Below are 1,153,433 nucleotides of genomic sequence, written 5' to 3' on the forward strand. Positions count from 1 at the left end.
TTGCACTTAACAAATAAACACTGTTTGCAAGAAAGATATCCTTTGTTAGATAGCCATATCAGTGTATTAATTTCGCTTGATCTCCAAGACAGTCACTCATGCTAAGGACAAATCATTGAGGTTGTAACAGATGGCTTCACTGAAGAGGCCAAAGAGGATGTTGGTGTGTGTCAGATATGCATACTTCAGCAAAGGGCCATTTCACATAGTGCTTCAGATATATTGATTTTGGTCTAGAATCAAAATTAATACATGTTTCACTAAGGACCTTTTTGAATAAATCAATTACTAACAAAATGATTTTTGTTAAACCATACTACTGGATATCGTTTATGTGCTTTCAATTCATTCTGAGTCAGGATAACCGAGTTCTTAGCATTATAAAAGCATCACCCCTCTTCATCTCATCATCATTGCTCTTTTCTAGTCTGGCCTAGCTCAAGCAAAGTGACATTGGCTTTGCAATTTTTCATGGAAATGCATATAATACATCTGTTTTTTTTCAATGTTTCAATGCATGACCGGAGGTGCAAAATATTGAAGCTTGAATTTTGCGTAATAACTTGTAATTCACACAAGTTTCTTTGCATTTCATGTCATTTCCACAAACAAAATTACACATATTTCACACATGCCTACTCCTTTCATATCAATGATACTTAGAACACTTGCCTGAAGATTGCTTTAGTCAAACAGTTGTATTAGAGCAATGGTTCCACCAAAGGGACCTCTTCCGCAAGAACAGTGAGATCTTGATTTGAAAACATTAACTTTTACTGTCTTCCTTTTGCTGTTGCTTAAGTGGCCTGGAATTAAAGGGACACAGAAAATAGATCCAGGTTCACATATTTCCACATTATTTATATATCATGAGCATGGATTCCTTTTTGTTACTTTTAAAGTTTGTAGATTGCGGAACCCAAGTAGTTTTGAAAGAGCCTGCAGCTGCAAAAGGTTACTGGGTGTACCAAATCTGTACTGCTTTATTATATATTCTGTATACCTCAAGCCACTTGATTATCAGAGTTGCCTGCTCAAGCTCAGTTTTTGTACATCTGCAAATCCCGCGTTTATCCACATGCACAAACAGTGCTTGATTCTAGAGCATGCACAGAAAGCACACAATACTAGACTTACATAAGGCTACTAAATGAGACTAATACTTCCCATGTGGTCTTTCCTCTCACACCATTTTTATGTGAATGCAGAGTGACATATATCAAAAGGATTTTAAGGCTAATAAGAAGTACTGAATTCACTTCGGATGCCTTTTCATATTCCTAAAGCAATTGATAGTGGAAGGGGCTGTGGCCAATCGAGAGGACTACTCATCCCCATTCCTTGCTGCCATGTTTTCAGATTACTTATGTGTGGCTTCTCTGGAACTACAATATATGAGTGTCATTTTATTGACAAATGTGTTACACTTTGATTGAGATGTTAACACCACTATATCAATCTATGACGTCCATGTAAAAGCTTAAATCACACATGACTCCCTTTTGGGCTATATCAAGAAATGGCATTGAATCTATGGCAAGGCTCCTGATATGGTACAGTAAAATTATTTTAAAAAATGTACAAAATGTTTATTTTCACTTCATTATCTTTTCGCTTTTTCACTAGTGAAATGCACCACATCAGAATAATAAACAAATTGCATATTAATTTTTTTTAATTCTTGTTAGGTGGGGAAATGACTGACTCTATACCATTTCTCTATGATCAATGCATGCTTTGTGATATATTTTTAGGTTTACTATTAGCTTTTGAAAGGATTAATGGTATTCAAGGAATGACAAATGGAAATATGAGAACATTTCATACGGAAGAGAACCCCTTGCATCAAAAAATTACAGTCTAAGTTATACATCATGAAGTTATTGATTCTTACATATATATGCCAAGTTGGTCCTTTTCCATGTGAAAACTCTCAATCACTTCTGACCATTAGTCAATGTTTAAATTCACTACTGTAATTAGTAGTTTTACTATTGATATAATATCACAATTATAGACCGACATTTGTCATTAGGAAAACTTGTGCAAGCCAGAAATCAATTAATTGGTGGAGGTATAACAAATATTATGGTCAAATTTGAGATTTCTTCCTAATATCTGCAGCATCTTAAGAACCTTTCACAGCCCCTGCATTGTTGAAAGCTTTATAGGGGCAAGTGCCCAATTTGCTGACTTTGAATATTTAACAGACTTCTCACTCATCTCATTTGGTCTCAGGATCAGAACAGCAGCAGCTGGAGTATAAAACAGCGGTCATAGACAGAGAATAAAAACACCTGCGACATAAAATAAACAACAGCAGCTTAATAAAAATGTAATTTTCTATCCAGAAGGCAAATCGTTCACGTAAGCAGTAAGTGTTGCAGAAGCACTTATGGTACCATTGGAGTGTAGATTAGCTAGTACATGCCTGTCCTGTAACTTGGAATAGCTGTTTAGGTGAAGAATGCCAATCAAATGATGTCACAAGATAAAAAACATCTGAAGCCCTTCCAATCAACATTTGAACCTCCAATACAGTAATAGTTGAGGGATATCATAACATAGTTGTCAAGGTGCTATTCTGCAGCCATTATCCTCACATAAGCAGATTTGTCACCAATGGAAGTTCCAGAATGTGCAGAGTGCATGATAAGAAGTTTACATCTAAGAATGCGAGTTTATTTTGACTGTTCTTTATATATATAGATTACATAAGTAATCTTTACACATGAAGTATCTGCTCTTTCACACAGGTAATGATAACACTACGACAAATGCTACTACCAGTTCTTCAGCACCAAGCACCATCACAACAAGTCCTACAACTATATTGCCCGTAATGACTGGTCAAACCAATACTACACATTCCAGCCCAACAGCTTCAGGTACTGCTTTGCTATCGTATTGATACATTTTCATGATACCAATTAACAAACACCTATTCAGGGGACCGCAAATGTTTACATTATTGCCAAAATCCACTTTTTCAGTCAGCATTTCTCATTGGCATCCTGCTCAAGGAAAGGGATTCTGAAAACATTTCTGAGCTTAAAAGAATTAATTTTGTGCCTTTGAATGTGAGACATTTGGAGGTATCCATTATTGTAACTATTACAATTATGAAATATCATATTCAAATTTCATCTCAAGCACCTATCTTTATTCTTTAATTTTTACTTCAAGAGAAGTATTCACTGCCAGACTAATTTGATGCCCCTCATTTTTTCAACTTAATGCTTACTTTGTAGTGATTCATTGGGCAAATTTGAAGTAATGGCGGCGGCTATTAATGTCAATTATTGCTACAAAGCAAGCTGTAATGTTTAATTTTCTGTATAATCTTTGAAAGTCCAGTGACGTCATCATCTTTACACATGTCTTCCTGTGTGGTTAAAGGTGGTAACGCTTTGAAGAGGGCATTGTGTAAATAAGTCAAAAGATAAAAAGCAGGGTTTGTTCATTTGTTGCCCCGATTTATCACAAAATTGCAAAGTCCCACCTCCTGCTGCCTTCTTTTTCTTTGCTTCATGGTTATCGTCTTATAAAAGCATCATGGGAAATCCATTTAGTTTTTATTCCTCCATTAAGATAATCTTCACTTGCAACCAGTCATCAATCTGGAGTTATTTTGAGGAACTTGAGTTTTCAATAAGATCCACAGGTTTTGAACAGCGAGTTTGTGACAGTGGTGCAGTCCTTAAACTTGGAATAGCTGTTTAGGTGAAGAATGCCAATCAAATGATGTCACAAGATAAAAAACATCTGAAAGCCCTTCCAATCAACATTTGAACCTCCAATACAGTAATAGTTGTGGGATATCATGACATAGTTGTCAAGGTGCTATTCTACAGCCATTATCCTCATATAAGCAAATTTGTCACCAATGGCAGTTCCAGGATGTGCAGAGTGTATGATAAGAAGTTTACATCTCAGAATGTGAGTTTATTTTGACTGTTCTTTATATATATATAGATTACATAAGTAATCTTTACACATGAAGTATCTGCTCTTTCACACAGGAAATGATACCACTACGACAAATGCTACTACCATTTCTTCAGCACCAAGCACTATCACAACAAGTCCTACAACTATATCGCCCGTGATGACTGGTCAAACCAATACTACAAATTCCAGCCCAACAGCTTCAGGTACTGCTTTGCCATTGTATTGATGCATTTTCATAATACCAATTAACGAACACTTATTCAGGGGTCCGCAAATGCTTACATTATTACCAAAATCCACTTTTTCAGTCAGCATTTCTTATTGTCATCCTGCTCAAGGAAAGGGATTCTGAAAACATTTCTGAGCTTAAAAGAATTAATGTTGTGCCTTTGAATGTGAGACATTTGGAGGTATCCAATATTGTAACTATTACAATTATGAAATATCATATTAAAATTTCATCTCAAGCACCTATCTTTATTCTTTAGTTTTTACTTCAAGAGAAGTATTCACTGCCAGACTCATTTGATGCCCTTCATTTTTTCAACTTAATGCTTACTTTGTTGTGATTCATTGGGCAAATTTGAAGTAATGGCGGTGGCTATTAATGTCAATTATTGCTACAAAGCAAGCCGTAATGTTTAATTTTCTGTTTAATCTTTGAAAGTCCAGTGACGTCATCATCTTTACACATGTCTTCCTGTTTGGTTTAAGCTGGTAACGCTTTGAAGAGGGCATTGTGTAAATAAGTCAAAAGATAAAAAGCAGGGTTTGTTCATTTGTTGCCCCGATTTATCACAACATTGCGAAGTCCCACCTCCGGCTGCCTTCTTTTTCTTTGCTTTAAGGTTATAGTCTTATAAAAGCATCATGGGTAATCCATTTAGTTTTTATTCCTCCATTAAGATAATCTTCACTTGCAACCAGTCATCAATCTGGAGTTATTTTGAGGAACTTGAGTATTCAATAAGATCCACAGGTTTTGAACAGCGAGTTTGTGACAGTGGTGCTGACAACTTCATGAGAACTCATAATTTCAGGATAGCCTAAGTTGCCATAATATGCGTGACTTAAAAGACCATCTTTTTCTTGATATATTAAATTGCTATTCTCTAGGAAAGCACAGAGTTATAATGACTACATCGGACTCTATGAAATTGTCGCAGTGGTACAAAAATAAAGGATCTAGACTCTTGTGAAACACGATGCAGTAGACTTTTTTGCATCTGGATCTCTTATCTAAAGAACCTGGAGGTAGCCATTTCTGTAGGGTCTCATGGTATCTTTTCTTGTAGTGGGCTTCAATCTATAAATAACACATAGCAAAAAGTTCCAAAAATACAATATTCTTCAAAGAATTTGCTGCACATTAGGACCACTCTGTGTGTCATCAGCAACTTACGGTCACCTCTCTAAGAACTGGAGTCAAAATTAACTTTGTCCACTGGACTGTCACCTTACCCAGATTAAATTTTAGTCCCAGCCAGTAAAAAGCTCTGGAGAAAATTGTATTCAAAGCCCTTTCATATATGAAATACTGAGTATCAACTTTACGTCCTTGATGATAAAAGCCATCTGCAATAAAGATATCCTTGCTTGGAAATTCGCATCAGTGATGTAATTACAATTGCACTTAACAAATAAACACTGTTTGCAAGAAAGATATCCTTTGTTAGATAGCCATATCAGTGTATTAATTTCGCTTGATCTCCAAGACAGTCACTCATGCTAAGGACAAATCATTGAGGTTGTAACAGATGGCTTCACTGAAGAGGCCAAAGAGGATGTTGGTGTGTGTCAGATATGCATACTTCAGCAAAGGGCCATTTCACATAGTGCTTCAGATATATTGATTTTGGTCTAGAATCAAAATTAATACATGTTTCACTAAGGACCTTTTTGAATAAATCAATTACTAACAAAATGATTTTTGTTAAACCATACTACTGGATATCGTTTATGTGCTTTCAATTCATTCTGAGTCAGGATAACCGAGTTCTTAGCATTATAAAAGCATCACCCCTCTTCATCTCATCATCATTGCTCTTTTCTAGTCTGGCCTAGCTCAAGCAAAGTGACATTGGCTTTGCAATTTTTCATGGAAATGCATATAATACATCTGTTTTTTTTCAATGTTTCAATGCATGACCGGAGGTGCAAAATATTGAAGCTTGAATTTTGCGTAATAACTTGTAATTCACACAAGTTTCTTTGCATTTCATGTCATTTCCACAAACAAAATTACACATATTTCACACATGCCTACTCCTTTCATATCAATGATACTTAGAACACTTGCCTGAAGATTGCTTTAGTCAAACAGTTGTATTAGAGCAATGGTTCCACCAAAGGGACCTCTTCCGCAAGAACAGTGAGATCTTGATTTGAAAACATTAACTTTTACTGTCTTCCTTTTGCTGTTGCTTAAGTGGCCTGGAATTAAAGGGACACAGAAAATAGATCCAGGTTCACATATTTCCACATTATTTATATATCATGAGCATGGATTCCTTTTTGTTACTTTTAAAGTTTGTAGATTGCGGAACCCAAGTAGTTTTGAAAGAGCCTGCAGCTGCAAAAGGTTACTGGGTGTACCAAATCTGTACTGCTTTATTATATATTCTGTATACCTCAAGCCACTTGATTATCAGAGTTGCCTGCTCAAGCTCAGTTTTTGTACATCTGCAAATCCCGCGTTTATCCACATGCACAAACAGTGCTTGATTCTAGAGCATGCACAGAAAGCACACAATACTAGACTTACATAAGGCTACTAAATGAGACTAATACTTCCCATGTGGTCTTTCCTCTCACACCATTTTTATGTGAATGCAGAGTGACATATATCAAAAGGATTTTAAGGCTAATAAGAAGTACTGAATTCACTTCGGATGCCTTTTCATATTCCTAAAGCAATTGATAGTGGAAGGGGCTGTGGCCAATCGAGAGGACTACTCATCCCCATTCCTTGCTGCCATGTTTTCAGATTACTTATGTGTGGCTTCTCTGGAACTACAATATATGAGTGTCATTTTATTGACAAATGTGTTACACTTTGATTGAGATGTTAACACCACTATATCAATCTATGACGTCCATGTAAAAGCTTAAATCACACATGACTCCCTTTTGGGCTATATCAAGAAATGGCATTGAATCTATGGCAAGGCTCCTGATATGGTACAGTAAAATTATTTTAAAAAATGTACAAAATGTTTATTTTCACTTCATTATCTTTTCGCTTTTTCACTAGTGAAATGCACCACATCAGAATAATAAACAAATTGCATATTAATTTTTTTTAATTCTTGTTAGGTGGGGAAATGACTGACTCTATACCATTTCTCTATGATCAATGCATGCTTTGTGATATATTTTTAGGTTTACTATTAGCTTTTGAAAGGATTAATGGTATTCAAGGAATGACAAATGGAAATATGAGAACATTTCATACGGAAGAGAACCCCTTGCATCAAAAAATTACAGTCTAAGTTATACATCATGAAGTTATTGATTCTTACATATATATGCCAAGTTGGTCCTTTTCCATGTGAAAACTCTCAATCACTTCTGACCATTAGTCAATGTTTAAATTCACTACTGTAATTAGTAGTTTTACTATTGATATAATATCACAATTATAGACCGACATTTGTCATTAGGAAAACTTGTGCAAGCCAGAAATCAATTAATTGGTGGAGGTATAACAAATATTATGGTCAAATTTGAGATTTCTTCCTAATATCTGCAGCATCTTAAGAACCTTTCACAGCCCCTGCATTGTTGAAAGCTTTATAGGGGCAAGTGCCCAATTTGCTGACTTTGAATATTTAACAGACTTCTCACTCATCTCATTTGGTCTCAGGATCAGAACAGCAGCAGCTGGAGTATAAAACAGCGGTCATAGACAGAGAATAAAAACACCTGCGACATAAAATAAACAACAGCAGCTTAATAAAAATGTAATTTTCTATCCAGAAGGCAAATCGTTCACGTAAGCAGTAAGTGTTGCAGAAGCACTTATGGTACCATTGGAGTGTAGATTAGCTAGTACATGCCTGTCCTGTAACTTGGAATAGCTGTTTAGGTGAAGAATGCCAATCAAATGATGTCACAAGATAAAAAACATCTGAAGCCCTTCCAATCAACATTTGAACCTCCAATACAGTAATAGTTGAGGGATATCATAACATAGTTGTCAAGGTGCTATTCTGCAGCCATTATCCTCACATAAGCAGATTTGTCACCAATGGAAGTTCCAGAATGTGCAGAGTGCATGATAAGAAGTTTACATCTAAGAATGCGAGTTTATTTTGACTGTTCTTTATATATATAGATTACATAAGTAATCTTTACACATGAAGTATCTGCTCTTTCACACAGGTAATGATAACACTACGACAAATGCTACTACCAGTTCTTCAGCACCAAGCACCATCACAACAAGTCCTACAACTATATTGCCCGTAATGACTGGTCAAACCAATACTACACATTCCAGCCCAACAGCTTCAGGTACTGCTTTGCTATCGTATTGATACATTTTCATGATACCAATTAACAAACACCTATTCAGGGGACCGCAAATGTTTACATTATTGCCAAAATCCACTTTTTCAGTCAGCATTTCTCATTGGCATCCTGCTCAAGGAAAGGGATTCTGAAAACATTTCTGAGCTTAAAAGAATTAATTTTGTGCCTTTGAATGTGAGACATTTGGAGGTATCCATTATTGTAACTATTACAATTATGAAATATCATATTCAAATTTCATCTCAAGCACCTATCTTTATTCTTTAATTTTTACTTCAAGAGAAGTATTCACTGCCAGACTAATTTGATGCCCCTCATTTTTTCAACTTAATGCTTACTTTGTAGTGATTCATTGGGCAAATTTGAAGTAATGGCGGCGGCTATTAATGTCAATTATTGCTACAAAGCAAGCTGTAATGTTTAATTTTCTGTATAATCTTTGAAAGTCCAGTGACGTCATCATCTTTACACATGTCTTCCTGTGTGGTTAAAGGTGGTAACGCTTTGAAGAGGGCATTGTGTAAATAAGTCAAAAGATAAAAAGCAGGGTTTGTTCATTTGTTGCCCCGATTTATCACAAAATTGCAAAGTCCCACCTCCTGCTGCCTTCTTTTTCTTTGCTTCATGGTTATCGTCTTATAAAAGCATCATGGGAAATCCATTTAGTTTTTATTCCTCCATTAAGATAATCTTCACTTGCAACCAGTCATCAATCTGGAGTTATTTTGAGGAACTTGAGTTTTCAATAAGATCCACAGGTTTTGAACAGCGAGTTTGTGACAGTGGTGCAGTCCTTAAACTTGGAATAGCTGTTTAGGTGAAGAATGCCAATCAAATGATGTCACAAGATAAAAAACATCTGAAAGCCCTTCCAATCAACATTTGAACCTCCAATACAGTAATAGTTGTGGGATATCATGACATAGTTGTCAAGGTGCTATTCTACAGCCATTATCCTCATATAAGCAAATTTGTCACCAATGGCAGTTCCAGGATGTGCAGAGTGTATGATAAGAAGTTTACATCTCAGAATGTGAGTTTATTTTGACTGTTCTTTATATATATATAGATTACATAAGTAATCTTTACACATGAAGTATCTGCTCTTTCACACAGGAAATGATACCACTACGACAAATGCTACTACCATTTCTTCAGCACCAAGCACTATCACAACAAGTCCTACAACTATATCGCCCGTGATGACTGGTCAAACCAATACTACAAATTCCAGCCCAACAGCTTCAGGTACTGCTTTGCCATTGTATTGATGCATTTTCATAATACCAATTAACGAACACTTATTCAGGGGTCCGCAAATGCTTACATTATTACCAAAATCCACTTTTTCAGTCAGCATTTCTTATTGTCATCCTGCTCAAGGAAAGGGATTCTGAAAACATTTCTGAGCTTAAAAGAATTAATGTTGTGCCTTTGAATGTGAGACATTTGGAGGTATCCAATATTGTAACTATTACAATTATGAAATATCATATTAAAATTTCATCTCAAGCACCTATCTTTATTCTTTAGTTTTTACTTCAAGAGAAGTATTCACTGCCAGACTCATTTGATGCCCTTCATTTTTTCAACTTAATGCTTACTTTGTTGTGATTCATTGGGCAAATTTGAAGTAATGGCGGTGGCTATTAATGTCAATTATTGCTACAAAGCAAGCCGTAATGTTTAATTTTCTGTTTAATCTTTGAAAGTCCAGTGACGTCATCATCTTTACACATGTCTTCCTGTTTGGTTTAAGCTGGTAACGCTTTGAAGAGGGCATTGTGTAAATAAGTCAAAAGATAAAAAGCAGGGTTTGTTCATTTGTTGCCCCGATTTATCACAACATTGCGAAGTCCCACCTCCGGCTGCCTTCTTTTTCTTTGCTTTAAGGTTATAGTCTTATAAAAGCATCATGGGTAATCCATTTAGTTTTTATTCCTCCATTAAGATAATCTTCACTTGCAACCAGTCATCAATCTGGAGTTATTTTGAGGAACTTGAGTATTCAATAAGATCCACAGGTTTTGAACAGCGAGTTTGTGACAGTGGTGCTGACAACTTCATGAGAACTCATAATTTCAGGATAGCCTAAGTTGCCATAATATGCGTGACTTAAAAGACCATCTTTTTCTTGATATATTAAATTGCTATTCTCTAGGAAAGCACAGAGTTATAATGACTACATCGGACTCTATGAAATTGTCGCAGTGGTACAAAAATAAAGGATCTAGACTCTTGTGAAACACGATGCAGTAGACTTTTTTGCATCTGGATCTCTTATCTAAAGAACCTGGAGGTAGCCATTTCTGTAGGGTCTCATGGTATCTTTTCTTGTAGTGGGCTTCAATCTATAAATAACACATAGCAAAAAGTTCCAAAAATACAATATTCTTCAAAGAATTTGCTGCACATTAGGACCACTCTGTGTGTCATCAGCAACTTACGGTCACCTCTCTAAGAACTGGAGTCAAAATTAACTTTGTCCACTGGACTGTCACCTTACCCAGATTAAATTTTAGTCCCAGCCAGTAAAAAGCTCTGGAGAAAATTGTATTCAAAGCCCTTTCATATATGAAATACTGAGTATCAACTTTACGTCCTTGATGATAAAAGCCATCTGCAATAAAGATATCCTTGCTTGGAAATTCGCATCAGTGATGTAATTACAATTGCACTTAACAAATAAACACTGTTTGCAAGAAAGATATCCTTTGTTAGATAGCCATATCAGTGTATTAATTTCGCTTGATCTCCAAGACAGTCACTCATGCTAAGGACAAATCAGTGAGGTTGTAACAGATGGCTTCACTGAAGAGGCCAAAGAGGATGTTGGTGTGTGTCAGATATGCATACTTCAGCAAAGGGCCATTTCACATAGTGCTTCAGATATATTGATTTTGGTCTAGAATCAAAATTAATACATGTTTCACTAAGGACCTTTTTGAATAAATCAATTACTAACAAAATGATTTTTGTTAAACCATACTACTGGATATCGTTTATGTGCTTTCAATTCATTCTGAGTCAGGATAACCGAGTTCTTAGCATTATAAAAGCATCACCCCTCTTCATCTCATCATCATTGCTCTTTTCTAGTCCGGCCTAGCTCAAGCAAAGTGACATTGGCTTTGCAATTTTTCATGGAAATGCATATAATACATCTGATTTTTTTCAATGTTTCAATGCATGACCGGAGGTGCAAAATATTGAAGCTTGAATTTTGCGTAATAACTTGTAATTCACACAAGTTTCTTTGCATTTCATGTCATTTCCACAAACAAAATTACACATATTTCACACATGCCTACTCCTTTCATATCAATGATACTTAGAACACTTGCCTGAAGATTGCTTTAGTCAAACAGTTGTATTAGAGCAATGGTTCCACCTTAGGGACCTCTTCCGCAAGAACAGTGAGATCTTGATTTGAAAACATTAACTTTTACTGTCTTCCTTTTGCTGTTGCTTAAGTGGCCTGGAATTAAAGGGACACGGAAAATAGATCCAGGTTCACATATTTCCACATTATTTATATATCATGAGCATGGATTCCTTTTTGTTACTTTTAAAGTTTGTAGATTGCGGAACCCAAGTAGTTTTGAAAGAGCCTGCAGCTGCAAAAGGTTACTGGGTGTACCAAATCTGTACTGCTTTATTATATATTCTGTATACCTCAAGCCACTTGATTATCAGAGTTGCCTGCTCAAGCTCAGTTTTTGTACATCTGCAAATCCCGCGTTTATCCACATGCACAAACAGTGCTTGATTCTAGAGCATGCACAGAAAGCCCACAATTCTAGACTTACATAAGGCTACGAAATGAGGCTAATACATTCCATGTGGTCTTTCCTCTCACACCATTTTTATGTGAATGCAGAGTGACATATATGAAAAGGATTTTAAGGCTAATAAGAAGTATTGAATTCACTTCGGATGCCTTTTCATATTCCTAAAGCAATTGATAGTGGAAGGGGCTGTGGCCAATCCAGAGGACTACTCATCCCCATTCTTTGCTGCCATGTTTTCAGATTACTTATGTGTAGCTTCTCTGGAACTACAATATATGAGTGTCATTTTATTGAGAAATGTGTTACACTTTGATTGAGATGTTAACACCACTATATCAATCTATGAAGTCCATGTAAAAGCTTAAATCACACATGACCCCCTTTTGGGCTATATCAAGAAATGGCATTGAATCTATGGCAAGGCTCCTGATATGGTACAGTAAAATTATTTTAAAACATTTACGAAATGTTTATTTTCACTTCATTATCTTTTCACTTTTTCACTAGTGAAATGCACCACATCAGAATAATAAACAAATTGCATATTAATTTTTTTAAATTCTTGTTAGGTGGGGAAATGACTGACTCTATACCATTTCTCTATGATCAATGCATGCTTTGTGATATATTTTTAGGTTTACTATTAGCTTTTGAAAGGATTAATGGTATTCAAGGAATGACAAATGGAAATATGAGAACATTTCATACGGAAGAGAACCCCTTGCATCAAAAAATAACAGTCTAAGTTATACATCATGAAGTTATTTATTCTTACATATATATGCCAAGTTGGTCCTTTTCCATGTGAAAACTCTCAATCACTTCTGACCATTAGTCAATGTTTAAATTCACTACTGTAATGAGTAGTTTTACTATTGATATAATATCACAATTATAGACCGACATTTGTCATTAGGAAAACTTGTGCAAGCCAGAAATCAATTAATTGGTGGAGGTATAACAAATATTATGGTCAAATTCGAGATTTCTTCCTAATATCTGCAGCATCTTAAGAACCTTTCACAGCCCCTGCATTGTTGAAAGCTTTATAGGGGCAAGTGCCCAATTTGCTGACTTTCAATATTTAACAGACTTCTCACTCATCTCATTTGGTCTCAGGATCAGAACAGCAGCAGCTGGAGTATCAAACAGCGGTCATAGACAGAGAATAAAAACACCTGCGACATAAAATAAACAACAGCAGCTTAATAAAAATGTAATTTTCTATCCAGAAGGCAAATCGTTCACGTAAGCAGTAAGTGTTGCAGAAGCACTTATGGTACCATTGGAGTGTAGATTAGCTAGTACATGCCTGTCCTGTAACTTGGAATAGCTGTTTAGGTGAAGAATGCCAATCAAATGATGTCACGAGATAAAAAACATCTGAAAGCCCTTCCAATCAACATTTGAACCTCCAATACAGTAATAGTTGAGGGATATCATAACATAGTTGTCAAGGTGCTATTCTGCAGCCATTATCCTCACATAAGCAGATTTGTCACCGATGGCAGTTCCAGAATGTGCAGAGTGTATGATAAGAAGTTTACATCTCAGAATGCGAGTTTATTTTGACTGTTCTTTATATATATATAGATTACATAAGTAATCTTTACACATGAAGTATCTGCTCTTTCACACAGGTAATGATAACACTACGACAAATGCTACTACCAGTTCTTCAGCACCAAGCACCATCACAACAAGTCCTACAACTATATTGCCCGTAATGACTGGTCAAACCAATACTACAAATTCCAGCCCAACAGCTTCAGGTACTGCTTTGCTATCGTATTGATGCATTTTCATAATACCAATTAACAAACACCTATTCAGGGGACCGCAAATGTTTACATTATTGCCAAAATCCACTTTTTCAGTCAGCATTTCTCATTGGCATCCTGCTCAAGGAAAGGGATTCTGAAAACATTTCTGAGCTTAAAAGAATTAATTTTGTGCCTTTGAATGTGAGACATTTTGAGGTATCCATTATTGTAACTATTACAATTATGAAATATCATATTAAAATTTCATCTCAAACACCTATCTTTATTCTTTAATTTTTACTTCAAGAGAAGTATTCACTGCCAGACTCATTTGATGCCCCTCATTTGTTCAACTTAATGCTTACTTTGTAGTGATTCATTGGGCAAATTTGAAGTAATGGCGGCGGCTATTAATGTCAATTATTGCTACAAAGCAAGCTGTAATGTTTAATTTTCTGTATAATCTTTGAAAGTCCAGTGACGTCATCATCTTTACACATGTCTTCCTGTGTGGTTAAAGGTGGTAACGCTTGGAAGAGGGCATTGTGTAAATAGGTCAAAAGATAAAAAGCAGGGTTTGTTCATTTGTTGCCCCGATTTATCACAAAATTGCGAAGTCCCACCTCCTGCTGCCTTCTTTTTCTTTGCTTCATGGTTATGGTCTTATAAAAGCATCATGGGAAATCCATTTAGTTTTTATTCCTCCATTAAGATAATCTTCACTTGCAACCAGTCATCAATCTGGAGTTATTTTGATGAACTTGAGTTTTCAATAAGATCCACAGGTTTTGAACAGCGAGTTTGTGACAGTGGTGCAGTCCTGTAACTTGGAATAGCTGTTTAGGTTAAGAATGCCAATCAAAAGATGCCACAAGATAAAAAACATCTGAAATCCCTTCCAATCAACATTTGAACCTCGAATACAGTAATAGTTGAGGGACATCATGACATAGTTGTCAAGGTGCTATTCGACAGCCATTATCCTCATATAAGCAGATTTGTCACCAATGGCAGTTCCAGGATGTGCAGAGTGTATGATAAGAAGTTTACATCTCAGAATGTGAGTTTATTTTGACTGTTCTTTATATATATATAGATTACATAAGTAATCTTTACACATGAAGTATCTGCTCTTTCACACAGGAAATGATACCACTACGACAAATGCTACTACCATTTCTTCAGCACCAAGCACCATCACAACAAGTCCTACAACTATATCGCCCGTGATGACTGGTCAAACCAATACTACAAATTCCAGCCCAACAGCTTCAGGTACTGCTTTGCCATTGTATTGATGCATTTTCATAATACCAATTAACAAACACCTATTCAGGGGTCCGCAAATGCTTACATTATTACCAAAATCCACTTTTTCAGTCAGCATTTCTTATTGTCATCCTGCTCAAGGAAAGGGATTCTGAAAACATTTCTGAGCTTAAAAGAATTAATGTTGTGCCTTTGAATGTGAGACATTTGGAGGTATCCAATATTGTAACTATTACAATTATGAAATATCATATTAAATTTCATCTCAAGCACCTATCTTTATTCTTTAATTTTTACTTCAAGAGAAGTATTCACTGCCAGACTCATTTGATGCCCCTAATTTGTTCAACTTAATGCTTACTTTGTTGTGATTCATTGGGCAAATTTGAAGTAATGGCGGTGGCTATTAATGTCAATTATTGCTACAAAGCAAGCCGTAATGTTTAATTTTCTGTTTAATCTTTGACAGTCCAGTGACGTCATCATCTTTACACATGTCTTCCTGTTTGGTTAAAGCTGGTAACGCTTTGAAGAGGGCATTGTGTAAATAAGTCAAAAGATAAAAAGCAGGGTTTGTTCATTTGTTGCCCCGATTTATCACAACATTGCGAAGTCCCACCTCCTGCTGCCTTCTTTTTCTTTGCTTTAAGGTTATAGTCTTATAAAACCATCATGGGTAATCCATTTAGTTTTTATTCCTCCATTAAGATAATCTTCACTTGCAACCAGTCATCAATCTGGAGTTATTTTGAGGAACTTGAGTATTCAATAAGATCCACAGGTTTTGAACAGCGAGTTTGTGACAGTGGTGCTGACAACTTCATGAGAACTCATAATTTCAGGATAGCCTAAGTTGCCATAATATGCGTGACTCAAAAGACCATCTTTTTCTTGATATATTAAATTGCTATTCTCTAGGAAAGCACAGAGTTATAATGACTACATCGGACTCTATGAAATTGTCGCAGTGGTAAAAAAAAAAAAGGATCTCTTGTGAAACACGATGCAGTAGACTTTTTTGCATCTGGATCTCTTATCTAAAAAACCTGGAGGTAGCCATTTCTCTAGGGTCTCATGGTATCTTTTCTTGTAGTGGGCCTTCAATCTATAAATAACACATAGCAAAAAGTTCCAAAAATGCAATATTCTTCAAAGAATTTGCTGCACATTAGGACCACTCTGTGTGTCATCAGCAACTTACGGTCACCTCTCTAAGAACTGGAGTCAAAATTAACTTTGTCCACTGGGCTGCCACCTTACCCAGATTTAATTTTAGTCCCAGCCAGTAAAAAGGTCTGGAGAAAATTGTATTCAAAGCCCTTTCATAAATGAAATACTGAGTATCAACTTTACGTCCATGATAATAAAAGCCATCTGCAATAAAGATATCCTTGCTTGGAAATTCGCATCAGTGATGTAATTACAATTGCACTTAACAAATAAACACTGTTTGCAAGAAAGATATCCTTTGTTAGATAGCCATATCAGTGTATTAATTTCGCTTGATCTCCAAGACAGTCACTCATGCTAAGGAGAAATCAATGAGGTTGTAACAGATGGCTTCACTGGAGAGGCCAAAGAGGATGTTGGTGTGTGTCAGATATGCATACCTCAGCAAAGGGCCATTTCACATAGTGCTTCACATATATTGATTTTGGTCTAGAATCAAAATTAATACATGTTTTACTAAGGACCTTTTTGAATAAATCCATTACTAACAAAATGATTTTTGTTAAACCATCCTACTGGATATCGTTTATGTGCTTTCAATTCATTCTGAGTCAGGATAACCGAGTTCTTAGCATTATAAAAGCATCACCCCTCTTCATCTCATCATCATTGCTCTTTTCTAGTCCAGCCTAGCTCAAGCAAAGTGACATTGGCTTTGCAATTTTTCATGGAAATGCATATAATACATCTGATTTTTTTCAATCTTTCAATGCATGACCGGAGGTGCAAAATATTGAAGCTTGAATTTTGCGTAATAACTTGTAATTCACACAAGTTTCTTTGCATTTCATGTCATTTCCACAAACAAAATTACACATATTTCACACATGCCTACTCCTTCCATATCAATGATACTTAGAACACTTGCCTGAAGATTGCTTCAGTCAAACAGTTGTATTAAAGCAATGGTTCAACCTTAGGGACCTCTTCCGCAAGAACAGTGAGATCTTGATTTGAAAACATTAACTTTTACTGTCTTCCTTTTGCTTTTGCTTAAGTGGCCTGGAATTAAATGGACACGGAAAATAGATCCAGGTTCACATATTTCCACATTATTTATATATCATGTATATAGCATGGATTCCTTTTTGTTACTTTTAAAGTTTGTAGATTGCGGAACCCAAGTAGTTTTGAAAGAGCCTGCAGCTGCAAAAGGTTACTGGGTGTACCAAATCTGTACTGCTTTATTATATATTCTGTATACCTCAAGCCACTTGATTATCAGAGTTGCCTGCTCAAGCTCAGTTTTTGTACATCTGCAAATCCCGCGTTTATCCACATGCACAAACAGTGCTTGATTCTAGAGCATGCACAGAAAGCCCACAATTCTAGACTTACAGAAGGCTACTAAATGAGGCTAATACATTCAATGTGGTCTTTCCTCTCACACCATTTTTATGTGAATGCAGAGTGACATATAGGAAAAGGATTTTAAGGCTAATAAGAAGTATTGAATTTACTTAGGATGCCTTTTCATATTCCTAAAGCAATTGATAGTGGAAGGGGCTGTGGCCAATCCAGAGGACTACTCATCCCCATTCCTTGCTGCCATGTTTTCAGATTACTTATGTGTGGCTTCTCTGGAACTACAATATATGAGTGTCATTTTATTGACAAATGTGTTACACTTTGATTGAGATGTTAACACCACTATATCAATCTATGAAGTCCATGTAAAAGCTTAAATCACACATGACCCTCTTTTAGGCTATATCAAGAAATGGCATTGAATCTATGGCAAGACTCCTGATATGGTACAGTAAAATAATTTTAAAAAATGTACGAAATGTTTATTTTCACTTCATTATCTTTTCACTTTTTCACTAGTGAAATGCACCACATCAGATTAATAAACAAATGGCATATTATTTTTTTTTTATTCTTGTTAGCTGGGGAAATGACTGACTCTATACCATTTCTCTATGATCAATGCATGCTTTGTGATGTATTTTTAGGTTTACTATTAGCTTTTGAAAGGATTAATGGTATTCAATGAATGACAAATGGAAATATGAGAACATTTCATACGGAAGAGAACCCCTTGCATCAAAAAATAACAGTCTAAGTTATACATCATGAAGTTATTTATTCTTACATATATATGCCAATTTGGTCCTTTTCCATGTGAAAACTCTCAATCACTTCTGACCCTTAGTCAATGTTTAAATTCACTACTGTAATGAGTAGTTTTACTATTGATATAATATCACAATTATAGACCGACATTTGTCATTAGGAAAACTTGGGCAAGCCAGAAATCAATTAATTGGTGGAGGTATAACAAATATTATGGTCAAATTCAAGATTTCTTCCTAATATCTGCAGCATCTTAAGAACCTTTCACAGCCCCTGCATTGTTGAAAGCTTTATAGGGGCAAGTGCCCAATTTGCTGACTTTCAATATTTAACAGACTTCTCACTCATCTCATTTGGTCTCAGGATCAGAACAGCAGCAGCTGGAGTATCAAACAGCGGTCATAGACAGAGAATAAAAACACCTGCGACATAAAATAAACAACAGCAGCTTAATAAAAATGTCATTTTCTATCCAGAAGGCAAATCGTTCACGTAAGCAGTAAGTGTTGCAGAAGCACTTATGGTACCATTGGAATGTAGATTAGCTAGTACATGCCTGTCCTGTAACTTGGAATAGCTATTTAGGTGAAGAATGCCAATCAAATGATGTCACAAGATAAAAAAAATCTGAAAGCGCTTCCAATCAACATTTGAACCTCGAATACAGTAATAGTTGAGGGATATCATAACATAGTTGTCAAGGTGCTATTCTGCAGCCATTATCCTCACATAAGCAGATTTGTCACCAATGGCAGTTCCAGAATGTGCAGAGTGCATGATAAGAAGTTTACATCTCAGAATGCGAGTTTATTTTGACTGTTCTTAATATATATAGATTACATAAGTAATCTTTACACATGAAGTATCTGCTCTTTCACACAGGTAATGATAACACTACGACAAATGCTACTACCAGTTCTTCAACACCAAGCACCATCACAACAAGTCCTACAACTATATTGCCCGTAATGACTGGTCAAACCAATACTACAAATTCCAGCCCAACAGCTTCAGGTACTGCTTTGCTATCGTATTGATGCATTTTCATAATACCAATTAACAAACACCTATTCAGGGGACCGCAAATGTTTACATTATTGCCAAAATCCACTTTTTCATTCAGCATTTCTCATTGGCATCCTGCTCAAGGAAAGGGATTCTGAAAACATTTCTGAGCCTAAAAGAATTAATTTTGTGCCTTTGAATGTGAGACATTTGGAGGTATCCATTATTGTAACTATTACAATTATGAAATATCATATTAAAATTTCATCTCAAGCACCTATCTTTATTCTTTAATTTTTACTTCAAGAGAAGTATTCACTGCCAGACTCATTTGATGCCCCTCATTTTTTCAACTTAATGCTTACTTTGTAGTGATTCATTGGGCAAATTTGAAGTAATGGCGGCGGCTATTAATGTCAATTATTGCTACAAAGCAAGCTGTAATGTTTAATTTTCTGTATAATCTTTGAAAGTCCAGTGACGTCATCATCTTTACACATGTCTTCCTGTGTGGTTAAAGGTGGTAACGCTTTGAAGAGGGCATTGTGTAAATAAGTCAAAAGATAAAAAGCAGGGTTTGTTCATTTGTTGCCCCGATTTATCACAAAATGGCGAAGTCCCACCTCCTGCTGCCTTCTTTTTCTTTGCTTCATGGTTATGGTCTTATAAAAGCATCATGGGAAATCCATTTAGTTTTTATTCCTCCATTAAGATAATCTTCACTTGCAACCAGTCATCAATCTGGAGTTATTTTGAGGAACTTGAGTTTTCAATAAGATCCACAGGTTTTGAACAGCGAGATTGTGACAGTGGTGCAGTCCTGTAACTTGGAATAGCTGTTTAGGTTAAGAATGCCAATCAAAAGATGCCACAAGATAAAAAACATCTGAAAGCCCTTCCAATCAACATTTGAACCTCCAATACAGTAATAGTTGAGGGATATCATGACATAGTTGTCAAGGTGCTATTCTACAGCCATTATCCTCATATAAGCAGATTTGTCACCAATGGCAGTTCCAGGATGTGCAGAGTGTATGATAAGAAGTTTACATCTCAGAATGTGATTTTATTTTGACTGTTCTTTATATATATATAGATTACATAAGTAATCTTTACACATGAAGTATCTCCTCTTTCACACAGGAAATGATACCACTACGACAAATGCTACTACAATTTCTTCAGCACCAAGCACCATCACAACAAGTCCTACAACTATATCGCCCGTGATGACTGGTCAAACCAATACTACAAATTCCAGCCCAACAGCTTCAGGTACTGCTTTGCCATTGTATTGATGCATTTTCATAATACCAATTAACAAACACCTATTCAGGGGTCCGCAAATGCTTACATTATTACCAAAATCCACTTTTTCAGTCAGCATTTCTTATTGTCATCCTGCTCAAGGAAAGGGATACTGAAAACATTTCTGAGCTTAAAAGAATTAATGTTGTGCCTTTGAATGTGAGACATTTGGGGGTATCCAATATTGTAACTATTACAATTATGAAATATCATATTAAAATTTCATCTCAAGCACCTATTTTTATTCTTTAATTTTTACTTCAAGAGAAGTATTCACTGCCAGACTCATTTGATGCCCCTAATTTGTTCAACTTAATGCTTACTTTGTTGTGATTCATTGGGCAAATTTGAAGTAATGGCGGTGGCTATTAATGTCAATTATTGCTACAAAGCAAGCCGTAATGTTTAATTTTCTGTTTAATCTTTGACAGTCCAGTGACGTCATCATCTTTACACATGTCTTCCTGTTTGGTTAAAGCTGGTAACGCTTTGAAGACGGGCATTGTGTAAATAAGTCAAAAGATAAAAAGCAGGGTTTGTTCATTTGTTGCCCCGATTTATCACAACATTGCGAAGTCCCACCTCCTCCTGCCTTCTTTTTCTTTGCTTTAAGGTTATAGTCTTATAAAAGCATCATGGGTAATCCATTTAGTTTTTATTCCTCCATTAAGATAATCTTCACTTGCAACCAGTCATCAATCTGGAGTTATTTTGAGGAACTTGAGTATTCAATAAGATCCACAGGTTTTGAACAGCGAGTTTGTGACAGTGGTGCTGACAACTTCATGAGAACTCATAATTTCAGGATAGCCTAAGTTGCCATAATATGCGTGACTCAAAAGACCATCTTTTTCTTGATATATTAAATTGCTATTCTCTAGGAAAGCACAGAGTTATAATGACTACATCGGACTCTATGAAATTGTCGCAGTGGTAAAAAAAAAAGGATCTAGACTCTTGTGAAACACGATGCAGTAGACTTTTTTGCATCTGGATCTCTTATCTAAAAAACCTGGAGGTAGCCATTTCTCTAGGGTCTCATGGTATCTTTTCTTGTAGTGGGCCTTCAATCTATAAATAAAACATAGCAAAAAGTTCCAAAAATGCAATATTCTTCAAAGAATTTGCTGCACATTAGGACCACTCTGTGTGTCATCAGCAACTTACGGTCACCTCTCTAAGAACTGGAGTCAAAATTAACTTTGTCCACTGGGCTGTCACCTTACCCAGATTTAATTTTAGTCCCAGCCAGTAAAAAGCTCTGGAGAAAATTGTATTTAAAGCCCTTTCATAAATGAAATACTGAGTATCAACTTTACGTCCTTGATAATAAAAGCCATCTGCAATAAAGATATCCTTGCTTGGAAATTCGCATCAGTGATGTAATTACAATTGCACTTAACAAATAAACACTGTTTGCAAGAAAGATATCCTTTGTTAGATAGCCATATCAGTGTATTAATTTCGCTTGATCTCCAAGACAGTCACTCATGCTAAGGAGAAATCATTGAGGTTGTAACAGATGTCTTCACTGAAGAGGCCAAAGAGGATGTTGGTGTGTGTCAGATATGCATACCTCAGCGAAGGGCCATTTCACATAGTGCTTCACATATATTGATTTTGGTCTAGAATCAAAATTAATACATGTTTTACTAAGGACCTTTTTGAATAAATCAATTACTAACAAAATGATTTTTGTTAAACCATCCTACTGGATATCGTTTATGTGCTTTCAATTCATTATGAGTCAGGATAACCGAGTTCTTAGCATTATAAAAGCATCACCCCTCTTCATCTCATCATCATTGCTCTTTTCTAGTCCAGCCTAGCTCAAGCAAAGTGACATTGGCTTTGCAATTTTTCATGGAAATGCATATAATACATCTGATTTTTTTCAATCTTTCAATGCATGACCGGAGGTGCAAAATATTAAAGCTTGAATTTTGCGTAATAACTTGTAATTCACACAAGTTTCTTTGCATTTCATGTCATTTCCACAAACAAAATTACACATATTTCACACATGCCTACTCCTTCCATATCAATGATACTTAGAACACTTGCCTGAAGATTGCTTCAGTCAAACAGTTGTATTAAAGCAATGGTTCAACCTTAGGGACCTCTTCCGGAAGAACAGTGAGATCTTGATTTGAAAACATTAACTTTTACTGTCTTCCTTTTGCTGTTGCTTAAGTGGCCTGGAATTAAAGGGACACGGAAAATAGATCCAGGTTCACATATTTCCACATTATTTATATATCATGTATATAGCATGGATTCCTTTTTGTTACTTTTAAAGTTTGTAGATTGCGGAACCCAAGTAGTTTTGAAAGAGCCTGCAGCTGCAAAAGGTTACTGGGTGTACCAAATCTGTACTGCTTTATTATATATTCTGTATACCTCAAGCCACTTGATTATCAGAGTTGCCTGCTCAAGCTCAGTTTTTGTACATCTGCAAATCCCGCGTTTATCCGAATGCACAAACAGTGCTTGATTCTAGAGCATGCACAGAAAGCCCACAATTCTAGACTTACATAAGGCTACTAAATGAGGCTAATACATTCCATGTGGTCTTTCCTCTCACACCATTTTTATGTGAATGCAGAGTGACATATAGGAAAAGGATTTTGAGGCTAATAAGAAGTATTGAATTTACTTAGGATGCCTTTTCATATTCCTAAAGCAATTGATAGTGGAAGGGGCTGTGGCCAATCCAGAGGACTACTCATCCCCATTCCTTGCTGCCATGTTTTCAGATTACTTATGTGTGGCTTCTCTGGAACTACAATATATGAGTGTCATTTTATTGACAAATGTGTTACACTTTGATTGAGATGTTAACACCACTATATCAATCTATGAAGTCCATGTAAAAGCTTAAATCATACATGACCCTCTTTTGGGCTATATCAAGAAATGGCATTGAATCTATGGCAAGGCTCCTGATATGGTACAGTAAAATAATTTTAAAAAATGTACGAAATGTTTATTTTCACTTCATTATCTTTTCACTTTTTCACTAGTGAAATGCACCACATCAGATTAATAAACAAATTGCATATTATTTTTTTTAATTCTTGTTAGCTGGGGAAATGACTGACTCTATACCATTTCTCTATGATCAATGCATGCTTTGTGATGTATTTTTAGGTTTACTATTAGCTTTTGAAAGGATTCATGGTATTCAATGAATGACAAATGGAAATATGAGAACATTTCATACGGAAGAGAACCCCTTGCATCAAAAAATAACAGTCTAAGTTATACATCATGAAGTTATTTATTCTTACATATATATGCCAAGTTGGTCCTTTTCCATGTGAAAACTCTCAATCACTTCTGACCCTTAGTCAATGTTTAAATTCACTACTGTAATGAGTAGTTTTACTATTGATATAATATCACAATTATAGACCGTTATTTGTCATTAGGAAAACTTGTGCAAGCCAGAAATCAATTAATTGGTGGAGGTATAACAAATATTATGGTCAAATTCGAAATTTCTTCCTAATATCTGCAGCATCTTAAGAACCTTTCACAGCCCCTGCATTGTTGAAAGCTTTATAGGGGCAAGTGCCCAATTTGCTGACTTTCAATATTTAACAGACTTCTCACTCATCTCATTTGGTCTCAGGATCAGAACAGCAGCAGCTGGAGTATCAAACAGCGGTCATAGACAGAGAATAAAAACACCTGCGACATAAAATAAACAACAGCAGCTTAATAAAAATGTCATTTTCTATCCAGAAGGCAAATCGTTCACGTAAGCAGTAAGTGTTGCAGAAGCACTTATGGTACCATTGGAATGTAGATTAGCTAGTACATGCCTGTCCTGTAACTTGGAATAGCTATTTAGGTGAAGAATGCCAATCAAATGATGTCACAAGATAAAAAAAATCTGAAAGCGCTTCCAATCAACATTTGAACCTCGAATACAGTAATAGTTGAGGGATATCATAACATAGTTGTCAAGGTGCTATTCTGCAGCCATTATCCTCACATAAGCAGATTTTTCACCAATGGCAGTTCCAGAATGTGCAGAGTGCATGATAAGAAGTTTACATCTCAGAATGCGAGTTTATTTTGACTGTTCTTTATATATATATAGATTACATAAGTAATCTTTACACATGAAGTATCTCCTCTTTCACACAGGAAATGATACCACTACGACAAATGCTACTACAATTTCTTCAGCACCAAGCACCATCACAACAAGTCCTACAACTATATCGCCCATGATGACTGGTCAAACCAATACTACAAATTCCAGCCCAACAGCTTCAGGTACTGCTTTGCCATTGTATTGATGCATTTTCATAATACCAATTAACAAACACCTATTCAGGGGTCCGCAAATGCTTACATTATTACCAAAATCCACTTTTTCAGTCAGCATTTCTTATTGTCATCCTGCTCAAGGAAAGGGATACTGAAAACATTTCTGAGCTTAAAAGAATTAATGTTGTGCCTTTGAATGTGAGACATTTGGGGGTATCCAATATTGTAACTATTACAATTATGAAATATCATATTAAAATTTCATCTCAAGCACCTATCTTTATTCTTTAACCCCTTAAGTGCTGCCGTCGGCCAACGGTCGTCACGGGCACTACCTCCCCAGTGCTGCGCACGACCGTTGGACGTCCAGTTCAGCACCGGATAATGGACAGCGCAGCACTGGGGAGGTTTGTTTACTAGCTTTAAAGGGGTTAATTTTTACTTCAAGAGAAGTATTCACTGCCAGACTCATTTGATGCCCCTAATTTGTTCAACTTAATGCTTACTTTGTTGTGATTCATTGGGCAAATTTGAAGTAATGGTGGTGGCTATTAATGTCAATTATTGCTACAAAGCAAGCCGTAATGTTTAATTTTCTGTTTAATCTTTGACAGTCCAGTGACGTCATCATCTTTACACATGTCTTCCTGTTTGGTTAAAGCTGGTAACGCTTTGAAGACGGGCATTGTGTAAATAAGTCAAAAGATAAAAAGCAGGGTTTGTTCATTTGTTGCCCCGATTTATCACAACATTGCGAAGTCCCACCTCCTCCTGCCTTCTTTTTCTTTGCTTTAAGGTTATAGTCTTATAAAAGCATCATGGGTAATCCATTTAGTTTTTATTCCTCCATTAAGATAATCTTCACTTGCAACCAGTCATCAATCTGGAGTTATTTTGAGGAACTTGAGTATTCAATAAGATCCACAGGTTTTGAACAGCGAGTTTGTGACAGTGGTGCTGACAACTTCATGAGAACTCATAATTTCAGGATAGCCTAAGTTGCCATAATATGCGTGACTCAAAAGACCATCTTTTTCTTGATATATTAAATTGCTATTCTCTAGGAAAGCACAGAGTTATAATGACTACATCGGACTCTATGAAATTGTCGCAGTGGTAAAAAAAAAAGGATCTAGACTCTTGTGAAACACGATGCAGCAGACTTTTTTGCATCTGGATCTCTTATCTAAAAAACCTGGAGGTAGCCATTTCTCTAGGGTCTCATGGTATCTTTTCTTGTAGTGGGCCTTCAATCTATAAATAAAACATAGCAAAAAGTTCCAAAAATGCAATATTCTTCAAAGAATTTGCTGCACATTAGGACCACTCTGTGTGTCATCAGCAACTTACGGTCACCTCTCTAAGAACTGGAGTCAAAATTAACTTTGTCCACTGGGCTGTCACCTTACCCAGATTTAATTTTAGTCCCAGCCAGTAAAAAGCTCTGGAGAAAATTGTATTTAAAGCCCTTTCATAAATGAAATACTGAGTATCAACTTTACGTCCTTGATAATAAAAGCCATCTGCAATAAAGATATCCTTGCTTGGAAATTCGCATCAGTGATGTAATTACAATTGCACTTAACAAATAAACACTGTTTGCAAGAAAGATATCCTTTGTTAGATAGCCATATCAGTGTATTAATTTCGCTTGATCTCCAAGACAGTCACTCATGCTAAGGAGAAATCATTGAGGTTGTAACAGATGTCTTCACTGAAGAGGCCAAAGAGGATGTTGGTGTGTGTCAGATATGCATACCTCAGCGAAGGGCCATTTCACATAGTGCTTCACATATATTGATTTTGGTCTAGAATAAAAATTAATACATGTTTTACTAAGGACCTTTTTGAATAAATCAATTACTAACAAAATGATTTTTGTTAAACCATCCTACTGGATATCGTTTATGTGCTTTCAATTCATTATGAGTCAGGATAACCGAGTTCTTAGCATTATAAAAGCATCACCCCTCTTCATCTCATCATCATTGCTCTTTTCTAGTCCAGCCTAGCTCAAGCAAAGTGACATTGGCTTTGCAATTTTTCATGGAAATGCATATAATACATCTGATTTTTTTCAATCTTTCAATGCATGACCGGAGGTGCAAAATATTGAAGCTTGAATTTTGCATAATAACTTGTAATTCACACAAGTTTCTTTGCATTTCATGTCATTTCCACAAACAAAATTACACATATTTCACACATGCCTACTCCTTCCATATCAATGATACTTAGAACACTTGCCTGAAGATTGCTTCAGTCAAACAGTTGTATTAAAGCAATGGTTCAACCTTAGGGACCTCTTCCGGAAGAACAGTGAGATCTTGATTTGAAAACATTAACTTTTACTGTCTTCCTTTTGCTGTTGCTTAAGTGGCCTGGAATTAAAGGGACACGGAAAATAGATCCAGGTTCACATATTTCCACATTATTTATATATCATGTATATAGCATGGATTCCTTTTTGTTACTTTTAAAGTTTGTAGATTGCGGAACCCAAGTAGTTTTGAAAGAGCCTGCAGCTGCAAAAGGTTACTGGGTGTACCAAATCTGTACTGCTTTATTATATATTCTGTATACCTCAAGCCACTTGATTATCAGAGTTGCCTGCTCAAGCTCAGTTTTTGTACATCTGCAAATCCCGCGTTTATCCGAATGCACAAACAGTGCTTGATTCTAGAGCATGCACAGAAAGCCCACAATTCTAGACTTACATAAGGCTACTAAATGAGGCTAATACATTCCATGTGGTCTTTCCTCTCACACCATTTTTATGTGAATGCAGAGTGACATATAGGAAAAGGATTTTGAGGCTAATAAGAAGTATTGAATTTACTTAGGATGCCTTTTCATATTCCTAAAGCAATTGATAGTGGAAGGGGCTGTGGCCAATCCAGAGGACTACTCATCCCCATTCCTTGCTGCCATGTTTTCAGATTACTTATGTGTGGCTTCTCTGGAACTACAATATATGAGTGTCATTTTATTGACAAATGTGTTACACTTTGATTGAGATGTTAACACCACTATATCAATCTATGAAGTCCATGTAAAAGCTTAAATCACACATGACCCTCTTTTGGGCTATATCAAGAAATGGCATTGAATCTATGGCAAGGCTCCTGATATGGTACAGTAAAATAATTTTAAAAAATGTACGAAATGTTTATTTTCACTTCATTATCTTTTCACTTTTTCACTAGTGAAATGCACCACATCAGATTAATAAACAAATTGCATATTATTTTTTTTAATTCTTGTTAGCTGGGGAAATGACTGACTCTATACCATTTCTCTATGATCAATGCATGCTTTGTGATGTATTTTTAGGTTTACTATTAGCTTTTGAAAGGATTCATGGTATTCAATGAATGACAAATGGAAATATGAGAACATTTCATACGGAAGAGAACCCCTTGCATCAAAAAATAACAGTCTAAGTTATACATCATGAAGTTATTTATTCTTACATATATATGCCAAGTTGGTCCTTTTCCATGTGAAAACTCTCAATCACTTCTGACCCTTAGTCAATGTTTAAATTCACTACTGTAATGAGTAGTTTTACTATTGATATAATATCACAATTATAGACCGACATTTGTCATTAGGAAAACTTGTGCAAGCCAGAAATCAATTAATTGGTGGAGGTATAACAAATATTATGGTCAAATTCGAGATTTCTTCCTAATATCTGCAGCATCTTAAGAACCTTTCACAGCCCCTGCATTGTTGAAAGCTTTATAGGGGCAAGTGCCCAATTTGCTGACTTTCAATATTTAACAGACTTCTCACTCATCTCATTTGGTCTCAGGATCAGAACAGCAGCAGCTGGAGTATCAAACAGCGGTCATAGACAGAGAATAAAAACACCTGCGACATAAAATAAACAACAGCAGCTTAATAAAAATGTAATTTTCTATCCAGAAGGCAAATCGTTCACGTAAGCAGTAAGTGTTGCAGAAGCACTTATGGTACCATTGGAATGTAGATTAGCTAGTACATGCCTGTCCTGTAACTTGGAATATCTATTTAGGTGAAGAATGCCAATCAAATGATGTCACAAGATAAAAAAAATCTGAAAGCGCTTCCAATCAACATTTGAACCTCCAATACAGTAATAGTTGGGGGATATCATAACATAGTTGTCAAGGTGCTATTCTGCAGCCATTATCCTCACATAAGCAGATTTGTCACCAATGGCAGTTCCAGAATGTGCAGAGTGCATGATAAGAAGTTTACATCTCAGAATGCGAGTTTATTTTGACTGTTCTTAATATATATAGATTACATAAGTAATCTTTACACATGAAGTATCTGCTCTTTCACACAGGTAATGATAACACTACGACAAATGCTACTACCAGTTCTTCAGCACCAAGCACCATCACAACAAGTCCTACAACTATATTGCCCGTAATGACTGGTCAAACCAATACTACAAATTCCGGCCCAACAGCTTCAGGTACTGCTTTGCTATCGTATTGATACATTTTCATAATACCAATTAACAAACACCTATTCAGGGGACCGCAAATGTTTACATTATTGCCAAAATCCACTTTTTCAGTCAGCATTTCTCATTGGCATCCTGCTCAAGGAAAGGGATTCTGAAAACATTTCTGAGCCTAAAAGAATTAATTTTGTGCCTTTGAATGTGAGACATTTGGAGGTATCCATTATTGTAACTATTACAATTATGAAATATCATATTAAAATTTCATCTCAAGCACCTATCTTTATTCTTTAATTTTTACTTCAAGAGAAGTATTCACTGCCAGACTCATTTGATGCCCCTAATTTTTTCAACTGAATGCTTACTTTGTTGTGATTCATTGGGCAAATTTGAAGTAATGGAGGTGGCTATTAATGTCAATTATTGCTACAAAGCAAGCCGTAATGTTTAATTTTCTGTTTAATCTTTGAAAGTCCAGTGACGTCATCATCTTTACACATGTCTTCCTGTTTGGTTAAAGCTGGTAACGCTTTGAAGAGGGCATTGTGTAAATAAGTCAAAAGATAAAAAGCAGGGTTTGTTCATTTGTTGCCCCGATTTATCACAACATTGCGAAGTCCCACCTCCTGCTGCCTTCTTTTTCTTTGCTTTAAGGGTATAGTCTTATAAAAGCATCATGGGAAATCCATTTAGTTTTTATTCCTCCATGAAGATATTCTTCACTTGCAACCAGTCATCAATCTGGGGTTATTTTGAGGAACTTGAGTATTCAATAAGATCCACAGGTTTTGAACAGCGTGTTTGTGACAGTGGTGCTGACAACTACATGAGAACTCATAATTTCAGGATAGCCTAAGTTGCCATAATATGCGTGACTCAAAAGACCATCTTTTTTTTTATATAATAAATTGCTATTCTCTAGGAAAGCACAGAGTTATAATGACTACATTGGACTCTATGAAATTGTCGCAGTGGTAAAAAAATAAAGGATCTAGACTATTGTGAAACACGATGCAGTAGACTTTTTTGCATCTGGATCTCTTATCTAAAGAACCTGGAGGTAGCCATTTCTGTAGGGTCTCATGGTATCTTTTCTTGTAGTGGGCTTCAATCTATAAATAACACATAGCAAAAAGTTACAAAAAAGCAATATTCTTCAAAGAATTTGCTGCACATTAGGACCACTCTGTGTGTCATTAGCAACTTACGGTCACCTCTCTAAGAACTGGAGTCAAAATTAACTTTGTCCACTGGGCTGTCACCTTACCCAGATTTAATTTTAGTCCCAGCCAGTAAAAAGCTCTGGAGAAAATTGTATTCAAAGCCCTTTCATATATGAAATACTGAGTATCAACTTTACGTCCTTGATAATAAAAGCCATCTGCAATAAAGATATCCTTGCTTGGAAATTCGCATCAGTGATGTAATTACAATTGCACTTAACAAATAAACACTGTTTGCAAGAAAGATATCCTTTGTTAGATAGCCATATCAGTGTATTAATTTCGCTTGATCTCCAAGACAGTCACTCATGCTAAGGACAAATCATTGAGGTTGTAACAGATGGCTTCACTGAAGAGGCCAAAGAGGATGTTGGTGTGTGTCAGATATGCATACCTCAGCAAAGGGCCATTTCACATAGTGCTTCAGATATATTGATTTTGGTCTAGAATCAAAATTAATACATGTTTCACTAAGGACCTTTTTGGATAAATCAATTACTAACAAAATGATTTTTGTTAAACCATACTACTGGATATCGTTTATGTGCTTTCAATTCATTCTGAGTCAGGATAACCGAGTTCTTAGCATTATAAAAGCATCACCCCTCTTCATCTCATCATCATTGCATTTTTCTAGTCCGGCCTAGCTCAAGCAAAGTGACATTGGCTTTGCAATTTTTCATGGAAATGCATATAATACATCTGATTTTTTTCAATGTTTCAATGCATGACCGGAGGTGCAAAATATTGAAGCTTGAATTTTGCGTAATAACTTGTAATTCACACAAGTTTCTTTGCATTTCATGTCATTTCCACAAACAAAATTACACATATTTCACACATGCCTACTCCTTCCATATCAATGATACTTAGAACACTTGCCTGAAGATTGCTTTAGTCAAACAGTTGTATTAGAGCAATGGTTCCACCTTAGGGACCTCTTCCGCAAGAACAGTGAGATCTTGATTTGAAAACATTAACTTTTACTATCTTCCTTTTGCTGTTGATTAAGTGGCCTGGAATTAAAGGGACACGGAAAATAGATCCAGGTTCACATATTTCCACATTATTTATATATCATGAGCATGGATTCCTTTTTGTTACTTTTAAAGTTTGTAGATTGAAGAACCCAAGTAGTTTTGAAAGAGCCTGCAGCTGCAAAAGGTTACTGGGTGTACCAAATCTGTACTGCTTTATTATATATTCTGTATACCTCAAGCCACTTGATTATTAGAGTTGCCTGCTCAAGCTCAGTTTTTGTACATCTGCAAATCCCGCGTTTATCCATTCCACATGCACAAACAGTGCTTGATTCTAGAGCATGCACAGAAAACCCACAATTCTAGACTTACATAGGGCTACTAAATGAGGCTAATACATTCCATGTGGTCTTTCCTCTCACACCAATTTTTATGTGAATGCAGAGTGACATATATGAAAAGGATTTTAAGGCTAATAAGAAGTATTGAATTCACTTCGGATGCCTTTTCATATTCCTAAAGCAATTGATAGTGGAAGGGGCTGTGGCCAATCCAGAGGACTACTCATCCCCATTCCTTGCTGCCATGTTTTCAGATTACTTATGTGTGGCTTCTCTGGAACTACAATATATGAGTGTCATTTTATTGAGAAATGTGTTACACTTTGATTGAGATGTTAACACCACTATATCAATCTATGAAGTCCATGTAAAAGCTTAAATCACACATGACCCCCTTTTGGGCTATATCAAGAAATGGCATTGAATCTATGGCAAGGCTCCTGATATGGTACAGTAAAATAATTTAAAAAAATGTACGAAATGTTTATTTTCACTTCATTATCTTTTCACTTTTTCACTAGTGAAATGCACCACATCAGATTAATAAACAAATTGCATATTATTTTTTTTTAATTCTTGTTAGCTGGGGAAATGACTGACTCTATACCATTTCTCTATGATCAATGCATGCTTTGTGATATATTTTTAGGTTTACTATTAGCTTTTGAAAGGATTAATGGTATTCAATGAATGACAAATGGAAATATGAGAACATTTCATATGGAAGAGAACCCCTTGCATCAAAAAATAACAGTCTAAGTTATACATCATGAAGGTATTTATTCTTACATATATATGCCAAGTTGGTCCTTTTCCATGTGAAAACTCTCAATCACTTCTGACCATTAGTCAATGTTTAAATTCACTACTGTAATGAGTAGTTTTACCATTGATATAATATCACAATTATAGACCGACATTTGTCATTAGGAAAACTTGTGCAAGCCAGAAATCAATTAATTGGTGGAGGTATAACAAATATTATGGTCAAATTCGAGATTTCTTCCTAATATCTGCAGCATCTTAAGAACCTTTCACAGCCTATGCCTTGTTGAAAGCTTTATAGGGGCAAGTGCCCAATTTGCTGACTTTCAATATTTAACAGACTTCTCACTCATCTCATTTGGTCTCAGGGTCAGAACAGCAGCAGCTGGAGTATCAAACAGCGGTCATAGACAGAGAATAAAAACACCTGCGACATAAAATAAACAACAGCAGCATAATAAAAATGTAATTTTCTATCCAGAAGGCAAATCGTTCACGTAAGCAGTAAGTGTTGCAGAGCACTTATGGTACCATTGGAGTGTAGATTAGCTAGTTCACGCCTGTCCTGTAACTTGGAATAGCTGTTTATGTGAAGAATGCCAATCAAATGATGTCACAAGATAAAAAACATCTGAAAGCCCTTCCAATCAACATTTGAACCTCCAATACAGTAATAGTGGAGGGATATCATAACATAGTTGTCAAGGTGCTATTCTACAGCCATTATCCTCATATAAGCAGATTTGTCACCAATGGCAGTTCCAGGATGTGCAGAGTGTATGATAAGAAGTTTACATCTCAGAATGTGAGTTTATTTTGACTGTTCTTTATATATATATAGATTACATAAGTAATCTTTACACATGAAGTATCTGCTCTTTCACACAGGAAATGATACCACTACGACAAATGCTACTACAATTTCTTCAGCACCAAGCACCATCACAACAAGTCCTACAACTATATCGCCCGTGATGACTGGTCAAACCAATACTACAAATTCCAGCCCAACAGCTTCAGGTACTGCTTTGCCATTGTATTGATGCATTTTCATAATACCAATTAACAAACACCTATTCAGGGGTCCGCAAATGCTTACATTATTACCAAAATCCACTTTTTCAGTCAGCATTTCTTATTGTCATCCTGCTCAAGGAAAAGGATACTGAAAACATTTCTGAGCTTAAAAGAATTAATGTTGTGCCTTTGAATGTGAGACATTTGGGGGTATCCAATATTGTAACTATTACAATTATGAAATATCATATTAAAATTTCATCTCAAGCACCTATCTTTATTCTTTAATTTTTACTTCAAGAGAAGTATTCACTGCCAGACTCATTTGATGCCCCTAATTTGTTCAACTTAATGCTTACTTTGTTGTGATTCATTGGGCAAATTTGAAGTAATGGCGGTGGCTATTAATGTCAATTATTGCTACAAAGCAAGCCGTAATGTTTAATTTTCTGTTTAATCTTTGACAGTCCAGTGACGTCATCATCTTTACACATGTCTTCCTGTTTGGTTAAAGCTGGTAACGCTTTGAAGAGGGCATTGTGTAAATAAGTCAAAAGATAAAAAGCAGGGTTTGTTCATTTGTTGCCCCGATTTATCACAACATTGCGAAGTCCCACCTCCTGCTGCCTTCTTTTTCTTTGCTTTAAGGTTATAGTCTTATAAAAGCATCATGGGTAATCCATTTAGTTTTTATTCCTCCATTAAGATAATCTTCACTTGCAACCAGTCATCAATCTGGAGTTATTTTGAGGAACTTGAGTATTCAATAAGATCCACAGGCTTTGAACAGCGAGTTTGTGACAGTGGTGCTGACAACTTCATGAGAACTCATAATTTCAGGATAGCCTAAGTTGCCATAATATGCGTGACTCAAAAGATCATCTTTTTCTTGATATATTAAATTGCTATTCTCTAGGAAAGCACAGAGTTATAATGACTACATCGGACTCTATGAAATTGTCGCAGTGGTAAAAAAAAAAAGGATCTAGACTCTTGTGAAACACGATGCAGTAGACTTTTCTGCATCTGGATCTCTTATCTAAAAAACCTGGAGGTAGCCATTTCTCTAGGGTCTCATGGTATCTTTTCTTGTAGTGGGCCTTCAATCTATAAATAAAACATAGCAAAAAGTTCCAAAAATGCAATATTCTTCAAAGGATTTGCTGCACATTAGGACCACTCTGTGTGTCATCAGCAACTTACGGTCACCTCTCTAAGAACTGGAGTCAAAATTAACTTTGTCCACTGGGCTGTCACCTTACCCAGATTTAATTTTAGTCCCAGCCAGTAAAAAGCTCTGGAGAAAATTGTATTTAAAGCCCTTTCATAAATGAAATACTGAGAATTAACTTTACGTCCTTGATAATAAAAGCCATCTGCAATAAAGATATCCTTGCTTGGAAATTCGCATCAGTGATGTAATTACAATTGCACTTAACAAATAAACACTGTTTGCAAGAAAGATATCCTTTGTTAGATAGCCATATCAGTGTATTAATTTCGCTTGATCTCCAAGACAGTCACTCATGCTAAGGAGAAATCATTGAGGTTGTAACAGATGGCTTCACTGAAGAGGCCAAAGAGGATGTTGGTGTGTGTCAGATATGCATACCTCAGCGAAGGGCCATTTCACATAGTGCTTCACATATATTGATTTTGGTCTAGAATCAAAATTAATACATGTTTTACTAAGGACCTTTTTGAATAAATCAATTACTAACAAAATGATTTTTGTTAAACCATCCTACTGGATATCGTTTATGTGCTTTCAATTCATTCTGAGTCAGGATAACCGAGTTCTTAGCATTATAAAAGCATCACCCCTCTTCATCTCATCATCATTGCTCTTTTCTAGTCCAGCCTAGCTCAAGCAAAGTGACATTGGCTTTGCAATTTTTCATGGAAATGCATATAATACATCTGATTTTTTTCAATCTTTCAATGCATGACCGGAGGTGCAAAATATTGAAGCTTGAATTTTGCGTAATAACTTGTAATTCACACAAGTTTCTTTGCATTTCATGTCATGTCCACAAACAAAATTACACATATTTCACACATGCCTACTCCTTCCATATCAATGATACTTAGAACACTTGCCTGAAGATTGCTTCAGTCAAACAGTTGTATTAAAGCAATGGTTCAACCTTAGGGACCTCTTCCGCAAGAACAGTGAGATCTTGATTTGAAAACATTAACTTTTACTGTCTTCCTTTTGCTGTTGCTTAAGTGGCCTGGAATTAAAGGGACACAGAAAATAGATCCAGGTTCACATATTTCCACATTATTTATATATCATGTATATAGCATGGATTCCTTTTTGTTACTTTTAAAGTTTGTAGATTGCGGAACCCAAGTAGTTTTGAAAGAGCCTGCAGCTGCAAAAGGTTACTGGGTGTACCAAATCTGTACTGCTTTATTATATATTCTGTTTACCTCAAGCCACTTGATTATCAGAGTTGCCTGCTCAAGCTCAGTTTTTGTACATCTGCAAATCCCGCGTTTATCCGAATGCACAAACAGTGCTTGATTCTAGAGCATGCACAGAAAGCCCACAATTCTAGACTTACATAAGGCTACTAAATGAGGCTAATACATTCCATGTGGTCTTTCCTCTCACACCATTTTTATGTGAATGCAGAGTGACATATAGGAAAAGGATTTTGAGGCTAATAAGAAGTATTGAATTTACTTAGGATGCCTTTTCATATTCCTAAAGCAATTGATAGTGGAAGGGGCTGTGGCCAATCCAGAGGACTACTCATCCCCATTCCTTGCTGCCATGTTTTCAGATTACTTATGTGTGGCTTCTCTGGAACTACAATATATGAGTGTCATTTTATTGACAAATGTGTTACACTTTGATTGAGATGTTAACACCACTATATCAATCTATGAAGTCCATGTAAAAGCTTAAATCACACATTACCCTCTTTTGGGCTATATCAAGAAATGGCATTGAATCTATGGCAAGGCTCCTTATATGGTACAGTAAAATAATTTAAAAAAATGTATGAAATGTTTATTTTCACTTCATTATCTTTTCACTTTTTCACTAGTGAAATGCACCACATCAGATTAATAAACAAATTGCATATTATTTTTTTTAATTCTTGTTAGCTGGGGAAATGACTGACTCTATACCATTTCTCTATGATCAATGCATGCTTTGTGATGTATTTTTAGGTTTACTATTAGCTTTTGAAAGGATTCATGGTATTCAATGAATGACAAATGGAAATATGAGAACATTTCATACGGAAGAGAACCCCTTGCATCAAAAAATAACAGTCTAAGTTATACATCATGAAGTTATTTATTCTTACATATATATGCCAAGTTGGTCCTTTTCCATGTGAAAACTCTCAATCACTTCTGACCCTTAGTCAATGTTTAAATTCACTACTGTAATGAGTAGTTTTACTATTGATATAATATCACAATTATAGACCGACATTTGTCATTAGGAAAACTTGTGCAAGCCAGAAATCAATTAATTGGTGGAGGTATAACAAATATTATGGTCAAATTCGAGATTTCTTCCTAATATCTGCAGCATCTTAAGAACCTTTCACAGCCCCTGCATTGTTGAAAGCTTTATAGGGGCAAGTGCCCAATTTGCTGACTTTCAATATTTAACAGACTTCTCACTCATCTCATTTGGTCTCAGGATCAGAACAGCAGCAGCTGGAGTATCAAACAGCGGTCATAGACAGAGAATAAAAACACCTGCGACATAAAATAAACAACAGCAGCTTAATAAAAATGTAATTTTCTATCCAGAAGGCAAATCGTTTACGTAAGCAGTAAGTGTTGCAGAAGCACTTATGGTACCATTGGAATGTAGATTAGCTAGTACATGCCTGTCCTGTAACTTGGAATAGCTATTTAGGTGAAGAATGCCAATCAAATGATGTCACAAGATAAAAAAAATCTGAAAGCGCTTCCAATCAACATTTGAACCTCCAATACAGTAATAGTTGAGGGATATCATAACATAGTTGTCAAGGTGCTATTCTGCAGCCATTATCCTCACATAAGCAGATTTGTCACCAATGGCAGTTCCAGAATGTGCAGAGTGCATGATAAGAAGTTTACATCTCAGAATGCGAGTTTATTTTGACTGTTCTTAATATATATAGATTACATAAGTAATCTTTACACATGAAGTATCTGCTCTTTCACACAGGTAATGATAACACTACGACAAATGCTACTACCAGTTCTTCAGCACCAAGCACCATCACAACAAGTCCTACAACTATATTGCCCGTAATGACTGGTCAAACCAATACTACAAATTCCGGCCCAACAGCTTCAGGTACTGCTTTGCTATCCTATTGATGCATTTTCATAATACCAATTAACAAACACCTATTCAGGGGACCGCAAATGTTTACATTATTGCCAAAATCCACTTTTTCAGTCAGCATTTCTCATTGGCATCCTGCTCAAGGAAAGGGATTCTGAAAACATTTCTGAGCCTAAAAGAATTAATGTTGTGCCTTTGAATGTGAGACATTTGGAGGTATCCATTATTGTAACTATTACAATTATGAAATATCATATTAAAATTTCATCTCAAGCACCTATCTTTATTCTTTAATTTTTACTTCAAGAGAAGTATTCACTGCCAGACTCATTTGATGACCCTCATTTTTTCAACGTAATGCTTACTTTGTAGTGATTCATTGGGCAAATTTGAAGTAATGGCGGCGGCTATTAATGTCAATTATTGCTACAAAGCAAGCTGTAATGGTAATTTTCTGTATAATCTTTGAAAGTCCAGTGACGTCATCATCTTTACACATGTCTTCCTCTGTGGTTAAAGGTGGTAACCCTTTGAAGAGGGCATTGTGTAAATAAGTCAAAAGATAAAAAGCAGGGTTTGTTCATTTGTTGCCCCGATTTATAACAAAATGGCAAAGTCCCACCTCCTGCTGCCTTCTTTTTCTTTGCTTCATGGTTATGGTCTTATAAAAGCATCATGGAAAATCCATTTAGTTTTTATTCCTCCATTAAGATAATCTTCACTTGCAACCAGTCATCAATCTGGAGTTATTTTGAGGAACTTGAGTTTTCAATAAGATCCACAGGTTTTGAACAGCGAGTTTGTGACAGTGGTGCAGTCCTTTATCTTGGAATAGCTGTTTAGGTGAAGAATGCCAATAAAATGATGTCACAAGATAAAAAACATCTGAAAGCCCTTCCAATCAACATTTGAACCTCCAATACAGTAATAGTTGAGGGATATCATGACATAGTTGTCAAGGTGCTATTCTACAGCCATTATCCTCATATAAGCAGATTTGTCACCAATGGCAGTTCCAGGATGTGCAGAGTGTATGATAAGAAGTTTACATCTCAGAATGTGAGTTTATTTTGACTGTTCTTTATATATATATAGATTACATAGGTAATCTTTACACATGAAGTATCTGCTCTTTCACACAGGAAATGATACCACTACGACAAATGCTACTACCATTTCTTCAGCACCAAGCACCATCACAACAAGTCCTACAACTATATCGCCCGTGATGACTGGTCAAACCAATACTACAAATTCCAGCCCAACAGCTTCAGGTACTGCTTTGCCATTGTATTGATGCATTTTCATAATACCAATTAACGAACACCTATTCAGGTGTCCGCAAATGCTTACATTATTACCAAAATCCACTTTTTCAGTCAGCATTTCTTATTGTCATCCTGCTCAAGGAAAGGGATACTGAAAACATTTCTGAGCTTAAAAGAATTAATGTTGTGCCTTTGAATGTGAGACATTTGGAGGTATCCAATATAGTAACTATTACAATTATGAAATATCATATTAAAATTTAATCTCAAGCACCTATCTTTATTCTTTAATTTTTACTTCAAGAGAAGTATTCACTGCCTGACTCATTTTATGCCCCTAATTTTTTCAACTTAATGCTTACTTTGTTGTGATTCATTGGGCAAATTTGAAGTAATGGCGGTGGCTATTAATGTCAATTATTGCTACAAAGCAAGCCGTAATGTTTAATTTTCTGTTTAATCTTTGACAGTCCAGTGACGTCATCATCTTTACACATGTCTTCCTGTTTGGTTAAAGCTGGTAACGCTTTGAAGAGGGCATTGTGTAAATAAGTCAAAAGATAAAAAGCAGGGTTTGTTCATTTGTTGCCCCGATTTATCACAACATTGCGAAGTCCCACCTCCTGCTGCCTTCTTTTTCTTTGCTTTAAGGGTATAGTCTTATAAAAGCATCATGGGTAATCCACTTAGTTTTTATTCCTCCATTAAGATATTCTTCACTTGCAACCAGCCATCAATCTGGAGTTATTTTGAGGAACTTGAGTATTCAATAAGATCCACAGGTTTTGAACAGCGAGTTTGTGACAGTGGTGCTGACAACTTCATGAGAACTCATAATTTCAGGATAGCCTAAGTTGCCATAATATGCGTGACTCAAAAGACCATCTTTTTCTTGATATAATAAATTGCTATTCTCTAGGAAAGCACAGAGTTATAATGACTACATCGGACTCTATGAAATTGTCGCAGTGGTAAAAAAATAAAGGATCTAGACTATTGTGAAACACGATGCAGTAGACTTTTTTGCATCTGGATCTCTTATCTAAAGAACCTGGAGGTAGCCATTTCTGTAGGGTCTCATGGTATCTTTTCTTGTAGTGGGCTTCAATCTATAAATAACACATAGCAAAAAGTTACAAAAAAGCAATATTCTTCAAAGAATTTGCTGCACATTAGGACCACTCTGTGTGTCATTAGCAACTTACGGTCACCTCTCTAAGAACTGGAGTCAAAATTAACTTTGTCCACTGGGCTGTCACCTTACCCAGATTTAATTTTAGTCCCAGCCAGTAAAAAGCTCTGGAGAAAATTGTATTCAAAGCCCTTTCATATATGAAATACTGAGTATCAACTTTACGTCCTTGATAATAAAAGCCATCTGCAATAAAGATATCCTTGCTTGGAAATTCGCATCAGTGATGTAATTACAATTGCACTTAACAAATAAACACTGTTTGCAAGAAAGATATCCTTTGTTAGATAGCCATATCAGTGTATTAATTTCGCTTGATCTCCAAGACAGTCACTCATGCTAAGGACAAATCATTGAGGTTGTAACAGATGGCTTCACTGAAGAGGCCAAAGAGGATGTTGGTGTGTGTCAGATATGCATACCTCAGCAAAGGGCCATTTCACATAGTGCTTCAGATATATTGATTTTGGTCTAGAATCAAAATTAATACATGTTTCACTAAGGACCTTTTTGGATAAATCAATTACTAACAAAATGATTTTTGTTAAACCATACTACTGGATATCGTTTATGTGCTTTCAATTCATTCTGAGTCAGGATAACCGAGTTCTTAGCATTATAAAAGCATCACCCCTCTTCATCTCATCATCATTGCATTTTTCTAGTCCGGCCTAGCTCAAGCAAAGTGACATTGGCTTTGCAATTTTTCATGGAAATGCATATAATACATCTGATTTTTTTCAATGTTTCAATGCATGACCGGAGGTGCAAAATATTGAAGCTTGAATTTTGCGTAATAACTTGTAATTCACACAAGTTTCTTTGCATTTCATGTCATTTCCACAAACAAAATTACACATATTTCACACATGCCTACTCCTTCCATATCAATGATACTTAGAACACTTGCCTGAAGATTGCTTTAGTCAAACAGTTGTATTAGAGCAATGGTTCCACCTTAGGGACCTCTTCCGCAAGAACAGTGAGATCTTGATTTGAAAACATTAACTTTTACTATCTTCCTTTTGCTGTTGATTAAGTGGCCTGGAATTAAAGGGACACGGAAAATAGATCCAGGTTCACATATTTCCACATTATTTATATATCATGAGCATGGATTCCTTTTTGTTACTTTTAAAGTTTGTAGATTGAAGAACCCAAGTAGTTTTGAAAGAGCCTGCAGCTGCAAAAGGTTACTGGGTGTACCAAATCTGTACTGCTTTATTATATATTCTGTATACCTCAAGCCACTTGATTATTAGAGTTGCCTGCTCAAGCTCAGTTTTTGTACATCTGCAAATCCCGCGTTTATCCATTCCACATGCACAAACAGTGCTTGATTCTAGAGCATGCACAGAAAACCCACAATTCTAGACTTACATAGGGCTACTAAATGAGGCTAATACATTCCATGTGGTCTTTCCTCTCACACCAATTTTTATGTGAATGCAGAGTGACATATATGAAAAGGATTTTAAGGCTAATAAGAAGTATTGAATTCACTTCGGATGCCTTTTCATATTCCTAAAGCAATTGATAGTGGAAGGGGCTGTGGCCAATCCAGAGGACTACTCATCCCCATTCCTTGCTGCCATGTTTTCAGATTACTTATGTGTGGCTTCTCTGGAACTACAATATATGAGTGTCATTTTATTGAGAAATGTGTTACACTTTGATTGAGATGTTAACACCACTATATCAATCTATGAAGTCCATGTAAAAGCTTAAATCACACATGACCCCCTTTTGGGCTATATCAAGAAATGGCATTGAATCTATGGCAAGGCTCCTGATATGGTACAGTAAAATAATTTAAAAAAATGTACGAAATGTTTATTTTCACTTCATTATCTTTTCACTTTTTCACTAGTGAAATGCACCACATCAGATTAATAAACAAATTGCATATTATTTTTTTTTAATTCTTGTTAGCTGGGGAAATGACTGACTCTATACCATTTCTCTATGATCAATGCATGCTTTGTGATATATTTTTAGGTTTACTATTAGCTTTTGAAAGGATTAATGGTATTCAATGAATGACAAATGGAAATATGAGAACATTTCATATGGAAGAGAACCCCTTGCATCAAAAAATAACAGTCTAAGTTATACATCATGAAGTTATTTATTCTTACATATATATGCCAAGTTGGTCCTTTTCCATGTGAAAACTCTCAATCACTTCTGACCATTAGTCAATGTTTAAATTCACTACTGTAATGAGTAGTTTTACCATTGATATAATATCACAATTATAGACCGACATTTGTCATTAGGAAAACTTGTGCAAGCCAGAAATCAATTAATTGGTGGAGGTATAACAAATATTATGGTCAAATTCGAGATTTCTTCCTAATATCTGCAGCATCTTAAGAACCTTTCACAGCCTATGCCTTGTTGAAAGCTTTATAGGGGCAAGTGCCCAATTTGCTGACTTTCAATATTTAACAGACTTCTCACTCATCTCATTTGGTCTCAGGGTCAGAACAGCAGCAGCTGGAGTATCAAACAGCGGTCATAGACAGAGAATAAAAACACCTGCGACATAAAATAAACAACAGCAGCATAATAAAAATGTAATTTTCTATCCAGAAGGCAAATCGTTCACGTAAGCAGTAAGTGTTGCAGAGCACTTATGGTACCATTGGAGTGTAGATTAGCTAGTTCACGCCTGTCCTGTAACTTGGAATAGCTGTTTATGTGAAGAATGCCAATCAAATGATGTCACAAGATAAAAAACATCTGAAAGCCCTTCCAATCAACATTTGAACCTCCAATACAGTAATAGTGGAGGGATATCATAACATAGTTGTCAAGGTGCTATTCTACAGCCATTATCCTCATATAAGCAGATTTGTCACCAATGGCAGTTCCAGGATGTGCAGAGTGTATGATAAGAAGTTTACATCTCAGAATGTGAGTTTATTTTGACTGTTCTTTATATATATATAGATTACATAAGTAATCTTTACACATGAAGTATCTGCTCTTTCACACAGGAAATGATACCACTACGACAAATGCTACTACAATTTCTTCAGCACCAAGCACCATCACAACAAGTCCTACAACTATATCGCCCGTGATGACTGGTCAAACCAATACTACAAATTCCAGCCCAACAGCTTCAGGTACTGCTTTGCCATTGTATTGATGCATTTTCATAATACCAATTAACAAACACCTATTCAGGGGTCCGCAAATGCTTACATTATTACCAAAATCCACTTTTTCAGTCAGCATTTCTTATTGTCATCCTGCTCAAGGAAAAGGATACTGAAAACATTTCTGAGCTTAAAAGAATTAATGTTGTGCCTTTGAATGTGAGACATTTGGGGGTATCCAATATTGTAACTATTACAATTATGAAATATCATATTAAAATTTCATCTCAAGCACCTATCTTTATTCTTTAATTTTTACTTCAAGAGAAGTATTCACTGCCAGACTCATTTGATGCCCCTAATTTGTTCAACTTAATGCTTACTTTGTTGTGATTCATTGGGCAAATTTGAAGTAATGGCGGTGGCTATTAATGTCAATTATTGCTACAAAGCAAGCCGTAATGTTTAATTTTCTGTTTAATCTTTGACAGTCCAGTGACGTCATCATCTTTACACATGTCTTCCTGTTTGGTTAAAGCTGGTAACGCTTTGAAGAGGGCATTGTGTAAATAAGTCAAAAGATAAAAAGCAGGGTTTGTTCATTTGTTGCCCCGATTTATCACAACATTGCGAAGTCCCACCTCCTGCTGCCTTCTTTTTCTTTGCTTTAAGGTTATAGTCTTATAAAAGCATCATGGGTAATCCATTTAGTTTTTATTCCTCCATTAAGATAATCTTCACTTGCAACCAGTCATCAATCTGGAGTTATTTTGAGGAACTTGAGTATTCAATAAGATCCACAGGCTTTGAACAGCGAGTTTGTGACAGTGGTGCTGACAACTTCATGAGAACTCATAATTTCAGGATAGCCTAAGTTGCCATAATATGCGTGACTCAAAAGATCATCTTTTTCTTGATATATTAAATTGCTATTCTCTAGGAAAGCACAGAGTTATAATGACTACATCGGACTCTATGAAATTGTCGCAGTGGTAAAAAAAAAAAGGATCTAGACTCTTGTGAAACACGATGCAGTAGACTTTTCTGCATCTGGATCTCTTATCTAAAAAACCTGGAGGTAGCCATTTCTCTAGGGTCTCATGGTATCTTTTCTTGTAGTGGGCCTTCAATCTATAAATAAAACATAGCAAAAAGTTCCAAAAATGCAATATTCTTCAAAGGATTTGCTGCACATTAGGACCACTCTGTGTGTCATCAGCAACTTACGGTCACCTCTCTAAGAACTGGAGTCAAAATTAACTTTGTCCACTGGGCTGTCACCTTACCCAGATTTAATTTTAGTCCCAGCCAGTAAAAAGCTCTGGAGAAAATTGTATTTAAAGCCCTTTCATAAATGAAATACTGAGAATTAACTTTACGTCCTTGATAATAAAAGCCATCTGCAATAAAGATATCCTTGCTTGGAAATTCGCATCAGTGATGTAATTACAATTGCACTTAACAAATAAACACTGTTTGCAAGAAAGATATCCTTTGTTAGATAGCCATATCAGTGTATTAATTTCGCTTGATCTCCAAGACAGTCACTCATGCTAAGGAGAAATCATTGAGGTTGTAACAGATGGCTTCACTGAAGAGGCCAAAGAGGATGTTGGTGTGTGTCAGATATGCATACCTCAGCGAAGGGCCATTTCACATAGTGCTTCACATATATTGATTTTGGTCTAGAATCAAAATTAATACATGTTTTACTAAGGACCTTTTTGAATAAATCAATTACTAACAAAATGATTTTTGTTAAACCATCCTACTGGATATCGTTTATGTGCTTTCAATTCATTCTGAGTCAGGATAACCGAGTTCTTAGCATTATAAAAGCATCACCCCTCTTCATCTCATCATCATTGCTCTTTTCTAGTCCAGCCTAGCTCAAGCAAAGTGACATTGGCTTTGCAATTTTTCATGGAAATGCATATAATACATCTGATTTTTTTCAATCTTTCAATGCATGACCGGAGGTGCAAAATATTGAAGCTTGAATTTTGCGTAATAACTTGTAATTCACACAAGTTTCTTTGCATTTCATGTCATGTCCACAAACAAAATTACACATATTTCACACATGCCTACTCCTTCCATATCAATGATACTTAGAACACTTGCCTGAAGATTGCTTCAGTCAAACAGTTGTATTAAAGCAATGGTTCAACCTTAGGGACCTCTTCCGCAAGAACAGTGAGATCTTGATTTGAAAACATTAACTTTTACTGTCTTCCTTTTGCTGTTGCTTAAGTGGCCTGGAATTAAAGGGACACAGAAAATAGATCCAGGTTCACATATTTCCACATTATTTATATATCATGTATATAGCATGGATTCCTTTTTGTTACTTTTAAAGTTTGTAGATTGCGGAACCCAAGTAGTTTTGAAAGAGCCTGCAGCTGCAAAAGGTTACTGGGTGTACCAAATCTGTACTGCTTTATTATATATTCTGTTTACCTCAAGCCACTTGATTATCAGAGTTGCCTGCTCAAGCTCAGTTTTTGTACATCTGCAAATCCCGCGTTTATCCGAATGCACAAACAGTGCTTGATTCTAGAGCATGCACAGAAAGCCCACAATTCTAGACTTACATAAGGCTACTAAATGAGGCTAATACATTCCATGTGGTCTTTCCTCTCACACCATTTTTATGTGAATGCAGAGTGACATATAGGAAAAGGATTTTGAGGCTAATAAGAAGTATTGAATTTACTTAGGATGCCTTTTCATATTCCTAAAGCAATTGATAGTGGAAGGGGCTGTGGCCAATCCAGAGGACTACTCATCCCCATTCCTTGCTGCCATGTTTTCAGATTACTTATGTGTGGCTTCTCTGGAACTACAATATATGAGTGTCATTTTATTGACAAATGTGTTACACTTTGATTGAGATGTTAACACCACTATATCAATCTATGAAGTCCATGTAAAAGCTTAAATCACACATTACCCTCTTTTGGGCTATATCAAGAAATGGCATTGAATCTATGGCAAGGCTCCTTATATGGTACAGTAAAATAATTTAAAAAAATGTATGAAATGTTTATTTTCACTTCATTATCTTTTCACTTTTTCACTAGTGAAATGCACCACATCAGATTAATAAACAAATTGCATATTATTTTTTTTAATTCTTGTTAGCTGGGGAAATGACTGACTCTATACCATTTCTCTATGATCAATGCATGCTTTGTGATGTATTTTTAGGTTTACTATTAGCTTTTGAAAGGATTCATGGTATTCAATGAATGACAAATGGAAATATGAGAACATTTCATACGGAAGAGAACCCCTTGCATCAAAAAATAACAGTCTAAGTTATACATCATGAAGTTATTTATTCTTACATATATATGCCAAGTTGGTCCTTTTCCATGTGAAAACTCTCAATCACTTCTGACCCTTAGTCAATGTTTAAATTCACTACTGTAATGAGTAGTTTTACTATTGATATAATATCACAATTATAGACCGACATTTGTCATTAGGAAAACTTGTGCAAGCCAGAAATCAATTAATTGGTGGAGGTATAACAAATATTATGGTCAAATTCGAGATTTCTTCCTAATATCTGCAGCATCTTAAGAACCTTTCACAGCCCCTGCATTGTTGAAAGCTTTATAGGGGCAAGTGCCCAATTTGCTGACTTTCAATATTTAACAGACTTCTCACTCATCTCATTTGGTCTCAGGATCAGAACAGCAGCAGCTGGAGTATCAAACAGCGGTCATAGACAGAGAATAAAAACACCTGCGACATAAAATAAACAACAGCAGCTTAATAAAAATGTAATTTTCTATCCAGAAGGCAAATCGTTTACGTAAGCAGTAAGTGTTGCAGAAGCACTTATGGTACCATTGGAATGTAGATTAGCTAGTACATGCCTGTCCTGTAACTTGGAATAGCTATTTAGGTGAAGAATGCCAATCAAATGATGTCACAAGATAAAAAAAATCTGAAAGCGCTTCCAATCAACATTTGAACCTCCAATACAGTAATAGTTGAGGGATATCATAACATAGTTGTCAAGGTGCTATTCTGCAGCCATTATCCTCACATAAGCAGATTTGTCACCAATGGCAGTTCCAGAATGTGCAGAGTGCATGATAAGAAGTTTACATCTCAGAATGCGAGTTTATTTTGACTGTTCTTAATATATATAGATTACATAAGTAATCTTTACACATGAAGTATCTGCTCTTTCACACAGGTAATGATAACACTACGACAAATGCTACTACCAGTTCTTCAGCACCAAGCACCATCACAACAAGTCCTACAACTATATTGCCCGTAATGACTGGTCAAACCAATACTACAAATTCCGGCCCAACAGCTTCAGGTACTGCTTTGCTATCCTATTGATGCATTTTCATAATACCAATTAACAAACACCTATTCAGGGGACCGCAAATGTTTACATTATTGCCAAAATCCACTTTTTCAGTCAGCATTTCTCATTGGCATCCTGCTCAAGGAAAGGGATTCTGAAAACATTTCTGAGCCTAAAAGAATTAATGTTGTGCCTTTGAATGTGAGACATTTGGAGGTATCCATTATTGTAACTATTACAATTATGAAATATCATATTACAATTTCATCTCAAGCACCTATCTTTATTCTTTAATTTTTACTTCAAGAGAAGTATTCACTGCCAGACTCATTTGATGACCCTCATTTTTTCAACGTAATGCTTACTTTGTAGTGATTCATTGGGCAAATTTGAAGTAATGGCGGCGGCTATTAATGTCAATTATTGCTACAAAGCAAGCTGTAATGGTAATTTTCTGTATAATCTTTGAAAGTCCAGTGACGTCATCATCTTTACACATGTCTTCCTCTGTGGTTAAAGGTGGTAACCCTTTGAAGAGGGCATTGTGTAAATAAGTCAAAAGATAAAAAGCAGGGTTTGTTCATTTGTTGCCCCGATTTATAACAAAATGGCAAAGTCCCACCTCCTGCTGCCTTCTTTTTCTTTGCTTCATGGTTATGGTCTTATAAAAGCATCATGGAAAATCCATTTAGTTTTTATTCCTCCATTAAGATAATCTTCACTTGCAACCAGTCATCAATCTGGAGTTATTTTGAGGAACTTGAGTTTTCAATAAGATCCACAGGTTTTGAACAGCGAGTTTGTGACAGTGGTGCAGTCCTTTATCTTGGAATAGCTGTTTAGGTGAAGAATGCCAATAAAATGATGTCACAAGATAAAAAACATCTGAAAGCCCTTCCAATCAACATTTGAACCTCCAATACAGTAATAGTTGAGGGATATCATGACATAGTTGTCAAGGTGCTATTCTACAGCCATTATCCTCATATAAGCAGATTTGTCACCAATGGCAGTTCCAGGATGTGCAGAGTGTATGATAAGAAGTTTACATCTCAGAATGTGAGTTTATTTTGACTGTTCTTTATATATATATAGATTACATAGGTAATCTTTACACATGAAGTATCTGCTCTTTCACACAGGAAATGATACCACTACGACAAATGCTACTACCATTTCTTCAGCACCAAGCACCATCACAACAAGTCCTACAACTATATCGCCCGTGATGACTGGTCAAACCAATACTACAAATTCCAGCCCAACAGCTTCAGGTACTGCTTTGCCATTGTATTGATGCATTTTCATAATACCAATTAACGAACACCTATTCAGGTGTCCGCAAATGCTTACATTATTACCAAAATCCACTTTTTCAGTCAGCATTTCTTATTGTCATCCTGCTCAAGGAAAGGGATACTGAAAACATTTCTGAGCTTAAAAGAATTAATGTTGTGCCTTTGAATGTGAGACATTTGGAGGTATCCAATATAGTAACTATTACAATTATGAAATATCATATTAAAATTTAATCTCAAGCACCTATCTTTATTCTTTAATTTTTACTTCAAGAGAAGTATTCACTGCCTGACTCATTTTATGCCCCTAATTTTTTCAACTTAATGCTTACTTTGTTGTGATTCATTGGGCAAATTTGAAGTAATGGCGGTGGCTATTAATGTCAATTATTGCTACAAAGCAAGCCGTAATGTTTAATTTTCTGTTTAATCTTTGACAGTCCAGTGACGTCATCATCTTTACACATGTCTTCCTGTTTGGTTAAAGCTGGTAACGCTTTGAAGAGGGCATTGTGTAAATAAGTCAAAAGATAAAAAGCAGGGTTTGTTCATTTGTTGCCCCGATTTATCACAACATTGCGAAGTCCCACCTCCTGCTGCCTTCTTTTTCTTTGCTTTAAGGGTATAGTCTTATAAAAGCATCATGGGTAATCCACTTAGTTTTTATTCCTCCATTAAGATATTCTTCACTTGCAACCAGCCATCAATCTGGAGTTATTTTGAGGAACTTGAGTATTCAATAAGATCCACAGGTTTTGAACAGCGAGTTTGTGACAGTGGTGCTGACAACTTCATGAGAACTCATAATTTCAGGATAGCCTAAGTTGCCATAATATGCGTGACTCAAAAGACCATCTTTTTCTTGATATAATAAATTGCTATTCTCTAGGAAAGCACAGAGTTATAATGACTACATCGGACTCTATGAAATTGTCGCAGTGGTAAAAAAATAAAGGATCTAGACTATTGTGAAACACGATGCAGTAGACTTTTTTGCATCTGGATCTCTTATCTAAAGAACCTGGAGGTAGCCATTTCTGTAGGGTCTCATGGTATCTTTTTTTGTAGTGGGCTTCAATCTATAAATAACACATAGCAAAAAGTTCCAAAAAAGCAATATTCTTCAAAGAATTTGCTGCACATTAGGACCACTCTGTGTGTCATCAGCAACTTACGGTCACCTCTCTAAGAACTGGAGTCAAAATTAACTTTGTCCACTGGGCTGTCACCTTACCCAGATTTAATTTTAGTCCCAGCCAGTAAAAAGCTCTGGAGAAAATTGTATTCAAAGCCCTTTCATATATGAAATACTGAGTATCAACTTTACGTCCTTGATAATAAAAGCCATCTGCAATAAAGATATCCTTGCTTGGAAATTCGCATCAGTGATGTAATTACAATTGCACTTAACAAATAAACACTGTTTGCAAGAAAGATATCCTTTGTTAGATAGCCATATCAGTGTATTAATTTCGCTTGATCTCCAAGACAGTCACTCATGCTAAGGACAAATCATTGAGGTTGTAACAGATGGCTTCACTGAAGAGGCCAAAGAGGATGTTGGTGTGTGTCAGATATGCATACCTCAGCAAAGGGCCATTTCACATAGTGCTTCAGATATATTGATTTTGGTCTAGAATCAAAATTAATACATGTTTCACTAAGGACCTTTTTGAATAAATCAATTACTAACAAAATGATTTTTGTTAAACCATACTACTGGATATCGTTTATGTGCTTTCAATTCATTCTGAGTCAGGATAACCGAGTTCTTAGCATTATAAAAGCATCACCCCTCTTCATCTCATCATCATTGCATTTTTCTAGTCCGGCCTAGCTCAAGCAAAGTGACATTGGCTTTGCAATTTTTCATGGAAATGCATATAATACATCTGATTTTTTTCAATGTTTCAATGCATGACCGGAGGTGCAAAATATTGAAGCTTGAATTTTGCGTAATAACTTGTAATTCACACAAGTTTCTTTGCATTTCATGTCATTTCCACAAACAAAATTACACATATTTCACACATGCCTACTCCTTCCATATCAATGATACTTAGAACACTTGCCTGAAGATTGCTTTAGTCAAACAGTTGTATTAGAGCAATGGTTCCACCTTAGGGACCTCTTCCGCAAGAACAGTGAGATCTTGATTTGAAAACATTAACTTTTACTATCTTCCTTTTGCTGTTGATTAAGTGGCCTGGAATTAAAGGGACACGGAAAATAGATCCAGGTTCACATATTTCCACATTATTTATATATCATGAGCATGGATTCCTTTTTGTTACTTTTAAAGTTTGTAGATTGAAGAACCCAAGTAGTTTTGAAAGAGCCTGCAGCTGCAAAAGGTTACTGGGTGTACCAAATCTGTACTGCTTTATTATATATTCTGTATACGTCAAGCCACTTGTTTATCAGAGTTGCCTGCTCAAGCTCAGTTTTTGTACATCTGCAAATCCCGCGTTTATCCACATGCACAAACAGTGCTTGATTCTAGAGCATGCACAGAAAGCCCACAATTCTAGACTTACATAAGGCTACTAAAAGAGGCTGATACATTCCATGTGGTCTTTCCTCTCACACCATTTTTATGTGAATGCAGAGTGACATATATGAAAAGGATTTTAAGGCTAATAAGAAGTATTGAATTCACTTAGGATGCCTTTTCATATTCCTAAAGCAATTGATAGTGGAAGGGGCTGTGGCCAATCCAGAGGACTACTCATCCCCATTCCTTGCTGCCATGTTTTCAGATTACTTATGTGTGGCTTCTCTGGAACTACAATATATGAGTGTCATTTTATTGAGAAATGTGTTACACTTTGATTGAGATGTTAACACCACTATATCAATCTATGAAGTCCATGTAAAAGCTTAAATCACACATGACCCCCTTTTGGGCTATATCAAGAAATGGCATTGAATCTATGGCAAGGCTCCTGATATGGTACAGTAAAATTATTTTAAAAAATGTACGAAATGTTTATTTTCACTTCATTATCTTTTCACTTTTTCACTAGTGAAATGCACCACATCAGAATAATAAACAAATTGCATATTAATTTTTTTTAATTCTTGTTAGCTGGGGAAATGACTGACTATATACCATTTCTCTATGATCAATGCATGCTTTGTGATATATTTTTAGGTTTACTATTAGCTTTTGAAAGGATTAATGGTATTCAATGAATGACAAATGGAAATATGAGAACATTTCATACGGAAGAGAACCCCTTGCATCAAAAAATAACAGTCTAAGTTATACATCATGAAATTATTTATTCTTACATATATATGCCAAGTTGGTCCTTTTCCATGTGAAAACTCTCAATCACTTCTGACCATTAGTCAATGTTTAAATTCACTACTGTAATGAGTAGTTTTACTATTGATATAATATCACAATTATAGACCGACATTTGTCATTAGGAAAACTTGTGCAAGCCAGAAATCAATTAATTGGTGGAGGTATAACAAATATTATGGTCAAATTCGAGATTTCTTCCTAATATCTGCAGCATCTAAAGAACCTTTCACAGCCCCTGCATTGTTGAAAGCTTTATAGGGGCAAGTACCCAATTTGCTGCCTTTCAATATTTAACAGACTTCTCACTCATCTCATTTGGTCTCAGGATCAGAACAGCAGCAGCTGGAGTATCAAACAGCGGTCATAGACAGAGAATAAAAACAACTGCGACGTAAAATAAACAACAGCAGCTTAATAAAAATGTAATTTTCTATCCAGAAGGCAAATCGTTCACGTAAGCAGTAATTGTTGCACTAGCACTTATGGTACCATTGGAGTGTAGATTAGCTAGTACATGCCTGTCCTGTAACTTGGAATAGCTGTTTAGGTGAAGAATGCCAATCAAATGATGTCACAAGATAAAAAACATCTGAAAGCCCTTCCAATCAACATTTGAACCTCCAATACAGTAATAGTTGAGGGATATCATAACATAGTTGTCAAGGTGCAATTCTGCAGCCATTATCCTCACATAAGCAGATTTGTCACCAATGGCAGTTCCAGAATGTGCAGAGTGTATGATAAGAAGTTTACATCTCAGAATGCGAGTTTATTTTGACTGTTCTTTATATATATAGATTACATAAGTAATCTTTACACATGAAGTATCTGCTCTTTCACACAGGTAATGATAACACTACGACAAATGCTACTACCAGTTCTTCAGCACCAAGCACCATCACAACAAGTCCTACAACTATATTGCCCGTAATGACTGGTCAAACCAATACTACAAATTCCAGCCCAACAGCTTCAGGTACTTCTTTGCTATCGTATTGATGCATTTTCATAATACCAATTAACAAACACCTATTCAGGGGACCGCAAATGTTTACATTATTGCCAACATCCACTTTTTCAGTCAGCATTTCTCATTGGCATCCTGCTCAAGGAAAGGGATTTTGAAAACATTTCTGAGCTTAAAAGAATTATTTTTGTGCCTTTGAATGTGAGACATTTGGAGGTATCCATTATTGTAACTATTACAATTATGAAATATCATATTCAAATTTCATCTCAAGCACCTATTTTTATTCTTTAATTTTTACTTCAAGAGAAGTATTCACTGCCAGACTCATTTGATGCCCCTCAATTTATTCAAGTTAATGCTTACTTTTAGTGATTCACTGGGTGTTAGACCTAGAAATCCTAGACTACATAGGGTAGCCTGGCACAGAGTGGAAACAGCTAATCTCCAAGGCTTTTGTGTAATGCTTACAATTCACTCACAGTAACTCAATGTCTTACCACTAAAAATAAAGGACACCACACCAATGTAGAAAAATACCAGTACCTTTTATAAAAGTTTCTCTTTGTACCTTTTTCTCTTCCTTTAGTTCAAGATAGTACATACATTCAGTTCATTAGAAGTTTTCACAATCAATTAACAATATTCATTGACTTCTTCATTTTAACAGAGAATACATTCATTTTAGATCAATCAGCAATATTTTCAGCTATGACCACCTCTTCAGCCTAAACAGTGTAGATTGGTTAGGTCACTGTACCAGGTTAAAGCTCTTCGATATGTAATCGGTCAAGTACATTACTCACAAGAACCCCGGGTCCAAGTTAGCTTGAGTTACAGCTGCACCGTGTTCTACCCCCAGCAGCGTCCCCAGCCAGGGTTACAGCCAACTATACAATCAAAAGAAGATAGGCAAATTACTCATACATTTCCTATGGCTTTACTCGAGCTCTATTTTCAGTGGGAAAAATCTGGCTCTTAAGGGCACCTCAACCACCGAGGAATTTCTAGAACACTGTTCTTTGGCCTCTAATGTAGCCCTACAGTCCTGATTTCTACCTCCCGTGGAAGGGGGGGCTGTCTCTCAGAGCACCCTATCCCTCCTCACACCCTCGACACCTCCGAAGCTCCTTAATTTATAGAATCCGATCACTAGCAAGCATTGTTCCAAAGCCTGTAAGTCTAGTTGCAGTTACTTTCTGTTCCGGCGGTTCACAGTTCCCAGGTCTCTCGCTGTGCCGCCTCCCGCTTTCCCCACAAGTTTCCCAGCTTACTTCGCACTAGTGAACTGGCCCGACTCGAGGTTCTGATGTGCTCTGGTCACTCGTTTTCCCGCCGGAGATGGAGAGGCTCCTCTGAGGTTCACGGAGGCCGCTTTTCCTCGGTCGCGTTGCTCCACGTCCGGGGATTCCTCCGATGTAGGCTCCGTCTCTCTAGATGACAACGAAGACTTCCTGGGGCAGGTCCCTGACTCCGCTCGGCCTCGCTCGACGTCACCGCAGAACTCCACCTCCTCTCAGGCGGCTTCCGCCAAGCCGCGCCTCCTACTTTACAGCGGTCGGAACTGACTCGATGGAAAGGGGCAACCAGCCCGCTGAAATGATGACAGCTGACGCCTCACGTCATCCGCCAGTGAGTGCTGTGTCTGCGCACACTGTGCGATCTCCGCCAATAACTGTGCAATCTCCGCAGTCAGTTTTGTGTGGAGATCTTGTCTTTATGACAACGGGCGATCTCTCGGTGGCAACCTCTCACCGCTTGTCAGTCTTTTTGTTTCAGTTCTCCGTTCACAAGACTCAGGGGGACAAATGCGAGGTCTCTTCCAAGATTTGGTATTGGATCCCTCAAGTCAGGGTTTGATCAGCTCACAAGGGGCAGCGTCGGTTTAGGAAATCAGCCGGCCCACGGGTCGGTCTATCCCTGCGGAAGCGCTGTCCTCCTTGCAATACCGCCTCCCTCCTGTCCCTGTCCACCTCGCTCTCCCTCTGGTCACTTTCTACACAAAATGGCTACCTTGCCCCTGTTCTTTTATAGACTGACTAGACAGGGTCCAGTAGGGTCCAGAAGATTCTGGAAGGTCTCTATGCTATCCTATGGGGCTTCCTCATAGGTTGGCAGTTATGGCAGTTAATAGCCACCATTTTAGGTATCCTCTAGTTTTTAGTCAGGAAAGACTCCTAGGCCTCAAGAAAAAGGACCATGAGGGCAAGAACACCTAACCCCTAGGCCAACACCGTAAAAAAAATAATCCAGTGGACACAAAAAGTGAAAAAGGTTATGAGGGGCAAAAAGGGGACAAAATAAATAAATAGTTAGGAGGGACTACCCAAAGGGCAGACAGGTCTAACACTGGGCAAATTTGAAGTAATGGCGGCGGCTAATAATGTCAATTATTGCTATAAAGCAAGCTGTAATGTTTAATTTTCTGTATAATCTTTGAAAGTCCAGTGACGTCATCATCTTTACACATGTCTTCCTGTGTGGTTAAAGGTGATAACGCTTTGAAGAGGGCATTGTGTAAATAAGTCAAAAGATAAAAAGCAGGGTTTGTTCATTTGTTGCCCCGATTTATCACAAAATTGCGAAGTCCCACCTCCTACTGCCTTCTTTTTCTTTGCTTCATGGTTATGGTCTTATAAAAGCATCATGGGAAATCCATTTAGTTTTTATTCCTCCATTAAGATAATCTTCACTTGCAACCAGTCATCAATCCGGAGTTATTTTGAGGAACTTGAGTTTTCAATAAGATCCACAGGTTTTGAACAGCGAGTTTGTGACAGTGGTGCAGTCCTGTAACTTGGAATAGCTGTTTAGGTGAAGTATGCCAATCAAATGATGCCACAAGATAAAAAACATCTGAAAGCCCTTCCAATCAACATTTGAACCTCCAATACAGTAATAGTTGAGGGTTATCATGACATAGTTGTCAAGGTGCTATTCTACAGCGATTTTCCTCATATAAGCAGATTTGTCACCAATGGCAGTTCCAGGATGTGCAGAGTGTATGATAAGAAGTTTACATCTCAGAATGTGAGTTTATTTTGACTGTTCTTTATATATATATAGATTACATAGGTAATCTTTACACATGAAGTATCTGCTCTTTCACACAGGAAATGATACCACTACGACAAATGCTACTACCATTTCTTCAGCACCAAGCACCATCACAACAAGTCCTACAACTATATCGCCCGTGATGACTGGTCAAACCAATACTACAAATTCCAGCCCAACAGCTTCAGGTACTGCTTTGCCATTGTTTTGATGCATTTTCATAATACCAATTAATGAACACCTATTCAGGGGTCCGCAAATGTTTACATTATTACCAAAATCCACTTTTTCAGTCAGCATTTCTTATTGTCACCCTGCTCAAGGAGAGGGATTCTGAAAACATTTCTGAGCTTAAAAGAATTAATGTTGTGCCTTTGAATGTGAGACATTTGGAGGTATCCAATATTGTAACTATTACAATTATGAAATATCATATTAAAATTTCATCTCAAGCACCTATCTTTATTCTTTAATTTTTACTTCAAGAGAAGTATTCACTGCCAGACTCATTTGATGCCCCTCATTTTTTCAACTTAATGCTTACTTTGTTGTGATTCATTGGGCAAATTTGAAGTAATGGCGGTGGCTATTAATGTCAATTATTGCTACAAAGCAAGCGGTAATGTTTAATTTTCTGTTTAATCTTTGAAAGTCCAGTGACGTCATCATTTTTACACATGTCTTCCTGTTTGGTTAAAGCTGGTAACGCTTTGAAGAGGGCATTGTGTAAATAAGTCAAAAGATAAAAAGCAGGGTTTGTTCATTTGTTGCCCCGATTTATCACAACATTGCGAAGTCCCACCTCCTGCTGCCTTCTTTTTCTTTGCTTTAAGGTTATAGTCTTATAAAAGCATCATGGGTAATCCATTTAGTTTTTATTCCTCCATTAAGATAATCTTCACTTGCAACCAGTCATCAATCTGGAGTTATTTTGAGGAACTTGAGTATTCAATAAGATCCACAGGTTTTGAACAGCAAGTTTGTGACAGTGGTGCTGACAACTTCATGAGAACTCATAATTTCAGGATAGCCTAAGTTGCCATAATATGCGTGACTCAAAAGACCATCTTTTTCTTGATATATTAAATTGCTATTCTCTAGGAAAGCACAGAGTTATAATGACTACATCGGACTCTATGAAATTGTCGCAGTGGTAAAAAAATAAAGGATCTAGACTCTTGTGAAACACGATGCAGTAGACTTTTTTGCATCTGGATCTCTTATCTAAAGAACCTGGAGGTAGCCATTTCTGTAGGGTCTCATGGTATCTTTTCTTGTAGTGGGCCTTCAATCTATAAATAACACATAGCAAAAAGTTCCAAAAATGCAATATTCTTCAAAGAATTTGCTGCACATTAGGACCACTCTGTGTGTCATCAGCAACTTACGGTCACCTCTCTCGGAACTGGAGTCAAAATTAACTTTGTCCACTTGGCTGTCACCTTACCCAGATTTAATTTTAGTCCCAGCCAGTAAAAAGCTCTGGAGAAAATTGTATTCAAAGCCCTTTCATATATGAAATACTGAGTATCAACTTTACGTCCATGATAATAAAAGCCATCTGCAATAAAGATATCCTTGCTTGGAAATTCGCATCAGTGATGTAATTACAATTGCACTTAACAAATAAACACTGTTTGCAAGAAAGATATCCTTTGTTAGGTAGCCATATCAGTGTATTAATTTCGCTTGATCTCCAAGACAGTCACTCATGCTAAGGACAAATCATTGAGGTTGTAACAGATGGCTTCACTGAAGAGGCTAAAGAGGATGTTGGTGTGTGTCAGATATGCATACCTCAGCAAAGGGCCATTTCACATAGTGCTTCACATATATTGATTTTGGTCTAGAATCAAAATTAATACATGTTTCACTAAGGACCTTTTTGAATAAATCAATTACTAACAAAATGATTTTTGTTAAACCATCCTACTGGATATCGTTTATGTGCTTTCAATTCATTCTGAGTCAGGATAACCGAGTTCTTAGCATTATAAAAGCATCACCCCTCTTCATCTCATCATCATTGCTCTTTTCTAGTCCAGCCTAGCTCAAGCAAAGTGACATTGGCTTTGCAATTTTTGATGGAAATGCATATAATACATCTGATTTTTTTCAATGTTTCAATGCATGACCGGAGGTGCAAAATATTGAAGCTTGAATTTTGCGTAATAACTTGTAATTCACACAAGTTTCTTTGCATTTCATGTCATTTCCACAAACAAAATTACACATATTTCACACATGCCTACTCCTTCCATATCAATGATACTTAGAACACTTGCCTGAAGATTGCTTTAGTCAAACAGTTGTCTTAGAGCAATGGTTCCACCTTAGGGATCTCTTCCGCAAGAACAGTGAGATCTTGATTTGAAAACATTAACTTTTACTGTCTTCCTTTTGCTGTTGCTTAAGTGGCCTGGAATTAAAGGGACACGGAAAATAGATCCAGGTTCACATATTTCCACATTATTTATATATCATGTATATAGCATGGATTCCTTTTTGTTACTTTTAAAGTTTGTAGATTGCGGAACCCAAGTAGTTTTGAAAGAGCCTGCAGCTGCAAAAGGTTACTGGGTGTACCAAATCTGTACTGCTTTATTATATATTCTGTATACCTTAAACCACTTGATTATCAGAGTTGCCTGCTCAAGCTCAGTTTTGTACATCTGCAAATCCCGCGTTTATCTACATGCACAAACAGTGCTTGATTCTAGAGCATGCACAGAAAGCCCACAATTCTAGACTTACATTAGGCTACTAAATGAGGCTAATACATTCCATGTGGTCTTTCCTCTCACACTATTTTTATGTGAATGCAGAGTGACATATATGAAAAGGATTTTAAGGCTAATAAGAAGTATTGAAATCACTTAGGATGCCTTTTCATATTCCTAAAGCAATTGATAGTGGAAGGGGCTGTGGCCAATCCAGAGGACTACTCATCCCCATTCCTTGCTGCCATGTTTTCAGATTACTTATGTGTGGCTTCTCTGGAACTACAATATATGAGTGTCATTTTATTGACAAATGTGTTACACTGTGATTGAGATGTTAACACCACTATATCAATCTATGAAGTCCATGTAAAAGCTTAAATCACACATGACCCCCTTTTGGGCTATATCAAGAAATGGCATTGAATCTATGGCAAGGCTCCTGATATGGTACAGTAAAATAATGTTAAGGCTCCTGATATGGTACAGTAAAATAATTTTAAAAAATGTTCGAAATGTTTATTTTCACTTCATTATCTTTTCACTTTTTCACTAGTGAAATGCACCACATCAGAATAATAAACAAATTGCATATTAATTTTTTTAAATTCTTGTTAGCTGGGGAAATGACTGACTCTATACCATTTCTCTATGATCAATGCATGCTTTGTGATATATTTTTAGGTTTACTATTAGCTTTTGAAAGGATTAATAGTATTCAATGAATGACAAATGGAAATATGAGAACATTTCATACGGAAGAGAACCCCTTGCATCAAAAAATAACAGTCTAAGTTATACATCATGAAGTTATTTATTCTTACATATATATGCCAAGTTGGTCCTTTTACATGTGAAAACTCTCAATCACTTCTGACCATTAGTCAATGTTTAAATTCACTACTGTAATGAGTAGTTTTACTATTGATATAATATCACAATTATAGACCGACATTTGTCATTAGGAAAACTTGTGCAAGCCAGAAATCAATTAATTGGTGGAGGTATAACACATATTATAGTCAAATTCGAGATTTCTTCCTAATATCTGCAGCATATTAAGAACCTTTCACAGCCTCTGCATTGTTGAAAGCTTTATAGGGGCAAGTGTCCAATTTGCTGACTTTCAATATTTAACAGACTTCTCACTCATCTCATTTGGTCTCAGGATCAGAACAGCAGCAGCTGGAGTATCAAACAGCGGTCATAGACAGAGAATAAAAACACCTGCGACATAAAATAAACAACAGCAGCTTAATAAAAATGTAATTTTCTATCCAGAAGGCAAATCGTTCACGTAAGCAGTAAGTGTTGCAGAAGCACTTATGGTACCATTGGAGTGTAGATTAGCTAGTACATGCCTGTCCTGTAACTTGGAATAGCTGTTTAGGTGAAGAATGCCAATCAAATGATGTCACAAGATAAAAAAACATCTGAAAGCCCTTCCAATCAACATTTGAACCTCCAATACAGTAATAGTTGAGGGATATCATAACATAGTTGTCAAGGTGCTATTCTGCAGCCATTATCCTCACATAAGCAGATTTGTCTCCAATGGCAGTTCCAGAATGTGCAGAGTGTATGATAAGAAGTTTACATCTCAGAATGCGAGTTTATTTTGACTGTTCTTTATATATATATATTACATAGGTAATCTTTACACATGAAGTATCTGCTCTTTCACACAGGTAATGATAACACTACGACAAATGCTACTACCAGTTCTTCAGCACCAAGCACCATCACAACAAGTCCTACAACTATATTGCCCATAATGACTGGTCAAACCAATACTACAAATTCCAGCCCAACAGCTTCAGGTACTGCTTTGCTATCGTATTGATGCATTTTCATAATACCAATTAACAAACACCTATTCAGGGTCCGCAAATGTTTACATTATTGCCAAAATCCACTTTTTCAGTCAGCATTTCTCATTGGCATCCTGCTCAAGGAAAGGGATTCTGAAAACATTTCTGAGCTTAAAAGAATTAATTTTGTGCCTTTGAATGTGAGACATTTGGAGGTATCCATCATTGTAACTATTACAATTATGAAATATCATATTCAAATTTCATCTCAAGCACCTATTTTTATTCTTTAATTTTTACTTCAAGAGAAGTATTCACTGCCAGACTCATTTGATGCCCCTCATTTTTTCAACTTAATGCTTACTTTGTAGTGACTCATTGGGCAAATTTGAAGTAATGGCGGCGGCTATTAATGTCAATTATTGCAACAAAGCAAGCTGTAATGTTTAATTTTCTGTATAATCTTTGAAAGTCCAATGACGTCATCATCTTTACACATGTCTTCCTGTGTGGTTAAAGGTGGTAACGCTTTGAAGAGGGCATTGTGTAAATAAGTCAAAAGATAAAAAGCAGGGTTTGTTCATTTGTTGCCCCGATTTATCACAAAATTGCAAAGTCCTACCTACTGCTGCCTTCTTTTTCTTTGCTTCATGGTTATGGTCTTATAAAAGCATCATGGGAAATCCATTTAGTTTTTATTCCTCCATTAAGATAATCTTCACTTGCAACCAGTCATCAATCTGGAGTTATTTTGAGGAACTTGAGTTTTCAATAAGATCCACAGGTTTTGAACAGCGAGTTTGTGACAGTGGTGCAGTCCTGTAACTTGGAATAGCTGTTTACGTGAAGAATGCCAATCAAATGATGTCACAAGATAAAAAACATCTGATAGCCCATCCAATCAACATTTGAACCTCCAATACAGTAATAGTTGAGGGATATCATGACATAGTTGTCAAGGTGCTATTCTACAGCCATTATCCTCATATAAGCAGATTTGTCACCAATGGCAGTTCCAGGATGTGGAGAGTGTATGATAAGAAGTTTACATCTCAGAATGTGAGTTTATTTTGACTGTTCTTTATATATATGTAGATTACATAAGTAATCTTTACACATGAAGTATCTGCTCTTTCACACAGGAAATGATACCACTACGACAAATGCTACTACCATTTCTTCAGCACCAAGCACCATCACAACAAGTCCTACAACTATATCGCCCGTGATGACTGGTCAAAGCAATACTACAAATTCCAGCCCAACAGCTTCAGGTAATGCTTTGCCATTGTATTGATGCATTTTCATAATACCAATTAACGAACACCTATTCAGGGGTCCGCAAATGTTTACATTATTACCAAAATCCACTTTTTCAGTCAGCATTTCTTATTGTCATCCTGCTCAAGGAAAGGGATTCTGAGAACATTTCTGAGCTTAAAAGAATTAATGTTGTGCCTTTGAATGTGAGACATTTGGAGGTATCCAATATTGTAACTATTACAATTATGGAATATCACATTAAAATTTCATCTCAAGCACCTATCTTTATTCTTTAATTTTTACTTCAAGAGAAGTATTCACTGCCAAACTCATTTGATGCCCCTCATTTTTTCAACTTAATGCTTACTTTGTTGTGATTCATTGGGCAAATTTGAAGTAATGGCGGTGGCTATTAATGTCAATTATTGCTACAAAGCAAGCCGTAATGTTTAAATTTCTGTTTAATCTTTGAAAGTCCAGTGACGTCATCATCTTTACACATGTCTTCCTGTTTGGTTAAAGCTAGTAACGCTTTGAAGAGGGCATTGTGTAAATAAGTCAAAAGATAAAAAGCAGGGTTTGTTCATTTGTTGCCCCGATTTATCACAACATTGCGAAGTCCCACCTCCTGCTGCCTTCTTTTTCTTTGCTTTAAGGTTATAGTCTTATAAAAGCATCATGGGTAATCCATTTAGTTTTTATTCCTCCATTAAGATAATCTTCACTTGCAACCAGTCATCAATCTGGAGGTATTTTGAGGAACTTGAGTATTCAATAAGATCCACAGGTTTTGAACAGCGAGTTTGTGACAGTGGTGCTGACAACTTCATGAGAACTCATAATTTCAGGATAGCCTAAGTTGCCATAATAAGCGTCACTCAAAAGACCATCTTTTTCTTGATATATTAAATTGCTATTCTCTAGGAAAGCACAGAGTTATAATGACTACATCGGACTCTATAAAATTGTCGCAGTGGTAAAAAAATAAAGGATCTAGACTCTTGTGATACACGATGCAGTAGACTTTTTTGCATCTGGATCTCTTATCTAAAGAACCTGGAGGTAGCCATTTCTGTAGGGTCTCATGGTATCTTTTCTTGTAGTGGGCCTTCAATCTATAAATAACACATAGCAAAAAGTACCAAAATTTCAATATTCTTCAAAGAATTTACTGCACATTAGGACCACTCTGTGTGTCATCAGCAACTTACGGTCACCTCTCTAAGAACTGGAGTCAAAATTAACTTTGTCCACAGGGCTGTCACCTTACCCAGATTTAATGTTAGTCCCAGCCAGTAAAAAGCTCTGGAGAAAATTGCATTCAAAGCCCTTTCATATATGAAATACTGAGTATCAACTTTACTTCCTTGATAATAAAAGCCATCTGCAATAAAGATATCCTTGCTTGGAAATTCGCATCAGTGAAGTAATTACAATTGCACTTAACACATAAACACTGTCTGCAAGAAAGATATCCTTTGTTAGATAGCCATATCAGTGTATTAATTTTGCTTGATCTCCAAGACAGTCACTCATGCTAAGGACAAATCATTGAGGTTGTAACAGATGGCTTCACTGAAGAGGCTAAAGAGGATGTTGGTGTGTGTCAGATATGCATACCTCAGCAAAGGGCCATTTCACATAGTGCTTCACATATATAGATTTTGGTCTAGAATCAAAATTAATACATGTTTCACTAAGGACCTTTTTGAATAAATCAATTACTAACAAAATGATTTTTGTTAAACCATCCTACTGGATATCGTTTATGTGCTTTCAATTCATTCTGAGTCAGGATAACCGAGTTCTTAGCATTATAAGAGCATCACCCCTCTTCATCTCGTCATCATTGCTCTTTTCTAGTCCAGCCTAGCTCAAGCAAAGTGACAATGGCTTTGCAAATGTTCATGGAAATGCATATAATACATCTGATTTTTTTCAATGTTTCAATGCATGACCAGAGGTGCAAAATATTGAAGCTTGAATTTTGCGTAATAACTTGTAATTCACACAAGTTTCTTTGCATTTGATGTCATTTCCACAAACAAAATTACACATATTTCACACATGCCTATTCTTTCGATATCAATGATACTTAGAACACTTGCCTGAAGATTGCTTTAGTCAAACAGTTGTATTAGAGCAATGGTTCCACCTTAGGGACCTCTTCCGCAAGAACAGTGAGATCTTGATTTGAAAACATTAACTTTTACTGTCTTCCTTTTGCTGTTGCTCAAGTGGCCTGGAATTAAAGGGACACGGAAAATAGATCCAGGTTACATATTTCCACATTATTTATATATTGTGAGCATGGATTCCTTTTTGTTACTTTTAAAGTTTGTAGATTGCGGAACCTAAGTAGTTTTGAAAGAGCCTGTGGCTGCAACAGGTTACTGGGTGTACCAAATCTGTACTGCTTTAATATATATTCTGTATACCTCAAGCCACTTGATTATCAGAGTTGCCTGCTCAAGCTCAGTTTTTGTACATCTGCAAATCCCGCGTTTATCCACATGCACAAACAGTGCTTGATTCTAGAGCATGCACAGAAAGCCCACAATTCTAGACTTACATTAGGCTACTAAATGAGGCTAATACATTCCATGTGGTCTTTCCTCTCACACTATTTTTATGTGAATGCAGAGTGACATATATGAAAAGGATTTTAAGGCTAATAAGAAGTATTGAATTCACTTAGGATGCCTTTTCATATTCCTAAAGCAATTGATAGTGGAAGGGGCTGTGGCCAATCCAGAGGACTACTCATCCCCATTCCTTGCTGCCATGTTTTCAGATTACTTATGTGTGGCTTCTCTGGAACTACAATATATGAGTGTAATTTTATTGAGAAATGTGTTACACTTTGATTGAGATGTTAACACCACTATATCAATCGATGAAGTCCATGTAAAAGCTTAAATCACACATGACCCCCTTTTGGGCTATATCAAGAAATGGCATTGAATCTATGGCAAGGCTCCTGATATGGTACAGTAAAATTATTTTAAAAAATGTACGAAATGTTTATTTTCACTTCATTATCTTTTCACTTTTTCACTAGTGAAATGCACCACATCAGAATAATAAACAAATTGCATATTAATTTTTTTTAATTCTTGTTAGCTGGGGAAATGACTGACTCTATACCATTTCTCTATGATCAATGCATGCTTTGTGATATATTTTTAGGTTTACTATTAGCTTTTGAAAGGATTAATGGTATTCAATGAATGACAAATGGAAATATGAGAACATTTCATACGGAAGAGAACCCCTTGCATCAAAAAATAACAGTCTAAGTTATACATCATGAAATTATTTATTCTTACATATATATGCCAAGTTGGTCCTTTTCCATGTGAAAACTCTCAATCACTTCTGACCATTAGTCAATGTTTAAATTCACTACTGTAATGAGTAGTTTTACTATTGATATAATATCACAATTATAGACCGACATTTGTCATTAGGAAAACTTGTGCAAGCCAGAAATCAATTAATTGGTGGAGGTATAACAAATATTATGGTCAAATTCGAGATTTCTTCCTAATATCTGCAGCATCTTAAGAACCTTTCACAGCCTATGCCTTGTTGAAAGATTTATAGGGGCAAGTACCCAATTTGCTGCCTTTCAATATTTAACAGACTTCTCACTCATCTCATTTGGTCTCAGGATCAGAACAGCAGCAGCTGGAGTATCAAACAGCGGTCATAGACAGAGAATAAAAACAACTGCGACATAAAATAAACAACAGCAGCTTAATAAAAATGTAATTTTCTATCCAGAAGGCAAATCGTTCACGTAAGCAGTAATTGTTGCACTAGCACTTATGGTACCATTGGAGTGTAGATTAGCTAGTACATGCCTGTCCTGTAACTTGGAATAGCTGTTTAGGTGAAGAATGCTAATCAAATGATGTCACAAGATAAAAAACATCTGAAAGCCCTTCCAATCAACATTTGAACCTCCAATACAGTAATAGTTGAGGGATATCATAACATAGTTGTCAAGGTGCTATTCTGCAGCCATTATCCTCACATAAGCAGATTTGTCACCAATGGCAGTTCCAGAATGTGCAGAGTGTATGATAAGAAGTTTACATCTCAGAATGCGAGTTTATTTTGACTGTTCTTTATATATATAGATTACATAAGTAATCTTTACACATGAAGTATCTGCTCTTTCACACAGGTAATGATAACACTACGACAAATGCTACTACCAGTTCTTCAGCACCAAGCACCATCACAACAAGTCCTACAACTATATTGCCCGTAATGACTGGTCAAACCAATACTACAAATTCCAGCCCAACAGCTTCAGGTACTTCTTTGCTATCGTATTGATGCATTTTCATAATACCAATTAACAAACACCTATTCAGGGGACCGCAAATGTTTACATTATTGCCAACATCCACTTTTTCAGTCAGCATTTCTCATTGGCATCCTGCTCAAGGAAAGGGATTCTGAAAACATTTCTGAGCTTAAAAGAATTATTTTTGTGCCTTTGAATGTGAGACATTTGGAGGTATCCATTATTGTAACTATTACAATTATGAAATATCATATTCAAATTTCATCTCAAGCACCTATTTTTATTCTTTAATTTTTACTTCAAGAGAAGTATTCACTGCCAGACTCATTTGATGCCCCTCAATTTATTCAAGTTAATGCTTACTTTTAGTGATTCACTGGGTGTTAGACCTAGAAATCCTAGACTACATAGGGTAGCCTGGCACAGAGTGGAAACAGCTAATCTCCAAGGCTTTTGTTTAATGCTTACAATTCACTCACAGTAACTCAATGTCTTACCACTAAAAATAAAGGACACCACACCAATGTAGAAAAATACCAGTACCTTTTATAAAAGTTTCTCTTTGTACCTTTTTCTCTTCCTTTAGTTCAAGATAGTACATACATTCAGTTCATTAGAAGTTTTCACAATCAATTAACAATATTAATTGACTTCTTCATTTTAACAGAGAATACATTCATTTTAGATCAATCAGCAATATTTTCAGCTATGACCACCTCTTCAGCCTAAACAGTGTAGATTGGTTAGGTCACTGTACCAGGTTAAAGCTCTTCGATATGTAATCGGTCAAGTACATTACTCACAAGAACCCCGGGTCCAAGTTAGCTTGAGTTACAGCTGCACCGTGTTCTACCCCCAGCAGCGTCCCCAGCCAGGGTTACAGCCAACTATACAATCAAAAGAAGATAGGCAAATTACTCATACATTTCCTATGGCTTTACTCGAGCTCTATTTTCAGTGGGAATAATCTGGCTCTTAAGGGCACCTCAACCACCGAGGAATTTCTAGAACACTGTTCTTTGGCCTCTAATGTAGCCCTACAGTCCTGATTTCTATCTCCCGTGGAAGGGGGGGCTGTCTCTCAGAGCACCCTATCCCTCCTCACACCCTCGACACCTCCGAAGCTCCTTAATTTATAGAATCCGATCACTAGCAAGCATTGTTCCAAAGCCTGTAAGTCTAGTTGCAGTTACTTTCTGTTCCGGCGGTTCACAGTTCCCAGGTCTCTCGCTGTGCCGCCTCCCGCTTTCCCCACAAGTTTCCCAGCTTACTTCGCACTAGTGAACTGGCCCGACTCGAGGTTCTGATGTCCTCTGGTCACTCGTTTTCCCGCCGGAGATGGAGAGGCTCCTCTGAGGTTCACGGAGGCCGCTTTTCCTCGCTCGCGTTGCTCCACGTCCGGGGATTCCTCCGATGTAGGCTCCGTCTCTCTAGATGACAACGAAGACTTCCTGGGGCAGGTCCCTGACTCCGCTCGGCCTCGCTCGACGTCACCGCAGAACTCCACCTCCTCTCAGGCGGCTTCCGCCAAGCCACGCCTCCTACTTTACAGCGGTCGGAACTGACTCGATGGAAAGGGGCAACCAGCCCGCTGAAATGATGACAGCTGACGCCTCACGTCATCCGCCAGTGAGTGCTGTGTCTGCGCACACTGTGCGATCTCCGCCAATAACTGTGCAATCTCCGCAGTCAGTTTTGTGTGGAGATCTTGTCTTTATGACAACGGGCGATCTCTCGGTGGCAACCTCTCACCGCTTGTCAGTCTTTTTGTTTCAGTTCTCCGTTCACAAGACTCAGGGGGACAAATGCGAGGTCTCTTCCAAGATTTGGTATTGGATCCCTCAAGTCAGGGTTTGATCAGCTCACAAGGGGCAGCGTCGGTTTAGGAAATCAGCCGGCCCACGGGTCGGTCTATCCCTGCGGAAGCGCTGTCCTCCTTGCAATACCGCCTCCCTCCTGTCCCTGTCCACCTCGCTCTCCCTCTGGTCACTTTCTACACAAAATGGCTACCTTGCCCCTGTTCTTTTATAGACTGACTAGACAGGGTCCAGTAGGGTCCAGAAGATTCTGGAAGGTCTCTATGCTATCCTATGGGGCTTCCTCATAGGTTGGCAGTTATGGCAGTTAATAGCCACCATTTTAGGTATCCTCTAGTTTTTAGTCAGGAAAGACTCCTAGGCCTCAAGAAAAAGGACCATGAGGGCAAGAACACCTAACCCCTAGGCCAACACCGTAAAAAAAATAATCCAGTGGACACAAAAAGTGAAAAAGGTTATGAGGGGCAAAAAGGGGACAAAATAAATAAATAGTTAGGAGGGACTACCCAAAGGGCAGACAGGTCTAACACTGGGCAAATTTGAAGTAATGGCGGCGGCTAATAATGTCAATTATTGCTATAAAGCAAGCTGTAATGTTTAATTTTCTGTATAATCTTTGAAAGTCCAGTGACGTCATCATCTTTACACATGTCTTCCTGTGTGGTTAAAGGTGATAACGCTTTGAAGAGGGCATTGTGTAAATAAGTCAAAAGATAAAAAGCAGGGTTTGTTCATTTGTTGCCCCGATTTATCACAAAATTGCGAAGTCCCACCTCCTGCTGCCTTCTTTTTCTTTGCTTCATGGTTATGGTCTTATAAAAGCATCATGGGAAATCCATTTAGTTTTTATTCCTCCATTAAGATAATCTTCACTTGCAACCAGTCATCAATCCGGAGTTATTTTGAGGAACTTGACTTTTCAATAAGATCCACAGGTTTTGAACAGCGAGTTTGTGACAGTGGTGCAGTCCTGTAACTTGGAATAGCTGTTTAGGTGAAGTATGCCAATCAAATGATGCCACAAGATAAAAAACATCTGAAAGCCCTTCCAATCAACATTTGAACCTCCAATACAGTAATAGTTGAGGGTTATCATGACATAGTTGTCAAGGTGCTATTCTACAGCGATTTTCCTCATATAAGCAGATTTGTCACCAATGGCAGTTCCAGGATGTGCAGAGTGTATGATAAGAAGTTTACATCTCAGAATGTGAGTTTATTTTGACTGTTCTTTATATATATATAGATTACATAGGTAATCTTTACACATGAAGTATCTGCTCTTTCACACAGGAAATGATACCACTACGACAAATGCTACTACCATTTCTTCAGCACCAAGCACCATCACAACAAGTCCTACAACTATATCGCCCGTGATGACTGGTCAAACCAATACTACAAATTCCAGCTCAACAGCTTCAGGTACTGCTTTGCCATTGTTTTGATGCATTTTCATAATACCAATTAATGAACACCTATTCAGGGGTCCGCAAATGTTTACATTATTACCAAAATCCACTTTTTCAGTCAGCATTTCTTATTGTCACCCTGCTCAAGGAGAAGGATTCTGAAAACATTTCTGAGCTTAAAAGAATTAATGTTGTGCCTTTGAATGTGAGACATTTGGAGGTATCCAATATTGTAACTATTACAATTATGAAATATCATATTAAAATTTCATCTCAAGCACCTATCTTTATTCTTTAATTTTTACTTCAAGAGAAGTATTCACTGCCAGACTCATTTGATGCCCCTCATTTTTTCAACTTAATGCTTACTTTGTTGTGATTCATTGGGCAAATTTGAAGTAATGGCGGTGGCTATTAATGTCAATTATTGCTACAAAGCAAGCGGTAATGTTTAATTTTCTGTTTAATCTTTGAAAGTCCAGTGACGTCATCATTTTTACACATGTCTTCCTGTTTGGTTAAAGCTGGTAACGCTTTGAAGAGGGCATTGTGTAAATAAGTCAAAAGATAAAAAGCAGGGTTTGTTCATTTGTTGCCCCGATTTATCACAACATTGCGAAGTCCCACCTCCTGCTGCCTTCTTTTTCTTTGCTTTAAGGTTATAGTCTTATAAAAGCATTATGGGTAATCCATTTAGTTTTTATTCCTCCATTAAGATAATCTTCACTTGCAACCAGTCATCAATCTGGAGTTATTTTGAGGAACTTGAGTATTCAATAAGATCCACAGGTTTTGAACAGCGAGTTTGTGACAGTGGTGCTGACAACTTCATGAGAACTCATAATTTCAGGATAGCCTAAGTTGCCATAATATGCGTGACTCAAAAGACCATCTTTTTCTTGATATATTAAATTGCTATTCTCTAGGAAAGCACAGAGTTATAATGACTACATCGGACTCTATGAAATTGTCGCAGTGGTAAAAAAATAAAGGATCTAGACTCTTGTGAAACACGATGCAGTAGACTTTTTTGCATCTGGATCTCTAATCTAAAGAACCTGGAGGTAGCCATTTCTGTAGGGTCTCATGGTATCTTTTCTTGTAGTGGGCCTTCAATCTATAAATAACACATAGCAAAAAGTTCCAAAAATGCAATATTCTTCAAAGAATTTGCTGCACATTAGGACCACTCTGTGTGTCATCAGCAACTTACGGTCACCTCTCTCGGAACTGGAGTCAAAATTAACTTTGTCCACTTGGCTGTCACCTTACCCAGATTTAATTTTAGTCCCAGCCAGTAAAAAGCTCTGGAGAAAATTGTATTCAAAGCCCTTTCATATATGAAATACTGAGTATCAACTTTACGTCCATGATAATAAAAGCCATCTGCAATAAAGATATCCTTGCTTGGAAATTCGCATCAGTGATGTAATTACAATTGCACTTAACAAATAAACACTGTTTGCAAGAAAGATATCCTTTGTTAGGTAGCCATATCAGTGTATTAATTTCGCTTGACCTCCAAGACAGTCACTCATGCTAAGGACAAATCATTGAGGTTGTAACAGATGGCTTCACTGAAGAGGCTAAAGAGGATGTTGGTGTGTGTCAGATATGCATACCTCAGCAAAGGGCCATTTCACATAGTGCTTCACATATATTGATTTTGGTCTAGAATCAAAATTAATACATGTTTCACTAAGGACCTTTTTGAATAAATCAATTACTAACAAAATGATTTTTGTTAAACCATCCTACTGGATATCGTTTATGTGCTTTCAATTCATTCTGAGTCAGGATAACCGAGTTCTTAGCATTATAAAAGCATCACCCCTCTTCATCTCATCATCATTGCTCTTTTCTAGTCCAGCCTAGCTCAAGCAAAGTGACATTGGCTTTGCAATTTTTGATGGAAATGCATATAATACATCTGATTTTTTTCAATGTTTCAATGCATGACCGGAGGTGCAAAACATTGAAGCTTGAATTTTGCGTAATAACTTGTAATTCACACAAGTTTCTTTGCATTTCATGTCATTTCCACAAACAAAATTACACATATTTCACACATGCCTACTCCTTCCATATCAATGATACTTAGAACACTTGCCTGAAGATTGCTTTAGTCAAACAGTTGTATTAGAGCAATGGTTCCACCTTAGGGATCTCTTCCGCAAGAACAGTGAGATCTTGATTTGAAAACAATAACTTTTACTGTCTTCCTTTTGCTGTTGCTTAAGTGGCCTGGAATTAAAGGGACACGGAAAATAGATCCAGGTTCACATATTTCCACATTATTTATATATCATGTATATAGCATGGATTCCTTTTTGTTACTTTTAAAGTTTGTAGATTGCGGAACCCAAGTAGTTTTGAAAGAGCCTGCAGCTGCAAAAGGTTACTGGGTGTACCAAATCTGTACTGCTTTATTATATATTCTGTATACCTTAAACCACTTGATTATCAGAGTTGCCTGCTCAAGCTCAGTTTTGTACATCTGCAAATCCCGCGTTTATCTACATGCACAAACAGTGCTTGATTCTAGAGCATGCACAGAAAGCCCACAATTCTAGACTTACATTAGGCTACTAAATGAGGCTAATACATTCCATGTGGTCTTTCCTCTCACACTATTTTTATGTGAATGCAGAGTGACATATATGAAAAGGATTTTAAGGCTAATAAGAAGTATTGAAATCACTTAGGATGCCTTTTCATATTCCTAAAGCAATTGATAGTGGAAGGGGCTGTGGCCAATCCAGAGGACTACTCATCCCCATTCCTTGCTGCCATGTTTTCAGATTACTTATGTGTGGCTTCTCTGGAACTACAATATATGAGTGTCATGTTATTGACAAATGTGTTACACTGTGATTGAGATGTTAACACCACTATATCAATCTATGAAGTCCATGTAAAAGCTTAAATCACACATGACCCCCTTTTGGGCTATATCAAGAAATGGCATTGAATCTATGGCAAGGCTCCTGATATGGTACAGTAAAATAATTTTAAAAAATGTTCGAAATGTTTATTTTCACTTCATTATCTTTTCACTTTTTCACTAGTGAAATGCACCACATCAGAATAATAAACAAATTGCATATTAATTTTTTTTAATTCTTGTTAGCTGGGGAAATGACTGACTCTATACCATTTCTCTATGATCAATGCATGCTTTGTGATATATTTTTAGGTTTACTATTAGCTTTTGAAAGGATTAATGGTATTCAATGAATGACAAATGGAAATATGAGAACATTTCATACGGAAGAGAACCCCTTGCATCAAAAAATAACAGTCTAAGTTATACATCATGAAGTTATTTATTCTTACATATATATGCCAAGTTGGTCCTTTTACATGTGAAAACTCTCAATCACTTCTGACCATTAGTCAATGTTTAAATTCACTACTGTAATGAGTAGTTTTACTATTGATATAATATCACAATTATAGACCGACATTTGTCATTAGGAAAACTTGTGCAAGCCAGAAATCAATTAATTGGTGGAGGTATAACAAATATTATAGTCAAATGCGAGATTTCTTCCTAATATCTGCAGCATATTAAGAACCTTTCACAGCCTCTGCATTGTTGAAAGCTTTATAGGGGCAAGTGTCCAATTTGCTGACTTTCAATATTTAACAGACTTCTCACTCATCTCATTTGGTCTCAGGATCAGAACAGCAGCAGCTGGAGTATCAAACAGCGGTCATAGACAGAGAATAAAAACACCTGCGACATAAAATAAACAACAGCAGCTTAATAAAAATGTAATTTTCTATCCAGAAGGCAAATCGTTCACGTAAGCAGTAAGTGTTGCAGAAGCACTTATGGTACCATTGGAGTGTAGATTAGCTAGTACATGCCTGTCCTGTAACTTGGAATAGCTGTTTAGGTGAAGAATGCCAATCAAATGATGTCACAAGATAAAAAAACATCTGAAAGCCCTTCCAATCAACATTTGAACCTCCAATACAGTAATAGTTGAGGGATATCATAACATAGTTGTCAAGGTGCTATTCTGCAGCCATTATCCTCACATAAGCAGATTTGTCACCAATGGCAGTTCCAGAATGTGCAGAGTGTATGATAAGAAGTTTACATCTCAGAATGCGAGTTTATTTTGACTGTTCTTTATATATATAGATTACATAGGTAATCTTTACACATGAAGTATCTGCTCTTTCACACAGGTAATGATAACACTACGACAAATGCTACTACCAGTTCTTCAGCACCAAGCACCATCACAACAAGTCCTACAACTATATTGCCCATAATGACTGGTCAAACCAATACTACAAATTCCAGCCCAACAGCTTCAGGTACTGCTTTGCTATCGTATTGATGCATTTTCATAATACCAATTAACAAACACCTATTCAGGGTCCGCAAATGTTTACATTATTGCCAAAATCCACTTTTTCAGTCAGCATTTCTCATTGGCATCCTGCTCAAGGAAAGGGATTCTGAAAACATTTCTGAGCTTAAAAGAATTAATTTTGTGCCTTTGAATGTGAGACATTTGGAGGTATCCATCATTGTAACTATTACAATTATGAAATATCATATTCAAATTTCATCTCAAGCACCTATTTTTATTCTTTAATTTTTACTTCAAGAGAAGTATTCACTGCCAGACTCATTTGATGCCCCTCATTTTTTCAACTTAATGCTTACTTTGTAGTGAGTCATTGGGCAAATTTGAAGTAATGGCGGCGGCTATTAATGTCAATTATTGCAACAAAGCAAGCTGTAATGTTTAATTTTCTGTATAATCTTTGAAAGTCCAATGACGTCATCATCTTTACACATGTCTTCCTGTGTGGTTAAAGGTGGTAACGCTTTGAAGAGGGCATTGTGTAAATAAGTCAAAAGATAAAAAGCAGGGTTTGTTCATTTGTTGCCCCGATTTATCACAAAATTGCAAAGTCCTACCTACTGCTGCCTTCTTTTTCTTTGCTTCATGGTTATGGTCTTATAAAAGCATCATGGGAAATCCATTTAGTTTTTATTCCTCCATTAAGATAATCTTCACTTGCAACCAGTCATCAATCTGGAGTTATTTTGAGGAACTTGAGTTTTCAATAAGATCCACAGGTTTTGAACAGCGAGTTTGTGACAGTGGTGCAGTCCTGTAACTTGGAATAGCTGTTTACGTGAAGAATGCCAATCAAATGATGTCACAAGATAAAAAACATCTGATAGCCCATCCAATCAACATTTGAACCTCCAATACAGTAATAGTTGAGGGATATCATGACATAGTTGTCAAGGTGCTATTCTACAGCCATTATCCTCATATAAGCAGATTTGTCACCAATGGCAGTTCCAGGATGTGGAGAGTGTATGATAAGAAGTTTACATCTCAGAATGTGAGTTTATTTTGACTGTTCTTTATATATATGTAGATTACATAAGTAATCTTTACACATGAAGTATCTGCTCTTTCACACAGGAAATGATACCACTACGACAAATGCTACTACCATTTCTTCAGCACCAAGCACCATCACAACAAGTCCTACAACTATATCGCCCGTGATGACTGGTCAAAGCAATACTACAAATTCCAGCCCAACAGCTTCAGGTAATGCTTTGCCATTGTATTGATGCATTTTCATAATACCAATTAACGAACACCTATTCAGGGGTCCGCAAATGTTTACATTATTACCAAAATCCACTTTTTCAGTCAGCATTTCTTATTGTCATCCTGCTCAAGGAAAGGGATTCTGAGAACATTTCTGAGCTTAAAAGAATTAATGTTGTGCCTTTGAATGTGAGACATTTGGAGGTATCCAATATTGTAACTATTACAATTATGGAATATCACATTAAAATTTCATCTCAAGCACCTATCTTTATTCTTTAATTTTTACTTCAAGAGAAGTATTCACTGCCAAACTCATTTGATGCCCCTCATTTTTTCAACTTAATGCTTACTTTGTTGTGATTCATTGGGCAAATTTGAAGTAATGGCGGTGGCTATTAATGTCAATTATTGCTACAAAGCAAGCCGTAATGTTTAAATTTCTGTTTAATCTTTGAAAGTCCAGTGACGTCATCATCTTTACACATGTCTTCCTGTTTGGTTAAAGCTAGTAACGCTTTGAAGAGGGCATTGTGTAAATAAGTCAAAAGATAAAAAGCAGGGTTTGTTCATTTGTTGCCCCGATTTATCACAACATTGCGAAGTCCCACCTCCTGCTGCCTTCTTTTTCTTTGCTTTAAGGTTATAGTCTTATAAAAGCATCATGGGTAATCCATTTAGTTTTTATTCCTCCATTAAGATAATCTTCACTTGCAACCAGTCATCAATCTGGAGGTATTTTGAGGAACTTGAGTATTCAATAAGATCCACAGGTTTTGAACAGCGAGTTTGTGACAGTGGTGCTGACAACTTCATGAGAACTCATAATTTCAGGATAGCCTAAGTTGCCATAATAAGCGTCACTCAAAAGACCATCTTTTTCTTGATATATTAAATTGCTATTCTCTAGGAAAGCACAGAGTTATAATGACTACATCGGACTCTATAAAATTGTCGCAGTGGTAAAAAAATAAAGGATCTAGACTCTTGTGAAACACGATGCAGTAGACTTTTTTGCATCTGGATCTCTTATCTAAAGAACCTGGAGGTAGCCATTTCTGTAGGGTCTCATGGTATCTTTTCTTGTAGTGGGCCTTCAATCTATAAATAACACATAGCAAAAAGTACCAAAATTTCAATATTCTTCAAAGAATTTACTGCACATTAGGACCACTCTGTGTGTCATCAGCAACTTACGGTCACCTCTCTAAGAACTGGAGTCAAAATTAACTTTGTCCACAGGGCTGTCACCTTACCCAGATTTAATGTTAGTCCCAGCCAGTAAAAAGCTCTGGAGAAAATTGCATTCAAAGCCCTTTCATATATGAAATACTGAGTATCAACTTTACTTCCTTGATAATAAAAGCCATCTGCAATAAAGATATCCTTGGTTGGAAATTCGCATCAGTGAAGTAATTACAATTGCACTTAACAAATAAACACTGTCTGCAAGAAAGATATCCTTTGTTAGATAGCCATATCAGTGTATTAATTTTGCTTGATCTCCAAGACAGTCACTCATGCTAAGGACAAATCATTGAGGTTGTAACAGATGGCTTCACTGAAGAGGCTAAAGAGGATGTTGGTGTGTGTCAGATATGCATACCTCAGCAAAGGGCCATTTCACATAGTGCTTCACATATATTGATTTTGGTCTAGAATCAAAATTAATACATGTTTCACTAAGGACCTTTTTGAATAAATCAATTACTAACAAAATGATTTTTGTTAAACCATCCTACTGGATATCGTTTATGTGCTTTCAATTCATTCTGAGTCAGGATAACCGAGTTCTTAGCATTATAAGAGCATCACCCCTCTTCATCTCGTCATCATTGCTCTTTTCTAGTCCAGCCTAGCTCAAGCAAAGTGACAATGGCTTTGCAAATGTTCATGGAAATGCATATAATACATCTGATTTTTTTCAATGTTTCAATGCATGACCAGAGGTGCAAAATATTGAAGCTTGAATTTTGCGTAATAACTTGTAATTCACACAAGTTTCTTTGCATTTGATGTCATTTCCACAAACAAAATTACACATATTTCACACATGCCTATTCTTTCGATATCAATGATACTTAGAACACTTGCCTGAAGATTGCTTTAGTCAAACAGTTGTATTAGAGCAATGGTTCCACCTTAGGGACCTCTTCCGCAAGAACAGTGAGATCTTGATTTGAAAACATTAACTTTTACTGTCTTCCTTTTGCTGTTGCTCAAGTGGCCTGGAATTAAAGGGACACGGAAAATAGATCCAGGTTACATATTTCCACATTATTTATATATTGTGAGCATGGATTCCTTTTTGTTACTTTTAAAGTTTGTAGATTGCGGAGCCTAAGTAGTTTTGAAAGAGCCTGTGGGTGCAACAGGTTACTGGGTGTACCAAATCTGTACTGCTTTAATATATATTCTGTATACCTCAAGCCACTTGATTATCAGAGTTGCCTGCTCAAGCTCAGTTTTTGTACATCTGCAAATCCCGCGTTTATCCACATGCACAAACAGTGCTTGATTCTAGAGCATGCACAGAAAGCCCACAATTCTAGACTTACATTAGGCTACTAAATGAGGCTAATACATTCCATATGGTCTTTCCTCTCACACTATTTTTATGTGAATGCAGAGTGACATATATGAAAAGGATTTTAAGGCTAATAAGAAGTATTGAATTCACTTAGGATGCCTTTTCATATTCCTAAAGCAATTGATAGTGGAAGGGGCTGTGGCCAATCCAGAGGACTACTCATCCCCATTCCTTGCTGCCATGTTTTCAGATTACTTATGTGTGGCTTCTCTGGAACTACAATATATGAGTGTCATTTTATTGAGAAATGTGTTACACTTTGATTGAGATGTTAACACCACTATATCAATCGATGAAGTCCATGTAAAAGCTTAAATCACACATGACCCCCTTTTGGGCTATATCAAGAAATGGCATTGAATCTATGGCAAGGCTCCTGATATGGTACAGTAAAATTATTTAAAAAAATGTACGAAATGTTTATTTTCACTTCATTATCTTTTCACTTTTTCACTAGTGAAATGCACCACATCAGAATAATAAACAAATTGCATATTAATTTTTTTTAATTCTTGTTAGCTGGGGAAATGACTGACTCTATACCATTTCTCTATGATCAATGCATGCTTTGTGATATATTTTTAGGTTTACTATTAGCTTTTGAAAGGATTAATGGTATTCAATGAATGACAAATGGAAATATGAGAACATTTCATACGGAAGAGAACCCCTTGCATCAAAAAATAACAGTCTAAGTTATACATCATGAAATTATTTATTCTTACATATATATGCCAAGTTGGTCCTTTTCCATGTGAAAACTCTCAATCACTTCTGACCATTAGTCAATGTTTAAATTCACTACTGTAATGAGTAGTTTTACTATTGATATAATATCACAATTATAGACCGACATTTGTCATTAGGAAAACTTGTGCAAGCCAGAAATCAATTAATTGGTGGAGGTATAACAAATATTATGGTCAAATTCGAGATTTCTTCCTAATATCTGCAGCATCTTAAGAACCTTTCACAGCCCATGCCTTGTTGAAAGCTTTATAGGGGCAAGTACCCAATTTGCTGCCTTTCAATATTTAACAGACTTCTCACTCATCTCATTTGGTCTCAGGATCAGAACAGCAGCAGCTGGAGTATCAAAAAGCGGTCATAGACAGAGAATAAAAACAACTGCGACATAAAATAAACAACAGCAGCTTAATAAAAATGTAATTTTCTATCCAGAAGGCAAATCGTTCACGTAAGCAGTAATTGTTGCACTAGCACTTATGGTACCATTGGAGTGTAGATTAGCTAGTACATGCCTGTCCTGTAACTTGGAATAGCTGTTTAGGTGAAGAATGCCAATCAAATGATGTCACAAGATAAAAAACATCTGAAAGCCCTTCCAATCAACATTTGAACCTCCAATACAGTAATAGTTGAGGGATATCATAACATAGTTGTCAAGGTGCTATTCTGCAGCCATTATCCTCACATAAGCAGATTTGTCACCAATGGCAGTTCCAGAATGTGCAGAGTGTATGATAAGAAGTTTACATCTCAGAATGCGAGTTTATTTTGACTGTTCTTTATATATATAGATTACATAAGTAATCTTTACACATGAAGTATCTGCTCTTTCACACAGGTAATGATAACACTACGACAAATGCTACTACCAGTTCTTCAGCACCAAGCACCATCACAACAAGTCCTACAACTATATTGCCCGTAATGACTGGTCAAACCAATACTACAAATTCCAGCCCAACAGCTTCAGGTACTTCTTTGCTATCGTATTGATGCATTTTCATAATACCAATTAACAAACACCTATTCAGGGGACCCAAATGTTTACATTATTGCCAACATCCACTTTTTCAGTCAGCATTTCTCATTGGCATCCTGCTCAAGGAAAGGGATTCTGAAAACATTTCTGAGCTTAAAAGAATTATTTTTGTGCCTTTGAATGTGAGACATTTGGAGGTATCCATTATTGTAACTATTACAATTATGAAATATCATATTCAAATTTCATCTCAAGCACCTATTTTTATTCTTTAATTTTTACTTCAAGAGAAGTATTCACTGCCAGACTCATTTGATGCCCCTCAATTTATTCAAGTTAATGCTTACTTTTAGTGATTCACTGGGTGTTAGACCTAGAAATCCTAGACTACATAGGGTAGCCTGGCACAGAGTGGAAACAGCTAATCTCCAAGGCTTTTGTTTAATGCTTACAATTCACTCACAGTAACTCAATGTCTTACCACTAAAAATAAAGGACACCACACCAATGTAGAAAAATACCAGTACCTTTTATAAAAGTTTCTCTTTGTACCTTTTTCTCTTCCTTTAGTTCAAGATAGTACATACATTCAGTTCATTAGAAGTTTTCACAATCAATTAACAATATTCATTGACTTCTTCATTTTAACAGAGAATACATTCATTTTAGATCAATCAGCAATATTTTCAGCTATGACCACCTCTTCAGCCTAAACAGTGTAGATTGGTTAGGTCACTGTACCAGGTTAAAGCTCTTCGATATGTAATCGGTCAAGTACATTACTCACAAGAACCCCGGGTCCAAGTTAGCTTGAGTTACAGCTGCACCGTGTTCTACCCCCAGCAGCGTCCCCAGCCAGGGTTACAGCCAACTATACAATCAAAAGAAGATAGGCAAATTACTCATACATTTCCTATGGCTTTACTCGAGCTCTATTTTCAGTGGGAAAAATCTGGCTCTTAAGGGCACCTCAACCACCGAGGAATTTCTAGAACACTGTTCTTTGGCCTCTAATGTAGCCCTACAGTCCTGATTTCTATCTCCCGTGGAAGGGGGGGCTGTCTCTCAGAGCACCCTATCCCTCCTCACACCCTCGACACCTCCGAAGCTCCTTAATTTATAGAATCCGATCACTAGCAAGCATTGTTCCAAAGCCTGTAAGTCTAGTTGCAGTTACTTTCTGTTCCGGCGGTTCACAGTTCCCAGGTCTCTCGCTGTGCCGCCTCCCGCTTTCCCCACAAGTTTCCCAGCTTACTTCGCACTAGTGAACTGGCCCGACTCGAGGTTCTGATGTGCTCTGGTCACTCGTTTTCCCGCCGGAGATGGAGAGGCTCCTCTGAGGTTCACGGAGGCCGCTTTTCCTCGCTCGCGTTGCTCCACGTCCGGGGATTCCTCCGATGTAGGCTCCGTCTCTCTAGATGACAACGAAGACTTCCTGGGGCAGGTCCCTGACTCCGCTCGGCCTCGCTCGACGTCACCGCAGAACTCCACCTCCTCTCAGGCGGCTTCCGCCAAGCCACGCCTCCTACTTTACAGCGGTCGGAACTGACTCGATGGAAAGGGGCAACCAGCCCGCTGAAATGATGACAGCTGACGCCTCACGTCATCCGCCAGTGAGTGCTGTGTCTGCGCACACTGTGCGATCTCCGCCAATAACTGTGCAATCTCCGCAGTCAGTTTTGTGTGGAGATCTTGTCTTTATGACAACGGGCGATCTCTCGGTGGCAACCTCTCTCCGCTTGTCAGTCTTTTTGTTTCAGTTCTCCGTTCACAAGACTCAGGGGGACAAATGCGAGGTCTCTTCCAAGATTTGGTATTGGATCCCTCAAGTCAGGGTTTGATCAGCTCACAAGGGGCAGCGTCGGTTTAGGAAATCAGCCGGCCCACGGGTCGGTCTATCCCTGCGGAAGCGCTGTCCTCCTTGCAATACCGCCTCCCTCCTGTCCCTGTCCACCTCGCTCTCCCTCTGGTCACTTTCTACACAAAATGGCTACCTTGCCCCTGTTCTTTTATAGACTGACTAGACAGGGTCCAGTAGGGTCCAGAAGATTCTGGAAGGTCTCTATGCTATCCTATGGGGCTTCCTCATAGGTTGGCAGTTATGGCAGTTAATAGCCACCATTTTAGGTATCCTCTAGTTTTTAGTCAGGAAAGACTCCTAGGCCTCAAGAAAAAGGACCATGAGGGCAAGAACACCTAACCCCTAGGCCAACACCGTAAAAAAGAATAATCCAGTGGACACAAAAAGTGAAAAAGGTTATGAGGGGCAAAAAGGGGACAAAATAAATAAATAGTTAGGAGGGACTACCCAAAGGGCAGACAGGTCTAACACTGGGCAAATTTGAAGTAATGGCGGCGGCTAATAATGTCAATTATTGCTCTAAAGCAAGCTGTAATGTTTAATTTTCTGTATAATCTTTGAAAGTCCAGTGACGTCATCATCTTTACACATGTCTTCCTGTGTGGTTAAAGGTGATAACGCTTTGAAGAGGGCATTGTGTAAATAAGTCAAAAGATAAAAAGCAGGGTTTGTTCATTTGTTGCCCCGATTTATCACAAAATTGCGAAGTCCCACCTCCTGCTGCCTTCTTTTTCTTTGCTTCATGGTTATGGTCTTATAAAAGCATCATGGGAAATCCATTTAGTTTTTATTCCTCCATTAAGATAATCTTCACTTGCAACCAGTCATCAATCCGGAGTTATTTTGAGGAACTTGACTTTTCAATAAGATCCACAGGTTTTGAACAGCGAGTTTGTGACAGTGGTGCAGTCCTGTAACTTGGAATAGCTGTTTAGGTGAAGTATGCCAATCAAATGATGCCACAAGATAAAAAACATCTGAAAGCCCTTCCAATCAACATTTGAACCTCCAATACAGTAATAGTTGAGGGTTATCATGACATAGTTGTCAAGGTGCTATTCTACAGCGATTTTCCTCATATAAGCAGATTTGTCACCAATGGCAGTTCCAGGATGTGCAGAGTGTATGATAAGAAGTTTACATCTCAGAATGTGAGTTTATTTTGACTGTTCTTTATATATATATAGATTACATAGGTAATCTTTACACATGAAGTATCTGCTCTTTCACACAGGAAATGATACCACTACGACAAATGCTACTACCATTTCTTCAGCACCAAGCACCATCACAACAAGTCCTACAACTATATCGCCCGTGATAACTGGTCAAACCAATACTACAAATTCCAGCCCAACAGCTTCAGGTACTGCTTTGCCATTGTTTTGATGCATTTTCATAATACCAATTAATGAACACCTATTCAGGGGTCCGCAAATGTTTACATTATTACCAAAATCCACTTTTTCAGTCAGCATTTCTTATTGTCACCCTGCTCAAGGAGAAGGATTCTGAAAACATTTCTGAGCTTAAAAGAATTAATGTTGTGCCTTTGAATGTGAGACATTTGGAGGTATCCAATATTGTAACTATTACAATTATGAAATATCATATTAAAATTTCATCTCAAGCACCTATCTTTATTCTTTAATTTTTACTTCAAGAGAAGTATTCACTGCCAGACTCATTTGATGCCCCTCATTTTTTCAACTTAATGCTTACTTTGTTGTGATTCATTGGGCAAATTTGAAGTAATGGCGGTGGCTATTAATGTCAATTATTGCTACAAAGCAAGCGGTAATGTTTAATTTTCTGTTTAATCTTTGAAAGTCCAGTGACGTCATCATTTTTACACATGTCTTCCTGTTTGGTTAAAGCTGGTGACGCTTTGAAGAGGGCATTGTGTAAATAAGTCAAAAGATAAAAAGCAGGGTTTGTTCATTTGTTGCCCCGATTTATCACAACATTGCGAAGTCCCACCTCCTGCTGCCTTCTTTTTCTTTGCTTTAAGGTTATAGTCTTATAAAAGCATCATGGGTAATCCATTTAGTTTTTATTCCTCCATTAAGATAATCTTCACTTGCAACCAGTCATCAATCTGGAGTTATTTTGAGGAACTTGAGTATTCAATAAGATCCACAGGTTTTGAACAGCGAGTTTGTGACAGTGGTGCTGACAACTTCATGAGAACTCATAATTTCAGGATAGCCTAAGTTGCCATAATATGCGTGACTCAAAAGACCATCTTTTTCTTGATATATTAAATTGCTATTCTCTAGGAAAGCACAGAGTTATAATGACTACATCGGACTCTATGAAATTGTCGCAGTGGTAAAAAAATAAAGGATCTAGACTCTTGTGAAACACGATGCAGTAGACTTTTTTGCATCTGGATCTCTTATCTAAAGAACCTGGAGGTAGCCATTTCTGTAGGGTCTCATGGTATCTTTTCTTGTAGTGGGCCTTCAATCTATAAATAACACATAGCAAAAAGTTCCAAAAATGCAATATTCTTCAAAGAATTTGCTGCACATTAGGACCACTCTGTGTGTCATCAGCAACTTACGGTCACCTCTCTCGGAACTGGAGTCAAAATTAACTTTGTCCACTTGGCTGTCACCTTACCCAGATTTAATTTTAGTCCCAGCCAGTAAAAAGCTCTGGAGAAAATTGTATTCAAAGCCCTTTCATATATGAAATACTGAGTATCAACTTTACGTCCATGATAATAAAAGCCATCTGCAATAAAGATATCCTTGCTTGGAAATTCGCATCAGTGATGTAATTACAATTGCACTTAACAAATAAACACTGTTTGCAAGAAAGATATCCTTTGTTAGGTAGCCATATCAGTGTATTAATTTCGCTTGATCTCCAAGACAGTCACTCATGCTAAGGACAAATCATTGAGGTTGTAACAGATGGCTTCACTGAAGAGGCTAAAGAGGATGTTGGTGTGTGTCAGATATGCATACCTCAGCAAAGGGCCATTTCACATAGTGCTTCACATATATTGATTTTGGTCTAGAATCAAAATTAATACATGTTTCACTAAGGACCTTTTTGAATAAATCAATTACTAACAAAATGATTTTTGTTAAACCATCCTACTGGATATCGTTTATGTGCTTTCAATTCATTCTGAGTCAGGATAACCGAGTTCTTAGCATTATAAAAGCATCACCCCTCTTCATCTCATCATCATTGCTCTTTTCTAGTCCAGCCTAGCTCAAGCAAAGTGACATTGGCTTTGCAATTTTTGATGGAAATGCATATAATACATCTGATTTTTTTCAATGTTTCAATGCATGACCGGAGGTGCAAAATATTGAAGCTTGAATTTTGCGTAATAACTTGTAATTCACACAAGTTTCTTTGCATTTCATGTCATTTCCACAAACAAAATTACACATATTTCACACATGCCTACTCCTTCCATATCAATGATACTTAGAACACTTGCCTGAAGATTGCTTTAGTCAAACAGTTGTATTAGAGCAATGGTTCCACCTTAGGGATCTCTTCCGCAAGAACAGTGAGATCTTGATTTGAAAACAATAACTTTTACTGTCTTCCTTTTGCTGTTGCTTAAGTGGCCTGGAATTAAAGGGACACGGAAAATAGATCCAGGTTCACATATTTCCACATTATTTATGTATCATGTATATAGCATGGATTCCTTTTTGTTACTTTTAAAGTTTGTAGATTGCGGAACCCAAGTAGTTTTGAAAGAGCCTGCAGCTGCAAAAGGTTACTGGGTGTACCAAATCTGTACTGCTTTATTATATATTCTGTATACCTTAAACCACTTGATTATCAGAGTTGCCTGCTCAAGCTCAGTTTTGTACATCTGCAAATCCCGCGTTTATCTACATGCACAAACAGTGCTTGATTCTAGAGCATGCACAGAAAGCCCACAATTCTAGACTTACATTAGGCTACTAAATGAGGCTAATACATTCCATGTGGTCTTTCCTCTCACACTATTTTTATGTGAATGCAGAGTGACATATATGAAAAGGATTTTAAGGCTAATAAGAAGTATTGAAATCACTTAGGCTGCCTTTTCATATTCCTAAAGCAATTGATAGTGGAAGGGGCTGTGGCCAATCCAGAGGACTACTCATCCCCATTCCTTGCTGCCATGTTTTCAGATTACTTATGTGTGGCTTCTCTGGAACTACAATATATGAGTGTCATTTTATTGACAAATGTGTTACACTGTGATTGAGATGTTAACACCACTATATCAATCTATGAAGTCCATGTAAAAGCTTAAATCACACATGACCCCCTTTTGGGCTATATCAAGAAATGGCATTGAATCTATGGCAAGGCTCCTGATATGGTACAGTAAAATAATTTTAAAAAATGTTCGAAATGTTTATTTTCACTTCATTATCTTTTCACTTTTTCACTAGTGAAATGCACCACATCAGAATAATAAACAAATTGCATATTAATTTTTTTTAATTCTTGTTAGCTGGGGAAATGACTGACTCTATACCATTTCTCTATGATCAATGCATGCTTTGTGATATATTTTTAGGTTTACTATTAGCTTTTGAAAGGATTAATGGTATTCAATGAATGACAAATGGAAATATGAGAACATTTCATACGGAAGAGAACCCCTTGCATCAAAAAATAACAGTCTAAGTTATACATCATGAAGTTATTTATTCTTACATATATATGCCAAGTTGGTCCTTTTACATGTGAAAACTCTCAATCACTTCTGACCATTAGTCAATGTTTAAATTCACTACTGTAATGAGTAGTTTTACTATTGATATAATATCACAATTATAGACCGACATTTGTCATTAGGAAAACTTGTGCAAGCCAGAAATCAATTAATTGGTGGAGGTATAACAAATATTATAGTCAAATTCGAGATTTCTTCCTAATATCTGCAGCATATTAAGAACCTTTCACAGCCTCTGCATTGTTGAAAGCTTTATAGGGGCAAGTGTCCAATTTGCTGACTTTCAATATTTAACAGACTTCTCACTCATCTCATTTGGTCTCAGGATCAGAACAGCAGCAGCTGGAGTATCAAACAGCGGTCATAGACAGAGAATAAAAACACCTGCGACATAAAATAAACAACAGCAGCTTAATAAAAATGTAATTTTCTATCCAGAAGGCAAATCGTTCACGTAAGCAGTAAGTGTTGCAGAAGCACTTATGGTACCATTGGAGTGTAGATTAGCTAGTACATGCCTGTCCTGTAACTTGGAATAGCTGTTTAGGTGAAGAATGCCAATCAAATGATGTCTCAAGATAAAAAAACATCTGAAAGCCCTTCCAATCAACATTTGAACCTCCAATACAGTAATAGTTGAGGGATATCATAACATAGTTGTCAAGGTGCTATTCTGCAGCCATTATCCTCACATAAGCAGATTTGTCACCAATGGCAGTTCCAGAATGTGCAGAGTGTATGATAAGAAGTTTACATCTCAGAATGCGAGTTTATTTTGACTGTTCTTTATATATATAGATTACATAGGTAATCTTTACACATGAAGTATCTGCTCTTTCACACAGGTAATGATAACACTACGACAAATGCTACTACCAGTTCTTCAGCACCAAGCACCATCACAACAAGTCCTACAACTATATTGCCCATAATGACTGGTCAAACCAATACTACAAATTCCAGCCCAACAGCTTCAGGTACTGCTTTGCTATCGTATTGATGCATTTTCATAATACCAATTAACAAACACCTATTCAGGGTCCGCAAATGTTTACATTATTGCCAAAATCCACTTTTTCAGTCAGCATTTCTCATTGGCATCCTGCTCAAGGAAAGGGATTCTGAAAACATTTCTGAGCTTAAAAGAATTAATTTTGTGCCTTTGAATGTGAGACATTTGGAGGTATCCATCATTGTAACTATTACAATTATGAAATATCATATTCAAATTTCATCTCAAGCACCTATTTTTATTCTTTAATTTTTACTTCAAGAGAAGTATTCACTGCCAGACTCATTTGATGCCCCTCATTTTTTCAACTTAATGCTTACTTTGTAGTGACTCATTGGGCAAATTTGAAGTAATGGCGGCGGCTATTAATGTCAATTATTGCAACAAAGCAAGCTGTAATGTTTAATTTTCTGTATAATCTTTGAAAGTCCAATGACGTCATCATCTTTACACATGTCTTCCTGTGTGGTTAAAGGTGGTAACGCTTTGAAGAGGGCATTGTGTAAATAACTCAAAAGATAAAAAGCAGGGTTTGTTCATTTGTTGCCCCGATTTATCACAAAATTGCAAAGTCCCACCTCCTGCTGCCTTCTTTTTCTTTGCTTCATGGTTATGGTCTTATAAAAACATGATGGGAAATCCATTTAGTTTTTATTCCTCCATTAAGATAATCTTCACTTGCAACCAGTCATCAATCTGGAGTTATTTTGTGGAACTTGAGTTTTCAATAAGATCCACAGGTTTTGAACAGCGAGTTTGTGACAGTGGTGCAGTCCTGTAACTTGGAATAGCTGTTTACGTGAAGAATGCCAATCAAATGATGTCACAAGATAAAAAACATCTGATAGCCCATCCAATCAACATTTGAACCTCCAATACAGTAATAGTTGAGGGATATCATGACATAGTTGTCAAGGTGCTATTCTACAGCCATTATCCTCATATAAGCAGATTTGTCACCAATGGCAGTTCCAGGATGTGGAGAGTGTATGATAAGAAGTTTACATCTCAGAATGTGAGTTTATTTTGACTGTTCTTTATATATATGTAGATTACATAAGTAATCTTTACACATGAAGTATCTGCTCTTTCACACAGGAAATGATACCACTACGACAAATGCTACTACCATTTCTTCAGCACCAAGCACCATCACAACAAGTCCTACAACTATATCGCCTGTGATGACTGGTCAAAGCAATAGTACAAATTCCAGCCCAACAGCTTCAGGTACTGCTTTGCTATCGTATTGATGCATTTTCATAATACCAATTAACAAACACCTATTCAGGGTCCGCAAATGTTTACATTATTGCCAAAATCCACTTTTTCAGTCAGCATTTCTCATTGGCATCCTGCTCAAGGAAAGGGATTCTGAAAACATTTCTGAGCTTAAAAGAATTAATTTTGTGCCTTTGAATGTGAGACATTTGGAGGTATCCATCATTGTAACTATTACAATTATGAAATATCATATTCAAATTTCATCTCAAGCACCTATTTTTATTCTTTAATTTTTACTTCAAGAGAAGTATTCACTGCCAGACTCATTTGATGCCCCTCATTTTTTCAACTTAATGCTTACTTTGTAGTGACTCATTGGGCAAATTTGAAGTGATGGCGGCGGCTATTAATGTCAATTATTGCAACAAAGCAAGCTGTAATGTTTAATTTTCTGTATAATCTTTGAAAGTCCAATGACGTCATCATCTTTACACATGTCTTCCTGTGTGGTTAAAGGTGGTAACGCTTTGAAGAGGGCATTGTGTAAATAAGTCAAAAGATAAAAAGCAGGGTTTGTTCATTTGTTGCCCCGATTTATCACAAAATTGCAAAGTCCCACCTCCTGCTGCCTTCTTTTTCTTTGCTTCATGGTTATGGTCTTATAAAAGCATCATGGGAAATCCATTTAGTTTTTATTCATCCATTAAGATAATCTTCACTTGCAACCAGTCATCAATCTGGAGTTATTTTGAGGAACTTGAGTTTTCAATAAGATCCACAGGTTTTGAACAGCGAGTTTGTGACAGTGGTGCAGTCCTGTAACTTGGAATAGCTGTTTACGTGAAGAATGCCAATCAAATGATGTCACAAGATAAAAAACATCTGATAGCCCATCCAATCAACATTTGAACCTCCAATACAGTAATAGTTGAGGGATATCATGACATAGTTGTCAAGTGCTATTCTACAGCCATTATCCTCATATAAGCAGATTTGTCACCAATGGCAGTTCCAGGATGTGGAGAGTGTATGATAAGAAGTTTACATCTCAGAATGTGAGTTTATTTTGACTGTTCTTTATATATATGTAGATTACATAAGTAATCTTTACACATGAAGTATCTGCTCTTTCACACAGGAAATGATACCACTACGACAAATGCTACTACCATTTCTTCAGCACCAAGCACCATCACAACAAGTCCTACAACTATATCGCCCGTGATGACTGGTCAAAGCAATACTACAAATTCCAGCCCAACAGCTTCAGGTAATGCTTTGCCATTGTATTGATGCATTTTCATAATACCAATTAACGAACACCTATTCAGGGGTCCGCAAATGTTTACATTATTACCAAAATCCACTTTTTCAGTCAGCATTTCTTATTGTCATCCTGCTCAAGGAAAGGGATTCTGAGAACATTTCTGAGCTTAAAAGAATTAATGTTGTGCCTTTGAATGTGAGCCATTTGGAGGTATCCAATATTGTAACTATTACAATTATGGAATATCACATTAAAATTTCATCTCAAGCACCTATCTTTATTCTTGAATTTTTACTTCAAGAGAAGTATTCACTGCCAAACTCATTTGATGCCCCTCATTTTTTCAACTTAATGCTTACTTTGTTGTGATTCATTGGGCAAATTTGAAGTAATGGCGGTGGCTATTAATGTCAATTATTGCTACAAAGCAAGCCGTAATGTTTAAATTTCTGTTTAATCTTTGAAAGTCCAGTGACGTCATCATCTTTACACATGTCTTCCTGTTTGGTTAAAGCTGGTAACGCTTTGAAGAGGGCATTGTGTAAATAAGTCAAAAGATAAAAAGCAGGGTTTGTTCATTTGTTGCCCCGATTTATCACAACATTGCGAAGTCCCACCTCCTGCTGCCTTCTTTTTCTTTGCTTTAAGGTTATAGTCTTATAAAAGCATCATGGGTAATCCATTTAGTTTTTATTCCTCCATTAAGATAATCTTCACTTGCAACCAGTCATCAATCTGGAGGTATTTTGAGGAACTTGAGTATTCAATAAGATCCACAGGTTTTGAACAGCGAGTTTGTGACAGTGGTGCTGACAACTTCATGAGAACTCATAATTTCAGGATAGCCTAAGTTGCCATAATAAGCGTCACTCAAAAGACCATCTTTTTCTTGATATATTAAATTGCTATTCTCTAGGAAAGCACAGAGTTATAATGACTACATCGGACTCTATAAAATTGTCGCAGTGGTAAAAAAATAAAGGATCTAGACTCTTGTGAAACACGATGCAGTAGACTTTTTTGCATCTGGATCTCTTATCTAAAGAACCTGGAGGTAGCCATTTCTGTAGGGTCTCATGGTATCTTTTCTTGTAGTGGGCCTTCAATCTATAAATAACACACAGCAAAAAGTACCAAAATTTCAATATTCTTCAAAGAATTTACTGCACATTAGGACCACTCTGTGTGTCATCAGCAACTTACGGTCACCTCTCTAAGTACTGGAGTCAAAATTAACTTTGTCCACAGGGCTGTCACCTTACCCAGATTTAATGTTAGTCCCAGCCAGTAAAAAGCTCTGGAGAAAATTGCATTCAAAGCCCTTTCATATATGAAATACTGAGTATAAACTTTACTTCCTTGATAATAAAAGCCATCTGCAATAAAGATATCCTTGCTTGGAAATTCGCATCAGTGAAGTAATTACAATTGCACTTAACAAATAAACACTGTCTGCAAGAAAGATATCCTTTGTTAGATAGCCATATCAGTGTATTAATTTTGCTTGATCTCCAAGACAGTCACTCATGCTAAGGACAAATCATTGAGGTTGTAACAGATGGCTTCACTGAAGAGGCTAAAGAGGATGTTGGTGTGTGTCAGATATGCATACCTCAGCAAAGGGCCATTTCACATAGTGCTTCACATATATTGATTTTGGTCTAGAATCAAAATTAATACATGTTTCACTAAGGACCTTTTTGAATAAATCAATTACTAACAAAATGTTTTTTGTTAAACCATCCTACTGGATATCGTTTATGTGCTTTTAATTCATTCTGAGTCAGGATAACCGAGTTCTTAGCATTATAAGAGCATCACCCCTCTTCATCTCGTCATCATTGCTCTTTTCTAGTCCAGCCTAGCTCAAGCAAAGTGACAATGGCTTTGCAAATGTTCATGGAAATGCATATAATACATCTGATTTTTTTCAATGTTTCAATGCATGACCAGAGGTGCAAAATATTGAAGCTTGAATTTTGCGTAATAACTTGTAATTCACACAAGTTTCTTTGCATTTCATGTCATTTCCACAAACAAAATTACACATATTTCACACATGCCTATTCTTTCGATATTAATGATACTTAGAACACTTGCCTGAAGATTGCTTTAGTCAAACAGTTGTATTAGAGCAATGGTTCCACCTTAGGAACCTCTTCCGCAAGAACAGTGAGATCTTGATTTGAAAACATTAACTTTTACTGTCTTCCTTTTGCTGTTGCTCAAGTGGCCTGGAATTAAAGGGACACGGAAAATAGATCCAGGTTACATATTTCCACATTATTTATATATTGTGAGCATGGATTCCTTTTTGTTACTTTTAAAGTTTGTAGATTGCGGAACCTAAGTAGTTTTGAAAGAGCCTGTGGCTGCAACAGGTTACTGGGTGTACCAAATATGTACTGCTTTAATATATATTCTGTATACCTCAAGCCACTTGATTATCAGAGTTGCCTGCTCAAGCTCAGTTTTTGTACATCTGCAAATCCCGCGTTTATCCACATGCACAAACAGTGCTTGATTCTAGAGCATGCACAGAAAGCCCACAATTCTAGACTTACATAAGGCTACTAAATGAGGCTAATACTTTCCATGTGGTCTTTCCTCTCGCACCATTTTTATGTGAATGCAGAGTGACATATATGAAAAGGATTTTAAGGCTAATAAGAAGCATTGAATTCACTTAGGATGCCTTTTCATATTCCTAAAGCAATTGATAGTGGAAGGGGATGTGGCCAATCCAGAGGACTACTCATCTCCATTCATTGCTGCCATTTTTTCAGATTACTTATGTGTGGCTTCTCTGGAACTGCAATACATGAGTGTCATTTTTTTTTACAAATGTGTTACACTTTGAAATGTTAACACCACTATATCAATCAATGAAGTCCATGTAAAGAGCTTAAATCACACATGACCCCCTTTTGGGCTATATCAAGAAATGGCCTTGATTCTGTGGCAACGCTCCTCATATGGTACAGTAAAATCATTTAAAAAAATGTTCGAAATGTTTATTTTTACTTCATTATCTTTTCACTTTTTCACTAATGAAATGCACCACATCAGAATAATTAACAAATTGCATATTATTTTTTTAATTCTTGTTCGCTGGGGAAATGACTCACTCTCTACCATTTCTCTATGATCAATGCATGTTTGTTATATATTTTTATGTTTACTATTAGCTTTTGAAAAGATTAATGGTATTCAATGAATGACAAATGAAAATATGGGAACATTTCATACGGAAGAGAACCCCTTGCATCAAAAAATTAACAGTCTAAGTTATACATCATGAAGTTATTTATTCTTACATATATATGCCAAGTTGGTCCTTTTCCATGTGAAAACTCTCAATCACTTCTGACCATTAGTCAATGTTTAAATTAACTACTGTAATGAGTAGTTTTACTATTGATATAATATCACTATTATAGACCGACATTTGTCATTAGGAAAACTTGTGCAAGCCAGAAATCAATGAATTGGTGGAGGTATAACAAATATTATGGTCAAATTCGGGATTTCTTCCTAATATCTGCAGCACCTTAAGAACCTTTCACAGCCTCTGCATTATTGAAAGCTTTATAGGGGAAAGTGCCCAATTTGCTGACTTTCAATATTTAACAGACTTCTCACTCATCTCATTTGGTCTCAGGATCAGAACAGCAGCAGCTGCAGTATCAAACAGCGGTCATAGACAGAGAATTAAAACACCTGGGACACAACATAAACAACAGCAGCTTAATAAAAATGTCATTTTCTATCCAGAAGGCAAATGGTTCACGTAAGCAGTAAGTGTTGCAGAAGCACTTATGGTACCATTGGAGTGTAGATTAGCTAGTACATGCCTGTCCTGTAACTTGGAATAGCTGTTTAGGTGAAGAATGCCAATCAAATGATGTCACAAGATAAAAAACATCTGAAAGCCCTTCCATTCAACATTTGAACCTCCAATACAGTAATAGTTGAGGGATATCATGACATAGTTGTCAAGGTGCTATTCTACAGCCATTATCCTCATATAAGCAGATTTGTCACCAATGGCAGTTCCAGGATGTGCAGAGTGTATGATAAGAAGTTTACATCTCAGAATGTGAGTTTATTTTGACTGTTCTTTATATATATATAGATTACATAAGTAATCTTTACACGTGAAGTATCTGCTCTTTCACACAGGAAATGATACCACTACGACAAATGCTACTACCATTTCTTCAGCACCAAGCACCATCACAACAAGTCCTACAACTATAACGCTTGTGATGACTGGTCAAACCAATACTACAAATTCCAGCCCAACAGCTTCAGCTACTGCTTTGCCATTGTATTGATGCATTTTCATAATACCAATTAACGAACACCTATTCAGGGGTCCGCAAATATTTACATTATTACCAAAATCCACTTTTTCAGTCAGCATTTCTTATTGTCATCCTGCTCAAGGAAAGGGATTCTGAAAACATTTCTGAGCTTAAAAGAATTAATTTTGTGCCTTTGAATGTGAGACATTTGGAGGTATCCAATATTGTAACTATAACAATTATGAAATATCATATTAAAATTTCATCTCATGCACCTATCTTTATTCTTTAATTTTTACTTCAAGAGAAGTATTCACTGCCAGACTCATATGATGCCCCTCATTTTTTCAACTTAATGCTTACTTTGTTGTGATTCATTGGGCAAATTTGAAGTAATGGCGGTGGCTATTAATGTCAATTATTTCTACAAAGCAAGCCGTAATGTTTAATTTTCTGTATAATCTTTGAACGTCCAGTGATGTCATCATCTTTACACATGTCTTCCTGTGTGGTTAAAGCTGGTAACGCTTTGAAGAGGGCATTGTGTAAATAAGTCAAAAGATAAAAAGCAGGGTTTGTTCATTTGTTGCCCCGATTTAGCACAACATTGTGAAGTCCCACCTCCTGCTGCCTTCTTTTTCTTTGCTTTAAGGTTATGGTCTTATAAAAGCATCATGGGTAATCCATTAAGTTTTTATTCCTCCATTAAGATAATCTTCACTTGCAACCACTTGCAACCAGTCATCAATCTGGAGTTATTTTGAGGAACTTGAGTATTCAATAAGATCCACAGGTTTTGAACAGCGAGTTTGTGACAGTGGTGCTGACAACTACATGAGAACTCATAATTTCAGGATAGCCTAAGTTGCCATAATAAGCGTGACTCAAAAGACCATCTTTTTCTTGATATATTAAATTGCTATTCTCTAGGAAAGCACAGAGTTATAATGACTATATCGGACTCTATGAAATTGTCGCAGTGGTAAAAAAATAAAGGATCTAGACTCTTGTGAAACACGATGCAGTAGACTTTTTTGCATCTGGATCTCTTATCTAAAGAACCTGGAGGTAGCCATTTCTGTAGGGTCTCATGGTATCTTTTCTTGTAGTGGTCATTCAATCTATAAATAACACATAGCAAAAAGTTCCAAAATTTCAATATTCTTCAAAGAATTTGCTGCACATTAGGACCACTCTGTGTGTCATCAGCAACTTACGGTCACCTCTCTAAGAACTGGAGTCAAAATTAACTTTGTCCACTGGGCTGTCACCTTACCCAGATTTAATTTTAGTCCCAGCCAGTAAAAAGCTCTGGAGAAAATTGTATTCAAAGCCCTTTCATGAATGAAATACTGAGTATCAACTTTACTTCCATGATAATAAAAGCCATCTGCAATAAAGATATCCTTGCTTGGAAATTCGCATCAGTGAAGTAATTACAATTGCACTTAACAAATAAACACTGTCTGCAAGAAAGATATCCTTTGTTAGATAGCCATATCAGTGTATTAATTTCGCTTGATCTCCAAGACAGTCACTCATGCTAAGGACAAATCATTGAGGTTGTAACAGATGGCTTCACTGAAGAGGCTAAAGAGGATGTTGGTGTGTGTCAGATATGCATACCTCAGCAAAGAGCCATTTCACATAGTGCTTAACATATATTGATTTTGGTCTAGAATCAAAATTAATACATGTTTCACTAAGGACCTTTTTGAATAACTCAATTACTAACAAAATGATTTTTGTTAAACCATCCTACTGGATTTTGTTTATCTGCTTTCAATTCATTCTGAGTCAGGATAACCGAGTTCTTAGCATTATAAAAGCATCACCCCTCTTCATCTCATCATCATTGCTCTTTTGTAGTCCAGCCTAGCTCAAGCAAAGTGACATTGGCTTTGCAATTTTTTCATGGAAATGCATATAACACATCTGATTTTTTTAAATGTTTCAAAGCATGACCAGAGGTGCAAAATATTGAAGCTTGAATTTTGCGTAATAACTTGTAATTCACACACGTTTCTTTGCATTTCATGTCATTTCCACAATCAAAATTACACATATTTCACACATGCCTACTCTTTCCATATCAATAATACTTAGAACACTTGCCTGAAGATTGCTTTAGTCAAACAGTTGTATTAGAGCAATGGTTCCACCTTAGGGACCTCTGCCGCAAGAACAGTGAGATTTTGATTTGAAAACATTAACTTTTACTGTCTTCCTTTTGCTGTTGCTTAAGTGGCCTGGAATTAAAGGGACACGGAAAATACATCTGGGCTCACATATTTCCACATTATTTATATATTATGAGCATGGATTCCTTTTTGTTACTTTTAAAGTTTGTAGATTGCGGAACCTAAGTAGTTTTGAAAGGGCCTGCGGCTTCAACAGGTTACTGGGTGTACCAAATCTGTACTGCTTTATTATATATTCTGTATACCTCAAGCCACTTGATTATCAGAGTTGCCTGCTCATGCTCAGTTTTTGTACATCTGCAAATCCCACGTTTATCCACATGCACAAACAGTGCTTGATTCTAAAGCATGGACAGAAAGCCCACAATTCTAGACTTACATAAGGCTACTAAATGCGGCTAATACTTTCCATGTGGTCTTTCCTCTCACACCATTTTTATGTGAATGCAGAGTGACATATATGAAAAGGATTTCAAGGCTAATAAGAAGTATTGAATTCACTTAAGATGCCTTTTCATATTCCTAAAGCAATTGATAGTGGAAGGAGATGTGGCCAATCCAGAGGACTACTCATCTCCATTCATTGCTGCCATTTTTTCAGATTACTTATGTGTGGCTTCTCTGGAACTACAATATATGAGTGTCATTTTATTGACAAATGTGTTACACTTTGAAATGTTAACACCACTATATCAATCTATGCAGTCCATGTAAAGAGCTTAAATCACACATGACCCCCTTTTGGGCTATATCAAGAAATGGCCTTGATTCTGTGGCAACGCTCCTGATATGGTACAGTAAAATCATTTGAAAAAATATTCGAAATGTTTATTTTTGCTTCATTATCTTTTCACTTTTTCACTAATGAAATGCACCACATCAGAATAATTAACAAATTGCATATTATTTTTTTAATTCTTGTTCGCTGGGGAAATGACTCACTCTCTACCATTTCTCTATGATCAATGCATGTTTGTTATATATTTTTATGTTTACTATTAGCTTTTGAAAGGATTAATGGTATTCAATGAATGACAAATGAAAGTATGAGAACATTTCATACGGAAGAGAACCCCTTGCATAAAAAAATAACAGTCTAAGTTATACATCATGAAGTTATTTATTCTTACATATATATGCCAAGTTGGTCCTTTTCCATGTGAAAACTCTCAATCACTTCTGACCATTAGTCAATGTTTAAATTCACTACTGTAATGAGTAGTTTTACTATTGATATAATATCACAATTATAGACCGACATTTGTCATTAGGAAAACTTGTGCAAGCCAGAAATCAATGAATTGGTGGAGGTATAACAAATATTATGGTCAAATTGGTGATTTCTTCCTAATATCTGCAGCATCTTAATAACTTTTCACAGCTCCTGCATTGTTGAAAGCTTTATAGGGGAAAATGTAATTTTGCTGACTTTCAATATTTAACAGACTTCTCACTCATCTCATTTGGTCTCAGGATCAGAACAGCAGCAGCTGGAGTATCAAACAGCGGTCATAGACAGAGAATAAAAACACCTGCGACATAACATAAACAACAGCAGCTTAATAAAAATGTCATTTTCTATCCAGAAGGCAAATGGTTCACGTAAGCAGTAAGTGTTGCAGAAGCACTTATGGTACCATTGGAGTGTAGATTAGCTAGTACATGCCTGTCCTGTAACTTGGAATAGCTGTTTAGGTGAAGAATGCCAATCAAATGATGTCACAAGATAAAAAACATCTGAAAGCCCTTCCAATCAACATTTGAACCTCCAATACAGTAATAGTTGAGGGATATCATGACATAGTTGTCAAGGTGCTATTCTACAGCCATTATCCTCATATAAGCAGATTAGTCACCAATGGCAGTTCCAGGATGTGCAAAGTGTATGATAAGAAGTTTACATCTCAGAATGTGAGTTTATTTTGACTGTTCTTTATATATATATATATAGATTACATAAGTAATCTTTACACATGAAGTATCTGCTCTTTCACACAGGAAATGATACCACTACGACAAATGCTACTACCATTTCTTCAGCACCAAGCACCATCACAACAAGTCCTACAACTATATCGCCCGTGATGACTGGTCAAACCAATACTACAAATTCCAGCCCAACAGCTTCAGGTACTGCTTTGCCATTGTATTGATGCATTTTCATAATACCAATTAACAAACACCTATTCAGGGGTCCGCAAATGTTTACATTATTACCAAAATCCACTTTTTCAGTCAGCATTTCTTATTGTCATCCTGCTCAAGGAAAGGGATTCTGAAAACATTTCTGAGCTTAAAAGAATTAATTTTGTGCCTTTGAATGTGAGACATTTGGGGGTATCCATTATTGTAACTATTACAATTATGAAATATCATATTAAAAATTCATTTCAAGCACCTATCTTTATTCTTTAATTTTTACTTCAAGAGAAGTATTCACTGCCAGACTCATTTGATGCCCCTCATTTTTTCAACTTAATGCTTACTTTGTTGTGATTCATTGGGCAAATTTGAAGTAATGGCGGTGGCTATTAATGTCAATTATTGCTACAAAGCAAGCCGTAATGTTTAATTTTCTGTATAATCTTTGAAAGTCCAGTGACGCCATCATTTTTACACATGTCTTCCTGAGTGGTTAAAGGTGGTAACGCTTTGAAGAGGGCATTGTGTAAATAAGTCAAAAGATAAAAAGCAGGGTTTGTTCATTTGTTGCCCCAATTTATCACAAAATTGCGAAGTCCCACCTCCTGCTGCCTTCTTTTTCTTTGCTTCAAGGTTATGGTCTCATAAAAGCATCATGGGTAATCCATTTAGTTTTTATTCCTCCATTAAGATAATCTTCACTTGCAACCAGTCATCAATCTGGAGTTATTTTGAGGAACTTGAGTATTCAATAAGATCCACAGGTTTTGAACAGCGAGTTTGTGACAGAGGTGCTTACAACTTCATAAGAACTCATAATTTCAGGATAGCCTAAGTTGCTATAATATGCGTGAGTCAAAAGACTATCTTTTTCTTGATATATTAAATTGCTATTCTCTAGGAAAGCACAGAGTTATAATGACTATATCGGACTCAATTAAATTGTCGCAGTGCTAAAAAAATAAAGGATCTAGACTATTGTGAAACACGATGCAGTAGACTTTTTTGCCTCTGGATCTCTTATCTAAAGAACCTGGAGGTAGCCATTTCTGTAGAGTCTCGTGGTATCTTTTCTTGTAGTGGGCCTTCAATCTATAAATAACACATGGCAAAAAGTTCCAAAATTTCAATATTCTTCAAAGAATTTGCTGCACATTAGGACCACTCTGTGTGTCATTAGAAACTTACGGTCACCTCTCTAAGAACTGGAGTCAAAATTAACTTTGTCCACTGGGCTGTCACCTTACCCAGATTTAATTTTAGTCCCAGCCAGTAAAAAGCTCTGGAGAAAATTGTATTCAAAGCCCTTTCATATATGAAATACTGAGTATCAACTTTACTTCCACAATAATAAAAGCCATCTGCAATAAAGATATCCTTGCTTGGAAATTCGCATCAGTGATGTAATTACAATTGCACTTAACAAATAAACACTGTCTGCAAGAAAGATATCCTTTTTTAGATAGCCATATCAGTGTATTAATTTTTTTCTTGATCTCCAAGACCGTCACTCATGCTAAGGACAAATCATTGAGGTTGTAACAGATGGCTTCACTGAAGAGGCTAAAGAGGATGTTGGTGTGTGTCAGATATGCATACCTCAGCAAAGGGCCATTTCACATAGTGCTACACATATATTGATTTTGGTCTAGAATCAAAATTAATACATGTTTCACTAAGGACCTTTTTGAATAAATCAATTACTAACAAAATGATTTTTGTTAAACCATCCTACTGGATATCGTTTATGTGCTTTGAATTCATTCTGAGTAAGGATAACCGAGTTCTTAGCATTATAAAAGCATCACCCCTCTTCATCTCATCATCATTGCTCTTTTCTAGTACAGCCTAGCTCAAGCAAAGTGACATTGGCTTTGCAATTTTTCATGGAAAAGCATATAATACATCTGATTTTTTTTAATGTTTCAATGCATGACCAGAAGGGCAAAATATTGAAGCTGGAATGTTGCGTAATAACTTGTAATTCACACAAATTTCTTTGCATTTCATTTCATTTCCACAAACAAAATTACACATATTTCACACATCCCTACTCTTTCCATGTCAATGATACTTAGAACACTTGCCTGAAGATTGCTTTAGTGAAACAGTTGTATTAGAGCAATGGTTCCACCTTAGGGACCTCTTCCGTAAGAACAGTGAGATCTTGATTTGAAAACATTAACTTTTACTGTCTTCCTTTTGCTGTTTCTTAAGTGGCCTGGAATTAAGGGGACACGGAAAATAGATCCAGGTTCACATATTTCCACATTATTTATATATCGTGTGCAGGGATTCCTTTTTGTTACTTTTAAAGTTTATGTGCTTTCAATTCATTCTGAGTCAGGATAACCGAGTTCTTAGCATTATAAAAGCATCACCCCTCTTCATCTCATCATCATTGCTCTTTTTTAGTCGAGCCTAGCTCAAGCAAAGTGACATTGGCTTTGCAATTTTTCATGGAAATGCATATAATACATCTGATTTTTTTCAATGTTTTAATGCATGACCAGAAGTGCAAAATATTGAAGCTGGAGTTTTGCGTAATAACTTGTAATTCACACAAGTTTCTTTACATTTCATGTCATTTCCACAAACATAATTACACATATTTCACATATGCCTACTCTTTCCATATCAATGATACTTAGAACACTTGCCTGAAGATTGCTTTAGTCAAACAGTTGTATTAGAGCAATGGTTCCACCTTAGGGACCTCTTCCGTAAGAACAGTGAGATCTTGATTTGAAAACATTAACTTTTACTGTCTTCCTTTTGTTGTTGCTTAAGTGGCCTGGAATTAAGGGGACACGGAAAATAGATCCAGGTTCACATATTTCCACATTATTTATATAGCGTGTGCATGGATTCCTTTTTGTTACTTTTAAAGTTTGTAGATTGCGGAACCTAAGTAGTTTTGAAAGAGCCTGCGGCTGCAACGGGTTACTGGGTGTACTAAATCTGTACTGCTTTATTATATATTCTGTATGCCTCAAGCCACTTGATTATCAGAGTTGCCTTCTCAAGCTCAGTTTTTGTACATCTGCAAATCCCACGTTTATCCACATGCACAAACAGTGCTTGATTCTAGAGCATGCACAGAAAGCCCACAATTCTAGACTTACATAAGGCTACTAAATGAGGCTAATACTTTCCATTTGGTCTTTCCTCTCACACCATTTTTATGTGAATGCAGAGTGACATATATCAAAAGGATTTTAAGGCTAATAAGAAGTAATGAATTCACTTAGGCTGCCTTTTCATATACCTAAAGCAATTGATAGTGGAAGGGGCTGTGGCCAATCCAGGAGACTACTCACCTCCATTCATTCATGCCATGTTTTCAGATTACTTATGTGTGGCTTCTCTGTAACTACGATATATGAGTGTCATTTTATTGACAAATGTGTTACACTTTGATTGAAATGTTAACACCACCATATCAATCTATGAAGTCCATGTAAAGTGCTTAAATCACACATGACCCCCTTTTGGGCTATATCAAGAAATGACCTTGAATCTGTGGCAACGCTCCTGATATGATACAGTAAAATCATTTTAAAAAATGTACGAAATGTTTATTTTTACTTCATTATCTTTTCACTTTTTCACTAGTGAAATGCACTACATCAGAATAATAAACAAATTGCATATTACTTTTTTTAATTCTTGTTTGCTGGGGAAATGATTGACTCTATACCATTTCTCTATGATCAATGCATGCTTTTTTATATATTTTTATGTTTACTATTAGCTTTTGAAAGGATTAATGATATTCAATGAATGACTAATGAAAATATGAGAACATTTCATACAGAAGAGAACCCCTTCCATCAAAAAATAACAGTCAAAGTTATACGTCATGAAGTTATTTATTCTTACATATACATGCCAAGTTGGTCCTTTTCCATGTGAAAACTCTTAATCATTTCTGACCATTAGTCAATGTTTAAATTCACTACTGTAATGAGTAGTTTTACTATTGATATAATATCACAATTATAGACCGACATTTATCATTAGGAAAACTTGTGCAAGCCAGAAATCAATTAATTGGTGGAGGTATAACAAATATTATGGTCAAATTCGAGATTTCTTCCTAATATCTGCAGCATCTTAAGAACCTTTCACAGCCCCTGCATTGTTGAAAGCTTTATAGTGGCAAGTGCCCAATTTGCTGACTTTCAATATTTAACAGACTTCTCACTCATCTCATTTGGTCTCAGGATCAGAACAGCAGCAACTGGAGTAACAAACAGCTGTCATAGACAGAGAATAAAAACACCTGCGACATAAAATAAATAACAGCAGCTTAATAAAAATGTAATTTTCTATCCAGAAGGCAAATGGTTCACGTAAGCAGTAAGTGTTGCAGTAGCACTTATGGTACCATTGGAGTGTAGATTAGCTAGTACATGCCTGTCCTTTAACTTGGAATAGCTGTTTAGGTCAATAATGCCAATCAAATGATGTCACAAGATAAAAAACATCTGAAAGCCCTTCCAATCAACATTTGAACCTCCAATACAGTAATAGTTGAGGGATATCATAACATAGTTGTCAAGGTGCTAATCTGCAGCCATTATCCTCATATAAGCAGGTTTGTCACCAATGGCAGTTCCAGAATGTGCAGAGTGTATGATAAGAAGTTTACATTTCAGAATGTGAGTTTATTTTGACTGTTCTTTATATATATAGATTACATAAGTAATCTTTACACATGAAGTATTTCCTCTTTCACACAGGTAATGATAACACTACGACAAATGCTACAACCATTTCTTCAGCACCAAGCACCATCACAACAAGTCCTACAACTATATCGCCCGTAATGACTGGTCAAACCAATACTACAAATTCCAGCCCAACAGCTTCAGGTACTGCTTTGCTATCGTATTGATGCATTTTCATAATACCAATTAACGAACACCTACTCAGGGGTCCGCAAATGTTTACATTATTACCAAAATCCACTTTTTCAGTCAGCATTTCTTATTGGCATCCTGCTCAAGGAAAGGGATTCTGAAAACTTTTCTGAGCTTAAAAGAATTAATTTTGTGCCTTTGAATGTGAGACATTTGGAGGTATCCATTATTGTAACTATTACAATTATGAAATATCATATTAAAATTTCATCTCAAGCACCTATTTTTATTCTTTAATTTTTACTTCAAGAGAAGTATTCACTGCCAGACTCATTTGATGCCCCTCATTTTTTCAACCTAATGCTTACTTTGTAGTGATTCATTGGGCAAATTTGAAGTAATGGCGGCGGCTATTAATGTCAATTATTGCTACAAAGCAAGCTGTAATGGTAATTTTCTGTATAATCTTTGAAAGTCCAGTGACGTCATCATCTTTACACATGTCTTCCTCTGTGGTTAAAGGTGGTAACCCTTTGAAGAGGGCATTGTGTAAATAAGTCAAAAGATAAAAAGCAGGGTTTGTTCATTTGCTGCCCCGATTTATAACAAAATGGCAAAGTCCCACCTCCTGCTGCCTTCTTTTTCTTTGCTTCATGGTTATGGTCTTATAAAAGCATCATGGGAAATCCATTTAGTTTTTATTCCTCCATTAAGATAATCTTCACTTGCAACCAGTCATCAATCTGGAGTTATTTTGAGGAACTTGAGTTTTCAATAAGATCCACAGGTTTTGAACAGCGAGTTTGTGACAGTGGTGCAGTCCTTTATCTTGGAATAGCTGTTTAGGTGAAGAATGCCAATAAAATGATGTCACAAGATAAAAAACATCTGAAAGCCCTTCCAATCAACATTTGAACCTCCAATACAGTAATAGTTGAGGGATATCATGACATAGTTGTCAAGGTGCTATTCTACAGCCATTATCCTCATATAAGCAGATTTGTCACCAATGGCAGTTCCAGGATGTGCAGAGTGTATGATAAGAAGTTTACATCTCAGAATGTGAGTTTATTTTGACTGTTCTTTATATATATATAGATTACATAGGTAATCTTTACACATGAAGTATCTGCTCTTTCACACAGGAAATGATACCACTACGACAAATGCTACTACCATTTCTTCAGCACCAAGCACCATCACAACAAGTCCTACAACTATATCGCCCGTGATGACTGGTCAAACCAATACTACAAATTCCAGCCCAACAGCTTCAGGTACTGCTTTGCCATTGTATTGATGCATTTTCATAATACCAATTAACGAACACCTATTCAGGGGTCCGCAAATGCTTACATTATTACCAAAATCCACTTTTTCAGTCAGCATTTCTTATTGTCATCCTGCTCAAGGAAAGGGATACTGAAAACATTTCTGAGCTTAAAAGAATTAATGTTGTGCCTTTGAATGTGAGACATTTGGAGGTATCCAATATAGTAACTATTACAATTATGAAATATCATATTAAAATTTAATCTCAAGCACCTATCTTTATTCTTTAATTTTTACTTCAAGAGAAGTATTCACTGCCTGACTCATTTTATGCCCCTAATTTTTTCAACTTAATGCTTACTTTGTTGTGATTCATTGGGCAAATTTGAAGTAATGGCGGTGGCTATTAATGTCAATTATTGCTACAAAGCGAGCCGTAATGTTTAATTTTCTGTTTAATCTTTGACAGTCCAGTGACGTCATCATCTTTACACATGTCTTCCTGTTTGGTTAAAGCTGGTAACGCTTTGAAGAGGGCATTGTGTAAATAAGTCAAAAGATAAAAAGCAGGGTTTGTTCATTTGTTGCCCCGATTTATCACAACATTGCGAAGTCCCACCTCCTGCTGCCTTCTTTTTCTTTGCTTTAAGGGTATAGTCTTATAAAAGCATCATGGGTAATCCATTTAGTTTTTATTCCTCCATTAAGATATTCTTCACTTGCAACCAGCCATCAATCTGGAGTTATTTTGAGGAACTTGAGTATTCAATAAGATCCACAGGTTTTGAACAGCGAGTTTGTGACAGTCGTGCTGACAACTTCATGAGAACTCATAATTTCAGGATAGCCTAAGTTGCCATAATATGCGTGACTCAAAAGACCATCTTTTTCTTGATATAATAAATTGCTATTCTCTAGGAAAGCACAGAGTTATAATGACTACATCGGACTCTATGAAATTGTCGCAGTGGTAAAAAAATAAAGGATCTAGGGCCCGATGTAGGTAAATCCCATTTACCGATTTAGAAATACCGAATCCTACCGATTCGGTATTCAAAAATCGGTAAATGGGATGTAGGTCCCAACATCTGGATTCGTTACCGAATCCTTAACAATTCTTAAATTACCGATTTGGTAAATACCGAATCGGTAATGCCCATTCATTCCTATGGGCTTTGAAGCCCATAGGAATGATTAGGCATTACCGATTCGGTATTTACCGAATCGGTAATTAAAGAATTCACAAGGGTGCAGGGGGTGTCACTTTGACACCCTCTAGCACCCCCAAAACGGCCATGTGTGCAATGTGGCACACAGACATGCCCTAAGGGCACGTCTGTCTGTCACATGGCACATGTGTACATGCACAGATGTGCATGTACACAGGAATCGTTTTTTTACCATGGATTTGTATTCCATGGTAAAATACCGATTCTGTAAGCCATGTGCTGCCGGAACATAGGCTACCTACATTACATTTTCGGTAATTTTACCGAATCGTTATCATTACCGAATCGGTAAATATTACCGAGTCGGTAAATTTACCGATTCGGTAATGATAACGAATCGGTAAAATTACCGAAAATGTGCCCCTACATCTCCATAGCCCTTTACCGATCGGAAACGGCCGAAAATCGGTATTTTCGGCCGATTCCGATCGGTAAAGGGCTACCTACATCGGGCCCCTAGACTATTGTGAAACACGATGCAGTAGACTTTTTTGCATCTGGATCTCTTATCTAAAGAACCTGGAGGTAGCCATTTCTGTAGGGTCTCATGGTATCTTTTCTTGTAGTGGGCTTCAATCTATAAATAACACATAGCAAAAAGTCCAAAAAAAGCAATATTCTTCAAAGAATTTGCTGCACATTAGGACCACTCTGTGTGTCATCAGCAACTTACGGTCACCTCTCTAAGAACTGGAGTCAAAATTAACTTTGTCCACTGGGCTGTCACCTTACCCAGATTTAATTTTAGTCCCAGCCAGTAAAAAGCTCTGGAGAAAATTGTATTCAAAGCCCTTTCATATATGAAATACTGAGTATCAACTTTACTTCCATGATAATAAAAGCCATCTGCAATAAAGATATCCTTGCTTGGAAATTCGCATCAGTGAAGTAATTACAATTGCACTTAACAAATAAACACTGTCTGCAAGAAAGATATCCTTTGTTAGATAGCCATATCAGTGTATTAATTTCGCTTGATCTCCAAGACAGTCATTCATGCTAAGGACAAATCATTGAGGTTGTAACGGATGGCTTTACTGAAGAGGCTAAAGAGGATGTTGGTGTGTATCAGATATCCATACCTCAGCAAAGAGCCATTTCACATAGTGCTTCACATATATTAATTTTGGTCTAGAATCAAAATTAATACATGTTTCACTAAGGACCTTTTTGAATAAATCAATTACTAACAAAATGATTTTTGTTAAACCATCCTACTAGATATCGTTTATCTGCTTTCAATTCATTCTGAGTCAGGATAACCGAGTTCTTAGCATTATAAAAGCATCACCCCTCTTCATCTCATCATCATTGCTCTTTTCTAGTCCAGCCTAGCTCAAGGAAAGTGACATTGGCTTTGCAATTTTTCATGGAAATGCATATAATACATCTGATTTTTTTAAATGTTTCAATGCATGACCAGAGGTGCAAAATATTGCAGCTTGAATGTTGCGTAATAACTTGTAATTCACACAAGTTTCTTTGCATTTCATGCCATTTCCACAAACAAAATTACACATATTTCACACATGCCTACTCTTTCCATATCAATGATACTTAGAACACTTGCCTGAAGATTGCTTTAGTCAAACAGTTGTATTAGAGCAATGGTTCCACCTTAGGGACCTCTTCCGCAAGAACAGTGAGATCTTGATTTGAAAACATTAACTTTTACTGTCTTCCTTTTGCTGTTGCTTAAGTGGCCTGGAATTAAAGGGACACGGAAAATACATCTGGGCTCACATATTTCCACATTATTTATATATTGTGAGCATGTATTCTTTTTGTTACTTTTAAAGTTTGTAGATTGCGGAACCTAAGTAGTTTTGAAAGAGCCTGCGGCTGCAACAGGTTACTGGGTGTACCAAATCTGTACTGCTTTATTATATATTCTGTATACCTCAAGCCACTTGATTATCAGAGTTGCCTGCTCAAGCTCAGTTTTTGTACATCTGCAAATCCCACGTTTATCCACATGCACAAACAGTGCTTGATTCTAGAGCATGCACAGAAAGCCCACAATTCTAGACTTACATAAGGCTACTAAATGAGGCTAATACTTTCCATGTGGTCTTTCCTCTCACACCATTTTTATGTGAATGCAGAGTGACATATATGAAAAGGATTTTAAGGCTAATAAGAAGTATTGAATTCACTTAGGATGCCTTTTCATATTCCTAAAGCAATTGATAGTGGAAGGGGATGTGGCCAATCCAGAGGACTACTCATCTCCATTCATTGCTGCCATTTTTTCAGATTACTTATGTGTGGCTTCTCTGGAACTGCAATACATGAGTGTCATTTTTTTTTACAAATGTGTTACACTTTGAAATGTTAACACCACTATATCAATCAATGAAGTCCATGTAAAGAGCTTAAATCACACATGACCCCCTTTTGGGCTATATCAAGAAATGGCCTTGATTCTGTGGCAACGCTCCTCATATGGTACAGTAAAATCATTTAAAAAAATGTTCGAAATGTTTATTTTTACTTCATTATCTTTTCACTTTTTCACTAATGAAATGCACCATATCAGAATAATTAACAAATTGCATATTATTTTTTTAATTCTTGTTCGCTGGGGAAATGACTCACTCTCTACCATTTCTCTATGATCAATGCATGTTTGTTATATATTTTTATGTTTACTATTAGCTTTTGAAAAGATTAATGGTATTCAATGAATGACAAATGAAAATATGGGAACATTTCATACGGAAGAGAACCCCTTGCATCAAAAAATTAACAGTCTAAGTTATACATCATGAAGTTATTTATTCTTACATATATATGCCAAGTTGGTCCTTTTCCATGTGAAAACTCTCAATCACTTCTGACCATTAGTCAATGTTTAAATTAACTACTGTAATGAGTAGTTTTACTATTGATATAATATCACTATTATAGACCGACATTTGTCATTAGGAAAACTTGTGCAAGCCAGAAATCAATGAATTGGTGGAGGTATAACAAATATTATGGTCAAATTCGGGATTTCTTCCTAATATCTGCAGCACCTTAAGAACCTTTCACAGCCTCTGCATTATTGAAAGCTTTATAGGGGAAAGTGCCCAATTTGCTGACTTTCAATATTTAACAGACTTCTCACTCATCTCATTTGGTCTCAGGATCAGAACAGCAGCAGCTGCAGTATCAAACAGCGGTCATAGACAGAGAATAAAAACACCTGGGACACAACATAAACAACAGCAGCTTAATAAAAATGTCATTTTCTATCCAGAAGGCAAATGGTTCACGTAAGCAGTAAGTGTTGCAGAAGCACTTATGGTACCATTGGAGTGTAGATTAGCTAGTACATGCCTGTCCTGTAACTTGGAATAGCTGTTTAGGTGAAGAATGCCAATCAAATGATGTCACAAGATAAAAAACATCTGAAAGCCCTTCCATTCAACATTTGAACCTCCAATACAGTAATAGTTGAGGGATATCATGACATAGTTGTCAAGGTGCTATTCTACAGCCATTATCCTCATATAAGCAGATTTGTCACCAATGGCAGTTCCAGGATGTGCAGAGTGTATGATAAGAAGTTTACATCTCAGAATGTGAGTTTATTTTGACTGTTCTTTATATATATATAGATTACATAAGTAATCATTACACGTGAAGTATCTGCTCTTTCACACAGGAAATGATACCACTACGACAAATGCTACTACCATTTCTTCAGCACCAAGCACCATCACAACAAGTCCTACAACTATAACGCTTGTGATGACTGGTCAAACCAATACTACAAATTCCAGCCCAACAGCTTCAGCTACTGCTTTGCCATTGTATTGATGCATTTTCATAATACCAATTAACGAACACCTATTCAGGGGTCCGCAAATATTTACATTATTACCAAAATCCACTTTTTCAGTCAGCATTTCTTATTGTCATCCTGCTCAAGGAAAGGGATTCTGAAAACATTTCTGAGCTTAAAAGAATTAATTTTGTGCCTTTGAATGTGAGACATTTGGAGGTATCCAATATTGTAACTATAACAATTATGAAATATCATATTAAAATTTCATCTCATGCACCTATCTTTATTCTTTAATTTTTACTTCAAGAGAAGTATTCACTGCCAGACTCATATGATGCCCCTCATTTTTTCAACTTAGTGCTTACTTTGTTGTGATTCATTGGGCAAATTTGAAGTAATGGCGGTGGCTATTAATGTCAATTATTTCTACAAAGCAAGCCGTAATGTTTAATTTTCTGTAAAATCTTTGAACGTCCAGTGATGTCATCATCTTTACACATGTCTTCCTGTGTGGTTAAAGCTGGTAACGCTTTGAAGAGGGCATTGTGTAAATAAGTCAAAAGATAAAAAGCAGGGTTTGTTCATTTGTTGCCCCGATTTAGCACAACATTGTGAAGTCCCACCTCCTGCTGCCTTCTTTTTCTTTGCTTTAAGGTTATGGTCTTATAAAAGCATCATGGGTAATCCATTAAGTTTTTATTCCTCCATTAAGATAATCTTCACTTGCAACCACTTGCAACCAGTCATCAATCTGGAGTTATTTTGAGGAACTTGAGTATTCAATAAGATCCACAGGTTTTGAACAGCGAGTTTGTGACAGTGGTGCTGACAACTACATGAGAACTCATAATTTCAGGATAGCCTAAGTTGCCATAATAAGCGTGACTCAAAAGACCATCTTTTTCTTGATATATTAAATTGCTATTCTCTAGGAAAGCACAGAGTTATAATGACTATATCGGACTCTATGAAATTGTCGCAGTGGAAAAAAATAAAGGATCTAGACTCTTGTGAAACACGATGCAGTAGACTTTTTTGCATCTGGATCTCTTATCTAAAGAACCTGGAGGTAGCCATTTCTGTAGGGTCTCATGGTATCTTTTCTTGTAGTGGTCCTTCAATCTATAAATAACACATAGCAAAAAGTTCCAAAATTTCAATATTCTTCAAAGAATTTGCTGCACATTAGGACCACTCTGTGTGTCATCAGCAACTTACGGTCACATCTCTAAGAACTGGAGTCAAAATTAACTTTGTCCACTGGGCTGTCACCTTACCCAGATTTAATTTTAGTCCCAGCCAGTAAAAAGCTCTGGAGAAAATTGTATTCAAAGCCCTTTCATGAATGAAATACTGAGTATCAACTTTACTTCCATGATAATAAAAGCCATCTGCAATAAAGATATCCTTGCTTGGAAATTCGCATCAGTGAAGTAATTACAATTGCACTTAACAAATAAACACTGTCTGCAAGAAAGATATCCTTTGTTAGATAGCCATATCAGTGTATTAATTTCGCTTGATCTCCAAGACAGTCACTCATGCTAAGGACAAATCATTGAGGTTGTAACAGATGGCTTCACTGAAGAGGCTAAAGAGGATGTTGGTGTGTGTCAGATATGCATACCTCAGCAAAGAGCCATTTCACATAGTGCTTAACATATATTGATTTTGGTCTAGAATCAAAATTAATACATGTTTCACTAAGGACCTTTTTGAATAACTCAATTACTAACAAAATGATTTTTGTTAAACCATCCTACTGGATATTGTTTATCTGCTTTCAATTCATTCTGAGTCAGGATAACCGAGTTCTTAGCATTATAAAAGCATCACCCCTCTTCATCTCATCATCATTGCTCTTTTCTAGTCCAGCCTAGCTCAAGCAAAGTGACATTGGCTTTGCAATTTTTTCATGGAAATGCATATAACACATCTGATTTTTTTAAATGTTTCAAAGCATGACCAGAGGTGCAAAATATTGAAGCTTGAATTTTGCGTAATAGCTTGTAATTCACACACGTTTCTTTGCATTTCATGTCATTTCCACAATCAAAATTACACATATTTCACACATGCCTACTCTTTCCATATCAATGATACCTAGAACACTTGCCTGAAGATTGCTTTAGTCAAACAGTTGTATTAGAGCAATGGTTCCACCTTAGGGACCTCTGCCGCAAGAACAGTGAGATTTTGATTTGAAAACATTAACTTTTACTGTCTTCCTTTTGCTGTTGCTTAAGTGGCCTGGAATTAAAGGGACACGGAAAATACATCTGGGCTCACATATTTCCACATTATTTATATATTGTGAGCATGGATTCCTTTTTGTTACTTTTAAAGTTTGTAGATTGCGGAACCTAAGTAGTTTTGAAAGGGCCTGCGTCTTCAACAGGTTACTGGGTGTACCAAATCTGTACTGCTTTATTATATATTTTGTATACCTCAAGCCACTTGATTATCAGAGTTGCCTGCTCATGCTCAGTTTTTGTACATCTGCAAATCCCACGTTTATCCACATGCACAAACAGTGCTTGATTCTAAAGCATGCACAGAAAGCCCACAATTCTAGACTTACATAAGGCTACTAAATGCGGCTAATACTTTCCATGTGGTCTTTCCTCTCACACCATTTTTATGTGAATGCAGAGTGACATATATGAAAAGGATTTCAAGGCTAATAAGAAGTATTGAATTCACTTAAGATGCCTTTTCATATTCCTAAAGCAATTGATAGTGGAAGGAGATGTGGCCAATCCAGAGGACTACTCATCTCCATTCATTGCTGCCATTTTTTCAGATTACTTATGTGTGGCTTCTCTGGAACTACAATATATGAGTGTCATTTTATTGACAAATGTGTTACACTTTGAAATGTTAACACCACTATATCAATCTATGCAGTCCATGTAAAGAGCTTAAATCACACATGACCCCTTTTTGGGCTATATCAAGAAATGGCCTTGATTCTGTGGCAACGCTCCTGATATGGTACAGTAAAATCATTTGAAAAAATATTCGAAATGTTTATTTTTGCTTCATTATCTTTTCACTTTTTCACTAATGAAATGCACCACATCAGAATCATTAACAAATTGCATATTATTTTTTTAATTCTTGTTCGCTGGGGAAATGACTCACTCTCTACCATTTCTCTATGATCAATGCATGTTTGTTATATATTTTTATGTTTACTATTAGCTTTTGAAAGGATTAATGGTATTCAATGAATGACAAATGAAAGTATGAGAACATTTCATACGGAAGAGAACCCCTTGCATAAAAAAATAACAGTCTAAGTTATACATCATGAAGTTATTTATTCTTACATATATATGCCAAGTTGGTCCTTTTCCATGTGAAAACTCTCAATCACTTCTGACCATTAGTCAATGTTTAAATTCACTACTGTAATGAGTAGTTTTACTATTGATATAATATCACAATTATAGACCGACATTTGTCATTAGGAAAACTTGTGCAAGCCAGAAATCAATGAATTGGTGGAGGTATAACAAATATTATGGTCAAATTGGTGATTTCTTCCTAATATCTGCAGCATCTTAATAACTTTTCACAGCTCCTGCATTGTTGAAAGCTTTATAGGGGAAAGTGTAATTTTGCTGACTTTCAATATTTAACAGACTTCTCACTCATCTCATTTGGTCTCAGGATCAGAACAGCAGCTGCTGGAGTATCAAACAGCGGTCATAGACAGAGAATAAAAACACCTGCGACATAACATAAACAACAGCAGCTTAATAAAAATGTCATTTTTTATCCAGAAGGCAAATGGTTCACGTAAGCAGTAAGTGTTGCAGAAGCACTTATGGTACCATTGGAGTGTAGATTAGCTAGTACATGCCTGTCCTGTAACTTGGAATAGCTGTTTAGGTGAAGTGTGGAAAAGTAAATTTTGCCATGTTCTGTGTCCCTACGCCTCATCCATCATATGTTATGTGTGCATGACCAATATGCATATGTACTCCCCATGTCCGATTCAAGACGCAATTACAGTTGTGTCCACCTCTAGTATGCCAGTTTCCAGTTCTCGTGAATACTACGAATATCAGGCCTATGTAAAGCTATGTTGCCACGTTCCCCAGTGTGCACGTTATTTCATTATAAAGTCCCCGTTTCCAGGCCTCAAAAGGGCCTGGACATCAGATTCAGCTCCTGTCTCCTGAAGCCTCGCTGAGGAGTGATACAGCCCCCACCTGTATCCTCGACCTTTCACTTACTTCCTGCCTCGCAGTGCCCGGTGCAGCTTGGCTCTGCCTCTGAGTCTGCCAAAAGTATGTTATAGTTCCAGTTATCAGTTCAGTCCTCCTTCTCTGCATTCCTAAGCTACTGAACTGCATCCATAGTTTCCGTCATTGTCTAGCCTTCACGTCTCCATGTTAGAGAAATACTGTATTTACTGGTCATTTAATATTCTTCATCACGCACTACATGAAGAATAATGCATGGTCCAGTCTTAGAGTCAAGTTAGCTTTTCCCCTCATGACTTCTAGTTTATATCAACATGTTCCCTAAACATCAGATACTAGATAGGGTTTAGGTACATGTCGCTCCGACCCTCCAGACTTTAGTCTCTGCTCCTAGCACAGAGTTCATAGCCCCCAGCTTCTCCTAGTGATACGTCATTGCCAGTTTACGCGCACCACCAGGTTAGAGGTCCCGGCTCCTTAGGTAGCCCCCTCCAATGTTTCCGCCCCATTCATGACATATTCTGTTACGTCTGCACCACATGTCTATGTATACGCCCAGTTACACCTACTTTTACTGTTATCTTTCGCGACTACTACGCGTCACACCTTCTGCTCCACCCACTGCTACGCCTACTGCAATGTAATGCTATGTGTTCGCGCTATGTATATATGCCCGTGTATTGTTATTAAAAGTTAGCGCGCTCATCCCAGACCCAGCCCCGGCAGCTGCCGGGCCACTCTAGCCCTGCCATTCTGTTCCTATGCAGGTTGTCCTGATCCTGTCCTTATGCTGTAATAAACCTGCAGAAACTCCTACTACCTCGAATCTTGACTCTTATTTATTGAGCTATCTGTTATGATATATGCCTAGTCAAAAATAGGGTATTATTTATTTATTTACCACATAATGGCGCCCGAATAGGGACTTGCCCTTTCCCCACGCGTCGGTGAAGCCACGCCGACCCCCTGACCCTCTGCAGTCGTGACGGAACCATACTGGCCAAGTGCAGATATTTCTGCTTCAAGTATCCCTCAGGCCCACGGAGGAGACGGAGGAGGCGGTCCAGCATCCAAACGAGACGGTGGAGGAACGCGGCGAGTCCCGACCAGAGCCCAAGCCGAGAGTCCAAGGTCCGAGGTATCCGGAGGCCCACCCGTAACTGAAGTCCGAAGTCCGAAGTTCGTCGCCATCAGTCCAGTCCAGTCCGAGGCTTTCCGTTCCGTGCTGCCCGGTGAGTACCATTGCTGGGGTAGTATCTAGACAGGACCAATCTAAATTGACTCCTGGTCCGTGGGTTGGTGGTACCCAGACTCACAAACGAAGTGTTCACCTAGGTGGATACGGGTCTTGATGCGTCCCTTTATGGGACCGGTATGTTCCGTACTGTTACAGCAGTGCATCCAGTAACTCTAGTCTGTTCCGTTCTCGAGAAAATTCTTGTATTTCTGTTTTCAGTATTCCAGGTAATATTCTGTTCGAACTGTTATGTTATGATATTGTTTAATGTATTTTCAATGTCGTGGTATGCCTGAATTGTTTTCCCAATTGTTATTGTTCTTTGTGTATTGTATTGTGTTCCGATTCAAGTTTACAATGCCGCTCTTTTCCAAGTTACGTCAGTTAAAAACTAGAAAGGGTTTATTAGAAGAAGCAGTTCCTGTTCCGCCGAGGGACAGTCCAGGTCATTTTATGTATCAGAAACATGGCATAAGTGCCATATTGTATCTAGATTTATGGGTAGAGTATACCAAACAGTTAGAAGAAAAGTATAGATGGCCTGTATCGGGTACATGGGATGCCGAATGTATCATGCGAGTAGAAGAAGCATTATGGAAAAAGAAAGCCAGACAGTCACAGAAAGATGCCATCGAGTTATGGCGTAAAGAAGCGCATAGAAGAACCGAAAAGGAAGTCAGAAAGTCAGAGTTAAGTAGAGAATCCCAAGAACGAGCCCAAGAAAGAGAATTAATCGAGATAGGTGAACAAGTCAAAGCCGAACAGTCAGACAGACAGAGGCATGCCCTTATTAAGGGTATGTATCCTCTTCTTGCCGAGGGCTTGCCAAAAGCGACCCCAGAGGCATCCAGTAATTTCCCGCCACCATTAGTTCCGACCAAGCTACGTCACAAACAGACCGCAGCTGATATTTTTATTTCGTCCTATTTGGACGACACAGTCCCAGAATATGCAAATCCTGTTCGCGCTCCGCCAGTCCCTGTAAATCAGGTACTTCCCGCTCTTCCAGACACCGGAGTACCTGCTACGGTACCCCCGGTCCAGCCAGCATTTCAACTTCCCGCTCCGCCACGAAGAATGTCCGTCGATGATTCTAGTTTAGGGGCCGCAGGAGGAGGTCCTCCTCAAACCCCGCCGCCACACAAGCGTTTAACGTTAGCCGAATTACATGCACAAGCGTCACAGCGTACGCCTAGACATCAGACGGTAGCAGAAATAAGAAAATCCCTTGCCGAATGTGTCTATGATCCAGTCCCAGGCGAGGATAATATGGTTTTATATTCGTTCCGCGTAAGAAAGGTGGCCGAGTATCTAGTCACCTTACCGAATATGAAAGAAGATCTAGACAGAATATATCGTTTCATCCGTACAGGGGATGATCCAGAAAGTATTCACGAAGCCATGTCTCAAAGGAAAGCCGAGATCCAGCTCATGATATTAAAGTTTCTAATTAATTGTCTAATAAGAGAACAAGATTACCCGTCTAAAGATTCTGCCGAAATGAGAATCCTGACAAGGTGGAGTGATAATATAGCCGAGGGTAAGCACAAGACCGTCGGTGCCATGGAAAGTATGTACATGAAAATCCGTAAAGAAATAATAAAGATACACGAACAGCGTAAAGCAGCACAAGTAAGCGAGAAAGAAAGTACCTCTGATCCTGAAGAGGAAGACGACGAGAATTCTGCTAGAATAGCGTATGTAGGAAAATCTAGATTTCCAGACCGCCATTTACGTCTAGAACCCAAGTCTATTTTCCATCATTCAGTACCAGAACAAGGTTCCCTAGAACAAGTATTTCAAGCTACCGATCACATTCTGAGATCACGAATCGGTTACAGTGAATTAAGTACTATGCATGAACAAGAACTAGTTCGATCAGCAGTCCGATGGATTACTGATTCTACCACTTTTCCAGACGAAATAGTGGCACAAATGTTTCTGAAATTGCCCCCAGCCGAGCAGCGACTGGTGGGTATGTATATGATCCAGCACCTCATTACTCTGTATGAGGGTCAGCACTCTGATCCAGGTCCGTTACATGATATCCTGAACGAGTTACTCCAGTATAAATGGAGAGGTCTAGGTACCGATTTAATTAGTGTCATTCTAGAACAGCGTCACAAATATAGAACGTTCTTGAACCCGCATTTTGTTCATGTCTCACCCCCAGAAAGTAAACCATTCTACATAGACAGACAGAATCCGTTACGAGAAGTCCACCCAGTTAGAGGAACGGGTGGCGAAATGCAGCGAGTGTTTGTATACACTCCAATCACAAAGATGGAACTCCTTGAAATGAAGAAATTAATTCCCTGTCATGACAAAGATCCAGCAGGGTTCCATCGAGAATTAAAAGACATGCTCCGTATGGGAGAATACACATACCCAGATATCATTAAAATGTTAAAGGTCCTGTTGCCCGCAGGGGTGTATGAAAAGCTAAAGGAAAAAGAATGGGAGGTGGGAGAGAAAAAGATCGATTGGACAGCTCTAGAAGCTGAAGACAAGGCACGGGTACCAGGTACCGGTCTTGGAGATAAATGTAAAGAATTACCAGAATTATTAATTCAAGTTTTACCCAGATTATTAACAACGAGAAAAGAAGACTGGGATGCAATCTCAGCCTGTAAACAGAAACAAGATGAAGATATTAGTGATTTTTATTCTAGGTTTGAAAAATGTTTCAGTATTAACAGTGGCCTCAAGACAAGTAGTGAGTCATACCCTCACCTTTTCGTTACTAAATTAGTCGAGAATTCAAGTCCACAAATTAAAAATCGAGTTTTGAAGGTCGAAAGCACCTGGCAAGCTAATACTCCGTCCCAGATGCTCCAGATGCTTCAGTATCACCAGAATAGAATCAGGGAAGAGCAAGAACACGAGAGAAAACGTATGAAAGATACGAAAATGAAAGTGCTAGTTGCACAATCTGTTCCTCAAGACAGTCAGAAGAGGGGTCCGAATCAAGCCAGTCATCCTGCAGCTCCCGTTAAAGGGAACTGCAATTATTGTAAACAGCCAGGTCATTTTATAAATGAGTGTGCAGTTCTGAAACACAACATAGCTACTGGTAAGACTAAAGAAAGACCACGTCCGCCTAGACAAGAACAAGTTTCACAGATTCCTCAGCCACAGAATGCACAACAGACAGTTACAGTACCGCAGCCTATTGCTGCAACACAGCATGTTACATCACAGATGTACCAGTATGCACAGTCTGAGTATCCAGAGTACCAGCCATATTCATGAAACAGCCTAGAGAGGGAGGTAGGCTTGCCTCTCATCGAGATACCTGTAGATCAAGAAGGTCCCTATGTTCACAGTCAAGTATTAGGGAAAGACAGAAAGTTTCTGATTGATACAGGGGCAAGTAGGACCACAATTAGTCATGCCGAAGTTCCAGGGGCTCCGCTCTCAGGCTCAAGAAATGTTTCCCTTGGATTTTCAGGAAAACCTATCGTTAACGAGATATCAAAGCCAGTTACCCTAGAAGTAGGTCCATTGTCCCGCACTACTGATCTGTTACTTACTAAGTCATGTCCAGAAAATCTATTAGGCATTAAAACACTGAAAGAGTTGGGTGCAGTCATATGCTGTTCCCCAGAGGGAATACGACTGTTCCTACGTGACTTTAAGGGTCACTATGTATTACGAGATTTTGATTCAAGACTGTCTAAAGTTCCGCAGCATCTATGGGCGCAAGGTCCAACTGATGTAGGTTACATGCAAATCACACCCCATCGTGTGACTCTCAAACCAGGTGTAGTGTTACCACGAATCAGGCAGTATAGATTGCCACCCGAGGCTGTAGCAGCCTTATCCAAAATTATAGACGAGCTCATCGCTCAAGGAGTAGTTGTAGAAACTGACTCCAATGTATGTAATTCTCCGATCATTCCAGTCATGAAACGCACTGATCCAAATGCACCCCCAGTATATCGATTAGTGATTGATTTACGAGAGCTTAATAAATGTATTATTCCTCAGTACCCAGTTGTCCCAGATATTTCCTCCCTGTTAACTGCTATTGATCCCGAAGCCATGTTCTTCACTGTCATAGACCTCAAGAATGCATTTTTTAGTGTTCCCATTCATCCAGACAGCCAGTTTCTTTTCGGATTTTGTTTAAATGGAAGGAGCTATATGTTCACACGCGCTCCTCAAGGTTTCACAGAAAGCCCTAGTATTTACAGTCAAGCACTCAAGAGACAACTAGACAATATTCACATGCCAACTGACACTGCCCTGCTCCAGTATGTCGATGATCTACTGATCACAGCCCGTTCTGAACGTGACTGCGAGCGGGCATCACTGACAGTTCTGTATTTCCTAGCCGAGATGGGGCACAAGGTGTCCCCTTCGAAGCTTCAATTCTGTGTCCAGCAAGTGGTATACTTAGGACACTTACTGTCCAAGAGGGGTAGGCAGTTGACACCCGACCGTATCCAGTTGATAGCGAGTCTTCCCCAGCCCAGAACCCAGAAGGAGGTACGTGCTTTTATCGGCCTTACTTCTTATTGCAGACAATGGATTCCCCAGTATGCATTTCTAGCCAAGCCACTGATACAGTTAACGACACAGGAGGCAGCCGTATCGACTGTCCTCCCTTGGACATCTGAACATACACTTAGTTTCAATGAGTTAAAGACAGCTTTATGCCAAGCTCCAGTTCTAGCTACACCGAACTACAGTAAGCCTTTTACACTTTTCATCACAGAACGTGAAGGTACAGCATTATCTGTTCTCACACAAGATCAAGCAGGTCAATACAAGCCCTGTGCTTATTTTTCGAGCACATTAGATCCAGTCGCCCAGGCGTTGCCTGCGTGCCTCAAGTCAGTTGCAGCCACAGCACTAGCCATCAGACAAAGTGATTCCATAGTTTTAGGACACTCCCTGACAGTACAAGTTCCACACTCCGTAGAAGTTCTTTTAAACCGAACACAAACACAGCACTTGACAATTGCACGTTTAACAGGTTATGAATTGACACTGTTTCAGCCACACATAGAAATTAGACGCTGCAATATCCTGAATCCTGCTACACTGTTACCATCAGTTAATTCAAATCCTGACACACATGACTGCGTGGAAGTAGTTAACATTACGACAAAGCCAAGACAAGACCTGACAGATATTCCGTTACTAGATCCTGACCTGACACTTTATGTGGATGGTTCATGTATGAGAACTAGTACAGGAGAACTAGTCGCCGCATATGCAGTGACTACTGACACTGAAGTTATTGAAACACACCGTATTGATACCCTGTCCGCTCAAGCAGCAGAGCTAGTTGCTCTGACACAAGCCTGTATACACGCCAAGAACCTGAAAGTTAATGTTTACACAGATTCACGTTACGCATTTGGAGTTGTACACGACTTCGGAGTGCTCTGGCAGGAGAGAGGTTTCATGACTTCTCATGGAACCAAGATTCAGCATGGTCTCCTTATTCAAGCTCTGTTAGATGCCATACATTTACCGACATCTATTGCTATCATGAAGTGCAAAGCACATACGAAAGTTACTGACATTATTTCTCAAGGTAATGATCTAGCAGATCGCACAGCCAAGCTTACAGCACAGACTCCAGACATTCCAGTTAACCTGACACACACTCCAGATCCGACTACATGTATGACAATTAAGGACCCTACTCAAGATGTCATAGATATCCAGTTACATGCTACTCCCGATGAAATGAAGAAATGGTCCGAACAAGGAGGGGTCCAGACAGATCAAGGATGGTTAACAAAGGGTAGAGCCACATGGTTTCTCCCCGACTCTATGGTTCAAGTCATCATTAATACCGCACATAGTCCAGCACATTTAGGAGAAAAAGCTATGCTAGACAGTATCCAGAACATTTGGTTCAACAAGCATTTACGAGCTGCAGCCAAGCAGAAAGTCCGTACCTGTATGATATGTTGTCAGTTTAATCCAGGTAAAAGTGTCCCGGTGGAACAAGGTGGTTTCCAGCCTCCTGACCACCCTTTTGAGGTCCTCCAGATGGATTATATTCAGATGGAGCGATGTCGAGGTTTCAAGTATGTCCTTGTAGTTGTATGCGCTTTGTCCAGATGGACAGAAGCATATCCAGTCCCAGATTACACAGCCGCGACCACTGCCAAGCAGTTGGTTCGTGAATTCTTCCCTCGATATGGACTCCCTAGAGTCGTATATTCTGATAACGGTCAGCCATTCTCATCTGAACTCATGAAGCACGTTTCCCTTTTGTTAGGGTACCAGTGGAAGTTCCATTGTGTACGCCATCCTGAAGCAGCCGGTCTAGTCGAGAGACATAATCAAACTCTGAAAATCCGTATCGCCAAAGTTTGTAAAGAAAAGGGTGTGGACTGGCTAGTAGCTCTGCCAGTCGCTTTATTTTATATGCGCATGGTCGCACATTCCAGATCAGGTCTGTCCCCGTATGAGGTCGTTTTCGGCCGCCCCCCTAACATGTGGGGTACTCCTAGACCCCGAAGTATTACCGATGTTTCATGTAATATGCTGACAGATTACCTAGCTTCCTTGATGTCTGCCCTCAACTCATGTCGTTCACAGGTTGCCGCCGCATTTCCAGACAATACCGAGGTGGCACCGCATGAAATCGTTCCAGGTTCGCTGGTGATGATCCGAAACTTTGACAGATCAAGTCCGCTGGAACCTCGTTGGAAGGAGCCCCGTCAGGTCCTCCTCACCACCCGTACAGCCGTGAAGTTGGAAGGCCGAAAAGGATGGATACATCTTTCTCATGTAAAACTTTTCAATGGATTAAAACCCGTTTCTAAAAACATTTCCAAGGATTCCCAGGATTTTAAGGACTGCCGAAATATTGTTCCTAAGGACTGTCCCGCAAAAGACATTGCTACAACCCCTCCCTTGTTAGAGAAAACTCCGCAGCAGGAGTATAAGTTAAAACTACGGTCTAGTAAAATAAGTCAGCCAGTTTGATTGTCTAAGTCCTCCCCTAGGTGAAACGGTTAGACTGTTTCTGACATGTATAAAATAGACCCCCATAGTGAGAGAGTCAGTCAAAACTCAATTCAATGTATCATTTTTCTAAGCTTCATATTATTCATCAGCATTATGATTTCTTGCATCAGCTATGCATTTTTCCTGTATTTTTCAGTTTCTCATGTAAATAAGTCTGCTAATGTTACAGGAGAGCACACGTTTAGTGATCTGCCTCCTCACGAATATGCTTACCGCCTCGCTATGCGTAACAATTCATTTATCCGTATGTTACATTACTCACACCAGACCAGCAATGCCACTAATTGTTGGGTGTGTGGTCGACTCCCCCCTTTCCAGACCCCGAAGGGAGTTCTGCCACTTTTTCCTTATCCATTCTCACATAATGGTTCGTGTGGAGCATGGTCCACGTTAACGTCCTCCTCAACAGATATGTCTTTTCTTAACAGTACATGTTTCCCAGACAAGCAAGGTTTCCCCCACAGAACAGGTTTAGATCTAGAAAATGAAGTGTATAATTTAGGTAATTATTCGTCGAATTTTATGGTCCTGAATGTCCAGTCTGATACTACTCCAGACTCACCTGCTATTTCAGTACTACCAGTCAAAGGCGAATTATGTGTCCGTAGTCATGGTTCTGTACACGTAGGACATAGTGATTGTACTACTATTGTCAAGTATAGTGACAGTGGGAAATCTATTTTTAAAGCTTCACGTCATTCTTATTTTGTTTGTGGTCAAACTGCATATGTTCGTCTGCCCCTCGATTGGGAGGGAACCTGTTACATTGCCTTCCTACTGCCACCTGTTTTTCTAGCCCCACCTGACTATCATAGAAACACACATCTAGTACATACTAGACACAAGAGAAACCTCCCGATTGTCGATTATACTGAAACCGCTGCAGAACAATTCATTGATATTGATAAAGGTGTGTTCCCTTATTTAGGTACAGTTGTAAATAGTAAGCTAATCCGTAGGTTAACAAGAACCCTTGAAGCAGTAGTAGATGAGACTGCCTCCGCTCTAGGTAATTTAACCGAAGAGCAATCCTTTATGAGAATTGTCGTTTTACAGAATCGTCTCGTCCTTGACGTCATACTGGCTGATAGGGGCGGGGCCTGTAGAGTCATCGGATCCAGTTGCTGCATTTTCATTCCTAATAACGCGCCGTCTGTTTATTCAGCTATAACCAGACTTCATAAAATTGCCCATCTGTTACACCAAGATCCAGGCACCTGGACATGGTCCGGTTGGTTCTGGAATATAATTTCCGCCTGGGGATGGAAAGTCCTGTCCTTTCTAGGTATTGCAGTAGCGATCATATTCAGCTGCTGCCTCTGTATACAATGTGGCCCTGCGATTTGCGGCATTTGTGCTACCTCTTGTATTCCTAGTCCCAAGCCCCGTTCTAAATCCCGTTCCAAGACAATTCGAGACGAGCAAATGATACTATATGAAATGATAGATGGTATCATGAATATTGATGTTTCCTGATGGAAACGTAGTGACAAGGAGGGAATGTGGAAAAGTAAATTTTGCCATGTTCTGTGTCCCTACGCCTCATCCATCATATGTTATGTGTGCATGACCAATATGCATATGTACTCCCCATGTCCGATTCAAGACGCAATTACAGTTGTGTCCACCTCTAGTATGCCAGTTTCCAGTTCTCGTGAATACTACGAATATCAGGCCTATGTAAAGCTATGTTGCCACGTTCCCCAGTGTGCACGTTATTTCATTATAAAGTCCCCGTTTCCAGGCCTCAAAAGGGCCTGGACATCAGATTCAGCTCCTGTCTCCTGAAGCCTCGCTGAGGAGTGATACAGCCCCCACCTGTATCCTCGACCTTTCACTTACTTCCTGCCTCGCAGTGCCCGGTGCAGCTTGGCTCTGCCTCTGAGTCTGCCAAAAGTATGTTATAGTTCCAGTTATCAGTTCAGTCCTCCTTCTCTGCATTCCTAAGCTACTGAACTGCATCAATAGTTTCCGTCATTGTCTAGCCTTCACGTCTCCATGTTAGAGAAATACTGTATTTACTGGTCATTTAATATTCTTCATCACGCACTACATGAAGAATAATGCATGGTCCAGTCTTAGAGTCAAGTTAGCTTTTCCCCTCATGACTTCTAGTTTATATCAACATGTTCCCTAAACATCAGATACTAGATAGGGTTTAGGTACATGTCGCTCCGACCCTCCAGACTTTAGTCTCTGCTCCTAGCACAGAGTTCATAGCCCCCAGCTTCTCCTAGTGATACGTCATTGCCAGTTTACGCGCACCACCAGGTTAGAGGTCCCGGCTCCTTAGGTAGCCCCCTCCAATGTTTCCGCCCCATTCATGACATATTCTGTTACGTCTGCACCACATGTCTATGTATACGCCCAGTTACACCTACTTTTACTGTTATCTTTCGCGACTGCTACGCGTCACACCTTCTGCTCCACCCACTGCTACGCCTACTGCAATGTAATGCTATGTGTTCGCGCTATGTATATATGCCCGTGTATTGTTATTAAAAGTTAGCGCGCTCATCCCAGACCCAGCCCCGGCAGCTGCCGGGCCACTCTAGCCCTGCCATTCTGTTCCTATGCAGGTTGTCCTGATCCTGTCCTTATGCTGTAATAAACCTGCAGAAACTCCTACTACCTCGAATCTTGACTCTTATTTATTGAGCTATCTGTTATGATATATGCCTAGTCAAAAATAGGGTATTATTTATTTATTTACCACAGAAGAATGCCAATCAAATGATGTCACAAGATAAAAAACATCTGAAAGCCCTTCCAATCAACATTTGAACCTCCAATACAGTAATAGTTGAGGGATATCATGACATAGTTGTCAAGGTGCTATTCTACAGCCATTATCCTCATATAAGCAGATTAGTCACCAATGGCAGTTCCAGGATGTGCAAAGTGTATGATAAGAAGTTTACATCTCAGAATGTGAGTTTATTTTGACTGTTCTTTATATATATATATATAGATTACATAAGTAATCTTTACACATGAAGTATCTGCTCTTTCACACAGGAAATGATACCACTACGACAAATGCTACTACCATTTCTTCAGCACCAAGCACCATCACAACAAGTCCTACAACTATATCGCCCGTGATGACTGGTCAAACCAATACTACAAATTCCAGCCCAACAGCTTCAGGTACTGCTTTGCCATTGTATTGATGCATTTTCATAATACCAATTAACGAACACCTATTCAGGGGTCCGCAAATGTTTACATTATTACCAAAATCCACTTTTTCAGTCACTATTTCTTATTGTCATCCTGCTCAAGGAAAGGGATTCTGAAAACATTTCTGAGCTTAAAAGAATTAATTTTGTGCCTTTGAATGTGAGACATTTGGTGGTATCCATTATCGTAACTATTACAATTATGAAATATCATATTAAAAATTCATTTCAAGCACCTATCTTTATTCTTTAATTTTTACTTCAAGAGAAGTATTCACTGCCAGACTCATTTGATGCCCCTCATTTTTTCAACTTAATGCTTACTTTGTTGTGATTCATTGGGCAAATTTGAAGTAATGGCGGTGGCTATTAATGTCAATTATTGCTACAAAGCAAGCCGTAATGTTTAATTTTCTGTATAATCTTTGAAAGTCCAGTGACGCCATCATCTTTACACATGTCTTCCTGAGTGGTTAAAGGTGGTAACGCTTTGAAGAGGGCATTGTGTAAATAAGTCAAAAGATAAAAAGCAGGGTTTGTTCATTTGTTGCCCCAATTTATCACAAAATTGCGAAGTCCCACCTCCTGCTGCCTTCTTTTTCTTTGCTTCAAGGTTATGGTCTCATAAAAGCATCATGGGTAATCCATTTAGTTTTTATTCCTCCATTAAGATAATCTTCACTTGCAACCAGTCATCAATCTGGAGTTATTTTGAGGAACTTGAGTATTCAATAAGATCCACAGGTTTTGAACAGCGAGTTTGTGACAGAGGTGCTTACAACTTCATGAGAACTCATAATTTCAGGATAGCCTAAGTTGCTATAATATGCGTGAGTCAAAAGACTATCTTTTTCTTGATATATTAAATTGCTATTCTCTAGGAAAGCACAGAGTTATAATGACTATATCGGACTCAATTAAATTGTCGCAGTGCTAAAAAAATAAAGGATCTAGACTATTGTGAAACACGATGCAGTAGACTTTTTTGCATCTGGATCTCTTATCTAAAGAACCTGGAGGTAGCCATTTCTGTAGAGTCTCGTGGTATCTTTTCTTGTAGTGGGCCTTCAATCTATAAATAACACATGGCAAAAAGTTCCAAAATTTCAATATTCTTCAAAGAATTTGCTGCACATTAGGACCACTCTGTGTGTCATTAGAAACTTATGGTCACCTCTCTAAGAACTGGAGTCAAAATTAACTTTGTCCACTGGGCTGTCACCTTACCCAGATTTAATTTTAGTCCCAGCCAGTAAAAAGCTCTGGAGAAAATTGTATTCAAAGCCCTTTCATATATGAAATACTGAGTATCAACTTTACTTCCACAATAATAAAAGCCATCTGCAATAAAGATATCCTTGCTTGGAAATTCGCATCAGTGATGTAATTACAATTGCACTTAACAAATAAACACTGTCTGCAAGAAAGATATCCTTTTTTAGATAGCCATATCAGTGTATTAATTTTGCTTGATCTCCAAGACCGTCACTCATGCTAAGGACAAATCATTGAGGTTGTAACAGATGGCTTCACTGAAGAGGCTAAAGAGGATGTTGGTGTGTGTCAGATATGCATACCTCAGCAAAGGGCCATTTCACATAGTGCTACACATATATTGATTTTGGTCTAGAATCAAAATGAATACATGTTTCACTAAGGACCTTTTTGAATAAATCAATTTCTAACAAAATGATTTTTGTTAAACCATCCTACTGGATATCGTTTATGTGCTTTGAATTCATTCTGAGTAAGGATAACCGAGTTCTTAGCATTATAAAAGCATCACCCCTCTTCATCTCATCATCATTGCTCTTTTCTAGTACAGCCTAGCTCAAGCAAAGTGACATTGGCTTTGCAATTTTTCATGGAAAAGCATATAATACATCTGTTTTTTTTAATGTTTCAATGCATGACCAGAAGGGCAAAATATTGAAGCTGGAATGTTGCGTAATAACTTGTAATTCACACAAATTTCTTTGCATTTCATTTCATTTCCACAAACAAAATTACACATATTTCACACATGCCTACTCTTTCCATGTCAATGATACTTAGAACACTTGCCTGAAGATTGCTTTAGTGAAACAGTTGTATTAGAGCAATGGTTCCACCTTAGGGACCTCTTCCGTAAGAACAGTGAGATCTTGATTTGAAAACATTAACTTTTACTGTCTTCCTTTTGCTGTTTCTTAAGTGGCCTGGAATTAAGGGGACACGGAAAATAGATCTAGGTTCACATATTTCCACATTATTTATATATCGTGTGCAGGGATTCCTTTTTGTTACTTTTAAAGTTTATGTGCTTTCAATTCATTCTGAGTCAGGATAACCGAGTTCTTAGCATTATAAAAGCATCACCCCTCTTCATCTCATCATCATTGCTCTTTTTTAGTCCAGCCTAGCTCAAGCAAAGTGACATTGGCTTTGCAATTTTTCATGGAAATGCATATAATACATCTGATTTTTTTCAATGTTTCAATGCATGACCAGAAGTGCAAAATATTGAAGCTGGAGTTTTGCGTAATAACTTGTAATTCACACAAGTTTCTTTACATTTCATGTCATTTCCACAAACATAATTACACACATTTCACATATGCCTACTCTTTCCATATCAATGATACTTAGAACACTTGCCTGAAGATTGCTTTAGTCAAACAGTTGTATTAGAGCAATGGTTCCACCTTAGGGACTTCTTCCGTAAGAACAGTGAGATCTTGATTTGAAAACATTAACTTTTACTGTCTTCCTTTTGTTGTTGCTTAAGTGGCCTGGAATTAAGGGGACACGGAAAATAGATCCAAGTTCACATATTTCCACATTATTTATATAGCGTGTGCATGGATTCCTTTTTGTTACTTTTAAAGTTTGTAGATTGCGGAACCTAAGTAGTTTTGAAAGAGCCTGCGGCTGCAACGGGTTACTGGGTGTACCAAATCTGTACTGCTTTATTATATATTCTGTATGCCTCAAGCCACTTGATTATCAGAGTTGCCTTCTCAAGCTCAGTTTTTGTACATCTGCAAATCCCACGTTTATGCACATGCACAAACAGTGCTTGATTCTAGAGCATGCACAGAAAGCCCACAATTCTAGACTTACATAAGGCTACTAAATGAAGCTAATACTTTCCATTTGGTCTTTCCTCTCACACCATTTTTATGTGAATGCAGAGTGACATATATCAAAAGGATTTTAAGGCTAATAAGAAGTACTGAATTCACTTAGGCTGCCTTTTCATATACCTAAAGCAATTGATAGTGGAAGGGGCTGTGGCCAATCCAGGAGACTACTCACCTCCATTCATTCATGCCATGTTTTCAGATTACTTATGTGTGGCTTCTCTGTAACTACGATATATGAGTGTCATTTTATTGACAAATGTGTTACACTTTGATTGAAATGTTAACACCACCATATCAATCTATGAAGTCCATGTAAAGTGCTTAAATCACACATGACCCCCTTTTGGGCTATATCAAGAAATGACCTTGAATCTGTGGCAACGCTCCTGATATGATACAGTAAAATCATTTTTAAAAATGTACGAAATGTTTATTTTTACTTCATTATCTTTTCACTTTTTCACTAGTGAAATGCACTACATCAGAATAATAAACAAATTGCATATTACTTTTTTTAATTCTTGTTTGCTGGGGAAATGACTGACTCTATACCATTTCTCTATGATCAATGCATGCTTTGTTATATATTTTTATGTTTACTATTAGCTTTTGAAAGGATTAATGATATTCAATGAATGACTAATGAAAATATGAGAACATTTCATACAGAAGAGAACCCCTTCCATCAAAAAATAACAGTCAAAGTTATACGTCATGAAGTTATTTATTCTTACATATACATGCCAAGTTGGTCCTTTTCCATGTGAAAACTCTTAATCATTTCTGACCATTAGTCAATGTTTAAATTCACTACTGTAATGAGTAGTTTTACTATTGATATAATATCACAATTATAGACCGACATTTATCATTAGGAAAACTTGTGCAAGCCAGAAATCAATTAATTGGTGGAGGTATAACAAATATTATGGTCAAATTCGAGATTTCTTCCTAATATCTGCAGCATCTTAAGAACCTTTCACAGCCCCTGCATTGTTGAAAGCTTTATAGTGGCAAGTGCCCAATTTGCTGACTTTCAATATTTAACAGACTTCTCACTCATCTCATTTGGTCTCAGGATCAGAACAGCAGCAGCTGGAGTAACAAACAGCTGTCATAGACAGAGAATAAAAACACCTGCGACATAAAATAAATAACAGCAGCTTAATAAAAATGTAATTTTCTATCCAGAAGGCAAATGGTTCACGTAAGCAGTAAGTGTTGCAGTAGCACTTATGGTACCATTGGAGTGTAGATTAGCTAGTACATGCCTGTCCTTTAACTTGGAATAGCTGTTTAGGTCAATAATGCCAATCAAATGATGTCACAAGATAAAAAACATCTGAAAGCCCTTCCAAACAACATTTGAACCTCCAATACAGTAATAGTTGAGGGATATCATAACATAGTTGTCAAGGTGCTAATCTGCAGCCATTATCCTCATATAAGCAGGTTTGTCACCAATGGCAGTTCCAGAATGTGCAGAGTGTATGATAAGAAGTTTACATTTCAGAATGTGAGTTTATTTTGACTGTTCTTTATATATATAGATTACATAAGTAATCTTTACACATGAAGTATTTCCTCTTTCACACAGGTAATGATAACACTACGACAAATGCTACAACCATTTCTTCAGCACCAAGCACCATCACAACAAGTCCTACAACTATATCGCCCGTAATGACTGGTCAAACCAATACTACAAATTCCAGCCCAACAGCTTCAGGTACTGCTTTGCTATCGTATTGATGCATTTTCATAATACCAATTAACGAACACCTACTCAGGGGTCCGCAAATGTTTACATTATTACCAAAATCCACTTTTTCAGTCAGCATTTCTTATTGGCATCCTGCTCAAGGAAAGGGATTCTGAAAACTTTTCTGAGCTTAAAAGAATTAATTTTGTGCCTTTGAATGTGAGACATTTGGAGGTATCCATTATTGTAACTATTACAATTATGAAATATCATATTAAAATTTCATCTCAAGCACCTATTTTTATTCTTTAATTTTTACTTCAAGAGAAGTATTCACTGCCAGACTCATTTGATGCCCCTCATTTTTTCAACTTAATGCTTACTTTGTAATGATTCATTGGGCAAATTTGAAGTAATGGCGGTGGCTATTAATGTCAATTATTGCTGCAAAGCAAGCTGTAATGTTTAATTTTCTGTATAATCTTTGAAAGTCCAGTGACGTCATCATCTTTACACATGTCTTGAGTTTGAGTTTGAGTTTAAAATATTCCTTAAGCGCGCGTACACCGAGCGGTTTCATGGCGCTGTAAAGTACTAACACCCTGAGGGGCAGAGAGACAGGAACACAAAAAGGGGCTTTATGGTGAGAAGGCTTGTGTAAAAAGAAAGGTTTTGAGTGCCTTACGGAAGAGTGTGTACTGGGGGCAGGATCTCAGGTGGGCCGGGAGGGAGTTCCAGAAAGCAGGAGCGAGTGTGGAGAATTTGGAGCCTCCCCATTTTTTGCGTTTAAAGCGGGGAACTACGAGCAGTTGTTGGGTAGAGGAGCGTAGCTCCCTGGGAGGAACATAGGAGTGAATTTCGGAAGTGATAAAAGCAGGGGCTGAACCGGACCGGGCATTGAAGATGATGCAGCCCAGCTTGAACTGGGCTCGTTCCTGTATGGGGAGCCAGTGTAGGGACTTGAGGAGGGGCGTGACATGGTGTGATTTGGACAAATTGAATACCAGGCGGGCCGCCTGGTTCTGGACCAGCTGGAGACGTCGCACGTTGTACGCGGGCATGCCACAGTAGAGGGCATTGCCGTAATCCAGGCGGGAGGTAATCATCACCAGGACTATGAGTTTGAGTGCGGAGGGGGAGAAAAACCGAGAGACTTTGCGGATAGTACGGAGGGAGAGAAAGGATGAGGATACAACAGAGCTGACTTGGGAATGAAGGGAGAGTAGGTCATTCAGTTTGAATCCAAGAGTTTTTACAGAGGAAGATGGGGTCGGAGGGGGACCTAAGAGGGGGGCCAGAAGAGAGAAGACCAGGGACTGGAACAACCACCTGTCAGCACCAACTCTGTTTTGTCGGGGTTTAACTTCAGGTGGTTGTGATTCATCCAGTCCTGGATGAAGGTCATGACAGACTGGAAATTGGATATTGACTGGGGGGAAGAAGATAGGGAAAAAATAAGCTGGAGGTCATCCGCATAGTTGTAGACGGAGACCTCCAGCTGTTGGAGGGCGAAGATGAGAGGGGCGATATACAAATTAAATAGCAGAGGGGAAAGGGAGGAACCCCGCATTGAACCGCACGGAAGTCCGCCGAAAAGTCACCCAATCGCACTGCTTGGGTGCGGTCGCGCAGGAAGAAGGACAGCCAGACCAAGGCCGAGCCTTCGATTCCCGCCGCTCTGACACGGGAAAGTAAGATGGCATGGTCAACCGTGTCAAAAGCGGCGGAGAGATCGAGGATGACCAGGGCCTGAGGATGGTTGGTGTCCATACCCTCTCTGAGGTTGTCAAGGACCGATAATACCACAGACTCCATGGAGTGTGCGGGGCGGAAACCAGCCTGCCTGGGGGCTAAGACCCTGTTCTCCTCCACGAAGGTACTCAGTGTTCTGGTTACATGGCGTTCCAGTACCTTCGCCAAAAAGGGTAAGAGTGAGATGGGGCGATAGTTAATAGGAACCGAGGGGTCAGCGCCAGGTTTTTTGAGGATGGGTAGGATAACGGCCGATTTAAGAGGTGAAATGACAATGCCCTGTGATAGTGAGCTATTAAGAAGGGTGAGGGGTGGCAAAACACAGGCAGAGTAGATCTGTTTCAGGATGTGTGCTGGGCAAGGGTCTAGAGGGGAACCGGACTTGACCAAAGGCAGAAGAGAGAGGAAAGAATCTTCTGTAAGAAGAGGGATGGAGTCGAGGCGTGCTGCGACTGGGGGACACTGGGGGCTAACAAAGGAGGGGAAGGGGGGGATGTTAGCTTTGATCGTGGCGATTTTGTCAAGAAAGAAAGAATTGAGGGAGTCACAGAGGTGCTGGGAGGGGGAGGGTTTAAGGGTGGCCCTGTCGGAGTATGCAAGGTCGTGCACAATAGCGAAGATTTCTCTGGGCCGATTTTCGGCGGTTAGGATTTTGGAAGAGAAGTAGGCGTTCTTGGTTGCCAAGATAGACTTTTTGTACAAGGCCGAGAGGGTGATGTACTGGTTTCTAAGGATCGGGCAGTAGTCTCGCCCGCCAGGAGCGTTCCGCCCGGCGGATGTTAAGTTTTTGAACCTTCAGTTCCTCATTGAACCAGCGATTTGCGTCGTTGGAGCGCCTGGATGATATCCGCCTTAAGGGGGGCGACTAAGTCGCAGCCTGCTCGCAACCATGCGTTGATGGAGTCCGCTTGTCCGAGAGATGGCAACCCGTGAAGATCCGGGCTGGATGCGGAGAGTGTGGCAGACAGGGAGGCCACATCCACACGGTTCCATGAGCGTTCCCAGATGTTTTTGGGGAGGGAGGGCTTAAGGGCTGGGCTGAGGGATAGGGAAAAAGAGATGAGGAAGTGATCGGACCAAGTGCAGGGGAAGATAGACAGCGAAGTTACCGGGCAATTGAGGGACCAGATCTGATCAAGGATGTGGCCCTGGCTATGGGTTGGGGGCGTGAACAGCGGGGACAAAGTTGAGGGAGTGGAGAGACTCCGAGAACTCTTTTGATGTTGAACATTCGGCCGGGTCAGAAGGCCAAAAGTTGAAGTCCCCTAGTACCACGATGGAAGAGTTATTTACTACTAGGGTGGCCACCAAGTCTTGGAAGCTCGGAAGAAAGAGTTGAGAAGAAGGGGGAGGGCGGTACATAAGGACACAAGTGAGCGGGGTACTGAAAGAAAGTGAACTAAAAAGTCTGATGAGCCAATGGAGGAGAAAGCTAGAGGTTGAAAAACGATATCTCTGCGGGCAATCAGGGTGACGCCACCACCAGGTTTACCGGGGGGACGGTCGGCTCGGAGAGCATAATAAGAAGCAGGAAGCATGGCTAATAAGGAGGGAAGGGAGCTGTCACAAAACCAGGTCTCTGTGAGAAATAAGAGGTCGGGTTTGTGTAGGTCCAGTAGAGTGAAGAGTTCATGGTGATGCTTGACTGCTGACCTAGTGTTAAGGTAAAAGGCAGATAGCGTGGTGGGGGGGACGAGCTGATGGAGCAGAGCCGGGACAGATGGCGGGTGACGAGGTTGAGGGATGGGAGTGGGGGAAGAGTGTGGGGGGGACAGACCCAGCCTGTTGATTCGTGCTATCGCAGTAGCAACCAGAGGCCACGGGCCTTGGAGACTGGCCAGCTGCGCGGAAGAGTATTGTATGGAGTGGGCAGAGTGGCCGGCCCCTAGCCCCGTTCGGACGAGGACAGGCGCAGACGGGCTTACCTTTGGCGCGCAAACATCGCGCCCGCTGCGCTCATCCGCTGCGCGTCCGAAAGAGGCACATGATTTATGGGTGGGTGGAGTGAGGGCGTGGCCTCCGAAAAAGGGGCGTGGCCTGCAACCTCGGCGGGATGGTGGCGAGGAGTGTCTGTCTCTGGTGTCAAGCAGCGCTCAATCTGCTGCAGAAACCAGAATCCTTCCTGTGTGGTTAAAGGTGGTAACGCTTCGAAGAGGGCATTGTGTGAATAAGTCAAAAGATAAAAAGCAGGGTTTGTTCATTTGTTGCGCCGATTTATCACAACATTGCGAAGTCCCACTTCCTGCTGCCTTCTTTTTCTTTGCTTCAAGGGTATGGTCTTTTAAAAGCATCATGGGTAATCCATTTAGTTTTTATTCCTCCATTAAGATAATCTTCACTTGCAACCAGTGATCAATCTGGAGTTATTTTGAGGAACTTGAGTATTCAATAAGTTCCACAGGTTTTGAACAGCGAGTTTGTGACAGTGGTGCTGACAACTTCATGAGAACTCATAATTTCAGGATAGCCTATGTTGCCATAATATGCCTGAGTCAAAAGACCACCTTTAACTTGATATAATAAATTGCTATTTTCTAGGAAAGCACAGAATTATAATGCCTATATTGGACTCTATGAAATTGTCGCAGTGCTAAAAAAATAAAAGATCAAGTCTCTTGTGAAACACGATGCAGTAGACTTTTTTGCATCTGGATCTCTTATCTAAAGAACCTGGAGGTAGCCCTTTCTGTAGGGTCTCATGGTATCTTTTCTTGTAGTTGGCCTTCAATCTATAAATAACACATAGAAAAAAGTTCCAAAATTTCAATATTCTTCAAAGAATTTGCTGCACATTAGGACCACTCTGTGTGTCATCAGCAACTTACGGTCATCTCTCTAAGAACTGGAGTCAAAATTAACTTTGTCCACTGGCCTGTCACCTTACCCAGATTTAATTTTAGTCCCAGCCACTAAAAAGCTCTGTAGAAAATTGTATTTAAAGCCCTATCATATATAAAATACTGAGTATCAACTTTACTTCCATGATAATAAAAGCCATCTGAAATAAAGATATCCTTGCTTGGAAATTCGCATCAGTGATGTAATTACAATTGCACTTAACAAATAAACACTGTCTGCAAGAAAGATATCCTTTGTTAGATAGCCATATCAGTGAATTAATTTCGCTTGATCTCCAAGACAGTCACTCATGCTAAAGACAAATCATTGAGGTTGTAACAGATGGCTTCACAGAAGAGGCTAAAGAGGATGTTGGTGTGAGTCAGATATGCATACCTCAGCAAAGGGCCATTTCACATAGTGCTACACATATATTGATTTTAGTCTAGAATAAAAATTAATATATGTTTCACTAAGGACCTTTTTGAATAAATCAATTACTAACAAATGATTTTTGTTAAACCATCCTACTGGATATCATTTATGTGCTTTCAATTCATTCTGAGTCAGGATAACCGAGTTCTTAGCATTATAAAAGCACCACCCCTCTTCATCTCACATGCCTACTCTTTCCATATCAATGATACTTAGAACACTTGCCTGAAGATTGCTTTAGTCAAACAGTTGTATTAGAGCAATGGTTCCACCTTAGGGACCTCTTCCGCAAGAACAGAGAGATCTTGATTTGAAAACATTAACTTTTACTGTCTTCCTTTTGCTGTTGCTTAAGTGGCCTGGAATTAAGGGGGCACGGACAATAGATCCAGGTTCACATATTTCCACATTATTTATATATCGTGAGCATGGATTCCTTTTTGTTACTTTTAAAGTTTGTAGATTGCGGAACCTAAGTAGTTTTGAAAGAGCCTGCTGCTGCAAAACGTTACTGGGTGTACCAAATCTGTACTGCTTTATTATATATTCTTTATACCTCAAGCCACTTGATTATCAGAGATACCTGCTCAAGCTCAGTTTTTGTACATCTGCAAATCCTGCGTTTATGCACATGCACAAACAGTGCTTGATTCTAGAGCATGCACAGAAAGCCCACAATTCTAGACTTACATAAGTCTACTAAATGAGGCTAATACTTTCCATGTGGTCTTTCCTCTCACACCATTTTTATGTGAATGCAGAATGACAAATATCAAAAGGATTTTAAGGCCAATAAGAAATATTGAATTCACTTAGGATGCCTTTTCATATACCTAAAGCAATTGATAGTGGAAGGGGCTGTGGCCAATCCAGAGGACTACTCATCTCCATTCATTGCTGCAATGTTTTCAGATTACTTATGTGTGGCTTCTCTGGAACTATGATATATGAGTGTCATTTTATTGACAAATGTGTTACACTTTGATTGAAATGTTATCACCACTATATCAATCTATGAAGTCCATGTAAAGAGCTTAAATCACACATGACTCCCTTTTGGGCTATATCAAGAAATGACCTTGAATATGTGGCAACGCTCCTGATATGGTACAGTAAGATAATTTTAAAAAATGTACGAAATGTTTATTTTTACTTCATTATCTTTTCACTCTTTCACTAGTCAAATGCACCACATCAGAATAATAAACCAATTGCATATTACTTTTTTTTAATTCTTGTTACCTGGGGAAATGACTGACTCTATACCATTTCTCAATGATCAATGCATGCTTTGTCATATATTTTTATGTTTACTATTAGCTTATGAAAGGATTAATGATATTCAATGAATGACTAATGAAAATATGAGAACATTTCATATGGAAGAGACCCCCTTCCATCAAAAAATACCAGTCAAAGTTATACGTCATGAAGTTATTTATTCTTACATATATATGCCAAGTTGGACCTTTTCCATGTGAAAACTCTCAATCCTTTCGGACCATTAGTCAATGTTTAAATTCACTACTGTAATGAGTAGTTTTACTATTGATATAATATCACAATTATAGACCGACATTTGTCATTAGGAAAACTTGTGCAAGCCAGAAATCAATGAATTGGTGGAGGTATAACAAATATTATAGTCAAACTCGAGATGTCTTCCTAATATCTGCAGCATCTTAAGAGCCTTTCACAGCCCCTGCATTGTTGAAAGCTTTATAGGGGCAAGTGCCCAATTTGCTGACTTTCAATATTTAACAGACTTCTCACTCATCTCATTTGGTCTCAGGATCAGAACAGCAGCAGCTGGAGTATCAAACAGCGGTCATAGACAGAGAATAAAAACACCTGCGACATAACATAAACAACAGCAGCTTAATAAAAATGTAATTTTCTATCCAGAAGGCAAATGGTTCACGTAAGCAGAAAGTGTTGCAGAAGCACGTATGGTACCATTGGAGTGTAGATTAGCTAGTACATGCCTGTCCTGTAACTTGGAATAGCTGTTTAGGTGAAGAATGCCAATTAAATGATGTCACAAGATAACAAGCATCTGAAAGCCCTTGCAATCAATATTTGAACCTCCAATACAGTAATAGTTGAGAGATATCATAACATAGTTGTCAAGGTGCCATACTGCAGCCATTATCCTCATATAAACAGATTTTTCACCAATGGCAGTTCCAGAATGTGCAGAGTGTATGATAAGAAGTTTACATCTCAGAATGTGAGTTTATTTTGACTGTTCTTTATATATATATAGATTACGTAAGTAATCTTTACACATGAAGTATCATCTCTTCCACACAGGTAATGATAACATTATGACAAATGCTACTACCATTTCTTCAGCACCAAGCACCATCACAACAAGTCCTACAACTATATCGCCCGTGATGACTGGTCAAACCAATACTACAAATTTCAGCCCAACAGCTTCAGGTACTGCTTTGCTATCGTATTGATGCATTTTCATAATACCAATTAACAAACACCTATTCAGGGGTCCGCAAATGTTTACATTATTGCCAAAATCCACTTTTTCAGTCAGCTTTTCTCATTGCCATCCTGCTCAAGGAAAGGGATTCTGAAAACATTTCTGAGCTTAAAAGAATTAATTTTGTGCCTTTAAATGTGAGACATTTGGACGTATCCATTATTGTAACTATTACAAATATGAAATATCATATTAAAATTTCATCTCAAGCACCTATTTTATTCTTTAATTTTTACTTCAAGAGAAGTATTCACTGCCAGACTCATTTGATGCCCCTCATTTTTTCAACTTAATGCTTACTTTGTAGTGATTCATTGGGCAAATTTGAAGTAATGGCGGCGGCTATTAATGTCAATTATCGCTACAAAGCAAGCCATGATGTTTAATTTTCTGTATAATCTTTGAAAGTCCAGTGACGTCATCATCTTTACACATGTCTTCCTGTAGGGTTAAAGCTGGTAACGCTTCGAAGAGGGCATTGTGTGAATAAGTCAAAAGATAAAAAGCAGGGTTTGTTCATTTGTTGCCCCAATTTATCACAACATTGCGAAGTCCCACCTCCTGCTGCCTTCTTTTTCTTTGCTTCAAGGGTATGGTCTTATAAAAGCATCATGGGTAATCCATTTAGTTTTATTCCTCCATTAAGATAATCTTCACTTGCAACCAGTCATCAATCTGGAGTTATTTTGAGGAACTTGAGTATTCAATAAGATCCATAAGTTTTGAAAAGCGAGTTTGTGACAGTGGTGCTGACAACTTCATGAGAACTCATAATTTCAGGATAGCCTAAGTTGCCATAATATGCATGAGTCAAAAGACCACCTTTTTCTTGATATATTAAATTGCTATTCTCTAGGAAAGCACAGAGTTATAATGACTATATCGGATTCTATGAAATTGTCGCAGTGGTAAAAAATATAAAGGATCTAGACTCTTGTGAAACACGATGCAGTAGACTTTTCTGCATCTGGATCTTTTATCTAAAGAACCTGGAGGTATCCATTTCTGTAGGGTCTCATGGTATCTTTTCATGAAGTGGGCCTTCAATCTATATATAACACATAGCAAAAAGTTCCAAAATGTCAATATTCTTTAAAGAATTTGCTGCACATTAGGACCACTCTGTGTGTCATCAGTAACTTATTGTCATCTCTCTAAGAACTGGAGTCAAAATTAACTTTGTCCACTGGGCTGTCACCTTACCCAGAATTAAATTTAGTCCCTGCCAGTAAAAAGCTCTGAAGAAAATTGTATACAAAGCCCTTTCATCTATAAAATACTGGCCATCAACTTTACTTCCATGATAATAAAAGCCATCTGCAATAAAGATATCCTTGCTTGGAAATTTGCATCAGTGATGTAATTACAATTGAACTTAACAAATAAACACTGTCTGCAAGAAAGATATCCTTTGTTAGATAGCCATATCAGTGTATTAATTGTGCTTGATCTCCAAGACAGTCACTCATGCTAAGGACAAATCATTGAGGTTGTAACAGATGGCTTCACAGTAGAGGCTAAAGAGGATGTTGGTGTGTGTCAGATATGCATACCTCAGCAAAGGGCCATTTCACATAGTGCTACACATATATTGATTTTGGTCTAGAATAAAAATTAATATGTTTTTCACTAAGGACCTTTTTGAATAAATCAATTACTAACAAAATGATTTTTGTTAAACCATCCTACTGGATATCATTTATGTGCTTTCAAGTCATTCTGAGTCAGGATAACCGAGTTCTTAGCATTATAAAAGCATGACCCCTCTTCATCTCATCATCATTGCTCTTTTCTAGTCCAGCCTAGCTCAAACAAAGTGACATTGGCTTTGCAATTTTTCATGGAAATGCATATAATACATCCGATTTTTTTCAATGTTTCAATGCATGACCAGAAGTGCAAAATATTGAAGCTGGAATGTTGCGTAATAACTTGTAATTCACACAAATTTCTTTGCATTTCATTTCATTTCCACAAACGAAATTACACATATTTCACACATGCCTACTCTTTCCATGTCAATGATACTTAGAACACTTGTCTGAAAATTGCTTTAGTCAAACAGTTGTATTAAAGCAATGTTTCCACCTTAGGAACCTCTTCCGCAAGAACAGTGAGATCTTGATTTGAAAACATTAACTTTACTGTCTTCCTTTTGCTGTTGCTTAAGTGGCCTGGAATTAAGGGGACACGGACAATAGATCCAGGTTCACATATTTCCAGGTTATTTATATATCGTGAGCATGGATTCCTTTTTGTTACTTTCAAAGTTTGTAGATTGCGGAAACTAAGTCGTTTTGAAAGAGCCTGCGCTACAAAACGTTACTGGGTGTACCGAATATGTACTGCTTTATTATATATTCAGTATACCTCAAGCCACTTGATTATCAGAGTTGCCTGCTCAAGCTCAGTTTTTGTACATCTGCAAATCCTGCGTTTATCCACATGCACAAACAGTGCTTGATTCTAGAGCATGCACAGAAAGCCCACAATTCTAGACTTACATAAGGCTACTAAATGAGGCTAATACTTTCCATGTGGTCTTTCCTCTCACACCATTTTTATGTGAATGAAGAGTGACAAATATCAAAAGGATTTTAAGGCTAATAAGAAGTATTGAATTCACTTAGGATGCCTTTTCATATACCTAAAGCAATTGATAGTGGAAGGGGCTGTGGCCAATCCAGAGGACTACTCATCTCCATTCATTGCTGCCAAGTTTTCAGATTACTTATGTGTGGCTCCTCTGGAACTACAATATATGAGTGTCATTTTATTGACAAATGTGTTACACTTTGATTGCAATGTTAACACCACTATATAAATCTATGAAGCCCATGTAAAGAGCTTAAATCACACATGACCCCCTTTTGGGCTATATCAAGAAATGACCTTGAATCTGTGGCAACGCTCCTGATATGGTACAGTAAAATAATTGTAAACAATTTACAAAATGTTTATTTTTACTTCATTATCTTTTACTTTTTCACTAGTCAAATGCACAACATCAGAATAATAAACAAATTGCATATTACTTTTTTTTAATTCTTGTTAGCTGGGGAAATGACTGACTCTATACCATTTCTCTATGATCAATGCATGCTTTGTTATATATTTTTATGTTTAATATTAGCTTTTGAAAGGATTAATGGTATTCAATGAATGACTAATGAAAATATGAGAACATTTCATACGGAGGAGAAGCCCTTCCATCAAAAAATAACAGTCAAAGTTATACGTCATGAAGTTATTTATTCTTACATATATATGCCAAGTTGGTCCTTTTTCATGTGTCCTTTTCCATGTGAAAACTCTCAATCATTTCTGACCATTAGTCAATGTTTAAATTCGCTACTGTAATGAGTAGTTTTACTATTGATATAATATCACAATTATAGACTGACATTTGTCATTAGGAAAACTTGTGCAAGCCAGAAATCAATGAATTGGTGGAGGTATAGCAAATATTATGGTCAAATTTGAGATTTCTTCCTAATATCTGCAGCATCTTAAGAACCTTTCACAGCCCCTGCATTGTTGAAAGCTTTATAGGGGCAAGTGCCCAATTTGCTGACTTTCAATATTTAACAGACTTCTCACTCATCTCATTTGGTCTCTGGATCAGAACGGTAAACAACCGTTACAATGCAACTATTACAACGGACTACTTTTACAACGCAATTTTTACTACGCAGGATCCATTACAACGAATTTCCATTACAACGCATTTTTTTACATCGCAGATGCCTTTACAACGCATGCCATTACAACGTAAGTATTGGTAAGTATATAATTATATTAAAAATGTTATAGGTTTGGGTTTTTGGGTACAGGGGTATTTTTAGGGTTCAGAGCTAGATTTGCGTTTTTGGGTAAAGGGGTATTTTTAGGGTTCAGGGCTAGGTTTGGGTTTTTGGGTAAAGGGGTATTTTTAGGGTTCAGGGCTAGGTTTAGGTTTTTGGGTAAAGGGGTATTTTTAGGGTTCAGGGTTAGGTTTGGGTTTTTGGGTAAAGGGGTATTTTTAGGGTTCAGGGTTAGGTTTGGGTTTTTGGGTAAAGGGGTATTTTTAGGGTTCAGGTTTAGGTTTGGGTTTTTGGGTAAAGGGGTATTTTTAGGGTTCAGGGCTAGGTTTGGGTTTTTGGGTAAAGGGGTATTTTTAGGGTTCAGGGCTAGGTTTGGGTTTTTGGGTACAGGGGTATTTTTAGGGTTCAGGGTTAGGTTTGGGTTTTGGGGTACAGGGGTATTTTTAGGGTTGAGGGCTAGGTTTGGTTTTAAATAAAATTAAATTAAAATTAAATTAAAATAAATTATATTAATTTTAAATACTTACTTTTTTAAAAATATTATATACTTACCAATACTTACGTTGTAATGGTATGCGTTGTAAAGGCATCTGCGATGTAAAATAATGCGTTGTAATGGTAGTTCGTTGTAATGGATCCTGCGTTGTAAAAATTGCGTTGTAAAGGTATGCGTGCTAAAAGTATGCATTGTAACGTCATACATCCGATCAGAACAGCAGCAGCTGGAGTATCAAACAGCGGTCATAGACAGAGAATAAAAACACTTGCAACATAACATAAACAACTGCAGCTTAATAAAAATGTAATTTTCTAACCAGAAGGCAAATGGTTCACGTAAGCAGTAAGTGTTGCAGAAGCACTTATGGTACCATTGGAGTGTAGATTAGCTAGTACATGCCTGTCCTGTAACTTGGAATAGCTGTTTAGGTGAAGAATGCTAATCAAATGATGTCATAAGATAAAAAACATCTGAAAGCCCTTCCATGCAATATTTGTACCTCCAATACAGTAATAGTTGAGGGATATCATAACATAGTTGTCAAGGTGCTATTCTGCAGCCATTATCCTCATATAAGCAGATTTTACACCAATGGCAGTTCCAGAATATGCAGAGTGTATGATAAGAAGTTTACATCTCAGAATGTGAGTTTATTTTGACTGTTCTTTATATATATATAGATTACATAAGTAATCTTTACACATGAAGTATCTGCTCTTTCACACAGGTAATGATAACACTACGACAAATGCTGCTACCATTTCTTCAGCACCAAGCACCATCACAACAAGTCCTACAACTATATCGCCCGTGATGACTGGTCAAACCAATACTACAAATTCCAGCCCAACAGCTTCAGGTACTGCTTTGCTATCGTATTGATGCATTTTCATAATACGAATTAACTAACACCTATTCAGGGGTCCGCAAATGTTTACATTATTACCAAAATCCACTTTTTCAGTCAGCTTTTTTTATTGGAATGCTTCTCAAGGAAAGGGATTCCGAAAACATTTCTGAGCTTAAAAGAATTAATTTTGTGCCCCTGAATGTGAGACATTTGGAGGTATCCATTATTGTAACTATTACAATTATGAAATATCATATTAAAATTTCAACTCAAGCACCTATTTTTATTCTTTAATTTTTACTTCAAGAGAAGTATTCACTGCCAGACTCATTTGATGCCCCTCATTTTTTTAACTTAATGCTTACTTTGTTGTGATTCATTGGGCAAAGTTGAAGTAATGGCGGCGGCTATTAATGTCAATTATTGCTACAAAGCAAGCCGTCATTTTTAATTTTCTGTATAATCTTTGAAAGTCCAGTGACGTCATCATCTTTACACATGTCTTCCTGTGTGGATAAAGCTGGTAACGCTTCGAAGAGGGCATTGTGTGAATAAGTCAAAAGATAAAAAGCAGGGTTTGGTCATTTGTTGCCCCGATTTATCACAACATTGTGAAGTCCCAACTCCTGCTGCCTTCTTTTTCTTTGCTTTAAGGTTATTGTCTTATAAAAGCATCATGGGTAATCCATTTAGTTTTTATTCCTCCATTAAGATAATCTTCACTTGCAGCCAGTCATCAATCTGGAGTTATTTTGAGGAACTTGAGTATTCAATAAGATCCACAGGTTTTGAACAGCGAGTTTGTGACAGTGGTGCTGACAACTTCATGAGAACTCATAATTTCAGGATAGCCTAAGTTGCCATAATATGCGTGAGTCAGAAGACCACCTTTTTCTTGATATATTAAATTGCTATTCGCTAGGAAAGCACAGAGTTATAATGACTATATCGGACTCTATGAAATTGTCGCAGTGGTAAAAAAATAAAGGATCTAGACTCTTGTGAAACACGATGCAGTAGACTTTTTTGCATCTGGATCTCTTATCTAAAGAACCTGGAGGTAGCCATTTCTGTAGGGTCTCATGGTATCTTTTCTTGTAGTGGGCCTTCAATCTATAAATAACACATAGCAAAAAGTTCCAAAATTTCAATATTCTTCAAAGAATTTGCTGCACATTAGGACCACTCTGTGTGTCATCAGCAACTTACGGTCATCTGTCTAAGAACTGGAGACTAAACTAACTTTGTCCACTGGACTTTCACCTTACCCAGATTTAATTTTGGTCCCAGCCAGTAAAAAGCTCTGGAGAAAATTGTATTCAAAGCCCTTTCATATATGAAATACTGAGTATCAACTTTACTTCCATGATAATAAAAGCCATCTGCAATATAGATATCCTTGCTTGGAAATTCGCATCAGTGATGTAATTACAATTGCACTTAACAAAGAAACACTGTCTGCAAGAAAGATATCCTTTGTTAGATAGCCGTATCAGTGTATTAATTTCGCTTGATCTCCAAGACAGTCACTCATTCTAAGGACAAATCATTGAGGTTGTAACAGATGGCTTCACAGAAGAGGCTAAAGAGGATGTTGGTGTGTGTCAGATATGCATACCTCAGCAAAGGGCCATTTCACATAGTGCTACACATAAATTGATTTTGGGCTAGAATAAAAATGAATATATGTTTCACTAAGGACCTTTTTGAATAAATCAATTACTAACAAAATGATTTTTGTTAAACCATCCTACTGGATATCATTTATGTGCTTTCAATTCATTCTGAGTCAGGATAACTGAGTTCTTAGCATTATAAAAGCATCACCCCTCTTCATTTCATCATCATTGTCTTTTCTAGTCCAGCCTAACTCAAGCAAAGTGACATTGGCTTCGCAATTTTTCATGGAAATGCATATAATACATCTGTTTTTTTTAAATGTTTCAATGCATGACCAGAAGTGCAAAATATTGAAGCTGGAATTTTGCGTAATAACTTGTAATTCACACAAGTTTCTTTGCATTTCATGTCATTTCCACTAACAAAATTACACATATTTCACACATGCCTACTCTTTCCATATCAATGACACTGAGAACACTTGCCTGAAGATTGCTTTAGTCAAACAGTTGTATTAGAGCAATGGTTCCACCTTAGGGACCTTTTCCGCAAGAAAAGTGAGATCTTGATTTGAAAACATTAACTTTTACTGTCTTCCTTTTTCTGTTGCTTAAGTGGCCTGGAATTAAGGGGACACAGACAATAGATCCAGGTTCACATATTTCCACGTTATTTATATATCGTGAGCATGGATTCCTTTTTGTTACTTTTAAAGTTTGTAGATTGCGGAAACTAAGTCATTTTGAAAGAGCCTGCGGCTACAAAACGTTACTGGGTGTACCGAATCTGTACTGCTTTATTATATATTCAGTATACCTCAAGCCACTTGATTATCAGAGTTGCCTGCTCAAGCTCAGTTTTTGTACATCTGCAAATCCCGCGTTTATCCACATACACAAACAGTGCTTGATTCTAGAGCATGCACAGAAAGCCCACAACTCTAGACTTACATAAGGCTACTAAATGAGGCTAATACTTTCCATGTGGTCTTTCCTCTCACACCAATTTTTTTGTGAATGCAGAGTGACAAATATCAAAAGGATTTTAAGGCTAATAAGAAGTATTGAATTCACTTAGGATGCCTATTCATATACCTAAAGCAATTGATAGTGGAAGGGGCTGTGGCCAATCCAGAGGACTACTCATCTCCATTCATTGCTGCCATGTTTTCAGATTACTTATGTGTGGCTCTTCTGGAACTACGATATATGAGTGTCATTTTATTGACAAATGTGTTACACTTTGATTGAAATGTTAACACCACTATATCAATCTATGAGGTCCATGTAAATAGCTTAAATCACACATGCCCCCTTTTGGGCTATATCAAGAAATGACCTTGAATCTATGGCAACGCTCCTGATATGGTACAGTAAAATAATTTTAAAAAATGTACGAAATGTTTAATTTTTACTTCATTATCTTTTCACTTTTTCACTAGTAACATGCACCACATCAGAATAATAAACAAATTGCATATTACTTTTTTATTCTTGTTAGCTGGGGAAATGACTGACTGTATACCATTTCGCTATGATCAATGCATGCTTTGTTACATATTTTTATGTTTACTATTAGCTTTTGAAAGGATTAATGGTATTCAATGAATGACTAATGAAAATATGAGAACATTTCATGCGGAAGAGAACCCCTTCCATCAAAAAATAACAGTCAAAGTTATACGTCATGAAGTTATTTATTCTTACATATATATGCCAAGTTGCTCCTTTTCCATGTGTCCTTTTCCATGTGAAAACTCTCAATCATTTCTGACCATTAGTCAATGTTTAAATTCACTACTGTAATGAGTAGTTTTACTATTGATATAATATCACAATTATAGACTGACATTTGTCATTAGGAAAACTTGTGCAAGCCAGAAATCAATGAATTGGTGGAGGTATAGCAAATATTATGGTCAAATTTGAGATTTCTTCCTAATATCTGCAGCATCTTAAGAACCTTTCACAGCCCCTGCATTGTTGAAAGCTTTATAGGGGCAAGTGCCCAATTTGCTGACTTTCAATATTTAACAGACTTCTCACTCATCTCATTTGGTCTCAGGATCAGAACAGCAGCAGCTGGAGTATCAAACAGTGGTCATAGACAAAGAATAAAAACATCTGCGAAATAACATAAACAACTGCAGCTTAATAAAAATGTAATTTTCTATCCAGAAGGCAAATGGTTCACGTAAGCAGTAAGTGCTGCAGAAGCACTTATGGTACCATTGGAGTGTAGAATAGCTAGTACATGCCTGCCCTGTAACTTGGAATAGCTGTTTAGGTGAAGAATGCCAATCAAATGATGTCACAAGATAAAAAACATCTGAAAGCCCTTCCATGCAATATTTGTACCTCCAATACAGTACTAGTTGAGGGATATCATAACATAGTTGTCAAGGTGCTATTCTGCAGCCATTATCCTCATATAAGCAGATTTTACACCAATGGCAGTTCCAGAATATGCAGAGTGTATGATAAGAAGTTTACATCTCAGAATGTGATTTTATTTTTACAGTTCTTTATATATATATAGATTACATAAGTAATCTTTACACATGAAGTATTTGCTCTTTCACACAGGTAATGATAACACTACGACAAATGCTACTACCATTTCTTCAGCACCAAGCACCATCACAACAAGTCCTACAACTATATCGCCCGTGATGACTGGTCAAACCAATACTACAAATTCCAGCCCAACAGCTTCAGGTACTGCTTTGCTATCGTATTGATGCATTTTCATAATACCAATTAACTAACACCTATTCAGGGGTCCGCAAATGTTTACATTATTACCAAAATCCACTTTTTCAGTCAGCATTTCTTATTGGCATCCTTCTTAAGGAAAGGGATTCTGAAAACATTTCTGAGCTTAAAAGAATTAATTTTGTGCCTTTGAATGTGAGACATTTGGAGGTATCCATTATTGTAACTATTACAATTATGAAATATCATATTAAAATTTCATCCCAAGCACCTATTTTTATTCTTTAATTTTTACTTCAAGAGAAGTATTCACTGCCAGACTCATTTGATGCCCCTCATTTTTTCAACTTAATGATTACTTTGTAGTGATTCATTGGGCAAAGTTGAAGTAATGGCGGTGGCTATTAATGTCAATTATTGCTACAAAGCAAGCCCTAATGTTTAATTTTCTGTATAATCTTTGAAAGTCCAGTGACGTCATCATCTTTACACTTGTCTTCCTGTGTGGATAAAGCTGGTAACGCTTCAAAGAGGGCATTGTGTGAATAAGTCAAAAGATAAAAAGCAGGGTTTGGTCATGTGTTGCCCCGATTTATCACAACATTGCGAAGTCCCAACTCCTGCTGCCTTCTTTTTCTTTGCTTCAAGGTTAATGTCTTAAAAAAGCATCATGGGTAATCCATTTAGTTTTTATTCCTCCATTAAGATAATCTTCACTTGCAACCAGTCATCAATCTGGAGTTATTTTGAGGAACTTGAGTATTCAATAAGATCCACAGGTTTTGAACAGCGAGTTTGTGACAGTGGTGCTGACAATTTCATGAGAACTCATAATTTCAGGATAGCCTAAGTTGCATTAATATGCGTGAGTCAAAAGACCATCTTTTTCTTGATATATTAAATTGCTATTCGCTAGGAAAGCACAGAGTTATAATGACTATATCGGACTCTATGAAATTGTCGCAGTGGTAAAAAAATAAAGGATCTAGACTCTTGTGAAACACGATGCAGTAGACTTTTTTGCATCTGGATCTCTTATCTAAAGAACCTGGAGGTAGCCATTTCTGTAGGGTCTCATGGTATCTTTTCTTGTAGTGGGCCTTCAATCTATAAATAACACATAGCAAAAAGTTCCCAAATTTCAATATTCTTCAAAGAATTTGCTGCACATTAGGACCACTCTGTGCATCAGCAACTTACGGTCATCTCTCTAAGAACTGGAGTCAAAATTAACTTTGTCCACTGGGCTGTCACCTTACCCAGATTTAATTTTAGTCCCAGCCAGTAAAAAGCTCTGGAGAAAATTGTATTCAAAGCCCTTTCATATATGAAATACTGAGTATCAACTTTACTTCCATGATAATAAAAGCCATCTGCAATAAAGATATCCTTGCTTGGAAATTCACATTAGTGATGTAATTACAATTGCACTTAACAAATAAACACTGTCTGCAAGAAAGATATCCTTTGTTAGATAGCCGTATCAGTGTATTAATTTCACTTGATCTTCAAGACAGTCACTCATGCTAAGGACAAATCATTGAGGTTGTAACAGATGGCTTCACAGAAGAGGCTAAAGAGGATGTTGGTGTGTGTCAGATCTGCATACCTCAGCAAAGGGCCATTTCACATAGTGCTACACATATATTGATTTTGGTCTAGAATAAAAATTAATATATGTTTCACTAAGTACCTTTTTGAATAAATCAATTACTAACAAAATGATTTTTGTTAAACCATCCTACTGTATATAATTTTTGTGCTTTCAATTCATTCTGAGTCAGGATAACCGAGTTCTTAGCATTATAAAAGCACCACCCCTCTTCATCTCATCATCATTGCTCTTTTCTAGTCCAGCCTAGCTCAAGCAAAGTGACATTGGCTTTGCAATTTTTCATGGAAATGCATATAATACATCTCAATTTTTTCAATGTTTCAATGCATGACCAGAACTGCAAAATATTGAAGCTGGAATTTTGTGTAATACCTTGTAATTCACACAAATTTCTTTGCATTTCATGTCATTTCCACAAACAAAATTACACATATTTCACACATGCCTACTCTTTCCATATCAATGATACATAGAACACTTGCCTGAAGATTGCTTTAGTCAAACTGTTGTATTAGAGCAATGGTTCCACCTTAGGGACCTCTTCCGCAAGAACAGTGAGATCTTGATTTGAAAACATTAACTTTTATTGTCTTCCTTTTGCTGTTGCTTAAGTGGCCTGGAATTAAGTAGACACAGACAATAGATCCAGGTTCACGACACACCGGGCAAGATGGCGGCCGCTTGAGACGGGAGTGCGGGTCACTCAGCGCTCTCGGTCAATAGGAAGAGAATTAACCCTAGAATGAGCGTAGAAATGAAGAAATCCTGAACGAAAATGCTGAATAGACTACAACTTAGAGATATTAAGGAGAAGGTCTGTGCTGGCTAACGCTGAATTACAGTCGGTGATTACAAGCGGCCCTACACATAATGATCTCAGACACCCCCTACAAAGAACAGGCGACGCAAGTAAAAAACCAAGTAAAGAACCAACTCCCCACATTGGCTAAGACACTAGGGCTCGTTCTTATACAGCACTACTGTCAGCTTATTGGGAGACATCAAAGCTTCTGCCTGTCCTACCGGAACTGCTCTGTGAGAGCGTATGCAGAGTCGAAGTCTGATTTGACGTCGGAGCTAAGAAAGCCGAGTGTGCCTGGTGACCGCGACTGCTGCGAGGGTATGGCGCCGAAGAATGCTGCCTCGGCAGCGGCTGCAGCGAAGACGAGAGCAGCGTGACTTGCTCTGCGTGAAAATCTGGAGGCTTCGGTTAGGGGAGGTGGAGTGAAGAGTCCGGCAGCCGTGGGAACCCCTGAGAGAACGCCCGGCAAGTCGGGTGCAGCTGCTGGTGCCGCCCGGAAAGGCGGGCAAAACACTCCCTCTGTGGCCGACCTCCTCCGCAAACCCCCGGGGAAGCTCCTTCCGGGTCAAGGCCTGCAGAGTCAGACAGGAGCAGAGCGCACACCTCAGACGCTGTCAATGGAGGGTGGTCCGGCTGAATCAGCTGGAGCCACTGAAAATGAAAGGGCTCCACACAGACGTGCATTGACAGAGGGAGGAGGAATACCGCAGGATCAAACGGTGAGCCGGGATAATGCCAATGCGGGGTCTGAGGAGAGTACGAGCAGCATGAATAGAAAAGCATTGGTAGCTGCAAAAGCTACAAATACCACAAATGAACTGCCTGTTCCTCCTATGCAAACTAATTTGCTGACCCCTGGGCCTGTAACTACCGAGAGAGTGAATGGCATCCCTAGGGGGGCAAATGCTCTAACAGTTCAATCAGACTCACGAGAAGTACTAAAGGACGTGGACGTAGGGTTGGATATAGGGGTGGATCAACACAATATACACCCCAATATACTCCTCGAGACTAATGCACAAACAGACATTCAGCATAGCGTAATAGATATAATCTCTGAAATTCCCGCTGAATCTGGAATTTGCAGTCTGGAGTCTATAAACCCGGTCCCAGTTGCAGTTGAGCCTACGGAAGCTCAAATAAATCAGCAGACAGAATCTCAGGCTGCTCCATATTTGGAACAAGGGGTGGCTTTCCCAGCAGAATCACGTAATCAGAGCGATGATGAAGATGGCACAGACAAAGACAAAGACAGGGAAAAGGAAAGGGATAAGGACCCGAGTGATTTCTATTCCTTCTCAGACGAACCCGGTTGGACATCAGGTTCAAATTTAAGTGACTCTAGTGATGATGAAACTAGCATTAAGGCTGTGAAAACTGCTCAAAAAATCTTACATAGACACAGAAGGAGTCAACATGGTACAGATGAATTAACATGGGACTACGCAACTACAAGTAGCTTGCCACCACCAGCAGCATCAGCAAACTTATATGGCTCGACCCAACAACCGGATTTTGGGACCCCAACTGATAAATCCACCCCTACAATTGAGACGGTGCTGCTAGCCATTGCGGCACATCGAGAAGAGACTTCTCAGGATGGGCGGAAGGCACAAGCGGAGCTACGGAAAGTCCAGGGAGTGGTTCGCAAACTTTCAAGGAAAATTACCTCGTTTAATGCTCGTATGACTGAGGTAGAAGCGAGGGTGGTCGGTAATGAGTCTGAGATTGCTGTAAATCGTGAGCAGATTGACAACCATGAGAAGGGGCTCTCTGATGTGATGTGGAAGCTCGAAGATATGGAGAACCGCTTACGCAGAAATAATTTGAGAGTCCTAGGTGTTCCTGAAGGAGCAGAGGGTGTGGACGCTCGCCCCTTTATGGTCAAACTATTTCAAGACTCCCTACCAGAACTTTCAGCCTGAAACTGGGACCTAGAGGTCCAGCGCGCACACCGAGTCCCTCTCACCATGAGAAATGCACCGAAAACCGGTGCATATCCGAGAGCTATACTTGTATATTTCGGTAACTTTATGCTGAGACAAGCAATATGGGAGAAAGCGCGTCCAGAGACAAAAAAAACTAGCGGGCAGATAACCTATTTTGTACGCCCTGACTTCTGTCATACCACAGTTGAGCGGAGGTGGCGCTTGCGCCAGCTCATAAAACCTTTTCAAGACAAGAAGCTCCAGGCATACTTAAATAATCCTGCCAGGCTGAAAGTAATTAACGGCACCCAAACAAAGTTTTTTACCTCTGAGGTTCAGGCGAAAGAGTACTTAGATAGCCTTTCATGAGAAGGAAAAGAGGCGATTAAAAGCTTCTATATCTGTTGGCTCACTCTACACTTTACTCCTTCACTTACAAAAAATTTTTGGGGGGTTTTTCACTTATGGGTCTAGGACCTTATGGATAATTATTAATTGTTAGACTGGGAGCATCAGAGTGATAATGCACGCACATCACCACAGACTCTAATGGAGTCTAAATGCCTTTGTTTTTGGAGGGTGGGGGGGGGGGGAAGGGCCTAAGGGTGGGAATGGGCGGGGAAGCAGCCGTGGGAAAAAATCTAAAAAAGGTAATCATGAATGTAGAACCAGAATCAGAAAAGTAATGTGTAGTGGTAACGTAAAAAATAAAGCTATGTTTGGCAATATAATGGATCAGGAATGGGGGAAAAAACAAAACACAACATGGCTAGGATAAAACTTTGCTCCTGGAATGTGGCTGGCCTCAATGATAGGATAAAAAGAGAACAAATGTGTGGGATAAAAACACAGAATGCGTTTGATATTATATGTCTCAAAGAGACTCATATTCCTTGGGCTGAAAGGGGAGTATTAAGGGTTCCTGGATTTAAATTGTTGGGATGTACTTCTCATACCTCAAGGACTAGAGGAGTTGCTATATTTGCTAAACCATTTTTGGGTGAACCCAAACGCGTAGCTGCTGACACACTGGGCAGGTGGGTTATAGTGGAGCTTAAGCAGGGGATTACAATATGTTCTATTTATGCCCCAAATGAGGACGATCCTTCTATATTTTTGGATCTCGAGACAGAGTTGTCATCATGGCCTCAAGCACTTATATTCTGTGGAGATTTCAATATCTCCCTACCAAAAATGGAATTTGCTTACAATCAATCTCGTAACAAATATACTGGCCGTAAGCCTAGAGTTTATAGCGCTCTCCTTCAACTAAAGGAAAGCTTAGGCCTGTCCGACATATGGGATCTGAAACAGCCACAAGATCCAGGATACACATACTTCTCGTGTCCTCATAAAAAATATGTCCGAATAGATTACATCTGGTTGTCCAGTAACAGGGTAAGTCAGGCAAGAATTTGTAAATTACCAAAGCTTATAGCGGATCATAATCCGTTAGTACTCTATATTAATATAGATAATATGGCCAGACCTCGGACAAGTTGGACTTTTGATCGAAAACTCCTCGTTAATAGGGGATATATTGATCACATTAAGGTATGGGCTCAAGGATTTTTTGATTGTAATAGGTATAGCTCATCTAGAAACATGGTATGGGATTGTTTTAAGGCATCGATACGGGGTGAGACAATTAGCTATGTAGCCAGGCACAGGAGACTGCAATACTAAATGATTCTCAGCTACAAAATTTAGCTAGAAAAGAAGAGAGGCATACTGCTATAATTGCCCAGGGTGGCAAGGATGGAGAGGGGGATTTAATTTTGAGAGAAATGACGATCCTCAAGGCAGCGATAAATAGTAAACTAACTCAAAGGGCAGCGGAGACTTATCAATCCCACCGCAATAAGATCTATGAAACAGGAGAGAGGGTAGGGAAGCAGCTAGCACTCAGTACTCGGCAAAAACAATCTCTCAATTCAATTGTGTGCATTGAGTCAGAGGGTCAAGAATATACAACACCTGAAACAATATTAGAAGTCTTTAAAAACTTTTATAAGAAATTGTATGATAATGAGGACTCTCTCGACCCCAATACAATCCAAAATGAAGTGGCTAGATGGGCTGCTGAATCAGGAAGGATTTCAGGGGTAGATATGGCTACTAGACAATATCTAGAAAGGGACATAACCCTGAGTGAAGTAAGATTAGCTTTAGCAGAACTGGCCTCGGGCAAGGCAGCAGGCCCAGACAAAATTCCCCTCGAGCTTTATAAAATTTTGGATAATATTATAACTCCTATACTACTTGATTTATTTATCGGAGTTCAAGTTAGTGGTAAACCCCCTAGATCATGGTTGGAAACGAATATTGTGGTATTTCCAAAAAAAGATAAATCTCCCAAATTGCCATCATCCTATCGACCTATCTCCCTGATCAATTCAGACTCGAAGTTGTACTCGAAGATCTTGGCTAATCGGCTCAGGGGGACGATCGAGCGTCTGGTCTCTCCGTGGCAGCATGGTTTCATTCCTGGCAAGGACACTACGGACCATACTAGACGGGTCATTGCCCTTTTTGATGCCATGGCTGTCGCGGGGGGCCGGATGTCGGTGGTCCTCCTGGATGCCGAGAAGGCCTTTGACCGGGTCTCATGGGCTTTTTTGTGGGCAGTGTTAGAGCATAATAATTTGGGACCATGTCTAATGAAATCTCTAAAAGCAATGTACTTCTCACCTAGGGCCAGAGTTTTGGCGATGGGTCAGGAATCGAGTCTTTTCGATATATCCCGTGGGACCAGGCAGGGGTGCCCATGCTCCCCTATCCTCTTCGCACTGTATATAAACCCCCTCATTATAAAATTACTAAACACCGAGGCAATTAGACCAATAACTTTTGGTTCATTTGACACTAAAATATTAGCTTATGCCGATGACGTGGCGGTAGTAACATCACACCCCAAGGAGGCAATAACTGAAATCGAACGAATTACGCATGCATTTGGTCAGGTCTCTGGATATTCTTTAAATAAGGATAAAACGATGGTTATATGTACACAAAATACCCAATTTATAGACTCTAGGAAAGTAGATAGCGCAGTATATCTGGGAGTCCGGATATCCTCTAAAATTGATGAGATTATTAAAATAAACTATGATCCATTAGTACAGAAAATAACAACAGACTTAAAGCGGATAGATGGCATACATCTCTCGATCATTGGAAGAAGTAATTTCCTTAAAATGAACATTTTACCTCGGGTTCTCTACCTGTTCCGGGCAATCCCGCTATTGGTGGACGACAAAACCATTAAGATCCTTGAATCTCAGATGAGTAAGTTTATATGGGGATATGGGAAGATAAGGAGATCTATCCGCTTTCTCTCTCTCCCTGTCATAAGAGGGGGTCTTGCAATACCTAATTTGGGATACTACATGCTGGCAGCTTTATTACATCAGATGAAGCCACTGTTTTGTATAAGGTCTTTGAGAACTGAAGTAGGCGAAAGTTATATTCCCTCAATATTTGAACTAATCATTGGGGATAAGGCGAGAGGCCTTTTAGTAAAACAGCTTGAGTTTCCATACTACAAAAAAGTTAAATTTAAGATTATACTGAGTGTTTGGGGTATTTGGAAAAAAATTAGAAAACAACTGAATATTACTAAACACAATAAGTACACGTCGCTATGGCACTCTAGCATACTGCCACCAGCTATATATGATACAATCGCTAGGAAATGGGAAACATGTGGAGTCTCGACTCTCGGTGACTTTCTGACGCCTCCTGTTAGACAAAGATTCCAACAGTTACAATCTAAATTTTCTATCCCTAGTAATAGTGTATTCAAGTACATTCAGATTAACACGATACTGGACTTAAGGAGTGCAGATATTACACTGGAGAATATTCCTTTATTTGACTGTCTATTAAGATCATCAACCAGGATTGGTACGATTTATGATGTACTAATAGACAGCCAACCTGATGATGTCGATGTGGTGGAGCAGGGCTGGTCAAGGAAATTAAATAACCCTAATGTCGATATCGATAAGATATTGTTACTGTCAACAAAACTGTTTATGTCTTCTAATTTAAAAGCACAGTTGTATAGCACCATATATGATTTATATTTTACCCCCGCTAAACTTTTTACATGGGGGAAAAGAGATAACTCAGAATGTCCTAAATGTGGAAATCATCCGGCACATCTAATTCATATGTTATACGAGTGTGAAAAATTATTAGTATTGAAAAAAATGATAATGGATTTTTGGCAGGAAGTGTTTAGTCATCCAGTTGCTGAATCCCCCTCCTTGTTTATCCTGGGATATGATAATACACTATCACATACCATCGAAGAAGAAGTACTACTCTTTTTGGGGTCAGCAGTGTATCGTATTATATTAACAGCGCGGTGGAAAGATACAGATCCCCCAACTTTCAGATATGGTTATCAAGACTGTTGGGTATGTATAATCAAGAGAAAGCGATCTTTGCCTGTAAAGGGTTGAGAGCTCAAGCACGTGGTATTAAGATCTGGAAACCAATTGAGAATTGGAGCAAACATTAGAATTGCTAGTTAGAATGTATCCACTGGTGTAAATAATATCTTGTTTTTTTTTGTTTTTTTTGCTTTTGTTTTCTTCTTGTAAATTTGTTTTTGGTGACAAATATCGTTATTTCTGCATTTGTGAATTGCCAAATAAAAAATGTATTAAAAAAAAAAAAAAAAAAAGATCCAGGTTCACATATTTCCACATTATTTATATATCGTGAGCATGGGTTCCTTTTTGTTACTGTTAAAGTTTGTAGATTGTGGAACTTAAGTAGTTTTGAAAGAGCCTGCGGCTGCAAAACGTTACTGGGTGTACCAAATTTGTACTGCTTTATTATATATTCTGTATACCTCAAGCCACTTGATTATCAGAGTTGCCTGCTCAAGCTCAGTTTTTGTACATCTGCAAATCCCACCTTCATCCACATGCACAAACAGTGCTTTATTCTAGAGCATGCACAGAAAGCCCACAATTCTAGACTTACATAAGGCTACTAAATGAGGCTAATACTTTCCATGTGGTCTTTACTCTCACACCATTTTTATGTGAATGCAGAGTGACATATATGAAAAGGATTTTAAGGCTAATAAGAAGTATTGAATTCACTTAGGATGCCTTTTCATATTCCTAAAGCAATTGATAGTGGAAGGGGATGTGGCCAATCCAGAGGACTACTCATCTCCATTCATTGCTGCCATTTTTTCAGATTACTTATGTGTGGCCTCTCTGGAACTACAATATATGAGTGTCATTTTTTTGACAAATGTGTTACACTTTGAAATGTTAACACCACTATATCAATCTATGAAGTCCATGTAAAGAGCTTAAATCACACATGACCCCCTTTTGGGCTATATCAAGAAATGGCCTTGATTCTGTGGCAACGCTCCTGATATGGTACAGTAAAATCATTTAAAAAAATGTTCGAAATGTTTATTTTTACTTCATTATCTTTTCACTTTTTCACTAATGAAATGCCCCACATCAGAATAATTAACAAATTGCATATTATTTTTTTAAATCTTGTTCGATGGGGAAATGACTGACTCTATTCCATTTCTCTATGATCAATGCACGCTTTGTTAAATATTTTTATGTTTACTATTAGCTTTTGAAAGTATTAATGGTATTCAATGAATGACAAATGAAAATATGAGAACATTTCATACGGAAGAGAACCTCTTCCATCAAAAAATAACAGTCAAAGTTATACGTCATGAAGTTATTTATTCTTACATATATAGCCCAAGTTGGTCCTTTTCCATGCGAACACTCTCAATCATTTCTGACCATTAGTCAATGTTTAAATTCACTACTGTAATGAGTAGTTTTACTATTGATATAATATCACAATTATAGACCGACATTTGTCATTAAGAAAACTTGTGCAAGCCAGAAATCAATGACTTGGTGGAGGTATAACAAATAATATGGTCAAATTCGAGATTTCTTCCTAATATCTGCAGCATCTTAAGAACCTTTCACAGCCCCTCCATTGTTGAAAGCTTTATAGGGGCAAGTGCCCAATTTTCTGACTTTCAATATTTAACAGACTTCTCACTCATCTCATTTGGTCTCAGGATCAGAACAGCAGCAGCTGGAGTATCAAAAACATCTGCGACATAACATAAACAACAGCAGCTTAATAAAAATGTAATTTTCTATCCAGAAAGCAAATTGTTCACGTAAGCAGTTAGTGTTGCAGAAGCACTTATGGTACCATTGGAGTGTAGATTAGCTAGTTCATGCCTGTCCTGTAACTTGGAATAGCTGTTTAGGTGAAGAATGCCAATCAAATGATGTCACAAGATAAAAAACATCTGAAAGCCATTCCAATCACCATTTGAACCTCCAATACAGTAACAGTTGAAGGATATCATAACATAGTTGTCAAGGTGCTATTCTGCAGCCAATATCCTCATATAAGCAGATTTTTCACCAAGGGCAGTTCCAGAATGTGCAGAGTGTATGATAAGAAGTTTACATCTCAGAATGTGAGTTTATTTTGACTGTTCTTTATATATATATATAGATTACATAAGTAATCTTTACACGTAAAGTATCTGCTCAATCACACAGGTAATGATAACACTACAACAAATGCTACTACCATTTCTTCAGCACCAAGCACCATCACAACAAGTCCTACAACTATATCGCCCGTGATGACTGGTCAAACCAATACTACAAATTCCAGCCCAACAGCTTCATGTACTGCTTTGCTATCGTATTGATGCATTTTCAGAATACCAAGTAACGAACATCTAGTCAGGGGTCCGCAAATATTTACATTATTACCAAAATCCACTTTTTCAGTCAGCATTTCTTATTGGCATCCTGCTCAAGGAAAGGGATTCTGAAAACATTTCTGAGCTTAAAAGAATTAATTTTGTGCCTTTGAATGTGAGACATTTCGAGGTATCCATTATTGTAACTATTACAATTATGAAATATCATATTAACATTTCATCTCAAGCACCTATTTTTATTCTTTAATTTTTACTTCAAGAGAAGTATTCACTGCCAGACTCATTTGATGCCCCTCATTTTTTCAACTTAATGCTTACTTAGTAGTGATTCATTGGGCAAATTTGAAGTAATGGCGGCTATTAATGTCAATTATTGCTACAAAGCAAGCCGTAATGTTTAATTTTCTGTATAATCTTTGAAAGTCCAGTGACATCATCAATCTTTACACACGTCTTCCTGTGTGGGTAAAGCTGGTAATGCTTCAAAGAGGGTATTGTGTGAATAAGTCAAAAGATAAAAAGCAGGGTTTGTTCATTTGTTGCCCCGATTTATCACAACTTTGCGAAGTCCCACCTCCTGCTGCCTTCTTTTTCTTTGCTTCAAGGTTATTGTCTTATAAAAGCATCATGGTAATCCATTTAGTTTTTATTCCTCCATTAAGATACTCTTCACTAGCAACCAGTCACAATCTGGAGTTATTTTGAGGAACTTGAGTATTCAATAAGAACCACAGGTTTTAAACAGCGAGTTTGTGACAGGGGTGCTGACAACTTCATGAGAACTCATAATTTCAGGATAGCCTAAGTGCCCATAATATGCGTGAGTCAAAAGACCACCTTTTTCTTGATATATTAAATTGCTATTCGCTTGGAAAGCACAGAGTTATAATGACTATGTTGGACTCTATGAAATTGTCGCAGTGGTAAAAAAATAAAGGATCTAGACTCTTGTGAAACACGATGCAGTCGACTTTTTTGCATCTGGATCTCTTATCTAAAGAACCTGGAGGTAGCCATTTCTGTAGGGTCTCATGGTATCTTTTCTTGTAGTGGGCCGTCAATCTATAAATATCACATAGCAAAAAGTTCCAAAATTTCAATATTCTTCAAAGAATTTGCTGCACATTAGGACCACTCTCTGTGTCACCAGCAACTTACTGTCATGTCTCTTAAAACTTGAGTTAAAATTAACTTTGTCCACTGGGCTGTCAACTTACCCAGATTCAATTTTAGGCCCAGCCATTAAAAAGCTCTGGAGAAAATTGTATTCAAAGCCCTTCCATATAGAAAATACTGGGTATCAACTTTACTTCCATGATAAAAAAGCCATCTGTAATAAAGATATTCTTGCTTGGAAATGTGCATCAGTGATGTAATTACAATTGCACTTAACAATTTAACACTGTCTGCAAGAAAGATATCCTTTGTTTGATATCCATATCAGTATATTAATCCCACTTTTGCTCCAAGAACAGCACTTATGCTGAGGACAAATCACTGAGGTTCTCACAGATGGCTTCACAGAAGGGGCTAAGGAGAATTTTTGTGTGTCAGATATGCATACCTCAGAAAAGGGCCATTTCACATAGTGCTACACATATATTGATTTTGGTCTACAATAAAAATTAATATATGTTTCACTAAGGACCTTTTTGAATAAATCAATTACTAACAAAATGATTTTTGTTAAACCATCCTACTGGATATCATTTATGTGCTTTCAATTCATTCTGAGTCAGGATAACTGAGTACTTAGCATTATAAAAGCATCACCCCTCTCCATTTCATCATCATTGCTCTTTTCTAGTCCAGCCTAGCTCAAGCAAAGTGACATTGGCTTTGCCAGTTTTCATGGAAATGCATATACTACATCTGATTTTCTTCAATGTGTGCAACGAGTTTTCAAAATACTTTGGCTATCTAACTATTAAATTAGAGTATTGTAGAATAACAGCTTCTTCAGTCTCAAAATATTGGGTTCTTTTGGAAGCTCCTGATTTACCTAAGTGTGATATTTCTTACACTGGCTTGATCTTGCCATCAGACTGATGATCGGCTATATGGTGCTTGTTGCACAGATCACTTCTAAAAGAAAATGATCTTTTGATGTGAATTAACGCCTCTGCATCCATCTGCTGGCCACACATAACACAGAGCTGCCAACTCTCACAATGGCATTGTGTGTCAAATGATATCGGCTCCCTTGACATAAACACCCAGTGAGAAGCCAATATCACACAATGGTAGAAATAAAAACTATAAACCTGTGGAAGCTCTAGGCTGACGATTTCCATGAAGGAGTGTAAAAACAATTCCTTAACTTCATCGACAGTCTCAGCAAGCTTTTGTTTTTCATGTTTTTTATGTGAAAGCGGGTTGGTGGGGGGTGGCACAAAGATCTCTCAGCATGAGTCCCTGCCTCTTCCTAGGCCACACCCTTTCTCACACAGTGAAATAGTTTTATAAGTTGGCTGGTCAGTTAATATTTGCACTACCAGGTATTAGGGGCCTAAAGAGAGTTAATGTACTTGTGAAGGTAGTCAAACTACATTGTGTAAGGGTGCTACATTTCCTGCACCAGTCAGGTAGTAGTAGATGAGGCCTATTAGATCACATCCAGGCATCCAAAAACAGAATGCAGTAGGATTGCAACTTGCCAGCATTCTAATATATATTTTCACAGATGATGAGCTTCGGGATGATCTCAAGATAGGCTGGCTTCTCCTGTTCCTCCTGCACAAACAATGTTTTCAAATTACAGTAGGTCTTAGTGGTAGCAGCATTATCCCATGTAAAGGGCTCTTATGAGTAGCTCTCAGTGTGACTAGAAGTATTAATTATGCTGCTAGGTGTCAGATGCCGTCAAGTGTGTGTTTTTTGTCTTAGTCAATTCACCTGCAGGACACATCTGACTTGCGTGTGAACATTTGTACTATTTTACACTTTCTATGTATTTGTTTTGTAATACCTTTGCATTTGTATCTGTTTAGTTTAATCTTTGCCTGTTGAGATTGAATTACCAGTTTACACCACCTGCATTGGGACATGATTGGTTTAAGGATTAATTCCCTATCCACCCTTCTATGTTGTCTTGCGAGATACAATCATCATTTCCTGTGTGAACATCGTATTTACTAGAATCAGATGGAATTCAATTTACGCTATTGTAATTGTGTGTAATTTCTGGCATTTTATATTACGGATGTTAGAAATAATGCCTGCGATTAGACTATTATACCAATTTGCATAATTGACACATAATTTGGGTAAAAATCCTATCTCATGAGCACAGGTAAAATGCAATCAAACTGAACACTAGCGTTTTTTTGCGTATCTTATGCGCTATGTAGTGCTTTTTTTAACTAGAGAGGCACCCTTGTGCCAAGAATGCATGCAAGGGTGCATTTTACATGACCAGAAGTGCAAAATATTGAAGCTGGAATTTTGCGTAATAACTTGTATTTCACACAAGTTTCTTTGCATTTCATGTCATTTCCACAAAGAAAATTACACGTAATTCACACATGCATGCTATTTCCATATCAATGATACTTAGAACACTTGCCTGGGGATTGCTTTAGTCAAACAGTTGTAATAGAGCAATGGTTCCACCTTAGGGACCTCTTCCGCAAGAACAGTTAGATCTTGTTTTGAAAACATGAACTTTCACTGTCTTCCTTCTGCTGTTGCTTAAGGGGCCTGGAATTAAGGGACAACGAAAATAGATCCAGGTTCACAGATTTCCACATTATTTATATACTAGCAGTTCATCCCGACGTTGTCCGGGTATGAAATAGAATGTGTGTGTGTTATGTGTGTATTTGGCAAGGGCAATTTATTTTAAAATCTCGTGGTAGACAACATTTTTTGTTTCATTGGAATAGGGACGGAGAAGGCCCAGCTGCAGCCCTGGTTGATGTTAGCAGGCGAGTGTAATTGGTGTAGTGATCCGCCGCCTGAGCCCGGCTACAGCCCTGGTTGATGTTAGCAGGCACATGTAATGTCGTTGAATGAGAGAGTTATCTGCCGCAGGTAAATCCGTTTCATGAGAGAGTTGAGTGACAGCGAGTAGGAGAGGCTGCAGTAATTATCCCCGCAGACACGCTCATTTGCGTTTTCCCCCGCTTGAGGCCCAGATGCAGGCCTGTTTGATGTTTGCAGGCGCGTGTTCCCCCGCTTGAGGCTCAGCTGCAGCCCTGGTTGATGTTATCAGGCACGTGTAATTGGTGTACTGATCCGCCGCCTGAGCCCGGCTAGAGCCCTGGTTGATGGTAGCAGGCGCGTGTAATTTCATTGAATGAAAGAGTTCAGTAACAGCGGCAGGAGAGGCTGCAGTAACGTTACTTTCCAGGCCTCCAGGAGAATGCGTTTGTCATGCCCCCACCACACGGCCACAGCAGATGATCTTCTGATTAATTTATGACCCACATGGCATGAAGGGAGGAACATAGCACATGCCCCCAGCATTTCTCACGCCCCCAGCGTGCCCCTGATGCGGCGCAATTGCGTTCACTTGGCATGAAGGCCATACACACGCCCCCAGCATTTCTCACGCCCCCAGGGTGCCCCTTGATGCTGCGCAGCAACGTAATTGGCGCTTGTATGTACGACTCACATGGCATGAAGGGCGGACACACGCCCCCAGCGTATGTCACGCCTCCAGCACATGCCCACAGCCCACAATGTGATGCCCGTACCACACGCCCCCAGCATTAGTCACTCCCCCAGCCCACATCCACAGCACAACGCAGACACGCCCACAAGGGACTACTTTGCTGGCACGGTTCTTTTACCTTTTAAATGTATAGAGGAGTTGGCCTAATGGCTAAGGCGCTCAACCTCGGAACTGGGGATCTGGGTTTGAGTCTTGGTAACAACGCCAAACATCCTCTGATTCTGGGCAAATCTAAATGAATGTGTGTCCTCATGTAACATAACTGGTGCTATGTAAGGCGCTCTGATACCTGATTCAGTTTGGGTCAAGTTTGCGCTATATAAAAGTCTGCCAAAAAAATATATATATATGGTGGCCGTCTGCATAGCCTATGTCCTTTTGCTGCAACTGCCCTTTCCAACGCTGTATTGGGTGTTGTAATTGGTGCTGTGGTTACTGAGATTACCCGCCTCAAAGGTTTGGGCTCTCTCTTTATAATATTAGTATGGATTGTGAGCATCGATTCTTTTTTGTTACATGTAATGTTTGTAGATTGTGGAATCCAAGTAGTTTTGAAAGAGTCTGCAGCTGCAACAGGTTACTGTGTGTACCAAATTTGCACTGCATTATAATATATTCTGTATACCTCAAGCCACTTCATTTTCGGAGTCGCCTGCTCAAGCTCGGTTTTTGTACATCTGAAAATCCCACCTTTATCCACATGTACAAACACTGCTTGATTCAAGAGCATGCACAGAAAGACCACAATTCTAGACTTATAGAAGATTACTAAATGAAGCTAATACTTTCCATGTAGTCTTTCCTCTCATACCATTTTTATGTGAATGAAGAGTGACATATACCAAAAGCATTTTAAGGCTTATAGGGAGTATTGATTTCACTTCGGATGCCTTTTCATATACCCAACGCATTTGATAGTGGAGGCGGCTGTGGCCAATTCCTTTTCTGGAACTTCGATATATGAGTGACATTTCATTGACAAATGTGTGACACTTTGATTGAAATGTTAACACCACTATATCAATCTATGAAGTCCATGTAAAGAGATTAAATCACAAATGACCCCCTTTTGGGCTATATCAGATTTATGAAATGTTATTTTTTTAATTTAATATCTTTTCACTTTTTCACTAGTGAAATGCACCACATTAGAATAATTACCATATTGCATATTATTTTTTAAATTTTCGTTAGTTAGGGAAATGACTGACTCTATACTATTACTCTGTGATCAATACATGCTTTGTATTTTTATGTTTATTATTACCTTTTGCAAGGATTAATCATATTTAATGAATGACAAATGAAAATGTGAGAACATTTCATCAGAACACAAACCCTTGTATCAAAAAATAACAGTCTAAGTTTTACATCATGAAGTTATTTATTCTTACATATATATGCCAAGTGGGTCCTTTCCCATCTGAAAACTCTCAATCATTTCTGACCTTTAGTCAATATTTAAATTCACTACGGTAATGACTAATTTTACTATTGATATTATATTACAATTATAGACCTACAACCCCCTCCCTAGTCCCTCATGCAATTTAACGCCCATGCCACAACATGGCCCCCACCTCCCCGCACCACCGACCCCGTCTAGATCCCACAAGGACACCTAACCCACCAAAGGGTAACCTAACAAAGGGGCCAATTATGATTGCGGATTTCCCGCATCCAACGGGCCGGCGGAAGCCACCGCCGGCCCGGAGGATGCGGAAAAACCGCCGCGGAGGCTTGAAACACCCACCGCCAAATTAGGATGGCTGGTGGGTCTTGCAATCTGTCCTCCACTTTTCCGCCACGGTCGCCTTCCGACCGGAAAAGCATTAACATGGCTGGCGGTGTCTATCAGACACCGCCAGCCATATTAGGATGGTGTAGAAAGCATGCTTTTCCACGGCGGCTTTTCCACCGTGGAAAAGCATATGGACCTTCACTTCGTTGCGGGCCCCCTGCGTGAAGGGGGGTGGGGGATGCACATGGGGGGTACCTATGGTACCCCCCTGCATTTGTGTGAACAAAGCGGCAGGCACCGCGCGGTGCCTTCTGCTTGGTGCACACAAATGCCGTGCATGCATTTTTAATATTGCGGCTGGTGCAGCTTGAAGCTGCACCCGCCGCAATGTTAAACATAGAGGATGTGACCGCCACCCTGGCGGTCACATCCTAATCTGCACAGAGGGACCGCCGCTGCCCCTGCGGATGGTCCCTCCTACTCTATGGTGGCGGACGGACTCAGGTCCGTCCGCCATCATAATCGGCCCCCATGTTAGGCTCTCCCCCCAGGTTTAACTTTCCCGCAAAGAACACCCACACTGACACATAGACTGGGCAACGGCTCACCATGCTTGAAAGCCAAATTACCACCAAAATCCAGGGTCTTAGTGAAATCCTTATCAACCTCACCGCACCCATAAAGCCCCACCATTACCCTTCCATCCCCTCTCTCTCTCAACAGAGGCCTCCCAATGCATCCCATCTGGAAGGGATCTCTACCCCTCTCTCTCATCAGACACAGTGGCTGAAAAGAACTAGAGATGTCATGTCTGCGAGTGAAGAGGCAGCTCCCACCTCCTTGTATGACAATCTTATTACTGCCTACCCCAATCCAAAATGCAGGTGATCACAGGATTGGGAAGAGAACAGGCCCCTCCAAAATTCCCCAGACCCCCAGCTACATGCACTATCATCCCCACGGTCCCCTGAACAATAAAACACACAACAGAGATGTCCCCCACAAACTGGATGCTCATAAACTGCAGATCAGCCACCAAGCATGCCACAGAGCTAGCAGAATCCATCCTCACCCACGGCATAGACATAGCATTCATCACTGAGACATGGCTAAATGACTCCTCATTTCAACTCATGGATACTCTTGTCCCCCCTGGCTTTGTTTGTTATCACCAACAAAGATAAAAAAGATCAAAGCGGTGGAGGCATAGCCATCAACCACAAAAAGAATATCTCCGTGATGGAAATAGACTCCTTCACCTACAACACCTTTGAGTGCCTAACCGCCAACATTAACACTAGCAACAACAAAACACTCATCTGCCACCTCATTTACCACCCCTCAGGCAACACCCCCACATTGACCAAACACCTGTCCGACCTGATTGCGCACTGCTCTCTCCGAGATATGAACAACCTTATTCTGGGTGACCTCAATCTTCACTGGAATGAAGAAAGTACCCTGCTAATCTAGAACCTGAAGGAGCTGCTTCACAGCAACAACCTTACCCAATACTGCTTAGAAGAAAGCCATAACAAAGGAGCAATCCTAGACGCCATTATCGCCCAGCACGACACTTTCAGGATGGACCGCATCCTGCCCGTGGACTGGTCCGACCAACACTTAATCCTTTTCTTCCTCACTCAGCCTATCACATCTAAACCCCCAACCCAAGACCCTCTGAAATGGACTAGAAACTTCACCCAGGTTAACACGACTGAACTAGAGGGAAGGGTTAACTCTCTCCTATCTGCCGCCATGGACGATCAATCCACAACAGAGCTCACCGCCCACTACAATACAAACATGACATCCATTCTAGATCAAGTAGTCCCCTTAAAACTAAAGAAAAACAGAAACATCCAATCCAGATCCTGATTCAACACGGACATCAACAACAAAAGAAGACAACTAAGAGCTACAGAAAGGCTATGGAGGAGCAACCCCTCCTCAAACCTACTCAAACAACTCAAAGCTGCCCAAAGGAAATACAAAAAACACATCTGCAGCCAAAATTCTACCTTATTCTGCGCCGCCCTGGACAACGCAAAAAACAGGCCCAACGAACTGTTCAAAATCATGAGACAACATACCTTCAAACCCCCGGAATCCTCCCTATAGGCCTCCAAAGACCTGTGTGAAAACTTTGCCAACTTCTTCGAAGAGAAAATCACCAAGATTGAGCTCTCAGTGGACATCAACATCAACCTCGTCTGCAAAAACCTGCCTCCAGTGACAGTAGATAGCTCACCCAAGCACCCCACAAAAACCTGGAAGTCCTTCAACCCCATCCCGAAATACAAGATCCTCAAACTGATCTCCACTTCCAAACGATCCTCTCACGTCCTTGACCCGATTCCCACCAAACTGACCAAAAACTGAGTCTCTCTATTGCCCCGCTCTGGTGCAAGATCATTAATAGCTCCCTGAGAACCGGGTCATAACTGAATGCCTTAAAATTGGCCATGTCATGCCACTTCTAAAAAAACAGGCCTCGACTCCAAGGAACTCCTGGAAAAACGAGTCCTCCAACAACTGACTCAGAACATGGATAACATCAACCTTCTTGACCCCCACCAATCGGGTTTCAGAAAAGGCTACAGCACTGGGACTGCCATCCTTAACATCACAGAAGACATCCACAAATCCCTCGATACCGACCAATGCTGCCTCCTCATTCTCCTAGACCTATCGGCAGCCTTTGACACGGTTGATGACCAACTTCTGATCAAGGCTTTACAAGAAAGGGGAGGAGCGGATGAGGTGGTCCTACGCTGTTACTCCTCCTTCTTACACAGCCACTCACAAAGAATTAAAAAAAAAACTTTTCCTCCGACCTACACCCTGTCAACAGGGGCGTCCCCCAAGGTTCAGTGCTCTCACCTCAACTGTTCAACATTTACATGGAACCCCTCACCACCATACTCAAAAAAGCTAACATCCCTTTCCACCTCTACGCAGATGGCACCCAAATCTATCTTGAAACCTCCTCCATTGATGATATTCACAGACTAAATGTCACTTTAAAAGGAATCCAACACTGCCTGTCGCTTAACCACTTAAAACTCAACCAAGACAAAACCGAAATACTCCTCATCTCCAACAAAGAAGAGAAGCCTCATATTTCATAATGGCTATAATCTGTGGACGCTCTTAACAGCAATCACACTCTGACCCACTCCGTCAAATCATTAGGAATTACCCTAGACTCAAAACTCGACATGGCCAATCACATCAAGAACTCCGCAAAGAGTGCCTTCGTCAACCTGAAGTTACTTAACAAAATAAAACCATTCATTCCAACAAACAATCTCCAACAAGCCACTATGGGAATGCCACCCTCACTGGTACATCTAAATCTCACCTAGCCCCCCTAAAAACTACTCTGAACGCAGCAGCTAGAATGGTCACTGGAACCAGGAAATACGATCACATCTCACCAGCACTCAGAGAACTAAAATGGCTCCCAATTTAACTGCGTGCCAGATACAGAACTGCCTGCCTCACACATAAAGCCCTGCACACAGGAAAACCCGATTATTTGGCTGCCAAACTCAAGAGGACTGGTCAGACAACGTACCTCAGGAGCTCCAGCACCCTACAACTCATCCCCATGAAAACATGCAAACAAAAACTGCTGCACGGTCCTTCGCTGGAAACGCACCCAAAATCTAGAACGCGATCCCAGTCGTATCAGGACTGTTCCGTCCTTCCCAAAATTAATAAAACTACTAAAAGTCCTTTTCCTCAACCACTCCCCCCGAATGGATAGCCGCCAGCAAAAACGCTATCCCCTGTTCGCCGTCTCTTCCTGACATTGCTGCTCTAAGACTTACCCCCTCCCTTCTATTCGACACCCAGCTGCTCCTCCCCCCTCCTTAATTGGTTCAACCCCAAGAGAATGTGCACTCTATGAGGTTATTTCAGGACTCACGGACTACCTCAATGCCTCTCAGCACACTGGGACGTCAAAACCTATTATGTAGAATCCTGATTTACTGTATCAACCCCAAGACAACGTGCACTCTATGAGGTTATCTCAGGACCCACGTACTAGATCAATGCTGCTCAGCACACTTTGACTGCCGAACTTATATGCTGAATACTGCTTATTGTATGAATCTTGCTAAAAAACCTGTTGTGAAGCGCTCCGAAGACCCTCGGGTCGGGCTATGAGGTTATCTCAGGACCCACGTACTACCTTAATGCTACTCAGCACACTTGGACTGCCAAACTTATATGCTGAATACTGCTTATTGTATGAATCTTGCTAAAAAAACTATTGTGAAGCGCTCCGATACCCTCGGGTCGGGCTAGACCTATGTAAAACTCCTTAATAAATGAATAAAAAATAAATATTTGTCATTAAGTAAACTTGTGCCAGCCAGAAATCAATGAATTGGTGGAGGTATAACAAATGTTATGGACTAATTCCTGTTTTTTCCTAATTTCTTCAGCATCTTAAGAACTTTTCACAGCCCCTGCTTGTTGAAGGATTTATTGGGGCAGATGCCCAATTTGCTGACTTTCAATATTTAACAGACTTCTCACTCATCTCATTTGGCCTCTGGACCAAAACAGCAACAGCAGTAGTATCAAACAGTGGTCATAAACAGAGGAGAAAAACACCTGCGACATAACAAAAACACTAGCAGCTTAATAAAAATGAAACTTTCTATCCGGAAGGCAACTGTTTCTCGTAAGCAGTAAGTGTTGCAGAAACACTTATGGTGCCATTGAAGTGTAGATTTCCAAGTTCATGTTTGTCCTGTATCTTTGAATAGCTGTTTAGGTGAAGAATGGCAAACAAATTATGTCACAAAATAAAAAACATCTGAATGCCCTTCCACTCAACCTTTGAACCTGCAATACAGTAAAAGTTGAGGGAGATCATAACATAGTTGTCAAGGTGCTGTTCTGCAGCCATTATCCTCATATAAGCAGCTTTTTCACCAATGGCAGTTCCAGAATGTGCAGAGTGTATGATAAGAAGTTTACATCTCAGAATGTGAGTTTATTTTGACTGTTGTTTATGTATAGATCACATAAGTAATATTTACACATGAAGAATCTGCTCTTTCACACAGGTAATAATAACACTAGGACAAATGCTACTACAATTTCTTCAGCACCAAGCACCATCACAACAAGTCCTACAACTATCTTGCCTGTGATGACTAGTCAAACCAATACTACATATTCCAGCCCAACAACTTCAGGTACTGCTTTGCTATTGTATTGATGCATTTCCATAATACCAATTATTGAACACCTTTTCAGGGGTCCGCAAATGTTTACAACATTATTATTAAAATCCAGTTTTTCAGTCAGCATTTTATATTGGCATCCTGTTCAAGGAAAGGGATTCTGAAAACATTTCTCAGCGTAAAAGAATTTATTTTGTGTCTTTAAATGTGAGACATTTGGAGGCATCCATTACTGCAACTTTTACAATTATGAAATATCATATTAAAATTTCATGTAAATCACCTATTTTTATTCTTTAATTTTTACTTCAAGAGAATTATTCACTTCCAGACACATTTGATGCCCCTCATTTTTTCCAATGTATTGCTTACTTTGTAGTGATTTATTAGGAAAATTTCATGTAATGGCGGCTGCTATTGATGTCGATTGTTCCTACAAAGCAAGCCGTATTGTTTAATTTTCCATATTATCTTTGAAAAGTCCAGTGACGTCATCAATTTTTGCACATGTCTTCCTGTGTAGGTAAAGCTGGTAACACTTCAAAGAGGGCATTGTGTGAATAAGTCAAAAGATAAAAAGCAGGGTTTGCACATTTGTTTCCCTGATTTACCACAAGTTTACAAAGTCCCACCTCCTGCTGCCTTCTTTTTCTTTGCTTCAAGGTTATGGTCTTATAAAAGCATCATGGGTAATCCATTGAGTTTTTTATTCCTCCATTAAGATAATCTTCACTTGCAACTAGTCATCAATCTGGGGTTATTTTGAAAAACTTGAGTATTCCATAAGATCCACAAGTTTTGAACAGTGAGTTTGTGACAGAGGTGCTGACAACTTCATAGGAACTCATATTTTCAGGATTGCCTACGTTGCTATGATCCAGTCCAGCCTATCTCAAGCAAATGACATTGGCTTTTCAATTTTTTAGGGAAATGCATATAATACATCAGATTTTTTTCAATGTTTCAATGCATGACTAGAAGTGCAAAATATTGAAGCTGGAATTGTGCGTACTAACTTGTAATTCACACAAGTTTCTTTGCATTTCATGTCTTTTCCACAAACATAATTACACATATTTCACACATGCCTACTCTTTCATATCAATGATACTTAGAACACTTGCCTGGGTATTGCTTTAGTCAAACAGTTGTATTAGAGCAATGGTTCTACCTTAGGGACCTCTTCCGCAAGAACAGTGAGATCTTGATTTGAAAACATTAACTTTTGCTGTCTTCCTTTTGCTGTCGCTTAAGTGGCCTGGAATTAAGGGGACAAGGAAAATAGATCCAGTTTCACAGATTTCCACATTAGTTATATATTGTGAGAATTGATTCCTTTTTGTTACTTGTAAAGTTTGTAGATTGTGGAATCTAAGTAGTTTTGAAAGAGCCTGCGGCTGCAACAGGTTACTGGGTATACCAAATCTGTACTGCTTTATTATATATTCAGTATACCTAAAGCCACTTGATTATCGGAGTTGCATGCTCAAGCTCAGTTTTTGTACATCTGCAAATCCCACCTTTATCCACATGCACAAACACTGCTTGATTCTAGAGCATGCACAGAAAGCCCACAATTCTAGACTTACAATAGGTTACTAAATGAGGCTAATACTTTCCATGTGGTCTTTCCTCTCACACCATTTTTATGTGAATACAGAGTGAAATATACCAAAAGGATTTTACGGCTAACAAGGAGTATTGAATTCACTTAGGATGCCTTTTAATATATGTTAGAAATGGTATTACTAGTTGGCTAAGGCTTGCGCCAAAGCTAGGCAGAAACCACCACTCTAGTCAGGGCAAGGGAGTTACACGCCAAAGATAACCCCTGCTCACCCCCTTGGTAGCTTGGCACGAGCAGTCAGGTTTATCCCGGAGGCAATATGGAAAGCATTTGCGCATGCACACAGCAACAACATGCCAGGCACACTACAAAAGGAACTCCACACCAGGTTATATCAAAATAGCCTTTGTATTCTCAAAACAAATCAGATAGTAATCACACAATATACATTGTGCCAACTGGCACGGGCGATATTCACAAGGGATTATTTACACAGGACAGGGCCACATGAGCCACTGTCAGGATCAACACTTAGCAGAAATTGGTTCAAGTAAAAATAGACCATAAAACTACAACCAGTAGCCACTGATATTCACTGTACTCCACCTCAACCTGTAACATAGCTTTACATTATCCCCAGTCACATCAGGCGCAATTTACATCCTGCGCCAACCTCACCAGCATAAACACATTATGCAATCTCCTCACTAGTCTAAACCTAAATAGGTAAAACAACCTCATAATTATAAACCACAGTTTCAGAGATATCAGATTCAGGGTGCGCAAAACATACTATACACAATACATTTCCTAGCACCACATCACTTTAGCACATAATCACATTAGGGCCTTGCACACTATCCATATACCAGCACCCCTGGCCAACTGACCATCTCAAGAAGGGGCTCAAATATCCTGTGTCCAGAATGTCAGGGCGCGCTGCTAAACCAGCGCCAGTCAGGGATGCGCCATCTGCGCAAACCTAAACATTGCAGCTGCCCACTACGTGCTGGGCAGCTGAGAACAAGAACAGGGCCTAAACGCTGCAGCTGGCACTAAGTGCTGCGTAGCTGTGGGAGGCCTGGCACCTCTGTGCCCCTTCTGTCCCTCCCAGGGACTCTCACTCAGAGTTGGGCCTAAACGGTGCAGCTGCCCACTACTTGCTGGGCAGCTGTAAAACACTCAAATGAGGCATGGCACCACTGTGCCACTTCGGTCCCTCTCAGGGACTCTCTTCATCACAGTCAAAACCACGGGGGAAAACATGGGCCCCTCTGGGCCCTCTAGAGAATGATTATGTCCACCGTTGGAGCCCACAGGCTCTGAACTAGGAAACATGCTCACAAGTGGAGCCACTCGGGCTCTGGAGGAACTATGGCCCCAAGTACTGTGGGGTGAAGCACGGGACGAGATCACGGGCCCCTCTGGCCGTCTCAACAGTTAAGAACTCTCAGGAGGGCCCCCTGGCAACCAGGGCCGTTTGATCTCAGGGCCCCTCTCTGGGGTTTCTTGAATCAACAGGCCCCACATGTTGGAGCAGCCCGCAATGGCGGGCCCGCTCAGAACATGAGCCGGGTTGGGACAGGCTCCACTCTTACACTCTCGGAGCCCCCACCAGCCCTGCTTCACTTACCGTGCGGTTCTCGTTGGACTCTGATCCTCTCTCCGCCATCTGCCGGGTCCAGCAGCTTCTTCTCCTCGCTCCTCGGGCCTCCGGGGCAGGTTTGGCGGTATCCGGGAAGAGTGATTGAGGCCGAGATGCCCAGTGCCTTCCCCGCTCTCCAAAGCTTCCGTCTGGCGAGCCTCTTGGTCGCTAGGCAACGCCCGCGGCTCGGACCAATCCCAGCGCGGTGGGCTCTTTACGTTAAGGCAGCCAGGCAGGAGATTCCCGGGTCCGCGGCGGTGAGCTTTACATAGCGGAAAATGAGTGGTAGGCTCCCTCGAGGATGAAAATGAACAGCGGGGTGGGCACCCGCTGTAATTTAGATACAAATAACACGCCCATAATGCAGGGTGGGCACCTTCTATAAAATATCACCACTAACTAGGAGGCCATGCGGGGTGGGCTCCTGCCTCTCTCCCCTCTAGCAGGGGGGAGTCCCTACGTCGGGATTCCCCTGGGAAAGGTTGCCGCGCCCACTGCGGAGCCCTCGTGCTCCTCACCAGCAGGGCAAACCACAGGCACAAATAGAGCGCTCCTCCTGGAAATTAAAATACAGCCCTCCCAAGGCGCTTAGGCTCTAACAAGCTTGGCAAAAGCAACACTGGAGCAAATGGTCCCAGTAGCACCTGGGGGCATCAAGGAAAGCAAAAGGGGTCCCCAAGCAAGAGGTCCAAGGCATCCAGGGGCTGGGCAAGCCTTCCCCTGGGCCCCAGCAGCAGCACGCCCCTGGTAATTTCAAGTTGCAAAAACAAGAACATTTTTCATGGGGTCACAGCCCCTTTTTATACACAGAAATCCTGTGTTAACTAGGTGCAGGCAATGGGAGAACCAGCTACAGCTGGTTTAGGGGACCTCCTGAGCACTTTGTTTTGCTCAGCCCCTATCTCCCTTTCACTGGCCAGGCTAGGGACATCTGACGCACCACAGGGGGTGGAGCCTGCATTGTATAGGGAAGGCACAGCCCTATTCAGGTCCCAGGTGCAACTCCTCCCTTCCATCAACATGCAGCTCTCCCTATTCACCACAGGGCAGACCCATCCCGACTCCTGGAGCTAAGCAAACCAACCAGCTCCTGTCACAAGCCAGACAGTCCAATTCACATTCACTGCACACAGAAATGCCAACTTCTAAAAGTGGCACTTCTACACTAGACACAATAAATCTGCGCACATCATCTCGCAGCATTTATTCTCATGAGTTTGCACATACCAAACTCGCCCCTGCACTCCCCACACATCAGGAACTACCATGGACACCCATATTCCCCATGCATTTCTATGGGAGGGCAGGCCACAGACCACACATACACAGAGAGCGCATACACTTCACACTGGACCACAGTAAAAAAGTGCGCAGAGGCCTAAAATCACCAACACCGGGTTACAGAAAGATGCTAGGAGAACGCAAAAAGTTTCGGGGTGAACCTGCCTAAAAGGCCAAGTCCAACAATATACCTAACGCAATTGATAGTGGAGGGGGCTGTGGCCAATCCAGAGGACTACTCATCTCCACTCATTGCTGCCATGTTTTCAGATTACTTGTGTGTGCCTTTTCTGGAACTTCGATGTATGAGTGACGTTTCATTGACAAATGTGTTACACTTTGATTGAAATGTTAACACCACTATATCAATCTTTGAAGTCCATGTAAAGAGCTTAAATCACAAATGACCCCCATTTGGGCTATATCAAGAAATGGCCTTGAATCTGTGGCAACGCTCCCGATATGACAAAAGAAAAATAATTTAAAAAAATGTATGAAATGTTTATTTTTACTTCAATATCTTTTCACTTTTTCACTAGTGAAATGCACCACATCAGAATAATTAACAAATTGCATAATATTTTTTTTAATTCTTGTTAGTTGGGAAATTACTGACTCTATGCCATTACTCTATGATCAATACATTGAAAAATAACAGTCTAAATTATACATCATGAAGTTATTTATTCTTACATATATATGCCAAGTGGGTCATTTTCCATGTGAAAACTCTCAATCATTTCTGACCTTTAGTCAATGTTTAAATTCACTACCTGTTAGATCTGGGGGTCTCTAATTGGCGGAGGTAAGTACCTTAGACCAAGTAGGGACCCTTGCTTCTAGTCAGGGTGAAGGAGTACACAAAGTAGATAACCCCTGCTCCCCCTCTAGGTAGCTTGGCGCGAGCAGGCAGGCTTATCCCCTAGGCAATGTATACAGTATTTGCACTTAACATACACAGTAATCTCAAAGCACATCACAAACTGAAACCACATAGGTAGGTATATGTAAAAATATAGTTTTATCTAGTTTATGCAATAAGAAAATGATCAGTTACAAGGTGATTGCTCGTTTCACCCAATGTTGCACGTTGTCTTGATGGTTACTTAATATCAGGAAGGTCTCAAAAGTAAGAAATAGTCTCAGGTCTCTTTAATCTCTCAATAGGCAAAGGCTGTGGGGTAAATACCTTGGGATCGGCTTCTGGCCTTACCTAGCGTGGCTTAGTAGGAGCGCCTCACCGTGTTACTGAAACACCGAAGCCTCGGCGTATGGGGAAGACTTTCAGCAGGCCCCGGCCGGTCCCGTCAGCCCTCCACCCGCTCTCGAAAATCCAGCGAGCGGCGGGGAGCTATGCAGACGCTTGGTAGTTGGGACGGCAGGCCGGTGGACACAGAGGCACTCGTGGATCCCTCGGCGAGGACAGGTCTTCTCCAGGAAGGCTCTTCTTTGCGTCGCGGCTCCCGGCGTCTTCGAGCGCAGCTCCTCTCGGATGGCCCAATCAGGTCGCGGCTCTGCAGGCGAGCCCTCGCAAACACCCGGAAGTCAGCCAACGGCAGTGCGGCTCCTGGGACAAGCCCTCAGGGATGACGAGACCTCAGCCACTCACAGCGCGGCTATCCCGATGACGCGGCGGCCGGGGAACCAATCCCAGCGCGGCGTTGCTGAGGGGGCTGGGCGCTTGCAGCCAATGAGAGCACGGCGGCTTCGATCTCTGGCTCTGCGGTCCCGGCAAGGGACGGTGAGATCGTAGGGCGAATTCAGGCCTCAGGCAGCGGCAATTTTAGCGGCGCAGTGATTTTTGAGGGCGTAGGTCACCACAAGAGCGCCCTCACGGCCACAGGATCTTGTTGGGGCAGGACTCACCAGGGGAGGCACCGTGGGCCTCCGACCCTCGCAGAATGAGTGCCGATGAGCACACCGATCTCTGCCCACGATCAGCAGTTAAAGATAAATCACGCACCAGGCCAAGACAGCACGATCCTTACAGCGTTTTCAGTTTCAATGGGACCTTTTTGACCCTGGGTCCTAGGACAGGAGGCCAGCTCTTCTCAGGCCCTTGGAGATTCAATTTAGGAGACACAGCACACAGCAAAGTCTCTTGGAGATCAAGTAAGCAGGGTCACAGCACACAGCAAAGTCCCTCTTCTCCTCAGCTTCAGTTGGTCAGCAGAACAGGTCAGCCCTTAGAGCACACAGCAAGGCAATCTTCCTTCAGTTCTCCAGTAGTCCTTCTTCCAGCAGAGGTTCCTCTTGATTGTAGAATCTAATTTTCTGTTGTCAGGGGTCCTTCTCCTATACCCCTAAAAGTATTTGAAGTCCTTTGAAGTCTTTGTGCAAGTGGGAACTGAGCCCGGTCTAAACCAGTTCTGGGCGTTGCTGGAGCACTGGGGCTTTCCTGGCTTCCTTCTCTCTTTCAGTATCAGGGACAGAGGTGACAGTCGCCCAGCGGGAGGTGGAGCCAGCATTGTGGTCAGGCAGGCACAGCCCTATTCACTCCCAGGTGCTATCTCCTCCCACTTCCCTGGCAGCAGATGCAGCCTTTCATCCACGGGCTGACTCAGACAACCTCCTGGGGGCTCTGCAGCCCCTGTCACCCTCAAACCAGACAGTCAATCCACAAGCAGGCCCAGGCACTCAGAAAGGTTAGACAAGAGAACAGCCACTTTCTAAAAGTACTATTCTCAAACACAGAATTTAAAAACAACCTTTACTAAAAGATGTGTTATTAAATTCTGAGTTCAGGGATATCATTCACTTATGTCCCATCTTGTTCCTATGGGAAGATAGGCTGGTATCCATTGGGACCAGCCTCCCCCATGTTATTCTATGGAGCAAGATAACCTTACAGCAGTGAGCACACAAAATGGCTGCTGCTCACTACCAGAGCATGTGACCTGCACTAGTACATGCTCTACCTTACCCATACACTGCACCCTGCCCAGGGGGTACCTTGAGCCTTCCATAGGGGTGACTGATGTGCACAGACAGGGAAGGGTTAGGCCCAGCCAGTGGGGACACTGGCCAGGCGGACATGGCAGTCCACTGACTGCACACAGGCACTGCGCTGGCAGGCCTGAGACACCATTTTAGGGCTACTCATGTGGGTGGCGCAATCTGCGCTGCAGGTCCACTAGTAGCATCTGTCATCACCAGCCCTGGCACACACAGTGCACTTTACTAGGGACTTCATGGTGATACAAATATGCCAATCAGGTATACCCAATCAATATGACAATTTACATAGGGAGCACTTACACTCTGTCACTGATCAGCAGTAGCAGAGTGTCCAAAGCATCTAAACCAGCAAAAACGAAATCCAGCACAGCATCAAAAATACAGGAGGCAGAGGCAAAAAGATGGGGGAAAACCACGCCAAGGGTGTCAGGTCTAGCACTACCGCAAAGAGTAGTTTTACTATTGATATTATATTACAATTTTAGACCGACATTTGTCATTAAGGAATCTCATACAAGCCAGAAATCAATGAATTGGTGGAGGTATAACAAATATTATGGTCCAATTTGAGTCTTCTTCCTAATATCGGCAGCATCTTAAGAACCTTTCACAGCCCCTGCGTTGTTGAAAGCTTTATGGGGCAAATGCAAAATTTGCTGACTTTCAATATTTAACAGACTTCTCACTCATCTCATCTGGTCTGTGGATCAGATCAGCAGCAGCAGGAGTATCAAACAGGGGTCATAGACAGAGTAGAAAAACACCTGCGATATAACAAAAACACTAGCAGCTTAATAAAAATGTAATTTTCTATCCGGAAGGCAAATGTTTCACGTAAGCAGTAAGTGTTGCAGAAGCACTTATGGTACCATTGAAGTGTAGATTAGAAAGTTTATGCCTGTCCTGTGTCTTTGAATAGCTGTTTAGGTGAAGAATACCAAACAAATTATGTCACAAGATAAAAAACATCTGAAAGCCCTTCTGAACAACATTTGAACCTGCAATACAGCAAAAGTTGAGGGAGATCATAACATAGTTGTCAAGGTGCTGTTCTGCAGCAGTTATCCTCATAAAAGCAGATTTTTCAACAATGGCAGTTCCAGAATGTGCAGAGTGTATGATAAGAAGTTTACATCTCAGAATGTGATTTTATTTTGATTGTTTTTTATGTTTAGATCACATAAGTAATCTTTACACATGAAGTATCTGCTCTTTCACACAGGTAATGATAACACTAGGACAAATGCTACTACCATTACTTCAGAACCAAGCACCATCACAACAAGTCCTACAACTATCTCGCCCGTGATGACAAGTCAAACCAATACTACATATTCCAGCCCAACAACTTCAGGTACTGCTTTGCTATTGTATTGATGCATTTTCATAATACCAATTATTGAACACCTATTCAGGGGTCCGCAAATGTTTACAACATTATTATTAAAATCCACTTTTTCAGTCAGCATTTCATATTGGCATCCTGTTGAAAGAAAGGGATACTGAAAACATTTCTCAGCTTAAAATAATTTATTTTTTGCCTTTAAATGTAAGACATGTGGAGGCATCCATTACTGCAATGTTTGCAATTATGAAATATTATATTATAATTTCATCTAATGCACCTATTTGTATTCTTAAATTCTTACTTCAAGAGAAGTATTCACTGCCAGACACATTTGATGCCCCTCATTTTTTCAATGTAATTTGTAGTGATTATTAGGCAAATGTCATGTAATGGCGGCGGCTATTGATGTCGATTATTCCTACAAAGCAAGCCGTATTGTTTAATTTTCCGTATTATCTTTGAAAAGTCCAGTGACGTCATCAATTTTTGCACATGTCTTCCTGTGTAGGTAAAGCTGGTAACTCTTCAAAGAGGGCAATGTCTGAATAAGTCAAAAGATAAAAAGCAGGGTTTGCACATTTGTTTCCCTGATTTACCACAACTTTGCGAAGTCCCACCTCCTGCTGCCTTCTTTTTCTTTGCTTAAGGTTATGGTCTTATAAAAGCATCATGGGTAATCCATTGAGTTTTTTATTCCTCCATTAAGATAATCTTCACTTGCAACTGGTCATCAATCTGGGGTTATTTTAAAAAACTTGAGTATTCCATAAGATCCACAGGTTTTGAACAGTGAGTTTGTGACAGAGGTGCTGACAACTTCATTAGGAACTCATATATTGCCTAAGTTGCTATGATACGTGTTAGTCAAATGACCACCTTTTTGCTTTATATTAAATTTCTATACTCTAAGAAAGCACAGAGTTTTAATGACTAATTTGGACTCTATGAAAGGGGAACAACCTTTACAACACAACTTTTACAACACACTACCATTACAACAAAACTTTTACAATGCAACATCTATTACAACGCATGCCATTGCAACGCAACCATTACAACGCATGACACTACAACGCATACCACTACAACGCATGTCATTACAACACAGTCATTACAATGCATACCATTACAATGCATACCATCACAACGCATAGTACCCTTACACTATCCAACACTTACCCTACTGTTGCACCGCCTGGAGTTAGAATAGTAATTTTTACCCCTACACTATCCAACACTTACCCTACTGTTGCACCCCCTGGAGTTAAAATAGTAATTTTTACCCCTACACAATCCAATACTTACCATACATGCAATGTAATGGTATGCGTTGTAATGGTATGCATTGTAAAGGTAGTATGCATTGTAATGGAATGCATTGTAAAGGTAGTTTTTAAAAATTCATTGTAATGGCATGCATTGTAATGGATGTTGCGTTGTAAAAAATGTGTTGTAATGGTATGCGTTGTAAAAGTATGCGTTGTAACATCATACATCCCTATGAAATTGTCACAGTGGCAAAAAAAACTGAAGGATCTGGACTCTTGTGACACATGATGCAGTAGACGCTTTTGCATCTGGATCTATTATCCCAAAGAACCTTGAGTTATCCACTTCTGTAGGGTCTTATGACATCTTTTCTTGTAGTGGGCCTTCAATCCATAAATAACAAATAGCAAAAGGTTAAAAATGTTCAATATGCTTCAAAGAATTTGCTGCACATTAGGACCACTCTGTGTGTCATCAACAACTTACTGTCATCTCTCTAAGAACTGGAGTCAAAAGTAACTTTGTCCACTCGGCTGTGACCTTACCCAGATTGAATTTTAGGCCCAGCCAAGTAAAAATCCCTTGAGAAAATTGCATTCAAAGCCCTTTCATATATAAAATACTGGGTATCAACTTTACTTCCATGATAAAAAAAAGCAATCTGCCATAAAGATATCCTTGCTTGGAAATTTGTATCGGTGATGTAATTACAATTGCACATAACAAATAAACTCTGTCTAAAAGAAAGATATCCTTTGTTGGATATCCACAACAGTATATTAATTTCACTTGATCTCCAAGAAAGGCACTTTTGCTAAGGACAAATCACTGAGGTAGTAACTGATGGCTTCACAGAAGAGGCTAAGGGGGATTTTGGTGTGTGTCAGATATGCACACCTCAGCAAAGGGCCATTTCACATAGTGTTACATATATATTGATCTTTGTCTAGGATACATTTTTTATATATTTCACTGAGGACCTTATTGAATAAATCAATCACTAACAAAATGATTTTTGTTAAACCATCCTACTGGATATCTTTATGTGCTTCCAATTCAGTCTGAGTCAGGATAACCGAGTTCTTAGCATTATAAAAGCATCACCCCTCTTCATATCATCATCATTACTCTTTTCTAGTCCAGCCTAGCTCAAGCAAAGTGACATTGGCTTTTCAACTTTTCATGGAAATGCATTAGATATATCTGATTGTTTTCAATGTTTCAATGCATTACCAGAAGTGCAAAATATTGAAGCTGGAATTTTGCAAAATAACTTGTAATTCACACAAGTTTCTTTGCATTTCATGGCATTTCCACAAACAAAATTACACGTATTTCACACATGCCAACTCTTTCCATATCAATGATACTTAGAACACTTGCCTGGGGATGGCTTTAGTCAAACAGTTGTATTAGAGCAATGTTCTACCTTAGGTACCTCTTCCCAAGAACAGTGAGATCTTGATTTGAAAACATGAACTTTTACTGTCTTCCTTTTGCTGTCGCTTAAGTGGCCTGGATTTAAGGGTACAAGGAAAATAGATCCAGGTTCACAGATTTCCACATTATTTATATATTGTGAGAATTGATTCCTTTTTGTTACTTGTAAAGTTTGTAGATTGTGGAATCTAAGTAGTTTTGAAAGAGCTTGCAGCTGCAACAGGTTACTGGGTGTACCAAATCTGTACTGCTTTATTATATATTTAGTATACCTCAATCCACTTGATTATCGGAGTTGCATGCTCAAGCTCAGTTTTTGTACATCTGCAAATCCCACCTTTATCCACATGCAGAAACACTGCTTGATTCTAGAGCATGCAGAGAAAGCCCACAATTCTAGACTTACAATAGGTTACTCAGTGAGGGTAATACTTTCCATGTGGTCTTTCCTCTCACACCATTTTTATGTGAATGCAGAGTGACATATATCAAAAGGATTTTAAGGCTAATAAGGAGTATTGAATTCACTTAGGATGCCTTTTCACATACCTAACGCTATTGATAATGGAGGGGGCTGTGGCCAATCCAGAGAAATACTCATCTCCACTCATTGCTGCCATGTTTTCAGATTACTTGTGTGTGCCTTTTCTGGAACTTCGATGTATGAGTAACATTTCATTGACAAATGTGTTACACTTTGATTGAAATGTTAACACAACTATATCAATCTTTGAAGTCCATGTAAAGAGCTTACATCACAAATGACCCCCTTTTGGGCTATATCAAGAAATGGCCTTGAATCTGTGGCATCGCTCCTGATATGGTAAAGTAAAATAATTTAGAAAAATGTATGAAATGTTTATTTTTACTTCAATATCTTTTCACTTTTTCACTTGTGAAATGCACCACATTAGAATAATTAACAAACTGCATAAAATGTTTTTTAATTCTTGTTAGTTGGGAGATGACTGACTCGGTATACACGTGTTACAACGCATTTTTTACTCCTCACTACCATTACAACGCGACTTTTACTCCGCATACCGTTACAACGCATTGCGCTGGGGGGCGCTGTAGGATAGGGAATAAGTTTAATTTTCTATCCAACACCTTCCCTAGTGTCCACGGGGACTGGTGTTGGAATAGAAAATTATACTTACCACTATCCAGCGCCCCAAGGCGCTATGCGTTGTAACGGTATGCGGAGTAAAAGTCGCGTTGTAATGGTCTGCGGAGTAATAGTATGCGTTATAACGTCATACATCCGACTGACTCTATATCATTACTCTATGATCAATACATGCTTCGTTATATACTTTTATGTTTACTATTAGCTTTTGAAAGGATTATTGGTATTCAATAAATGACAAATGAAAATATGAGAACATTTCATGTGGAAGAGAACCCCTTGCATCGAAAAATAACAGTCTAGCCCCCAGATGCATCAAAGTTATGTTTTGCAAATCCTTAATAGCGAATTTTAAGGATTCGCTATTAAAGACTCGCAAAACGGGATGCATGTAGGAATCGCAATGTTATTTGCGATTCCTACTGATTCCTTATTTGCGATTCACTAATTGCTAATCCCAAATAAGGAATGGCTTTCCCGAATGAATGGGGAGTCATTCCTTATTTGCGATTAGCAATTAGCGAATCGCAAATGTGCCGCAATTTCAAGGGTGCCAGGGTGTCCAAAGTAAATTAGAACAATTCCCAACAGGTATCAATTAGAGGACAGTTTCAAAGGTGTATGCAATATGCATTACAAAAATGCTCCTGCATTCATTGTGAGCACCAGCGCTTTGCGATAGTCTTCATCGCCCCTTTGCCCGGATTCTTTCAGACGCCGGCTGCTCCCGCTGAACCAAGCCCTCCGAATTGCCGTTCAGCCGCGCACCCAGTACGGAACTCCCGTATTACCACCCTTGCTACTCTGCCTTGGGTGGCCATCACTGTTTCATCGACAACCCAGTCCTGATGACGATCCCGACTGACGGGGATCGAAACGCCGTCGACCACACAGCTTAAATTCTATGGCGCCCATTATGTTTTGTACTCCTGAAAAAACTTATCTATTCTTGTTTTAAGTGATTACAACTTGATCCTTGGAGCCACTACTTTTAATAAATTTCACTAATTGTCACAACGCGCCGACCACGCTGTTTCACCCCAGCACTTGCACTATCACTATCACCCACTGTATATATCTGTGTATATATCACTTTTCACCAAGTGCTACCGGGTTGTCACACAATTTGATCTGTACAGTGCTGCTTAACTGTATTACTATGCTATAGACCCGCCTTGCCCTTAAAGTGGTGAATAATACCCTTTTCAAAAAACTGCAGAGACTCCTTTCTGTTCATTTTTGTAATGCATATTGCATACACCTTTGAAACTGTCCTCTAATTGATACCTGTTGGGAATTGTTCTAATTTACAGTATATACCCATCCCAACGTGGTCTATGGGTCCCCTCCTGTTATTCTTACACGGGTGTCCAAAGGACACCCCTGAAATGGTAATGTTCACTGGTGTTGCGCACACACATGTCCCAAGGACATGTGTGTGTGTAATATACAACTTAGAAAAATACACTAAAGTGTATATTTCTAAGTTTTTGCTATTTACCACGTAGTATGAATTCGCGGTAAATAGCGACCCCAGATTGCGAATTTGCAATCTTTGGAATGGTTCATGCATTGCATTTAAGGAATCGCAAATTGCGATTCCTTAACTGCAATCGCAATTTGAGAACTCGCAATTATTTGCGAATTCTTAAATTGCTAGTGCATGAACCCTTGATGCATCTCAAATGCCATTTTTGCGGGCGCAAACGGCCGAATTTTGCGATTCGCACTGTTTGCGCTCGTAAAAATGCATCTACCTGTAAGTTATACATCATGAAGTTTTTATTCTTACATATATATGCCAAGTGGGTCCTTTTCCATGTGGAAACTCTCAATCATTTCTGACCTTTAGTCAATGTTTAAAATCACTACGGCAATGAGTAGTTTTACTATTGATAATATATTACAATTAGAGACCGACATTTGTCATTAAGGAAACTCGTGCAAGCCAGAAATCAATGAATTGGTGGAGGTATAACAAATATTATGGTCCAATTTGAGTTTTCTTCCTAAGATCTGCAGCATCTTAAGAACCTTTCACATCCCCTGCATTGTTGAAAGCTTTGTGGGGCAAATGCCCAATTTGCTGACTTTCAATATTTAACAGACTTCTCACTCATCTCATCTGGTCCCTGGATCAGAACATCAGCAGCAGGAGTATCAAACAGGGGTCACAGACAGAGAAGAAAAACACCTGTGACATAACAAAAACACTAGCAGCTGACACCTGTGTCCATAGCCGTGAGGGGAACCGCCACCGCTTTCTACCTGCCACCAGCTGCCTGTTGCTTCTTCCTTCGCCGCCGTGAGGGGAACGGTCAGCATCCAAAACACGCCAGCAGCACGCGTGCCTACAACTCCCAGGGGGCTGCGTGAGGCGCTTTCACACCACGTCATCAGAGGGTGCCGTAGGCCTTCAAAGCCGGCCCGGCCCTCACGCAGCGCGTGCCGCGCTGACACCTGTGTCCATAGCCGTGAGGGAAACGGCCACCGCTTTCTACCTGCCACCAGCTGCCTGTTGCTTCTTCCTTCACCGCCTTGAGGGGAGCGGCCAGCATCCAAAACGTGCCCGCAGCCCCCGTGCCTACAACTCCCAGGGTGCTGCGCGAGGCGCTGTCACACCGTGTCATCAGAGGGCGCCGGAGGCCTTCAAAGCCGGCCCAGCCCTCACGCAGCGAGGGACGCGCGCGGGCGTGCCCGGGCGAAGCCAGGGACAAGGTCGGGCCCGTCTAAGCCCGAATTAGACTGGACTGGGCCAACCCTCTTGAATTTAATCCTTGGCTCTTGTTTTGCTTCCTGAAGCCTTTGACTGGTAAGAGAACTGCTATATTGCACTGTGTGACTTCCGCCATTTGGGAACTTTATTTATCGTGGTTGACTTTATGTACCCCGAAGACTACTATTAAATGTTGCTTAGTCCACTTTGGGATAAGTGGTGAACAATACAGCTCTACTCTGAGGATAGCTGCTTAGAAATTAATTCACTAGGGTATAACTATCTGCGTGTATTTGTTAGCTACCCTCTAAAACCTTGATTGTGTCTCGTTGGGTGCCGCGAGTTGTAGTAGGCAGTAGAGGTTGTAGTAGGCAGTAGAGGCTGAGGGTTTTGTGGGTCTGATCTCTCATACTTCCATTTTAGATTGATTTCTTCTCCAAGGGAGTCTACCAGAGATGGGGAAGAGAAAAGCTGCAGAAGTAACTACCGGTAGGGAAAAAATTGCAAGGACTCATAAATCGACAAAATCCGCAGCTGATAATTGTACATTGGCAGATATTGATAATCTCATAGAGGAGGTAGAGAACATTTTAGCAGATGGCAGGGGGCACATATCTAAAGGCAGAAACAATATTTCATCTTATTATAATAAGAAGAACAAGTCCCCAAGTAAGGAAATCATTACTAGTAATGAAGTTATTGTTCATCGGCCAGCAGAAAAAGTAAACCCTCCCATAACGACAGCGCCCCTGCTACAAAAGCCATTGGCCCTAACACGTAACCCTGATGTTCTAAACAATGATCTTGTACATAATCAGCTCACAAGCACTGATACTGTAGATAAAATTGTAACAGTTGAATGTTCAAATAGATTCTCTGTCCTAGCCAAACACTTAGAGATATGCCCAGAGCACCATCATGTGGGGGGACAAACACCTAATAGGAGTTTGGAGAACCATTCGGCATTACCTCCCCCTCAGTATCCTGATCCTACCCAAACCCATAGTTTGATAATCGCGCTGACCCTCAAACTAACAAAGGTAAAGGAGGAGGTCACCGTGATTAAAAAGATGATAGAAATGCTTACTAACAACATCCAGTTAAACGAGAGAGGCCCTATTTTTCATCCCCACGGGTTAACCTAATGCGAGCCAAGTACTGAAAACAATGGTAGCAAACCAACTGAGTGCTCACATCAACTAACTGTTTGGCTAACCCCCAGACTCGCAGTAACCAAGGGCCCTGTAACACCAACCACAGAAGTGGCCGCCAACAAAATCTAGGTCCCCTACCACTAGCTCACCCGGAACAGCTTAGGCGAGCTAGACGAGAGCAAATTCCTTTCCATATGAGAAGGACCCCTGATAGTATACCACCTGTTAGCTTATGTGGGTATGCACGTGCACAAGAGAACAACCAGAGAAAAGCGACAACTGATACCAGGCCATCTGTGACCTTAGGCCGAGTGTCCGTGAATGGAACAACTGCAAAAAAGATGAGTACCAGGAGCTCCCCCCCAAGCTTCAAAACAGGGATCTTCTCATCCCTTTGTATAAGGTACGGACCCAATCACATGTCTTTCTAACTAACACCCCTCGATTGAAGCCGGGAACTAAGGAGGATATGGATTCACTGTCAAATAAGGTTATTCACTGGATAAGGTCTAAACGTCATTGCCTCTCCATAATTAAATCTGATCGCAAATCTGAGGACTTGCAAAAACAAGAAGGGGGAGACCTAGACGATATTAGGGTAACCTTTCATTCGAGGTTAATGGCAGAGAATTTGATAGCTTTCAACATGAGAACACATGGTTCTTTTGATTCAAAGATGGGGATTAGGCAAAACAAAACTGTAGCGTCTAATACTGGCCCTAGGCTAAGTCCCATTCCCACAGTGGTTATCATAGCTAACCCAGTAACCGCTCTGACTCCCCAAAGTGATCCTGGTCTAGTGGATTGACTAAGTGAGCCCCCTAACTTGACATTGCCAAATTATCGGGTTCAGTGCATTCACTGGGGGTCCCTACAGGGATCAACACCCGCTAAGGAAAATTCATATGAGGGACCTGCAGGGACTACTGTTCCTCCCGCCAACCTTAATTCCACTACAGAAACTGATCAGATCACGGTAAGCGACAGTGCACCTATAAAAAGCAATCTTAATATTGTGTCCTGGAATATAGCTGGCCTAGCTAAAAAAGTACTGGAACCAGATTGGCAATTATATATGGACAAATTTGATATATGCCTTTTCCAGGAGACGTGGGCTTTGGAACCAATATTTAAAGTGGGGTATCGGACATTTAGTATTGCAGCAACCCACCACAATAAGGGTAGACCTTCTGGTGGTCTCCTAATTTGGATTAGGAACCAACTAGATGTTGAAATAGATGAAGTACGGACAGGATCGGATAACATCCAGGGATTACGGTTAAAACATGCAAATAAATCTATTTTCCTACTTCTCAATATATATGTAAGACCATGTGACCTAGTGAAGGAAACTCTGCTAATCACGCAGCTAGCCGGGTCTATTGATTCTATTACAAATGATGGTCCTATCCTAATCGGAGGTGACTTTAATTGTTGCTATGAACCCCTGCGGGGTATGTCATCTGTTACTGAGGAAGAAGATCAAGTATTAGGTATCCCACAGTTAAACACCATAAATTTAGCTAGGTGCACTGCCTCAGCTCTCCAGATTTTTAATTTCACCATAGAAAAAGGTTTGCGGGCATGTAATGGCAGTTGTCCATCTGATACTGAGCGAGCAAATACCTTCATCAGGGGAAAAGCATTTTTCCCAATAGATTATATCATGATAAGTGCTACATATTGGGGACATGTAATTGATTTTAGAGTAGAGGATAGAAGGGAGAGTGACCACTTCCCCCTTAGTCTAAAGCTAGAAGTCACACATATCCAACCCCAACATTGTGCTGGAATGCAGGGTCCCCAGCCTATGTTCTGTAATAACAAGAGGGCCCTAAGATGGCCAACAATTTTAGGGAATATCGAACCTCTGACTGCCATATATAATATTTTTAGCGATCTTTTATCTTTCTTCCTCTCAAATGAGGCCACAGATCCTATCTTAATTACTCAAATTCACTCTATGTTAGTGGTAAAAATTGAACCACTACTTACCAGATCTGCAACAGGGAAACTTTCCCCTAAGAATAAGTTTAACTTAGTAAATCCCTGGTTTAATGATACGTGTAGAACTGCTAAAAAAGCTCTAATTAGAACCTTGCGCACCAAAGAACCAGTTTTAATTAGGCAAGCAAGGAATAGTTATAACCAGATCTTAAGGAAAGAGCGTAAATGCTGGGAGGATGCTGGATGGGAAGATTTATTAGCTGCAGCAAGGGCGAGAGATCATTCACTATTCTGGCGGATCATCGCAAATGGCACTAAATATAGTAAGGCTGCCCAGGATTATCACCTGGCTCCCACTACTTGGTTTAATCACTTTGCAAAGTTATATGCACCAGAGGAGTTGTGACCCTGTCAGAATCCAAGCCCAATCAGAGAACTGCTAGAATCGAATTAGGTTGTCCCAATATCTTTTGCTATCTCAGAAACTAGGCAGGCAATAGCATTTATCAAGGCATCGAAAGCCCCTGGGCCTGATAGTATACCGGGGAACCTTTTTAAACATGATCCAAATGTATGGGCACCGTATATGAATCTACTGTGTAATGCGATAAGCAGTGGTCAACCCATCCCTGCTTCATGGAAGGGGGCGGTGATTGTCCCTATACACAAGAAGGGGTGTAGAGACAATCCAGCCAACTACAGGCCGATCAGCCTGATAGATATCACCCAAAAAATATGTGCAAAGCACCTCCTGGAAACTTTAAATGATTGGTTAACAGAGAGTGACATATTGTCCCCCTACCAGGCTGGGTTTAGAAAAAGAATCTGCACCATCGATCAGGTGTTCAGACTGTTAACCATTGCCTGGAAATATACTAAAATAAGATCAGGCAGTTTTACGTGGCTTTATCGATTTTAAGGCCGCATTTGACCTAGTTCCAAGAGATTTACTTTGGGATAATTTGTTAAAACAAGGTGTCCCCACAAACATCCTGGTGCAACTGATAGGACTTCATGAAAATAACTATGCAAAAGTCAGCGGGGGGACAGGTGGGGAATTAACTGAGGAGATCCCGGTGTAGAGAGTTGTGCGCCAGGGATGTGTCCTGGCGCCAACCCTCTTCCTCCTTTACATTAATGATATGGTAGGCTCCCTACTGAATTCAAAACATGATTCGCCTAAACTAGGTGATTCTCATGTTTGCGCCCTTACCTTTGCGGATGATACCATCTTGCTTTCCCAGACTTCTAGGGGGCTCCAGAATCTTCTAAACAAGCTGGAGGGGTACTGCACAACTAAGGGCCTGGAAATAAATCCTTCAAAAACTAAGTATATGTGCATTAGGCCCCATAACATTTTTAAAAGTAACATCACACTCAACGATGCTGCAATAGAGCGGGTTCACAATTTTGTTTATCTAGGCGTGACCCTAGACTCGAAGCTCTCATGGCGCCCTCATATTAAGAAGTCAGGAATTGTTTTAACGTAGAATTCGGTGCCCATACAGAAAAAACTCCATGCCACTCATACCAAGTCTATTACTCCGGCATTGGAGGTATATAAATCAAAGGCTCAAACTGCCGCTCTTTATGGGTCCGAACTGTGGGGTGGAGAGCAAATAACTACATTGGTCACGGGGAAAATAGGATCTTACAAGCACTGATCCCCTTGCCCCAAAACACCCCGATGATCCCGTTCACATATGATCTAGGATTAAAACGTATAGAGACCGAGCGGTACTGATGACCCTACTTTATTGGGTCAGGTTATGGGCTACTGAAGAACTTCTTATGTACAGAATGGCACTGAAAGAACTAATTGCATTAGATACACATGTATCTTTCCCTTGGCTGATTAATGTGCGCAGGTGGTTAACAGATTTAGGGCTTAGTGAGTTTTGGTTCCACCCAGAAACCTGACCCTTAGTTCAAAAATGGAACTTAAGAGGGTCTTTTGGAACCATGCTGTTTTAAAAACTGTGTCGAACAGTAGTGCTGGCGGATTAACTAACAATTACCTGATGGGTAAACCTGTCCCTTGTTTTTAGGTTTTCCTTGATCAAATAGAACCTCAACTTGCAAAGTTATTGTACCTAAAACTAAGGTACGGGACCCTTTTAGTCAGATCCTTTATGGCCAGGTGGGGACTTGCTTGTAATGAAGGGAAAGATAGCAAGTGCACAATGTGCCAGCTGTCAACAAGGGAAAGCATAGCCCATGTTCTTCTATTCTGTCCTACTTACAAGCAAGCTAGACAGAAATGGATTGCACCATTAGGAAGAAAGTTGGGTGTGAGAAGGCACATGGAAATGATGCGTATCCTGAAAACTGATAATAACCAGCTTGTTGTGTTTGTAGTCTCTAGATTTTTACTTTCTGCCAATTACATGAGAATGAAGAGTGGTCAGAAATTATCAGTAGGATCTTGGTCTTAATACACTAGAAAACTCTTTTAAACTCTACCTTTTAAAATTCATAGTATTTATACTTTTATAAATAATGTTTTTTATCAGTTTTTTAACCTTGGTGTAAAAAATGCAACCAAATTTCTTGAATCCCATTCACTGATTGTATTTCATGTGATTGGATGGCACTTGCACTTTAGTCTGAAGTTTATACATTTGTATAAATGATTTTCCCTATGATCTAGTAGTTTACATCCATGTATAATATCACAATGGTTTTTTAAAGAACGTGTTCTTTTATGTACTGCATGGATTGTTATCTAAATTTGTATTGTATCTAGTTATGTAGGAATGCGACCCTGTCAAAACTGGCACCTTATAATTATGAACACACTTTATGCTGGATTTGCTTGAATATTTTATGTTTTGTTCTCTTTTATGGTTCCTTGAACCGAATAAAGATATTTTGACTGACTAGCAGCTTAATAAAAATTAAATGTTCTATCCGGAAGACAAATGTTTCAAGTAAGCATTAAGTGTTGCAGAACCACTTATGGTACCATTGAAGTGTAGATTAGCAAGTTTATGGCTGTCCTGTATCTTTGAATACCTGTTTAGGTGAAGAATGCCAAACAAATTATGTCACAAGATAAAAAACATCTGAAAGCCCATCCAATCTACATTTGAACCTGCAATACAGCAAAAGTTGAGGGAGATCATAACATAGTTGTCAAGTTGCTGTTCTGAAGCCATTATCCTCATATAAGCAGATTTTTCACCAATGGCAGTTCCAGAATGTGCAGAGTGTATGATAAGAAGTTTACATCTCAGAATGTGATTTTATTGTGATTTTTGTTTATGTATAGATCACATAAGTAATCTTTACACATGAAGAATCTGCTCTTTTACACAGGTAATAATAATACTAGGACAAATGCTACTACCATTTCTTCAGTACCAAGCACCATCACAACAAGTCCTACAACTATCTCGCCTGTGATGACTAGACAAACCAATACTACATATTCCAGACCAACAACTTCAGGTACTGTTTTGCTATTGCATTGATGCATTTTCATAATACCAAATATTGAACACCTATTCAGGGGTCCGCAAATGTTTACAACATTATTATTAAAATCCACTTTTTCAGTCAGCATTGCATATTGGCATCCTGTTCGAGGAAAGGGATTCTGAAAATATGTCTCAGCTTAAAAGAATTTATGTTGTGCCTTTAAATGTAAGACATTAGGAGGCATTCATTACTGCAATGTTTACAATTATGAAATATCATAATAAAATGTCATCTAAAGCACCTGTTTGTATTCTTTAATTTTTACTTCAAGAGAAGTGTTCACTGCGAGACACATTTAATGCCCCTCATTTTTTCAATTTAATGCTTACTTTGTAGTGATTATTAGCCAAATGTCATGTAATGGTGGCGGCTATTGATGTCGACTATTCCTACAAAGCAAGCTGTATTGTTTAGTTTTCCGTATAATCTTTGAAAAGTCCAGTGACATCATCAATTTTTGCACCCGTCTTCCTGTGTAGGGATAGCTGGTAACTCTTGGAAGAGGGCATTGTGTGAATAAGTCAAAAGATAAAAAGCAGGGTTTGCCCGTTTGTTTCCCCGATTTACCACAACTTTGCGAAGTCCCACCTGCCTTCTTTTTCTTTGCATCAAGGTTATGGTTTAATAAAAAGCATCATGGGTAATCCATTGAGTTTTTTATTCCTCCATTAAGATAATCTTCACTTGCAACTAGTCATCAATCTGGAGTTATTTTGAAAAACTGGAGTATTCGATAAGATCAACAGGTTTTGAACTGCCAGTTTGTGACATTGGTGCTGACAACTTCATTATTTCAGGATAGTATAAGTTGCCGTAATATGCATGAGTCAAAAGCCCACCTTTTTCCTGATATATCAAATTGCTATTCTCTAGGAAAGCACAGAGTTATAATGACTAATTCGGACTCTATGAAATTGTCACAGTGGTAAAAATATGAAGGATCTAGACTCTTGTGACACACGATGCAGCAGACATTTTTGCATCTGGATCTCTTATCCCAAAGAACCTGGAGGTAGTCATTTCTGTAGGGTCTCATGATATCTGCTCTTGTAGTGGGCCTTCAATCCATAAATAACAAATAGCAAAAAGGTCCAAAATGTCAATATTCTTCAAAGAATTTGCTGCACATTAGGACCACTCTGTGTGTCATCAGCAACTTATTGTCATCTCACTAAAAACTGGAGTTAAAGTTAACTTTGTCCACTGGGCTGTCAACTTACACAGATTCAATTTAAGGCCCAGCCAGTAAAAATCTCTGGAGACAATTGTATTCAAAGCCCTTTCATATAGAAAATAATGAGTATCAGCCATCTGCAATAAAGATATCCTTGCTTGGAAATTTGCATCTGTGTTGTAATTACAATTGCACTTAACAATTAACCACTGTCTGCAAGAAAGATATCCTTTGTTGGATATCCACATCAGTATATTAATCCCACTTTTGCTCCAAGAAAGGCACTTATGCTGAGAACAAATCACTGAGGTTCTAACTGAGGGCTTCACAGAAGGGGCTAAGTAGTATTTTGTCTGTATGGGCGAAATCAGCGAAATCGCGGTCCGCGAAATCATGCGAAAGCGGATTCGCGATCCGCATAATTCGCGAATTCGTGCAAAATTGCAAATTTTTAGTTTTTTGCGTGTTTGCGGGCTTTTTGCGTGTTCGCGGGCCGCTTGCATTGCGAAGTTACCTATGCGGTTGTGTATGTGGGCACAGCACCCTCTGGTTTAAACTGCCACCCTCTGGTTCACTGACACCCTCTGGTTCACCACTGCCACCCTCTGGTTCATCACTGCCACCCTCTGGTTCACCCCTGCCACCCTCAGGTTCAGTACTCACTACTGCCACCCTCTGGTTCATCACAGCACCCTCTGGTTCACCAGTGCCACCCTCTGGTTCATCCCTGCCACCCTCTGGTTCATCCCTGCCACCCTCTGGTTCATCACGGCCACCCTCTGGTTCAGCACTGCCACCCTCTGGTTCATCACAGCACCCTCTGGTTCACCCTGCCACCCTCAGGTTCAGCACTCACTACTGCCACCCTCTGGTTCATCACAGCACCCTCTGGTTCATCACAGCACCTCTGGTTCACCCCTGCCACCCTCTGGTACAGCACTGTCACCCTCTGCTTCATCCCTGCCACCCTCTGGTTCATCCCTGCCACCCTCTAGCTCATCACTGCCACCCTCTGGTTCAGCACTGCCACCCTCTGGTTCATCACAGCACCCTCTGGTTCACTAGTGCCACCCTCTGGTTCATCCCTGCCACCCTCTGGTTCACCCCTGCCACTCTCTGGTACAGCACTGTCACCCTCTGCTTCATCCCTGCCACCCTCTGGTACAGCATTGTCACCCTCTGCTTCATCCCTGCCACCCTCTGGTTCATCCCTTCCACCCTCTGGTTTATCACTGCCACCCTCTGGTTCAGCACTGCCACCCTCTGGTTCATCCCTGCCACCCTCTGGTTCACCCCTGCCACTCTCTGGTACAGCACTGTCACCCTCTGCTTCATCCCTGCCACCCTCTGGTTCATCCCTGCCACCCTCTGGTTCATCACTGCCACCCTCTGGTTCAGCACTGCCACCCTCTGGTTCATCCCTGCCACCCTCTGGTTCACCCCTGCCACTCTCTGGTACAGCACTGTCAGGACAACAGACACATACAAGAACAGACCAGGTCTATGGGATGGTGTGTCGCTATATCAAGACTGTGAAGCAGTAGAACGTGTGTATGAGCGAATGCTGTCGAAGAAATAGGCTTGAACAATTCCCCTCAGCCCACCATTGTGGTGGAGTTATCATCATGTGGGAGTTTGTTGATCATTCGAACACCACATCCGACCATGTATTGCCGGTGCGTGAGTGAATGTCCATAGTCTTAGCCATATTGTCTGTGCTAAGTTTGGAATGAATAGAAGTGCAGTGCTCTGGTGAAGGTGAAAGTAAAATTGACTACATAGACTAAGAATATCGTAGAGTCAGTGTGTCAAAAGTTAAAAGCATGCCTAGTAGTAAGACTACCTTATGGCGCAGTGCATAGCGGTCGACATGTTTCAGCTAATGGGGCGCTTCCCCAGCTTTCTTCAGGACCTTGGATCATAAGACAAGCTACTGTCACCCTCTGCTTCATCCCTGCCACCCTCTGGTACAGGACTGTCACCCTCTGCTTCATCCCTGCCACCCTCTGGTTCATCCCTGCCACCCTCTGGTTCATCACTGCCACCCTCTGGTTCAGCACTGCCACCCTCTGGTTCATCCCTCCCACCCTCTGGTTCATCCCTGCCACCCTCTGGTTCATCACTGCCACCCTCTGGTTCAGCACTGCCACCCTCTGGTTCATCACAGCACCCTCTGCTTCATCCCTGCCACCCTCTCGTTCATCACTGCCACCCTCTGGTTCAGCCCTGCCACCCTCTCGTTCATCACTGCCACCCTCTGGTTCATCCCTGCCACCCTCTGGTTCATCCCTGCCACCCTCTGGTTCAGCACTGCCACCCTCTGCTTCATCCCTGCCACCCTCTGGTTCATCACTGCCACCCTCTGGTTCAGCACTGCCGCCCTCTGGTTCATCACAGCACCCTCTGGTTCACCAGTGCCACCCTCTGGTTCATCCCTGCCACCCTCTGGTTCACCCCTGCCACCCTCTGGTACAGCACTGTCACCCTCTGCTTCATCCCTGCCACCCTCTGGTTCATCCCTGCCACCCTCTGGTTCATCACTGCCACCCTCTGGTTCAGCACTGCCACCCTCTGGTTCATCCCTGCCACCCTCTGCTTCATCCCTGCCACCCTCTGGTTCATCACTGACCCTGCTTTGAGGTTCAGGGTCAGGGTCAGCGAATAGTTGCAAGTAGGCAACTGAACTCTGGAGGGGCCCCTCAGGAAGCACTACAGGGAATGGTTACAAATTAGCTTGAACTTTTGCACCTGCTAAGTGCTTTCAGTTTTCCAAAAGCCATTTTTCTGCCATTTCGCGAGATTCGAGGGGCGCGTATTCGTGCAAAATCGAACTTGCAATCCGTAAATTCGTGCGAATTTGCTGATTTCTTTTTTTTTGCGTGTTCACGCAGTTTTTTGCTTATTCGCGGACCGCTTGCAGCGCACCGTCCCCGAGGTTGCCCATGCGGTTGTGTATGGGCGCGGCCATCTTGTTTGCGTGACGTGTTTCCGTTTCCGGGCGCTTGTTGCATGCTCGCGATGTATGCGGCGCGCAATTACGTGTTCATGGGCGTTTTTGCGTGCTCGCGGGGAAAATATCGTGCAAACTTACCTACGCGGTCCTCTACGGGTGCGGCCATCTTGTTTTTCATTCACTGCTATGGTTTTGGGCATGCTACCTTTCTATCTATCTCACATCTTCGTAATCCTATGTTTTTCTGAACTTTTTTTGTCTTTTTTTGCTTATTATCTCTCTTCAATTTCCTACATCTATATTTTGTGTTTTTTTTAACTTTTTGTTACTTTATTACCTACTTTATTTCTTTCGCTCTCTCTCTTATTTTGTTTCACACCTATTCTTCTTTCCTTCTTCTTGTGGCCAGGACCATGGCTAAGGGAGGCGACAAGGGCAAGGGGAAGGGCCCAGCACCCCGTACCCGGCTCCCTTGTGGGCGTTTGAGGGGCGAGGAAGTCCAGACTAGGGAGATCTTCTCCGCGGTGGAGGTGGCCGCCTTGATGGTGTTTATGCAAGTCCACCTCCCTAAAACCGTGGCAGCAGGTGGGCGGATTGCTTCCGGTTACAGCCTCCGGGAGCGTCGCCAGCTGTGGGAGAAGGGGTGCCGGCGCATGTACAAGGAGTCTGGGGTCCGGCGCACCTACCAGCAAGTGATGCACCAGTGACATCTTGGACCGGGAGCATGACATGGTCGACCTGCTCGGTGTGGAGATCCCTGGCCTTGGTAAGTAGCTATTTAATGACTACTTTTTTTCCTTCTGCTTTGCTACATTGCTAATCTATTTTTTTCCTGAATAGTACGAATGCTGCTGATTCGATTACATTGCAGGTAAATTAATGTTTAAATAGCTTCTGTCATTACAGGTGCTCGCCTGGTTATTGGCGTTGCTACTATGCTTACTTGTTTGCAACTTTTTAGTGATAGACTCAAGTCTAGTCCTTCTTTGTACTGCTGCTGCTGCCACTTTGATGAGATAGTGGTGGATTGATACGTTGAGTTTATTATTTTTTACTTGTTATAGGACATTTGTTAGTGGTCTGCAATCATGATGACGGACTGTGTCTGTCACGCGACGTCTCGTGCTGCTGAGTGATGGCAGTCGTATTAGAATCTTTTTGTTGTTGATGTAGTTAGTGAATTACATAACTTTCCTATTAGATGGTCTGTGAATCCTGCAATACTGTACTACTATCCTCCTAGTTGACCAGATCAGATGCAATTGATGTTAATTTGTTTCCCCGACATAATTTTAGATTGAGTACAAAGAAATCAAATATTTCCAAAAAAACAATCATCCATGTTGTGTTTCATTATTTCATGATCACCAGGACCTCCCAGGGGCAAGGCGGCGGCGGCGACAGAGACTCTGGTGGCAGAAGGTGGGGAGGCTCAGTCCCTTGCAGGCTCTTCTGCTGGCCCCAGTAAGTTGTTCTATTGTTATATTAATACTTATACTTCCCTAACTTTTACAGCTCCTATTCATTACAAACGGGTTTCTAATAATTCTATGTTTTAAAAAATAGTCTTTGATCTTCTTCTAATGTAGACTACTTTCTGCATTCTTATCCTGCCTCTACCATCACTCTCTGTGCTACTACTATTTACAATTATGAGTCGGTCTGTGTAGGTAGCTAAGCTTGCCCATTCGGCCAACGGTGTGAAACAAAACTCTGATACAGCAATAGCTCTAGGCACTGAGTGCAGTCCTTTGGATTGCCCTTGCTGTCTATTCCAGTCTTCTTAATGTAAGTGCTTTGACAATTTCCAACAACAAAATGTCATTCTTTACACCAAGTAAAAGGTAGCAGTTGCCTTTTTGATTTGAGAGGAGCACATCCCATACCGCTAGTGTTTCATGGACTATTCTGCACACAAAGAAGTATGGACAAGATAAATAGGACATTGTTGATGATAGGTGCAGTTCGACTACATACCTCAGTCCAACCAGAAGTTGAACCCCCATTCCCCTGACCGACTATCTAGAATGTCTGACCAATGATTTTACGACCCAGAAGAACAGAAGAAGACTACCTCCGAGTCCCGGCCTATCTGAGTCACTGAAACATGACTGTCAAGTGCAGTAGTTCAAACCTTTCCGCTCACTCACTTGTGAACAAAAACCACACAGTGTTTGTTAGTTTTAAAGTTTTATTTTCAATTGAGAAATGAAAACATTATTTCTTTATTTTTAATAGCATAGTATTCTTATGGATGAAGATGACGTTAAAGTTTAAACAACATTCCCATGAATGAAATTTGTATGACTCAAACTTAATAATAGTTAACAGTAACAGACACAGGAAATTAGTAGAATAACTGTGCGTGAGCCCCACCTTCTTTAAAGTACTGCTGGTGGTGACTCAGTAGTAGTTGGTGAATCATCTGGCAGAAGGGTAATGGAATCTTCTTTCTGTAATGAGAAAAATGTTGCACGTTAAGCAAGCATTCATCAGTTGTCATAAGAAGAAGTGTAGCATTTAATGGAATAAGCATCTAAAAGGTTAACACCCTCCCCAAAACCGTTACTTTTTTTCAATCCCAGTAATAAAAAATGTGTTATGCAACATTTCCTTCCATTACGAGACAAAATAGGGTGTTGTGTATGGCATCTGAAAATATGACATGTTTTTCCTAGACGTCACAACATCTGATGCGGCACAGATGACCACCAGTGCCGGGGCCAGCAGTGCGGAGGGGTCCACTCTGGATGCGGCGGCGCCAACAGGAGGAGCTGGGGGGGAAGACTCAGCGGCGGCGGATGGTGGTAAGTTATTATACTCCTTACTTATTGAAACTTTTTTGAGTAGGCTCGTAAAGGAGTGTATGATGTACTGTACAGTAGTACACAGTACACTATAAGTACACTGTACTGTCAAGAACATTTACTAATTTATAACTACTTTTTGGGCTATCACGGAGAAGACAGTCAACCTTGACTTGTAATAGCATTAGCGGCGGTACTTTTCTCGTAACCAATGGCCCCCTCTATTTCACTTGAACTCAGCTGGCAAATTTTTATTGTGAAGCCAAGTCATATCAGATCAGATGCAGTTTAGGGATGTGAAGAACGAAAAGTTAAAGAAGGGTTAAACGAAGGACGAGCGAGTCTTAATATTTATTTATGACTGTAAAGAATGATTTTGTTGAATGCAATTCAACATAAGAAAGAAGACGGCGGTTTCCAAAATATAATGAAAAGGGTGTTAGTTGGTTGTTGACAAAAAGAAATTGTGGTACATTTGAGACATTAAGAAGAATCATAGACGTACCTTGGAAGCCTGGATGTTATCTTCTTTATCCTCCTCATCGATAGCAGAGGTGTATGATGTAGTAGAGCAGACGCTGAGTGGATGAAGTATGGCCAGTGGCAGTGCCACCCCTATAGAAAAGTAAGACATTCCTATTCCCACCTACATGTACTGCTTAAAGTACTGCGAGTCTGCATCATCATGGCCTGTGTCTGTATTTCTTGGGTTAAAGCTGAGTGAGCTGCCATTATGGCGGCTACCACAAGTTCACGTACCAGTAATTTCTTTTGCAAAACAAGAGAAAAAAAGTTTAAAAGGCATTTTTTAGTACTATCTGACTATGTATGTACTAGTAGTGAGTCCACCTATAGTGCTGCTAGTGGAATTCCTGAAACTCACAGTGTCACAGGCTTACAAAGACGGCGGAAATATACAGGCCAAAATGTTATACTGTGTTTGCTACTTGCTGGTGTTACTGAGTGTCAACCTTCCGTTGAATTATTTTGACTTCATGTTAAGGACTATTGGCTACAGTATTTTTCTTTCTTTCTTCATAGATGCTACTCCCAAAAAGCTCACCCGTAAGGAGATGGCTGTCGGGGCCAGGGCCTGTAAGCTGGAGGCTATTTGTGTCGAGTATCGGCGGTTGTGGGCTCGGGAGCATGAGGAGACAACATCAACATCTACATCCTCCTCCACTGCCCCCGGGTCCACCAGCCAGAAGCCTCCAGCCAAACAGAGCCGTGGCCCGACAGCCTCCCGCCGCCGCCACACAGCAGCAACAACATCACCGCCCCCCCAGATCCTGGATTGTTCGTGTGCGCCGACTACGCAAAAGAGTGGACTACCTGGAGCGGTTGGCCGAGAAACATCAGCCCCAGCTCCGGGACCCCTGCAAAGAGCAGCGGGACATGAAGCAACAGCTTGCAAAACTACACCACCTGAGGAAGTGACTGTCCCTTGCCCCTTTTTTAAAGACTGTTGGGGGGGTGGGAATTGGGTGTTTGGGAAAGGGGACTTTTGGACTTTTGGACATTGGTTGGGGTTAGGTAGGGGGGTGAGTTGGGTTAATTTATTTCATTTTTTGACTACCTCAATATATTTCTTAATAATTATTTTTCATACCAAAACATAGTATACGCGTTCATATTATTTTGTGTGGGGGTGGGTGGTGGTTACTGGACGTTTGGTTTCTTCCAACTTACCAGCATGAATGAAAGATCTAGTCCTGAAATGTACCAAAGTGCCAGTAACCGAGTTAGTGAATTCAGTAGCCCTACTAGTACTTCACTAGTAGTACTGGCAATCTCTGCTCTCCTCCCAGTCCTAGCCCATTATTCTACCTCTCCAAAATGCTTATCTTACCTGTGATTCGTGTTTGAGAATCGGGGTAGCCCCAGGGCTGGCTGCATTGCAAATGGTGATTAAGGTTGGTTGTTGACTTGAATCCTCGACGGATGCAATATCATTGTTGTGCTGGTAGCAGTAGTGGTACACACTTGCAGAATCACCATATGAAAAAAAGAGGAAATTAAACATTGAGTGGCCTGAGCGTAGCATTAGAAACAGTACAATAGAGAGTACGGTACAGAACAGTGCCCTAAATTGTAGCCTAAGCAGTGCCAACGTAAGGTAAGCATTAAGCATTAGATTGTTCACGTCGTGTAGGAGGAGGATGTTCTTATTATCAATACACGATGGCGCACATGAACTTCTGGTTGCTTTGACCTTATCCTCCCCAGCAAGTGTGTGGAATTTATTGTTGTTGTCAGTTACACATCAATGAAATACCACACAGCCCGGGGGAAGAGGGTTAGGGTTTGAAAATTGGATGGGAATGGGAGTTTTTGGGAATGTTTGGTAGAGAGGAAAAAAAACACAGCATGGACAGTCAATCAACAAATGAAGAGAAACAAATCTTTGGATTTGAAGATATCGATAAACCTTTAAAGGGACATAAAGGAAGTGCACTACTGCATGCCAGAAGTTGTTTAGTAAATGGATGGTTAGCTTACTGAAAAGTAGTACTACTACTTACTGCAACTTACTAGGAACTACGAAGGAACAAGTTGGCAAACTTGGCAGTACAGGGCTGCAGTCATTACGCAATTTCACTTGCCTCTCTGCCCTCAGACAATAAACACTTACAACATTAAATTAGTGTTAAACATAGCAAAGACGTATCAAATAGCTGGAGGGATGAATTTGAAACAGAGATCAAACAAACGCACAGAGTCACACTCGTAGAAGTAAGTTCAAGTTCACAAGAATATCATTGAAAAGATAAGGAGAATTTTGGATACTGTTACTGTTTTTTGTAGTTGTCCCGTTGAATTTGTGAAGTTGATGCATCCAGCCATTCCTCTTATTCGCGGTACTCCTTCATTCCATCGGATGCTCCGTCGATCAATCTTGGTGACCAGACACACTGACTCTCCACTGCCTGTCTGATGCGGATTTGCGGATCGCTAATTGTAAGCCTGAGTAGTACATTGATGGCACAGGCTAAAAGCCTGCCTGTAATTGATGATGGAAAAACACAACTGTAAGTGTTAAAGACACCTCGGAGAAAAAATATATATAAGACACGCTGTGTAGTGCAAAAATTATATTGTCACTTTCAGAGATGACAATCCCCAAAATCTAGAACACCCCACATTACCCTCCCAAAAACTTGCAGAATACTGCTGCTACCTCGCAGAGGCCTAATTTCAAATTGTGCCAAAACGCACTCAGAAAGAAAGTATGACCAAAACCCCCCTTTCCCACCATGGATTATCTTCAAACGTGCAATCACAAAATTTGACATTCCAACAAGTGTTCCAAGACCCCACCCAGTCGTAAAAATCTAGAACCCCCGCCCAAACACATGCATTCCAATACTGCTAACCCTAACGAGCCCTAAGTTAAGAATAGTGGCAAACGCTTTCTTTAACTAGGCCAAATCCCCCCTTTCCCACCATGGATTTTATTCAAATTACTTGCAACCAAAATTACACATTCCCACGAGTGCTCTAAGACCCCAGAACCCAGTTGCAAAAATCTAGAACACTCTCAAACACATGCAATACTGCTGCCAGTGCTAACCCTAACGAGCCCTAAGTTAAAAAAAAAGTGCTAAAACGCTTTTCAGCATGTCTTTTCTCCAAACCACTTTTATCCGGTATTAGACCTTCCCAGCAATGGCCCCAGACCCCTGCAGCCACCCGCAAAAAAGCAGAACACCCCCAAACAGGCAAAAAGCAAAAATGGGCCTACTACCTGGAATTCAGTCCAAATGCGCTCTGCAGCTAGGCCCTAACTCCCGTTTTCCACCATGGATTTCCTGAAAAACAAATGCAATCAACATTAGACTGTGCCAGCACTGCTCCCAGACCCCAAAACCCACCAAAAACAACCTAAAAGCCCGCCAAACAGCACCCCAAAGACAGGCAAGTGAGCAAAAACACAAATAAGAAATTCAACTCCGAATTTCTCCAAACCACTTTTATCCGGTATTAGACCTTACCAGCAATGGCCCCAGACCCGTCAACCCAGGCGGAAACAAGTCGAAAACCACCAAACAGGCAAAAAGCAAATATACAAAAGTGGGGACTTCGAAATTTTCAGGAAAATTTCCGAAATCACTCCGCGCGCGCTCTGCAGCTAGGCCCTAACTCCCCTTTGCCACCATGGATTTGCTTCAAACCTCTTGCAATCAAAAGTATCCATACCCAGCGTTGCTCCAAGACCCCAAAACCCACCCACAAACACCAGGAACCCCCCAAGCAGGCCCCCGAAAACACAAAACGCTAAAAAGTGAAAAACTTTTTAACCATGTCTTTTCTCCAAAACACTTTTATCCGGTATTAGACCTTCCCAGCAATGGCCCCAGACCCGTCAACCCAGGCGGAAACAAGTCGAAGACGCCCAAACAGGCAAAAAGCACATATACAAAAGTGGGGACAGAAATGTTCAGGAACATTTCCGAAATCACTCGGCGCGCGCTCTGCAGCTAGGCCCTAACTCCCCTTTGCCATCATGGATTTGCTTCAAACCTCTTGCAATCAAAAATTCCATACCCAGCAGTGCTCCCAGACCCCAAAACCCACCCACAAACACCCGGAACCCCCCAAACAGCACCTCAAAGACAAGCAAGTCAGCAAAAACGCAAAAAAAATTTCACCTCCGAATTTTGGCCAAACCACTTTTATCCGGTATTAGACCTTCCCAGCAATGGCCCCAGACCCCTGCAGCCACCCGCAAAAAAGCAGAACACCCCCAAACAGGCAAAAAGCAAGAATGGGCCTACTACCTGGAATTCAGTCCAAATGCGCTCTGCAGCTAGGCCCTAACTCCCCTTTTCCACAATGGATTTCCTGAAAAACAAATGCAATCAACATTAGACTGTGCCAGCAGTGCTCCCAGACCCCAAAACCCACCCACAACAACCTAAAAGCCCGCCAAACAGCACCCCAAAGACAGGCAAGTGATCAAAAGCGCAAAATCTTTTTCTGATCCGATTTTCTCCAAACCACTTTTAGCCGGTATCAGACCTTCCCAGCAATGGCCCCAGACCCGTCAACCCAGGCGGAAAGAAGTAGAAGACCCCCAAACAGCCAAAAAGCAAAACTACAAAAATGGGGACTTAGACATTTTCAGGCAAATTTCCAAAATCACTCCACGCTCGCTCTGCAGCTAGGCCCTAACTCCCCTTTGCCACCATGGATTTGCTTCAAACCTCTTGCAATCAAAAGTATCCATACCCAGCGTTGCTCCAAGACCCCAAAACCCACCCACAAACACCAGGAACCCCCCCAAGCAGGCCCCCGAAAACACGAAAGTAATAGAAAACGCTAAAAAGTGAAAAACTTTTTAACCATGTCTTTTCTCCAAAACACTTTTATCCGGTATTAGACCTTCCCAGCAATGGCCCCAGACCCGTCAACCCAGGCGGAAACAAGTCGAAGACCCCCAAACAGGCAAAAAGCAAATATACAAAAGTGGGGACTTCGAAATTTTAAGGAAAATTTCCGAAATCACTCCGCGCGCGCTCTGCAGCTAGGCCCTAACTCCCCTTTGCCACCATGGATTTGCTTCAAACCTCTTGCAATCAAAAGTATCCATACCCAGCAGTGCTCCCAGACCCCAAAACCCACCCACAAACACCCGGAACCCCCCCAAACAGCGCCTCAAAGACAAGCAAGTCAGCAAAAACGCAAAAAAAATGTCACCTCCGAATTTTGTCAAAACCACTTTTATCCGGTATTAGACCTTCCCAGCAATGGCCCCAGACCACTGCAGCCACCCGCAAAAAAGCAGAACGCCCCCAAACAGGCAAAAAGCAAAAATGGGCCTACTACCTGGAATTCAGTCCAAATGCGCTCTGCAGCTAGGCCCTAACTCCCCTTTTCCACCATGGATTTCCTGAAAAACAAATGCAATCAACATTAGACTGTGCCAGCAGTGCTCCCAGACCCCAAAACCCACCCACAACAACCTAAAAACAAGCCAAACAGCACCCCAAAGACAGGCAAGTGATCAAAAGCGCAAAATCTTTTTCTGATCCGATTTTATCCAAACCACTTTTAGCCGGTATTAGACCTTCCCAGCAATGGCCCCAGACCCGTCAACCCAGGCGGAAAGAAGTAGAAGACCCCCAAACAGCCAAAAAGCAAAACCGGAAAAGTTCACACTTAGAAATATTTAGGCCTCATTAAAAAATCACTCCAGGCGCGCTGTGCAGCTAGGCCATAACTCCTGTTTTCCACAATTGATTTCCTGAAAAACAAATGCAATCAACATTAGACTGTGCCAGCAGTGCTCCCAGACCCCCGACCCAGCACCGCAAATCTAGAACACCCCCAAATAAACCCCCAAAAACCTGCAATACTGGTATATTGAAAACATGGCAAATTGCGCTGTTCACAAAAAACAAACAGCAATTGGTTTCAACAGAGACAGACAGCCATTGCTGTTCACTGCATGCCATCTTCTCATTATTCATTACCTGTTCTACTTTATGTCCGCATCTTCTTCAGAAAGTGAGGGCCCACAGGGCAGCCTCTCCTGTAAATTTCAGAAGTAGGTCTGTCAACAATCAGCAAGCATGTAGTCAGTCAGTCAGTTATTTCAGTCCCACTTGAGGGGACTCGTCTATAAAGACAAAGTTTGTTTTTCTCCATAATCCATCCATCTGCCTTGAGGAAAATGGATAGGGGGAGTCTGGGGGAGGAGGATAGAGGAGCATGATTGAGTTGTGAACTTGTGAACATCTGAATGCAGACTGCGGCACCTTCAAATCAATAAGGAAAATAAGGAAAAGAGACCCAGTGTGCAGTGATGCACATGTAATCAAGGGCTTGGCAACTGGTCCACAAGTCTGTTGTCATGTGGATAGTGTGAACAGCACTCTTCAGAATAGCTGCGCCAATCACCTCCAGCACATCTTGATGTAGTGCTGGAACAGCAACCCTTGCAAAATAGTACCGGCTAGGAACCTTCCATTTAGGCCAGACTGTTGCCACCAATTCACGAACACCCACCCCTTCCACGAAAGAGAAAGGGAGAAGGACCAGCGCTAGCATTTTAGCCAGCTTTGCGTTATAGAGACGCAGCGTTGGGTGGTTGCGTTCTAATGGCGGATCCGACCAAAACATGCTTCTAAGGTGCGCTGGACCGTTTTACGTGATGATGATGATGATGCAGACTTCAAACCAGTTAGGCTCATTGATTTACTTTTTTGCATTGGTGTGTCTCCCAGACTCTTAGTGTGCCTCATACATGTTGCAGGGGTAGAGGGTGTGGGCGCTCCCACTGCAGTGCTGCTGCCAGGGGTACTGTGTGTACCAGAAAAAATGCCTGTCGCTTCTTCACTTCCCCCCTGCACGATCAGCCTCTCATCATCATCAGATGCAATATCAAGGGATACATTTGGATTTGTTTTGGCTTCATCGATGTCACTTAGGTGCTTATACCACTGGATAGGGTGGTGTTTTTGGAGATGACCTCTCTGGCCTCCAGTACCATAGTTGGTACCAAGCTTACCCCGACTAACTGATACTTTACAAATTGAACAAACAACCATGTTTTCCACCTTTTTGCTAACAGTAAAGAAGTCCCAAACTGGGGACTGGAGATGTCTGCTGCTGGTGCAGGACGTGCTACTTTGACTTCCAATGCCAGATGAAGTGTAGGTTGTGCGTGGCTGAATTTTTCCCTGTAGTTGACTTACAGCACCACTACTTGAGGTAATGGGGGTCGAGCTGGATGGAGGTCCCTGCCGGCCCTTCTGACGAGAAAATATGGAAGCTGTAGGTCGTGTTGGTGTTGTAGTTAACTGCGTTGGTGGTGGTACCACCAGTGCCGCGCCACCTCATCCTGCTCAGCAGCCATTTGGGTGAGGGTTAAAATGTTTGTCTGCTGCATGGCCGCTGTGGCTGGAGTGACATCTGTGATGACTGGGTCATCGTCAGACTCTTCATCAGCAGCAGAAGGCACCACTTCTTGTTCATCGTCAGCAACCATAAGTCGAAGCCTTGCGGGAACCTTCATTTTCGGCTTAACTACCTTTGTCGGCTCATGGCGTGCCTCACTGTCAGACTGCATTGGTGGGTTCCAATCAAGATCAAGGTCATCAGAATGAAGGGGGCTTGAAGAAGAACTTGTAGTAGTAGCAGCCCTCCTTGACCTTTTTCTTGCTGGGGATCTGGAAGACAATGGATCAACATCAGGAGGAGTGGATTCCTCGGATGATACCTCCACTTGAATATCAATTTCCTGATGTGCCCCTACTTCTGGAGGAACAAGCGTTGTAGGCAGTTGTGCCGCTCCATGAACCTCTAGTTGCACCTCTCCATGCACCTCTCCTTGCCCATGTACTTGCGCCTCTCCTTGCCCATGTACTTGCGCCTCTCCTTGCCCATGTACTTGCGTCTCTCCTTGCCCATGTACTTGCGCTTGTACTACTTGCACTTGTGGTTGTCATTGCAGCTGTGATTGTTGGACACTCGCCAGCTGAGTTACACCCGGCGTTGATTGGACGGTACTTTCTTGTGATGAGCCAACATCACTGGTCGATGGTGATTGAACAACCAAAGTAGCTGCCGCAGCAGCACTCATGGTCTTGGACCTAACTTGGCGTTGTGGCACTGACCCCAATGAGGCGGAGGTGCTGCTTCCAGCTTGGTCCCCGGCGGACCCTGCTGCTGCTGCAGGCGTAGTTTTTTTTACCAAAAAAGGTGTCGATGGGCACACCCGTCTCCTTGGTAGGTGGTGCCACTTGCTTCTTCTGCTCCTTCTTACTGGCAGTGGCACTGGCAACTTTCTTCACTGAAGCGCTACGGACACCTTTCTTTGGGCCCATCTTCTTCAGATGTCAGAACAGCAGGCCACAGTTGCACGAGTTGCAGAGTTGTCTTGTCTGTGGCCACACGTGACGTCGCGTGACGTTGTGCTGCACACACCGCTGCAGGACTTCTTCTTGGCACTGGTGGTTCTCTTGTGCACCTAAAAGCAATGGAAGACAGAGGAACATCAGTTATACACCCGTAAAAATCGAAAAACACACAAAAATCACCACAATCCATTGCCATCCATGCCCTCCATGAGGTTTACATTCAAGACACCCCACAGAAAGACTAGGCCCATGCACCACTGGGTACCCCTGGGCAAAAGGCCCCATCAACACCCCTAAAAATCGAAAAACACACAAAAATCACCACAATCCAATGCCATCCATGCCCTCAATGATGTTTACATTAAAGAGACCCCACAGAAAGACTAGGCCCATGCACCACTGAGTACCCCTGGGCATATTGGATGAAAGCAAGGCACATTGGATGCAGGCCTATGGCACAAAGCACACTGCCTGGATTCAAAATGGCCCCTTGACCCCCACCACATGGCCAGGCCCTGCCTGTACCAGTCCTCAAAATGGCCCCCACCCACATGGCCATGCCCCATCAACACCCCTAAAAATCGAAAAACACACAAAAATCACCACAATCCAATGCCATCCATGCCCTCCATGAGGTTTACATTCAAGAGACCCCACAGAAAGACTAGGCCCATGCACCACTGAGTACCCCTGGGCAAAAGGCCCCAACAACAGCCCAAAAATCGAAAAACACATAAAAATCACCACAATCCAATGCCATCCATGCCCTCCATGAGGTTTACATTCAAGACACCCCACAGAAAGACTAGGCCCATGCACCACTGAGTACCCCTGGGCATAATGAATGAAAGCAAGGCACATTGGATGCAGGCCTATGGCACAAAGCACACTGCCTGGATTCAAAATGGCCCCTTGACCCCACCGAATGGCCTAGCCCTGCCTGTACCAGTCCTCAAAATGGCCCCCACCCACATGGCCATGCCCCATAAACACCCCTAAAAATCGAAAAACACACAAAAATCATCACAATCCAATGCCATCCATGCCCTCAATGATGTTTACATTAAAGAGACCCCACAGAAAGACTAGGCCCATGCACCACTGAGTACCCCTGGGCATATTGGATGAAAGCAAGGCACATTGGATGCAGGCCTATGGCACAAAGCACACTGCCTGGATTCAAAATGGCCCCTTGACCCCCACCACATGGCCAGGCCCTGCCTGTACCAGTCCTCAAAATGGCCCCCACCCACATGGCCATGCCCCATCAACACCCCTAAAAATCGAAAAACACACAAAAATCACCACAATCCAATGCCATCCATGCCCTCCATGACGTTTACATTCAAGACACCCCACAGAAAGACTAGGCCCATGCACCACTGAGTACCCCTGGGCAAAAGGCCCCATCAACACCCCTAAAAATCGAAAAACACACAAAAATCACAACAATCCAATGCCATCCATGCCCTCAATGATGTTTACATTAAAGAGACCCCACAGAAAGACTAGGCCCATGCACCACTGAGTACCCCTGGGCATATTGGATGAAAGCAAGGCACATTGGATGCAGGCCTATGGCACAAAGCACACTGCCTGGATTCAAAATGGCCCCTTGACCCCCACCACATGGCCAGGCCCTGCCTGTACCAGTCCTCAAAATGGCCCCCACCCACATGGCCATGCCCCATCAACACCCCTAAAAATCGAAAAACACACAAAAATCACCACAATCCAATGCCATCCATGCCCTCCATGATGTTTACATTCAAGACACCCCACAGAAAGACTAGGCCCATGCACCACTGAGTACCCCTGGGCATAATGGATAAAAGCAAGGCACATTGGATGCAGGCCTATGGCACAAAGCACACTGCCTGGATTCAAAATGGCCCCTTGACCCCCACCACATGGCCAGGCCCTGCCTGTACCAGTCCTCTAAATTGCCCCCACCCACATGGCCATGCCCCATCAACACCCCTAAAAATCGAAAAACACACAAAAATCACCACAATCTAATGCCATCCATGCCCTCCATGAGGTTTACATTCAAGACACCCCACAGAAAGACTAGGCCCATGCACCACAGAGTACCCCTCGGCAAAAGGCCCCAAAAACAGCCCAAAAATCGAAAAACACATAAAAATCACCACAATCCAATGCCATCCATGCCCTCCATGAGGTTTACATTCAAGACATCCCACAGAAAGACTAGGCCCATGCACCACTGAGTACCCCTGGGCATAATGAATGAAAGCAAGGCACATTGGATGCAGGCCTATGGCACAAAGCACACTTCCTGGATTCAAAATGGCCCCTTGACCCCCACCACATGGCCAGGTCCTGCCTGTACCAGTCCTCAAAATGGCCCCCACCCACATGGCCATGCCCCATCAACACCCCTAAAAATCGAAAAACACACAAAAATCACCACAATCCAATGCCATCCATGCCCTCCATGAGGTTTACATTCAAGACACCCCACAGAAAGACTAGGCCCATGCACCACTGAGTACCCCTGGGCATAATGGATGAAAGCAAGGCACATTGGATGCAGGCCTATGGCACAAAGCACACTGCCTGGATTCAAAATGGCCCCTTGACCCCCACCACATGGCCAGGCCCTGCCTGTACCAGTCCTCAAAATGGCCCCCACCCACATGGCCATGCCCCATCAACACCCCTAAAAATCGAAAAACACACAAAAATCATCATAAACCAATGCCATCCATGCCCTCCATGAGGTTTACATTCAAGACACCCCACAGAAAGACTAGGCCCATGCACCACTGAGTACCCCTGGGCAAAAGGCCCCATCAACATCCCTAAAAATCGAAAAACACACAAAAATCACCACAATCCAATGCCATCCATGCCCTCAATGATGTTTACATTCAAGACACCCCACAGAAAGACTAGGCCCATGCACCACTGAGTACCCCTGGGCATAATGGATGAAAGCAAGGCACAATGGATGCAGGCCTATGGCACAAAGCACACTGCCTGGATTCAAAATGGCCCCTTGACCCCCACCACATGGCCAGGCCCTGCCTGTACCAGTCCTCAAAATGGCCCCCACCCACATGGCCATACCCCATCAACACCCCTGAAAATGGAAAAACACACAAAAAACACCACAATCCAATGCCATCCATGCCCTCCATGAGGTTTACATTCAAGACACCCCACAGACAGACTAGGCCCATGCACCACTGAGTACCCCTGGGCAAAAGGCCCCAACAACAGCCCAAAAATCGAAAAACACATAAAAATCACCACAATCCAATGCCATCCATGCCCTCCATGAGGTTTACATTCAAGACACCCCACAGAAAGACTAGGCCCATGCACCACTGAGTACCCCTGGGCATAATGTATGAAAGCAAGGCACATTGGATGCAGGCCTATGGCACAAAGCACACTGCCTGGATTCAAAATGGCCCCTTGACCCCCACCACATGGCCAAGCCCTGCCTGTACCAGTCCTCAAAATGGCCCCCACCCACATGGCCATGCCCCATCAACACCCCTAAAAATCGAAAAACACACAAAAAACACCACAATCCAATGCCATCCATGCCCTCCATGAGGTTTACATTCAAGACACCCCACAGACAGACTAGGCCCATGCACCACTGAGTACCCCTGGGCAAAAGGCCCCAACAGCCCAAAAATCGAAAAACACATAAAAATCACCACAATCCAATGCCATCCATGCCCTCCATGAGGTTTACATTCAAGACACCCCACAGAAAGACTAGGCCCATGCACCACTGAGTACCCCTGGGCATAATGTATGAAAGCAAGGCACATTGAATGCAGGCCTATGGCACAAAGCACACTGCCTGGATTCAAAATGGCCCCTTGACCCCCACCACATGGCCAAGCCCTGCCTGTACCAGTCCTCAAAATGGCCCCCACCCACATGGCCATGCCACATCAACACCCCTAAAAATCGAAAAACACACAAAAATCACCACAATCCAATGCCATCCATGCCCTCCATGAGGTTTACATTCAAGACACCCCACAGAAAGATTAGGCCCATGCACCACTCACTACCCCTGGGCCTACTGGCTAGTGAGGCTTTACAGGCACCCCAAAATAAAAAAATGAAAAACATATAACAGTGAGCTAAAATTCCATGACATAAATGAGAATTAAGTTAAACAAAATCAGAGAAACAGTTGTATCATGCACCCATGACTAACCCTGGGCCTACTGGATACTGTGGCTAGCTACCACCACAATATATATTTTGTTAAAGTTGTGAAAAAAGTTTTAGAACTGGAGTTGCCTCAACTGCAACGCCCCAAACAAACAACACAAACTTACTTGTAAAATCTCAAGTCCAAAAGTGATCCAAACTCCAAAGTCCAAAAAGTCCTCAAATACAAAAATCCACCAGCAGCAAGAAAAAGTAATCCTTCCAGCTCAACAGCCAAATGAAAAGTGGCCAGTACATGGACAAAGCACTGGGAGGAGCCTGCTGGACAGGAACAGGAAGTTGGAGACTCTGGGACACTTCCTTCCTCCCACCCCACCCCAAAAAATGGACTCCTGCACCAAAAAGTGCAGCCAAATGTCAATCTGAGGAGTTATTCTAATCAAAATCATCATTTTCACAAGGTTTATGCTTCCTGCGGTGGATTTCTTGTGCAGAATTGCAATTTTTGCAATTTCGCGAACGCGAGCTGTTCAAATCTCCCGCCGGAAGTCAGCTGCGCGCCGTGGCGGGCCTTTATGACGTACTCGCGTTGTCAAACTCTCGCCGTGCAAGATGGCAAGCTGCGATTACGTGATTGCGTTAGAAAAACTCTCGTGCGATCACGCAGCAAGATCGAAAATGGCGCAGCACATGCAAAAATGGGAGAAAAACAACTCGGCAGGCTCAGAGTCAACGCCGCGCGCGCGATATTGTATTTTTCAAGCGCGACCAAGCAAAATAATTCGTAGCTTGCGAATTTGCGGATTTTTGGGCAATTTCGCGCGATTCGTGAAATCGTCAAAAATCCGCAAATTCGCCCGCGAAACGGATTTTACGCTCACGCTTAGTTTGGTGTGTGTCGGATATGCATACCTCAGCAAAGGGCCATTTCACATAGTGCTACGCATATAGTGAGTTTTGTGTAGAATAAAAATGATAATATATTTCACTAAGGACCTTGTTGAATAAATCAATTACTAACAAAATGATTTTTTAAACCATCCTACTGGATATCGTTTATGTGCTTCCAATTCACTCTGAGTCATGATAACTGAGTTCTTAGAATTATAAAATCATCCCCCCTCTCCATTTCATCATCATTGCTCTTTTCTAGTCCAGCCTAGCTCAAGCAAAGTGACATTGGCTTTGCCATTTTTCATGGAAATGCATATAATACATCTGATTTTCTTCAATGTGTCCAATGAGTTTTCAACATAGTTTGGCTATCTAACTAATAAATTGGAGTATTGTAGAATTGCACCTTCTTCAATCTCAAAAGATTTGGGGGTTTTTTAAGCTCCTGATTTACCTAAGTGTGATCTTTCTTACAATGGCTTGATCTTGCCATCAGACTGAAGATCGGCTATGTGGTGCTTGTTGCACAGATCACTTCTAAAAGAAAATGAGCTCCAGACGTGCATTAACGCCTCTGCATCTATCTGCTGGCCACTCAAACACAGAGCTGCCAACTCACACAATGGCATTGTGTGTCAAACGATATCGGCTCCCTTCACATAATTATTACCCAGTGAGAAGCCAATATCACACAATGGTAGGAATAAAAACTGTAAACCTGTGGAAGCTCTAGGCTGCCAATGTCCATTAAGGAGTGTGAAAATCGCCTGAACTTTGGCAACAGCCTCAGCAATCTTTTGTTCATGTTTTTTATGGGAAAGCTTGTTGGTGGGGGGGTGGCACAAAGATCTATCAGCATGAGCTCCCGCCTCTTCCTAGGCCACACCCCTTCTCACACAGTGAAATAATTTTATACGTTGGCTGGTCAGGTAATGTTTGCACTATTTTAGGGGCCTAAAGAGACTTAATGTACTTGTGAAGGTAGTCAAACAACATTGTGTCAGGGTCCTACATTTCCCGCACCAGCCAGGTAGAAGTAGATGAGGCCTATTAGATCACTTCCAGGCATACAAAAACAGAGTGCGGAAGGATCGTGACCTGCCATCATTGTAATATATGACGACCTCTGGGATGATCTCAAGATGGGCCATCATTTCCTTTCCCTCCTGCACAAATAATGTTTTCAGATTACAGTAGGTCTTAGTGGTAGCAGCATCATTACCTCCACGTCCCTCGTCCTTGACCCAGTCATCACTCATGAGGTATTCCACAAGACAGGAAACAAAACAGGAAACGCTTTTAGGCTCCACCCCACCTCCTGCCAGGTGCTATATCACTACCAACCACCAGAAGCACATCCTGTTTTGTTTCCTGTCGGTGGATTACTTGATGGGAGACGCTGGGGTGGGTGCCGGGCACTTACCTCCATCTTTTGTCCTGTGGTTCCTCCTCTGCTGGGCTCTGGGAGGCTCCCATGGACCTTCATGGGATTCTTTGGAGTGGGGCTGCTGGGCTTCCCTGTCTCCTCCTTGGTTTAGTTGACCGGGGCTGCTGGGCTTCTCTGGTCTTCCTGCTTCGACTTCGTTCCTGGTTTTCCTGCTACTGATGTCTTCTGGCTACCAGGTAGGGGTGGGGAGCGCTGGTCTGCTTTTGCACGATCCTCCCAGGGGTGTTCCTTTCCCCCCTACCCCCTCCCTCCGGGCCTCTCTGTGGTTGCGGGGGCCCGGGGGATGTTTCTTTCCTGCTGGGTGTTTGGTTGGGAGCGCTGTTTCGGTGCGCGCTCTTTTCCCCCCCCCCCCCCCGTTCCCGTTCCCGTCCTCTGTGCTGTGGGGGCGAGGGGCGTTTGGTGCTCGTTGTGTCCCTGGGGACGGCGCTGTCTTCCTAGTTTCCTGGGGCCGGGCGTCCTCGTTCTTGGTTTGCCCGGCCTCCTCTCGCGATGCGTGGTTCGCGCATGTGCGGTGGAGCATTTCCTGCCTGACCTCGCAATGGCCGGTCGCCCGGGTGGGCTCCGGGCGCTCCGGTGTTTCGGTGGTTTTTGGTGCTCCGTCGCGGGCCCTGGGCGTTTTCGTCACCCCCGATTCCCGCTTCAGGCATGGGCCTTCCGTTTTGGATATAGGTCAGTTGTGCTTAGTTTTGACGCGCGGCTGACTTTTTTGTATTTCTGTCCCTCCCTCTTCTCCGGCCTGGCCTGTTGGTTGGTGGAGGGGTGGGGCCTTGCCTCCCTGTTTGTTTTGTGGGACTGTCTTTCGGTATGTTGGGCCTATCCCAGTCCTCCCTGTGGGGGGTTACTTGGGGTGTGCCCTTTTATTTCTATATATATATATGTGCCTCTGGGAGGTGGTGTTTGTGTGATCTTGTGGTGTTTTCCTTTGTTCCTGCTTTGTGCTTTGGTGGTTTAATCATGGGCAAACACCATCGCAAGAGGAAGCATTCCTCTCCTGTACCTCCCTCTTCCTCGGGTTCCGGTGTGGGACTCCTCTCCTCCTCCTGTGAAGCGTGCCAAGGGGGATGATGCTGAAAGGATTAAACGCCTTATCATGGAGACTCTTTCTGATATCAAGGCGTCCAAGAGAGGTGCTGCTGGTCTTTCTGGTTCTGCTGCGCTTTACTCTGATATTTCGTCCTCTTCTGGGTCTGATGAGTCTTCTTCGGCTGCGGTTGAACTTCAAGGCAAATACATTTCTAGGGATCTCTTGCCTGACGTCCTTTCCCATGTGCGTGTTAATATGGGGTTTCCTGATATTTCTACGCCAAATGCTTCTCAGGATTCTCTCTTACCGCAGTTTCCTGCTGAATGAGTGGAAGGACCCTGATCATATTTCCATGTCCAAGCTTTATCCCTTGCAGGATATGGCGGAGCATTTGCCTGATTCGGTTCCTGTGGACTCTGTTGTGGCCAGTCTTGTGGGGCGTCCTTCTATGGCGGATGATAACATTCTGAAGGACGGTGTGGACAAGAAGGTGGATTCTGCCCTGAAGAAGTCTTATGCCGCCTCTCACCTGGCGATTCATTCTGGCGTTTATGGGGCGTATGTTGCCCAGTCTCTGCTGACTGATTTCAAGTCCCTGTTTTCATCTATGCAGGAGGGTACCAGTTGTCCGGAATTGCTGGAGTCTATGGAGCGCCAGGCGGAATTCCTGTCGGACATTGCCTTTGATTCTGTGAGGGCTTCTGCTATGTCCTGTGGTTCCTCTGTGGCTGCCCGTCGTAACCTGTTGCTGAGAGATTGGAAGACGGACGCGGCCCAGCGTTCCATGGCTTTGCGGCTGCCTTTCACTGGTGCCCGTCTCTTTGGTGATGCGCTGGAGGAGAAACTGCACAAGGTCTTCAAGGAACGCAAGCATTCTTTGTCCTTTCGTGATCCTCAGCCCCGTAGGGGTTCCTCCTTCTCTGGTGCCAGGTCTTTCCGCCAGCCTTCCAGATTTCAACAGTCATCGTTTCGGAGTCAGCGGGGCACTGGCCGGTCTTTTACCCGGAAGTTTCAGAAGAAGTCCCAGCGTGGTGCCGGGTCTGGTCCGCAGCGTTCCTGACTATGCCGGCCTGGGGGACGTTCTCGCTGGTGGTCCGCCTCTGGTTAGTGGGAGGCTTCGCCTGTTCCTTCCTGCTTGGCACCGGACGACCTCGGACAGATGGGTGCTGGATGTCTTGTCCGGGGGCTACCGGATCGAGTTCCTGTCCCCTCCTCCCCCCTCCGGGGTGGTGGTGACCCCTTCTCCTCGGGATGCCTCCCGCCGTCTGGCCTTGTCGGAAGGGGTTCGTTCTTTGGTCAGCAAACTTGCGGTTGTTCCTGTTCCTCTGGCGGAGAGGGGGTTGGGTGTCTACTCCATCATCTTTGTGGTGCCGAAGATCACGGGGGGCTTCTGGGTGGTCATCAATCTGCGGGGTCTGAACTTGTTCGTGAGGAAGATCCCGTTCAAGATGGAGACTCTCCAGAAGGTTATCCCGCTGATCCAGTCCGGTTGGGTGTTCTCCACTCTGGACCTCCAGGATGCGTACCTGCACGTTCTGGTGGCTGTGAGGGATCAGCGTTTCCTGCGCTTCTGCCTGGTAGGCCAGCACTGTTATGTTATGTTATGTTAGGGTGATTTATTATGCGCACAGATACTCCAGCGAAGGAGCGTCCCGGCGCAAAGACAAGGCAGAACATAACACAACAGAAAATAAAATCAGAACAGCTAAAACAAGAAAGTTTTTATCGCCCTCCGGAAGGTCAAAAGGTCCTCCATCAGACGAATTTCAACGGGGAGGGAGTTCCATGCTGATGCAGCCATGACCCTAAATGAACGGCCTCCCATACGACTGAGCCTAAATCTGGGGACCACTGCAAGAGCCAGACCCTGGGAACGGAGACTGCGGGTGGGGACATAAAAGGAAAGGCAGCTCGACAGAATTTCCGGGCCGATACCTCTCAGAATCTTAAAAGCAAGACATAAGATCTTAAAAAGAATGCGCTTCCTAACCGGAAGCCAATGTAAAGAGCGAAGGACACCTGCCACAGAACTGAATCTGGGCAGGCCAACAATCGCTCTCGCCGCGGCATTCTGAACCCGTTGCAAACGGGTTAGTTCGGCCTGGTTAGCCCCAGCCAGGAGAGAACTGGCATAATCCAGGCGAGAGATGACAGTAGCCTGGATCACCAGTTGCCTGGTTGGGGCATCAAAGAACTTGAGTACTGGTCTCAAGCCTCTTAGAAGTCCAAAACAACAGGCCGCAGTCTTTTGTGTGTGCCCTACAAAAGAGAGGCCGGCATCCAACCATACCCCGAGATTTTTCACCTCCGACACCGGAGTCGGAGTGGGTCCCAGCTCTGAAGGCCACCATTGGTCACCCCACAGCTCCACTCCCTTACCGACGACCATCACCTCCGTCTTTGTGGCATTGAGCTGAAGGCAGTTGCCTGTCAGCCAACTAGCCACCGCCTTCAGTCCAGACTGAAACCTGGGGGCCGCAATTTCCGCGTCCCCGCTGAGAGTAACCGCCAGCTGTGTGTCGTCGGCATATGAGACCAAAGTTAGGCCCCACTGCCTAGCGACATCAGCCAGCGGTCTCACGTAGAGATTGAACAACGTGGGACTCAGCGAGGACCCTTGCGGAACCCCCATGGCCAGCGGTTGGTAGTTGGACTTGAAGGGAGGGATGGCAACACAGAAGGAGCGGTCGTCTAAAAAGGAGCGGAACCATTGCAACACCTGACCGCCAATACCAGACTCACTGGCAGTTCTGCGTCTTTCTGTTTGGTCTTCGGTCTGCCCCCAGGGTGTTCACCAAGGTGGTGGCTCCCTTGGTGGCCCATCTCCATCTCCTGGGGGTGTCGGTGTTCCCGTACCTAGTCGATTGGATGATTCAGGCTCCGTCCCTGGAGGTCATGTCTCGCCACCTTCTCTTGACCATGTCTACGCTCAGGGATCACAGGTTCTTAATCAACTTGCCGAAGTGCCACCTGGAGCCTGCCACTCGGAGGACCTTCATCGGTGCTGTGTTCGATTCTGTGCTGGGCAAGGTGTTCCTGCCGGAGGCCCGGATTTGTTGCCTTCAGTCTTTGCTGAAGAGGTTGTTGTCACGGACCTCGGCTCCCCTCCTTCAGTGGCTGGAGGTTCAGGGCCACATGGCTGCTTCTGTCTTCACCATGCCCTGGGCCAGGGTTCATCTTCGCCCTCTGCTGTGGCATGTGCAGCGGTGGGTCCCCTTTCCTGTCCTGGATTATGCGGTTCCTGTGCCTGTGACTCTGGACGTTGTGTCTGCTCTTCAATGGTGGCTGGATCCTTTCCACCTTTCTGTGGGGATGTTGTTCCGTCTGCCTCCTCCTCTGGTTGTAACCACGGATGCCAGCGCTTCCGGCTGGGGGGCGACTCTGGACCATTGGGCTGTTCAGGCTCGTTGGCTTCCATCAGAGTCTCACAGGTCGTCCAACTGGAGGGAGTTGTCTGCAGTGAAGAGGGAGCTCCGCTTTTTCCATCTTCATCTGAGGGGTTGCCATGTCCTGGTGAGATCGGACAACACGGTGTCTGTGGCCTACATCAATCCCCAAGGCGGGACCCGCAGTTCTTCCCTGAACCTGGTGGCCTGCTCCATTTCGGACTGGGCGGAGGAGAATCTTCTGGCCCTGTCTGCTCAGCATATTCGGGGAGTGGACAACGTGGTGGCGGACTCTTTGAGCCGGAGGTTTCCTTCGTCTCTGTCCCTGTGCTTGGCTCCCCGGACTTTTCGCTTGCTTTGCCTGAGGTTCGGGACTCCTTGTCTGGACTTGTTCGACTCCCGGTCCGATGCCCTGGTTCCCCTGTTCTGCTCCAGGTCTCCGGAGGTGGGCGCTTGGGGAGTGGATGCCTTGTCTCTCCGGTGGCCTCCTTGGCTTCTTTATGCCTTTCCTCCCTTTCCTCTGATTCCTGCCTTCTTGCTGAAGGTTCAGCGGGAGGGGGCTCAGGTAGTAGCTGTTCTTCCACACTGGCCGAGGAGGTCCTGGTTTCCTCTGCTGCTGGGCCTAGCGGTGGGCCCTCCTTGGCTTCTGCCCCGCTACCCCTCTCCTCTGAGGTCCCCGTCCCTTCTTCTGGTTCCCCTCTCCTTGGCGGTCTGGAGGTTGAACGGTTGTCTCGTGGGGTCCGTGGTCTGCCCGACCACATCATTTCTGTGATGCAGGCCTCTCGTAGGCCGTCTACTTTGTCTTCTTACTCGAAGCACTGGTCTTCTTTCTCGGGGTGATGTTCCTCTTCTGGTTTGTCTCCTACCTCTTGCCCTGTGTCTTCTATCCTTCAGTTTTTTCTGGATGGTTTTCAGAAGCGTTTTGCTGTGTCTACCTTGCGTGGTCAGTGGGCTGCTATCCGGGCCTTCCGGGACCCGGATTCCTTTCTTGCTTCGATTGGCCTTTTGGTTTCTCGGCTGTTTCGGAGTTTTTCTCTTTCTGCCCCTTCTGTTCGTTCTCTGGTGCCTCCTTGGGATTTGTCTTTGGTGTTGGGTGTTTTGCAGTCTTCCCCCTTTGAGCCTTTGGAGTCTGTGGACCTTAAGTTTCTGTCCTACAAGGTGGTTTTTCTGGTGGCCATCACTTCTGCGAGGCGGTTGGGGGAGCTTACGGCCTTGCGTTGCTCCCCGCCGTTTTTGCGTTTTCTGGATGACGCTGTGGTGCTCTCTTTGGATCCTGGTTTTGTCCCCAAAGTCCGCTCCCATTTCCATTCCTCTCAGGAGCTGGTTCTTCCTTCTTTGTGTCCTTCTCCTTCTTCTCCTTCTGAGCTGTTGCTTCATTCTTTGGACCTGAGGCGTGCCCTGTCCATTTATGTTGCTCGTTCTGGGGAGTTTTGTACTTCTGACTCTCTCTTTGTGACCTTTGGTTTGGCTGGTAAGGGTAAGGCTGCTTCCAGGCTCACCTTGGGTCGTTGGATTAAGGCTGTCATCTCTCTTGCCTATCGTGGTGCTGGTTTTCCCTGTCCAGCGGGGTTTCAGACGCGTTCCACTCGGGGCGTGTCTGCCTCCTGGGCTGCTTTCAATGGTGTGTCTCTTGATGAGATTTGTCGTGCTGGGACCTGGGCCTCTGAGTCCACGTTTGTGCGGCACTACAGGTTGAATTGTGCCCTGTCTGACCGGACCAATTTTGGTCATGGGGTGTTGCAAGCTGTGGGGGTTCCCCCTCCGCTCTGAGTTCTGTTTGTGTATTAAACTTTTTTCACTTGCTGCACTCCTTTGTGTCAGGTCTGTGTTTTGCTGTGTTTGGGGTTGCCAAAGGCCTGTTTGGGCGTTGCTTTGGTATGACTCATGAGTGATGACTGGGTCGAGGACGAGGGACGTAGAAGTAATGCTATGATTACGTTTGGTAATCCCCATTACTCTTATTCCTACTCGTCCTCGACCCAGTCATACTTCCCACCCTCCCTCCCTGTCCAGGCCTTTGTTGCTTGGTGTGTCAGGATGTGCTTCTGGTGGTTGGTAGTGATATATCACCTGGCAGGAGGGGGGGTGGAGCATAAAAGCGTTTCCTGTTTTTTTTCCTGTCTTGTGGAATACCTCATGAGTGATGACTGGGTCGAGGACGAGTAGGACTAAGAGTAATGGGGATTACCGAATGTAATCATAGCATCACATGTAAAGGGCTCTTATGGGTTGCTCTCATTTTGACTGGAAGTATTAATTATGCTGGTAGGTGTCAGATTTAGTCAAGTATGTGTTTTTTGTCTTAGTCAATTCACCTGCAGGACACATCTGACTTGCTTGTAAATATTTTTACTATTTTACACTTTCTATGTATTTGTTTTGTAATTACTTTGCATTTGTATATGTTTGCTTTAAACTTTGCGTGCTGAGATTGAATTACCAATGTATACCACCTGCATTGGGACATGGATGGTATCAGTATTAATTCCCTACCCACCATTCTATGTTTGTCTTGCGAGATACAATCATTTCCTGTGTGAACATCATATTTACTAGAATCGAGTAAAATTCATTTTACGTTATTGTAATTGTTTTTTTGTTTTTTTTATTGGCATTTCACAAAAGATTGTAATACAAAAGTACATTTGCAGTATTATACTTAGATGCAATATGTTTGTTTCAAACATTTTGTAACTGCTTAACCATGCTTAGCAACATTATCACATAAAAAGCATCTTGTATTAGTGCACACAATAATACTACGTTTTGTAACCAGATTCTTGAACGTGTCTATTAGTTCAACAAAGTAACTCCCACAACACCCTTCCCCCCACAGGGACGTCCCGTGGAGTCTTATTGCATAACATGTTATCATAGATGTAATTCCTATTTTTGTGTATGATATGATGGCTGTGAGTCAGTTGTCTTGGTCTGTGAGTTCGTGTTCGGCTTAGTCTGGAGGTCTTTTATCATCAATGACCATGCTAGGAGGTCGTCCGCAAATTTTTCATCTTTTCCAACCATTTTCATTCTTACGCGCTCAACAGTAGCCCATTCACACGTATCTTTTAACCATCTGTCTACTCTTGGGGGCGTTGGTCTTTGCCATTCAATCACAATGCATCTTTTCGCAATAAATAAACCCAGCATAACACATTTCCTGCTTAGCTTCTTTTTTTTACGTATAGGGAGCAGACCCAGTACCGCTGTCCGTATCTCTCTCGGGATTTCCCAGCCTTATGTCTTTTTATTTTTTGCAGCACTTCTTTCCAGAATTTAGTCACCTGTGGGCACTCCCAAACTACATGTACAAAATCCACCTCTGTTTGTCTGCATCTATAGCATTCGCCTGATCACTCTGGGTATATTTTGCTTAGGGCATTCGGTGTGAGGTAGGCTTAATGAATGTAATTATGTTGTATGGATTTGAAATGTGCACTGGAGCAGCAAAGTTTTACCCCTTCATGTATCTTCTCCAATTCTTTCTCTGTGATTGGTTCTCCTACCGCTGCTTCCCATTTCTGTTGGACTGTAAGTGGATTTCTTGGCAAATCCTCCCTGATTCCCTGTATATGTGGGTTATCATGTGGCGTCCTTGTGCCATGCTCAACATCACTTGTAGGTTTCTTGTTACCTGGGGTTCCTCTGGAAACGATGGCCAAATTTCTCTGGCCACTTGTGAGATTTTGGCATATTGTAGGAATTGCCCTGTTCCCAGCTCATACATAACTTCCGTATTTTCCCTCGTGAGGAGATGACCATTGTGGTATAGGTCCCCCATCAGCAAGGATCCACCTGACTTCCACTTGTGCACTGACATTCACTCTGCGATCTTAGCAAATCCTGCCACCGCCCACAAAGGTGGGCGTTTCACCACTCTTCTCACCGTATTTCCCCATGTCTTCGCCACATGCCTGATAAGCTACGGCGCTGAGCCAGGGATACCTCTCCCACACATTAACAGTTCGGGAAGCGACCCTCCCTCATAGGATCCTTCCAGGAGTCCCTTTTCCCAGTTGTCTTGGTCATCCAACCAGTAGATGACATGCTGTAACTGTGAGGCCGTATAGTTATATTCAATACAGGGTACCCCCCCATGTGCCATGGTCTCTGTAGAGTTGAAAGGCTAATATGCTTGCGTTTATTGCCCCATAATAGTTCCATCAGCAGGGTATGAATTCATTTAAAAATGTACTGCAGAATTTTATAGAATGAATTTTGTAGCACGTACAACCAACGTGGCACTATAACCATTAGAGATAAAGGCAGGTCTTTCCAGAATTCACTGAATTTCCTGCTCCCTCTATCACCCTGCCTACATTGAGCTCTAAGAACCTTTCCTCCGGCTGGGCCAGGAACATGCCCAGATATTTAGGAGGGTCCTTCGTACATGGCAGCCCCACTTCCGGTAATATTTCCATTGGGCGGTCCGCCACACATTCCATATGGAGCACCTTTGATTTTTGGGGGTTCACTCTGAGGCCTGACACCATCCCAAACTCCTCCAATGCCCGTAGCAGGGTTGGTATTGCCTCTTGTGGTTGTCTACAGTACACAAGAGTGTCATTGAGACTATATGGTTGATAGTACCCACTTTTAGTCCCCATGCTCCCAGACGGTTCGCAGCACACAAGCTAATTGCTCCATTGCCTTGGAAAAAATCAAAGTTGATGAGGGGTAACCCTGCCTAGTACCCCTTTGCACCTGGAATGCCTCACAAACTCTACCCCCCACTTTAACCCTGGCCCTGGGTGAAGCATAAAGCAGCTGCACCCATTTGATAAACTCTGGCCCCACAGTCATTTTTGTAATGGGGCCCATATGAATGGCCGGGACACAGAGTTGAACGCGGGATCGATGTCTAGAAGAACCAGAGCATGTTCTTCCTGTCTCAAGCCCACATCATGCCATACATGAGCCAAACGTCTTACATTAAGCATAGTATTGCGGCGTCTGATAAATACCTGCCAGTATTCCGCTAAGCACCTTCATGCCTATGTTTAAAAGGGAGATCGACCTTTATGAATTTGGTTGTGTAGGGTCTCTGTCTTGCTTTGGGAGCATCATTAGCAGGGCTTCATGCATGGAGTCCGTGAATGTCTGCGTATGGGACGCTTTGTTGTATACTTCCACCAGTTTGTCTACCAGTATAGGTGTACATTGTTGGTAAAATTCCACCGGGAACCCGTCGTTCCTGGGAGATTTCCCAGACTTTAGGCGTTTTATGGCCCCCAGCACTTCCGTTCGCATGATCGGGCCTCCTAGTATCTCCTCCGCTTCCTGCTCTCAGTGGGGCAATTCCACCAAGGCCTGGAACTCCGCAATAGCGGTGTCCAAAGGTTTGGTTCCCTGTGCATAAACTTTAGCCAGGTGACTGGCCAAAATCTCTGTGATTCCTATTTGGTGTAGTTCATTTTCCCCTCAGCATCCTGCAGTTGCAATATGTGTTCTGTGGACCGCTCATGTCTCAGTACTCTAGCTAATAGGGCGCCTGACCTACCCCCCTCCCGGTGAAAGCTCTGACGGTATACCGTATGGTCATACTTCTTCAGACACTTCCATGTCTCCAATAGTTCAGCCTTCACCCTGTGCCATTCTGCAAGTATTTGTGGGTCAGCATGTAGTCTCTTTTCTAGCTTAGTCAAGTTGTCCTCATGTTTTTTCATGTCAGTCAGTATTTGTTGTCTTACCCCATATTTGTGTGTATACATACCCCCCGGAGTACGACCTTCATGCCTTCCCAATCATATGCTCTATTCGTGGCTGTCCCCCAATTTTCCTCAAACTATTTTGTTAAAGCCTCTGAAACTGCACTCTCAAATGGACGGTCCTGTAATGCCTCCGTCCGGAGGTGCCACATTGGTTTGGCCGCCCTTGGTTTCTGGCCTTCAAAACTAATGAAAATCGGTTAGTGATCTGAGATATACCTCACTTGATACGTTATCCCCTTCACTTCTCTTGCTAATGTTGGTGAGATAAAACAATAGTCCAATCTGCTGAATGTGTTAGTGGCTGGTATATGGCAGGAGAATGCTTTTTGCGTAGGGTTACAATCCCGCCATATATCCAGAAGATGCATTTCCTTTAACATGTCTGTCAGTGTTCCCATCATATGTGGTTTAGTATGTAATCGAGGGGTTTCTCGGTCTAAATTCCCATCCATAACACAGTTTACATCTACCAACATTATTATTGCCTTCATACGGCGCAGTCGCTCTCATAACAGTCCGGAAGAAATCTGCAGTCCGAATTCAGAGCATATTTGTTAATAATACACAATTCTTTCCCCTCCAATGTGCCCTGCACAATAACATATCGACCAGCTGGGTCTATTACCTGGTTAAGAGGCTTGAATGGGACCCCAGGTGCCAGCCAATTTAAGACCCCTCTTGCAAATCCGGAATATGAAGTGTAAAATATCTGACCCCTCCATCTGCGTCTCATACACAGGATTGTTTCCCCCGACACTTGAGTTTCTTGTAGACATGCGATCTACACTTTATATCTCTTCAAATGTGCGTAAACTCTTCTGTGCTTCTCATAGGTTGCCAACCCCCGGACATTCCATGTGAGCGCTTTTATTGTTAAGCATGCCAATTCCACCAGCATTCCATCACATCTCCACCACCCAGTAACACAACCACCTACCTCTCAGACCGCTAGTGTGTTTGATATACCATTCCTCCCGACTCACCCAGGAGGCTCAGTATTCCCAAGGACTTCCAACATACCCCAACTTTAAAAACTGAAGAAACATTCCCCTCCCCCACCCCATGGGCAACCCAGCTACACTCCATACTTCTCTATCATGACAAGTCTGAGCTCGCCCTGGCCGCCCCAAACCACCCCAAATAACTTTTGTACCTAGCTTACAACTTAAAGTACTCTCCTACTAAGCTGCTAGCGAACGGACAGCTAGTCGGGAGTGAGACGCTGCCTCTAGCCCCCTGACCACGATCCAGTCCCTAAGGAACGTGAGACGGACCCCCCTCCCGCCGGTGCCCCACATCTACTATTCCCACACTCCCCATAATACAAAACTGTTACATTTTCCACACTGCAATCACTTATCTGTCACATTGACATTAGAGTTCAATGCTCTGTTCAGGCTGGATCCATGCCTGACAGGAGAGTGTCTAGAACCATGTCCTGGTACCCCAACATCGAATCCTGGCACCCCTCTCACTGCAGAGTTCCATCAGTTTGCATTCGGATTCTTCCAGGACTGACCCCCTTTTCGCCTTGTGTCTTCCGGACTATTCTGCCTGCATAATTTTCTTGGGTTCCTCTGAGCCATGATCCACCAGCACTTCTTAGTGGGCCCGGCCCTGTGTGTCCGCCAGACCCGTCTCATCCGCCTCTGCTAACATAAAAAAGTGTTTTTTCCCTTTGTGTTCCACCCACTATCTGGATGGATTTAACAGGCTGTATCACAGGCCGGCCACCCTCAATCTATGTTTCACCACTAGGATTGTTCATCTTTTTTCCTGAACACGTTGAGTATAGTCTGGGAAAATGGCAATTTGATGTCAAAGGAAGGACAAATCTCCCTTCACTCTAGTTGCCTGAAGTATCATGTCCCAGTCTCTATAATTAAAGAATCAGGCTATGATTGCCCGGGGTGGGGGGGCACCTGAATGGGGGACCGACCCTGTGGGCTCGCTCAACATTAAAAAACTTTGATAGCCTTTTAGGGGTGACTTCTTTAGGATTCACTCCTCCAAGAATAAGTCCACAGTAAAAATCCTAACAGGAGCAAAGGGAAAATGCAAGCAAACTGAACTTTAGCGGTTTTTGTGCACCTCATGTGCAATGTTGTGGGTTTTTTATCTAGAAAGGCACCCTTGTACCAAAAGTGCATGCAAGGGTGCATTTTGCATGATCAAAAGTGGAAAATATTGAAGGTGGAATTTTGCGTAATAACTTGTAATTTGCGCACGTTTCTTTGCATTTCATGTCATTTCCACAGACAAAATTACACATATTTCACACATACCCACTCTTTCCATATCAATGATACTTAGAACATTTGCCTGGGGATCGCTTTGGTCAAACAGTTGCAGTAGACCAATGGTTCCGCGTTAGGTACTTCTTCTTCAAGAACAGTGAGATCTTGATTTGAAAACATGAACTTTCACTGTCTTCCTTTTCCTGTTGTTGAAGTGGCCTGGAATTAAAGGGGACAATGAAAATAGACCCAGGATCTTAGATTTCCTCCTTATTTATATATTGCTAGCATCGATTCCTTTTTGTTACTTGAAATGTTTGTCGATTGTGGAATCTAACTAGTTTTGAAAGAGTTTGCGGGTGCAACAGGTTACTGGCTGTACCAAATTTGTACTGCATCATAGTATTTTCTGTATTACTCAAGCCACTTGATTTTCGCAGTCGCCTGCTCAAGCTCAGTTTTTGTACATCTGCAAATCTTGCCTTTATCCACATGCACAAACACTGCTTGATTCTAGAGCATGCACAGAAATCCCACAATTCTAGACTTATATAAGATTAAGAAATTAGGCTAATACTTTCCATGTGGTCTTTCCTCTCACACCAATTTTTATGTCAATGCAGAGTGACATATATCTAAAGGATTTTAAGGCAAATAAGGAGTATTCAATCAATCAATCAATCATATCACTTGTATAGCGTGCTACTCACCCGGAAGGGTCTCAAGGCGCTTGGGGGAAGGGGGCCGCTACTGCTCGAACAGCCAGGTCTTGAGTTGTCTTCTGAAGGCGAGGTGGTCCTGGGTCCGCCGAAGGTGGATGGGGAGGGAGTTCCATGTCTTGGCCGCTAGGTAGGAGAAGGATCTGCCTCCGGTGGTGGCTCTTCGGATGCGTGGTACGGCGGCGAGGGCGAGGCTAGCGGATCGTAGCTGGCGGGTGGGCGTGTGGAAGGTCAGGCGGTCGTTGAGGTACTTGGGGCCCAGGTCGTGGAAAGACTTGTGTGCGTGGGTGAGGAGCCTGAACGTGATCCGCTTGTTGACGGGGAGCCAGTGCAGATTCCTCAGGTGGCCGGAGATGTGGCTGCGTCGAGGGATGTCTAGGATGAGTCGGGCGGAGGCGTTCTGGATGCGTTGTAGTCTTTTTTGTAGCTTGGCTGTGGTTCCGGCCTAGAGGGTGTTTCCGTAGTCCAGCCGGCTGGTGACGAGGGCCTGGGTGACCGTCTTCCTGGTTTCGATCGGGATCCATCGGAAGATCTTGCGGAGCATGCGGAGGGTGTGAAAGCATGAAGAGGAGACGGCGTTGACTTGTCTGGTCATGGAGAGGGAGGAGTCCAGGATGAAGCCCAGGTTGCGTGCGTGGTCTGTTGGCTTGGGAGCTGTGCCCAGGGTGGGGGGCCACCAGGAGTCGTTCCAGGCGGAGGGTGATGGTCCAAGGATGAGGACTTCCGTCTTGTCTGAGTTCAGTTTCAAGCGGCTGTTCTTCATCCACTCGGCGACGTCTTTCATCCCTTTGTGGAGGCTGGTTCTGGCGGTGTCGGGGTCTCTGGTGAGGGAGAGGATCAGCTGGGTGTCGTCCGTGTAGGAGATGATGTTGAGGTTGTGACGGCGTGCGATGGCTGAGAGGGGTCTCATGTAGACGTTGAAGAGGGTGGGGCTGAGTGATGATCCTTGCGGGACGCCGCAGATGACTTCGGTGGCCTCGGAACGAAACGGGGGGAGGCGGACTCTCTGTGTTCGTCCAGCTAGGAACGAGATGATCCACTTCAGTGCCTTCTCTTGGATGCCGGTGTTGCTGAGGCGCTGGACTAGGGTGCGGTGGCAGACAGTGTCGAACGCTGCAGAGAGGTCCAGGAGGATGAGTGCCGCTGTTTCCCCGTTGTCGAGCAGGGCTCGGATGTCGTCGGTGGCTGCAATGAGGGCAGTCTCGGTGCTGTGGTTGGCTCTGAAACCGGTTTGCGAGGGGTCGAGGGATCCATTCGTCTCGAGGAAGGCGGCCAGCTGTCTGTTGACGGTCTTCTCGATGACTTTGGCAGGAAAAGGGAGGAGCGAGATGGGGCGGAAGTTCTTGAGGTCGGTGGGGTCCGCTGTTGGTTTCTTCAGTAGGGCGCTGAGCTCGGCATGCTTCCAGCTCTCCGGGAAGGTGGCGGTGACGAAGGAGGTGTTGATGACGTCTCGGAGTTGGGGTGCGATGGTGGAGACGGCTTTGTTGAAGATGTGGGGGCAGGGGTCAGTCGGAGATCCGGAGTGGATGGTGTTCTCGTGCGGGCTGTGTCTTCGGTGGTCACTGCGGTCCAGGTGTGGAGGGTGGCGGTGGGGTGCGTTGGTTCGACGGTTGGGTGCGAGGATGGTGTGCCGAAGCTGTTGTGGATGTCGGCAATCTTGCGGTGGAAGAACGAGGCGAGGGAGTGGCAGAGATCTTGTGAAGGGGTGATGTCGTTGTTGCTGGTTCTGGGGTTGGAGAACTCCTTGACGATGCTGAAGAGTTCCTTGTTTTCGTGGGCGTTGTTGTCCAGTCGATCCTTCATTGATTTCTTCTTGGTGGTGCGGATGAGCTGGTGGTGCTTGCGGGTCGCGTGTTTGAGGGCGGTCATGTTGTCAGTGGTCCGGTCGAGGAGCCAGGCTTTCTCGAGGGTGCGGCAGTATTGAATGCACTTAGGCTTATATCCCAAATTTCCCCCGTTTGGGTTATATGACAATCTAAAAATGGCCTTGAAATGGTTGCAACACTCCTGGAATGGTAAAGTAAAACAATTTAAAAAATGGTATGAAATGTTTATTTTTACTTCAATATATTTTCACTTTTTCACTAGTGAAATGCACCACATCAGAATAATCAATAAGTTGCATAATATTTTTCAAATCCTCGTAAGTTGGGGAAATGGCTGACTCTATAGTATTATTCTATTATCAATACATGTGTTTTATGTATTTTTATGTTTACCATTACCTTTTGAAATGATTAATGGTATTTAGTGAATGACAAATGAAAATATGAGAACATTTCATAGGGAAGAGAAACCCTTGCATCAAAAAATAACAGTCTAAGTTATATATCATGAAGTTATTTATTCTTACATATATATGCCAAGTGGATCCTTTCCCGTGTGAAAACCTTCAATAATTTCTGACTTGTAGTCAATATTTAAATTCACTACGGTAATGAGTAGTTTTACTATTATTATTATATTGCAATTATAGACTACATTTGTCATTAGGAAAATAGTGCAAGCCAGAAATCAATGAATTGGTTGAATTATAACAAATATTATGGACCAATTGCTGATGTTTCCTAATTTCTGCAGCATCTTAAGAACTTTTCACAGCCCCTGCATTGTTGAAAGCTTTATAGGGGCAAATGCCCAATTTTTGTCACTTTCAATATTTAACATTCTTTTCACACATCTCATTTGGTCTCTGGATCAGAACAAAAGCAGCAGGAGCATAAAACAGCGCTCATAGACAGAGAAGAAAAATACCTGCGACATAACAGCAGCTTAATAAAAATGTAATTATCTATCGGGTGGAAAATGTTTCACGTAAGAAGAAAGTGATGCAAAGATTTTTTCCAAGGCTTTGGCAGTTAGGCTACCAAGGGTTATAGACACACTGGTTAGCACAACTCAACATGGATTTGTCCCAGGAAGAGGCACGACGCAGCATATTCGTAGAGTCATTACCTTATTTGATGCCACGGAGGTTCCAGGAGACCCGATGGCAGTTATGTTATTGGATGCTGAAAAAGCATTTGATCGGGTCTCCTGGGACTATCTCTGGTTAACTCTAAGATGGTCCGGCTTTGGAGACAGCTTCATCAAAGCTATTCAGGCATTATATTTAGCTCCTACAGCTCGAGTTCGTGTGAACGCTGGATATACAATGCCCCTACAGATTAAATGGGGCACGAGACAGGGCTGCCCATGTTCGCCACTCCTCTTTGCGCTGTATATAGACCCTTTACTCCGCAAATTAGAGGCGAATTATAGGATTCCCCCTATACAGACACAAGGTGGTGAGTGTAAAATTCTGGCATATGCCGATGATGTGGCAATTATCACCCTAGCACCCACAGAGGCTATAAGGGAGGTTGAGCTGGAAGCTTCAGGTTTTGGCCGAGTTTCTGGATACACTCTGAACGGACCCAAGACGCAGATAGTTAAGAAGGAGAAAGCAGTATGTTCGGATTCTCTGGGTAGTGGAGTCCAGAGTTTATTTGGGAGTTAATATTTCTGCGGATCTGGATAAAGTGGTAGACAGGAACATGGAACCTGTAATCAATAAAGCAAAAAAAGATTTGGACAGACTCCATAACCTTCACCTTTCTATAGTAGGGCGTGCTAATATTATTAAAATGATCCTCTTGCCAAAGTTTCTTTTTCTCTTCAGGGCAATTCCACTCGTATTCGAGGCAAAATGGTTTTTATATTAGGACAGATAATAAATAGATTTATATGGGCGCACAGCAAGACTAGAAGGGCTCTACGATATTTTGCACTCCCTAGGGATTGAGGAGGGTGGGCTGTCCCTGATCTCAAAATGTATTACTGGGCTGCTGCCTTGCAGTACATGTCTGGGCTCTTAGGGGGAGGAGCGACCGAATCAGAGGATACTCTAGGTTCTATAGCTATATACTCGCTACTGCTTGGAGGGGACGCAGAGAATGCCTTTTTGAAATATACAGATCCTGGCTATTTTAAAAGAACCAAGTTCAAGACTTTGATTGTCGCATACAAGATATGGACATCATTAAGGAAGAAATATGGTTTAGGGAGGTTTAATACATATACCCGATTATATAGGAATCATACCCTTCCAGGGCAAATATTCGCAGATAATGTTTTCATAGACTGGGGGCGGCGTGGGGTAAAGAAGTTAGGGCACCTGATGGGCTTGAATGGAATGTGTCAGTTCTCTGATATTCAGTTAACCTATGGGGTTGAGACAAGGAATTTCTTTAAGTATTTACAAATTAGGAGTTTTCTAACAGCCAAAAAAGAAGGGCCCGCTGGGTTTGGGAAAAATGCATTTATGGAAGTTATGGAGGATAGAGTCAGCTGCACTATCAAAAAACTTTATGCGGAACTGATAGCGAGTAAAGAGGATGACCTTGGGAAATACGAAAGCAAGTGGGCTTAGAAACTTGGGATAGGACACAAGTGTTTTCATCTCTCATTAGAATTAGGCTGAAATATTCCGTTCTCGGCCGCGCTTCAGGCCCAGCACTATAAAACAATTTACTTGTTATATTATTCTCCTGCTAGGATTGCGCAATGGGGAGGAACAGTAGGCACTACTGCCCTCGATGCGATAGCTCAGATGCTCAGTTAGTGCATGTCTTTGCTACTTGTCCACACTTGCAGCCACTCCATAGAGCTATAGAATCTTTCTTAATGAGATCACTGGGCATTGAAACCACCCTTACATCGTCAAGAATTGTGCTTGGCGTAGATGGTAATGGCGCAGATGATTAATTTATATTTCTGGCTATGGCAGTGTTACGAATTTGTATTGCCTCGGCATGGCTTGATAAAACCCCACCTACTTTCCATCAATGGTTGGCTAGATTGCTCTCTGTCTATAACCTTGAGAAAGGGATATATGCAAAGAAGGGTAAAAGGGGAAGAAGATTAGGGCTTTGAATATGGGAGCCTATTAATAATTGGACGGAAAGGCGAGAAACACAAGTTTAGTTATTTCTTTCTTCCTCCTTTTCTTTTTTAGTTGTATTTTATTTACTTGCTTTGTAATGTGTGTATATTTACCCATTGTGGATACTCTTCTAATTAACAAACTTGGTGTGTAATTGTTATGTTTTCATCTTAAACATGTGCTCCTGATTTTGTGTTATCCTCTGTACATGTTTGCCTTTTTTATGATGATGTGCCTTGTTAAAAAGGGGGGGGAATCTAATAAACATATTTAAAAAATAAAAAAAAAAGAAGACAGTGTTGCAGAAGCCACACTTATGGTACCATTGTAGTGTAGATTAGCAAGTTCATGCCTGGCCTGTATCTTTGAATAACTGTTTAGATGAAGAATGCCAAACAAATGATGTCACAAGATAAAAAACATGTGAAAGCCCTTCCACTCAACCTTTGAACCTGCAATACAGTTATAGTTGAAAGAGATCATAACATAGTTGTTAAGGTGCTGGTCTGCAGCCATTATCCTCATATAAGCAGAATGTTCACCAATGGCAGTTCCAGAATGTGCAGAATGTATGATCAGAAGTTTACATCTCAGAATGTGAATGTATTTTGACTGGTTTTTATATATAGATTACATAAGTAATCTTTACACATGAAGAATCTGCTCTTTCACACAGGTCATGATAACACTACGACGAATGCTACTACCATTTCTTCAGCACCAAGCACCATCACATCAAGTCCTACAACTATTTCGCCCGTGATGACTAGTCAAACCAATACTACATATTCCGGCCCAAAGACTTCAGGTACTGCTTTGCTATTGGATTGATGCATTTTCATAATACCAATCAAGGAACTCCTATTCAGGCGTCCACAAATGTTTACAACATTATTACCAATATCCACCTTTTCAGTCAGCATTTCATATTTGCATCCTGTTCAAGGAAAGGGATTCAGAAAACATATATGAGCTTAAAAGAGTTTATTTTGTGCCTTTACATGTGAGACACTTTGAAGCATCCATTACTGTAACTATTACAATTACAATTATGAAATATCATATTAGAATCTCAACTACAGCAACTATTTTTATTTTTGAATTTTTACTAGAAGAGGATGATTTACTACCAGGCAAAATTGAGACCCCTCATTTTTTCAATGTAATGCTTACTTTGTAGGGATTTATTAGGAACATTTCATGTAATGGCGGTGGCTATTTATGTCAGTTATTGCTACAAAGGAAGCCATAGTAATAATTTCCATATCATCTTTGCAAAGTTCAGTGAAGTCCTCAATTTTTGCACACATCTTCCTGTGTAGGAAAAGCTGGTAACGCTTCGCAGAGGGCATTGTGTAAATAAGTCAAAAGATATAAAGCAGAGTTTGCATGTTTGTTTCCCCTATTAACCACAACTTTGAGAAGCCCCTCCTCCTGCTGCCTTCTTTCTCTTTGCTTTATGGTCTTATAAAAGCATCATGGGTAATCCATTGAGATTTTTATTTCTCCATGAAGATAATCTTCACTTGAAACTAGTCATAAATCTGGGTTAGTTTGAAAAACGTGAGTATTCCATAAGATCCACAGGTTTTGAACAGTGAGGTTGTGACATTAGTGCTTGAGAACTCATATTTTAAGGATAGCCTTAGTTGCCATGAGTCAAAAGACCAACTTTTTGCTTATATAGTAAACTGCTATACTCTAGGAAAGCACAGAGTTATAATGAATAATTCGGACTCTATGTAATTGTCACAGTGGAAAAGAAATGAAGGATCTAGACTCTTGTGACACATGATGCAATAGACATGTTTGCATCAGGATGTTGTATCCCGAAGATCCTGGAGGTAGCCATTTCTGTAGGGTCTCATTATATCTTTTCTTGTAGTGGGCCTTCAATCCATATATAACAAATAGCAAAAAGTTCAAAAATTGCAATATTCTTTAAAGAATTTGCTCTACATTAGGACTACTCTGTGTCAGCAACTTACTGTCATTTCTCTAAGTTAAAGTTAATTTTGTCCACTGGGCTGTCACCTTACCCAGATTCAATTTTAGGCCCAGCCAGTATTCAGTCAGTCAGTCAAATCCACTTTATTCTGTTAATAAAACCCATAAAGTACACTACAAACATCATAAGCAACAACATAAGAACATATGCAAAATGTCATATTAATATAATCTTAGGCACCACTAAAAAACATTTAATTCCCAGCTTCATAAAATTAATAAAAAAGGTTTTCAGCTTTTTGGTTTGTTTTAATAAAAAGCCTTAACAAAGGTTGTTCAAAATTTCTCTAACGCACAAAGGACAAAAAAAACTAAACAAATGTTTTTTTCACATATTTCATGAAATATTGTAATGCATTGCATGACAAAGTGGGCCTTCCTTTCCTGTCCCTAACGGCAGTGACTTAAAAATTTGCAATATTAACACTCTCCCATGTGTTATTCAGCATCTGTAAATAAACTAAAGCAGGTCGTACCTGAATAAAACCTTTACACTTTAAAATAGGCACTAAAATCCGATTACAAATTTCATGAAAATGTTCGCAAAACATAATAAAGTGCAAGGTGTCTTGGGTGGAGAACTTATCACATGTACAATGGCCTAGATCTTTCACCTTTTTTCAACCCTGAATTTCGGCCAATATACAGTGCAAAAGATTAAATCTGAATCTGGTTAAAAGAAAGCTGTGATACGGCTTTGTTACTGCTTTTAGATAGCGTTTTGTCAGTGTGGTTGTTTTCAGTAAAAGATAGGCTCATACCATGGGTTTCATGATCTCTTTAGTCCCTCTCTCAGAATATGTCATGTTTAGGATGTTTTTTTTTAACCTATGATACATCCTCTTTCCTGAGATTATCTGTAGACTCACAGAGATCGAGGTGCCCTTATTTCTTTGTTATAATCTTTACATACCTTAACCACAGGATGCAACTTGGCTCTATTCAAGGTTAGGCAATCTCAGGTGATCTCTCGATTTAATACCAATTGTGGATTAGTCCAGATGGATATCCAACTCATGAGTGGTGCCAATCCTTTCAGGTCGGTAACAAAGCCTATGCTTAATTCTTGGTGTATAATATACGACGGAGTGGATTGCAGAACCGAGAGCAAATTCCTGAGGAACTTGTTTTACACTATTTGTAGTTCCTCTGCCTCCTTGTAACACCAGATTTCAGACTCATACTTAGAGATGGCAATACATTTAGCTCTGTAGATATTAAGCATAGCTTCATTTGGCTTAGCCCCGAGTCTCTGTGAAAATCCAAGAAGATCTTCTGTTGATCTTGCCCGAGCATCCTTTTTTGCTTTCTTTTGCGGTACCAATGAGCCCCTCTCGTCAAACAGAACCCCTAATTATGTAAATGGAGTCACCCTTGTTATTACAATTCCTTCACAGTAGTACATTTTTAGCTTTTTGGGTCTATGGCCCATAATCATGGTGTGTGGTTTGGGAATGTTAACACTTAAATCCAGAGAACTCATGAAGACCGCAAAAGAATCCAAGAGACTCTGGAACCCAACTGCTGTACCCGCTAATAAAACTGCACGTCTGCATATAAAAGAGCAGGGATTGACCAATCTCCAGCTTGAGAGATATCTTGGCAGGCTGAGCACAGAGAGGAGTCAAGGTTATTTGTGTATAAATTAAAGAGAAGGAGAGCTAAAATGCAGCCCTGTCTGACTCTTCCTCCAATATGAATGCGCTCAGTATAGTTACCCCTCTGGTCATATCTCACCTTTGCAGAAAGGACCCTGTGCAGGTCCGCTAAAAAATAACTATGCAATGGTCCATTCCCATATCAATTATTAAAACCCATAATTTCAATCTATTTACTCGATCGAATGCCGAGGATAGGTCCATAAAGGCCAGATGTAATGTCCCCTGTCTTAGCCTCTGTGTATGTCCAAACTAACAGCTGCAGGTTTAAGCACTGATCGATTGTGCTCCTTCCCTTCCTAATACCATTCTGCATATTTGATAGTATACCACTCTCTTCAAGTCATTCAGTAAGTTTACTGAGGATCACTTTCCCTAATACCACAGTGGAATCAATCAAGGATATGGGTCTTCAATATCGTGGATCACCTCTCTGCTCCTTTTTGAAAACTGGTATGATAGTAGATTCAGACCACGACCTTGGGAAACCATGCTGACTAGCGACATTAAAAACATGAGTTAAGATTTTTGACCAAAGTGCCTCATTCATTTGTTATAGGTCTGCCGGAACGTCATCTGGACCGGGAGCTTTATTGCTAGTCATCTGCGCTATTGCCATCCCTACTTCCTCTTCATTAGAAACCAGACTGTGTGTACCCGTGCTTGGTAAAGGGGGACTATGTGTTCCCACCTCTACCTGGTCATCCTATATATATTTAAAATGAGTGAACCATTGAACCATTGAACCTCAGTTATATTACATTCCGACGGGAAGTTGCTAATTCCAGTAAAAAAAAGTTTTTTTTACAATCTCCCAAAACCTGGCACTGTTCTTGAGAACACCCACAGAAAGTAAATCATTCCAAGCTTCTAGTTTGATTTCTGTTTTGCGATTTTCTAGCACGCACTTATATATCTTTCTAAGGGCAGCTATCTGGGGTTTATCTTGTGGTACTTGCTTTAAGGCATTAAAAAGATTTTAGTGGGCCACAGTGCAATCATGATCAAACCACCTCTTGCCTCTTTCCTCACGGTTCCTCCTTGGGAATGTGAGACCTCTAGCCACCTGTTCACATAACCTTTCAATGGCTGAACGAGTTTCTACCCCCTTCTTAGTATGATCAAGGCAAAGCCCAATATCCTCACTTATGTTTTCCCCCAAATCTTGGAGAAATGGGACTGGGACTACCTTACTCCATTTCGACCTGCAGCCCTGATCAGTTAGCTTCAGACACTTACCAGTGGTGGCCTCCCCAGGTTTTCCAACTAATCTAATACCTACGCCTCAATATAAGATGGATAGGATTGAGATCAATAAAACAGCACATTATAGGAGACCACCTGGGTTAGTAGACCTGGGGCGATGAAGATGTAGTCAATTATGGAGTTCAAGCCTCTCCCTTACAGGTGGGGATCCTGGGCTCTCTTGTATTTACACTTGGTTGTAAAAGGTCAGATTCAGCCAGTAGTTCCTCGAGGAAGCCCCCCTTGCTGTGAGTGCTCAAAATGCAAGCTAGAGCAAATTTTAGGGTCTGAGGAATCAGCTACATGACAATTCTTTGAGCATAAATGAACATTAAAATCGCCTAAGATTATTATCGAATATGATGTGGATTTCTTCTACCTGCAGACATCTAAAAAACATTTTAAATTACCTATATGTTCGTTTGTGGATCTACTTTCAGAGGAGTTGTAAAAATTAACAATAAATAATTTCGGGGCATAGACAGGTGTTATTTTTATCGCTAGACAGCTACAAGAACCAGAGTCCAATATACAATGGGTGCCTAGGAGTTTAAGGGAAATTAAAGTTATTAACCTCCCTTGGCTCTGCCTTGTGGGGAGGCCTGGCCCAGCCTCTGCCAGTTGCGCAGACGGGCTTACCGTTGGTGTGGGCTTTGCTCAGGCATGCCCGTGGGTGTCCCGCACTGCGGGAGGCCCTGGACACTTTTGTGTGCCTCCTGGTTCAGGCAGAACTTCGTTGGGGGTGCTCAGGCCACAAAGGATGCCGGGATTGGTAGTCTTCTGGTCCCCGGTCGCTCGTGTTCGCTCTCCCATGCTGCGGGAGGCCCTGGGCCCTTTTGAGTACCTCCAGGCACAAGCAGGATGTCTTTGGCGGCGCTCGGGCCACAAAGGATGCCGGGATTGATAGTCCCCCGGTCACTTGTGTTCTCTCTCCCGCACTGCGGGAGGCCCTTGACCCTTTTGTGTTCCTCCAGGCACAGGCAGAACGTCGTTACCGATGCTCAGGCCGCAAAGGATGCCGGGATTGGTAGTCCCCCAGTCCCCGGTCACTGGTGTTTGCTCTCCCAAGCAAGTGAAAAGCTCTGGAGAAAGTTTGATTCAAAGCCCTTTCAAATATAAAATACAGGGTATCAACTTTACTTCCATGATAAAAAAGCCATCTGCAATAAAGATATCCTTGCTTTGAAATTCGCATCAGTGATGTAATTACAATTGCACCTAACAATTAAACACTATCTGCAAGAAAGATACCCCTTGTTGGATATCATCATCAGTATATTAATCCTACTTGTGCTCCAAGAAAGGCACTTATGCTAAGGATAAATCACTGAGGTTGTAACAGATTGCTTCACAGAAGAGGCTAAGGAGGATTATGATGTGTGTCAGATATGCATACCTCAGCAAAGGGCCATTTCACATAGTGCTACACATATATTGATCTTTGTCTAGAATAAATGTTTTTATATATTTCACTGAGGATCTTATTGAATAAATCAATCACTAACAAAATGATTTTTTGCACCATCCTACTGGATATCTTTCATGTGCTTCCAATTCACTCTGAGTCAGGATAACCGAGTTCTTAGCATTATAAAAGCATCACCCCTCTTCATTTCATCATCATTACTCTTTTCTAGTCCAGCCTAGCTCAAGCAAAGTGACATTGGCTTTTCAATTTTTCATGGAAATGCATATAATACATCTGAATGTTTTCAATGTTTCAATGCATGACCAGAAATACAAAATATTGAAGCTGGAATTTTGCGTAATAACTTGTAAGATACCCCTTGTTGGATATCATCATCAGTATATTAATCCTGCTTGTGCTCCAAGAAAGGCACTTATGCTAAGGACAAATCACTGAGGTTGTAACAGATTGCTTCACAGAAGAGGCTAAGGAGGATTTTGGTGTGTGTTACATATGCATACCTCAGCAAAGGGTCATTTCACATAGTGCTCCGCATATATTGATTTTTGTCTATCAAAAAAATTATTATATATTTCACTAAGAACCTTGTTGAATAAATCAATTACTAACAAAATGTTTTTTTTAAACCATCCACCTGGATATATTTTATGTGCTTCTAATTCACTCTGACTCAGGATGACCCAGTTTTTTAGCATTATAAAAGTATCACCCCTCTCCATTTCATCATCATTGCTCTTTTTTACTCCAGCCTTGCACAAGCAAAGTAACATTGGCTTTGCCATTTTTCATTGAAATGCATATAAAACGGTTCACTGATAGAATATCGATGTTAAAAATATTGATGTTCAAAATATCGAAAAAAAATCTAGACTACAAAAATATCAACTCCCATACCTACACAGGTAAGTACAAATATATTGAATCAAAAATGTTGATGCAAAAATATAGATGTTAACAATATCATTTTAAATAAATATAGAATAAAATAATATATATTCAATATTAATAATAATGTTAACAAAATAAATTACATTTAATATACATTTTTACAAAATCTTACAAAAAATTAATTAAAAAAATAAACACACAAACATAATAATTTATAGATATATATTAACTTTAAAATAATTCATGAACTATTATCTTTAACTTATTTTAAAACTTTTAAATTAGATAGAAATGTTAGAAAATTGAAATCAGTGAGAGACAGGATTGTGAAGAGTGAATATCAAGAACAAAAGAGGGGAAGCCCCCTCTTGGCTTCAGAAAAAAATGGGTTTTAGGAAGTGTTTTAAGTGTAAGGCGTCAACTCATGGATTGAATCGCATGCATTTTAAAAGATCTTTTAATAAAATCATCACGATCAGAGGCTTTTTAAGTTGTAGATCAAGTTTTGTGGGCTACATGCTACAATGCCCCTACCAAAAGATCTATTTAGGTAGTACAACGGTACCTGTATTCAAAAGAATATTACAACATCGGAGAACAATTGTCAATCAGGACAAGACATACCCTTTTGCCAGACATGTTCAAACTCATCATCAAAGTGATCCCGTAGGCTTGCAGTATAGTTGTATAGCCGAAGTACCCAGAAAGATAAGAGTGGGAAATAGGGAGAAGGAACTCCGTAAACTAGAAACATATTTCATACTGGAGCGTGACAGCATGGAGCGTGACATCAGGGAACCCCATGGGTTAAATATAGATGAGGACCTGTACACTTGTCAGGAGTAAATTGACGATGAGTTAGAATGAATAATAATAATGAAACAAGAACGAGCAAGCACATTTAAGTACCATTCATTTTCGAGTCTCTATGTTGACATTTTTCATTTTTCATTTTTTGGATTAAAAGCGAAGGGAATAGTGAAAGGAAGATTGACAAAGATTTTTTAGACATAGCACTTTATATGTAGGGTAATACAGTTAAAAACTATTTTAGAAACCATTTGTGTAATGGTATGGAAAAAGAAAGAAGGGAAATGATGAAAGAAATGTTAATTTTTATGTGAAAAATATAATTTTATATTTTAAAGTGTATATTGTAAAGTATGTGAGGATATTTATTGTGGTTTTATATATCAATAATATACGAGAGAGCACTTGCACTACTGGTACTGATTTAAATGAAATTAAAGCTAGTATACTTAAGCACTAGCACTTTTTCTAAGAGAGTACTGTATTGACAAAAGCATTAGCACTTTTTTGGATTGGTTATTTATAAAGTAAATGTCTAAATTAAGCGCTAGCACTTTGAAATGTTAACAATCTTTGCAGTATTAATAATTTTATATTGGCATTAAGGAGAGCAAGTGAAAACAGCCACATGGCACTTTGAAATAGAAAGAAAAAACGTTATTCTGGAACTGTATGCAAGTAATTAATGTTGCTGCTTAATATAATATATATATAAATATAAAGAAATCAGAATGATTGCCTAAATGAAACAATTCTAGATGAGAGGAAAAAATTCTTAGAATTGTTTTAAACTGGCTTTAAATGAAATGAATAACTGGGCAGAGGCACATTGCCTTGAATAAATGGTATTCTAACACGTTCTAAGATGGTACCCGTTGGGACAGTGTAATAATCTCCTTTTCACTAAACAAACTGTTGCCCTTCGCTTGTGTCAATGTTTGTAAAGAGTATTTTAATGGGAAAAAAATGGTGCTTCTACATCGTGAACAAAGTAGCCTCAAACCACTGAAACGCGTAGATGTTGTTGTTTAAATTTAAATAAAACGGAGTGATTATTACCTCCTGGAGTGCTGGATGGTCTTTTCTGAAAGCGGTGATCTCATGTGAGATATATATATATATATATACTTTAAAATAAGTGATGAACTATTATCTTTAATTTATTTTAAAACTTTAAAATTAGATACAAATAATATATATATATATATATAAATGATTTAAAATATTAAAAAATCTAGAATAAATTGAAACATTAACCGTGAAAAAATATTTAAACCTAAATTGCCCAATACAATCAGTGCAACAGTAGGAAAAGTGTTGGATAACCAAATAATTACATTTACTATTCCAACTCCTGTGAGTGGAACAGTAGGGAAAGTGTTGGATAGCCGAGGGGTAAAAATTACTTTTCCCACTCCAAACAGTGTAACAGTAGGACAAGTGTTGGGTAGCGGAGAGGTAAAAATTACTATTCCATCTCCAGTGAGTGTAACAATAGGGAAAGTGTTGGGTAGCGGAGGGGTAAAAATGTGTATTCCCACTCCACTGAATGCAAAAGTAGGATAAGTGTTGGATAACGGAGCAGTAAAAATTACTATTCCCACTCCAATGAGTGCAACAGTGAGGAAAGTGTTGGATAGCGGGGGGGTCAAAATTACTATTCCCACTCCAGTGAATGCATTAGAAGGGAAAGGTGTTGGATAGCGGAGGGGTAAAAATTACTATTGTCACTCAAATGAGTGCAACAGTAGGGAAAGTGTTGGGTAGCAGAGGGGTGAAAATGACTATTCCAACTCCAGTGAGTGCAACAGTAGGGAAAGTGTTGGATAGCGGAGGGGTAACATTTACTATTCCCACTCCAGTGAGAGCAACAGTAGGATAAGTGTTGGATAACGGGGGTAAAAAAAATTTCTGGGTGCAACAGTAGGGAGAGTATTGAATAATCGAGGGGAAAAAAAATCACTATTCACACTCCAGTGAGCGCAACAGTAGCAGAGGGGTAAAAATTACTATCCCAAATCCAGTGAGTGCAACAGTAGGGAAAGTGCTGGATAGCGGTTGGGTAAAAATGACTATTCACACTCCAAAGGGTGCAACAGTAGGGAAAATGTTGGATAGCGGAGGGGTAAAATTAGTATTCCCACTCCACTGAATGCAACAGTAGGATACGTTTTGGATAGCGCAGGGGTAAAAATGATTTTTTCCCACTCCAGTGAGTACAACAGTAGGGAAAGTGTTGGATAGTGGAGGGGTAAAAATTAGTATTCCCACTCCAGAGAGTGCAACAGTAGGGAAAGTGTTGGATAGCAGAGAGGTAAAAAATACTATTCCAACTCCAAGGAGTGAAACAGTAGGGAACGTGCAGGATAGCGGAGAAATAAAAATTACTATTCCCACTCCAGTGAGCGCAACAGTAGGGAAAGAGCTGCATTGCGGAGGGGTAAAAATTACTATTCTAACTCCAGTCAGTGTAACAGTAGGGCAAGTGCTGGATAGCGGATGGGTAAAAATTACTATTCCCACTCCGGTGAATGCAACAGTAGGGAAAGTGTTGGAGAGCGGAGAAAAAATATTAATATTTACACTCAAACACTTAGAAAAAAATATATATATTAAAATTAAAAAAATATTAAACATAAAAAGAACACATTATAATACTAATTACATATAACAAAAACCTACAAATATTATATAAAATAAAATAATAAATACATTTACAAAAAAAAAGAATTATTTTAAACTAGGAAAAATGTACAAACATAAACATATTTAAAACATAAAGGTATGTATTTAATTCCCTACGCTATAACACCAAACCAATAACTAAACACTTCAAAAAATGTTTTAAATGTATTTACATAATTAACATAATAAATAATGAATTACAGAAATATTATTAGTAAAAAAAAACAAATAAACATTATTTGACTACAAACACTTTAACACTATAATATCCGCAACTAACAGCTAAATTAAACCATAAAATAATACAACACAACTAAAACTTATTTTGAAATTAAAAACAATTACTATTAACAAATAATAGTTAAATAATAAAAATGCATTTAATACCCACCCTTTGCCCCTTTAAAAGTAAAAACAACAATCACAAAATTAAACAATTACCCAAAATAAATATCAAATATTTAACATTAATTAACAACTATATACAATTAATTAAACACAAATTACTACCCACCCTTTACACCTATAAACACCACAACACACCTAAAAATAATTTCTAAATTATCAAAATTAATAACCAATTGATTAATTAAAATGTTATTATTAACCAATTTTTAATTCATAAATGACAAATACATTACTTCCTACCCTTTACACTGATAATCACCACAACACACACCTAAAATTAATTATACAATTACCATAATTAATAACCAATTATTAATGAATTAATAATAATCAATTTACACGTTTAACAATATAACATCTCAATTAAACAAATATTAATAAATACAAATTAATCAATACATTTAATATATTTAAATTACTTCCCACCCTATTCCCCTATAAACCCACAACCCATTACGGAACCTAAATCGCAAAATTAAAAAAGAAAAATATTAATATCATTAAATTACTTCCCACCCTATTCTCCTAGAAACCCACGACCCACTACAGAACTGAAAAGGCGCAAATTCAAATTAATAAAAATGAATAACTACTAAAAATTTAACACATATATTACAAATACAAACAATTCTTATACAAAAAAATCACATGCATATAAAATATATACTAAAATGCATACCAATAATAAAAAACAATATTTTTAACAACTATATTTTTGCAAACAATATTAAACACTTTGATATTTTTAAAATCGATAATATTTGTCTTAAGTCGATATTATAGACCACCATATTCTTGCTGTTAATATTTATGACCCAAGATATTAATGACTCAATATTTGTCCAACTCAATATTTTGTACTCAACATTATGTCTCTGCACCATATAATATCTCTCTAACTCTTGAATTGGAGTTTGTAGTATTGCAGCTTTCTCAAACTGGAAACTTTGGGTTCTTTTGGAAGCTCCTGTTTTACCTAAGTGTGACCTTTCTTACACTGAGTTCAGTATCAATGGGGTAACCAGTAATGCTACCGGACCTGAGTAATAAAAGCAGTACAATAAGAAATTGGTCACAAAAAGCAATAGAAAATTTTAAAGTAGACATAGAATTTTTTTTAAATGGGAGCATTAACAACGACATAATCATATGTCTGCAATAGATGCAATTTATTCTCAACAAATCGAGATCAATTGTTAAAGACATCACAATTGTCTATCCACTTAGGAGAATGGTGATCACTAATTGAAAGGATGGTGAGAATAAACAGTGCATTTGTGAGGGTTGAAAGGAAAGAAAAGGAAAGGCAATGTGCCAAAGATACGTTATATGTACATAATAGAGACCTGTCCAGCCTACACAAGGCAAATCGTTATAACCAAAATATAGCAATCTGTAAACGCTGAAAACAAATGTCGGTCGTTTATGCTTGTTAATGGAAAAACAGAAGTCAACGTTTCAACCCCTTCCCAAATTCAAGGTTATTGAATCCTTAGCATGGGGTCTTCATCAGGACAGAAAAGATAGAGCACCTACGAGAGATTGAATACTCTGTATTACTTACATGAAGTCACGTGGCTAAATGTGAATGCTAAATAAAACGAGGAGGTAATTACCAAATGGGATCCAAGCAAGGGAACTCAGGCTGGATCGAATGGTTGGAGGGCTCCTTAAAGCTCCTAAAGCAAAGAAAACAAGCTTGAATCTATGTGGGCACAAGGTCTAGTAAGGTAAAGGCTAAGGGGCCCATGAGGTAAAAGCTTACTTGGAACGTGGTACAATAAGGGGGTGGTGATGGATGGAGCATCTGAACCAATCAAACACTCACACCCAATCAAAAGATCCGGGTTTGATCCATCACCGTTCTTTAGCCCACTCTGCCACCCCAGTTTAGACATGGCTATTTTCAAATCAGTCTGACCCTGTACCTCATGGGAACAGTCCAGCCCGAACTGCCAAGCCATGCCTTCCCTGGACCCGAAACAACATTCCGAGGACCGGTTTCTGGCACTCCAGCCGTCTTCAGCCCGGCTTGCTTGAATCCAGTGGCAAAGTGAGCAAGGGACTCACGTCTGAGCATACCCTGCCACACTTATGGCGGCCAAAGCGGTACAAAAGGGGGTGGTGATGGACGGAGCATCTGAACCAATCAAACACTCACACCCAGTCAAAAGATCTGGGTTTGATCCATCACCGTTCTTTAGCCCACTCTGCCACCCCAATTCAGACATGGCTATATGCAAATCAGTCTGACCCTGTGCCTCATGAGAACAGTCCATCCCGAACTGCCAAGCCATGCCTTCCCTGGACCGGAAACAAGCTTCCGAGGACCGGTTTCTGGCATTCCAGCCGTCTTCAGCCCGGCTTGCTTAAAACCAGTGGCAAAGTGAGCAAGGGACTCACGTCTGAGCATACCCTGCCACACTTATGGCAGCCAAAGCGGTACAAAAGGGGGTGGTGATGGACGGAGCATCTGAACCAATCAAACACTCACACCCAGTCAAAAGATCTTGGTTTGATCCATCACCGTTCTTTAGCCCACTCTGCCACCCCAGTTCAGACATGGCTATATGCAAATCAGTCTGACCCTGTGCCTCATGGGAACAGTCCAGCCCGAACTGCCAAGCCATGCCTTCCATGGACCGGAAACAAGCTTCTGAGGACCGGTTTCTGGCATTCCAGCCGTCTTCAGCCCGGCTTGCTTGAATCCAGTGGCAAAGTGAGCAAGGGACTCATGTCTGAGCATACCCTGACACACTTATGGTGGCCAAAGCGGTACAAAAGGGGGTGGTGATAGACGGAGCATCTGAACCAATCAAACACACACCCAGTCAAAAGATCTGGGTTTGATCCATCACCGTTCTTTAGCCCACTCTGCCACCCCAGTTCAGACATGGCTATATGCAAATCAGTCTGACCCTGTGCCTCATGGGAACAGTCCAGCCCGAACTGCCAAGCCATGCCTTCCCCGGACCGGAAACAAGCTTCCGAGGACCGGTTCCTGGCATTCCAGCCGTCTTCAGCCCGGCTTGCTTGAATCCAGTGGCAAAGTGAGCAAGGGACTCACGTCTGAGCATACCCTGCCACACTTATGGCGGCCAAAGCGGTACAAAAGGGGGTGGTGATGGACGGAGCATCTGAACCAATCAAACACTCACACCCAGTCAAAAGATCTGGGTTTGATCCATCACCGTTCTTTAGCCCACTCTGCCACCCCAGTTCAGACATGGCTATATGCAAATCAGTCTGACCCTGTGCCTCATGGGAACAGTCCAGCCCGAACTGCCAAGCCATGCCTTCCCTGGACTGGAAGCAATCTTCTGAGGACCGGTTTCTGGCATTCCAGCCGTCTTCAGCCCGGCTTGCTTGAATCCAGTGGCAAAGTGAGCAAGGGACTCACGTCTGAGCATACCCTGCCACACTTATGGCGGCCAAAGCGGTACAAAAGGGGGTGGTGATGGACGGAGCATCTGAAGCAATTAAACACCCACACCCAGTCAAAAGATCTGGGTTTGATCCATCACCGTTCTTTAGCCCACTCTGCCACCCCAGTTCAGACATGGCTATATGCAAATCAGTCTGACCCTGTGCCTCATGGGAACAGTCCAGCCCGAACTGCCAAGCCATGCCTTCCCTGGACCGGAAACAAGCTTCCGAGGACCGGGTTCTGGCATTCAAGCCGTCTTCAGCCCGGCTTGCTTGAATCCAGTGGCAAAGTGAGCAAGGGACTCACGTCTGAGCATACCCTGCCACACTTATGGCGGCCAAAGCGGTACAAAAGGGGGTGGTGATGGACGGAGCATCTGAACCAATCAAACACTCACACCCAGTCAAAAGATCTGGATTTGATCCATCACCGTTCTTTAGCCCACTCTGCCACCCCAGTTCAGACATGGCTATATGCAAATCAGTCTGACCCTGTGCCTCATGGGAACAGTCCAGCCCGAACTGCCAAGCCATGCCTTCCCTGGACCCGAAACAAGCTTCCGAGGACCAGTTTCTGCCATTCCAGCCGTCTTCAGCCCGTCTTGCTTGAATCCAGTGGCAAAGTGAGCAAGGGACTCACGTCTGAGCATACCCTGCCACACTTATGGCGGCCAAAGCAGTACAAAAGGGGGTGGTGATGGATGGAGCATCTTAACCAATCAAACACTCACACCCAGTCAAAAGATCTGGGTTTGATCCATCACGTTCTTTAGCCCACTCTGCCACCCCAGTTCAGACATGGCTATATGCAAATCAGTCTGACCCTGTGCCTCATGGGAACAGTCCAGCCCGAACTGCCAAGCCAAGCCATGCCTTCCCTGGACCGGAAACAAGCTTCCGAGGACCGGTTTCTGGCATTCCAGCCGTCTTCAGCCCGGCTTGCTTGAATACAGTGGCAAAGTGAGCAAGGGACTCACGTCTGAGCATACCCTGCCACACTTATGGCGGCCAAAGCGGTACAAAAGGGGGTGGTGATGGACGGAGCATCTGAACCAATCAAACACTCACACCCAGTCAAAAGATCTGGGTTTGATCCATCACCGTTCTTTAGCCCACTCTGCCACCCCAGTTCAGACCTGGCTATATGCAAATCAGTCTGACCCTGTGCCTCATGGGAACAGTCCAGCCCGAACTGCCAAGCCATGCCTTCCCTGGACCGGAAACAAGCTTCCGAGGACCGGTTTCTGGCATTCCAGCCGGCTTCAGCCCGGCTTGCTTGAATCCAGCGGCAAAGTGAGCAAGGGACTCCCGTGTGAGCATACCCTGCCACTCTTATGGTGGCCAAAGCGGTACAAAAGGGGGTGGTGATGGACGGAGCATCTGAACCAATCAAACACTCACACCCAGTCAAAAGATCTGGGTTTGATCTGCTAGAGATCGCGGGTCACCCGACCAATAATGTCGCCACTTCTGGCTTCGGGCCCATATACTTTACTTTATCATATACATTGATCAGGTGACCACACAATCTACTACCAATAATTGTGAGTTCCTGTTCGATATATTTTCAGTGTACCCAACTTACCATCCACCGTTATGGGTACCTATGACCACGATGGGTCAGGGAGCTAGCTGTAAAAGGAAAGGCAGCAAAATACAAACCCAACTTTTATACTTTATTTTATGAAATGACCACGGACAACTGGAAGTTTTGAAAAGTTTATCTTAAATTCAAATAAAGGGCAGTCATACAGCTTTATCAATAGAATACTAATGCGACAGGGAACCCGCTAAGTGAGAGGAAAACTAAGATAAGGGGCAAGATGAACACGCTATAAATCTGAGTTACTTAGTCAGTTTTCGAGAGAAAAACCCAAGACCATATCAGGAAGTTGCAAACTGTAATACAGAAAATGATTTCTAAAAGGTAGGGTAACATAGGAACACGATAAGAAATCAAATGCAAATGACTTTATGAAATGCAATGGTTGCAGGAGAAAGCATGGAAAATTATCACGTGCAAAGGTATGTCTTTATTGAAGCAAAGACAGAAAAATAGAAAGGTGCAGTTTTAAGAATTTCAGAGCAATATTTACCTAGACTGGTGTGAAAACCAACCCTGGCCACGGGTCAGTTAAGGACAGGAAAACCCTCAAGGAAGGATAACCCTCAGTGGGACAGCAGGTGCAGAATGGACACCCCAGGACAGGACAGGAAACCCAGATTCGGATCAGGACAGGACCACCAGGATACGACCAGCACCCGCAGTTCGGAAGCAACGCCTGCGCTCCACCCTCTCTGCAGCTATCAGTCAGGACCCCGATTGGGTCAGCGAATTCCCCAGCAAAGTGCTCCGCCAGCACTTAAGGTTCAGTAAAACCTTCAGAGTCTATGGTCAGATTTCGGACAGAGAGCTCCGCAGCACCTCTGTATCAAGTCACCTATTGAGTGCGTTGGGTCAGTGACAGGTCAGCTATTCAGACAAGTCGGACAATTTCCCTAGGTGAACCCAGGGTAGATATACTGTTTTGGGACAGGGTACCACCCCCCAAATGTTGCAAATTGTCAGAATCCCCAATTTCAATTGGTCCTAAGGTAGGATTTGGTTAACACACCAATCAGAACAGACTATTACAAGCCCTACTTAGCATCCTAGGGTGCCGCCTAGCAAGATTGGGGTTCCCACGAGAAGTCGCACGGAATACAATGAAAACTTATACATTTGTTACAACATAGGAACATTTTCTCCATCCTCCTGGGTCAGAGGTAGCGCTCCCAGGAGCCTCTCGACTGTGGCTGCCAGCTGGCTGAGTTCCACGGTCCAAGTTTGTCTCTGGCCTTGCATCTGGAGCATGCGCAGAAAGGACCTTCAAAATGGTTCATGACCCATTTGGACCCCCATTTCCCGTGATACATGAAAAGTAAGCGAAAACAAATTAAAACATAGAAATAAATGCTTGTATTACATGTCATGGCTTTGTACTTCAGATTCATCATCAGGAAAATATACTATGCAATTAGACATTAGTAACATATACATGGACACGAGAGCAACTGCACGGGCATCACCACGTTATCACGAAAGCTGCGTATTACGCATGCGCACCCTTTTCCCTCCAGAACTACATTTACGTAGAGTCACGTGAGTGTGACTAACGCATGCGCAAAAGCGAAAAGACAAGCAGCGGCCATTTTTAGGGACACGGATTAATCGTATAAGTAGAACACATAAGCAAGCTTCGCTACCTTTCACGTGTATCCAAAATAAAGATATTAATAATAACGTACGTTTGTTATGAGGTTATGACAAATTGAGGTTCATGAATCGAGCAAGTCGCGATGCGAAATCTTGCTCTATCAATCCCCTCTTTGATGATATTTACTATCATCACACATAAATGGAACCAGATGCCAACTTTCTTTCACACCTTGTACATTTCTATCTCTTCCAACAAGCGATTCAGCTTCTCTTTCTCAGTTTTGGTAGGGTGAGAATTTTTTCACCTTTTTATAAATCTGATTATTCATTTCTTCCAATTCAAGTTCATCCGCACTTCGTTTCACTCCTCTCGCATTCACTTGATATTTCTTTCGGTGTTTGCGACATTTGCAACAGACGAATATGAGGAATAGGATAAGACCTATCACTCCAATTGGCATCAGTACCTTTAACAATAAGCTTTTACCTAAACTAGCAAACCAATGACCTACATTGGAGAGACCATCAACCAGTCTCTTCCAGGCACTGTCAACCTCGTGTGGTTTGAGTTCCTTTTCCAAATTAGTAATGTTTTTCACATATCTTTTGAGCTGTACGCTTTTGTCCGGAATGTAAGTGCAACAATGTTGCGCCTTCAACATCCGGCAGACTCCGCCCTCTTTTGCTAATAAGGTGTCAAGAGCAAGTCTGTTCTGCAAAACCATTGATCTGATCGCAACCATTTCAGTATTGACCAACAGAAATCCATGAGCTGTGTCAGTAGACAGCACATCCACTATAGTGGACAATTTGCAAATTCTGTGAGTGTTCAGAACCACTCCCACTCCAGGTATCAGTGCACTAAAAATACTACCCATTATTTCACCTACGCTTTCTCTTTTACTACGCACTAAGCCATTAGTATTTTCACTGCTTCCAGCAATTTCATTCACATGGTATATTCTCGGGAAAACAATGCCAAAATAGCAGCTTCCATACCAGTGATCCGGCAATTTGAAATAAGCCTTGTCTCCACATATATAATAAATTCCAGGAAACACAGTCTCTGACCCATTTTTGAATCCCCAACCTCCAATTACCTTGTAATTGTGTTCAGATTGACTGGAACCAATGAAAATGTTATTATAATAACTAGTCTTCTCGCAGTGAAGACAGAGTTTCCCTTTCTTTTCGAAATCCAGCAACAAAGCAGGCCCTGCCCCGCCATTTGAGGTGCTTTTCATGTTCTCGGCCCATTTAGGTGTTTTCTGCCTTTTGTCATTTGCCTTCCTTTGGAAACTCTCCCTTCTTGTCTCTGCCATGTTTAAAAATATCTTTTCTTGTTCATGTAATGTACAGGTCAAGTTATCTCTGTGTGCTTCAGCTATGTCTATATTACCTATAGTCAGAAAATAGTCTCCCATATATCGTATTACATCACTTTTGGTATGTACAGGATTCAGATTTCCACGAATGGGAAGTTCAGAAAAGATCACGTCATTATTAGAATAATAGTACTGCAACGGTCCTCTTTTGTAAAATAAGCTTGCTAAAATACTACAGGAGATTCCATAGGTCAGAGGTAGGTGATGATATGTCACGCCTTCAGCCACAGAAGTAGGTAGCTTCATGCAGACATAACAATCTTCTATTTCCATAGTTTCTACGTAATGCACTAACAAATTTGCGAAAACATTTAAATGTGTCTTGTTTCTAACTCCGTGGTAATGTAGTCCTTCCTCATCTGATGCTTCTAAGTCTCGTTTTGTCTCTCTGAGTGCTTTCTCACGTCTTTCTACACTTCGTGTTGTCAGTTCTTCAGTGTCGGTAATCTGAGTAGGGTCAATATTAGTATTTTTGCTAACCATAAAGGGAATGAAAACTGTTAATCCTATCCAAATTAATATTACTATAACTATACTACATATACACACTTTGCAGCATGTTTTGCAACAACTGCGGCTAGGTCTACCACTCACGTTTGTATCAGACATTTTGGCTCAGAAGGAAATTTTAACCCCTCTTTGCAGCTCTTCCCAGGTAATTTTATTGCTGAGCAATTTCACGGAGGTTCTTCCTCTTCTTCTGCAGAGTAATCAGTAATCCGTTCTCCGTCGCTTTCGTCAGTAATATCAAGAACCCTTAAAGTTTTCCAAGATTAAGTAGGTCCACTCCGGATCCTTGTATTTTTCGTTTTGTCGTTTTATTCGCTCACTCCTTCTCTTGGAGCTATCTTCAGGTATTTCTGCAATTCAGGGACTTCTTCTTATGTCTGCAAGTTTCTCTTGGACTGTTTTTATTCTTAATCTTAGTCTTTTAATATACCTTGGCTCAATGTGCTTCTTTTTCTTGAGTCTTTTAGCTGGCACTGTTATTTGGCTTTCCTCTAATGTTCTTTTATTTTCACTTGTTTGTGGCACTTCAATTTCTGTCTTCTCCCTTTCTGTCTGACTAGTCCCAGGTCTTGTATCTATTTCTTCTGCCTGGTTACTAAGCTGGCCTTGTTCAGGTGAGTTTTGAATTTTGCTTTCGAATGTCTCTGTTTCCGTGTCCTGAACACGTTCTTCTAGTTCTGCCTGATCCTGCTCGAGCACTTCGATCCCTTGATTTTCTTCTGCTCGAACTATTACACTATGTCTAGTCTGTCCCTTTTCGATATCAGGAGTCTGTGGAGGAGTATCGATCACTTGTTCTGTCCCTGTCTGACCTTCTTCTTCGTCCTCAGTTTTGATGTGAATCTCAATGATCTGAGGGTCTTCGCCTGTGCCTTGCTTGTCCTCTCTATTCCACTCTCTGTCTTCCCTTATTCGCTCTCTTGTTCTCAGTGGATCTCCAGTAAGATCGACTATGGGTATCCAATCTTCTGGCCAAATCCTTTGCAGCTCGTCATCAGCTTCTTTCAGACCAACGTCTGTGGGTTCCTCAGCAGTACTGGTGCTTGGCCATACGTCATCGGCTGCCTCTGGACCAACGCCTAAAGGACCCTCAACGGGACTGGTGCTCGGTCGTCTGGTATCAGCTACTTCAGGACCAATGTCTGTAGACCCCTCAGCTGTACAACCTTCAGCTCCAGGCTCCTTGTCTGGTATCACCTTCTTGGTATGGCTGGCATGGATCCACTTGGGAACGCCTGCACACTTCACTGCTGTCATCGTTACCAGGATTACTTGGCGCTTTTTCCCCCACCTTGGTGCAAGACAACTTGAACGAGTATGCTTCTTTATCTTAACCCAGTCACCAGGAACCAATTTGTGAACTGGAGTTGTCGGGTTGGCGACGGCGTCTGCCCCAATCTGGCGAGAGATAGAACGCACTTGGTCACCCAGTTGCTTGCAGTATTCAAGTACCAAATCATCAGAAATGCTTAACAGTTTGTATCCTGGTACCCATGCTTGTCTCATCACTCTTCCCATCAATATTTCATGGGGGCTCAGGCCTGTTCTTCGATCTGGAATGCTTCTGAGTCCCATCAGAACAAGAGGCAAGGCTTTTATCCAGTTCAAGCCGGTAGAATCACATATTTTTGCCAATCTATTTTTTATGGTACCGTTTATCTGTTCTACCACTCCAGAAGCCTCTGGATGATATGCACAGTGCAGCTTTTGTGTGATGCCAAATGCTGTACAAAGCTGGGCCAAAATTTCATTCTGAAAATGAGTACCTCTATCTGAGTCAATAAATACTGGAACCCCGAATCTAGGTATCAACTCTTTTAGTAGGAGCTTAGCTACTGTTATGGCGTCATTCTGTGTGGCAGGGTAAGCTTCCACCCATTTTGAAAATAAGCAGACAATGACAAGGACATATCTTTTTCCCTCACATCGTGGCATGGTAATGAAATCAATTTGTATTCTCACAAAGGGACCCCCTGATCTCCCAATTTTCATCAGTTCAACTTCTGTTTTCTTACCAGCGTTGAACTGCTGACATGTCAAGCACCTCTGGCAAAGGGATTCTGCTACCTTCCTGAACTTCTTGTTGTACCAAGTCTGTTGAAATACCAGAACCATGGCGTCCCTCCCAATGTGTGATCCCTCATGTATCAATCGAGCCATTGGGGCAAGCAGGTGTCTTGGTAACACAGCCATACCGTTTGGGCCCACCATGACACCATCCTCACGTCTCGGTTTACAACCTTGTTCTTTCCATTTCTCTTTCTCTTCCCAGGGCGTCACATGCTGCCATTCTCTCACTTCATCCCAAGTAGGCACTTCTTCAAACATTCTAAGTTGGCAGCTGTTTCCAACCCCACCCCGATTGGGATTTATTCTCATTCGATCCATAGCACATTGTTTTGGCACCCGATCAGCGAAATCATTTCCCAAAGATACAGGGTCAAGGCCCTTCTTATGAGCAACACATTTGACCACTGCCAGTTCCTTTGGTAACTGGATTGCCTCTAAAAGGTCTTGGACAACTTTTCCATTCCGAATGGGGGTACCTGAAGAAGTCAGGAATTCTCTTTGTAGCCATAATTGGCCAAAGTCATGCACAACCCCGTAACAGTACTGACTATCAGTATACACTGTTACTTTTTTGTCTTTTCCCAATTTGCAAGCTCTTATCAGGGCGATCAATTCGGCTATTTGTGCAGACTTTACTCCAAATAGATAAGATGCTTCTTCAATTTTGTCTAACGTGACCACAGCATAGGCAGCACTTAGGCCTCCTAGTTCATGTCTTAGGCAGGAACCATCCACGAACCATTCCACATCATGCACAGGCAAAGGATTTTCTTTAATGTCTGGGCGAGGTTTGGTACTGAACTCTGTCAGGTTAATGCATTCATGCTCATTATCTCCCTTATCTTTCATTACCATTGAGTCAGGGAGTAGAGTGGCAGGGTTTAAAATGTTACATCGGGTAATAACGATATTTGCAGCACCCATGAGAATCCTCTCATATTTAGTCAGCCGACTAGGGGTGAGATACTGAGTTTTTGTACGAGTCAATAATATCACAACTGCATGTGGAACATATACAGTTACAGGATGTCCCATAATGATAGACTCACTTTGTTCTAAACTGGTGCAAGTTGCAGCTACTGCTTTCAGACATCCAGGTAATCCAGCAGCCACTGGATCCAAAGTGGCAGAAAAATATGCCACAGGCCTTCTGGTCAACCCATGCTCCTGAGTCACGACTGACAATGCACAATTGTCACGAGTGTCACAGAATAAGCCAAACTCCTTGGAGTAGTCAGGCATTCCCAGAGCAGGGGCTGTACACAGGCAATTTCGCAACTGTGTGAAAGCTGTTAGGCTCTCGTCATTCCACTCAACTGGGTCCTTTGCTCCTTTCTTTGTCATTTGTATCAAAGGCTTTGCAAGAACTGCAAATCCCACAATCCATTGCCTGCAATAACCTACAACTCCGAGGAACATTCTTATTTCTTTCTGAGTACTGGGTAACTGCATATTTTGAATTATTCTGACTCTCTCTGAGGTGACTTTTCTGATACCTTTTTCTATCTGGTGTCCCAGATATTTCACTGATTTCGAACAGAACTGTAATTTCTCAGGGGCCACTTTATGTCCCTTTTCACTCAGGTGATTCAGTAGGGCAATGGTGTCAACCACGCAATCCCTATGGCTTTTAGACGCCACCAATAGGTCGTCTATGTACTGTACTAAAACAGATTTTCCAGGTAAGACTAAAGTTTCAAGGCATTTTTTCAAGATCTGATTAAAGATAGAGGGGCTCTCTGTGTACCCCTGGGGGACCCTGTTCCAGACATACACGTTACTGTTGAAAGCAAATGAGAAAAGAAATTTGCTATCTGGATGCAATGGGATCGAAAAGAAAGCATGACATAGGTCTATCACAGTGAACCATTCAGCATCCCAGGGGATCTGATACAGAATCACTGCTGGATTCGGGACAATAGGGCAGCAAGGGACCACTATCTTGTTTACCTTTCTCAGGTCCTGCACTACTCTGTACTTGCCATTGGGCTTTTTGATGCCCATAATGGGTGAATTACACGGGCTACTCATTACTTCCTGTATGATGTTTGCTTCTAGCAATTTTTGTACTTCAATGGCAACACCTGCTCTCACTTCGGCACTCATTTTGTAAGGCTTAGTGTTAGGGTAAACTGCATTTTCCTTCATTGTTATCTGTATGGGATCTACGTTTTTCATTAACCCTACATCCTTTCCAGTAAAGTCCCACACTTCTGACTTCACTGTCTGCTGGAGTTCTTCAGGTAAGTCCTGTATAGTCATTCGTTTTATTTCTGAGTCAGGTCTAATTAGCATTAGCTTGTAGATACCGTCTTCATCTGGGGTTTGAATTTCGACGCCCTTTGGTGTGCACAAGATGGTACAATTCATTTTGCACAGCAAATCACGTCCCAGTAAATTTACCGGACTGGTATCACAAACAACAAATCTGTGCATTTGTTTAAAATTTCCAATTGAGATCTCCATGGGTTCGGTAACAGGGGTACTAATCAATTGATTAGTGACTCCTACTACTTGGATTGCTTCTCCCGAGAGGGGTAGGTTTGGAACGTCCACTGTTCTCACAGTAGAACGGGTAGCACCAGTGTCCAATAGAAAGGTGACATCATTTCCATCAACCTTTCCTTCAATATATGGCCCCGACTGGTCTACCGGCAAAGAGGTGCCAAGTACGCACTCCTTGTCCTCCCCTCTCAGGCCCCGTCAGTATTGGTCATCACAGAAAAAGGTATCGCTCAACAAATACTGCGAAGTTGCTGTATTTCTATCCTCATTGCCTCCCCAGACTTCTACATCATCACCCTGTGGTGACTTCCCTTTAAATATAGGCTTTGGCGCTCGAGGCACTTGAATCGTTTTTACCTGTTGCTGGGTCTTTCTTTGCTTTTCATTCTGCGTCTGTGGAATTAAATCAGGTGTTTGGGCATTATCAACTTGTAAATACGGACACTCGTCTCGCCAATGTCCAATTTCTCCGCACTGATGGCAGGGAAATTTCTTTTTGGCTTCCTCTCTACTCATTTTAGGTCGGGGCTTTCCTCCATTCCCTCCCCCTGGACCTTGGTTCTGAGTAACTTTATTTAATTTACTCAGTTGCTTTTCTTGCTGTTCTGCGAGCTTCACTTGAGCCCACATCACCTTTTCCTTCAGGGCCTTTTTCTTTTCTGCCATTTCGTCCTCACAGTACTTGGCGTACCGTAGGACCTCATCTATCTTTTTGGTATGCCAACAGATTTTATTATCCTTTATCCACTGACAAATTTCGGGTCTTAAACCGTTTACAAACCTGTAAATGAAGTGGGTCATGTCCTTCATCTCGATGTTATCTATACCACTGTATGTTTTGAACACCTGCAACAGCCTTTCATAAAACGAGTGTACTGTCTCGTCCCTTTCCTGTGTGGTTCTATCTATCTTGGTCCAATCAGTTTCCTTTGCAGGTACTTTTATTTTCAAATGTTGAATTACCTGTTCATACTTCCTCATCACTTACTTTGATGGTTCCCCTGTCTTGTCATCTCTCGGATATTCCTCACTAGGCCAGGCGATGGCTATTTTACACTCAGTCCACAGATCTACAGGGACCACTATGTCGAAGAACCCATCCAGGTCTTTCCATAGGCATTTCTGCACTTTTACGAATCTCTCTACCTGCCGGTACCAGTCGACTGGTTTTTCTCGTAATTTTGGAAAGTCATTTGTGAAGGACACAATATCCTGTCGGGACCATGGGACGTGTACATATCTTCCCCCTGGCACTTCACGCATAGGGCATAACTGTTCTGGTTTCTCAGCTTCTCTTAGAGCGAATTCGGGAGTTACCTGCCTAGACCTGGCCTCATCTTTCTTCCTAGCCCATCTGGCTTTCCATTTTTCCACGTCTCCCCATTTCTGCAATACTGTCAATAGTTCCTTGACCTGTGCCTTTTTCCCTGACACATTCAGGTTTTCCAAATCTTTGTCTGAAAATTCTGCTCGGTAGGGTTTCTGCAAGGGTTTCGATTTTGAAATGTCTATTCCCATACTAGCAGCAGTATCTGTCAATTTTTCATGAAGTACTCGGACATTGCGGGTAAGACTTTTGCACATAAACAACAGTTCTTCTTCAGAGTAGGTATTTAATCTATCTAATCCTACGTTCCCTGCCATTAATTCTTCTATTTCTACTCACAGTTTGTAGAGGTCTAAAGGTTTCGTTTGCGAAGTTTGTTTCTCTAATTCTTGACTCCATCTTTCAATTTCCTCAGGTGTGACCAAGGTGACACTTCTAGTACCCGAAGTTGATTCCATTTGAATCTCCCTCGCATTGAAAGGATTATGTCTTTTCTGCATTCTTTTGCCTGTATTTCTAATGGGCAGATCCATCAGTGAGGCTTCAGATTCACATTCGCTCGTCTGTTCATCTATAATTAAGGGTTCTGGTCTGGACTGTGCTATTACGGGAGTAATGACTGGAGGTTTTGGACTTTCATGCCGATCCCCGTACAATGAAACCACGGGTCCGATTGTTACTGGGATTGTCAATGCTTCAGGACTGGTATTTAACCGGGTCATTTTCTGAATAATCTCAGCTCTCTGTTTTGCTAGCACCTCCCGCTCCTTTTCTTCCAGTAATCTCTCTATAGATTTGTCATGTAACACCTGCGGGGTTAGTGTGGGAGCATAACTTGGGGCAGTGGGATGAGTCTCACTAGGTCCTTCACCATAATTTGGTCTTGGGAATAAACTTCCTGTACCTAGGGATCTCCTTTCTTCCTCATACTGTGACTGTAATAACGGCATTCCTGAATTTGAGGGTCTCATCTCGCCTCCATAGGGAGGTCGAGAACAAAAATCTCCTTCACGGGAATATCCTGTCTCCCCACTAGCTGACATCCTGGGGTAAATGTTTCTGGTATCCACTGGTCCTAGACTCTCGGTATAGGGAGGAATGTGGTAACCCCCTCCTACACTTGCGGACCTAACTTCTTCCTGAGGAGGAAGTCTTCGGGAAATATCTCCTGCACTGGAAGGTCGATGTCCCTCATTATAAGGAGGCGGACTTCTTGTACATAGGTCATCTAACAATTCATCATCCGACTCTCCAATGGGTACCCAATGTTTAGATTTTTCCAACCGTTTCTGTCCCCCAGAAGGATCATCTGCTGGCATCATGGGAAACAATCCCTCCACTATCATATTCTGCCTCCACTGTTTCATCTTTTTAGCTCGTGCTTCCTGCTTCAACTTTGGATAAAATTTAGTTAACCCTTTGTCCATTCGTGGCTTATCCCTTTCGAAAGCCTCGATTTCCCATTCCTCTAGTGCTTCATACTGCGTTAATCTAGGTCTGGGATGTAAATCATTCATTCGGGTTCTCAAATTAAAAAGAATTCTGCTGTTAAATGTTCCATCTAACGGAAAAGCCAATACTCCGTCATCTTTCGTGTATTTAACCCAATTCTCCAACCATACACGTGTTGTACCCTTTATCGAACATCATGAAAGATGCGGGAGTGTTGGGTTGCGGTATGACAACACCTTCTCTAGTTTTAATCGGCTTGTCCTTTTTGAAATAATTCTTCACCTTATTTACAAGAAATACTTTTCTCTTAGTTCCGTACATAATATCGTATCTATTAGTCTTCCACTGATCTCTTCCAAAGCCTAGGTATCTTGGATCGGGTCTAGTCTCCGGAGTATACGAGTGCCACATACGATTCCTGCAAGCGGCTTTGTTTATAAGTCACTCCCAATCCGAATGCGTCTTTTATTTTCGTGCGGCCAATAAAATGCACGAGTTCAAATATTTTCGACCAATGGGTGCGCGGCCCCTTCGTGAGACAGTTCCCACGCTCCGGCGCTCGCCCCTCCTTTACAATTCCAGCTACGCTAGCAGCCCGCTGCGTCTACCAATCCCAGCGCGGCACGGAGTGACGTCAGAGCAGCTTCGCGACTGACTCCCTCCTTCACAAGGTAATGGAAACTTTCTTTCTTTCTAAAGTGCTTAGTGCTTGGTTATTTTACAACGAATACACATTCGCCACCGTGCTCAAGTGTCTAGACAGGAAAGAATTTGTTTCGCTGCAAGTAAACTACTTCCATTTACTTTTCACTCACTACGAGTAGATCTCTTCTGCCTACCCTTCACACTAGCATTGGAGAACCTGTTACTTCCCTAGACTCATCCACTTCTCCGGGATATATCTGAGACTAAGGTTTCCCTAGCGAACCCCTTTGCTTTCACTCGAGCTCCGATGAACCTGCTACTCTTCCGATGTGACCCTGACTAGGTTACGCCACAATGGGAATTTTGCCAATGAACCTCGTTACTAACATTTATTCAATCATATATTCAGAAAAACCCTAGTTAGTGCTTCCAGTTCTACCTAACCTGCACCAACTTTCCTTAAAACCGGTGACCTCAACGCGAATGGATTCTATTCACCACTCGCTATTCAATTCCCCGGGGATTCCTAACAACATGCAAAACGTTTTACGTACGAATGGATTAATACATATAACAATATGATAAGAAGAATAACAATTTTAAAACATTTCATAATTTTTCAAAGTAAACGATTTTCAAGTGAGTGATCAATTTCCCTTGAAGCGCCTACTCTTATAGCAGCATCCGACTTAGCTAGACTAACTAGTCCTACCTATCCTTTAACTAGTCCCTAACCATACCTCTGCTACCAGAAAATTACTGCTAGAGATCGCGGGTCACCCGACCAATAATGTCGCCACTTCTGGCTTCGGGCCCATATACTTTACTTTATCATATACATTGATCAGGTGACCACACAATCTACTACCAATAATTGTGAGTTCCTGTTCGATATATTTTCAGTGTACCCAACTTACCATCCACCGTTATGGGTACCTATGACCACGATGGGTCAGGGAGCTAGCTGTAAAAGGAAAGGCAGCAAAATACAAACCCAACTTTTATACTTTATTTTATGAAATGACCACGGACAACTGGAAGTTTTGAAAAGTTTATCTTAAATTCAAATAAAGGGCAGTCATACAGCTTTATCAATAGAATACTAATGCGACAGGGAACCCGCTAAGTGAGAGGAAAACTAAGATAAGGGGCAAGATGAACACGCTATAAATCTGAGTTACTTAGTCAGTTTTCGAGAGAAAAACCCAAGACCATATCAGGAAGTTGCAAACTGTAATACAGAAAATGATTTCTAAAAGGTAGGGTAACATAGGAACACGATATGAAATCAAATGCAAATGACTTTATGAAATGCAATGGTTGCAGGAGAAAGCATGGAAAATTATCACGTGCAAAGGTATGTCTTTATTGAAGCAAAGACAGAAAAATAGAAAGGTGCAGTTTTAAGAATTTCAGAGCAATATTTACCTAGACTGGTGTGAAAACCAACCCTGGCCACGGGTCAGTTAAGGACAGGAAAACCCTCAAGGAAGGATAACCCTCAGTGGGACAGCAGGTGCAGAATGGACACCCCAGGACAGGACAGGAAAGGAAACCCAGATTCGGATCAGGACAGGACCACCAGGATACGACCAGCACCCGCAGTTCGGAAGCAACGCCTGCGCTCCACCCTCTCTGCAGCTATCAGTCAGGACCCCGATTGGGTCAGCGAATTCCCCAGCAAAGTGCTCCGCCAGCACTTAAGGTTCAGTAAAACCTTCAGAGTCTATGGTCAGATTTCGGACAGAGAGCTCCGCAGCACCTCTGTATCAAGTCACCTATTGAGTGCGTTGGGTCAGTGACAGGTCAGCTATTCAGACAAGTCGGACAATTTCCCTAGGTGAACCCAGGGTAGATATACTGTTTTGGGACAGGGTACCACCCCCCAAATGTTGCAAATTGTCAGAATCCCCAATTTCAATTGGTCCTAAGGTAGGATTTGGTTAACACACCAATCAGAACAGACTATTACAAGCCCTACTTAGCATCCTAGGGTGCCGCCTAGCAAGATTGGGGTTCCCACGAGAAGTCGCACGGAATACAATGAAAACTTATACATTTGTTACAACATAGGAACATTTTCTCCATCCTCCTGGGTCAGAGGTAGCGCTCCCAGGAGCCTCTCGACTGTGGCTGCCAGCTGGCTGAGTTCCACGGTCCAAGTTTGTCTCTGGCCTTGCATCTGGAGCATGCGCAGAAAGGACCTTCAAAATGGTTCATGACCCATTTGGACCCCCATTTCCCGTGATACATGAAAAGTAAGCGAAAACAAATTAAAACATAGAAATAAATGCTTGTATTACATGTCATGACTTTGTACTTCAGATTCATCATCAGGAAAATATACTATGCAATTAGACATTAGTAACATATACATGGACACGAGAGCAACTGCACGGGCATCACCACGTTATCACGAAAGCTGCGTATTACGCATGCGCACCCTTTTCCCTCCAGAACTACATTTACGTAGAGTCACGTGAGTGTGACTAACGCATGCGCAAAAGCGAAAAGACAAGCAGCGGCCATTTTTAGGGACACGGATTAATCGTATAAGTAGAACACATAAGCAAGCTTCGCTACCTTTCACGTGTATCCAAAATAAAGATATTAATAATAACGTACGTTTGTTATGAGGTTATGACAAATTGAGGTTCATGAATCGAGCAAGTCGCGATGCGAAATCTTGCTCTATCAATCCCCTCTTTGATGATATTTACTATCATCACACATAAATGGAACCAGATGCCAACTTTCTTTCACACCTTGTACATTTCTATCTCTTCCAACAAGCGATTCAGCTTCTCTTTCTCAGTTTTGGTAGGGTGAGAATTTTTTCACCTTTTTATAAATCTGATTATTCATTTCTTCCAATTCAAGTTCATCCGCACTTCGTTTCACTCCTCTCGCATTCACTTGATATTTCTTTCGGTGTTTGCGACATTTGCAACAGACGAATATGAGGAATAGGATAAGACCTATCACTCCAATTGGCATCAGTACCTTTAACAATAAGCTTTTACCTAAACTAGCAAACCAATGACCTACATTGGAGAGACCATCAACCAGTCTCTTCCAGGCACTGTCAACCTCGTGTGGTTTGAGTTCCTTTTCCAAATTAGTAATGTTTTTCACATATCTTTTGAGCTGTACGCTTTTGTCCGGAATGTAAGTGCAACAATGTTGCGCCTTCAACATCCGGCAGACTCCGCCCTCTTTTGCTAATAAGGTGTCAAGAGCAAGTCTGTTCTGCAAAACCATTGATCTGATCGCAACCATTTCAGTATTGACCAACAGAAATCCATGAGCTGTGTCAGTAGACAGCACATCCACTATAGTGGACAATTTGCAAATTCTGTGAGTGTTCAGAACCACTCCCACTCCAGGTATCAGTGCACTAAAAATACTACCCATTATTTCACCTACGCTTTCTCTTTTACTACGCACTAAGCCATTAGTATTTTCACTGCTTCCAGCAATTTCATTCACATGGTATATTCTCGGGAAAACAATGCCAAAATAGCAGCTTCCATACCAGTGATCCGGCAATTTGAAATAAGCCTTGTCTCCACATATATAATAAATTCCAGGAAACACAGTCTCTGACCCATTTTTGAATCCCCAACCTCCAATTACCTTGTAATTGTGTTCAGATTGACTGGAACCAATGAAAATGTTATTATAATAACTAGTCTTCTCGCAGTGAAGACAGAGTTTCCCTTTCTTTTCGAAATCCAGCAACAAAGCAGGCCCTGCCCCGCCATTTGAGGTGCTTTTCATGTTCTCGGCCCATTTAGGTGTTTTCTGCCTTTTGTCATTTGCCTTCCTTTGGAAACTCTCCCTTCTTGTCTCTGCCATGTTTAAAAATATCTTTTCTTGTTCATGTAATGTACAGGTCAAGTTATCTCTGTGTGCTTCAGCTATGTCTATATTACCTATAGTCAGAAAATAGTCTCCCATATATCGTATTACATCACTTTTGGTATGTACAGGATTCAGATTTCCACGAATGGGAAGTTCAGAAAAGATCACGTCATTATTAGAATAATAGTACTGCAACGGTCCTCTTTTGTAAAATAAGCTTGCTAAAATACTACAGGAGATTCCATAGGTCAGAGGTAGGTGATGATATGTCACGCCTTCAGCCACAGAAGTAGGTAGCTTCATGCAGACATAACAATCTTCTATTTCCATAGTTTCTACGTAATGCACTAACAAATTTGCGAAAACATTTAAATGTGTCTTGTTTCTAACTCCGTGGTAATGTAGTCCTTCCTCATCTGATGCTTCTAAGTCTCGTTTTGTCTCTCTGAGTGCTTTCTCACGTCTTTCTACACTTCGTGTTGTCAGTTCTTCAGTGTCGGTAATCTGAGTAGGGTCAATATTAGTATTTTTGCTAACCATAAAGGGAATGAAAACTGTTAATCCTATCCAAATTAATATTACTATAACTATACTACATATACACACTTTGCAGCATGTTTTGCAACAACTGCGGCTAGGTCTACCACTCACGTTTGTATCAGACATTTTGGCTCAGAAGGAAATTTTAACCCCTCTTTGCAGCTCTTCCCAGGTAATTTTATTGCTGAGCAATTTCACGGAGGTTCTTCCTCTTCTTCTGCAGAGTAATCAGTAATCCGTTCTCCGTCGCTTTCGTCAGTAATATCAAGAACCCTTAAAGTTTTCCAAGATTAAGTAGGTCCACTCCGGATCCTTGTATTTTTCGTTTTGTCGTTTTATTCGCTCACTCCTTCTCTTGGAGCTATCTTCAGGTATTTCTGCAATTCAGGGACTTCTTCTTATGTCTGCAAGTTTCTCTTGGACTGTTTTTATTCTTAATCTTAGTCTTTTAATATACCTTGGCTCAATGTGCTTCTTTTTCTTGAGTCTTTTAGCTGGCACTGTTCTTTGGCTTTCCTCTAATGTTCTTTTATTTTCACTTGTTTGTGGCACTTCAATTTCTGTCTTCTCCCTTTCTGTCTGACTAGTCCCAGGTCTTGTATCTATTTCTTCTGCCTGGTTACTAAGCTGGCCTTGTTCAGGTGAGTTTTGAATTTTGCTTTCGAATGTCTCTGTTTCCGTGTCCTGAACACGTTCTTCTAGTTCTGCCTGATCCTGCTCGAGCACTTCGATCCCTTGATTTTCTTCTGCTCGAACTATTACACTATGTCTAGTCTGTCCCTTTTCGATATCAGGAGTCTGTGGAGGAGTATCGATCACTTGTTCTGTCCCTGTCTGACCTTCTTCTTCGTCCTCAGTTTTGATGTGAATCTCAATGATCTGAGGGTCTTCGCCTGTGCCTTGCTTGTCCTCTCTATTCCACTCTCTGTCTTCCCTTATTCGCTCTCTTGTTCTCAGTGGATCTCCAGTAAGATCGACTATGGGTATCCAATCTTCTGGCCAAATCCTTTGCAGCTCGTCATCAGCTTCTTTCAGACCAACGTCTGTGGGTTCCTCAGCAGTACTGGTGCTTGGCCATACGTCATCGGCTGCCTCTGGACCAACGCCTAAAGGACCCTCAACGGGACTGGTGCTCGGTCGTCTGGTATCAGCTACTTCAGGACCAATGTCTGTAGACCCCTCAGCTGTACAACCTTCAGCTCCAGGCTCCTTGTCTGGTATCACCTTCTTGGTATGGCTGGCATGGATCCACTTGGGAACGCCTGCACACTTCACTGCTGTCATCGTTACCAGGATTACTTGGCGCTTTTTCCCCCACCTTGGTGCAAGACAACTTGAACGAGTATGCTTCTTTATCTTAACCCAGTCACCAGGAACCAATTTGTGAACTGGAGTTGTCGGGTTGGCGACGGCGTCTGCCCCAATCTGGCGAGAGATAGAACGCACTTGGTCACCCAGTTGCTTGCAGTATTCAAGTACCAAATCATCAGAAATGCTTAACAGTTTGTATCCTGGTACCCATGCTTGTCTCATCACTCTTCCCATCAATATTTCATGGGGGCTCAGGCCTGTTCTTCGATCTGGAATGCTTCTGAGTCCCATCAGAACAAGAGGCAAGGCTTTTATCCAGTTCAAGCCGGTAGAATCACATATTTTTGCCAATCTATTTTTTATGGTACCGTTTATCTGTTCTACCACTCCAGAAGCCTCTGGATGATATGCACAGTGCAGCTTTTGTGTGATGCCAAATGCTGTACAAAGCTGGGCCAAAATTTCATTCTGAAAATGAGTACCTCTATCTGAGTCAATAAATACTGGAACCCCGAATCTAGGTATCAACTCTTTTAGTAGGAGCTTAGCTACTGTTATGGCGTCATTCTGTGTGGCAGGGTAAGCTTCCACCCATTTTGAAAATAAGCAGACAATGACAAGGACATATCTTTTTCCCTCACATCGTGGCATGGTAATGAAATCAATTTGTATTCTCACAAAGGGACCCCCTGATCTCCCAATTTTCATCAGTTCAACTTCTGTTTTCTTACCAGCGTTGAACTGCTGACATGTCAAGCACCTCTGGCAAAGGGATTCTGCTACCTTCCTGAACTTCTTGTTGTACCAAGTCTGTTGAAATACCAGAACCATGGCGTCCCTCCCAATGTGTGATCCCTCATGTATCAATCGAGCCATTGGGGCAAGCAGGTGTCTTGGTAACACAGCCATACCGTTTGGGCCCACCATGACACCATCCTCACGTCTCGGTTTACAACCTTGTTCTTTCCATTTCTCTTTCTCTTCCCAGGGCGTCACATGCTGCCATTCTCTCACTTCATCCCAAGTAGGCACTTCTTCAAACATTCTAAGTTGGCAGCTGTTTCCAACCCCACCCCGATTGGGATTTATTCTCATTCGATCCATAGCACATTGTTTTGGCACCCGATCAGCGAAATCATTTCCCAAAGATACAGGGTCAAGGCCCTTCTTATGAGCAACACATTTGACCACTGCCAGTTCCTTTGGTAACTGGATTGCCTCTAAAAGGTCTTGGACAACTTTTCCATTCCGAATGGGGGTACCTGAAGAAGTCAGGAATTCTCTTTGTAGCCATAATTGGCCAAAGTCATGCACAACCCCGTAACAGTACTGACTATCAGTATACACTGTTACTTTTTTGTCTTTTCCCAATTTGCAAGCTCTTATCAGGGCGATCAATTCGGCTATTTGTGCAGACTTTACTCCAAATAGATAAGATGCTTCTTCAATTTTGTCTAACGTGACCACAGCATAGGCAGCACTTAGGCCTCCTAGTTCATGTCTTAGGCAGGAACCATCCACGAACCATTCCACATCATGCACAGGCAAAGGATTTTCTTTAATGTCTGGGCGAGGTTTGGTACTGAACTCTGTCAGGTTAATGCATTCATGCTCATTATCTCCCTTATCTTTCATTACCATTGAGTCAGGGAGTAGAGTGGCAGGGTTTAAAATGTTACATCGGGTAATAACGATATTTGCAGCACCCATGAGAATCCTCTCATATTTAGTCAGCCGACTAGGGGTGAGATACTGAGTTTTTGTACGAGTCAATAATATCACAACTGCATGTGGAACATATACAGTTACAGGATGTCCCATAATGATAGACTCACTTTGTTCTAAACTGGTGCAAGTTGCAGCTACTGCTTTCAGACATCCAGGTAATCCAGCAGCCACTGGATCCAAAGTGGCAGAAAAATATGCCACAGGCCTTCTGGTCAACCCATGCTCCTGAGTCACGACTGACAATGCACAATTGTCACGAGTGTCACAGAATAAGCCAAACTCCTTGGAGTAGTCAGGCATTCCCAGAGCAGGGGCTGTACACAGGCAATTTCGCAACTGTGTGAAAGCTGTTAGGCTCTCGTCATTCCACTCAACTGGGTCCTTTGCTCCTTTCTTTGTCATTTGTATCAAAGGCTTTGCAAGAACTGCAAATCCCACAATCCATTGCCTGCAATAACCTACAACTCCGAGGAACATTCTTATTTCTTTCTGAGTACGGGGTAACTGCATATTTTGAATTATTCTGACTCTCTCTGAGGTGACTTTTCTGATACCTTTTTCTATCTGGTGTCCCAGATATTTCACTGATTTCGAACAGAACTGTAATTTCTCAGGGGCCACTTTATGTCCCTTTTCACTCAGGTGATTCAGTAGGGCAATGGTGTCAACCACGCAATCCCTATGGCTTTTAGACGCCACCAATAGGTCGTCTATGTACTGTACTAAAACAGATTTTCCAGGTAAGACTAAAGTTTCAAGGCATTTTTTCAAGATCTGATTAAAGATAGAGGGGCTCTCTGTGTACCCCTGGGGGACCCTGTTCCAGACATACACGTTACTGTTGAAAGCAAATGAGAAAAGAAATTTGCTATCTGGATGCAATGGGATCGAAAAGAAAGCATGACATAGGTCTATCACAGTGAACCATTCAGCATCCCAGGGGATCTGATACAGAATCACTGCTGGATTCGGGACAATAGGGCAGCAAGGGACCACTATCTTGTTTACCTTTCTCAGGTCCTGCACTACTCTGTACTTGCCATTGGGCTTTTTGATGCCCATAATGGGTGAATTACACGGGCTACTCATTACTTCCTGTATGATGTTTGCTTCTAGCAATTTTTGTACTTCAATGGCAACACCTGCTCTCACTTCGGCACTCATTTTGTAAGGCTTAGTGTTAGGGTAAACTGCATTTTCCTTCATTGTTATCTGTATGGGATCTACGTTTTTCATTAACCCTACATCCTTTCCAGTAAAGTCCCACACTTCTGACTTCACTGTCTGCTGGAGTTCTTCAGGTAAGTCCTGTATAGTCATTCGTTTTATTTCTGAGTCAGGTCTAATTAGCATTAGCTTGTAGATACCGTCTTCATCTGGGGTTTGAATTTCGACGCCCTTTGGTGTGCAAAAGATGGTACAATTCATTTTGCACAGCAAATCACGTCCCAGTAAATTTACCGGACTGGTATCACAAACAACAAATCTGTGCATTTGTTTAAAATTTCCAATTGAGATCTCCATGGGTTCGGTAACAGGGGTACTAATCAATTGATTAGTGACTCCTACTACTTGGATTGCTTCTCCCGAGAGGGGTAGGTTTGGAACGTCCACTGTTCTCACAGTAGAACGGGTAGCACCAGTGTCCAATAGAAAGGTGACATCATTTCCATCAACCTTTCCTTCAATATATGGCCCGACTGGTCTACCGGCAAAGAGGTGCCAAGTACGCACTCCTTGTCCTCCCCTCTCAGGCCCCGTCAGTATTGGTCATCACAGAAAAAGGTATCGCTCAACAAATACTGCGAAGTTGCTGTATTTCTATCCTCATTGCCTCCCCAGACTTCTACATCATCACCCTGTGGTGACTTCCCTTTAAATATAGGCTTTGGCGCTCGAGGCACTTGAATCGTTTTTACCTGTTGCTGGGTCTTTCTTTGCTTTTCATTCTGCGTCTGTGGAATTAAATCAGGTGTTTGGGCATTATCAACTTGTAAATACGGACACTCGTCTCGCCAATGTCCAATTTCTCCGCACTGATGGCAGGGAAATTTCTTTTTGGCTTCCTCTCTACTCATTTTAGGTCGGGGCTTTCCTCCATTCCCTCCCCCTGGACCTTGGTTCTGAGTAACTTTATTTAATTTACTCAGTTGCTTTTCTTGCTGTTCTGCGAGCTTCACTTGAGCCCACATCACCTTTTCCTTCAGGGCCTTTTTCTTTTCTGCCATTTCGTCCTCACAGTACTTGGCGTACCGTAGGACCTCATCTATCTTTTTGGTATGCCAACAGATTTTATTATCCTTTATCCACTGACAAATTTCGGGTCTTAAACCGTTTACAAACCTGTAAATGAAGTGGGTCATGTCCTTCATCTCGATGTTATCTATACCACTGTATGTTTTGAACACCTGCAACAGCCTTTCATAAAACGAGTGTACTGTCTCGTCCCTTTCCTGTGTGGTTCTATCTATCTTGGTCCAATCAGTTTCCTTTGCAGGTACTTTTATTTTCAAATGTTGAATTACCTGTTCATACTTCCTCATCACTTACTTTGATGGTTCCCCTGTCTTGTCATCTCTCGGATATTCCTCACTAGGCCAGGCGATGGCTATTTTACACTCAGTCCACAGATCTACAGGGACCACTATGTCGAAGAACCCATCCAGGTCTTTCCATAGGCATTTCTGCACTTTTACGAATCTCTCTACCTGCCGGTACCAGTCGACTGGTTTTTCTCGTAATTTTGGAAAGTCATTTGTGAAGGACACAATATCCTGTCGGGACCATGGGACGTGTACATATCTTCCCCCTGGCACTTCACGCATAGGGCATAACTGTTCTGGTTTCTCAGCTTCTCTTAGAGCGAATTCGGGAGTTACCTGCCTAGACCTGGCCTCATCTTTCTTCCTAGCCCATCTGGCTTTCCATTTTTCCACGTCTCCCCATTTCTGCAATACTGTCAATAGTTCCTTGACCTGTGCCTTTTTCCCTGACACATTCAGGTTTTCCAAATCTTTGTCTGAAAATTCTGCTCGGTAGGGTTTCTGCAAGGGTTTCGATTTTGAAATGTCTATTCCCATACTAGCAGCAGTATCTGTCAATTTTTCATGAAGTACTCGGACATTGCGGGTAAGACTTTTGCACATAAACAACAGTTCTTCTTCAGAGTAGGTATTTAATCTATCTAATCCTACGTTCCCTGCCATTAATTCTTCTATTTCTACTCACAGTTTGTAGAGGTCTAAAGGTTTCGTTTGCGAAGTTTGTTTCTCTAATTCTTGACTCCATCTTTCAATTTCCTCAGGTGTGACCAAGGTGACACTTCTAGTACCCGAAGTTGATTCCATTTGAATCTCCCTCGCATTGAAAGGATTATGTCTTTTCTGCATTCTTTTGCCTGTATTTCTAATGGGCAGATCCATCAGTGAGGCTTCAGATTCACATTCGCTCGTCTGTTCATCTATAATTAAGGGTTCTGGTCTGGACTGTGCTATTACGGGAGTAATGACTGGAGGTTTTGGACTTTCATGCCGATCCCCGTACAATGAAACCACGGGTCCGATTGTTACTGGGATTGTCAATGCTTCAGGACTGGTATTTAACCGGGTCATTTTCTGAATAATCTCAGCTCTCTGTTTTGCTAGCACCTCCCGCTCCTTTTCTTCCAGTAATCTCTCTATAGATTTGTCATGTAACACCTGCGGGGTTAGTGTGGGAGCATAACTTGGGGCAGTGGGATGAGTCTCACTAGGTCCTTCACCATAATTTGGTCTTGGGAATAAACTTCCTGTACCTAGGGATCTCCTTTCTTCCTCATACTGTGACTGTAATAACGGCATTCCTGAATTTGAGGGTCTCATCTCGCCTCCATAGGGAGGTCGAGAACAAAAATCTCCTTCACGGGAATATCCTGTCTCCCCACTAGCTGACATCCTGGGGTAAATGTTTCTGGTATCCACTGGTCCTAGACTCTCGGTATAGGGAGGAATGTGGTAACCCCCTCCTACACTTGCGGACCTAACTTCTTCCTGAGGAGGAAGTCTTCGGGAAATATCTCCTGCACTGGAAGGTCGATGTCCCTCATTATAAGGAGGCGGACTTCTTGTACATAGGTCATCTAACAATTCATCATCCGACTCTCCAATGGGTACCCAATGTTTAGATTTTTCCAACCGTTTCTGTCCCCCAGAAGGATCATCTGCTGGCATCATGGGAAACAATCCCTCCACTATCATATTCTGCCTCCACTGTTTCATCTTTTTAGCTCGTGCTTCCTGCTTCAACTTTGGATAAAATTTAGTTAACCCTTTGTCCATTCGTGGCTTATCCCTTTCGAAAGCCTCGATTTCCCATTCCTCTAGTGCTTCATACTGCGTTAATCTAGGTCTGGGATGTAAATCATTCATTCGGGTTCTCAAATTAAAAAGAATTCTGCTGTTAAATGTTCCATCTAACGGAAAAGCCAATACTCCGTCATCTTTCGTGTATTTAACCCAATTCTCCAACCATACACGTGTTGTACCCTTTATCGAACATCATGAAAGATGCGGGAGTGTTGGGTTGCGGTATGACAACACCTTCTCTAGTTTTAATCGGCTTGTCCTTTTTGAAATAATTCTTCACCTTATTTACAAGAAATACTTTTCTCTTAGTTCCGTACATAATATCGTATCTATTAGTCTTCCACTGATCTCTTCCAAAGCCTAGGTATCTTGGATCGGGTCTAGTCTCCGGAGTATACGAGTGCCACATACGATTCCTGCAAGCGGCTTTGTTTATAAGTCACTCCCAATCCGAATGCGTCTTTTATTTTCGTGCGGCCAATAAAATGCACGAGTTCAAATATTTTCGACCAATGGGTGCGCGGCCCCTTCGTGAGACAGTTCCCACGCTCCGGCGCTCGCCCCTCCTTTACAATTCCAGCTACGCTAGCAGCCCGCTGCGTCTACCAATCCCAGCGCGGCACGGAGTGACGTCAGAGCAGCTTCGCGACTGACTCCCTCCTTCACAAGGTAATGGAAACTTTCTTTCTTTCTAAAGTGCTTAGTGCTTGGTTATTTTACAACGAATACACATTCGCCACCGTGCTCAAGTGTCTAGACAGGAAAGAATTTGTTTCGCTGCAAGTAAACTACTTCCATTTACTTTTCACTCACTACGAGTAGATCTCTTCTGCCTACCCTTCACACTAGCATTGGAGAACCTGTTACTTCCCTAGACTCATCCACTTCTCCGGGATATATCTGAGACTAAGGTTTCCCTAGCGAACCCCTTTGCTTTCACTCGAGCTCCGATGAACCTGCTACTCTTCCGATGTGACCCTGACTAGGTTACGCCACAATGGGAATTTTGCCAATGAACCTCGTTACTAACATTTATTCAATCATATATTCAGAAAAACCCTAGTTAGTGCTTCCAGTTCTACCTAACCTGCACCAACTTTCCTTAAAACCGGTGACCTCAACGCGAATGGATTCTATTCACCACTCGCTATTCAATTCCCCGGGGATTCCTAACAACATGCAAAACGTTTTACGTACGAATGGATTAATACATATAACAATATGATAAGAAGAATAACAATTTTAAAACATTTCATAATTTTTCAAAGTAAACGATTTTCAAGTGAGTGATCAATTTCCCTTGAAGCGCCTACTCTTATAGCAGCATCCGACTTAGCTAGACTAACTAGTCCTACCTATCCTTTAACTAGTCCCTAACCATACCTCTGCTACCAGAAAATTACTGCTAGAGATCGCGGGTCACCCGACCAATAATGTCGCCACTTCTGGCTTCGGGCCCATATACTTTACTTTATCATATACATTGATCAGGTGACCACACAATCTACTACCAATAATTGTGAGTTCCTGTTCGATATATTTTCAGTGTACCCAACTTACCATCCACCGTTATGGGTACCTATGACCACGATGGGTCAGGGAGCTAGCTGTAAAAGGAAAGGCAGCAAAATACAAACCCAACTTTTATACTTTATTTTATGAAATGACCACGGACAACTGGAAGTTTTGAAAAGTTTATCTTAAATTCAAATAAAGGGCAGTCATACAGCTTTATCAATAGAATACTAATGCGACAGGGAACCCGCTAAGTGAGAGGAAAACTAAGATAAGGGGCAAGATGAACACGCTATAAATCTGAGTTACTTAGTCAGTTTTCGAGAGAAAAACCCAAGACCATATCAGGAAGTTGCAAACTGTAATACAGAAAATGATTTCTAAAAGGTAGGGTAACATAGGAACACGATATGAAATCAAATGCAAATGACTTTATGAAATGCAATGGTTGCAGGAGAAAGCATGGAAAATTATCACGTGCAAAGGTATGTCTTTATTGAAGCAAAGACAGAAAAATAGAAAGGTGCAGTTTTAAGAATTTCAGAGCAATATTTACCTAGACTGGTGTGAAAACCAACCCTGGCCACGGGTCAGTTAAGGACAGGAAAACCCTCAAGGAAGGATAACCCTCAGTGGGACAGCAGGTGCAGAATGGACACCCCAGGACAGGACAGGAAAGGAAACCCAGATTCGGATCAGGACAGGACCACCAGGATACGACCAGCACCCGCAGTTCGGAAGCAACGCCTGCGCTCCACCCTCTCTGCAGCTATCAGTCAGGACCCCGATTGGGTCAGCGAATTCCCCAGCAAAGTGCTCCGCCAGCACTTAAGGTTCAGTAAAACCTTCAGAGTCTATGGTCAGATTTCGGACAGAGAGCTCCGCAGCACCTCTGTATCAAGTCACCTATTGAGTGCGTTGGGTCAGTGACAGGTCAGCTATTCAGACAAGTCGGACAATTTCCCTAGGTGAACCCAGGGTAGATATACTGTTTTGGGACAGGGTACCACCCCCCAAATGTTGCAAAGTGTCAGAATCCCCAATTTCGATTGGTCCTAAGGTAGGATTTGGTTAACACACCAATCAGAACAGACTATTACAAGCCCTACTTAGCATCCTAGGGTGCCGCCTAGCAAGATTGGGGTTCCCACGAGAAGTCGCACGGAATACAATGAAAACTTATACATTTGTTACAACATAGGAACATTTTCTCCATCCTCCTGGGTCAGAGGTAGCGCTCCCAGGAGCCTCTCGACTGTGGCTGCCAGCTGGCTGAGTTCCACGGTCCAAGTTTGTCTCTGGCCTTGCATCTGGAGCATGCGCAGAAAGGACCTTCAAAATGGTTCATGACCCATTTGGACCCCCATTTCCCGTGATACATGAAAAGTAAGCGAAAACAAATTAAAACATAGAAATAAATGCTTGTATTACATGTCATGAATTTGTACTTCAGATTCATCATCAGGAAAATATACTATGCAATTAGACATTAGTAACATATACATGGACATGAGAGCAACTGCACGGGCATCACCACGTTATCACGAAAGCTGCGTATTACGCATGCGCACCCTTTTCCCTCCAGAACTACATTTACGTAGAGTCACGTGAGTGTGACTAACGCATGCGCAAAAGCGAAAAGACAAGCAGCGGCCATTTTTAGGGACACGGATTAATCGTATAAGTAGAACACATAAGCAAGCTTCGCTACCTTTCACGTGTATCCAAAATAAAGATATTAATAATAACGTACGTTTGTTATGAGGTTATGACAAATTGAGGTTCTTGAATCGAGCAAGTCGCGATGCGAAATCTTGCTCTATCAGATCCATCACCGTTCTTTAGCCCACTCTGCCACCCCAGTTCAGACATGGCTATATGCAAATCAGTCTGACCCTGTGCCTCATGGGAAAAGTCCAGCCCGAACTGCCAAGCCATGCCTTCCCTGGACCGGAAACAAGCTTCCGAGGACCGGTTTCTGGCATTCCAGCCGCCTTCAGCCCGGCTTGCTTGAATCCAGTGGCAAAGTGAGCAAGGGACACATGTCTGAGCATACCCTGCCACACTTATGGTGGCCAAAGCGGTACAAAAGGGGGTGGTGATGGACGGAGCATCTGAACCAATCAAACACTCACACACAGTCAAAAGATCTGGGTTTGATCCATCACCGTTCTTTAGCGCACTCTGCCACCCCAGTTCAGACATGGCTATATGCAAATCAGTCTGACCCTGTGCCTCATGGGAAAAGTCCAGCCCGAACTGCCAAGCCATGCCTTCCCTGGACCGGAAACAAGCTTCCGAGGACCGGTTTCTGGCATTCCAGCCGCCTTCAGCCCGGCTTGCTTGAATCCAGTGGCAAAGTGAGCAAGGGACTCATGTCTGAGCATACCCTGCCACACTTATGGCTGCCAAAGCGGTACAAAAGGGGGTGGTGATGGACGGAGCATCTGAACCAATCAAACACTCACACCCAGTCAAAAGATCTGGGTTTGATCCATCACCGTTCTTTAGCCCACTCTGCCACCCCAGTTCAGACATGGCTATATGCAAATCAGTCTGACCCTGTGCCTCATGGGAACAGTCCAGCCCGAACTGCCAAGCCATGCCTTCCATGGACCGGAAACAAGCTTCCGAGGACCGGATTCTGGCATTCCAGCCGTCTTCAGCCTGGCTTGCTTGAATACAGGAGCAAAGTGAGCAAGGGACTCACGTCTGAGCATACCCTGCCACACTTATGGCGGTCGTCTACATTGAGACGTGCCTGCACTGAGAGGCTGCACCAAGTGAGCGCATAGCTGGTATGCCTTTATATAGGCTATATCAGGTGCCCAGCCGTACCAGTCCTTCTTGACGCTGACGGCGAACAGAGGTAGGAGATGGCTCAGACTCTAAACTTATGTACATTTGTGTACACTATGATTCTGTCACCCATTTTTTTAATCATTAGTCTAATGTATCTAGGTTTTGATTCTAGAGATTGTGGGATCCTCTGACCTACTTTCATCTGTGTATTTGGATGGCAGGCTGACTAACTGCACCTGCCTCAACAACCAATATGAGACCTCAAAATGTATCCACAAGCTTCATTTTTCAGTCCTTTGGACGGCCTGTATCAAGGTGATTCGATGCTCCTTTGCTCACGTTCCAAGTAAGCTTTTACCTCATGGGTCCCTGAGCCTTCACCTTCCCAGACCTTGTCCCCACATAGATTCACGCTTGTTTTCTTTGCTTAAGGAGCTTTAAGGAGCCCTCCAACCATTTGATCCAGCCTGAGCTCCCTTGCTTGGATATGATTTGGTAATTACCTCCTCCTTTTATTTAGCATTCACATTTAGCCACGTGACTTCATGTAAGTAATATGGAGTATTAAATCTCTTGTAGATGCTCTATCTTTTCTGTCCTGATGAAGAGAAGACCCCATGCTAAGGATTCAACAACCTTGATTGTGGGAAGGGGTAAAAACGTTGACTTCTGTTCTTCCATTAACAAGCATAAACAACAAGATTTCTTTTCAGCGTTTACAAATTGCTATGTTTTGGTTATAATGGTTTTCCTTCTGTAGGCCGGACAGGTCTTTATTATGTATATATGTTGTATATATGGCACATTACCTTTCCTTTCAACCCTCACAAATGCACTGTTTATTCTCACCCTCCTTTCAACCTGAGCACCATTCTCCTAAGTGGATAGACAATTGTGATGTCTTTAACAATTGATCTTGATTTGTTGAGAATAAATTGCATCTATTGCAGACGTATAATTATGTTGCTGTGAATGCTTTCATTTTCTATGTTTACTTTCAAATGTTCTATTGCTATTTGTGACCAATTTCTTATTGTACTGCCTTTCTTACACTGGCTTGATCTTGCGAGCAGACTGATAATCGGCTATGTGGTGCGTATTGCCCAGATCAGTATAGAAGAAAACGAGCTCTGAACAGGCATTAACGCCTCCGCATCCATCTGCCGGCCACACATAACGTAGAGTTACCAACTCACACTATGGCATTGTGAATCAAACGATCTCGGCTCTCTTCACATACTCACCCAGTGAGAACCCAATATCACACAATGGTAGGAAAGACAAACTGTAAACCAGTCCACAGAGTTGTTTTTAGCTCGTTTCGGAAGCTCTAAGCTTCCGATGTCCAATAAGGAGAGTGAAAAAACACCGGAACTTCAGCTACAGCCTGAGTAAGCTTTTGTTTTTCATATTTTTTATGGGAAAGGGGGTTGGTAGGGGGTGGCACAATGATTTCTCAGCATGAGCCCCCGCCTCTACCTAGGTCATACCCCTTCTCACACAGTGAAATCCATTTATAACTTGGCTAGTCAGTTAGTGTTTTATACTTAAAGGTATTAGGGGGCTAAAGAGATTTAATGTACTTATGAAGGTAGACAAACAACATTGTGTCAGGGTGCTACATTTCCTGCACCAGCCAGGCAGTAGTAGATGAGGCCTATTAGATCACATCCAGGAATACAAAAACAGAGTGTTGTAGGATTGCAACCTGCCAGCATTCTAATATGTGTTCCTACAGATGAAGAGATCGGGATGATCTAAGATGGGCTGTCTTCTCCTTTTCCTCCGACACAAAGAATGTTTTGAAATTAAAGTAGGTCTTAGTGGTAGCAGCATTATCGGATAGAAAGGGCACTTACTTATGGGTTTCTCTCAGTTTGACTGGGAGTATTATTTATGCTGCTAGACGTCAGATGTAGTCAAGTGTGTGCTTTTTATCCTAATCAATTCACCTGCAGGATACATCTGACTCGCTGTTAAACATTTTTACTATTTTACACTTTCAATGTATTTGTTTTGTAATTTCTTTGTGTTTGTATATGTTTGGTTTAATCTTTGCCTGCTGAGATTGAATTATCAGTTCATACCACCTGCATTGGGACATGTAAGGTTTCAGAATTAATTCCCTATCCACCATTCTATGTTTGTCTTGCGAGATACAATCATCATTTCCTGTTTGAACATCGTATTTACTAGAATCCGGTGAAAATCAATTTACTTTATTGTAATTGTATGTAATTTCTGGCATTTTGTATTACGGATGTTAGAAAAAAATAACTGAGATGACACTATTATACCAATTTGCATAATTTATACTTAATTTGGGTAAACATTCTATCACAGGAGCGCAGGGAAAATGCAGGCAAACTGAACACTAGTGGGGCAGATTTATGAGGCCCTTGCGCCTCCTTGCGCCGCAATTGCGTCACGTAATGTGAAGCAATGGCGGCGCAAACATTGCGCCCTATTTACAACGTGACGCATCTCGGAGATGCGTCACGTTGGAAACCCCTGCGCCATAAGGAGGCGTTCCTGCGCAGGGGGGGGCGTTCCTGCGCTGGAACGCCTCCTAAAAGTGGCTGAGTGAAATCTATGAGATTTCACTCAGTCACTTTCTACGTCAATTACTTACGCCTGCTTGAAGCAGGCGTAAGGGTGACGCACCATGCATTGTGGGAGTCATGTCGCACTTGCGACATGACTCCTGCAATGCGCCGCCCGTACGCCGAGAGATGCGTCACGCATCTTCACTGCCTTGCACCATGGGTGGCGGAGCAGTGGCGCACTGTGGCGCACATTAACTGGCGCATCCCTGGGGATGCGCCAGTTAACATAAATCTGCCCCTAGTATGTTTTGTGCACTTCATGTGCAGTGTTGTACTTTTCTTATCTAGAAAGGCACCCTTGTTCCAAAAATGCATGCAAGGATGCATTTTGCATGACCAGAAGTGCACAATATTGAAGCTGGAATTTTGCGTAATAACTTGTAATTCACACAAGTTTCCATGCATATCATAACTCTGGGCGTAGTTCGCGTAGTAGCGCTGCACGTAGCTACGCGAAGTGCACTTTGCACTACGCGAGCTACGCGTAGCACTAAACGAACTGCGTAGTCCGGTAGGGAAATGCTGTTCGCAATAATTGCACAGTGCCTGATGCTTGTCTGCACTGTGCAATCATTGCTAATTGCATCTTGCACAGTGCAAGCGGTCGTTTTCTGCCCCTCGAATAGATTTGTACTCGAGCTGCAGTTTTCTCAACGCGGTCTGGTAGTTTCTCATCACGAACGGTACGAGGACTGGTAGTTTCTCATCGTAAACGGTAGTAAGCATACACGACCTCTCGCAATGAGAAACATTACCTCTCTGCGTTGAGAATCTCTCCGGGAGGTTTATTTTCCACGCTCGCGATCGGCAACTTGATGTTGCTGATCGCGAACGAGGAAAAAGTCTCGCCGGGATGTCATTTTGCTGGCTCGCGGTCGCCAACTTGACGTTGAGGACCATGAGCAAGCAAAAAATACCCACTACACGTTTTTGCACTGTGCTATGTGCAATTTGTGTAGCGCATACTTGCGCAAACTACGCAAACTATGCGTCGCGTAGTTTTCCGCCCAGGCCTACATATCATGTAATTTCCACAAACAACATTACACGTATTTCACCCATGCCTACTCTTTCCTTTTTTTTAAATAAATTTCTTTTATTAGGGTTAAGATGCAGTAAAAGGACAAAGCGCTTCATTAAGTATATACATGAAACCAATATACATAGAATTAACAATAACAATCAAGGAATAAATAACAATCAAGGAATAAATACACAATTAATGATAGAAGCATAGTGATAAAAACAGTTACCAAAGGCCAATCATGCTAAGCTTTCTTTTAAATTACATTGTCAAACAGCCTCCTAAATCACAATCTTGCTTCCCTCCACTTTGTAATGGGACCCCAGAAGCTTCTTCCCATCTCCCGTCAGGCAAGATGGCGGCTGCGTAGTTGCGGCTGTAACGATGGAGCAGTGAGGGCTTGCAGTAGAAGGAGCCCAATGGAGATTTAGCCACAGCCAGCCGCTATATTATTCTGTTTTCAGAGCGAAAAAAAATACCTAGTCCAGAAAGAAATCCCTCGAGGCATGCTGACGACGCTGTCCTGTCGTGGGTCAGCGAGACAACTGCTCGGGGAGCTGGCGTCCACGCTCGCCGCTCTCTCACTCGGTCTGAAGCGCCGCAAGTGTACAGGAAGGAGGAGTTTGGGTCGAAGGCCGTTGCGGCCAGCGCAGCTATCGAGGTCGGACTCCGGAGCGGAACTTACGGGCGGGATTCCATCCGAAGAAGTACCGAGTGTGTTTGGTCAGCAGGGCTCGGCTCCTAAGGAAGTGATGGCCCCCAAAATCAATCCGGCCTCAAAACCTGCTATGGGGAAAAAGAAAAATCAACGCGATGAAGCTGCAGCGGAGGCACTTGGAGCTCAAACGCCCCCGACAGAACAGTCTAAAAAGAAGCAGCAGACTGCAGCCAGAACCCGTTTGGCTACGGCTTCAATAGCGGACTTGTTCGCCAAGACCGGTAAGGAGAAGGCAGTTGAGGTAGTGTCTAGGGAGGTGGAGGGCATTTCTATAGAGGAAGTGTTGGTCCCCCAAGCTGTTACCGATGTTAGTGGGGTCCCCCCCCCTTAAGATCCCTCTTTCTTCATATGAGATCACGCTGCAGGGAGATGACTTGCAGGGCGAAATGGAGGTCCCATTGGAGGGAGAGACGCTTGGAAATGCCGCTGCATCATTGGGAAGGAAGGATGGGGTCCCGGGGTTTCCCGACGGTGGAGTGCATATCGATGGTCCTCGACTGCTGGTAAAGGATGTCGCTGATATGGGTGCAGGGGAACAATTAGAACCATTGGATAACGGAGCCACCCCAGAGATAGGCATTCAATGTTCCGTTACCGGCTCAGCAATTCTTGGTGCTGGAGCAGGGGATGGGAAAGAGAATGCTTCAAGCGAAGCCTTTTTCTCGGCTTCTGATGGGGCCGGGTGGTCTGAGGAAGACGAGGAGTGTAGCTCATATTTGGACTCAGAGAGTGACTTGGAAAATGATCAACCTGCAACCGCATTAAAGGCCCCAGCAGTGGCTGCTAAGGCATATACCAAACTTGAATTGAGCGGGGATCACCTCTCCTCTATGCCTTTGCAGGATAGTCCTAGCATGGAGTTTGCCATATTGGAAACAATTCACCAGGAAATTATCGCCCATAGGGAGGAAACGCGCCTAGACAATCGTAAATCGCATGCGGCATTGAGGAAGATGCGGGGCGTGGTTAGAAAGCTTTCAAAGGCCTGTGCAAATACCGGGGTCAGAGTCTCAAATCTTGAAGACAGGATAGTATCAACAGAGACGGAAGTTGCAGAGGCAGTCTCCAAGGTTAATGCGCAACGCTCCCAGGTGGTGGACATACAATGGAAGCTAGAAGAAATGGAGAACAGGCTTCGTCGGAACAACTTGAGGGTATTGGGAATCCCGGAGGGAGCCGAGGGATCTGACATTAGGGCATTCATCATCAAGCTCTTTGAACAAGCATTCCCGGAACTGTCTAGCTGGAACTGGCCCCTGGAGGTGCAGAGAGTACACCACACTCCCTTTAAAATAAGAAGGAATACTAAGGAGGGGGACAAACCCAGGGCTGTTCTGATCTTCCTAGGTAATTTCATTCTCAGACAGGCTATATCGGATCTAGCCAGGCCAAACACTAAACGAAGCAGTGATGGGATCACATTTTTTGTCCGGCCGGACTTCTGCCACTCGACCGTAGAAAAACGCTGGCGATTAAGAGGAATGATTAAACCATTCCAGGATAAAAAGATGCAGGCATTTTTGATAAATCCGGCCCAGCTGAAAGTCATCAACGAAGGGAGGACACTTTTTTTCTCCTCAGAGATAAAGGCGAAAGAATATCTGGACTCTGTAAGCAATTAGACTGGAATTTCTAATTACCGGATGGATACTGCTCTCTAAGCTAAAACTTTGGTCGGTATATATCGACAGATCGATGGATAGGGTGATTCTGGCCGGCGGCTGATTTGTGGACTTTTGTTTCTTTTTTTTTTTGTCTTGGTCCTCAGGGCTTCACGTTGGCTTTTGTTTTTTTTTAATATTGGTGTATTTTAAGTCCTCAATGCTTTCACTGTGTTTCCATCACATGCACAGACTTGGTCTGAGCGCCTCACAGAGGAGGGCGGGGGGGGGTGTAGGGGTGGTAGGGTTGTGGGTGGAAGGGTGTGGGCTGGTTGGGAGGGGAAGGGGGGTGAGTTGGGGTTTGGGGGTAAATTTGGAAAAAGGGGGAAATGGTGCAGCATAGGACAAAGTATAGGATTATTAAAGAAGAGTTCAATTAAGGATCAGTTTCTTGTAGTAGGTCGTATAGCTCAGCAGGATGGCGAACATTAGAATTTGCACAATTAATGTGGGAGGTATGAATGACTGGAAGAAAAGGGAGAGACTGGCATATTTTGTGAAATATAACAGAATAGACGTTCTCTGTCTTCAAGAGACTCACCTCTCATGGGCTAAGAGGAAATTGCTGTTTATTAATGGTTTTGAGTTGGTGGCATGTTCAACCCAATCCTCAACCATTAGGGGGGTTGCTATCTTGGTAAGATCTTCTTTGGGAAAAGCTAGTAAAGTCAAAGCTGACAGTAATGGAAGATGGGTAATTGCGGAAATGGAAATGGGCTTTACACTAAGTGTTATATATTGTTCTAATAAAGACGATCCGGAGATTTTAGATTTTTTAGAAGGGGAGCTAGTTTGCTGGCCTACCCCTCTAGTAGTAGCCGAAGATTTAAATATCTCAGTGGATTGGGGTATTGGAACAGTGTATGCTGGGCGTAAACCCAGAGTTTTTAGGGCAATACAGGCTCTTATCAGCTCGCATGGGCTGCAAGATGTTTGGGGTGTGAAAGAACCTCAAAATCCAGGCTTTACTTATTTTTCAAACCCAGCTCAGAAATACACGAAGCTGGATTACTTTCTTATCTCGTCTTCTGAGATAAAAAAAAGTATATATCACAAAACTCCCGAGATTAATCTCAGATCACAACCCTCTGGTAATGTCGTATGATCTGGGTAGGGTGGAAAGGAAAAGGACAGGATAGACCTTCGAAAGGAGATTACTGGCCGATAAAAGGTTTGTCGAACATCTTACTAAATGCCGGGCGAATTATTCGCAGCGAATAGATATAGCACCTCTCGTAATGGGGTTTGGGAGTTTTATAAAGCTGCTTTAAGGAAAGAGTCTATAAGCTGTTCAGCACGGCTGAGAAAGGATGATAGATGTAAGGCTGAGAAACTAATGGAGAAGCTAGCGAGGGCTGAAGAGCAGCATGTAAAGGATATTGCTTCAGGAGGGGATAGCAGCGAAAGCCAAAAGGCATTGCTGACGGTTAAACAGCACTGCAGAAGGAGGTAACCCAGAAGGCAAGCGGCGAGTTTCAAACCTATAGGGCTAAAAGGTACGAAACAGGGGAGCAAGCTGGTAGAGCGCTAGCCCTCCGGTTATGGCAGGAAAAAGCAAAAAATTTAATTTTGTGTATAGAAGAGGATGAGAATGAATATACCGAAGTGAAGGATATAGTGAAGGTTTTTGAGAATTTTTATAAAAAGCTTTATGATGAGGAGGGTTGTGTTAGGAATCAGGGGGGTGAGTATCCGGATAGGGGCCCACGCCTGGATGATGCAGCCAGAGAAGAACTTGATAAAGATACCATGCAGAGCGAGGTCGTAGCCGCATTGCGGGAATTAGCCCCTGGCAAAGCTTCAGGCCCAGACAGGATCCCCTTGAGGTGTATAGAGCGATTGAATCTGAGATCGCCCCACTGTTGGTTGGTCTGTTTAACAGGGTTATGTACTCAGAGGTGGTCCCCGATTCTTGGAAGGAAACCAACATTATAATCTTTCACAAGAAAGGGAAACCAAGTGAAAAACCAGGGTCTTATCGCCCGATTTTGTTAATTAATTTGGATACTAAGTTGTATTCCAAGATATGGGCAAAGAGGTTGAGCAGGATCATTGGGGGTCTTGTATCCCCGTGGCAGCATGGATTCGTCCCGGGTCGTGGCACGACAGACCACATAAGCAAAGCAATAACACTGTTTGACGCCCAGGCTGCCACGGGAGGGGAGATGGCCATGATCCTGCTCGACGCAGAGAAAGCCTTTGACCGGGTTGTTTGGAGCTTTCTCTGGGGCATCTTGGCTGGGAGAGGTTTTGGCGAGAAAATTATTAGAGCTCTTAAAGCCATGTATTCAGATCCGACAGCAAGGGTCATGGTTATGGGCGCGAAATCAGGAAAAATCGATATTAAGAGAGGGACGCATCAGGGTTGTCCCTGCTCACCCATCCTGTTCTCCCTCTATATCGACCCTCATATTCAGGAAATACTTGAGTGCCCTAGGATAACCCCTGTGATCTTTAATGGTTATATGAATAAAATTTTGGCTTACGCCGATGATTTGGCGGTTATTACTACTAACCCACAGCAGGCACTCCCTGCTCTGGCCCAGATGGCGAAGGACTTTGGCTATGGCTCTGGGTACCTATTGAACGAATCCAAAACACAGATAATCTGTTCGAAAAACATAGTTAAATCTGATTTTAGATTTGTGGATTCTGCTACCTATTTAGGGGTGAAAATCAATGCCTCAGTGGTGGATCGAATTGTTGAAGAAAATTACTCTCCCCTTATCAAATCTATAGAAGCTGAACTAAAAAGAATAGATGTGCTACATCTTTCACTGGTAGGAAGGGTCACCTCACTAAAGATTTTAATGTTTCCCAGAGTGCTGTATCTGTTTCGCGCCATACCCCTGTTTATTGATGAAACAATAATGAAAAGTCTGGAATCCATATTTATAAGATTCATTTGGCAGTACGGCAAGATCAGGCGATCTACCAGCCTTATGTCACTACCCAGGGAAAGGGGGGAATGGCACTCCCAAATCTTAGACTCTATCACTGGTCTTGCCTATTGATCCAAATGTCTATCTTTTTCCACTGTGAGGTGGACTCTGGGGTGGAAAATATTGATGTACAGAGTCCTCCCCCGATTTTTAAGATGCTGTTGGGGGAAAGGCAACCGGTTTGCTGTTGTGTGAAGTGGAAAGGAGATTCTATAAAAGGGCTAGATTTAAGATTCTGTATGGCGCTTGGCTGGTCTGGAAATCTATCCTAACATTTTTTAATGTTTAAAAGCTAAATTCATATTTACATCTTGGCAACTCCAGCCTCTTCCCTCAGTTGAGAGCAGACAGGAACATTCAGCTTTGGAAAGGATTAGGAGTTAAGACTCTCGGGGATATTCTGGAGGGAGATAAGATAGTTCGGTTTGAGGTTTTACAAAGTAGGTTTGGTATTCCAGCCGATCATTGGTTTCTGTATGGCCAAATAGTTTGAATTCTTAAGGCCCTAAGAACAAAGCTCCCTGCCCCGGTGGATATTCCTGTAGTCGAGGTACTAGCTAGAGGATGTAAGAAGATTAAAGTAGTGTATAATCTCCTCCTAACTAAGATCCAAGATGATATCGAGAAGACGGAAAATAATTGGGCTACAAAATTGGGTAATCCCGAGGTTGACATGGATCTTGCCTTATGCCTGAATAAAAAGATATTGCGGGCCTCTAATCTACGGGCCCAGCACTATAAAATGGTCTTTAACCTTTATCATACTCCTGCAAAATTATTTGCTTGGGGCGTAAGGGAAGACGATAGATGCCCGAGATGTAATGTCGGCCAAGCAGATATTATACATATGTTCTTTCACTGCAATCGGCTGGGTCCAATAAGGGATGAGATAATGAAATTTTGGGAGGGGCTGCTAGGTCATAAGATCGATCTATTCCCAACCCTGATGTTATTGGGTACGGACTCCAAGCTGAATCTAGGGAAGGAAGAGGAAGCCCTAGTTTTCTATGTCAGTTGCTGTACTTAGGATTGTAATTTCGGCAGGCTGGAAAGATGTTACAGCTCCCTCTTTCCAGATGTGGCTTTCTAGACTATTAGGCATACACAATGTTGAGTCCAGTTTATATTAAATGAAGGGAGTTAAAAAACGCCTACTCTTTCCATATCAATGATACTTAGAACACTTCCCTAGGGATTGCTTTATTCATACAGTTATTGTAGAGCAATGGTTCCGCCTTATTTACTTCTTCCGCAGGAACAGTGAGCTATTGATTTGAAAAAATGAACTTGCACCGTCTTCCTTTTACTGTGGTTTAAGTGGCCTGGAATTAAGGGGACAAGGAAAATAGGTCTAAGTACACATATTTCCTCATTATTTATAGATTGTGAGCATCGGTTCCTTTTGTTAAATTAACTCATGTTGATTGTAGAATCTAACTAGTTTTGAAAGGGTTTGCGGCTGCAACAGGTTACTGGCTGCACCAAATTTGAACTTCATTATAGCATTTTCTGTATTACTCAAGCCACTTGATTTTCAGAGTCGCCTGCTCAAACTCAGTTTGTGTACATCTGCAAATCTCGCCTTTATCCACATGCACAAACACTGCTTGATTGTAGAGCATACACAAAAAGCCCATGATTCTAGATTTATATAAGATTAATACTGTGACCTATGAAAATGAGGCTAATACTTTCAATGTGGTCTTTCCTCTCACACCATTTTGTATGTGAATGCAGAGTGACATATATCAAAAGGATTATAAGGCTAATAAGGAGTATTGTATCCACTTAGAATGACTTTTCCAATACCTAACGCAATTGATAGTGGTGGGGGTCAGTGTCCAATCCAGAGGGCTACTCATCTCCACTCATTGCTTCCAAGTTTTCAGATTACTTATGTGCGTCTTTTCTGGAACTGTGATATATGAGTGACATTTCATTGACAAATGTGTGACACTTAGATCGATATGGTAATTCCACTATATCAATCTGTGAAGTCTATGTAAAAGGCTTATATCACAAATGACCCCCTTTTGGGCTATATGAAGGTCTAGAAATGGCAATGCTCCTGAAATGGTACAGTAAAACAGTTTTTATAAAATGTATGAAATGTTTATTTTTACTTGAATATCTTTTCACTTTTTTAATAGTGAAATGCACCACATCAGAATAATTAAGACATTAAACAATATTATTTAAATCCTCATTGGTTGGGGAAATTACTCACTCTTTACTAATACTCTATGATAAATACAAGCTTTTTATATATTTTTTATGCTTACTATTACCTTTTGAAAGGATTCATGGTATTCAATGAATGGCAAATTAAAATATGAGAACATTTCATAAGGAAGAGAAATCCTTGCATCACAAAATAACAGTCTAAGTTTTAACATCATGAAGTTATTTATTCTTACATATATCTCAAGTGGGTCCTTTCCAATGTGAAAACTCTCAATCATTTCTGACTTTTAGTCATAATTTAAATTCCCTACAGTAATGAGCAGTTTTACTATTGATATTATATTACAATTATAGACCTACATTTGTCATTATGGAAAATTGTGAAAACCAGAAATTAATGAATTGGTGGAGGTATAACAAATGTTATGGACTAATTCCTGTTTTTTTCCCTAATTTTTGCTGCATCTTAAGAACATTTCACAGCCCCTGAGTTATTGAAAGCTTGTTAGGGGCAAAAGCCCAATTTACTGAGTTTCAATATTTAACAGTCTTCTCACTCATCTCACTTGATCTCTGGATCAGAACAGCAGCTGCAGGAGTATCAAACAGAGGTCATAGACAGAGGACAAAAACACCTGCGACATAATAAAAACACAAGCAGCTTAATAAAAATAACATTCTCTAAACTCAAGGCAAATGCTTCACGTAAGCAGTAAGTGTTGCAGAAGAAACACTTAGGTACCATTGAAATGTAGATTAGCAAGTTCATGTCTGTCCGATATCTTTGAATAGCTGTTTAGGTGAAGAATGCCAAGCAAACAATGTCACAAGATAAAAAACATCTGAAGCCCTTCCACTCAACCTTTGAAACTGCAATAAAGAAATAGTTGAGGGAGATCATAAGATAGTTGTCAAGGTGCTCTTCTGCAGCCATTATCCTCATATAAGCATATTTTTCAACAATGCCACTTTCAGATGTGCAGAGTGTAGGATACGAAGTTTACATCTCAGATTGTGAATGTATTTTGACTGTTCTTTATAGATAGATTACATAAGTAATATTTACACATGAAGAATCTTCTCTTTCAAACAGGTCATGATAACACTATGACGAATGCTACTACCATTTCTTCTGCACCTAGCACCAACACAGCAAGTCCTACAACTATCTCGCCCGTGATGACTAATCAAACCAATACTACATATTCCAGCCCAACCAATTCAGGTAATGCTTTGCTATCGAATTGATGCATTTTTATAATACTAAAAAATGAACACCTATTCGGGGGTCTGCAAATGTTTATTACATGATTATCAAAATCCACTTTTCCCGTCAGCATTTCATATTGGCATCCTGTTCAAGGAAAGGGATTCAAAAAACATTTATGAGCTTAAAATGTTTTTTTGTGCCTTTAAATGTGAGACACTTGGAGGCATCCATCTCTGCAGCTATTACAATTATGAAATATCATATTAGAATGTCACCTAAAGCAACTGTTTTTATTCTTGGATTTTTGCTACAAGAGAATGATTCGCTGCCAGGCAAATTTGATACCCCTACTTTTTTTCAATTTAATGCTTACTTTGTAGTAGTTTATCAGGCAAATATAATGAAATGGAGGCGGCTATTAATGTCAATTATTGTTTCAAAGGAAGCCGTATTGTATAATTTTCCACATCATCTTTGCAAAGTTCAGTGATGTCATCAATGTTTGCACAAATCTTCCTGTGTAGGTAAGGCTGGTACCGCTTCAAAGGCGGCATTGTGTGAATAAGTCAAAGATATAAAGCAGGGTTTGCATGTTTGTTTCCCCTATTCACCAAAACTTTGAGAAGTCCCTCCTCCTGCTGCCTTCTTTTTCTTTGCTTCAAGGTTAGGGTCTTTCATCATGGATCATTTGCATCATGGGTAATTCATTGAGTTTTTTATTTCTTCATTAAGCTAATCTTCACTTGCAAGTAGTCATCAATCTGGAGTTAATTTTAAAAACTTGAGTATTCCATAAGATCCACAGGTTTTGAACATTGAGTGTGTGACAGTGGTGCTTGCAACTTCATGAGAACTCACATTTTAAGGGTAGCCTAAGTTGCCATGATATGTGTGAGTCAATTGACCACCTTTTTGGTGATAAAGTAAATTGCTATACTCTAGGGAAGCACAGAGATATAACAACTAATTCGGTCTCTATGGGTTCGGGAAAGTGGCAAAAAAATGAAGTATCTACACTCTTTTGACACACAATGCAGTAGGCATTTTTGAACCTGGAACTCCTAACTCAAAGAACCTGCATATAGCCATTTCTGTAGAGTCTCATGATGTCTGTTCTTGTAGTGGGTATTCAATCCATATATAAAAAATATAAAAAAAAAAAAAAATTCAATATTCTTCAAATAATTTGCTAAACATTAGGACTACTCTGTGTGTTTCATCAGCAACTTACTGTCATCTCTCTAAGAACTGGTGTTAAAGTTAACTTTGTCCACTGGGTTGTCACCTTACCCAGGTTCAATTTTAGGCCCAGCCAGTAAAATGTTCTGGAGAACATTTGATACAAAGCCCTTTCACATATAAAATACTGGGTATCAACTTTACTTCCAATATAAAAAAAACTGCAATAAAGATATCCTTGCTTGTAAATTGACATCAGGGAAGTAATTACAATTGCACTTAACAATTAAACACTGTCTGCAAGAAAGATATCCTTTGTTGGATATCCACATCCACATAGTAATCCCATTTGTGCTCCAAGAAAGGAACTTATGCTGAGGACAAATCAGTGAGGTTGTAACAGATGGCTTCACAGAAGAGGCTAAGGAGGGGTTTGGTGTGTGTCACATATGCATAGCTCAGCAAAGGGCCATTTCACATAGTGCTACGCATATATTTATTTTTGCCTAGAATAAAAATCATTATACATTTCACTAAGGACATTGTTGAATTAATCAATTAATAACAAAATGTTTTTTTTAAAACCATCCTACTGGATATCTTTTATGTGCTTCCATTTCACTCTGAGTCAGGATAACCCAGTTCTTAGCGTTATAAAAGTATCACCCCACTCCATTTCATCATCATTGCTTTTTGGTAACCCAGCCTAGATCAAGCAAAGTGACATCGGCTTTGGCATTTTTTATGGAAATCCATTTAATACATCTGATAGTTTTCAATGTCTGCAATGAGTTTTTAACATACTTTGGTTATCTAACTATTGAATTGGAGTATTGTAGAATTGCAGCTTCTTTAATCTGGAAAGTTTGGGCTCTTTTGGAAGCTCCTCTTTTATTGTCTTATTTTTTGTCCTCATTTGTCAAATCAATATATACTTGGAGATAAAAAAGGATTCGGGGTGTCTCAATTCAATAAAGGGAAATACCCACTCACTCTATAAAAGGAGGGGTTGAATCATATCTCAGATTCCAAATACCTTGCCGCCCATCCTTTTACTCCGATTATACAGGTACTTACAGGTTGCCCCAGAAAAAAATGCCAATCCACCTCAAGCACTCTCAAAAAGCCTGTATTTCTGATTGATAATCATTGGACTAAGTATAAACCATAGTAAAACAAGTTGAAAAAGTTTACAGTACAAATTATAAACCATGGATAAAAGAAAAACCATAAAAGAAAAAACTATAAAGAGTCAACTAGTTTAGAGATAGGCTATCTTAACTCAATTATCACACAAACTCCAGAATTTTGTTAATTTTGTGTTCTGAGTTGCCCTATCCATTTTAGCTATCCTATGTACCGAGTTTACCCACTCACTTTCAAGAGGAGGAATAGTAGAATCCATTTAATACTCAACTCTCTACGCGCCAGAAGGACTAAAGTGAAAATAAGCGCTTTATATGCTTTAGGCAATATCCTATTACACTCCTCGACCAGTATTACCCCAAAAATACCCAATGCCAGACTCACCTTAACTTCTTGACTCACAATTCCCGAAAGCGTCGTACTTACTTTCTGCCAGAAGATCTGAATGGAAGGACATTGTCTGAACATATGTGCTTTATCTACGTTTGCTTCTCCGCACTTTGGACTGTTCCTCACAGCTTGAGAGCCCATTTTTGCCAATCTTCGAATTGTCCAATATGCCTTGTGGATGGTAAAAAGGTGTTTTTTTTCTTAGTAGAGCAGATTTCACACAGGACCATAGGAAGGATAAAGATATTGCAATAATAAGTTGAGGTCATGCGCCGGCAGTTCCTTCCTCCAGATCGCTGTTAACAAGGCTTGTGGGTATTCTATGGACTGTATCAGCATCCAGTACCATTCTGATGCCTCTTTACGCACAGGGTGGCGCAAGAAAATTTTAGTTTCCCAGAACAAAACCCCTTTCTTGGCATTTTGGCCCAACTCAGTAGTTGATAATACTTACATTTGGAGACAGAACCCTCTGAGATCTCCTGCATTTTTTGCCAATGGATTAGTTCCGCTCCTTCAAAAAGTTGACCCCATCTAAAAATTCCTCTTTCTTTCATGGGTGCTGCAAGCTGGTGTACCAGGTGATTTTCAATACAATACAAATCAAAGGAGGCTGCTCGTCGCTCCTGGGACAAATCTACAACCATCTCCGGTCCCCTGCTGTTCCCGCTGTCTCGCTCAAAACCAGCGCGAGACGCGGGAGAAAGGACCACGAATCCCGGCATCCCCTTGGAGGTGCCTGCTGCACATGCCATCAGTAAGCGCCAGGAGGCGCTTGAAAAGCGTAGCGGGTCAAGAAGCTCCTGGGGGCAATACAAATCAAAGGAGGCTGCCAGCATACCTTCCTCGTCAGTCCTGGGAGACCGCTACAACCATCTCCGGTCCCCTGCTGTTCCCGGTGTCTCGCTCAACACCAGTGCAAGACGCAGGAGAAAGGACCACGAATCCTGGCATCCCCTTGAAGGCACCGGCTGCACACGCCATCAGTAAGCGCCAGGAGGTGCTTGAAAAGCAGAGCGGGACAAGAAGCTCCTGAGGGCAATACAAATCAAAGGCGGCTGCCAGCATACCTTCCTTGTCGGTCCTGGGAGATCGCTACAACCATCTCCGGTCCCCTGCTGTTCCCGCTGTCTAACTCAACACCAGCGCGAGACGCGGGAGAAAGGACCACGAATCCCGGCATCCCCTTGGAGGCACCTGCTGCACACGCCATAGGTAATCACCAGGAGGCGCTTGAAAAGCAGAGCGGGGTTCAAGCATCGTGGGACGTGCGTAGGCGGGTGGCGGGCCTTCTGAGGCCATCCGAGACTGGAGGAGGCCGGAGGAGGCTGGGCTGGGCCTGCTCTCTAACCCCTTGGGACCCGTATTTAAGGTACTGTGACTGTGTCCTCCAGACTGCTAAACTTTTGCAATTGTCCTTTCTTTTTGGTACCTAGTTGGCGCAGCGTGTATCACAATGGACACTGGACTGAAATCACTGAAGAAGGTTGTATGTATAGATTCCTTTGCTTACCCTGCTGGTGTTGGATAGTACCTTCTAGCATTGGTTCACTCACTAAGTGTTTGTGTAATTACGCATATTTACAGAGCATCGTAGTGGTACTTTTAAGAGGAACCTCTTGCATCTATTTAAAGCTTAAACCTAACAACTAATGCAAGAGTCTAACCCTAATAATACTTTATAATGGGGAGAAGAGCATGTGTTGAGAAGAAACAGGTCCCGGTCTTGTCTAAACCAAATATTAAACCTACCTCTATTGACAAGATGCTAGAAAAGGCTCTAGGAGCCGTGGCAATGGAAATAGAGTGAACCGAGAGATGACTGTCCCTGACCCCAAACCTAGAAATTGCACAGACTGATCCGAGTATTTAACAAATTTCAGGGATTTCCATAACTGACCTCTCCATTGACCAGACACCAATAATAGAAGTAGTTATCCCCAATCCACCCAGGGTTATTACTCCAAATCAACGGTGCAGAAAAGCCAAACTCAAACTTAAGGCAAAAGCACCTGTAAGAAGAAAGAAACCCCAGGGTTTGACTTCTGAAAATGGGAAACCTAGGATGGGGAACCCAGAAGAGAGCAGGGAAACCATACGTGATCAGCCAGTGTGGGTTACAAAGTTGATGGTGGATCTGCAGATTCAAATGAGGGATATAGTTAAGGTCGAACTTAGATTATTACAAGAGAGGGTTGACGTGCTGTCTGTACTTTTTAATGATTGGATAAGTACAAGGGGGGGTACCTATGGTATTGCAGGACCAGAATGCGGGTCACGAGTGCAGACCACTATAAGCAATGCATTGGTTAATTCTTGCCCCAAACCCAATGAACAAACCCTGCCTTTAAAACCAAATGGGGAGATTCACATATCGGAGGCCATTAGAGATGGCTCTGCAAGGCCCACACAGGTTATCTCTAACCAAGTTAATTGCCCACCCCCATTGTATAAATCTACAGGGCTACAACATTCAAACAATAGGCAGGCTGGGGGAGGCGCCTCTACAAGCATAGAAGCCACCAATCACTTTTTACCCCCTCCAGTTATAAATCTATCCCCCGCATCAACTCTGTATGCCCTCATTCTTGCAGGTATCCTCGAACTTAGAAGGGATCAATCTGAATCCCACCAAGAATTAAAGAACAAATGTGTTCACTGGCTTGTAAATCACAGACATTTCAGTTATGAGGATGTGGACGAGATTCTAACTACACGCAGGGTAGGATGGATAGGCAAACGATATAAGGATGTACATGGAGGTTGCATAATAATTAATTTTAGAAACCTGTCGATGACCCCAAAATTTTTAGCGAGAGAGGATGGGAGAAAAATGGGTGGTATTCAAGTACTCCCTTTGGGTTATTTCTACCACGCCAACAGGCCCTACCATGACATTAGGCACTCAGAGCGGGGCTGGAGAAATGACCCCAATAACTGTGGGCTGACTTATCAGTACTGGCAAAAGCAACCTATTTTTAACATTCCCACAGTAAATAGATTTAGCTGCTTGGATGGAGTAGACTCACTAAAGGAAAACCCCTCCATTATCAAGGTACAAATATGTCCACCACAAACAGAAACCCAGATCCAGGCTAGTCTTACAGGACCATGTATTCCGTGGGAGAAGGGGCCAACCTGTGGGAGCATGAGCGGCTCCCCTGGTTGTACCTACAAAGACTGTGACTTGGTCCTGTAGGGATAATCCTAAACTTTGTTTACCTGTGGGGCCAAATTTCAAGGATAAAAGCGGAAAGATAGAGGCCGTATGGCAAGCACACCCCCAAACGCTTGATATACCGAATCCCCCCAATTGTTCTAAAACATTGGTCCTATCATGGAACATTGCAGGTCTGAACAATACGTTGGATGATCCTAGCTGGAGTTCTTTTATTAACGAATGTGAGATCTGCATGTTCCAGGAAACATGGGCTAGAGAGGCGGTCCCTAAGTTGGGTTTTGCCACCTTTAGTATCTCCGCAACATCTGGGGTAAAAGGAGACCATCAGGAGGTCTTACCACATGGGTGGGAGCTCATCTAGGATGCACGGCCAAGCAGATCGACACAGGATCAAATGACATATTATGTGTTATACTCCAGTTTCCTTTAAAGATTTGCGTTGCTCATTTAAATGTATATTCTAGACCTACGGTCCTGGGAAAAGAGTCTATTACATTGAAAGAATTAACTACAATTTTATGTACCATTGCCGAAAATCATATGGTGATCTTGGGAGGGGACTTCAATTATCAGTTCGAGCCACTAGAGGGAATGCTCCTGGATAGCCTACATGACGAGGATAGTTTTTGGGCAATCCCGGAGACGAGGTGTTTACCAGTTAAAAAATGGTCCGCTCTGGTGATTCAGATGAACTGCCTTGTCTTGAATCACTCCCTAAGAGCTTGTAATGGTAGAACTTTGTCTGTTGTCTGAAACATCAAGTAGTCATACCTTCCATATAAATGATTGTGGTTCTCTGTTGGACTACATATTAATTGACTTCAAATCCTGGGATAGGTTAATTGACTTTAGGGTGGTCCCACGGCTAGATAGTTATCATCATGCGCTAGTATTAGAACTAAAGGAGTTTAATCCTGGTAGCGTCCCTAACTCGGATAACCCTATTGATGCCAGATTGACACTTTCCAATTGTAGGCGAAGAATGCGATGGACTGATTTCAGTCAATCGCAAGAAAAATTAAGCACTTTATATGAAGCCCTGGTCTCGGTACTCCTGATGGCATCCGACTCAACAACCCTTAGAGGGGCAGATATAGATCTTGATTTGGTCACAACAAACCATGCTAGATTAGGAGAAGTCACATTGGACTTCTTCTGTCCCAAAAAAATAAATAAACCAACCTAGCAGGGTACCCCGCCCACCCTTGGTATAATGATCAATGCCGTAAAATCAAAAGATCGTTGATATCGTCCGTCAAGGCTAATGATCGCCTGCAAGTTAAATCTGCCAGGACGGTATATAAAGTGGCCATCTTTGAAGCCAAAAAGGGGTGGGAAATGGATGAGAGGGATGCTCTGAGAAGCTCCCTGGGGGCCAGGGACATGAGGACCTTTTGGAAAATTGTCAACACTGGTAGCACTAGCGCTAAATCACTGGTAGACCCAAATTTGGATGAAGATGTCTGGCGGGAACATTTTGAATCTCTCTACTCCATGGAAGAAACATTGACTGATGAGATATTTGAGGGATGCCCTTTGGGGATTGGCCATTCCTCCAAATCGAGGGAAACTAAAGAACCCTATAATGATATCTCTAGTATAAGTATAAGCCTAAATGAAATTAAGGGAGCTTTAGCTAAAATTGCCCCAGGCAAAGCACCCGGCCTAGGCAAAATCCCTGCGGACCTTTTTCGCAGTGACTCAACTGTCCGTGCTCCATATCTTTGGGTGCTATTCAATGCCATACTTCAGGGCATGAAGATACCCCCCAGTTGGGTTGGAGCGGAAATAATCCCCATGTTTAAAAAAGGCTCACCGCTCTTACCAATCAACTATAGGCCAATTAGCCTGATATACATCATGCAAAAAATCTTTGCGTGTGTACTGCTGCTTAGGTTACAATCTTGGATGGAGGAACGGGAGATATTATCCCCTCTCCAGGCAGGGTTTAGGGAAAAACTGTCCACTTTGGACCAAATACTCAGGCTTCAATTGTTATACTGGAAGACCGTGTGTCTAGAGGGTGGCAGCCTCTATTTAATATTTGTAGACTTGAGGCCAGCCTTTGATCTGGTCCCAAGGGAAAAACTTTGGACAGTCCTCCATGAGATGGGGATTCCAACATATCTTACCCATCTCATTAAGTGGCTGCATGAGGATAACCTTGCCCAAATCAGGTTTGGCATGGATGGAAAGTTAACTGCACCCATCCCGATCAAATGGGGTGTCTGTCAGGGCTGCTTGCTCGCCCCCACTCTCTTCAGTCTTTACATCAATGGCTTGATAGATTATTTATTAGACGAGAAAGACCTTGATGCACCTAAGTTAGCCTCCCGAAAAATCCCAGCATTGATGTTTGCCGATGATACTTTATTAGTATCTAAATCACTGATGGGGATCCAGAGGGTACTCAATACATTTGAAGTATTCTGTAGTGAAAGAGGATTAGAGATGAATCTACAGAAAACCAAATTTATGGCGTTCAATAGCCCTAAAAGTACACAAGCATACCCCTCATTAAATGGTAAACCCCTCGATAGAGTTTCTTCTTTCGACTATCTCGGCATCACAATCACAGAAACTATGGATTGGGGGGCACAAATTAAAAAATCGTCATTAAAATTATCACAATCATCGGGTGGTATTATGAAGGTCTCTTGTAAGTCTAGCCAGAAACCAGTGAGCCCAGCCATTGAAATATATAAGGCCCAAGCCCGGGGAGGGGCGTTATATGGCGCAGAACTCTGGGGCTATACCGAGAACTTAACGCAGGTAGAGAACAACTTACTGAGACAGCTGCTAAAGCTCCCACGGAGCACACTGCTAATTCTGCTCCGATTAGATTTGGGCCTTATGGCAATTGTTGATGTAACCAATTTTAAATCCTTATTGTAGTGGCATCAGCTGTGGGTCACCCCAGAACTTTTATCATATAGGGAGGAAATAAAAGAAGTAATGAACCTAAGGGGGGCTGCCAAACTCCCGTGGCTGGCGTACATAAAGTGCACGCTGGTCAGTATGGGGCTGGGGGAACTTTGGGCTGATCCTGAGTCTGCCTGCTCCTTACTCCCTAGGAAATCACTAAAGGCCCATTATGAAGAGTACAAAATGGCACAGCTCCATTGTTGCCCCCGAGTAGGTAAGGTAACCTCAGCCTTTTTAGATATCAAAGATAGGTTTAGCTTTGAGCTGGCCTTGGATGACATTAAGCCGGAAGCTGCTAGAAAGCTTTACCTCCAGTTCAGGCATGGGGTTTTGCCTCTCCGTTGTTTTACACACAAGTGGGGGGGTTTGCAAGTTTTGAGGTGCCCGGCATGCGACTGTCCTGAAGAGTCTTTACTCCACATGTTTTTTAGCTGCCCTGGCTACTACAAGGCAAGAAAATGATGGCTGGTGCAGATTTGTAGGAACCTTGGTACTAGACGTTGCTCTGAGGCTTTCAGTTTACTGAAAAATGATTGTAGTACCCCGATTGTTTACTCAGTGGCAGGTTTCCTATTTTCCATGTGGTTTACACGGAATATATTCATAAAAACACCCTTAAATTAGAGCTAGGATGTGTTTATTGGTTTATATGTATCAACGTTATCATTAAATAGCCAGGGAAAATATCTATTTGTGGTTTTCTCTGTCAGTTTTTAAATCAGGTCTTGGTTTTATAGAACTAGATTATAGTGAGAATGTTCGTTGGCCCCTTAATTATGTTACAGGAAATTGTAATTTACCAGTCTACTTCTGCAATCATTGTAAAAATTAATTATGCGCAGATGTAGCCTGTATTATAGGGGGCTCTTTGTGCTAGGACCCATTATCTGTAGTATGATAAGAAAATTTGGTCATCCTTTTTAGAAATCCTTTTTAAGTAAATTATTTATTCATTTGCATTATGCACTTTCCAAAGGTGAATCCTTGTTCTTTACCTTGAATAACCCTCTGTGATTTCCGCTCCCTTTTGTCCTCTTTTTACGAACAAATAAGAATTGTAGGCATTGTTTTAATTGAGCGTGGAAACCACTTATCCACATGTGTGCCAATAGTGTTCACAAATTGATTTCTACATTTATTTTTAATGTAATTGATCTTTGATGTATATTCTTATGTATTTTGTATTGTGTTTGTACTTTTGAGGTCATATTGACCGAAATAAAGTCTTTTTTTAATTGAATTGAATTGATTTTCAAATAGGCGCATAATGGCTATAATACGGTATCTGCTGTAAGACTCTTATTTGATGCAACATTTTGCATGCCCCCTAGAGAATCTTTAGCCACACTTTTTTAAAGTATTTGGGGTCATTAAATTTGAAAAGGAAAAACCTGGATACATCTGGTGGGTCAAATGTAAGTGTGCGATAGAGTGGGGGAAAGGTCCGGGTTATCCTTCAACAATTGCCTGAAAATGTTTAAGTGGAAAGCTCTCTGATATTGGAGAAGGTTTGGGCTTGCTATGCCGCTGTTTTCCTTTTTTCCCCTAAATTTGTTCTAGGCAATTCTGGGTCTTTTATTCCCCCAAATAAAGCTAGAAAAGAGTCCTTGTACTTTCTTCATCCAATCCTTCTCTTCTTAAATTCTAAAGGGATAGTGTTGAATAAGAAAGTATATTTGGTTAGAATGGAATTTTTTAACAGGTTTGATTTACCTAAAACATATAAAGGTAAGGAATCCCAGATCTGAAGTTGTTTCTTTACTTTGGAAGTGACCAGATCAAAATTCACTTTTACTAGTTTCTCCAGATTTTGGACCACTTGAAACCCTAAATTTCTGATATTTTATCTAATTAGATCGCCCTGGTAGTTTGTATTCCTTTTTTGTAAAATAATCTTTATTATTTTATTTTACATACATTTAGCCTCCCTCCATCCCCCTTCTCAGACATTTACATTTCGGCATAATATTATTACATAAATCAAAATGTTGAAGTATCACATACTTAATTCATCTAGTGCAGCTAAGTTCATCACAGCTAGTAATTACAATACTGGATTATTCCCTACTATATTACGTTATTGTACAATTATCACCGCTAGGCATCTAGCCTGCTCTCTCTTGAATTTGCATCCATTGGCTTAGGAGATCCGATATATCTAACCCTTTTTTCGTTTTTTTTCATTGTTTCCTTCTATAAATAGCAACCTCTACGCTACGAGTCGCCAGCAGTCGGGCACCCCATTATTGGAATACTGGGGGTTTTGCATCCAATCAAGCGGAGGCTATGCAAATTCTTAAAACTGCCATTGACACAAATATCAGTCCTTGCATGCTTTTTGGTCGAATATCTCCATCTATACCAAGCAATATTTCTCCCACGGTAATTTCTATTCTTACATTAAAGATCTCCGCTAAGAAGTCAGATATTTCAATAATCAGCTCCTGTAGTGCATCACATGCTGCAAATATATGTATAATGTCAGCTTTATATAGGGCACACAGTGGACATACTGTTCCCTCACTTGGCTATCTTGCTTGGTGTATAAGACAGTTGAAAAAATGTCTTGTAATACTGAGCTTGTAATCTTGCAGACATCAATATAGACTGTGATAATTCATATGATTTAAAAACGGTTTCAGACGTGATCCCCAATTTATCCTGCCATTTTAAAAGAAATGTATTAAAATCGTCTGGAAGTGAGGCCATCATACATCCATACAATTCTCCAATTTTTCTTATAATTTCCATAGTTTGGATTTTTTTTAATTTAGATCTGCCACCCCTTTTCTTTTAAATAAAATCCCTGATTTGAGGGAATTTAAAGAAAACCCTATAATCTAATGTATAGTCATTTCTTAGTTCTTCAAGTGATTTCAGTCCAAAGTAGAGTAAAAACACCCTAATTGTGTGATCCCTGCACTTATCCATCTATTCATACATACATCATTAAATATCTCAGGGAGATTGTTGTTTTTAGATAATAATGTATAAAACGATAGCCTCCCAATTCCCAATAATTTGTGCACGTTATTCCAGGCTTTATGGATACCAACAAGTGTTTTAAAACAAACTTTTTTAATAAGTCTGTCGTATGAGTGCCGCCATAAGTACCCGCTGACTTCATTACCCAGAATAAGTTCTTGCGGTGTTGGTATGACACTGTCTGATTATCCCTGTTTACAAATAATAGTTCATTACAGTAATTCAAGATCGTGGCCCAGCAATACAGTTTAGATTGGGGAGGGCTAAACCACCTCTATCTTTAGGCAAGGTAAATAATCTGATTGCTCTGCAAGGTCTTTTATATCCCCAAATAAACAGTGAAAACATGTTTTCTATGGCTTTAAACCATTGTGGTGTAAACTCCCAAAGAATTGTCTTGAAAAATATAAAAATGTTGGGGAAAAAAGCATTTTAATCACGTTACACCTACCCCCTATAGATAGATGTAAATTGTTTCGTCTACTAAGGTCTTTTTCCGTATGTTGTATTAATGGATCAAGATTAACCTTCACTAAGCTATCTAAGTTAGCCGTTATGTTGACACACAGATACATAGCTTTTTCCACTACTCAATCATTTCTCATCGTGAGTTTGTTATTAAGAACTATCTGGGTTTTATCTTGATTCAGCTTATACCCGGATACCTCTCCAAAGAGTTTAGCCTTCTATTACTTTTATTGTGGCGACTGGATCGTTAGTGACCAAAGCTATGTCATCCGCATAAGCCAGTGTTTTAGTATCCCAGATTTGTGACCGTATTGGTGGAATTAACAAATTATTTCCGAATCTGCAGATAAAGGGATCAATAAATATTGCAAATAATAGGGGCGGGTATTGGCACCCTTGTCTTGTCCCTCTAGTAATATCTATCTTTTCTGAGACTGACCCATTTACCGTCATGCCAGCCTCTGGTGTTGTATATAGCATTTGGGTTGCTTTAAAAAAATGCTCCCCAATACCGCTTCTCGACATTGCTGTCCAAAGGTATTTCCAGGAGACCCTATCAAAGGTTTTCTCAGCATCCAACAGTATGAGTGTCATATGGTCTCCTGCAACCTCAGCAATGTCAAGCTTCACCATAAGCTTTCTGTGTGGCCAAGCCAGTCGGCTGTTCTCTAGTGATTTTTCCTTTCTCATTTGAGCTATTAGAAGGTAACAACTGTGTTGCTGAATCCTAGTTCTCCTTCTTCTTCTCCCAACAATTTATTGTAGTTGCTCTTTTTCCCTAACAAGCCCCGTTTGGTTCTCTTGGGTATCCTTCTCTCATCTTGCTGGCTGTAGTTACTCGTGGGTGAGTCCCCACATTTCACATCATCGCTACTACTTGAAAGTTCAAACTCTAAGTCTACTGATTCTTCATTTGGAGAGCAAAAGTTCTCAAAGGAGTCCGGAGAAATATATCCCGCCTTTTGGCTCCTTTTCTGAATAGCCCCTTCACTGAGATCATGTTGTTGCCCTTCACACGTCTGCTCGGGCTTATTTGCCATCTCTGGGGTCTCTTCTGTCGGGTTATTTACACTTTCCTTGGGGAATCTGTCTTAATCCAGGATTTCTTGCTTGTCATTATCTTCTCTTTGGAGACCCCTATTGAGCGCTTCAGGCATTCCTAGTACAGTATCATCACAGCATGACCCCCAAGAGGGCCTCCTTCCTCCAATGAACCCGTTGAATTATCCAGAACAATATTCTGAGAATTCTTTGTGCCAATTACATCTTCACCGGCAGCCAACCCATTTTATTCACCCGGGTGCCCTTGTATTACCATCTCCGGCCACTTCTCTTTCTCATTGTCCAAGGGTAAAAACTAGTTAATTAGCGCATGTTCCTCCCAGTGGCAAACCTCTCATATCAGGGATTTTTATAACCTCTGTTTTATCTTTGTTTTTATCCAGCAGTTTACCCCCCCTTACCAGAGCGTATTTCGGTGTTCTTTAGGTCTGTATCAGTTTTTAAGTCACTTTCCTTTAGAGTAGTAGTCAGCGAATTCGAGCGCGTCTTACCTCAACCTCCTTGCACTGCCATGGCCTCCGTGCAGTGATCTCCGTGGCTTCTCCTGGCATCCTCGTTGTTGGGCAACCCCAGCCGGCAACCGGCAAAGATTCTCCCTCCGGAAACTGTTGTCAGAAGCAGCCGAGCTAGTAATTCCCAGCGCGTACAGCAGGGTGGCTGGTATCGATGCTCCCCCTGTCTCTGGGCTCTGTCAAGCCTCCGGAACCATCGGGCCCATCGGATACTTTCTTTCACTCGCATTACTTCACGGTTCCTTCGGTTCAACAATACCACAGAACTCTTCGCCTCTGGAACATCCTCCGATTGCTTTCATGCAGGTTTGCATACCATTAATTCCATTCTACTCGGGTAAGAGCACGGCGAGGATCGGAGCGGAGTGGAGGTGAGTGAAAGCAATCTCACTCAGAAGCCATCTTGCCGACCGGAAATCCTGGTAGTTTGTATTCCACTGCATGATCTCAGTTTGGTGTTCATTAACAGCATAACCAGATATTTTACCAAAGCTCACTAACTTCTCCCAAATAGCTGGTAGCGACAAGTATAAGTGGCCCGTAAACATCATCAAGTCATCGGTGTAAAACCCAATTTTCTTTTCCCCACCCGTTACATGAATATGGAAGTATGTTCCTACATGATCTTAATTTTATAGCCAATGGTTCGATATGAAGATTGAATAACAATGGAGAAAGAGGGCATCCCTGTCTGGTACCCCTACCAATATTTAGCTGTTTAGAGAGAGTCCCATTAACCAACACTCTAGCCATCGGGTTTATATAGAGAGCCTTAACTGCTGATACAAAAATGTGTCCCAGATTAAAACGCTGGATCACCTTTTGGAGAAAAGGCCAGGTAACCCTATCAAAGGCTTTAGCAGCGTCACATGTTATCACCGTCAAGGGTTTGCCATATTCTGTTGCCAGATCTATTGTGCCTACTAACTCATGTGTCAAATCATGTAGTTGCCTCCCCTTCATGAAGCCCTTCTGGCCACTATGTATCAATGGGCCAAATAACTGATCTAACCTTTCAGTGAGAATCGCGTGTATAACGTATAATCACTATTAAGGAGAGAAATCGGTCTATACGACTCACAGACCCTCGGGTTCTTAGTAGGTTTGAGAATAATTATTATGGTGGCTACGTCCCAAGAAGAAGGAAGGTCCTGATTTAGGGTATAAACTGAGTTAAAAAGTTTAAGCAAAATAGGGGCCTACTCTTCTTTCAGTAGGGTGTAGATTTCATTGGAGAGGGCATCCGGCCCTGCAGTCTTACCTTTTTTTAGGCTATTTATTATGTTATAGACTTCTGCTATTGTAAAAGGAACATTTAATTCACATCTAATTTCTTCATTAAGGGAAGTAAGGTCTAAATCCAGAAAAACACTTCTATCTGTTACTTACTAGGAGCTATATCTTCTGTGTATAAGTCCTGGAAAAACTGAGCAAATGCATGTTCAACTCCCCATCCTCAGAGATAATATTTCCAGTGACTTGGCATTTTAATTCTTTGTTAGAATTTCTAGCCTGATTAGCTTAAGTCTTCCAGGCCAATAATTTGCCACACCCTTCCCCATATTCATAATTGGCAAATCTGTTGGCTTCTAACTTTAGTTTCACCCTGACTTTCAGATAATCAGCTAGATTAGCCTTTGCCTTTCTCAACTCAGCTTCGAAGCACGATTTAATTAATGTGTTTGAAGTATACCCTATGGTGCCTTGTAATATTTTGATTGTATCTTCTAAGGTTTTGATTTCATCTCTAACCTTTTTGTTTTGTGATACATTTAGACTGGCTAGAATATCTCTAAGATAGGCTTTGTATGTATCCCATACCATATTTAAGGGAGCAGAATCAAGATTACAGGAAAAAAACGAATTGCTTTTTTTTTTCAGATTAGGGAAATATCTGAAAGTAAGGTTCGATTCAAAGTCCAGCGTTGCTCAGGAGCCTTATCTTTGAACAAAATCTCAATTGAAACTGCTGAATGGTCGAATAGATGTTCCAGGATATGAGTGACTTTCTTTGTATTGTTACTAATAGCAGGGACTACCAGAAAAAAATTTATCCTAGATCTGTGTCCATGTTTTTTGTTATGAAAAGTGAATTTTCCCCCCTCTGCCCCCTTATTAGAACGCATAGACTTCCAAATATCAATAGGGCCTATATCCTGAATTAGGTGTTTTAAGACCTTTCTCATTTTGGGAGCTGCTACAGATGCCTCTTAGAGGTTGTATCCTGTGCTAGGTCTAAAAAAATTAAAGTCACCTCCCATAATAATAGGTTCATTTAAGTCAACTAAGTGCAAAAATAAGGTGCGTATACTATACCGTAGTATCCAACAAAGGCGAGCCATACGCCATAAATTTTTGCCTTAGCAATGACCCATCTGCCTAATGGATCTACCATGGTATCACCTAGATGGGTTTGAGAAGATTTTGTGAATAAAATAGCCACACCTTTTACTGTACAAGATTGCGTAGTGCATATACAATGCTCAATCCATTGTTGACTTTTTAAAATTTCCGACCATTCTTCTTTCGAAGATGGGATTCCTGAATAAGAATAACCTCCGAATCGCTCAGTTTCAAATACTCTAAGATCTTCCTCCTTCTCGAAGCCACCCTAAGCCCATTGACATTCCACGTTAATATCTTTAAAGGTCTAGGTTTATCCGGCCAGCCATAGAGGAAATTAATATGCCAATAAAGGCCTGGGTAACTCAACCAGCTATGAAGAAAAGGCAGGAAAAACATGAAAAGAATGTAACAAATAATGACAAAAGAGGACTTTTTTTTGTTGATTTTCTCCCACATGCTCCCCCACCCAATGTGACTCTATTTTTTGTTTTCTTTTAAGATTGCATTTTTTACAAGTGACCCTCCCCACCCACCCTGGGGACCCCTCCCTTCTAACTAGAGGTATACTGTGGGTACCTCCTATGAGCTCTCCCTCAGCATGGCGGTCGGATTTAAGTGAATATTATACTGATTGTGCCTTAATCTGCTCTATGAAGTCTCTCACCTCGTTTGGATCTCTGAAGTTATTCATTTTGTCAATTCTCATGATCCTCAGAGATGCCGGAAAACGTATGTTTGCAGTGGTGTCCAAATCTTTTAGTTCCTGAATAAATCTGCCGAGCTCCCACTGCCTATCCAGGGTGGTGCGGGAGATATCGGACCTTATACAAAAAGACCAGTTGTTTTTCTTATATGATCCAGCCTTTAAAGCAAAAGAAAGGATTCTTTCTTTTAGAGAGTATGTTTTAAAATTCACTAGAATCCTTCTTGCTGTTTTTATGCCTGGGGACTCACAAAAGGATCATAATGGACTCTTTGTACATCTTCATCGAGTGTGGTTCGGTCGAGATCCATATTATATTCCTTTAAAGGGGTAATTACTTAGGCCTTAATGTCCCCCCTTCAAGGCCCCCTGGAACATTTAGAATTCTTACATTATTCCTCCTTGCGTTGTTTTCAAGGGATTCTAGTCAATCTCTAAGTTCCCGTTCGCTGTTCCTGAGCTTCTGAATCTCTTCCTGATTACTGTCAACTTTCGTGGAAATATCCTTGTATGCGGTTTCCATAGCCCCCATTCTATCTACCAAGCTAATATTTTCTCCTCAATAGCTTCGCAATAACCTTGTATTTTCTGTTGGTTAAGTTCTGAGGTTGTGAATTTCTCTTCGACTTCAGATAGCAAAGTGGACATTATGTTTTCCAAACCAGGGGGATCGGTTAAAACCACGCCCATCGAGGGATTGCTTGTATTGTCCTGAGAGTGAGATTTTGCAAGAATTCTGCAAGAACCAAGATAAAACTGGGACTCTGCTGTTAGCTGGACTCGGGCCTGGATTCTCTTCCTCTAAAGGATTGAACCTGTTTTCTAGTAAAATATGGTCTGTCTTTGATTTGTTAGGGCCGACAGCTGCCATACTTTCTCTCCTTGGTTGAATAATATGTTCTTGTGAGATTGAAAGGAGGATTTGAGACCAGGTTGAGAGTCTGCTGAAACACGGGCTCCTTGTGCTTGTACCTTTAAGTAAGAGCATAACGAGGGGGGATTTTTATGTTTTCTGGCTTTTTCTTTGTGTGCTTCATATTTGTTGTTTGGCCAGTTTTTACTGTGGGCACTTTTTTTAATTTACGGGAACGCAAATTAGTCACAGTTTGCTCATTCTGAGTGGGTGGTGAAACTACAGGGACCTTCGGGGGAATACTCCCAGAGATAGTTGGCGTTAGAGCCAATTCCCCATTTCCCCAAGCACCTCTACTCCTTAGCGTGTACCTATTACACCACTGGCAGTTCCTGCTATGAAAAGTAAACTCCCTCTTTCCCTACTATTTACCGGAGAGGCTGCTTTCTGCCTGGAGATTTCAATACTGATGCCGGTCTCAAGACAGAATTCCCGGAAAGGCCCGCTCCCTCCTCCTTACCGGGGTCATCAGGGGATCTCTGAAAGCATCTCCTTGCTCTTGCTGGTTTACAGGCAAATTTAAAAAAATGCACTTCCTGATGCCCGTATCCCTGGAGAGCTGAGACTTGATGAGCCCTCTCACTGGAAAACCGATCCTAGCAGCAGCGTGACGGCTCCAGATAAGCCGCTCTGCATCCTCCACCCACGCTCCTCCCAGTGTTCCCGGGCGGTTTTTCCCGAGTTGGGCGGCCGAGATCACTAAATTTGTAAAAACAAAGAAATTCGACCCCGAGCTCCCGAGTCACCCCCTCCCGCACATTTTGTGTGCTTTACGCTTTGAAATCCATTTAAGCAGGCACAAGTAAGTTCAGAAATTCCTCCGATACTGCCAGCCTAGGAGAGCTCGCAACCGGAATTAACTAGCGCCCGCCATGTTCCCCTTAGTCTACAAAACAAAATGAAGCTCCTCTTTTACCTAAGTCTGATCTTTCTGACACTGGCGTGATCTTGCCATCAGACTGATGATCAGCTATGTGGTGCGTGTTGCACAGATCATTATAGAAGAAAATTAGCTCCACATATGCATTAACGCCTCTGCATCCATCTGCTGGCCACACATTACGCAGAGCTGACAAGTCACATGATGGCACTGTGTGTCAAACCATATTGGCTCCCTTCACATAGTCACCCAGTGAGAAGCCAATATCACACAATGGTAGGAAAGCCAAACTGTAAACCAGTGCACAGGGATGTTTTTCAGCTAATTTCTGGAAGTTCTAGGCTAACGATGTCCATTAAGGAGTATAAATAAACGCCGGAACTGCTGCGACAGCCTCAGCAAGCTTTTGTTTTTCATTTTTTTATGGGAAAGGGGGTTGGTGAGGGGGTGGTGCAAAGATTTTCTCAGCATGAGTCCCGACTCTTCCTACGCCAAACCCCTTCTCAAGCAGTGAAATAGTTTTATAAAATGACTGGTCAGTTAATGTTTGCACTACGAAGTATTGGGGGACTAAGGAGACTTAATGTACTTGTGAAGGTAGTCGAGTAACATTGTGTCAGGGTGCTATATTTCCTGCACCAGCCAGGTAGTATTAGGTGAGGCCTATTAGATCACATTCAGGCATACAAAAACAGAGTGCTGTAGGAGTAAGACCTGCCAGCATTCTAATATGTGTTGCTACAGATAACGAGCTCCTGCATGATCTCAAGATGGGCTTTCATCTCCTTTTCCTACTGTACGAAGAATGTTTTCAAATTACAGTAGGTCTTAGTGGTAGCAGCATTATCACAAGTTAAGGGATCCTATGGGTTGCTCTCAGTTTGACTGGAATTAATAATTAGGCTGCTAGACGTCAGACGCAGTCAAGTGTGTGCTTTTTGTCTTAGTCAATTCACCTGCAGGACATTTCTGACTCGCTTGTAAACATTTTTACAATTTTACACTTTCTATGTATTTGTTTTGTAACTCCTTTGCGTTTGTATATGTTTGGTTTAATCAGTGCCTGCTTAGATTGAACTATCAGTTAATACCAACTGCATTGGTAGATAGATGGTTTCAGAATTAATTCCTTACCCACCATTCTAAGTTTGTTTTGTGAGATACAATCATCATTTCCCGTGGGAAGATCATATATACCAGAATTGGGTGAAATTCAATATACGTTATTGTAATTGTGTGTAATTTCTGGCATTTTGTATTACGAATGTTAGAAAAAATGCCTGAGATTACACTTTTATGCCAATTTGCATAATGGAAACTTAATTTGGGTAAAAATTCTATTACAGGAGCACAGGGAAAATGCAAGCTAAATGATCACTAGCAAATTCAAATTTCAAATCTTTATTCGACAACAGTCATAAAAGCAATTCTACATCCTTACTTACACAACACAACACAATAAATACTATAACAATGTTAAAAAAACATCTTTTAAGAAACTGATTAAACATATTACTGTTGTTACGAAATTAGCTACATTAAAATATAATAATCAGCCATATCTATGGTATCTTTAAACTGTGCCTAGCTGCTGTAAGGTGCGGGTACGTATAATCCATGACCAGCCAAGGAATTTTGCGATAGCAATCGCCAAATGGGGTGTACAGTCTGATTCCAGTATTCCTAATGCCTCTGTACATCTGCGTGTTCATAGGTTCAGGCACACTGGTTTTATCCATTTGCGTTGTGGGATAGCATACAAGGGGCAAACAAACAGTGAATGGGCTGCATCCTCTATCAAATCTTTACAGTTGGGACATTTATCGTCTGTATTTGTCGACCATTTACAGGTAAACGCCTTTGTTGGTAACGACCCAATCCTAAATTGGAAATACAGTTTTCTATCAAGTGGTTTTTCGATAATGTCCCAATAAAGTTCACATGAAGGTACAGATTTGATGTTCAAATAACGCGCTGTTAGATTTGTGCTGGAGCCTGTACATTGGGTAGACAGCCATACCATTTCCCAATACATATTCTTTAACATGGCCTTTGATGGGAAGTTTTCAATGTCGGGAGAGTTCCATAAGTGATCAAGTTCCAGCTTGCTAAGCAATGCTCTTATTTCTTTTAACCACAGGATCGAATGAAAACGATCTGCCCTTATGATGTCTTTTAGGGCGTTTGCAAAATGCACAAGTTCCGGTGTGGTCATTAGAGGTCTCCAGTATAGCAACGGTCGCAGCCTTGCTAGATCCTTGATCCTTTTCCTGCCCAGGTCATAAGTCAATGCTACGGTAGGAGTACTTTGGGGGACCCCAATCAAACGATGGAGAAACCTATTTTCCGCCAATGTTAATTGCTTCAGGTTGGAGAAACCCCATAGTTCCGAACCGTATAGGGAGGCACTGACTACCTTCATATTATAAATTTCTAGTGCAGGAGTAATAGGCTTGGTCAATGAAGTTTTATGTTTAAGAGCCACTATGCCAGCCAATTGGTGAAACTTTAACACAGCCATGTCAGTATGTTTTTTCCAGCTCAAGTTATTTTGGAGGCTTATTCCCAAATATGTGAAAGCTTCAACCTGTTCCAATGGGGTACCATCGAAGTTTATAGAACCCCTAAACGTGTTCCGCTGGTTTAAGCACATGAACTTAGTCTTTGATGTATTTATCTTGAGTCCATGAGCTTTACAAAACTCGCCGAAGGCATTAACTGCCTTCTGGAGCCCACTTGGTGTACGGGAAACTATGAGCGTGTCGTCCGCGAACATGAGAACGGGTACTCGAGCTCCAGCCAATGTCTACAATCCCATTGATGTAAATTGAGAACAATGTCGGTGCCAAGACACACCCCTGCCGTACCCCTCGCTCGACAGGGAATGTGTCTGTCACCCCGCCCTGAGCACCTCACCTGATTCTCGCATAATTGCTCTCATGTAAGCGGACGAGTAACGTCAATAGTTCCGGTGACAAACCAGCTTCCGCAAGTACCCCCCAAAGTTTGGAACGGGGTACTAAATCAAAAGCTGATTTTAAGTCTACAAACACAGCGTAGAGGGTACCATTGGTGAGCAACACGTTCCTCCAATACAGGGCTATAAAGAAAAAGACCTGGTCAACTGAGCTTGTGCAGGGACGAAACCCGGCTTGGTATGGAGATAGAATATCGTTTTCATCGATCCAGGTTTGTAATTTATTTTGTATTAACCGACCTATAATTTTTTGCACAGAGTCTATAAGACTGATAGGTCTGTAGTTACTGGGTAATGATTTATCTCCTTTTTTGAAAACCGGAATAATTTCAGCGCCCTTCCAAGAGGCAGGTATGGGTGCACCTCTAGCCACAGAGTTTGCTAGCCACACAAAATACTGGCACCAGGATGGGCGGTCGCTTAAAAACACATCCGCTGGTATAGCATCCATTCCTGGGGCACGGCCCCTGGTCACACAATCCAATGCTACGCTGACCTCTTTTATAGTAAATAGCTGATGTTTATAAAAGATTGTAGGGGGTAAAATATGTTCCCCATTAGTTGGCGCGGAAGCGTATTGGGGTCTAAAAAAATCTACCCATTGATTTTGGGCTACATTGTTTTGTGGGGGTTCGGCCAGCCCTCCTCTCTCCCATTTAACCAGAGCCCAAAAATGACTCTGGTTCCTTGTATCACAGGCTGATTTCAGGTCGTGCCAATGGGCCTCGTCCCACTTTTTCTTGGCCTCTTTTTGTACCTTCCTGTAATTGTCCCTTGCTTTTCTCACCCCTAGAATATTCTTTTTCCTGAGTTCTAAGCTGAGATTCTCACGGGCTTCTCTACAGGTCTTATCATACCATCCTTGTGTGGGCTTTTTATTCTGGGCATGTCCTGTTTTATACTCTCTCTTGAAAAACCCCTGGAGTTTTGTAAAGAAGGACGAATGAGCGTCAAGCATGATTTCAGGGAAATTTTTCTTGTTGACATGTGTATTTATCTCAGCAACCTCTTCCAACACAGCTTTTTTTAGGTCCTCTAATCTCTCAGAGCTCTCAATGAGTCTACCTCATTTAATATGACGTTGGTTGTTCGAAGATACTATGTCTAGGGTGGTTTTACCTTCTCCTGTGTTTAATTTCCTTAACCCTACGTTTGCTTTAAAGGTCATACAGAGAGGATTATGGTCACTCTCTATTCGGGTTTTGACCGCCATGTCAATCAGGCTATTCCATAGCCTGACATCCACTAAAATATAATCTATTCGACTAGCGGACCTACCATTATTGAATGTTTTGGTCCCCTGTCGATCTGATGGAGTTCTTCCATTTGCCGCTCTAATACCTCTTGCCAGGCGTAGGGCCTTCAATTGGATAGCCGCCTCTGTCCATCTATTAACTACAGGAAGTTCTTACTGTGGAATACCCCATTTGCTGTCTTCTTCGTCTGTTAAAATTTGGTCTTCTTGGCCAAGCGGTTCAAAAGTGGTATTAACATCGCCCCCTACAATGGAAGGTAAGTGTGTTGGAAGAATTTCAAGCTCGTGATCCAGAGCGGTAATTACTTCCGATGTTTTACCACCCACTATTCCCCTGGCGTAGATATTAAATAAGACCATCCCATGACCATTGGTCCAAGTAAGATTAATTGACAGTATATCTACTGATGGGGAACTCCTTTGATGGATACTGCAGCATAAATTTTGGCGGACCCAAATTATTAGTCCCCCTAGTGGACGTCCCTTAGGATTTTTTGTCGCTGTGATGTAAAAATTAAGGTACCCTTGACGGAGTATTGGGGTCACAGACCATGTTTCTTGGAACAGTAGAATATCAAACTAAATGAACACCATTCCGGAGATGTCAGCTTGTTGGTTATTCCAGCAATGTTCCAGGAAAGAAAGGTCAACCCTGTCTGTTCTATACCAGCTATCACTGCCTCAGGTGAAATCTGTGGAAGGGGAGATCCTTCAGGATCATTCCCCTGCCCCGTTTCCAAAACTGGATGAATGTTATTATGGCATAGGGATTCATGCATAGGTACAGGTAGGTTGGAAACCGATTTCACTGTCAAAGGATCTGAATGTGACTTCAGAGGTCTTTTCATATTTCCACTGCTTAGAGTATGTGCTCCCTCTACCCTTATCCCCGTAACCGAGGAAATGGCATATGTCAAACTACGCTCTTCCTCTACTGGGGTATCCTTGTTGATTAACTCCACTGGGTTATTTTGCTCTATTCTATCAGCCGGTTTGAGTCAATCACATTCATTCAAATTGGATAACGGCCCAAATCGGTTTTCTAAATTAATTTCCCATTCACTAGATTGGGGGATCCTGCCCCACTTGTGCGATACCAGGTTCCATTTTATTTTTAGGATACTCGGGTTCCCTATTTTACTACTGTGGTAAAAAAAAGTCAAAAGTTAATGGAACGATGTCTGTACTCCTACGTTGTGGTGGAAGAAGGTTTCTCAAGACCTCAGGAAGTACTTCTGGGTTTAAGAAATGTAACACTACACAGTCACCTTTGAATTTTTTAGCACCATTCCCTATCCAAACCACCCTTCTTGCCATGGTGATTTCTTCTGCTAGTTGTTGTTTACCCCAAGGGGATATCACCATGTTGTTGGATAGCCAATGAAAAGCCTTGCTAATCAGAGAGGCTGTGGGTTCTACTTGGCCAGATTTTAAGGGAGGTACATTGGCCAGGAACAAAACCAGAGGGGAAGCCTCTACTACAAGTTGGACCGGACCTTTCTCAGTTTCTGTGCTCATGAATTCCGAAGGTTGGATTCTGATGTTTGTTCCCTGGTCATTATTGGGTGCACAATGGGTCATATAGGATTGTTCTAAGGAATCATTTACCAGGTTAATAGCAGTGGAAATGTTTTGGTCAGAGTTGCCTTCCTGAGTGAACACATTGTCAAGGGAGTCACTACAGTGTACCTGTATCGGTACTTCAACCTGGTTCGATTCCAATGGGGAGGTCTCGTTGGGGATTATAGGAGTGGAACTCAAACCGAGGGATAATCTTCTAGACTTGTTGATTGTACTAACTACCTGCACCAGATAGTTATCTATGGTGTTGGTGGCGGAGGAAGACTTCTGTTCAGACATTTTGCCTTCAATAAGATGATGTCACAGTTACACAAATAACTCCAATAGTGCCAAGAGCAAATAATAGCAATGTAACACAGCACCACAATGTGCGAAAAACAACAACAAGAAGTCTTACGGTCAAAGTTCCACGAGGAAGCAGCAGGAGCAACGGGCAGAAGTCCTGGCCCAGTCCAGTCACGGTCAGTCTTGGACTGTCTCAGACTGTCCACCCTTTGTCCGGGCTTCGTCCCGTGCTCTGTCCCGTGCGCGTTCCGCTATCGCGTTTGGATTGTTCCTATTAAAAAGGAAAGGCTGGAGAGGGCGGGAAGAGGGCCAGCTGCGGCCGATCCGCGCCGCTAGGCAGGCTGGTCCTCGCAGTCTCGCCTCTTTTCCGTGCGTGGGTAGAAGGTGCAGGCAGTTACAAGCAAAGCCTTTGAGACCCCCGCAAACCGTAGACAGCAAAGATCCTGTGGCAGCGAGCGGCCGCCGCGAAGCGGGGGCCGCGAGAAGTGGTGAAGTGGCCGGATCCAAGACAGGCAAATGCAGTTCGTATCTCCAGCAGCAACCCTCCAATACAGCAAACAGCAAAGGCACCCACCGGATACACTCTCAGCTGGGTCTTTAAGCTGGAGGGGGCGGGAAGAGGACCAGCTGCGGCCGATCCGCACCGCTAGGCAGGCTGGTCCTCGCAGTCCCGCCTCTTTTCCGTGCGTGGGTTGAAGGTGCAGGCAGTTACAAGCAAAGCCTTTGAGACCCCCGCAAACCGTATACAACAAAGATCCTGTGGCAGCGAGCGGCACCCGCGAAGCGGGGGCCGTGAGAAGTGGCGAAGTGGCCGGATCCAAGACAGGCAAATGCAGTTCGTATCTCCAGCAGCAACCCTCCAATACAGCAAACAGCAAAGGCACCCCTCACTAGCAGTTTTTGTGCACCTCATGCGCAATGGTGTGCTTTTCTTTATCTAGAAAGGCACCCATGTTCTAAAAATGCATGCAAGGGTGCATTTTGAATGACCAGAAGTGCAAAAAATTGAAGCTGGATTTTTGCATGGTAACTTATAATTCACACAAGTTTCCGTGCATTTCATGTCATTTCCACTAACAAAATTACACCCTTTTCACCTATGCCTACTCTTTCCATATCAACGATACTTGGAACACTTGCCTGGGGATTGCTTTATTCAAACAGTTGTAGTAGAGAAATGGTTCCGCCTTAGGTACTTCTTCCGCAATAACAGTGAGATCTTGATTTGAAAAGATGAACTTTCACTGTCTGCCTTTCGCTGTTTTTTAAGTGGCCTGGAATTAAGTGGACAAGGAAAATAGGTCCAGCTACACATATTTCCTCATTATTTATAGATTGTGAGCATCGGTTCCTTTTGTTACTTGTATGTTTGTTGATTGTGGAATCTAATAGTTTTGAAAGAGTCTGCAGCTATTACAGGTTACTGGCTGCAACAAATTTGTACTGCATTATAAGCATTTTCTGTATTACTCAAGCCACTTGATTTTTAGAGTCGCCTGCCCCAACACAGTTTTTGTACATCTGCAAATCTCGCACTTATCCACATGCACAGACATTGCTTGATACTAGAGCACACACAGAAAGCTCATGATTCTAGACTTATATAAGATTAATACTGTGAACTGTGAAAATGAGGCTAATACTTTCAATGTGGTCTTTCCTCTCACACCATTTTTTATGTGAATACAGAGTGACATATATCAAAAGGATTTTAAGGCTAATAATGAGTATTGTATCTACAAAGGATGCCTTTTAAAATACCTAACACAATTGATTGTGGTGGGGGCAGTGTCTAATCCAGAGGACTACTCATCTCCACTCATTGCTGCAAAGTTTTCAGATTACTTATGTGTGTCTCTGCTGGAACTGTGATATATGAGTGACATTTCATTGACAAATGTGTGACACTTTGATTGACATGGTAAATCCACTATATTGATCTATGAAGTCTATGTAAAAGGCTTATATCACAAATTACCCTCATTTGGGCTATATGAAGATCTAGAAATGGCCTTGAAACTGTGGCAACGCTCCTGAAATGGTAAAGTAAAACAATTTAAAAAAATGTATGAAATGTTTATTTTTACTTTAAGTTCTTTTCACTTTTTTAATAGTGAAATGCACCACATCAGAATAATTAACAAATTACACAATATTATTTAAATCCTTGTTGGTTGGGGAAATGGCTGACTCTAAACTAATACTCTATGATCAATACAAGCTTTTTATATATTTTTTATGTTTACAATTACCTTTTGAAAGGATTAATGGTATTCAATGAATGGCAAATGAAGAGAAACCCTTGCATCAAAAAATAACAGTCTAAGTTCTAACATCATGAAGTTATTTATTCTTACATATATCTCAAGTGGGTCCTTTCCATTGTGAAAACTCTCGATCATTTCTGACTTTTAGTAATAATTTAAATTCACTACTGTAATGAGTAGTTTTACTATTGATAGTATAAAACAATTATAGACCTACATTTGTCATTATGGAAAATCGTGCATGCCAGAAATCAATGAGTTGGTGGAGGTATAACAAATGGTATGGACCAATTCCAGTTTTTTTCCTAATTTTTGCTGCATCTTAAGAACATTTTACAGCCCCATAGTTGTTAAAAACTTGATAGGGGGAAATGCCCAATTTACTGAGTTTCAATATTTAACAGTCTTCTCACTCATCTCACTAGATATCTGGATCAGAAAAGCAGGAGTATCAAACAGTGGTCATAGACAGAGAAGAAAAACACATGTGACATAATAAAAACACCAGCAGCTTAATACAAATTTAATTTTCTATCTGGAAGGAAAATGTTTCACATAAGCAATAAGTGTTGCAGAAGCAACACTTAGGTACCATTGAAGTATAGATTAACAAGTTCATGCCATCATGAAGTTATTTATTCTTACATATATCTCAAGTGGGTCCTTTCCCATGTGAAAACTCTCGATCATTTCTGACTTTTAGCCATAATTTAAATTCCCTACTGTAATGAGTAGTTGTACTTTTGATATTATAATACAATTATAGACCTACATTTGTCATTATGGAAAATCGTGCCTGCCATAAATCAATGAATTGGTGGAGGCATAACAAATGTTATGCACCAATTCCTGTTTTTTTCTTATTTTTTGCTGTATCTTAAGAACATTTCACAGCCCCTGAGTTGTTGAAAGGTTTGAAGGGGGCAAATGCCCAATTTACTGAGTTTCAATATTTAACAGTCTTCTCACTCATCTTACTTGATATCTGGATCAGAAAAGCAGCAGCAGGATTATCAAACAGCGGTCATATACAGAGAAGAAAAACACCTGCAACATAATAAAAACACCAGCAGCTTAATAAAAATGTAATTTTCTATCTGGAAGGCAAATGTTTCACATAAGCAGTAAGTGTTGCAGAAGCGTAGTTTTGAAGAGTAGATTAGCAAGTTCATGCCTGTCCTGTATCTTTGAATAGCTGTTTAGGTGACGAAATGCCAAACAAATGATGTCACAAGATAAGAAACATCTTAAAGCCCTTCCACTCAACCTTTGAAACTGCAATACAGAAATAGTTGAGGGAGATAATAACATAGTTGTTAAGGTGCTGTTCTGCAGCCATTATCCTCATATAAGGATATTTTCCAGCAATGGCACATCCAGAATGTGCAGAGTATATGATAAGTAGTTTACATCTCAGAATGTGAATGTATTTTGACTGTTCTTTACATATAGATTACATAAGTAATATTTACACATGAAGATTCTCCTCTTTTACACAGGTCACAACAACACTATGACGAATGCTACTACAATTGCTTCTGCATCTAGCACCAGCACAGCAAGTCCTACAACTATCTTGCCCATGATGACAAATCAAACCAATACTACTTATTCCAGCCCAACGACTTCAGGTAAAGCTTTGCTATCGGATTGTTGCATTTTCATAATACTAAAAAAAGAACACATATTCAGAGGTCCACAAATGTTTATTACATATTTACCAAAATCCACTTTTCCAGTCATCATTTCATATTGGCATCCTGTTCAAGGAAAGGGTTTCAGAAAACATTTATGAGCTTAAAAGAGTATTTTTGTGCGTTTAAATGTGAGACACCTGGACACATCCATCTCTACAACTATTACAATTATGAAATATCATCTCAGAATATCATCTAAAGCAACTATTTGTATTCTTAATTTTTTACTACAAGAGGATGATTTGCTGCCAGGCAAATTTGATACCCCTCATTTTTTCAATGTAATGCTTCATTTGTAGTAGTTTATCTGGCAAATATAATGTAATGGCAGCGGCTATTAATGTCAATTATTGTTACAAAGCAAGCCGTATTGTATAATTTTCCATATCATCTTTGCAAAGTCCAGTGATGTCATCAATGTTTGCACACATCTTCCTGTGTAGGTACGGCTGGTAACGCTTCAACAATGGCATTGGGTGAATAAGTCAAAGATATAAAGCAGGGTTTGCATGTTTGTTTCCCCTATTTACCAAAACTTCGAGACATCCCTCCTCCTGCTGCCTTCTTTTTCTTTGCTTCAAGGTTAGGGTCTTATAAAAGCATCATGGGTAATCAATTGAGTTTTTATTTTCTTCATTAAGTTAATCTTCACTTGCAACTAGTCATCAATCTGGGGTATTTTGAAAAACTTGAGTATTCCACAAGATCCACAGGTTTTAAACATTGAGTTTGTGACAGTGGTACTTGCAACTTCATGAAAACGTACATTTTAAGGATAGCCTATGTTGCCATGATATGCGTGAGTCAAATGACCACCTTTTTGATGATATATTAAATTGCTATACTCTAGGGAAGCAATGAGTTAAAATGACTATTTCGGACTCTATGAAATTGTCAAAGTGACAAAAAATGAAGGATCTACACTCTTTTGACACACGATGCAGTACACGTTTTTGAACCTGGAACTCTTATCTGAAAGAACCTGCATATAGCTATTTCTGTAGGTTCTCATGATGTCTTTTCTTATAGTGGACATTTGATTGTTATAAGAGAAAGCAAAAAGATCCAAAATTGCAATAGTTTTCAAAGAATTTGCTAACCATTAGGACCACTCTGTGTGTCATCAGCAACTTACTGTCATCTCTCTCAGAACTGGAGTTAAAGTTAACTTTGTCCACTGGGTTGTCACCTTACCCAGATTCAATTTTAGGCCCAGCCAGTAAAAAGCACTGGAGAAATTTTGATTTAAAGCCTTTTCACTTATAAAATACCTGGTATCAACTTTACTTCCATGATAAAAAGCTGTCTGCAATAAAGATATCCTTGCATGGAAATTCACATCAGGGAAGAAATTACAATAGCAGTTAACAATTAAACACTGTCTGCAAGAGAGATATCCTTTGTTGGATATCCACATCAGTATAGTAATCCCATTTGTGCTCCAAGAAAGGCACTTATGCTGAGGACAAATCACGGAGGTTTTAACAGATGGCTTCACAGAAGAGGCTAATGAGGAATTTGGTGTGTGTGTCACATATGCATATTTCAGAAAAGGGCCATTTCAAAAAGTGCTACACATATATTCATTTTTGTCTAGAATAAAATATATTATACATTTCACTAAGGACATTGTTGAATTAATCAATTAATAACAAAATGTTTTTTTAAAACCATCCTACTGGAGATCTTTTATGGGCTTCCAATTTACTCTGAGTCAGGATAACCCAGTTCTTGGCATTATAAAAGTATCACCTCTCTCCATTTCATAATCATAGCTCTTTTCAGATCCAGCATAGATCATGCAAAGTAACATTGGCTTTGCCATTTTTTGGGGAAACCCATATAATGCATCTGATTGTTTTCAATGTGTGCAACGAGTTTTCAACATACTTTGGTTATCTAACTATTGAATTGGAGTATTGTACGGCTGCAGCTCCTTCAATCTGGAAAGCTTGGGTTCTTTTTGAAGCTCCTGTTCCACCTAAGTCTGATCTTTCTTGAACTTGCTTGATATTGCCATCTGACTGATGATCAGCTATGCGGTGCTTGATGCACAGATCACTATAGAAGAAAATGGGCTCCACACATGCATTAATTCCTCTGCATCTATCTGCTGGCCACACATAATGCAGAGCTGCCAACTCACACGATGGCACTGTGTGTCAAACGATATTGGCTCCCTCCACATAGTCACCCAGTGAGAAGTCAACATCACAAAATGGTAGGAAAGACAAACTGTAAAGCAGTGCACAAAGTTGTTTTTTAGCTCAATTCTGGAAGCTCTAGGCTGCCGATGTCCATTAAGGAGTGTGAAAAAACGCCAGAATTTCGGCGACAGCCTGAGCAAGCTTTTGTTTTTTCATGTTTTTTTATGGGAAAGGGGGTTGGTGGGGGGTGGCGCAAAGATCTCTCAGTATGAGCCCACACCTCTACCTAGGCCACACCCTTTCTCAAACAGTGAAATAGTTTTATAAGTTGGCTGGTCAGTTAATGTTTTCACTACAAGGTATTAGGGGCCTAAAGAGACTTAGGGGCCGATTACGATTGTGGATTTCCCGCATCCACCGGGCCGGCGGAAGCCACCGCCGGCCCGGAGGATGCGGGAAATCCGCCGGGGAGCCTTGCAAGACCCACCGCCATATTAGGATGGCTGGTGGGTCTTACTATCTGTCCGCCGCTAATCCGCCGCGGGCGGATTCCGCCCGCGGCGGAAAAGCATTAACATGGCTGGCGGTGTCTATCAGACACCGCCAGCCATATTAGGATGACAGCGGAAAGATGCCTTTACACGGCGGCATTTCCGCCGTGTAAAGGCATACGGAATTGTGTTTGGGGGCCCGTTGCGGGCCCCCAGGGGTGAAGGGGGGGGTGGGGGGTGCACATGGGGGGTACCTATGGTACCCCCCTGCATTTGCCTGCACAAAGCGGCAGGCACCGCAAGGTGCCTGCCGCTTTGTGCATGCAAATGCACAACTTACTTTTTTATCAATGCGGCGGGTGCTGCTTCAAGCAGCACCCGCCGCAATGATAAAAATACAGGATGTGACCGCCAGGGTGGCGATCACATCCTAATTTGCACGGAGGGACCGCCGCTGCCCCTGCGGACGGTCCCTCCTTCTCTATGGTGGCGGGCGGACTCAGGTCCGTCCGCCATCATAATCGGCCCCATAATGTGCTTGTAAAGGTAGTCAAATAACATTGTGTCAGGGTGCTATATTTCCTGCACCAACCAGGTAGTATTGGGTGAGGCCTATTAGATCACATTCAGGCATACAAAGCAGAGTGCTGTTGGATTGCAACCTGCCAGCATTCTTATATATGTTCTTACAGATGACTACCTTCATGATGATCTCAATATGGACTGTCTTCTCCTTTTCCTCCTGCACAAAGAATGTTTTCAAATTACAGTAGGTCATATTGGTAGCAGCATTATCACATGTAAAGTACTCTTATGGGTTGCTCTCAGTTTGACTGGAAGTACTAATTATGCTGCTAGACGTCAGATGCAGTCAAATATGTGCTTTTTGTCTTAGTCAATTCACCAGCAGGACACATCTGACTCACTTGTAAACATTTTTACTATTTTACACTTTCTATGTATTTCTTTTGTCATTCCTTTGCGTTTGTATATGTTTGGTTTAATATTTGCCTGCTGAGATTGATTCACCAGTTTATACCATCTGTGTTGGGACATGGAGGGTTTCAGGATTAATTCCCTACCCACCAATCTATGTTTGTCTTGTGAGATATAATCACCATTTCCTGCGTGAACATCGAATTTACAAACGGGTGAAATTCAAATTACATTATTGTAATTGAGTGTAATTTCTGGCATTTTGTAATACGGATGCTGGAAAAAATACCTTACAATACACTATTATGCCAATTTGCATAATTGAAACTCACTTTGGGTAAAAATTCTAACACAGGAGCACAGGGAAAATGCAAGCAAACTGAACACTAGCGGTTTTTGTGCACCTCATGCGCAATGTTGTGCTGTTTTATTCAGAAAGGCACCCATGTTCCAAAATTGCATGCAAGGGTGCATTTTGCATGACCAGAAGTGCAAAATATCGAAGCTGGAATTTAGTGTAATAACTTGTAATTCACACAAGTTTCTTTGCATTTCATTTCCACAAACAAAATTACATGTAAAATTACATGTTTTAAGTTTCAGCAGACACAAATTTCAGTTTGCAAACAATTAAAACAATTCAGTGCAGAGTCTTGCGCTCTGAAAGTGCTTACTGGCGCCAAGCGGAGTCGGGGAGACTCTGCCACCGTCGTCCCTTACCGCAATCAGCCGGTAGCGCCTCGCTGCCTAAATAGCCCTTTGAGCTGGAGAGCTAGAGCGCTAACCGCTCGAGTTGCTGGGAGTGTCTGGCTCTTCCTGTCCCGCCTCCGCTCTACGGTATTGGCTACTGAGTCGGACCGGGGCGGGCAGGCTGGAATACCAAGCACAGACCTTCAGGAGTTGGAGTGAGCCCCAATGCCCCTAGCAGCACCGGGAATGAGCGTGGGTAGACAATAAGTGAGTGACTTTTAAAATTAGTAATCAATTTTAAGTTTCAGCAGATAAAAATTTCAGTTTGCAAACAATTAAAACAATTCAGTGCAGAGTCCATGTTTATCTTGTGAGACATAAACATTATTTTCGTGTGTAAATATTGCATTTACTAGGCTTTGGGTGAAGTACAATTTACGGCAGTTTAATTTTGTGTAATTTCTGGAATTTTGCATTATGGATGCTAGGCAACATGCCAGAGTTTACACCATTAAGTCAATTTGACTAATGACAAACGTCATTAAGGTAAACATTATATCACAGAGGTATGGGAAAATGGAAGCAAATTGGACACCAGCAGATTTTTTGATCACCTCATGCGCAATGTTGTGCTTTTGTTATCTTGAAAGGCACCCTTGTGCCAAAAATACATGCAAGGATGCATTTTGTGTGAAAAAAGTGCAAAATATTGAAGCTGCATAATAACTTGGAATACATCTAATTTCCTTAGCATTTTGTGTAATTTGCACAAACAAAATTGCACGCATGTCACCCAGACCCAGGTCAATGATACTTAAAACACTTGCCTTGGGATTATTTTTTAATCAAAAGGTTGCAATAGAGCAATGGTTCAGCATTAGGAAACTCATCCACAAGCACAGTGAGCTCTTAATTTGAAAACATGAACTTCCACTGTCTTCCTTTCGCTTTTGTTTAAGTGTCCTGGAATTAAGGGGGACAAGGAAATAGATCTAAGTTTTAACATTGTGAGCATTGTTTCTTTTAATGCTTGTAGATGGTGGAATCGAAATGGTTTTGAAAGAGTGTGCGGCTGATTCAGGAACGAGCTGTGCCAAATTTGTACTGCATTATAGTATTTTCTGTGTTACTCAACACACTTGATTTTCGAAGTCACCTGCACATGCTTAGTTTTTGTACCTCTGCTAATCTTACCTTTATCCACAAACACTGCTTGGTTGCTGAGCATGCACAGAAAGACCAGGATTTTAGACATAAATAGAATAAATGCAGTGACCTGTGAACATGAGGCTAAAACTTTCCATGTGGGTCTTTGCTCTTACACCATTTTTATGTGACTGCAGAGAGCTATATATAAGAAAAATTGAAGGCAAATAAGGACTATTATATCCACTAGTTTGCTTGTTCCCCAATACTTAAAGCAATTAACAGTGGAGGGGGCTGTGACCAATCCAGAGGACTACACATCTCCACCCATTGCTGAAGTTTTCAGATTGCTTAAGTGTTGTTTTTCCAGAATTTCAATATGAGTTACATTTCATTGACCAATGTGCGACACTTCGATTGACATGTTAACTCCCCCATACCAAGCAATAAAGTCTATGTATGGAGTTTATATCACAAATAGTCCCCTTTTGGGCAATGTGAAGGTCTAGAAATGGCATAGAAACTAGTGTAACACTCCTAAAATTATATAGTAAAACAATTATAAACAATACATGAAATCTTTATTTTTGCTTCAACATCTTTTCACTTTTTCACTAGGGAAGTGCAACACATTAAAATAATTTACAAAGTGCAATTTTTTTTAATCCTCATGGATCACAGAAATTACTGACTATACTATTACTTTCTGATCTTTACATGCTTTGTTATTTATTTCTGCTCATTATCGCCTTTTGAATAGGTTAATGGAATTCAATGAATGACAGATAAACATATGTGAACATTTCATAAGAGAGAGAAAGCCTTACATCTGAAAATAACACTCAAAGCTCTAACATCATAAAGTTATTTATTCTCTCATATAATTGTCAAGTAGGTCCTTTCCCAGTTGAAATCTTTAAGTAATTTCTGACTTTTAGTCAATATTTATCTTAGCTATGGTGACGAGTAGTTTACTATTAATAATATATTACAATTATAGACCTACATTTGCAAACATGCAAAAGCTTGCAGGCCAGAATTTAAGGAATTTGAGGAGGGATCACAAATTGTATGGACCACTTCCTGCCTTTTTCCCTATTTTCTGCTGCATCTTAAGAACCTTTCACAGCCCCCGTGTCGTTGAAAGCTTGAAAGGGGCAAATGCCCAATTTACTAAATTTCAATATTTACAGGCTACTCATTCATCTCACTTGGTCTCTGGATTGGTACAGCTGCAGCAGGAGTACCAAACAGCGGTTATAGACTGAGGAGAAAAACATTTGCAACATAACATAAAGAACTGCAGCATAATAAAAATGTCATGTTTCCACCCAAAAGGCAATAGTTCCAAGTTAGCAGGAGTTGCAGAAGCAATCCTTAAAGTACCACTGAAGTGTAGATTAACAAATTCATGCCTGTCCACAGTGGCGGCTCCTCTGCTGAGGTGGAGGGTCGTCGCACCAAGTCTTTTTTAGAAGTGTAAATAAAGGAAAAGGAAATTATAATAACTCAAAGTTATTATCATTTTATTTGTTCCTGCTGCAGCAGCTTTGAAGGCGGGGCGGGGCGGGCTAGGAGTAGGGGGAGGAGTGGTGAGCACACTATTCGTGCGCATGAAATCGGGCTTGCCAAACAGTCATGCGCACTTTGCATGTTCTCCACCCAGGCTGTATTACAGCCTGGGTGGAGAACATGCCCAGACCTCCATCCCCCGTCTGAGCGCCAAACCACAGCACTCAGACCAATCACAATGCTGCATTGCAGCATTGTGATTGGCTTAGTGGACCCTGGTCGTGCTTCCTGTTCAGGCCATAGGGACGACAGAGGAGAGGCGTGGCGAGGAGGTAAGATACATTTTCTTCTTCCTTACCTCCCCACTGCCCTATGCCGGCCACAGGTGTCCTTGAATAACAGTTTATGGGAAGAGTGCCAAACAAAAGATGGTACATAATAAAAAAAAGCCTCAACATTTGAACCCTCAAATACAGCAAGGGTTGAGGAAAATCCTAAATCAGTTGTCATGTTACTGTTCTGCAGCCAGTTGCTTGATATAAGCAGATTTTTCACCAAAAGCAGTTCCAGAATCTGCACAGTGCATGACAAGTAGTTTACATTTCAGAATTTGAATAGTTAGTTTACATTTCAGAATGTGAATGCATGTAGACTATTATTTGTAAATAGATTTAATATGTAATCTTTAACAATGAAGAATCTGCTCTTTCTTACAGCTAGTGATAGCTCTGCGACAAATGCTATTATGATTTCTTCGGCACCAAACATCATCACAGCCGGTTCTACAACTATGTCAACAGTGGTGACTAATCAAACCATTTCTATAGATTCTACTGCGACCACTTCAGGTAATGCTTTGCTATTGGATTCACGTATTTTCATAATATCAATCAAATGACACCTAATAAGCAGTCTGCAAATGTTTAGTGCATTATTTCTAAAATCCATTTTTTCATTCACCATTTCATTTTGGCATCTTGTTCAAGTAAAGGGAGTCTGAAAACATTTACAAGCTTAAAATATTTTATTTAGCACCTTTAAATGTGAGACAATGAGAGGCATCAATCTCTGTCACTATTACAATTATGAAATATAATATGAGAATTGCAAATAAAGCACCTATTTTTATTCCCCAATGTCTACAAGAGTATGATTCACTGCCAGTTGAATGGGATGGCCTTCATTTTTCAATTTAATGCTTATGAGGTAATGACTTATTAGGCAAATTTCATGTAATGGCGTCGACTACTGACATCAATTATTGTTGCAGAGCAAGCCATAATATATAAGTTTTCATATCATGTTTGCATAGCTCAGTGAGGCATACATTTTTCCACACACCTTCCTGTGTATGCAAAGCTGGAAAAGCTTCAGAGAGGGCATTGTGTGAATTAGTGAAATGATGTAATGCAGGGTTTACATGTTTGTTTCCCTTATTTGCCACCACTGTGAGAATTTCCTCCTCCTGCTCCATTGTTATCCTTTTCTTCATGGTTAGGGTCTTATACAAGTATTATGGGAAATTCATTAAGCCATTGCATTCCCAAATAAGATAATCTTCACTTGCAACTAGTCTATAATCTTAAGATGTTTAGAGAAATCCAGAATTCCATAAAATCCACTAGTCTTGGACAGTGAGCTTGTGACAGGGGTGCTTGCAATTTCATGATAACTGATACTGTAGGCATACACCAAGTCACCACAATATACCTAAATCAAATGACACCCCTTTTGCTGATATAGTAAATTGCTATACTCTGAGGAAGCACAGGCTAATAATGACTAATTGTGACTCAGCGAACTTGCCACAGTGGCAGACAAACAAAAGGGCTAGAATCTTGTGTCACAGGATGCAGTAGCATCTTCTGCACCTGGATCACTTATCCTGAAAAAACTGGAGGTGCCAGTTTCTCTAGGATCCCATGGTGTTTGCTGTTAGTAATGGGCCAACAATCCATACAACCAAGAGCAAAAATTCCTGAAATTTAAACATTCTAGTAAGAAATGTTCTACACCCTAACCCCTTTCCTGCGGCTGCAATTTTGCGGCAGTGCGGCACTTCCGCAAACTGGGCGGGGCTGCGTAGGCCGACGGCAGCACTAGTGACAGTGTGTCATCAGCAATTGACTGTGATCTCTTAAAAAAGCAGAGTTAAAGTTGAATTTGTCCACTTAGGCTGCCACCTCACCCAAATCCCAAGCTAGTCCCATCCAGTACTGTGGCTCACAATGCAGGAAACTTTGGAGAAAATGTGATTGAAAGCCATTTAAAGTATGAAATACTAGGTCCCAACTTTCCTTCCACGATTAAACACCATCTGCAAGAAAGATATCCTTAGTTGGAAATCAACATCAGGGAAGTAATCTCAACTGTGCTTCATGATTAAACACTGTCTACAGGAAAGATATCCTTTGTTGTAAATCCACAGCAGTGAAGTTATCTCAATCATGCTCCAAGAAAGGCACTTTAGCTGGGGAAAATTCACTGATGTTGTAACAGTTGGATTCATAGAAGTAGCTAAGGAGGATTTTTTGTTGGGAAACTTATGTATACTTCAAAAGAGGGCCATATCACAGTAGCTACACATAACTTGATATTTGTCTGAAATAAGAATTATTATATATTTCACTAAGGAACTTGTTGAATAGCAAAGTCATTTTATGAAACCCTTCTGCTGGCTATCCTTTATGTGCTTCCTATCCATTATGAATCAGGATAACCCAGATCTTGCCATTATGAGAGTATCATGCCCTATGTTTCCCCAAGAGTGCACTACTGCACCTGCGTGCAACCATCCTTTCATCAGCGCCAGTGTCTTTATGATGAAGACTGGTGAATGTCTGCCCCTGGTGGGTGCCAGCATTGACTGCTTCTGCTTGTTCTAGAAGTGATCTTGGGGTAACAGTGGGGACACTCTGTGGCATTTCTAAGCAGAAAGCTGTATGTTGCCCAAAATTTGGCTGGGCCCTCAATGCCGTTTCATAGTGGGAGGTTTTTGTAAACACTGCCTGCTCCGTAATTTACATGTGCTTGGTGGAGGGTGGAAGGGCTGGAATGCTTTGTCTATATTTAAGTTCACACATGATCGCCCAGCACAAAAGCTGTTCAGCTTTAAACAAGTCAAAATCAAAGGGGAATGGATCACTTGTACCTGTAACCAGGGTCCGGATTTTCTAACCGTCAGTACTTTAAAATCCCTCATTAACGTAAACAGGTAGTTTTGGTGGTTTATCTTGATTCTGCGCCTGTATCATATGCGTGACAGCATCATCATTGGGTTTCTTTTTGTATGCTTCCTCAACCTGGAGGGAACCACTGGTTATTTCAGTATTGATCAGTAATCGGTGACAAGTAAAAGTGCTCAAGTGGGGTGAGTTAGTTAAAAGTGGACCTCACTCAACCTGAACTGTAACTGTATTCAGTTCTGTGTATGAGGAGAGTTAAAAAAATTGTATTGTGCATAAGGGACTTATTTAAGAGTCCTCTGCACTCAATAGTCCTATTTGATGGTCAACACGTTTCAGCCCCTTTAGTTGCCCCTATGGGGTCGGGGGCTTTCTTCAGGACTTAGAATCAATAAATGAAGGGAAGATGTCCTATTCCTAAGGCATATATTCAGAATATTAATAGTCTGAAAGTAAGGTCAATAGTACCTATAGTGGAAAAAGAAACAAATGGAGACAAAACACAGGAAGTGATACTGAAAGCGTGTTTTTAAAAGTTTAAAAGCAGTGAAAAACGGTTTCATACTGATGGTCATATTGTTCAAATTGAACATGTAATTCAGATAATAAGCAAATAAGAAAAATGGCAATTCTTTATACGCTGAACAAACTACAAGTAAAAATCCCAGTGGACAACTTGGGAATGTCAAGTAATGGCATGTAATTCTCGCGTGTTTTGAAGGATGTTTTTAGGGACTGTTCGTGAGCAATCTAATACTTAAGGTATTACATTGTTGGACTCATTACTTGTGCGAATACGCAGAACACGCAGTTTGGTGTTATGAGGCAATTGCTGAAAGTGGCGTTAGTAGGTTTTGTTGCGCGTGAATGTGCAAGTTTCAGAAGTCAGCACGGTACTGAGAAGCACCATCTCAATGCCTGAGTTCTGTGTTGAGGCTATAGTAATCTTGAATGCAGCGAATACATTGTGAAAGCTGATAGGTTTGGTTGTGTGTACACAGTGTGGCGTGTGTACTATGGTGAAAGATTTTGTCAACATGTAAGATTTCGTGCAGCTTAATTAGACCGGCAGAGGTCCGAACAGTATAGCGTGTGTATTCAGAGGGTGGGATCTGAGCGGGCTACATGTCAAGTTCAAGTTCAAAACATGAGTTTACACAGCCCGGCAAGCTTGGAGTGAAGCGTCAAAAGTTTTAAAAAGTGCGGCGAGTCCTAATTAGGGCTTCATCGGGGAGCTGACAGCGCTAAGTCCTGCTGAAAGGTTTGAAAAGGTTATAAGTTAGCAGTAAACAGGACATAATCCGTTACGTGTGGTCTGATGGTGGTGGAGTCTTTTAGCTTCCTATACCTGGTTCAGCAGGCTGCACGGCTTGTGCTGACGCTTCAGTCAGGATCCCGGGTAGGTCGAGAGTTGATCGTAGCAGCCATTATGTATCAGAACCACCAGTTGGTAGTGAGGAATGACTACCAAAGTGTCAGAACCACTTCTTGTTATTTGAGGAAAGACTACATAGAGGAGACTACTGAATAATTATTTGGGATACTAGAAATCGTTGTTTTTGGTCTAAATTCAGTAAATTCATATTTTAGGTTAGGAAATGGTTGAGGTTCATTTTATGCTCAGCCAGGGAATAGTGTCATTTAGTCCTGCTGAGTCTGTCTTCAAGTGGTTTACCCATATTTGCCCTTTCTCGAAGAGTACTTTTTCTGCATTCTGGGTAGTGCTGGTCAATGTTTCGATGACGACCCAGTGTAGTTCATCAATGGAGTGTTCTTGTTCAATATAGTGGGTGCTCATTTTGGTCGTTCCACGTTTGCACTTTGCGTTACTTCTGTGCTCACAAATCCTCTGTTTTATTTTACGACTGGTCATTCCAATGTATCTGAGGTTGCAGGGACATGTGATCATGTAGACAACATGTGTCGAATTACAGTTAGTGTGTTGTTTAATTGTCCATTTAAGTTCTGGTGTTGGTTGGATGCATTTCGTGGTAGTAGTTAATTTGCATACTGAGCAGTGTCCACATGGGTAATGGCCAGTGACTGGTTGCATATTCCACAGTGTGTTGGTGACTTCATTTGTTTTGGGCTTTTGGGGTCGTGTATGTACCAGGATATCTTTGATGTTTCTCGTTCTTCTGTTGGAGAATCTTGGTTTTAGCCAGTCTAGTGAGCCTGATGTTACTAGACGCCAATTTGTTTTATTATCTATTTGACTGTATTGCTCGCTATACTGTACATGGTGACACAGGTCAATGTATTCTGTGTGGAGGTTTTAGGTTGTTGTATTTCTATCTAGGACCCTAATTCAATATTCCTAATTTATGCCCTTGTATGGCTATAATAAATAATATCCTCATAAAGGCATAAGAATCATATCCATATTTAGTTGTAGCCCATGCAGTCAAATTAAGCAAGGTTACTGCCCCAGACTCCTAGAGAGTACAACGCGTTCTTTAAACAAAGCAAACCTCCAGCAACCTGGGAAATCCCCATGCTTCTGTTTTGATTTGTCCTAGAACTCCTGTGAGCACTGAAAGAACGGACAGTTCTTAGTGACATCTTTATTGACGTCTTATGTCCAACCTTACGTCAAACCCGGCACCTTTCAGGTATAAATATACCAACGTTGCCTTAAGCAAACACACGGTGGTTTGGAGCAGAGCGGCTATCTACTTGCCCGAGAGCCCAGCTGATGCGAGAGCCCACGGACGCCGCCCCTCCCCTTTGACGCACTGAGAGAGACGCTGTATTTTTCTCCAGCCGAGAAAATCCAGCTCCGGTGTTTTCAGCCGCCCTTGCGGGTTGCTGAGATATCGAGTCCTAAGAAAGAGATACCAGACCTCCTGCTTTCTATTACCCAGGTACGGAGCCGACTAAACCCTTAAAGAGAATTCTTGACTCAGATTCTTGGCAAAACCAACTTAACTTAAACTGCTACTTATTTACTCCTTCCCACGTATTAGGCTTAGGTCAGGTACACCGGGGTAGGCGTATTTAGAAGCACCAGTTGAGTACGTTAGTCAATGTATTTATGTATGTATATATTTTATCTATTTTAAAGTATCATATGGCTAAGAAACCATATCAATGCTTTTACAGTATTATTTTATAATACTCCTTTTACTGTAGGCACTTTACTTTACTATAAGTATTGCAATTGTGGCAATTCATTTCTCTTGCATGAGAAAGAAGACTGCTCAATAAATAACACCTTTTATTGAAAACGCCCGTCTCTCTATTTCTCTGCACTCTGGTGAAACTAAGTACGCATGATTGACTGAGTGAAATAATTGTCTATTGTTTTCACACGACTCTAGAGATACACTCTTATTCTGAGGGAGCACAGTTGTCATGTTTTATGGTTGTCAGAAGCTAATCCCTTCTTGTCTATCCAGGGAAGTTAAACTCCTCCTTGTTTATTCGAGAAAGTTTCTAGTGACCTCTGAGCTAGCTGGCAAAACTAATTAAGTGTAATATAGTCAGTAGAGACCTAGTCGACCTCAGTCCTACGTCTACACTGCTGTTTATATTATTCCAATGCGCAGAGACTATTGGGAATATAGGAACTACACTACAAGGTGTTGTTTCGAGGAGACCTTCTCTGTGTTGTTTCCTTGCCCTCTTTTGATACTTCACCACTGTTTTGGCTGGGTAGTCCCGTCTTGATAGCTTAGAACAGAGATCATTGTCTTGTGTCTTGTAATCCTTTAGTTTGCTGCAGTTTCTTTTGAGGCAAAGAAACTGGCTGTGAGGGAGATTGTCTCTGAGTGGATGTGGGTGGATCTATTGTAGGAATGGGGGCTGTTCTTTGCGGTTGGTTTGAAGAAGGTCTTAGTTCTGATGATGTTGTCCTCCACGTAAATAGTTAGGTCTAGGAAGTCCAGTTGTTTATTGTCAGCGGTATAGGTAAACTTGAGACATTCATCTTGTGTGTTGATCCAGTTATGAAAACTGAGTAGACTATCTTCATTGCCTTCCCAGATCACAAGGACGTCGTCTATATACCGACTCCAGAATCGGATCTTAGACAGGTATGAGTTGTTGGCATTATGTATGAATGTTTTCTTGAAACTGCTCACATAGAGTTCTGCCACACGAGGGGCAAATGTGCTTCCCATGGATGTTCTGTGACATTGTTGGTGCATCGTCCCGTTGTACTCAAAGTAATTCTCTCTAAGAGCGATTTTACAACATTCCAGGACAAAGTGTCTTGGTGTTTGGTGAGGCCAGTTTTGTTCAAAGAGCAGTTCTTCCAAAGTCACCATTGTTTTCTGTTGGGGCAGGCTAGTATATAAGCTCTCTACGTCTAATCCAACTAGGAGCATGGTGTCGTTTGAGAAGGTTTCTTCTTTTAGGAGATTGAGTAGATCGCATGAGTCCTTCACGTAGGTTGTTGTCTTTTGAACCATGGGTCTTAGGTATTGGTCAACAAATTGGGAAAGTGGTTCGAGAACCGACCCTATACCTGACACAATAGGGTGGCCAAGTGGTGGTCTCCTTGTCTTGTGTATTTTTGGGAGTGAATAGAAGTAGGGTATTCTTGGTGAGTTCGTCCTCAAAAAATCTGCTTCATTTTTAGAGATCCACCTGTTCACTTCTGCCTCTTTCACCATCATTCTGTTCTTTTAAAAAAATATTTTTATTAGGTTTTTCTTTACACATAAGCCACCCCCAACCCCCAAACATTTTGGGCAAGCTCAAACAGAAAGACACAATTTTCATGATTACAACAAAATAGCCTCAGAATGTAAAAAAAACAAAAAAAAATAGATAAAACAAAAATGAGGAGTATTTACAGACGTCCATAATTTAGTACAATTACGTCAGAGGTGGCTCAAATCATGTTGCAAACATTTTTTTATCCCCCTGTTATCAACTATACATCCTAAACATGATTATTCATCCAATGCAACAGGGGATCCCATATCATCATCCCTCTTCTGCATTTGATACACCCTTTTTTTTGTATATAGCCACCTCTAGACTACAAGTTGCTAACAATCGGGCCCTCCATTGCTGGAATGCCGGTGGATTCAGATCCAGCCAGGGTGAAGCTATGTATAGCCTAAGAACAGCCATGGCCACAAAAATCAGCCCTTGCATATAGTTTGGACGGTTACAATCCGCTGTCCCCAGCAATATTTCCTAGGTTGAGATGTTAACCGCTGTTCCTAAGATTTCTGATAAAAAGTCGGAAATTTCCCTTATTAAGCTTGTTAATACATTGCAAGAGGCAAATATATGCACACTATCAGCATCAAACAATGAGCATCTTGGACATGTTATACCCTTTCCGGTCCCCCATTTTGCTATCTTATTCGGGGTGTAATACAATGAGAAGAAAGTCTTATAATATTGGGCTTGTAGTTTAACTGACATGAAGCAGGTCTGTGACAAATCAAAAGAATCCAAAGGAGTTTGGGGCAATACAGACAGTTTAGCCTGCCACCTAGCTACCTGTTTCTCCATATCATCGGGACATAAAGAATTCAAGGATGCATAGATTTCCCCAATAGTTAAAATAGATTTTTTACATATATTGTCTATAATTTGAATCTCTTGAAATTTTACCCTACCCCTCCTTTCTTTGTCAAGAAGTCTCTAACCTGTAAGAATTTATAAAAATCCCTGTGGCTAAGATCAAATTCATTACGTAGTTCCTCAAAGGTCTTCAATCCGTTCATTGTATAAAAGCAGCCCAACTGTGAAATCCCTGCCTGTATCCAACGGTCCATGCACCTGTCCCCAAATATCTCTGGAAGATCATCATTATTAAATAGAGGCGTATAATGGGAATAGCGCCCAAGTCCCATTAATTTACGAGCATTACCCCAAACATTGTATATACCATAAATAGTCTTAAATTTCACTTTCTTAAAGTAGCTATCGTTAATATGTTGCCAGAGGCAGCCTTCTGCGCCTCTTCCCAATATTAATTTCTGTGGGGTAGGTATATTATTGCTGCTAGGCCCAGGAGATATAAAGTATTGAACAGTATCTTAATACTGTAGCCCAGTAATACAACTTGAAGTTAGGCAGTGCCAATCCCCCTCTATCCTTAGTTAGTGAAATAAATCTCAAAGCCCTACGAGGCTTCATATACCCCCAGATAAATCTTGGATTCTATAGATCTGAACAATTGAGGTGGAAATTCCAGACATATAGTCCTAAAAAAATATAGAAATCCAGGAGGGTAAAGGATTTTAATCACGTTACATCTCCCACCTATCGTTAAATGTAGATTATTTAGCCGGACTAGTTCTTTTTTGTTTGTTGGATCAAGGGTTCCACATTATTGCCAACTATACTATCCACCTACGCCGATATACTGAACCCTAGATAGGGGGCTTTGTCTGTAACTCTAACATCCCTCATCTTGATCTGATCATTAAGAATTACCTGCGTTTTGCTTTGATTTAATTTACAGCCAGAGACTGCTCCGAAAATCAGTGCCTCCTCTTCTATCGCATCAATTGCGGAAATAGGATCACTAGTGACTAACGCGATATCAGCGTAAACTAGTGTTTTGGTCTCGTATTCTCGTGCCCATATTGGTGGAATTAATATATTTTTATCTAGCCTACGGATGAACGGGTCGATGTAGAGTGCAAATAGAAGGGGAGAACACGGACAGCCCTGCCTTGTCCCCCTTTTAATGATTATTTTATTTGATAGTACCCCATTTATTGATATACTGGCTATCGGATCCACATATAGCATTTGTATAGCTTTAATAAATCTCTGATTAATCCCACTATATGCCATTGTGACCCACAGGTAATTCCAGGAGACCCTATTGAAGGCTTTTTCAGCGTCGAGTAATATAAGCGCCATAGGGTCTCCTGTCACCTCGGTAAAATCAAAAAGGGAAATTACCCTTTGAACGTGATCGATTGTAGATCTCCCGGGGATAAACCCGGGCTGGCGTCCGGATACGATCTTATGGATAATCGGTGCCAGACGATTTGCTAATAATTTAGAGTAAATTTTGGAACCTCCATTTATCAATGTAATAGGTCGATAGGACCCGGGTTCTAGTGGATCTTTATTTTTGGGGGGGAAAAACTACAATTTTGGCAGGCGACCATGAGGCTGGCGGCCTTCCTCCCTAAAAAATATGGATAAACAATTCCTGCATTATTTCTTTTAGTTGTGCTGAGAATTGTACATATAACTCCGTTGGGATTCCATCCGTGCCAGCGGCTTTCCCTGCGGTGAGATTATTCATAGATAAAAGAATTTCCTCCCAAAATGGAGTACTGTCTAAGCTTTCTTGGTCCGTTTTCTCAAATCGCACTGGGGTATTTAAATGTAAGTAGCCCTCAGGTCTGTCCTGGTGATTCTCTGCTGTATCATAGAGATTCTGATAAAATCTCTGAAAAACAGTTCTAATTTCAGAGGACTCGGTCTTCTTGAGTCCAGATTCTGGATCCTTAATCCCTTTGACTAAATTAGCTGAATAATCTTCTCTAGTGCGTACTGCCAGATGGTGGCCCACCTATTCACTACATTCATACATTTTTTCTTTCCGAGTTGTTGCTTTTGCCACTGCCTTTTCTGTTAAAATGTCAATTATCGAGAGGAGGAGCTTAGCGCGCACCCAAGATGGTCACGTGAGCTCAGAGCTCCCGGACCTTCGCCACCTCCATTGACTATCCTGCATCTAATCCTGATTTGGACGACGGGCTTCTGTGGTCGTGAACCTGCTGATCATTTATCCGTTGGCGGATTTCGCTTTGGTTTCCGGGAACCTAAGATATGGCTTTTTTAATATTTGCGGCCTGCTCCATGGCACTGCCCCGGGCTTGCCTACTCTGCCAGCCGGGTAGTAATTGAATAACAACGGCCTGCGTTAACCTCCCTTGCCCGGTCTTCTACTTTCGGTTTCGATTTTGATGATCCTACGTCATTGACCTTGCCTTGGTCGCCCGGGTTGCTTGCTTCACTCATTTATTCGCAACATCGCTTGGAGATCTGGACTTTCTTGCTCTTTGCCTAGTGACTGGTCCTCACTTTATTCCTTGAGCTTCTGCGGGCACATCAAGTGTAGCCATTTTCACTAGGTCTCAGACTACCCTCCGGGGCACACGACCTAAGATGGCCACCAAGCCTGAAGCGGAGAGGTGCAAGACCAGACCGGCAGCTCGAGGAGGTTCTGTCCAATCCAACGTCATGGACCGATATACCCTCACTAAGAGCTCTCCGAGCGGAATGGCTAAATCCCCGGCCAGCATTGAGGACGAATCCCTGCTGGGTGATGACCCGTCGTTGAAAGACGTCATGTGCGCCATTGCTGGGATGAAGGCCGCGATGGGACAACAGTATGAGGCCCTAACCCACAAGCTGGACACTGTTGCCATAGATGTCAATCTAATCAGGGCGGATCTTGCAAAAACCAACGAAAAGGTCAAGTCTCTCCACCTGAAGACTACTAGTCTCATCGCCGACGTCTCTGACCTACAGACAGAGGTCGGTAATCTGAGATCTGCCCGTGACTATCTCTCCCGTCGCTTGGACGATTTTGAGGGCCGAGCACGACGGAACAACGTCCGACTGGTCGGTGTCCCGGAGAAGACGGAATCGTCAGCTGTGGACCTACTGGTGGAGGACCTTGTCCTAAATCATTTAGCGCCCAAGGGCCTGAGCAAGTTATTTGCAGTAGAACGGGCCCACCGTGTCCCGGGTGGCCCGCCCAAGCTGGGTGCCTCTCCGCGCCCCATCATTGCGCGGATTTTCAACTTTCGTGACAGGGATGTGATACTGCAGGCTTCCCGCACATCAGGCCCCACGGAATATGAGAACGCTGCGGTCAGCTTTTATCCGGACTTCACCCAACAAGTCCAGAAGCAGCGGCTAGGATTTCAAGGAGTGAAGAAGAGACTGAGAGACAGGGACATGAAATATGCCATGCTTTTCCCGGCTCGATTGCGTATCGTCCACAATGATAGAACATTTTTCTTTGACCATCCTGAAGCGGCTAATGACTGGTTGGACTCGCTGCCTACGGGACGAGGGCGGTTTGAACAATCGGAACCTTCCGGTGGAGCGGAGGGCGGCCCGACGGAGCAGGAATAGGGAGCGACATCGGCTCCCGGACCAACGTTTTGACTTTCGGCAATGGTTCGATGCTATACTGATAATGATTGCCACTCCATTGTCTTACTGGGGTGTGGGTGAGGGGCGGGTGAGACTTCCTCCTCTGGGGTTCTTTTCGTAGATTAGTTGTATGTTAGGGCGACAAGCACGCTGCGAGTTGGGGTGGCTTTTGAGTCTAACGCAGGGGTGCGGGGTGGGGGGTATGATGTTGTTTTGGGGGGTTGGGAAGTTCAGGGATGTGTTTCTTTGTTTTTTTCAAGGCATAATGCTGATGATCTTCTGTGTTGTGGTGTCGCGGCTGGCGTGGGGGGAGACTTGGGGTGGACTCTGGGATGGGGGGTAGGGGACTACGGATACTGTGTTGGAACGTCAATGGTCTGGGAGACAGAATTAAACGGGGAGTGGTCTTGCAGTTACTGAGACGCTTGTCCCCTGATGTGGTTTTGCTTCAGGAGACGCACTTGCTGGGTAATACGTGCCACGCCATGAATAGGCGTGGCTATCGTCTCATTGCACACGCAGGTTTCACTTCTGGCTCCAGAGGGGTGGGCATTCTAATCCGGACCTCCCTCCCCCTCGCTGTTGACGACATTATACTTGATGATAGAGGGCGGTACGCCGCCATTGTGGGGCGTTGGGAGGGTAGGGTGGTTACACTATTTTCTGTTTACATACCCCCAGGTCTTCAAACTACGACCTATGCGGATTTGGGAAGAGTGATTCTGGGAGTCCCCGAGGGTTTGCTTGTGGTCGGGGGAGACTTTAATTCAGTAGTATCTGGGATGTGTGATCGTTACCCTCCCCGAGTTCTCGCTAAGTTCCAATCCTGGCTTGGGGACTTCATGGAGGCGCTGGGGCTGACCGATTGTTGGCGATTACATCATCCTGGGCAACAACAGTATACCGTCAACTCTGGGGCCCACGGCAGCCTTTCGAGATTGGATTATGTTTTGATGCCCTCCTCCCAGACTTCCCGTATAGGGGAGGTGAAACATCTTGCCAGGGGTATTTCGGATCATTCCCCACTGTGGTTGGTTGTGAACGCACATGGGGGATCGGAGGGTCGAGTGGCCCCGATCAACCCATGGTACCTCCGTGATCCTAAGATTAGAGCGGAACTACTTAAGACAATTGATCACTACTTTGCCGAAAATGTGGGGTCAGTATCCTCTTCTGTCTCCTTGTGGGAGGCGTACAAAACTGTAATTCGGGGGCAGGCCCTCTCGTCGATTGGCACTGTTAAGAGATGTAGACGAGAGGAGGTTGTTCGTCTTGAGACTGAAATTACCGTCTTGAGGGACAGTTTGATGCTGGAGTCTCCCCTGAGAGGCTTCATCTGTTGGACCTAAAACAACATGAGTACAGAGCTCTGGTGACTGATGCAGCGAAGGAGATGAGTCGTGAACAGCAGGGACGTCTGTATGATGTGGGAGATAAGGCTGGGAAGTTGCTTGCTTGGTTGGATAGGAGAGAATGCGCGAGTCGAGTGGTTCCTGTTATAGTTGACGCGAATGGTGAAAGTATCACGGACCCTGCTGGGATTGTTGAGAGGTTCGCCGATTATTTTCGGGTAGTGTATTCCCCTGTGTCCGATAGACCGGAGCAGGACTCCCACATGCTTTTACGCGATATCTCGCTACCATGTTTGTCTGAATCTGAGCGGGACCTGCTGGAGGCTCCGCCTACGGCGGATGAAGTTGCGACCGCTATCCATTCGAATCGCTCCGGGAAGGCCTCGAGCCCTAATGGACTCCCTATAGAACTCTACAAGCTTCGTCCAGATGTACTGGCACCGTATATGCGATCTATGTTTCTGGAATCACTGGCGGAAGGGTTTCTTCCTCCTGACCAGAGATTGGCTTCCATAGTGGTTATACATAAAGAGGGTAAGCCGCGTGACCGCTGCAAATCGTACAGGCCTATTTCCCTAATAAATGTTGAACCCAAGATCCTGGCCAAAGTTCTTGCTAATCGTCTGGTGGCTGTGATAGGCGATCTGGTTCATCCGGACCAGTTCGGATTTATACCACATCGCAATACGGCACTTAATCTTCGGCGCTTGCATGGAGTCCTCGCGCGAGCCGGGACATTGAGAGAGTCGGCCATCTTGGCGTCTTTGGACGCCACCATGGCGTTTGACCCGATTGAATGGCCCTATCTTTGGGCGGTCCTCTCCAAATTCGGGTTTGGGCCCACCTTTATCCGTTGGGTTCGATTGCTTTATGCTGATCCCTTAGCCCAGGTAGTGGTGAATGGACGTGTCTCGGCCTCCTTTGTTCTCGGTAGAGGTACGCGCCAGGGCTGTCCTCTGTCCCCACTCTTGTTTGCGCTTGCTTTAGAGCCACTGGCGGCTTGGCTGCGATGGGAACCATCCATGAAGGGTATTTGATGGTCTCCGGACTTTGAAGACCGTGTATCTCTGTATGCAGATGACATCCTTTTGTACCTCACATCGCCCCGACAGTCGTTAATCGTCCTTTTTGACGTTTTGACTTCTTTCCGTAAAAATTCCGGCTTAGTTATAAATTGGTCTAAATCTTGTGTTTATGTTCTTTCCGGTGATACTCCCCTCCTGCCCCGTGATTGTCCTATTCCGGTGGTACTAGATGGTTTCAAATATCTGGGAATCTTTGTCACCTTGGACCCCACACTTCGGTATGAGCGCAATCTGCTGCCCCCTCTCAGACGCCTTCGGGCGGCTGTCGGGACTTGGAGCAAGCTCCCCCTTTCTCCCTTGGGACGAGCTGCGTTGTTTAAGATGATGTCGCTCCCCCGATTCCTTTATGCGCTTCAAAACACGCTTGATGTAGTGCCAGCGGAATATTTTCGTGAGATTGAGGGTCTACAGCGGCAATTGTTATGGGGGGGCCGTCCTCGCATCGCCCTCTCGAAGCTTACACTCCCTTAGTACGATGGCGGCATCGCTCTCCCGGACATTCGTCGCTATTACTGGGCCTCTCAATTGGGGGCCATCAACCAAGGCACCTACACTCCCCCACTAAACCCGGCAGTTGCGATGGACAGATGGTTGCTACCCGGTGGGGACTACAATAGGGCTCTATATGCGAAATCAGCTGGTGACACTCTTACGGGCCCCACCAAAACAGCAGTGCAGGTGTGGCGTAGAGCTACGGCGGCCACGGGATGGGCCGATAGGCCGACCCGGGCTACCCCGCTATATGCTTCGAATAAACTGGGCTCCCTTTGGCAATCGAAGGGATTTGATCGGTGGGACATGATCGGGATCAGTAGGGTAGATGACGTATGGATCAAGGGCAGGGTCAAGACGTTTGAGGAATTGAAAGTTGAGTATGGGCTGAATGATAAGGAATTCTTCAGATATGCGCAAGTCCGGCATGCTGTCTTGTCTGTTTTTCCACTAGGCTCGGACGTGCCGGAGGCATCCCCGCTCGAGGATCGGATTCTGGATGGTCACGTTCCTGATAGTACGATCTCGCTAATTTATAAAAAGTTGATCAATACCAGGACTGATCTACTAGATAGTCTTCGAGGGTTGTGGACTGGAGATGGTCTGGAACTCGATGATGAGGACTGGCAGTCCGCTATTTCTTCCCCGAAGGAAGTAGCTATCCCGGCACGTCTTCGGTTCGTCCAACTGAAAATTCTGCATAGGGTGTATGTGACTGGCCCACGTCTGGTTCGTATGGGATTTTCGATGGATGGATTGTGCAGGCGTGGATGCGGTATGGTGGCTACGTTCCTTCATATTATCTGGGAATGCCCTGCTGTGATACGTTATTGGAACCGCGTGCATGAAGTAATGAGTGAGGTCACGGGAGTGCGATTAATGCCTGAAGCGCGAAGATGCTTGTTGAATGTCTGGGAGCCGAATGACTACAATCGAGCGCAGCTCCGCTGGGCGACCTTGGGAAACATGGTAGCCAAGCGTGATATTGCCCAATTGTGGGGCGCTCGGAAGCCTCCGACACTTCTGGCATGGACACAAAACATGGATTGGTGCATGTTTTGAGAAAAAACTGTGTATATTTCCCGTGGCAAACCAGGCAAGTGGGGGAAAGTGTGGACCCAATGGAACGCATACCGTGGAAATATATGTACTCCCCCAATGTCGGAATTTGATGCTGATTTGTCTTCCTCCCAACCTGACGTTTCCTCCGCAGGAACATAGTTGTTTTGTATGTATTTTGGTCTCCTTTCCCCCCCCTCTCCCCCCCCAATTATTGATTGCACTACTGCTTGATTCCTCTATGTACCCCCCCCCACGGACCACGTGATGACACGTTTTAATGTACTGCCTTGTTTTGTATTGTTCTTTTGTTTTTTTTTGTTTTTAAAATCAATAAAAAGTTTTCAACAAAAAAAAAATGTCAATTATCTGATTTTTAGCTATAAACACCGACTTAGTTCCTTACCAGGTACACGCCCCTCCCGAACGGCAGTAATTAGCTCACTCTCGGCCCAGCCCAGGTTGTACTGGAGAGTAGCCATCTGTGATTTGGCCGCTTTGTTAGCACTCGGGGAGAATCGCAGCGTCTCTCCTCTAATACTAGCCTTTAGGGCAACCCAAAGCACATCTATTGCGGCACTACAAAGATTTTCCTCTACAAAGCCCGGAATCCATCTAATCATATGCTGACCGAATTTCTCATTCCCCAATAATGCTCTTTCAAATGTCCATATCTTAGTCTTGGATTTATTTAACCCACACTCCAGACTTAATACTAGGGGATTATGGTCAGACAAAATTCTTAGCATTTTTTCTATTGTGCTAGCAGACCTCAGGGAGCTGGACATGAGTAGATAGTCCAACCATGCATGTCGGGCATGTGGGTATGAATAAAACGTAAATCCCGGGTCCCCGGAATGCCCAAGTTGCCAACCATCAATTAACCCATGAAGTGCACACAAATTTTTCAGAGCCTGGAAAACTTTCGGTTTTCGCCCTAAAGCCTGGATCTGAAAGCCACTTCCCTGGTAAATGTACATTAAGATCCCAACAAACAATCAGTGGGAGCGGCCAGTGAGAGAGTTTGTTAGATATACTCGATAGGACATCCGGGTCATCACTAACATTACCATATATAGTACAAATAGTCATTTTACTATCCCCAAAATCGTAATGACATTCTGAGATAGCCCGTACAAAAGGGGGTCGTGATGGACGGAGCATCTGAGCCAATCAAACACTCAAACCCAGTCAAAAGATCTGGGTTGGATCCATCACCGTTCTTTAGCCCACTCTGCCACCCCAGTTCAGACATGGCTATATGCAAATCAGTCTGCCCTGTGCCTCATGGGAACAGTCCAGCCCGAACTGCCAAGCCCTGGACCGGAAACAAGCTTCCGAGGACCGGTTTCTGGCATTACAGCCGTCTTCAGCCCGGCTTGTTTGAATCCAGTGGCAAAGTGAGCAAGAGACTCACGTCTGGACCGGAAACAAGCTTCCGAGGACCGGTTTCTGGCATTACAGCCGTCTTCAGCCCGGCTTGTTTGAATCCAGTGGCAAAGTGAGCAAGAGACTCACGTCTGAGAATACCCTGCCACACTTTTGGCGACCAAAGCGGTTCAAAAGGGGGTGGTGATGGACAGAGCATCTGAGCCAATCAATCACTCACACCCTGTCAAAAGATCTGGGTTTGATCCATCACCATTCTTTAGCCCACTCTGCCACCCCAGTTCAGACATGGCTATATGCAAATCAGTCTGACCCTGTGCCTCATGGGAACAGTCCAGCCCGAACTGCCAAGCCATGCCTTCCCTGGACCGGAAACAAGCTTCCAAGGACCGGTTTCTGGCATTACAGCCGTCTTCAGCCTGGCTTGCTTGAATCCAGTGGCAAAGTGAGAAAGGGACTCACGTCTGAGCATACCCTGCCACACTTATGGCAGCCAAAGCGGTACAAAAGGGGGTGGTGATGGACGGAGCATCTGAGCCAATCAAACACTCATACCCAGTCAAAAGATCTAGGTTTGATCCATCACCGTTCTTTAGCCCACTCTGCCACCCCAGTTCAGACATGGCTATATGCAAATCAATCTGACCCTGTGCCTCATGGGAACAGTCCAGCCCGAACCGCCAAACCATGCCTTCCCTTGGCCGGAAACAAGCTTCCGAGGACCGGTTTCTGGCATTACAGCCGTCTTCAGCCCGGCTTGCTTGAATCCAGTGGCAAAGTGAGCAAGGGACTCACGTCTGAGCATACCCTGCCACACTTATAGCGGCCAAAGCGGTACAAAAGGGGGTGGTGGTGGACGGAGCATCTGAGCCAATCAAACACTCACACCAAGTCAAAAGATCTGGGTTTGATCCATCACCGTTCTTTAGCCCACTCTGCCACCCCAGTTCAGACATGGCTATATGCAACCGTCCATCACCACCCCCTTTTGTACCGCTTTTGGCCGCCATAAGTGTGGCGGGGTATGCTCAGACGTGAGTCCCTTGCTTACTTTGCCACTGGATTCAAGCAAGCCGGGCTGAAGATGGCTGGAATGCCAGAAACTGGTCCTCGGAAGCTTGTTTCCGGTCCAGGGAAGGCATGGCTTGGCAGTTCGGGCTGGACTGTTCCCATGAGGCACAGGGTCAGACTGATTTGCATATAGCCATGTCTGAACTGGGGTGGCAGAGTGGGCTAAAGAACGGTGATGGATCAAACCCAGATCTTTTAACTGGGTGTGAGTGTTTGATTGGTTCTGATGCTCCGTCCATCACCACCCCCTTTTGTACCGCTTTTGGCCGCCATAAGTGTGGCAGGGTATGCTCAGACGTGAGTCCCTTGCTTACTTTGCCACTGGATTCAAGCAAGCCGGGCTGAAGATGGCTGGAATGCCAGAAACAGGTCCTCGGAAGCTTGTTTCCGGTCCAGGGAAGGCATGGCTTGGCAGTTCGGGCTAGACTGTTCCCATGAGGCACAGGGTCAGACTGATTTACATATAGCCATGTCTGAACTGGGGTGTCAGAGTGGGCTAAAGAACGGTGATGGATCAAATCCAGATCTTTTGACTGGGTGTGAGTGTTTGATTGGTTCTGATGCTCCGTCCATCACCACCCCCTTTTGTACCGATTCTGAGATAGCCCAGCGCCCAAATTTGTCAGCTGATGTACGTGTAAATTGAACATCTCCCCCTTTTGCCAGAATAGCCACACCTCTTGCCCTCACCCCCTGTGTTAAAGCGGTAATCAATCGATACCCTAATGTTTTCAACAAAAATTGCTGCACCCCCTGTAAATGTGTCTCTTGAAGACATATGATGTTAGCCCCCATCCTTTGTAGTCCTACTGCAACTCTCTGTCTTTTCTTAATATCGTTGAGGCCCCCGATATTAACAGTCACAATTTTCAACTTAGCCATGATGCCATTTGTTCACCGGAGCCATACTTAACAAAAGCATTAACCCCCGGTTTGTAGCATATTGGTCCTCCATTAATATTTTTATTCTTAAATAAACTGCTCCTCCCTGCACCCATTACGTACTCCTTGTATCTAAAGATTCGCCTCCCTCCGCCCACCCTCCACCATTATTTAAGCCACCAGGCTCAATCCTGAACCTGTGTGATAGCGTCTGAACTGATCTCACCCACTCTCTACACCACTCCCAACCCCCCTAGCAATACAAACTTTCTCTTTTTTCCCCCCCTCCTTTTATTTTCCTTCCCCCCCTTTATATGGAAATAAACGCTGCTACCAAAGAATACCCTACTACAGAATTAAATAGCCTCAAACATGCGAGTGAAAAATAAATACTATTGATTGCTCTGATTGCTCTGAGCACGTCCCGATTTGCCTGCAACAATTTCCTTCAGTGTCTGCTCGGCTTGAATTTCTGATGTAAAAAACCAGGTTTGTCCTTGTGAGACCACTTTCAGTTTTGCAGGGTTTTGGAGAAAGGCGACGGCGCCTGTATTTTGGAACGGCGTAATCAGCTATCGAAGCCGCCAACGTCTCTCCGCTGTAGCATGTGCAAAATCCGGCTTAGCAAAGAAGGAAAAGCTATCCCAGTTCCGTTTTTTATTAGGCCTGGCCAGATCATATACCGCCTGCCGGAGCAAAAAATGTCCAAAATAAATCAAAATCACTCTGGGATAAGATTGATTACCTTGCAGACGTTTAGAGATTGTCATTGGGAATGTGTGCACACGTTGGATCTCTTTGTCCCAGCCCCATTGTGCTAATTCTGGGAATGTGTTCTTAAACAGGTTGATAGAAAAGGCACGAATATCACTTCCTTCACTGTTTTCCGGAATTCCTAGGATCCTAAGGTTATTACGACGTTGGCGATTTTCTGCCTCCTCAAGTTTTCACATGATGTCCTTCACCGTGGTCTCTTGTGAAGTTACCTGCATTTTTAATACGTCAACGGTGGTTTCCAGCAGTTCTGTCCGATTTTCAACCATACTCATCCTTTCTGCGATTTCGGTGCAGGTCTTTCCAATTGTACGCACTGCCCCCTACAGTTTTTTTGCAGCAACACGGGCATACCGGTTTTCCGTCTTAACCTCATTTTGAAATGTACTTAATGGTTGTAAGATTGTAGCTCACGTAGGCTCCAGTGGCTGCACCGCTATACTCCTCCTTACCCCCTTGAGCTCTCTTGTCGGTACTCATTGTTCCAGGCAAGCCCACCAGGGAGTTTGGCTGTGTATCTGAGTAATCCCATCTAAGTTTGCCCTCTTCCTCCATTCCATCCAGCTTGCCGGTTTTCTTTTTCCCATCTGACAGCTTCTTTAATTTCCTAGGCACCTTTCTACCCCCTTGCTGACTGCAGTCACTCGATGAGGAATAAGCACACCCATCGTCGCTGCTGCCGCTTTGTGATTCAATAATGTCCGAGTCCCCAGACTCTTCATTTAATGAAAAAAAAATCTCCGTTGGGTCAGGTGATAGATAGCCCATTTCTGTACTCTCTGCAAGGCTTTCTTGCCCAGCATCCGTCACTGCATATGGGACTTGTTTTCCTTCCTGACCGGTATTTACATCTTTCTCGTTGTTTTCAATAGCAGGAGGGGAGGGCTGTGCGGGGGGACTTTTCCTTGCTGCCCTCATAATTCTGCTGAGTTGTCACTGCAAAATCGGGCATACACAGCACCGTAGTCACAGTGCTTGAACCCCAGGAGGCACGAGTGTTATTAGCGCCCACCGAGTCTTCCTGAGCCTGGGTTTGTACTTCACCGGGTTTATCAATATTATCGTCATTAGTGCCATCCTGGATTAATTTAATCTTCTGCCCTCCCTCCTTGCTCATATCCTTTTTAGCAAATAGACTAGTAATTACCGGCTGTGTTTTTTCGCCCGATCTTCCGACCAGTACATTGCCTGCTGTATGCAGTTTGGAAGTTCTCCCGCTAACAGTTTTACTGCTCTTACCTGCAGCCGCAACTTGACTGGGCTTCTTGGTTTCGGGGCTCACTTTTGAGTCGGGGACCCGCTGTACCAAAGGGATATTTTCCGGGATTGTGGAGCGCGTCTTGCTCCGAACTGCTCTCGCAGCCATCACTTTCACCTTCCAAGACGTTTCCGCGGAGCCAGCGTCCTCGTTGCTAGGCGACTCCGATTCTGACTCCAGACGACGCCGAACAGGATTCCCCCAGCCTGGAATCGCTGTCAGTAGGAGCCTAGCGAGTGCTTCCCAACATGAACAGCAATGCCTGCCCGTCGTCCTCCCGTCTTCACGCCTTACATTTGGCACCCGCACACCTTCCTGCCAGCGCGGCCAGGTTTCTGGGCCGAGACGCATACCAAGCATCGTCCGACATCAATGTTCATCTCCCGGGGATGAAGCTATGTGGAGGTAAGCTTCTGAGACCTCTCACTAAGCTGCCATCTTGGCTCCGACTGCTCATCCCCATTTTTCACCATCATTCTGATCGTTTGTTGTAACCTAGGAGTAGGGTCCATTTTGATGATTCTATAGAAGTTGTCGTTCAAGGCATTGTTGGTCATAGCCGTCTTTACTCAGGAGGACAATGCCTCCACCCTTGTCAGCGGGTTTGATTATCAGGTCCTTGTGTAGTCTGAGTTCTTCTAAGGCTTGTTTCTCAGCCTTGGTAGTATTTGTGAATGTTTTTTTGGTTTGTTTCCTGATGTTTTCAACCTCTTTCATAACAGCCTGTTCAATGGTTTGGATTTCAATTGTGGGTTGCGCCATGTATTAGGTCTTCGGCATTGTTGACGTCTATTTGTTCCTCTATTTCTCCTTGGTTGTCTTGTGTCATCATTACTCCAATCTGAGTTGTCTGTTGAGTTACCACTGGATTTGTTATCCTCCTGAGTAAAGACGCTATGATCTCCAAAAATCAAGCTGATTTTTTGAGGACGAACTTACCAAGAATACCCTACTTAACTTCTATTTGCTCCCAAAAATACACAAGGCAAGGAGACCACCACCTGGCCGTCCTATTGTGTCAGGTATAGGGTCGGTTCTCGAACCACTTTCCTAATTTTCTGACCAATACCTATGACCCATGGTACAAAAGACACCAACCTACCTGAAGGACACATGTGATCTACTCAATCTCCTAAAAGAAGAAACCTTCTCAAACAACACCATGCTCCTAGTTGGATTAGACATAGAGAGCTTATATACTAGCCTGCCCCAACAGAAAACAATGGAGACTTTGGAAGAACTGCTCTATGAACAAAACTGGCCTCACCAAACACCAAGACACTTTGTCCTGGAATGTTGTAAACTCGCTCTTACAGAGAATTACTTAGAGTACAACGGGACGATGTACCAACAATGCCAGTGAACATCCATGGGAAGCACATTTACCCCTAGTGTGGCGGACTCTATGTTAACAGTTTCGAGAAAACATTCATACATAATGGCAACAACCCATATCTGTCTAAGATCCGATTCTGGAGGCGATATATAGACTACGTCATTGTGATCTGGGAGGGAAATGAAGATAGTCTACTCAGTTTTCATAACTGGATCAAAACACAAGATCAATGTCTCAAGTTTACCTATACCACTGACAATAAACAACTGGACTTCCTAGACCTAACTATTTACATGGAGTACAACATCATCAGAACTAAGACCTTCTTCAAACCAACTGCAAAGAACAGCCTCCTTTCCTACAATAGCTTACACCCGCTTCTACTCAGAGACAATCTGCCTTACCGCCAGTTTCTTCGCCTCAAAAGAAACTTCAGCAAACTAAAGGATTACAAGACACAAGCCAATGATCTCTGTTCTAAACTATCAAAATGGGACTACACAGCCAAAAACAGTGGCAAAGTGTCAAAAGAGGACAAGGAACCAACCAAGAGAAGGTCTCCTGGAAACAATACCTAAAACCTCCACACAGAATACATTGACCTGCGTCACCACGTACAGTAGAGCGAGCAAAGCAGTTAAACAGATAATGAACAAAAATTGGTGTATAGTAACATCAGGCTCACTGGACTGGCCAAAACCAAGATTTGCCAACAGTAGAACGAGAAACATCAAAGATATCCTGGTACATACACGACCCAAAAAGCCCAAAACGAATGAAGTCACCAACACACTATGGAAAATGCAACCAGTCACTGGCCATTACCCCTGTGGACGCTGCTCAGTATGCAAATCAACTACCTCCACGAAACTAACACCAGAACTTAAATGGACAATTAGACAACACACTAACTGTAATTCGACACATGTCGTCTACATGATCACATGTCCCTGCAACCTCAGGTACATTGGAATGACCTGTCGTAAAATAAAACAGAGGATTTGTGAGAACAGAAGTAACATAAAGTGCAAACGTGGAACGACCAAAATGAGCACCCGCTATATTGAACTAGAACACTCCATTGACGAACTACACTGGGTCATCATCGAAACATTGACCAGCACTACCCATAATTAAAAAAATACTCTTCGAGTAAGAGCAAAGATGGGTACACCGCTTGAAGACAGACTCAGCAGGACTAAATGACAATATTCCCTAGCTGAGCATAAAATGAACCTCGACCATTTTCTAACCTAAAATATGAATTAGAATCTGAATTTAGACTAAAAACTACGATTTCTAGTATCCCATATAATTATTCGGTAGTCTCCTCTCCGTAGTCTTTCCTCAAATAACAACAAGTGGTTCTGATACTTTGGTAGTCTTTCCTCACTACCAACTGGTGGTTCTGATACATAATGACTGCTCCGATCAACTCTGGACCTACCCGGGATCCTGACAGAAGCGTCAGCACAAGTTGTGCAGCCTGCTGAAACAGGTATAGGAAGTTAAAAGACTCCACCACCAATCGGACCACATGTAACGTATTATGTCCTGTTTACTGCTAACTTATAACCTTTTCAAACCTTTCAGCTGGACTTAGCACTGTCAGCTCCCCGATAATGCCCCAATAAGGACTCCGTAAGGTATGCACTTTAACTAGCGCTTCAAAGAAACTCGCCGCACTGTGTTTAACTTGTGATGCTTCACTCCAAACTTGCCGTGCTGTGTAAACTCATGTTTTGAACTTGAACTTGACATGTAGCCCGCTCAAAGAAACTCGCTGCACTGTGTTTAAATTTTGCTGTGTCTTCTCTAATATAAGCTCTTTACTCTAAACTCGCCGCGCTGTGTAAACTCATGATTTGAACTTTAACTTAACTTGACATGTAGTCCACACTCTGTATACACATGCTATACTGTTCGGACCTCTGCCGGTCTAATTAAGCTGCATGAATGCTTACATGCCGACAAAATCTTACACCACAGTACACGCGCCACACTGTGTACACACAACCACACCTATCAGCTTCCACAACGTATGCGCTGCATTCAAGATTCTATCCCCCAACACAGAACTCATGCATTGAGATGGCGCTTCTCACTAACCGTGCAGACTACTGAAACTTGAACATTCACGCGCAACAAAACCTACTAACGCCACACTTTCAGAAATTGCCTCATAACACCAAACTGCGTGTTCTGCGTATTAGCACTAGCAATGAGTCCAACTATGTAATACCTTAATTATTACATTACTCGCGAACAGTCCCTAAGAAAACCCATCGAACCACACGAGAAATACATGCCATTACTTGACATTCCCAAGTTGCCCACTGGGATTTTTACTTGTAGTTTGTACAGAGTATAAAGAATTGGCATTTTTCTTATTTGCTTATTATCTGAATTGCTTGTTCACGTTGAACAATATGACCATCATTATGAGACCGTTTTTCACTGCTTTTAATATTTTAAAAACACGCTTTCAGTATCGCTTCCTTTTTTTGTCTCCATTTGTTTCTTTATCCACTATAGGTACTTTCAGACTAATAATATTCTGAATATATACCTTAGAAATAGGACCCCTTCCATTCCTTTATTGATTCTAGGTCCTGAAGATAGCCCCTTGACCCCCTAGGAGCACCTAAATGTGCTGAAACATGTCAACTATCGAATAGGACTATTGAGTGCAATGGACTCTTAAATAAGTCCCTTATGCACAACACAATTTTTTAACTCTCCTCATACACCGAACTGAATAAAGTTACAGTTCAGGTGTGTGAGGTCCACTTTTTACCCAACTCACCCCACTTGAGCACTTTCACTTGTCACCGATTACTGATCACGAACGAAATAACCAGTGGTTCCCTCCAGGTGGAGGAAGCATACAAAAAGAAACCCAATGATGATGCTGTCATGCATATGATACTGACGGAGAATCAAGATAAACCGCCAAAACTACCTGTTTACGTGAATGAGGGTTTTTTAAGTAGTGACGGTTAGAATATCCCGACCCTGGTTACAGGTGCAAGTGATCCATTCCCCTTAGGATCTGAATGACAATTAGGAAGCTGAATGGATCATAGCTCCTTCTACCTCCCCCATCCTTGATTTAAATACATTTGCAAACAAGAACAGCAAAACATGCTCACACCAATTCACGCAACCAGGACTGTAACTGCTACTGTGCACGTATCATACAAACTTTTGTTTGTAATTTAAGGTCTAGCCATGAAAGATTCCTAATTCTTGATATGGAGTGTCTTCTGGGTCTTCTTACAGGTCTGTTTTAATGTCTTGGACTTTACAGGTAAAAGCAGTGATTGATTTCTTTATCATGACTGTAAAAAGATCCTTTTTTTAATAACCCTGAAGGTGATAAATGCAGTCTTTGTTTACATTTTAGATGTTTTACTTCATCTTCCATTCCTTAGGAGGATTTCATCTTTTCAGATGTGTTTCTGTTATTTTCATGCCACCGAAGTCCCTTGTATGCTATAGTGCATACAGTTAACTGAGTGGTCACTAGGTGTCACTGCTGTTGAAATATAGACCCTGCCAAAGGAAAAGAAAATGTGGTGCTTAGAGGGGACGGGGAAGGTTGTGTGTATGGAGGATGTTGTAGTGGAGGAAATGTAAAGAAATACAGGCAGAAAGGGAAAGTGAAAAGAGGGTGCAGAGGAGGAAAGAGATCATGAGAGAGGTATTCAAATGTAGGAGTTCAGAAAGATCTGAGGCAAAAAGGGACATAAGTGTACATTAGATTTCGAGATGGCAGAGAAAAGTGGTGTGAAGGGGAGATCAGGAAAACACTTCAAAGACCACAAACCTTAATAATGTTTCATTTAAAACCCCATATTTTCAGAATTGAAACATTTTCAATTAAAATCATCCACAACAAATGAATTTTTGTTACTCATTTATTTGATACTGCTAACAAGAATTGGCAAAACTAATAGGTCTGGCTTGTGTTAACCCCTTCGGTGCTCAGGACGGCCCCGGCGGTCCGACATCACAGTGGGCGTGTTTGGAGGAAACACGCCAACTCATTCATTCTCCCACACAGCAGGAGAACTCACGCAGCGCCGAAGGGGTTAAGTGCTGGTCTGTTGTTGTAAATGACTGGGAGCAAAACATAAAAAAACACAGGGCCAGATGTACGAAGATAAGGGTTTGTGATGACCAAATAGCAATTTTTTGCGATTCACTATTTGGTAATCGCAAACAAAAAAAATACAAATGTATACATTTTGCAATTCCCAGTGGGTCGTACATGGACCTACCTCATGAATATTCATGGGGTATGTCTTGGTTTCTGGCCCATTGGGAATTGAAAAAAATCACAGGGATGGTGGCCGGTTGGGGTCAGCAGACCACTAGGTCTGTGATTGGTTTTAATAAAGCAATGTTTTTTTTTAAAAATGTAGCCTGTTTTCCTTAAAAGAAAATGAGATGTGTTTCAAAAAGAACAAATGAAAAGCTTTTTAAGAGTAGGCAGTGGTCCGTGGGACCACTGCCTGCTCTTAGAAATGTTTCAACAAACATTCACAAAGGGGAAGGGGTTCCTTGGGGACCCCTTAACATTTACGAATGGGTTACCATGTACTTGAAGCAGGTGGCAAAATGTGAATATTCTGCAGCCACATTTCGGTCACAAAACATTCACACATACTGTGATTCGGTATTAGGAATGAATGCCCTAAACATGCCCCTTTCTAATATAGAATCACAAACCCAATTTGCAATTCGGTAATAGTTTATTGAATCGCAAATAGGGGTTTTTACATTTCAAAAAGCCTATTTGCATTGGTAAACTGCCCAATTTTGCAAAGTGGCTCATTTACAAACACAAAAGGGAACAAAATGCAAGCTGTGTGAAGGACAGGATTTGGGTTTCCAGATTTACCACTTTACCTTTTGCATTCATTGTAAAGCAGTCTTCAAAGGAAAACTGGATATGCAGCTGGAAATTGGCTAAAGTGGTATACAATACCAGAATGACATTATTCATAGCAAAGGCTTCTACTCAGTTCCCCCAACCCTTAGAAAACATGCATTAGCAAACCCAATAGGTCTAGCCCGCAAGATGTCTTGCCGAAACCAATAGCTTTGAAGCACTTAAAAAACAGGAGCTGATTGTGGGCAATAGAGGAAGCAATGAGAAGTGAGGGTGAGTAGGGAAAAAAAAGAAATAGAGGGTGGGTGGGGGAAAAGCATCTGGGCAGCTGGGGGAGCAGTGGATACTCTGTGTGACAGTAACTAGCAATGGGACCAGAGGTTGGACTAGAAAAGCAACAAGAACAGAGGATAGGTGGGGACTAAACAACAGGAATGGAAGTTGGGCGGTAAAAGCCATGGGAATGAAGGGTGTGTGGGAAGAAGCTTGGGGGGCAGCATGCCATGGCTAGAGATGGGCGGAGATAGAAGCGCGGGTGGGGATAAAGCAATATGTAGCGGGAGGTGGGAGGAGAGAAAGGACGGGGTGAGAGAGTGTGGAGCATGTGTGGGTGAGAGTACAATATGGGAGAGAAACTATGGGGTGTGCTGGGGTGGGCAGTGAAGCAGACGAGGGTGACATCTGGAAAACACATTCACTCTCATGGATTGCTTCACAAAAAAGAAACCAATAGTTCCCGAAAACAGACACTGGTGGATGAATAGAAGGAGCCAATCAGATAGCAGAGAGGTGAAAAACAAGATACGTTGCACAGAAGGGTCAAACAAGAGCAAGCTGGACGAGCTAAAGCAAATAAACCAAAAAAATATTAAGCAAGTAAATTAGAGTGGCAAAACAGAAAGCCTGTGGTAAGCAATGGGCGGGCTTGATTTCAGGTCAACCCATGCATGTCCCCAAGAGGTCTTTGTGACCAGACCTAAACAACTACATGACATTAGATATAATTGTACATTTAAAACAGTGTTTGTCCTTCTTAGTATTGCAATTACTTGGAGGTGCAACTGGTTTTCATTATAAGTTTGGAGTATTCAGTCCAGACTAAGAAAAGCATTTGAGACATGAGGAGCCACCATCTTTGAGAAGATGGCAATGCTCTGCCAACAGTGGGCATATCGTTTCAGGGGTAGTACTGTATTGAAACTTGCAACTGTTCAAGTAGCAAGTAGAAAATATTGACTGTTAATTAAAGGTAAATGGTCATATATCACCATACATGCAAAATACATTTTTAAAAGTACACTTCTCAAACCAGTGGCACTTCTTGAAAGGTAATTTATAGAAATCTGTCATTTGTCTATGGAAACTGTGGTTGAGTCATGCATAACTGTTGACCTCAAAGTGCTAAGAGCGGCTGTGCAATGTGAGTACATGCCACTCTCTGTGTTGATGTAGGTGGTGAGAAGATGCTGTGCAATTCACACTAAAGGGGGAAAGAAAGAGGAAGAGATGAACAGAAAAGCATGGATGAAAAAGAACCTGCTAGCGAGAGTAAGATAAAGGGACAGTTCATGCTTAGTGGTGAATAAACGAGGCTCAAGATTGAATCAAGGCTATGCAGCCTTGGCATTTGGTGCTTGTGACATTCCGTATCATCAGCTTCGGATTGCCTAGCTTGCTCATTCAATTCTGTCTTTCACTTTGCATTCTAGCACTTGCAGTCTTGTTTTTTTAATGTGGTGGAAAGTCTCTCAGGATGAAATGACAAGAAGCAAACTTGGCTGTAGCAGCTACTCATGCCTCATGTGGAAGAACCAGGGAGCTCTGTTGAATGCACTGCCACACTATTTAATTAAATTTACAATACAGTACATACATGTGAGTTCTGTACTTTCTGCACCTGTTGATTGCAGATACTACTGGAATACATAATCAGTTCTTTCAGGTTGCTGTTCTAACCATTTTAATGTACAATACAGATATATTAGAACATCTACCTTAAGTGTGAGTTTTAAATTTAACTAAGATTGAGTCAAAACGAACCTTTTACATTTATTCTAAAACATATTTGAAGTGGCAAACTTTACTGACTATCGTAGATCACACACTGCACTTACTTACTACCCACGCACAGGGAGTTTTTGCGTGCCTTCACTGCACGCAGCTTTGGCTTTAGTGCACAGGGGCCCTTTACCATTGCATGCAGAGTAAAAGAATTTGAGGGAACATGATCATGACTCTTTATTTCATCATCCTTCCTCATTTCTATTCCCGCCTAGCTTAGAAAGGTGACATTGGCTATGCATCATTCCTGGAAATGCATATAACACATTTCTTTCATTTTTGAATTTGTGCAGATAGTTTTCAGCATACTTTGGGAACCTTAATATTGCATTGTTGCATTTCATGACTGATCTTGCTCATTTGTGTTGGGTCTCCTTCTTCAAACTTGGAAGTTTGGCATCTTTTCAAGGCTTCTGTTTTATCTGAATGATCTTTTTTAAACTGACTTGACCCTGTCATCAGACTGACGATCGGCTTCCTGGTGCTTGTACGTGGATCACTACAGAAGAGAGCGAACTACACCCATGCATTATTGCCTCTGCATCCAACTGCTAGCCACGGATTGGTGTCACTACAACGCGGTTTTTTACAACGCATTCCGTTACATCGGAATTTTTACAACGCAGGATCCATTACATCGGATGCCATTACAACGCATGGCATTACATAGCAGGTGCTATTACAACGCATGGCATTACATCGTAAGTATAGGTAAGTATACCTTTTTAAAAAAAATGTAATTAAGTTAATTTAATTAATGTAATTTAATTAATTTAATTAAAATACATTTTAAAATAGTAATTAATTTAATTTAATAGATTTAAATCTTTTTATTTAATTTAATTTTAATTAATATTGTAATTAATTTTAATTAATTAATATAATGAAATTAATTTAATTTAAATATTTTTTAAATTGTAATTAAATTAAATTAGTTAAAATAATGTATTTAATTTAATTAATGTAATTAAAAAATGTAATTAATATAATATAATTAATTTAATTTAATAAATATATTTTAATTAATTTATAAATGGTAAATATAATTTAATTAGCCCTAAGCACAAACCCAACCCTGAACCCTAAAACACCCCTGTACCCCAAAACCCAAACCCTGTCCTGAAACCTAAAAACACCCCTGTACCCCAAAACCCAAACCCTACCCTGAAACCCAAAAACACCCCTGTACCCCAAAACCCAAACCCTACCCTGAAACCTAAAAACACCCCTGTACCCCAAAACCCAAACCCTACCCTGAAACCCAAAAACACCCCTGTACCCCAAAACCCAAACCCTACCCTGAAACCTAAAAACACCCCTGTACCCCAAAACCCAAACCCTACCCTGAAACCCAAAAACACCCCTGTACCCCAAAACCCAAACCCTACCCTGAAACCCAAAAACACCCCTGTACCCCAAAACCCAAACCCTACCCTGAAACCTAAAAACACCCCTGTACCCCAAAACCCAAACCCTACCCTGAAACCTAAAAACACCCCTGTACCCCAAAACCCAAACCCTGCCCTGAAACCTAAAAACACCTCTGTACCCCAAAACCCAAACCCTGCCCTGAAACCTAAAAACACCCCTTTACCCCAAAACCCAAACCCTACCCTAAAACCTAAAAACACCCCTGTACCCCAAAACCCAAACCCTGCCCTGAAACCTAAAAACACCCCTGTACCCCAAAACCCAAACCCTGCCCTAAAACCTAAAAACACCCCTTTACCCCAAAACCCAAACCCTACCCTAAAACCTAAAAACACCCCTGTACCCCAAAACCCAAACCCTGCCCTGAAACCTAAAAACACCCCTGTACCCCAAAACCCAAACCCTTTAATTATAATTAATATTAATTACATTTATTAAATAAAAATTAAATACTTACCTATACTTACGATGTAATGCCATGCGTTGTAATAGCATCTGCTATGTAATGCCATGCGTTGTAATGGCATCCGATGTAATGGATCCTGCGTTGTAAAAGTTCCGTTGTAATAGACTCCCGTTGTAAAAGTTGCGATGTAACGGTGCATCACCGCTGGCCACACCTAATGTATGCACTGGGAGGTATTAGTGGGCAAAGGAGACTTAAAATATTTGTGAAGGTAGCCTTTCAGACCGACATGGTTGGTTTAAAGTCCGACTGCTGTTTTATGATGATGGCGGTCGGAGCTTTATCTGACATGGTTCCAGTTGGAAAGCCCTAATAATCCCTTAAGGATGGCGTTTTCGCAGTCTGGAATTTGATGTTGGTTTCCGACAGCCAATCCATGTCAGCCTTTCTGACATGGATTGGCTGTCAGAAACTGACTTTGGGGTCCCCTAGCAGGGCTCCCTTCCCCCCTGGCCCTCCACATTTGGTCCTGTGGGCACCTATGGTGCCCCCCTTAGCATTCCTGCACTATGTGGCAGGCACCGTGAGGGATGATTAAAAACATCAATTTTCCAATGGGAGCTTGTGCTGCGGGCTGTTTCCGCCCACCGCACAAGCTTCCATTGAAAAATGGAACTTTGCAACCGCACCATGTGTGGTTGCATCATAATTGAGCATTCAGAACCGCCAACCTATGGTTGGGCGGCTCCTTCCACTAAATGGTGTCCGTCGGATGCAACTCTGACAGACATCGTAATGTGGGCCATAGTGTCAAGGTGTTACATAGCCTCCAACAGCCAAGTAGTAGTGGATAAGCCTATTAGAGCACGCACTTGCATATAAAAAGCTGTGCAGCAGTATTTAGACCGGCCAGCATTCTAATGCATGTTGTGGCAGATGTTGAGACCTCGGATTAACTTAAGATGTGCTGCCTTCTCTTTTTTTCTGCACAATGAATGTTCAAATTGTAGTAGGACTTAGTGGTGGGAGTACTATAGACAGTGCCTTTCTATTATGGGTCTCCCCCCTGTTTGTTGGAAGTACTGATTATGCTGCTAAAAGTCAGACATAGAAAATAAAATGTGTGCTAACCATCTTACTCAATTACCCTGCAGAGCACATCTGACTAGCTTTTTATAAGATTTGGACTGATTTGTTCTTTGTATAAATTTTTCATCTTATTCCTTGGTGTTTCTGTAAGTTAGGTTTAATCGTTGCGTAACCTGCTGTGATTGTTTTAACAGTTTGTACCACCTGTCTTTGAGACAGGGATGATCTTATTATTAATTCTCTCTCCACCATTCTAGGATTGCTGTTTCCAGACATAATCATTTTCCTGTTTGAACATTACTTTTACTAGGATCCGATGAATTCCAATGTGATATTTTCAGTCAAATTTTCAAATATCTTTATTCGGCACTTAAAAAGATACCATAAAAGTACATAAAAACATTTAAAACCACATTAAAATGATTAAAAAAAGGGAAGGGCTTTAAATTCATTTCTGAAATTTTCTGTTATCAGTCTCTACTTACAGGACATTACAATCATTTGCTTCTCTTGCATTCCTTAACCTCATAGCCACCTTAATAAAACGTATTATACAGAACAGTGTGTGAGTGTCTGAGGCTTTCTGCAAGAACAATAGAGCTGCTTTTGCCTGTTTGAATTTAGCTTTTTTAAGGATCCCCACCAGGAACTTACGTCTAGGGGCTGAATAAAATGAACATAACAGTACAAAGTGAAGGGTATCCTGCGGAGACCTATTGTCGCAGCCGCAGGTACCCTTCACCTCCACTGATAAAGTATATCCAGAGGGGACAGACAATAAATGATGTAACATATTAAGTCTAAAACGGGTCATATAAAATCTGTCCTGTGCGTTGTACATCACTGATAAGTAAGGTTCCATTCCATGTTCTGATTTCAATAATCTGTAGGACAAAACTGCAGATTTGCACTTTTCAGTGACAGCCCTCTTTGAGGATGTCCATTCACCGAACAGTTTTTTGACCGAGGTCTTGTTCTGGGCATTTAGGGTTTCAGGTGCGGTGTAAAAGTTCTTGCAGCCGTTTGCCTCCAAGGAGTCTTCTACATATTTTACCCAGGGGATATGACTCCCTCTGTCACGATTCAGACAGTCTTTAATTATTTGTCTGCTAAGACCGGCCTCTGGGTTAGTCCAGATTTTAATCCAGGCCAGGAGCGGCCTGATCTTTATTCGGTCTTCAATGTAGGGTTCTCCCAGTTCTTCATGTATAATGTAAGATGGGGTATTCTGTGGCACTTTCAATATCCTTTTGAAGAACTTGTTTTCCTCCACCTGAATCTGGTGCATGTTTGTGAAGCCCCACACTTCTGCCCCATAGGCTGCTTTAGCGCAGCATATCGACCTATGCAGGTTAAGTACTTGCTCCGGCGACCATCTGCCCAGTCTTCTCCCATAACCCATTATGGCCCCTGACGACGCCACCAATTTTGCCGCGTGTTTGTCCGTCAGGGGTTTAAAATCTAGGCGTTCGTCAAATAATACGCCTAGGTAGGAAAAGGACTGGACCAGACCTATTTTGTAGGAGCCTATCTTATAGACAAATTTCTTGTTTGATCTTACCCCAACTGACATAACATAAGACTTTTCCAGGTTAGCTGACAGGTCAAGTGTGGCCATGAAGTTAGCAAACCCATCGATCAGCCTCTGCAGCCCCCGCGGTGTTCGAGCTAGCAACACCGCGTCATCTGCGTAAAGCAGGACGGGGACCGGATGATGACCTATTTGGGGGGAATCCACACTCAATTTGGATAGCTCCCTGTCCAAATTATTGATGTATAAGGAAAATAAAAATGGCGCTAAAATGCAGCCCTGCCGCACTCCGCTCGTACATAGGAATGATGCGGTCTTACTTCCATCTTGATTATAACGGACCGTTGCCATTGTGTTCCAGTGTAGGGCCTTAAGAATGTCAACTAGCTCTTGCTCCACCCCTAGGTTTGTCATCAGTGCCCATAATTTTTCCCGGTTCACGCAGTCGAAGGCCGCGGAGAGGTCCATAAACCCCAAGTGGATAGCCCCCTTACTAGCACTGGTATACTTAGCAATCAGGAGGTAAAGGTTCAGGCACTGATCAGTGGTTGACCTTCCCTCCCTGAACCCGTATTGAATATCTGTAATTATGTGGTTATCCTCTGCCCAATCTTGTAGGCGATTTAAGATGGCACGACCCAGCACCTTCGCCGTGACATCAATTAGAGATATGGGACAATAACATTGGGGGTCGTCCCGATTCCCTTTTTTGAAGATTGGTACAATAGTCGCCGAAGACCAGGAGCGGGGCAGCCCTGCCACAACTGCCTCGTTCAAGACCCTCGTGAGAATAGGGGCCCACAATTCCATGTTGCTTAAATAGAGATCAGGGGGTATGCCGTCAGGTCCAGGTGCTTTATTTTTAGTTAGCCCCAAAATTGCCAATTCCACTTCTGCCAAAGAAAAATCTAGCCGTGCAGTCAGTTTTAACCTATGCCCTTCATCGTAGTTTATTTTCCCTGTGTGGTTATACAAACTCTGTAAATGGGCATACCACTGTTCTGGTAGGATGGTATTCAAAATTTGTGGTGCGCTTGGGTCCTGGAAGCACGGCTTATTTATAACTTTCTAGAACCCAGACAGGTCTCCTCTTTTTGCAGCCTCCCTTAGATCCTCCCAGGCTTGTCTTTGAAGCCTATCTTTACGGGATTTCAGGGCCTTTTTGCATATCGATCTGCATTGGGCAATTCGTGTGTTATCCTTGGGGCACTGTTTTAGGCTATATTTGAGATCTTTATGTGCCTTGATACACTCTTTGTCGAACCAACGGGATGTAATGGCTGGTTCGCTTCTTTTGGTGGTCTTTAGTAGACCGTCGACGAGACGTGCCATTTCTTCGAATGCGGTAACTACCGTTACTCCCTCGTTGTTTTGGTCAAGGCATACATTTATAGCGTCTGACCCTGCTGTTACGAAACTCTTATAAAACTTATCTCCATCTATCTTGGACCATCTGAGCCTCCTCCCTTGGTCTACCACCTTTTCTATCGAGTCTACTCTAGTTGGTGGGTTCTTAAAATTTAAACATTTTAGTTCCACAACCAAAGGGTTATGGTCGCTAAAAATGCTATTTTCAATTGCAGCGCTGCTAATCCATTTTCTAAGTGTAGGGGAAACCATAATAAAATCTATATATGAATGACAGCCTCTACCCTTAAAGGTTGGGCTAGGTTCCCCACTGCTACCTATCTCAATCAGGTCCATCGTGTGCACCAAATTGTGCCTTTTCATCACCTTGTCTATTTCCCACCCCTCTGCGGAGTGTACAAAGTGTGGTCATTTTGACACTGTACAACGCGACCAGTCCTTGTTCAATGGCCTCAGGTTCCCACAGAGATGACAATTAAAGTCCCCTGTGAGGATAACGCATGGGGCAGCTGCTACATTTGTTACCGATAACTGAGCATCTAAGCGGGAGTCTAATTCTTTTATTACATTTCCTCTAATATTTGAGCCTACCGCATTATACCAGTTTACCAGTAAAATGTTAGTCCCTTTAGAACAGAAGCCTATCGCCTGCATGTTTCGTGAATTCCAATTATGGTTGGACCATACCCCTTGTATACGAAGGTCTACATAGATTAGTAGCCCTCCAATCGCTCTCCCTGATGAAGACCTTACAGCAGGCACTGGAAAACACTTAAACCCCTCTATGGTATAATGGTTGGAATCAGTCACCCAGGTCTCCTGCAAGCATATAATATGAAAGCTGGTGATATACTGTCTCCATTCTTGGCCCTCATATTTGGCCGCCAACCCTGCTTTATTCCAGGATATGACTCTGAGACCGTCCTGCCCGTCCAACATGTTAGCCCCATCCCCTGATGGAAGAGGTGTCCTATTCTCCACAGCTATTGTTATATCTTTTAAGGCGACTAAATTATCTGCATTTGACCTTGCTAATTTCTCTGAAGTAGATGTGACCCTCATGTCTTTCCTACATGCCTTATGCTCTATGCACTGTATCCCCCCTTGTTGCTCTAGGACATCCTTCTTACTGGCTCCCTTGCTGCTACTTTCTTCCGAGGTGGTGGATAATATGTTTCCCATCCATATGGACCCTTTACCGGATAATCTCCTTGCAAATTGAAGTGAACAAGTTACGTCCCAAGAGAGTCTATCCACCTCATCTAATACACAAAACCTATTCCAATGGGCATGCAGTGGGATAGCAAGATCGTATACAGATGTACCCTCCCCAGGTGCTCGCCACCGTTGCACTCTGTATTGGGGGCCATGATGATCCCTGCTGACACAGACCCTGTTTATATACGCTGGTCTCTGGGGTGTGGTGGAGTAAAAATATGACAGGTGCAGTGGGTATATCTGGGTGTTTGGGCTACCTAATGGGGCATTACAGATATAATCCACGGCAGAAGTGTCCCTAAAATTCATTATTATGATGTCTCCTGCCACCGTTTTTAATCCCTTCCCAATCCACTCCCCTCTTCTGGCGGCAAGTATTTCCCCTGAGATGTTTGAGGGTAACGGTCTATTCACATTTAACCATTGCACACACTTGTTCTTTAACTCAGAATGGTTTTCTCTTTTCCCTTCCTTTAAGGGCGGAACACCTGTTAATACTACAACAAAGGGCAGGGCTTCCGGGGGGAGGTTTATAGTCGGGAAACGTGCTGGGCCTGGTTTGCCTGTTACGTTTTTGGGCAGGGTATTTTTGGTCACATTATTGCTCTCCTTCGAGTTGGGGCCCATTTTACCATTCGTGGAAATACATTTTCCCGCTCCCTGGTGGATGTGGTCATGAGGGGTAGTAGTAGGACAAGGGGGTGAGGGAACTCTGGAATTTTTAGAAGTGGTGGGATGTGTTCCCATCTTTGGATTTGTTGTGGAAGGGTTAACTACTGGTGCCACCTTATCCCTGTATGTGTTGTTTGATGAGTCCCTTTCCTGCTCTACCAAAGCTGGGATTCCAACGGAAACCGCCGGCTTTGCTGTTCCTACCCCCCTGTTATTTAATATAGAGGCTATTCTATCAATCTAAGACACCAGGGGTTTGATATGAGTGATAATAGTTTGTTCCAGACATGCCTGTAGGTCGGCTACCATGTTTGCCACCGAACAGGGTATACCTGGTGTAGTATTGGATGTTGGAGTCACCAGGTTATGGTTGGTAGTGTTTATTTTACCCTTTTTCTTATTTACTGAAGTTTCTTTATTCCTTCTTGGGCCTGTGTTACTTATTGTCAGCTTTTCTGGAACAAGGGGAGGATTTAGAACTATAGGAGTGTCCACAACCACTATGGGGGTCCCTGTGGGTGCCTGTGCGCAGGGAAGCTCAGCATAAGAAGAAGTTAAACAGGAGCTTGTGTCCGGAGCGTCTCTTACAACCACTGAACAGTCCCCTCCTAAGTCTTGGAGGGATACAGTGGGAGGAAGTGATAGCCTTCTTTCAGTGTTTACAATTGCCATAGCTACTGCCCCTATCGTTTGTTGCAACATCTTATCTATTGCTGTTAAGCTAGGTAGGGGCTGCGGTATGGCAGCTTTCAGTCTGGTATGCTCAGACGTGAGTCCCTTGCTCACTTGGCCACTGGATTCAAGATAGCCTAGCTGATGAGGATTATGAATCCGAAACCGGTCCCAGGATGCTTGTTTCCGGTCCAGGGAAGACATGGCTTGGCAGTTCGGGCTGAACTGTTCCCATGAGGCACAGGGTCAGACTGATTTGCATATAGCCATGTCTGAACTGGGGTGGCTGGGTGAGCTAAAGAATGGTGATGGATTAAACCCAGATCAGTTGACTGGGGGTGAGTGTTTGATTTGCTCAAACGCTCCGTCCATCATCCCATTTTGTATAGCTTTCAGTCTGGTGTTTGAACGTAACGTGGGCATTTTAGCGATTTTAGTCACCTTCCTCATTCTTTGATTATCAATGCTTGTCAGATTTGAGAAGTGTCCTCACCAGGTGGAAGTTATCTCTTTCCAACTTAGAAAACCAAACGATATCACCAAGCAGTTTTAGGGCCAGAGGGCTTTATAACGATGTTGACAGTACCTTTAGATGTTTATGTTGTCCTCACAGCAATCCAATAGCAAGTTTTTAGGGGGGAGGCCCAGCCCAGCCTCCTCCAGCCTTGGAGGGCCGTAGAGGGCCCGCCCTTTGCCCGGGCTTAGCCCGGCGCTCCCGCGCGCTCCCGCGACGTGGATGTAGAGCCCGGTTTTTATGCGCCACCTGGCGCGCTAGTTCGGGATACAGCTTCCGGTCCAGGGGCAGCTGGGAAGGGTAGTTTTTCTAAAGCCCTCTCGCTCTCCCCCACTCGGCGGCTGCTGTCAGACTGTAGCGGCGGAGGGAGAGCGGGACACCAGCGCAGGTCCCAAACCGGTAACTTGTGGCGATGAGCAAACAAACAAAACAGGTTTAGTGTGTCCCCCGCTCCACCGATGTAGAGCCTGGTTTTTATGCGCCACCTGGTGCGCTAATTCGGGATACAGCTTCCGGTCCTGGGGCAGGGGCAGCTGGGAAGGGTAGTTTTTCTTTAGCCCTCTTGCTCTCCCCCACTCGGCGGCTGCTGTCAGACTGTAGCGGCGGCGGGAGAGCGGGACACCAGAGCAGGTCCCAAACCGGTAACTTGTGGCGATGAGCAAGCAAACAAAACAGGTTTAGTGTGTCCCCCGCTCCACCGATGTAGAGCCTGGTTTTTATGCGCCACCTGGCGCGCTAGTTTGGGATACAGCTTCCGGTCCAGGGGCAGGGGCAGCTGGGAAGGGTAGTTTTTCTTCAGACCTCTCGCTCTCCCCCACTCGGCGGCTGCTGTCAGACTGCAGCAGCGGAAGGATAGCGGGACACCAGCGCAGGTCCCAAACCGGTAACTTGTGGCGATGAGCAAGCAAACAAAACAGGTTTAGTGTGTCCCCCCTGCCTTTGAGACGGGATGATCTTATTATTAATTCTCTCTCCACCATTCTAGGATTGCTGTTTCGAGACATAATCATTTTCCTGTTTGAACATTACTGGGATGCTCACGGGTTACTACGCGCTCTACAAAACCTTAAATAATAATAAATTATTACATTTACTAGGATCTGATGAATTCCAATGTGATATTTTCAGTCATTTCTGACTTCTAGCCAGCATTTAACCTAGCTATGGTGATGCGTAGTTTTACTATTGATATTTCAATTATAGACCTGAAATTGCCAACATACAAAATCTTGCAGGCCAGAATTCAAAGAATTGGTGGTGATATCACAAATGTAATGGTGAAAAGTATTTGGTGTGCACCTTTAAAGGTGAGATAATGGGAGGCATCCATCTCTGTGACCATTACACCCATAATATATAATATAAGAAATGCACACAATACACATATTTTTATTTTTACATTTTTACTAGAAGAGGATGATTCGCTGGCAGGCGATTGGGTGACCTTCATATTTCAATATAATGCTTATGCGGTTGTCATTTATCCCTTTAAAATAAGGTGTCAAGGTTGGGGACCTATTGACCAGAATGGTCAAAAGATCCTTAAGTGAGGCAAATGATACAAGGGATTTGTTCTGCTGGGATCATACAATTCAAAACATAGAGTATCCTTCTACCACATGAGAGAAGATGTAGTGAAGTGTGTGCCACGACTACCCGCCACTTCACATGGAAGTGGGATGTGGTATATAAATAAATAATACCGGATCTAGGTTTGACTGGACATAGTAATAACAGATAGCTCAATAAATAAGAGTCAAGATTCGAGGTAGTAGGAGTTTGCAGGTTTTAATACAGCATAAAGGACAGGAACAGGACAACCTGCACAGGAATAGGATGGCAGCGCTGCCGGGGGCAGGATCGGAATCGGGGACGACGGCGTAACATTTAATAACAGTGCACAAGCATATATACTAAAACAGTTGCATTACAATACATACGATAGGCGGAGCAGTGGGTGTGGTCAATAGCAGTCGCGAAAAATAAGGGCGAAAGTGGGTGTAACAGGAGGCGTATACATAGACATGTGATGTAAACGTAACAGAATATGTCATAAATGGGGCGGAAACATGGAGGGGGCTACCTAAGGAGCCGGGACCTCTAACCTAGTGGTGCGCGCAAACTGACAATGACGTGTTACTAGGAGAAGCTGGGGCTATGACTTCTGCGCTAGGAGCAGAGACTGAAGTCTGGAGAGTCAGGGCGACATGTACCCAAACACTATCTAGTATCTGATGTTTGGGGAACATGTTGATAGAATCCAAAAGTTATCGGGGTAAAGGCTAACAGACACTAAGACTGGTGCATGCATTATTCTACATGTAGTGCGTGTTGAAGAATATTAAATGACCATTAATACAGTATTTCTCTTACATGGAGACGTAAAGGCTAGACGATGACGGAAACTATTGATGCGATTCAGTAGCTAAAGAATGCAGAGAAGGAGGGCTGGACTGATAACTAGAATCATAACATATTCTTGGCAGACTCAGAGGCAGAGCCAGGCCGAGCCGGGCACTGTGAGGCAGGAAGTAAGTGAAGGGTCAGGAACACAGGTGGGGGCTGTATCGCTCCTCAGCGAGGCTCAGGAGACAGGAGCTGAATCTGGTGTCCGGGCCCTTTTGAGGCCTAGAAACGGGGACTTTTCCATGAAATAACGTGCACACTGAGAAACGTGGCAACGTAACTTTACATAGGCCTAATACTCGTAGCTTTAACGAGAACTGGAAACTGGCATACTAGAGATGGACACAACTGTAATTGCGTCTTTAATCGATCATGGGGAATACATATGCATATTAATCATGCACATACAACATAGGATGGGGAACACGTAGGGACACAGAACATGGCAAAATTTACTTTTCCACATTCCCTCCTTGTCACTACGTTTCCATCAGGAAACATCAATATTCATGATACCATCTATCATTTCATATAGTATCATTTGCTCGTCTCGAATTTTCTTGGAACTGGATTTAGAACGGGACTTGGGACTAGGAATACAAGAGGTAGCACAAATGCCGCAAATCGCAGGGCCACATTGTATACAGAGGCAGCAACTGAATATGATCGCTACTGCAATACCTAGAAAGGACAATACCTTCCATCCCCAGGTGGAAATTATATTCCAGAACCAACCGGACCATGTCCAGGTGCCTGGATTTTGGTGTAACAGATGGGCAATTGTATGCAGTCTGGTTATAGCTGAATAAACAGACGGCGCGTTATTAGGAATGAAAATGCAGCAACTAGATCCGATGACTCTACATGCCCCGCCCCTATCGGCCAGTATGACGTCAAGGACGAGACGATTCTGGAGCACGACAATTCTCATAAAAGATTTTTCTTCGGTTAAGTTACCTAGAGCAGAAGTAGTCTCAATCACTACTGCTTCAAGGGTTCTGGTTAATCTACGTATCAGTTTACTATTCACGACAGTACCTAGATAGGGAAAGACACCTTTATTGATATCTATGTATTGTTCTAGAGCAGTTTCAGTATAATCGACAATCGGGAGGTCTCTCTTGTGTCTAGTATGTACTAGGTGGGAATTCCTATGATAGTCAGGTGGGGCTAGAAAAACTGGTGGCAGTAGGAAGGCAATGTAACAGGTTCCCTCCCAATCGAGGGGTAGGCGAACATATGCGGTCTGACCACAAACAAAATAAGAATGACGTGAAGCTTTGAAAATAGATTTCCCACTGTCACTATACTTGACAATAGTAGTACAATCACTATGTCCTACATGTACGGAACCATTCTTTCTGACACATAATTCGCCTTTAACGGGTAATACTGACATAGCAGGTAAGTCTGGAGTAGTATCAGACTGAACATTCAGGACCATGAAATTCAAAGAATAATTTCCCAAATTATAAACTTCATTTTCTAGATCTAACCCTGTTCTGTGGGGAAGACCTTGCTTGTCTGGAAAACATGTACTGTTAAGAAAAGAGATATCTGTTGAGGATGACGTTAACGTGGACCATGCTCCACATGAACCGTTATGTGAAAATGGATAAGGAAACAGTGGCAGAACTCCCTTCGGTGTCTGGAAAGGGGGGAGTCGACCACACACCCAACAATTAGTGGCATTGCTGGTCTGGTGTGAATAATGTAACATGCGGATAAATGAGTTGTTACGCATAGCAAGATGATAAGAAAGTTCATGAGGAGGCAGATCACTAAACGTGTGTTCTACTGTAGCATTAGAAGACTTATTTACATGAGAAATAGGAAAACATAAATAAAAAGCATAACTTGTGCAGGTAGTCATAAGGCTGAAAAACAATATGAAACTTAGAAAAACGATACATCGGATTGAGTTTTGACTAACTCTCTCACTATGGGGGTCTATTTTATACATGTCAGAAACCGGTCTAACCGTTTCACCTAGGGGAGGACTTAGACAATCAAACTGGCTGACTTATTTTACTAGACCTTAATTTTAACTTATACTCCTGTTGCGGAGTTTTCTCTAACAGGGAGGGATTTGTATCAATGTCATTTGCGGGACAGTCCTTGAGAATAGTACTTTGGCAGTCTTTAAAATCCTCGGGAATGTTCTTGGAAACAGTCTTTAGTCCATAAAATTTCTTTACATGCGACAAATGGACCCAGCCCTTCCTGCCTTCCAGCTTGACGGCAGTACGGGTGGCCAGGAGTACTTGTTTTGGCTCCTTCCAGCGGGGCTCCAGCGGACTTGAACGATCAAAGTTCCTTACAAGAACCAAACTTCCAGGAACGATGTCATGCGGTGCCACCTCGGTATTGTCTGGAAATGCGGCGGAAACCTGTGAACGACAAGAGTGTAGGGCAGACATCAAGGAAGCTAGGTAATCTGTCAGCATATTACTTGAAACATCTGTAATACTTCGGGGTCTAGGTGTACCCCACATATTCGGGGGGCGGCCAAATACGACCTCGTACGGGGACAGACCTGATCTGGAATGTGCGACCATGCGCATATAAAATAGAGCGACTGGCAGAGCAACTAACCAGTCTACACCTTTTTCTTGACAGACTTTGGCAATACGGATTTTCAGGGTCTGATTATGTCTCTCTACTAGACCAGCTGCTTCAGGATGGCATACACAATGGAACTTCCACTGGTATCCTAACAACAGGGAAACGTGTTTCATCAATTCAGATGAAAATGGCTGACCGTTATCAGAATATACGACCCTTGGGAGTCCATAGCGGGGAAAGAATTCACGAACCAACTGCTTGGCAGTGGTCGCGGCTGTGTAATCTGGGACTGGATATGCTTCTGTCCATCTGGACAAAGCGCATACAACTACAAGGACATACTTGAAACCTCGACATCGCTCCATCTGAATATAATCCATCTGGAGGACTTCAAAAGGGTGGTCAGGGGGCTGGAATCCACCTTGTTCCACCGGGACACTTTTACCTGGATTAAACTGGCAACATATCATACAGGTACGGACTTTCTGCTTGGCTGCAGCTCGTAAATGCTTGTTAAACCAAATGTTCTGGATACTGTCTAACATGGCTTTTTCTCCTAGATGTGCTGGACTATGTGCGGTATTGATAATGACTTGGACCATAGAGTCGGGGAGAAACCATGTGGCTTTTCCCTTCGTTACCCATCCCTGATCTGTCTGGACCCCTCCTTGTTCGGACCATTTCTTGATTTCTTCGGGAGTAACATGTAACTGGATATCTATGACATCTTGAGTGGGGTCCTTAACTGTCATACAAGTAGTCTGTTCTAGAATGGATGTCGGTGTCTTGTTAACTGGCATGTCTGGAGTCTGTGCTGTAAGCTTGGCTGTGCGATCTGCTAGATCATTACCTTGAGAAATAATGTCTGTAACTTTCGTGTGTGCTTTGCATTTCATGATAGCAATAGATGTCGGTAAATGGATTGCATCTAACAGAGCTTGAATAAGGAAACCATGCTGAATCCTGGTTCCATGAGAAGTCATGAAACCTCTCTCCTGCCAGAGCACTCCAAAGTCGTGTACGACTCCAAATGCGTAGCGTGAATCTGTATAAACATTGACTTTCAGGTTCTTGGCGTGTATGCAGGCTTGTGTCAGAGCAACTAGCTCTGCTGCTTGAGCAGACAGGGTGTCAATACGGTGTGTTTCTATAACATCAGTGTCAGTAGTCACTGCATACGCAGCTACTAGTTCTCCTGTACTTGTTCTCATACATGAACCATCCACATAAAGTGTCAGGTCAGGATCTGGTAATGGAATATCTGTCAGATCTTGTCTTGGCTTAGTCATAGTGTTAACTACTTCGACACAGTCGTGTGTGGCAGGATTTGAATTAACTGACGGTAACAGTGTAGCGGGATTTAGAACGTTGCAGCGTCTGATTTTTATGTGTGGCTGGAACAGTGTCAGTTCATAACCTGTCAAACGTGCAATTGTCAAGTGCTGAGTCTGTGTTCGGTTTAAAAGAACTTCCACGGAGTGTGGAACTTGTACTGTCAGAGAGTGTCCTAATACTATGGAATCACTTTGTCTGATAGCTAGTGCTGTGGCTGCAACTGACTTAAGGCACGCAGGCAGAGCCTGGGCTACTGGATCTAATGTGCTCGAAAAATAAGCACAGGGCTTGTACTGTCCGGCTTGATCTTGTGTAAGAACAGATAATGCTGTACCATCACGTTCTGTGACAAAAAGTGTAAAAGGCTTACTGTAGTTTGGTGTAGCTAGAACTGGAGCTTGGCATAGAGCTTTTCTTAGCTCATTGAAACTAAGAGTATGTTCAGATGTCCAAGGGAGGACAGTCGATACGGCTGCCTCCTGTGTCGTTAACTGTATCAGTGGCTTGGCTAGAAATGCATACTGAGGAATCCATTGTCTACAATAAGAAGTAAGGCCGATAAAAGCACGTACCTCCTTCTGTGTCTTGGGCTGAGGAAGACTCGCTATTAACTGGATACGGTCAGGTGTCAACTGCCTACCCCACTTGGACAGTAAGTGGCCTAAGTAGATCACTTGCTGGACACAGAATTGAAGCTTCGAAGGGGACACCTTGTGCCCCATCTCGGCAAGAAAATACAAGACTGTAAGTGATGCTCGCTCGCAAGCACGTTCAGAACGGGCTGTAATCAGTAGATCATCGACATACTGGAGCAGGGCAGTGTCAGCTGGCATGTGAATGTTGTCTAGTTGTCTCTTAAGTGCTTGACTATAAATACTAGGACTTTCTGTAAAACCTTGAGGAGCTCGCGTGAATTTATAGCTCCTTCCATTTAAACAAAAACCAAAAAGAAACTGGCTGTCTGGATGAATGGGGACACTGAAAAACGCGTTCTTGAGGTCTATGACTGTGAAAAATGAGGCTTCGGAATCAATGGCTGTCAATAGGGAAGAGATATCTGGAACAACTGGGTACTGGGGAATAATACATTTATTGAGTTCTCGAAGGTCAATCACTAATCGATATACTGGGGGTGCATTTGGATCAGTACGTTTCATGACTGGAATGATCGGAGAATTACATACATTGGAGTCAGTCTCTACAACTACTCCTTGAGCAATGAGCTCGTCAATTATTTTGGATAAGGCTGCTACAGCCTCAGGTGGCAATCTGTACTGTCTGATTCGTGGTAACACTACACCTGGTTTGAGAGTCACACGATGGGGTGTGATTTGCATGAAACCAACATCAGTTGGACCTTGCGCCCATAGATGCTGCGGAACATTAGACAATCTTGGATCAAAATCTCGTAATACATAGTGACCCTTGAAGTCACGTAAAAACAAACGTATTCCCTCTGGGGAACAGCAAATGACTGCACCTAGTTCCTTCAGTGTCTTAATGCCTAACAAATTTTCTGGACATGACTTCGTAAGTAACAGATCAGTTGTGCGGGACAATGGACCTACTTCTAGAGTAACTGGCTTAGATATCTCGTTTACAATAGGCTTTCCTGAAAATCCAAGGGAAACATTTCTAGAGCCTGAGAGCGGAGCCCCTGGAACTTCGGCGTGACTGATGGTGGTCCTACTTGCCCCTGTATCAATCAGAAACTTTCTGTCTTTCCCTAGTACTTGACTATGAACATAGGGACCTTCTTGATCTACAGGAATCTCGATGAGAGGCAAGCCTACCTCCCTCTCTAGGCTGTTTCATGAATACTGTTGATACTCTGGATACTCTGCCTGAGCATACTGGTACATCTGCTGTGTAACATGCTGTGTTGCAGCAATAGGCTGCGGTGCTGGAACTGTCTGTTGTGCATTCTGTGGCTGAGAAGTCTGTGAAACTTGTTCTTGTCTAGGCGGACGTGGTCTTTCTTTAGTTTTACCGGTAGCTATATTATGTTTCAGAACTGCACACTCGTTTATAAAATGACCTGGCTGTTTACAATAATTACATGTCCCTTTAACGGGAGCTGCAGGATGACTGGCTTGATTCGGACCCCTCTTCTGACTGTCTTGTGGAACAGATTGTGCAACTAGTACTTTCATTTTCGTGTCTTTCATACGTTTTCTCTCGTGTTCTTGCTCTTCTCTGATTCTATTCTGGTGGTACTGGAGCATCTGTAACATCTGGGACGGGGTACTAGCTTGCCATGTACTTTCGACTTTCAAAACTCGATTTTTAACTTGTGGACTTGAATTCTCGACTAATTTAGTAACAAAAAGATGAGGGTATGACTCACTACTCGTCTTCAAGCCACTGTTTATAATGAAACATTTTTCGAATCTAGAATAAAAATCACTAGTGTCTTCGTCTTGTTTCTGTTTACAGGCTGAGATTGCATCCCAGTCTTCCTTTTTAGTGGCTAACAATCTGGGTAAAACTTGTATCAATAATTCTGGTAATTCTTTACATTTGTCTCCAAGACCGGTACCTGGTACTCGTATCTTATCTTCGGCTTCTAGAACTGCCCAATCGATCTTTTTCTCTCCCACCTCCCATTCTTTTTCCTTGAGTTTTTCGTATACCCCTGCGGGCAACAGGACCTTTAGCATTTTAATAATATCTGGATACGTGTATTCTCCCATACGGAGCATGTCCTTTAACTCTCGGTGGAACCCTGCTGGATCTTTGTCGTGACAAGGAATTAATTTCTTCATTTCTAAGAGTTCCATCTTTGTAATCGGGGTGTAAACAAATACTCGTTGCATTTCACCATCTGCTGTCCTGACTGGGTGTACTTCTCGTAACGGATTCTGTCTATCTATGTAAAACTGTTTACTTTCTGGAGGTGAGACATGAACAAAATGCGGGTTCAGGAACGTTCTATATTTATGGCGCTGTTCTAGAATAACACTAATTAAATCGGTACCTAAACCTTTCCATCTATACTGGAGTAACTCGTTCAGGACATCATGTAACGGACCTGGATCAGAATGTTGACCCTCATACAATGTGATGAGGTGCTGAATCATATACATACCCACCAGTCGTTGCTCGGCTGGGGGCAGTTTCAGAAACATTTGTGCCACTATTTCGTCTGGAAAAGTGGTAGAATCAGTAGTCCATCGGACTGCTGATCGGGCTAGTTCTTGTTCATGCATAGTACTTAACTCACTATAACCGATTCGTGATTTCAGAATGTGATCGGTAGCTTGAAATACTTGTTCTAGAGAACCTTGTTCTGGTGCTGGATGATGAAAGATTTTCTTGTGTTCTAGGCGTAAATGGCGGTCTGGAAATCTAGATCTACCTACATACGCTATTCTGGCGGGATTCTCATCCTCTACCTCTTCTGTAGAAGAGTCATTCTCTTTCTCGCTTACTTGTGCTGTTTTACGTTGTTCGTGTAACCTTATTATTTCCTTACGAATTTTCTTGTACATACTCTCTATACTACTGATGGTTCTGTGCTTACCCTCGGCTATATTATCACTCCACCTTGTCAGGGTTCTCATTTCTGTCGGATCTTTGGACGGATAATCTTGTTCCCTTATTAAACAATTAATCAGGAACTTTAATATCATGAGCTGGATCTCAGCTTTCCTTTGGGACATGGTTTCGCCAATACTTTCTGGATCATCCCCTGTACGGATGAAACGATATATTCTGTCTAGATCTTCTTTCATATCCGGTAGGGTGTCCAAATACCCGGTCACCCGTCTTACACGTATGGAATATATAACTGTACTATCATCGCCTGCGACTGGATCATAGCGGCATTCAGTAAGAGCTCGTCGGATTTCTGCAACGGACTTATATTTGGGCGTACGCTGTAACGCACGTTCATGTAACTCGACTAACGTTACACGTTGGTGTGGTGGCGGGGTACCAGGAGGACCTCCTCCTGCGGCCCCTAAACTAGAATCGTCGACTGATACTCTTCGTGCTGGCAGAGTGGCTGATGTGGCGGGAAATTGTACTATGGGCTGGACCGGGGGTACCGTAGCAGATACTGCAACAGGTGCCCTGGTGACTGGAGGAGCAGGATCTACATTATCTACAGGAGCTGGTGGAACAGGATTTGTATATTCTGGGACTGTGTCGTCCAAATAGGACGAGATGAAAATATCAGCTGCGGTCGGTTTGTGACGTAGCTTAGTCGGAACTAATGGTGGCGGAAAATTACTGGATGCCTCCGGGGTTGCTTTTAGCAAGCCCTCGGCAAGAAGAGGATACATACCCTTAATGAGGGCATTCCTCTGTCTGTCTGACTGTTCGGTTTTAACTCGCTCACCTATCTCGATTAATTCCCTTTCTTGGGCTCTTTCTGTGGATTCTCTACTTAATTCTGACTTTCTGATTTCTTTTTCGGTTCTTTTATGAGATTCTTTGCGCCATAACTCGATGGCATCTTTCTGTGACTGTCTGGCTTTCTTTTTCCATAATGCTTCTTCTACTCGCATGATGCACTCGGCATCCCACGTACCTGATACGGGCCATCTATACTTTTCTTCTAACTCTTTGGTATACTCTACCCATAAATCTAGATATAATATGGCACTTATGCCATGCTTCTGATACATAAAGTGACCTGGACTGTCCCTAGGCGGGACAGGAACTGCTTCTTCTAACAGACCTTTTCTAGTTCTTAACTGACGTAGTTTGGAAAACAACGGCATGACTGGACTGTAATCTAGACACAATTACAATACACAATGAACACGATAATTACACCACTTTCATACCACGACATTAAAATACATGAAGAACATTTAAAATAACAGTTCGAACAGAATACTACCTGGAATACGGAAAATAGAATACATGAATCTTCTCGAGAACAGAACTGACTAGAACAGAGACTAGATGCACTGCTGAAACAGTACGAAACTTACCGGTCTCATAAAGAGACACGTCAGGACCCGCATCCACCAGAGTGGACACTTCGTTTTGGGTCTGTGTACCACCAAAACCCACGGACCAGAGTCAATTAGATTGACCCTGTCTAGATACTATCCCAACAACGGTACTCACCGGGCAGCAAGAACGGAAGGCCTCGGACTGGACTGGACTGCTTCGACGCCGGACGGACGAACTTCGGACTTCTGTTACGGGTGGGCCTCCGGATACCTCGGACCTTGGACTCTCGGCTTGGGCTCTGGTCGGGATTCGCCGCATTCCTCCACCGCCTCGTCTGGATGCTGGACCGCAACCTGCGTCTCCTCCGTGGGCCTGAGGGATACTTGAAGCAGAAATATCTGCACGTGCACGGTATGGTTCCGTCACGGCTGCAGAGGATCAGGGGGCATACGTGGCTTCACCGGCGCGTGGGGAAAGGGCAAGTCCCTGTTCGGGCGCCATTATGTGGTATATAAATAAATAATACCGGATCTAGGTTTGACTGGACATAGTAATAACAGATAGCTCAATAAATAAGAGTCAAGATTCGAGGTAGTAGGAGTTTGCAGGTTTTAATACAGCATAAAGGACAGGAACAGGACAACCTGCACAGGAATAGGATGGCAGCGCTGCCGGGGGCAGGATCGGAATCGGGGACGACGGCGTAACATTTAATAACAGTGCACAAGCATATATACTAAAACAGTTGCATTACAATACATACGATAGGCGGAGCAGTGGGTGTGGTCAATAGCAGTCGCGAAAAATAAGGGCGAAAGTGGGTGTCACAGGAGGCGTATACATAGACATGTGATGTAAACGTAACAGAATATGTCATAAATGGGGCGGAAACATGGAGGGGGCTACCTAAGGAGCCGGGACCTCTAACCTAGTGGTGCGCGCAAACTGACAATGACGTGTTACTAGGAGAAGCTGGGGCTATGACTTCTGCGCTAGGAGCAGAGACTGAAGTCTGGAGAGTCAGGGCGACATGTACCCAAACACTATCTAGTATCTGATGTTTGGGGAACATGTTGATAGAATCCAAAAGTTATCGGGGTAAAGGCTAACAGACACTAAGACTGGTGCATGCATTATTCTACATGTAGTGCGTGTTGAAGAATATTAAATGACCATTAATACAGTATTTCTCTTACATGGAGACGTAAAGGCTAGACGATGACGGAAACTATTGATGCGATTCAGTAGCTAAAGAATGCAGAGAAGGAGGGCTGGACTGATAACTAGAATCATAACATATTCTTGGCAGACTCAGAGGCAGAGCCAGGCCGAGCCGGGCACTGTGAGGCAGGAAGTAAGTGAAGGGTCAGGAACACAGGTGGGGGCTGTATCGCTCCTCAGCGAGGCTCAGGAGACAGGAGCTGAATCTGGTGTCCGGGCCCTTTTGAGGCCTAGAAACGGGGACTTTTCAATGAAATAACGTGCACACTGAGAAACGTGGCAACGTAACTTTACATAGGCCTAATACTCGTAGCTTTAACGAGAACTGGAAACTGGCATACTAGAGATGGACACAACTGTAATTGCGTCTTTAATCGATCATGGGGAATACATATGCATATTAATCATGCACATACAACATAGGATGGGGAACACGTAGGGACACAGAACATGGCAAAATTTACTTTTCCACAGGGAAAAGGAAATATAATCCTTTTTTATTTACAACCCTCACTCACTTTAGTAGTGACATGCTTCATCATCAGGTTCACCCTAACTTCTAAAGGTTAGGATGGGCTTGACCATATTCTAGGGAGCTCTTTGTATATGAATAGCCAGAGGAGCTAATATTAAGAACTCCTCATCCACTCCCAAGGGTTCTCATTATTAGCACGGTGGATGGGAAATGTTAAAAAGACTCTATTAAGGGACAGTTGGGCTTTTGATGGCCCTATGGCCCTTTATGGTGCGTACATGTTTCTGCCACATAATCTCAAGGAGGACAACGACTGTGTAAAACAAGAATAGCATGACCATGGCCAGGTGTACCAGGTAACTGAGACAAGGGAAGCATGCAACCACAGTCAGAAGGAACCTATCTGCTTGACCGGGCTTACCAGGACAAACAGGACCAGGATGGGAAGGAAAATGAGAACCAGGTCAAGGAAGGCCACTTTCTGTGTTTTTCCCTAATTTGTGCTGCATCTGAAGAATTTTGCACAGCTCCTGCATCTTTGAAAGTTTGATGGGACCCAATTAACCCAGTCCCAAGATTTATCAAAAGACTCACTCATCTCACTTTGCCTCTGGATCAGAACAGCAGCAGCAGGTATACCAAACAGCATTCATAGGGAGAGAAGAAAAACACTCACAACATAATAAAAACACATGCTGAATAATAAAAATGTCCTGTTTCCATCTGGAAGGAGTAATTTCAAGTAAACAGGATGTGCAATAGTTATGGTGCCATTGAAGTGTATATTACCAGACCGATGTCTCTCCTACATCTTTGAATAGTTGTTTGGGGTAGAGGGCCAATGAAATGATGTCCCAAGATTAAATATACCTTAGAGCTCACTAACTCAGCCTTTGAACCTCAAATACAGCAAGGAGGGAGGAAAAGTGTGTCTCAATTGTCATATGGCTGTTCTGCAACCAGTAGTTTTATATAAGTTTATATGCTCAATATGGTGTAGAAATATTAGAAGTAGGACAGAAATGAGAGAGTCACCGGACCAGTGAAGAGCAAGAGGGGATGGTCTCATTGCTCACAAGGATACAATGTTGTCTATGGAATTCTCACCTAGTTGCAGTCACAAACTATCCCACTCATCTGAAATCGGGTATTTACGGAGGTCCATATTCTCTTCTTTGGCGGAATTTGAATTCATTTCTTGACACAGTAGGAATACACAAGACATACCCTTTTTGACCACAAGTCCCTCCCAAAGGCCTCAAGGACCCGGGCTATTAAGTCAAACCTCTCTCCAGACTCTCAGACAAAGACTAGGAAATCATCAGCATAGAGTCAGATGACATGTCTGCCACCTTAGAGAGTGATGCCACAAGTCCATCCCTTGCTACACATTCTGGCCACCAGGGGCTCCATAGCTAAAGCAAATAACACGGGGGAGGGGAGGGAAAACCTGCTGGGTACCTCTGCCAACTGCAATTGGGTCTGAGACAGTGCTTGCTGTCTAATCCGTGCCACCGGGGCCGCATACAAAAGACAGGCCATTCGGAGAAACCTGGCTCCAAATCCACATTTTTTACGTACCTCGAAGAGGTAAGACCAGGCCAGCATGCCAAATGCTTTTTCGAGATCAAGAATTAGAATGATATGTGCAACTGTCCCAAAACTGAGTTTATGGTCCTAAATAATTTCCTGATATTCAAGGAGAATGGCTTAGTAAGTATGGAACTCTTTTACTCTGGATGGATCAGGTGGGAGACAACTCCATACAGACGATCAGCTAAGACCTGGATAAATACCTCATTGTCTGCATTCAATAATGATATTGGTCTGTTTGAGTCTTGAGGCGCTTAAAAATAGAGACCAGGTCAGGATCTTTAAGGGATGGCGAAGTGAACAAGCTTGCAGGGCTTCCTGGAACAGCTAGGAGAGCTTGGGGGGGTAGATTTTGTAGAATTCAATAGGGAGGCCGTTAGTGGTTAGTAATGCGTTTCCTTCTCAACTGTCAACGGCAGACCCCTACACCACTCCTGATGCCACGGAACTCACCTGCGATCATGGGAAAAGTCTCTGGGCTTCTATCCAGTCACAAACCTCTGTCAGGTCAGTGTAAAAGTACCATTTCTTCAGACGGGCAAGAAAGAACAATGAGTATTGAATTCCATGTTCACGAAGGCGCATCTTGACACTAAGGAAGGATGCACATTGTTGTTGCAGGGTTATAGTGTAATCTGGGAATACCATTACATGTGCATTGTACTTCATAAGGAGACCCTCCTGTCGTGTTGGTTTCAGGACTGTATTGCAATCTTAATACTGTAGGATCCAGCCCAGAAGGTGTGGGGTGTTCCCCTGAGTGGGAAGTTGGGCCAGTATCTGGTGTAACCTCTCAGTTGAGAAGCAGGAGGACAGAGTGATTGCCAGGATGAATTTTCTGAACAATGAGAATATGAAATTCATAGGATATGAGCCCTCTTCCTCCTTAGGATGATGCTGTTATCACAGTGTGAGCGTCCTCAGCTTTGCTCTCCAAAACTTGGAACTTCTCAGTCAGAGACTGCATCTGATGAGATCTGTGACAGTGGGCTAGAGGTCTGCAAGCGATTTCTCAAATTGGGATATTTTGATGGCCGAATTGAGAGGATTATCATGTAGTAAGTTAAAGTCAATAGTGCGAGTATCTATTTTGGATTCTAGGAGCGTTTTTGTGATTTCAAGAGCTGACAAAACTTGATGCAATTTATCAGGATCAGGTGAAGTGCCAGGTTCAAGTTTGGCACAAGAGGAGCCCCAATAACAATCAAATTATACATACTCAGGGGGTCCACAGCTGTTAGAAATGGCCCTCTCTGTAGTGTCATCCCAAATATTTTGCCTTCCTCCTCTTTTTCTGACTTTAGGAGTCTGAGCTCTTTACCACTGCTGACCACTGCTAACCAGTGTTAAAGTGCATGTGCTCTCTCTTCTAAACAAAGCTACTTTGGTTCATACCCAATTGGCATATTAAAAGTCCCTAGTAAAGTGCACTACATGTGTCAGGGCCTGTAAATTAAATGCGATGAGTGGACCTGCAGCACTGACCATGTCTCAGGCCTGTCACTGAGGGCCTGTGTGTGCAGTTTACACTGCCATGTCGACTTTGAATTTAAAACCCCTTGTCAAATCTTAAATGCCCCTTTAATTACATATACATCACCCTTAAGGTAGGCCCTACAGAGCCCATTGAGCAGGGTACTGTGAAATCAAAAGGTCGGACATGTACTTTTAAATGTTGCATGTCCTGCTAGTACCCGCACTCATAGATAAACATTGGGAATTCCTTATTACACTTATACGCTGTACCACCTGATTCACAAGGAGTAGATCTATCATGTTTCATATCACTGGAATGGTCATTATAAATCCTTTCTGGTACAAAATAATTAATCATGTCCCTTTCAAAAATGCCACTTTGCTCTTAGCCCTGTGTGCCTGCTGCCTGTCTCCAATACACGTCTGGGGTGAGGGAAAGCTAGAATTTGTGCAATTCCTCTAGATGGCGACAAAAAAAAGGAGCGTAGGTGTGACTAAGTGGCCATCCACATCCTGATGGGCCATCCCGGGCAGGATGGGAGGGAGGAGCTAACACTTACACCTGAATAGGCAGTGGCATGTCCCCACAAAAAGGGCTTCAACGCATTGCTGCTGTTGCGGGAACAGAACTAGCACATCACACTTGGAACCAGTGCATCGCTATCTTGAACCGAAGCATCAGAACCACACCATCGCAGCCACTGCGGTGAGAGATGATAGACGCAGCCTTTCGACTGCGTGGAGAAACCCGGTGCATCCCATTCAGAACCAATGAATCTCTGAACCGGCGCATCATCATTGTTGTGTGGAGAAAATCTGTGCATCACCTTGACGAGAGATCGACACCGACGCATCACTTGACTGCACTCAGCATCACTCTGTTGCGACCAGGATCAGGGTACTTTTGTTCAGTGTGCCATGCTGGGCTCCTGTATCCAGCCTGTGCTCAATCATGATCAGCCTGAACTCTTGACTTTACTCAGGTCCACTGTAGCCAGATAACCCAATAGGCGTTTATTTCATCTAAGCGATATTTTTCACTCTATATTTTTAGAAATTCATATCTTGACTTCTGCATTTTGAATATTTGTCATTATGGTCTTGTTTTATTTACAAAATCATAATCTATTTTTTTAACAGGTGTGGAGTATTTTTGGGTGTTTTCAGCGTGTTACCAGTTGACAACTATTTTACACATTGCCTCTTATGTTAAGACTGCCTGCTCTGTGCCAAGCAACCAGAGGGTTATCACAGGTTAATTTAAGGTGTGTCTGACTTATCCTGGCGGGGATTGTGGTTCCTGCTTGGGCAGGGTGCATACCTCTGCCAACCAGAAACTCAATTTCTAACAGCACCTGTTTAGTGCATTTCACATTGGTACTCTGTTCAAGGAAATGTTTTCTAAAAACATTTACAAGCTCAAAATATTTCTTTTTACACTAAGGTAAGATTAATGGTAGGTGACCATCTCTGCAACTATTACAAATATGATATATAAATTCAGACCATGAAAGCAAAACAGGACATAACCCCGATAAACCCAGTCGAGACCCGGGTAGATATATGTAACAATGCAACAATGTTTCAACCGGTAATCATTTAGTAGATAAATGCTATATCAGTAATGTAAGTTAGTGCTGATATAACTATAATTGCTCAAATACAGACCATTTTACAGTCTTCCTCCAAAATATTGTGGTCTCCCTTTCTTTCCTTTGCACTACAATTGACTTGTTTTCTTTACGAATTTGTTTACTAAATGATTACCTGTGGAGACATTGTTGCATTGTTACATATAAAATTAGAAAGTACCTATTGTTATTCTTACATTTTCCCTACAAGGAGATGACATGCAGCTAGGTGGATGGGGTGCCCCTCATATTTCACTTTAAGGCGTAAGTGGTAGTAATTTATTCGGTAATTTTTATGTAATTGATGAGGCTAATAATGTAATTATTATCACAGAGTAGACCAAACTGTATAAGATTCAATTTCACGTTTGCAACTCCCAGTGAAGGCATCAGCTTCTGCAAACATTTTTCTGTGTAGGTAAAGCTGCTAACACTTCATAGAGTGTGCTGTGTGAATTAGTCAAAGATGTAAAGTAGGGTTTGAACTTTTGTTTCCCTAATTGGAAACCACTGCGAGAAGTCCCTCCATTTGATCCCTTCTCATCCTTTGCATCTAGTTCATAATCTGGTATTGTTTTGAGAAATATGAGGATTACATGTGTTCCACCAGTCTTGGACACTGAGTTCGTGACGGGGGTGCTTCCAACTTCATCAGAACTGATACTGTTAATGTATCCCAAGTCACTGCGATATGCCTGAGTCAAATGACTACTCTTTTGCTTATATAGTAAAATGCTACACTCTGGTGACGCACGGGTTAATGATGATAATTCTGACTCACTGAACTTGCCACAGCAACAGAACATTGACGGAGCTGGACTCTTGGGACAGAGGATGCTGTTGAATGTTCTGCACCCGGATGTCTTATTATGAAAACCTGGAGGTGCCCATTCCTGTAGTTTTTGTTCTTAGTATTGGGCCAACTATTTATACAGCCATAACTAAAAAATCCCCAAATTAAAATGCTCTGCTAAGAAATGTGGTGTAAAATAAAAATACTCTTTCCGTCATCAGCAACTGATTGGGGTCTCAAAAACAACTGGCGTTAAAGGTGACTATATCCACTAGGCCTGCCACATCACCCAGATCCTATGCTAGTCCCAGCCAGTACCATGGCTCCCAATGCAGAAAGCTGTGGAGGAAATGTGATTCACAGCTATTTTATGTATAAAATACTATGTAGCAACTTTACATTCACAATTACACATCGTCTGCAAGAAAGGTATCCTTGGTTGGAAATCCATATCTGTGAACAAATCTCATTTCTGCTCAAAGAATGGCCCTTTTTCTGAGAACATTCACTGTGGTTCTAACAGATGGCTTCACAGAGTATTGGTTTTGATGATTTATGCATACTTCAACAGAGGGCCATATCATATTGTGCTACATATAAATTGATTTTTGTCTAGAATAAAAATTAGTATATATGTCACTAAGGACCTTGTTGAATAGATAATTTACTAACAAAGTAATTTTATTAAACCCCTCCTGCTGGGTATAATTTATGTCCCCTGAGTGCGGACATGAAGATAGTACTCCTAAAATGCCCTTTGTGAATTCCAAGTCGCACACTTTTGGTCTAAGTTTAGATCAAACGTCCAAGCTTACCATTGTGAACCAGGTCCTTAATGTTTACATTAATGTTTACACTAGGAGATATTAGAGGCAAATGGAGACTTAACGTACTTGTTAAGTTACTCAAACAACTGAGGACACGATTCATAGCCAGGTAGCAGTAGATAAGGCCTAGTGGACCACCATATGGCACCTAAAAAACGTTTCTGTGCTTGTAAGAGGGCCAATGATATATAATTCCCCCGTCACTCGGAGACAGGGCAAGTGTAAATGGTCAAATTAAGGGGCATATTACCAAGAATAAGCGAAAATTATCGCTAAGCTTGGTTAGAGGCAATAATTTGATTGACGTGCTTCGCCTATTTTTATCGCTTAGGAACCTTGCAATTATCAAGGTTTATCTCCTAAGCGATAAAAATTGGCCGAAATGCATGAATATCGCTGTAAAGTCAGCGATATTCATGCATTATCGAGCTAATGCTCTTAGCCATGTTATCCACCTACCATTGGATAACATGGCTAAGAACTGCTCTGGGCAGGCGTTAGCTTTTGGAGATAATCGTGCTTAGCGTGATTATTTCCAAAAGTAGGTAATAGGAGATAGGGACGTTAGCGACTGTTTCCAGTCACTTACATCTTGGCACGCCCACTTTGCATGTCATTAGCGATAAATATTGCTGACATGCAAAGTGGGTCCCAAGATGATCGCTATCTCCTACTAGCTGTCGCTAACTGGCGTTAGCGACAGCTAGGTAATAGGGCGATAAAATTATCGCTGTTTTAGTGGGAAAAATTCCCGCTAAAGCGGCAATAAGGCCCTTGGGAATATGCCCCTTAGTCCTTTATGTTCAATAAAACTAAGGCCTTGATTTTGGGTGGCCTGTTAATTTTTGTCAAGTCAAAGAATACTTTATTCGACGTTTTGTTATAAAAGTGTTAGAGATAAAAAGGTAAATGCAGCTCAAAAAGTTAATAACTTGAATAAAATCGATTTGAGCAAAATAGTGTGAAATAGGGGTCAGAAATCCCAATTAATACCAATCCATAAGTTCACAAATTAAACAAACGTATAAAAATAGATTTTCAAATAATCTCAATTCATTTCAGGAGCTTATGTAAGAGCTTATCAAAGTCCACACATAACTTTTAGTCCGAAAGCTCGATCATGATCGGGTGCGTTTAGAGTTTCATTTTCAGTCTACCAGTTTTTGCGAGCGGATGCACCACATCCACATTAAAAATGTTGCCATTGGGATGGCCTACCTTGGTGATGGGTCTGTGGAGAGGATTGGAAGGGCTGTACTGCACGATCTGGTGCCCATATTCCTGCATATTTGCACCAACCAGGCCTTACGTGGTCTGGAATATGCAGGGCAGACAAACGGCACGTGTGCCAAGTTTTCTACTTGATCTGTGCATATCATGCATTTGTTAGTGGTTGTGGTGGACCATTTAACTGTAAAGCTCTTTAATGGTAGAGTTCCTGTTCTAAATTGGAAATACAATTTCCTATCTATGGGCTTTATAATATCGTCCCAATAGGGCTTGAGCTTCTGATGTGGTTTGACTTGTAAGTGGAGCCCTTTAAGTGAAGAGAGATTGTGGCGCCTGCACTCTTCGCAGGCAATCCTCTCCCAATACATTTCTTTTAATATGTTTTTCGAAGGGAAGTGGGTGGTGGAGGAACTGTCCCACGGTTGTGCGAGGCCCAGTATACTGAGAAGGCCCTTTAGCTTGCGAAGCCAACTGATTTTGTGGAATTGATCCATATCAATGATGTCCCTTAGGCCCTCGGCGTACACTGACAGTTCTGGAATAGTCCATATCCTACGCCAGCAGAGTCTTATGTCCCTAGGAGCAAATTTAGAGCACAGGGGATTATGATCACTCTCAACTCGTACCTGCACAACCATGTCCTCAAGGGTATGCCAAATATTCAGACCAACCCAGAGATAATCAATACGGCTTGAATGTAACCCGCTGTTATATGTGTGTTCCCCTTGTCTGTCTGATACGGTTCTACCATCGGCAGCCCTGAGTTCATATTCTAGAGAGAGGGCGTTCATTTGGATTGCTGCTTCGGTCCATCTTTTACTTGGCATAAGCTCAAACAGGAACATCCCAGAGCTCATCCTCCTCACTCGCCACTTCATTATCCACGCAATCGAGGGATTCAAAAGTTGTATTTAAGTCCCCAGCTATGATTACAGAGGCTTCCCAAAACAGGGTTTCCAAAAGCTCGCCTAAGGCATTAATGGTGTCTGATTTCCGCCCCCCACTAAGACCTCTCACATATACATTGTATATGTCAATGGATCCATATTAGCCGTTCTTGAGCCTGATTGCTAGGATGTCGTTATCTGTGGGTAAGGCCCGAATTTTGAGGCCAATATCTTGGTTAACCCAGATTATGAGTCCCCCCAATGGCCGACCTTTAGGGCCCTGGGTTGATGGGCTGTAGAAATTAAGATTTCCGGGCTGGTGGATAGGCTCAGTAGACCAGCATTCCTGGAATGCACAGATGTCAAACTCATCCATGAAATTATTCCAGTCCGGATCGGCACCCCTATGCCTCAAACCGGCAATGTTCCAGGAAAGTACCTTGATAATACGTGGCTTTGAGTTGACACCTGGCGTTTGGTCGGTCATGGTAGATGAGGGACCATGCGTCTGGAATACCACACGCCTAGCTATTCTAGGGGTGCTAGGCGTGTTAGGGATGTGCCAACAGATCTTAAAGCAATAGGCTTGCAGAAATAAGTTGGTTTAATGGCCTGTGGGGTTAAGGCGGGGGGCGGAGGACACCTTCAATCGATCATTTGAATTGTTAATTTTCATGGACCTGCTAATAGAAGTTACAAGGCCCATCACAATTTGCATCTGTGATATTTTACATGAAGATTTCAGATACTAAATGCCAAAATACAGTGGGAAACCATGCAGGAATAAGCATATAAGCATAGATTCCTGCATGTTAGTCTCTAAAGACTTGTCATCCTCATCATTTCTCCTTCCCTGAAATTACCCGGGCCCCCAGTAATGATAACTTTGTGCCAGGGAAATCATAGGGATTTTTCTAGGCAACTCATAATTGAAGGCAAGGAGACAGATTTGTAAATACTTTGTGCTTGTGCAAAAAGGCTGCAGCGAATTCTCGATACAGTATTTACTTTGCAGGGAAAAGTAGCGCTTAAGTAATGTAAATAGTGCTGTACTCTGCTTTGTTCTGGTTTGCGACAAGGGGGCGTGTCATGGGTGGTGCCCAGGAATTTAGGTGCTACCACCCATGGTTTTGACGCAAACCCTGTCACTAAAATTGTCAAATAATGTTTTTCATCCCAAATAATACCTCCTAGAGGCAGGCACTAAATATGAAAAATATTTTAATTGCTTCTAACTTTTTTCATGTCGCATCTGTTCTGTAGTGAACATAACATCACCAATGTCTGTAAAGTTTAACAGTTTGTCTGACCATCCAACTTATTAATAGAAGTGTATCCTTCCAGTACAGAACCCATGCCAGCTCATCACACATACACATTTGTACTATGGTGTCAAGGTTTGTGCCTGGTGCTAGGACGCCTTTATGTGCGCCAGAGCTGGGGAAGTAAGCAGCAGCACCATGTATTAGTCGATATGGCTCTGTGCTTCTGTCTCCTCCTAGAGCAATGCAGCACAGCAAATTTGGTTGGTATGCTGTATTACCGTACCTTTTAGTAAATATTCTGCTAAGTGTAAAGCAGGTTCTGCTATTCCATGGGAATGGGGCTTGGTTAGGAGCTGCAAAAAAGCCAGTGTGGTTCAGAGGTAAATATTTTTCTAAGTCCTTAATGCTGGGTTATATGTTTACTTTTTCAACAAAAAACCCAGGGGTCTATAGAAAGAGGGTAAAGGACCTCTAAATATGGTTAATGAAACTTCAAAGAATGTGTCAAAAAAAAAAAAACAAGTGACAAAGATCGTCTAAATTTGCATTGGAGCATTAACAAGAAACACAGGACTACTGGTGATAGTAGTCCTGTGTTTCTTGTTAATGCTCCAATGCAAATTTAGACGATATTTGTCCCTTGTTTTTTTTTTTTACACATTCTTTGAAGTTTCATTAACCATATTTAGAGGTCCTTTACCCTCTTTCTGTAGACCCCTGTTTTTTTTGTTAAAAATATAGTTATTGGGGATTGTAACCTAGGCAGGTCTTTAAAATATCCCTTAGACCCTTCTTTCACTGTATGTTTTTCCTATATGTTTATTTGCCGGTGTGCATCAGTGTTTTCATTTTTTGTATTTTGCTTTCTACGGGTGAGAATCACAGTAGGTGGGTCCCCTAAAACAATTGGTGACATGGGCAAACAACGTGTTCAAGGCATTGATATTGCATGCTTTATCTGGCGCGGTAAAGTGGACATGTTCGTCTCTAGCATGATATGATGTCATGTTCTGTGTGACTCACATAATCTGCATTTTTTTAAAGACTAAATTATATGTTATATGTTATAGTAAAAGGATTGGTCCCTATTCTTTTATAGAACGGTTGGCATATGTCTTTGTTGTTTGATTGCCATCTTTCTTTTGGCTAGAGAGCTTTACGTAAACATTTTTTAAAGTGTACCACAACTGTTGTCTTGATGTCGACATACTGACAGACAGCGTCAGGTGCTGGGAGCAGGTTGGACACAATTCAGTAGACCTGGGCTCCACTTATAAGCATATTCTCTTTATTATTCACGCTTTCACTATGACGTTACAGGAGCACTAAGAAATATACATAACACTCACTGTGGGCACTGGAGGAGGGCCAGACTGTTTTTAAGAGGAGGGACAGGAATAAAGGGATGAGTGAAAAAAGATTTCCAGGGGGAGTGAGCAAGCTTGTGAGTTCAGGCTCCATGTGAGATGTGACCCTGTTACTTCTGTTGCATGAAGATTAGTCCTGCATACCAAAACCAAAGCATGTGGTCTGTGCAATCTGTATGATAGATTGGCTCTATGAGGATTCATGAAGGCAGGATATGGAGGACCACACTGAAGAGGGATGTGGGGGAGCCCCTTTATCATACTTTTCAAGGGGTAACTAAGGTTTCATGACGCCCTGGTTCAGCCATAGGAACCACATGCACAAACACAGTTAGCTCTTGATTTAAAAACATGAACTTCCACTGTCTTACTTTTTCTTTAGTTTCAGGGTCTCTCAATTAGAACTAAGAAAATAAATCCAGAATCACACACAGATTTCCTACTTTTATATTGTGAGCATTGTTTCCTTTTCGTTAATTATAATGTGTGTAAAAGGCAGAATTGAAGCCTTTCTGCCTTATCCAAAGGGGTTGGTAGCCTTAACAAGTGGTGGCCATCTGGCCACTAACTACCACTTGAAGTCATCTGGTCTAGGCTCCCTCATATCAGAGAAGGAGAGGTTTACCTCCTGACTTGTTAAAGCACCAGGAGACTCCCACAGCATGGGACAGACTCACTGGGGGTCCCTTTCCCCCAAAGTTTTACCGGTTTGCTTGTTTGATGCCTGGATGGGGTGGGAATGGTCCATCAGCACCAGCATCACAGAAGGAGGAGGGGCTTACCTCCCAATGCGCTAAAGTGGCAGGAGACCATAGTGCGGGTCTTGAATGGGCCAAGGGTGGGCCCATCTGCACCCGTCCACAGCCAAGTAAGGCTGGGCTGTGCCACCCGTCTAACTTCACCTGCTTGGTGGGGTAGGCATTTTTTCACCCTATTTTTCCTCCTAATTATGTTATATATAGAACGTTGTCCTTTTTTTAAAGCAGAGTAATATAGATTGCAAGGTGGAGTGATTTTTCATAGTATTTCCTGCCACATGAGGTGTCTAAATGGAAGGTTGACTCGAATGTGGGAAGCTTGATGGCCAAAAGAAAGAGAAAGGCCAACACCCTTGATGGTTATATCGAAAAGGTTGTGGGTGAACTTGACAAAGATATTCTGAATATTGAAAGAAGTCTCTCAATTGTTGGTGACAGCTCTGATGATGTTCATGCTTCTCAGCCAATCTTATCCAGTCAGTCAAATGCGGATTGTTTTGAGTCAATAGTGTTTGGTGTCAGGCAGAGTCAGACTCTGGATTAGCAGATCCTAGTAGCAGTCATTTTTGCTAATGAAATCTTTGATGGCCCGGAGATTTCCTCTTGCCCAGAAAGAAACATCAGTATGCAGAAGAATGAAGATGCAGCTGAATGTCCTGCACTTGTGGCTGTCTAGGGGAAATGGACAAAGTGTAGCTTTTCCCACTCCAGACGTGTATTGGAGACAGGCTATAAGGCACACAAGAGAGCCATAAGCAGAGAAATGTCCACTTTCTAAAGGGGCATTTCTAGATTAGTAATGCCAGATCCAACTTTACCACTAAAGAGGATTTTTCATTACCAATTGAATGATATAAAACATAAAGCAGCTACTCCTCTGCAATCGGGATTTATCTATAAAAAGTGTATTTATGGAATTCCCAATGTTAACCAATAAGAGGATCAGGTCTCACAATAGGAAAACAAACTTGGGTGATTGGCTCTACCAGGACACATAAAACAAGTTATATGTCCTACCTTTTACTTATACAGCACCCTGCCCTTATGGCTACCTAGGGCCTACCTTAGGGGTGACAGATATGTAATAAAGGAGGAGTTTAAAGATTGACAAGTAATTGGAAATGCCAGGTCCAGGTGGCAGTAAACTGTGCCCACAGGCCCTGCAGTGGCAGGCTTGAATCAGGTTTGAAAGGCTCCTACTGAGGGTGGCACAATCGGTGCTGTAGGCCTGCTAGTAGCAATTGGTTTTCAGGCCCTGGGTATATAGTATACCACTTTACTAGGGACTTATGAACCAAATATACCAATTATGAATAAACCAACTGTCATCACATTTTAGATGAGATGATATGCACTTTAGCACTGGTCAGCAGTGGTAAAGTGCTCAGACATCAAACATCTCGGATATTCACATGCTGGCGACCTGCACGCTGATTCACAAGCTAGCGCCTCGCGCTTTTTAAACGCCCATTTTTTTCTATTTCTGTTTATTTAATTTCCGTTTCCCCTGATTTTAAGAGGGTTTCTGGCCCCTACCTGCACCATAATTGTTAAGATCACCGCTGCTTAGCGGGTCCGGGTCTGTGGGATTTCAGCCTGATGCTCGATCATTCTGCCGCCATCTTTGGTGTGGATGCGCCGCTTTAGACGCGCCGGACCGAGCGCTCTAGTTTTCTGGACCTCCTCCGCCCGCCCTTCTTAACCCTTCCCTCTAGCGCGCAGCGGTGACGCGCAGCGGTCGCGCCCTCACTGCGCCGGAGTCGTGCCAGAGTCCTGCCCGTCTGCGCCCGTCAGCATCCCGGAGGCGTTGAGAGCGTTGGTTCGGACTGGTCTCTGGCGGATTCTTCATTCCATTCCGCAATTATGCTACAATATTCAGCGCTAGAGCTCCGGTCCCTACAAAAGCGGAGGGACTCTTGCCGTAAGGTATTTCCGGCCCGCTATAAGGGTAAGAACCGGTGCCCTGACTGTGACTGGCTGCCGCAGAAAAATCTGGTCTCTGTATTAACGAAGGAGCCAGATAGTGTTAGCCATCTCTGTCTGCTCTTAAATACCAGGGGCTAGATGTAGGTAAATCTAAATTACCGATTCATAAATACCGAATTTTACTGAATCGGTATTTATGAATCGGTAACTTAGATGTAGATAAAAAATCGGTAATTTTTACCGATTCGGTAAGATTCGGTATTTACCGATTCGGTAAATACCGAATCGGTATTTGCTATTGAATCCTATGGGCCTTGAAGCCCATAGGATTTAATAGCAAATACCGATTCGGTATTTACCGAATCGGTAAAAATACCGAATTGAAAAGGGGGACACTGTGTCACTTTGACACCCTGTTGCACCCCTGTAACTGGCTTGTGCGCCATGTGGCACACATACATGCCCTTAGGGCATGTCTGTGTGCCACATGGCACAGGTGTACATGCACAGATGTGCATGTACACAAGAATTCGTAATTTACCATGCAATTGTATTGCATGGTAAATAACGAATCCTAAAGGACCTGTTGCAATGTAAAAAGTGCTACCTACATAGGAAAATACAGATTCAGTAATTTTACCGATCTGTAAATTTACCGGATCTGTCAAATTTACCGATTCTGTAATTTTACAGAATCGGTAATTTTACCGAGTTGGTAAAATTACAGATTCGGTAAAATTACCGAATCTCTTAGTTGCCATGCTTTGGATATCTATGATCTGCTGGTAACAGAAAAACCTCTGTGTCTGATGCTGACTGAGACGTGGCTTGGGGAGGCCTCGAACCCCGATATTGCCGCAGCCATCCCCGCTGATTATAATATCTTTAGGCAGGATAGACCAAAAGGGCGTGGGGGGGTGTGGCTCTGGTTGTAAATAATCGTGTTACCTGTACCATCGTTCCTGTGGAGACTATTACGGGTTGCGAATCCCTTGCTTTCTCCATTGTATTATCGCCGCACCAGTCCATTAAGGGACTTCTTGTCTATAGGCCCCCTGGGCCGACGGGCACTTTTTTGATGAGTTCCAGTCGATAATTTCAACACTGGCGCTTAGATCGGAACAGTGTATAGGGGCGGGCGACTTTAATATTCATATGGATGACGAAAGGGATGCAGGCACGATTAAAATGATGGATGTGACGGCCCCTTTAGGCCTTGTGCCCTATCACTGTGGACTGACGCATGAAAAGGGCCATATCCTGGATCTGGTCTTCTCGACGACCTCTATAGAGATTTTAGCACCTATTCAGGTGCTATGGTCGGATCACAGGCTGGTCAAGTATTATGTGTCGGAGACAAGCAAATGATCTAGTGTCTCACGACAGCTTTCCCAAGGATCTAGGGCCTTTCACCGGGTCACGCCAGAACTGCTGACGCAGGCATGTCTGGCTCATCCGTGTATCCTGACAGGAGATTTAGAGAGGGACTCGGAGCAGGTGCAACTGTGGCTCTCGGAGAGGATGGATGATCTTGCCCCGGTGAGGCCCCCTCGCAATACTGTAAAACGGGCGTCCGCCCCCTGGTTTACCGAAGCACTGGCGGCTTCACGACGGCAGTGTAAGGTGGCAGAAAGAGCGTGTCTTGCGCAGTATGACCCGGAGGCTAAACTCGCCTATAGAGTCTCTGTCAAAGCATACCATCGAGACATTCTCTATGAGAAGAGAGGGTATTTTTCTAGGAAAATTGAGAGTGCCTCCAATTCCTGCAAGGAGCTCTTTTGCGAGGGAATTTATGGCCCCCGTGTCTCCTTGATCCAGGCCTCTCCTACGGAGGCATGGGTGAGCGCCCTTGCCGACTTTTTCACCGCTAAGATGAAGCGGATTCAGGATTCCTTTCCCTTGAGGGGGCCTGAGGTTTTTTACTCTTCAGGGGACGGCCCTGTTTCCGCTCCTAGCGTAGGCCCGATGCAGGCAGATTTTCCACCACTCTCTGCTTCGGCATCATTGGATTTGATGGCTCGCCTTAAATCGGGCTCTCCTTGTGATGCATGCCCGGCCAAATTTTTTGGCTAAAATGGCCGAAGTCATTAATCCCATTGTTAACCCTCTTTTGAACTGTTCCCTCAGTGAGGGTGTAGTCCCACAGCTCTGGAAGCAGGCGATGATTATACCTCTGCTCAAAAAGCCGGGTTTGGACTCGGAGGTACTGGCCAATTATAGGCCTATTTCGCTCTTGCCCGCCTTTGCCAAGATCCCTGAGAAGCATGTGCATAAGGTGCTCTCTGAGTATCTGGAATCGCATGATTTACTCCACCCTACGCAATCCGGCTTCCGCACTAATCTAAGCACCGAGACAGCGCTTTTGGAAGTCTCGGAGGCTATTAAGGAGGTGCTGGATTCAGGTGGCAAGGCGATGCTAGTGATGCTCGATCTGTCGGCGGCCTTTGACACCGTCCCACACGAGGGTCTCCTAGCCAGACTTTACGAGATCGGTCTGAGGGGGACGGTGTTCAGCTGGTTTCAATCTTTCCTGGCTGGCCGCCGACAAACGGTCTGGGCCTCCTCTAGTTTTGGGTGTCGGAGTCCCTCAGGGCTCTGTGTTGAGCCCGACTCTTTTTAACATCTTTATGACCCCTCTGGCGGCACTAGCGGAGTCTTTCAGGGCCCAGATCGTTTCTTACGCCGATGACACCCAGCTCCTCTTTACGTGCGCGAGGGGTGCGGATTTTGATGGAGAGAGTATCCAGGGTTGCCTTGGGGCCGTTTTTAACTGGTTCCAACTTAACGGCCTCAAGTGCAACTCGGATAAATCAGAGGTACTCTTCTTCGGGCGCAGGTCGGATCCAGAGTGGCAGGAATGGTGGCCGGAGAACATGTTTCCACCTTCAGGTTCATCCCAGGTGGCCAAGAACCTGGGAATTAAGATCGATAATGACCTGACACTGTGTTCTCAGATAATCGGTCTCACCGGCACCTGCTTCGGTTTGCTCCGGATGCTACGCAAATTTCTTCCCATACTATCGGAAGATCATAGGAAGATAACGGTACAGGCTATAATCAGCTCGAGAATGGATTATTCTAACATTCTGTATCTCGGCCTGCCGGAGTATCTGTTACAACGACTGCAGGTGGTCCAGAATTCGGCAGCACGGGCCATCTTTGGACTATCAGGCCGTGCTAGAACTTCTGGTCTTCTGCAGTCACTTCACTGACTCCCCATCCGGAAGCGGATGACTTTCAAAGCCCTGACTCTGGCTCATAAAGCTCTTTATGCGTCAGGAGCCAAATACCTACATAAAAGGGTAGTTTTCTACCACCCTACAAGACCCTTGAGGTCTGGATCTTTATTCCTTGCCGCTGTCCCTCGTATTAAAAGGGCACGCATAGGAGGCCGATCTTTCAGACTGTTGGCCCCGCAGCTCTGGAACACTTTACCGGTGTCTTTGCGCAGTACTTCTAACTTACTGACATTTAGGAAGGGCCTTAAAACTTGGCTTTTTACCTCCTAGACATTAGTCTCTTAGGTTAGTCTGGATTCCCTTCTTCTGTTTCTTTTTCTTTTCAGTTGTGTTATGATACAGTTGTGTATTAAAAAAAAAGCACCGGGACTCTCTATGAGTAGCCGTGCGCTATATAAAACAGATATAACATAACATAACATAACAGAGTCCTAAAGCCAGCAAGAATGAAGTCAAAAAAGGAGGGCAGAAAGCAAAAAGTAATATGAAACCACCCCAAAAGATGCCAGGTCTAACAATGTGCTTCTTCTGAAAGAGAAGAGTGCTGTCAATCAAAGTGAGGATAGTCAGTACTTGAAGTGGACCATTGCCTTTTGTTGTGTGCTGTAGTGGGAAGAATAAAAATGTGAATGACACACTAACAGACCAATAGATGAAGAGAGCTGGCTGAAAGCCCCTAAAGTAAATATAGCGCCTAAGAATAATTTAAAATATTCAAAATATCTTGGCTAGCCAAACAGGGTTTGTCAAAAATGACTCCTCTACCTCCCTATCTGACGGGCCTGACCTTTAGAAGAGCTCCTCGCTGTATTCAGTAGGCAGCATTGTTATGTCTGCTTGATTTCTGAACCGGATATGATGATCTTGGCTAAAAGACCAGGGAAAGACTTCCAGAAAGCGAGAACCAAATTAAATGTATCCGTTTTTGTTCTTGGTATATGCCATGTCATCTATAAATGGAAACTGTTCTCTGTGCCTCCTTGTCACACTTTCATGTTTTATTCAACAACCAATACCTCAAAAGAACAAATGATGACTCATTTCCAGTGGCAGTCAGGTATATTTGGCAGGGAGGGGGTTGGACGGGCAACACACACACATACGCACTCCCACCCATGCATTCACACAACCGCCCCCACACCCACCAGTTGCCAACACTCACAACAAATTTATACATGCACGTATGCATTCACCAAACATTTAAAATAAAAACCTTATCTGCCCTGCAGCTCCAGAGAGAAAAGCCTCAGAGGTCCCAGGAGAGTTAGCACTGCTGCACAGAGTGGGATAGGGATTGGGATGGGGACAGTGGGACTGCTGACCCCACCCCACTCTGTGACGAGTTGTCACTGATTGACACTCAGCTTGAGTCCATCAGGGCTCAAAACTGAGTGCCCAGGTCTGAGACAATTAGTGACGCTCCCTTATTATGAGGAGGCGGGCCTCTAGGCACTTTTACCGTGGTGAGGAAATCATGCCCACATGGCTGTGAAATCCTCAGCCTCACAAAGTTCAGCTCAGGCAGCAAGGAGCCTTTAGCACATTTCTAGGTTTTGCCTGCCAGTCATGAACAAGAAGGATGTATGTTAGGCTGACCTTTGCTTAGCCTGATAGACACTCTTCTTCTCCGAAAAAGGTGAGGGGTGGTGGCCTCATTTCCTTTCAGAGATGCCTACAGTACTACTCACAGGTAAATCTAATGTGAGCAGGAGGACTGATGTATCCCTGCGCATAATTGAACATCAGAAAATACAAAAATTTAAATATTAAATCCATTTATAAATATCTTTATGCTAAACACATTGCAAAGAAACTCTAATAAAGGGACAAGGTCCTCAAAATAATTTCAAATGTTAGAAACTTTTTTTATTTTTTTTAAACTTGGAATTGTCTGCTAACAGTTCTAAATACTCTTTGTTTACAATAACGTTTTAGAAAACTTAATATTCATGAAAACAAGAATGAGGGAGGGAGAAGGAGGAGAAGGAAGGAGGAGATGCGAGGACAGAAGTGGAGAGGAGAGGAGAGGAGAGGGTAGGGCAGGGGAGTGGAGTGGAGGGGAGGACATGGGAGGGGAAGGTACACAGATGAATCATTGCAATAAAACACAAAAGTGGAAGCTAGAAAGTGATATACCTAGTATTTATGATGAACAATAGATTGTGAAGGGTCCTATTAAGGTGAGGAAATTATCCCAGGAAGGATGTGTGCTTAAACGCTCTAAAACTTCAGTGAATTTTATTCTGATAAGCAATGGTAGATTCGATCATAATAACTTTGAGTATCTCATTTAATCATCCCCACTATATATAATTGTACATTTATTTATCCAGTGGCAGGCTATGACTATATGGGTGGCAAGGATGATGAAAAATATCCTACATTTATGGGTTTGCTGGATGAACCCTGACATTACAGTAACCAAAATCACAACCAATTGCTAGTTTACACAATCTGACAATATGACGAAAAATGAATGCCAATGATATGTAAGACCATTCCTCTGTCCACCAGTTCAGATCATCACTGAGGTTTTAACCATTAAAGTGATAGAAAAAGAATCAATGATTTGTATTGTATTCCCTGAGAAAAGGTTGGAGAACAAAACTGTGAAGGGAGTTAGCTCCATGTGAATGCGCTCCAAAATGTTTTTTAAACTTTCTAAGGTTCGAGTACTTATTTCACACTCCCTATGCCTTTCACCATTCATAACTTGCAAGGTTAAAGTGGGTGCTTAATCAAGATACTAAGACCCAGATTAATCAAGGTTTTGCATTGCCCATGCGGGATGTACGTTAGTACAACGCGATCTTTTAGATCGCGGTACTTTACAATGCTGCCGTTACAACGCAAGTTGTTACAACGACTTGCGTTGGTGTGCGTGGATTGTGGATTATTATAATTTTATATTCTAACAACAGCCCACGTAACAGTAGGGAAGGTGTTTGAATATAAAATTACAATATTCCTTATACAACAGCGCCATCCAGCGCAAGACGTAGTAACGACTTGCGTTGTAATGGCACCGTTGTAAAGGTACTGCGGTGTAAACACCGCGTTGTAAACGATGTTCCCCCCATGCGCTATGCAAGGTGACGCAGGGCAACACAAAACCTAGAATGAGATTTACCATGCCAAGAAGAGGCATGCTTTGTGACATTGCGTGCTTTGGTAAATCTGGTGTAAAGCAAAGCAGCACACGTCACTACCTGGTGTTGCACTGCACCGGGAAGGCATTACATGGGTGTAACGTGGTGTTCCCACGTATCCGCCCATGTACTCGGAAGCATTCCCAGATTTACCAACACCGATAAACCAGAGAATGCAAATCCCTCGGTATTGTATGCCTTCCTAGGAGAGGTGCAACAAGGTGAAATATTTTTATTTCTCCTCGTTCTTTCCTCGTTTCAAGTGTGCAGCACTCTGCAGCACACTTAGAAAGAGGAAGATGTCTTGGAGGATTGTTTCTGTGCAGAAAGTTAACCATTCCTGCACAAACACAACCCTACCTGTAGAGCAGGCAACCTTGCACCATGGCACAAGGGTGCTTGCTTCGGCGCTGGGCTACAGTGGGTGTGCCAGAGCAAGGAGAGGACAGGAATGCGCCATAGAATAATGAATGAATTAATGTAATTTATAAAGCACAAACTCCTGCCTGTGGGCATTTTGGTGCTATAGAAAATGGATATAGCTGCAGAAATGTTAGAAGCAAATCTAGCAGATGGTCAAGTGCCTTCTAGTCCTGTGAGAAAAGACAGGTCTTTAAGGCTTTTCTAAAAGTGAGTAAAGAGGTATCAGCTTTTTTTGTCAGTGGGAGGCTATTCCAATGCACAGTTGTGTTCCTGAAAAAAACTCTTCCCACCCCAGGTGGTCCTCCTAAATGAGGGGACAGTCAAGTTTGTGGCAGAGCCTGAATGAAGCGTCCTCCCTGGGACGTACCATTTGAGTTTCTTCTTGAAATGGGCTGGTCCCAGTCCGTGCAAAGATTTAAATGCCACATAGAGATCCTTAAACCTACAGCTTGTCTGACGGGCAGCCAGTGAAGGTTCCTGATGGGTCCTCTAGCAGATTCATATTTAGGAATTTTAAAAAGAAAACGAGTAGCCGCATTTCGCAAAGTCCTGAGACCTGATACGAAATTAAGATAGAGACTATTGCAGTAATCTATCCTTATGAGCACCAATGCGGCGATTACAGTTTCCAGAAGTCTGGGAGGCAAAAAATGTTCAATCTTGAGCCTTTAGGAGCAGAATGAATCGGATCTAATTTTATTCACTTGGTCCTTGCACTTCAATTCTTTATCTATCAGGAGACTAAGCTGTTTACTTTGCTTGAATGAATTCAGGCAGCCACCATTCTGGCGTCCAAAATAAGGGGTTGTTGCCAAAGATGATGACTCAGTCTTTGCGGCATTCAATTAAAGGCTCTTGTGATCCATCCAATTGCTCACATTGCTCATGCATGTTCTGAATGCCATGCCAGAGTTGTTTTCAGGTTTTGCTAGTGACACCACAATTTGGGTGTCGTCGGCATAAGACGCTAAGGAGAAACCAGAATTTTTAATGATTGCCGCCAGTGGCGTAACATAGAGATTAAACAGTGTTGGGCTCAAAGCTGAGACCTAGGGGACTCAACAAGGCAGGGAGAAAGCCCTCGATGTAAACTTGTCCTTCGTCACATTTTGTTGTTTATTAGCCGAGAAAGATTGGAGGAGAGTTAGTGCTGTATCTTCTATCCCCAGACTTTGCATGCGGTCAGTCAAGATCTTGTGGCTGACCGCATCAAACGCTACAGAGAGATCCAGCAAAATCAGGGTCGCCAACTCTCCCCTATCAAGCAATTCCCATAAATAACCTTCTATTAGCTATTAGTCTGCTAAGAAGGTTAGCAGGCTAATAGCTATGGCACATTCCTGCCCTCTGCCATTCATGCAGTGTAACAAGGAGTCTTACTGTGTTGCGTTGTGTGAAAAAAATCATAAAACTGGACCTTAACTTTGAAGATTGGCCACTAGCCTTGCATAATTCATATTTCTCATAACTCCTGCCCCTCAGCACTTTGATATTCACCTCGATCTTTGCCCTCCGCATTGCGTATCCTTAGCTCTAGACACTTTCACCCCATGTTTCTGAAACTATGTAACCTATCCTGTGATACTGCAAAATTTCCGGTTGCTTAGAAACAAGCTTAGGTCATACCCAGCTTTAAAAAACACAGAAGCTGTTCCAGGTGTACTCAGTAATGATCAACCCATCTAAATGTTCCCTTCCCCTCAAGAATTTTTAAGAAAAAGTTGAAGTCCAAATTTTCCTCATACATTCAGAATAGTGGCATTTTCATTCTCTTTTCAGTGTCTCTTGCAGTACCGCATTTGCCCTCCTGGCCATTCCTGAAGAAATCCGATCCAATTTGGAGCGCGGTGACTGCCACAATAATCATCTTAAACCTCTTTGCAGTCTTTGATATCATTTCCAATGAGATCCTCATGATTTGTCTGTTTTATTGTCGTTTGCCACTAGTCTCTTGGCTGGTTGTTCTCTTTTCTTTCCGATAGAATCCAACTTGTTCCCCTATACTCATTTCACTCTTAATCCCCGGCCCTATTACTTGCTGAGCGCAACTGGTCTTACTCTTTTCTCTTAGCCCCATCCTTTTCAATATTTACATTTTCTATGTGACATCTTTCATCCAGTCTTTCAGCTTCGATACTTTGTTTTATGCTGATGGATCAGGAACATCAGTGATAATTTAAGCAACACTCAAGTTTTTGCACCTGCTTGTCAGTGATGGTTTTTTAAAGTTTTATTGAAGTCAATAATAAGGAAAGCTTTGTAAAATAAGCATAAGACTAATATAAATGGAATTTAAATAAACAGTAAAATATATAGTCAATAATGTTCAGAAATTTGAGTAGCACGACTTTACTATTAAAATGAGTCAACAATCTTAAATAGTAAATTTCAATAACAATAAAGCTTTGAACAGAAATGGGGCAAAGATATGGAGCGAAAATAAGGGAGAAAGGGGGGCTGTAAAATATTAATAAAAGTATAATATATACTAGCAATATTGTGTTTGTAATCATCAGGAGTTAATCAAGTACAGACTAAATAATGAATATGTTCAAAACCTACATGAGATGATACATATTTATTATGACAGAGGGTGCAGTACGTTTACAAAGGTGTAAAAGCATCTGTGCAATGTAACTGTCTTTCCAAAGATTCAGACTTTAAACTACTGAAATACATTATATTAGGTGACCATAAGATTTACCTATTTGAAACTAACAACATAAAAGCAGTGTGGAAGTCTTGCCACTACACATTAGAGCCTTTTCCTCACTTAGGGGCTGATTTACAAGCCCCTTGCGCCGCCTGTGTGTCATTTTTAACATGGGAAAAAGTGACATACCAGCACTGCAGGGGGCTTGTAAATAAGCTCCTTAATGAATTCCGACACAAGATGGAGACCTAGCTATTGAAGTAGTCCCACTAAGCCCTAAATGTGCCTAAACTCACAACTGCTCTGCGCCGGGATACCTTCCCGGGTAATTGTGTCTTTAACACATCTACATAATAGGATATCTATCCTGTCTCCAGTCCTCCCTTTGGTAGAACAGAGAGCTCAGAGTCCCTTCAGCCAAGAACTTTGGTCTTGTATTTGACTTCCCATTTGCCACACAGATCTGTAAGGTAGCCTCCACCTGCCTCTCTGACCTGCACAAGCTTCTGAAACATTTCCTCCTGCTTCCTATATCCACAAGGAAAGCAATGGCCCCATCTATTATTTTTTCCACCTTGAATAATGGAACTCACTCTACTTTGGATTCCCTACTTACCTTTCTCGTCATCTCCTGGTAATCCATAATGCAGCTGTGAGCCCCGTCTACCCGTGTGCTCCCACAGTCCCATACATCTGAAACATCTCTAAATGCTACCTGTTGCAAAGACTTCAGCCTTTAAAACCCTTTGTATCTTTCATCAGGCCCTCCACAGCACCAGCCCCATCTATCTCTGCACCAGGATCTCATCCTATCAGCTTGTCTGCTTATTACGCTCATCCTCTGCCATCCTTCCTACTCTCTCTCTCTTACTTTAGACATGCCCACCTCAGCAGCCTTTCATTCACCTTGTGGACGAATATTGGAACAACTCTCCTCTTAGGAGCCAGAATATTTGTAATCATTTCTTCTTCTGTAAGAATCCCAAAACCTGGCTTTTTCAGCAGGCTAAATATGAAACTCGCAATAGTGTTTTCCCCCGTGCCAGGTCACCTTCATTACCTCCTTAGCTCCAATGTGCCCTTCAGAGTCAGAGCTGTACTTTTTGAATCCTTCTTATTCATCCATTACTGGCTAAAACATATGTTGGAAAGGCGACCCCAGGGGAGACAGAAGATGTCTGACTGCCCTCCCCGAGACTCACCTCTCTCTATGGAATAGGCCGAGCGCCGTAGGGAGGCCTCCTTGGCGAGGCTCTTCTCCTACAATCGTACCAGCTGAGCAATCACACTACTACAGACGGACACCACACGACGGAGTATTCACAAGTATCTTTATATAAGAAATGAAGGCACGTTCTTAGCAGGTAGGGATCGGGGGATCCATAAAGTCGTGGTTTTGGGAATAATGGGGTAGCGGGACAGTCTTGGCACCAACTAGTGCGTGGATAGTTCAAGGGGGGACTTTTTCCCATTGGATTTTTGTTGCTGCTGCTGACCCGTGGAGGGGGGACTTTTTCCCATTGGATTTTTGTTGCTGCTGCTGACCCGTGGAGCACCCTTACCTGCCGCTGTCTTGCCCTCCCGCCTCCCGCCGAGCGCTACCCGACTCCATTGTCATCCGGGAGTAGGAGGTGGCTGCGAGGAGCGCGGTCGAGGGAACTGCATTCCCCAGAAGGCTGAGCGGCGCACGACGCGGTAACAGCGTCATCAGCGCGCCTGGAGGCGCTCAAATAGCGCATCACCCCGGTCGAGGGGGGGGACTTTTTCCCATTGGATTTTTGTTGCTGCTGCTGACCCGTGGAGCACCCTTACCTGCCGCTGTCTTGCCCTCCCGCCTCCCGCCGAGCGCTACCCGACTCCATTGTCATCCGGGAGTAGGAGGTGGCTGCGAGGAGCGCGGTCGAGGGAACTGCATTCCCCAGAAGGCTGAGCGGCGCACGACGCGGTAACAGCGTCATCAGCGCGCCTGGAGGCGCTCAAATAGCGCATCACCCCGGTCGAGGGGGGGGACTTTTTCCCATTGGATTTTTGTTGCTGCTGCTGACCCGTGGAGCACCCTTACCTGCCGCTGTCTTGCCCTCCCGCCTCCCGCCGAGCGCTACCCGACTCCATTGTCATCCGGGAGTAGGAGGTGGCTGCGAGGAGCGCGGTCGAGGGAACTGCATTCCCCAGAAGGCTGAGCGGCGCACGACGCGGTAACAGCGTCATCAGCGCGCCTGGAGGCGCTCAAATAGCGCATCACCCCCGTCTCGCGGGACGCGAGCGGGACGCCCGGGGCTAAGCCCGGGCAAAGGGCGGGCCCTCATCGGCCAGAAGAGGCTGGGCTGGGCCAGAGGCTCTGGCTCACGGTCACCGTAAGTTCCTTTCTGCTCTGTATCATCTGTGTCCTTGTTCCTCCTCACTATATGGCTACAGCAGCTATAAGCCCTGCCCCAGTGGGGCCGGACAAAAATGTAACTAACCGAACACTGGATGACTATTTTATTAAACCAGGTTTAGAAGGCATCAAGGAGCCCACATTAGCCGAGAGGAGGGCTGACCGTCGCCGATCCATTGAACGCTTAAAAAACAGAACTCTCTCTGAACCAGTCATGTCCGTCTCTCTGATCGATGATCAGATCAGCCCTTCAGCAGTCAATTGTTCACCGACCCCCAGCGTTCCTTTGCTCCTTCAAGAGTGCCTAGCCCCGCCAGTCTCACCTCCCCAATCTCAATCAGCCATTGTACCTGTGAACATTGCAGCCAACACTACACCAAAGCCCCTGATATCGCCCACTATAAGGCTGGGCAAAGTTGTAAGAAGTAAAAACCTGTCGGTAGTGACACAAAAAGTGTTTGGGCCCCCTCCTCCTAAAAGAAGAAGGAAAACAACTATTGCGAATAAGCCCAAGATAAGTCACTCTGAGTTTGGTATAAAAACTAATACTGTAACCACACCCTCAACGGGAGCGCCGGACACTATTCAAGCTGTAACTACTAACTCCGTTTTTCCGTTATCTTCAGCTCAAGTGACCTCAGATCTAGACATTTCTCTTATCCAGATGGAGGTGGACCCGCAATCCACCACCTCTAAGTCACTCTTGGACAATATTGAACTGATCATACGTAGTTATATGCTTGCATTGGCAGAAAGATTTAAGGGGATGGAGCTAAGACTCGGTAAAATTGAGGGGGACTTGATCGCATTAGGGAACTCTGTATGTTCAAAGTGTCAACCTAAAGCCCAACACCAACAAGCCAACAATACCCCCCAACCCCCCCCAAAAAACACTGTGGGCCCTACTTTACTGAAAGTTAGCATAAGCAATAGCCAGGCAGCCGTTGTTACTTCGGCCGCTCCGAACCCCCCAAATGTGGCCCCGAAAGCTCACGCTGGCGACACCAGCAATAAATCTTTACCAACGGCCCCTTCTATTGGCCAGGGTAGGTTCACTATTCCATTACCATCTAGTAACACAATTAGTAATCTACCTCGGGAACCTAGCACTTTCCCGGATGGACCCCCTAGACCTGAAGGTAAGGAAAAAAACTGGGGTAGTGGGGGACACCATAGGATACCTCCCACAGAACTCCCCCCAGAAGCATTACCGTTTGTGGTTATACTCACCGGGGTTCCTGAATTGCCTAATGGCAAACGAGAGGGTTATTCTCAATTAAAAAATAAAATAACGCATTGGCTCTCCCTTTATAGACCTAAACCCACTGCAATTAATGGAGAGATAGTCCATGTCCGGCGCCTGCCCTGGCTGGGGGGCAGAGCGAAGGACATCGGCGGTGATGTTGTAGTCATAAATTTCAGAGATAGAAAAGCTGTACATCACATTTTGAATTGGCCATATGGTAACGAAAAGAACTGCATAGTACCACGCCCCCTGACGTATTTTTATCCCAGATCTACTGTCCTCCCCCAACAGTATTTCAATAATAACCCCTTCTCCTCTTCCCAATTTCAAAATGTTGAGTCTGCTTTAAACCCTGCATACATGTATCAACCGGCCCCTCTCCCAGTTATACATGGGTGGAATACTGTACCTTTTCACCATAAACCAGGCCCATTTGGGAATATGTCAAGCCTGTTACCATTCACGCCTTTGGAGCTCTGTAATAGGTTCGAGGCGTTTAGTGGTCTGGAAGACTGCGACTGATGTCTAAGGAGTATCGCAGACACGGGGGCTGGGGATAGTGCCTCAAGTACCATAAGCCCATTTGAGATGTTGGGATTTTGTTGCAGTGGAACAGGCACGTTTGCCGCTCCTATAAACGGTGATACAATTTGTAGTTCGTCCAGAACATCCCCCTTAGTGTTCTCGGGGGAGACTGAGGTGCCTTTAACATTTGCGGTTGATCTAAGGTCAGTAAATGATGCCTCAAAATGTGGTGCAAAAAAGACAGAATGCCCAGTAGGTAACCATGAAAACATTCTTAACACTCCACTGGTTTTAATGGATCCCTTACTAAAAATCGTGAATTCCCACATTCAGCACGGGGTATCAGAGCATGGGGAATTATCTGTAATGAGTGTTTTAGATCGGGCGGTAACTGGTGAAGCATTGCCCACTATAATACCTATTCCATCTACTAGAGAGCCGGTCATTTACCCTGTACTTGAGGAATGTGCCAATTTAATCTCATGGAATATCGCAGGTTTGGCAAATAAGCTACGAGACCCAGCATGGCTTACATTTATTAATAAATTCAGCATAGTGTGTCTTCAAGAAACTTGGATAGAGAACAAAAATGTCCATATTGAGGGTTTTTTAAGTTTCATTAACCCAGCGGTTGCTTCGACCAGGGGCAGAGCCAAGGGTGGTTTAGCCATCTTTATTAATCAAGGTCTGCGCTGTAATATTAGCAACTGTCATAATGTTAACTTGAATACACAGATGATTGATATAAAAAATGGTAAGAATGTGCTGACATTGGTCAACTTTTACAATGCAACTAACAGTAATGAAGCTTGTAACATTGCCTCCCTATCTGATATACTGAGCAAAAATGACTATATTGTATCACGTTATCTGTTGTTAGCAGGTGATTTTAATGTTCATCCTTGTGGTAACCCAGCAAAGACTCCAATGGAGTCCCTAGGGTGTAATATTGAGGATGGCTTTCACTTCTCTCATAGTAGGGGCGGTAAGAATTTAAACGACTTGGTGAACGAACATAATCTGACTGTAGCCATGTCGCTGGTCCCGGATACAAAAATTTTTGAGATTCCAACCTTTAAAGGACATGGGCAGGGAACCTTTATTGACCATATATTAATGTCTCCGGACGTTGTTCACTGGGTCTCGCACTTCACCATCCTTACTAGCGTTCTTAGTGATCACAACCCACTTCTTTTAAAGTTGGGTGGTCCTCTTTTTCCGAAACGTCAGTCACGTACTGACCATGGGATGCTAAGGTGTGTGAATGGCAGACGACGCATTAGATGGTCAATGATCAACCAAGATACCCTGTACCCGAAAATAACTAGTACATGTGAAGAGGAGTTATCTGTTTGTTTACTGCCCGACTCAAGCCCTGTGAACATTCTGTCCAGGTTTGAGGGGCTGGTCACCAAAATTGGTTCCATGCTCACAGCACCCACAAAGGGAGTCAGGGAGAACAACTGCAAATGGTTTGATCAAAATTGCTCTAAGGCAAGTAGGGTTTTGAAACAGGCACTAAAATCTAAACCCAGAGACGGCGATCTGATAAGAAATCTTCGCTTGGCCTATAGGAAAGCTATAGCTACCAGGAAAAAGGAAATCAAGGCCAATGTCATTGAATCCCTTTTAGACCCCACAGTGTTGGGGAACAGTAGCAGGTTTTGGCAAATAATTAACAAACCTTTGTTTGATAATCTAAATGACACAGCCCTTGGGACAAATATCTCAGAGGGGGAGTGGATTTCCCACTTCAGTGCAATTTTTAAGAGTAACGAGCTTCAGGCAGATTTTGATGTTTTATCTTTGTCTGTGACTCCACTGTGCTTCACAGTACAAGAGATCGTTAGGGGAATACAGGGTCTAACTACCAATAAGGCCCCAGGCCCGGACGGATTACCACCGGATCTGTTTAAGTCTAATATCCCTTTCTGGGCTCCGGTTCTTACTGCTGTAATCAATGCAGCGGTGATAACTGGGTGCCCTAGAACCTGGGGTCTTTCCACCATAGTCCCCATTTTTAAGAAGGGCGATCGCAGTAGCCCATTATGTTATAGGCCCATTTCTTTATTAAATTCAGTAGTTAAAGTGGTGGGGGGCGTAATTCTCAACAGGTTATCCACCTGGGCTAAAGATAACAACATCCTTTCACCCATTCAATACGGGTTCAGAGCAGGACATTCGACCATCACGCAGTGCCTGAACCTATATCTTATTCTCAGCAAGTATACGTTGGCAAGACAAGGCACTGTCTACATGGCATTTATGGACTTGTCGTCCGCATTTGACTGCGTAGACAGAAGCCTACTCTGGGCTGCCTTGCTGAGAATGGGTGTAGAGAGTAACCTTGTCCACTTCCTCGCTGATCTGCACACAGATACCAGAGCGAACGTCCGTTACTCCCAAGATCTTAATGTAACGGATGATTTCAAAATAAATCGTGGTGTTCGACAGGGCTGCATCTTGGCCCCTTTTTTATTTAACCTGTATATCAATGAATTGGAGGATTCCCTCCTTAACGTAGAAGCAGATTATCCCTTAGTCGAACGTAGAGGGGTACCTGTATTACTCTACGCAGACGATGCTGTTCTTATTTCAAGAACAGCAATCGGCCTTCAGAAACTTTTAAACTCCTTCCATAAATTTATGGAGTCACGTGGCTTGAGTATAAATAACGCCAAGTCTTTCGTTATGAAAGTAGGCAAGGGTGGTTTGAAAACTGACCATTTTAGTATAAATGGCGAGAAAATACCATCAACCAACTCTTTCTCTTATCTTGGGGTTCTGCTTGACAATAAATTGTCTTGGGGCCCTGCAGTCTCCAAGAAGAAGGGAGCAACAGTAAGGGTCAATGCGGCCATCCTTGGCTTTGCAAAGAAAATCGGCAATTGCCCGACGACCGCATTGCTCAAACTATACCAAGCAAAAAGCGTGGCTGGTGCTTGTTATGGGAGTGAGCTTTGGGGTTATCGTAAGAGTAAAGACCTAGAGGTTACAGAAAATAATTTTCTAAAAAAGATCTTGAGACTCCCCAGGGGTATTGGGAACTTCTCGGTTCACGAGGAGCTAGGGATTCCCCATTTAGGTGATAGAATAGCAGTAAGCCCTGTTATATGTTGGCTGAACTGCTGGCTAAACAACGATATCCCTTTAACACATGCCATAATGAAAGAAGTTTTACAGCTAGATGGGAGGCTTAAAATACCGTGGGTGAAGTATATAAAGGACAGCCTAACAGCAATTGACCGACGGGACCTGTTTTATGCCCCAAACTTAATTATAAAAACAGATGTTAGTTCGGTTAAGAATGCTATTTTATTGTTGAGAGGCACCGACAGAGAAGAGGTTGAGTTGCAGAAGGCTAGTGTTAGGAAACATTTTCTTTTAAAAACTTGCTTGCAAACGGAACCTTATTTGACTTGGCCTATGTCCAGTTATGAAAGATTTCTATTAATAAGGTTCCGCTTTGACCTCTTCCACCTTTTATTGGCTGTCCCTAGTGGGGCTCAACGGGGAGAAGTGTTGCCAGCTTGTGGCTGCGACGGAAAGTCTCCACAAGATCTGGCACACTTCCTTTTTATTTGCCCCTATTATTTGATCCCACGGAAACTATACCTTAAACCGTGCCTCAAAAAGCTGAGTTTTTCACAAATTAAACCTGCACTTTATTATTTACAACTACTGAACAGCGATTGCACTTTATTTGTTTGTAACTTTCTTAAAAAAGCCATCAGCTTTAGAAAAAGCATGGATGGCTAATTACATTGTACCTTTTTTAGGTGTTTTTAACACTACAGTTATTTATATTTTTAATCATATGTTGCCCATGCTCGTACTGCTTAATATATTGTACTGTATACTGTGTCTCTATTTGCCAACTGTAATGAATTGTTTTTAAATGATATTTTTATTGAGTGTCTATAAAATTGCACTTTTATGATTGTAAAATCTACAATCGAATAAAGATTTTTGAACTTGAACTTGAACTAGTTCAAGGGGTCAGGCCGCGACAGCGTCAGCAGGGCCTCGAAGGTGGTTCAGCTTGGTCAGGCCGCGACAGTGTCAGCAGGGCCTCGAAGGTGGTTCAGCTTGGTCAGGCCGCGACAGCGTCAGCAGGGCATCGAAGGTGGTTCCGCTTGGTCAGGCCACGACAGCGTCAGCAGGGCCTCGAAGATGGTTCAGCTTGGTCAGGCCGCGACAGCGTCAGCAGGGCCTCGAAGGTGGTTCAGCTTGGTCAGGCCGTGACAGCGCCAGCAGGGCCTCGAAGGTGGTTCAGCTTGGTCAGGCCGCGACAGCGTCAGCAGGGCCTCGAAGGTGGTTCAGCTCGGTCAGGCCGCGACAGCGTCAGCAGGGCCTCGAAGATGGTTCAGCTCGGTCAGGCCGCGACAGCGTTAGCAGGGCCTCGAAGGTGGTTCAGGTGCACGAGTTCGGATCAGGATCAGCCGCGACAAGGTCAGCAGGGCTTCGACTCCAAGATACAACTGGAGTCCTAATCCAGGGCTGGCCCAGATATAGGACTGGAGTCCTTTGATGTCCGGACCCTCACGCCTGGGGGTCCGAGGGGCCGGGATGAAGGTGTCCAGACACCCAGCAGGGGGGTGGAGCCAGGGCCCAGGGAGGCTGGAGGGCGATCGACACCAGGCGTCTGGGGATGGCTGGAGGCCCATCGAAACTCCCCTCCTCCGGGATCTGCCAAGTGGCCACTCTACCACCTGGGAGGATCTTGGTCTTGGTGCCTCGATGTCGGGGCTTCGCTGGGGCCGGGGCCAGGGATGGCTGCGGCGACGTGCTCGGTCCGCTGGGATCCCAGGGGGGGAGAGCTGTGGGTTGCCAGGGGGGCTGCTCTCGTCGATGGTTCGTGTTCAGGGGGGTCGACGGCGGGTCGACGGAGGCCGATGTCGTCCTGGGCCCGCCATGCGGGAGGGGTAGGACCACGCCACGAGGCCGGGTCCAACAACATAGGAGACTCATTAATCTCTACTCAAAGAGCAAAGCAGAGCCTAAAGATAAGGAAATCAAGCTTAAAGATTCTTGAAATGTCCATCTATTTCTGTACTGTAGTGCACATTCGGCACTCTAGCTAGTGGGCAATTATAGCTTCTTCTAAGTAGACTGAACTTGCGGAGGCAGGTATTTTATTCCAAAATGGATCGATGTATTCAAGTTAAATGGTCTGCCGATCCATCGAGTCCATGCATCCATGAACAACGCAAATACTGTCCCAATGCATTTTGGGTGAACCACTTTGGCTGAAGACTATTAAATGCAATCAAAGTTCATGTCTGACATTAAAGAGGAAAATGCCCCAGAACAATAGCTATTAGCATATTATCAAGCCCAATTTCGCCGCTTTAGCGGCCGTTTCGGCCGAAAAGCGGCGATTTAAATATCGCTCTATTATCAAGGACACACTAACGCGTGTTTCCTTGAGGTAGCAGCCGTCTTTTCTCCCCTTTGCATGTCAGCGATATTTATCGCTAATGACATGCAAAGTGGGCGTTCTTCACTAAAATGACATGAATACTGTCGCTAACACAACTTCCCTCTATTATCAATCCAGCCCTGGACCCGCATAGCGATAACAAAAGTCACGCTAACCGCAATTATCGCTGATTACTAACGCCTGTTTAAAACCTGACTTACCGATCTTGTCAATGGGATTTGGATTGTCAGGCTGAGTCCGCACTTGCCTATTAGCAAGCTTTGCAATAGCGCAGTGGAAATAGCACTTGTTTTCTCACGCTGTTGCTGGATCTCCGCACTATCGCTGGATTTTGCATCGCCTCTGAGATAAGCGTTGATAATAACGCGCTATCTCTGCGATGAAATCCAGCGATAGCCGGGGATAGAAAAAAACGTGCTAAGCGTGCTCTGCGATATTTATCGTAGTTTGTTGATAATATGCCCCATGGACTATTTACGGAAGTAAGGTATAGACAAAGAAAAACAACAAATTGTAAATGGTTTTTAGAAATTACTTTGACGGGGTCAGTAGAGGTGAAGGGAATATTAGGGCAGATTTAGAAATTTCCCCCATGCAACATGGAATTAGCATTGCTCGACAGATGAACAAAATCCAGAAGCCCAACACAGTTGCCATAATGAGCATTGAGAGTGAGGGCAACGTATTTTTTTAATTCTAATAATATTAAAGCAAATGCATTGCCCACCAGTGCTCTTGAAAGCAACTTCTCCTACAATTGAAGCCTAAGTGGAGCACCTACCTGCAGGTTCCTCCTGGCGATGTAGCACGGCGGCACCTTCCACAGTTTTCACTGCTCGGAAACTTGCTTTCCTTTATTTTCGGCAGTGTAATTAACTTAATCTAGTTACCATTTTTTTAAAATAATTTTCTTTATTGCCATTGACAAAGAGAATGAAGAGAATAAAATACATCAACAGTTCAATATTGCCACATTATCACCAATACACATATGCATTATACAGTCCATGAGATGCTCAGACCAGAGCAGGGGCTAAACAGGCTCAATGCGGCTCTAGAACAACTACTGCCCAACAGGTTTGAAGCGATGTAAAGTTTCCGTAAAGCATGTACTGAATTGTAATATACCATATGCTGAACCAAGTTGTAACAAGCATCTGCCAGAGAACTGTATTGCCAAACGGTTGGAACTGTCGAGCCTTAACGATGTATAAAAGACATCACAAATTAAGAAGTGATGTACGCTTTGTAAAATATACCCTGTGTCTGCTGTAAAATACTATATTGAAAATGCAAATAAAGACATTTAAATAAATAATGAGATGGTCCGACCAGGCAGCACCGGGAAGGGTGGTTCATCAAGTTACTTTCCTATGTATTACAACTTACATTGACATAGTCCAGGTCCCACATCCAGCCGACTTACTCGACTCCATGGGTTGGGGTGGTTGCACTGGCCTGCCTACTTCACACTGCTACTAAGTGTTGCCATCATCCTAAGGGGACTCTGAATCCTCAGCAGGGGGCACCAGCTGGGGGTCTTCGTCCTCTCAGTCCACTCTTTCCAAATGCTCCATGATCCCTTTCCATATCTCTAGGTCACACGCTGCGTTCTCGTCAGTCTTCATCCTTCTCTGCCTACACTCCTCTGCTACAGTGTATTCCTGTAGGTCCATCAGCCATTTCTGCAGTGGGGGGTTATGGACTAATCCAGTGAATTGTAAGGCACCTCTAGAAAACACCAGTCTCAGTAAAGCAAATCCATTGCTCATCTTCCTCACCATTTTGGGGATCGGCAGAAGGTCAAGGACGCAATGGCCAGTAATTATCCCTAGCCTAGCACCAGCTTTTTTTAATGCTGCATACAGGTCGGAGAAGAGCCCCCAGCTTCAGCCTGGGTCTAGTATGACACTAAGGGTGTGGCACCCCTCTGGCTCTGTCAGAAAGGTCACTGTAATCTCCCAGGCTGTACGGTAAAGTTTGGTGTATTACAGTAATTGTCCCAGACCTACCTGGAACAAATAGTCACAACGGTGCTGTTCATCTTTAGGTCCCTGGTATGCTGACAACCACCTGCGGTCCATTGGGACATATCCACCAGTGACTGTGTGTGTAGAAAAGGCTGCAACCACAAGAGAGGGAGAAGCTTTGCATACAGGGATCTACCAAACTCGCATAACCTCTTGTTCCCATATCTTAAGCACTTTCCACATTTTCTATGGTTTCTCCATAATACCATATGGCATCAACAATCTGGGGAGCAAAATGTCCTCCCCCAGGCCACTTGGAGGACAATGACGTCCCCAGATGCCATTCCCATTGTTTTCCTGCTGCATACCATAATGCTGCAGACTCTAAGAGGACACCCATATATTACAACTGCAGATCCGGAAGTCCCAACCCACCCTCCACAGGGTTTAGTGTGAGTATATCCAGTTTGGGTTTACTTCTCTTACATGCTGACACCAATAACACTAGAAGGCTATTGAGTTTCCTGTAGGTAACAGGGGGAATTCTGCATCCCGTAGAGACACCAGGGAAGCAACACCATTTTACTAAAACCTATCCTGCACATCCCTGACACAGGTAGCGTGTTCCAGAACCATATGGAAGTGCTCTGATTGTCTACAACCTGGCCTATATTGTGGCTCAGTTCATGTACTGCCTGTATACCCAAACACCTGAACCTTTCTATTTCCCAGTGCACTCCCACCTCGAGGATGTCCATCCGCGGCCGTGCCGGTAAGCCTGCTATGGGAAAGAGGATCGCCTTGTGCCTGTTTACACGCAATCTGGACGCCCGCCCAAAGTCTTTCATTATTTCCAGTAGCACCAGCAGTAAGTCCTCCTGCTGAGTCAGGTATATGAGGATGTCGTCAGCATACAGTGATACAATATGGACAGTGTCCCCAACACAAAATCCACAATTTCTAAGATCCTGTTGCAGGCATATCACCAGTGGTTCCATGGCCAAGGTGAGGAGCAGCAGGGACTGGAGGCAGCACTGTGTCGTACCCCTCCCAATATTAGGAACGTCAGACAATATGCTCCACATCAGCACACTTGTGGTGGGCGCTGTATACAACAGCTGCACCCAGGTCAAGAAACCTGGCCCCAATACCATTTGTCGCAACAACTCCCACTGGAACTCCCGTCCCAGGGTGTCAAAAGCCTTTTCAATATCTAATGCTACCATTGTTGCCTCAATGTCCATCCCCTGAACCAAGTGCATCATGTGTGACAAACTCTGGAGGTTCATGTGAGTGTGCGAACCTGGCTTAAACCCACATTGGTCATCACCTACTGGGTGCATCACTACGCACCACAATCTCATCACCAGCACCTTCTAAGTATCTTTGTGTCCACATTCAGCATGGACAGTGGCCTTTGGGACCCTAGATCTCTCAGGTCTGTGCCCGGATTAGGGAGCTTCATGATAAGGGCCTCATGCATGAGTAGTGGTAATATTCCTTATCACTTGGCCTCCAAAAAGGAGGTCAAGGAGCTTTATTAACAGTAAATTAGAGTAAGCCTGAAAAAAACTCCACCAGGAGACCATCAGGACTTGGTCACTGTCCATGGGCTATTTCATGTACTGTTGTTTGTATTTCATCTGTCTGGAGCTCTGCCTCTAATTCCTTCCCTCGGGCCTCTGTATGCCAGGCTACATACAGGATTAATCCCTCTTCCAGTGTACAGAATAACTCACGTCATCCACATTCAGCACATATACTTTGGGTAAGCACATTTCCACCTTGTCCCACATACCATACATCAAAACGTATCTGCCCTCTATAGCAACATTTGCACAGTTTGATTGGGACATTAGGCGCCATCCAAATCGAGACCCCCTTGGCATAGCAGGAGTAAGTAGAGGAGTAAAACTGTCCCCTTCATTTCTTTGGCAATTTCTGAGCCTCCCCCCTCTGTCAGATGTGATTTCTGAACCATTGTTATATCAACACCCAACATTCGTAAATAGGCATTCATTCTATATCATTTGACAAACATGTTTACTCCCCTTACATTCCAAGTGACTATACACATGTGTTCTAACATTATATTATCTGAGTTTCCCAGATCCCGCTGGCCCAGACTGTTTTCTCCCCATTCCCAGTTCTGGCAATTGCACAGGGTTGATGTTAGATGCTATCATCTGTAAGATTCAGGGTGAACAAGGACCTCCTGGGGATCCGGATTTGCAATTCTCAAGTTGTTTCAGAGAAAAGCCCTTAGAAATTGTGAGAAAATTAGAGAGCACATGACTTTGAGATGCCATAGTATCTACCAGTGCCTCAAGTGTAGTACTTATAGGAAAGGTTGCAAATATTTTCTGCATTTTCTCATGAAAAATTGAAGACAGGTTGTCGAAGTTGGCAAGAAGGACTAAATGTACTGTTAACAGTCTCAGGAGCGAGAAAGGAAAGGACAATTTTTATTCTTCTCGTGAAGTATTTGACACTGCCAAGATTTGAGAGGAGAGATTCTCTCTCTGAGCTTTACGAGCGAAATTGCAAACATTTCCTAGTGCTTATTTATATTGTATCTTAGCCTCCAGGCCATTGGATTTTCTCTAAGTTAGACCCAGATTTGTACAGCTGCACTCTCCTCCCCTAAAGGCAGAGGAGAACCAAGGGGTGTAGTGCTTGGTCCTTTTTGCTACCGCACCTTTTAGTGGTGGCCAAGAATCAAGGCGGTTGTTGATCCATTTGTTAAAGTTGTCCACATCCATGTCAGGTAAACCTGTTAAAGAAGTGGTTGTGAATTATAGCTTTTGGGAAAGGGATATCTCTGTGATTTTAGGCCATGCTCCTGAAAGAGATGATGAGGTGTCTAACTTCTCCCGTCCATTAAAAGAAAACAGGACTACAAAATGATCTGAGCAGATGAGGCACTGCTCTGGAAAAACCTGCAGGTCACCAGTGTTCGAAAAGATCAGATAAAGTATATGTCCTGCTTCATGCGTGGGAGATAGGACCCATTGTGGAAGGTTCATACCTGCCAGGGTAAAACTAAGGTGCTCTGTCTGAGAGCACTTAGGATTGTCCATATGCATGTTAAAATACCCAGTGACAACAATTTGCGAATATTGCAAGGAAACTTGGACAATAATATCAAACAGTTGGGGAAAGTAATTATTTGGCCAATCGGGGGTTCTATATATATCAAAATTCCTGAAAAGGAAAATGATGGAACTAATTTGAAGCAAAAAATAAAGCCCTGAATACCATCTATTTGCAGCAGTGGAGAAGAGGTCCCCTCTAAAGCATCCCTAAATATGACAACGACTCCCTCTCCCATTTCTTTGCCTTCATGGTTCACGAATAAGAAACAGTATCCTGGGGAAATGGTGAATGTTAAGTCTGTAGCTGATGTTTCTTTTAGTCATGTTTCAGTCATGCATATAAGATCCCAGGTATTATCAGAAAGTACATCAAACACATCAAAGGAGGTTTTGGAAAGAGATCTGCAATTAATAGGACAAGCTCTAGAGATCAGACATGTATTGTGAGAGGAAGTTACAGATAGGCTTGGAGCTCACTCTGCTTACAATAAGTACCTGGTACTACTGATGGATCCCTCTGGGGACAATTCGAACAAGCCCAGAGTCATTGCAGGTGCACAATTGCAGTGCTTGTCCAGCTGCAACCCAAGGCAGGTATCATTTCTTAAAGTAAAAAGCACCGCCTAACGTAGGTCATCATCTGAGGGAGAAGAAATGTAGCCATTTGGCTGCATCTGCTGCATCTGCACACAGATAGGCACAGAAAAGCTGTGTGTCCGCTGTGCATCAACTACATGGGCAGCCTTCAGTAGTGTTAGGGAGCAAGAGTAAGGAGGAAGGTTTCCTGTCAGCCCAACCGCCCCATCAAGGGCTTCATATGGGACACTGCGTGGCTTCGCCTGGCACTCTCCAAACTGGTTGCCCATACTAAGCATGATAGATTGGATCTCCCCTCGGTGGAGCATTATGCTGTGGCAGTACACCTGGCACGGGTCACAGACATGCAGCGAGGGGGTGCAAACCTCCCTCTGAGTTCTGATTGAATGGCACCACTCTGATACCCTGTCCAAATTCTCCCCGCTTTATGTTTATGGCACACTCAGGGCATGCCCTGCCAATCCCATGCCCCAGGTGATGGGCATCGCCTGGAAATGGGTGCACATAATTTTCTTGGTAGACCATTGTTTGCAAGCCAAGCCCCTCCTACGGCGGAACACCAGCATCCATATCTGGGGTTCCTCACTCAACTGGCCTGAATGCCGCAGAGTGGGCATAGAAATCCTCTCCCAAATGACTGCTGATGGTTCCCTCAAGCCCTTTATGACCCTCCGGGATGACTGTCACCTACCCACGCACTAGTACTGGTGATAGTTACAACTCCGCCATTGTCTTCGTAGCCATCTGTGGGCACCACCATCGGACCTGGAGTCCTCCCCTATTGTTGCTTACTTCCGGGTATCGGGCGGCTACCGCTGTGTGATGTTTTGTCTGTGCAATTTGATGATTTATCACAAATATAACTCTGCCTGACTCACTCTGGTTGAGCGCGTCATGTCAGGCTCTACTGCAGGTGAAGTATGATCAGGAGGACTGAACTGAGATACTGGAGGGTCTTAAGGCATGTGGGAGACCAGTATGAAGTTTTGTCTCTTTAAATCGGTGCACAATTGGTACTGGATGCACTCCAAGTTGAAGCGCGCTTGTCTACTTCATCACTCGCCCCACTGGCGCTGCACCCTCCATGGCTGCAGCGTTCCACACATCCTGTTCCTTTTTTCCTGGCCTTTGGGGGCTCTGGGAGGGGGTGCAAGCCACACTGTGTTGTACGCTCCTTCCTACCTCTCCGTTCCCCCACCCCACCATGTTCTTACATGACATCACCACTGTTCCCCAGTTGGCTCGACATGAGCAGCAGTTCCTTGACAATGGTAAAGCTGTGTATCCTCCGGCCCACACCCCATCATGGCGCGTCATCAAGGAACGGTGCCCACACTGCAGATAGACGTCTAGCATATCATTGAGAGCGTAAATAACCTGCTCATAGGACGCTATTTTAAACATTTCCATCAGTCATTCTGCATATGTGGGGAGAGGGGAATGGCCAGGGCCGGGGCTAGGCATGGGCAGCTTTGGCAGCTGCCCAGGGCCTTGCTCTCAGCCCACCAGCATGGGGCCTGAACCGATCGTGTGCCCTGTTGTTTCACAGTCTCCTTGCAATTAGGGTCTATGGGCGGGGTCCCATCCCTGGGCCTCTCAGGGATGGTGTCGGGAGGCCTAGGGGAGGGAGATGCTTCCTCTTGTCCCAATTGCAAGGAGACCCATTCAGAGACACTGTGGGAGGCCCATTGTACAGGAGTTTAGCGCCACCACAGAGTTAACTCTCAGCCCAAAAGCAATTCTTACACCTATCATGCTGGAGGTGTAAGAATTGCTTGTGGGCTGAAAGTTAAAACTGTGGAGGTGCTAAAATCCTGTAAAATGGGCCTCCCGCGGTGTCTCTGAATGGTTTCCTTGCAAGGGGTCACTTAAGTAAATTACAGGGGCCTCGCGCATTCCCTTAAGTAAATTAGAGGGGCCTCGCGCATTCCCTTTTAGCCCAGGGCCTTGCAAATCATAGAACAGGCTCTGGGAATGGCTGTCAAAATGTTTCAAACAGTGTCCTATGAACGGTTAATTTATTCGCTCAGTCTAACTGCAGGTGTGCGCACCGTTCCTCGATGACACACCGTCATGGGGTGGGCAGGTCACCTGATAGGGTCCTGGGACTTAGGCTGTATCCAGGGCAGACGTTGTTGTCATCACATGGAAGAGGACCGGAGACCTTTGTCTTTTCTGTACCCCACCACCCCTTCCATTCCCACTCTCCTGTCCGTTTCCCTCTTTCTGTTGCTACCCTTTATGTTGTTTCTCTGAATTAAGAGTGCTGGGATCTCTGGCGGTGTGCTTTTCAATTAGTGGTCTGCTACTATTGGCGACTTCCCAGGCTAATGTATTGTGTTGCTCGGCTGAGCCTTTGCTCTGTATTTTCTGTGTTGGAAATCTAAAATAAAGACTGCAAAACAAAACAAAAACAATATCACTTGATGGTGAATTGTTTAAATTGAGAGTTCATTTTAGTACCACAATTCGAATCGTTCAAGCACTCTTCCTTAGTAACAAACATTGTTGTTTTTTATATATACATCTTTTTATTAGCGCTTATGGCGCAGATACATACTTACAATGACTGGTGCAAAAAACACAAAAGAGCAAGGAAACACATGGTAATCGTACATAAAATGGTCATTGACAGGTCACAGTTCAAAAATGAAAACCAACCAATACCACCCAAACCCTTCCAAATTCAGGAAAGGGCTTCCTTTCAAGCACAAGGCAGCACACATGGAAAAAGCAAAAACGAGGAGAAATGAAGCATTTCTCCTCGTTTCGCCACCTTAAGAACAGGTCTTTCCTGTTCTTAAATTCGGCGCTGCCACCTATTATCGCCGCTCTTGATAACAGGTGGCAGCGTCGAACTGAATGGGTATTGCAGTGGAACGCCCACCGCAACACCCACTGCACGCCTCCTTTGACGATGAGTTTATCGTGAAAAGGGCCCTATTACCAAGGCAGTGTTAAGTCAATTAACGTGGCATTAAGCCACTTTAATTGACTTAACGCTGCTTTGATAATAGGGCGATGCAAATATTGTTGCGTTATCGGCAGAAAAGTGCGATGACGCGGCGATAAGGGGCTTGATAATATGCCCCTCTGTTTTTTATAGAATCAACATAAATCCATATCATTTAATCGTTTTATCCGGTTCTCTGTTCAGTCACCTTAGTACAACATAAAGTGAAATCTTGGGTCCTACATCCAGCAGTTTTAGAGGTTTTTTTGCCCTTGGAAGTTTGCCACAGTCCCTTGAATGTATCCAGTCGCATTGTCAATATAAAAAATAACAATTCACCTTTATCGATTAATAGGATCTAGCCTAACCCTAACAAGGCGTTTCTGGTGAATGTGGTGAAGAAATTAATGATGGAAAGTTTCGTACTGAAGTCAAACAACATTAAACAAAATGTCTGATTTGTGATAGACGAGGTTGGACAAATTTGTAAAAGTTTGTTCGCCTTCAGTAACAGCCAAATAAATTGTCCCCTTGTACCCTTTTCAGTTATGGACTCCTGAAGCGTGGGTGGTTTGAACATTTTTGCCAGGGCTGATTATTGGTAACTAGCAGCGTCCTCTCAAGGATTTTGGGACACTGCGGAAGACAAATTTTGGGGCCCCTTTTTCTGAATAATTTTCAATTTATCACCCATTTTTTGCTAATCGAAGCTAGCAGAATTCCCAAAATATTAAATGTGTTTACATTTTAGAAACGTGAACATAAAAACATCTTGCCTGGGGCCGAAAAATCCTTCAGATTACACTAGGGGGGGAAGACTTTAAGATAGAGAACTAGACTAAGGGAATATATAGAGATCTCACCTTCAGATGAGCCAATTTAAAGCTGGTGGCCCTGGGTATTTGCCCACTTTTCCCATGCCTTAAGTCTCTGATCTAGAATACCCCTGCTCTAGACTCGATCTACTTGCGCAGTTGCCCGAGTGACACTTCACTGCCAAAGCCTGACAAGACAAAGCACACACCAGAGTTTGCTTGCTGCTTCATTCAGAGGGAACAGGGTCAGGACACCTCCTTTGCTCTCTTTAAGGGCAAGCAGAGGAAAATACATATGGGATTTCTATTGGAGGTACAACTTGTAGTGAAGAAGCATCCATTCAAGATGTATATCTCATTGTTTGCTTTGTGTACTTTTATATTAAAGCTACATGTGAGAAACTGGGTTATTGGTTGAGGGAGGTGTGAACCCTCTTCAATCAACAGCCACAATCCCCATGAGGGTGAACCACTAAAGTTACTAAATTAACCTGTGCTTATCCTCTGGTAGCTTGGCACAAAAGCAGTCAGCCTTAACTTGTAGGCAATGTGTAAAGTATGCAGCACACAAAACAAAACAGAAGAAAAATCCCAAACCAACTTGAAGAAGAGAGCACAGTTAATACATTATTTGACACTAAAATGTCAAAATTTAAAAGTAAAACGGGAGACATGCAGTTTCAAAGTTTTTGCTGAAATCAAGCACTAAGAAACAAACAGCACCAACCACGGTTATCTGGTCGCAGTAGACCAGGTCCTAGTCACAAGTTTGGCTGACCGCAATGGAGCGCAGGCCAGATACTGAACAGAATTCAGTCTGCTGACAAAGTACCTTGTGGTCTGGGTGTCAAGATGCAAACTCCCTGGATCGAGCTGCGAGGGTAAGGTTGAAAAGTTGTTGATGACGAGCTCTGATGTGAGGTCCGGTGTCAAGATGGTTACACAGCAGAAGTGCTGATGAAGTAGTCGACAGAACCTTGTGATGCGAGGTATTACATTATCATTGAGGAAGCCACTGAAGCCGTGAAGATTTGTGCTGTGTTGGTGCAGGACACAAGAAGCATCGTGCTGGGTCGGAATCGGTGTTGAGATGCATTGATGTCACCAGTGCTTGCAAGGGCTTGCACTGCAATCTGTAGGTGTAGGAGGCGAGACATGTTGAGCTGGGCTGGTGTCAGTGTCGAGCTGCACTGCTCTCCATCAAGATTTGTGAAGTTGCATTGATTGCGAAGGAGCCTATTATGTACAATGGTTTGAACAGGGGATCAGCAGACTGACCCTTGGAGATTTCCTGGAGCCCCGGGACCACACAGTCTGGCTTCAGCAGGGCAGCTCAAAACAGGGGAAGAGTTCTTAGGGAGCAACACAGGGCTTGGGCAACAGAGCAGACTTCACAGATGGGCAGTCTTTCTTCCTTGTAGATTTATAGGTCTATAAGTGATCCGAAGTGTTGGGTCTGAGGGTCCAATATTTGTACCTGGTAGCTCCTTTAAAGCGGAAGAATTATCTGGAGTTTTCCCCCAAAGAGATGTAATTTCCAGCCTGCCTGCCCCCTGTGTGTGCCTGGGGGCACAATAGGGTAGTGTGAAGTTCCTTGTGTGTAATCTGCGCCTGTAGAATCAAAGCTTGGTATGTCATGCACTGCCTTTTAATGTTCCAAGAAAATAATTTTGTTGCGTGCTCCTGAGGTATCACTTTCCAATCCTATGAAGTGTTAGGTATATAGATCCAAGATGCATCTCCTAATCAGGGGATGTCCCTCAGTGCACAGCCATCAAGCCCATGAGGGCATATGTAGTAGAAAACAAAATTGTATCAATCCGAGTGGATTTTGTTGAAAGTAAAGCGTTAATTGAATGTTTTTGTTTTCTTTGTTATTTCTTATAAATCTGATAAATCATCTCAGAAATCTCAATTTCAGTAATCCAAAAGTATTCAACTAAAACATTCTTGATGCATTTCTGGCAACTATGTGCCCTTCTTCAGGGGACCCATCTGTAAATGAAACCAATAATGTACGCTTATAATAACAACATATTCACACAATATTCATCTTGGTGCATTAAGTAATCCCATAACATAGCGTTAAGGTAGATCATTTTAAAAAAAACAAAAATCATGACTGCAGTATTCCTCAGGTGCACAGTTACGTTTACATGCTCCAAATGATACCACAACTCAAACCAAAGATTCTCCATGTTCTGTAGTGTACACCCAACAAGCCACAGTATCATACTAACCTTTTGTTTAAAGGTGACAAACAAACCAATCATCGCTATAATATGTTACAGCATATCAAAGACATGAATACGTTTTTGCCAACTGAATCAAAACGCAGAGTAGAGCCTGTGAAGATTGTGTGTTAAAAGATAACAGAAAAAACGGTGTGTGCATGGAGATTCATGCCATATGTAAACTATTTACTCACGACAATGAAGACACAGGATAATTCCTATAAATAAAATTGAAAGTGTAAGTATATAGCGGTGATTTTAAAAAAGGATTCAAATCCGTTGTGTTTCACTCCGCACTTACTTGTTGGGTGGGAGCTCGCGCCTCCGAAGTAATAAATGGATAAAGCCACAACAGTAGACTCGTTGTAGGTGGATATCGCTCTTCATGCGTCTGTAATAACAAAAAGTGAACCACAACTGGTCAATCCTGCCTATTCATGTATTCACCGTAGTAAGCGTAAGTACAGCGGATGGACGTACTTCAAAAAGCGATTAGACTCGGAGGCTCGTAATCTCGTCAATTTCATACCGAACGCGACACCGGAAAGGTAATCCAGTGTGGATGCCTTTGCCCGCCGCAATAATGGATTTGAAATGCAAGCAAAGTGTGTTGCGTCGTCACGTGACCGCACTATCGTAGCGGCCATCTTATAGTGGTCAACAAATGTGCGAGAAGAACATGCTCAATAAAGCATGTAAGAGTTAGTCTAAGGCAAATAATACAAAAATAATGAAAAAGAGTGTACGTGTAGTAATTCAAACGTGGCTGCATGAAATGATGGAGTACGACAATTTGGTCATAAACATATCGTCATACCAATTGTCAACGAGTGAAATACGTACTCTTCAAAAGGGACAATCCTTCATACCCACTACTTTCACCAACACTCTGGAGCTTGAAATTAGTTTCTTCAAATGCATGAGAAACTTAAGGTTGAGAAATTATTTCAAAAATGTGGTACCACCCATACAAACGGAGGAAGATACCATACTAAAAGGATTAAGACCACGTAGTACTTTTTTAGCTCCCGCCAGTCATAAATGTTTGGATCTTTTTGAGAACCTTGTGAAGCAAGATTTATCATCCCTCAAATTTCAACACAAATTCAAACGTTGCAACATGACGGTTAAAGAGAAGGAAATTTTACGCAGCCTAGCTAACAATCCGTCAATTGTATGTCAAAATGCAGATAAAGGTGGAGCTCTCGTAATAATGGGCAGTCAATTTTACAGAGAACAAGTAGACAATCATGTTAAAGACACCAACACATACATGGTTTTAAAATACAATCCTACAAATCAATTTGAGAGTGTACTTAACAAAATCATACTGAGAGTTGTGGAAAATGGAGTGATTACTGAAAGAGTTAAAAAATACCTAACTCAGATCAACCCTAAATCTCCGTCACTTTACATGTTACCAAAGGTACATAAAGATTTACATCGGCCAACATTTCAGACCCATTGTCTCTACCAGAGGCAGTATTCATGAGCCAATAGGTAATTTTCTGGACAGACATCTGCAACCTATTGTGACAAGCATCAACACATATGTGAGAGACACTACAGATTTAATTGACAAAATCAGCCACATTAAGTTCTCCTCTGAAGAAGAGATATTGATGTGTACAGCAGATGTTAAATCGCTTTTTACGGATTTTCCTCCGATATATTGATGATATATTTATCGTATGGTCAGGATCCAGATACACGTTACAACACGCATTGGAACAACTTAACACCGTCGATGAGCGAATTCAGTTCACCTTTGAAATGCAGCAGGAGGTCATACATTTTTTGGATTTTCAAATGCAAAGAGAGCAAGATCAATTTCATACTAACATTTTTTGCAAAAATACTGACAGGAATAGTATCCTACATTTCAACAGTTTCCACAGACCAAGTCTCAAATGTATGTAATCTACCATACTCGCAATTATTACGTGTGAAGAGAATTGTCTCGGACACAACACAAAGCGCCATACAATCAGCTGCCATGATAGAGAGATTCGAAATGCGGGGATACCCCACTGAAATTATGCAACATGCTAAATAAAGATGTGACAACACAGATAGAAATGTACTCCTGAAAATTCGACCCAAGCAACCACAACATCGGATGGTAATCACTTCTAAATACTCTACCATGAGTCATCGATATAAGAACATCATTTTGAAACACTGGGCTACACTAACTGCAGAACCTGATTTCAATGGCATTTATGCACAACAACCGATATTTGCTTACACTCTAGGCCCTAATTTAAAGGAACTACTAACGAAACCTGTGGTTGAACAAAAGAACATCACTTTCAAAGGCTTACAACTATGTAAAAATTGTAGCAACTGCAACAATGTTATGAGTGGATCAAGTATTTGTCACCCAATGAAAGGCAGCAATATTACATTTAAAGTGAATGCTACCTGCACCACTACGAACGTTGTGTATCTGATCAAGTGCCCTTGTGGCTTGTGCTATGTAGGAAAAACTACAAGGAAAATTAGAATATGAATTTTGGAACACAAAAGTAATATTCGAACAAAGAACACTAAATCTACAATAGCTGCACATTTTACAGACAAAAAACATAGCGTTGGACAGCTGAAATTCTTGGTGCTCAAAACTGTTGATATAACCCGTTCCGTGCTGCCGTCGGCCATTGGCTGACGGCAGCACTACCTCCCCAGTGCTGCCGTCGGCCAATGGCCGACACGGCCCCGCCCGTTTTGTGGAAGTGCCGCACTTCCGCAAAATCGCGGCCGCCGTTAAGGCGTTAAGAGAAGGAATTGACAACAACAACAGACTCTTACAGAGATCGAACTTTTGAATTTGTTTGTTAAACACAATGCAGCCTTATGGACTGAATGATAGAATGGAGTTTCTATGTTACTTATAATCTTGATCAGTTATTGATTGATGTTAATGTTGTTACTGCAACCTCGCAATGATGATCTGAATGACTCGTCACCTTGTTTATTTAATGCATTAAGAATTCCAATTGCATCGGCTTCTAATATAAATTTATGTCACTATTTACAATCTTTTGCAACGATGATTTCACACACAATTGAATTATACATTCACATTCTCATCAGGTGCCACCATAATTTGATCACCACAATCAATTCAGCCACATTTGAATTACTACACGTACACTTTTTTCATTATTTTTTTATTATTTGCCTTAGATTAACTCTTATATGCTTTATTGAGCATGTTCTTCTCGCACATTTATTGACCACTATAAGATGGCCGCTACGATAGTGTGATCACGTGACGACGCAACGCACTTCGCTTGCGTTTCAAATCCATTAACGCGGCCGGCAAAGGCATCCACACTGGATTACCTTTCCGGCGTCACGTTCGGTATGAAATTGACGAGATTACGAGCCTCCGAATCTAATCGCTTTTTAAAGTACGTCCATCCGCTGTACTTACGCTTAGTACGGTGAATACATGAATAGGCAGGATTGACCAGTTATGGTTCACTTTTTGTTATTACAGACGCATGAAGAGCGATATCCGCCTACAACGAGTCTACTGTTGTGGCTTTATCCATTCTTTATTTCGGAAGCGCGAGCTCCTGCCCAATTAAGTAAGTGTGTAGTGAAACACAACAGGTTTGAATCCTTTTTTAAAATAACTGCTATTTACTTACACTTTCGATTTAATTTATAGGAATTATCCAGTGTCTTCATTGTCGTGAGTAAATAGTTTACATATGGCATGAATCTGCATGCGCACACCGTTTTTTCTGTTATCTTTTAACACACAATCTTCACAGGCTCTGGTCTGCGTTTTGATTCAGCTGGCAAAAACGCATTCATGTCTTTGATACGCTGTAACATATTATAGCGATGATTGGTTTGTTTCTCACCTTTAAACAAAAGGTTAGTATGATAAGGTGGCTTGTTGGGTGAACACTACAGAACATGGAGAATCTTTGGTTTGAGTTGTGGTATCATTTGGAGCATGTAAACGTACCCATGCACCTGAGGAATACTGCCGTCATGACTTTTATTTTTTTTTAAATGATCTACCTTAACGCTATGTTATGGGATTACTTAATGCACCTAGTTGAATATTGGGTGAATATGCTAAATATGTTCTTATTATAAGCGTACATTATTGGTTTCCCTTACAGATGGGTCCCCTGAAGAAGGGCACCTAGTTGCCCGAAATGCATCGGGAATGTTTTAGTTGAATACTTTTGGATTACTGAAATTGAGATTTCTGAGATGATTTATCAGATTTATAAGAAATAACAAAGAAAAGAAAACATTCAATAAACGCTTTACTTTCAACAAAATCCACTCGGATTGATACAATTTTGTTTTCAACTACATATGCCCTCATGGGCTTGATGGCTGTGCACTGAGGGACATCCCCTAATTTGGTGATGCATCTTGGATCTAATCTGCGCCTGTGCCATTGAAGTGCAAATGTGGTAGGTGACAGATCTGTCCACTTTCAAATCAGAGATGGCCCTTCTTGCTAACTTTCAGGCTCTCTTTTGTGATCCTGTCTAGGAGAAATGCACAAAGGCCAATGGCACCTAGTCAGGTGACCAAAGAACAGGCTGCTGGCACCAAATAGTTAGGAGAGGACAATGCCAGCTTTCTAAAAGTGAACACACTGGGGTGTTGGACCCTAACAATAACAGCCAGAATGGGCCCCTTCAATATGGATCAAAAAAATTAGTTTTTGGCTGTGATTGATTAGAAACACTAATTTCAAAAGGCCAAGTCAAATAAATTCTCAAACTTGATCTGTGTTTTAATTTCACATTCAACGATATAATTATTGGCATATTAATTTGTCATACTAAAGGCAAAAGTGAATCATTACACAAACATTTAAAACCAAAAGACGATTTTTAACAAAACAAAGAATTCTTATCTAAATATGTTTTTTAGTAATAAAAGAATTACTGACAATCACTACAACAAACACTTAATTTTGACCAACATAATTCTATAAAATGACAATACAAGTCTTTCAAGATTTTTAAGTACCAGGGGTGATTGTTACATGTGATAACATTGTTGTGACCCTCTTGGAACAGGCTAAAGTGTTATTGCAACCTATGATCAGTAATGGGATTGATATTTTTATTATATTTTCCAGCTGCCGTATTCAAACAATATCTGCTGTTGTCCTAGTCTTTGTCTTCAACGTGTTTCGAACCTTTGCAATTTTAATGGGTTCTTTTCAGGACATAGACTGGACATTTTCTCAGTTTTTCTTTCATTGAAATGTCTCATTTTGTTAAAAGTCGTCTTTTGGTTTCAAATGTATGTATAATGATTCACTTTTCTTTTTTTTATTTGGTCTATATATTTGAGTTGGTTTTCATAAAGGAAAGATCTTCATTGAAAATGAGAAGAATTGTTCTCTAGGACATATCCTTAAGTATGATAAATGAATGTGTTAATTGTATAGTTAAATGTGAAATAAAAACACAGACCAAGTTCGAGAATTAATTTGACTCAGCTTTTTGAAAGTAGTGTTTCTAAACAATCACAGCCAGAAACCTTCTAAAAGTGGCATTTTCAAAAAGTCGACTTAAAATCTGAATTTACCATTAAAGAGGATTTTAAATTACAATCCCTCAGAAATCTAATATGACTTTCCTACCTGTTCCCAATCAAAAGTTAAAGCATATTAAATAATAAATGATATAAGGTAACACGATGTTATCCTATGGGAGAGGTAGTTATCTTAATAGTGAAAAAAATAGGTGTTTTCACTACCAGCACATGTACAACTGTAAAGTACATGTACAACTTTTTAATTGCAATGCAATTAGCTCTATGGGCTGCCTAGGGTCTATATTAGGGGTTACACACCCACACACACAAATATATATATATATACCGTTAAAGAAACATGGTTGAAAACAAGACAGGGATTCTTTATGCATGCAAATTTGGAATTAATACATCTCATTACAAGACCCCGTTTAAAGAGGATGAGATAAAGATTAAGGGAAATTTCAATTGCAGAACGGATCATGCAGTGTATGTGCTCACGTGCACCTGTGGTCTTAGGTACGTGGGAAGTACCAAGCTACAGGTGCACGTGAGAATACTGCAACATTTAAGAGCAATTGTTAACAATGATCCTGCTTATCCTGTTGCTCGACACTTTAAGGATGCACATAATAACGATATTTCATGCCTGACATACTTTGTTATAGACTCTGTACCATTGCCCCAGAGAGGAGGCAATCGGGAACAATTACTTCGACAAAGAGAAACCAGATTCATTTTGGATCTCAATAGTAATAATACAGAGGACATCTACACTTTTTTATAGGATTGAATTTGAGATTATGAATGAGTCTTTTCTAAATTTTCAATATAATGAATTGTGTGCAGTATTTTGCAGTAGTTTTTTTATATGGTTTTATGGACGGTTTTTAACTATTTATACAGTTATTATACCCGATAGGCATATCATCATTTTTTTATAGAAATTGTTATAGAAATTTTACTCTTTACATTGTCTATTCTTGAATTTTCTGAATTTTTTGAATTTCTGATTATCCTCTTAATAAGATTATTTTATTACTGCGGCTAACATACCATTAATTAGACCTCTGATCCCAAATATGAGGGCTGTAAAAAAACTTCGCTCACGAACAATTTATATGAGGCGTATGGGGACTGAAACAGCTGTTAGAAAGACTGCAGATAATTCATTGAAACCTGGCCAAATTTCAAGTACTCCAGCTATAAACACGTATTTTTCTACCCTTTCTAAGAAAAAAACTGTATCTTCACTTTCAACTGAAAACCAAAATAAGCTAGAACCTTCTATAAATAAGGAAAATTACGATTCTCTACCTCTCTTCGTCCAGATTATTGACAATCAAGGACAGACAAAATCTGAAAGTAATTTGGCAAATATTTCTTTCACTGGGAAAGGCCAAAATCCTCCCGTAGATACGGCTCAAATAACCCCTATAATACCAATAAGTAAACATGATTATGAGTTACCCTCTGATGTGTTTATAAGTATGAATATGAAGCCAGAACAAGATAAATCTGAAATAATATTGAGCCAAATACATCCTTTAACCAGCTCACCAGAAAAATCCCCTATCCTATACCCTAACCAGGCCAACTTTACTGATCCAATTTTTTCACATTTAACCTTTGGAAATACTACTTCTCCTCTCTCAAAGGCGCTTTTTACACTGCAAGAAATCTTGGAATCAGTGCTTACTCATCTTGGTCAAATTCTTGCTAATTCCGATGACACTTTGGACGTGCAAATAGGAATACTGAAATACTTGGTTGAGGAAAAAAAGAAAATATTCCAAAATAAATACATATCAAAAAAACCTGATTCACTCGAAACATTAAAAGATGAAGATCTTCAAAACAATGTAAATATAACTCCAAAACAGCGAGAAGCTAGTACACAAACGAATAACATAGCAAAAATTGTGACCAAAACAAAGGAACTAAGAAAGAAGAATAAACCTTTTATTACATATTCTCTTAAAAAACTTGTTTAAAGAAGAATCGGAAACCATTACTGGAAATAGTAATAAGCATTTTCCTATCTTTTCGTACAAAGTGTCTAACAACAAGCAGGATCAGGGTATTAGGGACAACAAAGTAGAGCCATTGGGCGTTACTGCTGAACAGAAAAATAGTCAACAAGAACAGTCTGAAAAAAGAAATGAGAGGGAAAATGCTAGGGGGAAGAAGAAGAGAAAACCACTAAGGAGAATACAGAGGAAAAAAGGGAATAAACTGAAATTTCAAAAATTCACTCCCAAAATCTTGATGAACTCTTCAGAAATTCAAAAATCTCCGCTGTTAACACATCTGAACCCAAAAGCTGAAGAATTCTGTCCAGTGGTAGAATATAGAACAACAGAACGAAATTCTAAGGCTACTGAAGAAGCGAATAATATTATTACGCAACCATGGGAAGGAATTCCATCTAAGCACTTAATTATAGAGGAACTGTTTCCTATTGACAAGATGCCATTGAATCGCGGTAGAATACTGAATCTTTTACAAGAAATGCCACCTCTGATCTCTCTGACAAGCAATGAAATTGATCTAGTTCTCTTTCCAAATAAAGAGAATAAGAAACTAGCACAGGTATCCTTTTTTTCGCCAGTTCTGCCTGGAATCATACTCAGGGAGAAGGAAATTCTTCATAAAAACGGCTACGATGTAATATCCGTAGTGGAACCCACACCTACTAATAATTTAAACAAAGGTATCCTAGGACAAACTAACCGAAGAAACGAAATCACTAGTACACTCTGGGGAGAAACAGTATCAAATTCCACAAGAAAAGACTCGCTAAAAATACAAGTAAAGCAAGGTGAGAGGTCAGTATGGTCCAGGGATTTAAGACCTACCGATAATGAGAACTCAACAAAATCTTGGGCATGGTTATCAGAAACCTTAAATAGTAAAAAATCTGTTAAACCTCAAAAATATCAAGTTTAGCAAAGGTCTGACGCTACTGTCCTGGAATTTGGCTGGGAAGACGGACAAAAAAATGAAGTATGTAACTGAAATCCTCCCTGACATTATTGGTTTACAGGAAACGTGGAACATTAACCCTTTTAAACAAAAAGGATACTATGTATTTGAAACCTTGGCAAAAAGATCTAGAAGGGGCCATGCCAAAGGCGGTCTAGCAATCTTATTAAAAGAAGATTACTCTTGGTCACAGGAAATAATTAATACAAATACGGATAATTTACAATGCTTAAAGGTATCTCTTAAATCCCAAATATCAGCCACTTTTTTACTACTCTTCAACATCTATGCGCCTCCCAGCATCAACTGCGATCTGTTGTTTGAACGCCTAATGGAGACCATCTCTCAAATTATTGAAGACCAACTCAATTTGCCTTATATTATAATGGGAGACATGAATGCAAAAATGTCAAACTGCGAAATAAAGAAATGGGCTCTCCTCTTCAATGAGGAATCTTTGGAAACATCACTCCCTGTACTCCCAAAAGGAATGAAATCTGATAGGAGAGGTCGTGCATTATTATCATTTCTCCCAAGAATCAACGGGACAATTTTAAATGGTAATATACATGGTGATAAACCAGCATCGTATACGAGGCAGGGTAATGGATCTCCCTCTATCCTTGACTATTTCATATGTGGGATCGGAGAAAAAGATCGAATGAGTCAACTTTCGATCACATTCAATGAGGAAAGTGATCATGCTATCCTATGTCTATCAACTGAATGGATTGTACAAGCCACTTTCCAGTATCAGCCGATATTTCATCAAACCAAACTGGAAGTAAACGCAACGAGGGGCCGAATTTATTGGGGGACAGAAAATTTGGACCACGTGAGGCTATTGGTCTCCCAAACTAATCTGTTGACTACTACATACTCAGCCGATCTTATAAAGAACTTTGACTGCATATTAAATAGGCTGAAATATGCACTACAAAGTAAGTTAGAACAAACAAAATTAAGGAAAAGCAAACGAAGTAGTAAACATAAAAATTCAAATAAACCAGTCGTAAAACAAATCAACAGGTTGATACGTGCCCAGTTTTTGAATTTCTCATTTACAAATAAAAAGGAAATCAATAGATTAAAAAATCAAATACGACGAGAAAAAACTAAACAGAAAAAACTGAAGCAGGACACCAATTGGATTGAAATCCAACAAGCAGCTAAACAAAAGAACCAGCGCAAATATTGGGCCCTGATTGCAATAATGACTGGAACCAAGAAAAAGTTAGAATCAACTCCTGTTACAGAAGAAGACTGGGAAATTTACCTTCGAGAGCTATATAGTCCAAACAAGTTGATTAATAATGGTGAGGCTGAAGTACAATGTTTGGGAAAGAATGACATAAAAATTAATAAAACGTCGGCAGTGTCTGTCTCTACGATCATAAGAAGGGCAAGAAGTACTGGTGCGTCGGGACCCGATCAGATACCTATCAAGGCCTATCAAATTGACCACAAAGAGTGGGGACGGCTGCTCTCGCCACTATTTAACTATATAATCGATAGTGGCAAAATGCCAATCTCCTGGAAGGGGAGTATAATTATCCCGATTTATAAAAAGGAAAAAGAAGCATTCCGGGAAACTATAGGCAAATTGCCCTCATGGATGCTGTCGGGAAGATTTTTGCTGCAGAAATATTGGATAGGCTGAAAACTTGGGCATCTTCCCTGGGTTTAATCCCTAAGTTTCAGTCTGGATTTCGTCCAAACCATGCAGGGACTGACAATGTAGCGATCTTCCAAACCATTCTGGATAAATATGTATCAGGGAAAAAGCAAACCATCTATGCAGCGTTCAAAGACTACTCGACGGCCTTCGATCGAGTAGATAGACCGGCCTTGTGGTCAAAACTGAGAAGAATGGGCATACCGGAACAGCTATTGCTTTTAATAGTGAATCTTCACAGCGACACCTGGTGCCGTATCCAAATGGGGAGCGATAAGGGTCTATCAAGGGTATTTCGCACATCAAATGGCTTAAAACAAGGGTGCCTCTTGGCTCCAATTTTATTTTCTTTGTACTTAAGTGATTTACCATCCAAACTACAACAATGTTTAAGTACGCCGCCAAAGATAGCCAATGAGTATATTCACTCCCTGCTGTACGCGGACGACATTGTCTTGTTCGACCTAACACCATTCGGACTTCAAAATCTCCTAGACACTTTACATCAGTACTCCAGGAAAAATTTCCTAATCCCAAACATAAGTAAGACCAAAGTGGTTGCTTTCTCAAACCAGAAGAAAAGGGTGAGATACGAATGGAAGTTGGGAGGGGAGAAAGTAGAGCAGGTAAAGGAATATACTTACCTGGGCAGAATTTTTTCGCAAAACACGAGTAACAACAGTCAAATTGAACACTTAAAAAGGAAAAGTGACCTACATGCTGGGGCTTTGTCCCGCCTATATTCTGCTACTGGACATAGGCACTTTTCGGCACTAATTCAAGTTTATCGAGCGAAGATTCCGCCGGTCATTTCCTATGCTTCGGAATACATTCCTATTAATCAATGGACATATATGAACTTAATTGAAGGTAAAATACTAAAAAACTTACTGAAGATCTCCACATCTACTCCAGTACAGGCGTTGAGACTGGAATGTAACATCACGAGTGCCTATGCTACAGCTGTAGCTAGTATCATAAGGTGGGCTTATAACCTTCTCCACTCTAAAGAAGGCACTCTCCGAAGTTTACTAAAAATTGAGACATTTAACATCGGTTCTACCAATCTCACTTTTTCAAAAAACATGCGAGAGGCCTTTCAGCTTGCTAAAGTAAGTGTGGAAATATTGTCTACATGGTCTCCAGCCCAACTCAAACTATTTTAAAAAAAATTCACCCCTAAATTGAGTTATGACATTGACCACTCACATTGTGTTAGTTTATCTTTGTATAAGACCTATGCAGACTCCCATGAATATAAGCAATATCTGCCCTATCTAGACTATACCCTCATACACGGTGCAAGGCGCGCAATTATGATGCTGCGTCTGGGAACCCTTCCTGTACTAACTTTTATCTCTTCCTGGAGATCAGATAAGACAGCTTTATGTACCTTTTGTCAAGGGGGCAATCAGAATTTGGAACATCTTCTTTTTATATGTCCTAATACAGTAATTGTGAAGGCAAGGTTATTATGTCTTATACCCATTTACCGATCATGTAGGATCGTAAACTCAAAGGACTTTTTATTAATTTGTAAAAACCCCCCAAATGAATATGTTTGCTATAGAATTTTTAAGTTTTTGAAAATTTCATTGAAAATGTATTAAATGAGAATGTATAATGTATATATTTTATTTTGTGGTCCTCAATAGAGTACCGTTACAAATAAACTTTTTTGACTTGACTTGACTTGACTTATTAGTGGAATTACTCGACAGGATTGCCGGGTATGATGATTGATTTTTTGTTAAAAGGGGTTTTTTGCACTTCTCGGTTGTCCACCAGATGGCTATCCGGTGGGGACAATCTGCTTTTCACTTTTTTTAGATAACTTTTTTATCACTTCTTCTTTTATCACTAGTCAATAGTTTTTTTATATATATTGATATATATAGGTTACTCTGAAACAGGAGATACCCCGTTGTTGCATTAGGCACTTTAATATAACTCAGTCAGGCACGATTCATTTAATGAAACACAGGCATACATAAGAGATTCTGAGAGGCACCACGCACTTTGGAAAAACTTATTTAGAAGGAGTATTAATAACTGTATTATGCAGATATTAAAAAATATGTATTACAAAGTGATAAAAGCATTTATGCTGAAATAAGTCACCTTTGCAGTATTTTGCACATTGTATTTTTTGCACACATGTGATAGATTGTATATTTTATTATATTTATGCGGATTTTTAGCGTGATTTTAAATACTTAATGGATATGTATTTATGTATTTATCTATTTATTTAAATCACAGTTGTGTGCTGACCATCATGATTATTTTCTATTTAAGCTAAATTGATGGGCTTAGAAATGCTGATGTTAAATACAATGAACTGCAGGCTATGGTATACATAAAGAACAAGTCTTTTCTTGCATGGTACGCTACTATCATGGAAATGCCATAGTGTTTCTTCACTTTCCAAATATCAAGTGGTGTGCAATGTGAAAAAAATGCAAAAAAGAAGAAAAAAGAGCATTTGTATAAAAAGCAATGACGTACTGCTTACCTGTTATGTGATCAAGGGCACTTGATGCCCGAAATGCGTCGTGGAAACAAGGAGCTAATAAAATAACAAATCTGCCATTGAAAAGGTCCCGGTGGTCCGTTTATCCTCAGTTCGCCGTTTGGGAGGTGCTGGAGGATTTTTGCCGAGATATATATATATATATATATATATATATATATATATATATATATATATATATATATATATATATATATATATATATATATATATATATATATATATATATATATATATATATATATATATATATATATATATATATATATATATATATATATATATATATATATATATATATATATATATATATATATATATATATATATATATATATATATATATATATATATATATATATATATATATATATATATATATATATATATATATATATATATATATATATATATATATATATATATATATATATATATATATATATATATATATATATATATATATATATATATATATATATATATATATATATATATATATATATATATATATATATATATATATATATATATATATATATATATATATATATATATATATATATATATATATATATATATATATATATATATATATATATATATATATATATATATATATATATATATATATATATATATATATATATATATATATATATATATATATATATATATATATATATATATATATATATATATATATATATATATATATATATATATATATATATATAACCTACTGGCGGTCGCCAGTAGGTAGTTATAGTTAGGATTGTTTTCCATAGGAAATCCGCTACATTCTATTGGGAATAACTTTGGCGCTGGTGGTCGAATCTTCGCGAATTTCTCAAAGAAGATGGCCCGCTCCGCTCTGCTCCTTCCCTGAAAGTTTGGGGGGGATTCGTCAAGCGGGGGCCGAGATAAAAGGGGGGTCCCAAAACGTGTTTTCCCCATGTTAATTTCCATAGGGCGGTTGGACTCACTTTTAGCCCGAACGGCTGAATGGATTTCCACCAAACTTGGCAAAATTGTAGGGACTGGTAGCCCGATGTGCCTTTGCTATGTCTCAAGATATGTGCTCCAGTGGATTTTGAGTAATTTAGGTTCAAAAAAATATATATATCTATAAGCGCGCCCCGGTACGCGCACCGGGGCGCGTACCAGCGCGTAACACGAGTTCGCGAGCGGAAAGCTGATTGGCTCTCGGGTGTCTGTCAACATTCCAAACAGTCCGGAGCGGCCGCCATCTTGTGTCTCGGTAGGATCGAGACACAAGAGGTGGCAAAAACAAAGGGGGAAATGACTAAAAGGGGGTAGGGTAGACCCCCCCTGACCCCTAGGTTTGATGTGGGGGCCATAAAAGGGCCCCGCGGGGCAAAAAAAAACAAATGATTTTCGCGGGGGGAGCGCCCGGTACGCGCACCGGGGAGCGTACCGAGGAGCGTACCATGGGGAAAACCCAGTGAAACAGTAAAATAATAATTTAAAGCGATTAGAGGTAGGGTAGCTCTGAATAGAGTTGTTGTGTTGTGTGGGTGATTTAAGTACCAACATGTAGGTACCAATGCAGAGTCTTAAATTCAATGTACACCTTCTTTTCTGTAGATATCTTGCATGTTGTTACAGAAGTTATTGTGGTATATGGAATCCATACCATAGTCTGTCAGGAAAGCAGAAACAGATCCTTTAAGCACTCCCTGAGAAGGCCTAGGGGATCATGGGTAGTCTACCCTGCTCCCGTATGATGTTTTAAAATTGCACAGTATACTGTAAGTCTCACTTTATATTATAATCATTTTGGCACTACTTCATAAATTACATATACAAATGAATAATGTCTCAAACAATTTTTAATTATTAAATAAAAATGTATTGTTTAGAATTTTCATAGTTTAATAAAACTTCCAGCATTAGATGATCTGGAATCTCCTCAAAATTGCATGATTCAATTTTTTGTAAACAGTCAATAAATTGTTGGTCTAGAGACTCATCCATAAAATCCTCGTCAACAAAATCTTGTTGAAGAATCTCCTCATCGGTAATTTCGAAAGAAATATTGATGTTTTCTTTTTCTCCTTCCATTTTCTTGCTGTAAATTGCATAAAAAATAACTATATCAGTAGAGTTAGGGCACTGTTGGGTTTAAGTTCAGACAGGTACTTCTGAGTTTTTAACAGTGAAGTTATCTTTGGGCAGTGCATGGTATCAGGCAGGAAGTAGAAATATAAAAAAGTGTATGTGAAGAAGCCTAAGTAAATTCATAATTATACCAGAGAAGCCTAACTCAATCTATAACTATAACAGAGAAGCCTAACTTAAAGTGCCCCTTACAAATTAACAACTTACCTTATAGAAAGGTGATGAAGATAAATGAGAAAATCCTTTAAAGATGTACCTCAGGTAGTTGTAGTCAAAATGGCCGTGTTTCCCTCTCATTTTTCATTTATATTCATGTACATAACCAATCAAATGTCAGGAAATAAAAGTAGAAAATGAAAGTAACATTTTAATTGATTGTAAATTCTAACACTTCATATGTGTTTTTGTCATGTAATTTACCTCAGGATATTTAGACAGGGCTACAGCCCAAATGGCTCAATGGTATTCCACCAAATTTGGGAAAATGGTAGGGACTGGTATGTAATAGGGCTTATTCTATATTTGGTGAAAGTCTCTCCAGTGGTTTTTATGTAAATTAACCTTTAAAAATGTTTGGGAGCGCTCACTGGTGCGCGCCCCGGTACGCGTACCGGCAGCGCTACGGGAGTCCTCCATCTTGTGTTTCGGTAGATTTGAGACACAAGATGGAGGACAAACAACGTTGGGAATGGGTAAAAGGGGGAATGGTAGACACCCCCTGACCCCCTAGGTTTTCTGAGGGGGGCTCAGGAGGCCCATATAGGCCAAAAAATAAAAAATACAATTTAGTTTTTCGCGGGGGGAGCGCCCGGTACGCGTACCGGGGAGTGTACCGGGGAGCGTACTTTGGTGAAAAACAGTGAAAACAGTTAGAGTAAAGTAATCATTTTGAGTGATGAGAGGTAGGGTAGCCCTAAAAAGAGCTTTTGGGTTCTGTGGCTGATTTAGGTACCTACAAGTAGGTTCCAATGCACAGTCTTAAATTCAGGAGGAATATTCTATTCCCCTCATCTGAGAAGTGCACACCATCTCCTCTGTAGATATCTTGCATGTTATAACACAATTTATTGTTGTATATTGAACCCATTCCATAGTCTCTCATGTAAGCAGAAACAGATTTATTCACATGTTTCCGTGCTTTCTCAAATTGTGGACAAAATTGGTTGGACCACTTCCATTTCTGTCTTTGGCATATATTGAAATATACCAAGGCAGTTTGTGGAAAAAGTGTCATCAATTGCCCAAAGGTGTCCTTTAAAACCATTTCCAGACCTACCCCAGTCAAAGTGCCTAGGTCATTTCCACCACAGTGCAAAATTAAGAGGTCTGGGTGTGGCAGATGGTAAAAGGTTTTCACCAATGGTATCAATTGATGACATCTCAATCCTCTTTGGCCAATCCACTTGATGTCTACATTTGGTAAATCAAGGTTGTGAAAATATCTGATAGCTGCATACCTTTGAGCCCAGTGGATGTAGCTATGTCCAATAATCCAGACAGAATACATGGTGAGAGGAGCAGTCAGATGAAGTGTGGGAATGAAATGGCAGTTGGAACAGTAGGAGTTTGCACAAAAAAACTGTGGAGTTTCAGTGCTCTTGAATCACAAGCAATGTTTGGTGGTTTCAGATAGTTGAAAACTGAAAGTTAGGGTGCATGGTTCTGTTCTGTGAAAGAAGTAATTTGAATGGTTAAGAAAAAGTCATTTAAAGAAACATGGCACCGGATAAGCTGGTGTATTGAGAGGTCAAACATCCTTGCTGAGTTCATTTGCAACATTGTAGAATAAACTTTTAAACCTGAGAGGTCAGTGAGGAGGGAGTTGCTATGGTAACAGGTAGAAAGGGCTGAGGGGGGGGAGGGTGTTGGTTTGAAAATAGAGAGGGAAGAGTTTTAATTGGTTAACATGAGGGATATGTGTGTAGAATTAGAGGTGTTCTGTGCCATTCATTGTTATTGTTATTGTTAACTTGGTCTTTTATAGCACCAACTCACCAACTGGTCTCTAGGCGCTTAGAAACAAACCGTCAACAACGATTCATAAGAAATGGAGTAGTCCATGGTCTGTAAATAAGATCTATTTAGCAGGATCGAGAGCCTCCCTAAACAAAAAAGTTTTTAACAACTTCCAAAACCGCAGGAGGTTCGCTTCTTTCCGAAGTGATTCTGGTAGATTGTTCCAGATCTGCGGAACCAGAACCGAGAAAGACCTGCCTCCTTTGGTTTTTAGCTTGTAGCGAGGGCAGACCAGGAGCTGAGATTCAGCGGACCGCAAAGCTCGTCTGGGGGTGTAAACCTCCAGGCGCTCTTTGATATACGCAGGGGCTTGCCCATAGATGGCCTTATGGGCTGTACACAAGCTCTTTAACTCTACCCTCTGTTCAATGGGGAGCCAATGTAACTTGAGAAGTAGCGCAGTAGCATGAGATCTTCTGGGTAACATGAAGATCAGACGCGCCGCATCATTTAGGACCACCTGCAGCTTATTAGTCAAAGTTTTGGGTAGGCCTAGATAAAGGGCGTTCCCATAATCTAGCCTCGAGACAATAGTGGCAGAAACTACCATACGGAGTGCAGAGCACGAAAGAAGAGGGGCCAGCTTTCGTAGCTGTCGAATAAGGCCAGTACACATCCCTACTACTGAGGAAATCTGACTGGCCATGGACAACTCCTTGTCGATTTTGATTCCAAGGCTTTTCACCTTATCACTAGGTATCGGTGAGGGCCCTAGTTCTTGGGGCCAATAGAGGTCACTCCAAGGTGATGCTAGGGTAGAGACCACCAGTACCTCCGTTTTTTCCGGATTTATTTTTAGCAGATTGGCCGTCATCCAGCCAACCGTGTGTCTTAGGATGTTCTGGGCACTGGTTTGTGCTAAGATCGTATTATCGATACTCAGCAATAACTGGGTGTCGTCAGCGTAGTTGAATACATGACAACCCATGTCAGCTAGAGAATCAATCAACGGCTGGAGGTACAGGTTGAAAAGCAGTGGGGACAGTGCAGAACCCTGAGGGACTCCGCACTCCAACACACCCACTTTAGAAATGGCATCCCCCAGTTGAATCCTCTGGGTTCTCCCGGTCAAAAAAGATTGGAGCCACTGATGGACCTGACCCCATATCCCAAATACAGCCAATCTATCCAATAGCAGGGAATGGCTGACAGTATCAAACGCCGCTGATAGATCTAAAAGTATCAGGGCGCTTGGTTTCTTACTGTCAGCCATACCTCTCAGCTCATCCAGCACCGAAAGCATCACCAGCTCGGTGCTGTGGTTGCAGTGCCTGGAGTACATACCTTTTGCTCTGCTAAAGAAATATTGGTGTGTGTGTCTGACACTGTTCTCAATCTCCCAAAGCATTTGTAAAGGTGAGTAATGATTCATTTAATATAGATAGAGACTTGTATACTCTATGGAGAAGATTTGGAAGCAAATTGTGGTTTTTAAATGTTGCTTTGTGTCATGTTTTTTGATAATGCTTGGTAAAAAGTTTTTGCTGCATAGAGGAAATGTATTTTCTAAAATTGTGAAGTTTCAGTAGTGACATGGAATGCTTGTACATAGGACCTGTGCTGTGTTTCTTAAATGTGATGTGAAAAAAGATTTTGGGGAAAATGAATGGTGTTTACATTTTTGAGAAGGAATAAATAGTGTCTACATAATTAAAGAAATATATTTGAACCTTTCACAATGATGTCAACTGTGTTATCTCAGATTAGGAAGCACATTGAGCTTCTTTCTTGTTGGTTTGTGTCATGTTTTTTGATAATGCTTGGTATGAACATTTGCAAGATAGAGGACTTGTATTTTGTGAAATAGTGAGGTTTCAGTAGTGAAATTGAATGCTTGTACATAGGACCTGCGCTCTGTTTCTAAAATGTTATTTAAAAAACGATTTTGGGGCAAATGAATGGCTTTTACATTTTTGAGAAGGAATAAATAGTGTCTGCATGATTAAATAAATATTTTTGAACCTTTCACAATGATGTCACCTGTGTTACCTCAGATTAGGAAGCAGATTGAGCTTCTTTCTTGTAGGTTTCTGTCATGTTTTTTGATAATGCTTGGTATCAACATTTGCAAGATAGAGGAATTGTATTTTGTGAAATAGTGAGGTTTCAGTAGTGAAATTGAATGCTTGTACATAGGACCTGTGCTCTGTTTCTAAAATGTTATTTAAAAAACGATTTTGGGGCAAATGAATGGCTTTTACATTTTTGAGAAGGAATAAATAGTGTCTGCATGATTAAATAAATATATTTGAACCTTTCACAATCATGTCACCTGTGTTTCCTCAGATTAGGAAGTAGATTGTGCAGATGAGGTGAGGCATGTCCAGGGGTACAAAGGAGGTGAGGCCTGTGTCCACGAGTGCAGTGGAGAGGACTCACCTCCTCTGACCCTTGGACAAGACTCACCTCCTCTGTGCCCCCTGGACAGGCCTCAATGAATTGAGTATAATTGATGGTAACAGGGTGCAGATGAGGTGAGGCGTGTCCAGGGGTGGAGATGAGCTGAGGCCTGTCTATGGGTGCAGATGAGGTGAGGTCTGTTCAGGGTTGCAGATGAGGTGAGGATTGTCCAGGCGTGCAGAGGAGGTAAGGCCTGTGTTCAAGAGTGTAGTGGGAGAGAGACCTGTCCAGGGGTGCAAAGGAGGTGAGGCCTGTGTCTAAGAGTGCAGTGGGGGAGAGGCTTCATAAAGTCCAGCCCACTGCACTCTTAGACACGTGATTCACCACCTCTGCTCCCCAGGACACGCATCTCTCCCAGTACACTCTTGAACAAAGGCCTCACCTCCTCTGTACCCCTGGACAATCCTTACCTCATCTGCAACCCTAAATCATTTTTTAAACAGACCTAAATGTATTGGGTATAATTGATGGTAACAGGGTGCAGATGAGGTGAGGCCTGTCCAGGGGTGTACATGAGGTGAGGTCTGTCCAGGGGTCCAATTCATGTGCCCTAAATCGATTTTTAATTAATATTTAAAAAACAGAGCACAGGTCATATATAGAAGCATTTCATTGCACTACTGAAACCTCTTTTTTTTTTCAAAATACAATTCCTCTATGTAGTAACATTTCTTTACCAAGTATTATCAAGAAATATGACACAAAGAAAGAATAAAAAAGTTTAATCTGTTTCTTAATCTTAGAAAACCCAGCTGGCATGTTTGTGAAAAGTGCAGGTATATTTATTTAATCATGCAGACACTGTCTAATCCTTCAGAAAAATGCTAAAGCCATTCATTTGCCCTTTAATCGTTTTTATATTAACATTAAAAAAACTGAGCACAGGTCATATGTACAAGCATTTCATTTCACTACTGAAACCTCATTTTTTTACAAAATACAATTCCTCTATGCACCAGAAATTTTTTACCAAGCATTAACAAAAAAATAACAGAAAGCAACAATAAAAAAACACAATCAGATTCATAATATGAGGAAACACACCTGACATGATTGCGAAAGATGCAGAGGAGATGAGGAAAGTCGAAATGGCTTTCATGATTGTGAAAGTTGCTGAGGAGGTGAGGCCTGTGTCTAGGAGCGCAGTGGGGGAGAGGCTTTATAAAGTCCAGTCCACTGCCTTCTTGGACACAGGCCTCAATACCTCTGCTCCCCAGGACAGGCCTCACCTCATCTGCACTCCTGGTTAGGCCTCACTTTATATGCATCCTGTTACCATCAATTATACCCAATACATTGAGGCCTGTCTAGGGTGCACGGAGGAGGTGAGGCTTGTTCAAGGGTCAGAGGAGGTGAGTCCTGTCCAATGCACTCTTCGACACTGGCCTTACCTCCTCTGCACCCCTGGACAGGCCTCACCTCATGTGCACAATGTACTTACTAATCTGAGAAAACACAGGTGACATAATTGTGAAATGTGCTAATATATTTTTTAAATCATGTAGATACTATCTAATCCTTGTCAATAATGTAAAACTATTTCATGTGCCCGAAATCTTTTTTTAGAATAACATTTAAAAAACAGAGAAAAGGTCATATGTATAAGCATTTCATTACACTACTGAAACGTCGCTCATTTATAAAATACAATTCCTTTATGCACCAAGGTTTCTTTACCAAGTATTGTCAAGAATGTATAAGTCTCTCTTATATTCTCTTTCTGACTTACTCTATTTTTCCATCAGTCCCCTTCTAACACCCTCTCTCTGACTCATTCCTTTTTACATCCTGACTCTGTGTTACACTCTCTTACACTTTCTCTTTGACTTACTTTCCCTTACACCATGTCTCTGATTTATTCCCTCTCTCTCATTACTCCTTGTTACATCCTCTCTCAAACTTACTCTCTCTCTACCTTTTAAAGCCTCTCTCTGTTTTAGTCTCTTTTACATTCTCTCATCTTCTAACACCCTCTCTCTGTCTTACATCGTTTTACACCCTCTCTCTGTCTTACACCCTGTTACATCCTTTTTCTGACTTACTCGGTTTGTCCCTTTCTTTGACTGACTCCCTCTCACTATTACATCCTTTTTCTGTCTTACAACATATTATACACTCTTTCTGTCTTACTCCTTCTCTATGTTTTACTCCCTCTACCTGTTTCTTTGTCTGACTCTCTCTGTCTTTTTGTGTTAGTTCCTCTAGCTCTGTTTCTCTGTCTTACTCCTAGTTACATAGTTGCTGTGATATAAACTTAGATATGTTGTAAACTAGTGTTTATATCGTTTGCTTATTGTCATTGCATTGTTGTTTGGTAATAGTGGTCTAAAATGTGTTATTTTTTTCTTTAACACAGATTGAAATCAAGATTTCAATAGTAAGGAAATATGCCCTCAAGGCAGAGGAGAAGAAAATATGCCAAGCGGAAAAAATCAAAAACAGCAACGGAATTAAAGCACTCGTCTACAACAAATACTTCAAAAAACAGGAAAAAAGCTCCTGGTAATACAACTAAGTCTTTCTTTCGGAACATATGTAGATCAAAAAAAAATGTTGATGAGAATGTGAATATACAGAAGGAAAGAGCAAATTTGAAAAGGAAGGAGAGGCCCCCCAAAAATGTTACTACTGGAGCAGGAGAGAAAAATATGTATAGGAATAGAAGGCAAAACCAATTTAGGGACATTCTGTTGTATCTATGTCTTTAATTATGAGCATTCTTTCTTGAGAATGCAGCCATGTCATCTCGGAATTTCATATGCCTAGCCAGTTGTACTCCAGGTCTTGGATGTTGATGACTTGCCTCCGTGTTGGGCTAATAAACCTCTACTAAGCAGTTTCCTGTGTATTGCATCTTTACAATACTGGCGACGATGAGCCCAGCAGGCGATCATGAACCCAGCGCTACGAAGATTTTCCTGTGACTAAGACTTTTATTAAAAAAAAAAAAAAAAAAACTCTTGTTCTCCCAATCTACGTTTTCACGTGCCCTACTGGATTCCTACGTGGTGAATATCATTGCCAGCACTCAACGGAAGGTACAATTTTGTTAATTTTGTGAAAATTTGGATTATTTATTGAAGTACCCCTACCTCCGTTACTCAGCATCTTTTGAATTCTGCACGAGCCGTTCAGATTCTATTGGAGCGAGCCTGGAGCGTGCCTACCATTGTTTAATACGCGTCTTCTCCGCAACGTACATTCGTCATCTTTCAGCCACACGTCACACACTACGTGTTGCCCTGGTGATAAACAAACGCGTTCCTGTTATTTAACGCGTAATTCTGTCACCTAACAACCGCGTGTTTGCTGACGCGACGCTTTTGTTCTGCAGACGCTTATGGGAGCACGTTGAACATTTTCATCAATACGTTGTTGATACGATTCCACATACTGTCGTTTTTTCATTTTAACTGATGTTACCACGTTTCACGTTCACAATCTGGATCGAGGCAAGTCATAATTTTTTGGTTTAATGCAGTTTGACCTTTAGATGTTTATACCAGACTGAAGCAGTTGGAAAGAAAATTTTAATAGTTGAACTTACCGTTTGGAGATTCCAAACAATCCAAGTTGCAAAAGCTATACGCAGTGTGGAGTAGCTGCAGTGAAGGCAGTACGCAGTGTGAGCAGCTGCAGTGAAGTACCCCAATAAAGAAGTATTCCTGTGAAGAAATATTCAAGTGAAACAGGCATAGCACGCTGAAGAGAAGCTATAGAATCTCTTTTGTTGTTATTTTAACTCTTTATTTTGAATTGTTATTTTAGATTGTTGTGTTAGCTTATTTAGTTAACTTATTGTTTTAGTTTATTTAGTTATTTCCTTTCAGCATGTCGTCTTCTACTAATGGAATGAATCAACCTCGTAAACGAATGTTTCGCAATAGGGTGGTTTTAAATTTGTTAAAAAATATTAAAAAAGGTAAACAGAGAGCTACTTTTTATAGGAAAAAGAAAAGTGTACTGAAGATTGTTGAATAGGCTTTTGAACTTAAGAAAAAATTATTTATTTTAGTAATCAATAGAATTAGGACACTTAACAAGACAATTAATGTTTTCAAATCAAAGAGTAGATGCAAAAGAGTAATTAATCGGACTAATTTTTGTAAAGTTTTTTCTGGAGAATGGATGCATAGTTCAAGTTGTGAGCCATTTTTTAATGAGGAGAGGTACTTCCAGGAGAATGATTTGGTGCATGCAGTTGACACCAGTGGTCGAGCATATGAGGTGAAAGACGGTTGTCCGATTGAAAAAGAGAAACTTGTGTCTAGAGATGCAGAAGAGTTGTTAACTGATGAAGTTTTAGGGAGACGTACTAAGGGTCCAGTGTACACTTGGAAGTGTAGTAGTATTTGTAGTGTGCGACAGGATTCAATCGATTTGCTTCGTAATTTCTTACGTACATATAGTAAGAAAAGTCTAAAACAGAAAATGAAGATGTTGCAAGACTTAGATCCTTGCAGAGTGAGAGAAAACACAGGTTTGCAAGGGCATTCACTGGCTTGTCTTTCTAGAAAAGTATGTCAGAGTGTTTTTCATCATTTTAGGATGTTAGCAGTGCATCATAACAAAATGAGGAAATTAGTAAGAAGGTTGTATTATGCAAAAAGTCCAGCACTTAAGCTTAAACAATTAAACAGTGCTCTTTTGCATGGAACTGAATTAGATGTGAAGAAGATTTGTGAAGAAATTGAGATGTGTTATTTTGGCGAAAAAGAGGACAGTGTAGAAATTGACACAGTAATAGAAGGTAATGTGGAAGACAATGTACAGATTTCAAGTACAGAAAAGTTTGACCAGGAAATTACCAAGTTTAAGGTGACATCAAGTGAAAGGCCTAATTTTACTTGTGTGTGTTGTCGACGGACTCATTATAAGATTCAGACTAGGTTAGTTGATTTATATGCAGAAAGTGAAATGGAAAATAATAGTGAATGGAAGAATTTTGCAACTTTTTTGTTGGTGGAGAATTCTTTTGATTTGAGTTCTGATCAGCGTATTTTTAAATATTGTTATAATAAATTAAATGAAAACAGAATGCCTCCTAGAGCTGTTCATAATAATCTTGAGTTGGTAGACATTCCTCCTGAATTGATGGATTTAAATACATATGAATCTATTTTGATTCAATGTGTCCATCCTTTTCAGGCTATTGTTCGCATGGAGCCTAAGATAGGGAAATTGCCTCCTTCAGATTTACAGAGAGGATTAAAGGGAAGAGTTGTTTATTTGCCTCTAGATTTCAAGAAAAATATTCATACAATTGGTGTAGAGAAAGTGGAAGAGACACCTCTGGTTATTCTAGTTAATGGGGTTCTGACAAAGAGTAAGAAAATCTGGCAAGATTTAGTGGATGTTAGGAAAGTCAAAAAGGCAACGTTGTATTTGGTCAAAAACAATGAGTACTACAAAGATGTATGTGTTGGAGCAGAGGAAACAGCTGCAGAAGAAGACAGTGATTGTTCAGCCGGCCAAATTGAAAAAGTTGATGTGTCTAGAAGTGAAGAAATACATGAACATTATACTGTTCATCCTTTGCATTCCAAAGAAGTAATGGGGAATGCAATTGACTTGTTTCAAATGAAAGCAGCAAAAGGAAGTCCCATTAGTGTATGGGAAGAAAGTTTGGAAGCTCGTTGTTTTCCACAGCTATTTCCAACAGGTCGAGGTGGACGATATGACGATCGACCACTTCAAATTCCTGCATCTGAATACCGGACTTTAAGATTATATGCTGAAGATCCAAGGTTTCGTCAATGCATCCCATATTTGTTTCATCTACTGTATGAAAGTGACTTGTCTGGGCTTTCTTATGCAGTAAACCATATACTGAAAAGTGGAGCACATCTGCAAAATGTTTCGGCGAGGGACTTTATGGAGAAAGTCAATCTGCAAGACAATATTTTGGAATCTCATCTAATCAATATCATGGCATGTCAGCGTGGTACAAACGAGTATTGGTACCGTCGTCATGGGGAATTGAAATGTATGCTAAGAAACTTAGGAACTCCTACATGGTTCCTCACTCTTAGCTGTGCTGAGTATGCATGGGACGACTTACTTCAATTTCTACGAGAGGCAAATGCAAACATACAAAATATAGAATTCAAAACACCTGGCGAACTGTGTTCTTTGGATCCAGTGAATGTATGCAGATATTTCAATCATAGATTTGAAGCTATGATGTCTTTCATTACCAACAAAAAAAATCCTCCCCTTGGAGAGGTTTTGGATTTCTTTTGGAGAAAGGAGTATCAAGCGAGAGGTGCTCCTCACATACATATGTTGTTATGGATTAAAGATGCACCCAAATTTGGAACAGATTCGGATGACACAATGATGAGTTTCATTGAAGAGTATTCAACATGTGCTGTTCCGAAAACTACCAAAGAAAACAGTATAAGGCAACAAGTTTTACGCTTTCAATCCCATCGTTGTGGAAAGTACTGTCGTTGAAAATTCAGAAACAAGGACAAGTTCTACACAAAATGTCGTTTCGGGTTTCCACGACCAGTGATTTCTAAAGGAAGAGTAAATAATTTGATGTCTTCTCTGCGACATACTGTGACGAGGAAATCACCAAAAAATACATACAATTTAAAAAGAAACAAAGAGTCCAAGTACATCAACGACTACAACCCAGTGATTTTGTCATGTGGAATGCTAACATGGATATTCAGTTCGTTGCTGACAACTCTATTGCTGTGGCTTGATATGTAACGTCTTACATCACAAAAAAAGAAAAGACAGAACTGAAGGAAATGTGGGAGGACATTTCACATGAAAAGAGTATAAGTAAAAAATTATACAGTTTCAGTTTGAAGATGTTGTCGCATCGAGAAATTGGAGCATATGAATGTTCTGATCGGTTATCATCAGCAAGTCTCTACGCCAAGTCTAGAACAATTATTTGGGCGAATCTAGGTCTTGCTGCAACACGAAACCGAGTTTTGAAATCTGTACAAGAAATTGAGTATTTGGCGGAGAAAGAACCAAACAGTACAGATATTTTGAAGACAAACATGTTTGATACATACTATCCAAATAGAAGTAGTCATCTTGAGAACAGTTGTTTGTATGAAGTTCTGCAAAACTATATTTATAAGAGGACCATCAGAGAAGATATCAATAATGGAATATATGCTATCATTGGGTGTGAAGGATGTCTAGTGAGGCAGAGAAAAGGCCATTTGATTAATCATCGAAAATTGAGTTGCGAAACTCCAGAGAAAAGTGAATTTTACTATTTAGCTCTTTTGCAACTCTTTAAGCCATGGCGTACAGAAGAGGAACTACTTGGAGATTTTCTCTGTTACGAAGATTCTTTTAATGCAACCAAGGATACCATAGAATGTCCTGATTTTCCAAATTATCTGCAAATGTTGAACGAAGAAATAGAGCAAGAAGCCACAATTGCTGTAGAGATTGCTAGAGACAGTTCAAGACAGTCAGAGTTCTGCTTCATTGAGTCAGGATCCACTAGGAGGACCAATTATCCAAAATGAAGCTGCCACTGCCATGGAGGAGGTGGAAAGAGCTATGGAACATTCTCAAGATGATGTAGTTAACTTAGAAGATTTGGCGAAACAACTAAACCTTGAGCAGAAACAGATATATGACGAAGTCACAGAACAGGTTGAACATGGATTCAGTCATGAGAAAAAAGAGTGCTCATGTACATCATTTAAGCCTGTCCGACTGTACGTGAGTGGAGAAGCGGGAACTGGAAAAAGTTTTCTGATAAAAGCAATTGCAACTTATCTGCAGAAAAGGACTGAATCACCGCTGTCTTGTGCTGTTACCGCTCCAACTGGGCTTGCAGCACATAACATTAAAGGGATTACTTTACATCGTTTACTGATGCTACCAGTTGAGCATGATAACAAATTACAATACCACAAGCTATCTGGAGATGCTTGTTCTGAAGTTTCCAGAGTCCTGAAGAAAATGAAACTTCTTATCATTGATGAAGTAAGCATGGTCTCAAATCTAATGCTTGCTTTTGTGCATTTGAGAATGCAAGAAATTCTTAGAACAGACTATGATGTCTTTTTCGGATGAAAACACATTATTGTTTTTGGAGATCTACTGCAGTTGACTCCAGTGAAAGGACAACCAGTGTTTAAAATGCTCACGCATGAAGATACCAGGAAGTGCCTAGGAAGCATTGGAAACGTTAATATATGGTTAAATTTCAAATATGCAGAACTGCTTCAAAATATGCGACAGGCAAAGAATGAAGATTATAAAAATATTCTACAAGATGTAAGAATCGGAAAAGTAAGTGAGCATGGGAAAGAAGCATTACATGCACGATTAATTTCAAATTTGTATCCAAATGAAAACATTCTTCCAGAGAATATTTTTAAGAAAATTACTGAGAACAAATCTGGGATATGTTTGATGCCAACTCTGCAAGAATGTTCCATCTTCAACAACAAAATGTTACAGTTAGAAAATGAAGAGATTGTGAAACTGGAAGCTATAGATAAAATAGAGCATATGGGAGCAACAATTATTTTGTCAGAAAATTTAAAATCAAAATTGGATTCATTAGAGAAGGGTATATCTAAAACTGCTGGTTTTGAAAAGACTCTGAATATGTGTTTAAATTGTCGTATCATTTTGCGAAGGAATTTAAATGTTGAAAGAGGTCTGGTAAATGGAGCAATGGGTCATGCTGTTGATTTTGTGAATTACAAAAATAGAGATGGAATTGAAATTTTAAAAATTAAATTTGATGGCATTGACGAAATAGAACAAATTTGTCGTTGTTCAGCTAGATTTTTGCTTGTGAAAGACTTATATGTTCGCCGAAAACAGTTTCCTGTTTGTTTGGCATATGCGGTGACAATTCATAAATCTCAAGGTTTAAGTGTAGATAGTGCTTTGGTGAACATTGGAAGTTCTGTGTTTAAAGAGGGTATGGCATATGTGGCATTATCACGAGTCAGAACTTTATCAGGATTGTACTTGATTGAGTGTGATGAAACAAAGATTTGTGCAGATCTAGATTGTGTTAAAGAATACAATTGGTTAAGAAGAGAGTATGTTCCACATTTGCCTCAATATCATCTGTTTGAAAAACGTGTGGTAGGCCGAAAAAGAAGAAATGAGAATAATTGCAGTGAGGTAGTAGCAAAAAGACAAAAAGTAGATGAAACTGTAATTGTAAGCAGAAAGAAAAAGTATTCTGTTGAAGATGTTGTTGGATTTCAGTTTGAAAACAGTTCTGGTGTCAACTGCTATGCTAATGTAGTGGTTAATGTTGGTTTTTTTCTTCAAAATTTACAAGAACAGATTGTTGAAAATCGGGATCAAACATTCTGCTGTTTATTGAATTCTGTGTTTGAGAAATGTAGCAGTGATAGAGCAAAAATAGAAAGTGTTTCAGAAATTCGAAATCTTTTAGACATATGTTCTGGTCAAAATCAATTTTCACAGAATATTCAGCAGGATTGTCAGGAATTTTTAATGTATATGTTTGATGTATTGGAAGATGAAGGTGTAGATATAAAAAATCTTTTTAGCCTTTCTTATCAATGGCAGCATGACTGCGACAACTGTAGTTTATCAAGTAGTACTACAATAGACACCGAAAGATTTATATATTTGACTTTACCAGACTGCAAATCAGTTCCTTTTAATAATCTAGTTAAAGCAGCTGATCACAATATGGTGTGTACCCAATGTAAGTCTGCAATGCTGTCCACATTATTTATACAAAATTATGGTCAGTATGTCATTTTAATGTTCCAACGATGTAGACCTGATGGAACTAAATTGACAACTTCTATTAAAAATGTTGTGGCTTCTCAGTTATCAATTTCAGGAAGAACGTTTGCAACTGTAGCTATTATTTATCATGACGGTCCTTCAACAACATCAGGGCATTACACATGCTATTTAAAATGTCGAAAAGGTTGGACTAACTGTAATGATACTCATTTGACTTTCAAACAACCTTTGCCTTTTGACTTAAAAAAATCATACCTAGTGTTTTTACAACCAAAATTTAAGTAAAGGTAATTGGCCTATGAAGATGAGAGCAGTTAATAAAAGTTAGTCTGCTGTTTAAAATTATACTGTGAGTAAAAGTGATGAAGATAATATAAAAATTATAGTTCTCATAAAGGTACAGTAAGTGAATCGCATAGTAAGTGATATCAGTATTATAGGAAATGTTCAACATGAGAGAGCCAGAGATGGAATTATGAATATTTAAATATTGTGAAAAAGTTGTTTGAGCCTTTCTTTCAGAACGTCGGGAAAACGGTAATTTTAGAGTTTGTTTTAAGTAATTTGAAAATATACTGATACATCTGACACTATTTGGCCTTAAGGAAAGGTGAAGGAATGAGCAAAGAGTCATGACTGAACACAAGAAGTATATGAAAACATTGAAACATATTTCAGATGTTCTTGGAGCTTTTCTTCTAGAAAGTCGATAAAATGGAATTTTTAGAGAACAGCAGAGTACCTTCCAACGAAAAGGACCTTCATGATGTACTATTTGGCCTAAAGGAAAAGTAAGTGAATCAAAGATTAGTGTACATATGTGATTTGTAAGTTTATATGGGGTTTTTTAAACACAATCTTTTTGATTGTGTTTTTTTTCCCGCTGTCATATGATGAATAGTTTGAACTCACTGTTTTTAGTGAAATTCAATATGTTCCGAGAACAGCAAAAATAAACTATCTAACATGTTGTACAAATTATTCTATAGTTTGTATTGTGTAATTTATATTGTATTCCCATTGTCTCACACTCACTTTCCTTTTTCCTCTCTCTTTCAGCTCTCTTTACTCACTCACACTGCCTTTCTCTCACTCTGTTTCACACCCATTTGTTTACTCCACTTCTTTCACAACCCCTCATTTCCATTTCAACTGTCTGCATTCCCTCTCTCCCTTGCACTACTTTTCAGCTTTCAGTCTCTCTGCTTTACTTCCCTTTTCCGTCTTTTCCTCCTTTGCACTTTTAGTAATTCCTCTTTACTCACTCACCAGTATTGTCACACTCTGTCACTATAACTCACCCACTCTCCCTCGCTTATCTTTGTTTGCTCCTTTCTTATGACCTCTTCTCTCTATTTTCCGTTCACTACCTCTATGTCCTCAGTCCCTCACTCTCCTTGTGTTATGTTCACTTGTGTTTATCTACCTTCTATCATTTCTCTTACAACAACTTCACTGCTCCTCTCTCATCGTTCTTCACCCCATTTCTTTTAGTCCGGTTCCATTACTACCCCTCATTTGCTATCTTTCAATGTCCTTCTCTTTACTTTCATCACCTAATCACTTTCTCTCAGTACCACTGCTTTAGTCCTCTTCTCCTCTCTTTCCTTCTTTTGCTCCCTTACTCATTTTCCTTTCCTCACTCATTGTACTCCACTTCACTCAATCCATCCCTTAGTCTCTCTGTCTACTAACTTCCTCACTCCTTTTCCCTCAATCCTTCTATATTATCCTCTCTGCCTTCATCCCTTCACTCTATGACTCTCCTTCACTTATTCTCAGTTATCTTCCATTCCTCATTCTTCTAAATGCATCCTCAATCAGACTCCTTTCCCTCTCAGTCATTCTCTTTTTACTTACTCCTGTTTCCTGATTTAGTTTTGCTAACTCAAATTCTTTTAGTATCTTTCTTACCTTCAGTTCATTTCTCTCTTCTTCTCTTCCTCTCTGTCAGTGAATCTATATGTCTTACTCTTAGTAATTTGCTCTCCTTCTATTTCTTTTACCTTCTTTTTGTCCTTCTACATTACTTTATTTCCCTTTCTGTGTCTTTCACTCGTACTTTATTTCTTAATACACTGTTATGATTTTTAACCTCTTCATTTGTATCTTTTATTTTAAAATATATGTTTTACTAATTATAACTTATTTTTTCTTCTCTCTTTCACAGATACAAAGTGTAGTAAAACAATGTAATTAAAGTTACATTAATTATATGGTAAGTGTGACTAAAAAATATAGTTTGTCATCACCCTTTGCTTTAACCTCACTACTATTTTCTCACCCTACCTCACTCCCGTTTCCTTACTCTGCTTCCCTCACTTATTCTTATCCTCCATGTTTACTCCTCTTTCCCTTACTCTCCTATCACATTCAACTTCTTTTAGTCCCCCTTGCTTTACTTCCCTTATGTTCTGTTCTTTTTCTTTGCTCCCTCACTCATTCCCTTACTCATTTACTTCACTCCTCTCACTCCTTCTCACAGTTCCTCACTTCCGTTCCCTCACTCTGTCTCTCTTACCGTCGCTGTCTCTGTCCCCTCACTCTGTCAATACTCTTTCGTCATGCTCACTCCCTACAACTCACCCACACTCCCTCACTTACCTTTCTTTGCTGCTTCACTCAGACCCTTTCAGTCACTCCTTTCTTTACTCTCTCTGTCCTTTCTCTCTGTCACTCCCTATGTCTTAGCCTTATTCAATTTTATCCACCCTCTTTCACCCCTCTTTATTTACACTCACTGCTCTTTTCTCACCCTCCGTCACCATTGTTCCTTTACTCCGGTTCCGTCACTACCCCTCATTCCCCATCCTTTACTGTCCTTCCTTTTACTTTCAAAACCCACTCACATTCTCCCAGTACCTCTGCTTTAGTCTTTTTCCTCTCTCTTCCCTTCTTTCGCTCCCTTATTCATTTTCCTTTTCTTAATTACACCCTATTACACCTTCTCTCTGTTTTACTATGTAATAAACAGTCCCTCTGTGTTGCTCCCTCTACCTCTCTTTCTCTTAACATCACTCTCTCTGTGTCCTTCCCTCATGCTTACTCCTTTATTTTTTTTTATTTTTTTTTTGGTACGCGCCCCGGTACGCGTACCGGTGCGTGTACCGGTACGCGTACCCTGGAGAAAAAAGAATGACAGAGTTTTTTAAAAATGTAGCATTTTTTTTATAAATTAGAGGTAGTTCTAAAAAGAACTGTTTTTTTATTCTTTTTGTTGTTTTATATTTTTTATTGTTTTTTTGAACATTTTTTACTTTTTTTGGCTTTTATGAAGAATTTTATATTTTTTTTGTATTTTTTATGGGGACAAACAAAAATCAGGGAATTGTAAACGGCTCAACTGGAGCAAAAAAAAACAGGAAAAAATTAAGGCTTCTTTGAACACTTGTGGTTGTCACCAGCAACGTTGATGTGATTAATACTTTGCTCACCATAAGTAATCATTTTTCCACAAAGTATACAAACAATTTTGTATCTACCAAACTTGGTTTGTATGTTTGGGACCATCTCCCTTGCCTCTGGACCCGATGGAGTGGGTTCTTGGCTTGTTGAGGGTCTGGAAGACGATTGTGGAAGGTTTCTGCACAGTTCTCTCACCTCTGCTGCAGAATAGTTATTGGGGTCCAATCGTTGCATGTGGCGAATCATTGTGTGATTGCCAAATGAATATTTTTTGGCAGGGTTCCCCCTGGATAGTACAGCGCCACAGATGAGACAGGTCACCTTTGCCGCGTTTACCTTCTTTGCACCCCTTGGGAATTTAAAAAACTCCCATATAAAGTGCTCCTTTGGTCTATATGGTGGATTGTTTTCAGGCAGGAACTGCCTTCTCTCATCCTCTTCCTCCTCCTCCTCCTCTTCTTGTTCACCACCAATGTGATGTTGTGGTGGTCCTTGTGGTGGTGGTGGTGGTGGTGGTGGTGGTGGTGCCGATGCTCCAGCTGCTGCTGCTACTGTGCCATTTCTCTATCAATAGAAGCAGGTCTTCCTTACTCAAAGAACAAAGTGAGAATGAGGAAAAAAGGTGGGGGGTTTCATCATTTGGAAAACAAAACTGTTCTGAACCAATGAAAAGTGTTATTTTCAGGTCACATGACCTGGGCTTCCATCATTTGGAAACCAAAACTGTTCAGAACCAATGAAAAGTGTTATTTTCAGGTCACATGACCCGACGCGCTTACGCTACGCGCCCCGGTGTGCGCCCGGAGGCGCGCCTGGAGGCGCGCCCGGCGGCGCTTACGTTGCGCGATCGTATGCGCTCGGGTGCTTCCGGGTGCGCTTACGCCGTGCGTCATAAGACGCACCACGCGACTACGCGATACGTCACGATGATGTTTTCGTTCGTGGCAATGGCGCTAACGGGCCGCTCACCGGTACGCGCACCGGGGCGCGCCATAACACTGCGCTTACCAGTGCATTCAACGGTACGCGCACCGGGAGCGCACCAAGGCAAACTTTTTTTTAAAAAATGGAAAAATATACATAAAAAAAAGTATTACATAAATATACAATATAGGATTTATTATAAAAAATATTATATTTCATAGCTATAGAAATTAGCTATTAAAAAACCTATGAAATTCACTGAAAAAAACATAGGTTTGAGGCCCTATATATAGTTAGGAATTAGTTAGGAGGTCTATCGCTCTGTCACTAGGATGGTGTCATCAGTGATGTCATGAGTGATGTCACTGACCATGTAATGAGTGATGTAATATGTGACGTCATCAGCAGTGCATTGCACGCGCAAGTTATATAGTGAGTCCAACTAACTATAACGTGGGAACTTCAATGGTTTTATGCGAGTAAAACTTCCAGCTAACTATAACTGGTGTGAAACCTATGTTTTTTTCAGTGAATTTAATAGGTTTTTTAAATGCTAATTCCTAACTATAACTGGTGTGAAACCTATGTTTTTTTCAGTGAATTTAATAGGTTTTTTAAATGCTAATTCCTAACTATAACTGGTATGAAACCTATGGTTCTTTCAGTGAATATATATATATATATATATATATATATATATATATATATATATATATATATATATATATATTTGCCACCAACTAAATTATACTCGCACTCCACCAGGATGTTTTTCTACAGCAGGTTTATTGTTAGTCAACGCGTTTCAATCTTTCGATCTTGCTCACGGTTACATGGTTTGTAACCGTGAGCAAGATCGAAAGATTAAAACGCGTTGGTTAACAATAAACCTGCTGTAGAAAAACATCCTGGTGGAGTGCGAGTATAATTTAGTTGGTGGCAAATTAATTACAGGGGACGCCCGTCCCTGAGACTCGCACCGGCTGTGAGAAGTGTGCCCTCGGTTACGGGATTACTTTGGTGGCAAATATATATATATATTACCTACTGGCGGTCGCCAGTAGGTATATATAGTTAGGATTTTTTCTCTATGGGTTTTTTGAAAATTCTATGTCTAATAACTTTGGCGTTTGTGGACGGAATTGGCTGAAATTTTCAGGAAAATGGCACATTTTGTTTCTGAGCAGCCCTTGAAAATTTGGGGGGGGTTCGTCCAGTGGGGGCCGAGAAAAAAGGGGGGTCCCAAAACGTGTTTTTAACATTGAGTTTTCCATAGGGCGGTTGGCCTCACTTTTAGCCCGAACGGCTGAATGGATTTGCACGAAACTTGGCAAAATTGTAGGGACTGGTAGCCCGATGTGCCTTTTGTAGGTCTCAATATATGTGCTCCAGTGGATTTTGAGAAATTAACGTTTAAATAAAGATATATATCTGTAACAGCGGACCGGGCAGCGCTCTGGTTCGCGGACTTTTCGCGCAACGGAGCTTTGTGAAGCGAAGCTGATTGGTTCTCCGGCGTCTGTCAACATTCCAAACAGTCCGTAGCGGCCGCCATCTTGTCTCTCGGTAGGATCGAGAGACAAGAGGAGGTCAAAACAAAGGGGGAAATAACTATAAGGGGGCATAGTAGATCCTCGCTGACCCCCTAGGTTTGATGTGGAGGTTTTAAAAGGGCCCCGCGGGGCAAAAAAAAATAATAATAATAATAATTGAACGGCTGAATGGATTTGCACGAAACTTGGCAAAATATTAGGGACTGGTAGCCCGATGTGCCTTTGCTAGGTCTCAATATATGTGCTCCAGTGGATTTTGAGAAATTAACGTTCAAAAAAAGATATATATCTGTAACAGGCAGCGCTCTGGTTCGCGGACTTTTCGCGCAACGGAGCTTTGTGAAGCGAAGCTGATTGGTTCTCCGGCGTCTGTCAACATTCCAAACAGTCCGTAGCGGCCGCCATCTTGTCTCTCGGTAGGATCGAGAGACAAGAGGAGGTCAAAACAAAGGGGGAAATAACTATAAGGGGGCATAGTAGATCCTCGCTGACCCCCTAGGTTTGATGTGGAGGTTTTAAAAGGGCCCCGCGGGGCAAAAAAAAATAATAATAATAATAATTGAACGGCTGAATGGATTTGCACGAAACTTGGCAAAATATTAGGGACTGGTAGCCCGATGTGCCTTTGCTAGGTCTCAATATATGTGCTCCAGTGGATTTTGAGAAATTAACGTTCAAAAAAAGATATATATCTGTAACAGCGCTCCGCTTCGCGTAACGGAGGTTTGCGAAGCTGATTGGTCATTCTGTCACTGGGCTATAGTTGGGCTACATCTGGCTGATATTTGGGCTACATTTGTTTTTTTGTGTGTCTGGCGGCCATCTTTGGGCTACATTGGGCTACATTGGGCTTCATTGGGCTACATTCGGCTAATTAGCAAATAGCTCATCGCAAACTAGGAATGGTAAAGAATCGCTATTTATTCCTTAAAGTTCGCTATTTAGGAAATGCAAAAAACTTTGATGATATATATGGCGGTTCATCTCTAACAAGATAAGAAGCATAGGGATACATTTATGATGACTGGCGCATCACCAGGGATGTGTTAGTCATTCTGTGCCGCTGTTCCGTCACCTATGGTGTGCTGCATTTACAATGCGGCGCATCATGGGGCAAAAACAGCACAGATGCGTGATGTATCTGTGCCGTAAAGGTGGCGCATTGCTGGAGTTGTATCGCAAGTGTGATGAAGCTCCAGCAAGGGTCGGGGGTGCCCCTGTCGCAGGGTTTCTGTTCTCACACAGAACTGTGGACAGAGGATTGGAACCTCGGCGAATGCATTGCTGGAGTTGTATCGCAAGTGTGATGAAGCTCCAGCAAGGGTCGGGGGTGCCCCTGTCGCAGGGTTTCTGTTGTCACACAGAACTGTGGACAGAGGATTGGAACCTCGGCGAATTAGGGTGTCCCAAAACTCACGTTAGTAATCAAAAACTCCTTAGCAAGCTAGGTACAGTGTCACATTGGATATAACAAACTCTCAATGTTTAGACAATCCAGAATATGAACTTATAGTACCTCAGGATACGTGGAACTCATGAACAGTCGGTCGTTATAGATTTCTTAGAAACCAGAACATGGAGTTAAGAAGAACAGATGTGTATTTGAAATGTTTATTTACTAATGCCGTCTTCTCAGGCGTAGTACCTTAGATAATAAAAGTACACATATTATCAGTAGCAAAATTACCAGCATAGTTACTAGTACATAAAAAGTGAATGGTGATAGTATGTTAACATGCTGTAAATGAATAAGAGTTAGCAACACTTATAAGCAGCCGCGGGCCGTGGAGGGAGTTACGGTGAGGCAGGGAGGCAGGGAGGGGGAGAAGCAGGGTGGAGAATACAAGTACACATATTATCAGTAGCAAAATTACCAGCATAGTTACTAGTACATAAAAAGCGAATGGTGACAGTATGTTAACATGCTGTAAATGAATAAGAGTTAGCAACACTTATAAGCAGCCGCGGGCCGTGGAGGGAGTTACGGTGGGGCAGGGAGGCGGGGAGGGGGAGGGGCAAGGTAGAGAGGGCTCCACCCTGCTTCTCCCCCTCCCCGCCTCCCTGCCCCATCGTAACTCCCTCCACGGCCCGCGGCTGCTTATATCTCACCCTCCCTAATACACATATTATATTATTTGCTAAGAAGGTCTCTTTGTGTTGGTTTAGGGCGTGCCCATACTTTAGTGTCTTAGATTTGAAGGAATCACATCAGCATACACCAGCTCTCTCTTCATGTGAACCGCATCAACTGTTGTGTATGTGTGTTCGGCAAAGCAATATAAAACCCGCCTCATGCCCAGAATTGGCAGAAGTTGCACTTATGTTATGAGTATGAAGTCGTGGAGATCAGACCTCATAACAATTCTGTATCGTGTTGTTCTTGAAACTTTAGCACTCGCTGTACAGATATAGTTTAACAAGTAAAGCAGATAGTAGACCAATAACATATTATTCTCATGTAAACCACGATGAACTACTAGGTGGAAAGCTAAAGCAACAACTAAGTGTCGTGTGCAGAAGTTGCAAAAAAGGAAAAATGGCGTTTAAACCGGTAATGAGCCCATGCTAACTTAACACGGTGTAAAGATATCCAGGACCTAGATGACACCTCCTCATGATCCGGAAACGAACTGAATAAGATAATAGAAGTGCCATCTCATGAGAGCAGATTGCAAGTTTATATGTGGACGGTCCGCAAGGTAAAGCATTAAAAACTAGGAAAATTTAATGCTAAAGAAAAATAAAACAGCCAAGTACTTTATCGAGTCTTAAGCCAATAGGCAAGGTAAATAATAAAAACTTGACAAATAAGTCAATGAATTGTCAATGAAATGCTAGTACTCAGCATATCAAACATGAAAAAGGTCTATGACATAACTGTGTATGCAAAATAAGCTGCAACAGCCTCCAATAGGAAGTCACCGTCTTCATCCGAAAACAGTTCAGCCATCCAATTTAAAAGCGGAAAAGAACATACGTGCTCTCCCAGCACCGGATCCTCTATCACCATCAGAGGACAGCTCGGTGGGTTTTCAAGAAAGCTCTGTTCCAAGAAAGACTGTGCTGCCGCCAGTAAATTCCAGGGACCAAGTAGTCCATGCATCAATGCCACAGCCATAATCCTTTCGCCAGGACAAACCAACTCGTGAGTAATGATAGGAGTCATCAGCTGATTAAAGTCGACGTCAGGAGAAAACGGTCCGCAGAGACACAAATCAATGGCCCAATCGAAATCACAGGTCAGGCAGTGAAATACAGGCTGGACACAGGTGAAGTAGGAGAACCGAAAAGATAATCCATATGCCGTGCTTAATATCGCCAACGGCATTGTGCCATAATATTCTAGCATGCGATTGCGGAACAGTGTCAGCAGCTGCAGGGTCGGAGGTTGCATAGGAGGGACATCCATATTTAAAAATGTAAAAAAGCACAAGAGCGTCCGCTGGTAATGCAAGTAAAAATGCCAATCCACGAACCAGAGTGCAGAAAATACAATGAAAGGAAGCAGGGATGACTCCAAAGATTTTCTCAAATGAAGTCACGAGACCACTGGTAACAACTTTAAAAAAGTGTGCCAGGGATTTTGTGGAGGATGCGTTAAAGATAGTCGGAAACATGTTGCTGAAATTGAAAGGCAAACCTGTGTACGGGTGTTCGCTATGTGAAGTACGAAAGTTTCACGGGCCGAACTCAAGGCCACCTCTCTCTGAGACAAAAGAGCTCTTATTCTTGCCATGCCGTTGAAACGTGTCCCAAGGTTGGTATTTGTGGCCAGATTGAAAACTCCCTATGTTCATGTGTGGGAGGAAATAGAACATTTCTGCAGCAAATAACCCGTTCACTTACTGTTACGATAAAAGGAATACTTTTAATTAACTCAGAACAATCTTCATTATTGAGCATCAAATAACTACCATTTTCCAACAACTTGAACGTGGGGATGATAGCAGGAACTGGCGTGCCTTGCAACACGCAAGCCATATTTGGTCGGTGTTTGTTGCATGAATCGTGTAACTGTATGTGCCTACACATTAGTGAATGATCTGGCGTCTCAGTGCATTCCTCTCCATTCAGATAAACTTCTTGATCATCTTTGAAACATCTGTATGTGTATGGAAGCGACCAGACCTCATGAAGAAAAGCACTACCTAAAGGTTCATAACGACCTATTGGTATATATTTCATACAATTTGAAAACTTATATAAAGCAAAAGGCAGCGTTATTAAACCGTGGATAAGGCATGTTGCCAAAAAACCCGCAATCCTCTGCTGATGATGTCACTGAGCATGTCATGAATGATGTAATATGTGACATCATCAGCAGTGGATTACGGGTAATGGTATCTCTAGTTTACTCCCCTATAGCTGTCTTTCTTTTAACATAAGTGTGTGTTTCCTTCCCTTATACTTACTGTTTTTGGTTCGCTTCCAGTTCGCGTACCAGCGAGCGTACTAGGAAGCGAACTAAGAGAAATAGAGGTTGGCACAGTTCCAAATATTGTACCAATTTTTTAATAACGGGGAGGTAGTTCTGAAAAGAACTTTTTTTTTTATTTTTCTGAACATTTTTTTAATGTTTTTGAATTTTTCGGAACAGTTTTATATTTTTTGGGGTTTTTCTTGGAGGGGGCAATGAAAACGATTCATTGTAAAGGGCTCAACAGGAGCAACAAAACAAAAAAAAGAAGTATTTATTATTTTAGGCGTTTCGGACAAACTTGCATATGATAGTCAATAGCTCTGTTGATCAGAGTGATGCTTTTTTCTCCGTAGGAAATGAATCCATCGCAAAATGCGCAGGTGTGTTTTACATCACCAAATCTCATTTGTATATTTGGCACCATCTCCCTGCCCTCTGGTCCCGTTACTTCCGGTACAACAGATCTTCTGGCCATAATAGGGAGATTATCTAGGTCGTTCCGAAACTGTGCAGCACTGTAGTTGTTAGGATGCCACCTAGTCATATGGCGATGCATTGTGTAGTTTCCGAAACTGTATTTTTTGTCGGTCCCTCTGGACAGTCTATCTTGACATATAAGGCAAGTTACGTATCTTGCATTTACTTTTTTCTGACCTTTGGGAATTTTAAAAAATTGCCAAATGAAGTTTTCTTTCCGGTGAGACGTCCTGGGCTGCTCAGGCAAAAACTGCCTCTCTTCGTGCTCGTCCTCCTGTTCCTCTTCTTCTTCTTCTTGTTGAATTACAACTTGAGCAGGTGGTCCACTCTTCCTTGGATGTGGTGGAGGTGGTGGGGAAGCACCAGCTGAAGCTACTAAAGAAGCCATTGCTCAGTGATCACAAAGGGTCTTTCTCTCACAATGATGAAAGTCAGAGTGAGGAAAGAAGGAGGGATTTTCATCATTTGGGAAAAACAAGAGTTCTCAACCAATCAAAAGTGTTCATTTTAGATTATATGACCTAGTCTTACATCATTAGGAAACCAAAAGTGAAATGAACCAATGAAAAGTGTTATTACCAAGTCACATGACTTGCTGTGTTTACGTTAAGCGCTTTGCAGGGCCTCCCGGTTTGCTTCCAGAAACCTGCGCTTTGCGACTCGCTTCGCGTACCAGTTCGCTAACGTAGTACGTCATATGACGTATCACGTGACAACGTGAAACGTCATGCGGACGGGAGGCGTCACGATGTTGTTTTGTAACGCGGCACTTGCGGTAAAGAAACGTTTACCGGCTCGCGGTCTATTTCGCGGCATCAAGGTCAGCTAACGGGAAGCTTCCCGATTTGCGAAGCGGGAACGAAGAAAAAAAAATATTTAAAAAAAAAATTATTCATAAACATATAAAATATATTTTTGGATTTAAAGAAGAATACATTTTACAGCTACAGATATTAGCTGTTAAAAAACCAATGAAATTCACAGAAAAAACCATAGGTTATAGACCATATATAGTTAGGAATTAGCATTTACAAAACCTTGAAAATTCACTGAAAAAACCACAGGTTATAGACCATATATAGTTAGGAATTAGCATTTAGAAAACCTTATTTTACTCACACAAAACCATTGAAATTCCATATATAGTTAGTTGCACTAACTATATATCGCGCACCCGCAATCCACTGCTGATGATGTCACATATTACATCATTCATGACATGGTCAGTGACATCACTGATGACATCACTGATGACATCTCAAATGACATCACTGATGACATCACTGATGACATCTCATTTGACATCAATGATCACATCACTGATGATATCATTCATGTGACAATACAATGCATCTCCTCACATTTTAATATAACCTCTGTTTCACCCAGTGTTAAAAAGAGAGTATAATTTTTGAAACCATTGACACACCAATACTAGTTACTACATACGCACTCACTGATTGCTACGTCTACACACACCTTCACTCATTCACCCATACAATCATTCATACATACAATCACTCATCTTTACAACACTATCATATGCACTCATACACCTATACAGACACTCACAGTCTGCCACTCATCCATGGAGTTACTCACACACCTAGTCAGTCCTGTAAAGAATCAATGACACTTCCATTTTCTTGTCTATACAGTTAAACATAGAGCACCTTACATTTTCAAACATATACTAACACATACTTACCTTCTTATACAATCATTGATACAAGTACAGATTGATCTGCACAGAGTCACACACCTCCCAGCTAGCCACACACACACTCAGTCTCCCATACAAATACTTGGGCAATCAATCAATAACCCATATAGTTACTCATATAGCTACTGATCAACACATGCAGCAGTTTACAGAACAACAGACATAATGATGCACAAATTAAGACAGTTTAGTCACTAACCCATGCAGTCAGTGAGACACATTTAATCACTCACTCATACAGTCAGTCATGCACCTACTAAATCCTTCGTCCAGACACTTACACATCCACTCATTCTTCAATATGTAAGACATATTTAAACTTTATAGAAACAAAAAATCACTGGATGTTGTTATCAGTGATGTCATCAGTGATGTCATCTGAGATGTCATCAGTGATGTCATCAGTGATGTCACTGACCATGTCATGAATGATGTAATATGTGACATCATCAGCAGTGGATTGCGGGTGCGCGATATATAGTTAGTGCAACTAACTATATATGGAATTTCAATGGTTTTGTGTGAGTAAAATAAGGTTTTCTAAATGCTAATTCCTAACTATATATGGTCTATAACCTGTGGTTTTTTCAGTGAATTTTCAAGGTTTTGTAAATGCTAATTCCTAACTATATATGGTCTATAACCTATGGTTTTTTCTGTGAATATATATATATATATATTCGTCACCAAAGTAATCCCGTTACCGAGGGCACACTTTGAACAGCTGGTGCGAGTTTCAGGGACGGGCTTTCCCTGCAATTAATTCACAACCAAAAGAAATTATACTCGCACTCCACCAGGATATCAATTAGTAGCAGGTTTATTTATGTGCCATTACAGCACACAAAAAACGCAAAACATCTTAGCAAACAATGTGATGTTTAAATTAGTGGGTATTCACATGCATTCAGATCATTTATGCATGCAGCAATGTTTATCCACTTGACTCACTTAGAGATTACATATTACACGCATTGCTATGTCTTTAGTTGCCTTAATATTATAATGCTAAGACAAAGATACATTTTTATATATCCGTGCCAGAGAATATACTGCAATTATGCACAAAAATATACCACGCTTTTCAAATGATGTATGAATTGTAAATAGTAACTACCAGAACCATAATGCATCAAATAGTGCTGTCATGATTTACTGGTATAAAAGGTTGAAACAAACAATGGACAAATGTTTGTAACCGTGATCAAGATCGTAAGATCGAAACGCGTAGGTTAAAGGCTGTGTGCTGTAATGGCACATAAATAAACCTGCTACTAATTGATATCCTGGTGGAGTGCGAGTATAATTTCTTTTGGTGGTGAAAAAAAATTATATATATATATATATATTCTCGCTCAGTCTTCACTGTCCAAACGGAGCACTCTTCGGTGGGTGCAGCCAGCGGTAGTGAAGCCCCGCTAACACATGAAGCTCAAATCTTGCCAGAATCTATTGCAAAATAAGCCACACTCAACACGGGGGAGCGTTTAGTAGAACGTCTTTAATGGGACGCAAACAGACGCGTTTCGGCTTGTAGCCTTCGACGAAGTTGAGTGCGGCTTATTTTGCAATAGATTCTGGCAAGATTTGAGCTTTATATATATATATATATATATATATATATATATATATATATATATTCCAACCATAACCTTCAACTCCACAGAAAAGAAGGGCGCCGCACAGCAGATTGCAGGAAACTTCAGCACTTTATTATGCTCGGTAACAGCTTGCTTCCAGACCTAACGCGTTTCAGCTATCAATGTAGCCTTGTTCACAGGTGAGTATCATAATGGAATTTGCGGCGTAACTACGCCCTTTTGTACGTCCAGGTCGAACTACTGAGTTTCCTGTAGTCTTGACATAGTACAATTCCCATAGTGCACCATGAAAGTAACAACTGTAATTATTCTGCTTGTTGCAAATCTTTTTCCCATTCAATTTTTCACTACTAGAGGGTGCATTTGCAATGCATTCATTGTATATTAAAAGTCTTATTCACAGTGTTCATAAAGTTCGTACATGGTGCCTGCTGTCACTCGTATTTCACTTTTTGCAGTACCTGTGTGTCCTGCAATCCACAGAGCTCAGACAAGTGTCCTTCACTCTCCCTTGCCTTCACTCTCCCTATATATATATATCCACGACAGGAGTGTGGTTATTTGAAGATCGTTTGGTTCATATATATATATATATATATATATATATACATATACACATATATATATATATATGTATATATATATATATATATATATATATATATATATATATATATATATATATCACCTACTGGCGGTCGCCAGTAGGTAGTTATAGTTAGGACCTAGTTTCCATAGGAAATCGTCAACATTCTTTTTGGATTAACTTTGGCCCTGGTGGATGAATCTTTGCGAATTTCTCAAAGAAGATGGCTCGGTCCACTGCGCTCCTTCCCTGAAAATTTGGGGGGGATTGGTGAAGTGGGGGCTGAGATAAAAGGGGGGTCCCAAAACATGTTTTCTCCATGTTATTTTCCATAGGACGTTTAGACACGGCTACAGGTCGAACGGCTGAATGGATTTATAAGAAATTTGGCAAAACTATAGAGTCCGGCTCGCAGATTACGCTTTTTGTGGAATGGTGTAAATCCGTTCAGTAGTTGCTGAGAAAATTAAAGTTAAAGTCAATTATATATCTATAAGCGCGGACGGGTGCTGCAGGAAGTGTTGACCGCCATTTTGTCACTGCGAGTAAATATATTGTCATTTCAAAGCGTTGGAACATGGAAAGGGGAGAAGGTAGAGGTTGTTTTGCTGCGTAGGTTTTCTCAGGGTGTGCAGTAAGGTCCTTAAAGGCGAAAATATATATATATTTTTTTTCGAAAAAAAGTTGCGGGGTGCGCGCACTCGGGCGCGCACACCTATTTACAAGAGTGTGAAAATGGAGATAAATCAGAAGTTTGAGTGCTTTGATATAAGGTGGCTCTGAAAAGAGCCCTTGTGTTTATTGAGTTGTTTCTGCATTTATAAGTAAGTACCGATGCAGAGTCTGATGTTGCAGAGGAAGATTTTGTTTCCCTCATCCGTGAAATGAACACCATCTGTCCTATAGATGTCTTGCATGTGGTAACGCAAGTTGTTGTGGTAAATAGAACCCATGCTATAATCTCTGAGGAAAGCAGAAACAGATTTATTAACATGTCTCCTTGCTTTCTCAATTTGTGCACAATTTTGATTGGACCAATTCCATTTCTGTCTTTGGCATATATTGGAATATACCAAGGCAGTTCGAGGAAAAAGTGTCATCAATTGTCTAAAGGTGTCTTTTAGAAGCATTTCCAGACCTACCCCAGTCAATGTGCCTAGATCGTTCCCACCACAGTGCACAATTATAAGGTCTGGTTCTGGGAGATGCATAAAAGTTTTCACCAATGGTATTAATTGGTGACATCTTAATCCTCTTTGCCCAATCCACGTTATCTGCACATTTGGTAAATCAAGGTTGGAAATTCGTCTGCTTGCTGCATATTTTCCACTCCAGTGAATATAGCTGTGTCCTAAAAGCCAAACCTTCATTTTCAAGGCAGATGCAGTCGTGCTCCGATGGGTTGTGGAAGTGGAATGGCAGTTAGAAGCTGAAATTCAGGATAAAAAAAATGGATGAGGCTTGGTGTGGTTGAAAAACAAAAGATGATTGGTTGATTCTAATACGTGAAGATTGAAGACTACGTTACATGTTAATGTTATGTAAAAGAAAAAGTAGTATTGGGTGTGAAAAAAATGACATGTAACAGAGCTGTGGATAGGCAGGTGTTTCTGGAGGGAAAACAGTGTTGTTAGTTTGCTGTAGAACGTTGAGATATGAACTTTTGACCTGTGCCTTCAGCCAGGTGCAGAATGAGGTGTTACCATGGAAACAGCCAGAGATGGCAGTGGGTGATGGGTGACTTTTATGTGACATGGAAAATATTGTGAGGGACAACCAACTGAAATGTGAATTTGAATACAAAATTTTGCGGGAGGAAATATGATTGGCTGAAGAGACATATATGAGTCTGTATTGACTGGATATCTGTGCCATTGAATTTTGGTTGCAGTGATAGCAGCATAATTGAGACTTCCGTCAAACGAATATCTATTTTGTGACTGTCACTGTTGTACATCGTACAAAGCATTGGTAAAGGTAAGTCTGTAACTGTTTGATTTGTCATGTACTGTAAAAGAAAGGGTTCACGGGCTGTTATAGGCCTGTGGGTTCTAGTATGAGTAAATCAGGTCGACAAAAGAAAATATTAAGTTAGTACAGCTGAAGTTACGTGGAACTCATGAATACTGTTTCAATATACAATCATTTTAGTTGAGATTATGGATTAAAAGAGAGAACGTGTATATTTGAAATGTTTATTCAGAAATGCACTGTTTTCAAGGCAAGTTTCTTATCTAATACGAGTGCAGACATTGTAAAAAACAAAGTAATCGGTATAGCCACTAGTACATAAAATACAAACGGTATAGTTGATGAAAAATGAATATGGTTTAGCAAAATTAATTATACACTCTTATGAGGAAGTATATTGGGGCAGATTTATGAAGGCCTTGCGCCGCCGGTGCGTTACTTTTAACATAAATAAGGCTCATTATATGTTAATAAATGGATGAAGGTCTCTGGCCTTTCAGTTTAGGAACGATACATGAAAATGCTAGTGGTTAGACCAGTGTTTCCCAAACTGTGGTCCGTGGACCCCCAGGGGTCCTTGACCCATTCTCAGGGGGTCCGCAGGCAGCAGTTTTAAAAGCACTTCAAAGTTCCTTGCAGAATTATCAGTTTTGGAGCAACAATAAAAGTGTCAAGATAACACCAGTGATTAATGTACCTGCTGGAGAGAGGAGAGTTTTGTCCAGTGGCAACTTCAACTTATCTAATGTAGCGCAGAGGGTTACTGCAAAGAATATGTACCATGTATTTAATTTAAAAAAAAATTATATGCATAGGTCAGTGGGTTACTTACTGCTTTTGTAAGTAACTTATTTTTCTTCCCAGATTGTCGTATCCTTGTGCATAATAAGGTCTTCATTTACTATTCTTTGAAAGCTAATAAAATTCAATCTGTAATGATAACTGTGTTGTAGACTGCACCATTGTTTCCCAAAAACCTTTGGGGGAGAGCATTCCAAAGCACCCTCTGTAGTGGTCATGCTCACTCATTGCACTTGGTATGCACCGTATGGGGACTGGTCTGAAAACATTTTCTAGGGCTGCTTTTGGTTTCCAGACTGGCCCTTGCAGGAGCAGGAGCCTCGAACAGCAAAATAAAACCAGCCATGTAAAGGTTTGTCACTGGGATGCAGCACCAATCTTCCCATTAAATTATTTAGTTTTTTGTAAATTCACAGAAGTGGAGGAGCGTGTCGTTATCCTCCTTGGCTTAATGACACGGTCCACCACTTCGGAAACGAGGGTTTTGGCCATATTTACAAGAATATGGTGCAGCCCTGTGTTTCCCCCTGCGCTTGTGCTACACTTAGCAGGGTAGCGGCAATGCAGGCACCCTTGCACCATAGTGCAAGTGTGACTGCGTGCAGGGGAAGATTGTTTATGTACAGGAAGATCCTCCTTCCTGAACATAAAAAATCCAAGGCGTTTTGCTTTTTCCATGTGTACTGCATAAGGCAGCACACATGAAAAAAGCAAAATCGAGGAGAAATAAAGCATTTATCCTCGTTTCGTCAAGTTAAGTCCAGGTGTTTCCTGGTTTTAATTATGGCGCAGTCTCCTATTTACGCTGCCCTTGTAAATAGGAGGCAGCGTTAAAAAATCAATGGCTGTTGCAGTGGAACGCCCATCGCAACACCCACTGCCCACCTCTTTCACGTTAAGTATTGCATGAAAGTGGTTCTTATTTGCAAAGCAGCGTTAAGCCATAGTAAGTGGCTCAACGGTGCCTTGTACATAGGGCGAAACCCATATCGCCACGGGAATATCGCAAAAAGTGACGTTCCCATGGAGATAGGGGTTTGTAAATCTGCCCCAAAAATTGTTAGTAATTCGAGTTTTTCTTTTGTGTACACCTGAAACAATTTCCCTGAGATATGTGGCATACAAGGTAAAACAGAACACCGGGACCTTTATCGATTGCCTTATGTTGCACAAAAGAAAAAAATACACGTAACAGACTTGGATCATTTACATTTTCACTATTTCTGGGCACTTTGATTTTTGACCTTTCAGTAACCGACTTGCTTTATTTCGCCTGTATTTTACGTAGATCGGAAACAATGGCTATGTATTCGAACTTACCAATTCAAGAGCTACTATTATATTTGGTTTTCACAAAATCTTTATTCAAAAATGATGACGTACAAATGCAGGCATACAACCACGTAAGTGATGACGCACAAATGCAGGCCTAAAACTACGTGGGCCAGCCACGGAGCAGACTGGGGCTGTACAAGAGGGCATATTTATCTGAGGAAAACATAACTGAGTCGGTGGTCATTTTATTTCATCAAGGTACGATAAGTGCAATAGAATCATATCGAAAATTCATTGTGGGCAAGTACCATCAGTGTTGAAAAATCGACCTTTCAATAATACTGTAATTAATGATGCGTCAGAACTTAATATCAATTCATTGTCCGAATGTTCAAGCAATACTCATCCCCTCCCGCCATGTGATTCAAGAACTGCATCCATATTTCATGATCTGAAGTCTGAGCATCCGGAACACAACGGGGAATTGCGAGTTTCGTTTATATCGGCGCCATTTTGGGTGGGGTCAGGCGGGCCCAAGTATAGTCAAAATGTCTCCACCAACTCGGGGTTGGACCAGAATCTCTTTCGGCAGTCCAGAAGTTCCGTTAAGGGGCAACAGAAGGGACCGGTGACATGAACCATCAATCAAAGAAAAGGGAGGGGCAACAATCTTTCCTACCGGGTCATATTGATGTTCCACCGGAACCGATCGAATCAGTAGTCTGCAGGATATTTGGTCATTCAAACTTCATTCAGCATGAGATCGCCAACGTCTCGTGGCTATGCTTTGGTCGTTCTGCGGGCAATCATGGCAGTCCTTTTCCATCGGGGGCGGTCGGAGGCCCGCGGAGGCCGAGGGCCCTCCGCAGCTCTCGTAGAATCTTCAAAGTTGAGGAGAACGCCTCTGGACAGGTGTCTTCCATTCAGAAAATATTGTTGGCAGCATTTTGAAAGGAAAGACAGGGGCCCATTTTCTGGTTAACAGGCGACCAGGCCAACTTTTCACACCAGGCCCATTCCTGCAAAGTCGACCGCCATTTTTAGGAGATCTGCAACCACCGGCAGTCACTGGGTTGCAGGAGCAGATGGACTCAAGCCTGTCGGGCGAAGCATCGTTGCACCGCCACAGTGGACGAGACCCTGCTGGGTGAGTGGAGCGTCGCTGTACCGCAACAGTGGGCGAGTCCTTTGCTGGGCTCGTGGAGCGTCCCTATACCGCCAGAGTATGCGAACCCTTTGCTGGGCTCGTGGAGCGTCCCTATATCGCCACAGTGGACGAACCCTTTGCCGGGTGCGTGGATCGTTGGGGGTGCAGCTGAGGGGCCTCCACCTGGGGAGGCGGGAGAGGCTCGTCCGCGCCGCCTCTCCCTCCCAGTGCACCCCACGGCGTCTTGCTGACATTTGTTATGGCCGGACCAGGCGATGAAGAGAGGGGGGGGGTCGGAGGCATATGCAAGACATCCCCCCCTTGTGGCCTGCAAGGCGCCGAAAAAAGAAGAGAATGGGAAGACAACTACAACTCGGGTAGGGCCCATGTCTTCTCTGGCCGATGGCGGCCGGCGGCTCTTTGCCACGACCCCAGGAACGGATCCCTTGGTTCATCCTGGGGACAGGCCTTGGCGCGTGGTGTCGCCTCCGGACTATTCGCGTAATGGTTCTCCACCCCAGGCCGTTGCCGACGGCTTTTGTAGACTTTCTGACGCTCAAAAACCCTACTAGAAAGCAGCCCAAAAGTAGCCCAACATTGCTACTTTGGGGAAGGAGGGACAGGGACGGCGTCAAGTAGACGGCGAAATGCATTGTGGGTTTGTTGCTGCGGCCGTTTGTCATGTAAATAGTTGTTTTAATATATTTTTGTTCAAGAATAAAAAGTTTTAACCTGTTATTTTGCTGTCGTGTGGTATATTTCTAATATTTGTCGCTCTGATGTCGTTTCCCCTCCCAAATGTAACATGTGATTGTAATCTACAGCCGGACATTCCGACAGGACATGAGAGCAAAAGGGGGGGTCAGATCTGAAGTTGGGCAGGCGATAAGATCACGTTTTGCTATGTGGGGCTATCTATGTTCATGATGGGGCCTAAAAGGGGGCAAGATGGCGGGGCCACTGTGCCGTGACTTTCGCTTTAACTCCAACAGTGGTGAGGGTGAACACAAATGAACGCCGCTTATGTACATATACATTTTCATTTTCTACACCACATGAAACCTGCGTCAGGTTTCATATAGGCGTTTTGTTGCAGGGTGGGCATTCATTTGCATGAAAGCCCTGTAAAACTAACACAGTGAAATTTAGAAGATTTCACTGAGTCAGCTTTATAGCATTGCTGAATCAAATCCTTACGCCTGTTTGAAACAGGCATAAGGAGTGATGCACCATGCAATGTGTGGCTTGCTCCTGTGCATTGCAGTAGACATGTCGCGCTTACGACGTGATTCCTGCAATGAGCTGCTTTTGCGGCACAGATGCGTGACGCATCTGTGTTGTTTTTGCTCAATGGTGCTCGACATTGTAAATGCGGCACACCATGGGTGGCAGAGCAGCGGTGCACATTAACTGGTGCATCTCTGGGGATGCGCCAGTTAACATAAATCTGCCCCTTTACATTTAAGTATGAGCAGGGGACACAGATTTGGTGAGGCTTATCCAAGGTTAAAAAGAGATGAGTCCTGTTTACTGAAAACTTGGACATAGGACTCACCTCCTCAGCATCGCTGGACATGGCTAAATAATAGCTGCAAAATGTTACTCTTGTTAAACAATTTTACTATTATAGTCTCTGAGATTTGTCTCTTACTCTGCAACATCTCATTGTTGTTCTCTTTCTTTAAAGATAACGACAACATTAACCATGAGTGATAATGAGCAATCCGTTGATCTCGATCTTATCGTTGAACTTGTCATTGAAACGTCAGTGGAAGTGGATCCCTTAGATGATTTAAATCCTGAGGATGATGAAGAACATGATGAGGATGCCGATTTGTCAGAATTGTATGACATAGGGTGGGAAGCTGACGTGCTTCAGCATATGGAACTATAAACATTTATTTTTAAAATTTACTGGAAATAAAAAGTGAAAATGTAAACCGTTTCATTTAAAATTAAACATAACTTGAAAAACAGGTTATGTGTAGTGTCTTTAATAAAATAGTCAAATATGCTCATAAAAATATTTCTAAACCAATGAAAAGCTTTATTAACAAGTCACATGACCTGTTATGCTTACGTTACGCGCTCCGCGCCGCGCCCCGGATTGCTTCCGGGAAGCTGCGCTTAGCGCACTGAGGACTTCCAGGTGCGCTAACGCGGCGTGTCATATGACGCATTATGCAACAACGCGATACGTCGTTGGGGCTCCACCGGAACTGATTGAATTGGTAGTCTACAGTGTTTCTGGATGTTTCAGACTGAAGCTGGCGTTAGCATGAGAGCACCCCGTGGCTACGTCGTGGCCATTCTGCGAGCAATCATGGCAGAAGCTTCCCACCGGAACTCTGCGGGAGTCGGAGGCCCCGGTGACTCTTGTAGAATCTTCAAGGCTGATGGGACGCTTTTGGGAATGGGGCCCATGCCGTAGCAGTGAAGCGTTCGAGTTCCAGGGTTGTCCACAGCCCTCCTTGCAGGCCAGGCCCAAGTCTGTGGACCCGACCGCCATTTCCTGAGCTCCGTGGCAGCCGCCTGTCGCTGTACCGCAAGAGTGGGTGCAATTCAGCCGGATGGCGGGTGAGACGCTGTAATAGCAAGAGCAGGCGTAATTGAGCTGACCGAGCGAGGCAATGTGCCGCAGGAGCGGGCGCAACTCAGCTTGTCGAGTGAAGCGCTGGGGTGCAGCTGAGAAACCTCCACCTGGGGAGGTGGGGGAGGCTCGTTCGCGCCGCCTCTCCCTTCCAGTGCACCCCACGCCGTCTCCTGGTGCAGGTATATGTGATGGTTGGACCAGGGCACCGCAGGACGTGTCTTCAGGTCAAACGGATTGTGGGACAAGGTCCCCGGGAGCCGGCCGCCTATGTCGAGTGAAGTGCTGGGGTGCAGCTGAGAAACTTCCACCTGGGGAGGTGGGGGAGGTTCGTTCGCGCCGCCTCTCCCTTCCAGTGCACCCCACGCCGTCTCCTGGCGCAGGTCATTGGTTTTATATCAGTAAAATTTCCAGCTAACTATAACTGGTGTCAAACCTATGGTTTTTTCAGTGAATTTCATAGGTTTTGTAAATGCTAGTTCCTAACTATAACGTGTGTAAAACCTATGGTTTTTTCAGTGAATATATATATATATATATATATATATCATCACACGTTTTGCCCGGAATGAGTCAGCCCACACAGGTAAGTAGGAGTAACCAGCTTTATTTCGTGAAGGAACGGCTTCAACTCCCAAATCGAATGCTTCGCCTTCGTTCAGTCCTAGAGTTCCCGACGCGTTTCATGCCTCACCGGCATTTCCTCAGGGGATTCAGGCAGCAACTGGAGCACAGCACAGCATTAAAGCGAGCACTTATTAAAGTAGTTAAGTCCCCGCCCTGGTGGGCGTGGCCACCGCCGTGGCCACTGGATCTTGTAGTGTTCGTTTGTAAACCTCCAGTGAGTTGCTCATGCTCTGTTCCACAGTGATGCTTATTAAAACCAAGTGGGTGGCTGAAGACAATCCGCTTGGGTGTTACTGCACAGGATAAGTTCATTCACCGTGGTTTACCTGTGCCAAAGCAGTGGCGCCGCTTGACACCACCGCAGGACTGCACGCAGGTACAGCTGGGCTTGACTCGCGGCTCAGGCTGGCCGCTAACATACCATCACACGTTTTGCCCGGAATGAGTCAGCCCACACAGGTAAGTAGGAGTAACCAGCTTTATTTCGTGAAGGAACGGCTTCAACTCCCAAATCGAATGCTTCGCCTTCGTTCAGTCCTAGAGTTCCCGACGCGTTTCATGCCTCACCGGCATTTCCTCAGGGGATTCAGGCAGCAACTGGAGCACAGCACAGCATTAAAGCGAGCACTTATTAAAGTAGTTAAGTCCCCGCCCTGGTGGGCGTGGCCACCGCCGTGGCCACTGGATCTTGTAGTGTTCGTTTGTAAACCTCCAGTGAGTTGCTCATGCTCTGTTCCACAGTGATGCTTATTAAAACCAAGTGGGTGGCTGAAGACAATCCGCTTGGGTGTTACTGCACAGGATAAGTTCATTCACCGTGGTTTACCTGTGCCAAAGCAGTTGCGCCGCTTGACACCACCGCAGGACTGCACGCAGGTACAGCTGGGCTTGACTCGCGGCTCAGGCTGGCCGCTAACATACCATCACACGTTTTGCCCGGAATGAGTCAGCCCACACAGGTAAGTAGGAGTAACCAGCTTTATTTCGTGAAGGAACGGCTTCAACTCCCAAATCGAATGCTTCGCCTTCGTTCAGTCCTAGAGTTCCCGACGCGTTTCATGCCTCACCGGCATTTCCTCAGGGGATTCAGGCAGCAACTGGAGCACAGCACAGCATTAAAGCGAGCACTTATTAAAGTAGTTAAGTCCCCGCCCTGGTGGGCGTGGCCACCGCCGTGGCCACTGGATCTTGTAGTGTTCGTTTGTAAACCTCCAGTGAGTTGCTCATGCTCTGTTCCACAGTGATGCTTATTAAAACCAAGTGGGTGGCTGAAGACAATCCGCTTGGGTGTTACTGCACAGGATAAGTTCATTCACCGTGGTTTACCTGTGCCAAAGCAGTGGCGCCGCTTGACACCACCGCAGGACTGCACGCAGGTACAGCTGGGCTTGACTCGCGGCTCAGGCTGGCCGCTAACATACCATCACACGTTTTGCCCGGAATGAGTCAGCCCACACAGGTAAGTAGGAGTAACCAGCTTTATTTCGTGAAGGAACGGCTTCAACTCCCAAATCGAATGCTTCGCCTTCGTTCAGTCCTAGAGTTCCCGACGCGTTTCATGCCTCACCGGCATTTCCTCAGGGGATTCAGGCAGCAACTGGAGCACAGCACAGCATTAAAGCGAGCACTTATTAAAGTAGTTAAGTCCCCGCCCTGGTGGGCGTGGCCACCGCCGTGGCCACTGGATCTTGCAGTGTTCGTTTGTAAACCTCCAGTGAGTTGCTCTGCTCTGTCTTCAGCCACCCACTTGGTTTTAATAAGCATCACTGTGGAACAGAGCATGAGCAACTCACTGGAGGTTTACAAACGAACACTACAAGATCCAGTGGCCACGGCGGTGGCCACGCCCACCAGGGCGGGGACTTAACTACTTTAATAAGTGCTCGCTTTAATGCTGTGCTGTGCTCCAGTTGCTGCCTGAATCCCCTGAGGAAATGCCGGTGAGGCATGAAACGCGTCGGGAACTCTAGGACTGAACGAAGGCGAAGCATTCGATTTGGGAGTTGAAGCCGTTCCTTCACGAAATAAAGCTGGTTACTCCTACTTACCTGTGTGGGCTGACTCATTCCGGGCAAAACGTGTGATGGTATGTTAGCGGCCAGCCTGAGCCGCGAGTCAAGCCCAGCTGTACCTGCGTGCAGTCCTGCGGTGGTGTCAAGCGGCGCCACTGCTTTGGCACAGGTAAACCACGGTGAATGAACTTATCCTGTGCAGTAACACCCAAGCGGATTGTCTTCAGCCACCCACTTGGTTTTAATAAGCATCACTGTGGAACAGAGCATGAGCAACTCACTGGAGGTTTACAAACGAACACTACAAGATCCAGTGGCCACGGCGGTGGCCACGCCCACCAGGGCGGGGACTTAACTACTTTAATAAGTGCTCGCTTTAATGCTGTGCTGTGCTCCAGTTGCTGCCTGAATCCCCTGAGGAAATGACGGTGAGGCATGAAACGCGTCGGGAACTCTAGGACTGAACGAAGGCGAAGCATTCGATTTGGGAGTTGAAGCCGTTCCTTCACGAAATAAAGCTGGTTACTCCTACTTACCTGTGTGGGCTGACTCATTCCGGGCAAAACGTGTGATGGTATGTTAGCGGCCAGCCTGAGCCGCGAGTCAAGCCCAGCTGTACCTGCGTGCAGTCCTGCGGTGGTGTCAAGCGGCGCCACTGCTTTGGCACAGGTAAACCACGGTGAATGAACTTATCCTGTGCAGTAACACCCAAGCGGATTGTCTTCAGCCACCCACTTGGTTTTAATAAGCATCACTGTGGAACAGAGCATGAGCAACTCACTGGAGGTTTACAAACGAACACTACAAGATCCAGTGGCCACGGCGGTGGCCACGCCCACCAGGGCGGGGACTTAACTACTTTAATAAGTGCTCGCTTTAATGCTGTGCTGTGCTCCAGTTGCTGCCTGAATCCCCTGAGGAAATGACGGTGAGGCATGAAACGCGTCGGGAACTCTAGGACTGAACGAAGGCGAAGCATTCGATTTGGGAGTTGAAGCCGTTCCTTCACGAAATAAAGCTGGTTACTCCTACTTACCTGTGTGGGCTGACTCATTCCGGGCAAAACGTGTGATGGTATGTTAGCGGCCAGCCTGAGCCGCGAGTCAAGCCCAGCTGTACCTGCGTGCAGTCCTGCGGTGGTGTCAAGCGGCGCCACTGCTTTGGCACAGGTAAACCACGGTGAATGAACTTATCCTGTGCAGTAACACCCAAGCGGATTGTCTTCAGCCACCCACTTGGTTTTAATAAGCATCACTGTGGAACAGAGCATGAGCAACTCACTGGAGGTTTACAAACGAACACTACAAGATCCAGTGGCCACGGCGGTGGCCACGCCCACCAGGGCGGGGACTTAACTACTTTAATAAGTGCTCGCTTTAATGCTGTGCTGTGCTCCAGTTGCTGCCTGAATCCCCTGAGGAAATGCCGGTGAGGCATGAAACGCGTCGGGAACTCTAGGACTGAACGAAGGCGAAGCATTCGATTTGGGAGTTGAAGCCGTTCCTTCACGAAATAAAGCTGGTTACTCCTACTTACCTGTGTGGGCTGACTCATTCCGGGCAAAACGTGTGATGGTATGTTAGCGGCCAGCCTGAGCCGCGAGTCAAGCCCAGCTGTACCTGCGTGCAGTCCTGCGGTGGTGTCAAGCGGCGCCACTGCTTTGGCACAGGTAAACCACGGTGAATGAACTTATCCTGTGCAGTAACACCCAAGCGGATTGTCTTCAGCCACCCACTTGGTTTTAATAAGCATCACTGTGGAACAGAGCATGAGCAACTCACTGGAGGTTTACAAACGAACACTACAAGATCCAGTGGCCACGGCGGTGGCCACGCCCACCAGGGCGGGGACTTAACTACTTTAATAAGTGCTCGCTTTAATGCTGTGCTGTGCTCCAGTTGCTGCCTGAATCCCCTGAGGAAATGCCGGTGAGGCATGAAACGCGTCGGGAACTCTAGGACTGAACGAAGGCGAAGCATTCGATTTGGGAGTTGAAGCCGTTCCTTCACGAAATAAAGCTGGTTACTCCTACTTACCTGTGTGGGCTGACTCATTCCGGGCAAAACGTGTGATGGTATATATATATATATATATATATATATATATATATATATATATATATATATATCCAAACTCTTACAAAGTTCTGTATCACGCTCTCAGATTCCCGAAAAAACACCAACGAGTCAGCAGAGTCCAAGGGTGTTTATTGACACCTTACGACATGTTTCGGCTTCCACGAAGCCTTGATCACGTATATATATATATTACTACTGGCGGTCACCAGTAGGTAGTTATAGTTAGGACCTATTTTCCATAGGAAATCCGCAACATTCTATTTAGAATAACTTCGGCGCCGATTGACGAATCTTCTTGAAATTCTCAAAACCTGTGGGGCGCTCCGGTCCGCTCCTATCCTGAAAGGTTCACAGTGATTCGTCAAGCGGGGGCCGAGAAAAAAGGGGGTCCCAAAACATGTTTTCCCCATGCAATTTCCCGTAGGAACCTTTAGCCGCAGCCACAGCCCACTCTGCTGAACGGTATTACACCAAATTTGGAAAAAAGGTAGCCCTTGGTTCAGAGCCATTCCTTTTGTTAAATGGTGTAAATCTTTTCAGTAGTTCCTGAGAGAATCAAAAGTAAAATCATATATACATATCTATCACAGGATCCGCGCGCCCTCCCGATGAAAAGTTGTATGCTAATTGGCTGTCAACACTCCAAACCTGGAAGTGTTGGCAGCCATTATGTGCCTCGGTAGAACCGAGGCACAAGATAACAGAAGAAAAATGCGCAAAACGCAAAAAAGGGGGCAGGGTAGAAACCCTCTGACCCCCTAGGCCTGCTCAGGGGGTCCCACAAGGACCCCCAAGGACCCCCATTTTTGCTTTTTTTAAATGGCAAGATCCACACAGGGTGTGCGGATCCTGCCGATAAAAAAAACGAAGTGCGGACTCATGCGCTTTGTAGCTAATTAGCCCCTAGGGGTAAGTCCCAGGGCATGCTTAAAAAAAGTGGGGGGGCAATCCCCCCACACTGCCCTGGGGACTGCCACTCCCCAGGGCAAAGCATGAATAATTGCGGGGGGCACATGGCCCCCGCACAGCCCCCGGGGACCACCACTGCCGGGGCTTCTTATGGTAATGTTGGGGGGGCTCTAAGGCTCCCCAAGTCCTTGCCAAGTCCACATGCCGTGGAGAGCGCCAGCTCCCCGGGGCTCTAAATATGGGGACCACCACCCCCCCAGGGCCGGCTCCTGCACTGTCCCGGGGTGTCCACCCCCGGGACACTGTAGTTTGCTACTCCAGCCCTGTCATAGCAAACTTGGTTTGGATTTAGAAAGAGAGACCAGGGAAACTTGCTCTCTCTTTCAAAATTCAAACCAAATTGCTTTTCCACACGGTCCTAACGCATGTTAGCAACAGAGATGCTGAAAGAGGCAAGTGTGGTGCAGCAAGGGGCAAGAGAAGTGTAGAAAGAGGCAAAACAGGTACAGAAGGAAGAGAGTGAGGTGCAGAAAGAGGCAAGTGAGATGCTGAAAGAGGTAAGAGAAATACAGAAATGGCAAGGGAACTGCAGAAACAAGCAAGAGAAATGCACAAAGATGTATAGAAAGAAGCAAGAGAAGTGCTGCAGAAAGGGGCAAGTGTGGTGCAGGACGAGGCAAGAGAGGTGCAGAAAAAAGCAACAGATGTGCTGAAAGAGGCAAGTGAAGTGCAGAAAGAAGACAGTGAGGTTCAGAATGAGGAAGAAAGGTGCAGAAAGAAGCAAGAGAAATGCAGAAAGAGACAAGAGAGGCATAGAAAGAAGAGAGGTTTGTGCACCATTAGTACCAGTTTAACACCCACATTTTGCAATAAGTAACACATGACCATTCCAGCTTTGCAAAGGGCCTTCCACCACGCTGTAACAGCTAGGCTTTTTTTTGTTCAAATCTGCATATTAGGCAGTAGATGATGAAATATTTGGCAAGTGCGGAAAATGTTTAATTATGTGATAATTGGTGCAGCCAAACAGTCACATAATTCCAGTGGCCCTGCTCATACCTCCGACTTAGTCATGAAGTGGTCCTCAGTGGATCCTTCTTTTATTGTGTCTCATTGAGTTCATAGATCTGAAAGAGACTACTAGCCACAGATTCCTTCACGTAGAATTATCCCCAGGCGTGTGAATGGATCCGGAAAACTTTTGCCACAGCATCCCTGCGTGCCGGGGCGGGGCGACACCCTGCGACTACACCCAGGCGTCAGCGAGGTCACATAAAACCCACCCAAGCGCGCCTTCATCAGTTTTTTCCCTTTCCGCGTGCAACCCGGATCTGGTCCTTGCTACGGGCCTGCTTGGGCCCTCTTTTTTGCTTCCATTGTCCCTTCTTTTTGTGGAACATTGTACGAATGCCTTCGGGCTTCAAGACTTGCGCTTCATGTGGGCATCTTATGTCAGCAACTGACCCTCTCCTCATTTGTATCTGGTGTTTGGGGGAGGATCACGGCACCACTGATTGTGCGGCGTGCCAACAGTTGAAGCCGAAGTCGAGACGGGAGCGCCGGATGAAACTTCTCTCGGCGTGGTCCTCCAGTTTGACGTCCTCTCCTATGTCTGCTTCCGCAGACGGCTTCAGATACGGCCGTGGTCGTCGTCCCCGCCCTTCTCCGATGTCACGTGAGCATCACTCCCCAGTGGGTAAGTGTTGCAGTTTGCCCCCGGGGACTGGGTTCCGGCCTGCCGGGGGCGTGGGCTCTCCACGGGTGATGCCACCTGCGTGTCATCCTACCCACCGTTTCCCAGTGCTGGGGCATTGAGAGTCCAGAAGGAGACATACACGGTGGCTTTGCAGGCCTCGCTGGCGTCTTCTTCTTCTCCTTCTTCCCCCTGGGACGTCGGCATATCCCTTGCCATTGAGCAGGCTCCGCGGCGCCGCCGGCGGCTTCGGCCCCGGCGCCGACTGGTTCAGATCCAAGCTTGGAGGATGTGGTGCTGTTGGGGTGCGGCTCCTCTGGGGCACCTTCTTTAGACCATGGCATCTCTGCCTCGCCGCAAACTCCCGTAGGAGTCCCTGTGGTGTTGCAGGAGGTCGCCGGGGCTTAGGTCGCATCCCCGAGCCCCTTTTGGTCCTTTGACAAGGTGGTCCTGTCTAAGGCCGAGGTGAGCCGCTACGGCGCCGGCATTGGCTGGACCGTGCAGAGCCACTGGGGTTGGTGGGCCCTTCTCGTCCCGCTCCGGGTCATGGCTGGCTGGGGACCACTCATCCCTCTTCTTGACCCTCTCGTCCCTCCCCATGGGTGGCTGCCTAGTCGGAGGGTGAGTCGGAGGTTGAATCGTCCCTGGCGCCGCCACATAGGTTGCCAAACGATCTCCGCCACATTCTGGGCTGCGGCTGAAGGAAGGCTTTGTGTCACTCCCAGGCCCTTCTTGTTCCTCTGTGCAGGCAGCTGCCTCGGCTGGGGTCGAGTCCGCATTGTGCTGACGTTCTGCCTCAGGCGGCGGACTCTACGGCTCCGCGAAATAGCCGTGCTGCGGATTCGTCTTCGTCTTTTCTGGAGGCAGGCTGTATATTGGTGTCGTCCTCCCCGGAGACTGGTCGCTGCGTGATATCTTTTTCACCAGCGTCTGCGAAGGGTGGCTCCCCGCCTTTCCAGAGGTGTTCGTCGAAAGAGCGACAGGTCCCTTATTCTTTGGCTCCTTCTGACTTCAAGGTCTGGCTCTTGCCCGTCCCGCTTGGCTTTGGGGACGGCCACCTTAGTTTGTAGCCGTCGCCCACGGAGGAGCTGCTTTCTCCACTGCGGGGCCCTATGGAGGCGGGTGCAGCCTTTGGTCATGCAGTGTCCACGGCCGTGGGCATTTTGTGCACGGGTGACCCGGTTGCTCACTTTCCGGCAGAACATCTCTTGGAGGTTCTCCACCAGGGCTCTGGTGGGAGGGAGATCTTCCCTTTGAGGGTTCACTTCTTTCTTGGAGGCTTCCCACCTCAAGGGATCCGGTGCCTCACCACCTTCTGCACCGGCATCTTCCGGCACCGCATGACCTGGTGTGCCTTTCCCTCCACCCCTCTGCTGCCAGTCCGCTTTTGCGGACAGCCTTTCCCTCCCTGCCAACACTATTGACTCCGCCGCCCCGGGAGGCCCGCTGGCTGGATTCTTGGGGGCGTAACATGTTCGCCTTGACCAGCGCTGCCCTGTGGGCCCTTAACACCTTGTGTGTTTTGGCTAGGGCCTCCTCTTGTTTGTGGGACTCGGCTGAGTCTCTGGGATCCGCAGTCCTCCCAAGAGTCGGTCCAGGTGGACTTACGGCATCATGCTGTAGATGGCCCGGAGCTAGCGGCGTTTATTCTCCGCTCCGCTCTAGACATCTTAGAGGTGCTGGGCTGGGCCATGGCTGCCTCAGTCGCCCTCCGTTGCCATGCTTGGCTTCGGGACGGCATGTTCCCTGAAAATATTCGGGAGCGGCTCATTGTTCTTCTGTTTCATGGGAGCCTGTTGTTCCATGCCCCGGCTGACTCCGCCATCCAAAGGTTCCTGGCAGGGCTCCGACCTTATCCTCCTCCTTTCCCTCCTCAGTGACTGCTGCGTTGGGCTGGGTCTGGACCTTCTTAGACCGCTTGTTCTGGCTGTGGAGTGTGATTTCTGGCCATTGAGTCCTCCTTGGGATTTTGGAATTGTTGGCTGCTGGACGGCCCTTTGTTGCCTATGTGTGTGTGTTTACTGGAGTTGTTGCGCAGACTCGGCCCTGAGATTAAGCCTGCTTTGCTTGGGCTGCTTGTCAAGCCTCCTGGGGGGTTGTTTTTCCCTGTGGCCCTTTTGTTTTTTCCTCTGCTGTGGTAGTTCTTCTAAAGAGGGTTCCCATATCTTGGGATTATCAAAAAAGATTCCTTTCTGTGTAATTATTCTTTCAATTAGTGACCATGAGGCCTACACATATAGATCCTGGACTTTTCATTTACAGTTATGACACTTGGAAAAATGTTATTGCTCCACACTAGAATGAATTATTTGTTCTCTCAAATTTTATTTTATAAAGATTCTCTTGTATTTGATAAAACCATATTCAAAGATGCATTCAAGATATACTTGAGTGCTCTGGTACAATATTACACAAACTATCTAACAATTCCGTGTTACGGTGTCTAGCTCAGAGTCACTCATTAATAGTATAAAATCATATAGTTACAAAATCACAAATTAAATAAAAATAGATGCATATCATATACATTTAAAAAGTCCCATTGTCGACGCGTTTCGGTGCATTGGTTACAATTATAGCACCTTCTTCAGGACAGACACAATTAAAAACCGATTTGTTTCTTCTTTCTAGAAAAAAGAATGCATACAATTAGTACAGAGTCCCTATTGAGAGTGATTACTAGTAGTGGGCATTTTTCTGTCATTATAACGGGATTGTTGCATGAACTATCCTTACTTGTATTACTAGAATTGGCGTCCTTCTATAAATTATCCGGACGACTGGATCATCACTATTAAGCTTTGTGATAACGGCTACTTCAATTGTAGACCGGGGAAGTATTGAGTTCTAGAATTGATAACAACATAGAATTATTTATCAAACTTTTTTTAGAGACTTCCTAAGTTCCCTCTTATAAACTGCACTTACTGTTAAAATTCAAGCTGACACATAATCAATGGTGTCTTCATTCAAACATGAGCGTCTTTAAATGTGCGCTGTTCAGTCATTTGTCGTGCCTGTGAGATATACAGGTTGTACCATTTGATCTAGTTACTATTCTCCTAGGTCTGTAGTCTATTTTTAACAGAGCCTGTTTATACATACCGGTAAGGTTAATGCCTAGTGATTGGATTCTGGTCCCTGGGAAACTCTCTTCTTTATGAGATTCCCATATCTTGGGACTTAACGTGGTAGCTGTTATATAGCTTGTGCTCTGCTAGGGAGTTCTGGTCGCCTTCGGGTGCTGGTTCTTCATGGCGTTTCTGTATGTTGCTTTTGCTTCTTGAGGTCGTGTGCGTGGCCCCTCGTGGTGTTGGGGCCGGGCATTTTCTCACCTTCCTGCCCCTGTCCTGAGGGCTGGGGTGATTCTGTGTGCTCTCTTGTCAGGTGTAGACTGCCCGGTCTTTCTGGGGCCCCGGGCTGTTCTACTTGCTTTGGCAGCTTATGACTGTTGACGCTGTTTTGGCTGGCCTGTTGCCTTCCATCTAGAGGGAGCTCACCTTCCTTCCCTCTTTTCCTTGGGCTTTCTGGGCTTCTTCTTCTGCTTCTTCCTCCTCTTCCTATCTTGGCATTGGATGGAAGCTCTGTTGCCTTGTGTGGCAGTGGGGTGCTTCGGCCCCTCTAGCCTTGCCCTTGGTTCTTCTGCTGTAAGGGTACGGGCCTCTTCAGTCTCTTTTTCCTCATGTACCCTCTGGGGTCGGTTGTGTTCTCCTTGTGAGGGTTCCTCTTACCTGGCGGGGATGTAGTTTTCTCTTCTGGCCCACAGATCTGGTCCCCTGTGGGACCTTCTGTTCCGTACAGGCTGGTGGGGTCCTTTCGCAGACCCTCTTTCCCCGTGGGTATGGCCTAGGGTATCTATTCTATGTGAAGGAATCTGCAACTACTAGTCTCTTTCAGACGTACGAGTTACTTACCTTCAGTAATGATGTATCTGGTAGAGACGATTCTAGCCACAGATTTCTTCATGGCCCGCCCTTCCTCCCCATTCTGCGAGGACCCTTGGGTTGGTCTTCGGTACTCTCCTCCTGGTGGAGGGCTGTATCTCCTGGGAGTACCTTCTTTGGCTCCTGACGGGTGGCTCCGTCTGGTTGCGGTTCATTCCTCCTCTTTTGTCCTTGGAGGTTGGTGTTACGGTGCTTCTGTGCCCCTCTGCTCTTGTTACTCCAGGTTTGGGGGGTTTTCCCTTCAATCTTTGTCCTTCCCTCCCTTCCCTCTGCTTTCCTCCGAATAGGGGTCATCTGGCTAGGCCTTGCCCTCTTTCCTTGGGGGTTGGTTGCCCTCTATTATAGGGTGGCTTGGAGGTTTGTGTTCCTGTCTGTCTTGAGACTGGCCTTCCTTCCTTCTTTCTGGATGGGGGTGGTGAGCCTGTTACGAGTATCATGGCAATGCGCATGTTCCTTGTTTCAGGGGAACGGCTGTCTATGTGCTGGCAGGGTGGCAGCTCAGGGCTCTGCTCTGTTCTTTCTCTGCCTCTGCCTTTGGACACTGCAGTGTTGCACTGTTCTTTCTGGTGTTGTTAGTCTCCCCTTTTTCTACTCTTTCGCACACTGTTCCCACAGTTTTTTGTCTAGTGGCTCCGCGCTGTGGTGCAGAAAATTTCTCCAAAGAAAACTGACATAGGCGCGCTGGGGTGGGGCTTATGTGACCTCGCTGACATCACGTATGACACCTGGGCGGAGTCGCATGGTGTCGCCCCACCCTCCGGCGCGCAGGGATGCTGTGGCAAAAGTTTTCCGGATCCAGTCTCCAGTCTGGGGATAAATCTACGTGAAGGAATCTGCGGCTAGAATTGTCTCTACCAGATACATCGTTACCGAAGGTAAGTAACTTATACTTTAGCTTCTATGGAAATGAGGAAGACTAAACCTGAGGTTACCACTCCACACCACAGACTACAATACCACATAATTACTCTCCAAAACACATAATTCCTATACACTAAATACCACATACTTTCTATTCACATAATTTCACTGCACAACATACCACATAATTCCCGTACACACAACCTACATCCACTCTATACCAAAAACCATTAGTAAAAAACTTTCACACTTACAATGCCAATAGCTCTAAACTCTCTCAATGCAAAACCTATTACATTGCAATGCTTCTTTAACTAGTAGTCGCGTTTGCAGAGTGGTGGAGAAAGGGTGCTGGGCCTCTGAACAGCACTCAGAAATTCCACTTCATAGGACTTAAAGGAGGTACCAGGAGGGCTTTTTAGCCTCCAAAGTACCTCAGGAGTAAAGTGGACTTCATCCTCCATCCATAGTCTGCCAGGAGGCACGTTTGCAGAGTGATGGAGAAAGAGGGCGTGGCCTCCAAAGTTGTCTTAGCAATCCCACTGTGTGGGACTTACTGGAGGTATCACGAGTGGTAGTTGGCCCCCAAGGACATCCTTGGGGGCCAACTACCCCTCCTGCTAAGTTCTAATGGCAAGCCTTGCAAGCCTTGCCCCCTTTTCCCACCACTCTTCAAACGCGCTCCCTGGTCCGCTCTTGGATGGGGATTGAAGTCCCCTTCGCTGATGGGGGTCCTTTGGGGCAACTAGCCTACCTCTTACCTCCAGCGAGCCTCACACAGTGGGATTGCTGAGAGGTAGACACAGGCCACACCCCCATTCTCCATCACTCTGGAAATGCCGCGTGGCCCCCCTCCCCGGGCCACTTCTGGCCCCGGAGACCCCATCCCTGGGTCCGGCCCTCAACTTGCGGACCTTGGGGGGATCCCCAATCCCCCCACAGTACCTGCCGGCTCCCCTACCTCCTGCCAGAGCCGGCATTGTTTTTGGGCAAGAGGAGCTGCAGTATCTGCTATGACAGGGTGGGAGCCGGCTCCTGCCCTGTCATAGCAAGCGGCAATGTCCCGGGGTAGGCACCCTGGGACTTTGCAGGTACTGGCCCTGGGGGGTGGCAGTCCCCAGGGCCATTGAGGGCTCCAGGAGGGTGGCCGAGCGGCTCCCGTTTCAACATGCAAATAGCCCTGGGGAGGTGGTGGTCCCCCTGGCCGGGGGGCAGCAACGGACCCCTGTATTTCAATAATTAGTGCCCCTGGGAGGTGGTGGTCCCACACACTAACTATTTGAGAAAGCCCTGGGGAGGTGGCGGTCCCCAGGGGTTCGGGGCCCAGTAGTCTCCCCACCCTATTAGAATAAAGCCCTGGGAGGTGGTGGTCCCCAGGGCTTGGGGGGCCCATGAGGCCCCCCGCCCTTATTTTAATCAAGCCCCGGTGAGGTGGCTTTCCCCAGGGCTGCGAGGGACGTGCCTCCTTGCATAATGAACTAAGCCCCGGGGAGGTGGCGGTCCCCGGGGCAGCGGGGGCTCCACGGGCCCCCACATACATTATAAACATTGATCCCAGGACCTGGCCCACCCGTGGGCTTATATCATATGAAGCGCGGGAGGCCGCACTTCATATTTTGTGTTGTGTTTTGTCCAGATTTGCACACCCGGTGCTAATTTGGCTGATTTCTTTTTTTTTTTATGCTTTTTTTGGCCCTGGAGGTGCTTGAGCAGGGCTAGGGGGTCAGGAAGTTTCTACCCTGCCCCATTTTCTTGTTTTTTATCTTTGTTTCACTGTTTTCTTGTGACTCGGTTACCGAGTCACAAGATGGCTGCCAACACATTCTGTTTTAGAGTGTTGGCAGCCAATCAGTATTCAGCTTGTGCTCGGGAGCGTTCGGGAAACCTCCTTGGTGCTCAGATATCAATATTTTTATTTGTTTTATTTTTCAGGAACTACTGAACGGATTTACACCATTTAAAAAAAAGGTTGCTTTCTGAACCAAGAGCTACCGTTTGCCAAATTTGGTGTAATTCCATTCAGCAGTTCGGGCTGTAGCCTGTTCCAAAAATTCATGTTGAAATTAACATTGGAAAAACGCATTTTGGGACCCCCCTTTTTCCCGGACCCTGCTCTATGAATCATCCCGAAACTTTCAGGAGCTGTTAGAAATGGGTTCTCTGTTGGCTAAGGCTTGCACCAAAGCCAGACAGAAACCACCACTCTAGTCAGGGCAAGGGAGTTACACGCCAAGATAACCCCTGCTCACCCCCTTGGTAGCTTGGCACAAGCAGTCAGGCTTATCCCGGAGGCAATGTGTAAAGCGTTTGCGCAACACACTCACAGCAGCAACACACTAGGCACACCACAAAAAGGAACTCCACACAAGGTTATATCAAAAATAGCCTTTGCATTACCATAAAACACATTAGATCATAATCACACAATGTACACTGTGTTAACTGGCATTGGACTGTATCTACAGGGGATTATTTACACATGACAGGGCCAATTGGGCCTCTGTCAAAACCAGCTCAAATAAAAAATTGTAAATGTAGCACAAATAATAAATGTAGAGCACAAAAAGTAACTACTGGTGAAATACTGAACTGAGGCCTAGATTATGCAACGTAAATCACCCTATGCAATAGCCATCACATTAGGCCTAAAACACAGTATGCAATCGCTAAAGGCATAACACATGAGGTCTACAATCATAAACATAACCATATTATGCATAAATCATTGTAGGCATCACTTTAGATATAAAACATCACCTAAATTACATTATCATAGGGCCCACCTTAGAAACTGACTCAGGGCCAACCTGGGCTTCCACTGGGGTCCCAATGTCCTTTGTCCAAAATGTCAGGGCGGGCTGCAAGAGCAGCAAAGTAAAATGCCCAAACCTGGCCTAAACGTGGCAGCTGCCCACTACTTGCTGGCCAGCTGTGCAATCAAACAATGGGCACGGTATTCTCTGTCCTCCCCCCCCGAAGACTCTAACAAATTAACTGTGCCCCAAACGTTGCAGCTGCCTGTGCTCTCACAGGGCCGCTGAAATCAGTAATGCACACTTGGGCACCACTGTGCCCCTGGCCCCTCACTGGGGCCCTAAGAATAAATTATGAGCACCGTTGGAGCATCCCGCTGTCAGGTGCGGGCCGCTCAGTCAGCAGGAGGCGGAGCCCTCCTCACTCAGCCAGCACGGGCACCACTGGCCCTAGAGACAACTATGCGCCCGATGTTGGAGCGGCCCGCAACGGCGGGCCCGCTCATAGAAAGGAGCTGCCGGTCAGAGTATATCACCCAGCCCTCACTCACTGGGCTCGGGGATGCTCCTCTGGTCTTCCTCCTTGCCGTCGGGTCTCTCCTGGCAGGCGATGGGGACAGCTGTAAGGGAGCACGCAAGGCTCCAACTTCCTCTGTGGCTGCGGGGCTCTCCTCTCCACACGGGAGCCCCACTTACCCGAAGGCTTCTTTGGGCACCGTCCAGTGCGGGGTGGGCTCCTGCCCGGAATCTTCTTCTGGCCGGCCTTCCCTCAGGCCTCACGTCACGCTCCTCTCCTGGTGCCGGCTTCCAGGTGATTCCGTGGGCGCGGGACCTCCTTCAGGAAAATGGAAGTCCTGCCCCACGTCAGGCAATGCGCAACCTGACTTCCTGTTTTACACGGCCGCTGCGGTGATTGCTTTTCTCCAAAAGTGCGTGGTGGGCACGCTCTTTGGCAAGCACGACAGCACGGTGGGCTCCCGCTGTTTAAAATAGCTATAAAGCGGGGTGGGCACCCATATTAAAACAATCACAAAAGCGGGGGAATCCTCTTTTCAAAATGCTCGCAGCTCCGTGCTGCAGTGAAAACAGAAGTGCTGCTCCTCAAAGTATGCACAAGAGCGGGGGAATCCCCTTTTCAAAATGGCACAGCCCTATTCAGGTCCCAGGTTCAACCCCTTCCTCCCATCTACATGCAGATCTTCCTATTCACCACTGGGCAGACTCATCCTGGCTCCTGGAGCCAACCACACCATCCAGGCCCTGTCAATCACAAGCCAGACATGCAATTCACATCAGGCAGGGAGACACACAGTACACAGAAATGCCAACTTCTAAAAGTTTATTGGGTTTCCCCTGCCTTTACTACTAACTTCTAAAAGTGGCAATTCTCCACCAGTCACAATAAATCTGCGCACACCATTGTGCAGCATTTATTCTCACGGGTTCGCACATACTAAACTCACCCCTGCACTCTTCTCATACCAGGAATTACCAGAGACACTCATATCCCCCATGCATTCCAATGGGAGAGCAGGCAAATCTCACCGCACGCACTCAGATTACGCACGCACTTTACACTGGGACACAGGGCTAAAGTGCGCAGAGGCCAAAAACTACTAATATCAGGTCACAGAAAAGGCAAAAAGTTTAGGGGTAATCCTGCCAAAAGGGCCAAGTCCGCAGGAGCTGACCTGAGTGAACAATTAGTTTTGAAAATTTCACGATGATTCGTCAAACGGCACCAAAGATATTGGCAAAAGAAAAAACACTTTTTGAATAGAAACCGCCAGTAGGTAGTATATATATATATATATATATATATATATGTGATCAAGGCTGCGGTGACGTGGCCGAAACGCGTCATACTGGTGGTAATGGGGAAATAAACCACATAGAATTCATCTGTTTGGCGTCTGAGTGGTCTGTACCTGTTGGACAATTCGGCGACTGAGGCTGATACACAGGATTTCTAGACTATATATATATATTACCTACTGGCGGTCGCCAGTAGGTATATATAGTTAGGATTTTTTCTCTATGGGTTTTTTGAAAATTCTATGTCTAATAGTTTGGCGTTTGTGGACGGAATTGGCTGAAATTTTCAGGAAAATGGCACATTTTGTTTCTGAGCAGCCCTTAAAAATTTGGGGGGGGTTCGTCAAGGGGGGGGCTGAGAAAAAAGGGGGGTCCCAAAACGTGTTTTTAACATTGAGTTTTCCATAGGGCGGTTGGCCTCACTTTTAGCCCGAACGGCTGAATGGATTTGCACGAAACTTGGCAAAATTGTAGGGACTGGTAGCCCGATGTGCCTTTTGTAGGTCTCAATATATGTGCTCCAGTGGATTTTGAGAAATTAACGTTTAAAAAAAGATATATATCTGTAACAGCGGACCGGGCAGCGCTCCAGGACGCGTACTTTTCGCGCAACGGAGCTTTGTGAAGCGAAGCTGATTGGTTCTCCGGCGTCTGTCAACATTCCAAACAGTCCGTAGCGGCCGCCATCTTGTCTCTCGGTAGGATCGAGAGACAAGAGGAGGCCAAAGCGAAGGGGCAAATGACCATAAGGGGGAATAGTAGATCCTCGCTGACCCCCTACGTTTGATGTGGAGGTTTTAAAAGGGCCCCGCGGGGCAAAAAAAAAAATAATAATAATAATCGAACGGCTGAATGGATTTGCACGAAACTTGGCAAAATATTAGGGACTGGTAGCCCGATGTGCCTTTGCTAGGTCTCAATATATGTGCTCCAGTGGATTTTGAGAAATTAACGTTCAAAAAAAGATATATATCTGTAACAGCGCTCCGCTTCGCGTACTTTTTGCGTTACGGAGCTTTGCGAAGCTGATTGGTTCTCCGGCGTCTGTCAACATTCCAAACAGTCCGTAGCGGCCGCCATCTTGTCTCTCGGTAGGATTGAGAGACAAGAGGAGGCCAAAGCGAAGGGGGAAATGACCATAAGGGGGCATAGTAGATCCTTCCTGACCTCTTAGGTTTGATGTACCATTTTGCCAAGTTTGGTGTAATTCCGTTCAGCCATTCAGGCTGTAGACGTATGTAAATGTCCTATGGAAAATTGCATGGGGAAAACACATTTGAAAGTGTTGAAATTTAGAACCAATTAAAATGTTACTTTGGTTTTGTATTTGTGTGTGATGAAAGTTAATTGGTTATGTATATATTTCAAATGAGAGGAAACCACAGCCATTTTGTGATACTACTGTCTGAGGTTCATTTGTGAGGAATTTTTGGTGGTGAATTTCTGGTGTTTGATTTACACAGTACTAACACTTCTCCTACTTTTAAAAAGGTGAGTTGTTAATTTGTAAGGGGAACTATGTTGTACACTTGAAGATAATTTGAAAAATGTTTTCTGTTATTTATTTGCAGTCCTTCTGTTATACTAAATACTTGATAAAGTTAGTTTTATATTATGTATTACTAAAAACGATAAATGAAAGTGATTATTTTTTTCTGCAATTTACAGCAAGCAATTTCAAAATAAAATGGCTCACAATGAAGAGACCGTGGCAATTTCTTTTGAATTGTCCACTACATTGATTGAAATTGAGAGCACCAATAATGAAATATTGTCACAAGGAGGACATGACTTGTATGATTCCATTAGATTGATTGAAATGGACAGCACCAAGAATGAAATATTGTCACAAGGAGATGACTTGAATGATTCCACTACATTGATTGAAATTGAGAGCACCAATAATGAAATATTGTCACAAGGAGGAGATGACTTGTATGATTCCATTAGAGTGATTGAAATGGACAGCACCAATAATGAAATATTGTCACAAGGAGGAGATGACTTGAATGATTCCAGTACATTGATTGAAATTGAGAGCACCAATAATGAAATATTGTCACGAGGAGATGACTTGAATGATTCCACTACATTGATTGAAATTGACAGCACCAATAATGAAATATTGTCACAAGGAGGAGATGACTTGAATGATTTTTTTGATCAATCTCTTGATGGCGAATTTATCGAGTGTTTGGAGACCATAGAGTTACAAGAATCATCATTGGAGACTTTTCATGAGGACATTGCTGATGAGGACATGTTACTAGTTCTTTCAAATTTAGAAAATTCTGAAGAATAAATTTATATTTAGAAATCAAAAATTGTTTGAGACATTATTCATTTTTATTTTTAATTTATGAGGTTGTAGCGAAGTGATTGTAGTATAAAATGAGACTTATAGTATAGAGTGCAACATTTTTATGTTACATGGTAAGTTTACTCATATTTACTTCCCTTCTGCCACTATATTATCTCCAATGTGTATTTGACATCTCTTCTTCATCTCCGGCCTCCTTTCTCTCACTGTGTGTCTCCGATGCATCTTATCGCTGCTATTTTGTGTAATTACAGCAGAGAGTAAAATAAAATAGTTCGGAACGTGAAAAGGGGGCAAAGTAGAGTACTCCTCACCCCCTAGGCCTTTTTAGGCGGTCCCAAAAGGATCAGTTTCTGCTTTCCTGAGAGATTATGGTATGAGTTCCATATACCACAATAACTTGCATTACAACATGCAAGATATCTATCTCCTATTACCAACTTTTGGAGATATTCGCGCTAAGCGCGAATATCTCCAAAAAGTAACACCTGCCCTGAGCAGTTCTTAGCCATGTTATCCAATGGGAGGTGGATAACATGGCTAAGAGCATTAGCTCGGTAATGCATGAATATCGCTGAGTTTTTAGCGATATTCATGCATTGCGGCCGTTTATTATCGCATTTGCGATAAACCTTGATAATAGCAAGGTTTATCTTCGATAATTTCTGACGATGCTTAGTGGTAAAAAATTCGTTGGTAAGCATCGTTAGCGATAAATATCGCTTAACTTTGGTAATATGCCCCAACGTCTGTTAACGTTCGATTCGAAGGAAATGAGGAAGTGTTGAAAAACATTGTCTGCGCCATCTTGCCTTTTTTGAAATGCCACACTTTTGTCGTGCACGGCAGCCATTTTAGATGTCTTGACCAGACCCACTCTCTGCACGCTGTCGATTCGTAGCATGGCTCCTCACCCACGCAAGCATCTTCCCCAGGCACTGGTCACCACCGCTCTCTGTCTTATGCATGGGCAATAAACCTCCCCCCATCTGCGCTGCTCTTCCCTGAGAATCACACTCTGTGCCCGCCCGACACCTCCCTTTCGCCCTATTCACTACCGCACCCTCTGACACTCCTCTTCCTCTGTGTCCGATTGTCCAGGCTATCAGCTAGCCCTGCAGATGTAGTTTATGGCCCCAGCTGTAAAGAATCACCCCTCTTCAAAGGAGTTATAGTAGATCAAGGCCCACACCCGATGAGATCCGTCACACCACACGTGTTCCTGCTATCTGAAAACCATCCTGTATTGTGATTGGGGAGGGGACCGAGCCTGAAGCGGAAGATTCCAGGAATGACTCTTTGTACATCAAAGTTTTTACAATTATGTGTCACATTAAAAATATATAGCACTCCAACAAAGTAGTAGGAATATAAAACTTTAATAACATATAAATATATACAACAAAACAAAAACAGTAAAAACATTTAAACAACGAAGAGACCGTGGCAATTTCTTTTGAATTATCCAATAGATTTATTGAAATTGACAGCACCAATAATGAAATATTCTTGTCAGTAGCGGTCTGTTGTGCGAATAGTTCCAAGGCAGCAGAACGCGCTGAAATCTAGATGGCACGAAGGTGATGTCTAGTAAGTTGCCGCCCAGCAAATAACGGCGTGGGGCGCCGCGGGGGTGAGTGAGTCCAGTAGGCACCACAGCTATTCTTACCGGCATTGCAGAATTACTGCTGGGGACAATGCCTGTGCTGTAGCAGGGTCACAGCAGAAACAAAAAGGATTCTGTTGAAGATGTTGTTGGTTTTCAATTTGAAAACAGTTCTGGTGTCAACTGCTATGCTAATGTAGTGGTTAATGTTTTGTTTTCTCTAGAAAATGTAAAAGAGGGGGAGGCAGTCCAAAGTTCCGTTAAAAGGGCAAAGGAAAGGATCGGTGGTTTGAACTAACAGTCAAAAAGGGGAGGGGGTGCAATAATTTTTCCTACCGGGTCACACTGTGCTTTCACCGGAAGTGAGGTCTGCAGGATTCTAGTAATTCAAAGTGAGGCTGGCGCCAGCATGGGAGCGCCGACGTCCCGCGGATACAGTTTCGTCACTCCACGGGCGATCATGGCAGTCATTCCCCATCGGGGGTCGGAGACTCCCGCGGCTCCTCTAGAATCTTCAAGGTCGTGGAGGACTACGGTGGTGGAGTCAACCAGTGACCGGGCCATTTCTTTATGCTGGGCCCGCTCTTGCCAGGTCGACCGCCATTTTGAGAGTTCGGCAGCTACCGGCGATCGCGGGGTCACATGAGCGGACGGGCTCCACCCTGCCGGGCGAGACGTTGCAGCATGGCCACAGTGGAAGAACCCTTTTCCGGGCGCCTGGAGCGCTGAGGGTGCAGCTGGGAAGCCTCCACCTGGGGAGGCGGGAGAGGCCTGTTCGCACCGTCTCTCCCTCCCAGTGCACCCCACGGCGTCTCGCTTGAGATTTGTTATGGCCGGACCAGGCGATGAGGACGAGGGGGGGGGGGTCGGAGGCATGTGCAAGACATCCCCCCCCAGTGTTGTCGCAGCCATTATTCAAGAAAGAAGAAGTGTCCCGTCCGTCTTCGGGCCGGGCTTCCGGTAGATGTCGGCCGGACGCCCCTGGCTCTGGCCCCATGAACGGGTTTCTTGGTTTATCGGCTGCAGCCGGATCCCGTCGGCCTCGGCCCCCCGACCGTTGGTGGCCGGACCGGAAGAGCATGTGGCGGGACTACCTGCAACTCTCAAGGGCCACCGCGGCCGGACTGGGAGAGAGAGGGGAGGGTCGAGGAGACATTCCCCCCCCTGCAACTGTTCAGCATTGTAAAGGCAATCCCCTGGCCGGGTCCCGCTGGCCTCGGCCTCTCCTCCGGCTACACCCTACGTTAGGATCTCCTGGCCGAGGCGTGGCAGCAGGACCTGCCTTATATGGGCTGCTCCCGGCTGGGCGTAGTCGGAACCCTGCCCCACCTTGGAAGTTTCCAGAGTGGGGGCGGATGTTCTACTGACTTGCATTTTCCCTAGTCTATCGATTTTTTTGGCGTGGCAGGCGGTGGGACAGCGAGGGGTGATTTGGTTTCTCTTACTGTTTTTCTGGTCTCTCACCACTGGCATATTTTAACGTTTTCTTGTTTCTAGGACATTAATAGGTTTTATCATTACGTTATGTTATCGTTTCTTTGTTCGTTGTTTAATAAAAGTTCATGTTCATCAGTGGCCTACTGATTTTCATTTTCCTATTCTTTTCTTTCCAGGTTGTTTCATGCTAAAGTTTCTGTTAACAGGATACAGTGATCACTTCGTTATTATTGCATATGTCCTTTTCACTAGGGGTGCTCTCTGGTCGGGCCAGATGACGTATCTCTAGTAAATGGTCCGGGTGAAACAGGTGCATCAATCAGTGGGGAGTAGATAGGCATGACAGATTACAACGGGGGAGAAAGGTCCGCATTACGTACCCTTTCACTACTTGCAAAGATTTTCCTACGTTTATTTGCAAACAGGGAATACCTCCAAAAAGAACTAATTCCCAAACAGTCAATGTTAGGACAATCAATCAATCAATGAGGAATGAAATAGGTACGACGTGTTAAAGGCTTGCGTTACCTACCCTTCACTATCTGCAAAGGGAGAGAGAATATTCCTATTCTTCCTCGTTTGCAGGCAGAGAAGATCCTTAAGAGAATTAACTTCGAACAATTCAATGCTCGATTCAAACAATCAACAAGGGGTACTGTGAACACAAATGAACGCCGCTTATGTACATACGCATTGCTATTTTCAACAGGTTGTTCCTAATGTTTCTATTTTAGCGAGGTCAAAAAGAGATCCCATTAGTGGCCTACTGATTTTGCTCGATTCCTTTTGTTTTTTTACACGATTTTTCGCTATCTGCAAAGACTAAACAGAGTATTGCGACTCTGTGCTTGTTTGTAAATAGAGAATGAACCAAAGAGAACAATCAATCAAATGGAGAGAGAAGCAGGCACGACGGATTACAAAGGGGGCAAAGGGCTGCGTTAACTACCCTTCACTATCTGCAAAGAGAGAGTACTCCTAATAGAAATGAGGGGTGGGGGGCAGCATTCAAAGCAGATCAGTGTGCATAAACACGAAAATGTTTTTACTTACCACGTACTTGACATTCGACAGCTTATGATATTTGCTATTAAAAAACCATTGAAATTCACTGAAAAAACCATAGGTTATAGACCATATATAGTTAGGAATTAGCATTTACAAAACCTTGAAAATTCACTGAAAAAACCATAGGTTATACACCATATATAGTTAGGAATTAGCATTTAAAAAACCTTATTTTACTCACACAAAACCATTGAAATTCCATATATAGTTAGTTGCACTAACTATATATCGCGCACCCGCAATCCACTGCTGATCATGTCACATATTACATCATTCATGACATGGTCAGTGACATCACTGATGACATCTCAAATGACATCACTGATGAGATCACTGATGACATCTCATTTGACATCAATGACCACATCACTGATGATATCATTCATGTGACAATACAATGCATCTCCTCACGTTTTAATATAACCTCTGTTTCACCCAGTGTTAAATACAGAGTATAATTTTTGAAACCATTGACACACCAATACTAGTTACTACATACGTACTCACTGATTCCTACGTCTACACACACATTCACTCATTCACCCATACAATCATTCATACATACAATCACTCATCTTTACAACACTATCATATGCACTCATACACCTATACAGACACTTACACTCTGCCACTCATCCATGGAGTTACTCACACACCTAGTCAGTCCTGTAAAGAATCAATCACACTTCCATTTTCTTGTCTATACAGTTAAACATAGAGCACCTTACATTTTCAAACATATACTAACACATACTTACTTTCTTATACAATCATTGATACAAGTACACATTGATCTGCACAGAGTCACACACCTCCCAGCCAGCCACACACACACTCAGTCTCCTATACAAATACTTGGACAATCAATCAATAACCCATATAGTTAATCATATAGCTACTGATCAACACATGCAGCAGTTTACAGAACAACAGACATAATGATGCACAAATTAAGACAGTTTAGTCACTAACCCATGCACTCAGTGAGACACATTTAATCACTCACTCATACATTCAGTCATGCACCTACTAAATCCTTCGTCCAGACACTTATACATCTACTCATTCTTCAATATGTAAAACATATTTAAACTTTACAGAAACACACAGTCACTGGATGATGTCATCAGTGATCTCATCAGTGATGTCATTTGAGATGTCATCAGTGATGTCACTGACCATGTCATGAATGATGTAATATGTGACATGATCAGCAGTGGATTGCGGGTGCGCGATATATAGTTAGTGCAACTAACTATATATGGAATTTCAATGGTTTTGTGTGAGTAAAATAAGGTTTTTTAAATGCTAATTCCTAACTATATATGGTGTATAACCTATGGTTTTTTCAGTGAATTTTCAAGGTTTTGTAAATGCTAATTCCTAACTATATATGGTCTATAACCTATGGTTTTTTCAGTGAATATATATATATATATATATATAAACAACCACAGTTTTGCTTCAAAGCAATAGGCACACTCGGGAAAGTTTTGCAGCAAGGAAAATTTATTTCCAGTTACACGCTACGCGTTTCGACAATCCTTATGTCTTGATCACATGTGAAAACAAACTGATGTAGCAGGCATGTTATACCACACAGTAAACATAAAAGAGGTAATTAGAGTTTCTAGGCTACAGGTCATGTGACCTTGCATCTAACTACATCCCCCATATTGGAACGGAGTAAGTTACCGGCAAATCCAGCAGTATATTGCCAAACAATAAGTAGTGATAAGATAATAGCTCTGAAATAATTGCGATAAAGTACCGCTAATATTAAGCTATACTATCTATTTCATGCGGACTAGTGCCAATAAAGTCAGATCAGAAAGTGTCTTGTTTGGCGTGTGCTCATAAGCATAGTGCTCAATGTACGAAGGGAAAAGTCTCCAGGTGTAAGTCGGACTAGTGCCCTTTACGGCCAAAGTTCTGCCAGCGCCCTGAATTACGGGTACAGCAAACAGAACGAATTTATTGGTATGAGTACCCAAAGAAGGGTAAAAGAAGGGGGAAGACTTGCACTGTCACCAGAGTATATCTGTTGACCTGTTACCCATAATGTAACCTAGGTATTTGTCGGTCTAGGGCCCCTAGTTGAGTACGCCCAATGTTCTATTACCTCATATTAGTAACCAAAAATCATCATCTACCATGCCTTTCAAACACAGAATATGGTGCAAATTAATCATATGGTGAAGTGAATATCTACTTTCATACAGGTGCTAGTGTCTTTCATCCAGGTAACAGGAAGGTCCAAAGACCGTGAAGTAAACGTGACAGAAGTGAATCTTTCTTCCGTTTCTCCTATAAAAAACATATACAAACTTAAAGATGTCCACCCTTGTATCTGCATAATTAAATAGTTCATTTCTGGGAAAAACCCAGTCAAAATACCTAGTCTTGGTGTCCATGGAACTGAGTCAAAATGACTGTGTACTAGAAGGTCTCCCAGAGATCGATTCATTCTGTATGTTATTTTGGGGTAGCTTGCTATCTTTTTCCCAATTACGCCATCTGAGCGAGAGAGAGAGAGAGTACGCTCCGCGTCGCCTGGGCGATACGAACAACGATAGGAACACTATGTACCCCAGGAGTAAGATTTTTACAAAAGGAAACTTGCTTATGAACCTCGCAGCTGGTAGGCCACAGTATGGCTCGCTGAGGTCTTTGAGATTGATGTGTCCAACACATGGTGCAGTGGCAAATATAACGTAGCCCTGATGAATCTGCATAAAGTCTTGAGGCAGAGAAACATGTTGGCATCCAACAGTGGTATGCATAAATAGCAACCTACACTGTTTTTTACTTTGACTGGATTCACTGAGTGAAAGAATAAAGTTGTTGCGAAGTGTGTGAATCCTATCAATTTTACTTCATTTTTCACCACATTGTGAGGTGTGATACATTCCTGCACTTCACATGTTGCACCTTTACTGTTACTTTACTCCTTTTCTTTTGGACACTTTTTTCTGTTAAGAGCGTAATGAATGCCAATGATGACAACAATGGACTTCACTGGTGAGTACCTATCAGTGGTCCGCATGGTGGTACGTCCGTGAGGTGTCATTACGCTTGCTTCACTTTTTCCACTTTTGAGGGTTGTATGATTGGGACCGCAATAGTTGAGAGTGTGCAACTCATTATCCCATCATATACTGAAATACTGTCAACAAAAAGTGTGAGAGTAGGTTTTTAAGTATTACACATATATGAATACTATGGAATAGAGTACACGGAGTTTTATGTAGAAAACTATGAACCTCTAAGGAGGACTACATTGAGGAGATACGATATATTAAGATCTCCGTAGTCCTAGGACCCTGGTCTTTTTGTGGATTAATGCAAGATAAACAGTCTGCTCTAAAATTAGCTCCACCACAAATGTGCTTGATTTTGAAATTGTATTCCTGCAACCTTGATATGAGTTTTACAATCTAGATGAAGCCATACCTGTACCTTTGCCACTCATTAAATATATCAACGGTTTGTGACCAGTTAATAAATCAAAGGAATTAACCCACAAATAACTTTTGAACTTTTCAATGGCCCATGTACAAGCCAAAGCTTCTCCCTCGATAGTGCTGTAATTAGACTCTGCTTTACTTAATGTTCGTGAAATGAACGCAATGGTATTTTCTTTGCCTTTATGAGATTGAGTGAGTACACCTCCAAGTCCTATTGAACTTGCATCTACAGTAACGGTGCATTTTAATCCACATGTGAATGGTTGTAAAGCAGGTGCATTTTTGATCATGTACTTAATGTTATTAAACGCATCTTCATGATCTACTTTCCAACTTTACACTTTTGCGAGTCAAGCATCTAAGAGGCTCAACACACAATGCATATCCATGCACAAAACGTGCATAGTACTCACTAAGCCCAAGGAAGGACCTAAGGGAATCCTTATCAACAGGTGCTGGAGCATTAGTGATTGCATCAATCAGATTTGTCTTTGGTTTGATACCCTCTTTAGTGATGGAATGTCCTAAATATTCTAATTCATTCACCAGGAAACAACATTTATCTTTTGAAACTGTCATCCCTTTGTCATGCCAAATCTCAAGAACTTTATCTAGGACACTAATATGTTCTTCAATACCTTTACCAAATACCAAGATGTCATCTTGGAAGGCCTGTACTCCTTTGATGTCTCCAAATAATGAGTCCATTAGCTTCTGAAAAACAGTAGCTGCAGAAGCTAATCTGAATGGAAGTCTCATATATTTGAAGGCACCAAAAGGAGTAACAAACATGGTTAAGTCTTGAGATTTTTTGGATAGAGAGACTTGATGATATGCTGATTTTAAACCAATAAGTGAAAAAATGAGAAGCTTGTCCAATTGCCATGAATATTTCTTGAGTAAGGGGTAAAGGGTTGCAATCAACCAAAATATTCTTATTCAAGGAGGGTAAATCAGCACACAAACGCAAATTTCCATATTTTTTTTTAGCCAAAACAACAGCTGAAACCCACTCAGAAGAGTCAGATGTACGTTGTTACCACGCGATGTATTACATCGCTGTATATTACAACGCGTCTTTTACAACGCAAGTCGTTACCACGACTTGCGCTGTAGGGGTGCTGGACTTAGGAATAGTTAAATGTACTATTCCAACACCAGGCTACGTACAGTAGGGAAGGTGTTGGATAGTAAATCTACTATTGCTTATCCTCGAGCGCCCTCCAGCGCAAGTCGTGGTTATGACTTGCGTTGTAAAAGACGCATCGTAACTGCACTGCGGGGTAACATCCGCGTTGTAAAGGATGTTCCCCGAAGAGTCAATAGACTTTATAATTTTGTCTCTACAAAGATTCTCCAAAAGATTCTTTAATTCTTTTCTAACACTGTGTGGAACACTTCTAACTTTATGTTTAATTGGTAGTGCACCTTTTTTAAAATTTAATGTCATGTATAACTCCTTTTACACAACCTATTTTGTCTTCAAAAACATCCTTTTACTTATTGAGAATTTCATCCAATTGATGACTTATTATCATTGGTACACACATCAACTGTTGAGATTGGCATTTCATTACAAAACAAAACAGGTGTGTGGAGGGTCTGGGGGAATCTTTACCGACCTGTCTGCTCATACCCCCTGTACCAATATACAATACACAAAAGAGAGTAGATCAGGTCAACGAATGGTGTGTGGCTATACCAGTAAACGTGGCCACATGTAATGCATGTGTAGAAGCAGGTTGCTGTCGACATAAAATCATTGAAAACACATTTCAACAAAAATTGTTAAACCAAAAGTTGTCAGACAAAGACTATAGCAATTCCCATCAGACCACCCTTTTTGGTGGATTTTGCGTCATGTGGGGATTGCTGAACATTCCGTCCGACCATGTAGTGTCAGAAATGGAATGAATAACAGTAATGTAGTCGTACTTAACATCCTAGTGTGGCGCTAGTGAAAACGTGCAGTGCAAATAGTGAAATTAAAAATGACTACATAGACTCTGAACCAGGTTATAACAGAAGTCTATGTGTCACAGGTTAAAAAGTGCGCCCAGTGGTAAAACTGCCTACTGGTACCGTGCAGAGTGGTCAACATGTTTCAGCCTAAGGGGTAATTTCCCCAGCTTTCTTCAGGACCTTTAAACATAGATGCGCTACTGCACTATCATTAAACAGTACTACAAAACAATACATTGATACGTTCTCTACCAGGAACTTCAATACTTAAGTGTCCACTGGAGGTAGAGCAATATGTCTTCTTCCCAGCTTTGTGTGGGTGAAGACCTCACCTCACCCGGCGACCGCTCGGGAGTATGAGGCCCCGCTCTGTCCGTCGGTACCTCCCGTGTTGCTCCACTTCCGCTCGGAGCAACACGGGAGGTACCGACGGACAGAGCGGGGCCTCATACTCCCGAGCGGTCGCCGGGTGAGGTGAGGTCTTCACCCACACAAAGCTGGGAAGAAGACATATTGCTCTACCTCCAGTGGACACTTAAGTATTGAAGTTCCTGGTAGAGAACGTATCAATGTATTGTTTTGTAGTACTGTTTAATGATAGTGCAGTAGCGCATCTATGTTTAAAGGTCCTGAAGAAAGCTGGGGAAATTACCCCTTAGGCTGAAACATGTTGACCACTCTGCACGGTACCAGTAGGCAGTTTTACCACTGGGCGCACTTTTTAACCTGTGACACATAGACTTCTGTTATAACCTGGTTCAGAGTCTATGTAGTCATTTTTAATTTCACTATTTGCACTGCACGTTTTCACTAGCGCCACACTAGGATGTTAAGTACGACTACATTACTGTTATTCATTCCATTTCTGACACTACATGGTCGGACGGAATGTTCAGCAATCCCCACATGACGCAAAATCCACCAAAAAGGGTGGTCTGATGGGAATTGCTATAGTCTTTGTCTGACAACTTTTGGTTTAACAATTTTTGTTGAAATGTGTTTTCAATGATTTTATGTCGACAGCAACCTGCTTCTACACATGCATTACATGTGGCCACGTTTACTGGTATAGCCACACACCATTCGTTGACCTGATCTACTCTCTTTTGTGTATTGGAGATTGGCATTTCACCAAGAATTATCTGATTATCATTACCTGGTTTAAGTATGATACCCATTTTACCAAGATCACGCCATCCAATAATATCACGTCCCTTTTTTGCTCCATATACCTTTGTGGCTATGGATCTGCCCAACAGATTTACTGTTTCATTGAAATAACCTACCATGTCTATATTCTGTCTGCCAAACGCTTTAGGATTTACATCTGTAACAAAAAGTTCATTAGGAAAAGAATTCTTGTAATAAGTTACATCAGATAGTATAGTAATTGGTGATCCTGAATCAGCCATAACCTCCAAATTTACATTTCCAATGCAGGCTTCACCTAATGGTGCTTTAAAAGAAACATTAGAATCAATGACACTAACGTTTACAATGAAATTGTTAATCATGTCATTTTCAAGTTCCTCCATAGCATTAACACTAGTGTGAGAAATACTTTTGGTTTTAAAATTAATCCTGCAAGAGCTCTCAAAATGTCCTTGCTTCTTGCATCTAGAACATCTTCTGCCAAGAGGAGGAGAACTTGGGTTATTTCCTATATGTGTCTTAGAGCCACAATGATAACATACAAAACATTTCTTACAATGGTATTAGGTTTAGGTTTCTCAGTTTCCAACACTTTAGTCTTGTTCGAAACAGTACAAATGGATTCAGAATTGCTATCTGATCCTGTGATCACTTTACTTGAAACTGAAACTGATGATCGTTCAATATCTATGACTTCAGTTAATGTAGGATTCCTACAAGCCAAAAGACGTTCTTGTACTTTTTTTGAGAAGCAATGGAAAACAAGCTGATCACGTAGATAAATATCCAACATTTCTCCAAACTCACATTTAGATGCTAAGATACGTAAATTGGAAATATAGTCTTCTATACTCTCATCAGCTAACTGTTTTCTTTTGTTAAAGCTGTCTTTCAACCATAATATTTGGCTGTTCAATGAATCTTTTTTCCAACCTCTTTTTTGCTTCTGTAAAAACATCCGAGGGTATAAATTGTCCTGGAAGAGGTTCACTTTCTGGAATATTATCAAAAATCTCTCTTCCTGCATCTCCTAATAAACCATAAAGAACTGCTTTTTTTCTTTCATTAGAGTAGGATTTTCCATCTATTGCAATGATGTAACTTTCAAACGATTTAAACCATTGTTGCCATTTAACTTGTGGTTTTCCTGGATTTTGTAGAAAAGGATTTATTTGATATGGCTGAATCTGATAAGCCATTGTAACTTTAAAACAAGTGAGCAGTAAAATAAATAAAATAATAGAAATAATTAAAGAATCAGAAATTCTGACCTTTATTGTCTGTAGATGCTTTTTTTGAAGAGTAGTCCACTAAGAATGATTAACTCTTAAATAATGGAAAATTCGGAAGAAAACATTTTAATTTTAATTGTAAACGTTCCCAAAATTGCTTGAAGACGAAGCTATTTCATGAAATTCGTGCATATGAGGCTTTATACATGAAGTTGCTATAGAATTGCTAGGCAGAACGTGCATATGAGTCTTTTTTTTGTTGAGTTGCTATGAAGTTGCTAGGCAAAACAATAAAAGAAAATGGCCGCCATGTATGGTCATGTTGCCTGACCCAGCGTGATGACGTGCAGTGAATGTCCCGAGACTGCGTCTTACGATTCCTTCCCAACGCGCGCAGTGCAGGTGAAGCTCATCCTTCACGCGCAGTGTATCAGAATCAATGCAGTGGTTTAAACGATGCGGCGATCAAACGGATCAACAAACGGTCGTCAGAAACATTAAAGAAAGTAAAGTAATCTTACCGAATGTTTCTCGACCGTTGAAATGAAGATTTCGTCTTCAATAGTAGATTTTCTTTTTGAATAAATAATGTCTTTCAAATTCGCAGGTGGATTTTTCCTTTAGGTTGAATTCGGTCCCCAAAACCAATCGTCGCCAAATTAATGTTGTATTGATTCACAACATTATGAAGGAAACAAGTTGAGTTCAATATGGGAGTTTATTAATAAATTAACTCCAAGGAAAATAACCCACAAAATGCGGCAAGAACTCCTGAGAAGCTGTTGTCCGGTCCGATCTCCAAGTCAGAATGGACCGGACAGCAGCGGCACCAAGGAGATAGAACATAGAACGCAGAACTTCAAAAGGAATGAAAGTTAAAGGGATACAACACCCAACCACTGAAAGGTGACGAGCATTCTTGAGTCCAGTGGGACATAACCTTAAATTGGACGTTGCCACTGTGGTAGAGAATGCTGACTTCTCTTTGCCCCACTTAGTTAGGGCAATCTATTAGTATCCTGAAGTGAGGTCTTAAAGAACTCAGGAACTAGGAACCCTCTAACCAGTCTATGAGGTCATCAGCCCGAGGGACGGGCTGGGCATTAGTCTTCGTGACTGAGTGGAGTCTCCGGTAGTCCCCATGGAACCAGAGTTCTGGTTTGGCATCCGGTGGGTGGGGAACAGCGTTTACAATGCAACTTTAACAACGCAGTGCCTTTACGACGCAACCATTACAACGCAAGTCATTACAACGACTTGCGCTGGGGGGCGCTCTAGGATAGGGAATAGTTTTAATTTACTATCCAACACCTTCCCTACTATCCACCGGGACTGGAGTTGGAATAGTAAATTAAACTATTCCCTATCCAGCGCCCCCCAACGAAAGTCGTTGTAACGACTTGTGTTGTAAAAGTTGTGTCGTAAAGGCATGCGTTGTTAAAGCATGCGTTGTAATGACGTACATCCCCGGTGGGTCGACCTGGGAAGCCAAATGTACTGGGCTTACCAAGGGACTACTGGAGTTATCAATTACTCCCAAAATGGGCATCTTAGAGTCTTCTTCTTTAATGCTGGCCCTCACCTTGTCTGACAGTTTGTATATCTTGTTTTTGACAGGGGGACTGTCACCAGTGTCAACGTCATTGGTACACAGGTGTGTGTAAGCCCAAGGTTGCTGTAGAGCAGGGGGGCAAACTGCCCAAGTACCTGGCTAAATCCCCTCTGCAGTTCTGGAATCAGGGTAGGAGAGAGATTGACACTTTCCCCTGACCCATCTTTTTCTTTGCTTGATAAGAGGTCAGGGGGAGGCTCACTCCCCTCTTCCACACCATCATCTGTCACCAGCAACATGGTGACCTCAGACCTCTAATAGTGTGGCTTGAGGTAATTGATATGGAGTACCATTAGGACATTCCTGGGGTCTTGGGGTTCAATAGGTAGTTGGACTCCCTCTTCTTCTTTTTTACCTCATACAGTCCTTTTCAACGGCCTTTGATGGCCCATGGCTCAACTCTCCATTACCCACAATTCTACCAGAGTTTTGCCATTGTGCAACATTCTGTCCATCATCTTGTGTGTCAGGCTGAAACTCTACCAGAGTCATACCAGAGATCCATGACATTCTGGCAGACTTCTAGGTTCCTGGATGCCTTCTCTCTGAACTTTTGCATCTGCAGAAAGATAGCATGTAACTAACCACATCCTGGGGGTTCTTGAAAGCATGCTTCCACCCTTCCCTAACCAGACTAGGATGTCCCCTAACAGGGTAGCTATAGAGGAATTGAAAAGGGCTAAACCCAATTTGTTTATGTGGCACCTCCCTGTAGTCAATGATCTGGCACAGTAAGAGGATGTCCCACTTCCTCATTATGGGCTCAGGCAGGCCCATAACCATCCCTTCAAAGTCTTGTTCAATCTTTCATCAAGCCCATTGGTTTGGGGATGGAAGGGTGTAGAGAACATGTAGGTTACCCTACGCTCTTCCTAATTGGACTTCATGTCGGCTGACATGAAGCTGGTGCGCCTATCAGACATACATTTTGGGGTTTTGAGGGAAACTAAATCGGTTAAAATACTCATCAGGGCCCTAGCCACTGCAGGTGCAGTAACTGTCCTCAGAGGGATTGCCTCTGGGTTCTTTGTGGTATGGTCCACCAAACCCAGGCTAAACCTGTTGCCCAGGGTAGTTTTAGGGTCCAAGCCTCCAACAATTTTGATACTCACCATTTGAAATGGGGTGACAATGAAAGGGATGGGATTCAACGGAGCCTTCAGCTTTTTACTTGTTTTGCCACATGCCTAGCAGATGAGACATGTCCTGCAGAAGGTATCTCAGGATGTCTTCATCCGTGGCCAATAAAAATGGGAGACAAGACTTGCAAAGATATTGCTCTGTCCCTTATGTCCTTCTAGGGGTTTCTTGTAAACCAGGCCCAGTAGGTAGGCCCTGTAACAATGGGGGAAGAGCAGTTTGCCCCTGGTATAGTTGCCTCAGGCTCAATGTGAAGGAGGTCATTGTCCCAGTAAATGAGGGGACCTGCGTGAGTTTGGTCTGCCGCCTCATGCCCTGTAGGATTGGGCTTTCCTTCTGAGCCTTGCAGAACTCCACCCTGGAGGGACCACCCTCAACCTGCCATCCAGTAAGCTCAGGTAGGTCTCCTAGGGAGACATTATCCTCCCTGTTAGGCCCCTGGGCAGTCTCCCCTCATTCCAGAGCCACCTTTACTGCATGAGATTCAGGGGCTGGTGGTCCCAAGCCCCTTGCCCTTCCTTTTCTTGGCAGCATTATGGACCATTCTTCCAGGCTCCAGGCTTCCTTGACTCACCTCCTGAGCAACCATGGACCGTGTGGTCATAAGGACACACTCAGGTAACCCCAATATTTCAAGTTGTGATCAAAGCTTCACTTCCTTCCAGGTAGCATGATCTAGGTCATTTCTTAGCAAACAATCCACTGGCATGGCAGGGCTCAAGGATACATTAAGAGAACCTGAGAACTGTCCACTTATAACGAACAAAGCGATGGGCTACAACTCTCACAGTTGTCTGCTACTATAACTTGGTTGAATAAATAGAGTATCACCTGCTCTGAGGACATCAGATATCACTTTACCATAGTCATACTTGCTCCTGTGTTCTCAGAGCCTTCACCCTCTTCCCTTTAATGTCAAACCACTGCTTATACTTGAAAGTATTAGAAAACATGTGGACTTTGGGCACCATCTCCTTTTCACCAGTACACTAAGGTAACCAAAACTGCCCCCGCACGAAGTAGGACCAAATTTACCAGGGTGCCTGTCCACAAACCCATTTTTATTGGGGCCTGGATAGGGATGGGCTCCGTTTTCCTTTTAACTAGTTGTGGGCCTTGTGGGAATCCCTTTTTAGTTTTGATCTCCCCCTCTTTTTCATGGTGGGAACCCTGTGCACCATTTTGGGAGTCCCTCCAGATAACTTATTGTGGACCCTGGTGCTGATCCAGTTGTCTGCCTTCTTAGCAAGCTCCTTGGGGTCAGAGAGCCTACTATCCACTAGGTGTTGGTGCAGCTCTGTAAAACAAAGACTGAAGGTTTTCTCTCTTGCAATCAAATTGTACAGCTCTTGGTCATTATTCACATTACTACCCTTCACCCACCATCCAAGGCCATGCAAAAGTGGTCCATACATTCTCCCTAGGACTGTTGGATCAACTTCTGGTTGTCCCTAAACATTTGGTTATCATTTCCTGGGGTGAGATCATATTTCCTAGTGAGAGTGTCCTTCATGAGGGAATACTTCATAGTGTGCCCTTTCTATAGGGCCAACAGGGCACCTCTCCCTTCACTGGGAATGTGCCTTCAGAGTCTGCCTCCCCATCCTCCTCATGAACCCTGTTAATCACCAGAGCAGCCTCATAGGCCTTAAACAATTTATCTATGTCATCCCCAAAATAAGACTTGGCCCCAGATCATTGGGAATGTGAACAGTCTTTTCTCCAGTGGACATGGGGGTATTGCTGCCACTATTAATGCTGGACTCTGAGGTTTGCCTGGCTTGAGCTTCATATCCTTTAGGCCTAACTCATGGTCCAGCAGTAGGTGTGTTTCCTCTAAACCTCAGCCTTTTTTCTTCTCTGCTTCCAGTTTCATTTTACACAGCTGCACTTTGAGATCTCTTTCTATTCTTCAGCTCCTCTGGGAATAGACCATGAGAAGATGCAGTGCTCTCTGCCCTGACAAGGGGCTCCATTCCTATAGGCAAGTGGTCCCCCTCCTCTGGAAGCTCCTGTACAGGACTCGGCGCCAGGCCCTCCTCCTCCTCCACTGGGTTGGACTGGATCCTTATGAACTCCTCATAGGCACAGAGGGCGATTTGAAGGTCTAGCTTTGTAGCCCTCTTGCCTGCATTCAGCCCCCTCTCCTTGCAGAGCCTCTGTAGCTCAGTCCTGCTGAGGTTAACATTGAGCAGCTCCATCTCCTTTGAAGACAAAAAGGAGACAAGAAAACATACTTTTGGAAAAGGGAGAAGAATACTAATAAGAATTTTAAAAGATGTCAACTCTGGTGTCAAATTATTTATCTTGGCATTAGTTTTACACTGATTGCTGTATGACCATGTGGGAAGTTGGGATGTTAGCTGAGGGGGATAGTGAGCCTACTTAAAGCAACAACCATAATTCCCATCAGGGTTATCACTAAAGTCACTAAATGAACTGTTGCTTAACCCTCTGACTACTTGGTAAAAAACCAGTTAGGCTTTACCTAGAAGCAATGTGTAGAGTACTTATGGCGCATGCAAACAGTAGTAAAGTGAAAACCCAACACAAGAAAAATCACAAACCAATTTAGAATAATAGAGTAAAATGTAATAAATTATTTGACACCAACATTTGTCAAATCCAATTAGTAGAACCGGAGACATGCAGTGTCAAAGGTTTCACAGAAATCAAGCACAAAGAAGCAAAAAGCGCCAACCGCAGTTATCACGTTGCGGCAGGCCAAGTCCATCTCACAAGTTCAGACCAGATAAAGGACTGGGTTCAGTCCGCTGACAAAGTATCTTTAGCATGGGCATCGAGATGCAAAGTCCTTGTGTTGAGCTTTGTGCACTGAACTCAAGGAGTCGTCAACAAGGAGCTCCGGTGCAAGACCCTGGTGTCGAGATGCCCCATGCAGCAGCAGAGCCATTGAAGCCATCCATGTAAGTTTGCAATGGGAGGACCTGCTTTGTAGTCATGGAAGTCTCTGGGGCTGAGAAGATTTGCGATGCCATGTTTCGGCGGAGGGGGTGAGATGCGTCGTGGTGGGCCCATATCTTCGTTGAGCAGCGTCAGTGTTGAGGGAGACACCGGGGCTTGCAAGGACTTTGCTGCGATACACCGATGCATGAGATTTGATGTGCTACGATGGGTCGGTGACATGCTGCGTCGAGATTCGTGGAGTTGCTCCAAATTTGAAAGAACCTGTTATGTAATGTGGCTTGAACAGGGAGCCAGCAGACTGACCCTTGGAGATTTCCTGTAGTCCTGGATCCACACAGGGCAGCTCACAGCAGCAGAAGACTCCATACGTGACACAGCAGTGTTGGACAGCAGGTAAGACATCACAGGTAGGCACTCCTTCTCCCTGGCAGACGTCACAGTCCAGAAGTGATCTGAAGAGTTGGGTCTGAGGGTCCAATATTTATGCCTGATGCCTTCTTTGAAGTGGGAGATGTTTCTGAAGTTTACCCTGTAGAGGTTTCTGGAATTTCCTGCCTCTCTGCCGAGGTCCCAATCTGTCTGGGGACACAATAGGCCAGTGTAAAGATATTTGTGTGCAAGCTGACCCAGTGTATTCGAAGTGCAAGTATAATAGGTGACAGTTCTGCCTCCCTATCATGTCAGAGATAGCCCATTCTGCCAATGCCCTTGTGATGCTGTCAAAGAGGAATGCACAAAGGCCAACAACTAATTACATCTAGTCACGTAACCCAGAAACAGGATGCAGGCACTAATAGTTAGGAAAGGAAAATGCAACTTTTTTTAATTGCTCAACACGAAAGAACAACCCAATATACCCTTGCAGATTTGGGTAACTGTAATTATGTAAGGAATGGTGCCAACAAGGCATTTACTTAACAATTTGTTGAATGAATTTGTCATACATTTATTGTGTCCAAATGTGACATGCTAATTGAATGGAATAAATAGTAAACGTGTACACAGTATTTGGAAGAGAAAAGAAATCTAGATGCAGGTGTATATGATTTCAAAATTATATTTAAAAAAAGAACAAGCATTAAACACATGATCACAGGGGTTCAAAACATAAATCTCAATGTATATTGACGTGTTTGTTATAATACAATTAAAATCTTGTCCATTATATGTTGGTGTACATAGTACTCACTTTTAGACATGTAACTAGAGAATGTCTTAAGAACAGAACTAGACCCTACTCAGATGTTAGCAATATTTTCAAACAAAGTTGGGTTAAGAGTCGATGTTTGAAACATTAGTGAGGCCATCTTCAGGACTGTGTATTTTAATAGTGATAAAGGACTCTTATAAATATTTGAAAAGAAAGCAGCAACCAAATAATAAAGAGGTTTAACCATGGAAATCACACCTGCAGTGGAGTAAGCAATAATAATGCATAAGGACAGAAAACCCATCACCATTATATACAATGTTAGCATAATGAATTCTAGTTGTGCTTATTCAAGCAACATATAACAGAGGCTGGAGAAAAAACCAATAGTGCAAAATATCAAAATATGCAGATTGAATTAGAGATAATTGAATAAAGCAAAAGACTGAAGATGTTGGAAGGCTCTAACCCCACTGACAATCATGCTACTATATGGATGTGAAAAAGTATTGGGGGTGGAGAAGAAGTAGGCAACCAGTGCTGTCAATTAGTTTTTTCTTATCAGCTCAGTGTCCTATGACTAATCTGAAGAAACAAGCCCCATATCTTGGTTTGTAATTAGGCTCACCATGTCTGAAATCAAAAAGTAATGGCTTTCTTTTATTTTTATGACCACATATTGAATGATTCAGACAATTCTCCCATGTGAGGTTTTGAGTTGCTTAGCTGCGAAGTTTACCAGGTCAGGTCTATGGTTGATGAGCTGATCCAGTCCAGTTTTTTTTCTTTGAATTCTGGGATTTGCAGTCCTGCTTTTATAAAGGACAAAATAAGACTAGATGTTCCAGAATTTAAAAAAACAAACATGGACTAGAGCAGCTCATCACTCATGGACCTGAAAAAATGAACAGGGCGGGAGTTGGGTACAAAGGTATGGCAGTTTTTCAACAGTCTGATAATATTTGTACTTGCGGAAAAGTAAATGTTTAAGCCAAAGAATTAAATTTATCTTTCAGTTAATTGTCAGAGTAGAAGTATCAACATGAATGGCACGTGTGAATGTGAGTTTGGATACTACGGACCTTCCTGCCTATATGAAGAGAAACCGTGCAAGAATGGATCGTATGATGGCATTCAATGTGTCTGCGATGAAGGCTTCAGTGGGACCCTATGTGAATACCCAGCGGGGGTCTGTCTCAACGGAGGATACCTCAATGGCAGCAAATGCATCTGCACCAATTTCTTCACTGGAGAATTCTGCGAACTCTTAACAGATATTGCATCAGTAGGTAAGAAAATACATTTGTCAATCAAAGTTTTTGACATTCAGATCCAAATGTACAAAAATAAGGAAGATACTGTGGTAGCACACCATTCCCTCCCCAATGAATGCAATTAATAATTTCCAAATCATTTTGCTGCACAGCTCACCAAATTACACAAGCACCCAAGCAACATGTAGACCTTCGTTACTTGTTCCATTAAACGCTGTGGAAAAACGACATTGAACTCATTAACAGGCAACCTCAGGTTTATATAGAAGGATGTTACTCAATCAATTACCAGCTCATGTCAGCAGCACTGACATCCTATTTTCAGGCTATTCATAAGTATGCCCAGCATTATTGTAGCACTGTTATGTTATGCTGTGTTATCATATGTTACGTTACGTTATGTTATTTTATGTCATGTTATGATATTTTATATGTTAAAGCACTTTATAAAGTGCACTGTTACCGGTAGGCCTCTTAGTGATGCCTAGTCACCTTATCTACAGTTCTCAAACTAGCAATGGTTCGAGGAATCTTTACATATGGAGGCCACACGAATCAAACATCTAGCACTTCTAAAATAAAACATTAATTTGTTACCAGTTCATGTTCTTTATGGAGAGGGGCAACTTTGGCTTTTTGTGATCCCACAGCAGAAACACAATATTAGGGCAGGGTGCAGGTAGAAGTTTTATGAATCTGGTATATTTAGGAAGATTATTAAGCAGCTCTGGCTCCAATTCTGAAAGAGAAATAGATAAATATATTTAGTTTAGGTAAGATGCAAGTAGGTTTAGAAGTGGTGCAGCGTTTTGGGCCTACCCTCTTACATTTAGTCCTCCAATGGACCTTTTATTTTCCACCTGAGAGGTGATGGGATTTAACAGTACATCAATAAATTTCAATTAACTGTGTCTTCTCACACACAGGCCAGGTTGTAACATTGCCTAATAGACTTTTCAGTTCATTCTCTGGCTCTCTCCTTCTATCACTATTACAATAATGTATCTATTCTCAACTAGCAATGCGTGTAAATACCTGCAAGAAATGTCATGTTAGCATAAAATGGAAAACAATGTTTTATGCAGCATGGTAAACAGATCTATTACTGAACACAAAGTATTAACTCAGTGGTGCACATTTCATATGTGTGTGCACATTTAAACACAAACGAATATGAATGGTGAGTAACTTAGATTCATATTACATAGGGCATACAGTAAAATCTTAAATGTATACATATCAGTATGTCTAGGAACTAAAAAATTTTTATACAACACATGAAACATTAGTGCACACATTACATAGACTAATTTGTTTCTAAAGTAAAGGACTTCATATCATGATGATGGTTTAGTTTATACTCAACATCTAAATAGTAAATGTCAGTTAATGTATGAAGTAAAACACAACAGGAGTATAACCCATAGACCAGGTTGAGATCTGAGTAAGTATATGTAATTAACAAAAATGTCTCAACCGTATTTAATGAGGAAGGCAGGTACATATGTATGTACACGGCATCACAAGGTAGAGATAAGAAGGAGAGACTCACAGTAATCTTTCAAAAGTGCTCATGGCGTCATATATTTAAGTTCACAGTTTATACAAGACAGTTATAGCAGCACTGTGGGCATAAAATGCAAGCCCAACCCAAAGGAACTTTGTGCACGTCGTGCTCATGATACAATGAGTGACGGAGCAAGTGACAAGTGAAAAATCAGTAAGGACGCAAGGTGACAAGGTGAAGAAAAAATATATATACAGGAATCAATGGTTCTTTTTCAATGATTGGAAAAAATATACAACTTTTTATGAACCAAGGTTGAGTATGCGCCGTGAGTTGCGATGTACAATAGGTCGACGGCGTTTCAATCCTATTTAGTCAGGATCATCTTCAGGACCGGGTTGCTAAAGTTTGGGTGACAGACTGGGGTGATAATTAGAGCTGGAGTGCGGAGGAATCACATGTCTGGTACTGAAAGAAGTTGCGGCTGCTAAGAGGGAGTCGTGGGGTCCACCGTAGTGGAGGGAGGGGAGGAAGAGAACAGGGTTGGGTCCCCGATCCACTGTGTGGGTCCCGGAGAGGTAACCTGGGAGACAAGGTTTAACATAGGCAGGGTCATAAAAAGATATATATTTTTTCCAATCATTGAAAAAGAACCATTGATTCCTGTATATATATTTTTTCTTCACCTTGTTACCTTGCGTCCTTCGCTGTTTTTCCACTTGTCACTTGCGCCTTCACTCATTGTATAACGAGCACAATGTGTACAAAGTTCCTTTGGGTTGCCCTTGCATTGTGATGTATTTATGACGTGTAAAAGATGGGCAAAATTGTGCTGCACCAATACTCCCTCTGATGGCGAGTCAAGCCATTACACCAATGTCTTATCAGATGGATAAATCATAATCTTGTTGTTTTCATCATCTTTCTCCTGGAATCCTCCAGAAATTGCTTGTCATTATAGTATTTCCTTTCTCTATTCTATAGTACTACATCTGATCTTTTTCTCTTCACTCTTTTATCTCTTGTGCATGTTTGTATCCTTTAAAGATTACAAACAAAAGTAACCTACAGAAAGCAATTATCACTAAAGGTTTCCGAATGCTTCCAACAATTCCACTATTTAGGTTTCCAAACCATCTGCCTGTAGCAGAAAATCTATTCCCTATTGCTTTGCAAGTGCCTATTGCTGTTTCCCTTTCAGGAATGTTATTTATGTATTTGTTCAAATCATTACTTTAGTCTGGAATGTAAGTACAACATTATTGAACTTTAACATCCGTCAGACGCTGCGCTCCTTTGCGAGAAGGACGTCTAATGCAAGTCGTTTCTTCAAAACCATTGATCTAATGGCAACCATTTCAGTATCTATTACTAACAATCCTCCAGCTGTTTAAGTAGACAAATTATCAACTGCAGTAAAAAGTTTTCTAATCTTGTGTAAGTTGAGTATCACTCCTACAGATGGTATCAGGGCACCAAATATGTATCCTACATTTTCACTAGCACCTCTTTTGGTTCACACATGTTGTTCCCTTGTGGGATCATCAAGTTGTCCCACATAATAAATCTTTGGAAAAATGAACCCAATGTAGCATGTTCCATACCATCTATTGGGTAACCAGTAAAATTCTTTTTTCCCACTAATGTAATGGACTCCAGTAAAAACAGGATCTGCTCCATCTAAGTATAATCCCAAATTTCCTCAAACTTCAAAAGTATAATCGCATTCACTATTCCTTACGAAATATGTGTCAGTTGTGGATTTTCTAATGAACATGCATAATTCCCCCTTGTGTTGCCAATCTAAAACTAATGCTGACATATTTCCTATTAACTTATGCCCATTTTCATCTTTAGCCCATTAGGGTATTTTTGAATGATTCTTTTCTTTAGCCAATATCTCTCTTCATCTGTCTTCTACTGAATCTACGAATTTCTTCCCTACACCGGTAAGGAACAAGTTCTGTCTATGTGTGTAAGTTGTCTCTAATGTCATGGTTGGTCTAAAGAAATGTCCCACTATCTCAGTGTTTTTAGCATCAGGCTATCAATTCAAGTGCTTCAGCACAGGAACATCTTAAAAACCAAGTCATGATTCGAATAATAATATTGAAGATGACCCTTTCTATTGAATAAGCTCAGCAATAAGCTACAGTTAACTCCTTATGTCAAGGTGAGATGATGATATGTAATCTCCTCACCAACTGATGCAGGTAATTGCATAGCAATCCCTACCATCCATAGTGTCTACATACTCATAAAGCAATTTTGAATACATATTCAATTAGTAATCTCCTCTAGAAGCATCTATATGTAAGTCTTTCTCATCTATTGTAGGTAAGCTATTTTCAGTAGGAAGTAGTGTTTGAGGGACACTTGCAGACCTAGGTTCCTCTACCTCTGAAGGCTGAGGTAGACTCGACATTACAAATAAAGCAATTAGTACAAATGTCACCATGACAAACACTCCTACACATAACCGTCCAAGTATACTAGTGTTTGGGTTAGGCTCCATGAGTTCTCTGATGACAGACCGTTTAACTAGAAGATTGCAGCACAGTATTTTTCATTCAGCTTCCACTTGCATAAACTAAAAAGCAAAGTTCAACGATCCTTTCCAGTAAAATATGTAGAATCTTCTTCGTGAGAGTTACGAAGCCCTACCCCATGTTCTTCTTCTTTTACGTTCCTTCAGCAGGCTTGGGCCTTGGTAGTTTGGGCAAATCTATCAAGTTCTTTCACTAATAAATGATCAGTTCAAACTTACTAATGTTCACTTCCAAGATAAATTAACAATCTGTTAGTGGCAATGCAATTTCAAAACTCAGTTCAGTCACAAAGATCAATTCAAGGGGGCTCAATTGGATGTGAATTGTTATAGCAAAAGGTGCAAAATGCTCTCTCCCAGTCGTTGACAGCTTGGTATGTCCATTCAAGTGAAGAATACCTCTGATAAGGTGCTCTAGCTCTCTTTGATCTCCTTACTGTTGGCTCTTCTTCATTACTGTCAAGTAGGCCAGATCCTTCAGTATCTTCTGGGATGGTGTGTGGCAAATGCACTCAGACAAACAGTGTCTCCCTCTCTACTGTCTTCTTGGCAACCGGTCTCCAGGTACAACTAACGTTGTTACTGCACTAGGTCCACCTCCAGGGTCTAAATCTGGTGCAGTCAACACTACCGTATCAACTTCAACTGTTGACTCTCTCAGACTAAACAGTGCGAGTATGAGCAGCTTGTCCCCATTTGGGTATACCTCCACACTTCACAGCAGTTGTGGTGATCAGAATTGGTAGGGGCTGTAGGAAGATAGATCCCTGACTATGGTTGCCCCCAACTTTTTGCCTGGTGGTTTGCTGGTTTTCTGACTTAGTTGACCTGGGGCCCTGTTATTCAGGACCCCAGGCCTACTGCTCTCTCTGTAAAATGGATTCCATGTACCTTAGGTACATATCTTATTGGATACTGAGTCACCTTATCAGTCCCTGTACAGTGTACCTTAGGTACCCAGGGCATAGGTGTACCCAGGGCTTACCAGGGGCTGCAGCATGTATTATGCCACCCCTGGCTGGCCATCCAAACCTGACACAACTGGCTGCACGACAGCTGGGGCAAGGTGGTGTAATCACCCTTTGCTTTAGATATAGTATACCTATATCTAACCCTAAAATGGACACATGTATTCCTATCAGTCACTCCTATGGCAGGCCTTAACAATCCTGAAGGCAGAGTGCTTGGAATCATGTGAGATGGTGCTCTGGCATGAGCTGAGCCCGTTTGCAGCTTGCGGAACCAAGTCCTAATAGCTGTTCCATGATAACGCATACCATATACTCTTAAGTGCATTATAATCCTCGTGGTTATATGCCAACTCTGGTATCGCTTTATCAAAACATGTCGAGTAAAGTGTCATACGAATTGGAATACTAACCCCTCGCCAATTCTGGCAACGGGGTTAGCATTCCACCCTTCTAGAGGGACACGACATGTATGTAGCTGTAACCCCGGTTAAAGTTGACTCAAGCCTCAGCTCCACAAAATGGATGCTGCCACCGAGACACAAGTCTGCCCTCCTGCTGCTGGGAGTCCTTCCAGCAACAGAGGCCTGGACAAAGGGTTTCCTGTCAGGGGCGGTGCCAGCACCATCCCAGACAGGATTTTGTGTATCCCAGGTAGGCAGGGCTTTAGAGGAAGGTGACTGAAAGTGGCACCCCGGTGCTCACTGTGCATAGGCCGGCTTGAACCAGTTCCAGGGGCACTCCAGCCCCTGATCTGGTGAAAAGCCCGGCAAAGGAGAGGGGTGTAACCACCCCCCTCCTAGTCCCACCCATAGGGCAGGACTTAGTCGCGTGCCAGCCCCCTTTCTCAGGATAAAAGGTAGGAGCAGGCCCCCTTCCAAATCAGATCATCTTTGAATCCTGAAACTACTTTCCACGAAAGGAACTCAAGACTCTTCTCAAGATTTCTCCCTTGTGACTAAGGAGTAGTCACCCTGCAGCAGCAGGCACCATCCAAGCATCGCGGTCTGCTGTAAGTCTCTCCTCCGGATCAAGACTGCCCAGCTCGACGAGAACCAGCTTCCCTGGCACCTCTGACCTCTACCTGCATCATCAGCCCAGCTGAGATTCGTGGGTGTGACGAGACCTCGAGGGACCGGCCATCTTCAAGACTGCACGACGCTTGCCCAGCACGACCACCGAGTGACCCTCGCCTAAGTGCTTTGGGGTCCGAGAAGCCCCAACCCTGAGTAGCTCCAGCACCGAAGTACAGCCCCCTTGCATCCACGAGATCTGCGTGGGGCCCTTCTGCTCTTTGCTTCTCATCGCGTTGTCCAGGTCACTTGCCCGTTGGCTAGTGACCCTTTTGACGACGAACTACGACGACAACACCGCTGGTCTGGTTGCTCCAGACTGGCCCTTGCTCCCCTCCAACAGAGGAGCACCCCGGACCCTCCTGGTCCACTCCAGACGCCATTTTGAGTCCACCGCGTGGGCTTGCATTTGCCAAGACTTGTTGCCCCAATCCTGGGTCCAGTGACGTCGACAGTAGATACCACCGTGGGACAGCTCGCACCTCCATCCTGGTCACCGACAACGCCTCCTGGTCCGAGAGAGACTGCAGAGCCCAGCGTCGCCCAATCACCTGGTCGAGGTGGCTTCGTCCGGTGCCATCCTGGTGCCCACCTAATCACTGGCTAGTGATTCAGAACTTGGTGCCCTCTGCTTACAGGTCTCCATCTTCATCGATCCAGGCTTGGATCACATCGAACATCTTCACTGGTCGCCTGCCAGCAACTTCTTCTTTCAGGCTCCATAGACTGCAACGAGGATTCCCGACGTCTTTTAAGACCTATGCAGCCGCAGCCCCTGGGCTAGGTAACCTAAGCATTTCGGTGCTCCAGCATAGCTTAACTATCTAAGTGTCAGGATCCTTTGTCGTTTCAGCTCTACCTAGTCGGGTTCGCCCGAGAACACTAACTTTGCTTTTACTAGCCTCCATAGACTTTTTCCCGCCTTACGCGTGAGAGTTCCCACTCTGCACACGATGTCCCTAGGCCTCCTGCTCGTAATCTAAAGGTTCAGTAGTCCAGTCCTAGCGATCCTAAAGCCTATGAGAATAGTTACTTACCTGCTAGTAATTCGCATTCCACTTTTGTAGTATATGGTTTTTCGTGCCCCTCGGGCATTTGTGTAAATTGTGCGACTTTAAGTATTTCTTTAAGAGTTTTGTTGTGTGCTTAGCTCCCTGTCTCATAAAGAGCCCGGGTAGTCTTGTTATAAATAAATATACTTTATTTTTCATAACAACTTGTGTGGTGTCCTTTCACTTGGTGTTCAAGGGGTAAATGTGATGGTAAAACAGCTGGCTTAACACGCCCTCTAGAGTTTAGCCTAAAGACTGCACGTGTCCATGCTACTAGGATAGCTGGTCTATCAGGTTGACTTACAACCAAACATCAATAAGGGTTGTTTGGACTGATACAAAGTGTTCACTAGAATAGTGAACATTATATATCAGGCCAACTTCTCACATTGGTGAGCAGCGGTTGGGATTTGAGCTTGCTGTTGTTTTACCACACATATCCTAAGAATATCATTTGAAAGATCACATAAGTACTAAGGTACATATAACTTAGCTTAGAATACTCTGAGTTCTACTGAACCAGCTGTTGTAGCTCCTAGGGCTTAGCACACCCTAAACTACAACTCTTAGCAAGGGATCGGTAGGCAAACAAATAGTGTAGGTAAGTGCACCACTTACACCTCACTAGAAAAGCATGTCTACCCATGGAGAGTCTTCAGAGACTCCCCTAGTGGTTGATGACCCTCCACAGGTCAAATCAAGATATGCAGCTCGCAGTTTCCAGGAGATGAGACAAGTGTGTACCTCCAGGAAACTGAAACAGGGGTCTAACCCCACCATTCCCTTTCTAATAGGTCTCTTAGAGACATATGATGCTAAGAACGCTTCTCATATAGATGGGAATATGCCAGCCTTAGAGGGTACCCTTGGTGATCCAGACCTCCCTGACACAGGAAATGCAGTTGAGGAGGAGGAAGAAGAGGAACTCTCTGGGGATGAGGCAGACAACAGGTCTGAGTTAGTCAGCAGACTTACTAGGGCCAACTTAGACCTACTTAGGCAAGGAGCTGGGGGACCCCCAGTACTGACCCTAATAAGGCCTAACCTTGGAGTTAGAAGGGATAGATCTACTTCTAGGGACTCCAATAGATCTCTGCACTCTAATGCCTCTTCCCAGAGGAGAAGGATTTCTCCCCAGAGGAGATTGACTTCCCCTCAGAGAAGAGAGCATGAAGCTAGGATGAAACAGGCTAATCTGAGGATTGAAAGGGAAGAACTTGCCCTGGCCAAAGAGAAGCTTGCCTTTGCAAGAGAGCAGCAGATGAGTGGGATAATTCTCACTGGTGGCAGCAATCTCCCTAGAGATAAGGAAAGGAGTTTAGATACTAAACACCTGAATAAGATAGTGCCCCCCTTTAAACAAGGGGATGATATCCACAAGTGGATGACTGCTTTGGAGAGGGCCTGCACTGTCCAGTGCATCCCCCAGAGTCAGTGGGCAGCTATACTGTGGCTCTCCTTTGAAGGCAAAGGTAGAGATAAGCTCCTCACTACTAGAGTTGAGGATGCTAACAATTACCAAGTCCTGAAGAATACACTGGTTGATGGGTTTGGCTTAACAACTGAACAGTACAGGTTGATGTTCAGAGACACCCAGAAAACTCAGTCTCAGGATTGGGCTGACTTTGTTGATTGTGCCACTAAGGCTTTTGAAGGCTGGCTACTGGGAAGTAAGGTTACTGATTTCAAAGGATTGTACAATCTAATTATGAGAGAGCAAGTCTTAAGTAATTGTCAGAACCAGTTATTACACCAGCACCTGGTAGACTCTGATCTGACCTCTCCACAAGAATTGGGTAAAAGGGCAGACAAATGGGTCAGAACCAGGATTAGGCCTAAGAACCAGGGTGGTGACCAAAAGAAGGAATCAACCAAGCCTCAAGAGAAGGGTGGGAATAAATCTTCTGATCAAACCCCAGGGCCCCAAAACTTCTCTGAAAAGGGTGGGTCCCAAAATCCTTCCAATGCCCAGAAGAAACCTTATTGCTATACCTGCAAACAGGTAGGCCACTTGAAAACTGACAGCAGTTTCCCAAAGGCCAACAACAATAAGGAGAACATACCCCCGAGTAAAACTTCCCAGCCTCCTGTTACTACTAGTAGTAATCCCCCAGGTGGTGGGAGTGCCCCTAAGAATTTGGGTGCATTTACTTTGGGAGTTCCTGGGGACTCTGGCCTAACCAGGTCCCCAAACTTAGATACTCTTGTCTGTGAAAATGGCATGGGGTTTGCCAACTTCACTGCTTGTCCCAACACTTTGAGCAAGTACAGACAGGAGCCCCTCATCAATGGTATAAAAGTTGAGGCCTATAGAGATACAGGGGCTAGCATCACCATGGTGACTGAGAGTCTAGTCCCCTCAAGGCAACTTTTACCTGGTGCCACATACCAGGTGACCAATATTGATGGAGTACAGAGAGATCATCCCATGGCAGTGGTAAATCTCAGCTGGGGAGATGTCACTGGCCCCAAGAGAGTGGCAGTGTCATCAAACTTGCCTGTAGATTGCCTACTGGGGAATGATTTAGAGATCTCAGCCTGGGCTGAGGTAGAACAAGAAACCCATTTGAAAATGGTAAACCTCCATGGTAAGGTTAGTGGGGCAGTGATAGCCACAGCCCCAGTCCAAGATGTCCTCCCTGAACAGGTCAGGAGGGCTGTGCCAGTCACAGCCCTATCCCAGAAAGATGCCTTTCCTGAACAGGTTGGCAAGGCTGTGATGGTCACAGCCCATACCCAAAGTGAGTCCCTTCCTGAAAAGGTTGGTGGAGTTGTGATGGCCACAGCTCAAACTCAGACAGATAATAGCGTTGTGAAGCCTGAAACTATGGATCACTCCACTCAGACAGAGAGCATTGAGGAGGAAGAGAAATCTCCCTCCCACCAGACTTTAGGAAAGGATCAGCCTCCTCAGGGAACTGATCTGACCCCTTGTGAAGAAACTGCCCCAGAGGTAGTCAGGCCTAGCCTGGCAGAGCCTCTGATGTCAGTGGACCCTTCCAAGGTGGGACCCAGTCTGGAGCAGGTAACCTGCCCCTCTCTCCCCTGCCTCAGTCAGCCCAGGGTTGTAGAGGTCAGGGAGGCCAGTGTTGGACCCCAAAGGGCCCCCTGTCCAAAAGAATCCCCCAATCAGCAGATTAAGGGCACTGAAGCTAGTAGTCCTAGCCAAGTGAAAATAAAACCAACTCCTGAGGGATCCCCCTTAAATTTAGTTAGGGACCTCCCACAGATGGACACTGTTGGGCACAGCCAAACCTAGGACCTAAGGGCCCCAAACCTGACCTGTCCCTCCAGTAAGCCAAACAGAGGGACCCAACCTCCAGCTGTAGGTAGCCAGAGGTTGACCCCGAGAGCTCAACACAACTCAGTCTTGGAAAGAAAGGCCTCTATGGTGGATAATGATTGGAGGAAGCTGAGCCCAAAATTAGTGGAGCCTCACTTCAGTACTCCATCTCAGCACCAGCCTTTTACTTTGCCAAAACACACCACAGGTAGAGATTCCCTATGGTGGAGACCCTCAGACACCCTTAGGGTGAGGGATTGCTTAGTGGACCATGAGATAGGGGGTAACCATGCCAGTGCTGGTACTTCCTTATATGGCCACTTAGGCAATATAGGCTTACCTGTCAAGGATAGCCTTATCTCCTTTCGTTTGGGGGGGGGGGGTTATGTAGGAAGGTAGATCCCTGACTATGGTTGCCCCCAACTTTTTGCCTGGTGGTTTGCTGGTTTTCTGACTTAGTTGACCTGGGGCCCTGCTATTCAGGACCCCAGGCCTACTGCTCTCTCTGTAAAATGGATTCCATGTACCTTAGGTACATATCTAATTGGATACTGAGTCACCTTATCAGTCCCTGTACAGTGTACCTTAGGTACCCAGGGCATAGGTGTACCCAGGGCCTACCAGGGGCTGCAGCATGTATTATGCCACCCCTGGCTGGCCATCCAAATCTGACACAACTGGCTGCACGACAGCTGGGGCAAGGTGGTGTAATCACCCTTTGCTTTAGATATAGTATACCTATATCTAACCCTAAAATGGACACATGTATTCCTATCAGTCTCTCCTATGGCAGGCCTTAACAATCCTGAAGGCAGAGTGCTTGGAATCATGTGAGATGGTGCTCTGGCATGAGCTGAGCCCGTTTGCAGCTTGCGGAACCAAGTCCTAAGAGCTGTTCCATGATAACGCATACCATATACTCTTAAGTGCATTATAATCCTCGCGGTTATATGCCAACTCTGGTATCGCTTTATCAAAACATGTCGAGTAAGGTGTCATACGAATTGGAATACTAACCCCTCGCCAATTCTGGTGACGGGGTTAGCATTCCACCCTTCTAGAGGGACACGACATGTATGTAGCTGTAACCCCGGTTAAAGTTAACTCAAGCCTCAGCTCCACAAAATGGATGCTGCCACCGAGACACAAGTCTGCCCTCCTGCTGCTGGGAGTCCTTCCAGCAACGGAGGCCTGGACAAAGGGTTTCCTGTCAGGGGCGGTGCCAGCACCATCCCAGACAGGATTTTGTGTATCCCAGGTAGGCAGGGCTTTAGAGGAAGGTGACTGCAAGTGGCACCCCGGTGCTCACTGTGCATAGGCCGGCTTGAACCAGTTCCAGGGGCACTCCAGCCCCTGATCTGGGGAAAAGCCCGGCAAAGGAGAGGGGTGTAACCACCCCCCTCCTAGTCCCACCCATAGGGCAGGACTTAGTCGCGTGCCAGCCCCCTTTCTCAGGATAAAGGTAGGAGCAGGCCCCCTTCCAAATCAGATCATCTTTGAATCCTGAAACTACTTTCCACGAAAGGAACTCAAGACTCTTCTCAAGATTTCTCCCTTGTGACTAAGGAGTAGTCACCCTGCAGCAGCAGGCACCATCCAAGCATCACGGTCTGCTGTAAGTCTCTCCTCCGGATCAAGACTGCCCAGCTCGACGAGAACCAGCTTCCCTGGCACCTCTGACCTCTACCTGCATCATCAGCCCAGCTGAGATTTGTGGGTGTGACGAGACCTCGAGGGACCGGCCATCTTCAAGACTGCACGACGCTTGCCCAGCACGACCACCGAGTGACCCTTGCCTAAGTGCTTTGGGGTCCGAGAAGCCCCAACCCTGAGCAGCTCCAGCACCGAAGTACAGCCCCCTTGCATCCACGAGATCTGCGTGGGGCCCTTCTGCTCTTTGCTGCTCACCGCGTTGTCCAGGTCACTTGCCCGTTGGCTAGTGACCCTTTTGACGACGAACTACGACGACAACACAGCTGGTCTGGTTGCTCCAGACTGGCCCTTGCTCCCCTCCAACAGAGGAGCACCCCGGACCCTCCTGGTCCACTCCAGACGCCATTTTGAGTCCACCGCGTGGGCTTGCATTTGCCAAGACTTGTTGCCCCAATCCTGGGTCCAGCGACGTCGACAGAAGATACCACCGTGGGACAGCTCGCACCTCCATCCTGGTCGCCGACAACGCCTCCTTGTCCGAGAGACTGCAGAGCCCAGCGTCGCCCACTCACCTGTTCGAGGTGACTTCGTCCGGTGCCATCCTGGTGCCCACCTTATCACTGGCTAGTGATTCAGAACTTGGTCCCCTCTGCTTACAGGTATCCATCTTCATCGATCCAGGCTTGGATCACATCGAACATCTTCACTGGTCGCCTGCCAGCAACTTCTTCTTTCAGGCTCCATAGACTGCAACGAGGATTCCCGAAGTCTTTTCAGACCTATGCAGCCGCAGCCCCTGGGCTAGGTAACCTAAGCATTTCGGTGCTCCAGCATAGCTTAACTATCTAAGTGTCAGGATCCTTTGTCGTTTCAGCTCTACCTAGTCGGGTTCGCCCGAGAACACTAACTTTGCTTTTACTAGCCTCCATAGACTTTTTCCCGCCTTACGCGTGAGAGTTCCCACTCTGCACACGACGTCCCTAGGCCTCCTGCTCGTAATGTAGTGTAGCTCCTATTTTCCCAATAGGCTCTGCGCATTGGAATAGTACCTACAGCAGTAAAGGCCTAGACCAGACGTTAACTAGGTCTACTACTGTCGATACTAGACTTAATTTTTGGGTTTGCCAGCTAAGCTCAGAGTTCGCTAGAAACTTTCTCGAATGTTCAAGGAAGGATAAACTCCCCTGATTAGACAAGAAGGGATTTAGTTTCTGACAACCATAGAACATGACAACTTTGCTCTCCCCTAATCAAGAGTCAATCTCAAGAGTCGTGTGAGCACAAGGCAATTATTTTACTCAGTCAGTACGTGCATTCTTAGTCTCATCAGAATGTAGAGAAAAGGAAGAGACGGGCGTGTTCAATAAAAAGGTGGTATTTATTGATCAGTCTCTTTTCTCGTACAAGAGAAATGGATCGATATTATTGCAATACTTATAGTTAAGTAAAGTGCATACATTAAAAGCAATAGTATAAAATAATACTGTAAAAACATTGATATGGTTTCTGAGCCATATGATGTTTAAAATGATTAAAATATATTTACATACACATATACATTTGACTAAACGTACTCAACTGGTGTTTCTAAATACGCCTACCTCGTGTACCTGACCTAAGTCTAATGCGTGGGCGGGAATAGAAAGTTACAGTTTAAGTTAAGTTTGTTTTTGCCAAGTGAATAACTAAAGAATTCTCTGTGAGGGGTTATTCAGTTCTGTACCTGAAAGTTAGGATGAATGAGGAATGGTATCTCTTTCTCTGCTCTCGATATTCCAGGCTGCCTGCGAGGGCTACCCGGAAGCGCCGGTGCTGGGTCTCTCGGCTTGAGATAGCAGCGCGTCTCTCAGCGCGTCAGGAAGGTGGGGCTGCTGCCAGCGGGGTCTGCTTCTGCTCTCGGCTTCGGCAAGTATGGCTGCTCCGTCTTGTCACCACGCGTGTGTTTGCATAGGGCAAGGTCGGCAATATTTATACCTTAAAGGTGCCGGGATTGACGTAAGGATGGACATAGGTACGTCAATAAAGATGTCATACGACTTGCTCGTTAGCACATTCTTTACTAAAGTTCTCTGTGAAATCAAAACAATGGCCGCACGGATTATCCAGGTTGTCATAGGTTTGATTTGTTATGAGAACGTCGTATGCCTTATCAGGGGCTGGAGGAATGTCGCTTGTCTAATTAGATCTCAAGCGTTATGACCTAATCAGATAACACGTTCCTGTGCCGTAGTGTGACTGCGTCAGATAACGGTATCTGCATCATGGGGGATTTCTTGCCTCATGGGCTGACTGTTAGTTAACTAGATAGTTAGTTTAACCAGAATAGGGTCAGGAATAGGGGGATCGATTCAGAACCTATAGAAATACACGACACCCACTCCACGCTAACTATGGTCATATCTACTAATCTATGCATAGTATAACATAGTACAACATACTATAGAGTATAGTGTATACCTTACCACCCCAAAATACATAAATGCATTTCGAAATTTTCAAATATACTGAAAAATTGCAGTCATATATATTGTATGCACTTAAGCTATGAATTAAATGCAAAAGTAAACACGCATTTTTATGCATTATTGCTTTTTGGTATATGAGTAGTAAACATGAAATGGCTCTTAATATGGCTATACAGAAAGGAAGTCCGAGACCATTTCATCACATAATAAAATATTTGTGAACCTACCAGCTGGCAGCTAAAGTCTATATAAAGTATCTAAAAAATAGAAATCTTAGTTCTCTAGGAATAGTTTCTTACTTTAAGCAGAAGATCAGTGTCCCGGAAAAAAATATAGGAAGAAAAATATTTTAGGGGCTTGCTGAAAAAATCGCTGTCCGTGAACTGGATTGTAATTGTTCATGTGACTTTATTTTTAAAGTTGAAGGCCGAATTCAGGGAACGCCGTGTGCGAGTTTACTCAAAAGTCTCTATTTCTGTTCTGGAGAGAACATCATATCATTCAGGCTTTCGAAAAAACTGTCAACAGCTTCATGGGAAAGTTCCACTAAGTCGGAAATAGGGGTAACCATGCATTCATGCGCATGATTGTCTGCATTGACATTCTGATTTGCATTGCTGACAGAAGGTCGTACCTGTTCGATGCTGCTTTCATCTTGAACTTCACTACTCTTCAATCGCAGTGGTGAAGATTCCAGGAATGCGTCATCAGAATTGGCAGCCTTTGAGGGCAGCACAAAGCGTGAACCTTGGTAGGAACCAGCAGTGTATCTGCATCCACCGGCGCATCCGATTGTAGCGTCAGACAGGTGTCTAACACGCATTCTTCTCCGCATAGCAGACACCTTAGTACAGGTAAAACACACCTTTGCCACATTGGTCGAAATGATAGAAACCAAGTCATGTTTAGGTCTCTAAGCCGGGAGAGTCCCAGGATTTTTGATATCCGGTCCCGGTATCCAATGGCTAGGATCGTATCTTCCATTGTCGCGAGAGTTTGATCTGTGACATGGGTTGCCATAACGAAAAATAAGGACTAGGAATAGGATTCCTGCAATTAGTCCCAGGATCAGGGGAAGTCCGCCAAAAATCGAATGGACGAAATCTGGAAAAATACCCAGTATGGCTTTGAATGGTGTTAATGCCATCGAAAATACTGTCTTAAATACCTTTGAGACCCCAGTGGTATCAGAAATATTTAAGATTTCGCTCAGGATTTCCGCGAAATGTACGGGGGAATTAGTTGATAATAATGTATGTATCTCTGCAGTCGTCCTTGCGACTTGTAGATCATGCGTTTCTTTAGATGACGTGAGCCTTGTAGGCGTCTGAAGAAGCACTGTTTTCATTCTGCTTAAAGTGTCTATTCGAATAGAAGTAATTTTCAAACTGGGCCATGCCCTCGCCTCCCTGTCTGGAAAGGAGCTGGGGAACAAAGAACGTCCACAGCACTTGACCTTCGCCGTCGTAGTGACGAGATAAGGAGTCCCGGGCATAAGACTACAACATCTGCGGTCTACAATAAGAATATAACTCCCATTATAGAGTCTTTGAAAGAATGGTTCTATTTCAGTTGCAGGTGCGCCTTGCTGGTGACATGAAAGGTTGTATGAATTCCCTTCACAGGCTCCGTGCAAACTAATACCGTTACACAGAAGTGTGCCGCTTAGTGACATAGCACAATTGTTGCCACTAAGAAACACTTTCTGTCCTTTATTACTGACACATGCATGTGAATAGGGCAGGTTCCAAGTTGTTTTAAGGTACCCCTTTCCCAATTTCTCGTACATGCCAGCCTGTATATATTTTTGGCAGTATTGAAACCTGAAGGTTGAGATTGGAATATTTATGATTCCGTGGATTATCCATTCACTGACAGGTCGTTCTGACATTGTCAACGGTAATCTTTCTAGTTTTTCAATGCTCAAGATTGTATAATCAGCACCCTTCTGCGCCATACCGATTTGTCTATCAGTAAGGTTAAAGATTTGGAATAGTGACGTTGTGTTGATTAAACGCCAAGGCACATAGCCTGAACGCAGATTTTGTAACGTCCAGCCTAGCTGTACAATAGAACGCAATTGTGACTGTCCATGTTGTAATAACAGTAAGTCTTGCGATAATATATCGATTGCTGACGACACAATGCTGTCCAATGAAAAAATTCTGGAGGACAGAGTCATTAACCCATTGTCCACTACAGAAAGTGATTTTTCCAAATTGATACGGTCAATTTCCCGTATTCTTTCTGCTGTCTCAATTTGAGTAACCTTCCAGGCCTCATTGTATGCTGCATATACAGAGGCTGCTATGAAACGCTTTTGACGCTGTTTGCGTGGTCCCAGTATGAAATCACGCAAGTCAGCACCATCAGTAAGTAAAGTTAGGTGTTGCTTAATTTCAGGCAGTGTGGAAGTTTGTAGCCATTGAAGGCATAATTTGCCCACACTGTAGGTTGTTATTATCCCTGGGTGATGTCTTTGGGGATATCTAGGGTCTGGCCTGGTCATTTTGAAACCCTGTGTTTTATTCAGGAATCTATCTTGACAGTTATTTGTATCTGTGGGCCAGATCAACCATTGTTTCCAATCAGGATGTGTTCTGTTTTGGTTAAGTATATGGTTTATGTCTATTTCTTCATCTGTTTCAGAGCTATTGCTAAACATTGTTGGCTTTGGAATAGACGGGTTATTTAAATCTTTGATTTTGGCTAAGCCAAGACAGGTGGTTTGTTGAACAGTGTCATTTAAAAATATCATTTGTTCTGGGATCATGCAGGCTCTAAACAAAGCTTCTAAACCCTGTACTTGCCATTCTTTTGTACCCCAAACACTTTTCAAATCAACATTTTTGTCCCAATAATCAAATCCAAATGTATTCATTTTTTCAAAGAATGAATCTGAATATATCAATTTTGTGTTGGTTATCATGGTTTTCATCCCTGTCTTGTTTGACAATTTATAATAAAATGTTTCAGCATTAGTTATGTTAAAACCTGAAAAATATGAATATTTGTCATAAACGGTTCTAGAGCTCCCTTTTGGAGGTGTAGCACAATGTTCCCATTGATTATAATTTAAAACATTTCTAGGTTGTGCAGATTTATGCAAAAAACTGTTACCATAATGGTTATAGCAATACATACTATCATAATTTGTAGAACCTTGCAAATAATCATGTTTTGTAAATTTAGCAGACATTACTAAGTCAGACATCATATTGTTTATACTTTCAAAGTCCCAATCATCAGCAAATGAGTTTGGTTTTGCAAAGTCACTCAAAGAGATCTTGATTTGGTGTGGATATTTCAGGATCTCGACCGGACCATAAATTTCATAGTCAGTGTTGTCCCAGGCTACCCCACCAGGTATAGGATTGGCTGTGAAGTTGGCTGAAGAAAGTTCTGAAGAAAGTTCTCTTTTCTCGACGTGTGAAGATGTGTGTGGTTTGAGGACCAAGTGGATGTTCTGACTTGCTGTGTCCATTTTAGCATATTTTCCCTCAATGAAGCGTCCCAAAGTAAATACCATGATGAGCCAAAGTATGAGGATAAATGCACCAAAACCCACCCAAAATTCAATCCATGGAGAAACCAGATATGTTTCTTTCAGATGTTTCAAAAGTTCCTTAGCTTTGTCTTTAAAGGATTTTGATGATGGCTGTGTCTTTGATTCACTGAAGCCGTCAGAGGAATCATCGAAGTTGATGAAGTACCCGGATGCAGTTCTGTCAATTGTTCCAATTGCTTCAGGATTTTTGTTTCTTGCATTTTCACTTGGTACTTCAGTATAGATTGGTGTGTCTCTGCTAAATGTCTTTATTTGGGTTTTCAGAGGTCTTAGTTCTATTGCATTGTTGCATAGTCCTTCTTGTTCTTCTGCAGGCGTTTCGAATGTGATGAGCCTTTTTGATAGGACCTCTGTGCTGGTAGCAAACCTTGGTGTTCTGCTACTTATTGGGAGTCCACTTGGCCTACTGTTTGTTATCGGCCACATGTTGTGGTTTTACCAGGTCGATGGATACAACTCGGTTCTCCTTTTTTCCAGCAAGTGGCGGTAGTACAACTGATCTTGTCCCGTTGACAGACAAGACAGGAACTGCTTTTCTGTAAGAAGGCCCAAATTCCTTCTTTACCGCGATCTTCTCCCTGACTAGATCCCCGACTTTTGGAATCCAGACAGGTCTTGCTGGGACAGGTGGTGATTCTTCAGTGGTTGTTGGCTGTTGTTTCACTTGTATGTTGCTCAGGTCTTTTCTTGTTTTGTTTAAGTCCTGCAAAATAGCCAAACGGTCTTTGACATCAAAGCTTTTTTCTATTACCACTGAAGTCTGACTATCAAGGTCAGAGATCAACATCCTAGTTCCGAATAATAATTCGTACGGACTGAATCCCTTCAGAGAATTTCTTGGCAAGTTATTTAGACTACGTTGGACACTTATTAGATGTTTGACCCACCCAGCTCCCGAACCTAATATCCTTTCTATTATAGATTGCTTTCTGCCTTGGTTTTTTCTTTACACCATCCCATACCCTCAGGAAGGAAGTGAGAAGATTCCCGCTGGGCTGTGCTCATTTGGCCATGTTTCCCCCCCAGGCTGGTTTGCCTGAGTGAGAGAAATGGTCGAACGTAGCATGCTCTTAGCGTATATGCCATTTAGACTCGCAAATCTTGTATAATAGTACGGACGTCAGCCGAGTGCTGTGGATCTACATTATAAGTGGAAACTAGCCTGTATATGTTAATCGCAAGCCATTCTTTTTGCTGGTAATATTATCTGCCTTGATTCGACGAGGTATTAAACTGCTTCTCTCCCCTCTGCGATCTCTGTTGCAGTTTGGGCAGTTTTTTACAAACATGGTGTAGTGCAGGCTCATGCCTGGCCACCAGTACCGTGATTGTAATTCTTCCAGAGAATCTTTTAATTTAAGGTGTCTGTGACCCTCGCCCATGTGTGCGTCTGCGATTAACAAGTTTCTCCTGTCCATGTTTGGAATCACTCTATCCCCCACTCCAGGGATTCGAGCAAAAGGGACGGAGTTTGCATCGATTATGTATGTATAATTGAGTGGATAGTTGATCGGTAACGCTGAGCAGTCGCCTTTTGATGACGTTTTCACTGCCAGCAATGTTTCGCCGTCAATGTATTTTAATGCACGCTTTTTTCGATCTACGGGAGCCAGTTTAGTGGCTGCCGCTGCGGCTTCTTCAGCCAATGAATTCCCCACAACGTGAACGCCATCACGTTGATGACTCAGTGAGTGTGTCACGTGAGTCTTTGGTAGTTCTTTTTTCAAAAGAGCTACTTGTTCCCAGAGTAATCTCTGCTTTATTGGTGCATCTGTGTCATCTTTGTAACCGTTCTGAATCCATGTCTGCAAATCCTTGTTATATGCTTTGACGCAGTAATATGAATCTGACACTATAAGTGTCGGGAATTCGCGATCTGCATTATCTAGCGCCATTTTCAAAGCTATTATTTCAGTTTGTAGTTCTGAATTAGTTTCTACTGAGTGTGATTTTGTTAATAGAGGTTTTAGTTTACCTCCGCGCCATACTTCTTTTGTAATCTCACATGTGGGGTTGTATGCATGTTCTCCCCAAACGGAGGGTTGAGCATGTCCGTCTGTATAGATTACACAGGCGTAATGTCGTAGAGGCAGAATGTCGATTGGCAGAGGATACGTCTTTTCATATTTTAGATTTTTTAATTCTTCTAGTTCTTAAAAAATTGTCAACCAGGCTATACTTGATAATTCATATCCTTCGTATAGAATTTTTAGATGGGCAATTCTGGATTTTTTGAAGTTGAATTTGTAACCCTCTGCAGCGAACCCAAGTATTATGGTGTTCACCCTTTTCAAGTGAGTCTCCAAGTCATCATCTGTTAAGTAAATGTCATCGACATAAGATAATGCTTCATCATCATATAGTTGTAGTAATTCTGTTACTCTCGCTGAGAATACCCCCGGGCTGTTCTTGTACCCCTGGGCTAACCGACAGAATTGTTTTTGAGTGCCATTTACTGAGAATGCAGTTAAATATCTGCTCTCTGGTGCTATGTTTTGACAAAAGAATCCATTGGAGATGTCCAAGGTTGTTTTGTATTTTTTACGCACTATGTTATTCATTAGTGCAGCACTGTGTGAGTTTTGCACTGCAAAAGTTTTGCAACATGTGTTAAGGTGTCGGTAATCCAAAACTAGACGGTATGAATTGTCTGGTTTGGAGACCGGAAACAAAGGATTGTTCATTTGTGAGGTGCAAGTTTCAATCACCCCCTGGTATTCTAGCTGGTCTAGTATTTCATTTACCTGTTTTTTAGCTTCTTGCTTAATTGGGTACTGCCTTTGTGCAGTAGGTTGTGATTTTAACTGGATTTTGTGAGGAGGTGAATCCTCATCCCATCCTGCATGATTTTTATATAAAGCAGGTGCTAAGGCCACTGCCTACTTTCTAGCAAGTGTATATTTTTTATGAATCGGGATTTGATTCGAGAAGGCAGGCATAATTACTTCTTCGCCATGAGGGCACTCCCTGACAAACTCTGGTGGCCAGTCTTTTTCAGCTAGAAGGATGTCATAGCCCTTGGATAGGTTATCCCAAAATAGTCCCCTTATTTTCCTAGTCTTATCTCCCTCTATACGTAATGTTATCTCGTATATCTTGTGGGGCTTGCTAACTCTGGTATCTGCAGTTTCCACTTGAAGGTATTCATTCGTGTCCACTGTCTCCAGATGATTCATAAGGACTTTGCGAGCTATGCTCACCTCTGCTGCGCTGTCTAGCATTGTCTGAGCCCACTCTCCGTTTTTCAGTTGTGTCCTCAGTATTCTCGGCATTGTTAACTACCTTGATACTGGCTACCTTCTTTTTTGGAAATTGTAATTTCTTTTTCAGTTGAGCAGGTTCCTTGTCTTTGGACTTGGCGTGCTCTTCTGATCGTCCTCTTCTTTCCGATTTCTGCGAGGAATTCTGAAAAGATTGAGAGGGACGTGTATCAATGTCTTGATATCTATCAGGTTTTTTAATATTATCCCTATTTCTAAGGTTATATCTATTCCCAGAGGGGTCACTCTGGGGTGACCTTTGTCTCGGGTTTGGAGATTTCTCTCTTCGCCTAGGAGACCTTCCTCTGGACTGGAATTTCTTTTCTTTAGGATTGGATTGTTTGTTTCCATCCCAGTTCTTTTTTGGTGAATTATTATTATTGTTAAAAAACATTTTTTCTGGACTTGTAGTCAGTTGCGGTTTTACTGGTATTCCACCTAGACTATCTCTGCCTAGTTCTTCATAGGATTTTTCTATGATTCTGGCAATTTCAGCTGGTTGGTCTGCTATATCTGTCTCTTTTAACCTCTGGCGGATCGCCACGTTCGCTGCTTCACCTTTTATGTTGGCTAGTAATATAGCCGAGACCTGCTTGAAGTCTTTCAGTAATTTCATACCAAGAGTTAAAGCAGGTTCTGGACCGTATTCATCTTGAATTTGTTTTAGCACATCTGGTATTACCGAAATGGATGGAACACCGTGCGTTTTTGTGTAGATGGAAGCAAAGACTGTACCCCAAGTGTCACAGTCCTCAATGTGTGGTGCGATTCCCATTGGGAGACATATAGTCAGAATCCTGTGTTTTTCCAGCGGGGTGGTGTCAGGAAACACCGCCTCTATTTGGGTAATTTTCTGTGCCAACCAGAATGGTATTTGTTCCCGTTTAGCTGGAACCTTACCTAGGCAGGATTGGATGTTCTGTGGTGTAATTTTATTTGTGTTCCCCTGGTGTGGGGTCAGCTGTGGTAGTTTAATCGCTGGCTGAATTGTTGAAGTCCGCATTACATACTGAACTAATTGTCTATGAATTTTTAGTAATTGTTTCAGCTGTGTTAATAATTCAGCTGCAGGCATCCTATCGATGTCTGGATGTGGTGTGTATCCGGCTAGGACCGGCCACGTTGCTCCTGGTCTTCCTAAAGGACCGAGCCTTGTAATGTGATTGTTATGTATTAGGGCGCCATCAAATAAGAGCAAATGCTCTTGGAATTTGAGTGGTACTTCCACCTCCTCGAAAGGAGTGTAAATGTCAGGAGGTTCCTCTACTTTGTAATAGTGGAAGTACTTTGTTACAGCATTTGCTGCTGGAAAATGTATCCATGTATAGTATACCTCTGTCTGCCGATATTCGTGTGCCTCAATTACGAATATGACTGTGCCACCTCTAGGTGTCAGTCCATTTTCTATAAGTTTTAAGGTTATAGATCTCCTTTTGGCGACCTGGATGAGTATTATATCCGGGTCTGCTGTTTGCATGGTAGCATCAGCATCTGCTATTTCAGTAGCTAATCTAATTGCTTCTCTTTCTTCATCACTGTCTCCCATTTTACAGACAGGATGGTATTATGTTTATTTGCAGATCAGGTTTCTTTATGGAAACAGAGATTAGATGCACAATATTCTGGAACTGTTTTATCCTTCAACGTTGACTTGACCAAAAACCATACATAGGAGTTCCCTCCTGCGAGGTTTTGGAGGATATAACCTTTCACCCACTCCAGACGTCTTTGGAGTATTTGGGAAAAGGGGTCTGAGTGAGAAAGCATGACTGAGTTACTCTAAATGTCTTACGTTAGTTTTATCGCCCTTTCCAAACGCGTTGGGCGCCATGTAGTGTAGCTCCTATTTTCCCAATAGGCTCTGCGCATTGGAATAGTACCTACAGCAGTAAAGGCCTAGACCAGACGTTAACTAGGTCTACTACTGTCGATACTAGACTTAATTTTTGGGTTTGCCAGCTAAGCTCAGAGTTCGCTAGAAACTTTCTCGAATGTTCAAGGAAGGATAAACTCCCCTGATTAGACAAGAAGGGATTTAGTTTCTGACAACCATAGAACATGACAACTTTGCTCTCCCCTAATCAAGAGTCAATCTCAAGAGTCGTGTGAGCACAAGGCAATTATTTTACTCAGTCAGTACGTGCATTCTTAGTCTCATCAGAATGTAGAGAAAAGGAAGAGACGGGCGTGTTCAATAAAAAGGTGGTATTTATTGATCAGTCTCTTTTCTCGTACAAGAGAAATGGATCGATATTATTGCAATACTTATAGTTAAGTAAAGTGCATACATTAAAAGCAATAGTATAAAATAATACTGTAAAAACATTGATATGGTTTCTGAGCCATATGATGTTTAAAATGATTAAAATATATTTACATACACATATACATTTGACTAAACGTACTCAACTGGTGTTTCTAAATACGCCTACCCCGTGTACCTGACCTAAGTCTAATGCGTGGGCGGGAATAGAAAGTTACAGTTTAAGTTAAGTTTGTTTTTGCCAAGTGAATAACTAAAGAATTCTCTGTGAGGGGTTATTCAGTTCTGTACCTGAAAGTTAGGATGAATGAGGAATGGTATCTCTTTCTCTGCTCTCGATATTCCAGGCTGCCTGCGAGGGCTACCCGGAAGCGCCGGTGCTGGGTCTCTCGGCTTGAGATAGCAGCGCGTCTCTCAGCGCGTCAGGAAGGCGGGGCTGCTGCCAGCGGGGTCTGCTTCTGCTCTCGGCTTCGGCAAGTATGGCTGCTCCGTCTTGTCACCACGCGTGTGTTTGCATAGGGCAAGGTCGGCAATATTTATACCTTAAAGGTGCCGGGATTGACGTAAGGATGGACATAGGTACGTCAATAAAGATGTCATACGACTTGCTCGTTAGCACATTCTTTACTAAAGTTCTCTGTGAAATCAAAACAATGGCCGCACGGATTATCCAGGTTGTCATAGGTTTGATTTGTTATGAGAACGTCGTATGCCTTATCAGGGGCTGGAGGAATGTCGCTTGTCTAATTAGATCTCAAGCGTTATGACCTAATCAGATAACACGTTCCTGTGCCGTAGTGTGACTGCGTCAGATAACGGTATCTGCATCATGGGGGATTTCTTGCCTCATGGGCTGACTGTTAGTTAACTAGATAGTTAGTTTAACCAGAATAGGGTCAGGAATAGGGGGATCGATTCAGAACCTATAGAAATACACGACAGTAATCTAAAGGTTCAGTAGTCCAGTCCTAGCGATCCTAAAGCCTATGAGAATAGTTACTTACCTGCTAGTAATTCGCATTCCACTTTTGTAGTATGTGGTTTTTCGTGCCCCTCTGGCATGTGTGTAAATTGTGCGACTTTAAGTATTTCTTTAAGAGTTTTGTTGTGTGCTTAGCTTCCTGTCTCATAAAGAGTCCGGGTAGTCTTGTTATAAATAAATATACTTTATTTTTCATAACAACTTGTGTGGTGTCCTTTCACTTGGTGTTCAAGGGGTAAATGTGATGGTAAAACAGCTGGCTTAACACGCCCTCTAGAGTTTAGCCTAAAGCCTGTACGTGTCCATGCTACTAGGATAGCTGGTCTATCAGGTTGACTTACAACCAAACATCAATAAGGGTTGTTTGGACTGATACAAAGTGTTCACTAGAATAGTGAACATTATATATCAGGCCAACTTCTCACAGGGGCCACGCCACCAAGGCTCCAAGCATGACTTGCCTAAGTTCTTCTTCACCATAACCCACTCCCCGGCACTGAGATCCTGGCACTGCTGCTGTTGAGGCAGGGCTTTAGCCTCTCCAATCTGGTGAATGCAGAATGCACCACACCAGCCAGTCCTTTGCAGTAATCAAGAATCATGTCATCTGTAATATTCACAAGCACATTTGCAGGCACAACTGGCAGTCTCATGGCCCTTCCCATGATGATCTCATGGGGTGACAATCCTGCCCTCCTATCCGGAGAACTGCGTAGACTCATCAACAAAAAAGGCAAAGCATATGGCCATTTCAGGGATGTCGAAGCACACACTTTAGCCACTATGGATTTCAAAGTGCCATTGACTTGCTACACAATGCCAGAAGCCTCCAGTTGGTAACTGCAATGTAGTCTCTGTTTGACTCCTAATGGCGCATACAACGTTTTTAGGAGCTCATTATTAAAATGAGTTCCTCGGTCTGACTCCACAGAAGTCGTGAAACCAAAACATGGTATTAGCTCCCTCAACAATAACTTAGCCACTGTGAAATTATCATTTCTCCTGGTCGGAAAAGCTTCAACCCAATGTGTAAAGATGCACACAGAACTAAGACATATTCTCAACCCATTGCACACAGGCATCTTGATAAAGCCCAGTTGCATCCTGTTGACCCAGTATTACTGATGTTCTTCTGCCTACATTCTGCTGTTGGCACACAATATATCTGTGGCACAATCCTTCAGCCATCAGCCTAAATCTTGGGTTAAACCATGTTTGCCTAAAAAAGCGCACCATGGCGTCTTTCTACATGTGCAGGTCCATGATAGTGTCTCACCATTCAAGGTAACAAGCTATCTGGCAAAACAAGTCTTCCATCTCCTGAAATCTAAATGTCTTCCTCGTCTCTTTTGACACAATCAGCTCTTCCTGTAGCCTCTTAACTTCCTTACAAGTATTGACAGCAGATAACAACAGATTGCGATTTGTGGCATCTGATTTTTTTATTGTGGTACTCCCCATTAAAGGTACAAGTATTTAGAGCGCAATATCTTGCTGTTTCATCTGCATACCTTTTGCCTGCTGTCACATGGTCAGCGCCTTTTTGTTGTGTGGTACACTTCATGACTGCAGACTGGGCAGGTAACTGCAAAAGGTTGTGGCCATTCTTGCCATTCTTTATGGATGATCCGAAGAGGTCATAAACCCACGTTGTGACCATAAGTGTTCAAAGTCATGAACAACTCCAAAGCAATACTGACTTTCAGTGAAAATTGTCAGCTGGTCTGAAACACCTTATGCTCTAGTAAGAGCAATCAGTTCTGCCACTTGTGCTAAAAGTACTCCTTTAAGTCAGGAGGCTTCAACCACACTTGAGACAGTACATACTGCGTAGGCAGCTCTCAGGTTTCCACCATGGTCTCATGAGCAGGAGCCATCAACAAACATCACACAATCTGATTCAGGTAGTTACACACCTTGTATATCAGGTCTCAACTGCGTGCATAGTTCAGCAACATCAAGACAGTCATGCTCAATTTCACCTTCAGTCATGTCATTTCCAGGTATGAGAAAAAGGGTAGCAGGATTTAGCGGAATACACCTCCTACTCAATGTAACATTCTCTGCACCCAGTATGACTTGCTCATACTTGGTGAGACAACTATTGGTCAAGTATTGGATTCTGGTATGAGTTAACAATACTTATACATAATGGGGGGAAAACTGTCAAAAGATGACCCATACAAATTCTCTCACACTACTCTAATTTAACATCTGTGGAAGCCAAAGCTTTGAGACAGCCAGGCAAAGCCACAGCACCAGGATAAATTGTAGCAGAAAAGTATGCTATGGGCCTGCAAGCATTCCTGTACAACTCGGTTAGCACTGAGAGAGCGCAGCCCTCCCTCTCACTGTGAACCAAAGCAAAACATTTATTATAATCAGACATTCCCAGTGCTGGGGCACATCAAATACATTCTCTCGGCGGTGAGAAGGCAATCATGCAGCTGTCATCCCATGGAACCGGATGTGACATATCATTGTGTGTTAGTCTCTGCAAAGGCTTGGCCATTAGGGAAAAGTTGGGAATCCACTGTCAACAGTAGTCCACCATTCCCAAGAACATTCTGACTTCTTTCTTGGTTGATGGCAGATTCATTTTCACAATCGCCCATGGAACCCCCCTTCCTAATTGCGAGTCGCAATTCCTATTTAGCGAGTCGCAAATAAATTGTGACTCACTAAATAGGGTTTGTACATGGATCCAACAGTTTTTGTATGTGCAAACGGGTCGCTAACCTGTTTGCGCATGCAAAAATGGGTCGTACATCTGGTCCCTAGTCCCTAAAGGAACAGACCTCCTGCCTGTTCCCTTAGACATATGTGAGACCACATATTCTCTTTATTACTTCTATTAAGGAACTGCTTACTGGCTAGATATATTTGAGATTCATTAGGGGCACGTATGCTGGACCTACAAGCACCCCTGGTCACTTTTTGTTTTTGATACACTTATACTTTTTCATTACCAGTAGTGATGGCCCATGTGATACAGGATGTCTTGTTGGCTCCCCAAGGGGCAAATCCTCAGCAACTTTGCATTGAACTCACAAATCACCTTGAACCACAATTTTAAATAAGGTATTGAAATCATTCCATAGAACTTTTGATATTTTCACAATTCAATCAACCCACCATTTCACTGGATTCTCTCCAAAGTTTGGAAAATCATTTGTAAAATGATGCAAGATCAGTCCTACTCCAAGGTATATGGGCAAACCCTCCACCAGGCACTTCTCTCATGGAAAGCATGTCTATTTCCTCATCTTCCTCCTCTGTTCCAGACGGAGGCAGTTGTAACCTGACTTTCTTTGGTTCCTTTTTCTTTGACCATCTACCTTCCCATTGATCTAAGTCACTCCACTTTCGAACATAGGCAATTAATTTCTTTCCCAATCAATTCCTTGATCTGTAATTTAATGTTCGAGGCATATGGGCTGCAGATGGTACATTTATGAATAGATCGCCATCTGGTGTTGGGCTCGGATGATTGCACTTGTTTTTCTTCTGGAGAAGTCTTTGTCGTCATAGATGACTCCTCCTCTTGGTGTTAGTGCGCATGGGCATCGGCTCCATCCTTAGATTGTTTTTTTCCGCCATCGGGTTCGGATGAGGATCGAAGCGCTCCGGACCGACTTCGATAAAGAAGGTTATATTTGGAGCCTAACCCTTTCCAATTCGACGGTATTGTTATCGAACGCGACTTCACTTCCATACCGACGCGTTTCGAAGGACGACGACTACGAGAAACTCGAAGTAGTCCAGCCCGGGGTCCATGGAAAGGACTCCATTCAAAAAATGTCCAACGTGTGGTGCTAAGTTCCCACACAAGGACCTACACGAGGTGTGCAACCTCCGCTTGTCCCCTGAACACGAATCCAGGGACTGTGAGGCCTGTGCAGCGTTCTCTTCAAAATCGACGATTAGAAACCGTCGAGCCCGAAGACACGAGGTATCGAGAATGCAGTCACAAGCAATCCCGGAGCTGTTCGAGGACCAGCACCCAGAAGAGGAGGAAGAAGAGACCGGCGAGGCGGGGTCTGAAGTGGACGAGTCCGACGTCGAGGAAATCGACGTCCAACAAACCGTGAGTGACGACGTCCCTTTACCAAAGAACAGACCCCGCACGGTGTCGACCCCGCCCTCGAGCCCGGTCAGACAACCGAAAAAAGTTTCCGACGCCCCGCCTTCGAGCCCGGCAACGAAACCGAAACCGAAACACTCGGTCTCCCATCATGGTGGTTCCGATAAACGGACCACATCGACACCGAAGCTCCAAGTCAAGGAAAGCTCAAAGTCGAGGCAGTCCATGTCGACACCGAAACACGTTTCGACGTCGAAAACACCCTCGACCCCGGGGACATCTTCGATACCGAAGACATCGGATCCGAATAAAATCTCGGTGCCGAAAATACAAATGGACATTCAGAAGAAAAAACACCTTTCGGACCCGAAAACTGCGGTACCGACACAGGAATACAAGACTGATCCTAAACAAAAGACTCTGTTTATTGATCCAAAAACTGGCAAGGTAGTCACAGAACTACCTAAAAAGAGGAAGAATGAACATTCGGACGACAAAACTCATCCGAAGAAAAGAACAATGGGGACAAATACAACTCCTCCCCCTTCTCCAAAACCTAGACACACACCATCTTCTCCTCTTCCTCACAATAGACCAAATATTCCTCCCACACGACCATCTACACCTACAACAGATGTAGAGAGTGACACAGGGGAGGGGGAACATCCTGGGGATGATGAAGACACAATCCCAGAGGAGGCAGACCCATGGGAAGAGTACAATGTAGGGTCAGATAACGATAACGACCCTGAATTGTATCCTTCAAAACCTTCACCTCCTGATGATAATACTGGTTTTGCGCAACTCATTAATAGAGCAGCAACATATCACAAGGTAGAACTACAGGCAGAACCTCAAATAGAGGATTTCTTATTAGAAACACTACCTACTGCACAAAGAACATCAGGAACACTACCAATGCTTAAGGGCCTTCTCAGTCATACATCAGAGATATTCAAAGACCCAGTGAGGGCTAGGGTACTGAACCCAAGAATCGATAAGAAATATAGGGCAGCTCCAAAAGACCCAATATACATTAAAGGGCAAATTCCTCTAGACTCACTAGTGGTCACAAACGCTCGTAAGAGAGCAAACTCTTTATCTACAGGAGAAGCTCCACCTCCTGACAAAGAGTCTAAGCTAATAGATGCCTCTGGCAAGAGAGTAGCATCTCAAGCGGCAAACAGCTGGCCCATAGCTAATACGCAAGCGCTACTTGCAAGGTATGACAGAGCGCATTATGATGAATTAGAAAAACTCATCACACATCTCCCTAAAGAACATCAAAAGAGGGCAGATCAACTCATACAAGAAGGGAAGTTAATTACTAACACTTCAATAAAGTGCGCCCTAGACGTGGCAGACACTGCAGCAAGATCTACAAACACAAGCATCATGTTAAGGAGACATGCATGGCTCAGGGTATCCGGGTTCAAACAAGAGGTACAAACATCGTTACTGAACCAACCTTTTGATGGGAAAACACTTTTCGGCACAGGGACAGATGAGGCCTTAGAAAAGATGAAAAAGGATACCGAAACGGCTAAATCAATGGGAGCATTGCAACAGCCGACACAAAGAGGTTCCTTTCGTAGGTCCGCCTATAGAGGAGGATCCAAAAATACAGGTACAAGCCAGCAACAAACCTCTTTTACACCTACATCACCCAGAGGTAATTCTAGAGGCAGTTACAGAGGTAACAACAACAAGGGTAGAGGTCGCGGAAACAACAACAACCGCAACTCTCCAACCCCAAAGCAGTGACTTCATACAGCTCCCCCCAGACCATATAACACCGGTCGGGGGACGCCTATCACAGTTCCTACCTGTCTGGGAAAACATCACATCAGACAGGTGGGTGAGACAAATTATCCAACATGGTTATTGCCTGGAACTCACATCTACCCCACCAAACATCCCCCCCAAACAGCGTCCAATGAAACAAGATCACCTGACACTGTTAAAGCAGGAAGTACTATCCCTGCTAGGAAAGCATGCCATAGAGAAGGTTCCACAGCACCAACAAGGAACAGGAGTATACTCCCTATACTTCCTAATTCCCAAAAAGGATGGGTCTCTAAGGCCGATACTGGACCTAAGACCTCTCAACGCATACATAAATTCGAAACATTTCCACATGGTCACGCTCCAACAGGTACTTCCTTTATTGAAGAAAGGGGACTTTCTTTCTACACTGGATCTAAAAGACGCTTACTTTCATATCCCGATTCACAAAGCCCACAGGAAATACCTCAGGTTTGTGGTAGAAGGACAACATTATCAGTTCAAAGTCCTTCCGTTTGGTGTCACAACGGCACCAAGGGTGTTCACAAAATGTCTGGCAGTGGTGGCAGCTCACCTAAGAAGACAACAAATACATGTCTTCCCATACTTGGACGACTGGCTAATAAAGGCCAAGTCACAAGAGGAATGTCTTCAAAACACACAAAAGACAATTCAGCTACTACACCAGCTAGGGTTCACGGTGAACTACACAAAGTCACACCTACAACCAAGCAAGGTTCAACAATATCTGGGGGCTACTATAGACACAGAAAAAGCCAAAGTATACCCCAATCCAGTCAGGATCCAAACAATGCTTACAATCATTCAAAGATTCCATCCACAACACTCACTACCAGCAAGAGTGTTCATGCAGCTATTAGGGATGATGTCATCCTGCATACTGCTAATACCATATGCCAAACTACAAATGCGTCCGCTACAAGAATGCTTAGCGACACAGTGGAATCAGGCTCAAGGACAGATTACAGATCTGGTGTTGGTAGACGACCGCACACACCGCTCTCTGAAGTGGTGGAACACAACAAACATTGCCAAGGGGAGGTCGTTCCTAGAACCAATTCCACAGGTGACAATAACAGCGGACGCATCGCTCACAGGATGGGGAGCACATATGGAGAAATACACAGTACAAGGAAGGTGGAGTGTGCAGGAAAAAAGACTGCACATCAATTACCTAGAACTACTAGCGGTGTTTCTAGCATTGAAAGCCTTCCAAATACATGTTACCAACAAAGCAGTCCTGATCAGAACAGACAACATGACAGCAATGTATTATATTCAAAAACAGGGGGAACGCACTCTCTCCAACTATCCAGACTAGCACAGGAAATCTGGAGATGGGCCATTCCTCAAAACATCTATCTGTTAGCCGAACACCTACCAGGAGTCCAAAACCAAATAGCAGACATCTTAAGCAGACAGTCGGAACAAATACACGAATGGGAACTGCACCAACAAATACTGCAGCCATTCTTCCAAAGATGGGGACAGCCAGAGATAGACCTCTTTGCCACTCATCAGAACGCAAAATGCCAAAGCTTCGCGTCCAGGTACCCGCACCACCTGTCGCAGGGCAATGCGTTATGGATAAATTGGTCCAACAAATTTGCATACGCTTTTCCCCCTCTCCCACTAATCCCATTAGTGGTCAGAAAACTACAACAACACTCAATGACCATGATACTAGTAGCACCCACGTGGGCAAGACAACCGTGGTTCACCACGCTCCTGCAACTCTCACAAGTGCCACATCAAAAGCTACAAATTCTACCCATGCACCTTACACGGAACCATGGAGAAATAATGCACCCAGATCCCACACAATTGAACCTAGCGATCTGGCTCCTGAAATCCTAGAATTTGGGTACTTAGATCTACCCCCAAATTGCATGGAGATAATTAAACAAGCGAGACGTCCCACCACCAAAGCATGCTATGCAGCTAAGTGGAAAAGGTTTGCTATACACTGTACTAATAATAATATCAACCCTCTGGAAGTATCAACAAAGGAGATTATTTGCTACTTATTACACTTACAGCAATGTAATCTAGCGTACACATCTATCAGGGTACATCTAGCAGCTATAGCAGCGTACCTACAAAACAGGCAGCACATATCACTGTTCAGAGTACCAGCGATAAAAGCCTTCATGGAAGGCCTTAAAAGAGTCATTCCACCAAGATTACCACCTTCCCCAGTCTGGAACCTCAACGTAGTACTCACCAGACTAATGGGGCCACCTTTCGAACCTATGCATAGGTGCTAAATACAATTCCTTACATGGAAGGTGGCTTTCCTTATAGCCATTACCTCACTCAGGAGAGTAAGTGAATTACAGGCATTGACAATACAAGAACCATTCCTACAGTTACACCAGAATAAAGTGGTTCTTAGAACAAACCCAAAGTTCTTGCCTAAAGTAATTTCAGCATTTCACATCAATCAGCCAGTGGAACTACCAGTCTTCTTTCCAAAGCCACAGACGGTAGCAGAAAGGGCTCTACATACACTAGATGTCAAAAGAGCCATTTTGTACTACATAGAAAGAACACAAAACTTCAGGAAAACTAAACAACTATTTGTAGCATTTTCCCCAACACATAAGGGCAATCCTATCTCTAAAGCAGGCATCGCTAGATGGATTGTAAGATGTATACAAATATGTTACATTAAAGCAAAGAGAACATTAACTGTTCCTCCTAGAGCTCATTCTACACGAAAACTAGGAGCATCTATGGCATTCTTAGGGAACATTCCCCTAGATGACATATGTAGAGCAGCAACTTGGTCTACACCACATACATTCACAAAGCACTACTGTGTTGATGTACAGGCTGCACAACAAGCCAGAGTGGGCCAAGCTGTATTAAAAACTCTATTTCAAACAGTTGCGACAGACACTGGTGACCACCGCTAGGGAGGTAACTGCTGTACAATCTATTCATAAATGTACCATCTGCAGCCCATATGCCTCGAACGGAATATGCTACTTACCAGTATGCATCTGTTCTTGGCATAGGGGGCTGCAGAGTGGTACATGCCCTCCCTGCCTCCCCGGAAACCTGTGTCTGTCCCAACATTATCTTATTTAGATACACGTACATGGGCATATCTTTATGTATTATACTACACTACTCCATCTAACCCTACTATGGCAAAACAATCTAAGGATGGAGCCGATGCCCATGCGCACTAACACCAAGAGGAGGAGTCATCTATGACGACAAAGACTTCTCCAGAAGAAAAACAAGTGCAATCATTTGAGCCCAACACCAGATGGCGATCTATTCATAAATGTACCACTCTGCAGCCCCCTATGCCAAGAACAGATGCATACTGGTAAGTAGCATATTCCATATGAGGGTTCACTAAAGCTGAACCGGTGACCTCTTTGTAAGGCTTAGATGTCTGCATATCAATTTCATATCTTGGCGCTAATTCAGATAATCGTTCATGAGCCTGTCCTGCATGTCTGGTAATATCTTCACACAGGAACAATAGTTCATCATCCTGCGGTCCAAGCATTTAATTGGGACATGTCAAGAGTTCCAATTATCATTTCTTCTAATTTGTCTTTCAATTTATCCATACATGACCATTTCTCTCACTGCAACCTGAATATTCCCTCCACTAGTTCCAACATTTCCACTTCCAGTCGGGGTGTCCATGCATCTACCTTAATCATCATATTCTCGGGCAGTAAGACTTGGTTGTTCTATTGGGGCATTAAAAATATTCTCTCTGCTATAGGTACCATTACCTGCATAGGTGGTGAGTTCAAAAGAGATATGTCAGAAGTTGGCATTCCCATAGGTATCTATGTCCCAGGGGTACTGTAATTCACATTTGGAATCTCATTCGTTCTAGGCATGAAAAAGGGTGATGATCTCTGAGGATATCTGCTAGTTGGGTCAAACCCTGTCAGATTTAATGTAGGGTCTGCACTTGCAGCAGATGGGGTATTCCCGTGTGTTGGAGTCATAGAAGTCTAAGGAATTGATCTCATTGTCGAGCCCACTGAGTTGCTAGCTATAGTGGAGGCGCTTCGCCCGGTGTTACAGAGCCAGCGGGGGCAACGCACAAGGGACTACATGCCCCACAACGCAGCGGGGCCATTAGCAGACTTCCTGTCCTTCCCCCTGTCACCGGGGGCTTGATAAACTTCTCGCGCATCCCGCTTCGTGGGAGGCGCGTAGAGAGAGGGGTACAACAGGGCTGCGTTTTAGCTCCCACCCTGTTTTCTTTATATATCAATGACGTAGCCAAACTAATGATAACAGCCAACATTGACGCCCCAATTTTAGCTGGGGTGAAAGTCCCCATTTTAATGTTTGCAGATGATTGTCTAATTATTTCAAAGACCCCGAGTGGATTGCAGAAAGCACTAGGCATCTTTGAAGACTTCTACACCACCCGAGGCCTTGAAGTAAATGTTCTAAAATCTAAATTCATGACTTTTAATCAGCATAAATCCTTTAAGGGTAATCTTTTGATGAATAATTTACCACTGGAACAAGTTAGGGCATTTAGCTACCTGGGTGTTAATATCCAACATGATTTGCGTTGGAACCAGCAGACAGAGCTGGCCACGCTTAAACACCGCCAACTGACTGGAGCATTGAGCTCTGAGCATGCTAAATCACTAACTAAACCAATTGCTCATGTTCTCTGAGTCTATGACGCAAAGGTGGTTAGCTCAGCCCTCTATGGCGTAGAGATTGGGGGATTTGAGAACTTAGCTAAAATGACTGTATCCGAAAACAAGTTCTTACGCAATCTTATAAATTTACCCCAGAGTACTCCCATGTGTCCTGTTTTTCATGATCAAGGAGTGAGGCCAATTAAATCTTCCCACCTGTCACCGGGGGCTTGATAAACTTCTCGCACCTCCCGCTTCGTGGGAGACACTTCGCCCTGTGTTACAGAGCCAGCGGGGGCAACGCACAAGGGACTACACACCCCAGGACGTAGCGGGGCCATTAGCGGACTTCCTGCCCCTCCCCCCTGTCACCGCGGGCTTGATAAACTTCTCGCGCCTCCCGCTTCACGGGAGATGCTTCACCCGGTGTTACAGAGCCAGCGGGGGCAACGCACTAGGGACTACACGCCCCAGGACGCAGCGGGGCCATTAGCAGACTTCCTGCCCCTCCCCCTGTTACCGGGGGATTTAATCAGCCACTTTTTCCTGCCGCGCGGGCGGGTGCCGGGCTAAGCCCGGGCAAAGGGCGGGCTGTCTGTGGCCGTCAGTGGCCGGAGGAAGCTGGGCTGGGCCACCACCCCTGTCATTGATTCTTAAGGTACTGTTAACTCCATATAAGTGACTTAAGCTCGTAAGGACCCAAATTATGGGAAAAAGGAAATGTATGGGGGGAGGGGGCGAGGGCCCAAGTGTGTTGGTTAAGGGGAAAAAAGCAAGGAAGACAAGGAAAGTATCTATACATGCGGGGACGAATTGTGTTATGGATTGCATAGATGAGCTAATTGAAGAATGTGGAGTCTTACTTACGGCCAATCCCCAGCAGGATGCCAGAAAAGGGACGTAAAAGCCCAGTAATAGTACCGAGGGTGGGTACCAATCAAGGCCCAATGGTGGTCCCTGACATGTTTTTAGAGAAAAAGCAAGATGACAAACGTCACAAAGGGCAAGAGCAACTTAATGCTGAGGGGGGAAAATGAGATCTCCAACACTAGCATAGAGCTAAGACCTATTTGTCCCCTTGTGGTTGATCCCGTCATCGTTTGCAAAAATAGATTCTCTGTTCTAGCAAATGTTGAGATTTGTAGCTCTGTGAATGCCTCTGAAACAGTCCAACCCAGTGTATGCGAGCCTGATGCCCCCCAAGGTGTCAACGAATTAATACTGGGGGGGGGTCTGATCCACTAGCATCCACTGAAGTAGGTTGAACTGACCTGACCGCAAGGGTCCAATTATTAGCTAAAGCGATCGAGGGCATGAAAATTAAGATTGATAGTCTTACCTCTATATTAAGTAGTAGCCTATCGGACCACAGCCCTTGTCCAACCTGCCTAGTGAATAAGAAACTAAGTGGTAAACCTATAGCCCAGGACAATACGGCAGCGCAACTTATTACGCCTAATTTGAGTAGGGATAGTGACTTGCGTCAAGCTGCTCCATTGTATAGTGAAGTGTCCAAGGGCAGGAAAGGGTTGCCGCATGCTCCTAACATTAAAGACGCCAAACAAAAAATCGTAGGCTCAGGGGAAAGACTGCCAAGAGAAAGGAGTGGCGAGTCCCAACTAAGCAGTAGGCATAGCACCAATCCTAGCACACCTAAGCAAACCAACAGTAAAATTGCCATGGTAGCAAGAAGAGACCATCAGAATGCAGCCAAGTTGATTAGTGTACTTAAAGTTTACATGGTGAATGTCCCGAAACAGGGCCCAGGAAAGGATTTAGAATCAAGTGATTCCCTAATAAACAAGGCTATTGACTGGATTAGGCATACCAGGGCCTGTCGCTCTGTGATCAGAGAAGATATTGGCAGGGCAAATAGGTTAACACACCAAGGGGAGAAACATGATTGCATTGAATTGACTCGTAAGCAGGCGGATCTGGCCGAAAATCTAGTATTATTGGAGTTTAGAAGTTGTTCTCCAGATTATTCTGCTATACAACTTAGATCCTCACCCCCCAACACTGGCCCGTTAGACCAACAAAGTGGATATCAGAAAATGAAAAGGGCTGTTCGGGCCTAGCATTTAATGATTGACTAGTGGGGCTAGGTGACTATTTAGATGTATCTAAGGGTAATATAGCAGAAAGTTTGAATCAGCATGTAGACCCCAATCTAGGCATTCCTAGTAACCTTAGTAATCCCGCTGCTAAAGGAAGGTTCTCTTCTCTCTAAGCCAGGAAACTGCTCAAAAGGTTTAAATTTGAATGAGAAATCTAATCTCCCTGACGGTTCGGAAAAGCCGGGTTCAATCCTATCATGGAATGTTGCAGGATTGAACATAAAAATTTCAATTCCAGAATGGACCACGTTTATTAACCTGCATAACATCTGCCTATTTCAAGAAACAAGGCTTCTTGAATCGCAATTCTTTGCGGAGTATTTCAATTTTAGTATACCCGCGGAAAAGGGCGAAAAAGGGCGACCCTCAGGGGGATTGGACATGTGGATAAAACAAGATCTAGAAGTTAGTGTAAAGACACTTCCATCAAACCACAGTGATATTCAGATTGTAATCCTTAAACAAAGGCAGTCTAAATCCGTGGACATCTATAATGTATACGCGAGGAGTACGGGGGGAAAGAAATCGGAGACCATTGCTGCCCCATGCAATCACATATAATTGTAGCGGGTGATTTTAATACAACATTTGAGCCATTGTTACGTGGTGACTGGAATTTTACAGATGAAGAAGATACGCAATGGGGTATTCCAAAATTAGAACTTGAGCCAAAAAGAGGTGGACTGGGGTGGTAACACAGATCAATTCAATTTGTTTAAATAAAGGGTTGAGGGCAACCAATGGCAGGACTGTGCAGGACAAGATGGGTGCTAGCACCTATAAGAGTGGGCTACGTAAAAGCAGGATAGATTATATTTTAGTGAGTCTTCGGTTGTGGATCCATTTAGAGGATATGTCGGTTGTTGATCGCTTGGAGAGCGACCATAACCCCCTATGCATGCTTCTGTCTTACTGGAAGGCGTCTAATTTTGGCAGTGGATCTAATGAACTGTCCTCCCCAAGTATAGTTCTTACAAATGACATGCGCCATTTAAAATGGGCACAACTGGTAGAACATCAAGAGAATTTAGATTTTATTTCAAGCAAGCTAGTGCATGCGACAAATGAGATGGGGACTACCATTAGTAGTGGCTTAGAATTGGAGTCTTGTACCAGGGTCCATGAAATATTTTTCCAGCAGCTAAAAAGTATGTTTGTTAGACCACCCAAGACAAGCAAGGCCCTGATTAACAATTCACCACGCTGGTATACTAAAGAATGTAGACAAGCACATTATGATTTGGGCCAGGCTATAAAGCTAGGACCTAATAGTGCTGTACGCTCTGCAAGGACAGCCTATGAAAATGTAATGTACAAATCAAAACATGCCTGGGATCAAAAGAGGCGGCAAGAGCTTAAGGAAGCTATGCCCCTAAGATTTCTAAATGCTTTTGGAGCATATTTAAGTGGGGTTGTGGTGGGCAACCAGAAAAGCCACAAAACTGGGTAGCCCAGGATGACTGGGTGACTTACTTTAAACCCCAATACGCAAGAAGTGAGGAACCAAGTATAAGCGCTGAACTTACATATATACCCTTTTTAGAAGAGGCATTTAACATCAGGGATGTAAACCTTGCCCTAGAATCCGTGGTTGTAGGTAGGGCGCCGTGTATAGACAGCGTCCCAGCAGATATTTTCTTGCATTATTTGGAATCATGGGGAAGGTATATTTTGCTACTAGTAAATGCAGTAGCAAAAGGAGCACCTATCCCAGAATCATGGAACGGTGTGGAAATTATACCAGTTTTTAAAAAGGGGGACAAGTCACTCCCCGGTAATTAGCGCCCGATCAGTCTGATAGACACAATGCAAAAGATGTTAGGCAGACTGATCTTAAATAAAATACAGGAATGGGAGCGAGAGCAAAACATCCTATCGCATCTCCAGGCAGGGTGCAGGGCTTGTATTAGTACTGTCGACCAAGTATTGCACTTTGCAATGCTTCATTGGAAGACAGTACAACTGGATGGGGTAGTTTATATGCTAATAACAACAATGGAGGAGTACCCCCTGTGCAACAGTACAGAGAAAAGCCTCTGTTGTTTAGAGCTTAGTGCTCGGGTTAGCACAATGTGCCCCAACCTGTTACTGGACAGTGAATGTCCTTTTTGAAGACCCCTCACTCTCCAACCTAGTTGGAGACATGCTTCATCATCTGGGTTCCACCCCGTAGGCCGAATGCCCGCAGGGTGTGCTGCGATACCTGACTACAGTGGAGCGGGTTTTTTTCTTTTATATGTGCATAAGATTTACAGTGAAAATGTATTAAAAAGGGTGCCAAAACTACTCACTACAAGACTTTATTCTTGAGTGCTTGGACCCCTGGATAAAAACAGTGTGGCACCTGTGCCTAATTAGGTAGGCTTCGGTGTCTCAAGAAGTGTACTGGTTTAAAAATAGCATAGTGTGCTATGTGAAAAAGAAAAAGAAAATAGGGTCTACATGTTTCAACCAAAATATAAGTGTAAGGTTTTCATCAGGACCGCGCTGATTGAACTGGGTGGTCCGCACACGCTAAGGTGCGCCCTAGCCCTCGCTCAATATTCAAGATCGCAAAAATGTGATCAGGTGTAAAAAGGTGTGTCTCTTCCTCATTCAGGAAAAAACCTGTAATAGAAAGTGGGGGACAGGGTTGGGATAACGTACAACGGTGAACAAACAGGGTTGAACACCTAACATCCATTGTGCCTATCATGGTGGCCTTGGATAGGAAACTACATGGGATACCCATGCTCAAGTGTCGCATAAATCGAGGTGTCGCATTAATACGATCAAAATGTGCTCCAGTGCATTACCGGAACGAGACTAGGTATATTAACGCCCAGCGCCGTGATGAGGTGTCCGTCTGGCAAGGCGGCTGGGTATCTGAACGATGCAGATAGGTGTTTGGAGAGTGATCGCACACATGCTGCGAAATGCTGGGAGGATATAACCTATACTGATTCCAGGCTATACCCGCGTGGGCGGATAAGTGGAAGCTAGCCACCGGCACCCTAATGGCCACAAAAGCGGCAAAAATACATAGCTTACACTTGAAGCGGGTACTACCGGCTTCATGGGCAACCAGGATTCCAAGACGGCAAATGTATGTCACCTACAATGGTTAATGAAAAAAACACACACGCTAAAGTTTGGTGGGTTTTGATCAGTGTGAGAACTTCTTCTCGCATACCAAATACGAGTGCTTACCGAGTTTGGAGACTCGTACACATCCTCGCAATAGAATCACTTACTTGCTTGTTCTGTTCGTCTGGCCTTGAAACCTACTTGGTTACAGGTCTGGATGCCCCGTGGAATGATCGGCGGTATGCCCGGACCGGTAAAGTAAAGTAATCGTTACTTCCTGGTTTCCAGGGGGCGTGTGTCATGTGGGACGGGAAAGCCAATCAGTGGTTGTCCCATGGAGGGGTCGCACTTCATCCCGATCACGTGAGCTCTCTCGTCATGAGAGCGGCTTGCTTGTTACTATGACTACCGCGTTCAAGGCTAGAGCGGGGACAGCAGTAACATCAAGGGCCGCTCCTACCGGCACGTTCATATGCCGATCAAGCGGCGGTATTGAATAAACAGAATGGGAGTCTCTGACAGACTTTCAAGGACAGTGCAGGACTGGACCAGTCATGGAGACCGAATTCGTGTAAAATAAAGCAGTTCTATAAAGCTTATTAGGAGGCTTGTGTGTTGGTTGAGAAACAGAGCCTCAATGAAGGCGTGTATATATAAATCAATAAATACCAAGTCTAGTGACGAGGGACCTAGGTATTACAACACATCTGGACCGATGGTTGTGGACAGGGGAAGGCGATCTTATCCCATCACAGTGTTCCACGGGATATTGTCGTTAAGACCTTTTCTGTGTGTAGAAAGTCTATACACCCACCTCTGTTCTTTTTCGAAAAGACGTTGGTTCAGATTGTTGCCTAGGTTGACCTGCTCAATGACCGTCCATTGTATATCTTCAGGTGTGTGGCCCATTGACAGGTAATGCTCGGTGAGTTTTGTGTTCGCTTTCTTGCACCTGATTGTGCTTCTGTGCTCTCCAATGCGTATTTTGACTTTCCTATTGGTCATCCCTACATAGTGTAGGTTGCAGGGGCATGTTATTAAGTAAACGACATTCTCACTATTGCAGTTGGTATGCCCCCTAATCGTCCAGGTTTTCCCTGTTTCCAGCTGGAGGGTTTTAGTGTTGTCTGTAAAGGGGCACACACTGCAATTTCCACACTTGTAGTGACCTGTCACTTTGGGTAGTCCCCACGCATTGAGAACTGTTTCTTGTTCAGGCACCTCTCGCCTTGGTCTTGTATTGACCACTGCATCTCTGATGCTACGAGCTTTTCTATAGGAAAACAGGGGTTTCTCCCATCTCAAGTTGCCTGTGTTTAGAATAGCCCAGTGCTTCCCTATCACTCTGGAAACTTCATTCGAGATAGTGTTATACGTGGTGACGCACGTCAAAGGGGTTTCTTTCAGTGGTCTGGTATGGTTCTCCAGAAGAGCAGCCTCGGTTGATTGCGTGCTCGTTTTTGGCTCTTATAGAGCATTTTCTCTGGGTATCCACGAGTCCGTAGTTTCTCCGTGAGGTCACTGGCTTGTTGTTTATAATCCTCTAGTTCGCTGCAATTTCTGCGAATTCGCAGGAACTGCCCGTAGGGTAGGTTCTCACGCAATGGCCTCGGGTGAAAACTTTCAAACCGTAATAGATTGTTCTTCACAGTAGGCTTGTAGTGAGTTACTGTAGAAAGTTTGCCGTTGGCTTTTGTTATCGTCAGGTCCAGAAAGACCAGTATATTCGGGTCCTTCTCGTATGTGAACTTCAGATGGTCATCACAGGTGTTGATCCAGTTGAAGAAAGAGACCAAGAATTCCTCTGTCCCTTTCCATATTGTCAGCACATCATCGATATACCTTCTCCATAGTAGAATGTTGCGTGCGTAGGGATTCGTGTCACTGAGGATGTACTTCTCTTCGAAATCATGGACATACAGGCCCGCTACACTAGGAGCGAAGGTGCTGCCCATAGATGTACCCCCTGTCTGAAGGTACATCTTATCCTCAAACTCGTAGTTTATATGCTGCCTTTATTGATCTAAGGGCAGCCTTTGACCTTGTTCCAAGTTCCACCCTGTGGTCAGTTTTAATAGATTTGGGTATGCCCTGTGCTCTTCTTTTACTAATTATGAGACTTCATTAGCATAATTTGGCACAGATTAGATGGGGTTCTCCTGGAAACGTTACCAGACAGTTTCCAGTAGAGAGAGAGGTACGACAGGGCTGCGTTTTAGCTCCCACCCTGTTTTCTTTATATATCAATGAAGTAGCCAAACTAATGATAACAGCCAACATTGACTCCCCAATTTTAGCTGAGGCGAAAGTCCCCATTTTAATGTTTGCAGATGATTGTCTATTTATTTCAAAGACCCCGAGTGGATTGCAGAAAGCACTAGCCATCTTTGAAGACTTCTGCACCACCCGAGGCCTTGAAGTAAATGTTCTAAAATCTAAATTCATGACTTTTAATCAGCATAAATCCTTTAAGGGTAATCTTTTTATGAATAATTTACCACTGGAACAAGTTAGGGCATTTAACTACCTGGGTGTTAATATCCAACATGATTTGCGTTGGAACCAGCAGACCGAGCTGGCCACGCTTAAACATCGCCAACTGGCTGGAGCATTGAGCTCTGAGCATGCTACATCAATAACTAAACCAATTGCTCCTGTTCTCTGAGTCTATGACGCAAAGGTGGTTAGCTCAGCCCTCTATGGCGTAGAGATTTGGGGATTTGAGAACTTAGCTAAAATGACTGTATCCGAAAACAAGTTCTTACGCAATCTTATAAATTTACCCCAGAGTACTCCCATGTGTCCTGTTTTTTATGATCTAGGAATGAGGCCAATTAAATCTATTGCCAATTTGCATCCGGTGTTATACTGGAGGCGCCTGTGGACAACTCCCGAATTAAGAATATTTGCAACAGGCCTTATGGATATTATTAAATGTGATTCTTTCCATAAAATTAAATGGCTATCTGGCATTAGGGTTTTTTTTGGAGAATTAGGAATGCAAGTGCTATGGGAGGATTCCCCTTAGTGCTAGGTTTCCATCTAAAAAGGTTCTCAAGGACAAATATTGGGAGATGGTAACATCAAAAACTTTTAGGACAAGTGCACTACTTTCGCTCACAGGGATTTTTCTTGATTTTAAAGACGCGACCACCTTGGAAGCATACTGGGATGATATAACTAGGCCACTTGATAGAAAGCTCTATTTCCAGCTTAGAATTGGAAGTTTGCCAATCAGAGCATTCACATCTAGGTGGTCCAATGGTGGAACGGTTACCTGTCCCTGTTGTCCAACCCCTATGGAATCAATTACCCACATGTTATTTTGGGTGTTCAGTGTATTCTGCCCCGCGTAGGGCTTGGCTGCGCCCAATGTGTAAGCTATTAGGTATTAGGAGTGGTATGACAGCAGTTAGAATTATTTGTACAAGTACCAATACCTTGGTTTATATATCAGTGGCAAAGTATCTAGGGTGGTCATGGACCCTTAGGAGTAAAATAATTACTGGTTGACCTGGTAAGATCTGGTCATTTAATTATGGTTTTGTAATATAGTGGGTATTTTATATTTCATGAAATTTTCGTATCTGCAATTTTTAATCATTGGATTTTATACTGTATAACAATATAAATGTATTTATAATGTGTGGCTGAAAAATCTTTGATCCTTTTGTGATAAATTGATGTATTCTGCTTTTATGACATTTGTCGAATAAAGCTTGCTTGATGATGATGATGATCTCATTGTCGAGCCCACTGAGTTGCTAGCTATAGTGTTTGTTCCAGTAGGAACGGCCAAAATATGTGAAGTATTTCCTACTGATCCAGGCTTATACAAAGGAACTACAGGACTAACTGTGACAGGAAAGGTCAATACATCTGGAGCATTTACAACAAGTGAATTTGAAGAGGCTGTCAGTCCTGACACTCTACCATCGAATTAGAATTTATAATTTCTGGTGCCATAGGCACATCAAAAGTCTTACCCATAGGTACATGACATGCTTCTTCAGTCTGGGTGACATTGTGTGGAGTTGGACAGCCAACAATAATTCAGTTATAAAATCCTCATTTCGATCACTGTCACTGCCCAGAGCTATATTCTCTATGTCATCTGTTTATTTCTTCTTTTTCTTATCCTTACATCTGCCTTATTCTTCTTCTTCACTTGTTAGTGCAGGATATAGTCTAGCTCCCTCAATCAGATCAGTTCTCCAAGGTTTCTGTCCTACATTCCCATATAGCATCCACACAAGTGCATATGGCTTTCTTAACTCTTCCTTGAAATCTCACTCTGCCTAAGATGAGATGTATGTTCGCCTTGCATTACATGCTTCGTATTGTATAGGTCTAGGAGGTGATTTCATGTCATACAACGTTCTCCTTAAATGCTAAATAATTCTCAAATTAAATGTGCCATAACGAGGAAATGTCAAATGACCATCTTTCTCAGTGATCTTATGTCATTGTTCGAGCCAAGTACATGTATCAAGACCCACGTCTATCGTCATAGTATGACTTGGCATGTCTTCGAGTGGTGCCTCTTCCCCCTTTCTAACAGGCACAGTCACATCTCCCTTCAATAGGCTTTGTAATGCTTTAAAGAATTTTATTTTCAATCGAAATATGAGGTATTCAATAAATGACTTTTGGTTGAAACCAGAAAAGGATTTTTCACCCACAATTCTGTGTTAGGTGATCGCAACCAAAACCAGCGTGTCTCTCTATGGCGTATTCAACCAAAACCATTGTGGCTCTACACCAACTGACCTTTACCAGCGCGCCACTCTGTGAAGTCAATGTCACTCTTCGCAGCAGCTCACCCGCCTTTTCAATTTTCATAAGCGCCTTCTCTAAGCAGTTCACACACAAGAGATAGTTCAGAGCAACACTTTCTGCCCTATTCTGACATTCACTGCAAGTGAAAACTCAACCAGCGGAATTTTACTCGGATTGATACAGTTCTTCCCTGTGCACTGATATCAACTATACCAATCACATTTCACAATCACACAAAGATAACGTCTCTATCTCACTAATGCTGTCAAAAACGTCTCACGACCAGCACACAACACAGCAGACAACTATACCCAGTGGCTTCTACACTGACAAATTAACTTTTAGTCTCACTTTAGCTATCCTGGGATCTTAGGCCACCACTGACCCAATAATCACTTCAACTTTGCTGCATTAGGTGCCACATTCACACATCACCTTAAATCATCTCAGCAGAATACCACATAGCCACTGCAAAATTCCTGCAATCTAAGCATAAGCAATTGCAACGCACAACCCGATTAATATTCACACTCCTCCACTGCTACAATTTGTTTCCAAAACCAATGGAACACAATAAATCCTTTGACCAAACCATTTGGGGTTTGGCCTGGGTTTGGGCAATTTCAGAAGAGGACACCCTAACTCCTTCATGTCAGTGGAAAGCCATCTGACGTGCCACCAGATTTGATCCAGCATTTTTGGCCTACCCTCTTACCTTTAGTCCTCCGATAGACCTTTTATTTTCCGCCTGAGAGGTGAATGAGAGTTAAAATTACATCAGTCAATATCGATTAACAGTGCAACCTATTTGGCTATATAGTAAGGACCAGTAACTATGGTTAAAAAGAAATATACAAATGTGCAATCAAGATTAAGTTCACGGTTCTGAATACTATGCTCTAGAGATACAGACGAGGAAACATAACCTCAGGAAGAAGTAGAGGCAGAGCAATATTATGCAAAAAACATTTCAGTCACAGCAACACGAAAGTTTAATATTACAATGTGATGCTCATAGGTGAGTCTCAGGTTTTCTCGCTTATACATTGGTAAAACTAAACCACCTAAATCAGAGATCCCCAGTTAAGAGGTTGGTTCTTGGAATCCTAAAGAATCTAAACAAATCAGGGGTTTTCCATAAAGGAAATTAAAACACGGTAAGGAAAAAATGAGTAGGATGGTGTCGGCATATCAGAAGCTGGTCAAAAGTCTTCTTGGCTCAGGTAATAAGTGTTAGCCTAAGCCACACTCAGCAACGAATCAAAGAAAGCATAGAGGTCTGGACCTCTCAAGTCTAAAAGGTAAGTGTGGTAGCTTCAGACAGTGTAGACGCTAATTATTCACACAACAAACATTCAGGTAACACTCCTCTGTATGCATCATCAGGGGTCCATTGTTTTCTTACATTCTCACGTTGCAGACTGCAACATTCGCAAAGTATTTTACAATGGACATGGGAACAACATTGTCTTCTCACACACAGGCCAGGTTGTAACATTGATGAATAGGTCTTTCAGTTCACACTATGGCTCCCCATGTTCTTTTGTCAAGGTCTTCTTCTTCCCAGGCTCTCTCCTTCTATCACTAGTACTTGTATCTATTCTCAACTAACAATGCATGTGAATACCTGCAAGAAATGTCATGTTAGCAGCAACTGGAAAACAATATTTTATGCAGCTTGGTAAACAGGCCTATTAATAACAACTTAAAGTATTAACTCCATGGTGCACATTTAATGCGGGTGCACATTTAAACACAAATGAAAATGAATGGTCAGTACAATAGATTCATATTACATAAGCCATAAGCCGTACAGTAAAATCTTAAATGTATACATATAAGTTTGTGTAGTAACTACACTTTTTAATACAATATATGAAACATTAGTGCAGACATTACATAAATGTATTTGTTTCTACGGTAAAGGACTTCATAACATGAGGATGGTTTTATTTCTATTCAGCATCTAAATAATAAATGTCATTCAATGTATGAAGGCACACTTCTGTAAATTGAATTAATCTTTATAGTGAATGCATGTCTACTAAGTAAGATGGTTCACTAATATGTCAGTTAGTACAGCAGTGACGGCTTCAAATATAAAAATATGGTGAGCGGCTACAACTATAAAAATATGGTGAGGCACAAAGGCACCAAACTCACCATATTTACTGCTTCCCCAGGTGCGCCTCTTCTCTCTTCCATATCATGGTCCTCGAACAGGAAAAGGAAGAACTTCCTGCCTGCTCGGGGAACAACAAAACACAATCCTGGAGCATGAGAGCAACTCCAGGATTGGTGGGAGCAGGCTAACTCAGCACTCATTTTGAGGCTTGGGGCCTGTGCCACCAATCCCGTGGCTGTTGCACCACCATGGTGTTGCTGGGTGGACACTGTGCATGTCGGCTGGCTGTAGTAAACCAGCTGGCCATCTCGACTTGCGCACTGCTGGGGTAGCTGTAGTCCTGCAATTGCAGAATTCAGCCCCGCCCCCGCACTCACACTGCGCTTTTAAATAAAATGGCATTGATGTGCAATTTTACTTTTTTGTGTGTGGCTGCACTTGCAGCAGGTAAGGAGACACTCTAGAGGAGGAGCCGCCCCTGTAATACAGTTTACAGCTCACATTAGGAGTAAATTTGCTAATCCTACAGCAAGTGCACTTTGGAAATATTGTTAAGTGCAACACTTATTGTATAGCATTAGACCAAACAAGAAACATTTGCTAAGTGCACATTCATATCATGTATCTGTTATGAAATTGTGATGTATTTGTGACGTGTAAAGAATGGGCAAAATTGTGCTGCATCAGAAGCAAAATAGAATTATGTACGCTGTAAATTGCATCAATAAACATACAACATGGTGCTTGTGATGTCCACATACGTTCGGTAATTGCCCCATTTGCCTACAAGTTGTAATTACAAGACCATGAACATCCCGATGCAATTCTGGTACCCACTGATTGGCAAAGGCTGGAATTCAGTTTGCAGAGACATTACCATTATATCGTAGGACTGGGCAAAATGACCTAATTTCACTAACCAGAATTCTTGCCTGAGTTTATGTTTACAAGGAGATGTGTTTGCAAGACAAAACCACACTCCTTGAGGCTTTAATGTGGACTATTTTGCAGCTATCATTTTCACCAGCACTAGTTCATCCAATCCAAGTTTTGGACTTTACTCTTAAGTGATGCTGCACCAGTGCACCCTTCAAACCAAGCTGTGAAGACTACTCGAATGCTCTTCTCAACACCACTCAGGCACAATGGCGCAGAGTCATTCCAACGCGCTTGTGCCCACCAACAACCACCCCATCTCGCCCATTCGCTCTCCCTTTCTGGAAATATTCTTTAACCTTTTGACAACAGTCTGCTTAACGGATGGTAAAACTCAAACTTTGAAATTCCCAAGCCTCACCCTCCCTTTTAGGGGTATCCCACGGCCCATACTTTCAGTACCTAAAGAACGTTGTAGAATGTTGGAGAGTTCATGGAAGGAGGGTATACTATTTCAACTGCCAGAGGTATGGTTGTTTATGCTCTGCCTGGCTTGGGTCCCCATTCTGAGTGTCTGGGTATTTGGGGAAGCAACGTCGATACAAGGAGAAGTATTACATCTTCATTCTGAATAGTAATCCTAAAAATGGGGGGTAATGTAGTAATGCCATGTTTCCCCGAGTTCAGAGCTGTAAACTCGAAATATTATGCACAACGTTTTACAGGTTTTGACTTTGACTTTGAATAAACTTTATTCGGTTCACATAAAAGTTACATTTCATCGATAAAAATAAACAGTGCAAATATATATATATATATATATATATATATATATATATATATATATATATATATATATACACACAAGTTATAAAAATACAATTTGTTCCATTTTACATTCATTGATTATAGGGTCAAAGGGCATCACAATATTTACTAATAAAAATTAATTCATATTAATACAGCATCTAAATCCCTTATGGTTCCAAACATTTTCTATATCTTAAGGAGCATTTCAAGAAGCCAACCACAAACGGGATATATTCTGGCTTTAAAAGTTGCAAAAAAAAGAGAGCGGGGCGTACCTGTAAAAAGTTTAGATTTTTTTTAAAGTGAATTTAAAAACAGCCTCTGGGGGGTTTCATAAAAGTAACAAAAGAATACGAAGTGTAGCAAGTCCTGAGGAGACATATTGTCGCAGCCACAGGGTGCTAACACTTGTCCTTTGTGGCCCCCCTTAAGTACAGCTAGTAAAAGATGGAAGTAATCCAACCTAAACCCGATTAGTAAAAAAACGCTCATGCGCTGACAGTGGCCACAAGAGGTATGGCTCCATTGCTAAAGATGTTCTGAGCATCATATGCTTACAGATGCCATTTTTCATAAATTCCGCCTCCTCTCGCTTAGCTTGTTTACGCATTATAAAAGATTCTTTCACAAAAGCCACATCTGCCTTGGTAATACAATCAGGTAGTAAAAAAGATCCGGGCGGCCCAGCTCATTAAAGCACCCCTTTAGATACTTGAGCAATGGTATATCAGTCATGTGGTCCAGGCTCAGGATCTCTTTTAATAGTTTCACTTAAAGAGTTGGCAACCAGGCCAAAGGTCAGGCGCACAGCTGTGGGTAAAACTGTAACAGATCAATGGTAGTAACTGTGAACTCTAAGAGAGAAAGGGACAGGTTACCATACAATCCCCAGAAAACCCTGAATGAAAATCCAGAGTTCGTCACAAATTTACACTGGTATCTCTCTGAGCTCCACGATAATAAACAGCAATGCAAACTTTCGCAAATTAATATAAAGAACAATTCCACTCAAGTGCAGCAGTAATGTCTTTCTTGAAAGAAGATGTATCCGTTGAAGAAAAGTGCCCAGATCCTCAGCTCTAGCCCTTATAGAAAGAGGTCTATTAATGCTGTTCCAAAATCTGGAACTACTGGAAAGAGTCAGGGGATGTAAGAGCTCCCGCCAAGTGTCCTCCTTTAGTTCCCTCTTTCGAAGGGTCAACAACTTTTTATAGTTGGCACGTAAGGTACGGATCTGTGAGTAGTCCCTAGGGGTTACTTTTAGTGCAGCCTTTAGTTCTCTGGCGGCTTCAGAGCATGAAGGGTTAAACCACTTAGGGTCACCAGTAGTCTTGCTTTGTCCTGGAACAGATAACATTGTCCCTACTATAGAAACAATCCCCTTAAAGGCGTTAAGTGTACCTAAGGCTGTAGAATCAGGATTTATACAATAGGAGAATTCTTCCTCACAAGATTCTTGAAGCTTTTTATAGAAGAGGGACGGTGTTACTTGGGTCCATTTAAGGCATCGCCTACCATCAGTTAGCTTCAGTGTTCCCGCTGTTATTACAGAATCCTTCCTTTTCAGTACATTCTCTCCTAAGCACACACACACAGGGTTAAGATCACCGAAGTGCCTTGCTAGGATTGTGTAACCTAATAATTAGATGTAGAAGTTTGTGGAGATCAAAATGTGGTCTCCTTACGAACCACCACTGCGACCTTTAAAGGTCGGTACATTTTGTTTGCTAGATGGGGATACAAAGCTCATAGCTGAAAACAAATCAAAATCATTGAGCTTGTCATTGAGGACATCTCCCTGTAGAGAGTGCTCAAAATGAAAGCCCTGGATCCTTGGGCACCCCAAGTCACACATTTTGGTGGGTCCAGGATCTCCACATGGGTGGACATTAAAGTCACCCACGATCATAAGACTGTTTCTGTAGGGACCACAGTACTGCTTAACAAAGTTGTCCAACTTAATTATCTTACATTCCTCTTCTCTATGTACTGCATTATAGAAGTTAATCAGGCATAGGCTGAGATTTCCTCGTTCAATAACAATTGCCTGAAAATCTCTATGGGAAGTGGAAATGGTCTTAATCCTGCATTTCAGAGACAGAGAGGTGAAAATGACCAGACCGCCCTTTGCTCTCCCACTAGATGCTGCAATTGCAGGAACAAAAAAAGCTTTATACCCCTCCAAAAAGAGGTTACAGTTGGAGACATATAACAGGGAAATTGCTAACAAACTGCACCCATACCGGGTCTGCGAGCTTCTCTGCAATCCCGCTATATTCCATGATAAGACATTATAATCATGGGTCTTAAGAAGATCCTCTAGTGGGGCAATGTTTGTATCCCGATGTGGGGCAATAATAAGAGTTCCTGGCGGCTGTCATTCCATTACCCCTTTGTCTATATAGGTTTCTGGCGGTACTGCACTTATTCTTGCTGTTGGTATATCAGGTGGAGGCTCAATACCCGGCAGAACTGGATCAATGGGCTCAGGTATCTGGACTATCTGATCTAATTGAGCTATGCTCTCACTCAGTCAATCACAATCGTTCAGCCCCGAAAGAGCTGCAAATCCATTCTGTCCCTGATGAAAGGAGAAGAATGAAAGGCTCTCCATGGATTAACCCTTTCCACCCAGTGATTAAGGTTGCCATTCCCACTAGGGTCCATAGGCTTATGAGGCCTTGTATAATATTCAGTGTTCAGATTGTTCTGCCTAAGGTTCTCCACCCTATAAAAGAAACCTAAAGGCAGTATCTGTATACCTTGTTCACTGCATGACAAACCAGCATTGATCTCCATGAAGATTCTCTCAGCAAGTAGGGGGTTACTGAAATTTACCACAACACAATCCCCCTTCTAGTTTTCCTGGAGCCTCTTAACCAAGCAACACGCCGTACCATGATGATGTTATGTACAGGATTTGGTCCTGCAGCTGTGCTGCGAGCCAACCAGTGAGTTACTTTGTTTTTTAGTTGGCCATAATCCTCCTTTGCTCCATCTGGGAGGGGTGGGACGTTACCCAAGATTATCACCATCGGGGTTGATTGAGGTGGTAGATCAATGGTTGGTAGTTTCTGTGGACCAACATTAATTTGATCCTGAGGCATGCCTCCTTTCTTTCCCACATCTTTAACTACTACCGCGGAACTCTCTTCTTCATGAGTTCTGTCTAAAGGTAGACCACCCGGAGTTTTATCATTCCGCCCCCCTGCACTACTGGTAATCAGGTCCATGGGCCTTGGGGCACAATTATTTTGAACACAGGGAGCAACAACGACCCTCTCAGTAGGCACCTTCACGGGATCAGAAGTGGTTGCAGTAGAGGTGGTGGCTGCTGCTATACAATTATTGTGTTGAAAAGATTGTATAATGTTATACTGGTCAGCTATACTATGCTCAATATCATGTAGTTTGGTCATAATTGGGCGTAGTTTATCCTCTAGTATACTGATCAGAGTGGATTTAAACACTTCTATTAGTGAAATATCAGGCACAGGCGGGACTGCCCCACCTGAGGGCAATGGTACAGTAGTTTTAGATTTTTTGCTTGACTGCCCATTTCTTTTCCTTTTCTCTTGGTACTACCAGTGGAGCAGCGTGCCCCCCCCCCCAATTGTTGCAGTGAGTTAGGCTTGCTAGCAGCCTTAGTATTGCTACAGGTATTGATGATCGGGCTTTTTCCCCCACCCGTGCTGCCGGGAGATGGTTGAATAAGTTGAGCAGCCCCCTGCTTAATAATTATAGTAACAACACGAAATAGGGGAGCAGAAATAATGTCCGTCTGAGACTCCAAGATCAGAGAGAGTGCTCCCAAATTTGAGATACCATTCTCCAATCCCTGCATATGAGTGGAGTTCACAGTTTCAATGGTACAATTAGTTGAATGAGCTATTTCCCCCTCCAAAAGCACCACTGAGCCAGCATTTGGGGATCTTGAAAGACATCTGTTTACCAGCTCAATCTCCCTGTCTATCACCGTAGCTGCTCTGGTCAAGAATACGTCCATCGTGGTCACGGTTACTTTAGCATTGCCCAAAACCTCATCCTGGTTTACCTGAGTCTTGCATCACCCCATATTTCTAGCTTAGTTATCAGGGACCTCTAATTATCTAGATCAGGCAATTCCCCCACAATATATAACATATACCAATACAACAATTCTCTCCTTCAAAACACAAGTCACAATTTCAAACTGCAACCAGAAAGTGCTCTAAAGATCTAGCAGCTATAGTTCAAGTTCTCCATGTAAAGGGTCCAGGATCACTAACCAGCTCATTAGGGCTCCTCTGCAGCAATGAAGGGGGGGTGGCCCAGCCCAGCCTTTGCCTGCCACTGACAGGCGTGGACCGGCCCGCCCTTGGCCCGGGCTTCTCCCGCGCTGCGGGAGGGCTGGGCCGGCTTTAAAGGCCTCCGGCGCCCTCCAATGTCGTGCGATGTAGGCGCCTCGTGCAGCCCCCTGGGAGATGTAGGCACGGGGGCTGTAGGAGCGGGTGTTCGAGGGACGTTCCCTTCACGGCGATTGCAGGAAGCAGCAAGAAAGCCTTTTATTAGCCGTTCCCCTCACGGCAATAGCGAGTGGCAGCAGGTAGGTCTGACCAGGAAGAAAAGTGCGTCCCGCGCTACGGGAGGGCCGGCCGGCTTTAAAGGCCTCCAGCGCCCTCCGATGTCGTGCGATGTAGGCACCTCGCGCAGGCCCCTGGGAGATGTAGGCACGGGGGCTGCGGGTGCTCGAGGGCCGTTCCCTTCACGGCGATGGCAGGAAGCAGCAAGTATGCCCTTTATTAGCCGTTCCCCTCACAGCAATAGCGAGTGGCAGCAGGTAGGTCTGACTTGGAAGAAAAGCGCGTCCCGCGGTGCAGAAGGGTCGGGCCGGCTTTAAAGGCCTCCGGCGTCCTCCGATGTCGTGCGATGTAGGCGCCTCGCGCAGCCCCCTGGGAGATGTAGGCACGGGGGCTGTGGGCGCGGGTGCTCGAGGGCCGTTCCCTTCACGGGCGATGGCAGGAAGCAGCAAGAAAGCCCTTTATTAGCCGTTCCCCTCACGGCAATAGCAAGTGGCAGCAGGTAGGTCTGACCAGGAAGAAAAGCGCGTCCCGCGCTACGGGAGGACCGGGCCGGCTTTAAAGGCCTCCGGCGCCCTCCGATGTCATGCGATGTAGGCGCCTTGCGCAGCCCCCTGGGAGATGTAGGCACGGGGGCCGCGGGTGCGGGTGCTCGAGGGCCGTTCCCTTCACGGCGATGGCAGGAAGCAGCAAGTAAGCCCTTTATTAGCCGTTCCCCTCATGGCAATAGTGAGTGGCAGCAGGTAGGTCTGACCAGGAAGAAAAGCAAGGAGGGCCGGGCCGGCTTTAAAGGCCTCCGGCGCCCTCCGATGTCATGGGATGTAGGAGCCTTGCGCAGCCCCCTGGGAGATGTAGGCACGATGGCTGCGGGCGCTGGTGATTGAGGGCCGTTCCCTTCACGGCGATGGCAGGAAGCAGCAAGTAAGCCCTTTATTAGCCATTCCCTTCACGGCAATAGCGAGTGGCAGCAGGTAGGTCTGGCCAGGAAGAAAAGCGTGTCATACTTGGCTTGTCACACTAATGTATGGGAAAGTAGTGATGTAGTTCATAGGTCCCTTTTAACTTTACATGCCATGGCTCTATTGCACAGAGACACAAAAACAGCAGTGTCGGTCCCCAAGAAATGCAGTTGACCACAGAAAAAGAGGCACCATCTCACACGTTTTGCTCTATTCAATCTGCTAGAGAAATGTTTTCAGATGACAAATGTGCATACATACTGGTCATAAGGGAAGTTTACACGGCTCACAGGAATTGAGCCTCAATGCTGTTTTGGCTCATTATGTAAAATCTTTTTTTTCAAATGCTTCTTGCCCTGCATATGTGCAGAGGCAGCAGTGAGCAATCCATTGAGTACTGCCCACTTCTGACAAATGTGTAGGGGGCGGATTTACAATAACTGGCGCATCCCTGCATATTAGCAGGGATGCGCCAGTTATTTTGCGTCATGGCAGAAACCTCTTGCGCCACCATGAATGCGCAACATTTACAATGTGGCGCACCATGGCTCAAGAATAGACAGATGCGTGACGCATCTGATGCCGTAAAGGTGACGCAGTGCTGGAGTTGTGTCGCAGGCGCGACGCAACTCTAGCACTGCTGGGGGCACCCTATACTTGCTGTGCTGCATCACTCCTTATGCCTGCTACAACCAAGCGTAAGGTTTTGATGCAGCAGGGTCTGAAAAATGGATTGTAGATTGCACTCAACCACTTTTCTGAGGCGCTCCTGCACCGAAACGCCCCCTCCCTGCTCTCCCTAGATGCGTCACATTGTAAATACCCCGCAGCATGGCGCTGCCTTTACGCCGCCTCTGAAATGAAATGAAATTAAATGAAAAAGGTTCTTAGTAAAGCGCACTGTGACCAAGCGGCTTCCTGGCGCTAGAGGTGAAAGACTGAGGGAAAGGGGAACCCAGAACTGTTTAACAGGAATAGGCAATGGAGAACAGGTGGGTTTTTAGAGCCTTGCGGAATTGGGAATAAACGGTGATGGATCTGATTGAAAGAGGGAGACTGTTCCAAAAGGAGGGGCCCAAAACAGAAAATCTGGTGCCTCCGGTTTTGGATCTACGGAACCGAGGTACATTAGAGAGGAACTGATAAGCAGAACGAAGGGAACGGTTGGGGGTATAGGGAGTGATGAGGGAATTAATAAAGGCTGGGCCGGTGCGGGCTCGAGCCATGAAGACCAGACAGCCCATCTTAAAGAGAGATCTCTGAGAGATGGGGAGCCAATGAAGTGTTTTCAGAACGGGGGTGATGTGAGAGGACTTTGGGAGGTGAAGAATAAGACGGGCGGCCTGGTTCTGAACAGCCTGTAGGCGGCGAAGTTCATACGCTGGAATGCCCACGTACAGGCTGTTCCCGTAGTCAAGACGGGAGAGAATCATGGCCAAGATAATGAGCTTAAGGGCATCAGAAGAGAAGAAACGGGACACCTTTCGGATGATTCGGAGGGAGAGGAAACAGGAGGAGACAACCGAGCTGATCTGGGCATGCATAGAGAGGTCCCAGGTCCACAGAAGTGACGCAACGGCGGCGCAAAAGTGACGTACGGGCCTGTAAATCTGCCCCTAGATTCTTGGGATCAGGGGCAGTAGTGAAGAGGCTGTCAGGGAGCAAGGCATGCCCATGTGGCAGAGGGGTGCATTTCATGTTGTGCTTGTCAGAGAGGGGGGCAGGCAGATGCCAAACTGCACTTTGACCATAGCCCCACCCTGACCCACACTTCATATTACTGGTCAGAATTTCTGGTTGGTAAACTCATGCCATTGTTCCTGCACATGGTGGCCCTAGTTGTGGGAACATCAGGGCACTTGTGATCCAAGGGAGTAGTTTCTCACCAGAGGATATCACACGGTGTGACCAGTAATCATACCAATGGAAGGTTTCGTTCCAACTCATTTGGAAAACTCTACAGGAGCCTAATACAGTAGGGAGACGGGGTGGCTTTTACAAAGGTGTAAAGAGCACTTGTTTGCGTGTGCTGTACTGCTATTATTCTACAGTAACCCAGTTGTTGTTCTCTACCACTAAGAAGCTTCCCAAAAACGTTGTATTTGCCATAACATCAGAAAATATCTGAATTCGAAAATAGGTTTTGGCACATCATTATTTCTTTCAATAGCACACCTAAAAGTATTTTTGAATGGTTGGCACTCTAACATGAAAAACATATCCTACTTTTACAGAAACGATAGATGCACGCATTAACGTGGTGGTAAAGATCAATGAAGACTTCAATGCCAACCTGCTCAACAAAAACAGCGAGGAATACAGGATCTTTGTCCGAGACTTTAAGACTGTGGTAAGAATGGAATAATTTTGTACATGAAATGTGCTCATTTCTTGGTGTGGGAAATTAGGTTTTTGATTGAGGGGATGAAGGCCCTTCTCGAGCAACAACCACAATCCCTGTAAGGGGTAAACTACAAAGGTCACTAAATTAACCTGTGCTTAACCCTTTGGTAGCTTGGAATGAAATAAATCAGGTTTAACTGAGAGGCAATTTGTAAAGTATTAATCCAGCACACAAGTAGTAATAAAGTGAAAACACAAAACACAAAAGATCCCAAAAGAGTACAGTATAATGAATAAAATGGTACGAGAATAACAAACATCCAATCAGTAGAACTCGAGATATGTAAGTTTAAAGTACATTTTGCACTTGCAAACACAAAGCACCACTTGTGGGCATTAGGTCATGCTAGACAAAGGGAAAGTCACAAGTTCAGGCCGACTGTAATAGAGCATGGTCCAGATAAACAGACCAGGTTAGTACAGCTGAAAAAACATACCTTCTCAAAGTCCAGCATGAACAGTTCAAAGCATCAGGGCTTCACAGAAGTAGTTAAACTGATGCTAGCCAAGGGTCCAGGCCCTGGGGAAGCACCTCTTAGAAATCAGGAACTCAATCCTGGCAGAGGCCAACAATATTCAGGCAGGTCAAGTAGCTGGTCCAGGCACGTCCACCTGCATTTCCAGGCAGAGCCGGTTGCAGCAGCTAGGCTGGGAATTTGTAGGGAGGCCTTTGAAGCTTGTTGTGTCCCTGTAGATCAGAGCAGGAGGTTGGCCAACTGGCCCTTGGGGTCACTCAGGTTAGCCTAAGATGAAGTAAGCAGGTTGAGTCTTTCTCAACAAGTAGGACAGGCCTCAAGCAACAGTGTAGTCTTCTGGGGGATCAACGCAGAGTCTCAAGCACAAGGGCAGTACTCTGCTAGCAGGAGGACAGTGATCTAGGGAACAAGGCAGGCCTCAAGCAGCAGGTCATTCCTCTGGTAAAATAGGGCAAAACGTCTTCTGTAATAACCACAGGTCCCAGAATGTACTGAAGTGTTGGTCTCAGGGTCCAATATTTGTACCTGGTGCCATCCTTTGAAGTGGGAGAATATTCTAAACTACCCCCACATCAGATTCTAGAAATTTCCTTCCTGCCCCTGCCCAGGCTCCAAGTGGTCTAGGGTGACAATCGGCCGGTGTCAAGTTCTTTTGTGAGTGTGCTGGAGGCAGCCCTTTGAATTATAAGTAAAGCAAGGAACAGCTCTGCCCTATCCTTCCTGGCAGGATGGCCCATCCTGTCACTACCTAATCCCCCTTTGTTGTACTGTCTGGAAGGAATACACAAAAGCCAACTGCCAACTATTCACAGTCATGTGACTAAGGCCACATGCTACAAGCACCGAATGGTTAGGACAAGAAAATGCAATTTCTACCAGAGGCATTTACAGAATTCTGTCTTAAAATCCAACTTAACCATTAAAGAGGATTTTAAATGACAATTATTTTAAGACCTAATATGATATTTATACCTGTCACAATCATACGTTAGCCCTTATTAAATGTATTAAGGTAACCTGATTCTTTGGGAGAGATAGGCCTCCGAGTAATTTAAAACGAATTTGAGAGTTTTTTTACTACTAAGACATTTAAATACTGGGATCCTCAACTGGTTACTAATGGCGAACTGCCTTGTGAAGGTACTTCATTTCCCTGGGAACATGTCATGCAAATGAGGTTTTACTTCCTCTGTACAGCTGGTTCTTACCACCAATTAGGGATTACCGAGTCATATTCAAAGGTAATACACCTCCAAAACTTAGACCAGAAGTATACTATTGTGCTGTTCTTGTGGTGTGCATCAGAGAATCTCTCTGAGATTTGCCAGGGTACTGAGATTTCTTGGGGGAGTGGATCTCATTTGCAAATGGCTGTTAGGCAGCTGAGCAGTAAATAGACAGGGGGAAGAGCAAAAGAGTACTCAAACTAATGTCATCACTCCTAGATTCAGGGTAATTACTATACGGACACTTCTCTGCTCAGGATTTTCTGCCAGAGAACAGATCTATCGCACCCTAAGAAAGGCAGCGGATTTTATGTGATTTTATCTCATATATTAATTATCTTGTGTACATATTCAGGAAATGTATTGTGATCTGATAAACAGGCAGGAGGGGGAATTATGTCACAATATTGTACTTCTTCACCTTAATGATTTCCCTCTCAAATGATTTGTGGTGTTCATTTACGGATGAACTAATTGAATGGAAATGTTTTCTATTGACAGTATAAATTCCATCATGTCTTTACACTCTCAAAAGGAGTAGAGCAAAACAGTTTCAGGATTTTGTTCTGTATTTTAAGTAGATGCCATGGTATGTTATGTTGAATTTGTAGAATGCCAATTAAGCACCAATATGTCCTCCAGGACATAGAAACCAAGGAAGGTGTACACAAGTTAGCGTATGCAAACACAAATCAGAACGGGGAGAGTAAATAGATCTCAATAGCAGTTTTGTTTGAATCATATTTATCAGGATTATTGCAATTATGTAGCTACATAGAGCATTGGAAATATGTGGATACATAGAGCATTGCAAAGAAAAAGCTCACTTGATAATGTAAGGGAAGAGTGATACAACAGAAATTCCATTCAACGCTCTATCATGCAGAAGCTGCCCCCACCTCCCAGAGGAACCTGTCTCAGGAATCCTGCTGCCAAACCTCAAAACTACTCAACCAAGCCTCTGGATTTGTGTCCACTCTACAGATTCATGAGTGTGTGAATGCAGTCACAACAAATTGTTCTCATTTTCTTCGGCTATTTGAATGGTGCCCATGCCCATAAGCAATTGTCTCCTTTATCAAATTCTTAGAGTTCTTTTTCTTTTTCCTGGGTAGGCCATAGTGGTATTGTTTAGAATATTGCAACCAAAATATTGTCTGACATAAATCTCATGCCCTAAATATCATATGCAAAAGGTTCACCTCAATTGACTTTATAATATAAAATCTTCACCCAACGTGGTGGTATTTTTGAGGACATGATTTAGGACATAATATTTCTGACACACAATATTTCTGATAACAATATTCTGACTTACTACACATCAGGGTATGAGAACCCCTCTGTATTGAGTACCTCTGGTTTTAGCTGACACTTGGATCACAGCTTTTTTGGGACGCCTGAGTCCCCCAGGATATTTCCTGCTCCCAGACCCCCCCCCCCATGAATATTTAATGGCAAATGATGAATCTTGTGGGCTCCTAGCCTTATTTCACTGATAGGCCTTTTCAAGAAATGGAGCACAAGTTCACTTAATACTGTCTATTAATGAGATTTGTGGAATGCTTAAAAATATACATACAGCTGGCTTCGGTTATCAACCATTGAAGTATTATTTTCTTAGATCGTGCTATTGGCTGTTCGAGGCAACATTCCACCTAGTATGAAGCGCTTGCATTGCATTGCATGACAGATTACTTTACATCTATAATCTACACTCAGAAATAGCTACAGTATGCCTTTCCTGTCTGGCAGATGTTCCGTTATTAATTCTGCAAAATATATGTACAGTGAGATTTAAGTCTCCCTGACCCCCAAGAGGTGTATTGCTCTTTCACCTCATGGCATTGGCTGTTTCGTGCATTCATTGCCGTAAAAGTATTGTTTTGGGATTTTTCATTGCAGAAACCCATTTAAAAAGTATTTTTATTAGGTTGCAAGTGTTAGCCTGTGTCGAATATGGCCACCATATCGGATTCCCAATTTTCTGATTGGGGTGCTAAAATATGGCCGCGAGAAAACTCAGAACTCAAAAGGGTAGCACGTCGTAGGCATGCTGCTTGGCTAATACTTGCTTCCTATTTCTCTACCCTTATCACCCATTTCTCCTCTCTCTAGTGATGTAAGTTTAGTCCTTCTCCTAATGTGCTCATTAACTTAATTTCGGCACAATATTCACACATGCAGAACATTCCGCTGCAATATTTCAATTTCCCAATCAACCTCAGGTGTGCTCACAATCACCTCACACTTAGATAATACACATCCTCCTTGCTGCAGAGTCTCCTCTTCAGTCCTCTCCCAGATAACACCACTGCTCCTTTCTCAACTTCTCCCCTTCCTCTCTCATCTGCCAGGAGCTCTCCCCTCGCCACAGAGCATCCTCATCTCCCAACAGAAGCTATCCTCTCTAACCCAGAGCTCTGGAGGTCCCTCCTCTCCATCTTGTCGTCTGATCCCCTCAAATGCGAGGAGCTCTCCGCTGTCTTTCAGGAGATCTGCCACTACCACTTGTTCGACAAAAGCTGCCAAGATAGCCCCTCAGTGTCCTGTAGTTCTGTTTTTGCTCATCATCTCCATCTCCCTCTTCCCTGACTCGGCTCCCCTACTCCTCTCCTCAAAGCCTCATGCATCAATGTAACAGATAAACATTGTTTCATCTTACTTTCGTCCATCTGCATATGACGTCAGCATGCACATAGTACTTTGTTTGCAAATTCACTCCTATTTTCTTGGGGTGTTAGAAAAAGCAACTGCATTGTTTACGAACAGCAAGCTAAATCACTAATCTGTTGAAATCGTTGTGTATTTTACAATGCCAATAGGTCTGTTTTTAATTTGGTATTAAATGCAGGCATGGCTTCTGCTTCCATATAATTGGGCAAAAAGAGCCACAATCCTAAAGTTGTCCATAAATTGGTCTGAATATACGTTTTGGGGTGGATTATGCAATGAATCTTGAAATGGCCTACAGTCAAACCAACCTTTTAACAAACCTGAGGGAAGACGCAAATATGACTACGACAGGAAAGACTGCAGAGCGCCCATTTTCCAAAATGCTGGCCCAATAGCTATGCGCTGTATTTTGTAGAAGATGTTGCAGTAGTCCATGTGGGAAAGAGTATGGCCAAGAATTGTAGATAGTGCCCGTAATATTAATGCCTATGTTCTAGTGTGCCACAGCTGGACAATTGAAATTGCCACATTGGTGATCTGGGGTAGTAGCTATTTAATTTGAAGATACTGGTATAATCACCCAGAACAACTCTATAATAGGTACTGTCCCCTGACTTGATCCACCCTCTCCAGATTGAAGTTTCCCAGCAATTAGCATATTCCCTCCATATATTTTCTGTGCTTCCCCATGTCTCCTTCTTGCCCAATCAACTCCCATTACAGTTCTTCAACTTTCTCACTTGCTCACCTGCTCCTCATCTCAGTTCTAACTCCCTTCTCAACACTACTATGCATCCGAATTCCTTGTCTTCCCAGTTTATGGCCCACCTGAGCTTGTTTACTCTGTTATTTGTCCAGTCCCAACCCCACTCCGAGCAGCTGGACACAGGGGCGTAGCTAGAGCTTGTGGCGCCCAGGGGGCTATCCCTCAGATTGCCGCCCCTTGGGGGGTGGGGGGGGTGTATTTTATTAAACTCAAATCAACAGTTTAAATAAACAGACTCTTATTGGACACACCTAAATATTGAAAAATGTGTTCACAACACTGAATCCATAAATAAGTAAATACTATAGCAATACGGTGTGCAGTACCTACCAGAAGCAAAGAGTTGTTCAAGTTGTCTCATTGGCTGTATCACTGAGTCATCAGTGAATTCAGAGTCTGTAGTATAGTACTCGGTAAGAGCCTTCTCGGCATCAAAATATTTCTGGTAGACAGATGTCCATGTTAAGCCCGGCTCCATGTTCATGTTCATGTCTATAGACTTGCTGGTGGGCCGTGACTCTGAATGCCACGCCGCCAGTGCTATTCATTGAGATCAATTTTGCTCGGTTATATTCCACAGGTGCAGTTTGCTTACGTGCCCAGTTCTGCTTTCTTGTTTGCTTTGTAGTCAAGGTGCGTGCCTGGCTGCCTGCAAGACAGACAGTAAGGCAGGCAGCAAGAAGAATGGTCTCCCTCCGAGACTCCGAGTCCTCGACACGACGAAGGGCGAGCGTAGGGGACTGTGAGCGCAACGCGTCACTGCTACGGCGAGGGCTGGCCAAAAATGTCCTTCAGGGCCGTCATTGGTTGCGCTCACGCGCGCCGTGCGCCGCGCACACTACCACTGATTGACGGCCTTGGAGGACTAGTGAGAGCGAGGGCAAGGCAGTTGCGGTAACGGACGGTAACTACTGCAGGCAGCAGGCCCAGCCGCACAGTGCAAACGCGGGACGGACTTTAATTTGCCAAAACTAAGTCCCACCGCTCCCTTTCATAAATGTTGAATGCTAATTTACAGATTAACCTGGGTGATCAGGTCTTTGCGAAATGAAATCCTTTTCTCAAATGTTGTTTTTTCAATTCACGGGAAAATAAAAAACGAACACCTCCTTCCCCTTATCCTCCATGGAATAAGGCGCTTACTATTGTAGTTGGTGGATCGAATTATATAAACCTGTGCACTGGGTTTATAAATAAAATTGCAGCAAGCTCAGACAAATGACGCGAACGATATATCATTTCCGTTTGTTCTAAAGAAGCTCGCATTCGCACGATATTAATTCGGAAAGTGACTCGTGTTTAATTAGTAATTGTTAATTCTGGTATTCTTCCATGTCCCAGTATTCGCTAGTACAGTGCTAGCACCAGGCACCGCATTTGTGTGCACTGCATGCAGCGGCAGCCTGCAGTGCAGTTACTGTTACTGGCCGGCGAAGCTAGTGTGAAGCAGGTCAGATCACCGTCCTCACGTCTCAGAGGCCGCCGCGGCCGCAACGGGACTCGGCCTCCAGTCCAGTGCCGGCACGCGCGGCCGCCTCAAAAAAGGTGCTGCCTGGGGCAGACCGCCCGCCCCCCCCCCCCCCTAGCTACGCGGGTGGCTGGACATTAGATGCCACCTGTGACAGAGGAAGCAATGTATGGCCACATCAAAACAACCTACTATTGTCATAAATATGCTAAGGTAAAATGGCGCTCCAGAGAGAACTCATGCCCAAGGTCATGCAGCAGGCCATTGTCCCACATATTGACTACTAGTTGATGGTTACCATCTTGAAATATTGGAACAGAGACAGGTGTAAATACAATTATTATGGCTCTACTTCTTAGTTGAAAGGTGTTTATATCTCTTTTTCTGCACCTGGAACAACAACACTGCTTTCAAAAGGTAATTGTCAGATTTTGAGGGAGAGAGTTTAGGACATTTTTTAAACATGCCTACCAAAATGTTTTGAATGGCTGTCTATTTTTATATGTTTAAAGAAGATTGATTGTATTGTTATATTGAGTCCTCTAGCGCCACTGATAATTTGGGTGCTAGGATAAGAGATAGTTATGTGGTGTGAACTGAGAACGGTGCTGCTTTGCTCTATGCAACATGTTAATAAAGAAAACAGTGATAAATACTACAATGCACTCATTCCTAAGTAAATTAGAATGATTAGGCTCTATGATCCTGTAGTTGAGTTAAATATTTAGAGCTTAGCAGAGCAACCTTTATGTTTATTGATAAAATGTGTTCATGCATGAGGCCTGACAATAGATTCCTCCTTTAAAGGTGTCCACTCATGATCTCTCCATTTTTAGTTTTCTGTTCCATTTTTTATTTCCTCAAATTAAAAGTGGGATCGCTGACATAATATCAAAAACAACATCGTGAAACAAAACTATTGTGTCAAAATGTGTTTACAAAAATATCCTGCCTCTATACAATAATATAGAAAATAAATATCGTTTCACACTAATATTGTTTAAAAACATACATATATTATATAAAGATATACATCACTGCTCATGACCTCACATATCACATCACTCGTGACAGGGTCAATGACATCACTGATGACGTCTCCAATGACATCACTGATGATATCATCCAGTCAGTGAAAGTGTTTCACAAATGTTTCTGACACTTAAAGATATATAGTAAGCTCCTAAATAAGTTAAAATAAAGATTTTCTGTACTACTAATGAGTGATACTATTCCCAACATATGCCATCTGAGCCGCTGTGAAACTGTCTGAATCTGTGTGTGAGTGGCTGTCTGAGTGGCTGTATGGGTGTGTGACTAGGTGTCTGAGTGTGTGTGAGTGGCTGTATGGGTGGCTGTTTGGGTGGGTGTGTGGCTGTGTAAGTGGCTCCATGGGTGGGTGAGTGGGTATTTGAATACCTATATAGGTGAGTGAGTTGTAGTATACGTGGCTGTATAGGTGTGTTTGGCAGCTTGAGAGGGTGTTTGGTTAAGTAAGTTGGTGTGTGAGTGTCTGTGTTAGGAAAGTAGTGTCTGTGTGAGTGTCTGTATGGGTGAGTGAGCAGGTGTGTAAGTGGTTGTATGGATAAGTGAATGTTTATGTAAGAAGTTGTGTGGGTGTATGAGTAGGTGTATGGATGATTGTATGGCTGTGTTCGGAGGTTGCAAGGTTGAGTGAATGGCTATGTGGTTGGTTGTTTAGTTGGAGAAGTGGATGTGGATGTGTGAGTAGCTGTATGAGTGAGTGTCTGGGTATGTGAGTTGTATGAGTGAATGGCTGGTTGTGTTGGTAGCTGTATGGGTGATTAGGTGACTGTCAGTGCCTGCATTGGTGAGAAAGCGGGTGTGTGAGTGCTCAATGGTTGAGTGGGTAGCTGTGTATTAGTATTTGTATGGGTCTATCAATGGATATGTGAGTTGTTGTGTGGGGTGCGAGTAAGTGGATGAGTGGTTGTGTTTACATGCGAATAGGTGTGTGAGTTTTGCTGTGGATGATGTCATTAGTGATGTCATTTAAGATGTCATCAGTGATGTCACTGACCCTGTTATGAGTGATGTGATATGTGAGGTTATAAGCAGGTACAGTGCATTGCAGGGGCGTAAGTTACAGTTAGCATAGATAACCATAAGTGCTGCATTTCAATGGTTTTGTACTACTGAAATTTGAGCCTCACTATAATGTCCCTGTTAATTTATGGGGTTTATTTTGAAAACTAAGTGAATTACAATCTATTTTAGTTTTAAATTAGTTTATTTTTGTACTTTAGACATTCTTTTTTTTACAAATATACTTTTTATTTATTTTTTAAACATAAAAATCACACATTTAGTTAATGTAAAGTAAATGGAGTTTTTTAAATGTAATTAAATAAATGTTATTTGTAAAAAATATTTTTGGGGTACTTTGATATCTTTGTGGGTCTACAAACATAGACGGACTACTACACTGTGGTTTTTACTCCCGATCACGTGATCGGAATGAATACGCGAGTCTGAATCCGCAGATTCAATGAAAGTTTAGCAAATTTTTTCTCATATGTACACCCCTCCACTGTCAGTAATAACTTCAGTGTGAACATATTTACAAGTATATATAAACCCCTTATAGCTGTTTAACATAAAAGTTACCCATTTTACCAGTTTCACGAATCCGCAAATTTGCGACCTGGATTCGGGAATTCACTCGAACACACACCCAAACCTTGCCGTCTGATTGGATACATTAAGACCCCACCATTCCACATGGTAAAGCATACCCAAAATCAGTTACTTCTCCAGTGAGGTCTATAGCAGGAGGATTGAGAACCAATGCTGCTCTGTTTTTACACAATGGCTGCAGCTACATAGTCGGTCCAAGATGACCATTCACAACCTGTTGAGGATGAGGAAAAAGACACATCACCTTGCAGAAAAGAAAGTGATGTGTGGAAGCACTTTTTTATACCTTCTGGGGAAAAGGAGTTAAAAGCAAAATATGTGCAGTGCAATATTTGCGGCAAGCAGTTTACCAGAGGCACTGCAACAAAGTATTCATACGGGACAAATTTCATGTGGAAGTACCTAAAAAAATCATGAAAGGGTCTTCAACCAGATGATCTGAGAGAAAGCAGGTGCAGCAGGACTGTCATCCACTACAGCAGCCTTGAAGAAAACCATCATCAGCTGTAGTCATTACAATCCCAGCTGCCTGTGAGGAAATGTCATAGGCTTCTCGTAAAAAAAGATTCTGTGGGTGCATTCTTGGATACAGTGAAGAAGCGTCGCTGTTAGTTTTATTTTTTTGCTTCCAGTGACTACATAATGTTTGTTGAAGAGTGAAGCCAGCTACTTCTTTGCATTTCCCCATCCTCACCCTTTTTACTACCCTGTTCACATTTGTCAAAAAAAGAACATTAAAAATATGTTGTCAGAACCCCCATATACGCAAACAAAGAGCTAACTCAATTTTTTAAACATGTCAGTGACTTTATTGGTGTCAGAGTGGTTGTGTCACTGGGTGCATGAGCATTTGCCTGGGTGTGTTAGTATATGCATTAGTGAGTTCCTGGGTATGTCAGTGTATGCATCAGTGTCTGCCTCTGTGTGTTATTGTATGGATTACTGTTTGGCTGTATGTCTCTATGTCTGCATTACTGTATGTCTGGGTGTGTCAGTACCTGTATTGTTTTGTCCCTGGGCATGTCAGGGTATGCATCAATGTGTGCCTGAGTGTGTCAGTGTATACATCAGTGTGTGCATGGGTGTGTTAGTGTATGCATTAGTGTGTGCCTGGGTGTATTAGTGTATGCATCAGTGTGTGATTGGGTGTTTAGTGTATGCAAGAATATGTACATGAGTGTGTGCCTTGGTGTGTCAGTGTATGCATCAGAGTGTGCCTGGGTATGTCAGTGTATATGTCAGTATGTGCCTGGGTGTAAGCATATGGAATAGTGTGTGCCTGGGTGTGTTAATGAATGGATCCGCTGGTTCGTGGGTCTTTTAGTGTTTGCAAGAATGTGCACATGAGTGTGTTAGAGTATTCGTGAGTCTGTGACTGGGTGTGTTTCTGTATGCATCAGTATGTGCCTGGGTGCATTATGATATGCATCAAAGTGGGCCTGGGTATGTCAATGTATGCATCAGTATGTGCCTGAGTGTGTTATTGGATGCCTTAGTGTTTAACTGGGTGTGGCTGTGTCTGCAGTACTGTATGCCTGGGTGTGTCAGTGTCTCTATTGGTTTGTCCTAGGTTGCGTCAGTGTATGCCTGGGAATTTTATTTGATACATTAGTGTTTAGATGGATGTGTCGGTGCCTGCATTGCTGTATACCTGGATGTGTCAGTGTCTGCATTGATAAGTGTCTGGGTGTCTCACTGTGTGCATCAGTGTGTGCCTGGGTGTGTTATTGGATGCATTAGTGTTTTGGTGGGAGTGTCATGTCTTCAGTGCTGTATGCATGGGTGTGTCAGTTTCTGCATTGGTAAGTCTTTTGATATCTCAGTGTGTGCATCAGTGTGTGCCTGGGTGTGTTGGTGTTTGTGTCAGGGTGTGCCTGGGTGTATTATCGGATGCATTAGTGTTTGGATGGGTTTGTCAGTGTCTGTTTTGTTGTATGCCTAGGTGTGTCAGTCTCTGCATTGGTAAGTCTCTAGGTGACTCATTGTGTGATTGGGTATGCTATTGGATGCATTAATGCTTGGGTGAGTGTGTCAGTGTCTGCATTGCTGAATGCCTGGTTGTGTGAGAGTCTGCATTGCTAAGTCCCTATGTGTGTGTCACTGTGAGCCTGTGTGGGTTATTTGATGCATTAGTGTTTGACTGGACCTGTCAGTGGCTGTATCAGTGTGTAGTTGGGTGTGCCAGTGACTGTATATATCTGTACCTATGTGTGTCAGTGACTGGATCAGTGTGAGGCCATGTGTGTGACTACCTCTATCTGTATGTAGCTGGTATGTGAGTTGCTGTACAGATGTGTGCCTAGGTGTTTTAGTAACTGTAGCAATCTGTCCTTGGGTGTGCATCTTCAAAATCTAAAGTTGTGCAGCAGCACTGCAAGAACTAATTAGTATAGTGCATTACCCCAATATATGGTGCCACTGATCTGCATATAAAGACAAAAACTGAAATATTTAGTAGTTTCACAATTAATAGAATTACAAAAGTAACTTACAATTTCAACAATGTATAAAGACATAATTCTAAGAAATAACTAGACATTTCTCATACTGTAAAGGTATGTATTAATATAAGGAAAGCATTTAATTTCCCTTTTTTACTGTTCGTAGGTTCATTAGTCATACACCGTAATGATGTACATTTTAAGCAATCATCATTGAATAGCTAGAAAAAACAATCATAAAGATTGTAGAAGTAAAACCAAAAAATGCGCAATATCTTATTGCAATTAAGGAACACTGTGCATTGCATTTCCTACAAATAAACATAACACAATTTATTTGACTAATTACAAACACAATTTTGTGGCAAGCCACTTCAAACACATGCAGGTATATCTTCACAAAAGCAACTACAAAAGAAAGTGATATCTGTAAGCTTTTCTTTTTTTATAATCAAGTTTTATTGATTTTATAAGATGCAACAAAGGAAAACAATACCAGCTCTTAGTACTTTGTTCAGTGCATAACAGTGATAAAAAATGAATACCCCAGCATGTGCAATTCAACATACGAGCAGCAAGCAACAATGTCCTCACCCAAGTCCATAAGTGATCATCTGGAATGTTCAATCTTCTACCACCCCAACCCATTTACCCCATACCCTCCGAAACTTATTGGGACAGCCTCGGGCTGCATACATTGATCGCTCCTGCGCAGCGCACTAATCCACTCCTCTGCACCACTGCACCATTGAAGGAGCTGTCGGGTCCAGCCAATTAGCTGCAATATCCCTTTTGGACACCATCAGTGCTGTGTTTAAACAAAGCTTATCTGCTCTGGTTCCATTCAATCAATCCCAAGGGTAATATCCAGGAGTCTGTTCATCGGCCTCGGGCGTATCTCCCAACCCAGGACCTCCGTAAGTTCCCCTGTCATGAACTTCCAGTAGAGCGTGATTGTAGGACAGAGCCATACCATGTGATAAAAGTCAGCCTGGGGGCATCCACAGCGGGGGCAGGAAGCATCAGGTCAAAGCCCAGCGCAATGAAGATGCAATGGTGTGAGGTAAGCCACGTGTAAGTAGTATATTTGAACTAATTGGAGCCGCGTTGAAGCTGTGACCGTTTTGGGGGTCATCAGTGCATCCCTCCAATCAGCATCGTCTATGGATCCAAGCCTGCCCTCCAACTTGCCCTGGAAATGGGAAAGGGAGTTGGGGGTGTTATTTGTGAGGGAGCAATAGATGCGGGAAATCTCCCCTTTCCCCAGTGTACCAGTCATGACCTGGGCTTCAGGTGGACTATATTTGGGTAAGGAGGTCCCTTCTGAGATGTGGGTGTGTAGGGCGTGGCGCAGCTGGAGGTAGCGATAAAACTGGGAGGTGTGGAGGGAAAACGGAGCAAGCAGATCCGGGAAATCGCATATGTAGCTCCCACCCCAGACATCCCCAAGCTGGGAAATTCCAATGAGATCCCAGGCTCTGAATCCAGAAAGAGTGGCAACGTCCCTGAGCCACGTCCCACACCACAGTGGGGTATATCGGGTTCATTTGCCCTACCAGTGGGTGCGTCGCAGGGAGGCTCACCAGGCTAGAAGCACACTGCGCGTGACCTCAGGCAGAGCGTGGAATATAGCGGTCCCGTATAGTATCCCCTGAATGTTGGAGAAACCCAAGTTATGCAGCTCCAGGAGGAATGCCAGGTCTGACCAGCCACCATTAAACCAGTAATGCACGGTAAGGAGCTGAGTTGCCAAATAATATAAATACAGATTTGTCATTCCCAGCCCACCATCAAAGGGTGGTATCCTGCACTGGGTGATGGCTAGTTTCGGTCTCCGACCTCCCCATTAGAATTTAGTGTCCAAACCGTCCATCTCTTGAACCATGACCGTGAGAAGGAGAGGGGTGTGTTCTGAAGTATATAGAGAAATCGTGGCAGAACCATCATTTTAAAAGGGGCTATTCTGCCCATACGATTTAGTTGCAGCGCTTGCCATTTAAGGAGATCAGCACAAACCCCTTTCACCAGAGGAGTAACGTTGAGAGACCAGGCGAAGTCGGGAAGGAGGGCCACCCAGGTCCCCAAATACTTGAACGACTACTGCCGAAGAGGAATAGACGACTGCCAATGAAAGCACTCTCTCGATAGATGGAGGAGGACCAGGACCATTTTGGCCGCATTCAGTCGGAGGCCGGAGACTCGTTCAAAGAAGCACAGGGCTCGGAGACACCGAGACCCGATCGAGCTGGATCTGACAAAAATATCAGAACGTCATCAACGTAAAAGGTAATCTTGTCCTCTGCCAGACCGGCCCATTGCCATCCCGTGAGAAGCGGATCGGTGCGAATAAGAGAAGCAAAGGGCTCCATCGCTAACGCGTAAAGGAATGGTGAAAGGGGGCAACCCTGTCTTGTTCCCCTCCCAATGGGGAAGGGGTATGAAATGGCACCATTGACCATCACCAGGGCTCACGGATTGCAACGGAGTGTCCTGACCAAGTTATGAAAGGGGGTCCCAAAACCCATCTCCAACAACACTGCCTCTAGATATCGCCAATGAACTGAATCAAATGCTTTCTCAAGTCCACAAGGAGTAAAAAGAGATAGTGGGTCAGTTGTCATTTCGTGAGAGCGAGGTGGAGACATCTGAGGCAGTGCCTGGTTCCCCGGGAGGGCATGAATCCACATTGGGCCAGGTGGACCAGCTTATCCAGATAAGGATGTATTTGGTTCACCAGGACTGAGGCGAATATTTTGAGCTCCAAATTAATGAGGGAGATGGGGTGATAATCAGAGCAGTGGGCAGAGGGAGGCTGGGACTTAGGAATCACTACAATGGCCAGATCCGCCTCAGGACGGAAGGAGCCGCGGTCAGCCACTTCATGATACATCTCTAGGAGGGTGGGAACCAGCGTATCTCGGTAGGACACATATACCTCTTGCGGGAGTCCGTCTGGTCCCGGTGTCTTCCGGAGTGATTGGAAGATCTAGTTCCTCTGCCTCAGTGTCACTGAGCCGCGGAAGGGGGAACCATTCACGCTGGATGAGTTCTGAGAGTGTGAGGTCTGGAGTTTGGATAGAGTAGAGAGTAGCATAATATGAGGCAAAGCACTGGGTCACAGCCACGGGGGCCCGTTGGATCTCCCCGTGGGAGTCAATCACCTCAGGGATAATATGATTACCCATAGGATAGGTGGCCAAACGATGCAAGAGCTTCCCATTTTTATCTCCCCATCCATACACTTGAACCACGGAGGACCTCCATGGCAGCTTAGCGGACTCCAGGAAAGCCTGTTTGATCTCATCCCTCAAAAATGCCAATTTCCGATCCTGGGCCTCTGTTCTCTCCCCTGGTGGGTGGGCTTTAAGCAGGGCAGCCTGGGCCACCAGAAGTGTGAGACCGGCGTCCTGTTTCAGATGTTGGAGTTTGAGTTGGCCTTTGGCAAAGCCACAGATGGTGACCTTACTGGCCTCCCATAGAGTACCAGGAGATGAGACCGAGCCCTGATTAGTGGAGTAGTATTGACGGAGTTCGTCCCCTTCGTGTTTCCGGAAGTCTTTGTCCTGTAGAAACCAAACGTTTAGCCGCCAGATTGGGGGCGAATATGCCGGGAGGCTGCCCATCTGCATAGATACTGGAAAGTGATCTGATAATCCCCTGGGAAGGATGGTGATGTCCTGGATTGACCAAAAGTCCAGGGCCGTCAGGAAGAGATAGTCCAGTCTGGCATGCGTGTGGTGGGAGGCTGATGTATGAATGTACATACAAGTGGTTGGGTGCCAGAACCTCCAGGCGTCTTTAAGGCCCAGAGTCGCAGCCCAGTTCAAAAGGAGAGCAGACTGGGAAACCCGGGATTGGGAAACCCGGAAGGCAGAAGGTGCCGCAGCTGTGTCAAGGCCTGGGTCCATAATAACTGCATTGAAGTCCCCCCCAACAACAGTCATCCCCAGGGGTAGGGCAGCCAATAGAGGAGCAAGACGCTGAAGTGTGGAGGACAGCAGAGAGGGGGGGAGTACACAGCAATCAGGTTCAGGGATTGGTTCCCAATGTTCCCTTCCAAGATGACAAAGCAGCCCCCTGGATCATGTACTACTTTACGCGCCACAAATAAAAGAGCGCAGCGCATCAGGACGACTACCCCCCGAGATCCACGGGTAAAACCAGAGTTTCAAATCCCACAATAGCCATAGCGCACCAGAAAGGGACAGTGATTGCCTACCAGGTTTCTCCTGAAGCATCAATATATCCACAGTGCGTTACTGGGCATAACACAGGACCACAGTGCGCTTGACTTTATCTAATAGGCCGTTAACATTCCAGGACATAACATTAAGTGATGTCATTCCGGAACGACCATCAGGCATGAGGAGGCTGGGGGAATCGTCGAGTACCCGGTTTGGGCAGTGGGCGCAGTAGTACAAGTGTGCGGGGTAACAGTCATAGAGTTACAAAGTCGATAACTGCATTCTCGTTAAGCAGCTAAGCAGAAGTGCTGGTGGAAAAAATAAGAAAAAACAAACAATAAAACTCAGCACAACGGTCCCCCCTCCCCAACCCAACCCTCCACCCTATACTTCAGGAACGGAAGCATCTGTAGCCCTAACAGTGTAGAACTAACAAAAGACAAACTAGAATGCTTGGGAATGGGGAAGCGTGGAGGACCCCTCCTCATAGCAGGATGTGCATAATCAAGTCCATCGGGCATTGAAGCAGTGGTGAGCCGATGTGCTGCCTACGGCCGGAGGAGCCAGACCACAGCACGACCAGGGGGTCTCCAGGGAGTGGCGTCGGCTGCAGAGAGGAGCCCAGCAGGGAATCCAAGCGGGCTCGCCTCTGGCCACGGTGCCTACATGAGCGGTTGCGTTGAGGCCAGGGGCAGGGTTCTCCTGGCAGGTGCACCCGCCAGCCGCACCCACGGGTGATGGATTTCGTCACTGGCCCACAGGGGGCGTTCCTCCATGGCCCAAGTCCAAGCCTCCTCAGGGGTGCTGCTTCTTGCCGGCCTCAGCCAAGACAGAGTCAAGGTCTTTAAAATTGAGGATTCGCATAATGACCGGTCTGGGGGGTGCCCCCGGGGTCGGCTTAGGAGCAGGGGAGCGGTGTGCCCGCTCGATTGCAAGCCACGGGGAGAGGGAGTCTTCGGGGTTCCATGAGCACAGCCACCTCTCCATAAAGTCAGCAGTACAGCCCTGTTTTGCCCCCTCCGGAAATTCCACCAGGCGAAGGTTGTTAGAGCGGGACCTATTTTCTGCGTCCTCTTCCTGCCGGTGTAGCTCCTGGGAGTAAGATTGGAGACGAGCGACAAGTCCCTTACGTTGCTAAATGGCGTCTTCCACTGTGGATTTGGTTTCTTTAATCGGGCCATGGCGTTCCGAAGGTCCTGCCGGATGAGAGTCACATCAACCCGGACTTCAGCAATCTTGCCCTCCATGGAGGATTGCGAGGCATGGATAGCCTGAAGGGTGGTAGATAGGTCCGCAGCAGGTGGGGCATCCTAATCCGCGCTTCCCCCAGTCACCCCGGAGTCCGTGGTGGTGAAACGGTCCATTTTAGTCTGGGTGGCAGGGGTTTGGGTTGGCTTGTCTTAACCCATGGCCGACACCCAACAGGGCAGGGGGCCCAGATGTGTCTCTTACAAAGGTTTCTGTAGCAGGGGCCCACGGTCAGCTCCAGAAGGCACAGGAGCAAGACAGCAACAGGGGGCAGTGGAGGAGGCTGTTTGAAAACCTCACGCCCCTCGGTACATATGGCCGGTTCCATCTCCCCGGATGAGACCCCACACTGGAAGCAACGGCACAGAGGTCCGGCCCCAGGGTCTGCAGTAGGGCCTCTGTACTAGTGGCCCGCTGACCACACCAGGCACCACAAGAGCAATTTGGGGGCAGGGGGACGGCGGAGAAGGCTCCCTTCCAAGACCTCACGCCGCTCACTACATGTGGCCACTCCCCCCTCTCCTGGACTGTACCCCTTACCAGAAGCATGGACTGTACCCCTTACCAGAAGCAACAAAATGGAGGGCCGGACTCGAAGTCTGCAGCCGGGGCCTCTTTGTTGAAGGACCCAAGGTCCACGTCAGGAGTCACAGGAGCAATTCGGGGGGCAGGGGGGCAGTGGGGGAGGCCCTCACCTAGGACCTCACGCCGCTATTTGCATACGGCCGGACACCAACTCCCCCTGCGCCCCAGCACTCTGGAGGTAGTGCAGCCGAGGTCCGATTCCAAGAGCAGCAAGAGGGGTCTCTGCACTAGAGGGCCCAAAGACAACACCTGAAAACACAAAAGCAAGTTGAGGGCTCGGTGGTCACGGCCGGGTCCACCATTCCCAGGGCTTCTTCTTGCCAGGAGTACTGTCAGAGCCCCAAAGTAGTATTGTTGAAGCAGCTCCAGGGGCCCGGTAGGCCGGACTGGCATTGGTGGATCACGGCAGGTGAGTAGAAACAGCGGGCCAGATCTCACTTCACACCACCCAGGGCCCAATTCACTCTCTCAGCAGGCAGACTGTGCGTGCAGGGGGCCTCTCTCAACACAGTTCCAGCTCCCCCTGCTTCTGGCACTCACCAAATCCTCGGGTCCGCCGATCGACAGACTTCAGATCGCGTAGACCTCAGAGCGTCAGCCGGGCACCAACCTTCGCTAATCCCCATCTCACGCCACCCGAAATTTCAGCCGGCACCACAGCAACACCACAGGGGAGCCGGGGCTCAGCCTCAGACGTCTCCGACAGCCAAAGCCAGTGGGACAAGCCTCTTATCAGCTGCACCAACCCCAGCACTGGCAGGCAGGAGCCGTCAACAGCGGCTGCCCACGCAGGGTCTTAGCCGGTCGGGTGAGGAGAGGAATGCAGGCGGTCGTCATGCCCATGGAACTCCACCGCTCACCACTGGTCACTTTATCCTCACGGGTGGTCTCCGCCTGCACGGACATACAGGTGTGAGCTCAGGCAGCTCGGTCCGAGGATTTCAGGCATCTCGGCTCAAAGCACGGAGGCCACAATTTTAGATTAGGGCACCCGGCAGGCCGGCTGAGTGCGACAAAACGCTGGATCCCTGGACTCCCCATGGCCAGAATCGCCGCCCAGGGTGCAGCAATGGATCAGCGACAAGTCTCAGGGCTGGATGGCTACCAGGACGGGCATATTGCGGACCGATAGCGGAGGGGTCCGAGAGCACTCTCAAGGTGCGACCGCCATCTTGGCTCACTAAGACACTCCCCCTGTCTGTAAGCCTTTGACAAAACCTTTAGGGGGAAGGATTACAGCTAAATATATGCAGTGTAATATTTGTAACATACAGTTAGCACTGCTAAGAAGTATTCACATGGGACAAATTCCAATTGGAAGCATTTAAAAACAATTCATAAATGGGTGTACAACTGAATGATGCAGGAGATACTAGGTGCAGCAGTATGTTCCACCTTCAACAGCACACTTGGGAGAACCTTCATCAGCTGCAGTCATCATAATTCCAGCAGCCTGTGAAGATTTGAGTGAGATGGTTACTCACTGCGCAAAATGTCATATTTGTCACTATAAAAATGTGTTTTGTGGGTTCATTTTCCTTTCAATCTACTGTTCTCATGTTGTATACTCATACACCACAAATGATGCACTGCTGAAATAATGATTATTGATCAGTTGTGGAAAAACAACAATAAAGATTGTAGTAAAAATAAACTGCACACTGTGTGTATGTAAGTATATGTTTGTGGGTCCTTAGAAGGAACATGTTGCAGGCATTATGTAACTGATGTTATTTGACATGGCTTAATAGTTTGTATTTATTAACTTGCACATGAGATTGAGATCCAATCTTGTGTATTTTTAGCCTTTTAACTTGATATGTTTTTTGTGGGACCTTTTATGAATTTTATTATGTGATTGTTTTAAAAGTAATTTTTTGATTCTTAATACTGTATTTTATGTGTCTTTTATGATTGTTCAAATCAAATAAAGACTAATTGAACTGAAGTATATGTTTGCATGTGTAAATGCGTCTCTTATAGGCCGGGGTGGAGCTGGCTGAGTTTAATTCTTTGGGAATTATGGGGAGTTGCCGAAAAACTCAGTGAGCAGGCGGATTATCACGTCATGAAAGGAAAGTTTAAAACTGGAGGTGACCTATTAAACAACAGCAGAAGTCCCAGTTCCATTTAGCTCACATGATCATCACATCCTGGGCCAAATGGCTGCTCTCCAGCTGTTGTGTGTTTCACTTATTTACTGTTTTGGTGATATTAAATGCTTTACACATCTGTCTCCTAAGTTATGCCTGACTGCTTCTCTGCCAAGCTACCAAGGGTTGAACAAGGTTTACGTAATTGAGGCTTGACTGGACCTTCGTAGTGATTGTGGTAATATTATTAGCTGTAGGCACCTACCTGCACCTACTAATAGCCCACCTTCCTACATTTGGTGTGCAGTCATGAGGTCCAGAACTTGTGTTTGATAACACAGTTCAGTATTTAAGTGAGGCAATTATAAATCCTCTAAATGGACCTACTGCAAGAATTGTTTTTGTTTTTTAATTTGGACTAATTTAATGAATACATTTAAAACAAAAATCCAAATTGTTCTAATGTCAATTTCTGCCACTGATTGTGTGTGCGACCCACAACTAAGGGGTACTATGAGGCTTGATCTGGCTAACCTACCCTCTCTCATATTAGCAGAACTTTGAGCTTGTTCAAGGCTAGGGATCTACCAGCACCCGCCACTACAAGGAAGCCAGAGCTGATAAAGGCCCTAACAGCCTGGGCGTCCCAGCTAGTACATCAAGCTTTTGATAAGAGTAGGCTCCAGAGACAGAAGAAGAGGGGGAGGAAGACCCGTTAGACCTCAGTGATAAGAAAACAGAGTGCCTGCCACACATACAGTGACCAGGGCCCTACCTAGAGCTAGATGGGGGAGAGGATCCACCCTATGAGAAGTATAAATGTCCCTTGGAGAGAGAAAGAATTTGAAGCCCAGCTACCTTACATAGCACTAGAGGCAGAGAAGTTGACCCTGGCAAAAAAGAGGCTGGCACATGAAGAAAGGAGAGATGGAAGCCAACAAGAGACTAAGGTTTCTTGGGTTGGTGGGTCTGACCAAAGACTAACAGTAGAGTGTCTACTAGCAAATGATAGTTAGGGCTGGAAAAGAAGGTTCATGCACAGATGCTGGACCTTCTTGCGTGGTTATGTGCTGTGACTTGGTCACAGACTACACATCAGGGGAGTGCTGGATACTTGGACCCTAGATCATTGAGCCAAGCCTTCAGAAACAAAAGACAATGCACTGGGTCTGGTAAGCCAACCCAAACAGCTCAAGAAGTCAAGGGTGAATCTAACCCTGAGGGGAGAGGATCTGGCCTCTGAGGTAGGGACTCCACTCCTGCAAGATCTGTCAGACTTTTCAGAATTGCAAGGAGCCGGTAGATCCATCAGAGAGGAGCTGTGCCGGGGCAATGAGATGGTCCCACTCTTTAGGCCCTGATGCAGACTGCCTCCTGACAAGAGAAGATTGATGCCAGTGGATTCGACAGGGTCTATTGCGAGGATGGAGTCCTCTATACTGAGGCCAGGAACCCCAAACAAGAGGCAAACAGGAGAGTGGTTGTTCCCCAGAAGTATAGAGTGTTCCTCCTCACCTTGGGCCATGACATCCCTTTGGCAGGACATTTGGGTCAGACCAAGACCTGGAGTAGGCTGGTCAGCCTTTTTTTACTGGCACAACATTGCTGCCAAAGTGAAAGAGGTCTGAAGCTCCTGTGTCACCTGACAAGCCAATGGCAAGACAGGGGGCAGGCCAAAGGCTCCCTTGATACCTCTGCCAGTGGTTGGGACTCCCTTTGAGCAGGTAAAGGTTGACGTTGTTGTTCCCCTAGACCCACCAACTGGCTCAGGGAACAGATATATCTTGGTGATAGTGGACCATGCTACCAAATATTCAGAGGCAATACCCCTCAGAATGGTTACTGCTGCCACAGTGGTCAAAGCCATACTTAGTATCTTCGCCAGAGTAGGCTTTCCAAAGGAGGTGGTCTCAGACAGGAGGGCTAACTTTATGTCCGTCTATCTGAAGGCGATGTGGGATGAATGTAGTCTTACCTATAAATGTACCACTGTGTATCATCCCCAGACCAATGGTCTGGTGGAGATATTTAATAAGACCCTGATTGGCAAGATTATGGGCTTATCTAACAAGCTCAGGAGGAGATGGGATGTTCTCCTCCCATGCCTGCTTTTTGCTTACAGCGGAACAACAGAAAGAGTATGGTTTTAGCCCCTGTGAGTTACTGTTTGGGCAACAGACATGAGTCCCTTGCTCATTGCACCATCAGGATTCAAGCAAGCCGGGCCGAAGATGGCTGTAATGCCAGAAACCGGTCCCCGGAAGCTTGTTTCCTTCCCAGTGTAAGAATTGGCTTTTGTAGTTTGGTTTGTCCTGTTCCCATCATGCACTGGGACAGGAACAGACTAATTTGCATACAGCCAGGTTCTGAAACTGGGATGGTGCAATGAGCTAAAAAACGGTGTTGGATCTAGCCCTGATCTCTTGACTGGGTGAGAGTATTCTGCTTAATTCAGAGACTCTGTCCCTCACCACCCCTTGTTGTAAATCAGATAGTCAACAGTTGGCATTTCACACTTTTTGGCTCTAGAAAGAACATTTATTTATTTAATCTTTAAAAATCCGTATCTCTGATTCCCTAAATTGGATGTTTGTCATTTTGGGGTGATTTTAAATATATAAATATTCTCTATTCTTATAAATTGGTGTTGGATTTTATTGTGTTGTATCTTTTACTTATTTACTGTTTTGGTGATATTAAATGCTTTACACACCTGTCTCCTAAGTGAAGCCTCACTGCTCGTCTGCCAAGCTACCATGGGTTGAGCAAGGATTAATTTATTGAGACTTGACTGGACCTTATTATTGATTAAGTATTATTAATAGCTGTAGGAACCTACCTGCACCTAATAATAACCCAGCTTCCTACAGGGTTTGCGCACTCTTCACGCCTGGTTTTAATCACAACCTCCCTGCCTCTAATCTCCCACCACCTCCATGCTCCTTCCCCCTGTACAGGTTGTGCTTGGCCTCTCGTCCACTGCTTTTCTGCTCTGTCCACCCTCATTTTCCCTTGCCTTTCCCACTCTCTGACACCTTGCCACCGATTTTTCTGCATGCATCCCTTTTTCCATTTATATGTGCAGCACTGCTTTGTATGTAATGAACTGCCTCCTTTTCTAGTGACACAAATCCATCCCTCCCTCTGTGTTTTTTCCACTGAGTGGAATCTCATTTGCTTTCATTTTGGACAGGTATTAACCCCTAGTGCTCTTAGCTATCACATCAGGCTTCTTTCTACCACCTTCCTTGCAGCATCTTGAACACCCTCACTCCTTATCTTTGCCTCTAATCATCACCGTTTGCTTCACCCTCTTCTGGGACCACTTTAAAGTCCATTGTCCTTTCAGGTTGCATTCTTCTGGTGATATTTTTAAACTTTGCCTCATTAGCATAGATTATAACTTCGTTCATCATTACTGCTTTTAATGGCCTCTTCCTGATTAATAAATTGTGCTATTCCCTCCCAATGTAATAACTCATTTGGTAAGTCTCACAGTTTTGAACATCTAATGGCTGTACTGAGTTCCAGACCTGTAACCTGCTGATGATACAAGCTCTCTGCAGCAGGCGCATGAGGCCTCTGAACTCTATTTCTAAATACTTCATTTAGCCTTTCACGCCTCCCGCTGCGTGTCAGAAACCAATTTTCAATAATTTTCCCTTTGCGAACAATATTGTCAAGTAAGTCTTCTATGCTCACTTTGGACCTGGTTACGATCTTGACAGATGGGTTACTCCATCACCACGGTGATGGATATCCCATTCGCCCAAATCTAAATCCCATTACATCCCATGGGATTTTGAGTTACGTGGACAGGCTGTCCGTCACTGTTGTCAATGAGTAACCCGTCAGCCGAGATCGGAAAGAGGCCCTTTGTGTCTAGGGTATGTTTTTGGGTAGTGTTCTGCTTCAACGTTCCTCCGTTATATCATTAGATGGTATTGGAGTGCTTAACATGAGCACCAGTTACATTATACAACAGTACATTCATTTTGGGGTTTTTAGGCCAGAGGAGATTACGTGATTTCCCCAGAATCACAGGTTGTTGATCTGACATCAAGACCATGTCACAGCACTTTTTTCTTTACATTAACTCATGTTGGAGAGCAGCACATGCTGCTGTGAAAAAGGTCTAAAAAACATAGACAAAACCAATAGATCTCGCATAGGCAAAACCTAATGGCTTTGCCAGTGCTTGTTTAAATATAGTAAATGTATTCTTTAGTTATTTGTAAACTGGTTGTTCTTCTAAGCATACAACAACATCAACCAAAATAAAAGACACATAATCATCTTTCCAAAACCTTGAATTCCACTTTTCCAAGTCTACACTGGATGAAGATAAAATTATGCAGGCAAGTGAATCACAGGTCGGAGCGCAAGACTAATGCAAGATTTCATAATGTAGTTCTCAACTTTGAACCACTCACAAACATGGAAACTGATTTCTACTATTACTGCATTTCAGATGTTAGACGTGTATAAGAATGTGATCGTTTTCAAGGACATCGATATCTACGACATCAGGTAAGTGCAGCTTTCTGCCTTGCTTTCTGCTCATTGGAGCTCGAGAATTTTACTCAGATAGCAACATCACTATTAACAGCCTCATTCCCACTTGTGCGGGAATAACTTAATTGGGCACATACACTGTTGGTGCCTTGCCGGTATTTCAAGTTGTGTGGTTAGACCTTATCCAAGGGTTTGTCCAATGCACATTTCGCAGGGTAATAATTATTGAAATTTACAGGTGGAAAATGGTTAGAATGAGAGATACTGTATGGAGATAATTTCATCACACAGTAATTTGGTAGAGATCAGAAGCTTAGGAAGCCCTGAGTCGGAATATGAAAGTGCAGAACTGCAAAAAACACTGAGTAATTGTATCAAACCCCTGCCGTAGTGCCAGTCTATATGCAAAGCTGATCTTGTTGGCTGCAATGCCATAATTTTTTTGTGTTACTTTGTAATGTTGTGATTTCTCAAAAAATCTTCTGGATGGTGGTTAGACAGAGTTAATAACTGCTGTCAAACATTTGGATGAAAAGGTAAGCTTTTCAGTTTTATAGGGAACAGCATATAGATAGATATCATGTTTTTTTAAGATAACCAGGATTGGTATTCCACAAGATATCAGCTTCTACAGGAAATGTCCTCCCATTATGATGAGCCTTTAATCTACGGTCTAGCCAGAGATTCGCAGAGGTGGGAGCATAGCATTCTTTTGAAAATAGAGCACTGGAGGAAACTGATAAAAAAGATTGTCCAACAGAGTGATGGCCTTGAGAACTACACATGGCGATTTGAAGTACATTTGCTGATTCATCGGCAACCACCACTCGATTTTGGTGCTGGACAGCAAGAATAAATGTATTTTCTCCTTCCCATGCTTCAATTAATGGTCCTAGCAATCATAGACTGCTGTAGTACATGATTTCATTTCTCATTCCTTTGAGCTCCCTGTTGTGTTGCATAACTCCAAGAATCATGGGATCATGCTTTACCCCAGCTTCGACACAGGACTGCATGAATGATTAAGTGCAACCTCTTTCTGTGGTAATGGGACCACCACTGTGAGGGGAAACAGCCATTACAACGCGGTTTTTATCACGCATTGCTATTACATCGCATGCATTGCAACGCATGCGATGTAATTTGTAATGGCGGCGGCTATCCATGTCGTTGTGAGGAAACGTAGGCTGTTTCCTCACAACGACGTGCACCAAGCTGGAAGGAGGAAGCAGGAACCGGGAGCAGAGACGGCGACGCTGGAGAGGAGAAAGGTAAGGGGGTTTCAGCTTGGGATTACTGTAGGGTTTAGGGTAGTGTAAAAGTAATGTTCTAACGTTTGTGTGTTTTTTTAACGTTTTAGTGTGTTTTTTTGTGTTGTGTGGTGTGGTGTAGTGTTTGTTTAGTGTAGTGTATTAGGGCTTAGGGTACTGTTGTAGTGATTTATCTTTTAGGGTAGTGTAGTAGTGCTTGTGTAGTGATTTAGGTTTTAGGGTAGTGTAGTAGTGTTTGTGTAGTGTAGTGTTTTAGGGTTTAGGGTAGTGTAGTGTTTTAGGGTTTAGGGTAGTGTAATGTTTTAGGATTAGGGTAGTGTAGTAGTGTTTGTGTAGTGTAGTGTTGTAGGGTGTAGCATAGTGTAGTGTTTTAGGGTTTAGGATAGTGTAGTAGTGTGTGTAGTGTAGTGGTTTGGCGTAGTGTTGCAGTGTTTGTGTAGTGTAGTGTAGTGTTTTAGGGTTTAGAGTAGTGTTGTAGTGTTTGTGTGGTGTAGTGTTTTAGGGTTTAGGGTAGTGTAGTGTTTTAGAGTTTAGGGTAGTGTGGTAGTGTTTGTGTAGTGTTTTAGGGTTTAAATGCCAGCATTTGTAAAGTGCACAGCTACCTCCAACGGAAGTGTCCCGGCGCTGTCCGTAATACCGCTTAGGAACCCTTCCTGGCTTTTCCCTGTGAAATGTCCACTCCTGGGCACCCCCAAGGTGAAGCCAGGCATCCAAGCTCTGTTGGGGGCGTTGTGGAAAGCAAGCTATTGCTCAGAGTTGCAGAGTGGGACCCATGATTAGAATAGGCACCGAGGCGAGAATTATCAGGTCCGAGGAAATTGAGCCCAAGACACGCCGAGGCGGGTATTGAACCCTGGTCCCGTACCAGACCTCTGCATCAGGGTCTGCCGCTCTAACCATTTGAGCCACACTTTTCCACTTAGGGTAGTGTTGTAGTGTTTGTGTAGTGTAGTGTTTTAGGATTTAGGGTAGTGTAGTATTTTAGGGTTTAGTGTAGTATAGTAGTGTTTGTGTAGTGTTTTAGGGTAGTGTAGTAGTGTTTGTGTATTGTTTTAGGGTTTAGCGTAGTGTAGTAGTGTGTGTTTTAGGGTTTAGGGTAGTGTAGGGGTGGGAGTAGTGTGAGTAGTGTTGTAGTGTAATAGTGTTTTAGGGTTTAGGGTAGTGTAGGGGTGGGAGTAGTGTGGGTAGTGTTGTAGTGTAGGAGTGTTTTAGGGTAGTGTAGGTGTGGGAGTAGTGTGGGTAGTGTTGTAGTGTGGTAGTGTTTTTGGGTTAGGGGTAGTGTAGGGGTCCGAGTAGTGTGTTGTGTAGGTGTAGGGGTAGGGATGTCACTAACCTTGCAAACTTTTACTACGAGTATTGCTTTACAACGCATGCCTTTGCGTTGTAATGGCATGCGATGTCATTGACATCGCGTAGTAATACCCGCGTTGTAATGGCACGAGTGGTATTAATATGAGATGTAATGACATACATCCACTGTGAGCATTTAGGCCTAAGACGAATCATCACCCTAGGAATGCAGTCATTGTGTTATCAAGATCTTGTCTCTAGGTTGACGGTGAAGAATCCCCATGCAGCAAATGTGATGTTATGCTAGCAGATAACTCTGGTGATAGTCAGACCTTTTCCTACCTTCCACACTGAATGTTTGCTTTTGATCCAAAAACCATTACACCTCACACTGGTATGTGTTGCCTTAATAGGAGGTATTCCCAAAAATCCTGCAATCCCAATGGCCAGCAATCTCCTTTATCAGTGTAAACAGTATTAATGGGCACTCAGAATGTGGCTCTAATATATAGTTAGATGGAAATAAAATATCCCCTGATTTCTGAAGAAAGTGCTACATATAAATAAATTACAGGCGCTATTTCCTTCATCATTTTATCCCTCAGACTGAGGGAATTCTACTGATTTGCCTCTGAATTTGTCAGATTCTTTAGAAATTAGAGAATTTTCCGTAACCAAACGATTCTAAACACATTACGTGAATAAATACCATTGTCCATACATTACTGGATACTCTTGCTCTTTTTTGGCTGAAATCCAAATGACTGTAACTAAGCCAACCTTGGTTTATTCACTCCCCCTAAGAGCGAAGTAAAGAACACCTTTGCACTTAACATGACTGGAACATTCACAAACCTACCATACTAAACACCATGCTACAAGTTCAAATTTCAAAGTCAGACAACTCACAAGAACTCTATTTCAATATATCCAGCAACAACGCCTCCCACCCCATCAGATCTTATTAGTCTCAAAATGTTCTGAATTCTTTCATTTCTTCATGAACAATATCAGCACCAACTGAGACTGTTTCACATCAGCCACCAACCCAAACACACATCTACAACTCAAAACCAGGAATGCAGGGGTTTCTTTTTCTCTCATTCATGCTGAGAATCTCTTTATGAAGTCACCCCTCTATTAAAAATCTAACCTAGACTTCAATAACCACGTAAATGTGACCCCTATTTGAAAAGAATCTTACCCAATTTCAGAAAATCTTAAGGTGTTAGCAAATTTTATGCAGTGCCACCTCATCCTTTTGGATCTTTATGCGGTTAAAATTTTAGCTGCACTTACAGCTTCGACATTCAGGAAACTATCAAAAATGGTATGACCCAATTATATCACAGTTGTTACATCATGGGACATTGCATCACAGGTAAGTACATTGGAAATGTTTACTTTGTGGGTAGAATGTCAGTATTTTACCTCACAGTTCTTTACATCAGAGGTACTGTAGTTTTAAAAATAATTTTAAGTTATGCTACATTAAATTAGTAGTAATGCAGGGTCTCTAACCTGAAAGAGGGCTTAATGTGATTTGTTGTAAATCTTTTCAGCTGTTTTGTAGAAATTAAGTCTAAAATAGTAGAATTATCTGGACATTTGGGAGGAGTCCAACGGCAGTCCCAGTGGACAACAAATCTAAAGAAATAGAGCGTTGTGATCTGTTTCACAGTTTTTTTGTTTTGCACCAGCCTGTGATTGGTTAGCTGCAACATGAAAGTAAATGTTGTGGCCGCCATTACAGGATCAGGTGACACGGTCCCCCTGTCATGAAACTGACAAAAAAAGAAATAGTAGTGGGCAAGGTAGGGGTACCCTGATTTCATGACACTTACTGGGGGGTCCCATAGGGCGCTGCCTTTCGCACCTCTTGACCAATATAAAATAAAAACTCAGCATATTGCTCCTTCAGTGCCCTTGCAGGATATTTTGACAGCTCAGCGTGTAAGCTTCAAGACCCAGAATGGTCCCTGTGTGGTCCACATGAAATAGTTTTTTAAAACTCAAGTCCAATTATCTGGCTAAGCCTCCTTCTAAGCACACTCTTTGACTTGTACAGAACTCTCCACGGAGAATCTTTATTTGGTATGAGCCATAAAAATCTTACAACAAAATAGTAATAATTCATATTGCAGTTTTTACAAAATGGGGTTTAAAAATCATCGCAATTGCAGAGTCACTATTCATGAAAGGTAATGTAACATGGTGACCGTATTATTAGAACAATTATACATAGAGTGTCCCATACCTTTTCCTTATCACCATGCCCTTCTAAGAAAATATAAAACTGCATAACAGGTCTCTATTGTACAGAGGCTCTGCAAAATCACCATACCCTCTTGGTACTTCCTTAATTTTGATCTAGGTAAGACGGAAAACAAGAAAGAGCGCCTGGGCCCTGGATACCTGCATATGAAGGACAGAACAATTTAACGTGACAAGTGCTTTGTTTGGTAATGTATTTACAGTGACATGGGGTTAAGTCATGTGACCGAACACATTGGATAGGAAAAGCAACCTTAAAGTTTATAAATACAGTCTAAAAAACATAAAATAGCAGTGGTGAATGGGGTTTAAGATCCAGGATAAAAAGTTCTAGGTTCCTTGTAGTTGAAATCATATAATATCTTACCATGGATACCAAAGTCTGTACCCTCTTCGGCAACGGCTCCCTACAATGACTGAGGTAATATTGTTTGGCTTCATTTAAATATTTTGAAGTGATCACTTCAGCTGTGTCAAAAAAAACTTTCAGGTCCATTTACTCAAATGTATTCTTCAGATATGCCAACCAAGAAATTTGATCTACCCCATCCAAACACAAACAATCAGAAGTGCATGTTCTAACCAAGGCTGTCTCTGAGTTTCCCCAGGTTTTAATCCACAGCAAAGGTTGTGGTGGGGGGTAAGACCTTTCAAATCCCCCAGATAAGGGAGGTCTAGTTCCTTGTGGCAAATAAAGGTACCATTGGGTACTGCAAGGAGTCTATGTGTTAAGCGGTTTTCTACATGTTGGAGAAGTCCCACATTTGAATAGCCTCACAATCCTGCACCATATGTCCCTGCTGAGATGCATTTGCTTTTAGTTAAATTAATCATCTCCTCAATTGGTTTTTGGCTTAATTTATGGGCAAATCTAAAGATAGACTTGATGTTCCTACCAAGTTGCTGTGACCTAGCAGTTAAGAGAGATTTCCAATTAAAAGAAGCATTAAAAAGGATTCCAGGTAATTAAAATCTTTCACCTTCTCTATATGTGTTTCCCCCTAGAAAAATATTTTAACCTCACAATTGGTCACCCACAGGTCATCGTAAATGATTTTGCATCATCTAATTTTAAATCCAACTCTTTCATATAGGAGGAAAATGAATCCAGTAAAGCCTGTTGGCCATGTGCTGTATGGGCGATCAACATCGCATCATCCGCATACAGCAAAATTGGGATAGATTACCTTCCAATTGGGGGGGTGTCCTTTCCTACCTCACTAAGGGCCATATGTATCAAGGCCAAATGGGTTCGCAAACGCCGAAAGGCGTTTGCGAACCCATTTTCGCTAAATGGTATGTATGAAACAATTTGGCTGCAAAATAAGGAATCGCAAAATTTGCCATTGCTTATTTTGCGATTGCACTTAAGGAATCGCAAATTTTGCGATTCCTTAAATGCAATGTATCAAGGAAGAATAAATTCCAAAATGCCCATACGGATTCGCAAATTACCACCAACTTCTAGTTTGTGGTAAGTTGCGAATTCTTTTAAAAAAGCATTTTTTTAAAAATCCAAAGGTGCCAAGTGACGCTCATACATGCCCTTAGGGCATGTATGTGCGCCATATGCCCACATATGTCATTTTCAGGGGTGCAGCAGGGTGTTCAGCAAATTGCGAATCGCAAATTATGAATAATTTCACATTCATTCCTATGGGCCTCCTGGCCCATAGAAATGAATGGGAAATTATTCCTTAATTGCGATTAACAATTTGCTAATCGCAATTAAGGAATAATAAGGAATCGCTAGAAAAAAATGATTTTCTTCATAAAGACCATTTTGCGAATTCTAAATAGCGATTCTTTAAAAATCGCTATTTAGGAATCGCCAAAGGGTATGTTGATACATATGGTCCTTAGATGTTTAGAAATCCTGCTAATGTAGAATCGGAAGAGTAAAGGAGCTAAAATACATCCCTGATTCAAACACTGAGTGGTTCTAATTTGGGAGGTGGATTTGCCCAGGGGGCCCTAGCGAACTCTAACTGTTAGGTCCTGATGTAGATGTTTAATAAGGATGAGGAGTTCTGTTTCAACCCCCATGCTTTCCATCAAGGTCCAAAGCTTTGATTAAAATTGAAATCACTGGATAAATCAATGAAGGCAAAATGTATGACACCTTTCTTGGCCATAACATATTTCCCCGCTATCATTTAAAAGTTTATACTGACCAACAGTATCAATACCTGGTCTGAAGCCAAATTGAACATTGGACAGAATCTTATTTTCTTTTGTGAAGTCATATTAGTTGATCAAGTCCCCACTACAATAAGCATTTCCATGACGAAAATCATAATTTCTATCTCTACATCTCTACAGACAGAACACAGTTGCTCCAGATATACAAGCCCATTTAGGTGACCACCTATATGATCACCCTTTACAGAGCTCTTCATGGACAGCCCACTTCCTTCACATGCTCAAACTCCCTGAGTTGGCCAATCTGCCACTATGCAGAACTTACACCCTGTACAAAATTGTTCTACATCTAGAAAGACATGTATAATTTCCACATTTTGAATGTGCTGGCACACTTTGTGCAGACTTCCACTAACACAGGCACACTTTCACTGAACTCCAACAGTGTCTTCATTCTGGTTAGGGTAGTCTGGTGCAGAAAGCAATCCTTTTCTGCAATAAAACTAGCCTTTAAGGCTTTTTCCTCTATGTATATACAAAGGTGGGACACTTTTTTAAAATTCTTTTTTAATATTGCCTGATGTCATAAATACAGATATCAATATTCATCACAGCATATCAATTTAACACTTAGATAATAGAAGAAAGGGCGAAATAAGAGAAAAAAAAAGAAATAGAAAACAATAAATTGCAAATTTAAATCATCATCATGCATAATTATTAGTTTTTATCCGCCCATAACCTCCCCCCACCCACCATACAGGAGTTGTGCAACATCCTCTAGCTTTCAAACCATTTAGTCATTGGTTCCCACATTTTTAGCCCTTTCATCCAAGCCTGTGTTCCTCTTTTTTCATAAATAGCTTTCTCAAAGTTATAATTAGCTGTTAGGCATGACAGCCATTGATAAAAAGATGGGTGGGGGATACAGCCAAGCTGAAGCCAAGCATAATCGTAGTATTGCCATACCGATAAACAGGAATTTTTTCCTGGTTTCCCTTGTAGGCCTGAATCAACCCCTAATCCAATCAACGATGGAGAAAGGACAATATCATTCCCAAGCACTTCCCTAAAAAAAGTTGAAATCCCTTGTTTTAAATTTTTTAAACCACTACATGTAGCAAGCATATGATTTAAATCCGCCTGATATAATGAACATGTAGGACATAAAGTCCCTCTCCCTGTCCCCCAATTTGCTATCCTCTTTGGGGTATAATAAAGTGAGAAGCAAGATTTATAATACTCGGCCTGTAGTCGAGCCGGGATTAAAATGTTTTGCGCTAGTTCTATTGAGTGATTGAATAATTCTTCTGAGATTCCTATTTCTTCTTTCCACTTTCTTGCACAAACTTCTTAATCATCTGGCATTAGTTGATTAAATAACATATAAATAACTCTAATAGGTGGTGGTTCAATCTTTCTAACGTTATCTATAATGTAAATATTACCAAAACCACTCGAGCCTCCACATTTTTCACTTAGGAAGTCCCGTATTTGGAGGTATTTAAAAAAATGTCTCCTGTCTAGATCATACTTTTCCCTCAAATTTTCAAACAAGACTATACCTGATATTGAATAGAAATCCCCCAGTTTGGACAGGCCTTTTTCCTGCGAATTTTTAGCTATAGTGTCTCTAAAACTTTCCGGCAAAATATGATTATTGCCGATTGGTGTATAATAGTTTAGTCTGCCTAATCCAAGCATTTTACGAATTGATTTCAAAACCTTAAATCCACCAATCAATGTCTTAAAGCGTACCTTCTTGTAATGACAATCATTCAGGAATCTCCACGCCCTTCCCATTTATTTGCATGTTTGTATGGCGCTGTGAATCGACTCCCGGAGGAGTATCTCCGCGCCTTTGGCAGCAACTAAAGAACAGCAACTCGTCATAATATAGTTCAAAGCCCTAGGCCAGCTAATAATGCCTTTTCCTCCATTAAAAGTTCAATCGGTGTAAGTATATCCTCTAGAGTTCTTTCTCTCGATTTTTCCCCAATAAGGGTTACATTACTCAAAAGAGTAATAACCCAATAATATAGTCTTATATTTGGAAGCGCAAGTCCACCCCTTTCCTTTGGCAAAATTAAATTCTTATAAGCCCTTCTTGGTTTTTCATATGCCCAAATACATCGTGAAAACAAATCTTCAATTTTCTTCAAACGATTAATATTAAATTCTAATGGTATTGCTCTTAAATAATATAAAAGTGTAGGAAAAAAACATTTCAATTTTATTACATCTACCTATAATTGAGAAATGTAAATTGTGCAGCCTGTTTAACTCGACTTTAGTTTTAGCTATCAGGGGATCAATATTATCTTCGACAATATCTTCTATGTTTGTCATAATATTAACTCCAAAATATGTGGCCTTATCAACATGCCTAATGTGATTATTCATAGCTATATAGCTATATTTTTACATAAAATTTGTGTTTTAGAGCTATTAAGAGAATATCCTGAGTGTCGGCCGAATCTCACCGCCTCTGTCTCAATCTCACTCAAAGCTATTTCCGAGTTAGCAGTCAGTATATCTACATCATCGGCATAGGCCAATATTTTAGTTTCCCAGCCCTGAGAAATAATAGGGCTGATATTCGGGTTAGCATCCAGTTGTTGTAAGATAGGGTCTATGTATAAGGCAAACAGAAGCGGCGAGCTCAGACATCCTTGCTGTGAACCTCTTGTTATATTAAATTAATCCCCATTTATATAAAGCTTTGCTGTAGGTTGAAAATAAAGTATCTTAAATGTTTGTATACGTTTTGGACTTATTCTGGCCTTTGTCAGGGTCTTTCACAAAGATGGAACACAAAGAAAAACAAATCTCTGTTATGCCACTCTCAAAGAGTTGGATTTCTCTGTCACACATCCATGCCTACAATGAAAATGTGGGTATGGGTGGATGTATGGAAAGCCTTGCACAACACCCAAGGAACATTCCTTCGATGCAAAGTACCACAGGGAAGTGCATTCCACTGCATTAGATTACTATTGGTAATAAACCAACAGAATAAAATAATTTCTGTTGGTTTCTAAGTATAAACTTACATTTTGTATTGGGTTTGAAAAAAAAGTAATGCAGGGGTGATACAAAACGTTTATAAATGTAAAACAAATGAATTGTTAAAAGTGTTTGGTTTTTATATCCACTTATAGCAGTAGACCTACGTTTTATTAATATGCATAGACTGCTGTAGCAGACTATTATAACATGACAACATAGAGAGATACACATGACATAATACATTACATGTTTCAATTTTTAAACTAGTAAAGGCAATTCATTATGTTAGCAATCTTTTTGTATTTTTGATTTTTTGTATTTGGCTTCAATGTAAAACGAAAACAGAAACAGCGCATAGACATCTGTAATGAGAACAAAATCAGCTAGTTGTTCTTTGCAGCCTTCTGCTCCCTACGAATTTGTCACAGGTATTGGTACTTTACTCTCCTCCATAAACAACCTTGCAGCACCTCCAACAATAGGTGGGTATGTCTGCAAATGCCAGTTCCAGAGTGCTATTGGATCATCTCTTGTGGCCACAATTACCTAGTCCTTGTGAGGCACCTGATGTTGAAGTGGGATCTCAGCATCATGCCGCTGTTGCTCTGCATGAGCTAGCAGAATGGGGTGCATTAACCTCATGTGTCTCCATGTTTCTGTGGTACTATAGCTATATTTTGTATTGTAATCCTGAGAAACCCATTTGCATATACTGCAAGTAACAAAATGTAACAAGACCCTCTTTCACTTATGGCGGCTTTCCAGCAGAATCACAGGCCGGTATTGTAAACAATTGCCAGACCAAAGATTCTTGGACTAACTCTCAAGAGGTCTACTCCTACTCCTGGACCGTCTGCCTATCGCCTGATGTCATGCTGAATTGCAGAATAAAAAAGTAAAAAATACAGAAGTGGTCAGTATGAGTTGTCACATTCAACAGGGTTGGAAGTTCCTACAGATGAAGCAAGAATTTGATTTGAACCAATCAGATATCTATCTTTCTGAGTCCTACATCACTCCCAAGACTTTCCCAGGACTCAGGTGAGCCTCTTGTGGGATTGTAAAAGAAAAAAAACAGGCAATTTCTACACAGTAAGGGGGTCATTATGATGGCGGATTTTCCGCATACTCCGGGCCGGCGGAAGCCACCGCCGGCCCGGAGTATGCGGGAAATCCGCCGAGGAGGCCTGAAAGATCCACCGCCAAATCAGGATGGCTGGTGGGTCTCACAATCTGTCCGCCGCTTTTCCGCCGCGGTCGGAAGGCGACCACGGCGGAAAAGCACTAACATGGCAGGTGGTGTCTATCAGACACCGCCAGCCATATTAGGATGTAGGGAAAGTAATGCTTTTCCGCGGCGGCTTTTCCGCCGTGGAAAAGCATACGGACAATCACTTTGGGGGCCCGTTGCGGGCCCCCTGGGTGAAGGTTGCGTGGGGGGTGCACATGGGGGGTACCTATGGTACCCCCTGCCTTTGCGTGCACGAAGCAGCAGGCACCGCGCGGTGCCTGCCGCTTTGTGCATGCAAATGCACAGCTTTCGTTTTTTACATTGCGGTGGGTGCTGCTTCAAGCAGCACCCGCCGCAATGTAAAACATACAGGATGTGACCGCCAGGGTGGCGGTCACATCCTAATTGCCATGGAGGGACCGCCGCTGCCCATGCGGACGGTCCCTCCTACTCAGGGGTGCGTCCGCCATCCTAATCGCCCCCTAAGTGTTCAGGGATCCTCATTAACTGACCCAGTTAGAAAACCCCTAGACTCGAATGTAAATACAGGTACTCTTTCATACTAAATGCATAGAAACGGAAGTAGATCCCACTCAGAGTTTCCTCGGGTACTTCCATTGGCTGAGAGACTTCCACAAAAGTCCCTCAGGAGCATGGAAAGTGGAACAAATAGACTTAAAAACAAACATGAAATATTAATGGTAAAGGCTACTCTTGAAAAATTGACTCCAAAATCTAAAAGCAAAATTAGCAATGTAGGTTGCTTTCAGAATTAAATTTTTTGTTGCATAAAAAAACTACAAATTTACTAAAAATGTCAAATTCTAAGGAAAGATTATAATTAGGTATACAAAGAGGCTACAACTTACGTTAAAACAATGAAAATTCACTGAAAAGAAAACAAAACTCAAAACAAAACACTGAATTTCGTAAAATGTTAAAATACATCATTTATGACATTACTAATTAAATCCATCTAGCACCATCTCATACCAGTTCCAACACAGCAAACATTGTATACCTGATCACTTGAAGTCTTCTCTACATTGACATGGCAACCATAAACATGTGTATAAGAATACGTGAATACAGAAGCAATTTCAGGTGTCTGAAAACACACACATGATTGACTAGTCATTACCTTGAACTATAACACAGTGAATACATTTTACTGGGGTAATGCTTAAAAACTAGAAGCCAAGACTGAGTTCCTTTCAATATATAGCATTTATTTACTCACTGAATAGAGATGGGTGTACTGACTGGGCTCCCACCAAATGGGTCAAAATAATGACTTTCCTAGTCTTTCCCACCAGATTGAAGTTCAATTTATAGTACCAATTATTTCTCCTTAGTTTCATGCTAAATGCTAGAGCTTTTCTTGCATCCAGAATGACAGAAGGTGCATAGTAAGTTTTAAAACCTTATGTTGTAAGATATATGCATCTCGCTATTTCTGTCTAATGCATATTGGTTGACATTTCTGCCGGGACACTACATTGGTTTGATTTCCTGTCCTCCACCATGATGATTTTGTTTTAGACACACTTGTCCCTATTACGATGTTGGGAGGAGTTACCCCCGACCGACACCATCTTGGGGTGGGAACCGACCAACAATAGGTCGGCGGTTCCGAACACTGTATTTTGATGCGACCGCACATGGTGAGGTCACAAACTCCCATTTCTCAGTGGGAGCTTGTGCTGCAGACAGAATCCACCCACAGCACAAGGTCTCATAGAGAAATGAGAGTTTGGTAAATTCCTGCACTTTGTGGCAGACACCTCACAGTGCCTGCCACACAGTGCAGGGGCTTACAGGCGGGCATAATAGGTGCCCCCTCAGCCCCCAACCAGAGGCTGCAGGGGGAAGGGAGCCCTGCTAGGGGCCCTCAAAGTCACTTTACTGACAGGATTTCTATGTCAGAAAGGCTGACATGGAAAGTCTGTTGGAAACTGACATCATAATCCTGATGGCAGAAACGCCATCCACACACGATTATGGCGGCTTTCCAGCAGAATCACAGGCCGGTTTGAATTCCCACTGCCATAATCCTAATATGGCAATTGAAGTCAAACCAAGAATGTTGGTCGGAAAGCCTCCGACTTGTGGTCGGAGGCTTTCCGATCGACATCCTATGTGGACCAATGTGTTTAAGCGGGGTTATTGTGTATAAATTGTCACATAGGAGGAGACTATTTTTGCTCAATCACTGGATAAGCTTTTCATTTGCCACAAAAAACATTTACAATGATGTGGACTTTCATACACATTGGATACAATTCTATAATCCTTGCTGCTCATGCCATACGTGCACATGTAATCTGTCACACACCAAGGATGTGTGTGTTTATTATATCCTTATAGATGTATAGCAATTCTGAAAAAAAATGTATGTACACATGAGGAAATAACAAATCTCAACCGACCGGCTGTATCATCAACAATAAAACAAGTATCCAGTAAATAAACAAGGAAGTGACACACTTATATCAGGAATCCATATTAAAGCCAGTCCTGTATGATAACATGCATATACTTGATAGCTGCCATTAGTGGACGAAATAGTGCCTAAATGTTTATGAAAAGTATCCCCAAATCAATAAAAACTTTACAAGCAAGCTTAAAAAACACCCGTAGACACTGTGCCGAAACACACTGATCAGCTTAAAAAGTGCAGCCCATGCTCTCACCCAAAAATTAAAATATGTGCCGAAGTAAAACATCTGTGTGAATCTCAACATCGAAAGTACCATGGCGAGTGACCGAGTTGCCCCACTGTGAATCATTCATGTTGGTCGCGTATGGATTTAAATAACTCAAAGTGCAAGGGGAAGACTAAAAAAATTCCAGTGAAAGTTAGCTCAATCACATTTAAGTGCGGAAGCACCGCTCGCATACCCCGCTCACATGATCCTCGCCATTACTTACATAATTGTCGGACCGAAGTCAAGAGCTCTAGGCTTGTTAAAATAACCAGAAAGCTTCTGGTTGATTGAAGCTCAACAACGGACTACAGGGGACCATGGGGGCCATCTTGCAAGTATCTGCAAGAACTGAAAATACAAACTAATAAAAACCAATGTAGATGCTTAACCTCAAGTGATAAAAATAGCTAAAAGTGACATTGTAACTAGATCCTGCCCTATTCTACCAATTTGAGATTTTTAAGAAGCTTGTAAAACTCCGCAGGGAGATCATCATCGCCTTCCGCTTTACCTAATGAAAGCCCCCTATTGCATCCAACACTTCCTCTACTGTAATCTCCTGTTCTAGAGAGAGGGAATCTTCCTCAGTCAAAGTTGGTAAGTTACTCTGCTGTAGATAATTAATCATATCAGTCGCATCCTGGCTGACCTCCGGAGAGTAAAGTTGTTGATAAAACACAGAAAATTGATTAGCTATCTCCCCGAGTTCCATATAAAGGACACCTCCTTCCCCTCTTATAACCTTAATCTTAGTTTTCAGCTGACTATCTCTAAGTTGATGAGCCAGGACTTTCCCAATCCTATCACCATATTCGTATTGTAGTGTCTTGTGTTTCTTAAAACAGGCTGCTCCTTTTTCCATTAATACACTTCTTATGATTGCCTTCTGCTCCAAGAGCAATCGATACAGATGATCTTGTTCTGTCCTTTGATGATGGACTGCATCGGCTTGTTCCAATTAACAAATAATAAGTTTATGAAAAGCATCCTTGACTTGGCCGTTCCGTTCCTTATTCTGTTGATATATAAACTGCTGAATGCCTCCCCTAATGTATGCCTTCATAGCATCCCATACGGTCAGAAGCATAGTTGAGCCAATATTATCTATAAAATAATCAGAGATTTGTTTACCAATAAAGGTCCCAAATTCCGCCTTTGTAACCAGATGGCTAGGGAACGTAAATGATCGAGCAATTTTAATAGCAGTTTTAGCTTGAAAAGAAAAAATTATGGGGTTGAGATCAGACGTAATTTTGGGGCAAATCTCCATATCTGCTAATGCTAATAAAGTATCTGAAACCCAGGCCATATCGATTCTTGAATATTGATGATGTGGTGCTGAGTAATACGTATAGCCTGGTTTATTTAAGTGTAAAGTCCGCCATGCATCCTGCAAGTAGTATAATCTGGCCAATTCTAAGATAGAAGCCCTCACATTCATCATTCTTGGGACCAGTGGTTGACTAGTGGAGTCTACCCTATAAGAAATAACACAATTAAAATCCCCCATCAGTACCATCTCTCCCTGTCAACTTGCTAGCTCTAGGCAGATATCATCAAATATAGTTGGATCATCAACGTTCGGTCCATATAAGTCACAGAAAACATAGTTAACACCATTAATTTCTATTTGAGCAATAGCCCATCTTCCCCTTTGATCAGCTAAAACTTTAAGAACTTGGAACCCCAATGTTTTTGATACTAGAATAGCGGCTCCCCTTATCGATATACTTTGAGAGGTACATACAACTACCTCTAGGCCAAGCTGTTCCAAAAGACGTCGGTCCTTATAGGCTAAATGCGTTTCCGTCAAAAGTGCCACTTGGGGTTTATATGTCTTAAGCTCTTCCCAAACTAATTGTCTTTTGGATCCTCTATTCAAGCCAGCTACATTCCAAGCTAAACATCTAATTAATGCTATATCTTTTTAATAACATATGCCAATAACATTAATAAAATTACAAAGCAATCGCTATCGTTCTCCTATGTCTATATATATAACAAAACTCTTCTTTTTTACTTTTCCCCCTGCTTTTTAAATACCCCACCCACTTTGCTGCTCCCTCCCCTACCCTCTTCGAGGCCAACCTCCCGTTACCCTGTTAAGTGGATGAGGGTTGGCGTTCTTTTAAAAAACTCTTCTCAGGTATTTTAGGGTTCGCGCTTTCTCAATTTCACCTAATTGAATATTTGGTTCTTACAATCTGAATGTTTTTTTGATGATTCTAACCCATGCAAAACATCTCAGAAGAGTAAACTATACATAGGATATTTCTCATGCAATTCATCAAGAGACATTAGATATTGCATGTTTTCCTACAAAATCTACTTTTTTGCATGTTTTTTCACACGCTGTTTTTTTAAATGCTGCCATGAAGTTTTATGAAGTTGGGGGATCCATCTTTGGACATTCCTACCACCAGGTATAGATTTCCTGATTTGATCTTTTGGTGTGGAATTTCCATTTCGACTACATGGGATTCATGTCAAAAACACGAAGAAAGGAACCCCATTTACCCCATATGAAGACAAATAAGGAATGTCAATTGAACTGTTTAGTCAGGAAATAATGTGAACTTTGGGTTGGATAGTCCTTTACGTATAGGAACAATGAATGGGGTTTTCAAGAAAGTAAAGGAATATCCTGTTAAATGGTCTCGGCAGGAAATTATCATTTAATTAGATTGTTCAGAAAGTATACAAAAGTTAGATTGGATCACAAAAAAGTAAAGAAATGTTGCATTAGTTTGTAGTGAAAGTGCAGGAATGTAGAATAAGGTTGCCTAGATACTTTCAAGAATGTTGGGTTGATTAGCCAAGAGAGTACACAGGTGCTGGATTACATTGTCAAGAAAGGAACAGAATGTTGCACTTATAGAGCAATAATGAGTCATATTAAATTCTTAAAACTCAGAGTGGTACATATGCACGACTTGTAAGGACAAGCATCAAATGACAGGGTCCAGGCAGATACTCCAATGTCTAACCTGCATTAATGCATTTCTTCATTTTCTTCCAGCAATGGCAGCATTGTGGTAAATCACAGCGTGATAGTTGCATTGAATTATTCATTGGACCTCACACAAGCTTATTATGACACATTGAACCAGCTGCAGGAGGCCATAGACAATGCTACCCAGTTCCAAGAACCCTGCAATGCATTCAAAAGTAAGTATAAGCAGTAAAATAATTCTCTGCAGAGCAGAGTTTCTTCTCGTTAGATTGCTCTTCATGTTAAACTACTCATCTCTTAAATGTAATAGATTTTATTGCTGTTACTGCAACTTTCGCTGTTGTAAATTTTGGATCGACCAAACTAGTAAAATTCAAACTCTACCTGTGTGTACTTTGAGCTGGTGGTGGTGGGGAGGGAGTTCTTTAAATTCATTATGACTGCCGATCTTCTAAGCACTCCTGAAAAAAAGGAAGTAAGGGTTGTGGCTCTGTGTATGAATGAACTAGTGAAACCTTTTTCCTCTTGTACAGAAAGTGACAGACAGAGAAAGGGTCATGAACGGGACTTAATAACAAACCCTGCAGGAGCATAATATAATCCCCTGTCTCCTATGAAGTGCAGGAGCAGCCCTCGCACCTTCAAGGCTATGTAAATTTGGTGCTATCCTACGTGACATTTTGAAAATCTAGAAATTGTTCCACTATCTTTCTCTCACAGGGATTGCAGTACTACTAATGCTTTAGGAACTTCAAGTGTTTGCAGGAGCGGCCCATGCAGGTAAGGGCAGTGGGAAGGTGGGGCTGGGTTGGGGGGGAGGGGGGGGAATTCGACTGATGACCATGAGGGAAAATGAAATAATAATTAATTTCCCTTCGTCAACGTCTGTCGAAATCCCCCCCATCTGCCCAACCACTCTTACCTACATGGGCTGCGGCTGCCCTCTTTATTGCTCGCAGGGTACTTATATACTTCAGAAAGTGTTTCAACTACAAACAAATATTGATTCTGTTACTGATAAGTCAGTGTTGAGGCAATGACGAGGGGAAGATGACTGTGAGCAGTGAGGTAGCAGAACAGTGGGCCCCCCTGCAGAAAGTGTTGAGGAGCTCCTAAAACCCCTGTATCTCACAGACATTTATAGGTCTTAGGTTTGAATAGAGGCCACCTGAAGAGTGGGGGATCCCTGTGCCAGGGGGGCTGCAGGGGCCTGTGTTGCACCCGGCCTGTAGGAGTGCAGTTTTGGTTAGCAATGATGGAACCCTTTTGGCTCCTGATGGACTCTGTAGAACTATGACGTAAGTGTGAGATTGGAGTGAAGTGAATGCAAGTTTAAAATGTTGAGTTCACGGTTCCACGCAGATGAATGAAGATGTTTTTATACTGAACTCTGTGTGTGGCGTGGTCATTAGTGGATTCACACTCTGGGGAGGATGCTACAACTGGCGACAAGATAGACGATAAGTATCCCGAATAACAACAGTGCGCTCCCTGAGAATCTGCCGTGGCCCAGCAAATTGCTTTTGTATGCCACGTGTGCCTCCGTCGAAGTGCTGAATCGACTATTGCCGTATGTGGAGTCGAAGCCAACTCCAGCCTGTGTAAAGCATTTGAAGATAACAAATGTTTCACTTTAGAAATGTACATTTTATTGGCCAAGAACCTGCTGGAAAGGCCATAAAGAGAGGTACAGCGCTGCCACACAACTTAAAACTATGCATCATACAGAGTAATAACGCTAGAGGTGGATACAATGAGGGTAAAGGTAATGGCACAATACAAGTTAGATAATCATATAAAGCATATCAGACCATACATTTCTGTCTTGATCATCACAAACCATAATGTAATAAATTTAGAAAGGCATATACATATGACAGAAACCATTTAAGTATTTTTTATATAACAAAATATTTTTTATTTAAGATCTTTCATGGATGAAAATATTCTTATTTTTTTTTTTAAAAATGTGGGGTATATCAACTAAATAGTTTTATATACATATATTAATATTGTAAATCTCAATTTTGTAAGAGTCATATACATAATTATGTGCCTATGGGAAGACAAATATATACAAACATATACATGCCAAACATTATTCAAGACAACACTGTACAAAGAGTTAAAATACACGAAAAAGTGATAGGTTATGGAACAGTTCAAAAGGCTGTCGGTAGATGAAAACTCTGTTGTTCTGCCAGCCTTTTGAACTGTGTTTTCATCTACCGCCAGCCTTTTGAACTGTGTTTTTATCTACCATCAGCCTTTTCAACTGGTTTCATCTACCCTGTTTGCTTCAGAGATAAGATATGCAAAATATAATTGTCATTCTTTTTCCAGAAACCCTTTCAATGCAATGTTTCTGTAGCCTTAGATATGATGAGCATACCTTGTAACAAGTGAACATAATGAGTTCCACTCAATACTGACTGGACAGTTTTGCTTCAAAAGATTTTAGCCTCAATAGGTGCATTGTCTATGACATATCCACAGAGATAACTTCCTGCACACCGCAATGTAATTTTTGGCCTTTTGAAAACACCCATCATTGGATAAAGATCATCAAATTCCATTGAATTGCTCATAAAAATGTCAGCTACAATATGGAAAACACACTCATTGCAGAACATTGGCAGGATTGACTGGTCTTCAAGCTGAGCACACACATTTTGGAAAGTTTTTAGAGCTGTGTATACTGTTGCATAGTTTGTAACTGGAAATAGTATTAGTGGTAAAAAACCAAACCTTCTTTAATGAGACAGTATTCTGGGAGATCAGAGCATGAATTCCACCCCATGGAGGAACTGCCTTTTCTTCATCCTTCAGTCCGCAAGGAATAAGTAGTATGATGAATTCAGGTAAATCACTTTGCCGACTACAGCATCAGCTTTCAGCCACTTTGAAACTTTCTGGTAGTCTGGGACGTGTTGATGGCTTGTAATGATTTTCCACGTGTGGGCAAGGCAGTTGGGTTATCAGTTTGCAGCTTAATTTGTTATGCCTACAGCAGACACAGCTTGTTTTCTTGAAGCTACTTCATTGGTATAGTCTTGAAAAAGCACCATGGGAGTATCATGTGTGCTTGATATTCCAGACAAAAAAGAGCTAGCTTCAAAATCAAAATGATCAAGAGCAGTATTTATAAACCCCTTCCTGGTAAAGTGGCTTGAAAGTGGTGTGATGTCGGAGTCACAAGATTTTACAGCAAGAGCCACTAACAAGTTCCTGCGCCGTACTATGTCATTTTAACATGTTGATACACCAATCCTATTCATTGAAGTGATTAGCTCTCTACTTTTGCATTTGCGTGGGCAGTCATCGAGTGTAGTGGAGTTTTCTCTTTGCGGTGATGTCATTGATAAAACATGATTTGGAAAAGGCAGTACACTTGCACAACAGAAGCTCATTTGATTCATGGGATTGTCTTCCACTTCTTTGCTTATGCCTTCAAAGCCATCCTCAATGTTGTCAGCTTCTGTTCCGAACTCAAGAACTTTAGTTTGTAACAGTTTTCCTTTGTTAATATTAAACAACGATGTAAAAATGTTAAGACCACATCAGGCATTCTTGTTGAATCCCATGATTTGCAGAGCTCTGTGGCATCACATAATTTGTCATTAAGTCCCAAATCTAAATCTTTCAGGACATTTATTAAAATGGTTCTTGCTGATTTTACTATATACTGTGATCTTATTTTGGCAGCAAGAACTTCAAGAGTCAAATAAGCTGAGAACACCATTACTGGCCCATTCTTTTTGTTAGACTGACAAAAACGAATTCTGTCATTGTACATTCTCACAAGAAAAATCTTTATTTTATTATGATGGATCAGTACAGTTTCATCAGTGTTGCCCATTATTTCTCTAATCTCATTTAATGTGAACCCATAGTCAGCACTCAAGAGTGGCTTTAAAAATTAATTTGCTTTTTCCAAGAGTACACATTTAATTGAAGGCTGGCAGTTACGTTGCTGCTGGGAGTTTATTGTACATTCATATTTTCGAATGTATGCGTGCATGCAGTTCTGGTGGGCATACAAATCAGCTGCAAATACATTCACCTCACTGTTTAGATCAGCTACTCAGGTGAAAACCTTATCTTTGAAGCGACTAGCTACAGTTAAAAACATGTTTGCCCTTTGAAACTCACCTACTCTGTACTTTGTCCTTTCATCAATCCCTTTGGCAGTGGTGTTGAATAAACCACAGATAACACATTGAAGATCCTCTGCTTTCTGATCAGTTGTTGGAGGTAGATGAGCGGTAGCTATCATTCTTCTAAGTGGATGGGCAATGGGTTTGGTTGATGTCGCTTTCTCAGAAGACTCTGATTCTTGTTGTAATTCACTGGATTCCACTATTTCTTAACTATTTTTTTCCAGGCTTTTTTCAATTGTATATGACCCAGAGCACTTGTTGTTACAATGATAAAATATTTGATCCTCTTCACCCATCAGTTTCAATCTTTTGTGAACTTCGTCTTGCCATATTTCTGCAGCATCTCAAACTCTCTTCTGTCAAGCCACATTTGATATTAGTTTTTCTTTCGGATTAGTTTTACATACAACATATTTGTCTTTGTTGAAGGAGTGCTCAAATTTTGTACTTAGCAACACTCTGATTAGTTTTACATACAACATATTTGTCTTTGTTGAAGGAGTGCTCAGATTTTATAGTTAGCAACACTCTGTCAGGAGTTAAAGATCATCTGCTTTGCTTATGTTTGTAAATTTGAATCAACGGCAAACCTGAAACAAAAACAATATTAAAATAAATTACCAATAAGATGGCTAAAACACATCACTATAGCTCCTCAATTTTGGGAAATGGCCGAAGGGTTGCTCTGAGGAATTATTTTCTGTCTCTAAAAGACTTCTTGACCCCCTAAACCTATGTTTTTTGGCACCAAAATGAAGTATATAGTTCTCATGGTTCCTGAAATATTACATCATCACTGCAACACTTCCACCATTTTTTTAAATGTTGTCCAGAAAAATGTTGCCCAGACTAGCAATTTCTACCCAAGCTTAATTACTTCTCTAGTTATACAAAAACACAAATGAAAAATAAAAATCTTTGGACAACAATGTTTTTACGGAGGTATATAAAGGGGCCAGGATGATGATGAAATATTAGTTTTCAGGGCTACACAGAAGGAGCATGTTAAGGCTCTGATGCAAGAGTGTTGTTTACTTGCAGATGCAGGTTTGACTTTGAATGTGAATAAAAGTGACTGCCATAAGACGAAGCTAAAATTCTTTGCCCATATCTTTTCTAATGATGGCATGACACCCGATCCATCTAAACTGCAAGCATTGTCAACTGCTAGTACCACACAAAATGTTTCCATGTTCCGTTAATTTCTTGGCATGGTCAGATACTGTTCTATATGTATATGAGGCTTTGCCACTCTAACGGCTCCATTGAGTGACTTAACGAAAAAGAATGTTTCATTTCATTGGCCACAAGAATGCGAGCAAAGCTTCAAGAGGTTCAAACAAGCTATTGAAAACGCTACTGAAATGGCATACTTTGGTCCAAAGCTTCATAAAAAAGGTTGTTGATGACGCTAGCCCAGTCAGGTTAGGCACAATCCTTGCACAGCACAGCAGACACCCAAATGTTCAAAGACATATTGTGGCATATGCAACCAGAAGTATGTACCACACTGAACATGCTTGTTCACAACCTGAGAAAGAAAGTTTAGCCGTGGTATAGGCCTGTGAACATTTCCACATATACTTATATGAAAAGGCTTTCACACGTGTAATGGATCACCAAGCGTTGTTGGCCATCTTTGGCAATCCAAAGGCCAAGATACTTCCTTGCATTGAATGTTGGGGTCTGTGATTACAAGAATATAACTACATAATCGTGCAGTGTCAAGGGACAGATCAAAACCCTGCCAACTACTTTTCACAAGTGCCTCTACAGTGCCATGTTACCCATTCCAAGAAGGCTGAAGGCTACGTAAATTTCATTTTGAAATCAAGCACACCAGCTGCCATTTTGTTGGAACAAATTGTTACTACCACTAGTCAAAATAGTGACATGTTAAAATTGAAAGATATTATTACACCAGTCTTGGAACCAGCTCACTTGACCTCTTACTAGTGACAGTGGATACCAGAAGTTTAAAAATGTCAAAGATTAACCTTTAATTACTCAAGAAGGTGTTGTCCTGAGAGGTTTGAGAAATGTTATTCCAGAGAGTCTGCAACAACAGATATTTGAAGTGGCCCATGAAGGACATTGTGGAATTGTTGCCACAAAGCAAGCTCTCCAAGACCAAGTCTGGTTTCCCCATCTTAATGAGAGTTGAAAGAGAATTGAAGGCCTGTCATGCTGTTGACTTCTTCGTCCTTTTGACACTGGACATTACCCGATGGTGATTGTTGACAAATACTCCATTGATAGAAGATCTCTCATTCATCACTCAAGAAATATTAATCGAGAGATTAGACAGCATCTTTGCAACATGGGGTGTCCCTACAATCCTAAAATCTGACAACTGCCCTCCTTTCAACAGTCAATAATTCTGAGACTTTCCCAGTCATCTTAATGGAAAGTATCAGAACAGCAAACCTCTTTGGCTACAAGCTAATGGCCTTGTCAAACATTTAATGAGTGCTCTCAAGAAAGCTGTTCAGCATGCTGTATTGGAAAAAGCTCAAGCTTAAAAGTCTATTGAATTCTACTCTTTGAGCTTACCATTCGACACCTCACTCGACCACAGGTGAAAGCCCTGCAACCTTGATGTTCAGGAGAACCATGGACCAACACAAGACGAAGAACTGAGGAAGAACCTTGTGTAAGAGACTTGGATCGTAAAATGAAAAATGAAGGCCTATGCAGGCAACTGTAGCCATGCCAAAGACGTTACTTTCTAGAGGAGATCGAGTACTTGTTTGTCAGTCTAGAAAACGATTATCTGATGCTCCCTTCGATGCTGAACTATTTCATGTTGTAACTAGCAAAGGACCCATGGTGACTGCCCAACGTCCTGTGAAGTCCATTACGTGGGATTCCTTGCATTTCTGTCATGTGGCTCATTGCTCATCAGGCACTATATCAATGTAGAGACGGGTCTGAATGGACAATGTAATACCTCCGGTCAGCTGTCAATCCTACATTGCCACTGCAGATCATTGAAACTTCTAATGCCTGTCCCCAGTTTCGGAAGACACGTCGGGACGTGTGATCAGAGTGCCAAGAATGCTTGTTGAAGAACTATAATTGTATATATTTGTAAAAAAAATGATTTACCAGAAGGGGAGATGTAGTGTCATGTGAGTTAGCAATGACAGAACCCTTTTGGCTCCTGATGGACTCCATTGAACTGTGACATAAGTGTTTAGAGTGGAGTTAAATGAATGCAGGTTTAGAATGTTGAGTTTGCAGTTACACACAGACAAATAAAGACATGTTATACTAAGCTCAGTGAGTGGCGTAGCCATTAGCGGGTACCCAAGCTAATGAGGACGCCTCATCTGTGTTCTTGCTCAGTATTACAGAGGCATGCACATGAACAGGAAGGCCCTGTAGGGACATGCTCAATTGTATGGCATATGAGATACAGAAGACATTTTGGAGTAGATTTACTAGGATTTTGAGCAAGAGGTGCATCACTTTTTCAGCACAGCTCAAACACAAAATCTACTTTGGGATTTTCAAAGTCACGATTTGCATGGCACTAGGCAGACAAAAGAGCACCAGTGTAATGAGAGAACTGAACAGGGTCATATGTAAATATGGCGCAGTTTAGCTTTCATCCATTCACACACTGTAGCTCAGCAACTTGCCTTCCTGAGGCCTTGGAGTTTTCTCGGATGGGGTCCGAGGTAAATCCACAGATGGATTTACCCCGGATCCCATCCCACATACTGCACTCCTGGAAAAAAGGCCTTCACACTCTTCCAAACGTGGGCTCAGCATTCTAGCAGACTCTGCTTTCAATAACTGTGCTGGGTGTTACACTCTTCCATTCAAATTCTCTCCTCAAGAGTAACAAATTGCTTTAACAATGGGAATACTACAACATCCATCAGACGTTAGCTCTTACACCACTGGAGGTAACTCCCTCGGGAAATGGTCAGTGAGTGTGTGCCCTGCTGTAGCAGAACACTAAAAAAAACATAAATCATGTGCTGAGCACGGGTTAGGGTGTGAAAAACAAGGAGACAAAATCATAGTTACCATTGCACCAAATAAATACCTTCAAATATACAAAGATATCATTTTGCACCGTTGGTACTAGAGTTTTGTTTAGGTTAACTGTGAAGGACATACAGCTACTTCTGGAATGACATGTTACTGACTTTATTGAGAATTAGAGTCCCTTGGTTTTTCACACATCGTTCTTCAGCATGGTCCAGGATCTTTAAACTGTTATCTCAGATTTTGAGTGCTTCTGGTGTAAAGAAAGATATCTGTCCCAATGCAGAAGACCCGAGCAGCATCCCACATCTGAGAAACGTTACCGTTTATGACAGGGCACACTAGCCCCAGTATGGAACACTACTGTGAAACACATCTATTATATTTTGCACATCACATTCATTTACCCTTTAGGCAAGAACACTAGTCACAGTGTCTTTTCTCTCCCTTTTTTATTTAGGTGGGATGTGTTTCAATTCCTCCTTCACCAAGATAACAAGCAGTGATGTGCCAGTCAAAACTGGAGGTAAGGAACTCATGGAAAAAGTCTCAGCCTTATTTGTTTTAAAAAATATCTCATCCACGAGGGTGCTGTGTGAGCAAGGCTTTGGGCATACCCTATCTGATTGGCTGGCTTGGGATAAACTCAAGTGCGCATGTTAGGTTGGACAGCTCTCTTACTGTGTCCAGCCCGGCATGCACACTTCAGCCCCTTGAACCTGCGCCGGGTTAGGCAGCCAGAGGGAAAGCAGCGCTGCCCCCTAGTCTCCTTCAGAGCGCTGGCTGCACCGGCTCCAACCAATACTTGCGTGGCTCTTGTGCTGTTTATTACTATAAACAGCATGGTAGCAATGCAAGGATTGACTGGGATGTGATCACGAGCTTCGGTCAAGGCAGTGCATGCAGGGGTGAACATATTAAAGACCATGGCCAATCATTCTATGGTTTTATTTGAAGCCACAAAGTGATTGGTCATATTTCTGTCCTTTGCCCGGGTTGAAGGACTCTCACCTGCAGCTCTGTCAGTCCATCTAGGCCTGGAGGAAGAATGGCCTTCAAGTCAGATACAGTACTGAGGGTGAGCATTTGCATCTTGGTGTGTCGTAATGCAGAAAGGATGTCTATTGCTTTCCATTCCCCCACTTTTACCATCCACCAGCTGCCACTGGTGGCAGCTCAGAGGGCGCAGTGGGGCAATAGTCTTAGGCTTCTTAGCAGCAACCGCCACATGAGTTACATAGGTATGGAGTTGAGAATAGTACCTATACACTGACCTATATATAATTACCTTAATAATTTTCTGGTTATTAGTAGTCTGTCTATGATATACTTGTAACGCAATCATTTGTTGTCAATATTCTGACATTCAACCCGCTATAGCATTTTACATTTTCAGCAGCTCGGAGCAGATTTATATTGCATGTTGTATCGAAATTTGTGAGGTAATTATGGTCTAAAATCTTATGCCAAGGACAAGGTCTGTGGAAGAAAACAGTGTCATCAACACTCATGTGTGCCAGACATCTTGCAACCACTTGAACTTTTTCCACTTACTGATTGATAATACAGTTAATGTGCCCAAAATATATAAGCATTAACAATAACTAAATACGTAAATTCTTGATTTTGTGGCGCAAAAATCACTAACAGGTAGATTCATCAAATACCCGTTTTGTGAGTCTTTAATAGCGATTCATAAGGAATCACTATTACAGACTCGCAAAACGGGATTCATGTAGGAATCGCAATATTTATTGCGATTCCTACAGCTTCCTTATTTGCGATTAGCTAATTGCTAATCGCAAATAAGGAATAACTTCCCATTCATTCCTATGGGCCTACAGGCACCCTGTAGCACCCCTGATATGCAAATTTACACAGGTGTTGCGCACACACATGTCCAAAGGACATGTGTGTGTGTAACATGCAATTGAGAAAAATGCACTAAAGTGCTTTTTTCTATTTTTTTCACTATTTACCACGAAGTCAGACTTTGTGGTCAATAGCGACCAACAATTGCGAATTCGCAATGTAAAAATGGTTAATGAATTGCATTTAAGGAATCTCAAATAGAGATTCCTTAAATGCAATTCCTCACAAATGTGCGAATTCTTTATTAGCGAATTTTGCATTTGGGATGATGAATCCCAAATGCAAAAATTGCACTCGCAAAGGGCCAGATTCTCAGAATCTGGCCCTTTGCGAGCGCAATTGAGCTTGATGAATCTGGCTGTTTGTCTCCAAGGTGCTTTTGAGACAAAGAGGCACAGGGCAATACTGTTAAGTAAAGTTTAAGTAAGTAAGGAACTTTAAAGTGCCATCTTCAAAAGGAAGATTAGTTCAGAGTCAATAAACAAAGGAACTCATGGCATTCTACCGTGTTCTCGGAACTGCGTTAAAGAAATGCTTAGATAGATTTTCTATAGAAGGATATCCTAGTTTTATTCATTCCTGAATTGGAATAAAATGTTTATTTTCTTGTTATTTTTTGTGCTTGTCTGTTATACTTCAGAAGGTGGCATCTAAAAGCTCAAAATACAAGCAAAAGTGTCACACTAACAAAACGCATTGGCAAAGCCGATAGGTCTGGCAACAATGTGCCAATGGCTTAAAAAGGAGGCATTGGTAAATACTGCTTACATTTCTACCATGCCCAACTGGCATTTATCACATTAAAGTCTGTCCTGTCAGCTTTACCACGGCTGGGGAAGAAGCAGTAAAAAGGTTTACTTTCTGTATCGAATGTATATAGGAAATAACAATTAAATGGGACAAGCAGTTCAATGATTGTGTGTACTTTCAAATGTAAGATAGGCCTAATTTTCAAATATGAAGTTGTTCCCCATTCATTCCACTGGTAGCGCTTCCTTGAAAGTGGAAAGGTACTCCAATCAGCTAATAGCATGAGGTGAATAAGAAATACGCCTGATGATGGAGCCAAAACCGAGTGTCACACCAGATCTAAAAATGAAAGATTTCAGTCAGCCATTTCTTAAAATATTTGTACCACACAGGAGTGTTAGCTTATTTTCAATGGACAAAAATAAGCATCTAGGTGGGGTGATGCCATGATTACTTAACGGTAATCCCATTACTCTTAGTCCTACTCATCCTTGACCCAGTCATTACTAATGAAGTATATTCCATGGACAGGAAACAAAACAGGAAACACGTCTAGGCTCCACCCACCTTCCTGTCAGGGACTATAAGTACGTAGCCAACAGAAAGCACTTTCTGACATACCAAGCAACAAATGCCTGAACAGGGAGGTGGGTGGGAAGCCTGACTGGGTTTAGGACAAATAGGACTAAGAGTAATGGGGATTACCGGTAAGTAATCGTGGCATTACCTCTACGTCCTTCATCCTCAACCCAGTCATTACTAATGAGGCATACCAAAGGAACCACACATGAAGCCCTTTGGCACACCACACACAGGACACAGAACGAACGCAAGTGAATATTCTTTAATAAATACACAGAATCAGATGGAGAGATGATGCCCCACAGCATGCAACACATCACAACCAAAAATCCGACCGGTCAGACAGAGCACAATTCAAAAGGTAATGCTTCACAAAAGTAAAATCAGAAGCCCAAGTCCCACACCAACAGATCTCATCAAGGGAAACCCCATGAAAAGCAGCCTAGGAAGCAAAGACACCCATATTGGAACGGGCCTGAACCCCAGAAGGGCAAGGCCAACCAGAGCCCTGATAAACCAGAGAAATAACAGTTTTAATCCAGCAATCCAGTGTAAGACAGGAAGGAGCCTTCCCCGACCAGCCAGACCAAAGGTCACAAAGAGAGAGTCAGAAGAATGAAATACAGCAGAGCGTTCAACATAGACAGATAAGGCACTCTTCACATCAATGCTGTGTGCAACAGCTCAGCAGGAGAGGAAGGAGAAGGGCAGAAAGAAGAGAGGATTAACTCCTGAGAGGAAGGAAACAGAGAACAAATCTTAGGAACAAACCCAGGTTCCAAAGAGAGGACTACAGTGTCATCCAAGAAACGCAAAAAAGGAGGTGAACAATGGAAGGCAGTGAGCTCACCCAACCTCCGAGCAGAAGTAACAGCAACCAGAAAGGCCTCCTTCAATGAGAGGAATTTAAGGTCGACCGACTCTAAAGGCTCAAAGGGAGAGGACTGCAGAGCACTCAGGACGGTAGAAAGATCCCAAGGAGGAACCGTGGAACGAGTAGAAGGAGAGGAGAGAGAGAAACTCCGGAATAACCAAGAAATCAACAACCCATCTCAAGACGGGAGAGAAAACAGATCACGGAAAGCCTGAACAGCAGCCCACTGGCCTTTCAGAGTATACAAGGCATATTTCTTCTGAAACCCATCCATAAAAAACTGAAAGATAGAAGCGATAGGTCAAGAAGTAGGAGACAGACCAAACTCAGAACACCAGGAGGAGAAGGAAGCCCAATGTTTAGAGTAGGAGGACAAAGTGGACTTCTTACGGGAGCCTGCATCACCCTGATGAGGTGGTCAGGCAAACCCCGGACCCCAAGAGACAGCCGTTCAACCTCCAGACCGCAAGGTTGAGAGGGACCAGGAGGGAGGGAGAGGCCAACCTCAAGGGAGACAGGCAGTGAGGGAGAAACCACCACCAGACTCAGCAACAATGGGAACCAGGACCTCCGAGGCCAATGAGGTAAGACAGCCACCAACTGGGCCTCCTCTATCTGCACCATCAGAAAGAACGCCAAAATCAGAGGAAAAGGAGGGAAGGCATACAGCAACCAAGGGGGCCACAGGAGAGACAAGGCCCCCACCTGCAAGCCCCCAACTCCGGTGTCCGGGAACAAAAGAGGGGAAACAGAGCATTAATCCTGGAGGCAAAGAAGTCCATCTTGGGAGTCCCAAACCTCCAGCAGAGCCACCGGAAAATTCTGGAGAAGAGGCACAGGGCCAGAAAAGATGGATACCTGTGACTCATGGCATCCGCCACTACATTGTCCACACCCCTGATATGTTGAGCAGAGATCGCCAGAAGATAAAGCTCCGCCCAACCTGCAATTGCACAGACCACCAAATTCAAGGAAGGACTGCAAGTACTTCCCTAGTGATTGATGAAAGCCCCAGTGATCGTGTTGTCGGTCCGCACCAGAAAATTGCACCCCAGCAGATGATCCTGGAAGAAATGAAGAGCATGTTCCACAGCAGACAGTTCCTTACAGTTGGAGGACCGGCGGGACTACAATCGCAACCACGAGCCTGGACAGACCACGGACCCAGAGTAGCTCCCCAACCGGAAGCCCTGGCATCCGTTGTTAACACCACGGGAAGCAGCGGGCAAAGCCACATCCCCTTGGAAAGATTCGAAAAATCCAGCCACCACTGGAGAGCGGACACAATCTCCAGAGACACTGGCACCGACACAGCATAGTCCTGAAGCGGATAGGCACCCAATGGTGAAGATGCCACAGCAAAGGCCGAAGATGAAACCTGGCCCATGGAACCTTAAAGACAGTAGCGGCCACATGACCGTGCACTTCGAGCCACTGAAGCATGGGAGCTGAAGCCTGAGACAAAAACACATTCAACAGGGACTGAAGGTGCAGAAGCCGCGAAGCAGGAAGGAACACATTGCCCAGAACAGAATCGAAGTCCGCCCCAAAGAAGGACTTCTGGGTGGCGGGAAGTAGATGGCACTTCGGAAAGCTCAGGAGAAATCAATGGCGCTCTAGCGTATGAATGGTCAAAGACAGGTGCTGAGACATGACCACAGGTGAAGGGGCTTGGAAAAACCAATCGTCCAGATATGGAAACACAGACACGCCCAGGAGGTGAAGATGGGCCACCAGTGGAGCAACCATCTTGGTGAACACCCTGGGAGCGGACCTGAGACCAAACGGAGATTCACAGAACTGCCAATGATGACATTCCAGGAAAAACCATAGGAATTTCTGATCCTCCGGAGCCACCGGCACATAAAGATACGCGTCCTGGAGATCCAGCATAGACATCACCCAACCCTCCTGAATAAAAGGGATCACACGTTGCAGGGTCTCCATCTTGAACAGAATCTTCCGGGCAAACTGGTTCTAAGGCCGGAGATTTATCACAATCTGAAACCCCCCCATGACCTTCAGGACAAGAAGTGCCATGAAACCGCCTGGTGTTAGTGCGCTCTATAAATGTCTTTAATTTCAATTTCAATTTCAGGCAGGAACAACCGCAGTCTCCCACTAACCACAGGCGGACCACCAGCGGGACCTTCCCAAGGGGCAGCATAGTGAGGACCACTGAGGACCCTGTCCAGCATCCTGAGGGGGCTTCTTCTGGAATTGGTAGTGGAAACCTTTACCAGCTCCTTTCTTGCCTTGAAAGAAAGACTTCTGAAACCGCAAGGGTTGGCAAAAGGACTTGGCATTAGAGAAGGAAGAAATCCTCATGACAAGGCTGATGCCGGAAGGACAAGGAATGCTTGCGTTCCTTGAACAACTTCTAAAGTTTATCCTCAAGGGCATCCCTTAACAGATGAGGACCAGTAAATGGCAACCACAAAGCCATGGATCTCTGCGCAGCATCCATATTCCAGCCCTTCAGCAACAAATTCCGCCGTACAGCAACAGACGAACCACAAGACAAGGCAGAAGTGTGCACAGAATAAAAGGCAATATACAAGAGGAATTCTGCCTGACGCTCCATGGATTCCAGCAGGTCCGGTCAACTGCCACCCTACTGCATAGTGGAAAACAAAGTCTTTAAGTTGGCCAACAAGGACTGAGCGACGTAAGCCCCATAAACACCAGAACGGATACCAAGGTGGGACCCTGCATACGGCTTCTTCAGGACAGAGTCAATTTTCTTATTCACCCCATCACAAAAGATATTATCATCAGCCATTTAAGGATGACCCACCAAACTGGCCACAATACAATCCACATGCACCGGTTCAGGAATCATATTCTCCTTTTCCTGAAAAGTATAGACTTTGGACATAAAGCGAGGCATCGTGATGTGATCCGGGTGCTTCCACTCCTTCAACAGAACGTCCATCACAAAGGGATGGATTGGCAGAAACGTAGTAGCAGTTTTCCAAAACTGCTGTAAAACTGTGTCCTGCGAAGTGCCGGCCACAACCTCAACTGGAAAACCTATGTTTCCCCTGACATGAGAGAGGATGTCCGGCAACAATTCGTTGGAAATATATTTGCCCTTCAGGTCCACTGCCCCCCAAGGAGGGACCATCAGAAGAGTCCAAACTAGAAATGTCCAAATAGAGGTCAAGCCCGCCACCAGAAAGACCACCAGAAGACTTTTTGGAGGACTTCAAATCGGACAAAGTCTCCAAAATCAGACTCTTCAACCGGCTGTTGTCCGAACTGTGTCTGCTTCACAGGAGGGGCAGAACCCCTCTGTCCGCCTGGGAAGAGGAGACAGGAGACACATGTCATCGTTTTCTCAGAGGTTTGCCCATAATAATCACGAAAAAGAGGAACCAAACCACACAGCAAGCACAGACATAGGACCAACAGAAAGAACCGTGCCCTACCCCTTTAAAAAAACCCAAAACCGGAAACGGTCCTTGTAAGGCAACCGGCAGGCCGAACTGCTGAAATCAATGTTGAAAGGAAGTGGAGGGGGCATGGCCAGCCGGAGTCACACATTCCGACAAATCATGGCTGCCGAAGGCCTAACGCAGGAAACGTGAATGCAGAGTGGAGCACCCAGTGCCCAATACTGGTGCCCACTGACCGAGTGAGACGAGTAACCCATTGCCAGATAAAGCGCAGCACCCGGAGCCCAACCCGGGTGCATCCTGCCTGAGGCCAGCTGCGGAAGCGGAAACTGGGACAAGGTCCCCAACCAGCGGAAATATAGGAGTACCCAGAGCCCAACCCGGGTGCTCACAAACTGAAGCCGGCCCCTTTAATTACAGACGCGAAAGACGGGACGAGGTACCCCACATGAGTAATCAGCAGAGCACACGGAGCCCAACCCGGATGTTCACTGCCGTGGCGGGAAGTACAGAAATAAAAAATCCTGCTTCCCAACAGCCTACTCCCCAGAAGAGTGGAGCATCCAGTGCCCAATCCAGTTGCTCACTGAGGCCGGAGCATGTGCAAAGAGACGCGGCCCAAACCTCAGATACACACCAGAAGGTGGGCGGAGGAGAAGCCCAACCGCATCCATTCTGAGCCCAGCCCCGGTGGCCATCACCATAGAGGCCGCTGGGGGAGGGCTTGCACACCTTGCAAATACATTCCAAGTCCTCGGCGCCTGCTATAGTTAGCAGACCAAACCTCCTACAATGCCTCCCGTGCGATTCCTCCTGCTCTACAGTGCCTCTGTGCAATTAGGTGCACACAGAAGCAGGAAACAGGCAGAGAGTAGCCTGACAGCGCTTGAATAAAAATGGGGCAGAAGAATCAACATGGACTCCAGGAGACCAGCAACATGGAAAACAGAGTACCGAATGGAATCCAGGAAGCCAGGCGTCCCGACTCCAGCAACTCCCACGAAAGTCAAGAAGCACCCCCAGAGCCCAGCAAAGGAGGAAACAACAGGACAATCAACTAGAAGGTAAGTGCCGAGCAACTACCCCAGCGTTCCCCTTCATGTCCATCGACAGGAAACAAAACAGGTGTGCTTTCTGTTGGCTATGTACTTATAGCCATTGGCAGGAGGTGGGTGGAGGATAACAGTGTTTCCTGTTTTATTTCCTGTCAGCGGAATATACCTCATTAGTAATGACTGAGTCGAGGAGGAGGACGTAGAGGTAATATGGGATTATCAAAATAGTGAGGTTTGTAGCCATAACTTGTTTTATCTGGAAAACAGAGTATTTTGAAAGGAACCGTGCTTGGCTGACAGTCATTGGACCATTGAAGTGTTTTTTCACTGTCTGGGTGATATGGATGAAACCATTGAAGTCATACCCGAGGCGAGTCACAACAGTGTGTGCTTGCTGAAGCCTATCTAGTGTTTTGGCAGGAAGGCCATGGTTAGCAGTATTGCAGTATTCAATCTTCAAGATCACTAGCATAAGTATTGCATTCACTGAATGGCCTATCACCATATTATCATGGTGGGCACATACAGGTAAGTATAGATTTACTATTCTTAACTACACACCTACTTACTTTGAAAATATAGTGGTAGCCGATACATGGATCTAATATGTTTCCCCATCACTTACATTATTAACTGGCCTTGACGGTGTTGGTGGTTTACCCACAGAGAAAATCCATAAAAAGTCTTTTAAAATTATTGTAAAGATAAGCTATGAGCTAGAAAATGGGTGAGGTTATTGCAGGTGTTAAATATCTCAGAGTTAAAATACTTTTCCCAACATCCGATTTTAATGTATTTTTTTGTAATGTTAAACCTGAGGATCTTGCAAAAAAAATGCATAGCTCAGTTCAGTTCAATTACTACATTCTGATGAAAACATATCCTTAAAAGGACAAACTCATACAATAATACATAAAAAAACACATAGCATTTGCCGATGATTGACCTCCTTGTGAAACGATTTCCCTAAATTTAAATATTGGCTTTTTTTTTAATTATTTGGTATGGTGCTAAAGCCCTAGGTATCCAAGAGAGGAGCCTTTCATGTAGTGAACCAAAACTCATACCCACCTTCTAGTTAGAAAAGGATGTTTTCAGCATTGTTTACTGGAATCCAGATAGCATTTCCATCAGAAACGCTACAAAAGCACTTGCTTCGGATGTATCAGATTGGGATGGTTGGCATACAAGCAAGTTGTGAACTTACCATTTATAGGATGTATGCGTAGACATACTCAAGCAAATAAGTAAGGTATATCACTATTTCGTTATAGATAACATTTCATCGGGCAGTGCATTCGATTCCAGAGTACCTAATTGTCCGAGGTATCTGAATCAATACAGGGTGACTCTGGGTAAAGTTTAGTAGACTGAAAGATGTTGTTGATGGGGTGAAGCAAACTATGTCGGTAGTGAGCTCGAAGCAGGGCCACAGGATCTATGCAACAGGGAAGGACCGCATTATACAATAAGAAACGTCAAATTATGCAGCGTGATGTGGCACAGTTTGCAGCAATAATACTTTACAATTCTGTCATGTTTAGGTGTAAACAAAGCATGGGCATTGATGCCACCGCATTAATATCAATTTAACACCTCAATACAGCAATCAGCAACCCTACGTTACATAATGCCTGCACCATGGGGCAAAATGTATGGTAGCATCTTTAATCATTTTTTTAACTTTTTTGTTTTTTATTAAAGTCTGCAAATTATGCAGAGGACAATGGATTATGTGGCAAGTGCTGCAAATGCATAAGAATGGAGAAAACACAGCAGCCGCCGAATCACATAATTACGGTGGCCCTGGCTAAAAGGTGAAAGATCCATGGATGGATTTCAGTACCAGTGTAATACATTTAACTGAGCTCTGTGTATAGCAGAGAGATAGGAGATTTGCTGTCTTTAATGTGAAGTGGTTGTGTGTCTGGATGAAATGTGTGCAAGTAGTGAAACTGGACGTCTTGTTAGGGGGAGAATGCATACTGAGGGAAGGACACTGCTGAAGTCACCAGTTTTGGTCAAGACAACAACATTGGTTAGAGGTTCTGGTGTGTGAAAGGAAAGGAGAGGTGCATTTTATGGATGTTGAACAGTTGGAATCCGGTTCCTGTGGAGGAAATTCATTTTTTTAGACTCATTTTAGAATTGAAGAGGCCACTAACGTTGTGTACGTAGGGCAACGGTGTGAGTTTGTCAAGTGGAAAAGCAATAGGAGTGGGTTGAATGTTTGATGCAGTAGTGGCAGGAAATGAAAACCTTTGAGGACTTCAGCATGAGTGAACAAAGAACCATCCAATTTCTCTGCACATAATGGGGGCAAATTAAGAAGCATAACTTACACGAGCAATGAGTTACACAGGCTCATGGTCAAACCCTGCTGTACACTATTCGACTTGCAGAAAGAGACTAAGCAGTGCCAGCATTGCCAATTGCTGCTCAGCTTTACAAAAATGAATGCGCTAAAACCGCAGTGTACCCCTCCCCCATGTAAGAAGGCCACTAAGGTCTTTAAGGCAGTGTTAATTAATACACGATCACTAGTGAAACATAACACGAAGGTGGCTGAATTTAATGAGTCACACAAACCTGATTTGGCATTTATTACAGAGACATGGGCAGATGGTGCCTCAGACTCAGATATCGCCCTGGCACTACCGGTAGGCTATTCTGTCATACGACGCCCGATCGTCTCAGGGATCGGTTCCCTTCTGGAACCTCTCTCTAAGTATTGCGATTTCTTCTTAGAACCTATTATTGAGTCCACCAGCACGTACCTTAAGGACACAAAGAACCTCCTTTCCATGCTGAGAACCATCATTCTGCCTGTGGAGCCCTGCTTTCTTGTCACAATGGACATAGAAAGCCTGTATACCTGTATCCCACAGGATGAGACCATTAGACTGGTGAAAGAGGCTTTGGATAATGCACCTTGGGACTTCACAACATCACGTCCCTTTGTTGTGGACTGTGCCACTTTGGCGCTCAAGAAGAATTACTTTGAACATGAGGGCAAGATCTACCTCCAGGCCACAGGTACCTCAATGGGCAGCACTTTTGCCCCTTCGGTGGCAGGCCTGTACGTGTTCGATTTTGAGGTTAACAACATCTTGGGCCCCACAAATCCTTTTGTTGCCAACATCATATGTTGGCAACGTTATATCGATGATGTGCTAATGATCTGGAAAGGGGAAGAGCACATTCTATTGGATTTCTTTGTATGGATTAATACGTGTGACCAGCACCTCAAGTTTACACATGAGTATTCCACTGACACCATTACATTCTTGGATGTCACTATCAGAAGACAGGATACTCATTTGGAGACGACAACATTCACAAAACCCACAGCAAAGAATAATCTGCTACATTACACCAGTTATCACCCAAGGGCCCTGCGGGAGAATCTTCCTTACGGCCAGTTCTTACGGCTACGCCGGAATTGTAGCAACCTGCCGGACTACAAACAGCAGGCAGATGTTTTATCAACTAAGCTACAAAATAGAGGATACCCGCAGAGGATCATCACCAACAGTCAAAAACGGGCAAGAAACCAACAGAGAGACACACTTCTGGATATCACTACAAGGACTCAAAATGTCGAGATCCCTTTAACATGTGTCACAACATTCAATCCACTATCTAATGCAGTGAGTAAGAGTGTCTCCAAACACTGGAAGATATTAACCAGTAATAAACACAAGTGGGACAAACCACTCTTTTCATATAAAAGAGCCACAAGCTTGAAGGACTCTTTGGTCCACGCGCGCCCTTTGGACTTAACAACAACGATGCCGACTGCCACTGTACTGAATGCTTGGGGCCTACCAGCAATTACTGGTCATTTCCCCTGTGGGAATTGTAGTATATGTCACCTTACCACGCACACAAAATCATTGAATCTGACCAATGGGCAACGATGGGACCAGCGTTGCCATACAAATTGCAATACGGCCAATGTTATTTATTTAATAACATGCCCCTGTGGCTTACAATATGTTGGAATGACGTCCAGGCGTATCAAACTGAGAATAGGAGAACATCGCAGCAATATACGCTGCAGGAAAACAACAACCAGGATGACTTCTCATTATTTGGAAAAACAGCATACCCCTAACGACATGCGCTGGACAATCTTGGAACATCTGGCAAATGGATCGGAAGTCAAGTGGTTTGAGAAGGAACAACGGTGGGTGTATCGCCTGTCCACCAATAAAATTGGACTTAACGATGATATTCCGTGGGGTTCCATTTTAAGGCGTTAATGATACCGGTTATTACTTCTGCTAACTATAAGTTGTCCCGTTTGGTTCTGTTTTTACAATCAATTATATCCCTGTGTTAGGATATGTAACCCCGAGTTGTAATCGAAACACCCCTTATGATCTACAATGCCACCCCAGTACTAATGTAGGGCACTGACTACTTTGCTAACCGTTTAACCAACACGTTAGCCTCCTACCTGTAATACATTTGTTTCTCACCTTTGTACTGTGAAACAATCATAATATGGGCCTGATAATAGTCTTTGCTGGATTTAGCCTCACTACATATGAGCTCCGGGTTGTGTCTCCCCCGTTTATGGCTATTCAAAGAAAAGACTGGACTGGGGTCTCGAACCGGCGCCCCGTGCGAGTCACTGTAAGGACTCTGTTTCTTTAAGAACCCAATCTCGCACCCGGCCACGCCCCCACACGTACGGGCTCGCTGGTCACGGGGCCGGAACAACTCTGTTGCTAAAAGAAGCTCGCCGGTCGTGTCTCTCCACCTCCGGGCGGACGGCTTTCCCGAAGAATAGGTCTCAGGCGGGGAGTCGCGAGTGTGACAGTAAGTTCCTGAACCGCTTTACTAGCATGCGGTTTTTCCTGTTTTTCGAATACTCCGGAGGGATTTTTAACTCTTCGTGTTTCCTCCATACTAGGACTGGACACCGCGTGAATAATGCCCGCGCCGTCCTGTCCCAGGAAGTGAATTTCCTTCCTTCTTTTTTGTAAGTGTAATATACTCTTTGGTAACGCTAACCTTCCGGATAGCGTGTTGTCATTTTAAGATCCTCCTAGTTAGGTCTCTTTTACTGTTTCTAAGTCTCTGCGCAATACCTTAGATTTAAAATACCCGGCTCCATTACAATGTGTGATGGGGAAAGGATTCATAGCCTCTCGCTATTGGTAAGCCTGGGCTAAGTAGATGTAAATAAATCTTCTATATTTCTGGAACCTTGCATCTTCGGTTCCCTGATTTCCAAATGCACAGTTCTATTGTGAATTTCACAATGGTACATCCCTCTATATTGAATTTCTATCTTTTAAGGGGGATTACATCTGGCCACTTTATTTAAGGTGGGAAGGACACGATGGCCAAACGATTTTGCTCATACAGCCCAGTCATATACTGAAGTATTGACTTACATGTTGGTCTGTTTTGTGTTTTGGGTGTCAGTGTGTTCTTTGTTTCTCTCCTCTACAGGTATCCTTGGCTGCTGTGTCTCACAGCGAGCCGGCACGGGTAATATCCGTGAGTAATTGCACCTAATGTAAATATTTTTTTCGTTTTTTCACACTCAGTGCCTCACGGGAGGGTGTGCCTTAGCGCGCACATACCACCGGAGAGCAATTATTTCTGTGGTCCTGACGAATGCTGTGCGATCCTGCGTTTTAGCAGCAGAAACATGTTGACCTTATATACCAATTAAGGACACAGGTCTCATAATTTAGAACCTATTGGTGTCCGCCTTTCACGTTTTTAACCTTAATACAGGTTGGCCCGCATTAAATATTTTGGTTGGGTTTCAACCGTATTTTTTAATTCTGCACATACATATTTTGCACTTTTTTGAGTTATACCACTGTTACACTCACCACCAACCCGCTCCGCTGTAAATCAGGCTTTGTAGCACGCTGGGGGGCATTCGGCCACCCCAGCGGGGACTCAATGATGAAGCATGTCACCAACTAGTGGTGAGTGAGGGTCCTTTTAACACAGAGGTTTACTTGCCCTTCCCAGTTGGGTGTGAATACCCCACGTATACTGGGTTGCAACCTCCTGGTTAATAAGATTATTGTTTTGCATAATCTTGCAGTTACCTGAACCGGATTGGGGCCTTTTGATAAACCCGACACCCTTACACTTATTTTCTGTTTCACGGAGTATTTATGTGTTCACTGAGTCACTCCTTAGTTGTTTATGATATACTTGGTTGGGGCATAGGAGTGATTACTCGCGCCCTTTCTCTCTTGTTGATTTTGTTGGATCTTTGAGCAGCGTACAGCTGTGAGAGATTATTTTGTTCCTTTTTTCGCAGAGACTTTTTTATTGCTAAAACCATAGGGCCTCTCCTTTTCGAAAGAAGAGGTTGACGCTCTGCTTGGTGACGACACGCTTTTTTCCGATCCCCTTCTAGCACATGCTATATCCCAGACAGGTGACTGGGAGAAATTAGGCGATTTAAAACGTAGCCGCATTAGGGCCATCCTACACGATACTATGATTAAAGAGTATCTTAATAACAATGCAGCACCAAAAGGACTACAGGTTTCTAACGCCCCCAGAATATTCCTTGATGACGCAATGTTCCGGAAGGAATGGGCGCAGATTGCGTGGCATTGCACCAGGGATTGGGGGATTTTGATTATAAAAACTGCATTACGGTTATCAGAAGCTCTCCTTATAGAGATCCAAACCACTGAAGCCCACATAAAAACAACCATCACTGGCTATAAGAAAAGGCTTGACGAACTAAACAAAGAGCAAAACGAATTCAAAGAAAACCTAGCTCAGTCCAAGTCCCAAAAACTACAAAAGGACCTCAAACGTTGGTCATATGCCAAGGTTTACCCCTACTCTTGCCCTGACTACACACCCTCACCTGTATCAGGATACAATTCTGACACTTCGGTAGACTCAAATACCAGTGGGTCTAGTAATGATAGCACAGGCAGAAGAGGGAGTGGAAGAGGACGAGGTAGAGGTCGTGGGCAGCAACAGCAACACCAACACCAACCCCAATACCCTTTTCAAGGCTGGCAACCACCCTACCCACAACCTGGGATGGTTCCATATCATCAGAATGCCTTCCAGCTGCCTTTTCCACACATGGTAGGCTGGAATGCACCTTTTGTTCCACACCCTCAGTTCATTGCACAACGCTACCCGCTTCCTTTTTTAGACAGAGGCAGGCGGGGCAGGGGACGACAGAAGGGCAATGTACAGGTACATTGGGCTCAGCCAGGGGCAGTGGGAGACAACACCCGGAGCAAATCAGGGGAACAGAGAGCAGGCCCAAGTAGTGCGAAACCTTGATCACCAACCTCTCTTCCTATAGTTTATCTAAGGCCGAAAAGGATGTCTTGGAGAAAGGTTTGGGCTTCATTCCAACTCCCAAATTAGATCGGTTCAAATTACATTGTGAACTGAATGAATTCTTTAGGAAATTGCGACTAAAGAGTTTTTTTGAGAGCAAAGAAAATGAGCCAAGCCAAATATCCAAGAGCGATACTGATTTTAGACTGAAGTCTTCATTCACTCCCCCTCCAGCTATGATTCCACCGGAGATCCTGGCGTTTGAACAGGCAGTCTTCCAAGAAGTGGAACAGTTACCTGAACCTACACCTTTTAAGAACCTGACTGCAGCTGAGTTTCAAGCTATACAGTCCCTGAAACAGAACAAGGGTATTATCATCAAGAGTGCGGATAAAGGGGGTGGCGTCGTCATCCAGGATAAAGCGGACTACGACAATGAGTGTAAGCGTCTTTTAAACAATGCCACTAACTATGTCTTGCTCACTGAGGACCCTACAGCAGACCTATATGAAGAAATTTGTGAATTAGTTTCCACAGCTGAGAGAAATGGTTTGATCTCGAGAAAAGAGGCTGAGTTCCTGGTGACATCGGATAGGAGGGTGCCATATTTTTATATACTGCCTAAGACCCATAAAAATGTGTTGCCCCCACCAGGATGCCCGATCGTCTCAGGGAACGGTTCCCTTCTGGAACCTCTCTCTAAGTATTGCGATTTCTTCTTAAGACCTATTATTGAGTCCACCAGCACGTACCTTAAGGACACAAAGAGCCTCCTTTCCATGCTGAGAACCATCATTCTGCCTGTGGAGCCCTGCTTACTTGTCACAATGGACATAGAAAGCCTGTACACCTGTATCCCACAGGATGAGACCATTAGAGTGGTGAAAGAGGCTTTGGATAATGCACCTTGGGACTTCACAACATCACGTCCCTTTGTTGTGGACTGTGCCACTTTGGCGCTCAAGAAGAATTACTTTGAACATGAGGGCAAGATCTACCTCCAGGCCACAGGTACCTCAATGGGCAGCACTTTTGCCCCTTCGGTGGCAGGCCTGTACGTGTTCGATTTTGAGGTTAACAACATCTTGGGCCCCACAAATCCTTTCGTTGCCAACATCATATTTTGGCAACGTTATATCGATGATGTGCTAATGATCTGGAAGGGGGAAGAGCACATATTATTGGATTTCTTTGTACGGATTATTACGTGTGACCAGCACCTCAAGTTTACACATGAGTATTCCACTGACACCATTACATTCTTGGACGTCACTATCAGAAGACAGGATACTCATTTGGAGACGACAACATTCACAAAACCCACAGCAAAGAATAATCTGCTACATTACACCAGTTATCACCCGAGGGCCCTGCGGGAGAATCTTCCTTACAGCCAGTTCTTGCGGCTACGTCGGAATTTTAGCAACCTGCCGGACTACAAACAGCAGGCAGATGTTTTATCAACTAAGCTACAAAATATAGGATACCCACAGAGGATCATCACCAACAGTCAAAAACGGGCAAGAAACCAACAGAGAGACACACTTCTGGATATCACTACAAGGACTCAAAATGTCGAGATCCCTTTAACATGTGTCACAACATTCAATCCACTATCTAATGCAGTGAGTAAGAGTGTCTCCAAACACTGGCAGATATTAACCAGTAATAAACACAAGTGGGACAAACCACTCTTTTCATATAAAAGAGCCACAAGCTTGAAGGACTCTTTGGTCCACACGCGCCCTTTGGACTTAACAACAACGATGCCGGCTGCCACTGTACTGAATGCTTGGGGCCTACCAGCAATTACTGGTCATTTCCCCTGTGGGAATTGTAGTATATGTCACCTTGCAAATAATCAGAAGGGGAGGGATCACTTGTCCTGCGTGAACCAGGGTATGCAGGAGATCGTACAACGGTGTCTCCAAATAAAAACCCTCATGCACGTGTTGGGTAGTGTGGTAAGCGGTATATCTTGGTTCTCCGCTCTTCGAACACGTGTGTGCATAATCATCGGGTTAGTTTCGGTATGCAGCCTCCACCAGGAGGATCTTACCCTCGGTAAAAACAGTAGTGACCCAGTGATGTGGAGGGAGTGTAGAACAATTAAAAATCCCCCGGAGACCCAGTGGTAGGAATTTTATTAGGTCTGGGTTCGGGTGGATCCCATTAGGGGAATGCTCAAGTGACGTGCGCTCTATTGAAAAGATTAGGTTCTCAGGACGCACTAGCATTCAAAAAGATTTAAAATGGCCGACATGTTTCAGCCCTCTATGCCGGGAAACGGACTTTAGGGCTTTCTTCAGGACCCGTGGTGAAAGGTGAAAGTGATACTAGTTTACTAAATTATAGCAAGCAAGTGTATAGAAAAGGGAAACTTTCAACCTGTTTCTTTTTTTCTCAAGGTCACGATGTACCTATAGTTCAAACATAATAGAGACATACACAAAGGGAAAACAAGGGTAACGGAGACAAATAGTGTAGCGAATTCACTACTGGACAATACAAATTATAGCAACTTAAAATGGCAATACTTCATAACCCCCAGTAAATGGCAGTGTCAACTCTCTCTTTCTCCAGCAAGCTATTTCATGCAAAAAGTGAATATCTGGTTTGTAGGTGGTAAATCATACTTTTATGCAGAACGAGTGTATAGGGTTTGAAAATACCTCACCACTCGGATAACTATTGTGGTGGGTCAAGTATATGGCAATCGGGTACCACGTGATCATATGACATGCAGAATTATTAATAAACATGTGCAGTCTCTATAATCTTAATCATGATAAAGGTTGCCCAAAGTAAATAGTGAGAAACTATCATACCGATGTGTTCTGTGCGCTAGTATCGTACCTGAAATGCACATCAGTTACACCTCCTTCGGGTGTGACAAGGGCTTCGAGGGGGCTAGATAAAAGGGGGACAGCTATGCATTAGAGCAAAGCGGTTTTTATTATACTTGCGGTTTTGTAGCAGAATTGTCTCGGTTACCAATGCCCCTCGTATCTTTCTGAAAGATCTGGCCTTTAGAAAAGACTGGTCGGCCATATCCTGGAAGTGCCCAAGGGACTACTTAGTCCTAATAATAAAGACAGCATCGAGACTAACAGACGAACTCACTGTCAAAATCCAAATCCTAGAAACAAAACTGAACAACACGGTGAATGTAACCATTTATAAGAAAAGGCTTGAAGAAATTAACAAAGAGATGGATGACACTCAAGAGTACCTCACTCAGACAAAGCTACAGAAACTGGCAAAAGAACTTAAGAGGTTTTCCCTTGAACGTGTACACCCTTACAGTAATAAGGACCATAAATTCAATGATAACGCATCAAATTATGGGTCCAGCAGTGGGTCCTCGGCTGATGGATCGGACCAAAGTGGTGATGAATTCCCCAATTACAATAGAGGAAGACCTCAAAACAGGAGAAACAACCGAAGAGGCAGGAACACATGGCGTCCTCCATTCTTTCAGGTAGATCATCAAGGAATCCCATTCCAACCCTTCAACCCACATTTTCAAGGCTGGATGAACCCTTTCTTCTCGGGACCCCCGCCCATGAACCATCAAGGACCCCCTCAACAAGGACAAAATTTCCAACCCAGGGTTCCTTTTTTAGGGAGGGGCCAACCTCAACAACGAGGAAAGAATCGAGGAGTAACTTGGTCAGACCAAACCCGACAGGTCCAAACGAGGAGTGTGACAAAAGCCAACACTGTTCCCTCATCGTGAACTTGACTGATAAGGTCCTAACAAAAGAACAAGAGGATGTCCTTAATAAAGGCCTGGGATTTGTCCCTACCCCTAAAACAGACATTTTCAAAATAAAATGTGAATTGGCCGAATTCTGTCGTACCCTCAAACTGAAAGCCTTTTTTAAGGACCAACCAAAATACATCTCAGAGGGAGATACATCACTGAGGAACAAGTCCACTTTCTGCCCACTGCCCTCTCAAGTTCTGATTGAAATCGCAACCTTTGAGCAAGCTATCATGAGAGAAGTAGACGAATTAGCATCAAATCAACAAAAACCCTTTCACAATGTAACAAGAGCAGAACAGACAGCGCTGGACGAATTGAAGAACGATGGCCAAATCATAATAAAGCCAGCAGACAAAGGAGGGGGGGTAGTTATCCTGTCTGCAGCTGGTTATGACAAGCAGTGCCTTGATCTTCTGTCAGATGAGAAGTTCTACAGGAAACTATCCATTGATCCCACCAAAAGGTTGCAGAGTGAAATACAAATGATGATTGAAGAGGCGGAAGCTCACAACTGGCTTTCCAAGAAAGAAGCTGATTTTCTGGTAACAAAGAACCCCAAAACTCCATATTTTTACTCATTGCCTAAAATACACAAAGCCCGAATACCACCTCCAGGACGACCAATAGTGTCAGGCATTGGGTCGGTACTAGAGCCTCTCTCTCAGTTTGCTGATTATTACCTCAAACCATTGGTACAAAACACACCTACCTACTTAAAGGACACGCGAGACCTTCTGAACTTACTTAAAGATGTCGAATATTCACCTGACACCATGATGCTTGTAGGACTTGATGTAGAAAGTCTCTACACGAGCCTACCCCAACAAGAGACCCTGAATATGCTAGAACAAATTCTTTTTGATACAGACTGGACATATAAAACTCCTAGACACTTCGTTTTGGAATGTTGCCGCATGGCCCTGACAGAGAATCATTTTCAATACAAAGAGACACTGTACTTACAATGCCATGGCACCTCGATGGGCAGCACATTTGCCCCGAGTGTGGCTGGGTTATATGTGAGCACTTTTGAAGGCACACATGTACACACAGAAACCAATCCCTATTTTCGTCATATACTGCTCTGGAAGCGGTATATAGACGACATCCTACTAATCTGGGCGGGGAACGAAGAAGATCTTAAAGATTTCCACACATGGTTAAATACAAAAGACAACTGCCTAAAGTTCACGTACAGTGCGGACAAAAGAATCCTAGACTTCCTCGATATTACAATCTATGCGGAAGACGGGCATCTACAAACACGCACTTTCTTCAAAGAAACAGCCAAGAACAGTCTCCTCTCTTTCAAGAGCTTTCACCCCCGCCCTTTGAGGGAAAATCTCCCCTATAGTCAGTTCCTAAGGCTGCGGAGGAACTGCAGCAAGAACACGGAATACCGGGCCCAAGCACAAGACCTTTGCACAAAACTCCAACATCGAGATTATCCAAGGCGAGTGGTAAATAAATGCAAAAAAAGAGCACAAAACCAAAACAGAGAAGGCCTTTTGGAGACCATTACAAGAACAGAACCTGAGGATCTCACTACTTGTGTCACCACCTTCAGTCCAGTAACTGACAAAGTCAAAAAGATCGTGAATAAAAATTGGAGAATTCTCACATCCGGCACACTCTCTTGGCCAAAACCGAGATTTGCAAATAGACGATGTAGGAACTTGAAAGACATCTTGGTACATACGAGACCATCTGTAACCAAACGAGGACAACAAACCAATCTATGGGGGAACCCCCCGATTACTGGACATTACCCTTGTGGCTCTTGTTCAGTCTGTAATTTGACCCAACCAACCAAAGAGTTACAATTACTTCCCAATTTCAAATGGAGAATGCTAAAACATACTAACTGCAATACCAGTCACGTAGTGTACATGATCACCTGCCCCTGCCAGCTGCACTACATTGGCATGACATGTAGGAAAGCTAAACAAAGGATTGTAGAGCACAGGAGCAACGTCAAATGTAAAAAAACCACAACCAAAATGGCCAGTCACTTTCTGGGAAAAAACCACACAGTGGATGACCTTAACTGGGTCATCCTTGAAACTCTGGATACAAAGGACAGCAATGCAGAGAGAATCCTTTTTGAAAAGGAGCAACGCTGGGTCCATCGTCTGGGGACAGATACAAGAGGGCTGAATGATAATATTCCGTGGCTGAGCGTGTTGAGATAATGGAACTATTCCCCCAATTAGTATTTGCAGAATTTATATATTCCCTGAAGGCTTCACCCCAGAATGCGGTCTGCCTCAAGAGACTTAACAGAAGATACCTATCCATAAGTTGCACTGTGAGAGGCACCAGTGATCAACTCAGTGCTCATATTCAATAAATCTGCCATACTCTGTATGCCCACGAATTTACAATCCATTATGTATGACCTCGCAATTGATTATCATTTTTATTTTAATATTTACATTTATTTTTATTTTTATTTTTTACTAACTTCTCATTATCATTATTCCTATTTTTCGGAACTTCAACCACTTTTCAAAATGAACCTTTAGAATTATTTATTTGGGCATACAATTGACTGGAGGTTTCTAAATCACGTTATTTCCACTCTGTGATACTTTCAATACGAAGAGGCGCCCAGTCCCCTTTCTATTGCCCTGAACGGAGGTCTTCAAAAAACGACCCGGAAGCGCAGTCCCGCTACTTCCGGGTCGCAAGAGGCAGCTGCAGCGCAACGCTAGGCGCGAGGAGAGGAGCGTTAGGTACCAGCTCGAGACAATTCTGCTACAAAACCGCAAGTATAATAAAAACCGCTTTGCTCTAATGCATAGCTGTCCCCCTTTTATCTAGCCCCCTCGAAGCCCTTGTCACACCCGAAGGAGGTGTAACTGATGTGCATTTCAGGTACGATACTAGCGCACAGAACACATCGGTATGATAGTTTCTCACTATTTACTTTGGGCAACCTTTATCATGATTAAGATTATAGAGACTGCACATGTTTATTAATAATTCTGCATGTCATATGATCACGTGGTACCCGATTGCCATATACTTGACCCACCACAATAGTTATTCGAGTGGTGAGGTATTTTCAAACCCTATACACTCGTTCTGCATAAAAGTATGATTTACCACCTACAAACCAGATATTCACTTTTTGCATGAAATAGCTTGCTGGAGAAAGAGAGAGTTGACACTGCCATTTACTGGGGGTTATGAAGTATTGCCATTTTAAGTTGCTATAATTTGTATTGTCCAGTAGTGAATTCGCTACACTATTTGTCTCCGTTACCCTTGTTTTCCCTTTGTGTATGTCTCTATTATGTTTGAACTATAGGTACATCGTGACCTTGAGAAAAAAAGAAACAGGTTGAAAGTTTCCCTTTTCTATACACTTGCTTGCTATAATTTAGTAAACTAGTATCACTTTCACCTTTCACCACGGGTCCTGAAGAAAGCCCTAAAGTCCGTTTCCCGGCATAGAGGGCTGAAACATGTCGGCCATTTTAAATCTTTTTGAATGCTAGTGCGTCCTGAGAACCTAATCTTTTCAATAGAGCGCACGTCACTTGAGCATTCCCCTAATGGGATCCACCCGAACCCAGACCTAATAAAATTCCTACCACTGGGTCTCCGGGGGATTTTTAATTGTTCTACACTCCCTCCACATCACTGGGTCACTACTGTTTTTACCGAGGGTAAGATCCTCCTGGTGGAGGCTGCATACCGAAACTAACCCGATGATTATGCACACACGTGTTCGAAGAGCGGAGAACCAAGATATACCGCTTACCACACTACCCAACACGTGCATGAGGGTTTTTATTTGGAGACACCGTTGTACGATCTCCTGCATACCCTGGTTCACGCAGGACAAGTGATCCCTCCCCTTCTGATTATTTGCAATTACCTAAGAAAACTGAGGGATCAGCGTTTTCCTTCTCCCCCATCCATTTTGATTAGTGTATATGTCACCTTACCACGCACACAAAATCATTGAATCTGACTAATGGGCAACGATGGGACCAGCGTTGCCATACAAATTGCAATACGGCCAATGTTATTTATTTAATAACATGCCCCTGTGGCTTACAATATGTTGGAATGACGTCCAGGCGTATCAAACTGAGAATAGGAGAACATCGCAGCAATATACGCTGCAGGAAAACAACAACCAGGATGACTTCTCATTATTTGGAAAAACAGCATACCCCTAACGACATGCGCTGGACAATCTTGGAACATCTGGCAAATGGATCGGAAGTCAAGTTGTTTGAGAAGGAACAACGGTGGGTGTATCGCCTGTCCACCAATAAAATTGGACTTAACGATGATATTCCGTGGGGTTCCGTTTTAAGGCGTTAATGATACCGGTTATTACTTCTGCTAACTATAAGTTTGTCCCGGTTGGTTCTGTTTTTACAATCAATTATATCCCTGTGTTAGGATATGTAACCCCGAGTTGTAATCGAAACACCCCTTATGATCTACAATGCCACTCCAGTACTAATGTAGGGCACTGACTACTTTGCTAAGCGTTTAACCAACACGTTAGCCTCCTACCTGTAATACATTTGTTTCTCACCTTTGTACTGTGAAACAATCATAATATGGGCCTGATAATAGTCTTTGCTGGATTTAGCCTCACTACATATGAGCTCCGGGTTGTGTCTCCCCCGTTTATGGCTATTCAAAGAAAAGACTGGACTGGGGTCTCGAACCGGCGCCCCGTGCGAGTCACTGTAAGGACTCTGTTTCTTTAAGAACCCAATCTCGCACCCGACCACGCCCCCACACGTACGGGCTCGCTGGTCACGGGGCCGGAACAACTCTGTTGCTAAAAGAAGCTCGCCGGTCGTGTCTCTCCACCTCCGGGCGGACGGCTTTCCCGAAGAGTAGGTCTCAGGCGGGGAGTCGCGAGTGTGACAGTAAGTTCCTGAACTGCTTTACTAGCATGCGGTTTTTCCTGTTTTTCGAATACTCCGAAGGGATTTTTAACTCTTCGTGTTTCCTCCATACTAGGACTGGACACCGCGTGAATAATGCCCGTGCCGTCCTGTCCCAGGAAGTGAATTTCCTTCCTTCTGTTTGTAAGTGTAATATACTCTTCGATAACGCTAACCTTCCGGATAGCGTGTTGTCATTTTAAGATCCTCCTAGTTAGGTCTCTTTTACTGTTTCTAAGTCTCTGCTTAAATACCTTGGTTTTAAAATACCCGGCTCCATTACAATGTGTAATGGGGAAGGGATTCACAGCCTCTCGCTATTGGTAAGCCTGGGCTAAGTAGATGTAAATAAATCTTCTATATTTCTGGAACCTTGCATCTTCGGTTCCATGATTTCCAAATGCACAGTTCTATTGTGAATTTCACAATGGTACATCCCTCTATATTGAATTTCTATCTATTAAGGGGGACTACATCCGGCCACTTTATTTAAGGTGGGAAGGACACGATGGCCAAACGATTTTGCTCATACAGCCCAGTCATATACTGAAGTATTGACTTACATGTTGGTCTGTTTTGTGTTTTGGGTGTCAGTGTGTTCTTTGTTTCTCTCCTCTACAGGTATCCTTGGCTGCTGTGTCTCACAGCGAGCCGGCACGGGTAATATCCGTGAGTAATTGCACCTAATGTAAATATTTTTTTAGTTTTTTCACACTCAGTGCCTCACGGGAGGGTGTACCTTAGCGCGCACATACCACCGGAGAGCAATTATTTCTGTGGTCCTGACGAATGCTGTGCAATCCTGCGTTTTAGCAGCAGGAACATGTTGACCTTATACACCAATTAAGGACACAGGTCTCATAATTTAGAACCTATTGGTGTCCGCCTTTCACGTTTTTAACCTTAATACAGGTTTGCCCACATTAAATATTTTGGTTGGGTTTCAACCGTATTTTTTAATTCTGCACACACATATTTTATACTTTTTTGAGTTATACCACTGTTACAGTCACCACCAACCCGCTCCGCTGTAAATCAGGCTTTGTAGCACGCTGGGGGGGCATTTGGCCACCCTAGCGGGGACCCAATGATGAAGCATGTCACCAACTAGTGGTGAGTGAGGGTCCTTTTAACACAGAGGTTTACTTGCCCTTCCCAGTTGGGTGTGAATACCCCACGTCTACTGGGTTGCAACCTCCTGGTTAATAAGATTATTGTTTTGCATAATCTTGCAGTTACCTGAACCGGATTGGGGCCTTTTGATAAACCCGACACCCTTACACTTATTTTCTGTTTCACGGAGTATTTATGTGTTCACTGAGTCACTCCTTAGTTGTTTATGATATACTTGGTTGGGGCATAGGAGTGATTACTCGCGCCCTTTCTCTCTTGTTGATTTTGTTGGATCTTTGAGCAGCGTACAGCTGTGAGAGATTATTTTGTTCCTTTTTTCGCAGAGACTTTTTTATTGCTAAAACCATCATGGAGGAACAGGGCCTCTCCTTTTCGAAAGAAGAGGTTGACGCTCTGCTTGGTGACGACACGCTTTTTTCCGATCCCCTTCTAGCACATGCTATATCCCAGACAGGTGACTGGGAGAAATTAGGCGATTTAAAACGTAGCCGCATTAGGGCCATCCTACACGATACTATGATTAAAGAGTATCTTAATAACAATGCAGCACCAAAAGGACTACAGGTTTCTAACGCCCCCAGAATATTCCTTGATGACGCAATGTTCCGGAAGGAATGGGTGCAGATTGCGTGGCATTGCACCAGGGATTGGGGGATTTTGATTATAAAAACTGCATTACGGTTATCAGAAGCTCTCCTTATAGAGATCCAAACCACTGAAGCCCACATAAAAACAACCATCACTGGCTATAAGAAAAGGCTTGACGAACTAAACAAAGAGCAAAACGAATTCAAAGAAAACCTAGCTCAGTCCAAGTCCCAAAAACTACAAAAGGACCTCAAACGTTGGTCATATGCCAAGGTTTACCCCTACTCTTGCCCTGACTACACACCCTCACCTGTATCAGGATACAATTCTGACACTTCGGTAGACTCAAATACCAGTGGGTCTAGTAATGATAGCACAGGCAGAAGAGGGAGTGGAAGAGGACAAGGTAGAGGTCGTGGGCAGCAACAGCAACACCAACACCAACCCCAATACCCTTTTCAAGGCTGGCAACCACCCTACGCACAACCTGGGATGGTTCCATATCATCAGAATGCCTTCCAGCCGCCTTTTCCACACATGGTAGGCTGGAATGCACCTTTTGTTCCACACACTCAGTTCAATGCACAACGCTACCCGCTTCCTTTTTTAGACAGAGGCAGGCGGGGCAGGGGACGACAGAAGGGCAATGTACAGGTACATTGGGCTCAGCCAGGGGCAGTGGGAGACAACACCCGGAGCAAATCAGGGGAACAGAGAGCAGGCCCAAGTAGTGCGAAACCTTGATCACCAACCTCTCTTCCTATAGTTTATCTAAGGCCGAAAAGGATGTCTTGGAGAAAGGTTTGGGCTTCATTCCAACTCCCAAATTAGATCGGTTCAAATTACATTGTGAACTGAATGAATTCTTTAGGAAATTGCGACTAAAGAGTTTTTTTGAGAGCAAAGAAAATGAGCCAAGCCAAATATCCAAGAGCAATACTGATTTTAGACTGAAGTCTTCATTCACTCCCCCTCCAGCTATGATTCCACCGGAGATCCTGGCGTTTGAACAGGCAGTCTTCCAAGAAGTGGAACAGTTACCTGAACCTACACCTTTTAAGAACCTGACTGCAGCTGAGTTTCAAGCTATACAGTCCCTGAAACAGAACAAGGGTATTATCATCAAGAGTGCGGATAAAGGGGGTGGCGTCGTCATCCAGGATAAAGCGGACTACGACAATGAGTGTAAGCGTCTTTTAAACAATGCCACTAACTATGTCTTGCTCACTGAGGACCCTACAGCAGACCTATATGAAGAAATTTGTGAATTAGTTTCCACAGCTGAGAGAAATGGTTTGATCTCGAGAAAAGAGGCTGAGTTCCTGGTGACATCGGATAGGAGGGTGCCATATTTTTATATACTGCCTAAGACCCATAAAAATGTGTTGCCCCCACCAGGACGCCCAATCGTCTCAGGGAACGGTTCCCTTCTGGAACCTCTCTCTAAGTATTGCGATTTCTTCTTAAGACCTATTATTGAGTCCACCAGCACGTACCTTAAGGACACAAAGAGCCTCCTTTCCATGCTGAGAACCATCTTTCTGCCTGTGGAGCCCTGCTTTCTTGTCACAATGGACATAGAAAGCCTGTACACCTGTATCCCACAGGATGAGACCATTAGAGTGGTGAAAGAGGCTTTGGATAATGCACCTTGGGACTTCACAACATCACGTCCCTTTGTTGTGGACTGTGCCACTTTGGCGCTCAAGAAGAATTACTTTGAACATGAGGGCAAGATCTACCTCCAGGCCACAGGCACCTCAATGGGCAGCACTTTTGCCCCTTCGGTGGCACCTGTACGTGTTCGATTTTGAGGTTAACAACATCTTGGGCCCCACAAATCCTTTCGTTGCCAACATCATATTTTGGCAACGTTATATCGATGATGTGCTAATGATCTGGAAGGGGGAAGAGCACATATTATTGGATTTCTTTGTACGGATAATTACTTGTGACCAGCACCTCAAGTTTACACATGAGTATTCCACTGACACCATTACATTCTTGGACGTCACTATCAGAAGACAGGATACTCATTTGGAGACGACAACATTCACAAACCCCACAGCAAAGAATAATCTGCTACATTACACCAGTTATCACCCGAGGGCCCTGCGGGAGAATCTTCCTTACAGCCAGTTCTTGCGGCTACGTCGGAATTTTAGCAACCTGCCGGACTACAAACAGCAGGCAGATGTTTTATCAACTAAGCTACAAAATAGAGGATACCCACAGAGGATCATCACCAACAGTCAAAAACGGGCAAGAAACCAACAGAGAGACACACTTCTGGATATCACTACAAGGACTCAAAATGTCGAGATCCCTTTAACATGTGTTACAACATTCAATCCACTATCTAATGTAGTGAGTAAGAGTGTCTCCAAACACTGGAAGATATTAACCAGTAATAAACACAAGTGGGACAAACCACTCTTTTCATATAAAAGAGCCACAAGCTTGAAGGACTCTTTGGTCCACACGCGCCCTTTGTACTTAACAACAACGATGCCGGCTGCCACTGTTCTGAATGCTTGGGGCCTACCAGCAATTACTGGTCATTTCCCCTGTGGGAATTGTAGTATATGTCACCTTACCACGCACACAAAATCATTGAATCTGACCAATGGGCAACGATGGGACCAGCGTTGCCATACAAATTGCAATACGGCCAATGTTATTTATTTAATAACATGCCCCTGTGGCTTACAATATGTTGGAATGACGTCCAGGCGTATCAAACTGAGAATAGGAGAACATCGCAGCAATATACGCTGCAGGAAAACAACAACCAGGATGACTTCTCATTATTTGGAAAAACAGCATACCCCTAACGACATGCGCTGGACAATCTTGGAACATCTGGCAAATGGATCGGAAGTCAAGTTGTTTGAGAAGGAACAACGGTGGGTGTATCGCCTGTCCACCAATAAAATTGGACTTAACGATGATATTCCGTGGGGTTCCGTTTTAAGGCGTTAATGATACCGGTTATTACTTCTGCTAACTATAAGTTTGTCCCGGTTGGTTCTGTTTTTACAATCAATTATATCCCTGAATTAGGATATGTAACCCCGAGTTGTAATCGAAACACCCCTTATGATCTACAATGCCACTCCAGTACTAATGTAGGGCACTGACTAGTTTGCTAACCGTTTAACCAACACGTTAGCCTCCTACCTGTAATACATTTGTTTCTCACCTTTGTACTGTGAAACAATCATAATATGGGCCTGATAATAGTCTTTGCTGGATTTAGCCTCACTACATATGAGCTCCGGGTTGTGTCTCCCCCGTTTATGGCTATTCAAAGAAAAGACTGGACTGGGGTCTCGAACCGGCGCCCCGTGCGAGTCACTGTAAGGACTCTGTTTCTTTAAGAACCCAATCTCGCACCCGGCCACGCCCCCACACATACGGGCTCGCTGGTCACGGGGCCGGAACAACTCTGTTGCTAAAAGAAGCTCGCCGGTCGTGTCTCCACCTCCGGGCGGACGGCTTTCCCGAAGAGTAGGTCTCAGGCGGGGAGTCGCGAGTGTGACAGTAAGTTCCTGAACTGCTTTACTAGCATGCGGTTTTTCCTGTTTTTCGAATACTCCGAAGGGATTTTTAACTCTTCGTGTTTCCTCCATACTAGGACTGGACACCGCGTGAATAATGCCCGCGCCGTCCTGTCCCAGGAAGTGAATTTCCTTCCTTCTGTTTGTAAGTGTAATATACTCTTTGATAACGCTAACCTTCCGGATAGCGTGTTGTCATTTTAAGATCCTCCTAGTTAGGTCTCTTTTACTGTTTCTAAGTCTCTGCTTAAATACCTTGGTTTTAAAATACCCGGCTCCATTACAATGTGTAATGGGGAAGGGATTCACAGCCTCTCGCTATTGGTAAGCCTGGGCTAAGTAGATGTAAATAAATCTTCTATATTTCTGGAACCTTGCATCTTCGGTTCCATGATTTCCAAATGCACAGTTCTATTGTGAATTTCACAATGGTACATCCCTCTATATTGAATTTCTATCTATTAAGGGGGACTACATCCGGCCACTTTATTTAAGGTGGGAAGGACATGATGGCCAAACGATTTTGCTCATACAGCCCAGTCATATACTGAAGTATTGACTTACATGTTGGTCTGTTTTGTGTTTTGGGTGTCAGTGTGTTCTTTGTTTCTCTCCTCTACAGGTATCCTTGGCTGCTGTGTCTCACAGCGAGCCGGCACGGGTAATATCCGTGAGTAATTGCACCTAATGTAAATATTTTTTTCGTTTTTTCACACTCAGTGCCTCAAGGGAGGGTGTACCTTAGCACGCACATACCACAGGAGAGCAATTATTTCTGTGGTCCTGACGAATGCTGTGCAATCCTGCGTTTTAGCAGCAGAAACATGTTGACCTTATATACCAATTAAGGACACAGGTCTCATAATTTAGAACCTATTGGTGTCCGCCTTTCACGTTTTTAACCTTAATACAGATTTGCCCACATTAAATATTTTGGTTGGGTTTCAACCGTATTTTTTAATTCTGCACACACATATTTTGCACTTTTTTGAGTTATACCACTGTTACAGTCACCACCAACCTGCTCCGCTGTAAATCAGGCTTTGTAGCACGCTGGGGGGGCATTTGGCCACCCCAGCGGGGACCCAATGATGAAGCATGTCACCAACTAGTGGTGAGTGAGGGTCCTTTTAACACAGAGGTTTACTTGCCCTTCCCAGTTGGGTGTGAATACCCCACGTCTACTGGGTTGCAACCTCCTGGTTAATAAGATTATTGTTTTGCATAATCTTGCAGTTACCTGAACCGGATTGGGGCCTTTTGATAAACCCGACACCCTTACACTTATTTTCTATTTCACGGAGTATTTATGTGTTCACTGAGTCACTCCTTAGTTGTTTATGATATACTTGGTTGGGGCTTAGGAGTGATTACTCGCGCCCTTTCTCTCTTGTTGATTTTGTTGGATCTTTGAGCAGCGTACAGCTGTGAGAGATTATTTTGTTCCTTTTTTCGCAGAGACTTTTTTATTGCTAAAACCATCATGGAGGAACAGGGCCTCTCCTTTTCGAAAGAAGAGGTTGACTCTCTGCTTGGTGACGACACGCTTTTTTTCCGATCCCCTTCTAGCACATGCTATATCCCAGACAGGTGACTGGGATAAATTAGGCAATTTAAAACGTAGCCGCATTAGGGCCATCCTACACGATACTATGATTAAAGAGTATCTTAATACCAATGCAGCACCAAAAGGACAACAGGTTTCTAACGCCCCCAGAATATTCCTTGATGACGCAATTGTCCGGAAGGAATGGGCGCAGATTGCGTGGCATTGCACCAGGGATTGGGGGATTTTGATTATAAAAACTGCATTACGGTTATCAGAAGCTCTCCTTATAGAGATCCAAACCACTGAAGCCCACATAAAAACAACCATCACTGGCTATAAGAAAAGGCTTGACGAACTAAACAAAGAGCAAAACGAATTCAAAGAAAACCTAGCTCAGTCCAAGTCCCAAAAACTACAAAAGGACCTCAAACGTTGGTCATATGCCAAGGTTTACCCCTACTCTTGCCCTGACTACACACCCTCACCTGTATCAGGATACAATTCTGACACTTCGGTAGACTCAAATACCAGTGGGTCTAGTAATGATAGCACAGGCAGAAGAGGGAGTGGAAGAGGACAAGGTAGAGGTCGTGGGCAGCAACAGCAACACCAACACCAACCCCAATACCCTTTTCAAGGCTGGCAACCACCCTACCCACAACCTGGGATGGTTCCATATCATCAGAATGCCTTCCAGCCGCCTTTTACACACATGGTAGACTGGAATGCACCTTTTGTTCCACAACCTCAGTTCAATGCACAACTCTACCCGCTTCCTTTTTTAGACAGAGGCAGGCGGGGCAGGGGACGACAGAAGGGCAATGTACAGGTACATTGGGCTCAGCCAGGGGCAGTGGGAGACAACACCCGGAGCAAATCAGGGGAACAGAGAGCAGGCCCAAGTAGTGCGAAACCTTGATCACCAACCTCTTTTCCTATAGTTTATCTAAGGCCGAAAAGGATGTCTTGGAGAAAGGTTTGGGCTTCATTCCAACTCCCAAATTAGATCGGTTCAAATTACATTGTGAACTGAATGAATTCTTTAGGAAATTGCGACTAAAGAGTTTTTTTGAGAGCAAAGAAAATGAGCCAAGCCAAATATCCAAGAGCAATACTGATTTTAGACTGAAGTCTTCATTCACTCCCCCTCCAGCTATGATTCCACCGGAGATCCTGGCGTTTGAACAGGCAGTCTTCCAAGAAGTGGAACAGTTACCTGAACCTACACCTTTTAAGAACCTGACTGCAGCTGAGTTTCAAGCTATACAGACCCTGAAACAGAACAAGGGTATTATCATCAAGAGTGCGGATAAAGGGGGTGGCGTCGTCATCCAGGATAAAGCGGACTACGACAATGAGTGTAAGCGTCTTTTAAACAATGCCACTAACTATGTCTTGCTCACTGAGGACCCTACAGCAGACCGATATGAAGAAATTTGTGAATTAGTTTCCACAGCTGAGAGAAATGGTTTGATCTCGAGAAAAGAGGCTGAGTTCCTGGTGACATCGGATAGGAGGGTGCCATATTTTTGTATACTGCCTAAGACCCATAAAAATGTGTTGCCCCCACCAGGACGCCCGATCGTCTCAGGGAACGGTTCCCTTCTGGAACCTCTCTCTAAGTATTGCGATTTCTTCTTAAGACCTATTATTGAGTCCACCAGCACGTACCTTAAGGACACAAAGAGCCTCCTTTCCATGCTGAGAACCATCATTCTGCCTGTGGAGCCCTGCTTTCTTGTCACAATGGACATAGAAAGCCTGTACACCTGTATCCCACAGGATGAGACCATTAGAGTGGTGAAAGAGGCTTTGGATAATGCACCTTGGGACTTCACAACATCACGTCCCTTTGTTGTGGACTGTGCCACTTTGGCGCTCAAGAAGAATTACTTTGAACATGAGGGCAAGATCTACCTCCAGCCACAGGTACCTCAATGGGCAGCACTTTTGCCCCTTCGGTGGCAGGCCTGTACGTGTTCGATTTTGAGGTTAACAACATCTTGGGCCCCACAAATCCTTTCGTTGCCAACATCATATTTTGGCAACGTTATATCGATGATGTGCTAATGATCTGGAAGGGGGAAGAGCACATATTATTGGATTTCTTTGTACGGATTAATACGTGTGACCAGCACCTCAAGTTTACACATGAGTATTCCACTGAAAACATTACATTCTTGGATGTCACTATCAGAAGACAGGATACTCATTTGGAGACGACAACATTCACAAAACCCACAGCAAAGAATAATCTGCTACATTACACCAGTTATCACCCGAGGGCCCTGCGGTAGAATCTTCCTTACAGCCAGTTCTTGCGGCTACGTCGGAATTTTAGCAACCTGCCGGACTACAAACAGCAGGCAGATGTTTTATCAACTAAGCTACAAAATAGAGGATACCCACAGAGGATCATCACCAACAGTCAAAAACGGGCAAGAAACCAACAGAGAGACACACTTCTGGATATCACTACAAGGACTCAAAATGTCGAGATCCCTTTAACATGTGTCACAACATTCAATCCACTATCTAATGCAGTGAGTAAGAGTGTCTCCAAACACTGGAAGATATTAACCAGTAATAAACACAAGTGGGACAAACCACTCTTTTCATATAAAAGAGCCACAAGCTTGAAGGACTCTTTGGTCCACACGCGCCCTTTGGACTTAACAACAACGATGCCGGCTGCCACTGTACTGAATGCTTGGGGCCTACCAGCAATTACTGGTCATTTCCCCTGTGGGAATTGTAGTATATGTCACCTTACCACGCACCCAAAATCATTGAATCTGACCAATGGGCAACAATGGGACCAGCGTTGCCATACAAATTGCAATACGGCCAATGTTATTTATTTAATAACATGCCCCTGTGACTTACAATATGTTGGAATGACGTCCAGGCGTATCAAACTGAGAATAGGAGAACATAGCAGCAATATACGCTGCAGGAAAAACAACAACCAGGATGACTTCTCATTATTTTGAAAAACAGCATACCCCTAACGACATGCGCTGGACAATCTTGGAACATCTGGCAAATGGATCGGAAGTCAAGTTGTTTGAGAAGGAACAACGGTGGGTGTATCGCCTGTCCACCAATAAAATTGGACTTAACGATGATATTCCGTGGGGTTTCGTTTTAAGGCGTTAATGATACCGGTTATAACTTCTGCTAACTATAAGTTTGTCCCGGTTGGTTCTGTTTTTACAATCAATTATATCCCTGTGTTAGGATATGTAACAACGAGTTGTAATCGAAACACCCCTTATGATCTACAATGCCACCCCAGTACTAATGTAGGGCACTGACTACTTTGCTAACCGTTTAACCAACACGTTAGCCTCCTACCTGTAATACATTTGTTTCTCACCTTTGTACTGTGAAACAATCATAATATGGGCCTGATAATAGTCTTTGCTGGATTTAGCCTCACTACATATGAGCTCCGGGTTGTGTCTCCCCCGTTTATGGCTCTTCAAAGAAAAGACTGGACTGGGGTCTCGAACCGGCGCCCCGTGCGAGTCACTGTAAGGACTCTGTTTCTTTAAGAACCCAATCTCGCACCCGGCCACGCCCCCCACAAGTACGGGCTCGCTGGTCACGGGGCCGGAACAACTCTGTTGCTAAAAGAAGCTCGCCGGTCGTGTCTCCACCTCCGGGCGGACGGCTTTCCCGAAGAGTAGGTCTCAGGCGGGGAGTCGCGAGTGTGACAGTAAGTTCCTGAACTGCTTTACTAGCATGCGGTTTTTCCTGTTTTTCGAATACTCCGAAGGGATTTTTAACTCTTCGTGTTTCCTCCATACTAGGACTGGACACCGCGTGAATAATGCCCGCGCCGTCCTGTCCCAGGAAGTGAATTTCCTTCCTTCTGTTTGTAAGTGTAATATACTCTTTGATAACGCTAACCTTCCGGATAGCGTGTTGTCATTTTAAGATCCTCCTAGTTAGGTCTCTTTTACTGTTTCTAAGTCTCTGCTTAAATACCTTGGTTTTAAAATACCCGGCTCCATTACAATGTGTAATGGGGAAGGGATTCACAGCCTCTCGCTATTGGTAAGCCTGGGCTAAGTAGATGTAAATAAATCTTCTATATTTCTGGAACCTTGCATCTTCGGTTCCATGATTTCCAAATGCACAGTTCTATTGTGAATTTCACAATGGTACATCCCTCTATATTGAATTTCTATCTATTAAGGGGGACTACATCCGGCCACTTTATTTAAGGTGGGAAGGACATGATGGCCAAACGATTTTGCTCATACAGCCCAGTCATATACTGAAGTATTGACTTACATGTTGGTCTGTTTTGTGTTTTGGGTGTCAGTGTGTTCTTTGTTTCTCTCCTCTACAGGTATCCTTGGCTGCTGTGTCTCACAGCGAGCCGGCACGGGTAATATCCGTGAGTAATTGCACCTAATGTAAATATTTTTTTCGTTTTTTCACACTCAGTGCCTCAAGGGAGGGTGTACCTTAGCACGCACATACCACAGGAGAGCAATTATTTCTGTGGTCCTGACGAATGCTGTGCAATCCTGCGTTTTAGCAGCAGAAACATGTTGACCTTATATACCAATTAAGGACACAGGTCTCATAATTTAGAACCTATTGGTGTCCGCCTTTCACGTTTTTAACCTTAATACAGATTTGCCCACATTAAATATTTTGGTTGGGTTTCAACCGTATTTTTTAATTCTGCACACACATATTTTGCACTTTTTTGAGTTATACCACTGTTACAGTCACCACCAACCTGCTCCGCTGTAAATCAGGCTTTGTAGCACGCTGGGGGGGCATTTGGCCACCCCAGCGGGGACCCAATGATGAAGCATGTCACCAACTAGTGGTGAGTGAGGGTCCTTTTAACACAGAGGTTTACTTGCCCTTCCCAGTTGGGTGTGAATACCCCACGTCTACTGGGTTGCAACCTCCTGGTTAATAAGATTATTGTTTTGCATAATCTTGCAGTTACCTGAACCGGATTGGGGCCTTTTGATAAACCCGACACCCTTACACTTATTTTCTATTTCACGGAGTATTTATGTGTTCACTGAGTCACTCCTTAGTTGTTTATGATATACTTGGTTGGGGCTTAGGAGTGATTACTCGCGCCCTTTCTCTCTTGTTGATTTTGTTGGATCTTTGAGCAGCGTACAGCTGTGAGAGATTATTTTGTTCCTTTTTTCGCAGAGACTTTTTTATTGCTAAAACCATCATGGAGGAACAGGGCCTCTCCTTTTCGAAAGAAGAGGTTGACTCTCTGCTTGGTGACGACACGCTTTTTTTCCGATCCCCTTCTAGCACATGCTATATCCCAGACAGGTGACTGGGATAAATTAGGCAATTTAAAACGTAGCCGCATTAGGGCCATCCTACACGATACTATGATTAAAGAGTATCTTAATACCAATGCAGCACCAAAAGGACAACAGGTTTCTAACGCCCCCAGAATATTCCTTGATGACGCAATTGTCCGGAAGGAATGGGCGCAGATTGCGTGGCATTGCACCAGGGATTGGGGGATTTTGATTATAAAAACTGCATTACGGTTATCAGAAGCTCTCCTTATAGAGATCCAAACCACTGAAGCCCACATAAAAACAACCATCACTGGCTATAAGAAAAGGCTTGACGAACTAAACAAAGAGCAAAACGAATTCAAAGAAAACCTAGCTCAGTCCAAGTCCCAAAAACTACAAAAGGACCTCAAACGTTGGTCATATGCCAAGGTTTACCCCTACTCTTGCCCTGACTACACACCCTCACCTGTATCAGGATACAATTCTGACACTTCGGTAGACTCAAATACCAGTGGGTCTAGTAATGATAGCACAGGCAGAAGAGGGAGTGGAAGAGGACAAGGTAGAGGTCGTGGGCAGCAACAGCAACACCAACACCAACCCCAATACCCTTTTCAAGGCTGGCAACCACCCTACCCACAACCTGGGATGGTTCCATATCATCAGAATGCCTTCCAGCCGCCTTTTACACACATGGTAGACTGGAATGCACCTTTTGTTCCACAACCTCAGTTCAATGCACAACTCTACCCGCTTCCTTTTTTAGACAGAGGCAGGCGGGGCAGGGGACGACAGAAGGGCAATGTACAGGTACATTGGGCTCAGCCAGGGGCAGTGGGAGACAACACCCGGAGCAAATCAGGGGAACAGAGAGCAGGCCCAAGTAGTGCGAAACCTTGATCACCAACCTCTTTTCCTATAGTTTATCTAAGGCCGAAAAGGATGTCTTGGAGAAAGGTTTGGGCTTCATTCCAACTCCCAAATTAGATCGGTTCAAATTACATTGTGAACTGAATGAATTCTTTAGGAAATTGCGACTAAAGAGTTTTTTTGAGAGCAAAGAAAATGAGCCAAGCCAAATATCCAAGAGCAATACTGATTTTAGACTGAAGTCTTCATTCACTCCCCCTCCAGCTATGATTCCACCGGAGATCCTGGCGTTTGAACAGGCAGTCTTCCAAGAAGTGGAACAGTTACCTGAACCTACACCTTTTAAGAACCTGACTGCAGCTGAGTTTCAAGCTATACAGACCCTGAAACAGAACAAGGGTATTATCATCAAGAGTGCGGATAAAGGGGGTGGCGTCGTCATCCAGGATAAAGCGGACTACGACAATGAGTGTAAGCGTCTTTTAAACAATGCCACTAACTATGTCTTGCTCACTGAGGACCCTACAGCAGACCGATATGAAGAAATTTGTGAATTAGTTTCCACAGCTGAGAGAAATGGTTTGATCTCGAGAAAAGAGGCTGAGTTCCTGGTGACATCGGATAGGAGGGTGCCATATTTTTGTATACTGCCTAAGACCCATAAAAATGTGTTGCCCCCACCAGGACGCCCGATCGTCTCAGGGAACGGTTCCCTTCTGGAACCTCTCTCTAAGTATTGCGATTTCTTCTTAAGACCTATTATTGAGTCCACCAGCACGTACCTTAAGGACACAAAGAGCCTCCTTTCCATGCTGAGAACCATCATTCTGCCTGTGGAGCCCTGCTTTCTTGTCACAATGGACATAGAAAGCCTGTACACCTGTATCCCACAGGATGAGACCATTAGAGTGGTGAAAGAGGCTTTGGATAATGCACCTTGGGACTTCACAACATCACGTCCCTTTGTTGTGGACTGTGCCACTTTGGCGCTCAAGAAGAATTACTTTGAACATGAGGGCAAGATCTACCTCCAGCCACAGGTACCTCAATGGGCAGCACTTTTGCCCCTTCGGTGGCAGGCCTGTACGTGTTCGATTTTGAGGTTAACAACATCTTGGGCCCCACAAATCCTTTCGTTGCCAACATCATATTTTGGCAACGTTATATCGATGATGTGCTAATGATCTGGAAGGGGGAAGAGCACATATTATTGGATTTCTTTGTACGGATTAATACGTGTGACCAGCACCTCAAGTTTACACATGAGTATTCCACTGAAAACATTACATTCTTGGATGTCACTATCAGAAGACAGGATACTCATTTGGAGACGACAACATTCACAAAACCCACAGCAAAGAATAATCTGCTACATTACACCAGTTATCACCCGAGGGCCCTGCGGTAGAATCTTCCTTACAGCCAGTTCTTGCGGCTACGTCGGAATTTTAGCAACCTGCCGGACTACAAACAGCAGGCAGATGTTTTATCAACTAAGCTACAAAATAGAGGATACCCACAGAGGATCATCACCAACAGTCAAAAACGGGCAAGAAACCAACAGAGAGACACACTTCTGGATATCACTACAAGGACTCAAAATGTCGAGATCCCTTTAACATGTGTCACAACATTCAATCCACTATCTAATGCAGTGAGTAAGAGTGTCTCCAAACACTGGAAGATATTAACCAGTAATAAACACAAGTGGGACAAACCACTCTTTTCATATAAAAGAGCCACAAGCTTGAAGGACTCTTTGGTCCACACGCGCCCTTTGGACTTAACAACAACGATGCCGGCTGCCACTGTACTGAATGCTTGGGGCCTACCAGCAATTACTGGTCATTTCCCCTGTGGGAATTGTAGTATATGTCACCTTACCACGCACACAAAATCATTGAATCTGACCAATGGGCAACAATGGGACCAGCGTTGCCATACAAATTGCAATACGGCCAATGTTATTTATTTAATAACATGCCCCTGTGACTTACAATATGTTGGAATGACGTCCAGGCGTATCAAACTGAGAATAGGAGAACATAGCAGCAATATACGCTGCAGGAAAAACAACAACCAGGATGACTTCTCATTATTTTGAAAAACAGCATACCCCTAACGACATGCGCTGGACAATCTTGGAACATCTGGCAAATGGATCGGAAGTCAAGTTGTTTGAGAAGGAACAACGGTGGGTGTATCGCCTGTCCACCAATAAAATTGGACTTAACGATGATATTCCGTGGGGTTTCGTTTTAAGGCGTTAATGATACCGGTTATAACTTCTGCTAACTATAAGTTTGTCCCGGTTGGTTCTGTTTTTACAATCAATTATATCCCTGTGTTAGGATATGTAACAACGAGTTGTAATCGAAACACCCCTTATGATCTACAATGCCACCCCAGTACTAATGTAGGGCACTGACTACTTTGCTAACCGTTTAACCAACACGTTAGCCTCCTACCTGTAATACATTTGTTTCTCACCTTTGTACTGTGAAACAATCATAATATGGGCCTGATAATAGTCTTTGCTGGATTTAGCCTCACTACATATGAGCTCCGGGTTGTGTCTCCCCCGTTTATGGCTCTTCAAAGAAAAGACTGGACTGGGGTCTCGAACCGGCGCCCCGTGCGAGTCACTGTAAGGACTCTGTTTCTTTAAGAACCCAATCTCGCACCCGGCCACGCCCCCCACAAGTACGGGCTTGCTGGTCACGGGGCCGGAACAACTCTGTTGCTAAAAGAAGCTCGCCGGTCGTGTCTCTCCACCTCCGGGCGGACGGCTTTCCCGAAGAGTAGGTCTCAGGCGGTGAGTCGCGAGTGTGACAGTAAGTTCCTGAACCGCTTTACTAGCATGCGGTTTTTCCTGTTTTTCGAATACTCCGAAGGGATTTTTAACTCTTCGTGTTTCCTCCATACTAGGACTGGACACCGCGTGAATAATGCCCGCGCCGTCCTGTCCCAGGAAGTGAATTTCCTTCCTTCTGTTTGTAAGTGTAATATACTCTTTGATAACGCTAACCTTCCGGATAGCGTGTTGTCATTTTAAGATCCTCCTATTTAGGTCTCTTTTACTGTTTCTAAGTCTCTGCTCAAATACCTTGGTTTTAAAATGCCCGGCTCCATTACAATGTGTAATGGGGAAGGGATTCACAGCCTCTCGCTATTGGTAAGCCTGGGCTAAGTAGATGTAAATAAATCTTCTATATTTCTGGAACCTTGCATCTTCGGTTCCATGATTTCCAAATGCACAGTTCTATTGTGAATTTCACAATGGTACATCCCTCTATATTGAATTTCTATCTATTAAGGGGGACTACATCCGGCCACTTTATTTAAGGTGGGAAGGACACGATGGCCAAACGATTTTGCTCATACAGCCCAGTCATATACTGAAGTATTGACTTACATGTTGGTCTGTTTTGTGTTTTGGGTGTCAGTGTGTTCTTTGTTTCTCTCCTCTACAGGTATCCTTGGCTGCTGTGTCTCACAGCGAGCCGGCACGGGTAATATCCGTGAGTAATTGCACCTAATGTGAATATTTTTTTTGTTTTTTCACACTCAGTGCCTCACGGGAGGGTGTACCTTAGCGCGCACATACCACCGGAGAGCAATTATTTCTGTGGTCCTGACGAATGCTGTGCAATCCTGCGTTTTAGCAGCAGAAACATGTTGACCTTATATACCAATTAAGGACACAGGTCTCATAATTTAGAACCTATTGGTGTCCGCCTTTCACGTTTTTAACCTTAATACAGGTTTGCCCACATTAAATATTTTGGTTGGGTTTCAACCGTATTTTTTAATTCTGCACACACATATTTTGCACTTTTTTGAGTTATACCACTGTTACAGTCACCACCAACCCGCTCCGCTGTAAATCAGGCTTTGTAGCACGCTGGGGGGGCATTTGGCCACCCCAGCGGGGACCCAATGATGAAGCATGTCACCAACTAGTGGTGAGTGAGGGTCCTTTTAACACAGAGGTTTACTTGCCCTTCCCAGTTGGGTGTGAATACCCCACGTCTACTGGGTTGCAACCTCCTGGTTAATAAGATTATTGTTTTGCATAATCTTGCAGTTACCTGAACTGGATTGGGGCCTTTTGATAAACCCGACACCCTTACACTTATTTTCTGTTTCACGGAGTATTTATGTGTTCACTGAGTCACTCCTTAGTTGTTTATGATATACTTGGTTGGGCCATAGGAGTGATTACTCGCGCCTTTTCTCTCTTGTTGATTTTGTTGGATCCTTGAGCAGCGTACAGCTGTGAGAGATTATTTTGTTCCTTTTTTCGCAGAGACTTTTTTATTGCTAAAACCATCATGGAGGAACAGGGCCTCTCCTTTTCGAAAGAAGAGGTTGACGCTCTGCTTGGTGACGACACGCTTTTTTCCGATCTCCTCCTAGCACATGCTATATCCCAGACAGGTGACTGGGAGAAATTAGGCGATTTAAAACGTAGCCGCATTAGGGCCATCCTACACGATACTATGATTAAAGAGTATCTTAATAACAATGCAGCACCAAAAGGACTACTTGTTTCTAATGCCCCCAGAATATTCCTTGATGACGCAATGTTCCGGAAGGAATGGGCGCAGATTGCGTGGCATTGCACCAGGGATTGGGGGATTTTGATTATAAAAACTGCATTACGGTTATCAGAAGCTCTCCTTATAGAGATCCAAACCACTGAAGCCCACATAAAAACAACCATCACTGGCTATAAGAAAAGGCTAACGAACTAAACAAAGAGCAAAACGAATTTAAAGAAAACCTAGCTCAGTCCAAGTCCCAAAAACTACAAAAGGACCTCAAACGTTGGTCATATGCCAAGGTTTACCCCTACTCTTGCCCTGACTTCACACCCTCACCTGTATCAGGATACAATTCTGACACTTCGGTAGACTAAAATACCAGTGGGTCTAGTAATGATAGCACAGGCAGAAGAGGGAGTGGAAGAGGACGAGGTAGAGGTCGTGGGCAGCAACAGCAACACCAACACCAACCCCAATACCCTTTTCAAGGCTGGCAACCACCCTACCCACAACCTGGGATGGTTCCATATCATCAGAATGCCTTCCAGCCGCCTTTTCCACACATGGTAGGCTGGAATGCACCTTTTGTTCCACACCCTCAGTTCAATGCACAACGCTACCCGCTTCCTTTTTTAGACAGAGGCAGGCGGGGCAGGGGACGACAGAAGGGCAATGTACAGGTACATTGGGCTCAGCCGGGGGCAGTGGGAGACAACACCCGGAGCAAGTCAGGGGAACAGAGAGCAGGCCCAAGTAGTGCGAAACCTTGATCACCAACCTCTCTTCCTATAGTTTATCTAAGGCTGAAAAGGATGTCTTGGAGAAAGGTTTGGGCTTCATTCCAACTCCCAAATTAGATTGGTTCAAATTACATTGTGAACTGAATGAATTCTTTAGGAAATTGCGACTAAAGAGTTTTTTTGAGAGCAAAGAAAATGAGCCAAGCCAAATATCCAAGAGCGATACTGATTTTAGACTGAAGTCTTCATTCACTCCCCCTCCAGCTATGATTCCACCGGAGATCCTGGCGTTTGAACAGGCAGTCTTCCAAGAAGTGGAACAGTTACTTGAACCTACACCTTTTAGGAACCTGACTGCAGCTGAGTTTCAAGCTATACAGTCCCTGAAACAGAACAAGGGTATTATCATCAAGAGTGCGGATAAAGGGGGTGGCGTCGTCATCCAGGATAAAGCGGATTACGACAATGAGTGTAAGCGTCTTTTAAACAATGCCACTAACTATGTCTTGCTCACTGAGGACCCTACAGCAGACCTATATGAAGAAATTTGTGAATTAGTTTCCACAGCTGAGAGAGATGGTTTGATCTCGAGAAAAGAGGCTGAGTTCCTGGTGACATCGGATAGGAGGGTGCCATATTTTTATATACTGCCTAAGACCCATAAAAATGTGTTGCCCCCACCAGGACGCCCGATCGTCTCAGGGATCGGTTCCCTTCTGGAACCTCTCTCTAAGTATTGCGATTTCTTCTTAAGACCTATTATTGAGTCCACCAGCACGTACCTTAAGGACACAAATTGCCTCCTTTCCATGCTGAGAACAATCATTCTGCCTGTGGAGCCCTGCTTTCTTGTCACAATGGACATAGAAAGCCTGTACACCTGTATCCCACAGGATGAGACCATTAGAGTGGTGAAAGAGGCTTTGGATAATGCACCTTGGGACTTCACAACATCACGTCCCTTTGTTGTGGACTATGCCACTTTGGCGCTCAAGAAGAATTACTTTGAACATGAGGGCAAGATCTACCTCCAGGCCACAGGTACCTCAATGGGCAGCACTTTTGCCCCTTCGGTGGCAGGCCTGTACGTGTTCGATTTCGAGGTTAACAACATCTTGGGCCCCACAAATCCTTTCGTTGCCAACATCATATTTTGGCAACGTTATATCGATGATGTGCTAATGATCTGGAAGGGGGAAGAGCACATATTATTGGATTTCTTTGTACGGATTAATACGTGTGACCAGCACCTCAAGTTTACACATGAGTATTCCACTGACACCATTACATTCTTGGATGTCACTATCAGAACACAGGATACTCATTTGGAGACGACAACATTCACAAAACCCACAGCAAAGAATAATCTGCTACATTACACCAGTTATCACCCGAGGGCCCTGCGGGAGAATCTTCCTTACGGCCAGTTCTTGCGGCTACGCCGGAATTGTAGCAACCTGCCGGACTACAAACAGCAGGCAGATGTTTTATCAACTAAGCTACAAAATAGAAGATACCCACAGAGGATCATCACCAACAGTCAAAAATGGGCAAGAAACCAACAGAGAGACACACTTCTGGATATCACTTCAAGGACTCAAAATGTCGAGATCCCTTTAACATGTGTCACAACATTCAATCCACTATCTAATGCAGTGAGTAAGAGTGTCTCCAAACACTGGAAGATATTAACCAGTAATAAACACAAGTGGGACAAACCACTCTTTTCATATAAAAGAGCCACAAGCTTGAAGGACTCTTTGGTCCACACGCGCCCTTTGGACTTAACAACAACAATGCCGGCTGCCACTGTACTGAATGCTTGGGGCCTACCAGCAATTACTGGTCATTTCCCCTGTGGGAATTGTAGTATATGTCACCTTGCCACGCACACAAAATCATTGAATCTGACCAATGGGCAACGATGGGACCAGCGTTGCCATACAAATTGCAATACGGCCAATGTTATTTATTTAATAACATGCCCCTGTGGCTTACAATATGTTGGAATGACGTCCAGGCGTATCAAACTGAGAATAGGAGAACATCGCAGCAATATACGCTGCAGGAAAACAACAACCAGGATGACTTCTCATTATTTGGAAAAACAGCATACCCCTAACGACATGCGCTGGACAATCTTGGAACATCTGGCAAATGGATCGGAAGTCAAGTTGTTTGAGAAGGAGCAATGGTGGGTGTATCGCCTGTCCACCAATAAAATTGGACTTAACGATGATATTCCGTGGGGTTCAGTTTTAAGGCGTTAATGATACCGGTTATTACTTCTGCTAACTATAAGTTTGTCCCGGTTGGTTCTGTTTTTACAATCAATTATATCCCTGTGTTAGGATATATAACCCCGAGTTGTAATCGAAACACCCCTTATGATCTACAATGCCACCCCAGTACTAATGTAGGGCACTGACTACTTTGCTAACCGTTTAACCAACACGTTAGCCTCCTACCTGTAATACATTTGTTTCTCACCTTTGTACTGTGAAACAATCATAATATGGGCCTGATAATAGTCTTTGCTGGATTTAGCCTCACTACATATGAGCTCCGGGTTGTGTCTCTCCGTTTATGGCTATTCAAAGAAAAGACTGGACTGGGGTCTCGAACCGGTGCCCCGTGCGAGTCACTGTAAGGACTCTGTTTCTTTAAGAACCCAATCTCGCACCCGGCCACGCCCCCACACGTATGGGCTCGCTGGTCACGGGGCCGGAACAACTCTGTTGCTAAAAGAAGCTCGCTGTTCGTGTCTCTCCACCTCCGGGCGGACGGCTTTCCCGAAGAGTAGGTCTCAGGCGGGGAGTCCGAGTGTGACAGTAAGTTCCTGAACCGCTTTACTAGCATGCGGTTTTTCCTGTTTTTCGAATACTCCTGAGGGATTTTTAACTCTTCGTGTTTCCTCCATACTAGGACTGGACACCGCGTGAATAATGCCCGTGCCGTCCTGTCCCAGGAAGTGAATTTACTTCCTTCTGTTTGTAAGTGTAATATACTCTTTGGTAACGCTAACCTTCCGGATAGCGTGTTGTCATTTTAAGATCCTCCTAGTTAGGTCTCTTTTACTGTTTCTAAGTCTCTGCTCAAATACCTTGGTTTTAAAATACCCAGCTCCATTACAAAGTGTAATGGGGAAGGGATTCACAGCCTCTCGCTATTGGTAAGTCTGGGCTAAGTAGATGTAAATAAATCTTCTGTGTTTCTGGAACCTTGCATCTTCGGTTCCATGATTTCCAAATGCACAGTTCTATTGTGAATTTCACAATGGTACATCCCTCTATATTGAATTTCTATCTATTAAGGGGGACTACATCCGGCCACTTTATTTAAGGTGGGAAGGACACGATGGCCAAACGATTTTGCTCATACAGCCCAGTCATATACTGAAGTATTGACTTACATGTTGGTCTGTTTTGTGTTTTGGGTGTCAGTGTGTTCTTTGTTTCTCTCTTCTACAGGTATCCTTGGCTGCTGTGTCTCACAGCGAGTCGGCACGGGTAATATCCGTGAGTAATTGCACCTAATGTAAATATTTTTTTCGTTTTTTCACACTCAGTGCCTCACGGGAGGGTGTGCCTTAGCACGCACATACCACCGGGGAGCAATTATTTCTGTGGTCCTGACGAATGCTGTGAGATCCTGCGTTTTAGCAGCAGAAACATGTTGACCGTATATACCAATTAAGGACACAGGTCTCATAATTTAGAACCTATTGGTGTCCGCCTTTCACGTTTTTAACCTTAATACAGGTTGGCCCACATTAAATATTTTGGTTGGGTTTCAACCGTATTTTTTAATTCTGCACACACATATTTTGCACTTTTTTGAGTTATACCACTGTCACACTCACCACCAACCCGCTCCGCTATAAATCAGGCGTTGTAGCATGCTGGGGGGGCATTCGGCCACCCCAGCGGGGACCCAATGATGAAGCATGTCACCAACTAGTGGTGAGTGAGGGTCCTTTTAACACAGAGGTTTACTTGCCCTTCCCAGTTGGGTGTGAATACCCCACGTCTACTGGGTTGCAACCTCCTGGTTAATAAGATTATTGTTTTGCATAATCTTGCAGTTACCTGAACCGGATTGGGGCCTTTTGATAAACCCGACACGCTTACACTTATTTTCTGTTTCACGGAGTATTTATGTGTTCACTGAGTCACTCCTTAGTTGTTTATGATATTCTGTCATACGAGCTGACAGAACGTGGAGAGGAGGGGGGTAGCTTTTGTTTTTAGAGAAGAGTTGCAAGCAAGGGGCTCTGCAGTGGGAAGTTCCCAAAATTGCGAATTGTTATTCTTTCAGATTTCACTCACTAATAATTATACGTTAAAAGGTCTTTTGCTTTATAGACCACCAAGGGCACGGACCCCTTTGCTACAGATATTAAGCCCTATTTTGGAATCCAGTTTGGAGAGATTAGACTTCACGATACTAGGGGATTTCAATTATCATCTAAAAAAATTAGCAGACAATAACATTGCCTCACTGGTTGATGCAATGGCTGGTCTCTCTTTGAATCAGATTGTTAAACAAGACACACACGTGGCCGGGCATACGCTAGATGGGACTTTTTTCTTCAAATCCCAATCTCAAAATTGTCAAAATAATGCCCGTTTCTTGGTCAGGACACAAAGCTACCTTATTTACTGTAAATGTGGATCAGGTGCAGCCAGTGCATACAAATGATTACAGGCTAGTCAACCTTTCAGGACTGGGCTTGTATTAATGCTCCTATGTTACAGGAATTACTATTCAGGACTAAACCTGAACTAGTGCCAGATAGCAATCTAGCCGTCGATAGGTTATCCTCCTGGATCAAATCAGCGGTCAATATTGCAGCACCTACTAAAAGTCTTATCCCCAGGAAGAAAAACCTATCAGAACCGTGGTTCACGGAAAAACTTAGGGCACAAAAACAAGTGTGCAGAAGGGCAGAAAGAAAATGGAGAGCTAACTATGATCAAGTATGAAAAGTGAATATGCACGAACATTGGCAGACTACAAAAAAATGGTTATGGGGAAAAAACAAATATTTTAACAAGAAAAATAAGTGAGGGCAAGAACTCTTGCAGGGAGCTCTTCACTACAGTTAAAAAATTAGTGAATCTTCCCGATGTAAAACAGATGGAAAGTAGTGCAGAACTTTGTAATACACTTGGGCAGTTTTTTGTAAATAAAGTCATTTCAGTGTATGAACCTTTTAAGATTAATAACAACAGCGAAGCCTTAGCTAAGTACCCTAAACAAGGCATGGACACCTCAAACCCCAAAACTGGCATCTGTTTTGCTCCGCTTCAATAGCCTCAGAGGGGGCAGCTAAAGAACTACTTACTTCAATATGATTTATACCTAGACTCTATTAGTTGGTGGTTTATGATGTGACCATGCTGGCGATACCAAAGAGTATAATGCTTGGATTTAATGTTTGCTTTTGGTTGAGCTACTACTCATTAGCTAACTAACCGCCATGTTTTTTATGTATTTCTCATGTATTCACATTTTTTTTGGGATGATGGAGGGATTATATACTTGGATGTTTTAGTGGAGGCTGAATGGCGAGCCACACCAGTTGCATCTCACATATCATCACAATTAGCGACTCTTTAGTCCCTTTGCCCTTCCTTGGGAGGGGGTGGGGGAGTGGTGGGGTTGCTATGGAGGGAAGGGGGGGTAGGGTGGAGGGTAGGGTGCAATAATGGTCAGGTGAAGAGCAGTTTTCATAAAACTAAAGCAGAGAGTAAACCTTTAGGTGAGGCAGCTTATTTGAATATGAAAAGTAATATCAAAAGGCTGGTGTTCGTTGTATTGTATAGGGGATGTCAAGAGAGAATCTCACACGGAAAATCCGGTACTAAATGCTATGTTGGGCCTGTTCGGGAGTATCTGATTAAATTATCATGTTGGGGATATTGAGGATTTGTTCGTGGAATTTATGTGGACTTAATAACAAAAAGAAGAGGGGGGTATGCGCACAGATGATACAGACTATGCGCATAGATCTATTATGCATACAAGAAACACATCTGACCTGGAATGATCGGCATTGCTTTAATGACTTAGGTATGCAGCTATTGGGCTGCAACCGTCAAGGAACGACCACAAAGGGGGTGGCAATCCTCATTAGAAGAGGGTTAGGGCATCTTAAGCGCAGTAAGGCTGATCCACATGGTAAGTGGGTTATTTCGGAAGTCAGCATTGACAATAAAACGTATTCTATGTGTTCAATTTATGCTCCTAACACAGACGATCCTGACATTTTGAACTTTTTAAGTCTAGAGTTAGCGCAATGGCCATCTCCCTTGATTTTTTGTGGTGACTTTAACATACACTTGTATGGGGGCTTAGATCTTTATAGCAATGCCATTTATTCAGGCTTAAAGAAAAAGACTTATAAGGCTTTAAAGAGCTTAATTAAAGAATACGGTCTGTCCGATGTAGCATTTGCAAAAAATCCCACCTCTCCTGATTATACCTTCTTCTCCACACCGCATCAGATGATGGTGCGGTTGGATTTTTTTTTCATTAACACCTCCCTCATAGATAGTACTGTATTTGAGTTATACCCACGAATAATTTCGGACCACAACCCAATTTTGATTGAGATAAAAACTGATGCTGGCATCAATCTTAAGCCGTGGTCATTTGATCGGAAAATGTTGGCGGATCCAATATACCTGGAACATATGGTAAATTGGATCATGGAATTCTTTGAATTTAATAGAGGGAGTGCTTCTCCTAAAATAGTTTGGGATGCCGTCAAATCGAAGGTGAGAGGGGAGACCTTATCATACTCGATTAATAAACAGAAATGCATTCGAAACAAAATGGATCTTTTATATAAATCAGTACATGAGTGGGAAGAGAAGCTGACATCAGCCATCATGGCCAACCAGGACACTGAACGCATTAAATCCTCATTAGCTATCTTTAAAGCAAAACTTTATGAAGTTTTGGCAGCTAAACTGGCAGAACAGTCTGCAGTTATGAGGGCACAGATTTATGAAATGGGTGAACAGTCTGGGAAAGTCCTGGCAAAAAAGACGCGGCAAAAAGAGGCATCAAACTTTATAGGCTCAATAAAGGATGAGGCAGGTCAGTAACACACTAAACCTGACGAGATTCTAGAGGTTTTTCGTCAATTCTATTGCAAGCTCTATGCTCAAGATACTCTAGATTACTCTAGCGACTTATTTCTGAATTTTATTTCAAATGATAATGTGTCCAAACTTTCTTTAGAACAGGCTCAGACCTTAGATATGGATATCACATGGGTAGAGATAGATTCTGCGGTACTTTCTCCCGCCATTGGTAAGCCATGGGACCAGATGGGATTCCCTTAGAATTCTATTGAATGTTCAGAAATGTGCTAATACAAGATATGTTGACTACTTTCTTGGCGGCACAGAAAGGTGACACCCCTCCCTCGTGGGGCGAATCAACCATTATGGCATTTATCAAAAAGGACAAACCTGCCTCTGACCCGGCATCTTATAGGCCGATATCACTTATTAATGCCGACAGCAAAGCCTTCTCTAAAATATTAGCGGCACGGCTTTCATCGATAATTCCCAGCATAGTTTCTCGATGGCAACATGGGTTTATACCCAACCGTGACACCACGGATCATGTTCGCCGAGTAATTGCTTTGTTGGATTGGGCAGAGGGCACAAACACAGCGGTAGCGGTCACTCTATTAGACGCCAAGAAGGCATTCGACCGAGTGGCATGGCCCTACCTCTGGGATCTTCTATCCTTCAAGGGGTTTGGACCTGGTATGATTAGGGCATTGAAAGCTTTGTATAGAACACCCACCTCATCTATTAAAATTGGAGCAAATAAATCAATCTCGTTTCCCATCTATCGAGGCACAAGGCAAGGGTGTCCGTCCTCCCCGCTGCTATTTGCAATATATATTGATGTTTTTCTAAACAAATTAAATCTTGCGCAGGATATAAAACCTGTGGTGGCGGCAGGCACACAGTATAGGGCACTGGCATATGCAGACGATGTGGTGGTTCTGTGGTATATAAATAAATAATACCGGATCTAGGTTTGACTGGACATAGCAATAACAGATAGCTCAATAAATAAGAGTCAAGATTCGAGGTAGTAGGAGTTTGCAGGTTTAATACAGCATAAAGGACAGGAACAGGACAACCTGCACAGGAATAGGATGGCAGCGCTGCCGGGGGCAGGATCAAGGAAAAGGATAACTTTTAATAACAATGCACAAGCATATATACTAAAATAGTTGCATTACAATACATATGATAGGCGGAGCAGTGGGTGTGGTCAATAGCAGTCGCGAAAGATAAGGGTGAAAGTGGGTGTAACAGGAGGCGTATACATGGACATGTGATGTAAACGTAACAGAATATGTCATAAATGGGGCGGAAACATGGAGGGGGCTACCTAAGGAGCCGGGACCTCTAACCTAATGGTGCGCGCAAACTGACAATGACGTGTCACTAGGAGAAGCTGGGGGCTATGACTTCTGCGCTAGGAGCAGAGACTGAAGTCTGGAGAGTCAGGGCGACATGTACCTAACCCACTATCTAGTATCTGATGTTTAGAGAACATGTTGATATAAACTAAAAGTTATCGGGGTAAAGGCTAACAGACTCTAAGACTGGAGCATGCATTATTCTACATGTAGTGCGTGATGAAGAATATTAAATGACCATAAATACAGTATTTCTCTTACATGGAGACGTAAAGGCTAGACGATGACGGAAACTATTGATGCGATTCAGTAGCTTAGGAATGCAGAGAAGGAGGGCTGGACTGATAACTAGAATCATAACATACTCTTGGCAGACTCGTAGGCAGAGCCAGGCTGAACCGGGCACTGTGAGGCAGGAAGTAAGTGAAGGGTCAAGGATACAGGTGGGGGCTGTATCGCTCCTCAGCGAGGGCTCAGGAGACAGGAGCTGAATCTGGTGTCCAGGCCCTTTTGAGGCCTAGAAACGGGGACTTTTCAATGAAATAACGTGCACACTGGGAAACGTGGCAACGTAACTTTACATAGGCCTAATACTCGTAGCTTTCACGAGAACTGGAAACTGGCATACTAGAGATGGACACAACTGTAATTGCGTCTTTAATCAAACATGGGGAATGCATATGCATATTAATCATGCACACATAACATAAGATGGGGAACACGTAGGGACACAGAACATGGCAAAATTTACTTTTCCACATTCCCTCCTTGTCACTACGTTTCCATCAGGAAACATCAATATTCATGATACCATCTATCATTTCATACAGTATCATTTGCTCGTCTCGAATTTTCTTGGAACGGGATTTAGGACGGGACTTGGGACTGGGAATACAAGAGGTAGCACAAATGCCACAAATCGCAGGGCCACATTGTATACAGAGGCAGCAACTGAATATGATCGCTACTGCAATACCTAGAAAAGACAATACTTTCCATCCCCAGGCGGAAATCATATTCCAGAACCAACCGGACCATGTCCAGGTGCCTGGATCTTTGTGTAACAGATGGGCAATTTTATGGAGTCTGGTTATAGCTGAATAAACAGACGGCGCGTTATTAGGAATGAAAATGCAGCAACTAGATCCGATGACTCTACAAGCCCCGCCCCTATCGGCCAGTATGACGTCAAGGACGAGACGATTCTGGAGCACGACAATTCTCATAAAGGATTGCTCTTCGGTCAAGTTACTTAGAGCAGAAGTAGTCTCAATCACTACTGCTTCAAGGGTTCTGGTTAATCTACGTATCAGTTTACTATTCACGACAGTACCTAAATAAGGGAAGACACCTTTATTGATATCTATGTATTGTTCTAGGGCAGTTTCAGTATAATCGACAATCGGGAGGTCTCTCTTGTGTCTAGTATGTACTAGGTGGGAATTCCTATGATAATCAGGTGGGGCTAGAAAAACTGGTGGCAGTAGGAAGGCAATGTAACAGGTTCCCTCCCAATCGAGGGGCAGACGAACATATGCGGTCTGACCACAAACAAAATAAGAATGGCGTGAAGCTTTGAAAATAGATTTCCCACTGTCACTATACTTGACAATAGTAGTACAATCACTATGTCCTACAGGTACGGAACCATTCTTTCGGACACATAATTCACCTTTTACTGGTAGTACTGACATAGCAGGTAAGTCTGGAGTAGTATCAGACCGAACATTCAGGAACATGAAATTCGAAGAATAATTACCTAAATTATAAACTTCATTTTCTAGATCTAACCCTGTTCTGTGGGGAAGACCTTGCTTGTCTGGGAAACATGTATTGTTAAGAAAAGACGTATCTGTTGAGGATGACGTTAACGTGGACCATGCTCCACATGAACCATTATGTGAAAATGGATAAGGAAAGAGTGGCAGAACTCCCTTCGGTGTCTGGAAAGGGGGGAGTCGACCACACACCCAACAATTAGTGGCATTGCTGGTCTGGTGTGAGTAATGTAACATGTGGATAAAGGAATTATTACGCATAGCAAGACGATAAGATAGTTCATGAGGAGGCAGATCACTAAACGTGTGCTCTACTGTAGAAATAGAAGACTTATTTACATGAGAAACTGGAAAACACAAATAAAATGCATAACCTGTGCAGGTAATCATGAGGCTGAAAAACAATATGAAACTTAGAAAAACGATACATCGGATTGAGTTTTGACTAACTCTCTCACTATGGGGGTCTATTTTATACATGTCAGAAACCGGTCTAACCGTTTCACCTAGGGGAGGACTTAGACAATCAAACTGGCTGACTTATTTTACTAGACCTTAATTTTAGCTTATACTCCTGTTGCGGAGTTTTCTCTAACAGGGAGGGTTTAGTATCATTGTCTTTTGCGGGACAGTCCTTAAGAATAGTACTTTGGCAGTCTTTCAAATCCTGCGAAATGTTCTTTAAAACAGTCTTTAATCCATAAAACTTTTTCACATGTGACAGGTGGACCCAGCCCTTCCTGCCTTCCAGCTTGACGGCAGTACGGGTGGCCTGGAGGACCTGCTTGGGCTCCTTCCAGGGGGGCTCCAGCGGACTTGAACGATCAAAGTTCCTCACAAGGACCAGATTTCCGGGAACGATTTCATGCGGTGCCACCTCGGTATTGTCTGGAAATGCGGCGGCAACCTGTGAACGACAAGAGTGTAGGGCAGACATCAAGGAAGCTAGGTAATCTGTCAGCATATTACTTGAAACATCGGTAATACTTCGGGGTCTAGGTGTACCCCACATGTTAGGGGGACGGCCGAATACGACCTCATACGGGGACAGACCTGATCTGGAATGTGCGACCATGCGCATATAAAACAAAGCGACTGGCAGAGCTACTAACCAGTCCACACCTTTCTCTTTACATATTTTAGCAATACGGATTTTCAGGGTCTGATTATGTCTCTCTACGAGACCGGCTGCTTCAGGATGGCGTACACAATGGAACTTCCACTGGTACCCTAATAAAAGGGAAACATGTTTCATGAGCTCAGATGAGAATGGCTGGCCGTTATCAGAATATACGACTCTAGGGAGTCCATAACGGGGGAAGAACTCACGAACCAACTGCTTGGCAGTGGTCGCGGCTGTGTAATCTGGGACTGGATATGCCTCTGTCCATCTGGACAAAGCGCATACAACTACAAGGACATACTTGAAACCTCGACATCGCTCCATCTGAATATAATCCATCTGGAGGACTTCAAAAGGGTGGTCAGGGGGCTGGAATCCACCTTGTTCCACCGGGACACTTTTACCTGGATTAAACTGACAACATATCATACAGGTACGGACTTTTTGCTTGGCTGCAGCTCGTAAATGCTTGTTGAACCAAATGTTCTGGATACTGTCTAACATAGCTTTTTCTCCTAAATGTGCTGGACTATGTGCGGTATTGATAATGACTTGAACCATTGAGTCGGGGAGAAACCATGTGGCTCTACCCTTCGTTACCCATCCCTGATCTGTCTGGACCCCTCCTTGTTCGGACCATTTCTTGATTTCATCGGGAGTAGCATGTAACTGGATATCTATGACATCTTGAGTAGGGTCCTTAACTGTCATACAGGTAGTCGGAGCTGGAGTATGTGTCTGTGTTGGATTAACTGGAATGTCTGGAGTCTGTGCTGTGAGCTTGGCTGTGCGATCTGCTAGATCATTACCTTGAGAAATAGTGTCAGTAACTTTCGTATGTGCTTTGCATTTCATGATAGCAATAGATGTCGGTAAATGTATGGCATCTAACAGAGCTTGAATAAGGAGACCATGCTGAATCTTGGTTCCATGAGAAGTCATGAAACCTCTCTCCTGCCAGAGTACTCCAAAGTCGTGTACGACTCCGAATGCGTAGCGTGAATCTGTATAAATATTAACTTTCAGGTTCTTGGCGTGTATGCAGGCTTGGGTCAGAGCAACTAGCTCTGCTGCTTGAGCAGACAGAGTGTCAATACGGTGTGTTTCTATAACTTCAGTGTCAGTAGTCACTGCATACGCGGCTACTAGTTCTCCTGTACTTGTTCTCATACATGAACCATCCACATAAAGTGTCAGGTCGGGATCTGGTAATGGGATATCTGTCAGATCTTGTCTTGGCTTAGTCATAGTATTAACTACTTCCACACAGTTGTGTGTGGCAGGATTCGAAGTAACTGACGGTAACAGTGTAGCAGGATTTAGAACGTTGCAGCGTCTGATTTCTATGTGTGGCTGGAACAGTGTCAGTTCATAACCTGTTAAACGTGCAATTGTCAAGTGTTGAGTCTGGGTTCGGTTTAAAAGAACTTCCACGGAGTGTGGAACTTGTACTGTCAAGGAATGTCCTAATACTATGGAATCACTTTGTCTGATAGCTAGTGCTGTGGCTGCAACTGACTTGAGGCACGCAGGCAGAGCCTGGGCTACAGGATCTAGTGTGCTCGAAAAATAAGCACAGGGCTTGTATTGTCCTGCTTGATCTTGTGTGAGAACAGATAACGCTGTACCTTCGCGTTCAGTGACGAAAAGTGTAAAAGGCTTACTGTAGTTCGGTGTAGCTAGAACAGGAGCCTGACATAAAGCTTTCTTTAACTCATTGAAACTAAGTGTATGTTCAGATGTCCAAGGGAGGACAGTCGATAGGGCTGCCTCCTGTGTCGTTAACTGTATCAGTGGCTTAGCTAGAAATGCATACTGAGGAATCCATTGTCTGCAATAAGAAGTAAGGCCGATAAAAGCACGTACCTCCTTCTGGGTCTTGGGCTGAGGAAGACTCGCTATTAACTGGATACGGTCGGGTGTCAACTGCCTACCCCTCTTGGACAGTAAGTGGCCTAAGTAGATCACTTGCTGTACACAGAATTGAAGCTTCGAAGGGGACACCTTGTGCCCCATCTCGGCAAGGAAATACAAGACTGTAAGTGATGCTCGCTCGCAAGCACGTTCAGAACGGGCTGTGATCAGTAGATCATCGACATACTGGAGCAGGGCAGTGTCTGTTGGCATGTGAATGTTGTCTAGTTGTCTCTTAAGTGCTTGACTGTAAATACTAGGACTTTCTGTGAAACCTTGAGGAGCTCGTGTGAACATATAGCTCCTTCCATTTAAACAAAATCCGAAAAGAAACTGACTATCTGGATGAATGGGGACACTGAAAAACGCGTTCTTGAGGTCTATGACTGTAAAAAATGAGGCTTCGGAATCAATGGCTGTCAATAGGGAAGAGATATCTGGGACAACTGGATACTGGGGAATAATACATTTATTAAGTTCTCGTAGGTCAATCACTAATCGATATACTGGCGGTGCATTTGGATCAGTGCGTTTCATGACTGGAATGATCGGAGAATTACATACATTGGAGTCAGTTTCTACAACTACTCCTTGAGCCATGAGCTCGTCAATAATTTTGGATAAGGCTGCTACAGCCTCAGGTGGCAATCTGTACTGTCTGATTCGTGGCAGGACTACACCTGGTTTGAGAGTCACACGATGGGGTGTGATTTGCATATAACCTACATCAGTTGGACCTTGCGCCCATAGATGCTGCGGAACATTAGACAATCTCGGATCAAAATCTCGTAATACATAGTGACCCTTGAAGTCACGTAGAAACAGGCGTATTCCCTCTGGGGAGCAGCAAATAACTGCACCTAATTCTTTCAGTGTTTTAATACCTAACAGATTTTCTGGACATGACTTCGTAAGTAATAGATCAGTAGTTCGGGACAATGGACCTACTTCTAGAGTAACTGGCTTAGATATCTCGTTTACAATAGGCTTTCCTGAAAATCCAAGGGAAACATTTCTAGAGCCTGAGAGCGGAGCCCCTGGAACTTCGGCGTGACTGATAGTCGTCCTATTTGCCCCTGTATCAATGAGAAACTTTCTGTCTTTCCCTAGTACCTGACTATGAACATATGGACCTTCTTGATCTACAGGAATCTCGATGAGAGGCAAGCCTACCTCCCTCTCTGGGCTGTTTCATGAATATGGCTGATACTCTGGATACTCAGACTGTGCATACTGGTACATCTGCTGTGTAACATGCTGTGTTGCAGCAATAGGCTGCGGTGCTGGAACTGTCTGTTGTGCATTCTGTGGCTGAGAAGTCTGTGAAACTTGTTCTTGTCTAGGCGGACGTGGTCTTTCTTTAGTTTTACCAGTAGCTATATTGTGTTTCAGAACTGCACACTCGTTTATAAAATGACCTGGCTGTTTACAATAATTGCAGGTCCCTTTAACGGGAGCTGCAGGATGACTGGCTTGATTCGTACCCCTCTTCTGACTGTCTTGAGGAATGGATTGTGCAACTAGTACTTTCATTTTCGTGTCTTTCATACGTTTTCTTTCATGATCTTGCTCTTCTCTGATTCTATTCTGGTGGTACTGGAGCATCTGTAACATCTGGGACGGGGTACTAGCTTGCCATGTACTTTCGACTTTCAAAACTCGATTCTTAACTTGTGGACTTGAATTCTCGACTAATTTAGTAACAAAGAGATGAGGGTATGACTCGCTACTTGTCTTGAGGCCACTGTTTATAATAAAACATTTCTCAAACCTAGAATAAAAATCACTAGTATCTTCATCTTGTTTCTGTTTACAGGCTGAGATTGCATCCCAGTCTTCCTTTTTAGTGGCTAATAATCTGGGCAAAACTTGTATTAACAGTTCTGGTAATTCTTTACATTTCTCTCCAAGACCGGTACTTGGTACTCGTATCTTATCTTCAGCTTCTAAAACTGCCCAATCGATCTTTTTCTCTCCCACCTCCCAATCTTTTTCCTTGAGTTTCTCGTATACCCCTGCGGGCAACAGGACCTTTAACATTTTAATAATATCTGGATACGTATATTCTCCCATATGGAGCATGTCTTTTAATTCTCGGTGGAACCCTGCTGGATCTTTGTCGTGACAGGGAATTAATTTCTTCATCTCTAAGAGTTCCATCTTTGTAATCGGAGTGTAAACAAACACTCTTTGCATTTCACCATCTGTTGTCCTGACTGGGTGTACTTCTCGTAACGGGTTCTGTCTATCTATGTAAAACGGTTTACTTTCTGGAGGTGAGACATGAACAAAATGCGGGTTCAGAAACGTTCTATATTTGTGACGCTGTTCTAGAATGACACTAATTAAATCGGTACCTAAACCTTTCCATCTATACTGGAGTAACTCGTTCAGGACATCGTGTAACGGACCTGGATCAGAATGTTGACCCTCATACAATGTGATGAGGTGCTGGATCATATACATACCCACCAGTCGTTGCTCGGCTGGGGGCAGTTTCAGAAACATTTGTGCCACTATTTCATCTGGAAATGTGGTAGAATCAGTAATCCATCGGACTGCTGATCGGGCTAGTTCTTGTTCATGCATAGTACTCAACTTACTATAACCGATTCGTGATTTCAGAATTTGATCGGTGGCTTGAAATACTTGTTCTAGAGAACCTTGTTCTGGTGCTGGGTGATGAAAAACTGACTTGTGTTCTAGGCGTAAATGGCGGTCTGGAAATCTAGATTTTCCTATATACGCTATTCTGGCGGGATTCTCGTCCTCTACCTCTTCAGTAGAAGAGTCATTCTCTTTCTCGCTTACTTGTGCTGCTTTACGTTGTTCATGTAACTTTATTATTTCTTTACGAATTCTCTTGTACATACTCTCTATACTACTGATGGTTCTGTGCTTACCCTCGGCTATATTATCACTCCACCTTGTCAGGATTCTCATTTCGGCCGGATCTTTGGTCGGATAATCTTGTTCCCTTATTAAACAATTAATCAGAAACTTTAATAGCATGAGCTGGATTTCAGCTTTCCTTTGAGACATGGCTTCACCAATACTTTCTGGATCATCCCCTGTACGGATGAAACGATATATTCTGTCTAGATCTTCTTTCATATTCGGTAGGGTGTCCAAATACCCGGTCACCCGTCTTACACGGATGGAATATATAACTGTACTATCATCACCTGCGACTGGATCATAGCGGCATTCAGTAAGAGCTCGTCGGATATCTGCAACGGACTTATATTTGGGCGTACGCTGTAACGCACATTCATGTAACTCGACTAACGTTACTCGTTGGTGTGGTGGCGGGGTACCAGGAGGACCTCCTCCTGCGGCCCCTATACTGGAATCGTCGACTGATACTCTTCGTGCTGGCAGAGTGGGAAATTGTAATGTAGGCTGGACCGAGGGTACCGTAGCAGGTACTCCGGTGTCTGGAGGAGTAGGAATGGCATGATTTACAGGGACTGGCGGAACAGGATTTGCATATTCTGGAACCGTGTCGTCCAAATAGGACGAAATAAAGATATCAGCTGCGGTCGGTTTGTGACGTAGCTTGGTCGGAACTAATGGTGGCGGAAAATTACTGGATGCCTCCGGGGTTGCTTTTGGCAAGCCCTCGGCAAGAAGAGGATACATACCCTTAATGAGGGCATTCCTCTGTCTGTCTGACTGTTCGGCTTTGACTCGTTCACCTATCTCGATTAATTCCCTTTCTTGGGCTCGTTCTAAGGATTCTCTACTTAATTCTGACTTTCTGATTTCTTTTTCGGTTCTTTTATGAGATTCTTTGCGCCATAACTCGATGGCATCTTTCTGTGACTGTCTGGCTTTCTTTTTCCATAATGCTTCTTCTACTCGCATGATGCACTCGGCATCCCATGTACCCGATACGGGCCATCTATACTTTTCTTCTAACTGTTTGGTGTACTCCACCCATAAATCTAGATATAATATGGCACTTATGCCATGCTTCTGATACATAAAATGACCTGGACTGTCCCTAGGCGGGACAGGAACTGCTTCTTCTAACAGACCTTTTCTAGTTTTTAACTGACGTAGTCTGGAAAATAACGGCATGACTGAACTGTAATCTAGACACAATACAATACACAATGAACACGATAAGTACACCACTTTCATACCACGACATTAAAATACATGAAGAACACTTAAAATAACAGTTCGAACAGAATACTACCTGGAATACGGAAAACAGAATACATGAATTTGCTCGAGAACAGAACTGACTAGAACAGAAACTAGATGCACTGCTGAAACAGTACGAAACTTATCGGTCTCATAAAGAGACACGTCAGGACCCGCATCCACCGGAGTGGACACTTCGTTTCGGGATCTGTGTACCACCAAACCCCACGGACCAGAGACAATTAGATTGACCCTGTCTAGATACTACCCCAGCAACGGTACTCACCGGGCAGCAAGAACGGAAGGCCTCAGACTGGACTGGACTGCTTTGACGCCGGACGGACGAACTTCGGACTTCTGTTACGGGTGGGCCTCCGGATACCTCGGACCTTGGACTCTCGGCTTGGGCTCTGGTCGGGACTCGCCGCGTTCCTCCACCGCCTCGTCTGGATGCTGGACCGCAACCTCCGTCTCCTCCGTGGGCCTGAGGGATACTTGAAGCAGAAATATCTGCACGTGCACGGTATGGTTCCGTCACGGCTGCAGAGGATCAGGGGGCATACGTGGCTTCACCGGCGCGTGGGGAAAGGGCAAGTCCCTGTTCGGGCGCCATTATGTGGTATATAAATAAATAATACCGGATCTAGGTTTGACTGGACATAGCAATAACAGATAGCTCAATAAATAAGAGTCAAGATTCGAGGTAGTAGGAGTTTGCAGGTTTAATACAGCATAAAGGACAGGAACAGGACAACCTGCACAGGAATAGGATGGCAGCGCTGCCGGGGGCAGGATCAAGGAAAAGGATAACTTTTAATAACAATGCACAAGCATATATACTAAAATAGTTGCATTACAATACATATGATAGGCGGAGCAGTGGGTGTGGTCAATAGCAGTCGCGAAAGATAAGGGTGAAAGTGGGTGTAACAGGAGGCGTATACATGGACATGTGATGTAAACGTAACAGAATATGTCATAAATGGGGCGGAAACATGGAGGGGGCTACCTAAGGAGCCGGGACCTCTAACCTAATGGTGCGCGCAAACTGACAATGACGTGTTACTAGGAGAAGCTGGGGGCTATGACTTCTGCGCTAGGAGCAGAGACTGAAGTCTGGAGAGTCAGGGCGACATGTACCTAACCCACTATCTAGTATCTGATGTTTAGAGAACATGTTGATATAAACTAAAAGTTATCGGGGTAAAGGCTAACAGACTCTAAGACTGGAGCATGCATTATTCTACATGTAGTGCGTGATGAAGAATATTAAATGACCATAAATACAGTATTTCTCTTACATGGAGACGTAAAGGCTAGACGATGACGGAAACTATTGATGCGATTCAGTAGCTTAGGAATGCAGAGAAGGAGGGCTGGACTGATAACTAGAATCATAACATACTCTTGGCAGACTCGTAGGCAGAGCCAGGCTGAACCGGGCACTGTGAGGCAGGAAGTAAGTGAAGGGTCAAGGATACAGGTGGGGGCTGTATCGCTCCTCAGCGAGGGCTCAGGAGACAGGAGCTGAATCTGGTGTCCAGGCCCTTTTGAGGCCTAGAAACGGGGACTTTTCAATGAAATAACGTGCACACTGGGAAACGTGGCAACGTAACTTTACATAGGCCTAATACTCGTAGCTTTCACGAGAACTGGAAACTGGCATACTAGAGATGGACACAACTGTAATTGCGTCTTTAATCAAACATGGGGAATGCATATGCATATTAATCATGCACACATAACATAAGATGGGGAACACGTAGGGACACAGAACATGGCAAAATTTACTTTTCCACAGTTCTCACCACGGATATAGTAAAAGCAAACTCAAAGATAGAAGATCTGACTGCCCAGTTTGGAGCCTTCTCTGGCTATAAACTGAACCTGTCAAAGACACAAATCCTTGTGACTGGCCAGAACCCTCCTGCACTTCCTAATATAGTCCCCATAGCGACCTATCTGGGTATAAAGATCACATCACCAGTCTCACAGATTCCTGAAATAAAGATCGCTCCTATGATAAAAAAGTCTGATGCTTTACTTGAGCGCGTTAACCACCTACATTTGTCTCTATATGGCAGAAATTATGTGATGAAAATGGTGATTCTGCCAAAATTCTTATATTTATTTCGTTGTATACCTCTAGATTTTCCTCTTTCCATCTTCAAACAGTTGGAGAAAATGACAGGGAGATTTCTATGGGGCTATAAACGTCACCGAAGAGCTTATCAAAAAATGGTACTTCCAAAGGCCAGGGGGGGCTGGGGCATCCCATTTTTTTTTATTATTATCTTGCATCAGTGTTGCAATTCATTACTCCTTTAATAATCAGCGATAAGGCCCCGATGTTGGATTCGCACTCCCCGTCAATTTATGAACTGGTTCTAGGGGTAGAGGTCAGGGGCTGTTTGTTAAAATTTGTTGAGCCTAGCTATTATAAAAGAACTACATTTAAGATTTTAAAAGCTGCTTTTAGGGCTAGGAAATCTATCAAACGCATTGTTGATATCCCTAAAATCACGAGATACACTCCCCTGATGTCCCACCATATTTTTCCATTTGCGGGTACAGACCACACTATGAAAAGATGGCGCAATCTGGGCATTAATCAACTTAGTGATCTTTTGCAGGACAATAAAATGATAGCATTTGTGGACCTTCAAACTAAATTCAAACTTACGAATGCTGACTATTTTAAATATCTGCAGTGGCATAGCTATTTTAACTCATTAACGGTGCGGGAATGCGTATCGCTACATCGGATCCCTCTGATTGATTCCATGTATCAAAAGAGAAAGATTGGTTATTTTTATAATCTTTTGCTATCCTCACATCCGGATGATTTACTTTTTAGACAACAGCTGTGAGCTGAGAAATTGGGATTGGACTCCATTAAGATCGAGGAGTCCATCTATCTGGCTAATTCTATTTTGCTCTCTGGTAGGAGTAGGCCACAGCACTATATGGTGTTGTACGATCTGTATTATACGCCAGCTAAAATTTCAAAATGGGGTTCATTGGTCGGTACTTCTTGCAGTAGATGCAGCTAGCACGCTGCAGATGCGGTGCATATGTTTTTTTTATGTCCACATTTAAGTACAATTTTATCTGAAATTCAAGTCTTTCTTTCTTTGATACTTGGCATCTCTGTGGTACTTACATCAGATCTTGTACTGTTTGGAGTTACCTCCACAGCCATGGTTGACGACCACAAAAAGTTGATATTTATCTCTACTGGGATTTTTCGTTCCTGTGTGACTCAAGATTGGATCAGCCCAGACCCGCCCTCTTTCTTTGCTTGGAGGGCGCGTCTTTTGGCCATGTATATTTTAGAACGCGCCATCTATAGAACGAAAGAGCGTAAAAGAAGGGCATTAGGAATAAAAATCTGGGCGCCTCTAGAACGATGGATGGAGGGGGAATTGGGGTAGTGGTTCTTGTGTTATTAATTATAATTTTGCCTGGGGCTGCTTGCCCTCCCTTATGTATAACCCTGACTGGAAAATGTTGTTTTCTTCTTTCATGTACTATTTACACAAGAATCTCTCTCTGCTGTATTTATGCTGTTTTTTGCTTTAAATATGTTTGTAACCTGACCAACTTGCAATAAAAAAAAAAAAAGAGGCAATTGAATACATATAGGGCAATACGTCATTACCAGTGTAGCATTCAAGGCATGGTGACATACATGCCTGGTACCCAAACATGTAATAAAGAAGCAAAGTTGAATGTATGGAGCACGCCCCACACAAATGCTAAGCAAACATGCATAATCACATCTCCTAGCAATGGACTCATATGGAAGAACAGTTACAAAAACAGAAGATATCCTACCACCTCAAAGAAGAAAACATTGATCAATACACTCAGGGCCTCGTTTATGAGGCCCCTTGCACTGTTGGAATGTCACTTTTTGTGACGTTCCATGGCGCAGAAGCTTGCTCCATATTTATGAGGCAGCACTGAGCCATTTTTTTTAGTTAATGCTGCCTCATAAATATTGCTCCCTTTAATGCAGTTTTCTGCGTTAACGGGGTGTGCAATGGGTGTGGCTTGGGGCGTTCCCAGCAACATCCACGGAATTTTGGCACTGCCCCAGATTTACGAGAAATCATAAATGTGATGCAGCGCCAAACACTTACACCTCCCCGGGGAGGCGTAAGAGAGGCACAGCAAGGAGAAGAAGCTTTATTTATTCTCGTTTTTGCAGCACACATAGAAAAAGGAAAATGACTCTTGTGATTGTTGTTGTGCAAGAAGGTTTACCTTCCTGCACAAAAACAATCATCCCTGTAATACATGCACCCTTGCACCATGGTGCGAAGGTGACCGCGTTGGCACACGGCAGCCCATTGTGCACCGGCACCGGCGCATGGGGAAAAGGACAGGAATGTTTACTGAAAAAAAACCACAGTTGAAATGAGTTTTCGAAAAGCCTTGGGAAGGGGTTTAACATACCCTAGCAACATAATGCTTGCTGACAGCTGGAGCATTAGTCCATTGATTCTACAGCCTGCATGACTTGGGTCCAGAACTCGGCAATGCTCAAACAGTTCCATGCAAGACGGAAAAAATCTGCATCCCATATCTTACATCTTTTAGAGCGGGTGTCCTCAGATTGATTATACATAGCTGGCGTCTTTCGGGGTATAATACACTTGTAACAGGACCTTCTAATGTATTAAGTGAAGTCCACCATTAGAAGACAACTCCACAGTTTGCTGACAGCAATAGCACCACATCTTTTCCGTGACATCTATACCCAGTTCCTCTGCCCATTGCAATTTAGGGTGGTGGCACCACATCCAAAAGGGCCATAACTGCTGAGTCAGGCACAAGACTGACTTAATGGGCTGTGAAAATGATAACAAAAGTGACAGTATTGGCCATTCCGGGGACTCCTTAGAAATTTTGCATACACACTCTGAACAGCATGGTAACGAGGGCTGTATGTTATGGTATCAAGGAACGTGGTCTCTGCAGCCCCCAGATATTCTCCATACTGTTCAAAATTATGGTTTGGAAACAGGTCACCTATAGTAATGTTTGTTATGGAGATTAGTCATTATGACGGAAGAGCGATCAATGTGGAGGGGGTGATAGTATTTAATAGGAATGAAAGGGGAGTAATGCATTGCCACATCACATATTGTAGCCAGTCTAGACATGGCACAAGCCATTCATATTTCCGTGTTGGATTCCTGTCATCAGCCTAGTAAAATGAGAATAAGGTAATTGATATGTACCAATCTAGGCAACAAACAAAATAGGAATTGGAAGGGAACTGAGCTACAAAGTTGGTTTTTGCTAAAAAATTCACAGTTTATTCAGAATTGACAAAACACATACAATATCACATTTCAAAATCAATATCAGCAACAACAAATTTTACACAATAAAAAAATCAGAACATCATCTAAAAAAGATCCAATTGTTTATATGGATACATATAAGGTAAAAAAAGAAGGTGTAAAGAGAGTGTGGCAAGTTAGAGAAATAACTTGCCACACTCTCTTTACACCTTCTTTTTTTACCTTATATGTATCCATATAAACAATTGGATCTTTTTTAGATGATGTTCTGATTTTTTTATTGTGTAAAATTTGTTGTTGCTGATATTGATTTTGAAATGTGATATTGTATGTGTTTTGTCAATTCTGAATAAACTGTGAATTTTTTAGCAAAAACCAACTTTGTAGCTCAGTTCCCTTCCAATTCCTATTTTGTTTGTTGCCTAGATTGGTACATATCAATTGCTTATTTTTCCCTGGTCTAGGAACTGCATTTCCGTGTACTCAGGGGGTCCTTGTTAAATATATGCCAAATGAGAATAAGGTGCCTCCTGTAGAGGATGTGGAAGTAATTGACCCTGTTCTAAAATGAGGAGTGGGGCATTTCAGCTATTGTGAAACGAATGATGCATAAATTGAACCTGGGCCACCAAGAAGAATATCTAAACATTCCCTGTCACAAGGGAGACAAACCAATCCAACTCAGACAAGGCAGGTTGCCCGCCTAGGCCAAGCAAATCATAAGCTAGTTTAGTTGCTTAAAGAAGGATTTGTTCAAGGAAATAGGTATGTTTTGAAACATATAAAGTAACTTTGGAAGGATTATCATTTTCATCAGAGCCACCCTGCCCACAATAGACAGGGGCAGGATGATCCAGTGTTCAACTCTATCTTGGAGTCCTTCAATATATGTCCCATACTTCTCTAACAGCATCGTCTGAGGGTCAACATGGTACAAGATGCCTAGGTAGAGTACCAGACCTGTCCACCACTATTGAAAGCAATATGGGAGGCTGGGTGTTGTGGTATGCATAAGCGGGAACTTTGACCAGGTAAATTGGAAACCCGCCCAATTGCCAAATTGGGTAAATCTCATTTGTAATGGGAAGCAGCTCAACTTCAGGATCCCAAACCATCTGCTTACATAGAGAGTAAGGAGTAGCGATATCCTAAAGTAATACTGCACCAGTAATGAATTACTGAAGTATCCATGCAAGGGGCTCCACAGTGAGAGTGAAAAGTCAGGGGTAGAGGGGACAGCCTTGTCTTTTGCCACTACTGATGGAAAAAGCAGTGGACATCCCTCCATTGACCCTAACACGAGCAAGGGGGTCTATATAGAATAGTCAAATCCATCTGTTCAGAGCACCTCCCTACCCCATTCTATTCAGCTCTCACAATAAAAAAGACCATTCAACTATGTTGAAGACCCAAGCAGCATTTAGAAACACTGCCACAACTTTAAGGCTAGGGCCTAGTTGATGTGTAAGAGCAAACAGTGAGAGGAGGTTGTCAGCAGTGGAGTTCACCGGAATAAAACCAGATTGAAGTGGTCGTACTAGGAGGGGCAAAAGGTGTAATAGTCTGTTTGATAGTATTTTAGCTAAAATCTTACTGTCCACATTTATGAGAGCTAAGACACAATAAGAAACACAGCATTCCAGGCTCATCCTGCTTAAGCAGGGCAATAATATGCACCTCTTGCATTGTTTGTGAAAGTGCACCTTCCTCATAAGCCTCTTCATAAACCACTAAGAGTAAAGGCACAAGTTCTAAACTATATGTCCTATGAACATTTGGCAGGGGGGGCCATCATTGCCAGGGGCTTGACTGTTCTTAAGCTGTTGAATCACCGTTTTGTTCTCTTCTAATATAATTGGCAGATTCAGTGTAGTAGTACACTGTTCAGGCACCAAACAGGCCAGACTTGCCTGCTCTAGGAAGTTATAAATAGCTGAGTCATTAGACTGCAATTTGGAAGGATTTAGCTCCCTGTAAAATGCGGCAAAGGTATATATAAGGGCATTGGGCATGTAAAGGTCACCACCATCAGGTGTTTGTATATGAGTAATATGGCCAGAAGCCCAATTAAGCCTTAGTACGGTAGTTAATGTGCTCCTCGATCTATTTCCCTCCCCATACCGCCGGGCCAATGCATGTTTGCCCAAAAGCTTTAATTCTTTGCCTGCCTCCTCCTTACACTCTGTCACTTTGATTTGCATTGGCTCTAGCAGAGAGCCTTCGTGCAGGGTGTCATCTCGCTGGTCGAGGCTACGCAATTCACTCTAATCTATGAAGACGAGCTCGAAATGACTTTAAATTACTGTTACATTTAGCTATGCATTATCCTCAGATGACGGCTTTCAGGGCATCCCAGAGGGTGCCCATCTTATCTACTGACCCTTTATTTAACTCGGCACCATGCTATAACACAGTTTCCAAAAACACAAGTCAATCACCGAAAGCATTCAGCTTCACATGGAATCTGGTATAGAATCACAGCAGGATTTGGTACTATTGGAAAACAAGGTATCACAATCTGATACATTTTATTCAAATCCTGAACAATTCTATATGTACCATTAGGTTTTCATATGCCCATGATAGGTGAATTACACGGGCTGCCCAAAATCTCTCTCAAAATGCCTTGGTCAGTCAGAATTTCGATCAACAGTGATATTCCAGTGAGAGTTTCAGGGATTAAATTATATGCTGGAGTTATGGGGTATTTGTCTTTACTGTATTTCGAATTGCAGCTACTCATTTCACTAATCCAATATATTTTCCTGACAAATCCCACACTTCAGGTAAGACTGTATCTCATAACACACTCCTTACTTCTGTCTGTTGTCTAGACATTTTAAACACCACATATTCATTTTTGGTATCAAACTCTATTCCTTCTTGTCATGTCCTTTAGGCTAGTCCTGTCATGTACACCCCTATTACATACATTTGTCCCATTCACATGACAATAACGATTCTTAACAGGTGACCTTTTACCTAGTGGCTTGCTCCTGGCTCTTTGACACCAGGTTCTTAGTATTCAACCATTATCCCTGGATCTGACATACATAAACATGTCCCCAGGCACAGCAGAATTATTATGTATAAGGGACACCATTTTTTCATCCTTGGTCAACAGCCAGTTGTGCATGATCACATATGTTTACAAAAGAATTGGTGATTGTTTTCAAAACATTTATGATTGTTTTCAAAGAATAACATAACGATTCTAGAAAAAAATCCTGGAGTGACCACTTTAAAATAAAAGACCCTCACTTCCCCCTACAAGTTAGAGGAGAATTCCTTCCAATCCGACTCGGGGTCCTGCATGCTGAACCTTCACACTTGCGGGATGTCATCCACGAAGCAGAGCAGAGCCTGGGTCCTTCGTTCCGAACCATCAGATAAGGGGGCTGGTTCTTCCCTGGGGGTTTCTTGGCTACATGTGTTATATACTTGCTGCACATACAGATCGAGGCTCGGTACATATAGGTAAATTACTTAGGGCATGCATTTTAGGGATATGCAAGTGCTACTGTTTTTTATCTGAACTGCTTATGTTCATCTTATTAGCACTATGGTAGAAATGTATCTACTGTTTACTATATTGGTACTAGCAATCTCTTTTGTATGTTTCGGTCTCCTGATTGTCACAGCACACATGTTTTACACAAGACTGTCGCTGGACCAAAAAATACATATTGAAATTTCATAATCTCCATCATGTGTATTTTCTGGGTGTCAGCAGGAACGAGTGGCTGAGCTAAAAGTGCTGTACTGTTTGCCACGATCTCTGAGGAATCAGGGTTGTCATGTTCAGTGGTTGCCAGAGAATACAAGGGGGTGGTAGTGGCACTGTAGAGCTAGCTGGTCTAATGGCTGACATACCCTGTAGGGGTGTCCGGAAGCGGTCAGGAGACAAAGCCCTCAGTTTCAGTCATCCAAAACGTGCAGGTCCTGGGGGTTCCTAGAAACTACACGACATTCTGGAGTACATTAAATGGAACAATTTGTTTTGCACAACAAATCTCGCCCTAACAATTTTACTGGATTGGAATCACACACAACAAAATTATGTGAATCCTCAAAAGTTCCAATCTGTACTTGCATTGTTTCTGTCACTGGGGTTGAAATCAATTGATTCAATACTCCTACTACTTGGATTCTTTCTCCCGAGAGGGGTAGGTTAGGAATTTCCACAGTTCTCACAGTGGATCAGATAGCACCAGTATCTACAAGGTATGAAATAGGTGTACCATTCACCTTGCTGTCCACAAAAGGACCCTTCTGATCTACCTCTAAGAATGCTCCAAGCATGCAGTCCTCCTCCCTTCTCAGGCATCGTCATAGGGATGTATTTGAGTCACTGTCATCCATCTATAACAAATATTGTGAGGCCATTATTCACCTGTGACTGCACCATTCTATCTGCACCTGTCACCATTGTCTGCCCATTTAGCTATTAGCCAAATTGGACTTACACTTGTGCTTCAAATGCCCGAACTTGCCCCAGCTCTGACACGGGTACGTATTTTTCAATGTCTCTATATTTGATCCTCGTCTCTTTCCTTGAGGCATCAAATGTTGCATGGGATTTACTATTACACCTTTCATTCCAGTGGTGGTCTGACCATTTCCCTGTATCATACCTGAAAAATCTGAATGAAAACCCACATATACTTTCTTAGGTGCTCTCACCTGTGCCAACATCAATTTCTCCTTCAACTTTTTGTGACGCAAATCGAAATCATCTCCACAATACTTAGCATAACAAAGTATTTCATTGATAGAATTGCTCTGCCAGCAAATTAAATGCTGCTAAATCATGGCACTAATCTCAGGTCTCAATCCATATACGAAACCATACACAAAATGTCCCATATCTTTTTCTGACACAATTTCAATTTCACTGTACTGTTTGAACACCTGAAATAATCTCTCTAATATGCATGAACTGACTCTTTCAATTCTTGAGTAGTTCTATCTATTTTTACCCAATCCGTTTCTTTCGGCAAAATCTTTCCTTTCAAATACACAATGACCTGATTGTTCTTTTTCATCACCTCTGTTGATGGTGCGCCTGTTTTTAAATCTCCTGCAACTTCTGTCTCCGGCCAATCAACAGCAATTTTACATTCCAGCCATAAATCTGTTGGAACCACAATATCAAACAAACCATCCAAGTCTTTTAGCAAGCCCTTTGAAACCTTCACAAATCTTTCCACCTGTTTATACCGCTCCACAGGCTTTTCTCTCAATCTCGGAAAATCATTGGTAAAGGGCAATATGTCTTGTCAATCCCAGGGGACATGTTCATACCCTCCTCCTGGTACTTCTCTCATAGGATATGCCATTATGTCTGCCTCACCCTTTCCATCATTTGAGGATAAGGGCAGAACTATTGTCGCATCTTCTTTCTTTTTAGCCCATCTGCCTTCTCATCTTTCTACTTCTCCCCATCGCTTCAAAGTAGTTATTAACTCCTTAATCTGCAATCTTTTTCCCGAGGGTGTTAGACTCTCCACATCTCTGTCACTGAAATACAATCGATATGTTTTCTGTTCGGCTTTGGATTTTTCTACATCCACTCCATATTTCTGTGCTATCTCAGAAAATAACTCATGGGTGTTTCTTGCCTTTCGTGTTATATCTTTACATATAAGTAGTAATTCTTCATCACGATATATTGATAATCTCTCTGGACTAATTGTTCCCAATATAATTTCTTCTACTTTCACTTTTAATTTGCTAACATCTATGTTCATGCTTTGAGTTGCATTGCTCAGTACGCTACCAGTAGGGGCTATATCTCTAATCCAATCAACAAGTTCTTCCGGGGAAGGCCCTATCAACATACTTGTTTCTGATCTCAGAGATTCCCCACTAGCTTCCCCTGTCTTTTGCATGACTTGTGAATTTGCTCTCTGGTTTACCATTTTCAAAGCCCTACTAGTAATTATTTGCTGACCCCTACTTGCTGTTTAAAAGACTCTTTACGGAAATGCTTACTAATGGCTCTGTTCCCCCTTCCATGGTAAAATTCATTCTATTACGTTTCTCCACATCACTTTCATGGACTTTAATTCTTTCCGAAGTTGATAATGTTCTTTGATTCCTCACACTTTCACTCGTATCATGTAAGGAATGTGCTTCTCCTGTAATTCCAGTTGAAGCAGTCATTGCATGAGGTTGCAAAACTCCTCGCCCTTTTTGATATAGAAAAACATTTGGACCTAAAGTTACGGGAACTGATAATGTATCTGGACTATATTTACATGACCACATTTGAAAATTCTGCTCTTTCAGGAGTCTGATCTCCATCCAAGAAAATAGTTTCATAAGTTGGATCTAGATTTGCAGGTGGGGCATCTGCCTTAAATCCACGAGCAGACTGGTCCCTGAACTACTCTGTTCTTCATTATAAGGTGGAGGTCCATTTAGAAATAGTTGTTCAGTAATTCATCATCTATATCCTCTATACTCTGATCTATCAAAGTGGTTTCTAGACCGTTTGACTCTTCATTACGTTTCTCCTTTTTCTTACACTTTTCTCCTTCCTTATTTTCAGCTACCATTACAGGATACATGTGTGCTCCCAAAGCAACATCTTGTCTCCATAATTTTTTCTGAGAATCCCATTTTGTTTCTGCATATCGATTCAGCGTATTGCTGTATCTCTCCTGACATTTCTCATTTTCTCTTCGATGTGCTTTGTGTTCCCATTCTTTAAGGCTTCATATTGTATGGGCCTAGGACTAGGTTTTAGATTATTCATCTGTTTCTTCAAATGTTCTAAAATTCTTACATTGAATGTCCCGTACTGCGGTAATGCCAAAGGACCATCCATCTCAGTATATTTTATCCAATTCTCTAACCAGGTACAAGTCTGATCTCCTCTCTCTAATGACATCTGCAAAGCAGGTGTACCTTCTGGGGCCACAGGAACTCCTTCCCTAGTCGGTATAGGATCATCTTAGTGTGTTAAAGCTTTTAATAGGTTAAAAAATGTCATTATTTATTTATTTCAACTCAATCTGTATTAATCCTACGATCTCTCTTCCGTATTATTGTTTCTGCATCCAATCAGTGTTAGTTCTCAACCACCAATCCCAGCTGGGCTTTACAACAACCACCAATACCAGCACGGCACTTGTAAGACAGGAATCTAACTCCTCACTGCGACTGACCCTCCCTTCACAAACTGTCCGTCGATCTTTTTCTCGTCCGTCTTTTCAAAGCAAAGTCCACGAAAAAAAATAATAATAACATAAGACAACTTTGTCTGCTCCAGTAAAAGAATTATAGATACTCACTCATTTGCTTCCAGTGAAACCTGGAACAGCGCGATTTCACTCTCTTTAAGCAAAAAAAATCTTTAAGATCTCTCCTGGTGCGCTTTCCTGAAGAAACCTCAAAAATTTCAACTTGTCACGCTTCAAAGTTCCCTTCCTCAGTACCGGCAACGACGTCTCATGCACATAACAACAGACAAACACACTTAGTGTATGCCACACTAAGACCTGCCCATAGGCTTATCCTGGGAGCTTAGGCCTCGACGGGCCGGTACTCACTTAGGCCTCAACTGACCTAAACTCAATACAACATAGACATACAATTTCACAATATGACATAATACTTCTGTCAAGTCAAGATTTTACCATCAATCAAAACCTTACTATTTCTTCTAAGCTACCATAAACACCTTTTACCCACATCTCCTCATATCCTAGTTGTATTAGTCAAACTAACCATCCGACAGGCTACCAGAAAATTGATGCAGCGGAAAGCTGGGCAAAAATATATAGTGTATCATTCTACAATAATTTCAAATCATCTTCTGCTGGGCCCATAAACATATCACCTGTTTGAGCTAACAGGGACTTGGATATTTGGGGAACGTGAGGCAATTTCTTATGAGGACCTGGAATGAAGAAATGCCAAATACATATCTATTTCATCACCATTACAGAGCTGTCACCAAAATCCATAAACCATAGACAAGAAGTATTTCTCCAAAAATGACTCAAATACGATAATGTTGCTCATAGAAAACGTTTATTTAAAGTCTCAATTTGAATGGTCAGAAAAAGGAAAATCGCATTTCATAGTCATATTTAATAACAGTAAATTAGTACAATTAGCCACACAATACCATACAGATTCAATAAGAATATTTGCTGGATTGCCTGGAAAAGGAATGAGAGAGCAACATGGGAAAAATCGAGATTTAGCATTTAGATCATACAAACCAAATATGCAGAAATGAAGCACAGCGTGCTACAGAACGGAGTCAGTCAACCCTTCAGCCGAAAGGTTATTTCCTGCACACGTTACCAGCTGGTAAAGTGCAGGTTCCAGATCAGTCAGGAAAGTTCTGTTCAATGGTTTGGCATTAAAGGGAAGTCAGTGTTCAATTTGACAGCATGCAAGGCAGGAAAATTGAAAATGACAGCCAACCCGACTCCTCCTCCAAGGGGCAATTATACTTTCAAGAGTTTACAGTTTACACCACCAAAGTATCCTTATCATCCCGTATGGCTTACATTGGTTGTCCACATGGAGCTGCTCATGTTGTGATCAAATACCCCACTAAGAAATCTGGAAGCATGAAGTAATCCTTTTGCAAATTCATCAAATCCAACAATTTTAAATTTCCATCCTTTCCTAGTAAGACACGTTCACTTTGCTCTCAGTCTGTCCATTCCAAGGCACTCTCTCTGGGTTTGCAATAATATGGATACATTCCTGTCAAAGGTATTGCTGAATCAAAAGTGAGTCCATTGTTATAAAATGCAGAAAAGAAACTTCATGAAATATTCTCATATTGTCTAAAGTGACTACTTCAGCTAGATTCTGCCTTTTGAGCAAGGAAAGAAAAGAATCTGAGGCCTATATGAAAATTTGTTGAATCATTACCATGTTATTATTAATATAAAACACACATTAATAATTGTATTTCAAATTTTCATAATTATTTCAATCATAATTCTTCTTTAAAGGTTATATGTCAATATTAGGCACTACTAAAAAAAATCATTTACATGTGTATTATTTTCCCAACACAATATTTAGGTGTCACTATGAAGCACACATTTTTATCACACGACGTTAGAATATGCTGGGAGTTTACTATTGAATATTTCTGAATTAAGCATTTTAATCATTGCAGGTGCTTCACTAAGCAGACATTGTTTCATTTTCAACACAATTTTAGAAGTAATCATCATCACATTTTCTGTTAACCAAGTTGAATTTCTCGAATCACAAGATTACATGCATTGGTAAATAATCATTGTTTCTCTCTTTAATTACGTTTTCACATTTCCATGTTTCAAACACTTCTGCATGCTTTTACGGTGCAGTAGGAAATTTCACAATTTTCGTCACATGATTTTATCAAGAATTAATTATTGTAAATCTCTTTTAATGGTGAGAATTGAGAGAGGCAACTGACATTTAACATTTACGCCCCATCAACTGCATCAGGCAGCATTCCCCACTGGTTGCAGGTGCCCCACCAGCCACCAAGGTACTTCAGTGGGGCACCTCTACGGGGGCAGGTGGGCTAGAGTGCACACAGGGATCTGCTCATACCAGCATCCACATACAGCGTGGGAATCTCTATGCATGCACCTACATTGCTGTCGTCTGCACCATGGCTGCATTCAGAACCCCAGGCACCGAGGGTGCTCCGCCACCTCCGCGCAGCTTAATCAGCAGAGAACCGCGACAGGCAGGATTGCGGAATTCCAAAAGCAGACCTCTTGCTGCGGAACTCTCCTAATGTGCCTCCATCTTGTATCACTGCTAGGCCACGCCCTGAAATGTTTCTAAGATTACTTTATTTTCAAATGACTTTCCTTGAAACAGTGTGTAACTCTTTCCACGGCCCACTAGAAGGACACTACACAAAGTTGCATCAGTTACAAATTGCACACAAAAAACGAACTATTTCAAATACAGTTATTAATGAATCAACTCAATTTTTCTCTGAAAATAACAAGTCATTTCTCCTTCACCTATGAGCTGTGATATAATGTTTACTTTTCTTTCGTATGCTTTCTTTAGGTGCAACTCGTATAGCTCGTGCCTTTACCAAATTAGAAACAAAAAGTGTCATTGTCAACCCAGTAGGTAAGGAACACATGAATTATGTCACAAATATAAAATACAAGATTATATGAGTGAACAATTCCACATTTTTTAAATCAGGGAATATGGTGTTACTTGTGTCTTTGCATATTCATTTCAGCATTTACATCTGTTTTTCAAGATATCAGAGCTTTTCGGTTGTGTTGTATGTCAATGTTTAAAAAATGATAAAAGTTCGGAGCGTCATACATGCGCCTGTCTGCACACAACATTGTTTCGACTTTTCATACAGTCGCATTATGGCTTGTGCTTTTGCATTCAATACAGTGCTTTTCACTCTGAAAAATAGATTTATTTAAATAAAAACAAATTAATCAGAATTACACTTTGATCTATTTAAGCTCAAATATCACTCAAGCATCATGGCTTTGTCCAGGTCGCGAGTATTCCTTCAGTTTCTTCTTAAAACGAAATCATTCACACATGGGACACAGAAAGTGAGTAACAGATTTCCATATTGTGGGAGTTATTGAGGAGAGGGATCTGCCATGCATCACGGAGAGAGAAAATATGGGATCATAAAATCATGGATTTCAAGATTTTTTTTAGGTCCAACATTAGCCAAGACCTTTTTGATTTGACTAAAATCGTAGATGTATTAAATAAACACTATAGTTATTTATAGGGGAGTTTTAGCCAGCTCTTTTCATCCATTGGTCTGTTGGTGTGCCTTTCACATTTTTCTCCCACCCTCTACAGCATACAGCATGGTGCAATTGGTCATCCTACTTCAGCCATTGGCTAACTTTACTGTGAGTTACAGCATTTTGGCCTTTCACAATGAACGCAACTGCACACCAATTAGTTCCCTTAAAGCTAGAGGCTGCTATTGAAATTAGGGTTTTTTTAAACCAGAAAATACTATTACTTTCAGGATTTGTTTTATCTATGGGCAAGGGATCAGCTACTCCTCCAACAATGAAATTCTGGCAATGCAGGGATGAATCAAAATAGGCCCTGGCAAAGCCAACAGGATGGGCCCCAATGCCAGACCTATTGACTTTATAGATTGAGGGCAAGGTGCACAGCGCGGGTTGTATGGAGATATAGGTTTTACTCAACTGATTGATATATAGTTAGTTGAAGGTTTGAAGATTTTTAGGGTGCTCCAACAAGTGGCGTAACCGTCCCAATACGCCGTAGATTGATGGCTGGTTGAATGCGTTACTGTGTGTGTAGACGCATCCTTGTGACTGGGCACACCGTTTGGTTCGTCGTAAAACACGACAGACTCCTTTGAATTTCAAAATAGGCTTGCTTTTATTTTAGATTCCATTTTTCATCATTGTTCACATATTCTGGTTTTATGAACTCGTTTAATCCATATTAAATCAACACTGTTGTATTTCACACAGAAGGAATGCTCCAATGCATTTCGGGCTGGAAGAGCCCTTTTTCAAGGAGCGCTGAAAACATAATGATAGACGCTTTTAAAATGTAGAACTAACTCAAAAGTATAAACATTCAAACATAACGTTTTGTTTTCCATTGGTGTAATACCCATTAGTAAACATGCTAACCTGGTCACCTGATGGCGTGTGAAAAAATACCTTATAGACCAAAGGGGCTGTTTTGAGCGTGGCGCTGTTTGGGGGCAGGGATGGCGAACTTAGTGAGGGTTCAATCATGCGGAGGCGCGTTAAAAACACTTACGCTAGGGAAGCTGGTCTGTTTGGTGAAGACCTGAGCGGAAAAAACACATAGAAAGTATCGTAAATGTGCGTTTCAACCCGAGCGGTGAAACGGCATTCTGATACCCGTCGGGGCCCCGACTTACTTGTAGGATTATAGGAAGCGTACGAAACGCTTCAAGTTATGCTCCATCAGCTGCTGTGTTGACGGGAACCTGATGCGGAGTTGCCGCGGAGTGGAAAATAAAGAATCAGCTGGCGTAGTGAAAAAGGAGCCATGTGACAAGTGTGGTAAATAAATAAATAATACCTCTCTTTTTAAATGCATAAATGAATAACAGATAGCTCAATAAAATAAGAGTCAAGATTCGAGGTAGTAGGAGTTTGCAGGTCTATTACAGCATAAAGGACAGGAACAGGACAACCTGCACAGGAATAGGATGGCAGCGCTGCCGGGGGCAGAATCGGGATAAGGAGCAACTTTTCAATAACAGTGCACGATCATATATACATAACGCAAACACATAGCATTACATTGCAATAGGCGTAGCAGTGGGTGTGGTCAATAGCAGTCGCGAAAGATAAGGGTGAAAGTAGGTGTAACAGAGGCGTATACATAGACATGTGATGCAAACGTAACAGAATATGTCATGAATGGGGCGGAAACATGGAGGGGGGTACCCAAGGAGCCGGGACCTCTGACCTAATGGTGCGCGCAAACTGGCGATGACGTGTTACTAGGAGAAGCTGGGGGCTTCGAACTCTGTGCTAGGAGCAGAGACTGAAGTCTGGAGAGTCAGGGCGACATGTACCTAAGCAGTATCTAGTATCTGATGTTTAGAGAACATGTTGATATGAACTAAGAGTCAGGAGGGGAGAGGCTAACGGACTCTAAGACTGGAGCATGCATTATTCTATATGTAGTGCGTGATGAAGAATATTAAATGACCATTAAAATGCAGTATTTCTCTAACGTGGAGACGTAAAGGCTAGACAATGACGGAAACTATTGATGCAGTTCAGTAGCTTTAAGAATGCAGAGAAGGAGGACTGAACTGATAACTGGAATCATAACATACTCTTGGCAGACTCAGAGGCAGAGCCAGGCTGAGCCGGGCACTGCGAGGCAGGAAGTAAGTGAAGGGTCGAGGATACAAGTGGGGGCTGTATCGCTCCTCAGCGAGGCGTCAGGAGACAGGAGACAGGAGCTGAATCTGGTGTCCAGGCCCTTCTGAGGCCTAGAAACGGGGACTTTACAATGGAATAACGTGCACACTGAGAAACGTGGCAACGTAACTTCACATGGGCCTGATATTCGTAGTATTCACGAGAACTGGAAACTGGCATACTAGAGGTGGACACAACTGTAGTTGCGTCTTTAATCGAACATAGGGAATACATATGCATATTAATCATGTACAGATAACATATGATGGATGACGCGTAGGGACACAGAACATGGCAAAATTTACTTTTCCACATTCCCTCCTTGTCACTACGTTTCCATCAGGAAACATCAATATTCATGATACCATCTATCATTTCATACAGTATCATTTGCTCGTCTCGAATTTTCTGGGAACGTGTTTTAGAACGGGGCTTGGGACTAGGAATACAAGAGGTAGCACAAATGCCGCAAATCGCAGGGCCACATTGTATACAGAGGCAGCAGCTGAATATGATCGCTACTGCAATACCTAGAAAGGACAAGACTTTCCATCCCCAAGCGGAAATTATATTCCAGAACCAACCGGACCATGTCCAGGTGCCTGGATCTTGGTGTAACAGATGGGCAATTTTATGGAGTCTGGTTATAGCTGAATAAACAGACGGCGCGTTATTTGGAATGAAAATGCAGCAACTAGATCCGATGACTCTACAGGCCCCGCCCCTATCGGCCAATATGACGTCAAGGACGAGACGATTCTGTAAAACGACAAATCTCATAGCAGATTGCTCTTCAGTTAAGTTACCTAGAGCAGAGGCAGTCTCATTGACTACTACTTCAAGGGTTCTGGTTAACCTACGGATTAGCTTACTATTCTGGATAGGTCCTATAAAGAAGAAGAAACCTCTATTGAAATCTGTATACTGTTCTAGAGCAGTTTCAGTATAATCGACAATGGGGGACTCCCTTCTATGTCTAAGGTGTACTAGATGTGTGTTTCTATGATAATCAGATGGGGCTAGGAAAACTGGTGGCAGTAAGAAGGCAATGTAACAGGTTCCCTCCCAATCGAGGGGCAGAAGAACATATGCGGTCTGACCACAAATAAAATAAGAATGGCGTGAAGCTTTGAAAATAGATTTCCCACTGTCACTATATTTGACAATAGTAGTACAATCACTATGTCCTACATGTACGGAACCATTATTTCTAACACATAATTCGCCTTTGACTGGTAGTACTGAAATAGCAGGTAAGTCTGGAGTGGAATCAGACTGAACATTCAGGACCATGAAATTTGAAGAATAATTACCTAAGTTGTAAACTTCGTTTTCTAGATCTAACCCTGTTCTGTGGGGAAGACCTTGCTTGTCTGGGAAACATGTACTGTTAAGAAAAGACATATCTGTTGAGGATGACGTTAACGTGGACCATGCTCCACACGAACCATTATGTGAAAATGGATAAGGAAAAAGGGGCAGAACTCCCTTCGGTGTCTGGAAAGGGGGGAGTCGACCACACACCCAACAATTTGTGGCATTGCTGGTCTGGTGTGAATAATGTAACATGCGGATGAAAGAATTATTACGCATAGCGAGGCGGTAAGAGAGTTCATGAGGAGGCAGATCACTAAACGTGTGCTCTACTGTAGCATTAGAAGACTCATTTATATGAGAAACTGGAAAATACAGGTAAAATGCATAACTGGTGCAGGAAATCATAATACTGAGAAATAATATGAAACATAGAAAAACGATACATCGGATTGAGTTTTGACTAACTCTCTCACTATGGGGGTCTATTTTATACATGTCAGAAACAGTCTAACCGTTTCACCTAGGGGAGGACTTAGACAATCAAACTGACTGACTTATTTTACTAGACCTTAACTTGAGTTTATACTCCTGTTGCGGAGTTTCCTCTAACAGGGAGGGTGCAGTAACATTGTCTTTTGCGGGACAGTCCTTAAGAATAGTACTTTGGAAGTCCTTAGAATCCTGGGAAATGTTCTTTGAGACTGGCTTCAATCCATAAAATTTCTTTATATGCGAAAGATGCACCCAGCCTTTGCGTCCCTCCAACTTCACGGCTGTACGGGTGGCCAGGAGGACCTGTCGGGGCTCCTTCCAGCGAGGCTCCAGCGGACTTGAGCGGTCGAAATTACGCACTAGGACCATGGATCCTGGAACGATTTCATGCGGTGCCACCTCGGTATTGTCTGGAAATGCGGCAGCAACCTGTGAACGACAAGAGTTGAGGGCAGACATCAAGGAAGCTAGGTAATCTGTCAGCATATTACTTGAAACATCGGTAATACTTCGGGGTCTAGGAGTACCCCACATGTTTGGGGGGCGGCCGAATACGACCTCGTACGGGGACAGACCTGATCTGGAATGTGCGACCATGCGCATGTAGAACAGAGCAACTGGCAGAGCTACTAGCCAGTCTACACCTTTCTCTTGACAGACTTTTGCAATACGGATTTTCAAAGTCTGATTATGTCTCTCTACGAGACCGGCTGCTTCAGGATGGCGTACACAATGGAACTTCCACTGGTATCCTAACAATAGGGAAACGTGCTTCATGAGTTCAGATGAGAATGGCTGGCCGTTGTCAGAATATACGACTCTAGGGAGTCCGTAACGGGGGAAGAACTCACGAACCAACTGCTTGGCAGTGGTCGCGGCTGTGTAATCTGGGACTGGATATGCCTCCGTCCACCTGGACAAAGCGCATACAACTACAAGGACATACTTGAAACCTCGACATCGCTCCATCTGAATGTAATCCATCTGGAGGACTTCAAAAGGGTGGTCAGGGGGCTGGAATCCACCTTGTTCCACCGGGACACTTTTACCTGGATTAAACTGGCAACATATCATACAGGTACGGACTTTCTGCTTGGCTGCAGCTCGTAAATGCTTGTTGAACCAAATATTCTGGATACTGTCTAACATAGCTTTTTCTCCTAAATGTGCTGGACTATGTGCGGTATTAATAATGACTTGAACCATAGAGTGGGGGAGAAACCATGTGGCTCTACCCTTTGTTACCCATCCCTGACCTGTCTGGACCCCTCCTTGTTCAGACCATTTCTTGATTTCATCGGGAGTAGCATGTAACTGGATATCTATGACATCTTGAGTAGGGTCTTTAACTGTCATACATGTAGTCGGATCTGGAATGTGTGTCGGTGTCTTATTTACTGGAATGTCTGGTGTCTGAGCTGTAAGCTTGGCTGTGCGATCTGCTAGATCATTACCCTGGGAAATAATGTCAGTAACTTTCGTATGTGCTTTGCATTTCATGATAGCAATGGATGTCGGTAAATGTATTGCATCTAACAGAGCCTGAATGAGGAGACCATGCTGAATCTTGGTTCCATGAGAAGTCATGAAACCTCTCTCCTGCCAGAGCACTCCGAAGTCGTGTACAACTCCAAATGCGTAACGTGAATCCGTGTAAACATTAACTTTCAGGTTCTTGGCGTGTATGCAGGCTTGTGTCAGAGCAACTAGCTCTGCTGCTTGAGCAGACAGGGTGTCAATACGGTGGGTTTCAATAACTTCAGTGTCAGTAGTCACTGCATACGCGGCCACTAGTTCTCCTGTATTAGTTCTCATGCATGAACCATCCACATAAAGTGTCAGGTCGGGATCTGGTAATGGAATATCTGTCAGATCTTGTCTTGGCTTGGTCATGATATTAACTATTTCCACACAGTCGTGTGTGGCAGAATTCGATATAACTGATGGTAATAGTGTAGCAGGATTTAAAACGTTGCAGCGTCTGATTTCTATGTGTGGCTGGAACAGTGTCAATTCATAACCTGTTAAACGTGCAATTGTCAAGTGCTGAGTTTGTGTTCGGTTTAAAAGAACTTCCACGGAGTGTGGAACTTGTACTGTCAGGGAATGTCCTAAGACTATGGAATCACTTTGTCTGATAGCTAGTGCTGTGGCTGCAACTGACTTGAGGCACGCAGGCAGAGCCTGGGCTACAGGATCTAATGTGCTCGAAAAATAAGCACAGGGCTTGTATTGTCCTGCTTGATCTTGTGTGAGGACAGATAATGCTGTACCTTCACGTTCTGTGACGAAAAGTGTAAAAGACTTACTGTAGTTCGGTGTTGCTAGAACCGGGGCTTGACATAGGGCTTTCTTTAACTCATTGAAACTGAGTGTATGTTCAGATGTCCAAGGAAGGACAGTCGATACGGCTACCTCCTGTGTCGTTAACTGTATCAGTGGCTTGGCTAGAAATGCATACTGAGGAATCCATTGTCTGCAATAAGAAGTAAGGCCGATAAAAGCACGTACCTCCTTCTGGGTCTTGGGCTGGGGAAGACTCGCTATTAACTGGATACGGTCTGGTGTCAACTGCCTACCCCTCTTGGACAGTAAGTGTCCTAAGTAGACCACTTGCTGGACACAGAATTGAAGCTTCGAAGGGGACACCTTGTGTCCCATCTCGGCAAGGAAATACAAGACTGTAAGTGATGCTCGCTCGCAAGCACATTCAGAACGGGCTGTGATCAGTAGATCATCGACATACTGGAGCAGGGCAGTGTCAGTTGGCATGTGAATGTTGTCTAGTTGTCTCTTGAGTGCTTGACTGTAAATACTAGGACTTTCTGTGAAACCTTGAGGAGCGCGTGTGAACATATAGCTCCTTCCATTTAAACAAAATCCGAAAAGGAACTGGCTGTCTGGATGAATGGGGACACTAAAAAACGCGTTCTTGAGGTCTATGACTGTAAAAAATGAGGCTTCGGAATCAATGGCTGTCAATAGGGAAGAGATATCTGGGACAACTGGATACTGGGGAATAATACATTTATTAAGTTCTCGGAGATCAATCACTAAACGATATACTGGAGGTGCATTTGGATCAGTACGTTTCATGACTGGAATGACCGGAGAATTACATACATTGGAGTCAGTTTCTACAACTACTCCTTGAGCCATGAGCTCGTCAATAATTTTGGATAAGGCTGCTACCGCCTCAGGTGGCAATCTGTACTGTCTGATTCGTGGCAGGACTACACCTGGCTTGAGAGTCACACGATGGGGTGTGATTTGCATAAAGCCAACATCAGTTGGACCTTGCGCCCATAGATGCTGCGGAACATTGGACAATCTTGGATCAAAATCTCGTAATACATAGTGACCCTTGAAGTCACGTAGGAACAATCGTATTCCCTCTGGGGAACAGCATATAACTGCACCTAACTCTTTCAGTGTCTTAATGCCTAATAGATTCTCTGGACATGACTTAGTAAGTAACAGATCAGTAGTGCGGGACAATGGACCTACTTCTAGAGTAACTGGCTTTGAAATTTCATTTACGATAGGTTTTCCTGAAAATCCAAGGGAAACATTTCTTGAGCCTGAGAGCGGAGCCCCTGGAACTTCGGCGTGACTTATAGTGGTCCTACTTGCCCCTGTATCAATCAGAAACCTTCTATCTTTCCCTAATACTTGACTATGAACATAGGGACCTTCTTGATCTACAGGTATCTCGATGAGAGGCAAGCCTACCTCCCTCTCTAGGCTGTTTCATGAATATGGCTGATACTCTGGATACTCAGACTGTGCATACTGGTACATCTGCTGTGTAACATGCTGTGTTGCAGCGATAGGCTGCGGAGCTGTAACTGTCTGTGGTGCATTCTGTGACTGCGGAGTCTGTGAAACTTGTTCTTGTCTAGGCGGACGTGGTCTTTCTTTAGTCTTACCGGTAGCTATGTTGTGTTTCAGAACTGCACACTCGTTTATAAAATGACCTGGCTGTTTACAATAATTGCAGTTCCCTTTAACGGGAGCTGCAGGATGACTGGCTTGATTCGGACCCCTCTTCTGACTGTCTTGAGGAACAGATTGTGCAACTAGTACTTTCATTTTCGTGTCTTTCATACGTTTTCTCTCGTGATCTTGTTCTTCTCTGATTCTATTCTGGTGATATTGGAGCATCTGTAACATCTGGGACGGGGTATTAGCTTGCCAGGTACTTTCGACTTTCAAAACTCGATTTTTAATTTGTGGACTTGAATTCTCGACTAGTTTAGTAACAAAAAGATGAGGGTATGACTCGCTACTTGTCTTGAGGCCACTGTTTATGGTAAAACATTTCTCAAATCTGGCATAATAATCACTAATATCTTCGTCTTGTTTCTGTTTACAGGCTGAGATTGCATCCCAGTCTTCCTTTCTAGTTGTCAATAATCTGGGTAAAACTTGTATTAACAATTCTGGTAATTCTTTACATTTATCTCCAAGACCGGTACCTGGTACTCGTGCCTTGTCTTCGGCTTCTAGAACTGCCCAATCGATCTTTTTCTCTCCCACCTCCCATTCTTTTTCCTTGAGTTTCTCATATACCCCTGCGGGCAACAAGACTTTTAACATTTTAATGATATCTGGATACGTGTATTCTCCCATACGGAGCATGTCTTTTAATTCTCGGTGGAACCCTGCTGGATCTTTATCATGACAGGGAATTAACTTTTTCATCTCTAAGAGTTCCATCTTTGTGATCGGGGTGTAAACAAACACTCGTTGCATTTCACCACCGTCTGTCTTAACTGGATGTACTTCTCTTAACGGATTCTGTCTGTCTATGTAAAAGGGTTTACTTTCTGGGGGTGAGACATGAACAAAATGCGGGTTCAAAAACGTTCTATATTTGTGGCGCTGTTCTAGAATGACACTAATTAAATCGGTACCTAAACCTTTCCATTTATACTGGAGTAACTCATTCAGGACATCGTGTAACGGACCTGGATCAGAATGTTGACCCTCATACAATGTAATGAGGTGCTGGATCATATACATACCCGCCAGTCGTTGCTCGGCTGGGGGCAATTTCAGAAACATTTGTGCCACTATTTCGTCTGGAAAAGTGGTAGAATCAGTAATCCATCGGACTGCTGATCGGACTAGTTCTTGTTCATGCATAGTACTTAACTCACTATAACCGATTCGCGATTTCAGAATGTGATCGGTAGCTTGAAATACTTGTTCTAGAGAACCTTGTTCTGGTGCTGGATGGTGAAAAATTGACTTGTGTTCTAGGCGCAAATGGCGATCTGGAAATCTAGATTTTCCTACATACGCTATTCTGTCGGGATTCTCGTCCTCTACCTCTTCAGTATCAGAGTTACTTTCTTTCTCGCTTACTTGTGCTGCTTTACGTTGTTCGTGTATCCTTATTATTTCTTTACGAATCTTCTTATACATACTCTCTATACTACTGATGGTTCTGTGCTTACCCTCGGCTATATTATCACTCCACTTTGTCAGGGTTCTCATTTCGGCTTGATCTTTGGTCGGATAATCTTGTTCTCGTATTAGACAATTAATCAGAAACTTTAATAGCATGAGCTGGACTTCAGCTTTTCTTTGGCACATGACATCACTAATACTTTCTGGATCATTCCCGGTACGGATGAAACGATATACTCTGTCTAGATCTTCTTTCATATCTGGTAGGGTGACTAGATACTCGGTCACCTTTCTTACGCGTAATGAATATAAAACCATACTATCCTCGCCTGGGACTGGATCATAGCCACATTCATTAAGGGCTTTTCTTATTTCTGCAACAGACTGATGCCTGGGCGTACGCTGTGATGCTTGTGCATGTAATTCGGCTAACGTTAAACGCTTGTGTGGCGGCGGGGTTTGAGGAGTACCTCCCCCTGCGGCCCCTAAACTAGAGTCGTCTACTGATGCTCTTCGTCCTGGCAGAGTGGGAAATGGAAATGCAGGCTGGACTTGTATAGCGGGCTGGACCGGGGGTACCGTAACAGGTACTCCGGTGTCTGGAGGAGCGGGAAGTGCCTGATTTACAGGGACTGGCGGAACAGGATTTGCATATTCTGGGACTGTGTCGTCCAAATAGGACGAAATGAAAATATCAGCTGCGGTCGGTTTGTGACGTAGCTTGGTCGGAACTAATGGTGGCGGGAAATTGCTGGATGCCTCCGGGGTCGCTTGTGGCAAGCCCTCGGCAAGAAGAGGATACATACCCTTAATAAGAGCATGCCTCTGTCTGTCTGACTGTTCGGTTTTGACTCGTTCACCTATCTCGATTAATTCCCTTTCTTGGGCTCGTTCTAAGGATTCTCTACTTAATTCTGACTTTCTGATTTCTTTTTCGGTTCTTTTATGAGATTCTTTGCGCCATAACTCAATGGCATCTTTCTGTGACTGTCTGGCTTTCTTTTTCCATAATGCTTCTTCTACTCTCATGATGCACTCGGCATCCCATGTACCCGATACGGGCCATCTATACTTTTCCTCTAACTGTTTGGTATACTCTACCCATAAATCTAGATACAATATGGCGCTTATGCCATGCTTCTGATACATAAAATGACCTGGACTGTCCCTAGGCGGGACAGGAACTGCTGCTTCTAGCAGACCTTTTCTGGTTTTTAACTGACACAGTTTTGAAAAGAGCGGCATGACTGATCTATAACCTGGACACAACACAATACACAATAAAACACGATAATTACTTCGCACTCATACCACGACATTAAAATACATGAATAACATTCAGAATAACAGTTCGAACAGAATACTACCTGGAATACGGGAAACAGAATACATGAATTTTCTCGAGAACAGAATTGACTAGAGCAGAAACCAGATGCACTGCTGAAACAGTACGAAACTTACCGGTCTCATACAGAGACACGTCAGGACCCGCATCCACCGAAGTGGACACTTCGTTTGTGGGTCTGTGTACCACCAACCCACGGACCAGAGTCAATTAGATTGACCCTGTCTAGATACTACCCCAGCAACGGTACTCACCGGGCAGCAAGAACGGAAGGCCTCGGACTGGGCTGGACTGCTTCGACGCCAGACAGACGAACTTCGGACTTCTGTTACGGGTGGGCCTCCGGATACCTCGGACCTTGGACTCTCGGCTTGGGCTCTGGTCGGGACTCGCCGCGTTCCTCCACCGCCTCGTCTGGATGCTGGACCGCCACCTCCGTCTCCTCCGTGGGCCTGAGGGATACTTGAAGCAGAAATATCTGCACGTGCACGGTATGGTTCCGTCACGGCTGCAGAGGGTCAGGGGGCCGGCGTGGCTTCACCGGCGCGTGGGGAAAGGGCAAGTCCCTGTTCGGGCGCCATTATGTGGTAAATAAATAAATAATACCTCTCTTTTTAAATGCATAAATGAATAACAGATAGCTCAATAAAATAAGAGTCAAGATTCGAGGTAGTAGGAGTTTGCAGGTTTATTACAGCATAAAGGACAGGAACAGGACAACCTGCACAGGAATAGGATGGCAGCGCTGCCGGGGGCAGAATCGGGATAAGGAGCAACTTTTCAATAACAGTGCACGATCATATATACATAACGCAAACACATAGCATTACATTGCAATAGGCGTAGCAGTGGGTGTGGTCAATAGCAGTCGCGAAAGATAAGGGTGAAAGTAGGTGTAACAGAGGCGTATACATAGACATGTGATGCAAACGTAACAGAATATGTCATGAATGGGGCGGAAACATGGAGGGGGGTACCTAAGGAGCCGGGACCTCTGACCTAATGGTGCGCGCAAACTGGCGATGACGTGTTACTAGGAGAAGCTGGGGGCTTCGAACTCTGTGCTAGGAGCAGAGACTGAAGTCTGGAGAGTCAGGGCGACATGTACCTAAGCAGTATCTAGTATCTGATGTTTAGAGAACATGTTGTATGAACTAAGAGTCAGGAGGGGAGAGGCTAACGGACTCTAAGACTGGAGCATGCATTATTCTATATGTAGTGCGTGATGAAGAATATTAAATGACCATTAAAATGCAGTATTTCTCTAACGTGGAGACGTAAAGGCTAGACAATGACGGAAACTATTGATGCAGTTCAGTAGCTTTAGGAATGCAGAGAAGGAGGACTGAACTGATAACTGGAATCATAACATACTCTTGGCAGACTCAGAGGCAGAGCCAGGCTGAGCCGGGCACTGCGAGGCAGGAAGTAAGTGAAGGGTCGAGGATACAGGTGGGGGCTGTATCGCTCCTCAGCGAGGCGTCAGGAGACAGGAGACAGGAGCTGAATCTGGTGTCCAGGCCCTTCTGAGGCCTAGAAATGGGGACTTTACAATGGAATAACGTGCACACTGAGAAACGTGGCAACGTAACTTCACATGGGCCTGATATTCGTAGTATTCACGAGAACTGGAAACTGGCATACTAGAGGTGGACACAACTGTAGTTGCGTCTTTAATCGAACATAGGGAATACATATGCATATTAATCATGTACAGATAACATATGATGGATGACGCGTAGGGACACAGAACATGGCAAAATTTACTTTTCCACACAAGTCATGTGGCTCGATGTTAAACATAATGGAAGGACAAATGGATGGAATTGCTTCCGAGGGGCCATGTTGGAGTGGGGTGGTGGAAACCAATGTTTGTGAGATAATGAAACACTATGGTAGAGTGAAGGATGTGGTGGAACACTGTGTATGTGGGGTACGTGACTGTGAAAATGCCTAAGGTTAGCAAGAAACATACATAGGAATTAGCCCAAAAACAGTAACAGTAATAACATTCAAGCCGATGCTGCCAAGGGGCAATGTATGAACGAGGGTACCACACAGGGTACTACAGAAAGGCACTTAGTTCAATTCGGTCATTCAGACCGTACAGCTTCATCGCCTGAAGCCTGTAAATCCAGGCAGTTTCGCGTTGCAGGAGAACTTTGTTATTGTCTTTACCTTCTTTTTTGCCAATAGTCTCAAGTACCTTGTATTTTAGTTGGGCCACGTTGTGGTTGAAGTCATTAAAATGAATTGCAACATTGGATTTCTGGTTCTTTGTTCGGATGTTAGATTTATGTTCGTTGAGACGAACTTTGATTTTTCTGGTAGTTTTTCCCACGTAGATCATGCCACATGGGCATTTGAGAAGGTAGATGAGATTAGAGGAGTCGCACGTGGCATCCACATTGAGTTTGATTTTGAAACCTCTCATCGGGTGGTTGATGCTATTTCCACGAATGACGTTGTTACAGCTGTTACAATTGTGGCACGGACGTGTGCCAGTATGTACCACATGTTCCCTCGGTGGTTTGGATAATAGTTCTTTGAGGTTTTCCGTCCTCGTGTAAGCAAAGATTGGAGGTTCTTTGAAAAGGTTCCCAAAGTCAGGCTCAGACGACAGGATGCGCCAATGTTTCAAGATGATACTTTTGAAGGTTTTACTGGCGGTAGAGTATCTTGATACTAATACCATTCTTTTGTTGTCCACCAAAAAAGACAACAAAAGAATGGTATTAGTATCAAGATACTCTACCGCCAGTAAAACCTTCAAAAGTATCATCTTGAAACATTGGCGCATCCTGTCGTCTGAGCCTGACTTTGGGAACCTTTTCAAAGAACCTCCAATCTTTGCTTACACGAGGACGGAAAACCTCAAAGAACTATTATCCAAACCACCGAGGGAACATGTGGTACATACTGGCACACGTTCGTGCCACAATTGTAACAGCTGTAACAACGTCATTCGTGGAAATAGCATCAACCACCCGATGAGAGGTTTCAAAATCAAACTCAATGTGGATGCCACGTGCGACTCCTCTAATCTCATCTACCTTCTCAAATGCCCATGTGGCATGATCTACGTGGGAAAAACTACCAGAATAATCAAAGTTCGTCTCAACGAACATAAATCTAACATCCGAACAAAGAACCAGAAATCCAATGTTGCAATTCATTTTAATGACTTCAACCACAACGTGGCCCAACTAAAATACAAGGTACTTGAGACTATTGGCAAAAAAGAAGGTAAAGACAATAACAAAGTTCTCCTGCAAGGCGAAACTGCCTGGATTTACAGGCTTCAGACGATGCAGCCGTACGGTCTGAATGACCGAATTGAACTAAGTGCCTTTCTGTAGTACCCTGTGTGGTACCCTCGTTCATACATTGCCCCTTGGCAGCATCGGCTTGAATGTTATTACTGTTACTGTTTTTGGACTAATTCCTATGTATGTTTCTTGCTAACCTTAGGCATTTTCACAGTCACGTACCCCACATACACAGTGTTCCACCACATCCTTCACTCTACCATAGTGTTTCATTATCTCACAAACATTGGTTTCCACCACCCCACTCCAACATGGCCCCTCGGAAGCAATTCCTTCCATTTGTCCTTCCATTATGTTTAACATCGAGCCACATGACTCGTCACATGGCTCCTTTTTCACTACGCCAGCTGATTCTTTATTTTTCACTCCGCGGCAACTCCGCATCAGGTTCCCGTCAACACAGCAGCTGATGGAGCATAACCTGAAGCGTTTCGTACGCTTCCTATAATCCTACAAGTAAGTCGGGGCCCCGACGGGTATCAGAATGCCGTTTCACCGCTCGGGTTGAAACGCACATTTACGATACTTTCTATGTGTTTTTTCCGCTCAGGTCTTCAGCAAACAGACCAGCTTCCCTAGCGTAAGTGTTTTTAACGTGCCTCTGCATGATTGAACCCTCACTAAGTTCGCCATCCCTGCCCCCAAACACCGCCACGCTCAAAACAGCCCCTTTGGTCTATAAGGTATTTTTTCACACGCCATCAGGTGACCAGGTTAGCATGTTTACTAATGGGTTTTACACCAATGGAAAACAAAACGTTATGTTTGAATGTTTATACTTTTGAGTTAGTTCTACATTTTAAAAGCGTCTATCATTATGTTTTCAGCGCTCCTTGAAAAAGGGCTCTTCCAGCCCGAAATGCATTGGAGCATTCCTTCTGTGTGAAATACAACAGTGTTGATTTAATATGGATTAAACGAGTTCATAAAACCAGAATATGTGAACAATGATGAAAAATTGAATCTAAAATAAAAGCAAGCCTATTTTGAAATTCAAAGGAGTCTGTCGTGTTTTACGACGAACCAAACGGTGTGCCCAGTCACAAGGATGCGTCTACACACACAGTAACGCACTCAACCAGCCATCAGACCTATTGACTTTGCCAGTGTTTATTAGAATTAGCCCAATGATCTTCCTCATACTCGTAGCTGGATTTTCTATAAGGAAAAAAGAGAACAGCCAACTGATATATGACTTCAAATGTGTGTGCAGCATTTGGTGCTGTGTTGCAGGTCAGAGCTGCAAACACCGCTCTTTTGCTCAGGGGCAGTACAAGCACCAAAGGCGAAAATGCCTCTTTGCCTGAGGAACAGATAATTCTTGCCCTGTTTCTATCAGGATGAGTCACAGCATTCCTCATCACATTCTGTATTTTATTAGCGAGTCCTGGTCCATGGTACAGTGGCCATGCTTCTATTTTAGGTATTATACTCAGGATTTTAACATCCTTCTCAAAGAGAATGAATATCCCTCATTCTTAATTCTTCTGCATAAAGGTCACCACCATAGTCAAAGATCCAGACATTCTACGAGCGTACTGTGAGAGGAGTTTATGGTAGTGGCACTGAAGATTAAGATGCCAATACTGACAACTAACAGAGCCAGTGTCACTTTGTTCATCTTCCTTGTCACAGTACTTCCCGGGGTATTCCCAATTGATGCACAATGCTTCACTTGCTGCCCAAAATGGCACAACACAGAGTCAAGATGCTGCTGCTCCTGTACATATATATTTAATGAGGTCAAAGTTAATTCAGTGAGAGGTACATTACAGTACCTGGAAGACAAATTCATCAGCAACAGCACCAACAAACAGTATGAAACCTATGATGCTAAGTGAATGTAAGTAGAGATGACGGCATGGATGCAGACCCACTGTCAGAACCACTCCTTTCACTGCTACCCATGAAGCCACCATACCTGTAGTTGAAAAATACAACACATCTGTGGAAGCAGGTTTTTCTGCTACCTCACATGCTTTTGAAATTGCCAATGTGCTATGTTAATCCATGGTCTGAGCCATTGGTTTCCTTGCTTTACAACGGCATGATCAGCTTCTAATGCGAAAAGTTAACAAAGTGCAATTTAGAAATGAAGCAATTCCTGCAAACACTAAGAATTTGCAGTCTTTAAGATTACTGAGAGAAGCAAGCCTAATTTGCCTTTATGATTTATTACCAGCAAATGCTGACATTTCACTTTAGAGAGGGAGCAGGTTAGATGGGGCTTTATTCTCTTAATTGAGGGTGATAGTGCAAACTGGGCCAAAAATTGAATAATATGGTTCACAATTTCTAATACCATCACTTACAGGGTTGAGCTCCATCCCCATGCCAGTCTCTCCTTCTTGAGCCAATGGATCTTGGTCACCATATTGCAGTTCAAAGAGCTATTTTGACATCACATGCAATTTCAAAAACAATTCCCAGATCAGCCAGTTACGAGAGTTTTGGATAAGCTTCCAAAACGGTATTCTCATTAAGAGATTAGTAATTTTCTTTTACTTTTCTTTATTCATATTAGTCAATAAGCATTTCAAGGTAAAGAAATGTCATAAAAAGGTTTGGTTAGAATCAATCAGACAAATATTGCATTAAGCACTTTCCATGAAGAATATACCCTATTCCAATGCTCGAATCAGGTTTTCAGACTTAGAATAACCCATGAAGAGTTCAAGTTTAATGGAAAAGAGTGAGAATAAAAGAGCATGAAGCTCAAAGTCAGTTTTAAGCAGCAGAATTCCCCATAAAGGGCAGTTCACGAAACTTAGATGTCTCAGTCAATCAAGTAGATGATCAGACAGTCATAGTAACAATCTGCAAAGAATAAAACCTCAAGATAAAGTAGGAAGGATGAACAGAAGCAGCAGTAGCCACACACGCGAGCCTAGGAGAAAAGAATGGGTTGGGGTACGATCCAAAGGAGCATGGAAAAGGGCATTCAAAAAGCATCCAAAAAGGCATTGAAACTACCTAGGAACACTCACTAATATAAAAAGTTATGAATACATGTTGCAGACATTGTATCTGTTTTTTTCTCCTCTGAACCAATCAAAAGATCGCTGCCCTCTGCAAGCAGGTTCTGTTATTCCTTTTCCAGAAAAATACATGCAGATTGATAGCCTTATCACAAGTTAGCTACAGATCATCTTACGTAGTTACGTTCTAGAAACATAAGTCTTAGTCCCACAGGCATTGATTGTAGTTCGGCCTTCTAAATTAATTTGTTTCACTGCTTACACAATGAACTATGTTAAAATCTTTGCGATAATACTGTTTAGTAATGCATTTCATTTACCCGTACAAGAAATATATTTTTTTAATGTGCAACTTTTCTATTTAAGCATTATGTGAAGTAGGGTGAGAACCAGAAATGTGATCATAAAAACAATATGTTGCTTAGTAAAATTATACATTTGATTAAAACTGGAACATTCTGCAGTTATGACAAACATTTCTAAGCATGTCACAATAAAGTCAGATTTCTAACTTCTTTGTTCACACTTCAGCAAAACGAAGTTCACTTCTAGTTATTTGCACTTTGCACATTTTAAATGCATGTCCTTTCTACTTTGCATTTTGCATTAATCATTGCGCATTTTTAACTGTTACTCTAAATAATTTGCATTTTAATTAGTCGATCCTATCAAGGGCTTCCTCTTTAACATGTCTCTGCCCGCTCCAAATAGAAATAAATTAGACCGAACCCCTTGATTTATCCTGTGCCTAATCCCAATATCCCAAGCAGCAGCCTCCTGCTGACCCTAGGTTGCCTCCCAGCACTCATCATCTATAGGCTTCTTTTCGAGGAAGAATAATCACCTGTATTAGACTCTACTAGGCATATACAGCATGTGGTCTGAGATTCAGGCCAGGGAATCAAGAGCCACCAGGGAGCCACCAGGATAGGAGGAGGAGTTCTTAACCAAGTCATTCCTTTGGGGGGGGTGCAACAGGCACATGAGCACACCTTAAAATGTAAGCACAGCAGAAGTTATAGAAATTATGTGGAATGTACGGCACACCTTGGTTATTGGTTAGAATTCACTTGGTAAGCTGTAAATGGCTGTTCTTGGGTGCCTCCAGATATTGTCCCCTCTGACCCTGGGGGATTGAATATTGTAACAACACAAAAATTGCAGTGCCAACCAAATGGCACTGTGCCTGTGGGCACTCCTTATAGGACGTAGTCTCTGTAATTGTTTACAATGTAATCCGTTTCTTTCGGAAAAATAAACTGCAATCACTCGTTGTTGATTAAAACAATAGTTTGTTTATTCCAAACATTTTTTTGTTGTTATGTATCATTTCCTTCATAACAATTCAATTTTCAATAACATGTAGATATCGCTCCTTCATTTGATTCCAGCTCAAATTGTGATGTATATAACCTTATGCATTTCGGGACCCATGCCCTTCATCAGGGGAATAGTATACAGTCTGAAAATAAAAAAGTTCAATTTTAGTGTACTGTACAGGAGTACTCCTACAAAAAGCCCTGGTGTAAAACGGAGCATGCTGATGGGTGAACTAGGAACACACTGTGGCTGTTGGTGAACGGGTAATCAAAGACTGTGAAGTGGCTACAGTTCTCATGGTGCACTGAAAGTTAGTGACATAAAGCTCGATTGGTGCCTGGTGCAATAGAAAGTAAAGAAATCACAGGTCGTGAAGTTATAAACGAACTCGAGCTGGGTGTATATCTGTGCGTGAGTGTGGTGGAAAATGATAAAAAAGTGAAAGAATGGTGCCATAAACATTCTCATATTGTCGGCAAATAACAATCCAAAACGGGTGCCCAGGTGGATTCAAACACAAGATACGTAATAATCAGGTGCTGTACTGTCGACCAGCGGTGGTTAACTATTGTCGGACAATCATAGACGGCGTGGTGTCGTTCGGAAAATTTAAGAAAACACGGTGTTGTGAATCTTACCACATAAATCAGCATGGCGGCGTGTCCATGTGTCTTCCCGCGTGTGTTGCCATCAACGTGGGAGATCAAAATACGATCGGGTCTGTTGCGAGAGTACGACCATATGTGTGCGCGTCGTGCTGAAGCTCGAAAATGGACTAATCCATGGCTGCCATCTTAAGGCAGTAACGTATGTGTTGGATTGGATTGAGGCTCGAATATGGCGGCCATCTTGAAACGATAACGGTTGATGTCGGTTCTATCACACGAGTGAAACAAAATTAAAACTCAAGTATGTGCCGCTCCCTGCGGCGGCTCTTACGAAGATGTCTTGGGCGCGAACCTGAGTGACCCCACAGGAAAGAAGCGGGGACTAATGCGAAACAAAAAGTATAAAAAAGAAAGTGTTGGTCAATCGTGCTAGTGGTGCCCTGCAGATATAAGTCCATGGAACATGGAATACAACTAAAACGGGAACATGATGTATTCAAATTTGAACCAGATGTGGAAAAAATATGTGAAGGCGTGTGAATGAACGAAGTTTTAAGTGAAACACTGATGTTATGAAGCAATCAATGTGTAATAAAAATAGTAACAACGAAAAAGTGAACATGTTCATCCATCAAGTAATTAGCCACAAATGTCATTTTTAGAGAAAACAGCTGTATTCAATTCGGCCATTCAGACCTTTAGGTTGGCAAGCGTCCAGTCTTTTTATCCAAACAAGTTCTCGTTGTAGCAGTCTTTTCCTGTTGTCGATGCCCTGTCTCAGCGGGACAACCTCCAATACCAAAAATCTTATTTGGCTGATGTTGTGATTGCTGTTAACAAAGTGTGCAGCGAAAGGTGACTTCATGACTTTATTCCTGATTGTACTCTTATGTTCTGTGAGACGAATCTTTATTTTCCTTTCGGTTTTCCCTACATAGGGCAGTCCGCAGGGACATTTCAAGAGATACACCAAGTTTTTGGAGTCACATGTTGCGTTGGTGAATAGTTTCATTGGTTTGCCTGAGCTTGGATGGTTTAGTGTGTTGCCCGGAATGATATTATGACAATGACTGCAGTTATGGCAAGGTTTAGTTCCAGTGTATTTTGTGCCAATGATTCTAGGCGTTGCTTCCAATAAGTCTTTAATGTTTTTTGAACTTTGAAAGGCAAAGAGTGGGCTGTGATTAAAGATTTCATTGAAATCAGGTTCGGTTTGTATCATTTGCCAGTTCTTCATAATTATTCTCTTGATTTGTGTGCTCTTGGTCGAAAATCTTGAAACAAAGACTGGTCTGTAAGTTGATTTCCGTACTACATTAGACATTAGACAATACATCTTGACGTCTGAGATTGCCCACTCGTTGTTTTGCTGAATCCAGAATCTGGCTCGAGTATTTTCTGTCTTTGAATTTCAAAAGTATTGCCTGTTCGTTGCTCATGTATGTTTGTGGTTGCCCTAAGTAATTGTGAGTAGGGTAAATGCTTTTTCAGCGGAAGGGGATGGCAACTGTCAAAATGCAAAAAGGTGTACTATGGGTACTCATTTGAAGTGATCATCAATGTTATTAATGTTATTAATGTAAGAGATGAAATCTGTGATTTCCTCTGTTGTTGGAATAACATTGATGATCAAATCAAATTCACACACACAGTGAGTACCCATAGTATACCTTTTTGGATGTTCTAGTGAAATATCAAGACAATCAATTACAAACAGATCTGTATACTAAAACCACGGACAGAAACAACTCATTGCATTTTGACAGTTGCCACTCCCTTCCGCTGTGTTCCCAACCACAAACATACATGAGCAACGAATAGGCAATACTTTTGAAATTCAAAGACAGAAATTACTCAAGCCAGATTCTGGATTCAGCAAAACAACGAGTGGGCAATCTCAGACGTCAAGATGTATTGTCTACCAATGTAGTACGTAAATCAACCGACAGACCAGTCTTTGTTTCAAAATTTTCGACCAAGAGCACACAAATCAAGAGAATAATTATGAGGAACTGGCAAATGATACAAACCGAACCTGATTTCAATGGAATCTTTAATCACAACCCACTCTTTGCCTTTCAAAGATCAAAAAACATTAAAGACTTATTGGAAGCAACGCCTAGAATCATTGGCACAAAATACACTGGAACTAAACCTTGCCATAACTGCAGTCATTGTCATAATATCATCCCGGGCAACACTCTAAACCAGGGGTCTCCAAACCGGTCCTGGAGGGCCGGATCCATGCCAGATTTTTTGTATATCCCCATTGAGATACATGTAGTTATTTTAAAAATCTGGCATGGATCCGGCCCTCCAGGACCGGTTTGGAGACCCCTGCTCTAAACCACCCAAGCTCAGGCAAACCAATGAAACTATTCACCAACGCAACATGTGACTCCAAACACTTGGTGTATCTCTTGAAATGTCCCTGCGGACTGCCCAATGTAGGGAAAACCGAAAGGAAAATAAAGATTCGTCTCATTGAACATAAGAGTACAATCAGGAATAAAGTAATGAAGTCACCTTTCGCTGCACGCTTTGTTAACAACAATCACAACATCAGCCAAATAAGATTTTTGGTATTGGAGGTTGTCCCGCTGAGACAGGGCATCGACAACAGGAAAAGACTGCTACAACTAGAACTTGTTTGGATAAAAAGACTGGACGCTTGCCAACCTAAAGGTCTGAATGACCGTATTGAAAACAGCTGTTTTCTCTAAATATGACATTACTTGATGGATGAACATGTTCACTTTTTCGTTGTTACTATTTTTATTACACATTGATTGCTTCATAACATCAGTGTTTCACTTAAAACTTCGTTCATTCACTCGCCTTCACATATTTTTTCCACATCTGGTTCAAATTTGAATACATCATGTTCCCGTTTTAGTTGTATTCCATGTTCCATGGACTTATATCCACAGGACACCACTAGCACGATTGACCAACACTTTCTTTTTTATACTTTTTGTTTCGCATGAGTCCCCGCTTCTTTACCATGGGGTCACTCAGGTTCGCGCCCAAGACATCTTCGTAAGAGCCGCCGCAGGGAGCGGCACATACCGTATTTTCTGGCGTATAAGACGACTGGGCGTATAAGACGACCCCCTACTTTTCCTTTTAAAATATAGGGTTTGGGCTATATTCGCTTGCTTATAAAATGACCCCGGCGTATAAGACGACCCCCAACTTTTGAAAAGATTTTCAAGGGTTAAAAAGTCGTCTTATACACCAGAAAATACGGTACTTGAGTATTAATTTTGTTTCACTCATGTGATAGAACCGACATCAACCATTATTGTTTCAAGATGGCCGCCATATTCGAGCCTCAATCCAATCCAACACATACGTTACTGCCTTAAGATGGCAGCCATGGATTAGTCCATTTTCGAGCTTCAGCACGACGCGCACACATATGGTCGTACTCTGGCAACAGACCCGATTGTATTTTGATCTCCCACGTTGATGGCAACACACGCGGGAAGACACATGGACACGCCGCCACGCTGATTTATGCGATAAGATTCACAACACCATGTTTCCTTAAATTTTCCGAACGACATCGCGCCGTCTATGATTGCCCGACAATAGTTAACCACCGCTGGTCGACAGTACATCACCTGATTATTACGTATCTTGTGTTTGAATCCACCTGGGCACCCGTTTTGGATTGTTATTTGCCGACAATATGAGAATGTTTATGGCACCATTCTTTCACTTTTTTATCGTTTTCCACCATACTCACGCACAGATATACACCCAGCTCGAGTTCGTTTATAATTTCACGACCTGTGATTTCTTTACTTTCTATTGCACCAGGCACCAATCGAGCTTTATGTCACTAACTCAGTGCACCATGAGAACTGTAGCCACTTCACAGTCTTTGTTTACCCGTTCACCAACAGCCACAGTGTGTTCCCAGTTCACATCAGCATGCTCCGTTTTACACCAGGGCTTTTTGTAGAAGGAGTCTCCACTCCTGTACAGTACACTAAAATTGAACTTCTTTATTTTCAGACTGTATACTATTCCCCTGATGAAGGGCATGGGTCCTGAAATGCATAGGGTTATATACATCGCAATTTGAGCTGGAATCAAATGAAGGAGCGATATCTACATGTTATTGAAAATTGAATTGTTATGAAGGAAATGATACATAACAACAAACAAATGTTTGGAATAAACGAACTATTGTTTTGATCAACAACGAGTGATTGCAGTTTATTTTTCCCGAAGAAATGGATTACACTGTAAACAATTACAGAGACTACGTCCTATAAGGAGTGCCCACAGGCACAGTGCCATTTGGTTGGCACTGCAATTTTTGCGTTAGCACAGCAGAAGTCCCAGCAGCTCCCCTGAATAAAGTTTGTTCCTTTTATTTAAATGCCCGTGCTTATGAGAATATTGGCAAATGCAGTAAACATTGTAAAGCAGTTGTGTAAGAAAAAAAATAAGAGTCTCTTACTTTGGACCATTGAGCATAAGGAAGCACAACGTTCTGGAGTTCCTGGTGACAGGCAGGAGGCAATCCTGCGTCAGTGGATTCCCCTTCCTCGTGGTCCATTCCAGCTGACGGCATCTGTGCTCACTTCTTCCACACCCGCCGCTTCTTCCCCATCTACTTCCAGGAAATCTAGCAGCTGTGGCCTGCTTACTCATGACTAACTCATCCTATATTTCGCTTCACTACTTCCTTCATCTCAATCAAATGCACCACTTTTCAGCAAAATGTCAGGCACAAATCCAGCAGTAGCCTGCTATAGTCACAGCACAAGAGAGCAGTTGGAGGCTGACGCTGCCATGATGTCAGCCTTCTCAGGTGCCCAGTCTGTCATGAACTCTTTCTCCTGTCTTTCCATTCTCGTGATTTCTGTTTATGCTATTATTCGGAAAAGAAATTATGGAGACTAAATCAGGTAGGATGGAATTCTTAAGTTGAACCATCCCAAGGATTTTTAGACCATGGAGGTCAGCAACAGTGGCTCTGTCAATTGGAAAAAGGGGCAAATGGCGATCACGATAGGGGAGAACGCCACTCTGCAGCAGGAGCAGATGATATTGAAGATACAGGAGCCTTTGATGAAGGGCTTAAAAGATTCAGAAACAAGTTTACATGGGGGTATAGGCTCAGCAGATGGGAGAGAAAGAGAGCCCAGCAAAGTATTGAGGTACTGGGTTTTTAAGAACCGGTACCGAACCTACAGAACCGGTAACCCAGCGGTACCAGGGGATCAACACCCAGAGACCTCGGGTTCTCCTGAGTCGGAGCTACAGAAACTTCAGAGTCTTCCAGGTGAAGTCAAAGATTCGTTTATTGGCTGCAACCAAGGTGACAGGGTCCTAGAAGTACAATACCAGTATATTCAGGAGACTGCACACTTTCACAAAGTTAGGTTTCTCTTCTTATACACAATTTTCACCCTTGGGCAAAACATTCCTTGGATTCGCGGTATTTCATTTATGGTTACTGATTACAGAAGAAAAGCAGAGTCATGATGACATGTACATATTTCACGTCGTGCTGCTCTTAACAAATCATCCGGCAAGGCCCAACATTTCATCAGATATCGCTGGACCCCTAATAAAAATGGTCACCTCCCCATCATAAAATAAGTGAGGAAAAGGAGTGGAGAAAGATGTGAGCGAGATATGGCAGGTGTGCGCGCTGAAATGGCTTTATGGCCGGTTGGGCCTAGATGCTATCTTGCTCGGCCACTGGGAGGGAACTGACCTGACGAGTTCGGCCTGGGGCAATGGTTCTAACTTGTACTGGGGTCAGGGAGAAGTCGATTAAGGAGTATGTGTCCTTGTGGAATCAAATTCAACTGGATTAAGGCCTATGTAGAGGGCAACATGCAGCTAAGGGTTTAGAAGGTAAATGACGATTTCGAGGTGAAATCGTCACTCGAATATGCCGAAAATACATGTACTTGATGTACTCGTCATTCTCGGTCTTTTGATACCAAATTCGTCCTATTTCGACAAAGTTTTTATTCTCGAGTCCAACACTATAATATGAATCCAGATTTTTCAGAACCACAGACCCTCCTTTTGCCCTTACATAGGCAATTAATCTATCCTCATGTCAATCTGAGTCCAGATCTATATTCCTAAAGTCATTGAGATGTTGCTGCAACATCATTCTAGTGCTGAGCTCATGTCTTGACACAGGCTTCCTTACACATGATGTAACACAGAGGCCACATATTGCAGGAGCACACTGTATGCATAGACAGAACAGAAGAAGAATGGCTAAGACCATCCCAATGACCATCAGAATTTTCCATCCCCAGGCAGATATCAGTCCCCAGAACCATCCCATTAATGACCAATCTCCTTTATCCACATGAATAGATTCGGAAATCTTATGTAGTTTGGAGATGGCCCCGTACACTGTTGGAGCATTATCTGGAATAAAAATGCAACAACTGGACTGGATCAATTTGCATACTCCACCTCGGTCCGCAAGTATTACATCCAAAGCGACCCGGTTCTGAAGGGTCATCAGTCGATCCGACTGGAGCTCAGCAGTCAGGTTACTAAGGGCACCAGCAGTTTCAATCACGGTGGATTCAACTACCCTTGTTAATTGCCTTATGTTTCTGCTGTTAACCATGGCTCCCCAGAACGGCAGAACACCCATTGCAAAGTCACCAAATTCTTGACCTGCAGTGTCTTCTTTACTCAAAACACCTCTAACTACCCTTGTCCGATGGTAATCCGCCGCTGCTGTGTAGGTGGGAGGTAACAGGAATGAAACAAAACATGAGCCCGAGAAGTCAGGGGGCAACCATGTATAGGCTCTATCATGACAGATGAAATAAGTACCCTTAGCGGCTAAAAAGGCAGGGGAAGTCTGAGATCCAAAAACGTACGTTTCTGTGCAGACACTCTTCCCTAGCTGAGCTCTGGGATTCTTACCAATACCTTGCAGACACAGGTGACCTTGATGGGGTACGATCCAGATAGGGGACAATCTCTTGGCTTGCTGTTTCTCACTTAATGTAGTGCCATATCCGGTCACATTCCAACCTACATATGCAAGTATCTCATCATCCGGGGTATCTTCGTAAGAAGTTACTTCCTTGAGCATGTCAACTATACCCTTGACTAGGGCGCTAGTCTTGAGGTTGTCTTTTACAGAACGTAGGGGTTGGATTTCTCGTGCATATATGAACATTGTCCTATATGCCCATACTGACCCATTGTGACTAAATGGCAGGACCAAATAGGGGATACCTCTATCCGTGGTGTGGGGCATGAGACCACACACCCAACAGTTGGTTGTGTTCATTACAAGTTGGTGTTGGTGTAATAGCTGAACGAAGGAGTTATTAATGAACTCTAATCTCCTATTTGATTTGTGGTCAGGCAAAGGGAGGAAAGAATGAGAGGGAACAGTAGGAGGAGGTATGGGTGATGTAGTGGGCGCAAATGTCACATGAAAAGAAAATAAAACATAGCTTATCAAAAAGACCATTACGCTAAGTAGCATAAAAATACACATTATTATAAAAATTTTCTTTTTCATTGTTTTCAAAAGTCTCTGCTTAAAGTTCATTTGTTTGGCAGTTCTCTCCACATCAGGAAACTCCATCCTCTCTAAGGTGCTGCCCGCGGCGGTAGGTTGTTTCTGCTAAAGGATGCTTCCGTCAGTCTAGGGTGACTCCCTTGGACCAACTGGAACCAGCGACCTATTGTCGTCAGCTGCACCCAAAAGTCTTTAATCAACCGCGACCCTAGCAGCGGAACCCGGATGGCGGTTCAAGAAAAACAAAAATAAGCAAGTTACCTAGATGGGAGAATCTGCACTTTCAAAAATAGGATTTGGGGAAAAAAACGTATTTTATTAGTCCACAGGTTTTTCTCTCGGATCATAAAATAAATCACTTTTACTTTTAGTCTGTTTTTCTTGGTCGCAAATTGTAGCGTCTTTTCCCGGGTACTGTCTGGTCCAGAAATAGTAGCTCAGGTTCCACAGAGTTCAATTGTTCTGATGGCGGCGTAGTTTCTTGAAAAATGTTCCCACTCTTACAATCACGTTTAGCTTCTTTTACACGTTCATCAGTTGTGCGCTCTGAGTCAGTGCCTCCTTTTCGGACCCCTTGGTCATGTGGCAGAGGGAAGGGTATCTTCTTACAATGGATCCCGTGGACCCAATTGGCCTTCCCCTCCACTTTAACAGTCGACCTTGTGGACAGGAGGACGAGGTGAGGCCCGGTCCATCTGGGCTGGTCGTTTCTTGTCCTCTGGAAATTGCGGACCAATACCCAGGAGCCGGGGTCAATGGAGTGACCCGGTGTCTCAGAGACCGGAGGCAAGGTGTTGTGGACCTGTTGATATAAAACACGCAATTTAGCCGTCAATTCATACAAATAGTCAAGCAAAATGGGGTGTTGCAGCTCGCTAAACTTCATGGGCCTAGGCACTCCCCATATGTTGGCTGGCCGACCAAAGATTATCTCATAGGGGCTGAGCTTCATTCGCGAATGCACAGTCATTCTGGTGGATAGGAGTGCTAAGGGTAGAGCGTCGGGCCATTTAAGACCCGTGCTCGCTTGGATTTTGGCCAATTTAAGTTTAAGCGTGCCATTGTAACATTCCACTAATCCAGCTGATTGGGGGTGATTTGCAGCGTGGAACTTCTGCCTAATGCCTAGCCCTTCACACACTCTTTTCATCACACAACCCACAAATTCACTTCCGTTGTCCGACCAGACCATTCTAGGCATTCTGAACCTGGGGAAGAACTCTTTCACAAGGGCTTTCGCTGTGGACAAGGCAGTATTGTCCCTTAGGGGATAAGCTTCTACCCATCTTGAGAAGGCACAAACAACCACAAGCACATATTTTAAGTTGTTGCACCTCTCCATGTGTATGAAATCTAGCTGCAAAACCTCGAACGGATACGTAGGAGGTGCAAAGTGACCAGCTGGAGTTGGGGTTCCCCTACCAGGATTGTGCTTCAGACATACCATGCAATTCTTGACAACATTCTCTGCACACTTGGGAATCCCTGAATTCTTCCACACTGGGGCCAACGACTCGCAAATCCCTTTCGCGCTGATATGGGCCATCCCATGAGCCATTGTAACCACTGCAGGCACATATGCATCGGGTAACAACCATCTCTGTTGCTCTGTCGATTCAATCCAACAACCATTTGCATCCATTCTCCCTGTACTTTCTCTCCACATGCTTAACTCTTTCTTCGTGGCCTCAGCTTGGATGGACTTCACACTTTCTATCGTGTCTTCACATATTCCAACATCACCAGTCCATCTTTCTGGGCTCGCGACATACATTCGGCTCATCATATTCTTTGCCGTTTCCTTAGCAGTTTCATCAGCGAATGCATTTCCATGACCAACATCATCAATCACTTTCTTGTGTGCACTACACTTCACGATCGCTACTTTCAGGGGCAACGTCAGTGATTCAAGAAGCTCATTCACCAACTGACCATGCTGAATCTTAGCTCCATGCGAAGTCAGGAACCCACGTTCTCTCCACAATCGTCCAAAACTGTGAGCCACTCCAAAAGCATACTGACTGTCGGTATAGATAGTCACTTTCATTCCTTTGGATAACACACATGCTCTCGTTAGTGCCACGAGTTCAGCGGCTTGAGCTGAACCATGTGGTATTCGCGCAGTTTCAACGATTGTGTGCAAAGTTGTGACAGCATACGCTGTAGTCACGTTACCATTTGGGAGTTTAAAGCAGGAACCATCCACCCATAATGTACCATCACATTCAGCAAGAGGAGTGTCGAATAAATCAACTCTCCCTTTTGTCTCTTCCTCTGTTCTGAGGAAACAATCGTGCTGTTCTGAAGCATCCGATTCCTCAGTAATTGGTAACAATGTGGCTATGTTCAAGGTACTGCATCTTTTGATGTGCACATGGCTCGCTAGTAGCGTCAATTCATAACTGGACAGTCGAGCACTAGTTAAATGCTGTGTCTTGGTCCTATTTAACAATGTGTCTACTGCATGTGGGACCATCACGATTAGTGTATTATTCATTACTAGACCTGCAGACTGTCGAATAGAAACAGCTGCTGCTGCTGTGGCCCTTAAACAACTTGGCAATGCTCGTGCTACCGGATCCAAAGTTGACGAAAAATAGGCGCATGGCCGCTGTCTATCTCCGTATAACTGAGTCAGTACAGACAATGCACAGCCCTCCTTCTCGTGGACGTATAATGTGAAAGGCTTACTGTAGTTGGGGTTACCTAACACAGGGGCCGAACATAATGCTGTGCGTAATTCGAGAAAACTTTTCTGACACTCATCGGACCAAGGAATGGGATTGGGTGTATTTGTACACGTTAGTGCCAATAAGGGTTTGGCTAATAACGAAAAATTTGGAATCCACTGTCTACAGTACGATGTAATGCCCAAGAAAGCGCGTACTTCTCTCTGCGTTCTTGGCACATTCAATTTAGCTATTGCCTGAATTCTTTCTGGGGTCAGTTTCCTTCCCTCCTTCGATAAGAGATGACCTAAGTAGGTCACTTCTTGTCGGCAATATTGAAGCTTGGAAAGTGACACCTTGTGATGTAGATCACATAGATGACGCAGTAATTCCAACGTGGCCATTTTACATATTTTCTCAGTGTCCGCAGCTATGAGCAAATCGTCCACGTACTGTACGAGAGTGGAACCTTTGGGCAAAACCATTGTGTCAAGCTGACATTTCAGAGCTTGACTATATATTGAGGGGCTTTCACAGTAGCCTTGAGGAGCGCGTTTAAAGCGGAAACTGCGACCACCTAAACTAAAGGAAAAAATATCCCTGCTTTCCTCAGCAATCGGGATACTGAAGAAAGCATTTTTCAGATCAATCACCGAAAACCAGGATGCAGATGCTGGAATCATAGTCAATAATGTTGTAATGTCGGGGACAACTGGGAATTGTGGCACCACTATCTTATTTACTTCCCTAAGATCGATCACAAATCTATACACAGGTGGCTGAGAAGGGTCAGTTCGTTTTAAAACAGGCAGAACAGGACTATTGCAAACATTGCCTCGTGTTTCTTCAATTACGTCTTTCTCGATTAACTCGTAAACAATCGCTAGCAAAGCTTTTTCGCCTTCATTGGATATTCTGTATTGGGGAATTCGTGGCATTTTGACATTCGGCTTCAATATTACAACATACGGTGGAATTTCTAAAAGACCTACATCATTCGGACCAGTAGCCCAAAGAATATCTGGAAGAAATGCCAATTCTGCTGGAAGTGCATTTCTCGACAAATACATGGGAGAAACCACTTTCTTACCTAAAGTAAGTTGTACTCCTGAGGGAGAACAGTACAGAGTCGCATACAATCTTTTTAGCAAATCTAATCCTAGCAAATTTTCACCACAACCTGTTGTCAAAATAAGGGGTGCTTCGAATTCACAAGGACCAACAGAAAGAGATAAAGGGTCAGAAATCGGATTTCTAACCGTGGCGCCAGAAAAACCTACGGGAACGTTCATTTCGCCAGACAAAGGTGCGCCAGGGAGTTTGGAGTGCATAATCGAACTCTTTGTAGCACCAGTATCCAACAGAAAAGGTTCTGACACACCCGATGTAATCACCTCAACGTAAGGTCCACTCTGATCTACTGGAACTGAAACAACTCCCTCTCCTTGCCTAAGGCTGTCCTAGCAATCATTACTCTCCCACTGCTCATTTTCTGTGTAATACTCATCGACGTAGTATTGAGCTGTCCTGTCAGATACGTTATTTTGCTGGTCAAACCTGTTCATAGAGTTTTGTGGTGGAAGGGGACGTGCGTCCTGAGGGGCGTTTCCACGCCCTCTACCTCTAGGCGCTTGCTGACTACCACGACCTCTTACGCCAGAAAATCCATTTGCCCGTTGTGGCAGGGCAGGACAGTCATATTTGTAATGACCCTCTTGTTTGCAGTATAAACACTGGTTGGGACCTACGCGGTTTTGATTGTAATCGAATCTCTGCAAGTTTTTCTGAGGCTGCTGAAAAGTGTTCTGGTACTGATTCGGACCATTATTATTTCTGTTACCACCACTACGTGGCGGATAGGCTTGCTGTAGCAAAACCTTTGTTTTGAGTTCTCTAGCTTTCTTCTCTACTTTATCTTTCTCATCCTTGTCTCTATTCTCGTAGTACTGTGCGGTAGCTAATATCTGGGCTGAAGATGAGACTGCCCAAGAACTTTCTGAATCTTTTAATTTCCTACACAAGTCTGGAAGTAGATTGTGCACAAATTTATCGACAAACAATCTCTGACCACCTTCTTTGGTCATATCTTGACCGCTGTGGTCAATGAATGTTTCTTCAAATCTGGTGAAGAAATCTGAAACAGTTTCTTCTTTCTTTTGCTTGCATGCAGATAACTTATCCCAATTTACGCGTATTGCAGGCATTATTGTTTTCATGTAATCTACTATCCTACCAGGTAGTTCCGCTATTAGAGGCTCAGGCTTGGCACCACCAACTTGTCGTGCGTCTGCAGTAGTAATATTAGCCCACGTGTCACCTAATTCCTGGTCATGATCTACATGACGAATTTTTACCCATAACGGCTGTGGAACAACGTTCCCGAATAACATATCGATATCGGCCAAATTCATTATACATGACCCAGCAGTTTGCGACAATTCTTTATAGTACCCTGCAGGATTTTTACGCGGATCTGGTAGTGTTTGTTTGAGTGCTAAAACTTCAGCTCGCTTCCATGGGACATGTACCCATACTCGGTGAAAGTGGGGCAGGACAGGTGGGACAGCTGTCGCGTCACCCTCTCTCCACTGTGGGGGAACTTCTCTCATAGGGTATTGTCGTGCCTTTTTCCTACTAGATGCACTAAATTCCGATGGTGACCCAGAACTGCTTCCCTTACTTCGATATGATAATAGCATTTCAACTGCTTTTTCTACATCGGGACCTACAATCATACCCTCTCCAAACTTAAATCGTACACAACACATCTCTTGTGGGATGCATTCTTGATCATTGTCTTCTAAATCCTCGCCAAGAAAGACACACATTTGTTCGAACACATATCTCTGTGTCGCTGTTTCCCATTGATGGAAAACTTCCATGACAGACTGTAAATCATATTTTGCAGTGTCCATGACCCATTTCCGAGCTAAACCATTCAGGGAATCTCTCTCTTGATAATCAGGCAGTTGACTTCGCAACTGTCTTCTACTTATGTTAGGGGTCGCAGCAGGCGACCCAAAAAGGGGTAAAAGAAGATTAGTAACAGTGTTGGCCATTTTCTGCCGAAGGGAAGGTGAAACTGAAGGACAAACAGATGAAAAAACGGGGTGAGATAAGGCTGTGGTAGAGATGGCTGAAGAGGGATCAGTAATAATAGATGTGGTACTAGGCAAAATCGTAGAAAACACAGGAGAAACAGAAGTTGTCGGTGGGCCTGAAGGAGGCTGCACCGAAGAAGTAGGAGCCAGCTGAAGAACAGCTGGTGGGTGCTGTGGAAGAGCCGGAGGCGCAGCTTGTGCAACTAAAGGTTGCGGGGGTGCTGTGGCATTCTGCGCATAGGGGGGTGGTGAAGTTAATAATTGCGACATTAATTGGTCTTTTTCACGCTCTTTTGCTGTCCCTTGCTGAAGAGACGGCAAAACTGGATAACACTTATCTATTGCCATTTTACGTTGCCTGTGCAACTGCTCATTTATCTGCTCTTCCTCATTATCTTTAAACTGCACGGCAGCTTTCATTACTGAAAGTCCCCCTTCTCTCTTATTTTTCTTAGCTAATTTAATTTCTTTTTGTTTGGCTTCTTTTCGCCATAGGCGGAAAGAGTCAAACATCGCCGGCCGGGCTTTCTTTTTGAAGAGTTTAACTTCAAGGTTGTCTAAGGTTTCAGAATCAAAGCTACCATATTGGGGCCATTTTAAAACACCATCTTTCCTAGTGTATTTAATCCATACCTCGTTGTAAACGATGGGGCCTACCCCATGTTTAACGTACAGCTCGTAAGTCGGAGTTCCAACTGGAGGAACCGGACATGAGTCCTCCAATCGGGAGTCCCTATTATTACTACCAAGACAAAACCAATTCCCGAGTCTAAGACTAGGCATCCTCGCTCTCTAGTCTAGTTCCAAAACTTCAAAGGATTTATCGATTACGATATTTCTCGTGAATACACGAGTCCTTCGGTTATGGTGCTTGCAAGTACCAATAAAACCTTTATGTATCTCCAAGATACCACAAAGTAAGTCCAACTAAGGACTAGGAGACGCTCCACTTATACTTAACTGAAAAATATCGATGGCTTCACCAGAAGACTCGTCTCAGCGTTTCGCTCTACCGAAAATTTCAAGGGTCCAACATCAGGGCGATAGCCAGGGCAGCAGTCCTTGTAGCCGTCGGGAAGCGGGGAACCTCGTAGTAAAGACCTTCGGACCACGTCGACATGCAGGGGTCGATGAGGTGGTGGGCCCTCCTCCGGAATTTTCACACGAAGCTCCTCACGATCTTCAGGCTGATTGGTACCACTGGAATCGCCCCAAACGCTGGGCGCCAAATGAGGTACTGGGTTTTTAAGAACCGGTACCGAACCTACAGAACCGGTAACCCAGCGGTGCCAGGGGATCAACACCCAGAGACCTCGGGTTCTCCTGAGTCAGACCTACAGAAACTTCAGAGTCTTCCAGGTGAAGTCAAAGATTCGTTTATTGGCTGCAACCAAGGTGACAGGGTCCTAGAAGTACAATACCAGTATATTCAGGAGACTGCACACTTTCACAAAGTTAGGTTTCTCTTCTTATACACAATTTTCACCCTTGGGCAAAACATTCCTTGGATTCGCGGTATTTCATTTATGGTTACTGATTACAGAAGAAAAGCAGAGTCATGATGACATGTACATATTTCACGTCGTGCTGCTCATAACAAATCATCCGGCAAGGCCCAACATTTCATCAGATATCGCTGGACCCCTAATAAAAATGGTCACCTCCCCATCATAAAATAAGTGAAGAAAAGGAGTGGAGAAAGATGTGAGCGAGATATGGCAGGTGTGCGCGCTGAAATGGCTTTATGGCCGGTTGGGCCTAGATGCTATCTTGCTCGGCCACTGGGAGGGAACTGACCTAACGAGTTCGGCCTGGGGCAATGGTTCTAACTTGTACTGGGGTCAGGGAGAAGTCGATTAAGGAGTATGTGTCCTTGTGGAATCAAATTCAACTGGATTAAGGCCTATGTAGAGGGCAACATGCAGCTAAGGGTTTAGAAGGTAAATGACGATTTCGAGGTGAAATCGTCACTCGAATATGCCGAAAATACATGTACTTGATGTACTCGTCATTCTCGGTCTTTTGATACCAAATTCGTCCTATTTCGACGAAGTTTTTATTCTCAAGTCCAATACTATAATATGAATCCAGATTTTTCAGAACCACAGAATGAGGCTCTCCTTGCTGGCCTCCTCGAAGGTTGGCCCTAAGTCAGCACATGAATTCTCCTAGAGTGGGGATCAATACCTGATTTTTCAAAAATGTGGAAAAGGGGTAGGAGGGATTCACAGCCAACCCAGGAGATCCATTTAGGGAAGGCAATATTAGTCAGGTCTATGAATAAAGAGCAACAGCCTGATCCAAAGAAAGAGGTAATGCTCCCCCAATCTTATCTGGTCAACCATCAAACAGTTGTTATGGAAGAGGAGTGCAGGAGCAGTGTTCAGGATTCTGATGCCCCCCAATTTGTAAGCTGGGAGCTATTTTGGATATACTGGTCAACGGGTCAGCGTATCAGGTACAGCTAACACTACCCTCCTGTTTCCTCAAGATGATAGATTCTAAAGAACTTGGAGAAGCAGGGGGATTTTTGCAATGTTTCAGCTTGTACTGAAAGAAGTCCAAAAGATCAAAATAGGTCAAGCAAATTGTGTTCACAAACTGGAAGCGGGATTTGAAATTTTGGAAACTAGAAGTAGGGGTGGCTATTTTGATTTTAAAAAGGGAGACGTTTAGGAGGTGCCTGCGAGAAATTGTAGACAGGGAAGGATATTAGGCAATGCTTCCAACTGATATTAATAACAGAAAAATTGATATCGCCTCTTAATATGGTGTGACGATCTGAACAACTTGCAAAAGCTTGTATGGGAACTAAGTAATTTACAGGGAGAGTTTCTAATTGGTAGGGATTTTAATATTGCTCCAGATGTTCGCTCGAACTCCTCTAATTCCTGGCGGCAGCAAAGAAATAGAAAGACAGACAATATCTTTAAGGACATTTGCCTTCAATTAGGCGTGGGTGATATTTGGAGGAGAAAGAATAAAAATATGGAGATCATATTCCTTTAATTTGAAACAGCTTAAAGTCGCTTCTAAGATTGATTTGTTTTTGGGGTCCCTCTCCTACTCTATTTGGAAATCTTACATCATGCTAATGGGCTGACAGATTATCAGGTGGTCCTTTTGAGACAAGACATGCCTTACCAACCAATACCAAGAGATGGGGGGTTGACATAACTGTTATAATGGAACAGACATTACTGATGTAATTGTTTTGGAAATAATCAGCTTTTTATTGTCAATGAGTCCTCTGTGGACATTGCAATGATGTGGGAGGCATTTAAAGGTAAAATGAGGTAAGAAATTGGCTCCCTGCCAGAGGAAGCAGATAGTGCTCGTCAAGCACTAGTATTGGATAATACAGAAGCCATAGGAAAGAGGTAGTGTAAAGCCAAAGAAAAGATAAGATATTCTATCTCCAAAGGGAAATAATTCATTATAGGGCTTTTCTACAACAGATATATGAGGCAGGGGAATTTATAGGATTGTTTCTAGCCTGGCGGGCAAAAGAAAGGGCTAATCAAAATTTGATTTTTAAAATCTGGAACCCCCCCAGACAAGCCAATGTACCGAAAAATTAGAGGATTTTAAAAACGTTTTTTAATTATTATTATTCAAACCTGTATAAGGATGAACAAGCTGGGAATTTTGCGCTGAAGCAGCACATTTCTGATGTTCTTAGGACGTATAGTTGCCTGCTCTAACAAATTAAGCCACCTCTATTTAATTAGTGCCAATAATGGAGAGGGAGGTGGAAGACACCATAAGTGGGCTCCTTAATGGTAAAGCCCCAGGGGAAGACAGGCTCAGCCCTGAATTTTAGAAGGCTTTTGTCTCCAATAGTAGTCCCTTTTTGGCTAAACTTTTTAATCATGTGCATAGGGAAGAGCAGGTCCCAGATTCTTTCCAGAGAGGGGTCTTGGTGAATTTTTCAAAGGCTAGGAAATGGCAACAGATAAAAGGTCACGTAGACCAATAACTTTATTAAACTATGCTTGTAAGATATGTACAAAAAGTTTATAAAATCAAATAGACAAGGTACCCCCTTACATATAGCCTGGGACCACAAGGGTTTTATCAGTGGGCGTAATCTTGATGCTAACACACATTTTATGAATTAACCTATTGATTTTGTAATGGTGGATGCTATCCCAGCTGTGATGGTCATTAACTGGAGGAATGTATTCAAAATCTTCCCTAATGTCAGTTGCGAGATCTATTCAGCTATTATACCAAGGAGCATTGGCACAGTTAGTAATTAATAATTCCCTGGCAGGCCAAATTTATTTGACTCAGGGCACTTGTCACAGGTGCCCCTCCCTCCTTTATTATTTGCCCTTTTCATCAAACCACTGACACACTATATTCATCTTAACACAGACATTGTATCTCCTCTGCCTTGCGTATTTAAAATTAAGAGCTATGCAGATGACATGGCTCTCTTTTTAACCCCAATTTTGGGCAATAAATAGGATGCTTTGCAAGCTGTTAAAGCTCTTGCAAGTTAAGGGCACTCCAAAATCAACAAGGAAAAAACAGAGTATCTTCTGTTTAATCCTTTCGCAGGAATCCTTCCTCCTACCTTGAAGGAGAATTATAGAGCAGGCCTGAAAAGTTATCTAGGATCTTTCCATTCCAATGAATCAACAGAAGTATTCAATAGTAATTTTAAGCCAATGATGAATAAGGTTTTTAAGTTATTGGAAGCATGAAAAGAATTGCCTCTATCAATTATAGGCCATATTGCATTAATCAAAATGTAAATTTTACATTTATTTTTGTTTCTTATTTTATTAATCCCTTGTAAACTAGATGCCTCTTATTTAAGACTGAACAAGTAATTTAATATTTCTTATGGCATCAGAAATGCCCATGCATCAGACTTAGAATATTGCAAATGCTTAGGGCTAAGGGAGGTCTGGGACTCCCGGATGTTCAAAAATATTACAGGGCCTCTTTCATCTCACAGCTCCCTTGGTTATCAATTCAAATCTTCACATTCAACAACTCGATCCTCCCACTGAAGTTGAGGGCATTAGATGTTGCTGATTTAAGGTGGCCCATCTTAATCCTCAAATTTCCTAAAAATAAATTAGGTATAAGTCTCTAAATCTTGTTTGGATTTTGAAGGATAAAGTATTTAGGAAATAGGAATTCTGAGCAGAGCAAATTCTGAGAGTCCATTGAGATACTCTACCTTTCTCTGACTGCTGTCATAATAGGTAAATAGGCAGATTTATTGGTCTAAAAGGCATGGGATGTTTTTATTTTTGTATAGTGCTGTATTGACATCCCCTCCAAAGCCATTTTTTAGCGGAACAAAATGCATGAGCACACACACTTTTTTCTGTATACCCAAATTAGTCCTTGTTTCACAAACTGCAGGTGGTCGATACTGATTCCTCTCAGTTCCTAGTTAGACAGATGTCCAGGGAAGAGAAAGTAAATAGAACAATGAGTTTTGGGTACAGAGAGCTATAGGGGATTGGCAGAGCGTTATACCTGCTTCTCAGCCAGTGTGACTGTGGCATGGAATGTTCATGTGAGAGGTGGCTGTGGAATGTCGGTGAGTGAGAGAGTCAGTTGAACAATGGGCTGAGCAGCAGGAAGGCTGCTCTTGGTGGGGCTATACATTGTAACATCTATCTTGAATAAATGAACCATCTTAATATCTACATGGACCAGGCGACATTTTTTGGCGACGATTTTGAAAAGACCCACATGTGCAAGTGGACTGAGAGAGGAAACTATCAAAACTGAACCTACATGAAACAAAGCTGAGGAATCTACTGAAAGAAACGTAAAGATCCTTGGAAATTTGTAGCACTGAAGAAGACAGTATACCCTCTAGCCCCACCAGTGTCCTAATCCACTGGACAGCCTAACAGCTAGGGCAAGCTGAAACCTTTTACATCCTCACAGCTGCTTTGGAGCAGTGTCATTCCCAGTGTTCATCTATGTGCCTTCCTGCCAGCCTGGTTATGAGAATTTGACTGCTGTGTCATGTTACGTGTGCTGAAAAAGTCAATAGCACACAAGAAGAACATTGATGTGCCGTGGTACCATCAGTATTGGTCTTTGTCAATTTCAACCTCAGAGTCACTGTGCAGTAGAGCTTACACCAAGGGCATGCTGACATCCAGACTGCATGGTGAGGAAATTGTTGCTAATGTGAAATCCAACATTTGGAACAGTGGTCACATTTCACCTTGAGGAGACCGTAGCCATTGCGCTGTGCGGCATTTGAAAGGCTGCAACATTCCTTTTCTTGACTCACGCATACCTTACCTTTCATGGTGCATCATGCGCCATTGCTGTGAAGAGGCCTGAGGCATCTGAGGTGGTTATGATGTTCACTGCTTGCGTACGTTTAGCCACACATACGTGCCCAGAGCCACCCAGCACCTCTAACGTCTGCATGCCCCCATCTTTCTTTTGCAGTCAAGGCCAATAAAGCTCCTTGTTTCCTGTTGTTCCGGTAGCGGTCAGTTGTTGGAGGACAAGCTGTAACCCGGGCCTGTGCTCTTATGGTGTGGCTAAAAAGTGATGAAGTGGCACATACATGACTGGAGTCACCTGCTGCTTTTAATCACAAATATTTTGAGATTTGCACTTTCATCCCAGTGACACTCCTCACCGGTGAGAAAGGGCTGACCTGTATAAACGTCAGTGACTCTTCTGTTCCTCAACGTTACCTTGGAGTCTTTCCTTATGCGCAATCTGTATAATGCATTTGACCCTTATTAATAACTTTGTTTTGGGTACTGCCTACTCTGACTTTGTATATGGTTAGCGATTTCTCATTGCCACAACGTAATCAGGCGTATAAGACTGGAATTACTTTGTTGATGTTAAAGGATTATGTCTAATTTAAACAGTGGTACAGGTTCAAAACTTAACAGGGGTCTCGGGTGAGACATTGCTCACCGGCGTGTTTCACATGTCCTTCCTCAGTTCTACCATATCCGCTTATTTTCAATGTCTTGTTTTTCCCCTGTTCTAGTGTGATTTAACAGTCTTGCTTTAAGGGGCACATTTCCTGGTGTTATGGATACATGTAAACTTTCCCTATGACAAGGAAATGTTCATCCAAGACTTTCTCTTTCACAGTCTTTGTGTTTATGGACAGTGTGTTCGTATTGTTTCCTATGGTGTGGTACTTACATCATTTTTCTGGTTCGAGAGGTTGTAATGTTTGTGTGCATTACACTTTCTTCACTGGTACGTCTGAGTTTGTGTTGGAAGAGTGCCTTGTTGCATATTTCAGAGAGGTAATCTCTTCCTTAATATGTCTTGGTGTTGTGCACTTTATGTCTGTCGCATCCCGGGATGCTTGTTTTGTACTGTGTGTTGATTGCAGTCGTGGGATGGTGCTGTGTAAACGTTTCTTGCTTATTTGGGTTTGCTGCAGTTGTTAAAGGCAGGTTTACTTTGGTTGTTCCACCATACCTACGGTGTTAGGGTGTAGGGCAGAGTATATGCCAATTTGCTGGTGTTTGGAGTGTGGTTTTGTTTTTCCCCCTGTCTATGGGGGTAGGGTGAAGGGCAGAGAGCATGTCATATTTTTGAAGAGTGAGTGTTTTTACCAATAGTGTTTGCTGTTCTACCTTTCTACTTGATTGGGTGTAGATTTGTGTAGTTTTACATGTTTGGTGTGGAGCGTTTTTCCACACTAACCTCCCTAACTACGGCTTTGGGTATAGGGCAGCGTTGATGCCATATGTTGGGTGTAGAGTGATATTCCACACTTACCACCCTTACTACGGGTAAGGGTGGAGGGCAGTGTTGATGCTTTTTCGGTTGCTGTGGCGTGATTTTCCAAATTTTCTTAGTTTTATGTTGCTGTTGTGTGGTTGGTTTCCTACCCCGCCTTGTAGTCAGTACCCTATGTGCTACTTTCTTGTTGGCCTGGCCAGCCAGCTTGTTTTTGGTATCTGGGTGTGGTTTGTGGTTCTGTGATGAGGTAGTGTGCGTATTTCGTCTGGTTAGAAAGGGAAATGGCTTATGTGCGATCTCTTTACCTTTCACTGTGTTTCATTTGCTTGTTTAATTTTATTTTTCTTGTGCGTGAAATGTTTCCATCTGTAGTTTCATGCATTCGCATTAGTCCTTTGCTTCATTGCTTATGTGCTTGCAATTGTTCTAATGCTATTCTTTTGCATGCATAAGTTCTAATGTCATTCTTTTGTGTGCATTAGTTTAATTGTCATTCTTTCTAGAGTTAAATTGTGATGGGTTATACCTGCTGATCAGCCAGTGTGACTATGGTGTGGGAGGTGGCTGTGGAATGTTGGTGAGTGAGAGAGTCAATTGTAAGACGGGCTGAGCAGCAGGAAGGCTGCTCCTGGTAGGGCTCTACATCATCTATCTTGAATAAACTTACATAATACTTACATGGACTATGAAGTGTCATTTCTTCTACAACACATTGATTGTCAGAAAGATGAGCACAAAGTGGGAAAGGGATACAGGGACTAAGCTAAATATCAAACAGTGGATTTTTTTTGATTCTAGCTATTCCAGTCTCTGAGAGGCCAATTTTCACCAAACAGCTTTTTTAATGGTATTGCATCTTACACCCTGATGTTTAAACAAAGCATATCCAGCAGTTTCGGGGAATTGTCCAAAGTGCAATCAGGTAGAGGAATGGCTCCATACGTTCTGGTCCTGTTATCAGTTCGACTCATTTTGAAGAAGGGTCTTTGGGGAGTAGGTAAGATGATTGGCTTATATCTCTCTTTCTCCAAAGAGGGCTCTTACAGTTTTATTGGAGGAGGATGGACCAGAATATCATGGCACTGAGAACTTTATATTCATAGCAATGTTGATAGCAGATTCTCTGGTTACTTCATATTGGAAAGTTTCAGCCACCCATGGGTTGAGGAGAGGGAAGAATAAATATGGAAAGTAGCCAGAAGGAAGCCTTATACCATGCAAGATTAAATCGTTTGGCTCAATAGCGTAAGAAAAGGAAATCTTGGGCTTGGGATTTATAGGGTTGATAATGCTGGGATTGGCTTTGCTATTGTTTGTGGTACAAAAGCACTTTAAAAAAGGTTGAGCATTGTCCCTTTTTCCTCAAAGGCTCTTTAAAAATCAGGGTTCTTGGTATTCATGAATGTTTGAAAGTTTGCTTCTATGTCACTTTAGATAGAGAGTTCTCACAGGAATATCGTTGTGGCCCTTTTTATATCGATGTTTAGAAAAAAGATGGGTTGTTAATTTTTAGAGTAAGTTTAGTTTACGATTAAGGGGACTTATATCTCACTTTCTAGATTGGTAATCAGGGTAAATTGGAGTTGCACTGTACTAGGATTTAAATGAGAATGTAATCATTGTGTGGGGGATAAGCAGTGGTATTAGGGTTATTTCTCAGATTAATCAGTAATTTGATGGTATGTATGGGTTTTTTTCTTCCTTGGAATGTACTGTTATGTGGGAATATAGGACCCTAGTGTAATTTTTCCCGATTCATGCCCATATATAGGTATAAACCATCCAGTCCTTATATAGGCATAAAGAATCATTGCCTTATTTAGTTATAGCCTTCGCAGCCCTTATATGGCATGGCTACTTCCACTAAACTCCGAGAATCCACATTGATTTCGTGGTAAAATCAGCCTTCAGCAGTCAGGAACCTCCCCCTGCTTGAATACTGATTTCTCCAAGAAATCCGGGAGTTTTCAAGGAACTAAGGCACTAGTGACGATATTATGTCCAATCTTATGTCAGACTCGGCACCTTCAGGGGTATAAATATGCCTACATTTGCCCAGTCAAACACACGGTGGTTCCGGAGCAGATCGACTAACTACTTGCCCGACGCCCTGCTGCTGCAAGTGCTGAAGGAAGCCGACCCTCCAAACTGACGCACTGAAAAGACGCTGTCTTTTCTCCTGCCGAGAAATCCAGCTCCAGTGTTTCCAGGCTACCCTAGCGGGTTGCTGGGAGATCGAGTCCCGAGAGAGAGATAGAAGACCTCTATCATTCTAAAACCAAGGTACGGAGCTGATTAGATCCCTAGAGAATTCTTGAACAGACTTGGCAGAGAAATACTAAAACTTAAACTACTCCTCACTTACATCCTCCCTCGTCCTAGACTTAGGTTAGATACACCGGGGTAGGCGTATGTTAGAAGCACCAGTTGAGTACTTTTAGCCGCTATTTTAGCATTGTATGTATTTTATACATTTTATGTATTCTATGTTTATGGCTTAGAAACCATATCATGCTCTTACAGTACTATTTTATAATACTATTCGTATTATATGCATTGTACTTCTTAAGTAGCATTTCAATTGTAGAAGTGCATTTCATATGCTTAAGAAATAAGACTGTTCAATAAATACTTTTATTGAAAACGCCCGTCTCTCTAAGCAACTCTGGTAAAACGAAGCATGCACATCTGACTGAGTGAAATAGCCATCTATTGTTTCCGCGACTCTAAAGATAGGTTTCATTCTGGGGAAACAAAGTTGGCATGTTATATGGTTGTCGGAAACTAATCCCTTTTTGTTTTTTCGAGAACGTTTCTAGTGACCTCTCAGCTAGCTGACACTGACAATTAAGTCTAATATATTTGGCCTAGACGCAGTCGACTTAAGTCCTACGTCTAAGCTGCAGGATATATTATTCCAATGTGCAGAGCCTATTGGGAATATAGGAACTACACTACATGGCGCCCAACGTTTGGTAAGGCGATAATTTAACGCTAGATACTAGAGTAACTCAGTCGTGCTTTTCACACTGACCCCGTTTTCCCGTAAAAACTCCAATAGACGTCTGGAGTGGGTGAAAGGATAATATCCGCCAAAACTGAGTAGGACGAAAAATCCTATGTATTAGTTTTCGGTTTTATACAACGTTGAAGGATACAGTGTTCCAAAATATTGTGCACCTCATCTTTGTTTCCTTGAAACTTGTTCTGCAAAACTCTTCAGTCAAATAATGAATAGTGACGAAGAATTAGCTGCAGCTGCAGCAGCAGCTCAAGCGATCTTAGATGATGCTGAAATCTTAGAAAATGACACAGATGCTATACTGCTCCCGGTAAATGTAAGGAAAAGTTTAACTTACAAACTTATAAACAATGGAGTATCAGCAAGAGGTGGCAGAGTAATCTTTGTCATAGAGGCACATGAATATCGGCAGACAGAGGTATTCTATTCATGGATTCAGTTTCCAGCAGCAAATTCGGGAACACAATAGTTCCACTACTACAAAGCAGAGGAACCTCCAGCTGAATACCTTCCTTTCGGGGACATTAAAATTCCATTAACTTACCAAGAGCATCAGCTCTGGTTTAAAGGCTCCCTAAAACATCAAAATCACATTACCAGGCTCGGTCCACTAGGTAGACCAGAAGCTACATGGCCGGTACTAGCCAGCTATACACCTCATCCAGACATTGAAAGGATGTCAGATATAGATATATTAGCTCAGCTAAAACAATTAATTAAAATACATAGACAATTGGTTCAATATGTCATGCGGACATTAACAGTCCAACCAGCTGTAAGAATTCCACAGCACACCCCTCACCAGGGGAACACAAATAAAATCACACCACAGACTATACAGTCAGTCATTGGTAAACTACCAGCAAAACAATAACAAATTCCGTTCTGGTTAGCTCAAAAAATTACTCAAATAGAGGCAGTATTTCCTGATAGTACACCTCATGAGAAGCACAGGATTCTGACAATCTGTTTACCAATGGGGATTGCATCCACACATAGAGGACTGTGACACTTGGGGTACAGTATTTGCTTCAATCTACACTAAAACACATGGTGTTCCGTCCATGGCGGTAATACCGGATATTCTAAGACAGATTCAAAATGAATACAGTCCAGAACCGGCTTTAAATCTAGGTATGAAATTACTGAAAGGTTTTAAACAGGTCTCGGCTATACTATTAGCCAACATTAAAGGTGAAGCAGCATCAGTGGCAATCCACCAGAAATTAAAAGAAACAGACATTACTGAGCAACCTTATGAGCTTGCCAGGATTACTGAAAAATCCTATGAAGAACTAGGTAGAAATAGTTTGGGTGGGAAACTACTAAAACCACAACTAACAGAGAATCCAGAAAAAACGTTTATAAAAAATAATCTCACTACTACTAAAAAGAAGTGGGAGAGCACTAAACAGACACCTCCCAAAGAGAAACACTCTCAGTCTAGAGGAAGATCTCCTCAACGAGGAGGTAGGTCTCCCCAACGGGAACCCTGTGAAAAGAGATACAACCTTTGAAATAGGGATACTTTAAGAAAACCTGATAGATATCAAGATAATGATACACGTTCCTCTCGTACCTTTCAGACTTCCTCGCCGAAATCGGAAAGAAGAGGATGGTCAGAACACAAAGAAGAACGCGTCAAGTCCAAAGACAAAGAACCCGTTCACCAAAGTAAAAAAGCCCCATTTTCCAAAAAGAAGGTAGCTAGCATAAAGATCAGGCATGCCATGGATTCTGAGGACACAACTCAAGAACGGGAATGGGCTCAGACAATGCTAGACAGCGCAACAGAAGTAACCATAGTTTGCAAGATCCTGAGGGATCACCTGGAGACAGTGGACTTGAATGAAAACATTCAGGTTGAAACTGCCGACACCAGAGTTAGTGTACCCCACAAGTTATATGAAGTAACACTCCGAATGGAGGGGGACATAACTAGAAAAATAAAAGCTCTCTTCTGAGACGAGCTTTCCAAGGGTTATGACATACTTCTAGCTGAAAAGGACTGGCCACCTGCAGTTGTTAGGGAGTGCCCACGCGGCGAAGAGATAATTATGCCAGCCTTCTCAAATCACATTCCAATTCATAAAAAATACACATATGCCAGGAAATGGGCTGTGGCCCAAGCTCCAGCATTATATAAAAATCACGTAGGATGGGATGAGGATTCTCCTCACCACAAAATCCAGTTGAAAAATCAACCTACTGCTCAGAGGCAGTATCCAGTAAAGCAAGAAGCTAAAAAACAAGTCAAAGAGATCTTGAATATCAAAGGGTGAGTGAAACATGCACCTCATCTATGAACAATCCTTTGTTTCCTGTCTCCAAACCAGACAATACATATTGTCTAGTTTTGGATTACAGACACCTGAACTCTTGTTGCAAAACTTTTGCAGTACAAAATTCACATAGTGCTGCACTGATGAATAACATTGTGCGCAAAAAATATAAAACCACACTAGACATTTCAAATGGATTTTTCTGTCAAAACATTGCACCAGAAAGCAAGCATTTGACCGCTTTCTCAATATTGGTGACACAGCGACAATTTTGCCGTCTCCCTCAGGGATTCAAGAATAGTCCAGGGTTATTTTCAGCGAGAGTAGCAGAAATACTACAAATGTACAATAATGAGGCATCTTATGTCGATGACATCTATCTTACAGATGATGATTTGGACGTGCACTTGAAAAGAGTGAACACCATAATACTTGGGTTCGTTTCTAAAGGGTATAAATTCAATTTTAAGAAATCACCAATTGCCCACCTCAACGTCCTATTCTTAGGGTACGAGTTGTCAAGTGAAGGCAAAAGCCTGGCAGGAAACTTTCTTGAGAAGTGTGCGCTGCTCCAACCTCCAAAGATGCTGAAAAACTTACAGTCAATTCTAGGTTTCCTGAATTTTGGAAGAACTTACGTTCTAAACTACGCAGAAAGGGTTAAACCTCTCTACGAATTAATCAAACCTGATTTCAAGCCAACTAATTGGACTCAAACACATACAGAAGATTTACGTTCAGTACAAACAGATATGTTGATTAAAACAAAATTAGATACACGCAATAATGTGCGCAATCTTGTGATCCGTGTCATCCCAGGGAAATGCGGATTCACATACCTGACCTTTAATGATGGAGAAAAGGTACCAATTGCATTTAAATCACACTTGTACACACAAGCAGTTCACTTCAACAGAAAGAATTCTGACAGCGGTTCAAACTGTAGCAAAAGAGAGAACTCTGGCGCAGGGTAAACGCATATTGATTGTTACACCTGTACCTGCCTTAGAGGCAGTAACAAAGGCAAGCATTCCTAATGCTAAGGCTTTACATCCAAGATGGATACAATGGGTTAATTCTCTTGCTGCAACAGATGTTGAATATGTCTATGACCCTAATTTAAAGACACAAGAATTCCTACAATACGAATACGAATGTCCTATGCCGACCGAAATTCTGCCTCTAGAACATTACGGCTGTATAATATATACAGACGGATCAGCACAGCCCTCAATTGGGGGTAAACAAGCTTATAGTGCTGCGTGCGCGATCGTTAAAGGTCGGTGGCGCGAAGGAAACTTCAGACCTATGGTCACTAAAACATAATCACTCGGGGACTGTACAGCTCAGCGAGCTGAACTACAGGCTTTCAAGATGCCGCATGAAAATACCAATCGCAAATTCCCCACAATAATAGTGTGCGATTTATATTTCTGTGTTGAATCTTACAACAAAAACTTGCAGAACTCCCTTCAAAAATGGTTTCAAAAATTCAAAAGGTGGCACAATTAAGCATAAAACGCTTTGGGAACAAGTAGTTCTTTTGCAAAAAGAACTACAAAAGACTCACGTGATTCATACACTGAGTCATCAACGTGATGGCGTTCACGTTGCAGGGAATTCATTGGCAGATGAAGCCGTGAAGGCAGCTGTGCAAACGGCTTCCGCATGTTATGTTATTTTTTCTTATAAAGCGCTAACAATCATCCTAAGTAGGATATCACGGCACTGCAGAAACTATGATGAGTGGTGGGTTGGCCTAAGTCCTACCATTTTAATCTGGTTTAGGGAAAAGGAAGGTTTTCAATTGTTTCCTAAATGATAGGTGGCAGTCCATAAGTTTGAGAGCCACGGGCAACTCATTCCATTTGGTTGCGGCTATGTGGGAGAAGGCTCGCTCTCCCATCCTGGCTCTCTTCACTCGAGTAGTTCTTGCTCTTGCTGTGAATTGAGAGCGGAGATTTCTAGATGGTGCATAAAACTGAATCCTATTTCTTAGGATAATTGGGCCTGTGTTGTGCAGTGCTCTGTGTGTTATACACAGCATTTTGAAGGTTGCTCTCTGCCTCATTGGCAGCCAATGGAGCTCTCTTAAGCAGCTCTTGGCTGAGTCAAATTTTCTTTTCTTACAAGTTGCCTTGGCCGCCGCGTTCTGCACTAATTGTAGTTTGGTAAAGAGGTAGTCTGCCATGCCTACAAACAGGGAGTTTCAGTAGTGCAGTCTGCTCATCAGTAGTGACTGAACCAGGATCCTTCTACTCTCTAAGGGAATCCAGGGGAAGACTCTTCTGAGCATCTTTAACAAGGCAAAGCCTTTGCCGCATATTGTTGACACGTGAGATTTCATAGACTACAATCACTCCGTAGCTACAATCGCTCGTTCGAAAAGAGTAATAGATGGTGAAACGTTACTAGCAGTAAAAGCATTAATAGACGGCAGCTATGCAGCATTACCTCTAAACTATCCACTCACAAATACATACAAATACATACATAATTGATGCAAACTCCATTCCTTTTGCTCAATTCCCTGGAGTAATTCCAAACAGGAATCGGAGAGCTGCTTTGGTACACAAGGCACATATGGGAGAGGGTCTAAGACATCAAGGGATCTTGAAATCTCTAATAGAAATAGAAAAGATGTTCTGGTGGCCGGGACTGGGGGTTGATGTGTACAATTTCGCAACTTATTGCCCTAACTGCAACAGAAATCGCAGCAGCGAAAGCCACGAGATACCTGACTACAGAGTAGCCAGCCCAGTTCAGATACCATTACTAGACAGCATTAGATTGTCTAGTTGCAAACGTCATAATGGACAAATGCAGTCCCACAACTACTAGGACAAGTTTTATTTGGATGTGGCCACAGCGCTCGGCTGACGCCAGAACTGTTATAAAGGATTTGCGAGTCTTTATCGGCACATACGCAATTGGCACGCTACATTCTGATCAGGGTCCTGCGTTTAGCTCTCGAGCTTACAAGGAGGCCATGGCAAGCTTGGGCATTGCATTGCGGTACTCTAGTCTCTTCCATCCTGAGGGAAATGCGGTAGTGGAAAGAACAAAACATGAAGTAAAGCTATCCATAACAGCTAAGGTATTAGGTTCGGGTGATGGGTGGGTCAAACATCTAACAAGTGTCCAACGTAGTCTTAACAATCTGCCAAGAAATTCTCTGGGTGGAGTCACTCCGTATGAATTAATGTTTGGTACTAGAATGATAATCGAAGACCTCGATAGTCAGACTTCAGTGGTGGAACAAAAACCCTTTGATGTCAAAGATTGTTTGGCTGTTTTACAGGACTTAAATGAAACAAGAAGAATTCTGAGTAATACTATACAGAAGCAAACGCCCACTGAAGAGAAACCACCTGTCCCAGCAAGGCCTGTCTGGATTCCAGAGATTGGGGATCTGGTCAGGGAGAAGATCGCGGTGAAGAAGGAATTTGGGCCTTCTTACAGAAAAGCAGTACCTGTCTTGGCCATCCCAGGAACAAGATCAGTAGTACTACCGCCCCTTGCTGGTAAAAGGGAGAACAGAGTTGTGTCTATCGACCTGGTCAAACCACAATCATGTGGCCAATAATAAGTAGTAGGCCCAGTGGACTCCCAAGAAGTAGCAGGCGACCAAATCTTGCTACAATAAAAGAGGTTCAAACTGAAAGACTTATCACTTTTGATAAACCTGCAGTAAGAAAAGAAGGATTATGTAACAAAGCCATGGAACTTGTGCCTTGAGACCCAAATAACAGTTTGTCAAGAAACACCTGTCTACAATGATGTACTGTCTGAGTATACAAATATGACAAGGAAAAAGACAGCTCCAGAGATTTCAAGTAATCCTGATGCGATCCCAACAATTGACAGAACTGCTTCTGGCTACTTTATCAACTTGGATAACTTTTCTGAGGATCCCAGTGAACCTGAAAATGAGCCAGCAAACAAAACTCTCAAAGAAAAAGTAACAGAACTCCTTCATCTACTAGGAAAAACATATCTGGTTTCACCATGGGTGGAATTTTGGATTGGATTGGGTGTACTTTTCCTCCTGCTCTGGCTCGTGCTAGTATTGAGCTTGGGAAGGATGATTGATGGAAAATACAGTACTATGGACACAGCAAGTAAGAAAATCAACTTGGTCCTGAAACCTTACAAATCATTTCATCGTGAAAAAAGAGGGCTGTCAGCAGTAAACATCACAGCCATTCCTATACCTGGTGGTATAGCATGGGACAGAACTGATTATGGCATCTATGGTCCGGTTGAGCTTCTGAAGCTTCCATACCAATTTAAGGTTTCTTTGAGTGACTTCGTCGCACCCAGTGAATTTTCTGATGATTGGGACTTTAAAACTATTAATACCATGATGAAAGATTTAGAAATATCAGCTACATTTACAGAACATGACTACTTAGAAGGGTCATCAGATTATGAACAAATGTACTGTTTTAATCATTATGGTCATCATTATTTGCATAAATCTGCAAGCCCTAGAAATATGTTTTATTACAATCAATGGGAACATTGTCCAACGCCGCCAAAAGGCAGTTCGAGGTAATTCTTTGGGAAATTTCCATACTTTACAGGGTTCAATGTTACAAATCCAGAAATGTTTTATTTTAAAAATATAAATAACACAGGAAAGAAAACAATGTTGACCAATACTAAACAAATTTATTCTGCAAACTTTTATGCTCAACTGTCTACTTTAGGGTTTGACTACTGGAAAGACTGCATCGAGACAAAAACTGTCTGGGGCACTAAAGAATGTCAGGTACAAGGTTTAGAAGCACTATTCAGAGCCTGCACTATACCAGAACAAATTTTGTTTTTAAATGACACTGTTCAACAGACTACTTGTCTTGGCTTAGCTAAGATAAAAGATTTGAATAAACCGTCTTTACCTAAACCTGCACCGGACAGTAATAACACTTTGGATGAGGAGGTAGACGTAACCTATATATTAAAACAGAACAGAACTGATTCTAACTGGAGAAAATGGTTAATCTGGCAAACAGACACTAATAACTGTCATGAAAGATTCCTGAACAAATCACAAGGATTCAGATGGACTAGGCCAGATCCAAGATATTCCCAGAGACAACATCCTGGGATGGTAACTACTTACAGTGTAGGGAAGCTTTGCCTTGAATGGCTTCAGAAATCTACACTCCCAGAAATAAAACAACACTTATCTTTACTTAAAGAAAGCAATGATTTACGAGATTTCTTAATGGGACCTCGCAAGCCAAGGCAAAAACGTTTCATATACGCCGGTATATATGCAACTTACAACGAAGCTTGAAAAGTAATGCAAATAGAAACTGCGTAAAAAATACGAGAAATTGATCGTATTCATTTGGAAAAAGCACTTTCTGTAGTGGACAATGGGTTAATGACTCTGTCCTCCAGAATATATTCCATGGACAGCATCACGTCATCTGCTATAGACATCATAGAACAAGACTTACTAAAATGACAACATGATCAGTCTCAATTGCGTTCTATCATGCTGTTAGGCTGGACGTTGCAAAATCTGCGTTCTGGCTATGTGCCATGGCATCTAATCAATACAACGTCATTGTTTGCTGTATTTAACCTTACAGATAAACAAATCTCTTTGGCACAAAAAGGAGCAGACTATACGGCGCTCTGCATTGAAAAAGTAGATATATTACAATTGACAGTTTCCGAGAAACCTGTGATTGAGTGGATAATTCATGGCTCCATTTCAATTCCAGTCACGACATTCCAGTTTCAGTATTGTCTAGACAATATACCGGCGGGCCTGTATGAAAAGTTGGGTAAAGATTACATTAAGCCGACTTGGGTTTTACCATATACACACAAGTGTCGGAATAGGGGACATGAAGTATTCCTTAGTGGCAATAATTGCAAAAAATCACTAAGTGGTACACTTCTGTGCGATGAAGTTAATTTACATGTAGCCTGGGATGGTTCTGCAAATAACCTTTCATGCCACCTGCACGATTCACCCTCTCCTACTATAATACCGGTTTTCAGGCAGCTATCCAATGGCAGTTACGTTATGTTGAATGATCACAGCTGTTGTGGCATGTTGCCAGGAAAAAGTTATCTCGTAACTGTGTCGTCCATGGTCACTTGTATGCAAGTATTGTATCCAAAAACAGAGACAGAAAGGGAGACGGCTATATGGCCCTCACTGAATATCTCTTCTATTTGAATTGATACTTTAAGCAGAATGAAAGCTATTCTTTTACAAAAAACTGTGCCACTGACCTCATCTAGAGAAACGTATGATCTGCAAGTAGCAAGGTCTTCTGCAGAGATACATGCATTATTATTAACAAACTGCCCAGTGCATTTTGTAGAAATGTTAAGCCAAATCTTAAACATGTCTGATACCAACCGTATCGCACATGTATTTAAGATGATTTTTTCGGGACTGTTAGCACCATTTGGAGCAGTCCTCGGCATTTTTCCTAATTTTGTACACTCTGTGTTCGGCGGCCTGCCTCTCATCTTGGGACTAGTGGCAGGAATTCTATTTTTATTCCTTCTGCTCCGATATGGCAAGTCCGGTCACCAGCAGCACCGAAACTACCATGGAACAATGCCTCCTTGCAATGAGATATCGTGAAAGGATTTCACAGATTCTTGGCCTGGCTCCAGTAAGAGATCTGAACACCACCTGGTTTCTTTCGTTCAGACCAATCTGGAAAGATTGCATCTTACCTGTTCTTCGATGCCTGCTTTGCGGACAGGAATGCATGTTGGACATTTGTCTTACACTTCCATCAGTACTGCCATCGGATGTCGACGCTTTGCTAGGTCCTGTAACGGCTCATGCATTGTGTTGCCCCCAACGGCTGCCAATTCTGATGACCGCATTCATTGAGGTCTCACCGGCAAGTCTTGTAGTGTAGTTCCTATATTCCCAATAGGCTCTGCGCATTGGAATAATATAAACAGCAGTGTAGACGTAGGACTGAGGTCGACTAGGTCTCTACTGACTATATTAGACTTAATTAGTTTTGCCAGCTAGCTCAGAGGTCACTAGAAACTTTCTTGAATAAACAAGGAGGAGTTTAACTTCCCTGGATAGACAAGAAGGGATTAGCTTCTGACAACCATAAAACATGACAACTTTGCTCCCTCAGAATAAGAGTGTATCTCTAGAGTCGTGTGAAAACAATAGTCAGCTATTTTACTCAGTCAATCGTGCATACTTAGTTTCACCAGAGTGCAGAGAAATGGAGAGACGGGCGTTCTCAATAAAAGGTGTTATTTATTGAGCAGTCTTCTTTCTCATGCAAGAGAAATGAATTGCCACAATTGCAATACTTAACATGAAGTAAAGTGCGTACAGTAAAAGGAGCATTATAAAATAATACTGTAAAAGCATTGATATGGTTTCTTAGCCATATGATACTTTAAAATAGATAAAATATATACATACATAAATACATTGACTAACGTACTCAACTGGTGCTTCTAAATACGCCTACCCCGGTGTACCTGACCTAAGCCTAATACGTGGGAAGGAGTAAATAAGTAACAGTTTAAGTTAAGTTGGTTTTGCCAAGAATCTGCGTCAAGAATTCTCTTTAAGGGTTTAGTCAGCTCCGTACCTGGGTAATAGAATGAAGGAGGTGTGATATCTCTTTCTCAGGACTCGATATCCCAGCAACCCGCAAGGGCGGCTGAAAACACCGGAGCTGGATTTTCTCGCCTGGAGAAAAAGACAGCGTCTCTCTCAGTGCGTCAAAAAGGAGGGCCGACGTCCGTGGGCTCTCGGGCAAGTAGATAGCCACTCTGCTCCAAACCACCGTGTGTTTGCTTAAGGCAACGTTGGTATATTTATACCCGAAAGGTGCCGGGTTTGATGTAAGGTTGGACATAAGACGTCAATAAAGATGTCACTAAGAACTGGCCGTTCTTTCAGTGCTCACAGGAGTTCTAGGACAAATCAAAACAAAAGCAAGGGGAATTCCCAGATTGCTGGAGGTTTGGTTTGTTTAAAGAATGCGTTGTACTTTCTAAGAGTCTAGGGAAGTAGCCTTGCCGTATTACTAAATATGGATATGATTCTTATGCCTTTATAAGGATATTATTTATTATAGCCATACAAGGGCATAAATTAGGTATATTGAATTAGGGTCCTAGATAGAAATACAACACCCACTCCACGATCTAATGTCCCTCATTACTAAAACTAAGCAATAGTAAACATATAATGGTGCATGTGTTTTCCAACCCACCCCAAAATACATATTTTGTATTTGAAATGGTATATGATAAATACACGAAAAATGAGTATTGGTACTGTACGCTTTTCAAGCAGTGGTATCATTCAGTTAAAATGCAAATATATATCAGCTGAACGATTTGCGAAAATTACACATGAAATGGCTCTGAATACAGAAAAGAAGGCCGAGACCATTCCATCACATATTAATACAAATGCTGTACATGTGCTAGAGGCTGAGGTAAAATATTGTCTCTAGAGTTCCTAAAAATAGAAGCTCAGTTCTCTAAGAATAGTTTTACTTTAAGCAGAGTACATGTGCCAGAAAAAGGTAAATATTTTGGAAGTGAAAAAAATAATTTCGCTCTCAAGGGGAAAAATTGTTCCAATTGTTTAGTAGCTTTTGTTTTTCAAAGCTGAAGGCCGAATTCAGAGTTCAGGGAACGCTGTGCGCTTGTCGCTTAAAAAGTTATTCTTTCTGTTCAAGGGAGAACATCATTTCAGACAGACTCGCAAAAAATTGGTCTACGACATCAGGTGAAAGTTCTACCAAGTTTGAAAATGCCGAAACAGTGCATGTGTGAGAATGATTGCTATCACCGATGTCAGGATCAGCAATGCTCACAGAAGGTTTTACCTGGGTGATGCTGCTCTCATCTCGTACTCCACTGCCACATACTCGCAGTGGTGAAGTCTCAACTAATGCCGTCATCAGAATAGGTAGCCGCTGGGGACAACACGATGCATGAGCCGTAACAGGACCTAGCAAGGTATCTGTATCCATTGGTACTGCTGATGGTAGTGTAAGACAGACGTCCAACACACATTCTTCTCCGCATAGCATACATCGAAGCACAGGTAAGATGCAATTTTGCCAGATAGGTCTGAATGAAAGAAACCAGGTCATATTCAGATCTCTTAGCCGGGCTAATCAAAGGACTTTTGTTATGCGGTCCCGGTAGCGCATTGCTAGGATAGTTTCTTCCATCGTTGCTGGAGTCTTGTCTGCGGCTTGGCTTGCCATATCGGAGCAGAAGAATCAAAAATAAAATTCCTGCTACGAGTCCCAAAATTAGAGGTAGGCCGCCAAAGACAGAATGGACAAAATTGGGAAAAATGCCCCGAACTGTTTCGAAGGGTGTTAACAGTCCCGAAAAAATTGTCTTAAATACATGTGCGATGCCACTGGTATCTGACATGTTTAAGATTTGGCTTAACATTTCTACGAAATGCACGGGGCAATTTGTTGATAAAAGTGAATGTATCTCTGCCGTTGTCCTTGCAACTTGCAGATCATACGTTTCTTTAGACGAGGTCAGAGGCACAGTTGTCTGTAAAAGAATAGACTTCATTCTGCTTAAAGTATCAATTCGAATAGAAGGGATATTCAAATAAGGCCATATTGCCGCCTCCATGTCTGGTGTGCTGTTTGGATACAATACTTGCATACAGCAAGTGACCATGGAACTAACGCTTACGAGATAGGCTTTCCCTGGCACCATGCCACAACAGCTGTGGTCATGTATTAGATTATAGCTCCCGTTATAAAGCTGTCTAAAGAATGGCTCTATCTGTGTTGCAGGAGTGCCGTGCAGGTGACATTAAAGGTTATTAGAAGACCCTTTGCAGGCTCCATGCAAGTTAATACCTTGACACAGAAGTGTACCGTTTAGTGATTTTTTTACAATTTTTACCACTAAGAAATACATCCTTTTTCTTTTCACTGTAACATGTGTGTGTATAAGGTAATTTCCATGTTGACTTGATGTATCCTTTACCCAACCTTTCATACTGGCCCCCTGGTATATACTCTTGGCAATATTTAAATTGGAAAGTTGTTATCGGGATTGTAATTATTCTGTGTATTATCCATTCAATGACAGGTCTCTCTGACATTGTCAATGGTAATCTCTCAAGTTTTTCAATGCTCAGAATCGTATAGTCTGCTCCTTTTTGTGCCAAACTGATTTGTTTATCAGTAAGGTTAAAGATAGAGAATAATGACGTTGTGTTGATTAAACGCCATGGTACGTAGCCTGAATGCAGATTTTGCAACGTCCAGCCAAGCTGTACAATAGAACGTAATTGGGACTGACCATGTTGTAACATTAGTAAGTCCTGCTCTATTACATCAATAGCAGATGATACGATACTGTCCAGTGAATATATTCTGGAGGACAGAGTCGTTAACCCATTGTCCACAACAGAAAGTGATTTTTCCAAATTAATACGATCAATTTCTCGTATTTTTTCTGCTGTTTCAATTTGCATTACTTTCCAAGCTTCGTTGTATGCAGCGTATATACCGGCCGCTATGAAACGTTTTTGACGCTGTTTGCGTGGTCCCAGAATGAAATCACGCAAGTCAGCACCATCTTTAAGTAAAGTCAAGTGTTGCTTAATTTCAGCCAGTGTGGATTTCCGTAGCCATTCAAGGCAGAGTTTCCCTACACTGTATGTTGTACCTATCCCTGGATGTTGTCTCTGGGAGTATCTTGGGTCTGGCCTGGTCATTTTGAACCCCTGTATTTTGTTCAGGAATCTATCTTGACAGTTATTTGTGTCTGTGGGCCAGATCAACCATTTCTTCCAATCAGGATGTGTTCTGTTTTGGTATAAAATATGGGATACGTCTATCTCCATATCAGTAGTGCTATTTCTATCAGGTATGGGCTTTGGAATAGACGGTTTATTTAAGTCTTTAATTTAGTCTGTTGAATGGTGTCATTCAAGAATATTAATTGTTCTGGGATCATGCAGGCTCTAAACAATGCTTCTAAACCTTGGACCTGCCATTCTTTTGTACCCCAGATTTTGTTTCAATATTGTTTTTCCAGAATTCAAAACCGAATGTAATCATTTTTTCATAAATTGTTTCGGAATAGATCAATTTAGTATTTGTCAGCATTGTTTTCATTCCTGTCTTATTTAATATTTTAAAATAAAACGTTTCTGCATCACTTGTGTTAAGCCCTGAGAAGTATGGGAATTTCTCATAAAACGTTTTTGAGCTGCTTTTAGGCGGTGTTGTACAATGTTCCCATTGATTTTAGTTAAAAACATTTCTAGGTTGTGCAGATTTATGCAAATAGTGATGACCAAAATGATTGTAGCAATAGATTTCTTCATAATTTGATGAACCCTGTAAATAATCATGTTCTGTGAATTTGGCTGACATTACTAAATCTGACATCATATTATTAATATTTTCAAAGTCCCAATCATCAGAAAAAGTACTCGGTGTTACAAAGTCACTTAATGAAACCTTGAACTGATGTGGATATTTCAAGAGCTCAATCGGGCCATAAATTTCATAATCCGTTTTGTCCCATGCTACCCCACCGGGTATTTGATTGACTGTGATGTTCACTGGTGATAGTTCTCTTTTCTCGATGTGAGATGACTTGTGAGGTTTTAGGACCAAGTTGATGTTCTGACTTGCTGTGTCCATTGTACTGTATTTTCCTTCAATGAATTTTCCCAAACAAAGAACCATGATGAGCCAAAGCAGGAGGAAAAGTACACCTAACACAATCCAAAATTCAATCCATGGAGAAATCAGATAGGTTTCTTTGAGTTGATGAAAGAGTTCAGTTACTTTGTCTTTGAAAGTTTTTGTTGCTGGTGTTTCTTCATGCTCGCTTGGATCTTCTGAAAAGTCATCGAAATTGATGAAGTAGCCAGATGCAGTTCTGTCAATTGTTGGAATTGCTTCCGGATTTTCATTTGCTTTTGGATTTTTCTTTGTTTCACTAGCATAGTCTGAGGCTACATCGTTGTAGACTGGTGTTTCTTGACGAACTGTTGCAATTTGGGTTTCAAGAGGCATAAGTTCCATGGCTTTATTGCATAGTCCTTTTTTATTTACTGCAGGTTTATCTAATGTGATTAGTCTCTCAGTTTGAACCTCTTGTATTGTAGCAAATTTTGGTGTTCTGCTATTTCTTGGGAGTCCACTGGGCCTACTACTTATTATTGGCCACATGATTGTGGTTATACCAGGTCGATGGATACAACTCGGTTATTCTTTTTACCAGCAAGGGCCGGTAGTACAACTGATCTTTTTCCGCTGACAGCTAAGACAGGTACTGCTTTTCTGTAAGAAGGCCCAAATTCCTTCTTCACCGCGATCTTCTCTCTGACCAGATCCCCAATCTTTGGAATCCAGACAGGTCTTGCTGGGACAGGTGGTTTTTCTTCAGTGGCTGTTGGCTGTTGCTTTAACTTTATGTTGCTCAGGTTTCGTCTTGTTTCATTTAAGTCCTGTAAAACAGCCAAACGGTCTTTGATATCAAATCATTTTTCTTCTACCACTGAAGTGTGACTATCAAGGTCCTGAATGTGCATTCTAGTACCGAACAATAGTTCGTACGGACTGAGACCTTTTAGAGAATTTCTTGGCATATTATTAAGACTACGTTGGACACTTGTTAAATGATGGACCCACTCATCACCCAAACCTAATACCCTCACCGTTATAGATTGCTTTATGTCCCGTTTTTTTCTTTCCACTACCGCATTTCCCTCAGGATGGAATGGACAAGAGTACCGCAATGCAATGCCCATGTTGGTCATGGCCTCCTTATAAGCCTGAGAGCTAAAAGCAGGACCCTTGTCAGAATGTAGCATGCCAATTGCGTATGTGCCGATAAAGACTCGCAAATCTTTTATAACAGTTCTGGCGTGAGCCGAGCGCCGGGGCCACATCCAAATGAATCTCGTGCAGGAATCCACTGCGACCATGATATATTTATAGTTGCCATCCCTTTGTAAGGGACCACAGTGGTCCAGGTAAACACATGCTAATGGTTTATCTGAGATTAGAAGGGGCGTCTGTGCTGGTCGTTTCCCTGTTGATACTTTCATTCTTTGGCATATTTCACATTCTAGAACATAGTTCCTAGTTTGTTTTCTCATGCGCGGCCACCAATATTTCTGTTTTAATAACGATATTGTGGCAGAAACACCAGCGTGTGCAGAAGCCAGCCCTTCGTGTGCCGCTGTAATTAGTCCTAACCTGTGTTCCATGTTTGGAATTGCCCTATCCCCCACTCCAGGGATTCGAGCAAAAGGAACATTGTTCGCATCAGTTATGTATGAGTACTTTACTGGAAAGCCTTTCGGGAGTGCTTTCTATCATCTTTTACTGAAGCACTGACAGCTTGCATTACATCGCTGTCTATTTTTGTTTTTGACCGGGTGATAGCAGCTACGGAAGCCGTTTGCACAGCTGCCTTCGCGGCCTCATCAGCCAATGAATTCCCCGCAACGTGAACGCCATCACGTTGATGACTCAGTGTATGTATCACGTGAGTCTTTTGTAGTTCTTTCTGTAAAAGAACTACTTGTTCCCAAAGCGTTTTATGCTTGATTGTGCCACCTTTTGCATCTTTGAAGCCGTTTTGAACCCAGTTCTGCAAGTATTCATAATAAGACTGTACGCAATAATATGAATCGCACACTATTAGTGTGGGGAATTCGCGATCGATATTTTCAAGCGCCATCTTAAATGCTAATAGTTCAGCTCGCTGAGCTGTACAATCTCCTAGAGATTGGGTTTTAGTGACCAGTGGTCTAAATTTTCCTTCATGCCAACGACCTTTAACAATCGCGCACGCAGCACTGTAAGCTTGTTTACCCTCAACTGCGGGTTGTGCTGATCCGTCTGTATATATTATACAGCCGTAATGTTCGAGAGGCAGGATTTCGGTCGGCAGAGGACATTCATATTCATATTTTAGAAATTCTTGTGTTTTTAAATTAGGATCAAATTTGTATACTACGTCTGTTGCAGCAAGAGAATTAACCCATTGTATCCATCTCGGATGTAGTGCTTTAGCATTTGGAATGCTTGCTTTTGTTACTGCTTCTAGCGCAGGTACTGGGGTAACAATTATTATTCGTTTACCTTGTGCTAGGGCTCTTTCTTTTGCTACAGCAGTTTGAACCTCAGTTAGAATTTTTTCAGTAGAACTGAATTTCATTTCAGCTTGTGTGTACAAGTGTGATGTGTAAGCTATTGGTACCATTTCTCCCTCATTAGACGTCAGGTACGTGAATCCGCATCTTCCTGGGATGACTCGGATTACAAGGTTGCGTATTTTTTCGCGAGTTTGCAATTTTCTTTTAGCTAACATGTCTGTTTGCAATGATCTTAAAATTTCTGTGTGTTTCTGAGTCCAATTGATTGGTTTGAAATCAGGTTTTATTAATTCATAGAGAGGTTTAACCCTTTCTGCATAATTTAGAATGTATGTTCTTCCGAAATTCAGGAAACCTAGTATTGATTGTAAGTTCTTCAGCGTTTTAGGTGCTTGGAGTACAGCGCACATCTCTAAGAAGTTGTCTGCTAGGCTTTTGCCTTCACTTGATAATTCATAACCTAAAAATAGGACAGTTAGATGGGCAATTTGTGACTTTTTAAAGTTGAATTTGTAACACTCAGCTGCAAACCCAAGTATTATGTTGTTCACTCTTTGCAAGTGAGTATCCAGGTCATCATCTGTGAGATAGATGTCGTCGACATAGGATAATGCCTTATCATCATATATTTGGAGTAACTCTGTTACTCTTGCTGAGAATAATCCTGGGCTATTCTTGAATCCCTGTGGGAGTCGATAGAAGTGTTTGTGCGACCCCATTATTGAGAAAGCGGTTAAATACCTGCTTTCAGGTGCAATGTTTTAACAAAAGAATCCATTAGAGATGTCTAATGTCGTTTTATATTTTTTGCGCACGATGTTATTCATTAGTGCTGCACTGTGTGAGTTTTGTACTGCAAAAGTTTTGCATCATGAGTTAAGGTGTCTGTAGTCCAAAACTAGACGATAAGAATCGTCTGGCTTGGAGACAGGAAACAAAGGATTGTTCATTTGTGAGGTGCATGTTTCAATCACCCCCTGATATTCAAGTTGATCTAAGATCTCCCTGACTTGCTTTTTAGCTTCTTGTTTAACTGGGTACTGCCTTTGTGCAGTGGGTTGACATTTTAACTGGATTTTGTGAGGAGGAGAGTCCTCATCCCATCCTACATTATTTTTATATAATGCAGGAGCTTGGGCCACTGCCCATTTTCTTGCATTAATGGATTTTTTATGAGTTGAAATATGATTTGAGAAGGCAGGCATAATCATTTCTTCGCCATGAGGGCACTCCCTGACAAACTCTGGTGGCCAGTTTTTCTCAGCTAACAGGATGTCATAGCCTTTTGAAAGGTTATCCCAAAAGAGACCCCTTACTTTCCTGGTCTTGTCCCCCTCTATCCGTAATGTTATTTCGTATATTATATGAGGTTTGCTAACTCTGGTATCTGCAGTTTCCACTTGAATGTATTCATTCATGTACACTGTCTCCAGAAGATTCATCAAGATCTTGCGAGCTATGGTCACTTCTGCTGCGCTGTCTAGCATTGTCTGGGCCCACTCTCTGTTTTTCAGTTGTGTCCTCAGTATCCTCGGCATGTTTTATTATTTTAATACTAGCTACCTTCTTTCTTTGAAATTGTAATTTTTTACTTTGATGAGCAGGTTCCTTGTCTTTGGACTTGACGTGCTCTTGTTTGTGTTCTGACCGTCCTCTTCTTTCCGATTTCCGTGAGGAAGTCTGAAAAGATCGAGAGGGACGTGTATCAATATCTTGATATCTGTCAGGTTTTCTCAATTTATCCCTATCTGTAAGGTTGTATCTTTTTTCAGAGGGCTCCCTCTGGGGAGACTTGTCACCTCGATCTGGAGATCTATCTCTTCGTTGAAGAGACCTTCCTCTGGATTGGAATCGTTTTTCTTTGGGAGTGGATTGTTTATTACCATCCCAACTCTTTTTTGGAGTGTTTAGATTATTTTTAATGAATGTTTTTTCTGGATTTTCAGTTATTTGGGGTTTTACTGGTTTCCCACCCAAACTATCTCTACCTAGTTCTTCATAGGATTTTTCTATGATTCTGGCAAGTTCAAATGGTTGTTCTGCTATATCTGTTTCTTTCAATTTCTGGCGGATCGCCACAGATGCTGCTTCTCCTTTTATGTTGGCTAACAATAGAGCCGAGACCTGCTTGAGGTCTGTCAGTAATTTCATGCCCAGAGTTAAAGCAGGTTCTGGACCGTATTCATTTTGAATCTGTCTTAGCACATCTGGTATTACCGCCATAGACGGAACACCATGTGTTTTTGTGTAAATCGAAGCAAAGACTGTGCCCCAAGTGTCACAGTCCTCCACATGTGGTGTGATCCCCATTGGAAGACAGATAGTCAGAATTCTGGTTTCTCAATAGGCGTAGTATCAGGAAATACTGCCTCTATTTGAGTGATTTTCTGAGCTAACCAGAATGGAATTTGTTCCCGCTTTGTAGGTACTTTACCAAGACATGATTGTATGTTCTGTGGTGTAATTTTGTTTGTGTTCCCCTGATGAGGGGTCAGCTGTGGAACGTTGATTGCTCGTTGGACCGTTGAAGTCCGCATTACATATTGGACTAATTGTCTATGTATTTTAATTAGTATTTTTAGCTGTGCTAAAAGTTCCCGGTCTGACATTTTATCAATGTCTGGATGTGGTGTGTAGCTGGCTAGAACCGGCCACGTTGCTCCTGGTCTACCTAGTGGACCGAGCCTGGTGATGTGATTTTGATGTTTTAGGGCGCCTTTAAACCAGAGCAGGTGCTCTTGGTAATTTAGTGGGATTTCAACGTCCTCGAAAGGAGTGAATTCATCCGGAGGTTCCTCTATTTTGTAATAGTGGAATTCATGTGTTACAGCGTTTGCTGCAGGAAAGTTTATCCATGAGTAGAATACCTCTGTCTGCCGATATTCATGGGCCTCTACCACGAATATGACTGTACCACCTCGTGATGTCAGTCCGTTTTCTATAAGTTTAATAGTTATAGTTTTCCTTACATTTCCCGGAATGATTATAGCGTTCGGGTCATTTTCTTGGAGACTTGTGTCATCCGCTAGGAGTTGAGCTGCTATTCTAGCTGTCTCCCTTTCGTCTTCACTTTCCGTCATTTTTACTAACAGAAAGTTTTTTGTTGCAGATCAAGTTTCAAGGGAAACAAAGATTAGGTGCACAATATTTTGGAACACTGTATCCTTCAACGTTGACTAAACCAAAAACTATACATAGGATTCTCATCCTACTAAGTTTCGGCGGATTTTAACCTTTTACCCACTCCAGAAGTCTTTTGGAGTATTTACGGGAAAAAGGGTCTGTGTGAAAAGCACGACTGAGTTACTCTAATGTCTTGCGTTAGATTATCGCCTTACCAAACGTTGGGCACCATGTAGTGTAGTTACTATATTCCCAATAGGCTCTGCGCATTGGAATAATATAAACAGCAGTGTAGACGTAGGACTGAGGTCGACTAGGTCTCTACTGACTATATTAGACTTAACTAGTTTTGCCAGCTAGCTCAGAGGTCACTAGAAACTTTCTCAAATAATCAAGGAGGAGTTTAACTTCCCTGGATAGACAAGAAGGGATTAGCTTCTGACAACCATAAAACATGACAACTTTGCTCCCTCAGAATAAGAGTGTATCTCTAGAGTCGTGTGAAAACAATAGACAGCTATTTTACTCAGTCAATCGTGCATACTTAGTTTCACCAGAGTGCAGAGAAATAGAGAGACGGGCGTTTTCAATAAAAGGTGTTATTTATTGAGCAGTCTTCTTTCTCATGCAAGAGAAATTAATTGCCTCAATTGCAATACTTAACATGAAGTAAAGTGCGTACAGTAAAAGGAGTATTATAAAATAATACTGTAAAAGCATTGATATGGTTTCTTAGCCATATGATACTTTAAAATAGATAAAATATATACATACATAAATACATTGACTAACGTACTCAACTGGTGCTTCTAAATACGCCTACCCCTGTGTACCTGACCTAAGCCTAATACGTGGGAAGGAGTAAATAAGTAACAGTTTAAGTTAAGTTGGTTTTGCCAAGAATATGAGTCAAGAATTCTCTTTAAGGGTTTAGTCAGCTCCGTACCTGGGTAATAGAATGAAGGAGGTCTGGTATCTCTTTCTCAGGACTCGATATCCCAGCAACCCGCAAGGGCGGCTGAAAACACCGGAGCTGGATTTTCTCGGCTGGAGAAAAAGACAGCGTCTCTCTCAGTGCGTCAAAAGGGAGGGGCGACGTCCGTGGGCTCTCGCGTCAGCTGGGCTCTCGGGCAAGTAGATAGCCGCTCTGCTCCAAACCACCGTGTGTTTGCATAAGGCAACGTTGGTATATTTATACCTGAAAGGTACCGGGTTTGACGTAAGGTTGGACATAAGACGTCAATAAAGATGTCACTAAGAACTTTCAGTGCTCACAGGAGTTCTAGGACAAATCAAAACAAAAGCAAGGGGAATTCCCAGCTTGCTGGAGGTTTGATTTGTTTAAAGAACGCGTTGTACTTTCTAGGAGTCTAGGGAAGTAGCCTTGCCGTATTTGGACTGCATGGGCTATTACTAAATATGGATATGATTCTTATGCCTTTATAAGGATATTATTTATTATAGCTATTCAAGGGCATAAATTAGGAATATTGAATTAGGGTCCTAGATAGAAATACAACAGTCTAACTGAAGGTGAGATACGAGGAACTACAGGCACACAGGTACCATCTACTACGGACATTGCTAACGCATCAAACGCTAACGGCGATGATCCCCACTTTTGATCTGCTAACTGAAGTGGTTCCACTTTCGCCTACTACGGTAGACGGTTTCTTTGCGAGCCTTGACAATCTGATGTTTTCTCCCGACTCTACTGAGACTCCTGAGAATAACTTTTGATTATTTCACACAGTGTTCCTTGAACTCTGCAAAATCGGCCTTCATTTTTTCAAAACATTCCACTAAATTTGAACTTTTTCCAAAATAGAACTTTGGCACAGGGTAATCTGCTTGAAGTAGAAACTATTCTTAGAGAACAATATTTCGTGTTTGAACTTCCTATAAAACAATATTTGGCTTCAACCTCGATTTCAAAGATAGTTAAAAAATTATGCTATGATCTCAGGTATCGATTAATGACTGTACTTTCGTTTTATACAAATGTTAAGATATATGCTCATAGTTTATATTTGATTTCATGATGCCTATGATTTTTTACATGATGTATGCTCCTTTCATGCAAACAAACCTATTCGAAAATGCACTTTTGTACTTTGGAGTGGGGTTGTAAACACTTTGCTTTGAAATATGTTCAGTGCTTATGTATTATTGAACTTAACATTCGTGGAGTGGGTGTTATGTGGGAATCTAGCACCCTAGTGTAATTTTTCCAGATTCATGCCCATATATAGGTATAAACCATCCAGTCCTTATATAGGCATACAGAATCATTGCCTTATTTAGTTATAGCCTGCGCATCCCTAATATGGCATGGCTACTTCCACTAAACCCCGAGAATCCACATTGATTTCGTGGTAAAAACAGCCTTCAGCAGTCAGGAAACTCCCCCTGCTTGAATACTGATCTCTCCAAGAAATCCGGGAGTTTTCACGGAACTAAGGCACTAGTGACCATATTATGTCCAATCTCACGTCAGACTCGGCACCTTCAGGGGTATAAATTTGCCTACATTTGCCCAGTCAAACACACGATGGTTCCGGAGCAGATGGACTAACTACTTGCCCGACGCCCTGCTGCTGCAAGTGCTGAAGGAAGCCGACCCTCCAAACTGACGCACTGCCAAGAAATCCAGCTCCAGTGTTTCCAGACTACCGTTGCGGGTTGCTGGGAGATCGAGTCCCGAGAGAGAGATACAAGACCTCTATCATTCTAAAACTAAGATGCGGAGCTGATTAGATCCCTAGAGAATTCTTGAACAGACTCTTGGCAGAGAAATACTAAAACTTAAACTACTCCTCACTTACTTCCTCCCTTGTCCTAGACTTAGGTTAGGTACACCGGGGTAGGCGTATGTTAGAAGCACCAGTTGAGTACGTTTAGCCGCTATTTTAGCATTGTATGTATTTTATGCATTTTATGTATTCTATGTTTATGGCTTAGAAACCATATCATGCTCTTACAGTACTATTTTATAATACTATTCGTATTATATGCATTGTACTTCTTAACTAGCATTTCAATTGTAGCAGTGCATTTCTTATGCTTAAGAAATAAGACTGTTCAATAAATACTTTTATTGAAAACGCCAGTCTCTCTAAGCAACTCTGGTGAAACGAAGCATGCACATCTGACTGAGTGAAATAGCCATCTATTGTTTCCGCGACTCTAGAGATACGTTTCATTCTGGGGAAACAAAGTTGTCATGTTATATGGTTTTCAGAAACTAATCCCTTCTTGTTTATTCGAGAAAGTTTCTAGTGAACTCTGAACTAGCTGCCACTCACAATTAAGTCTAATATATTCGGCAGAGACCTAGTCGACTTAAGTCCTACGTCTAAGCTGCAGGATATATTATTCCAATGCGCAGAGCCTATTGGGAATATAGGAACTACACTACAGTACTATAACAATCAATATAAAGAATGAAAAATAGACACCAACTATCGGACAGCGAAGCGCCGACCCCGGCTGCATTGGATGCTCTGGAAGCACCCCGGGATCCCGGTATGCAGCAGCAGTTTGATAGAATACTGACGGCAATTGCGGATTCACGCACGGCCCTGCAGCAGGACATTGCGCAGGTGGCGACGGCACTTGGCCTCCTGAGAGCAGATCACGCTAAACTAGCAGATAGGGTGAAACAGGTGGAAGGGGTGCTTCGGGAGGTAACACCAGCCCACACGGCGCTAACGAACAAGATGACGGACTCCTTGGACCGTATACTACCACTGGAGAAACGTGCTGAGGACACCAAAAGTAGAAATAGGCACAATAACATTCACGTAGTGGGCCTGCCAGAAAAAGTGGAGGGGTCGGACATGGTCCAATATCTGGAGAACTGGTTGAGGACGGTGGTGGCTCCCGAGGGATTGTCCCCTTTCTACATCCTGGAGCGCGCGCACAGGTTGCCAGCGAAGCCGCCACAGCCGGGGCGACCTCCCCGCCCAGTGGTAGCTCGCCTGCTGCATTATAAAGACAGAGGCTGTTTGCTCCAAAAAGCGCGTACTGATGGCCCGTATCAAGTTGGAAATGGCAAAGTGACTATTTTTCTGGATCACACCTTGGAAATCCAGCGCCGTCTGGCATCCTTCCTGGTGATTAAGAAAGAGTTAAGATCGGAGGGGCTCCAGTACTCCCTGTTGTTTCCAGTCAAACTGAGGATAATATTGGATGGTAGCACTCATTTCCATGACACCCCGGAGGAAGCATGAGCACGGTTTTAATCTTACCGTGCTGGAACAGATCGCATGGAACGCCATGCCCCGGAGTCATCTGGGGATTTTCAACTTCAGCTGCGCAAATCTCAGCGGCTTTGACGACGCCGGTGGGAGCTGCGGAAACCATCAATATCACAAACTGCAATAGAGCGACAGGAGGTGCTGGAAGCAGTGTTGGCTTTGTCGGGAGAACAGATGATGCAGTCCCCGGAGTGTACGGACTCAGAGAAGGACAAAGCACATTCGGACACTGAGACCTGATTTGTAGTGGTTGAGGGGCGCTTACATGGTAGGGACATAGTGTTGTGTAGTGTCTATGCACCAAACATTGATCAGGCAAGCTACCTAGACCACATGTCAGGCACATTGGCTCATTATTTTACGGACCCGGCTGTATTGGGAGGGGATTTTAATTCAATAGTGGATATCTCCCAGGACAGGTCTCATCCCCCACTAGTGGATTCTCCAATCCGGAGGTTGGCCAAATATAGACTGGATTGGCAAACCAGATGGAACTTAGTGGACATATGGCGAACCCACCACCCGCGGGACCGAGACTATTCCTACTTCTCGGCAATACACGAACTACATGTTCGCCTTGATGCAGTCTTATGCTCAGCATCGATTGTGCCTTCCATAACGCACTCTGAATATCTTGCTAGGACACTGTCTGATCACAACCCGTTGTTGGTTACTATGCACTGGATGGCGGTGAAATCTGACATCCCCACCTGGAGCTTGCGCCCTGAAACGTTAGATGATCTGGTTTTCCACAGAGAGATTGGAGAGGGGATAGTCCAATATTTTAATGAGAATGCGGGGACGGCTTCCACTAGGGCACTGGTGTGGGACGCCTTTAAGGTGGTGGTGAGGGGACTCTGTATTAGTAAGCATTTGGGGGTGAGGAAGGTATTGCTGCAGGATGTCGACAGGGCAGAAAGCAGATTGCGGTTGGCTGAACAGGCGCGGCCTGAGCACCCCGAAGTGCAAGCAGAAGTAGTGGAGGCGAAGGAGGAGGTGGCCAAGGAGGTGGAGAGACTACGCTGCTTCGATTATAAAAATTATGTTACGAAGGCTCATGCGGAGGGGGACAAGGTGAGGACGCTGTTGGCGTGGTTGGCTAATCCTAATAAACGTGGCTCTCCAATCATGGCGCTGAACGCGCAAGATGGTCGTGGTCGTACCCTTTGTACTCAGCGAGAGATTATGGATCTGCTCTTGGCTTATTATGAAGAGTTATATGAGAGCGCGCTGGTGGCAGGGGACTTGGAAATCGACGTCTTTTTGGAGGGTGTGCCCCTTCCGCAACTAGAGGAGGAACAAGCGAAATGTTTGGGACGTAACATAACAATTGAGAAAATTAGGAGTGCAATTAAGCATATGGCTCACAACAAAACTCCGGGCGTGGATGGTTTGCCGATAGAATTCTATTCGGGGTATGTGGATTTGCTGGCTCCCCAGTTGTTGAAGGTTTATAGTGAGGCGCGGGACTTGGGTCAACTTCCAGAGACAATGAGAGAGGCGCTCGTTATCCCATTGTTAAAGCCCGGGTGGGAGGGTACAGACACAGTGGCCTATAGACCATTATCAATGTTGTCCACTGACTATAAGATCTTGAGTCTGATATTGGCGTCTCGCCTCCTGCAGCATATGACCGATCTGGTTCATGGGGATCAGGCTGGGTTTATTCCGACTGGACACACAGCCACTAATGTGCAGAGACTGACAAGGATTTTGGGAGAGGACCATCCTGACTCGCCTGGGGCCACGATACTATCAGTGGATATAGAGAAGGCCTTCGATAGTTTGGAATGGTTGTATTTATATAAAGCTATGGGGCGTTTTGGATTGGGAGATGAATTTGTAAATTGAACGAAGGTGTTGTATAACTCCACTGTGGCTAGGGTGAAAGTGGGGCGTTAATTTCCCCCCGCTACCAAGTGTCCCGTGGGACAAGGCAGGGTTGTCCACTTTCTCCACTATTGTTGGCTCTGGCACTAGAACTTTTGGCAGCACGAGCTAGGTTGGGACAGTGTTATGAGGGCCTGGAATACAGAGGGGATCAGCAGTATATTCGCTATATGGGGATGACCTCTTGATGTTTTTGGCAGATGCGGAGGGAGCACTGGAGGGGGCAGCTGGCCTGTTGTCACTGTTTGGTGACATTTCTGGACTAAGGGTCAATTGGGCTAAGACGTGTTTGTTCCCGGTGAAGCCTGGCGGGTTACTACCCATGCTATCACGAAATGTGCGCTGGGAGCCGACATATCTGCCATACCTGGGGGTGCATGTCTATCACTGGGTCAACGATCTGGTAGAAGGGAACATAGGGAGATTCGTGAGTGCTCTGAAAGGCAGCATGGCATTTTAGTCTACACTTCTATTGTCAGTGATGGGTCGGATTGCATTATTGAAGATGGTAGCACTACCTAGGCTACTGTATTTTTTTAGAACGTTGCCCATCTGGATACCGGGCTCCGTCTTTAAATTACTGAAAACCATGTTCGTAGGGTTCCTATGGGGATCTGACAGACGGAGAATGGCTCTAACGATGTTGGTACGGCCGAAGGTAGAAGGTGGGCTAGCGGTTCCTGATTTGGAGCTTTGTTATTTGGCAGCTCAACTTCAGATCTTGACGCAGGCAGTTGCAAAAGAATTTAGAGGCCCTGAAAGGCGCAGGGATTCCGAGACATTTTCTATCTTTTATAATATTACAACAGAAGCTTAACCTTAGGGATCTCTCGCTAGAAGAGAAAATGTTGCGATTATGCTGTAAACGCAGCCATCGTAGGGCAGGAGTGCTGCATCCATATGCGCTTGAGATTTCGTTGGGAATGCTTACTGCGTTGCCCCATGGTGGAGACTGGACGTCCTTGATGGAATGGGAGCAGGCCGGGATCCAGGTATTGGGGGATTTATACGAGGACGGTGACTTACTGACCTATCAGGCATTGCAGGAGAGGTATGATCTTCCCGGGGAGGATTTTTAGTACACACCGCTCTAGTGTATGCTATTCTGAATCATTGGAGGGAGGGTTTAGTGGAGCCCAAAACTACAATGGCATGTCAGTACGTAGTGATGGCAGCAGGGACATTTAAAGCAGTTACGTGCCTTTATTTAGGAATGCTGAATGAGGGGTTGGCTCCACTGGATACATTGCGACTAAAATGGGAGGCGGGTATTGGGAAGTCCATCCCGGAGACTACATGGGGACATATTTTAGGCAGGGCTTGGAAAAGTACCAGGAACGCAAGGTTTCAACTGGTGCATTTTATTATACTACACAGAGCTTATTTGACACCAGGTAAGATTCAGAGGTATTTTAAGATCGGTGGTACGGCCTGTCCTCGGTGCGCAAGCGAGGGAGTGGAACTAGAACACATGGTGTGGGAATGCCCAAAGCTGGGGGATTATTGGGACGAAGTGGGCGGCCTGTTAACTGCAGTCACTGAGCGTCAATTAGCTTTTGACATGGCCACATGCATATTACATTGGTTTCCCCACACCTCCAAGACAAAAGTGACAAGTAAATTTATAGATATGGGATTCCTGCTGGCAAAGAGAGAAATAACAATGCACTGGAAGTCGAAGGAGGGGCCCAACAGTAAGAGGTGGAGAGCTGAACTGACTAAGTGGGCTAGTAGCGAGAGTGTTCTTAGATTTCAACAGGCATGACGCCCTGGACTCGGCAAAAGCATGGGAGACGTTGGTGCAATCTCTGTCCGACCAGCAGTTTGAGGAGGAGTAGTTGTTGGAAGGAGTGCTTTGGGGAGGTCCCTGGTACGGCAAGTGTGGGGAATTGTTGAATAGTAGCTGGGACAAGAAATGTGCATTATATATTGTACTTAATGTGTTACACGCCAGTTAGTAGGGAGGGGGGTTGGTTCTGATTGGGTTCAGGAATGGTGTTGGTAGGTGTTCTTAGATACTCTACACTGAGAGGCGAAACGTAGATGATATATGATCTGCTCCGCCATTATCGTATTTGGGTATTGTTGTGTTCTTTGATAGCTTGTGAACTGATGGGATGGGGTGGAGCTCGTATTTGACTCGGGGAGTTATGTCTGTACCAGTCGACTGTACAGTATTTTGCACTGTCGTTGGAATGTAAACAATAAAATATGTTTAAAAAAAAAAAAGAATGGAAAATAGAATGTGCAGCCCCCCTTCCTTTGGACAATACTTGTTGCCCCTTAGCCCTTGTCTGCCATGTGGCCCCCCAAATGCATTTAACAGTTACCTTTCTTGGAATAATTGTTGAGTAAACAATAGACAACAGTTAAACTATGCAGGGAGGTTTGGAATTATCATTACAATGATGAAACCCATGTATAATGATTAAGGATCCATGAAACGAACATTTTGCACCACTGTGCTTTCTGCAATAGACACATATAAAGATGTTATACATATATACGTGTCAAAGCTAAGTTTCCTTTTCTGTAAGGCCATCCCCTGGATTTTTCACCAATTTTTTTAACCTATTTTGGTGGTGTTAGGACTCTGTGCACTGTGACACTACATGTCCAGAGCCATAGTGAATGTAACCTGACCTTAAAAACCGTACTGGTAAAATTGGTTTCACCCGTATGGTATAGTTAACTTTCTTGCAACAGTCGTAGATGAAGCTGCAAATGCACCAGTCACTTAGTTAAATGCTATATGTCTGTGCAGTGGGTATTAGCCCCATCCACATATATGACAACATTATAAAGCTTATTTATGGAGGCAGGACGCACACCTGTAGTCTCGATGTTTACACTGTCTATATTCAATTCCTATTTTTTCATGCGTGCAATTTCACTGAAGTGCCATGCCCAGTAGCGCTAAGGTACTAACTTCAAACAGAGGTGGGACTGCATCCAGTCCCCAGTAAATGCACAGCGAATATGCCGGTTTAGGCTTAATTTTAATCCATTATTTTAATCCTTTTCCTCTTTTATCCATATAATCAAAAATCTTTTGAACCATATTTTATCCGTATTCAATATTTCTGCGGAGCCACACGCTGCGTGTACACGTTATTTCCAAGTTTCTATTGCTCGAGGTGTCATATGACTTTTCCAAGAGCATGACAGATACGTGAATTCTTGTAAGGCAGTGTTTATTTCAATAAAATCACCCAATGCATTTCGGGCTGCAAGCCCTTCTTCGGGGGTCACTGTGAAATAACCATAAAATCACACAATTAGTGTACTATTCTTAAAAGTTATCCTGTTACAAAAACAACATGAATACTGTGTGTGAGTAATCACCCAGTTTAGAAACAGTACATAGTGAAATAGAATAAAACGAACCATCGTTATGTTTCTCCCATCAAACCTTAATGCTCCGCTTTTCAAACCAACATCTTCTAATTTTGTTCCACCCCTTCTAACCTCCCCTCTCATTCCTTCAATAAAATCCTTCTTCGTCAAACAATGCTAAATAAATGCACCTAGTGTTGTACTTTCAACGTTCCTCTCTGTTAAACCGCCCCCGTGAGACTAAGAATTATAACGCTCTGCTGTTTACACAATCATACTCGCGGTGCAAACACCTTTTCATTTAATCACAAGAGCTGAAGCTAGAGCTAGAAAGTTCCCCAAAAAAAACACTGACCGTGTATCTAGAGTATATGAATGGAGTTTTAAGTGTCACATACCTGCCATTGATGTTTAAAAGCACACCACTTCTCTCATCGTTCTTCTCAATCCCCCTTATACCTCCCACAATCCTTCTGCATTTTTAAATCATCCCAATGACCCTGATTGGTTCATGCTATTAGTTTTCCCGCTTTCACCACGTAACTTTTTGATGTCGATCATAATGTGAAACTACCTCTCCCATAATCCCTCCATATGGATAACATCAGGTCACAAAACCAAATACTCTCAAAGTCCAAAATTAAATTCAAAAACATGTTGTTGTGTCCATTAAAGTAACAGTCTTAATAGATCCACTGTCTTCTCCCAGAACCACGATGTTGTTTCTCTGCGTGTGGTCACGAAAACTCCTCCTGTATTTCTTTTTTCTTCATTTTTTTGATTCCCGCGGGTGCAGTCCTGGTTTCGGGCAAAAGTTAAGATGCTTATTTATGGAGGCAGGACGCACACCTGTAGTCTCGATGTTTACACTGTCTATATTCAATTCCTATTTTTTCATGCGTGCAATTTCAGTGAAATTGCACGCATGAAAAAATAGGAAAAAGAAATACAGGAGGAGTTTTCGTGACCACACGCAGAGAAACAACATCGTGGTTCTGGGAGAAGACAGTGGATCTATTAAGACTGTTACTTTAATGGACACAACAACATGTTTTTGAATTTAATTTTGGACTTTGAGAGTATTTGGTTTTGTGACCTGATGTTATCCATATGGAGGGATTATGGGAGAGGTAGTTTCACATTATGATCGACATCAAAAAGTTACGTGGTGAAAGCGGGAAAACTAATAGCATGAACCAATCAGGGTCATTGGGATGATTTAAAAATGCAGAAGGATTGTGGGAGGTATAAGGGGGATTGAGAAGAACGATGAGAGAAGTGGTGTGCTTTTAAACATCAATGGCAGGTATGTGACACTTAAAACTCCATTCATATACTCTAGATACACGGTCAGTGTTTTTTTTGGGGAACTTTCTAGCTCTAGCTTCAGCTCTTGTGATTAAATGAAAAGGTGTTTGCACCGCGAGTATGATTGTGTAAACAGCAGAGCGTTATAATTCTTAGTCTCACGGGGGCGGTTTAACAGAGAGGAACGTTGAAAGTACAACACTAGGTGCATTTATTTAGCATTGTTTGACGAAGAAGGATTTTATTGAAGGAATGAGAGGGGAGGTTAGAAGGGGTGGAACGAAATTAGAAGATGTTGGTTTGAAAAGCGGAGCATTAAGGTTTGATGGGAGAAACATAACGATGGTTCGTTTTATTCTATTTCACTATGTACTGTTTCTAAACTGGGTGATTACTCACACACAGTATTCATGTTGTTTTTGTAACAGGATAACTTTTAAGAATAGTACACTAATTGTGTGATTTTATGGTTATTTCACAGTGACCCCCGAAGAAGGGCTTGCAGCCCGAAATGCATTGGGTGATTTTATTGAAATAAACACTGCCTTACAAGAATTCACGTATCTGTCATGCTCTTGGAAAAGTCATATGACACCTCGAGCAATAGAAACTTGGAAATAACGTGTACACGCAGCGTGTGGCCCCGCAGAAATATTGAATACGGATAAAATATGGTTCAAAAGATTTTTGATTATATGGATAAAAGAGGAAAAGGATTAAAATAATGGATTAAAATTAAGCCTAAACCGGCATATTCGCTGTGCATTTACTGGGGACTGGATGCAGTCCCACCTCTGTTTAACATTATAAAGCTGCCAGGAACACCACTGTACTTAAGCTGGGATGCAGTTTGAATGTACAGCAGTGATATATGCTTGGGAAAATATATATAGAGCCACACTACATATTTGGACGGGAAAAAGCATTTACAATGCTACCACTGCATCATGTTCCTTTACAATGCGGTTGTTACAACGACCGTGTTGTTAGAACGCGATGCCTTTACAACGCAAGTCATTAAATCGACTTGCTGTAGTGGGCGCTCTAACCTAAGGAATAGTATAATTTACTATTCCAACACCTTCCCTACTGTTGCGCAGGCTGGAGTTGGAATAGTAAATTATACTATTCCTAAGTCCAGCGCGCCCCCTACAGCAAGTCGATCTAATGACTTGCGTTGTAAAGGTATCACGTTCTAACAACGCAGTCATTATAATGACCGCGTTGTAAAGGAACGCGATGTAATAGCATGCGATGTAACATGCTATATTCATTATGATTAGTGTAAATTTACAGTGAATAAATCCCCAAAAGTTATTTTGACTATGTAGCTTTAGTCTAGCTATTCCATGATCAGACCTAGGTATAATTAAATGATTTATATAATATCTACACTTCGACAAATGCTAACTAAATGATTCAAAGATGTTTTCTATTCAGTTTCCAAAATCTATTTAATATTGAAAGCAGGTTTGAAATGTTTACTGGAAAAGTAACTTCGTGCAAGCATACCTTGTGGTAACTGTCTAGAACAAGGGGCATTAAGATACTTCTTGTGAAGATGAAGCTTAGGTGCAATGTCTTTTCATAAAGAAAAGGAGTATGAATGTGTTGAGCAGTCTTAAGCCAGAGAGGTGGAGGAAAAACTCGTAAGGTAATTCATTAAGCCAGTGAGCAAACCGTGTTGACTAATATTAGCCTGTTATTCAAAACAGAGATGGAGGTGCAGTAAGGTCTACACTGATACTTTAGAAAGAAAAATAGACTAGTTTGAAGGGATGGATTTCCTCATCTACAAACAAATTAGGTTATCGCTGTATGGGTCTCTATTAATGCAGCGGCATAGTTCAATTTCTGACTATTTGTTTTACTTTTCAGAAATATGTCGTGGATTAGTTCCCGGGAGTTTCAGAAATTACATCCACAACATTTCCGATAACTGGAGCTTGTTCTGCGTCAGCAGCTGCTACCCAGGTCTAGTGAATGGCGTCAACTGTCACTATGGAACATGTCTGGTTCTTAATTCAGGGCCAGAGTGCCAGTAAGTGTGAGACAACCTGCTAATGTCAGTATCTCTTGACTTGTGTTGGTTAATGCAACAGTTGTTTTTTTCACTAATCAATATATTATATTTGGTCTCAAGAGCATAATGTGAACTGTCTGGGAATCTCAGGAAATGCATGGTTCCCACTGGCTGATAAATGAACAAGCATCTTCAATGCAAATAGGTCGTTCAATTGGCATAGTTAGAGCTATTGACGCTGTAAATGACAATGTCTTTTACCTATGTGTTATGGAGTGACTGTATGGCTGGCAAGTTTATGAATCAATGGGGTGGACAACTAAGTGGTGGGTGGGTGGTTGCACACAGGCAAGGCGAGTGGCACATAATAAAAAGTAAAGTCATTCTCCTCTGTCCCTCTTCTGTCTGCTAATTGGCTCCAACCTCCAGGAAATTCCACGAATTAATCCACCAGCATGAGAGCAGCGCCAGGATTGGATGGAGCGTCCTGGCTGGATGCTCCTTCAGGCCCTTTAGACCTATGCTTGGTTTCTACCCAGCTGTCTAAGACACCCAGACAAAGTGACATGCGCACTTTGGAGCAATCAGTCAGCCCTGCTTCAGTTCTTCTCTGTTGCCAATCAGCAAAGGACACGCCCTCATTTCTCTCGGCTGGATGCAGACTGGCAGCTGCTGCGCGCTAAACGTAAAAAATAAAATGGCAATAAGATAATTTCATTGCCATTTTATTATTCACATTTAGTGCAGCTGCAGTTGGCGGAGCGATGCTCCCCCGCTGTCGTAAAGAAACCGCAGTTGGGTGTGGAGTGAAATGATGTGGGTTGGATTGGAATTGTTATTTGTGAAATTGTGTTGCATGGAATTGTGTGGCGTGGAGTCGATGTGTTGAGTGGAATTATGTGGCATGGTGTGCAGTGGAATTATGTGGATATTAATATGTGGATATTAATTATGTGCTTTTGAGTGTACTGGAATTATGGGAGTGGGATTTTGTGTAATTATGTGAAATGGTATTTTGTGTTGTGTAGTGGTATGTTGTGGAGTTTGTGTTGTGTTGTTGAATTTTGTGACATAATGTGGTATTCCGTGGTGTGAATTGGATGTATGTGGTGTCTTGTATAAATGTGTTGAGTTGAATTATGTGGTGTGTTGCTGAATTATGTGGTGTGAAATGGAAATGTGTGAAGTGGAATTGTGTTGTGTAGAACTGTGTGCCACCATTGCAGTAGATTAAGGGAAAAGTGACACTGCAAGAGGGTAAGGGAAGGTCAACTGTAGTAGTCATGAAAGGGCGCCACTCTAAAAAGAGAGTCTGGACAACACACTTGGGGATTCCTGTAGTCCAAGGTCATTCCTAAATTTTGTCTTGCCGTTCCTCAGAGCAGAACTGCCTGCTTCAGCTAGGTTTGGTGAAGAGCCAGAAGATGCAGCCTTATTACATTGTTGTCATCCATTGGCACGACACCTGCCTGAAAAGCAGGTTTGTTTCATAGAGGTTATTTTCATATTTCATAGTGCTCTGGCAGAGCAACAAACTATCAGATGAATCCGGAAGTACAGAACTGCCTTCTTCAGAAAATATATTGATACCCATCGAAGTGGACTTTACTTCGAATCTGCCCGCAGATCTGCTCACTGCTAAACTTGCATACTTTGATTTTAAGAACAATTCAAGTCCTGTGTATTCTTCAACCTTTGTGTTACATGCAGTCCTGTCATACAGCAGCTAAATTGATCTATACTGGGCACATGGTTGGGATGAGTGGCAGACACGCTTAGGGTATGACCGATTATGGCGCTATTTAAACCATTTTCTACAACACGCCATCATCACAGTTAATCCATTCTGCAGGGCTGTGTGTTGATAGCCGCAAGTGCATAATTCCAAATATTAGAGGCAAGGGTTCTCTTGTGAAAACATGCAACCTGGACAGTCTAACACATGGGGGAGATGCTTTGGCCCACAATTCTCGGATACACATTTAACACTGGCATAGTGGAGTGGTGTGGCTCACTGCTTAGAGGCGGCAGACCCGGAAGCAGGAGTCGGCCCGGGACCAGGGCCGACTCCTGCGACCCTGGTCCACGACGCGGCAGGGTCGTGGACCAGGGTCAGCGGACTCCATAATTCTCGCCTCGGTGCCTACTCTAACCAGGGGCCCCACTCGGCAACTCTGGGCATTAGCTTGCCTAATCTCCACAACGGCCCCATCAACGCCGGGAATTCCCAGTAGGAACCACCCCACAGGGAAAGCCAGGACGGGTTCCCCAGCGGTATACCGCGCCAGGATACTCCGGTAGTAATTGAGCGCGTTACAAAACAGCTTATAACATAACATATAACATGGCGCTGGATTCTGGAGCAGTGTACGTGCAAGGGGGCGAAGGAAGACTTCCAAAATCCTCCAGCGGAGGTGAAAAGAATTCACCAGTAATAATAATAAGATAAGATTAGTTATGATGTGCTGCAGAAAATTAAAGCATTAAACACAAGTGCAAGCTGAGGTCTTACTGCACAGCTGCTCCGAATATCCAACATATGCGGCAAAGATGCCATTCGGGTAACAAGTTTACGGTACACATCCCCGTTCCCGCCTTACATATTTAATGCTTAGAAGGAGTAGTTTTTGTTGCACTTGCATTGAAGTCGGTTAACACACAGCTTTACTGGAAGGAGCTCAGCCCCTAGGGCAACCACTAATGGACTGGTGCTGGCCGGTCACTCATGCTTGTTTACCCTTTAGAGTGATATGGTGATATGAAGGGAGGGGCTGCTCTATGCCCCCCGATGACCACACATCTACCTTCCACGCTGTAGACTGACTAAACTAAATATTTGAGGAAAGCCTCAAACCTGCCTCTCCGTATACTGCCCAATGGCAAGACCTGAAGGCAGCTGCAGGGCACACAAACCCTCTTCACACATGTGTCAATAGAGGCGCTGGGGCACGAGAGGTGCTGCAGCTACCCAGATAATATAACATTCAGATCGAGGGAGAGCAGTTAAAAGGCCTTTGAGAAGTTTTCTTCCAGCAGCATTAGCTGTGCTTTCACAGACAAACATAAGTTAATTTCTTTAGGCAAACTGCTGCTAACTATGTCCATACAAAATATTAATTATTTTTACCTGTGTGTAATTTTTTCAACTTGAAACTAGCGACACTCTGGAGTGCAGGAGTGGGTGAAAGAAGACGATAACATGTCGAAGATTTTCCATCACATATGTAAATAAAAAGTGTGATTTACTAAGTAAACTTTAACGGGTCTCTAACTGCCTCAGCAGCCTGCAAAAGGCACACAAGACACACAGACTCTTAAAAGTGAAGCTTGATATGATCAAAGATTTAACGGGGGTCAAACAACCCAGAGTGCATTACTTTTGCTTCATGTGTTCTGTACAACTTAAAAATACTCTTACCAAATGCATTCTGCAGCCAGAGCATGTTATTGTGTGCATACCGAGCACACAAGGCAGGTGGCAACAGAAACATTCCGGCTTGGCCGCTCAGACAAGTAATTGGGGCACACCAGTAGGTGGGGGGGGAAGCACTGACACAGACACCAACTTAGTGTGATAAAGGCCGCTTTATTTGGAATCAGGTGCACCTACACAAAACACCCACCTGGCCTGTGCCGAACAAAACTAGTGCTCGCTAAATAACAACTGCCTAACAGCCCCCCTCCACCCCCACCCCTAATTGTATCCCCAACAGTGCAACAAAGTATCCACATCCGCTCAGCAACCTACCCCCAACTGCAAATGACCTCAGTGACCTTACTGACCTCCGCTCCCCAACTGCCCATACAGCCCCAGGCCTCCTGTGAATCCCCCCTTTTCTCTTAGGGAAACGCCACCCATCCCGGCACCTGTTCCAGCGACAAACCACTCGTGTCCTTTAACCTCCAGTGCACCATCAACCAGAAAAGCCCCTTGCAACCTCCCATGCCTACCTTGGCCTGTACCCTCCCCAACGGGACACAGGGAGGGAGGGCGGGACAACAATTCTTTGGACAACACCCCCGGCTGCCGTGTCACTGCACCTCAAATGGTGCCTGGCCCAACAAAATGTCCGTATTTAACCTATCCAGCCCAAAACCACCCAAAAGAAGCCCAACCAGCCCAACCAGACCAAACTACGGGGGCCCACAGTGCTCACCTATCCCCCCCCCCCTGCTGCCCCAAATGTCCCCGGGTGGGCAAGCCTCCCCTTGGTCGGCTGCCCCCCCAAATCCCCATTGGGGCACACCAGTAGGTGGGGGGGGGAAGCACTGACACAGACACCAACTTAGTGTGATAAAGGCCGCTTTATTTGGAATCAGGTGCACCTACACAAAACACCCACCTGGCCTGTGCCGAACAAAACTAGTGGTCGCTAAATAACAACTGCCTAACAGCCCCCCTCCACCCCCACCCCTAATTGTATCCCCAACAGTGCAACAAAGTATCCACATCCGCTCAGCAACCTACCCCCAACTGCAAATGACCTCAGTGACCTTACTGACCTCCGCTCCCCAACTGCCCATACAGGCCCAGGCCTCCTGTGAATCCCCCCTTTTCTCTTAGGGAAATGCCACTCGGAAGTCGTTTACTACTTCCGACCCCCCCCCAGGGCTCCTGCCTCCTAGGATACCAGAGCACCCCCAGGGCTCCATCCAGTGCCTCCTTCAACTGCACTATGTACAGTTCCATGCCATATCTGGAAAGGTGGACCCCATCCTCCCTGAAAAAATACACCGCTCCATAACGCAACTCTGGATGTACCATTCTCCCCACCCCTTCTTTGGCACAGAAATCCCCCATTACCCGGTTAATCTTCCTCCGTGCCCTGTCTATCGCACCCGGGCGCTCAGCTCCCCTCCACACCCGCCTGGGGATAAAGTCGGACCAGATCACATGACACCCCGACCATTGTTGTTTGATCTCCCTCAGGTCCCTCTTCATTTGTTTAACCAAAGCCAACCCCTTGGACTGCACTAAGTCGTTTTCCCCTAAGTGAATCACTACCACATCCGGACACACACCCCATTTGACCACCGTATTCAACAGAGGCAACAAATCATGCCAACGCATACCCCCTTTGCCCCTCCAGTGACACCGATACAGTCCATTATCCAATCCCAAATTCAGTGCACGATGCTTATCCCACTCCGCCTGCTCCGCCCGCTTGACAAATGAGTGTCCCACCAAATACAAATTCAACACTGCCACCTCCGGCCCCGCCACAGCACCTGCAAAGAAACACATATCAGACTTCGAAATCAAAATGACGTCACCCCTTCTACCTCCCGCAGCCGCACATACGTCCGGTAACAATCCGACTTCCACCGTCCCAGCCTCTGTATCTCCTCCTTCCCCCAACCCCGACGCGCCGCCTCCGTCGCCGCCCCGATCCGGAAAGAGTGAGTCCCAAAAGCTAAGGGGTCCTCACCCAAGCCCCGCAGGGCGCGTCGCAGAACCCAAAACGCCTGCGCCCCCTCCACCCCACCCCCCGCCCCACCCCGGCCAAACACCTCCCCCGCTTCCTGGCTCCGCTCCACCATCAGCCGTCTACCCCACGCCACGGGACAGACTCCCTCCCGCACCCCCGGGCCCAGGACCACCCAGGTTCCAACCCCCCTCTAGTCAGTTTTTGAGCGCTGCAGCCGCACCGCCACTTCACGAGCGCTCAAGTCCACATCCTCCCACAGCACCCCTGGCGCCCCTTTCGACCCCAGCAACTCCGACACTCGAAACGCTCCATAAAACAGCCAGGACATTAAAGTGGAGAAACGCACCACCTCACCCCCATCCCTGCACACCGCCGGCAGCGCGCCAATGAGTTTCCCCAACAAAGCCACCGTAACAGGGCACCTCAAGCGAACCGCAGCGCCCCTCTCTCTCGCCCACCCCTCCAGCAGCCGGGCCCCCAGCTCCCCCGCCGACGGAACGTAACCCCACCACAGCTTACCCATGAACGCCACAGCTGACAACTTGCCCGCGATCGTGACCCGTGACAAACCCTTATCCATGAGCCCCAACATGAAACGCACCACCTGTTCCTCGCGCTGCCACCGGTCCCCCCGCCTTACCGCGCCAGACAGCAAGAATTCCTCCCATGTTTGCTCGTAAGACTTCCACGTGGACGCCGCCACGGATCTCTTTACCAGCTGTAAGACCCGGGCTCGCCCACCGACCACATCTCTCCCGGCACCTGCTTCTTGACCTCCTCCGCCGCCGTGGCTAGCCCATGGAACCTCTCCCACTGTGAACGAGACAAAGCATCCGCAATGTCATTGTCCACACCGGGAACGTGTCGTGCCTGAAAAAGGATGTCATTCTCCAAGCAGCGCAACACAAAAACCCCCATCAACTTCAACACCTGCGGGTCTCTGGCCGACTGCCTATTCACCACCTGCACGACCGCCATGTTGTCCACCCGAAACAAAACGCGCTTGTGCGCCAGCTCCCCGGCCCACACCGTGACTGCCACCACCAAAGGGAACAATTCCAAGAACGCTATGCTCCGACCCCCAGCCTGCCAGTTCGCCGGCCCCTGCTCCGCGCACCACCGTCCGTCCCAGTACAGACCGAAACCGCCAACACCCGCCGCGTCCGAGTAAATGGTGACGTCCCACTCCCAATCTTCCGCTGGCGCCATGGGCACTCCGTTGAACCGTTCCAAAAACGCCCGCCACATGCGCAGATCCTCTTCATTCCCGCCGACAATCGTACATGGTGGTGAGGCAAAGACAACCCGGACAACGCCAGACCGCCAGACCCAACCGCCTGCAGAAAGTCCGACCCGCCCGCACCACGCGACACGCAAAGTTCAAGTGCCCCAACAGCACCTGCACCTCCCGTACCGTCACCTTCCTGCACGCCAGCATCCCTGCCACCAGCCCCATCATAGCCGATTTCTTATCGTCCGGTAGGCGTGCTTCCATGGCGACCGAGTCGAGCTCGATACCGAGAAAGGACAACACCGTACTGGGACCGTACGTCTTCTCTGGCGCCAGGGGAACACCAAAATCCCCCATCAACCCGGCCAAACCGTCCAGCTGCCGCTGGCAGTCCGCCGCACCGGGTCGCCCCACCAGGAAAAAGTCATCCAGGTAGTGCGTCACTGACTCCGAGCCTGTGCGCCTGGAAAAAACCCATTGCAGGAACGAACTGAAACGCTCAAAGAGCGAGCACGAGATGGAACACCCCATCGGCAGTGCCTTGTCCACAAAGATGAGCCCTTCAAATAGAATCCCCAGCAGCTGGTGATCTGCCGGGTGGACCGGGAGAAGCCGAAAAGCCGACTTGACATCGCATTTCGCCATCAATGCGCCCCTCCCTGCCGCCGTGACGAGCCTCCGCGCCATGTCCACCGACGAGTAAGTCACCGACGCCAGGTCCGCCGAGATGTACGCGTTCACCGACTCCCCTTCCGGCCACGACAGATGTTGGATCAACCGGAACTGCCCCTCTTCCCTCTTGGGCACCACCCCAATGGGGGAGATGATCAAGCCAGGCATCGGCGGCTCGGAGAACAGGCCCGCCATTCTCCCCTCTCTGACCTCCTTGAACAGCTTCTCCCACACGATACCTTTGTGCGCATTCACCGACTTCAGATTGTCCGCCCAGCGAGCAATCCGGGGGCCCTCATAGCCCAGTCGGAACCCCTCCCGAAAACCCTGACGCAACACTGCAGCGTCCTCCGCCCGCGGATACGCCGCCAACCAGGGCTCCATCCGCTCCAGCCTAACCGGCGTACGAGCCTTTGCCCAAAGCTCCTGCTCCCCCCCCTCGCACCCCTCCCCTCTGCCCCCCCCCTCCCTGGGGACCTCCATGCCCGGGCAGTTGGCCCGGCTGGCCCCCGAGCCCCCAGCACCGCAGCGCCGGGTGCCGCTTTCCGCAGTTCGAGCACTCATGCCTAAAACGGCAAGCCGCCCGTCCGCACGAACCTTTATTGAAATCCCAACAGGCCCCAATCGTGGCCTGTCCGCTGGACTCTCCTCGCCCCACCCCCCCCGGGGCAAAGGGGGGCGGCCCCACTGGCAAACCGCTGGCCGTGTAAATGGTGTGGCCGAACTTGGCCCCGCCCATCGTCTGTTGGTACAAGTCCGCGTCCAGCTCCCCCCACAATGCCTCCGGGTCAGCCGCCATGCGCGCCCGAAACTCCTCGTCACAGTGCGACCACGCGAACCCGCCGTACGTCACTTGGGCCCTCCGCACCACATCCATGTACTTAAAGAGCGCCACGGAACGGTCAGGAAACTTCTCGCAGTATACACTTGCGTATATAAGGAAAGCCGCTGACCAATTGTCCAGTGTCAACGGCACTTTCGGACGCCTGGCCAACTCCTGCTCTTCTTCCTTCGACCCCTCCTTAGACGTCAACTCCCTGTGGAGAAGCTTCAGTATGTCTATGTACTCCCCCTTCCATATCTTTTCTTTCGTTGCCAACGACAGGTGCACTCCCAGTGGCTTTGTCAAACCCATATATGGTAACTTACGCACCGGCACCACGCAGCTCTCCTTCCCCCCACTCGCAGCATCCTTCCCGGCGACCGCCCCCGACCCCTGCCGCGCGCCTGCCTCCACAGCCGCCGCGCCGTCCGTGCCCACTCCCGCGTCCTGCACATACCAGCCTCCATCCCTCCTCCCCTTCGCCCCCAGTCCCCACTGAGACCTGTACACATCGCCGCTTGCCACTCCCCGCTCCGTCTCCCGTCTTACCTGGCGTCAAGGTCGGCGTCCGAACCGGATCCCGCCGCCTAACCAGTGGAGCTGAGGGGGCCGTCACTCTCGGCACTTCCCGCCTCGCCGGCACCTGTAAAATACTACCAACAACATTACTCTCCCCTCCTTCCTCCCGAATCTCCCCTTCTTCCGCGGACTCCCACTCCCCGCCATCCGCAACCTCCACACAGTCCCGACCCCCCCCTGGGGGGTCCAGCCGGCTCAAGCCCGCTCTCTCCCGACACACTCTCATCAAGTCACCCAAATCCACACTCCCACGCCGTTCCACTCCACTCACACCCGGCTCAACAGTTTGTGCATCCATCCTCACTCCCCTGCCCCCGGCGGCCGTAACAACCCTTCGGGGGGGGGCCGGCGGAGATGACCCCCGCTGCCACGCTCCATTGCCAGGTTCCTCGTTGGAGCTCGGCCGCCCGCACCAGACAGAGCCGGCCCATCCTCTCGGTGGAGTGGAGCCGCATGCTGCTCACCCGAGCGCCTCGCAAACAGCTCCTGCCAAGGAAAGAAGGTGGAGTCCAGAATACCGGGGTGAAAAAACCCGCCATCCCCTCCCCACGCACCCCCCCACACTCCCACCCCAGCGGCGCCCCCCGTCCCCACCCCGCCGAGTGACCGCCGCGGCGTGACGGAACCCCTCCGCCTCCCATTCCCCACCCACTCACCCCATCCCAGCCCCTCGGGCCACCCCACCCGCCCGACCCCCAACTGGGCCTCACCCCCCCTCCATGCCCCCGCCACGCCCCACACGCCCCCTCCGCTCCCCGCCCCCCATCACCCCCATACCACCCCGCCCCACCCAACCCCCCGCCACCCCCCACTCACCCAGGCACCCCCGCCCCTCCCGCTCGCCACGCCACTCCTCCCCATGGCACCCGTCCCCCCCCCTCCCCCGCTCCGGGGACGTCACTCTCTCCTGACCCCCCACGCCCCCACCCCCTCCGACTCTGAAGAGCTCCAATCCAGTTCCGTGTCCGCCCCCTCACCCATCTCTTCCACCTCCGTCTCCTCAATTAACACGGGGGATACCACCCCCTCACCCCCTCCCGCCTGCCCGCCTCCTTGCTCCCCCTGGGGCGTCCCCCCCCGGCACTCTCATCCCCCACCCCCTCCGCCCCCCCAGCAGTCGACCCTGCCGGCACCTCAGGGACCCCCTCCCCCCCACCCTCCTGTTCTCCCACCCCCGTGTCACAAACCGTGGCCGCCCGCCCCCCCTCCGCCCCTTCAGCCTCCTCCGCCACCTTAACCTGTCCTCCCCCCTCTCACAAACTCCAGAGCCTTCCTTTTCGTGCCTCGCTGACCGGCCCTCGTTGCCCCTCTCCACCGCCTTCCGCGACACCGCCGCTCCTCGCTGTTTCCCGGCCTTCGCGCCACTGCCCCCGGCCCCGCCCCCTTTTCCTCCAGTCTGAGCCGGCCGCGGTCGCGACTGCGGCGGCTCGCAGGCCCACACGGCCGCCGCCGCGCCGTTGGCAGCGCGCCGCGGCGGAGGCCTCACCTGCAAGTCTGGCCGCAGGACGTCCAACCGGCCTGCCTCCCCCAACAGCCTCAACGCTTCGGCCACCCTGGGGTCGCGCTCCGCCATTCTCAACCACGCTGCCTCAGTCCCGCAGCAACAACCGACGATCACAACAGCTCCCGATCGCGCCGCCCGACACCCGCTGGCCAACGCCTCCGCACACGCCTCCGGCCTACTGCACACCACGGTACAACAATTCTTTGGACAACACCCCCGGCTGCCGTGTCACTGCACCTCAAATGGTGCCTGGCCCAACAAAATGTCCGTATTTAACCTATCCAGCCCAAAACCACCCAAAAGAAGCCCAACCAGCCCAACCAGACCAAACTACGGGGGCCCACAGTGCTCACCTATCCCCCCCCCCCTGCTGCCCCAAATTTCCCCGGGTGGGCAAGCCTCCCCTTGGTCGGCTGCCCCCCAAATCCCCATTCCAGATGGTGTGGGGAAGGGAGCTGAAGGAAGGGAAGAAGAGGGAAGACCACAGGATCTATCATTGTAGGGAGACTAAGGCACAAGGAAAATCCTGATGCTCCAATGTTACGCTAAACATTTTGCTTCTCTTTGACCAAGGGCACAATCTATTTTCTTTATAATTGCTTTATGATTAACATATACCGAGATGGATTCTGTGCTGCTGAATGTGAATGAAAACAAGCGTATTATTTACCCCCACACACAGGTTTCGTACAGTCAAGTAACAGCCGCACATTCCATGGCGCTGATCGGCAATTGGCTGTTAGTGAGCATGTCCTTGTAAGAGAAGAAACGCTGGAATGCCTGTTAATGATATGTCAAATTATGCATTTAAAAAGGTCACATACCCATGGTGATAAAATAATTGGTGTGGAATCTTTTCAATTGCACTTGAAAACGAAGGGCAGGGGGAGCAGCTGTGTGACCAGAGAGACTTCCCAGAGAGTTCAGAGCACTGAAAAGATCATTAAATGCAAGCAGTTGTGGTGCTGAAGCTGAACACCACAGGCAAACAGTAACACTACCAGGAAACCAAGAAAAAAATAGTCCCCAAAGAACAGCTATGCAACCAAAGTGTAATGATACAGTACTTGGTCCCTGCTACTGGGAGACAATGAAAGTTACAAGGTGGAACAAAGAGCCAGCACTGACCACTGGCAAGCAAAGATTTTTAAAGGACACTGAAATAAATAAATGAAAAGCAGGGGGTTGGCTTTAAGCTCACAAAGAAGTATACTAAAGTATACAAGAGGTTGAAAGCTTGAACTAAAAAAAAGACAGCCTTAGCGTCCATGGCCTTGCTCCCTCTCCAAACCAATCAACAATGTATTTAATGATTTTAGAAGTGTACTCATTTATTTATTTGTGTTTTTATATAAGTCATTCCCGGGGTTATGTGATGCTCTAGTTAAGGTGAACATACAACAAAATAACTCTTCACAGGGAGTAGCATTATGTTATGTATATTTGTAATGGTAATTTTTGCCCATGAGGGTATTCCTGTAATACCTAAAAAATGGTTAACATTAGCCACCTCTCCTTCTAGTAAACATCTAGTCTAAGGATTATTTGGCAAAAATATCCTATTCTTGTAGAAAAGAGGGTGTATTCCTACCAAAATAAGTTAAAAATGAGAGAGGGTATACACAGGCTTCCAATTGTCAACCAAATATGAAAAGTGTGCAGAAAATGAGCAAATAAATCACGGAAGCACCCACGGGTGAGCTGCTGCACTTATCCAGCCAACCGGACTTCCTATAATTGTGCAAACCTTATTTTAAATTAGCAAACAAACAAGAAACAGCCTAGAGAGGGCCTAGTACAGGGGTCTGCCAGTGTTGCTATTCTTGCTCTCTGACTATATCCTATCTGTGTCCAAGCCTCAAAGGTGCTGAGTGTGTGTTGCTGAGTTGTAGCAAACAGTCCCTTTACTGTGCCTATCCCATTGCTTAGTAAGATGCAGCCATGAGTCTTATTCTATGACACTTTCCACCTATGAAAATAATACATCTAGTTGTCCATTATCAACATTTATTGTATGATTGTGTTCAAATAATATATTTTTGAATTTCTAAAAATTAAAACAAATTAATATGTATTACTCCTTGTACCATTGCAGACTACTCATAAGCCATTTTGACTAGGACTCAATGTACTTAGGAATATTTCCTCATAGTACCTATAGTAGTCATGAATCATTAAATATTCCTAAGTGAGCAAAGGTGAAATCCTTGATCATTAAGATACCATCACCATCAATCCTCACTCTATAACTTTATCATTGCTGCACCTGTAAAAAACAAAATCTGTACTTACAGTCAGTACAGCTAAGTTACTCAGGGGCAATTGGCAATACCATCTTTACACACTTACCACCAGCAACATTCAACATTCCTCCAGATGTCAATAGCCTAGAAGTATCAGAAGCAACACACTTTTGTTATTACCAACCAACAGATAAAGGAAATCCACTGATCATAAATGAACCCCACATTCAAGCACAAGACCTGCACATCCTTTTCAGCAGCAAATTAGGAATCAGACTCCAGAGCCCCAATTGCATCTCCTGTTACAATACCAACTGTGATACAACTGTGCTGGACTCAGGGGGTGAAGGTGATTAGAGGTGAGATTGTTTTCAAGGTGAAACCAGACTATGACTAGTTAAAACAAAAAGGATTTATAAAGGACTTTCTTCGGGCTGATGAGGCTACTGTTGTCAAGTGATGCAGAACACCAACTTTATTTTTGCCACTGCCCAGGGTTCCTGGACTTAAGTAGACCCAGTGATCTAGAACAGCTGATGCCTATCTAATAGCCGTAGATTTCACCAGGATTGATTCTATTAAGAGAAGGGAACTGATTTGTAATTATTAAAGTAAAGAAGGGCAGAATATATTTGATCCCCTCTATAATACTACCAATTCCAGAGGAAAAGGAGTAGATGTGTTTGTATGAACAGTAAAAAGACTGGAGATTAATTTAAAATATTATCCAAGTATAATAGTGGAGATGCATGGATTCCTCACTCATAGACATCCGCAGCATGAGTCAATTGACAGTTTTTTGGGCGTACTTGAGGAATTTAGTGAGCTTGATGGCACGCTGAACATATATTTGAGGGACCATTTAGTAGCTAATTGCTATGATAATAGAACTCAAGAAAGACTATTGTATTGTAGGATCCCAACACTTGAGAAAATGCTAGAAATAACCAGGGGGCAACAGGTCTACATTAGCAGTAAAGGTTCTACCAAGACCAACTTCATTGGTGAAACTGAGGCTATAGGTGCAGCCTCGATCAAGGATCATAATTGCATTCTGCACACCAAGTGATAACAGGGGGCAATAATAAATGTACACAAGAAAAATGGAGCATATAACAGTGAAGGTAAATCAACCACATGCCTAGTTCAATTTTTCCATCCAGCAGCAGGGAAAGAATACATGAAGTGCAGAAAAATGGGGCACTTTGCCAGAATATGTCACAATGCTCAAAAAGTGAATTTATCATCGAACAACAAAAAAGTATCATTGATGTCAATAGTGATGGTGATGGAAGGAGCCATGAGGTGGTATTTACCATTTAGATTGTGGAAGATCTTATTGGGAGTAAAAAGAAAGGTGCCTGTTGTATGCCATAAGGAAAGACCAAACAGAGTTGAGTGTTGACTCTGACTCGCCTATCATTGTGTTTGTATATATAACTTTTGCACAGTGGCTTTTGGAGAAAATGAGATAGCTATGGTGGTTCACTTTCCTAAGAAGATCTCATGCAAGGACAGGGAAATTGCCACCAAAGTGTATGTGCCCAAGAAAGAATACAATATCTGGTCGTGGTATGACCAGGGCTCTTTCGGGATTGTCCTAGGGAGCAGCATAGAGTTTTCCAGTTCCTTAGGAAAAATGGTGAATCAATGTTTCATTTGGTGGAAGTGCTTTTAGAGGCACTTAAGGAAATATTTGAAGACAGAAGCGGGCTAGTTAAAGGGTTTGAACATAAAGCTGTGCTAAAAAACCAATGCTATCCCTATTGTGCATAAAGTGTGGAATGTCCCGCGCAGCTTTAGAAGTTAATTACAAGAGCATTTAAAGACTCTTTGCAGTTAAGGGATAGTAAAGCTAGTGAATTCCTTGGATAGGTATCCCTGATTGTCATGGCAGAAAAGCAAATGTGTGACCTAAAAGTGTGTGTGGTCCTCTAGTGCCTAAATAAAAAGATCTTGATGGATTGTTTTCCCTCTTAAATTATTGTCAGTTAGGGGAAGCCACATTTTTATCGACTATAGACTTAGGAGCAGTTGATCATCAGGTGGAACTCAGTGGAGATTCTAGCGTTATGACAACTTTTAGCACTCACTCCATTTGGGAGGATTAGATGCCTCAGGATGCCATATGGTCTAAGATCCATTACAGCCATACCAACTTTTTATAGGAATTCAAAGCAGCTTGGCTTATCAGAAAGGTATGCACACACAATAAAGAAGCGGCGAGAGGCACAAACCTTCCCTTGTCCTCCCATTCAAATCTCTCAACACAAAAAAGGAAAAGTGATACAATTATATACAGAACAAAGAGGAAAATACCCTATCTGGAAAACCCTTTAGGTTCTTAAAACTGCCCTCACCCACTACATAGTGACATGCTTCATCATAGGGAAGCTGATGTCGCCTGGCGCATACCTGCTCTCAGGGTGGAGCGCTGTATTTTTTTAGTTTAAAAGGGATCCAATGTGCAAAAAAACTCATAATAAAACTGTCTAAGAGGGTACCCTCTCAATTTTATTATGGGCTCCTCTTGGCAGGGTTAAAATCGTGGAAATGGGGTGCACTCTTGAAATTTGATCCCTGTCACCCTCTCTGCTAATATCAACATGTTTCAGCTGTAAAGTTGCCACTATGGGTCATTGGCCTTCCTCAAGATACAGACCCCTTCTCAAAGTCCCTTCTTGTCTATGACTGTATGGAGGAAATCAGTTAGAGTAAGGCCTTGCTTGCCTCTTGTAGAAACACACTCGGAATTGCCAGTGTTTCATTGCTAATATTCCAAAACCGGGGTAAGAATGGGAATGTCACCCTATGGTCACACTTTTGTCAAGGTTGGACCTCTCCTGAATATTAGCTCCTCTGTGCCCTGCCAGGAAGTTTGTCTGGTGTTAACAAAAACTAAGGTAGGTGGCTATTTGACTTTGCACAAGGTGTTAGTGTTATGGAGAGTCACTGGATGATAGTGAAATGGGAGACATAATACTTCATATTAAACAGTATTGAATATGTTGGTTAGCTACTTTCTAAGGGTGGCATTACCCCCAGGAATGATTTATATGAAGCAATAATGGGGCACCTTGCCCCACTGATAAAGACCAAGTAAGATGTTTACTGGTGTTTAGTGAACATTATTGATGCTTTATTGATAATTTTGGCCTTCACGCTGAACCTCTTAAAAAAAAATGAGGAAGGGTACGGGGTGCGCACTAGGAAATGCAGATGTTGAACAGGAAGCTTCTGACAAAATGAAAGGGATTAATCTGTATGCTCCTGTGTTGCAGCCTTTCAGAGAGTATGTACCATGTATAGTCATATAGACACTAGCATATCAGCCATAGGAGTGGTTTTGAGACAGATCATTAGTGATACGTTGAGTAGTGTGACATTTGCTTCCAGATGTTTTTCAGGGGCAAAGCATAAATACAGTACAATGGAGAAGTACTAGCTTGTGTGTTGGCAGTATATCAGCTTATGACCTACTTATGGGGAAGAGAGTTTATGTTGGTCACTGATCTCAAGCCATTAATCTATTTGTTAAGTGTGATAATGGTATGGGTACATCAAAATAAGGAATAGTCAGTTTACTGGGAGTTTTCACAAGATAATTCACTGATGAGATTGAAAGATTTTATTGTCCTTAGGTGTTCAGAAAGAGTTGATCGGGTATTCAAAGGTATGCGAGGAATTGAGCGGTGTGAGCTGGCCTGGTATATGATGTTCACTAATTAAAGCGGGTACCTTGCATCAGTCCAGACAACCCTTATGGTGATTTAAGAGGTCTCTGACAACCTTAGAAAGCTATCCAAGTGGTAGCTGTGGAGAGCAGCCTTCAGGGTAAGTCTTCAAGGCGTGTAAAGCAGCTTGTTTTACCAGAATGCAATCTTATAGTATAGATTAAATGAAAGAGAACCGAACAAAGTATTTATAAAAAATATGTATTTATTATATAATATTCTCTAGTACGTTTCAGTATCTCCTACACAGAGATGGACACAAGGCACACAATATCATAGCAAAGAATCATGGTAAATAGCACTAATACGCAGTCGCCCCAGGGAGAGGACCAAACAATATACCAGGAAAGTGGTATAAGAACCACGATTCGAGTCAGGACAATGTCGAGAGGATGTAGAATTAATGGGACCCCAAAGAACCATCCAAGGTGAGTAGATAGGGACCCCACAGAGTGCGTGTGCAGTGTGGGAACACAACCACATGCTCTGTACAAGTCTATGTGCAAGTGGCGTTTGGAATTTTAAAGATTAGGGGCCCTTCCCAGTGGACTTCTAAGAAACCCTATGGAAGACAGAAGGTTGGAGAGCCACCCCATCCGTGGATACCGAAGTACCCAAGTTACCTATCGCAGGGAAGCTGGGTGCATAGGGATGAACAGGCGTCGGGAATTGCAGTCGAACTCAATGGAGGACTTCGAGAAAGTGCAGCTGCTGGTAGGGAGAAGAATGTCTGGTGGAATCCAAATGTGGATCCTTGATGAAGAGTACCTGAAAGCAGAGGGGAAAGAGTCTGGCTCTCTTAGGAGTGACCAGGGGCTCAGTAGACGAATGCCCACTGATGCCGGGTGCTTCAGGATAGTTGACAGGTGCTCCTGACTTTGCAGCAGCGGGGACCAGGTGATGTTGGGAATAACCAGGAGCTGGATGGAGGCTGGTCCATGAAAGATGTCGAGTGCTGAGGGGTCGGTGTCCAGTAGGGGCACTAACAAGCCTTGGCAACAGCAAACCACGCAGGTTGTCAAGAAAGTGTACGGTTTGGACCAGTAAGGTCCAGGAGACTCACCACAGCAAGGGGAGTCAGAACAGGCCTGGAGCAACCAGGGGAGCCCAAGAAAAGCAAAGTTGACCCTCAAGTGGATCCACAGGCCGATGGCACAGAAGTCGCGGGAGGACCTTGGGCAGCTTCACAAAACAGCAAACCACAGAGCACTTGGTGCGAGGTGCATGAAGACCTTTGTGCAGAAAGTTGCCAGAGGTTGGAGCTACTCGGTTCAGGTATTGCAGCCCCCACAAGGGATACTGGCCTCAAACGTGGTGTAAGGTCAGCTTGGGCCTTGAGGGATGTAGAAACCCATGTCCTGTGTTGCTGGACCCTTCGGAGTCTGCAGGAGCTCAGGGTCAGCAGACCAGTCAGCAGTGTTGAGGTGCCTGCAAATGCAGAGGAATGACTCCTTCAATCCAAGGGAGGGTATCGTCAGTTGTCTTTGATGCTCCACAGATCCTGCACGGATCCGGTATGGTGCACAAACGATGCAGCAGTCTGAGAGGGAGATGGCGTCAGGCCCAAACAAAGTCCAGCGAAGTCCAGAGTGCCCAGATGGTCGAAGTGTAGTGGTTTCAGGTCAGAATCTTGTCCACAACGAATCTAGGGTCCTACAGTCAGGTAAGCCCTTAAGTACCCGTGGGAGAGGGTTGGAAAGATTCAGGTGACCCTCCCAGGGGAGGGTCTGGACAGGGGGGAGGTTACTTCTATGTCCTTTGTCCAGTTTCATGCCAGAGCGGGAGCCACCGGCTCCAAGGACTGGTTTAAACTGACTATGCACAGGGACACCGAATGTGCCACTCATGTAGACTTTCAGTTGCTGGCAAGTGCACCCACCCAGCCCTAATACACTAAATCCTGTCTGGTTGGTGGTCACACCTCCCTGTGACAGGAGGCCTATTGTTATGGCTTCCCCTACTCGAGCTTGGCTCAGCAGCAGGAGGTCAGAAATGTATCTCTGGCTGGCAGCAACCACTTTGTGCTGTCCGGAAATCGAAGGCTGGTACCAGGAACACCAGGGAGCCGCAATGCAAGCTTCTTTTTTTTTTTTGCAGAGTTTTATATAGCGCGACCTAAACCCGAACCGAATCAGGTATCAGAGCGCTTTACATAGCACCAGTTACGTTACATGAGAACGGACACACATTCATTTTAGGCACGGGGAGATTAAGTGATTTGCCCAGAATCACAGGAGGTTTTTGGCGTCGTTACCGAGACTCGAACCCAGATCCCCAGGTCCGAGGTCGAGCGCCCTAGCCGTTAGGCCAACTCCTCTCCCCGCTTCTGATGGGGTGGATTTAATTAACAATGGAGTAATCCTGTGTCCCTCAGAACATGGGTATAGTTATGCAAAAAACAATGGTTCTGTCGGGTGTGGCCAACTATTTCTTATATATATAATTCAATTAACTGAGTTATTCCCTACACACATTTAATGTTAAAGCGATTTAAGGACGACACCTGAAAGCAAACAAAACCACCAAGAAATTGGGTTTGTAGGGTACTGAGTTATTTTATATAAATTACATCATTTATATATACCCACACATTAGTAAGAGGCTTTCAACAAGGTGAAGTTTAAGGTGAATTGTGATAAAGTGACATATTGTGCTTAGTGATACAGTTGAGTGCGTAATATGTAAAAGGTGATTAAAATATGTACAGGGGTAGGGAAAGCCAGAGTGTGGTGGTGAGCCTCAGCAAGGCCTACCAATGCAAGGAGTTCCCCCTTCTCTGCACAAGTCCTCAGACCAATAGGATAGAAGTTGGCACAGAAATGGAAAAGAAAATACAAAGTTTATTAACCTCATGAGGTGGAACTACATTCACACAACACCCTTCGGCAATGTATGAAGTAGCACACTGAATGGAAGGAGCTTGGTCGTTTTATACCCACACAAGGGCTCAAAAGAAGGCGGTATAAGTACAAGAATTAGGTTTTAGGCACATATAAGGTCATACAGAAAATGCACAGTCAACAAGTAGGAGGAGCTAACAGTTGCTAATTCTGGTGAACAGATCCTGACATTTACAGACTAACGCAAAACAGAACAAAGTGGCTAATCAGATTTGTTTTATAATTAGTTAGGACACACTCAGCCAAGTTGTGCTGCGTGAACCACGAGTTTATATTACAAAAAGATTTTTTATTTTCATTTTTGGTTAAATTTCATTGATTTGTCCGTATGTCTTCAAAGGAATACTTTGTCAAAACAGTAGAATCAACAACAGGCAATTATGTGCGCAATATATACAAGTGAAAAAAATATTCACAAGAGATACTCAAAATTCAAGACACCAACATACCAATTATTACATACAAAGCAAATTGAAACATAGAAAGCATTTCACAAAAAGAACCAGTCCTTTAACTTATATACCAATGGACAGGTGGAAATCAGCGGTAGTGGCGGTAGCGGAATGGATTGAATGCAGCTCCCGTTCGACGGTCTAGCGAAGGAGCTCAATAACCACATCGACCTCCGGACTCATTCCCGGGCGTCTCCGTTTACCTGCTGTCATATTCAAGCGCAGTATTTTAGAGAAGGTGAGCAGTTCCACCCAACGACTCCAGATTCACTCCCGGGCGTCCTGACCAACGTGTCTCTTTCTCCCTGCTTCCAATTCCAAGTGCAGAAAATTCACACTGTGTGACGTCAATCTCCACCTTTGCAGCCCCTGCGCGCTTTCTGCAGTGAAGGATTGACCCAGTCCATGTCCTGAGGAGAACCTCGTAATCATTCACGGTTCGAAACGCGTTGACCCCCAACCTGTGACAAGAAAGAAGGGTGCAGCCAGGGAACAATCAAACCCACTGTCGTCGGCCCTAGCTGTCAATCCTTAAAAGACTTTATCACAGGTTTTGTGAGACAGGCAGGCAGTTTCACTGTATTCTGATTTCCGCCTGTCCATTGGTATATGAGTTAAAGGACTGGTTCTTTTTGTGAAATGCTTTCTATGTTTCAATTTGCTTTGTATGTAATAATTGGTATGTTGGTGTCTTGAATTTTGAGTATCTCTTGTGAATATTTTTTTCACTTGTATATATTGCGCACATAATTGCCTGTTGTTGATTCTACTGTTTTGACAAAGTATTCCTTTGAAGTCATACGGACAAATCAATGAAATTTAACCAAAAATGAAAATAAAAAAATCTTTTTGTAATATAAACTCGTGGTTTACGCAGCACAGCTTGGCTGAGTGTGTCCTAACTAATTATAAAACAAATCTGATTAGCCACTGTTCTGTTTTGCGATTGTTGAGGTCCAGGCTGGTCAGTTTCAGGACCCAATACCTCCTTTTGTTCAATGATTTACAGACTAACAGCAGCTGCATGGACAGCTGCAAGCTCACCTGAGCATGTGCAAAGTGGAAGAGGCTAAATATAACCTGTCTCTAGGCAGATTTCAAGAGCAGACAACAGCAAGGTAGAACAGAGCACGTGGCATACACGTGGTAGCACATGGCAAACAAAATGGCTGCCAGAAATACAAAATGGATTCCGCAAAACGGACAAGATAGCCTCTAAATACAGGATGGCTTCTGCTAATGCTAACCCAATCGCTGCCAAATTACAACAGACAACCCTTTTAGCATTAGCTGAAGACATTCGTTCATCTGGGGTAATCTAGATATGCATCCTGTACATCGATGCTCATCAGTTCAGTGACCTCTTTATTTAGCATTTGTTGTGCTTTTATTTCTGCAACATTTCTTTTAGCAGGTGTACAAGCAGTGATGCAAATAGAGCAAAGAATGGGAACACATTGTATACATATACAGCATGTAAATAGTATCACCAATAGTATACATAGCATAGTCAGTAGCTTCCAGCCCCAAGTGTCCACAACCAGTTCGAAAAAGTCCATGTACCAGTCTCTGGGTGAATCTCCGCAGCAATCTTATGTAGTTCAGAGATTGCATCATATACAGAAGGCGAGTGATCCGGAATGAAAAACACAGCTGCTGCTGCCGATGATACGACATGCACCACCTTGATCAGCCAAAATCACATCAAGTACCATACGATTCTGGAGTGCTACAATCCTCGCATCTTGTAGCTCTTCTATAATGTTCCCAAGTGCCATTGCTGTCTGATTGGTAACAGCTTCCACAACACGAGTCAATCGCCTTATCTTTCTGCTGTTCAATGCAGCACTCACAAAAAAGAATAAACCCAAGTTAAAGTCGACATATTGTTGCAAAGTAGTGTCAGTTTGGTCAACTTCATCCATACTTATTGTCCTCTTATTTCTGTTCTTGGAAATGTCATTGTATAACTTGAAGTTGAGATGATACGATGCAGGTGCCAGAAACACAGAGGGCAACAGAAAGGACACGTAGCAGACACCAGACCACCCCACAGGTAGTTGGTAATATCCCTTATTACCACAAACGAAATATGTATTATGCGAAGACGTAAAACTGCTGTTATTGGTACCTTCAATTGTCAGAATTACAGTATATTCACTTCTCCCCACTGGAATTCTTCCAACACTACTAATACATAAGTCTGCTTTAACTCTTGTCACAGAAATCACAAAAGGTCCATTGTTCTTCATAGTCCTTGTATTTGTTAAGACATGTGGCATAGAAATATTGTCAGGTTCGTACTCCTGCCATTCCCATTTTGTTCCTCTAGCTTGAGGGTAACCATTCTCATCAAGATAACATTCTTTATTACGGTGATAATTGATCTGCCCTACTGTCATCTCTGTAATGTTGGCCCTTTCAGAGGCAAACAAAAGGGCAAACCAGGCTTGACAAGAAGCGTTATGAGAGAACGGAAGAGGAATAAAAGATGTTCCTCCATTCTTTTGGTGCGTAGGTATCATCCCACACACCCAACAGTCAGTAGTATTTGTGGGATTATGTGTATGATGCAACATCTGGATAAATGTATTGTTTAGGTAGGATTGTTGATGCTTCTACTCATGATAGGGAAGCGTGAAATAGTGATACTCAACTGGTGCAGAAGTAGTGGTATTCAGCTGTTGTCCAGCAGGAGCCACTTTCTCAACAAACCAAGTTATTGCTGCCATAGCCACCATAGCAACAACAAACCCTATAGCACAAATGATTTTCTTATTGCAGATCTTAGCAACTTTTGATCTTTCAGCAGACATGATTATTTCGTCGTTAAAAAAACATTAGTTGGAGCTCTTATCCCTGGGCAGCCGTTGATTTTTTCACTGAGGGTCAAGACGGGTGTCACTTCTCAAGACTGATCCCCCCCCTTGCCACATCGGCACTCCGTTTCACCAACCCAGAGCGGTAGCTCAAACAGTCCTTTTCGACAATGCAGGCTCTTTCCTTGGTCTCAGTTGGTATCGCGATGCTCCAGAGGAAGACTCCCTCAAATTCGTCAGGTGAGATAGCGTGGCCCTTCTCCGTTTCCAAGATTTCTCAATGATCAGTCAGCAGAGCAGGTTCCACCAAGGCAGGCGATACTCGCTTACAGTGAGTGCTATGGACCCAGTTCTTCCTGTATGTCACTCAAACTGCTGTCCTCGTCGCAAGGAGCACTTGCTCTGGTCCTCGCCACCTCGGCTCCAAACTGTTCGACTGCTCGAAGAGCTTGACCATCATATGGTCTCCAGGACGGAGTTCGTGGGCCTCACCTGTATATCTGTCTGGAAGAGCTTCCCGAACCTGTTGATGAATAGAGATCAAACTGTTGGTTCACTGTGCCAAATAATCATTCATCAGAACACATGGTACATCATGTAGAGGGCGTGGCTTAGGAACTCCCCAAATGTTCATCGGTCTCCCAAATACTACTTCATATGGTGTAAGTTCAGGTCGTGAATGTGGCACCGATCTTATGAACAACAATGCCAAGGGTAGTGCGTCTGGCCATTTCAAAGACGTGGAAGCAAGTATTTTCGCTTATTTCAGCTTTAGTGTAGCATTGTACCTCTCCACTAATCCTGCTGATTGCGGGTGGAAGACTGCATGGAATTTCTGTTTGATCCCTAATCCTTTCAGGACATGCTCGACAACTTGCAAAATAAAATGAGGTCTGTTGTCACTCCACAAAAGTTTGCAAACACCATATCTAGGGAAAAACTCCTTTAGAAGCACCTTCGCTGTAGTGAGAGCTGTACTATCTTTTGTAGGGTATGCCTCTATCCATTTACTGAAGACCACCACTAGGACATACTTTAAGTTATTGCAGCGTTCAAGTTGGATGTAATCCATCTGCACAACTTCAAAAGGTGCAGTCGGTGTAGCAAACCCTCCTGTAGGAGTTTGTGTCCCTTTACCAGGATTATACTGCCAACAGATCAAACAGGACTGTACTATTCTTTTAGCCGTACCGGCAAACTCTGGATGCTCCCAGACTTGTTTGAGCAATTTCGTTATTAGTAGAGCTCCAACATGTGCCGGCCCATGTGCCATTTGAACCATAGGCTGTAAATAAGCAGCAGGAAATTTCCACTTATCCATTTCTTTGTTATGCCAACAGCCCTCATCGTCTAACATTCCTTCTTTAGACCATTGCTCCAGCTCTTTCATAGAGGCGTGTTATGTTATGTTTTATGTTATGTATATCTAATTCTTCTACTCTAGCATCATGCCAACATTCAGCTTGTGGTTTCACTACGTACAAGGATGTAGTGCTTCGTTGCATCACAGTCTCACGAGCTACGTGATCTGCAAAGGCGTTGCCTTGTCCTATCTCATCAATGACTTTCTTGTGCGCGCTACACTTAATAATGGCAATTTTCTTTGGATATGTAAGTGCAGTCTAAAGATTATGCACTAGTTCTCCGCGCATTATCTGCATCCCGTGGGATGTAAGAAAGCCTCTTTCCTTCCAGAGTAGGCCAAAATCATGGGCCACTCCAAAAGCACAGCGGCTGTCTGTACAGATGTTCACACGCAAGTCGGTGCTAAGTTCACACGCTCATTTTAAAGCTATTAGCTCAGCTGCTTGAGCCGACTTCTGTGGTATGCGAGCTGTCTCCACTACTGTCTTAAGTGTCATAATTGCATATGCAGCTGAGGTCGTACCATGTGGTAACTTCAAACAGGACCCATCTACCCACAGTTCCCCATCTACATCTGAAAGGGGCGTATCTTGCAAGTCGATGCGACCCTTTGTCTGTTCCTCAGTAAGGAAGATACAATCTTGAGATTCTTGTGACTGAGCCTGAGTCGCGGATATGGCAACAAAGTAGCTGGGTTCAGTGTCGCAGATCTCTTTAAAGTAATGTGAGGGGCCAACAGTGTCCACTCGTATCCTGTTAAACGAGCACTAGTCAAGTGTTGCGTCTTGATCTGATTCAAAAGCGCATCTACTGCATGGGGTACTAGCACCAACAGTTTATGTGAAATAACTATCCCTTCACTCTGACGTATGGACACAGCTGTTGCTGCAACTGAACTGAAGCACCCAGGCAATGCTCGAACAACAGGATCAAGAATTGCTGAAAAGTATGCACAGGGACGCTGCTTGTCACCGTGTGCCTGTTCTAAAACTGACAATGCACACCCATCTTTCTCATGTACATTAAGTGTAAAAACCTTTGTATAATCTGGAGTGCCTAACACTGGTGCTGAACAAAGAGCTTGTTGTAACTGACGAAAAGTACCCTGGCATTTATCTATCCATGGAAGGGGCATTGGAGTGTCTTTAGTCAAAAGCGCTAGCAGGGGTTTAACAATGTGTGAAAATCCTAATATCCAAAGCCTGCAGAACGAAGTAAAACCAATGAATGCATGGACATCTTTCTGAGTAGAAGGTACTGGTGTATCTAAAATTGCTTGAATGTGATCTGGTGTAAGTGCACGGCCCTCCTTAGAGACAAGGTGACCTAAATAGGTTAACTTTGGTCTACAATATTGCAATTTCTTCCGTGACACGTTATGGTTGTGTGTAGCAAGAAAAGAAAGTAGAGACAAAGAACATTTTTCAGTCTGCTCAGGCGTATCTGCTGCCAACAAGATGTCATCGACATATTGTATGAGAGTTACTCCTTCAGACAAAGTAAAGGAATCAAGTTGTCGTTTCAACGCTTGACTATAAATCCTCGGACTCTCAGTGTACCCTTGAGGAATTCTACAAAATCTGTACGATTTATTATTCAAAGTGAAACCAAACAAATATCGGCTATCATTATGAATAGAAATCGAGAAGAAAGCATTCTTCAAGTCAATCACTGAAAATGTAGTTGCTGTTGGAAGAACTAGGGTAAACAATGTCGTTATGTTCGAAACCACAGGGTACTGCGGTACTACAATCTTGTTGACTTCTCGCAAATCAATGATAAATCTGTAAATGCTAGTGTCAGTATCTTTTTTCAAGATAGGAAGAATAGGACTGTTGCAAACATTGTAAGGAACTTCCTCCACAACCCCCACTTTAATCAAATCTTGAACAATCCATATAAGTGCTTCTTCACCTTCTCGAGAAATTTTATATGGAGGCAATCGTAGCAATGAAGCACCCTCCTTGACACTAATATGCACTGGCGGAGTAACCCTTTGCCCTACATCGGTGTCTGAAGTAGCCCACAAAGTACTAGCGAGTGAAGCTAATGCAATGTCCTCTTTCACAATGCAGGATCTCTCCATTACAGGATAGTTGTCATTCAAAATAACCCGTACTCCTTCTGGAGAACATCGTATCGTAGCCCTGAAATGCTTGAGTATATCAAGTCCCACAATATTATCTGGTGTATTCGGAAAAAGCAAAAATGGACATGAAGCAGTAAATTTATCAACATGAAATGCACGCGGTTCTGATAATGGGCTAAGGGAAGGTGTTCCATAAAAACCTATTGATGTAATAGTTAAGCCAGACAAGGGAGCCCTTGGAACCAAGTGTTTAGATAAGGCGCTACGGGTAGCTCCTGTATCAACCAGAAACTGATCAGTAGAACCCAAAACATGTCCTGTAACATAGGGATCCTTCTGATCTACTGGAACTTCAACTGATTCCTTACCCCATCCTAGGCAAGCCTATGCATAAACAGAATCTTTCAAATCAGACGGCACATAATCAGACATTTGATATTGATTTCGCCTATCAAAAGTGTTAAACCCATCCTGTCCGCGTGTATTAGCATCAAACCTAGCACGATCATCCGTGCTTCCTCTAGGCCCTGAATATCCCGAACGATTTCTCATTTGTCCCCAACCACGTGGATACTGCTGAGCACGTAGTGCCGGACAATCAGAAGCCCAATGTCCAAATTTCTTACAATACGCACACTGGTCAACAGACAAATTCGAATGAGCATAAGAAGAAAAGGACGAACCATAAGATCCACTTCCACCTCTATCATTGCCTCTAGAAGGCGGACCATAAGCCTGAGCCAACATAACCTTCATTTTTAATTCTTTAGTCTTTTTATCCTCATTGCCTTTCGCTTCTAATTCCTGTAATTTGTAATACTGAGCCATAGTTAAAAGAGAAACCGGAGAAGAGGTAGTCCATGAACTCTCGCTGGCCTTTAGGCGACTAGCTATTCCTAGCAACAGGTTTGCGACATATTTATCGACGAACAGATGCCTACCTGTGACATCGGTCAATGACTGGCCACTAAAATTGTGAAATGCCTCTTCAAAGCGCGTGAAAAAGTCAGAAACCGATTCAAATCAAATCAAATCAAAATAAGCTTTATTCGGTTTTTAAGTTTAAAACCATAAAAGCAACAGAAAGAAATACATACATACATAAATAACTCGACAATTCATTACAAAATTAAAAGAAAACCGACTATTTAAAACAAACTAAAAACGAGTCAATTAATCAAAGTAATAACACAAGGTGCACACAGTCCCCTTTCACCAAGTATTATAATTCAGTGGTTGGGGGCTAGGATAAAAGTCATACAAGTCCCAGATACAGATGGAACCATCTCCAATTTTGGGCTGGGAAGATCGTAGGTAGGGGACAATGTTCCTGTGTTTGAATTTAATTAATATCAAGTCCCCCGGAATATCTTTGGGCAACCTACCTAGCCACCCCACCCTCCTGACGCTCAAAATTCCGCCATCTAGAGCAGGTGGTAACGGTCTATTGTTTTGGAGCCAAAAGATGGCTTTGTTCAGCAGGTCCTGATGTGTTTCAAGTTTGCCCTGATTAAGTCCAGGGACCCCAGAGAGAACCGTCACGTATGGGGCAGCTTCAGGGGGTAGATTAATTTGATGCCTTCTTTCTTGAATAATTCTAGGAGCTGTGTGAGGGACATATACAGGATTAGAAGTAACATTGCGGCCACTTGGAGTGGGTGTGGTAAGAGGGGAATCAAGAGTTTGAACTTTCCTGCTTGCAACGGACTTAGCCTTTTCGAGGTTGGTAGAGAGAGTAGGACATATAGGTATAGCAGTATTTTCATGTAATGGATAAATCCTTTTTACTGTTTTTTCAATACTGGACAACCTGTCCCCCAGATCGTTGATTTTAGTGACCAGAGGTAATAATGCAGAGTTTAACAATCGCTTGATTTGAGCCAGTAGGGTCAATTGGAGGGGCAACACAGAGTCATTTGTTCTAGTCCCAGCCTTATCCGTCATTAATAAAGTTGGGTTGGAGGGGGATAATGAGGGGCTACAGCACATTTGATCGTTATTAGCCTCATCATGGTTCCTTTTACTGGTTGAGCCCCGGGACAGTATGTTAGCTTGAGGAAGGATTTTTTCGGGGGATAAAAGTACATCCTGGGGAGTGCAGTTTATTTGGTCAGTGTCTCTGCCCACTATAGGGGGGGTTGATACCTCCGGTAAATAGTTTGTGCCACACAGGGCATTCAGCTCCTCCCAGATGGACATAATTATTGGACAGCAGAAATCCGGAAACGATAATAGGCAATTCAAAGCGGAAAAGATAGAAAGATTTAGAGTCTCTGTACCTCCTCCTTCGATGGGGCCAAATGGGGTGGCCCGTCCCGTCCTCCTCGGGTCCTCTGAGGGCCACAGAGGGCCCGCCCTTTGCCCGGGCTTCGCCTGGCGTCCCGCTCGCGTCCCGCGGAGCGGAGCAGAGCGCTGCTTTTAGGCGCCTCCTGGCGCTTCCGTGGTGGTGTCAGGAAGCAGCGCCGCCGCTAAGGCTGCCGGGAGATGTAGTCCCGGGGCGGCGACGCTGTGGACTGCACAAGTTGACTCCTGGCGGTGGCGGCTACAATGGGGGCCTGCTCGCCTCCCCCCTCCTCCAAGACAGTGAGTATCGATGTCCCCCGCGCTCAGCCGAGCAGAGCGCTGCTTTTAGGCGCCTCCTGGCGCTTCCGTGGTGGTGTCAGGAAGCAGCGCCGCCGCTAAGGCTGCCGGGAGATGTAGTCCCGGGGCGGCGGCGCTGTGGACTGCACAAGTTGACTCCTGGCGGTGGCAGCTTAAATGGGGGCCTGCTCGCCTCTCCCCTCCTCCAAGACAGTGAGTATCGATGTCCCCCGCCAGAAACCGATTCATCTGTCTTTTGCTTACAAGACGCTAATACAGTCCAATCTATCTTTTTAGGGGGAATAATCATTTTTAACTTTACTATAGTAGCTGCTGGAAGATCTAATATTAACCTGCCATGGTTTCTGTGCAGGTTCGCTTTCTTCATCTAATTGTTCTAAATCTTTCCAAAATGCCCCAAAAGTCGCACGATCATCAACTTTACGCACAGTTCTCCAGATATCAGGGGGTAATATCAAACCGAAAAACAGGTCAATATCGGGTAAAGTCATAGTACAAGAGCTAATAGCACCCTCAACTTCTTCATAAAAGGCTGCTGGATTTTTTTGTGGATCAGGTAATGCAGTTTTAAGAGCCATAACATCCGCTCTATTCCAAGGAGTGTAAACTTATTTATAAATAAAATAACCTTTTGCATCAGTAGAAGCCTTATCATCAAGCTTGGGCCACGCCGGTCTGAGATGTTTGTGCAGCTGCGTCTGCTGCCTTTTTCTCTTCCCGCAAACAGACTGTCTCAACACGTAATTTAACCAAACGCCTGATTGAGTCAGCCACTTGTACCTGCTCCTTTAGGAAAAACATACAAAGTTGCGGCTTCCCGCATAGGTTTCGCATGAACTATCATAGTCTGCTCTGTTCCGAAGATAGAAGCTTGGGCCACGCCGGTTTGAGATGTTTGTGCAGCTGCGTCTGCTGCCTTTTTCTCTTCCCACAAACGGACTGTCTCAACACATAATATAACCAAACGCCTGATTGAGTCAGCCACCTGAGAAAAGACAAAAAGACCATCACGCATTTGCTTACAATCATTTGCTATATCAACAGGCTCCAAATCGTCAGAATGTTTCCTAAACCGTTCAACAACTTCTGCGGCAAACACCTCTGTGAAATATACTTGCTCCCTTTCCTGCCAATCCTTCATGTCATCTAAAAGTTCAGAAGCAGGAGCAATATTACGGGTGGCTTTACGAGCAGCAGATCTAAGCAGAGACGTACGCTCAGGGGACAACATAGAACGAGCTTCCCGTGCTTTCTCCTGGTCTGCAGAGGAGTCCTCATCTGAGTCACAAGGAGCAGAAGGAAGAGTATACGGAGGTGGAGAACAATCTAACAAGAGAGAATCATCTTGGGGTTTATTAAGAATAGGATAAAGAGGTCTACGAACAGCGTATTGGCCATTTACCTTACCTATAAATGACGCTCCCTATCTTCTCTCTAAGTTCTTTCATTTCTTTATTTTTCATTTCGAAATGCTTTCGCATGAATGCTCTTACGCTGTTCTTTTTCAATCAAGGCTTGCTCAAGCTTCATTCGCTCACGCACTTCTTTCTCCCACATTCGTACACAGTCAAACATGTCTTGTCTAGCCTTTCGCTTAAACATTTGTTGTTCCACATACTGAATCTTTCACAAATCAAATGACCCATGCATAGGCCAACGCAACTCAGGATCCTTACGAGTATATTTGTTCCATAACGTGCTGTACATTATAGAAAAAGAAAAACATATTTAATATATATGTCCCTATTAGGCGTCCCCTCCGGGGGGAGGGCGGTTGTGCTTCATCGAGTCTCAAATTGGTATCACTACAAAAGCAACACATCCTACGAAGTGTGCTAGAAACAGACATGCCAAAAATAATGCAGAATATGCAGTATTATAACCAAAGTAGCACTTAAGGTACTGTAGTACGTTGTGCCGTTCAAATCAATTCAAAAACAGAGAAAATTCTCCTCATTACCTGCCTATATAAATTGCAATTCATATATCAATCCCATACAAATCCAAAGTTGGCCAACACAAATTCAAAAATTCCAAAGCCACGGTAAGCGTTACTAAACTACCTTACCAATCCCAGGCATCACAAACCAACAGCAAGTGCCGCATAATGACTCTTACCAATCACTTGGGGGTCGATTCCGATCCGGTAAAAAGCACTCCGAATAGCCGTTTTGAGCGTTTTTCCCATACAAATCGTAACCTGCAATGTCCCCCGTAGGTATGATGAAGTACGCTTCGTACCAGGAGCTGGACTCCGTACGAATCGTACAGAGACCGTACGAATCAAATCCCCATACGAATCTCCCTCGGAACCCGCTGTACGCAACATCTGTACGGTTCGCGGCTGCTTTTTCCGACCCGGCAAGTACGATTCGTGTTGGATACGCACCGTATGACCCTTTTTCTATGGGAGCTGAAAACAGCCGTAAAAGCAGAGTTCGCGCCGAAACAGGTACGGAACACCCCCCCCCCGGGTACGGTGTGTACCCCCCATGATCGCAGGGGTACGCACCATACCCCTGCGATCATGGGTGGTATGCTGGGTGTACGGTGCGTACCCCATGTACGCTGGGTGTACGGTGCGTACCCCCCATGATCGCAGGGGTACGGTGCGTACCCCTGCGATCATGTGGGGTACGCACCGTATGGTGTGTATGTGAATGCGCGCTTTTCCGTACGAATCGCCCTTACCTGACGTGGACCGTACGAATCGCGTCCTGATACCCCGGTCCGGGTCGTACTTGTCGGGTCGTACGGTGTGTGTACGAGTCGTACGGAGATGGCTCCGGATGCGAATCGTACAGACAGTAATTTTACTGGATCGGAATCGACCACTAGGTGTCCAGATTCCAACTGCCAAGTTCTCAAATCGACCAAATGGTCACTGCACAGCGAATAAACAGAAGAGATCTCAGTCGAGGACTGGCACCACCTGGAGGGTCAGATCAGAAAGAGAGGAAAAACGCCATGGTTGCCAAGACTCGGGTCTCTTCGGGCAGTGATCGTCCAAAGCGAGATTCCAATCCTCCGTTTTGACCACTCCTTTGGGGATCCGAGTCGCCGATGAGCCCCACGTATCAGGCGCCAATTTGTGGTGGTGAGCCGCAGCAAGGCCTACCAGTGCAAGGGGTTCGCCCTTCTCTGCACAAGTCCTCAGACCAATAGGATAGAAGTTGGCACAGAAACTGGAATAGAAAATACAAAGTTTATTAACCTCATGAGGTTGAAATACATTCACACAACACCCTTCGGCAATGTATGAAGTAGCACACTGAATGGATGGAGCTCGGTCCTTTTATACCCACACAGGGGCTCAAAATAAGGCGGTACAAGTACAAGAAGTAGGTTTTAGGCACATAGAAGGTCATACAGAAAATGCACAGTCAACAAGTGGGAGGAGCTAACAGTTGCTAATTCTGGTGAACACATCCTGACATTTACAGACTAACAGCAGCTGCATGGACAGCTGCAAGCTCAACTGAGCATGTACAAAGTGGAAGAGGCTAAATATAACCTGTCTATAGGCAGATTTCAAGAGCAGACAACAGCAAGGTAGGACAGAGCACATGGCATACACGTGGTAGCACATGGCAAACAAAATGGCTGCCAGAAATACAAAATGGATGCCACAAAATGGACAAGATAGCCTCTAAATACAGGATGTCTTCTGCTAATGCTAACCCAATCACTGCCAAATTACAACAAGAGTAGAGCAGAGAAAACAATGCCCCTGCTGCTTTATCCACTTATAATATTTTTGCAAGCAAGGCCTTGGTCTGGACCAGGAGTTATCGTCGTCGTTTCAACCCAATATATGCAATAATGAATAGTCAAGGCTGGTCCTCATCCGGACTGTGGTGGGGGAGAGGGATGACAGACTGCGGAGTCAGACAGAGCGTGTGTTAGAGGTATTACAAATAAAATTATGGTGTGTTCCAACGATCCACCAAGAAACGTCATTGGTGTGTTGTTATGCCCCCATCATGTTACTTTCTAGGAGCAATGAAAAGAACAGGTAGATATTGATTTATTGACTTAAACACCCAAGGTTAGAGGAATCTACCCAGGAGCTGCAGACCCCGGGCATGGGGTAGAATGAGAGGTAACAACTCACCCATGTTAATCATGGAAGCCGGAGGAAATTCAATCTGCTTTCCAGAGTTTCATAGGGGCGCTCAACATGAAGTTTGTGATTACGGTATCACTTCTGTGGAAAGATCAAAAGGAAAGCACCGGTTAGGATTCGTGCCACTCGCGCTCCTTATGGAAAATAATGCACGCATTTCCCAAGAGGATGTGCTCCTCGCCGCTTACCTATCAAATTATCTTGGGTGCCAAATCGGGGGATAAAAGCGTTGGCAGCTATGAGTCCTGCCAAGCAGCCGCAATCCGTCAATGAGCCTCTGATGGATTGACAGGCAGAAGGAGGCGTCCATGTGCACGTCTCCCTACGGCGTATAGTGTGCAGCAGCTGGATGCCAACAAGCCTCATTGCCTAACAACCGACCCTCGTAAACCTTGCGCGGTGGTAAACTAATGCGTGTGAGCCATGGCAATTCTGTCAAGTGAAGCTCCTGGATTATTGAGAAAACTCGAATGGATTATGACTTATAGCTCAAGAAAGGCATGAAACCTACTTATGGTTTACATCATATGTTAGTGGTGCGTTCAACTATAGTGTATACAACTATTTGGCATGTATGATCAATTAAAAGATAAACAGATATGTGTCAATTCATACAGTATCACATACATTTCAATTGGTGTAACACTGCATGCATATCTGTGATGTGATGACATGGAGAGTTACAATAAAAATTACAGTGGGACATATATACATGATCTATGTATGTACATTCTGGAATGCTGAGCTTGTGCTGAAACAAGCAGTAGGAGTCAGGACATATTTACATGATCTATGATTGTACATTCTGGCATGTTGTGCCTATGCCGAGACAAACATTGGAAAAACAACACTGGGTGTGGGCTTCCCACAGTAAGGCCAAGCCTCTCAATCATAAAACAACAGAATAAATGCCAGTACCGTGAATGCTACTAAACAAAACTAAATTATCTCACACAGAGAATTAAACTGAGTGCGGAAAAAAAAATATTTTTTGCAATTGATCACAGTTTATTTAACATAAAAAAAATGTGGGGAAACTTTCGTTGGTTATTATTCACCAAAAATACACAGAGAAAATTACGAAGCAAACAATACATACAACAGTTTTGATAAAAAAGACATTAGCCTAAAAATTGTGCATAAATGACAAAACAATCAGTCAGACATAGTTGATCAACATCAGCATTCCATTCTCGCACTCACACACAACACAAACATACACTTCAATATTTACAATTCTGATATCACAAGTTAGGACTATAAATGTACACCAAAGAAACTTGTTTGTTTCACTCGAAAGTTATTAAAGAATAACATAAACACAATTTAGTGGATAGAGATCTTATGGTGTAAACACACGGTCTACGCGTTTCGAACCCCTGACGGGTTGGGGGGTTCTCATCAGGACCACATAACTGTAGGGGGAGAAAACGAGACCTGGATCACTAAATGTGGTAATGTGGTGGAGCATACAACTAGCTGCCTTAACCAGCGAAAACCTCTTACCTTTGCAACAAGTGATGTGCAATGATTACTTAGTAACCGGACGTTGACAACTACAAAGGGGGAGCAAAGAAACCAAAAAGCATCATGAGTGTATACTCTCAACAGGGCCCAACCTAGAAATTCATTAAAGGGACTGTGCACTTACTTTACAGTTGCACAACGGAACTGTGTGTTATCTGTGAAAAAATGAGGGAAAGGACTGTTATAAATGCTTGTTGGTCCAGTAGTGGAGAGACAAGTAGAGGACTGACCTGGGCTTACTTGTAATTGCTCTGCGTGGGGTGGATTGCCAGAATTGGATCGTGGACCTGTGAGGGAAGAAGGTCCCTGTGAGACATTTGTTTTGAAGCTACTACTTCCGATAAAACAATAAAAATTCCCATGGAGGTAGTGGAGGCTTACTTGTAAGTTGTTTTCAATCCGCCGCGTGGAATTTGAAGGTCCAGGGCAAAGTTGGGGACCTGTGAGGGTAGGCAGCGCTGGTATTAGATTTGATATGGTCTCAACGCATGGGCTCGAATAACACGCATAGAGTTGCGAGCACGCTTACCTTCAAGGAGATTGAATTTTCCAGTCTCCTTGTCCGCGTGTAATGTTGTATAGCTCCTATATATCCTTATATCGTGTTAAGTTAGCATAGGTACATTTGAGATTTAAACGCCATTTTTCCTTTCTTGCAACTTCTGCACACGACCCTTAATTGTTGACTTAGCTTTCAACCTAGTGGTTTGCCGTGGTGTATGTGAGAATAATATGTTATTGCTCTGATATCAGTTTTGTTTAATAAACCATGTCTGCACGGAGAGTGCTGAAGTTTCAGGAGCAACACGATATGGTATTGTTATGAGGTCTGATCTCCACGCCTTCATAGTCATAACACAAGTGCAGCCTTTGCCAAATTGGGCTTGAGGCGGGATTGATATTGCTTTGCACGAGAATTGTTAACACACTTGATGCGGTGCACATGCAGAGAGAGCTGGTGTATGCTGATGTGATTCCTTCATGCTAGGACACTAAGGTATGGGCCCGCCCTAAAACAACCCAAAGAGACCTTCTTAGCTAATAATAAAATATATGTGTTAGGGAGGGTGAGATATAAGTGTTGTTAACTCTTATTCATTACAGCATGTTAACATGCTGTCACCATTCGCTTTTTATGTCTTAGTAACTATGCTGGTAATTTTGATACTGATAATAAGTATACTTGTATTATCTAAGATACTGCGCCTGAGAAGACGGCATTAGTAAATAAACATTTCAAATGCACATGTGTCTTCTTTACTCCATGTTCTGGTTTGTAATGATAATATAACGAAAGAGTGTTCATGAGTCCCACGTACCCTGAGGTACTGTAAGTTCATGTTCTGGTTTGTCTAAACATTGGGAGTTTGATATGTCCAATGAGACACTGTAGCTAGCTCGGTAAGGGGTGAGTTGGTTGCTAAGGTAAGTTTTGGGACACCCTAATTTGCCGAGGTTCCACTCCTCTGTGCACAGTTCTGTGTGAGTACAGAAACCCTGCAACATGGCGCCCAACGGTTTCGGTGGTCTTATATCATGACACTCGAGTAGTTTATCGTTCATGCCTTAACCCCTTCACATCCGTTTCCGGAAAACGGGGTGTCGGTGAAACCTACCTATTTTTTGAAATAGGTCTTTATTCAAGCTTGATTCTTTCTTAAACGGTTTCTTTGAATTACTACCCAGTTGTGCTACAAAGTATTCTTTGTGTTTTCTTGTTTCCAGTGTTGTCATGGCGGCGGTGGCTATTGCGCAGCATAGTCGCGTAGCGGTACGCAACCATCTTCAGACGTACCAAGTCCCAGTAGATGGGATGGCTGTGATTTTCGTGGTATGTGCAGATCCGGCGTTTCCTTACGAGTTGTTTTACTCTTGGGTTACGTTTCCGGCTGTGGACGCTAATTCTGGTTTGTTCCACTCCTACACCGCCTCGGATGTCCCGGCTGAATATACGCCGTACAGGGCATTGGAAATACCTATTGATCATTGGCAGCATCGGGTTTGGTTTGATGGCGCCCTTCCCCACTCTTTGTCCGCTGCGAGGTTAGGTCCACTCTCAATTCCAGGTACAAATTGGCCTGCGTTGGGTGGCTTTACCCCGCACCCGAATCACGGGGCTTGTACCCTAGCAGAAATACGCAGGCTGCATGTTGTTTCCATTTCCGTGATTCGTGCTTTAGTGCAATACATCGGTCGACATCTTCCTGGTGGTCCCCAGGGGGGTGCGGCCGCTCCCATGGAACGAGGCGGAATGCGTCTCAATCCAGTGATGGTTAATTCGGTTTTTGGTGCGCGTCCAGTTGACAACGATGACTTCCCATTCTGGCTAGCAGAGAAGTTTGATCAACTGGAGGCGGTTTTTCCGAATTCTACTCCTGCTGATAAACATCGAATGTTAACGATTACTCTACCGAAGGATATAACTCCTGAACTTGTTGACTGTGAAAGCTGGGGAAAAACTTTTGCGGCAGTTTATACGAGGTGCTTCGGCACCCCGTCTATGAATGCCCTGCCTGAAATCATTAGACGTGTTCAGAATGATCACGGTCCGGAGGCAGCGGTTGAATTGGGTATGCGCCTGTGTGGTTCATTTGAGATTGTAAGTGATCTCATTCTCTCCAATGTTAAAGGAGATGCAGTTAACTTTCAGGTGTCGAATGCTTTGGCTGCTCTGCCCGATGCCGACAAACCCCGCCAGTTAGCAAAGATTGTGGTGGCCGCATATAAGACAATTGGCCGCACAAGTAGAGGTCTGAAATATTTTCCAGTGAAGGATAAAAAACAACCTCAGGGACAATCTGCAGTGACAGATGTCCAGCCCAAGTCCAAAAAACAGAATTGGCCTAAAAAACAGACACAGGGGAAGCAGACTAGGCAAACTCAGGATTCTGTTCCTGCTATACAAGCTCCTGCGCCGGCAGACAGAGTTTATGATTTGCGCGATCGCGCGATGATTAAATCACCTGATCGTTTTCAGGGTTCTGATCAACGCTCTCCTCGTTCCTTTCAGGAAACATCGGCCCAGAAGACCGGTGGTGGAGGAGGGGGTGGACGTGGACGTGGTGGCCAGCAAGGACGTGGTCAGTCCCGCCAGACGGACGGCGCAGTGAAGCAGGAGGATTCTACGCCTAAGCGTCCGCAGTTTGCGAAGAAGAAAGTCGCGGCCTTAACAGTGCATAGATATGCCACAGATAGTGAGAACGCGGCTTCGGAATCTGACGTGGGCTCTGACCTTGCTGGACAGCGCGGCGGAGATTACCATAGTCAGAGAGGCGCTCCGTCCACTACTGAGGGTGACAGCGACTGAAGTGTTTGTTGTAATAGAAACAGCTGATACGAGATTAGCTCCCCCTGAAAGACTTTTTGAAATTGTCCTGTTAATTGAAGGTGACATACAGCGTACTGTCAGAGGGGTATTTTGGGAGAACCTTTCGTCTACGTACGATATTTTGCTTTCCGAGGCTGACTGGCCCCCACCTTTTGTGCTCGCAGCGCCGCGAGGGGAGGAGGTAATCCTTCCCAGTTTCGCGCACACTGTCTCGACTGAGCATGCGCAGCATTTTGCAGAAGAGTGGGCTCGGGCTCTTGCACCGGCTCTCTACCGCAACCAATGTGGTTGGGACAAATTGTCCCCGTGCCACGAAATTCCTTTGCGGTCTGAGCCGCAGCCTCAGCCTCAATATCCCATACGGCGTGAAGCTAAAGCGGCCGTCGCAGAAATCCTTGAACAATTGGAATATCAGGGAGTTATTGAAACGTGTGTGTCACCAATGAATAATCCCCTTTTTACTGTGACCAAACCTGACGGATCATATCGTTTGGTATTGGATTACCGGCATTTGAACTCGCATTGCCGTAACTGTGCAGTACAGAATACTCACGGCTCTGCCCTAGTGGATAGTCTAGTGCGTAAGCGTTTCAAGACAACGCTTGACATTTCCAATGGTTTTTATGCCCACAGACTGGATGGCTTTAGCTCCCAATGGACAAGTTTTACGTCCGCTGGGGTGCAAAAATGCTTCCGGCGACTCCCAATGGGCTACAAAAATAGTCCTGGGGTCTTCACCTCCAGAATAGTCACACTATTGGAGGGAATCGATCCGGATGCATGTTCTTATGTGGATGATATTTATATCACAGACGACGAAATTTGGATGCATCTGTGTCGAGTGAATTCCATAATTTGTACCTTTGCAGACATGGGTTACAAATTTAATTTTGCAAAATCGCACATTGCAGAACACACAGTGTTGTTTTTGGGCTATGAGCTCAACAATGAAGGTAGAGGTTTGGCTCCTCACTTCTTAGAGAAGTGCGCACAATTGCGCGCTCCAACAACTCTGAAAAAATTACAGTCTTTACTGGGCTTTTTGAATTTCGGCAGAACTTACATTCCGGATTATGCCCAGCGTATCAAGCGTCTGTATGCTTTGATACAACCAACTTTCTCAAAATCATGCTGGCTGCCTGAGCATTCAGCCATTTTGCAATCCTTGCAGGCTGATCTGCTCGCTTCTAAATATTTACTGACTCGTGATAACCACACCAACCTGGTAATAAGAATAATTCCTGGGACGGTGGGTTTCACATACCTCACTTTTAATGAAGGTGACACAGTACCTATTGCTTACAAGTCACACTTGTACACTTCGGCTGAGATGCGGTTTCCCACAGTAGAAAAGGTTTTAACTGCTGTACAGATGGCTATTCTAAAGGAACGAGCACTGTCTCAAGGGAAACGCATGCTAGTGGTAACACCCTGTCCTCACTTGGAGGCAGTCACGAAAGCCAGTGTACCGAATTCAAAGGCTTTGCACCCTCGGTGGATTCAGTGGGCAGCGTCATTGTCATCCACGGATGTCATGTTTATTTTTGACGCTTCCTTACGTTCGCAGGAGTACTTGCAGTATGAATTCGTTCATCCTGCTCCTCTGGCTATGCGACCTTTGGAGGACTTCCATTGCATCATTTACACTGATGGGTCGGCGCAGGTTGCGCATGGCTCTAAACATGCCTACGTTTCCGCATGCGCCATTGTGGTCGGTGCTATGTTGAATGATGAGTTCGTTTCCAGGGTAGTGCACACGTTGCCCCTGGGCGATTGCACCGCACAATTGGCAGAGCTTCGTGCTCTCTTACTAGCTTTGGAGTACGCAGATCCAAGTGTTACTACTCTAATTGTAAGTGATTCTTACTACTGTGTCCAGTCTTACAATAAAAACTTGTTCTTTTGGATTCAAAATGATTTTCATGATTCCAAGGGTAGCACAATAAAACATAAAATGATCTGGGTTCGAGTGGCAGAGCTTAAGGCTATGTTGCCACTCGTTTATGTGATTCATACTCTCGGTCATCAGCGCGTAGGAGTTCACGCTGTTGGCAACTCGCTTGCTGATGAAGCAGCGAAATCAGCAGTATCTACATACTTAGTTGCAGCAGTTACTAGGTCTAAAACCAAGATTGATAGCGACATCTTGGCAGCGATTGCTGCCTCTGAGAAGGGAAGTAAACATCCTGCGGGATTCCCTTCGAAGTATAAATACCACTTAAGTCCCGAAAAGGTTCCTTTTGTGACAATTCCTGATGTTGGGGAACGGCTGATTCCCAACTCGGATCGCAGAACAGACTTGATTACAGCGGCTCATGAAGGTGTGGCGTCTGCGCATGCGGGCGTCTCAGCCACTGTAACGCAACTACAACAACGTTTCTGGTGGCGGGGACTGTACAAACAGACGCGTGATTATGTCCTTCTTTGTGACATATGCCAGCAGATTAAACCTTCAACTGCTACGCGTCCGCCACAGACTCAGTTGTACATTTCTAATTAACCACTAGGCTGTGTTTATTTAGATCACTGCGGTCCTTTTTCATCTGATACTGCGTATAAGTACATCTTAGTAGCAGTTGACTCATGCACACGCTTTGTGTGGGTATGGCCACATCGCAGCGCTGATTCACGGACTGTCATTAGAGATTTGCGTATCTTTATAGGGATTTTTGCCTGTGGTACCTTCCATTCGGATCAGGGTCCGGCTTTCGCCTCTAAGGCGTATAAGGATGCCATGACTTCGATGGGGGTCCAAGTCAAGTTTTCGTCACCCTACAGACCTGAGGGTAATAGTGTAGTTGAACGAATGAACCGTGATTTAAAGCAATCTTTGACAGCCCGAGTTATAGGCACTGGCAGAAACTGGCTGGCTCACCTCTATGGCGTGCAGCGTGCTCTTAATAATCTCCCTAGAAGGTCTCTGGGTGGGCGGTCCCCATACGAAATGCTCTTTGGCATCAAGATGTACGTCCCTGACCTTGACGGTCTAGACTCTGTGGTTCGCGCCACTTCCTTTGACGCAGATGAACATTGCAATGTTTTACAGAATCTACAAAAGACCAGAGACAGTCTTGCAAAGGAACATTTGCCCTCCACATCGGATGATGCGTTGCAGATCCCGGTAGTTGGCTGGCTACCCCAAGTTGGAGAACTGGTTCGGGAGAAGATCGACAACAAGAAAGAGTTTGGTCCCTCCTATCGAGCTCCAGTCCCAGTGCTTGGAGTGAAGGGCACAAGAACAGTCATTTTACCACCACTTCCAGGTCGTAAGGAAAACAGGTTTATTTCTATTGACAATGTCAAGATACACAGAGTGGCCGATTCTTCTTAGCATGACACCAGCTGTTTCCTGTCCTTCCATTGTGAGAAATTCAATTATGCCCACTGCTTCTAATAATGAACCTGAGGTGGCCATCGAATTACCTGCTGTTTCCAGTCCATTATTGAATAATTTACCAGGAACTAACCTTGATGAGACAGACTATACATACCCCACTGATTTGTCCATGCCTGACCTGCAAGCTCGTTTAGCCACGGAATCCAGATTTTCATTTGACTCTGCTTCCCTTGCCTCGAAAAAACCCTCTCAAATTGCTGTATATGCCAGCCTGTTTAAAAAACATTTTTTGATACCTCCTTGGATATACATTTGGCTGGTCCTCTTTTCGGTTTACCTTTTTATGTCAATTGGTTTTGTGTTTTATTTTTTTCGAATTATGAATGGGCACTATGTCGAGGAGAGAACTTGCATTACTCATTTAAATGGAACATTGGCACCACTTTCCTCTTCACATTCTACACACAGATTAAAAAGAGACTTGACTTTGGTTAACATCACAGCATGGCCTGTTCTGGATGGAATCGCGTGGGATGCAGTTCGTTTTCAGATTCATGGCCCAACGGAAGTCGTTAATGTTCCTAATGTACTAAGAGTTAATATGGGGGATGTGGTGAAACAAAACATTCGTTCTGATGATTGGGATGTTAATGCTGTGGAAAGTTTGTTTTCTGATTTGAAATACTATGCTGCTTTTGATGCTGAGGATTTGTACTTGGAATCTGCTAATTATGGTGAATTGTTCTGTTACCAACATTATGGCAATCACTTCTTACACAAAACATCTTCCCGAAGGGATGCTGTTAATTTTACTCAGTGGGAACATTGCCCGGCACCTACACAAGGGAGTTCAGAAACGTTTCTTAAAAAGTATACTTATTTCACTGACTTTAATCAGTCCAATCCCGAGTCCTTTTATTTTAAATTTCACAAACAGCCACTGTCCAAGGTTAGACTTACCGATACAAAATTGTTGTACTCGAAGGCCTTCCTAGATCAATTGGTTACTGGGGGCTATGAGTTATGGAAGGAAACCATAGACCTTAAATCGGTTTGGGGTTCAAGGGCCTGGCAGGTACAAGGCACTGAGGCTTTGCACCGTGCATGTCTCATCCCGAATTATATGTTGTTTTTAAATGAAACCATTTCCCAGACCACATGCTTTGGATTGGCTACATCTAAAAGGTTAAACACCCCGTCTTTCCCGGAGTTGGAGGAATATGAGGATTGGAGTAATTTTACTCAATTGTCTATTAAAGATATACAGGCTCTGCTTCTTAATTCCTCCTTTAACATTTCCAGTATGAATCCCAAGGGTTGGCTGCTTTGGCACCGTAGTGCTGATTCTTGCCAAAAAAGGTTTTTAAATATAACTGACGGTTTTAAGACTGTTAGATCTGATCCCCGGTTTGATTTGAGTCATACCGTCACCTCTTACTCTGTGGGCAAGTTGTGTCAAGCTTGGCTGAAACATTCAACTTTACCTGCGGTTAAGTATCACCTTTCCAAACTGAATGCAGACGTGGATTTGAATGATTTCATTAAAGGCCCAGCTAGTGGCAGGTCGAAAAGGTGGTTATACGGGGTTTACAATGAAATTTGGAAACTCTCACAGATTGAGGCTGCTTCACGCCTTAGGGCTATTGATCAGGCGAATCTTGAGAAAGTGCTTGCAGTTGTTGACAATAGCATTAACGTGCTTTCCTCTAGAATTTACACATTAGATAATATTGTGTCGTCTGTTGTTGATATTGTGCATGATGAAGTGTCTGTTTTATACCATGGTCAAAATCAATTACGTTCAATCATGCAGTTTGCATGGACACTTCAGACTCTGAAAATGGGTAAAGTTCCCTGGGGATACATGAACGTTTCCTCTTTATTTGCACCGTTTAATTTGACTGACAAACAACGCTTGCTTTCAATGCGTGATGCTTCCTTTTCTATGCTACATATTGAAAGGTTGGAATCTTTACCTTTTTCTGTGGCAGAATCCACTGCTGCTACGTGGCTTATCCACGGTTTAATAACGCTGCCTTTTGCTTTATATAAGTTTTCAAATTGTATGAAATATGTGCCAATAGGTCGTTTTGAACCCTTAGGTAGCGGTTTTCTTCATGAGGTCTGGTCACTCCCATACACATTCAGATGTTTCAAGGATGAACAAGAAGTTTATCTAACAGGGGATGAGTGTACTGAGACACCAGATCATTCTTTAATGTGCAGACACATACAGTTACACGGTTCATGTAACAAGGACCGACCGAATATGGCTTGCGTTTTACAGGGCACGCCAGTTCCTGCTATCATCCCTACGTTTAAATTGTTAGAGAATGGTAGTTATTTAATGCTCAATAATGAAAACTGTTGTGGTTTAATTAAAGGTATAGCTTTCATAGTAACAGTAAGTGAGCGAGTTATTTGCTGCAGAAATGTTCTTTATCCTCCCACACGTGAACATAGGGAGTCTTCCATTTGGCCACAGATACCGACCTTGGGAGCAGAATTCAGCGGCATGGCTAGAATAAGAGCTCTATTGTCCCAGAAAGAGGTGGCCTTGAGCTCGGCCCGTGAAACTTTCGTGCTTCACATTGCTAACACCCGTACGGAGGTTCAGGCTCTTTTAAACACTGATTTGCCTTTGCATTTCGGAGCCATGGTCCGTTCTATCTTTAACGCATCCTCCACAACGGGCCTAGCGCATTTTTTTAAAGTTGTTAGCGGTGGTCTCGTGACTTCCTTTGAGAAGATTTTTGGAGTCATCCCTGCCTTCTTCCATTCTATTTTTTCATCCTTATTTGGAGGGTTCCCGTTTTTACTTGCATTAGCGGCTGGCGCATTGGTGGTTTTCTGCCTTTTTAGAAATGGATGCCCTTCCTGTGCAAGACCACGCTCAGCTGCTACTGACGCGGTTTCGCAACCGCATGCTTGATTATTATGGCACACTGCCGTTGGCGACTCTAAGCACGGCGTTTGGATTATCTTTTCGGTTCTCCTATTTCACCTGTGTCCAGCCTGTATTTCGCTGCCTGACCTGTGATTTCCTTTGGGCCATTGATTTGTGTCTCTGCGGACCAATATCTTCTGACGTCGATTTTGATCAACTGATGAGTCCTATCATTGCTCACGAGTTGGTTTGTTCTGACGAAAGGATTATGGCCTTGGCGGTGGCACATGGACTAATGGGTCCCTGGGATGTGTTGTCGGCAGCGCAAAATTTCTTGGAACAAAGTTTTCTTGAAAACCCACCGAGCTGTCCTCTGATGGTTATAGAGGATCCGGTGCTGGAAGATCACGTATGTTCCTTTCATCTTTTAAATTGGATGGCTGAACTGTTTTCGGATGAGGACAGTGCCTTCCTCCTGGAGGCTGTTGCAGCTTACTTTTCATATACAGTCTTATCATAGACACTGCCTCAAATGGACATGCTGATTGATAGCATTTTCTTGATTTTATTGACTTTTGGTCAAGAAATTTTATTTTTGCTTGCCTATTGGCTTGAGCCACATTATACTTGTGGGCTATTTTTTAGCATTAATTTTTTGATTTGAATTTTTATTCATGCTCGTTTATTGTTGGATTCTGCTCTCATGTGATGGCACTTCTGTTATCTTATTTAGTCCGTTCTCGGATCATGGGGGGGTGTTGTATAGCTCCTATATATCCTTATATCGTGTTAAGTTAGCATAGGTACATTTGAGATTTAAACGCCATTTTTCCTTTCTTGCAACTTCTGCACACGACCCTTAATTGTTGACTTAGCTTTCAACCTAGTGGTTTGCCGTGGTGTATGTGAGAATAATATGTTATTGCTCTGATATCAGTTTTGTTTAATAAACCATGTCTGCACGGAGAGTGCTGAAGTTTCAGGAGCAACACGATATGGTATTGTTATGAGGTCTGATCTCCACGCCTTCATAGTCATAACACAAGTGCAGCCTTTGCCAAATTGGGCTTGAGGCGGGATTGATATTGCTTTGCACGAGAATTGTTAACACACTTGATGCGGTGCACATGCAGAGAGAGCTGGTGTATGCTGATGTGATTCCTTCATGCTAGGACACTAAGGTATGGGCCCGCCCTAAAACAACCCAAAGAGACCTTCTTAGCTAATAATATAATATATGTGTTAGGGAGGGTGAGATATAAGTGTTGTTAACTCTTATTCATTACAGCATGTTAACATGCTGTCACCATTCGCTTTTTATGTCTTAGTAACTATGCTGGTAATTTTGATACTGATAATAAGTATACTTGTATTATCTAAGATACTGCGCCTGAGAAGACGGCATTAGTAAATAAACATTTCAAATGCACATGTGTCTTCTTTACTCCATGTTCTGGTTTGTAATGATAATATAACGAAAGAGTGTTCATGAGTCCCACGTACCCTGAGGTACTGTAAGTTCATGTTCTGGTTTGTCTAAACATTGGGAGTTTGATATGTCCAATGAGACACTGTAGCTAGCTCGGTAAGGGGTGAGTTGGTTGCTAAGGTAAGTTTTGGGACACCCTAATTTGCCGAGGTTCCACTCCTCTGTGCACAGTTCTGTGTGAGTACAGAAACCCTGCAACAGTAACTAACAGACAATCCGCTTTCAAACTGGCGTCCTGTTCATAAATTAAACAGCATTGTGAATCCATTTCCGCGAAGTAAAGGATCATGGGTATTGTGGTTCGTACGGTGGGCGGAGCCGCGGACTCCAAAAACGGGCGATAATGTCTCCTGTTTTTTAAGGAACCGATGTGGTGGTTTAATATTTTGTTCCCAATGACGTTCCAAATAATGGCATTGCTTCACAATGTTGAAGTCCAGTATCTTTGCAGCTGCAGTTACGTTGCCAAGAGCACGATGTGGTGGGCGGGGCCTCGAATGTGAACAAAGGACGTGAAGTGTCCATCAAAACCAATTCTTATGTCGCATGGGTATGTACTAGAATGTATTAACCAAAGGTTAGAAAAAAGAGGGGCGGGGGGGGGAGGGTGGGTGGGTGGGGGGTGAGGGGAAAAGTTACTGAATAAGCTGGGCTCCTGAGTACTTTCTTTACATATCCCCTAATGGTGTTATGGAACTGCAGTATTAGGTCAGAACAGAACCCATTTGACAAGTAAATTCGAGGCAATAATGGGGGACCCCTTCAGCAGGGAGATGTGCTGGCGGTGCCCCTATATTTAAGACGATGGGGTTTCAATGATGAAGTCGTGTCTGCGGTTGCAGGGCGTCCAGTGTTACGTTGGCTAGTAATCAAGAGGTGTGATGCTCAGTTGAGCTTAAAGAGTTCCGACATTTCATTCAAGCCATCGACCGCAGTATTGAACTTGAGAATAAGCATGGCTTCCCTCTTGGTTAGCTTTGCATCCAGATCTCCTCCTCTTTGGTCTCTGTCGACTTTTAGGATAACTGTCCATTTAAGGTCAGATTCCTTATGATCCATAGTTTGCCAGTGGCTGACCAATGGCGCGGTCAAGACCTTCGTTTTTATTCGCGACTTATGCTGCGTAATCCTTGCTCTGACTTCCTGATTGGTTTTTCCAATATAAAGGAGATCACATGGGCATTTTATGCCAAATATAACATTGCGTGACCTACAGTTAGTGAATGAATTGTGTCTCCAATAGATGTTCCTGTGTTGGAAGACCGAACCTTCTTCTGTTGTAACACAGCATGAGCACGACCCGCATTTTTTATGTCCAACAACTGGAGGTAACCCAGCATAGGCTCTGACTGATAGCATCTCTTTTTGTGGCATCGCCGCTCTGACCAGGTGATTTGCTAAGCTACGTTTTTTTTTGAGGGCGAACAATGGTTTGACATTAAGTGATGTATGAAGATTTTTAACTAGATGCCAGTTCGAGGATACTGCCTTTTTGAGTAAGTTGGAATTTGGACAGTATGTTGAAACAAAGACAAGCCTGTCTGTATCTTTTTTCGTTTTTCTGTCTAGCAAGCTTTCTCGCGGAGTCCACCATGCGCGTTTGATTGATCTTTTCAGTAGTTTTTTGGGGTATCCACGTTCCAAGAGGTTATTTGTCAATTTGGTGGCATTGGCCATGAATTCGTCTTTAAAATGACAATTGCGGCAAATACGGAGGTATTGACCGTATGGTAGATTATCTTTCATACTTCTTGGATGGTTGCTTGAGAAATGCAACGACTTGTTTCGGTCTGTTTCTTTCTTGTGTGAAGTTGTCACGAGTCCTCCGTCTGCTGGATAAACTGCCACATCCAGAAAGGGCATCCTATACTTTGAATAGTTCAAAGTGAATTGGATTTCCTTTGTTCTATTGTTGAGCCATTGGTGGAATTCTTTGAGTTGTTCTTCTTGGCCTGTCCACACAAAGAACACGTCATCGATATATCTGCTCCAATATTCGATGAGATGAAAGAAGGGGTTGTTTTTGTAAACAAATGTCTCCTCATATGCGGCCATAAACAACACCGCGAATTCCGGGGCAAAAGGACAGCCCATCGCCACTCCGCTTGTCTGATAATAGAAGTCACCATCAAAGTTGAAATAGTTTTTTTTCAGTGCATAACTCGCCAGTTTGAGAATAAAATCGGTCGGGACTCTGTGTGGTCTTACTCTTATGTCCAGATAATATTCTAATACATGTAGTCCTTCGTCCTGGGGGATTTGGGTGTATAGCGACACCACGTCCATTGTGACCAAAAAATGGTTGTGTTCTTCAAATTTGATTTGGCTTATCTTATTAATGAAATCCGTGGTGTCTTTTAGGAAGGATCTCACTTCTGTCATGAGTGGTTTCAGAAAGTGATCGACATATTTCGATGCAGGCTCCATCAATGACTCACACCCAGAGATAATTGGTCTGCCGGGTGGTTGTGTCTCATTTTTGTGTACTTTTGGAAGTACATAAAAAAGTGGAATGCGTGGGTGCTTTATTTTCAAGTATTCTGTTTCCTTTTTTCCTAGGAAACCTTTTTCAGATCCTTCATCAATGATTGAGTACAGTTGGTTTTTTAGTTCTCCAGTGGGGTCACAGTTTATTTTTCTATATCAACTTTGGTCATCCAACTGCCTTCTGTTACATACAGGGACTTGTCCCAAAGGACAAGTGCACCGCCTTTAGCTGCTTGTTTGTAAATGATCGAGTTGTCCTTCTTCATATCCATTAGAGCACGCGATTCATTTTTTGTCATGTTAAATTTTGTCCATTTTTTACTTTTTTCCATATTTACTATAGATGAAAGTAACGTCCTTTCGAAAGTGATCACTTCCTTAGGAATTTTGTTGTTCGGGGGAACGAAAGATGATTTGTTCCTTAGGCCTGTGGTTTCCACTGACAACTCACATGGATGTTCCGCGAAGAATGTTTTTAACGGATCTTTCTACAAAATTCCATGGTTTCAATTTTTAGTTTGACAAAATCGGTGAATTGCGATGGTACAAAGGAGAGTCCCTTTTCCAGGACACTTTTTTCTTCTTTAGTTAAGATTTTTTTGCTAAGATTGAAAATGGGTGATTTCTTTAGTTCTTGTAATTCTGTCTCCTGGTGGACATTTCCCATGGCTGGTGGTTGAATCGTACTTTGCCCCTGGGTTTTGTTTGGCCTCTTCCCAAAAAAGGCGTTTGCTGATTTTGGTGGGCTTCTCTCCTATTGTTGAATCTACGTGGCTCGGGGGCCTCGTTTTCACTACTGCTACCCGAAGATGAAGTTTCAGAGAATGTAATATAATTATTAGAAGATCTTCCTTGGTAATCTTGTAAGTGTCTTCGGGCCTCTGGCCTAGAATAAAAATCAGTTTGTAAATATGGATAGACTCTGTCTATATTGAAATTGCGTTTGTCCTTTTCAAATTGATTGCTCTTTTGAATAATGGTGTAATCTTTGAATTCAGCTATTTCTTTTTCAACTTTTTCTAGCAATGATTTGGCATCCGGAATTTGTTGGTTGGTAGAAATTGCTTTTTCTAATTTTGAGATTTCTTCTAGCTGTACTTTAGAGAGACGTTGGGCGGTTTCAACTGTTAGGACCATTAAATCCCTGCTGCATTTAGTCTCAATAAAGCTATATCCTTTTTTGTAAATAGGATCTTCAGTAAAAATTACTGGGACGTTTTTTATTTGGAGTCCTGCAGGGATTGTACCAGCTCGGAGATGTTGTAATAAAAAATGGCCGTGCAAATCCGTGCGTATTTGTTTCTTTTTTAATCGTGTCAGATTATCTGATTCGTTCTGGTTTTGCGCTGTTATGTTATGTTATGTTACTTTATTTCTTTTATAGCGCACAGCGACTCCAGAGGAGCATCCCGGCGCTTTGGCAAAGAATGACAGCATAGAAAGCAACCACACAACAGAAAAGGGCAGGAATAAAAAGACTATTTCCTAAAAAGCCATGTCTGTTGCGCTTAAGGTTGCGGAGGCAAACACGGGTGGGGCAGCTAGTAAGTTTTTTATGTGTTCCTCGCTATAGGCAAAGGTGTCTGCCTCTGCCATATCCAAACAAGTATACGTGAAAACAGAACAACTACACATTGGGGCACCACAAGTTCTGTTAGTCATGTGTTAATATTTGGAGCTATATTCATTGTTGTAGTGGCCGAAAATTATTCACAGATGTTATTATGATAATAAATAACTAAAACCACATGGCACAACTTCATACATGTCATATGATCTGCATGCATGCTAAGCAAATGAGGGTGCTAGAGTTGTCCTATTTGTTTTGAGGTCTCTTCAAACTCATTCAATTCTGCCATAACAGTATTGAGGGAATGGATCCACGTGCATTCTTTACGGCTGAGGGCCACTGAAATAGAGCCACCTCTCGGAAGGGGACAGATTTTCTCAATCACCCACCATTTTATACTCTCTGGAGGATTGTGTGACACAAAATGAACAACTAATGGGGCTCCCTGTACCTTGCATCTCACTCGGCTCATGTGTTGTAATTTCTTGCCTTTACATTCTGGGCAGTCTGTCCCAAATAGAGTAGATCACTGGGACAGCAAATGGCATATATCAGGTTCGTGCTATTGCAATTGGTGAAATGCAGCAGTTTGTGTGTTCTGTTGTTATGTCTGAAAGTAGATCCCTCAACTGTCAGTGAGCAGGCTTTGCAGTGGCCACATTTATGGTGACCGATTACTGGTGGTAGGCCCATTTGGGTTCTCAGATTCAATGGTTTGGGGGGGTTCTAGATATGCTTTGACCACATTGTCTTTTATGCTTCTGCCCCTCTTAAAGGCAAACAATGGATGCTCAGTTGTCTGGAGTTCACTTGCAACAAGGTTCCAGTATTTTTCACAATCATTTTTATGCTGTTGCTTTTGGTATTGAGCGTTGTCACGCAGACAATATTTTCAGTCTTTTCCGGTTTCTCTATTACTTGCAGCAATTGGTCACAGTACCAGGCATGTTTGTGTGCCCGTTTCAACAATCCTGTGGGATATCCTCTCTCTTTCAGGCGAGTGATTAGAGTGTCCGTTTCCTTGAAAAATTTCTGTCCTGCGTCCACAGTTCCTCTTTAGCCTGAGGCACTGGCCATAGGGTAAATTGTCTCTCAGACTTCGTGGGTGATCGATTTGTACTTGAGTGTATTCCTTTTGGTTGGTTTGCGATAGAGATCACAGAACAGGAAACCATCTTCCACTTTGATAGTAAGGTCCAGGAAAGCAATGGCTTCACTGTTGGTAGTCATGGGGAACTGAATATCACTTGAGCTTGTATTCAGCCAGCCCCAGAATTCTTTGAGATCGTTTTCAGTGCCTGACCAAATCATTATGACGTCGTCTATATAGCGCTTCCACACCTACATTTTTGTTATAAACGGATTATCATGGCTGTATAGATGTTCCTCCTCGTAGTCATCCATGAAGATATTAGCCAGGTTAGGTGCGTAGGTGGCACCCATTGCGATGCTCTTGCACTGGTAATAAAATTGATTACTGAAAATACAGTAGTTGCGCTTCATCGCAATTTCCAACAGAGCAATCATGAAGTCAGTTTGCAACCAATGTGGCCTTGTGCGCTTGTCCAATGTAGCCGTGACAACGTCCAGTGCTTTGCCCTGAGGGATGGGAGAGTGTGGAGAAGGCACATCGAGTGTTACAAGCAGTTGGGTTTGGATATCGTATGGTTGACCCTCCAACATTTGAATGATGTGCATCGCATCCCTTACAAATGATTTGGTTTCTGGTATCCATGGTTACAACAATGATTGATGAACAGGTTGAGTGGCTCCAAAATGGATCCGCACCCAGACACGATGGGTCTACTGGGCGGCTTCTCCAATCGCTTATGTATCTTTGGTAAAGTGTATATTGTAGGGATCCTGGGTTCTTTTTTATTCAAAAAGTCACTCTGCAGTTGACTCAGCAATCCCTCTGCCAGTCCATCCTTAGTTAGCTTCTCTATCATGGATTTTATCTTGGCAGTTGGATCTTTGGGTATGGGGCAGTAGCTTTCAGTGGCTCCCAATTGTAGTTCTATTTCTTCCACGTAGTCAGTAGTTTTCTGTAGTACTACCGCACCGCCTTTATCTGCAGCCTTGATGACGATGGCGTCATTGGTTCCCAGTGAGGATAGTGGTAATCTTTCTTGCTTGCTGATGTTGTGCTTTATATATCTCCTTTCGTCCAGTAACTCCATGGTTTCTTGCAAGACAATCTTCTCATAGGCGAGTATCTTCTCACTCATTAGATAAGAGCCTGGTGTAAAAGTGGATGGAGGTCTGAATGGTGTGGCTGTTGTCTTTGGGGGGATATAGGTATTTTTACTGAAGTAATACTTCAGTCGGATTTTTCTGAAAAACCTCGGCAACTCAAGCTTGACATTAAACAAATCTGGTACTGCCATAGGTACAAATGACTGTCCCTTGGAGAGCACATGTCTCTCTGCTACCGACGTTGTGTAATTGGAGAGGTTGATTATCGGGTCCGTGCAACTTGATTCAGGAAGTCTATCATGTTGTAGTAAGTTAGGGCAAAAACAACAAGTGATGGACTGAATGTGGATCAATGTCACACACTCCCCCAGTCAAAAGATCTGGGCCCAAATCCATCGTTTTTTTGCACTCCACACCACCCTGGGTTAGACAATGGCGATATGCAAATCAGCTCTGACCCTGTTGCCCCATGGGAACAGTCCAGTCCGAACTACAAACGCCATGTCCTTCCCAGAACGGAATCAAGCATCCGAGGACCGGACCGGTTTCGAGGTAACACCTCTCTTCAGCCCGGCTAGCTTGACTCCAAGTGGTGTGGAGTGCCTGGGGCCCACGTCTGGGCATCCCCAGCGCACTTAGGGCAGCAATTGCAAAAACAACAAGTGATGGACTGAATGTGGATCAATGTCACACACTCCCCCAGTCAAAAGATCTGGGCCCAAATCCATCGTTTTTTTGCACTCCACACCACCCTGGGTTAGACAATGGCGATATGCAAATCAGCTCTGACCCTGTTGCCCCATGGGAACAGTCCAGTCCGAACTACAAACGCCATGTCCTTCCCAGAACGGAATCAAGCATCCGAGGACCGGACCGGTTTCGAGGTAACACCTCTCTTCAGCCCGGCTAGCTTGACTCCAAGTGGTGTGGAGTGCCTGGGGCCCACGTCTGGGCATCCCCAGCGCACTTAGGGCGGCAATTGCAAAAACAACAAGTGATGGACTGAATGTGGATCAATGTCACACACTCCCCCAGTCAAAAGATCTGGGCCCAAATCCATCGTTTTTTTGCACTCCACACCACCCTGGGTTAGACAATGGCGATATGCAAATCAGCTCTGACCCTGTTGCCCCATGGGAACAGTCCAGTCCGAACTACAAACGCCATGTCCTTCCCAGAACGGAATCAAGCATCCGAGGACCGGACCGGTTTCGAGGTAACACCACTTGGAGTCAAGCTAGCCGGGCTGAAGAGAGGTGTTACCTCGAGTCCGGTCCGGTCCTCGGATGCTTGATTCCGGTCTGGGAAAGATATGGCTGTTGTAGTTCGGACTGGACTGTTCCCATGGGGCAACAGGGTCAGAGCTGATTTGCATAAAGCCATTATCTGACCCAGGGTGGTGTGGAGTGCAAAAAAACGATGGATTTGGGCCCAGATCTTTTGACTGGGGGAGTGTGTGACATTGATCCACATTCAGTCCATCACTTGTTGTTTTTTGCAATTGCCGCCCTAAGTGCGCTGGGGATGCCCAGACGTGGGTCCCAGGCACTCCACACCACTTGGAGTCAAGCTAGCCGGGCTGAAGAGAGGTGTTACCTCGAAACCGGTCCGGTCCTCGGATGCTTGATTCCGGTCTGGGAAAGATATGGCTGTTGTAGTTCGGACTGGACTGTTCCCATGGGGCAACAGGGTCAGAGCTGATTTGCATAAAGCCATTATCTGACCCAGGGTGGTGTGGAGTGCAAAAAAACGATGGATTTGGGCCCAGATCTTTTGACTGGGGGAGTGTGTGACTTTGATCCACATTCAGTCCATCACTTGTTGTTTTTTGCAATTGCCGCCCTAAGTGCGCTGGGGATGCCCAGACGTGGGTCCCAGGCACTCCACACCACTTGGAGTCAAGCTAGCCGGGCTGAAGAGAGGTGTTACCTCGAAACCGGTCCGGTCCTCGGATGCTTGATTCCGGTCTGGGAAAGATATGGCTGTTGTAGTTCGGACTGGACTGTTCCCATGGGGCAACAGGGTCAGAGCTGATTTGCATAAAGCCATTATCTGACCCAGGGTGGTGTGGAGTGCAAAAAAACGATGGATTTGGGCCCAGATCTTTTGACTGGGGGAGTGTGTGACATTGATCCACATTCAGTCCATCACTTGTTGTTTTTTGCAATTGCCGCCCTAAGTGCGCTGGGGATGCCCAGACGTGGGTCCCAGGCACTCCACACCACTTGGAGTCAAGCTAGCCGGGCTGAAGAGAGGTGTTACCTCGAAACCGGTCCGGTCCTCGGATGCTTGATTCCGGTCTGGGAAAGATATGGCTGTTGTAGTTCGGACTGGACTGTTCCCATGGGGCAACAGGGTCAGAGCTGATTTGCATAAAGCCATTATCTGACCCAGGGTGGTGTGGAGTGCAAAAAAACGATGGATTTGGGCCCAGATCTTTTGACTGGGGGAGTGTGTGACATTGATCCACATTCAGTCCATCACTTGTTGTTTTTTGCAATTGCCGCCCTAAGTGCGCTGGGGATGCCCAGACGTGGGTCCCAGGCACTCCACACCACTTGGAGTCAAGCTAGCCGGGCTGAAGAGAGGTGTTACATCGAAACCGGTCCGGTCCTCGGATGCTTGATTCCGGTCTGGGAAAGATATGGCTGTTGTAGTTCGGACTGGACTGTTCCCATGGGGCAACAGGGTCAGAGCTGATTTGCATAAAGCCATTATCTGACCCAGGGTGGTGTGGAGTGCAAAAAAACGATGGATTTGGGCCCAGATCTTTTGACTGGGGGAGTGTGTGACATTGATCCACATTCAGTCCATCACTTGTTGTTTTTTGCAATTGCCGCCCTAAGTGCGCTGGGGATGCCCAGACGTGGGTCCCAGGCACTCCACACCACTTGGAGTCAAGCTAGCCGGGCTGAAGAGAGGTGTTACCTCGAAACCGGTCCGGTCCTCGGATGCTTGATTCCGGTCTGGGAAAGATATGGCTGTTGTAGTTCGGACTGGACTGTTCCCATGGGGCAACAGGGTCAGAGCTGATTTGCATAAAGCCATTATCTGACCCAGGGTGGTGTGGAGTGCAAAAAAACGATGGATTTGGGCCCAGATCTTTTGACTGGGGGAGTGTGTGACATTGATCCACATTCAGTCCATCACTTGTTGTTTTTTGCAATTGCCGCCCTAAGTGCGCTGGGGATGCCCAGACGTGGGTCCCAGGCACTCCACACCACTTAGAGTCAAGCTAGCCGGGCTGAAGAGAGGTGTTACCTCGAAACCGGTCCGGTCCTCGGATGCTTGATTCCGGTCTGGGAAAGATATGGCTGTTGTAGTTCGGACTGGACTGTTCCCATGGGGCAACAGGGTCAGAGCTGATTTGCATAAAGCCATTATCTGACCCAGGGTGGTGTGGAGTGCAAAAAAACGATGGATTTGGGCCCAGATCTTTTGACTGGGGGAGTGTGTGACATTGATCCACATTCAGTCCATCACTTGTTGTTTTTTGCAATTGCCGCCCTAAGTGCGCTGGGGATGCCCAGACGTGGGTCCCAGGCACTCCACACCACTTGGAGTCAAGCTAGCCGGGCTGAAGAGAGGTGTTACCTCGAAACCGGTCCGGTCCTCGGATGCTTGATTCCGGTCTGGGAAAGATATGGCTGTTGTAGTTCGGACTGGACTGTTCCCATGGGGCAACAGGGTCAGAGCTGATTTGCATAAAGCCATTATCTGACCCAGGGTGGTGTGGAGTGCAAAAAAACGATGGATTTGGGCCCAGATCTTTTGACTGGGGGAGTGTGTGACATTGATCCACATTCAGTCCATCACTTGTTGTTTTTTGCAATTGCCGCCCTAAGTGCGCTGGGGATGCCCAGACGTGGGTCCCAGGCACTCCACACCACTTGGAGTCAAGCTAGCCGGGCTGAAGAGAGGTGTTACCTCGAAACCGGTCCGGTCCTCGGATGCTTGATTCCGGTCTGGGAAAGATATGGCTGTTGTAGTTCGGACTGGACTGTTCCCATGGGGCAACAGGGTCAGAGCTGATTTGCATAAAGCCATTATCTGACCCAGGGTGGTGTGGAGTGCAAAAAAACGATGGATTTGGGCCCAGATCTTTTGACTGGGGGAGTGTGTGACATTGATCCACATTCAGTCCATCACTTGTTGTTTTTTGCAATTGCCGCCCTAAGTGCGCTGGGGATGCCCAGACGTGGGTCCCAGACACTCCACACCACTTGGAGTCAAGCTAGCCGGGCTGAAGAGAGGTGTTACCTCGAAACCGGTCCGGTCCTCGGATGCTTGATTCCGGTCTGGGAAAGATATGGCTGTTGTAGTTCGGATTGGACTGTTCCCATGGGGCAACAGGGTCAGAGCTGATTTGCATAAAGCCATTATCTGACCCAGGGTGGTGTGGAGTGCAAAAAAACGATGGATTTGGGCCCAGATCTTTTGACTGGGGGAGTGTGTGACATTGATCCACATTCAGTCCATCACTTGTTGTTTTTTGCAATTGCCGCCCTAAGTGCGCTGGGGATGCCCAGACGTGGGTCCCAGGCACTCCACACCACTTGGAGTCAAGCTAGCCGGGCTGAAGAGAGGTGTTACCTCGAAACCGGTCCGGTCCTCGGATGCTTGATTCCGGTCTGGGAAAGATATGGCTGTTGTAGTTCGGACTGGACTGTTCCCATGGGGCAACAGGGTCAGAGCTGATTTGCATAAAGCCATTATCTGACCCAGGGTGGTGTGGAGTGCAAAAAAACGATGGATTTGGGCCCAGATCTTTTGACTGGGGGAGTGTGTGACATTGATCCACATTCAGTCCATCACTTGTTGTTTTTTGCAATTGCCGCGCTGGGGATGCCCAGACGTGGGTCCCAGGCACTCCACACCACTTGGAGTCAAGCTAGCCGGGCTGAAGAGAGGTGTTACCTCGAAACCGGTCCGGTCCTCGGATGCTTGATTCCGGTCTGGGAAAGATATGGCTGTTGTAGTTCGGACTGGACTGTTCCCATGGGGCAACAGGGTCAGAGCTGATTTGCATAAAGCCATTATCTGACCCAGGGTGGTGTGGAGTGCAAAAAAACGATGGATTTGGGCCCAGATCTTTTGACTGGGGGAGTGTGTGACATTGATCCACATTCAGTCCATCACTTGTTGTTTTTTGCAATTGCCGCCCTAAGTGCGCTGGGGATGCCCAGACGTGGGTCCCAGGCACTCCACACCACTTGGAGTCAAGCTAGCCGGGCTGAAGAGAGGTGTTACCTCGAAACCGGTCCGGTCCTCGGATGCTTGATTCCGGTCTGGGAAAGATATGGCTGTTGTAGTTCGGACTGGACTGTTCCCATGGGGCAACAGGGTCAGAGCTGATTTGCATAAAGCCATTATCTGACCCAGGGTGGTGTGGAGTGCAAAAAAACGATGGATTTGGGCCCAGATCTTTTGACTGGGGGAGTGTGTGACATTGATCCACATTCAGTCCATCACTTGTTGTTTTTTGCAATTGCCGCCCTAAGTGCGCTGGGGATGCCCAGACGTGGGTCCCAGGCACTCCACACCACTTGGAGTCAAGCTAGCCGGGCTGAAGAGAGGTGTTACCTCGAAACCGGTCCGGTCCTCGGATGCTTGATTCCGGTCTGGGAAAGATATGGCTGTTGTAGTTCGGACTGGACTGTTCCCATGGGGCAACAGGGTCAGAGCTGATTTGCATAAAGCCATTATCTGACCCAGGGTGGTGTGGAGTGCAAAAAAACGATGGATTTGGGCCCAGATCTTTTGACTGGGGGAGTGTGTGACATTGATCCACATTCAGTCCATCACTTGTTGTTTTTTGCAATTGCCGCCCTAAGTGCGCTGGGGATGCCCAGGCGTGGGTCCCAGGCACTCCACACCACTTGGAGTCAAGCTAGCCGGGCTGAAGAGAGGTGTTACCTCGAAACCGGTCAGGTCCTCGGATGCTTGATTCCGGTCTGGGAAAGATATGGCTGTTGTAGTTCGGACTGGACTGTTCCCATGGGGCAACAGGGTCAGAGCTGATTTGCATAAAGCCATTATCTGACCCAGGGTGTTGTGGAGTGCAAAAAAACGATGGATTTGGGCCCAGATCTTTTGACTGGGGGAGTGTGTGACATTGATCCACATTCAGTCCATCACTTGTTGTTTTTTGCAATTGCCGCCCTAAGTGCGCTGGGGATGCCCAGACGTGGGTCCCAGGCACTCCACACCACTTGGAGTCAAGCTAGCCGGGCTGAAGAGAGGTGTTACCTCGAAACCGGTCCGGTCCTCGGATGCTTGATTCCGGTCTGGGAAAGATATGGCTGTTGTAGTTCGGATTGGACTGTTCCCATGGGGCAACAGGGTCAGAGCTGATTTGCATAAAGCCATTATCTGACCCAGGGTGGTGTGGAGTGCAAAAAAACGATGGATTTGGGCCCAGATCTTTTGACTGGGGGAGTGTGTGACATTGATCCACATTCAGTCCATCACTTGTTGTTTTTTGTAGTAAGTTAGGGGTCATCGCATCCAAAACTGGTGTCTCAACGGTAGTCATGCTCTGTTGTAAGCCATCAGGCGGTAATCTTTGTGTTTGAGCCACCACTGGTGTCCCTAGATCTCGGTTGTGCTCATTTACATCCATGTGAGATGTCTCAAGAATATTGATGCTCTGTTGTGGGTCACTATCTGGCATCAATTCGATTTGGGTTTGAGCCACCACACGTGTCCCTAGATCTTGGTTCTGCTCAGGTACATCCAGGTGAGATGTCGCAAAAATATTGATGCTCTGTTGTGGGCCACTAGCTGACATCAATTCGATTTAGGCCAATGCGGTGTGGGTCACTGCAAGCGTGGTGGTGGAATCATACCTCTCACACCAGTTACCAGTGTGGGGGTGTGATTCCAACATGTTTGACATCAAACACAATGGGTTTCTTTCAGCCGTATTAGAGTTGGTCATCACGCGGTCGCGTAATGCCCCTCTATATATAGTGTATAGCTGCTTCACTGACAACCCGGGAGAATGGACTCCGTTGGCTGCAGGTGTGTCCTGTTCATGCAGGGGCACCCTCTCACTTAAAACCAACCACCCTGCCTTCAGGGTTGTAAAGGTCTGCTCTAGGGGTGACTTATAGGTTGTAAGTGCAGTGACCATTAGATATAGTGAACCTATATCTTTAGTAAGTGGTGCATGCACCAACTTACACAGGGTGCAATGGCAGGCCTTTAGTTCCATTTTGGATGGCCTCCCATGGGTGGCCTAATATATGCTCCAGCCCATGGGAAGCCTCTGGTGTACCAATGGCCTTGGTACATGTGTGCTATTTAATAGGGACTGACCAGGGTACCCCAGTATCCAATCTGGAGTGTACCTAAGTACATAACATAACAGGTTAGGGAAAAAGTAGGCAGATTGGGGTCCTGATTAGCAGGATCACAGTCAGACTAGTCAAAAAACAGCTTAGCACCAGGCAAAAAGTGGAGATACGCATGCAGAAGGATCCTACCTTCCTATAAGTGGTGAGTGAGGCTTAGTCAGCAGGTTGAATAAGTTGGTTGCTCCAATCACTTTAGGAGAATGTTGAGTCCGTTTTGTATATCAAGGCAATTTAGGGTTGACTGGTACAAAAAAAAGATTAAGGATGTATTACTGGTAACTGGGATGGATAACCAAGTGGACATTTTTGGAGTGTAGGGAGGTTGACAAATCTCAGACTAAATGCAACACACCTTTATGCCTAGTGAAGTTTCCTAATTGTCCTTGGGAGAAGCTGGTGTAGATTTCATTAGGCCCCTAAAACACTTAAGTGGAGATTTGAAGCACATTCTAGTGGTGGTATACTACCATTTCAAATGGGTACGTTGTACATTCATTAGAGAACTAAGCACAGGGGAGTGATACACCTTCTGCAGTTCCTTTTTCAAAGTGAAGGCTGAACTACAATTCTGGTCACTAATATTGGGATGCAATTTAAATCTCATCAAATTGAGTCATCTATGATGTCAATTTGGCAGAGGCATATTACAGTCCTCAGGGGAACGGTATGGAGTTAATAGCACGATAAAAGAAACTACACAGTTGGTTTAAATTTCAGGTATAGATGTACAGAATGCTTTGTTTGAGGGTTGTGGACATATTCAACTACTGGTGTTACACTGTTTCCATGGTTTGGAAGGCGGAACTTGGTTACTGAGTTATCTACTGATTTTGTCTTTCAAACGGTGCAGCCTGATAACCTTTCTTTCTATTTATGAAAGGTAAAGTGCAGAGTTGGCTAGCAAAGGAAGAGTAAAATTAAATTGGGTGCAGGGATGAGCGTAATCCAGCATCAAAGGTCTGATGAGGACCGCAAGTTTCCGGCCCATCACATTAGGATAGCGGGCGAGTGTTGGTGGTCTGCAAGACAGATTGCCACTAGTTCGACGGGCTCCTTGAGCCCGCCGGTAGGGCAGAGAGGGTTGTAGTCCCTACCATGGAAGAGATGTACAATGCCCCTTTCTGCCTGCCCTTTCATGGCGGTTACCCAGCCATGAAAAGGCTGGCAGAAAGGGACTTTGGGGACCCGTAGTGAGCCCCTTCCCCCTGGCCCTCCATGGTGGGGAGGGCACTACTTATTCCTGCACCATGTGGCAGGCAACTCATAGTGCCTGCCATGTAGTGCAGGATTATGTGCAGTGACGCCATTTTGTTTTGTGGCAGGTGCCCTATGTGGGAAGGGCATGCCCAGACGTGGATCCTGTGCTCACTATGCCACTGGAATCAAGCTATCCTGGCTTAAGACGGCTGATAGTCAGAAACCGGTCCTGGGATGCTTGATTCCGGTCCAGGGAAGACATGGCTTGGCAGTTCAGGCTGGACTGTTCCCATGAGGCACAGGGCCAAGACTGATTTGAATATGGCCATGTCTAAACTGGGGTGGCTTGGTGAGCAAAATAACGATGGATTAAACCCAGATCTGTGACTGGGGGTGAATGTTTTGACACTGTGCAACATTCCGTCCATCGTCTTGATTGTTTTGCTGCCAGCAGCACCTGCCACATTACAAAATATAGTCATTGTGTCCGTGGGGTGGCATTCGCATTGTAATGCCTATGTCGGGACCGCCAACAGTCTGTCGGACGGTCCTAATTCCCGATAGGGTGGGGGCAGACGTAAGTCTGCTCGCCATCCTAATCAGCCCCTAAGTGCTATTTTTTATAGTGCAAAATGAACCCTCGCTTTGGACCCATGGACGTTTTTTGTCCTAGGTAAATAGCTCTAAATGCAACAGACAGGACCAGCAAAAGGCAGGAGCTGTTTGTGCTTGCTAAGTTCACCGTGCTCCTGCCGAAGCATGTTTGTGACAAATTACTCTTAAATGTAGGAACTGGCACGATTACGTAATCAAGGAAAATTTAGGATCAAAGAGTAACTCCAATAAATTACGTAAATTACTTTGATTACTCTTCTGTAATTTGGGTTTCTCCCTAGTCTAGAAGAAACCTCTTTGGATGAGAAAGTGTGCTTTGAACGTGGGTGTGTTGTATGGGAAACTTGTCTTCCCTGGCATTTTTGTTTTAGCCGAAATTATGCATTAGTCTTGTACATTTTTTCAGTGGCATTCCAGTGTGCCATCTTTTAGACAATGTTCTACTCTCCATGGTTCGGTGTGGATAGTTGGGGAGTGGCACACCTGCTGGACAGATTTTGTTTGCTGGCTTCTATGATATATTTGTTCATATACCTCTTTGTCCTGGGTATTGATCACAATAGGTTCATATTCAGTACGAGCTACAGAATAAATAAATGAAAAACACACATAGAGCGTCAAAGGGCCAGTGGCAGCCTGTAATGGGCTGTAGTGGTGGAACATGTACACACATACTCAGACCCATCGACAAGCACACTCACTTACACCCATCCATTCACAAGCTTGCACACATACCCTCACCATTCACAAGCAAATACAAACACATTCACCCATTCACAGCAGGCCCATGCACATTCCTATACATTCATACGTGCATGCACACAGACAGAAAAGTACTTACAGGACGGCATGGGTGACGGCAGGGCCAGCGGGTGGCTGCAGGGGAATCAGGAGGCACCGGAAGGAGCTAGAAGCTTTGGGGAGATAAATAAAAACTGGATGACTCCACAACTCCTCTCATTGGCTGACCTTGTCATGGGTTAGCCAAGGAGGGGAGAACCTGCCTTTGCTCCTCATAGAGCGGGTTGGTGTTAGTGAGAGTTGTTGACCCCACCATACTATAAGTTGAGGTGTCATAATAAACACTTAGCCCTGGGCACTTCACAGCTTAAAACTGAAGCTCAGAGGTGTGAGGCTATCAGTGGCACTCACTCCTATCAAGAGGGAGAGGCTCGCAAAATGCATTGCTGGGCTGATGAAGTCATACCTCAGGGATGTGAAATTTGTAGCCTGGCAAATCTTGACTCAGACTGCCAGGAACCTGCATATTTAGCACATGTAAAGCACCTGGCTGTCTGACCTTGCTCTGGTGAGTGTCTTTCAGTCTGACACTTGCCCAGTCTGACAGACAATCATCATGCTTTGCAAAAGGTGGGGGAGCAGGGCCACTCCACCCTTAATGACGGGCCGCCACTGCAAAGGGATCCCTAAATGGTTAAAAAAGAGATGTCAGAATCGTAAGCAAAACATCGTGTCAGAGAAATATCATGCCCTAAATATCATTTACAAAATTACCATCCCAGTTGGTGTATATTTTCTATTAGTACTATGGCAGTACTTTAGATACAGAATATAAGACACAATATTTCTGTTAGACTGTATTTTTGTCACAATATTTTCATACCTGAAGAAAGTGCTTCTTGCAACACAATACTATTTTGACATTTGAAGATTTCATTAATGCACATGAAGAGACTGATAACAAAAAGATGATCAAATACCTCAAAAATCTTACTGGTGATAGCTTAACCCCTTAGCTGCGCTGGCTATTCCGCCGCAGCGCTAAGGGGGAGGCGGGGCCGCACGGCGCTTCCGTACTAATGACGGAACCGCTCCGTCACGGCCCTCGGGTGGGCTGTGCTTGTGACGGAACGGTTCCATCACGGCCCCGCCCGCTCCTTAGAACGTCGGCGCAGGTGCGGAATTCGCGCCGCACAGGCGCAGCGAGCGGGCCGTAACGGAACCGTTCCGTCATCAGCACAGCCCACCTGAGGCTCGTGACGGAACGGTTCCGTCATGAGCACGCAACGGGTTAAAGAAAGTCACTAAAAAATGCCACAACAAGAAGAAGAAATCACATACTGTCAGATTAAAGAAACCTTGAATCTCAAGTTCAAACCAATTCCAAATGTTGACTATGAAAGAGATATTTTCAGTCAAGAACGACAGAAGTTGGCAAATCCATCAATTAATTTGGGTATTCAGACAAAAAATTGAGTCAGTAATACCGACTGACACAATTATTGAGTTGTATATATCGTGACAAAGAAATATCACTTGCAAGAATATCGTGGACAAGACTATCGATTTTAAGGTAAGTAATATTGATTTTTAAAATCTAGAATTCATTAATATTGTTTGCAAAAATTTAGTTGTTTAATATATAGATTTTTTAATTAGTGTTATGTATTTTAGTATGTTTTTTAATATACGTGTTACATTTTTAGTAGTTATTTATTTTATTTTAATTACATTTTGCGTTTTTTAATTCAGTAGTGGGTAGTGGGTTTATAGGGGAATAGGGTGGGAAGAAATGTATTTTTAATAAAGTAATGATTATTTTTCATTTATTAATTATTTATTTGATATTTTATAATGTTAATTGTGTTTTTAAATTTTGGGGGATACATTTTATGTGTGGGTTTTGAGGTTCATTGGATAAAAGGTAGGAAGTAATTAATTTTTAATCAATTATTAATTGATTATTAATTGTGTAATTCTTTTTAAGGTGCGGGTTGTGGGGTGTATTGGGGTGAAGGGAACTTATTTATTTTTAATTAATTAATAATTAGTTGATAATTGATAATAATTAATTGATAATTAATTTTGTTAGTTGTTTAATTACATTTTTTGGGTGTGGGTTTCGGGTTTATAGGGGTAAAATGTGGGAATAATTTATTTTTATAATTAGTTGTTTAGTAATATCAATTTATCAATTGATAATTAAATATGTAAATTGAACAATTATTTTAGGTGCCGGTTGTAGAGTTTATGGGGGTAAAGGGCGGGACGTAATTTATTTTTCATTAATTAGTAATTAGTTGATAATCAATATTAATTAATTGATAATTAATTATGGTAATTGCTTAATTACTTTTTTGTGGGGGGTTTTGGGTTGATAGGGGTAAAGGGTGGGGAGTAATCTGATTTTACTTACTTTATATTTAGTTATTTAAGGGAAAATACAATTTAATTGTGTAATTAATTTTTGTAAAGTTTAAGTTTAGGTGAAGGTTGTGTGGATTATAGGAGTAAAGGGAGGGAAGTTATTTACATTTTATGAGTTTTTATGAGTTTTTTTATGAATAATAGTTGTTTAATTGATAATACATTAAGTTAATTGGGCAAATACATTTTATTTTTTAGATTTAGATGTGGGTTGTGAGTTTTGTGGTGTTACAGGGTAAGAAGCAAATACACTTAATGTATGCAATAAATCATATTTTTGTTAATAAAGAATTTCTAAATACAAATATTTATTTGTATGAATTTAAAAAAAAAATTATTTATAATAATATATCTCACACAGTCCAAGTAATACGCTCTCCCAGGTCGCTCCAAGTGTAAAGTTTTAATGCCAGTTACGTGTTTACGGGGAACACTGTCCACTTGCTCACGTATTGGACAATGAGCAACATCACCATACATATAATCACTAGGCATAGTAGACGGACAATACACTCTCCTTGGCCAGTCATTGCTAGTTGATACCATGGCATCCATTTTGTAATGGGTTCTCATAGTATAGTATGTGAATACCATTTGCCAATATACGTATTATTTCTTCATATTATTGATTGCAAACAGTGTTAATGTACACAACATATATTAGCCGTAAAGTATTCCGTTTAGTACATTTGCCATTAACCTGATTTCTAAATATGACAAATCAAGATCCTCAATGGAGTTCTTAAATAGAAGCAGCATCCTGTTACTGTCTGCCTCTCCTCCTTTGCATCAGACTGAGACTTTTACAGTTTTAATATATATACAACTTACATATGCATTGTGGTACTAATTGGTACAACAGTGTCTTAGTTAGCATAACAGATTTAAGTTGTCGGCGCGAACATTGAAATTGTTAGTCATACATTTTTCCTGTCGCTTACAGCCCCTATGGGGGTAGCACTCATTGAGTTTGGGTGCCAGTGTAATTCCATGGTGGAAGTTATTCTGTTACCGCATGGGGCGTATGAAGGCAATAGAAATAGACTTGCTCTAGTGGCAAGGATCTGATGGTGCTAAGAGAGGTACCTCTCCGGCAATTGCAGGAGTACTGTTAATGGGCACACAATTGGAGGCTACTCATAGACATATAGTCTCTAAACTTGTAGCCTCATGTGTCTCTGTAATCCCTATGGGCTAGCAGTGGGACCGAATTTCAAGAAATCAGTCTGAAAAATGGGAGTGGCTATGTCCATATAGTGGTAAAATAAGGCAGGCGGTGTGCGCGAAGTCAACAGCAAAATCCAAAAACTCTTTCTCTCACAGTGTATAATGTGCAATTTGTTCTAATAACGTGTTTTATCCAGTTTAGTGGTTTGGTATAGGCTAACTGGCGCCACTTAGACAGTCTCACAGTTTTATCCAGATGCAAATGTTTATCTTTCACGGTGCTACAAGGTAGAAGGAACCACCTAATCCTTCCAATAACGAGCTTACGCTTCAAACAGAAACAGACTCCTTAGCACACGTATATCACAATATAGTTCTATATTGGTGTTGCCACCTCAATTGACACAATTACAATATGTAGTCCTTGGTAATACAGGTATTCAATTTTATTCTTGAATGTTGCACGTTCTCCACACAGCCGACACGTGTTTCGTCGTGACCGGGAGTATAACCCAACGACTTTTTCAAGGCTGTAGAAGTTCAAAATAAACAAATATGTAGCCATTTCAAGTACACTTCCTTTAACATACGTTATACTATTATACAAAAATTGCACAACTCCTGTGGCCCTTGTCATGCAAATTTCTGCTCTCAAGTGTCCAGTTTAGTACCTTACAAGCCGTATTATACACATTTTTTCTCCTCAGTGAATAAGTGTGATCCACATCTTGATAAGGTGTCACATTGACAATGTCCATATATCCACATCTCTTTGGTATAAATTAATTTTTTGGTTGAGTATCATTTGAGTAATAGTTAACACATAAAGTACCTCATTATCTTTATAGAGGTCTATGATCCCGTATGATCTGGAGAGATCTAATATCTATAAACCTTATTAAGGCGTGGGTTTCATATCTAAATTTGTGTCGTGACCGTCATGCTCTTGCTGTGTATTTAGAAACACCCCGGACCTACACCATGTGTCAGGTATTCTCTTCTAAAGTACCGTGAGGTGATTCGTGCCTATGGTTGTCTTAAGTTTACACAACATGTAGTGGTATGTGATTGATATTCCAACCATAAATACCTATTTTCAAATCCGTTTTCTTTTACTGTAAAATAAAGTCATTATTTTGAATTATATATATCAATTTTATAGATGAGTAGCATATTACCATTAATTTTACATTTATTCGCAGTGATTAACTTACTTAGTATGCGGTGATAATTCCAACCCGCATAGGGGTTCTACGGGGGTCTTCTGTTATAATGTCCACTCTATTATGTCCAATGGACTCCACTTCACACTTTGGTTAAGTTTGGCTGAAAGGAAGTTCAGTATCCTGTATTAGTATATATTAAGATGCCATTAATATTAAGTAAACTCTTTTATTTCCTTGTACTATTTAAATGGAAAAGATTCCACCCGTTCCCGGAAGGATCCCCTCCTTGATATTCCATCTTATGACAGGTTATCGATATTTACCCGAATAACATAGCATTCGCTAAAACCCATATATAGTTATCTGTAACAATAACTATTTTACAGTGTTTCCTTATTATACTTCGGCCTTATGAGAAATGTCCACTGGAGTGTTAACACGCACTTGTCCTTATTTAACAGTATTGGTGCCACTAGTTTATTTCCACCCACTAAGGAGTATCCATTTTATATATTTAAACACCCAAGTCACTGCGGTGTATAAGCGCATTCTTCCCTTAGTACTCGCTCCGTTCCGCTTACCTTTCGCCTCGATAATTTTTTCTCCGGTGCCCCCGTTCAGGATTAGCGTGTTCGCTCAATCATTATTCTTTTCGAATGCCCCGCGTCTTTATTTAGAAACACTTCCGTGTTCCATATGGTCCTCCTTGTCCCAGTCATTACATAGCAAGGGCGGCCATGCCCTCGACAGGCCCATACCACGTTTGTATTTTTTTTAATGTCAATTAAATGGACAACAACTCTGCCCTCCTCTCCCACCTATTGTTTCTACCTTAAGCCAAACACTGGCTACACTCCTGCTTCAACAATGGTCATTTTACACTAACCGAAGTTAGCTTAAGACTTTGCATAATTTTGCACAGTGTGTGATGTTTTGTCCCATTTGATAAATCTACAGCCCCTACAAGGTTAACGCCAGCATCTGCTAATACTGGCTGTGATCTCTTCCACAGTCCCACGATTTAAGTGGAACTGAGTCTTTGACAAATGCATTGTTTCTACTCCTTTGAACTGTTCCATTTGTTCTCCAGATGTACTCTGTGACCATTTGCCCAGCTACTCATTCTTCTTCCCTGCAGATGCTTCTACCAGCCTCAATAGCAGCTAACGACTCATCCTTTACTAAGATGCAGTTCTTCCGTTTGATGTTTCTCTATTGTTGTGCATATGGTTTTTCTTAATGCCTCTTTTTTTCCGGGCAAAAGATGCTTCTGGGGTAGAAGTGTGGGGAAGGAGGGAGTTGGGGATGGGGATTTGGTTCCTTGTTGCTGTGGTTTCATATTTCTAGTTTGCATTGCATGTACATTTATTTTTCGTTTTCCTTTCTAGGTTTTGACACACGCTTTTATGACAATATTCGACAGCGATTTTCTAGTCATGACTTCTTGTGGTGCCATGCTGGTGCACTCTTTACTCAGCTGTGGGGCCTTGATAGGTCCCCTCACTATACTGTTCATCACAAGCTCTCATACCTATCCCCAGTAGCGATGACTTTCAGAGTGCTCTCTTGGAATGCCAATGGTCTCCTGGACCGTGTGAAACGCACCACAATTCTTACTTTAGTTGACCGCCACCTCCTCGAGGTACTCCTACTTCAGGAAACTCTTCTTATGGGATTTTGCTGCCCTTTCCTAGTACCTAAGGGATATGATAGTCTTTTCATGTGGGTTATTTACGTGGGTCCCAGGGGTTGCTATCTTGTTGCGGCTCACCTTCCCCTTAACAGTTTCACATGAAACACTTGACCCGCACGGACATTCATTGCCATGACAGAGATGTTGGAGGGCCAAGTGATCCCTTTTGTGTGTGTTTATGTGCCTCCTGCATCTTACCAAGTCTGTCCCTGGGACTTCTCCAGACTCCTCCTGGGCCTCCAGCAGGATCTCACATTAATGGGTGGCGACTTTAATGCAGTGAATGATCCAGAACTCAATATCACCAGGTTTCTCACTAGCTCTAGACGCGCTGGGGCATGCCATCTAACTGATTGGGCTGCCACCCTTAGACCCTGTGATGTCTGGAGGGTATGACATGTGAGATTTTGGCAGTTCACCCACACCTCAGCAGCCTACCGCACACACTCCTGAATAGATTTGGTCTTTTTACCTGCTTCAAACTGTCGAGTGCTTTGGCAAATCCAGATATTATCTCAAGGGATCTTGGATCATTCCCTTCTTGTCCTTCATCGTGTGCCTCCTAGATCTGAGTAGCACCCCATCTGGTATCTTAATGCCTGGTATCTTCAGGACAGGATATTTACCCAGGGGCTAGGTCGGGACCTCAAGGCCTACTTCCGCAGCAATTAAGGGTTTAATCGCGAAAGCGGGCACCTTATGAGCTGCCAAAAAGGAGACAATATGGGGCATTGCTAGGGGATGCAATTGGGCCCAGGAATGTCCTTGCGCCTCTCTCATTATTGAACTAGAGGCATGTGCCTTCCTCCGGCAAAGATGCCTTGTGTCTGACCCAAAGGAGGATATCCCTGACAGCTGGATCTCCTTCATGAAGGAATCTGACATCACTTTCTTGAAGCCACCATACATCTATGGCAGGCCATGACACCAAATATTTATGGGTGAGAGAATAAGACTGGAAATTGCTATACTGGTTGGCTTCCCAGCAATACGTGAATAGAATTATACCTGAAACTATTGATTGTATTAGTCGATCATGTCATGCGCAGGCATTTGCTCTCCACTAAGAAACGTTATACACAGCCCCCGCCAGGAGAGCCTCAGAGCTCTCCATTCACTTCCTTGACGCAATCCGTCTGCCTCGCCTGTATCCTGCTGAAACCCATATCCTTGACGAACCTTTTACCGATGAGGAGGTTGGAGACATGTTTTCTGGTCTGGCACCAGGAAAACCCCCTGGACCAGATGGTTTTCTTACCGAATACTATACTGTGTTCCATGAGACGCTACCCCCCCACATTTTATCCTTTTATAAGGAAGTGTGTCACACAGGCACCTTTCCTCCAGAACTGGACACAGCCACAATAGTGGTAATCCCCAAAACGCAACCTCCCTCCACCTCCTTTTTGGAATATTGTCTGATATCACTCCTTAACGGCGAGGTCAACTTTTTTGCCACTATGCTGGCCACCCAGCTCAGGCAGGTCCTTGCTACTTTTATTCCCCTGAGCCAATGCAGTTTTATGCGACTCTCAGCATGAGTCACTTTCTCTGACGGCTCCATGTGGCCCGGCACACCTCCATTGTTTGTCACATGATCTTGTTTTACTTTTTATTGATTTAGAAAAGGCTTTCAACATGGTGGACTAGGGTTACCTCCAACTGGTGTTGACTCGGGCCGGCATCGGACCTCGAATTTGTGGTATGGTTTGTGCCCTTTACCCCATCCCACTGCCTGAGTCCAGATCAACAAGGTACTTTCTTCACTTTTTCCCATACGGCATGGAACCCACCAGGGTTGTCCCTTATCCCCACTCCTCTTTGCTCTCGCAATCGGGCCACTGCCCCAATTATTCCATATAGACACCAGTTTCGGATATGATGGTGGAGTGCCGACCAAATGGACCGAATACCTTTGTACATGGAAGAAGTCCTTTCATTTGTTGCAGACCCTGCAACGAGTGGCCCTTTCTTGTCTTCATATATTGTGATGTTTTGAGGATGACTTTGGTCTGAAGATGAATCCATCTAAGTTTGTATTGGTCCCCTTAGCCTCCTCTACAGACTGCTTTGATTGGCAGGCTTAGCTTTAAATACTTAGGCATCTGAGTCTCTTTACATCGAGAACTTACATGGGCCCTTAACTTACAATCCTTAGCCCAAAGGGCCAAAACTGACCTGATTAGGTGGCAGGTGGCAATTCCTCAGGCTAAATGTTCGAGGATGTACGGCCCTATACAAAATGATGACTCTCCCACGGTTCAGGTACATGTTTGAAAATGTGCTGCTCCACCTGCCCTGGAAGTGGTTATGTGCCCTAGAGAGAATGGCCATGATGTTTCTCTGGCATGGATCCTGACACTGTCTTGTCTTTATGCACTGTCAATGAGGCCCGTATGACGGTGGCATAGATATGGACAATCTCTATGTTTACTACCTGGCTTCCCACTTCGTAATTAATGACTGGTTTAATGGGGGATATTCCAACTCTGTCTATCATCTGGAGTTGTTCCTGTTAGGTTTTTCTCACCTGCAGGCTCTGCTCTATGGCTCTCCATTCTCACCTTCTTATTTTCAGGGACCAGGCTGGTGTTCTTGGACTGGAGAGCGGCGCTTCAACATGTGCAATGGCAAACTTACCCAAAAGACACCCCTCTGGCACGGCACTTGGTTGAGGGAGGTTGCAATGCTTCAAGGCTTTAGAGCTTGGGACCTCATTAGTGGCGGCCAACTGGGGGACATCTGATCCGGGACACACATTCCAAGCTCTTCAAACCACCTATGCTCTTGCATACATGCAATTCTATAAATATCTCCAGCTCCGGCATGCTCTCCGCATTCATGTCTCAGTCCCCAACACTTTTCCAGACCGTAATCCCCTTGAGGCCAAACTCCTTATGGGCAATCTTGGCAGAATTTCCAGATCTACAGCACCTTAATTGTCAACTCACCTGGTACACTACCCCATCTCAGAACCCTGTGGTTCCCATGGCTGGGTCCGATGGAGGATGAGGATTGGCGAGCTGCCATGAAGGTCCCTTAAGAGCTTACTTTTTGCCGTTCAAGGTGTCTTTTAGTGACAGGTGTTTGCCCTACGCTGGAAAATCAGCGCGAACGGCACCATACACAAGAGGGTGCTGCTTCTTTTTGCGGATCAAGTAGATTTTCTTCTCGAGCAGCAGCTTCCTCAATGCAACGGATTGTTTCTCAGTTCGAGCGGTCCCGACCATCCACAACGGCCGATGTTGAGAAATCTTGCTGGGAGGCGGTCTAGAGTGCAGAAAACTCTATGAACGGAGTAGCAGAGTTCACTCCCCACGCCTAGTCAAATGTTACATTCTTGCCCTGTCCTGAGGCTTAAAATCAATAAAAACTGTTTATCAAAAAAATAAATGTTTTGTCCCAATTGGAAAATGCTCTCGACAGAACGTTTTGAATACAGGTGCCTGTAATGGGTCTTTGTTAGAGTATTTTTATTGTGCTGAATAAGATATGTGAACTTCAAAAGTAAAAGTTTGAACACTGATTAAGTAATCTGAAATTCTGATGTAATGGTAAGACATCATAATGGGGAAAACAAAGTTATGACTGTGCTGAGTTTGTAAAACACTTTTTGAAATTAGTTTCAAACATTTTGTGGTTAACGTAAAGTTTTCATTTGGTTTTAAATATGCCACATTTTCAAATAAATGTTTTTCAACTAAGTGTTTTGCTCATGCGTGGTATGCATTTTTATAACTAAACGTTTCAAACCTTCAATCTGTGCTCATATGTATAATAACTTTGAATATGATTGGGTTACTCATTAATTTGTCAAAGCCCTGGCGTGGTTGTAATCTGCACAAAATCTGTAGCCAATTGATACTTTTGCTGTTGTGTCCTCTAACAGACTAAATACACAATTGAATCTTATCTTAAATTGTTTGGGAAAGGGTATTGAAAAGTAAAGTGGATTTATTTGGGGGGCGGCGGACAAAAGAATATGATGATTATTAGGTTTCGCACCACCAATTAAGGCTATACTAAAAAACATTTTCTAAACCTCCCCTGGGTATAGCTAACTCTTTTATGGTGGCTTTAACTCTTGTATTTTAACTATTTGTGTCTGCATTCAACTTGCTGACACCTTTAAGCTCTTTTGACAACTCCTCTTTGGGTCATGCGGTCTGTCAGACAATATGCCTCATTGATTGTAGCAATGTTGTGAATGAGTTCATTTGACTAACAAACCTGATATCAAAGATTTTTGGACTTATATAAAGCACAAGACAGCCAACAATGCCCATGATGACATGGAGTGATTGGTCACCCTATCAAACCTTACACTCAAGTAAATGTGGCACCAGTGGCAAGAGGATTTCAATGTCTTCATACTAAAACAGCTTCCTTGCTATCCAATTATTTTATTTCAGGTGTTCTCAGATGAGTTCATTCTTTAGAAAAGATGGGATGGGCAAGTTACTACTGAGCTGCAGGTTGCAATTATTTGGATGGCAGTGTTTAAGTTGAGCTGGTGGTGCCCGCATCAGTGCTTAATTTGTAAAAATATACGTTTCAGGGCCCTCGTTAGTAAGCCATTGGAGCTTGCACTACCCATTGCCCCTACCACCGCTGCCCATAACCGCACTAATTCAGCAACTAATAACCACACTCCTACAATTATGACAATTCAGACTATTCCAAGCCCCCAAATGCTATAAGAATGGCTTGGGTGGCAGTTCTTAGTGATTTATAATACTCAGGGGTGTAGCTTCAGGGGTGGTGGCTGGAACGGTACACCCCTAATAAATGAATGTTCTGATAGATTGTTGGGTACAGGTGCTTTCGGTCAGGTACGGAGAGCTGTCTGTTGGATTTCACCAGGAATCTTTACATTCACACAGACAAAACGCACAATATACTCTCTCTCCATGTTTTGAAAGTCCTTGAAAATGTTGGTTATTTTACAGAATATTGTGTTTCTCTCACTTACTCTTACCAAAACTCATTTCTCTCCCTTTCCACTGCCCCTTGGGCCCCTCTTATGCACCCTGCTTGGCCTATAATGTATTATAACATTATATGCCAGCGTGATTGTTGGGAACATCTGAAACTCACCTGTCCCAATCTTACTGACCAAGCTACGCCTTTGTTATTACATATTGAATTAATAAACAACTGGTTTTGTGCTCATCTTTAATGAGACAAACAGTGTCACCATGTGGCAGACTGTCATAAGTGCAAGTGTTTACAAGTAGGTGCCGAGTACAGGAAACCACCAGTTCAAATTAAGCACTGACCGGAACTTATTCTTGGGCACCAGTACTTATTTTTCCTCAACAGACTTCAATCCAGAGCAAGAGAGAGAAAACACCAAATCTGGAAAGAAAGAGAAAGGAATGCAAGAGTAAGATAAAGAAGCAGGGTGTGTCTGGTGGAAGATTAAAGAGGCATGAGGGAGAATCAAGACGAAGCAGCCTTGGTATTTGGCACCCTGCCTTTCCATAGCACTGACTTCAGGTGTCTGAGCAAATGATTGGGCGAGCCGCTTATTCTCTTACAAATTAAGCACTGTTGGGTGGTGTGTAAAAGGTTGACTATTGAGATCTGTGTTTTACAGAAGTTAATAGACACTGCGGATGCTTTCAGTTGCTTTTAGGTGTAAATGAGTGTAATTAAGCATTCCTTTTTTTGTGCACTTTACTTTCAACTTGTTTTGTGCTTGCGGAAGGATCCTATACTTTTATGATCTCCATTTTCTGGTAGCGTGATACATCCATGTACATATGCATAACCACGCTTAGGCATCAGACTCAACCCACAAAGAAAATGTTATTGAGGCTCTTACAAATAGTTTAGTCATTTGGAGAATTCCATTAGGTCCCCTGTTCCACATTCCTTAGGCTGACTCTATTAAGTGTATTTCATGTTTCCTTTACCATCAAAAAGAGTTGTCCTTTTCCAAGTGCTCCCATTTGCCCTTTATAATGCATTTTTCTACATCAGGAAACCAAATGAAATCTCTGAATTATGGTGCATTAAGGCAGTGTAATCTGAGTTTGTCAATTCTGCTATTCCATCTTTATTCCTCTAAATTCTCGCCCTTCTGTTTTCTTTCCAGATGTCCCAACACAGATACCTACTTATACTATGGAAAAAATTGTGAGACCAGGCTCCACAGACCCAGCCTTATTGGGGGGCTCACAGTTGCCGCGTTTGTGATCATACTCATCGTTGTGGCTGTGCTAACATTCTTCTGCAGACGCAGATATAGACAGAGAAATGGCAGCTACTACCTAAGGTAAAATATCATTATCTTTCATCACTACGATAATCTCTAATCCCTACTTAAAAGACCATTCCCACTGCTCTAAATTTTACAAGCGAATCAAACGTCAATCTGTATGGCCTGACTATTTTACAATGGAGAATGTTCAAATATAAACGTATTCGAGGATGCGGACACTAAATGGTTAAAGTAGGTCATTCTATAGGGTCAGGAAAGTGAGTGACCATGTTAGTATGTGTGTGCATATCCAGTCTAGTCAGAGAAAGTGTCTCACCTCTGACAATGTACTAAAGGATTAGACTTCCTCATAGTGTTCAGAGTAGTATGTATTTGTTAAATTGTTTAGCACAGTTCATTCAAGTGCTTTAAAGCCACTCCGTGTTTCACTGTGCGCTTGGTAACCTGCCTGCACTTGCAAGAGGAAAGAGAGATCCCCTTACAAGCGGGTGCAATGAGTGAACGCACCTGCCTAAAAGGGGATGCCTGGGGGGCCAATAGGACCCCCTTTCCCCCCTCCAGATGGTGGCCATAGGGGTGGAGGGTGGAGTAAAGTAAGGCGAGGAGTGCATCGCCGAGTTGGAGATGCAGTGAGCGCAAGGTAAATAGTTTTATTTATTTACTTACTTTACTCCTGGCCATTCTATGTCCGACTCCACGACCCCCAACCTGCCCCACCCCTCGCCCGCCTCACCACCCCACAGTACTCCATCTGCGAGACGCCACTGATTATGTACCACACACATATCCCATCTTTCCTGACAATGTATGAGTTTTCCAACCATAGGGGCTTGTTTCCCCAGTCTACCAATGAAGTAATCACGGTGGTTCTGCCCAGAAAGGACCATGACCAATTGGAGGTCAGATTTATTTGTCCCCTTTCCATGCTCAACTTTGATTATAAAATACAGGGAAGATGTTGGCATGTAGGTTAATGACAATACTCCCCATACATCTAAATTATGACTAGAATGGATTTGCCCCAGCCCGTAATACATTTTATAACTTGAGAAAGCTATTCCACATCATGGGCGCAACCTCCGCTTACTGTATTCCAGTCTGACAGCCAGATTGTGCATAGGGTGTGTGTAGTACCAAAGCAGTGGAAAGTGCATAAGAGAATGTGACAGGGTTGCTCTCTGTCGTCTGTACTGTTCATTTTGGCTATTGAGGCACTACCCAGCTTCTTGAACCAGTGGCCAAGGTATAGTGACGTGTAAGATGGTCAGAACGTTTTAAGGCATGGGCAAAGTGGGCTCGGGCCCTGGGCACAGCCTGTCATGGGGCCACCGGATGGAGCCAGCTCTGTTCTCCAAAGTCTTACCCTGATGACCTTGAATAATTCTTAAACAGATTGTTTGAATACCGTTTTCCTTTCATGTATTTTTAATGTGGGTGATGTGTGTGAGTCTATTACAGGCATTTTTGCAGATAAATGCTGTGTTTATGTTTCATGCAACACTCATAAAGTTTATTTTAGATCATAACAGGACCTCATATGCAATAAATAGAAGGGTGTTACATAGATTATTTGCAGTAATATTACTGAGCTGCTGCGATATTACAATATTAAGAATTTGGACGAGTGCGCCTGTGTACTGTCAGTGACCTGGCCAAAGAGAGCAGGAAAGAGCTGAAACTGGATCATAAATTCAAAGCTGTTCAGAACAGGGGCCCAAAAATATGTTTGGCCCAAGGCCCCCAAAATCCTTAAGATGTCTCTGAAGATGGTGGTACATGTAACGGAAATAAGACCTAGATGTATCATGCCGTTTGCGAATCGTAAACGGTCTATTTGCATATTTTGGCATGCATCAAAAATTCGCAAATTAAGGAATCTCAAAAATGTGCGATTCCTTGGGGTAGATTTATCAACATACCCATTTGCGATTTCTAAATAGCGATTTTTAAGGAATCGCTATTTAGAAATTGCAAAATGGAATGTATGTAAAAAATCGCAATTTTTCTGCGATTTCTTAATCTTCCTTATGGTGAATTTGCAATTTGCGTATTCGCAAATAAGGAATAATTTCCCATTCATTCCTATGGGCCAGGAGGCCCATAGGAATGATTGTGAAATTAATCTCAATTTGCGATTCGCAATTTGCTAATTGCAAAATGAGAATAATTTCAAGGGTGCAGGGGTGTCTCAAGGACACCCTGCTGCATCCCGTAAATGTACATGTGTGTGCATATGGCGCACATACATGCCCTTTGGGCATGTGTGTGCGTCACATGCCACCTTCAAAAATGCAAAATTGTGCATTTTTTTAAAGAATTCACAAATTACCATCAACTTCAAGTTGCCATAGCATTTAAGGAATCGCAATTTTGCGATTCCTTAAATGGTATGCATGTAGCATTTTTAAATTGCGATTTTTGGTTAAAAAATCGCAAATTACCACCAACCTGTAGTTGAGGCTAATTTGCGAATTCTTTAAAAAATGCAAATTTTTGCTATTCCTTCATTTGCGAATTTTTGATGCATGTCAAAACATGCAAATAGACCGTTTGCGATTCGCAAAGGCCGAAATTCTGCAAATTTCAGCCTTTGCGATTCGCAAAAGGCTTGATACATCTAGGCCCTTATTTTGCCATAGCATTTAAGGAATCGCAATTTTGCGATTCCTTAAATGCTATGTATGTAGCTTTTTTAAATTGCGATTTTTGGTTAAGAAATCGCAAATTACCACCAACTTGTAGTTGATGGTAATTTGTGAATTCTTTAAAAAATGCACAATTTGGCATTTTTGAAGGTGGCATGTGACGCACACACATGCCCATAGGGCATGTATGTGCGCCATATGCACACACATGTACAATTCAGGGTTGCAGCAGGGTGTCCTTGAGACACCCCTGCACCCTTGAAATTATTCTCAATTTGCGATTAGCAAATTGTGAATCGCAAATTGAGATTAATTTCACAATCATTCCTATGGGCCTCCTGGCCCATAGGAATGCAGGGGAAATTATTCCTTAATTGCGAATTCGCAATTTGTGAATTCGCAAATAAGGAAGATTAAGAAATCGCTAAAAATTAGCGATTTTCTACATACATTCCATTTTGCGATTTCTAAATAGCGATTCCTTAAAAATCGCTATTTAGAAATCGCAAAATTGAATGTTGATACATCTGCCCCTAAGTGACTTTGAAGCCGGATTCCCAGGATCTTCGTTGAAAAGGTGATACTCAGGAGCACTATGCCAAGCCCGATAACACAAAATTAATAAGGTGTGGGTACTGCTGGCAGAGATGCATCGAGCAAATGGCCAAGCAGTTGACAGATGCGCCAGACATCCTGCAGTGGTGTCTGTGCTGCTTCTTATAAAGAAAACTATAGAGAGAATAATTCTTAGCCTAACTCACACAACGAATATTGCCTCTGATTTCCCACAACTTCACTCGCTTGCAGTCAAGGAGCGTGTCTTATTTATTTCACTGCGCTTGGCCCATCAGGCCTAGTATAATGAAGGGCCTGTTTTTTGCAGAGACAAATGGCACCTACCCGCTCGCAGACTCGGATTTTCCTCTGCACTCCTTTTAACCATTTTTCTGTCTGTAGTGATTGCATAGCTGCCTGTTCTCGTGCCTTCTGGCCCCACTCACTGAATAATATTACCCTGGTATTAAGAGTTCTTGAGAATCAAATTCAGTTTTGATTAAATTTGAAACTCCACCAGCTCACTACTTACCTCTGAGAGAGTAGTCAAGCCTACCTCCTTGCTACTGCTCCTTCAGTGCAAGGGCATCCTGAACTCGGGTAACAGTCGCTCTTTATATCTGAAATAAATAGATAAATACATATATGCATACATCATTTTTTTTTTAAAGTTTTTTCAGTGAATGCCTTGGGTTTTGTATGCTTTCCCGGAGCCCGCAGTACGTATACCCTCATACACGGAAGAAGCCTGTGGCATGGGAGCTGCGAATGGCCTTTGACTTCCCTTTGGGTCAGTCACCAGTGCCCCAGATTGACGAGTACATAAGCAGTGCAGCAGGCACTGAACATCAGTCTTCAGCCTCAGCGTGTGTATATTCTGCCAGCAGTAGTACCCACTATGTAGGGGCTAATGGTGCACCCTTTTCTTGTATCTGTGGGGCATATTACCAAGGGCCATTATTGCCGCTTTAGCTGGACTTTTTCCCGCTAATGTGGCGATAATTTTATCGCCCTATTACCAAGCTGTCGCTAACACCAGTTAGCGACAGCTTGTAGGTGATAGCGGGCATTTAGGGGCCCACTTTGCATGTCAGCGATAATTATCGCTAATGACATGCAAAGTGGGCATGCCAAGATGTTAGCGACTGAAAACAGTCGCTAACATCGCTATCTCCTATTACCCACAAAGGCGTAGTTTTGGAAATATTCGCGCTAAGCGCGAATATCTCCAAAAGCTAACACCTGCCCAGAGCAGTTCTTAGTCATGTTATCCAATGGGAGGTGGATAACATGGCTAAGAGCATTGTCACGATAATGTATGAATATCACTGTATTTCCAGCGATATTCACGCATTTCGAATGATTTTTATCGTTTCTGAGATACACCTTGATGATAGCAAGGTATCTCAGCGATAAAAATCATCGTAGCGCGACGATAAAATTATTCCCGCTAACCCTTCTTAGCGATAAATATCGCTATTGCTAGGGAATATGCCCCTCTGTTCCGAGTACAGACTTCCAGTTTGTGCATTAAGTTAGTATGTCCTGTGCTAAGTGCAAATGCATCTGCACCATGTGGCACTGGACACCGGGGGCATTGTTCTCTCTGAGGTTGGCATCCAGCCGCAGTTCTCACTATGCACTTCCTGAACCCGAATCATGTGGTCACATAATTTGATCAGCATTTGTGTCAGTCGCTCTTCATGTAACAATACACATTGGGCACGTGGCAATGCCATGGTCCATGCCCTGTGCCCCGTAACAATGCCGCAGTACCCAGTGGTCACAGTTTGTTAAGGGCATTGAATACTGGGCGGGCTTGTACCAAGCACCTCATCGCAAAGGCTGTATGGCATACCCTGTTATACATTGGGCTACTATGTCAAGGGCATACTATATTGTAATAATATGTCTGCCTTTCTTTCTCCTGTAGATTTTTTCACATAGTGAAAAATCTACATTAGTAAATAAAGCAGAGGAAAAAGCACCTTGATTTCCAGGACTACTCCTGCAGATGTTTGTGAATTTGATAATATCCCCACTCCTGGATGGATATCAAATGGAGTCAGTTTCCAGCCTCTATTCCAAATGTGGGTGGAAATTCTGGGAATAGGTATGAGTGGGTTTTTTGACAAGGGGTTGTGAATCAAGTCAAATGTTTCTCAGAGCCTGGGTTTGCAATGTCAAAGGGGCATATTAGCAAGAACCTCTTTAAAATTATCGCCGTTTTAGCGGCCGGAAACTGCCGCTAAAATAGCGATAATGGCTTGCTAATATGTGTTATAGAATTCCAATAGAAGCCCAGGTTAGATGTCCTGCACATCTAACCCAGGCTTCTATTGGAATTCTATAACGCATATTAGCAAGCCCATTACCGCCGTTTTAGCGGCGGTTTCCTGCCGCTAAAACGGCGATAATTTTAACGAGGTTCTTGCTAATATGCCCCAAAGACTCGTTAGCGCCCTTATCTAGCCATCTCAGCTTTTTGCCTATGTCCCGCTTCACTGCCATGCTTGTGTCTGTTTTGCAGGCCGCAAGATTGCTTAATTGGCCAAAAGAAATTAATAGTACTTAATTGCACCCAGAAGACTGTAATGCTTATTTTTTTGTCTACGCAGGGAAATCAATGACAAGAATCGGTTATTCAGGGAAAATTCTGGAGTATTTATGTCGGCAAAACCAAGACCATCCCGTCAGGAAGGTAAGGCAGAGTCCCCCATTACATCAGTTTTTTAAAAACATCTATTGAAATGTAAATTACGATAATAATGTGTTTCTGTGGCGTTTTCTACCGCCATATTGTAATTCCGTGGAGCTGTATATAACCATTGACACCAAAAATTAAAGGATGATAGGCTGGAGCTAGAATGTTATGTGGTGCCCCTCAGTTACACACAGGTCTTTGCACGAGGAGCAGTTAATCATTCGGGAGCCAGAATTGCATAAGGTACTTGTGAGAACTTCCAAAAATAAATGTAATCTCCACAGGGATCAATAACTTGAATCCTAGTTCAGACTTGCACGGTACTGGTGACATGTTAAATTACCAGGGGCAGCTGCCGACCAATTCAACTGGTGGGGCAATTTTTGAGCCACTAACAGGCGCTGAAAAAAGCCCAGCAGTGCCCTTAGGCCTAACACCAAAGCTCTCAATCGTTGTTCATTATTAGCAATGTTTCTAACGGGCAATGATTGAGAGCTCTGAAATTGAGACCGCACTGCGAGTTTTCCACAATGTCTGCCAGTAAGTTAAAATAAATGTAAAAAAATACCTAAAAGATTCACTTACCTTCTGTCTCTGCCCTCGGTGCTCCTCCATCTCGTCATCAGTGGCTCCACCAGAACAGGCTCCAAGAGCCTCAGCCAATTCCCCTCTTCCAATCAAGAGGCTACTCTCATGCTGCACAGGCTGCATGACAGAAGCACCAGAACTGGCTGGAGCAGACTGGCTCCACACTCACTGAGGCACTGGGGGTCTCTGCTTGCTCTCCACCCAGCTGTCTAAGACAGATCGGCGGAGAGGCTTAGACTACGCATGTCAAGGCTGGCCGTCGCAAGACAGCTGGCCAAAGTGACTTGCACAGTGTAAACTGGTGGAGAGAACACATGGCTCGGGCTGGAGAAAGGGAAAAATAAAATGGTAATAAATACCATTTTATCTTTCACCTTTGCAGCACCAGCAGCAGTGGGGCGATGCTCCTCTGCCCAAATGAGGGGCCACGGCTGAAAATCACATGCAATTTTACCGTTACGGTTTAGCAAAAGTGCCCCAGAATTGTTCAGTGGCGAGTTTGACCCTGTGGAATGGGGAATTATTCAGTGGTACTGAGTTTTCCAGTTGTCAACCATTCTGAATCGCCCTATTTAGAACCTAATTACAAGCTAAGGGGTATTGCCCCTGATAAGTAGCAATACCACAGGGTATGTTATTTATCAGGTGCAATAAATAACACTTATTATGAGTTCATGGGGAATAACATGCAGATTTAGGTGTTTGACGCACCGAAATCCACATGATATGGTACATATCGCATGTTTCCTTCTGTTAAATTTCGGCAGGTTTGACCTACCAAAAGTTAACAAAATTTGAGGTATTTAATGCATCCGATGATGTGTTAAATACCTTCAAACTCCTAATTCCGACCCATGCTTAAACAAAAGTTTATGCATGGGTCAGAATATTAGGGGAACCCACAATCGGGAACTTAATGTGGTTTTACAGCATATATTTGACCACTGATCTCAACAGGCGATAAATGTACGCCCAGGTCTGTGAGTGGGAGGGTAAAGGAGTGTGTTCGAGGAGTAGGTTAGGGAATTTGAAGGTTTTTTCTTCAAGGAGGAGCATTCTATGCTCCCTGTTGGAAAAAAACGTGGATGAGGCTTAGTGGGAAAACTATGTTTGGCTCTCACAACCCTGGTAAAACCGGGTGAAGAAAAACCAATCATCTTTTAATTATGCAGTATGAAATTAATGCATAAAAGCCTGGATACATTTTATTCTGCATAACTTGCAATCAGGTCCTTGAGAGTCAAGCATGTTCTGAATGGTAAACTGTTAAAGTAAGGTCAGCTGTGACTAAAGCTGCCCTGCTGCAGTGAGGGATACCACCACAACGATTTCCCTATTGAATTGTGGCGTGATCTGATTTGGACCATGTAGTAGGAGACTCAGGGGCATATTACCAAGCAATAGCGATAATTATCGCTATTGCTTGGTTAGAGACAAAATTTTAACGCTGAGCTGCGGCGATTCTACCAAGGTTTGTCACAAATGCGATAAAAAACGGCCGCAATGCATGAATATTGCTGAAAAGTCAGCGATATTCATGCATTACCGAGCTAATGCTCTTAGCCATGTTATCCAATTCCCATTGGATAACATGGCTAAGAACTGCTCAGGGCCGGTGTTAGCTTTTGGAGATATTCGCGCTTAGCGCGAATATCTCCAAAAGTTGGTAATAGGAGATAGCGATGTTAGCGACTGTTTCCAGTCGCTAACATCTTGGCACGCCCACTTTGCATGTCATTAGTGATAAATATCACTGACATGCAAAGCGGGGCCCAAGATGGTCGCTATCTCATATTAGCTGTCGCTAACTGGTGTTAGCGACAGCTAGGTAATAGGGAGATAATTTTATCTCCGCTTTCTTGGCTTTTAAAACCAGAAAAGCAGAGATAAACCCCCTTGATAATATGCCCCTTAGTTCTATAGGACATTATATGCTTTATATATATCTAGACCAGGTAGCAAGATCACAGTGTGGCTGTGGTGATATCTGAGAAGATGGTCAAGCTGTGGAAGGGAGACAGTGGTTGCATATCACTCTCTTGCATAGTCCATCTATGCACCATAGTGAACTCTCGTGGGTTCGTTGAATCAGATGGGAGGTAGTATTTTAGTAGTATGATTTAGGACTGTATCAATGCTGGGTTGACAGCACTGCATGGTGTTCTATTTAACCTTTCTGCCACAGTGTGGTAATTTAAGCTCTACCAAGTGTATTGTGGTTTTGGCCGTGCCTTTAAGCTTGCCTTTTTCCATGTGGTTCGATTTGCCTCCATAATGAATTGATCATTTTGTGGTAAAATAACGTTTTTACATACATGTGAACTTCTATTAGGCCTCCACTAAGGGCATCGGAGTGCATATATCTATTGCTGCAGTTGTTGCAATATTTATCAACCTGGTAATTAGTGGGTGTGCAAAAGGTCGCTCCCCTCATTACATTTCAGCTGGTCATTCCAGATGGATTTTAAAGAGGGAAAAATACTTTTTAAATATTGAGAAAAGTGGATTTTGGTGCAGTAAGCACCAAAATCTGCATTCCGTGCTCCATTTCAAGGGTAAATGTTGTAACATATAATAATAATGGCACCGCATACTTTCAGAAAGCATCTTTGTGTGCTTTTATCAGGTGAGTTATCCAGGCAACTTGTAGTAAGGGCCATAATATTTAACCAGTAATAAAAGGCTGTTCTTTTTTGTGTATCACACTTCAATGTGATGAAGTTCATTTTGCTTTTCTGCTTCATTCCTCAGCTTCACACAGCAACATCCGTTCTACAATAATCCCCAACTTCAAACTTTATTTGGATACGTTGGAAACGTCAATAAAGGTAGACTTTTTAGAGTTACTATTTCACTGTTCTGTTACTCTCAAGCTCAGAGCCTGCCCTGCTCCCGGATGCTCTCCACAACCCGGTCCCCACCTCCAACTCTCAACGATCCCCACACTTCTATTTACTGCCTGTTCAAAGCACCACTTCCCCCTGCCAGCCCAGAGACTACTGTGCTCCTAGATGCCCTTACCACTCCTTGCCCCAACTATCAGTGATCCCCCACTCCCATTTGCCAAAGGCAAAGTGCTTGTGATAAAGAGGTACAAAATATAGCCCATTATCCACGCTGGAATAGGGATTCACTTATCATTTTGATCCTGGCAAAACCATGTTGGTTTGTTATTTCACACTCCAGGCAGATTAGCTTGTAGCAGGTGGATTTAGATTACAAGTGTATCCGCCAGAAATCCTCAGACTTAAATCCAGCAACCTTTTTAAAGGGCTCATCTTCAGGTTAACCACACAGTTCCAGGTTCTAAAGCTTTTTTTAAAAAAAAAATGTTTTTTGCTTCTCTGCTTATATCAGTCGAAGTGAAATGTCAACAGCCTAATTGTAGGATAATTTTATTGGACCTTAATGAGAGCTTCTTCAATGTATTTTAATACATTGTTAAAAGCAAATTTGATACATTACATTCAGGTTCAAAGAACAGCACCTACTTTTTCTGTATCTGTCCGTCCCTCATCTAATCACAAGTTCTAAATATAGCATATACTATCTTGTACAACAAGACAGCACACACAGAAAAATAAAAATAAACAGGGAGGGAATTAGAGGTGGGTGCTAATTACAAGTTACCTAAAACATAAGGTGGAATTTGCTCACCTCAGTGCTCTTCCAGAATACCTCTTCAAATGTCATACAGATTGTGTGGTTGAATATAAAAATACTTCCTATGAGTGTAAATACATGGTCAATCCTTCCAGCTGTTGTATTCACTCAGTAAGTCAACAGTAGTGATACTGTCTCTCTAAAGATATCTATGTGATGGTTGTACTGTGTTCGTGTTTGGACTAGCCAATTTTCCATAGGAGGACTCCTAATTTGGAATCCAAAAGTTAAACCCTACCAAAATGAACCCTGACTTGACCTGGATATACTTAGATCTGTTACTCCTTTGAATAGTTGTCTGGTTTATTGTCTCCCTCATTCTCAGATAATCCTACACAAAAAGTGACCCTAAAGCTATTAACCCCTTCGCTGTGGGGTGTTTTCACCCCGCTGTGCGGGGGGTAGGGGGGCCGCACGCGGCGCCGCTATGCTGGTGAAGTGCTCGGCTTGTCATGAGGCACAGCAGAGCTGCCCTCATGACGAGCTGAGCTCGTCACAATCACACCCGTTTTTCGAACGTTCAGCACAGCGGGGAAATTATCCCCGCGTGCGAACACTCCAACGGCTGTGACGAGCTCAGCTCGTCATGAGGGCAGCTCAACCATCCCTCATGACGAGCTGAGCTCGTCAACAGCACACAAGGTGTTAAAGCTTGGTTTCCACAAAGGACTGCCTCTCGAAGGCAATAATGATCAATTCTGGTGAGATTAAGTTACCTTGGTATTCACACCTACCCTATATCTAATCTTAAACTAAGCTTTGTTGCCAATAGCTGAAATTAGAGGCCTTGCATCTATTGTAATCAAAGACCTCATCAGTCTATGAGGCTATGACATGAAGAGTAACCTTCAGTCTCAAAAGGATTTGGGGCAACAGTTTCTATTCTGCCTACTGTATTATAAAGCAATGCTGCAGAACATAGTAACCTAATATTTGTATGTTACCTCTCTGACAGATGGTGATTAAGAGGCCACAGATAGTAAAAAACAACAATGCCTAAGCTGGAGACCACTTGACTTCGTGGCAACACTTCTTTGCAGCAAATGATGCCGACCAATTAAGCATCTATATTTCAGTGCTACATATCTAATGAACATGATAAATGTACCAACCCTCTGCCACTTAAATCTTTGCATGGGACGAGGTGTCATAATCTACTGCGATTCTAATTGCTGCCAACAGATCATACAAGGAATTCAAAAAGATGCCGAGATTAAAACTCACACTACAGGTTTAAAGGTTTTACAATAAAACTTGGTATCAACAAGGCTTCTCTGTTTCCTCATGAGTGAACACCCTCATTGAAGCTTGCGCGACCTACCTGTGAAGGATTAAAACATGCAGTCAAAAATAACCACAATAATGGATACCACCATGGAAGTATATCACTAGAAGACAGTTCACATCAGGCCAATTCAGATTGACCCTGGCATGGAGAAGAGGCACATGCTAAATGAAATTCAATTGGTTCACCTGCAGCAATCCGCAGCTACACTTAGCCTTTTCAGCAAGAAGGAAGCAAACAGGTTTTATTACAGTGACACTGAGCTATCCCTATAATGAAAATTACATCACTCGACAATGTTTTTGTGAAAATCAAATGAAACATTATCATGACAATGTGAAAGTGCTAGTCTAATATTGTGTATAGGAGTGATGTGCTACTAAATACTGCCATACATACATGTCTGCTCCTATGACAATCGTTCTTTACCATGCCAAGATATTACTCTATCTCCTTGGGTTACAGGTATTGTCTGAATTCAAAAATAGCCAAATTCTTAATCGGAATGCCATTTCATGTTCTTAGTGTTAGAAAAGGCTGTCACATTATATCTACAATCGGGAACCCATTGGCTTCATAAATGTCCCCAGCCATGGTCAACAGTCCACATTAAACCAAGATTGCACTGGCAACTAAGGGCCCAATGTAGGTATCCAAATACCGGTCGGTAACGGCCGAAAATACAGATTTTTGGCCGTTACCGACCGGTATTTGGATACTGAGATGTAGGGGCATAAGAAAATGCAGATTCGGTAATTTTACCGAATCGGTAAAATTACCAAATCTGCACTTTGATATGTAGGTAGCACTGTAAACAGTGCTACAGTGCTTTCAGGATTCGTTATTTACCACAAATTATTAATTGGTGGTAAATAACGAATTCCTATGCAAATGCAAATATGTGCATTTACACCTGTGCCATGTGGCACACATACATGCCCTTAGGGCATGTATGTGTGCCACATGGCACACAAGCCCTAATCAGGGGTGCAACAGGGTGTCAAAGTGACACCCTGCCACCCTTGAATTTTTCGGTATTTACCGAATCGGTAATTACCGATTTGGTAATTGACATTCATTCCTATGGGCCTCCAGGTCCATAGGAATCAATGGCAAATACCGAATCGGTAAATACCGATTAGGTAAATACCGAATCCTACCGATTCGGTATTTTTTACCGAATTTTTACCTACATTAGATTTACCGATTCATAAATACCGAATCGGTAAAATTCGGTATTTATGAATCGGTAAATCCAAATTACCTACATCTAGCCCTAAGAGAGTAATCCTGGCCCAGCAAAAGACAAGGACATCTTGTCTTTTGTACTCATATCGGTTTCTATTAGCAACTTTTGGTATCAGTAATCAGAGGGGTATTTCTGAGATGTGTCAGGTTGATCTTATTTATAATATTTTGAACATGCCAGATGCTTCGTTAAACCTTGAGAATGTTGGCTTACTTCCAGGTCAACAATGCATATACAAGGTCATTTCATAATCTTACTAATTACACTGATCTATAGCTTTCAGTTGCTTTGTTGAAACTTTATATATAGAACTGCATCACTGTTAAATCATATATTGCTTTCACATTTATCACAAGTTCACATTACATAATGATAACTCATAATCATTGTTTTAAATATGTATGCTCATTTATAGTTAAATAGAAATTGATAGAACATGCTGAAGTTATAATTTTATTCTTCCAGAAGTCTCGATAAAAACCCACAACCAACCCAGACACAAATTATGTTTCATGTAATCCAACAATTAAGCCAATTTATCAAAACTAAAAATGTTTGGTGAATGAATACTGCAATTATTCAGTATTTTCTCTTTCCACGTCCGCAATATCCTTGGCTAAGTCTAACCTAGCTACAAAGAATCTTTTGGGCAGCTGGAGCTTCAAAAGTGCCACCACTCCTCCCCTCTGTGACCTCACTAAGCACTTGACTTTGCTCTGTGTGCATGTGTATTAAATCAGAGATAAATTGAACTGAGCCAGGATAAACGGGTATTACTTTATTTTGCACTATTTAGTGTACAAATTACCTAGTTAGTGAACAAATGGTTTATGTATTTATGTGTTTACCCTTCTTGTTATAGAATATTTTGTGGCCAGATTTTGCTAAATGGTTCTAAACAATAAGTCAGTAAAATTGATGTGAAGGGGTCATGAAAAAACATTACAGTGCAAAATTGGATTAAAAGCAAAAAGCGTGATGAAAATAATTCTTAAATCTACACTTCTGACACACTGGAATGTAATCTCAGTAGGATCTAATTATGTAATGTTTTCAATATTCTGTTCTGTTATACAAGCAGACCAACCATTTGTTAATTAGTCTTGGCTCCACTAGAATTATTAGCTTAAACATTGACATCTGGTATATTTTGTCATCACTATAAAAATACATGTAATTCTAAGGTATAGTCATTCTAGATATAAAATAATAAATCCTACTATTCTTCAATTGTTTAAAATTAGTCAGGTCAGAGGAATGATGTGGCAAATGGAGAATTTTTCCCTAGAGATACAGCTTGCGCAATTTTCAAATTTTAGGTAATAGAATATTTAACGACCGGGGTGTGGTTTGACGCTGATAGAAGATGACTATCTGCTGATTCAGCTCTGTGACACTGAGAAATGAATAAGACAATGACTGCAGTGTATTTATTTTCTACATACCAAAATTAAAAGATACCCAGGTGTGAGTCAATCCTTTCTTTAATTCTGAAACCGAAACAGTTTTTCAGTGCTGCTGCTATGTGAAAGGCCTTTTGCATGAAGCAACCAGCTTTCTCTTCAGGTCCAGTCTGCATGGAGAGCTTGCCAAATATAGTTTTGACTTTGAAGCATTTCTGTTTTTCACCTACTTTGTTTGCTTTAGACATCCACATTAAAAGCTCACTACTGCTTAAATTAATTTGCTGTATAATTAAAAGGAAAATGCAGCCAGAGAGAAAATGTTTTAATCTTGACAAGATATGGGTTAATCGACAGGGGCAGGCCATAAATCTCCAGCAGCAGAATCCACATTTCTAGCTTCAAATGAAATACAAATTGGAATGAGTTTATACTGGAAACCAACCAGGAAGGAAAGGGATGCAATGTAAGAGTCAGCCCCTGGAGATGTCCTTTTGCCTTTTGAAAGGGGTTGCACTTCACATATTTGTTATAGTTTTTGGATGGCAATGTGGCACTTGATGTTTTGCCTTTTGGCTGGCAACATGCCATTTTATTTGAGTGTACACAAGTAAAAGGGCCTAAAATAAAATATATATTTTTTAAGCATCATTTATTTTTCCTCTCATTTTTCTGTTGTTACAGCAAGTTTAGAGAATTACAAATGTCAAATGCTCTTTTCATTTTCTGCTATCACTTTAGTCATCCTTTGTTGATTATACTTTTTCATTTTTATAAATTGACTATCAGTTTTATTCATGTGGATGGCGCTGGCACAGTGAGAGCTGTAAATATCAACACGTTTCTGGGCATTATTTTCAGATTACTTTAGTTACAGCTGAGATGTGTTTTGTGAGTAGCAGCCAGTGGTCCCTCAAATTTTGAAATTTTTACCAATATTCTGTCAGACAGTTTTCTGCATGGGCAAAATGAGAACATTTAAATTAACTAACACTACTTGTTCTTCTCAATATTCTGGAGATTCTTTGAACTCAGAAGGATCTTCTCTTGAAAATATGGAAGAACCTCATAATGTCAAGCAAAGTGCAAATGCCCCTTCCTTGTTACCAAAATTGACTCTAGCAGTAAACACTCCCAGCTCTGTTATACTCTAGTGGCTCTATACATAAATGGTCTAAAAATTATCCTCCTTCACCAGTCAAAACACCTTCTTCTATATGGAATTATTCATAGAAGAGATCAGCGCTTTGTGACCATGTATTGAAGAAACTAATAAGAGATTGCAAACCCTGAATGACAGATAGTCTTGCCTGCAAAAAAGAGTGTCTGATGTTGAACAACCGGTGAGCAACCTAGAGGACTCTAATGCAAATATCAACAAAATGCAGTCACAAATATATAATCTTCAAAAACAAGTGGACGATTTAAAAAATGCACCCGAGGGATAATCTCAGAATTTATGGCCTGCCACAAGGATCAGAAGGTAGTAAACATATTCAGTTTTTTCAAACCATTATACCTACGGTGTTAGACTTGCCATCATCAGTTTCTTTAAATATTTAACAAGCACATAGATTAGGGCATACACTGATTTTTGATTCTGCATCTAACAGACCCTGAGGATGTTTTATCAAAGAGTTTTAGCTCATCTGTCCTAACTTTTCTTTTTTTTAAAAAAGAAAAATGAAACTTTCTTCTTCCAGTTTATACAGTAAACAAAAACACATAACTGGCATCCTTTCAGTGTATGTACGCAGATCGACAACCTCATTAGCGGCACTTAGGACTACAGGCGGCATCAGGGAGGGAATGGACTCATGTGGAAGAAACACAAAAAGCATACAATAATAGCACAGTGAGACGGAACCAGGCATGGCGCTGACTCAGGCAGTGAACATCACTGGGGTCCACGCCCCTGCTCCCCGTCAGACCCAGACCCAACAGGCACATCCAACCCATCACTATCACTGTCAGCCGTGTCGCATGAGGAGAGCTCCTCTTCTGCCAGTCCCGATGCACACATTATGCCCCAGGCCATTAGGTCATCCTGTAGATTCTCATCCCGCTGAGTGAGTTGCATGTGAGTTTCCTCGGCCAAAGACCAATCCCTTACATCTCTGAGCCAAGTGGAGACCTCCGGGGCCCCTCGCCCCTTCCAAGTTAACGCCACCCTGCGCCTGGCTAGCACCAACATTAATTGGAGGAATTTGTACAAGAGTTTCTTTTTTTTGGGCTTCCGGTCCAGAGCAAGCAGACAATGCAGGGGTTCAGGCGCCAACCAAAGGCCCGTGGCTGCGACTATTCGGTCCACCACCCCCACCCAGAATTGCCTAACCAAAGGGCATTCCCAGGCTAAGTGCAGGAAGCCCGCCTTCTCAGTGTGACATCTAGAGCAACTGTCTTCCCTATCCTGGGAGATGCGCTTCAATGATACTGGGGTTAGGTATGTGCGGTGTAGGAAATTGAAGTGTGTCATATTTAACCATGCATTGCAGGAGACCTTTCGGGTGAGGGTACCTATGCGCGTCCACTGTCCCTGGTCCAGTGGAGCGCCGAGGTGTGCCTCCCAGGCTGCCCGGGAGGGCAGCACCTGGGGGGTCGAGTCCCTTTTCATGGCCTCATAGAGGAGTGAAATCAGCCTACGCCCCTTGTCACAGAAAAGGAGGATGTCTAGGGTGTGGGTCAATGGTGGTGCATCTGGGTATTGGGGCCAGGTAGCCTTCGCCACCTCCTGGAGGCCCCCGAAATGAAGGTATTGTCCCCGTCCAAGACTAAAGGCCTCTTCCGCCTGCTCATAAGTAAGAAAAGACTCATTAGGGTAAAGGTCAGCCAAAACTTCGCTGCCTCCCTCCCTCCAGGAACGGAAGGACATATATTGCCCCATGTCGATGAAGTGGGTCAGTATCCAAATCGGGAGCTCCCTATGAAAGGGTGCCCTCCGCAAGACCCTCCCCACAAACCGCTGCCACACACTAGCCGTGTGAAGCACCACATATGGAAGGGACGTATCCGCCCCCTTCCCCGCATCAGGGCAACCTGTAGCACTTCGTCATCTGCCCTACCAGAGAGGAGATGCGTCTTCCAATTGTCAGTGTCTGTAAACCAGCGGGCCGCATGTTGCAACTGAGCCGCATAAAAGTATAAGTCAAAGCGTGGGGTTTCAAGGCTACGGACAACAGTGTGTAGAGCCACCCTACTATGCCAGCCCACCCAGAGCAGGGACATGAGAAGCGTATTAAGAGTGCGGAAGATTCATGTTGGGAGCGGACATAGCGAGTTCTGGAGGACATATAACGTCCTAGGCAGCATCACCATCTTGGCGACGGCCAGTCGTCCCATCAACGAGAGAGGCAGAGAGATCCAGAAAGACACTGACTGTTGTAGGGATGTGAGTATACGATCCACATTCTGGGCTAATGCCTGTCCATCCGTCGGAGCCACCCGAATGCCGAGATAACGGAACCCTTCCCGTTCCCAGCGCAGCCCGAGGTCCAGCAGGTCTCCCAAAGGCACCGAATCCAACCCCGCCAGTGGGAAGATCAGGGACTTATGGCAGTTGAGTCCTAACCACGACACCTCCCCAAACCGGTCCAAATGATGCAGCAGCATCGGCACTGCTTCCCGGGGGGCGGTCAAATAGAACAACGTGCCATCTTTGTATAGGGAAATGACATTGCACGTGTCCCATGCTCTGACACCCCACCGCTTCATGTCAGTGTGGACCTTTACAGCAAGGGGCTCTATGGCCAGGGCAAACAGTAACGGCGAGAGGGGGTACCCCTGGCGTGTACCCCGCCCCAGCCCCCACTCCTCGGACCTTGCGCCCCCAAGCTTCACCCTGGCCAGCGGAGCCGTATACAAGATGCGAATCCAGCGACAAAAATTGGGGCCTAGCCCCATGACACTGAGGACCTCGAGAAGGCAACCCCAGTTGACTGTATCGAACGCCTTGGCGAGGTCAATAGATACCAACACCATCTGCTCTTCATGCCCAAGTACCTCGTGCAAAATGTGGTTCAACCGCCGCAGGTTCATGTCCGTATTACGTCCCGGAATGAAGCCGCACTGATCCTCGTGGACCAAGCGAGTCATGTACGGCGCTAAGCGCATGGCCAGGAGCAGGCACAAGATCTTAACGTCCTTATTGATCATCGTGATTGGACGATACGAGAAGGCTCTTGGGCGTCCCCCCCGGTTTCAGGATCATGTATATTTCCCCCAGCGTCATGCTCGGCGGGAGAGTCCCGCTCTCAAATGCCTCCAGATAGACCTGCAGTAGGAGTTGGGGGAGTACATCCCCGAAGGCCTGATAAAACTCAGGAGGGAATCCGTCACTTCCCGGTGCCTTGTCCCTTGGTAGGCACTGCAGGGTGGTGCGCACCTCACTCAGAGATAGAACCACATCAAGATCTTCCTGCGCCGATTTAGGGAGAGACTGCAGGGACAATTCCCAAAGGTAAGAGAGATAAGAGGACTCAACAACAGCGGGGTCCGCGGCGTACACCTGCTGGAGATGGGACCGAAGGACCCGCAGCAAACCTATTTCAGAGTGGACCAAGTCCCCTGTGGGCCCCCGCAGGGCCACAATCCTCTCCGGGCGCTCTCCTGCCGAAGAATCCAAGCTAACAGGCGGCCCGATATGTTGCCCTCCCTATGAAGATGCTGCCTTTATTGTGTGAGAGTATATTTATCAAGCCTACCTAGAATGTCGTGGATGCAAGTCTGAGTGTCATACTCCCTCTCTCTCATGACCGCGTCGCGTTCCTCAGAGGTCTGTAATTCCACGAGGCAGCTATCCACCTCCTGCAGCTCTCGTTGGAGCTGTTTCTGCACCCTATAGGTTAGGCTCATGCATGCCCCCCTTACCACCGCCTTTAGGGCGTCCCATTTCGTGTACCACAACAAAAAGACCTAGTCCTATAGGCAATGTTTCTTCTAGACCAGTGAACACATCTGGATTGTCGGGGAAATCATTCCAGATACACTTCTAACTATAGAGATTGTTGCTGTGTCTCAGTCTATTGCCTTGATAAAAAAATAGCCATACTCTGATTAATATATTACACAACAACACAGGACAAACATTCACTAGAGGGACGACAAAAAATTGTGAAATAGCTGGAAGTCACCTCACGGGCGCACCACCAATGGGACCCCTGGTTGGTACTCACCAGGATGGCCCTGTTCTCATCATTGGTGACAAACAGCTTAATGTAAACGTGTCCGACACCCAAAGAAACAGTGAATGGTGCAGTGTACATACAACTTATATGTGAACAGGACTGACAACATTCAACATATACCACGAAAAATACTGTGCATACAAGATACAAAAAACTTTTATTCGCACTTTTCTTGTTGCAAACAGTACACACATATACATAAAAAAGTGAGTAGCGAATACTACCTATCGACTCGCACTCTACTTACAGCCGACATGTTTCATTGCCTTGGTCTTTATCAGGCAATTTCTTCAGGGCAACCAATGTTAAACTGCCACTGCCAATGCCACTGTGTTTTTTTTATGCTAGTTGGCCGGTCTGTCTTTCATACCTTGGAAGAGAAACCTCTTTCAAATATCAAACTACAACTCCCAAAAGGTGAGTATGTTCGTATCTCCCTTCAATCTTTAAATCAGTGGAGAATACTCGGTCGGCGTCTTCTCAGCACCGGTTTCTCTTCCAAGGTATGAAAGACAGACCGGCCAACTAGCATATAAAAAACACAGTGGCATTGGCAGTGGCAGTTTAACATTGGTTGCCCTGAAGAAATTGCCTGATAAAGACCAAGGCAATGAAACATGTCGGCTGTAAGTAGTGTGGTAAATAAATAAATAATACCTCTATTTTTGACTGGATATAACAATAACAGATAGCTCAATAAATAAGAGTCAAGATTCGAGGTAGTAGGAGTTTGCAGGTTTAATACAGCATAAAGGACAGGAACAGGACAACCTGCGCTGGCAAGATCTGGGATGGCTAGCCAACAGGGGGGGCCCCGACAGCTGTCGGGCAGGATCTGGAATGAGCGCGCTGGCTTTTAATAACAGTACACAAGTATATATACTAAAACAATTGCATTACAGTACATACAATAGGCGGAACAGTGGGTGGGGCCTGTAACAGTCGCGAAAGATAAGGATGAAAGTGGGTGTAACAGGAGGCGTGAACATAGACATGTGATGTAAACGTAACAGAATATGTCATAAATGGGGCGGAAACATGGAGGGGGCTACCGAAGGAGCCGGGACCTCTAACCTAGTGGTGCGCGCAAACTGATGATGACGTGTTACTAGGAGAAGCTGGGGGCTATGACTTCTGAGCTAGAAGGAGAGACGAAAGTCTGGAGAGTCAGAGCGACATGTACCTAAACACTATCTCGTATCTGATGTTTAGAGAACATGTTGATAGAATCCAAAAGTTATCAGGGCAAAGGCTAACAGACACTAAGACTGGTGCATGCATTATTCTACATGTAGTGTGTGTTGAGGAATATTAAATGACCATAAATACAGTATTTCTCTTACATGGAGACGTAAAGGCTAGACGATGACTGAAACTATTGATGCGATTCAGTAGCTTAGGAATGCAGAGAAGGAGAGCTGGACTGATAACTGGAATCATAACATACTCTTGGCAGGCTGACAGGCAGAGCCAGGCCGAGCCGGGCACTGTGAGGCAGGAAGTAAGTGAAGGGTCAGGGATACAGGTGGGGGCTGTATCGCTCCTCAGCGAGGGTTCAGGAGACAGGAGCTGAATCTGAGTCCGGGCCCTTTTGAGGCCTAGAAACGGGGATTTTACAATGAAATAACGTGCACACTGAGAAACGTGGCAACGTAGCTTTACATAGGCCTAATACTCGTAGCTTTCACGAGAACTGGAACTGGCATACTAGAGATGGACACAACTGTAATTGCGTCTTTAATCGATCATGGGGAATACATATGCATATTAATCATGCACATACAGCATAGGATGGGGAACACGTAGGGACACAGAACATGGCAAAATTTACTTTTCCACATTCCCTCCTTGTCACTACGTTTCCATCAGGAAACATCAATATTCATGATACCATCTATCATTTCATACAGTATCATTTGCTCGTCTCGAATTTTCTTGGAACGGGATCTAGGACGGGACTTGGGACTAGGAATACAAGAGGTAGCACAAATGCCGCAAATCGCAGGGCCACATTGTATACAGAGGCAGCAACTGAATATGATCGCTACTGCAATACCTAGAAATGACAATACTTTCCATCCCCAGGCAGAAATTATACTCCAAAACCAACCGGACCATGTCCAGGTGTCTGGATTCTGGTGTAACTGATGGGCAATTTTATGAAGTCTGGTTATAGCTGAATAAACAGACGGCGCGTTATTTGGAATGAAAATGCAGCAACTAGATCCGATGACTCTACATGCTCCTCCTCTATCGGCCAGTATGACGTCAAGAACGAGACGATTTTGGAGCACGACAAATCTCATAGCAGATTGCTCTTCGGTTAAGTTACCTAGGGCAGAAGCAGTCTCATTCACTACTGCTTCAAGGGTTCTGGTTAATCTACGGATTAACTTACTATTCTGGATAGGTCCTATAAAGAAAAAGAATCCTCTATTGAAATCTGTATACTGTTCTAGAGCAGTTTCAGTTTGATCGACAATCGGGGACTCAATCTCCCTTCTATGTCTAATGTGTACTAGATGTGTGTTTCTGTGATAATCAGATGGGGCTAGGAAAACTGGTGGCAGTAGGAAAGCAATGTAACAGGTTCCCTCCCAATCGAGGGGCAGACGAACATATGTGGTCTGACCACAAACAAAATAAGAATGACGTGAAGCTTTGAAAATAAATTTCCCACTGTCACTATACTTGACAATAGTAGTACAATCACTATGTCCTACATGTACGGAACCGTTATTTCGGACACATAATTCGCCTTTGACTGGTAGTACTGAAATAGCAGGTAAGTCTGGAGTAGGATCAGACTGAACATTCAGGACCATGAAATTCGAAGAATAATTACCCAAATTATAAACTTCATTTTCTAGATCTAACCCTGTTCTGTGGGGAAGACCTTGCTTGTCTGGAAAACATGTACTGTTCAGAAGGGACATATCAGTTGAGGATGACGTTAACATGGACCAGGCTCCACATGAGCCATTATGTGAGAACGGATAAGGAAAAAGTGGCAGAACTCCCTTCGGTGTCTGGAAAGGGGGGAGTCGACCACACACCCAACAATTTGTGGCATTGCTGGTCTGGTGTGAATAATGTAACATACGGATAAATGTATTGTTGCGCATAGCAAGACGATAGGATAGTTCGTGAGGAGGCAGATCACTAAACGTGTGCTCTACTGTAGCATTAGAAGACTTATTTACATGAGAAATTGGAAAACATAAATGAAATGCATAACTCGTGCAGGTAATCATTAAGCTTAAAAACAATATAAAACTTAGAAAAACGATACATCGGATTGAGTTTTGACTAACTCTCTCACTATGGGGGTCTATTTCATACATGTCAGATACCTGTCTAACCGTTTCACCTAGGGGAGGACTTAGACAATTAAACTGGCTGACTTATTTTACTAGACCGTAACTTCTTTTTATACTCCTGCTGCGGAGTTTCCTCTAACAGGGGAGGCTTGGTATCAATGTCTTTTGCGGGACAGTCCTTAAGAATAGTATTTTGGCAGTCTTTAGGTAAAATGCAATCCTTGGCAAAGTTCTTGGAAACAGTTTGTAGTCGGGATCCGTGAAATTTCTTAACATGAGACAAATGGACCCACCCCTTCCTGCCTTCCAACTTGACGGCAGTACGGGTGGTTAGAAGGACCAACTTCGGTTCCTTCCAGCGAGGCTCCAGCGGACTTGAACGATCGAAATTCCGGACGAGAACCAAGCTTCCTGGAACGATTTCATGCGGTTTCACCTCGGTATTGTCTGGAAATGCGGCGGCAACCTGTGAACGACAAGAGTGTAGGGCAGACATCAAGGAAGCTAGGTAATCTGTCAGCATATTACTGGAAACATCTGTAATACTTCGGGGTCTGGGTGTACCCCACACGTTCGGGGGACGGCCGAATACGACCTCATAAGGGGACAGACCTGATCTGGAATGTGCGACCATGCGCATATAAAACAGAGCGACTGGCAAGGCAACTAACCAGTCTACACCTTTTTCTTGACAGATTTTGGCAATGCGGATTTTCAAGGTTTGATTATGTCTCTCTACGAGACCGGCTGCTTCTGGATGGCGTACACAATGGAACTTCCACTGGTACCCTAGCAAAAGGGAAACATGCTTCATTAATTCAGATGAGAATGGCTGGCCGTTATCAGAATATACGACCCTTGGGAGTCCATAACGGGGGAAGAATTCACGAACCAACTGCTTGGCAGTGGTCGCGGCTGTGTAATCTGGGACTGGATATGCTTCTGTCCACCTGGACAAAGCGCATACAACTACAAGGACATACTTGAAACCTCGACATCGCTCCATCTGAATATAATCCATCTGGAGGACTTCAAAAGGGTGGTCAGGGGGCTGGAATCCACCTTGTTCCACCGGGGCACTTTTACCTGGATTGAATTGACAACATATCATACAAGTACGGACTTTCTGCTTGGCTGCAGCTCGTAAATGCTTGTTAAACCAAATGTTCTGGATACTGTCTAACATGGCTTTTTCTCCTAAGTGTGCAGGACTATGTGCGGTATTAATAATGACTTGAACCATTGAGTCGGGGAGAAACCATGTGGCTTTTCCCTTCGTCAACCATCCTTGATCTGTCTGGACCCCTCCTTGTTCGGACCATTTCTTAATTTCCTCGGGGGTAGCATGTAACTGGATATCTATGACATCCTGAGTAGGGTCCTTAACTGTCATACAAGTAGTCTGTTCTAGAGTGGATGTCGGTGTCTTGTTAACTGGTATGTCTGGTGTCTGTGCTGTAAGCTTGGCTGTTCGATCTGCTAGATCATTACCTTGGGAAATAATGTCAGTGACTTTCGTATGTGCCTTGCACTTCATGATAGCAATAGATGTCGGTAAATGTATGGCATCTAACAGAGCTTGAATAAGGAGACCATGCTGAATCTTGGTTCCATGAGAAGTCATGAAACCTCTCTCTCGCCAGAGCACTCCGAAGTCGTGTACAACTCCGAATGCGTAGCGTGAATCTGTGTAAATATTAACTTTCAGGTTCTTAGCGTGTATGCAGGCTTGTGTCAGAGCAACTAGCTCTGCTGCTTGAGCAGACAGGGTGTCAATACGGTGTGTTTCAATAACTTCAGTGTCAGTAGTCACTGCATACGCGGCTACTAGTTCTCCTGTACTCGTTCTCATACATGAACCATCCACATAAAGTGTCAGGTCGGGATCTGGTAATGGAATATCTGTCAGATCTTGTCTTGGCTTAGTCATAGTGTTAACAACTTCCACACAGTCATGTGTGGCAGGATTTGAAGTAACTGACGGTAACAGTGTAGCAGGATTTAGAACGTTGCAGCGTCTGATTTCTATGTGTGGCTGGAACAGTGTCAGTTCATAACCTGTCAAACGTGCAATTGTCAAGTGTTGAGTCTGTGTTCGGTTTAAAAGAACTTCCACGGAGTGTGGAACTTGTACTGTCAAGGAATGTCCTAATACTATGGAATCACTTTGTCTGATAGCTAGTGCTGTGGCTGCAACTGACTTGAGGCACGCAGGCAGAGCCTGGGCTACTGGATCTAGTGTGCTCGAAAAATAAGCACAGGGCTTGTATTGTCCTGCTTGATCTTGTGTGAGAACAGATAATGCTGTACCATCACGTTCTGTGACAAAAAGTGTAAAAGGCTTATTGTAGTTCGGTGTAGCTAGGACAGGAGCTTGGCATAAAGCTTTCTTTAATTCGTTGAAACTAAGTGTATGTTCAGATGTCCAAGGGAGGACAGTCGATACGGCTGCCTCCTGTGTCGTTAACTGTATCAGTGGCTTGGCTAGAAATGCATACTGAGGAATCCATTGTCTGCAATAAGAAGTAAGGCCGATAAAAGCACGTACCTCCTTCTGTGTCTTGGGCTGAGGAAGACTCGCTATTAACTGGATACGATCGGGTGTCAACTGCCTACCCCACTTGGACAGCAAGTGGCCTAAGTAGATCACTTGCTGGACACAGAATTGAAGCTTCGAAGGGGACACCTTGTGCCCCATCTCGGGTAGGAAATACAGAACTGTAAGCGATGCTCGCTCGCAAGCACGTTCAGAACGGGCTGTGATCAGTAGATCATCGACATACTGGAGCAGGGCAGTGTCAGTTGGCATGTGAATGTTGTCTAGTTGTCTCTTAAGTGCTTGACTGTAAATACTAGGACTTTCTGTGAAACCTTGAGGAGCTCGTGTGAATTTATAGCTCCTTCCATTTAAACAAAAACCGAAAAGGTACTGGCTATCTGGATGAATTGGAACACTGAAGAATGCGTTTTTGAGGTCTATGACTGTGAAAAATGTAGCCTCAGAATCAATGGCTGTCAATAAAGATGAGATATCTGGGACTACTGGATACTGGGGAATAATACATTTATTGAGTTCTCGAAGGTCAATCATTAATCGATATACTGGGGGTGCATTTGGATCAGTACGTTTCATGACTGGAATGATAGGAGAATTACATACATTGGAGTCAGTTTCTACAACTACTCCTTGAGCCATGAGCTCGTCAATAATTTTGGATAAGGCTGCTACAGCCTCAGGTGGCAGTCTGTACTGTCTGATTCGTGGTAACACTACACCTTGCTTGAGAGTCACACGATGGGGTGTGATTTGCATGAAGCCAACATCAGTTGGACCTTGCGCCCATAGATGCTGCGGAACATTAGACAGTCTCGGATCAAAATCTCGTAATACATAGTGACCCTTGAAGTCACGTAAAAACAAACGTATTCCCTCTGGGGAACAGCAAATAACTGCACCTAATTCTTTCAGTGTCTTAATGCCTAACAAATTTTCTGGACAGGACTTCGTAAGCAATAGATCAGTAGTTCGGGACAATGGACCTACTTCTAGAGTAACTGGCTTTGATATCTCGTTTACAATAGGCTTTCCTGAAAATCCAAGGGAAACATTTCTAGAGCCTGAGAGCGGAGCCCCTGGAACCTCGTCGTGACTAATGGTAGTCCTACTTGCCCCTGTATCAATCAGAAACTTTCTGTCTTTCCCTAATACTTGACTGTGAACATAGGGACCTTCTTGATCTACAGGAATCTCGATGAGAGGCAAGCCTACCTCCCTCTCTAGGCTGTTTCATGAATACGCTTGATACTCTGGATACTCTGTCTGTGCATACTGGTACATCTGCTGTGTAACATGCTGAGTTGCAGCGATAGGCTGCGGTGCTGAAACTGTCTGTTGTGCATTCTGTGGCTGAGGAGTCTGTGAAACTTGGTCTTGTCTAGGCGGACGTGGTCTTTCTTTAGTTTTACCAGTGGCTATGTTGTGTTTCAGAACTGCACACTCGTTTATAAAATGACCTGGCTGTTTACAATAATTGCATGTCCCTTTAACGGGAGCTGCAGGATGACTGGCTTGATTCGGACCCCTCTTCTGACTGTCTTGAGGAACAGATTGTGCAACTAGTACTTTCATTTTCGTGTCTTTCATACGTCTTCTCTCGTGTTCTTGCTCTTCTCTGATTCTATTCTGGTGATACTGGAGCATCTGGAGCATTTGGGACGGGGTACTAGCTTGCCAGGTACTTTCGACTTTCAAAACTCGGTTTTTAACTTGTGGACTCGAATTCTCGACTAGTTTAGTAACAAAAAGATGAGGGTATGACTCGCTACTCGTCTTCAAAACACTGTTTATGATAAAACATTTCTCAAATCTGGAATAAAAATCACTAGTGTCTTCGTCTTGTTTCTGTTTACAGGCTGAGATTGCATCCCAGTCTTCCTTTTTAGTGGCTAATAACCTAGGCAAAACTTGTATTAATAATTCTGGTAATTCCTTACATTTGTCTCCAAGACCGGTACCTGGTACTCGTATCTTATCTTCAGCTTCTAGAGCTGTCCAATCGATCTTTTTCTCTCCCACCTCCCAATCTTTTTCCTTGAGTTTTTCATATATGCCCGCAGGCAACAGGACTTTTAACATTTTAATAATATCTGGATACGTGTATTCTCCCATACGGAGCATGTCTTTTAATTCTCGGTGGAACCCTGCTGGATCTTTGTCGTGACAGGGAATTAATTTCTTCATCTCTAAGAGTTCCATCTTGGTAACTGGGGTGTAAACAAATACTCACTGCATTTCACCACCCGCTGTCCTAACTGGGTGTACTTCTTGTAGCGGATGCTGTCTATCTATGTAAAACGGTTTACTTTCTGGAGGTGAGACATGAACAAAATGCGGGTTCAAAAACGTTCTATATTTGTGGCGCTGTTCTAGAATGACACTAATTAAATCGGTACCTAAACCTTTCCATCTATACTGGAGTAACTCGTTCAGGACATCATGTAACGGACCTGGATCAGAATGTTGACCCTCATACAGTGTAATGAGGTGTTGGATCATATACATACCCACCAGTCGCTGCTCGGCTGGGGGCAGTTTCAGAAACATTTGTGCCACTATTTCGTCTGGAAAAGTGGTAGAATCAGTAATCCATCGGACTGCTGATCGGGCTAGTTCTTGTTCATGCATAGTACTTAACTCACTATAACCGATTCGTGATTTCAGAATTTGATCGGTAGCTTGAAATACTTGTTCTAGAGAACCTTGTTCTGGTGCTGGAAGATGAAAGACTTTCTTGTGTTCTAGGCGTAAATGTCGGTCTGGAAATCTAGATTTACCTACATACGCTATTCTGGCGGTATTCTCGTCGTCTACCTCTTCAGTAGAAGAGTCATTTTCTTTCTCGCTTACTTGTGCTTCTTTGCGTTGTTCGTGTAACCTTATTATTTCTTTACGTATTTTCTTGTACATACTCTCTATACTATTGAGTGTCTTGTGCTTACCCTCGGCTATATTATCACTCCACTTTGTCAGAACTTTCATTTCGACCGGATCTTTAGTCGGGGAATCTTGTTCCCGTATTAAACAATTGATCAGAAACTTTAATAACATGAACTGGATCTCAGATTTCCTGAGAGACATGACTTCAGCAATACTTTCTGGATCTTGTCCTGTACGAATGAAACGATACATTCTGTCTAGATCTTCTTTCATATTCGGTAGGGTGACCAAATACTCGGACACCTGCCTTATACGTACGGAATATATAACCATACTATCCTCGCCTGGGACTGGATCATAACAGCATTCAGTAAGAAGTCGCCTGATTTCTGCAATAGTCTTATATTTGGGCGTACGCTGTAACGCACGTTCATGTAACTCGACTGCTCCTAAACGTCTACTTGGCGGCGGGGTACCAGGAGGACCTCCTCCCGCGGCCCCTATACTGGAATCGTCGACTGATACTCTTCGTGCTGGCAGAGTGACTGATGTGGCGGGAATTTGTACTACGGGCTGGACCGGGGGTACCGTAGCAGGTACTGCAACAGGTGCCCCGGTGACTGGAGGAGCAGGATTTACATTATTTACAGGAGCTGGTGGAACAGGATTTGCATATTCTGGGACTGTGTCGTCCAAATAGGACGAGAGAAAAATATCAGCTGCGGTCGGTTTGTGACGTAGCTTGGTCGGGACTAAAGGTGGCGGAAAATTACTGGATGCCTCCGGGGTTGCTTTTGGCAAGCCCTCGGCAAGAAGAGGATACATACCCTTAATGAGGGCATTCCTCTGTCTGTCTGACTGTTCGGTTTTAACTCGTTCACCTATTTCGATTAGTTCCCTTTCTTGGGCTCTTTCTAAGGATTCCCTACTTAATTCTGACTTTCTGATTTCTTTTTCGGTTCTTTTATGAGATTCTTTGCGCCATAACTCGATGGCATCTTTCTGTGACTGTCTGGCTTTCTTTTTCCATAATACTTCTTCTACTCGCATGATGCACTCGGCATCCCATGTACCCGATACGGGCCATCTGTACTTTTCTTCTAACTGTTTGGTGTACTCCACCCATAAATCTAGAAACAATATGGCGCTTATGCCATGCTTTTGATACATAAAATGACCTGGACTGTCCCTAGGCGGGACAGGAACTGCTTCTTCTAACAGACCTTTTCTAGTTTTTAACTGACGTAGTTTGGAAAACAAAGGCATGACTGACCTGTGGTCTAGACACAATACAATACACAATGAACACGATAATTACACCACTTTCATACCACGACATTGAAATACATGAATGACATTTAAAATAACAGTTCGGACAAAATACTACCTGGAATACTGAAAACAGAATACATGAATTTCTCGAGAACAGAACGGACTAGAACAGAAACTAGATGCACTGCTAAAACAGTACGAAACTTACCGGTCTCATAAAGAGACACGTCAGGACCCGCATCCACCTAAGTGGACACTTCGTGTTGGATCTGTGTACCCCAAACCCACGGACCAGAGACAATGCAATTGACCCTGTCTAGATACTACCCCAGCAACGGTACTCACCGGGCAGCAAGAACGGAAGGCCTCGGACTGGACTGGACTACTTCGACGCCGGACGGACGAACTTCGGACTTCTGTTACGGGTGGGCCTCCGGATACCTCGGACCTTGGACTCTCGGCTTGGGCTCTGGTCGGGACTCGCCGCGTTCCTCCACTGCCTCGTCTGGACGCTGGACCGCAACCTCCGTCTCCTCCGTGGGCCTGAGGGATACTTGAAGCAGAAATATCTGCACGTGCACGGTATGGTTCCGTCACGGCTGCAGAGGATCAGGGGGCTTGCGTGGCTTCACCGGCGCGTGGGGAAAGGGCAAGTCCCTATTCGGGCGCCATTATGTGGTAAATAAATAAATAATACCTCTATTTTTGACTGGATATAACAATAACAGATAGCTCAATAAATAAGAGTCAAGATTCGAGGTAGTAGGAGTTTGCAGGTTTAATACAGCATAAAGGACAGGAACAGGACAACCTGCGCTGGCAAGATCTGGGATGGCTAGCCAACAGGGGGGGCCCCGACAGCTGTCGGGCAGGATCTGGAATGAGCGCGCTGGCTTTTAATAACAGTACACAAGTATATATACTAAAACAATTGCATTACAGTACATACAATAGGCGGAACAGTGGGTGGGGCCTGTAACAGTCGCGAAAGATAAGGATGAAAGTGGGTGTAACAGGAGGCGTGAACATAGACATGTGATGTAAACGTAACAGAATATGTCATAAATGGGGCGGAAACATGGAGGGGGCTACCGAAGGAGCCGGGACCTCTAACCTAGTGGTGCGCGCAAACTGATGATGACGTGTTACTAGGAGAAGCTGGGGGCTATGACTTCTGAGCTAGAAGGAGAGACGAAAGTCTGGAGAGTCAGAGCGACATGTACCTAAACACTATCTCGTATCTGATGTTTAGAGAACATGTTGATAGAATCCAAAAGTTATCAGGGCAAAGGCTAACAGACACTAAGACTGGTGCATGCATTATTCTACATGTAGTGTGTGTTGAGGAATATTAAATGACCATAAATACAGTATTTCTCTTACATGGAGACGTAAAGGCTAGACGATGACTGAAACTATTGATGCGATTCAGTAGCTTAGGAATGCAGAGAAGGAGAGCTGGACTGATAACTGGAATCATAACATACTCTTGGCAGACTGACAGGCAGAGCCAGGCCGAGCCGGGCACTGTGAGGCAGGAAGTAAGTGAAGGGTCAGGGATACAGGTGGGGGCTGTATCGCTCCTCAGCGAGGGTTCAGGAGACAGGAGCTGAATCTGAGTCCGGGCCCTTTTGAGGCCTAGAAACGGGGATTTTACAATGAAATAACGTGCACACTGAGAAACGTGGCAACGTAGCTTTACATAGGCCTAATACTCGTAGCTTTCACGAGAACTGGAACTGGCATACTAGAGATGGACACAACTGTAATTGCGTCTTTAATCGATCATGGGGAATACATATGCATATTAATCATGCACATACAGCATAGGATGGGGAACACGTAGGGACACAGAACATGGCAAAATTTACTTTTCCACAGTAGAGTGCGAGTCGATAGGTAGTATTCGCTACTCACTTTTTTATGTATATGTGTGTACTATTTGCAACAAGAAAAGTGCGAATAAAAGTTTTTTGTATCTTGTATGCACAGTATTTTTCGTGGTATATGTTGAATGTTGTCAGTCCTGTTCACATATAAGTTGTATGTACACTGCACCATTCACTGTTTCTTTGGGTGTCGGACACGTTTACGTTAAGCTGTTTGTCACCAATGATGAGAACAGGGCCATCCTGGTGAGTACCAACCAGGGGTCCCATTGGTGGTGCGCCCGTGAGGTGACTTCCAGCTATTTCACAATTTTTTGTCGTCCCTCTAGTGAATGTTTGTCCTGTGTTGTTGTGTAATATATTAATCAGAGTATGGCTATTTTTTTATCAGGGCAATAGACTGAGACACAGCAACAATCTCTATAGTTAGAAGTGTATCTGGAATGATTTCCCCGACAATCCAGATGTGTTCACTGGTCTAGAAGAAACATTGCCTATAGGACTAGGTCTTTTTGTTGTGGTACTTGAATTGAGTGGAGGGCGACCTACCCCTGTATTTCCCTCTTGACTCCCATTTTTTGGATACGTCCCATTTCGTGGCCAGTGAGATATCTCTCCCCCCCCCCCAGTTAAGGTCTACGTAGTCAGCAATGGCAGTTTCTATGTGGTGCTTCCCCACCTCTTCCTCAAGGATCTCCGCTGGTAACCTCCAGGTCCGGGGGCGACACACCGTGGCCTCCCACTGCACCACACACGCCACAGGGGAGTGATCAGAAAGGAATCACGCCCGATGGGTAACCTCAATGGACATAGTGGGTGCGGGGTTTGAAACTAAGACCCTGTCCAGACGACTATATGTATTGTGAGTGGGGGAAAAACAGGTATATACCTTCTGAATCGGGTGTCTCTGATGCCAGATATCCTGAGCTCCTATATTGCCCTTGACCTCCCGGAGTTTCGCTGTCATACGTGGCTTTGTACCCACGCGGGGAGGAAATCTGTCAAGGTTGGGGTCTAGGACGCAGTTAAAGTCCCCAAACCAGAGCAGCAGAGCCTCCAGCTCCGGGTCCAGCACGTCCTGTATCGCCTGAAAAAAGTCTGGGTCATCAGTATTCGGACATAGGTGTTATGATGATATCCCTGCTATCTAGTTTAGCTCTAAGGAGCAAAAACCTCCCATGGATGTCAGCCTCCACATACTGGACAGCAAACGGGACTCCAGGGGCCACCCAAACTAAGACCCCCCATGGCATATGTGGAAAACTACATCTTTCCTAACTTAACACAAACATTGCTTTATGGCACCTTGCTGGAAAAAAAAGTTGAAGCTTAAAACGTGCAGGTTGGGCAATGTTTTTTTCTTGCCAGATTTGTGGAAAAGAAACTGAGTGATCATTCTATGTGCTGAATATCTTGACAACCAACCTTTATCTCAAGAGAGTGATGATGAGGGAAGATGAGTGGCTGTTAAGTTGCATATTAAGAATGGTGCTTTAACTATTATTAGTGTGTATGGTGCATCCCAAATTGACAATTCATTTTTGTGTACAATTGCTCAAAAGTTAATGGAATATTCTGATGACATTTTAATACTTGGTTGAGACCGTAGCCAGATATCTGATCCTTTTCTTGAAAGCAATTCTGCATTTACTTTTATCCCAAGTAAAATGCATAAACTATTTATCAGTGCAATTACTCAGAGGTCACTTCTTGATGCACAGAGTCTGTGTAATCCTGCTTTAAGGGAGTACATCTTTTTTCTTTCCAGTCAATCACTCCCAGTCTAGAATTGATCATATATATGTATCAAGACATATATCAGAAACCTTAATCAATGCTGACATTTGCACAATTCTAATCTCCGATCATTCTCCTACAGTATTGATCTCTATTGCTCATGTGCTCCGAATACAAACTGGCAATAGAGATATAACAGTGCTCTTTTAATGGATGAATCCTTCACACACACCTTTCAGAAATTTGCTATTAAGTTCTTTAATCTTAACTAGTGATATTTCTATACAACTGGTTTGTGATTCCTTCAAGGCAGCAGCTAGGGATTTCATATTCATCTATGTATCAAATATAAGAAGACTGCAAAATAGAGAATCCTATAATATTATGCACAGTATTTAAAAATTAGAACATCAGTAATATTCATCTAAATTCAAACCATGCTTGGATGAAATTATTAAAGCCAAATTCCGGTCAAATAACTTCCAAAGGAAACTCTTTGTCTTAGGCCCAGAGCGAAATGTAATGGTGGCCAGAAAAAAGCTGGAAAACGTTTGCCAAATTTTCTCAAAATTGAAAAAGAAAGAACTAAGGTTGAATGCATTTTAAAGAATGTTAAATCTATATATATAAAAACGAATCTATGTCTGTCTGTCTGTCTGTCTGTTTCTTTGTCCTTTATGCATTACTACACCATTCATCCGATCGCCATGAAACTTTGGGAAGTTGTTGAGTACACTCCCGCAAAGGTTTCTGGCATATGCATTACTACACCATTCATCCGATTGCCATGAAACTTTGGGAAGTTGTTGAGTACACTCCCGCGAAGGTTTCTGGCATATGCATTACTACACCATTCATCTGATCGCCATGAAACTTTGGGAAGTTGTTGAGTACACTCCCGCAAAGGTTTCTGGCATACATTTTTTTGAAATATCGCCCCCCCCCCAGGGCCCTCATAATCTTTCGAATACTGAATTTTTCCATTTACGGAATACCAGGCGAAGTGACAACGTATAAGTTCATCGATACTGTGATGAATCAAGACGAAGTTGTCAATTACCCAACTGAATTCTTGAATTCACTGGATTTGCCAGGTATGCCACCTCACATTTTAACATTGAAAATTGGCGTGCCGATCATTCTTCTCCTTAACATCAGTCCACCACGACTTTGCAACGGTACAAGACTTTCGGTGAAAAAGATGATGAACAATGTCATCGAAGCTACAATTTTGAATGGGAAATTCAAGGGGGAAGATGTACTGTTACCATGTATTCCAATGATCCCAACAGATATGCCTTTTGAATTCAAACGTTTACAGTTTCCGGTGCGACTCTCTTTTGCAATGACCATCAACAAAGCACAAGGACAATTGCTGCAAGTTTGTGGACTAGATTTGGAGAATCCGTGCTTCTCACATGGACAACTGTATGTGGTCAGCCCACGCGAAGGAAAACCTTCTGATTTATTTGTGTACGCACCAGATGGAAAAACAAAAAATATTGTGTATCCACAAGAACTCGAATAAATAAATAGAATTAAAAGAACACTTTGAAATGTTTTCCATATTAAAATAAATAAGTTTCAATAAAAATGACACAATGTAAATTGAATGTTATCATAACGAGTTTCCTTGAATATCCTTTCCTATGAGATCGCAGCAACGCGCAACGGGTAAGCTAGTACCATATATTTAAGGATGGTGATATTCTACATGGATTTTCCCAATTTTATAATACTTCAATCACTCATGAACTTTACTTCAACATGAGAGAATTGTGGAATATCTTGCCTCCATACAACTAAAAACTGGGAAGAATATACATTTTTATTCTTTGGAAATTAATATCTCTCCTGAGGAGATTACTAAAGTACTTCATTTAATTAAAAAAGGCAAAGCACCAGGTTCAGATGAGTTTTCAATTGAATTGTATTCGGGGTTTTTTCTCACATTTTATTCTCAAAATGACATGATTTGCTTAATTGCCATTCTAAAACAGGGATAGTTCAAGCTACCTTTCAATGTGCATTGATTTGTTTTATCCCAAAAGGAGATAAAAATCCTAGATTCTGTCAGAATTACAAATGAATACTCTGCTCAATAATGATTATAAGTTATTTGTAAAAAATTATTGCCTTGCCAGATCTGTTGAAACTAGATCAATCTGTTTTTTCCTTCTAAAGGTAGAGTTATCTCTGATAATACAAGGTTATTTTTATAATATTTCCAGCAAATCCAATAGTTATAGGTATTCTTTGCCAGCAGTTGCACTTGATGCTGAAAAGCCTTTGATTATATGAAATGGCTTTTATTTTTCAGGTCTTGAATTGGTTTGGCTTTGGTCCCAAAATTGTCAGTTTAATATCACTTTTTGTATTCCTCAACATAAGCTTCTATATTTGCCAATGTTTTAAATTGCCTACCTTTCAAGATAAAGAGAGTAGTTAGGCAAGGGTGTCCTTTATCTCCTACATTATTTATATTGGCTCTCGAACCTTTATTTAATCTAAAATAATTATATATAAGGTTTCATTTATGATGAAAATCATAATCAAATCAAAATATCTGTGTATGCTCCTATTAATTTCTAATCCAACTTGGTCACTTCCAGCTTTTCTTGATGAAGTGAACTCAATATTGAAAAATGTGAAGTACATCCTCTCAATAAATTTTGTTTAAAGCATGATTTTATATATTCTGGTTTTCATTGACGGCCACAAACAAAATAGTATTTGGGGCTCTGATACTCTAATTCTGTTTAAGGTACAGTCAAAATGAAGGTACAAGAAACTATTGCTAAGTTTATTGTTCATGGGATGGACCCATGGTTTATTTCCTTGGTGGGGATGTTTTGATTCTATTGAAATGATGTTGGCTCCTGTAGTTTTATTTGCTCTAGCTACAATTCCTATAAATATACTATCTTACTTTTCAAGAAAATTAATTCCTTACTCACATCTTTACTGTGGAATAAAGGGAAACTATATATGTCCTTGCTGGAGTTAAAAAAGACTAAACAGTATGGTGGAGTTAACTTTCTGGGTTTTCAAACTTATCACAATGGTTTTCATTTTAAAAATCTACTTATTGGCTATTAACTAACACTGATTATGATTGTCGTCTATGGGCTCAGGTAGAAAAACAATTTATTTCTCCTTTTTCAATTAAATAATTGATATCTTTTCCCAACGACCCTAATATGTACCCCACAACCCATCCATCTAAACACATTTAGATTAATGTACCTCTTACTATTTCCATGTCTCAACCATAAAGATAATTTTTTTAATTCATCTCTCTGGCATAATAGATTTATTACAATTAAAAATAGAACAATTTTCTAGCAACCGTGAAGAGAGAATGGGTTAATATAGGTTCATCAATTATTTAAGGACAACACAGTGCTATCTTTCTCTTATGCACAACGTATAATTACGTTACCAAATTCATATAAATGCAAATGTAACACTTTAGCAAAAATTGAATCTGCTATATATGCTAAACGTCCGATCACAAATCTAGTCACGATATTGGATAATCTCTTTTTTGATACTCTTCTTTGATGACCATCAACATCTACTTTACATAAAAATATTAAAACATCTGATACTGAGAGGCAAAAATCACAGGTGGAACTGGAATGAGAAGAGGATCTCAATGTTAACTAGGCTGTTACTTTTTGGAAAAACAATTTGCTCCCGAATCGAAAATCTACAAGACCAGCAAACACCACCCAATCCATGTTTTTTGTATATAATAGACTTCTTATATCTACTCAAATTGTGTCTAAAATAATTCCCGACATACCATGGTCTGTGATGAATGTAATGCAGTCTACAAACACTTAACATATAGTTGTCATTATACTCCCCAGTTTTGGATTAAGGTTGGAGTACAGTTACATTGTGTATTTCAATCTAATATTCTTTTTATCCATGCCAATCTGTTCCTAGGCAGCTTATCAGAAGACTAACGTGATTGTTTGTTAAATGATAAAATAATTGATCTTATGTTAGCAGTTGCATTACAGCAAATTACCAGAAATTGGAAAAACTCAAAAAACACCTTGCTTCAAGCTTGGTGGTATGGAATATGTTATAACCATAGACTTGATAGAGCTTATATTGCATCTCTCTCACTTTCTATGAAAAGGGAAACTCTATGGTCTCCTGTTACAATTCATCTAAATACTACAGCTATTTTGTATGCTTTACATCAAACTTTGATTGAAGATTTGCCTAAACCCCCTTGACAATCTTTAAGTCTGATTCTCAATGATTGTTGTTTTCTATAGTGTTCTATGTTTATTGTTACAAATGCTTAATTTCTCATTTACTCTTAAAAGTTCTGTCTTAATTAATTCCCCACTATTCAGTCATTTTTTTGCTATCTTTACTTTTCTTTTTTTTCTTTTCTTTGTCTTTCCCTTTTATAAATTCCTTATTGATCATACATGGACATTTGTCTAGATTCCTTAAGTTACTTTTTTTAATTATTCATAGGTCTAAATGTATTGTTCCAGATATGATGTTCTATTTTGCACTATCTTCATTGTTAAAGCATAATTCTGTTCTTCATTGCAGAGTTTAATATCTTATATTTCGTATAAATGTGATCAATAAAGTCTTTCTAAAACGTAAAAGAATATATAAAGACACAGATTGTTATGTGGTGTAATACCATGGTGATATCCTGTCAGTTCTCTATTCCACTCCCCCTAAACACTACTGTGAGAAAGTAATACAAGAAATATGATAGTGACTGTGATGTTTTAGAATATTGCAGGCTTTGCTCAGAAAGCAATGGAGGCTGATTAGTAGAGATCTGCTTCGGCCATGAACCTGAGGCACTAATAATTAGTTTGTACAAGACGGGGGGTCCCCGCAAGGAGAGAGTGTTATGTACGACACACACTAAGAGGAACAATAGAACTAGAAAAACGTCAAATTGCTTCTGAAAAATATTGTCTTTTATTTAACAATACCGAATTTCATTTGTAAAACACACATAGTATTTCTAATTAATCATAAGCCCCAGTGGGGTAAGGGAAGGAAGAAAAGGGGTGTGCTCAGGACAGAAAAAAGTCGTAAGGAAATAGATTTATTCAAGAAAAAGTGCAATTGCTAAAGTTTACATAAAGTTCAAAATGATTCAAAGTAAAGCCAAAATATTTTAAGGCATCATTTGAAAACATTCAATTTAGAAACATTCTGCGGCTATATACATGGTGGAAAAATCATGGGCATGTGCCGGATGTCCAAACAACAAGAAGGCGTAGACGTTTCGACCCCTAGCCGTAGGTTACTTTAGATCCTATGAACGGGGTCTTCATCAGGACAAGTGTGGGGGGGGTGTGGGGCATTCGAATCTGGAAATTAAAAAGGGAACATTAGATCGATTCACAGATGCGACCTGTTGTATGTCATATTATTTGACATCAAATATAACAAAATTACCATGGTCTAAAGGTTAAATGGACCCCGCTGACAGTCAAGGCCTTGCTAATTATTAATCAATATTCATATTGGAGGAGGGAGTAACCAGTGCTGCCTAAGTTCGGGCAGTGTAATAATTTTTGTTTAAAAATTGACCATGCTCGTGGTCGAATGACAACTGAATCACAAGGACTGCAAGAATTATCCACAATCAAGAGGAAACGCTGTCATATAATTTCAGACAGTATTGTGCGTGATAAACTTACATCAAATTAGACACGATGTATTGCAGGGTGATGGTGGTGGAAATTTTTTTTCGTGGTTCACACCCGGGCAAAGTGTCAGTTGGTTGCACGAATTCTGAATTAAAATGAGAAACTCATTTAGGGAAACATGACATATTAGCTACTGGGCCGACAAAAAGGCATATGAGTCATCTCATCACTTACATCAGATACAGGGAATAAAGCGTTGTCAGCCTTTTCCTGGGAGGGTATAATTCTGAGGTAGTTGGGTAACGTGGTTTTAGAATCTGTAAAGATAGATTACAAGACCCGCTAGTACCACACGGGCTCGGTCGGAATATCATAGTAAAGCATAATTGACACAAATGAACTTACATAGGGACTCGACTTGGCAGAATACTGTGGCTGCAGACCATGTCGGAGCCGTTATTTAAAAGTTGCGCCACTGTACACGACAATCATAAAAGATTTGTCAATAACAGATCTCATACGAAACTTAATCAGTGCCCAGCATGAGAATTCACATACCTATGAATGTGTGCTTGTATTGCGCTCTCTAGGTTCAGGCGAGGCGGAGTATTACTGCGTCGTCCGACGTCAGAATGTTGGCCGCCCCGTAGCTTCCCATGCGGGAATTTTCAAGATGCCGACCTCGTAGAAGAAGCTGGCCTATATGAAAGAAAAGCAAACAGGGTTGCCTTACTGAAACTTATTGCGAAATGGACTATCAGGGACGAGTTACCGAGAGGGGAATGAAACGTTACCAGTTACTCGTGGCTGCTGCAGTCAAAACTCGCTCGAACCCAACTCCGTCAAACAACTTCGCGGAGTTTGGGGGAGGAGTTATAGTACCGACTTTGATGAACATGAGAGAAAGACTTCTCTCATTCTCTTGGTTACGAGGAGGACGAGTCAGCGATTATACTGGAGCTAAATAACCGGGACGAGATTCAAATCTAACAATGTAAATACATATGAATTATACTAAATGGCCTGATTTCAATTACATTCATCATAAAACACACATGTATTATAAAAACAGATTGTACTCGAGCAACTCTCTCACAGGAGGTTGTAATCGAGTAGCTTGGACACAGTTGTCGTCTGAACACAATTCTAACGCATAGGCATCTCTTATGATGGCAAAAAAGCTCAAGCAACTCTCTCACAGGAGGTTGTAATTGAGTAAGTGTAACGATTTGTTATTCCCATGCCTGAGATGTGTAAACATACATGATGGTGTCTCATACATTAGTACAGCTTGAACAAAACTCTCAGGGAGGATATTTATTGACTCATTGCTAGATCTCAACCCAGGGCTGCCAATTGAGCCAAACTGCTGTCATGTTCGTTAAGTCCATTTTTAATCGTGTCCAGAAGGGACATCCATTTAGATTCTCGTGTATTTAGAGCTATACGTAAATTGCCTCCTCTCCTGCCCAATGTGACTTTTTCAAGGACAAGCCATTTCAAGTCAGACATTGTGTGTCCTGTCTTTTGCCAATGTTCTACCAAGGGCGCTCCTAATACATTGCATCGCAATCTACTACAATGGGAGGAGATGCGAGATTTGATCTTTTGCTGTGTTTGGCTGACATATACAAGACTGCACGGGCATTTTATCATGTAAATAACACTAGTCGAATTACAGTTGGTATAGTGCTTCAGGGTAAAGACCCGGCCATCATGGGGGAAGGATTTAGTCTGGATGGTGGTTTCACATGCAGTACAATTGCCGCATCTGTAGTGTCCCACCACCTGTGGCAAATTCCATAGAGTGGTTATGCTGGCTTGTCGCTCTGGTTCCAAAAATGAATGGACCACCATGTCACGAATATTCTTTGCCCTTTTAAAAGAATGAAGTGGTAGTGCTGGTTGATTTATCTCATCAGCAACTAAAGGCCAATTTTTGTTGATGATTTGTTTTATTTCATTACTGCGTGTGGAAAAGGTTGTGACACAAATGATGCGTTCTAATTGTGACTGATTATTGATTTCAGGGTTAAGCAGACTCTCGCGTGGGTTATACCACGCTCGTTTTCTTGCACGTTTAACCATTCGTGCTGGATAACCCCGAGAAATGAGACGGTCATTTAAAATCTCAGATTCCAAGATGTAATTCGCTCGAGTCGAGCAGTTTCGTCTGATTCTGAGAAATTGCCCCACCGGCAGATTATCTTTAAGGCCTCTGGGGTGATGACTCTCATACTGTAAAAGGGAGTTGCGTTCAGTGGGTTTTCGAAACAGAGTGGTATGTAAATGATCTTCCTCAACGTAGATTGCAATGTCTAAGAATGGTATCGTTTCATTGCTTGATTCCATAGTAAATTGTATATGGGGATTGTTGAGGTTCAGCCAAACATGAAATTCTTGCAATTGTTGTTTGTTCCCTTGCCAGATACAAAGCACGTCGTCAATGTATCTGACCCATAGGGTCAGATTGGTTCGGAAAGGGTTGTGTGGTGAGAAAATATATTGTTGTTCATAGTGGTCCATGAAGATAATAGCCAGATTTGGGGCAAAAGTGGCCCCCATGGCTACTCCCTTGGTCTGCACATAGAATTCATCTTGAAAAATGAAAAAATTTTGTTTCATAGCGATGCTAAGTAACTCAATTATAAAGTCCGTAGGGACTTGGACCGGAGCTGGTCTTTTGTCTAACTCTTCACACATCACATCCAAAGCATCCTGTTGAGGAATGCTGGTGTACAGCGATATGATGTCACAAGTCACCAACAGTGACTTGGATGGATCAAAGGGTCTCTCGTCTATCAGGTTGATAGTTTGAGTGGTGTCCCGAAGGTAGGTCTGAGTGTTAAGGGCAATGGGCTTCAAGAAAAAATCAATATATTTACAGAGTGGCTCTAACATAGACCCACAGCCTGAAACAATGGGGCGCCCAGGTGGGCTGTCCTGATTTTTATGAACTTTAGGTAAGGTGTAAATTGTTGCCAATCTTGGAAATTTTTGATTTAGGAATTTGAATTCCTGCTCTGTCAAATAGCCTTCATCCAACCCTTTTTGAGTGGTAGTCAGAATCAAGCGAGCCAGACCTCTTGATGGATCGCTCGGTAATCGCTGGTAACTGACACCATCTGATAGTTGTCTGTGAATTTCTTCCTTATACTTAGAAAGATCTTGCACGACGATGGCCCCGCCTTTGTCGGCGGGTTTGATGTCCAACTCCTTATTGTTACTTAGATCAATCAATGCCGATTTTTCGGTCTTGTTAAGGTTAAATTTTACAAATTTTTTCTGATCCAGTACTTTGTCTACTGAAGCTGTAACAATTTCCTCAAAGGCCAGAATCTTGTGGCTCATGGCATATGTCGGTGGGAAGAAAATTGAGGGTTCCCTCAGACCTGTGGTCGAACTTTGTTGCCTCCTAGTTTGATTCCGAAAGTAGTACCTTAGTCTAATTTTTCTGAAAAACCGGTATAATTCAGTTTTAAGCAGAAATTTATTAGCTGTGGCAGTTGGAACATAAGAGAGGCCTTTGCTTAATGCCTTAATCTCTTTGTCCTGTAATTCATACTTCGAGATATTAATGATGGGATTGGGGATCGGTGTAATGGTCCCGGATGCAACTGGGGCAGCGGTGGATGCATGTTTCACCATCTGTATGTTTTTCTCCTTGTCGAGATTTCTCCATGCATCTCTGGGCGGAATTGTACCTGTTTTTGCTGGTTGCCTCTGTTGCCATTCCACCCCTGCGCTTGTTGTTGCCCTCTCCCCTGGCCTCTGGTCCAGTTGTTGCCCCGACCTCGTGGGGGTCGCCATTGGCCACGGCCCTGATCTAAAAAATGAGGCTGAAATTGCGGCGGGAACTGTTGGTAATTAATATCTGAGGGAGGGTAGTTGTAAGAGGTGCTAGGCCCTGCTTCACTCTCACTCCCAGAACTGTATGAGGAATCAGAAAACGTAGTAAAATTGCGCCTTCCTCTGTAACCACCGCGGCCGCGGTTAGCAAAACGCCCTTGGGTGTCTTGCTTGTAATAGTCTGGTTGCAGATAAGGGTAGATCGTCTTCTTATCAAAACTTCTCAAATCCCTAGCCAATTTTTCCAATTTTTTGGTCTGTGCTGTTAGATCGAAATCTTTGATTGAAAGATCCAAATTGTCAAGGGCTTCCTTCGCTTTGGTCAGTGTGCTGTCACCTAAAATTTCATTTTTGAGATCAGCAATCTCTTTACTCAATGTGACAACTTGCTCAGCGGCGGTCTCGACCCCCAGCACCATCCAGTGCCGAGAGCAGTTGTTTGCCACGTAACTGAATCCTTCCTTAAATTTTGGGACGTCCACAAATATAACAGGCTCTATTTTAATTTGTAATCCCACCGGGATTATATTTTCCTGAAGATATCTAGTAAATAAATGCCCATGCAGTCTTGTTCTAATGAGTTTCTTCTCTAATCTTTCTAACCTGGATATTTTATCATTCAGGGTGATATCAATTGCAGGTACTGATGTGGATAGGAAAGTAGTAGACAAATCCTTGGTTAACTGGTTAATATACTCCTCTGTATAAGACAGGAACTCGGATTCCACCATGGTTTTAAATTAATTTTGAAAAAGGAACCTCGCAGGTCAGCACCTGCTCAGAAGACAGTACAAAAAGGGGGGGTTGAACCAGCATGGGCATTTATTTACTAGATATCTTGGAAAAATTGGCTAGGGATTTGAGAAGTTTTGATTAGAAGACGATCTACCCTTATCTGCAACCAGACTATTACAAGCAAGACACCCAAGGGCGTTTTGCTAACCGCGGCCACGGTGGTTACAGAGGAAGGCGCAATTTTACTACGTTTTCTGATTCCTCATACAGTTATGGGAGTGAGAGTGAAGCAGGTGCCTAGCACCTCTTACAACTACCCTCCCTCAGATATTAATTACCAACAGTTCCCGCCGCAATTTCAGCCTAATTTTTTAGATCAGGGCCGTGGCCAATGGCGACCCCCACGAGGTCGGGGCAACAACTGGGCCAGAGGCCAGGGGAGAGGGCAACAACAAGCGCAGGGGTGGAATGGCAACAGAGGCAACCAGCAAAAACAGGTACAATTCCGCCCAGAGATGCATGGAGAAATCTCGACAAGGAGAAAAACATACAGATGGTGAATCATGCATCCACCGCTGCCCCAGTTGCATCCGGGACCATTACACCGATCCCCAATCCCATCATTAATATCTCGAAGTATGAATTACAGGACAAAGAGATTAAGGCATTAAGCAAAGGCCTCTCTTATGTTCCAACTGCCACAGCTAATAAATTTCTGCTTAAAACTGAATTATACCGGTTTTTCAGAAAAATTAGACTAAGGTACTACTTTCGGAATCAAACTAGGAGGCAACAAAGTTCGACCACAGGTCTGGGGGAACCCTCAATTTTCTTCCCACCGACATATGCCATGAGCCACAAGATTCTGGCCTTTGAGGAAATTGTTACAGCTTCAGTAGACAAAGTACTGGATCAGAAAAAATTTGTAAAATTTAACCTTAACAAGACCGAAAAATCGGCATTGATTGATCTAAGTAACAATAAGGAGTTGGTCATCAAACCCGCCGACAAAGGCGGGGCCATCGTCGTGCAAGATCTTTCTAATTATAAGGAAGAAATTCACAGACAACTATCAGATGGTGTCAGTTACCAGCGATTACCGAGCGATCCATCAAGAGGTCTGGCTCGCTTGATTCTGACTACCACTCAAAATAAATATCCTCCCTGAGAGTTTTGTTCAAGCTGTACTAATGTATGAGACACCATCATGTATGTTTACACATCTCAGGCATGGGAATAACAAATCGTTACACTTACTCAATTACAACCTCCTGTGAGAGAGTTGCTTGAGCTTTTTTGCCATCATAAGAGATGCCTATGCGTTAGAATTGTGTTCAGACGACAACTGTGTCCAAGCTACTCGATTACAACCTCCTGTGAGAGAGTTGCTCGAGTACAATCTGTTTTTATAATACATGTGTGTTTTATGATGAATGTAATTGAAATCAGGCCATTTAGTATAATTCATATGTATTTACATTGTTAGATTTGAATCTCGTCCCGGTTATTTAGCTCCAGTATAATCGCTGACTCGTCCTCCTCGTAACCGAGAGAATGAGAGAAGTCTTTCTCTCATGTTCATCAAAGTCGGTACTATAACTCCTCCCCCAAACTCCGCGAAGTTGTTTGACGGAGTTGGGTTCGAGCGAGTTTTGACTGCAGCAGCCACGAGTAACTGGTAACGTTTCATTCCCCTCTCGGTAACTCGTCCCTGATAGTCCATTTCGCAATAAGTTTCAGTAAGGCAACCCTGTTTGCTTTTCTTTCATATAGGCCAGCTTCTTCTACGAGGTCGGCATCTTGAAAATTCCCGCATGGGAAGCTACGGGGCGGCCAACATTCTGACGTCGGACGACGCAGTAATACTCCGCCTCGCCTGAACCTAGAGAGCGCAATACAAGCACACATTCATAGGTATGTGAATTCTCATGCTGGGCACTGATTAAGTTTCGTATGAGATCTGTTATTGACAAATCTTTTATGATTGTCGTTTACAGTGGCGCAACTTTTAAATAACGGCTCCGACATGATCTGCAGCCACAGTATTCTGCCAAGTCGAGTCCCTATGTAAGTTCATTTGTGTCAATTATGCTTTACTATGATATTCCGACCGAGCCCGTGTGGTACTAGCGGGTCTTGTAATCTATCTTTACAGATTCTAAAACCACGTTACCCAACTACCTCAGAATTATACCCTCCCAGGAAAAGGCTGACAACGCTTTATTCCCTGTATCTGATGTAAGTGATGAGATGACTCATATGCCTTTTTGTCGGCCCAGTAGCTAATATGTCATGTTTCCCTAAATGAGTTTCTCATTTTAATTCAGAATTCGTGCAACCAACTGACACTTTGCCCGGGTGTGAAAAAAATTTCCACCACCATCACCCTGCAATACATCGTGTCTAACTTGATGTAAGTTTATCACGCACAATACTGTCTGAAATTATATGACAGCGTTTCCTCTTGATTGTGGATAATTCTTGCAGTCCTTGTGATTCAGTTGTCATTCGACCACGAGCATGGTCAATTTTTAAACAAAAATTATTACACTGCCCGAACTTAGGCAGCACTGGTTACTCCCTCCTCCAATATGAATATTGATTAATAATTAGCAAGGCCTTGACTGTCAGCGGGGTCCATTTAACCTTTAGACCATGGTAATTTTGTTATATTTGATGTCAAATAATATGACATACAACAGGTCGCATCTGTGAATCGATCTAATGTTCCCTTTTTAATTTCCAGATTCGAATGCCCCACAACCCCCCACACTTGTCCTGATGAAGACCCCGTTCATAGGATCTAAAGTAACCTACGGCTAGGGGTTGAAACGTCGACGCCTTCTTGTTGTTTGGACATCCGGCACATGCCCATGATTTTTCCACCATGTATATAGCCGCAGAATGTTTCTAAATTGATTGTTTTCAAATGATGCCTTAAAATATTTTGGCTTTACTTTGAATCATTTTGAACTTTATGTAAACTTTAGCAATTGCACTTTTTCTTGAATAAATCTATTTCCTTACGACTTTTTTCTGTCCTGAGCACACCCCTTTTCTTCCTTCCCTTACCCCACTGGGGCTTATGATTAATTAGAAATACTATGTGTGTTTTACAAATGAAATTCGGTATTGTTAAATAAAAGACAATATTTTTCAGAAGCAATTTGAAGTTTTTCTAGTTCTATTGTTCCTCTTAGTGTGTGTCGTACATAACACTCTCTCCTTGCGGGGACCCCCCGTCTTGTATATCATATAACGCCCAGGTCCCCGCGACTGCATGGTTCATGCCCCCCTTTTTGTACTAATAATTAGTTTGTCAGTGTCTTTCAACTCCTGTATAAGCCACTATTTGCACACTGGTTGGAATAATGAGTTGGATGTTAGTTATCACATCCAGTAATTACTCGATGCATTAAATATCTCACCCTTCATTACATTTCAGCAGGTCAAACCTGGGGGAAAAGTTTAGGGTATTAACTGTACAAGGCAGATTTTGGTGTGACACGCACCAAAATCCATATGTTATTACCCAGTATCAGTATCATTATTCGTCTGGTGCAATGAAAAGCACTTGGATTGCAACAAACTTTGGGGCTAGGGGAGGCCAGATTTCGGAAGGGCATAATACTTTTCCTGCCACTCGCTGCTCAAAGTGGGTTACCTGGAGTGGAGGGTTCCCCTGTGAAACAAAAAGCTTTGCCCCGAACTGAGTAAAGGAGTTAAAGGGCCCATCTATTTCACCGAACTGCTGCTAACAGAGCCCCTAATTAGCCAAGGAGAACCCTACGCACAGGTTCCTTTATAGTCCCGAGATTGAACTGATGCCCGCATAGTACCCCCTTAAAAGACTACCAGATTTGATGACTGTTTTCCTTATTAACAAACCTGACAGTTAAGAACTCATGATTCCAGTGGAATTTTTTTTTTATTGTTGATCTTACCTGAAATACAGATAAAGATATTTTTACTTTTATAATTCATTGGTGTAGTGTCTTTTTGTGCGTGTTTTACTGTGTATTGTTGATGGGTGTTGCACAAATACTTTACACATTGCCTCTTATGTTACACCTTCCTGCTCTGCTCCAGGCTACCCTGTCGGAAGCGGTGGTTCCTATTTGGACAAGGGTGCATACCCCTGCCAACTAGAGACCCGGGTTCTAACAGTAGAAAATCATACTCTGTTTCTAGGGCTGACCCTTGTTAGCATTGAGAAAATGCGGAGCCAGAAAACAGCCATTAGGAGGTCTGGTAATTTGGGTGAAGGTAGTCCTTAAGTTTAAGGGCATGGCAGGAATAATTTACTCTCCCGGTGTTTAGTTGGTATGATGATCCCTTCTGGCAAAATGAAAAGTTGATATCTTTAATGAAAAAAAGATTATCAAGCCAAGGCAAGAGTCTATCACCTTAAAAATAATACCGTTTTTGATAGTTGAGCCTGAATCCATGGTACTTGAGAAAATGCAGACTACAGTAATTGCAGCTGATGGCTTCAACCTCAAATATGAGCCAATGAGCGATTAACCTGGGATTAGGAGAGAAGAAGATGAGGAGTAAGGTGTCCATCAACCATTTAGGACTCCAAGTTAATGTCTTGATTTGCCTTATTCTGTTGACCACGTTCCAACATATTAATGGCAGACCTCATTCAAATATTATTACTGCATAGTATGGCTAAGAGTAATATAGCTTCTTTCAACTACATTATTGTTAATTAAGAGAATGGGCACTTAGTTAAAAAACACAATAACATTTGAAAAATTTGCCAGTGATCAGAACTCCCAGGTGTTAAATTTGCATCATGTTGCTACTAATTTAATTCACTGAGTGATTAAATTGTGAGTTATCCTTGAATAGGAGTTGTAGTCAAGTAGGAGTCTTTAAAATGTGTGTTGTGCCTCCATAAATCCTCATTCAGCCATAGTAGTTCCATGACTCTCTTTCCAGCAGATTCTTGAACATTTGGAATAAGAAGGTTTCCATGAAACTCACTTTCCAACTAAACTCCCAGTCTTTGTTTGGTAGAGTGTAAAGTAAATCAACAAGATTTCCTGATTCAACGAAAATGTGCTACTGATGAAACGAAGACAAATGTAATCGCTGCCAAGAAAAGTTATTGGAAAAGGAAGGTTTGGAAGAATCACAATGGGCAATTTTGATGTAAGCTATTGAAACAAAAGACCAGTGGATGCTGTGGCATATCATCTGCCATGGTGATAAGAATGGGGTCACTGTACTAGAAAGACAAATTGTAGAGAATCAATGATTTTCAAATTCTCAGCTTTAAAGCATACATTCAGGATGAAATTACTTCAAAAAGGGATGATTGTTTTGGGATGAGAACAAAAAAGGAGAAAAGGAGTTTCAAATGTTTACCATAAAAGCAGTCCAGCATGCTATCAAAAGCCAAATACTTGTCACAATACCCAGCCTTCACAAAATAATCAGTGATTGACATAAATTGTGCTGATAGATCAGGGGCACATATATCAATCAATCAATAATCTTTATTGGCAATGTTTCCAGAGCATTTATATTACATAATTAAAAACATCTCTGATAAAATACCATGAGTAATCATAGAAGCTCATCAAGGGAAATCAACAATTTGAACAAATACCACATGAATATAAATATATAAAGTATGTTGGGGCATATTACCAAGCAATAGCGATAATTATCGCTATGCATGGTTAGCGGCTAAAATTATATTGCCGTGCTCCGACGATTTGTACCGCTGAGATACCTTGATATTATCAAGGTTTATCTCAAAAGCGTTAAAAATCCTGCGAAATGCATGAATATCGCTGAAAAATCAGCAATATTCATGCATTATCGTGACAATGCTCTTAGCCATGTTAACCACCCTCCATTGGATAACATGGCTAAGAACTGCTCTGGGCAGGCGTTATCTTTTGGAGATATTCGCGCTTAACACGAATATTTCCAAAAGTAAGGCTTTGTTGATAATTGGAGATAGCGATATTAGCCACTGTTTCCAGTCGCTAACATCTTGGCACGCCCACTTTGCATGTCATTAGCGATAAATATCGCTGACATGCAAAGTGGGCCCCAAGATGATCGCTATCTCCTACTAGCTGTCGCTAACTGGTGTTAGCGACAGCTAGGTAATAGGGCAATAAAATTATCGCCGCTTTAGCGGGAAAAAGTCCCGCTAAGGCGGCGATAATGGCCCTTGGTAATATGCCCCGTTGTTCCTTCAGATGTGGGAACCCCACCCGTTTAAAGTGCGTTGTGCCTTTGATCTTAATCATCACATTAGTAGAAAGTGCATTGTGTCCTTAAAGTTGGTTTCACTCATTCCATTTTTTGCTTCGCAAATCCAATCTAACAGACCTATCTTGTAGCTGAGTATTGGCACCAAATATACATAGATGTCATGTAGCAAACGTCTTAAAATATATTTAAAAATGTATACAAGTGCTTAAAAGAGCAACCCCACATAAATATAAAATACATTATGCCATCAATCTAAAAGTCTGACATCACCCTTTTCTCCTCCCCATCCCACTCTGTCAAGGCTTTCCTATTAATCCACAAGGACCATAACAACGATGCCATGCAATAACAGATAAAAGGATTAGATAGTTGTTTAATACAATAGAGTGCAGGACGACAGTTTAAAATGGAATTTTTACAAAAGGGGGAGAATAAACCTCTTTCTGTAAGAGGTTTAAAATCCACAGAAGAATAGTATATGCAGATCAGACTATACAGGCCTTTTATAACAGGGACATGCTCGTAGATCTTTTAACGAAAAAGTATTCTTTGGGAAACCCATCATTAACGGGATAAAATTCATACGAAATTAACTAAGATAAAGTGGTGTTGAGGGTTTTTCACAAAAATCAAATATGACTCACCCACCCCGGTATAAAGGGGGCATGTGAAATATAGCTTTACTGAGTTTTTAGTTTGACTAACTTTCTCTCGATCACTTGCTGATTTGGCCAAAAATGTTTCCTCAACTCTATCTTTAGACATAGTTCTGCAGCTGGATAGGTTAACAAAGAAATCCCCCAGCCCCAGACTTTCACATATTGTGTGCATTGTCTAGGGCCTAACAGTCCTTGATGATATTTTGGGTTACACTGACCGTGTCTCTGTTCCAGATCGAATGCCATAACATAATCGGGGCGAGTCTCACTACGTCTGTACTATATGGGGCCTCTAACTCGGTGTGGCAGATGTAATTCGCAAAATTGCTTGGAAGTGCTAACAGTCTTTTATTGAAACTGTCCTCTATTCTTTGAAGTGGATCAATTGCCACCCTGTCCCAGACACCAGTCCCATAAGATGCTGCAGTAACGGTTTTTGTGGCATACACCTTTTTTTATCACATCCATCCTCTTAGCACCCACATTCTTAGAAAAGGGAAAAATGGCCCTCACACCTTTCTCCATGGCTAGGGCCCAGTTGCCCACCATGTTGAAACAACCATTTTGTCTATCAAATACAACTCTCAAATAGGTAAAAGTGTAAACCACTGTCCTTCTGAGCTGCTCTCTATAAAACATTGGAAGTTTTTTAGGGTGAGTTCCTGCCACCAGCACAAAAAATGTATCTGTGTTCACACGAAGAACCAGATGGATCAGCTACTGTAGGCCCACCCCAGTTCTTGCGATCACAATGTATCTTATTGTTGGCTAATATAATTGCTCTAGGTATGCCTATCATTAACTGAATTGGAGCTGTGATTATCTCCATCAGAATTACAGAGAAAGTTCCGTGGAAAACTGGGCTCAGAGACGAAAGCAGGCAGCTCACATGTTTTGCGGAACGTCTAACAAAGAATGGACTTGAAAGTACAAAAGCTGATATCCCAGGAGAAAGCACAGTCCTCTGTAGGTCAGGGCGCCATGTTTGGAAAGGAACCTAATGGCACTCATCAAGCAATACCAGAAACTTTCAAATTTCAGTGGCAGGGTTCCCCCGAGCTGAGGACAGAAAAAGTAAATACCGCACTGCCCCCCCCCCCCTCAGAAAACACCTGCGACAGAGTCCTTCTCTACCCCTGCTTGCTGTAAGCAGTTTCCACTTTTTTCTAAGTCCCACTTTATGACAACAGCTGCAACCCCGTCAGTCAGCCTTCAGCCACACCGCTACTGCAAATCTCTACGCCACAAACTTCTGCCCCTACACTCCCCCGCACTCTACAATGGGATGATGCAGAGGGATCTACAGCTCAACAACAACCTGCAAATTCGATCTCTCTGAGCAATAGCAGTAATAAAGCTTCTCAGAACTCGAAAGAAACGGATACTGATATTCGAAGTATGTATGAAGTGATACTTTCAGAGTTCAAGGAAATTCGAATATCGCAGGCGGTGCAAATTGCTTTAGTACATGCCAGGCTATCCCAGATAGAAGAATCATTAGGTAAAATCCCAGAATGTCTGGATGAGGTAGAAGAGGGGGTTTCCAATCTTGAAGATAAAGTTTCAACCTACTATCAGGAATTAGCCCAATTCATGCATAATTCAGAAATCCTTGAATCCAAGCTACACAACATCGAAAACTTCAATAGAAGATCATCTAATCTATGCCTGGTAGACGTTCAAGAAGCTATCGAAGGTTCCCAGGTATGTGAGCAGCCGCGGTCGGTAGTGGGAGTACCTGCCGGGCGGTGACGTGGGGAGGGGGAGTGACAGGGTGGGGGTAGTAATCTATGGATTACGGAGGTTTACAGGTAAAAACATATAAATACATTTTAAAAAAAATCGTTGTGTGCACTGCATCCCCAAATGTGCTGAAGTGCGCGCAACTAAATTCGTTTTATTTATTTATGTTTACTTACCTGTAAACCTCCATAATGCATAGATTACTACCCCCCCCCACCCTGCCCCTCCCCACGTCACCGCCCGGCAGGTACTCCCACTACTGACCGCGGCTGTATGTGAGTGAATCGAAGCCCTTCTGAAGAAGGCAATTCCTGAACTGGAGGGAGACTTGACTATTGCTAGAGCCCGCAGCGTTCCCTTCCAGAGGTCTCCTAATCCAAAATTTCCTCTTGCTATCCTCTTGAACTTTGGGGATTTTCTAATAAAGGAGAAGATTCTTACTAAAGCTAGCGTGAAAAGGACATTGTCTACGCAAGAAGTACCACATTTTAGAATCTTCTCAGACTTGTCAGCTATGTCAGCAAAGAGGCGTCGGGAATTCATAAGAATGATTGACATGTTTAAATCAAAGGGTGCACAGGCAACCATTTTTCAGCTATCAAAATTGAAATTTCTGGCAAAAGGAAAATGCCACATATTTGATAATGTAATGAAAGCGCAAGAATTACTTCAGCAGATTTCTAATTTAGTATAGGTTGTTAGAAAGGAGCAAGATATAAGTACGGGAAGCTGGAAATATTAGGTAGAGTATGGACTTTGGTAATAATAATGCATTCAAAATAGGGAATAAATAGGCTTGGGGTCACCAAGGCTGCGGGGGCTACCCAGCCTCCAGTAGCAGAAGCGCACAAGGGAAGGAGTGCAGCTACATGGCACCTAGCAATCGGAAGGGAGGAGCTGTGGGTTACTTCTCCACACCCACAGGGAGGGGCATGGTTGCGGGGTGGGGGGAGCACAGGGTGGGAAGGGGAGAAGCATAGGGGAAACAGTTCTGATAAATTTGGAGACAATCACAAAACTACTAGGAAGGAAATAAATAATAACCAAGTAAGAGCTCAAGATAGTATGGCAATTGGTGTATGCACTTTAGAGGTTTTTTACACATTATGGTCTAGCTTCATGGATTCGTTTATATGCATAGGCATTTTTCTCGATACAACTCTTTGTACTGGCTTTTTTAATGCTGGATACTTCGCCGGAAAGGGTTATTGCAAAAATCATAATTGCACTCATTTTACACAGGCACTTTCACAACTCAGGTATAAGCACTTTATTTGCACTGTAACTTTATAATCATAGGGCTTATAGTCTAAGCACTTTGACAGGGATCAAAAAAATGATAGGCCTGTTCGATATAAAGCACTGCAACCAAGCTGCGATTTCGAATTTCAGCTGTCTGCAAATAGTATGTTCTGATTAATGTCTTGTAACCTTCTTGGGGAGGAGGCTGATGTTGAAAAGCAATTTAACCATGTTATCTTCCAGGTCAGAATGTTTACCTGGGTTAAGAACTTTAGTTGCACTGTCACTTTATAGCTACTGTGCTGAGTTATGGTTTGACCTTTTTCAATCATTAGTAAAAATGCCTATGAAAGTAATACATTATGATCAAGTAAGCTCTCCAGCCAGCATGATAATCAGTGTATGCACTCTTGATGTTATTTGCACATTTTGGCAAAGTTCTACGGATCTTTTTTTTTTTTTTTATAAAAATTTTTTATTGAAAGAAACAATTATACAAAAGAAAAAAACAAAACTCACAAGGCAAACGTACATTGATATATGATCATGGGTCCATGCAGGCAAAGCTCCAGTGTTACATACATATAGTGCAAGTGGTGAGCATGGGGTGAAAGGGGCGGACAAGGAGACAAGCAAAGAGTTATTGACAATATGGAAAAGCAGAATGCCAATTAGGGGGACGTAGAAACGTCAGGGTGTACATCCTGTGGGGGGGTACATATATTCCCACGATAAGCGTTCCATTGGGACCAGATCCTACCCCATTTCCTGGGACCGCCCCGAGAGAGGTACACCGTCTTTTCCCAAAACATGCACCAATCCATGTTCTCCTTCCATTTAGATACAGTGGGAGGCCTATGCGATCCCCAAAGCTGAGCAATGTCCCTTTTTGCAACCATATTTCCAAGGGTCGCCCATGTAATCTGTGCTGTGCTGTAGTCGTTAGGCTCCCAGACATTCAACAGGCAACGCCTGGCCTCGGGCAAGAGCGACACACCTGTGACACTCTCCATCACAACATGTATTCGGGACCAAAAGGCAATCACCTCGGGGCATTCCCACAATATATTGAGGAAGGTGCCAGACATTCCACATCCACGCTTACACAGCCCATCCAAAGAGTAGCCCATCCGTACCAGACACGGCCCAGTAACATACACTCGATGGAGTACCTTAAGCTGAACGAACCTCAGGCGAGCGGGAATAGCAACTTCCTTGGGCGAGGACAGAGCAGATTGCCAGTCCTCATCATCCAGTTCCAGTCCGTCAGCACTCCACGAGGCCCTAAGGCGCACCAGCAAGTCAGCTCTATTGTTAATAAGTTTCTTGTAAATCAAGGAGATCGTGCTGTCGGGTACATGACCATCTAGAATGCGGTCCTCCAGAGGGGAGGATTCAGGAATCTCATCACCCCCAGCAAACACGGACAACAGAGCGTGACGGACTTGGGCATACCTGAAGAATTCCGTATCACGAAGGTCGTACTCCACTTTCAACACGTCAAAGGACTTGATGGCACCCTTCGACCACAGATCACCCACTCTACTTATACCAATCATGTCCCATTTATCAAAGCCTTTCGTTCTCCACAGATGTCCCAAGCATTCGGAATCATACAAAGGGGTAGCCCGAGTAAATCGTCCACGCCAACCCAACGCCGCATTCGCATCACGCCACACCCTCACAACAATTTTAGTGGGACCAGTCAGTGTTCCATGGAGTCCCTCGGAGTACAACGCTCTGTTAAAGGTCCCCCCTGGCAAAATAAATGTATCCATGGAAAAAGCCGGTGCAGGACCCGGGGCGTAGGTTGCATGGTTAATAGCACTCAGCTGAGATGTCCAATAATAACGCCTGATGTCCGGGAGGGCTATACCGCCATCATACCACGGAAGCGTGAGTTTGGAAAGAGCGATACGGGCACGCCCATCCAGACCAGTTGTCTCTGTAGGTCGTCCACTTCACGAAAATAGCCCGAGGTAATCGGGTCAAAGGAATTCTGAAGTGCGTATAAAAATCGAGGCAGCGACATCATCTTAAAAAGCGCCGCTCTACCGAGGGGCGATAAGGGCAACCTACGCCAGCGCGCAACATCCAGCTTGAGCCGTTGAAGCGGGGGTAGCAGATTACGCTCATACCGCATAGAAGGGTCCAGGGAAACGTAGATCCCCAAGTACTTAAACCGGGTCTCAGTCACTTGAATCGGAAATCTACGAGGCAGTGGAGGGAGTTCTCCAGCCAAAACGTAGAGGCAGGATTTAGCCCAATTAATAACGAGACCCGAGTTCTTCCAAAAGGAGATAAGAACATCGAAAAGTACATTCAGGGACCTCTGAGGAGAGGTGAGATAAAGGAGGATGTCATCCGCATAAAGCGAGACTCGATCCTCAAAGTCGGGAGTCCACCGGATACCTCGCATGGAAGGCTCCCAACGGAGCCACTCCGCCAGAGGCTCCAGGGCAAGAGCGAAGAGCAATGGAGATAGCAGACAGCCCTGCCGGGTGCCACGCCCAAGCGTAAAAACGCAAGACACTTTCCCATTGACTACCACCTGAGCCAGGGGCACCTCGTAAAGGAGTTTCACCCAGGCGATAAACACCGGCCCAAACCCGAACTTCGAGAGGGCCGGCCAAAGGTAAGGCCACTCAATGGTGACGAATGCCATGGTAGCGTCAAGGGAAGCCAAAATGGCCGGTTCAGTGAGTGTCTCAGCTCTCGCGAGAACACCATGGAGTCTGCGAAGATTCAGAGCGGTATTGCGATGCGGGATAAAACCGGACTGATCCGGATGGATCAAGTCCCCGACCACAGTGACCAAGCGATTAGCCAATAATTTAGCCAAGATTTTGGGTTCGGCATTGAGTAAAGAGATTGGTCTGTACGAAGTACAACGATCACGTGGCTTACCCTCCTTATGGATAACTACAATGGTAGCGAGTCGTTAGTCTGCAGGGAGGGAGCCAGACTCCAAGGCCTCGAGGAACATGTCCCTCAAGTAGGGCGCCATTTTGTCGGGTCGCAGCTTGTACAATTCAATGGGCAAACCATTGGGGCCCATCGCTTTACCGGAACGGAGGGAACGTATAGCAACAGCAACCTCATCAACCGTGAGCGGAGCATCCATGAGGTCCCTGTCAGTGTCAGAAAGGCTAGGCAGAGCGATATCTCGCAGTAACAAACGAGAGTCCTCCTCATTCCTACCACAAACCGAGGTGTACACAGTCCTAAAGTGGTCCACGAAACACTGAACGATCCCAACTGGATCCACAACACATTCTCCATCTGGCCGTTCAATCACGGGAACAACACGATTCACTCTCTCTTTCTTGTCCAACCACGCAAGCAATTTACCCGCCTTGTCCCCCACGTCATACAACCTGCCCTGCTGCTCCCTGTACATCATTCTCGCAGCATCAGTCACAAGAGCCCTGTAATCAGCTTGTTTCAGGGCAAGGGAATGCAACTTTGCACTGGAGACGCATGTCTCGAGATCGTCTTCAAGCACAGTTATCTCAGACTTCAATCGCACAACCTCCATGTTGGAAGCTCTCTTAGCGGCGGCAATCAGGGAAAGTTCCTGCCCATGCACAACAGTCTTGAAGGCCTCCCAAAACGAAACAGCAGAAGAAACAGACCCCACATTGTCGTCAAAATAATTGTCAATAGCTTTCACAATTTCGGAGCGGGTTGTAGGGTTCCGGAAATACCAGGGGTTGATAGGGGCGACCCTACCCTCACCGCCCACCCCAACCTCATAACGAAGCCACAATGGGGAATGATCGGAAATACCCCTAGGGAGATGACGAATCTCTCTGATGGAGGAGGACTGGACCGGTGGTATTAAGAGATAATCCAGTCTTGAAAGACTACCATGTGCCCCAGAGTGAAAAGTGTACTGTAGTTGTGTGGGGTGCAGTAATCTCCAGCCGTCTACCAGCCCAAAGGTTTCAAGCAGATCATTCAGCCACATGTGGGCCTTGGGTAAAGCCCTGGGAGGATGACGATCAGAAGTGCCAGAGACAACCGAATTAAAATCCCCACCCAGGATCAGAAGGCTCTCAGGAAGCTCCAAAATGACCCTGCCGAAATCGGCGTAGGTAGAGGTCTGTAGACCCGGGGGGACATACACAGAGAGTATGGATAATGTCTTCCCCTCCCATCTACCAGTGAGCGCCGCGTAGCGCCCCCTGTCATCAATCCTCACGTCATCAACTTCGAGTGGGAGAGAAGACCGGATAAGAATACCAGCCCCCCTGGAACCAGAGGTAAACCCAGAGTGGGCCACCAGTAGGTATCCGCGCCTATTCAAGGCCTGACATGCGTTACCTATTAAATGCGTCTCTTGCAAAAGGACTATATCGGGCGTATGACGCCTAAGGAAGCGCAACACGATCCCTCGCTTAATCCTGTCACCCAGGCCATTGACATTCCAGGATAGCAGTCTCAACTCGCCACCCCCATCCCCGAGATAGGCAAAGCAGAACCCACACAAAACCCAACGATCAGAAGCAAGGAAGAAAACAATACGATGCCTTGTGAACAAAAAAAACCAAATACACCCCCCCTCCACCCCCCAACTTGATCCCGTTACAACAACCCCCACCCTGCACCCCTGCGTACGACTCATAAGCCACCCCAACTTGCAGTGTGCCTGTCGCCCCATTATCAAACTAAGATACGCAAAGAACCCAGGAGGAGGAAGAGTCCCCCAGTCACCCCCCACCACCCCCAGGCCAATCTAGACTGAAAAAACAGAAAGATCAAAGTCCAGACTCAGCTGAAGAGTGGGAAAAGTTCAGACGCCAGGATCCACGACACAGCTTTCACTCTGGCGCACCGCCGACGGCACCTCCGGGGTGCCCAGTACGTTCGTCCCTTCTAGGCAGGGAGTCAAGCCAGTCACTAATATTTTCAGGGCGATCAAAGAAAAATGTACGGTCCCCATATTCAATCCGAAGACTGCTCGGGAACAACATGGCGTACTTGAGGCCCAAGTCCCGCAATCGTCTCTTTACTCCCTGAAAACTCTGTCTTTGTCTCTGAACAAGCGGTGAAAAGTCAGGATAAAAGGAAACAGAGGCATTTTCAAATTTCACTGGGCCCTTATCCCGTGAGGCTTGAAGAATAGCATCCCGATCTCTAAAGTGGAACAATCGGGCAATAATGGGCCTCGGAGGAGCGCCCAACTTTGCCTTCCCGCCTGGGACTCGATGAGCGCGTTCAATCGCAAAGAACTTGCTAAGTCCTGCGGGAGCAAGATAGTTTGTGACCAGATCCTCCACCAAAAAATCAACCGCTAGTATCTCGGGATTCTCCAGAACACCGATAAGGCGAAAGTTCTACGGATCTTATTATGCATAGGCATTTTTCTGTGCAAATGCTGAGGGACAGTGGTATTGTTGTTAGGACAAACGGCGCCACTCAGGAGAGTAGCACTAGTATCAATATTTGAAATATCTTGATCTTGGTGCTGCAGGGTAAGGAGAACCACTAATCTCCCCAAAGTCAGTGGTCAGGGCCACCATAATAGTCAGAAGAGAAAATCTCAAGCACACAATAGTGTTATAACAGAATTAATAACAGGTGCGCAGTGAGAGCACAAATTTAACGCAGAGAAATGAGTCCTTTTTCTTTTTTCTTTTATTTCTCGGGTCTTCTAACAGCCGACACGTGTTTCATCGCTAACATAGGAAATCATCCCGCAACTTTATCAAGGCTTTCTTCTCTGTATGTCTATCCGTTTTTCGTGGTGATAATTCCAACCCACTGTGTGGTTCTGTTTTCATAGACGTCCGCTATCGCTGTCTATATATCTCCAAATGAGTTCTGGTTTGTCGTAGGACTCGTTATACGTAGTCACCGGTCTTAGGACGTCTCCCCTCGTATCTCGGACACGAGGGGAGACGTCCGCAGACTGGTGACTACGTAGAACAAGTCCTAAAACAAACCAGAACTCATTTGGCAATATAAAGACTGTTCTTTATTCAGCCTTATGTATTGTCAAATATTTTCAAGATTTTTGTGCAGATTGTCAGTTTATATTTTAGTACTCAAGAGGATTGACTCAGCAATCCTCTTTAGTCCTTTAACCCTAACGGCCTGAACGGCCTGAAAAATAAAATTAAAGCACGGGCACTTGAAGAATGGCTAAAAGGCTACTCCCCAGATATCATCCTCCTACAGGAGACCCACTCTGTAGTTAAGAGAAAACCTTCATTTAATATGTTTCAGCAGTAGGCAGGGAGTTGCTCTCTGTCTTGAATAGGCAGCGCACAGAGAGGGGTAGCTATTTTCTTTAGTAAATTCTTCCCTTTTCAGGTTATATACTCACTGACGGATAAAGATGGTAGGTGAGTAATAGTTAATCGGGCATTAAATAACATTAAGATCACTATAGCAACGCTCTATGCCCCAATAGAGGATAATCCCGCCCCTTTGACGGATCTCCACCAAGTATTGCTATTAATACCTAGCTTGATTATTCTGGGCGGGATTGTAATTATTTACAGAATCCAGGTTTAGATTCTTCGACAGGGTCTAGGAAACAAAAAAAAACTTGGGTAGGAGAAGCGTTAAAGGATTGTAAGACTGATTTTAAATCTGATAGATTCCTGGCGGTTAAGATATCCAGAAAGAAAAGAATACTCATGTTATTCAGCAAAATACAACTCAGCTGCTACATTGGGCTTTTTGTGCTTTCACAGGCTAATTGCGTATATATACAAAACAGCTTTTCAGATCATGCACGTTAAAACTAGAATTACGAGGTATTGGTAGAAACTCAAATACCTCGAATAGGTAATTGAATTCTGCTGGAGTCGAATACTGGTGTGAGAAAATCCATGCGGAGATAGAGGGCTATTTCCAGTTTAATAGAGATACAGCCTCACTGGAGAATGTATGGGAGGTCTTTAAGGCAACTATTCACGGGGTTTTTATCCAAGCAGATTGCCATGAGAAAGGCAGAGATGATAGAGAGAAATCATCTTGAGGCAAAGGTTAAGCATGCAAACAAGTGATACCTGAGGGATAAAAGCAATAGGAATAAACAGCATTGAGACAGGTGCTTCAAGAAATGCAAGATTACTACTATTCTAAAGTTTACACTGCTAATTCGGCCTACCTACAGAAGGTCTATGAAGAGGCCGCATTTACAGGCAACTTTTTAGCCTGGCAATTAAAGGATAAACAAGCTCAGAACAGAGTTCTTGCACTAAGTGATAAACTCACTAAGAGTCGTGTTACAGACAAAAACATAATACAAAGTGAGTTTGTCAGGCATTATGGGCCTCATTTATGAGAAATGACGCATCACTGTGTGAAAGCAGCGATGCCTCACTTCTCAGTGCGACATACCTGATGCGTCATATTTAATGTATGATGCATCATGTCGCAAGGAGTTACAGATATGTCAATATTTCTGACGTATCTGTAAGCGCAAAAGTGACGCATTGCTGGAGTGTGTCACAAAAGTGACGCATCGGAAGCGCAAAACTGACGCAAGACCTCATAAATGAGGCCCTTTGAGTCTATTTATTCAGTGAGGCAAGAAGTGGATAACACAAAGCTAGTTTCCTTTTTTAGTAGATTACAAGTTCCAAATCTAACCACGGATCAAACCTCAAGTCTAATGGCCGATGTGACGATGCAAGAAATAGAAGAGTGGTTCGAACTATGGCCAATGGCAAACTTGCGGGGATGATGGGATTCCAATTGAGTTTTAAAAAAGTTTAGCATAAATCGGAATAAGGAAGTCGTGCTACTGGCCAATCTAGCCTAAAATTGCCTCTGCTTCTCGGAAGGAAATGGGAAAAATACGTTCCCCAATCTATTTTTCTCTCAATTCAATTCAATTTCAATTTATTTTATTATGATTTGGAATTCCGAAGAATTCAACATAACATTACAATAAAACATTAATTCGTAAAAAACAGTATTAAAACCCAAGAGGTTACACCCTGTAATTATCCTACATTACACACAGTACATAATACATTTTTCATTAAACCCCTATCTTTAGTTACGAATGAATACTGTAATAAACAATTTTCCTAGAGTTACCTCCTCCCTAAATGGACAAATCTCTGTTAATCATTAAATACGTCACTCCGGGGGACTAAAATCTTCTAATCATTATCTAGTAAGAAACACTATTGGCTGACTCCCTAATTTAATAAAGCGATCTAATCTAATCTACAATTACATTTGGGCAGCGCATGGTTAAGAAATTATGTATAGTTCATCCAATGTACGGTTAACGTTAATCTAAAATAATAATTAAAATCTTATTTTTAAAATCTTATTTTTGGGAGATGAATTTTAAATGAAAATAGTGGCCGGTTTTTATTAAGTGCCATGTAAAGTGCCCATGCAATCTACATTGTGCTGACGCAATGAAACCATAATCTTTATCCAGGGCTTATACCTCATTCGACCCTTTTGGCTTTAGCCCGATTAATAAACTCAACTACATTTATACCATTGTTATCCAATATACAGTCAGCAGTTAACAAAAGCAAAGGCAATTAAAACATTTCTACTGGCCAATCATATTTTGTGAGGTGGGGAAATACCATCTTCTTTTAGAACAGCAGTGGTAGTTCGCTTTTTAAAAAAAGATAAAGACAAGAAAGACATAAATTCCTACAGACCCATTAGTTTGTTGAATTCTGATTACAACACCATCGCCAAATTGCTGGCTAACAGAATAAGCAACTGTACAGGGTCTGTAATCCATAAGGATCAATGCAGTTTTGTTGCAGGGTAGCAATTGTCTTTTAACACTACCTACCTCATTGAAGCACAGGATTATTTTAAACAGAATAGAATACTGTCCAGGATAATGCTTTTAGATGCAGAAAAGCCTTTTGACCTTGTTTGTTGGGAAAGCCTATTCTATTCACTGGCCAGATTTGGTTTTCCCCCCAAACTAATCACTGTCATCGCAAAATGTTATGAGGGCGCTACGGCTCAAATAATTGTGAATTCCAAGAGGGTTGGTGCTTGTAGAGTAGTTAGGGGGACAAGACAAGGCTTCCCGCTCTCCCCCTTGCTCTTTGCATGTTTTATAGAGCATCTAGCAATGGCCATCCGCTCTCTAAGTGGCACCACATCTCCATTGACCGGTATGACTAATATCAAACTGCATGGTGATGAAATCGCCCTATGCTTAAAGCCTGAAAGGGAAGTGCAATTACACATTTTTTAATTTGTTTCAGGAATTTCAAGCCATTGGGGGCTATAAAATTAATACATCCAAGACAGAGATCATGCTTTGCAATTGCTCAGCTGAGTCACTATTAACAGATCTAGTCTCTTTAGTTAACTCACAGCATAAGAGAAATTTAGGGTTATATATTACGGAAAACATTAATGATCTTTATGCCCTAATTTATATCCCTCTTATCAATAAAATAAAGAATAAATAGTCGAAATGGATAGAACTCCCAGTCCTGCTAATAGGCCAGGTTGCTATTTTTCGTGTGATGATTCTTCCACTATGTAATTTCTTGTCTTTAGCTATTCCCAATGCGGTCCAAATGAATTTCTTCAAGGAAGTCCAAGGCCTCTTCTCCACACATATATTGGCAAATAAGGAGTGATGGTTATCAATGGAAATACTCTTTAGGCCAGTATTTGAAGGAGGATTAGCTCTTCCCGATTTGAAAGAGTATTATTATGCCAATTTTGCACTCATCTTATAAAGATTCACAAAGGTTTTAAATACCAATAGGTATGATATTTTTTTCTTAGATCTGATTTACAAGGAATATTTAATTCAAGATTTTATGCACTCAATAAAAACCTCCAAAACGTTAGATATAAAATCTACAAATGAAGCATTAAACAGAAAAAACAGCTGTTTAGGCATCTCGCAATCCCACGTTGAATGCGGAAACTTACCTTTCTGACATTTATGTAGGTAAATACTCACTATTAGATCCAGTAATATTGGCGAATTGGAAAAGTCAGGGATTTAGAAAGATAGGAGACTTCCTGCAGGGAGAGTGGAAAACCTGGTCTGAAATTAAACCACTACTTAAGCATAGCAAAATTATTATGCAATGGTCTTATGTTAGGATCAAATACTTTTTGTCAGGACTTGACCCTACATGGATTAGGGATGTTAGTAATGTCATAGAGCGTTTGGTAAATTATATACATGGCATCTCAATAGGTAGTTGGGTCTCACTATTTCCGACTCAAGGAGAAGACACATTTGCCTTAAGGTTCAGAAAAAGTGGGAAAATCAAGAAGAGTTGTCCATCTCCAATGCAGATTGGCCCATATTAATAAACTCAATAGTTCCCTGCTGAAAGCAGCCAATTCTAAGCGGGTGCAATTTTATACCAAATGGCTGCTGTATCGTACCCCAGAATTTTTTGCAGCAACTTAACCCCCAGATTTCTTCAAATTGCTTCAGATGTAACTAAGAGGGAGGAGGGAACTGAACTTATACTATCAGTGGATGCGGTAAATTAGAGGGATTTAGGGAAAATATTAACAAATATTGTCAAAACACACTGAAAGTCCCACAGATCCTGGATATTCAGACTTTGGTGCTATGTTATTCGGCAGAATTTACAGCAACCATTCAACAAAAAAAAAAGATATTCATTTTAGTCTTGAATGCACGGTCATTGATTCTGCAGAGATGGAGATCGGCGGATATTCCAACTTTTACACAGCTTTTTAGTAAATTGGTTAGAAATAAGGAACACAAAAGAAAGTACACTCTGAGAGCAGGCTTCTATAAAAAAAATCGAGGATCTGTGGGAGAACGAGGATTTTGAACAGTTTGGGGAGGCCTTGATGTTGGAAACAGCTATATGTTAAAATTAATGTTAAATCAGATTGTACACTCAAGAAATCAAACTATGGCACTTTATTACCATTGTGGCTTTTATGGTGCATGTTTTTTTTATTGTTTTTTTTAAATACTGAATTCCCACCATGTGGGTATGCTGCTTGATGTCTAAATGAATTATTTTATTTTCTTAATGTCTTTTGTATTCAAGATTTATGAACCGTCTCCCCAAAAAAATATTTATAAAATAAAAAAAATATGAAGGAAAAAAGGCAAGAAAGAAAGAAGACAAGAAATAGGGATGACAAGAAATAAAGAAAGACATATGATAAGAAGGAAAGAAAGCAAGAAGGAATTAAAGAAAGAAAGAAGGGAGAAAAAAGGAAAGAACAAAGTTAATAACAAAAATGCTGTAAATTAAACATGATAAAGGCTGTTTTTCTTCCTGGGCAAAGTTTATTAATGAACTACTGGGTACATTTAGCCCAGAATAAATGTGTTCTGCAACATTGTCTGCTTATGAATACACATGTGTAATATTGAAGATTCCAATAACTTTTTACAGAACGGTTTCAAATGGACTCAATCTGCTATGCTGTGCAATACCAACAGTTAGATACAGCACACTCCAAAAGGAATTCACAACAGCATTGGCGGGAGATAAGAACTGATAAAGAATGGACTGTGGCCTGTGCTCACTTCTGGTATAAAGCCTCCGGCTGTCATGTCAGACTCTCACCACAAAAGGAAGATCAAAGACATAAATTAAAAACAAAACCATTGGCATAGAAGGGAACTAGCTTTTGTGCAGATGTGCTCCTTGTGAAAGAAAAAATGCAGTCACTCAAAGTGAAGCTATCCAGTGGCTGAAGTGGGCTGACTCCCTTCCCCATACTGTGTGCTTTAGTGGGTGGAAGCAAAATGTTTATGACACACTAACATACTAATGGGTGAGGAAAGCTGGCTGAAAGCCCCTTTAAAAAACACGTATTACACTTTTTTTTATATAAAGCAAAAGATCATGGGTAACGTCAGACCTAAAAAGGCTGTCAAAGGGATTCTATGAATTACCATATATAAGCCTCGTAGATGCCACCCAGAAAACTTTGCAGCACTATTCGCCTTGTAACACTAGAAGATTTGAGTCATAATAGGCCTAAATACTCCTTTGGTCCTGAGGGCTTTCAGAAGAAAGTAAGTACAACTGAAAAGGTAGATAGACGTCAATGATTGCTAATAAAATATGTTTGCTTTAAAAATGAGCTACTGTACCTGGTTGAAGATATTGAATGTATGGAGCTGGTTTTGGGTATGACGTTAGATACATTTACTTAACTAATTTTACTGCACTTCTCTGCAGATAAAGATACGTTTACGCTTCGTCACATTTTATGGATTATTATGGCCTTGGTGGTGGCTGATTTGCGAATTTTTCAGATGTTGAAGTCAGACATGGGGATGCCTTGGTACCAGAAAGTCGTGGCTCAAATAACATCTGTCAATAATACTGTGTCCTAAATATTATTTATAAAAATATCGCCCAATTGAAGTTAATAATGGAAAATCTACTTCTAATTGTATTTATAAGCAATATTTAGACACAATATTTGGCAGATTATATTCCATTATATATATTTCAACAACCTGTATGAAGAAACCTGGGGCCATTTGTATGCCCTTTATGCTTAATTGTGATGGAAAGGAACTTTGTCCTATTTTGTTACTGGGCTGGTAATGAGTTGTCTGCATGTGATGCACTATAACTTCTTTTCATACATGTGAATATGGTATTTGCTTCGTTTGAAGTTGACTGCATGTATATATATTTGGCAATGTCACACTAGTGTAGGTATTTTCATTTGAAGTTGTATGATACAAATGGCTTCTTTTACGTGTTTGTTTGTTTAGATCTATTAGTATATTGCTGTGAAAGCTAAACTGTTTGATTTGTTGCTGTTATGTAATGGACATGCTTTATTTAAAATTCAATAAATTATTTCGGAAATATGTTTGACAGTGTACCCAGATTAGTTCTCTGGTTGATCCTAAATGGAATGTGGAAATCTCTGCGTTTCGTGACAGCCATTAGGAAAGAGCACAAGGGCAACATTGCGAATGTGATATTGGTATGTAAGGGGTGGGTTTCCTATGCGACTGGAGTTCACCTGGATTTCCACGTGGCACCATTCCTGTTCTGTTCATTCATTAATGGTGCTGCTGCACACCTACCATGTCTTGGGGTGACTTGATAATGTCTAAATATTGTTTATCTGAACTGATCAATTTAAAATCCATGAACTCCATAGTTAGACGTCCCTATGATTGATTGATATGTGAAGCCAAATCTTTACTAGTGAGCAATGCTGGGTCCTTAACGTTCCAATAGCCCTCTATTCCTATTATGACTAATAGGGATTTCACATTTCGTATCCTACCTATCCTATTGAAATGGTCAAATGCGCTGACTTCCATTACAGCGGTGGCATACAGGAGCATCTTAGGTGTGGACCTTATACGCAGCCAAAACGGTCATGGGCATAGCTTGGCCTTCTCTATAATAGAAGCTCTACCCAAGTCCAACCTTAGCAGATGAAGTGGCGTACTCTGAGGTAAGAAACCAGGCACCTTAAAAACTTGTTCTCTGATTTCAAAAGGTCATCCATCCCTTCAAAGCCCCATAGTTCAGCTCCATAAAGAGCTGAACCACCTGCTTTGGAATCATAAATGTGAAGCGGGGCTGCCACTGGTGTACTAAAGGAGGTGCTGTGTTCTTTTATCAGGGTCCCTGCTGTTTGCCTGTGCTTCAGGGTCATGAGGCTTCCATGACATATCTACCGAAAGTGTGATACCTAGATAGTCAAAGGCACTCGCCCTTTCCAAAGGGACCCGTCCTGGGGATAATTTAACTCTGTAAGTTTTATGCGGATTTAGTAATCAAATCCTCGTCTTTGATGTATTAACCTCTAGTCCTCTGGAATTGCAAAGAAGTGTCATCTGCTGGGGCACCAGAAAGAAACTGGACAACGCCATTCACAAAAAGGGGAAAGAGTGTGGGTGCCAGTACACAGCCCTGACGTACTTCCCTCTTGAGATTTATTGCGTCAGTAAGCTGGCCTTGGCGACCCCAAAGAACGCCGGCAAAGTTAGTTTGCCTCATGTAGGCAAATAACAAGTGACAAAATCTCAAGGGGAAGATCTATATATTTTAAGACTTGCCATAGCTTCTTCCTTGGGATAAGATCAAAAGTGGTCTTTAGGTCGATAAAGGCTACATACAGGCTCCTCGACCAATGGCCACAGTCTTCCATGTCAGAAAAAGGAAGCGAAACACCTGATCAATGTTGCTCATTGTTTGACAAGGGGTAGGTGGACAGACAAATTAACATATATGGATTGAAGGTGCACTGTCGTAACAGGGTACAGACAGTATGTCAACGCCTTTACTTCATGCTTGATAATACAGGTATCGAACCCACATAACATATGAAAAAATTGTATGCATGCGATTCCTGAACTTCGATATGTAATATTCAATACATGAATGTTTCCAGCACATGAGGTGAGATCCCTCAACATCAAAGTGCAGTATAAGGAGACAAGGGGAAAAGTGATCTGAAATCCATATGGGTAATAAGGCCAAAATGGTTTGCATAATGGACATATTGTCCATATTCTGTATGGCAACGTAGGTAAAAGAGGTCTCGATAATAAAAATGCATAGTCAAAGAAGTGAAAAATCTAATTGTAACTCCATAAGGTGTAGACCGGGCAAAAACGTGCAAATTATACAGTGTATTAAACCACGCTTTCATGGGTCCAATTAGTGTATACTTAATATAAGGGTAACTTATGTTGTTAGGTTTGAAAAAGCCATCAGAAGTAATGTTGCAAACTTATTAGTATTGAAAAAAATTCCTCAGTATCGGACCATGATAAGTCCCTGCAAACATAAAAATTAGATATGATGTAGGCATCACCTTCCAAGTACTCATACGTCCATGCCCCCTTGTTTGTTTGCTAATTGCCAAAGTCTAATTAAGTTAACGTCTATTGAACCCTCCGAACGGGAAATAGTATTCTTGTGTTCTCGTTTAAACAAAATAGAGAGAGCGAGGGACTGACCTGTTGCTTCAGTAGTTATATCTTTGCTAGTAATCATCTTGTGTATTCAAACGACTGGAATGGCCCATGCCTGACGTATTTAAGCAGGTTGCGAGTCCTTCATTGCCATAATTAAGGAATCGCAATTAAGGACTCGCAAAAACCTATGCATGTAGGAACCGCTGTAAATATAGCGATTCCTACACATTCCTTATTTGCGACTCGCAAATTGCAACTCGCAACTAAGGAATGGCTTCCCATTGAATGGGAAATTGCATGCACAATTTGCGAGTACCAATAGGTCCTGGCAAATTGTGCATGCATTTCAGAGTGCAAGGGTGGCAAAAGGACACCTGTTGCCCCCTGAAATTCATCTGTGTGCAATATGAAACTTTAAAAAATGCACAGAAGTGCATTTTTCAAAGTTTTTGCAAATTACCATGAAGTTCAAATTCATGGTAATTTGCACCTCCTATTAGCGAAATCGCTGATTTTTTTTACTTTAATGCATTGCTTTTAAGGAATCTCAATTTGTGAATCCTTAAAGGCAATCGCAATTTAAGTGATTACAATTTAGAGATTACTTAAATTGCGATTTTTGCATTTAGTATGATGCATCCAAAATGCAAAAATACTGGTCGCAAAGGGGCAGATTCTGAAAATCTGCCCGTTTACGACTGTTTTTTCTTTTGATGCATGTGCCTGTCTTTGTACAAGTCAATACATTGTACAAAGTAAGGGAAGAAGATAGACAGTACCAAACGTCCTGTGTACCAATCAGTATATAATACAAAGTAAGGGGAGAAGAACAGAGATGTCATTCAAGTAAAGGAACTTTTCGAGATAATGAAAATATTTCATTTGTAACAAAAATGTAGGCTTGTTCAGATCTTATATTTTAGACTATGTGTGACCAAATCCAGGAGTTTAAACGCAGCAAAGACAGATAATCCATATCTCACTCGTTCATGAAGGATCATATCATGTCTAGGTTTAAGTGTAAATCATACATACAGTATTGTTCTTACACATGTGGCATTTAAGCATGTACATGGGTCTAATAGTCCAGGACAGAAATTTGAAGGTTATTTCGATTGGAACACATGTAATTTCCTATCCATGTGCAAACCCCTTTCTACTGTCCGTAGTTTCAAGATCCATTGAGTTTTTAATCTTCTAAGAGCTAGTACCCTATCTCCTACTCAAGGGTTATTCTGTACCTGGGTTATTCCATGAAACCGAATGTTGGTCATGGTCATGGAAGGGTGAACCGTATTAAAGTGTACTGGAATGGATATTCTGAGCTGTTGTTATGAATAGCCCTAATGTGTTCTTAAATGTGTTCTTTTAAGGGTCTGAGAGTCCTGCCTCTGTAAATAAGTCAACAGGTACATTTTATACAATATACGACAAACCTGGTGTTGCAGTTGAAGAATTGTCATATATGGTGTTTGGCAGGTGTATTGTATTGAAATTGTGTCAATTTGTTAAGAGCAAAAGAGCAAAAACTACATTGTGTACATTCATAAAAGCCTTGCGGTCTGCTAAGTAACCAGTAAAGGTTTTGTTTCTGTGGCAATAGGTAGCTAGGACACCGTATGTTCCTCAGAGTTTTGCCCCCCCTGCTATGTACAATCCTATGTTTGTGTGGTATGTATTTCGACACTGATCCAGTTTGAGTAGCTGCCAGTGTTTGAGAAAGATCTTGTAGATAGAATGGCTTTGTGCACTGTATCTAGTGATGAATGTCAGCTCCCTGTCCTTTGGTTTTTCTGAGTACTATTTTTGTTTTTCAGTGATTTTTGTTTTTGTTTGTCATGATGTTGTCAGTATTTTGTTTTTCAATTGGCGTGGAACTTTTTGTGAGTGGCCCCTACAGATAAAGCGTTCTTCTAATTTGTGAAGTTCTGTAAGGAAAACAGAGTCCTCACTACAGTTTCTCCTAATCCGTGTCATCTCACCAAGTGGGATTGCATTTATCTGCTAAAGTGGTTGCGTACTAGTTGTTATGCAAAATAGTGATTCTACTCAAGAAATAGACAGACAACTCTCAGATGGCGAGGCCTTTATAAGACTTACCAACAATCCCCTTAACAACATCACTAAACTTATCGATTCCAAACTAACATTTTGGAAGGAACAATGTCTCTTCAGTGGTGTGGAATATAAATATATATTCATCCCCTCACCTAAGGCACCTTGCATCTACATGCTCCCTAAATACATAAACCAGACACATTCCCCCCGAGTAGACCGATTATCTCAGGCATAGGTTCTCCTACAGAGCTCATCTCAGAATATAAAGATGTCTTTTTACAACCAATGGTTCGCAACCTTCCATCTTACTTGAGAGATACTGGTGACCATCTGAAAAATTAGAAGACATTGAATGGGAAGTAGACTTTACATTTATTACTTTAGATGTCTGCTCCCTCTATACCTGCATACTCCTAGAGAAGGGAATACAATTTTTGGCAACTACGTTGTCTTCAACTTTGTTTGAACATACAGAGATGTTATTAGACTTAACATGCCTTACCCCATAAAACAATATCTCTCTTCATCAGGGGAATTGGTACAGACAGGCCAGGGGTGTTGCAATGGGTTCGAAATTTTCACCATCATACGCCACCCTTTACATCGGCAACTTCGAACAAAAACATCTATGGGCGACTGGCCCACCAGAAGTGACCGAACATATCATTTACTGAAGCATTACATTGACGATATCTTTGTCATTTGGGCATGTAATGAGGTACAGTTAGAAAAGTTAGTGGGACATCTGAATAACAACACATACAATCTGCAATTTACCCACAAAACACACAAGCAAGAAATAGACTTTCTAGATGTGGGGATTTATGTCAAAGAGAACAAGATCTTGCTCACCCACTTTCACAGTTAAATGCAATCCAACTGGGTTAGATGACACGGATTACGAGAAACTGTAGAGAGGACTCTGTTTTCCTTACAGAACTTCATAAATTAGATGAATGCCTCATCCATAGGGGCTACTCACAAAGAGTTCTAAACCAATCTAAAAACAAAATACTGACAACACCAGGGCAGATATTACTGAAAAACAAAAATAGTACTCAGAAAAAAACAAAGGACAGGGAGCTGACATTCATCACAAGATACAGTGCACAAAGCCATTCTATCTACAAGATCTTACTTAAACACTGGCATCTACTCAAACTGGACACATCAGTTGTGAAATACATTCCAAGCAAACCTAGAAATGTGCATAGCAGGGGCACAACCCTGAGGAACATACTCTGTCCTAGCTACATATTGCCTGGTTACCTAGCAGACCACAAGGCTTTTATAAATGTACACAATGTAGTATTGGACTTTTGCTCTTAACAAATTGGCACAATTTCAATACAACACACCTGCCAAACACCATGTAAGCATAGTTTAATATACCTCCGGCCTAGGGATCAATTGGCATAAATCTGTAATCTTCCCTCTTACGAAGAGTACCATCCCGTGGGCGCTGGAATTTCCATTGGAATGGTGTTCCGACTCGGTGAGGTACTTGGAGGTGCACATTCATAGCGATCCGGACCAAATTATTCGCCTTAATTATGGGGTAGCGATCACCAGGCTCAAATCACAAATAGTTCACTGGGTGAAACTGCCTCTGTCTATGGCAGGACGCGTGGCGCTCATTAAAATGATAGTCCTTCCCAAATTTCTGTATTTCTTTCATAATATCCCAATCCCCTGTCTCAGAAGTTTTTTAGCACGCTTCGCACACAATTAATTAGATTGGTATGGGGTAACAGAACACGAAGAGTGAGATGGCGGGTCATGACACTCCCATATGGCAATGGGGGATATGGCATCCCAGATATGCAGCTCTATTATCTGGCAGCACAGTGCAGCTTTGTGCAGGCATGGTACTACCCGGATGCCAGAATAACCTTTCTGAGACCTGAGTAGGGGCTTTGTTCTACCTGACACTTTGGCTGAAGTCCTGCCTGTGGGAATCCCACGAGATTGCACAGACATTCAACCTGTCTCCACTACCAGCTGGGCGTGGGCCACACTGGGGCGTCTCACAAACACACAAACGGTATACTCATCAGCCATGCCTTTTCCAAATCCCAAAATACTCCCATAACCGGAGAAAAGCTTGGACAAATTACCTGCACAAAGTTTGGCATTGCCAAAATGGGAGACTTTTTTCCTGCGGGCCACATATTTGATATAGAGGATGCTTCCCTATTTCCTTTCCTGAAGCTTCATTTATGGACAGATTTGTGCTGGCCAGGCTCAGGGCTGCGCTTCGAGCCCGGCTCCCTGACTTCCCTCTGGAACCCCCATCAATCACTCCTCTGACATTGGTTATTGACAGTAGCAGGGGGGAGCATTTGATTTCACACCTTTATAAGGCTGGTGTGATCTGGTTGCACTAGACGATACTAAGGTGCGGAGTGCTTGAGAGGCGGACCTAGGCAACCCGATATCGGACGAGCAGTCGACGTATGCTGTTTAGAGACTAAACTAGTGTCCATTAATAGCAGGCACACATTGCTTCACTTTAAATTTTTACGCCAAATGTATGTCACCCCGCTCAGGGCACACAGGATTGACCCCACTAGGTCACATCAATGTCAACTGTGCCAGTCCCCTCAGGCAGACTTTGCACACCTGGCTTGGACCTGCCCACAAATTCACACCTTCTGAATGGGAGTGCTTAGCACACTTAGCAAGATTATACTGATACAATTCAAACCCCTGCCTGAGATTGCTTTATTGGGATATGTGGTACAATTCCCCATTAAGGTCAGGGGGTTCACGGCCATCGCCCTGTTGCTGGCAAAACGAGAAGTGGCGATCCACTGGGGGGGTAGGAGAGCTCCTACAGTGCAGTCCTGGCTCCAAAGCTTAGCGTCCTGCTCTATGAGGTGTGAGAACTACGCAGACACAACCCCCTCAGCCTCTAGACCTAGAGATATATAGGGCCCCTTCAAGACTTATCTTATGGCTCAACAGCAGGAATACTCTACACAACAAGAGCAAGGTCTGGTGCCGACTGGTGGGGACTAAAGCTATACTTTATAATGTAAGCAGTACTTGTGTTTCGGCATGTAGTCCGCAGGCAGCAAATGGCCAATATGATGACGAGAGTGGGTGATGTTCTGACAGCGCAATAGACGGCTATGTCTAACATGGGCTGGATTTGGGCAGTTTAAGTTTTGCGACGTGTACATGTGACCTATTGTGCAATTATGGGATGTACTGTGAAGTTTCATGAATGTGTAACCATGATGCCCCTTCAATATGCTCAGTGCACTGCTTTGTTATTGCTGAAAATGTTAAATAAAGTTTTTTTAAAAAGCGTAGTTTGATACACTATGGGCCAGATGTAGGTAGCCAAATACCGGTCGGTAACGGCCGATTTCGGCCGTTACCGACCGGTATTTGGCTTTTGACATGTAGGGGGCAGGAAACAGGCCATTTCGGTAATTTTACCGATTCGGTAAATATACCGGTCGGTAAATTTACCGACCGGTATTTTTACAGAATCGGTAAAATTGAGATGTAGGTGGGACTCTTCTGAGTCTCACAAGCCCTACAAAGTCGGTATTTTACCATCAAATTCAATTTGATGGTAAAATACCGATTCAGGTGTGCATGCACATGTGTGCATGCACACCTGTGCCATATGACAGGCAGACCTGCCCTTAGGGCAGGTATGCCTGCCACATGGCCCCCAAACCTTTTTTGGGGGTGCTAGAGGGTGTCAAAGTGACACCCCCTGCACCCTTGTCAAATTCGGTATTTACCGATTCGGTAAATACCGACCGGTAATGCCCCATTCATTCCTATGGGCTTCAAAGCCCATAGGAATGAATGGGGCATTACCGGTCGGTATTTACCGAATCGGTAAATACCGACTTTTAAAGATTCGGTAAATCCACATCTGGATTTACCTACATCTCGGTACTTCTATTTTACCGATTCATAAATACCAAATCGGTAAAATTCGGTATTTATGAGTCGGTAAAATAGATTTACCTACATCTGGCCCTATGTCATTTGCACTTTTTTGCCCGGTCTACTCCTTATGGAGTCACAATTAGATTTTTCACTTCTTTTCTTTGACTATGCATATTTATTATCGAGACCTCTTTTACCTACTTTGCATACTGAATGTGGACAATATGTCCATTATGCAAACCATCTTGGCCTTATTACCCCATAGGCTTTTAGATCACTTTTTCCCTTGTCTCCTTATGCTGCACTTCGATATTTAGGGTTCTCACCTCACGTGCTGGACATATTTATATATTGAATTTTACAGTTCAATAACCTCATGGATACTATTTTCCATATGTTATGTGGGTTCAATACCTGTATTACTACTGTGCACCTTCAATACATATTATTAATTTGTGCGTCCCCATCCCTTGTTTACATGTCCTATTCTTTTACAGTGCAGCGTGAGAGCCTAAACACTGTTGAATAGTATTGTCACTAGTGATTGATACTCCTATCACCGCTCAAATCTAATATCAATTATCTCTCTTTGGCGAAAATATAAGTTCCAACTATTAAGAAGACGCAGTACTTTTTTAGCGCTGGACTTAGTGACTTCCTATTCTAAAACACTTATTTATTCATTTACTCGAATTTCTTACATATGTGGCAGCCAAGACTGACACCTAGATGCTCTCAGGACCATTTATTTGCCTTCACAACATACGCCTCATATATTATTAGATACAACCTTGGGGCATATTATCAAGGGGGTTTATCTCCGCTTTTTTGGCTTTAAAAGCCAAGAAAGCGGAGATAAAATTATCTCCCTATTACCTAGCTGTCGCTAACACCAGTTAGCGACAGCTAGTAGGCGATAGCGACCATCTTGGGCCCCACTTTGCATGTCAGTGATATTTATCACTAATGACGTGCAAAGGGGGCGTGCCAAGATGTTAGCGACTGGAAACAGTCGCTAACATCGCTATCTCCTATTACCAACTTTTGGAGATATTCACGCTAAGCGCGAATATCTCCAAAAGCTAACACCTGACCTGAGCAGTTCTTAGCCATGTTATCCAATGGGAGGTGGATACCATGGCTAAGAGCATTAGCTCAGTAATGCATGAATAACGCTGACTTTTCAGCGATATTCATGCATTGCGGCCGTTTTTTATCGCATTTGCGATAAACCTTGGTAATACCAAGGTTTATCTGCGATAAAAATCGCCGCAGCTCAGCGGTACATTTTTGTCTCTAACCAAGCAATAGCGATAATTATCGCTATTGCTTGGTAATATGCCCCCTTGTGTTTATACGTTGAAGGTCAGCTTCTTTATTAGAAATGTATTAATAATACTTACCACAGCTGGTGTAACTTTTCATTTTTTTCCTCTACACCTTGGACCGAAATTTCCTTTCCAATATGCAGAATTAGGGGGTCCTTTTTCTATCACTCTATCACTCTATCTGCATGCGTTTTACAACACTCCTGAATCCTTAACCATTGCTGGTTTACCATTTATTTATTTATATATTTTTCCTTACCTTTTGGCTGTTACATGGATGCCCTTTTCTTCCTTTTTCTTTTCTGACACTCGGTGCAGGTTGGGCAACAATTAACTTAAAACTCAGGTAAAACAATATTGATGTTGTAATGTTTTTCAACATGTGTTTTTTACTGTCATACAGCCTTAAAAGAGTCACTTTAGTGACAAAACACCTTTTGGCTGTTGTCTATCACCGAACATTGCTGTATTAAGTTGAGTTGTAAACGCCATCATCAAAGTGTTTAGTCATTGTATAAAGAATTTTTTCTTTCTGGAAAAACTGAAATGCAATTCACATGTTTTCAGTGGTAATATTAAACCATTGAAAAAATTACCTTTCTTCTGTATTTTTGCAACCTGTGAAAAAGAAACGAAGGGGGATATTCTCAAGAACGTGTGATAACCATCGCAAAAGTAGCTAAACTCAACACTTCACATCACAGTCTATTGCGGTAAAATAACTCCATGATAACGTGGTATTCTCAACAAGGTGGCACCATGCGATAGTCCCACGATAACGCAGCAAATGAATACGTTAAAACCAACGCGCCGCCGAAAAAACGCAAAACACGAATGCGAAAATAGTAGCGATGAGGCCAATCGCAATACAAAAATCAGAGATAACCAGCGATAGGCCTGCAATTACCACGAGTCATGCAGGTAAATGCACCATAAGAGTACAAAAACAGTGAGAAGACAATGAACGAGCACCACCCCACATCCGTGACATAGAACAAATGACCATTGTCCTGCATCACATAGGCATCTCCTCACAGTCAGAATGCACATTGTCATGCAGTCTGGATGTAAACTGCACCAATGCAGACACATGCATGGAACACACTGTGAAACCGCATCCTCCCATCACATTGCAGAGGGACAAGCAATCCCCCCTTCACACAGACGTGTCATGCCTATGATCGATCAATTATGACAGCGTGGACAAATGTAGGGGCAGTGTCTCCCGTTACGTACATGTTGCCCATGTTGTGGGACTTGAGTCACGGGGCATCCCTGCATCATGGTGGTACACAACTGGCCCCAAAAGGAGCCCTGTTGCCACCTGTAGGTTAAAAATGGCATCCAAAATGGAATGATCTTGGACACATGTGAAACGCCGAAGAGTGGTATACCCTACTAACTGTGACACAAAGAACTGGCAGTTCGAATACATGACATCCCAAACAGCCTCTCTGCACAGAGGTGACACACCCACCATCCATGAACAAACCATAAAATCGTTAGCAATACATGTCGCACACACACTTATCTGAGTGATGTACCTGTACAGATGAGTGACATTCACTTAGGGAATGTCATTTTGGAATGCATTTATTAGCACATGCTGTGCCTGTGTTTTTTTTGTACTGTCCTATGACTGCCAAGGACTGTGACGTGCTCATCCGAAGAAATTTGCAATGATGGTGTCCCTGCGGGCAATTCCTGCTGCGGTTGCAGTAGGGTGTGGTCCACCTGCCTCATCTTCATCATCATCATCCGGTGCTTCAGGAACTGGTATCCATGGTGCCTTGCTGCATACACATATGTTGTGCAACACACAACATGCAACGATCATCTTGCACACAATGTCTGGGCTGTACAGGAACCTCCCACCTGTGACATCCAAGCACCTGAAACGTTACTTCAACACACCAAGGGCCAGATGTAGGAGCCTAAATACCGGTCGGTAACGGCCGATTTCGGCCGTTACCCACCGGTATTTAAGAATTGGCATGTAGGAGCCCTATTTTACCGATTCGGTAAATTTACCGATTTGGTAAATTTACCGAATCGGTAAAATACTGAATCGGTATTTTTACAGAGTCGGTAACTTTCTGATGTAGGTGGGACTCTTCAGAGTCCCAAAGGCCTTACAGATTCGGTATTTTACCACCCAATCCAATTGGGTGGTAAAATACCGAATCCAGGTGTGCATGCACATGTGTGCATGCACACCTATGCCATGTGACAGACAGACATGCACTTAGGGCATGTCTGTGTGCCACATGGCACACATGCCTGTATTTGGGGTGCTAGAGGGTGTCAAAGTGACACCCCCTGCACCCTTGCAGGAATCGGTATTTACCGATTCGGTAATTACCGAATCGGTATTTCTCATTGATTCCTATGGGCTTCACAGCCCATAGGAATCAATAGGAAATACCGATTCGGTATTTACCGAATCGGTAAATACCGAATTTTAAAGAATCGGTAATTCAATTACCGATTCTTCCTAAATCTCCCTCCTTCATATTTACCGATTCATAAATACCGAAACGGTAAAAGTCGGTATTTATGAATCGGTAAATACGATTTTCCTACATCTGGCCCTAAATGTGCGTTCCACAATGCCCCTGGTGCGTTTGTGAGCCTCATTGTACTGCCTCTGTGCCGGGGTGTTCGGGGCTCGGAGGGGTGTCATCATCCAAGCGCAGAGTGCATATTCTTGGTCACCTGCAACAGTGCAAAGAGACATGGGTCAATAGTTAATTCTGCATGATATGTTGGCAGGCTCACTGGTTCATTGGTGTGTGATATGTCTGAATTTGTGATTCCTGTATGACATGTACTGCTTATTGCAAATGAGCGGCAACAATGTGTATTGCTTAGCCTCACTGCTGCTCCTCCCTCCCCCGAGCCTATTCACTAGTGAGCGCAGCGTGGTTGCATCACCTGCAACCCTACGGCACACCATTGTCATGCCTCTCTGCACATGTCCACAAGCCTGACAACAACACAGTGATGTTGTGTGCTGTAGGTGGGCGGCCACATGTGTGTAGGCCTATGGTAAGGACAGGGCATACACAGATGTAAAGTTCATGCCCGGCTAAACTCGCCCTGTGGTTGAGGGTAGACCTTTGGCTTATGCTGCGGATATAGCTACACACACAACAGTTGGCATGAATGATCCCGGACCCCGGGTGAGCTTGCACACCCTCATGTAGCTACGGGCCAAGGCCGCACTCCGTGGACATGCTACATAGCAACATTGCACATTGCGTGACGGTGGCGCAGACACCACACCAGAGACACACGCATCAGTTATAAATTCAACCAGGCACACGTGTCGAATAACCACACCCCTATGCCATACTGCCGTACACTGGTCCACTCCCTTACACTCACAGGGGGGTCCGACACAGCCACATGTACCTGCTCTACCCCACTGCCTGAGGTGACAAGGTTGTGCACGATGTACACAGCACAATGTACTGTGGTAGGGCCTGGGGCCCTCATGCATACATAATGACCACACGTACACACTGAGATAATTTGTGGAACTGGCTACAGGCACGTGCGCCCAGCACCTTTTATTGCCAGGGTCACACGTCCAGTGACTCCTGTACTGGATGGGTGTTGGGTAGTGTAAGCCACCCCTCAGGGGTTGGTTGGTGCTGGAAACAACTACAACAGTGATCGGACAATCAGAAGTTCGAAGTACAAACAGCAAGGGTCCATGACTTGAGCTGCACAGAGTTAGTGGCCCCGGATGCACTGCGGCCGGCACAGGCACACCCACAAGGGGCGGTGACTTGCGGTGCACTGAGATAGGGCCATAAGAGCAGAGTGGGTCCTCGTTGATGTCCAAGGAGAATGTCGCTGAATGTTACGGGAGAAAGTGGAAGGTGTCCATCCAGGGCATGATGCAGAGGGCAGAAGCAAGCAGAAACAGGCATTATGGAGGAGTTGAATGCTACAGTCTCCTTTTTCCCACCATGTCAGTATCAGCTACATGCTGAAGACAATCCCCAGACCATAGACTCAGACGGCAACGAAGTTCAATGGGAGAGTGTCCATGACTCCCGTGGCACAGAGTCAGTGGCACCAGAGCTGGACGGGGATGCAGTCTGCGATGAGGCCTGTACTATGATATAAACTGCAATGAACAAATCAAAACTCAGTTCCAATTGTGTGTCCTACTTGACCGCAGTGTGTGTCGGAAGCAGCGGTCAGCGTGAGGCAACCGCTGAGCAGGCAACTACTTCTCGATCTCTGACACACAGCGTTGGAATGGCATGTGGAGAGAATTCCTGGTTGACGGAGGTGGAGGCACCAGAGCTGAACGGGTTTGCACCCTGCGACGATGCTGTGTCCTGCCTGGGACGGACTGGATTGGATTTGTCTGAGGCCTGCTGGACCGGCGTGTAGGCCTACGGCAGGAGTCCGCAAGGTCCCACAGACATGTGTGGTCGGAATGCTATGCACAGAGTTGGTGGCATGACATAGAAGGGAGTAGAGGGATTCAAACTATGCCATAAATATGTACTCTGCCATTGTTTAATCAAGACTCAGTTCCAAATGTGTGAGCTACTTGTCCGCTATGTATGTCGGTAGAGTGCATCAACAAGAAAAAAGTACAGCGGGCCTTGCTCGCGGTGGCCATGATGGTCTGAGAAGGCTACCAAGGTCGCCGGCCTCTGGCTTGGAGCAAGCACAGGCACGTGGTGGATACTCTTAGAGACACGCCGGTGTCAGCAGGTGAGCAGTGAGGCCCCGATGCGCTGGGGCAGATGAGACTGGTTCGGAGGCCAGCAGCCTGGGCTGCGGCAGGCGCACAGGATCGCCTTGTGGCGGGGTGAGAGGCGCCGTCCTGGCAGATATGTTGGCCATTACGGAAGAGAACCACGCCCAGGGTTACACGCTTTTTATTCACACCCCTACTCTAGGCTGGCGTACGCCGGGCAAACTCACTCCGCACAGGCTTACAGGGGGTGTAACAAGCTACATTTCTGAGATCTCCCCCACTGGCTGGGGTGACATGGTTGCGTCCACTGTCCACAACACTACCAACACCCGCATTATATATCGACATGGATATGTCTGTGGTCTGCATGCTGCAGTCTGTCCAGCACATCCATGCCACACTTGACAATGTGTGCATTCTCATTCATGGATCACTTGCCTCCTTCGCACATGCCTGGTTGCCACCTACCTCCACATTCCGCTGGTTTGTGGCTGATGTGCCATGACGTTGGTGGCTTTTGTACATGGCTAGCCCAGGATACCACAGTAAATTGTGCTGTCGTGTCTGGTGGGTGGGCATGTTGTTTGGCATGTTGTTTGTGGGTTTGTAACGTGTGCATTGCCAGAGCTGCATGTTTGTGGATTTGAGGTGTGTGGTGTGTGCATTTGGTACTTACCAACGAGCACTGCATTTCCGTAGGTGCCATCCTGGATGCGCTGGTTGATGATGGACTGTCGGAAGATGTATGAATCATGCACACTGCCTGGGTAGTTGGCAACAACATTGGTGAAGAGTCCCCAGTAGTCCACTATTGCCTACACATTCATGGAATGCTTGTGCTTTCTGTTGCGGTAATTGTGTGCACTGTCGGTAGGGGCACAAGTAGGACATGTGTGCAGTCAATTGCCCCAACACATGCGGAAATCAAGCTGGTGTAGCAGTCTTGCTTGGTCTCCAGCTGTTCCTGCACAGTGTGCACAGTGTGGGGAAGTATAGGTACTGGAGTACCAAGCTGATGATGGCATGACAGGACAGGTTTGAGGAACTTGGATAGGGCTGGCTGTGGGACTCCTCTGACTCTGGCGGTTGTTAGTTGGAATGTCCCAGAAGCCAACAGGTGCAGCACAGCCAGCAGCTTTGTCTGCGGAGGGATGTTGGTTGTCCGCCGTGTTGATACCGTCAGCCTGTGGGAAATGATGTTCAGGATGCGGAGGATGGTTGTCCTTTTGAGCCTGTAGTGAACAATGACATAGTCTGGTGTTGAGTCTGTGAGGCTGGTGTGTTTCCTGAAGGTCCGGTGTCTTTGTCTGCACTGCCTCTGTGGTAGTCCGCGGAGGCGGGGGGTGGCAGTCCTGGGGGTGGTGGCAGTGGGTGTTGTGGTCCTGTTGGGGCTCCATGGCATCTGTTGTTCTTCGGGTGTGGCTTTGGGCTGGGCTCCCTTTATGCTGCAGGTTGTCATCCTGCTTTGCACAGAGCAGGTGTTAATTTCCTGCTGCTAACACACCTTATCGCCTGTTTTGGGATCTTATCGCTGAGGTGGGTGGTCGTTGAGAATGTTGAGGTGTGGTGTTGTCGCGGATTTTTGCTCAGGAACGCCTACTCTGCATCCTATTAGCGATAGTTGCCGGGGTCATCTGTGGCAATGTATTTTGCGGCTGCTATCGCTGGTAAACTGGTGTTATTGGCTGTTTACACCAGCTTGTGAATGGGGCAATGAATTTATCGCGAGTTTGGCTGAGATAAAGTGTCGATATCTCGCCGATAGATCCTTAAGAATATGCCCAAAAGTTCTTCTAGTAAACCTTATAATTGTATGTTACTAAACATCATCAAATGATTGGAGTGCCAGGGTATAATTCCTTTGAAATTGAAACACAAGGGCGTTGTTCTTTGTGTACTCACACCTAAGATAGTAGGGTGTGTTATTACCCTTAGTGGCACCACTACTCATCACAGTTAATTTTTACTTGACCTAATATTACTACCTGCCCACCAATTTTGTTCTTTTTATGAGGTGCTAATTATTTTCCCACTACTAACCCCTTTGATTGCTGCATAAATGGTCTTAGCATTTTAAGTTTATCCATCAAATCCTCCATTGTGATTGGGAGAGGTGACTTACTAGGAGAAGTTGGGTCTTTTTTGGGGAGCTTGCTTCCATCCCCCGCATCATCCTTGCAGGGAGATGAGGAGAAGCTGCCTTTAGATCGGTTCTTATAAAGGGAACTGCCACCCTCAGCCATGGTGATGAATTAAAAAGAAAAAAGGTTGCACGTAGGGAGAGCAGGAACTGGAACAAAAACCAATGCTCTTGAGATGAAGTTAAATGAGCAAAAATAAAAAAATGCCAGTGGAATCTTAATTCAATGAGAAGAATGGTTCTGCCAATGAAGAGAGGCACAAAATTCTCTACCCCAAAAATGGCACAGCCGAAGTTTCCAAACTATTGAAGAAGTGACCCCCAACTATGATAGAAGAGGTAAGGTGCAAATGAGTTTGCCAAAAATGCAGATTGACCTCAGAGTCACATTATGGCCCTCGAAGAATGAAGATTCACCACTCGCTCTCTCACCAACCCAGCTGTCTCTTCAGGCACAAGTGTAAACAAAAAACCAAGGGGCATATCAACAAGGCAGCGATAATTCTAACGCCCTATTAGCAAGGACACGCTTACACGTGAATCCATGCTTCTCCGCCCTTTCTCTCAACGCCTCTAATGAGATGCAAAGTGGGTGTTCGTCCCCAGCATACCGGGAGAAATGTCGCTAAGTGACATTTCTCATATTATCAAGCCTCACGCAAAGCAGCATAGCGACAAGAAAAGTAGCGATAACCTCTGTTATCGCTACTTTCCTCACGCCTGCTTTGAAACTGACTTAGCCATGATATCCTATGGAAGGTGGATATCATGGCTAAGTATGAGAGGCCCTATCAGCAAGCTATTGCCAAAATCCAGCGATAATCACACAGTTAGGCAGCTTGCACTCTGAATTTTATCGCTGTGGAGATAAGCGTTGCTGATAGCACGCTAACTCCGCGATAAAATTCAGAGTTCGGTGGCAATATTTTTCCTAGCTCTAAGTGCGCTTAGCGATAATTATCGCCCCCTCTTGATGATATGCGCCAATTCTTTAAGTGGGGCCCAGCCTGCTCAGAGGAGATTAAATGCAGCCAAGGTGGTAAAACAACTGAAGAAAAAAAAAACTGCTGTTCCTGTCAGCAAGCTGCAGGAAAATCAGCCGCGCTTGAGAAAAGCTTTGCAAAGAGCGCTGTGAATTATATATTATTTTCACCGCCAAAATCTTCTCAAATTTAATAGAAAAGCGCCTCAATTACTTGAGGCAGGAATTCGCTCCCGTCCGTGAGGAGGAGATAAAACTGGACCAGCGCGTGGGAGCTCCGCTTTTCGGGGGTCATCTTGGACGCAACCGACCGTGCGCCCTTCTTTTTTATTTTTAGGGAAAGGGACTTCTGTGATGGCTTTGACTTTGTCATATCATGTTTTGTGACCTCATTTCCAATTTCAACACCAGCTTCACCATTGAGCCCGAACACCAGTTAATCTCGGAGTGTTCTATGACTCCCATCTTTAACAGTTGCTATTCCTCCGTCCAAATAGCTTTTTTTCTTGCAGCCGGGCCTCAATAAGGTTTCAGTTTTACAACTTTCCCTTCTGGGGTGGGTATTGCATGTTTAGTCAAGGGGGTATTCCTGGGTTTGTCTAAAAATATAGCTGAGAAAGGCTGTAATGTGTCCTTCAATTACTTTTTTTGTTCATTAGACAACTATTTATTCACGGGGAGTTGTTGTAGGGTTGTCTTAACATTGCTTTCAGGGTAGGTGGTACATGCTGGCTTTGGTGTAGGCCGGAGCCATTTGTTTACATGGAAGGTTTACTCCTTATGACAGTGGTTCCCAAACTATTTTGACCTGTGGTTCCCTTGACCTAATCGGCAGTTGGCCGTGGCTCCCCACCCTTTTTTTACCGGTTGGTGGGTGGGGGGTATGTACTACCTGTTGTCTTCCTTAAAGTAATTGGGACGCAATGAAGGTATTATAATGGTTGGAATGCTTGAATTATTAATCTCATCTTTCACTTCACTCATCTATCCATCATTTTGTCCATCTACCCCCTTTCACTCACTCATCGATCCTTACATCCACCCTTTCACTCATCCATCCATTCACCATTCACTTATCAATTCATCCATCCACCCATTCACTTGCCCATCATCTACCCTTTCATTCATCCATCCATCCTTTCACACACCCATCCACCAATTTACTCGCCCATCAGCTGCCCTTTCACTCATCCATCCATCCTTTCACACACCCATCCACCCTTTTACCCATCCATCTACCCTTCCACCCATACATCCATCTATTTACCTTTTCTCTCATCCATACTTCCACTCATTCTCTCATCCATCCATCCTTTCTTTCATTATCTATCCATTCCCCCCTTTCATTCATCCATTCAACCTTTCAGTAATCCATCCAGCCATTCAGACATTCCTTCACTTATTTACTCACCCACCTTTTCACATTATGAGCTGAGCCTTTGTCTACAGAGTTGCAGACAGAAGGGGCCTTTCAAGAACGAACTAGAGCAAGGGGTGGGGTGGTGGAGAGTTCACTATGCCCCTGCACATAGGCAGACTGAAAACGTAGAAGTCATGAGTCACACATGATGCACAGTGCCAGGATGTGAGGTGACTGTGACATGGTGTTGTTTCCAGGACTTTAAGTGGTGTACAAAAACTGGGGGTCTCTTCAAAGGGGGTGTTGGATGTAATTAAGAGCGTAGTTTAAAACACCTAGGCTAAAAATCTGCTCAGCATAGTTTTGCGCCCGACTGGTATTATGTTATTTCTGTCATTGCATCCAGATATATAATACAGCAAGTATCATTACACCAACAACAAGCCAGGACTATTGGCTTTGTCAATGGTTGCTAATTCCTTAAAATAAAAAGGCAGCAACCATGGCTTTGTTGAATATAATATTGAAAATACTTCAGTTCTAAAATGACGAGACAGAGAAAGAACGATAATATGTTCTTTTTAACTTGTTTTACAGGCTTCTTGAAATAAACTGTTCTCTAACGTTGCAGCTTGGGCGTTTTACTTTTTATCTAACAGAATGCCCTTCTGTACACTGAGGCAGGAGGAGGCCGCCACATGCTTCAATACCCCAGACTGCCCCATTGTCATTCTGTGTGTGGCAATCAGCCCCACACTGAATGACAATGGGCGGGAGGGGCTGCTCTTGTGCTCGAGGTGGAGTGCAAGGGGGCTCCATCAGCAGGGGTGAGGCCTCTCAAGGGGAGCAGCTCTGCTCCCTGTGATGGCCATAATTACAGACAAAAGGCAAATTTATGGACGGTTGGTCACCCTAGACTGTGCGCGGCGCCCCTGGCACCTCATTGCGGCGCACCGGGGTGCCGCGGCGCACAGTTTGGGAACCACTGCCTTATGAGGTCCTATCTGTAGTCTATAAGAGACCTTTCCAATTATTTTCCAGGTTTTACAGGGGCCTTTCGATTCAGATTTCATTTTGTGCTTAGGAGTGGGCAATAATACAAGAACCCAATCAACTAGATGATGTTTTTCCCTTTATCATAAATTTGTTTCTGTTTCTCTTGCTGTTCTTTAAATTCTCATGAGCTGACTCTCAGAGTTTTCCTATTCGACCATTAAATTGTCGGGTGCATTCTAGGAGATTACCTGCATCTCTCTCCCAGGCCTCTTGAGTGATTTCTAGTAGCGTGCGTGGTTCTCACCCGTATAGTTTCTCCATAGAAGAGCAAACCAGCCCACTTTGCACTTGACTTCACAACACAAAAGGGATAAAGGAGGCATCTGGTCCTAGTTTTTCCCTTCAACAGACAGCATCTTCTTCAGGATCAATTTAAGAGACGCATTGTAGCATTCTACTAAGCTGTCTGTTTGTGGGTGGTATACAGAGGTTTTTATATATGGAAAGCTAATTGTATATATATCTGTGACATCAGTCTTGACACAAAAGGAGTGCCCTAATAAATGATTATTTATTTTGAAAATCCTACTTGAGAGAAAAACTTTACCAAGTGTTGTGCAATGTTTTTTGTATCCGGGAAACATATAGAAAATGCTTCTGGATATCAAGTGGCATAGTCAACTAGCGCAAGGGCATATATATTACCTTTGGCTGACTTAGGAAGGGAACCATTTAGATCCATTCCAATTCTTTTGAATGGAGTGCCTATTATAGGCAACGTTTGAATGGGAGCCTGGGAGGGGGAGGGACATAAGGATTCTTCTATTGATAGAGTTCACATTACTGACAATATTTCTTTATGTGTGCAAAGATTCCGGGCCAATAGAAATGTTGAAGGATTACATGGATTGTTTTCTCGGGTCCTGAATGACCTGCTAGAAGATTGCAATGGGCATAGACCATAATTTGATCTTAGAACCCTTAGAGGACTAGAAGTTGGGATGGGTCAGTGGCTCCTGCTACCCAATAAAGGAGCCCCTCTTCCATCTCAAAATGAGGGCATGTGTGGGTATTGTTCTGTCTAGCCTTATTCCAAATAAGTTGAAGAATAATAAAATTCAAGTTATGGTCAATCATCCAGGGTTCTGGAGTCAGAAACGCATCTTGAAAGGCTGTTTTTTAACTTTGAGTTGCCCTTTTGTCTTGTTTACCTGACTGAATATGGTATCTCTGAACAATTCCAGGAAGTGGGGGTTCTCAATCCCTAGCATAACATCTTCAGCGAGACCTCTAATAACTCCTACCTTGACCTCTATCTACTTAGCAGATGTAGTAGTAATTTTCAGCAGGGCTACCAGATAGGTTTTTACATCCCCATGGACACATCGAATGTTAATGAATTTCCTTTGTATTCTCTGTGACCAGTGTATTAAATCCCCCTGTACTACTGATTACTTGCACCTGAAATCCAACAAGGTGGTTGTTCATTTTAATTAATTTGCACATGTACAAAAAAACAAGGACCTATTGCCTGTGTGAAGTACATTGTAATCGGTGCGTAACTCATCTCCATTGGTTCTTCTCTGTGTTTCTTATTGTTGCAAAAATGGCCTATATGGCCCCACTCGCCACATCCAAAACATTGTGAGCATATTACCAAGGGCAAGTATCACCGCTTTTTCAGCGAATTGTGCCGAGAAAGCGGCGATACTGCTAGAGCCCTATTAACAGGGGCATTTGAAAGCCTGGCGCAAGCCCACTTTGCATGTCGCGATTAACATCGCTAATGACATGCAAAGTGGGCGTTCCCACGTCCAACCACATGTAAAATGTGGTTGGAGGTGGGAACACCCTATTACCTAGGCAGGCGTTGGGAGAGGGAGACCTGCGATAAACTCGTTTATCGCAGGTCTCCCAACGCCTGCTCTGACCAGGTGTTAGGGCATTGATAACATGGGGGAGTGGATCATAAGGCTGAATCCACCCCCCCATATTATCAAGGCACACATTAGCGCATGAAAACTACATTTGTTTTGATGCGCTAATGTGCCATATTGCCGACTATCGCCGGATTTCAATTCGCCTACGTGATGCGCATTGATAATTGCACGCTAAAACGGCGATGAAATCCGGCGATAGCCGGCGATATGGGGATGTGCGTTGTGCATTTACTAAGGCACTTCTTGGTAATATGCCCCTGTGTTCCTGGTGTGGGCTGAGGTTTCGGTTTGGACGGATAGCTTCTTTTTGTCTCATTGGATGTTTTTATAGGTTTTCTTTTGCCATGATAGATCCCTTGTTTAACTGAAGTCTTTGCACTCACTTTGACTTCCACTGGTGAAAATGTGGTTGAGCCCATGATAACGTGGTAGCCATCTCCACTGCTTCATCAATGGTATGTCCTGAGTGTTGGAGTAAACAGGGGGAGCATGTGGCCTAGCGGCTACAGCGATCAACCTACTAGCTGGGGAACCGGGTTTGATTATCAGCAGGGATGCTCAACATCCCGTGATTCGGGGCAAATCACTTAATTTTCCTGTGTCTAACTTAATCAATGGCTCTGTCTGTAATGCCACTGATGCTCATGTAAAGCGCTCTGATACCTTTGGGTTGAGTTTACGCTATATAAAACTCCCTAAAACAACTTCTGCGTATGATTGGGTAATGCTTCTAAGAACTGTTCAAGGCATATTTTGTAAATAATGTCCTCTTTACTAAGTTCTTGTGGTTTTAGCCATTTTTGTGCCACTGTCTTTAACTTGAAGTAGAGGGTTTTCAGCTTGTCTCCAGGCTTCTTTCTCTCTTGCTGAAACCTTAAACGATAGCCCTCTTCATCTCGCCCTGCTCTATCCAAGATCACTTTTCTGACCTCTTCATTTGTGGATTCTGTCCGAGGTTTGTAGTCTGGTAGGTGGTTTGGTCCTCACCTGTCAGTAAAGGAGGGAAAAAAAGGCCAGCATTCCAAGGGCCAGGAACTAGCTCTAGCAGTTCATTCACAATTGAATTAGAACAAATCAAGGTCTTCGTCTGGTATTAGATTCTGCAGGGTGATCATAGGACCCGCTGTTAGGGGTTCCATGTTGTTAGCCAGGCCTGTTGAGGTTTTTTTATACAATCTTTATTCAGTGTATAAAAATACCATAAAAGTAGCAATTTATCCCAAAAAATGTTACAAGTACAAGCTTAAAAAACAGTTCATCAATCTAAAATCTACATAGTACATTTTCAATATATAATAAAAAATATATATATATATGTATATACACATCACATATGACCTGTCCCTCACCAGTCTAATTCATCTTCAAGCTTGGGAACCATTTATAAAACATTGTGAAAGAATGACAAGTGAGAAATCTATGGGCTTCTGCTACCCTTTGTGTTCCTTAATCTAAATGCAGCCCTTAAAAAGTTAATGATACAAAAAAGTGTAAAAGCCTCTGGGGTCAATTTTAAAAATAACAAGGCCGCCCGACATTGTTTGAATCTGTCTATCTTTAAAATGCCCTTCAGGAAAGAACTTCTAGGGTATGAATAAAATGGGCATTTAAAAACAAAATGAAGGGTGTGCTGTGGAGACCTGAGTTCGCAGCCACAGGGCCCCTTCATCTCTATAGACGGTGTGAACCCTGCCGGGCCTGCTAATACATGATGCAAAAGATTTAGCCTAAACCGGGTCATTAAAAATCTATCGTGGGCACTGCTTAAACAAGACAAGTATGGTTCGATGCCCTCAGTAGACTTGGATACTAGATGTTCTCTCACCGATGGCTTGGCTAACTCTCTATCTTCCCGGAGCATCGCAGCACACTTGAAGAACCGATCCTTGACCAGGGCCTTATTCTGCATGCTCATTTTGGAAGGATTAGTAAATAGATCTACACATCCTATTTTCTCAAATGACTCCCTCGCATATTTTAGGCAGACGATTTTTAGCCCATGGTCAAGGGAAAGACAGTCTTCTATGACCTGCCTGCTTAAAGCCGCCTCCTCATTAGCCCAGATCTTTACCCAACAAACTAGGGGTTTGATTGACATCCTATCCGTGATATAACGGATACCCAATTCTTCGTGGAGAATATGAGCTGGCGTGCTCTGGGGTTTTTTAACAGGCGCTGGAAATACGTGTTCTGTTCAATTTGTAGTTGGTTAGCCTCAATGAATCCCCACACCTCGCTTCCATATAGCGCTTTAGCATAACACATGGAGCTGAAAATTCTCAAAATCTGCTCTAAGGACCAGCGTCCTAGCCTTGGTGAAAAATTTATTATAGACCCGGTGCATCTGGTCATTACTCAGGATTTCACTTCTAATAAATATTTAAAACTTAATCGACCAACAAATAAAATCCCCAGATACGAGAAGGATTGTACCTTTCCAAAGCTATGAGATCCAATTGTGTAATTGTAGGATTTACCTGGCTTTTTCCCCACTTCCATAACATAGGATTTTGCAAGGTTGGAGGATAAGTCCAGATTCTCCATAAATGTAACAAAACCATCTATTAAGAGCTGCAGGACTTTGGAGTTGCAGGCCAGAAGTACCGCATCGTCTGCGTAAAGCAGAACGGCGACCCCACGATTACCTATCCTGGGGGTGTCTATCTGTAAAGTGCTTAGTGCACGGTTAAGACAGTGTATTTATAGCGTGAACAAAAAGGGAGCTAATATGCAACCCTGTCTGACCCCGCTAGAGCACATAAAGGGTTCTGTTATATGTCCCTCCTGACTATATCTAACCGCAGCCGTGGTATTCAGATGCAAGGACTTTAAGATGCTAATAAGTCCCGGGTCCACACCGAGCCCACCCATAATTGCCCATAAATTCCCTCGATTGACTCTGTCAAAGGCAGCAGTCAGATCCATAAATGCCAGATACATTGTCCCAGGGCTGACTACAGTGTATTTGGCCGAAATAAGGTATAAATTAAGGCATTCGTCAGTGGTAGATTTCCCAGGTCGGAAGCCAAATTGGATGTCAGTTATAACTTGGTGCTCCTCAGCCCTATCAGTCAGCTGGCTTAAAACCACCCACTCTAATACCTTCGCTGACACATTAATGAGAGAAATCGGGGGGTAACATTGTGGGCTATCCTTGTTACCTTTTTTTAAAATGGGGACAATCGTGGCTGTGGACCAAGGTGCTGGCTTTACTGTGTCCACCTCTGCGTTATGACCCTAGTCAGGATTGGTGCCCAAAGATCCACATTACTTATAAAAAGGTTGGGTGGGATCCCATCTGGGCCAAGGGCCTTGTTCCTAGTTAGATCTTCAATTCCTATTCTTACCTCACCCAGTGAGAATCTTAAAGGGAGTATGCCCCGCTCCCCTTACTGCTCCTACAACTGATCCGTGGTTAGCTGGTAATTATAAAGCCCTTGAAAGTGCTCATGCCATTGCTCCGGCAGAATGTTATTGGTTAACCAGGGTTTGTTAGCATCTTGGAAAAAGGGATTATTTATGACTCTCCAGAAGGCAGTAGAGTCCTTTAATACCACTGCCTCTGTCAAGTCTTCCCAGGCTTGTTTTTGTAGTTGACCTTTACGTCCCTTGACAGGGAACTTGTATTTTTTCCGGCAAAGAGTCACCAGTCCCTATCTATTGAAGAGATCTTTAAAGCATGGTTCAGCTCTCTTAGAGTGTGTGAGCATTATGGATCAAACCATCTTGGGTTGTCCATTTTGACCTTATGAGCTGGTGCTCTCAGCAAACTGTCAACTATTTGGGCCACACCCTTAAAAGCCTCAACTAATTCTGCCCCTTCCACTTCCAGATCTAAACACCTCTGAATGACCTGTTCACCTTCTTTTAAAAGTGATCTATAAAAGGCCTCACATTGACCTATGTCCTTCGCAGCCTCCTGCCTTGGTCCATAGCCCTAGCCACCCCTCCCCCCACTCTGAGGGGTTCCTGGTGGCGGCATGCATCAACAAGGGATAAGGCTAGAGGGTTGGGATCACTAAAGGCACTGTAATCAATACTGAACCCAGTCACACAGTGTCTGAGTGATGCAGGGACAAAATATAATCAATAGATGAGGCACATTCTCTACCTTTAAATGTGGGATGAACCATTTTATCCTGCTTATCATCAATTAGGTCCATTGTGTGTGTCATCGCATGCATGTTTAAAAGGCTACTGAGTTCTCTACCCTCCTTTGTGTGTTCCATGTGTGGACCGTCCCGAAGCGTGCAGACCACCAATCCCCACATGATACTCTCAGATTTGGGCACAGATGGCAATTAAAATCGCCTGCTAAGACCAGCTGAAACACCATCAGCCTTCGCTCCAGTGTCTTGGTGAGTCTAGTGTCCAGTTCATGTAGGCTTGCGGAACCCTGTCCATGCGACGTTGCATTATAAAAATTTATAAGAAGTAACCTGTAACCTTTATTAGAGAATTTAAGCCCCTGTGCAACTTCTGAGCCCAAACCAGATCAGACCATCTTCCCTGTAATATAAGATCTGCGTATACAACCAGCCCTCCCCTGGTTCTCCCTGAAGCTGTCTTATGCACCGGACAAAAGAAGGTTTTATATCCCTCTAAGAAAAAATTGTCGTTTACTGGTTCCCATGTTTCTTGTAAATAAATTATCTGGGATTCCCGTATATAGAGTAGCCATTGCTCATTCTCAAATGTAGTGGATAGGCCTGCTATATTCCAGGAGACGATTTTTATTTCTTTCCCATTTAGCCTTTCTACATTAGCAGTTGCCTGGGGGCTATGCGTCCTAAAAATTATCTTACTTGCACCACTATGGGCGTGGGCATTTACAACCTGATGATCATAAGAGGTTTGGTCTTCAGCTGTCCCCGGGATGATCTCTGCTCCCCTCCCGCTTATGTCTATGTTGGTCACAGGAGTGTCACAGGCTCTGTCTGCTTCCCCCCATCGGACCTAGTCAATCAATATCATTTAGGTCTCTTTGTGGAGCGAAGATGTTACTTGTCCGCACTGTATTGGCCCACCAATTTGCACCCTCCTGTTGACCCACATATCCATAATGTTGGTTCGAATTGGCCACAGGTCTGTAAAAAAAAACAGCGGAAGCAGTTTAAAACTTGAATCCACTTCAGCTTGGAAGAACCCGCTACTCTGAAAAAGAATCTTACGCACAAGATCAGGGTGTCTGAGTGACCCAATCCCACAGTCCCCTGAGAACACTTTCCTGGTTCTGCCGATCCAGGACACCCTCCTTGCCATCAGGATGTGTCTATGATCTCTGACATTAAACCCCACATTCCTACACATCCAGTTTGCCCCCTTATTGATCAATTGTATCGCAGGTTCCTCTTTTTGGCTTATATGTGCTGGGACACCCGTTAAAACAACTGTCTACGGGCATGAGGCTGGGGGTAGGTCTAAAACTTGGTAGACCAGGAGTACTCTGCGCAATTAGTGAGGACATTTCTTTTAGTTGCTCTTGTACGTTGTCTCCCCTTCCAGTCCTTACAGTGTCCACTTGCTGTGTTGAGGGATTACCTGGAGTCTCGTCCCCAAATTCCCTCTGCCCCCTATTGACAGTGCTTGCATTGGGTCTAGGTAGTTTGGGATGTACGTGTGGGACTCTATTACCCGTTACATCCTTCCCTGTTGCGTGTTCACTGTCCCCATTTTTGCACCCCTCGTTCTCATTTACAGGTAATGGGGCTGGAGCTTTGGGAACTTCAGGTTCCCCCTGAACAACACATGCACACCTACATGCCTCTCGGTTAGCTAATGCGCTACTGGAGTTCAGAAATAGCAACAGTTTTTCTTCAACTGACCCTATTTTACGTTAAAGGGGTCCGCTAATGGTGAAACTGGGAGATCAACTGTTTCCCCGTTGTTACTAGAACCTGGGGTGGCAGAACATGAGTGATCCACAGATTGCTGCACACCCCTAGGGGATTTGGCCATAGCTATGCCTCACATTGATGACCGTTTTTGGGTCGCAAAGGTGTCAAGTGAGAGTCTTTTTTCTGTGAGCTGAATCTGGTGGGTCAAAAACGACTCTGCTGTAGTAAAAAAAATGCATCCAGGGTCCCCACAACCCCCCCTGCCACTAGACCTGTGTCCTTACATTTGCTCATTTTATCGCTTGGCTGTCGGTCGATTGCAAATGGCCCCTCAGAATACACAGATTAAGTTTAGTACCTTGGTTGGTAGCTGAAGTCTAACTTAGGGCCTCATTAGGATGGCGGACGGACCTGCGTCCGTCCGCCATCCCCGTGGAAGAGAGACCGTCCACATGGGCAGCGGCTGTCCCTCCATGCACATTAGGAGGTGACCGCCACCCTGGCGGTCACATCCTGGATCTTTAACCTTGCAGCGGGTGCTGCTTGAAGCAGCACCCGCCGCAAGGTTAAAAAAGCATCTTTCACATTTACATGCACAAAGCGGCAGGCACGTGTGGTGCCTGCCGCTTTGTGCATGCAAATGCAGGGGGGTACTATAGGTACCCCCCATGTTCACCCCACCCCCCCTTTACCCTGGGGGCCCGCAAGGGCCCCCCAGAAGCAAAGGTCCACATGCTTTTCCACGGCGGAAAAACTGCAGCGGAAAAGCATGTTTACTCATGCTTCCTAATTTGGCTGATGGTGTCTTGCAGACACCGCCACCAAATGGCCCAGCAAAACCCGCGGATCAGCGGCGGACGGACCTGCCGTCCGCCGCTGGTCCCACCGCCATCCTAATCTGGCAGTGGGTGTTTAATGTGGCCGCGGCGGTGAATCCGCATCCTCCGGGCCGGCGGTGGCTTCCGCCAGCCCGGAGGATGCGGATTCACCGCCAACCTAATGAGGCCCTAAATGTGTAAGGTCTCAGGAGGGTGGCCCATCCCAGCCTCTTCCTGTCTCTGACGGGATCGGACTAGCCCGCCCTTGGCCCGGGCTTCGTCAGGTGCGGTCCGGGCATGCCCTTTTGCGTACCGCATAGCAGGAGCCCTGGCCCCCTTTTGAGCACCTCCTGGCGCGTGTGACGTGGTGCGCTGCGTGCGTGCCGCAAAGGATGATGGGGGATGTAGTCCCAGGCTTGCAGACTCAGCAGCAACGGTAATGTGTCCCAACAGCAGTCAGAGTCCCAGGCTCGCTGGCTCAGCAGCAACAGTGATGTAGCCCAACAGTGGTCAGAGTAACGGGCTCCCCTCGGATTCCCCTCGAGGTTTGCAGTCCGGTAGGTGGTTTGGTCCTCACCTGTCAGTAAAGGAGGAAAAAAAAGGCCAGCATTCCAAGGACCAGGAATTAGCTCTAGCAGTTCATTCACAATTGAATTAGAACAAATCAAGGTCTTCGTCTGGTATTAGATTCTGCAGGGTTATCACAGAACCCACTGTTAGGGGTCCCATGTTGTTAGCCAGGCCTGTTGTTACTTGCAACTGTTCTTGAGGAAAGTTTATTGAGATATTCGGTTTAGGTCTTTAATGGGTCTCAGAATATTTCTCAATCAGCCTTGGATGAGGACATTTGGCACTCCATGGCCCATTCTAACTTGTGCTGTCCTTGTACTAAATGTTAAATTAAGGCATCCATTTTGCATCAGTGGAAGGTAGGTGCCCGTATTCTCCGCCACTTGTTGCTTGGCACTGGAATATAAGACCAGAGTCATCTTTTAAAAGGAAATATACATTTTATTTATATGTTCCTATTTCGCTGGTGACTTGCTATCTTCAATTACAGTCTGTATTTCTCTTCCTTTCTTTTGATCCTTTGAAACTCCCGGATGCCGGCATCCTCAGCAAAAAAGAAAAGGCAAGTAAGTGGCTGTTATGCTTTGTTGGGCCACTCTTTTGTGTGGGTTTAGTTTTGTGAGTCTTTCTATTGTTTCTCTATCCCTAAGGTGATATTAGTGCGAACAGATACGTCAATTAGTCCCCAAACACATTAAAAAGGACTCCTTCTTAATGATAAAGGTCTCTTTTATGCAGAAAAAACAGAAATGGAAAGCCTTGAAGAAATTATTATCAAATCAAAGAAGTGGAAAATAACAGATCCAAAACGAATTACCTTCAATTTATTAGACTCTTAGAAGTCATCTGATTTTATACTTGCTGCATGCGTGACCCCCTTCTTCTTTTCCACCCGCCTTACTCCCAGGAGTTTCCCTTTAAACTTCAGGCTCTGTACAAGAGCCATGTACACACCTTACGAAGTCATGCTCTTTTGGGAGAGTGGCGAGCAGCGGGGCTAGACAGGCGGACAGGACTTGGCTTTGGTTCCTTCCATGTTATTTTAGTTCTCACCGGCGGCTGAGGGCTCTCGATGGCTGGTTGTATCGGCTCAGGAGGTGGCGGCTCTCTAATCTCGTCACTCTGTCGTTCAAGGACTCCCTTTCCTCTCTCTGTCTTCTCCCATGCTGTCCACTTCCACCATTCTTCTTGTAGTATTCTTCCTTCCACATTGTTAGGCTATGCCCCTTTCGTCTGGGTCATGTGCGGGCCTTCTAGGGGTCTTGTCCCACTCATAGTTGCCTAACTTCCGGTTTTGATCCCGTTGCCGGGTCAACCCTGTAACAAAAGAAAGGCACAGTTAGTTCCAGAGATATCATCCATAAGATCCTCCCCCCCCCCCCCAGGTCAGTGTCACAAGACTAGGGGTTTTACGGTGATGGGAGCCAGGGCAATGTGACTAGGACCAAGAGGACCAGAAAGGACTAGAGCTAGATGGGCATGGACTGGAAGAACCAAGGAGGGCCATGATGTCTAGAAGGCAAAATTTATGATAACAACTACAATAGGACAAGAAGGACCGAGATTACCAGGTCCAGGAGACCAAGACTAGATGACAGGTGGATAAGGTCGGGGAGAACTAGGCCCAGGAGAACACAAACGGTTGTATGTCATTACAACGCGGGCTTTTACCCCGCATGCCATTACAACGCGGGGATTACAACGAAAGTCATTACAACGACTTTCACTTGAGGGCGCTGGATAATGGAGTAGTTTAATTTTCAATTCCAACTCCAGCCCACTTTGACAGTAGGGAAGGTGTTGGATAGAAAATTAAACTATTCCCTATCCAACAGCGCCCTCCAGCGAAAGTCGTTATAACGACCTTCGTTTTAATCCCCGCGTTGTAATGGTAGTGCGGGGTAATCCCTGCGTTGTAATGGCTGTTCTCCACACAAACTATAAGGAACAGAGCCAATAGGATGAGAGAGAATAGGCACATAATCTCAAGACGAAGAAGGGCTATGATAAGCAAGAACAGGGTGCCGTTGGCAAAAAGTGCCAGGTAGCTGAGACCAGGAATACAGGCAACCAGAGTCAGAATGAAAAGTTCTAACACCACCAGGAAACAAAGGACTAGAGGGACCAGGAAGATCAGGACAAAGAGTATAAGGACCTTAAGTACCAGGACCAGGAGGACCAGGGCAAGGAGGATCAGGTCCAAGGACATCAGGACAAGAATGATCACTGCCTGAAAGTCCAAGCCACAGTGCTAGGATCAGGATGGCCAGGAAGATGGCCAAGCCCAGGAGAACCAAAGTTAGACCATGATGACTTTGTGTAGAAGCATGAGGACAAGGAGCATGACAACCAGGGCCAGGAGGATCAGGACTAGTTCCACGAAGAGCAGTTCAAGTCTTATAAGACTTAGGCCGGTAAAAAGATTAGCGGGTCAGTACCAAGAATACCAGGAGGACCAGAGCCAGGAGGACCAGAGCAAGGATGATTAGAATGATCAGCATCAAAATGACCAGGAACTGGCCTAGAAGTATCAATCCCCACAGGAGATAGAAGAGTTATGAACTCAATGATGTCCTCCTAATGTTCACAATGGGTTCAGAAAAAGATATTTCTGAGGGAGTGTCACCCGCAACAACTCGTGGCATGATTCATCATCGGCTACCTCTCACACTGGGGTAGAACAATGCCACTTCAGTGTACTTAATCGTAGTCTGTAGATCTGGGATTTCTTAAATATCTAATTCAGGACAATTGCACTGGTGCATTTGAAGTGTTAGGAATTAAATATACCTAGGGGTATACCCAAGAAACTTTATTTATTATTGAATACCCCTGGTATTGATTAAACCCAAGTAGTGTGGCCAATAGATGAAATATAATGATTCATTTGACCATTTAAAATATACAGACTGCCAACATGTTTTGGCCTATATTTTCTGCCAAACAATGGTCAAAGATCTTCATCAGGGTGACGGAACTACCTAACTATACTGCTCATTCATTCAATGGTAAAAAGGAGAAACTTTCCCATGCTAGTTAGACTTCTGGTGTTGGATGTAAACCTGTTAGATTTAAACAAAACCCACAGTGTATCAATATTCAGCAATGGTAGTATGAGCCACATTGGTCAATGAACTACAAAAAAAATATTTCTTATGAGTAGTTTGCCTAGAATGTTCTGATCAAGGGCATAGGCCCACAGTTGTAAGGTATCATGTTCCTGCATGGGGACATGCACTAATCCTTTACTCAATGCTCTCAGTTGTGTAGCAGTCTATGGTTCCCTCAATAATTGAACAGTGTGTCTCTACAGAATCACAGTGAACCATGAAGTTGGTAGTTTAGTAAAAAAAAATGGGTAAGTGCTTTGTTCCATTCCTAAAAGAAAATGCTATGATTCGTATAAACTAGCATCTATTTGTAGTGGTTCCTTTGCATGTTTATTTCTTAATTGAAAGGCACTTTCATGTGTGCACCTTTGCTATAGTTTGCAGTGTCCACAAGTGGTGATGATTTTAACTTGATTATTTTAAGTCAATCAATCAATCAATCAATCAGAGAATTGTAAGCATGCTACTCACCCGTGAGAGTCTCAAGGCACTGAAGAGGGGAGGCGGGAGGGGTATGTCCGCAGATCTGTTTAGCCGAAGAGCCAGGTCTTGAGAGTCTTCCCGAAGGTGTTCAGGAAGGGGGCGCATCTGATATCTGATAGTAGCTCATTCCAGGTCTTGGCTGCAATGTGAGAGAAGGATCTTCCACCTGCTCTGGCTCTGTGGACGCGCTGGGTTTTGGCCAGTGCGAGGTTGGAAGATCTGAGGTTTCTTGGTAGATCGGAGGTTCTTTTGGGTACGTGGAAGTTGATTCTGTTGTTGAGGTATTTGGGTCCGTTGTTGTGTAGGCATTTGTAGGCGTGAGTAAAGGATTTTGAAAATGACTCTTTTCTCCACAGGGAGCCAGTGGAGACTTCCTAGGTATTGATGTGCTTTCTCTGAATAGGGCCAGGTAAATAATGAATCTTTATTCTTTAGCCAGTGGCCGGCTAAACAGTGAAGTTGCTACTATTTAGCCAACGGTAAAGTAAACAGCGGTGAAAATTCACTATTTCTTGGGCGGCCAGCCAGATAAACAGCACAAAAAATTGCTGGCCGCACAAAGGTCTCTTTAGTAAGTGCTTTTTAAAACCCTTTAAAATGCAGTCTGTTTGTGACCAGTCGAGTAAGCCGAAAACGATTTACCGTCACATTTATCCTTCCGGCCAATTTCTCTTCAGCAGATTAAAATAATATATAAATGTAGAAGTTGACCATCAGGCACCTCTCATAATCGCTCCACTCCCTTTCTGAGGCCGCACCTTCACGTCCAATTTAAGCCTCCTTGCCCGCCCCATAAGTGGACTTTGCTACAGAAGCCAGCTGAGATAAAGCGAACAGAAGAAACACATTTCTTTGTCTATAGTACCCTCTGGTGGTTGATAAGCGTTGCTACACGTACAAATCAACAGGTGATCCAATCGGAAACCACCGAATGAGGAAGTGAGTGTTGTACCGTGCCCTTTGACAGTATCTAAACATTAGTCTAGCATGCAAAACTCTGACTTCCTTCTGACACAAACCTAGGCAACCCTAAAAAATTCGAATGTAGTTAGAAGTTTTCTAGAGTCTCAAGAGAAGGACGGAGCATGGAACTCAAAGGGACACGTCAGCAGGAGCCAGGTGAGGAAAAGAACGAGCGAACGGGAAAACGTATTTTTCTCTTTTTAGGGAATCCAAGGCAAATTTGTGGAAGGGTCAAATTGTCATTTGCTGTACTTCCCCTTTTCGTTCCTCCTCCATATTCCTTGCTAGGCGGAAAACGCTGCATTGTACCGATTGCAAGTAAACCGTGATTACAAGATCCTTTGGGTAAATTACCCAGATTTCCAAGATTGGGGTCACCTTTGGTTAACTTATACTGAGGGTTGCAGGGGGTGGACATCATCCTCATGTTTGTGGGCCTCGGCTATTATTCATCATCAGACTTTCACCCTGAGCAAGGGAGGGTAAAGCAGGTAAGTAAGCAGCAAAGAACAAGGCAAAGTAAGATATGAAAACAGGAACCAAGGGAAAAAAATTCGAGATAGAAAAGAATCTGCAAGAGTGAAACAAATCAACAGCAAATGCAGGGTATTCTAAGATAGAAGTAAGAGGTGGAATAAAGATTAAGCAATAATAAGTCACAACATGGACTTGAAGAGGCCGTTTTTATTTCAAACAGCAGAATTTAACCACCCATAGCAGGGCCACTTTAGTAACTGATATCACAAGAACAGGCACTTTTCATTTTAAAATGGTATCTCATCTACCATATGGTAAAGTATATTTGGGGTTGGCTGTTGGAATGAAAGTTTGATTCAAGTCACAATGTGGTTTATGATAATTAAGGGGCATCTTAGCAAGAACCTCGTTAAAATTATCGCTACTTTAGCGGCAGGAAACTGCCGCTAAAACAGCGATAATGGGCTTGCTAATATGCGTTATAGAATTCCAATACAAGCCCAAGTTAGATGTCAAAGCAGTGTCAACCTTAATTTAATTCAAACAGAAGGATGGTGGGAGCACACTGCTGCACACCTGAGCACTCATTTTGCCCCAATGCATCATGATAAATGCAGAGCATGATAGCACTTACTTCATTAGAAATATTTACTTTTTCACCCTTGTTGGTGCAGCCTGTGCTGTGGAACTCTAGACAGGTGTTTCAGGATTCATTCCTTCATCAGTAGAGAGCAACAAATAATTTTGGGGGTGCTGGAAATGCTGCCCAAAGTCTTCTTAGGTCTCTGTAGCACTCATTGGGTGCAGGAACATCAACACAGGCTCATAAGCTCAGTAGCTCAAGGGATCCTTTTCTAACATAAGGAGGGTGTGAGCACACTGTCCCACATCCCAGCACTCAGGGCAGATCTACAAGAAAGTGCCGCAGCATGGCACCACAAGCCCTTTGGCACTTTCAGAGCACAGGAATACGACATATTTACAATGATATCGCGCATTCCTGTGCTCTCACCTGTGCTGGCACACAAAGAGCTGCCATGCGCCAGTGCAGGCACCCTTGCACCATGGTGCAAGGATGCCTGCCCCATGGAGAGATTGTTTTTGTGCAGAAAGGGGCACCTTCCTGCACTAAAACAATCACTACAGGCATGTTCCACTTTCAATGCATGCTACAATGTAGAATGCAGCATGCATTGAAAGAGGAAATAAACGAGGAGAAATGAAAATATTTCTCCTTGTTGCGCCTCGCTACGCCACCCCTAGGGTTGCGTAGCAAACTGACTCATTTCCAGGTTTACGATTTCTCGTAAATCTGGAAATTTGTCTGGTGCCATGGGTGTAGCAGGGGAACGCCCACAGCAACACCCATGGACCACCCCTTTCATGCAAAGTGTTACGTGTAAAGGGGCCGTATTTACAAGGACAGGAAAAGCCATGTAGGGTGGCTTTTCCAGTCCTTGTAAATATGGGGCAGAGAAATGCACTGCCAGTACATCACTAAACGTGACGCACTGGCAGCACAAGGGGCTTGTAAATCTGCCCCTCAGTTTGCCCCAAAGCATCATGGTAAACGCAGCACAGGATAATACTTACTTTAGTAGGAGTCTTTACCTTTTCATCCTTGTTGGTGCAGCCTGTGCTGTGGAACTCTAGATGTGTTTATGGAGTCATTTCTTCATCAGTAGAGAGCAATAAGTAATTTTGGGGGGGGGGGGTGTAATTGCTGCCTGAAGTTTTTTCTGATCTCTGTACCACTCACTGGGTGCAGGTACATCAACACATGCTCATTAGCTTAGTAGCTCAAATTAGCCTTTTCAAACAGAAGGAGGGTGGGAGCACAGTGCCTCACATCCCCGTTGTCAAACTCTAAAATGGGCAGAACCTCTTTTGTGCACCAAATGTAAAGTAGGTAAGGTTTATTTGGGTTTGACAGTTGAAGAGAAAGTTTGATTCAAGTCATAATGTAGTCTATAATTAGATAGGTTAGGTGTGATTCAAAGTGTTGTCAACCTTAATTTCATTCAATTTGTTTATCAAATGTAATTTGAAATAAGTTTTGGTTTTATATGCCAGTCAACATGAAAATCACCCCATTGTAGTGCACAGGCCTGAGACTTACTAATAATTGCAATAGTTGTAAACAGTAGCATTTATACTATTTTGAAATAATAACAACAAATATGATAGACACAACAAAATAAACAATATTATCAGGATCAAATAAAAATAGAAGGGTCAGTGGGATGGAAAAAATTAGGAGACAAAAGATGAACAAACAAAAATATTGTTATTAAGTATTTTCATAAGTGTAGCTGTTTAATACAACTTTAGCAATAACATTCTGGTGGTAAGTTGTTTCAAATTGTGCCAGCAATATTACCTTATTAGAAAGAAAGGTGTGATGCCGTGGCGTGTCCATATATGCAAAAGTGAGAAATCGAACACTTAGTAATTTGGATAGCAACAACTTGAAAGTTCACCAGGGTTGCTAAGAAGAGATGGCGCATAAATCCAGGTAGTTAATAAAGAAATTAACATCAAGAAGTAGGGAAAGTAATCACCCTAGTTTAGTTATATGAGGTATTAAAAAATGCGGAAACAGAGAAGAAAATATTTGTCGGCTTTGGTCATACCTAAATAATCATTTTGGTATTATGGAGGCAGTAGTGTATGTAGCCACTTTACTGAAAGTATAGCTCAGGGTTCAGATAGTTTGTCTAAAACAGAAAAGTGAACATTTTTTACAATGGGAATTAAAAGTGATTAGTGAAGAGAGAAATTGTTTTAGAGCATGCCACGGTATTCATACCCTAGTTCTTTTGTCATTCACTTATTTGAGGTATTAAAATATGCGGTAACTGAGAGGAAAGTATTTGTCTACTTTGGTCATACCTAAATAATAATTTTGGTATTATGGATGCAGTAGTGTATGTAGCCACTTCAATGAAAGTATAGTCCAGGTTTAAGATACTTTTTCTAAAAAAGAAGTGTGAACATTTTTTACAATGAGAATTAAAAGTGATAAGTGGAGAGAGAAATTTGTTTGAGAGCATGCCAGAGTATCGATATCCTAGCTCTTTTGTCATTAACCCACAGCTTTCATCCTGCTGAGGAAATGAAATGTCTGGGGTTAAGTACAAAGCAATTAGAACACCTGTACGGTGTGCAACAGAGACTCGAAGCAGTGATTGTTCCCTACAGACTGGGGTCATGTGGTTGCTTTGAAGTGCAGGGGTCCTGACGCAGGAGCTATTTGCCTCATTTTGGAACTGTATGAGGGCCTCCATTTGGTGGAACCTCTGAGATTGGCTAGACATACATGGCTCGCTCAAAGCTGGCTTGGGCTGCTGGACCTGGGTGCCTGTTTTTATGTCCCAGTCAGGAGCCGACCTGCCTCCTTTTCAGACTGTCCTCCCCAGTCCGCTGCAGGTGATCAACAGCGGAGGGAGGCTTAGGTCCCTGTGGACACCTAGATGGCAAATTCTGGTGTGGCCTCCCAATCGACTTAGTATTTTACAGCCTACAAAAGCTGTTGCAGATGTAGGTAATTAAAAGTATCTTAACAAGGGTATGAAGAGGATGCATACTGTTGGGGGTTGGTCTTGTACTACTGCATTTTCATATTCTGTGATTGTACAAAGGTGTTGCCTCCCCAGTTACCTCTCCCTGTCGCAAATGTAACCCTCTGTCGTTGCTGGGCTGGTTTCCGTATCTGTTATGATTGTTGTCATGTGCTTGGCCAACCATTAAGTCCCTGCTGCGGTTAGGCACTGGTTCCCTGATTTCCCTGGGGCTGATGGTACGGTGCAATGGCATTGCTCTGGGCTTGAATTTGTGGATGGGTATTTTGTTGGGGATGTCCTGGGACTATTCCCTTCTGGGCGTGATATGATCTTAGGCGATGTGGCCCAGTCTGTGAAAATAGTGGCATGCTATGAGGCCTGGCTGTAGCCAGCTTCCCAGAACTCTGCTGCTAGGATTGGGTGGATAGCCCATGGGGTCCAGGGAAGGAGCTCCCTTCAAGACTGGTGCCATCTGAACGTTTGAGGCCACCATGGCCTGCTTGAGGGCGATCTTCTTCAATGTGTGTTGTACCAATTTGGCGGTGTCTCTTTGGGCCTGATCCTGCTTGTACCTGTCTTTCTCGTGTCTTTTCTGATAATAATGTAATATGTGAGCCTATATCTTTCACCAGGATTTGATATGTAGTCTGGTCTGGATCTCAGTGGGAAGTCCCCTTTTGAGGATATTGTAAAAGAATGCAACCTGGGGACCCATGTCGGTCCAGGGCAGCACTGCCCCTTTTCCCATAATTCTCTCATTCTATCTAGGAAATCAGTCACAGTCTCCCCACCCAGGCTTCCTGCTTACTGCTAGCATTCCTCCTACATCTGGGCAGTCAGGGAATATCTCCATCAGAGCCGTCCATATCTGATGTCTAAATTAGCTAAATTCTCGGTGTTGATCAACGTGACTGCGGGAATGCAGGCTTGAGAAAGCACTGTGTCAGTCTGCTCCCCGATGAGACTATGGAGCAGACTTTTGATGTCACCTATAGCTAAGTTAATTCCAACTGTGTTTTTCTCCAAACATGAGATCCACTTACCTGCCCATTCCATCAATGGGGGCAGTTTGATCCTGATCCCTTCTTTATGCATCTGTGTCTAGGGCACATAGATGTCCTTGACACACCTTTCTGTCAGTTTCTCCCTGATGTAGCACTCCCATCTTCTTGGCATTCCTGCATGTAGGGGTAGATCCATTGCGGATCGCCCCCGCTTCCATGCCGCCTGCAGTTCTCCACAATGGCCATGTCCTGTAGTTCGAAGGATACCTCCTCCGGCAGGGGGCAACCAGAAGAGGGAAGGTCAACAGAAAAAATGATTATTTTGTCCCCTAAAAATGTTTGCCCCCTCCTAACGCCTACAGCCCGAGGAGAGGGATCCTCCATGTAGTACACAGAGCTAAGTGAGCCCAATTGTCTGTCATTATAGGCTCAGAGACAAAAAGTAGCAACGATTTGTGTGAAGAAAAAGGAGCAACTGGCAATTATTGGCCCTCTGTGACCAGATACAATCTGTACCTTATTCATCAAGCTCTGAATGTTTTTTCCTAATGTCCGAATAACACCCTGTTGGAAATGGCCCTTTTTGCAGAGTTATCCCCAAACTTTTTGCTTCTTCCTCCTATTTTTTTCTAACCTGTGGTTGTTAGCATTAGGACTCTGGGCAATTTACCACTGCTGATCAGTGGTAAAGTGCATATGCTCTCTGTGTAAATTGTTATTGTAATTGGTTATCCATGATTGGCATATGTGTTTTACCAGTAGGTCCCTAGTAAAGTGCACTGAGTGTGCCAGGTCTGGTAATTCAAATGCTACTAGTGGGCTTGCAGCACTGATTGTGTCACTCACATGAGTAGCCCTAAACGAATTCTCAGGCCTGCCACCGCAGTGCCTGTGCGCAGTTTGTTAACTGCCATGTTGACCTGGCCAGTGCACCCACTTGCCAGGCCTTACCATGCCCTTTTCTTATACATAGGATACCCCTATGGTAGGCCCAAGGTACACCCCTGGGCAAGGTGCAGAGTTTGTAAAAGGTAGGACATGAGCTAGTCTGTGTAACATGTCCTGATAGTGAAACACTGCCAAATTCGTTTTTCACTATTGAAAGGCTATCTTGTCGATAGGACAGAATGGGGAAAGCTGTATAACATTTTACAAGCATATCTTCCCATAGGAGTAAGATAGAGAATAGGATTCTGGTATCCCTGAACTCAGAATTTAATAACACATCTTTTAGTAAGGATGGTTTTTAAATTCTTTGTTTGAAAATAGCACTTTTAGAAAGTGGCTATTTTCTTGTTCAACCTTTCTGTGGGCCTCTGCCTGTTTGTGGATTGACTGTCTGGTTTGAGAGTGACAGGGGCTGGGGTGGCTCCTTGAGTCTGAGTGAGTCAGCACTAGGCCGAATAGGCTGATCTGCATTTGGAGTGGTGGGAGGATTAACACCTAGGCCTGAATAGGGCTGTGCCTGCCTTCCACAATGCTGGCTCCACCTCCTGTGGTACGTCTGAAGACTCTGGCCCACATTGACAAAGGAAGAAGTTGTTGCACCGGCAGAGTGCACCCAGAACTGGTTTGGACTGGGTCCAGGACCCCTCATACATTGAGAACGAAGATTTTTGGGGTATAAATATGAGAGCTGAAACCCCTGTAAGTCAGACTACTTTGTGATCAAGAGGAATCCATGCCAAATAAGATCAGCGGAAGAGACAAAGGAGAAGTACAGCCCTTGCTGTGTGTCTGGGGCTGGCCTGCAGTTTGCTGTTTCTACTAAGGAGAGGACAAAGGGAATTTGCTGTGTGTTGTGTCCCCTGCTTGAGGAAGGACTTTGCTGTGTGCTGTGTCCATCTGAAGAAAAGTCTCCAAGGGCGTGAGAAGAGCTGGCCTCCTGTTTCTGAAGTCCCAGGACCAAAAGAACTTCACCCACAGCTCCCCTGAACTTCCTTGCTGGGAGTTCTAGCCTGCCAGGAGGTACCTGTAGCTGTGTGTTTGGCCCTTTGCTGTTGGGAGCTGGAAGCGCAACCCAATGAGGGAGAAGCGTGCTGCCGCCGCAGCAGCCGCTGTCGCATCGCCGAGGAAGAGTTCCGCCTCTGGCACTGTTCGACGCCGCATCACCGGAGAAGCGTGCCGCAGGGCCATCCCATCACTGAGGAAGTGTGTCCCCGCCGCCGCTGTTCGGTGTCGCATCACGAGAGAAGCATGTCGCAGGGCCTGTCGCGTCTCAGGAAACCACTGATTTCGCCGCATAGCCGTCGGGCTTGCAAGCATTGCCTCCACGTTGTTGCATTGCATCAAAGACGCCATTTTGTCACATTGCACCTGATAGTCGCATTTCATTGAGGCGCCATCTTGTCGCATCGTAACCAGAGCGCATCGCCTTCTCTGCGACCCTTTTGTTTGTTCTGCGTTACGCATCCAAGGTACTTTGAGAGTAAAGAGTTGCATTTACCATCTACAAGTTTATTTTTGCAACAACCTTTTTAAAGACATTCTACTAAGTATCTGTATGTTGGATTTTTGTCTTGTTTAGCTTAGATAAAGATATTATATTTTTCTAAACTGGTGTGGCATCCATTTGTGGTGTTTTCACTGTGTTACTGTGAGTGTTGGTACAAATACTTTACACATTGCCTTTGGGATAAGCCTGTCTGCTTGTGCCAAGCTACCAAGGGGGGTGAGCAGGGGTTATCTAAAGTGTGTATCCCCCTTACCCTGACATTGAAGCAAGGGTCCGTATTTGGTCAAAGGTACCTTTCTCTGCCAACTAGAGACCCCCATTTCTAACACACCCTACATCACACACCCAGGGGGGTCATGCGTACCTTTTGTGTCATGCCCAGCGGTCCAAGAGAATAAATCCACCTCCTCAATTCTTTTAGACACTGTCAGTGTAAAGAAACTGACAGTCCCTAGGAAAACTTCATTAACAGAAAATAAGATCAGGGGGTGAACCTATATAACACACTAAGGGCAGATGTGTACTGGTTGTGTGCGCTCAAGGTTTAACCAAAATAAATAAGTGACCCTATATAACACACCAAGGTTCCAGGGTGTTCTCGCTGGAACCGCTAGGCATGACACATCATGCCTAGCTGTTCCAGCGAGAACATAAGTGGTCCTATATAACACACCAAGGGACCGGGGTGTATCAGTTGTGTACGCTCAACGGTTCAAGTAAAAAAAACTGTAGCTACCTTCACCTTCTCTAGCATGCTGACTAGGGAAAAAGTAAAAGTGAACTATTCGCTTGTTCTAGTTTGCCACATGCTGGAGCTAAGGATCAGATGTAGTCTCTTACCCTGTGACAGCTGCCTCCGGATGGCCCTCCGCCCCATGGATTTATCAGAACATTTAATCAATGATGGCATCTGCTCACCAATCTTGTTGCACAGATGTGAATCCGTTTGGGCTAGGGTGTTGCCTGTGGCAGCATTGGGGCTCGGTAAACCAATCTCTACTGGCTGGGTCACCAAATATTGCTTGGATATGAATTTACCTTGACAAAATGAAAAGACAAGAGGCGTTTGGCAAAACAGGAACAAGTTGGTTCAATCAAACGCAGCAGCCAGGAGAGCATCCACAGTCATGTCTGAAGACAGTCTCAATGTTTGGCCACACATTTAGACAGTTTGTGGGCTACAATAAACTAATTTGACATGTTTCTATTCTTGTACAGCATGTTTTACCAGCGTCTAGGCATAAACCATAAACACAACCATATGATCAGGGGACGCAGATGGCTCTTGACTTTGCGAAGAACTAAATGGGCTATTGTGTATGTGTCCAGAGCACATGATCACCGCATGCGGTGTGCATTGATTGGCTGAGTGTTCCTAACTACATGTGGCATCTGACTTTGGGATATTTTTGGGAACAGGTGTCAGACCAAACATGTTTGATTGGGGCAAATTTCCTCAAATCTGTTGTAGTGTAGCTGCCTATCTGTGGGATCAATCTGGGTTTTCCTGTGAGCGTGTTTTTCTTTGGGCTAAGTGTAGCCTCACCTGTGGCCTATCAATCAGTAAGCTTGAGTTTGGGGTCGCAGGGCCTATCTCATCACCTATTTCTGACTCAGAGTATTACCTAGTCATCATTGATATCATATTTACTGACATTCTCATTGTTATTCATACAGTTGTTAAAGCGTACATCAGCATCATCTTTACTGATATTAACCTGTTTACCGCGGCAATAATTTTGCCGCAGTGCGGGGCATTCTATTATGTGGGCGGGGCCACGTCGGCCAATGGACGTGCGCAGCACTACGAAGGTAGTGCTCGCGACGGCGGTTGGCCGAAGGCAGCAACGAAAGGGTTAACATCGTTATGCATGCATAAATTATGGTGTACATCAAAATGGTCCTTGCAGATATTAACACTGTGATGGAGGCATAGGTTATGGCGTACATTGATACTACATTGATTGTTATTGATGCTGCTATGTGTGAATATATCATGAAGTACATTGACATTGCATTCATCACTATTAACAATCCGAAAATGTTGAACAGGAAGCACGCAGCACTTACTTTAAATGAATGAGAATTGATATCCCTGTGGTCCAAGGAAAGGGAAGAACAAGTGCACCTTGCAATCCGTGTACCAGAATGGAAACGAAAACTTTAGCATTACATTTAAGGAAGTAGGAGTCACGATCAGAGGTCACTGTGAAAGTCACATGATATCACGTGTCAGGGCATGGGCATCTTGAACACGTAATAGGTTGAACGAGTTTGTATTAGGTAGCAAGGAGATAATGTTAGGGAAGATAATTGAAGTAAGCCTAATAATGCAGGAACGACTAGAGATTAATCCCTTTCTAATTTACAGAATAGAATCATTGTCAGAAATCAAAGGTGGTCACATGATACTATGTACCCAGGTGCAGCCATTTTGGAAAAGGTGAAAAAGCAGACCGATCTCTGATTTCTAGGTAAGACTCAAAGTACTAGATAAAAGAAGGTCACATGAAACTACATTTTAGGGTGCAGTCATTTTGGAGAAGTAATAAACAGATTGGGCTAACCGATATATGATTTAGAATTGAGAGTCACAATCAGAGAAGGTCACATGGTATTACATTTAAGGGTACTGCCATCTTTAAGCATAATTAGTTGAATGGGTTTATGTTAGGTAACAAGGAGATAATGCAATAGAAAATATTTGGACTAAGTCTAATAATGCAGGAATGACTAGAAGTTAATTCCTTTCAAAAAGGAAAGTAATAAAGAGATTAGGTTTCTGCTACTAAAAATATTGAATTAAAAAGAATAATACAAATGATCTAGAAAGGAATTTGGTGAGTTGATGCATAATTACCATAGGGGGTGATTGTGAGATTAGGTACTTTTTTATGGAGTAAATATGTGGTGTGATGTTTAGAGCAGGCAAATTGCGTTTTCAAACAAACTGTGATTTACATTTGGTTAGTAATGAGTTAAAGGAAAGAATAGACACAAAATTTCCAGCAGCCTAAGCAGCTTGTTGATATTTTAGATAAGTGATAGTAAAAGTACAGATTGACATGTGCAGAAAGTGTATCATCATATATGAAGATAGTTAAGAGGTGAAAATCTATTAACATCTTCCTTCAGTAATTGTAGAGCCAGAGGAGTCAATAATTGATTCTCCCTATTTCTTCTGTATTCCGACATTCTGTTCTCATATGCATTTAAGCATTCTACAACACATAACTTCTTACATTTAAGAAAACTTGGATAAAAGATTGACTCAGACATAGTTTTTGTTCTTTTCCAGATTTCAAAATATACTCCATTCGACCCATAAAGTTTGTTTACGCAAGTCAATTGCTTTAACATTTGATACCCTTCTACAAGATATCAAATATAGCAAAGTTGCTAATTTTACGGAAAGTTTCTGCAAACCCAAATATCTATTTTCTGGTCAGGACTCAGATAGGAACAATACCATATTCACATCCCATAAAACATCATACCTTGCTCTAGGTGATCTTCTCAACCTCATGCTCTTCAAAACACTACACACCATAGTGTTTCTTCCTACTGATTTTCCATCCACTTGAACATGTCCAGCTGAAATTGCTGATCTATAACAATTCATAGTTCTGTAACTCCAATCTTTTTCAAATTGCTCAACCAGAAAATTAACTACCTCTCTGATAGGAGCATCCATGGGATCCATACTCCTCTCCATACACCAACAAGCCCAAACTCTCCAAATTCCCTTGTATTGTCTCCTTGTTCCTGGTGCCCAAGACTCCTCGAGCAAGTCAACAGCCCTACTTAAATCCCTTGAAACATTCAAGATCTCCTGACACATTCCATACAAGAAGTTTAAACTCCTTGTCCTGCACTAAATGATGCTCTTCTCCTCTCTGTTTCTCAGCAAACCTTCCATTGCTGGACTGTGCATGCCAATTTCACCACTGATGAAAACCACACCTGAGACACCCACAATGATGTTACTCACACTAATTTGATACTGAATTCTTTTACCAAATTAAGGGGGTAGCACTGGGCTGCCCCTTCGCACCGGAACTAGCAGTCCTGTTCATGGGACTATATGAAAATAGGTTCATATATAACAACAACATATTTGCTGAATATATCACAAAATACATGCGGTATATTGACAACGTATTTTTCATCTGGTCGGGAACACAGGACAGATTAAAAGAATTTGTGGCATGGCTCAATATGAGAACAGAGGACATTAAATTCAGTCACACTGCATCTAATAAGAACATTACTTTTCTGGATGTCCAAGTATATGCAACAGAAGGCACAATGGGCACAACTTTATTTCGGAAGCCCACAGACAGAAACAAAGCATTACATTACACCAGTCATCACCCTAGGAGCCTCAAACAAAATTTGCCCTTTGGACAGTTTTTAAGAGTACGGATCAATTGTTCCAGTAAGGAGGAATATTTTACACATGCAAACGGCCTAATGGAACGGTTACTCGAAAGAGGGTATCCTAAAAAACTTTTAAAACACTCTCTAAGAAGGGCATGGTGGGTTCCGAGAGAAACATTGTTAGAAAAGAAAACACAACAGGAACTGAAAAGGATTGTCTGTGTCACAACTTTTGGTCCCAACACACACCAACTACGCATGTTGGTTTTGCAAAATTGGCATTTGGTGAAAAATCTTCACTGCGACTTATTGGACTTACCCCTTTTTGCGTACAAAAAGGAGAAAAGTGTGGCGAACCATATCGTGCGGGCAGCTTTGCCACGGGAGCCAAAGTCGACACTAAGAGGAATGATGGGACTACCTCCAGTGGTTGGACACCACAGATGTGGGAACTGTACTTGTTGTGAATCAACGGAGGAAGGTACAGTTTTCACTTTTGACAGAATACACTGGAAACACTTGACTTTCACTAATTGCCTAACAAAGAATATAATCTATGGGATTTTGTGCCCATGCCCAAAATGATGTATTGGAAAAACTACGCAGGAGGCAAGGCAGAGAATTACCCAGCACAAGTCAAGAATAAGAAGACAGGTACCGAATGCACCCTTGGTCCAACACTGGAGTTCACATGAACACAAAGAAAATGACTTACGCTGGACAATTATCTTGAAAATTGAACACGATCCACGAGGAGGGGATATGGAGTTAAAATTAGCACAACGGGAAGCATTTCTAATAATGAAATACAACACTGCCACAATGGGGCTAAATGAAATCTCAGAAATCTACAAAGGCACTCCCGGATAAAGTGAGAAACAAAGTTCTTCACCTCACACCAATGATCTGGTCTTCAATCTTAGGGTCCATGAACTGCACAGTTTTATACAACTATTATCCTATATAAAATTACCACAAATACACCTGGACTACAAATATAACCTGTGGCCACAACCCTAATATTGTTACATCTAGTTAAGAATAGGTATTGGGTACTACCACAACCACAATGCTTTGCGCGGGTAGTAGTCCCCCGAATAAAGATTTTCAAGAACATGGAGGCAATTATTCATAAAAGAAAAATCTTGCCCGCTAAAGATAACTATCATGCAGCCCTGTCCATTGTTTGATTGAATTCCAACTGTGTCAGTCGAACGAAACCATTAATGAAGTCGGGAGACATCCCAACGGTGTGTTCTCCTTTAAGAATAGCGCGGTCACATGACCAAGAGAAGACTCAGGAAGTAGGGTCTTTCGGGCACACCGGCAACTCGCTGTTTGATCTGGGCAGGAGGACGTTAGAAGACAAAGTAAGAATGTGTTTTAGACAAGAATGGTTCTTTGAATCAGCACGTCGGATTAATGGATGCATCATGAGTAATCGTTTTTCTTCTGCAGCTCACTGCCGAGGCAAAGATACGCCCCTCTCCACACACTCAAAAAGCCCGGCTAAGCGAGAACAACGCTAAGACCGGGTAAGCATGGTCAGCTAGGTTGCTATAATAAACAAAGCATACTTTGTTATGTTTAGACACCAACCAAGCATTTTTCCATTCCTTTTTGTGTTTAGGCACCCCAAGTAAACACCCTAAGGCTGGACGGTGAGTCCACTTACTCTTGTACAGCATATATTAAATGTGCTATATTTGTAGGAATAGTGTGTCATGTGTGTCATTTTCTGTTTTTAATGTGTAGACCATATGAACAACTCCATATCTGTCCTTTTCGAGACACTTCATACAAGACAATTAAGGTAGGCGGTGCTAAGCCGGTTGGTGGCTGTGTTAAAACGCAAATACGTTTCCAGATAGACTAGGTATTTAATTCGGCACAATTGTGTTTTTTGTCTTGTAGAAATCGTTTTGGTCCTGAGGAGAACCCCGCAATAGGGGGTTCGAAACGCGTCGACCCTATGGGTCCAGTGTCAGCAATAAAAATTAAAAGAACTTAGTTAAGACATAATACGATGTATTCCGACTGGATTTTGTTTTTTCAAATTTATAAATGACAAAAAAGAAAATGTAGGCTATACCATATCATTTGGTTTAATGAAATGCTTATATTGACACTGGCCTATACCTCAGAGGTATATGTTGTTTGTTCCTTGAATGTGAGTGGTTTGTATGTAGTGATAAAGGTTGAGTGTGGATGTGTTGTATAGTCACTTAGAATTTGTTTGTAAAATTTGTATCTATTTGTACATAATTTGTATATATTTTGTATATGCACAAGAAATGTCTTTGAAAAAATGAAAAATTCTATGTAAAAAAATGATTTAAATAAACCGGTAACAAATGTTACATTAGACTGATATGTTTTGCTCATAACAGATCAAGTTAGCCCAGTACTGGCAATTGTATCATTAGTTTACTCACACTAACTGGCATTCCTCTGTTTCACCTTACAAGGAACCCTTTGAATCATTTCAAATGGAAGAAAGGCACAGGCTCTCCCACTGCAAATGCTATCGGATCTGGGGGCATATTTACAAGCCCCTTGTGCCGCTTTTGCGCTGCCGTTGCGTCACTTTTGTGACGCAGCGGAGGCGCAAAAGATGCGCCAAGGTGCGGGGTATTTCCAACATGACGCATCTGGGAGATGCGTCACGTTGTAAAGCTCTGCGCCAGAAGGAGGCGTTCCTGTGCAGGGGGGGTGTGGGGGGGGGGGGGGGTTCCGGCGCAGGAACGCCTCCTGAGAGTGGCTGAATGAAATCTACAAGATTTCACTCAGTCATTTTGGTGCCCATGCTGCGTCAAAACCCTGCGCCTGCTTGAAGCAGGCTTAAGGATTGACGCAGCATTGGAATAATAGGGCCCCAGAGCATTGCTGGAGCTGCGCCGTGCTTGCGATGCAACTCCAGCAATGCGACACTTTTACCGCACAGATGCGCGACGCATCTGTGCCGTTTTTGCCCCATGGTGCTCCGCTTTGTAAATGCAGCGCAACCATAGCGGCGTAGGCATGGCGCACAATAAGTGGTGCATCCCTGCTGATATGCAGGGATGCGCCATTTATTGTAAATATGCCCCATAGTATCTAGCTGAAATATTTCTCCAATTGGAATATCAATCTGCTTGCAAAAAGATCCACCTCCATAGGACCTCGATTCCTTCTTATTTTCCGGAAATACCATTAGTCCAGCTTCCCTTATGTTCCATGAATTCCAATCATCTGTTATCATATTCAATTGCCCTGGTAAGTACTCTGCTTTCACTTGTATCTTATGTTCCAAACAAAAATTCCCAAAATAATTTGACAACTCTGACAAAACACAAGATCTGCTCCCTCCTTGTTGATTGTTATAGGCTACAGCTTCATCAAAACTGTTTGAACTTTCAAAATCTCCCGAAGCATTTCAAAGTATATAATCCTGTTGTTGACTCCAAACAATGTATGTGCTTTATCCTCTCCTTTTCTGTTCATAAGCCACCTGTCTGTTGCTCTCCTAACCATGCCCCCAGCCTCTCAAGCTGGCCTCTGTTTTTGATACGAAGTCTGGTACACATCCAAAAATGGCCCAAGGATCCCATGCTTCCATATTGTGTAGCCACTTTGTAATTTAGCGTTACTCTGTTTCCATACCACAGACCTTTCCTCAAAGCATCTCCTTTTACTCTCTGAAATGCAGAACAAATGCAAAGGACCTGCGAATATTGCTGAATTGAAGATGATAACAATCCTACCATCCGAGCTAAATCCCTTAATGACAACTTGTCCTTCCTCGAAACATGAAGAATTTCCTTCCTTATCATTTTCCCTTTCCTCTCTGGAAGTTGTAACATAACCTCTATTGTATCTATCTGGAATCCAAAAAACCATCTTTTATGAAGGTGATATTATCCACTTCTTGCTTATAAAAAAACGATTTCTACAACAAGTTTCTCACTAAAATCAACTCTTTCTTCAATTCTTCCAAACCCAGGGTCATTATCAATATGTCTTCTAAGTGCACTATTAACCATACACCTCTCTCACTTAAATAAGCCGTATCTACCCTCATCACTTTCGCAAAGTACCACGGAGCGGGAGACAAACCAAAAGGTAGGCATTGAAACTGATACAACTGCTTTCTCCATCTGAACTGCAAAAGCTCCTAACTTTTCTTCTCCATAGGAATTGTGAAATATGTATCCTTCAGGTATAACTTAACTAACCAATAATTTTTCAATAACATATCTCTCAATCGATGGATTCCTCTATCTTGAAATGTCTGTACACCAAGTATTTCTTTAAATCCATCAGATGTATTACCAGTCTTCATCCTTTGTCTTTTTTCTCTACGAAAAAGGGAATACTCACATAATTCCTGGCACTTTCCTCTTTATGTTTTATTGTATCTTTTTGTATCATGGAATCTATCTCTGGATCCACTACAGATTTTTTGCACCTTTGTTAAACCTAATTCTCTTTCTTCCTTTAGCTGTTGTGGTTGCTCCACAAACTTCGTTTTGGAACCTTGACATCAATGAGTTTTGTGTTATCTTTTTCCATTCCTCCACATAATGTCTTACCGGACCCCCTACTTTTCCTTGGGAAAAAAATAGTCTTTGTATTCACCCTGTGACGCTAAATATTTCTGACCTTATCTCAAAAACCTTCATTTTCCTGACCTTCCAGCTCTTCCTCTACTCAGTTAGAAGTTTGAAGAGGCCTGATAACCTCTTCCATACCCTCCATATTGATTGTTATAATGCGACCTTTATACATCTTGGCCAGTCCCCTTCTACTGGCCCTACCTAAAACACCTCCTACGAATATCTTTCTCATATTAACCTGTGCCTTATCCAGGGCAGTAAATTTAGAAACATATTTTCCTAAGCTCTTTACCAAGCCTTCTTCAAATAATAAACCCTTCGCATTGTCGCTTGGTTCCTTCTCAGCCATATCCCCTTGTTTAGGACAAATTTTCATCAAAATGGCTTTTCTCCTTTCTGCTATTAAAACTGCATTCGCATTTCCCAACAAAATTATTGCTTTTTGGCTCCATCCCCGGAGTAACTCAAGATCCCCTTTCAAGTCATTGACATGAGCCTTCTTTGCCATGTAAAATATCCTTTCCAAAGGACTTAGAACATCTAGGGCCAGATGTAGGAAGCCTAATACCGGTCGGTAACAGCTGAAATTACCGAATTTCGGCCGTTACCGACCGGTATTAGGCATTTGAGATGTAGGGGCCTAATTCAAGGATTCGGTAATTTACCAAATCGATAATTTAAGGAATCGGTAAATTACCGAATTCTTAAATACCGATTCGGTAAATTAACGAATCCTTAATATAGGAAGCACTCAAGTGAGTGTTTTCACTTGTAAGGATTCGTTATTCTACCACCAACTACAAGTTGGTGGTAAATAACAAAAACCATTAAAAAAGCAATTTTGTGCTTTTTTAACAGTGCCATGTGGCAGAAATGTGCCACATGTGCACCCATGCACTATTCAGGGGTGCAACAGGGTGTCAATGTGACACCCTGCCATCCTTGAATGTGTTTCCCATTTTACCGAATCGGTATTTACCGATTCAGTAATTCCCATTCATTCCTATAGGCCTGGAGGCCATAGGGATGAATGGGAAATATCGAATCGGTAAATACCGATTCAGTATTTACCGAATCTTGCCGATTCGGTAAAAAATACCGAATGGATACCTACATCCCATTTACCGATTCTAAAATACAGAATCGGTAAAATTCTGTATTTTAGAATCGGTAAATCTGGATTACCTACATCTGTGGCCCTTAGTACCTTATCTTGGCACTGTTTTACTGAGTGTTCCAGACCTTTGCTTGGGTCTATACCCAATTTAAATCGTAAGTTAGCCATTTCTGGGTCCAGATTTGGAGTGCAACAGACTTTCTCATCAATCATTGGCCTTGAGCACTCAGCTCTCAGAACCCTTCTCACTTTCTTATATAAGGGTTTCCTCATCCATCCTTTATGAACTTGCTCACATGCTCCATTGGCCACCAGGCACCACTCCTTGGGTGCCTTATATTATATGGGGAGAACATCTCCTCACCTAAAGGATTAATTTAAACCTTTTTTGAGGTCACATCCTCAATATTCTCAATTTCAGCACTGAATTCATGATCTGGCTGAAATTTAAATACATACTTATCATATTCCCTATTATCATCTGACCTTGTCCCAACTCCAATTCGAAACCGTCATCATCTTGTGTGTTACTTGGGATACCTTTCCTTTGCGTGCCGCTTTGGACGTGCTTCTCTTTGATGGAGTGTAATCCATCATGCTACACTCTAAGATGCAAGCCTGTGCCTAGCAACAGCCTTGCACAGGCTCTCCCATAACTGACAGTAATGATTATTTTCTTATCTAACCAATTACAAAATTAACAAAATTGTTCTTAAGTTGTTTCTAAGCACTTTACACAAATAAGATCTTTGAAATACACCTAAACAATTACATAAGCTATACAAACAAGTCTTATTGATATACATTTTCCATATCTATGAAAGTAGTCTTACTGTTAATATATTCAACCTACACAATGCGTCTATAAATTCGAAGTTTAAGAATCATACATATTCAAATAAGGTCAAGTAAACACACACATCATACATCAACTTCTCATTCACAGTACTAATATTTTCAGAAGTAGCATTTAAAAGAGGAAGAGTGTTCTATGAGGGGAAATTATTATAGACGATGGTGTTCTAGTTCTAGATTAAAGTTTTATTGTTTGTAAGTTCTTTAAAGGTGATGCAGGAGTAATGCACAATAGTAGCCTCCAATCTTTAAATGAAATATAAAATTCTAATTGGTCTTGGATGTGGAATAGTTAGTGTACGCCAAATCACTGTAAGGCGCTGCACAAACACAAGTTCTGTCCTCACAGCTGATTAACAATGTTAGAAATTGGGCTACTTGTTGACTGGAGTAGAAGCCCAGGTCAAGCAATAAGCACAATCCTAGTCAGGGTAAGGCACAAGCTAATCCTAAATTACCCTGTGTTCACCCTCTGGTAGCTTGGCACAGAGCAGTCAGACTTAACTTAGAGGCACTGTATTTGTGCACACTTCAAACAATAAATCAGTGAAAATCCCCCACAAAAAAGGTTCCACACCTGGTTAGATGAATAGAGCTCCATTTAATAAATAAACAAGAATAGAACATAAAGCATCCAATAAGTATTACTTGAGTTATGAATCTTTTATGAATACATTGTAAAATTGTTGTTAGAAAAAGGAAGTGCCAACCGGGGGTTATCTTGCCGGGGCAGATCGAGACAAAATCAAATGTTCAGGCAGACTGCGATGGAGCACAGTCTGGCTACAGGGACCCAGTTAAACCAGCCGAGCCAAGGTACCTTAAATGCTGATTCAGGAGCATTTATTTTGATTTATTTTTAATCTCTTTTATAGCGCTGGAACTCGATCTCCGGAGAGATATCTCCGCGCTTCGTTCTATCGACAGCAGTTCTGAGTATGAGGTCCGATTGACAGTGCTGGTAGAGTCTGTCAATGCTGGCAGGATCAATGTTTGGCTACTGGCTAGAGAATAAAAATGTTTTCAGACACTTCCTGAAGGTAGGCAAATTGGAATTCAGCCTAAGAGTGAGGGGCAAGGAGTTCCAGAGGGTGGGGCCCTTGAATGATAGTGCTCTACCTCCCTGTCTTTCCCTTTTTATCCTAGGGATCTGAAGCAGTGCTTGGTTTTTTGACCGTAGGGTTCGGCCAGGTTGATAGGGTGTGAAAATTTCTGTGAGATATTTGGGCCCAGTTCCAAACAAGCACTTGTGGATAGTGCAACAGATCTTGAATTTTACTCTCTGGCGAATGGGAAGCCAATGTAGCTTGGTTAACAGGGGACGAGAGGGGGATCTAGCAGGAGCATTTAGGATCAGTCTGGCAGCCGTATTCTGAGCTACTTGTAGCCTCCCTAACTGTTCCTCATTGGCAGATATGAGTAGCCAATTGCAATAATCTAGTCTGCTGATTACTAAGGTTTGCACCAGAGTTTTCCTATGATGGTCAGCTAAGTAGGGAAAAACTCTCCTTAGTAATCCAATCACCCTCATACAGGTTCCTGTGACCTGTATGGCATGGTCTTTGAGTATCAAGGATTGATCAAGCTTGACACCTAGATTTTTTACATTTTCTTTTGGACAAGGAGCGGAACCGAGTTCAGGGGGCCACCACTCAGGAGACCAGAGCAGTGGGGCATCTCCGAAAAGCATGACCTCCGTCTTACCTACATTGCACTGTAGGCAGTTGGAGGTCATCCAATCGGCAATCGCTCTCATCCCTGCAGCAAATGAACTTTTTACTGCTGGTGTCATATTCTGGAAAGGAAACAGGAGCTGGGTGTCATCAGCATAAGATATTGGTGTGAACCCATGTTCTCTTACTATATTCGCTAGGGGGGCCACATACACATTAAACAGTGTGGGGCTCAAACAAGAGCCCTGTGGAACCCCCTTAGTGAGCTCCCTAAAGATGGAATTGTGGGAGCCCAGGCGAACACTTTGTGAGCGGTCTGATATAAAGCTATTTAGCCAGGAAAGGGCTACTCCATCCACTCCCACCCTCTTCAGACGACTGATAAGAATGTCATGAGACACTGTGTCGAAGGCAGCGGACAAATCTAATAGCACCAGAATCATAGATCCTCCTCTATCTATTTGCGTAGATCTGCAATGAAGATGCATTGCACAGCAGCAGCAATGGGTTGGTTCCGTAGATGCACTGATGCTACGGTGTGAGGTCCTGAAGCGTCGGCATCAAGGATCCGTGTGACGGGGCTTACGATGTGAAGGTTGGTGTTGAGGATGAGAGGCGTGGCTGCAATGATGAGTCACTTTCAATGAGCAGTGAAGCTTCGATGCAATGGTTTGGCAGTGTCGGCCAGGCTGCCTCTAATGAGGGATGCAAAGAGCTTGCGCTGGGAAAAGCGTTGCACAGTGTTGGTTCCGACGGCGATGTGTCAGTCCCTAGATGTAGAATGCAGCAAAGAGTCTTTTGGAAACAGTCCAATCCCGGCAAAAGCGGCGATGTGTTGGTTCTGCTTGAAAGATGTACACTCAGCCAAGAAGATGCGTCAGTCCTGCTCAGGTATGCAATGTGCATGACCCAGCAGAGGAGGTTTTGATTCCACTGCAGAAACACCTTAGACCCACTTCCAAGGGTCAGGACTGGGCCGGCACCATTTAGCAGGGTAGACTCAGAGATGGCAGAGCCTAGGTGCAGAAACAAGTTGGTTGGGAGTCTTTTATGCTCCTGAGACTTCAGCTCATGAGGCCAGTCAGCAAGTCCTTGGAGTCCTTCTGGGTTTAAACAATTCCAATCCCCTCACCCAGGTACAAGAGAAGCAGGTCAGCAAAGCACTGCAGTAGTTCAGCAAAACAACAGTTTAGCAGAGTGGCACACTATTTGGAGCCCAGCAGTCCTTCTTCCTGGCAGAATCTTCACAGGTCCTGAAGTGCACTGAATTGGTGGTGTCAGAGGTTCAGTACTTATACCCAGTTGTGCATTTTAAGTAGAGGAGACATCAAAGAAATGCCTTTGAAGTGAACAGAGATCCTTCCTTCTGGCTCTGGTCCTAGACTCACTATAAAGGGGTGCAGCTCTTGTGTGGATGCAGCCGATTCAGGTGTAAGAGAGGCTGGGTCCAGCTCATCCCTCCCATCCTGCCAGGATGGCCCATCAAAACACACCTAAGCTCTCATAGTGTGTGTCTGTCTAGTGGAACACAAAAATTCCAGCTGTCACCCACCTCAGACATATGATCAGAGACAGGCAGCAGGCACCATATAGCTAAAGTGAGAAAATGCAAAATTCCTAAAAGTGTCATTTTCAAAATTGCGATTTAAAATCTGCCTTTAATATAAGTTTGGATTTCAAATTGTGATACTAGAGACACTAAACTTGAATCAAGAGTATCTTCCTAATTACTCTTATAAAATGTAATAATGTAATCCTAATGTTATCTTATGGGAGATATAGGCCTGGCAGTAGTAAATAACTACTTTAAGGGCTCCTGTAAAAATCGGACACTGCCGTGAGGGGAACGGCATTTGAAACACCACACCTCTCCTCCTGCACCGCGCCGTGAGGGGAACGGCTTGCATCTTCCCCTTGCATCTTCCCAGCCGTCCACCCGGTGCTGCAGTAGCTGGGGAACTACATCACCCAGCTGCCCCGGGAGTGGACGCGGCGGGACTGACGCTGCACACGCGCCCGGACCAGCCTTATTAGCAGGAAGCGCCGAAGCGCTCAGGGGGCTCCTGTAAAAATCGGACACTGCCGTGAGGGGAACGGCATTGGAAACACCACACCTCTCCTCCTGCAACGCGCCGTGAGGGGAACGGCTTGCATCTTCCCCTTGCATCTTCCCCGCCGTCCACCCGGTGCTGCAGCAGCTGGGGAACTACATCACCCAGCTGCCCCGGGAGTGGACGCAGCGGGACTGACGCTGCACACGCGCCCAGACCAGCCTTATTAGCAGGAAGCGCCAAAGCGCTCAGGGGGCTCCGTAAAAATTGGACACTGCCATGAGGGGAACGGCATTTGAAACACCACACCTCTCCTCCTGCAACGCGCCGTGAGGGGAACGGCTTGCATCTTCCCCTTGCATCTTCCCCGCTGTCCACCCGGTGCTGCAGCAGCTGGGGAACTACATCACCCAGCTGCCCCGGGAGTGGACGCGGCGGGACTGACGCTGCACACGCGCCCGGACCAGCCTTATTAGCAGGAACCACCTCTCGCCCTGCGAGTCGCGTGCGGGAGAAGCCCGGGACAAGGGCGGGCCATCTGTGGCCATCAGGGGCCAGAGGAGGCCGGGCTGGGCCACCCCCCTAAGCTACAGACATGGGTAAGCGCAAACATTTGGGCAATGAGGGTCAAGGGGTCAAAAACGCTAAAGTACCCCGTAAGGCTGATACTATTATCTCCTATCTAACATCTGCAGTCGGTGCTATTAATAAAAAAATTGATAATGCAGAAAAGGAGCTTGAACTGGAAAGAGCGAATGAATCACTTACCCTAGATCCATCATTTGCACCTATAGAGGTTTTAGCTGCTCGCATACCCGTTGAAGTGCCAAACCTCTTGGATCTTGCACCACACACCTCTATGCCAGTACCCGCAGAGGGTCCCAGTTCTTGTGAATCCATAAGCTCAGCTAGACCCAAGACCAAGAAATGCGCTCGCAAAGCTAACCACCTGCACCACGAACAGGATTATGTTACTTTTACAAATTTGGGGGATAAGATGGAGGAACTGTTCAATGCACGTATAGAGCCACTATTGGTGGGTATTGGCAAAGACATTATTGACTGTATGAACACATGTGTAGCTGGCCTACTTAAGAGGTGCGAAAGAATTGACTCTTTTATAAAAGATTATCACAACTTAGAGCGCAATACGAAAGTAGTTCAGAAGTGTGTTGGGAACCAAGATAAAGAGCCCATGGTACAAGCAGGGAGTCCGCGCCCTCATGTGTCTCATAAATCTCCGTTGCCATCTAGAATCCTGGATGCTGCAAGATCTGGCACCGGAAGCTCCTTGACTCACTCAAGAGCTGCATCTGTTAAACTGACTGCTCATAAGAACCACTCTCTTTTTCCTAACACCTATTCTGCTTCTAACCCTAATGGCCCTAGGCTGCACCTTCCGCCGGATGCTGCCCCTTTTGGGGCAGTTGTAACCGGGATACCGCCTCTTGAACAGAATGGGAGGGAGACAACTGAGGATCTCTTGGAGAAATCTAGGGAATGGTGCAGACATTACTCAAGTGGGGAAAGCGATATATCCCCCTCTATTAATATGGCCAGAAGGGTGGGGTGGGTAGGACATGGAGCCAAGAATATCACAGGGGACTGTATCGTTGTAAATTTTTGTGGGAGAAATGTGGCTGAAAGATTGTTCTGGGATGGGTCTGACCTTACAAATACTGGAATCCGACCACTACCTCTTGGCTATTTTTATCCTCCTCAAAGTAGTCAGACAACATGTTTCCGAACCCAGAGATTATCACTTAAAAGAGACACTCCCACCCTAGGACCTTGTGATTTTGCTAGACATCCTGAGAGTAGCGCCCCTGTCAATCTATCTCAGCATCCCCCCTCACTTCCCCTAGCGTCGCAGATCCCTGAAGTTACTCAGAGTGGGGGCTTGTCCTTGTCATATCGCTTCTCACCCCTGCTCCAGCTAGAAAATTTGGATTGACTTCAAAACCAATATTGCACTACAGACTTAGTTGTGTCTAATTCATGCAATAGGGATACTTGTAGAATCTTTAGCTGGAATACCGCAGGAAGCAGATTAAAAAGCCAGGATGAGAATTGGGTGGGTTTTGTTACACGTTATGATATAATAGCCTTACAAGAAACCTGGGACACAGCAAATAGCCTCTTCTTAGACGGGTACGTTCACTTTAGCATTCATGCCAAACCTAGCTTAGGCGGGAGGGCGAAGGGAGGTCTAGCCCTACTAATTTCATTAAACATTAAAGGTACAGCAAAGCAGCTAGAGTCAGGTTCCCAACACTGCTTAGCAGTAGAACTGTTGGTCGCTAATTCCCCTACTGTCTTACTCATTAATTTTTATAATTCACCAGATACTGTCAGTCCAAATCAACACTTAGAATTTCTTGTTGAATTTTTAGATACGTACAAAGCTTCACACAATAGCTTTGAGGTCATCCTTATGGGTGACTTCAATACACATGCTTGCAGATTGGAGTGCACTATGGAAGATAAAGAGGGGCCTCCTCATTCGCTGCCTACGCACTTTGAACACACGAAAAAAGGGGAGGCTATGGAGAGCCTCTTGGCCTCCTCCAATCTTTATGAATCAGGCTGCTGTGTAGATGGGCCTAGACCCTTTACGTTTAAAGGAAAAGACACAGGATCAGTTATAGATTATATCTTTTTATCTCCTCTTGTTTTGCCTATGGTATTAAACTATAGGGTAGAAGATTCTACTTTTAGTGACCATAACCCGGTGACATTAGAAGTCGCCCTAGGGGGGTTATTGGATTTTAAAGACATTCAGGCTTCTTGTGTAACGGACCTGATACCAAGAGATCAGGGCAGGAGGCTGAAATGGTCCAAAGTGACCCCGGTCACTTTTTACAAGACGTTTTGGCTATGGTTGAAGTGGAGGTTGGTATTTGTTTAGATCTTGATTGCTCTAACATCAAGATAGTTAATGCATTTAACACAATATGCCAACAAGTGAATATAGACCTAACCGTTAAATCCAAAACAGGTGGGCTAAATGAAAAAAGGTGGTTTGACTCAAACTGTGCTAAGGCACACTCCGCTCTTTTAAAGGCACTCAAGGAAAAACCCAGAAATAGAGCACACATAGCATTCCTTAGGAAGCATTATTAACAGGCCATTCAGGCTCGTAAAACCCAGATTAAGGAACAGGCCTGAAGCGACCTGCAATCAGAAGAAGTCCTGCGTGACAGTTCTAAATTCTGGGCGGTTGTAAACCAGCCCTATTTCTCGGGGTTGGAAAATCAGGGTGTGGAATGCATTATCCCAGATGAGCAGTGGCTAGCCCACTTTGGGAGCATCTATAGCCACTCAAACCCGGGATCTACACAGGAGTCTCTATCTTTCGACCGTGTTGGGCCAGTTTTGGCCTTTAGGGAGGAAGACGTGGAAAAAGCTTTAAATGAGACACTCAAAAATAAGGCCCCGGGCCCGGATGGGGTCCCGGCGGACTTATATAAGTGCGCACCGAAATTTTGGGCGAAGATATTGACCAATGTTTTTAATGCCTCAAGAGAAAGCAATTTTCCTGAGTCTTGGGCAAGGTCCACTATTATTCCAATTTTTAAAAAAGGCCAAAGGGGTGATCCTGCCTGCTATAGGCCTATCTCCCTAATAGACTGCCGTTAAAATCCTGGGCAGAGTCATTTTAGGGAGACTGACATCCTGGCTAGAGGGCAGAGGATCCCTGTCTAACGCCCAGTATGGCTTCAGGGCAAAAAGGAGTACATTGGATCAATGCCTAAATCAGCAAATACACAATTGTGAAGGAGGGGTCCTTGTACATGGCCTTCATGGACCTCTCCTCAGCTTTCGACCTGGTTAACAGGTCGAGGCTGTGGAGGGTCCTTTTGGACATTGGCATCAACCCACCATTGGTTGTTTTTTTAGCTGACCTTCACTGCGGATTACGGGCTTCTGTCAGGGTCACTCGTGAGGGGAGGTGCAAGGCCATTTTAATTCAGAGAGGGGGGTGCGGCAAGGGTGTATCCTTGCCCCCCTCCTCTTTACATTATATATAAACGCCCTCGAGCCTGCCCTGGCGGTCTCGACGGTGAACGTTCCGCGTGCAGGGGAGACAAATATTCCGGTCCTCCTGTACGCGGACGACGCAGTGCTCCTGGCACGCACAGGTGTGGCCCTCAACAGACTATTGGCTTCCTTCTGAGACTTCATGACCTCATTAGACCTGAAAATTAATACTCAAAAATCTCAGGTCATGATTGTCGGCCCAACCAGCAGAAAAAGCAAACCTATGACTTTTTCTTGCACAGGTAAAGAAGTAAAGAGGGTCCCAATTTTCACCTATTTGGGCGTCATCTTTGATGACCGAGGAACCTGGGGTCCACAACACAACTCAAAAAGCAATGCAGTAGCACGTTCTGCTGCAGCCCTGTTAAGCTTTGCTAAAAGGATGGGGCTCGTCCATTGGAGGCTATCCTCAAAGTATATAAAGCCAAATGCTTGGCTATAGCCTCCTATGGTTCATCTATTTGGGGTTACAGCAAACCTGATAACATCCAGAAGGTGGAGAACACATTTTTTAGATCTTTGCTCTCTGTTCCCCAGTCTAACCCCACTTTTACAATACATTCAGAGCTAGGCATGGGGTTTGTGATAGACTCTATAAAATCTGCACCTGTAATTTGCTGGCTAAAAATATGGCTAAATGAGGAAATCTCCTTAAATCACTTGATTCTTAAAGATTGCCTTGCCTTGGACAAAGCCCGTAGAGTCCCATGGTTGGCTTATGTTAAATCAATGCTTATGAGTGGGGGCGCATTGAGTTGTTTCATTTTCCAGAACGTATAAAAAAAGAGGATGTCTTGGAGATAAAATGCGAATTGGCAAACCTTTTTATGGCAGAGCGGGAGGAGTTAGAGATGAGAAAACCACTTGTTAAAAGGAACTATGCACTTATAACTGTGCCAGGTCCGGAACCCTATCTTGTTCTTGTAACCAGACCATTTCATCGCTTTCTCCTAACTAGATTCCGTCTTAATTTGATACATTTTATGTTGGGATTTTACCCTACTTGGGATACTCCAGCAAATGCTAAACCATGCGACTGTGATAACCTTTCTATACAGGACATACTCCATTTTATTATGTTTTGTGAACATTATGCACTGATTAGGAAAAAATACTTGTTACCTATCTTACGGGAGGTGGGCTTTCTACAGGTCAGGCCAGCACTCCTGTTTTTACAACTTTTATCTAGTGCGCGGATAATATTCCATGTGGCAAGGTTCTTAGTGGCGGGTGTTCGAATCAATAAGAAGCGATTAAATTTACGAGATAGTCCTATTGTAAACAATTGACCTTAGTACCCTTGGTGCCTTTTAAATCTATGAAGCTGATTTTTAAAATGGGAATACTTACATCCTTTTTTATAAAAAAAAAATAATAATTTTTATTGAACACATGAGATATATTCTTTTTAAATTTGAGAGGTTTTTACTCTTTATCTTTGTAATTGATCGTAATCATATGTATTGTTGTATTGTATTAATTGTGATTATCTGTATCTTGTGTCTTTTTCTGATTTTTATTAATCGAATAAAAGTGATTGACAGACTGAACTACTTTAAGGGTCTTTAACTACCAGGATATTGAAAACTAAAAAGTACATGTCCTTCCCTTTTAAATACAGTGCATCCTGCCCTCTGGGTTGTCCGGGGCCTACCTTAGGGTGACTTATATGTTTTAAAAGGGGACCTTTGGGCTTGGCAAAAGGTTTATTTTGCAGGTCGAAATAACAATTTAAACTGCACAGACAGGCTCTGCAATAGAAGGGCTGAGACATTGTTAGAGGGCTACTAGTAGCATTTAATTTACATGCCCTTGTCACAGGGAGTACCACCTTACTAGGGACTTATCAGTAAATTAAATATGGCAATTGGGGATGAACCAATGTTACCATGTTTCACTTGAGAGAGCACATAAAACTTCAGCACCATTTAGCAATGGATAAAATACAAAGAGTCCTAATACCAGTAAACATGAGTTCAGAAAAGTGCAGGAGGCAGCCATAAAGTTGGGGGACACCAACCTAATGCTGTCAGCACTCACAGTGCTCCCGTAGCCTACTTACTTTGGTTGAGAAAACATATCTCTTCATTGAATACCCTACTATCGCCAACGTATATCTGCTCCCATTTAAGGGCCACCCAGAAATGGGTTTCCACCACGCTCATTTGTTATTCAGAATTTATCAACAAAAGAACAACTCAGAATACCTTATTAGACAAAGCAATTGGCTTCGGTATGTGTCACAACTGCAATGCCTGTATACTAGGTATGAACAAAATCAAGGAATTTGAACCTAAACCTGGTATCAAGTTCCAAGTTAAGTACTGGATAAATTGTAACAGTTCTTATGTAACCTACATCATACAATTTGTTTTCTCCAAATTATGTGGGTAGCATCATCAGGCCATTAAGAATCCGTATCCATGAACACTACAGAAATATCAATCAATCTGAGCTTGGTCCACAGCTAAAGGAACATTTGAACCAATTTCAAACTTATAGCAAAACACTTCGGGTCATATTTACAAGGATTTAACGCCGCCGTAGCATAAAAAAATTTTATTACCATATTTACAAGTTTCCACAAAGTCTAGTTAGTGGAATTTTTTCAGTGTTAACGCGATTTTTCATAGCGACACTTCTTTTAGCGTGACTTACGAAAAAATAGATGTGAGGTAGGCGCCCCACGGAAAAACGCATGCAAAAGACACAACGTGATATGTACAAGGATTTTCTTGCATGTCGCTAAAAAAGAAAAACTCCTGCTAACCCATTAGAGGTAGTTTTTTAACCTCATAAATTAGCTGGTCCTAAAAAAGGTGCAAACACACTTGGGCCCCCATTTAAGAGGTTTAGTGCAGGACAGCGCTGCAAGGCATCTTTCTACCCTGCCCTGCAACAAAACAAAAGGGCGGGAAAGCGCCCTATCAATAAGATACGGTGCTTTCCTGTCTTTTTCCCCTACCATGGCACACAATGGCTACCATGTGCCAATGCAGACACCCTTGAGCCCTCTAGCAATGACGGGCTTCCTGTACCGTGGGAGCCCGAGCTGCTGATGTAGCACCTCCAGACCCGAAAGTGACCCAAGGGGTGACTGTGGGACGGCCACAAGCAGGTCTGGGGGTTGTAGGCTCCTGCCTCTCCCCTGTAGCAATGATGAGCTTCCCCACTGTGGGAGCCCTGAGCTGCTGATGTAGCACCTCAGGCATGCGTAAGTGACGTGGGCGGCATGACGGCCGCAAACAGGTCTGGGATGTGTAGGTTCCTGCCTCTCCCCTGTAGCAATGTTGTCCAATCATTCTCTTCCTCGTGTTCTGGTTTAAACTCTGATGGTGACAAATAACTCCTGACCCACAAAATGAGTGACTGCGCCCACCACCTGCAATCCCTGGCACACATTAAGAACTTGGAAGTTGAGAGGTCTCTGTAAAGTGGGATGATGGCCAAAGTCGCATTTTTTACTCCTGGTCCATATGTGGCAAGATTTGACATGAGGAGCAAGGCGTAGTGAAGGACCTGCTATACCAGCCTCGGCAGTGGGTGCCCCTGGATCAGATTCAGCTGTACTCTATGACCCCTTCTAAATATGATCTTTGACAAAGAGAGCACAAGATAGAAGCAGAAGCTAATAAATATTGCAGAGAATAATATACAAACTAACAGTAGTGGCTTGTGGCATTTGAAAATGAAGGGGCGCATCTCTTGTATGCTTTTAACATGTGGGAGCTTTTAACTTTACTACATCTGTTTATATCATTGTATTGGGATGTACTTATTAAGAGTTTTAATACATACCTCTCAATATAGTGATATAAACTAATGTACTAAAGTAAAATGCCAAATATCAACAAGAGAGGGAGGGAATCAAAGGAGCACTCTTGGTCCCCCAGTTCATGTAATCAAAACAATGAAATTGTGTGCCTTCTCAAGGGAAGAGTCAAGCATGGAGAATCAAACTTGATTCTTTAGAACGCCCTCACTCACCAACCTAGTTGGTGACATGCTTCATCATCGGGCCCCACCAGGAAGGCCGAATGCCTCCCCGGTGTGCTTTAACGCCAGAACTACTGCGGAGCAGGTTAGTGTTATTTGAGTGACAAGTGAAAGTGATTGTGTGGTGGTTTGAAAATGTTTAGATTGTGTCCTTCCAATTTGGAGGAGTCAAAATATATACGCGGTGTAAAGATTGATCACACCATGGGTCTCGGAAGGGAGGTGGTGGCTAGTAGGCACACGGCCGTCAAAGCCAAGCACCTGCTCAGTACCTGCTGCAACCCTTACTAACCGGACCCCGCCAGCAGGTACCGAGCGGGTGCTTGGCTTTGACGGAGGTGTGCCTACTAGCCTCCACCCCACTTCCGAGACCCAAGGTGTGATCAATTTTTACACCGCATATATGTTTTGCTTCCTCCAAATTGGAAGGACACAATCTAGACAATTTTAAACAACCACACAATCACTTTCACTTGTCACTCAAACAACACTAACCTGCTCTGCAGTAATTCTGGCGTTGAAGCACACTGGGGAGGCACTCGGCCTTCCTGGTGGGGCCCGGTGATGAAGCATGTCACCAACTAGGTTGGTGAGCGAGGGCTTTCTAAAGAATCAAGTTTGATTCTCCATGCTTGGCTCTTCTCTTGAGAAGGCCCACTCTTTCGTTGTCTAAAGTAAAATGCTCCTGTATAGGAATGAATGGGAAGGTATAATCCCAATTAAGGATTACCTTCCCATTCATTCCGATGGGCCTACAGGCCCATAGGAATGAATTGGAAATTGCATGCACAATTTGCAAGCACCCAATAGGTACTCGAAAATTGCTCATGCAATTTCAAGGTTGTCAAAAGGACACCCTGTTGCACCCCTGAAATGTATCTGTGTACACACGTTGCGCACACACATGCCCCAAGGGCATGTGTGTGTGTAACCTACAACTTTGAAAAATGCATTTAGTGTATTTTTCAAAGCTTTTGCAAATTACCATCAAGTTCAAATTGATGGTAACTTGCAACCCCTGTTAGCGAAATTGCTGTTTGCAATTCCATCTTGCATTGAATTTAAGGAGTCGCAATTTGCGATTCCTTACATGAAATTGCAATTTAAGAAATCGCAAGAAATTGTGAATTCTTAAATTGCGCGAGCCTTACAGTTTTTGCATTGCAGAAACCCTTTTTGTGGGCGGAAACGGATGAATTTTGCAAATCACACTGTTTGCGCTTACAAAAAAGTTGATGCATGTGCCTCAAAAGTCTTCATAATTCTGACTGCTCTGTAAAGCACTACACTGCCCATTTGGACTACTTCTGTGCTATGAATACTCCATGCTAAATAAATTAGCAAAGCAAAGGTCACGGATATCAAGGTCACTCGCTGTGACTCTGATGGGTCACAGAAGGTCATTAACTGTGGCTAGGTGAACAACAAGAGGTCATTGTGGTTCTGGATGAGACATGGCAGTTGAGATGCATGCAATATCTACAGCATTGACAGACTCCATTTCATGATCTATGACTCCCATTTGTTTGTCCTTCTTCCTTTCTAGTGTTGCTTAACATAATACCTCGTCACCAGTGGGGGGCACGTGCACCAAGATCCCAGACTGCCCTTGCTACACCCCTTACTTATGTGGTCATCCATCACACAGCCGGCAACAGATGCTTCATGCCATTTGAAAGCACCAAGACTGTAAAAGGCATCCAGGACTTTCACATGGACACTCGGAACTGGTGTGACATTGGGTATAAGTAAGTGATGTGCCTGCTCATGGGGTGATGACTGGTTAAATGTATATGCATATAATGAGCTACCTCTAGTAGGACAGAATGGTGTGTAGAGAGGGAAAAGATGCCTGACTCTGCAGCAGCAGAGAATACCCTTCAATATTTAAGGTCGCCCCAAAGAGAAAACCAAGTTTAATATCTATGTTTTCGTATTTTTAAAGCGCAAACCTAGAGGGCTAACAATGTAGTGCTGTAAAGCGGGTATCAATAGGTATGCATGGGGGAGGACACTTGGAACGGGGGTACTGAGGCAGCAGACAAACTTGTGGAAGAAGTGAGAAAACAAGGTTGGGTCGGAGGCCAGCTGATAATACAATACTGGTAACGGGTAAACAAGACTAAAGAGGAAAGGGGGAATTAGGCATAACAGAGCCATATGCAGTGCTTTAATCCACTTGGCCTGTGCATTTCATTGAAAATGCTGGCTTTTAACCGTTGCCCATTTGGAAAACAAATAATGAACAAACACAGTGCAAATGCCGCAAAATTCAAAACTGAAAACTTATTTGTATAAACATACGACTTGAACGATATGTTTATTGAATAAATCAAAACTGGTTTTTTATAACTTTTTCAATTTTTCACTTCTATTTTGATAGTGACTCACACAAATTTGGTACAAATATTAAAACATCTGGAGTGCACAAAAAACGTTATTTACAGTGATTATAAACTCATTAAGTAACAGTCAATCCTCATTCATACCTCACTCATCCCGTCACAAAACAACAATTAACAATGAAAACATAAATGATTCAATACATGCTGTAAACATGAACAGCAAAGAAAGCCAATGTTGATTTCACAGTAAATTTGATGTGAATTAATATTTCTGTGGCAATTGTAAATAGACCAATTTTGGCTATTGAAAGGTCTACGCGTTTCGAACTAACATAACTGTGTAGTTCTCATCAGGACCGATCTTGCACTTGGCTACAAGAAGCTGGGAAGTTCAGTAAAAGATTGATTTCAAGCTGTGGCAAGGCGTAAAAGATTGATTTCAAGCTGTGGCAAGGCGTTTAAATTCAGCCCGTCCCGCCTGTCTCTGCTGGCAAGTCGGGCGCCTGCGTTTATTTGGAGACGGATTGCCGGTGTCGATAAATGAGCTCTGTCGGCGTTTAGTGCGCAGTGTACTTGTTGTGTGAGTCACTATCAAAATAGAAGTGAAAAATTGAAAAAGTTATAAAAAACCAGTTTGATTTATTCAATAAACATATCGTTCAAGTCGTATGTTTATACAAATAAGTTTTCAGTTTTGAATTTTGCGGCATTTGCACTGTGTTTGTTCATTATATGCTTGTGGCAAGCAATGCCGGTGGGAGCCCAGACCCAGTGGTTTTTTGTTCATTTGGAAAACAAGGCAAGACTGACAGATCATTCTATGAAATTGAGGAAGGGAATCTATCTGTACAAAAGTCAGCCCATATCGCACCCGATGCCCAGGCTGCTGGTGCAGGGCGACTCTTCGTTTCCATCTTGAATAATTACCAAATAAAGAGACGGGCGCTGGAGGCAGGAAAACAAGAACAACGTTTATTACTCAAGAGGAGAGCATGTCATTTGGGACGCTCGCATAGTGTCTTCGGGAGATGCTCTAACAAGTTTCTCTGAGGCTTCGTCTTTTATACACAGGTTTATGACACACACACATCCTCCATTACAATCAGGACATTGTAAAGTACAAAGATATTCCAACATGTGGCTACAGTAGGGGCCTTTATCCTCCATACAATAGGAGGGGGCTGTCATGCAGCTGAGTGTGCTGTTGATTCCGTTGGAATGTGTGCTCCTGATCGAATCTCAGGGGGTGGGGTGGTCCTGATCAATAGTGGCTCCTTTCAAGAGAGGCGAGTGCATACAGTAGTGGGCAATAAACTGTATCCTCAGCCTAAGGGATGACCAGCGGTCCATGTAGACGATTAGGTTCAGAGGAAGAGGTCATCAAAGGAGGGGTATTCATGGAGGGACAGGAGGGGTTTGGTCAGGCGCGGGGTGCGATTCTCAGTGACAGAGTCATGCGGGAGGGGAGGGCTCATGACTTGTGCATGTGAGAGCGGGGGCGGTCAGGGTGCATGGGGGAAGCTTGCAGGGTCAGGGAAGGGGCGCTGGTGATCAATCGAAAATGGGAGACCATGATACCTAAAATGGCTGTCGTGTACGTGTGTGCATGGGTCTATGCTAGCGGGATAACACAGTCAGTGTTTTAGCGATATTCGTTCTGCTTACAACAAGGGGTACAGTGAACACAAATGAATGCCGCTTATGTGTATATACAATGCCAATTTCAACATATCCTACCATCTTGTTTCAATAAAGACTTAGGCCTAGATGTATCAAGCCTTTTGCGATTCGTTAAGGCCGAAATTCGCAGAATTTCAGCCTTAACAAATCGCAAACGGACATTTTGCATCTTTTGGGATGTATGTGAAATTAGCAAAATAAGAAATCACAAAAATTTGCGATTCCTTATTTTGCTTAAGCATTTAAGGAATCGCAATTTTGCGATTCCTTAAATGCCATGTATGAAGCTTTTTGAAATTGCGAATTCAGGTTAAGGAATCGCAAATTAACACCAATTTGAGGTTCGTGTTCATTTGCGAAATCCTTTCAAAACCCAAAATTTGGCCATTTTGAGAGTGGCATGTGACACACATACATGCCCATAGGGCATGTATGTGCGCCATATGCACACTCATGTAAGTTTCAGGGGTGCAGCAGGGTGTCCATGAGACACCCCTGCACCCTTGAAATAATTCTCAAATTGCGATTAGCAAATTGCGAATTCGCAATTTGAGAATTACTTCACAATCATTCCTATGGGCCTCCTGGCCCATAGGAATGCATGGGAAATTATTCCTTATTTGCGAATTCGCAAAATGCGAATTCGCAAATAAAGAATAATAAGGAATCGCTTAAAAAAAGCGTTTTTTTACATACATTCCATTTTGCGAATTCTAAATAGCGATTCGCTAAAAATCGCTATTTAAGATTCGCAAAATGGAATCTTGATACATCTAGGCCTTACTCTATTGTTGCATAACTGTTTGAGCACCTTGGAGTATATGCACATGGTTGAAAGGACACACGTTATTCACAAGTTTCAACTTTCTATCTCTATTCAATTGAACTTATCTAATTATGAGCCATAAAAATGTAAGCGCCATTTGCAACCAATGTTCTTCCGAAAGACTGAATTCATAAATTATTTCCTGGCCGCTATTTCTAGGTTCAGAACAATCCTTGTTGATTCTTATATTTCAGGCAAAGCCTAGATACTTTCTATTTTATTTTGTGCAAAGACTGATACACTTCAGCTGGGGACAGTAGATCTAGAGTAGCTGGATCCATGTCAGACTTTCTGGCCCTCGTTACAAGATGAGGCTTAAATGTGGATTGTTGTCAAACAAGAGATTGCACAGTGATGTCATTCACTAGTTTCATGATAATGATTACACCTTCACAGCTTTACCCAGTAGAATCCTACAGGTCAGATTGGTCAAAATGTATTGGGGGCAAAGGGCTGGAAAAAAGGCAAAGCTTGTAGAATTTGTTAAAGACCAATTGATTCTGCATGCTCTGCCTCATTTTTCTGTTGAAAACTTGGAATTGGAGGTATTTACCACAGGTGGTAAATACATATTCATGAAGTAATAATAATATCCACTTTTGGTAAATACCTTACCCTATTCTACCCAACTTTTAGAGCCTTAGGATTACTATTTATTATTTAATTGAGTTTCACTTACATTCATCCTATGAAAAGTTTTCTTATGATAGTATCCTAGAAATCTGACATAGATCCTGTTGAACACCTCCCCTGTTCTGCAATATTTCATTTTACTAGCATCAAAGGATGATCGGGAGGTTTTTCCTCAATTGCTAAGTGGAACATTTTACAATACATTATACAACATGGTGTCTTGTATAGAATATGTTAGGAAGATTGTTTCAAATCATTACCTGCCTACTATTTTAAAGACTAAAACATGTATTATTTGTATCTAATGAATATTTTGATTTTCTTACAAAGGTTTCCAAAATTGAATTGAATTTATGTGAATACCATATCCTACCTGATGATAAATATATTGAGAGAAGTTGCTTGTTGCACTTTGAAGGGAGCCTGTTCCCAGGTTTTTTTTTTTATTAATTTTTTGCATTTAGAAGGTTACATGACATTTCCATCACAGCATTATTGTATCCATCAATACTAGTTGGTCATCTCAGTCCATATTGTGCTGATCTCTTAGGTCTTTTTACATCTGCTTGCAAACTCCCCCAACTCCCTTCAATTATGTAGCATCCGGTCATGGACATGTGTCGGATGTATCATCTACCTTGTCAAGGGACTAGTATCACGGCAAGCCCCCCCCAAGCACGTCCTACTAATAATCTTCCTGAGCAAGGTTTGTGTCGAACATTGGGGTCCCCCTAGGTATTCAATACGCTATGGGCTCCCAGGTGCCGACATTGCTCTGAGTGTGGATTCTCCGACTCAGGCTCTGGGTCTTTCATGCTGTTAACCAGCGACTCCCAAGCCCCGGCCACCTCAGTCGAGCCAACCCCTCTGTGAGCTTCTCTAAGAAAGACTCCCCCAAATAACCTGCCCATGTCTCCAATTTATGTTTACATAACGCTATCCGGGTTCCCTTGGGATCTTCCAGTGTCCCCTAACTCCCCCTTTAGCTAGGATAAAGGCCAAGTCCTGGAACTTACTACTAACCTTAGTTTTGAAGGTGTGAGGGAACAAACTTAAAAGGCAGTGGGCCGGTGAGTAGGGAATGATCTTTTCAGTGATATCTGCCACTACTTTAGTGACTTCCTCCCAGTAGTTGTGTAATGCCAGACATGACCATATCATGTGCAGTATCTCCACCCCGAGTTCCCTGCTGTGTGGACATGTTGCATCATCCCTATGGAAGTATTTACCAATGCGCCCCTGGGTTAGGTATGCACTATGCAGGATGAAGAAATTATTCAGTCGGAATCTAGCCTTTCTGGACACCTTGGGGGTTCTCTCGAGTATATTCTCCCAATCTTTATCTGTTATGGGGATACCAAAGTCCTCCGCCCATCTGTCCCTTGAGTAACATAAGCACAACATAACTTAAATCATAATGGTTCATAGATCCAGTGCGTATTTTATTTTCATACATGATTAACTGGATACTTAGTATCAATCAATGGGTACCCAAAATTATTGAGTTACACAGTCATATAAACAAGCATATCAATTAATTCATTAAATCAAATGGTCTTATATGCATGAATGAGAAACAAATTTCATTTGTGATTCATCATAGAGATAGCTTGAAATTGTAAAGAAACATCACATATTATTCACATTGTAATTCAAAAAATGCGCTCAAAGTGAACAAAGAAAGGAGGTAGTTAGAAGGGATGGGTGTGATGGAAAGCATTGGGGACTGGGTAAAGGTGTTGTGATCATGTTACAATCACAGTGAAATCAAGTGCAACCTTTACAGTCTGATTTAGATCAATAGTTCCATAGAACTCTTCAACATAGGATCCGTATTACTCCATAGTTTATTCCTATGTTCAGAGAAGTGGCGTGGTCTGGTCGTCTACGTTTCGACCCCTGGTGTAAGGGTTAATGGAAACCTCATGCTGGGGTCTTCATCAGGACAAAAAAGAACAGGAGCGCCTATGGATAATGTAATTAAAATGAATATATCAAACTAATACCCTAATTCATTAGTACAGTAGGACTGGGCTAGGAATCAAATGCATACTTTACGTAAGGCCATCCAGTGGCTCTTAGGTTGGGACCATCAAGGGTTCCTGTGTGGGAGGATATACCTGCAATTGGTCAAAAGGATCGATTTTAGACTGAGGTGGAGGGGGAGCCTCCCCTAGATACATATGGATGAAACCTCAAAAGTTGTCAGGGGAGACTTACTGGGTCGTAGGAGCTTTCCAGTCTCTATGTCTTGTATTCACAGATTCGTTGTATTCAGACGATGGCCAAGAGGGTGCGTCAGACGTCACATTCCCCGGTGGTATCTGGAGATTGAGATAAATATCGTATACGGGTCTAGTGGGTTAAAACTGTCGTCGCGCTCATGTGGCGGGGCAGAGGTCTATACAGGATAGCGCGATAAGGCTCAAAATTAATTGTAATGAATAAAGACCCAGTTAGCACGCCAGGGTTATATTACATAAAAGGGTCTGGTAGGTATCGTATGCAGTTAAATAGGAAAGGTTAATGGTAATTTTTGGTCTGGAATTCGGAGCCCCATAGGCGATATAGCGGAGACTTCGCATTGCAGATAATAGTGCATCAGCAAGGCCGCTTGCATCACGTACGGGGGCCGGGTGCAAGCACTGGACAATGTCAAAGTGAAATGAGCGTTATGTGCACACCTCTATGTGGTTCCGCTTGTGTTTAACACAAGTTGCGGCAGTAGCCATGAAAACGCCCTCGCCGGTAGTTATCGGCTATGTGCGGTAGATTCAAGCGCCTGAGTTAAATTCTATTGGGCGTGTGAGATGAGGGATTGGGGGCGAGCGCTTACCTCATCTTCACCTGAAACAGCCTGTGTACATCATCCACGGTCAGCTGCCGGGCAATGACTAAGCTGCCTCGAGGTGCAGCAGCAGGATACTGTCTGGGGGCTCGCCCGACGGCAGCCAACCATGAGGCAGTGCTCGGTCCTAACAAGGGATCGGGGTAAAAGATGCTATCACGAGTGCCTTGGTCCCCAACGCAAGCAAGACTAAATTCTCACAGTGCCTCGTCTAGGGTTGATAATGATTAATTTGTAGTTAGTAACACAGAACAGGGGAACCTTAATTCGATGTTACTAAATCAGTGTTCACTGAGTGATTAGGCCTAGACAGGGATGAAATATGCATACAAGGGACGTATTGCTGCTAAATGTGTAAAGACAAGAATCAAACCAACTAAATGCTTCCTGGTTGATAGATCTCATTAAACCTATACATATAAAATGAAAACATATAAATCAGACGCAGTTGTTGTCATAGTCTTGATGGTGGTTCTACAACTTTAGTCAATTGGCTCAGAAAAGAATGAGCAGCATAGGCCAGTGGAGCCAGTGGACATAACCATTTGGTATGCAAGCAATATTAAAAACATAGTCCTAGAGTTAGTAGTACATTGTACCTAAAATGCATGTAAAGGAGGAACCATTGAGCATATAGGCAAAGTTGTAAACATAGTCCTAGGTGTGGTTGTACATTGCACCTAAAGTATATCTGGCCTTATTCATATATAGGAGGAGGAATTATCTCAAAACAAACCTAACCATAGAGTTATGTATTAATCAGGATCAATCAAAGCCATCTGAGCAAATGTGGCATCCAGTTCATTCAATCCATTACGGACAGAGTCAAAGGACTGCATCCACTTGCATTCTCTTAAATTCATGATAGAGTTAAGGTCACCACCCCGTGGGCCTAGCGTGATTTTCTCTATAACAACCCACTTCAAGGATTCTGGTGTGTGGGTGTTTTCTAGGAAATGGTCAACCAAGGGTGCCCCTGCCGTTTGACATCTTATTCTGCTACAATGTTGCAGTATCCGGTTCTTTATCTTTTGTTTAGTTTGTCCAATGTAAATAAAGCCGCAAGGGCAAAAGATCGCATAGATCACTCCATTGCTGTTGCAGTTCGTGAATGATTTCAGAGAGACAGTCAGGTTATTGTGTGTGATTGTCTTGGTTTCTATGCATAGTGCACATGCCTTACAATTGTTACATTTATAGTTTCCAAGTGTGATAGGTAAGTTCAGCATTGATTGAATGGTGGGAACCGGTGGACTGTCCAGCATAGAACGTACTACGCAGTCTCTGACGCTTTTAGCCCTCTTAAAAGCGTGCATTGGGGGGTTAGGCATTTCGATAGCATCTGACACAATGTTCCAATGTTTGTTGATTATCTTCCTTATTTCATGGCTCTTGCTGCAATAGGTGGTGACAGAAATCATCCTGTCTCTGGAGTGTTTCTATTTTTGGGTACAAGCAAATTCTCTCTGTTGCAGAACCAGGCCCGTTTGCGTGCCCTTTTGACCAGCCTTTTAGGGTAGCCTCTTTTGAGCAGACGGGAGATAAGTTCATCCGATTCAGCAAAGTAGTCCTCCTTAAGGGTACAGTTCCTCCGGATCCGGAGGAACTGGCCGAAGGGTAAGTTGTCACGTAAGGCCCGGGTGTGGTGGCTTGAGTATCTTAACAGCGTATTCCGCTCAGTTGGTTTTCTGTACAGGGTCGTGTACAGGGCTCCATCTCTTTCTCTAATGCTGATGTCCAAAAAGTCAATTGATTCATTGCTGCAACTCGAAGTGAATTGGATATCCTGCGATTGGGTATTAAGCCACTGAGTGAATAATTCAAGTTCATGTTGTTGTCCTGTCCAGATGATCAAAATGTTATCTATGTAACGGCGGTATTCAGAGATGTTGTTGAGATACGGATTGTGTGGGGAAAGAATGTGATGTTGCTCATAGTCACTCATATAAAGAATAGCCAGGTCAGGGGCAAAGGCTGCCCCCATGGCTACACCTTTACTTTGCATAAAGAATTTATTTTGAAATACAAAAAAAAATTTTGTCATGGCAATCTCCAATAAGTCAATTAGAAATTCTGTCGGGACTCCTGTTGGTTGCGGTCTTGAAGCCAAGGCTCTTCGTATCGTGGTTAGTGCTGGGCCCTGGGGAATGTTCATGTATAATGACACAATATCCATTGTGACAAGCAGTTGATTATTCTTGTAAAAAGGTCGTTGGTCCACCAGGTTAATCACCTGCATGGTGTCCCTCAGGTACGTCGGAGTTGCTTCTGCTAATGGTTTTAAAAAAACATCCACATATTTGCAGAGTGGCTCCAAAAGAGAGCCACAGCCCGATATAATAGGTCGCCCTGGTGGTTTGATAGGGTTCTTATGGACCTTGGGTAGGACATAGATGGTAGGGATGCGTGGTTGGTTCACGTTCAGATACAAATATTCTTTCTCAGTCAGGAACCCATCCTCCTTTCCTTTCTCAGTGATGGCAATGATCTGAAGTCTGATCTCCTTTGTTGGATTGGTTGCTATCGGTCGATAGCTGACCCCATCTCTTAATTGGGAGTATATTTCTTGTGTATAATCATCAACGTCCATAATGACTATTGCTCCTCCCTTGCCACTTTGCAAATATGTGGATGTTTTTTTTAAACCATTAGCAGAAGCAACTCCGACGTACCTGAGGGACACCATGCACGTGATTAACCTGGTGGACCAACGACCTTTTGACAAGAATAATAAACTGCTTGTCACAATGGATATTGTGTCATTATACACGAGCATTCCCCAGGGCCCAGCACTAACCACGATACGAAGAGCCTTGGCTTCAAGACCGCAACCAACAGGAGTCCCGACAGAATTTCTAATTGACTTATTGGAGATTGCCATGACAAAATTTTTTTTTGTATTTCAAAATAAATTCTTTATGCAAAGTAAAGGTGTAGCCATGGGGGCAGCCTTTGCCCCTGACCTGGCTATTCTTTATATGAGTGACTATGAGCAACATCACATTCTTTCCCCACACAATCCGTATCTCAACAACATCTCTGAATACCGCTGTTACATAGATGACATTTTGATCATCTGGACAGGACAACAACATGAACTTGAATCATTCACTCAGTGGCTTAATACCCAATCGCAGGATATCCAATTCACTTCGAGTTGCAGCAATGAATCAATTGACTTTTTGGACATCAGCATTAGAGAAAGAGATGGAGCCCTGTACACGACCCTGTACAGAAAACCAACTGAGCGGAATACGCTGTTAAGATACTCAAGCCACCACACCCGGGCCTTACGTGACAACTTACCCTTCGGCCAGTTCCTCCGGATCCGGAGGAACTGTACCCTTAAGGAGGACTACTTTGCTGAATCGGATGAACTTATCTCCCGTCTGCTCGAAAGAGGCTACCCTAAAAGGCTGGTCAAAAGGGCACGCAAACGGGCCTGGTTCTACAACAGAGAGAATTTGCTTGTACCCAAAAATAGAAACACTCCAGAAGACAGGATGATTTGTGTCACCACCTATTGCAGCAAGAGCCATGAAATAAGGAAGATAATCAACAAACATTGGAACATTGTGTCAGATGCTATCGAAAATGCCTAACCCCCCAATGCACGCTTTTAAGAGGGCTAAAAGCGTCAGAGACTGCGTAGTACGTTCTATGCTGGACAGTCCACCTGTTCCCACCATTCAATCAATGCTGAACTTACCTATCACACTTGGAAACTATAAATGTAGCAATTGTAAGGCATGTGCACTATGCATAGAAACCAAGACAATCACACACAATAACCTGACTGTCTCTCTGAAATCATTCACGAACTGCAACAGCAATGGAGTGATCTATGCGATCTTTTGCCCTTGCGGCTTTATTTACATTGGACAAACTAAACAAAAGATAAAGAACCGGATACTGCAACATTGTAGCAGAATAAGATGTCAAACGGCAGGGGCACCCTTGGTTGACCATTTCCTAGAAAACACCCACACACCAGAATCCTTGAAGTGGGTTGTTATAGAGAAAATCACGCTAGGCCCGCAGGGTGGTGACCTTAACTCTATCATGAATTTAAGAGAATGCAAGTGGATGCAGTCCTTTGACTCTGTCCGTAATGGATTGAATGAACTGGATGCCACATTTGCTCAGATGGCTTTGATTGATCCTGATTAATACATAACTCTATGGTTAGGTTTGTTTTGAGATAATTCCTCCTCCTATATATGAATAAGACCAGATATACTTTAGGTGCAATGTACAACCACACCTAGGACTATGTTTACAACTTTGCATATGCTCAATGGTTCCTCCTTTACATGCATTTTAGGTACAATGTACTACTAACTCTAAGACTATGTTTTTAATATTGCTTGCATACCAAATGGTTATGTCCACTGGCTCCACTGGCCTATGCTGCTCATTCTTTTCTGAGCCAATTGACTAAAGTTGTAGAACCACCATCAAGACTATGACAACAACTGCGTCTGATTTATATGTTTTCATTTTATATGTATAGGTTTAATGAGATCTATCAACCAGGATGCATTTAGTTGGTTTGATTCTTGTCTGTACACATTTAGCAGCAATACGTCCCTTGTATGCATATTTCATCCCTGTCTAGGCCTAATCACTCAGTGAACACTGATTTAGTAACGTCGAATTAAGGTTCCCCTGTTCTGTGTTACTAACTACAAATGAATCATTATCAACGCTAGACAAGGCACTGTGAGAATTTAGTCTCGCTTGCATTGGGGACCAAGGCACTCATAATAGCATCTTTTACCCCGATCCCTTGTTAGGACCGAGCACTGCCTCATGGTTGGCTGCCGTCGGGCGAGCCCCCAGACAGTATCCTGCTGCTGCACCTCGAGGCAGCTTAGTCATTGCCCGGCAGCTGACCGTGGATGATGTACACAGGCTGTTTCAGGTGAAGATGAGGTAAGCGCTCGCCCCCAATCCCCCATCTCACACGCCCAATAGAATTTAACTCAGGCGCTTGAATCTACCGCACGTAGCCGATAACTACCGGCGAGGGCGTTTTCATGGCTACTACCGCAACTTGTGTTAAACACAAGCGGAACCACATAGAGGTGTGCACATAACGCTCATTTCACTTTGACATTGTCCAGTGCTCGCACCCGGCCCCCGTACGTGATGCAAGCGGCGTTGCTGATGCACTTTTATCTGCAATGCGAAGTCTCCCCTATATCGCCAATGGGGCTCCGAATTCCAGACCAAAAATTACCATTAACCTTTCCTATTTAACTGCATACGATACCTACCAGACCCTTTTATGTAATATAACCCTGGCGTGCTAACTGGGTCTTTATTCATTACAATTAATTTTGAGCCTTATCGCGCTATCCTGTATAGACCTCTGCCCCGCCACATGAGCGCGACGACAGTTTTAACCCACTAGACCCTTATACGATATTTATCTCAATCTCCAGATACCACCGGGAGTGTGACGTCTGACGCACCCTCGTGGCCATCGTCTGAATACGACGAATCTGTGAATACAAGACATAGAGACTGGAAAACTCCTACGACCCAGTAAGTCCCCCCTGACAACTTTTGAGGTTTCATCCATATGTATCTAGGGGAGGCTCCCCCTCCACCTCAGTCTAAAATCGATCCTTTTGACCAATTGCAGGTATATCCTCCCACACAGGAGCCCTTGATGGTCCCAACCTAAGAGCCACTGGATGGCCTTACGTAAAGTATGCATTTGATTCCTAGCCCAGTCCTACTGTACTAATGAATTAGGGTATTAGTTTGATATATTCATTTTAATTACATTATCCATAGGCGCTCCTGTTCTTTTTTGTCCTGATGAAGACCCCAGCATGAGGTTTCCATTAACCCTTACACCAGGGGTCGAAACGTAGACGACCAGACCACGCCACTTCTCTGAACATAGGTGTAAACTATGGAGTAATACGGATCCTATGTTGAAGAGTTCTATGGAACTATTGATCTAAATCAGACTGTAAAGGTTGCACTTGATTTCACTGTGATTGTAACATGATCACAACACCTTTACCCAGTCCCCACCTCTTTCCATCACACCCATCCCTTCTAACTACCTCCTTTCTTTGTTCACTTTGAGCGCATTTTTTGAATTACAATGTGAATAATATGTGATGTTTCTTTACAATTTCAAGCTATCTCTATGATGAATCACAAATGAAATTTGTTTCTCATTCATGCATATAAGACTATTTGATTTAATGAATTAATTGATATGCTTGTTTATATGACTGTGTAACTCAATAATTTGGGGTACCCATTGATTGATACTAAGTATCCAGTTAATCATGTATGAAAATACAATACGCACTGGATCTATGAACCATTATGATTTAAGTTATGTTGTGCTTATGTTTGACATTTGATGTTTAGTAAATCAATAGACTCTGACCACTTTACACGTACTTGCTTAACTGACCCAGGTCAGACAGTTTGTAGGGTCTTCCCCGTTATAACTTATCACCATCTGTCCCTTGAAGCGGTCAGTGGTTGCAGAGTGTCCTCTCGTATTGCCCTGTAGAGGCACGTGGCCACTTTCATCTTGCCCCGCCATGCTAATATATCTGTAAGCATTATGGTTTTTGGGCTCTGAAGTACCTCTGTTCCAGTGATGATGGAGGGCTGCTGTCACTGCCCTGTGAAGTAGGTAGTGGCCCTGGTAGAGGTCCATCCAGCCCAAAAATATTAGAATGGGAGAAGCTCCCCCTCTCAGAGTAGATCCCTAATCCTGGTTGCCCCGCCGATATCCAGTCCTCTATTCCCCTCCACTGTGTCTATGTGGTAGAACATGCAGCATCTTCATAAGTAAGTCTGGGGAGTATGGAACCAGGCTATGTGTCTTCTGGAGGCATCTAAGCCAACAGCGTCTCACCACTTGGAGCTCCCCGGTAATATCCGGTAGGATGCGACCCACCTTTAAAAGCACCCACAGCAGTACATCTAGATCTGATACAAAAATCCTGACAGTGCGGTCCTGTGCCTGTCGCCCTGCTAACTATTGTGTGGATCATTGTAATTGGCCTGCCAGGTAGTAACCACTAGTCCTCCATTGTGCGTTTGGGGATTCAACATTGATAGGGCCACTCGCTTTCGGTCCCCCAGATGAAAGATATAAGAAGAGAATCCAACTCATCGAATCGTATCCTCGGGATCCATATGGGCAGGGTTGTGAAGAAGTAGAGTAGACCAGTGAGTGCTACCATTTTTAGGAGCGCACCCCTTTAAGCCACAGACAGTGGTAGCATTTTCCAGAAATCCATACTGGCCTTCAGGGATTTGATGGCTGACCCCTCATTCCATTCCCGCAAGTCTGTCAGGGAGAGAAAGATCTTACCTCCTAGGTAAGCTCGACAATGGGGTTCCTATTGGAGAGCTCCCAGGTCCTCAAGCAAACCCCATCCTTCTGCAAGTAGAAAAAGCCTATATTTTTGCCAGTTGACCTTGAGCCCTGACAGTATCCCAAATTCTGTCGTCAGTCCTCTGGTCCCAACCAGACCATGCCCCACATTACGCAGGAAGAGCAATAAGTCATCTGTGTATAGCGCAATATGATGGTGATACCTCCCTATTTTTATGCCCTGGTATCTGTTTCCGGTCCGTGCTAAGCTGGCCAGGGACGCCATGGTCAAGGCAAAGAGCAATGGGGAGAGAGGGTACCCCTGTTGCAAACCCCTCTCCACTAGGTACTGATCAAAGATTGCTCGGCCTGTTCGCACTCTGACCAAAGGGGCTGTATAGAGTAATTTGACCCATGTCAGAAAGCCCCTTCCCAACTGCATTCACTCTATATCTTCATACAGATAACCCCATTCAAGGTTATCAAAGGCCTTTTCTATGTCTATCGCAAAGTCGTCCCCTTCTCCCTCACTGTGGTTGTGGACCTCAATTATGGACATGAGACGCTGTATATATTTGTTTTGATATCCACATTTTATTGAATTTGAACACAGACAAACAAATCAGCAAAATCACGGCTAGTAGATAATCAGGTACATCATCAAACTCCATATGACCCCGATACTGCACCCCGTGAAGCGTACAACCACAGATGAGACGCCTTATATTAGGCGCTGTACTTGGCCCAGGAAAAATCCCTCTTGGTCGAGGTGTATTAGGGTAGCCATGGATGGCGGGAGTCTCGCTGCTAGTATCTTACTCAATATTTTAAAATCTAGGTCAAGCATTGACAGAGGTCTGTATGCTCTGCAATCAGAAGGCAATTTACCGGGTTTAAGGAGCAGTACTATCAGGACTTCCCACGTGGTACTGGATCTCACTGTTCTAACCATCTCATACAGCTTTACTAATTTAGGGGCCAGTTCCTCTAGGTAAGTCAAGTCAAGTCAAGTTAGAATTTATATATCGCACTACATACCCAAAGGGTCTCAAGGCGCTTGAGGAAGGGGGGGAGGTTTACTTATCGAATATCCAGGTTTTAAGTTGTTTTCTGAAGGCTAGGTGGTTTTGAGTAAGGCGGAGGTGGATGGGAAGGGAATTCCAGGTTTTGGCCGCTAAGTAGGAGAAGGATCTTCCCCCCATGGTGGCTTTGTGGATGCGCGGAACAGCGGCGAGGGCTTGGTTGGACGAACGCAGCTGGCGGGTGGGGGTGTAAAAGGAAAGGCGCGTGTTGAGGCATTCGGGTCCAAGTTCGTATAGGGCTTTGTGTGCGTGGGTGAGGAGACGGAACGTTATTCTCTTGTTGACGGGGAGCCAGTGGAGGTCTTTCAGGTGAACGGAAATGTGGTCTGTGCGGGGTATGTCTAGTATGAGTCTGGCTGAAGTATTTTGGATGCGTTGGAGTTTTTTCTGCAGTTTTGAGGTAGAACCGGCGTAAAGGGTGTTTCCGTAGTCCAGACGGCTTGTAACCAGTGCGTGGGTGACCGTTTTTCTTGTTTCGGTGGGGATCCAGCGAAATGTTTTTTTGAGCTTGCGTAGGATGTTGAAGCATGATGATGAGACGGCGTTGACTTGTCTGGTCATCGAGAGTGAGGAGTCCAGGATGATGCCCAGGTTCCGTGCGTGGTTCGTCGGTATGGGGGCTTTTCCTAGAGCCGTAGGCCACCAAGAGTCGTCCCAGGCGGAAGGGGATGAACCTAAGATGAGGACTTCCGTTTTGTCCGAGTTCAGTTTCAGACGGCTGTGCTTCATCCACTCGGCTACTTCTTTCATCCCTTCATGTAGGTTGGTTTTGGCGGTGGTTGGGTCTTTGGTGAGTGAGAGGATCAGCTGAGTGTCATCAGCGTAGGAGATGATGTTGAGGTTGTGTTGACGTGCGATGGTTGCGAGGGGGCTCATGTAGACGTTGAAGAGGGTGGGGCTGAGTGATGATCCTTGCGGGACGCCGCAGATGACTTCGGTGGCCTCTGACTTAAAAGGGGGGAGGCGGACTCTCTGAGTTCTTCCAGCGAGGAACGAAGTGATCCAGTCCAATGCTTTTCCTTGAATTCCGATGTTTCTGAGGCGTTGTATCAGGGTGCTATGGCAGACTGTGTCGAAGGCTGCGGAGAGGTCAAGGAGGATGAGGGCGACTGTGTCTCCGTTGTCCAGTAGTGTTCGAATGTCGTCTGTTGCTGCGAGAGGGCGGTCTCGGTGCTGTGTTTGGCTCGGAAGCCAGACTGTGAGGAGTCGAGTGATTTGTTGGTTTCGAGGAAGGCGGCTAGCTGATTGTTGATGGCTTTCTCAATGACTTTGGTAGGGAATGGGAGGAGCGAGATGGGGCGGTAGTTTTTGAGTTCGGTGGGGTCAGCTGTGGGTTTCTTCAGAAGGGCGCTGAGTTCGGCGTGTTTCCAGCTTTCTGGGAATGTGGCGGAGTTAAGGGAGCAGTTGATGACATCTCGGAGATGGGGTGCGATAATGGAGTCTGCTTTGTTGAAGATGTGATGTGGGCATGGGTCTGTAGGGGATCCTGAGTGGATGGAGTTCATCAGGCGAATGGTGTCTTCTGTGGTGATTGGGTTCCAGTCGGAAAGGTTATTCGGAGGAGGTACAGGTTCGGAGGTGAGTGGGGTGGACTGGTTTACGGGTTGGTTGTCAAAGCTGTTATGAATGTCGGCGATTTTGTCATGGAAGAATGAGGCGAGGGAGTCGCAGAGGATTTGAGAGGGGGTGATGTCGTTAGAGCTGGCGGTGGGGTTGGTGAATTCTTTGATGATGTTGAAAAGTTCCTTGCTGTTGTGGGCGTTGTCGAGTCGGTCTTTGAGTGCTGATTTCTTGGCTGTCCAGATTAGTTGGTGGTGTTTGCGGGTGGCGTTTTTGAGGGCGGCTTGGGTGATAGTGTTTGGGTTTGATTTCCAATTTTTCTCAAGGGAACGACAGAGCTTCTTGGATTTTTTAAGGTCGTCGTTGAACCAGGGGGCGTTCTTGCTTCCTTGCTTGGTTTGATGTTTTTTCAAGGGTGCTAGTTTGTCGGCGGTTTGGGTTAACCATTGTGTGAGGTTTATGGCGGCTTGGTTAGGGTTCGTTGAATAGGCAGGGGGTTTTTGAAGAAGCGATGTTGAGATCTGGTCGATGGTGATTTTGTTCCAATTTCTTCGCAGAGTTGGTTGAGGGTGGTTGTGGATTGAGGTCTTATTGTAAATGAAGTGGATGCAACTGTGGTCCGTCCAGTGGAGGGGTGTGGTGTGAGTGAAGGAGATATGCTTGCTGGAAGTGAAGATAGGGTCGAGTGTGTGTCCTGCATAGTGTGTGGGGGTGTTAACAAGTTGTTTGAGTCCGAGGTTGGCGAGATTGTCCAGAAGGGTGGTAGTGTTACTGTCATTGCTCTTTTCCAGATGGAAATTGAGGTCTCCCAGTAGAATGTATTCTTCCGAGGGGAGGGCGTGTGGGGTGATGAAGTCAGTGATGTCTTCGCTGAATTTTGTACGGGGTCCTGGTGGCCTGTAGAGGAGAGTGCCTCTGAGTGTGGTCTTGGGGTCGGTGTGGATCTGGAAGTGAAGGTGTTCGGCGATAGCGAGATTGTCTTCTGAGCTGGTTGAGACGCGGATGGTGTTCTTGTGGACGATGGCGATGCCTCCTCCTGTTTGAATGGTGCGGTCCTTACAGATGATCTTGTAGCCGTCCGGGATGGCTATGGTGATATCTGGAGCTGATGAGGCATTCATCCAGGTTTCTGTTAGGAAGGCGATGTCCGGAGAAATGGTGTCGAGTAGATTCCAAAGGTCGATGGCGTGTTTGTGAACCGAGCGGGTGTTGAGAAGGATGCATTTAAGGTGGTTGGTGTTGGATCTCTGTTTGGTGTTTGTTGGTTTGGTGTGGGTTTTGATGCAGGTGAATTTGCAGGAGTGGCAGCTGAAGGGTCCATGGGTGTGTCCTGGTGCTGCTTGGGCGCAGTTAGGGAGTTGGCCGGGGTTAAGTGCTAAGAGGGTGGAGGCGTCGTATGTAATACGGGAGGGGTGGGTGATGCGGGGACCAGGGGGTCTGGTGCTGGGCGCGGTCCAGGCACGGACGGGCGTAGACGGGCTTACCTTTGGCGCACCTTCGGCGCGCATGGGGCGCGATCGCTGCGCGTGAACGCTGCGCGGGAAAGCATCTGTCATATGTGGATGGTGGGAGGGGGCGGAGCGAGGGAGGAGCAGCTGGGAGGCGGGGTCGGGGTGGAGAGGGCGGTCTCCGAGGCACAACAAACACCAAATGGCCGCTAAAGTGAAACCGGACCAGGGTGTGGCACAACGTGGGGATAAGCTGTGGGAGACGAGCGTATTTATTAAATAAACAATTGCAGATCTAAATTACCCAATCGAGCGGTGCAGCCTAGGAGAGCACAAAAATCATAACACACTGAATGGGCCAATCAGCGAGGTACAGCGTTCGATCTTAAGGCAGGCAGCAGTAAGAAATGATATCGCAGGCAGCAGGCAGCAGTTGTGCACAGAGCACGATCGTAAGGCAGGCAACAGTTCAATAACGATACCGCAGGCAGGAGGCAGCAGATGTGCACAGTTCAGCTAGGTCACAGGTCAGCAGGGAGCATGGGGAGCGACCGCCACCGAGAGCGTCCGGATGGTCACAGCGCTACTGGGGACGGGGCTTGCCTAACCAGTTCGTGGGAGGGAGGAGCAGCTGGGAGGCGGGGTCGGGGTGGAGAGGGCGGTCTCCGAGGCACAACAAACACCAAATGGCCGCTAAAGTGAAACCGGACCAGGGTGTGGCACAACGTGGGGATAAGCTGTGGGAGACGAGCGTATTTATTAAATAAACAATTGCAGATCTAAATTACCCAATCGAGCGGTGCAGCCTAGGAGAGCACAAAAATCATAACACACTGAATGGGCCAATTAGCGAGGTACAGCGTTCGATCTTAAGGCAGGCAGCAGTAAGAAATGATATCGCAGGCAGCAGGCAGCAGTTGTGCACAGAGCACGATCGTAAGGCAGGCAACAGTTCAATAACGATACCGCAGGCAGGAGGCAGCAGATGTGCACAGTTCAGCTAGGTCACAGGTCAGCAGGGAGCATGGGGAGCGACCGCCACCGAGCAGCGTAACTCTCACCTGGGAGTCCATCTGTACCTGGGGTTTTACCTCTAGCTAGTCCTTTGACTGCCACTCTACCCTCCTGTATGTTAATGGCTGCACCCAATGTCTCTGCGTCATCTGCAGTGAGGCTCGGGAAAGGATGGCTGTAAGGAAGTCTTAGACCATCCCCATGTCCTGTCCCGCTATGCTCCTGTAAAGGGAGGCATAGTATCTAAAGAATCACTGGTTAATTTCGTCTTGCCTAAATACTGGGTGTCCTATTTCATCCTCAATTTCCACTATGGCCGAGCCCCGCCGGGACAGGTTTTCCGTCCAAGCCAGTAGGGAACCTGTCCAGTCCCTCTTGGCATGGGTCCATTCCATATATCATTTGTAATCAAAACATCCCATTTTCTCATCCTGAACTGCTACATTCTCTTTAGCTTCTAGCAGGGGTTGTTGTAGTGCACGGTGCCCTGGATTTTGTGTTTCTAGGTCCCTCTATTCTCGTTCTGCCTGCTCTACCTCCGTCACTAGAGTGCGAAGAACCCCTATGAAAGCTACCATACATTAGACCCGTATTACTGAAATAAAGGCATCCCATTGCAGCAATTTGGATGATCTCATGTCAGTATTGACTTTGAAATACCATACTATCTGCTTCCTAATTTCCTCCAGGAACACCTGGTCCTCTAGTGATTCTGACTTGAGCCTCCAGGTGGGTATATATGAGCGGGGGGATCTCCCACTTCAGCTGTAAGAGAACCGGATTGTGGTCCGACAATGTACATGCCAAATATTCTACATCATAGATGATCCAATGGATGTCTGGAGTACATCAAAAGGTGTCAAGTCTGACGTGTAATTTGTGTCCATGTGAAAAGTAGGAGTAATCTTGTGCCATTGGGTGCAGTCGCCTCCATGTGTCTATCAGTCACCAACTGTTCTGACAGCTTGTGAAGACACTTGCGGTGCGGTGTACTGGTGCTTCAGTGGGGGGTGTGAGCAATCCACAAGTAGGTCCACCATGCAATTAAAATCTCCCCCCTTGATCATGGAATGAATCAGGTAAGAAGCCAATGTACCCAATAGGCTGGTAAGAAAAGCACCCTGTCTATAATAGTCCCATATATATTTATTACAACCACATCCCAGTCGTATAGCCTACCTGTCACCACCACGAATCGACCCTCTAGGTCTATCAAATCTCCTGTATGTTGAAAGGTTATTCCTTACCTAATCCAAACCAGTACTCCCCTGGCATATGCTGAGTAAGAGGTGTAATACGCCTGGCCCCACCACCTACGTTGAAGAGCAGCTCCCTCTTTGGCCAGTCAGTGGGGCTTTTTCAGGAGAGCACCTCGCCTATTCAATTTGGAGAATATTTTATAACGCGTGGACATGGTGTATATCCCCCTGATATTGCACGTAATGAAGATATAGATCACAGGGGTAGCCATTGGTGCACATTGCATGTGGTCCTGTACCAATTCCCCATTCTTGTGTTCCCCATCCTAGGATGTAGGAACTCGCCCCAGCCCGGAACATATTGGTCTCCGGTATGCGACTCCTAATAGCTTTTGCAACAGAAAAAACATTAACATCCCAAATCCCATATTCTAGGACAAGTGAGTAGTCCCCTCTCATCCTAAACTTTACAGTGTACAATTACTCTTTCGCCCTCTTAGGTGGGGGGTATGCCCCGACTATCTACCCATCCAGCGTAGTCCCTATCCAAGCTTGTCTCGGGCCCAGGGAGACTGAATATACCCCACTTCTCCCTCCTCCATGCCTTCAGTACGCCCGGCTAGTACGTTCTGACTGTCTCTCCCCCCAATACATATGCTCCTTGTCGCGGCACAGATGATTTCATCAGCTGTCCTGAGGGTCACTATGGGATGATCTTGGCTGGACTCCCCCATTAAGCTGGAGCTATGGTCCAAGTCCTTGGTGTCGTCCCCAGTCAGCGACGATGTCTCGCCAGTCCTGGTGGCACTTAACGATGCAACTGCTGCCACGATATAAAAAACAGCAAAGGCAGTGAGGGAACACAATTACAGCCGCACTTACTCTTCTATCACTAAACGTAATCACAACTAACAATCTAGCTTGTGCCCTCCTCTGTAAGTCCACTGCCCCAGGACCTACATTTAAACTATACAATACACTGGCTCAGAGAGGCACATATTCATAGAAACATCTTTTTTATGCTTGATCCACACAGCCAACGCGTTTCACCCCAGCGGGCTTCATCAGGAATAACGCATAAATTGTTATTCCACGTCTTGGCAAGTTGACGAGTAATCCTCCAGTGTTTAATTTTTACACAGATATCCTTGTCATATTGGGATTTACTACGAGGTATCCAATGCCTACAATACGGCTCGAATAGACCGTTTCAGGCTCCGAAAATATTCAGTGCAGTGCACCTTAACGTCAGTTAGTTCCAAATTCTGTACTTTGTTTCGCATACGACGCACACGGTGATGTGATAGTCCACCCAGGTCAGAAAACACTCGTCGACTTGCCAAGACATGGAATAACAATTTCTGCGTTAGCCCTGATGAAGCCAGCTTGGGTGAAACGCGTTGGCTGTGTGGATCAAGAATAAAGAAGATGTTTCTATGAAGACAAGTCTCCTTAATAATCTGCATGATTTGTGTGCATACTGTATGCTACTAAATATGTGCCTCTCTGAGCCAGTGTATTGTATAGTTTAAACTGCTGCCACGACTCTGTCTCTTCCTTGTTGGGTCTCAGTCCTGAAGGGGGCCACTGAGGATCTAGCACTCCTCCCTTAATGTTGGCTGATCCTTCTCATTTGCTGTTATCGTGCAGACCTATAGAGTTTTTGTTGAGGGACACAAATCTTGCGGTGTATTTAAGAATTGCATACTAGTTGCAGTGACCACCCTGAGACTCGCCAAGAACTTCATGGCAATTGAATTTCCATCGGACGGAGTTTCTTTTTTGCCACAAGTTAGGTTGAGCGCTCCACTGGCCCTACCTAGAGAAATCTGGAAAGATTCTAACCCGTCAGACCAGCTTGTCAAAGAACATTGTTGTGGACTTTACTAGAACAGTGATCTTGCCACCACTGGGCATGGTGGGCCTCCCAGGAGAGCGTAGTAAGAGTAGAGACCCTTGTCCGCTATCTGTTCTCGTATCCATTTCTCCGGTTACCCACCCTATTGTTGCCTTCAATTTTTTCTTGCAATCCAACTATTCTTATGTTATTGCAGTGCACACTGTTTTCTGCATTTTCAGCTCTCTTTTCAAGTGTGCAGACCTGCGTCTCTAGTAGGGCAAGCCTGTTGTTTGCTGAGGACAGGGCCGGGGATATGTCTGCTATTTCTTTTTCTGCTGAAGTGACCCGTTCCACTAGTCGGCAGTGATAGTCTCTCAGGAGACCCATGTCCTCCCTGCGGTTGTCCATGTGAGTCTCTACTTCTGACCTAGCTGCCGCTATTGCTTGCAGGTTATCTTGAAGCGTAGATCAGTTGCACGGGTCAGTTTGTGGAGGTGGGCTAGTCTCCATTTGCATGCACTCTCCCTGCTTCGCTTCTCTTCTTGTGACAACCCTGCTGGTTCAGGGTCCCTTTTGAGGGTAGCTTTCTCCATGGTGATGGTAGCAACGGACAGGATTCTCCTTCTGTAATCTAGGTGTGATGTGCTCTTCGCCAGTCGCGCTCTGCTCTCCACACCAGCATTGTAGGTTCTATAGAGGGTTATCTTTCACTGCAAGCCAGAGGCCTCCAAGCTCCACCTATCCCATCTCCAGGACTCCCAGGCAGAGACCGGCGCAACCCTCGGCCAGGGCAGCTAAACTCAGACACCTGGTCCGACTCAAGGGTACTGGCCCTCTCCAGCAGGCAGCTTTCTCAAATGGTTTTGGCAAGGTATCCAGCCCTGGCAGGCGCTCTCCAATGCCCCATTGCTGGGCCAAGGCACTGTGTCAGTCCCCTTTTGCCAGCATCTCCCCATGTCCAAGCACCTAATCAGAGGACTTCCTAATGGGTTTCCTCTATTCCCCTAAGACAAATTCAAAAAGAACAATTGATGGACAGAATGCAGAACAATGGCATACATTCACCCCAGTACAGAGATCTGGGCCTAAATCCATCTTCTTTTGCTCACCATGCAATTCCAGTTTGGACCCAGCCATATGCAAATCAGACTTGACCCTGCGCCCAATGGGAACAGTCCAGTCTGAACTGCCAGGCCAGGTCCTCCCTGGACTGGAAACAAGCATCCTAGGTCCGGTCTCAAGCTTTCAGCCCTCATCAGCCAGGATGGCTTGACTCCAGTGGCATGGAGAGCAGGGAACCGATGTCTGGGCATACCCGTCCCACACGGGGTGCTTAATGCAAAAAGAACAATTGACGGACAGAATGCATAACAATGGCACACATTCACTCCAGTACAGAGATCTGTGCCTAAATCCATCTCTTTTTGCTCCCCATGCCATTCCAGTTTGGAAACAGCCATATGCAAATCAGTCTTGACCCTGCGCCCATTGGGAGCAGTCTGGCCCGAACTGCCAGGCCAGGTCCTCCCTGGACTGGAAACAAGCATCCTAGGACCGGTTTCGGGATTTCAGCCCTCATCAGCCAGGAAAGCTTGACTCCAGTGGCATGGAGAGCACAGGACCTACGTCTGGCCATACCTGTCCCACTCGAGGTAACAAATGCAAAAAGAACAAATGTTGGACAGAATGCAGAACAATGTTATACATTCACCCCAGTACAGAGATCTGGGCCTAAATCCATCTATTTTTGCTCACCATGTCATTCCAGTTTGGACCCAGCCATATGCAAATCAGTCTTGACCCTGCGCCCAATGGGAACAGTCAAGCCCGAACTGCCAGGTCAGGTCCTCCCTGGACTGGAAACAAGCATCCTAGGTCCAGTTTCGGGCTTTCAGTCCTCATCAGCCAGGATAGCTTGACTCCAGTGGCATGGAGAGCCCAGACGTGGGACCCTTGCTCATTACACCACTGGATTCAAGCTAGCCTGGCTGATGAAGGGTGTTACCCAGAAACCGGTCCCAGGATGCTTGTTTCTGGTTCAGGAAAGACCTGGCTTAGCAATTCGGGCTGGACTGTTCCGATGAGGCACAGGGTAAAGACTGATTAGCATATAGCTGGGCCTGAACTGAGGTGGCGAAGTGAGCTAAAGAATGATGATGGATTCAACCCAGATCTGTGACTGGGGGTGAGTGTCTGAAAAGTTTCAGCGCTCCGTCCATCATCTCCTTGTGTTTGCTTTTTTCGCCCTAAGTTGGCAGGGTATGCCCAGATGTAGGTTCCTTGCTCACTTTTCCACCTGATTCAAGCTAGCCTGGCTGATGAAGGCTGTTACCCAGAATCCGGTCCCAGGATGCTTGTTTCGGGTTCAGGCTAGACCTGGCTTGGTAGTTCGGGCTGGACTGCTCCCATGAGGCACAGAGTCAAAACTGATTTGCATATAGCTGGGTCTGAACTGAGGTGGCAAAGTGAGCTAAAGATGATGGATTCAACCCAGATCTGTGACTGGGGGTGAGTGTCTGAAAAGTTTCAGCGCTCCGTCCATCGTCTCCTTGTTTTGTTTTTCTCCAATAAGACAACCAATTCTGCGCTGTACTCACTATGGCCGGGGAGCCCTCTCATCATCGTGTGCTTATACCTCCTTATTCAGTCTGCTTTCACCCGCTGAACTCCATGCGGGCCATATCACCAGAGTCTTAGGGGCTTCTGGGGGATCCAGGGCTACCACATGTCCCCACGCGATGTCTCCCTGGGTGCGGCCCAGGGCACGACCCCTTATCCAAGCACTGAGCAGCCCGTAGCAGCCGCTGGTCCTCTTCTCAGCAGAGTGCAGGTAAGAGGGGGGCTCAAGCCTCTCCCCTAAGCCACCAGTGCATGATGATTCCCTTTGCATGCTGTCTACCATGCTGGTTATGTTAATGGGTCCTCTGGAGCCTTTAGAGGTGTGGGGATTTAGGGCCGCTGCATGTCCTCGCCTCTAGGCGTGGCCAGAGCCCTGCTCCCGCTCAAAACAGCAGACAGTCTGCAGCGTCGTATTGGTAACGAGGGCACTCGGGCAGTGCCCGAGGGACCAGTGTCCGAGTTCCATCTGTGGGCTGCTTTTTTGAGCAGCCTGGGGGGTCAATTTGGCGGTTTCTGCGTTGTTCGATGCCACCAGCAGCCCAGTGGGTGCCTGAGTGGCCTTTCTGGAGGCAGATGGGTGACCATTACCTCCCTTTTATCAACAGCAGAGGTGTCACTCCTTTTTTCTCGCTGGGCCGGTCCATTAATATATGCATATTGAGCGGGGGCAGGGGGCCTGAGCAAAAGTGGCATCACTTGTTTTCAGGTGTGTTTCACCAGTGTAAACTAATCTGTGCTTTTTTTTTAAACCTCCCTGTTAGATCTGGGGGTCTCTAGTTGGCAATGGTATTCACCTTTGTCCAAATAGGGACCCTTACTTCTAAGTCAGGATAAGGGGATTACACTCCTTAATAGCCCCTGCTCACCCCCTTGGTAGCTTGGCACAAGCAGACAGGCTTATCTCAGAGGCAGTGTATTAAGCATTTGTGATTATACACAGTAATACAGTGAAAACACTACAGATGGACACAACACAGGTTTTATAAAAATAAGTATTCTGTATATAGACTTAACACAAGACCACAAACGACAAAAATCCAACAATACTACACTTAAAGTTGACTTAAAGATGATAAAGGTTGCTCAGTTCAAGTTGATGATCAATGCGACACAGTTCTTAACAAAGTACCTGGATGCGTAACGCAAAGTAAACAAAAGGCTCGCAAAAGGGGAGATGCGTTGGTTCCGTGATCCAGGGTAGGTGATGCGTTGTGCCTCAATAAAGTTCTTAGGACTGGGTCCCAATATTTATATCCCAAAGTCCTTTGTTCTCTGAAGGCAGCGAGGCCTCTGCCTAGTCCAAACCAGTTCCTGAGCACTTTGTTTACATGACTCCTTCCTTCCTTTCGCTGTGCAGGGCAGAGACATCAGACGCCCCACAGGAGGTGGAGGTAGCACAGAGGAGGGAAGGCACAGCTCTGGAGCACTTCATTGACATGATTCCTTCTCCACTTTCACAGTGCAGGGCAGAGACATCAGACACACCACAGGAGGTGGAGCCAGCATTGTAGAGGGAAGGCCCAGCCCTATTCAGGTCCCAGTTGCAACTCCTCCCTCCCATCTAGTTGCAGATCTCTCTATTCACCACCGGGCTGCCCCAGCCTGTCTCCTGGAATCCCCCAGCCCTGTCACTCACAACCCCAGTCAAGGAATACACAACCTAGCAGAGGCAGGCCTGGGCAGTTAGGCAAGAAAATACCTACTTTCTGAAAGTGGTATTTTCAAACACAGAATATTAAAACCAACTTTACTAAAATATCTATTTTATCATTCTGAGTTCAGGCATATTAAATTCAAATTTCTACCATGTTCCCTGAGTCAGTTAGGATTATAAGAATGTAATAATCTAACTGCCCATTCTAGCCTATGGAGAGCAGTAGCCTTGCAATAGTGAAAAACGAAAATGGGTGTATTCACTATTAGTACATGCTACACACATCAGCGTATGTCCTACCTTATACTTACAATGCAACCTGCCCTTAAGCCTACCACAGGGGTGTCTAAGATGAAGCAAAAGGAAGGTTTAGGGACTGGCAAGTGGGTGCACTTGCCAAGTCGACATGGCAGTACTAGACTGCACACAGGCCTTGCAATGGCAGGCCTGAGACACACTTTACAAGCTGCTTCTGTGGGTGGCACAACCAGTGCTGCAAGCCCACCAGCAGCATTTGATTTACAAGCCTTGGGCACACATGGTGCACTGGACTAGGGGCTGACAGGTAAATCAAATAACCCAATCATGGAATCACCAATCAATTTAACATAGGGAGCACTTGCATTGTGGCACTGAATAGCAGTGGCACAGTGTACAAAACATATAACCAGCAAAAACATATCAAAACAGAGGAGGCAATCCGTCAAAATGGAAGGGAGACTCACGCCAATGATGCCAGGTCTAACAACCCCCCCCCCCTTTTTTTAAAATAAGATTTCGTAGAAGCAGTGGTTTGCGGAAAGGAAATATGCAAATGTGGGCCACTTTTTTTAGCGTGCCCGGGCAGATTTTTAATCCCAATCCAGCCCTGGCGGTCTGTAGCAGTCATAGGTTCACCACTCGTGGGAGTCTCTTACAGCTTCAGGGGGCAGCGCTGCACCATCAATTGTGGCCCGAGGCGCCCCTCTTCTTTGCTGTGCTGTGGTGTCCAGCGCACTGACCCAGGCCGTCAGTCATCTTGGTCCTCTCCCGGTCACCAGTCACCGCGCCTCTCACCAGCTCGTCTCAGGGAGGGCTCTACCACCGGAGCCTGCCACTAGCATTCTTCTTCCCCGTTCGGTGTGGGATTGTCATGAGGCTCCATCTGCCGGGTTCTTCAAGGGCAGCTCAGTCCACAGCCCTGCCAAGGGTGGCAGCCACCATTTCGTCTGCGCCGCCTCGCCACATCAGTTCTCACTATCAGCCTCTTTGGGTTAGTTTATAGGTGAGTTTGTGGTGTTTCATCGGAATCTCAGGGTTCTGAGGTCATATTAGGCTGCATTAGAAACCCCGAGCCCATCTATTAATATCGGGATGGTACTGGATAGGAGTCCCTCACCAGGAGGGCAGATCGTTGCTGCCTACTCCATTGGTGCCAGGCCATGCCCCCGTGTTTGTCACCTGTTACCAGGTTTTAACAATCTTCACAGCAAATACCCTTTTAGGTGACAGTGATTAATATTCTTTCCCATCATCCTTGTAGTTAGTAACATTTGTTTCTATCATGCTTTATTCAAACAGCCTCTTTTTCAACTACTGAGTGATAAGTATTTTACTTTTAAATATACACCTACCAACCAAGCTGTCATGTGTTTATACAGGTTAACCATGGCCCTTTTCTCCAAGCAAAATCACACAAAATAGTCGAGCATCTTCACGTACGTATTGCATCCCCTGAATTAATTTGCTTGATTTTGTATTTGAGATATATATATATATTTTTACAATACAGAAATATAAAAGAAACAAAGTGACATTTAACATATAGACGGTTAAAACGGGCAGGTCAGTGACGATACAAGGTTTATATTTGTGTCTGCCCCGCATTTCTATGAGTGGTCAAAAACACTTAACATTGAACATATAGGTAATTGCGTGTGTTCGTGTGGTACATCGTAAGGACAAAACAAAGATGGGTTTGGCGGCTGTTTGGTGTTAGCTTACACTTCCTGCGGTGGATTACTAGCAGATGATCTGGCTTGTGCGTTTGAGTTACAGTGGCCTGTATGAGTCGAGGTATTTGTCTAGTGTTGACCACATAGCCCGGGCGGGGTTTTTCCAGGGTGATGTCCGCCCCTCTTAGGAATGTGACCCAGTTTAGCCACCCCTTGAATGTGGCTTTGGTGGTATTTTTCCACTTGGCTAGTACTATTTTGACTGCTGTCATCAGGAGGAAGTCTAGTAGGAGTCTGTCTTGTTGTGTGACCAGATCTGTAGTGATGTGTGCGGTGGTGGGTGTGGCAAAAGTGTGCTGTAGGGTGCAACCTAGGGTATCGCTGATGAAGCTCAGCACTCTCTTCCAGTATCTGGTGACTTTACTACAATGGAAGATGAGGTGAGCGAGGTCTCCTCCTACTACAGCGCAGTTCCAGCAGGTGTCGGTGTCTTTGAGGCCTAAGGATGTAAGGCGAGCAGGTGTCCAGAATGCTTGGTGTAAGAGCCAGAATTTCGTTTGTGCTAGCACTGGGGAAATCATGTTTCTTGATGGGGCTTCCCAGAATGTCTGTATTTCTTGTTCTGTGAGATTGGAACCGAGTCCAGGGAGTTCAATCCTTGTTTCATAACATTAACCTACTTAAGAAAACAAAACATTTACACCAATCAATTTCCTATTTCCATCCAGGCTTTCTTCATAACACTTTCTTTCAGTTTTTATGTTTTCCCTGTATCCCTCTTTTGCTATTATATGTTTTAATGACCCCCTTATATTTCTTCTTGTTTTCGCCATCTCTTCCTCTGTATCTCTCTTCACACTTTCCATACTGACCTTTTTATGGCAATCTGCTTCTTTCTTATTCCTTATTATCTAACCTATTGAACCTTGACACTCACACCATTCAATTTGTCTTTGTCAATTTCCCACTCCCCAGTCCACTACTGGCCATCAATGTGCATTTCTGATACTTCCCCTGGTAAAATTGATACCCACATGACATTCATCTGCTAAAAATGTATATGCCAGCAATATGGGGAAAGACACCTGGAATAAACACCCCCAACTGCAGCGTAAGCAGTGCAATTATGATAATTTAAAATGCATATTTTAAAGTCAAGTAGCAATACCACTAACAGTGTTTCATAGACATGATTTAACAGTCTTCTAATGACTTCTGTATTACTGCTGGAGGATCCTATTGGATACAACGAGTCACTGCACTATCAACAAATAGTTATATCTACAGCACAGTTATAGCAATGTGTGTAGTGATATCGGCCCTTCCTAGTTAAGATACTCACATGTGATATACATTATTGAATTCCTGTTACATAACTTCCAACCACACTATAAATAGGGTCCCAATGAAAAGAGGGTATCATTCAATGGTAAATACAGGGCTCAGCAAATGATCAATCTGTGAGTCCATTGGAGCTCTCTCTTACAAGTAAAGAAACATTCAACTTGAAAACAACATAAACTGAGGGGCATATTTACTAGTAAAGTGGTGAAACGTGTTGTTAAGCCAAGAAGGCCAACAACTTGCTCCATCACTTTAGAAACGTAAGGCTGCACCATATTTATAAGAATATGGTGCAGCCCTGCGTTTCCCCTGCGCTGTGGCTAAATATAGCTGCCTAGCGCCAATGCAGGCACCCTTACACCATAGTACAAGGGTATCTCATTGCAGGGTAAGATTGCTTATGTGCAGGAAGGTGGGCACAGCGCAGCACACATGGAAACAGCAAAAACAAGGAGCAATTAAACATTTCTCCTTGTTTCGCCAGGGTTCAACCAGGTATTCCCTTGTCTTAATTTTGGCGTTGCCCCATATTTACACCACTCTTGTAATTATGGGGCAGCATCAAAATCAATGGGTGTCGTGGTGGAACCTCCAAAGCAAGACCCATTGCCCTCCCCTTTCACGCTAAATATAGCATGAAAGGGTGCCTAATATACAAGGCAGCGTTAAGCCACGTTAAGTGGCTTAATACTGCTTTGTAAATAAGGCAAAGTCCCTATCACGACCACAACTTCCTGAAAAGTGATGCCGTGATGGCAATAGGGGTCCCATGCAAGGATAAGATGCAGTAACAATAAATATAGACGCGAATCCAATCTATATTTTAGAGTGACATGTCCAGCCGGACAGAGGTCATTCAAGTTTACTCAATAAACAAGTATCCAGCATATAACAAGAATACCTTCCACAATGCCCCTGTGAGGTACACAAGCCTGTGCCCAACACTAGCGGGGTAAGTACAGGTGAAGAAGTGGTAGTGAAAGTTTAAAGGCAAAACAACGTTTTTCTGCTTACACATTCAATGCACAGAAAATATCAAGTTGGACCATTACATTAATTTCACAATCAAATATGTTTGTATATGGTGCATGAGCAAGTCGACGGCGTTTCGGTTCCCTTAAAGAATAATTAGAACCATCATCAGGACAAAAACAAATTATTTGCCTTATAGCACTAAACCTCAAATTGCCTAAGGAAAAATAGGGAAAGAGTAAGAAAAATTTCATTTAAAAACTAGGACAAATAACATTCAAATTCCATGAAGTGACTCTCAGTGCAGGGTGTAAAAACATACTCCTTCCATGCAGAGTGAAATTATTATTACGCCGTTTTCTAAAGGTGGAAAACCGGTGTTGGCTATGAGATTGAGGATCTCGTTCCATCGGTAAGTCCGACGTGACCCGGCGTTTTTTAGCGCGACTACTACCATGCAATACGTAGTGAACAGGCACGTTTGAGCAGAGTGAGCACGGTGCTTGGAGGCTGCAGTGTCTGTATAGGACAGTGAGGGGAGACGGAATGACTCGGATCGTGTGGTCAACGATGTAGTACAAAATTGGACCCATGCGAGTCTGGGAAAGTGAGGATCTTGTTCCATCGGTGGTTCGACGTGACCCGGCGATATTGAGCGCGACTACTACCATGCAATACGTAGTGAACATGCTCGTTTGAGCAGAGTGAGCACGGTGCTGGGAGACTGCAGTGTCTATATAGGACAGTAAGGGGAGACAAAATGACTAGGATCGCGTGCTTACCGAGGCAGTACAAAGTTTGGCCCATGCGAGTCGATGCTCAGTATGGTCCGGTACAGCATGCCTCTATAATTCAAAAATTCTCAATGTTAGAGCTCAGGCATCTATATGCTAGTTAAGGGTCTAAAAAGTGAAAAACAAGGTAAAGCGAGTCTTACCGAATGAAGGCTGCCAAGGTCCGTGTTACTCAGTCGCAACCGGACGGCGCCAGGGTAAGCCTGTAGGAGTCAGGAAACATATTAGAATCCGACCCACGCACTGTCAGACGAAGTAAGGGGCAGAGCCAGACTATAAAGCTTACCTGAATCGGCGTTCATGGAAGTATTCCCTGGCGTGCTGTTGTGCTCAATCCAGGAAGTAAAAGAAGGGGCGGGTGTATCGTGATTGGCCAGTGCTCGTGAGGGAATAGTCATAGACATAAACAAGGGGTGCCAATTACGGGAGCCATCTTAGGTGAGGTGATAACCATGCATAGTGACATTTCAGAATCCATACTTTACATGAAACATTTCTGGAACAATAAAGTGCGCAGCACTAGTTCCAAAGTTCTGAAAAGATAATAGTGAGTCTGATCAGTCTAAATTAGAGCAGTCCATTCCTCTTGAAGATTTAAGCCCGAATTCAGGCTGTCTGTCTTCAATATCCATTTTAATTCTTCTCTGTTCAGCAGGCGCGATAGGTCGCCCCCTCTTGGTGGTATTCGGATTTGTGTAATGACCATCCAGCGAATTTCATTTTCAGTGTGCCCACTGCTCTCAAAATGTTCAACCAGGGGTGCATTTGCAGTTTTGCACCTGATGCGGCTCCGATGCTGGGATATCCGTTGTTTAATCTTTTGTTTTGTTTGGCCCACATATATTAGGTTGCATGGACACAGAATAGCATAAATGAGATTAGAGCTATTACAATTTGTCAGAGTACGTAGTTCATTCTTTACATTTTTATAAACAAATTCTTTACTCTCAATTGTTAGGTCACAAACCACACAGGAGCCACATTTAAAATGGCCCAACACGGGTGGTAGCGACCAATGGTCATGTAGGGTGACACTCCTACCAATTGAAGGTGGTAACGCTGCCCTCACCAATTGATCTTTAAGATTTTTACTTTTCTTGAAGGCAAAGAGTGGGGTGTCCCAGTTAAGAGGGCCTGAATTCAAAATGTGCCAGTTTTTCTTTATGCATTGTTTCACCCTGTTGGATATGGAAGAAAATGTGGTCACACACACTACTTTATTCTGACTCTCACTTTGTCTAGGCTCCAAAAGGACCTCGCGGGGACAGTACCAAGCTCTTTTCAAAGCATGTTTTATTAGACGCTTGGGGTAGCCTCTAAACCTGAGTTTCTCAGATAGTGTTTCAGCCTCAGTAAAATAATCCTCTTTCTTGAAACAATTCCTTCTCAGCCTCAGGAATTGTGAATAAGGTAGACTGTCCCTAAGCGCTCTTGGGTGACAACTATTGTAACTAAGGAGGGTATTCCTCTCAGTAGCTTTGCGAAATAGGGATGTATATAGGAGGCCCTCATGATGCTGAATAGTAAGGTCTAAAAATGGTATACTATCTTTGTCGTGAGATAATGTAAAGGTAAGGCCATTACAGTTATTACTAAGCCAGTGTGTTAGGCCTGGTAAATCTTCAGTAGCGCCTTTCCAAATTGAGAAGATGTCGTCTATGTAGCGCTTCCAAACGTGTATACCCTGATGAAATGGATTGCTGTCAGACAGTATAGTGTGTGTTTCCAACCAGTCCATGTATAGAATAGCCAGGGTAGGAGCAAAAATGGCGCCCATGGAACAACCACGCACCTGCTGGTAGTAGTCGGTGTCATAGAGGAAAAAATTCTGTGTAAGACAGATCTCCAGTAGTTGTATTATGAATAGGGTAGGTACCCTGTGGGGACGAGTCCTTGTGTTTAGTATGCTTTCCATTACAAGCAATGAGTCTCTCTGAGGGATATTAGTATATAGAGACTCTACGTCTAGTGTACATAGAGTCTCATGTTCAGGGTCAAAAGGAAGGTTTTCAATCAAATTAATCATGTGCATGCTATCCCTAATATAACATGCAGTTGTTGGCACAAAGTCCTTCAAAAAGAAATTAACATAGTGGCCCAAAGGTTCCAAGACTGACCCACACCCAGACAGTATTGGTCGACCCGGGGGATTGTCCAACCTTTTATGGATTTTCGGTAGTGTATAAAGAACAGGAGTTCTAGGGGTGCCAGTGTTCAGGAAGTTATACTCATGCTTGCTTAAGATACCAGTCTCAAGCCCTTCCATAGTAATAGTTTTAATGAGTTTCTGAATATCGTTCGTGGGATTACAAGGTAATCTACAGTAGTGGTCAGTATTGGATACCTGGCGTAAAAGCTCATTCTTGTAGTTTTCAAGGTCCTGAAGCACTATCCCCCCTCCCTTATCGGCAGACTTAATAATCAGGTTGGTATTGTTCTTAAGAGAATTGATTGCCAACTTCTCTTCCAACGAGATGTTATAGGGTATAAAGAGATGGGATTTCTCTATATTGGAGACTTCTGCCAGAATTACTTTTTCAAAAGTTATAATCTCTTTAGGGATCATGCTGGATGTAGGAGAGAAGGTGGACGGGGGGCGAAAAGGAGTCGTGACAATCTTGGGCTCCATTGGGTTAAGCTCAAAATATGAGCGTAATCTCAATTTCCTAAAGAAGGTAAGTAGTTCGGATTGTAGGTTTAAAAAATTCGGGTAGGTGGTTGGAACAAAGGACAACCCTTTGCTGAGGATGGACAATTCCTGAGATGACAAGACATGGTTAGAGATATTAAAGATTGGGATAACATGTTATGTTATGTTATGTTATGTTATAATGGCTTTTGTAGAGCGCACGGCTACTCAAAAAGAGTGTCCCGGCGCTTTTAATTAACGAGGCTGCAGTAAAACTAACATAACACATTAAAAAAAGAGAATTGCAGATACAAAATAACAAAACAAGACACACAGGGGGCCTACTGGGAGAATAACCACGTTTTAAGGTCCTTTCTGAAGGCTAATAAACTAGAGGCTCCCCGAAGTGACAGGGGCAAAGAGTTCCACAGTTGGGGCGCCAGCAAACCAAAGGAGCGGCCTCCCAGGCGTGCTCGCTTCACTCGTGGAACGGTCGCCAGAAGTAAGGACATTCAGATTAGCAGAATTTGCTACCACTGATAAAACTTCTGCCTGGTCTGGCGTTCCCCCGGAGGGTTTTGCCATCGTTTCTGTTGCTTTACCCTGCCTCTTTTCTGGGGTTCTGGATTGCCCCTGGATAAAAAAGGAATCTGATTAGGTCGGTGTCCACTACCCCCCTCACCAGGATCCGAACTATCGGATGAATCTGCTGAAGAGTCGGTGAAGCCCACCACAGTATTCCTTTTGTTAAACCGTCCCCAGGGTCTCGGGGTTTGCTGATGCTGCTGAAAGTTACGATTCGTATAGAAGTCTTTGTTTAAGTATGGGTAAGCACGCTCCAAAGTAAAGAGCTTGATATCTTTTTTGACCTTATTCGATTTTTTAGTTTGCTCAATGCGATGAAATTCAGAGACTGTTTTTCCAATTTTCTCTAACAAGGCTTTTACATCAGTGATAGTCTTGTCATCAACTATTTGCTTCTCTAAGTCTTGGATAGTTTCTTCAAGTTTTTTGAGTTCCTCTCCTGCAATTTCTATCCCTAGCACTAGCCAGTGCCTGGAACAGGTGGTACCTATGCCACTAAAGCCTGATATATATTTTGGATTGTCCGTAAAGACTCCCGGAATGTTTCTAACCTGGAGGCCAAGGGGAATCGTGTTGGATTTAAGGTATTGGGTAAGCATTAAGGTCATCAACTCAAGTCTCACATATTTTTTCTTTTGTTTTTCAAGCTCATCAGAGAGATTAGTACTGCTTGTAACATTAGTTTCGTCTTGGTCAGAGAATAGGGAAGGACCTGCACAGATTTTGTTAATATATTCGAGTGAATATAGGGGGGCTGTGTCAGACATCACAGTCAGAAAGGAAGTGGGGGACGGTGAAAAACCGCTTGTGCACAGGTAGAGAAGCTAGTGACCACTTAGGAGAAGTGGGAAGGAGGTCAAAGCCCTTGCAATCTATTGATTGCGCACAATTACTTTTTTATAACAACAAGGGACCCCAATTAGTCTGCTCGGGACCTCGGGGAACAATTTTCTAAAACAACAGTGGTCCCATGCAAGGATAAGATGCAGTAACAATAAATATAGACGCGAATCCAATCTATATTTTAGAGTGACATGTCCAGCCGGACAGAGGTCATTCAAGTTTACTCAATAAACAAGTATCCAGCATATAACAAGAATACCTTCCACAATGCCCCTGTGAGGTACACAAGCCTGTGCCCAACACTAGCGGGGTAAGTACAGGTGAAGAAGTGGTAGTGAAAGTTTAAAGGCAAAACAACGTTTTTCTGCTTACACATTCAATGCACAGAAAATATCAAGTTGGACCATTACATTAATTTCACAATCAAATATGTTTGTATATGGTGCATGAGCAAGTCGACGGCGTTTCGGTTCCCTTAAAGAATAATTAGAACCATCATCAGGACAAAAACAAATTATTTGCCTTATAGCACTAAACCTCAAATTGCCTAAGGAAAAATAGGGAAAGAGTAAGAAAAATTTCATTTAAAAACTAGGACAAATAACATTCAAATTCCATGAAGTGACTCTCAGTGCAGGGTGTAAAAACATACTCCTTCCATGCAGAGTGAAATTATTATTACGCCGTTTTCTAAAGGTGGAAAACCGGTGTTGGCTATGAGATTGAGGATCTCGTTCCATCGGTAAGTCCGACGTGACCCGGCGTTTTTTAGCGCGACTACTACCATGCAATACGTAGTGAACAGGCACGTTTGAGCAGAGTGAGCACGGTGCTTGGAGGCTGCAGTGTCTGTATAGGACAGTGAGGGGAGACGGAATGACTCGGATCGTGTGGTCAACGATGTAGTACAAAATTGGACCCATGCGAGTCTGGGAAAGTGAGGATCTTGTTCCATCGGTGGTTCGACGTGACCCGGCGATATTGAGCGCGACTACTACCATGCAATACGTAGTGAACATGCTCGTTTGAGCAGAGTGAGCACGGTGCTGGGAGACCATACTGAGCATCGACTCGCATGGGCCAAACCTTGTACTGCCTCGGTAAGCACGCGATCCTAGTCATTTTGTCTCCCCTTACTGTCCTATATAGACACTGCAGTCTCCCAGCACCGTGCTCACTCTGCTCAAACGAGCATGTTCACTACGTATTGCATGGTAGTAGTCGCGCTCAATATCGCCGGGTCACGTCGAACCACCGATGGAACAAGATCCTCACTTTCCCAGACTCGCATGGGTCCAATTTTGTACTACATCGTTGACCACACGATCCGAGTCATTCCGTCTCCCCTCACTGTCCTATACAGACACTGCAGCCTCCAAGCACCGTGCTCACTCTGCTCAAACGTGCCTGTTCACTACGTATTGCATGGTAGTAGTCGCGCTAAAAAACGCCGGGTCACGTCGGACTTACCGATGGAACGAGATCCTCAATCTCATAGCCAACACCGGTTTTCCACCTTTAGAAAACGGCGTAATAATAATTTCACTCTGCATGGAAGGAGTATGTTTTTACACCCTGCACTGAGAGTCACTTCATGGAATTTGAATGTTATTTGTCCTAGTTTTTAAATGAAATTTTTCTTACTCTTTCCCTATTTTTCCTTAGGCAATTTGAGGTTTAGTGCTATAAGGCAAATAATTTGTTTTTGTCCTGATGATGGTTCTAATTATTCTTTAAGGGAACCGAAACGCCGTCGACTTGCTCATGCACCATATACAAACATATTTGATTGTGAAATTAATGTAATGGTCCAACTTGATATTTTCTGTGCATTGAATGTGTAAGCAGAAAAACGTTGTTTTGCCTTTAAACTTTCACTACCACTTCTTCACCTGTACTTACCCCGCTAGTGTTGGGCACAGGCTTGTGTACCTCACAGGGGCATTGTGGATGGTATTCTTGTTATATGCTGGATACTTGTTTATTGAGTAAACTTGAATGACCTCTGTCCGGCTGGACATGTCACTCTAAAATATAGATTGGATTCGCGTCTATATTTATTGTTACTGCATCTTATCCTTGCATGGGACCACTGTTGTTTTAGAAAATTGTTCCCCGAGGTCCCGAGCAGACTAATTGGGGTCCCTTGTTGTTATAAAAAAGTAATTGTGCGCAATCAATAGATTGCAAGGGCTTTGACCTCCTTCCCACTTCTCCTAAGTGGTCACTAGCTTCTCTACCTGTGCACAAGCGGTTTTTCACCGTCCCCCACTTCCTTTCTGACTGTGATGTCTGACACAGCCCCCCTATATTCACTCGAATATATTAACAAAATCTGTGCAGGTCCTTCCCTATTCTCTGACCAAGACGAAACTAATGTTACAAGCAGTACTAATCTCTCTGATGAGCTTGAAAAACAAAAGAAAAAATATGTGAGACTTGAGTTGATGACCTTAATGCTTACCCAATACCTTAAATCCAACACGATTCCCCTTGGCCTCCAGGTTAGAAACATTCCGGGAGTCTTTACGGACAATCCAAAATATATATCAGGCTTTAGTGGCATAGGTACCACCTGTTCCAGGCACTGGCTAGTGCTAGGGATAGAAATTGCAGGAGAGGAACTCAAAAAACTTGAAGAAACTATCCAAGACTTAGAGAAGCAAATAGTTGATGACAAGACTATCACTGATGTAAAAGCCTTGTTAGAGAAAACTGGAAAAACAGTCTCTGAATTTCATCGCATTGAGCAAACTAAAAAATCGAATAAGGTCAAAAAAGATATCAAGCTCTTTACTTTGGAGCGTGCTTACCCATACTTAAACAAAGACTTCTATACGAATCGTAACTTTCAGCAGCATCAGCAAACCCCGAGACCCTGGGGACGGTTTAACAAAAGGAATACTGTGGTGGGCTTCACCGACTCTTCAGCAGATTCATCCGATAGTTCGGATCCTGGTGAGGGGGGTAGTGGACACCGACCTAATCAGATTCCTTTTTTATCCAGGGGCAATCCAGAACCCCAGAAAAGAGGCAGGGTAAAGCAACAGAAACGATGGCAAAACCCTCCGGGGGAACGCCAGACCAGGCAGAAGTTTTATCAGTGGTAGCAAATTCTGCTAATCTGAATGTTATCCCAATCTTTAATATCTCTAACCATGTCTTGTCATCTCAGGAATTGTCCATCCTCAGCAAAGGGTTGTCCTTTGTTCCAACCACCTACCCGAATTTTTTAAACCTACAATCCGAACTACTTACCTTCTTTAGGAAATTGAGATTACGCTCATATTTTGAGCTTAACCCAATGGAGCCCAAGATTGTCACGACTCCTTTTCGCCCCCCGTCCACCTTCTCTCCTACATCCAGCATGATCCCTAAAGAGATTATAACTTTTGAAAAAGTAATTCTGGCAGAAGTCTCCAATATAGAGAAATCCCATCTCTTTATACCCTATAACATCTCGTTGGAAGAGAAGTTGGCAATCAATTCTCTTAAGAACAATACCAACCTGATTATTAAGTCTGCCGATAAGGGAGGGTGGATAGTGCTTCAGGACCTTGAAAACTACAAGAATGAGCTTTTACGCCAGGTATCCAATACTGACCACTACTGTAGATTACCTTGTAATCCCACGAAGGATATTCAGAAACTCATTAAAACTATTACTATGGAAGGGCTTGAGACTGGTATCTTAAGCAAGCATGAGTATAACTTCCTGAACACTGGCACCCCTAGAACTCCTGTTCTTTATACACTACCGAAAATCCATAAAAGGTTGGACAATCCCCCGGGTCGACCAATACTGTCTGGGTGTGGGTCAGTCTTGGAACCTTTGGGCCACTATGTTAATTTCTTTTTGAAGGACTTTGTGCCAACAACTGCATGTTATATTAGGGATAGCATGCACATGATTAATTTGATTGAAAACCTTCCTTTTGACCCTGAACATGAGACTATGTACACTAGACGTAGAGTCTCTATATACTAATATCCCTCAGAGAGACTCATTGCTTGTAATGGAAAGCATACTAAACACAAGGACTCGTCCCCACAGGGTACCTACCCTATTCATAATACAACTACTGGAGATCTGTCTTACACAGAATTTTTTCCTCTATGACACCGACTACTACCAGCAGGTGCGTGGTTGTTCCATGGGCGCCATTTTTGCTCCTACCCTGGCTATTCTATACATGGACTGGTTGGAAACACACACTATACTGTCTGACAGAAATCCATTTCATCAGGGTATACACGTTTGGAAGCGCTACATAGACGACATCTTCTTAATTTGGAAAGGCGCTACTGAAGATTTACCAGGCCTAACACACTGGCTTAGTAATAACTGTAATGGCCTTACCTTTACATTATCTCACGACAAAGATAGTATACCATTTTTAGACCTTACTATTCAGCATCATGAGGGCCTCCTATATACATCCCTATTTCGCAAAGCTACTGAGAGGAATACCCTCCTTAGTTACAATAGTTGTCACCCAAGAGCGCTTAGGGACAGTCTACCTTATTCACAATTCCTGAGGCTGAGAAGGAATTGTTTCAAGAAAGAGGATTATTTTACTGAGGCTGAAACACTATCTGAGAAACTCAGGTTTAGAGGCTACCCCAAGCGTCTAATAAAACATGCTTTGAAAAGAGCTTGGTACTGTCCCCGCGAGGTCCTTTTGGAGCCTAGACAAAGTGAGAGTCAGAATAAAGTAGTGTGTGTGACCACATTTTCTTCCATATCCAACAGGGTGAAACAATGCATAAAGAAAAACTGGCACATTTTGAATTCAGGCCCTCTTAACTGGGACACCCCACTCTTTGCCTTCAAGAAAAGTAAAAATCTTAAAGATCAATTGGTGAGGGCAGCGTTACCACCTTCAATTGGTAGGAGTGTCACCCTACATGACCATTGGTCGCTACCACCCATGTTGGGCCATTTTAAATGTGGCTCCTGTGTGGTTTGTGACCTAACAATTGAGAGTAAAGAATTTGTTTATAAAAATGTAAAGAATGAACTACGTACTCTGACAAATTGTAATAGCTCTAATCTCATTTATGCTATTCTGTGTCCATGCAACCTAATATATGTGGGCCAAACAAAACAAAAGATTAAACAACGGATATCCCAGCATCGGAGCCGCATCAGGTGCAAAACTGCAAATGCACCCCTGGTTGAACATTTTGAGAGCAGTGGGCACACTGAAAATGAAATTCGCTGGATGGTCATTACACAAATCCGAATACCACCAAGAGGGGGCGACCTATCGCGCCTGCTGAACAGAGAAGAATTAAAATGGATATTGAAGACAGACAGCCTGAATTCGGGCTTAAATCTTCAAGAGGAATGGACTGCTCTAATTTAGACTGATCAGACTCACTATTATCTTTTCAGAACTTTGGAACTAGTGCTGCGCACTTTATTGTTCCAGAAATGTTTCATGTAAAGTATGGATTCTGAAATGTCACTATGCATGGTTATCACCTCACCTAAGATGGCTCCCGTAATTGGCACCCCTTGTTTATGTCTATGACTATTCCCTCACGAGCACTGGCCAATCACGATACACCCGCCCCTTCTTTTACTTCCTGGATTGAGCACAACAGCACGCCAGGGAATACTTCCATGAACGCCGATTCAGGTAAGCTTTATAGTCTGGCTCTGCCCCTTACTTCGTCTGACAGTGCGTGGGTCGGATTCTAATATGTTTCCTGACTCCTACAGGCTTACCCTGGCGCCGTCCGGTTGCGACTGAGTAACACGGACCTTGGCAGCCTTCATTCGGTAAGACTCGCTTTACCTTGTTTTTCACTTTTTAGACCCTTAACTAGCATATAGATGCCTGAGCTCTAACATTGAGAATTTTTGAATTATAGAGGCATGCTGTACCGGACCATACTGAGCATCGACTCGCATGGGCCAAACCTTGTACTGCCTCGGTAAGCACGCGATCCTAGTCATTTTGTCTCCCCTTACTGTCCTATATAGACACTGCAGTCTCCCAGCACCGTGCTCACTCTGCTCAAACGAGCATGTTCACTACGTATTGCATGGTAGTAGTCGCGCTCAATATCGCCGGGTCACGTCGAACCACCGATGGAACAAGATCCTCACTTTCCCAGACTCGCATGGGTCCAATTTTGTACTACATCGTTGACCACACGATCCGAGTCATTCCGTCTCCCCTCACTGTCCTATACAGACACTGCAGCCTCCAAGCACCGTGCTCACTCTGCTCAAACGTGCCTGTTCACTACGTATTGCATGGTAGTAGTCGCGCTAAAAAACGCCGGGTCGCGTCGGACTTACCGATGGAACGAGATCCTCAATCTCATAGCCAACACCGGTTTTCCACCTTTAGAAAACGGCGTAATAATAATTTCACTCTGCATGGAAGGAGTATGTTTTTACACCCTGCACTGAGAGTCACTTCATGGAATTTGAATGTTATTTGTCCTAGTTTTTAAATGAAATTTTTCTTACTCTTTCCCTATTTTTCCTTAGGCAATTTGAGGTTTAGTGCTATAAGGCAAATAATTTGTTTTTGTCCTGATGATGGTTCTAATTATTCTTTAAGGGAACCGAAACGCCGTCGACTTGCTCATGCACCATATACAAACATATTTGATTGTGAAATTAATGTAATGGTCCAACTTGATATTTTCTGTGCATTGAATGTGTAAGCAGAAAAACGTTGTTTTGCCTTTAAACTTTCACTACCACTTCTTCACCTGTACTTACCCCGCTAGTGTTGGGCACAGGCTTGTGTACCTCACAGGGGCATTGTGGAAGGTATTCTTGTTATATGCTGGATACTTGTTTATTGAGTAAACTTGAATGACCTCTGTCCGGCTGGACATGTCACTCTAAAATATAGATTGGATTCGCGTCTATATTTATTGTTACTGCATCTTATCCTTGCATGGGACCACTGTTGTTTTAGAAAATTGTTCCCCGAGGTCCCGAGCAGACTAATTGGGGTCCCTTGTTGTTATAAAAAAGTGATGGCAATAGGGGCTTGTAAATATGCCTCTGAGTTTCATATTAGCCATGATTTACGCAGTTTTATTTGCAACGTTTTCCTTTCAGTTAGGTATTAAGATATTGTTGACAAACACATTACTCAATATTCAGTGGAATGTTCCACTGTTCGGTGAACTTCCCTCAAATAACAGAATATTCTGCAAAATAGTTTGGGGTGCTGGGGTCTGGAAAGGTTTCCAGAAATTGATTCACATTTTCTTAATCTCCGTAAACTAGTCCTTTGGAAAGTCAGAGACTTGTAAATTGCAGAATTCTGAGGAATCATGACAATTCACGGAGGCAGAATCTCACTTGCAAAGGGGAGGGTGTGGTATTCTGTATCTAAGGGGTGATGTAGTGATCTAGAATGTAGGTGGTTTCTAGGGTGGAATATATTTTTTCAAGCTCAGTCAGTTGCTGAATGTGGGACCTTTCTGCACCAAGGAACTGACCTGGGAGCTTTCCCCTGGGGTCCTGGATCGCCGCAGCTCCAGCGCTGCTTCACCGCTGCCCATACCGGGCTTCCTGCTTCCCTGATGCCGGAGACCGGGGACCACATCCCCCAGCACCCCTTGCGCCGAGGAAGGCGCGCACGTCCTGTCCCGCCCCCGGAGGTGCTCAGAAGTACAGCGTGAGCCCCGGTGGAGCGGGGGGACCTTTCTGCACCAAGGAACTGACCTGGGAGCTTTCCCCTGGGGTCCTGGATCGCCGCAGCTCCAGCGCTGCTTCACCGCTGCCCATACCGGGCTTCCTGCTTCCCTGACGCCGGAGACCGGGGACCACATCCCCCAGCACCCCTTGCGCCGAGGAAGGCGCGCACGTCCTGTCCCACCCCCGGAGGTGCTCAGAAGTACAGCGTGAGCCCCGGGGGAGCGGGGGGACCTTTCTGCACCAAGGAACTGACCTGGGAGCTTTCCCCTGGGGTCCTGGATCGCCGCAGCTCCAGCGCTGCTTCACCGCTGCCCATACCGGGCTTCCTGCTTCCCTGACGCCGGAGACCGGGGACCACATCCCCCAGCACCCCTTGCGCCGAGGAAGGCGCGCACGTCCTGTCCGGCTCCCGAAGGTGCTCAGAAGTACAGTGTGAGCCCCCGCGTCGCGGGTCCGCGTGCGGGTAGGCGCCCGGGGCTAAGCCCGGGCAAAGGGCGGACCCTCTGTGGCCCTCCGTGGCCTGAGGAGGCCGGGACGGCCCAGTTTCTTTCTTGCATTTTAAATTGACTTTAATTGGACATTGCTTGGTTACCTTCTTATCGCATCAACGACCAATACTATCTATATTCTATCATCTTTGTATCATGACACGCAAGGGGCCTCTCAAAAAATTACTCCCTAAGCAGGGCACGGGCTTATGGACTAAAAGACCGTACCACGAGCTGTAGACAATTGTCCACCACCAGTGGATCAGACAGCGTTGATCCATGCCCCTCCTCAGACTGCACCCAATCCCCCCCACTTACCTCCGATAGACCACAAAACCTGTCCATCTGGGAGGAACTTAGTGCCCTGTGTGGTACCAAGTATGTTCCGGTGACATCGCCCTTACCCACAAAAAACACTATTTTAGCAAACTCAAATGGTAGTCTGCGGGAACTAGCTTTACCACCTAAGAAAGATAAATCTCAAGCTACAGTCCCCCCCCAGGGTTACAAGACTTAAAGGAAGCATGATGGGGAAAATGACTCTGAGAATCAATTAAAAATTCAAAAACTGTGCGCTAGCCCCACATTACCCCCCAATAACCCCACTGTACCTGAGGCGGATGTGGGAAAACCAGAAGACCCAGTATCGTCCCCCCAACTGGCTTTACTGTCTCAGTTTGAGCAAATGCTATCATCTATCGTATCACCTTTGATAATAAAAATTAATAATTTGGGGGATAGGCTGACAAGCATCGAGGAAGTCATTGAAGCGAACTCCTCACCTACTAACAATATGGTAACATCTAATTGCCCTAACCCACCTATTGCCCCCGTAAAGTCTAAATTAACCAAGACACGTAAGAATGTTCAAACTCAAACTTTTACCTCTAATGTACCCACCTCAACAGGTCCTATAGATGCCCCTAAACCTGCGTTAATAAATCTCACGGCTCCCAGAACAGACCCAAAAAAAGCGGCCCGCATACACTTACCACCAGAAGCCGCCCCTTTTGTGTCTGTTCTTTCAGGGATACCTCCACTTACTTGTGGGAAACACGAATCACAACAGGACCTACTCAACAAGGTCATATTCTGGTTAAAAAATAACAGACCCCTGCCACCCGATCAAGATGGTGGAATCCTGAGCGTCAGAAGGGTGGGGTGGCTAGGCTCATTACCCAAAGACATCCCTGGGGACCTGGTGTTAATCAAATTTAGGAACAGGAATGTTGCCCCCCATTTACGATCTTGCCAGCGCAAAAAAGGTGACGGCCCCATATGCATTTGGGATTTATATGATTTCTACCCGAGCTCCCCACACAACCCTTTAGTAAGACCAACAGTTGAGCACAATTATTTGTTGGGTAGGGGATCCTGTGTATCAAAACGCCAGTAGCCTTTTAGCTCCTAACAGACTTGAATCTATGCTCAAAATTGTATCTTTTAAGAATCCCCTATAAGAGACCATCCATATGTACTAGCACAGGTCGTATTTGCAGTACATAATTAATAAGGAAGCTATTGACACAGGGCGGCCATACGTTCTTTATCAAACCATGACCTACATCTTGGAACTGTTTGCATGTCCCATGTCCCTTTCCGTTTTAGATTTTTACACTTTTAAAGGGAATGTTTTACAATGATTAGCCGATTCGTCATATTGGTTTAATCCTTTTTTAACAGATGTCATTTAATATGTAATGAAATATTACGCTGTATATTTATGTATTGTTGTTGCTTATATGATTTTATATCTAAAATCGAATAAAGCTAATCTGAGGAGTGAGGAGAGAATGTCGATAAGGTCTCTGCTGATCCTGCACTCAATAAACTTAAAGCTCTACCAACCAAGCTGTCATGTGGTATTTTATAAGAACCTCACATTTGGCAACGAGCGATGTGCTGGCCGGCTCACCATCCTATTCTGGATTTATTTATCAAAAAGAAAAACGTTTCTACGTTTATCCAGCTTGAGCGGAGACCTCAACACTGCTTCTATAGCCCTGTTTTGCTCAATGAGGGTCAAGACTTTGACATATCGGCAGCATCGTTTTGGAGTATTGCCTCTTATCCTGAATTTACAGTATTTGCTGCCATTTGTGGGATTTCATGTTGGTCTTACGAGAGTGTGAACCCTCTTGTGAGCCCTGCTGACAGTTGTGTAACTTGCAGATTTTGCTTCGAAAGACACACTCCTCAGGAAGACGCGCTATCCTGGAATGTTGTGGTGCAAATATTGCAAGAAATCACTGTGACGTGCACATTGCTGCTGGTGTTAACATTTGTCTGGCAACAAGAAAGTTCTTGAAGTCGGCGTCTTTACTTGCATGCCTTTGTTGGTATTTGCCTGGCAGCCACAGGAAGGTCATAGAAGCCTTCCTTTATGTGTCGTCTTTTCCAGGGTTGCCTAGTAACTAGGCCAGCTTTGAAGCTACGCTGCAGATAGACCTAGAGCTGTTAAGACCGGTTCTTGACAATGCGGCCGGTGGAAGGAAATCTGCTGGCAGCGCCATCCATGCTGGTTCATTTATTTATTTATAAAGTTTTATGTAGCGCGAACATGAACCCGAGGTATATCAGAGCGCTTCACAATTACGGATGGTCAAATAGATATCTAAGGAATCAGTTATAAAGGGTGCAACACATCATCACAGTAGTTGGGGGGGGGGAAATCAGGACTGGGAGGGGAAGAAAAGATTAGGTAAGTGGATATAATACATCAGTACAATGGATGAGGGTGTAAGTCCAGTATCTTCAGGCAAATGAGCAGAGTCCACTTAGGGTATGAACATGCACATAAGGAATCAGCAAGATTCTGAGGAGAGTCTGCAAACTTCAGGAGGGAGAGAGTCCCAGATCCGTGGAGCGGAGCAGGAGAAAACTCTTTGACAAGTTCTCTTTTTTCGAAGTAACTGTGGTTTCAAAAGGAAGGTGTTAGCGCTTCTTGAGGATCTACCACATCCAGATAGTTCTAGCTTTTGGCTTAGGTACTTTGAAGTTTTGAAATGGAGAGCTTTATGCGTCAGGCATGTGATCTTTAACTGTATTCTTGCTTCAAAAGGCAGCCAATTTAGAGATTTTAGAACTGGGGAAATGTGTGCAGATCTTTTAGTGCCCGTGGTCAGTCTGGCCGCCACATTCAATACAGCTTTAAGTGGGGCCAAGGAATATTTTGGGAGGCCACATAATGTAGCACTGCCATAACCTAGCCTTGGCAAAACCAGCGCTTGAACAACATGCTTGAAGTCAGTTTGTGGGAGGAAAGGTTTGAGATTACAGAGTAGTCTCAACTGGTGATTCGCTCCCTTGCAAGCCTTACTAATGTGGTTCTTCAAATTTAAGTGTTTGTCCAGGGTGATTCCGAGCAATTTGTCTGAATCAATAATGTCGGGGCAGTTGGAAGCAGTGAGATGGTTCATCCAGAGGTCTACCTGGTTGCTTCAGCATGCCTGCTGTGACATGCTCCTCTTCACCTTTTCTCTCACTGCAAGTTATCTACAGCGTTGGCAGTGACACCTGGCTGGTTCTTGACAATGTGCCCAGCAGAAGGAAATCGGCTGGCAGCGTTATCCATGTAAGTTGCTTCAGCGTATCTGCGGTGACACGCTCACCTTCACTATTTCCCTCACCATAAGTTTTCTGCAGCGCTAGCGGTGATACACTCAGCTTTTCATTGCTCAGCAGGAGTGTCTTTATATGAGAGCAAATCAACGGTGACACACTCACTGTTTCTAATTGTTTTATTCATGTGTGTGCATTTTCACTTTGGAGCGGATCAACTGTGATACACTCACCTTTAAGTTACATAGTTTTGTATTGTAGATGTAATTAACTTTGCATTTCATATGCCTTATTTCTCCTTTTCATTTATGGCAACTCACTTGGTATTCGGGAATATAGCTTGGTATCTAGTCTTGTGATGCCATATTTTTGAGTGGTGTAGCTGTGTTTGCTTTAAACTTTATGCCGGCTGCCTTGGCTTTGCAGTGCTGTTGTTATCTATCACTGTGGTTGAATATGCAGAATGCTCCATCGCCTACACTTTTTCTTTAATCTCCTGGCAAACTTTCCATTCCTTGGCTAAAGTGGAAGAAAGTATTCAGCCACTATGTTTGTGTATGTGGTACTTCACTCAGTGCTGAGAGGAAAACATATTTGTTGTTGCTTTGTCTTGGTTCGGGGGGACAGGTTGTTTTCGAACATCTTCCTTATCTGTTGGATCAAGATGCTGCAAATTTTAATGAGTATGAGATTGGTCTCAAAACGTTGGACTTGCATTACCTTCCCAAAGTGAATACAGTTCTAGAAAGGTATCACTTTGGGAGGAGAATGCAACGTCAAGGAGAGGCGGTGGAAAAGTATATTACTGTGTTATGCAAGCTAGCTTCTACTTGAAATTTTGGGGTGTCTCTAGAGGAACAGTTTAGAGATCAACTGATGATTGGCTGCGGGTGGACAAAGCCTGGTAAAGCATATGGCAGAAGGACAACCCCTCTCTTCAGGAGGTTTTTACAACGTCCAAAATGCTTGAGCATTCATAGGCATGTGTGGAGGTAATACGCAAAAATGCTGTAGGAGACAAGTGTGAGAAAGTGGATGGTGGCACTGTGAAAGTTATTCAGGAGAAGGTCTCTAAGAATAAGTTGACCGCCAGCATCAAGGCAACCTCAAAACTGTTTCAGGGAAAATGCTTCCAGCGTGGCAATATCGGTCATGTTGCTAACTACAACGACTGTCCAGGTTGGAAAGTTGTGTGTATGAACTGTGGACTCAAGGGACATTTTTTGCCAAGTGCTGTAGATCAGCTAAAGATTCAAAGAAGGTGTGGGAAGTGGAGTTTGAGGAGGTTGATAAAGGGAATGTGGTGGAGAATAACATTCTTCAGGTGAAGGAATCTGTTTGCGATGGACCGTTTGAAGTGGTTTAGGTCAGTGAAAAACCGGTGAAGATGCTGTTTGACTCTGAGGCCAAAATAACACTCATTCCTAAAATCTTTTATGAGAAGTGTCTTCTTGAGAAAGTTAAACTTCTGAAGCCTGATATGAAACCAAAAGGTCATGGTGTGGAACCTATTGACTTGTTATTTTACTTCTGGGGTAGGATCGAATTTCATTAAAGAATTATCCCTGGGAAGATATATATTTCTATAAAGGGAGATTCTCCTATTAGCTCATATCATCAACTGGATCTTTATGTATATTTAGATCATAATGAGAGTCCCTCTGTGTGTGTGTTTCAGAGAAAATGCTTCCAGTGTGGCAATATCGGACATGTTGCTAACTACAACGACTGTCCAGATTGGAATGTCGTGTGTATGAACTGTGGACTCAAAGGACATTTTTGCCAAGTGCTGTAGATCAGCTAAAGATTCAAAGAAGGTTGGGAAGTCGAGTTTGAGGAGGTTAATAAAGGGAATGTGGTGGAGAATAACATTCTTCAGGTGAAGGAATCCGTTTGCGATGGACCGTTTGAAGTGGTTTTGGTCAGTGAAAAACCGGTGAAGATGCTGTTTGACTCTGGAGCCAAAATATCACTCATTCCTAAAATATTTTATGAGAAGTGTCTTCTTGAGAAAGTTACACTTCTGAAGCCTGATATCAAACCAAAAGGTCATGGTGTGGAACCTATTGACTTGTTATGCTACTTCTGGGGTAGGATCGAATTTCATTAAAGAATGATCCCTGGGAAGATATATGTTTCTATAAAGGGAGATTCTCTTATTAGCTCATATCACCAACTGGATCTTTATGTATATTTAGATCATAATGAGAGTCCCTCTGTGTGAATCAGGGAGATGCCATCTGTCATCCCTGTCTATAAGGGGTGTGAGATGTGGATTAAGGAATTTCCTGAGGTCTTTACCAACAAGATGGTCTCTTTAAAAAAATGTTGCCACCTTATAAAGGTGAGACCAAATGTTCCTCTGAAAGTTGCTGAAGTCAGGAGTGGGGCACTGCTTCTGAAAGAAAGTATGAAGTCTGAATTTAACAAACTTATTGAAAGTGGCATTATGCAGGAGATGGAGGCAAAGGATTGGTTGTCTCCAGTGGTTTTTGCTCCCAAAGTCAATGGTGAGGCTAGGCTCTGTGTGGACTAGAGGGAGCTTAATAAAATGGTGGTTGTAGACCATTATCCAATCCTTAACATATGTGAGATATTATGTTCCCTGGATAGTGCAAAACATTGCTCGTCTTTATATCTAACATCAGCCTACCACCATATAAAGTTACATCCCCATTCTCAAGAGCTAACAGCATTTATTATGCCCTTTGGTACCTTCAAGTTCCTGAGAATGCCCTTTGGGCTGATTATTGCTGCCTATGTGTGTCAGAGAGTGATGGAGCGTATTGTTTCGGGGATTGAAGGTGTCAAGGTGTATCAGGATGATGTTCTGGTGTTTGGTGTGGTTGGTGTGGTGGCCTTGCAGGAGTTTGAATTTATCGTGTCATATTTGCTGGTTGCCAACAATGTTTTGGTGGACTGTCTGTCCAGAATGGGTGATGTGGAATGTGAAAGCCCAGAGGATGGAGATTGGTTTGGTGGAGAAGACTTGGATGAAGGTGTCAATGTGTGTTTAATCTCTGAGGGGATTGTTTTTGAGGAAGATTGGAGAAATGTCTTGAATGACGATGAAGTAATGCAGAAGGTTGTGAAGATGGTCTTCGCTGGGCAGTGTGATACAAAAGAGTATGATGATGAGGTGAAGGGTTTTTGGCAAGTCAAAGACGAATTGGCGGTAGTGGATGGTCTGCTCAAGAGAGGCACCAAATGGGTCCCCCAGTCAAATTGCATGAAAAGTTGCTTGATCATGCTCATACCAGTCACATGGGCATTGCCAAAACTAAAGAAAGGGTCAGAGAAGGGTATTGGTGGCTGGAAATGGACGTAGTCATTGAGAGGATGGTGAGGAGCTGCATGGTACTGAAGTGTAGGACGCCACCCATGGTGTTGATGGAGCAGGCGAGTGGTCCTGGACATCGTGGGCCCTATGAAGATTAAGCGGTATAATCAGTATGTGTTGGTGTGTGTGGACATGTTTTCATGCTGGCCAGAGATCAAGATTGTGAGTTTGTGGGAGTCATGTGTTTCTATTGATTTTTTGGAAGAACTATTTGGAAGAGAGGTCTTTCCTGTAGCTTTACTCTCTGGCAATGGGGTTCAATTCACCTCTGCTTTCATGGGGGAGTTTCTGAAAAAAAGAGGGATAAAACATAAGAAGGCTGCGCTATATCACATAGAAAATAATGGTGTGGTTGAAAGAATTATCAAGGTTTTGAAGGAGACACTGCAGCAAGCTGTAGTGTCTGAGGTGAATTGGGATGCTGCGATAAAGAAAAAGTTGCTTGAGTATTGCTTCACCCAATATTCCTCTACAGGTGTTTCCCCCTTTCAGTTGTTTAAGGGTAGAGTGGCCATTACAGAAGTGACTCAAATGTGGGATTCTGAGAAATAGAAGGTGGTGTATGATCAGTTAGGAAATATGGATGGGAGGAGAGACAAGGAAAGGGAGAAGATGCTGAAGAGGAAGAAAATGTATGAGGTGAGAAAGGCTCCCAAGGACATGGTAGTACATGTGGGGGACTAGATAAAGATAATATCTCTGAAGACAAATGGTTGATCTAAGTTTGGTCAACCTTTTAAGGTAATCAAAGTGTTCAAGAATGTTATAAAAACAAATGATCACAGAATGTGGAACCTCAACAGGGTGGCAAAATCTTGTTCACGTTTGGAAGATACGATGATTCTTGATAATGAACAAAGTGAACACAAAGGTGTCTGTAAACCACAACGCATGAGGAAAATGCCTCTCTGCTTACGCAATTATGTTAAGTAAATGTGTTTCTTTTGTGTACTTAGTTTTGTGTTTGATGGTTGCTATTTAAGTTGACCATACTTATTGTTTTATTAGATTAATATGAAGATGATGTTTTCTTCTTTTGTTATATTGGGTGAGGGGGATGATGTGGTGTTCTGTATCTAAAGGGTGATGTAGTGATCTAAAATGTAGGTGGTTTCTATGGTGGAACGTATGTTTAAAGCTCAGTCAGTTGCGGGGTTTTGAATGTGGATGAGATCTTTGCTGATCCTTCACATAATAAACGTACAGCTCCACCCAACCAAGCTGTAGTGTGTTATTTTGTGTGCCTATTGGAGAACTCTCTTACAAGGAAAGTAAAATTTAACTTGAAAACAACATCATCTTAGTTTCATAACATCCATGATCTAGGCAGTTGAATTTGCAAAGTTTTCCCTTCAGCTAGGTATTAAGATATTGTTGACTTTTTAAAAATAAATCTGCAAAAAGCAGAGGAGACAGAGGACAGCCCTGTCTCGTCCCTCTAACTACTCTGCGAATGCCGACCTTATTGGCATTTACGATTATTTAAGCCGTAGCTCCCTCATAGAATTTAGAAATTACTGCAATCAGCTCGGTGGGAAATCCTAATTTTGCCAATATATAGTACAGGCTTTCCCAGTACACAAGGTCAAAGCCTTTTCGGCGTCTAATAGCATAATTTGAGTCAGAATTTTATTTTGAGTAAAATAATCCAGGGCCTTAACCCCTTCGAGGCTGATGACGCGCTCAGCTTGTCATGAGTTTTACCTGCCGTGCGCTCATGACGAGCTGAGCTCGTCATGAACCGCGGGGTTTTTAAAACTTCAGCGCGCTGCGGGAAAAACCGCCGTGTGCATGAGGTTAACTAAAACAGTAGTATTAAAAGATCGTTTTCGGCCTGCGACAAATCTGCATTGATCTTTGTGAATAATTGACCCTACGCAGCTAATAGTTTAGCTATGATTTGGAGTCTGTATTCAACAGGCTGATAGGTCTATAAGAACTTATATCCTCCATATCTTTATTCTTTTTAAAAGGTCTGTGTTTTAAGCTTGCACTAAATTTGTTTTTTTATTCTATCGGAATGCCATCTTCTCACATGCTTTACCATTGGCCATAGAATGAACAACCGCTTCAATTTTTTGTAATGTAACAGTAGCAGTTAGTTTTGTATTTTGATTTGGCTGTAATTTTGGAATTTGCAATCCATTAAAAAAGAATTTCATTTCGAACTGTCCACCTCTTGCCTGACTGAATAGATAGATTCATAGTATTTTAAAAACGCATTTTGAATTGGCTCTTCATTTGTGATGCAGGTTTTAGTAATATTATTGGTCAACGCGTGGACTCTGTTCTGGGACTGTTTGTCTTTTATTTGGCAAGCTAAGAATTTACCGGTAAATTCACTCTCTTCATAAACTCTCTGAAGATAGGCGGAGTTGGCTGTATATACTTTAGTAAAATAGTAATCTTGCATGTCCTGACGAGCTGACTCTAAAGCAGATTTATTCTTACTGTTTTATCCCTTAAATATTGCTCATTAGTAGGGTTGGATGGAATTTGCATAGTCGCGCTACGCAAAGCTCCGCAAAATGGTAAAAAATCTCCACGAGCACGCAAAAGTTCTGCGAACACGCGGAATTGCTTGTTCCACCCGTTCACTGTGCTTTTTTACTGTTCGCGAATGCTGTTTGTGTGCTCGGGGAGAAATATCTCACGAACACGCATTTTGAAAGCGCAAACAAGCAAAAAATTCAGAGAAGAAGCAGATCGCGGAAATTTTGTCAATTACGCCTTCTTTGCGGAACGCGTAATTTCCCAAATTCCACGAGTGAAACGGAATTTACAGCCCAGGTCTACTCATTAGTATGCCTAACTTTGCGTTCAAGGTGTTTCCTCTCTGTGAGTGCGTCTATTTGAGATCTGTTTAGATGATATAACTCCTCGAATTGAGGCTTTAAAGGCCTCCCAGACATTCTTTATCAAGGCTGTATCCCTATTTATCTGAAACAAACTTTCAATCTTTCACTGAATTTCCTTGCAACAATCTTTATCTTCTAGCTGTATTCTATCAAATGTCCATTTAGGGGTATTTGTGTCCCTCCTGATTCCAGATGATTCAAATTTTACTAAAGCAGAGGGTCAGTGGTAATCAACAGACGATGCCAGAACCTACTAGAACACTGGGGGGCCCTCTGAGATAAGAGCTGAAGATGTAAATATTAATATGGAAGTAAGGGCCCCCCAGAAATCATCTATGGTGGAATCCTTCTCTACTCCTACTTGTTGCAAGCAGTACCCGCTGTTCTCCAAGTCTCATTGTGCAATCACAGCCACAGCCACCTCTAGTCAGCCCACAGATTCATCGCTAATGCAGGTCATACTGCCTCCTGCACCTCCACCTCCTCCTGCGCAGTAGCTAGATGAGACGGAAGAGCTAGTAGCTCACTCTCCATCATTAGGTGCTGCCATAAAACAGCAATGGGCAGTCTTTCAGGGTTTCGGAGAATGGGAAAGACTCTGATCCAACAGTGCGAAGTATGTTTGAATTAATTCTTTCAGAAATTAAAGAGTTCCGGGCATTACAAACACAGGAAATTGCTTTACAGCATGCTAGGTTATCACAAATTGAGGACTCAATGTGTAAAATTCCAGAACACCTAATTGAAGTAGAAGACTGTGTATCTAATCCTGAAGACAAAGCATTGACTTTTGAACATGAAATATCTCAAATTAAACAAAATACAGAGGTTCTTGAGTCTAAATTGCAGAACATGGAAAACTACAACAGAAGATCTAATCTACGGTTAGTAGGCGTTCCGGAGGCAATCGAAGGAATTCAGGTGCAAGAATCGGTTGGGTCATTATTGAAGAAAGCAATCCCCGAATTAGAAGGCAATTTAACCATCACTAGAGCCTATAGAGTCCCTTTCCAGCGCCCAATGAATGCAAAATACCCTTGCACCATCTTAATAAACCTTGCAGACTTTCGAGTAAAGGAGAAGACTCTTCCTAAGGCCATTGAGAAAAGAACATTGTCAACACAAGAAGTGGCACGTTTTAAAATCTTTTCAGACATGCCCACTGTGGCAGCAAAGAGGCGCCGAGAATTTGTGAGAATGATTGACTCTTTTAAATCAAAGGGATAACAGGCAACCATTGTTCAACAATCGAAGCTCAAGGTCTTAGCAAATGGCAAGTTTTATTTGCTGGACAGTGTGGTTAAAGCACAAGAACTACTACAGCAGATCTCGAGTCTAGCCTAGTGTAATGAGAATGTATGATATTTAACCAATGTTAGGCTTGAAGTATGAAGAATTATAAGGCCTCTTTAGGTCTCGCCTATGCAGCGCGCATGCGCTGCTTAGGAGAGAGACCTAATGCCATCGGCACAGCTTTGGGGGCAAAAACGTGCACGCTTTGCATTGCTTGCAATGGCAACGCGTGCACGTCTGGCGATTCCCTTGCTGGAGCATGCGACGCCATATGGTGGCGCCATATGGTCGCAATCATCGCGCCTTGCTGCACGCTCCCTCAAGGGAATCGTGCAGGCCCCCTCCCCCTACTGCCGCGCACTTGTGCTGGCTTTCTGTTGCGATGTTAGCCCAGATTTTCCAGCCAGCTTCTCACCAGCCGCAATTTCTCTCTTGGGCCCTTGGTCATCTGCCGTAAATTGCGTGTAAAAGTGTCACATAAATATGAATGTGTTTTTTTACTCAGCGCTAGTTATAAATTTGTTCAAACACTTGTTTTTTGTTGCTTTCACATTGTGTGACTTAATGTACAGCCCTATTACGGTATGATTTTGAGCGTGATGTGACAGTGCAGTACTAGTGTTTATTTCAAATTATATGATGGAGGAAGCATTACAATGCCCTCACGTTTCATGACTTAGTGGGGGGATGGTTCTCAAGAAACTTAGAAGCGGCAAACTCATAGTTTTAGTCTTGATAGATTTTTCACTCGCCTCGTTTGATGTGGACTTCTATTTCCTCCCACAATGTTAATTCTTTGTTTTGAAAAACAAGTAGATTATCTGAAACAGAAACGCAACTTTGTTTTAGTTCAAACGCTCTGGAATAACATTCAAGCATTATTGTGTGCATATAAAGTTTCATAAAGTTAAACTTGCTTTCGGCAGCGAAGCTCAATAAGTTGTACAGATATTGTACAAATAAAAGGTGTAGCAGGTATTTTGATAGCAGGTGAGGCTGGGCGACGACCTTAATGCACACTCCCTTTCCGGATATTTCATAGGCCTCCTACGTTTTTGTTAGCAGCTGTGCCGCATGTGCACGTGCCCGTGGAGACAGTGACGTGCCAGTACCTGGATGTGCTGCGTGGATGTTGGGCTTCATGTGATGGCGTAAGAAGAGGTCGTAGGGAGTTCTGACAGGGCGACATGGCGTCACGACCCCATCAGCCTTCACAGAGTACAGATTGAGAGACTGCTGGCAGCACCGGGCCTTGTAGTTGTTTACTGCGTTCATTCAGAATTTTTCGTCATCCAAGGCAAGTTTCCAAATATGATTTTACAGACAGCTTGAAATAGTTATTTGGCCAGCAAAAAAATTACTGTGTCTGCAAACCCACAATTGACTTTATTTTTAATCGCAAACCGGCACTATAATTCACCATAATGTATGCTTGTTTCGTGGGGCACAAATAGAGCCTTCATCCTTAAGTAAAAGGCATTGATGTGAAAAGAGTACGCAGGCATGATTTATTTATCATGCTGTGACGCTCTTGCTTGCTTTGTTTGCCAGAGTTGCACGACCTGAAGCTTTTAAGAATTTTGGGCACATGTTTGTTAAGTTGTTTTCCTATCTTGTTGTAAATTCGACCCTAAGGTGCTGTATTTTTATTTCAGTCTTTTTGCCAAAATTCGTGGCAATATTCTTGTGCATAGTTTAAAAATGTTCTTGAAAATTGTTAGAAAAGATTGGTAGCATGCATGTATGGTAAAGAACAGTGTCTCCCGAAGGCGTGCTCGATTCGTTATTAATAGAGTGACCTCCAAGCAGTTCACTTCGCAGAAGAATCTTCATTGTACAGAGAAGCGTTTTTTTCTTTCAAACTTGTTTTTTTTAACATAGCATATCTACTCACAGCTTTGTGATTAATACCTGTGAGGGGCAGCAGTGTAGGCTTTACTGCACAATGCAAAAAATATGTCCCAGTCTTATTCTGCCAGCAGACCCCACCGTCCTCACTCTTAAAACAAATAATTGTAATCACAGATGCAGTTTGTGTGTCACGTGGCCAGCCTCCTTTCATAGCAGAGGCTGGCAGGCCTTTAGACAAAGCTGCGGATTTCAAAACAGGCTTGTGCTCTTGGAAGGCGTATAGGATCTGGGCAGTTAGTGACATATTAGGATGAATGGTGAATAGGAATATTTTGTATGATGGCGGGATCCTCTCAGGTCAGTAAGGTTGGCGCAACACCAGTCACACATCAGGCCGTCAAAGATGTGTTAGAGACATTTTCTGAACCAAACTGGTGTCTTGAACCACAGTACGATCTAGAACATAGGCCACCTTCCTATGGGTTTAGTTTTAACTGTTGTTCAAAAAACAACTTGTGGTTTGTACATACAAAACAAACCTGAACAACAGATTCTTAAATCACGTTTTCGTTGATCCTTTTATGCTAAATGTATTTAGGGGATGCTGGGAGAATGATTTTGGGATCATAGCTCAGTGATTTGGGTTGTTTCTGCTGGGAACTGAGAGTGAATTGCAGGTTCTCATACTGTAAAGTTGATACAGGCTTTCGTCTTTCTGAGATTGATAAGACGAGTCCCATTTTCTATTGAGTGATAGTAACTGTACATACAAAAGTTCCTCACAAAGCACTATAGAAAAAATAAATTATTATTGCTTGAATTCACCACTGGTTCCTCAGCCATGTCAGTTGCTGGTGTTAGCTGAATACTGGGTTGAAAAAACATTGGTTTCCACTCATGGTGCTCTTTGGGCAGCATGTTGAATGTCTGCAATTGTGGTAGCATCTGTACAGAGTTGAAATGTGCTTTTTAAATTAGAATAATATCTGTCAAAGGGAAGATAAAGATGTAGCAATGTCATAAATTCTTACTTAGGTAAATTGGATAAATATAACCGTAAATTTGTATTACAAATGTAAGCTGGGCTTAAAGCCCTATGACGTGCACACTAATGTATTTTTGATGAGTGCACTGTGATTGCATAGCAGCAATATAGCCCCATTTAATGTAAGCTTTTAGTCCTGACTTAGAAGCCAATAGTATATTGCAGTCTAGGTCCTGGTGTTTTTTATTCCCCATTACTACAAGTCCAACGAACCAAAATACAGTTTAAGCAGCATTCATGATGGGTTACGGAATCCTTCTTCCACTGCTCAGGGTTTAAGAGCAGAACAGTCTACAGTAGACCAGTCTTTTATCCTATGCCTCCTGCAGTATACAAACGCCAGGAACAAAGGCAAAGATATACCTGTTGCCTTCTTGTAGTTCAAGGCAGTCTTCGATTGGGTCGAAAGGAAGTATCTGTGAGAAGTTAAAGAGAGAGTGTTGTGCTTTATATTATCTCCTTGCTTCCTGCTCAGTCAGTATGTATGTGATGTCAGTATAGAATGTTGAATGATAGATGACAGAGTGAATAGAATGTTAGTGTGCCTGGTGTGGATGTGGAATGACAGTTGATGAGAGAGGGCTGAGCAGTGACCATCCTGTTCCTGGTGGGGTTTTCCTCATGTACATCTTACTTGAAATAAAGAGCTTCAAGAATCTACCTGACCATTTATCTTTCATTCACTACATTTTGGCGACGATTGAAGAACTCACAGCGTGCTACATCCTATTTACAAGGTACCTTCAAGCAATACTACCCTAAAGAGAAGAATTCAATTAAGGTAAAAGACTTTTACACTTCTAAATTTTGTTACGCTACCTGGCACTTCGAAACCCCACCAGTGACCCCACAATCGGTCGCCCTAAACTTTATTACAAGTGCCAGATCTAGCTCTAAGTCAAAAAACCAATTGTCTGACCTTTCAATTCAAATACTGTTAAGAAGAATGCCTAACAAGTAAATTTCACAAGGCTAAATTAAAGTCAAGTACTGTTAAGACACTCAGAGACTCACTTCCTGCCAAGAAGAAAGGAAAAATGAATAACTTTCTTTTAAAATTCAGATGTGAAGAAGTCTGAGAGGAAGAAATTGTGTCCTATAAGGAAAGTACAATTTACTGTAAACCTTTGACCTAACAAGTAAATTTCACAAAGCGGTCAAGATTATTTACACAGCTAATAACAGCTAACTGGACTATTTCAAAATAATACTTTAACAAAAACTTACAGTATCTTTAACTGAAAACGAGTGTTTTACTTAGATAAAACCAGTAACGTGAAAGAACTGATTTGCTAAAGAAAGCTTATAATTTATTTGGCAAAATACGTTTCTGAGACATTTAAAACGTCGTGTGAAACAAACTACCTGCTGTTGACATTGAGACCAACTGCCTATTGGAGCCCGTTTACAGTTGATGAGGAGTTCCTTTCTCATCGCTTGCCTCTTCATAATGATGACGCATTCGAACCCTGTAGGAGGGTATGGTGATCAGCGTCACGTGAAGGCAAGGATTATAACAGCTGACGTCTTTCCTCTGATACAGCATTACGCTGGTGAGCAACTGCGCTCCGTTAGCCACCCGGAGCAACGTGAGGTACGTGTCACCAGCAACGTAAGAAGCGCGTCTCCATCTTCACCATACCAACACTGACAGTTATTCTTAAACGCTACTATACGCGTAACCATCAGTTGCCTGTAAACCTGAAATACTGTCCTTCCAGTAGAATTGAACTTGCCAATAGAATTAAACTCGGAGGCAGGGTATCGAGCCTCGATATTTAGTCAATTTCAACTGAGCGCAGTGTTAAGTTCTGGAGTGCAAACATTGTCATTTACTTTCAGACGTCATCATTGACAGTGCATAAAAACAGTGTCTGAAACTCTGAAAGAAGCGCGATCTGCAACTCAAGACATTTATTTAAAAGAACACACACTCTGTGCGCATTGAAGGTGAAAGGCAGAACACACAGAGATTACAGAGTAATAGTTTGTTCTGTGACTTCGTGCTATTTGATTGATTTGCTAATGTTTTAGTTAGACTCCTACTGCCATCTTCTGGATTTAAGTGGTAATTATCTTGTCTTCACTCCTTGAATATCCATATTACATAGGGGCTCATTTTCTTACTACTTAAAGGTTATGTTATAGGTATTTCAGCATATTTCAACAATTTAAATAACACTGTAAGCCTTTAGTAACTGATACAGTTATATCACTAAAGCTGCAATGTTTATAATTCATACACCAATTTATTTTGAGCTGCTTTTCTGTTAATAGGGTTGCAGTGAAGTTTATATAATTTATGCAGCTATGTTTAAATAATTTATACTGCTATTTACAAAATTTTATACAAGGTGTTTTTACAACTATTCTTATAAGTATGTATTGCTTCCAATGCTAATTCAGTAATCCAATAGTCCGTATTACGTTTTATACTTCATACAGTATTTCGAGAGTGTGTTACTTTCAATGCTTTTTTACACTAATTCTTATAGGTCTGTTATACGTTCATACTTATTACAGCAATTCAGATATGCCAATGTTTCGTTAGTTTAACAATATTACAATTTTACAGTATTGTTCATTCCCCTGAGATAGGGATATGTTTTATTTACAAGAGTTTATTTTGCTTTACAAGGCCTCTACACAGGGATGAGCGTATCACATTACTTGAATGTTTGAGTGAGTTTATCTCATTACTAGAATAATATTATTTACGAGTTAGTACTTATATATACAGGTCCTTGTAATTTACTTTTATATGACAAGGTTAACATTACAGTTTGATAAGTGTATCTCATCACTTGTATGTTTCGGTGAGTGTATCTCATTACTTGTATGTTTCGGTGAGTAGATCTCATTGCTTGATATCTCATTTCTTGATGCTTTAATTTTACGGGTGAGTGTATCCCGGTAATTGTTATTTATGTGAGGTGTCTCCTTTGTTGAGTACTTGTTGTCACGCATACATTTTTACATTCTAGTTATGGTCAAGTCAAATCTCAGCGCCGGTTCGCTGTTCACTTAAAGGGCTCTTGTTTATCCATCTTTCTTTTGTTGCCAATGATTAAATCTCTTACACATAGGCGAACCTGAGACGTAAGATGCACTTATGTTGTGCGTGTGTTTCTTTTCTTCTTTCTTTTTGCTTGTGACTTTTTGTCTCTTTCTTTGTAGACATTTTCTTGGCACAGGTCTGGTTTTACCTTCCTTTGAGAGAAATGGAGATGGTGTACGTGCCATTAAGTTACTTATAATTCGTAGTACTCTTATGCAGTTGAAAATCAATAACACATACTCAGAAATTTCGAATGAAATAAATGAGAGGTAAAGTGCAATGGGAACTGTCATTGAAGTTCAAATAGCTCTCGAGCTAGCATGCGTGAAAGGAATGGCTTAGAGGAAAGGATATTGACAGCGCACGCATCTCTCTACATTTGAAAATAAACTATTCTCGTTTTGCAAGTTGCGCACACATCTCTCTATATTTGAAAATATAAACTAACCTCCGTGCTAGTCACGTACTGTCTCTGGCACCTGTTAAGCCTTCGGAAAAGTCAGTTACTCTAGGAACTCCTTACCTTACTGTCTTCAGAAGGTTGTGATGAAGCAGTGAAACACTCTGAGGGAGTTGGCGATTGTGCTGCGTGCATCATAGGGAGGCAGTCAGTGATTCTTTCTAGTCATGTCAGCACGTCATCTTTATGCGTGTGGATAACGTCTAGATCAGAGGTCAGAGTTTAACTCTTTGTAAAACATGGACATTACCTGTCTGGAGCTATGAAAAAGAGAATTTCTACAATTTTGGGACCTTCATGAGCAGTTTTCACGTAACAGTGTTTAGAAAAGGAATAGTTTATCTCTTCCACAGAAAAACGAGTCAGTTGAAAAGTGAACGGTATTGATTCACCAAACAAGGTTATGCTACCATCTAATGATTTATTTTGATATTTAAATTTTATTTCTTCATTGACTATCCCAAGGTTTCCTGGAACTTCTACCGTTTTAAACACTGCACTTATTTAAAAACTGTACTGCTTATGATAATTTTTACAATATTGTACTGCTTATATTAATTATCCATGCAGAAATTTGTGTAAGTGAGACTACAGTCATGTTTACATATTTATACAGTGATACATTTATAATGTTCTACATTTATACAGATATTTAAGTTAAGCAGTAGTGTTTGAATAATTTATACAGCAATTCAAATAAGCCTATATTACGTTTTATACTTTATACAGCGATTCAAGTCTGTATTACTTTCAATGCTTGGTACAGCAATTCCACTAAGTATGTATTACTTTTAATGCTTTATACAGTAATGAGTCTGTATTGCCTTTATAATTTAATTAATTGTTGTTATTTACATGGTACGAATTTAGTGATGCAAATTTAGCTTCATATTGGTGTTTCTTGTAATTACTGGTACTTTAAGATTAAGAATATTCTTCGTAAGGTTGTTCAAAGCTGGTATCTATACTTATTCAGTATGGAGTGTGCGCGCGCCCTTCCTACTATTTTTACCCTACCTAATCTTTTCACTTAACTTCAACTGTACCTTCTTTACAGTTAATTTATACATACATTGGTAATATTGCATTTTACAATTTCGATATTCCCAAGGGAAAGGGATGCGTTAAGCTATATTTGTTTAGGTTGCGTTTAGCTATATTTACTTAGGTTGTGTTTACCTATATTTACTTAGTCTATATCATTCTAGTCTTAATTTAAATATGCATATATATTGCTTAGGTTGCGTTTAGCTATATTTACTTAGGTTGTGTTTACCTATATTTACTTAGTCTATATCATTCGGGTCTTAATTTAAATATGCATATATATTGCAAATTTTATCTTTCGCTATGTTTTATATTATTGTGTTTATTTTTCCTTGAAGAAAAGGAGATATGTTGTGCTTTATATTATCTCCTTGCTTCCTGCTCAGTCAGTATGTATGTGATGTCAGTATAGAATGTTGAATGATAGATGACAGAGTGAATAGAATGTTAGTGTGCCTGGTGTGGATGTGGAATGACAGTTGATGAGAGAGGGCTGAGCAGTGACCATCCTGTTCCTGGTGGGGTTTTCCTCATGTACATCTTACTTGAAATAAAGAGCTTCAAGAATCTACCTGACCATTTATCTTTCATTCACTACAGAGAGTTGATTGACATGATCCTTCTGCTTTTTGTCATGAACCTCATTACAACACCAGTCTACAGATTGAGAGTTACAAGGGGAGCTCTCAGTCACCTTGACGTCAATCTGAGATGCAGCACTGTACTGTCTGTATATAAGTACATGCTTGATACAGTCCTGCAAGCTACATCACTTACCATCCACAAGGATGGCCCGCATATACCGTCCTGGAAGCTACACCAATTAGCATCCGTAGGGAGAGTCACATTTTCGTCCGCTCACACTGTCCTGCAAGCTAAAGCCACTTACCATCATTAGTGAGAGTCACACTTCTGTCCGCCCCTACCGTCCTGAAAGTTACATCAATTACCATCCGTACGGATAGACACACTTTCGTCAGCTCATATCATCCTGCAAGCTAAAGCCACTTACCATCTGTAGGGAGAGTCACACTTCTGTCCTTCTGTGCGCGGATACATCTGTATTGCTGTTGAAAACAGGAACCTAGGTTCAAAACAAATGGACACAATCTGTCTTCACAGTAATGGATACAATCTCAGGGTTATAAGTATCCACTTAAAAACACAAATATTGATTTGTTGGGATAGAAAAGAAAAATGCAGGAGCAAAATCTCTACCTGGATAGTCAACGACTAGAGAAATTTCAGTTTTCAAACACTTACTTTGTGCTGAATGCAGTTTTTAAAGGTCATAACCTGCAGCAAAAGTGGTCCTAAAATTGTCTCTCACTTAAGAAAAAGCTCTGTTCAACATCTGGGAGAAGAATTGCAGAGCAAAGTTGGAGTAAAAGCAAAGGTGGAGGCATTGCCTGCCACAGAGCCAAACTGGAGGTGAACACCAGCAAAATCAAATAACAAGCACTGGCATTACCAATAGGTCTTGCTTTTGGGACCTTATAAGTATTTAGTTATGCAGCACATTATCCTTGGTGCAACAACATCAACTGTTGCATGGCTAAACACTTAGAAGGTCCCAAAGGCGAGACCTATTGGCTATGCCAATGCGTTTTCTTCTTCCCACTGATGTGGACATGATATTAATGATTCCACGTAAGAGCACTTAAGTAATCTGGGGGAGGGGGAGCGGGGGCCCCGACTTATCCCAAACCTCCAGTAGAAGGAACGCACAGGAGGGTATCCAGATACATGGCACCCACCAGAGCTCTTTATGGGGCAGGTAGGAGATGTGGGTCATTCTCCCACATACATGGGGAGAGGTGGGGGGGTTCTCGGAGGGGGGTGGTTCACAGATTGAGTAGGGGCAGCATGAAGAAAAGAAAAAGGGGATAGTTCTTCTAAATTTCAATGTGTCCACATGATAGTGGGAAAACAACACAATACAAATAAGTTCTATGAATGTAAAGAGCAGGTTAGTGCTCCAGGCATTACTGCAACATCATTATGCACTGCACTGTCACTTTATCTGGTCTATATCCAAAGACAGCATAAAATAGGTAAGCCTAGTTGTACTGTATTGTCTCTTAGTTGCCCTTTAGTTGGCCCTAGATGCAAAGACACTTTCTCCAAGGGCTGCTATGTTCCCGATAAAGTTTCATAGGATAAAACAGATCTTAATTCTTCGGGAGTTAATATTAATGTTCAATTCAGTTAAGCTCTTTATTTTGACTGTCACTTTAGATATCTCTTACCCCCAGAATCTGTTATGAATTAAATGTTGTATTGTCAGGCGAAAGTTGCCTAAGGAGAGTAAGCGGCAAGACTATTTTATTTCTCCAGGTATCTCTAGTGACTGTCATTATAGTTTTGTATGTGTATCCTATTTATCTCTAACATGTTAATCAACATTTTGGCATGTTTTAAACGGTTTAAAAAAACAAAAACATAGATAAATCTGCAGATACAAGCTAGTTCAAATACTTTTTGTTACTGTCGATGATGTCTTACCAACAGGCAGCTAAAGAATCTGTTAAATTCTCTCTTTTAATGCTAATGGCTAGAATAACTAAATTAAAGCTCGGGCTGTTGAAGATTGGATGACAGGCAACTCTCCAGATATTAGATCGATACAGGTAACCCACTATATTGCTAAGTGGAAACTCTCATTCCACATGCTTCAGCAGTGGGTAGGCAGTAGCCATCTTACATCAGCATGTACGGCTCAAAGAGGGGTAGCAATCTTTTTTAACAAATTTTTCCTTTCCAGACTATATATTCCCAGATTGATAAAGAGGGCAGATGGGGATTAGTAAATGGTTCAATTAATAATAATATCAGGTTGACTATAGACACGATCTATGGCCCAATAGAGGATAACCCTGCATTTCTTTTGGATTTGCATCACTCACTGCCGCTACTTCCCGGAATGATAATTTTAGGTGGGGATTTAATTATCTACAGAATACTGCTCTGGATTTATCTTCCAGGGTTCGAAAATAAAATAAACAGTGTATAGGTGCTGCATTAATCAAATGTATGGAAAATCTAAACCTGATAGACAGCTGGTGGGCAAGATTTTTTTTAAAAAAAGAGTATTTATGCTTTTCAGCAAAATATAACTCGCCTGCCAGACTTGACTCTTTTTTAATCTCAAGGGGGTTAAATCTGGTTAATGGCACCTATATACAAAACAGCTTCTCAGACCATGCTTTAGTATATTGTTGACTTAACACTACTCAATATTCAGTGGAATTCTCCACTGTTCTGTGAATTTCCCTCATATGACAGAATATTCAGCAAAATAGTTTGGGGAGCTGGGGACTGGAAAGGTTTCCAGAAATTGATTCTCACTTTCTTAATCTCCTTAAGCTGGTCCTTTGGATAGTCAGAGACGTGCAAAGTGAGAAGCCTGAGGAATTATGCCATTACACTGAGGTAGAATCTCATTTGAAAACAGTAGGGTTTCTATAAATCCTAGATAAGAAGACTCCCTTCGAAATTCACTTATTTTGTGTAATGGTAAATCTTCCATACAGTTCTACTTTTATGTCCATTCTCTTTCTTTCAATATCTCTCCTCTAGCCTAATTGATTGGGTCTTTCATTTGTTTGCCTTCTCTCCTCCCATTATTCAATTTTACTGACAATGAATTTCTCTTTCTACTGACATTCATTTCTTCTTCTCTTGACTTTGTTTTTTACAGTTTCCTAATCGGTGAGGATGGGAACGTGTATGAGGGCCGTGGCTGGCATATCAAAGGAGCACACACCCTGCACTATAACAAGGACAGCTACGGTATCTGCTTCTTGGGCACATTCACAGGTTAGCCTATAACAGTCATCCATTACACGAAAAAACTCCATGAAGTCTCTCATCACTAGATTGTATCACCGAGGAATTTGGAGAATCATGTAACGTTATAAGCTTCAGCATGTTTTTTTTAAATATTTTCTTTTCAATGGCCTAGTCAGATTAATGTATTTTGTATTTTACAAATTTAGAGTGACAAGTATGACAAAACCAGATCAACTAACGGTTATTGAATGAATACTCTAACTTTGGAATATCATAGATATATAGAGTAACATCAAGTGAAAGTGTACTTGCAAAGGAGGGGAATAGCTATGTTTTCACTCTGGGAGTCTTCAGAACAAATTCCAACTTAAAACATACACTGAAAACTACTAAACAATTGACGGAGAGCAACATTCTCTACTTACCATATTTTAGAGTTTAACAGTGTATCCTTATTAGATCTTTAAAGTGGATTCATCCTTACAGAAATGATTCTAACCTCCTTTTCTTCCTGTGATAATGCAGTCTTGATTGCAGAATAGTCATCTGCAGGGCAGCACGAGTTTTGATGGCTGTTATGCAGCTTGGAAAGAAGCCAAAAATGGGAGAATAGGTTCTCAAGACTAAAGGCCAGATGTACAACCCTAAATTGTGGTCGCAAATGGCCAATCGCTCCGTTTGCAACCTCAATTTAGGACGTGGCCATGTACAAACCTCAGTTTGCATATCAATAAATTATACCGATTCGCAAAAAGAGGTTTGTGACTTGCTATACCAAAGGGGCTTGCTAAGGGCATCCCTTCCTAATAGTGACTCACATTTATATGTATGAATGTTTTGCAACCGCAATTGCGGTTGCAAAACACTCGCAATTTACCACCTACTTCAAGTAGGTGGTAAACCATTCGCAAACAGGAAGGGGTCCTCAGTGGATCCCTTCCCCTTTGTGAATGGGTCAAAAAATGAAACTGAAAAGTTACATTTTTCTCATTTTTAAATACATCCTGTTTCATTTAAAGAAAACTGGCTGCATTAAAAAAAACTGCTTTATTTAAAAGCAGTCACAGACATGGTGATCTGCTTTCCCCAGCAGGCTACCATCCCTGTGAGTGCTAGCCATTTCTAATGGGGTCGCAAATTATGCCTGCCTCATTAATATTAATGAGGCGTGCAATTTGTGACCCCATTAGGAATTAGAAAGTGTCTGAAACACTGTTGCACATCCCAATTTGCGAGTCGCAAGTTGCGTGACACAAATGCGATGCAATTTGCGAGTTCCAAATTGGTGAGTCGTACATCTGGCCCTAAATGAATTGTCTAACTTGGAGCTCAAGAAGCTAACTCCCATGGTCATGGTTGAAGGCTTCACTGCCTTGTTTAAACATAAACCTGATTAACTGAATGACCCAGGACCTTTCTTTATGCTCTCAGCTTAGGCTCTAGCCGTCATCTCCCCAATGAGGTAGACAATCAAACCCTTTCTTGAAGTCTTGAGGTCATGTGCTCCTCCTATATAAAAATAAGGCACAGTAATACCACTTCTGAAGAAAGGAAAACCTATAGCGGAGTGATCTGCAGAACTAGTGGCCTCTTACACTTCTTCTGGTCACAACTAAAATGATGGAGCAATATCTAGCATACTGGCTCTCCAGCCTGTTGTAATCAGCAGGTTGCATGTATTGGTCTTAGGCAGGTTTCTGCCCTAGGCACAATACTAAGTCAGTCATATTTGCTATGCATGTGCTGTTGCGATACACAAGAGAGAAAGGTTTCCCACAGGCGTCCTCATTGATCTCTTAATATAAATATATATATATATATATATATATATATATTCACTGAAAAAAACCATAGGTTTCAGGAGTTATATAGTTAGGAATTAACTTTTAAAAAAACCTTTGAAATTCACTCAAAAAACTATAAGTTTTAGTGGTGTTATAGTTAGCTGGACATTTTACTCATACAAAACCATTGAAATTGCTCCTATATAGTTAGTTGTACTAACTATATTTCGCGCACCCGCAATCCACTGCTGATGATGTCACATATTAGATCATTCATGACATGGTCAGTGACATCACTGATGACATCTCAAATGACATCACTGATGACATCACTGATGACATCATCCAGTGAATGTGGTTTGCTTCGTTATTTAAATAGGCATTATATATATAGCAATTTGCATTGAAGAATGAGGGGATATATATAAATAAATATTTGGATGGAGGATTTAGTAGCAGTGTAATTAACTGTTTACTTGACCAATTTATAATGTCTCACTAAATATAGTGGATAGTGACTAAACTGTGTGAATATCTGTATCACTTTGTCAGTTGTTGTGTAAACTGATTCTACAGTTGGTTACTAGCTATGTGAAAGTCTATATTAGTTATTGATTAGTTAACTGAGTATTTGTATGGGAGTGTGAAAGTGTGTGTGGTTCGGTGGGGGGGGTGTGACTGTCCAAAGATGTGTGAATAGTTGATTCAGTAGATATATGAAGTTAAAACTACATCTTCTAACAGTTGTTTGGGTGAGTGAATATCTTTATGGCTGTGGTGATGAGCAAATATATTTCTCAATGGTACAGGTCCAACAAACTAGAAAAATAAAAGGCAGTGTATGTGTCAGTTGTTGTATATAAATAAGTATACATAAGACACAATGATTGTGTGAGTGACTGTATGGATAACTGTATACTTGTAATAATGATTTTATAATTCACTAAGTATGACTTACTATCTAAATGAATAGAAGAAGTGGTGTTTGTATAAGTGTTTTGCTAAGTAAATATGTAAGTATGATCCATTGTTTGCATAAGTGAGTAGGATGACTTCATATGTGAATAGGATGCGTGCTGTTGTTTAATGTCGACATAGATGTATAAGTATTTTTGATAGTGTTCTATTGTTCATTGACAGCATGTATGAGTGAATCCATAGGTAAGTGATTAGATGTGTGTATACATCTATGAATCACTGAGTGGATTTTTAGATACTTGTTTTGCTGTGACAATGGATTTAAATATGATACTCTGTATTTTACAAAGAGTGATGAAAAATTGTAATAGTGTATGAAAAGGTGTATGTGATTGTCACGTGGATGATGTCATCAGTGATGTCATCAGTGATGTCATTTGAGATGTCATCAGTGATGTCACTGACCATGTCCTGAATGATCTAATATGTGACATCATCAGCAGTGGATTGCGGGTGCGCGAAATATAGTTAGTACAACTAACTATATAGGAGCAATTTCAATAGTTTTGTATGAGTAAAATGTCCAGCTAACTATAACACCACTAAAACTTATAGTTTTTTTAGTGAATTTCAAAGGTTTTTTTAAAAGCTAATTCCTAACTATATAACTCCTGAAACCTATGGTTTTTTCATTGAATTTGTAAGGTTTTTTAAATGCTAATTCTATTAGCGGATAACGTTTTTATATATTAAAACGTTTTTTAAATCTCAAATGCCTGCTTTGCTAACAGAGTTTTTAAGCACAGGCTCTTTTGTCTCTGGTGGCCATCTTGGGAGACTGCATATCAGAATTCTTTTAATGAAATATAAGAGGATTTGAGAAGTAACTCAAAATGTGCCCTAATTTTTCTTTCTTCAGCACTAATCATAATTTCTATGGCAAAATGAACCCCCTCATTTTGTTCCTTTGCAAATTAAATGTTTTAAGTGTTAACACTTTATTCCAATCAAGATGACTTCAGGTGTGCCATACTTTTGTCATAAGTAAGACTGTTAGTGCTCTAGTTGTTCTTTAGAACACTCTGGGACATTCTGTCATTGGGCTATAGTTGGGCTACATCTGGCTGATATTTGGGCTACATTTGTTTTTTTTTGTCTCTGGTGGCCATCTTTGGGCTACATTGGGCTACATTGGGCTACATTTGGGCTCTAACATATATATAGCCCAATGTAGCCCAATATATATTTTTTCAAAGTTAATTTTCGTAAAAAGCACTGGAGCACATATCTTGAGACATAGCAAAGGCATATCGGGCTACCAGTCCCTACAATTTTGCCAAGTTTGGTGGAAAACCATTCAGCCGTTCGGGCTAAAAGTGAGTCCAACCGCCCTATGGAAATTAACATGGGGAAAACATGTTTTGGGACCCCCCTTTTATCTCGGCCCCCGCTTGACGAATCCCCCTCAAACTTTCAGGGAAGGAGCGGAGCGCCGCGAGGCAAAGTTAGGGAAAATTTCAGGAAGATTCCTCAACCGGCGCCAAAGTTATTCCCAATAGAATGTTGTGATTTCCCTATGGAAAACAATCCTAACTATATATACCTACTGGCTATCGCCAGTAGGTAATATATATATATATATATATATATATATAGCTTCCACTCCCATAAAGATTCACAGGGAAAGAACGCCACACAGCAGGGCTTGAAGCTTTGCTGGAAGTAGTTTTATTTCGCCAGAATGTATCGGTAAAAAGCGTCCACGCGTTTTGGCACAGAGCCTTTGTCACAACGCTAGACATAGGTTACAGGGCAACAAAAAGACACCATATTTATGCTAAACATAGACAAAGGGTGGCAATACAATCTATGTATATCGCCTCAACTGAAGACCATCTTACTATGTCAAAATTTACTTCATTAGAATGCAAATTAAAGCATCAAACAACGTTGCAATTTCTGTTTTGTAACATTCTTTCATAAACTAGGATAAAAAATAAATAAAGTTAATATAATTGATGAAATCTTAATATAAATGTTGTCATATTGCTAAAACATTACATTAACCCTTTTGTTGCGCCCGTACTTCTGAAGTGCTGCGTACGTCCTTTGGCCGACGCGGCCCCGCCCACTCAATGGAACGCCCCGCACCGTTAGGGTGTTAAGAAAATATTTCTTCATGCAGTATAAACTGGGTGGATTTGGCCAGAGTATATTACCAAAATAATGCCCCATCGGATTAAGCATGGATTACCCCATTGGGTATGCACGTGAGAATTAAGCCCCATTGGGCAAAGTCCCCCAGTTGTTCTATGTAATAGTCATAATAAGTACTTCTCTTGCGTCTTTCTGTACCTCTTTTGTTATGTTATATTATTAACATTTATAACGTGCACAGCTACTCAAGAGTGTCCCGGCGCGGAAGCCAAATGATAAGGAGCTAACAGAAACAGCAAATTAAATTAACAACATAGTTTTTAGCCGTTTCCTAAACAGCCTTGGGTCTTGTGTGTTACTCAGCTCGTATGGAAGGGCATTCCAAGCTTCTGCTGCCTTAAAGGATAGGGAGCTGCCCCCTATTCTTGTAAGACAGAAGCGAGAGATCACTGCCAGACCCTGCGTCGCTAAACGCAGTTGTCTTCGTGGTGCGTAAAAGCTAAAACATTTCATGGAGCAGGCTGGATTCGTGAAGGGCTGCATGGGCCAGAGTAAAGGCTTTGAACTTAACTCATTGAGACACGGGGAGCCAGTGCAGATCATGTAAATGTTGTTTTATGCTTGACCTTCCTGCGATATTAAGCAAAGCTCTGGCTGTAGCATTTTGTATTACTTGCAGTTTTTTCAGTTGGTATCCTGGCAAGCCAATGTACAGAGCATTAGTGTAATCAATACGTGTGAGAATCAGGGCGCGAGTGACCATTTCCTTAGCAGCCCTGGGTAACAGGGGTAGGAACTTCCTCAGGGATTTTAGTGTGCCAAAGCACTGTTTGACCCACATATTTTCGTAAAGGGTAGTCTGTCGGCCACAGTGTCTCCCTATACTGTGGCGGGAAGGACCTCTACAAAAGATTCTTTGACTTGTCCTTGTTACATTTAAGCTGCGCAGATGAAAGCCATTTAAAGACGGCTGTAAGGCTATCTTTGGCCCGAACCGGGTCAGTGTCATTTTCCCTCCAAGTGAAGAGGAGCTGGGTATCATCCGCAAAAGCAATGATCTTAGCTCCCAGCTCCTCTACAAATAGGGGTGACATATATGTTGAAAAGAAGCGGGCTCAGGGTGGAGCCCTGCTGCACTCCACTCGTGACCTTTTCAGGGGCTGAGGAGACCGGAGGCAGCCAAACTTGCTGTGATCTATCCTCTAGGAATGATTTGAGCCAGTTCCACGCTAGACCAGAGACACCAATGTTCGAGAGGTGGGCTAATAGTTGTAAATGAGGCAGTGTATCAAAGGAGGCAGAGAGGTCTAATGAAATCAAGGCCGCTCTGCCACCAGCATCCAAACATTCCCTAATTGCTTCAGACATTTTTACTAGGGCCGTCTCTGTACTTTATGTGGCCTTGAACCCCGATTGGGCGGGATGGAGCGAGCCAGAAGATTCAACAAAATTGGCGAGCTGTTTCTAGACTGCTTTCTCGCATACTTTCGCGACCGCCGGGAGAAGGGAGATAGGGTGGTAGCTAGCAGGAATGGAGGGGTCCAAGGATGGCTCTTTCAAAAGAGGTAGAAGTTTGGCCTGCTTCCACTCTAGTGGAACAATGGCAGTCTGGAGGGATATATTAATGAGGGTATTGGCCTCTGGGTTAATAACCTCGGCGATAGAGGCTAACAACCTGGCCATACAAGGGTCAGCCAGGGAGCCTGATTTCAACGATTTGAGGATAGTCAATGAGTCTTGTGAAGCAATAGGAGAGAATACCATCAAAGACAATAATAGGGATGATTTGGCTATCAAAATATTTGGGAGAGAAAACCATGCCTGACCAGGGGGACTCATCCCAAAAATGGCCTGGATTGCCTGGATCTTATCAATAAAGAAACTAGATAGTTTCTCACATCATGTATCCGAGGAAGGAAGAGTGATATGTTCTGTGCCAGGAGTTAAAAAGCTCTGTACAATTGAGAGTATTTTTGTGGCATTATTTGTAGACAGGGCTATGCGCTCTGCATAATAACGACTTTTGGCCTGGCAAATGGAGGCGTGGTATATTTTCTGAGCATTCCTTAGTTCTATTTTAGCAAGTGGACAATAAGCCAGTCTCCAGCATCGTTCCAATTTTTTACAATGCTGTTTTTGCACTTTGAGCTCACTAGAAAACCTTTGTTTGGAAGGGGAATTTCTTGCTCGCTTGTTGGAAGAAGGCAGGGATAGATGTCCTACCACCTGCAAGATCCAGCTAGTGAAGCTCTCCAGAGCTCCTCCCAGATCCATGGCGAGGGTGGGATGAGTGTCTGTCAAGGCTAGACTCAAGGTTGAGGGGTAGATCCTGTTAGAATTGCCTCTTTCTGTACCTGTGCTTCTTTTTGTACCTCACTTCTTTTTGCACCCCTCTTTCCTCTTTATGCACCCCTCTTTCTACACCTCTCTTGCCTCTTTCTGCACCCTTGTTCCCTCTTTCTGTACCTTGTGTGCCTGTTTCTGTACCTCTCTTGCCTCTTTCTGTACCTCTGTTGCTTCTTTCTGCACCCCTGTTTCTTCTTTAAGCACCTCTGTTGCTTCTATCTGCACTTCTTTTGATTCTTTCTGCACCCTTCTTGCCTCTTTCTATAACCCTTTTGCCTCTTTGTGCACCTCTCCTGCCTCTTCCTGCACCTCTTTTGCTGTTTTCTGCACTTCTCTTGACTTTTTCAGCACCTCATTTGCTTCTTTCTGTACTTTTCATGCCACTTTTTGTACCCCTGCACCTCTGTTGGTTCTTTCTGCACTGCTCTTGCTTCTTTCTGCACCTCTGATGTAGAGGTAGTTTTAATACCCCTGCCCTATTATGTACTCGGGCCTTACAGGGGAGGTCATGTAAATCACAGGGGTACCCCAACCCATAATGTACCCCAATGTATGTAGGTGTTTTCACTGTATTCTAAGTGTCTTTCAGCATAGCACTGGCTCCGGGCCTGGTTAGTCAGAGTCAGTTACCACCAGTATCAGTCAGCAAAAAGTTGGGGGCACAGGATGACTTTGCAACAAGGCCTCTTTTAGCACCTCTGTTACCTCTTTCTGCATTTCTCTTGCTTCTTTCTGCGCCTTTCGTCCTCTTTCTGCACTTGTCCTACCTCTGTAGGCATAGTTAGAAATTAGCATTTAAAAGACCTTAGAAATTCACTGAAAAAACCATAGGTTTCAGGGAGGTTATATTTAGAAATTAGCATTTAAAAAACCATTGGAATTCACTGAAAAAAACATATGTTACAGGGACGTTATAGTTAGAAATGAGCATTTTCCAAACCTTTGAAATTTACTGAAAAAAACATAGGTTTCAGGGACGGCATAGTTAGAAATTAGCATAAAAAAACCTTAGAAATTCAGGGACGTTATAGTTAGTTGGACATTTCACTCATACAAAACCAGAGAAATTTGGTCATTATAGTTAGTTGAGCTAACTATAACTCGCGCCCCCGCAATGCACTGCTGATGACGTCACATATTACATCATTCATGGTCAGTGACATCTCTGATGACATCACTGATGACATCTCAAATGACATCAGTGATGACATCATCCACGTCTTCAGGAGACATGGGAGACAAGTAAGAACTTCTTTATTGAAGGTTATAAATCCTTCTTTTCCCCGGCAGTCAGATCAGTATCTGGAAGAGCTAAGGGGGGTTTGAGTATGTTTATAGATGTGAGGCTACAAGGCAAATGGAAGAATCTGGCCTGGGACTCAAAGATCGTTAAAGGATTAAAACTCTCAAATAATTCCTTCAGATCACTGACATAATAGAGAATACCAAAATATAGACTTACCAAAATATCGTTGACAAAATATAGAATGCAAAATTATCGAATTTATATCTACAAACAGGTAAGTACAAAAATATTGAATCAAATATATTGTTGTAAAAAATATAGTTAGTCAAAATATAATTTTTTTTTAGGTATCTTAAAAGTAATTTATAATTAATGAAATAATAAATATAATTAACTAAAACATACTTAAAGATACTTAACCTTAAAATTAATAAATAATTCATTTAAGTAAAAAAAAGAATAAACATACAATTTTTTTTAATACATTTATATATATATTAACGTAATATTAATAAAAAATATACAATATTTTTACTGTAAGATAGCGTAAGGGTAAAATTTACTATTACGACTCCAGTGAGTGCAACAGTAGGGAAAGCGTTGGATAGCGTAGGGGTAAAAATTACTATTCCCACTCCAGTAAGTTCAACATTAGGGAAAGCGTTGGATAGCGGGAGTGTAAAAATTACTATTCCCACTCCAGAGAGTGCAACAGTAGGGAAAGCGTTGGATAGCAAAGGGGGAAAAATTACTATTCCCACTCCAGAGAGTGCAACCGTAGGGAAAGCGTTGGATAGCGGGAGGGTAAAAATTACTATTCCCACTCCAGAGAATGCAACAGTAGGGAAAGCATTGGATAGCGTAGGGGTAAAAATTACTATTCCCACTCCAGTGAGTTTAACAGTAGAGAAAGTAATGTTTTAATATATTAATAAAAAAAATATATATATCAATACCAATAAAACATGAATTAAAATTAATTTCCAATTTAATATTAGGTAATAATTAATTAATTAGAAATACAAATAAAGATTAGTTATTAAAAATTAATTACCTATTCATAATTAATTAACAACAAATTAATTTTCAATAACAAAAACGAATTAATAATACAAATTAATACCAATTAATAACTAATAGTAAATTAATTATCAATACACAAAAAGTAGTTTTAATATGTAATTAATTACAACTACATTACTTCCCACCCTAATCCCCTATAAACACACAACCCACTACAGAAAATACATTAATAAAATTATCATAATTATCAAATAATTAATTAATAAAAATGAATTACCAATTAATAAAAAATAATTACCAATTAAAAATTAATTACCAATAAATTAAAAATGAATACCAATAAATATTAAAACAATTATTTACTTAATTACAATTAAATTACTTCCCACCCTATTCCCCTATAAACCCACAACCTGCTACGGAAAATAAATTAAGAAAATTAACATAATTATCAATTAATAAAAATGAGTTACCAATTAATAAAAATTAATTACCAATAAAAAATGAATTACCAATAAATTCAAAATGAATACCAATAAATAAATAACAATATTTAATTATTACAATTAAATTACTTCCCACCCTATTCCCCTATAAACCCACAACACGCTACAGAACTAAAGAGCAAAATTAAATTAAAAATAATTCATAATTGCTCAAAATTGATATTTAATTTATTATAATTGAATTACTTCCCAACCTATTCCTCTACAAACCCACAACCCACTACAGAATTAAATTACTCAAAAATTAAATAACATAAAATTCATTACTTAAAATAAACATACATTACAAAAATAATATACACTTTTCACACATATACTAACATACAAAACACTTAAAAAAATTAGATATTAAAAATTCGATATATTTTGATGCCTATATTATATACTTCGATTATTTTGACTTCTATATTTTGACAATCGATATTATATTACTTACCTAGAATTCGATATTTTTAATCACTATATTGTGTCCATTCGATATTTTGTCCATTCTATATTTTTACTTCGATATTATGGCCATTCTATATTTTTTCGATATTATGTCTAGTTACCAATTCCTTCGGGGTAATTCCAATAAATTTCTACAATGCAATGTCAAACTCGCAGGGTGCGTGTAGTTTTCATGAACTAAGTACACAGCTAGAAAACACACGAGGGAAGGGGATGGCTCAATCTCAATTGATTCTAGCAGGAGATTTTAATTGTCACCTGTGCCCTCAGTTGGGGGTGCCACAGGATGGCTGGTTATCATGCCCATTAAGGAAAGGCCCTCACCTGGAGCATACCCAGGTGGGAAGAAAACTTACTGGCCTATTACACTCATAGGGGTTAACTCACCCGATGGATGTGATCACTAATAAAAGGAATCGACTGGTTCCCCTTAAATTTAAAGGGAGAGGTTGTTACTCGTTTATTGATTTTATCTTTGTCACCCCTTATTAAAGGGAGGTGCACTGAGATTTGATATTGAATATAGTGTATTCAGTGATTACAACCCACTTATTCTAGTGCTTGGAACATTGACATATTTGCAAGTGATGGATAGACAGGTAGGGTGCACGGAAGTCATTGCTACGGATTAAGGTAGAAGGCTCAGATGGGCCCAGGTCGATACTGGTACTTTTAATGCCTCTTTATTTGATAGAGGGCAGCAGGAAATAATAAAATGCCTAGATTTAGGTGTGGAAGTGGTGGAACTAATCGAGGCCTTCATGAATATTGCACATCTGGTGGAAAACCTATTGAAGTCTCCCTCAAGGGGGTTTAGCAGAGCCCACCCAAGGTGGTTTGACAGCCAGTGTTCGGAAGCCTTGAGAAAGTTAAAAGGGGCACTTAAACAGAAACCTAGAGATAGGGAACTGGTAGCTGCTTGTCGTGCAAGCTATAAGTTAGTTGTCAAAGGAAAAAAGGGGAAGTTACAACGTGCTACATGGGAAGAACTCGAAGAGGCGGCAGAAACGAAGGACTCTGCCCGCTTCTGGAGAGTAATTAACAACCCCTGTTTCTCTGATCCAAAACAAGCCGGGGCTAAGTAACAATATTTTGCCAGAACAGTGGCAGGAGCATTTCCAGGGACTGTATAACCATCTTGCTAGTCAGGTTGAACAGCAGACCCCAATTATGCAGCTAGGTAGTAACCCCATTGTCTTCACGTTGGATGAAGTAACCCTAGGAATAGCTGGTCTGATGAGGAACAAGGCACCGGGGCCAGACGGGATCCCACCGGGCCTTTTTAGGTCTAACACAGAGGTCTGGGCCCCTCTCCTGACAAGGGTTCTGAATACAGCAATAAATAGAACTATGCCAGCGACTTTCTCAGCTACCCGCTATTCCGCAGTTGTTAGACCTAGTTGCTGTCCTATGGCCCGCCTTGTAGTGTTGAGACCTTTTATCTTTTACTGGCTAGCGTCTACTGGTAGGTGCCCACTTAAGGTCTTCAGGTCTCCTTTTTCTGGTCCGGACGCTATGGATCATCCAGGGAGACTAGTAACTCTTTCAACAACTCGCTCCTTTTCCGCTGTTACTCCACGACGCTGTCCGGTGACCGGCCTGGAACTGTTAAGACCCCCTACTATTGACTGGCCGGGGGTTCACTGGTTGGTGCCCACTCCTGGTCTCCACATTTCCCTTTTTCTGATCTGGACACTATGGATCGTCCAGAATTGTTTAATTATCTCTTGTACTATGTGAATGTTACTATTGCTGCCATTTGTTTAAAGTGCACTAGGCTGTATAATCCTGTTACCTTTCGGCGGGGGCACCCACGGCTCTCCAAACACCCCATCAATGTTCGGGAGTGCGGCAGGCACTCTGCCTAGTTGGGGAGTGGATAGTTTCAAGTCCGCGGGCAGGGGGGCAGGGAGGGGGGTTGGACTGGGAGGGAGGGGGGCACTTGGGTGTTCTGTTTGGGTTTCTTTTTATCTCCGAAGGGCTTTTTTCCTCTTTTTTGTTGTTTGTAGACTTTGCAGAGTCCTCTTTGAATACGGGCATAATAGACGCTGCTGTCCGGCCTCAGTTGCCATCCTATCCTTTATGGATGTTTATCCTTGTTCCCCACTGGCTCCGTTTCTGGTCATAATCCTGTCTTTACATCCCTCACTGTTCAATCCACCATGACACACTCCCATGCTAGGGCCTCACCCTTATGACGTGGAATGTCAATGGTCTCGGTAGCAAGATAAAAAGGGGAGTGACACTGCAATACCTCAAACGTCACGCTCCTGATCTGGTGCTACTCCAAGAAACGCACTTGATGGGCAATACGTGTCGGGCACTCCATCGTGGAGGGTACAAATTATTGGTACACACCAGTTTCACCTCTGGCTCCCGAGGCACAGGTATCCTTGTTAGAAACAACCTTCCACTTACATGTACTAAGACGTGGGCTGACCCCCTGGGCCGCTTCGCGGTGGCCGAGACTACATGGGAGGGGCGACACCTAAACATCATCTCGACCTACATCCTGCCAGCATTGAGTAAAGATGCCCTGATGACCTTAGAACGACTGTTGTTGGACCTCCCTCAGGGTACATTGGTTATTCGTGGAGACTTTAACATGACTATGGACGACACTATCGATAGACATCCCCAACGTGGCTCCCATAAACAGGGCTCGGACCTTTTGGACTTTGCACAGGCGATGGGCTTGGAAGACCTCTGGCGAACATCACACCCCGACACCCCATATTTCACACATTATTCCAACGCTCATAACAGTATGTCCCGTATTGACTATATTTTTTGCCACACAGAAGATGTTGGCCTCTTTCGCAATCCAAAGGGGCTCCCCAGAGGTATCTCAGGTCACTCTCCTCTAACTGTTGAACTCACATATCATCGACAGGTGACCAGGGGTCCCATAGTTATCAATCCGTGGCTCATGAAAATTCCTGACATCAGAGACAGCCTGCTCGAGCACACTGAATACTACTTCGTTAAGAACAATAGTTTGGTTCAATCGGCCGTTACGATCTGGGAAGCATACAAAACCATCATCAAGGGGAGGGCGCTGGCTCTTAAATCTGGTTACCAATCCAAGCAGGCTGAGCTGCTGATTCAGACTGAATCGGAGTTGCTCCGCCTAGAATCTGACCTCAACACTACCCCATCCGATGAGACGGCTACCCGTCTTCGACTGAAGCAAATAGAATACAAAAGGTTGGCCTCAGAAAAGGCTCAAGCTAAACTGTTGCAAACCCGCCACCGGGTCTATGAGCTGGGAGACAGGGCTGGTAAAATGCTAGCCTGGCTAGAACGCCGCGAACAGGGCTCCAGATGGGTTCCGCTGCTGATCCGTCCTGATGCCTCACACATAACGGACCCACTGGACATAGCTGAGGCGTTTGCAGACCACCTGGAGGAGGTCTACTCCTCTAGAGCATACTACTCAGCAGAGGAATCCTGACTCCTTCTAGAGGAAATGCGCTTGCCCACTCTCTCTGACTCAGATAGGGAAGAATTGGACGCTGCTCTCACAACCGAGGAGCTTACGAGCGCCCTCTTTGCCATCAACTCAGGCAAGGCTATGGGGCCTAATGGTGTCCCCATTGAGTTCCTCAAAGGGGTGGCCCAAGAGGTGATTCCTCACCTAAAGGCTATGTTTGAGGAAAGTCTTGAATGTGGCAGTTTGCCACTAGACCAACGCCTGGCCTCAATAGCAGTCATCCATAAGCCCAACAAACCGTCCACTGATTGTGGTTCTTATAGGCCGATTTCTCTCATTAATGCTGAGGTTAAGATTCTGGCCAAACTCCTGGCTACCAGACTCCTTACAGTCCTCCCTTCCCTAGTGCATGACGAGCAATCGGATTCCTTCCGGGCCGGAACACGGCTTTAAACCTCCGTAGACTACATAACATATTGGGCAGGCAACCCTACATACAGGAAGATGCCGCAATTTTGTCCCTCGATGCCACCCTAGCATTCGACTCCATAGAATGGTCTTACCTCTTTGAGGTCCTGAGGCCCAGTTTTCATCCAGTGGGTCCGATTGCTCTACACCGATTTGTGGGGCCAGGTACGCGTCAACGCCCATACTTCCAGACAATTTCAATTGCATAGAGGAACCAGGCAGGGATGTCCCCTTTCCCCCTCCTCTTTGCACTCACATTGGAACCCCTGGACCATTGGATCCACACAGATGCCTCCATTAAAGGGTTGAGATGGAATGACGACACGATTGATAAAATATCCCTGTATGCGGACGACATTCTTGTGTATGTCTCCTCTCCCAGATTCTCCATCAACAGTTTATTCCATGTCATTAGGAACTTTGTGAAATACTCTGGTTTCTCAATCAACTGGTCCAAGTCAGCCCTGTTTTGCCTCCGTGGCCCTCCACCTGTTCTTCCGAGAGAATTCTCCATTGCAGTAGCCAAAGAAGGCTTCAAGTATCTAGGTATTTTTGTTACTCCGGATCCTAAACTCTTCTACAAGCACAACCTGAAGGGCCCACTTCAGAGGCTCCACAACGACATCTCCCATTGGCGTACGTTGCCCCTGTCCCTCCCTGGCAGAGCGGCTATTTTCAAAATGTTAGCACTCCCGCGCTTTTTGTATGTCCTTCAAAATTGTCCATTCCCAATTGCTGACTCCTTCTTCCATGCACTGGAGGGCGATTTGCGGCTCCTACTCTGGGATGGTAAGGCGCCTCGAATTGCTCTAAATAAATTAACCCAGGGATGGTACGATGGGGGTATCGCCTTGCCAAACATGCGCCTCTATTATTGGGCCTCCAAACTGGTGGCCACCTACTTCTAGATCCATGGCTCTCCTACTAATCCATTTTTTTATACAAATAGCAAATCCTAGGCAACTATGGGGTCCTTAAGGATATTAGGTACAGTGGCACAAAAGAATGTAAGCACAACACATATAGGCTAATGCAGTGTACAGGAAAGATTAACAATAACAGCATAAAAATAAGTATTATTCATTTATTGTAAAATATACATAACATAAATATAAAAATGCAAAAATCAAGAGATTATTAATTAACCCACTTGGTTGTTTTTATGACAGTATCTGCTTTTATTTATATATGATAAGTGATTTAGAATATGATTGTATATGCTGAAACTTTTATAATTAACTGCAATATACTTGTGATTTTTGCATATATAACAAATGCCTACTCACTACTAACCAAAAGATTCTGGAAAGTTACAGAAGATGTGGTGGATATATAATATACATTACATGGATATATAATATACATTATAATATACATTATACGTATAATAAGAAAAGGTATTGATAAGGTATTGATAAGAAAAGGTATTGATAACTAATTATTAAAAACCACCCACCTGCTCCAGCGTTCAATCTTAAAATAACAAAATAAGGAAAAAAACTTAGAAGGCAAAACAGGAGACAGGCATTGATCAATGAGATAAGTGTGAATATGCCGAAAAGCATGACTACAAAAGCCCACTGGAGGGCTCTATCTACAAATAAATAAAATATATTGCTGTAAATTACATCAATACCATGGTGCGCACAATTAATGTCTAAATCATAAATATTCATAAATTTTGAATAACGTAGAAAATGAGAAATCATCACGACAGAATATTATGGTGTAAATAATACTAACATTTGATTAAGGCATTGACGCAATGTGTTAAAACATCTAGAGATGCGTCTGCATGCATAATACCTGGCGATTATCACAAATCTCAAAGAGACCGCGGTTAATCAAACAAACGGGTACTCCAACTAAATAAATATCAAAATGTCCCAGGTTAAGCTTAAAAATGATGTCCAAAGGGACTGCTGGCGGATGATAATAAAATGAGTTACACTCGTGGCGGGGTGGAATAAAAAGTTGAATTATCAAGACCAAACGAATACAGGTTAAAAATAGCAAAGGGCACCTTTAGATTAACACACATATATGTAAATAGTTCACAAAAACCCAAACTAATTTAAGACGAAGGTAATGCGGAAATAAATCAAACTACATCTCCCAAAATACACTTTGTACATAATGATTACTGGCATATGTCACATGATTTTGGAAACATCTTTTTATTGGTTGAATCGAATGTAACCAACTTGAACCGTGATCGAGCTATGGTGGATAGCAAAAGGCGTTGTTTGTCTCCTCAACCCTGATGTGACTGAAATAAAAAAGCTTGGGGAACTAAGAAGCCTGCGAGTGCGTCTTTCAAATTATGAAAGGAACTGTTGTGCAAAGAACATTATTAGAGAGAACAGCTCTCAAATAGAGTACATTAAATCCAAGAAAAGGATAAAGATTTTTCACAGAGTAAAATGTCCTTAAAACACACAACAAATCCGTAAATGAGTATGGTACCACAAACAAATTATTACTATTGAGACCAAAATATGTTATCACCTTTTATATGTGCTCCTTTTTGCAACCCTCAAAAAGTGGCTTTCTCCACGATACATTTCAAAGGGGTCATGTCCCCAAATCCTGTATTGGCTGTCTGAACATGTTGCAGATGTTCTGGCCAGCCAATCAAGGAGTGGGGATCCCTTTATGACCCCACCAAAATGCCCGTCGGGGTCAGGGTGTGCTCACTTTCCCCCCTCATATTTTTTCTAATTAATTTTGAGGCTGTAGGATCCATATCCCTAAGTCTTATAATGGCTGCCACAATACATTGTTCAGGTTCAAAATTGATTAGTCCTCTTTAAAGTGGTCAATCAAAGCATATCTGGATACCAGCAGGACAGATTTGTAGCATCCTACCAGCCCAGGTACTCGCCAATAACTACACAACACATGGAGAGTAATTTTGGAACATGATTAGGGGACATCGCTTGTTCCTTAAGACATTGGCAGATAATTGAAACAATCGAGCATAAACCTTTACAAGATGACTTGCTTGTTCCTTCTCCATCAACTGCATACAATCGAACAATCAAATATAACATTACTAGATTAGCTTCAGACTGGCAAAAGGCAGGTATGTCAACACCGGGTGTGTGAAGACACAAGCAAAGCTAGCCTTTTTGTGCTGCCTTGAAAACATGTCAGCAAGTCACCAAACTTTGTGATCAGAAACATTCAGGGATTAATAAATGGAAGAACTGATGTTCAAAATAATGAATAAAAATATGTTTTTCACAATCGACCCTTGGAACATTAGTTCTGAACATTTCAGCACTGCTTAATCCAAAACATTAATGTGTGCTCGGTTGCATAGTTTACTATTCCTCGCTGGAACATAAGTGTTCATCTATTTGCATTAACATAAATACTTCCTCCTGTTGAACCATCCTCAAAGTGGTTTGCTGCCTTAGTGTTGCTGAGGGACGGCAGACTGTTGCCAGTAGGCCACAGCACATTGGCAGGCATTGTGCGCATAGACAACATCCTACTACTATACTCCCTAGTATAACCACTATCATTAGTAATTGCCAACCCCAACTGGTGAAGAATGAGGCAATACGATCCCAAAAGGTGGAAATATCTTCATTGGCAAACACATGTACCTGTTGTGCTATTCTATGAAAGTTCTCAATAGCCTGCTGTATGTTTTTGGAATTATCTGTGATATGAATTCAGCATACGGTATGCAGGACCTTTCATACTCCTCCACGTTCTGCAAACAGCATATCTAGAACCATGCGGTTTTGAAGAACCACAGAATGCATAGCGGTCATTTCTACTGTTATGTTTTTGAATGCTGACATAGTTTCATTTAAGGTTGCCTTCAGTAATCGTCTCAATCTCGTAATATGACAGGAGTTCATAGCTACTCCAAGTAAGGGTAGTACGCGTAGCCCAAAGTCATAAGCTTCCTGTTCTGCAGTATCCACCTGATCTATTGAAAACAGTTTGGAGGCATCCCTCTTGTGATGACCAAGGGAATTCTGTCATTTAGCAAACCAAGGTGAGCGTAAATTGATCGAATGCAGGGAAGAGCCAATCCCAAGTAGCAGGATCCCCCCACCCTGGTGGCAGCCAGGGATAAGCCTTGGAACCACATATAAAATATATACTTTTACCTGGGGGCAGGGAACGATGCATATGAGAGACGCTAGTCATCGAAAGATTTACCTTGCAGACTCTTTTACCCAAAAAAGAGAACCATTAGACTGTAGGCATATTTCCCCAGGTGATATTGTTACCTGGAGAGATGGTTGGGAGGAGATTGTAGAATCAGCGGGTGAAACATTAGTGTTCATTCTAGTCAGGCATTGAACATATTGATAGGACATGAAGGAGTTATTCAAAAGGCTTTTATAGGGTGAATTCTTTCTCCTAATATTATGTAATGCGGGGATTAAATGTTATCCCTAAAGTTGTGTATGAAGTCTATTACATCTATTATGCACCATTGCAGTACTGTTCTGAACAAGATAAAACAGGCATCATTATATGATAATGACAGTGACAGAAAAGGCATACCTGTTGCAGTGAGTGCTGGAAGTTTCATGCATACCCAACATTTTCGTGAGATATTCATTTGTTTGTAATAGGTGTGAGCCATTTTAACAATTACATTGTTATGGTATTCAGCAAAATGATGTTTATGCTCTAATGGGGTACTAGCAGGTGCAGAAGTGGGTTTATCGGACATCACATGCACAGGGTGTTAAACATCTAGGTATCACCTCAAGGCAAACCTAGAAATGCATATGATAAATAATATTAAGACAACTATCAATTTCTTCTCCTTCTCCATATTTCTATTTTGAACAGTTCCCGTAATATATTTTTTTCCAGATCGGTCTTAGTGACGGGTTGACCAAAGGGATGCATCCCCAAACTGAACCAAAGCTTACAGTGTCATTATTTTACTAACTTCACTCACAGGTTTGTCTTTTAAAGATGGCACTCTTGAGCGCCTGGCAGTTGGCGCTTGTTCCATCCTAAGCACTTTCCTAGCTTTTTTTTATCCTACTGGGTCGCAAATTATAGCGGGGTACAGTAAGTTCGTTGTGTGTTATTCTAGGAGTGGGCACTTTCTTGATGCTTGAGCCATTTCCTTCAACAAACTGCTCCTTCCAAAAGGGTGATGCCCTTTTCATGTGTGACAGGTGTACCCAGTTCTTGTGTCCCTCACACCGTATTGCAGTTTGGGTTGTCAGCAAGACCTGGACGAGGCCTTTCCACTGCGGTTGCAGACTGGTCTTTCTTTAAAAATTCTGAGTCAGCACCCGGTCCCTGGTTTTGATGTCATGCACTTGCCCTTCATGGGATAAGGACCAGGTGTCTCTGACCTGTTGGCGAATTTCAGATGGTCTGTTAGTTACTCCTTTAAAGTAATCCAACAACACAGAACGTGTCATATCACGCAATGTTGATGGAGATGCAAACCCATAGACATTGGCCGGCATATTGATCACCAATTCATAAGGTGATAATCTTTTGTTTGCTAATACAGTTGTTCTCTGGAGAGAAAGGCTAGGAAGAGGGCAACCACCCAACTTAGTTCACTAGTTGCACACATTTTAGACAACTTGTTTTGAGTGTTCCATTGCAGCGTTCCACAAGTCCTGCAGCGGCAGGATAATAGACTGAGTGAAATTTCTACTTGGCACCTACGCCTTTACACATTCTATCCAATATTTCATTCGAAAAATATACTCCATTGTCACTCCAAATGTTCCCGGGCAAGCAGAACCTGGTAAAGTATTCTGTAAATAGTACCTTTGCTTTACTCAAAGCTGTAATGTCTTTTAAGGGAAATGCCTCCACCCAATTGCTAAAACTGTATATGATAACTAGCAGATATTGCTTCCCATTACTTGGGGGCATTTGGATATAATCCATCTGTAAACAATCAAAGGGATATTCTTGCATGCGGAAATGCCCTGTTGGGACTGCAATTTCTTTTCCCACATTATGTTGGGCACAAACAATACAATTCTTCCAAAAAATTATAGCCACTTTTCTGATGGTATTGTTTTCCCATATTCTTGAAATTATGTTTACTATCCCAACTGCTCCAATATGAGCTGATCCATGTGTCATCTGGACCATGGACAACACAAGAATACATCTATTTCAATTTGAACCTTACATCCATGCCTGAAAGTGTTGTCAAACACATATCCCTTTTCCTTCCACCTTTTCTTTTCTTTCTCATCTGCTAAATTTTGTACTTTTATTTTTGCATAAAGAACATATTTCTCCCCTGCAACATCAGAACCCTCTACCACGCTGCACGGGCAACATGGAAGACAAAATTTGAGCTTGCTCCGCTCCTAATCCCCATTATCCGTTGTATTTATCCAGGATAGACACGACATCTGTGGTGCACAGCTGTAGGCAGCTGGTGTGCGGACCCCCCAGTGCTGGTCTGCTGGAAAACATCAGAGGAAGGAGGCGACCTGCAGCTCGTGGCTGGAATTGGCTCCAGAACGCCGTATGAGGCATGAGTGTAGTCAGTCAAATCGCTCGGGAGAACCTTGTGGCCTGGAGCCGTAAGACGGTGCCACCTGTGACTGTCGCACCCACCGGCTGGACGACGTGACTTGGGGGATTACATGATAAGCGGTGGCAGCGGGACTGCTGCCTGGCCTGGATGTGTGAAGTGAGTGCAAGTGGGCCCCTGGCTGTCTTGGACTGTGGGGCAGGCCCCGGAGGGCTGGATCGATAGCGGAGGCCGCGGAGCCCATTGCTGTACACCAGGCGCATTGCGGAGGAGTGTCAGGCAGCTCGGTGCAGATCCCGACTGGCGAGGGATCCCGCTGTGCTGGATCAATCGCAATGTAGTGAACTGGCTGGCGATGACTGAGCTGCATACTGAGGAAGTTGCCTTGGGCAGGCCCAACCTTTGGTGACGAAGCGGAGGTCGGGGATTACCTGCAAGAGTTCCTGGCGCGAAGGTGGAAAGGACAGAGACGGCGCTGTATGCTGGAGTGTTGGGCGGCCTGGAGCATCCAGGAAAGAAAGGGGTGAGGTCATCCCACCTGAATAAAAGACGTGTTGTGTCCAGGTCCACAATGACATAACGGAGTTGTGCACAGCAGGTGTTGTGGTGTTTATTGCTTCCTCCCCCACCTAGCATTTCACTGAGGGATTGGAGGCACAGCGGTGGTGGCTGAAATTGGGCCCTACTCGGAGTGCCCTTATCGCGGGCTGTGTGGTGACTCCATGTGGCTGACGCAACAAGCAATTTGTTAAAGTAGATGTCGGTGAGTCCTGGTCCCAAGCCTGCAATTGTTGCAGCTGCAGGAAAATACTGAGGCACCCAGAAAGGAGTCAGGTCAGCGAGGCTGCGGTCGGCTGGAGGAGTGAATACGGGGGAGGACACTGTGCAAGAGTACCCTGTATGCTGAGTTTGCCTCAGGAGGGGAGCATTGGTGAGTGTCTCCCCTGCCATCACTACGTACCACATTGTGCACAGAAAGTACTTTTCGGATCTGCTGGTCTTGTTCTGCTGCAAATGTGTATTCCTGGCTTGCATTAGGAACACTGACTGACCTCATGGGTCGCACCAAGGACACCGGGTTGAGGACCTCCTTCCAGATTGCAAGCTCTGCGGACATGGACACAACACAGCCACCTGCTCAACAGGACCTTCGAATGACCAGCTGGACGCGATCTTGCATGCCATAGAATGCACCAGGGAATTCATGGAGTCTAAGATAGAGAAGGTAGCGCTGGACCTTACATTATTACATGCAGACCATCGGAAGCTAAGGGATCGAGTCACAGCAGTGGAGCAGGAGGTCTCTGAGCTAAAACCGGCTGCTGATTTCCTGGAAAAGCAACAAAATGCACACAAAGCCAGTATCCAATATCTCGAGGACGGGGTGGAGGCTGCCGAAGGCCGCTCTAAGCGGAATAATATACGCCTGATTGGGCTCCTGGAGGGGGCGGAGGTCCAGGAAGCCGTGGCTTTCTTGGAACAATGGCTCAAGGATACTCTTCCCTCCTCCTCCTTTTCTCCCTTCTTCACCATAGAGAGGGCACACGCATTCCGGGCAGAAAACCACTGCTGGGCTCTGGGGCGCCCCCTTATCTTCAAGCTATTACATTTGAAAGACAGAGACATGATTCTGCGTGAAATCAGGAAATTAGCGGAAGTTAAATTTGACAATGCTAGGATCCTCCTCTTCCCAGATTACACTCTTAGGGTCCAGCGTCAACGAGGGTTGTTCCTCCCCGTCAAGCAGAAACGTCATCAATTAAATGTGGCATATTCCCTGCTCTATCCAGCAAAGCTCAGAGTGGCTTTGGTTGGGAAAGTACGCTTCTTTGAGACACCACAGGATACTTGGGACTGGTTAGAAACCACGGGCCCGTTCAAGGGAGTCAGATCAACTGGCACAGCAGACACCTGGCGGAGGGAGGCGAACATCATGAAAACTTGTTGGCGACGATCTAAGAGGCAGTATCCTGGTTTGTTGGCAGTTCCTGGACAGGACCAGATCCAGCAAGAGAGACAGGCAGTGGTCCGGGAGGCGGAGTGACTGGCTGAGCCTTGCGGAGGTGGCTAGTGTGGAGGGTACGCCGCCCCACTCGTCGGAGAATGAGGGCTCATCGACAGTTGACCTATTGGATGTGGTATTGCTGCGAATGCCAGATGTCACACCTCAGACTTCTGATGGTATCGTATAAGGGCTGGGACTCAGGTGTTTCTACTACAACCTATCGACAATTTCGCAGCCCTGAGGTGCGCAATACTGCTGCCGTTGCCTCACTGGGTGGAGGGCTGGGGTTCTGCATTAATGACTTTGCATGTGTTTTAATGTATGGCTATCTAGATCTTCTTGGTTATCTGTACTCTCTCACAATTACATGTGTGACACATAACGATTATGCTATGGAGTGCTCTGCTAGGCCATTCACCTCCTTACGTTCATCCCTATTACAGTGTATCAGTTGGTTTCACGGATAGTTTGTATCCTACATAGGTTAGGGCAGCATCTCTAGGTTATGGGGGCCGCTCTGATACAGTTTACTCACCTCTATGTTTGCGCTTTTTCCGTTTTTCCTATCCTTACAGTTTTCCTAGGGGGGGTGTGGGCGACAACACAGTTATTTGCTGTCCCACACTTGTGTCAGATGGGGGTTAGGTCAGGAGTTGTTGCTATATGATGTAGTGGCATGACTGATTACACAATACTTACATGGAGTGTGAGGGGTCTCCGAACACCATCTCGCTGATATGCGGTCTATTCTTATCTTAAAAGACATCAGGTGCTCATAGCCCGACTGCAAGAGAGAGACGCATCTAGATGGTGTGGAAGCGGCTAAGTTACAAAGGAAATGGAGGGGTAAGGTGTACGCTACCAATTATTCACTATTTTCACGTGGGGTACTGAAATGGGTTCGCCTAGGCACGCCTTTCACGGCAGAGGAGGTAGTGCTTGACAAAGAGGACAGATATGTATTCTTACGGGGTAGACTGGATGGTCGCTATGTGTTGCTCTGTAATGTCTATGCCCCTATCACAGACTTAAATCCATTCCTTGGATCACTCTCCCTAATTCTTGCTAAATGATGTGAAACTCTGTGGCTGATTGGAGGGGACTTCAATAGTGTTTTGGACAGATCATATTCCCCCCTTACACATATAGCAGCCACAGTCAGTTCGGCTGTCTTGAGTGGGTGGGCTCGGGATGGGAGATAGTGAATATTTGGAGGCACCGAAAACCTAGAGTGTGGGTGTTTTCATTTTATTCTGTGCCTCATAATTTACATGTCTGATTGGACAGGTTCCTCAGTTCTCCCTCCCTACTCCTATATGTCTCGGGTTCGGCATATCGGGGCCGCACCCATTTGGACCACAACCCACACAATCTGTCATTGGCATGGGAAACTGGTTCTCCTGCCATTCAAATGTGGCGGCTACAGCCATCGATGCTAGCGCATCCACTGTTCAGGGATGGGTTGGGGGAAGCTCTCAGTGAGTACTTTGCATACAGTACGGGAACGGCTTAATCGCGCATGTTGGAGTGGGATGTCATGAAGTTCACAGTATTCAATTCATTCAATTAGTATTTATTATGATTTGGAATTCCGAAGAATTCAACATAAAGTACATAAATAAAACATCATTCATTACATACAGAAATGCCAAGTAAGAATAAAAGTACAATTTTATACTAAAATACTAGCAATTAATAGAAAGGACCTTTTCCTACAGTAGACTAAACTATACACTGGGCTACGTCATATCAATGCAAAAGATCTTTTTTCAGTTAAAACACAATATGGGCTGTCAGGAGAACCTATTTTAAAAAGAGGTACACAGAAGAGTTAATCACAATCATAATGGGGTCTTAGGGAAAGGGAAAAGCACTACCCCATCATACAAAAGTGCAAGTGCTCTAGGCAATTTACGGAGGGGTGCCTACCAAAAGCTCCCCTACAAAAAGTGCAAGTGCATTGTGCAATCTTTTTCGGGCAAATGCCTCCCTCCCTCCCTCCCCTAGCAACAGTATATTTGATTTAACATCGAGATATTATAAGTACTCAAGTCACTTAAATGAACAACTTTCCATTAAAACACACTATGGGCCGTCAGGAGTACCTGATTTTAAAAAAGGTACACAGAAGAAACAATACCAGATGTAATCCGAATTTAGGGAAAGGGGAAAAGCACTACATTGACATAGAAAAGTGCAAATGCTCTGTGCAAAATTTGGAGGAGTTATTACCAACACTCCCCTAGCAGCTATACAAACATTTTAACCCCAAAGTATTAAAAATGACTATTTAGATGTCATACAAAAAGGGCAAGTGCTCAGTGCAATTTCATTTAACAGATATAGCAGCAATATAGATGAATTACCATTGAGATATTTCAAACTTTCAACTCACTTAAAAATATTTCAATCCTAATAAACATTTAAAAATTCTTTAAAGAACCGAAAATTTTTAAAACACATCAGTTCAGACGGAGGGGACAGAAGACAATTACGGGCCTGTTCAGCTGTTGAGATATTATTCTTTAAAAAGGCAATCCTTAAATATCTTCGTCGTATTGAGTGGAGTGCGGGACACACAATCAAAACATGATTCAGATCTTGTATTCCGCAATTACACAGATGACAATATCTTTCATTTTTGGGAATACCCTCCCAGGCACCTGTTACAATTCTTAGGGGTAATAAATTCAATCTTAGCAACAGAATAACCCTACGAACACCGTGTTCCAGGTTCCACAGAACATATGGCTGGAGGTTTTTGACAATAGAGCTCCCCGCAATGCAGTCCATCCTCCCATTCAATGAACATAGTATCAGATATCTTTCGCGAGAGACCACATAAATTGACTTCTTAATTATCTGCTTTAACGAGGTTTTACATAAAGCTGCTGCCCCTTCCTTATCTAGACCGAACATACTTAAAGCTTTTATATAATTTCTAAAAATAGCGCTTTTACCATTCATATTTACGAATATTTCCCTGTGCAATGCTGCCCTCAAAAAGTTATTGGGGCCATTAATCAAAGCATTGCACCATCTTAGACAGGCAGCCATTGATAACACATATGTTGAAAGAAGACCAAATTCGAGCCTAAGTGCCGCAATTGGGGCAGCATAATTCAGATTACATATTTGGCACCAGATCTTTCCTTCCACTTTCTCAAATTTGGCCCATTCACACTCATCTACTGTTTCACTAGCATAATTCAATGTCGGCGGTATTTTTATTTTGTACACCGAAATGATGTGGGAAAAATGTCTTTTCCCACATTGCATATACAGGCGATTAATTGCCGATGCTTGTGAAATTGCTTTCCCTTTACAATGGTCCATATGTCTGCTAGCAGAGCACCTGTTTGAGAATATTTTTCCTAAATATGGATAAAATTTCACAACTTCAAGTTTTTCCCTTTCCAAAAACCAACTCAAATTTTTTCTCACCTTACACCCTTGAAAGCTAAAAATCATAACTTTGCTCTTTAAAATGTTTATTTTTAAAATATGCTCCTCTGTGTACTTAACCAGCTCTCTCAATCTTCTTTGCAGCCCAATTGGTGTTAAATCCATTATTATTGCATCATCTGCATACAACAAACAACTTAATTTAAGAAGACCTTATTGGGGAGGGTCACCTTTACTCCATCCCACACTACTTGGCAGATCATTGATATAGATGGAAAAGAGTAAAGGTGCCAAAAGGCACCCCTGCTTTAGCCCATTGTAAGTACATATTTTCCTTGATAGGCCTTGGGATCCCCCCAATAAAACGTGTGTCCACTTAGAGGAATGAACTGCAATTATTAATCTTAAAAGGTTCCCTGGGATCCCCATTGTCACCAATTTCCTCCACAGCGTCCCCCTATCTACCCTATCGAACGCTGTGGAGAAATCTTTAAAAGCGGTGTTCAACAGGACCCCTCTGCCCACAGGATATTTTTCAATTAAAGTTTGTAAAACAGAAATGTTATCCAGAGTGCCACTATTCTTGCGGAATCCTGTTTGTTCCAGAGGTATATGATTGTTTCCAAATGCCCACTCTTGCAAGTGGCCAAGAATACTCTTCGCAAACACTTTCCCCGTTGCATCTAAAAGTGAAATTTGTCTGAAACTAGACGGGGAATTTCTTGGGCCCTTCTTATATAACGGGACCAATATACTTCCCTTCCAGGAATACGGGATGTTTCCAGTGTCATAACAATGAGCAAACAACGGATATAAAAATGTTGCCCAATCTTCACAATCCTGTTTTATTATGGCTACTGGAACATCATCTGGTCCCATTGCCCCAGAGTATCTTGACCCCTTAATATAATCTACAATTTCCAATTCTGTTGGTTCTCCTACGTCAACCCCCAATTCCGAGTTCTTAAGAACCCCCTCAAACTGATCTGCTAATTGATTAGGAGCATACAGTTGGGAGATATAAATAGACCATCAGATTCGGAGATTAAAATGGGTTGTGATTTTTCTCTACCATCACAAAACTTTGCTATCAATGCCCAGTACTTTCTGGTATCCCCGGATAAGGACACTTCACGAAGGGTTACCCATTTTTCATCTTCAACTTTCCTCCAATCTGATACTTTTTTTCTATTCCGTACCTGTTTTAGTCTATGAATCTCTCTCTGATTTTTTAAACTAGAGGCTTTAAATTGGAGTCTAATCAACTCGTTAATCTCCTTATTCAGTTTTTTGATTTTCCATGAGATTAATACTACAGGGGAGGTTCTCATGTCTTTTTTGTTTCTTCTCAATTTTCTGATTGGTGCCAAAACTCTCTCATACCTCACAATCGGAGTCTCCAGACTAGGCCTAAATGCCACATTCTTAAATACCCTCTGGAAGTTCGGAAGTGCCTTGTATGACCAATAAGTTCGCCCATTATTTTGGAAATAGGTGACATTTTCTTTCCTCCTATTCCAGAGTTCGGGATTCTCTGTATTTATAACCATCTGTACCACTAAAATGTTATGGTCACTCATCGTAGAGGGAAGCACCTTAAACTGTGTACATGCACTGAACAGTTGAATGGAAACTGCCATGTAATCAATAAGGGTCTGACTGTAGGTTCCATTGAAGGTATAAGATGCAGGTGAATCCTCAGGAAATCTACCATTTAAAAATATTAAATCAAGATTCCTAAGGTTTTGCAAGAGGGAAAGGCCTCGTTTATCAGCTTTTAACTTGGCCGGAAATACAGGCTCTGGAATCGCCCACACCTCCTCCAAATCCGTATTAGAGTAGACCATAGCAGCACTATTATTTATTTTAGCGTTAAAATCCCCTACCATCAATATGCGTGCCTTTTCTTCCGTGTTACACAAACTTTGCGCAAAACTGCAGATGAAGTCAACCAATAAATTAGATACCCTCCCCGGAGGGATGTACACATTTACCAAAAACAGAAACTTTACATGCCCTAAATTATCATTTCCTAATTTCAGTTTTGCACAAATGCAACAATTTGAGGGGTGTTTGTATATCACGGGGTCCCATGCTATGTTGCAACTAAGTAATATAGCTAGGCCTCCACTTGCGTGCCCTTTTGTGGATTTTTTTGCTAAACTGCAAAACACATAATAATTCTTTAGCTGGAACTCTTCCGTAGACCATGTCTCTTGAAGACGAATGATCATGGGGTTTATATCAGCCAATAATTTGAGCTTATGACAAGATTTTCCTAGCCCCGCCACGTTCCATGTTATAATTTTCCCCACTTGGCTACCCCCGTTCCACGGGCTTCAAACTTGATGTTTTTACCCCATTCAAGGTACCAGCAACCCAACTCCATTTTGTCACCTCTTCATCCCCATCAGCTCTGGGTGCCTCCTGAACCTCCGGTTTTGAAAGCTTAACTTCTCTTACTCCTGTTTTATTTCCTACCGTTATTTCCATGTCTTCAAACTTTACATGTGCATTTTCATCCTTGTACTCAGTACAACTCCTCCCTTGCACCTGATAACGTGCTCCAGAATTTTTAATCAGAGTTCTATACGGGACAACACTTGGTAAGATGTCTATTCCTCTTTTCCTGAAACTATCAATATTTGCTAGAACAAGAGCTGACACTATACCTCAGGAAAAAGTGGCTATTGTACTAGGGGGGGAGCTCCTCCAATCTAAATATACCAGTTCAATATCTTTAGTGGTGATTAACCCCAGATCCTCTATTTCAGAGATAAGTCTAAGGAGGGCACTTCTATTCAGTAACATTGGTTCAGCATCGAAAAGAGAACTAAAGATTACAACTTTGTTCGCTTGCCTGGCACCTATATCAGTGTTCCTAGTTATGTTCATGCCTGATTGATCCGTAGGTGAATTACATTTTGGCTTACCCCCACTATTGTTATCAACCGACATTATTCTCAGACCCACACCCATATCCTGACCAGATACTGCACTCAATGAGGGTAGAACAGGCCCACTGGGGTGTTGGAATACACCTCCTGAGGCTCCAATGGGGTCTAATATGGGGCTGTTTGATTTGACCAACTTTCTCCCTGAACCAAGGTCACTCCTTAAGCCAATAATTGGATCACTAGCTTCCTTACCCTCTTGAGACAAAGGGGCATTCAGTTCTATAGTTGAACTATTATATTGAGGATCATTTTCCTGCCCATAACTTTGTCTCTCTTCCAATATGGGTTGCACCACGGACTTTATATATTTTCCAATGGAGGGGGATATGTAACTAGTTCCTATTTCATTTTCAGGATGGAACCGCAGTTTTTTCTGTTTACGTTTCGGTAACCGACGGTTCTTCATCTTCCTTTTCTTCCCCCTAAGGCCACTTTTAGTATTTCCTTTTCTCGCGAGAGAGGCCTCCCCCACAGGTGGGCTAACTGAGGAATTGCATAAATCGTCAGATGGCTGTGGACTTAGATCTTTTGAAATAATTTTATTAAAAATTGGGAAAATACGTACTGGTTTTAAAGCTGAGGAAACCTCTATCTTAATCTTTTCCCCAGAAGTAGGAACCTTGTCACATTCCTTGAGATTAGAATAAGGTAAATCGGAACTTAGCTTCCTTTCAGGGGAACCTCTTTCGGAACTATCAATAGGCTCTTTTAGACCCCCACCACTGAATTTGTACCAATATTATGTATCCCACTATATAATTGATTAACCTGACTGGGTACTGGAGGAGCCTTTTCCGGAATTAGTGGGGCTTGTTTACACTGTGTAAGATCTTGAACCCCTATCAGTATAGGTGAAAGGATTTCCAGTATATGATCAGAGTTTAAAGTACTTTTCTCCAACAGAGACAAAATTGCGAACATGATTTTCTCCAATCTCAAAAAGAACTCCAAGATCCCCCCTGACCAAACATTTTCACTCATATTCAGAGAGTTCAAAGAGTTCACTGCACATTTGTCCTCAGCCGCTGAAACTCCCAATATCTTTTCAACTAACAAATCACAAGCCAAAGATAGGTTAGTAGGTGTACTACTGTACATGGCTGGCATATGTGTTTGAGCTCCTATTAATGGCGGGAGCACTTGAATATCCGAATACAATACTAAATCCGTCTCCGAAATCCCCGGATTTTTCAACTGCTTAATTCGTTCTACGTTCTTTTCTATTTGAACAGCAATATCCGGTAATGTAAGATCCTCCGGTTTTGACTGCCCATAGCTAAGGCTGGATTCTAACCGCCAGTCCATCCTAGGCAAAGGATCAGTTCCTGTTATGGGCAGACAGATCAACGCCGATCTCTGAGTCATTTTTGTATTGTCCATAAGGGTTACCAAATTTGCTAGTGGGGATAATAACGTAACTTCCTTTTTTTCGGTGATCATCTCCCGGGGGTTACCATCTTCCTCCACCCACAACAAAGCTGCTTCAGTTTCCATTTCCGTGGTATTACCCTCCCTTTCTGCTTGACATAAATCCACTTATCTTGGAGAAGGGAACCGCTCCAGATTCACCTCCATTGTTCTGACATATGATTACGGCAGGGTAAAGCGCCTCTGATTTTATAGATTGGCACTCTACTCTAATCCCGGGTGCTACGTGCGTGTCCATTAATTCTTCACCTGACTTCTCCCTATTCTCCTCGTCTATTGAGCCTTTTCAGCGCTTAGAACTTCTTATCCCTTTTGAGAACATTGTCAGCACCGATGGATAGGATTTAATAAGTGTGAGATGCTCACCGTTTCTCCGACGGTGAATGGTTTTCTGTGGCTTCAGGGAGCTTTTATCTCTCAACTTACTGCCTCCCTGGTTCACCGCTGAATTCCCTTTTAATTGTGAACGTAGAACCCTATCTGGCATTACCATTGCATAAGAGTCAAGATAGCTTGCTCTTAATGCTTTTTGCCTTTGTGATGTGCAATTGATGCTCCTTTACCACGCCACACTAGCCAGGTGGTTTCCGAGATATGCCTCCCGCCACTCAAAGCGGAGCCTTCGCGGCTCCCGCAGTGCCAGTGGCTTTGCTTCAGCGCAGACAGTCCGGACGCCACGCCTCTACCTGTTAGAAGGGGGCAGATGGGGGGTCACTGTCTGAGGCTTTGATGCGGCTTTCCAGTGGCGGTTTCAATGTTCTAGCGTTTTTCGGCACCTCTGCAATGCTATCGATACTCTTGCTCACTGCTCGCGGCCGCCCGCACTCCTCACTGACGCGCAGGCTCGCTGCCACCAGTCCCCCTCCGCGATCACTCACGTTTTCTCTGTGGTCAGGGGGATCAGGCAACGATGACAGGGAGAGTTGCTGCTATACTGCTATGTGGCGGGCAGTGCTTGTCAAGGAGGATTACTACTGCGCTTCTGTTTGGTGAGGCGGAATAGTGCGGCTGGGGAGGAGGCCGGGGAAGGAAAGCAATGCGAGGGCAGTGCGATGGAGTGGCTCACCTCGCTTTGCTTGCTCTCCAGGTGGTCCCTCCTGCACGATGGCTCTCGGGTCTTAGCTCCTCGCACAAACGCCGCGGTGCTCCACCAAATGCTCCAAATGCCGTTCTCCCAGCGCCAGACTCCGAACCCCAGGCTCGCACTCCTCGCACTCCTCCCACTGCACGCCGCCAACCGGTGCTGGCGCAGTGAGGGCGGCGGCACGCAGCCCAGCCCAAAGCCCAAAGTGCACGGAGCGGGCCCCCACGCTGAAACCGATGCCCACCGCCTTCTCTCCACTACGGTTTTTCGGCTCGTGGCTATCGGCTTTCCGGCAGTTCCGCAGGTACGTAGCTCCGTAGCTCCGTAGCTCGGCTACACTCTTGCTTCACTCTCACTCTTACTCCTCCTCTTCTGGTATCTGTGTTTGCTGAGAAAGCTCTAAAAGTTCACAGTATGAGGGAAGTGTCTGGGGCTGGGCTGAAACATGAGGAGGCAGGTGGAATCGGAGTTTCTTGAAGTAGAACAGGGTTTATTAAGGATTGAATCTGAAACAGTGGGAACCGCTCCAGATCCGCTTTTGACGGCACATAAAAAACACACGGAACTATTAGAACGCCAGAGATACCTAAACCACGTGGCACACTCGGTGAGGGCTTATGCACACAGGGATTGCACTGGTGCTTTATTTGCCTGCTTAATCAGGCGGGATCAGGCCACGAGCCTCATCACTGCATTTCGGTCCCAGGATGGCGGGCTTAAATATACATACCATGAGATCCATAGAGAACTGACTTTGTACTTTGCACAGTTGTATCCCGCCCAGACTGCTTCTGATGGGGACATTCTTTCCTTTCTGGATGGTATCACTTTTCTTACCCTCACACCAGAACAGTGCCGGGAACTAGATGCACCTCTTACCCTGGGGGAAATAAAAGGAATGATGCGTGCATTGCCTAATGGCAAGGCCCCAGGACCGGATGGTCTTCCTCATGAGTTTTATAAGACTTATGCGGATCAGCTGTGTCCACTACTCTTGGGAGTCTATTTAGAGGCACTGGAGGGGGTTGCTCTTTTGGCCCTGATGCCAGAAGACACTTTTGTTACCCTTCCTAAGCCAGATCGGGATCCCACAAGCATGAGCACCTATCGACCTTTGGTGCTGCTAAATGGAGACTACACGATTCTGGCGGGGGTTCTTGCGAGCCGACTGGCTCTGGTCATCCCACAACTGGTCCATCAGGATCAGAATGGTTTTGTCCCGGCTCGCAACACAGCCTTAAATATTCGTTGGTTATTTTGGGTGAGGCGCGAGACTGGCCTGCAGCAGGCTGCCTGGTCTTAGACCTGGAGAAGGCCTTTGATACCGTGGAGTGGCAGTATCTGTTTGGAGTGCTGGGTCGATTTGGGTTTGGGCCCTAGTTCCTAAATCTAGTGAAGCTTTTGTATGACACCCCCACCATCAGGTAGGGGAACCAGACAGGGGTGTTCCCTTTCTATTTTATTATTCTCTCTGGCTATAGAACGTCTGGCCATAGCCCTGCACCAACTGGCGGACCAATGGGGAACACATTTGGGGGAATAGACTCATGCTGTGTCATTATACGCGGACAATAGTTTAGTCTTCCTTAAGAACATACCGATGATTCCTCCAATAGTACCCAACATGCTGCAGCTGTTTGCTAAAGTGTCGGGCTGAAGGTGAACTGGGGCACATCATGTTTATTTCCCTTTACTCCTGGTGTTGAGGATCCTCAGTGGATGGAGCAGTAGTGGCCTGGTAGCCGGCAGTGTTTCGGTATTTGGATGTCCATATCTATCATATGGACCAGGATCTACTTGAAGGCAACCTATCCAGAGCAATCACTGCTCTGCGCCAACAGGTAGATTTCTGGAAAACACTTAAGCTTTCTGTCGCAGGGAAGGTGGAAATAATTAAAATGGTGGTGTTGCCCAGATTATTATATGGCTTCGCGAATCTTCCCTTATTTCTACTCGCTTCATTTTTCAGTCCATTGGAAAGGTGCATGAGGGACTATATATGGTGTAACAGTCGCGGTAGGGTTGCACTTGCTAAATTATATCTGCCTGTGACACAGGGGGGATTAGCTCTACCCAATCTGGAACATTATTATTTGGAGTCTCAGATACAGTGGGTGGCAAAGTGGCTGTGTGAGCTCAATCTTGAGGATATGGCGGAAGGTGGCCTGCCGTGTACGTTAGATAATCTTCTCTACATTTTCCATCGCTGCCTCAAACCAAGTATGGCTTTACCCTTCTTGGTACAGATAGTTTACAAATGTTTCCGTAGAGCCTTATATCTCACTAGGCACATGGCACCATATGCGCCCACGTTAACACTCTGGGGAATGTCAAGGGATACGGCAGAGTCAGTACTCCTGAACTGGCAGTTTGGCGTGAGGCTGATGTGAACACTCTGGGGGACCTGTATATAGAGAGCACATAAGGCTGTTCCAGTCTCTGGTGGATGAGGAAGGCGTTCCGTCGGGACAGTTCCTAAAACACTCCTCCTGGATAGTTCTGTTGAGACACCACTGGGGGGATATTTCGCAGGAACTCCTGACGCGCCTGCTGTTACAATATATCCACGTACTGGGCACGGGAGACACCTCATCAAGTGGTTTGCCGAGTCCATTAGAGAATACACCTTTACTGATTTAACACACTTGCATATTAAGTGGGAAACGGATTTTGCACCACTATTCACACCTAGGGAATGGGGAGTGTTGCTGGAAAATTCCAGACAGATCCTGAGGAATGCAAGATTTAGGCTACATCGGTTCTACATAGTACATATGATCTACCTATCCCCAGACAAAATTAACAAGTTTTCCAATAAAGGAGATGCTTGTTGCCCGCGATGCCAATTGGTGGACGCTGATTCATTGCATATGATATGATCATGCACCAGACTGCACATTTATTGGCTTGGAGTGATTCGTTTAATAACCACCAGCACAGGTAGAGCTCTACGGAATACATGGGGGGCTTGCATCACAGGTATCTTTCCTAGAGATAGAAAACCCAGGGCATCTCTTGTTTTCTTGACTTGGGGCTGGCGGTTGCCAAGCGATTGGTCACCCGCAGCTGGAAGTCAATTGATCCCCCTTCGCTCACAGCCTAGGTTCACTCGATGTTATATTGGGCTAAAGCAGAGGCAACCTTATTGATAAGAGGGGACACACTGGGACTCCACAAGTATCCCATCTCAGCAGCATGGAGAGTGATGCTGACGGCATTACAAGTTGCATCAACCCCAGAAGACTCTTCTACTGCATCCAACACTGATCAGGTTAATCCAAACACTAGGCATGGTGAGCCCAGTCATTAACGAGTTTTGCACCTAGTACATCTCTTCACTTTGGTTGATATCGTTTCTTGAAATGTGATGTGCCACCGAGACTGATATGTCAGGGACTGAGTGTGGGATGATATGGTCTTAGAAAACGGATCGTTCCCATACACCAAACCCCCCCTCCTTTCTTGCTCTATTACCCTCACAGTTTTTCTCAGTTGATTTTTCTGAGTGATTATATATAGTTTTATTATAATGAATCTGGTTACTTACATAATGGTAGTGACTCTATGGCTCAGCCGAAAGGAGTAGCTAGACATGTGCAGTTCAATTGTTGTGGAGAGCAATTTGTGCTAATCTATGGTGCTTGGATATTGTTTTAATGACAGGCTGTGAAGGGTGATATAAAATGATGGAAGAATGAAGGATAATTGCTAAGTGCCTGTACATTTCTAAGACAAGATACTTTTGCTGTTGTTTTTTTCTATCTTTGTAAGGATTTTATGTACTTTTCAATCATGTAAACTGTCATTCCAACTGGTACTCATTGCTTTTATGCATGTCTGTATCATGTTTTCATATACTTAGAAAATTGATTAAACAAAAAAAATCTGACCCCTCTACCACATACATGAATGACTGCTCTGCCAATACATTAGTCTGTGCTATCTCATCTGCATAACCATTTCCTTGACCCACCTCATCTGTCACTTTCTTGTGTGCACTGCATTTAAATATAGCTAATCTTTTGGGCAGAGTGATAGCATTCATAAGCCTAGAAATGAGATGTCCATTCTGCATTTTAGCTCCACTAGAGGTAATAAATCCTCTCTCATCCCACAGGCAGCCAACGCTATGGGCAACGCCAAAGGCGTACTGACTATCATTGTATATGTTTACCTTTAGCTCTTCTGATAGTTCACATGCTCTAGTTAGGGCTATCAACTCTGCAGCCTGCTCTGATGTCTGTTCTATTCTACATGTTTCAACTGCAGTACAATTCGTGGTTATTGCATAGGCGGCGGAAATCGTCCCATTCGGTTTCTTTAGACAAGAACCATCTACAAATAAAGTGCCATCAAAAATTGCCATTGGTATATCCAAGAGACCCACTCGACCCTTTGTCTCAGCTTTAGTAACAATCACACCGTCATGTTGTACTTCATCCTGTTCCAAAGGAAGAGGCATCAGAGTGGCTGGGTTTATTGTGGTACATCGTTCCAGAGTGACATTTAGGGCCATCAGAGTCAATTCATATTGCATCAGTCTGGCATTAGTTAATTGTTGTGTTTTTGTTTTGTGCAATAGTGTGTCAATGGAATGAGGTACATATATTGTGACCTCATGTCCTGAAATAATTGAATTAGTGCTGCTGCCGTGGCAGCAATATTTCGGAGGAAGTTCAGCAGGCCTCTCGCTACCGGATCCAATGTTGAGGAAAAATAGGAACATGGTCTATTCTTCTCTCCTTGTCTTTGCGTTAGTGCAGCCAATGCACGGCCATCTTTTTCATGCAGGAATAAAGAAAATTGTTTAGTATAGTCAGGGGTACCCAAAGCAGATGCATCTTTCAAGGTGTTAAAACTTTGTTGATGTTCAGCATGCCATGGAACTGGGTTAGATATGTCTTTATGAGTTAAGGACAGAAAAGGTGTTGCTATTAAGAAAAATTTGGTATCCATTGTCTAAAGAATGAGACCATGCCTAGAAAGGCACGTACATCTTTTTGTGTGGCAGGTTGAGGTATGTTTTGAATTATCTTAATGCGTACAGGTGACAGTTTTCTCCCCCCTTTCGACAGGAGGTGGCCTAAGTAGGTGACCTCTTGTTGATAATATTGCAATTTTGCTAGTGACACTTTATGTCCATTTGAGGCTAAGAATGATAGTACTTTATGTGGAGCGGTTTTGCAATCCTCTTCACAATCTGATGTTAATCATATGTCATCGACATACTGAAATTACATTGTTCCTGCTGGCAGCAAAGTGTTTGGCTATAAATACTTGGACTTTCTGTATAGCCTTGTGGTGCTCTACAGAAGACATTTGATTGGCCCTGGAAACTGAATCCAAACAAATACTGGCTATCTCATGAATGGGAATACTGAAAAAAATATTTTTTAGATCAATTACTGTAAACCATTTGGAGTTAGCTGGGATAGAAGAAAACATTGCGGTAATATCTGTTACCACTGGAAATTGAGGCTGAACTATTTAGTTAATGGCTCCCAAACTTACTACAATTCAATATTTTATTTGTCCTGTAACATCATCTGTTTTGACCACTGGCAAAATAGGGCTGTTACATACATTTTCGATACACTCTGTATTATTCCTTTGTCCAATAAATCCAATATAACCTCTTTTGGTCCTCTCTCACCTTCCTTAGATATTTTGAACTGAGGTATACGAGGCAACACAGCATTATTTTTTGCCTGCATATGAACTGGGTCTATTTGCATATAACCCATGACATTTGGTCCTTGGGCCCATAATTGTGGATCTATGGACAACAATTCAGGGGGCAAACCATTTCTTCCTATCACCACATAGTTCTTTGTTAGTGCATCTTTTTTGCATGTCAGGTATATGCCATCTGGTGAACAATATATAGTGGCATACATAATTTTAATGCTTTCAAACCTAGCAAATATAGGGCGCATTTGTCAGTTGAAACAAATGGCATATGTCCTGTCAAAGGACCAACCGTAAAATCAAATAGATTTGATATGGGGCTTGTCACAATGGTATTAGCAAATTCCACTGGCTTATGTATTTTCCCTCGGGACTCCCTATTCAGCGCACTCATCATAATCCTCATTATCCCAATAATCTTGTACATGAAAAGCATTATTACGTCTTTCAAAATAATTTGCGCTTACACCATGCTCTGCATTTTCTGTTCTTGTCTGTCCTCGGCCTCGACCTATGCCCCTCATTCTTACTACTTCGGTTTGTAGCCCTGGTTCTTTTTCCTGGAGAGAAGGACATTCATTCTTCCAGTGCTCTTCTTGCAAGCAATAGCCACAAGTATTATAGCCTACTTGTGTTCTCTGTGGTGGCAGAGCTGACTGCGCTCGGCCCCTCCATCTATTATTTCCTCTTCCACGCATATTACTTCCAAATACCTGCAATCTGCCTCTTTCTAGATATGCCTACCTCATCAATGCTTTTGTTTTTAACTACTTCATTTTCCTATCTGTTTTCACTTTTTCCGTATTTCTTTTATTCTCATAATACCAAGCCATTGTTAACAATTTTACTGGACTCTTTGCTGTCCACATGAATGCAGTACATTACAATGCGATGTATTACATTGCATGCTTTTACAACACGGTCATTACAACAACCGCGTTGTTAGTTTGCGATGCATTTACATCGCAAGTCATTAGAACGACTTGCTGTAGGGGGCGCGCTGGACTTAGGAATAGTATTATTTACTATTCCTACTCCAGTTTGCGCAACAGTGGGGAGGGTGTTGGAATTCATTTTCAATACCTCAGCGCCCCCTACAGCAAGTCATTCTAATGACTTGCGATGTAAATGCATCATGTACTAACAACACGGTTGTTGTAACAACCAAGTTGTAATAGTCTTTCGATGTAATGACAGTGTTGTAAACCCTGTTTCCTGTCCACGTACTCTCATATATCTTTATGCTGTCTCCTAAATCAATGAATAAATTATTGATGAACTAGATGGCAAATATGTGTTGCCCTGCCACTGTTGCCAAATCCTGCCCACTGTGTGACTTGAACGTTTCTTCAAGGCTACTAAAGAAGTCCGTTACCCCCTCACTTTCCTTCTGTTTACATGGTGTTAATGTGTCCCAATCAACCTTTTCTCTGGGCAGAATCAATTGCAATCTCCTAATCAATAATTGAGGCAACCGTAAAATACTTTGTTCTGGCAGATCTCCTGCATTCCTATTTCTATCATCTTGTTCTACGTTAGCCCAAACTATGTTTAGTTGTGCATGGTCATTTAGCCTAACCTCATCTCATATTTCACGAGGCACAACATAACCAAACAGCATATCAATTTCTTTTAGAGTCATGGGGACAATGTTAGTGGCTTGATCTAAATTATCATAGAATCCTTCAGAGTCTTTCCTAGAATCAGGAAGATCCTTTCTTATTGACATTAATTCTGTCTTTGTCCACGCGGTAAGAACAAACTATGGGACAGGATTTACTTGCCCAGCCGGTGGGGGCAAAGGATGTATTACTCTCATTGACAGCAGTTTCACTCTGCTAGCATTATCTCCTTCACTTTATAATCTAAATCTGGAATTTCCACAAGTAGATGGGAGGCACATGCATGCCATGCGTAGCACTGCTCAAACAAGTCTTTACATTTGTGCTTAGACAAGCTGGAAACATCGCAATTCCTCCATAACTGCCTTAATTCTTGTGGGTGTATGGTCTTAACAATGGTTCAAGAAGCAAGTTGCCTAAAAATACAACAGTCACAAACAATACCAAATCAAAGACAAAATAGTGAACAAAACCAAGTAGAGAAGCTATATAGAGAGAAAGAAGAGATGAGAAACCCATATGCAAAATAATTCTAGAAAAATATGACAATTTTATTACATTTTATGAACAATAAAACAATTAAGACAATAGCGCTCAATACAATGTGCAGGTACAAAGACTGTGTATATTACAAACCAGACAAGTGGCAAATGAAAAAATACACGTAACAAGGAGGGAACAACATAAACCAAAATAATGTGTCCTTCATTAGTTTTATGGCCACATATGCGTCGATGGCGTTTCGACCTCTGTAGAATTACATGGTCATCATCAGGACTAGAAGGTCAATTGAGCGTCCAAAAAATCTGTGTGGTATAAAAATCTTATGGGTCCTACGTTAAAAGTAAGCTCCTTTTATAAGAAAAGGCCTACAAGAGGAAAATAAATTAGGAGCTGATGACAGTGAAATGGAGAATAAAGAGCTAAATAAGAAAAAATAAGAATTTTAGAAAAACAAGAGTGAGAAAATATATTTTTTTTAAACTGGTAGAGAGAAAAATAGAAATAAAAATTCAGGAAAAACAAAAGTAAATAACTTTCCAAAGACTATTTTCCACACCCGGAGAAAAGTGAAAAAATCACCATCACCAAAATGTCAATAGTGAATGAAAAACCATCACCTATTTCGGAAAACAGTCCACCCCTATATTACTTGCATGGGTTGAAATGATAAGCCAACATTATACATTTGAGACCAATCTCTATACATTCAGGATGTGTCTCCTTGTATTTCAATTCCTTTAGCCAATTGTGATGTTGAAGCTCACCGGTGATTTCTTCACCTGTTTCCTGGCATGATCTGCTAAATTGAATGGATAGATGCCACCAGTTTGAAAGTTTCTATATCCTGGGATGGTTTTACATCATGCCTGCACATCTCTTATTTTAAATAAGTGGCTTATATACCAGGACTGCTATTTTGTTTCTGATTCATACACAGGAATTGTTCCATAATTATTTTATTTTATTTCAGTGTACATTCTGGCTTATCATTTCAACCCATGCAAGTAATATAGGGTTGGACTGTTTTTCGAAATAGGTGATGTTTGACATTTTGGTGAAGGTGATTTTTTCACTTTTCTCTGGGTGTGGTAAATAGTCTTTTGAAAAGTTCTTTACTTTTGTTTTTCCTGAATTCTTATTTCTATTTTTCTCCTTACCAGTTTAAAAAATATATATTTTCTCACTCTTGTTTTTCTTAAATTCTTGTTTTTACTTATTTAGCTCTTATTCTCCATTTCAGTCTCATCAGCTCCTAATTTCTTTACCTCTTGTAGGCCTTTTCTGATAGAAGGAGCTTACTTTTAATGTGTGGCCCATATGATTTTTACCACACAGATTTTTGGGATGCTCAATTGACCTTCTAGTCCTGATGATGACCGTATAATTCTACAGAGGTCAAAAGGCCATCGACGCATATGTGGCCATAAAACTAATGAAGGACACATTATTTTGTTTTATGCTCTTCCCTCCTTGTGACGTGTATTTTTTTGTTTGCCACTTGTCTGGTTTGTAAAATACACTGTCTTTGTACCAGCACATTGTATTGCGCGCTATTGTCTTAATTGTTTTATTGTTCATAAAATATAATAAAATTGTCATATTTTTCTAGAATTATTTTGCATATGGGTTTCTCTTCTCTTCTTTCTCTCTATTTAGCTTCTCTACTTCGTTTTTTTATTACTATTTGTTTTGTCTTTTATTTGGTATTGTTTGTGACGAATGTATTTTTAGGCAAATTGCTTCTTGAACCATTGCTAGGACTATACACTGAATGCCCCTGGTTCAGGTGTTCTGGGCTGCCCCTGTGGCTGGTAATAATTAATTCTTGTGGGATCATATCACTACTCTTTGCGTTTTTTCTATTTCTCCTAATAAATCCATTAGGCAATGCGCCATACATTGTAAAATATAATTTTTAGTCCTTGTGAACATGGTGTGAAACGTATTACGTGCATTTTCTCTTGTTATTCCCTCTTTTTCCATCCATTTGTAAGCCATCGCCCCAATTATTTTCTTTTCATGTTGGTCTAATTGCGTACGTGTGCTCATTGGTGTGCCTTTAGCCAAAGAGGAATGTTGCATGGGTGTTTTATATTTATGTATGCGTGGTGACCATTCAGTAAAATCATTAGACTTGGACGGGACAGACGCTCCAGCTGCCTGCAGTACAGAGGCATTAATAATATTGGCATCTATCTGTGAACCTGATTATGCTCCTGTATTGGGCTCATTTTGGACAAAATTTGGCACTATGTGAAAGGGTAAAAGAGGTGCCAGAGGTGCATTTGGAGCTAACTGAACGAGAGGTGGTAGTTGTTGCGGGGGAAAAAGGGGTGCAGGTTGTGGGGCCATTTTATACAGGGGCAGTTTATCTAAAAGGTTTATGAGAAAGGGGTCTTCCTAATTTTCGCCCCTTTTCCCCATTTGTGATACCACATTTTTCTCATTTTTCATCTTACGTTCCCTATCTTTTTATTCAAATTTTTCCTGTGTTATCTTAGCATTGTATTCAGATACTTAAGCGTGTGCTAACATTTTCTGTTGTTTTTCTTTATCTAGTTTATCCTTCATCACTAGCGTGTGTGCATACTGTTCCCATATTTTGAAAACTTTCAAAATTGCAGGACATACTTTTCTTGGCATCAAACATTGATGTAAGCACTGCAATTTTGCGGGATCAAAAGTTTCATTATGAGGAAACTGTAATTTCTAATTCTCCTTAGTATACTTGGCCCATAATTTGTTGTACACATTCACGGACATTCCTTTCTTTACCATTTGAATCCAACCTTGGCTATCTTCGAATGGAGAACTTCTTAGTCTTACCTGTTCCCTGAATTTGTACAACAACTTGAAATGCATTTCTCCAATTTGGGACACTTAGTGCCAATATTTGTCGACAGTCCAAACCAATACCAATATGACCGGTCAAACCAATTCCAATTATTTTCAAATACCAATAACAAAATTGGATACCAATACCAAAGATGTCTAGACCAATACCAATGAATTCCAGTTCCAAGAGGAATTCCAATACCAATACAGAATAATTTTAATACCACAAAGAATTCCAATACCAATACAATACAAAGAATTCCAATACCACAAAGAATTCCAAAACTAATGAAAGAGAACAATTTCACCAATTGTTTTCATCTGTTGATGACATCCAGTCACTGGTCTTTAGACAAATCGCCTACTTCAAAAGGATCAGTCGGAGGCCTCATGTTGCATGTCTCTCTGTGAGGTCCCTTCGCAGTCGCCAATTGTGGAAATTAATATTTTATTTAGTCTCCACTTCCAAAAAAAATAGCCAGTAGTCGGAGGTCTTGCCAAAGTTAATCCTATTTAATAGTAACGCGTGGGCGCACATAAATCACAGCGCTCAGGTGGCTATGACCAGAGTGAACAGCTTACATAGTTTTGCAAGGGCTTTTATACAGTTGGCATGAGCTGGGGCTGTGCAAAAAGTTTACAGAACGAACAATTATTAACTTGGTAACAAGGTTGACATTTGTTTCAGATCCTCAAATGCTGCCATACAGTTAAACTAGCACAAACATTCTCATTGAACATTGCCAGTTCCTTAATACATTGGCCGATAATAGAACAGGCAAGTACAAACATGTTGGGGACATAGCTTGTTCCTTAAGACATTGGCTGACAATCAAAACAAATAAGCATGAATATTTACAAGATGACATTGCTTGCTCCTTCTCCTTCAACTGCAGACAATTGAACAATCAAGTATAACATTGCTAGATTAGCCTCAGATGGGCAAAAGGCAGGTATGTCAACACCAAGTGTGTTAAGACACGAGAAAAACATGTCTGTTTGTGCTGACTTGAAAACACGTGAGCAAGTCGCCAAACTTCATGATCAGAAACATTCAGGGATTTATACATGGAAAAGCTGATGTTCATAATAACAAATGTAAGCTTTTCTTGTGGAATTCACATTTGACAGCATTCAGAGTTAAACCTGCATCATCCAGCAAACTGCTGTTTCTGAGTGGCTTTGAAAACCAATATATCATCACGGTAGTTAAACGCATTTACTAAAGCTGTATGATACATCAAATGGTGTCTTGGAAAAGTTCTGCAGCAGAAGATACACCAAAATTCAATTGCTTAAAGCGAAAAAGTCCAATATGCGTAGAAAAGGTTGTAACGTACTTGGATTTTTCTTCAGGTTCCAATTAGTTATATCCTTTATTCAAGTCAAGTAGAGAGAAGAACTTTGCACCATTCAATTGAGTTATATTAGCAATGTGCGGACCTGGGTGTTTCTCTAACTCAGTCACCTTGTTGGCCTGACGCATGTCAATGCATATTCGTACAGCTCTTGCCCTGTCTCTTATAGGCACTACTAGAGTGGCAGAAACCCATGGTGTTCGACCAGTGGAGCGTTCAATGATGTTGTGTTTAAGTAACAAATTAAGTTCCTTTTCATCAGCTTCTTGCAAGTGAAATGCAATTTGGCTGTGACTTTGATAAACAGGACAAACATCCTCATTTATATATAACTTTGCTTTCATATGTTTGAGTTTTGAGCAAACAGGCACTTGAAGCCATTCCTTGAAGTACATGAATGGGTGCTTGTACCTCTGTTTTTTTATGTTGCATTGTGGCTACAAATGAACTATGACTTTTTAAGGGTGTTGAGGTAGCCCATGTGTAAACTTTCATTTTTAACTTCGTAAGTTGTGGTAACGGAGATAATTCTTGATACTTGTCCTCAGATATGATATTTATCAATGCACCGCTGTTACTTATGAATGGTATTAAACACCCTTTTAGCTTCTGGGTAATCTTCAGACAATGTTTAAATGTCTTTGATGCTTTCTTATGTCAAATTTCTTTCACCTTGACGTTTTCTTCACATTTGACATTCATCCCAAATGTGCATGCCTTTCTGAAATAAACATCAACATCACACAATTGTCATTGTCACTTTCACTGGAAACTGATATTGAGGAACTCTTTGTTGATGATTATGATGATGATCGACTTTGCTTGGTATTGATTTCCATCAATTGGTGTGACCGCCTTTCCTTCTGACAGCACGTCAAACATTGCTGAGGTAGCGTTTGGTCAGCCATTTTGTCTTCACTCTGTGACGCATTTACTTTTCTCTTCGCCTGATAAGTTGTCACAAAATGGTTCGCTTTACCACACCTAATGAATATCTGTCCAATGGCAGTTCACATCTGTAACACGTTTGTTTTTTATGCTGAAACATCACTTTGCATCCCTCAGTCTTGTACTTTGGCTTACTTTTCATGCTCATGACTGACCCACTTTGGGCGCCTCCGGACTCCATGTCAGTTGCTTGACAATCAGCATGCTTGTCAGCGCAAGCAGCCTTGAGGACTTGTTCTGAGCTCAGAGGTTCCTTCAGCATTCATCATCAAAAGGAATCTGACAGACATCAATTGATTACTCTGAGGCGAGTAGTTTCCTCATAATTAAATTGATTGAATTAATTGAATCTACAGTGGTTCACCAGATCATCGAGTCTCTCAACAAATTCATCAATGGTTTCACCTGGCCACTGGCATTCTTGACTGAATGTGTATCTTTCATAATCTACATTTGGCACTGGATTAAACTTGACATTCAAAACTGTTTTGATTTGATCGCACAACACATCAACCTTTATGGCTTCTTTCACTCCTTCAGCAGCCATGTTCCTCAGGTACTTTATAATCTTTTTATCATCCTGTCACCTGCTGCATCTATTAAATCTTCAAAAGTGTCTAGCCATGCAGTCCATCTATTGCCAATATTGTGTTTTATGCCAGTATCAAATGCTGATGGCAGTTTTAAGGGTGCAGCAGCTGTGTATGCATTGATGGACAATAATGGTCTCTCAGGCGCTTCCTGTGGAACTGTTTCACGCAAACCTTTTCTAGCACCTTGTGTCTTGCTGGCTTCAGGGTCAGCTGTAATAACTTTTGGAGCTTGAACCTTGCCCTGGCTCTTCATTGGAGCTCTCTATTTGATGGCAGTCAATGGAGTTGTTCTGAGCCCCAGTGCAGTAGGTCTGGTGCTGGGCCACTTAGTTTGGGGACAGTTCCGCAAGCAAAACCCCCTGACCCTCCTTTTGGGGCCACTTTGCAGCACAGTTTGGCAAGATAGCTTGTTAATGGTTTCAGTAAGTAGATAAACCTTGCAGATAACATTATGATATTTTGTCTGCTTTGTGCTTAAATGTTTCTTTACAAACACCTGTTTAACCTCTGCTTCATAGCACATGAATCTCAATGTAATCTGTACTGAACTACTACTGAGCGCTGCTTTCATAACCTGGTTGCATCCACCTTTAGGGGCTTATTCACAAGAGGCCTGCACCGCAGAAGTGTCTATTTTTTGGTCACTCCGGCGGCGCATGCCTATCAATTCATAACTATGAGGTGACACAAAGTCACCCTGCGTGGCCTTGCATGGCCTCATAGATATGGAGTAAGGCAAGGCATTGCAAAGCACTGCTTTGTATTACTCTGCATCAAGGAGGCTTTCTATGGGGAATGCGATGGGTGTTCCCAGGCAACATCCATAGATTTTGACGCTGCCCCACATTTTCAAAACCACGTAAACCTGGGTCAGCGCCAAAACTTTACGCCTCCCCAGAGCAGACGTAACGAGGAGAAAGGTTTTCATTTCTCTTTGTTTTTCCTTCTTTCCATGTGTGCTGCATAGACTGATAAACAACTCCTTCACATCCGCCCCCTTCCCAGAGAGCTGGAAACACGTAGAAATAAACGCCCTACTGAAGAAACCCACAGCGGATCCCAAAGACCTCAAGAACTTCCGCCCCATCTCTCTTCTCCCCTTCCAGGCAAAAGTCATCGAGAAGACCGTCACCAGACAGCTGACTGCATTCATCGAGGCAAACAGCTCCCTCGACCCATCCCAGTCCGGATTCCGAGCCAACCACAGCACCGAAACAGCCCTCATCGCAGCCACCGACGACATCAGAACCCTGCTTGACAACAGGGAAACTGCCGCTCTCATCCTCCTAGACCTCTCAGCCACCTTCGACACCGTCTGCCACCGTACCCTAATAACCCGCCTCCACAACACTGGGATCCAAGTAAAAGCCCTAGACTGGATCACCTCTTTCCTCTCCGACACAACCCAGCGAGTCCGCCTCCCTCCCTTCCGCTCCGCGGCCACCAAAATTATCTGCGTCGTACCCCAAGGCTCCTCGCTCAGCCCTACCCTCTTCAACATCTACATGAGCCCCCTCGCCTCCATCGCATGCAAACACAACCTCAACATCATCTCCTACACCGACGACACCCAGCTGATTCACTCCCTCACCACCTCACCTAAGACCCCTCCACTGCCAGAATCAGCTTCCAGGAAGGAATGAGAGACGTCGCGGAATGGATGAAACTCAGCCGTCTCAAACTGAACTTAGACCAGATGGAGGTCCTCATCCTAGGACCATCCCCATCTGCCTGGGACGACTCCTGGTGGCCCACTGCGCTGAGCACTGCGCCGACACCCACGGACCACGCATGCAACCTGGGATTCTTCCTGGACTCCTCCCTCACGATGACCAAGCAGGTCAACACCATCTCATCCACATGCTTCAACACCCTGCGCATGTTCTGAAAGATCTTCCGGTGGATCCCCACCGGAACCAGAAAGGCGGTCACCCAGGCCCTCGTCACCAGCCGACTGGACTACGGGAACACCCTCTACGCTGGAACCACTGCCAAACTACAGAAAAGACTTCAGCGCATACAGAACGCATCCGCACGCCTCATCCTCGACATCCCTCGCCACAGCCACATCTCTGCCCACCTGAGAGACCTGCACTGGCTCCCTGTCAACAAGAGGATCACGTTCAGGCTCCTCACCCACGCACACAAAGCCCTCCACAACATGGGCCCAGAATACCTCAACAACCGCCTCAATTTCTACGCGCCAACCCACCAGCTCCACTCCGCCAACCTCGCCCTCGCCACCGTCCCACGGATTCGCAGATCCACCACCGGAGGAAGATCATTCTCTTACCTGGCTGCCAAGATGTGGAACTCCCTCCCCGCCACCTAAAACTGACCCAGGACCACCTCACCTTCAGGAAACACCTCAAGACCTGGCTATTCGAGCAGTAGCAGCACCCCTCCTCCCTTCAGTGCCTTGAGACCCTCATGGCTGAGTAGCGTGCTCTATAAATGCTTTGATTGATTGATTGATATATATGGTGCATTCCTGCCCTTTCAAATTGGTATAGGGCAGCACATGAAAAACACTTGCGGCTGTGCCCTTCAGCAATTCACTGTAAATGAGGCCCTTAGCGTTCTTACTCCGTATAGCATATGACATTATTTTGCATAATGACACAATGAATTTTATCGGTGGGCATTTCATTCAGTTCCTGGCCACTGGCATGTAGGCTTTCACTGTTGCTTTCTTTATCTTCAAGCGTTTTACACAGGTTGGTGTTGCCCTGAAACTCCACCAATGCCAGTGTCGATTCTGCAGTACGACTGCAGCACAAGTGGCATGCACGAGCAGTTTGCTGGACCATGGCACACTCTCTGGAAGAGCACTTTCATTGTGCGGTCTTAGTGCCCCCTATCTCGTCGCCGGTTGTAGCGTCCTACCAGCCCATGTACTCACCAATACCTAGACCACACACAGAGTGTAATTTTACACATCTTTATTCCTCTGCATATAAAACCAGAACTCAACATTCTAAGCCTGCCTTCAACTCATCCCTCCAACACTCACGTCATAGTCCTATGGTGAACAGTGGGAACCAAAAGAGTTCCAGTGCTATATATTTACAAGACACTACACAGATGTACTTATTTTTTAACCTCTTCATGATCCCCTCAACCTTTCTTAAAACGCAAATTTCCAGAAAACAGCTGAACAGATTTATAACAAATCACAAAAGGCATGCTTTCTGACTAACGTTGTATCTTTTTGCCAGATATGGTGTAATTCTATTCAGCTGCTTTTTCTATATTGCTTCACAAATGTTCTCTTTGGAATTAATGTTAAATCAATGTTTTGCTCCCCAGACTCCTTTTTTACTTTGCCCCCACTTGACAGATCAGCATGAAACTTTCCATGAAGGAGCTGAGGTAGATGAACTGTATCTGGAAAGGTTTGTGAGGATTCCTCAAACGCTGAATTAGTTAAACAATAAAATGCTTTGTCTACACAGTGGCACCCACTTACTCTCTGCAAAAAAATACAGTTAAAGTGAGATTCTAGTTAGATTTGGTTATGACACCCTAATGTTTTCTTTTTAAGAAATCTCTGAAATTCACTCAAGTAACACACTTTATGTCAAGTAAAGGCTCCAGAGCAAAACCGTTTAACAACTGTAATTCACCAGTTGTTAGCTCCACAACCTATAACTTGCACAACACCTCTGCAAACCACAACTCACTCACCAAATGAAGAGCTCGTCATCTTACCATTGATGTGACAGATCGAGTTATAAATGTCTTAAATAATCTTACAAATGAGTTTACATATCACATTTCCAATACAACTACAAAAGAGATTACTATGATGTAGCATAATCTATTGGTTTGATTATGGGTTGTTATTTAATGACAATATACTTTCCGGAGTTGTTACTTATTGGTGTAAATAATGTGAGGTTCCTGAGCCATGCTTTGTGCTCAAGCCACCACGAGTGGGCAACCCCGCTGTGCACATTTATTTTGTGGGGGAGTTTGTGAATCCCACTGTAGGTTTGATAACCTCTGGAAACATGAGCCCTTGCTGGAACTGCTGCAGGGCTAAATGGTTACCCTAGGTAGTAACTCGTATTAAGAGCATATAAATATTGGATGAGGTGTTCTTACCCACGTAATGTGGCATGCTTCATCATCCTCACCTAATATCACCCTTGTAAGATAGTACTGCCAGGGTGGACTCAACCTTAGGATCTAGATTGAATATAATTACTATGGATAATATGCCTGGGATGTAGTTCAAAGATATTCATAACACCTTAAGGTAAACCACAAAGAGTTAGTTTATTTGGTGGTAATGTCGGCATGAATAAAAATTCCTGACACATAAAATTAGGAAATGCTGTTGGGTATGATGGCCCAGGCACCCCCCCCCCCCCCATTTTGGAAACATGCTTCTTCCTCTCAATAGCCTTACATGGCCTTTGGCATTCGTCAGCGCTCTCTATCAGGTTTCTAAATGGAGCATTACACTATACTAATCTAAAGATAAAAGATTAAGTAAATAGGAGGAAGGACCTACCTCCCTTCTGGGTCCTTAAATATATTTCCTAGGGGGAAAAAAGGTAAAATGTTAAATTGGTATATCAAATTTCGGCTTTCGCTGAACAGTCCGCAGTCATAGTTCAAAGAAATAGTGAGATGGCATACGCGACACAGCAAACACAGCATAACAAGCCCAGCAGGCTAAAAATGCTCCCCTCCCTCCACTACCATTTTTTTTCAATGCTTACATACTCCTTTCATTGATTACTTCGGATTCTAATGGTAAATAAGAAGCAGTATATTCTTACTTGACCACATTTTGTTTTATATTATATGAATACCTCTTACAGTGTAGGTCTACAGGATACACCATCCCTGCTCAGACTAGGACGCACAGCAAATATCCCATATTGGGTAAGGGGATTCACAGTAACGAGTATGATCCGTAAGCCTCTTTTTCTCCTCCTGTGATTACTTCACTGTTGCAGGGTTCACAGACTCAGACATGGGTCCAGGAACCCATCAATGGCCCATCAAGGAGCTCTTGCTGCCAGGTTTTCCGACCCTGAGGCAGGGTTTGCAAAAGTCAGAGTTTTGCTGCAGGTCCAGGAAATATGAGTCAGAGTCCAGAAACCTTGCAGCAAAATCTGATTGTTAAAATACAAATTTGATCCTTGAAGGAGCTTCATTTTGCCATGTCACCATGTGACACGAAAAAATCTCCCTTTTTCAATCAGGTTTTATTATTTTGTAGATTTGGAACTGGAGATGGACGGCAAACCTAGGCTCATGGATAATCCACAGATTACCAGTCCAGTCCAGTCCAATTTTCTTATGCTCATTTCTGATAAACTACTGAATGGATTTACACCCAACCAACTAAAGTATCTTCCCTGAGTAAAGTTGTACTTTTATTGCAAGTTTTTATGGAAACTCTGACCTTACTATAACTACACTTTGGCTTTTGCCAATGAGTAATACATATGTTTGCAGTCGTCCCAGTGTAGTTAAACGTAGGACACATTTGCTAATAGAAAAGTGTTTTTAGTTTTGCTATTAACTTCAGCACCATTTGACGACTCTGCATGAAACTTTCCAAAAAACAAGTTAATCCACCTCAGCCCTCCCTTTGCACCAATCCATCACCAGGGGCAGAGAAGAAGGGGGTCCCAAAATGTTGATTTCAATGTTAGTTATCATAGGAAATGTTCACCCTGATACAGAAGAAAACAGCCGAAAAGAGTTGCACAGAATATGGCAAGAAGTTAGACCTTTACTCAGAAATCGTGCTTTTTGTGATTTACAGTAAATCTGTTCAGCCATTTCTGAGAAATCTCTGCTTGAATAGGTGCTCGGGTGGGTTTGAAGGGGTTAAAAAGTTAGGTATATCTGAATGGTTAGACCAATGAGAGTCCCACAGTACAGTAAATTTAAAAATAGGGCCCTCTAATAGGCCGAGGGGGATTTATCTACCATCAGCTCTTTCACTTTGGTTAAAGTCTTGGATGTATTAAAAAAAAAGGCATAACCTGCCGTAACCTTGAAACAAGATAAGTGTTGCTTTTTAGTTCAGAGCTGGAACACTTAGGTCATCAGGTTTCAGTGAAAGATATTAAACCCAAATGTTCCCTAGTTAAGGCCATTGCTAATGTACCGGCCCCCAAGGACAAAGAACAACTTAAGTCATTTCTGGGGATGTCTGAGTACTATTCTCGTTTTATTGAAAAATAGGCTTTTGTGATAGAACCTCTACGCAGAATGTTAAGGAAAGGAGAAAAGTTCAACTGGGCTACCTCTGCTGCTCAAGCTTTTGATGACATAAAAGAGTTAATTGTACAAGCTCCGGCATTATTTTCATACAAGTCGAGATGTGATTGTACATTAATGGTGGATGCCAGTCAGACAGGTCTTGGTGCAGTACTATACCAAAATGTACGTGGGGAAGAACGCACCAATGTGTTTGCCTCACGTCTTCTATTACAATCTGAGAAGGCCTACAGCACGATTGAAAGAGAGGGCTTGGCGTGCTCCAGGGCAATAGAAAAGTTCAAGAGCTACTTGTGGGGCACACATTTCACTCTTCTTACTGACCACAAACCTTTGCTCCACATGCTGAATGGCGGTTCAGGCAAGGCGTCTACCAGACTAGTAAGGTTATTGTCTCGCCTCCAACAGTACAATTTTCCATCAGGTATGTACCTAGCGGAAGGAATGTGAGGGCAGATTGCTTGTCGAGATTGCCTTTGACTGATGTAGAGCCTGATGATTTTAAGAATGATGTGGAATGCGTAGTGGCCAATCTGGAGGAGGTACTGTTATCAACTGCTGGCATGGTATTCAAATCTCAATGGATGGAAGCACTTAACAAGGATGAAATGCTATTGTTGGTCAAAGAGTTTATAGTCAATGGTTGGCCAAAAGAAAGATCCTTGATACCCCCAATGAATCCCTTTGCACAAATTGAGAAGGAACTTTCAGTTGTTGATGGTATGCTTTAAAGGAATGATGCTTGTCTGTTAGGGAGGATATCATTGTGGCAGAGCACTCTGGTCATATGGGCGTGGGAGCCACACATAAAAACATAAAAAAAAATTCTGGTGGCCGTCCTTAGACACTCAAGTTGCCAACTGGGTGTCAAAGTGTCCCACATGTCTTCTGTTGGACAAACACTGAACAACTAATCTTACATCTTTACATCTAGTCCCACTCCCAGAAGATGTGTGGTCTAAGGTAGCCATGGATTTTGCTGACCCTTTTGACATTTTACCAGTCAATCAAAAATGCCTTATTGTTTTGATTGACTACTTATAAAACCTATTTCTCCCCAGCACTACCGTCACCCTCTGGTAGAGCAAAATGTGGCTTGACTATATTTGTTTCTAATCTCGTGCAGATTATGAAAATCGTTCCAATCAAATTAGAACCCAATTTTCAAATAGTAGCTCTGTACTTGAGTAACATTGACATTTTTTTACTGGTCAATTTGTATAACAATCTCCACCCGGGAGAGTTAATAAAAGTGATAAAAGAAATCTTTCTCTCCCTCCGGGAATTAATTAACAAGGCCACTAAAGATGTGATAATTATGTGGGGTGGCGATTTTAATCAAACGTTGTGCAGTAACAGTGATAAATCAGCCTGTGGTATTGTGGATGAGAATGAAAACCAGGTAACCCACTTCCCCCATATTATAATTGGGGACTGCTTGAACAAAACCTTTTGTGGCTTAGATCTAGGTCTGGCAAATGATATGGTGAATCCCTCAGTCCCGCTCATTCCTACTTTCAATGGCAGAGGAAGGTCAAGTACAATAGATTTTATATTTATCTCTTCGAAAGCTGGATCTCGAGTCCTGAACTTTAAGACCCATGACGTCACTATTAGCGATCACTACCCAAACAGCAATATCTTAAAACTCTTGCAGAAGCCAGATAGGCATAATACTTGGGCAAAACACTTTAATTTTAGATAGGCTTAATTTGTATTCACTTAAGTGGGAGAAAGTGGACCCATTGGATATCACCACGAGTGTGGTCAAAAATTCACGAACAGCGATCGAAAAATGTCTTGATCTGGCCACCTCGAACGAGGATGTTATGACCAACTTTACGATCGTGACAAACTCAATAAAAGAAGCCCTTTTTGTCAAATTGAAAAACAGAAAGCCCAAAACCAAAGGATGGTTTGATAGTAGTTGTACTAATGCATATAGAAAACTAAAAGTAGCACTACTTAAAACAGAAAGGGATACCCAGGAAATTGCCACTCTTAGAAGGGAGTATAATCGGGTCATAAAATCGAGGAAAGCAGAACTGAAAAAAGATCTATGGGATCAACTCCATAAATCTTGTATCTTAAGAAATAGTGCCGCTTTTTGGGCAGTTGTCAAATTGCCTTTTTTGTCAGTATCTAGAGATAAGCCTAAAATTGATGTTGCAATAGATGACTAAACATGGGTCGAACATTTTAAGCGGACATTTGGCATCCCCCCAATGGGCAAGAAACACACAATGCAGTTACCAACCATCGCTGAGTCCAAAATAACTTAATTTCCGATAGCTCTTGATATAACGTATGAAGAAGTGGAGCTCGCATTGATGGCTAGCAAAAATGGAAAGGCCCCAGGTCCCGACGGGGTCCCAATAGATCTTTTTAATTTTAACATGGATTTGTGGACCCCAATTTTGACCAGAGTCCTACGAGCATCATGTGCTGTAGGGCTTGTGGACTCGTGGTCTCAATCCATTCTTGTTCCCATTTTTAAAAAAGGGGACCGCCAACTGCCCTCCTGTTACCTTCCTATCTCTCTGCTGGACTCTCTGGGGAAAGTGGCGGGCGAGTTATCCTAGAGCAACTCCAGCAGTGGGCGGATGATAACAGGATTCTATCGGATATTCAATTTGGGTTCCCTGAAGGTCATGGTACCACTGAGCAAGCCCTCAATTTGTCTCTTCTGATGGGCAAGTACGTAAATGCTAAGGGGGGCCCTATATATGGCGTATGTCGATTTGTCGGCAGCTTTCGACTGCGTTAGTCATACTAAATTATGGTCCATTTTATTGGATATGGGGGTAGAGCAGCCTCTCGTAACTGTTTTGCATGAATTATACTCTGATGCTACAGCCAGAGTGAGATATGGTGTTGGGGGGAATTAGCAGCGTCATTCGGGTTAGTGAAAGGGGTTAGGTAGGGCTATGTCCTGGCCCCCTTTCTATTTACTCTTTATACCAATGGCCTGGAAGAGGACATGGTAAAAGGGTGCCAGGACCTGCCCACCATTAACAATCACCCAATACCGGCCTTACTCTACGCCAATGACGCTGTGATTTTAGCCCGTACCCCCTTAGAACTACAACGTGCTCTTGTGAGATATAGCACTTTTATGGCCAATCTGGACCTGAAAATTAATATTTAAAAAAACCTATTTTCATTGACAATGTAAAACTTGAGAGCACAAACAGATACCCGTATCTGGGAATTGTAATAGATCATAAATGTTCTTGGAGGCAGGCCATTGAGTTGAGGAAATTGCTTTTTATGAGGACAACAGTTGCGCTAGTTAATTTCTCAAGGAGATTGGGAATAAGGACCCCCACTGAACTCATCGAGATATATAAGGCTAAAAGCGTAGCCATCGCAACATATGGGGCTGGTGTGTGGGGGGTATGGGAAGGTTGAAGCCCTGCAAAAGGTTGAAAATAGTTATTTAAGGTTTCTCCTCCCTGTACCACAGGGTACTGCGACCTACTTGTGCCCCCTGGAACTGGGTCTGTCTCATTTGATTGACCTAGTTAAAATCCAACCCCTCCTCTTATGGCACCGAATTTGGTCATCAAATAAAACTATTTTCTGTCAAGGGTTTATCCAGGACTGCATCTCTCTAGAGAACGCTCACAAGATTGGATGGATAGCCTACATTAAAAACTTCTTGTATGATTTGGGTATGGCACAATATTATCATTCTCCCTTCCTAATCTCAGAACTCTCTAGAAAAGCGTTCAAAAACACTGCTTGACGCACCTAGAATACCTGCGGCTTACTAATGAGGCCAGTAAAATAACAGTCCAACACATGTTATTATCCAAACAACCTTGACCATTCAACCCTATTTAACTTTGAATCTTTCCAGCTATCAAAGATTTTTATTAACACAGTTCAGGTTGGACATTTTCCACCGTTTGGTCACTTTCCCAACAACTACCGATTGGGCAAATAATTTACAAACATGCCCCTCTGATGTTGTCTCTGCCCAATCCTAAATCCACACAATCCTATTCTGTAAATTTTATTGTGAACCAAGGAAACGCTGGCTTATGCCGATTCTAAAAACCATGGGTTTTCGAAGGTGCCGCCCCGCATTTCTCTCTCTCCAATTTTTGGATGAAGAGTGTTCTGCTAAAGCCATAGCTAAATTTCTGAAGTTTATCATCAGACACAGGCCAAATTTAGACTAAGCTGGGAATATTATATGCTAGGATTATACTCACTTCTATTTGCTGTATAGCTTAAGATGTTTTAGACTGTTTTTAACTGTTTCTATCCTCGCATTTTATAAATTGTGAAAATTGTGATAGTTGTAAATGAATTCTTTACATGTGCTCTACTAGAAGAACACATTTTTAATTTTAAATGTTTCCACTTGTGTACATTTTTAAATGTACTTTTATGGTTTTTCAAACAGATGAAAGCCGAATAAAGGACTATTTGATTTGATTTGATTTGACTACTTCTCAAAGTGGGTATATTTTGAGTTTGTGTCCACACCCACCACTTTGAATGATGTTAAATTCCTGCAAATAATCTTCATTATAGAAGGGCCCCTTAGAGTATTAATAACAGATAATGCAACTCATTTTACATCAATACAGATTAAAGACTTCTTTGCAAAACAACATGTGCAACACTTACAGGTGGCATTGTATTCCCTGACCTCCAATGGTTTACTAGAAAGAATGAACAGATTTCTGAAGGAGGGTGTAGAAACAGCAATAGCAAGTAACTTACAATTGGAAGAATTTTTGAGGGAAAAGGTTTGGGCTTATGCTATCACACCACACGGTACGACTGGTATTGTTCCTTTTTGCCTTTTAAGAAAAAGGACACCCAAAAATATAACATGTCCAAATTGGATTAGAGACATGCTTGCCAAAGAAAAACCATGTTGGTGTAAGGTAACTGATCAAGTCAAATTAAGAGTATCACAAAAACAATAGGAACAAAAATTACAATATATTCAAAAACATGATATGAAGGTGATTTACTTTTCTGTGGGTGATTTGGTTTTGAGTAAAACTCCACATAGAGTAAGGAAAGGTGAGACAAAATGTTCACACTCACTTACAGTTACAAAAGTTGCTAAAGGATCACTTCAAATCAATAGTAAGGGTTGGTGGAGCAAAAGGGCAGTGGTGAAGCTCAACCCACAATAAGCGAATTTAATTAAAAGACATAAAGTGCTTGTTAATGACAGCAAATTGTCTGCCAATCTGTAGGTGTCCTCACATCCCCAGACTTTATTAGTTGGTCAAGTAGGTTCCAAAGGTGTTCCAAAATCTTGTACAAGAATGGCTTCAACGAGTGCTCCAATTGATCCTCTTTCACAAGAGCTCATAGGAGATAGAATTTCGAAAGACATACTCAGTTTGGACATTGCATCTGACATAAGTGCCGTGTCAGACACTGTCTCTCTACAAGAACAAGCATTGCAAAGGTCTGGCAATGGCATTACAAACACGCTTAGTGACTTTAGTTAACAACCCAATGTCACTATTTAATGTCCTTTGCCTACCAAATTTAAAGATTATTACATGTTGTAATTCCAATGGTATATTAGCTCATGTCATGCGCAATTATCATAATTATTTTTATTTTTGTTGGAGGGCGAGATGATGTATTGATGTTAGTGGTTCTTTCATTTCCATCTAACATCTGCGTGCATGCTGTTACCCTGCATGCACACCTTGTTTATATTTATGTACAGATCCATGTTCTGTGTTCCTTCTCCATGGTTGCCAATGCCAACTGAGCCAGTTGGAGTTGGGAACTGATGGAGAGAGGATCGTCAGGACGTGGGTTCCTATTATTCAATAAAGCAAACTTCTCCTTTCATGAAACTACAACCCACCCTTCAGCTTTGCAGGGGGCCTGCGGGAGGGGATCAGAAAGTTAAAGGTAGACAAAGAAACACTAGTCAGCCACCTCTTTCTTGTCTGACTTTTAGAGCCATGCACTAATTTCATCAACATTTCGCGAGTTCTTAGATGAAAATAAGTGCTCCTTATTTTCGCAACAACGCACCCCAAAAATTATGTAGTAGGAGCAGAAACCCCTTATATTTTGATGATGGGAATAGAACATTCATTTGTGTTGTGAGTTATTTTGCCGGGGGGGGGGGTTTCACCCACAATTAGTTGCTATGGACCAGCTAACCCTACAAAGCTATATCTTTTTTAGGAGAGTTTTATGTAGCGAGAACTCAACCCGAAGGTACTGGAGCGCTTTATATGAGCACCAATTACGTTACACAAGGACAGTTTTATTTTTGGGAGGGTAGGCACGGGGAGATTAAGTGATTTGCCCACAAATCCCCGGAGGTTTTTGCTGCCATTGAGACTCGAACCCGGATCCACAGCTCCAAAATGGAAAGACCTGTGTAAGTAATCCAAATATCAACAGAGGACAAACTAATTATCATATGAGAGATCTATCTAAACTGAACTATGACTTACCATCAGCTTACAACAATCAGTGCGTAACGCGCGTTCGCCACCTGAGCTACCTTACCATGACTGGAAGTTGTAGACTCCTGGTAAAATATTGTTCGCAGCAACAAAGGCATAACTCCTCTGAACCAATCCGTTTGCACCGGAATACAAGGCGCGGGCTAAACAGATCTCTGTAGTAGGGACATTAACCCGCAAAGTAATTTACAGAGATGGAACCACATGCGGGCGCATTCACCCCGAGAGCTCCACAGTTCAGAGAGTGGAAGAAATAAATAACGGTAGGCGATATTGCCGCGTAAAACCCGGCACCCCCGGATTGAACTATTTACGGGAGAGGCAAAAAAATATGAGGGGCTCAGGGTGAACAACGTCACGGGGACCTCGGTTTTGGGACTCCCGGACCTCGCAAGCTTGTACCTTTCCAGCGGGCACTCGAGGCGCTTGAGCTGCGGTCTCCAAGTGTTGCTTCAGATCGCGAGCCGAAAACTGCCACTCCCTTTTCCCTCCAAAAACAAGAAACAACGCAAGTCTGTATCATGTGGTTTCCGGGAATATGTAAGGGTGCGGGAGAGTCCAAGGTTAGGGACACATTACAAAACAAGCTGTCACCATTAGGCGAACAGCCGCTTGTTTATATTTGCATCGCAATTTCACTTTAAGTGAAAACGCGATGGAAATATTAAGAAGCGGCCACCCTTGCCAAAGGCGACTGAAACAAGCTGTCGCCATTACACAAATTAAAACAAATAGAGCTTACCCCTTAGTTAAAGGAGAATGTATAACGCACAAGTAAAAAATCCAGTCCGGATGGGCCGTCCAAGAATGAGACAGGGCGGGAAAAAAAAGCCTTATTCTCAATCACGACCCAGCATTTAGCATAAACGGTGACACCAGCCAATCAAAATGATGGGCGTGGCTTAAACTCCACTTCAAAAATATCCCGATTACAAAAAGCCTTGCAGAGCGAGCAGCGCATGCGCGCCGCAACGCAGGTCTGCGACACCTAAAAATGACAGAAATGCAGCAGAGAAGAATCTTACATTCTGTTTTCCGAAGAGGTACTTATAGTAAGTAGCAATGCAACGGGGGACGCCGTAGCTTATTGCCAGTTGCTGTCCGCCCACGCCGCCACTATCAGTCATTGCCTGCCCACGCCGCCACCGCCAGTTGCTGCCTGCTCACGCCACAAAAACCGGAGTCACCTGGGGAGTGGAGCTGGTCTCACGGACTAGAGACTATAGCTCCCAGCACTCTTAGCGGACCCTGCACACCTGAGGAGCAGCGCCTAGAAAATGACAAGGTACTTCTATTAAATTGCCCTGTTATACAGGGGTATTTGTATTGTCTTGTGGGACCTCAACATAAATAGAAATTGTACACCTGGGCAGGGAGTTATGGGGACTTTGGGCACCTTCTTGAAAAGGGCGGAATTAGTTCTAGTACACAAAATTTAACTTACGGAGAAGAGGTTATCCCTAGAACCCCAATTCCTTATGATGCGAAATTCCACACCCCCTACCCCGCCACCTTTGTGTCCGGGGGAGAGTGAGGAGATTGTGGAAGTTCCTCCTCCCTTAGGTTATTTGGGTGCTATAGATCAAGGTCCATCAGCTCTGATACAGTCGGTAACTAGTGGGAGCACCCCCGACCCCACTGTTACAACCAGGGGCCAAAAGGCTAATAGCGCACAGGCCCATATCTCAGCGCCTCCATCTAAGAAAAGGAAATGGCAGGGCAATCAAAAAACAAATCTACCCTCACTGAAGTATACAGGTCAGAAATCCTCCCAGCCCCTCACTGAACATGCTCAAGGCAAAACTTCAATCATGATTGAGGGGGCCAGGGGTGAGGGGGTGGTAGTGGAACCCTCAGCAAATGTATTGACTGAGGATTCCCCTTGTCAAATGGAATTAATGTTCTCACGCCTCCTTAACCCCATAATACAAAAACTTTCTCATATCGAGGTCAGGTTAGCCAACTTGAAAACAATCCTCTCAACCCCTTCACAATCATTACTGGTAAACCAGGGGAGGACGGAAGGGGTTAACCCAGCTAGGTACCAACTTGGGTGTAGTGGGTACGATAAGGGTACGATAAGGGTCTTCTTGATAAAGGGCCATTAAACCCCACTTTAGATGCTCCTATAAGGCAGAAGATATGCCCTAACAATAAGGAGAGCGGAAGCTTAGTGTCCTCAACACCTACCTGTAGCGGTGGTGCTGCACAAAGCTGCGCCCCTCCATCACAGGGAGCATCTGGTAATTACCCTAGTGACAACACAAGCAGGGAAAATTTCCCACAACCAGGGAATCGCCCCCTCAAGCTCTATGAGAAGTAAGTCCCCTGCTCGTGATGCGATCCCGATACCAGTCACAAATTTACATCTACCTCCTGAGGCAACAGCTTACACTGTGGTAGTGGCAAATATTCCCACATTGCAAGCTAATAATAGCGAGCATTGGTCTGCCCTGTGGAATAAATCTCTCTACTTTCTTGGTGCCAGGACTGGGATTAATACAAACCTTGTACTCAGAATACAAGTTTGCACGTAGAATTGGCTGGGTGGGTCAATCTAGGAAGCAGCTTAAAGGGGATTATATTGTGGTGTCATTTAGATCGCCAGGCCTTGTTCATTTAATTCTGGAAAGGGCTGGCTATGGGCCAGTTAGACAGGACGAGCCCGCCATACTACCTTAGGGCATTTTTACCCCCCTTCCTTGCAGGCCCTATCGGCTAACCTATAGCTTTCTTCTAAGGAGAAGGCGCCCACCTATGGTAACCTTACCAGATACACTGTCCCAACCAGTAATCGTTTCGATGTCTTCCGCACGTTGGATGACATCGATTCACAATCACACTCTAGGAAGTATAGTAGTCCTATTGGTGGGCAAGTTAGGCAGTCGGGATGCAGGGTGAGAACCCATATAAATAGGCCTCATACAACAGCAGAAGCCCAAAGCCTTATACCCGATGAACAAGGTACAGCGGCTGAATTACATGATAATGTGTCTTCCTTTGGGGCACCGAATGTCCCCCCGGGTTTTCCACTGATGCATACTATTGTGCATGAGGGTATTTTCAAATGGCTTTTTTCCTTGGGAACATACAGTACTGCAACCCTCAATTAACGTACGCCCCAGTATAGGGCACGTGGGAGGCAATGTTGCTGTTAATGTGACCAATTTGGGGACAGCTAGTTCTTCCAATGATAATATGTATCCTGGGTGTAGCCTTGTATCTTGTTTGCGCTCTAAGATTAGCAATCCCTTATGGTCTGAATATGTTTTAAAACAGGACATTACTTGCCTACAAGAAACTTGGTCAAAGGAACCAATCCACTTGAATGGTTATAAACCATTTGATACCCAAGCGATAGTGGATCTCACGGCAGAGCTAAAGGTGGTGACTGTATATGTGTAAGCAACAAGCTACATTTTGTTAGAACTGTCTCTCAATTGGCATCCCCTTATTACCAATTTTTTACTTTTTTACTTTGTACTCATCTGCTTCCAACTCAATAACTCTGGTTAACTTTTATAATAATATTTTACCTGATAGCACCTCACACTCTGTAAAGAGCTAAATACTATGTGTAATGTAAAGGGCCTTGAAAATATGCTAATTGTATGTGAGGATTTTAACTGTGCCCTGTGTCCCTTTGAGGACGAAAGGATTTGTGGTCTTAATGAGTTAGAAGGCACACATACTACACACTTTTGCCATCAGGGTACAGGTGATCTTTTTAACAAACTAGTTTTTAACCTAGCCAGGGAAGAAAGAAGCAGGAAATAGATGATGCCCTGGTAAACTTAAAACTAGACAAAACAAATGGTTATACACTCCGTTGGAACATGATGGACCCCGAGGTAGTTAATAAAACAATAATCACAAGGTGTAGTAAGGACATTGACATCTGTCTGAATGAATTAGCATCCCCCGAGGGCAAACTGTCCTCATTTCAAAACTTGGCAACTGTGGTTCGGGACATAATGTTCAAACGTAGGGGTAAAAAGCCTGCCATCCAGCAATGGTTTGGTTTAAATTGCTCTTGTGCACATTCCCATCTGAAACAAGAACTGCACAATGTACCAAGGAACATCACTAATATTAGACAGGCGAGGAAGAACTATAGACTGGCTCTCCAAGAAAGGAAGAATGCTCTTAGAAAAGAGGCATAGGAGAAGCTTTCCGAAGCTGCACACTTAAAACAGTGCCGCATTCTGAAAGCGGTTAAAACACCATTGTTGACCCCGGTTGGGGGTCCAACTATCAAAGTAGCTATCTCAGATGGTCAATGGATTGATCATTTTTCCAAAATATACAACGGGGCAAGTACTGGTATTGTTCAAGTTAGTGAAAATTCAGGACTGATTAATCAGTTTTCTAACCTAGATTTCAATATCGATGAAGTGAGTAGGGCTCTCTCCGCAAGTGCAGGTGGGAAGGCCTCCGGGCCAGATGGGATTCCTGTGGACCTGTATAAGTCCAATGTCACTTTGTGGGTTCCAATAATTACTCAAATAATCAACGCCAGCTGTAAGGATGCTTTTCCATCAACTTGGTTGGAATCCACTATTGTCCCCATATTTAAAAAGGGGGATCGACAGGATCCACTCTGTTAAAGCCCATTTCTTTATTGGACTCGATGGCCAAGGTCGTTGGACGCATCATCTTAGAGCGTCTGCAGCTCTGGGCTGAGGAAAACCGAATCTTATCAGATCTTCAATATGGTTTCCGAGACGACCTAGGGACTGTGGAACAGAGCCTAAACCTAGTGATATTTATGGGAAAGTATACCAGGATTAAAAAGGGTAGTCTATATCTGTCCTTCGTAGATCTCTCAGCAGCTTTTGACTGCGTAAGGTACTCAAAGCCCTGGGAGATCATGTCACAGCTGGGGGTCGATAGAAATATTATTAACTTTATCTGTCTCCTTTATAATGGAGCCAAATCAAGCGTGCAATTCGGATTGGGAGGAGAACGTACTGCTGCTTTCCCGATAGGTAGGGGGGTTAGGCAAGGCTGTGTCCTAGCCCCCTTTCTTTTCAATCTTTATATCAACAGGTTAGGGCAGGCTCTCCTCAAAGATGCCAATGATTTTCCACAGGTAGGCATTCGCCCAATCCCAGCATTGTTATATGCGGACGATGCTGTGATCAATACTATAAAAACTCTCCCTCACGACCCATTTATTTTTTATGGATCCATATTACAGATTCCACCAAGGGCACTAACAGATACCAAAGACCATATGTTTCTTTTACTTTCTTATTTCACTTTATTTAGTCATCTTTATATAGTCATTTATGATAATTTTTTCTTTTTTACTTTTTCTTTTTTTCCACTTCTTTCTTTTGTGAGTAAAAATTCTAAAACAAACACAATTTTATCACAAAATTACAATATTGCAAAAGATATTTATACAATAAGCCTCTACTGAGTTTCATACAAGCCTGGGTAGAGAAAACATGCAAACAACATCATACATACACACTACATACATACTATTCACACTGCACACTCCATCTGCACGAGTTAACACGTTTCAGTTGTTTATCTATTGATCACAGTTAGTTCACTACATTCCGTAGGATTAAGTAATAGACTTGGTCAACGTGTTTCGGTGGGATAAACGATAGTAGGAACCACCTTCTTCAGGACCCGTCAGAGTACTGCATAGGAATCTCTATACCCAGGAGTATCTACAAGAAAAATATATATGTAAGTAAACCCTTAATAGGTAAAGTGCCCGTATTCTAACATTAAAAACAGCGACCTGTGTTTGGACCTAAGCATTACACATGTCCTGTGCCAAATATATCAATAGACCCGTGTTTTCAGCCATACCCATGAGGAGTTTGATTATTTACATCTACATTCTCAGTTCTTTGTATCTCCATGAGTCTTTTCCTGCATATTGGCCCTACTCATTTAGGTCACGGCAGGTTTGTTGTAGCAAAAATGACACTATCGGCCAATCGACTTTTATTTCATCTTGTTTTTTCTATTTTCCGATCACTTTGATCTTTGGATCGCTCTTCTTTGATTTGTACTCTATGGAGCAGTTAATCGTTGCCCACACCTACTCTGGGCAAATACACCAATTTCTCTTCTTATTGGTACTCTCTATGTAATAGCCCAAACATATATCTTTAATTTCAACATTGGCGTATAAGAGAAAAATGCATCACACTTACTCCTTTTATTTTACGCCTTTTTGCTCTCACAACCAGGAAACCTGTTTAGAGTTTTTCATAAAAAAAACAAAGAAATATCCTGCAGTCAACAACTATAAAGACAAAAAATGACCGTGTGGATCCATAGACTGGTTAGCCAAAAATACGCAAAATTTGTACGGATTCCCATCACTCACCAAGCCCGGTGACATGCTTCATCATCTGGGTCTCCTTTTCAGGGCTACCACTCCACCCTAGTGATGGAGGAGCCCAAGGATGTTTTATAGAGTTTATTTTCACTACAGATGTGAGCGAGTATGATGAAAAGAGTGTATGGGAAATAAGTGCAGTGCGAAAATACGTGATGTGAATCTAAAATTGAAGCGGAATAAGACTATAATTTTATTCTTGTCTGATCCGAACAAATAATAAAAACAGTGCAAAGACGGATTTCAACAAATAACCATCCTGTAACAAGAATGGGTCAACATGTTTCAGCACACACAGGTAAAAATTAACCTAGTGCTTTCATCAGGACCTCTTGGATGTAAATGCTACTGCAATACAATATCAGTGGTGTAATGAATAATAAGTGAAAAAGGATACACTGCGAGTCTAACTGCTCACAGATTTAATTCCTCTCGCCGCTTGGAAAAATCTATAAAAAATAAGAGGTATATATAAACAGTTTTGGAACACGGTCTTTATTTGTCTTATATCAATACAAGTGGCGAAAAATAGCCATCATAAACATTCAGAAAATATCCGAAACTCACTCCAATGAGTCTGACCTCAAGGGTATGGAGGAGAAACCTCACCCCACCTGGCAACAGCTCAGGACAAAGGAGGCACCGCTCTGGAGAAGAGACAAAATAACCAACCCTAATTTAGTATGGTATATAGGCTCTTCTACGCGTAAAATCACAAACATAGTGTCTAATTGAGAAGTCAAAAACCCTCCCTTATCTTGGAAACCCCCGTCACTCCTTTTAAAATTTGCAAGTCAGCCACTTCCAAAATAGTGTGGCCATATAATATGTCGATTATACTAGCGTGAAGAATCGCTGAGTATTTGTGAAGCCCATTGCCCACAGATGTTAGAACCACAGAGCAAAAGTTCGCCCTGTAGAGAACAATGTATAACCTGCCTTTTCGTAAAACAACGCACATTCACTCACCTAACCGTCGGTACCTCAGGCGTGCATCTCAGCCGTCGGGGAGGTACCGTTCAGTGGTGTCGGTGCTGTTTAAAAAGAGCCTAGGAAGTTAGTCGCGGCTGCACTCACTTCCGCGTTGTGAGGAAAATCTCGTGAGATTTCTGGCATAGTATCACGAGAACACGCCCCGAACTACAAAAACCCAGGGTGGTCAAGGGTAATGTAGTACGTTTGTTTAACCTTCGCATGAAATCGAAGATACCACACTTAAATTAAAGTTAGTGGCTGAACTGTGAATTACAAAAACAGCCTATCTGGAGGAAACAATCCCACATCCTGAAGAGTCAAATCAGACATGTTGTTAAGTCTGAATGTATCGGTTCACGCAGTTAACTACAAAACGACCAAAGGACAGCTGGAAAATGTAGTATGCTGCTAAATGAACAAGTATTTCATAGGATCCTGATATAAAATATATTGGAAAAAGGTCCTGTAATACATAGAGTCCTAACGTTAGATTACGTTATTGGTTTATAACAAATACTCTGTATTTTAGGAGTTGGAAAAAGTAAAATACTATGATATCCTAACAGTGAAACGGGTATTGATCGTGTTTGGAAATGACACATCATCCACTGTTGTCCTCAATGAGATCTAACAAACAAGGACAGGTTGAACATGAATGCAATTCAGATTACAGATGGAGGATTGTTATAGACTTGACCAGGGAATCGCATCATTGAGTCCCAAATGGTCACTTTTTAGTCTAAACACCCATTTCTTTTCCCTTAGTAAAAGGAATTTGGATATGTCTGAGACATGTTGTGGGATGAATGGTTGTTCTAAAATGGTGCAGGCCATATTATCAGGTCGGTGATTAAGTTCTAGGTAATGGGTAGTCAGGGGCGTTGCTTGTTTTTTGCACCTTACAGTGCTCATGTGCTCCATTATCCTAAGTTTGATCTCTCGGGTGGTCATCCCAACATATTTCAAATTGCAGAGACAAGTGATTAAGTAAACTACTCTTTCACTGTTGCAATTAGTGCAATTTTTTGGGATCCATAGACGACCAGTCCCGATGTCCACTGTTTTAGATTTTTTAGTTAGCGGACACACCTTGCATGTTCCACACGGGAAATGGCCCTGGACAGGAGGCAGGCCCCATATGGTGTCTGGTGGTTGGGCTTCAGTTAGAGGCCTAGTGTGAACCAATTTATCACGTAGATTGTCCCCTTCCACATTCAGTATCTTCCAATGGCGGCGTACAATTTTTTTGATGTCATGCTGTAAGTGTTGACAAACGTTAGTCTCGATGTGGGTTCTTTCATGACTTTAGGTTCCAGTAGGCTATTGCGGTTGTTATTGCTAGCCCGTTTGGCTGCGCGCCAAACTAAATTGGCAGGATAGTCTCTTTCCACTAGGTGGTCCATAAGAGTATCTGCATGCTTTTTGAAAAGTATCTTTTGTAGAACAATTCCTGCGCAACCGCAGGAATTGACCATATGGCAGGTTTTCCTTCATTGCTCTTGGGTGATGGCTTTTGAAACTTAATAAGGAGTTCCTAGCCATAGGCTTGGTATACAGCTCTGTTTGCAGGCCACTGGGAGAAGCAACAATCAGGAGATCTAAGAATGGCAGTTCATGTTTGTCAATCTCAACTGTAAATTTCAAAAAATTGTTGCGACTATTTAACCAGAGAAGGAATGTGTTAACACTAGTTACATTGCCGCGCCAGATGACCAAAATATCGTCGATGTAACGCCTCCAAAGGCGTATAGATTCACAGTAGGGGTTGGTTTGGCTGAATATGTGTTCTTGTTCGAAGCCATGAACGTAAAGGTTCGCCAAACTTGGAGCAAAAATGCTTCCCATACTTGTGCCTGAGGTTTGGAGATAAATTGTGTCTTCAAACCTGAAGAAGTTGTCTTTCATAGCGATCTGCACACAAGCCATGATGAAGTGGACTGGCGTTATTGAATCAAGGTCACGTTGTTCCAGCAGTGTATTAACTGTATTAACTGTATCCAGGGTCTCATCTTGAGGTATGGACGTATATAATGACTCTACGTCAAATGAAATGAAACAAGAAGATCTGTCCCGTAGTTATAATCAACATCAGGTAGTAGCCTCAACAGGTCTTTAGTATCCTGTAAGAAGGTAGGCATTTCCCTAACCATCGGGTTTAGAAAATGATCCACAAAGGTGGACAGGGGTTCTAAAAGCGACCCAATGCCAGATATAATTAGCCTCCCCACTGGTGGTCTAGCGGGTTTGTGCACCTTAGGGAGAACATAAAAGAAGAGCATCACATGGTGCTTGGTTTGTAAAAAAATACCTTCTTGTGATGTAATCCAGCCATCACTGAGAGCCTCTTCTATCAAGGTGGAGATGTTATTCCTTATCCTTTCAGTAGGATCTTCCTTCAGAGGACGGTACGCACTTCTCACTCCCAGTTGTCTCCAGCACTCTTCTCGATAGATATCTGTGTCTAGGATTACTATCGCACCGCCCTTGTCGGCCGGTTTAGTTGTGATGGTAGAGTCAGACTTAAGACCTTGTAGTTCTAACAGCGAGGTCATGTTTTCCTTTCCTATTTTTGTAGTCCATCATATATTCGATTTCACAAAGGGCAATGTGGAGACATCAAAAAAGGGCTGATTATGATAATCGCGTATTTTAAAATAAATGAGCAACATGTACTAGCTCTGTTAGGTTGGTGCCACAGCCCTAGAAATCCGATTGGTTTAACACCCACATGTGATACAAAGGAATAGACAAGACACTCGCACTGTTTGCATTGCTAGCTTAGGGGGACAAAGTGGTAGAATATGTCTCTTAAAACATCTGGTTGACCATATAGGATAGGAAACAACTTTAACTACAAATAATGGTTGCATAACGAATCTATAAATAATAATAAATACGCCATGCAAGGAACTACAAGATGGCTGATGAATATCAGTCCTTTTTTGATGTCTCCACATTGCCCTTTGTGAAATCGAAAATATGATGGACTACAAAAATAGGAAAGGAAAACATGTCCTCGCTGTTAGAACAAAATATAGTGGGGTACTATGAGCTTGTGGCCATCTAAGAATGACCGACGAATACTTTTCTGTTTTTGAGGTCATCTTTGCCGTTTCCAAAATCGAACGACTAGTTGGCTATTAAAATAATAATGGACAATATATCCTCAGTACCAAAACAAAAGTTAGTGGGACACAGGTTAGAATGAGGTTCAATGACAATGTAGGAGAAACAAAAAACCGAAATGGTATAACAATACATGATACTTTCCCACTTTAAGATGGCGGACGGAGTCATAAAAGTGCTTGATTTAGGAACTCTATTCCGTCTGGAAAACGGGTTGGTGGGAATGAGACATGTGACTATGACGAAATTAGAAATCTTTCGTCCTTTGCAAACATGTGTTTTAAATTAGGCAATTACGAGCATATTGAGATCGGTGAGCAGAAGTATAAATAGTGGCAGTCAACAAGTAGCGTTCTGACGGTGTGGACGTATGCTGTGAATCGGGATTCTGTGAAGGGACAAAGCGAGAAAGAAAGAAAGTAAGTAGAGGCCAGAATCTTTGCAAGGGTTTTTTGAAATCTAAGGGGAAAGAATATAAAGGGGAGTAGATGGAAAGTTATGAGCCATTACATGGAAATAGAGATAGTTTACTGAGATAAAATGAGCTGCCAGATTAGATAAAAAGGACTTACTGATTAGCATTGAGTTGTTGGGCATTAGTACATGAATTAAATAGGAGGTTACAGTGAAATTAATAGACATCAACATTATATATATTTTCAGGGATCAGTGAACAGTCTTGAAAAAGCATTGGATATATAAATAATGAAAAAAAAATAAGGGAGAGCGACCCAAGAAAAACGTTAGAAGAAAGAGTGAACATAAAAGCAAAGGAGGAAATACTTGGAAAAGGTTTTTTGATATTAGATATACAGTCATATCAGCACCTAATTAAATAATAAGTATATAGGGTAACTGCGTTTCACTGTAATTTCCATTTGTCTATACAGAGTGAACAGCTAGAGAAAACTAAAATAAATATAATCCGTGTCCACCCCGTGTCTAAATTATGACATGTCTGTAAAAAGGTAAGAAGGTGGTTCTAGTGTAATCCACAACTTTATAATGTAATAGAACATCAGTACAATAATTCTAATGTTGGCAAACCTGTTTCCCTCTCACTATCAGCCAAAAAAGAAAGCACACAGTCGGGAAATGATTATGAAAAACTCTAAACAGATTTCCTGGTTGTGAGAACATAAAGTCGTAAAATAAAAGGAGTAAGTGGGATGCATTTTTCTCTTATACGCCAATGTTGATGTGAAAGATATATGTGTGGGCTATTACATAGAGAGTACCAATAAGAAGAGAAATTGGTGTATTTGCGCAGAGTAGGTGTGGGCAATGGTTGACTGCTCCATAGAGTACAAATCAAAGAAGAGCGATCCAAAGATCAAAGTGATCGGAAAATAGAAAAAACAAGATGAAATAAAAGTCGATTGGCCGATAGTGTCATTTTTGCTACAACAAACCTGCTGTGACCTAAATGAGTAGGGCCAATATGCAGAAAAAGACTCATGGAGGTACAAACAACAACTATGTACTGAGAATGTAGATGTAAATAATCAAACTCCTCACGGGTATGGCTGAAAACACGCGTCTATTGATATATTTGGCACAGGACATGTGTAATGCTTAGGTCCAAGCGGATGTCGCTGTTTTTAATGTTAGAATACGGGCACTTTACCTATTAAGGGTTTACTTACATATATATTTTTCTTATAGGTACTCCTGGGTGTAGAGATTCCTATGCAATACTCTGACGGGTCCTGAAGAAGGTGGTTCCTACTATCGTTTATCCCACCTAAACACGTTGACCAAGTCTATTACTTAATCCTACGGAATGTAGTGAACTAACTGTGATCAATAGATAAACAACTGAAACGTGTTAACTCGTGCAGATGGAGTGTGCAGTGTGAATAGTATGTATGTAGTGTGTATGTATGATGTTGTTTGCATGCTTTCTCTACCCAGGCTTGTATGAAACTCAGTAGAGGCTTATTGTATTAATATCTTTCGCAATATTGTAATTTTGTGATAAAATTGTGTTTGTTTTAGAATTTTTACTCACAAAAGAAAGAAGTGGAAAAAAGAAAAAGTAAAAAAGAAAAAATTATCATAAATGACTATATAAAGATGACTAAATAAAGTGAAATAAGAAAGTAAAAGAAACATATGGTCTTTGGTATCTGTTAGTGCCCTTGGTGGAATCTGTAATATGGATCCATAAAAAATAAATGGGTCGTGAGGGAGAGTTTTTATAGTATTGATTGTTGTTGTCCCCTCTTCTCCCTGACCCAAAAATGAATTGCTTCAGAGGGGGTCCCCCTTTTTTCCATTAGAGACGATGCTGTGATCTTCTCCCGTACCCAGAATGGCCTGCAGAAGACTTTAAATAATTTCCATAATTTTATGAAGAATCTTGACCTCAGAATTAATATCTCAAAAACATTTATAATGAGATGTGGTCATGGTATTAAAAAGCGTGGAGATATTTTTGTGGAGGGAAATCGGATCACTGCCACCAAGAGCTTCTCTTATCTATGTATCCTATTTAGTAATAACGATACCTGGGCTAAGGTTGTTGAAGCAAAGAAGCTGGCACTAGTTAGAACTACGTCCGCTCTAGCCAGCTTCGCAAAAAAACTGGGACGCAAACCACCTCTAGAGCTTTTAAAAATATATAAAGCTAAGTGTGTACCAACTGCCACCTATGGGGCGGGTATTTGGGGATTTGTGAACACGGACTTGATTCAATTAGTTGAAAACTATTTTTTAAAGTACGTTTTATCGGTTCCTTCCAGTACCCCCACTTATGTTTCACATGCTGAACTGGGTCTTCCACACATATCAGACCTCATTAACCGCATGCGTGCGGGCGGAATTCCGCCCGTACGCTGAGATTTTCAAAAGCGCATGTTACGTGACGAGCTGGGCTCGTCATCAGCGTGCGAGGAGGCTACGCCATGACGAGCCCAGCTCGTCATCAGCGTCGAAGGGGTTAAAGCAGAGCCTATCCTCTTGTGGCACAGGATCTGGTTGTGTGATGGGACCACCCTCAATAGAGAGTTATTACTGGTTAGTCTCAGCCTGGATGGTGCACAAAGGATACCCTGGATTAAGTTTATCCAAGATTTCACGAAAGATATGGGTAAACAAGAATATTTTACCAACCCTGACACTATTACCCTGATTACCAGGAAAAAGCTAAGAAAAGATGTACTTTTATACCTGGAGACCCAAAGACTATCAAGGGAAATAACTAAGCCCAGCGTGATGCAGCATCAGATGGTTCTTACAACTTTTACCTTCCAGCCATACTTAGTTTTTGTGCCAGGTGTTTACGACAGGTTCCTACTAACAAGATTTAGACTAGGTACAATACATAGGCTTGTCTCCTTTCCCACATTGAATAATTGGGCAAACGAGTTACAACCCTGCCCATGTGACAACCGGTCGCCCCAATTACCTATACATATTGTTTTATTTCGCAAACTATATGGGGCGACAAGAAAGGTCTGGATCTTACCAATTCTACGGAAATGGGGACTGAGACAGTGTCGTCCTGCTTTTATGGAACTTCAGCTCCTGAAAAATGAATATGTTGCTTGGAGGCTATCCATGTTTTTTAAAATAATTCTTAACCAGAGAAAGAGTATTGTTATCTAAAATCACGATGTTTGCTTCTTTTTATATGTACTATTAATTGACTTTTAATATGTCTTTTAAGAACACGCGATGCATTTTATATTGATTTTATAAATGCTTTTTATCTGTGCTTTTTAAGATTGTTGTGTTACAATCGAAATAAAGCTTTGTTCTGATTCTGAAGTAGCAATGCAAGGCAAGCATGTCTCACACAGGAAAAATGCAACAGGAAGATGGAAGGGTGCTTTGATATATTTTCTTGCCTGTCGCAGGCTTGTCTGACTGAGCTAGTGTTCATATGGTAAAGTGCAAATATGAAAAGGCTGCACAGCTCTCCCTCTTCACAGATAATCATTGGGGAGAAGGGCATAAGGAGAGCTGAGATTTGGTAGGGATGAGAAACAGGAACTGATTATTGAGGGGAAAATACTAATCAATATCAGTAATCCAATATGATAAACATGAGGCTGATATCATAATATACATATGCATTAGGGAGGTGTTAGACTAATTCATTATAAATATTAGGGAAATGTGATACTTGGGGGGTGTCTAATGTTCGTTTTATTCTGTATTATGGCTCCTGAGCTTGCTGTAATAATTTCCATCATGCTGATACACAAGGTAGTGATTATTGTACATAATACAGAACCTTTTATTATATAACATCAACAACTGTATGTGTCTACTGTTTACAGGGGCCATGGTAAAGGTTCTCATCTGTTTTCACGGACCAGGATGAAGGTTCTCATTTTTTACTTTTAACCCCGGAATATAAGAGCTTTTCTGGCAGGGTTGACTGACTCATAACGCTCTGAATCCAGATGAGTCTAACTCATCAGAGAGAAGCATGAGAGACACCCCTCCGTTTTCCTTTTCTCCTAAGACCGTGCGATAAGCAACATACCCGTGGTGGGTAAGGAAATCGGCCTTTGTGTGCCGCTTGAATTGGGTGGTTCACAACAGGATGTTTGGTTGTAGGTGTTGTAATGGTTAATGGGAGATCAGCTGTTTGTCTGCTTCGTGCTGACCAGGACCACAAGTTCCAGCATCCTTGGGGCCAAGGAGGAAGCCCTTGCAAATTGCACCCACCTGGGGCTGTTAAGCCCTATAAAGCATGGTCGCTGCTTCTGCAGCGCAGGGAAATCAGCTGCCTGCCTGCCTCGTGCTGACCAGGACCACAAGTTCCAGCATCCTTGGGACCAAGGAGAAGGCCCTTGCAAATTGTACCCACTTGGGGCTGTTAAGCACTATAAAGCACGGTCGCTGCTTCTGCAGCGCAGGGAAATCAGCTGTCCGCCTGCCTTGCGCTGACCAGGACCACAAGTTCCAGCGTCCTTGGGACCAAGGAGAAGGCCCTTGCAAATTGTACCCACTAGGGGCTGTTAAGCACTATAAAGCACGTTCGCTGCTTCTGCAGCGCAGGGACATCAGCTGTCCGCCTGCCACACGCTGACCAGGACCACAAGTTCCAGCATCCTTGGGACCAAGGAGAAGGCCCTTGCAAATTGTACCCACCTGGGTCTGTTAAGCACTATATAGCGTGTTTTCTGCTCCTGCAGCAAGGGAGGCACGCGGGCCGCGCCCAGGCCAAGAACAGGCCTGTCCTGCACCCGTCAGCACCCGGAGGAGGCCGTGCCGGGCTACACCTCATGGTTTTGCTTTTGGAGATCCATGGGTGAGTCTACCTTGACTCAGGGGTGCTTGGCACTTGGAAAAGGCTCATGTGACTGTTTTGTCCTTTTTTTTGCAAACCCTTAATCTAATGGGATTGGCATTTTAAAGGACATGGGCAAGCACTACTTGAATGTGGATAGGGACAAAGGGAAGGACACTGTTAACAAACCTCCCAGTGGGAATACATTGAACTCCTATTTGGGCAGAGTGATGGGGGGCTATTGCTAAATAAATTGACCTTGTAGAGCCACGACTATCTTTGGATGGGGGTAGGCCCTCACCCTTCTGTGTTCAGTATCGCCCAGGGTAGTGATTGCCTGGGTTTAGCCATAACATCCTGCCTGCAATCGCCCTCGATGAGGCCCCAATAAAGAAAAGTGGAACAGACGCTCAAATGGTAGTGCTAATGCCGCCACATCAAAAAGAAAGTGCAAAAACAAGTGACCTGCTGGTGGGAGGCCTCCTCCTACTTTAACCTTAAGGAGGCAGGATTTAACTGTCGCCAACAAAGAGACTAGTGACGTGGCACCAATAAACTGGGATGATATTGTTGAAACATTTAAATTGACCCCTTTTGTGGATAAATTGCAAAGTTTGGAGACAGTTGTTTCAACTTTATCGAAGAAATTTGCGATTGCCAATTGTCTTTCTTCCATTAATAATGCTCAAATAGCTGCCCCGCGTAAACAACATTATAGATGTGGAGCAACACTTGCATATAGATACTGCCATTTTACCTCCTTGTTCTACCTCAAACGATACCAATGTAATGGTGTGACTGCATTTACCCGATGGAAACGAAGTTACAACAACAATGTGTGTAGGGTGAGAAAAAGGGAGGAAAGGGGAGTCAAGTGAGAGAATACAGGCATTATCCAGGAAGTTAACATCCTGAATCTACCACCGACAACCTGTCCATACGTAGCTATAATGTTAGGGTTCCCCGAACTAATTGCTAACATCAAGAAGACTCTCAGTCACAATACAAAGTCTGCCATTGGCTGTACAATAATACCAACTTCAATATGAGGGAGTTTAGCGACCCCTAAGTTCCTATTAGATATCGCGTTTGAGGTGGAAGACTTAAGTTCTGCCCTTCGGCCAAGTCCTTCTAATTAGGCTCCTATCCCTGATGGGGTCTGAATAGACCTTTATAAGGTGAATATCTCTTTTTGTGCCCCTCTGATAATTAATGTTCGTAATGCTGCTGCTATAGAGGGCATTCCCAGGTCATAGAAAGTTGCTACTATCGTACCTTTCTTTAAGAAACTAACGGGCCTATTTACAAGGAGCTAGCGCCAACACAACATCATTTTCTTTGATGCAGCCACAGCGCAAAGAGTGCCCCACACTTGTCCATATTTACAAACTGATGCACTGGTCCAATGTGTCAATTTGTAGAGGCCTGTATCACATTATACTTGTGCCAGGTATAATGTATGCAGGGTAGGGTTTCCCACATTGAAACTCATATAGAACTCACACTGTGATATTTGCAACTTTTTACTGCTTCACTCTACGACTGGACTGTGTTAGTATCCCTACACCTTCTCAAACTAGGCCTAAGGATTGACGCAGGGCTTTTAACATGGTACTCGAATCTGTGTTCTGACGCATTGCTGGAGTTACGTCAGTCTTACGAGCAACTCCAGCAAGTCGCCTCTTTAGTGATTATACATGCAACCGTGAATCCTTACACCATGGAGCCCAGTATTGTAAACACAGAGGGCCCGATTCACAGAACTAACTTAAGACAAAATCCTAAACTTACTACTTTTGGTATTCACAGAAGGCATTTAGTAGTAGTAAAGTTAGGATTTTGTCTTAAGTTTGACTTAAGACAAACTTAAGACAATGTTAAGACAGACTTAAGACATACTTAAGACAGACTTAAGTTAGAATTGTGTCTTAAGTTTGTCTTAAGTCTATCTTAAGTCTGTCTTAAGTCTGTCTTAAGTTTGTCTTAAGTCTATTTTAAGTCTGTCTTGAGTCTGTCTTAAGTTTGTCTTATTGTTCCATTGCTCCAAATGTACAGAATTAAATGCCTACTGGTTCTCACATATGGTGCTACCATTTGGGGGTATTGTAACTGCATGAGAATACAACAGGAGGAGATTATATTTTGTGGTGAAATTGCTTGGATTGTGTCCTGCTAGCCCAAGTTCTTTTGTACATGAAGAGCTGCACCAGGGGTATGTTGAACATTATGTAAAACTAGCCCCATTGCTTTTATGGGTAACAGTTTGGAGTGGGGAATACACAGCCTTTAATAGGAGGTGATGCAAGATTGTCTGGATTGTGACTATGGTTATAAAATCCAGTGGCTGACCTATATTAAAAATGTAGTTGCATCGTTGGAATGCCCAGAACTATATTATGCTCCTTAGTTGATCCACAAAAGTGATGGACAGAAGGTTAAAGAGCTATTTTTAAGGCAGGCGGTGTACAGGAGGAAAGATGTGGTTCTAGAAAAGCCAATTATGAGAGCTTGTAAAATTATTCAAATCAATATTGGCCTTGAGCCTTATCTCTCCATAGTCAGACGTCCACAGGAGAAATCCTTGCTTACCAAATTTCGACAGGGTGAGATACAGTATAGGCTATGTTTTCCATCTGGATCATATGATCCCAATTCGATACTAAATTGCCTCTGTGGTGGTAGATTGCCACAGACTCTGGAACAGTTAATTTTATTTTATAAACTGTGTGAATTTTCTTGAAGAAGATACTTGTTGCCTATTTTGAGATCGAAGGTTTTTTATCAGTTTAGACCATCCTTTCACTATAGCCAGATGCTTGCTTATCCTGCTGTTAGGTCTTTCTTGTAAAGCTCTTTACACTTGAATATATGAATTATGTATTATTAAGTTCAATACTGTTAATAAGAGTGGCATGAATTGGACATACAATATGCCTCTTTTTGACTCTGTTTTGTTTTAAAACATTTTTATCTATTTATTATTTTTATTCGCTTTTTACTTTGATATATGTGTTTTATGGATGGAGATTTTATTCTGTATCCTGTACTTTTCTGATTATTGATTAATAATCGAATAAAAATATTCCAACAACTAGGGTGTTTGGTGTGTGTAGCCAGTTTGTACATCGCATATGAAGCATTGGTATTTTCATTGCATGGCTTGAGGTGTATGTATAGGGTAGCAGATTATAGCATTATGTACTATTACTGCAGTATTTTGTGAAACAAACAGATTGGGAATTGATGACGCATGGGTAGGGTACTAGCAGTTTTATTTTCAGACAAATGTTTGCTAACGTTTCCTGAATGTGGCATGATTTTTTAAGGAAAATGAAACAGGAATTCATGCTGCAGAAAAGGTAGGAAAAGTATGAACATTGCAACGCTTGCAAAACTGTTATCAAAAGGCTGCGCAGCTGTGTGACTATCATGTCAATGCGGCCAGGTTTCATAATAGGTTCATATGTATATAACTGACAAGCACTGAAGAGCTATTCGTGAGAGGCAGCCTAGGCAGCACAAGCCCGATTCACAGAATGAACTTATGACTAAATCTTAAACTTACTACTATTTGGTATTCACAGAATACACTTACTACTTTCGGGCCGGAAGCTCCGCCTCCGGGTTGCAAGCTCCGCCCCCAAGCCGGAAGCTCCGCCTCCAGGCCGGAATTTCCGGCCTGAGTTCGGACTTAGAGTTAGTAGTCTTAAATCTATTCTGTGAATACCGAAAGTAGTAAGTTTATTCTGTGAATCCCGAAAGTAGTAAGTTCACTCTGTGAATCTCGAAAGTAGTAAGTGCATTCTGTGAATACCAAATAGTAGTAAGTTTAGGATTTAGTCTTAAATTCATTCTGTGAATCGGGCCCCACGTGTGCAAGCTAGCTAATAGTGGGGAGAAAATGCTCTTATGATGTGAAATTTTAGAGCCTGTTTGCTGATGGCTAGAGGGAGGCTTGAGTGGAAAAGAGTCTTCTTGAGCTTCGATGCCTTTTCAATCCTAGAATGACGTTTTGGTGAGCTGGTTCCACATGCAAGATGCTAGATACCTTTCTGTGTGCTCATTCTTTCAGACCAAGCTCCTTGCGCTGATGCCTTGAAGAAAGTGGAGACTCTGATCTGTGCCGGCATCTCCAGAGGACATCTCAGCCGTGACTACATCCTGAAGGGACACAGAGACCTTGGGGACACAGTCTGTCCAGGAGATACTTTGTACAAGCTGATCCAGACATGGCCGCACTTTCAAGCCTGAGAATACGAAACGGCTGGCATATTTTAATATTTCATTTTAGATTGACAAATAGTATTTATTTTACATCTTGGTAATTTAAGGAAATTGTAACCATGAAAGGTTTTGCTCTTCAAGATTTTTTTTTGTCAGAGAAGTAGAAAAACTAAAGCACTTTGAATGAGAAAATTCGACTACCCCTAGTTCTGCACCCAAAATCTCCCCTGTTCCTCTTCTGCTCATGTGTCCTTGCATACTATTGTCATATCCAATATGTATGTGGCATCAGCAACAGCAGCCAATGTACGATGGCTGGTAGTAATATTGAACTACTTCACGAACACCCATCCAAATGCCATGATCCTAACAAATTATGTCAAAAAAGCTTTTGACGCCCTGGACAGGAGATGTTAACATATATGGAAGTGACTGAGATGGGTTCAAGAGATGGGCAGGATTACCAATACAAGCCCCTTAGCGCATATACAAACTAGGCATATGATTTGATGCAACAGGCAGAGCCACAAGGCAGGGGTGCCCCCTGTCAACGATACTATCGCTATGTGAGTTGAACCCTAACATGTTCACTACATCAGGGAACACATTATAAGGGCATTAATACTTCAGGTATAACACACTTGGGCCCATATTTATGAAGCCTTTGCCTTGTCCCTGCATCACCCAAGGCTATGCAAGGATAACGCAAAGTCTTCAGTATTATTTACCAAGCCAGAGAAGGCCTGATTTGCATGGCTTTCTAAAGACATGTAGCGCAAGGCAGCTGCTTGCACTACATTATGTTACATTTCAACTTGTGAGGCGTCCCATGGATGGAGCACAGGTGTTCACATGCATCCACTCTTGGATTCTCGCACATTCCCAAATTTATTAAGACTTATGAACCTGGTAATGCATCAAAATACACACCTTTCTCTTTATTTCTCCTTGTTAGTTACTCTTTCCACGTGTGCTGCATTTTGCAACACACAAATAAAGAGGGAAATGCCCCTTCCTGCACAAAAACAATCCTGTCCTTAATGCAGGCACCCTTGCACTTTACGCCAACAATGTGCTGTTATATTTACAGGATAAGCAGACTGAAATAGAGGGGTGTAGGACAGCTTTAAGAAAGTTCAGAGAAATGTCTGGAATGAAATAGAATTTAAAAAATCTAGTGCCTATCCCTTGAGGCAACCCTTGGCCAATGAGAGAACCCCCATCTGTGTCTACGGTTTTAAATGGGATGCAAATACACTGAAGTACTTGGGAGTACATATTTATAGAACTGAAACATACCTAATAGATGGCAATGTTAGATCAGAAATAGTTTTCTTAAAAATCAGTATAACTGGAGGCCTTGTCAAGGGTAATGTTCTATTTCAGAACCCTCACAAAATTGCTAAAAAAAAGCAGAGGTTCGAAGATCCCGGGACTCCTACTCTTTTGATTTATGAAAAAACATTCCCCTACTTTTTGTAAACAGACAACTGTCCCGGGACACTTAATTCTGACAGTTTAAATACTTCAACTGAAGGGTCATTCAGTGAGTCTCCTGTTCTGTTAAAGCTGAATCTGCAAATGTAAATGGTAAACTGCAAATGTAAAGGATGCTTGGGAGCTGGTACTGGCTTTAATTGATTGAATCACTCAAACCTTTGTGATGACAAAGCGTTATTCTTTTTGAGTGGTAGTGCAAAGAGTTAACAACTGAGCTGTGAATTATGTACCTTTAATTGCCCTTGCAATTTAATTGTGGATACTACGCGTGACTAGGTGTTGAAGGGACAGTTATGTAAAGAAAATTGCTTACGTACAGTCTGGGTATTACTCAAATCTATATTTTGGAAGTACCATTTTATCTTAAAACACTTTGCACATTCTCTAGCAGTCTATCTTATACTGTGTGTAATGCAAGTTTAAAATAATTACGTACATATTCACAGTGCTTTCTGCCACAGGCTGTGACCTCGTAGCACTAAAAAGTTACTATTCTCCGCTGCACCAACCGAGATTTAATTTTGTGGCTCTCTGGTTATACTCAGAACTCTACAGTGCATTAACTAATAGAGGTTCTATGAGTGTACTACAATGCATTTCCCACTGAGGGACAACTTTTTAAATGTATTTTTCATTTAATCTTTGGGTTATTTCATATGTTGCTACCTGACGGTGAATGACCAGAAAAATCTTACGGAATATTTAGTTTTTTAGCCACACCTTTGACCCCACCACCACTGACCCTACCCCCATTGTATGCAGCATCACAGATCCCATGCTTTTTTTAATGCACTTCGACCTTTATACCAAAGTGTCTCTTTTAGTAAACAAATGCTATCCTGCGAGATTCCCTCTGGGAACCCAATAAACATTTAGCAGCATTAGATAAACTATGTCTCCCATTGAAAGAGGGTAGACTGGCTGCCCCTGAAATGAAGTTGTATTCCTTAGCGGCACAGCTGCAGGGGGCCACAGAAAAAAATACAGCTTTTGGGCAAATCCTGAACACATCCATGGTTCTCATATTAGTGACATCCTCCTGTCACCAAATAAAATGGCATTGTGATGGGAATATATTGGCCAGAGCATATTAAATATTCTTGGGCTGGAACCCTCCAAAGAACATGCATGAAAATCTTATAAATTCAGAACTCTTAGTACAATGTGTACAGTGCATCTGACACATCGGGTACTGGAGAGATACCTTAAGATTAGTGGAGCAGGGAATGACGGTAAAAGGTGATCTGCTTGAAGGGGGATCCCTAAGAGACTTTCCAGAGTTGTGAGTCGAATGGCCTACCTGAATGATACTGTATTCTCCATAGTTATGTAGGTGCAACACTACATGAACTCTGGAAACTGGACACAATTAAGCATCCGGGCATCTAGGCCTTAAATAATAATCTAATGCCCGAAAGGGAATGTATAGGGTGTTCCTGAAATAAACTTCATGCTCATTAAATGCCCTTAGGTTAGAAGTGGAAAAAGACCAGAGAAAACCACTTAAAGAGAAAAATTGGAATCAAATATTGCATATTGTACCACAAAACGAAACAAATTCACAATTTGAATGAATTTACTTTTATTATGTACAAAGAGTATATCTTACTCCTAAAAGGAATTACAGAATTTATCCAGGTGTACAAGCGAAATGTCCCAGATGTAATTAAGTTGATGTTGATTTAATGCACATGATTTGAAAATGCACAACACATGGATATTGTAATTTCAAACATAAAAAAATAACTGAAAGATTTATAAATAAAAAAGCAAAGCATGCTTGTTGGGATTATAATCAATGTTCAAAGCCAACAAGATAATTCGCAAATTCATACACCCAGTGTTGAATATAGCTAACGGGCAAATTAACTTGAAAGAAGTTAAAGTGATACTGATGAACCCATTTCGGCCTTAGAACCAACGATTTCTACTCCCAGACACGATTTGTTCCTTAGTCTGCATGCATGCTGATTTCTCGCATGTTATGTTCTTATTTTTGATTTTTGCCCGTCTTGGCCCCTGAGCTGGTCTCTCTTGGGGATTCTGTCATACCCTTTTCCCTCCTTAATGATGTTATTGTCTATTGTACGTGTCTCCTTAAACATTATAAAGTGCTCTCATACCCACATGCGTCATGTTTGCACTATATACACCTTTATAAATAAATACCATGAAGTAGAAGTCAAACAAAGTACCCAGAATATAAATCTTGTAAAAGAGGTATTAAAATGTGCAGAATGTGAAAGCACTTCCTTACAAAGAGAAATGAAGCACAGTATCAGGAATCTAGATGAGATGTGAGCTTGGGACACACTTGTTAAGTCAAATCCTGGGCAAGAGACAAAGCAAGAAGTAGATGAGATTTGGTAAAACTTTGGAAGAAGTTGTGGTTTGAAATTGCTGATCTCAATGGTGTCCCTAAGTTCGACTAAATGTTCCTCCATCTTGTATATCCCGCCTCTGTCAAAGTCATAGTTTGGAAATTAATTGTAATAGTTATTGTTTTCAATTAAACAGACTCTAGGAATGATGAAGACTGGTGAAATATCATTGAAGACCTTGGGCTATACCTGTGTTAATTTAAAGTTGAATAGGTAGATGTGCATTGATAAAGTTAAAGTGACCGTTTTACAAAAAAAGTGAAATTCATAATTACATTGATCAATATTTAACATGATGTCAAATGTGCTGTATATAAGTTGATACAAAACAATAAAAATATGTATGAAAGCCTATAATGCATCAACAAGTGGATTGAGAAATGATGATGTTTAGAAAAAAATGACAATCATAAATGTTTCTGATACTTTAACTACATTCCTGAAGATTTTAAACAGCTGCCCTCTCTCAGCCTATTTGGACACGTTGGGCAGTATCACATAAAGTGAGCACTGCAAGTGCTAATTTAAGGTGGGATTTCAGCCATAATTTTAGGCAGACTATTGTCATAAACAGTTGAAGAGATGGGAGAGATATTTTTACACCTTAAACAGTGGTAATGGGGTGCTTTCTGTAGGAACTTACAGTATAAAAAAGGCAATGGATGGGATGCTTGAATTAATCTCAGCCACTGATAATTAATTACTCAGCCTGCATTCCAGTCTATCGTTTTTTGCACACAATGCTATCTCAGCTTGACTTCAACCATATGCAGATTGGTCTTGACCCCTGCTCCATTGTGAACTTGCCCAACCTGGGCTGCCAGGGCAGATACTCCCTGAACAGGAACACATATATTTTAAGTATATTACATGAAACGGTCACAAATCCATACACTTTTATATTTTGACACAATTAAAACAAATATAAAAAAAACTATGCTTAAGACAAAATAAATATCAATTAATATTTTTCACAACTGGTAATGTAGAATGCCAACCAGCCCTCTGCATGCATCAGGGGGAAGTAGTGGTTACGTTTCTGGCTCTTTTACGTTGGCAAGTTATTTCCAACAGTGTGCAGGCTAGTGCTCCCTAGAACAAATCATAAGGGAAGTTGCCCTTGCTTTGGCCATGTACAGTAACACCTTCAACCCTTAACCATGGACTCACTGAACAATGGCACTAAATTTATGACACAACTCAAGTTGCGGGCATAAAAGGTTGTCAAAGTGTTTAATAGAGAATTCTAGAAATCTGCTACACAATCTCTACCTACCGCTCTTTCACCTGGCTTGGTAATATTCTAATTTGCTGATACTCCACAGAGTGGCCAATATAAATCGGCAATCAGGTCGTTAGTGAAGTATATTATGATATTGTAGTTTACTATTGCTTTCATCTTGTTTGAATGTTGAGATTGAATCTTATGGTTGTAATGTAGTTAATCGCCTATTTATCATCTTGTGTCAAAGCGGCAGAAAGGTGGCGTCCGTACCTGCTGCTGTTTGTTGAATCAATAAGTTTTTTTATACTTGTAGCTTTGTGGTTCACTGTGTACCCTAGCTTGCTCCTGGGCTCTCTGTTTTAGGATTAGGGACACTGATGCCGCCACTGTCAAAAAATGTCACCTGACCTCTAGTATCTTCTTCAAAAAGCAAACGACTAAAATATGGGAATTAGAATGAAGGAAAGTTTGAGTGCTCACAGAATATCCCTCAGTATCTAATACTTCACATTTTTTCAAGCACATAATGTCAAACATTATGTTTTTGCTCTTTCTGGTAGGAGCAGTTGAGTTTGTGCAGATCTACAGCACTGACTTTCTTTCATCATCATGGTCTTTCATTCATCTATCTGGCGGTCAATGGGTGTGTGTCATTTGGCTGCCAGAGGTCTTCCTCCCAGAAATTTGTGTTCCACAAATTTGTACATTTGAATATTGTCCCCGGAATATTATGGTACAAGAATATACTGAGGACAGAATATCAAGGGACAAAATATCAAATATTACGTGAATATAGGATAGCATAGATTTACTATTCCTAACGCCACATCTACGTACCTTGACGATACTTACAAATCTGTAAGGTACATATATATGGATGTATGGAAAATCTAGACTTACTTACCTGTTTATATTTTATTTGTGATATTTTTACCTCAATATTGTGTACCTTCAATGTTGTGGGGTCGATATTCAGGGTGAACACCGCGTTCTACATATGCTTCAAAGACATGGCTGTTGGCAAAGAAGAGGTGAGTGGAATTGGATCTTCTTGCTTCACCTGGATTGGATTGCTTGTGAAACATTTTCCCATGAGCTGTCTGCCCATAAGCCTTCTGTGCACCATGGTGAAATGATTTGGATAGTGGATGACAGACATCCCTGTAGCAAAATTGAATTTTTGAGCTTTTGAACTGTGCAGACTAACTGTCTGACTTCGGGACTAGTCTAGACTACATTTTTTAATTCGGACGGGACATATCTTTTAAAGAGGCACCAATGTTTTCTATGGACAATATTGAAATGTATCTCCTCAATTGTGTTCAATTCAGCATCTGGAAGAGTGGGTGAACTCTAGTTGAACATTTGCTTTGTGGTGTTGATTAAAGTTCTGGCATACCCAACTTTCGAAGTGGAAGAAAAAAAAACAAAGAATATGCAACTGTTGAATAGCAATCGAAGAAGTTGAAAGTAGGGTGTCCTAGTAATGAATGACAACATGAAGCTTTTCATAAGATGAGTAGTTACTTAGGTTCAAATATAAAGAAGAAATGTGCATTGCAGACCTAATATCTAAAATGGAAGATATCTACAAGGAAGTGACATCCAAGCAAACGTGTAGTCACATGAAAAGGAAGCTTGTTGAGTATTATGGAGATGGTATTATTATATATGGGAAAAGTGGAAAAGCTGCTGTGGTAGCTCTTCGGGAAACAGCTAATAACATTCTTCAAATTTATCATTCCATGCCAAAGAATTGTGACATTGAACTGCAGAAGATATATATAATAGAAGCTGCAGCAAAACTAATCAAATGTCAAGTCATCTCACTCTGAGACGTATATCCAGCTACAAGTGACCTTAATGCTGAAAGTGCTTTGGATTACCTTCCAGGTATTTTGATATTGCTGTGCTCCAAGTTATTTGTAGGAATGAATATCTAAACTAAAGTGGGTGCAGTAGGGCTGAGCATTATACAAGCTATCTACCTAAGAGCCATAACATACTCCATATCGGCTGCACCATAGCTTCAGATCAATGTACCTTATTGACGTTCTTCATAACCTGGAATTCTGTTCTTCCAGCTATGAAGTTGCAAAATTTGAACGAAATGCTGCACTTGCCAGTGGTTCCAGTCCCATAGTGGATATGAATGAGAGCTCTACAATTGTGTTAGCAGCTTATAATGTTGACCACAACATCTTCATACCCTACATGGTAAGAATAGTTTCCATGGCATGGGAATGATCGCAGCTGTGGCTCCAGTAATCAAAATTGAACCCGCTACTCAAAGGTATGATGTTGCAGACAGTGACATAAAGAATCTCACAAAAATTCCTATTACTGAGTACAGATCTGCAAAACACCTTCTAAAGGGCATCACTTTCCAGGAACCACCAGCACCAAATTGTAGCATCAACAGACTTGGGGCCAGATGTAGGTAAATGTCATTTACCGATTCTTAAATACCGAATTTTACCGAATCGGTATTTAAGAATCGGTAAATGAGATGTAGGGAAAAAATCTGTAATATTTACCGAATCGGTAAAATTCGGTATCGGATAATCGGAATTTACTGAATCGGTATTTACCGAATCGGTATTTACCGAATCGGTATTTCCCATTCATTCCTATGGGCCAAAAAGCCCATAGGAATGAATGGTAAATACCGAATCGGTAAATACCGAATCGGTAAATACCGATTCAGTAAATTCCGAATCGGAAAGCAAGCAAAAGTGAAACTTAACCACTTGGCTGCTAATGACAAGGGTAACTCGTCATGGAGTTTCCATTGATTTCAATGGAAATTACATGGAAGAACATCAGGGAGCTTAGCATCCAAGTGGTTAAGAAAACAGCCAATCAGGTGCTACCACCCTCCCCCTCCCTACCAGGAAGTGGCTACCCAGGCAGCTGCAACTAATTAGAAGGTTCTGGAGAGGCAGTCAGAGCTGAGCAGAGACACAGAGCAGCAGGGAGAGTTTTCTTTAAACTTTACCAAAATACAAAATGGCAAGCAGCAGTGAAAGCCAGAAGGCAGAAAGAAAGAGGAAAATAAAGTTCAGCAGCATGGAGCTGCAGGTACTTGTGGAGGAGGTAGTGAGAGTGCACAACAAACTTTTTGGCAGGCACTCCCTCACTGTTCCTGAGTCTGCCAAACGCAAAATCTGGCTGGCAATTGCTGAAAATGGAATGCAGTGGGAGTCACACCCAGGAATACTGAGGATCTGAAAAAAGATTTTATGATATCAGGAGCCTCACCAAGAAGAAAATGGCTGAAATCCACAAGCAGGCTGGTGTCACCGGTGGAGGCAGGAACCCAGCGCCCCCCTTGACTGACTTGGAGGAGTTGGTGGCCTCAACCATTGAGGCAGACAGAGTCTTGGGACTTGGAGATGTGGACAGCTCAGGCAGAGTTGCAACAAAAAAAGGTAAGACGCATGCGCAGCATGCCACCCCATACCAACCTGCTACCCTTTACCCTTTGTGGACAAGCTAACCCCAGTCCAGTACTGCTAGCACTATACAGGAGCAATGCATCATGGGAAATGTAGTCAGCTAATGTAAGACCATGTGTAACAGCGCAGACATCAGCAAGTTACTGAAAGTAATGCAGATAAATGAAAGTGAAATGTGTAAAGCATTTATTGTAGTGACTGTGACACAGTAGCACTCAGTTGATATACACTTATTTATATCTTGGGGCAAAATCAGGCAGTTGAGCCACAGACACAGAAGGGACTGCACCAGCGAGGGAGGAGAGTGAGGAAGCACGGCCAAGCCAAGTACAAGCCTCGCAGGAGGAAGGTGACACGACTGGCAGCGCCCATGAAGATGACACTGTGCAGACCCCACAGTTGCTGCACTCCCCACAGCTTTCACAATCCCCTCCCTTGGTATTCTCACCAGAAACCTCACCATCACTGTTCCAGTCCACTCCTGCAACCCCACCAGCCAGGAGGCGTGTCGTGGCCCCACTACCTGTAATGGAGGCAGCAGAGGGTGAGGGTGAGGCTCAAGTCACCGTACATGTGAGTTCTGCAGCACTGCAGTCCACAAATGAGACAGTCACAGCTCGCAGAAGACAACGCAGACCCAGCAGTGCAGGTGGACGTGGTGATGGCACTGTGTTCCGTGGGCTGGAGGGGAGCATGGTGCGCATTCAAAGGATGCAGGGCAAATCCATCCAAGCCTGCCACCGCCAATTCCGAGCCCTGAATGAGCAAATAGGAGACATGGGGAAGGGCATGAGAGACATTGTGGAGGCAAATAAGGAGGTTGCAAAAACAAATGCGGACATTGCAGCAGGGATGCAGCAGATGAGCAACGCAATAACACAGCTATGCTCCAAACTAGACAGTGTGGAACACACAAGGCGCAGGGAGACCCGTGTCCACAATACGGCCATCAATCGTTTGGCCACTGCCACATCCCTGCTATGCAGGAGGGGCATAAATATGCAGGAGGCCTTGACACAGAACACAGTTGAGGTCACCAGGGGCATGGCCAGAATTACAAGTGCACTGGAGGCAATGCTGATTTCCCAAACTACACAGAATGCTGCCCTGGACGTGGCAGAGGCTGAAGACACTAGTAGCCGGAGCAGCATAGCAAGCGCTGTTGTGGAGACACGGAGGAGTAGCAGGCGCCCAGCTGAGACTGCAGGGCACGCTGAACACAGCGACCAACATCCTAGTGGCTCAGGGAAGCGCGGGCGCAAGTGACATTACCGGTCATGGGTGGAGTAACCCGGGACATACAGTCCCCACGTTTATAATATTAATTTAGTTGCACTTAAGTGCTTGAACGTTGTGGCAACATTAAAATACGTTGGTTCCCTACACAACCTGTCTGTGTCTCATTACTTACTCAGAAATAGTTGCGTGTAATCTCCTCACGTCTGTATCTGCCATCACTTGGTGTTGACACTCCAGCAGGTTGTGTTTCAGGCACAGCAATGTCGTTGTCATGATCCTCATAGTCTGACAACTCCACCTCAGTACCCTTCTTTACAGCAAGGTTGTGCAGCATAGCACAGGCAGCAATGATCTTACAGCAGGTGATGGGGGTATACTGCCGTGCACCTCCACTCTTGTGCAAGCACCTGAACCTGCTTTTCCAGATACCAAAGGTACGCTCTACGACATTTCTTGTGCTCTTGTGGGCCCGGTTATATCTCCTTTGGCTGGGTTTAGAGGGGTTGAGGTAAGGGGTGAGTATGAAGGAGCGGAGGGCATATGCACTGTCTCCTACAAGGAAATGGGAATACATGACTCACATGCATACATGTACTTCTTACTGCAATAGGTGTTAAAGGGGTCGCACACTGTGTCTTACCTAGGAGGTATCCTTCACCAAATTCCCCTGCTGTCAGCCGTGCATAGATGCCGCTGTTCTGGAATATAAAGGAGTCGTGGGTACTCCCTGGAAATTTTGCCACAAGGTCAGTGATGGCGCACTTGGCATTGCAGATCACCTGCACATTGATGGTGTGGGTGAACTTCCTATTCCTGTATATATATTCAGTGGCAGCAGGGGGACAAATGGGAATGTGCGTGCCATCATTTCAGCCAATGATATTAGGGAATCGCGCCATCTGGTAAAAGTCAGATTTTGTTTGGACCAGTTCAGCATGGGTTGCAGGAAAAGTTATATAATGCTCCATCCTCTGTAACATGGCGTCAAGGAATTTGTGGAAAAAGCGTGACAGGCTGCTCTGGGTCACCCCACCAACCGCGGCAACCACGCTCTGGTAGCTCCCAGACGCAAGCAGGTGTAGGCTGCACAGCACCTGCACGTGGGGTGGAATAGCGTGTGCCCTTGGGGTAGTGTGCTCCAACAGTGGTTGGAGGTCCCTGATGAGGTCCAAGATGGTGTCTGGGGCCAGCCTGTACCTCTGGAGTATCTCTGCCTCTGTGAGCATGAACAAGGTGATCCTCTGTCTGTAGACCTGCTCCTGTCTCTGCCATTCCCTCTCTCCTTCCTCCTGTAGCCGTAGCCGTCTCGCAATGACATAAAATGCCACCATTGTGCAAAAAGAATTGCATTTTGGGTCCTTTTTTATAGGCTGTACCTGGTTACCACCTGATTACAATCCATGGTAAATACCGACTCTTAAATACCGAATTTCAAGCAAATTCGGTATTTAAGAGCTTACCTACATCTCAATATTCAATTTTACCTCTTCTTATTTACCGATTCGGTATTTTACCGATTCGGTAACTTTACAGAATCGGTAAATTTACCGATTCGGTAAATTTACCGATTCGCAAACCGTTGCGATTCGGTAAATTTACAGATTCAGTAAATTATCCGATTCGGTAAATTTACCGATTCGGTAACTTTACCGATTCGGTAAATTTACCGATTCGGACGATTTTCGGTCTCCTACATCACAAATGCTCAATACAGGTCGGTAACGGACGAAAATACCGATTTTCGGCCGTTACCGACCGGTAAAGGGCTACCTACATCTGGCCCTTGATGGTATGTGGCAGCTATGGTAGTAATTTTCTGGAAATCATTCAGTGGCACAAACATGATACATACGAGAATATTGCAAACTCCTAGTTTACTTTCATGCTTCAACACTATGGGAAAGCTATCATGGTGTTTGATGGTTATGATGATTCTCCATTCAGCAAGGACATGACCTACAGAAGGCAACGGAATTCTAAGATGCGCACAGCTGTTAAATTTACAAAAAATATGAAGTTTGTTGGCCAGAAAGATAAATTCTTGTCAAAGGACAAAAAGAAACAACTAATCATTTTATTCATAGCTGAGAAGTTAAAGAAACATGGGTGTACCGTGCAACATGCTGTTAGAGATACTGATGTGGATATTGTTTGTGCTTTGTTTTTCCCTTCTGAACATTCATACACTACCCAATATAGGGGAAGGTACAGATTTGCTAATTCTTCTCTTGTATCATGCCAAGACATATGGATTCAAATTGTATTATGGTAGCGACATAAAACAAGGAACATCTATAAATCCTGCATATGATATTCTCGGTATTCAGGCCTTGCTCGGCACTGACATTTGCAAGTGCCTGCTATTTCTACATGCTTATACAGGTTGTGCCACAACTTTCAGAATTGTTTTCTATTGGAAAGACCAAATCATTTGTTCATCTTTTAAACTTAAAAGGAGCTCCAAGTAGTTGCAAAATTTTCTGGTCAGAAGATTCCCAACACATTGACATTGAAAATGCTGGGAAGATGGCTCCGTTGGTGTTGTATGGGTGTAGGAAAAGGTTTTCAATTAACACAGTTCATCATCAAATATTGTTAGAAAAGGTAGTAGCTGCCAAATCATTTGTTACACCAGAACAATTACCGCCTACTGAATCTGGCCACCAACTACTACAGCTTTCGCACATACTATCAAAGCAGAGCATGGCAATCAACTGAAGAGACTCTCAATCCGAAAGATTGGGGTTGGTATGAAAAATATAATTCATTTTGGCCCACAGTACATGACTTGCTACCAGCTCCGAACTTGTTATTGAATATGATTCATTGTTCCTGCGCGACAGACTGTGCAACCATGAGATGTGCTTCCAAAAAGAATGTGATGCCCTGTTCTGATGCTCGTGGAGAGTCCCAGGTCAGTGGCTGCGATAATTGTGGTAATAAAATGAATATGAAGACAGCAACAGTGATGCAGATGATTGGTTTTTGTTCTGGGTTATCATGTTCTTGCATGTTGGGTTATCCTGTTGTGGGGTTACCTGATGCAATTGGTTCTTCATATTTCATTGTTTATGCATTCTTAAAGAACTAGTTGCATGTATTATTGCTATTCTGAAATATATTGCATCTAAAGTAATTTTTATAAATCTTTCTTTTTATAGACATCCATTTTTTCCATCGAAACATCCATTTTCCTGACAAAACAAAAAAACAACCCATTATAGCATAGCCGTCATTTTGAAACGTGATTTTCGTGGCTATCCCGTATCCCGATTTTGTAAGATTTTGGATATGTCAAGTAGTACCTATTCCCGAGTAGAAAACTACTTAGAAACACTTCTGTTACAATTTTGCCCAGGTTTGATGGTAATTATTCGTAGTTTGACTGGACCTCAGTATGTAGCCAAATCAAGTTGGTTCCAAATGCACAGCCAATAGATCACAAGGTCTCCCTAGTGCCTCTTAGTGAAAGGGAAGAGCTACAGAAAACACTTGATGGTTTGCTGTCTCAAAGTATCATTCAGTCCACGGATTCTTCCCAGTGGGTGGCACCCATAGTGGTGGCACACAAAACATCTGGCGAGATCAGATTAAGTGCTGGCTGGTGTGCTCTGGATAAAAGTATTGTATTGAATTGCCACCCACTCCCCAAGATCCATGATCTGTTAGCCAACCTGGTGGCTCAATATGGTTTCAATAATCGACTTAAGGTATGCTTAATATCAGATCACCCTGATCACCGACTCACAGGACTTAGCAACATTTGTGACTCCTTATGGCACTTACAAATTTCTCGGATTGCCCTTCGGTCTGGCGTCTGTCACCACCGTGTTCCAAAAACATATGGACAATTTGTTTGGAGATATCGCTAGGGGCAGGCGTACCAAGACGACATTTAGATTTTTCTGAGGATTTGAGTAAACATAACAAGAAGTTGAGAAAGGTTTTATCCATTTTGATGCAAAGAGGTATGACGATCAGACTGGAGAAGTGTAAGTTTGGCTTAACCAACTAGAATATCGTGAACATACTGTATCATGTAATGGTATATTACTTAAAATGTCCCTCATTAAGGCAATCAAGGAAGCAAAGGCACCGGTGGACAAATATGCATTACGATCGTTCCTGGAGCTTGCTTAACACTATGCACGCTTTGTCGCAGGATATGCACAGGCTGTTGAGTCTATAAGAGTGTTACTTAGGAAGGGACAGAAGCACATATGGTCATATGAATTGGAAACAACATTTGAGAATGTCAAAACGTAATTGTAACAGCTCCAGCCTTAAACGTTTTCTGTGAGGATCGGCCATTTATCATCACTGTAGATGCTATCACTCGTGGTTTAGGGGCCATGTTTAGTCAAAAGGTTTCAGGTAGTGAAAAACTGTTGCCTTGGCATCCAGGACCCCAAGGCCATACGAATGTCAGTATAGCACCATAGAGAGGGAAGCTCTGGCATGTGTATGGGCAGTACATAAGTTTAGGATGTACATATGGGGAACCACAAACCGCTAGTTCATATCTTCAATGATTGTACTCATAGTAACATGTCTGCCAGGCTCACCAGATGTCTGTAAATTGCAGATGTACAATTTCATTATCAAACGTATTCCAGATGGAAAGAATTTTCATGCAGACCGTTTGTACCACATGGCTCTAGATGAGGATGTTTTACCGGATGATGTGGCGTGTAAGCCACTTTTAGATGAAGTGGCTGAGTATCAATCAGCTTTGATGAACAAGATTGGGCAAGTGCCTATGCTAAAGATTGCACTTTGGGAAAGGTTATGGAGTACATTGTGCATGGTTGGCCAGAGGGGAAGTGTTTAGACGGAGATTTGAAAACCTTTACTCAGGTTGCAGAAGATTTATCCGTGGTTAGGGGAGTTATACTCAGAGGAGATAGTTTTGTTCCACCTACAAAACTGTGCATTGTCGTAATATCTCAGGCGCATTTAGGTCATTTAGGAATCACCAAGACATGCATGAAGATCAAGCAGCACTACTGGTGGCCTGCTTTGGATAATCGAATTAAGCTTATGATTGACAGGTATCCTGAGTGTCTACTATCTGACAAGCACTGGGGGAGCATGCATAAACACCTACGTCCAACACCTTTCCATTAGAGTGCTTGGGAAAAAGTTTGTTTCGATTTTTCAGGTCCTTATTCCACTTCATTCAATCAATCAATCAATCAATACATTTGTAAAGCGCACTGCTTACCCATGAGGGTCTTAAGGCGCCATTATCAGACAACATGAAGTATATCATAGTTCTCATGGATTGCTTCTTGAAATGGATGTATCACACATTCATAGAGTCACTATACACTGAAACAGTTATCTAATGTTTGAAACAAATTTGTGTTCTAGAGGACGCATCTAAAATTGTGGTAACGGATAATGGTACACACTTTGTGTCCAACCAAATGAGGAGATTTTTATTCAGAAGGGACACTAAACAACTCAAGTTAGTTTTGTATTCACGTTTTTCTTATGATTTGGTTGAGTGTGGCTAGAACATCATTAAGGAAGGTGTGCAGGGTTCAGGGCTGGATGCAGGCACATATATCATCCAGAAAGTCTGGGGTTAAAATATGTCTCCACATTATAACACATGTGTGACCCCTTTTTCTTTGCTGAGGGGTAGGGAAGTGCACATACCATTGTTTCCCTTGTGGTTGAGTGAAGGAAATCATAAAGGGAGCCGTGCTTGCCCAAACAGAGATGACATAGCCTCAAAGGTGTTAGTACAACATGCAAGCTTGAAGCAAACTTTTGATATAAAAATATGGTCAAATAGTAGTAGATCTAGAGGTAGGTAAACTGGGTCATGATTAAAAATCACATCAAAGCCAGGCAAGGTGAGTCAAAGTTCTCTGTGCCTGTATCAGTGGACAAAGTCAGTAATGGTGCTGCACTTGTTACTGGAAACGGTTGGTGGAACAAAAAGCAGTTTGTGAAGCTTATGCCAGGACAAGTGAGTATCATGTGCAAGAGGAAATGTCATGTTCCAAATGTTGACTGGGCACAGTGGTTACCACCCGCAAGTGCTCAGCTAGACTCAAGCAACAGTGTAGAAGGTAACCATGTGCATGTTGATAAGTGTTATTCTGATAATGTTAATTTGCTCAGTGACCAATTGGGGATGAGTTTGGTGGGTTCCCGCACTAGAAGGGTTCCTCAAGAGGTCTGATGATTTTGCTCTCTCGTAATCGCTGTACAGACTGTATTTGAGCTGAATATGTTCTTTTGTGATACATACTATGATTTTCTTTAGAGTTGTTGTTTTGTAAGTTTTATTTTCTCCTTTGTTGTTAGCTTTCTTTTTTCTTTTTTTGGGGGGGCGGTGATGTGATAAAGTGGATTGTTTAATTATAAAGCATCTTACCGTTGTAATGTGTGCAAGCGTGTGTATGCGTGTGTTGGACTTGGCCCTTTTTGCAGGGTTATCCCTGAACTTTTTACATCCCTCCTACATTTTTTCTGACCTGTTGTTGGCTATTTTATGACTCTGGGCACTTTACCACTGCTGATCAGTGCTAAAGTGCATATGCTCTCCCTACTGTAAATTAATGTATGTATTGATTAGTGGTTCCATGATTGGATGTTTGGTTTACTTGTCAGACCCTAGTACAGTGCACTGAGTGTGCCCAGGTTGTGTAAATCCAAATGCTGCTAGTGGGCTTGCAGCACTGGTTGTGCCACCCACAGAAGCGGCCTTGTAAACTGTATCTAAGGTCTGCCATTGCAGAGCCTGCGTGCAGTCTGGTACTGTCATGCTGACTGGGCAAGTGCACCAACTTGCCAGTCCCTAAACCTTCCCTTTTCTTCATATCAGTCACCCCTATGGTAGGCCCACGGGCAGGGTGCATTGTAAGTATAAGGTAGGACAAGCCCTGATGTGTGTGGCATGTCCTAATAGTGAATTACAGCCATTTTCGTTTTTCACTATTGCAAGGCTAACTGTTCTCCATAGGCCAGAATGGGCTGTTAGATTATTACATGTTTATAATCCTAACAGACTCAGAGAACATGGTAGAAATTCGAGTTTGGTATGCCTGGACTCAGAATAATAAAATACATCTTTTAGTGAAGTTTATTTAAATATTCTGAGTTTGCAAATACCACTTTTAGAAAGTAGGTATTTGCTTGCCTAACAATTTAAGCCTGCCTCTACGAGGTTGTGTATTCCTTGTCTGGGTTTGTGTGTGACAGGGCTGGGGGATTCCAGGAGACAGACTGGGGAAGCCAGGTGGTGAATAGAGAGATCTGCATCTATATAAGAGGGAGGAGTTGCACCTGGGACCTAAATAGGACTGTGCCCGCCCCCCACAGTGCTGGCTCCACCCCCTGTGGTACGTCTGATGTCTTTACCCTCCACACTCAAAGAAGAGAAGGAAGACTGTCAACAAAGTGCTCTAGGACTGTACTTGCCTTCCACAATGCTGGCTTCACCTCCTGTGGGGCGTCTGATGTTTCTGCCTGCACGGTGAAAGGAAAGGAGAAGTCTAGCAAACAGAGTGCTCAGGAACTGGTTTGGACTGGGCACAGGGCCCTCTCCCCTCAGAGAACAAAGGATTTTGGGGTATAAGAATCGGGACCCTGATCCCAAGAAATTAGATCATTTCTGGACTTACAAGATAAAACCTCTGCTGAGGAGAAGGAACCTGAAGAAACTGAGGAGAGACTATTCCCAAGCTGAAGTGCTGCTTGGGGGATTGGCCTGCAGTGGTTGCCTGACTGCGAAAGAGAGGAGTAAAAACTTTGTGGACTTTTCTTTCAACTTGTGCAAAGATCTCCAAGGGCTTGGAAGAGAGCTTGCCCCCTGACCGAAGTCCCAGGACCAATGGACTTCACCAGCCTTTGTGAATTGCTGCTGGAAACAAATGGCTACAGAGGCAGGGAGCTGTGACCAACTCTCACGACCGGCCCGGTGTCCTGTAGGCACCGCACCAAGCAACGTCCGTCTCCAACAACGCAAGCTCTGCGCTCACCAACTCCGTCCTGATGCCGTCAACGAGCCGTAGCCTGCACCGTGACTGGAATGACACCGCGACGTGCTACGCCTCGCTACACCGGATCGAACTGGTCTGACCGACGCGGTCACAGCTGTTGACTTCAAGTCCTGTGATCGCACCGGAGTTGGGCACCACCTCGCACTCTTTGCGAGGCACCGCCCTACTCGCACCGCTGTCCGGACTGATCGACACCAGCTCCCGAACTCCGGCTCGTTTGCCGCACCGTAAAGCTGGAAGCACCGCAACGAGCAACATCCACCTCAAACAACGCAAGCTCTGAGCTCACCGACTCCGTCAACGAGCCGTATCCTGCACCGTGACTGGAAGGATACCGTGACCTGTAACGCTTTCTTTTTCTACACCGCGACGAACCCCGGAACCGGCTCGCACATCCGTGCCGGCCACCTCAAGGAAAAGGTACTGTGACTGAGTCTGTCGACATTTGAGTGGGCCCGGACCGCCGCGGTCCGCTGGATTTGTTAGACTCTGTGTTCTTTTCAGCAACGCTGTAGCCGGACAAGGCTACTGACTTGCACAGAACCTTGAATTAACCCTTTTTAACCTGAACTCTGGAAACTTAATAGTACTGTGGATTCTTTTTGTCGTTTATTGGTCTTGTGATAACTCTAGATAAAGTATACTTATTTTTTTATATAAAAACTGTGGTGTCCATTTGTAGTGTTGTCACTGGGTTACTGTATGTGGTCACAACTGCTTAACTTACATCGCCTCTGAAATAAACCTTGACTGCCCGCGCCACTCCGCCTAAAGGGTGAGTAGGGGTTATTTTGTGAGAGTAATTCCCTTGCCCTGACTAGAGGAGAGGGTCCCTGCTTGTCACAAGTACCTACCTGTGCCAACCAGAGACCCCCTATTCTAACAGCATGCATTATTATGATTTAATCTGACACATGGGCTACCCAAATGGACAGTGAGGATTACAGACAGCAGTTACTGGCTGTTGGGATCCGTACTTGCAGGAGCTGCCGTGTCCTGGGCTTTCATCCTTTAGAATAAAGTACTTGTTAAGCAGCCAACCTATGTGAAGTATATGCCAATTGGGTATTAGACAATGTTAACATGTTTAGGTAAGAGAGAACATGCACTTTAGCACCGGTTAGCAGTGTTAAAGTGTGCAGAGTACTAAAGTCGGCAAAAAGGAGGTCAGAAAAAGAGGAAGAGGAAGAAACAGAAGTTTGGGGTGACACTTTAAAGAGGGCCAGGTCTAACAAATTTACACTACTTTGTGGCCTGCAGACAGTCGAGAAGTGTCCAATCTTCCCACACTTGAAGCATTCTTTAGCAATAGCAGGACAAGTGAATTTATAGAACTGTTTGCCAAATCCACATCTTCCACATTTGGTCTTATTGCTATTAGGTTTGCCAGTTCCTCTGTTTAATTTATTTCCATTACCATTGCGCACATAAGCAACTTCAAGATGGCTCTGTCTTTCATCATTTAGCATTTTGCATGAACGCATTAACCTCTCAATATACTTTGCCACTTCCACGACTTCCGACAATGTGTGGTTTTTATGTCTCAGTAATTGTTCCTGATATTTTTTGTTATTGCAATGGATAATCACCTGATCCTGAATATATTGATCAGGTATAGTACCAAACTCTCATTTTGCCGCTAAAATGCGAAGAGCAGCAACAAACCTACAACAGGTTCAGTAGAAAACTAATGTCTAAAATAAAAGTTAAAGCGCTCCATCACCGCATTTGGGTCAACAATAAAATGTACCTTTAGTCTATCTAAAGCTTTGCAAAACTCATCATAATCCTCAACCCCAACAGTTGCTTGTCATTGAGGTAAGAGAACAAATATGTATTGCGCCTCAGCACCAATAGAGTTCAATAACAACCTTTTTTTCTTGTAGAAGTAAATACATTAGCATCAATAGCAATCCTAAAGTTGTTAAATAATCCAATCCATTTACTCCATTTCATTGGTAGATCTTCAGGGTTTTGGAGTAAAGGTGGTAGTTTTTGTAAATGAAGTAAGGCCCTTGTATGTAATCAGTCTAGTAGCCAGTAGTGTAAATTATGTAGGTTTATTCAGTTACAGGTAAGATGGTACAGGCCCCACAGGGAGCAGCATCCTGCTGCTCAGTCCCACTCATTCCAACTGACCACTCATCCAAACCATGCACTCATGAACATTCTATTACATCACACTCACACAGGCTGAGCAGCAAGGAACTAGGAGACACAGGATATAACACATCTCCTTCCTTCCGGAAACAAAAGAAATAACAAGAAGTAAAGAGAAAGAACATAATCTTTCCGCACCCCCTGTTAATGTAAGTACCCAATCCTAAACCACAAGGAAGGATCTCATTACATTACATAAATTATAAGTAAATCACATTACGAGAATGATTAAAATACTAAAAAAATTTTTTTTTTTTTTTTTTTTGTAAAACCTTTATTGATGTAATAGTATACACCGCTATTCAGCCGAACATCCCGAGGGCACGGCAGCACGGAAGAACATAATATTATGGTATACATCGATCACATTCCGGATGAGTGAGGTTTAATTTTATGTTAAGCAGGATGACACTAAGAACGCAATAAGCTCCAATATAACACAAAGGAATATGGGGACCAGGTGCCGAACCACAAGCCATAGCTACAAAGTGGGCGGGCCAAACAAGAAGTCCTGCAGGATCAAAACGATAACAAGGAAGGCATAGGTGCCGCGTCAAAAAGTCAGGATATACAGGCATACAATTACTATGAGTACCGGCGAGTCGCCCGCCCAGGTCTACCCACAATGCAAAAACAGCTCAGGCACAAATTACGACAAATCAATGAAGACTCAAAAATCAACACAATAAACCGATCCCCAATACAGAAAAAGGAAAAGGAAAAGGAAAACCAAAAAAGTGAAGAAAAAGGCCATAGAAACAAAGAAGGGAGAAATAAAACCCCTCCCCCAACCCCCCACCCTGCACCCCTGCAAATGGCTACGGCCTACCCCCCATAGCAGCGTACCTGCCGCCCAGTACCTAAACCCGAAATATAGAAGAAAGAAGAAATATGGAAAGGAAAAAAAGTAGAAAGAAAGAACCCCACTCGGTGAGGGAAATCGGAGGAGAGCAGATGTCTACGGACTCCCGGTCTCCTTCCCCCATTGTAGCCAACCCCGCCCCGGTCTTCGTCAGGTCAATAAAACAATCCCGGTAAACACAGTGTCACAATAAGAGACCCAAATAAAATCTCAACCCTGGCCCCTACGATCAAATTCACTGAAGTCGTCAATTAAGAAAAACCCTTTCCACAAAGGACTGCAGAAGTCTGCCGAACAGGCGTACACAGATGAGAAAAGAACGGCAGGTCCCAATGTAGATGGCTGGTACCAATGTTGCTCCCCCCTGCCTCCGAAGCCAGGCTGCACCCCATCCGCCATCTCGAAAGAACGACAGGGGAGGAGAGTCGACATGGTCCGAAACAGCAACCTACAGAAAGTAGAAGGTTCCAAAATGGGGACGACATGTAAATGTTCCGAGGGGTACACAATCGGGGGTTCCAACGGTTCCATAGGGTGATCAGGCACAGCACAGTCAGGTAGATACACTACAATAGGGGTAAACCCTGCTTCCAGCGCCGGGTCAAAACACGTCTCCGAAACGTCTATTGAAAGGCGGGCTGGCTGCCGGGTCGCGGGCGTCGAGTCAAGATCCAGTCTCAGGCCTGTGAGTCCATCCAATGCAGACAACAAACTGCTAGTCGGGACATCAATAGCCCCCTTAAGTGCCATGAGTGCATCCAGCACTGTTCGCAGTGACGGGCCAATTCGAGCCTGCTCCGCTAGACGCCTTTCGGTCTCCAACATGATGGTCTCCACGGAGAGGAGCCCTCCCCGGGGCAAAATTAGGCGGAGCAGGAGTAAGCCATGAGGGTCTGATGGTTAGCGAGCTGTAACACGCAGCAGGGCACCGACCCGGGGGAGTCGGCGATGTAAATGCCGAACCCCCGGTCAGGGACCCCCGCGACACAGAACCATGCGTCACTCGTCACCTCACCTATGCAGGGCACCAGGCAGCTGATGTTAGCAGAGAAAACAAAAAATTTTCGAATGTCACAGAGACCGGACCCAAACACAGTCAGCAGTTCGTTGTTATGCAACTCGGACCCGGCAGAGCCAGCACTCGAGACCCCGGCTTCCCTGGTGGGTCAGGCCTCAATGCGACCATCGACGTATCTCCGCCCCACAAAGGCGGAGAAACTCCGGGATTGCACCACTGGAATGCGGATCGGATCGCACACACGAATCCGGTGCGGGCAAGCAGGATGGGCAACAGGATAATAAAACGAAGGCCGGAGGGCAGCGGAGCCGGGAGACTATACGGCCATCTCGGTTGGTGTCGTAGCTCCTCCTCCTAAAATACTAAAATTGACGATAAGATCACATAATATTATTTTGCATGAATCACTACATTCCTAGAATTGTAAAGAAAGTTGACATAAGATTACATCACACCGTAAACACCATTACATTCCTTGAATTTGTAAAGGAAGATCAGTGCAAAGATAGATCACATTCAAATATTAGATACTATATATATCTTTGTTTTTTGCGAGAGAACATGACCTAAATCAGACTACATTACTGAAGCGAACAGGCAGCTTGAGGACACCGCTTGCGATAAGAAAGTTATTCCTAAAGAATTTGATAAGGCTAAAGAAAGTATTTATAAATTGTTGTGTCAATGGAAAAGAGAAGGCCTCGTCTCCAATGAGGAGTTTAAATTTTTATATAATGAATTTCCTAAACTCCCCATTTTGTATCTTATTCCTAAGATACACAAAGGTAGAATGCCTCTTCCTGGGAGGCCCATTATCTCTGCTATGGGAAGCATGGGAGAACATCTTGGTCAATACATTGACTATTTTTTACAAGAGTTAGTGGTCACCCTTCCCAGTTACGTGAAAGACACTGGCGACTTCCTTTCAAAAATGGATAAGACAACATGGTCAGATGACCTTTTGTTAATTACACTTGACATAGAGTCGTTGTACACTAGCATTGACCATTGCCAAGGACTTGAGGCCATCAAATACTATTTATCCAAGCGTCCTATTGAATACTACGCACGTAACAAAGTTATCATTGCATTGATTGATTGGTGCTTGCACAACAATTTCTTTCTTTTTAATGATGCCTTATACAAACAACTAAGAGGAGTCGCTATGGGGGCCTGTTTCTCCCCCAGCTATGCATTTTTACATGTTGGCTGGTGGGAGGAACAGGTCCTTAGGTGTACTCACAAGGTTACATTTGAAGCACATGTCACTGCATATTATCGGTATATTGACGATGTGTTCCTATTATGGCAGGGAACACAGGAAGAGGCAGAATTATTCATTGCAGCCATTAATGATAATTGTATGAATTTAAATTTCACCTTTACTATCAGTAAACTACAAATTGATTTCCTTGACGTGAGGCTTCAGGTCAAGGAAGGGGTATTATGTACTACGCTATTTCGTAAACCCACAGCTGGGAACATAACATTACATGCTGAAAGTTCCCACCCTAAACATCTCATAGCTAGTATCCCATATGGAGAAATTCTAAGATTGAGACACATTTGTAGTGATACTGCAGATTTTTTGACATGTCAAGAGGAAAAGTGCAAGCGTCTCAAAAATAGAGGGTACAGCAATAAAATCATTAAAAAGGCCATTGCTAAAGCTAGTGAGCGTCCTAGAAGTACTTTGTTCACTAAGCCCTATACTGGTCAGAATCCAGTGAAGGAAGTTTCTGATAGTACTAGATTTATTACCACTTTCTCTAGGCAGGAGAGAAGAATTAGAGCTATTATGACTAAACATCGGCCAATTGTCTTGACTGATGTGATGTTACAAGAAAGGTCGCCAAAAATACCATCAATTACTTTTAGAAAAGGTAAATCTATGGGCACCGAACTTGATAAAAACTCTCCAGAAATTAGGAAACCACCACTTTGGTTACACACTGCCAATGGCTTCAGACACTGTACCTCATGTCGAGCCTGCAAATTCGGGTGCAATAAGATGAGCTATTGTACACCTTTTGAAACATCTCCTGTTCCAAAAAGAGGCAGTTACAATTGTAAAACCAAATGTGCAGTTTACATTTTGACGTGCACTTGCGGGCTAAACTACATTGGTAGTACTAAGCAGCCAGTGCACGTCAGAATATTGCAGCACATAAGGGCAATACTACATAACGATCCTGCTTACCCTGTGGCCAGACACTTTGCCAGTTGCCATGGTAAAGACATTAACTGTCTAACATATTATGTTGTTAGTGCCATACCGAAATCTAAGAGAGGTGGGAAAAGAGAGCGTCAGCTCAGGCAACTTGAGACAAAGTTCATATTAGAGTTTGATAGCAAGTGGCCACAGGGATTAAATAATACAGAAGATATGCACACCTTCTTGTAAAGGTGTAATTTGGATTGTTACGTTGACAATGATAATGGTTATAATTTGTATGTCTATTAAATTCCTGATACCATTATAGACTTGATAAATTTCCAAATCGTCAGCTGTTCCCTTTTTCAGACCTCACCTTGATTATTGGTTTTGCAATATAATGATTTTTTAGCAGTATGCCTATTTTTGTAAAAATTTTGTCAAATTTTAATATTTTACCCCGGATGGAGTATCTTATTAATGATGGATTATAATACGTACTTGCTAATAATTATCTATATTGTATTTTAGAATATTAATCAAGGTCTTAATATATTATATTTATGACTGCACTGCACTTTTTATGTCATTTTGCACATAACTGATTTTTGCACTGTCTTGTTAGTTCCTAAATCAGGACCTTAGCGCTAAGCACTTTCATTGGGTAGTTTGGTTGCCTGGATTCATCCGGTGAGAATTGTAATACACATGGGTAGTGCATGTGTGAAACATCAAAACACGACGTCGATACAATATGGATTTATCCAGAGAGGAATTTTTGTGCATTTATGTACAATTCCCATTTGTATCTCAATAACTGTAGTGGTTGAATTTGCTATATTTGTTAAATTGATGTTATGTGCAAATTACACAAACATTTTAAATCAAATGAATAGCATATGAGCATGTATTTGTGTAGGGTATAGAAAAAATACTTTGCACACCTTGCTTCCTAAGTCTTTTCACACTGTCTTTTGACCCTGTGACTGTTGCTTTAATGCAACCCAGGTGTGCACTTTCACTATATGTATAAAAAGAAAACAATGGCGCAGTTTGAGCTGAATGTGATCAAGGGCTGCATAGCCCGAAACGCGTCGTCGTGAGAGGTGAATAATAAAGTATTTCTTGCCTGAAACTTTGCTGCAGAGGCCTGAGTCTCCTTCCTCGCCAGGTGCCGTCTGGAAGTGGTCGGGGTAATCTTTGGATTTCTGTCACGAAGATCGGTTGCCTTCGTTACCAGAGCCTCCTCCCTGCAAGTTGGATAACCGCCCACAACCGGAATTGAAGGGATCCGTGGTGGAAAGTTTGGCGGTCTTCCCCCTTCCTCGCCACGTGCCGTCTGGAAGTGGTCGGGGTAATCTTTGGATATATATATATATATATATATATATATATATATATATATATATATATATATATATATATGAAGGAACGAGTCCGGTCGTGAAAGAGGCCGTCTTACAGGGCGGTCCGTGACCAGGCCACCGGCAGCCCTGCTACAATATCACCACCAACGACTTTCGGTTTAGAAAATCTCACGGACACCTTGAGTAGATTGCAGGTAGATTTAATACAAAACTGCACAGTTTTGTATTAAATCTACCTGCAATCTACTCAAGGTGTCCGTGAAATTTTCTAAACCGAAAGTCGTTGGTGGTGATATATATATATATATATTTATATATATATATATATTCACTGAAAAAACCATAGGTTATAGACCATATATAGTTAGGAATTAGCATTTACAAAACCTTATTTTACTCACACAAAACCATTGAAATTCCATATATAGTTAGTTGCACTAACTATATATCGCGCACCCGCAATCCACTGCTGATGATGTCACATATTACATCATTCATGACATGGTCAGTGACATCACTGATGACATCACTGATGACATCTCAAATGACATCACTGATGACATGACTGATAACAACATCCAGTGATTTTTTGTTTCTGTAAAGTTTAAATATGTCTTACATATTGAAGATTGAGTGGATGTGTAAGTGTCTGGACGAAGGATTTAGTAGGTGCATGACTAACTGTATGAGTGAGTGATTAAATGTGTCTCACTGAGTGCATGGGTTAGTGACTAAACTGTCTTAATTTGTGCATCATTATGTCTGTTGTTCTGTAAACTGCTGCATGTGTTGATCAGTAGCTGTATGAGTAACTATATGGGTTATTGATTGATTGCCCAAGTATTTGTATGGGAGACTGAGTGTGTGTGTGGCTGGCTGGGAGGTGTGTGACTCTGTGCAGATCAATGTGTACTTGTATCAATGATTGTATAAGAAGGTAAGTATGTGTTAGTATATGTTTGAAAATGTAAGGTGCTCTATGTTTAACTGTATAGACAAGAAAATGGAAGTGTCATTGATTCTTTACATGACTGACTAGGTGAGTGAGTAACTCCATGGATGAGTGGCAGACTGTGACTGTCTGTATAGGTGTATGAGTGCATATGATAGTGTTGTAAAGATGAGTGATTGTATGTATGAATGATTGTATGGGTGAATGAGTGAAGGTGTGTGTAGACGTAGGAATCAGTGAGTGCGTATGTAGTAACTAGTATTGGTGTGTCAATGGTTTCAAAAATTATACTCTGTATTTAACACTGGGTGAAACAGAGGTTATATTAAAATGTGAGGAGATGCATTGTATTGTCACATGAATGATATCATCAGTGATGTGGTCATTGATGTCAAATGAGATGTCATCAGTGATGTCATCAGTGATGTCATTTGAGATGTCATCAGTGATGTCATCAGTGATGTCACTGACCATGTCATGAATGATGTAATATGTGACATCATCAGCAGTGGATTGCGGGTGCGCGATATATAGTTAGTGCAACTAACTATATATGGAATTTCAATGGTTTTGTGTGAGTAAAATAAGGTTTTGTAAATGCTAATTCCTAACTATATATGGTCTATAACCTATGGTTTTTTCAGTGAATTTTCAAGGTTTTGTAAATGCTAATTCCTAACTATATATGGTCTATAACCTATGGTTTTTTCAGTGAATTTCATTGGTTTTTTAACAGCTAATATCTGTAGCTGTAAAATGTATTCTTCTTTAAATCCAAAAATATATTTTATATGTTTATGAATAAAAAAAAATTTAAATATTTTTTTTTCTTCGTTCCCGCTTCGCGAATCGGGAAGCTTCCCGTTAGCTGACCTTGATGCCGCGAAATAGACCGCAAGCCGGTAAACGTTTCTTTACCGCAACTGCCGCGTTAGAAAACAACATCGTGACGCCTCCCGTCCGCATGACGTTTCGCGTTGTCGCGTGATACGTCATATGACGTGCTACGTTAGCGAACTGGTACGCGAAGCGAGTCGCAAAGCGCAGGTTTCTGGAAGCAAACCGGGAGGCCCTGCAAATCGCTTAACGTAAACACAGCAGGTCATGTGACTTGGTAATAACACTTTTCATTGGTTCATTTCACTTTTGGTTTCCTAATGATGTAAGACTAGGTCATATAATCTAAAATGAACACTTTTCATTGGTTGAGAACTCTTGTTTTTCCCAAATGATGAAAATCCCTCCTTCTTTCCTCACTCTGACTTTCATCATTGTGAGAGAAAGACCCTTTGTGATCACTGAGCAATGGCTTCTTTAGTAGCTTCAGCTGGTGCTTCCTCACCACCTCCACCACATCCAAGGAAGAGTGGACCACCTGCTCAAGTTATAATTCAACAAGAAGAGGAAGAAGAGGAACAGGACGACGAGCACGAAGAGAGGCAGTTTTTGCCTGAGCAGCCCAGGACGTCTCACCGGAAAGAAAACTTCATTTGGCAATTTTTTTAAATTCCCAAAGGTCAGAAAAAAGTAAATGCAAGATACGTAACTTGCCTTATATGTCAAGATAGACTGTCCAGAGGAACCGAGAAAAAATACAGTTTCGGAAACTACACAATGCATCGCCATATGACTAGGTGGCATCCTAACAACTACAGTGCTGCACAGTTTCGGAACGACCTAGATAATCTCCCTATTAGGGCCAGAAGATCTGTTGTACCGGAAGTAACGGGACCAGAGGGCAGGGAGATGGTGCCAAATATACAAATGAAATTTGGTGAAGTAAAACACATCTGCGTATTTTGCGATGGATTCATTTCCTACGGAGAAAGAAGCATCACTCTGATCAACAGAGCTATTGACTATCATATACAAGTTTGTACGAAACGCCCAAAATAATAAATACTTCTTTTTTTGTTTTGTTGCTCCTGTTGAGCCCTTTACAATGAATCGTTTTCATTGCCCCCTCCAAGAAAAACCCCCAAAAATATAAAACTGTTCAGAAAAATTCAAAAGAAGTAAAAAAATGTTCCGAAAAATAATAAAAAAAATATAAAACAACAAAAACAATAAAAAAAAAGTTATTTTCAGAACTACCTCCCCGTTATTAAAAAATTGGTACAATATTTGGAACTGTGCCAACCTCTATTTCTCTTAGTTCGCTTCCCAGTTCGCTCGCCGGTACGCGAACCGGAAGCGAACCAAAAACAGTAAGTATAAGGGAAGGAAACAGACACTTATGTTAAAAGAAAGACAGCTATAGGGGAGTAAACTAGAGATACTATTACCCGTAATCCACTGCTGATGATGTCACATATTACATCATTCATGACATGCTCAGTGACATCATCAGCAGAGGATTGCGGGTTTTTTGGCAACGTGCCTTATCCACGGTTTAATAACGCTGCCTTTTGCTTTATATAAGTTTTCAAATTGTATGAAATATATACCAATAGGTCGTTATGAACCTTTAGGTAGTGCTTTTCTTCATGAGGTCTGGTCGCTTCCATACACATACAGATGTTTCAAAGATGATCAAGAAGTTTATCTGAATGGAGAGGAATGCACTGAGACGCCAGATCATTCACTAATGTGTAGGCACATACAGTTACACGGTTCATGCAACAAACACCGACCAAATATGGCTTGCGTGTTGCAAGGCACGCCAGTTCCTGCTATCATCCCCACGTTCAAGTTGTTGGAAAATGGTAGTTATTTGATGCTCAATAATGAAGATTGTTCTGGGTTAATTAAAAGTATTCCTTTTATCGTAATAGTAAGTGAACGGGTTATTTGCTGCAGAAATGTTCTATTTCCTCCCACACATGAACATAGGGAGTTTTCAATCTCGCCACAAATACCAACCCTGGGAGCAGATTTCAACGGCATGGCAAGAATAAGAGCTCTTTTGTCTCAGAGAGAGGTGGCCTTGAGTTCGGCCCGTGAAACTTTCGTGCTTCACATAGCGAACACCCGTACAGAGGTGCAGACCCTTTTCAATTCAGATTTGCCTTTCCATTTCAGCAAGATGGTTCGGACTATCTCTAACGCATCCTCCACAAAGGCCCTGGCGCACTTTTTTAAAGTTGTTACCAGTGGTCTCGTGACTTCATTTGAGAAAATCTTTGGAGTCATCCCTGCTTTCTTTCATTCGATTTTTTCCACTCTGCTTCGTGGATTGCCATTTTTACTTGCATTACCAGCGGACGCTCTTGTGCTTTTTTACATTTTTAAATATGGATGTCCCTCCTATGCAACCTCCCGCCCTGCAGCTGCTGACACTGTTCCGCAATCGCATGCTAGAATATTATGGCACAATGCCGTTGGCGATATTAAGCACGGCATATGGATTATCTTTTCGATTCTCCTACTTCACCTGTGTCCAGCCTGTATTTCACTGCCTGACCTGTGATTTCGATTGGGCCATTGATTTGTGTCTCTGCGGACCGGTTTCTCCTGACGTCGACTTTAATCAGCTGATGACTCCTATCATTACTCACGAGTTGGTTTGTCCTGGCGAAAGGATTATGGCTGTGGCATTGATGCATGGACTAATTGGTCCCTGGAATTTACTGGCGGCAACACAGTCTTTCTTGGAACAGAGCTTTCTTGAAAACCCACCGAGCTGTCCTCTGATGGTGATAGAGGATCCGGTGCTGGGAGAGCACGTATGTTCTTTTCCGCTTTTAAATTGGATGGCTGAACTGTTTTCGGATGAAGACGGTGACTTCCTATTGGAGGCTGTTGCAGCTTATTTTGCATACAGTTATGTCATAGACCTTTTTCATGTTTGATATGCTGAGTACTAGCATTTCATTGACAATTCATTGACTTATTTGTCAAGTTTTTATTATTTACCTTGCCTATTGGCTTAAGACTCGATAAAGTACTTGGCTGTTTTATTTTTCTTTAGCATTAAATTTTCCTAGTTTTTAATGCTTTACCTTGCGGACCGTCCACATATAAACTTGCAATCTGCTCTCATGAGATGGCACTTCTATTATCTTATTCAGTTCGTTTCCGGATCATGGGGAGGTGTCATCTACGTCCTGGATATCTTTACACCGTGTTAAGTTAGCATGGGCTCATTACCGGTTTAAACACCATTTTTCCTTTTTTGCAACTTCTGCACACGACACTTAGTTGTTGCTTTAGCTTTCAACCTAGTAGTTCATCGTGGTTTACATGAGAATAATATGTTATTGCTCTACTATCTGCTTTGCTTGTTAAACTATATCTGTACAGCGAGTGCTAAAGTTTCAAGAACAACACGATACAGAATTGTTATGAGGTCTGATCTCCACGACTTCATACTCATAACATAAGTGCAACTTCTGCCAATTCTGGGCATGAGGCGGGTTTTATATTGCTTTGCCGAACACACATACACAACACTTGATGCGGTTCACATGAAGAGAGAGCTGGTGTATGCTGATGTGATTCCTTCAAATCTAAGACACTAAAGTATGGGCACGCCCTAAACCAACACAAAGAGACCTTCTTAGCAAATAATATAATATGTGTATTAGGGAGGGTGAGATATAAGCAGCCGCGGGCCGTGGAGGGAGTTACGATGGGGCAGGGAGGCGGGGAGGGGGAGAAGCAGGGTGGAGCCCTCTCTACCTTGCCCCTCCCCCTCCCCGCCTCCCTGCCCCACCGTAACTCCCTCCACGGCCCGCGGCTGCTTATAAGTGTTGCTAACTCTTATTCATTTACAGCATGTTAACATACTGTCACCATTCGCTTTTTATGTACTAGTAACTATGCTGGTAATTTTGCTACTGATAATATGTGTACTTGTATTATCTAAGATACTACGCCTGAGAAGACGGCATTAGTAAATAAACATTTCAAATACACATGTGTTCTTCTTAACTCCATGTTCTGGTTTCTAAGAAATATATAACGACCGACTGTTCATGAGTTCCACGTATCCTGAGGTACCATAAGTTCATATTCTGGATTGTCTAAACATTGAGAGTTTGTTATATCCAATGTGACACTATACCTAGCTTGCTAAGGGGTTTTTGATTACTAAGGTGAGTTTTGGGACACCCTAATTCGCCGAGGTTCCAATCCTCTGTCCACAGTTCTGTGTGAGAACAGAAACCCTGCGACAGGGGCACCCCCGACCCTTGCTGGAGCTTCATCACACTTGCGATACAACTCCAGCAATGCGCCACCTTTATGGCACAGATACATCACGCATCTGTGCTGTTTTTGCCCCATGATGCGCCGCATTGTAAATGCAGCACACCATAGGTGACGGAACAGCGGCACAAAATGACTAACACATCCCTGGTGATGCGCCAGTCATCATAAATCTATCCCTATGCTTCTTATCTTGTTAGAGATGAACCGCCATATGTATCATCAAAGTTTTTTGCATTTCCTAAATAGCGAACTTTAAGGAATAAATAGCGATTCTTTACCATTCCTAGTTTGCGATGAGCTATTTGCTAATTACAAATTACCCATTGATTTCCTTCATTTCCATAGGGCGGTTGGACTCACTTTTAGCTCGAACGGCTGAATGCATTTGCACGAAACTTGGCAAAATTGTAGGGACTGGTAGCCCGATGTGCCTTTGCTATGTCTCAAGATATATGCTCCAGTGGTTTTTACGAAAATTAACTTTGAAAAATATATATTGGGCTACATTGGCCTATATATATGTTGGAACCCAAATGTAGCCCAATGTAGCCCAATGAAGCCCAATGAAGCCCAATGTAGCCCAATGTAGCCCAAAGATGGCCGCCAGAGACGAAAAAAAACAAATGTAGCCCAAATATCAGCCAGATGTAGCCCAACTATAGCCCAGTGACAGAATGACCAATCAGCGTCGCAAACCTCCGTTACACGAAGCGGAGCGCTGTTACAGATATATATCTTTTTTTGAACGTTAATTTCTCAAAATCCACTGGAGCACATATATTGAGACCTAGCAAAGGCACATCGGGCTACCAGTCCCTAATATTTTACCAAGTTTCGTGCAAATCCATTCAGCCGTTCGATTATTATTATTTTTTTTTTTTTTTGCCCCGCGGGGCCCTTTTAAAACCTCCACATCAAACCTAGGGGGTCAGCGAGGATCTACTATTCCCCCTTATGGTCATTTGCCCCTTCGCTTTCGCCTCCTCTTGTCTCTCGATCCTACCGAGAGACAAGATGGCGGCCGCTACGGACTGTTTGGAATGTTGACAGACGCCGGAGAACCAATCAGCTTCGCTTCACAAAGCTCCGTTGCGCGAAAAGTACGCGTCCTGGAGCGCTGCCCGGTCCGCTGTTACAGATATATATCTTTTTTTAAACGTTAATTTCTCAAAATCCACTGTAGCACATATATTGAGACCTACAAAAGGCACATCGGGCTACCAGTCCCTACAATTTTGCCAAGTTTCATGCAAATCCATTCAGCCGTTCGGGCTAAAAGTGAGGCCAACCACCCTATGGAAAACTCAATGTTAAAAACACGTTTTGGGACCCCCCTTTTTTCTCGCCCCCCCCTTGACGAACCCCCCCCAAATTTTCAAGGGCTGCTCAGAAACAAAATGTGCCATTTTCCTGAAAATTTCAGCCAATTCCGTCCACAAACGCCAAAGTTATTAGACATAGAATTTTCAAAAATCCCATAGAGAAAAAATCCTAACTATATATACCTACTGGCGACCGCCAGTAGGTAATATATATATATATATATAGAGCAGAATGCAACACCACACTCTACAACTGTACACACTGCAAAACCACTACAGCACACCATATCTCGCTATGCAAAGGAACGCACATGTTTCAGGCAGGATGCAACCTCCAAACCCCACAACTGTACGCACTGCAGAACTACTACAGCACACCACATCATGCTATGCAAAGGAACGCACATGGACCTTGGGAGTACCATTAACTCCTTGTGTTTTGCTGTGTTACAGGCGGTTTCCACCACGCTTCCGGATTGCACTCGCCACGAGTTCGGCTGGCCCCAGGTGGGATACTGTGTTTTGCATTCAATTTGGGCTGCTGAACCGCCGCTTACGAACTCTGTTGACCTATTTAGGTTGTGGCTTATTCAAAGCTAGAGTACTTCACTAATATGTGACACTCACAGTGTTTTCGTTTTAAATAGCGGCAGGCGAAGGGATGTACAGGCACAGTCATTACATACTGCCAATAAAGTTTTTTGCGATTGAAGCGCTATCTGGCCTTTCATTGGCCAAGGATCCACCAACCATATGGCAGTACTATTTAAATGACTGTGCCGCTTTACTTACGGCTTTCCGCACTGATGACGGCAAGAGCCAGAAACGCGTCTGCGGATTTTCCATAGCCGACATACAACCCGAGTGTGCACCGGACCTTGGGAGTACCATTAACTCCTTGTGTTTTGCTATATATATATATATATATATATATATAGCAGAATGCAACACCACACTCTACAACTGTACACACTGCAAAACCACTACAGCACACCATATCTCGCTATGCAAAGGAACGCACATGTTTCAGGCAGGATGCAACCTCCAAACCCCACAACTGTACGCACTGCAGAACTACTACAGCACACCACATCATGCTATGCAAAGGAACGCACATGTTCCTGGCACGATGCAACCTCCACCTCCCACAACTGTACGCACTGCAGAACCACACAGCACACCACATCTCGTTAATGCAACCTCCATACCCCACAACTGTACGCACTGCAGAACTGCTACAGCACACCACATCAAGCTATGCGAAGGAATGCACAAATTCCAGGCAGGATGCAACCTCCACACCCCACAACTGTACACACTGTAGGACCACTACAGCACACTAAATCTTGCTACGCAAAGGAACGCACATGTTCCAGTCAGGATGCAACCTCCACACCCACAACTGTACGTGCTGCAGAACCGCTACAGCACACCACATCTCGCTAAAAGAAAATCATAACAAAGGGTATCACACTCATCCAGCCTCACACACAGAGGATATATTCTAACCCACAGCCACATATAGTCCATTCATGAGACCTAACCCAACGCACACAATGTATAAGAATTTCCACGTGCAACACAACATGCACTATATAGACCACACTGCATATGATAACCTATGAAAAAGTCTAAATCTTCTGCCAAACCGCCATGAAACTTCACAATAAAATATTCCATTCTGGTGTGCATAATACAAGCCCACAATGCTGATACATTACCCCACACTCAAGGCTAGAAAAATAAATGATATCATGTTTTGTCGTAGTAAGGAGTTCCAGTAGTCTTAGTTAGGTTACAGATGATACAATTATTAATCTTAGATCTTCAGATAGGTTTTTCAGTAGATATGTAATCAAAGCCCCACCAGGAGCATCCTCTCTGCTGCTCAGCCCAGGATCCAACTGACAGTCCACTCACAGCATACCAAACATTCCAGTGACATCACATTCACACTAACATTCTACACTCACTGGCTGAACGGCAGAGAAACAGGGAAGATGTAAGGTAGAAACCTTAGACATAACATATCACTTTAGTGCGCATCAGCGATATGGCAATAAACGTATGTACAATCACACAAACTGCTGCCTTAATACAGTCACCCAGCTTGTTATCACCAAAATCACAGCTGAAAACTGTGCACATCAGTGACTATATTGCAGTGCATGAATATAACACAGCTGACCCTGTATGAACACACGACAATCACAGAATCTCAAAAACAACACGTCGCCAGACATGCACATTTTTCATGCTCACTTGTGCGCATCTTGTGGGTCACCGTGGCCATGCACACGCTTTAGCACAACTCACGGGACAGCACGAAACGTAACGCAGTCAATCCTTAGTAGCTGGTGCGCACGCGCTATGTTAGTTCAGCGTGACTGACCTTCATGTGTTGCAGTGGTCCTGTGAAGATGACTGCAGCCTCTGGATTTTGCTTATGCGGCAGTCATGGGAAACTACACGCAAGCAGATAGATACTGCGCTTGTGTCCTCCTGAGCTCGCGTCACCAGCTTGCTACTGTGCCGCTGTTTGTCACACGGCTCACCAGTAAGCAGCCAGAACAGCTCAAACATAAACAAGTTGAACGTTCCTTACTGCCAACGTTCAAGTAATCCTTTATTTCAAAATACACATGTCCCCAACATGGGTCTTTCACAAACTCATTACAGCACAGTTGATCCGACTGCCACAACACCGATGCAGCCGACCCGACCTCCAGCCAACATCCCTCCAGACCCTATTACAGCCCCCGAAAGCCTTATCTTTGAACACCAAAGGAGGCAACTTCTAAGAAG

At 42.7% G+C, this 1,153,433-nt stretch overlaps 2 protein-coding genes and 1 long non-coding RNA gene across 3 annotated transcripts; 2 read left to right on the forward strand and 1 right to left on the reverse strand.

Annotated features, from left to right (window-relative positions):
• The first annotated feature begins 166,072 nt into the window (after positions 1-166,072).
• On the forward strand, positions 166,073-854,914 carry LOC144783294 (uncharacterized). Its single transcript, XM_078662344.1, has 18 exons — positions 166,073-166,415; positions 178,840-178,971; positions 191,939-192,070; positions 233,081-233,212; positions 288,385-288,516; positions 317,056-317,187; positions 324,892-325,023; positions 510,674-510,946; positions 567,609-567,724; positions 592,070-592,128; positions 609,058-609,206; positions 617,611-617,676; positions 692,759-692,824; positions 768,721-768,883; positions 842,718-842,897; positions 848,662-848,744; positions 852,087-852,163; positions 853,954-854,914. The coding sequence occupies exons 1-18, from the start codon at positions 166,073-166,075 to the stop codon at positions 853,996-853,998; spliced, it is 2,412 nt and encodes an 803-aa protein (XP_078518470.1). The 3' UTR covers positions 853,999-854,914.
• An 83,337-nt stretch (positions 854,915-938,251) lies between these two features.
• Positions 938,252-941,806, reverse strand: LOC144782990 (uncharacterized). Its single transcript, XR_013601350.1, has 2 exons — positions 941,031-941,806; positions 938,252-938,766 (listed from the first exon to the last, which is right to left on the reverse strand). It is a non-coding gene; the product is annotated as an uncharacterized LOC144782990 (long non-coding RNA).
• A 142-nt stretch (positions 941,807-941,948) lies between these two features.
• LOC144781895 (peptidoglycan recognition protein 1-like) lies at positions 941,949-1,122,055 on the forward strand. Its single transcript, XM_078660967.1, has 4 exons — positions 941,949-942,161; positions 973,759-973,960; positions 1,039,804-1,039,922; positions 1,117,669-1,122,055. Exons 1-4 carry the CDS (start codon positions 942,128-942,130, stop codon positions 1,117,845-1,117,847), a joined length of 534 nt encoding a protein of 177 aa, XP_078517093.1. The 5' UTR covers positions 941,949-942,127; the 3' UTR covers positions 1,117,848-1,122,055.
• Positions 1,122,056-1,153,433: the final 31,378 nt, after the last annotated feature.

This window comes from Lissotriton helveticus, chromosome 9, assembly GCF_964261635.1.
Source record: "Lissotriton helveticus chromosome 9, aLisHel1.1, whole genome shotgun sequence".
Taxonomy (NCBI): Eukaryota; Metazoa; Chordata; class Amphibia; order Caudata; family Salamandridae; genus Lissotriton; species Lissotriton helveticus.

Excerpts from the sequence above, each read along its gene's own strand:
- LOC144783294 (XM_078662344.1), top strand. The coding sequence starts at position 166,073 with ATGACTCCTCATTTCAACTCATGGATACTCTTGTCCCCCCTGGCTTTG. Across the intron at positions 317,188-324,891 it reads TTCCAGCCCAACGACTTCAG|CTAGTGATAGCTCTGCGACA; the intron begins GTAAAGCTTTGC and ends TCTTTCTTACAG. Across the intron at positions 692,825-768,720 it reads TGTCATTGTCAACCCAGTAG|AAATATGTCGTGGATTAGTT; the intron begins GTAAGGAACACA and ends TTTACTTTTCAG.
- LOC144781895 (XM_078660967.1), top strand. The coding sequence starts at position 942,128 with ATGGAACTCAAAGGGACACGTCAGCAGGAGCCAG. Across the intron at positions 973,961-1,039,803 it reads TGGTGTGACATTGGGTATAA|TTTCCTAATCGGTGAGGATG; the intron begins GTAAGTGATGTG and ends TGTTTTTTACAG. Across the intron at positions 1,039,923-1,117,668 it reads CTTCTTGGGCACATTCACAG|ACCAAGCTCCTTGCGCTGAT; the intron begins GTTAGCCTATAA and ends TCATTCTTTCAG.